General features: G+C 54.1%; 439 protein-coding genes across 460 annotated transcripts; 228 read left to right on the forward strand and 211 right to left on the reverse strand.

The window, feature by feature from the left end:
• Positions 1–3,371: 3,371 nt before the first annotated feature.
• Positions 3,372–4,631, forward strand: CKM354_000286500 (uncharacterized protein; the record flags this gene model as incomplete). The annotated part of the gene is made up of 1 exon (XM_044798035.1): positions 3,372–4,631. One exon carries the CDS (start codon positions 3,372–3,374, stop codon positions 4,629–4,631), a length of 1,260 nt encoding a protein of 419 aa, XP_044653970.1.
• An 822-nt stretch (positions 4,632–5,453) lies between these two features.
• Positions 5,454–7,470, reverse strand: CKM354_000286600 (uncharacterized protein; the record flags this gene model as incomplete). Its single annotated transcript, XM_044798036.1, has 3 exons — positions 5,454–5,918; positions 5,975–6,446; positions 6,545–7,470. 3 exons carry the CDS (start codon positions 7,468–7,470, stop codon positions 5,454–5,456), a joined length of 1,863 nt encoding a protein of 620 aa, XP_044653971.1.
• Positions 7,471–8,860: 1,390 nt separating this feature from the next.
• CKM354_000286700 (uncharacterized protein) lies at positions 8,861–10,116 on the reverse strand (the record flags this gene model as incomplete). Its single annotated transcript, XM_044798037.1, has 2 exons — positions 8,861–9,976; positions 10,045–10,116. The coding sequence occupies 2 exons, from the start codon at positions 10,114–10,116 to the stop codon at positions 8,861–8,863; spliced, it is 1,188 nt and encodes a 395-aa protein (XP_044653972.1).
• A 15,602-nt stretch (positions 10,117–25,718) lies between these two features.
• Positions 25,719–26,675, forward strand: CKM354_000286800 (uncharacterized protein; the record flags this gene model as incomplete). Its single annotated transcript, XM_044798038.1, has 2 exons — positions 25,719–26,495; positions 26,550–26,675. The coding sequence occupies 2 exons, from the start codon at positions 25,719–25,721 to the stop codon at positions 26,673–26,675; spliced, it is 903 nt and encodes a 300-aa protein (XP_044653973.1).
• Positions 26,676–30,410: 3,735 nt separating this feature from the next.
• On the forward strand, positions 30,411–34,269 carry CKM354_000286900 (uncharacterized protein; the record flags this gene model as incomplete). The annotated part of the gene is made up of 3 exons (XM_044798039.1): positions 30,411–31,024; positions 31,074–33,700; positions 33,758–34,269. The coding sequence occupies 3 exons, from the start codon at positions 30,411–30,413 to the stop codon at positions 34,267–34,269; spliced, it is 3,753 nt and encodes a 1,250-aa protein (XP_044653974.1).
• A 2,539-nt stretch (positions 34,270–36,808) lies between these two features.
• On the reverse strand, positions 36,809–39,639 carry CKM354_000287000 (uncharacterized protein; the record flags this gene model as incomplete). The annotated part of the gene is made up of 3 exons (XM_044798040.1): positions 36,809–39,006; positions 39,061–39,225; positions 39,363–39,639. 3 exons carry the CDS (start codon positions 39,637–39,639, stop codon positions 36,809–36,811), a joined length of 2,640 nt encoding a protein of 879 aa, XP_044653975.1.
• A 2,004-nt stretch (positions 39,640–41,643) lies between these two features.
• Positions 41,644–43,425, reverse strand: CKM354_000287100 (uncharacterized protein; the record flags this gene model as incomplete). Its single annotated transcript, XM_044798041.1, has 2 exons — positions 41,644–41,731; positions 41,804–43,425. The coding sequence occupies 2 exons, from the start codon at positions 43,423–43,425 to the stop codon at positions 41,644–41,646; spliced, it is 1,710 nt and encodes a 569-aa protein (XP_044653976.1).
• A 2,035-nt stretch (positions 43,426–45,460) lies between these two features.
• Positions 45,461–47,215, forward strand: CKM354_000287200 (uncharacterized protein; the record flags this gene model as incomplete). The annotated part of the gene is made up of 3 exons (XM_044798042.1): positions 45,461–45,830; positions 45,882–47,091; positions 47,158–47,215. The coding sequence occupies 3 exons, from the start codon at positions 45,461–45,463 to the stop codon at positions 47,213–47,215; spliced, it is 1,638 nt and encodes a 545-aa protein (XP_044653977.1).
• A 1,064-nt stretch (positions 47,216–48,279) lies between these two features.
• Positions 48,280–49,953, forward strand: CKM354_000287300 (uncharacterized protein; the record flags this gene model as incomplete). The annotated part of the gene is made up of 3 exons (XM_044798043.1): positions 48,280–48,503; positions 48,557–48,640; positions 48,693–49,953. 3 exons carry the CDS (start codon positions 48,280–48,282, stop codon positions 49,951–49,953), a joined length of 1,569 nt encoding a protein of 522 aa, XP_044653978.1.
• A 511-nt stretch (positions 49,954–50,464) lies between these two features.
• CKM354_000287400 (uncharacterized protein) lies at positions 50,465–51,875 on the forward strand (the record flags this gene model as incomplete). The annotated part of the gene is made up of 4 exons (XM_044798044.1): positions 50,465–50,871; positions 50,933–51,437; positions 51,489–51,694; positions 51,749–51,875. 4 exons carry the CDS (start codon positions 50,465–50,467, stop codon positions 51,873–51,875), a joined length of 1,245 nt encoding a protein of 414 aa, XP_044653979.1.
• Positions 51,876–52,363: 488 nt separating this feature from the next.
• On the reverse strand, positions 52,364–54,298 carry CKM354_000287500 (uncharacterized protein; the record flags this gene model as incomplete). The annotated part of the gene is made up of 3 exons (XM_044798045.1): positions 52,364–53,149; positions 53,205–53,724; positions 53,775–54,298. 3 exons carry the CDS (start codon positions 54,296–54,298, stop codon positions 52,364–52,366), a joined length of 1,830 nt encoding a protein of 609 aa, XP_044653980.1.
• A 1,374-nt stretch (positions 54,299–55,672) lies between these two features.
• On the reverse strand, positions 55,673–57,109 carry CKM354_000287600 (uncharacterized protein; the record flags this gene model as incomplete). Its single annotated transcript, XM_044798046.1, has 1 exon — positions 55,673–57,109. The coding sequence occupies one exon, from the start codon at positions 57,107–57,109 to the stop codon at positions 55,673–55,675; it is 1,437 nt and encodes a 478-aa protein (XP_044653981.1).
• Positions 57,110–58,035: 926 nt separating this feature from the next.
• On the forward strand, positions 58,036–59,478 carry CKM354_000287700 (uncharacterized protein; the record flags this gene model as incomplete). Its single annotated transcript, XM_044798047.1, has 3 exons — positions 58,036–58,290; positions 58,343–58,692; positions 58,743–59,478. 3 exons carry the CDS (start codon positions 58,036–58,038, stop codon positions 59,476–59,478), a joined length of 1,341 nt encoding a protein of 446 aa, XP_044653982.1.
• Positions 59,479–61,865: 2,387 nt separating this feature from the next.
• On the reverse strand, positions 61,866–62,295 carry CKM354_000287800 (uncharacterized protein; the record flags this gene model as incomplete). Its single annotated transcript, XM_044798048.1, has 2 exons — positions 61,866–62,020; positions 62,079–62,295. The coding sequence occupies 2 exons, from the start codon at positions 62,293–62,295 to the stop codon at positions 61,866–61,868; spliced, it is 372 nt and encodes a 123-aa protein (XP_044653983.1).
• A 219-nt stretch (positions 62,296–62,514) lies between these two features.
• Positions 62,515–63,314, forward strand: CKM354_000287900 (uncharacterized protein; the record flags this gene model as incomplete). Its single annotated transcript, XM_044798049.1, has 2 exons — positions 62,515–62,607; positions 62,682–63,314. 2 exons carry the CDS (start codon positions 62,515–62,517, stop codon positions 63,312–63,314), a joined length of 726 nt encoding a protein of 241 aa, XP_044653984.1.
• A 137-nt stretch (positions 63,315–63,451) lies between these two features.
• Positions 63,452–64,278, reverse strand: CKM354_000288000 (uncharacterized protein; the record flags this gene model as incomplete). The annotated part of the gene is made up of 2 exons (XM_044798050.1): positions 63,452–64,118; positions 64,190–64,278. 2 exons carry the CDS (start codon positions 64,276–64,278, stop codon positions 63,452–63,454), a joined length of 756 nt encoding a protein of 251 aa, XP_044653985.1.
• A 1,239-nt stretch (positions 64,279–65,517) lies between these two features.
• On the reverse strand, positions 65,518–67,663 carry CKM354_000288100 (alkaline-responsive transcriptional regulator RIM101; the record flags this gene model as incomplete). Its single annotated transcript, XM_044798051.1, has 4 exons — positions 65,518–66,992; positions 67,047–67,341; positions 67,409–67,576; positions 67,637–67,663. 4 exons carry the CDS (start codon positions 67,661–67,663, stop codon positions 65,518–65,520), a joined length of 1,965 nt encoding a protein of 654 aa, XP_044653986.1.
• A 4,483-nt stretch (positions 67,664–72,146) lies between these two features.
• CKM354_000288200 (uncharacterized protein) lies at positions 72,147–73,169 on the forward strand (the record flags this gene model as incomplete). The annotated part of the gene is made up of 1 exon (XM_044798052.1): positions 72,147–73,169. One exon carries the CDS (start codon positions 72,147–72,149, stop codon positions 73,167–73,169), a length of 1,023 nt encoding a protein of 340 aa, XP_044653987.1.
• Positions 73,170–73,294: 125 nt separating this feature from the next.
• On the reverse strand, positions 73,295–74,629 carry CKM354_000288300 (uncharacterized protein; the record flags this gene model as incomplete). The annotated part of the gene is made up of 1 exon (XM_044798053.1): positions 73,295–74,629. The coding sequence occupies one exon, from the start codon at positions 74,627–74,629 to the stop codon at positions 73,295–73,297; it is 1,335 nt and encodes a 444-aa protein (XP_044653988.1).
• Positions 74,630–75,334: 705 nt separating this feature from the next.
• On the forward strand, positions 75,335–76,442 carry CKM354_000288400 (uncharacterized protein; the record flags this gene model as incomplete). Its single annotated transcript, XM_044798054.1, has 2 exons — positions 75,335–75,537; positions 75,590–76,442. 2 exons carry the CDS (start codon positions 75,335–75,337, stop codon positions 76,440–76,442), a joined length of 1,056 nt encoding a protein of 351 aa, XP_044653989.1.
• Positions 76,443–76,741: 299 nt separating this feature from the next.
• Positions 76,742–77,380, forward strand: CKM354_000288500 (uncharacterized protein; the record flags this gene model as incomplete). Its single annotated transcript, XM_044798055.1, has 1 exon — positions 76,742–77,380. One exon carries the CDS (start codon positions 76,742–76,744, stop codon positions 77,378–77,380), a length of 639 nt encoding a protein of 212 aa, XP_044653990.1.
• A 182-nt stretch (positions 77,381–77,562) lies between these two features.
• CKM354_000288600 (uncharacterized protein) lies at positions 77,563–79,248 on the reverse strand (the record flags this gene model as incomplete). Its single annotated transcript, XM_044798056.1, has 4 exons — positions 77,563–77,971; positions 78,024–78,448; positions 78,508–78,761; positions 78,810–79,248. 4 exons carry the CDS (start codon positions 79,246–79,248, stop codon positions 77,563–77,565), a joined length of 1,527 nt encoding a protein of 508 aa, XP_044653991.1.
• Positions 79,249–81,009: 1,761 nt separating this feature from the next.
• CKM354_000288700 (uncharacterized protein) lies at positions 81,010–82,677 on the reverse strand (the record flags this gene model as incomplete). The annotated part of the gene is made up of 6 exons (XM_044798057.1): positions 81,010–81,139; positions 81,200–81,592; positions 81,736–82,140; positions 82,191–82,278; positions 82,332–82,418; positions 82,596–82,677. 6 exons carry the CDS (start codon positions 82,675–82,677, stop codon positions 81,010–81,012), a joined length of 1,185 nt encoding a protein of 394 aa, XP_044653992.1.
• Positions 82,678–83,933: 1,256 nt separating this feature from the next.
• Positions 83,934–84,937, forward strand: CKM354_000288800 (uncharacterized protein; the record flags this gene model as incomplete). The annotated part of the gene is made up of 2 exons (XM_044798058.1): positions 83,934–84,210; positions 84,279–84,937. The coding sequence occupies 2 exons, from the start codon at positions 83,934–83,936 to the stop codon at positions 84,935–84,937; spliced, it is 936 nt and encodes a 311-aa protein (XP_044653993.1).
• Positions 84,938–85,211: 274 nt separating this feature from the next.
• Positions 85,212–86,477, reverse strand: CKM354_000288900 (uncharacterized protein; the record flags this gene model as incomplete). Its single annotated transcript, XM_044798059.1, has 1 exon — positions 85,212–86,477. One exon carries the CDS (start codon positions 86,475–86,477, stop codon positions 85,212–85,214), a length of 1,266 nt encoding a protein of 421 aa, XP_044653994.1.
• Positions 86,478–89,219: 2,742 nt separating this feature from the next.
• Positions 89,220–89,877, forward strand: CKM354_000289000 (uncharacterized protein; the record flags this gene model as incomplete). Its single annotated transcript, XM_044798060.1, has 2 exons — positions 89,220–89,409; positions 89,492–89,877. 2 exons carry the CDS (start codon positions 89,220–89,222, stop codon positions 89,875–89,877), a joined length of 576 nt encoding a protein of 191 aa, XP_044653995.1.
• Positions 89,878–90,336: 459 nt separating this feature from the next.
• On the reverse strand, positions 90,337–92,254 carry CKM354_000289100 (uncharacterized protein; the record flags this gene model as incomplete). Its single annotated transcript, XM_044798061.1, has 3 exons — positions 90,337–90,792; positions 90,853–92,076; positions 92,129–92,254. The coding sequence occupies 3 exons, from the start codon at positions 92,252–92,254 to the stop codon at positions 90,337–90,339; spliced, it is 1,806 nt and encodes a 601-aa protein (XP_044653996.1).
• Positions 92,255–92,583: 329 nt separating this feature from the next.
• Positions 92,584–94,418, reverse strand: CKM354_000289200 (uncharacterized protein; the record flags this gene model as incomplete). The annotated part of the gene is made up of 5 exons (XM_044798062.1): positions 92,584–92,948; positions 93,002–93,670; positions 93,723–93,988; positions 94,055–94,330; positions 94,387–94,418. 5 exons carry the CDS (start codon positions 94,416–94,418, stop codon positions 92,584–92,586), a joined length of 1,608 nt encoding a protein of 535 aa, XP_044653997.1.
• Positions 94,419–94,710: 292 nt separating this feature from the next.
• CKM354_000289300 (uncharacterized protein) lies at positions 94,711–96,132 on the forward strand (the record flags this gene model as incomplete). The annotated part of the gene is made up of 2 exons (XM_044798063.1): positions 94,711–95,792; positions 95,847–96,132. 2 exons carry the CDS (start codon positions 94,711–94,713, stop codon positions 96,130–96,132), a joined length of 1,368 nt encoding a protein of 455 aa, XP_044653998.1.
• Positions 96,133–96,207: 75 nt separating this feature from the next.
• CKM354_000289400 (uncharacterized protein) lies at positions 96,208–98,348 on the reverse strand (the record flags this gene model as incomplete). Its single annotated transcript, XM_044798064.1, has 3 exons — positions 96,208–96,423; positions 96,509–98,024; positions 98,080–98,348. 3 exons carry the CDS (start codon positions 98,346–98,348, stop codon positions 96,208–96,210), a joined length of 2,001 nt encoding a protein of 666 aa, XP_044653999.1.
• Positions 98,349–98,646: 298 nt separating this feature from the next.
• CKM354_000289500 (uncharacterized protein) lies at positions 98,647–99,674 on the forward strand (the record flags this gene model as incomplete). 2 transcript variants are annotated; one of them, XM_044798065.1, is made up of 5 exons in its annotated part: positions 98,647–98,746; positions 98,801–98,842; positions 98,911–99,101; positions 99,156–99,390; positions 99,448–99,674. In XM_044798065.1, the coding sequence occupies 5 exons, from the start codon at positions 98,647–98,649 to the stop codon at positions 99,672–99,674; spliced, it is 795 nt and encodes a 264-aa protein (XP_044654000.1). The 2 variants fall into 2 exon arrangements, with proteins under 2 accessions (XP_044654000.1, XP_044654001.1); XM_044798066.1 differs by having other exon boundaries at positions 98,911–99,390.
• Positions 99,675–100,004: 330 nt separating this feature from the next.
• On the forward strand, positions 100,005–100,621 carry CKM354_000289600 (uncharacterized protein; the record flags this gene model as incomplete). Its single annotated transcript, XM_044798067.1, has 3 exons — positions 100,005–100,195; positions 100,277–100,442; positions 100,493–100,621. 3 exons carry the CDS (start codon positions 100,005–100,007, stop codon positions 100,619–100,621), a joined length of 486 nt encoding a protein of 161 aa, XP_044654002.1.
• A 64-nt stretch (positions 100,622–100,685) lies between these two features.
• Positions 100,686–102,129, reverse strand: CKM354_000289700 (uncharacterized protein; the record flags this gene model as incomplete). Its single annotated transcript, XM_044798068.1, has 4 exons — positions 100,686–100,772; positions 100,826–101,230; positions 101,281–101,912; positions 101,961–102,129. 4 exons carry the CDS (start codon positions 102,127–102,129, stop codon positions 100,686–100,688), a joined length of 1,293 nt encoding a protein of 430 aa, XP_044654003.1.
• Positions 102,130–102,495: 366 nt separating this feature from the next.
• CKM354_000289800 (uncharacterized protein) lies at positions 102,496–103,779 on the forward strand (the record flags this gene model as incomplete). Its single annotated transcript, XM_044798069.1, has 1 exon — positions 102,496–103,779. The coding sequence occupies one exon, from the start codon at positions 102,496–102,498 to the stop codon at positions 103,777–103,779; it is 1,284 nt and encodes a 427-aa protein (XP_044654004.1).
• Positions 103,780–104,434: 655 nt separating this feature from the next.
• On the forward strand, positions 104,435–105,729 carry CKM354_000289900 (uncharacterized protein; the record flags this gene model as incomplete). Its single annotated transcript, XM_044798070.1, has 4 exons — positions 104,435–104,577; positions 104,639–104,686; positions 104,752–104,906; positions 104,975–105,729. The coding sequence occupies 4 exons, from the start codon at positions 104,435–104,437 to the stop codon at positions 105,727–105,729; spliced, it is 1,101 nt and encodes a 366-aa protein (XP_044654005.1).
• A 1,810-nt stretch (positions 105,730–107,539) lies between these two features.
• Positions 107,540–109,300, reverse strand: CKM354_000290000 (uncharacterized protein; the record flags this gene model as incomplete). The annotated part of the gene is made up of 1 exon (XM_044798071.1): positions 107,540–109,300. The coding sequence occupies one exon, from the start codon at positions 109,298–109,300 to the stop codon at positions 107,540–107,542; it is 1,761 nt and encodes a 586-aa protein (XP_044654006.1).
• A 1,091-nt stretch (positions 109,301–110,391) lies between these two features.
• CKM354_000290100 (uncharacterized protein) lies at positions 110,392–112,385 on the forward strand (the record flags this gene model as incomplete). Its single annotated transcript, XM_044798072.1, has 6 exons — positions 110,392–110,882; positions 110,944–111,087; positions 111,147–111,293; positions 111,352–111,954; positions 112,004–112,234; positions 112,286–112,385. The coding sequence occupies 6 exons, from the start codon at positions 110,392–110,394 to the stop codon at positions 112,383–112,385; spliced, it is 1,716 nt and encodes a 571-aa protein (XP_044654007.1).
• A 145-nt stretch (positions 112,386–112,530) lies between these two features.
• On the reverse strand, positions 112,531–114,396 carry CKM354_000290200 (uncharacterized protein; the record flags this gene model as incomplete). The annotated part of the gene is made up of 1 exon (XM_044798073.1): positions 112,531–114,396. One exon carries the CDS (start codon positions 114,394–114,396, stop codon positions 112,531–112,533), a length of 1,866 nt encoding a protein of 621 aa, XP_044654008.1.
• Positions 114,397–116,229: 1,833 nt separating this feature from the next.
• On the forward strand, positions 116,230–117,028 carry CKM354_000290300 (uncharacterized protein; the record flags this gene model as incomplete). Its single annotated transcript, XM_044798074.1, has 4 exons — positions 116,230–116,371; positions 116,440–116,491; positions 116,606–116,789; positions 116,870–117,028. The coding sequence occupies 4 exons, from the start codon at positions 116,230–116,232 to the stop codon at positions 117,026–117,028; spliced, it is 537 nt and encodes a 178-aa protein (XP_044654009.1).
• Positions 117,029–117,564: 536 nt separating this feature from the next.
• CKM354_000290400 (uncharacterized protein) lies at positions 117,565–118,957 on the reverse strand (the record flags this gene model as incomplete). The annotated part of the gene is made up of 2 exons (XM_044798075.1): positions 117,565–118,600; positions 118,650–118,957. The coding sequence occupies 2 exons, from the start codon at positions 118,955–118,957 to the stop codon at positions 117,565–117,567; spliced, it is 1,344 nt and encodes a 447-aa protein (XP_044654010.1).
• Positions 118,958–120,018: 1,061 nt separating this feature from the next.
• Positions 120,019–122,736, reverse strand: CKM354_000290500 (uncharacterized protein; the record flags this gene model as incomplete). Its single annotated transcript, XM_044798076.1, has 1 exon — positions 120,019–122,736. The coding sequence occupies one exon, from the start codon at positions 122,734–122,736 to the stop codon at positions 120,019–120,021; it is 2,718 nt and encodes a 905-aa protein (XP_044654011.1).
• A 1,027-nt stretch (positions 122,737–123,763) lies between these two features.
• Positions 123,764–125,290, forward strand: CKM354_000290600 (uncharacterized protein; the record flags this gene model as incomplete). The annotated part of the gene is made up of 4 exons (XM_044798077.1): positions 123,764–123,892; positions 123,963–124,191; positions 124,241–124,727; positions 124,780–125,290. 4 exons carry the CDS (start codon positions 123,764–123,766, stop codon positions 125,288–125,290), a joined length of 1,356 nt encoding a protein of 451 aa, XP_044654012.1.
• A 585-nt stretch (positions 125,291–125,875) lies between these two features.
• On the forward strand, positions 125,876–127,219 carry CKM354_000290700 (uncharacterized protein; the record flags this gene model as incomplete). Its single annotated transcript, XM_044798078.1, has 2 exons — positions 125,876–126,408; positions 126,496–127,219. 2 exons carry the CDS (start codon positions 125,876–125,878, stop codon positions 127,217–127,219), a joined length of 1,257 nt encoding a protein of 418 aa, XP_044654013.1.
• Positions 127,220–128,431: 1,212 nt separating this feature from the next.
• CKM354_000290800 (uncharacterized protein) lies at positions 128,432–130,165 on the forward strand (the record flags this gene model as incomplete). Its single annotated transcript, XM_044798079.1, has 1 exon — positions 128,432–130,165. The coding sequence occupies one exon, from the start codon at positions 128,432–128,434 to the stop codon at positions 130,163–130,165; it is 1,734 nt and encodes a 577-aa protein (XP_044654014.1).
• A 591-nt stretch (positions 130,166–130,756) lies between these two features.
• CKM354_000290900 (uncharacterized protein) lies at positions 130,757–132,847 on the reverse strand (the record flags this gene model as incomplete). Its single annotated transcript, XM_044798080.1, has 1 exon — positions 130,757–132,847. One exon carries the CDS (start codon positions 132,845–132,847, stop codon positions 130,757–130,759), a length of 2,091 nt encoding a protein of 696 aa, XP_044654015.1.
• A 1,426-nt stretch (positions 132,848–134,273) lies between these two features.
• CKM354_000291000 (uncharacterized protein) lies at positions 134,274–135,187 on the reverse strand (the record flags this gene model as incomplete). Its single annotated transcript, XM_044798081.1, has 3 exons — positions 134,274–134,589; positions 134,648–134,907; positions 135,008–135,187. The coding sequence occupies 3 exons, from the start codon at positions 135,185–135,187 to the stop codon at positions 134,274–134,276; spliced, it is 756 nt and encodes a 251-aa protein (XP_044654016.1).
• Positions 135,188–135,765: 578 nt separating this feature from the next.
• On the forward strand, positions 135,766–137,670 carry CKM354_000291100 (uncharacterized protein; the record flags this gene model as incomplete). The annotated part of the gene is made up of 2 exons (XM_044798082.1): positions 135,766–137,227; positions 137,285–137,670. 2 exons carry the CDS (start codon positions 135,766–135,768, stop codon positions 137,668–137,670), a joined length of 1,848 nt encoding a protein of 615 aa, XP_044654017.1.
• Positions 137,671–137,730: 60 nt separating this feature from the next.
• Positions 137,731–139,207, reverse strand: CKM354_000291200 (uncharacterized protein; the record flags this gene model as incomplete). Its single annotated transcript, XM_044798083.1, has 2 exons — positions 137,731–138,057; positions 138,110–139,207. 2 exons carry the CDS (start codon positions 139,205–139,207, stop codon positions 137,731–137,733), a joined length of 1,425 nt encoding a protein of 474 aa, XP_044654018.1.
• A 1,308-nt stretch (positions 139,208–140,515) lies between these two features.
• On the forward strand, positions 140,516–141,142 carry CKM354_000291300 (uncharacterized protein; the record flags this gene model as incomplete). Its single annotated transcript, XM_044798084.1, has 1 exon — positions 140,516–141,142. The coding sequence occupies one exon, from the start codon at positions 140,516–140,518 to the stop codon at positions 141,140–141,142; it is 627 nt and encodes a 208-aa protein (XP_044654019.1).
• A 586-nt stretch (positions 141,143–141,728) lies between these two features.
• CKM354_000291400 (uncharacterized protein) lies at positions 141,729–142,859 on the forward strand (the record flags this gene model as incomplete). Its single annotated transcript, XM_044798085.1, has 3 exons — positions 141,729–142,166; positions 142,286–142,574; positions 142,660–142,859. 3 exons carry the CDS (start codon positions 141,729–141,731, stop codon positions 142,857–142,859), a joined length of 927 nt encoding a protein of 308 aa, XP_044654020.1.
• A 472-nt stretch (positions 142,860–143,331) lies between these two features.
• On the reverse strand, positions 143,332–145,122 carry CKM354_000291500 (uncharacterized protein; the record flags this gene model as incomplete). Its single annotated transcript, XM_044798086.1, has 2 exons — positions 143,332–143,640; positions 143,695–145,122. 2 exons carry the CDS (start codon positions 145,120–145,122, stop codon positions 143,332–143,334), a joined length of 1,737 nt encoding a protein of 578 aa, XP_044654021.1.
• Positions 145,123–145,565: 443 nt separating this feature from the next.
• On the forward strand, positions 145,566–146,177 carry CKM354_000291600 (uncharacterized protein; the record flags this gene model as incomplete). The annotated part of the gene is made up of 1 exon (XM_044798087.1): positions 145,566–146,177. The coding sequence occupies one exon, from the start codon at positions 145,566–145,568 to the stop codon at positions 146,175–146,177; it is 612 nt and encodes a 203-aa protein (XP_044654022.1).
• An 866-nt stretch (positions 146,178–147,043) lies between these two features.
• On the reverse strand, positions 147,044–148,460 carry CKM354_000291700 (uncharacterized protein; the record flags this gene model as incomplete). The annotated part of the gene is made up of 3 exons (XM_044798088.1): positions 147,044–147,076; positions 147,136–147,961; positions 148,105–148,460. The coding sequence occupies 3 exons, from the start codon at positions 148,458–148,460 to the stop codon at positions 147,044–147,046; spliced, it is 1,215 nt and encodes a 404-aa protein (XP_044654023.1).
• Positions 148,461–148,897: 437 nt separating this feature from the next.
• Positions 148,898–152,635, forward strand: CKM354_000291800 (uncharacterized protein; the record flags this gene model as incomplete). The annotated part of the gene is made up of 1 exon (XM_044798089.1): positions 148,898–152,635. One exon carries the CDS (start codon positions 148,898–148,900, stop codon positions 152,633–152,635), a length of 3,738 nt encoding a protein of 1,245 aa, XP_044654024.1.
• A 324-nt stretch (positions 152,636–152,959) lies between these two features.
• On the reverse strand, positions 152,960–153,424 carry CKM354_000291900 (uncharacterized protein; the record flags this gene model as incomplete). The annotated part of the gene is made up of 2 exons (XM_044798090.1): positions 152,960–153,064; positions 153,140–153,424. The coding sequence occupies 2 exons, from the start codon at positions 153,422–153,424 to the stop codon at positions 152,960–152,962; spliced, it is 390 nt and encodes a 129-aa protein (XP_044654025.1).
• A 242-nt stretch (positions 153,425–153,666) lies between these two features.
• Positions 153,667–155,182, forward strand: CKM354_000292000 (uncharacterized protein; the record flags this gene model as incomplete). The annotated part of the gene is made up of 2 exons (XM_044798091.1): positions 153,667–154,027; positions 154,089–155,182. The coding sequence occupies 2 exons, from the start codon at positions 153,667–153,669 to the stop codon at positions 155,180–155,182; spliced, it is 1,455 nt and encodes a 484-aa protein (XP_044654026.1).
• Positions 155,183–155,467: 285 nt separating this feature from the next.
• Positions 155,468–161,321, reverse strand: CKM354_000292100 (uncharacterized protein; the record flags this gene model as incomplete). The annotated part of the gene is made up of 4 exons (XM_044798092.1): positions 155,468–156,879; positions 156,938–157,508; positions 158,054–160,584; positions 160,646–161,321. 4 exons carry the CDS (start codon positions 161,319–161,321, stop codon positions 155,468–155,470), a joined length of 5,190 nt encoding a protein of 1,729 aa, XP_044654027.1.
• A 204-nt stretch (positions 161,322–161,525) lies between these two features.
• On the forward strand, positions 161,526–162,335 carry CKM354_000292200 (uncharacterized protein; the record flags this gene model as incomplete). Its single annotated transcript, XM_044798093.1, has 1 exon — positions 161,526–162,335. The coding sequence occupies one exon, from the start codon at positions 161,526–161,528 to the stop codon at positions 162,333–162,335; it is 810 nt and encodes a 269-aa protein (XP_044654028.1).
• Positions 162,336–162,427: 92 nt separating this feature from the next.
• CKM354_000292300 (uncharacterized protein) lies at positions 162,428–164,140 on the reverse strand (the record flags this gene model as incomplete). The annotated part of the gene is made up of 1 exon (XM_044798094.1): positions 162,428–164,140. One exon carries the CDS (start codon positions 164,138–164,140, stop codon positions 162,428–162,430), a length of 1,713 nt encoding a protein of 570 aa, XP_044654029.1.
• A 245-nt stretch (positions 164,141–164,385) lies between these two features.
• On the forward strand, positions 164,386–167,278 carry CKM354_000292400 (uncharacterized protein; the record flags this gene model as incomplete). Its single annotated transcript, XM_044798095.1, has 2 exons — positions 164,386–166,949; positions 167,071–167,278. 2 exons carry the CDS (start codon positions 164,386–164,388, stop codon positions 167,276–167,278), a joined length of 2,772 nt encoding a protein of 923 aa, XP_044654030.1.
• A 323-nt stretch (positions 167,279–167,601) lies between these two features.
• CKM354_000292500 (xylulokinase) lies at positions 167,602–169,439 on the reverse strand (the record flags this gene model as incomplete). Its single annotated transcript, XM_044798096.1, has 3 exons — positions 167,602–169,274; positions 169,328–169,358; positions 169,413–169,439. 3 exons carry the CDS (start codon positions 169,437–169,439, stop codon positions 167,602–167,604), a joined length of 1,731 nt encoding a protein of 576 aa, XP_044654031.1.
• Positions 169,440–169,654: 215 nt separating this feature from the next.
• CKM354_000292600 (uncharacterized protein) lies at positions 169,655–171,521 on the reverse strand (the record flags this gene model as incomplete). Its single annotated transcript, XM_044798097.1, has 2 exons — positions 169,655–171,244; positions 171,504–171,521. The coding sequence occupies 2 exons, from the start codon at positions 171,519–171,521 to the stop codon at positions 169,655–169,657; spliced, it is 1,608 nt and encodes a 535-aa protein (XP_044654032.1).
• A 47-nt stretch (positions 171,522–171,568) lies between these two features.
• Positions 171,569–171,855, reverse strand: CKM354_000292700 (uncharacterized protein; the record flags this gene model as incomplete). Its single annotated transcript, XM_044798098.1, has 2 exons — positions 171,569–171,608; positions 171,686–171,855. The coding sequence occupies 2 exons, from the start codon at positions 171,853–171,855 to the stop codon at positions 171,569–171,571; spliced, it is 210 nt and encodes a 69-aa protein (XP_044654033.1).
• A 678-nt stretch (positions 171,856–172,533) lies between these two features.
• On the reverse strand, positions 172,534–174,186 carry CKM354_000292800 (uncharacterized protein; the record flags this gene model as incomplete). The annotated part of the gene is made up of 3 exons (XM_044798099.1): positions 172,534–173,774; positions 173,827–174,031; positions 174,169–174,186. 3 exons carry the CDS (start codon positions 174,184–174,186, stop codon positions 172,534–172,536), a joined length of 1,464 nt encoding a protein of 487 aa, XP_044654034.1.
• A 272-nt stretch (positions 174,187–174,458) lies between these two features.
• Positions 174,459–175,295, forward strand: CKM354_000292900 (uncharacterized protein; the record flags this gene model as incomplete). The annotated part of the gene is made up of 3 exons (XM_044798100.1): positions 174,459–174,884; positions 174,937–174,993; positions 175,059–175,295. 3 exons carry the CDS (start codon positions 174,459–174,461, stop codon positions 175,293–175,295), a joined length of 720 nt encoding a protein of 239 aa, XP_044654035.1.
• A 290-nt stretch (positions 175,296–175,585) lies between these two features.
• CKM354_000293000 (uncharacterized protein) lies at positions 175,586–178,432 on the forward strand (the record flags this gene model as incomplete). Of its 2 annotated transcripts, none has more annotated exons than XM_044798102.1 (9): positions 175,586–175,611; positions 175,745–176,719; positions 176,789–177,077; positions 177,129–177,211; positions 177,262–177,359; positions 177,494–177,573; positions 177,629–177,754; positions 177,826–177,962; positions 178,012–178,432. In XM_044798102.1, the coding sequence occupies 9 exons, from the start codon at positions 175,586–175,588 to the stop codon at positions 178,430–178,432; spliced, it is 2,235 nt and encodes a 744-aa protein (XP_044654037.1). The 2 variants fall into 2 exon arrangements, with proteins under 2 accessions (XP_044654037.1, XP_044654036.1); XM_044798101.1 differs by having other exon boundaries at positions 177,494–177,565; positions 177,621–177,754.
• Positions 178,433–178,529: 97 nt separating this feature from the next.
• On the reverse strand, positions 178,530–180,158 carry CKM354_000293100 (uncharacterized protein; the record flags this gene model as incomplete). Its single annotated transcript, XM_044798103.1, has 1 exon — positions 178,530–180,158. One exon carries the CDS (start codon positions 180,156–180,158, stop codon positions 178,530–178,532), a length of 1,629 nt encoding a protein of 542 aa, XP_044654038.1.
• Positions 180,159–180,653: 495 nt separating this feature from the next.
• CKM354_000293200 (uncharacterized protein) lies at positions 180,654–182,339 on the reverse strand (the record flags this gene model as incomplete). Its single annotated transcript, XM_044798104.1, has 4 exons — positions 180,654–180,792; positions 180,865–181,190; positions 181,245–182,206; positions 182,285–182,339. The coding sequence occupies 4 exons, from the start codon at positions 182,337–182,339 to the stop codon at positions 180,654–180,656; spliced, it is 1,482 nt and encodes a 493-aa protein (XP_044654039.1).
• A 906-nt stretch (positions 182,340–183,245) lies between these two features.
• CKM354_000293300 (uncharacterized protein) lies at positions 183,246–184,471 on the forward strand (the record flags this gene model as incomplete). Its single annotated transcript, XM_044798105.1, has 2 exons — positions 183,246–183,466; positions 183,556–184,471. 2 exons carry the CDS (start codon positions 183,246–183,248, stop codon positions 184,469–184,471), a joined length of 1,137 nt encoding a protein of 378 aa, XP_044654040.1.
• Positions 184,472–184,830: 359 nt separating this feature from the next.
• Positions 184,831–186,087, reverse strand: CKM354_000293400 (uncharacterized protein; the record flags this gene model as incomplete). Its single annotated transcript, XM_044798106.1, has 2 exons — positions 184,831–186,036; positions 186,085–186,087. The coding sequence occupies 2 exons, from the start codon at positions 186,085–186,087 to the stop codon at positions 184,831–184,833; spliced, it is 1,209 nt and encodes a 402-aa protein (XP_044654041.1).
• Positions 186,088–186,296: 209 nt separating this feature from the next.
• Positions 186,297–188,876, forward strand: CKM354_000293500 (uncharacterized protein; the record flags this gene model as incomplete). 2 transcript variants are annotated; one of them, XM_044798107.1, is made up of 1 exon in its annotated part: positions 186,297–188,876. In XM_044798107.1, the coding sequence occupies one exon, from the start codon at positions 186,297–186,299 to the stop codon at positions 188,874–188,876; it is 2,580 nt and encodes an 859-aa protein (XP_044654042.1). The 2 variants fall into 2 exon arrangements, with proteins under 2 accessions (XP_044654042.1, XP_044654043.1); XM_044798108.1 differs by having other exon boundaries at positions 187,833–188,876.
• Positions 188,877–189,022: 146 nt separating this feature from the next.
• CKM354_000293600 (uncharacterized protein) lies at positions 189,023–190,198 on the reverse strand (the record flags this gene model as incomplete). Its single annotated transcript, XM_044798109.1, has 1 exon — positions 189,023–190,198. The coding sequence occupies one exon, from the start codon at positions 190,196–190,198 to the stop codon at positions 189,023–189,025; it is 1,176 nt and encodes a 391-aa protein (XP_044654044.1).
• Positions 190,199–190,514: 316 nt separating this feature from the next.
• CKM354_000293700 (uncharacterized protein) lies at positions 190,515–194,527 on the reverse strand (the record flags this gene model as incomplete). The annotated part of the gene is made up of 2 exons (XM_044798110.1): positions 190,515–193,754; positions 193,808–194,527. The coding sequence occupies 2 exons, from the start codon at positions 194,525–194,527 to the stop codon at positions 190,515–190,517; spliced, it is 3,960 nt and encodes a 1,319-aa protein (XP_044654045.1).
• Positions 194,528–194,996: 469 nt separating this feature from the next.
• On the reverse strand, positions 194,997–196,719 carry CKM354_000293800 (uncharacterized protein; the record flags this gene model as incomplete). The annotated part of the gene is made up of 2 exons (XM_044798111.1): positions 194,997–195,473; positions 195,532–196,719. 2 exons carry the CDS (start codon positions 196,717–196,719, stop codon positions 194,997–194,999), a joined length of 1,665 nt encoding a protein of 554 aa, XP_044654046.1.
• Positions 196,720–197,366: 647 nt separating this feature from the next.
• CKM354_000293900 (uncharacterized protein) lies at positions 197,367–198,973 on the forward strand (the record flags this gene model as incomplete). The annotated part of the gene is made up of 5 exons (XM_044798112.1): positions 197,367–197,516; positions 197,567–198,016; positions 198,076–198,246; positions 198,300–198,404; positions 198,464–198,973. The coding sequence occupies 5 exons, from the start codon at positions 197,367–197,369 to the stop codon at positions 198,971–198,973; spliced, it is 1,386 nt and encodes a 461-aa protein (XP_044654047.1).
• A 531-nt stretch (positions 198,974–199,504) lies between these two features.
• Positions 199,505–201,268, forward strand: CKM354_000294000 (uncharacterized protein; the record flags this gene model as incomplete). Its single annotated transcript, XM_044798113.1, has 1 exon — positions 199,505–201,268. One exon carries the CDS (start codon positions 199,505–199,507, stop codon positions 201,266–201,268), a length of 1,764 nt encoding a protein of 587 aa, XP_044654048.1.
• A 188-nt stretch (positions 201,269–201,456) lies between these two features.
• CKM354_000294100 (uncharacterized protein) lies at positions 201,457–204,844 on the reverse strand (the record flags this gene model as incomplete). The annotated part of the gene is made up of 2 exons (XM_044798114.1): positions 201,457–202,372; positions 202,446–204,844. The coding sequence occupies 2 exons, from the start codon at positions 204,842–204,844 to the stop codon at positions 201,457–201,459; spliced, it is 3,315 nt and encodes a 1,104-aa protein (XP_044654049.1).
• Positions 204,845–206,372: 1,528 nt separating this feature from the next.
• On the reverse strand, positions 206,373–208,586 carry CKM354_000294200 (uncharacterized protein; the record flags this gene model as incomplete). The annotated part of the gene is made up of 3 exons (XM_044798115.1): positions 206,373–207,690; positions 207,748–208,202; positions 208,254–208,586. The coding sequence occupies 3 exons, from the start codon at positions 208,584–208,586 to the stop codon at positions 206,373–206,375; spliced, it is 2,106 nt and encodes a 701-aa protein (XP_044654050.1).
• Positions 208,587–210,849: 2,263 nt separating this feature from the next.
• CKM354_000294300 (uncharacterized protein) lies at positions 210,850–212,842 on the forward strand (the record flags this gene model as incomplete). The annotated part of the gene is made up of 3 exons (XM_044798116.1): positions 210,850–211,037; positions 211,091–211,562; positions 211,619–212,842. 3 exons carry the CDS (start codon positions 210,850–210,852, stop codon positions 212,840–212,842), a joined length of 1,884 nt encoding a protein of 627 aa, XP_044654051.1.
• Positions 212,843–213,651: 809 nt separating this feature from the next.
• On the reverse strand, positions 213,652–217,584 carry CKM354_000294400 (sphingolipid transporter; the record flags this gene model as incomplete). The annotated part of the gene is made up of 2 exons (XM_044798117.1): positions 213,652–213,755; positions 213,837–217,584. 2 exons carry the CDS (start codon positions 217,582–217,584, stop codon positions 213,652–213,654), a joined length of 3,852 nt encoding a protein of 1,283 aa, XP_044654052.1.
• A 643-nt stretch (positions 217,585–218,227) lies between these two features.
• On the reverse strand, positions 218,228–220,524 carry CKM354_000294500 (uncharacterized protein; the record flags this gene model as incomplete). The annotated part of the gene is made up of 4 exons (XM_044798118.1): positions 218,228–220,034; positions 220,128–220,239; positions 220,299–220,458; positions 220,519–220,524. 4 exons carry the CDS (start codon positions 220,522–220,524, stop codon positions 218,228–218,230), a joined length of 2,085 nt encoding a protein of 694 aa, XP_044654053.1.
• Positions 220,525–221,089: 565 nt separating this feature from the next.
• Positions 221,090–222,301, forward strand: CKM354_000294600 (uncharacterized protein; the record flags this gene model as incomplete). The annotated part of the gene is made up of 1 exon (XM_044798119.1): positions 221,090–222,301. The coding sequence occupies one exon, from the start codon at positions 221,090–221,092 to the stop codon at positions 222,299–222,301; it is 1,212 nt and encodes a 403-aa protein (XP_044654054.1).
• A 528-nt stretch (positions 222,302–222,829) lies between these two features.
• CKM354_000294700 (uncharacterized protein) lies at positions 222,830–227,465 on the forward strand (the record flags this gene model as incomplete). The annotated part of the gene is made up of 2 exons (XM_044798120.1): positions 222,830–227,047; positions 227,100–227,465. 2 exons carry the CDS (start codon positions 222,830–222,832, stop codon positions 227,463–227,465), a joined length of 4,584 nt encoding a protein of 1,527 aa, XP_044654055.1.
• Positions 227,466–228,827: 1,362 nt separating this feature from the next.
• On the forward strand, positions 228,828–229,589 carry CKM354_000294800 (uncharacterized protein; the record flags this gene model as incomplete). The annotated part of the gene is made up of 1 exon (XM_044798121.1): positions 228,828–229,589. One exon carries the CDS (start codon positions 228,828–228,830, stop codon positions 229,587–229,589), a length of 762 nt encoding a protein of 253 aa, XP_044654056.1.
• A 490-nt stretch (positions 229,590–230,079) lies between these two features.
• On the reverse strand, positions 230,080–232,068 carry CKM354_000294900 (uncharacterized protein; the record flags this gene model as incomplete). The annotated part of the gene is made up of 2 exons (XM_044798122.1): positions 230,080–231,204; positions 231,292–232,068. 2 exons carry the CDS (start codon positions 232,066–232,068, stop codon positions 230,080–230,082), a joined length of 1,902 nt encoding a protein of 633 aa, XP_044654057.1.
• A 734-nt stretch (positions 232,069–232,802) lies between these two features.
• CKM354_000295000 (uncharacterized protein) lies at positions 232,803–234,699 on the reverse strand (the record flags this gene model as incomplete). The annotated part of the gene is made up of 3 exons (XM_044798123.1): positions 232,803–232,843; positions 232,902–233,420; positions 233,475–234,699. 3 exons carry the CDS (start codon positions 234,697–234,699, stop codon positions 232,803–232,805), a joined length of 1,785 nt encoding a protein of 594 aa, XP_044654058.1.
• Positions 234,700–235,250: 551 nt separating this feature from the next.
• CKM354_000295100 (uncharacterized protein) lies at positions 235,251–237,314 on the forward strand (the record flags this gene model as incomplete). The annotated part of the gene is made up of 4 exons (XM_044798124.1): positions 235,251–235,260; positions 235,313–235,533; positions 235,604–235,771; positions 235,827–237,314. 4 exons carry the CDS (start codon positions 235,251–235,253, stop codon positions 237,312–237,314), a joined length of 1,887 nt encoding a protein of 628 aa, XP_044654059.1.
• A 7,399-nt stretch (positions 237,315–244,713) lies between these two features.
• On the forward strand, positions 244,714–247,854 carry CKM354_000295200 (uncharacterized protein; the record flags this gene model as incomplete). Its single annotated transcript, XM_044798125.1, has 1 exon — positions 244,714–247,854. The coding sequence occupies one exon, from the start codon at positions 244,714–244,716 to the stop codon at positions 247,852–247,854; it is 3,141 nt and encodes a 1,046-aa protein (XP_044654060.1).
• Positions 247,855–247,972: 118 nt separating this feature from the next.
• On the reverse strand, positions 247,973–249,787 carry CKM354_000295300 (uncharacterized protein; the record flags this gene model as incomplete). The annotated part of the gene is made up of 1 exon (XM_044798126.1): positions 247,973–249,787. The coding sequence occupies one exon, from the start codon at positions 249,785–249,787 to the stop codon at positions 247,973–247,975; it is 1,815 nt and encodes a 604-aa protein (XP_044654061.1).
• A 176-nt stretch (positions 249,788–249,963) lies between these two features.
• Positions 249,964–250,249, reverse strand: CKM354_000295400 (uncharacterized protein; the record flags this gene model as incomplete). Its single annotated transcript, XM_044798127.1, has 2 exons — positions 249,964–250,179; positions 250,244–250,249. 2 exons carry the CDS (start codon positions 250,247–250,249, stop codon positions 249,964–249,966), a joined length of 222 nt encoding a protein of 73 aa, XP_044654062.1.
• Positions 250,250–250,746: 497 nt separating this feature from the next.
• CKM354_000295500 (uncharacterized protein) lies at positions 250,747–253,220 on the reverse strand (the record flags this gene model as incomplete). The annotated part of the gene is made up of 2 exons (XM_044798128.1): positions 250,747–253,014; positions 253,101–253,220. The coding sequence occupies 2 exons, from the start codon at positions 253,218–253,220 to the stop codon at positions 250,747–250,749; spliced, it is 2,388 nt and encodes a 795-aa protein (XP_044654063.1).
• A 363-nt stretch (positions 253,221–253,583) lies between these two features.
• Positions 253,584–254,589, forward strand: CKM354_000295600 (uncharacterized protein; the record flags this gene model as incomplete). Its single annotated transcript, XM_044798129.1, has 3 exons — positions 253,584–254,387; positions 254,444–254,476; positions 254,533–254,589. The coding sequence occupies 3 exons, from the start codon at positions 253,584–253,586 to the stop codon at positions 254,587–254,589; spliced, it is 894 nt and encodes a 297-aa protein (XP_044654064.1).
• Positions 254,590–255,011: 422 nt separating this feature from the next.
• Positions 255,012–256,420, forward strand: CKM354_000295700 (uncharacterized protein; the record flags this gene model as incomplete). The annotated part of the gene is made up of 8 exons (XM_044798130.1): positions 255,012–255,158; positions 255,238–255,250; positions 255,309–255,575; positions 255,648–255,838; positions 255,933–256,022; positions 256,092–256,225; positions 256,292–256,335; positions 256,401–256,420. 8 exons carry the CDS (start codon positions 255,012–255,014, stop codon positions 256,418–256,420), a joined length of 906 nt encoding a protein of 301 aa, XP_044654065.1.
• A 182-nt stretch (positions 256,421–256,602) lies between these two features.
• On the reverse strand, positions 256,603–259,268 carry CKM354_000295800 (uncharacterized protein; the record flags this gene model as incomplete). The annotated part of the gene is made up of 5 exons (XM_044798131.1): positions 256,603–257,618; positions 257,671–257,729; positions 257,781–258,032; positions 258,080–259,144; positions 259,201–259,268. 5 exons carry the CDS (start codon positions 259,266–259,268, stop codon positions 256,603–256,605), a joined length of 2,460 nt encoding a protein of 819 aa, XP_044654066.1.
• A 336-nt stretch (positions 259,269–259,604) lies between these two features.
• CKM354_000295900 (uncharacterized protein) lies at positions 259,605–261,905 on the forward strand (the record flags this gene model as incomplete). Its single annotated transcript, XM_044798132.1, has 1 exon — positions 259,605–261,905. The coding sequence occupies one exon, from the start codon at positions 259,605–259,607 to the stop codon at positions 261,903–261,905; it is 2,301 nt and encodes a 766-aa protein (XP_044654067.1).
• A 55-nt stretch (positions 261,906–261,960) lies between these two features.
• CKM354_000296000 (uncharacterized protein) lies at positions 261,961–263,365 on the reverse strand (the record flags this gene model as incomplete). The annotated part of the gene is made up of 3 exons (XM_044798133.1): positions 261,961–262,007; positions 262,169–263,148; positions 263,202–263,365. The coding sequence occupies 3 exons, from the start codon at positions 263,363–263,365 to the stop codon at positions 261,961–261,963; spliced, it is 1,191 nt and encodes a 396-aa protein (XP_044654068.1).
• Positions 263,366–263,593: 228 nt separating this feature from the next.
• Positions 263,594–264,696, forward strand: CKM354_000296100 (2-hexaprenyl-6-methoxy-1,4-benzoquinone methyltransferase; the record flags this gene model as incomplete). Its single annotated transcript, XM_044798134.1, has 2 exons — positions 263,594–263,864; positions 263,921–264,696. The coding sequence occupies 2 exons, from the start codon at positions 263,594–263,596 to the stop codon at positions 264,694–264,696; spliced, it is 1,047 nt and encodes a 348-aa protein (XP_044654069.1).
• Positions 264,697–265,441: 745 nt separating this feature from the next.
• Positions 265,442–266,236, forward strand: CKM354_000296200 (uncharacterized protein; the record flags this gene model as incomplete). The annotated part of the gene is made up of 1 exon (XM_044798135.1): positions 265,442–266,236. One exon carries the CDS (start codon positions 265,442–265,444, stop codon positions 266,234–266,236), a length of 795 nt encoding a protein of 264 aa, XP_044654070.1.
• Positions 266,237–266,383: 147 nt separating this feature from the next.
• On the reverse strand, positions 266,384–268,020 carry CKM354_000296300 (uncharacterized protein; the record flags this gene model as incomplete). Its single annotated transcript, XM_044798136.1, has 3 exons — positions 266,384–267,559; positions 267,610–267,765; positions 267,835–268,020. The coding sequence occupies 3 exons, from the start codon at positions 268,018–268,020 to the stop codon at positions 266,384–266,386; spliced, it is 1,518 nt and encodes a 505-aa protein (XP_044654071.1).
• A 418-nt stretch (positions 268,021–268,438) lies between these two features.
• Positions 268,439–271,417, forward strand: CKM354_000296400 (uncharacterized protein; the record flags this gene model as incomplete). Its single annotated transcript, XM_044798137.1, has 2 exons — positions 268,439–268,527; positions 268,591–271,417. The coding sequence occupies 2 exons, from the start codon at positions 268,439–268,441 to the stop codon at positions 271,415–271,417; spliced, it is 2,916 nt and encodes a 971-aa protein (XP_044654072.1).
• Positions 271,418–271,484: 67 nt separating this feature from the next.
• CKM354_000296500 (uncharacterized protein) lies at positions 271,485–273,435 on the reverse strand (the record flags this gene model as incomplete). Its single annotated transcript, XM_044798138.1, has 4 exons — positions 271,485–271,728; positions 271,780–271,883; positions 271,954–272,406; positions 272,458–273,435. The coding sequence occupies 4 exons, from the start codon at positions 273,433–273,435 to the stop codon at positions 271,485–271,487; spliced, it is 1,779 nt and encodes a 592-aa protein (XP_044654073.1).
• Positions 273,436–273,799: 364 nt separating this feature from the next.
• CKM354_000296600 (uncharacterized protein) lies at positions 273,800–274,564 on the forward strand (the record flags this gene model as incomplete). The annotated part of the gene is made up of 3 exons (XM_044798139.1): positions 273,800–273,996; positions 274,055–274,248; positions 274,302–274,564. The coding sequence occupies 3 exons, from the start codon at positions 273,800–273,802 to the stop codon at positions 274,562–274,564; spliced, it is 654 nt and encodes a 217-aa protein (XP_044654074.1).
• A 441-nt stretch (positions 274,565–275,005) lies between these two features.
• CKM354_000296700 (uncharacterized protein) lies at positions 275,006–275,206 on the reverse strand (the record flags this gene model as incomplete). Its single annotated transcript, XM_044798140.1, has 1 exon — positions 275,006–275,206. One exon carries the CDS (start codon positions 275,204–275,206, stop codon positions 275,006–275,008), a length of 201 nt encoding a protein of 66 aa, XP_044654075.1.
• Positions 275,207–275,601: 395 nt separating this feature from the next.
• Positions 275,602–276,429, reverse strand: CKM354_000296800 (ESCRT-II subunit protein VPS25; the record flags this gene model as incomplete). The annotated part of the gene is made up of 1 exon (XM_044798141.1): positions 275,602–276,429. The coding sequence occupies one exon, from the start codon at positions 276,427–276,429 to the stop codon at positions 275,602–275,604; it is 828 nt and encodes a 275-aa protein (XP_044654076.1).
• Positions 276,430–277,090: 661 nt separating this feature from the next.
• On the reverse strand, positions 277,091–278,020 carry CKM354_000296900 (uncharacterized protein; the record flags this gene model as incomplete). The annotated part of the gene is made up of 3 exons (XM_044798142.1): positions 277,091–277,490; positions 277,626–277,773; positions 277,855–278,020. 3 exons carry the CDS (start codon positions 278,018–278,020, stop codon positions 277,091–277,093), a joined length of 714 nt encoding a protein of 237 aa, XP_044654077.1.
• A 141-nt stretch (positions 278,021–278,161) lies between these two features.
• On the forward strand, positions 278,162–280,500 carry CKM354_000297000 (uncharacterized protein; the record flags this gene model as incomplete). Its single annotated transcript, XM_044798143.1, has 4 exons — positions 278,162–278,255; positions 278,320–279,177; positions 279,302–279,974; positions 280,026–280,500. The coding sequence occupies 4 exons, from the start codon at positions 278,162–278,164 to the stop codon at positions 280,498–280,500; spliced, it is 2,100 nt and encodes a 699-aa protein (XP_044654078.1).
• A 25-nt stretch (positions 280,501–280,525) lies between these two features.
• On the reverse strand, positions 280,526–282,937 carry CKM354_000297100 (uncharacterized protein; the record flags this gene model as incomplete). Its single annotated transcript, XM_044798144.1, has 5 exons — positions 280,526–281,267; positions 281,318–281,477; positions 281,531–282,217; positions 282,266–282,838; positions 282,895–282,937. The coding sequence occupies 5 exons, from the start codon at positions 282,935–282,937 to the stop codon at positions 280,526–280,528; spliced, it is 2,205 nt and encodes a 734-aa protein (XP_044654079.1).
• A 1,067-nt stretch (positions 282,938–284,004) lies between these two features.
• Positions 284,005–285,235, forward strand: CKM354_000297200 (uncharacterized protein; the record flags this gene model as incomplete). Its single annotated transcript, XM_044798145.1, has 2 exons — positions 284,005–284,256; positions 284,312–285,235. The coding sequence occupies 2 exons, from the start codon at positions 284,005–284,007 to the stop codon at positions 285,233–285,235; spliced, it is 1,176 nt and encodes a 391-aa protein (XP_044654080.1).
• Positions 285,236–285,556: 321 nt separating this feature from the next.
• CKM354_000297300 (uncharacterized protein) lies at positions 285,557–285,993 on the reverse strand (the record flags this gene model as incomplete). Its single annotated transcript, XM_044798146.1, has 2 exons — positions 285,557–285,631; positions 285,685–285,993. The coding sequence occupies 2 exons, from the start codon at positions 285,991–285,993 to the stop codon at positions 285,557–285,559; spliced, it is 384 nt and encodes a 127-aa protein (XP_044654081.1).
• A 287-nt stretch (positions 285,994–286,280) lies between these two features.
• Positions 286,281–289,736, forward strand: CKM354_000297400 (leucine--tRNA ligase CDC60; the record flags this gene model as incomplete). Its single annotated transcript, XM_044798147.1, has 1 exon — positions 286,281–289,736. The coding sequence occupies one exon, from the start codon at positions 286,281–286,283 to the stop codon at positions 289,734–289,736; it is 3,456 nt and encodes a 1,151-aa protein (XP_044654082.1).
• Positions 289,737–290,181: 445 nt separating this feature from the next.
• Positions 290,182–291,252, reverse strand: CKM354_000297500 (uncharacterized protein; the record flags this gene model as incomplete). The annotated part of the gene is made up of 1 exon (XM_044798148.1): positions 290,182–291,252. One exon carries the CDS (start codon positions 291,250–291,252, stop codon positions 290,182–290,184), a length of 1,071 nt encoding a protein of 356 aa, XP_044654083.1.
• An 839-nt stretch (positions 291,253–292,091) lies between these two features.
• On the forward strand, positions 292,092–293,245 carry CKM354_000297600 (uncharacterized protein; the record flags this gene model as incomplete). The annotated part of the gene is made up of 5 exons (XM_044798149.1): positions 292,092–292,161; positions 292,226–292,537; positions 292,594–292,694; positions 292,750–292,815; positions 292,880–293,245. The coding sequence occupies 5 exons, from the start codon at positions 292,092–292,094 to the stop codon at positions 293,243–293,245; spliced, it is 915 nt and encodes a 304-aa protein (XP_044654084.1).
• A 110-nt stretch (positions 293,246–293,355) lies between these two features.
• On the reverse strand, positions 293,356–293,670 carry CKM354_000297700 (uncharacterized protein; the record flags this gene model as incomplete). The annotated part of the gene is made up of 1 exon (XM_044798150.1): positions 293,356–293,670. The coding sequence occupies one exon, from the start codon at positions 293,668–293,670 to the stop codon at positions 293,356–293,358; it is 315 nt and encodes a 104-aa protein (XP_044654085.1).
• Positions 293,671–294,210: 540 nt separating this feature from the next.
• Positions 294,211–295,879, forward strand: CKM354_000297800 (uncharacterized protein; the record flags this gene model as incomplete). Its single annotated transcript, XM_044798151.1, has 4 exons — positions 294,211–294,420; positions 294,477–295,383; positions 295,451–295,751; positions 295,810–295,879. 4 exons carry the CDS (start codon positions 294,211–294,213, stop codon positions 295,877–295,879), a joined length of 1,488 nt encoding a protein of 495 aa, XP_044654086.1.
• A 111-nt stretch (positions 295,880–295,990) lies between these two features.
• CKM354_000297900 (uncharacterized protein) lies at positions 295,991–297,234 on the reverse strand (the record flags this gene model as incomplete). The annotated part of the gene is made up of 3 exons (XM_044798152.1): positions 295,991–296,308; positions 296,360–297,127; positions 297,178–297,234. The coding sequence occupies 3 exons, from the start codon at positions 297,232–297,234 to the stop codon at positions 295,991–295,993; spliced, it is 1,143 nt and encodes a 380-aa protein (XP_044654087.1).
• A 283-nt stretch (positions 297,235–297,517) lies between these two features.
• On the forward strand, positions 297,518–298,363 carry CKM354_000298000 (uncharacterized protein; the record flags this gene model as incomplete). The annotated part of the gene is made up of 2 exons (XM_044798153.1): positions 297,518–297,649; positions 297,707–298,363. 2 exons carry the CDS (start codon positions 297,518–297,520, stop codon positions 298,361–298,363), a joined length of 789 nt encoding a protein of 262 aa, XP_044654088.1.
• Positions 298,364–299,489: 1,126 nt separating this feature from the next.
• Positions 299,490–300,482, forward strand: CKM354_000298100 (uncharacterized protein; the record flags this gene model as incomplete). Its single annotated transcript, XM_044798154.1, has 1 exon — positions 299,490–300,482. The coding sequence occupies one exon, from the start codon at positions 299,490–299,492 to the stop codon at positions 300,480–300,482; it is 993 nt and encodes a 330-aa protein (XP_044654089.1).
• A 702-nt stretch (positions 300,483–301,184) lies between these two features.
• On the reverse strand, positions 301,185–303,944 carry CKM354_000298200 (uncharacterized protein; the record flags this gene model as incomplete). Its single annotated transcript, XM_044798155.1, has 2 exons — positions 301,185–303,762; positions 303,874–303,944. The coding sequence occupies 2 exons, from the start codon at positions 303,942–303,944 to the stop codon at positions 301,185–301,187; spliced, it is 2,649 nt and encodes an 882-aa protein (XP_044654090.1).
• Positions 303,945–305,114: 1,170 nt separating this feature from the next.
• On the forward strand, positions 305,115–306,515 carry CKM354_000298300 (uncharacterized protein; the record flags this gene model as incomplete). The annotated part of the gene is made up of 1 exon (XM_044798156.1): positions 305,115–306,515. One exon carries the CDS (start codon positions 305,115–305,117, stop codon positions 306,513–306,515), a length of 1,401 nt encoding a protein of 466 aa, XP_044654091.1.
• Positions 306,516–306,856: 341 nt separating this feature from the next.
• CKM354_000298400 (uncharacterized protein) lies at positions 306,857–307,489 on the forward strand (the record flags this gene model as incomplete). The annotated part of the gene is made up of 1 exon (XM_044798157.1): positions 306,857–307,489. One exon carries the CDS (start codon positions 306,857–306,859, stop codon positions 307,487–307,489), a length of 633 nt encoding a protein of 210 aa, XP_044654092.1.
• Positions 307,490–308,201: 712 nt separating this feature from the next.
• Positions 308,202–309,278, forward strand: CKM354_000298500 (uncharacterized protein; the record flags this gene model as incomplete). Its single annotated transcript, XM_044798158.1, has 1 exon — positions 308,202–309,278. The coding sequence occupies one exon, from the start codon at positions 308,202–308,204 to the stop codon at positions 309,276–309,278; it is 1,077 nt and encodes a 358-aa protein (XP_044654093.1).
• A 327-nt stretch (positions 309,279–309,605) lies between these two features.
• On the reverse strand, positions 309,606–312,560 carry CKM354_000298600 (uncharacterized protein; the record flags this gene model as incomplete). The annotated part of the gene is made up of 1 exon (XM_044798159.1): positions 309,606–312,560. The coding sequence occupies one exon, from the start codon at positions 312,558–312,560 to the stop codon at positions 309,606–309,608; it is 2,955 nt and encodes a 984-aa protein (XP_044654094.1).
• Positions 312,561–314,227: 1,667 nt separating this feature from the next.
• Positions 314,228–316,557, reverse strand: CKM354_000298700 (uncharacterized protein; the record flags this gene model as incomplete). The annotated part of the gene is made up of 8 exons (XM_044798160.1): positions 314,228–314,741; positions 314,799–314,879; positions 314,929–315,213; positions 315,278–315,353; positions 315,412–315,629; positions 315,699–315,988; positions 316,044–316,144; positions 316,197–316,557. The coding sequence occupies 8 exons, from the start codon at positions 316,555–316,557 to the stop codon at positions 314,228–314,230; spliced, it is 1,926 nt and encodes a 641-aa protein (XP_044654095.1).
• Positions 316,558–317,357: 800 nt separating this feature from the next.
• CKM354_000298800 (uncharacterized protein) lies at positions 317,358–318,598 on the reverse strand (the record flags this gene model as incomplete). Its single annotated transcript, XM_044798161.1, has 3 exons — positions 317,358–318,075; positions 318,128–318,201; positions 318,263–318,598. The coding sequence occupies 3 exons, from the start codon at positions 318,596–318,598 to the stop codon at positions 317,358–317,360; spliced, it is 1,128 nt and encodes a 375-aa protein (XP_044654096.1).
• A 443-nt stretch (positions 318,599–319,041) lies between these two features.
• Positions 319,042–321,139, forward strand: CKM354_000298900 (uncharacterized protein; the record flags this gene model as incomplete). The annotated part of the gene is made up of 3 exons (XM_044798162.1): positions 319,042–319,083; positions 319,139–321,001; positions 321,062–321,139. The coding sequence occupies 3 exons, from the start codon at positions 319,042–319,044 to the stop codon at positions 321,137–321,139; spliced, it is 1,983 nt and encodes a 660-aa protein (XP_044654097.1).
• Positions 321,140–321,229: 90 nt separating this feature from the next.
• CKM354_000299000 (uncharacterized protein) lies at positions 321,230–322,878 on the reverse strand (the record flags this gene model as incomplete). The annotated part of the gene is made up of 5 exons (XM_044798163.1): positions 321,230–321,308; positions 321,362–321,524; positions 321,582–321,853; positions 321,977–322,557; positions 322,723–322,878. 5 exons carry the CDS (start codon positions 322,876–322,878, stop codon positions 321,230–321,232), a joined length of 1,251 nt encoding a protein of 416 aa, XP_044654098.1.
• A 331-nt stretch (positions 322,879–323,209) lies between these two features.
• Positions 323,210–324,477, forward strand: CKM354_000299100 (uncharacterized protein; the record flags this gene model as incomplete). Its single annotated transcript, XM_044798164.1, has 4 exons — positions 323,210–323,761; positions 323,808–323,994; positions 324,087–324,236; positions 324,293–324,477. 4 exons carry the CDS (start codon positions 323,210–323,212, stop codon positions 324,475–324,477), a joined length of 1,074 nt encoding a protein of 357 aa, XP_044654099.1.
• Positions 324,478–324,722: 245 nt separating this feature from the next.
• CKM354_000299200 (uncharacterized protein) lies at positions 324,723–325,762 on the forward strand (the record flags this gene model as incomplete). Its single annotated transcript, XM_044798165.1, has 2 exons — positions 324,723–324,904; positions 324,952–325,762. 2 exons carry the CDS (start codon positions 324,723–324,725, stop codon positions 325,760–325,762), a joined length of 993 nt encoding a protein of 330 aa, XP_044654100.1.
• A 227-nt stretch (positions 325,763–325,989) lies between these two features.
• Positions 325,990–326,862, forward strand: CKM354_000299300 (uncharacterized protein; the record flags this gene model as incomplete). The annotated part of the gene is made up of 3 exons (XM_044798166.1): positions 325,990–326,304; positions 326,371–326,772; positions 326,830–326,862. 3 exons carry the CDS (start codon positions 325,990–325,992, stop codon positions 326,860–326,862), a joined length of 750 nt encoding a protein of 249 aa, XP_044654101.1.
• Positions 326,863–327,227: 365 nt separating this feature from the next.
• CKM354_000299400 (uncharacterized protein) lies at positions 327,228–329,753 on the reverse strand (the record flags this gene model as incomplete). Its single annotated transcript, XM_044798167.1, has 1 exon — positions 327,228–329,753. One exon carries the CDS (start codon positions 329,751–329,753, stop codon positions 327,228–327,230), a length of 2,526 nt encoding a protein of 841 aa, XP_044654102.1.
• A 495-nt stretch (positions 329,754–330,248) lies between these two features.
• CKM354_000299500 (uncharacterized protein) lies at positions 330,249–330,818 on the reverse strand (the record flags this gene model as incomplete). The annotated part of the gene is made up of 2 exons (XM_044798168.1): positions 330,249–330,611; positions 330,660–330,818. 2 exons carry the CDS (start codon positions 330,816–330,818, stop codon positions 330,249–330,251), a joined length of 522 nt encoding a protein of 173 aa, XP_044654103.1.
• Positions 330,819–331,222: 404 nt separating this feature from the next.
• CKM354_000299600 (translocon subunit SEC61) lies at positions 331,223–332,762 on the reverse strand (the record flags this gene model as incomplete). The annotated part of the gene is made up of 3 exons (XM_044798169.1): positions 331,223–331,298; positions 331,350–332,532; positions 332,591–332,762. 3 exons carry the CDS (start codon positions 332,760–332,762, stop codon positions 331,223–331,225), a joined length of 1,431 nt encoding a protein of 476 aa, XP_044654104.1.
• Positions 332,763–333,766: 1,004 nt separating this feature from the next.
• On the reverse strand, positions 333,767–335,275 carry CKM354_000299700 (uncharacterized protein; the record flags this gene model as incomplete). 2 transcript variants are annotated; one of them, XM_044798170.1, is made up of 5 exons in its annotated part: positions 333,767–334,139; positions 334,191–334,840; positions 334,892–335,040; positions 335,098–335,193; positions 335,257–335,275. In XM_044798170.1, the coding sequence occupies 5 exons, from the start codon at positions 335,273–335,275 to the stop codon at positions 333,767–333,769; spliced, it is 1,287 nt and encodes a 428-aa protein (XP_044654105.1). The 2 variants fall into 2 exon arrangements, with proteins under 2 accessions (XP_044654105.1, XP_044654106.1); XM_044798171.1 differs by having other exon boundaries at positions 333,767–334,840.
• Positions 335,276–335,889: 614 nt separating this feature from the next.
• Positions 335,890–337,632, reverse strand: CKM354_000299800 (phenylalanine--tRNA ligase; the record flags this gene model as incomplete). Its single annotated transcript, XM_044798172.1, has 2 exons — positions 335,890–337,271; positions 337,521–337,632. 2 exons carry the CDS (start codon positions 337,630–337,632, stop codon positions 335,890–335,892), a joined length of 1,494 nt encoding a protein of 497 aa, XP_044654107.1.
• A 545-nt stretch (positions 337,633–338,177) lies between these two features.
• Positions 338,178–338,998, forward strand: CKM354_000299900 (uncharacterized protein; the record flags this gene model as incomplete). Its single annotated transcript, XM_044798173.1, has 2 exons — positions 338,178–338,267; positions 338,324–338,998. 2 exons carry the CDS (start codon positions 338,178–338,180, stop codon positions 338,996–338,998), a joined length of 765 nt encoding a protein of 254 aa, XP_044654108.1.
• Positions 338,999–339,444: 446 nt separating this feature from the next.
• CKM354_000300000 (uncharacterized protein) lies at positions 339,445–339,882 on the forward strand (the record flags this gene model as incomplete). Its single annotated transcript, XM_044798174.1, has 1 exon — positions 339,445–339,882. The coding sequence occupies one exon, from the start codon at positions 339,445–339,447 to the stop codon at positions 339,880–339,882; it is 438 nt and encodes a 145-aa protein (XP_044654109.1).
• A 770-nt stretch (positions 339,883–340,652) lies between these two features.
• CKM354_000300100 (uncharacterized protein) lies at positions 340,653–342,415 on the forward strand (the record flags this gene model as incomplete). Its single annotated transcript, XM_044798175.1, has 5 exons — positions 340,653–340,721; positions 340,776–341,403; positions 341,454–341,740; positions 341,796–342,177; positions 342,240–342,415. 5 exons carry the CDS (start codon positions 340,653–340,655, stop codon positions 342,413–342,415), a joined length of 1,542 nt encoding a protein of 513 aa, XP_044654110.1.
• Positions 342,416–342,685: 270 nt separating this feature from the next.
• On the reverse strand, positions 342,686–345,551 carry CKM354_000300200 (uncharacterized protein; the record flags this gene model as incomplete). The annotated part of the gene is made up of 2 exons (XM_044798176.1): positions 342,686–342,757; positions 342,816–345,551. The coding sequence occupies 2 exons, from the start codon at positions 345,549–345,551 to the stop codon at positions 342,686–342,688; spliced, it is 2,808 nt and encodes a 935-aa protein (XP_044654111.1).
• Positions 345,552–346,332: 781 nt separating this feature from the next.
• On the forward strand, positions 346,333–347,775 carry CKM354_000300300 (uncharacterized protein; the record flags this gene model as incomplete). Of its 2 annotated transcripts, none has more annotated exons than XM_044798177.1 (1): positions 346,333–347,775. In XM_044798177.1, the coding sequence occupies one exon, from the start codon at positions 346,333–346,335 to the stop codon at positions 347,773–347,775; it is 1,443 nt and encodes a 480-aa protein (XP_044654112.1). The 2 variants fall into 2 exon arrangements, with proteins under 2 accessions (XP_044654112.1, XP_044654113.1); XM_044798178.1 differs by having other exon boundaries at positions 346,969–347,775.
• A 234-nt stretch (positions 347,776–348,009) lies between these two features.
• Positions 348,010–348,988, forward strand: CKM354_000300400 (uncharacterized protein; the record flags this gene model as incomplete). The annotated part of the gene is made up of 2 exons (XM_044798179.1): positions 348,010–348,405; positions 348,464–348,988. The coding sequence occupies 2 exons, from the start codon at positions 348,010–348,012 to the stop codon at positions 348,986–348,988; spliced, it is 921 nt and encodes a 306-aa protein (XP_044654114.1).
• A 327-nt stretch (positions 348,989–349,315) lies between these two features.
• On the forward strand, positions 349,316–351,203 carry CKM354_000300500 (uncharacterized protein; the record flags this gene model as incomplete). Of its 2 annotated transcripts, XM_044798180.1 has the most annotated exons (5): positions 349,316–350,398; positions 350,461–350,755; positions 350,842–350,922; positions 351,012–351,056; positions 351,109–351,203. In XM_044798180.1, the coding sequence occupies 5 exons, from the start codon at positions 349,316–349,318 to the stop codon at positions 351,201–351,203; spliced, it is 1,599 nt and encodes a 532-aa protein (XP_044654115.1). The 2 variants fall into 2 exon arrangements, with proteins under 2 accessions (XP_044654115.1, XP_044654116.1); XM_044798181.1 differs by lacking the exon at positions 350,842–350,922.
• A 349-nt stretch (positions 351,204–351,552) lies between these two features.
• Positions 351,553–353,039, reverse strand: CKM354_000300600 (uncharacterized protein; the record flags this gene model as incomplete). The annotated part of the gene is made up of 2 exons (XM_044798182.1): positions 351,553–352,941; positions 352,995–353,039. 2 exons carry the CDS (start codon positions 353,037–353,039, stop codon positions 351,553–351,555), a joined length of 1,434 nt encoding a protein of 477 aa, XP_044654117.1.
• Positions 353,040–355,482: 2,443 nt separating this feature from the next.
• CKM354_000300700 (uncharacterized protein) lies at positions 355,483–356,058 on the forward strand (the record flags this gene model as incomplete). The annotated part of the gene is made up of 3 exons (XM_044798183.1): positions 355,483–355,744; positions 355,804–355,927; positions 355,983–356,058. 3 exons carry the CDS (start codon positions 355,483–355,485, stop codon positions 356,056–356,058), a joined length of 462 nt encoding a protein of 153 aa, XP_044654118.1.
• A 404-nt stretch (positions 356,059–356,462) lies between these two features.
• CKM354_000300800 (uncharacterized protein) lies at positions 356,463–360,179 on the reverse strand (the record flags this gene model as incomplete). Of its 2 annotated transcripts, XM_044798185.1 has the most annotated exons (2): positions 356,463–358,839; positions 358,889–358,896. In XM_044798185.1, the coding sequence occupies 2 exons, from the start codon at positions 358,894–358,896 to the stop codon at positions 356,463–356,465; spliced, it is 2,385 nt and encodes a 794-aa protein (XP_044654120.1). The 2 variants fall into 2 exon arrangements, with proteins under 2 accessions (XP_044654120.1, XP_044654119.1); XM_044798184.1 differs by having other exon boundaries at positions 356,463–360,179.
• A 328-nt stretch (positions 360,180–360,507) lies between these two features.
• Positions 360,508–361,607, reverse strand: CKM354_000300900 (recombinase RAD51; the record flags this gene model as incomplete). Its single annotated transcript, XM_044798186.1, has 2 exons — positions 360,508–361,387; positions 361,444–361,607. 2 exons carry the CDS (start codon positions 361,605–361,607, stop codon positions 360,508–360,510), a joined length of 1,044 nt encoding a protein of 347 aa, XP_044654121.1.
• A 224-nt stretch (positions 361,608–361,831) lies between these two features.
• CKM354_000301000 (uncharacterized protein) lies at positions 361,832–363,686 on the reverse strand (the record flags this gene model as incomplete). Its single annotated transcript, XM_044798187.1, has 2 exons — positions 361,832–363,541; positions 363,597–363,686. The coding sequence occupies 2 exons, from the start codon at positions 363,684–363,686 to the stop codon at positions 361,832–361,834; spliced, it is 1,800 nt and encodes a 599-aa protein (XP_044654122.1).
• A 2,239-nt stretch (positions 363,687–365,925) lies between these two features.
• CKM354_000301100 (uncharacterized protein) lies at positions 365,926–366,252 on the forward strand (the record flags this gene model as incomplete). The annotated part of the gene is made up of 1 exon (XM_044798188.1): positions 365,926–366,252. One exon carries the CDS (start codon positions 365,926–365,928, stop codon positions 366,250–366,252), a length of 327 nt encoding a protein of 108 aa, XP_044654123.1.
• Positions 366,253–366,328: 76 nt separating this feature from the next.
• CKM354_000301200 (uncharacterized protein) lies at positions 366,329–367,420 on the forward strand (the record flags this gene model as incomplete). The annotated part of the gene is made up of 2 exons (XM_044798189.1): positions 366,329–366,475; positions 366,527–367,420. The coding sequence occupies 2 exons, from the start codon at positions 366,329–366,331 to the stop codon at positions 367,418–367,420; spliced, it is 1,041 nt and encodes a 346-aa protein (XP_044654124.1).
• Positions 367,421–367,695: 275 nt separating this feature from the next.
• Positions 367,696–370,741, reverse strand: CKM354_000301300 (uncharacterized protein; the record flags this gene model as incomplete). Its single annotated transcript, XM_044798190.1, has 2 exons — positions 367,696–368,423; positions 368,479–370,741. The coding sequence occupies 2 exons, from the start codon at positions 370,739–370,741 to the stop codon at positions 367,696–367,698; spliced, it is 2,991 nt and encodes a 996-aa protein (XP_044654125.1).
• An 829-nt stretch (positions 370,742–371,570) lies between these two features.
• CKM354_000301400 (uncharacterized protein) lies at positions 371,571–372,626 on the forward strand (the record flags this gene model as incomplete). The annotated part of the gene is made up of 3 exons (XM_044798191.1): positions 371,571–371,868; positions 371,937–372,430; positions 372,489–372,626. 3 exons carry the CDS (start codon positions 371,571–371,573, stop codon positions 372,624–372,626), a joined length of 930 nt encoding a protein of 309 aa, XP_044654126.1.
• A 528-nt stretch (positions 372,627–373,154) lies between these two features.
• CKM354_000301500 (uncharacterized protein) lies at positions 373,155–374,381 on the reverse strand (the record flags this gene model as incomplete). Its single annotated transcript, XM_044798192.1, has 1 exon — positions 373,155–374,381. One exon carries the CDS (start codon positions 374,379–374,381, stop codon positions 373,155–373,157), a length of 1,227 nt encoding a protein of 408 aa, XP_044654127.1.
• Positions 374,382–375,119: 738 nt separating this feature from the next.
• CKM354_000301600 (uncharacterized protein) lies at positions 375,120–376,183 on the forward strand (the record flags this gene model as incomplete). The annotated part of the gene is made up of 5 exons (XM_044798193.1): positions 375,120–375,210; positions 375,299–375,384; positions 375,436–375,482; positions 375,545–375,576; positions 375,633–376,183. The coding sequence occupies 5 exons, from the start codon at positions 375,120–375,122 to the stop codon at positions 376,181–376,183; spliced, it is 807 nt and encodes a 268-aa protein (XP_044654128.1).
• Positions 376,184–376,293: 110 nt separating this feature from the next.
• CKM354_000301700 (uncharacterized protein) lies at positions 376,294–377,785 on the reverse strand (the record flags this gene model as incomplete). Its single annotated transcript, XM_044798194.1, has 6 exons — positions 376,294–376,423; positions 376,482–376,553; positions 376,606–376,639; positions 376,696–377,188; positions 377,308–377,444; positions 377,548–377,785. 6 exons carry the CDS (start codon positions 377,783–377,785, stop codon positions 376,294–376,296), a joined length of 1,104 nt encoding a protein of 367 aa, XP_044654129.1.
• A 427-nt stretch (positions 377,786–378,212) lies between these two features.
• On the reverse strand, positions 378,213–379,113 carry CKM354_000301800 (F1F0 ATP synthase subunit 4; the record flags this gene model as incomplete). Its single annotated transcript, XM_044798195.1, has 4 exons — positions 378,213–378,235; positions 378,288–378,510; positions 378,568–379,031; positions 379,083–379,113. 4 exons carry the CDS (start codon positions 379,111–379,113, stop codon positions 378,213–378,215), a joined length of 741 nt encoding a protein of 246 aa, XP_044654130.1.
• Positions 379,114–379,305: 192 nt separating this feature from the next.
• On the forward strand, positions 379,306–380,940 carry CKM354_000301900 (ribosome biosynthesis protein NOC4; the record flags this gene model as incomplete). Its single annotated transcript, XM_044798196.1, has 1 exon — positions 379,306–380,940. One exon carries the CDS (start codon positions 379,306–379,308, stop codon positions 380,938–380,940), a length of 1,635 nt encoding a protein of 544 aa, XP_044654131.1.
• Positions 380,941–381,602: 662 nt separating this feature from the next.
• Positions 381,603–382,586, forward strand: CKM354_000302000 (uncharacterized protein; the record flags this gene model as incomplete). Its single annotated transcript, XM_044798197.1, has 3 exons — positions 381,603–381,858; positions 381,924–382,067; positions 382,129–382,586. The coding sequence occupies 3 exons, from the start codon at positions 381,603–381,605 to the stop codon at positions 382,584–382,586; spliced, it is 858 nt and encodes a 285-aa protein (XP_044654132.1).
• An 87-nt stretch (positions 382,587–382,673) lies between these two features.
• Positions 382,674–383,865, reverse strand: CKM354_000302100 (uncharacterized protein; the record flags this gene model as incomplete). The annotated part of the gene is made up of 5 exons (XM_044798198.1): positions 382,674–382,919; positions 382,981–383,346; positions 383,420–383,527; positions 383,588–383,707; positions 383,758–383,865. The coding sequence occupies 5 exons, from the start codon at positions 383,863–383,865 to the stop codon at positions 382,674–382,676; spliced, it is 948 nt and encodes a 315-aa protein (XP_044654133.1).
• A 668-nt stretch (positions 383,866–384,533) lies between these two features.
• Positions 384,534–384,875, forward strand: CKM354_000302200 (uncharacterized protein; the record flags this gene model as incomplete). The annotated part of the gene is made up of 1 exon (XM_044798199.1): positions 384,534–384,875. One exon carries the CDS (start codon positions 384,534–384,536, stop codon positions 384,873–384,875), a length of 342 nt encoding a protein of 113 aa, XP_044654134.1.
• A 13-nt stretch (positions 384,876–384,888) lies between these two features.
• CKM354_000302300 (uncharacterized protein) lies at positions 384,889–385,706 on the reverse strand (the record flags this gene model as incomplete). Its single annotated transcript, XM_044798200.1, has 3 exons — positions 384,889–385,304; positions 385,366–385,574; positions 385,636–385,706. The coding sequence occupies 3 exons, from the start codon at positions 385,704–385,706 to the stop codon at positions 384,889–384,891; spliced, it is 696 nt and encodes a 231-aa protein (XP_044654135.1).
• Positions 385,707–386,280: 574 nt separating this feature from the next.
• On the forward strand, positions 386,281–386,902 carry CKM354_000302400 (uncharacterized protein; the record flags this gene model as incomplete). The annotated part of the gene is made up of 3 exons (XM_044798201.1): positions 386,281–386,399; positions 386,541–386,667; positions 386,735–386,902. The coding sequence occupies 3 exons, from the start codon at positions 386,281–386,283 to the stop codon at positions 386,900–386,902; spliced, it is 414 nt and encodes a 137-aa protein (XP_044654136.1).
• Positions 386,903–387,527: 625 nt separating this feature from the next.
• Positions 387,528–390,192, reverse strand: CKM354_000302500 (uncharacterized protein; the record flags this gene model as incomplete). The annotated part of the gene is made up of 3 exons (XM_044798202.1): positions 387,528–387,629; positions 387,683–389,347; positions 389,398–390,192. The coding sequence occupies 3 exons, from the start codon at positions 390,190–390,192 to the stop codon at positions 387,528–387,530; spliced, it is 2,562 nt and encodes an 853-aa protein (XP_044654137.1).
• A 1,352-nt stretch (positions 390,193–391,544) lies between these two features.
• On the reverse strand, positions 391,545–393,654 carry CKM354_000302600 (uncharacterized protein; the record flags this gene model as incomplete). The annotated part of the gene is made up of 3 exons (XM_044798203.1): positions 391,545–392,494; positions 392,563–393,552; positions 393,615–393,654. The coding sequence occupies 3 exons, from the start codon at positions 393,652–393,654 to the stop codon at positions 391,545–391,547; spliced, it is 1,980 nt and encodes a 659-aa protein (XP_044654138.1).
• A 297-nt stretch (positions 393,655–393,951) lies between these two features.
• CKM354_000302700 (uncharacterized protein) lies at positions 393,952–396,138 on the reverse strand (the record flags this gene model as incomplete). Its single annotated transcript, XM_044798204.1, has 1 exon — positions 393,952–396,138. One exon carries the CDS (start codon positions 396,136–396,138, stop codon positions 393,952–393,954), a length of 2,187 nt encoding a protein of 728 aa, XP_044654139.1.
• A 473-nt stretch (positions 396,139–396,611) lies between these two features.
• Positions 396,612–397,262, forward strand: CKM354_000302800 (uncharacterized protein; the record flags this gene model as incomplete). The annotated part of the gene is made up of 1 exon (XM_044798205.1): positions 396,612–397,262. The coding sequence occupies one exon, from the start codon at positions 396,612–396,614 to the stop codon at positions 397,260–397,262; it is 651 nt and encodes a 216-aa protein (XP_044654140.1).
• A 1,194-nt stretch (positions 397,263–398,456) lies between these two features.
• On the forward strand, positions 398,457–400,322 carry CKM354_000302900 (translation elongation factor EF-1 alpha; the record flags this gene model as incomplete). Its single annotated transcript, XM_044798206.1, has 6 exons — positions 398,457–398,461; positions 398,533–398,603; positions 398,660–398,715; positions 398,968–399,086; positions 399,142–400,200; positions 400,253–400,322. 6 exons carry the CDS (start codon positions 398,457–398,459, stop codon positions 400,320–400,322), a joined length of 1,380 nt encoding a protein of 459 aa, XP_044654141.1.
• A 597-nt stretch (positions 400,323–400,919) lies between these two features.
• Positions 400,920–402,197, forward strand: CKM354_000303000 (tRNA-specific adenosine deaminase; the record flags this gene model as incomplete). The annotated part of the gene is made up of 2 exons (XM_044798207.1): positions 400,920–401,332; positions 401,393–402,197. The coding sequence occupies 2 exons, from the start codon at positions 400,920–400,922 to the stop codon at positions 402,195–402,197; spliced, it is 1,218 nt and encodes a 405-aa protein (XP_044654142.1).
• Positions 402,198–402,436: 239 nt separating this feature from the next.
• On the reverse strand, positions 402,437–403,640 carry CKM354_000303100 (uncharacterized protein; the record flags this gene model as incomplete). Its single annotated transcript, XM_044798208.1, has 2 exons — positions 402,437–403,384; positions 403,437–403,640. 2 exons carry the CDS (start codon positions 403,638–403,640, stop codon positions 402,437–402,439), a joined length of 1,152 nt encoding a protein of 383 aa, XP_044654143.1.
• A 1,540-nt stretch (positions 403,641–405,180) lies between these two features.
• Positions 405,181–405,942, reverse strand: CKM354_000303200 (uncharacterized protein; the record flags this gene model as incomplete). The annotated part of the gene is made up of 1 exon (XM_044798209.1): positions 405,181–405,942. The coding sequence occupies one exon, from the start codon at positions 405,940–405,942 to the stop codon at positions 405,181–405,183; it is 762 nt and encodes a 253-aa protein (XP_044654144.1).
• Positions 405,943–406,137: 195 nt separating this feature from the next.
• CKM354_000303300 (uncharacterized protein) lies at positions 406,138–406,825 on the forward strand (the record flags this gene model as incomplete). The annotated part of the gene is made up of 3 exons (XM_044798210.1): positions 406,138–406,178; positions 406,231–406,288; positions 406,346–406,825. 3 exons carry the CDS (start codon positions 406,138–406,140, stop codon positions 406,823–406,825), a joined length of 579 nt encoding a protein of 192 aa, XP_044654145.1.
• A 775-nt stretch (positions 406,826–407,600) lies between these two features.
• Positions 407,601–409,096, forward strand: CKM354_000303400 (uncharacterized protein; the record flags this gene model as incomplete). Its single annotated transcript, XM_044798211.1, has 3 exons — positions 407,601–408,818; positions 408,883–408,964; positions 409,014–409,096. The coding sequence occupies 3 exons, from the start codon at positions 407,601–407,603 to the stop codon at positions 409,094–409,096; spliced, it is 1,383 nt and encodes a 460-aa protein (XP_044654146.1).
• Positions 409,097–411,001: 1,905 nt separating this feature from the next.
• On the reverse strand, positions 411,002–412,003 carry CKM354_000303500 (S-methyl-5-thioadenosine phosphorylase; the record flags this gene model as incomplete). Its single annotated transcript, XM_044798212.1, has 2 exons — positions 411,002–411,912; positions 411,976–412,003. The coding sequence occupies 2 exons, from the start codon at positions 412,001–412,003 to the stop codon at positions 411,002–411,004; spliced, it is 939 nt and encodes a 312-aa protein (XP_044654147.1).
• Positions 412,004–412,600: 597 nt separating this feature from the next.
• Positions 412,601–413,310, reverse strand: CKM354_000303600 (uncharacterized protein; the record flags this gene model as incomplete). The annotated part of the gene is made up of 2 exons (XM_044798213.1): positions 412,601–412,789; positions 412,840–413,310. 2 exons carry the CDS (start codon positions 413,308–413,310, stop codon positions 412,601–412,603), a joined length of 660 nt encoding a protein of 219 aa, XP_044654148.1.
• Positions 413,311–414,943: 1,633 nt separating this feature from the next.
• CKM354_000303700 (uncharacterized protein) lies at positions 414,944–415,865 on the forward strand (the record flags this gene model as incomplete). The annotated part of the gene is made up of 2 exons (XM_044798214.1): positions 414,944–415,060; positions 415,113–415,865. The coding sequence occupies 2 exons, from the start codon at positions 414,944–414,946 to the stop codon at positions 415,863–415,865; spliced, it is 870 nt and encodes a 289-aa protein (XP_044654149.1).
• Positions 415,866–416,298: 433 nt separating this feature from the next.
• Positions 416,299–419,221, reverse strand: CKM354_000303800 (uncharacterized protein; the record flags this gene model as incomplete). The annotated part of the gene is made up of 4 exons (XM_044798215.1): positions 416,299–417,807; positions 417,892–418,771; positions 418,829–418,926; positions 419,039–419,221. 4 exons carry the CDS (start codon positions 419,219–419,221, stop codon positions 416,299–416,301), a joined length of 2,670 nt encoding a protein of 889 aa, XP_044654150.1.
• Positions 419,222–419,558: 337 nt separating this feature from the next.
• On the forward strand, positions 419,559–421,630 carry CKM354_000303900 (uncharacterized protein; the record flags this gene model as incomplete). The annotated part of the gene is made up of 6 exons (XM_044798216.1): positions 419,559–419,928; positions 419,987–420,557; positions 420,627–420,769; positions 420,834–420,985; positions 421,193–421,306; positions 421,361–421,630. 6 exons carry the CDS (start codon positions 419,559–419,561, stop codon positions 421,628–421,630), a joined length of 1,620 nt encoding a protein of 539 aa, XP_044654151.1.
• A 132-nt stretch (positions 421,631–421,762) lies between these two features.
• Positions 421,763–422,559, reverse strand: CKM354_000304000 (uncharacterized protein; the record flags this gene model as incomplete). Its single annotated transcript, XM_044798217.1, has 3 exons — positions 421,763–422,042; positions 422,098–422,315; positions 422,371–422,559. The coding sequence occupies 3 exons, from the start codon at positions 422,557–422,559 to the stop codon at positions 421,763–421,765; spliced, it is 687 nt and encodes a 228-aa protein (XP_044654152.1).
• Positions 422,560–423,557: 998 nt separating this feature from the next.
• CKM354_000304100 (U4/U6-U5 snRNP complex subunit PRP31) lies at positions 423,558–425,464 on the reverse strand (the record flags this gene model as incomplete). The annotated part of the gene is made up of 2 exons (XM_044798218.1): positions 423,558–425,063; positions 425,141–425,464. The coding sequence occupies 2 exons, from the start codon at positions 425,462–425,464 to the stop codon at positions 423,558–423,560; spliced, it is 1,830 nt and encodes a 609-aa protein (XP_044654153.1).
• Positions 425,465–425,780: 316 nt separating this feature from the next.
• CKM354_000304200 (uncharacterized protein) lies at positions 425,781–427,811 on the forward strand (the record flags this gene model as incomplete). The annotated part of the gene is made up of 1 exon (XM_044798219.1): positions 425,781–427,811. One exon carries the CDS (start codon positions 425,781–425,783, stop codon positions 427,809–427,811), a length of 2,031 nt encoding a protein of 676 aa, XP_044654154.1.
• Positions 427,812–428,175: 364 nt separating this feature from the next.
• On the forward strand, positions 428,176–428,646 carry CKM354_000304300 (uncharacterized protein; the record flags this gene model as incomplete). Its single annotated transcript, XM_044798220.1, has 1 exon — positions 428,176–428,646. The coding sequence occupies one exon, from the start codon at positions 428,176–428,178 to the stop codon at positions 428,644–428,646; it is 471 nt and encodes a 156-aa protein (XP_044654155.1).
• Positions 428,647–429,424: 778 nt separating this feature from the next.
• CKM354_000304400 (uncharacterized protein) lies at positions 429,425–431,188 on the reverse strand (the record flags this gene model as incomplete). The annotated part of the gene is made up of 4 exons (XM_044798221.1): positions 429,425–430,358; positions 430,474–430,935; positions 430,990–431,071; positions 431,128–431,188. The coding sequence occupies 4 exons, from the start codon at positions 431,186–431,188 to the stop codon at positions 429,425–429,427; spliced, it is 1,539 nt and encodes a 512-aa protein (XP_044654156.1).
• Positions 431,189–432,618: 1,430 nt separating this feature from the next.
• CKM354_000304500 (uncharacterized protein) lies at positions 432,619–434,818 on the reverse strand (the record flags this gene model as incomplete). The annotated part of the gene is made up of 6 exons (XM_044798222.1): positions 432,619–433,907; positions 434,039–434,256; positions 434,334–434,366; positions 434,415–434,509; positions 434,573–434,636; positions 434,703–434,818. The coding sequence occupies 6 exons, from the start codon at positions 434,816–434,818 to the stop codon at positions 432,619–432,621; spliced, it is 1,815 nt and encodes a 604-aa protein (XP_044654157.1).
• A 591-nt stretch (positions 434,819–435,409) lies between these two features.
• Positions 435,410–436,810, forward strand: CKM354_000304600 (uncharacterized protein; the record flags this gene model as incomplete). Its single annotated transcript, XM_044798223.1, has 3 exons — positions 435,410–435,562; positions 435,633–435,743; positions 435,797–436,810. The coding sequence occupies 3 exons, from the start codon at positions 435,410–435,412 to the stop codon at positions 436,808–436,810; spliced, it is 1,278 nt and encodes a 425-aa protein (XP_044654158.1).
• Positions 436,811–437,818: 1,008 nt separating this feature from the next.
• CKM354_000304700 (uncharacterized protein) lies at positions 437,819–438,222 on the reverse strand (the record flags this gene model as incomplete). The annotated part of the gene is made up of 4 exons (XM_044798224.1): positions 437,819–437,871; positions 437,925–438,038; positions 438,094–438,147; positions 438,201–438,222. 4 exons carry the CDS (start codon positions 438,220–438,222, stop codon positions 437,819–437,821), a joined length of 243 nt encoding a protein of 80 aa, XP_044654159.1.
• Positions 438,223–439,745: 1,523 nt separating this feature from the next.
• Positions 439,746–440,555, forward strand: CKM354_000304800 (uncharacterized protein; the record flags this gene model as incomplete). The annotated part of the gene is made up of 2 exons (XM_044798225.1): positions 439,746–439,859; positions 439,926–440,555. The coding sequence occupies 2 exons, from the start codon at positions 439,746–439,748 to the stop codon at positions 440,553–440,555; spliced, it is 744 nt and encodes a 247-aa protein (XP_044654160.1).
• Positions 440,556–441,102: 547 nt separating this feature from the next.
• Positions 441,103–441,962, reverse strand: CKM354_000304900 (uncharacterized protein; the record flags this gene model as incomplete). The annotated part of the gene is made up of 3 exons (XM_044798226.1): positions 441,103–441,277; positions 441,333–441,622; positions 441,681–441,962. 3 exons carry the CDS (start codon positions 441,960–441,962, stop codon positions 441,103–441,105), a joined length of 747 nt encoding a protein of 248 aa, XP_044654161.1.
• Positions 441,963–442,608: 646 nt separating this feature from the next.
• On the reverse strand, positions 442,609–444,667 carry CKM354_000305000 (uncharacterized protein; the record flags this gene model as incomplete). The annotated part of the gene is made up of 4 exons (XM_044798227.1): positions 442,609–442,718; positions 442,789–443,643; positions 443,796–444,086; positions 444,145–444,667. 4 exons carry the CDS (start codon positions 444,665–444,667, stop codon positions 442,609–442,611), a joined length of 1,779 nt encoding a protein of 592 aa, XP_044654162.1.
• Positions 444,668–445,494: 827 nt separating this feature from the next.
• Positions 445,495–446,417, forward strand: CKM354_000305100 (uncharacterized protein; the record flags this gene model as incomplete). Its single annotated transcript, XM_044798228.1, has 2 exons — positions 445,495–445,586; positions 445,637–446,417. 2 exons carry the CDS (start codon positions 445,495–445,497, stop codon positions 446,415–446,417), a joined length of 873 nt encoding a protein of 290 aa, XP_044654163.1.
• Positions 446,418–446,759: 342 nt separating this feature from the next.
• On the forward strand, positions 446,760–449,085 carry CKM354_000305200 (uncharacterized protein; the record flags this gene model as incomplete). Its single annotated transcript, XM_044798229.1, has 6 exons — positions 446,760–446,857; positions 447,026–447,330; positions 447,434–447,895; positions 448,022–448,386; positions 448,437–448,638; positions 448,688–449,085. The coding sequence occupies 6 exons, from the start codon at positions 446,760–446,762 to the stop codon at positions 449,083–449,085; spliced, it is 1,830 nt and encodes a 609-aa protein (XP_044654164.1).
• Positions 449,086–449,232: 147 nt separating this feature from the next.
• On the reverse strand, positions 449,233–450,481 carry CKM354_000305300 (uncharacterized protein; the record flags this gene model as incomplete). The annotated part of the gene is made up of 6 exons (XM_044798230.1): positions 449,233–449,360; positions 449,502–449,664; positions 449,723–449,797; positions 449,848–450,021; positions 450,072–450,376; positions 450,424–450,481. The coding sequence occupies 6 exons, from the start codon at positions 450,479–450,481 to the stop codon at positions 449,233–449,235; spliced, it is 903 nt and encodes a 300-aa protein (XP_044654165.1).
• Positions 450,482–451,202: 721 nt separating this feature from the next.
• Positions 451,203–452,188, reverse strand: CKM354_000305400 (uncharacterized protein; the record flags this gene model as incomplete). The annotated part of the gene is made up of 3 exons (XM_044798231.1): positions 451,203–451,690; positions 451,747–451,971; positions 452,026–452,188. The coding sequence occupies 3 exons, from the start codon at positions 452,186–452,188 to the stop codon at positions 451,203–451,205; spliced, it is 876 nt and encodes a 291-aa protein (XP_044654166.1).
• Positions 452,189–452,848: 660 nt separating this feature from the next.
• Positions 452,849–454,666, forward strand: CKM354_000305500 (uncharacterized protein; the record flags this gene model as incomplete). Its single annotated transcript, XM_044798232.1, has 6 exons — positions 452,849–453,112; positions 453,165–453,469; positions 453,640–453,691; positions 453,778–454,090; positions 454,150–454,241; positions 454,301–454,666. 6 exons carry the CDS (start codon positions 452,849–452,851, stop codon positions 454,664–454,666), a joined length of 1,392 nt encoding a protein of 463 aa, XP_044654167.1.
• Positions 454,667–455,244: 578 nt separating this feature from the next.
• CKM354_000305600 (uncharacterized protein) lies at positions 455,245–456,381 on the forward strand (the record flags this gene model as incomplete). The annotated part of the gene is made up of 1 exon (XM_044798233.1): positions 455,245–456,381. One exon carries the CDS (start codon positions 455,245–455,247, stop codon positions 456,379–456,381), a length of 1,137 nt encoding a protein of 378 aa, XP_044654168.1.
• Positions 456,382–456,581: 200 nt separating this feature from the next.
• Positions 456,582–458,167, reverse strand: CKM354_000305700 (delta(14)-sterol reductase; the record flags this gene model as incomplete). Its single annotated transcript, XM_044798234.1, has 3 exons — positions 456,582–457,243; positions 457,292–458,040; positions 458,097–458,167. 3 exons carry the CDS (start codon positions 458,165–458,167, stop codon positions 456,582–456,584), a joined length of 1,482 nt encoding a protein of 493 aa, XP_044654169.1.
• Positions 458,168–458,579: 412 nt separating this feature from the next.
• On the forward strand, positions 458,580–459,681 carry CKM354_000305800 (uncharacterized protein; the record flags this gene model as incomplete). The annotated part of the gene is made up of 3 exons (XM_044798235.1): positions 458,580–458,617; positions 458,665–459,604; positions 459,658–459,681. 3 exons carry the CDS (start codon positions 458,580–458,582, stop codon positions 459,679–459,681), a joined length of 1,002 nt encoding a protein of 333 aa, XP_044654170.1.
• Positions 459,682–460,088: 407 nt separating this feature from the next.
• CKM354_000305900 (uncharacterized protein) lies at positions 460,089–460,823 on the reverse strand (the record flags this gene model as incomplete). The annotated part of the gene is made up of 1 exon (XM_044798236.1): positions 460,089–460,823. One exon carries the CDS (start codon positions 460,821–460,823, stop codon positions 460,089–460,091), a length of 735 nt encoding a protein of 244 aa, XP_044654171.1.
• A 194-nt stretch (positions 460,824–461,017) lies between these two features.
• On the forward strand, positions 461,018–462,244 carry CKM354_000306000 (uncharacterized protein; the record flags this gene model as incomplete). Its single annotated transcript, XM_044798237.1, has 1 exon — positions 461,018–462,244. One exon carries the CDS (start codon positions 461,018–461,020, stop codon positions 462,242–462,244), a length of 1,227 nt encoding a protein of 408 aa, XP_044654172.1.
• A 2,767-nt stretch (positions 462,245–465,011) lies between these two features.
• CKM354_000306100 (uncharacterized protein) lies at positions 465,012–466,648 on the forward strand (the record flags this gene model as incomplete). The annotated part of the gene is made up of 2 exons (XM_044798238.1): positions 465,012–465,173; positions 465,224–466,648. The coding sequence occupies 2 exons, from the start codon at positions 465,012–465,014 to the stop codon at positions 466,646–466,648; spliced, it is 1,587 nt and encodes a 528-aa protein (XP_044654173.1).
• A 473-nt stretch (positions 466,649–467,121) lies between these two features.
• Positions 467,122–468,860, reverse strand: CKM354_000306200 (uncharacterized protein; the record flags this gene model as incomplete). The annotated part of the gene is made up of 2 exons (XM_044798239.1): positions 467,122–467,802; positions 467,883–468,860. 2 exons carry the CDS (start codon positions 468,858–468,860, stop codon positions 467,122–467,124), a joined length of 1,659 nt encoding a protein of 552 aa, XP_044654174.1.
• Positions 468,861–469,424: 564 nt separating this feature from the next.
• Positions 469,425–471,016, reverse strand: CKM354_000306300 (uncharacterized protein; the record flags this gene model as incomplete). Its single annotated transcript, XM_044798240.1, has 4 exons — positions 469,425–469,555; positions 469,835–470,267; positions 470,326–470,532; positions 470,834–471,016. The coding sequence occupies 4 exons, from the start codon at positions 471,014–471,016 to the stop codon at positions 469,425–469,427; spliced, it is 954 nt and encodes a 317-aa protein (XP_044654175.1).
• Positions 471,017–474,386: 3,370 nt separating this feature from the next.
• On the reverse strand, positions 474,387–477,269 carry CKM354_000306400 (uncharacterized protein; the record flags this gene model as incomplete). Its single annotated transcript, XM_044798241.1, has 10 exons — positions 474,387–474,515; positions 474,684–474,824; positions 475,517–475,719; positions 476,075–476,145; positions 476,198–476,217; positions 476,278–476,309; positions 476,370–476,418; positions 476,479–476,594; positions 476,672–476,812; positions 476,873–477,269. 10 exons carry the CDS (start codon positions 477,267–477,269, stop codon positions 474,387–474,389), a joined length of 1,299 nt encoding a protein of 432 aa, XP_044654176.1.
• A 472-nt stretch (positions 477,270–477,741) lies between these two features.
• On the reverse strand, positions 477,742–478,585 carry CKM354_000306500 (uncharacterized protein; the record flags this gene model as incomplete). Its single annotated transcript, XM_044798242.1, has 4 exons — positions 477,742–478,104; positions 478,160–478,351; positions 478,411–478,457; positions 478,513–478,585. The coding sequence occupies 4 exons, from the start codon at positions 478,583–478,585 to the stop codon at positions 477,742–477,744; spliced, it is 675 nt and encodes a 224-aa protein (XP_044654177.1).
• A 422-nt stretch (positions 478,586–479,007) lies between these two features.
• CKM354_000306600 (uncharacterized protein) lies at positions 479,008–481,207 on the forward strand (the record flags this gene model as incomplete). Its single annotated transcript, XM_044798243.1, has 3 exons — positions 479,008–479,212; positions 479,273–480,996; positions 481,046–481,207. 3 exons carry the CDS (start codon positions 479,008–479,010, stop codon positions 481,205–481,207), a joined length of 2,091 nt encoding a protein of 696 aa, XP_044654178.1.
• A 1,818-nt stretch (positions 481,208–483,025) lies between these two features.
• CKM354_000306700 (uncharacterized protein) lies at positions 483,026–483,579 on the forward strand (the record flags this gene model as incomplete). The annotated part of the gene is made up of 2 exons (XM_044798244.1): positions 483,026–483,441; positions 483,507–483,579. The coding sequence occupies 2 exons, from the start codon at positions 483,026–483,028 to the stop codon at positions 483,577–483,579; spliced, it is 489 nt and encodes a 162-aa protein (XP_044654179.1).
• A 557-nt stretch (positions 483,580–484,136) lies between these two features.
• CKM354_000306800 (uncharacterized protein) lies at positions 484,137–485,612 on the forward strand (the record flags this gene model as incomplete). Its single annotated transcript, XM_044798245.1, has 1 exon — positions 484,137–485,612. The coding sequence occupies one exon, from the start codon at positions 484,137–484,139 to the stop codon at positions 485,610–485,612; it is 1,476 nt and encodes a 491-aa protein (XP_044654180.1).
• A 1,751-nt stretch (positions 485,613–487,363) lies between these two features.
• CKM354_000306900 (ribosomal 60S subunit protein L5) lies at positions 487,364–488,435 on the forward strand (the record flags this gene model as incomplete). Its single annotated transcript, XM_044798246.1, has 3 exons — positions 487,364–487,372; positions 487,469–487,500; positions 487,568–488,435. The coding sequence occupies 3 exons, from the start codon at positions 487,364–487,366 to the stop codon at positions 488,433–488,435; spliced, it is 909 nt and encodes a 302-aa protein (XP_044654181.1).
• A 352-nt stretch (positions 488,436–488,787) lies between these two features.
• Positions 488,788–492,595, reverse strand: CKM354_000307000 (uncharacterized protein; the record flags this gene model as incomplete). The annotated part of the gene is made up of 3 exons (XM_044798247.1): positions 488,788–489,939; positions 489,990–492,472; positions 492,535–492,595. 3 exons carry the CDS (start codon positions 492,593–492,595, stop codon positions 488,788–488,790), a joined length of 3,696 nt encoding a protein of 1,231 aa, XP_044654182.1.
• Positions 492,596–494,746: 2,151 nt separating this feature from the next.
• CKM354_000307100 (endopolyphosphatase) lies at positions 494,747–496,792 on the forward strand (the record flags this gene model as incomplete). Its single annotated transcript, XM_044798248.1, has 1 exon — positions 494,747–496,792. One exon carries the CDS (start codon positions 494,747–494,749, stop codon positions 496,790–496,792), a length of 2,046 nt encoding a protein of 681 aa, XP_044654183.1.
• Positions 496,793–497,382: 590 nt separating this feature from the next.
• CKM354_000307200 (uncharacterized protein) lies at positions 497,383–500,046 on the reverse strand (the record flags this gene model as incomplete). Its single annotated transcript, XM_044798249.1, has 1 exon — positions 497,383–500,046. The coding sequence occupies one exon, from the start codon at positions 500,044–500,046 to the stop codon at positions 497,383–497,385; it is 2,664 nt and encodes an 887-aa protein (XP_044654184.1).
• Positions 500,047–501,896: 1,850 nt separating this feature from the next.
• CKM354_000307300 (biotin synthase) lies at positions 501,897–503,184 on the forward strand (the record flags this gene model as incomplete). Its single annotated transcript, XM_044798250.1, has 2 exons — positions 501,897–502,148; positions 502,210–503,184. The coding sequence occupies 2 exons, from the start codon at positions 501,897–501,899 to the stop codon at positions 503,182–503,184; spliced, it is 1,227 nt and encodes a 408-aa protein (XP_044654185.1).
• A 936-nt stretch (positions 503,185–504,120) lies between these two features.
• Positions 504,121–505,030, reverse strand: CKM354_000307400 (uncharacterized protein; the record flags this gene model as incomplete). The annotated part of the gene is made up of 4 exons (XM_044798251.1): positions 504,121–504,354; positions 504,406–504,805; positions 504,858–504,928; positions 504,980–505,030. 4 exons carry the CDS (start codon positions 505,028–505,030, stop codon positions 504,121–504,123), a joined length of 756 nt encoding a protein of 251 aa, XP_044654186.1.
• Positions 505,031–505,779: 749 nt separating this feature from the next.
• CKM354_000307500 (uncharacterized protein) lies at positions 505,780–509,350 on the forward strand (the record flags this gene model as incomplete). 3 transcript variants are annotated; one of them, XM_044798252.1, is made up of 8 exons in its annotated part: positions 505,780–506,085; positions 506,151–506,498; positions 506,555–506,800; positions 506,861–508,032; positions 508,706–508,771; positions 508,820–509,035; positions 509,099–509,164; positions 509,230–509,350. In XM_044798252.1, 8 exons carry the CDS (start codon positions 505,780–505,782, stop codon positions 509,348–509,350), a joined length of 2,541 nt encoding a protein of 846 aa, XP_044654187.1. The 3 variants fall into 3 exon arrangements, with proteins under 3 accessions (XP_044654187.1, XP_044654188.1, XP_044654189.1); XM_044798254.1 differs by lacking the exons at positions 505,780–506,085; positions 506,151–506,498; positions 506,555–506,800; positions 506,861–508,032 and adding an exon at positions 508,597–508,640; XM_044798253.1 differs by lacking the exons at positions 508,706–508,771; positions 508,820–509,035; positions 509,099–509,164; positions 509,230–509,350 and having other exon boundaries at positions 506,861–508,036.
• A 1,010-nt stretch (positions 509,351–510,360) lies between these two features.
• On the forward strand, positions 510,361–511,979 carry CKM354_000307600 (uncharacterized protein; the record flags this gene model as incomplete). Its single annotated transcript, XM_044798255.1, has 6 exons — positions 510,361–510,448; positions 510,506–510,581; positions 510,647–511,555; positions 511,606–511,727; positions 511,796–511,849; positions 511,909–511,979. The coding sequence occupies 6 exons, from the start codon at positions 510,361–510,363 to the stop codon at positions 511,977–511,979; spliced, it is 1,320 nt and encodes a 439-aa protein (XP_044654190.1).
• Positions 511,980–512,017: 38 nt separating this feature from the next.
• On the reverse strand, positions 512,018–512,563 carry CKM354_000307700 (uncharacterized protein; the record flags this gene model as incomplete). The annotated part of the gene is made up of 1 exon (XM_044798256.1): positions 512,018–512,563. One exon carries the CDS (start codon positions 512,561–512,563, stop codon positions 512,018–512,020), a length of 546 nt encoding a protein of 181 aa, XP_044654191.1.
• Positions 512,564–513,102: 539 nt separating this feature from the next.
• CKM354_000307800 (uncharacterized protein) lies at positions 513,103–513,735 on the reverse strand (the record flags this gene model as incomplete). The annotated part of the gene is made up of 2 exons (XM_044798257.1): positions 513,103–513,266; positions 513,333–513,735. The coding sequence occupies 2 exons, from the start codon at positions 513,733–513,735 to the stop codon at positions 513,103–513,105; spliced, it is 567 nt and encodes a 188-aa protein (XP_044654192.1).
• A 414-nt stretch (positions 513,736–514,149) lies between these two features.
• CKM354_000307900 (uncharacterized protein) lies at positions 514,150–516,321 on the forward strand (the record flags this gene model as incomplete). Its single annotated transcript, XM_044798258.1, has 1 exon — positions 514,150–516,321. The coding sequence occupies one exon, from the start codon at positions 514,150–514,152 to the stop codon at positions 516,319–516,321; it is 2,172 nt and encodes a 723-aa protein (XP_044654193.1).
• A 265-nt stretch (positions 516,322–516,586) lies between these two features.
• CKM354_000308000 (uncharacterized protein) lies at positions 516,587–518,911 on the reverse strand (the record flags this gene model as incomplete). The annotated part of the gene is made up of 1 exon (XM_044798259.1): positions 516,587–518,911. The coding sequence occupies one exon, from the start codon at positions 518,909–518,911 to the stop codon at positions 516,587–516,589; it is 2,325 nt and encodes a 774-aa protein (XP_044654194.1).
• A 1,150-nt stretch (positions 518,912–520,061) lies between these two features.
• CKM354_000308100 (uncharacterized protein) lies at positions 520,062–524,980 on the forward strand (the record flags this gene model as incomplete). The annotated part of the gene is made up of 2 exons (XM_044798260.1): positions 520,062–523,514; positions 523,562–524,980. The coding sequence occupies 2 exons, from the start codon at positions 520,062–520,064 to the stop codon at positions 524,978–524,980; spliced, it is 4,872 nt and encodes a 1,623-aa protein (XP_044654195.1).
• A 1,379-nt stretch (positions 524,981–526,359) lies between these two features.
• Positions 526,360–527,712, reverse strand: CKM354_000308200 (uncharacterized protein; the record flags this gene model as incomplete). Its single annotated transcript, XM_044798261.1, has 1 exon — positions 526,360–527,712. One exon carries the CDS (start codon positions 527,710–527,712, stop codon positions 526,360–526,362), a length of 1,353 nt encoding a protein of 450 aa, XP_044654196.1.
• A 314-nt stretch (positions 527,713–528,026) lies between these two features.
• CKM354_000308300 (ssDNA endodeoxyribonuclease RAD1) lies at positions 528,027–530,873 on the reverse strand (the record flags this gene model as incomplete). Its single annotated transcript, XM_044798262.1, has 1 exon — positions 528,027–530,873. One exon carries the CDS (start codon positions 530,871–530,873, stop codon positions 528,027–528,029), a length of 2,847 nt encoding a protein of 948 aa, XP_044654197.1.
• Positions 530,874–531,072: 199 nt separating this feature from the next.
• Positions 531,073–532,801, reverse strand: CKM354_000308400 (uncharacterized protein; the record flags this gene model as incomplete). The annotated part of the gene is made up of 2 exons (XM_044798263.1): positions 531,073–532,667; positions 532,726–532,801. The coding sequence occupies 2 exons, from the start codon at positions 532,799–532,801 to the stop codon at positions 531,073–531,075; spliced, it is 1,671 nt and encodes a 556-aa protein (XP_044654198.1).
• An 838-nt stretch (positions 532,802–533,639) lies between these two features.
• Positions 533,640–534,965, forward strand: CKM354_000308500 (uncharacterized protein; the record flags this gene model as incomplete). The annotated part of the gene is made up of 1 exon (XM_044798264.1): positions 533,640–534,965. One exon carries the CDS (start codon positions 533,640–533,642, stop codon positions 534,963–534,965), a length of 1,326 nt encoding a protein of 441 aa, XP_044654199.1.
• Positions 534,966–536,078: 1,113 nt separating this feature from the next.
• Positions 536,079–536,546, forward strand: CKM354_000308600 (uncharacterized protein; the record flags this gene model as incomplete). The annotated part of the gene is made up of 1 exon (XM_044798265.1): positions 536,079–536,546. The coding sequence occupies one exon, from the start codon at positions 536,079–536,081 to the stop codon at positions 536,544–536,546; it is 468 nt and encodes a 155-aa protein (XP_044654200.1).
• Positions 536,547–537,043: 497 nt separating this feature from the next.
• CKM354_000308700 (uncharacterized protein) lies at positions 537,044–538,999 on the reverse strand (the record flags this gene model as incomplete). The annotated part of the gene is made up of 1 exon (XM_044798266.1): positions 537,044–538,999. One exon carries the CDS (start codon positions 538,997–538,999, stop codon positions 537,044–537,046), a length of 1,956 nt encoding a protein of 651 aa, XP_044654201.1.
• Positions 539,000–539,185: 186 nt separating this feature from the next.
• CKM354_000308800 (uncharacterized protein) lies at positions 539,186–540,917 on the forward strand (the record flags this gene model as incomplete). Its single annotated transcript, XM_044798267.1, has 3 exons — positions 539,186–540,029; positions 540,108–540,422; positions 540,538–540,917. The coding sequence occupies 3 exons, from the start codon at positions 539,186–539,188 to the stop codon at positions 540,915–540,917; spliced, it is 1,539 nt and encodes a 512-aa protein (XP_044654202.1).
• Positions 540,918–540,995: 78 nt separating this feature from the next.
• CKM354_000308900 (uncharacterized protein) lies at positions 540,996–542,282 on the forward strand (the record flags this gene model as incomplete). Of its 2 annotated transcripts, XM_044798268.1 has the most annotated exons (2): positions 540,996–541,114; positions 541,172–542,282. In XM_044798268.1, 2 exons carry the CDS (start codon positions 540,996–540,998, stop codon positions 542,280–542,282), a joined length of 1,230 nt encoding a protein of 409 aa, XP_044654203.1. The 2 variants fall into 2 exon arrangements, with proteins under 2 accessions (XP_044654203.1, XP_044654204.1); XM_044798269.1 differs by lacking the exon at positions 540,996–541,114 and having other exon boundaries at positions 541,173–542,282.
• A 1,651-nt stretch (positions 542,283–543,933) lies between these two features.
• On the forward strand, positions 543,934–545,435 carry CKM354_000309000 (uncharacterized protein; the record flags this gene model as incomplete). Its single annotated transcript, XM_044798270.1, has 5 exons — positions 543,934–544,095; positions 544,181–544,425; positions 544,478–544,555; positions 544,662–545,064; positions 545,124–545,435. The coding sequence occupies 5 exons, from the start codon at positions 543,934–543,936 to the stop codon at positions 545,433–545,435; spliced, it is 1,200 nt and encodes a 399-aa protein (XP_044654205.1).
• Positions 545,436–546,115: 680 nt separating this feature from the next.
• CKM354_000309100 (uncharacterized protein) lies at positions 546,116–548,837 on the forward strand (the record flags this gene model as incomplete). Its single annotated transcript, XM_044798271.1, has 3 exons — positions 546,116–546,488; positions 546,621–547,959; positions 548,024–548,837. The coding sequence occupies 3 exons, from the start codon at positions 546,116–546,118 to the stop codon at positions 548,835–548,837; spliced, it is 2,526 nt and encodes an 841-aa protein (XP_044654206.1).
• Positions 548,838–548,931: 94 nt separating this feature from the next.
• On the reverse strand, positions 548,932–549,663 carry CKM354_000309200 (uncharacterized protein; the record flags this gene model as incomplete). Its single annotated transcript, XM_044798272.1, has 1 exon — positions 548,932–549,663. The coding sequence occupies one exon, from the start codon at positions 549,661–549,663 to the stop codon at positions 548,932–548,934; it is 732 nt and encodes a 243-aa protein (XP_044654207.1).
• Positions 549,664–549,955: 292 nt separating this feature from the next.
• CKM354_000309300 (uncharacterized protein) lies at positions 549,956–550,470 on the forward strand (the record flags this gene model as incomplete). Its single annotated transcript, XM_044798273.1, has 2 exons — positions 549,956–550,055; positions 550,118–550,470. 2 exons carry the CDS (start codon positions 549,956–549,958, stop codon positions 550,468–550,470), a joined length of 453 nt encoding a protein of 150 aa, XP_044654208.1.
• Positions 550,471–551,154: 684 nt separating this feature from the next.
• On the forward strand, positions 551,155–553,076 carry CKM354_000309400 (uncharacterized protein; the record flags this gene model as incomplete). Its single annotated transcript, XM_044798274.1, has 2 exons — positions 551,155–552,991; positions 553,048–553,076. 2 exons carry the CDS (start codon positions 551,155–551,157, stop codon positions 553,074–553,076), a joined length of 1,866 nt encoding a protein of 621 aa, XP_044654209.1.
• Positions 553,077–553,465: 389 nt separating this feature from the next.
• On the reverse strand, positions 553,466–555,307 carry CKM354_000309500 (amidophosphoribosyltransferase; the record flags this gene model as incomplete). Its single annotated transcript, XM_044798275.1, has 2 exons — positions 553,466–555,177; positions 555,232–555,307. The coding sequence occupies 2 exons, from the start codon at positions 555,305–555,307 to the stop codon at positions 553,466–553,468; spliced, it is 1,788 nt and encodes a 595-aa protein (XP_044654210.1).
• Positions 555,308–556,442: 1,135 nt separating this feature from the next.
• On the forward strand, positions 556,443–558,727 carry CKM354_000309600 (uncharacterized protein; the record flags this gene model as incomplete). The annotated part of the gene is made up of 2 exons (XM_044798276.1): positions 556,443–558,214; positions 558,268–558,727. 2 exons carry the CDS (start codon positions 556,443–556,445, stop codon positions 558,725–558,727), a joined length of 2,232 nt encoding a protein of 743 aa, XP_044654211.1.
• Positions 558,728–559,203: 476 nt separating this feature from the next.
• Positions 559,204–560,160, reverse strand: CKM354_000309700 (tRNA methyltransferase TYW3; the record flags this gene model as incomplete). Its single annotated transcript, XM_044798277.1, has 2 exons — positions 559,204–559,671; positions 559,729–560,160. The coding sequence occupies 2 exons, from the start codon at positions 560,158–560,160 to the stop codon at positions 559,204–559,206; spliced, it is 900 nt and encodes a 299-aa protein (XP_044654212.1).
• An 863-nt stretch (positions 560,161–561,023) lies between these two features.
• Positions 561,024–562,481, forward strand: CKM354_000309800 (uncharacterized protein; the record flags this gene model as incomplete). Its single annotated transcript, XM_044798278.1, has 3 exons — positions 561,024–561,381; positions 561,434–561,858; positions 561,909–562,481. The coding sequence occupies 3 exons, from the start codon at positions 561,024–561,026 to the stop codon at positions 562,479–562,481; spliced, it is 1,356 nt and encodes a 451-aa protein (XP_044654213.1).
• A 521-nt stretch (positions 562,482–563,002) lies between these two features.
• Positions 563,003–563,492, reverse strand: CKM354_000309900 (uncharacterized protein; the record flags this gene model as incomplete). The annotated part of the gene is made up of 2 exons (XM_044798279.1): positions 563,003–563,351; positions 563,413–563,492. The coding sequence occupies 2 exons, from the start codon at positions 563,490–563,492 to the stop codon at positions 563,003–563,005; spliced, it is 429 nt and encodes a 142-aa protein (XP_044654214.1).
• Positions 563,493–564,872: 1,380 nt separating this feature from the next.
• Positions 564,873–567,787, reverse strand: CKM354_000310000 (uncharacterized protein; the record flags this gene model as incomplete). The annotated part of the gene is made up of 6 exons (XM_044798280.1): positions 564,873–565,406; positions 565,643–566,764; positions 566,816–567,403; positions 567,460–567,566; positions 567,675–567,702; positions 567,758–567,787. 6 exons carry the CDS (start codon positions 567,785–567,787, stop codon positions 564,873–564,875), a joined length of 2,409 nt encoding a protein of 802 aa, XP_044654215.1.
• Positions 567,788–569,595: 1,808 nt separating this feature from the next.
• Positions 569,596–573,057, reverse strand: CKM354_000310100 (sulfite reductase subunit alpha; the record flags this gene model as incomplete). Its single annotated transcript, XM_044798281.1, has 1 exon — positions 569,596–573,057. One exon carries the CDS (start codon positions 573,055–573,057, stop codon positions 569,596–569,598), a length of 3,462 nt encoding a protein of 1,153 aa, XP_044654216.1.
• A 540-nt stretch (positions 573,058–573,597) lies between these two features.
• Positions 573,598–574,398, reverse strand: CKM354_000310200 (uncharacterized protein; the record flags this gene model as incomplete). The annotated part of the gene is made up of 2 exons (XM_044798282.1): positions 573,598–574,322; positions 574,386–574,398. The coding sequence occupies 2 exons, from the start codon at positions 574,396–574,398 to the stop codon at positions 573,598–573,600; spliced, it is 738 nt and encodes a 245-aa protein (XP_044654217.1).
• Positions 574,399–575,151: 753 nt separating this feature from the next.
• Positions 575,152–576,189, forward strand: CKM354_000310300 (uncharacterized protein; the record flags this gene model as incomplete). Its single annotated transcript, XM_044798283.1, has 2 exons — positions 575,152–575,217; positions 575,281–576,189. The coding sequence occupies 2 exons, from the start codon at positions 575,152–575,154 to the stop codon at positions 576,187–576,189; spliced, it is 975 nt and encodes a 324-aa protein (XP_044654218.1).
• Positions 576,190–579,340: 3,151 nt separating this feature from the next.
• Positions 579,341–580,307, forward strand: CKM354_000310400 (uncharacterized protein; the record flags this gene model as incomplete). Its single annotated transcript, XM_044798284.1, has 4 exons — positions 579,341–579,516; positions 579,570–579,671; positions 579,737–580,171; positions 580,220–580,307. 4 exons carry the CDS (start codon positions 579,341–579,343, stop codon positions 580,305–580,307), a joined length of 801 nt encoding a protein of 266 aa, XP_044654219.1.
• Positions 580,308–582,271: 1,964 nt separating this feature from the next.
• Positions 582,272–586,289, forward strand: CKM354_000310500 (uncharacterized protein; the record flags this gene model as incomplete). Its single annotated transcript, XM_044798285.1, has 12 exons — positions 582,272–582,570; positions 582,620–582,707; positions 582,809–583,147; positions 583,207–583,373; positions 583,487–583,640; positions 583,690–583,751; positions 583,804–584,462; positions 584,519–584,850; positions 584,938–585,363; positions 585,422–585,529; positions 585,660–586,007; positions 586,068–586,289. The coding sequence occupies 12 exons, from the start codon at positions 582,272–582,274 to the stop codon at positions 586,287–586,289; spliced, it is 3,204 nt and encodes a 1,067-aa protein (XP_044654220.1).
• Positions 586,290–586,540: 251 nt separating this feature from the next.
• On the reverse strand, positions 586,541–587,638 carry CKM354_000310600 (uncharacterized protein; the record flags this gene model as incomplete). The annotated part of the gene is made up of 2 exons (XM_044798286.1): positions 586,541–587,338; positions 587,399–587,638. The coding sequence occupies 2 exons, from the start codon at positions 587,636–587,638 to the stop codon at positions 586,541–586,543; spliced, it is 1,038 nt and encodes a 345-aa protein (XP_044654221.1).
• Positions 587,639–587,788: 150 nt separating this feature from the next.
• Positions 587,789–588,718, forward strand: CKM354_000310700 (uncharacterized protein; the record flags this gene model as incomplete). Its single annotated transcript, XM_044798287.1, has 1 exon — positions 587,789–588,718. The coding sequence occupies one exon, from the start codon at positions 587,789–587,791 to the stop codon at positions 588,716–588,718; it is 930 nt and encodes a 309-aa protein (XP_044654222.1).
• A 1,332-nt stretch (positions 588,719–590,050) lies between these two features.
• CKM354_000310800 (uncharacterized protein) lies at positions 590,051–592,694 on the forward strand (the record flags this gene model as incomplete). Its single annotated transcript, XM_044798288.1, has 3 exons — positions 590,051–590,217; positions 590,272–591,017; positions 591,124–592,694. 3 exons carry the CDS (start codon positions 590,051–590,053, stop codon positions 592,692–592,694), a joined length of 2,484 nt encoding a protein of 827 aa, XP_044654223.1.
• A 291-nt stretch (positions 592,695–592,985) lies between these two features.
• On the forward strand, positions 592,986–593,652 carry CKM354_000310900 (uncharacterized protein; the record flags this gene model as incomplete). Its single annotated transcript, XM_044798289.1, has 2 exons — positions 592,986–593,001; positions 593,075–593,652. 2 exons carry the CDS (start codon positions 592,986–592,988, stop codon positions 593,650–593,652), a joined length of 594 nt encoding a protein of 197 aa, XP_044654224.1.
• Positions 593,653–594,095: 443 nt separating this feature from the next.
• On the reverse strand, positions 594,096–595,008 carry CKM354_000311000 (uncharacterized protein; the record flags this gene model as incomplete). Its single annotated transcript, XM_044798290.1, has 3 exons — positions 594,096–594,554; positions 594,611–594,897; positions 594,969–595,008. 3 exons carry the CDS (start codon positions 595,006–595,008, stop codon positions 594,096–594,098), a joined length of 786 nt encoding a protein of 261 aa, XP_044654225.1.
• Positions 595,009–595,163: 155 nt separating this feature from the next.
• CKM354_000311100 (uncharacterized protein) lies at positions 595,164–596,666 on the forward strand (the record flags this gene model as incomplete). Its single annotated transcript, XM_044798291.1, has 1 exon — positions 595,164–596,666. The coding sequence occupies one exon, from the start codon at positions 595,164–595,166 to the stop codon at positions 596,664–596,666; it is 1,503 nt and encodes a 500-aa protein (XP_044654226.1).
• A 411-nt stretch (positions 596,667–597,077) lies between these two features.
• On the forward strand, positions 597,078–598,077 carry CKM354_000311200 (uncharacterized protein; the record flags this gene model as incomplete). Its single annotated transcript, XM_044798292.1, has 3 exons — positions 597,078–597,132; positions 597,180–597,796; positions 597,862–598,077. 3 exons carry the CDS (start codon positions 597,078–597,080, stop codon positions 598,075–598,077), a joined length of 888 nt encoding a protein of 295 aa, XP_044654227.1.
• Positions 598,078–599,504: 1,427 nt separating this feature from the next.
• CKM354_000311300 (uncharacterized protein) lies at positions 599,505–601,551 on the reverse strand (the record flags this gene model as incomplete). The annotated part of the gene is made up of 3 exons (XM_044798293.1): positions 599,505–599,742; positions 599,804–601,428; positions 601,504–601,551. 3 exons carry the CDS (start codon positions 601,549–601,551, stop codon positions 599,505–599,507), a joined length of 1,911 nt encoding a protein of 636 aa, XP_044654228.1.
• Positions 601,552–602,688: 1,137 nt separating this feature from the next.
• Positions 602,689–603,603, forward strand: CKM354_000311400 (uncharacterized protein; the record flags this gene model as incomplete). The annotated part of the gene is made up of 1 exon (XM_044798294.1): positions 602,689–603,603. The coding sequence occupies one exon, from the start codon at positions 602,689–602,691 to the stop codon at positions 603,601–603,603; it is 915 nt and encodes a 304-aa protein (XP_044654229.1).
• Positions 603,604–604,174: 571 nt separating this feature from the next.
• CKM354_000311500 (uncharacterized protein) lies at positions 604,175–605,589 on the reverse strand (the record flags this gene model as incomplete). Its single annotated transcript, XM_044798295.1, has 2 exons — positions 604,175–605,274; positions 605,343–605,589. The coding sequence occupies 2 exons, from the start codon at positions 605,587–605,589 to the stop codon at positions 604,175–604,177; spliced, it is 1,347 nt and encodes a 448-aa protein (XP_044654230.1).
• Positions 605,590–606,091: 502 nt separating this feature from the next.
• CKM354_000311600 (uncharacterized protein) lies at positions 606,092–609,137 on the forward strand (the record flags this gene model as incomplete). Its single annotated transcript, XM_044798296.1, has 2 exons — positions 606,092–608,797; positions 608,847–609,137. The coding sequence occupies 2 exons, from the start codon at positions 606,092–606,094 to the stop codon at positions 609,135–609,137; spliced, it is 2,997 nt and encodes a 998-aa protein (XP_044654231.1).
• A 401-nt stretch (positions 609,138–609,538) lies between these two features.
• CKM354_000311700 (uncharacterized protein) lies at positions 609,539–610,664 on the forward strand (the record flags this gene model as incomplete). The annotated part of the gene is made up of 3 exons (XM_044798297.1): positions 609,539–609,755; positions 609,805–609,844; positions 609,932–610,664. The coding sequence occupies 3 exons, from the start codon at positions 609,539–609,541 to the stop codon at positions 610,662–610,664; spliced, it is 990 nt and encodes a 329-aa protein (XP_044654232.1).
• Positions 610,665–612,423: 1,759 nt separating this feature from the next.
• CKM354_000311800 (uncharacterized protein) lies at positions 612,424–614,460 on the forward strand (the record flags this gene model as incomplete). The annotated part of the gene is made up of 2 exons (XM_044798298.1): positions 612,424–612,534; positions 612,595–614,460. 2 exons carry the CDS (start codon positions 612,424–612,426, stop codon positions 614,458–614,460), a joined length of 1,977 nt encoding a protein of 658 aa, XP_044654233.1.
• A 620-nt stretch (positions 614,461–615,080) lies between these two features.
• On the forward strand, positions 615,081–615,948 carry CKM354_000311900 (uncharacterized protein; the record flags this gene model as incomplete). The annotated part of the gene is made up of 2 exons (XM_044798299.1): positions 615,081–615,519; positions 615,578–615,948. The coding sequence occupies 2 exons, from the start codon at positions 615,081–615,083 to the stop codon at positions 615,946–615,948; spliced, it is 810 nt and encodes a 269-aa protein (XP_044654234.1).
• A 182-nt stretch (positions 615,949–616,130) lies between these two features.
• Positions 616,131–617,234, reverse strand: CKM354_000312000 (uncharacterized protein; the record flags this gene model as incomplete). The annotated part of the gene is made up of 1 exon (XM_044798300.1): positions 616,131–617,234. The coding sequence occupies one exon, from the start codon at positions 617,232–617,234 to the stop codon at positions 616,131–616,133; it is 1,104 nt and encodes a 367-aa protein (XP_044654235.1).
• Positions 617,235–618,341: 1,107 nt separating this feature from the next.
• Positions 618,342–619,536, forward strand: CKM354_000312100 (uncharacterized protein; the record flags this gene model as incomplete). Its single annotated transcript, XM_044798301.1, has 5 exons — positions 618,342–618,414; positions 618,471–618,537; positions 618,646–618,712; positions 618,771–619,261; positions 619,317–619,536. 5 exons carry the CDS (start codon positions 618,342–618,344, stop codon positions 619,534–619,536), a joined length of 918 nt encoding a protein of 305 aa, XP_044654236.1.
• A 787-nt stretch (positions 619,537–620,323) lies between these two features.
• On the forward strand, positions 620,324–620,990 carry CKM354_000312200 (uncharacterized protein; the record flags this gene model as incomplete). The annotated part of the gene is made up of 3 exons (XM_044798302.1): positions 620,324–620,551; positions 620,717–620,903; positions 620,965–620,990. The coding sequence occupies 3 exons, from the start codon at positions 620,324–620,326 to the stop codon at positions 620,988–620,990; spliced, it is 441 nt and encodes a 146-aa protein (XP_044654237.1).
• A 2,098-nt stretch (positions 620,991–623,088) lies between these two features.
• Positions 623,089–625,473, forward strand: CKM354_000312300 (uncharacterized protein; the record flags this gene model as incomplete). Its single annotated transcript, XM_044798303.1, has 1 exon — positions 623,089–625,473. One exon carries the CDS (start codon positions 623,089–623,091, stop codon positions 625,471–625,473), a length of 2,385 nt encoding a protein of 794 aa, XP_044654238.1.
• A 965-nt stretch (positions 625,474–626,438) lies between these two features.
• On the reverse strand, positions 626,439–627,118 carry CKM354_000312400 (ATPase-activating ribosome biosynthesis protein; the record flags this gene model as incomplete). The annotated part of the gene is made up of 2 exons (XM_044798304.1): positions 626,439–626,933; positions 627,002–627,118. The coding sequence occupies 2 exons, from the start codon at positions 627,116–627,118 to the stop codon at positions 626,439–626,441; spliced, it is 612 nt and encodes a 203-aa protein (XP_044654239.1).
• Positions 627,119–627,398: 280 nt separating this feature from the next.
• On the forward strand, positions 627,399–627,827 carry CKM354_000312500 (uncharacterized protein; the record flags this gene model as incomplete). The annotated part of the gene is made up of 3 exons (XM_044798305.1): positions 627,399–627,449; positions 627,497–627,624; positions 627,686–627,827. The coding sequence occupies 3 exons, from the start codon at positions 627,399–627,401 to the stop codon at positions 627,825–627,827; spliced, it is 321 nt and encodes a 106-aa protein (XP_044654240.1).
• A 603-nt stretch (positions 627,828–628,430) lies between these two features.
• Positions 628,431–629,318, reverse strand: CKM354_000312600 (uncharacterized protein; the record flags this gene model as incomplete). Its single annotated transcript, XM_044798306.1, has 2 exons — positions 628,431–628,495; positions 628,550–629,318. The coding sequence occupies 2 exons, from the start codon at positions 629,316–629,318 to the stop codon at positions 628,431–628,433; spliced, it is 834 nt and encodes a 277-aa protein (XP_044654241.1).
• Positions 629,319–629,733: 415 nt separating this feature from the next.
• Positions 629,734–630,087, forward strand: CKM354_000312700 (uncharacterized protein; the record flags this gene model as incomplete). The annotated part of the gene is made up of 1 exon (XM_044798307.1): positions 629,734–630,087. The coding sequence occupies one exon, from the start codon at positions 629,734–629,736 to the stop codon at positions 630,085–630,087; it is 354 nt and encodes a 117-aa protein (XP_044654242.1).
• A 790-nt stretch (positions 630,088–630,877) lies between these two features.
• CKM354_000312800 (uncharacterized protein) lies at positions 630,878–633,409 on the forward strand (the record flags this gene model as incomplete). Of its 2 annotated transcripts, XM_044798308.1 has the most annotated exons (8): positions 630,878–631,228; positions 631,297–631,564; positions 631,615–631,850; positions 631,904–632,066; positions 632,128–632,304; positions 632,360–632,545; positions 632,871–633,050; positions 633,123–633,409. In XM_044798308.1, the coding sequence occupies 8 exons, from the start codon at positions 630,878–630,880 to the stop codon at positions 633,407–633,409; spliced, it is 1,848 nt and encodes a 615-aa protein (XP_044654243.1). The 2 variants fall into 2 exon arrangements, with proteins under 2 accessions (XP_044654243.1, XP_044654244.1); XM_044798309.1 differs by lacking the exons at positions 632,871–633,050; positions 633,123–633,409 and having other exon boundaries at positions 632,360–632,571.
• Positions 633,410–633,587: 178 nt separating this feature from the next.
• On the reverse strand, positions 633,588–634,938 carry CKM354_000312900 (uncharacterized protein; the record flags this gene model as incomplete). Its single annotated transcript, XM_044798310.1, has 6 exons — positions 633,588–633,726; positions 633,783–634,069; positions 634,118–634,224; positions 634,283–634,364; positions 634,426–634,551; positions 634,609–634,938. The coding sequence occupies 6 exons, from the start codon at positions 634,936–634,938 to the stop codon at positions 633,588–633,590; spliced, it is 1,071 nt and encodes a 356-aa protein (XP_044654245.1).
• A 607-nt stretch (positions 634,939–635,545) lies between these two features.
• Positions 635,546–637,650, forward strand: CKM354_000313000 (uncharacterized protein; the record flags this gene model as incomplete). The annotated part of the gene is made up of 3 exons (XM_044798311.1): positions 635,546–635,638; positions 635,699–637,543; positions 637,606–637,650. 3 exons carry the CDS (start codon positions 635,546–635,548, stop codon positions 637,648–637,650), a joined length of 1,983 nt encoding a protein of 660 aa, XP_044654246.1.
• A 775-nt stretch (positions 637,651–638,425) lies between these two features.
• Positions 638,426–639,205, reverse strand: CKM354_000313100 (N-terminal protein methyltransferase; the record flags this gene model as incomplete). Its single annotated transcript, XM_044798312.1, has 1 exon — positions 638,426–639,205. The coding sequence occupies one exon, from the start codon at positions 639,203–639,205 to the stop codon at positions 638,426–638,428; it is 780 nt and encodes a 259-aa protein (XP_044654247.1).
• Positions 639,206–639,650: 445 nt separating this feature from the next.
• Positions 639,651–642,198, forward strand: CKM354_000313200 (uncharacterized protein; the record flags this gene model as incomplete). The annotated part of the gene is made up of 10 exons (XM_044798313.1): positions 639,651–639,976; positions 640,093–640,119; positions 640,173–640,328; positions 640,396–640,969; positions 641,038–641,280; positions 641,484–641,532; positions 641,584–641,619; positions 641,666–641,745; positions 641,830–641,931; positions 641,992–642,198. 10 exons carry the CDS (start codon positions 639,651–639,653, stop codon positions 642,196–642,198), a joined length of 1,800 nt encoding a protein of 599 aa, XP_044654248.1.
• Positions 642,199–643,108: 910 nt separating this feature from the next.
• CKM354_000313300 (uncharacterized protein) lies at positions 643,109–645,475 on the forward strand (the record flags this gene model as incomplete). The annotated part of the gene is made up of 2 exons (XM_044798314.1): positions 643,109–643,531; positions 643,634–645,475. The coding sequence occupies 2 exons, from the start codon at positions 643,109–643,111 to the stop codon at positions 645,473–645,475; spliced, it is 2,265 nt and encodes a 754-aa protein (XP_044654249.1).
• A 925-nt stretch (positions 645,476–646,400) lies between these two features.
• CKM354_000313400 (uncharacterized protein) lies at positions 646,401–647,168 on the forward strand (the record flags this gene model as incomplete). The annotated part of the gene is made up of 3 exons (XM_044798315.1): positions 646,401–646,704; positions 646,755–646,807; positions 646,866–647,168. The coding sequence occupies 3 exons, from the start codon at positions 646,401–646,403 to the stop codon at positions 647,166–647,168; spliced, it is 660 nt and encodes a 219-aa protein (XP_044654250.1).
• A 382-nt stretch (positions 647,169–647,550) lies between these two features.
• CKM354_000313500 (uncharacterized protein) lies at positions 647,551–648,396 on the forward strand (the record flags this gene model as incomplete). The annotated part of the gene is made up of 1 exon (XM_044798316.1): positions 647,551–648,396. One exon carries the CDS (start codon positions 647,551–647,553, stop codon positions 648,394–648,396), a length of 846 nt encoding a protein of 281 aa, XP_044654251.1.
• Positions 648,397–648,587: 191 nt separating this feature from the next.
• CKM354_000313600 (uncharacterized protein) lies at positions 648,588–651,356 on the reverse strand (the record flags this gene model as incomplete). The annotated part of the gene is made up of 5 exons (XM_044798317.1): positions 648,588–648,686; positions 648,743–650,846; positions 650,900–651,088; positions 651,158–651,281; positions 651,347–651,356. The coding sequence occupies 5 exons, from the start codon at positions 651,354–651,356 to the stop codon at positions 648,588–648,590; spliced, it is 2,526 nt and encodes an 841-aa protein (XP_044654252.1).
• Positions 651,357–651,929: 573 nt separating this feature from the next.
• CKM354_000313700 (uncharacterized protein) lies at positions 651,930–653,743 on the forward strand (the record flags this gene model as incomplete). Its single annotated transcript, XM_044798318.1, has 3 exons — positions 651,930–653,469; positions 653,518–653,575; positions 653,662–653,743. 3 exons carry the CDS (start codon positions 651,930–651,932, stop codon positions 653,741–653,743), a joined length of 1,680 nt encoding a protein of 559 aa, XP_044654253.1.
• A 278-nt stretch (positions 653,744–654,021) lies between these two features.
• On the reverse strand, positions 654,022–656,193 carry CKM354_000313800 (phosphate-sensing transcription factor PHO4; the record flags this gene model as incomplete). Its single annotated transcript, XM_044798319.1, has 2 exons — positions 654,022–655,596; positions 655,648–656,193. 2 exons carry the CDS (start codon positions 656,191–656,193, stop codon positions 654,022–654,024), a joined length of 2,121 nt encoding a protein of 706 aa, XP_044654254.1.
• Positions 656,194–657,546: 1,353 nt separating this feature from the next.
• On the reverse strand, positions 657,547–657,937 carry CKM354_000313900 (uncharacterized protein; the record flags this gene model as incomplete). The annotated part of the gene is made up of 3 exons (XM_044798320.1): positions 657,547–657,639; positions 657,697–657,727; positions 657,783–657,937. The coding sequence occupies 3 exons, from the start codon at positions 657,935–657,937 to the stop codon at positions 657,547–657,549; spliced, it is 279 nt and encodes a 92-aa protein (XP_044654255.1).
• A 1,221-nt stretch (positions 657,938–659,158) lies between these two features.
• CKM354_000314000 (uncharacterized protein) lies at positions 659,159–662,389 on the forward strand (the record flags this gene model as incomplete). Its single annotated transcript, XM_044798321.1, has 1 exon — positions 659,159–662,389. One exon carries the CDS (start codon positions 659,159–659,161, stop codon positions 662,387–662,389), a length of 3,231 nt encoding a protein of 1,076 aa, XP_044654256.1.
• A 759-nt stretch (positions 662,390–663,148) lies between these two features.
• CKM354_000314100 (uncharacterized protein) lies at positions 663,149–666,433 on the forward strand (the record flags this gene model as incomplete). Its single annotated transcript, XM_044798322.1, has 1 exon — positions 663,149–666,433. The coding sequence occupies one exon, from the start codon at positions 663,149–663,151 to the stop codon at positions 666,431–666,433; it is 3,285 nt and encodes a 1,094-aa protein (XP_044654257.1).
• A 278-nt stretch (positions 666,434–666,711) lies between these two features.
• On the reverse strand, positions 666,712–667,702 carry CKM354_000314200 (uncharacterized protein; the record flags this gene model as incomplete). Its single annotated transcript, XM_044798323.1, has 2 exons — positions 666,712–667,108; positions 667,170–667,702. The coding sequence occupies 2 exons, from the start codon at positions 667,700–667,702 to the stop codon at positions 666,712–666,714; spliced, it is 930 nt and encodes a 309-aa protein (XP_044654258.1).
• A 190-nt stretch (positions 667,703–667,892) lies between these two features.
• CKM354_000314300 (uncharacterized protein) lies at positions 667,893–669,023 on the forward strand (the record flags this gene model as incomplete). Its single annotated transcript, XM_044798324.1, has 1 exon — positions 667,893–669,023. The coding sequence occupies one exon, from the start codon at positions 667,893–667,895 to the stop codon at positions 669,021–669,023; it is 1,131 nt and encodes a 376-aa protein (XP_044654259.1).
• A 177-nt stretch (positions 669,024–669,200) lies between these two features.
• Positions 669,201–671,282, reverse strand: CKM354_000314400 (uncharacterized protein; the record flags this gene model as incomplete). The annotated part of the gene is made up of 1 exon (XM_044798325.1): positions 669,201–671,282. One exon carries the CDS (start codon positions 671,280–671,282, stop codon positions 669,201–669,203), a length of 2,082 nt encoding a protein of 693 aa, XP_044654260.1.
• A 497-nt stretch (positions 671,283–671,779) lies between these two features.
• On the forward strand, positions 671,780–672,894 carry CKM354_000314500 (uncharacterized protein; the record flags this gene model as incomplete). Its single annotated transcript, XM_044798326.1, has 2 exons — positions 671,780–671,927; positions 671,984–672,894. 2 exons carry the CDS (start codon positions 671,780–671,782, stop codon positions 672,892–672,894), a joined length of 1,059 nt encoding a protein of 352 aa, XP_044654261.1.
• Positions 672,895–672,971: 77 nt separating this feature from the next.
• CKM354_000314600 (uncharacterized protein) lies at positions 672,972–674,139 on the reverse strand (the record flags this gene model as incomplete). The annotated part of the gene is made up of 2 exons (XM_044798327.1): positions 672,972–673,845; positions 673,907–674,139. The coding sequence occupies 2 exons, from the start codon at positions 674,137–674,139 to the stop codon at positions 672,972–672,974; spliced, it is 1,107 nt and encodes a 368-aa protein (XP_044654262.1).
• A 1,276-nt stretch (positions 674,140–675,415) lies between these two features.
• CKM354_000314700 (uncharacterized protein) lies at positions 675,416–676,216 on the forward strand (the record flags this gene model as incomplete). Its single annotated transcript, XM_044798328.1, has 1 exon — positions 675,416–676,216. The coding sequence occupies one exon, from the start codon at positions 675,416–675,418 to the stop codon at positions 676,214–676,216; it is 801 nt and encodes a 266-aa protein (XP_044654263.1).
• Positions 676,217–677,389: 1,173 nt separating this feature from the next.
• CKM354_000314800 (uncharacterized protein) lies at positions 677,390–680,596 on the forward strand (the record flags this gene model as incomplete). The annotated part of the gene is made up of 1 exon (XM_044798329.1): positions 677,390–680,596. One exon carries the CDS (start codon positions 677,390–677,392, stop codon positions 680,594–680,596), a length of 3,207 nt encoding a protein of 1,068 aa, XP_044654264.1.
• A 166-nt stretch (positions 680,597–680,762) lies between these two features.
• CKM354_000314900 (uncharacterized protein) lies at positions 680,763–682,915 on the reverse strand (the record flags this gene model as incomplete). The annotated part of the gene is made up of 3 exons (XM_044798330.1): positions 680,763–681,716; positions 681,801–682,637; positions 682,703–682,915. The coding sequence occupies 3 exons, from the start codon at positions 682,913–682,915 to the stop codon at positions 680,763–680,765; spliced, it is 2,004 nt and encodes a 667-aa protein (XP_044654265.1).
• A 328-nt stretch (positions 682,916–683,243) lies between these two features.
• Positions 683,244–684,650, forward strand: CKM354_000315000 (uncharacterized protein; the record flags this gene model as incomplete). Its single annotated transcript, XM_044798331.1, has 2 exons — positions 683,244–684,189; positions 684,241–684,650. 2 exons carry the CDS (start codon positions 683,244–683,246, stop codon positions 684,648–684,650), a joined length of 1,356 nt encoding a protein of 451 aa, XP_044654266.1.
• A 349-nt stretch (positions 684,651–684,999) lies between these two features.
• On the forward strand, positions 685,000–686,784 carry CKM354_000315100 (uncharacterized protein; the record flags this gene model as incomplete). Its single annotated transcript, XM_044798332.1, has 10 exons — positions 685,000–685,161; positions 685,229–685,510; positions 685,562–685,707; positions 685,771–685,782; positions 685,844–685,909; positions 685,970–686,085; positions 686,141–686,208; positions 686,318–686,539; positions 686,593–686,664; positions 686,734–686,784. The coding sequence occupies 10 exons, from the start codon at positions 685,000–685,002 to the stop codon at positions 686,782–686,784; spliced, it is 1,197 nt and encodes a 398-aa protein (XP_044654267.1).
• A 224-nt stretch (positions 686,785–687,008) lies between these two features.
• On the forward strand, positions 687,009–689,249 carry CKM354_000315200 (mRNA-binding ribosome biosynthesis protein NOP4; the record flags this gene model as incomplete). The annotated part of the gene is made up of 1 exon (XM_044798333.1): positions 687,009–689,249. The coding sequence occupies one exon, from the start codon at positions 687,009–687,011 to the stop codon at positions 689,247–689,249; it is 2,241 nt and encodes a 746-aa protein (XP_044654268.1).
• A 1,850-nt stretch (positions 689,250–691,099) lies between these two features.
• CKM354_000315300 (uncharacterized protein) lies at positions 691,100–691,716 on the reverse strand (the record flags this gene model as incomplete). The annotated part of the gene is made up of 4 exons (XM_044798334.1): positions 691,100–691,284; positions 691,407–691,464; positions 691,527–691,564; positions 691,632–691,716. 4 exons carry the CDS (start codon positions 691,714–691,716, stop codon positions 691,100–691,102), a joined length of 366 nt encoding a protein of 121 aa, XP_044654269.1.
• A 318-nt stretch (positions 691,717–692,034) lies between these two features.
• CKM354_000315400 (inositol-3-phosphate synthase INO1) lies at positions 692,035–693,642 on the reverse strand (the record flags this gene model as incomplete). Its single annotated transcript, XM_044798335.1, has 1 exon — positions 692,035–693,642. The coding sequence occupies one exon, from the start codon at positions 693,640–693,642 to the stop codon at positions 692,035–692,037; it is 1,608 nt and encodes a 535-aa protein (XP_044654270.1).
• Positions 693,643–695,242: 1,600 nt separating this feature from the next.
• Positions 695,243–695,911, forward strand: CKM354_000315500 (uncharacterized protein; the record flags this gene model as incomplete). 2 transcript variants are annotated; one of them, XM_044798336.1, is made up of 3 exons in its annotated part: positions 695,243–695,329; positions 695,387–695,470; positions 695,531–695,911. In XM_044798336.1, the coding sequence occupies 3 exons, from the start codon at positions 695,243–695,245 to the stop codon at positions 695,909–695,911; spliced, it is 552 nt and encodes a 183-aa protein (XP_044654271.1). The 2 variants fall into 2 exon arrangements, with proteins under 2 accessions (XP_044654271.1, XP_044654272.1); XM_044798337.1 differs by having other exon boundaries at positions 695,393–695,470.
• A 530-nt stretch (positions 695,912–696,441) lies between these two features.
• Positions 696,442–699,379, forward strand: CKM354_000315600 (dipeptidyl-peptidase III; the record flags this gene model as incomplete). The annotated part of the gene is made up of 13 exons (XM_044798338.1): positions 696,442–696,527; positions 696,582–696,677; positions 696,732–696,738; positions 696,861–696,991; positions 697,059–697,093; positions 697,169–697,698; positions 697,747–697,796; positions 697,886–697,959; positions 698,014–698,032; positions 698,083–698,121; positions 698,192–698,457; positions 698,523–698,622; positions 698,719–699,379. The coding sequence occupies 13 exons, from the start codon at positions 696,442–696,444 to the stop codon at positions 699,377–699,379; spliced, it is 2,094 nt and encodes a 697-aa protein (XP_044654273.1).
• Positions 699,380–699,584: 205 nt separating this feature from the next.
• CKM354_000315700 (uncharacterized protein) lies at positions 699,585–700,343 on the reverse strand (the record flags this gene model as incomplete). The annotated part of the gene is made up of 3 exons (XM_044798339.1): positions 699,585–699,719; positions 699,788–700,209; positions 700,271–700,343. 3 exons carry the CDS (start codon positions 700,341–700,343, stop codon positions 699,585–699,587), a joined length of 630 nt encoding a protein of 209 aa, XP_044654274.1.
• Positions 700,344–700,519: 176 nt separating this feature from the next.
• CKM354_000315800 (uncharacterized protein) lies at positions 700,520–701,692 on the forward strand (the record flags this gene model as incomplete). Its single annotated transcript, XM_044798340.1, has 3 exons — positions 700,520–700,633; positions 700,683–700,814; positions 700,868–701,692. 3 exons carry the CDS (start codon positions 700,520–700,522, stop codon positions 701,690–701,692), a joined length of 1,071 nt encoding a protein of 356 aa, XP_044654275.1.
• Positions 701,693–702,087: 395 nt separating this feature from the next.
• Positions 702,088–703,563, forward strand: CKM354_000315900 (uncharacterized protein; the record flags this gene model as incomplete). Its single annotated transcript, XM_044798341.1, has 1 exon — positions 702,088–703,563. One exon carries the CDS (start codon positions 702,088–702,090, stop codon positions 703,561–703,563), a length of 1,476 nt encoding a protein of 491 aa, XP_044654276.1.
• A 1,350-nt stretch (positions 703,564–704,913) lies between these two features.
• Positions 704,914–707,038, reverse strand: CKM354_000316000 (uncharacterized protein; the record flags this gene model as incomplete). Its single annotated transcript, XM_044798342.1, has 4 exons — positions 704,914–705,221; positions 705,293–706,021; positions 706,080–706,666; positions 706,722–707,038. 4 exons carry the CDS (start codon positions 707,036–707,038, stop codon positions 704,914–704,916), a joined length of 1,941 nt encoding a protein of 646 aa, XP_044654277.1.
• Positions 707,039–708,101: 1,063 nt separating this feature from the next.
• On the forward strand, positions 708,102–709,886 carry CKM354_000316100 (uncharacterized protein; the record flags this gene model as incomplete). Its single annotated transcript, XM_044798343.1, has 6 exons — positions 708,102–708,153; positions 708,209–708,253; positions 708,317–708,402; positions 708,468–708,703; positions 708,772–708,871; positions 708,924–709,886. The coding sequence occupies 6 exons, from the start codon at positions 708,102–708,104 to the stop codon at positions 709,884–709,886; spliced, it is 1,482 nt and encodes a 493-aa protein (XP_044654278.1).
• A 273-nt stretch (positions 709,887–710,159) lies between these two features.
• CKM354_000316200 (uncharacterized protein) lies at positions 710,160–712,316 on the reverse strand (the record flags this gene model as incomplete). Its single annotated transcript, XM_044798344.1, has 1 exon — positions 710,160–712,316. One exon carries the CDS (start codon positions 712,314–712,316, stop codon positions 710,160–710,162), a length of 2,157 nt encoding a protein of 718 aa, XP_044654279.1.
• A 784-nt stretch (positions 712,317–713,100) lies between these two features.
• Positions 713,101–715,077, forward strand: CKM354_000316300 (uncharacterized protein; the record flags this gene model as incomplete). Its single annotated transcript, XM_044798345.1, has 2 exons — positions 713,101–714,831; positions 714,937–715,077. 2 exons carry the CDS (start codon positions 713,101–713,103, stop codon positions 715,075–715,077), a joined length of 1,872 nt encoding a protein of 623 aa, XP_044654280.1.
• A 1,902-nt stretch (positions 715,078–716,979) lies between these two features.
• On the reverse strand, positions 716,980–717,909 carry CKM354_000316400 (uncharacterized protein; the record flags this gene model as incomplete). Its single annotated transcript, XM_044798346.1, has 1 exon — positions 716,980–717,909. The coding sequence occupies one exon, from the start codon at positions 717,907–717,909 to the stop codon at positions 716,980–716,982; it is 930 nt and encodes a 309-aa protein (XP_044654281.1).
• A 2,554-nt stretch (positions 717,910–720,463) lies between these two features.
• Positions 720,464–721,746, forward strand: CKM354_000316500 (uncharacterized protein; the record flags this gene model as incomplete). The annotated part of the gene is made up of 7 exons (XM_044798347.1): positions 720,464–720,712; positions 720,763–720,805; positions 720,856–720,998; positions 721,051–721,092; positions 721,141–721,346; positions 721,392–721,557; positions 721,621–721,746. 7 exons carry the CDS (start codon positions 720,464–720,466, stop codon positions 721,744–721,746), a joined length of 975 nt encoding a protein of 324 aa, XP_044654282.1.
• A 5-nt stretch (positions 721,747–721,751) lies between these two features.
• On the reverse strand, positions 721,752–722,671 carry CKM354_000316600 (uncharacterized protein; the record flags this gene model as incomplete). Its single annotated transcript, XM_044798348.1, has 3 exons — positions 721,752–722,146; positions 722,245–722,318; positions 722,379–722,671. 3 exons carry the CDS (start codon positions 722,669–722,671, stop codon positions 721,752–721,754), a joined length of 762 nt encoding a protein of 253 aa, XP_044654283.1.
• Positions 722,672–723,160: 489 nt separating this feature from the next.
• On the reverse strand, positions 723,161–724,243 carry CKM354_000316700 (uncharacterized protein; the record flags this gene model as incomplete). Its single annotated transcript, XM_044798349.1, has 1 exon — positions 723,161–724,243. One exon carries the CDS (start codon positions 724,241–724,243, stop codon positions 723,161–723,163), a length of 1,083 nt encoding a protein of 360 aa, XP_044654284.1.
• A 1,838-nt stretch (positions 724,244–726,081) lies between these two features.
• CKM354_000316800 (uncharacterized protein) lies at positions 726,082–726,483 on the reverse strand (the record flags this gene model as incomplete). The annotated part of the gene is made up of 2 exons (XM_044798350.1): positions 726,082–726,222; positions 726,280–726,483. 2 exons carry the CDS (start codon positions 726,481–726,483, stop codon positions 726,082–726,084), a joined length of 345 nt encoding a protein of 114 aa, XP_044654285.1.
• Positions 726,484–726,773: 290 nt separating this feature from the next.
• On the forward strand, positions 726,774–727,769 carry CKM354_000316900 (uncharacterized protein; the record flags this gene model as incomplete). Its single annotated transcript, XM_044798351.1, has 1 exon — positions 726,774–727,769. One exon carries the CDS (start codon positions 726,774–726,776, stop codon positions 727,767–727,769), a length of 996 nt encoding a protein of 331 aa, XP_044654286.1.
• Positions 727,770–728,342: 573 nt separating this feature from the next.
• Positions 728,343–729,352, forward strand: CKM354_000317000 (uncharacterized protein; the record flags this gene model as incomplete). Its single annotated transcript, XM_044798352.1, has 3 exons — positions 728,343–728,365; positions 728,642–728,817; positions 728,868–729,352. 3 exons carry the CDS (start codon positions 728,343–728,345, stop codon positions 729,350–729,352), a joined length of 684 nt encoding a protein of 227 aa, XP_044654287.1.
• Positions 729,353–729,675: 323 nt separating this feature from the next.
• Positions 729,676–730,233, reverse strand: CKM354_000317100 (polyphosphatase DDP1; the record flags this gene model as incomplete). Its single annotated transcript, XM_044798353.1, has 2 exons — positions 729,676–730,111; positions 730,175–730,233. The coding sequence occupies 2 exons, from the start codon at positions 730,231–730,233 to the stop codon at positions 729,676–729,678; spliced, it is 495 nt and encodes a 164-aa protein (XP_044654288.1).
• A 757-nt stretch (positions 730,234–730,990) lies between these two features.
• Positions 730,991–732,884, forward strand: CKM354_000317200 (the record flags this gene model as incomplete). 2 transcript variants are annotated; one of them, XM_044798355.1, is made up of 9 exons in its annotated part: positions 730,991–731,036; positions 731,091–731,156; positions 731,308–731,446; positions 731,498–731,620; positions 731,672–731,804; positions 731,873–732,033; positions 732,088–732,254; positions 732,349–732,704; positions 732,762–732,884. In XM_044798355.1, the coding sequence occupies 9 exons, from the start codon at positions 730,991–730,993 to the stop codon at positions 732,882–732,884; spliced, it is 1,314 nt and encodes a 437-aa protein (XP_044654290.1). The 2 variants fall into 2 exon arrangements, with proteins under 2 accessions (XP_044654290.1, XP_044654289.1); XM_044798354.1 differs by having other exon boundaries at positions 731,091–731,135.
• A 449-nt stretch (positions 732,885–733,333) lies between these two features.
• On the reverse strand, positions 733,334–734,533 carry CKM354_000317300 (uncharacterized protein; the record flags this gene model as incomplete). Its single annotated transcript, XM_044798356.1, has 1 exon — positions 733,334–734,533. The coding sequence occupies one exon, from the start codon at positions 734,531–734,533 to the stop codon at positions 733,334–733,336; it is 1,200 nt and encodes a 399-aa protein (XP_044654291.1).
• A 2,176-nt stretch (positions 734,534–736,709) lies between these two features.
• CKM354_000317400 (uncharacterized protein) lies at positions 736,710–739,288 on the forward strand (the record flags this gene model as incomplete). The annotated part of the gene is made up of 3 exons (XM_044798357.1): positions 736,710–736,889; positions 736,951–738,150; positions 738,248–739,288. The coding sequence occupies 3 exons, from the start codon at positions 736,710–736,712 to the stop codon at positions 739,286–739,288; spliced, it is 2,421 nt and encodes an 806-aa protein (XP_044654292.1).
• A 402-nt stretch (positions 739,289–739,690) lies between these two features.
• On the forward strand, positions 739,691–740,177 carry CKM354_000317500 (uncharacterized protein; the record flags this gene model as incomplete). The annotated part of the gene is made up of 3 exons (XM_044798358.1): positions 739,691–739,718; positions 739,793–739,932; positions 739,989–740,177. 3 exons carry the CDS (start codon positions 739,691–739,693, stop codon positions 740,175–740,177), a joined length of 357 nt encoding a protein of 118 aa, XP_044654293.1.
• Positions 740,178–740,332: 155 nt separating this feature from the next.
• On the reverse strand, positions 740,333–741,343 carry CKM354_000317600 (uncharacterized protein; the record flags this gene model as incomplete). The annotated part of the gene is made up of 1 exon (XM_044798359.1): positions 740,333–741,343. The coding sequence occupies one exon, from the start codon at positions 741,341–741,343 to the stop codon at positions 740,333–740,335; it is 1,011 nt and encodes a 336-aa protein (XP_044654294.1).
• Positions 741,344–743,155: 1,812 nt separating this feature from the next.
• Positions 743,156–744,388, reverse strand: CKM354_000317700 (uncharacterized protein; the record flags this gene model as incomplete). Its single annotated transcript, XM_044798360.1, has 1 exon — positions 743,156–744,388. One exon carries the CDS (start codon positions 744,386–744,388, stop codon positions 743,156–743,158), a length of 1,233 nt encoding a protein of 410 aa, XP_044654295.1.
• Positions 744,389–744,523: 135 nt separating this feature from the next.
• On the reverse strand, positions 744,524–745,174 carry CKM354_000317800 (uncharacterized protein; the record flags this gene model as incomplete). Its single annotated transcript, XM_044798361.1, has 1 exon — positions 744,524–745,174. One exon carries the CDS (start codon positions 745,172–745,174, stop codon positions 744,524–744,526), a length of 651 nt encoding a protein of 216 aa, XP_044654296.1.
• Positions 745,175–745,380: 206 nt separating this feature from the next.
• On the reverse strand, positions 745,381–747,252 carry CKM354_000317900 (uncharacterized protein; the record flags this gene model as incomplete). Its single annotated transcript, XM_044798362.1, has 1 exon — positions 745,381–747,252. One exon carries the CDS (start codon positions 747,250–747,252, stop codon positions 745,381–745,383), a length of 1,872 nt encoding a protein of 623 aa, XP_044654297.1.
• A 1,568-nt stretch (positions 747,253–748,820) lies between these two features.
• Positions 748,821–750,050, reverse strand: CKM354_000318000 (uncharacterized protein; the record flags this gene model as incomplete). Its single annotated transcript, XM_044798363.1, has 2 exons — positions 748,821–749,790; positions 749,842–750,050. 2 exons carry the CDS (start codon positions 750,048–750,050, stop codon positions 748,821–748,823), a joined length of 1,179 nt encoding a protein of 392 aa, XP_044654298.1.
• Positions 750,051–751,352: 1,302 nt separating this feature from the next.
• Positions 751,353–752,204, forward strand: CKM354_000318100 (F1F0 ATP synthase subunit 5; the record flags this gene model as incomplete). The annotated part of the gene is made up of 4 exons (XM_044798364.1): positions 751,353–751,507; positions 751,561–751,567; positions 751,625–752,035; positions 752,091–752,204. 4 exons carry the CDS (start codon positions 751,353–751,355, stop codon positions 752,202–752,204), a joined length of 687 nt encoding a protein of 228 aa, XP_044654299.1.
• A 349-nt stretch (positions 752,205–752,553) lies between these two features.
• CKM354_000318200 (mRNA (guanine-N7)-methyltransferase) lies at positions 752,554–754,215 on the reverse strand (the record flags this gene model as incomplete). The annotated part of the gene is made up of 1 exon (XM_044798365.1): positions 752,554–754,215. One exon carries the CDS (start codon positions 754,213–754,215, stop codon positions 752,554–752,556), a length of 1,662 nt encoding a protein of 553 aa, XP_044654300.1.
• Positions 754,216–754,521: 306 nt separating this feature from the next.
• Positions 754,522–756,122, forward strand: CKM354_000318300 (proteasome regulatory particle lid subunit RPN7; the record flags this gene model as incomplete). The annotated part of the gene is made up of 2 exons (XM_044798366.1): positions 754,522–755,972; positions 756,029–756,122. 2 exons carry the CDS (start codon positions 754,522–754,524, stop codon positions 756,120–756,122), a joined length of 1,545 nt encoding a protein of 514 aa, XP_044654301.1.
• A 550-nt stretch (positions 756,123–756,672) lies between these two features.
• CKM354_000318400 (uncharacterized protein) lies at positions 756,673–757,819 on the reverse strand (the record flags this gene model as incomplete). The annotated part of the gene is made up of 2 exons (XM_044798367.1): positions 756,673–757,156; positions 757,224–757,819. 2 exons carry the CDS (start codon positions 757,817–757,819, stop codon positions 756,673–756,675), a joined length of 1,080 nt encoding a protein of 359 aa, XP_044654302.1.
• Positions 757,820–758,524: 705 nt separating this feature from the next.
• CKM354_000318500 (uncharacterized protein) lies at positions 758,525–759,849 on the forward strand (the record flags this gene model as incomplete). Its single annotated transcript, XM_044798368.1, has 2 exons — positions 758,525–759,475; positions 759,529–759,849. 2 exons carry the CDS (start codon positions 758,525–758,527, stop codon positions 759,847–759,849), a joined length of 1,272 nt encoding a protein of 423 aa, XP_044654303.1.
• Positions 759,850–760,148: 299 nt separating this feature from the next.
• Positions 760,149–760,845, reverse strand: CKM354_000318600 (uncharacterized protein; the record flags this gene model as incomplete). Its single annotated transcript, XM_044798369.1, has 3 exons — positions 760,149–760,347; positions 760,403–760,491; positions 760,543–760,845. The coding sequence occupies 3 exons, from the start codon at positions 760,843–760,845 to the stop codon at positions 760,149–760,151; spliced, it is 591 nt and encodes a 196-aa protein (XP_044654304.1).
• A 1,144-nt stretch (positions 760,846–761,989) lies between these two features.
• On the reverse strand, positions 761,990–763,096 carry CKM354_000318700 (tRNA methyltransferase TRM7; the record flags this gene model as incomplete). The annotated part of the gene is made up of 1 exon (XM_044798370.1): positions 761,990–763,096. The coding sequence occupies one exon, from the start codon at positions 763,094–763,096 to the stop codon at positions 761,990–761,992; it is 1,107 nt and encodes a 368-aa protein (XP_044654305.1).
• Positions 763,097–763,368: 272 nt separating this feature from the next.
• On the reverse strand, positions 763,369–766,620 carry CKM354_000318800 (uncharacterized protein; the record flags this gene model as incomplete). The annotated part of the gene is made up of 1 exon (XM_044798371.1): positions 763,369–766,620. One exon carries the CDS (start codon positions 766,618–766,620, stop codon positions 763,369–763,371), a length of 3,252 nt encoding a protein of 1,083 aa, XP_044654306.1.
• Positions 766,621–767,407: 787 nt separating this feature from the next.
• Positions 767,408–768,518, reverse strand: CKM354_000318900 (uncharacterized protein; the record flags this gene model as incomplete). The annotated part of the gene is made up of 3 exons (XM_044798372.1): positions 767,408–768,016; positions 768,079–768,416; positions 768,482–768,518. 3 exons carry the CDS (start codon positions 768,516–768,518, stop codon positions 767,408–767,410), a joined length of 984 nt encoding a protein of 327 aa, XP_044654307.1.
• A 594-nt stretch (positions 768,519–769,112) lies between these two features.
• Positions 769,113–770,225, reverse strand: CKM354_000319000 (uncharacterized protein; the record flags this gene model as incomplete). The annotated part of the gene is made up of 4 exons (XM_044798373.1): positions 769,113–769,487; positions 769,536–769,865; positions 769,928–770,169; positions 770,222–770,225. 4 exons carry the CDS (start codon positions 770,223–770,225, stop codon positions 769,113–769,115), a joined length of 951 nt encoding a protein of 316 aa, XP_044654308.1.
• A 534-nt stretch (positions 770,226–770,759) lies between these two features.
• CKM354_000319100 (uncharacterized protein) lies at positions 770,760–771,837 on the reverse strand (the record flags this gene model as incomplete). Of its 2 annotated transcripts, none has more annotated exons than XM_044798374.1 (5): positions 770,760–771,021; positions 771,077–771,113; positions 771,180–771,467; positions 771,567–771,626; positions 771,675–771,837. In XM_044798374.1, the coding sequence occupies 5 exons, from the start codon at positions 771,835–771,837 to the stop codon at positions 770,760–770,762; spliced, it is 810 nt and encodes a 269-aa protein (XP_044654309.1). The 2 variants fall into 2 exon arrangements, with proteins under 2 accessions (XP_044654309.1, XP_044654310.1); XM_044798375.1 differs by having other exon boundaries at positions 771,077–771,116.
• Positions 771,838–772,109: 272 nt separating this feature from the next.
• CKM354_000319200 (uncharacterized protein) lies at positions 772,110–773,859 on the reverse strand (the record flags this gene model as incomplete). Its single annotated transcript, XM_044798376.1, has 2 exons — positions 772,110–773,722; positions 773,778–773,859. 2 exons carry the CDS (start codon positions 773,857–773,859, stop codon positions 772,110–772,112), a joined length of 1,695 nt encoding a protein of 564 aa, XP_044654311.1.
• A 1,358-nt stretch (positions 773,860–775,217) lies between these two features.
• Positions 775,218–778,212, forward strand: CKM354_000319300 (uncharacterized protein; the record flags this gene model as incomplete). Its single annotated transcript, XM_044798377.1, has 3 exons — positions 775,218–776,088; positions 776,137–776,356; positions 776,403–778,212. 3 exons carry the CDS (start codon positions 775,218–775,220, stop codon positions 778,210–778,212), a joined length of 2,901 nt encoding a protein of 966 aa, XP_044654312.1.
• Positions 778,213–778,321: 109 nt separating this feature from the next.
• On the reverse strand, positions 778,322–779,390 carry CKM354_000319400 (uncharacterized protein; the record flags this gene model as incomplete). 2 transcript variants are annotated; one of them, XM_044798378.1, is made up of 3 exons in its annotated part: positions 778,322–778,547; positions 778,607–779,227; positions 779,275–779,390. In XM_044798378.1, 3 exons carry the CDS (start codon positions 779,388–779,390, stop codon positions 778,322–778,324), a joined length of 963 nt encoding a protein of 320 aa, XP_044654313.1. The 2 variants fall into 2 exon arrangements, with proteins under 2 accessions (XP_044654313.1, XP_044654314.1); XM_044798379.1 differs by having other exon boundaries at positions 778,607–779,230.
• Positions 779,391–779,923: 533 nt separating this feature from the next.
• On the reverse strand, positions 779,924–781,332 carry CKM354_000319500 (uncharacterized protein; the record flags this gene model as incomplete). The annotated part of the gene is made up of 2 exons (XM_044798380.1): positions 779,924–780,473; positions 780,581–781,332. The coding sequence occupies 2 exons, from the start codon at positions 781,330–781,332 to the stop codon at positions 779,924–779,926; spliced, it is 1,302 nt and encodes a 433-aa protein (XP_044654315.1).
• Positions 781,333–781,665: 333 nt separating this feature from the next.
• Positions 781,666–782,776, reverse strand: CKM354_000319600 (uncharacterized protein; the record flags this gene model as incomplete). Its single annotated transcript, XM_044798381.1, has 2 exons — positions 781,666–782,635; positions 782,688–782,776. The coding sequence occupies 2 exons, from the start codon at positions 782,774–782,776 to the stop codon at positions 781,666–781,668; spliced, it is 1,059 nt and encodes a 352-aa protein (XP_044654316.1).
• Positions 782,777–784,055: 1,279 nt separating this feature from the next.
• On the forward strand, positions 784,056–785,530 carry CKM354_000319700 (uncharacterized protein; the record flags this gene model as incomplete). Its single annotated transcript, XM_044798382.1, has 5 exons — positions 784,056–784,194; positions 784,258–784,378; positions 784,428–784,898; positions 784,948–785,303; positions 785,367–785,530. 5 exons carry the CDS (start codon positions 784,056–784,058, stop codon positions 785,528–785,530), a joined length of 1,251 nt encoding a protein of 416 aa, XP_044654317.1.
• Positions 785,531–786,023: 493 nt separating this feature from the next.
• On the forward strand, positions 786,024–788,535 carry CKM354_000319800 (uncharacterized protein; the record flags this gene model as incomplete). Its single annotated transcript, XM_044798383.1, has 2 exons — positions 786,024–787,412; positions 787,465–788,535. The coding sequence occupies 2 exons, from the start codon at positions 786,024–786,026 to the stop codon at positions 788,533–788,535; spliced, it is 2,460 nt and encodes an 819-aa protein (XP_044654318.1).
• A 3,032-nt stretch (positions 788,536–791,567) lies between these two features.
• On the forward strand, positions 791,568–794,413 carry CKM354_000319900 (3',5'-cyclic-nucleotide phosphodiesterase PDE2; the record flags this gene model as incomplete). The annotated part of the gene is made up of 2 exons (XM_044798384.1): positions 791,568–791,763; positions 791,811–794,413. The coding sequence occupies 2 exons, from the start codon at positions 791,568–791,570 to the stop codon at positions 794,411–794,413; spliced, it is 2,799 nt and encodes a 932-aa protein (XP_044654319.1).
• Positions 794,414–795,058: 645 nt separating this feature from the next.
• Positions 795,059–796,228, forward strand: CKM354_000320000 (uncharacterized protein; the record flags this gene model as incomplete). The annotated part of the gene is made up of 1 exon (XM_044798385.1): positions 795,059–796,228. The coding sequence occupies one exon, from the start codon at positions 795,059–795,061 to the stop codon at positions 796,226–796,228; it is 1,170 nt and encodes a 389-aa protein (XP_044654320.1).
• Positions 796,229–797,316: 1,088 nt separating this feature from the next.
• Positions 797,317–798,292, forward strand: CKM354_000320100 (uncharacterized protein; the record flags this gene model as incomplete). The annotated part of the gene is made up of 3 exons (XM_044798386.1): positions 797,317–797,552; positions 797,607–797,903; positions 797,959–798,292. The coding sequence occupies 3 exons, from the start codon at positions 797,317–797,319 to the stop codon at positions 798,290–798,292; spliced, it is 867 nt and encodes a 288-aa protein (XP_044654321.1).
• Positions 798,293–798,991: 699 nt separating this feature from the next.
• Positions 798,992–802,057, forward strand: CKM354_000320200 (Ran GTPase-binding protein LOS1; the record flags this gene model as incomplete). The annotated part of the gene is made up of 1 exon (XM_044798387.1): positions 798,992–802,057. One exon carries the CDS (start codon positions 798,992–798,994, stop codon positions 802,055–802,057), a length of 3,066 nt encoding a protein of 1,021 aa, XP_044654322.1.
• Positions 802,058–802,267: 210 nt separating this feature from the next.
• Positions 802,268–805,252, reverse strand: CKM354_000320300 (uncharacterized protein; the record flags this gene model as incomplete). Its single annotated transcript, XM_044798388.1, has 3 exons — positions 802,268–804,181; positions 804,308–804,586; positions 804,638–805,252. 3 exons carry the CDS (start codon positions 805,250–805,252, stop codon positions 802,268–802,270), a joined length of 2,808 nt encoding a protein of 935 aa, XP_044654323.1.
• Positions 805,253–805,892: 640 nt separating this feature from the next.
• On the reverse strand, positions 805,893–806,744 carry CKM354_000320400 (uncharacterized protein; the record flags this gene model as incomplete). The annotated part of the gene is made up of 1 exon (XM_044798389.1): positions 805,893–806,744. The coding sequence occupies one exon, from the start codon at positions 806,742–806,744 to the stop codon at positions 805,893–805,895; it is 852 nt and encodes a 283-aa protein (XP_044654324.1).
• A 330-nt stretch (positions 806,745–807,074) lies between these two features.
• CKM354_000320500 (uncharacterized protein) lies at positions 807,075–809,633 on the forward strand (the record flags this gene model as incomplete). The annotated part of the gene is made up of 1 exon (XM_044798390.1): positions 807,075–809,633. One exon carries the CDS (start codon positions 807,075–807,077, stop codon positions 809,631–809,633), a length of 2,559 nt encoding a protein of 852 aa, XP_044654325.1.
• A 493-nt stretch (positions 809,634–810,126) lies between these two features.
• Positions 810,127–811,542, forward strand: CKM354_000320600 (uncharacterized protein; the record flags this gene model as incomplete). Its single annotated transcript, XM_044798391.1, has 3 exons — positions 810,127–810,294; positions 810,346–810,671; positions 810,735–811,542. 3 exons carry the CDS (start codon positions 810,127–810,129, stop codon positions 811,540–811,542), a joined length of 1,302 nt encoding a protein of 433 aa, XP_044654326.1.
• Positions 811,543–811,909: 367 nt separating this feature from the next.
• CKM354_000320700 (uncharacterized protein) lies at positions 811,910–813,094 on the forward strand (the record flags this gene model as incomplete). Its single annotated transcript, XM_044798392.1, has 2 exons — positions 811,910–812,488; positions 812,549–813,094. 2 exons carry the CDS (start codon positions 811,910–811,912, stop codon positions 813,092–813,094), a joined length of 1,125 nt encoding a protein of 374 aa, XP_044654327.1.
• Positions 813,095–813,295: 201 nt separating this feature from the next.
• Positions 813,296–814,200, reverse strand: CKM354_000320800 (uncharacterized protein; the record flags this gene model as incomplete). Its single annotated transcript, XM_044798393.1, has 2 exons — positions 813,296–814,090; positions 814,153–814,200. The coding sequence occupies 2 exons, from the start codon at positions 814,198–814,200 to the stop codon at positions 813,296–813,298; spliced, it is 843 nt and encodes a 280-aa protein (XP_044654328.1).
• Positions 814,201–815,273: 1,073 nt separating this feature from the next.
• On the reverse strand, positions 815,274–816,890 carry CKM354_000320900 (uncharacterized protein; the record flags this gene model as incomplete). Its single annotated transcript, XM_044798394.1, has 1 exon — positions 815,274–816,890. The coding sequence occupies one exon, from the start codon at positions 816,888–816,890 to the stop codon at positions 815,274–815,276; it is 1,617 nt and encodes a 538-aa protein (XP_044654329.1).
• A 332-nt stretch (positions 816,891–817,222) lies between these two features.
• CKM354_000321000 (uncharacterized protein) lies at positions 817,223–818,460 on the forward strand (the record flags this gene model as incomplete). The annotated part of the gene is made up of 3 exons (XM_044798395.1): positions 817,223–818,141; positions 818,195–818,388; positions 818,440–818,460. 3 exons carry the CDS (start codon positions 817,223–817,225, stop codon positions 818,458–818,460), a joined length of 1,134 nt encoding a protein of 377 aa, XP_044654330.1.
• Positions 818,461–818,916: 456 nt separating this feature from the next.
• Positions 818,917–819,873, reverse strand: CKM354_000321100 (uncharacterized protein; the record flags this gene model as incomplete). Its single annotated transcript, XM_044798396.1, has 1 exon — positions 818,917–819,873. One exon carries the CDS (start codon positions 819,871–819,873, stop codon positions 818,917–818,919), a length of 957 nt encoding a protein of 318 aa, XP_044654331.1.
• A 263-nt stretch (positions 819,874–820,136) lies between these two features.
• On the forward strand, positions 820,137–821,436 carry CKM354_000321200 (uncharacterized protein; the record flags this gene model as incomplete). Its single annotated transcript, XM_044798397.1, has 5 exons — positions 820,137–820,288; positions 820,342–820,793; positions 820,855–820,927; positions 821,045–821,158; positions 821,223–821,436. The coding sequence occupies 5 exons, from the start codon at positions 820,137–820,139 to the stop codon at positions 821,434–821,436; spliced, it is 1,005 nt and encodes a 334-aa protein (XP_044654332.1).
• Positions 821,437–822,081: 645 nt separating this feature from the next.
• On the forward strand, positions 822,082–822,760 carry CKM354_000321300 (uncharacterized protein; the record flags this gene model as incomplete). Its single annotated transcript, XM_044798398.1, has 3 exons — positions 822,082–822,175; positions 822,238–822,540; positions 822,603–822,760. 3 exons carry the CDS (start codon positions 822,082–822,084, stop codon positions 822,758–822,760), a joined length of 555 nt encoding a protein of 184 aa, XP_044654333.1.
• Positions 822,761–823,260: 500 nt separating this feature from the next.
• CKM354_000321400 (mannose-6-phosphate isomerase PMI40) lies at positions 823,261–824,723 on the reverse strand (the record flags this gene model as incomplete). The annotated part of the gene is made up of 3 exons (XM_044798399.1): positions 823,261–824,472; positions 824,521–824,633; positions 824,693–824,723. The coding sequence occupies 3 exons, from the start codon at positions 824,721–824,723 to the stop codon at positions 823,261–823,263; spliced, it is 1,356 nt and encodes a 451-aa protein (XP_044654334.1).
• Positions 824,724–825,027: 304 nt separating this feature from the next.
• On the forward strand, positions 825,028–826,221 carry CKM354_000321500 (uncharacterized protein; the record flags this gene model as incomplete). The annotated part of the gene is made up of 2 exons (XM_044798400.1): positions 825,028–825,135; positions 825,229–826,221. The coding sequence occupies 2 exons, from the start codon at positions 825,028–825,030 to the stop codon at positions 826,219–826,221; spliced, it is 1,101 nt and encodes a 366-aa protein (XP_044654335.1).
• Positions 826,222–826,963: 742 nt separating this feature from the next.
• Positions 826,964–828,193, forward strand: CKM354_000321600 (uncharacterized protein; the record flags this gene model as incomplete). The annotated part of the gene is made up of 1 exon (XM_044798401.1): positions 826,964–828,193. One exon carries the CDS (start codon positions 826,964–826,966, stop codon positions 828,191–828,193), a length of 1,230 nt encoding a protein of 409 aa, XP_044654336.1.
• Positions 828,194–828,611: 418 nt separating this feature from the next.
• CKM354_000321700 (uncharacterized protein) lies at positions 828,612–829,429 on the forward strand (the record flags this gene model as incomplete). Its single annotated transcript, XM_044798402.1, has 3 exons — positions 828,612–829,023; positions 829,073–829,258; positions 829,320–829,429. The coding sequence occupies 3 exons, from the start codon at positions 828,612–828,614 to the stop codon at positions 829,427–829,429; spliced, it is 708 nt and encodes a 235-aa protein (XP_044654337.1).
• Positions 829,430–829,455: 26 nt separating this feature from the next.
• On the forward strand, positions 829,456–830,438 carry CKM354_000321800 (uncharacterized protein; the record flags this gene model as incomplete). Its single annotated transcript, XM_044798403.1, has 3 exons — positions 829,456–829,656; positions 829,806–829,857; positions 829,921–830,438. 3 exons carry the CDS (start codon positions 829,456–829,458, stop codon positions 830,436–830,438), a joined length of 771 nt encoding a protein of 256 aa, XP_044654338.1.
• Positions 830,439–834,270: 3,832 nt separating this feature from the next.
• CKM354_000321900 (uncharacterized protein) lies at positions 834,271–835,949 on the forward strand (the record flags this gene model as incomplete). Its single annotated transcript, XM_044798404.1, has 3 exons — positions 834,271–834,287; positions 834,392–835,340; positions 835,413–835,949. The coding sequence occupies 3 exons, from the start codon at positions 834,271–834,273 to the stop codon at positions 835,947–835,949; spliced, it is 1,503 nt and encodes a 500-aa protein (XP_044654339.1).
• A 1,194-nt stretch (positions 835,950–837,143) lies between these two features.
• On the forward strand, positions 837,144–839,355 carry CKM354_000322000 (glutamate--cysteine ligase; the record flags this gene model as incomplete). The annotated part of the gene is made up of 5 exons (XM_044798405.1): positions 837,144–837,154; positions 837,214–837,286; positions 837,343–837,408; positions 837,462–837,610; positions 837,660–839,355. The coding sequence occupies 5 exons, from the start codon at positions 837,144–837,146 to the stop codon at positions 839,353–839,355; spliced, it is 1,995 nt and encodes a 664-aa protein (XP_044654340.1).
• A 242-nt stretch (positions 839,356–839,597) lies between these two features.
• Positions 839,598–841,466, reverse strand: CKM354_000322100 (GPI-anchor transamidase subunit GPI16; the record flags this gene model as incomplete). Its single annotated transcript, XM_044798406.1, has 1 exon — positions 839,598–841,466. One exon carries the CDS (start codon positions 841,464–841,466, stop codon positions 839,598–839,600), a length of 1,869 nt encoding a protein of 622 aa, XP_044654341.1.
• Positions 841,467–841,687: 221 nt separating this feature from the next.
• Positions 841,688–842,560, forward strand: CKM354_000322200 (uncharacterized protein; the record flags this gene model as incomplete). Its single annotated transcript, XM_044798407.1, has 1 exon — positions 841,688–842,560. The coding sequence occupies one exon, from the start codon at positions 841,688–841,690 to the stop codon at positions 842,558–842,560; it is 873 nt and encodes a 290-aa protein (XP_044654342.1).
• Positions 842,561–843,325: 765 nt separating this feature from the next.
• CKM354_000322300 (uncharacterized protein) lies at positions 843,326–844,399 on the forward strand (the record flags this gene model as incomplete). The annotated part of the gene is made up of 1 exon (XM_044798408.1): positions 843,326–844,399. One exon carries the CDS (start codon positions 843,326–843,328, stop codon positions 844,397–844,399), a length of 1,074 nt encoding a protein of 357 aa, XP_044654343.1.
• A 240-nt stretch (positions 844,400–844,639) lies between these two features.
• Positions 844,640–845,693, reverse strand: CKM354_000322400 (uncharacterized protein; the record flags this gene model as incomplete). The annotated part of the gene is made up of 3 exons (XM_044798409.1): positions 844,640–844,806; positions 844,862–845,151; positions 845,257–845,693. The coding sequence occupies 3 exons, from the start codon at positions 845,691–845,693 to the stop codon at positions 844,640–844,642; spliced, it is 894 nt and encodes a 297-aa protein (XP_044654344.1).
• A 318-nt stretch (positions 845,694–846,011) lies between these two features.
• On the forward strand, positions 846,012–847,652 carry CKM354_000322500 (uncharacterized protein; the record flags this gene model as incomplete). The annotated part of the gene is made up of 1 exon (XM_044798410.1): positions 846,012–847,652. The coding sequence occupies one exon, from the start codon at positions 846,012–846,014 to the stop codon at positions 847,650–847,652; it is 1,641 nt and encodes a 546-aa protein (XP_044654345.1).
• A 1,499-nt stretch (positions 847,653–849,151) lies between these two features.
• Positions 849,152–850,778, forward strand: CKM354_000322600 (uncharacterized protein; the record flags this gene model as incomplete). The annotated part of the gene is made up of 3 exons (XM_044798411.1): positions 849,152–849,271; positions 849,328–850,033; positions 850,105–850,778. The coding sequence occupies 3 exons, from the start codon at positions 849,152–849,154 to the stop codon at positions 850,776–850,778; spliced, it is 1,500 nt and encodes a 499-aa protein (XP_044654346.1).
• Positions 850,779–851,192: 414 nt separating this feature from the next.
• CKM354_000322700 (uncharacterized protein) lies at positions 851,193–851,942 on the forward strand (the record flags this gene model as incomplete). The annotated part of the gene is made up of 2 exons (XM_044798412.1): positions 851,193–851,324; positions 851,397–851,942. The coding sequence occupies 2 exons, from the start codon at positions 851,193–851,195 to the stop codon at positions 851,940–851,942; spliced, it is 678 nt and encodes a 225-aa protein (XP_044654347.1).
• Positions 851,943–856,146: 4,204 nt separating this feature from the next.
• CKM354_000322800 (uncharacterized protein) lies at positions 856,147–857,290 on the forward strand (the record flags this gene model as incomplete). The annotated part of the gene is made up of 3 exons (XM_044798413.1): positions 856,147–856,460; positions 856,511–856,762; positions 856,813–857,290. The coding sequence occupies 3 exons, from the start codon at positions 856,147–856,149 to the stop codon at positions 857,288–857,290; spliced, it is 1,044 nt and encodes a 347-aa protein (XP_044654348.1).
• Positions 857,291–857,994: 704 nt separating this feature from the next.
• CKM354_000322900 (uncharacterized protein) lies at positions 857,995–859,225 on the forward strand (the record flags this gene model as incomplete). Its single annotated transcript, XM_044798414.1, has 2 exons — positions 857,995–858,027; positions 858,086–859,225. 2 exons carry the CDS (start codon positions 857,995–857,997, stop codon positions 859,223–859,225), a joined length of 1,173 nt encoding a protein of 390 aa, XP_044654349.1.
• Positions 859,226–859,882: 657 nt separating this feature from the next.
• CKM354_000323000 (uncharacterized protein) lies at positions 859,883–862,118 on the forward strand (the record flags this gene model as incomplete). Its single annotated transcript, XM_044798415.1, has 3 exons — positions 859,883–860,054; positions 860,182–860,491; positions 860,546–862,118. The coding sequence occupies 3 exons, from the start codon at positions 859,883–859,885 to the stop codon at positions 862,116–862,118; spliced, it is 2,055 nt and encodes a 684-aa protein (XP_044654350.1).
• A 2,206-nt stretch (positions 862,119–864,324) lies between these two features.
• Positions 864,325–864,669, forward strand: CKM354_000323100 (uncharacterized protein; the record flags this gene model as incomplete). Its single annotated transcript, XM_044798416.1, has 1 exon — positions 864,325–864,669. One exon carries the CDS (start codon positions 864,325–864,327, stop codon positions 864,667–864,669), a length of 345 nt encoding a protein of 114 aa, XP_044654351.1.
• A 433-nt stretch (positions 864,670–865,102) lies between these two features.
• CKM354_000323200 (uncharacterized protein) lies at positions 865,103–865,456 on the forward strand (the record flags this gene model as incomplete). Its single annotated transcript, XM_044798417.1, has 1 exon — positions 865,103–865,456. One exon carries the CDS (start codon positions 865,103–865,105, stop codon positions 865,454–865,456), a length of 354 nt encoding a protein of 117 aa, XP_044654352.1.
• Positions 865,457–866,073: 617 nt separating this feature from the next.
• CKM354_000323300 (uncharacterized protein) lies at positions 866,074–869,350 on the reverse strand (the record flags this gene model as incomplete). Its single annotated transcript, XM_044798418.1, has 2 exons — positions 866,074–869,017; positions 869,067–869,350. The coding sequence occupies 2 exons, from the start codon at positions 869,348–869,350 to the stop codon at positions 866,074–866,076; spliced, it is 3,228 nt and encodes a 1,075-aa protein (XP_044654353.1).
• An 859-nt stretch (positions 869,351–870,209) lies between these two features.
• CKM354_000323400 (uncharacterized protein) lies at positions 870,210–870,799 on the forward strand (the record flags this gene model as incomplete). 2 transcript variants are annotated; one of them, XM_044798419.1, is made up of 3 exons in its annotated part: positions 870,210–870,266; positions 870,331–870,467; positions 870,520–870,799. In XM_044798419.1, the coding sequence occupies 3 exons, from the start codon at positions 870,210–870,212 to the stop codon at positions 870,797–870,799; spliced, it is 474 nt and encodes a 157-aa protein (XP_044654354.1). The 2 variants fall into 2 exon arrangements, with proteins under 2 accessions (XP_044654354.1, XP_044654355.1); XM_044798420.1 differs by having other exon boundaries at positions 870,215–870,262.
• A 778-nt stretch (positions 870,800–871,577) lies between these two features.
• On the forward strand, positions 871,578–873,602 carry CKM354_000323500 (uncharacterized protein; the record flags this gene model as incomplete). Its single annotated transcript, XM_044798421.1, has 6 exons — positions 871,578–871,764; positions 871,838–872,456; positions 872,561–872,834; positions 872,891–873,349; positions 873,414–873,479; positions 873,537–873,602. 6 exons carry the CDS (start codon positions 871,578–871,580, stop codon positions 873,600–873,602), a joined length of 1,671 nt encoding a protein of 556 aa, XP_044654356.1.
• A 222-nt stretch (positions 873,603–873,824) lies between these two features.
• On the reverse strand, positions 873,825–875,484 carry CKM354_000323600 (uncharacterized protein; the record flags this gene model as incomplete). Its single annotated transcript, XM_044798422.1, has 9 exons — positions 873,825–874,166; positions 874,233–874,343; positions 874,393–874,551; positions 874,627–874,677; positions 874,729–874,853; positions 874,903–874,976; positions 875,036–875,065; positions 875,120–875,287; positions 875,345–875,484. 9 exons carry the CDS (start codon positions 875,482–875,484, stop codon positions 873,825–873,827), a joined length of 1,200 nt encoding a protein of 399 aa, XP_044654357.1.
• A 610-nt stretch (positions 875,485–876,094) lies between these two features.
• Positions 876,095–876,984, forward strand: CKM354_000323700 (uncharacterized protein; the record flags this gene model as incomplete). The annotated part of the gene is made up of 2 exons (XM_044798423.1): positions 876,095–876,646; positions 876,706–876,984. 2 exons carry the CDS (start codon positions 876,095–876,097, stop codon positions 876,982–876,984), a joined length of 831 nt encoding a protein of 276 aa, XP_044654358.1.
• Positions 876,985–877,496: 512 nt separating this feature from the next.
• CKM354_000323800 (uncharacterized protein) lies at positions 877,497–878,905 on the forward strand (the record flags this gene model as incomplete). Its single annotated transcript, XM_044798424.1, has 7 exons — positions 877,497–877,542; positions 877,606–877,956; positions 878,090–878,347; positions 878,410–878,473; positions 878,555–878,693; positions 878,764–878,793; positions 878,852–878,905. The coding sequence occupies 7 exons, from the start codon at positions 877,497–877,499 to the stop codon at positions 878,903–878,905; spliced, it is 942 nt and encodes a 313-aa protein (XP_044654359.1).
• A 393-nt stretch (positions 878,906–879,298) lies between these two features.
• CKM354_000323900 (uncharacterized protein) lies at positions 879,299–881,263 on the reverse strand (the record flags this gene model as incomplete). The annotated part of the gene is made up of 4 exons (XM_044798425.1): positions 879,299–880,813; positions 880,866–880,894; positions 880,948–880,970; positions 881,040–881,263. 4 exons carry the CDS (start codon positions 881,261–881,263, stop codon positions 879,299–879,301), a joined length of 1,791 nt encoding a protein of 596 aa, XP_044654360.1.
• Positions 881,264–881,595: 332 nt separating this feature from the next.
• CKM354_000324000 (uncharacterized protein) lies at positions 881,596–882,183 on the reverse strand (the record flags this gene model as incomplete). The annotated part of the gene is made up of 1 exon (XM_044798426.1): positions 881,596–882,183. One exon carries the CDS (start codon positions 882,181–882,183, stop codon positions 881,596–881,598), a length of 588 nt encoding a protein of 195 aa, XP_044654361.1.
• Positions 882,184–883,322: 1,139 nt separating this feature from the next.
• Positions 883,323–889,508, forward strand: CKM354_000324100 (uncharacterized protein; the record flags this gene model as incomplete). Of its 2 annotated transcripts, XM_044798427.1 has the most annotated exons (5): positions 883,323–883,384; positions 883,613–883,993; positions 884,045–884,136; positions 884,188–889,251; positions 889,312–889,508. In XM_044798427.1, the coding sequence occupies 5 exons, from the start codon at positions 883,323–883,325 to the stop codon at positions 889,506–889,508; spliced, it is 5,796 nt and encodes a 1,931-aa protein (XP_044654362.1). The 2 variants fall into 2 exon arrangements, with proteins under 2 accessions (XP_044654362.1, XP_044654363.1); XM_044798428.1 differs by lacking the exon at positions 883,323–883,384 and having other exon boundaries at positions 883,602–883,993.
• A 218-nt stretch (positions 889,509–889,726) lies between these two features.
• On the reverse strand, positions 889,727–891,202 carry CKM354_000324200 (uncharacterized protein; the record flags this gene model as incomplete). Its single annotated transcript, XM_044798429.1, has 1 exon — positions 889,727–891,202. One exon carries the CDS (start codon positions 891,200–891,202, stop codon positions 889,727–889,729), a length of 1,476 nt encoding a protein of 491 aa, XP_044654364.1.
• Positions 891,203–891,670: 468 nt separating this feature from the next.
• Positions 891,671–894,210, reverse strand: CKM354_000324300 (uncharacterized protein; the record flags this gene model as incomplete). Its single annotated transcript, XM_044798430.1, has 7 exons — positions 891,671–892,276; positions 892,326–892,618; positions 892,681–892,883; positions 892,941–893,477; positions 893,690–893,761; positions 893,970–894,033; positions 894,183–894,210. The coding sequence occupies 7 exons, from the start codon at positions 894,208–894,210 to the stop codon at positions 891,671–891,673; spliced, it is 1,803 nt and encodes a 600-aa protein (XP_044654365.1).
• A 761-nt stretch (positions 894,211–894,971) lies between these two features.
• CKM354_000324400 (uncharacterized protein) lies at positions 894,972–895,786 on the reverse strand (the record flags this gene model as incomplete). The annotated part of the gene is made up of 3 exons (XM_044798431.1): positions 894,972–895,134; positions 895,186–895,666; positions 895,720–895,786. The coding sequence occupies 3 exons, from the start codon at positions 895,784–895,786 to the stop codon at positions 894,972–894,974; spliced, it is 711 nt and encodes a 236-aa protein (XP_044654366.1).
• Positions 895,787–896,793: 1,007 nt separating this feature from the next.
• Positions 896,794–900,804, reverse strand: CKM354_000324500 (uncharacterized protein; the record flags this gene model as incomplete). The annotated part of the gene is made up of 4 exons (XM_044798432.1): positions 896,794–896,834; positions 896,889–899,155; positions 899,271–900,423; positions 900,501–900,804. The coding sequence occupies 4 exons, from the start codon at positions 900,802–900,804 to the stop codon at positions 896,794–896,796; spliced, it is 3,765 nt and encodes a 1,254-aa protein (XP_044654367.1).
• Positions 900,805–901,615: 811 nt separating this feature from the next.
• On the forward strand, positions 901,616–902,221 carry CKM354_000324600 (uncharacterized protein; the record flags this gene model as incomplete). Its single annotated transcript, XM_044798433.1, has 2 exons — positions 901,616–901,865; positions 901,920–902,221. 2 exons carry the CDS (start codon positions 901,616–901,618, stop codon positions 902,219–902,221), a joined length of 552 nt encoding a protein of 183 aa, XP_044654368.1.
• A 71-nt stretch (positions 902,222–902,292) lies between these two features.
• On the reverse strand, positions 902,293–903,630 carry CKM354_000324700 (SUMO ligase MMS21; the record flags this gene model as incomplete). The annotated part of the gene is made up of 1 exon (XM_044798434.1): positions 902,293–903,630. One exon carries the CDS (start codon positions 903,628–903,630, stop codon positions 902,293–902,295), a length of 1,338 nt encoding a protein of 445 aa, XP_044654369.1.
• A 337-nt stretch (positions 903,631–903,967) lies between these two features.
• On the reverse strand, positions 903,968–905,229 carry CKM354_000324800 (uncharacterized protein; the record flags this gene model as incomplete). Its single annotated transcript, XM_044798435.1, has 3 exons — positions 903,968–904,746; positions 904,861–904,876; positions 904,999–905,229. The coding sequence occupies 3 exons, from the start codon at positions 905,227–905,229 to the stop codon at positions 903,968–903,970; spliced, it is 1,026 nt and encodes a 341-aa protein (XP_044654370.1).
• Positions 905,230–906,879: 1,650 nt separating this feature from the next.
• CKM354_000324900 (uncharacterized protein) lies at positions 906,880–910,425 on the reverse strand (the record flags this gene model as incomplete). Its single annotated transcript, XM_044798436.1, has 1 exon — positions 906,880–910,425. The coding sequence occupies one exon, from the start codon at positions 910,423–910,425 to the stop codon at positions 906,880–906,882; it is 3,546 nt and encodes a 1,181-aa protein (XP_044654371.1).
• A 453-nt stretch (positions 910,426–910,878) lies between these two features.
• CKM354_000325000 (uncharacterized protein) lies at positions 910,879–912,432 on the reverse strand (the record flags this gene model as incomplete). The annotated part of the gene is made up of 1 exon (XM_044798437.1): positions 910,879–912,432. The coding sequence occupies one exon, from the start codon at positions 912,430–912,432 to the stop codon at positions 910,879–910,881; it is 1,554 nt and encodes a 517-aa protein (XP_044654372.1).
• Positions 912,433–912,856: 424 nt separating this feature from the next.
• Positions 912,857–913,614, forward strand: CKM354_000325100 (H(+)-transporting V1 sector ATPase subunit E; the record flags this gene model as incomplete). The annotated part of the gene is made up of 2 exons (XM_044798438.1): positions 912,857–913,404; positions 913,464–913,614. 2 exons carry the CDS (start codon positions 912,857–912,859, stop codon positions 913,612–913,614), a joined length of 699 nt encoding a protein of 232 aa, XP_044654373.1.
• A 327-nt stretch (positions 913,615–913,941) lies between these two features.
• Positions 913,942–915,159, reverse strand: CKM354_000325200 (uncharacterized protein; the record flags this gene model as incomplete). Of its 2 annotated transcripts, none has more annotated exons than XM_044798439.1 (4): positions 913,942–914,464; positions 914,521–914,745; positions 914,834–914,902; positions 914,966–915,159. In XM_044798439.1, 4 exons carry the CDS (start codon positions 915,157–915,159, stop codon positions 913,942–913,944), a joined length of 1,011 nt encoding a protein of 336 aa, XP_044654374.1. The 2 variants fall into 2 exon arrangements, with proteins under 2 accessions (XP_044654374.1, XP_044654375.1); XM_044798440.1 differs by having other exon boundaries at positions 914,521–914,748.
• A 5,198-nt stretch (positions 915,160–920,357) lies between these two features.
• CKM354_000325300 (uncharacterized protein) lies at positions 920,358–922,254 on the forward strand (the record flags this gene model as incomplete). Its single annotated transcript, XM_044798441.1, has 2 exons — positions 920,358–920,835; positions 920,921–922,254. The coding sequence occupies 2 exons, from the start codon at positions 920,358–920,360 to the stop codon at positions 922,252–922,254; spliced, it is 1,812 nt and encodes a 603-aa protein (XP_044654376.1).
• Positions 922,255–925,668: 3,414 nt separating this feature from the next.
• CKM354_000325400 (uncharacterized protein) lies at positions 925,669–927,222 on the reverse strand (the record flags this gene model as incomplete). Its single annotated transcript, XM_044798442.1, has 1 exon — positions 925,669–927,222. The coding sequence occupies one exon, from the start codon at positions 927,220–927,222 to the stop codon at positions 925,669–925,671; it is 1,554 nt and encodes a 517-aa protein (XP_044654377.1).
• A 337-nt stretch (positions 927,223–927,559) lies between these two features.
• CKM354_000325500 (uncharacterized protein) lies at positions 927,560–932,260 on the reverse strand (the record flags this gene model as incomplete). Of its 2 annotated transcripts, XM_044798443.1 has the most annotated exons (6): positions 927,560–930,348; positions 930,448–930,643; positions 930,705–931,049; positions 931,166–931,381; positions 931,513–932,050; positions 932,247–932,260. In XM_044798443.1, the coding sequence occupies 6 exons, from the start codon at positions 932,258–932,260 to the stop codon at positions 927,560–927,562; spliced, it is 4,098 nt and encodes a 1,365-aa protein (XP_044654378.1). The 2 variants fall into 2 exon arrangements, with proteins under 2 accessions (XP_044654378.1, XP_044654379.1); XM_044798444.1 differs by lacking the exon at positions 932,247–932,260 and having other exon boundaries at positions 931,513–932,148.
• A 930-nt stretch (positions 932,261–933,190) lies between these two features.
• Positions 933,191–934,722, forward strand: CKM354_000325600 (uncharacterized protein; the record flags this gene model as incomplete). The annotated part of the gene is made up of 5 exons (XM_044798445.1): positions 933,191–933,796; positions 933,868–933,920; positions 933,973–934,121; positions 934,174–934,222; positions 934,461–934,722. The coding sequence occupies 5 exons, from the start codon at positions 933,191–933,193 to the stop codon at positions 934,720–934,722; spliced, it is 1,119 nt and encodes a 372-aa protein (XP_044654380.1).
• A 515-nt stretch (positions 934,723–935,237) lies between these two features.
• Positions 935,238–939,860, reverse strand: CKM354_000325700 (uncharacterized protein; the record flags this gene model as incomplete). Its single annotated transcript, XM_044798446.1, has 1 exon — positions 935,238–939,860. One exon carries the CDS (start codon positions 939,858–939,860, stop codon positions 935,238–935,240), a length of 4,623 nt encoding a protein of 1,540 aa, XP_044654381.1.
• A 2,945-nt stretch (positions 939,861–942,805) lies between these two features.
• On the forward strand, positions 942,806–943,947 carry CKM354_000325800 (uncharacterized protein; the record flags this gene model as incomplete). Its single annotated transcript, XM_044798447.1, has 3 exons — positions 942,806–943,155; positions 943,206–943,713; positions 943,777–943,947. 3 exons carry the CDS (start codon positions 942,806–942,808, stop codon positions 943,945–943,947), a joined length of 1,029 nt encoding a protein of 342 aa, XP_044654382.1.
• Positions 943,948–944,376: 429 nt separating this feature from the next.
• Positions 944,377–944,995, reverse strand: CKM354_000325900 (uncharacterized protein; the record flags this gene model as incomplete). The annotated part of the gene is made up of 3 exons (XM_044798448.1): positions 944,377–944,660; positions 944,720–944,812; positions 944,929–944,995. 3 exons carry the CDS (start codon positions 944,993–944,995, stop codon positions 944,377–944,379), a joined length of 444 nt encoding a protein of 147 aa, XP_044654383.1.
• Positions 944,996–945,264: 269 nt separating this feature from the next.
• CKM354_000326000 (uncharacterized protein) lies at positions 945,265–948,890 on the forward strand (the record flags this gene model as incomplete). The annotated part of the gene is made up of 6 exons (XM_044798449.1): positions 945,265–945,919; positions 945,985–946,389; positions 946,534–948,116; positions 948,179–948,277; positions 948,332–948,631; positions 948,807–948,890. 6 exons carry the CDS (start codon positions 945,265–945,267, stop codon positions 948,888–948,890), a joined length of 3,126 nt encoding a protein of 1,041 aa, XP_044654384.1.
• A 760-nt stretch (positions 948,891–949,650) lies between these two features.
• On the reverse strand, positions 949,651–950,677 carry CKM354_000326100 (uncharacterized protein; the record flags this gene model as incomplete). Its single annotated transcript, XM_044798450.1, has 2 exons — positions 949,651–950,343; positions 950,396–950,677. The coding sequence occupies 2 exons, from the start codon at positions 950,675–950,677 to the stop codon at positions 949,651–949,653; spliced, it is 975 nt and encodes a 324-aa protein (XP_044654385.1).
• A 1,716-nt stretch (positions 950,678–952,393) lies between these two features.
• Positions 952,394–954,191, forward strand: CKM354_000326200 (FACT complex subunit POB3; the record flags this gene model as incomplete). The annotated part of the gene is made up of 2 exons (XM_044798451.1): positions 952,394–952,645; positions 952,710–954,191. The coding sequence occupies 2 exons, from the start codon at positions 952,394–952,396 to the stop codon at positions 954,189–954,191; spliced, it is 1,734 nt and encodes a 577-aa protein (XP_044654386.1).
• A 393-nt stretch (positions 954,192–954,584) lies between these two features.
• CKM354_000326300 (mitochondrial 54S ribosomal protein YmL16) lies at positions 954,585–955,457 on the reverse strand (the record flags this gene model as incomplete). Its single annotated transcript, XM_044798452.1, has 2 exons — positions 954,585–954,958; positions 955,013–955,457. 2 exons carry the CDS (start codon positions 955,455–955,457, stop codon positions 954,585–954,587), a joined length of 819 nt encoding a protein of 272 aa, XP_044654387.1.
• Positions 955,458–955,949: 492 nt separating this feature from the next.
• Positions 955,950–957,674, forward strand: CKM354_000326400 (uncharacterized protein; the record flags this gene model as incomplete). 2 transcript variants are annotated; one of them, XM_044798453.1, is made up of 3 exons in its annotated part: positions 955,950–956,004; positions 956,072–957,379; positions 957,433–957,674. In XM_044798453.1, the coding sequence occupies 3 exons, from the start codon at positions 955,950–955,952 to the stop codon at positions 957,672–957,674; spliced, it is 1,605 nt and encodes a 534-aa protein (XP_044654388.1). The 2 variants fall into 2 exon arrangements, with proteins under 2 accessions (XP_044654388.1, XP_044654389.1); XM_044798454.1 differs by having other exon boundaries at positions 956,075–957,379.
• A 518-nt stretch (positions 957,675–958,192) lies between these two features.
• CKM354_000326500 (uncharacterized protein) lies at positions 958,193–959,209 on the reverse strand (the record flags this gene model as incomplete). The annotated part of the gene is made up of 3 exons (XM_044798455.1): positions 958,193–958,484; positions 958,589–958,660; positions 958,728–959,209. The coding sequence occupies 3 exons, from the start codon at positions 959,207–959,209 to the stop codon at positions 958,193–958,195; spliced, it is 846 nt and encodes a 281-aa protein (XP_044654390.1).
• Positions 959,210–959,722: 513 nt separating this feature from the next.
• On the reverse strand, positions 959,723–961,853 carry CKM354_000326600 (uncharacterized protein; the record flags this gene model as incomplete). Its single annotated transcript, XM_044798456.1, has 2 exons — positions 959,723–960,856; positions 960,906–961,853. The coding sequence occupies 2 exons, from the start codon at positions 961,851–961,853 to the stop codon at positions 959,723–959,725; spliced, it is 2,082 nt and encodes a 693-aa protein (XP_044654391.1).
• Positions 961,854–962,267: 414 nt separating this feature from the next.
• CKM354_000326700 (translation termination factor GTPase eRF3) lies at positions 962,268–964,433 on the forward strand (the record flags this gene model as incomplete). The annotated part of the gene is made up of 1 exon (XM_044798457.1): positions 962,268–964,433. One exon carries the CDS (start codon positions 962,268–962,270, stop codon positions 964,431–964,433), a length of 2,166 nt encoding a protein of 721 aa, XP_044654392.1.
• Positions 964,434–964,801: 368 nt separating this feature from the next.
• CKM354_000326800 (uncharacterized protein) lies at positions 964,802–965,540 on the reverse strand (the record flags this gene model as incomplete). The annotated part of the gene is made up of 5 exons (XM_044798458.1): positions 964,802–964,837; positions 964,893–965,066; positions 965,128–965,354; positions 965,420–965,436; positions 965,494–965,540. The coding sequence occupies 5 exons, from the start codon at positions 965,538–965,540 to the stop codon at positions 964,802–964,804; spliced, it is 501 nt and encodes a 166-aa protein (XP_044654393.1).
• Positions 965,541–965,836: 296 nt separating this feature from the next.
• Positions 965,837–967,402, reverse strand: CKM354_000326900 (uncharacterized protein; the record flags this gene model as incomplete). Its single annotated transcript, XM_044798459.1, has 1 exon — positions 965,837–967,402. The coding sequence occupies one exon, from the start codon at positions 967,400–967,402 to the stop codon at positions 965,837–965,839; it is 1,566 nt and encodes a 521-aa protein (XP_044654394.1).
• A 294-nt stretch (positions 967,403–967,696) lies between these two features.
• Positions 967,697–968,923, forward strand: CKM354_000327000 (uncharacterized protein; the record flags this gene model as incomplete). Its single annotated transcript, XM_044798460.1, has 3 exons — positions 967,697–967,979; positions 968,036–968,655; positions 968,792–968,923. 3 exons carry the CDS (start codon positions 967,697–967,699, stop codon positions 968,921–968,923), a joined length of 1,035 nt encoding a protein of 344 aa, XP_044654395.1.
• A 606-nt stretch (positions 968,924–969,529) lies between these two features.
• CKM354_000327100 (uncharacterized protein) lies at positions 969,530–971,880 on the forward strand (the record flags this gene model as incomplete). The annotated part of the gene is made up of 10 exons (XM_044798461.1): positions 969,530–969,789; positions 969,840–969,969; positions 970,059–970,146; positions 970,207–970,467; positions 970,528–970,720; positions 970,794–970,998; positions 971,057–971,259; positions 971,323–971,438; positions 971,492–971,754; positions 971,806–971,880. The coding sequence occupies 10 exons, from the start codon at positions 969,530–969,532 to the stop codon at positions 971,878–971,880; spliced, it is 1,794 nt and encodes a 597-aa protein (XP_044654396.1).
• Positions 971,881–972,509: 629 nt separating this feature from the next.
• On the forward strand, positions 972,510–974,253 carry CKM354_000327200 (uncharacterized protein; the record flags this gene model as incomplete). The annotated part of the gene is made up of 3 exons (XM_044798462.1): positions 972,510–972,589; positions 972,654–973,720; positions 973,898–974,253. 3 exons carry the CDS (start codon positions 972,510–972,512, stop codon positions 974,251–974,253), a joined length of 1,503 nt encoding a protein of 500 aa, XP_044654397.1.
• A 138-nt stretch (positions 974,254–974,391) lies between these two features.
• On the forward strand, positions 974,392–975,577 carry CKM354_000327300 (uncharacterized protein; the record flags this gene model as incomplete). The annotated part of the gene is made up of 4 exons (XM_044798463.1): positions 974,392–974,656; positions 974,712–974,751; positions 974,832–974,975; positions 975,031–975,577. The coding sequence occupies 4 exons, from the start codon at positions 974,392–974,394 to the stop codon at positions 975,575–975,577; spliced, it is 996 nt and encodes a 331-aa protein (XP_044654398.1).
• A 257-nt stretch (positions 975,578–975,834) lies between these two features.
• CKM354_000327400 (uncharacterized protein) lies at positions 975,835–977,106 on the reverse strand (the record flags this gene model as incomplete). Its single annotated transcript, XM_044798464.1, has 1 exon — positions 975,835–977,106. One exon carries the CDS (start codon positions 977,104–977,106, stop codon positions 975,835–975,837), a length of 1,272 nt encoding a protein of 423 aa, XP_044654399.1.
• A 647-nt stretch (positions 977,107–977,753) lies between these two features.
• Positions 977,754–979,713, reverse strand: CKM354_000327500 (uncharacterized protein; the record flags this gene model as incomplete). The annotated part of the gene is made up of 2 exons (XM_044798465.1): positions 977,754–979,395; positions 979,442–979,713. 2 exons carry the CDS (start codon positions 979,711–979,713, stop codon positions 977,754–977,756), a joined length of 1,914 nt encoding a protein of 637 aa, XP_044654400.1.
• Positions 979,714–980,298: 585 nt separating this feature from the next.
• Positions 980,299–981,112, reverse strand: CKM354_000327600 (uncharacterized protein; the record flags this gene model as incomplete). Its single annotated transcript, XM_044798466.1, has 2 exons — positions 980,299–980,763; positions 980,831–981,112. The coding sequence occupies 2 exons, from the start codon at positions 981,110–981,112 to the stop codon at positions 980,299–980,301; spliced, it is 747 nt and encodes a 248-aa protein (XP_044654401.1).
• Positions 981,113–981,462: 350 nt separating this feature from the next.
• On the forward strand, positions 981,463–983,040 carry CKM354_000327700 (uncharacterized protein; the record flags this gene model as incomplete). Its single annotated transcript, XM_044798467.1, has 1 exon — positions 981,463–983,040. One exon carries the CDS (start codon positions 981,463–981,465, stop codon positions 983,038–983,040), a length of 1,578 nt encoding a protein of 525 aa, XP_044654402.1.
• A 186-nt stretch (positions 983,041–983,226) lies between these two features.
• On the reverse strand, positions 983,227–983,819 carry CKM354_000327800 (uncharacterized protein; the record flags this gene model as incomplete). Its single annotated transcript, XM_044798468.1, has 4 exons — positions 983,227–983,352; positions 983,407–983,571; positions 983,637–983,687; positions 983,742–983,819. 4 exons carry the CDS (start codon positions 983,817–983,819, stop codon positions 983,227–983,229), a joined length of 420 nt encoding a protein of 139 aa, XP_044654403.1.
• A 1,351-nt stretch (positions 983,820–985,170) lies between these two features.
• CKM354_000327900 (uncharacterized protein) lies at positions 985,171–987,078 on the forward strand (the record flags this gene model as incomplete). The annotated part of the gene is made up of 1 exon (XM_044798469.1): positions 985,171–987,078. The coding sequence occupies one exon, from the start codon at positions 985,171–985,173 to the stop codon at positions 987,076–987,078; it is 1,908 nt and encodes a 635-aa protein (XP_044654404.1).
• Positions 987,079–987,257: 179 nt separating this feature from the next.
• Positions 987,258–988,737, reverse strand: CKM354_000328000 (uncharacterized protein; the record flags this gene model as incomplete). The annotated part of the gene is made up of 2 exons (XM_044798470.1): positions 987,258–988,631; positions 988,690–988,737. The coding sequence occupies 2 exons, from the start codon at positions 988,735–988,737 to the stop codon at positions 987,258–987,260; spliced, it is 1,422 nt and encodes a 473-aa protein (XP_044654405.1).
• A 426-nt stretch (positions 988,738–989,163) lies between these two features.
• CKM354_000328100 (uncharacterized protein) lies at positions 989,164–990,948 on the forward strand (the record flags this gene model as incomplete). The annotated part of the gene is made up of 1 exon (XM_044798471.1): positions 989,164–990,948. One exon carries the CDS (start codon positions 989,164–989,166, stop codon positions 990,946–990,948), a length of 1,785 nt encoding a protein of 594 aa, XP_044654406.1.
• Positions 990,949–991,642: 694 nt separating this feature from the next.
• CKM354_000328200 (uncharacterized protein) lies at positions 991,643–992,674 on the forward strand (the record flags this gene model as incomplete). The annotated part of the gene is made up of 1 exon (XM_044798472.1): positions 991,643–992,674. The coding sequence occupies one exon, from the start codon at positions 991,643–991,645 to the stop codon at positions 992,672–992,674; it is 1,032 nt and encodes a 343-aa protein (XP_044654407.1).
• A 444-nt stretch (positions 992,675–993,118) lies between these two features.
• CKM354_000328300 (uncharacterized protein) lies at positions 993,119–996,371 on the forward strand (the record flags this gene model as incomplete). Its single annotated transcript, XM_044798473.1, has 4 exons — positions 993,119–994,715; positions 994,958–995,117; positions 995,172–995,520; positions 995,571–996,371. 4 exons carry the CDS (start codon positions 993,119–993,121, stop codon positions 996,369–996,371), a joined length of 2,907 nt encoding a protein of 968 aa, XP_044654408.1.
• Positions 996,372–996,653: 282 nt separating this feature from the next.
• Positions 996,654–997,667, reverse strand: CKM354_000328400 (uncharacterized protein; the record flags this gene model as incomplete). The annotated part of the gene is made up of 1 exon (XM_044798474.1): positions 996,654–997,667. One exon carries the CDS (start codon positions 997,665–997,667, stop codon positions 996,654–996,656), a length of 1,014 nt encoding a protein of 337 aa, XP_044654409.1.
• Positions 997,668–997,825: 158 nt separating this feature from the next.
• Positions 997,826–999,151, reverse strand: CKM354_000328500 (uncharacterized protein; the record flags this gene model as incomplete). Its single annotated transcript, XM_044798475.1, has 2 exons — positions 997,826–997,861; positions 998,123–999,151. 2 exons carry the CDS (start codon positions 999,149–999,151, stop codon positions 997,826–997,828), a joined length of 1,065 nt encoding a protein of 354 aa, XP_044654410.1.
• Positions 999,152–1,000,761: 1,610 nt separating this feature from the next.
• Positions 1,000,762–1,001,178, reverse strand: CKM354_000328600 (F1F0 ATP synthase subunit e; the record flags this gene model as incomplete). Its single annotated transcript, XM_044798476.1, has 3 exons — positions 1,000,762–1,000,835; positions 1,000,902–1,001,079; positions 1,001,158–1,001,178. 3 exons carry the CDS (start codon positions 1,001,176–1,001,178, stop codon positions 1,000,762–1,000,764), a joined length of 273 nt encoding a protein of 90 aa, XP_044654411.1.
• A 327-nt stretch (positions 1,001,179–1,001,505) lies between these two features.
• Positions 1,001,506–1,003,557, forward strand: CKM354_000328700 (uncharacterized protein; the record flags this gene model as incomplete). The annotated part of the gene is made up of 1 exon (XM_044798477.1): positions 1,001,506–1,003,557. One exon carries the CDS (start codon positions 1,001,506–1,001,508, stop codon positions 1,003,555–1,003,557), a length of 2,052 nt encoding a protein of 683 aa, XP_044654412.1.
• A 413-nt stretch (positions 1,003,558–1,003,970) lies between these two features.
• Positions 1,003,971–1,005,486, reverse strand: CKM354_000328800 (uncharacterized protein; the record flags this gene model as incomplete). Its single annotated transcript, XM_044798478.1, has 3 exons — positions 1,003,971–1,004,012; positions 1,004,122–1,005,167; positions 1,005,222–1,005,486. 3 exons carry the CDS (start codon positions 1,005,484–1,005,486, stop codon positions 1,003,971–1,003,973), a joined length of 1,353 nt encoding a protein of 450 aa, XP_044654413.1.
• Positions 1,005,487–1,005,760: 274 nt separating this feature from the next.
• On the reverse strand, positions 1,005,761–1,007,803 carry CKM354_000328900 (uncharacterized protein; the record flags this gene model as incomplete). The annotated part of the gene is made up of 5 exons (XM_044798479.1): positions 1,005,761–1,006,559; positions 1,006,618–1,006,651; positions 1,006,700–1,006,763; positions 1,006,820–1,007,434; positions 1,007,492–1,007,803. 5 exons carry the CDS (start codon positions 1,007,801–1,007,803, stop codon positions 1,005,761–1,005,763), a joined length of 1,824 nt encoding a protein of 607 aa, XP_044654414.1.
• Positions 1,007,804–1,008,264: 461 nt separating this feature from the next.
• On the forward strand, positions 1,008,265–1,009,840 carry CKM354_000329000 (uncharacterized protein; the record flags this gene model as incomplete). Its single annotated transcript, XM_044798480.1, has 3 exons — positions 1,008,265–1,008,702; positions 1,008,754–1,009,246; positions 1,009,314–1,009,840. 3 exons carry the CDS (start codon positions 1,008,265–1,008,267, stop codon positions 1,009,838–1,009,840), a joined length of 1,458 nt encoding a protein of 485 aa, XP_044654415.1.
• Positions 1,009,841–1,009,923: 83 nt separating this feature from the next.
• CKM354_000329100 (uncharacterized protein) lies at positions 1,009,924–1,010,988 on the reverse strand (the record flags this gene model as incomplete). The annotated part of the gene is made up of 4 exons (XM_044798481.1): positions 1,009,924–1,010,190; positions 1,010,258–1,010,385; positions 1,010,443–1,010,833; positions 1,010,890–1,010,988. 4 exons carry the CDS (start codon positions 1,010,986–1,010,988, stop codon positions 1,009,924–1,009,926), a joined length of 885 nt encoding a protein of 294 aa, XP_044654416.1.
• A 634-nt stretch (positions 1,010,989–1,011,622) lies between these two features.
• On the reverse strand, positions 1,011,623–1,013,410 carry CKM354_000329200 (rRNA-processing protein SAS10; the record flags this gene model as incomplete). Its single annotated transcript, XM_044798482.1, has 1 exon — positions 1,011,623–1,013,410. One exon carries the CDS (start codon positions 1,013,408–1,013,410, stop codon positions 1,011,623–1,011,625), a length of 1,788 nt encoding a protein of 595 aa, XP_044654417.1.
• Positions 1,013,411–1,014,033: 623 nt separating this feature from the next.
• Positions 1,014,034–1,016,504, forward strand: CKM354_000329300 (uncharacterized protein; the record flags this gene model as incomplete). The annotated part of the gene is made up of 4 exons (XM_044798483.1): positions 1,014,034–1,014,236; positions 1,014,293–1,016,161; positions 1,016,215–1,016,388; positions 1,016,441–1,016,504. 4 exons carry the CDS (start codon positions 1,014,034–1,014,036, stop codon positions 1,016,502–1,016,504), a joined length of 2,310 nt encoding a protein of 769 aa, XP_044654418.1.
• A 1,463-nt stretch (positions 1,016,505–1,017,967) lies between these two features.
• Positions 1,017,968–1,018,876, reverse strand: CKM354_000329400 (uncharacterized protein; the record flags this gene model as incomplete). Its single annotated transcript, XM_044798484.1, has 3 exons — positions 1,017,968–1,018,399; positions 1,018,462–1,018,775; positions 1,018,828–1,018,876. 3 exons carry the CDS (start codon positions 1,018,874–1,018,876, stop codon positions 1,017,968–1,017,970), a joined length of 795 nt encoding a protein of 264 aa, XP_044654419.1.
• A 221-nt stretch (positions 1,018,877–1,019,097) lies between these two features.
• CKM354_000329500 (uncharacterized protein) lies at positions 1,019,098–1,019,989 on the forward strand (the record flags this gene model as incomplete). Its single annotated transcript, XM_044798485.1, has 3 exons — positions 1,019,098–1,019,143; positions 1,019,201–1,019,532; positions 1,019,591–1,019,989. The coding sequence occupies 3 exons, from the start codon at positions 1,019,098–1,019,100 to the stop codon at positions 1,019,987–1,019,989; spliced, it is 777 nt and encodes a 258-aa protein (XP_044654420.1).
• A 251-nt stretch (positions 1,019,990–1,020,240) lies between these two features.
• CKM354_000329600 (uncharacterized protein) lies at positions 1,020,241–1,022,220 on the forward strand (the record flags this gene model as incomplete). Its single annotated transcript, XM_044798486.1, has 6 exons — positions 1,020,241–1,020,562; positions 1,020,617–1,020,896; positions 1,020,946–1,021,123; positions 1,021,184–1,021,786; positions 1,021,852–1,021,955; positions 1,022,013–1,022,220. The coding sequence occupies 6 exons, from the start codon at positions 1,020,241–1,020,243 to the stop codon at positions 1,022,218–1,022,220; spliced, it is 1,695 nt and encodes a 564-aa protein (XP_044654421.1).
• Positions 1,022,221–1,023,034: 814 nt separating this feature from the next.
• CKM354_000329700 (uncharacterized protein) lies at positions 1,023,035–1,023,436 on the reverse strand (the record flags this gene model as incomplete). The annotated part of the gene is made up of 1 exon (XM_044798487.1): positions 1,023,035–1,023,436. One exon carries the CDS (start codon positions 1,023,434–1,023,436, stop codon positions 1,023,035–1,023,037), a length of 402 nt encoding a protein of 133 aa, XP_044654422.1.
• A 171-nt stretch (positions 1,023,437–1,023,607) lies between these two features.
• CKM354_000329800 (uncharacterized protein) lies at positions 1,023,608–1,025,107 on the forward strand (the record flags this gene model as incomplete). The annotated part of the gene is made up of 1 exon (XM_044798488.1): positions 1,023,608–1,025,107. One exon carries the CDS (start codon positions 1,023,608–1,023,610, stop codon positions 1,025,105–1,025,107), a length of 1,500 nt encoding a protein of 499 aa, XP_044654423.1.
• Positions 1,025,108–1,026,133: 1,026 nt separating this feature from the next.
• On the reverse strand, positions 1,026,134–1,026,792 carry CKM354_000329900 (uncharacterized protein; the record flags this gene model as incomplete). The annotated part of the gene is made up of 2 exons (XM_044798489.1): positions 1,026,134–1,026,324; positions 1,026,378–1,026,792. The coding sequence occupies 2 exons, from the start codon at positions 1,026,790–1,026,792 to the stop codon at positions 1,026,134–1,026,136; spliced, it is 606 nt and encodes a 201-aa protein (XP_044654424.1).
• A 690-nt stretch (positions 1,026,793–1,027,482) lies between these two features.
• Positions 1,027,483–1,027,856, forward strand: CKM354_000330000 (uncharacterized protein; the record flags this gene model as incomplete). Its single annotated transcript, XM_044798490.1, has 2 exons — positions 1,027,483–1,027,617; positions 1,027,668–1,027,856. The coding sequence occupies 2 exons, from the start codon at positions 1,027,483–1,027,485 to the stop codon at positions 1,027,854–1,027,856; spliced, it is 324 nt and encodes a 107-aa protein (XP_044654425.1).
• A 324-nt stretch (positions 1,027,857–1,028,180) lies between these two features.
• On the forward strand, positions 1,028,181–1,032,611 carry CKM354_000330100 (uncharacterized protein; the record flags this gene model as incomplete). The annotated part of the gene is made up of 1 exon (XM_044798491.1): positions 1,028,181–1,032,611. One exon carries the CDS (start codon positions 1,028,181–1,028,183, stop codon positions 1,032,609–1,032,611), a length of 4,431 nt encoding a protein of 1,476 aa, XP_044654426.1.
• Positions 1,032,612–1,033,406: 795 nt separating this feature from the next.
• CKM354_000330200 (uncharacterized protein) lies at positions 1,033,407–1,035,906 on the forward strand (the record flags this gene model as incomplete). Of its 2 annotated transcripts, none has more annotated exons than XM_044798492.1 (10): positions 1,033,407–1,033,909; positions 1,033,973–1,034,633; positions 1,034,686–1,034,757; positions 1,034,812–1,034,927; positions 1,034,985–1,034,995; positions 1,035,055–1,035,110; positions 1,035,164–1,035,192; positions 1,035,380–1,035,411; positions 1,035,528–1,035,712; positions 1,035,790–1,035,906. In XM_044798492.1, 10 exons carry the CDS (start codon positions 1,033,407–1,033,409, stop codon positions 1,035,904–1,035,906), a joined length of 1,782 nt encoding a protein of 593 aa, XP_044654427.1. The 2 variants fall into 2 exon arrangements, with proteins under 2 accessions (XP_044654427.1, XP_044654428.1); XM_044798493.1 differs by lacking the exon at positions 1,034,985–1,034,995 and adding an exon at positions 1,035,254–1,035,294.
• An 846-nt stretch (positions 1,035,907–1,036,752) lies between these two features.
• Positions 1,036,753–1,039,593, forward strand: CKM354_000330300 (uncharacterized protein; the record flags this gene model as incomplete). Its single annotated transcript, XM_044798494.1, has 2 exons — positions 1,036,753–1,039,209; positions 1,039,420–1,039,593. The coding sequence occupies 2 exons, from the start codon at positions 1,036,753–1,036,755 to the stop codon at positions 1,039,591–1,039,593; spliced, it is 2,631 nt and encodes an 876-aa protein (XP_044654429.1).
• Between the last annotated feature and the right edge of the window lie 516 nt (positions 1,039,594–1,040,109).

Raw genomic sequence — 1,040,109 nt, forward strand, 5'->3', positions numbered from 1 at the left:
AATCTGGCCTCGATGCTACGAAGCGTGGCGTTCATGATATCAATGTCACTATTCAAGCTCGCCAGAGTCTTATTGTAAGTCTCTGCGAGCTTGACCATCTTCTCCATCGTGTCATCCTTTCTGGGAATGAGGTTGTTAGCGTCGTGCATACACTCGAGATCAGAGAGCCACGCACTTTGTGGGAGGAACATCTCGGTACTTGCACTCAGTATGTTGCTCTTCGCAAGACTGGCAGGGCTCGCCACCTGGTTGTTAAGACGAAATCAGCGACATGGACATTCTGGATTTGAGCTGCGGCTTTGCCTCACCATCACATTTCTGTTTGCGTTTCCGACATTCCTCGCACGCCTGTCTGGTCAGTGGACGACAAGAACGCTCTTCTGGTCATCCACCTACCGTTCTGGTTCGCTTTATGCGTCTGGATGGCTTGTCTTCGTCCCCCTCGATGGAAGTGGTCGATCTTTGCGAGCTTGCATGCCTTCTCACACTCGCAGATCCGCTGGGCAGATGGAACGTAGCCGCTGTGCTGCTCTGCGGCCCGTAACCTTGGCTAACGTAAACCATGTTCGACCCTGTACTCATGTCGCTGGTGGAACCGAAGCCGAAGCCAGACTGTCGTGCCATCGCGTCGTCGACGTATCCAGGTGTATAACTTTGTGCGATTCCGTAGTCCCAATCCGATGGAGCAATAAAGTCTGGCTGTTGAAACGAACCCATCTCAGTTAGGTAAGGCGAGAATGACGGCTATGAGTCGAAAAATGGCCAAACAAAGTTTGAAAGAGATGACTAGGCTGAAGACGAAAGGCAGTCGTACCAGGTCGCGCGGGAGTTGATCAGCGAATCGCGGCGGCTCTGAAGCCTTAGTACAATCCAGCTTCGTTCTAAACCCGTGCTCCGGCTGAGTGACGACAAGGACCCTTTCTCCAGGAGCACAGCCATTAGTGACGATCCCTCTGTCCACATTGCCAGTCTGCCGACTGCATGATATGTGCAGATACCACCCACCGGCTAATAGCGCACCAATGTGAGCGGCTTCATTGGCCACCTACCAGGTATGCACAATGCCACGGCCGCGCAGAGTGGGACCATGCTGCAACTTACTGAACTCTAATCTCATCTGCATCCTCCCCTAGCAGGCATATTCGGAGACTGTGAGCCAGACGAGCTGAGCCTTGGCAGGATTCTCGAGGATATCAATCCCGGAGCAAGATCTGTTGAGCCGCACTACACGCCGTTGGAGGATCGATCGGTCAAGTGTTCTTGTGTCCGTTTGCGCCTTTACGTTCTTGAACGACGCGATATTGAAATGTACAACGGCCAGCCTGGTGCAAACCCAGCATTACTCCATGCACGCCACTGCAGCTCCTTGGCTCCGTATTGGTGCATGAAGCGCTGGTTGCCACCGCGTCAACCACGTCAACCACGTCAACCACATCAACCACGTCAACCACATCAACCACGTCAACCCCGTCAACCACGCCACTTGCCATGCAGTACACGAAACGCGACAGGGAATAGTCATTTCTAGAGACGGTGGTTTGGGGCTCAAGTGCCACAAAGCACGATGCGAGAGACGACTGGTCGCTTTCAGCTATGCGTACCACACTTGGAGAGTGTGCCCGAGCTAGTAATAGGTGATGTGTATCAATCATCTTGGACGCGCTACTGTTCTCAGCTAGCTGCATAGCAGGGCCCGCGGACCAGCTTGCCCCCACATCAGCGATGGTAGACGCGTGAGAGTGGGGCTACGACGTCCACAGATACCGTATCCTACACTGGTGCTAATGCAGCGATCGCGATAGATCCCCTGCACTTCGTCGAATTCATGAATTTGCACCGCCTGCATGGAGCCTTCAAGAACATAAACACTGCAGTCTGGATAGTGCAATGTAGGAAGAAGGTCGTCTGAGGCTTACATTAAACCTTGATGAGGATTTCTCTCGTCACGAGCAGGCCTTGGGCTCGTTCTCCTCAGATGCAAGGTAGCTCCGTGGTTGGGGGCGGTACCAACGCATACACTCTTGTGTAACAGGACCTAACGCTCCGCAGCAAGTGCGGTGAGCTCTGCAAGCGATGAGAAGACTCAGTCTTACACGCTCGACTGTTCAGCAGACGACGATACACTTGCTTGACCGCAAGATCAATGCCTGCCATGAGAACGGTCTCGAACCCAGCGAAAACGCTGCAATCCATCTTAGCATCTGCTTGCATGAGGATGCCTGATCTCCACCTGCAGCCCACTACGGTCGGACCTGACGCTAACAGTTCTGTCCACTCTTCGCGAATCCGTGCAAAAGCCCATGGTGGCTGGAATATCCACATCCAAGCGCAGAACAGCGTCGTGTTCAACGTGCAACGGACAACCGATGTGACCTGGTTGTTGCAAAGATTTGACCGAAAGAGGGAGCATCATCACTCGGCCCGCGGGTTTCCACTGGCCAATCCCATGAGCCTGGAATGGTCGCTTGCAGCGGAAAAGGTCGAGCACATTCATCAAAGGCCAGGGCAATCATCTTCAGCAGCGCTGTGCACCGAGCTTGTGCGATGCCACTTGCGCTTCCCCTCATTCCTGAGTGCATCACATACGCAGGCACTGCACCTGCCAAACTATAAGCGCAATTGCTGGGACAACACTTTGATAGTGATAATCCCTCACCGCCGTCTGACTCTGCCTAGTGCATGCGCAAAAATTCGATTCGCGCTCACCAGCACTACAACACATTCCAGATGCTCTTGCGGGTCTTCTGAGGTGAGTATCGGGATCCGTACGAGGGAAGTAACGCGGACATTTCCCAGTCGTTTCAAAAGCATGCCGCGTAGCCGCAGCCGACCCTGACTGTTGCGTTAGGAGGTAACTGCGAGAAGCAGAAAGGTAAGCCGGCACTGAGCATAACGTCGCAACGAGGGATGCAGACACAGACGTGGTTTGGCTCCTTTCCCGGGAGTGCCGCGCTCCAGGAGTAGGATCCTCCTGATGATGTGCATACCGCCTCCACGTACGTGCGGATGGTAGGTCCGCTCTGGGGGATCCACTTTGAAGCGAGTCCAGACCTGCTCTGCGCGGAACGCTTGCTTGTCAAGTTTGTTCGAATAGTGAAGAGCAGCAGTGCAATGCCGTTCGCTTATCTCGGCCTTGTTCAACAGCACTGGACGCACGCAACCCGTCTCATGTAACTCTAGGCTATGGCATACTATCTGGAAGTTAGTGTTTCTGCAGCAAGCACGGTCGTGATGGTTGGCCATTCGCTGTTTGTCAAAGTTCCATGTACGTCGACAGCCACGACACGTGACGTTCGCTCAGCTTCCTGAAGAGGCAGTGAGCTACGTCGTCCAGCCTCGACACCGCGTCGTGCTTTGAACCCTGCAGCAGCATGGTCCCGCCAAACCCTTCAACAATCGGACAAACAGATGCATCGAAGCGATCCAGGAAACAACGCACTCTCAAACAAATGCATGCAAGCGATATGGCGACCTCCGTTCCAGCTGTGTACATCCGTGGGGGCACAAGTAAAGCTTTATTTTTCCATGAATACGACATACCACCAGCCGGAGCAGCTCGGGATCGCTTCCTGATGCGGATTATGGGTTCCCCAGATCCCATGCAGATTGATGGCATGGGAGGGACATATCCTGTCACCTCGAAAATAGCCATCATCCGCCCATCTGAGCGTGAGGATGCCGATGTCGACTTCATTTTTGTCCAAGTGTCCGTACAAGACAGTTTCATTGACTACAATGCGGGGTGCGGGAACATCTCTGCAGGAGTCGGTCCCTTTGCCATCAATGAGGGACTCGTCAAGGACAGGCGAATCACGAACGTTGTCGAGAACTACACGACGCAGGAAGTAAGAATATTCCAGCCACTCTCAACAAAGAAGGTTCTGGTAGCACATGTTCCGATCGATGTGCGGAATGGTCGATTCGTAGAGAAGGGCGATTATGCCATCGCTGGCTGCCCAGGTACTGGCTCACCGATACTCATGGACTATCGTCATACTGTTGGTGGAGCTGTCAAGCGAGGACTCATGCCCAACGGTGAGCCGCTGTCCAAAATGCAATTAAACGATGGCAGGACGATCGAGTACACTATCTGCGATGCAGCGCACATCATAGCCTTTGGACGAGCTAGCGACTTTGGCTTGCAAGGTGACGAGCACCCCAAGAAGATCAATGAAGACCACATGTTACTGGCTCTAGTACGAGAGTTTCGTGGCAAGGCAGCTCACAACGTAGGCATGTGCCGAAGTCCGGAAACAGTCGACCAAGATTCACCAATCCTACCAATGGTCGCTCTTCTGTCTGAATGCCCAGATGGCGATGGAGCGCATATTCAATCGAGACTATTTCTTAATAATGCTTGCCACTCCGCGATGGCTGGCGCTGGAGCGACCTGTACGGCCGCTTGCAGTCGCGTCCCCGGCAGCTTGGTGGCGAAGATCATGAGAGAGGGTGCCGAGAACGACGGCATCTTCAATGTGAAGCATCCTGGTGGAGTGTTGCCGATCACCATTGCCACGCGTGAGGGCCTCGGAGATGGTGATCCAGCTTTCGAGACTCTGTGTTTTGGTCGTACTGCAAGGTACTTGTTTCGAAGTGAGGTCTTCGTACCAGATGATCTACAAACGAGTTGAAGAGGCGAGGCTACTAGTGGATGCATGCTTCAGCTGGTAATCTTGGGGTTGCTGGAGAGGACAGATGGCAGAACGTCCCATTTTCATGTGCCTAAATGCCGCACTTCTTGACCCCCAAGAATCCTCATCACTTGGGAGGCAAATGCTGCCCAAAGCGGTCCTGGTGATGGATGAGACCCGAAAGAGGCGATCATCTCGGTGAGTGATGGCGCGCTATGGATGCAACACATAGCACACAATCTGGATCAGGTTTCCCGTACCAATGTGATCCTCTCCTTTGCTGCGGCACCTACTTTCTCACCTTCAGACAATCTCGGAGGAAGCTCCTTCGTGGACGGAGTGAAGACAGTCCAGACCAGGATGATATCGTACATCTGCCACGCCACACCGACAATAAGCAAGTTATCTGTGTGTATTACGCTGATCATCGATGTATCGAACCCGGGTTCGTGCGACCCGCAGACCCACTCGCCAACCGCAAAGCTCGCTTGAAGGTTTCAACGTCTGACAAAGACGGCCGAGTATGCATACTTGCATATCTATCCTGGCCGTCCCACAACCTCAACGTCGTATCTGCGCAACCCTGGGACTACACCCATGATCTTGCAGAAGCCAACCAACGCCAAGACTCAGATGCACCATTGGAGACAGATCCACGACCCATGTAGAAATCGCACAAACCTCCCCCACTGATGCGTCAGTACGGAAGAACCTCCAGTGGATGCGACAACCAGGTTAAACAAATAGCTCAGAAGCAGGGACTGACAGCCTCAACATTAATTACGTAGAGTGCATATCGATTCGACGACTCAACCAGGTCTATCATGCCTCCCGCTTCGTACTTGTATGTGCTGACTTGGACAACTCTTCAGAGAAGGGTGTCTGCGCTAGATGGTCTTCTCTCCGGTCTCGAGGCATAATAGTGTTCAGCAGAACGCCCACAATCATGCTCAAGATGAAGGGAGTTTCTACTATCAAGTTGACGCCTTGCAGGAATCCCATCAGATGCACATTGCTGCCATCGTATGCTAGCACCTGCGAAAACCATTCTGGTACCACGATATCGAGTAAACCCAGACCAAAAGCAGCCGAGAGGATGAAGCGGTTCCGCCGGGTCCACGAAATCGTCGCTAAGATTCGCATACCAGAGATCGCGATGGTAGCGTAGAGGAAGGTCTGCATACCACCCAACACAGTGCTAGGCATCGATGCAAACACCGCGCCAAATTTCCCGAATACTCCCATCAACACTGTGATTACACTGGCGCAATAGCCAGCTCGGCGGCTCTACAAAACAAATCAGCTCATATTTCACAACAGACAGATCTGGAGAAGCGACTTACCGCATTACTCGTCACCACAATCACACCATTATTACCAGCATGGGAAACCATCGGTATAGTCATTCCCGAGCCCGCAATCAGACTTCCAATAGCATCACACAAGATTCCACCCTGGATCCTCGTATTCGCCTTTTCGCCCTCGGTTTCGATGCCACTCGCCTCAGAAGTCGCCACGATAGAAGGCATACACACCATGGCCTCGCAGATGAACAGAATCATCAATGGCAAGACCAGGGCGCCATCGACGCTGAGCTTGAAGGTTCGTACCCAGAGGAAGGTTACAGTTGGAGCTTGCTGGATTTGAGTATCAGACCAGAAACCCGTGGCTCCAGAAATCGCACTGCCAACTGCGAGGCCGAAGATGATGCTAGCACTTTTCATCAAAGGAGATCCAATCATTTCCACGAGGAGAATTGTGACGAAGACAGAGAAACCGATCCCGATGAATTTTGGGTCGCCCCATGGCAGTGGCCTAAAGAACGATATCTGTCAGTCCCAGACATCTCTCGATATTTAAACTTGCATGGGCAACACTGCTTCTTGGCTGAATAGAATGAAAGTGTAACTCACCTCGGAGCATTAATATTGGGACACAAAGCATTCACTCCCTGTCCATCCAGACAACTTGCTCCGCCACCCCAGCTCTCCCCGGCGGTTGTCACAAGGTAAGCTCCTAGCACGAGTAACAGCAATCCCGTGACGGTGGGCGGAAATATTCTCTTCAGCGTCTTCGCTGGTATGAGCGAGACCAAGAATTGCATCCAAACGCAAACCAGGCATGTTCCAATCAGCGCACCGTAGCCGTCCGGGCAAGGTAGTCGAGTCATTGTGCCGTCAATTTCCTGGATAGGACATGTCCCCCGAGAAAACAAATCATTACCATATTTCAGAGCGATGGGTATTATATCAAACGTGGGTCCTACGATGGCCAGTATTCCGCAGCCAATGTAATACGGTGTTCCTCTGATCCGGCACCTCGTAATCTGAAGCAGCGTAGCTATGCCACTAGTGATGAAGCCCGCGGAGATCAGGCTCTCGGTGTCTTGGGTGGACAGGTAGAAGGCTCCGCGTGATATCGCCAAAATTGGTGTGACGATGCCGGAAATCATGGTGAGAGCGTGTTGGATGCCAAGGATGAGTATCAGAAGAAAAGGGATCCGGTCGTTAGGATAGAAGAATGGTGGGACGTGGTCCCGGTACTTTTTGTTGAAGGGATATATGTTTGGGGTGAAGAGGTAGGCGTAGTCGTAGGAGCCGATCAGACCATCACGGGTCGTGAGAGTGTATTTGAATTCGGACCAGGCGGTGCGCCAGTGCGAAGCGAAGGAGTCGTTGTGATCTCTTTGTACGGGGTTGGTGGTGGTGTTGTAGGTAGGCAGTGAGTGCTCCTTCTCTTCGTTTGATGCAGGGGTGTATGTGTCTTGAGGCGTCGCTGAGGAAGAGGCAGAGGACGAAGCAATCGCGGAGATCTCTTGCGTGGCACCCATCTTCGTCATCACTTCTACGTCCTAGGACTCCTTCCCAAGGCCTGGAAAATCGCAGCTTGGAAGAGAATACTCGGTTTCATAAGCAGTCAGCACACTCCGCTGACTTGTCTCATTCACCCCACCAGACAGCTCTCGCCACTTCTCTCGGAATGATCTCCATTTCTTCAGCATTCGTGCGAAAGCCTACATGAACCCGACCTCGGGTCTCTTCTTGTCCATGTCTTAGATGCTCTAGTCCGGCATTAGAGCCAGACGAAGAGATAAGTGCCAAGCCATCATTGGTCTTCTTCACTGCTCAAGACATTAGCCAGAAAACTTCCCGCGTTCTTACTTCACGAACTGCCTAGCGTCGTCTAGTTAGGACAGTCAGTGACAAGGTCCTGGATGTAATATTCCAAATGGCTTCTACAACTTTGCCCTTGAGATCTTCACGAACAATTACTAAATGCCGCACAGGTAGCTTCACCGACCTTTGCCTCCAATATGCAAATACTGCATCATCTTACACCAATTACAACTTGCCAATGTGAAATATTTGTGGACTCAATGGTGTGAGTCTCCATGATTGACAGGCTATGCAAAATGTGCATAGGCGAACAGAAAAATACTGGACCTTGAAGCGTCGAATGCAACGTGTACCAATCGTAGAGCTTGTGAGCTTCGCTATTCATGCAGGTTCCTATACTCCCGAACTTCCACCCGGTCGGCCGTCGTATAGTGTCGGCAGTGACAATGTCAACTTGCCATTGAGTTTCTTTTTGTCAATTGCTCTTCCTGTGGCATAGAGTCGATTTTCGTGTGAGGCCTGCGGAGGAGAGCAATTCCAACGCTGAGGACCAATAGAACAGTATTGTTATCGCTCTTCTGCACAATTGAGAAATCGGAAATAAGGATCGTGATGCACAATCATTCGGTGTGCTTCCCTTGGCTGTGATCTCGCGCTCTGCATAATGTCTCAGGATTCGATCCTGTCACTGGAGGTACCACAATGTCAGCCGCAGGGCGTCGTGGCATTGGACTGGGGCTGGGAAGCCATTCGGTGATTCGGGCTACCTGTTCACTCGTGATCGCTCGTCAATGTCAATGCCATTTGATCGCGTGTCTACTGAGTGCCCCGAAGCACCTCGCTCGAGGGACACCAGCGCTGTTTGATAGACCGGCACTGTGGGATCCGTTGTCTTTTCCGACGACTTGCTATCGTCGTCAACGCACTCTGCGAATGGCACGAGCGCACACAGAAGTCCGAATTGTTGTTTGTTTATACTCGTAAGCATATACTGTTGACTTCTTCCTTCGACCGAAGCCTCAAACGAATCATGTCAGGTTCGTAGAAAGCCGCTCCAGTTGTGATAAATGCAGACAGCGTCTCTGCCGCAACAAAAGCAACGAAGATGCTATGCTACAGTTCCACTTCGGAGAATTGCTCGTCTCCTGCAGAAGGTGGTGCTTTGCCAACACCGATATCACTGGCTTCTTTCACTTTGCCGGCTGAAGTCGACTTCTCGGGATCCTCCGTCTCAGTATCGTCCGTCTCTTCGTCTGATGATTCAGCTTCCTTCTCATTCAACGTCGTTCCCGTCACCGATGAAGAAGATGCGCCGTCCGTCTGCGGAATCCGTTCTTGCGGGCTCGAAGGCTTCGGCGGTGGCGTTGGCGGTTCCACGCCAGGCGAAGACACGCCCTCGTCCTCCTCGTCACGTCTCGTATTGCCTGAGCGTTCTGGGGTGGGCGGCGTGGTCTCGATCCTAGGACTGTCTCTCGCTCGCTCGGGTATACTCGTAACACTCGCGCGCTGCTGATGCGTACTCGGGCCCATCTGTCGCAACTTGGGATCGGCATCGAGGTAATAGCCTCGCACACCAACAATTCTGCCTTCTCTCTCACACCCTTTGACCCAGTCTGGCACTACGATTGGCACATTCATCTCCTTTGCTTTCTCCCACGCCTGCCCTCTCGCTTCGGTGCAGACGAAATGTGTGGTGTCTATGCGAACGGAATCGATCATCTTCGCGCCAATTCTGTTCACTGTCTCGGCCAAGCTGTCCTTCAGCTGGCCAGGCATTACACCTGGCGTGATCGTGATGCCGTGCAAATCGGTCATCTTGTGTGTCTTGACATTCAGTTTCTCTGACGAGTACTGTCCCGCGCTCGTTCTCAACACCAAGTGGAAGGTGTATTCGGTGTCCAATGCCAGTCCACTGATCTTGGTGCTCATCTTGTCACGAGGAATGTTGCCAGCCTTCGTGCCATTGCGATACAGACTCAGGCTGCGGAATTCGGCGGTCGCGAGCTCGACAGGATCCCATTCGAGCACGATACTCGTCTGCGTGGCATTGCGACAGCGCAATTGAGGAGGTTGGGGGGACTGAGCGCCGAATGCGCTCAAGATGTCGGTTTGGAGGGCGTGAAATTTCTGGTCGGCGATGCTCTCGGCTTGCTGGTTGCGAGCGACGTTGATGTCGACGATGCTCCCGGATTGGATGTCGGGTGGGAGCAGTATGGACGGGAATTCAATCTATGGTCAACGGTTAACAGCTGGCTTGTTTGGAGAACATCTTCTGAGTTGCAAGGGGATCATCTTACCAGTCGCTTGTCTTCGGTCAGAAGAACCGCGACGCCGGCGTCGACCTTGCCGACGGTGAGGGAAACCAGCATGGCGTGGACGTGTGTGATGCAGTATGTAGTCGCAACAAAAGTGTATAGCTGCACATGAATAGGCGGAAGCTTCGCTCAGGGATCGCTCGCCAAGATGTCGGACCTGCCCAATGACATGGTACCACCGCCTTCTGCAAACATCAACCACCTTCCAACCTTCTTCCACCCATCGAACACTTACAGTACCACATTCTGTTCCAGCCAGACGCATCTGTCCAGCACCACGAACGCCCAACCCGAAGCCTCGAAGCCCATCCAGCCCGCCCGAAGCAAGCTCCATCAGACTTTCCACGTGTAAACGCCCAACACAAGCCATGTTTGACCACGTTCCGCCATATCGTCATCAAGACTTGAAACCAACAACCGCTCCGAATGTACCGCTCTGACGTGTAGAAATGTGGTGGTAGTCTAATCCGACTTCACGCCTTCGCCTGAAACAGCTCTACGAACTTACAGAGAGTATGACTTTCTAGCTGGTGAGCACAGCATTAAGGCGATGTCCCTTTGAGCAACCCTACTGCAGGCAGCAGGACGATGGCACGTCATGACTGCGCAAATATTCTGCGTGCTCGACCCGTGAGGTGAGAGCGTATAGCACGATCTGGCCAAGTTCGTGAAGCTCAGTCTTGCCATGCACCACGCTGATGGCGGCGGATGCAGCTACGAGCGGGCAGGTAAAACTCGACTACTTTGCAGGCTTGAAGACGTCTCGCTGTATGATGTCTCCACATCAGCATAGTTTCGTCCTTGCTGCGTTGCCAGAACATCAGTCCAGCACGGGCTCTTCGGCCGAGGTCTCGACCCTGCAGATGCAAATCTGCTCACTGGAATTGTTGCCACTCATCCACTGCTGCAATGCTAACGTGCCCTAGCTGTCATAGAGACGATCACTTCTGACGATTGGCAACAAGTTGAAGTTGATAGGACGTCGGCAAGACAAGATCGCAGTTTGCTTACTGTCTCATAGATTCCTGAATCGCTCGTTCCTGGACAGGGGAGCATCTTGTATGAACAGCTTCTTGCCAGTCTTTACACTGATCCTTGATGCTTCAGAACACTTCCGCACTCGAGTCGCATCTGTGGTAGTGACATCCCTGTCCTATAACAACCTCTTGCGGTTGCTTGCCGGTCATTGTCGTAACTTCTATGCTCCTCCAAACTCCTCAAGGACATATACCAAATGCCGAACACCACGCCGATCCAACAAGTTGCACGTCACAATCACACGTGTCCGAGGAGATCGGAAGAACGGCAAATCGCGAACCTCGCGAGCATCTACTACGTCCGTCAGATCGCGAGAGACGAAGACAGCACACCACGCGATCGTTCCTCTCGCTTGCGGCATCGCCGAACTTATTATGGTCTGATATCTCCCTGCGTGTTCGCAGACTTCTCGGCTGCGAAACACGAGCGGACTCGGGACCGCGGTGTGGAGTGGCGAGCGCGGATAGATGTCGGCTATACCATACGTACAGGCCTGGTGGTCTGGACTGCTCTATGGATCCTTTGACGAAGACATGGGTGTTCTTCACGAAAGCGAGTGTGACATGGGCTGGCTGAGTATCGTGTCGCTTGGTAGAGGTAAGATGCAGGAATGGGGAGAGGGTGAATGTATTGGCAAATCACTGGTACATCATTTCTGTTGTGCCAATGGGAGTGTACCTCAACTGCGATGACTGTATGTGGCCAAATCTGTCGTCTTTGACGACGCTGTGTCTTTGATCGACTACACGCATTTCTTCACTCTCACTCTCCACTTCATTCAGTGCCTGTACTGCTCAAGGAAACCATTAATGATGAGTCTTCGTTCTCAGCAGATTCAACTACGTACAAGTCATTGTCATCTTATATGAACCAAGCTGTATCCAACCCGTTAACACTAACACATATCATCTTGTACCTCATACGACAATTTCTGTGAGCAGGCAATGGTTCTGCTAGTCTGGATGGGATACTCTCGCTCGTTCGCTCATCATTGTCAAGCCGTTGCTGTCCTCGGACAGTCAAGTGCATCAGGATGAAAACATCAAGGACTCGCGGAAAGTGTAAATTTCGCGCTTATGAGGGATGTACCATTGAGATGTCGATATCCAGTGGGTCTGTCATGAAGAATGGAAATGGAAGGAGTACATATAGAGGGCAGAGTCCGTAGTACCTGACAATTCTTTAGATAGCTCCATTCTACGACCCATGGCATGCCGGCCTTCATCAGTCGCCCATTGCTCCAAGACAGCACGACGTTTATGTCTTCTTGCGGAATCTGTACAGGCAACCCCTACTTTTATATCATCAACCTACCACACTCAACAGAGACAAAAGCCTTTCAAGACGAAAGACAGGCACTCGTCCATAATTCCGCCGACGAGAACACACAGTGATCTTCCCGCAACTACTCAATTGCGTGCATAGTTATATCTGCCATCGGTCGATCGTTCTCTGCTAGACGCAAACCAACCTCAACAGAACAGAGTCCACCTAGCATATATTTGTCCTATCTTACCTCACCACTGAGCAGCTTCGCCCCTTCTATCTTAATAACCATGGACTTGTCGATTGCCCCAAGTCCATATCGGCGGCGTCTTTCATAAGGTTCTGGTTATACTATTCTCAAAGTAATCCTCTTCCTCCTCTTCTTCTCAAGGATGAAATCCAGGACAAGATATTTCAGTAGCGACAGCGGCAGTACTCTCGGTATTTTGCAGCGAGAGATGATTCAAAGCGGACCTCAGGATGTAGCCCTAAGAGCGTACGAAAGACCCAGATCGTGGACTTACCATGCCCCCACGTTGTGACTTACTGCACAACTGCCATTAGTCGGTTGGGGCATCGAAACTACATGGTTTATCCGCCTCCATCGACTACTCGTTTACTCCGGTCAGCATCCCTTTCTACTCGGACCAACTATGGAATCGAGAAGTCGTTGCAGGAACCGATGCACTTGCCGAGGCGCAATGTCTGTCTGTCGACAGATGAAGGCGAGGTAGATGTGAGCTTGACAAAGCCGAGGGAAGTCCACGCTGAGGACGGCAGGACAGTAGTGCAATTGAGGGAGGAGATACGTTCGTCACCAATGTCCGGCATGCCGACTGAGAACAATGCGCTCTGACTTGTCCTCGTCTGTGCGAGTCTGCGGATTACTGCGGAAGGGAAGATGTTCATCCGATGGTGTGTCTCTCTTCTTCCTCATCGAAATCGCTGGAGGCTAAACTCAAGCCATTTCAACGCAGACGAGCACGATCTAGCCACCGATAACGATGGAGCAGGACATACCGACATACGCAGCCGTTTGAATCACCACGACGGCAATTCCAGACGGCCGTTTGCAGAACTCGTGGTGCACGAGTCGTTCCATGCATGAGAAGAAGATGGTCGAGAAGGGCCGAAGGCTAAGAGGAAGGGGAGGACTCCGAGATGAGATGGTTGAGCCGACTTAGCATGCGGAAGTCAACGGTACAGCAAGGAAGCTGTTCGGTATAAACGCTCAGAACAGTCATGTTGCTGTTCGGATCGCGATACGACATGCGCTCCGTCACTCGCCTGCGGACTTGTGACCTTTGAGAGTCCTCGGAGAAGTCTTTACCAGAGTTTACTAGACATCGGTTGTCAGTACTCCGACATCATCAAGTCAATCAGTTCCATGCTTGATCAATTCTCCCTTTCCAAAAGCGGTAACAACATCATTACAAATGTGGTAATGCCATGCCAGCAGGATCGAATTCGTCGTCGCCAAAGGCAGGCCGACAAGGATAGGGCATGCCGGAGACGAGCAAGCGAAAGCCGAACAATAGACAGCAGCCGCCTCACACCACCTTTGCTAGCTGGCTGCTGCAGGTGCAAGCCCACGGGCGCTCCGGGCACGGATGGGCGTTGCGCTTCATCAGCCCATGGCGCTGGACCAGTAGGAGTGAGGTGGCTTGCGACAGCCATAATGAGATGCGCTCGTTTGACGTGATACGCATGGCGTAGACATGTGCCGGAGAAAGAGGCGTAAGGCGAAGCGCGGAGCAAGGTCAAGACGACGCGAAGAGGCGTTCTGGAGACAGAGTGGCTTTTGCTTTTCTGGAGTGATGGCTGTGAATGGTGGTGGTCGGCGCGAATGGGCTGCCTCGATGGCATGTCTGGTGCATGCACAATGCATCCCGCTGCTGTCCGTCCTGATGAGATGCAGAGCAGTACTGCGGAAGGGATTCCAAGCACTCCTTTCGTGCTTGTCCAGCGTCTGTTCCTGGCAAGCGCTCGCATAGGTGCGAAGTATTTGATTACAGATTAGGTGATATACGAAGATACCATGCTCCACACAGCTTAGCGAGTCTACACACATGCACATGCATTGTCATTGCTCAGGATGTGTGATGACGATTGGAGTGCTAGGGCAGTACGTAGTCGGTGCTGGGCCATGATTAGTGTGAGGGAAGTTCCAGAACTCTGTGCGTTAGCCAGCTCTTCGGCACCGAGAGAGGGAGCGAAGAAACAGGACCTGCTTGGGGAGACTGTGTCGCAGCAGGCCGAGCACTTTCCGAAGACGAACATGCTTCCCCGGTGTGCGCAGAAAGGGTGAAAAGTATAGAGAGACGTTGTGCAGAAGTCCAGGTCCGGCCGCGAGTCCAGGACCTTGTAAAGCACGTGGCGAGAACATGGCAGTTGACGAAGGATGGTGATGTGGCTGCCAGCATCATGGAGCAGAGCCGGTCCGTCGCAACTCCCCGAGCGTGATCCCATGGGAGCAATAATGACCGGAAACCCGAAGTGCATTGCCGTGCTTTCGGTCGGATCAGCAGCATCGTCGCTGGAAGAGGCAAGCAGCGATTGTCACACATTCCCAAAATGGCGAGAGCTGAGAGGTCAGCCTCGTCAGAGTAAGCAGCGTGGTGACAGCAGTCGCTCCGCGTCCGGCGCAATTGCGCGCAGTAGTGGCGCCGCCAGGTGAGCCATCACCACCATTAGGCGGTAAAGGCCAAGGTGTTTGGGTTTAAGCTTCATCGAAAAGCACTCTCCGGGGCAGTGCTCATTTCCAGCAAAGCGTGAGATGGCGGCCACGCGACACTCCCACATCACCTGCGCTTCTAGCGCTGCGCCAACCGACAGTGTCGAAATCCAGGTGGATTGGACGGCTGCAGCGCCTCATCCGCGCCAGTGGAAAAGCTTTGACACGTCGGTAGGGCAGACCTGGCATATACGAGGCAGATGAGCGAAGTACCGGCCACCATGCTGGGAAGTGCACAAAGTGTGTTTCGCTGCCCATATGGTGCACACATCCGGCAGTGAACGCGAGGTCTACAGTGTTTCGCGTAGACTGGAGCATCATCTGGATACGCGGTTAGTCTCCAAGCGGCTTGGCTGCTTTGCAGAATGCTGGAAGCTGGACACGAATAGCAGATTCCAAGGTAGAATCCTGGATGCTGCAGCGGGTTTGGAGGATCGAATGTGCCGGCGTTCACAAAACTGTCATCCATGTGAAGACACCTCATCATCAATAGTGGTTGCGGTATTGTCATTGTCAGTGTCTGATTCATGCAATGAATGGTCCGGATGCCAGGGCGGGGTTCCAGACCATTGCATGATTTGAGTTTGGCTAGATCTCTGGTGGCCAGCGTCTCGCCCGCGCTCCCCTGGCACACACGCGAAGACCAGCATGCGGAGAGATCGAAGTCAAATGCACCGTCACCATCCCGGCGGAAGGTGCATGGGTTGGCGAGTGCATGGGTTGGCGGGTGCATGGAAGTAGGCGCAAAAGTGAAGAGCAGCAGCCATGTTCAGCAAGAGATGGCGTTGAAGCGTCCGCGTTGGGCGATCTCACGGTGCATCGTGTCTGCCACTCGATGCTAGCGTTCGGCGACCCCGTACACTCATGACATGCGCGCCAGTCACGGGTCTCGTCTGGAAGCACGCTCCGCGGAGTGCTGCATGATGCTCGAATGGCAGCGAAGGAGTTTCTGAGGCACGCTCTGGTAGACGGGATCGTGGGTTCAAAGGCCGCAGCCATACGGACTCCCGTGCGGGAAAGGCGTAAAACAGAGAGAGTCGACGCTAGAGCACTTACAGGGAGCAGGCAGCGCGGACCGAGTCGTGCGCCCTCCGAGTGCGTTCTCTTTGCAGCTGTTTCTCGCTTATTGAGCAAGCTGATTGGTGCGTGGTGCTTCCCTCTTTCGAAGGTTGAGCTAACGAATCCTGCAATATTGGTAGGGGTGGAGCCTGGATGTGATGAGGAGCGACGAGGCAGAGGAGGAGATGTTGTTGGCAGTGCGAGTGTTGTGATCAGAAAGATGGCAGTAGCGGGCGCATGGAGAAGTACAGCAGGCTTGACAGTGTGCTGGTGCAACGAAGCAATGTCCAAGCAGCCACATCGTCGAGCGCGGGACCCGACAACGGGTGAAGAGAGCCACAGCCGCGGCATAGCGCGCTCGCTTACAACGCCATTCGCATGGATTGGCAGTGTTGATCTCCATCATCCATGAGGCCAGCGTGGTTTAGCTTCGTGCAGAAGCGCACACACCACACACAGGTGGATTCGGCAGCGAAAAGAGGTGATGATCCAGTCGTTCCGCAGGTGAGCGCGGGCGCTCGCAGCCTGCTCGGTGTCTTTGACCTGCGTTTCACGCTCGCCTGAAGCGAGTCGCTCGATCGAGCACACAGCAGTCATCGTGGATGCACAAGATCGAGTCGCACCAGGAGCACTAGCGGGTGCGATTTGTGCGCAGAGTGGGCGGCGGAAACGCTTGATGCTGCATCAGTCGCACGTGGCAGCGTGACCAACAAGGAGATCCGAGAGCGCGCGCCAATTTCAAGCTACGATGATCCGGGACGCCTCCCGCGAGTCTATCTTTGTCGCCGTACGCTGCAGTCGTGGCGTGGGTTTGCCTTGGGCGGATTTGGAGAGCGCGGCCCCTGCTCCAGGCCGCAGCCTTGCTGCTGTGTGATGGTAGATGCATCTGCAGGCGAGATGAGGCACAGCTGCACGGGGCTGAGGGGCACGAGGAGCGGAGTGGAAGGAGAGCGAAATGGTGCAGAGCTGTCATGAGCAGTCGCGCAGAGCAAGCCGCCGGCCCCATTGGCGCGATCTGTGTCCAGAGAGCGCAGGCAGGCACAGGCACGAGTGTCACTGCGCTCGATTCGGTCCCGCTCTGCATGGCCTCCTCTCGCTTGCTGATCAGTGATCACGATGCGGGCAGTGGGAGGAGGGAGTGCGCAGTGCTGCGTGGAAGCGTGGAAGCAGGTGGGCGTGCATAATCATGGCATACGTGCGTGGGCAGACGGCACCGCGGTTCTCGGGCAGCAGGGACAGCGGAACGCCAAGATTGCGCAATGTTTCGATCTCGATATGGAAGAGGCGCTGGCCAGTGTGAAGAGTGCGCTGGGCTGGGCTGGTGAGGTTTGGCGGGCGGGCGAGCAACAAGCTCTGGAGATTCAGTTGGGGAGTAGCCAGAAGCTTGGGTCGACGCATGGACTAGGCCCTGGTCTGTCTGAGACGAGACGAGCGGAAAGGCTAACGCTGCCCAATCGCCTCGGGCGAGCGAGCGAGCAGGGATCGCGCTCGACCCGCTGGATCCTCCCTCTGCGCGGCACAGGACAGGAAACAACAAAGCAGTCTCGCCTAACAAAGCACGCGCAGGACCTCGCTCATTTCCCGATGAGGGCAGCGGACGACGCAGTAGCCTTTTTGCTTTGGCGAACGGGTCGCGCCGGCCTGGGCTGCGCGCGCGCACGTAGGTGCGGCACGCGCGTGGTGACCGGGGGGTGCCCGCGAAGACGATGGTGAAGACGACGAGGTGGAAGACGACAACCGAGCGCAGGTGGCGGCATCGGTCGTGCCCTCATGTCGAAACGGGGGCCCGCCGTTGCGCAGACAGACTGCCCCTGCGAGGCTGCGAGGGCAGCAGACCGTTCTGCTACTGCAATGCGCCGCCGGCCTGCTTTCTCTGTGTCGACTGATGTCTTTTGACTTCTCTATCTCGCGCGCGGCTGCAGCACGCTGGCGAAAGCCTCTCCGGCGCGGGAGCGGCCTTGTCTGATAGACGAGGCCGTCGGTGCGGTACAGCTGGCGCGTGCGCGCGCAGGTCTGGAGAGTGCGCAGACGCGATCCATGCAAAGCCTGGATCTCCAACGCAGATGCTGCTCGCAGGCCCGAGTGGTCCAGCCAGCCACGCTAGCTGCTCGTCTCCCTTACTAGCTGCTGCCCGTACATATACATGAACGCCCGCAGACCGGACGCTGCCACACGGTCTCGCCCTCCGTGCGCCAAAGACACACTCTAAACAAAGGATCGCCACGCCCACATCTCAAAGGGCCCGCCCAACTTGACGCTGACTTCACCTCGTGGCCTCGAAACACGCTGCTCTTCTTGGTGGTATCGCCCATTGACCATACACCCAGCACTACGACGACGCCGCAGCATCACTCTTGTCGCTGCTGTCTCAGCTTGACGACCGCACGCTCCTCTCGCTTCGCGCCTCATTGGAGACCCTCGGGCATTGAAGCACCCACAAAGGTCCAGAATAATATCGCTCGCTCGCTCGCAGTCACTCACCCTTGTGCGACCGGGGTGTAACGCAGCATCTGCACGACCACACTTTCGGGTCCTCTTCGATCTCGCCGTCCCGGTTCGTGGGCAGTCGACGCACAATCTATCCCCATCCTCACCTCATTTCCCACGTCTTGGATTTGGGTAACGCCGAACTCCCCTCAGGACCTTGTCTAGGCGACTTTGAGCGCGACCTGCATCCAGCTGCGTCACGAACGTCCCAATCCGCTCCCATTCACCCCCCAGCTCCCGGCATCCCTCCTCGGCGCCGCAGGCATCCACATCCGCCTCGTCGGTCTCGCGGCTTGAGTACAAAGCCTGCGCGAACCCAGCTCCTCGGATCCTCTGCCATCCACCAGATTGTTCATCAGTCCGGAGCAGACGACCATCGACTCCACGAAGCTCACTCGACGTAAAGCCGTCGCAACAACCACCCTTCGTGGCTTTCCTTCATACTCCACCAGGCACCTCCTGGCAAGACGCGAAGGCTTCTGTCCATCCGTCCTTCGTTCAGCCGCTCCCCACGCCGCCGGCCGATTGCAACCAGCCATTCGGCTTCAGTGACCATCAAACCGCAACCGTGGCTGCAGCAGTAGCGTACCCTCCTTCAATGGGACCTGCACAGGACCATATGGCATCCAGCTTTACCGCCCGGAGGCCAAACGCTTCGCACCTCCCAGCTTTCGAGCTCCCACCGCCACCGCTCACGCAAAAGTACCACTCTTGTTGGAAAGTGCAGTCCAGTTGGACATTCTGAGAGACACTTTGGGACAGCATATCAGGTGACATAGGTCATGTGACGTTAGGTCACATGACTAAGCTGATGCCCTATCTCAGGAGTGAGATGCAACCTGTAACTAACTAACACAATCAACTCGGTTGGTTCCTACCTATCGCCTCTACTTCTACTGCGCTATACGCCTTACGATCCGACCTGCCGACCACATAACTCGACAGGTTATGAGCCCGGGTTTGCAGAGAGGCCCTAGGTAGAAAGAGTTAGCCTTCTCATCCTCAAAGTAACACCTGTTACCTCTTGTAGGACCTGCAGTATCGACAAGACAGAGAAGTAGGAAAAGAGCATAAGGGAGACTGGAGGCAGATCCCATCTGCACTGCCTAGAAGCTTTGGAAGATCCTGGTTGCAAACCAGAAGTTCCCAAAGGGCAGGTAAGACAGAGAAAAGCCTAGTGAGGCACACTCTGCTTTGAAAGAGAAGCACATCAAAGGAGTGTAAAGAGGAAAGGATAAGCCTTGGATTGCAGCACCCAAGTGGATAAGACTGGGCCCAAGCACCAAGTACTGCCAATACCTCAGAACTGGCCAGCAGTGCCCTTCTGAGAAGGTGGATCTTTTGGAGGTTCTCCACCTAAGAACCTAGCCAACTCCCCCAAGAGAGAAGAGTCCTTGGAAGCCTCAGCTGAGAGAGAAGAGTCTCAGCACACAGGGAAGGCAGAAATCCAGAAACTGCCCATCAGATTAAAAGAGCTTGTGTTTCTGGAGTTTGGATTTGTTTGTTTGATTTTGCAGAAATGGATTCAACAAATGAGTCTGACAAGAGGAGAACACCAATCTTGACAAGAGAAAACTGGAGACTATGGTTCAAGCTGCAGGAAAACATACTTGGAGGAAAGGGAATCTTCTGGACAATCTCAGACCTCAAGGGGACACTATCATCCTCTGAGTTGTCTGAGGCATCATCAAGCAAGGGAAAAGGCACTGCATTCTCAGAGTTCAGTGCAAACTGGAAGAAAGACAATGCAAGGGCAGTGCACATCTTGATTGAGAGCCTTGGGCAAGATGACCAAGATGAGGTTATGGATGAAACCAGAGCATATGACATTTGGACAAGGCTGCACAAGAAATACAGCAAAGTCCAGCAAGCACATGCAATGGCTATTGTCCAAGAGTTTGTGACATTCAAGATGGAACCAGGAGATACAATCAGGAAATCATGGGTTCACCTTGGCAACCTTGGAAGAAGAATTGCAGAGATTGATCAGAGGGAGTCTCACTACAAGACACCTGAGACAAGAATCAAGCACCTGCTCTTTGCACTTCCAGCAGAATATAAGAGCACAAGGCAAGCCATCCAAGCCCAAAGGGACTTGGAACCTGAGGAAATCCTCCAACTCCTTGAGGCAGAGGAGTCAATGCAGCATAGGAGCCAGTCCCAAGAAACGGCAATGTTTGCCAAGGGCAGAGGCATACAGCACACAAGACTGAAATGCCACCTCTGTGGAGAGGAGCATTTTGGAGGTGTTGCCAAGTGTCCACACCTTGACAAAGCCAAGAGATTTGTCAACCTAAGACAAACAAGCAGGGTGGAGAAGAGAAGATCACCACCCAGAGAGAGCAACTTCAGGAGGAGATCATCACCAGACAAGGATGCACTGAAAGAAATGGTGAAGAAACTCAACCTGAAAGTCCAATCCCTTGAGAAGAGACAAAGCTCAAGGAAGTTTTCCAAGAAGGCATATGCTGCCCAAGAAGATACAGAGCCTTCTGCAGCATCTGAAGCATCTCAATCCCCATCAGAGGATGATGATGTTGATGAAGTTGCACACTCAACTGTTGAGGCAAAAGGCAAGTACATGCCATCCAAATGGCTGCTTGACTCTTGTGCCTCATCACACATGACTAACCAAGAATCACTTTTCAGGGAACTGAAACCTCTTCAGAGGAAAAAGTGGATCAAGGTTGGAGGTGGCTATCTAATAGCTACACATGTGGGAGATGCAGTAATGGGTGGAAGAAAAGGAAAACAGATTGTCCTCAAGAATGTTCTCTTAGTGCCTGGATTGGGAGTAAATCTTGTTTCTTGGAATCAGTTCAGCCAGCAGTATGGTGTTCAACCACCAAGTTTCACTCTTGTTTCATTGTCTGGGAAACCAGTTGTCCAGACAAAATTAATAGGAGGAGTACCATTCATTGAGGAGATTGATAACACATTGCAGGAGCTTGCAATGTCGTGTATTAATCAGAATCAAGAGAATGAAGCCTATGCCTTTGAAGCCCAGGAGAAATCCCAAGATCAGTGGGAGCTTTGGCATAGGAGACTTGCACATTTTGGAGAGGGTCTTCTCAGAAACCTGCACAAGGTGTCTGACTTGAGGGCTCAGATTCCCATTCCAAAGGAACATCAACCATGCAGAGTATGTTCCTTGGCAAAGATGAAAAAGCACAGAGGAAAAGAAACTGAGAGAAAACCCCAGAGGCTATCTCTTGTTTCTGTTGATGTCTGTGGCCCTTTGCCTGTCTCAAGACTAGGATACAAATGGTGGCTTGAGATTGTTGACAACTTCTCAAGGAAGAAATGGGCTTTCCCAATGAAATCCAGAGAAGATGCACCAAGTATCCTAAGAGATTGGAAGGTGAAAGCTGAGCTGCAATCGGGAAATCCCCTCCAGATTGTAAAGAGTGATGGAGCAAGAGAGCTTCTTGCTGTGCTAAAGCAGTGGGAGAAGGAACATGGCATTTCCTTCCACACTACTGAGGCATACAACTCCATCCAAAATGGAGTAGTTGAGAGGTCAATCCAAACCTCTGAAGATCATGTGAGAGCAATGCTAGAAGATGCCCACATGCCCATTGAATTCTGGCCAGAAGCCTTGGCAGCCTGCATGGTTGTCAGAAATTCTCTTCCAAATGGCCCAGAAATTGATGGATTCAAAGTGTCACCAGAGGAGGCCTTTTCAGGCATTCAGCCCTCAGTGTCACACTTCAAAGTTTGGGGTTGCAAAGCAGTAGTCTACATGGATCCAAGGTCCCAGCCAGCTGGGATGAGATCAGACAAACTGATGAACAGAGGCAAAGATGCTGTGTTCATTGGGTATGTTCCAGATACTGCCAAAATGTGGCTCTTTTGGGAGCCTGACATGAGAGCTATCAAAGCTCACAGCACTGCAACTTGGTTTGAGCATGAGAAAGGAGGAGAGATGGAGCTGAATGTTCCCAAGCTCAATCAGTCAAGCAGTGCACCTGTCAGGAACCCAGTGGGCAGACCTCCAAAGAAGCCAACAGCAGTTGCACCACCTGCAGCTGCTGCACCTGCAGTGCCAAGACCAGATCCTGAATCAACTGGTGATTTGATTCAGCCTCAGGCACCAAGTGCCAAGAAAGCTGCAGGTCCCAGCCAAACACTCTTTGTGCAGTTGCCACCTCCACCAAAGGACAAGGAGGAGTACCAGAGGATGGAGGATCCAGAAGAAGAAAACTCTGGGGAACCACTTCCCCAGCAGGAGAAAAGTGGAACCACTGAACCACCTGAGTCCAGCCAGGAAATCAATGGACAAGCCAGTCCTGGCACTAGTGGGAGACTGCATTCCAAAGCAAAAGGATCAACTGTTGCACAGCAGGACCCACAAGGACACAGGGATCAGGAGGGGAACCAAGACCAGACCCATGGCCAAAAGAGAAGGAGATCTGTCTCAGATGAAGGACCAGGCCCAGAGCCAAAGGCACACAGCATGGTCACAAGACAAGTTCTGCAGAAGAGACAGAGAGAACATGGACAGGAGGAAGAGCCAAGTGCCAAGCACCACAGAGCATTCCTCAGCCAAGTCCAAGGCCAAGATTGGGAGTGGATTTGGGAAGCCCTGTCAGAGGTTCAAGAATCTGCTTATGCAGCAATTGCTCCTCAAGTCTCAGGACTGAGACAAGAGGTGCCTATTCCAAAGTCCTACAAAGAGGCAATTCAGGACCCCAAATGGGGACACATGTGGGAAGATGCAGTCCAAAAGGAACTGACTGCATTGGGAAGCAACAACACCTGGACAGAGGTTGTTCCCCCGAAAGGAGCAAACCTTGTTACATCCAAGTGGGTGTTTGATGTGAAGAGATCAATCAGTGGAGCCATTGAGAAATTCAAGGCAAGGCTGGTTGCAAGAGGATTCTCTCAGAAGTTTGGAGTTGACTTCCAAGAGACCTTTGCACCAACAGTCAGGCATGACACTCTAAGAGTGTTCATGGCTGTGGTTTGTGAGAAGGACTTGGAACTTCACCAAGTGGATGTGAACAATGCATTCACTGAGAGTACTCTTCAGGAAGAAATCTTCATGATTCCACCTCCAGGGGTTGAGATTCCACCCAACATGGTCCTGCAAATCCTGAGAAGCCTGTATGGACTGAAGCAAGCAGCAAGAGACTGGAACAAACTCTGTGTCTCAAAGTTGAAACAGATTGGGTTCACACAATCAGAGGTGGACCCATGCCTCCTCATCCACCAGGAGAGAAACATTCTCATCCTGACCCATGTGGATGATATTCCAATTGCAGCACCAAAGCTGAAGGATGTGCTTTGGTTTAAGGAACAGCTTGGCAAGGTCTTCAAGATCAAGGATCTTGGAGAACCAGAGAAAATCCTTGGGATGAGGTTGACAAGGGACAGACAAGCTGGAACATTAAAGCTTGATCAGGAACACTTCATCCAAGAGAACCTTGCAAAGCTGGGAATGATCAGAGAAATGGCCAACCCAACTCTCTCACCAATGGACAGTTATGAAAGTCTGAAACCAACAGACTTGTATGATGAGAGAGGGAGCAGATCAGAGTACCAAAGTCAAACTGGTACCTGGATGTGGCCCATGGTTATGACAAGACCAGACATTGCTTTCTCCCTTGGCAGACTGAGCTCATACAGTTCAGACCCAGCCAAGAGGCATATGCATGCTCTGAAGAAACTGGCAAGGTACCTAAGATCATCCCAAGACCTGGGATTGATGTTCAGGAGAAATGGAGGAAAGCTGATTGGGTATTCTGACTCTGACTATGCAATGGACAAAGCAGACAGAGTCTCAATCCTTGGAAGCATCTTCTTCCTTTGTGGAGCCCCAGTTTCTTGGATGAGCAAGAAGCAAAAGTCTGTTGCAACATCAACAATGGAAGCTGAGTACATGGCTATGAATGCATGTGCAAAGCAGTCTCAATTCTTGGCAGCACTCTTGAGAGAGATGGACTGTGCAGGGTTAGTGGGAGAATGCCCATTCCAACCAACTGTAAAGGCCCATCCTGACGCAGTTAAAGAGTTGAGGCCAGTACAAATTATGGGAGACAACCAGGCAGCTTTGACCCTTGTCAAAGATGCACACACCCATGAGAGATCTAAACATATTGATGTTGCATACAACCATGTCAGACATCTCTGGTGGCAAAGGAAGGTTGCAGTGGAATATGTTCCAACAAAAGAGATAGTTGCTGATGGCCTAACCAAACCAAAGAATGGGCCACAGTTCCAGGAGTTTGTAAGACAACTCCAACTTGCTTGATAAAAGGCAAAAGATTCATGCCCTAACTGTGGATTGAACTCTGGACCTTGGAGAAGCAAAAGTCCAATCCATGTAGGTTGAGTGTTCAACCACATGGACCGGAATACCAAGCCCAGGAGTTGCACCATGGAAGAAGTGGCTTGCCACACTTGATGAGTAATCAGAGTCTGGTGATCCATATATGGCTCAGAAGAAAGGACTGGAAGAAAAGCAAAATGGTAAGGGAAAACCCCCAGAGAGGATAACCTTCTGGGCTCGCCCATACCACGATACCAGGCCATGGAATTGAACCAAGATGGATTGGGTACACAGCTCCAACCATGTGACCACAGCACCTGATGACTCATCATAACTTGGGGATGGACTTGAGTGCAAGAAAGCAGGCAGAAGACCATCTGGCCTGAGTGGGAGTGTTGGAAAGTGCAGTCCAGTTGGACATTCTGAGAGACACTTTGGGACAGCATATCAGGTGACATAGGTCATGTGACGTTAGGTCACATGACTAAGCTGATGCCCTATCTCAGGAGTGAGATGCAACCTGTAACTAACTAACACAATCAACTCGGTTGGTTCCTACCTATCGCCTCTACTTCTACTGCGCTATACGCCTTACGATCCGACCTGCCGACCACATAACTCGACAACTCTGGTTACTCGCACGTCAACCACAGCCAGCACTCTCCCGCGACCACTCTCACTAGTGTCGGCAACCTCCTGACACCACCCAGCAACGGTTCTGTCGACGGCATTAGCCCGGCGACCAGCGTTCCTCAGAGCAACGGCGCAGTGCAGTCATATACGCCGAGCAACGGCAGTGGCATGTGGCCGCCACCAGCGAGCAACGCCCCGTACGGTTTCCAGCCGTCGCAGCCACATCACTCGTCGTATCAAGGAACTCGCAGCCTGTTCTCCCCCTCGCTGAACTCGATCATCCGCGGCAGCAACTCCCCTACCGCAAGCGAGGCGCTTCCTCCACCACCATACAGCGACATGCACCACTATCCCAGCTCGAGCATTGGTATGTCGCAGTCAACGGTACCTGCGCCTCAGCAGTACAGCTCGATGCCTGTCCCCGCACCAGTCACCCAGGCATCCCCGGTACACAACCAAGAAGCTTTCGCACGCCCCCCTCCGACGCCAACCACATCCTACTACTCACAGCAGTCCTACTCGACCGGTCCTTCGCCTGTCGCGCAGAGCCCCATGAGCGGAGGAGGTCTCGGCAAGATGTCACCAGTCAACCAGTCGGGCCCCGTGCCCCCTCTCCACCAGTCGCAATCACAGTACGCCCAACAGTATCGACCACACAGCTACTCCGGCATGGGAGGTGCAGCAGTCCTCTCCGGTCATTCCATGGGCGGAGTTCCAGGAGGTATGATCCCACATTTCAACAGCGGCCACGCCGCACAGATGCACCACATGTATGGACATCCTCAACCAAACCCTCAAAACGACAGACCCTTCAGATGCGACCAGTGCCCCCAGAGCTTTAACAGGAACCACGACTTGAAGCGACACAAGCGAATTCATTTGGCTGTCAAGCCATTCCCTTGTGGTCATTGCGACAAGAGCTTCTCGCGAAAGGATGCCCTCAAGGTATGTCGTGTCTGCTCATCATCACAACCTACAACAACTAACGTTCATTCACAGAGACACGTCCTCGTCAAAGGCTGCGGCAAAGCAGGCGCAACCTCGGAAGTTAAGGAACTTGATGGCTCGATATCGCCCAAGAGCGAGAGTCTCGAGAATAGCCCCGTCGTGTCCGCCACAGCGTGACATGGTCACGGCTTGTGACTAACACGACTCGAGTCTACTTTCGTAATTATCATGTTTCTTTTCCTTTATTGCTTTACTTTGGACGATACCCTTCGCGAGCATTGTACTATGAGCACGACATATTTATGGATTATTCTATCATGACGGACATGGCTATGGGATGGTTGGATGGCATGGAAACCAGGACCTTTTGGATAAGGATCGGGGAGTTTGACAGGATGCTCGACAGTTGGCAGGGCATTGGAAAGCAGGCAAGCAAGCGCGGCGTTTGGACATAATGGTACCACGATGCGAAGATATGGCACAGCAGTCCAGTGGGGAAGCTTTTATCGGACCAGACTGCCTTGTTGATTATGTTGTTTGGAGCGGCAGGAATTTGTTTCGCTTTGCAGAGGAGCGCGAGAACAGTGGCACGACAGAGAAGACGACAACAGATGAATTGAGACAGCTACTTGAAACAGAAGCATTGCAGCGGTACTGAGTAACCAGGGCTTGGATACTACTACATTCTGCGCAGGGGATATGAAGAGGAGGTCTGTTGATTTATGTATGCTGAGCGCGAAGAAAACCTGTCAGATACTTCGAGCATTGAAAATCAATCACCAGCGCGGATCGTGCAAAACACTCGAAGCGTCTCCTTCTCTCAATCTCTTTGCACCTCCAGCTGGTCGGAAGACTATTGCGACGAGGCAGTCGTTGTGAATCTGCCAGTGCGATCGCCCACGTCCACGCGCCTTCTCCCACTTTCCTCTCCCTTCTTTCACTTTGGTTGATCAACATCAACTTGCCGCGCGTTATCCACACCCACGAGTCACGACAACAAGTCCACGCAGCCTTGAAGAAATAGAACTCAATCTCATTAAACTTCAACTCCATCCATCTCTATCGTACACTTGACCTTCCCAATCCAGACAAGATCACACATACAGCACCGCAGCGTTGATGAGGATGTGCGCCTAATTGGGTGCTGCTCCCTTCACGACGATCCTCGTTCTTCCTCCAGGGGCGAGAACGATAGCTCACGCCTACAGGTCAAGCCCCCTCGTGGTCGGCACATGTACAATGTACACACCAAAAGTCTAAAAGCCGTGAAGAAATGATGAAACTCTATGGGAAAAGGTGGGAAGCCCGAGTAAGGCCGAGAGATTTGCAGCGATGATCTTGTTGTTGAAGAAGGAGGAACAGGATAAGATTTACACTTTTTCGGCCATTCTCGTCCCACTCTCAACAGCAGACCACCACACGACGATGATGATCCGGTCATCGGTCGAGAAGGGTCCGAACACGAGATCGCCTTTTTCGTCTGCTCATCAATGATCAATCATCATCAGGGACTGCCGCAGCAGATCTTGCGTGGTTTTCTCCATGGCTTGTTGGCTTATGCCGATCAAGGCCGGAGATCCAATTCCGCATTCGCGTCGTCAATTGTGTTCGAGACTTGTCGATAGGAAGAGACAGCGATTGGCATGAAAACTTTGCCATTTTCTCATTTGCCGATTTGCACATCAGTCACAAACAGATTGATCTATCGCAGTATCTCGTTCCGAAAAGCCCGGGAGGAATAATCCGTATGTCATGATTAGATGCCGTGGTCAAACAGGCTGTTGTTGCATCACTCGATTGTCAATCATCAGAGACTGCCAAGATGTTAATTTTAGAGAGATGATATTGCACGAATAGATTGTACAAGACTGGGTGGTGTTGTTTCAGGTGCAGTGGATGTCTAGATGATTCTTTGATGATAAGACGAAAGCACTGTGAAGGAGAGAAGACATGTGAGCGTTAGGAGTACAGTGCTGCAACTTCCTTTTTGGGAAAGAGCGAGTGGGCTTTCATCTGTCTCTCTGTGAGAAGTCTCGGGACGCCCAACTTGCTTTCCGCGAAGAGCTTTTCGTCGCATCATCAAGTCTCCATACATAATTCGCACGATAATCATTTCGTTGGTATGCGCATTGCATGCATCCAAAGCTCGCCGTCAGCCGCTTGACGTTGATGCGAATCCGTGGTCGTGCGTTGTGTACAGTACAAACCCTTGCAGGGAGATCTCAAGCGGCAGCCATCCGCAAAGCTGCCCGAGCTGTTGGGACTCTCTCCCAAAAGTCCTGCAGGCAGCTAGAATCATGCTTGTAGCACATCGTTTATTATTACACTGGAGCGCCCGGGGCAGGAACAAGAAGGTGCGACATCGTCGACGTGTGAGGCGTTCAGGTTTGCGAGGGTCTGGCGAGCCCGGTGACCAGGTACGATGAGTGCGCCATGGCGCGGTGGGTACCCGTGTGGAGGGTCGTTTGCAGCGTGAGGCGTGCTGCGTGTTACCTGAAGCGATGTGTCTCGTTCTCTCTGCTCACGCGGGTACTGCTTTTGGAAGATTGTGCACTTTGTGCTGCTAATGTCAGTTGAAGTAGAGGTAGGTTTGGGATGAGTAGTGGTTGCTCAGACAAGGGATCTAGGGACTGTCATACACTTCGGAGCTGCGCGGTTTCCACTTCCTACCTCACAAGCGTGGGAAGATACATATGGCAGGCTATGAAAGAGATGGAGATGGGTCCAGGCAAAGATCGGAATCGGGTTGTGTAAGAGAGGTCGTGCATGACGAAGAAGGATATGCTGCCTTTGAGGAAATGACAGCTTGGGAACAGAAGAACGTAGGACAGTACTGGACAAATGCAAAGACGCTTTCAAAGCAGCCGTTCCGGACAGCAGTAGCGATGTACTTGCTCTCAACGCGACCCACGGGCACCGTGTAGGATATCCAGCAAAACGACCTTGCTGACAGCAATAGGAAGCCATGCCCAGACAGGCTGTGTCGGCGCCCGTCTGCGGTCTGCATACCACGCGCGAGCAGAATTGCTGACGGCGGCGAGTCCGCAGACCACAAAAGCGAGTCGTACATCTTGCAGATGGCCGAATTGGCGCGTGGATTGCGCGTGGGCTGCGGAGGATCGAGAACCATATGGGCCAAAGTGCTGTTCAGGAGATTTGCTTGGGCGCGGTATATCTGCAATATCGAGTGGCGACTGCCGGAACAGAATTTGAAGATGCTCGTGCGAAGAGGGTAGAAAGAATGATCTCGAAGGTGTCCGCGAGGGTCGATTGTTGCATGTATGCATGTGGCAGATGAGGGACGCGAGACCAGCTTCAGCAAGTGCACATTCCAGTGCCGAGCAAACACACGACCAAAACAACTGCAACGCCCGCCATTCCGAAGAAGTTTCGACGAAGGATTGGAAGCATTCTCCCTCCCTGCCCTTCATCGTGCAGCTGCATTGGGGCAGCAGAAGTCCTTTACTTCGCGACTTCACCAACACCCGCGACACAGCCTCGCCCCAGCGCCCTGTCGCTGCTGCCGCCGCCACACTGACCGCATCCACTCTTTCTTGCCAGCAGCGACATCTCGCCGACGCGCAGCATCTCACCGTCCCGCCGTCTGTCCGCCAGTCGCGCCATCAGCACCAGCAGCAGCACCCGCGTTGGCCACGCCGCCAGCCGTCCTCTCGTTCCCGACGCGTCACTCTCGATGCACGTCACCTCGACAGCATCTTATTTATTCGACAGTCGATACAACACCACGCGCACTGCCGAGTGAAGGCGCGCGCCAACTCTCCGTCACGTCTTGGATAGGGGTGGGGCAGCAGAGATAGCATTCAGAATCACATCGAGCAGCACCTCCCAGGACAGCTTTTCCCCTGCATCCCTCTGCCCATATGCAGCGTCCGCCTCGCAACTGAAGGATACATGGCCGATCGCTACCGCACCAACCGCCCGTCGGCGATGCGGCAACCGCTACTCGAGCTCAAGAACAAAACCAACACGCCGCCGGTCTCCCAGCGGCAGAGCAGATCCATCAAAGGGCAGACATCGTCGAGCCTGCCCCACAACGAGTCTTTGGAGCCCAATGGCACGCTCACAGTCCGTGCCCAGCCGCGTCCAGTGTCCGCTGAAAACAAGCGCGTCTCACAGATAACCAGCGACGACGCACGCGACTCGAAGCGCAACTCTGCCATCTCCACGACTTCAACGAGCTCAGGAGTGAGACGCAAGACCTGGATCGGACACTGGCAATTGGGCAAGACCATTGGCAGGGGCGGTTGCTCACGTGTTCGTGTCGTCCGACATCGATACAGAGATCAATATGGAGCTGTCAAGATCATCACGAGATCCACTGCAGAGCAGACGCGCGCTCAGAGTCTAGCCAACTTGATCGAGAGCATCAGAGCGTCGCCTGGGCTGGCCACATCTGGATACAAGCCAATACCCTACGGGTTGGAACGTGAGATTGCCATCATGAAGCTTCTGGAGCATCCCAACATTGTGCAGCTTTACGATGTATGGGAGAACAGGAATGAGTTGTAAGTTGCGATGATTGCTTGGTAGCTTTCGATACTAATCAAAGCTCAGATACTTGATCATGGAATATGTTGATGGCGGCGAGCTCTTCCACTACGTCGACGAGCGCCAAGGGCTGACGGAGGACGAGACCGTCTACATATTCCGACAGATTGTGTCAGCGCTGCTTTACTGCCATCGAATGCTCATCTGCCATCGAGATCTGAAGCCAGAAAATATTCTGCTCGATCGCAGAACACTCCAAGTGAAGCTGATCGATTTCGGCATGGCTGCCCTCCAGCCCAAAGGGCGTCTGTTAAGCACCCCTTGCGGCAGTCCGCACTATGCTGCTCCCGAAGTAGTGTCAAACCGACCGTACGATGGGCCTCTGGCTGATGCCTGGAGCTGCGGCGTTATCCTTTATGTCATGCTCACCGGGACGACGCCTTTCAATTACGACAAGACCAATGACATTCGGATTCTCTTTCGGGACATCACCGCAGCGAAGTACCACATGCCTAAGTTTCTGAGTCGCGGGGCGCAAGACCTCATTTTTCGCATCTTCAAGGCGGACCCCAAGAAGCGCTTGACCATGGACGAAGTATGGGATCATCCTTTCATGCACGAATACGACGAGGAGTTTGATCTCTTGGGTCCTGATGGTACGAAGGAGGCCGCGGTTGGCAAGCCCCCGCAGATCGAAGAGTGGAGAGTGAAGAAGATCCAAGACATCGATCGCGAGATTCTCAGCAACATGCGCACATTGTGGCATAGCGAATCAGAACAAAGCTTGATCCAAAAATTGCTGGATAAGGACGACCTGAATCAGGAAAAGCTCTTCTATGCTGCTCTGCTGAAGCACAAGGAAGAAACGCTGGAGAGCTACGATGAAACAGACGGAGTCAGCTACTCCGCCAGCGACTATCATCACAGCCGACCACCTTTCGAGGACGATGCACCGCCAATGCCCAGTAGTGCTCCACGCTCGCAGTCGCAGTATTCGATCATGAACGATGAGCATCTTCGACCGAGTTCCAGTTTTGCCGCACCCCCGGCGTCAGAGAGCAGTTATGATCCGTATCGAGCATCACGAGATCCGCTTATCAATGCTCAAGGGGACTACTTGAGCGTGACAGTGCATCGAAATGGCACAAGCAGCACGCGCAAAGGCAGCATGGGTCGCAACCTGCGGCATCCAAATTCAACCCGGATTGAAACGCTCAAACAAGCTCATCGCCGTCAATCTAACACGACATCGTCCAGTCTACCACGCTCAGCAAGGAGCCGATCGTCCCTGCAACGCTCCTCGATGTCTCGACCTTCTATTGCCGGTCACTCGCTTCCAAGCAGTCCTCCCGTTCTACCTACAATGCGGCCATCTGATCGACACAAACGTGGTGTTAGCTTTGGTCACATTCGGCGCGTGTCCACTGCAAGTGCACTCACTGCACAAACTTCGACCGAAGGCTCGATGCCCCCTACCCCGAGTCTGCCAGCACACCTTCGAAAACAACATGCGAAACTCATGGCAGGAGAGAAGCAGGGCACAAATTCAAGCCCATTGGTACATGCCGATCAACACATAAAGTCCCGCAAGGAGCGAGGGCCCACGGTGAAGCCAGAAACGCCACGAATTCGTGTCCGAAAGCCAGATACTCCTGGACACCACATTCGCAGCGACATTCGCAAGCATAGTGCCGAGCTTGAGAAGGCGTGCGAAGAGGCCTTCTTCAGGGACTCCTTAGGATCTAACACGACAGCTCGCACTTCCTTGACTGACAAGCATTCGCCGTATGAGACGCCTCCGTCATCTGTTGCTGCCAAATTCTCAGACAGCCCAGATCTTCCATCTTTGGGCAATCCACCTCGCCGACCATTGCCAGAGGTTCCGACTAGAGATACCCCCAACTCTTACTTGTCCAAAACCATCGAAGAGACTCGCTCGAAGCTGGCAGCCTACAAAGCCAATGGAGAAGATAATACTGCAAAGTTCGACGAGGTCATGCGAGCTCTCGACAACATCTTGCCTGCTGCTGGCTCAACACCGGACAAGCGTATAGTATCAGCACCGGAAGCGAGCAAGCATGCGGACCAAAATGGTTTCCTGCCAATTATTTCAGAGGAGAGCAGCGACCAACGAAGCAGCCGCGACGGGACCAACTGGCACCGCAGCGTAACTGCTCCCGTGGCCAGAGGACGTAAACCCGAGGAAAAGACCATACGTGTTGTACCTCCCACGTCTCCTGCTGTGGTCGCGCCCCTCAACGTTCGTAAACGCAACACTGGAAGTCCCGCATCGGACGATACTCTCCGAAAAGTCGCGACAAAGAGATCCGCGGAAAGTCTGCAGCGCAGGGCCAGGAATCTGGACAGCTCTGGTCTTGCATCGATCGACGAGAACAGTGCGCTTGGGTCGCCTCAAGTAGTGCGCAAAAAACGCTCCAACTGGTTCGGGCTCTCCAAGAAAGAAGATGAGGTGCTCAACGGAGATACGTTGGTGGATGTCGATGGTAAAGTCGAGCGGCGTAAGTCGACAGTGATCTCCAAGCCATCGCACGCCGATGCAGCAGCTCCACTGGTATCGACCACAGAGCAGGCTCGCAAATCTCGTCCCACGAACGAAAAGAAAGGATTTGCCAAGTGGTTCAGCAAGATGGGCCGCGACAAAGGAGTCGAGGACTCCAACATGGATGAATTGGGTATGTCAGCATGCGGCGATATTGACACTTACCCAGAGGTGCTAACGCTCTGTATAGATACTACCATGCGAACCAATGGCTCGCTCAATTCACTTTTCTCCTCAGCATCACCAGTCCCTTCGAGCAACGACAACCCACCCCAACTGGGCCCTGCCCGCTCATGGTTCGCTCGTTTTTTCAACATCAAGCCAGCAACTCACATCCTCTGCTTCGAGCTTCATCGCGGCAAAGCTCGACAAGAGCTTGTCCTCCTCTTCAAAGAATGGCAACGTCATGGCATTCGTGATCTGCAGTACTCCCGCGAGACCAACACTATCTCCGCGCGTGTCGACAAGGTCAACGCCTTGGATATCAAGCCCATCACGTTCCGAATTGAGCTGTTCATAGTGCTGGACAACGGTCGAAAGGTCGGCCTCTCTATTGCGCGCTTCGTACAAGTCAAAGGCGCGGCTTCAGGCTTCCGACAAGTTATCGACGTTGTCGATGGGGCTATGAGGAGCCAGAATTGGCTTGTGCAGGACGAGGATAAGTGGCGAGCTCTTTGCGAGGTTGTGGAGAGTCCATATTGAGGATTGCCCTTCTCTTGACGTGGAAGAAGCTCTGTCGCTCTCTGGACTACTATCACCGTCGTCGAATTGGTATATCGTGTCGCGAATCGGAACAAACGAAAGCGGTCGTTGGGTCGTAAAGATGATCATTCTGGACATGCTGTCCTTGCGGCGAGGTACTAGAAGCTACACTTTGGACACGATGACTGGAACTGTTCTCCGATCGGAACCACAGTATCTGTTCGACAACACTCTTTAACTTTCCGCTCTTCGGCATTGGCATCTGTCTCTTTGTGAGCATGCATCTTCGGAGCTGGACCACCAACGGCAATTGGGCATTTGGGCGCGAAAGAAAGTGCTTTGAGAGAAGGAATGCCTTCCGGTTGTGGAGTGGTTGCGCAGTTGAGTTTCTGCATTGTGCATCTTGCATGGACGGATAAAAATTGTGACGGATGGTGGATAGAAGGGGTTTGAACACGACAGTAATGCATAATCATAGGAAGGGTGTAGGTAACTTAGGTAGTCTGTTTATGGCGACTTTGCTGATTGAAGGATCACCGTACACTGTTGCGCGCATTGCTTTGCCTTGTTCGATGATAGTTCTATGAGCGGCGTGTGTGTCAGTCTTGAGCACGTCCTTCTGAGAGATCTTTGCTCCCCTGATCCTGGTCCCTTCTGACTGTATACCGATTTCCCAAGATGGTAAAATTTCACGGGTGCTTGAAGGTTGGTTCTACAGTATTCTTATCAACCTTCCTTCTCTTGCATTGTTTCTGTTCATCTTGAGAACTACGGATGGCTCTGTCATATATCTCATCCCCCTCGCGTGCTCTTGCGCGCGGGTCGAACTACGAAGTTCACGTCACCCAGCCGGACCACGATCGCGATCGCAATGGCTGGAGCCTGCTTCTCCACCAGAATGCCTGGACAACGGCTCCTCTCTCAACATTTTACGATGCGACCGCGCCTCGTCAAGTGGATTCAGTGGGCTGTTGGTTCCGAGCGAAGTCCACCGAGGAGGCGAGGAGGAGATCCTCTTACTCGATGTTTCATGTCGTCGAAATCAGACCAGCTTGTTTCTGAGGAGGCGTGGGAACGAGATGAGACGGTGGGTTTCTTGCGTCTAGTTTTCTCTGTTCTGCCCGTGAGAGCCGCCTTCATGCCGCATTGCGTCCTACCGTCTGAACTTGTGCATCCATCCAGTGAGCCAATTTTGTGTTCACAAGCACAACGCGATCATATGCTTTCTTCAGAAGTAGTGAAGAGCTGAGCAGAGTAATCATTATCTCCGCCCGGACCTTGCCGCTCTCTTGTGGTTTTAAAACCGGAGGTAGCGATGGCGGCTGGGGCTGGTCCTTCCTGCCCTTGACCCTGTTCCAAAGCAGTCCATCTTTCATTTCCCTTTTTAGGTAATCACAACCACGTACCTGACACTTTCCACACGGGGCTTCCTAAATCAGGGAGAACAACGTGAATCAGGCAAAAGAGTTCTTCCGTTCTCTTTTCTCCCGTGATGTTTTCGCAAAAATGACATGTTGCCTCAGTCTGTTGTCATCTTCCGGCCTCCATCCTGCTCGTGGCGTGAGTGCCATGTGCAGGGAGCGCCCCGTCTCTTCAACGCTGACGTTTGCGTCGCAGTCGTCCGCGAGCACAATTATGCCGCAAAGAGGAAGTCTTGAGGACTGTCGGAGAAATCTCTTTGAAGAGAAAAAAGGGTTAGGACGAAGAAGGAGGCTCCATTGAGTGTGCCTTATAGTATCCATTTGAGTCAGGTCATCGTAGTTAGTCAGTATAAAACCAAAGATTGTATATAAGTGTAGCAACGTCCACCTGTTCGTCTACTTTACCAACGTCCTCCTCTTCCGCAATTCTTTGACCGAAAGTTTCAATATCAATATACTACTGTGCTTTTGTAACCGAAAAAGTATCATGTAGATGTCGTTCGCGCGCGTTGGTATGAACATCAAGGACAACGCATTCCCACTCATGCCCCACCCGAGAGCGCCTTACTCGCTGAACGCTGGACAAGAGTTGGAAAGAGTAAAAGAGAGAGCCACAATCAGAGCCATGTAGCGCACAAAAGCAGGGAAGAGCAGCAACACAGCTATTCGTAGCTGCGTCCACCTGGGTCGGTCGATCGGTCGGTCCATCAAAGAGCAATCTATTTGCCAGGAGTAGTCCAGAAAATGTATGATGAGAACACCGGGCGGCTGATGCAGATACAAGACATGCCGGGAGTGGGTCGGCTCGGAGCTGGTAACGCAAGATGTTACACAGCACAAAAGGGCAAGATCAGGAATTTGGCGACAGGAGAAATCGTTCGTCCATCTCGCTTGCGCCCCAATCCGGATGAAGCCGCATAAGTACGTGCATTGGTTTCAAACAGCAAAAAGAGACCAGAATGCACACCCCACGCCGCTAAGGATTGGAAAGATTTTGTTTTGATTCGCCACTTGCACCATGATACGCATATCCCGTACCCAACAGATAAGCGAATATGCGAGGCGGCCTAGGCGGAAGGTATCGGCATTCAGCCGAGGAGGACTAGAGGAGGACAGCGTTAGGTCAGCCTTGATGCCGCCAATGGTGTTAGAGTGAGACACTTACCTTCCCAGGCCCAATCCCACATGACTCCCACCCAGCTGATATGACCACGGACAGTGTAGGCCATATCGATCTTGCTGATGCCCATTTCAGGATTCCGGTCTCGCGGCATTCTCTTGTTGGGGCCATCGCTACTGGCCGGCGGACTGCGAGTTCCATCCATGTCCATGAGACTAAAGACCATCCCGGTGCGGCCAGGCTCTGCGTTACGAACGTCTTGCGCGTCACGGGCCAACGGAGAACCCCGGTTTCTGACGTGCTGGAGGTCAGCTGTCGCGATCAGTCTCCGTTTCTCAGGAGGTCTAGCCTCGTAGCTGTCTCTTCGACGCCAGACTTCTTCGGTCAAGGCGACGCACTTGTCAATGACGCCTATGCGCATCTGTGCTCCCATCACGCCCCATCGTTGTCGGATCCAGTCCCGGTCTTCGCTTTCGACAGCTTGGCAGCCTGCGATCATGAGAGGGTAGATGTGGACAAGTAGCATTCTGCTGTTGAGTGGGACAGTAGCCAGGTATTGAAGTACGCGCTGCGCGTACTGCTCGTCGTTCAGTGGCGTAGGCAGCTCGGGCACTGATTGGTGTAGATGAAGCATAGTGGCATAGCGATATGCTTCTGCGGTCTGCAGAGCGTGACGAACGTCCGTGAGAGGATCTTCTGGTCTCTCGATGTACGCGGGTGGTTCCCACTTCTCCAGTGATTCCATCAAATCTCTGGCCTGGCTGATGACGCCGATTGGATTCCTCTGCGATCTGCACACCTTGCGGACGAGGTTCGCAACGTGGCCGATGAGCGGAAATAGTGTGCCGGCGCATCCCATCAGAGGGTCAAGTCGAGCATCGATGCCCATTCCGAAATTGATGCCAAAGCCGGGCTCATTGTGTCCAGTACTTATATCGGGCGTCTCATTCGGTGGCCACAGAGCATTGTCAAAATCCGTACTGTCGTTGGCGTCTACTGCTGTAACTCTCGCAATGACATCCAAGTACACCCACGCGTTGCAGAGGAACTTTAGTCTTGCAAGATCCTCACCCTGATGTGGGTCCTCGTGATGCGCGTTGAGAGCTTTTTTGACCAGAGCAGCGGCTCCATTGATGTGTGCATTGCCAGTCTTGACATTGCTCTCCCATGCTTCGACGAAACCTAGTGCTAGGGCGGTGGCGATCGCTGCGTGATTCAGCATTGTGTCATCTCGAAGGCCTTCACGAATATTCTGCATCGCGATATCTTTGTGGTGAGCGCCTACATAACGCAGGCGAGGGGTGTCTTGGGCGCCGTGGAAAGCAGCCAAAGCCAGAAGTGCATGATACAAGCCCGTCGACTGCTTGGCCAGGGGCATGATCAGGCTGCGCCACGGATTCTCTGTCGGTCCATCGATGACCGAGAGTACACCACAGGTTACAGTGTCGAAACGAGTCATCAAAGTCTCGTCGCTGTCGAAGGGCATGTCTGGGTGGCCCCAAGGGCTGGGCATCTCGGTATGCCACATGGCACCATTGAGGTCTGGAGAAGCTGGTGTCTGCAAACGTGAAGGCCACATGAAAGTGTCCATGTCGAGTGGCTGAATCGGGCCAATTAAATCAATGTCGGCGAAAATGTTGTTATTATCCTGCATCCCTGGGTCGTGTGATCCTGTCGAGAACATGGGGAACTGGTAGTCTTCAGGCATGGAAAAGGGCACAAAGTCCAGATGTGAAGCGTCAATATGATGGCCGTCTTGCATCATCATTTCTGTCAATGTCGGCGATGGGCCTCTGCCATCTCCTGGTGAAAGCGAGCGGGTGCGATATACGAATGCTGAGTCCGGGTTGAACAAGATTGGGTGGCCTTGGACCTCGCCTGGGCTGCCCGTCCCTTCGGTTTGTTGTGACGACGGGCTAGGCCTGACGTCTTCGCCGGGCATAAAAGCGCTATCTGTGCGAGAATGATCATCCTTGAGGGGCGACACGGCAGACAGCTGTCGTTGATGAAGTGGTCGTCGTAGCGATGCTTCATCTTCGCCTTTGGTGGCGCGGCGGGGCGCTTTTCGGCGTGGCCTTTGCTCGATATCGGGATTCGACCGCGGCACGTCTAAGATGTTAGGTGGTTCACCGGTAGGTGTAGTAGTTATGGAAGAGTTGTTCGATGCCTCACGAGGTGGAGAGATGCGAGATGTGGCTGATGCCGTGTCAGTCTTGGCAACGTTGTGAAGAGTGAGGCGCTTGTACGTACCTTGCTTTTGGCCGACAATGTTGGTCTTGACCTGCTGGCTGCCATAGTCTCGCCATTGGAAGACTTTTTTGTAGCCTCCACAAACGACATTCCTCTTGGAGCAGTTCAGACAGCCGGGCTTCTCTTCTCCGCATTTTAACCGCTTCGCCTTGCACGTGGAGCAACCTGATACACTCGCTCATCAGTATTCCTCGCCGGGATGAAATCCTGAGACGTGCAACGGCGTAGAAAGATCAGAAAATCAGAGATACAAAGATGTGATGCAAAGAAATAGGTGGTGCAGGGCGTGTGATAGCAATTACCATTGCGACTTTTGGTCTGCTTGGGCTTGTCGACTTTGGCACCCTTGACAGTATCAGGACCAGCATCTGCCTCTACGGCAGCGGCCTTTTTGGGCACCGCCTTCTTGACGGTGTCCTTTCTGCTCGGACTGCGTGCGTGCTTGGGACGTCTGACGGGCTCGAGCGGAGGCGGTGGAGCGGGTGCTGCTGCTGCGGCTGATGAGGTGGGTGGCGAGTCGTGGTGTTCTCCCAGTATCGCTGAAGGGGAGGGAAATGGAAGTGGGCTGCCCTCGGCCATTTCTCAGGGCCCTCTCCGCGAGTGAGGGTGAGGAGACTGACGTCGCTGGCTCTGCGCTGCGCTGCTGCTGCGGCTGCGACAGACTCCAGAAAGCGGGCAAGTCATCCAGATGTTGGAGCGCTTAGGGAAAGGCAACGAGTGTATGACAGGTGGAGCAAGCACGGGCAGGGCAGGACAGGCAAGGGCGGGCCCCTCCAAGACACGCCAGCGGTGCGCAGACGATGTGCCGCGCAGAGGGTTGGTGCGTGGTGGGAGTAGTGGTCGTTGGCGCCTATCAGCAAAAAAAGCTAGACTAGAATAATGCAACAGTGAGTCTTGCCGACGCCAGCGGCTGCAGCAGCACAACATCCGCCGTCCGCTGTCCGCCCTCCCACTTTCAAGCAACAGGCGCAAGCAGCAGAGTGGCGCGCCGCGCTGATGCTGCTGCCGAGTTCGCATCGCTCGCCTCTGCCGGGTGGATACGTACCACTGCATTGCATCTTCTCAGTGCAGCAGCTGGAACGGCTCGCGCGCCTGTCCTTCACGGCCAGGTCAAAAGCCGCCCAAGCCGCCGACGCGCCCACTTCTTCGCGAACTAGTCAAACGGCCTCGTGCACTGGACGATTCTCTCACGGCGCTGTCATTGTGACACTCGGCCTGCATCGATCATCGCGCGTCCGCTCGCCACCGTCGCCCACCAGCCGCGCACCGCCGTCTGCCCCTCCTGAGCCCTCCCTCTGCCCCGCGACGAGCGCGCCGGCATGCCGACCGCGCTCACCGCTGCTGCGCGCGTGAACACCCTCGCGCTCGCGTCAATGTCTCGCTGTCATCACAGCCACGCAATGCCTCTGCCACCCTAGCCCATTGGCGATCCAGACCCTTCTTTTTTGCGTCCGCACAGGGCAGGGAGCAGCGGCCACCGGCCCGTTTCTCTGCACCTCCAGCTGCACCTCGCGAGCAATGGGCTCGCTGCCAGCCTTTCCACCTTCATTCTAGGTTGCAGCATCGACCGCGTGCCTGCCGGATTAGCATCGCAACGATGCGCTGCCCAAATCGCCGAGCTTCACCAATCTCACCGCCCGCACCCTCGACCGCGCACCCTCAGCATCATTATCAGCGGGAGCAGAGATACCGTGATACTTCTATCAATGCAAATTTGGGAGCCAATCGACGTCTGCCTCCCCATCGACGAGCTCACGACCCGCCACGTGTTGGCCTCAGCGACGTCGCTGCAGCGCCCTTCGCGATTGCCAGATTCAGCAGCCCGTGCTAGCTCCTTCCCTGCTCGCCTCACCTTGCGAAGCGCGACCCGCCCAGACATCGACTATCACGATTCACGCCGCTCAACACCACGCCAGCCCTGAACAATCTAGCCTCATTGCTGATCATCTACTGCAGCGAGCCGACATGTCACCACGAACCATCGACCTGCTGCTTTTCGTGCAGGCGGATCTAAAAGCACTTCTTCACGCTCGCCGAAGTCGCCCAATCAACGCGCACGTGCTGTGGTCAGCAGCTCACCATCCGCGTGGCTCGACAGTTTTTCCTTACGAGATGCATTCCAACTAACTTTGCCGTACCACGGCGCACTGGGTCATGTCGACGGTGCCACCAAATCTGCAGCACGAACGATCAGACGGCCTGCCAGGACACCAAAGCGGCTACTGCATATCGGGAAACTCCACGATTATTTATCCGCCATGCCCTACCCAGTCCCCAGCTCATATCCGTGTCTTCCTTTCCTTGGCTCAACTCATGATCGTCACTCCGCCGTAGGATGTAACTGGCCTGACCATGGGGTCTCGGCATCAACCAGCCCCTCCATGTCCTACCAGCCGCATCTGCCATAGCATCGAAAATTCTGTGAGTGCAAAATGCATCACGCGACGGTTGTCTGATTGCAAACACATCGACCACAAAGGCCTAGTTTGGCGCTACAGGACACCCCACGAAACTCGACCTCCCATGCTTAGCCACAGCTTTATCTTGCCCAGCCCAGCCTGCTAGCATGAAGCTCACGACCCGTCACACAAGCTCAAAATCAAGGACGATGTTCGGCAGTCGTGTATCATTCGCCGACATGCTGTACGTGAAGTTCCATAGGTCGAATTCACTAAAAAGATAACAAGTCAGCCAATGCAATGCGGCCGAGAAATCTGCCAGGCGATGGACAGTAGCCACGTACTTGACAGGATCGCAAGCTCCTCCGACGTTGCCGCAGAAGCTGATCTCCGGTTCTGGGCGTACCGAGCCAGAGACCTTCACACCGACACCAAGGATATCGTCCCACGAATACACATTCCTCGGCCCGGCCAGCCCATTCGGGCTGACGTGGAAGACAAATTTGCTCGTCGCGTTACCATACGGATATGTCAGATTGAGTCGTCGTGGACCGACTTCGGCCTGTAGCGCTTGTGTCTCTGGATACAACGTCAGGAAGCCAACTGATCCATCTTCTCGTAACCACTGCGCGACTGCGGGGTTGAATTGAGATGGATTCCTGGCTGGACCGCCCACGACGTTCATGTCGAAGCTCTCTGCGCCAATCGTCAAGTTGGCAGATATCCAAGACGTAATATTGCGAGGGACATGATCGTAAGCGTACGAGTAAGCAGATGCAGTGAACAGTCTGCCCTCTTCGCCTGGATCCTCGAATTCGGTAAGAGACCTCATGACCTTCTCGCCGACCCAGCCCTGCTGCACATGATACTTGGTCAAGATGGCGACCAGAGGGCCGATCTCGAAATCATCGTTGTGCGCGATCGCCCAGGGCTTGAAGTTTGGTCCGAACGGCGATGCCTCCAGTCCCACGAGAGCCCAGATCCACAAGCTCATGATGGACAGATACTTCGACTCATCATACCCATAGCTCCGATCCCACGGTCCCGTGATCTGCTTCATATTCGCATTATACAACTCGCCGAACTCTTCCCAAGTGCGACGAATCATCCTCTCGCCGCTGGCCTTCAGCGAGGAATTCGAAGGCAAGTACTTGGCCCACACCGTCAACGCAGTAAGACTCACGCCAGTGTAAGTCGGTCCATTGAATTCACTCAGACTGCCTCCGACCTCATCAAAGAGTTCTACAATCTCTCTACCCCAAGCTTCGCTTTCATTCGTCAGATTCGCATCTTGTAACCGATGACCGATATACGACCCCACTGCGGCTTTCATTATTGCCGCGTTGGAGTAGAAGGGGTATAGATTATCGTCGTCTACGCCCCCGACGCGGTATGTATCGCCTATGGCGTTGAGGCGCAGACTTGCGAGGATATCGTTCTGGAGAGAAGCTGGCAAGAGGTGGCTGTATTCTTCCAAGATGACGATGAATGCTGTTCCAATGAAACCTCGCCAATTCGGGTCCCAGGTATTGTAAATTGTTGCGGGATACTGTTCTGTGCCGGGGTATGGCTGTTCCGGGTAGGATTGGTAGTCGCCGTACCATTGTTCGGAGGTGTTGGTAAATTGGGGGGTTATAATGTTTGTTATGACTTGGATTGCTTCGGAGATGTCGGATGGCGATGTGCTGGTATTGGTGAGGCTGGCGCGGGCTAGGAGACCTGCTGCGTACCAGGAAGAGGAACGGGTGTCGTGGAGGAGGGCAGTGTCGAAGCGGTAGAGGTAGCCGGCTATGGGGTCGTAGAGCTGATCCATGAAGGTCATGGATTGGGTGAGGAGGGAGTGGGCGTGAGAGGTGAAGTTCGAGGAGGCATGTTGGGGTTTGGTCGTGGCTGTTGCGGATGGTAGTAAAATTGCGGAAAGCAGTGCTGCTGTCCCTGCTCTTCTGATATGTTGGTAAGCCTTCATCTTTGCATCGGCGTCTTTATCCTCCTCTTCTCAATCAGACGTCCGCTTCCGGTTGTGTTGTGGTCAGTAGGCAACACTTGCAGTAGAAGGAACCAAAAACTCTACTGAAGTGGTATTTATTTCATGCAGGAACATTTGCACTTGCCGTGATATCTCGAGCTTGTGTGCAGATAGCTCCAATGCCTTGCAACGCATTGTGCCCATTGGATGTTGTGCGGCGGGGCGGCGAAGTGAGGCATGAGGGATCGCCTATTTTGTCGCTACGGTGGAGCTTTCCCTTTGCAGATCGTCGCCCGTCGGTTTATATATGTAGCGAAGCTGGGCAGACGGGCTTGGTAGTGGGGATATGAGTGATATGGCTGTGGAGGGCGCGTGCAACGATGCGTCTTCACGATTGTGCATAATATATGTGTACATGTGCATTGGCATGAGGTTTGCGCTGTATATGGTAAGGGTTGTGTCTCTGTGATAGTGACACTGCTCGAAATGGATGTACTGGAACGTGATAGTTCGTTCGATATACGCATGTCGACTTTTGCCCCAGCGCTTGTTGCTTGGAGAAGTAAGTGTAGAGCGCAAGATGCGCCTCCAAGATAGTCCCTTCGCATAGGTATCTTGCCATTGTGATCTGTTTGGATTCTCGGGCTCTTGCAGTCCTCAATCTCATCTGACTCTGGAATTGAGACTATTCGTCTGCTTGCCTATCATGAAACGGCTGTATTGTTAGCAGAGGCTGTGGCATACTAGTTACTTGCGCAGGCCTTGGAGCAGATAATAGCAATACTCGTTACACTTTTGGTAAGAGCACGAATATACATTAGTCTGGCAACTGTTCCTTCACCTCGACGAAGTTCACAGGAGAGCGCAGAACGAGTATAGCCTACACTCCCTTTCATGTGAAGCCCTCGCCCGTGCTTCTTTCGGACGCGCAGGGGAACCTTTCTCGATGTCCGCCCTTCAGATGATGAACGCTGAGAATGGTCGCAGAGTCGATGAGACCATCTCCAAAGCCACAGTTCCATTCGACGGGCCAGCAATGACCAGATCGGAGAGTAATTGAATCACTACAGGCGCGGAAAGCGTTGAAAGTCGTCTCCATGCCCGGCCGAGGCCTGGCTCGAGAATATTTCGGAACGTGAGGCTCTTGTGAACTGGCAGTAGCGGCGCCATCTTCCTTGTGCGAGGCGGCTGAATCTTGAGTCTATATCGTGCTCGGCATGGTCATCTTCTGGACCTCACTCTTTTCTGATGTTGCGTTCTTTCGTCCTGCATTTCTTCAAATGGTGCAAACAGTCAGTGAAGCGTTTCGTGCAGGCATCAGCGCACGAATGGCAGCGGCAGGGACGGCAGGCTCGGAGCAGGAATGCTGGCAGCCGCACAAAGTCTCGGTCGTCCGCACTGCCTGTCGCCGCATGGTTGTTGAGCGACATTCAGCCTCGATCCAGGGCCAAAAGCATCATGGTATCGGGCCAAGTCCGCTTGTGAGTGGATGGCGTGGGTAGTGCGGGCGCTGCGGAGCTCCATGCGCGAGTACTAAAGTCATTGCAGCGGTCTTGCGGAGTCACAAAGCACTCGCCATGCCATTCACGGCCTTTGTCGCACCACTTTGATGGCAATTCCATGTCTCCTGGCACTGCTATCGCGGCCAGCGCAGTGCCATGGCTCTCGGATGACTTTCTTCACATGCACTTTAAGGTTGCGGGTAGTTGTATCATTGGCCGAGGTCGATCGCTTGCGCGCCAGTTCACACGCAGACTGGAGCTGCTCCCCTCAGCCGACAGTGGCAGGGAGCGATCGGAGCGGATGCTATGACGGCGGCACCACGCTGGGGCGCGGTACGTCGTCCTCGGCATAGCAAATGTCAGAGCCAGCTCTGGACGGAGCTCAGCGTGACGTATAAGGACGATACTGCTCCAGCTCGCGGCGCAAGTATACTACCTCATCACTCTCTCATTGTCTATTCCGCTGTGCTACAAATCACACTTTGCACAGGAAAGAGAGAACTATCACAGCACTGGCACTGACTGCAACCACCATGCCTACTCCCGTGAACACAGATCAGATCCTCAAGGATGTCAACATCCTCGGGAAGCTCGACGACCAACGACGACGAGTGCTCAGCAAGGAAGCCACCATCTTCCTCGCCATCCTCCACCGAACATTCAACTCCACACGAAAGGCGCTCCTGGAACGCCGTCAGGTCCGCCAGCAAGAGCTCGACAACGGCCACCAACTCGATTTCCTCCCCGAGACGAAGCACATTCGCGAAGACAAGACATGGCGTGGAGCTCCCCCAGCGCCAGGAATGGCAGACAGGAGATTGGAGATCACAGGACCAGTTGATCGCAAGATGGTCGTGAACGCATTGAACTCGGATGTTTGGACATATATGGCTGATTTCGAAGGTAAGCCGACACTCAGTGCCAGGAGGTAGCAACAATCTGACAACTAGACAGATGCCAGCGCTCCAACCTGGGACAACATGATCAATGGGCAGGTAAACCTTTATGATGCCATTCGCAAGCAAATCGACTTCAAGCAGGGCGAGAAGGAGTACAAGCTGCGAACAGACCGCACACTTCCTACCCTCATCGCTCGTGCACGTGGCTGGCACTTGGAGGAGAAGCACTTCACAGTCGACGGCGAGCCAATTTCAGGATCGCTCTTTGACTTTGGTCTGTACTTCTTCAACAACGCCCACGAGCTCGTCAAGCGTGGCGCTGGCCCGTACTTCTACCTGCCAAAGATGGAATCTCACCTCGAGGCCCGTCTCTGGAACGATGTCTTCAATCTCGCCCAGGACTACATTGGCATGCCACGAGGCACTATCCGAGGCACTGTCCTCATTGAGACCATCACCGCTGCATTCGAGATGGAGGAGATCATTTACGAGCTCCGCGACCACTCTTCTGGCCTGAACTGCGGCCGATGGGACTACATTTTCTCCGTGATCAAGCGCTTCCGACAGAACCCACAATTCGTCCTTCCCGACCGATCGTCCGTCACCATGACTGTTCCATTCATGGACGCCTATGTGCAACTCCTCATCAAGACCTGCCACTCCCGTGGCGTGCACGCCATGGGTGGCATGGCAGCACAGATCCCAATCAAGAACGACGAGAAGGCCAACGCAGCAGTCATGGACCAGGTCCGCACTGACAAGCTTCGTGAGGTTCGTGCCGGTCACGACGGTACCTGGGTCGCCCATCCAGGTCTCGCTCCGGTTGCAGGCGCCGTCTTCAACGAGCACATGCCGACACCAAACCAAATCCACCGCCGTCGCGAGGACGTCAACATCAATGCCAATGACCTTCTGAACATGAATGTTCCGGGCAAGATCACCGAAGACGGCATTCGCAAGAACTTGAACATCGGTCTCGGTTATATGGAGGGCTGGCTCCGCGGAGTCGGATGTGTGCCAATCAACTACTTGATGGAAGATGCTGCAACTGCCGAAGTCTCCCGATCGCAACTCTGGCAGTGGTGCAGACATGGCGTGCCCACTGCTGAGGGCAAGAAGGTCGACAAGCAGTATGCCTTGAAACTGCTGTACGAGCAGGCCGACGAATTGGAGAAGAATGGCCCCAAGGGTAACAAGTACAAGCTTGCGGCGAAGTACTTCGCCACACAGGTTACCGGCGAGGAGTACGCGGAATTCTTGACATCGTGAGTCCTTCCCCGTCCACCGTCATTGAGACTTTTGAGTACAGTGAGAAGCTGACTATGCCACAGATTGTTGTATAACGAGATCACGAACCAGGGTGAGAAGGTCCCTGCTGCTAAGTTGTAGTTGATCTACTCCTCACGACACGAGTACACCTCCCCGCAGATGTTTCTCACGAAAGCGAGATTGAACGAAAGTTTCCCTGCTGGAAAAATTATGAGTAATGGAGCAACAGTACGGCGCTTCACCTGCATGTAAATCTATTTGGCAATGATCAGATCATGTTACCCTCTTGGACCCGTCACAATTTCCATCATTTCACTGTCTGGATAGAAGCTGATTTGTGCTGCATTTCGCAGGCTCACCGTTACCCGCGTCCCAGCTTGAGTGGTCGGTCGAGTCGAAGCTCTGAAGCGTGCCCGAGCAATTTTATACATGAAAGAACGTAATGACGGAGCGGAGAGGTTGAGCATCATGGGCATCTGGCGTTTGCGGCATGGTTTCTGGCGTCAGGTCATATTCATTATTGTCATCGTGAGACGTGTTTTGGAGTCTAACAACATGAAATTGAAACGTCTGTGTTGCGCAACGACACTTGCCCATCCTGGCATTGCAGAAGGTACCACTTCCTCGTAGTCTGCCGTGCTCTGATGTCACACTCACGCAGTCGCGAAGAACTTTTATCCCATCTCCTACTATCCACAAACGTCCACTCTCTTATATGTGTGCGGCGCATCAGTGCTCTGACGTTGCTGTGCGCTTCTGCATTCTCGGCATGACTTGGCTGGAAAAGTAGTCGTCGAGGAGAAGAGGGCTGTTCTGGCCGCACGGCACGCTTTGGCCATTCGTACGAGGAGCAGCCGCTAGCGAGGCATCTTTACTGCAACTTGACCTGGTCTCCGAGATGCTGGACGATCGACAGAACACAAATGTGTGAAGAAGAAGATTGCAGATGAATGCCTTGAGCGCGTGCCTGGCTCATTGGCCAAGAAGCCTCCGGATCTCACGCGACATCCACGCTGAACTCACCACGTATGCCGCACTTCCGTTCTCTCCTTCGCAAACCACCCGCACTCGACAGCACAAGGACCCAGAGATCACCGGCATCGCGTTGGTCTAATGCAGTTGATGCAGACGGGCTCGGTTCTTGGTCTGCTTGAGGCGAAAGCGTGGCAGGCTTGTACAAAACTATGGCCAGGCTGAGGGGTCTCCTCCCGCTGTCGGGTCGTGGCGGCAGAAATGGAGATGCGTATAAGTATACGCGTGTAGGCGAGGAAGAAGGAGATGCTGGGACTGGGGACCAAATTATTTCGAAGGAAGCGAAGCAGAAGCAGAGGAGACGCGCGAACATTAGGACTTTCGCTGTGGCCATGATCTTCTTTCTTGCAATCCTCGGCGCACTGCTGGTGTCTGGGTAGATTGCTACTTCGGCCGCTGGCAGAAATTAGTAACTGACTGTGCGAACAGGTCGTCCGCCGCGCCCAACGGCAAGTCGAACTGCGACTCGGTGCAAGCTGGCTACCAGTGCCAACCAGAAATATCTCATTTCTGGTACGAGATCTCAAGGCCCTTAAAACGGCAGTATTGACTGATTATGCCACAGGGGCCAGTACAGTCCATTCTACAGTGTAGAATCCCGAATCCCGAACGACATTCCGCCAGCTTGCAAAGTCACTTTTGCTCAAGTCTTGTCGAGACATGGCGCCCGTGATCCCACTGCATCCAAGACCAAGGCGTACAACGCGACTATTCAGAAAATCCATACCAGTGCAAAGGCATACCCTGGCAAATATGCCTTCCTCCAGAACTTTGAATATACCCTCGGAGCTGACCAGCTCACACTTTTCGGAGAGCAGCAGATGATCAATTCTGGTGTCAAGTTCTACCAGCGCTACAAGCATCTTGCCAGTCACCTCACGCCATTCTTCAGGTCTGCCTCCGAGGATCGTGTCGTGGAATCTGCGCTCAACTTTACCCAAGGCTTTCATCACGCCAAGATTGCAGATTTCCTCAGTGGGTACCGGGATGGCGCATATCCTTACCCGCTGGTAGTCATATCTGAGGACGAAGGCTCTAATAACACGCTGAACCACGGCCTATGCACACAATTTGAGGATGGTCCTGTCAGCTCCATCGCAGACAGCGCGCAAAAGACCTGGGCCAACGTTTTCGTGCCACCAATCCAGAAGCGCATCAACAAGGATCTCGGAGGCACATCTCTTGGTGTGTCTGATATCATATACTTGATGGATCTTTGTCCTTTCAGCACAGTCGCATCTCCAAATGGCACAATCTCTCCCTTCTGCGACCTCTTCACAGTGAAGGAATGGCATCAGTATAACTACTACGAGACTCTCAACAAATATTATGGTTACAGCTATGGCAATCCCCTCGGTCCAGCCCAAGGCGTCGGCTTTGCCAACGAGCTGATAGCCCGCCTAACAAACTCAGCTGTCCAAGACGAGACTTCAACAAACCACACTCTGGACGACGACCCGGCCACATTTCCATTGCAAAGGCAGCTATATGCAGACTTCAGTCACGATAACGATATGACTGCAATCTTCTCTGCCCTCGGTTTGTACACTGCGAACGATCCGCTCTCGAACACAACTGTCACCGAAGCTAGCCAAGCTGATGGCTACAGCGCATCCTATACAGTTCCTTTTGCAGCTCGTGCATACTTTGAGAAGCTTCAGTGCGCCGGTCTGAAGGAAGAACAAGTTCGCGTGATCGTGAACGACAGAGTTCTGCCACTGAAACAATGCGGAGGCGATCGACTAGGCAGATGCTCCTTAAGCAAATTCGTCGACAGTCTGAGCTTTGCCAGGAGCGGTGGTCATTGGGATCAGTGTTTTGCGTAGACAGCGTGGACGAGATCGCAGTAACAACTTTCGATACCTCCCATCTAGATAATGTTGTTGGAAAAGGACCGCCTCGGTGAGCTCGACATGTTTAGCCCCACTTCGTCTGCCGCTACTACCATCACAGTCTCAAATTGAGCTTCACCTCACAACAAACCTTACCCGCAAACCTAACTGCTTGCAGTACTTCCCATGCGGTTCCTCTTGAAGCTCTTAGACCCCTGTCGGTTCAGCGGAGCCAATGTGGATCAGCCATGCGTGATCTTGCCCAAAGCTGGCTCCAGACCTCCACGCAGCTTCCATGAGCGGGGCTTACACAACAGAAGCGGGGATACCATAGCTTGTGGATTGTATGATAAAACAACCACCAACAGTCTGCACGGCAAGGTTCGCAGTCCGGCTCCTAGCAGCGATATCCGAAATATAGTACAACAGGTGTTGCAGCCTTTGTGCTACCGATACCGATCACACAACTAGCCATTGAAGCTTCGAACAATTTCAATCCTCCAATATGGTCAATCAAAAAGCCCAAGATGCTGTGCAACAGTCCCTCGACTCGGTCACGGGCAACAAAGACACCGGCGTCGCAGGTCTCGTCTTTGTAGCCATTGACAAGAATGGACAACAAATCTGCGCCAACGCTTCTGGAAAGAAGGGAGTAGGTGAGAACCGAGCTCCAATGGATTTGGATACTGTTTTCTGGATTGCGAGTTGCACAAAAATCCTCGCCACAATGGCTTGCATGCAAGCCGTTGAACAAGGCATTCTCAACCTCGATGACTCGGCTCAAGTCTACAAGCTCTGTCCTGAGTTGGAGAAAGTTCAAGTTTTGAGAGAAGATGGTACTCTGGAGCCCAAGAAGAGTGATATCACTTTGAGGAATCTGTTGAGCCATACTTCTGGTTTTGCTTATGAATTGTAAGAGGAAATCTCTCCATTCCTTCATTCGCGTTAGAAAGTTGACTAATCTCTCATCCAGCTTCAACCCCAAACTTCGCGATTACGGCCGCCCGACAGGCTTCGACGTCTTCCACGCCGATATCCGCGACATCCTCAAAATGCCTCTCGTGCATCACCCCGGCGAGAACTGGGAGTACGGTATCGGAATCGATTGGGCCGGTATCGTCCTCGAACGTGCCAGCGGCGTCAAACTCAACGATTGGATCCAGAAGAATATCATGCAACCACTCAACCTCGACGCTATCAACATGTTCCCTACAGCTGATATGAAGAAGAATTTGGCGTATATGCATCAACGCTGGCCTGGAAGCTCGGCTTCGGAGGAAAGAGATCACATGTATCGCGAGCCAATCATTGCGGAGACGGATGAGGAGAAGAAGAATGTGTTCCATTCGGGTGGAGCGGGATGTTTTGCGAAGCCGGTGCAGTATGTGCAAGTCCTATCGGTTCTGTTGAACGATGGAAAGAGCCCGATCACTGGGGCACAGATTCTGAAGAAGGAAACTGTGGATGAAATGTTCAAGGTACGTTGTTGACTTACTTTCTGCTTGAAGTTCCTCTGACATGCTACACAGAACCAAGTCGAACAGTTCCCCGACTTCGCTCGTCAGGGTATTCCAGCTGCCAAACCCGAGCAAACGAATCCCGCTCCTGAGCTCTACCCACAAGAGGGCAACCCGCCGCAAGGTTGGGGATTGTCTTTCATGCTTACGCAGGAACCTGGTGCCACAGGAAGAGGTAGGAATACGGCTTGGTGGGCTGGCATTGCGAACTTGTTCTGGTGAGTACTTGGCTTCTGGATCCACACATGTACACATTCTGACATTCACTCAAGGTGGGCCGATCGAGAGAAGGGTGTTGCCGGCATGATAGCATCGCAGGTAATGCCGTTCGGCGATATGAACGTCATGGGTCAGTGGGGCGCTTGCGAGGCTGCTGTTTATCAAGCTACTGGCGCATAGAGTTTCTGGTTCAGCAGCAATAAAGATGTTGTGAGTTTGGAGACTACGAAAGAATGAGCCAGTTAGTGTGGCATAAGTCGAGGTTGACATCAGCCACGACTTGTGGCCGCTTGATGAGAACGACGATGACGGTGCGTATAGTTGTTCTAACTCCATTGCGGAAAGAGAACTAAAATCTTCAAATGCCAAAGTCAAAGTTTGTACGCAGAAGTATGTTGTTCGGAAGGACATCTGTCGTCGTAGCCGCCGTCAAGTATTCTGATATCTTGACCTGTGACACTGAAAGCAAAACGGACGGACTCCATTCATAAATGTGCAGATAGAGTAAATATCCTGGTCCTCGATTACTTCCAGTGCTGCTTTCGAGACACATCAGCCTTCAAGTCTCGTGTGGTGACCATTGCCGTCTGCAACAACTTGTCATGCAATTTTGCAACTGACGCTCTGTGACGCGTAACTGACATGTGTTCGTACTGTACAAATATCGACTACTGACCGCGTCTGCCACGGTCTCCTCCACGACCACCCCTGCCCCTTCCTCGTCCTCTTGGACGTCCACCCCCACGACGGTTGACCGAGAAGTCGATTCGAATCAGTGGCGATTCAACGAACTCGATACCTTCCAGCCCAAGACGCTTCTTCTCTTCAGGTGGCACTCTCCACGCCTGGAATACTCCCATCAAGGACTCCATACTGTCGCCGCCACTTTGTTGCTGCCCGCCTTCGCCACGGCCAACGTCGCGTAGCTCGGGAACCCAAGTCCGAACATACTCTCCGTTGGTATCGTAATCGACGGCTTGCTTTACAGGATTGAAGACTCGGGCGTCGCCACGAGGATCATTTCCCACACCTGCTACATACTGCCAGTTACCCCAGTTAGACGACACGTCGTAGTCGATGAGATTGCTCTCATACCATTCTGCTCCTAGTCGCCAGTCGATGCCGAGATGCTTCGACAGATAAGATGCGACGTTCTGCCTTGCGCGGTTGGAAGTCCAGCCTGTCAACCACAACTCACGCTGCGACGCGTCAATGAGGCCAGTTCCTGTTGTGCCGTTCAGGAAGCGCTCGACCACGCGACGAGTGTTATCGTCATCTACGCCTTTTTTGTTCTTCTTGTTGGTTGAGTGGGTGTATGGCGAACTGATGAACTTGTTGACAGCATCGGCATCGCCACGGTAGCCATCGATGAAGAAGAGTCGCATGCCAAATTTGCGAGTGCAGAGACGCATGTAGTCGCGCCAGAGGAGTTCGAAGCGCACCGCTGCGGTGCCCTGCCGCCAAAAGTCGTCAGTCAAAAGAAGAGCGATTCACTGGTCATTGACGTACCTTGTTCTCTCCTTTGCCATACCCGTCTGCGGCCTGCCCGCGGGACCCCTTGCCATTCTCAAAGTCCAAAAGCTTCCAGTGCACTTGCCGCGCAGAGATGCAGCCCAGAGCTAACCATGCAGAGAGCTTGGTACTGAAGTCAAGGCCTAGTAGCCCGTTCCTGGTATCTTTGTAAGAGCTCATCGAGCCTGATTCAATCAAATGATCCACGCGTTCGTGACCAGCTTTGGAGCCCCCGACAAACGGATGTGCCGACTTTGCGTCTTGGGGAAGCTTCGGTGGCCCCTTGCCATCGACGGGCTTTTCCTCAAGAGGTTTCTTAAGAGCCGCAAGGACTTCATCGTACGAAGAGGGGATTTGGAAGGGCGCTGCCTGATCAGGGATGTGATCGGGTAGCGGAAGTAGCTGCTCGGGCTTGGAAAGCTCCTTGCGCGGAGCATCTCTTAGAGGCTCCACCATCTTACGATAGGTCGTGAAGACATCGGGAAGCTCCCTCGAATCCTTGAAAGGAATGTCTCGACTGTTGGGGGTCAGCCGATCATGTCAGAGTCGCGAAATGCAGAGACCTACTCGTCGATGTAGTACTTCTCATCGACCCATAGCTTGAATTCTTTGCCTTCCTTCTCCATCATAGACTTCACTGCCTCTTCCTCATTCTGCTCCTCCCATCCTTCCTCACTCGTCATCCACAGACCGTGAAGCTCAGCGCCCTCTTTGCCGCGATAGCCTTCCAAGATCGATCCTACTGCATCCTTGACTGATCCCACCCGGATAATCAGGTCGCTTTGGACCTTCTGTAGATCTTTCTTCAGGTCCCACACGCTCTCAGCGAGGAACTTGACACGGTGAGTGCCGCATCGCCAGAAGTTGCCCACTCGGCTGCGTGCCTCCCTGTATGGCGACTTCTCTTGTCCAGGGGCCAAGAACCCAGATACTTCCACCTGCTCAGCAGGGTAGACGTAGACGGGAAGCACGTGAGTGAAAGGCTTCTTCGACTGAGCGTTCAATTTCGCAATTTCATGAAAAATTGGGTTGTCTGCCAGGCGGAGATCTCTTCGCAGAAGATAGACCAGGACTCGCTGCGCACCTGCCATTGTTGTTCGTGTCTGTTCAGACACCTGGGAGTCCTATGTTGACTGCCGACATTCGGTCTGGGGCCGATGTGGGTATAACGAGATCTCCGAGACAAGGCTTATAGCATGTAACGAAAATCACGTCCTGGTTTTTCTCTCCTGCAATTGGGATCTGCTCAAATATTAAGCCCTTTGGGTTGAATCAAATTCCCAAGCGGGTGCCCTAGAATCGTTGACGAGTGGATCTGCGCCAATAAGCGGCCTGCAACTATCGCGACGAGGGTGAAAATAACAAAAAGCAGTGTGTCGCCCAGCATTCACGGACAAAGCTGCAGGAACACTGGAGAGTTATGGCACCAACAAAGGGGAATCGTGCTCCAGCGCGGTGGGTGATCCCTGCCCAGGGTAACGGGCACAGAGGCGAGTGTGTCATCTGGGAAAGCTAAGCGTAGGATTCTCTCCACCGCGCAGAAGGGCGAACCGAGCAGATTGTCGAGCCAGATGGAAGGCAGTTCCTGAGATCGAGAAGCAGTCGTACCGGATAGTGACAAGGAACAGAGATCGGATGCAGATTGAATTCGGGATCAGGCTAGATCTCCCGCGTGGCCAATTCCCGAGCCTGTGGCCAGCAGCTTTTCCGGTGGATCTCTTCGAAGGAAAGGCCCGGGAGGCCATGAAGATTTTTGCAGGGTCAGTGTTCGATGGCCGACTCCGAAACGGGATCTTGCTTTTAGATCGTGTGGATGCCTTTTTCAGCTACCGTATACAGATTCGCCGGCGTCCACTGTTTGCCGCCAAGGTGTCTGCGTCTGCACTCAGCGCTGGCGCAGCTGGCCTCGCACGAGCCAGCTCGATTCGCATGCTGTGATCATGCAGTGCTCCAACGCGAAGCACAAGCTAAAGTCCTTGCGTCAACGAGACGCTCTGTCGTCTCGTGTGGGCTGTGTATGACGATGGATCGGCCAAAGGCTAAACTGCGCGGCAGAGGGTTGTGGCGCCGATCACGCCGCTGCAGACGACCCTGCACCAACCATATCTGGGTGGGGTTTCGCTAAAATGTTCTTGGTGCGATCTTTCCGAGGGCGCTGATGTTGGGGTTGATATGGATGACCCGAAGACTGAGCATGTACCGTCGACAGGACCTCGTCACGGGCCGAGGCACGACTCATGCGGTCGACAAACACATCGAGCTGATTCGGATCACAGGAGAAGTGTTTGTCATGCGTTGGCAAGAGGAAAGTTGTTTGTCATACACAGCACAGTAGGCGCCACTGCTTAATCGAAACATCGTCATTATAGCATGGTCTCGTCACTTTTCTACATAGTTGCAAATCTCGTACCGCAACGCTTCAACCTAACCGTGAATGTAGTGTAGACAATTGTTGGGCATGGCGATTAGAGATCAGTCTTAACAACGAACGGCTCAAGTCGCTCCTTGAGGTCCTCAATGGTGAGTTCGGAGCCGTCCCACTGCTCAAGCTCTGCACCTCCCAATTGCTTTGGAGGAATAAGCACGTCGCGAGTGACTTGAATCACGCCGTCCTCGGCAATGCCGTCCTGAACGGCGACAGTTGCGAAGCCATTAATCTTGATGCTGATGAAGCCGCCGTAGCGAGCAATGTCGACCGACAGGTTGCGATCCTTGAGCAGGGTTGGCAGATCGACATGGAACAGACCCTTCGGAATATCCGAGTTGATCGCTGCGTCTTTTTCGTCCTTGGCCTTGTAGTAAGCATCAGAGTACAAAGTGTTGCCTGGCACGACGTGATACTCCAAAAGAGCCTTCAGGTACTTGAGTCCATAGCTGGAGAACAGGAAGGCATTGATCTTTGGTCCCAACTTCTGGAAGGCCCAGTTGGATGGGGCGAACAAAGTGCCGCCTGCGTGATGGGTTGTGTTCAAGGTGTCGAGGAGACCAGTCTTGCCAAGACCAAGTTCAAGTGTGCTGAATTCGCCTGGGAAGAGATCGACCAGCGTGATGGCGTTTGGTGGTGGCAAGATGATTGAGTCAACGCCGTGAATAACACCATTCGTGCCGAAGATGTTGATGGCAACGATGCGGCTGTAGAAGTTGACAGTCAAGCCGCGGAGTCCAAGCTTGAAGGCAATGCGTTGAGGCTCTGGCTGAGATGAGAGGTGCTCGCCCTTGAGGAGAGTTGGTGCAGTGTGAGTGACCAAAACACGACCAGCCGTGTAGACGTCGGGCACAACGTGGTAGGAGAGGATTGCCTTCAATTGCTCCTTGGATGGCTTTGGTGCATGTTCCGGAATTTTCTCAAATGCACTGTCGGTCGGAGCAAAGACTGTGAAGTTGGCCTTGGTGCTGTTCAAAGCGTCGACCAAATCGTCGTACTCGGAGATCAACTTGGCAAGCTTGGTAGTATACTTGCTGCCTGCAATGAGTTGATAGACGGTCTCATTTGGCTCGTGGTGGTGTGGTGGATGCTTTGGCTTGCCGTGGTGGTCACCTCCAAAGCCAGTGAAGAAGTCGTTATCTTCGATGTATGATTGGATATCATCTGCAGCATCTTCGAGCGTGCTTCCAAGCGATTCTGCAGTATCATGGGCCTTCTCCAAGGCCTGATCGAGCACACTCTTGCCAGTCGCACTGATCTCCGTCCAGGCGTCCTTGGTGGTCTCGGAGACCTCGCCAAAGTACTTCTTCACGTTCGAGAGAAACTCATCTTTGGTCGATGAGGCTTCCTCCAACCAATGATCTACCTTTGCTTCGAGATGGTGGTCCTCGATCTTGAGCTCGCTCAAGACCTCCTCGGGAGGCAGCACGAATGCTGAGGTTGCGACGGCTAGGGGCAAGACACTGGAGAACTTCATGTTTTCAAACCTCCCTGCTGTAAGAAGACAATGGGGTTGGGGGAAGAGTGAAGAGGTAGAGGTGAAGCCTTACGAATGTTCGAGCAGAGAGCACGCAATGGTGTCAGCCTAGAACAGGATCGATGACGAGAGGTGATCGTCTCCTCCTCATCCGCGCGTCATCCGGGGTCTGCTCGAAACAAGGAGCGAGTACGAATAAGAGCAGCTCCTTTGTGCACATGGATTGCTGCAGAGACCATGCTGTCGTGTCAGCGTGTGCAAACAATCGGAGTGAGTTGGGTGAGATGTCTGGCGTTCAGTTTCACCGGGATGCTCCCCATGGTTCTTAGTCTCGTCTCACAAGCCAGCCCACGGTTCGCTCTGCGACCGCGCCCTGAGGAGGGGCAGTTTGCACGTGAGGCGGATCCCTGTCATCGCCATCCTCTTGGCCGCGACGGAAGTGACTTGGCAATGTTGTCCATCGCGTGCACGGGTGCGCGAGAACCTCACCGTCTCCCGTTGCCTTCTACCGCCAGCTACTCACTGCCTGTTCGGAGTCGACAATGGCACTTGTGGTTCTTGATCGATTCCACGGCCTTCTCCGGATAGCGCGGAGCTGGGATTCCGCGTACATACGCGGCCAAAGTTACATCATCGTGTGGGCGGGCTGTCTCCGATGCCATTGGATTTCTCGTGGCCACAACGCGTGCAAACGCGCCTTGAAAACGGCTCACGGCAGGCACGAGCTGCATTCATACGCATATGCTCAGCACTTACGTAACCAGAGGACTGACGTCCTTCCAGGTAGCGTGCAAAATTGAGGCCATTATTTGCTTCACGACAGCCCTTCATCCTTTCTTCTGCCACTTCAGCATCTCTCCCTCATAGTTGGATCGAATTGACAGCAGAGCACTCACAACTCCACCACTGACACCCACACCGTAATCATGGTCCACCAACACGGAGACCACCACGATATCCCAGCCGAGAAGAGGAAGGTCAAGGCAGGAGCCTGGCTTCCGGCAGATCATCGCATCCACGAAGAATGGCTCGATACGCAGATCGGCCATGCTCACCACAACAAGAAGGAGCTCATTCCTGTCCTGCAAGAATTCAAGGAATTCATCGAGAGCAACACTAGGCTTCATATGCTTTTTACGCAGATGTTTGAAGAGGTGCCCCAGAAGCATCCCTATAACAAGGTAAACTTACTGCTTCGAAGTATGTGTCGGCTTCTCCGCTAACAGATCGTAGGATCCGACGGGACGCAAGCAGATCCGCGATTACCACCACCTACTCGAGATCTTGAACCATGTGTTCGGTCAAGCGCCAACGTGGATCGATGCTGCCGCGAATGTGGGTATGGTTGGTGTTCCCATGTGCGCCATCCTGGATTACCCCATGGGAACGCCCTCGGGCTACGCAGCCTTCCTCGACCCAGATGTCAATAAGATGTTGAAGAAGGTGCTGAATGAGTGGGGAAAGCTGTTGACAACGCCTAAGTCTGCAGAGGTTCTGAATACCGGCAAGCAGGGATGGTTCAGTGAAGTGGGACAGAAGGATATCATGGAGGTCGCCAACGCGCCATTCCAGACTTCGTACAAGTATGCGTTGACACATTGAATGGACGAGGGGAGTGCTGACAAGTCTCTAGATTCGAGGACTTCTTCGTATGCGATCCCAAGGCGAAACACTACGGCTACAAGTCATGGGACGACTTCTTCACACGCCAGTTCCGAGACGAGGTTCGCCCAGTGGCATCTCCCGAGGACGACAACGTAATTGCGAATGCCTGTGAGAGCAAAGTGTTCAACGTGGCGCGCAATGTCAAGCTGCGAGACCACTTCTGGATCAAAGGTCAGCCATACTCTGTACGAGACATGCTTGCCCATGACCCTCTCGCCGAGAACTTTGCGGGTGGAACGGTGTATCAGGCCTTTTTGTCTGCTCTCAGCTACCACCGATGGCACTCCCCCGTGAGCGGGACGGTCAAGAAGGCGTTTGTGCAGGATGGAACATACTTCTCCGAGCCTCTCTTCGAAGGCCTCGGGGAGCCTGGCACGATGGAGATCGATGCAGGTGGCATCAGCGTCGGGCAGGGATACCTCACAGCCCTCGCTACCAGAGCCATCATCTTTATCGAGGCTGACAATCCTGCGATTGGCCTTATGGCGTTCATTGGAGTCGGCATGGACGAAGTCAGCACGTGCGAGATCACAGTCAAGGAAGGCGAGCACATCAAAAAGGGACAACAGACGGGCATGTTCCACTTTGGTGGCAGTTCGCATGTCTTGCTTTTCCGCAAGCACGTCAAAGTCGAGGGCTTCCCAGAACCGGGTCGCAAGGACAACGTTCCGGTTCGCAGCCAGGTTGCCGTTGTGAAGCCATAGATGTGCGACCTCCATTCTCGTGGCTTGCACGTTTTGTGGCGGCGCTGAAACTGGCGACATGCGTCAGTGACGCGAGACAGCATCGGAAGAGTTCCAGGAGAACCTGGCCTGGAACAAAGAGCTTTGATGCGAGTGATGCAGCTGGCAGTATCCAGCTGTTACGAGAGGAATGACAATACCAGTAAAAAGTGCAACGGGAAGAATGAAATAGAAAAGCCTGCGACACAGTAGCAGAGAGACCAGAAACACAAAATTTAGCCACCCACGAATTGAATATCTCAATACAAGCAGTTCTTCCCAAAAGCCGCAGAAAGGGTATCCACACACATACGCGCCGTGAGGCTTCCAGATCTTATACTTTCCAACGCCATATGAATTTCACTCCATCCTCCCAAGCACGCGAGAAGTGGCAGTGGCTTAGCAGCAAAGCAGCAAAACTATCCCAATCTCCTCTCCATATGTTCAACACGAGCGCGAAACCCGCGAACGATCTCTCTGATTCTTTTGATCTTTTCAAACTCATTCTCAAGCTCGTCAATTTGCTGGAGGATTGCTCGGAAGCGCGCGATTTCGTTATCGGCCATTTGGATGGCGTTGCCGGATCGGTCGTATTGCGCTTGCGTGGCTCGTTCGGTGGCTTGGTTGAGCTGTTGTGTCGGGAAGAAAGAGTGTGTTAGCTTTGGGTGCTTGCTTGCTTGCTTGCTTGCTAGCTATGACGAAGCTCTTGTGTGTTATAAATGATTATGGAAGAGAGAGATGTACCTGTTCTAATCGCTGCTGAATAGCTTGCATTACCCGATCGAAGTGTCGCGATAGTAATTGGAGACTGCCTGGGTCGAGGAGCAGTCTTCCTTGACTGGAAGCTGCGCTGCCCGCTGGACTTCGAGCTTGCGCGTGAGCGAGCTGTTGGTGTTGGCGGAGGGCGGCGACATCTTGGGCGGAGAGGCCGAGGCGATTGTCTGCTACCGATGAGGCGGGCGTTGCTTGTTGCTGCTGTTGCTGCGGAGGAGAACGAGGATGAGACGACGAAGGCATCGGTCATGATGTCCCGCGTCGTCTCACTAGTAGAGCTCATGTCTGACAGCAGTAGTGAAGGCGACAGAGCGCATGGTGGCGACGCGGCCACGTTAATAGGTATGCTTGTTCCTCTTCCTTGAGGGAAGTAGTGTGAATGAGAGAAAGAGAGAGGCGGTGACTTAGGGTGGGTGCTGGCCGCGAGGATTATTTCAGAAGGAAGGACATGACATTGGGGCAACAGAGTGTCAAGTCAAGAATGGATTCCCATCTTTGTCGCAAGGCCAGCCCAGGTAGCACAGATGGTCAACAGGTCAAAGCCCCCCATCCCGGGGGGAGAGCGAGACGAAGCTGGCTTCACAAATAAGTTTCGACTCGAGCGCGGTCGTCAACTTACCGCGCGGCTATAATGTGCATTTTCCAGTCAGTGCGTCGACCCGTGTGTCCGTTTCAGTGATGATCTCATCAGCACATCTGCCATCTGTGCTCTGGAACATACACACTTTGGCATTCATTCGTCAACAGTGTACCCTCACTTTCCCTCCGCGGTATCTTCTTGACCGGACATGTGCGAAGCGATAGGATACAAAGGTACCTCTCGCTCCTTTCGTCAGAGAGCTGTCAAGCCTTGTCCCATGCGGCGCCGAATTCCCGAAGCTGCAACGTGCGTCCGTGTGGTGTGGCATGGTTCTCCTCACAGCTTACCCGCCGAACTGGAGCTGCTGGAACGGCTTTGGCTCTGCTGGCCGGCCCTTGTCGAAAGGCTCGGCAGTTCCATCGCTGCTGAAATTGCATCTCAAGGGAACGAGTCAGCGGTACACGGAACACGACAGGTGTGCGAGAAGGGTACGGCAGCGGCGGAGCGGAAGGCTGATGGACATTTCGGACACGCCTGCAGCGGTCGAATATAGAGGGGAAAAGGAGAAAGACCGTGCCGCTGCTGAACGAGCGCCATGAGGCTTTGATGCCCTGCGTCGGAGCACTCTCAGCACCCTGATAGTGCCCTTCTTGACCTTCTAGCGCACTTTGAGAACATTTGTTGTAAGGTCTGTGACAGCTCGTGATCAAGTGACCCAAAAGTCCTGCGCACGCGAGGTTGATCGCAATGTGCTTTGTCGGCTTTGTCGCAGACTGAGCACGCTGCAACCACACGTTGGTGAAGCGAGCGCAACGCTGCCAGGGACTTCTTCGACCATCACGGCACTGCTCTCGAATGCGTCTCCAACACCGAACGTAACGTGGGATGTGTGTGGCATACAGATCGCTCCTGCCACATCCGTTCAACTTCTCACACCACGCGGACAATAGGCGAAGTCGTAGGCGGATCTCTCCACGCCTGATGGAACAGTTGCAACGCTCTGAACATGGACCATCTATTTGCGCCCCTCCACCATGATGATGTGGTAGCCTTCGGTCGTCTTGCACTCGGCGATGACCGGCTTAGCCGTCGTCGATGCTGCCAGATCAAAAGCTACAGCTGAGAATTCCGGCAAGAGTGCTTCCTTCGTTTTCCATCCCAACGCCCCGCCTGGCAGATTGTAAGTCTTCAGAGACAAATCGAAGATAATGGACATCGTGAATCTTACCAGTCCGCGCCTTGTCCTCCGAGAACTCTCGCGCTACATCGTCGAATTTGGCTCCTGCGTTGATCTTCGCCAAAGCCTCCTCTTTCTTCGCGTGCTTTTCACAGAGGATGTGACGAACGTTGATAGTTTGCGCGCCAGATTTGGCTTTACCACCGCCTTTGTCGTCTTTAGTATCCTTGCCTTTGCCCTTGTCGCCGCCTTTGCCTTTGGGTGCCATGTTTGTGGTCAAGCACGTTGCAATGTGAAGTTTAGAGATGGAGGGGAAAAGCGAAGCCGATTTGTGGCAAGCACACGTCCCGCCATTTGAAGCTGCCGAACAAAACAGACAACCTCCACAACAACGCAATCGTGAAGCTTCATTGCTGAGTTCCTGATGACAGACCCGATAACTCGATAACCACCTCTACATACAAGCAATAATTGCCCATATTCAACAATGGAATCAGCACGCATTCCCAGCGTCCCGCCGTCAATGTACTACATTCCCAACTTCATCACGCCTGAAGAAGAAGTCTACATCCTCTCACAGGTAAAAAAACACCATACCTCTCCTCAAGGCATCCCACATCAGTTCCAGCTCACCAGACCTGACCACCACTACAGATTCCCTCCAATCGCTGGATAACCCTCACCCACCGCCGCCTGCAAACCCTGCCAGCAAGACTTACAGCGACAAACACCATGGTAACAACCACTTCTCTCCCTTTATGGCTTAAAGAACCCGTTGTCGACCGTATCCACAATCTGGGAAAGTTGTTCGAAGGTGCACCTCATGGAATAAACCACTGCCTCATCAATGAGTACCTTCCAGGACAAGGCATTATGCCGCATGAAGACGGGCCGGCATATTGGCCTGTTGTGGCGACTGTGAGTTTGGGTGGAAGTTTGGTGTTGGATGTGAAGGCGAAGAGTGGAAAGAGTGATGAGCAGGGAGCTGGTGGAGCGGATGATGCCAATATCGGAGTTGAATCCTGGCGCGTCTTTCAAGAACCTCGCTCACTTCTCGTCACTACTGGAGAAGCGTATACGGAGACATTGCACGGAATTGCCGAAGTCACAGAAGATGAGAATCTGTATGCGCAAACGGTGGCAAACTGGGAATTACTGGGCGACCGAGGTGTGCTGGAAGAGAACGGAGGGAAGAATACGCGAACGACGAGGATCAGTCTGACATATCGGGACGTGAAGAAAGTGTCCACGATTGGCAGTAAGATCTTTGGTAAGCCGAAAGGTTGACCTTGGTATGTGCAGTCTTGCTTTTATTGTAAAACTGATGCTGCTACATCGCCAACCCGTCGAGTCGGACTGTGGACGCAAAATTACTGTCCAAGAACATACAGGAAAAGTGGTATGAGGAAAATGCCTGCCCGCATCTAACACTTCTTGACCTCGGAGTAGCGCTGGCCAGCAAACTCCCAGTTGACCACGCTCCAGTACGCCTTGATGTAGTCTGGGCGGCGGTTCTGGTACTTCAGGTAGTAAGCGTGCTCCCAGACGTCGAGGCCAATGATTGGAGTTCCCTCAGCGCCTGCGATTTGCTTGCCCATCAATGGCGAGTCCTGGTTTGCGGTAGACACGACCTTGAGCGTGCCATCCTCCTGGTGCACCAACCAAGCCCAGCCAGAGCCGAAAACGCTTGTGGCGGCCTTCTCGAATTGCTTCTGGAACTCCTCGAAGCTGCCGAAGTTCTTGTCGATTGCCTCCTTGAGGTCGCCTTCGAGAGTGGTGTTGAGCTTGAGCTGCTTCCAGAAGAAGCTGTGGTTGGAGTGGCCGCCGGCGTTGTTGCGGACACCAGTGCGGTTGACTGATGGGATCTGGTCTTGGACTTCTGCGAGTCTGATGACCAGGTCGTCGACTGCGAGAGTGGAGAGCTCGTTGTCCTTGAGCAGGTTGTTGAGGTTGTTGACGTAGGTTTGGTGGTGCTTGGTGTAGTGGATCTCCATCGTCTCCTTGTCGAAGTAAGGCTCAAGGGCGTCATAGGCGTAGCCTAGCGGTGGGAGAGAGTAGGCGGCAGCCATGTCTGTTTGACGTGCGTTAAGGCTGGAGTCATCGCGTCAGCAAAAGTGTCCTCCTGTCATATGGATGAAGTCAAAAAAAAGTCTCCCACTCACCCGTTTGCAACGTGGTCGACGCGTGCTTGCGCGGAACTCATGAGACAAGCTGCCAGAGCGTGAACGGAAAGATCTGTGAATCGGACCATGATGATTGTGCTGTCGAAGCGGGGTTTGTCAGGCTATGACCATTAAGGTGAAAAATGAGCAACAATGAGTGAGTTTCCACAAGCCGGAGAGGTGAGCTTCTGTCGTCAGCGGGCAGCGTGTGAGAGTGAACACGGGCTCGCGCAGCTTCAAGTAATCAATGGCCTATCCCCCGACGGCTGGGTGAAACCGTGGAACCTGGAACCTTGCTGAGTTGTGCTTGGGGCCAAGAGACGATCTAAAAATTGTAAGCAGCGATGTCGTGCTTGTTTGTCACTTCTAAACCACTCGCGTTTGTCTGCAGGTGAGATGGGGCAGTGTCAAGTGAAGATCGCAACTTCTCCTTTCACTCTCCTCCCCTCAGCTTTACCCACTGTACAACGGGCGCCAAGTGACGGTGACGTCCAGGAAACGCTGATCTCGCCGTTCACCCAGACGGTTCTTGAGCGTTGCAGCCTGATGCCTACAAGCCTCGAGACAGGCATGGCACGGTGCACAATGTTGCACACCAGCCATGCTGACGGTGATTGTGTGCATTCCAGACGCGATCGCAACGCGCGCCGTGTGACACTCACATCCAGGATGCTGTCCTCAGACTGAACTCTGCCGTAGGGAGTCCGGCGTCGCATATGCTTCCAAGACGATCCGCGACAACAACCATGACTAAGAGCCGATTCAGCCTCACTGTCGCGAATCCTCTGATGTAAGCGAGAAAGCTGTATGTAAGAGCAGTAGCTTCACAAATGGGGAGCCGTGGGGAACGAGGCGTGGTTCGTGTCTCCTGAAAGGATATGCAGGGGCATAAGTTCGAGCCACGCGCACAAGGTGCATTTGTGCGTCTCACGAAGCCAAGAGAGCGACTAAAACAACGGAGAATCGCTGGAACATGCCCAGCAACCTTGGCGATGCTATGGAAATAGCGCAATCATAGCTTGTCCGTATCGGCGATGTTTGTGTACATGTGGCAGCGTTCTGCAGCAACTCATATGTTTCATGGAGACTTGCTGTACAATGGTGAAGTGAAGTGGAAATGACGTGCATTCGAAGCGTGATAGCATCTAATTCATACTGAGAAACCCAAACGCCTTCATGCCCTTGAGGGCGAAATCATACATGACTGATGATGAAACACATCCTCGTCCACCCAGTGTTCCAGACAGAGCTGCCGCTCGATATCTTACCACAACGCCTCTTGCGCCTCGTCAACGTCGTCAAGCATTGCACAATGGCTGACGTGCAATCTAAGCTGCGGTGGGCAGACTCGGGTACTTCGCCTCTTCTTGCTTGCTCGCAGCCTCCTCTTGTCGCTGCTGCTCAAAGGCTGCGGTAAGCTTGTCCTCGACCATCCGATCGGCGCTAACTTGCTTCTCCTCGGCGCCCTCCTTGGCCGCGCCAGATTCCTCCTCGAAGTCGCCGCTCTTAAGACGATCGGCGACCCACTTGCGAAGAGCTTCAATGAGACGAATGTTCTCAACCCACTCCTCTTGACGCTTGTCATCGGCACCTTCTGACTGAGCAGCTGGGGTGGACGCGCTGTCGCTACCAGCGCCGTCCTCGCCGCGGAGAGCAGGATCGATAGTACTGTTCCCCTTGGACTTGGGTCGCTTGGAGTCCGAAGCCTTTGGTGTGCGGCTTCCATCATCAGCATCGGCCATCTCGGTGTCCTCGGTCTTGGACTCTGGAGCTTGGCGCTGGAGGCGACCTCCGCTGTAGCGGCGACCATCGAGACCTTCAAAGCCGGAGGCGAGGCCAGATGCAGGGGCAGAGGTAGTAGTTGGGTAACCGGAGCCGAGGTCAGACATTCCAGTGACAGCTGGGAGACTTGGGTACATGTTGCCGGCGGCGCTGCCGAAGCTGGCACGGCTATGACTGCTCATAGGTGAGTGGCCGGAGCTGGTGTATGAAGAGACAGACGCTGGAGTGAGCGCTGGGGTGTCGAGTGCAGATGAGGCGGAGGTCACGCCGTGCATGCTGGAGCCGCTGCTCATGGCACCGGAGCTACCAAGGTGGTTCTGGAAGTTTGGTGGGCTGTGGCTGGAGCGGTATTGAGCCTGGTGGCCACCCAAGCCGAAGTCACCAGTGAACTGAGAGTGCAGACCTGGCTGTTGCACGCCAGCAGCGGCAGCGGCATTGCCAGACTCGTAGCCCTTGCTAGTCTCGTAGACAGTTGCCTGGAGCTGTTCAAGGAAGCGGTCAATATCCTGGAGATCGTTCTTTGTGCGAGCGTTTGGCAGTGGAAGAGAGTATCCGTGAGTAGCGACGCTGCCGTGAGGGCCACTACCGCCGCCGCCCATGCCGCCTCCGTTGCTGAAAGAATCGAGGAAGCTGGCGGCATTGAAGCCGCTGGAGCCACCGCTGTATCCGCCGCTGTTGTTGTAACCAGTGTTGTAGCCACCGCCGCCGACGGGGAGAGGAAGTGCGTTGCCCTGCTGGAGTCGGTGTCCAACATCGTAGTAGCTGCTTGGGTCGATCGCGCGACGCTTAATATCTCCCAAAAAGTCGTTGAGCGCCTCGATCGCTCGTCTCCTAGTGTCCATGCTCTGAATGTCTGCGAGTGCGGAGCTGTTTGGGTAGTTGACGGAGCCGTAGCCGGCGTACTGGGCGCCGGCCTGTTGTGGGTAGGAGCCGCCGTTGGCACCATTTGGAATACCAGGCTGGTAGGATGGGTATGGGTTGCTCATCGAGTCGTGGCCGCCGGCGCCGTAGTAGGAGGATGCTGGAAATAGTTAGCTGGTGGATTCGCGATGCGATCGCAACGCGATATGCTTACGCTTGCCATTCTGTGCGCCAATGCTGCCACTTCCGCTGCGGCCAGCACCGTGCTGAGGAGAGTTCATCAACACGCTGTCGTCAGCGTGGGTCTTGACATGCTTCTTCAAATCCTGAGGACGCTTGAAGGCCTTGCCGCAGAAGTCACACTTATGTGGCTTGAGGGGAACGTGGACTCGGATGTGAGAGGTAATGTGGTCGCGCTTGACGGTGGTGGTCCTGCACGCGCCCCACTGGCAGGTCAGGTTGAGGTTGTTGGTGCTCTTGCGACCGACATGGCGTTCGCAGACGTGATCCTGCGCGTGTTGTCAGATAGCTGGTAGCGTCGCGGTTGCATACGTCGCGCAACGACGGTCAACTTACGTAGAGTGCCTCAGCACTGTCGCATCGCTCACCGCAGCCTTGCCACTGGCAGGTGAGGTTGTCGATGGTGGAAGACTGCGTGCTCTGCACTGGTGCTTGCACGGATGGCGAAGGCGCGGCAGCGGCAGCTTGTGCCTGTTGCGTCGCGGCTTGCACGGCTTGCGCGACCTGCAAAATCGGCCATGTCAGTGGTGGTTGTGGACGCGCGCGCCAGTTGTGTTTGCTCACCGTCTGAGGGGCAGAGGAAGCGTCCATTGTGGTGATCTTGATGTTGCTGCTTGGCAAAGGCCAAGACGAGGGCCTTTAAGAAAGTCGCGAGTGAAGCACAGTCGAACTTGCACACACAGTCGACCGCACTCTGGTGGATGGGTGAACGATCAAGCCCTGGAAGACGGGTTCACCACGTGTTGCAAAATGCAGAGCAAGCGTGGTTGTTGGATATGGGAGTGTCGAAAGGTCGGCGGGAGAGGCAAGAGCGGACACCAAGACTTTCCGGGGGTGGGCAAAGCTATAAGGAAAGGGCCGCCGAGCAGAACGTCAAGGCAGACCCGCGCGAGGGCAGAGGGCGCACGCGAAACGGGGACCGCCCAATCTTGCTGTCTTTCTTCCAGCCTCAACTCCGCTCCGTTTCTTACTGGCTGGTCTTGGCTGCCAAGTCTGCTCGGCGGTCTGGGCAGCACGGCAAACCTAAGTGCGTCGCGCGGGCTGCAGATTATCATCGCTTCCGAGCCTACCCACCGAAGCCTGCTCGCACGTGTTGCGCCTCATCTCGCAGCGACAACGGGAGCGAGGAACAGACGACACGACGAATGCCACGCCAACCGGCGACGACATACGCACCGACTTATCCTACTCGGCCACGTCGCCTTTGAGCAGAAATCAGGACAAAAGATTGCACGTCACGGGATGACAGGAAGGCGCAGCACAGCTCGCGATCTCTCGGAAGCGGGGATGCTCCGTAACACTGTGTACCTTCTAGCGCCTCAATCAGTTCAGCTCACCAGCAACCTATGTTGTGCTTGGCTCGCTTCACCTCTTCTCGGGACATACACAACGACATCAGCGACGCGATCAGTAATATGAATACTGGAGCAGCACGCTCGTTGAGATCCGGCGGGTGGTCTACCGATGGCCCTCCAGGAAAAACCGTTCCGAGGTCAGCTTTTCGGGAGCTGCCACCCTGCGTGCCAAGGTCGCGGAGATGAGGGACTCGCAGTACTAGCGCCCCTGGCGTTGCCGAGAGACTCCGCTGCACTTGGATTGTCTTGGGATACGTCCAAGAAATCCCGCTCGTCCCATTGCTCGGCATTCCGCTCCCATTTCTGCCAAGGTCAGCGTAAACACCTCCCTCTTCAGGCCGCGTGGACCGCCCTGCATATGGCCAGACGCGCGTCAGCCCAGCACTGCCTCACCAGTGAGAGACAGCGTCCGGGCAGGATCGAAGTATTGCATGCATGTTTGCCTCCTTTCCGCGGCTCGTATGGTCTCAATGACGTCTCTCACGGAAATGCTTCACCACGTGGTGAACAGACTGGATGGGCTGATGATAAGGCTGAACACGCATTTACTATTCTTCACCATCTTGGCTATGAGGTGGTACACTTCCCACTCTACTGTCATACTGGCAGTTGGAGCTCGTTTGGTCATCGTGTCGGGCGACGGGAGGAGTGGCGAACCCCAATCAACGAGAACTGTGGCAGCCGGCTATTCCTATGCGTATCCTGTCTCTCTTTGGAGCGACCAGTCCGGTTTGTTCGGACGTGATATTGCTATATCTGGGCCCAACACGTTTCGCCGTACCTGGTCGCGACCCCTACGATTGCAAGTATTGCAACTAATGATTGTGCACCACGAGATGCCAAGCGTCGAAGAATGCTATGTGGCATGGAAGAATCGCCGTACCACGCGGCCAGATGGAAGACTGCCAACACCGCTCTTGGCGAGGTAAGAAGCACAATAGATCGGATCTTTTCGAGAATAAGGACGTTCATGCCACGTGTTGAGCTTGTACTCTGCTTCCTCTTTTTCACTGGCGCTGCCCCGTTGACGGTCAGCAGTGAAAAGAAGAAGACCAGCTCCTACAAAGCACAGCTCGACCCAGAACACTCAAACCCACGTGTTCCTCGATCTGCCGATCTTTTGCTCTGAAAGTCGCAAACGGACTTGTCCCGACCAGAACCGACAAGAAAAGCGTCCTCGGAGAGCGGAAAATACCAAGACTTGCCATGACTTATAAGCGCTGACCTACCATCAACCTCTATAGCTCCCCTCCGCGGAGGAAGCAGAGTTACACAGGCTTGTCTGGGTCCGATACACGTTTGCATAGCGCTTGACCTGCCTTGTACCGCGCCACGGAGCTTTTGCGTGCTTGCGGGGAGGCCACACCTACATCATAGGGCGTTCACTTGCATGCGGAGAGCCTTTGGCAGGCTCTTGCCTGTTCGAGTTGTTTGTACACGTGCGGTCTGCGTGGAGCGTCGAAGATGGACGACAACAGATCTCGGGATGCACAGCTTGAGAAGGGTCGCAATGAGGCTCTCGCTCGGTGTAGATGGCGACGAAAAGCCAAGCCAGCAGAGCCCAAATTGCAAGCAAAGCATGAGCAGCACAATGTCAAGAAACACTTCTTGAACCAAACGTGCCGAAACTGTCTCGGAGTCTTCCAGACTCAAACTGCACCAATTGCAGATGCAAGACAAGGCGTGCTCGCGTGTGAGTATTTCTTGAACACGTTCTTTGCAAACTGTCGATATGGATGTGATGCCTTGATCGCTTGGAGCCGTGTCCTCGAAGGAACGTGCTCGATGCAGATATATATCGTCGTGTGTCCTCGCGAGGCCTCTCTGACTGCAAGATTTGACCTGAGCGCAGCAGTCTGATGACTGATAGAAAAGAATCCGCAAGGGTAACGTCTGAATGCCCAGAGTACGCTGTCGTCGAGAGCATGTTCCGGACATCTCGTTCGCCTTCTTCCACATCGCATTGCATACCACTAGGTATCCTCTCCGATTGCATGTTTCTCGATGCTCACCCCTCCACGGCCCAGCTGATTATCAGCCAAGAAGTGATGGGGCGGGTTCGCAGTCTCTTCGTAAGAGAGCTACAAACCTTTCGACCCCCAGGTCTCCTGGTAACGACATTCGATGCTGTGGACCTTTGCTTGTGTGCAAGCCAGATTTCCCTCACATTGCAAATGTGCTACTCGCAGAAACCCGGAACGACAGAGTCAGACTCTGTCGACTGTGCAGGTGAACAACAGCCAGGCTGTTGTGAAGGGAGACGCAATAGCCGTGCTAATACGAGGAGGGGAATGACAGCTGTGCTGTTGTGTGCTGGTGTGAAGGGAGGTACAAAGTCAGACTTTGCTGATGTGCTGGTGCAGAGGGGAGAAACAGAGTCAGACTTTGTTAGTGTGCTGGTGCAGAGGGAGGAACAGAGTCAGACTCTGTTGGTGTGCAGGTGAAGTAAGAGCTGCGCTGCTGTGTGCTGGTGTACAGGAAGGAACAAAGTCAGACTTTGTCGATGTGCAGATTGAATAACAGCCAGGCTGTCGTGCAGGAAGACGCAATAGCAGTGCTAATGCGGAAGACCAGGCGAGCGAGACGCAATAGCCGTGCTAATGCGAGAAGGAGAATGAGCTTGATGCAATAGCAGTGCCATTGGAGGAGGGGGTTGTGGTGGAGAAGTTGAGGTTGAAGAAGTTCGTGTCGCGTCAGACGCGTTGATGAAGCTGGCCTGTCAACTGTGCATGCACCTGCCAAACTCCGACTCCACGAAGACTGGCATGCTTTGAGCACACACATGAACCGCGCACAAACGTAACAACAGAAAGTATCAGATGGGTAGCGCTGACGCTACTCAGATTCACTACGCCCGGATATTTGGTACAACTCGCTCTGCCGGCCTGCCTCTGCAACCAGCGACACAAGCTGTCTTCGAGACGCCCTCGACCTCGTATACGGATCACGAACATCGGCCGGTATTCGCAAAGGCAGTCATCTTGACGCCCAAGCAATCGTGCACCCGCGGGCGCCTGGTTCTGCCCATGGACTGAGTGGGCAAGCAGCCCTGACTGAGGGACCGCGAGTCTTGGGTGCAAGCGTGGCATAGGGAGGAACCAACTCAAGATGAGCTTTTCGAGCTGGCTATAGCAGAGGAGGACAGCTTCGCGAAGAATACAATAGTTCTGGACACATTGGAAGCAGATGAGACCATGTCGAGCATGGCTACACCGACGCGAAGTCAGCCTGTTCCTCCACGTGCTGCGCGGTGTGACTAGCTCCACAGAAGAAAGCCATGACAGACAGGGACGTTTCCGCGATCAGTAGATGCCTGGATAGTTCGGCGTTCAGAGGTGAGTGATGAGTCTAAGGTCCAGATGATAAGATTTGGTGACAGAGAAGCGATGGAGGGTACCGAAGATGGTGGGGTCCTGCGTCCTTTGCCAAAGGCTTAGCTTTGTAGACATGGCTATCAGTCTGGCCAATATCCAGTTTCAGGGCATGGCCGTGAGGGCAAAAAGAGTGCGTGTCGTTGATCTGTCCCTAGATTTGTGTTTTGATCGCGCCGAGCTAGGCAAAGCGCCTATGGGAGCTGTACTTTAGCGCATTGCAGCCTACAGTGGGTCAATGCTACTGGCTGCGGAGGCCTCACCGGTGGCGGCGTAGATATAATAAAGTGTTTGCTTACTGCCATTGCAATGTCTGCAATTGTTTGAGAACGCAACGACCTACTCACCATGGCTTTAGACACTTCACGAAAAGCAAGCATTCAGCATGCTCTGGACCAATACCGACAGACAGTCTTTGCGAGGAACATGTCTTTACTGCCTATCCTTGTGGACAAGATTGAGGCTGCCAAAATCCCGAATAGCTGGGACGGACAGAGAGTACACAAAGCCCGTATGAGAGCCCTCAACAACTACTTCGCTCACCCGCTGGGTGGAGACGAGATTGGCGACACCATATCCTCCCTGCAAGATCTTCTGATTCTTACGCCCACTTCCCGCTTCGCAGAAAGGTTCTATCTCGACGGCACTTCGCATAAGCCCGTGGACCTGGCGTCTGTCACCGACTACTTCAACACGTTACGACAAGCACTACTTTCCAAGCGAAGCTCCAAAGATCCAGCTCTCCAGGATTCGGAATACCCTGAAGAACCCCCCGAAGACCTAGAGTACCTCATGTCGTTGGTCTCTTCCGTCGTTGCGCCCAAGATGGAGTGCGATTATGGATCCCGTCCGTCGACGTTCTTTCCTACTGAGAGCCATGACTTGGAAGTGCATGCTCCTGTTCGCATTGGGCATACTGAGGATTCCTCACTCGATGTGTTCGACCCGTATGAATATGCTTGGGAAGACTGGACGATCGCAGTGGCGATTAACATCGGGGAACAGCATCCCGATTGGTCACCAAGTGGTGTCCATGCGCTCTACTGCTCCCCCAATACTGAAGGGGAGAGGAAAGATTGGAGGTGGAGGTATGGAATTACCGAGAAGTATTATTCGAGTGAGTTGTACGATAGTGTGGAGGACTTTCTGTTGAAGTTCTGGTTGCATTTCGACGAAGAGACGGAGGAGAATGTGAGAAGTGCACTGATAAGTTTGGATCCGGAGGGTGATATCATTGCCTCGTGTAAGAGGAATGGAGCGGAGGAGGTGGTGGTCAGACCAGGAGACCCGGGTCATCATGGTGGTGAAAAAGATGAGATTTGGATTGTTGAGCCCAGTGATCCAAGGCATTCAGCCTACCGAAATGAGTAAGATGGAAGCCTGATGCTGATCAAGCCTCATCACCGTGGGCTAGAGTGACTACCATGTGCAATATGTACGCAATGCTCAACGCTGCAAATGAAACCACGACGGCAATCGAAAACCTCTTCTCCAACTCAGCGGAAACCTGGACCACGATACTCTTCGGTCTCTCGCTCCAGATCCACATCGACCACTGCCTGCACGATCCCATCCGCATCCTCTCCACCCTCTCCATGCCAAATTCCTTCCAGCCGTAACCCTGCTTTCTTCAACAACTCCTCCCACTGCGTCCGACTTCTCTCGATTCCAGCATTGAAGGTCATCATCACCATATCGAATGCTGCTTGGAACTGGCTCGCCCCCTTGTCCGGTAACACCAAATCATGAATCAACAACTTCGAGTACCCAGGCTTCATCACGGATTTGAGGTTCTTCAAAATCGTCAAGGCGTATGCTTCGCTCCAGTCATGCAGAATGTGGTGGAGAAAGTAGACTCTGGCGCCGTAGACAGTGTTCGGTTGGAAGAAGTCTTGAGCTTGGTAGTGGATGCGAGGGTCGCGGGATGAGGGAGAGATGGTTGAGAGGGCGGAGGGAAGATCTTGAAGGATTAAGCTGGGCGTTGACTCTTCTTCCTTCCCAGTGGATGGGAACCTGTCAGCAAAGGACAGGATATCGTGGCCTTTCCCTCCTCCGACATCAACCAGGAGCGTTGAGGACGAGTCATAGCCCGAGAGGATCTGTTCTTGCACCGGGTACCAATCTACCCAGTAATATCTGGAACCCATGGTGTTGCCCATGAAGGTGTGAAAGTCTTGAAGTCGATCGGGTCGAACACGAGACATGTATTCGAAGACATCGTATTTTGTGGAGTGGGCGTATTGGATGAAGCCATCGTTTGCGGAGGTCGGGCAGGCATAGTTGGTCTCTTCCAGAAATTTGGGCGCGTATGCTGTCCCTGGTACTTGGATATCCCACACAAATCGATGTCCTGCGGCGATTGCTGGAATTGCGAACGCGTGTGTTGTGGGGTTAGCAAGCCAAGTTTCTGGCTCGCTGCCTTCAGAGATGTAATTCAAGCTTGAGAGAACCCGGAGAATGCGCGAGAGGAGCAGAAGCTCAGCATTATTGCATACGGCGGAGAGGTCGGCTGTGGAGATGGCCTTGTTGTCTTGTTTGGCTTGTTGTTGGATCAGGCGAGGGAAGACATCCAGACGCACTGCGGTCTGCACCGCGAATGAGATGAAAGGTTGAAAGATCATGGACGAAGCAGCATCAACAGGCTCAGTCAAGCTGGCTGTGAGTTGGCGGGACAGGGCAAGGGCTCTGGTCTTGGCTGCATTGTCGCCTTTGGATATGGAAATCTTCAGTCTTGATAGCTCATTGATGAGCGAGTTGGGGTCCGCTGGCTGATCGAAGCTGTTTTTCTTCTCGGTGCCAGGCGTGATTGGAGGGGTAGCTAAGGTAGACATGATTATCATGAGTTGTTGAACATAAATGTAAATTGCTGGGTGTTGTAAAGAAATATCACTTCCTACAGTCTTCTGGAGCTCGCGGCCTGTCCGTACAGCTCAGTTAGTTGACGGACGCCATCTTACGTGGCCTGACAAGAAACACCGAGCTTGCTGTGGAAAACGCCTGCTGAGGCGTCGAAACTTACTTCTTTAGGATAATGGAGCAATTATGCTTCGCATATGCATATCTGACAGCTACCAGTGGCTCACGGACAGCACGAGGATGCATTGAGGCTTCCGAGGTTGGAGGTCTTAGCGTGCATGTAATGCCAATGGACTTCGTGAAACACGCCCCATCTGCGATCATGGTCGTGTGACAGAGCTCTACCGCTGCTTTAAGCTTTTCGACAACGACGGGTGTATGCAAAAGGCACTTCTTGGCTTTGCTCGTCGTGTACTCAGCCAGCCGCGGAACGCCTCTCGGCGCCTCCGTATACCGCTACACTGATCGTGTCTAGGACGTGGGACCATGGCTTTGATAGCAATCCACGTGTTTAGTATGTATCGAGAATGGATGGTCCCAGAGTGACGCAGAAGATAGCGCAGCGACGTAATCTGTTTTGGAGGCACAGAGCCTGTGGAAGATATAAGAAGCGAATGCTCTGGCCAGCTTGCTCTTGTCATTCCCTGTCTCCACATCAGCCTTCCTCATAAAGCATTAAGATGGCAATATCAATCGAAGCTTACAGCCCCGCTGTCAATGTCTCTTCCGAAAAGAAGGACACTATAGTTTGCATAACAGAGCTCCGGAACGATAGTGACGAGTCGCTCGTGTCGAAGAACGTTGCCATCGATCTTGATCAAACTCCAAACCGAACACGTTCTTACCATGTCGACAAGAAGGCGAAGTATTGCCTGCCAAATGAGTAAGTCTAGCATCGAATTCCAAGGATTTGCAATACTGACTGCATTGATCAGTTCGCCAGAGCATGTCCGTCTCGAAACACAAGCTCAACTGGCCAAAGACATCATGCACGGCAATATCTTCCACGCTCCAATCTCTAACAGCAGAGGTGCTCGCATGCTCGACATCGGTTGCGGCACAGGCATTGTGACAGATGATATGTCCGTACGATATCCTCAAGCAGAATGCATCGGGCTGGATCTTTCCCGCGTCCCAGAACTGAGAACACATCGCACAAATGTACAATTCTTCCAAGGCAATGCCATAAGTCAACAACCCACGGAATGGACACCAAATGATTCCAAGTTACTATCATTGCCAGCTGATACAGATCTTTTCGACTACATTTACAGCCGCCTCTTGATTCTCGGAATGAACGACTGGCCATTATTCGTCAAGAAAGAGTACTCGCTCCTCAGATCAGGCGGATGGGCAGAGATTCATGATCTGTCCTGGACTTGGTTCGATGGTTCTGGAAACAATGTTAGCGACAAATGGGAATGGCTTCGATGCTTGAACGCCGATCTGCAGTCTCCAGAAAAGCGCTTAGATACTCGTTGCGGAGAGAAGACAGCGCAGTGGATGCGCGAAGCTGGGTTCGTTGATGTGCAGGTCACGCCCTACAAATGGGCGAGCTGTGGTATCACGGAGGAGACGCCTGAGCTGAGGGCTTTGGGCAAGTTCAATGCCGAGAATGTCCCCAAGATGCTGCATTTCGCCATCGAGAGAGCTATTGCTGATGGACAGGTCCCGAGTCCAGAGATGCAATTGAGGATAGAAGAGCTTAGGAAGGAGATGCGGGAGACATTGGTGTCGGGGACGGGATTGCATTGCATCATGTACGCGACGATAGGGAGGAAGCCGTAGTAAAGTTGTTGTTCCTGTCGAGCGTTAGAGCGCTGCATTACAAAGCCAAAGAAATACACCAAGCTTTGTTACAGAGAGCCTTTCAATTCGCTTGTTACATTGTCAGCAGCAAGACCAATATTTTCGCTCCAGTAACCTGCTGTTTTGGGGGAGAGTTGCAGCGATCGGTCTTGAGATCGTCGACGGCATCATGACGTGCATGATCCAGGAATCCAACACCAATTTTGGATTTTTGTTTCGTTGTAGTGTACTGAAGATTTGTTGCACGACAGGCGTGTGTCAAGAAGGTAGCTACCATCATGACTTCAATCCACCCAGCTCAAGCTCCAATGCCATTCGATGAGCTTCTCACCAAGCTGAGATCATTTTCGGCACCTCTGCTCGCACCAGACAAGATACAAGATCCAGGAATTAGTGATAGCATTGCCTCGCTATTCCTGCATCCCGCAATCGAAGCCTTGCTGCACATTCTGAACCATGACCTGCCATCAGCACATTTCTTGGTTCGCCACATGCAGTCCCCACCGGCCTATGAAGGAATGTACGTCCATGGCGTTTTGCATCGCATCGAAGGCGACTTCAACAATGCCCGAGCTTGGTATTCCGATGTTGGCGAGTGGGAAGGTTTCTTGAGGTTTTGGGGTTCCGTGGACGCTACTGGAGAGGAAGACGGGCAGAAGTTGCCAAGACAGATGAGTGCGAGGGAATTTCTCGATCGGGTCGAGCGGTGCGCGAAAAGTGGCGGTAGAGAGGAAGATGGGGAGTCTCTGCGATCGAAGAGTCGTGAGGAACTCGAAAATTTGCTTGATTGGTGCCTGGAACGATATGGGACAGATATGCATAAGGATGCAACGAAGATCTGGGTGCAGCCGAGTGAGGAGATTTCGAAGATTGGAGAGGAACAAGTCAGTGGATCCGGAGGTCCCAGAAAGTTCTGATAGGAAGATAAGATGAAGTCTGCTCGAGGACGTGCAGGATACGATTTCCACTCCCGCTGGCTGCGCAACTTTTCGCGGTGCTTAATACCACTTGCGGAGGTGGATGGCGTAGATGCGGCAACTCTTGATCTCCTGGAGCGCCCAGAGGTGGACATTGTCAATGTTCATATCCCGCCTCATGGTTAAGCCATGACTGCCCGGATGAAGTCGCACAGTGGCACCTCCCAAGGGTCCTGTATGCCATGAGCAGCTTTCGCAAATGAGATGTTGCTCTGCAAATTTCCGTTGTAGAAGTGCTTGGCCCCCGCCTCCGTTAGGCACTTTTCTACAATCGGAGCCGTGTTTCCCTGAAGTGGATTCGTGGTGATTGGTCGGCAAAGTCCCGTACTCCAGTCTTGTCGGGTCCGCATAGTGAGATCCATGGCTCTGGCAAACCACGCAGCGCTTTCTGGAGCAAACACACTTTCGATGGCATTGAAATGGCTCAAAGGCTCGGCGACCTCGTACAATGCAATCGACATTGACTGCGTTGGGCCTTCGGCGGCGTGGTGAACACGAGCTTGCGAAAAAGCAGACTTCTTTGCGGGAAAACTGCGAATAATCAGTCTCAAGATCGCTACAACAAGTCAAGGTTGCAACCTACTCGTTAGATATTGCCCCAGTAATCGAATTATCAGGATTTCGCTTTGGGAACCAGGGCCACGCGTCGTCGGAATTATCTTTGTATGCGACGTGATGCAACTCATGCAGTATAGTGATACCAGGCACACCCATCAGATCGATATGAGTCCCTCCCGCACCGTTGGTACCTCCATCTTGCGGTGCGATGCGATCAAGGTCATTGATATTGGTTTTGTAATTGAAACTCTTCGGGCACAGGATTACGTGGTCGGCAGCTTGCCATGCACCGGTGCCTTGGCGATTGGGAGGTGTCGTCGGGTGGAGGACCTGGGCGTACATCCCTTGGAAGCAAAAGTCAGGCTGACCGTCAGCGGCCCTGGGCCATGGGTATGGCGCCGATGCTGGGTCGGCTGGATAATCCTCCTTGTTGAGGACAATATAGCCTTTCTGTGAGTTGTCAACCTCAGGGTCCCATATGTCCCGTGCCATAGTACTGTAGTACTTACTTCGCTTCCTGAGGGATACTCGATGTCATACCAGAGATACCAGGAGAGGTGATATTGACGGTGATGCTGCAGCTCCCACTCGCTCAGCGTCACGACATTTCCATGCCGATCTCTAATGACACTGCCATCGCGTTGCCGAGCCGGCGCATTCGGGAATTGTATCTCCCAGTATGCTCCACCGCAGAACAGTTTGGGCTTGTTGCGGCCATCGGGTTGGCTGCGCTCCATGAGTTGCTGCGCACCGGCATAGCGAGCTTAATTTCATGTAAGTATCGTCCATGTTGTGTAAGGGGCTGACATACCGCGCAACTGATCGAGAAGAGTCTTGTCATCATCCACCGGCTCCTTGTCAGCTGCCTCTAGGTTTGGCCAAAGTCCGAAGAAGCTATACACCAGTGAATAGATCTGCGGCACAGCATACGTGCCCGGCCAGATCGCAGCCCGAGCAACATTCAACATGGAGTATGCCTGGAACCACATGTGATTGAGCATGTTCTCGTCACGGTCGTAGAATTCTTTCTGAGGGTTATAGAGCGGTCGCTGTCCGAATACGTTCGTCTGATCATTTCTGGGCTCCCCCCATAGTAGCTTGGCACACGAACTTGGATAGCGGTCGGGAGCACGCATGTCGACCTGGAATACTTCATGGAGGGCCTTGGGATCCTGAGGAAAAGGGTAGCCATTGGCATGAACGTCGCGGGTGACAGTGCACAGGAGCAACAATGCACTGAGCCAGGCCATGGCGACGCAGTGTTTCGGTGCCGCCTGTGTGGATTGGATGTTCGGTGCCGCTATTGTGGATTCCAATTGCTGTGCTGTGATCAAGCTTGGGTCATATTCGAATGAAGGTTGTGTTGAGAAGGTATGAGAAGATCGTGGGCAAGAGCCTGATTTTGTTAACGGGCGGAGTGGTGAATGCTCACCTGTACTCTTCGTTGATGGCGTGTGAAATTGAAGGGAACTTCTGTGCACTTACATGTGAAGCGATGTCGAAATGTCGTGCTTCGCGTACTGACCTCATTTCAACTTCAACATGCAGCATCTGATGCTTGTGAAGATTTTGTTGCTCGACCTTAATCACATTTGTCACTCACGAGTTGCAGGTGGGAAATTCGTTCCGGAAGAGTATATCCAAAGCAATGGCTCCTTGCTATGCTGGCCGCCGAACAACCATCTATGGCATGACAGTGGTCCAAGAGCCAGGTTTGGAGACATCTCGAGGATGTTGACACTTAGAAAATCGGAACCCAATGTCGCAGGACGCTATGGTCCGAGAAATGTAAATGGCGTTGTGTTCATGCTGCCACTAGACTTCAGCCGACTGGCAAGGGCTTGTTCGCATAAGAATGAAGTATTGTGTCGGCGTCAAGATTTGTCGTTTGCTTTCGCCGAGTAATGTTCCGTCGCCCTATGCTGCAGCGCAGCAGTCTTCATCCAGACCCATCTCGAGCGACGTAGCTCGCCGACAGAGCTCATTGAGGTAGCTGCGAAAGTCTGGATCGGCTCGTATAGAATGTCAATGTGTCGTATTGCAGAGCGTGGAGGCTGGTGGAAGCATCAGGCCTTCCCGCGGACAAAATGTAGTCTGAAGGACGAATCTGACGGAACTGTCGGAAAGAACTTTGAAGTTGCTCGGCTGCTGACTGATGTGGGGTCGGGGAAAGTCGTCGCCCGGGTCGGCCCGGCTGGGAATGAGTGATGATCTACGATTTTTTCGCTTCACAGCCATCAACAACCACGGTTCCTTAGCTCAGTTGGTTAGAGCGTGGTGCTAATAACACTCCAACGTGTTCAAACGCCAAGGTCGAGTGCGTACATACCTGTACCATTAGCAATATAATACCCAGCTAACAAATCTGTAGGGGTTCGACCCCCTTAGGGTGAGCAGCGCCCACACCAGCAACCTTCGGGGCTCGTATTAACAACGCCTAGGACCAACATCATCATTGGTGTCCTACCAACGCGACGTAACAGTCGACGACCATCCTTTTGCCTTTTCAGATCGAAAAGAAATCCTTTTTGGCCCATATGATGATCTATTTATTCACTTCTACGGAAGAAGGGTACTTTTGCAGGGCAAGTAATCCACGGTGTTCATGATATGATCATCGTGAGAAGCTGCTGCGCTACTGTATAGTATCATTCGAGCTTGATGGTGGTAGCAAGTGATCAAGTCGGTCTTTTGTGAACCGCGCAATACTTTTCATTCTCATTATCAATTCTTTTCTTCTGCCTTTTTGAGTTCCCCGAAAGCTCATTGCCAGTCTGAGTTCTAACATCTTCCTTTGTTGTAGCTTGCCACGATATCATGTCGTACTGCAGGAAAGACCGAAAAGTCGAATGCCCAACGTACGAGTCAAAACATTGTCGAGCGGCTGTGACGACTAGGCTTTGCATATTGGGTGACGAGGCAGGAAGTGGTCACGTTCATACAGACATTATAGCAACCGAATATAGAGGACAATGTCGACCGAGCCTCGCCCGTCTCCTGCTCGAAAGCAATCAGCGCTGCACAGCAGCCACGCCTTGAGAAACGAACATCGCATTCGACATGGCTGGAACAATATCCTTCTCAGCCAGAACCCCGTTCAACGCATCCCGAACTTCGAACTCTTCGAGCACAGCTCCGAATCTGAGAAAGTCGTTAGCAACCGAAAAAATCATGCCAACAGGAATCAAAGCAAGAACATACCCATAACACCTCACCTTCCCCACCAACCCATTCTTCAACCTCTCAAAATCCTTCTCCACCAACTCCCCAATCCTCTCACACGTAAAAATCATTGTCCACGCCATAATCGGCGTAATCTCTCCCTCACGATCAATCGGCAACCTCGAACTGAGATCCAACAATTTTGCCAAACTCTGATTACTCATGTCCGACGGCATCTGATGCGGATAGTTCTCTTTCGGCGTATCCTTAATATGCGACCACGGCGCACTAGTACCCATCAACGCATGACCCGACATGTGTTCGAATTGCCCATCATCAGGATTCTCCATAGGATGATTGAATCCTTTTCCTTCAGGATTGTGCGATCGGACGAGGAGGTATTGCATGTGATCCATGCAGGGTCGTTCGAGCCTGCGTAACATGTGAGCTGTCAGTTGAGGTGGACCTTTTTGCGAGTTCTGCATACCTCGCAGCAGCGCTAGGTTTGAGGCGGTGGCGATGGGTATGGGTTTGACGGGCCAGGGAATTGGATAGGGTTGCCTTGGGAGTCATACGTTAAGACAAAATCGATTCCTATTGAGTCGTAGTCGAGGCGGCTGGTCGGCATTTGTGCCATGTTGCGCATTTGATTGGGTTGCATGTTGGCGTAATGTTGTGGATGCGCCATTTGGTTGGGCATCGTTGGCGGGCTGAGGCCAGTGCTGTCAGATGTGCCGCGGTAGCTGCCAGATATGCTGCCGCTTGAACTCTGGCCGTATGCGCTCTCTGCGCGTTGGAACTTGATAGGTGTAGTTCCGAAATCGTAAGAGATGCCATGTTGCATGAGTAGCTCCTTCAATTTGCGGTTCTCTTCGTTAACAGCATCTCGTTCGCGCGCCGTCTGGGTGAACAGTTCTTTGAGCCGAAGTACTTCCTGTTCGAGAGCTTTGATGTACATTTCTTTGCGTTCGCGATGTGTTCTGAGAGATGTCAGACCGGATCATTGCACCGCCGAACGACAAATGCATACCTCTGAGCCTGTCGATTCAGTTCTTGCCGTCTTGTCAAGGCCGGCTTGCTGTCTGGCTTGGGACCTCTCCTTTTAGGAGGTTGTCCATCTGCATGCACAACTTAGCTCAAGAACATCAGCCAGTATACACGCATTTCCTACCTTTGGTTTGCTTCTTCTCCGGGTTGAGATTCTTGAAAAAGCTCAACCCAAGAGGACTTTTGCTGTCACTCGTTGATGAAGTAGGTTCTGGGAAGGAGATTTATGTCAGCATGTTGCCGAAGAGGCCCCGACCGGCATTTGGCAGTTCGAAATCATTCTCGACCTTCACCTTCGACTCGCAAGCGGCAAGGTTGAGAAGCACTTTGCTGCGCGATTGCAAAGCCTCCAAGATGAGGATCGAAACCATGCTAAGACGACACGCACCGTATGAGCTTTCCTGATCCAACTGACCGACCTGAGGGAGTCCATGGTGCACAGCATGATGTCCAGAGCTATACGTCGCCATATCGAAATTCGAGCGTGTTCGCCGCAATTGTCAACGTGCCAAACTGAAAGCTTACAGATTAGTTTCCCTTCAAGTCAATAGAAACAAATCAACACTGAAGTCTTCTCAAACGATCAAGAACACCACAAAGCGCAACGAACAAATCTCATATCATCTCTCCACAACCCTCACCAACCGATCGCTCGGAAGCAGGCACAACAAGTACACAAGAAGTTCAAACAAAAAAGCGGCACAAACACAAATCCTTCCCGCAGTATCGCTTGCGCATAAGTTTGCCTCGCCTCGGTTCATCCAAGGTCCCAAGGGATAGCGAGAACAACGAAAAGGAAACGCACGTGTGACCGCACACAAACAGGATGGAGCGTACCTATGTCGCACACGGAAGGTCGAATATGGTAAAGTCCGACGTTTGCCTGCTGCAGTCTGAAACGAGTGCGTCTCACGCTGTGCTTGGGTACATTGGGCGGGTGATTGAAATGAGTGGTTGTGCGTTGTCGTATACGGGAAGTAGATGGTGAGTGTCGAGATTTGAAATGTGAGGCTCGGTGGGATGTTCTGCAGATGCAGATGCAGATGCTTGCCCTGCCTTCAAAGTCGCGGGTCCGGGTCCGAACTGTGCGAAAGGTCTGTGGTGAGTGGTTGTTTGCTTGGGGCTGTGTGCTGTGCCGTGTAGGCGTGTTTCCGGGTGATCGTGATGCTCTCGCGCTCACGAGAACAATGACAATGTTTGCCTGGCGATTCCTTCTGGGTCGTAGGCTGTGAGTAGAAGGAAGAACCACGATGCGAGATGATCAGATATGCAACATTGGCGTCCTCGATGCGCGGTTTAAGAGGCAGTCTGGTGTTGCACAGAGACGCGGGTCGGTTCTAGGCCCTCGCTGGCCTCCCAGGCGTGGGCCAGATTGGATGCGGCAGGACCCGTGAAGTTTATAGGATCGCCGTCGTCTTCTCGCTCGTTTGTGGTGGCCCCGCGGAGACAACTACTGCAGCTGTAGTCCGTTTTCGTGTTCTTCGCTGCGTATTTGCTTTGCCTGGAAAAGCGCGAGAGAGAAGGACACGCAAAGCCGTAGAGTTGAGGTATCCGAAACGGTGAACACAAAGCATAAAGAGAACATGACGTACTTCGTAGCTCGAACTGCTCGACCGTGCTTGCCAAGACCTGGCTCTTCCGCTGCCACTCCGTTCCTTGCGTGAGGCACATCATCATCTGCGCGTATGTGATACAGTATAAATAGCCCGCACGCTCCACAAACCCCATGGCACCCATATACCAGGTCGCTCTGATCTTGCGATCTGCAATTTTCCTCATCCCATGGCTCATCCATCTCTTCATCGCCGACATTTTACTCTCCGCTCTGCTACCCCTCTCCGCGATCGCGCCCACCCTAGCATATGACCTCTCCTCCGCGATCGCCGAGCCCGTATGGAACGGAATCCAAAGTATACTGACGCAAAGAAATGGCGCCAAGATTATCGTTTCGGGTGCAGATGATCTTCCGCCGGGGGAGAGTGCGATTGTAATATCGAATCATGGTGTGTTTCTTCACGCGAATCTTCCTCAGTATAGTCTCCCTCGCCCTAACATGAACTTGGTAATGTAGTCGAATGGGCCGATTTCTACAGTATTCAAGCCCTTGCTCTTCAGAAGTCTATGCTTGGTCGCTGTCGGTACTTTGCCAAACAGCAACTCAAATGGGTTCCATTCCTCGGCTGGGGCCTCTGGGCCATGGGGATGCCTCTTGTCAGCCGGAACTGGATGAGCGACCAACGTGAAATGGATCGAGTGTTCAAAGGCGTGCAAGAGAGGAAATGGCCCATGTGGCTCATATCCTTCAGCGAAGCAACACGCTACACGCCATCCAAACGCCTCTCAGCAGAGAAATGGTGCGAAGCCAATAATCGCCAACTGGGGAAACATGTTCTCTATCCTCGTGTCAAAGGCTTTTGCGCTTGCGTGCGACAGTTGAGAACTACACCTCATGTCACAGCTGTGTACGATCTCACTATTGCTTACGCCCACCACCCACAAGGAGGGAGTCCGCAATTTCAGAAGCCACCTACATTCTGGCAAACGCTTTCACAGCCAAAGTTGAGTCAGCAGAGGACCTTTTATGTGCACGTCGCACGGCACGCGATATCAGACCTACCGCATTCGGATGCCGAGCTCGCGCAATGGTTGGAAGATAGGTGGGTGGAGAAGGGAGAGAGGTTGGAGGTGTTGAGACAGAAGATGGTGAAAGGAGTGAGCTGGGAAGGGTGATGTGTCAATCGGGTGAACAATGCGCGCATGATGAAGCGAATCAGATGCATAGTGACAATCTTCTGTCATTGAAATAATATGGCTTAATACAGCAAGCATACATGCTGCTAGCTAGATCAGATAACCCTCCAATGCCATGCTACGCTAAATGCTTCTACCCCCTATGTTCTGTCCCGTCTTCCTTCCTTCTTGCGCCTGCAGCAGTCTTGTGCTGCCGTAAGGGTATAATACTGTTACCAGATAATTCATGAAACACTTTAAATGGACACCAGCGCTACTTCAAGCCCAATTTGGCGCCGAATCGCTGTGATAGTTTGTAACCGGCACTTGAGTTGTTGGATGTCGTACTTCGTGGAAAACCCTGAGCTGAATCACTCGGAGGCTCAAATGCTTCCCACGGAGCGACGTCTTTGGAAGCCACTGAGCTATTAGGAGTAATAGCCGCTAGGTTTGTTCTTTGAGCAGCGTTGTTTCTGACGTGGGGTTTGGATGTACAAGTTTTGTCGTCATGTTTCGAGGCATGCCTAAAATCTCGGATATCGGAGTTCTGAAATGGTGCCGCATCGACTTTGGGGGTCCATGGATTGCATTGAGGATGAACCTTTGATCGCATCGTCACACTGCTCTCGAGGTTGGGCGTCCGGGGCATGCTATCCGGTGTTGTGGGTGTGCACGCCGAGCTCGAATGTATTGAGGGATCTAGTTCAGGAGGAGTATCGGGATGTGAGCAGAAGCTGTAAAAGGAGCCTGAGTCTTCAGATACACGAGCTGAACGGCGCTGTTCACCTGATCCAGACTGCATGGCCTCGACCGATGGATGCTTGATCCGTTCCAAAGAGGATGTAACTCTCTCTAGTTGAGTCGCGGTAGTGGTTGTCAAGGGACGATGCTTCTCGTTCGACTGGCGCATTCGTGAGCTCAATGCGGGAAAAGCTGGTCCGTTCGACAGCACGCTATCTCGATCGGAAGCCCCGCTTCGACTGCTAACGAATGACATTGCAGAATGTCGAGCGGAGCTGTCCTTCTCTGCTGTGCTTCGTTTTGTCGACTCCGGCAGGCCGTCCCACTTGCTGTTGACTTTCGGCACATGCTCAGGAAGCTTCTGAGAACTTACACCTCGCAGAACATTGGAGCCTTTCTGCGATGCAAGCTTCTTCTTCTCCTGCTCTGCGAATTCCTCAAATGCCGAAGTGGATGGTTCCTTGAGCGTAAGGAAGCCGAGAACCCCTTTGGATTTTCGCTTCGTTGGCACTTTTCCGCTTGCAGATTCCGTCTCCGAGTTATCTCTCGCAGAATTTCGAGTTGTCGTTACTGCTGAACGAGTGGGAGGCGTAGAGCCTGGCTCACGGCGAAAGGCAGGATGGAGCAATGAGTCCCTGGAGCTCTGCTGCTCTGCGACACTCCTCAGGTCATGATGCTGGTGATCCGGTTGTGTTACATCCTCGCGACAGGCAGACTGCTCGCTGGTCCGGTTCCTCACGGCCAGCTTTGGTATACGTCGTGGGGTGCCATCGCGTGTTGGATTCAGAGTAATAGTCATGACACTAGACACAAAGCTGGGGCCTTGATATTTGGGCTGTGATTTGATTAGCTTCGATTTTGCAATTCAAATATGCTCTCCGTCAGTACCATATGCTCGCTCCACGAGTGCACATTTTGCTCGCCGAAGCCACGCACATCTTGCGGTTGCTGGGTTGCCAACATAGTTGCTATGAACGCGATCATGCGAGTGTGAAGTCCAAATTGGGCGTGAATAGTGCAAGGGGAACAGTATAAGGATGATCGCTAGTTGCGAATGGCTTACCTATTTGTCGACGTCTGGACCTTTGGTTGCACGATTAGACTTTCAGCTGGGCGCTGGTCTGGAAGATGGTAGCGTGCATTCGGGACTACGCAATGAGTGCCTCGACGGCCTCTTCCGGGCGTGAAAGTGTCGTGGTCGTGGTGAAGACCCGAGAGCGTTCCTGTATTTCTTGTACTTGGACTGTCGCTGGAAAACGTGCTCATGTAGTTGCCGTGAGTTGGAAGTCACACCGAAATAGAAGTGTGGGTGGTTCATCGGGGAAAGCACAAAACGTGGTTTCCACGTTGCTCGCTTCCAAGCCCAGCAGGCGCGCCGTCTCATTCGTCACCACCGACGCCAACAGCTGCGGAAGACGCCATTCGGCCGCCGCCACCATGGCTGCGAACGGAGAGATCTGCAGCAGAAGTCTGATCGAGCTCCTCCGCCGAGGCGCCGCGGTCTCCGTTTGGCCAGCAACACGTGCATGACTGGCTCAGGTGCGCATTGGCACAGCTGGATACCGGATTGGCGTCACCACGGTGCTCAAGGTGAGGGCAACGATGCCGAGCTGGAATTGGGAGGTGTTACAAGCAGGAGGAGAGGAAAGCCACTCACGGCACAGCACAGCACAGCACAGCACAGCACCCACGGGAATGCATTCCTCGTGCCTCAGGCCGCAGTCGGTCGTTCGTGGCACTTTGCACTTTTGGTGCACACCCTGCGGGACAGGCCGCTACAGGGCATTAACTGCATGCCTTCAACACCATCATGCCTTTCCTGAGAGCCGAGACAAGGACACCACATGTTATTGGACGGACGAAGTCTGAGGAGACAGCCTTCTGGCCCTCCAATCGCGCCCAGATCATCGACATGAGCCTCCAGCGAAAATCGCGCCTGCGTGCTCGACTCAGAGAGCTAATGTGTGCCTCCGAACTCGAGCGACAACCTCCAGCGACATTGTCGCATCACGCATGATAGCGAAGCGTAGGTACTATGCTGTTCTTGGTGCAGGAATGTGAGCAGACCAAATTAGCAAGTACAGCAACGTCGACAAGAGCATTTGACGCGCGCCAGTCAACATGGACCGGGGCGGCAAGGGACAGATTCAAGTATCAGTACAATGACTTCAACTTGACTGTTGGAAGGCTCGGCAACTTTGGAGTAAGACCGAAGAGGCGAGGGAAGACACAATTAATGGACAGAGCGCATCCAACGTCACCTGCAGAATGTACATTCGCAAATGTCACACACCGAGCACTGCAGCACAGGTTGCGTCTGTGGCTGAGCAAGAAGACTGGGAAGGCTGTATTGATCTGGAGAAAGGTAAGCTATCGGGCGATGGCTCTGAGGTGCAGTGATCAATTCACAGTCCTTTCCCGGCGGAGGAACATGCTCGAAAAGTTTCCTCTCACACACTCCAGCTGCAGTCCGTAGCCGGAGTTGTGCTGGATGTATTGGGCCGGAGAGTGATTGGTTCCCAAACTCATTTTCACACACAGAGCTGACGCACAGGAAAATAATGGCAACCAAGAACAAAATTTTCGGAATTTCTCGAGCTAAGATACAAGATGCAGACCATCACTACGCCTGTGACCACCCACTCGACGTTGCGCTCTATTATGGCACATACACTTGGCAAGCTGTCCCGGCACCATTGGCCTGTGGAAGAGTCAGAAACCTCCTGAGAACCGACGTAGAAGCGTTAAACTTACGGAGACACTGGTACAGCAGGCAGCTTGTCGGCTGATATTCGAACACTCCGAGAAGAAGATGTAACCATCAGCAGGCTGACTCGGAGCTGTTGTAGAAGAGGTCTGTTAGTACTGCCTCGCAGCGAAATGGTCAGTGTCACTCACGAAAGTTGCAACCGGTACTCGGCGTCTGAGGTGTTTGTCGGATTTGACAGCAGTATGGGCTTCTACCCACGGGACAGGCAGAGGAGGAGCCTGGAGTCGAGCCTTGTGGAGCGGCCGCGACGACTGCGCAGAGAGCAGCGATTATTATGGACTTCATGATGGCGCTTGTTTGAAGACCTGCAGTGACAGCAAGAGAAATGTTTCGGCAGACTCGTACGTGACAGATCAGGCGCGATCCACAAGGGTATGCAACAGCTTTATTAGTACACCGCTACAAGAAGTGCTGCCGTGGCATTGCCGATTGATGAAGAGGGTACTGATGTTCAGGGCGTTCCTATGTCCGACTAGGGTTGTCGATCACTTCACTAGTCGTTGTGCGAACGCCTTTTGCGCACATGGGCGCACTTGTCCGCCTATCAGAGCTGGATCTCAGCTGCGGGCAAAGGCGAACCCCACTGTCGATCAAAGTGAAGCTGTCAAACAAAGTTTCCGGACTGTTTCCGGACCCTCTTCACTGAAGATCTGCAGTGAACATCTCCATGCTTGCTTGGAACATATATTCCTGATAACTCTACCTGGGGTCCTGTCGATCGTCACTATTCGCAAGAGAAACTGCAAGGTCAATTCATCGCGACTGCACAACATGAAGTTTACTTTGGCTCTTTCGTTATTCGCATGGGCTGCGGGCGGCTCTGCCCAAGCCGCCTTCTGTACAGCAGAGCACAGGATCAATGTCATGCGCTACATCACCGCCGTCTTCAACGAGAAGGACTTCTTGAAGTCAGCAGCCGGCATTCAAGGGATGCCTTTGGAACCTGACTGTCCTGCAATCGGTAAGTTAGTTCATATATGAAGGGAGCCCTGTCACCTGCACTCCTTTTCGTCGTTGGACATGTCTGACAATTCGATCGATAGTCAGCGTGAACGGCGCCCCTGCAGTCGAGTTCGGCTTTGATGCATCATCAACCAAGAACTTCGCCAACGTCGTCCGACAACTTTTCACCAAAGTGACATCCAAATATACCGACTACGGCAACGGCACAACCCTCATGGACGCCGACGTCGTCCTTGGGACACTCCACGTTTTGGACTTCCCCGTCAATGCACACATCCTCGTACCGGCCGAGTTCGACCTTGAGACATGTCGCCTGCAGATTCTCCGAGCGAATGTCTTCGTTCCATCAGCTATTGGAGGCGTACCTGTGAACACTCCCGTCATTCCAGCATTCCCAGGCCTCGACACTCTTCCCGGGCTAAGAGGAATTCTGGCAAAGCTTCCTGGCAACCCTTACAACATCTGAAGTGGTTGAGTTTGGATCAAAGTTGTACGAAGTAGGATCTCCGTGTGTGATGATGGGAGAAGTTGTGACTGGTGAGGTCCGCTAGCCGCCGAACTGGTGGCGCGACATATTATTGTACATAGTCTTTGGATATGGTGCAAATGAAAGTGTACCTCAATACTGCCTCTGCCCCAATCCTGCTGACCGTAACACCGAGATGAGTAACTCCTGTGCAAGCAGGCGAGCTCTGTTCAGAGCCCCAGAGTGCCAGTCGCTGCACGACTGTGTCTGAAGATTGGGAACCTGACAGACGTTGGTGCAACTAAGACTTGGAAGTCGGCCTCATGAACTTGGAAGTTTCTTATGTTCAATTTTCCGTGCCTCCATTTTTACCTGTCGATTTATTTGCCGCAATCTCAAGACTTGGACGAAAGTACGAACAATGTTGAGCTAACGAAATATACCTTATGTCCATTCGAATCATAGCTTGACTGCCGATTTGCCCACGCCATCATGCTTGCCCGCCCGCTCAATATTCGCCATAGTCCTCATCCGAGTATCTGAAGCAAGCTCCGGAACAGAAGTCTGAGACGTAAAATCCACAATATCGTGCCATGTCTTCTGAACATCTTCAGGAGGCGCAACACCATCCTCCAGACTAAAGTCATATCCCTTCGATCGCTGCAATCGTGTCTGCGCTTGCCATCCACATCCAGCCTCAAAAATTTGTCTATCTACGCCAGAAGGCAATTGGTCCGAGCATAGTAAGAGTACGATCGGCGCGACGTAGTCAGGTTTACGGCCTTGGGCGACTTCTTCGGGAAGTACGGATCTGGTGAGCGCTGTTCCTGCTGACGGCGATATACAATTGACTCGGATGTTGTACTTTTTGCCTTCGAGGGCTAGCGACTTGGAGAAGCCGACTATGCCGGTTTTCTGTTGCAGTCAGGATGCTGTTGATGAATCTGGAGTGACTTCGTTGTGTTTGAGACTTACCGCTGCAGCATAATTGCTTTGCCCAAAACTACCATATGTTCCGGATGTACTGGTGGTGTTGACGATACGACCGTACCCTTGCTTCTTCATGTATGGGAAAGCAGCTCGAGCGGTTTTGTATGTGCTACGAAGATGGACGTTGTAGACAGCGTCCCACCCTTCGTCATTCATGTTTTGGAACGACTTGTCTCGAAGTATGCCTGCGTTGTTGATCAACACGTCGATGCGGCCAAAGGCATCGATAGCTGTCTTGACTAGGAGCTCTCCGTCTTCTGCTGAGGCTTTGATGGGAACGGCTTGACCATAGCCAAGTTTCCGGATCTCCTTCGCGACACTTTCTGGGTCTACTGCGTCGTTGACCACAACTGAGGCTCCGAGCTTTGCGAGCAAGAGACAGTATCGTCGACCAAGACCCGCTTGTCCTCCGGTGACAACAGCAACTTTTCCATCGAAACGTACCTCTGGACCGGCCTCATTAGGGGGCATTCGTTGCGACTCTTGCAGTTTGGAGACAAGATCTGCAACGGTTGAGGAATACTCGGCTTGAGAGAAGTCGTTGACTGCATCCCAATGCTTCAGAATTGCACCCGGCGTCAACGTTTCATCGCATTTGAGCAAAGCTCCGCCTGATCGCTGCCACCTTAACTTCGACATGTGACCTCCTCCTAGCTCGAAGAGAGAACCATTCTCGGTATTTGTCTTGTGTGTAAGAACAGCCACCAGTGGAACGATCCAGGAAGGAGGAAGGTATTGAAGCAACTTCGCAGGCATGACCGTGGCCGTCATACGGCTTGCAGCGATAGGAGCGATGATGTTGGTCAGTATGTTGTACTTCACTCCTTCTTTGGCAAGTGTTTCGCCCAGACCGATCATAGCTGACTTTGCGGCCGAATAATTGCATTGACCAAAAGAGCCGTACAGTCCAGCAGCTGAAGATGTGAGTATCACACGGCCATACTTCTGCTTTCGGAATATCTTCCATGCTGCTTGCGTAGTTTTGTAAGTCCCTCTGACGTGAACGGCGTGGACCGAGTCCCATTGCTCGTCTCTCATCTTCCCGAAGGACACGTCACGAAGTATGCCGGCATTGTTGATCAAGACGTGTACGGTACCGAATTTCTGGAGAGCAGTATCGATGATTTTGTCTCCTTGTTCGACGCTGTTGGTGTCTAGTACTGCTTTGCCCCCAGCGTGAGTGATCTGCTGAACTACCTGTGAGGCGGTCTGAACAAATCAGCTGCATTCAATTCGAACTCAGACTTGATTCAACACCTACCGATGGATCCTTATCGTTGACCACAACAGATGCACCTCGAGAAGCGAAGAACACAGCGTACGCTTTTCCCAGACCCGCGCCTGCTCCAGTCACGACGATGACCTGATCGTTAAAACGCAATGCCATGATTGCCTGTTCATGAGCCATGAGTATTTCTGCCTTGAGAAATGTTATAGTATCGTGACTGTCCAATTTCGAGAACAGCGGTCAGCACAGAGGTTTTGCTGTAAAGTTGTGCTTGGCACTAATGGATCGATCGGAAACTCAAAGATCATCGCTATATTCCCATAGGCAAACCTCGGGAATGAGTTGACCATCCTAGTGGGGAGAGTTGACGATCATCAACACAGCGGAGCATCCTCGAGCTTTCAGCTAACGAAAATAATGCGCTTGCTCAAGAAAATCAGAAACCTGAAAAGCTATTGGAAAGGAGAGCTATACTTCACTATCTCTAACTAAAGTTTGCTTCCTGGGCCCTTCTTGGAAGCCCACTCTCTCAAAGTTCGCCGCAGTATCTTTCCACTGGCGGTTTTGGGGATCTCGTCTACGAAGACAATGCCTCCCGTGCATTGCTTGTACTTCGCCAGTTTTTCCGCAAGATATGACTCAATGCCTGATCTATCCTTCGTTGCGCTCACGACGTACGCACGAGGCTGCTCTTCCCCATTGTGCAAAACTCCAATAACACCTGCATCAGAAATGTCGGGATGGCTCACCAGCACCCCTTCAATCTCCGAAGGAGCGACTTGAAAGCCCCTGACTTTGATGAGCTCTTTCTTGCGATCGACAATATACCAGAGCTTTGTTTCTCCATCGCGATCTATACTCGTCAGCATGTCGTTACTCTAGTCGAAGACTCTGGTGAGCGCTTACAAGCAATATCTCCAGTGTGGAAGAAACCATCAGAATCCCAATCCCGCTTGTTTGCCTCCCCGTTGTGAAAGTATCCTGCAATGACGACTGGACCTCTGATGCATATCTCGCCCCGAACATTATTCGCAGTAATATCGTTCCCATCGTCGTCACATAGTTTGATGTCGATATTTGGAGCCATTTTGCCGACACTCCCAGTGATTTCGTGTCCATCAGTATATGGTGTCATGCAGCAGGTCGCGACTGTCTCGGTCATGCCCCAGACTTGCGTCAGCGGTGTTGATTCTGGCAGTAATTCTTTGAATCGAGCTTGCGTGGCGGGATCGAGAGGCGCTGCTCCACTTTGGGCATTTCGAATGCCTTTGAGCGAGTACTTGTGACGAAACGGGGACGACAGGATACGGTTGATGATGGGCGGCACCAGACTGATGTCGGTAACTCCATATCCCTCGGTGTCCCGCATGAAGCTTTCGAGCTCAAACCGCCTCGCTATGTACATTGTGTCGCCGGTATAGAGGGGATTGAAATGTACACTTGGCACTGTGGAGGCATGGAACATAGGAAGGGCTATGAGGCGGCGTTTCTGCCACCCTACCCCCTTCATGTCACCTAGAACCGTGCATTGAGCAACAAAATTGTAATGTGACAGCATAGCTGCTTTTGGTAGGCCTGTACGAGGTCAGATGAAAGCCTGAGTATAGCATGAGAGGATTAGGCTGACCTGTGGTTCCCGAGCTGAACAGTAGAGCTGCGAGGGTTGCACGGGCGGTCCTTTGGTCGTTGAATCGAGGCCAATCTTTTTCTCCGTGCTTTCTCAACTCTGTCCAGCTTCTGACATCGTTGTAACTAGTCTCAGAGAACGCGAAAATGCGATCCCGATCGACGGAGACATGCTCAGCTGCCTCAAGAAATGTAGGTAACAGTTCCGGCTCCACAATGACAAATTTGGTTTTCGATGTCCTCAGATGATGTATGAGTTCGTGAAGGCTTTGCAACTTTTAGTGATACTGAAAAAATCAATCGATCATGAGAATCATGCTGGTATGCACGTACGTATACGCAGGATTGCTGCCTGTGAAAACACCGCCCGCAGCCACAATTCCATTCACGAGAACAGGATAGTTGATGCTATTGAATGCATGAATGCACACTGTCTCCTGTGCTTGCAGTCCTATGTGCTGGAAACCTGCCGCAAGTTGTCGGATGACTTTTCGACATTGCTCTGCAGTCCAGAACTTGGTAGCGTCCGCAGCATACACGTAAATTTGCCTGTTCTGATCGAACCGTGGACTGTCAAAATACCACGACAAGATGTCCTTCTGGGGAATGCTGTAGATAATCAGCCTGGTTCGCAGTAAGTCGAGTCCCAACAATATAGCACTCACTGAACTACCGTCTCAGCGAGAAAGGGCGCCATTGTGCTTGGCACACCTGGTGAGAGCAATCTGCATGCTGATGAAATGGCTCAGGACGGGCGTGATCCATTTGATCGACCTCTCATTAACCCTTTCAGGACTAAGTAACTATCCGAGGCAGCTAACTGCCAGCTCTCCCTATTTCCGTCTCACACCCGAAGTTTAGAGTTGCTGCATCCTTCCGAGAGCGATCTTCTTGTATCGGAGCTCAATTACTATGACTTCAATGGTTGGGCTGCGAAATACTTCAACTCATCATTACATTACATTCAAAGGCTACTCATCTGAGCAAAAATGGGCGGTCTACGAGATGCGTACGTCCTGGGCGTAGGAATGACCAAATTCCTGCGCCCTCGTAAGGAGCGAGAATATCCGGAATTGGGTTACGAGGCTGGAGTAAAGGCCATGATCGATGCTGGCATCAATTATGATGATGTCGAGATGGGCATCGCATGCTTTGGTTATGGCGGGTCAACATCAGGCCAGCGTGTGTTCTATCAATTCGGCATGACTGGAATTCCGATCTATAATGCCCGCAATGCTTGCGCCACCGGCTCGACTGGACTGAACATGGCTCGTAATGCCGTGCGTTCGAGGACAGCGGACTGCGTTCTTGTGATCGGCTTTGAGCAAATGGCTGCTGGACCATTAGCCAACGATGATCCGCGACCAAGCGCGGTTGAGCTCTCAACTGCCTTGATGCACAAGACTCGAGGCAAGTTTAAGAGCCCGATGACAGCACAGTTCTTCGCAAATGCTGGACTTGAATATATGGAGCGATATGGAGCACAAGCCGAGGACTTTGCAGAGCTCGCACGTCTCAGTCATGCGAACTCAACGAAGAATCCATATGCTCAATTCCAAACCGAATATACGCTACAGGAAATTTTGGACTCGCCAATGATTCATCCTCCTTTGACGAAATTGCAGTGTAGTCCTACGAGCGATGGGGCGGCGGCCGCGGTCATTGTATCCGAGAAGTATCTCACCGGTCTCCGTCAACGGAACCAAGCCATTCTCATGGCAGGACAATCCCTCATGAGTGACGACCCATCACTCTTCTCCGGAAGCTCAATGGATCTGGTCGGATTCGGGATGACCAAGAAGGCCGCGAAGGCCGCGCTTGCAGAAGCTCGTGTGACTGCAAAGGATGTTGGTGTATGCGAAGTCCACGACTGTTTTTCGACGAACGAGCTCATTCTCCTGGATGGACTTGGACTTTGCGCTCCTGGTGAAGCCCACAAGATGATTCGAGAAGGCAGTGTTGCTCGTGGAGGCCAAGGGCCACTCCTCAACCCGTCTGGCGGCCTGATTTCCAAAGGTCATCCCCTCGGCGCGACTGGAGTCGCCCAGTGCGCGGAACTAACATGGCATTTGTGAGTATTCAGCTTTTTGCAGTATCGCATAATGCACAGCTGATAGGCTTACAGACGAGGCTGGGCAAATAATCGCCTCGGTCGGTCGACGACCGTAGCACTGCAGCACAATCTGGGCCTAGGTGGCTGCTGTGTTGTGACTGTGTACAAAAGAGCAGACGGCAAAACAAGTCAGCCCGTTTCGAACGAAGAAGTGGTGAAGAATTCTGCCTTTCAGTACAACCCTGCAGTCGAAGCGCGATACGTAACGCCCAACGAAGGCGATATTGCTCGCAGCCGTAAGCACAGAATCGAGTTCGCAGTGGGTGATACTCTCGAGAAGATTGCAGCACGTCTTTAGCAGCAGAGCCAGGCAAGGTCGATACTTGATCACCACATACAATTGAGGCATGCCTCTCTCCTCAAGTTATGCTACTCATACAGCTCTGATACTGCTTCGCAATTCCTTTAAATGGCGCACTCGGTCAGCTGCTGGTTCAAGCATTCCGTCACGATTCGATTCACGGGTCAGAGCTTCGAGGTAGCGATCAAAAACGCTTTTTGCAAGCATCAGCAAAGGATCGCGTCTTTTTGAGGGGCCTCTGTTAGATTCATCAAGACTCATACGGCCGAGGAACCTCCCCAGAGCCACCTGTGAAATCATAGTCAGTGTCTCGATCAAAGCGTGAAGCGGTTGAGGAGATATATGAGCAGGGGACAGCGAAGGAAGAACGAACCGCTTGAATATACGAGAGTGTGTGGCAAATAGACCATTTGCGCGCCGCGTTAGGATCCAAGTCTGATAATGCGAAGAATGCGGCTAGTCCTTCGTGGAAACAGTGCACAAGCTCATCCGATGGGATTGCGGTGGCAATTTCTTCGCTGATGTGCAAAGCGAGCATCATGTAGAAGTGAAACACAGACATAAGCTCGACGCCCTGACGTGCAACTCGACTGTCTTCCTGACTTTGGACCCAAAACGAATCAAGATTTTGGAAAGGGGCTTCGAAAGAATCAAAGGTCGCCTGCAACAGATCAATGACACGTCTGGCGTCGGCTACTTTTGTGGTAGCCGTCGACGAGACGGCTTCCGTTGTACTGCAGATGTGTTCGGAGGCGACTGCTCCAATCTTCGACAGGGCTGTGTGGTAGCGACGGTCGGTGGCTGCCTGAGTCCGCTCGTGGCTTTGTTCGTTGAGTCTCTGACCCTCGGCAACAAGATCGGACCCTAGTATTGGACCATGGACGCCACGGATGATGCTTCGTGGCATTTTGAGGAGACATGCGAGCATGTTATCTTGATGACAAAGAGCATCCCAAAGTTGAGCGCCTTGCCACTCTTCGCTATTCCCGCAGGCTTGCGTCCTTGAGGACGCATGGCCGAGAGCAAGGCTACATGCTTGACGTTGATTGAGTCCAGCGAGCGTCCAGGCCTCGATCAGACGCCCATCGTTGATGAAGTAATGACTGATCAGGAGCAAGACCTGGGCTCGCCCGATTGAGTGTAGCTGTAGATAATTCGACAGCCCAAGCGCTTCATGACAAGCGGACAGGAACATCTGTGCCTGGTCATGTTGATCCATGTCTGGGGACTGCTGAGCAGCGCATGCATACACTCCCAAGAACAATGCAAGCTGCATCGGATCGCATTGGCTTCTATCGCAGACCGAGTCCGTCCAGAACGCCTCATGAGCCTCAAGAAAGTCGTGAGAGCTCAAGACTGGTAGTATTGGGTCTATATCGCGGATATAGATGTCGCACAGTCTACTCGCCTGTATCTTGGAAGGCATGGCCTTCATGATTTGTGATATGCCCGCCGAGTCTCTGTCACGGAACGGGTGATCTGCTGGAGCTTCCATCAATGTTGGTAATACTGAATGCCATGCAGCTGTAGACTGTGGAGGCAAAGCAACACTACGAGCAAGTGGCGCAGGCTGAATGTTGCGGCGCTGCGAAGGAGACTTGGTCCGCAGAGCAGGAGCTGCCGAGTTGGGCTGCGGTGCCGGGTGCTGAACAAGGTTCAATGCGGTATGTATTACCATCGAGTGAGGAGGAGTACTTCCACCGCTGTGAGACGAGTGTGCGGGCCCGGAGTGGATATCGTGAGATGCGGAAGCAGAGTTTTGCTCAGGAGAATCATGATGTTGGCTTTCATGACCGGTCTTCTGCCGTTTCGACTTGCGTTCTGTAGGTGCCGAAGCGTGCAAGATTTCTGCAAGGGCGTTGTACGTGCATGATTGTGCTCTCCTGATACTGTTTCACAAGTCAATACGCGTCAGCTGCGCGAGAGATAGCACAATTGGCATACCAGCCAAGACATGAGGGCCGAGCTCGATCGCACTTGGTCTTGCGTTGCACGCACTGATCGCAATTGAGCGTAGGCTTGAACCTGGTCTTCGGTGCTCGAGGCGATGGCGGCGAGCCGGTAGGCTGCTGGATGGTTGTCGTCCGTTCGAGGACCGGATTCGAGCCGTCCAGATGATTTGTCCGGGGCACGAGCGACTGCAAGGCGTAGAATACGTCGGCCTCAAACGATGTGCCGGACGGATATGCTCCGTTATGGCCGTCGGACTGCATCACGGTTTGCACTGTTGAATGCGAGAGGGGAAGTGTCAGACGCAAGAGGAGCAACGACGGGAATAAGTACGGCTGATCTGCAGTCGCGTCACACCCAAACAGGCAAGCGATCTGAGCCCATATTAACTGCACACTGCACCACAGAAGTACCTCCTACGTAGTGATCAAGTTAATCCCGTCCAACTGAGCGTCCTGTAAATATGCTGAGTGCACACTGCACAATACATCATAGGCTCCTTCCCTAGAGTACGAGCTTCCCCCACACATTCGTCTATACTGCACTGGAACATTGACCAAAATGTCGATGTCGCTTGTTCTCATCCTAAGCCTTGCATGTATTGCATTGTCAAGACCTGCTCCATCTGGCCATGAGTACCGAGCACCTGGTCCGAATGATGGTCAGCACTTTCGCTAACTGCTGCCACTGATTGCGACGGCTGATCGAAGCCTAGTGCGATCTCCATGTCCTGGCATCAACTCACTCGCAAATCATGGTGGGTAAAATCGAGCCGCGAGTCATCGAGTCCGCGAGGCTAATCCACTCCCTTCGATGGGAGCGTAGGCTTCATCCCGCGCGATGGCAAGAACCTAACGCCAGCCATCATGGTCGCCGGCTTGAAGGAAGGCATCAACGTTGGAGCGGATTTCGGTCTTCTCGTAGGACAGACTGCAACACTTGCCAACAGGGACCCCTTGGCGGGCACTTTCAACCTTGATGACCTGCGCGCGCATAATTTCCCCATCGAGCACGATGTTAGTCTTTCCCGGCAGGACGTTTACCAGGGAAACAATCTGGTGTTCAACCAGAATGTCTTCAACGAGGTGCTCGGCTTCTACCAGGGCATGAACGCAGCAACGATCCCCGTCGCTGCTCAGACCATCTGGAGTCGAGTGGAGACTCAGCGCCGTCTCAATCCTGACACACTGATATATGGCCCCCGACAGCTCTTTCTCAGTCTCGGAGAGACATCACTCTATTTGAGCGTTATGGGTGATCCATTGACAGGAGTCGCGCCGGTCTCTTACGTGAAATCACTTTTTGGTAAGGCTTCGCAGTAAACCCGTTACATATTGAAGTCGAAGCTGAACGGATCATTAGAGAACGAAAGGTTGCCATACGAGCAGGGGTGGCAGAAATCGCTGCTGGAGACCAACTTTGTTACTTTGGGAGCAATGATCGGACAGCTCGTCCTGAACGACGCTCCCGACTTCGCGCGTGACCTGCCGAACTTGAATGCGGGAGGTTTAAGAGATGCATTTGCGCTGAGAGATCCACTGACAGGCATTATTGGCAATGCCACGTGCGGTCTTCTGGGAACATGCTGAGAGCATGATGTACCACAGGTGGCTATGTCATGGCCATGCAAAGTGTATTTCGCAAGACTGTTAAATATTAGCTGTCGTATAGTTTATACGAATAATCAGATTGAATCCAATCTGTGTTGTACTCAAATGTTTGTTTGTTTCTGGCCGGGCTGAAGCCGGCTGTAAGCTTGAGGTTGTTTCCGGATCGACACTGTGAGGCTTGTGAGGCTTTGGAATGACGAACATTCTTGGACCTGTGGGCACATAGAACTACGGTTGCGCTCCTTCCATCCAGTGCTGAAGGTCCACGTTGGATGTCGATCAGTTGCTATTCAGAAACAGCCAGACACAATGATCAGACTCGCATTCTACCTTACCTTTGCCGCATGGGCTTTTGGAGCAGCAATCGCACAGGCACCATGCACACCTGCTCGTCGGCTCGCAGGCGTGAAGCAGCTCGTCAGGACCATTGAAACGCATAGATTGGAAGATGCAGCTAAGATTCCATTGGATCCTAGAGTCACCCGTGTGGTGACAGTGTAGTACGACGCCCCCCTTGCCACGAACAGGGCATAATCTTGCATATCGGGGCGAACTCTAGACTAACATCATATTTTAACCAGCCCGACCGAACTTGGAGGGAATGTTCCAGTACCTGTGCCTGCCGGGATCGATGCCGCTTCCGTTCGACTTGTGCTGGCTGGCGGTGGCCAAGCACTCTTCTCCGGAGTGGAAGACCCGTCATACATAGTAAATGCAAACGGGTCGGTGACTTTTGACTTGATCCAGGTAAGAGTCTCGAACCGTGTCTCGGGTTCTTGCGACTGATGCCTTGACAGACAGACTTCGCTGCCCTGCCGTACACCAAGTTTAGAGAGATCCATGAGTACGATTTGAACACATGTTTGATGACCAAAATAGTGGGATATGGCTTTGGCGATCTCCTGCCGGTGAGCATATTGTCCTGAGCGGGAGATTGATTGAATTGGGACAATGCTCCGTATTCCGTCTGCATGTTTCCATTTTCCGTGGCTAAAGCCTCGATGGAGTCGACTGGCTGGTATAACCTTTGTACAATTGTCGAATGCATAGATCCAGCATTATGTCTTCACTTCCGCCCTAATAGTCATTGAGTCAGCACGTGTGGGTATCCAACCCGAAGTGTTACTCACTGGTACGCGCACACCGGCCACCTCTCTCGCGATCTTTTCCACTAGTTCTCCCTTGCCACTTTGAGTGTAGCCGTTGCCGCCGAACAAGATTTGTGCACACTCTGCGCACTCATTCAACACCATTCCAGCATTCGCTTTGACCAGAGCTGTCATTCCACCAAGTTTTGAAGCTGCTTCGTGTGCTGGAAGATGCTTGTACTGGTAAACAAGACTCTCGACCCAAGCCCATTGAGTTTCCAACTTGGCTCCAGCACGAGCGAGACGATTTCGGACGACGGGCTGATTGATCAGTGGCGCGCCAAATGCTTCTCTTTGCGTGACATATTCGAATGCGGAAGATAGAGCCACGCGCGCTTGATTTGTAGTGTTGATCGCAATTGACAGCCGTTCGTGGTTGAAGTTGTTCTACAGTTTCTGTCAGCAAGCAGCCCGTATCAATGCAGCAAACTTCTTACCATGATGTATTTCATGCCATTGCCTTCTTTGCCGATCAAGTTCTCGACTGGTACCTTAACATCATCGAACTCGATGTAAGAAGTTCCTGAGCATTTTCGCCCAGACACGGCTATGCGCCGCACGGAGACTCCATCATTTTTAAGAGGCACGAGCAGAAGCGACAAGCCGCTAGGCCCTTTGCCTCCCGTCCGAACACAAGTGCTAGCGTAATCGGACCATAGTCCATTCGTTATCCATTTCTTGGCTCCATTGATCACATAGTGTTTGCCATCTGCAGATTTGACAGCAGTAGCTTGTAGCCCGGCCACATCACTTCCAGCATCTGGCTCCGTGATCGCAATGCAAATGCGCTTGTTGCCTTTGAGGATCTCCGGTATCAACTCTGACTGTATCTTTTGGGGGGCATGGTCAATGAGTAGAGGTGTGCCATACGCGACTCCAGTGATGAGACTAGAGACCGGCCCGGAGAGCCCGCAAGACATCATCTCTGACAAGAATATTGAGGTGTGTGTGTAGTCAAAATCTTCAACAGCCAGAGGTCCTATGTGGGTAATGCCATGCGCTCGAAGTAGTTTTGCGGGAAGTGGCGCTGGTAGGCACGCTGCCAGCATATTTGCCTTTCCGAAACTCCCTATGTCGGATCAGAGACTGCTGACATCGCGCCGAGGATTCCACTCACTGTAGACCTCCGCTGGCACAGCACCTTCATTCTCCCATTGCAGCGCGTATTGCGTGAAATTGGCTCCAATGAATTCTCGACAGAACTTCTGCCACACCCGATGCGTCTCCTCATAGAATGGCGAGGGCATGCGCAGCCAAGGGGCTTCGGAGAACGGGACTGGATTCATCTTGAGGACGAGTATGTGTGGATGTTCTTGCAAAGGAATTGCCAGCTCTGTTCATGATAGATTCTCACATCGTGTTTGACCTCCGAAAGGCATTGCTTCGAAGTTCGAATCAGGCAGCTGGATGCAGATCAGCAGTGGAATTCGGAAGCAGCCACCGTGGGAGAACCGCTCTATTCCCGCGAGCTAGTGAAGTCAGAACCTCCTCGCTCATCTCATCAGTGCCGACTGTGAATCTGAGATGCGATCAAAATGTATCTCCAGTTGCATGTGTGGTTCGCAAAGATTGAAGTTGAAGTTGAAGTCTCGCCGCGCGTGGCCTGAGGCAGACTTTGTTGGTGTCTCGGTTTCGGTTCGACCAAGTTCACCATGTCTTGCTTCACAAGAACACGGCTCAGCCTCCGGATACCAGAAAAACTACTGAATGGCACAAATGTGTGTCCCGGCACAACTCGACGACTGTCTACCATCATCAATGCCGCTGCACGCGATGCCCCTTACTTCACTCCCGCCCAGGAACCTCCTGCAGGAACAGCAAAGGCGGCGAGCGATGCAGCAGTCTCTTTGTTCAAGCCGCTGACCCTTCGGGGCATGACAATGCAGAATCGAATTATGGTCTCACCCATGTGTCAGTATTCTGCGCAGGACGGACACCAAACCGACTGGCATATGGCACATCTGTCGTCTTTCCTGATGCGCGGACCCGGCCTGACCATGGTGGAAGCGACAGCAGTAGAACCGCAAGGACGAACCACGCCTGAAGATACTGGTCTCTGGAAGGATTCCCAAATTGAGCCGCTCCGCCGGATAGTCGACTTCGCGCACTCACAAGGCCAGAAGATTGGGATCCAGTTGGCCCACGCAGGTCGAAAGGCCAGTATGGTGGCTCCGTGGCTTGCATTCCCACCCGCGATCTCTGAAGTTGTGGCTGGAGGGTGGCCTTCGGAGGTCATTGGGCCTAGCTCCATCCCTTGGTCTGATCGAAATGCGCCAGTACGTGCAATGGATCCAGAGGACATCGACCGAGTCCGTGCAGCCTTTCGTACCAGTGCTCGACGAGCTGTCCGCGCTGGGGTCGATGCAATAGAATGTCATGCCGCGCATGGCTATCTACTTCACAGCTTCTGCTCCCCCTTGTCGAATGTGCGGACAGACGACTTTGGCGGCTCGTTCGACAATCGCACACGCATGTTGCGACTAGTGATTGAGGATCTAAGAGCCATAATACCTGCAGACATGCCCCTATTCGTCCGCATATCTGGGTCAGACGGGCTGGAAGACACGGAGTTTGCAGACCGATCGTGGACACCAGAGGATGCTGTTCACTTGGCTCAAATACTGGCTGGAATGGGTGTTGACCTAATTGACGTGTCATACGGAGGGAGCCATGTTTCTCAAAAGGTATTACAGGGCGATGCCAACCAAGCTCATTTTGCACATGCCATCAAAAAGGTGGTCGGCGATGAAGTTGCTGTTGGTACAGTCGGGAACATTACGACAGCTTCCGTCGCACAAGCGCAGATCGAAAAAGGCCTGGACGTCGCTGTCGTGGGACGACAGTTCCTCAAGGATCCAAACCTTGTAGCGAATTGGGCCAAGGAACTAGGCGTCCAAATTTTCCAGGCCCATCAACTCAGCTGGATGCTCAAGTAGACATGCAGTGAACTATACGACACGCTGCGAAAGAGCGACCGTGCAGGGGTTTTAGCAGCGATGAGGTTTCACACGAATCACTTGCGGAAATCTTTGATCATCTCTTGTCGAGGAGGCACGGATATTTCATAAAATCAAGGAGCAGATGAAGGCAATGGCATCACTATGATTTGTTCTGCATAAAGAGGGCGCTGCATGATGTTCAGAGAGTACAGACGAAGAGGAACAAGAGAACCTATCGGTTGTAACCAGTTACATGATATAGGCGCTTTCGCTCTGCTCTGATACCTCCATCGGTCTTAGAAAGTAGGCCTCACATCCGGATTTCGTATAGAGCGACACATATCTCTGGACAAAATATCACAGCGTTGCAGATCACACAGCCCGAACAGACCTGACGTCCGATAGAGCTCTAAGCTTAGTCAAGACATGAAGCTTTTTGATCGACATTGCATTTGAGGTGCTCCAGGGAATAGCGCGGACAACAGCCATGGTCGGCTTCGTGCCACATTCGGTCACGGAAACAACGCTCCACCGAGGAGAAGGCTCCGGTCCGCAAACAGCTGCACTGGATTCACCATCTGGAGAGAATACCTCTCACTACAGAATATATCCAAGTGTCTGGAAAGCGTCAAATTATCTCACAGCGTTGGCCATGGAATCTGAACATAGCGCCGGAGATCCTCTCCCAGCAACATACAGAGCTTGCATCTATTCCAAGCCTGGTGAAATTGCCATTGAGATCAAAGATGACGTTGCAATGCCTGTTCCAGGCCCAGGAGAGGTCTTGGTGCAGTTGTAAGAAGTCTTTCCGAGAACGATATTGCACAAGGACCGATTTCTGACGACTGTTCCACAGGACTCACTCGGGTCTTTGCCATTCTGACTTGGCCGTGATGATGAATAGGTACGAACATCCAGAAATTCCAAGGTCGTAGTGAGTATATGCTAACTTAAACCTCGGACGAGCAGTTGGAAGGCTCTCCCATATCCGACACAACCGGGTCAAATTGGTGGCCACGAGGGCGTAGGAAGTATCGTGAAGCTTGGGACGGGGTCAGAGAAGTATCGCAAGCTCGGAGAACGCGTTGGGATCAAATGGACTGCATATGCCTGTGGTACCTGTAGTACGTCTCACAAACGCCATGAATTAAATCTTCGATCACAAGATGCTGACAGTTCTGGTCCATTACAGGATCGTGCCTCAGCGGCTACGAGACTGCTTGCTCGGGAGGCCGAAAGATCTCTGGGTACTACACCCCTGGAACTCTTGCTCAATACTGCTTGGCACCGGCGACATATGTGACACCAATTCCCGATGCTCTGGAAAGCTCAGCAGCTGCACCAATGCTATGCGCAGGGCTGACTGCCTATGCAGCCTTACGGAAGGCCAATGTAGAGTCTGGAAGCAGCGTCGCTGTGCTAGGGGCAGGTGGAGGTCTTGGTCACCTAGCAGTTCAGATAGCAGCGAGGGGTATGGGTCTTCGAGTGATCGGCATTGATCACAGCAGCAAAAAGGATCTGGTCCTCGAGTGCGGTGCGGAGCATTTCGTCGGCTTCGATACTGTTGATGACACGGTATCGGCGGTCAAAGCTCTCTCGATCGACAACGGCGTGAATGTGGCCCTCGTCGTCGCAGGAAACAATCGGGCCTACGGGCAGGCTCTCTCGATGCTTGCTCATCATGGCAAGCTTGTCTGTGTGGGTATGCCCGAGGGCGAGCCTGTCAATCTGGAGGGAGCAGCTCCTTCTACCATCATTGCTAAAGAGCTCAGCATTGTCGGATCATCCGTGGGTAACCGCATTGACGCAGTCCAGGTCTTGGAGATGGCGGCAAGGGGCTTGGTTCGACCTCACTGTCGGATAGAAAAGATGGACAAACTACAAGATCTGTTCACTGAGTTAGCTGGAGGACAAGTGCAAGGACGGCTTGTGGTCGACCTCAGTTGAAGGAGTTCCGGAAGTCTGCATGTTAGTAGGCCTGTCACAATGCTTTGTAGTCGAGTACTTTCCATTTTCAGTCGTATGAAAGCCGTCTGAAGCTGCGTTGTGATCACTTCACTACTTGCCTAGAAGTTCACATTTACCACCAAAGCAGCACCATCTCACTTTGTCAGGCCACATAACTAACTTGTGAACTGCAGACATCAAGGTGTTGACTCTGGATGCCAAGCCCAGGACGGCTCTATTGCCGGGGCATTCCCATTGTGCAAGCAATCTCCAGGGTCGACAACCTGCAGCGGCTCTAACTTACCAGATTGAGCTGCTCATCGAGAATGGATACTGCATGCTGGTGATATGCGGATTCAACCTCACTTGGGCGAACCATTAAGCCATGGAACAAATGCTGCAGCTGCGATCACTATCCACCGATGATCTAAGGTCCACCCGCACGCTCGTCACTACAAACCCAGTCTGGCATCCATTAGGCTCACGAGGGATCTATGGCGGTGTGCTAATATCTCAAAGTCTTGCGGCTGCTCAGGAGTCTGTGGCTCCTTCACTTCTCGTCCGGTCAATGCAATGCCAATTTCTCAAAGCTGGCAGTAGTACTACGCCTATCGCCTACCTGGTTCATATTTCCGATGGATATGGCGCTGCGATCTTAACTAGAGTCAAAGCGATTCAAAACGATACAGTAGTATTTACTGCGAATTTACGATTTTCTCCCCAAACTCCGCAGGATGAAGTGTCAAATTTGGTTCCAAAGAGCGCTGTAGTAATACCATCACCGCCCGAATCGATTGAAGATGATCATTACGACGACACAAAGCCCTTTCTAAACATCGAGACCATCTTCGCTCGCGACTCTCCGATCCTACCAGCGATGCGAAAGGTCGTATGGCTTCGCGCTCGTCTACCATTTCGCAGAAGAGACAACATACAAACCCACCTAGCGGCGCTGGCATTTCTCAGCGATAGCTACTTCATCACAACGATAGCTCAAGTGATGGGTCTGCAAATGGATCACCGTTTCACGGGTACATATGATCGAACAACAGCATCGGAGGGTGTGAAGCTGCCGCCAACGATAGGCATGATGGTCTCGCTCGACCATGTCATTCACTTCCACTGCTACGACTTCCGAGCAGACGAATGGATCTACATGGAAATGGAACCACTTTGGGCAGGAGAGGGCCGAGGACTCGTTCAAGGACGAATGTATTCGCATTCTGGAAAACTTTTAGCGACTTGTATGCAAGAGGTTCGTCTGCCGATACATCCAACGAGATGTCTGCTGACAGAGCGAAGGGCGTTATTAGATTGAAGCCGCAGTCAGCTTCCGGGAAGATGTGAAGGCTTGAGCAGAGAGTCCCAGCATGCCAGCAAACAGCCTGTACACGCTAACGAAGTGTTACTCGAAGCTGAGATCCACGCCTCAATGTGCTCCGCACTGGTCGAACACCAGTGCCGGCGGAACGGTACAGCCTGTGATTTCCAGTTCTCTGTGCGCCACGATACAACACCACCTTTGGCAGCGGCAGCAGCACCCTGCCATCGATTGTTCCGTTGTGTCAATAAGAACATTGTTGGTTGGAGCAACATCAGGGATGAAGCTCCAAAAGACTACGTAATTACAAAATCCTGAGCACGTCTTTGTGCATCAGTATCGCTCTCTCGTAGGAGCTCAAGTAGCTGTTTGGCCATCCCGACCAGCTTTCCAGACCGAATGCATATCATAAGATCGTAAAACATATGCGTGCTCCATGCTTCATGCTCTGATAGAAAGACAACGCCTATACCGGAAAAGTGGAAAGTTTCAAACTTGTTGTGAGATCAACTGTAAGAAGTCATAGTCTTGTAGGCTGGAGTCGTCTCTCGATGGCTGGACCATTTGGTCGTCGAAGAGCGAATACATGTCAGGAAACGCTGCCTCCTGAGCCATCGCGGTGCTGGGCAGTAGCTCAAAGTCCGACAACGGTGACTCAGGTAGCGTGTTGTCATGAGCGATCCACTGGAACATGCTGCCATCGTCTTCTGCCGTCATCATGAATGAGGAGTCAGCCTCGGGAAGTCCTGCATTTACCAGGCTTTTGGTGTTTAATTGCTCGGCGCTGGTCTGTTGCAGGATATTTGCGAGTTCCTTGACCTCGAATGACTCCGGTCCGGTAATGTTTCGCATGCTCATAATGGTACCCTCGAGGAATCGGTAAGTGTCATCAGCGTTCGCATGCCTGGACCGAAGGCGTGCCAAGAGTCGGAGACACTGGTGGAAGCCTCGCAGACTTGCATTTCTTACGTCCTCGCTTGTAGCTTTTGTCAATGTAATATGCACGATGAGCGCAGAGAGAAGAGAGGCGACCACGCTGGCAGGAAGGCAGAGCCAAAGGTCATTCTCCAGCATGATGCTCGCAATGCCGGTGATCTGCTGTGTTGCATCTTCGAGGGTGGCGTGACACTGTTTCAGTATCCTCGGATCTAATTGTGGTTGTGGTCCATGACTTTCGCGAAGAACCAGTGGCCGATGGAGCGCCGAGATGGTCGTATTGCATAGGAGCTTGAGCACAGCACGCTGAACCATGGCGCTCTTTTGCTGCTGATTTTCAAGATATGTGGGTACTTCATGTCTCAGGATTTCGGTCCGCTTTGCTTTGAGTCTGGCATCGCAGGCTAGTACTGTGGAAGCGGCAGATCCGCGTGAGAGTGAGCTTTTCAGCTGCTCATGTGAATTCCAGACTTCGTCGATGTGTCGCAACAGTGCTATTTGCTCAATGATGATCTCGGCCATGTTGAAGAGTTGGCTTGGATCGCGGAACAGTGTGCATTCAGCAGGCAGACAGGAGGGCCTCCGGTAAAGCAGAGGCTGCAGCTCGAAGTCGTCAATGGACAGGGGCGCCAGCGTGAAGTCATTGGGATGAATGAGGGCAGGACGGCGCGCCCCCAGCTGGATGATGCGATCTCGTGCGTACATGGTCCACGCAATTCTCCTCCACAACCGCTCTCGAGCCGGATCGTGCGGGCGAGAGTCATGTGCGAGAGGACGGAGCATACCAATGTCCCCGGCCAGATTCAGAGCGATGCGCATCCAGTGATGGCTATCCCGGCGTTGGTCTCGCCCCGGGTCATACCAGAGTGTCATTAAGACCAGCGACTGGATCAGACTCACGGGGTCGGAGAGCCGGTGGTGGACGGAGACGTGGAAACATGCCTCCACGCGATTGAACAGCTGGCGGCGGGCCTCAAAGTGCGAAGACCAGCCATACCGTTGCAGTTGCTCGACCGGAATGCAAGCCACGCCGGCGAACACGATGGCCTGGAAGAGCACCAGGCTCACCGGCTCGGAAGCATTTTGGGCGTTGCTGTCGATGGTGTCGATGAGCTGGCCCAGGTTGACCACAGGTAGCTGGGGATACACGAATTCGGCGAAGGCTTGTAGTATGAGGCCGCGGAGCGGTGTAGGGGGAAGGACCAGGCCGCCATACTGCTCCAGGTCGTGGTGGTCGGCGATGCTGAGGCGAGAAGGGTCGAGCGGAAAGCTGACCGACTTGGGCAGGTCTCGCAGGAGATCCGCGATACCCATGCTCGATGCTGTGATGTCTGTGTGAGCACCTGCGCTGGTCGGCTGCGTGGTGCTGCTTGCGAGACTCACCTTGCTCTGGCTTGTGGTCCCAGCAGCCGTAGTGCAGATCGTGGCCGTGAGGTGTGCGTAGGAGGTGTTCCAGAAGCGGGGTTTCTCGGCATGTCCCTGAAAGGGCTCATGGCTTCCTCCTTCGCCACTCACAGAAGGCAGCACTTCTAATCATCGCTCTGACACCAACACGCCCCTCTCCACTCTGCTCACGACTGTCTCGAGCAATGCACTTTGTCTTTCTTTCCATTTGCGAATTCCGACTCTTCCAACATGCTCCGTGGACGGAGAATTAACCAGTCTTCTGCAGGAACCCCTGATGGTATTTCCAGAGCATGGGACCTAGTGTTCGAGGCATTAATGGCTGACGAACAACATTGAAGCGTGCGGCTGAATGAATAATAACGCACTGAGGGCGACGATGCGCGTGCCAACGACGGCTTCAGGTCCTCATCAGTCAACTGTGCACGGCAGCTTCGGGCCCGAAAAACGTAACACAAAGTTCACGGAAATAAGAAGGGCGTAAATCACGGCACTCTCGCAAGCTGCTCAGGATTCCCGACGTCTCACAGACCATTTCCAATCAAGCTTGATGCAATCGAAGACGCTTGCTATACTGTTCTGGGCAGCAGACACAGTGCGACGACAGTAGAGAATCCAAGTTGAAACCCCTAACCAGGATACCAGCGCGATGCTCTGGAGAATTCCACCTATCATTCTCTGCATATCTGGTTGCTAGAAACCTCGAGTGAATTTGACGGCCCTTGGGACATGATCACAATCGCCTCCCTCATGAAGACATGAAATTCAACATTTGGAATGAGGAGGACCGGAAAAAGCACGGTATTGTCTCCTTGGCCAAGTCTTGGTTTCCCCTCCTGGACTCCTTCCCCAGTAGCAATAGATCAGGTGAGGACTGAGAGATGCAAGAAGAGCATCGATCAATAAACTCTGCCACATGGCCGCGCGTGGCCTGCTCTCCGTACAAACTTGTTGAACATCCTAGACCAACCCATACAAGGCAGGGATTGTCGTTTTCCAGAATGAAGAACTCAGCTGCCATGATCAGCGACAGAGATGTCGATATCGTTGACGAGAAACAGAACAAGCATGCACTGGGTGACCCTGACCTATTGAATCAACATGCGTTCAAGGGTGATGACTCCGATGGCAAAGTCGGTTGGACCTTTCGCAAAGTTCTCGTTATCAGTATTCTGTCTATGCTCTACACTGGATCGCAACTGGTTTTGTACTTCGTGGGAGGATCACTCAACTACATCGTGGCCGACTTGAATTCTCCAAGCGTCGCTAGCTGGCTTCCAGTCGCAAACACGCTTGCTATCGGAGCTGTCTGCCCCTTCGTTGGCTACACGCAAGACATCTTTGGGAAACGATGGATCAGTATCATCGGCGCGGTACTGCTCTGCGTGGGATGTTTGCTACTGGCTCTTGCAAATAGCTTCGCACAAGCTGTTGCGGGAATGGCGATTGCTGGTGTGGGCGCAGGCATTGGTGAGCTTACGGGCCTGGCGGGGTGAGTATCGAGGCCTTAAACACAGTGGCTCTGTCAGACGCTGATACTGCGATGTGTACAGTCTCGCTGAAGCAATGCCGGTCAAGCATCGAGGATATGCGAGTGCAATCATCACTGTTTTCGTGTTTCCCTTCGCTCCATATGTCATGTACTCGGAGCTTTTCTGCAGAAATTTGTCATGGCGATGGGCAGGGTGGATTCCGTTGTAAGTCTCTTCAACACGCATCCATTTGGAAAACTTCGGTCGGACTGACTTCATCGTAGAATCTACAACGCTGCCACTCTCGTTGGACTCGTTGCCCTCTATCATCCCAAGGGCCATTCACGGACGTCAGAGCTTCCGTGGAAGACGGTCGTCAAACAGATTGACTACCTCGGTGGAATCTTGAGCACCGCCGGTCTCACACTTCTGTACGTTGGATATACAGCACAAATACATCTTGCGCATTGCTAACCATTTACTCCACAGGCTCGTTGCGCTCCAATCCGGCGGCTACACTCATCCATGGTCCTCCGCCTTCGTGCTCTCCATGCTAATCATCGGACTACTCCTCTTGGTAGTATTCACAATCTGGGAATGGAAATTTGCGCCAAACCCCATGATTCCTCATGGCTTGTTCCAAGGCCAGCGGACCGTCGCCCTCGCATTTGGAGTCGCATTCGTGGCAGGTATGAATTTCTATAGTCTACTCAATTTCTGGCCTGTGACGATCAAGAATGTCTGGGGAACCGCCGTCGTACCTATTGGCCTTCGCGGGTTCGCTGGAGCATTGGCCGTTGCGACGGGTGCGGTTGTCTTCAATGCTGCTCTCAGTATCTGGCCTGGAGGTCCTCGTTATATCCTGGGGTTGGCTGCTGTTATGTTGACGTGCTTCGGTGGTGCTTTGGCTGTCATGACTCCTGAGAATGAGATCATGTCAGTGGCATTTGGTGTACTGGCATCACTCGGTCTTGGTGGTTTGATCGTGCCGAGCGCGACAGTGGCCATGATCGCCTCTCCAGATGCCTTTATTACCACGTGCGCGGCCCTTTCACTCTCAGTAAGAGCTGTCGGAGGTTCCGTTGGCTACAGGTAACAAGATTCACACAGCGCAGTCTTCTCATGACTAATGTGTTCCCAGTATCTTCTACGCCATCTTCTCAGATCAGCTTCGCACACGCCTTCCTCAACAACTTGCAGCCTATGCTGTAGGCGCTGGGCTTCCAATCGATCAATTGCGACCTTTCGTAGCCACTTATGCCACACTGGGACCCGTACAAGCTGCTCAACTCCCCGGCGTCACGCCTCAGATTCTCGCTGCTGCTGGTTTGGGGAAACAGTGGGCATATGCGGAAAGCTTGCATTATCTCTGGTGAGTCTTCCAGTCAACTAAGCATAGCTCGTTCGCTGACACAGAAATCAGGTACACGACCATTGGATTTGGCTGCCTTGCAATCTTGTCTGCGGCTTTTATTCCAAGTCTCAAGCGATTTGCGAGCAATCGCGTCGCCGTTGCGATTTGATCGACTATCAATAAGGGCCCATAGTCTAGTCATCAATGCCAAGGTACTCGCTTGTTCATAGTGAACCATTAGGATAGCACCAGTTACAGCGCAATCCGCACAGTAATTTTTGATTCCATGTCGCAGGTGACGCTCAATATCTCAATTACAACTTCGCCTTCGGCGTCCAAAATGCCCTCCAATCAACCTTTCGAATCTTCTTCTGAAACTGCGAGATCCCATGTTCTCCCTCTGATCCAGGCGTCATCATCGTCAAAAACGCCTCCTCGATCTTCCTATCTTGCTCCTGCCCTCCAGCATCCCTCCACGCCGCACTGATAAGTCCCTTGATCTTCGCCCCAGACTCCGGTCCACAGTTTTGCAGCTTATCCAAATACACTTCCAACACATCATTCAATTTCTCCGAATCCTCCACAACCTGATGCACAGCTCCAATCCTCTGAAGTTCCTCCGGACTGACCTCTCTCCCACTAAGCATCGCCTCCCGACAAAACGAGAATCCCCATTCCCTCGGCATAAAACGAGAAATCACAGCAGGTTGCAAACCAAGTTTAATCTCACTAAGCGTCCATTTCGCCTTCTTCGAAACAATTCTCGCATCACACGCAAACGTCAATCCCACTCCGCCTCCAAACGCAGGCCCATCAACGACAGCAATCGTCGTCTGAGGAGAATTTTCAATCGCGGCGAAGAGGTCGCGGACTTTCCCGTAGAAATCGCCTTCGGCAGATGTGCGGTCTGTGTCGCCGCTGAAATCCATGCCGGTGCAGAAGAATTTGCCTTCGGCTGCGAGGGCGATTGTGAAGACTGTGCGGTCGTTGGAGAGGTTTTGATAGAGTCTTGTGAGGTTGGCGAGCATGGAGGGTGTCATGCTGTTGCCTTTTGAAGGGCGTGTTAGGGTGATCTTGACTGCGGAATCGGCTCGTTCGACTTTGATATCTCCCGTGTTTTCGATTTCTGTCCATGTGCGTTTGGTTGGGGGAGATTGTTGTTCTGCTTTAGGTTGTGATGCTCGTGTACTGATCTGAGACTTTTTGACGATTGCAGCTCCTGCACGACTGTTGTTTGGAAGCTTGAGCTGGTTGGAGATCCAGTCGCCAACTTTTGAGAGTTCCATGAGGTCAACGCCAGTGGAGATACCGGATTCTTCCAGCATGTAGACAAGATCCTCGGTAGCCAAATTGCCCTTCGCTCCTGGTGCGTACGGACATCCGCCTAGACCTGCCACCGCAGCATCGAATGATCGTACGCCCATTTCGTAGGCCGACATGACATTGGCTAGAGCCTGACCATATGTGTCATGGAAGTGGCCCGCAAGCTGTTCGACAGGTACATCTCTCAAAAGCAACTCAAGTAGCTGCCGAGTCTTGACCGGCGTCCCAACACCCAAAGTGTCACCAAGCCCAACTTCAAAACAACCCATATCGGCGAATCGTTTCGCGACTCGAGCTACAGCAGAAGGATCAGTTGGGCCAGAATATGGATCAGAGAAGATGCAAGATATCACGCCTCGCACAGCAACACCATTGCTGAGTGCGAGACGAGCCACCTTCTCCGCCGCCTGGAGTGCCTCTTCGACGCTGCAATTTTGATTTGCTTTGCTGAAGGCTTCTGTCGCAGAAGCAAAGACGGTGACTTCTTTGGCACCTGCACGCAGTGCTCTCTCGAACCCTCTAACGTTTGGCCCCAGAACTTGCCAGCTGACAGACTTCTCTGCTGCAAGCGGCTGGATGCTGCTCATGACTTCCTCGCTATCGGCCAGTTGAGGTACCCATTTCGGAGACACGAACGATGTGGCTTCGATATCCTTCAGTCCGGTCGCGACGAGTCTCTTGATCAGCTCAATCTTCGTGGGCGTAGGCACTTGAACCGAGATGTTCTGGAGTCCATCTCGCGGTCCAACCTCGAGAATCTTGACACTTGAGGTGGAGGCGTGGCGTATGGTATTCGGTAGGCTCACACTGCAAGATCGCCGCAGTGTAGTAGTCCGCCCTAGCCTGAGTCCGATCATGTTTGCCAGGTTGCGCAAAGGGAATGTAGTTCGGGCTTCAATATCAATAAATTGGAGACATGGCAGTTATGCCGAACCCTAGAAAGTGGCGTTCGCCTCACCAACGTATTAATGATTATGTCCGCAGCTCGAATTTGACGGCGTTGGCAGCAGGCCTCATGAACAATTGACACATGCCATGCGTGTTTGAGTCGGACGGTTATCCTCGGCTGCAATGTTACTTCCACCTGCCTTTGAGTTCCCGTTAACTGCTTTCGGTTAGCCGGAGATGCCGCTACACGGAAAAGTTGCGCACTGAGGATTTGGGTATTTCCTCACTAAAGCCGTTCTTTGCAAGTTCACCCAACCACAAACCCACTGCTATCGATTGGTCGGTGCAACCGGACGCCAGCCCGTGTATGTTGCCAATATGAGGAGAACACAAATCACAAGCAGTATTTCGGGGAGATGAGCACAGAAGAACGAAGCCTGGCCGAAATGGCAACACAAGCTCAGACAGCTCGTAACACTGCTGGACGATGGTCGCACTCGCGATGATATGTGCAGATTCACAAGCTTTGCAAAAAGCTTGCCAGTTCAAGTGGACCTGTCTGCGAAAAACATCCGGGAGAGCTGGAGGCTATTCGACTTACTATCTCTGTTGCTCGCGACGCATGTCCGAGACGGCATCGCATCTCAAGATGGCATCACGGAATGCATAGTGAAAGAGTGAATGTGGTCACTCACCGCCGACACCGCAGGAATTGGTTGGAACAGCGTTTGGCCGCAGCCAAGCTGCTGCCGATACTCTGACTTGGTCAATGGCTCTTCATCGTGGCTTGGGACTGGTCAAGTGCAGTCCACAAGACCTGAATGTCCAACGCTCAGCATGTCAAGGACGTCCGACATTGAGCCGATTCGTCCAAGCTTGCATGTGTGCGTGCATCTGGCCTGGCAACTTGCTCTTCCTGGGGCACAAATGGCGCCTTTGACACTGGCACGAAGCGCTCGTTTCGGCTGCGACGAAGATGGACTCGTGGCTGTGTCCGTCTCCGGAGCCATCACCGGTATTCACAAGAGCATCAGCTCCTCGAAAGCGCGCTTGCTCTTCCTCTGAACATTGATCCTCAGGCAGCTTTCGCTCGGCTTGGCGATTTCCAGTGATCTCGCAAGGTCGTGTAGGAAGCGAACATGGTTGGCATGGCCTCTCTCGCAATCATTCGATGATGCTGAGGCATTTCTGATGGAAATGGGCCGTGGCAGGAGACATGGTGTGACTGGACGCTTTGTTCATCGGGTGCACGCGACACAGCGCGCCATTGATCTGTCGATCGTCACGCTAAGCCCCGGAATTCAGCGGGTAGCGGCTTCCGGCTGCGTGAGCTCGTGACGTGATGCTGGTCACGTCAGCTCGTCCTTGCCATCACAGGCAACAATACAAGCGGAGATGGACAAGCAGGTGCGATGTCTTTGATGGAAGGCAGCACAAGAGACGGAGCAGATGGACGTCGCATGCTCTGTTGACGATCAAGGCACAGGCGGGATGGTTCGAGCTTATATGCAGCATTGGGGCTAGCGCAATGCGGGGTACAGGACAGGGTCACACGCGTGAGGTATGAGCTGATGGAGAGAGCAACGAGGCAGCGAGGACAGTGGTCCATCTGGATCACGGCGAGGTCACATGCTGTGTTTCATCAACCCGCACCCCGCTCGCCAGTCAGCTAATACCTCGACCCTCCAGCGCAAGCTCTCTTCCTCCTTCCACAACACATTCCACTGTTCCTGACTGCCATCTCTGCCTCTGACCCAATTGCTCCCGCTACTCTCCAGCACCTCCCTTCACACATCACCACCATGGCCGCTGAAGTGCAAGAACCTTTGTCCAAGGTTGATTCCGCCGTTGATGATACCGCCCCAGCCTCGCCCGGCGAGTCCAAGGTGAAGCACCGGAGAACCAGCTCGACCGTGAGCGGAGTCTTCAACATCAATGATCTCGGTGAGCATTTCTTATCTCAAGCGCTGCAATCGCCGCTTCCGCGACACCTCGCTGACGGCATCCTACAGAGAAGGAAGGAGTTGAACTCAAGATCGCTCCAGAGACCCAGAAGCTGGGATGGTACGTACACCCTCAATTTCACCTCGTCTGACATTGCTCTGGCCATTGCATCACGCCACCAATTGCCAAAGCTGTTGTCTCACTGTCGCCTGCTCAAGCTGACATACCCCGCAGGAAGCTCAATACCTCCCCATCAACAATAGACGACAAGGAAGTCCTCAAGAAGCTCCTCTGCAACCCACCCATCAAGAAGATCGACCTCCACTTCCCACTAGGTCTCGAAGTCACTGCCCGTAACAGCAAGGGAGTCACAATCAAGGATGCGCTGGACGCAATCCACAAGCAATTCAAGAAGAAGGTGCGTGCATCTCCTCCTCGGCCTCCACACAGCCCACTCTCCTCTTTCTCACTAAATATGCTAATCTCGCATGACTGTAGGCCGACGACGAGCTCGACAAGCCCTACCTCGCAGGTTTCGAGTGGGACAAAGAGGAATGCTACACCAAATTCATCGTGCACCAGAAGCAACACGGCGAATCAGCCCCCAGCGGCGGCGGCAAGAAGAAGAAGGGCAAGAAGGGTGAGGAGGAAGAGTAATTCTCCAATACTCCAGCAAACCAGAAGTGGCATCGAGAGATCAGGGATCACTCGCAATGGTGCCGTTCCCTTCACCAACGAGAGGTTGATCCTCTGCGATGGCCAGGCTCTGTAGAACAATGTGCGAAAAGGGAAAGAAGGTCACTCAATTAGATGTACTCCTTCCGTAATGCACGCGATGATCATGACAGCCCGTTGTGACTGCAAGATGTATCGTATTGCTTCAAATCATACATTGGAAGATCCATTGAACGGAAATATGCCTCAGAGTCCATTGCAGCAGATCACGCCTCACTTTTCGTGTGCAACAGCATGGCTTTCCAGTGTTGCCGACACGTTTCTGTCAGTGACTGCTCCATCAGGCTAAATACCATTGAGCCGCATCAGTAATCATCTCATCACAGCAGAACCCAAGGAATGACCACAGTAGTGTTTATCAAATTTTATTACGCTCTATTGATGACATACATGTATGCATAAACACCACTTCTACACAATGCATCTCTCCAATCCACATCCTCTCACCAGCAACACCCTTACCTCACAGCTTGCTTGCCATTGGCAACGCCACTCACCATCTCCGTTCCCGCAATCCCAGCTTTCTTCTCACTCTGCCGATCCACCGCCTCCTGCGAACTACTCAAACTCGCATACGCCGAATCTCCATTCCCCTCAACCGCAGCAGCCTTCCCACCTTGCCCAGTCGTCGCAGCAGCAGCAGCGACTTCAAGCCCCACAACTCCCAACCCCACCGCATCAGCTTCCCCCACTCCAATCTTCGGCTTCTCCGCCAACCACCTCCAACTAGTCGTACACAAACCCTCCCGATCCGCCTCCACAAAAGCATCACAATCCCTCGTCAACCTCTCAAACAACGTCCGAAAATGCCCCGGCAATAATCCAACCTTCACACCTCCCAACACGACTTTCTTCAACGTCCGAAAGAACCCATCAGCGCGTTCAATTAATGGAGCTTGTAAGCCATTAATCGACACATTTCTCGAATCCAACACCACAAACCCTGCTTTCTCTAGTGAAGCCGCCAAAGAAGCCGGCGTAGGAGTTCCAACTGCTCCGATGAGAGGTTTGATGCGTGTCATGAGTTGGACGTGATGCGGGTCGTTGGGATTGTAAGCTTCTAAGCTGACCCAGTCGAGAAGGGAGAGGCGAGCGCCGGGTTTGAGGAGGCGGAAGAGTTCGCGGCAGAGGGCATCGTGGTCCTTGGCGAGGGAGAAGGCTTGGATTTGGTAGAAGGCGTCGAAGGTGGAGTCTTCGAGAGGTAGAGGCAGGGAGTTGAAGTCGGCGCGGATGAAGGTGTTTTGTAGGGACTGTTGGGTGTTGAAGGCTTGGGCGCTGGCGATTTGGTCGGCGTCGATGTTCAGGCCTGTGATTTGTGCGGATGTGAGGCTGGAGACGTGGGCTGCGACGCGACCGCGGCCACAGCCGAGTTCGAGGACGCGGGCGTTGCTGGGTGGGAGTTGTAGTTCGTGACAAATCTGGCGTTCGTAGAGGATTTGGTTCATGGTGATGTTCTGGTCCAGGTCCATTGCAGGGGGTATGTACATCTTCTCACTACGTTCCTCGTTAGCGCGGCTCGCCATATTTTGCAAGCTATACTTACAGCTCCCCAAGTGCACAAAGATGGTTCAAGACACAGTAGTAATCGGCGAGCTTCTGACCAACCACGTTCTCATAGTCACGGCCAAGAGTCGCCACCATCTTCCCCTCGTCAGCCCAGTCCAGCGAATAGATCAGATACGAGTCCATGAAGTTCTGTATTTGTTGCGGAGTCAAGTCTCGCAGCACGCGATACGACCGCAATGCTGTGTGGAACCGCTCTGTAGGGCGTGTCCCACGAGGCCGCTTGAGGGATTCTGCGTGACATGATTCTGGGCGATGGCGAGCATCGAGTGCTCCATTCGCCTGCATCACCAAATCGTGGAGGGTGAGCGTACGTGGTATCCGAACCTTTGAAGCGACTGGAAGTGGGTTTTGTGGATGGTTACACAGGTGTGCAAAGGCAGAGAAGCTTGTCGTGTCCGACCTGTGCGCCGTTGCAAGATAATCGTAAGTTTCAGTGCGAACGTGACACGATCATGGTCGCCTGGCAGGTTTCGAAAAGCCAACAAGGAACCCGGAGGCGGCTGAGACAGCACAAACATCAGCTCCGGCCGGTCTACCACGTGTCGAATCTTGGTAAGCTGCAAACAAACGTCAGTGATCACAACAACCTCGAGTATCTGGAGTTGGCCGTTGTGCAAACACCCGTGAAGGTCGTCACTGACTGAGTCGCCACCGGGGTGCTGTGTACCATGGGGCAAGTTGACATAGTTGGCGTCCTACTTACCTCTCTTAACTGTCGAAACGTGCCACATTTTGCGTGCATGCATCTTGACACATTGATGCTGATGAGCTAAGCATGTTGTGCGCCGTCACCGCGGAGAATGCAAGTGGTCGGCCGCGAATCGCTTAGCATCGCATCATACCGCACAACATTAGGAGTAATGGTCATGACTGTCACGTCTCTGAATCCGGTCCCTAATTAGATTGCTGAGAGTCAATTTCGTGCGAAGGTGGAGCTCACTCCGCGATACCTTGACTCGGTCACACGCTCATCAATTTTCCATTGCGCGCGAAGGCGCTGGGCAGGGAATCGCTCTCCGCATCTGATGGTAACAGAGCTGCTCTTCTACAACCTGAGGGCGTTCGACGTCTCAACTAACATCCGGTCGAACTGTGGCTAGAGCTCACACATGCGTACCCGGAAGCTTATCATTCCTGAAACAACGCATGGGTGCTCATCTTGGACACAAGCTTTCTACGATCCATGCTGAGATCTGCTCTTGGTACGTCACATCTGGTCAATACCGGATACGACCTGCGCACAATCGAAATGATGATGAGGCGTAGCTTTGGAACCGGGAGACATCGAACATTGCATCTGCATTCAGTTGACCGGACCGGTAGATCCATGGTAGGTTCTCCCGCGGCTATAGCAGGCTTTCGTATTTGTCCAGCCCACTGGTTTGGTTATTCTGTGGCTTCTGCTGTTGTGGCTGTTGCTGCAATTTCTGTGCGAGAGACATGCTTGGCATGCCATAGTGGGACTGCACCGCTTGTGGACTCGTCGGTGGCGGAGGTAAGGTGAAGGTGCTCGGCTGTCGAATGCCAGGCGTAGAGTGATTGGGCAGAGAAGGAACTTCAGTCGACCATGTTGGCGTTGAACGCGAGGCGGCAGTGGACCAGTCCACCGATCCTCCGTAGTTTGGCCTGGATGCTGGGGCCGGGGATGACATGTTCGAAGAGCTTGCCGACTGAGGCTGCAGAGGTTGAGAGTATTGGCTAGAGGGTACGAGTGAGCTGAAAGCTGCCAAGTCTGGTGTCACTGTACGTCCAGGGATCTGCGCTGGTCGTAAAGAGGACATCGATGTCTGAGTAGCAGGACTTGGGGAGCTCGTTTGCCAAGAGAAGGTCGGGGTACTTGTCTGCGATGCGTTTCGCTGTGGGCGTGCTGGCACTGATGCGCTCCAATCGTTCATCAAGTCATTACCATTCGCAGACTGTGTGCGCCCAGATACGAGCTGCTCGAAATCTGTGTGATCGCCATTGCTCTGCCCATTTGACGCTGCAAGGGTTCGCGTTGAGCCGCGTGCTGAAGAAGGAACACCACCATTGGCATGACCGCCACTGCTGGATAGTTCTTGGAGTTTCTTAGTCTGCTCTGCCTCGATCCTGTTGCTCAATGTCTTGATGAGCTTCATGAAAGCAGCGAATTGCTCGAGGTTCAGCAACGGCCCGAGTGACCAATCCCAAAGAATCGGCAACACTGATTTTGCGAGGAACTCAATATCAACGACACCTCCGATGTGACGCATGACCTTGAGAGCAGCCATCATTACGCCCGGCTCCTTTGTCTTGATACCACGAAGCATAGGCACCATCTTCTCCTGGATGGTATATTTATCGAGAATTACGCTGTTCGTTTTCGAGTTGGATTTCGAGTCAGCGAAGCCGATCCCATTGAGTCCGTCATTGTCATCGTCGTCTTGCTCCGAGCTACCGCAGAGCGTCGAAAAAGCCTCAAGCCCTCGAATTTTGATATGGAGACTGCTCGTCTTTGCAAAGACCTGTGCAATGACTGGGAACAACTCATTCTTGACGGTACTGAAATCGAGGCAGGGCAGTACAAATGGTAATGTGCTCAGCGCAGCATCAATGAGTCCATGTGTCGGTGAGTCTAGAGCGAGCAGGATGATGGGGAGAATGTCATCTCGAAACTCCTTTCCAGCGCAATTCTCAGTGATCGTCTCCATGGCCTCGAGCAGCACTATTAAGGCACCTTCTTTGGAAGTGTCCCTCTCAGTGGGCTTGCTGGTCAAGAAGACCTCCCGCAATTTCGGTACAACCTGATCTGTGAAAGCCCTCTTTCCATTAGGCATCTCTTTGGTCATCGCCAGCAAATTGGACAGAATCAATGCCAGCAGGTCTTTATCTTTCATCTCCTCGAGAAGCGCGGGAAGCACTTTCTTCTCGAGAACATTTTTTGGAAATTGAGGCATGATGTTTGGCAGCCCACGCATGAAAGCCACTTTCTCGTTTTGTGTTTTGCCTGGCAGGGCATCAAGAAAGCGTATTGTGTCAACGAGCACATTTTGAAAGTAGCTTGCTTCTTGAAAGGCCTTGGCTGTCAGTCTCTGAGCAGGCCGTCGCGTGATAAGCCGTGGTAACAGCTCAGAGGCCAATTTCGGCGGAAGTGGGTGAGAAGCAGGCACCAGAAAGTTATTGTGCTGCGAAGGCACTGATGAGGAGCTCGAAAATATGCGCTTATACGCTGACAACGACGAGCCCGTGCTGATTGGTGAGCTATGCGGGTTATTGTAAAGGGCAATGATCAGAAGACCCAAGCTGAACATGTCAGCTGAAGAAGTCAAGGAGTTGTCCAAGACGAAATCGGGCGAAGTGTAGTCAATGTTCAGCTGCACGCTACGCGGCAGTCTAGGGTCGTGGTTCAGGACCTCGTGTAGGCTGATAGGTTGTACCGCTGAAGCAGACTGGCTGCTCTCGTGAGGGCTACAGAACGCCAAACCGGAAATCTTCCAGTCTCCCTTCGCATTGACGATGACCGCTGCGGGCGTGAGATTGGCGTGAACCAGGCCAGCGCTCTCGTGTAGGAACTCAAGGCCCTTGGCTAGCTGGAGAAGGCCTTTCTGGATCTCCAGCTCATCGATCTCGAATTCCTTCCGCCGCCCAGTGCCATCAGACTCGTCGACGACATAGCGACTGACACGGCCACTGGACCTCGAAGAACTTTGTTCCTTCTCTTCCAGCAGACCTGCCAGACTACTGACGACTGGCTCCGAAACGAATTGCAGGCCCCCGCGACTCGTCTCTTCCACGGGCTCGGCGAGCTCCAAGATGGACGGATGTCGTAAGCGAGCAAGACTGCTGGCCTCCTTCTTCAATGATTCAAGCACCTCCTCATGAGCGCGCTTCAGCGAAACACCTCCACTGCGCCCTCCGAGACCACTGTTGCCGCCCGGCGCCTCTAAGCTCTTTCTGTCGAAGACGAATACCGAGGCAGCCTTGCCTGTCCGTTTGGATTTTGCATCGTAAATCTTCCATACACCGGCAGAAGCAGACGGCTGAGTAGCAATGGAGTAGTTACTGGCAATGTTAGAGGAAAATGATTTGAGCGCATTGGCGAACATGGTGGGCCAGGTTGTGCTAGACCGATGGTGACCGCGGACTCGACCCGCTCAACGTCAGCCTTGTGCGCACGACTGAGTGCAGCACTATGGCTTAGTCCGAAAACATAGTCTCCAGCTCCAATACAAGAATCACAAGAATCCGGATGTGTCCAGAGTAGTTCACTGCAAATGTTGAGCTGGAAGCTTCACAAGTGGCCCTGGTGTCGGCGATAAGATCAGGAAAGCGCAAAGTCTCGGCGTTTCTGCCGCATGGATCGTCCCTTCTTCTCCTTCTCCAGCATCACTCCAGACATCTGCGTGAATTCCAGCTGCTCGGATCCAATCTGGCCCTTCACATAGCATATTGCGTCGGCCCAAGTCTTCGGCGAATATGGCTCGCCCACAAGGTCTGCAGCGGTACGCGCATATTATCTCTAATAGCACCAAAAATGTTCCAGCTACCTCCTACCTCGTTGAACCCTCGGCTCACGAACTTGCCGAACAAGTCGCCTGGACCTCCTGCACGTCCAGTACTGTCTGACTGCGCCTTGTCTATACTCTATGGCTCATCTATCTGTTGTCATATGCCCAGCACGGCTGCATTCTGGTGTCGGAGAAGTGTGAGAATGACAAGTCGCTATCGGAATGATTAACACAACCCCAACCTTCGTGCAGGGCCTCAGTGTCCTGAACCATTCTGTAATTTGCAGACCTCTTACTGGCCACGGAAAGAGCCAGTGACAAGCCTTAAGCATGGCGTGTAGGCTTAATACAGAGTTCAGCCGACAGAACTCTGACGAAGTGCCACGGGAGACTGGACTCTTGTCTGTCGATCTCGAACGCCTCCTGCGGGGTTCTACGTTATGGGAACAGATCCTCTTTTTCGTCCGACTGCGCTCCTCCCTACGCACACGCGATACCACTACAAGCATCACTGCGAATTGGGAGCCAACATGCACATCTAGTGCGAAGAACGTGGTGCAGCGGCACATTGCTTAGCTGTCCTGCTTGATATGCCAACTGCAGCCATTTATGGCAATTTCTCAAAATGAGCGGTCGCACAACCAACGGTACCCGTCGCACAGATGCAGGAGGCGTCGAAAAGAAAGCTTGGGCGAGCGGTCGCGTTCTCACTGCTGAGCAGCGTCAACGAAAGCAAGAGGTCGATCGCAAGGCCGTGAGTTCATTCATGCATCGCATTCGCGTGTGTATTCAAGGAAATCACTGACGGGGATTGGCGATCGTAGAACAGGTTTCTGAAGAAAGAAGTACAAGACCGACTTGCCCTGCTCGAAGCACGAGTCCTACAATTGGAGGCCTCTGGTCCTAAAGGCGAGATCAAAGATGCGCCCGCAGCGACTACGCCGGGCACTGTTTTGACTGGAAGTACCAGTCCAGCATCAACAGATATCGACGGGACAATCGCACCCTCCCTCGAGACTATTCCGGCTCCTCAATACTGGGACCAGCCGATAGGTGCGGCATGGGAGGTTTCTATTGTATGAAGTAAAGCTGACTCCTTCAGGGTTTTCCCACGATGTACCGAACGATACCACAACACCAACAGGCAGTGTCGGAGGCCAAACTTTACGCCCCTCAACCACCATCGACGGCCTCAATGCCAATCGAATAGCACCCCATCCACAGCTGCTGGCGCAGTTCACAGCGGGAGGGAAGCCCACAGCTGAGGGTCGAGAGCTGACCTTGTTCCTCAATCACCTGGTAGACCACATTCGCAACGTTTCGCCGGACCGCGTCTGCTACGACGATGAACACAACCAGGATGTAATCATCTCGGCTGTTTTGAAAGGCTGGAAGTTCGCGCTGTCCCGCTATGAGCAGATCTGTCCGTTGTGGGAAGTACTCCAGATGGTTGACCTGTGCCTGTTCAAGGAGTGCAACATGATCGAGCGGGTCAGCTGTCTTCGCATGCTGCACAAGCGGTACATGTTTGAGACAAAGAATGTGGCAGTGCAAGTGGAGGGACCCCTACCAGCTTGGTTCCAGCCTCAGTGAGTATCGTCCGAGTGTGCCCTCCCAGACATGAGCTGACAGGAGTGACAGGGTAACGGAGACCCTCATCGCTCACGAACCAGTCATCGATCATTTGACGTGGCCCAAATTAAGAGAGCGAATGATGTCCTCGCAAACTGATATGCTCACAAACAAGTTCTGGGCTCTCTTTGCACGAAACCTACGAGTCGCTTGGCAATTCGAGCCGTTCGACATCATGGCCGTCTCGCCGAGGTCTTCTTTGTACCACCTCAGTAATAGATTCGAGAGCGGACTTCTGGACATGGCGAACTGGCGCATGGACATCAACTTCTTCTATGACTTTCCTGGCCTGGCAGACGATATTCCAGCAGCGAACTATATGCCCTTGACACAAATTCAGCCGCGCTTTGGCTTGATGGAACGAATGCTTTTACAGCAACAGGAACAGCAGAGAATGATGAATCAGCAGAGACGAGGGACTTATGCTGGCGAGCTTCCGCCACGCACTACGCACGTCGTGTCCGAGGAGGCGATGTATGAGACGACAGGTCCGGTCTCGTGGAATCATTTCTATGCTTGAGAGACGGCTGGAGTTCTGAATAACGGGAAAGTCTCGAGCTATCATGCCTCGACTGGCCCAGCTCTAGGCTCTTTTGGACGCTCGTTCGAAAGATGAGATCATGGTGAGACTTGCCAATATGCCACTTGAGTAGAGTCAGCTTTGATGAGAGAGGCACTGCCCCATTGTGAATGGGCGCTCATGAGTTGCCTGAGATTGCGCTGCAATTGCGAATTGGGCAAGAAAACGACCACGAGGCTCTGGCGACACTCGTGAGCTCTGTGAATGAGCTCATCACGCAGACGCAGACAGATCAGATAATGTTATTGATATACCAGTTTTGCAACATCATTCGCTTTCCTCTCTCCCGCAATGTGAAAGTCTAGATTTCTCTGCTTACTTTGCCGATGTCGGCTACCCTCACTTGGCATTTCCCTTCTCGGCAATGTGTCAACCGTTCTCCAGGAACCTGTGCGCCCTATCACAAAAACATTCTTGAGTCACTCACAGCCATTGGCATTATCAGAGAGCATCCCAACTCAAAAGGAAGCCTGATTCTCACAACCTAGTACTGCGCGAACCCTTTCATTCGCCCGAACCACCACAATGGCACTCCGAACCCTCTTCACCCGCCGCGCAACGAGAGCACCAGCTCTCCTCACAAGCACAACAAAATGCTCCTCGTTCTCAACAACCACCCGCCTCTCAAACCTCCGCGCCCCCGACGCCAGCGACCCCCGCCTCAGCGCCATCGACCCCTCCACCCTCACCATAACCCAAACCACGACTCCCAAACCCATAACTCCCAACTCGGAGCTCATCTTCGGCCGCACTTTCACAGACCACATGCTCAGTCTCGAATGGACAGCCTCTGACGGCTGGCTTCCTCCCCGAATAACACCATATCAAAATCTGTCACTTGACCCGGCGACGTGTGTATTGCATTATGCATTCGAAGCTTTTGAGGGAATGAAAGCTTATAAGGATTCAAAAGGAAATGTGAGATTGTTTCGACCGGATATGAATATGAAGAGGATGAATAAGAGTGCGGCGAGGATTGCGTTGCCGACGTTTGAGGGGGAGAATGTGATTGAGTTGATCAAGAAGTTTGTGAAGATGGAGGAGAGGTTTATTCCTTCGTACGTGTTTATCCCTCAAACCTTTGAATGAGGACAAGCTCCGCATTTCAGGTTGAATGTTGTGGAGTTATGCTGACGAAGAAACAGACAAAAAGGCTACAGTCTCTACATACGGCCCAACATCATCGGAACCCAAAGAACACTCGGCGTCGGACCACCAGGAAGCGCAATGCTCTATGTGATTGCCTCTCCCGTGGGACCTTACTACCCGACAGGTTTCAAAGCCGTATCTCTCGAAGCGACGGACTATGCCGTACGAGCCTGGCCCGGAGGTGTAGGAGCTAGCAAATTGGGAGCCAACTACGCACCTTGCATCGTGCCACAAATGCAAGCTGCGACACGAGGTTTCCATCAAAATCTTTGGCTGTTCAAGGATCTTGATCCGGAGACCGGGCTGGAAGAAGATTATGTCACGGAAGTGGGAACGATGAATTTCTTCGTTGCGATTCAAGGGAAGGATGGCCAGAAGGAGCTCATGACTGCCCCGCTCGATGGTACGATTTTGGAGGGTGTGGTTAGAGATTCTGTTCTCGCGCTCGCGAGGGAGAGGATGGTGCCGCAGGGGTGGAAAGTCAACGAGAGGAGATTCACGATGAGGGAGCTGGCGGAGGCTGCTAAAGAGGGTCGGCTATTAGAGGTGTTCGGGTCGGGTACGGCGGCGACTGTCTCGCCTGTCCGGGCCATCTCGTATAAGGGAGAGTTGGTGGACTGTGGGCTTCCGGCCGGAGAAGAGGTGGGACCGATCGCAAAGCAGATGAAGGATTGGATCGAGGGGATACAGTATGGTGAGGAGGAGCATCCTTGGAGGTGAGTTCCAATGTTCGATCGGTGAGATGAGATGTGATGTGCTGACTTCTGCTTAGTGTTGTTGCCTAAGTGGCTGCCTGAGCTTCTGCTATGGTGGAATGCGAGTCTCTGAATGTGCACATTGCGTTCCGAAATTTACTTTGCAGATGGAGCGATTCTATTCCAATTGGACACTGCGAGACGGAGGCGAAGAAGCCCCACGGCCTTGGACAGTTCTGGCTAAGGCGTAATGTGTTTTCGTTAGCGATGAGAACATAGTGTATACTACAATAGCACACTAGCTTCTCCTCCGCGGAGAGCTTGACTTGTGCATGGCAAGCCTTTCTCTCCCATTGTCGCAAGCGAGGGCAGCCAAGAGTGAGCAGACGTCTGCTCGTGCGTGTGACGCGTGGTCAATGGGGCAAGCGTTACGTGCATGCCTGTCAGAAAAGGCATTGATGGTGGGTCGGCGGTAAGGAGTTGAAGATGGAGGCTGTGCAAAGATATCGATGGATACGCGGCCTTCATGCAGCTCCTCCCATTTTGCAGGCCGCCCGGTGGGACAGTATACAGTAGTTGCAGGAACAAGGCATCAGCAATCCTTCCCCCGGATCTCGCACGGAGGTCTTCATCATCGTGAAGACATGCGATGCACCCCTGTGCAGCTGAACGTGAAGCAGTAGCGTGGTCTGCAGAAGGGTGGGACGGCGTCCGATCTGACTACGGCTGGACTGGGAAGCTCGCGCGGAAGCCGAGAAACAAGCAAATGTCGATTGAAAATTTGATTGGCCGGGTGGGTGAAATGCTCCGAGGCCGAAGGAGCCACAGGCAGCGTCATGCAGGCCCTTTGTGTCGCCTGCACGAGGAACGCAACGCGACTCGAAACATGGCGCGTGATGGGCGGAACTGCGCCTGCTGCTGCGGCGGTCGTTGTGCTGATATGCGAACCGTCTACTAGTGCACAATCGCAGACGAGGATGTCCCTTCGTCGTCACACCCTTCGCCGCAGTGCTTGTTCGGCTTCATCGCAGTCCGTCGCACTGCCCATGCGGTAAGCCTCTTGACTGAACAACGCCTCCACGACCGAACACCGATAGAGGGACTCTCGTTAGAAGTGAGAGGGGCAGTGCTCACACCACATTCGCTACCAGAGTCTGCGTGACTCTTTTCAATCTCACTTGACAGACGTCCGAGAAACTAAGAGGCAACTTCGCCCGAGACTGCAACACATGCCACCATGTTGGACGAGAATCTGCCCGTCTACTTCCTGAAACCTGCCGCAGACGGCATCAAGCACCACCGCGATGTCTACCACAGTCACCATGGCTCGACCCCCGCTCCCTCATACGCGCTTCACAATACCGACCCTGCGAGTACGAGTCCTGCCCACAAGAATTGCTACGCCGTCGCCCTTTTCGACGCCTACAACCCCGACATCCTATTTGGAGAAGTCCTCGCCCGGCCAGACTGGACACAACCGACGCTGAACCAGGAAGAGATCCGCCGAAACGGAGGCATCCCTCCGCCTCCCCAACCTATCCTCCCTCACGACTTCGCCGTCCAGCTGTACAACCCCGACCAGCAAGTGCGAGTAGACATCAAGGAGGGCAAATGGGGAGCCTCCGATTCGTACGAATTCAGTCTGCCTCTTATTGCTTTCCGAACACCTAGCGCCAGCTACCTCGATCGCGGACAATCCGATCCAGCGAGTCTAGCCATCACTCCCAAAATCAATTTCGTCTGGCGCAAGGAGAGCAAATTGAGTCGAGATCTGATATGCTACATGACGGGCAAGAGCACGGATACCGAGGTCAAGAAGAAGAGCAAAAAAGATCCAGACATTGCTGTGGCATTGTGGAGGAGTATGCGAGAATTGACAATCTACGAATCGAACATGGATCGTTTGGAATTGGAGGATCCAAAGGGGATGGAGGTCGTGTTGCTACTGAGTGCGGTGGTGATCAAGGATTTGTACTTTGCTTCCAAGGACGGACTACGAGAAGTCTTCAATGTCTCACAAGCGCCGAATGAGAGGAAATTGAGTGGTGGTGGAAGGAAATTGTCGAATCCGAACAATCGCATGATGCACCCTCCTGTGAGCATTGTCGGCGCTCCCGCTCTTTCGCATCATCCTCCTTCAGCAGTCTATGGGGCAGGACTTCCACCTGGGAGAGCCGCACAGTCGACGACCGCTCTGCCGAAACTGAATACAGCGATGCAAAAGGTTGCTCCTTATTCTGCTGCTTTGCCGCCGGAGAAACCGCCTCTGACCAACTTCAACAACCGGCCTCTGTTTCATACCGCTGCTGCGACATCCACAGCCGCTCTTCCAACAACCACGTCCTCGACATCCAAACCACCTCCACCTCATGCCGACCCTCGCTCTCAGTGGGAGATCGAAGCTGAAACCGCCCGTCTCAAAGCCCAAGCCGAAGCCGAAGCAAAACTCGAACGTCGCAAACAGAAAGAGAAAGCCAAAGCCGACGAAGCCGAGCGAAAGCGACTCCAACGCATGGTCGAGGAAGAAGAGAAAACTCGCAGGAGAAAGGAACTGGAAGTGGAAAAAGAAACCGAACGTTTGAGAAAATTATACGGTGTGCAGCAACCTCAACCTCAACAAGCGAACATCGCGAGACCGCACACTACGACCGGTCATCGCCCATCTCCGCCACAGCAACCTCCGAGGAGGAGTTTTGGAAGTAATGGACTGCCTTCGATACCGCAAGGACGACCTGCGGCATCTCATGTTTCTTCTTCAAGACCTCCTCCAGCGTCTTCTTCGAGGCCCGGCATGTATTTGCAACCCGGTGCGGGTGGTAGTGCCATGATGAGTGGAGGGAACCCATCGGCTAGCATGTTGAATGTTTCGGGCGGACAGCAGCCGAAAAAGAAGAAAAGCTCGTTCTTTGGCTTGAGGTCGGGGAGTGACGAGGGAGGGAAGCTGACGAAGAAGGGAAGCGCGATGTGGTGAAAACCCTTTGTGTGGCCCAAATCAGGGTACTTTTTCGCGCGATTTAGCGATGGCGTATGGGGTCTGCTTGCTTACGGGTTATCTTCATCTACTGCTTGCGTGATTCGAAATGAGGATAGATGGAAGATGGGATGGTTCTGAGGGTTGGGATGAAATGACATGATGTGAGGGCAATCGGTGTCTAGGTAAATCCGGGTACGCGTGCCTAGTGAGAGCATGAAAATTGAGCTGAGAAAGGCAGAGTCTTGTCTAGAAATTTAACGAATGAATGATAATGTTTGATGAAGGCATAAAGCAACCACACATACTCCAGTTCCGGATTTTGCAAATGGTGCTGGAGGCGAACAACGAAGGGAGTCGGCAAGCCCAGAGGGGAAACAACCAAGAACACAACGTAGTCAAATATGTACACCGAGTGGTATTTGCGAACTTTGCTCTTGCTTATATCTAGATTCATCATCAATCACATTATTCTACATCTGTCTTCACAAGTTTTTGTGCCTGTTCTGTCTCTTTTGTTCCCTTTTCATGTCCATCCATCAGCATCAGCAGTAGTGAAACATTCGCACTATGCTCTCTGTCCTTGGCAATTTAGTTGAAACTACCATCAACATTACACAACCGAGGCAAAGCCCCAGGTCCACACTCCCTCCACTCATCGATCAACTCACATCTCCAAGAATCCACATCATTAGGATCCTGGCCCGTGATGAAAGTATTCCTGTACGGGAATCTGCAGTGCGCACGCTCGAATTGCACGCCCATAGAAATCGTATCGTACCAATACTTCGTTCCGATGAGAGTCTCAGGTGGGTTGGCATCTTCGACCCATTCTTGGAGGTAGTCGATAATGTTGTGCGAAGCGACAGCCGCAGCGGCGTTCTGTCCGAACATCCACGCTCCAGCACCGGAAATTCCGCCTACGCCACAGTGTGCCATACCGGAGATGCGGAAGTAGCGGTAGAAGTCGTCCATGGCGACGTTGTCGATTCCGAGTTCGGAGGCGACTTTGAGGTAGTAGCGTTGGGAGTTGCTGCTGGAGACGAGAGGGTCGGCTGTGCCGTGGTACATGAGGAGCTTGCCTCCTGCGGCGCGGAAGCCGCTGAGGTCGCCGGAAAATTGGGAGACGTTGCCGTGGTAGGCGTCAAGAGTGTCGGCGCGAGCGTAGTCAGCTTGGTTCATGTTGAGAGGGTCCCAGGCTGGGTCGTCGTTGATTGCATAGCGGTACCAGTCGCGGGAGATGGCTTGGACGCTGCCGGAGAGTTGACCGAGGCGGAAGGCATCGACTTGGGAGCCGTACAGGAGTGCTGGGTAGAGGAGTTCGCCTTCGGTGTTGTAGAGTTCGGTGAAGACTTCCCGGACTGTGTTGACCTGAGTGTCGGTCAGGCAGCCGGAAAGGGTAGCATTGTTGCTGCAAGCAAGAACAGAAGAGTCAAATTGGCAGAGAGTAGGGTCTTCGAGGATGCCATCGTTGACGCCGTCAAGTTTCTCATCACATTGATCGAAGATGGCAGCTTGGACCGTGATCCAGTCGTTTTGAGTAAGGAATTTGGGGTCGGCGTCGGATGTGCCAGTGAGTTGCACGAAACGGCCGCTCCAGGCTTGTAGGTGGTTGAAGTCGGCAGCAGCAGAGCCGGCAATGATGCCATCAAAGTCATCTGGGAACATCTGCGCGGACTTCATGCCCTGGGCACCACCGGCCGAGCAGCCAATGTAGTAAGAGTATTCGGGTGCTTGATCGTAGAATTGGTTGACGACTTCTTTGCCTGCAACAACAGCAGAGTGACGAGCGCGCCAGACCCAGTCGATAATGACCTCGTTGTCGTCTGCAAACCACGAGCCGTCGAACGAAGAACCGTTGTGACCGGCGTTGTCACCGATGGCAGCAAACCCGCGGCTAGAGACGTAGTCCATGTCAACGTAGTGCACGCATCCATTGACACCTCCGTTGTCAGTGTTCATGGTGCGTCCATTCCATTGGCCGTTCTCAGGAAGCCAGACTTCCATATATGTCTCTGAAGCATCGCTGGTCTCGACTGTGAGAACCACTCGGCAGACGTCGAGTTGAGGTGAGAAAGATGTTCCGCAGCCTGCCTGCGCTTGACCGCCAGTGATGGTGATATCATCGCCAGCAGCATATGATTGACAAGACACTGGGTGGACCGGATATTCTGATTCAGTGAAAGAAAGTGCTGAGCAGAGGCTCGCACATGTGATGTTGGCGGCTGCGGTCGCTGCTGGTGCCGCGCTCGGCTGAGAAGTAGTCACGCCCATGATGGACGAGTTGCTCATCGATATTCGGCTTGTTTGTGTTTGTGCCAGGGGTGTAGCAACTGGTATCGAGCTCAGTGTTGATTTCGTTGGAACAGTCGTGGAAGAAGTCGTTTGTGATATTAAAGTACTAGTTGGAAGAGAAATGGATTGTTGCTGGCCTCCGGGTAATTCCGTACCTGGTGTATTAGTCGTAAAAGGAAAGCGAGTGGAAGTTGGGCCGGCGTGGAAAAGAGAGGCCAGGCGTGAGTAGTCTTTTCGAACAGCAGCCTCCAGCCAGTTTATTTCATCGCGAAGCGTCTGCAGGAGAGAATCCACTTCCTCCGGAGGCTGGATGTGAGTACGAGGTATCCTTGTCGCAGCTACTGCTGCCGAGTAGGGCAGGAAGACGAACGGAAGGATTGCACGCATGGCGGATCGACGCCACCAATGGACAAGCAACGGGAGTGACGAAAAGAGGGAAATGGTGTACACGCCGTCTCGCAAACGAGCGAGCGGGTGCGGCTATGCGACGGCCCAAGAGCGCCTGATGGAGAGATCTTGATTCATTTAGACTGGATGTCGGTCCTGCCGAATTTCCTCCTTTCGTAGTGTGGGACTTGTGCTTGTGCGCTGGGAGAGGCAAGAGGCCGGTCGTGTCAAACAAATTCTTGCTCGTTTGTGCATGCGAGCACCCGGATACGGCATCGTCGAGCGGGTTCCTGCAGTGTGTGCCTGTCGACACTAATGCGCGACAGGGATAGTATAGCGTTGTGATACGCCCCTCCGCCGAGATATATTGTGGCGCCTGGACAACGGGGTGCACAACAGCACATCACCACGACAATGTACGGCTGTGATATAAGGGCATTGTGCTGCGGTGTGGCAGCCACTCCTGCCTAGAGTCTTGAGGCTGCGCCGTTGTGCGATGTTGTCTGCATGAAACAACGGGTGGGCTCATCGTGGCCTTCCGCTTGACGTAGTTCCTGATCAGTCGCTGATAAATGGAGGTGCTCGCGAAAGTGGATCTCGTCTCCGCTCGGCGTCACTGGTAGAGCGCGTGGCCCGATAGCAAGAATAGTTGCGCTTATCTGCCATTCGATAATGCTGTGGAGGTTTTCTTTGTGGACGAAAAGTGCAATGACGAGAATCCTTCGAGAATTCTGCAAAGTGGCTTCCGTCGCTTGGAGGAAACCAGGCGCACGGCACTTCGTGTCCGGATTGGCGAACTCTGTGCTACCTTTTCGGCGTGATACACGAATGCGAAGTGAGCATGCCTTGCTTGTGACGGTTACACAAGATGGAGAGTGAAAAGAGGAGAGATGAAGTGTCGTCGAGCACAGGGCTGCCATTTGACTTTGCTAGGCGAAGCGGCATGCTTACGACCAGACCGCAATAAAAACATCCCGTGCTCTATTTGTGGCCCGACTACCATGGAAAGGGCTCCTTTTGATCTTAGCCTTAGCATACTTCGATGTCCACGCGAGGCGAAGCTGGTAGTCGCACAGATCTGGGCACGCGGCAATGGCGTTGCATTTGACCACAAGGCTCTTGTGCTGCCATTCGGCAGCATGGATGAGGTCGTGCAGTGTCTTGTGCCTTGCAGCATGGCCCTCCATCTGTCATCATGTGGCTGACAAATAACAGCAGGTTGCCTGCGATTCAAAACACCGTCTTTCTCCCACCTTGGCGGACGACTGGAAACTGTCGAAGGCTGAAACATCCCTTACTGTCGCTATCATATCATCATCGTAACATATCTCGCGGTGATCTGCGCAAGTGGTATCTCAAATGGCTAGAAAATGCAACAAGCTCATAACATCCTCAACTCCGTGTCTCCTCGGTTGGAAATGGGCGATCATCGCATCTGGTGGTGACCATTACTGTACTCCGTATCGTAACCGAACTGTCCTTCTGGCACAGCATAGCCTTGACGCGGTGCTCTAAGTTCTGGTTGCTCGCCATATGGACCCATAGAGTGCCGCGGTGCCTCCCATGCGCTGCTCTCACGCGGATTGCCAGGCCTGAGCTCATCGTGATCAAGATCTGTAAAAGGCCCACGCACAGCGTTCGGTCTGTTCTTGTGATCCAGCTCTTGCAATTTGTACATTCCTCTTGAGGTATTCTTGCGATGTACCCAGATATCCAAAAGGAAAGCCGCGATTGTTGAGATGCTGTGCAAGATATATCAGTATCAACCTCACCAATTCCTCGCATGGTCCGGTCACTTACAAGCCCAGCAATGTGAACGTGAACAATGCCTTGTATATTCTGCACACCATGATTCCCACATCTTCATGCCAGTGCTGCACGTCGCACATGTTCGCAAGTGTCCCACTCATGAACCACGTGAGAAGTGACCAGCTGATCGCCCAGACCACCAGCAAGAAGCCATTGATGGCGAGATTGAATCGCGGATTGAGGCCGAAGCAGCAGTGCAGTACGATCGTGACAAGGAGAGCGACTATGGAGAAGAGCGAGGCGGCAGAAAGCTGTGACACAAGCGGATCAGTATAGACTCAGAATCTCCCAGCTCTCTCGTTGCTTTCCAGGACCGCGCACTGGGTCTCTCTCCCTAAGATCCATTCTTACCCAGATAAACGTCCATGGCGTATTCCACTTGTCGTGCGTGAGCTGGTAGATGAAATACATCATGATGCCTCCAACGACCAAGCTCGCGAGGAGCTGGCCGCACCGTATGCCATGGAAGACGACGCGAGGGTAGGACGAAGGCGCAGTTTTGGCGCGCCGATCAAAGGCGTGGAAGCGCATCGCGTCGCAACTGGCAGCCGCTTTCGGTTGGGAGGATTCGTGGTGGGAGCAATCGTGTCTGATCTGGTCTTGGTTGCGGTCAAGCGAATGTGAGGTATACGAGCGAATGGAGATGCGCCCGCCGGCGTGCACAGCGAGGTGGTTTTGTGAGAATTAGATAGATGGTGTGATACAGACAGGTAGACTACAAGTGAGTATGGAAGGCTGTCGATCCCTCCCTTCAGCCTTTCGCGCTGCTCGGCCGATGCGAGCTGAGCGTGTGGGCAGCGGATGGCTTGAGTGCCGACCGAAGGATTGCGTTCGAGATCGCTGCAAGTCGGGGCCGGAAGTGCTGGCGGGCGCTTAGCTGGAAAGCACGTGTCGGAATGGGGGAGTGAAGGAGTGGTGGACCACGACTATTATGGCTGAGGATCATGCAGTTACTTTCTCGTTGCGGATGATGCTGAGCACTTTCCGCTCACGGCGAGATGTATATGTGTCTCAGCAAGAACACAGCTCCTGCCGCTGCTGCATGCTGGCAGGCACGATGAACAGGGCGTGCAGTTTTCCTGAGCTCTGTTCCGATTAGAGTAATAACTATGAGCCTGGCTCGAGACACAAGCCGAACAAACTCAGGCCAGGACACACAGGACTTCCACTACGAACGTCTCAGAGACACCCGACATGGCATCCGTCTTGCCAGAATCCGACCGGGATCTGGGAACAAGCGGATTGCGATAGACTTGGTCGAATCGTGGTTACCGCAATCTGGCCAGCAAGCCCCTCATGGTTATGATGCCCTTTCGTATACATGGGGAGATGCGTCCAGGACGAAGACCATCCTCTGCAATGATAGACGACTGGTAGTGACAGAGAATCTCCACGAGGCTTTGTTCCGCTTCCGCGATCCGATCCATCCTGTTACGCTATGGATAGATCAGATCTGCATCTGGCAGGACAGTCTCCCTGAGCGGAATGCACAAGTCAAAATGATGGGAGAGATCTTCCTCAATGCTAGAAAGGTGTTTGTGTGGCTGGGCGATCACTACGATGATTCTCAAGCAGGCATGCAGCTTGCAGAGCAACTGAGACTACTGTGTGGGAGCGCTCATCCCAAGTCCTTGCTGGACACTCCTGGCCTCCCTCGCCGAGGCGACCGAAAGTGGAAAGCGCTTGCTGCCATCTTGCGCAGACCTTGGTTCTGGCGTACGTGGATCGTGCAAGAGATTGTTCTCAATCCTGTCGTCGAACTTGTCCTAGGTGGGAGCACCTTACTGTGGGATGATCTGGAGGCTATTGTCAGCCTGCTTGATGAGCCATCTGCAGCGCATTGGCACCAAGACCCTACGGCAAGCGCCTGGGAGCTACCCTTCTCGCGCATAAATCGCATTCGGCGAAGACATCAGCAATTACATGCCACTGCCATCTCGTTGCGCAAGCCCCAAGCCGATCATGCCAACGACATGGATCTGCTCGACCTCTTATTGATGTCCCGCGATCTAGGTGCAACGGACCCGAGAGACAAGGTATTTGCGCTCCTCGGGCTGAGCAATCATGACCTGGAGCCAGATTACCAATGCAGTCCCGAGCATATTTTCACCGAGTTCGCCCTGCATGTCATTGGTGAAGCCAGCAGAAGTGCGGGCAGCGACGCGAAGATCTCGCGAACCGCAAAGGAAGCAAGACATGCCTTGATCCTGCTATCTTGCGCCGGCTATCACAATCGTGGCTCGCCACTGCAGTCGTGGGTTCCGGATTGGACCACCGATCTCCTCTCAAGGCCTTTTGTGTTCGATCCACGATTCAGAGCTGGTGGAGATGAGCTAGAGATCGATTGGAACTACGAAACTGGCCTTCAGCTTTGTGGTAAGTTGCTCGATACTGTTTCCGTAGCTGGGAATGTCCGTCTCTTGGGCGATTCTGTTTCAGATGCTCGCGATTCTATAGAACGCTGGGGTATTGAGGCTAGACAAATCTCCAACGCAAGGATAGCGCTATCTCCTGGAAGTACAGCAAAGAGCGATGCCTACAGAGGTTTACGAAGTGAACTCGGCTTGTGCAGTGGGTGTTCTCATTCATGTTGATCGAGAACTTAAACAACTGCTGATCGTAACCAAGGACATGGCTATTACACAGGACAACCAACGCCGGCGAGCTCATCCAATCCTCACAAACCTCGACGCAGACGCAGCCTCATCGACGAGCACGACCTTGCCGAGGAGCTTGACGATCCTCACAATGCAAGACTGACACTGACTCTGGGCCCAACGCGTGGCAGAGTATTCTTCGGTACTACCACCGGCTACATTGGATTAGCACCTCACGGTACGACCGAAGGGGATCTTGTGTACATCATCCTCGGCTCGGGAGTGCCATATGTTCTAAGGCCACAAACAGATGGCACCTTCAGATTGGTCGGAGAGGCTTACGTGCAAGGCGTCATGAATGGTGAGGCGCTTGCGATGGAGCAGTGGACCGCTCCGCAAGATGTGTTCATTCGGTGAAGTCACATGTGCTTGAAGTCATCGACTATTTCGACAGCAAACAGCACAAAGCACCACTCTTCAGTAAATCCACGCCTCTTCACCATGTGGGCAAGGCTCCTGCTCTTTCGCGAATTGCTCCATCCTATCCGCGATCCAGCCAGATTCGACACCTTTGGCCATCTCACCAAGCTGCGGTCTCTCCGAAATCAGACACCTCGAATCGATGCTGAGGGAATACTGCAAGCATGTCCTGGACTGTTGACAAATGCCGCGGCATTCCTCGAGATCTGCCACAGGTCCCTTGTCATCCGTGCACTGGTTGTCCCAATTGATCCGTGGCTTCTGGATCCGAGGTAGTAGATACATGGAATACATATCGTGATGGTGCAGCACGGCTTGCGGTTCCTGTCACAACATAGTCAGCAAAACATCCACATGCAGGACACATTTCACGTACATCAACTTGCGCCATCCAGTCCATCTCCCACCGCCAAAGGTCTTCGACAACGCTCGGAGTCAAATGGTGGTAGCTCGCGGTTGGAGAACACCACAGCCTGCGACCGCCTTCGTTACGAGTCCAATCCATGCTTCCGATACCGCCGCCTTGGAAGATGGGCCATCCATGGGTCATTCGTGTGCCGGAATCTATCATGGCTTTCCCGAGAACTCCATCGCCAGCCCAAAAGTCATTTACGAACCACTCCCATTCAGTCTGATGGCCTCTGAACATGCTCACCACACTCTCTAGCGCAGGCTTGGAAATCACAAATCCGGTCCCGCCGTGGGCGAACAGTATATCACCAATCCACATAGGCCCGCCGATATAGTACGGCCGCGTATGATCGAGTGCTGCCAAGTAGTTGAGCAGGGTTTGCCAGTGGATAAAAGTGTCAGTCTCGACGAAGATGTACCATTTCTTGTTCGGCCACTCCGACAAGGTCCTGTTCACAATAGGCAAGAATTTCCACTTGTCCAGTCGCCAGCCGGGGTTATCAGTCTTTCCCATCGAGGTTCCGACTTTGCTAACCTGACCGCTAAGCTCATGTGGTTCGAGTGCCCTTCTGCCTCCGCCATTTCTTAGACGTCTCCAAAGCTCAAAATCGGGATGTTGAGATTTGGTCACCTCGTTCACGGATTCCAACGCATCGAGAATGTGCTCGTCTTGAAAGTCCTCTTCGTAGTCACTGAAAATGATCTTGTTGGGATAGCAGAGGAGTGTGGTGTTGAGATGTATCGGCAACTTGTGCCCGAGCTCAGTCCCGCCCGTCTTCATCACCACCACTGTGTCGTCCGCTCCTGGCAGATGACGGCATCGGCCGACTACAGACTCTCGCAAGCCTTGATTGTCCGGTGCATTTGATTCTGTTTGGCCAATAGTGAATGATAGCGGAGGCCATTGATGCGTCCAGAACAGATAGACCACACACACGATGGAAGCAATCAGGTACAAAACCCTTCTTGGAACCCGTCTTCTCAGGTATGGCAGATTCGCGCGGCCAGAAGGCCGCCAGCCGCCATCATCGCGCTTTTCATGCCCATAGTCGTATCTGCCCATTGAATTTGGAAGATTTCCAGGCTTGAGAACAAGAAATCTGAAAGGAGCGAAACGCCATTGAAACGACAGAGAGTCCCATTACCTTATTTGTAAATCCAGTCCCTGGCCCTAAAATGTGGAAGGAAGATTTGTGGCTTGCGCAAACACTTCGCGAAGCCTAAGACTGTCGAATCGCGGCGGGGCTGGAGAGTCATGAGATTCAGTGGCGTCGCTCAGGGTCTTTGTTCCCTTCGTGAAGCTGTGCTCGTATCTGCATGGCTCGGCGTTGCTCGACGATGTGCGTCGAGTGCAACAGGTCGCTGTACGACCTCATCCGATCAGACTTCGTACTTTTGAATGGAGGGTAGAATCGACTTTGTTCATGACAGGATTTGCTTCCGCTCGCCCTCGCTGGGTCAGGTGATGGGCTCAGGGGCCGCAGGGCTTGAACGTGATCAGCAAGTTTGCCGACACCAGTCGAAAGAGGCTGTCGCTCAGGTTCTCAGGGACTCACCATTTACATGTCGATGCGAACACTCTTCGCTTGTATCGCAGCACTGGCCCATCAGGTCTTCCATTTCTGATAGATTCATTCATGGATGTTCTCGACCGCCCTGTGCACGACTTCAGGCGACGCGTTCTGCGCGCTCCATTTCCGTCTTCCATGTCCCAGACAGCCGAGGACGCATTTGGGAATGTCAGAGTCTCTTGAAGAGCACCATCAGACAGCCAGGTGGCCGCTGCTTACCAAATGACACCCATGACTGCACGTTCGGCAGGTTTGAGGTGGTTGATACTTTCTCTCGGATCTGCGAAAGCCGCCAAGCCCACCACAGGCAAGGCAAGACCACACGAGTGAAGGCACGCGCCTGGCCGGAACCTTCGTCCATTCTTCTGTCTGCTGTCTGCTCTCCAGCGAAGCTCCACTCGGATGCCGAACGCTTTGCGCGTTATGGTCTCGCAGTTCAGCTGTGTGTATCCAGAAAACGTTGCAGCAAAGGTCGAGGGGACGAGAAAGCAGCGCGTTCTCCAGCTGCATTGTTGTCTATAACAGGTAGCGGTAAGTACGAACTGCCCAATCTTCGGGCTTCAGAGATTAGGGTTCCTGGATTGGCACGTTGCATCACTGACTTGAAGACTCCATTAATCGCTCGCTCGCAGCCTCATCCTGGGATAAGGTATGGCTATGCGAGATTTCCGAATCGCCATCGACGTCAGCACTCTTGGCATGGAATCAATACATTCGCCATTGGTCTCAATACAAGTTCGTTTCTTCCACATTCACCTCGAGGTCGGTAAACTCTTGGAAGCAGGCTCGTCAAACTAGGAATGAAGATGAAAACCTCCTGGAAAGTCGCTGTCGCCGTGATGGCGACAATCTCGCAAGCACAACTTTATAAGATTCCACCAGCCGAGCTGGTCAACACCCGCTGCAACGACGCGGAAAAGCTGCCTACAGCTACATACGGCAGTGACGGCATCATCTTCACCGTGTGCTCCGAGCGTGTGCTGAAGGCATCGATCGCAGAGACCTACGATGCTCTCTTGGACTTCAGTCGCTACTCGGAATGGAACTCATTCGTCGTCGATGTGCAACCAATTGATCCCAAATCACTGCCACCGGGCCCTGCTCCTCTCGGAACCAAAGTGAAATTCATTACTCAGGGCTTGCTCGGTCCGTTCAACTCCACTTCGGACGAAATTGTTACCATTGACATGAGAAATGTGGACGGGAAAGGCAAGATCGCTGTTAATGGCTGGAGATACGATGGTCCCGGTCAGCTTGCGGAACATCTCAACATCCTCACAGGCCTTGGTGATGGAACGATCAGATATGTCAGTTACGAATCTTACTATGGACTGTTAGCTCCTGTTCTGGCTCTTCTGTTGAAGAAGAACCTCCAGAAAGCCTTTGATGCGCAAGGAGATGATCTGAAGCGATATGTTGAAGCCTAAAGGCAGAAAGCTGTCCGGGGAACGGCGCAAAAGTGGCGCCCAGTCGTCAAACCCACCGCATCACGAGATTCTTGTCTGCTTCATGTCAACATTGTCTCAGTCTCATTTGGGATGCACCAAGTAAAGCTGCGGTGGACGCGAGGAATACCTTGGTACACTTCAAAGTGGTCAGATCCTGCCGAGGCACTGTGCAGAGATGGAACGGGAGCGAAGAAGTAAGACCATGTCTCGTTCCTGATTTTCGCGCACAAGCACCGGCACAAGCCTCATGACTTGCGACGATGAAGGCTTGGAGCCTCTTGAGAAGCGTGTGTGATTCCAGCTACGCCGCATCCTTCGAGCAGAAGCACGTAACGATGCTTCCTGGCTGAGCCGAAGGTTCAGCGTAGGCGTTGGCCAGACTGCGCCTCCGCCACAGCGCACAATCAATACTTTTGACTTCTACACGAACGCATGATCGATATATAGCGACTAATTGGTCTGTACTGATTCTGCACAATTGGCGAGTGGTCCAGCATTCAACACACATTCAGTGACCAAGTTGTTGTTTTCGAGATTGGTTTGCGGTGCGTCGATCTTCCCCACAATGGTCAAGAGCATCCATCGGTCTGGACTTCTGGCCCTACAATTCTCATCTCTCTGCCTCGCGGACAATCTCGGACTTCAGCAGATTCTTGGAGCGCTTTCACCACTGAAAGGTTGGCTATCGTCAGACTGGAATTATGACACTCCGACAAATACAGGTTCGACACCTTCGAACACACAATCTTCCGATTTTTGGAAGCCGACCGCAGGCCAGTCATGGAATATTCAACTCTTGAAAGTGCCCGATGTATCTGCTGCCGAGGACAACGCGTACTCTGTTTGGGACTTTGATATGGCTCTCGCGAGCTCCGAGCTCATAAATTCTTTTCATGCCAAAGGACGACGTGTGATATGCTACTTCTCGGCTGGGAGTGTAGAAGATTACAGAAGCGATGCTGGAGACTTCCCGAAAGAGGCGGTGGGAAAGGTGATGGACGGGGTAAGTACAACTGTGAAGAGGTTCAAAGCAACAACGCTATTGGATCTCAATACATCGCAGGATCTCTGTCTTGATCTTGATTTCTCGGGATCAATGCTAACATCTTGTGTCACTTTCAGTGGCCGGACGAGAAATGGGTCGATGTCCGAAACCAAGGCGTCCGAGACATTATGAAGAAGAGGATAGACGAGGCCAAGTCCAAAGGGTGTGATGGCGTAGATCCAGACAATATCGATGGCTACCAGAATGATTCTGGATTCGATATGACGGAAGATGATGCTGTCGACTTCATCCGCTTTATGGCTCAAACTGCACATGAAGCGGGTCTAGCATATGGCCTGAAAAATGGCGATGATGCTCTTGTTAATCGCGTGGTGGATGTCTCCCAATGGGAGATCAACGAAGAATGTAAGTCAAAGTCATCGCCTCATCCGACAAAGCAGTGACGCCTGGCACTGCATTGCTTGAGAGTTTTTCTTAATGACTACTCCAGGTGTGCACTACAAAGAATGCGACTCATACAGACCCTTCATCGATGCCAACAAACCAGTCTTTCATATTGAATATCCGGACGACGCTCCAGACCTGTCCGTCGACGCTTTTAAGAAGCAGAGCTGCAGTGATCCGGATGCACGGGGCTTTTCGACATTGATCAAGCAAAGGGACCTCACGGGCGAGGCTATGACCTGCTAGAGGCAGCAGTAATGGAGATAGTCGTCAAAAGAATTGAAGGCAATGTGTTCGTACAATTGGTCTCGAAAGTCTAAACCCTGCACTCTTCATACACAGAGTCGAGTGGCAAACTATCGAGCAGAGCATGTCGTCGCTCTGGTGCCGCTCTAAGGCCAAGCACGTGCCCCTTGCCACGCTCAGGAAGCCACGCTATGCAACGCAAAAAACCTAGCTGATATAATAACAAGCTCGCTTTTTTCCCTTGCCGCCGTCTCTCTTTGAACATAACATTTCGTCTGCTGCTAATGACACATTAGAAGTCCTTTCCACTCCCAAATGAACTCGATCAGCGAGGAATCGAGGCGTAATACGTTCAAAGTAATGGTACATCGCGTCGAATGGTAGGTGAAAGGTTGCCGAATTCGTTCCTTCGCCGTGAAAAGTGGGCAGGGGCGACGCTGCAGACCTCTTTCAAGTTGACGTGGCGTGATGCTTAAGACTGAGCACCGCCCCGTCCGCCGCGCTGGCCGGCAGACGCATATCCTCCACGGCCTCTTGGTGCGCCTTGACCGGGACCGCCGCGGCCACCCTGGAAATTGCCTCGTGGTGCACCTTGATTGCCACCACCACGAGGTCCACCACGTCCGCCCTGGTACTGGCCGCGTGGAATATATGGTGTTGAGCCGGGACGGAACTTGCGCTCTTCAACGAACAATGGGACATCGTTGCCATCAACCTCGAATTGGGTGGCCTTGGCCTTGTTGTAAGCCTCAGCGGTCTTGAAGTCGACAAAAGCGCAATTCTGTGAGATAGTTAGCAGACGGTCAAGCTTAGCGCACCTCTCCAGGAGGCTTACCTTTTGACGCGCAATGTCGAAATAGAGGAGATCGCCAAACTTCTCAAGCTCTGCCCTCAGCTTGTTGCCATCTACGTTGTCGGAAACGTTCTTGATGTAACCACGAAATTGGGGCTCCTGCTGCTGCGGAGCGGAGTTGGTCTGCTTTGAGGCATTGCGGTTGTGAGCACTGCCCACTGCTGTCCACTCGTCCTGCGAGTCGTTGGCCTTTGCATCTTGTGAAGATGGGGCAGACGGAGTGATCGGGGTTGCTGGGTTGGTAGCAGAGGCTGGTGCGGTTGGAGTGGCTGTGGCTGTCTTCTGAGCGACGGCCTTCGCGGCCTGTGCCACTGGCTGTGGAATTGCTGGAGCTACAGTCTTGGCAGCAGATGCTGCGAGGCTGGCCCAAGTCTTTGGCACTGCCGGCGCGGCCGGCTTTGGTGCTGGTGCGGGCGCAGGCTTCTGTGCTTCCTGCTTTGGCGGCGAAGGTGCACGTGTTGGCTCCGGTTCTTTCGCGGTCTCTGACTCTGCAGTCGCTTCGGCAATAACCTCCTTCTCTGGCTCCTTGGCTGGCTCAGGCTCTTGTTCGGTCTGCGCGGCCGGCGCTTCTTCACTCGTCTCGGGCTCTACCGCTGCCGCCTTCTCCTCCTCAGAAGCAGCAGTCTTCTCGTCGGCTTCTGACTTCGTTCCATTCGCGAGCTTCTCTTCGATCTTCTTATCAACCTCTTCGGCATCGTGCTCCACGGCGGCAGGGTCAGAGGAGCTCGTGAGAGTGGTGGGGTGCGCCTCGGTAGGTGCAGGTTCCTGCACGCCACTTTCTGCGTCGGGCACCTGCTGTGTCTCCTCTTGTTGCTGTTGCTGTGGTTCAGTCTCGGCCTCGTCTTCCTCCTCGACTAGGTATCGGAAGATGTCGTTCAGCACAAAATAGCCGTTGGTCTGCGTGGCGAGGACAAATGTCTGCGTGAACTTCCGGTGAGGCTGGCCGCGGTTGCTCAGCTCGCCGATGACTTGAATGACAATGTTGCTGTCTGAAGCTTGCGAATCGACGTTGGTCACACGGACCTTGCAGTCATTGAAGTCCAGGTCGCGGATCTTGTCGTTGATGGCGCGTTGTCCTACACACACGGCAACCTTGTCGGTCTCTTGCCCCGAAACGAATTGCGAGCGCTTGTTGTAGAACAGGTAGAGCTTCTCCGGCGATCGGGACAACGTGGTGTAGTACTGCTCGACGAAATACCAGCCGACTTCATCCTTGGGAATATCAGGTTGCGGCGCGGACTGCGGTGCGGTGTTGGAGGGCGTGGTAGAGGGCGGCGGAGCTTGCTGAGCAGCAGGTGGCTGTGAGTTTTGGTTGGAGGCAGAGTAGCCGTAGCTGCTTTGGTCCCCAGCGGCATAAGGCTGGTGCACGGCGTAGTTGCCATTGGGCAGTCCGGAAACTTCGGCGGCCATGATGGCAGAAGTGAGCGGGGTGCGCGCGAACGAGGCAGAGGTGTCCTACGGGTTGCGAGGATGGGGTGTGCTCGTGAAACTCAGCCAACCAAGCTTGTCTGCTCGCGGAGGTTTGTGCTGCACTACTGGGGCAGAAAGTGCTGCAAGCTCTTGGGGACGTGGCGCTGGAGTCGCAGTGCGAGCGCGGGGCGGAGAGAGGGGTGGAGAGCGGAGGGTACTGGCGGAGATGTCGTTGTCGATGGCGGAGCGCGCGAGTAGAGGTACAGTGATGGAGAAGATGTGCTGAACGGACTGGAGGTTCGCGTGGATGACAAAGTGAGCAGTGCAAAAGCGCCAAGGGAACCGAACCACCTCCGGCAACGCCACGAGCCTTTCCAGCTTTAGAACGACCTTCTTCACTTTGCGCATCCACAGTCTAGCCCCAGCTTGTTGTCCACCACAGCATGCAACGCCCGCGCAACCGCCAGCCTCGCGCTGCACACGACAACGCTCGACGCGGTGACCGCGGTGGCGGAGGCAGGCGAGGTGGACGAGGTGGGCGAGATGGGCACCGTGGCCCTGAATACCATCCTGTGCCTTCGATACAACAGGTCGTGCCCGGTGCTGCCGTGTCCATAGTGCTGAAAGCAGATCAGCCCACTGGCCGAGAGGTCCAGGGTATCGTTCAAGACGTGTTGACTCGCGGCGATCACCCACGGGGCGTCAAGGTACGTCTGACCGATGGCAGGGTGGGCCGCGTGCAGCGCATGTCGGCATCAGTGCCATCGACAACGACAACAACAACAACGACGTCCACTTCGAGCGATGGCTTCAAGCATGTGGCTGACGTACGGTACGACGACGGCTACATCGATTCTGCTGCTGGACCACCGCCCAGGACCCTCGCAGACTACCTGCCAAATTTTGACGAGCCGCAAAGTGCCACTGGGCAGCGAACAGAGCCATCACTCAGCAGCGTGAACGCCACGTGCCCGGTCTGCGGGGTCTTCGAAGGCGACGAGGTCGCTGTAAGCCGCCATGTCGAGAGTCATTTCACCGATGCGCCTTGTGGTTGACTCGAAATTCCTACACGTCCTGACTTGAGAAGTCCAAGCCGCCCTTGCGGGGCGCCCTCCTTGTACTGCTTGCTACTCCATTGCAAATGTTTCAAAGCATGTGGTCGCCGGCCTGTGATTGGGACCATGATCACAGCTCTAAATGAAGCCCGGCTACCTAGAACATTGCGAACGTTGCGCATCATGCGCTGTATGGTCGTCTCCAGATCGCTTGGTACTGCGTGAAGAATCTGTTCCACGTACGGGTTTAGACGATGCAACAAATCCGCGAGGCATAGGAACTTCCAACAGAGCATGGCAGATTGGCCAGAATCGTGATTGCGCTCTCCACGTGCCGGGCAAGCACTTCAACTTGCTGCGCCATCTGAAGCCAAAGAAGTGTCCAGACAAATTTCTCACAATTATAAGCAATTTGACCAGATGGGGCATGCCGCAATTGTGAGCAGCTGGTGCTGCTGTATTCCGACAAGCCTCTGGTAAGCTGCGCGCTACAGTCGCAGAGCTTCGAAATGCATTCGCGGATCGCGCGACCCCATTGCGATGCGCTGAGGGCTCTGAGACTAACACAGCGAGCGGGCGCTAGGAGAAGGTAGAGTTTTAGAGTGCTGATCGGAAGGAAGTGAGAGAATAGCATCAAAAGACCATGGCGGGTATGGCCTTGGACTTCATCGACGCTTGTCAGATAGACCTAAAATCCCTTACTTAAATGTACGAAATAAAAGCCTCATGCAGAATTCGGACACATGCCATATTGCTCCACCAAGACATGACATGTCGAGTTATTTATCAATGCTATTGCTACACAGAACCTTCGATTGCTCTAATTCGTCTCTGCCACTACCGTCGCTCGGCCGTACTGTTTAGTACTACAAGTGTGAGATGAATCCGCTGCGGTCCATCTACACGACATTGGGTCAGTAACTTTCTGCCAACACTCGACACTGTCACTCTTGCTTACCTTCACGAGATATTCTTTGGTGATGTCCTGCACCCTGGTGGTGCCAGCCAGTGCCATGCACAACTTGATCTCATCACTCAGCAGTTTCAAGCAAAGCTCGACTCCAGCCTGACCTTTGTATGCCAGCCCCCACAAGACTGGCCGTCCGATCCAGACAAAGTCTGCTCCAAGTGCAAGAGCTTTGAACACATCTGTACCGTGCCTGACGCCACCGTCGACATGGATTGGAATTTTGCCCCCAACTGCTTCGACAATCTCGGGCAAAGCGTCAAGTGTAGCGAGCGCGCCATTGAGCTGACGGCCACCATGATTGCTCACTACGATGCCATCAACCTGATGATGCAGTGCGAGGATAGCGTCCTCGGAAGTAGCAATGCCTTTCACCCACACTTGCATTTCACTTCCACACTCCTTCTTGAGCCAGTCAATATCCTGCTCCCACGACAGAGTAGGATTTGGAGCATGCGTGTGGAAAGTTACGGGCCCAGTGGGCCACACACGCTTCTCGCCATCGTGATAGCCTGCCTCGGACTTCCGCCTCTGGAGCTGCGGTCGCTGCTCCTGTGCTTTCTCCTGGTTTGCCGGCTGCATTGGGTCATCATCGGCGAAGTTGGCAATTTTGAAGTGCGGAGGAAGCTTGAACTTGTTTCGGATTTCGAGATTTCGTCGGCCGAGGAAGGGAGTGTCGACGGTGAGGAAGACAGCCTTGTAGCCGGCCTTTTTGGCTCGTTGAATGAGCTTCGCGCTGTGCTCCTTCTCCTCGAACAAGTAAAGCTGAAGAACGTTTGGAATATCTCCACTTGCTTCTGCCACCTCCTCGAGCGATCTGGAAGTAACAAGCACCTGATCAGCAAGTGTATCTCTCAGGCGAATGCGGCCGGGGATGTCTGCGAACCACGTAGAGATTACCACAGCAAATTCAGCCGGAAATGGACACAAGCCAGCGAAGTATGGATTTCGGTCACTTACTTGGTGGCAAAAGACGACAAGCCCATGATCACATTGTACTCCTTGCAGGCCCCGGCCGTACCTAGCTCACCGTCGGAATGAGCCAGACATTGCATAGCTGTGGGGGCTACGCCAAGCGGGATGCTGTTCTTGAAGCCAAAGATGTCGACCGACGTATCAACGTTGGAGACATCTCGGAGCACACGAGGCCGGATGCGGTACTTGTCATATGCAGTGGTATTCTCGCGGAGTGTTGAGCCTGAGTCGGCGCCTTCGTTGTAGTAATCGCGTGTTTGCTTGTCCATTCGCTGTTGAGCATGCTGCTCCAGCTCTTTGATGGTCAAGCAATCAAAGTCGTGATCGTCGGAAGTGGCCATGTTGCTCACACGGGTAACTGTCTGCTGGTTTGATGCTTTGGGATGCAGTCCGGCGTTATTGATGGCGATATGGAACAGAGGAAGTCAATGACACATTATTGAGTGCTGCTTTGTCTTCTAGCGAAGCATATTGCTTCCGCAGGCCGGTACCTCCCAGCCGCAATCCATGCGCCGGCATCGCAAAAGTAACTCCATCGTCTCACTCACAACCCCAGCGCTAGGGAGCGGCAAGCGAGCACTCAGGTGCATGGTCGATCGCTGGTTCGATTATGACGACAATGACAGCGAGACGGCATGAGTTCGGCTGAAGGGCAGCCACGACACGTCTCGTGTCGGGGCAGTCGCCATGGCAACCGCGCTGCTGTTAAACAGGGCAAGCGCGTCACTCCAAGTCGGTGCATACCGAACCACTTGAACAACCACGATCACCGCACACCATGGTGTCAACGAGAGGCGGCGCTCGAACGAGTGCTGGAGATACGGCGGCGACACTCAAGAAGAAACCGGCCCGCAAGCCAGCGACAGCAACAGCAAAACCCGCAACCACACAGACAACGCGAGCCAGGAAGGCGGTGCCTGAGACGGATCGCAAATCGTCAGCAGAACTGCGCGAAGATGACGACTTGGATGAACTGGCTGCGCCCGCTCCACCGCCAGTCAAAGGCACGAGGAGGGGCCGCCTAGCCGCGTTGGACAATGGTGCACCCGCAGAGAAGGCTGGTACAAAAAAGGCGACAGGACCAGGAGCCACAACGAAAACAACATCGAAGAAGGTCACACAACCCACAGCTTCCCGGACGAGCAAGGCCACACAGGCTGGAAAGCAGACTACAGACACCGTAGAGCCGCGTGGCGCGCCTTTACTGAAGCCGACTCAGTCGCGGGCCACAAGACCTACGCGAGCGACAGCGGCAAAGGAGAAGGCAGCACCACTGTCGCCCAAGAAAATCACTCAGGTCCTGAAGCCTAAAGTAGCAACTACCAAAGCCACAGTCAACAAAGCAGCTGCACCAGCTAAGCCGGCCGCCAGACCAGTGGCGAGAAAGCGAAACGTATCAGATGAGAATGCCGATGTGGCAGGCCTGGCATCAGGCACAGACGAGGCAGATCGAACATCTAGAGCGCCCAAGCGACGGAATACGCGCGAAGGTGCTGTAACAGCGATCAAGATCGAGGTAGATGCAGCACCCACCAAGTCAGCGACTTCAGCGGATCCTGCACAGCACCTCCTGGAGCCAAGGGATGATGTGCTCCAAGATGCCGAAGATTCGGAGCTAAGGGAGGACCAAGAAGGACAACAGGTATCGGACGATGAACTTTGTGCGCCGAAGACTCCGATGAGACGCTGCGATCGCCAGGAGCATTCTCAAAAATGCACAGCTCACGCTGAACCACCCGCGAACACAAATGTACCATTGGAGACGCCTGTTAGACGATTCCAGGTCCTTGGGACACAGCGGGGAACGCCACAGACTCAAAGACCATATTTCAAGCAGAATTTTCAGACATTGGAGATCCGACCCATGACAGTCGCACGAGCACGCGATACGGCCATGGTGTTTCCAAAGCTGCAACCTTTGCCTCACCTTTCGATACCCAACCATTCCGATGCTTTGCGGAATCAACTGGAACCTCGAATTCCAGACCAGAGTGTGCATTCCGCAAGCGACCACAAGTCCGAACAAGAAACAAACTCCCTGAGCCCGCTAGTAGATGCAGCAATGCTAGATGTGACTTTGCACGAGAGCCATTCACAGCATGAGCACGGCGACCCGTCGGAACCGCAAAGTGCTGCGCTCTCTCAGACGCCTGGCCACGGCACAATGGACGAAGCAATGGATGGCGAGCTAAGCATTTTACCACACGATGTATCTTTAGGCCATGAACCCAGCATGACCACCCTTACTTTCGATACACCATCCATAGTCGCTCGCCAATCTTCAAGCCTTGGCGGAGATGCCATCGAGCAGCCAGAGACAATCGACTGGAACCACCTGCGAGAGGACAATACATCACTCTTCGAGCTCGAAAATGATATGACGCTGTTTCAAGGTCTACCGCAGGCGGAGCCTACCGAACGCCTTAACATTCCAGCAGGCTTACGTGACAACTCAGATATAACTCGTGAGGAAGAACAAACCGCTGCACAGTTGGCGGAAGTCGGGCACGATTCAACCACGGATCTCTCTGAGTCTACACCAAGCATGGCCAAACAATGCGACTCTCCCGAACAGACCGTTAACATAAGCGATTTCCTGGAAACCACTTCTCTGGCAGCACATCGCGAGGAGGTGCTCGAGCCTTCGCAGGACGCCGTGAATGCTCGACACCCAGAAATCGAAGAAATTGCTGAAGACGACACGATGGTCGATGGCGAGATGACACTCATGTGTATGGAAACAGACGCGAATCAGGCCGTTGCGACATCACCTTTCAAAATCGCCACGGCTGAGGAGGTCGAGGAAGAAGACGGCGAAATCCAAGGAGACGACACTCTGATCATCGAAGAAGTGGAATCTTCTTCCAGCGCTGCCCGCTCACCGATTAAATTGGTGACGGCAGAGGACAGTATTGATGAGGAGGAAGATGCCGGGATGGAGGGAGACAATACCCTGATCCTCGATGAGGCGGTCTTCTCTCCCACGAATGCCCACTCGCCGATTAGATTGGTCACTGCAGAAGAAAGCCTTGAAGAGGATCGAGACACAGTTGAGGGGGACATCACCCTCTCGCTCGAGGACTCTAGCTGTCCACGCACAGCTACACACAGCCCGATAAAGCTCGCCACAGTAGAAGACTTTCCTGAAGAACAGGAGGGCGTCGAAGGCGATCTTACACTAGCACTATCTTCTCCCCTGCCGCAGCAACTGGAACTTCCGGCTTTGACCCTCGAAGATGGTGGATTCGAAGACAAATTCCGCGATCTAGACAAGAGTGATACTCCAAAGTTTGCAGAAACGACACCAATGAGCGCAAAAGCCGCAGAAAAATCCTCGGGCTTTGCGATCGAAATGGATCACGATCTGCTGAGAAAGAGCAGCAAGAACAGAATCTCCCCGCATGCACGTCTTTCCACGCCCTCAGGCACTGGAAAGGTCTTCGACGGCACCCCTCTTGATTCCTCACACCATCACTTGCCGCAACGGTCTCCTGCCGAAGAGCAAGCAAGGCCAGCGTATGTGCCTATGGAAACTGCTTCCTCGTTGAAGAGGAAGTCCCTTCATGACACGACAGACATAAGCCACTCAATGGCTACGACTCCCAAGCGAACACGTTCAAGCTGGTCCCCGGAGGTATCGTCCTGGAGCCCTCAGACAGTGAAGTCTGCCGTGCTAGCGAGTCGGTCGCTCACGCCTGCGAGACGATCGCCCAGCAAGCGACCTGCAACTGCACAAAAGCCCAGTTCATTGCGCAAGATTGCACTCAAGGCAACTTCGACTCCGATGAGGACCATCTCCAAAGTGTCGACAAGTACCCCTGGTGAGGTGGCAATGACGCCGCATCCATCAGCGCCTCTACGTGGTGTCGTGGCTCTGGTCGACGTGTATACCCACGACGGTGCTTGTGTGTCACAGTCTTTTGCCATGTTGCTCAGAAGGCTGGGAGCCAAGACGACAAAGACGTTCAACGACAACGTCACGCATGTAGTCTTCAAAGAGGGAAACCCGAAGCTGATCGAAGCTCTGACGAACTACAACGCGCAGGTCGCAACTGAAGAGACTGGTAAAGAAATATACTGTGTGAACAGCAGATGGGTCAACGACTGTGATGCGCAGGGATGTCGCGTTGCGGAGAGCGACGAGGAGTACGTTGTCGAGGTAGACGATTATCCACGCAGCACGAAAAGACGTCGCAAGAGTATGGAGCCGTCCACTCTGTTGAAGACCAACGGGGGCAACATTATACGTGACCGCAGGACTAGCAACGGCCGGTTGTCGATTGGCCGCGCGAGCATGAAGGGCATTTTTGACCACCCTGGTGACACGTCCTTGATCGGCACGCCAGACAAGGAGAACAGCGAGGACGGCTCGGAGCCTGCCACGCCTGCCTATCTCAAAGCCCCCACTTCATTGGTACAGCAGACCATGCCGGCAAAGAGGGTGCGCAAGTTGAATCTTAGCGCTAAGGCGGACACGCAGAGGAGGTTGACATTCGCTAATGGGCTGGAACTCTAGCGTGCTATGCGCCAATGTCAGAGCAGTGGAAGGCTTTACAGGACATTTGGATGCCCGTTTTTGCAGTGGACTTTGATTACGTCGTAGGCGGAACATTTCGTAGCTCAGCGAATTCAATCGCTTGTACATTCATATACGACTGACCCACGCTAGCGCTTGGGCTTACCCGCCAAATGATCTGTTCGCTGCGTGGCCTCGCTCATAGCAGTCTTGCCTTCAACATCCGGCCAGATCTATTTGGAGTAGCTGAAACCTGTACGTGCCTGGAAGGTTCTGTTTGGCGTACAGCGTGTGATCACTACATACTGCTTGATGTTTCCGCGCTCAGGCGGTTGCAGTGACCCAGGCTTTGATCGCTTTCAAAACATCGGCATCGTGGGCTCGCAGCAATTCCGTAGCTTTCGTCTTATTCAAATCCAACTGCTCGACCTGGGCCCACGTCAACACCACGTTCCTGCCGAAGATACCGGTGATATAATGCAGGTGTGCTCGTGTGAGACTTACCAGCAATGCGACATCCGCAGCATCAACCTTGACCACCTTCTTTGGCGCTTCGTCCTTCTTGGTGGTCGATGAGGCCGTCTCTTTTGGCTTCGCGGCCGGCATTAGCGCCTTCATCGCTTCGTTCAAGGCTTTCAGATCGGTCTCTTTCTTTGGCTTGACATCTTCAGATGGCGCATCGAGTGAAGACAACGCTGCGGCTGCCTTGCGGTCCTCGTTGCTTGCAGGCAGTACATCGGGCGCATCAGCGCCTTCTTGCACGTTGGAAGGCTGCGGTTCTTCGGCCATGATGTGTGGTATCAGTGGCGCTACAAAGTGGCACGTTGGAAAGTCGAAGTGGCGTGAGTTTGTTATTCTTGGCGCCACAATTCCGAAGACTCATTTGTTGTCCTCTTTACAAGCGAGTCACTGCACCAAAGTTCGACCTGATCATTACGCACATAGTCAAGCTCCAGAAGCGGACTTGAGCGTCAATCAGTAAGCTTGCCTCGGTCATGGCGTCGGGCGCGGGTGCATCAAAAGACGCCGCCATGTCCTCTCCGCCAACGACGACCAATGGGGCCTTTTCGCCGTGGAGTCCAGACTCATGGAGGTCCAAGCCGATTGTGCAAGCTGTAGAGTATGAGGACGAACATGCCGTCAAAGCTGCGCTCACCAAGCTCGAGCACCTCCCACCTTTGGTGACTCCACTCGAAATTTGGAAGCTGAGAAATGCTCTCCGCGACGTTGCCTTGGGCAAAGCCTTCCTGCTGCAGGGAGGGGACTGCGCGGAGCTCTTCGACTACTGCCACGATGACTCCATCGACTCCAAGATCAAGCTGTTGCTACAGATGTCACTGGTATTGATTTGGGGCGGCAACAAGCCGGTGGTGAGAATTGCGAGGATGGCAGGTAGGCATTGTCTGGCATCGATATGCGGGCACATCGCAAAATTTATGCTAACACCCAACAGGACAATATGCAAAGCCAAGAAGCAAGCCAACAGAGATGCATGAAGGCCAGGAGATACCAAGCTATCGAGGCGACATTTTGAACAGCTTCCATCCCAATGACCGCAAAATTGATCCTGACAGGCTGGTACAAGCCTACTTTCATTCTGCCGCTACACTGAACTATGTGCGCGCTCAACTCTCTTCTGGAATTGCAGACTTGCATCATCCCATGGACTGGAGTTTAGGACATGTCGGCGACCAGGATCTTCTTGAGAAATACAGCAGGATTGTGAACACAATTCGGGAGAGCTTACGCTTCATGAACACGATCGGCGCAGATGCCGCGAGCGGATTGAGTAGCGTCGACCTATTCACCTCACACGAAGCACTACTGCTAGCGTACGAAGAAGCTCTTACCAGAAAGCTCAAGCGGCCGAGCAACGCAAGTCGCTCCACAACGAGAAGACCATCCGCAGTCGATGCAAAAGCCTCTCAAGGCGAGCCCACAGGCTACTACAACACGAGTGCGCATCTGATCTGGATCGGTGACCGCACGCGACAATCCGACCATGCGCACGTGGAATACGCACGCGGCGTGGAAAATCCCATTGGCATCAAGGTCGGCCCAAGCACTAAACCTGAAGACCTTGCCCTGCTCCTGGACACTGTCAACCCCGATCGCGAGATTGGAAAAGTGATGCTCATCACCAGGTACGGCAAGGACAAAATTGCCGACATGCTGCCAAAGCACATCGAAGCGGTTCAGAAGACTGGCCATTTGGTAGTCTGGCAATGCGATCCCATGCACGGTAACACGCGATCAACGGCCGACGGTACCAAGACACGCTCGTTCCAGCATGTCTTCGATGAGCTGGCATCTGCCATCCACATCCATCGTCAGCAGGGCACTTACCTAGGCGGCGTGCATCTCGAGCTGACAGGCGATGCCGTCACCGAGTGCACGGGAGGCAGTCAAGGCATAGACGACGCCGACTTGAGCAAGGCTTATCGCACATTCTGCGACCCAAGATTGAATGAGAAGCAAGCCCTCGAGCTGGCTTTCCTGGTCGCAGACAGTCTGAGGGACTCGGTCGCACCTGCTGGAGGAGCTTGATCATTTTGAATCTGAGGGGAAGCTCGTCGTGAACATTGTATCAATAAAATGTACAACGTGATCCTGGTCTGGTCCAGGCAAGAAGCATCGCCTCTTTCCACGCCTCAAAGCTGCTTCGAGCCACTAACGCAATCTATTCGTATATCCGTGTCGTGCTTACGGCGCCGTGCCGCTCCGCTATGCTGTAGAACGCCAATTCCGCCGCAAGTGGGCAGCCTGTACAATGCGATGCAGCAATACCAGCAGCAAGATCCACGGCGAAATACACAGCAGATCTTTCCAGACTCAGCCAAATGGAGAAAAGCCTTGTCCACCTCCAGGGAATCCTCGTGGACCACCACCGCCAGATGCAAAGCGGAAACCTCCGCCTCCTCCTCCCCCACCCATTCCACCGCCCATCATGTTGAACAGCACTTCTGGATCAATCTGCACGCCGCCTCCTCCAAATCCACCCATGCCTCCCATGCCGCCGGGGAAGCCGCCACCCATACCTCCATCTTCCATGAGATCGACTCCACTATCATAGCGTTGTCGTTTCTGTGGGTCGATCAAAGTTTCGTGAGCTTCCTGAATCTCTTTGAACCTGTTCTCTGCTTCCGGGTCGTCCGGGTTCTTGTCCGGGTGGTGAACCACGGCAAGCTTGCGGTAAGCCTTCTTGATGTCCGTATCGCTGCAGTCCTTTTCAATCCCCAGTATCTTGTAGTAATCCTTGCGCTTGCTCTTCTTCAGCTCCAATTCGGCGTCACGGACTTCCTTGGCGATGCCCGGTTCTTCGGGATGCTGCTCGGCAATGTTCTTGAACGCTCGCACAGCCTCCTCCCAATCGCCGCTTGCGCCGAGCGCTTTCGCTCTTGTCTTCGAGGCTTTGATGTAGCTTGGATCCAGCTTGAGCGCAGCATCGCAGTCATTGATCGCGTCTTGCCACTTCTTCAATTTGGTGTAGCACATGGCCCGGTTGTTCAGGAGCTTCGAATTTGTCCCCTTGTTCGAAGGGTCGATGTCGAGAGCGCTAGTGTACGTCTCCACAGCTTGAGGATAGCGACCATACTTGAAATGCTCATTTCCCTCGGCCTTGGTTTTGTCCAACTTTTGCACTAATCGTAGCCACTTTACAGCATCTTTGAAATCAGGGTCGCATGAAAGTGCCTGCCGGAAATGCTGGATAGCCTTGTCGTTCTCTCCTTGGCCGTACAATGCGCGTCCTCGTAGAACTAGAGCCTCGGGATCTGCATTGTTACCACGGAGTAGGGCCATGGCGACATTCTGCGCATCGCCCAGGCTGTTCACTGTGCCCATCTTCAAATATGCCTCGCCTCGCATAAGCCGCCACTTTCGTGGAGGCTGCACTGTCGTTCCCAAGGACTTCTCAGCCTGATCCAGAGCAAAGAGCACCATTGACCCGCTTGCACTGTTATTCAGATTGTCATGGGCTTCCGAGATGTACTTCTGCATCGCTTGGGCTTGCTGCCGGTCCTTGGCCGTTGCGGGAGGGTCTATCCGATCGTATACATCGAGAGCTGCTTGTGGTTCTCCAAGGGCAGTGAGAATCTTCGCTTGGCGATGCAAGATCTTGGGATTACCCGGCTCCAGCTCGTCCGCTCGCTTACAGTCCTCGAGCGCTTCGGTGTACTTTCCGGCGGCCATGTATGCTGCTGCACGGTTCGAGAGATAGGTCGACGTAGGGTTCGCCTCGATTGCTGCAGCACTCACGTCTCAGCACGAGCGCTTCCCATGGACTGCGTGATCACGACTTACCTTTGCCGTACTCCTCAATGGCTGCCGCATATTTTCCCGCCTTATAGTACTTGTTTCCCTCCGCTTTGAATGCTTCCGCCTCCTCGGGTCGTGGCTCTTGTCGCGGCGGCGAGCTGGGCTGTGACTTGTGAGGAGGCGGAGTCGGCCGTTGCTCTTGCTCGTCGTCGCCGGGGTGCGTCTCGCCATTTGTGCCATTGGTCGTCTCAGCCGCATCGGTGGTGGGAAAGGCGCCAGGAGTCTCTGGCGCAGGCGTCGTCTCCATAGGGTCGGAAGGGACGGGCACGCCGCCTTCTCTGGAGTCTCGCGGGCTGCTGCTCATCTTCTGGGCGGAGAGGGCGCTGAGCCGCCGCAGCTCGTCGGGCGGCAGATTCAACGGATGCTCGTCCGACCCACGGCGGGGTGTGGTGCGTGAGAAGGACTTGGAGGAGCGTTTGAGCCGGTCCTTGTCCCGCTCCTTCGCAAAGTATCCGCGTTTCTCTTTCTCCGGTGACCGGGCGGGACTTTTGCTCGTGGTGGGTTCGACGGGCGGCGTCTGAGGATCGGTGGATTTCTTCTTGCTGAAAAACGAGGGCTATCCCGCAGATTGGTCAGAGCACGGCAGAGAGACGGCACGTGTGCAATGGGAGAGTAGTATGGAGAGGGCAGACGGGTGTTAGGTGGGGAGTGGACAGGACGGATTGGGTGGTGGCGGCGGAGGCAATGGGGTGGTAGTGGCGGTGGTAGCGGCGTCGGACGAGAAGAGCATTTACCATATGGAGCTGAAAACAGAGGAAGACGAGCGCGCGACTCAGTAACGTAGCAAAAAAAAGGTGCACAAGTAGCAAAGTGTCGCACGTTGCGGGAGGCTGCCGCACTGCTGCAGCGACGAAAGATTGGTCTTCCGAACGCCCTTCTGTCCCTCTCTCCCGTTAACTAGCTCGCATGCCCGGTCCCACCGAAGCATCTCGAAGCCGAGGCGGGCCTCACGTGCTCTCCGTCCTTAGCGCTTTCGAGGTGAACAACAGTCAAACGTTCATGACTACGAGCAACGAAGATGATGATGAGCTGCGTTCTGCACCATTCGGTGGTCTATGTTACATATACACATATATACTACACGGCGTCCACTGCACCGACCAGCTCTGGATGACTATCCACCAGTACTTGGCGGCAGTCAGAGCACGGAACGTCCTTCTCCTCGGCCACATACTTCCAGCACCTGACGCACTTTTCGTGCTGTGGTGGCAGCACAGCAACCATGCCAGCCACCTTTGCTCCGTTGACAACGATCTCAAAAGGCTGCTCGAAACACCAAGCACTGCTGTCGTCTCGTGATGTGGTGGCCAACGCTGCTTCCGAGTCCTTCCATTGAACCTCGCTGACCACGAGCATAGCCGGCAGCTCTCTCTGGAGCGCGGCAAACCCATCAGACCTCTTTAGCACCTCAGAGGGCGCAAAGATCTCAACTTGGCACGCGAGTCCATTGCCGAGAACTTTGGCAGCTCTGGCCCGCTCTTGCCCAATCTTTACCGCTGAACTGACTTCCTTGAAGGTACTTAGCAGTACCTCACCTCGCGCTTGGTATGCTTCAAAGTCTCTGCTCACTTCGTGCGGCTGGAACGCCGCGTCCCACGTTTGCGCCAACAGAGGAAGTTGCGGTTGCATCTGTGTGGGAAGCCATGCTTGCACCTCTTCGATCAGATGAGGCGTGACTGCGCCGAGCATCTTCGTGAGCTCGCGGAGCACATATACGAGTATGGTTTGAGTGTGCCTCCGAACCTGTGTGCTGCCAGTATATAGCCTGTCCTTCACGATCTCGAAGTAGAACGCGCTGAGATCGTTGTTGATGAATTTGTTAATCTCAGCTGTGCCTGCATGGAACTTGTACTGGTCGTAAGCATCGAAAACAGCCTGGCTGGTCTCACTCAGCCGGGCAAGAACCACTTGATCCGAGAATCCCAACTCGGAATGTAGTAGGGCGTTGTCGGGCGTGAGTGACGGGTAGTCGTGGAGCACCCCCAGCAGAAATTTGAACGTGACACGATATTTCTGCAGCGCTTGCTGAACGCTTTGCAGCACCGTCTGCGATATGGCAACGTCCCTTGTGAAGTCCGAGGACGCCACCCACAATCGAAGCATGTCTGGACCTAGAGACGTCTTCTGACCATGCTGCGCTGAAGACTGTTGCTGGCTTTTCCCATGCTTCTTTCCTCGAGATATCTGCAGGAATGCGCCTGAGAGGACATCTTCTGGCGCAACAACGTTGCCGAGACTCTTACTCATCTTCTTACCCTCGCCATCGAGGGTAAAACCGTGTGTAGCTAGCGTCTTGAATGGAGCAACCGGGTTCGCATCTGAGTTTTGGAGAGCGACCGCGGTGAGCAGGCTGCTCTGAAACCAGCCGCGATGCTGATCAGACCCTTCGCTATACACGTCGCTCACTGGCATGCCCGGTCCTCTGTTGGCAAGCAAAGTCCAACTGGTGCCCGAATCGAACCACACGTCCATCGTATCTCTGCCTCTGATCCATTTTCCTGGTTCGAGGGACGCATGAAGCCAGGCAGGGTCATCCAGCGGATCCGAAAACCAAGCGTCAGAGCCACGCTGGTCGATCGTGGAGATGATGTGGTTGATACTGTCTTCGGTGATGCATGCTACGCCAGTATCGACATGATACAATGCCGGGATCGGAACGCCCCAGGCACGCTGTCGCGAGATACACCATTGGCTGCGGCCTTCCACGAAGCTGCGCAGCCGAGCTTTGCCGCTCTCTGGGATGAAGCGCACGTTGTCCAGAGCAGCAAGTGCCCGGGCCTTGATTGCGGATGCATCTGCGAACCACTGAGCAGTGGCACGAGTCAGCACTGGTTGTTTCGTGCGCCAATCTATAGGATTCTTGTGCGTGAAGCTATGCGACGCGAGCACAAGATCATGGCAACGACTCAGTCGACCCGCAGGCAAATACGGGGTACAGTCTCGCAGAACACCGAGCACAGCTTCTACACCCTTTGAAGGTGCAAACAAGCCTTGAAGCAGCTCACGATCTCCGTTCTCTGCGGTCGGCCATACATCGGCGGTGAATTTGCCTCCGTCGTCTATTGGGGCGAATGCGGGTCCTATACCGTGCTTCTGACACAGCAGGTAATCGTCCATGCCATGCCCTGGGGCTATATGTACCAATCCCGTGCCCGATGCTGCGGTCACGAAGTCGGCATGCAGGATCGGTGATTCTTGGCCGGTGAATATATTGAAGCAGGTTCCATTGCCGTTTGCAAGGTCAGACCCCTTGATCGCGACTTTGATCATCGTGATTTTCGTGCCCGGCAAGAATCCTCGGAGGTGCTCCACGCGATCGCAGGCCACAAGCGTCTGGTTCGAAGCCCCCTGCTGGTCGCCGATTTCGAGCAAACAGTAGTCGATGTCATCCTTAACTGCAACCGCTTTGTTTGCAGGCATCGTCCAAGGCGTAGTCGTCCAGATAAGTGCACTCAGCCTCGTGGGGTCGACCGAATTGTCATTTCTGAGCACATCGGGCACACGGACAATCGGCATCAAGATGAATGCTGCAGTTGTTCGGTGGTTATCATCGTACTCCAATTCAGCCTCAGCCAAGGCGGTTCGTGATGAAGGAGACCAGTGTACTGGTCTGTGGTGTCGCGATATTAGGCCTGCGCGAGGCCATCAGCGTGAGTCCCGACCTGCAATAGAAAATGCACACCTTGACCTTACCTTTTCGTACCATCTCTCTGAAGACACTCAGCTGCCGCATCTCGAAGTCCTTACTCATCGTTTGATACGGCGTGTCCCATTCGCCCATGACGCCCCAGCTTCGAAAGCTCTGCTTCTGCGCGTCGATGGTCTGACGAGCCAGCATAGATGCAGCACTGCGAATTTCAGATGCAGTCATTCGGCTTGCAGCTTCGCTGGCAGCCAGGGCCTCCTTCTTCGGCGCACTTTTGCTTTTCTGTGCCTTGCCCGCATCGGATGTGGGCTGTTGGAGGGCTTTGAGCTCAATTGGCAGGCCATGACAATCCCAGCCGGGACGATAGTGCACTCGCTTGCCACGGAAGAGCTCAGTTCGCAGCATCAGATCTTTCAAGATCTTGTTCAGCGCATGTCCCATATGAACTGCGCCATTGGCATACGGCGGACCATCATGGAGCACAAATTCGTTATCGACAACACTGCTGTCGCCGGAGCGATTTGTGCGCGTGACGGTAGCCGGCCGATGGGCACGTTGCCACGCATACAAATCATCAGAACTTCTCGCGCGATATACTTCCAATTGTGCGGGCGTCGGACGCGCTGGAAACTGAGATCGCGGCAGCGCAAGCGTTTTGGCCCAGTCCAGATTTCTCGGAAATCGAGCGACGTCCAGTATACGCGCGCCCGACGAAGGGGGCATTTCGCGCGTTTTAATGTTCGACGATGCTTGCTCCTGGAACGGTAGAAGTCGTGCATCGGTGTCAGGGTTTCTCCGAGCCGAGGCGCGCCTTCCTTCTTGCGCATCGCAGCACTGACGGATGCTTACCCTGTGGCAGTTTTTGCAGAACGATTTTAGCTGCATTCAACATCCACGCAGCATACATCTGTTCAGGTGCTTCGCACAATGGCCACAAAACGCCCCGCCCCCGACCCTGCGCCCGCATCTCGTCCATCCTACAAGCGACATCGCACGAACAACTCACAAAGCCATAAACCGTTGCCCGCCAACCTGGGCAGTAAATCTTTCAAGAAGGCCCACACCGTCAACGACCTCAAATCCAATATTCGCTCGCTGCGTCGCCTGCTGACAGGTCCCAAAGCTGCCGCACTGCCTGCTACTGTTCGCGCAGAGAAGGAGCGAGCCTTACGTACTGCTGAGCAAGACCTGGCCCGCGAGCAGTATGCGAAGAAGCGGAACGACATCATTGCGAGATGGCACAAGATCAGGTTTTTCGACCGGCAGAAAGCAGAGCGACGTCTGAAAAAGGCGCGCAAGGCATTGCGTGATGATGAGGACAACGAAGAACTGCGAGAAAAAGTCAAAGAGAGGGAGAATGAGGTGAATTACGCTATGTACTACCCACTGGATCAGGATTATGTGCCGCTCTTTCCCACGAGGCGGAAGAAGGAAGATGAGCAGGATGCGACTGTTGAGCAGCCTGGTGGAGAAATTGAACGTCAAGGCGACGGAGAGATGTGGGAAGTGGTGAAGAGATGCGCGGAGGCTGGAACGCTGAAAGACCTGCGTGAGGGGCGGCTAAAGAACGGCGAGACGGAAGTATCAAGAGAGAACAAGACGAGCAAATCCGAGCTGAGCCACACTTCACATGGCACAAGCAAACAGAAAAGTCAACAGACTGCCGAAGACATGGACGACGGAGAGGCACCCGAGGAGGACAGTGACAACGAAAGCGGAGGAGACTTCTTCGAGTGAAATTCGCAAGTAACGGCTCCGAACACATTGAAGTGGACAAAAGGTTGCACTGGTCACAAGACAGGATCTGCTCAGGGACACTGTTTCCGGGTCTACTTCCAACTAGTCGTGCTGCCAATGTCTGCGTTCACCCAACCCTCGATACGCGACGCTACGTCTCCCACCAGGCGCTCGTACCTTTCGTCCATAAAGAACAAACCGCAATGCGCTCCAACCTCGTCTACATTCTGCATGAATACTCGAACCCAACAAGGATCTCGCTCGCCACTAGAGTCCTTGGGCGGCAGCGTGCAGAACATATGGTCCTTCTTTGGCTTCTGCGACTCTGAGCGGCTCTCTATCGATGTTCGACTGTCCATCGGAGTGAGCGAGCTCTGATCGTATGCAGATGAGGTCTGGGAAACAAAGCTGGAGTTCGACGGCTGAACGTCTGTAGGCGAGGTCATCTCAACGGTAGGAAGGGACGCCGTACTGCTCGTGGGCTCCGACAATGGTTCGGGCTCACCACGTAGCCTACGGCCCTCTTTTTCCATTCGTTGTCGTTCTCTTTCAAGCCTCAATTGTTCGCGCTCGTTGTGTGTCATGTCCGCTTCTGACTTCTGGGCGGGCGCTTGCGGAGCAGGCGATCTTCCTCGGGATGCATCGGTATCAGCACTGCTTCCTTTGCGCTTTTCGTCTGCGACATGGAGATTCTCTAGCTGTGCATCTAATTGCACACTGCTCGAATTCCTAGAAGACATGGGCCGATCCGTAGCTTGCGAAGCACTTCGCGAGCCGTGCGGACTCCGAGATTCATGGCGATGAGGCGACTTGGGCTTCTTCGGTCGACCAGTGCTAGCCGTATAGTAATTCACAAATCGCACTCGTGGAGGAATGCCTGCCCCGACAACCGACTTGCGAACCCTCTCATCGGACTCTTCTAAGGCCCTGACCCTAGCATACCGCGACCGCAGCTCATTGTAGTTTGCCATGACACCGCCAAACTCGAGATGCGATGACACTAGCTTCTTCGTAGCTGTGGTAAGATCGTCGGAATGTTTGCTGATAAAGTGCCACGCGTTCCGCCAGCCCTTTCGGACTGGCAATATTACATCGTTGGCGAACGACGGATTGTAGTTCGGATCCTGCTGTTCGGGCGACCACAGAGTGTCTACTCGCGACGCACCTGGAGCTGGGGCCGACGCACTCGGTTCCGAAGTTCCAGGCATCGTGTCAGAAAGCTGCTGGTCCTGTGGCTCATCGGCAGGGCTAAAGATGCTTGCCAAGCCGCTTTTGACTACGCCCGGGTGCATGCCCAGAAAAGGGACGTCAAAGTTGATTGTTCCCAATATGCGATTTCGAAGTGGGCTGCCTTGAGGAGGCGTGCCTGGTGCAAGGACCACTTCAGCCGACAGCAGACCGCCCATACTGTGGCCTAGCAGGACCACATCGGTGGTGCTGTCCTGGTGAGGCTCAATCCAGCGACCGAAATCGTCTCTGGCTCGAGTGATCTTGCCCCGAGAAGCATATCGAGGGTAGATCTTCGTATGAATGACATGAGTTCCGGACAGCAGTACGGTCAAGAGGTTGTGAACGTGAGCTGGAAAGCTGCGAAAGCTCGTCTCCGCGCCCATGAATCCATGTATGTAGATTAGCAGCAGCTTTCGACGTCGTTGCTGCGCATCAAACTGGGGTCCGAGCGATTCTTGCGAAGATGAACGCGGGTCATTGTGCGACAGACCAGCGGCGGCCTTGTCCAAGCCCAGTTGTTGATATTGGGCAATGCTGGGAGCGCCATACGGCGGCGGATCCTCGCTGCGTGACATGAACGACTTTCGATCGACTGTAGATTCACAGCCACGTGCAGGCAACCTGGAATATCATCAAGTAGATCATGCACAGGATGCGACGTCACCCTTGGGGGCGGAAAAACGTTTGTGCGATACGCGACGGTTCGTCCTCCACCACACCCATCGCGTCCTCCGCGACCAGCAAGAGGACTGTCATTCGTAGGCCGCGTTCCGCCCCACTGCGCAATGTGCTGCGAGACGGCCGAGGTTACGGCGCGCACATGGAAGCGGCAGTGAGATGGTCGCCGTTCGCGTCGAGCGAGCGGCCGCGCTTTTTGCTCGTCGACGTGATCGATCAGAGCGTGGCACTGCACGAGATCACGCACTGGAGACGAAGTGCCGCTGGCTACAAGCAGCTGGCACGCTACGGTCGACTGCCCAACTTCGGCGCCTTCGACTGGTCCAAGACGGATGAATCCATCGTTGCCCTCGGCCTGGTCTCGGGCAGCGCCTGCGTGGTGCAACTGAACCACGATGGACGTGAGTCGGCGACGCTTGCCACATTCAAGCTGCGCCAGCAGCGGAAGTGCAACTCCATCGCCCTTGGCCCGCAGAACTGGCTGGCCGTAGCGCTGGACCGCACGCGATCTGACGCCTGCCTCAACATTTTCGATGCCAAGGCTCCGCAGGAGAGCAGCAGCCAGGAGCCTCTGCGCCGCCTCTGTCCAGCAGAGGTTGTATCGAGCGTGCGCTTCTCACCTACGCGTCCCGACGAGCTCATCGTCGCCGCGCAGCGCTCCTTCATCCGTCTGTACGACCTCCGCGATAGTGACTTTGGCAGCAACAGTAGTGTCCAGGTGGCGACCCGCAACGTCCACAACATCGCCATCGATCCGCTGGACGACAATTACTTCGCCTCCGCAGGCTCGACGGGCGACCCTTCTGTGACGGTCTGGGACAAGCGCTGGATTGCGCAGAGTAGTTCGGGCTCAGGAGCGGCCGGTGCTGTGTTCGACTTTCATCCCGCAGTGGATGACACTTCACCAACAACGATATGGAGCCTGCGCTACTCCAGCCAGCAGCGTGGTCGATTAGCGATATGCTCCAGTCGCGGCGAACTGAGAGTGGTCGACATGACAGAAGGCCGCAGCTCCATCCTGCGCGGCTCGGAGTATTTGCCCAGCAATGCCCACGGCGGACAGCCGTGGACGCACAACCGATACGTATCCCATGTGAGGACTGTGCGACGCGCAGCGCAGGAACACGCAGGGCCAAGCGGTACGCCGCCGCTCATCGCGTTCGATTGGATATCGGCAGATCCTCATGCTGCCGCACAGAACGTGTTGCAACTCCGACCAGATCGTAAAGTGGACATTGTACGTGTTCCACGTGCAGTTGCTGAATCCTCCATGACTGCCCGAGACGATCTGAGTTTGGCCTATGATGACTTGGCGATTGTGGAACCGAAGCCGGTCGTGGACTTCGGTGCAACACAAACAGCGAACCAGCACGAACGAACGGCCGAGGACTTTGGGCCACAGGCCTATCAAGGTGAATCAACGCAAGGGCACTCAGAAAAAGCAGCATTGAAGTGCGCCCCTGACTCTTCACAGCTCAAAGACATGCTGTCGAGCGCATCGATTCAGCGCGAGCGATGTCGTCGGGGCTATTTATTTGACTGTGGCAAGAATCTGAAAATCATCTCGGGGCATTGGCAGCTCGAGCGTATGTGGGAGTGTGTTGATCGCTTCCGTCAGCAAGCCGCACGAAATGGAATGGTCGCGGAGCGCCAGCAGCTTGACCTTAGCTACATCGGAGTGGCTGCAGTATGTGCAGAGAAGATGGGGCACCATCGGAATCGAAAGCTCTCCTTCGTCAGTGGAAAACTCGAGGATGCTGTGGCTGACCTGGTCGCCGCTCGTGGCCTTCCTCCGTTTGAGGGACAACGTACGGATCACCCGGAGATTCGCCAATTGTGCCTTGAGATGTGCGGCTGGAAGTTCCACCAGGAGGCACTTGAGCAGGAGTGCCGCGATCTTGCGGATCGTGGACTGCATTACCAAGCTGTTGTGCAGGCAGTGCTGCACGAGCGCAAGCATATTGCTCTCAATCTCCTCAGGTCGCTCATCAGATCCAAGACGATACCTAATATCGGTCTGGGCGCACTTCTTGCGGCAGATAGGATTAACGAAGAACAATGCGAGATGTGCCTTTGGATGACGGCTGATACCGACGACCCGGCACTCAAAGCTCTGCTGGCATTCCTCAAAGCGGGCGATTGGAGAGATGTTATGAAGACGAACTACCTTCATCTTGGTTACCGTGTTGCTCTTGGTCTCAAATATCTGAACGATACCGAGCTTCGTGGCTTCATACAGAGCGAGGCGGCCAGAGCGATCAAGAATGGAGATCTCGAAGGCATCCTGCTCACCGGACTTGGCGAGCAATCCATGGATTTATTCCAAACTTACATCACCAAGACTAATGACCTGCAAACGGCTGTTTTGGCTACTGCGTTGACCAACCCTCAATATGTTGACGATGCGCGTTTCGACATGTGGAAGGAAACTTACTTCATGCAGATGCAAAGCTGGCGAGCATTTTCTGAAAGGAGCCGTTTCATTGTCCAATATGGCCAGATGACACAAACGAGAGATGTACCCCACCTCCTAGATCCTCCGGCTGGAGGAATATCCCTTCGATGCAACCATTGTAATTTGTCACTTGCCAGGTATGACGGGCGCAGTACTACAAGACGGGAGGCGAAGCCCGAGGCAAAGACCTTGCCTTCTGTTGCTGCGGGAATAGTATGTCCGAAATGCGGACGACACATGCCTCGTTGTGGGTAAGTGATCCCCAGATGACTTTTCCTTTCTCCCAAACCCCTGTGGTGATTGCTGTCACAGATGACACTGTCTTGTCAAGGCCTATTAGAAACGCGTATGCATACTGACGAGTACTTCTAGATTGTGTAGAATGTGGTTAGGGACGCCAGACCCTCACAGAAGAGGCGGAGGGAAGGACCTGTCTCAACTCAACAGCGTCATGTCGAAATTTCTGACCTTTTGCGTAAGTTGCGAGCATGGTTTCCATGCCGATCATGCGCGAAGTTGGTTCGAGAAGCATGATGTCTGTCCAGTGCCTGATTGCAGGTGTCTATGTACGGTGACATAATACAGACGCAAGTTCAAGTTAAAGCAAGGGCTTGCACTTGAGCTCGAATGTCTTCAGGATCTCACATGTTATGTATGGGAGCTGGTACGAGCAGCGATGCTTATGACCCCGATCTGGATCATTCCTGCCATATCTCTGAGATATGGCATTCGGTAGAGATGGCAGCTAGACATGAATCATGCCCGTGGCAGTATATGTGAGGCACGGTGCGCTGTTACACCGCTCAGCGGACCTCTGTCTCGTCCTAGGTCGTACACCTCACCCAAACGCATTGTGCTAGCAGACCAAGTCCAACTCGTGTAATTTTGCAGCGAGCAAACCTATCATTTTCTACCATTTGCCTGCAGCACAGCCTTCTCCATTTGTTCAAAACCCTTCACAGCCACGCCGAATTGTTCAAACACTCCTTCCGTATAACCATCGGCAACTTTCTTGACAAAACTACTCTCGTCCCATCTGCTACCAATCAAATCCTCGAAAGTCTGGCCTTCTGCTTTCTCACAGGCCCACACGGCTTTGTATGCTGCTCCGAGAGCACAAGCGTTTCCGCCAATGTCAAGTTTGTACACGCCTTCCACGGAGCCCAGCACCTCGCCTGCGATTTTTGCGATGGCTGGGTTTGCGGAACCGCCTCCGACGAGGTATACGCGGCGGGGTTGTGGTGGTAGAGTTTTCCCTGTAGCGGTATCTTTCTCGGCATGTACGAGTGCTTGAGAACGGAGCCGGAGGGAGAGGAATTGGGATTCGATGATGTTGCGTGCATCGTCTGGAAGGAAGTCGGAGGGTTCTTTCTCGAGATCTTGCGTTTCAGGGTTATATTTGAAGCGCCATTGGCCTGAGGGAAGATTGGGAACAATCTCAGGGCGAGGAAAGTAGAGACCTAATCGAAGTGGTTCCGATGGCGATTGCTGAGAAAGAGCAGGCGTGGATAAAGCTGTTGAGTTGAAACTCTCCCAATCCGAAGACGTCGAGAGCTGGTCGCGGATTTGTTCTCGAGCAAGGCCGCCATTCTTGTAGCAGAGCATGAACATGTACAGCCCGGGAGTCGTGGGATGGTTCATGAAGTGGTAGGCAGGATCCGGCTTGTACTCAGGTGTGCTCATCAGAAATGTTGTGCTCGTGCCCAGAGATACCATGGCGTCGGAGGCTCGTAAGGGGAGCGCAAGAATTGTCGAAGGGTTGTCACCAGTTGCAGGGATAATTTGACAGTCCTTCGCAAAACCGAACTTGGTAACAAAGTAGGAGCTGATGGTGCCTAGCCATTGACCGCCATCTTCCGAGACGACGCCCAATTTATTCCTGAGATCATCGATGCCGGATTTGCCACCTGCCGCAAGCTCTAGCAGTGCATCGTCCCACTTTCCGTCCTTTATGTTCCAGAGATTCATGCCAGTCACATCGCTGATGTCGATCGGAGCGAAACGACCAAGAAAGACGGAGGCAAGGAACGACGATACCAGAGAGATCCGAGCAGTCTTCTCATAATGTGAAGACCACTTGGTCCTATAACGCATAATTTGAGGTCCACTGAATCGGTGATGTGCCTTACTTCCAGTCACCAAAGCTAGCGTCTCCGCATCTCCCAATGCTGCATCGAAAGCATCACATTGCTCCTGCGTGCTTGCATCCTGCCAATTGGGGCTCATCTCATGGGCGAAGGCCGACTTGTCTCCCTCTCCAGGCTGAAGTTGATTCGTCAAATAGTCTTGGGGATTCAGATTGGCCAGAAGGCTTTCGGCGTCATGGGACCAAAAGACCGTGCCATGCTGCATGCCAGCTCCGGACAAGCCCTTCACATGACCAAAATCGAGTCCCGCATTCCTCAGACGATCGAGGACGAGGTCGATGGCTTCTAACCACATCGCCGGCGGGGCGAACACTTCGCCTTCCGCAGGATTGGTGAGTACGCCCTTTTGAATGCCATATTTCTTCAGGTCGGCATCGAAATCGACTTTGGCTTCGTAAATCAGCTTGAGATTGGAATCAACAACAATGCCTGCGATGCGTCAGCCACGCATGGTCGAGCGATTTTGTTCAGGAACGATTTGCCTTTCAATTGTTGTGTGGACAAGTCAAAGCCCTAGGCGCTGTCAGCTCAGCCGTGTGCTGCAGCAGCTCGCATCGAGGCAGATACCATGTACAGTGGGCCGTTGCCGCTCATGGTCGTTGTTGGTCTGGACGTCCACGGTCAGTCTGCAATGATGCTGTCCAACAGGACACGAGTGGTGAAGTCGCACATCAGTGCAAGGGTTGGGTCTGCTTAAAGTCGGACTTCGACGGCTCGTGACAAGCCGTGAGCTCACGCCCCACATTTAAGCTCGATTTAGCCTATTCTATGTGGCCCAACTCGTCCTCCTCCCGCGTTGGAGGCGCGGATTAATTGCTGCGTGTGCTCTTGACACTGGTCGCTTTCTGGTTGCCTTCGGACAGCTGATCGAGGCCTCGCAGTGCCTCAGGTCCACCAAGTGCCCCTAGCCGCTGCGCCATGGCTGTATTCTGCGTTTGCAGTTCAGCCACTTGGTCCCTGAGAAGCGCATTTTCCCTCCTGAGCAAATCTGCTTGACTTCTGAATTCGTCACGCTCCCGTGTAACAAGTGACATCTTGTACTGTTCGTCCTTCTTGGTGCGCTTTTCTTCCGCTTTCCGCTCTTCCTTCACCTTCTTCTGCTCGAGCCGTTCAAGTTCCTTGCGATGTTTCTCCTCGGTCTTCTTCAACTCTCGTTCCATCTTCTCCCTAGCCTTTCCGCTCTCGCTCTGCTCCTTCTCCTGCGCCTCACGAAGTTTCTGCTCCTCCGCAAGACGCTTCTTTGCCAGCTGCTGCTCCAGCTTTTCGCGTTTCTTGACGAGTTTGTGGACCTCTTTCTCATGATGCGTCATGCCCTTTGTGGATTTTGCATCCTCCGAGTGGTCGCCACTCATTATACTGAAATTGTCAGTCGATTGCGCAGGGTCTCCTATTTCTGGCACTGACGCCGCGCGGCGAAGCTCTTCTGCAGACATGAACGAGTCGACGGAAGACGTGTCGGATTCGTCGTCAGACAAGCTCTCCTCCGGGTTCAAATGAGGCAGTACCACATTTGACACTGCTGAGGGCGCATATGCCTCGATACCAGCACCCAGTGCATTAGTAATGCCCGAAAGATAGCTACCTTGCGCTTCTCCGGACGGCGCTGGGCCACTGGCAGTCGATACCGGAGACATAGTCGCGTGTAGGTTGGAAACTGACTGCGACGGTACGCGCTCAGGGATGGTTTCTGCACCAGGCGTAGGAACCGGATCTTCTTCGTTCACGTCGTCGTCTGGATGTGGGATATCGTCAACGGAGCATGCCCAATCGAAGAATTTAGGCAGGTCACCAAGCATGGACTCTGGCGTGCCGCGCTCGACTAGGAATCGGGGAATTCCTCCGCCTGGATCTGAGCGTGTCACCATAATCCATTCGATTGGGTTCAGGTCTGATTTCTCGAAACCGTCTGCTCCATGCTTTTCTCGGTCTTCCGTACTCCCACCGCTGCCTTGCGTTTTCAGTAACCTCGTTGTAGAGGTAGATTTGGTGGTTGAGAGAGGTATTTCGCGAATCAGCTCGATAGACTCGTATTGCCCACGAACCAAGCCAGCTCGCACTGGGGCATCGGGATGGACAACGGGTTTTGACAGAACCATGAAATGCTGGGGCACGTAGTTCTCCCCATTAACCGCGACCGCGCTTTTGTTCGTCAATGCATTGTCGCTGCTCATGATCATGGCGACAAAGTCTCTCGGCGTTACAGGGCCCGGGAATGCCGCGCTCAATTCGTACACTTCAAGCTTTGCTGAGAGTCCAGGGAGATCAAACCTCTCGAGACGTCTGTCTGCCGCTATCCCTCGCACTGCACCTGCTCCGGGACCACCAGAAACCTTTGAAGAATGCACTAGTTCACGCATCATCGCCCGTTTCATTCGTTCGAAGGACAGACCCTCGTGAACCTATATGCAATCGAAGGTAGGTAAGCGTGTTGTCCTGAAGGCGTGGCAGTGACGGGCACGTGTCTGGGTTTAGCTTTTTGCCAACAGCACTCTTTCTCAGGACTACGGGAGGGGGTGGTGCCGCGAGGTGGTTGCTTTACGTACGCTGCTACGCGCAAACCCTAGAGTCTCGATTAGACAATGAACCATTTTAAGCCACAGCCTTTGATATTGGGGCCGCTTATGCCCTCGAGCTCGCGGGGAATGGTCCGCTACTCACATGCGCCATGGCGGTCATTGCCCGCCATCTTGAAAATGTTCACATTGTGTGGATTCTGCTTGAACTTATACGGCTTGCCCCAACTCTTGTGCAGCTTTTCGTAGTCTTCGTGTGTCGGATGAGGGAGGCATTTGGCAGGAACGATGTCGTTATGCGACTTGGCGGCATTGGGCTCGCTCAACGACGGCGTAGCGGCGTGGAATGGCGTTCCTTCGGAGTTGGGCGGGACAGAGTTGACGATACACTCAGCCGAGGCGAAGCAGGACTTGACGTAGTGCTCGAGGTCGTCGGTGGGCACATCACTCCATTCCACAGGTGAGAGGGTAGTAAGCGCGTCGTGGAGCTCCTTCATTGTGGAGGATGCGGAGGTGTCGGCGAGCAGGTGCGACGACAGCAATGCCGCCTTGGACAAGGATCACGCGGTCAGGTTGTGGAATGGAGCAGATACGGTAGGCCATGGCGCTGGCGCTGGCGGCACTTGCAGGCTGCAACTACTTATCACGGGTGCTGGTGGATGTGGAAACCAAGTTCTGATGACGTTTCCAGCATCGGAAATCGGCTCCGAGCCTATCACAAGCGCGCTGCCACGTGCTTCACGAATGCTCTGTGTATGCCCGGCATGTCTGATGCATTCGCCGTCACCGTCGCCTGCCTTCAAACGTCGTGTACAACAAGTCGCTAGACTGATGAGTACAACACAGCGTGGCACGGCATACAATCCCCATAGCAATCCGCGTTGCTTCCTCCCAGCCCTTATCGTCCACCCTCTCGTGTCAGATAATGCACTTGCCTGATTCTCCGCCGCAAATTCGCGCCTTGACCACGACGCCATAGCTCAATACCCCGATTGATTGCAATCTGTTGAATTTTCTCATGGTCTATTTTGACCAGTCCCAGCATTCGAATTATCGCGAATCAGCCCTAGGCACAATGTGCTCTGCGCCGAAATTTGTTCCACTTCTTGATTGGTGTTGTTGCTCATAGAGTCAATTTGTCTGGTAGCTGCTGCACATGCAGTGGTATTGCGATCTCACGTTGGAACCCATAGCTTGCGCTGCTGGCGTGGAGCTTCGGGACGCGAGAAACTGGCAGGGTCGATCTGTCCGTTGGGCGCCGGGGCCACTACAGCAGTACCGTTTTGGTCATTCACATCATCAGAGCCTCCACGGCCAGAGAAGTTGCCACGACCGCGAGGACTGAATTTGCTGCCGCGCATGTTGCCTCGACCACCACGCATATTGCCGCGAGGGGCAAATGGGAGCGCGTGGCCGCCACGTGGCGAGCCTCTTTGGGCGGGCACGTTATTGAAGCGGGGCGATTGGGGCGTCTTAGGCTGCTCTGGCTTTGTCGCCGTCTGATGGGATTGGGGGCCACGTTCGAACACGTTGGGATCCATGATATTCGGCTGCGACTTCTGCAGCATTGCAGCCGGTGCTCGTGGCGGCTTGAAGATAACCTCATCGTCTGCCTCATCCACTGCATCCACTGCATCCTTTGGCGTGATCGGGCGGTCTTCCTTCTTTACGTGAGCGACCTCCGGAGAGATATGCTGCGCGATATCAACACTCTGATTTTCGCGACTGAGTAAAGCTTGTCGGTTTTTGAAATCACGGTCTTCCCGACCTATCGCCTCGCGCAGTTGTTCGAGTCTCTTAGTCTTAATATCGAAGCCCTTCGCAAAGCCTGCTTTGCGGCCATCATTGCACAAGAAAATGAAAGACTCTAGTGCGGCCACCGGATCGAGCTCCTGATGGATGCGCCAAAGGATGTAGTTGAAAAGAGGCTGTAGATCGGCAGGGACACTGGCGCTGGATGAGTGTACCTTGCTCGCCGCCGCATTGAGAGACGCCACGCTCTTGGTCTGCGGTACTGCTGGCAACTCTGCCGGATCGGCCAGAGGTGAGACGGCGCTGGCACTTGAACGTGGGCTGCGGAGAGACGCAGGCGAGAGAGATCGAGTGGCATCCGTGGCACCTGAGCTGACAGGTGTCTTTACCTTGTCTTCGGCAATGCTGGTCTTCGCGGTGTCGTATGAGAGCTCGCTAGACTCGACCGCATCGAGCTCATGATCGTGATTGTCCTCAGAGAACAGGGTACGGGGCACCGCGAAACGCTCAACCAGTGACCATTTCTCATAAGTTTCTTCTGGTCCTTGTACAGCCACGGCGTTGGGAAACTTGTCCGTAGCACTGTCCAACCACTGGAGTGTTTCTCTGACATCCTCCGCATGTTTCGTTGTCCCGTTCTTTTGGCGATTCAACTCATCCAGAGCTTGAGTGCATCAGCCTCTGCATGCCACCGTGCAAGCCTCTACAAGACTTACCGTGCAAAGGGATGAACAAGCGAATCTGGTTATTTCGCACAAATTGTGGTATGCCATGTCTCGTGGCACGCTTCGTTCCAGCCACTAGCGCCTTGTCGTCCACGATGCAGTTGAATATTTTACGGGCCGGTCGTATTTGAGGGCTCGCGCCTTGCTGCGAGACGGGGCGAGGCCGTGTGCGCATCGTAGCCACCGGGGGCGGAGTCTGCGAGGAGGCGACGTGAGCGCAGGAGAGACAAGGATGCGCCAACGGCAGAGAAAGTGCTGGTTTGGTGGGAGCGACAGTGACTCAGCCGGGCCGCAGTGAATGTAGCAATAGAAGGTGAAGAATGGACGACACACCACAGTACCAGAATTCATATTACCCACACAGTGTGTACATGCGTCGGGTCTCGAAGGCGCGCATGTGGCAGCGGTCGTCGGCTGGCAGGCGTGTTCGCTTCGGCACTATGGGCTAGCAGGCGCATTGTTGCCTGCAACCGAGGCGCTCATGCTGCTCGTCGAAGGGGGAGCAGTATATGTGTGTGGCGTGTTACAATGAAAGTGAGGTGCTATGGTCGTGGGATTATGGAGAGCCGGGCATCATCTGCGCTAAACCGCTTTGGCTTACAACATCCTCACCAAATATCGACATGCCGACCATTCTGGTGACCGGGGCCGCCAGTGGCATTGGCGCAGCCTTTGTTCAAGCGTACCAGGCGGATTCTGGCAACAGAATCATAGCAGTGGACAGACAAAAGATTGCACACGCGCATAATGTCGAAGCAATCAGTGTGGATGTTGGGGACGAGGAGTCCGTACAAGCCCTCGCCCATCAGCTCAAGGAGCGGCCGCTGGACCTCGTCATTCACAGCGCAGGCGTGCGTGGGCTGGTGGCCGGGATCGAATTGAGCACACCAGGCAATGTCGCTGCATGCGAAACAATGGACGTGATGGACGTCGAGACTCTCACGAAGACACTCCACATCAACACGGTCGGGACGTTCCTCCTCCTGCGAGCAATTGTCCCAAATGTTCGCCTCACGAATGGCAAGGTTGTTGTCATGAGCTCGAGATTGGTGAGTGCCTATTGCGCGAGGGCATCGAGCTGTGTTGATCCTCGTTCGCCAGGGTAGTATTGGCAACAATCAGCATCCAAACAGAGCTGCCGGTTCCGCATATGCTTATGTGAGTGTGTAGTGCTCTGTGTGTGTTTCACAGGCACATGCTGACATGGTTCTCACCGCATACAGCGAGCTTCCAAAGCAGCGCAGAACATGATCGTGAGATCGCTGGCGGCTGATGAGCCGGACGTTACCTTCGTAATGTGTCACCCTGGCCGCGTCGAGACCAAGCTCGTGAAGTGGAGAGAGGACGATGCAATTAGCCCGCGCGAGAGTGTGGAAAGCATGCTTCCGATGATTCAGCAATGGACCAAGCAGGACAGCGGAATGTTTTACGACCGATTCGGCGAACGCATCGAGTGGTAGAGCAGCAGACCGCAACAATGCCGTCATGTAAAACGCTGTTGCTTGGAGATAGTTGTATACAGTACAGTAGAAGTAGAACAGTCAAAGCATAGAATCACAATGAATGCACGGCGCGGCACCTGCCACGGGCGCCAACGAGCGGGGCAGCCTTAGGATGGAGCGTCCAACCCTCTTGTTCAAGTTTACCGAACGCAAACACTTGATGCACATCGGCAAAACGACACGCCCTCGCCTGACGCTGCGCAGCGGTCGCGGAAGACTGGGGAAATCGCGCGAGCTGTCGCGCCAACATGGCGCCGCGCTCTCGCACGGGATGGTGAGTGATGCTGCGTCTCGAGCAAGCTGCCCGGATGCTCGCCAGACTTGCCTGTCCAACTGTATACACGCGGCATTGACCGCACTCGCCCAATGCGCCCTGTCCTGTCCTGTCGCTGACCACGCCGTGCCAGTCTCACCTGTCGCTCGCGCAAATTGAAGTGCGATGAGACGCCGGGCCCATCATGCGCCAACTGTGCCAAGGCGCACCGCGAGTGCATCAAATCACAGGGCATCACTTTCCGCCACCAGCAGAACCCATCGATGAACGGCAGCGAGCAGGATGGACTCAAGAGCTTCTACGGCTACAAGGAGACCTTCGCCAAGAGCACGACTTGGGTGCAGGTGCCGCCCGAGCTGACCTTTGTTCACACGAACAACCCCTACGAGGACGACGATGCCGACGATCCCACATCTTCACTGCAGGACACGCGTGATCTTTCCAGCAGCAGCGCTTTCGATGCCTATCCGGCCTACGCTACTCATGGTCTGGAGGCGCTGAGTGCGGTCGCCACCGACCAGTACACCTATGCGCCCCATCCTCCAGCCATGGGCGGCCACGAACGGACGTCGTCACACACCTCGCAACCACAACAACAGCAGCAGCAGCAGCAACTCGCCACGAGCGGTCTGGGACTGGACTTCATCCTGAACCCGGCCTCACAGAACGTATCCCCGGTAACAGCAGAAGGCCAGAGCAACATTGACCCGCAGCTGAACTCTCACTCTCCCACCACGCAGCTCCGATCTCCGACCCATGTACGTACCTCATCATTCGCATCGGTAGGCGGGCGGAGCAGCTTACATTCCTTCCAAGGAACTCCAGGACATAGAGCAAGAGCTCCGATCGAGGATCCAGAGCTAGCCTACTTACTGCGCCAAGCCAAGGAGCATTCTTTATGCTGGATGGACCTCTACGATCTCGATCTGTTCTTTGCAGCCAAAGTACCTGTATTGGCTGTGGACTGTCCGCTGCTGTTGTATAGCTGCGCGAGCCTCTCCGCCAAGTCTTTGGCTCGCGTCAATGGACGAAGGCCAGTCATGGGCGGCGCGGTGTCTAAGCAGAGCAAAATGGAGAGTTGGCCCGGCCCGCCCATGGATGCAGAAATGTGAGTTGTCCTGTTTGCCGGAACACATCCACATTTGTAACCTTTTCTGACCAATGTTTGACTCACCAGGTGGATGCGCAAAGGGAGGGAATGCTATGACATCGCTGTCTCGTTGCTTCGACAGAGCCTAGCAGGGTGCACACGGCCGGGGACATCATCACTACCAGAACATTCCACTCCCGCCACATTATCAGCCATACAAGGCACGCCGTTGCCCACCACGGACTCGGACGAATTAGTAGCTGCTACTGCGATATTATGTGTATATGAGTTCTTGGATGCCTCCGGGCCAGAGTGGAGCAGGCATCTTGATGGAGCCAAAACATTATTTGACGTGGCTAGAGAACAGGCCATGCCGGTGACTCTTCCTCCCTCCCCCCAATCGATATCCGAACAATTATCACGACAGGTCTCTGGAATGACGGGACATTCACCACCACGAGCGAGGCCCAACGGCAGAGGGTTGAGCTTGGGTAGACGTGCTGTATTCTGGTGAGTTGTCTAGCCGTTCCGTGTCCTTCGCTGTGCCAACGCTTTCCTAGGAATTTCGCGAGACAGGACATGTTATCCGCCTTCATTAACAATAAGTGTACGCGATTGGACACTACGGATCTATCAATGTGGCGAAGCGCAGGTCTCAGTAAGTGAGGTGGCGAGGAGACATGTTCTTATTCCCCATGCTGTCTGAAGACATGGTGAAATCTATGCTTGTCAACTCATGGCAATGGCAAAGATGTTCCGCAGACACACGCTTACCTGGAATGACGAATGCAGATTTGACCTTAGATGGGTTCGTGGTACCATCCCATCCTCGACATCAGGACTATAATGGAGATCTTGCTATGGGTGACGATGTTCGCCACACCAAGCCTTCCACTGTCGCAAGCATCACTTCTGACAGAGTCACAGATGATCTCTAATGCACTGATATGGCTGCTGATGAAGCTCGTTAATTTCGTTGCCGCGGGCGATGAGATGTCCGAGAGCATCTCGCCTCTCGAGCTTGGTGTACGGCAGCGGGAACTTTTGAATAGCGTAAGTGCCATCGACAGCACTTGAGCAACTAATCCTGCGCGCAATACGTGCTAACTGCCGGTCCCTTCCAGTGGCACGACCTGGACATGCAACTGGCGGTTTGGTCCAATGGTCTGCCGGATGGATTTCAGCCGACGGCGGTCCACGCCTGTGACGATGAGTGGGAGACCGAAAAGTGGTTCCCCCGTGCCATGTGCGCCAGTACAATGTGAGTTTCCTTGCCCGCGTTGGGGCACTTGGTCACTAATGGCGTTCAGGCAATGGTACCATTTTGCTCGGATTCAGCTGTTGCACAACAAGCCCCATGTGTCCACAGCGAATCCCGCTGCACCTGTATGCCTCGGCGCCCTCGCACCTGGCTCGAGCCTGAAAAGTCACTATACAAGATACGCAGCAATAATTGCGCAGTCTCGCAATCACGCAAAGGAGATTGTAGCGATTGCCAACGGAAGAGCTGATGAAGGGACTCGCATACATAGCGTGCAACCTTTGTGGACCGCCGGGCTTGTGCTTGGTCGGAACGAGGATTCTGGACCAATCAGTGGTCATTGCAAGGCCTGGAGAAGCACTGTCGTCGGCCTGTTGAGAGGTATAGAGCACGACATGGGCTGGGCGGCCGAGTATCGAGTTCAAAGTCTGATGGATCTCTGGGATCTCAACGCTGATGAAACGCCGTGACGACACGCCGCACGTGGGAGCGAAACAGTAGCTCCACGAATGGCTGTACATAATCGTAGATGCTGGCAAAACAGTGCCAATACTCGCAAATCGGCTTCTAGGAGCCCACGCTCTGCCACACGGGTTTCCAGTTCTCTTTCCCGGAGCCAGAATTTGTGGCAGAAACCAATGTACCGATATGAGAGTCGATACGAGATTTGCCTTGCTGTAGGAGTTCTTTCTGTAGCTTTGCCATCATTTCGAGCTCTCGAACCATGCTGTCGGCGAGCGAGGCACAATTTTCAATCAGCGTGTGCAAGCTTGTGGCATCAGCAGGAGGGCTCGCGGGTGGTGGCAAGGGAGGTAGTGTGCTGAGGTCCCGCTGTATCGACCTCAGATTCAGCGCGAGCGAAGTGTGCTGAGATCGCCAAGATTCGGGGAGAGCTTCAATGAAAGCTGCCAGGTTCGTGGTACCCATGAGAACGGACTCGGCTTGTACGACCCATTCTTCAAAGATACGCACAAGCTCCGAATATCTGCTCCCGCTCTCCGTGTGGGCTCGGAGGTCCGAGACAGCGCGGCTTACTGTCTGGAGATGTTCGGCGAGGAGCGCCGGATCTGGACACCACGTTTCCAGGGCATCAAGATTTGTTGCTCGTCGATTTTGTTGCTCTTGCTTTTGAATGGACTGATATTCCTTCTGCAGTTTTGCGTGCATTTTGCCCAACTTCTGTTTGGCACTCGCTTCATAAGCTCTGAGGGTAGTAAATGAGGTTTGGTGCATCAGAGACAACTGCAACAGTTCGATTTGCTCGAGAGCCACATCAAACGGCAAGCTTTCGACATCTTCAGTACTGTTGGTCGCCTTGTGCGTAGCCCTGACACCTGGGATGCCTGGTTTTGGCAGCGTCGACTTTGCGGGACTATAATGTTGCTGATATGTGTTGAAGGCGGGTCTGGAGGTTGCGGGCATGCGCGACTTAGTGCTTGATCGAGTGGGCGAGGTGGGTGAAGGTTGAGTCTGCGTGCTGGGGGCGAGGGCCGTGTTGAGAGCGGGCGGCTTGGAGAGTGATACCGACGCCCTCTTCGATGCAGTGGCTGGAGGAGATGATCGCTTCTGCACCACACCCAGGTCGGCGCTGCCGCTCCGTCCATTCGTAGCGGCGTGCTGGTTCGACGTTCGCGATACGGGTGATTGCGGCAGCTTGGTGGAGTTTCCGCGCCGCAAACCTGACTGCACGGCGGTGCTGGCTGACGAAGATGCCGGTTTGGCGATGGAGCTGTTCCTGGCTGGGGCGTTCAAGGCGTCCTTATCCTTCGAGGGCAATCGCGTATGGCCCGGCACGTCCTTGCGCGGTATGCTGTTGGGTGGGCGCATCATCGACGTCGGCCGCGGCTTGGGCGGTGGAGGCATGGCCGCTCTATCCTCTGACCGCCGTCCCTCGTCGCTCCCAGGCGCATCCTCCTTGATGGGCGCCGCCGCCGCCGCCTCCCTGCCGTCGCTGGAGAACTTGCGCGTAAAAGACTGCGGCAGAAGGCTCCGCCGCTTGGACTGCTTCGATGATGGCGCCGGTTGCATTGTGTCCTCGCCCTGTGACGGCGCACCCTCTGCGGGACTCTGTCTGCCCGCTCCGATCTGCTGTAGCCTCCTCATGTTTTCCGTGGACACCTCGAACATGGACGTGGGCCGGTCGCGCTCGAGCGCTGGTCGTCCTGGCGCAGGCAGCCTGCTGGTCGGCGGCGCCATGCTGCTGGTGCTAAGCCTTTCGAGTTGTGGATTGAGTTCAATGGGCCGTTGATGGCGCGCGTTGCGCAAGCAGTGCGCGGGAATGATCGCTGGCGCACCACGGTACCAGCACTATGTTATGCTTTTATTGCCCCTTTCAGCAGCACGGATTTGTATATCTCCGATCCTGCCGAAACAGCAGCATCTCGCTTCCCTGTGCTCGAGCGCGACAAGACAGGACGCAAGACCATGTCCAAACAAATGAACGCCCGAGCTGAACGTGCCATCAAGCACTTTTCACAATAATGCAGATGATTTGTCGTTCGAGGCGACGAAAGCCGTCAATACTCTGAAATATCTAATGCGCTTGCACCGGTGCAGTGGGTATATGATGCTCATCATGCCAATCGTCAACGTACAGGTATCATCTTGTCGTGTGCAAACATTCGACCATCATCGTACATCGTGTTAGTTGCGCACCACGCTGCTTCATGCTCTCCACTCTTTACCTCTCGTCTAGTTCGAAGCGGCTCTCTCTGGGACACTTTCGCTCGAATTATGCTGCACGGTCTCCATCCGATCCCCCATCTCGGCCATCTTAATTCTTTCCTTCAACGCAGAAAGACCACGCACGGCGAAATCCTTCCGACAGCGCCTGCACATGCGCAGCGCGCACCAGCTGCAACTGAAATGCTCGCTATCATCGTCAGAGTGGCATACCGCGCACTCGACTGGCGCCTGCTTGTTTCTACTTTGCAGTAGCGTGGCGTGAGCGCGGTAACATTTGATTTGTCCGAGAGTGAGAGGTCGACTGTATGCAAAACCGGATGACTTGAAGTTATGCCCCTTGCGGCGCCCCTCGCCGTCTTCATAAGCTTTCACTGGGTGCGATGATGGCAACGTTGATACAGCTCCAGGTTGATTGTTCGTGATATCACAGACAGAATCGTTGGCCGAATGTGTCAGCTCCGCGCCAGCTGCTGACTCTGCCCGTCGCCGAGCGGTACTCAGCCCGTTGAGAAAGGACTGGGCGTGCTGCAAAGTCTGCGCTTCCTGGTTGATGGTCAGATACAGACGCGGTACCACATGAGGGAAAAATTGACTTACCTTGAAGATCTCCAGGCCACTGCTCTTGCGCTTGGCTCTGTGGGCCTGAGCATCGACACTCTGATGTGGCACGGGCGGTGTGTCTGCGCTGTCTCTCAAGCCGTACTTGTGCGGGCTATCTTCAGGTAAGGGTGAAGGGGCCGGAATGGATGGAGAGAGACTCTCTATTGCCTCTTCACATGTGTCTTCGGCTGGTTCCAGGCCGGGAAAGAATTCTGTCTTCGAATCTTTGCGGGCCTTCTCTGATATGTCGAAATCTCGAACAGTTGTTGAAGGACTCAGACATGGCTTCGCTCGGCTCTCAGTCATAGTCACGGTCGATGTCGAATGCAATGCGGTCATAGTGGGCGAGCGTCCCGGGTATTCAGGGCCGTGCTCATCATTTCGGTCATCGAATGGGTCCATGCCGACTGAGCCTGCGTCAATCTTGTTGCTGTCTCGGTGCAAGATGGACATGACGCTTGCGGTGACATCGCGAGGCAGTGGACTGCGACTGTCGATACGCTTGAACAGGTTGGACGAACTTTTCCGGGCCATCGGCCGGGACTGGCGCCGCACATGGATAACGCTTCGTAGCGATTTGTTGTCGTCTGTTACGCTGTCCGCAGCGGCCGAGTGCGCGTTCCCCATGACGAGACTGGCGAGCGGTGTCGTGGGCGTCGGTGGCAATTGCTCTCGACGGTCGGCAGCAGGGATTTGAACGATTGCAGAGGCGTCGTTGGGCGAGCGCGCATCACGCAGCAAACGCTTCAAGCGAGGCGTGGGCAGCGTGGAGTGGCCATTGGACGATGTGACGCTCAAGTCGAGCGTCTCTGGACGGTGCTTGGTGGATGGGCGTGGCTGGCTTGTGGAAGCGACGAGCGCTGGCTCTCGAGGCAACGGCTTCTGGCGCTGGAAGGCAGTGGCGGAGGTCGGCAGCGGAGGCAATGCTTGCTGGCTGCGATGCATGATGTCGGCGACAGCTGCCCGTTGCGTCAGTAGCAATCCTCGTCTCGTCTCTGGGAGCGTTGAAGTGAAGTTCGTTCACGCATGGCACTCACCAGGCATCTCGTTCCGGCGGCCCAGGGGCACTACAGCAGATGGTGCGAGCATCATCCTACCACTTCGAGGCGGCTGGTGGACTGGAGACGATCGTGCTTGCCAGGAACACTCACATATAAGGCCCATAAGCTTCCGCTAGGAAGGCTGACAGGAGTTTTATTATAGGTTACAACCTCAGCGCACGTACGCAACAAATCTGTAGCCAACCAACACCACATCACGCCAGCGCATCTTGTAGGCGTCGCCGGCATGCCCGTCCCGCTGCCGATGGGACTTGCAGAGGCATCGTCGTCGGTAACACCGCGGGCGCGGCAGTGCTCCAGCAGGTGGTGGGGGCGAAAACCTGCTGCTCGACGGGCGAAGCGCGTATCAACGGTCAATAGCGCTATTTCGGAGGGCCTGCCGGGAGAGGTTGATAGCACAGGAACCCTGGCATATCACAGCCCTGCGTGACTCTCGAGCACAGCAAACCAGGGCTCTGCCGCATCTCGCTTCGCCGGCATGATGAAGGACAACGTGGGAGTGGGAGGCTTGCGGTTGGACTGGCCGTCAAGCTTTTGGTCAGGCTGGAGATTGTCGAGCGGCCCGGTGCCGCTCGCTTGGGATGAAACTCGATGGATGGCGAACCACGCTCGGCTGATGCTGTGATTCCCAGCTGCGCCGTGTCCAGGGACTTCCGCTTGCACGCGCCGGCGCAAGATCAGTGTCCTGCCACAGCAGCGAAGGAAGCCTGGTTGTGTTTCCAGCAACCTGGACATCGAAAACCCTCTTACTCGCTTGCATGCCAATGGCTGGCGGCCACTGCTATATTAAGTGCGAGGCGGCGCGGGAATCGTGACGACATTGGCGAAACGTCCTCCCTTTACTCTTTCGCCCTGCTGTACACGCGCTCTACGCTTGTGCAATTCAATCTCACGGCCATGCGACGCCCCGACGCTGGACCATGAGGCGTGAGTCGGCATGCCATTGATGCGCATTCCCTACACGCAGCCGCTGCCCAGTCCTACAATCGTGCCCGCCAGAGCAACCACAATCGGTGGCGCAGTCGACGCGCTGAAGAACTTCTTATCACGCGACCACGAGCGCGGGAAGACGGTCGTCTTGTCCGGTGCGGGAATCTCAGTATCCAGCGGACTCTCCGACTATCGAGGGAGCCAAGGGACGTACACCTTGAACAAAACGTGAGTTGGCCCCCGGTCCATGCTGTGCGCGGGTCATACAGGTCCTTAAATTTGGTGACGGGACGATGCTTACGCCTCCTGCACAACAGCTATCGCCCGATCTATTTTCATGAATTCTCAGCAAGCCACGAAGCGCGGAAGCGATATTGGGCACGATCTTTCCTGGGATGGACCACTCTTAATCGTAGCAAGCCGAATCCGGCACATTATGCGGTGAAAGAATTGGGAGATCTTGGGTTCATCTCCCAAGTCATCACCCAAAATGTGGACAGCTTTCACCCTCAGGCACATCCAAATCTGGAAACATTGGAGCTGCATGGGTACCTGAGAAGCACGGTCTGTCTGACTTGCAGGAGCGAATATTCTCGCGCTGCCTTTCAGGATGATCTCAGTCGCATGAACCCTCAATGGGCGGACTTTCTGAAGGAGATGCTCGCTACCGGCGCTCTTGCCACGGAAGACCCTGCTGAGCGTCGAAGACGTGGGCTGAAGACGAATCCTGATGGCGATGTCGACGTACCTGGCGTAGAGTACAGCACTTTTCGATATCCACCATGCCCCAAATGCCACAAAGACGCCCACGATGGCAGCAAGGTCATCCGGACCGACTCAGACGGGGCGTGGGCGACGGGATCGAATGCTGGTATCCTCAAACCTGCCGTGATCATGTTCGGTGAATCAATCCCTAGCCCGAGCAAATTAGCGGTTGAAGCTGCTGTAGATGGAGCAGACAGTATGTTGATCTTAGGGTCTTCACTGGCGACATATTCGGCTTGGCGACTAGTGAAGAGGGCGCGCGAGCAAGGGAAGAGAATTGCGGCGATCAACATGGGTGGCATTCGTGGAGAGGAGGCATTTTTCCGGCATCTGACGAGCGATGGCGACGGCCGTGAAGGCGTCAGATGCAGTTTACCATTGGAGCAAGCTCTACCCGCACTGGTGAGTGCACTGCGTGCAGACTCGGACCAAACTTCTTTCCGGCCTGCTCCATGGGCGGATCGATGATCTATGGTGTAAAGACATATCTGCGCCCGAATCGAGGCTGTGGAATAAGCATGAGGATGCAAGTCTAGCCATAGCAGTGCAGCAAAAGCCGCATGCTAAGTGTACAATATCCGCTAAGATGCTACGCCCATGGACTCACCGGCCGGTCAAATCTAGTTTCGTACAATTCGCAAAAAACCCGCCACATTCATACACGTGCCGTTATAAACTCGTTCTTCGGTCATTCTCATCGCGCCTTAACGAAGTCTCGCTCTGCTTGTGTTTCGTTGATATAGCCAAGTAGCCATGTTCGTGCACTCCTGATCACCAACACTTGCCCAGCATGTGCGGCATATCTTGGAAGGACGTACTGGGCAACGCTACGATGCCATGGCTGCTTCAGCTTCACTCATCGTACCTCCTCCCCCGCCACTGACACTAGCCATGAAGTCGCGGTAGCGGAAAACTTCTCCCTTCGCTTGGGCGGCGTTGATCCCCTTGGTGCCAAAGGCTCTCCGTCCCGTGAACTCACCGAGAATGCTGCTGACTTCTCGCTCGCTGAGCCGACTCTGGTCTTCGCCAGGCTGTGGAGCGGTATGTAATAGTGCGTCGCGAAGCACATTCACGTCGATTTGGCCACTGTCATCGATGTCGAAAGCCTCAAAGGCAGCGCGAAGCTCGTCTGGTTCCGAGAGCTCACTCAAAGGCCCTGACAGAACGTCAAGATATCGCGCCAGATTGAGCTGAGCGGGCCCGTGCGGTGGAAAGAAGTCTTTGAGTGCTGATGCATTGTTATCCAGTCCCAATTGAGCCAGCATGTCCGCAACGGCGGCAGAGTTGATGGCACCAGTATTGTTGCTATCGAGTACTTCAAAAGACTCGCGCATGCTGTGCAGAAGCGAATGTGGCAAGTGGTTGTATGCACCACCACCGCCACCACCGAGAGCATTCAGTTTCGGCGTCCCAAGTTTCTTTTGAGTAGAAAATACTGGAGGCTTGATGGTAGTCATGGTGGAAGATGTGATGTTGCGCTGCATCGCGGGCCGCAGGTTGTCTCGACTGAACACTTGCGCGGGAGATTGCGGCAAAGGCGAATCGCTTGACACTTGGTGGGTAGTATCGTACCGTGACGGGGAGGCTTCCCTGTGAAGCGATGACCGCAACTGCGCTGTGACACCGCTCGCCTGCCTCGGCGGGCTCTGCTCGGGCTCTGGGCTGGAAGTCTGTCCCGGCCGCGGTGAGCGTGGCGGGTCGAAAGATGCACTTTGCAGACTACTATTGCTGAGCTTTCGGGGTAGCGGTGATGCAATGCTGAGGCTGCTCGAGGGTCGCGCGAAAGGACTTGATGGCCGGTCTGTGGCGTGATTGATCTGGCTTGGACGGCGTGTGAACGGATTAGTCTTCTCGGGAGATAGTGATCCAGTTTTGATGGGCGAGAGGTGTGCAGCTGGCTTCGTGGGTGAGCCACCTGGCGTGCCCGCACGATTAGGTGGTGCTGGCGACTGGCTGTTTTGTCGTCGGAATGGCGACTGTCTGCCCTCGAAGGGCGAGAGCTGCGCAGAGAGTTGATTGGGAGCGGTCGACGGCTGCCGATATCAGTGAGAGTTAGAAACCATTTTGCACCTTGTACTCACCATGTTTGCTGTGGTATGCGATGTAATGAGCTCAGTCGTAAAGGTGAGGTAGGTGTAAACACGGGCGTGTCAACAGATCTACAGATAAGCTTCCGCTAGCTCGAGCAGGGATGCACGCGACAGGGGCCTCGCCTCTCCACCAGCATCACACCCCACACCCTGGACGATGACATTGAAGAGCACCAAATCGAGGGGGTCCACTCCGCACCACCATGGCGACGGTACTTCCGCTCCGCTCCGCCACTGAAAGCACATCTTCTTCGCGCAGTCAGCGGCATGCCTCGCTGCACTCCTTCCCTGCCGCGAGCAGCGCGACGACCACCAACAATGGCCTTGCAGTGCAGAGACATAGCCGATCCAGCAACTCGACCTCCTCCGCCGCAGTGTCTCGACATTCCGCCCAGCCTTCGCACTCGTCGCGTCCCAAAGGAGCGCCGCGCGCCGTGAAGCATGTGAAGTCTCAGTACCCGTATGATAGCACTGAGAAGCATGTCGAATACATATTGGTCGCCTCGTTCGACATCGACCGGGGCAGCATCATGGAGCAGCAGTATCCTGCTCCCGTGGGCGGCGATGAGCATATGCTGGCCGAGCTGATGTTGCCGGACCAGGTCGACAAGCGATCTCAGGATTGGACCACCTTCTTTCTCCACAAAGATGCCGGTCAAGAGGAGGAGGAGAGGGAGATGAGACGACGACATCGAAGACGCCGCCGACGCCAACGCGAACGAGAAGCAGGCGGGCACGTCGATGCCGGCACTGAGGGAGGCGGTGACGGCCCAGATTGCGACGAAGGAGATGAGCTGGGCGCCGATGACGACGATCATGATGATCTCGAAGACATTGAGGCCGACGAGCACGATGATGATGAAGCTCAAGACGACGATTCCGAAGACATCAATCTTGACGGGCCACCCCTGGTGTATGTTCTCAATCTCGTCAACACGAAACTTGATCCTTCGGTGCCTCGAGGCGCTATAGTCAAGGCCATGGCCGTATGCACGCGGCATTCTTTCATGCATATCTACAAGCCTTTGCTTCTGCTGGCGCTGGAGCAGTATTTTGCCCATCCATATCCCGAGACACTAGCGACTCTGTACGAAGCGCTGAACAGCATGGACCTATCGTTACTGCCGAAATTGAACTTCCTGGAGAAATACATTTTGCAGGCTTCTGACGCCAAGGACATGTTTCTGGAAAAGTTCGAAGCTATCATCGCTCAGCGAATGGCGTCCAGCAAAGACCAGGACGCGATGCTTTCTCCGATCGACCCGTCGAGTACAAACCAATTTCCGTCTCGGACCCGCTATGGCCTTCCACGAGACACGCACGAGTTCGAAAGTATCGTCAATTACGCAAATGTGCCAGTGCCAGTCAAAATCCCGACGGCTGTCAGTCCGGAGACCGTGGGCGATTTCAGTCTGGTCAAGTTGATCACCACCTTCAGTACGCCACATGCCGCGCAAGTTGTGCCGTTCAACCCCACTCACCCTCATCTTACCACTTCGGGGCCCACCACGCACCCCATTATAGTGCTTCTTAATGCTCTCTTGACACAAAAGCGAGTCATCTTCCTCGGCGACAAACTGCCCAGTTCCGACGTTGCGGAGGCAGTCCTGGCAGCATGTGCTCTTGCTTCTGGAGGCATACTCCGTGGCTTCACACGGCATGCGTTCCCGTATACCGATTTGACCAAGATCGAAGACCTACTCAGGGTACCCGGCTTCATTGCTGGCGTCACGAACCCAATGTTCACTCACCATGCAGAATGGTGGGATTTGATGTGCGATCTCGGCACAGGTCGAATGAAGATCTCCAATCGCATTGACCAAGCTCCGCTGACGGAGGGGGTGGCCTTCTTTCACCAGAACACTCATCAACCGGGCACAGTCGCCTCGAGTGGTAGTGGAGGTGGTATTGCCTCGTTCATGACCGCTGGCGCGAGCTTATCGGCAGGTCTGGGCGGTAATGCCGCTCCCAATAACAGCATGAGCAGCGATGCAACCGGCGATGGGGCATTTATGCAGAGTGTGCTCCTCGCCATCAACGAGAGACATGGCGAGCACGCAGTACGAGCCAAGTTCAGGAAGTGGATTGTCAAATTCACAAGGCTTGCTGCCAGCTTCGAAGAGACCGTCTACGGCGCCAGCGCTCTATCCATTCACAATCCGGACAGTCCGCAGACATCACTCCCTCCCGAGGAATCGCCAATCAGTCCGACCGATGGAAGAGCGGACAAGATGCCACCTGAGGTCACGGGGCATGGGTATGTATGGCCAACTGCGTTGAGTAAGACCAACGAGTTGGCAGCCAACTCGACACGGATCGAAGGATGGCGCAATACCCGCAGCTACTACAACTTTGTGCAAGATCTGGCAGCACTTTACGTGCACCGGCCAATTAAGCACTTGGATTTGCAACACCTGCACGATAAGCTGGCCAAGTTACGACTTGGGAATGAGCAGAGCGCAAACATTTACCTCGCAATATGTGCCGCAACGCGCACGGAACAAGAGATCAACCAGTTACTATCAATAGTCGTCAACGGCGTGTGGGAGAGCAAGCCCACTGCTTCGGGAAGCGGGCAGAACTCGGGACTGCTGTACATAGGCATGGGACTTTTCCATCCAAAACTCGAGGTCAGGGAAGAAGTCGCTGAGTTGCTCGGAAGGATCAAAGAGCACGAAGCTGGCCGGCATTTCTGGCAGTCTTTGGGCAGATTTGTTCGAATCGCCTGGGATAGAGTCATGACTTCGCGAGTGGAGAGACTGGGTGCTACGTTTGAAGGGTGAACGCCCACAATGATTTGGCTTTGATGATACCCATGTTCATATACAATCAGTAATTCATGATTTATGAAGTTCGCAGTCGTGCCGATGAGTTGCACATAGGTTGATGAGAGAGTGAACAGGTATGAGATTAACATACTTGACCTCGATTAATCGAAACTTATCTTCTTCCCTTGGAAAGCTACTGGTACGCTCTTCTTCTCCTTCGCGCGCTTTGCAGCTTCCCAACTAGGGTGCAGAGGGCCCGTATCGTCTCGTTGTGGCTTTTTGCTCGCCACGGTGAGCTTCGTCGTCGAGCCTGGCAATCTTCGCTTACCCAGTGGAAGCTTGTTGGCATCTTTTGCGAATTTGCTGCTGCTCACCGCGCCACGTTTTGGGTCCCAGTCTTGCTTCCCGGCTTGCTCTTGCACATGCTTAGCCTTCTTGCCATATTTCTTCTCCCAAATCGCCTGGCGAGCTCGTTGCCCACGCCGATTCTTTTTGGGCTTCGCATCCTCTACGTCATCTTCCACATCGGATCCGCTGCCAGATACGTAGCCAGCCATCGTCAGCTTCGGCAGGAAGAGCTTCTTGGGCGCAGTCCTGCTATCGTGGTATGCGATCTCTGACTCGGCGTCGGAAGCAGCATCTGATTCCGGGTCGCTGAAGGCATCGTTGTCCCGCCGCCGTTTTCGTGCAGTCGACGAGGTACGTGTCACCCCTTCTTGCTCCAACTGCCGCTCCAAATCGTCCACATCCACGTCTGAATCTACTGAGATCGAGCCATCTGCCTCGCTACCGACAGAAGCATCATCGTCGTCCTCGCGGTCGGATTCATCGTCCAAAGGCTTGTGGTCCGTCTTTCGGTGCTCCGCTTCCTCTACGCCCATTTCACGCTTCATGGCGCCGGTAGCGCTGGGCAACGCTGCCTTGACCGGATTCGAGCTGCATAGTCGCGCGTACACGTTAAGCGTCGCTGTCTCGGTAGAAACGGGTGTCGGGTTGCGAATGGGAGCAGGCAGGTGAGGAGCCTCGCGCACCGCTTTGATCTTCAAAAGTGCCTTCGCCAGCACATTCTGCGCACATCGCGCCAGGTCGAGCTTTTTGAGCGCAGCGACTTCAGCATCTATGCGCGTCGCTATATCCTGATCTCCTCGTGCAGTCTTTTTCCGCCGGCCCAGCTTTTGACGTTCAAATCCGCGCGCAAGCTTCAGTGCCTGCTCCAGTGGCTGCGCACTTTGCGAAAAAGTCGCCATGATCTGTCGTTGTCGCCGAAAGTCTCGCGACCCGGCCCCCTTGGTGTCTGCATCCTCCTCTTCGTCCGCTTCCCGTTTGCGTTTCGACATTTTGGAATGACTATGCTGGTGGTGGTGATGTGCGACAGGCCAGCGAAGGAAGTGCAGCCGTTCCGGCTTTAATCCTGTCCCCTGCCGATGCCGATGCCGATGTTGTACGGTCGCCGACATCAGTAGAACACAGAACACGGATGGCGCACAATTTCACGTCAAGCACATGTTGCTCGAAGAGACGCGACGCATCTTACAACAGTCGATTGTCACTCTATGTCATTTGCTATGTGCATTACAGGAAATCGCTCCAAACTTTTGCATTTATCCCTTTCCGTACCCCAAATGCCGCTCTATCAATGTCACGCCGTTCTGCTTATGCGTGGTTCTGAACCACTTCCAATATACTGTCTTTGGCTTGTTCCACGCCCTCCTGAGAGCCTTGAATCTCAATCGCTTCGCCTTTACTCTGGTCGCGAGGCACCTGAATCTTGGTCTTGGTCTTGGAGCGGATGCGGTTGATCTCACTGCCACCGGGTCCGATGACATGTCGGTACGCACGAGGGTCGGGCAGGATCAAGAACCCGATCGTGTCTAGCTTGCTGGCCTCTGCAATGGCAGCATCAAGCTTGGCTCGTGCTGCTTGTACAGCCTCTGTGGAAGGTCCACTCAAGATCCACGGGATCTCGCCTTCCTCACCACTCCCATGCAACTCGTGCACTTCCCACGAATGGCTGCTGCTCGAGTCGGTGGGTTCGTCTGTGATCAGAGGCATTGCGCCGCTGCCATTGGAACGGCTAGGCACAGGCGTGGACTGTTTCGGCGGGGGACGCTGGCCATCGTGGTCTACCGTGACCTTGTGATCATTCCTCAAGCGACGGAAGAACTGCCCGTTGTCGGCAACAATGTGGTGGAGCTTGCGCGGAACTGCGACAGTCTCGCCTTGTTGGTCTTTCGTAATCTCGAGGATATGTGCCTTGGCCTTTTCGACCTCATTCGGCTGACCAGTGACGCGGACTTGAGAGCGTTGCGGGCCAGTCTCGCTCTGTCGCGGCACGTTGATCGAGACGTTGAACTGCTGTTCCAATTGGCGTCGAGTTTCACCGCCACGTCCAATGAGCAAGCGGTGCTTCTCTGGCTTGACCTCCAGAATCTCCGTGGTCTGGGACTCCTGTTCGGCCACCAAAGCCTCGATAGCGGCACAAATCTTGTCCACAATAGCCTTCTGACCCTCGACTCGGACCTCATTGCCTTCGCTGTCGTTCTTGGGTACGCGGATCATGCGATTGTGGAGACGAGTGTCCTCCGGACCACCAGCCTGCAGAATCATAGCGCGAAGGTTGCTGCCCTGGGGCCCGATGATGCGGCCGTGATGTTTCCGGTCCACATTGAGAGTGCGAGTGACGGTGTTGTCGAAGACTTTCGCCTTTTCTTGAATCAGCTTCTTCGCTTCCTCCACTGATTTCTTGGAGCCTCTGATCTTGATCTCGACTCGTCCTTCCGCTCCGGCTGCATCTTTTGCGCCGGGTACATCGACCTGAGCCCCTGTCTGGACACGCAGAGCATCCATTTCCTTACCACCGGCACCGATCAAAGATGGCAATTGACTCTGTGCGACTGACACCACTGCGCTGTGGGAGTTGTCCTTGACGTATTCTAGCAGGCTCAACAACTCATCCCGGCAGGCATCCGCACCTTTGCTAGGGCCTTTGACAATAACCTCGTATGGCTTCTGGCTTTCACGGCGAGAGGCACCCTCAACAGTAGCTGTGTCATCCTCACCTCCTTGTTTATTACGCGGGAATTGTACGCGCACACCGTATCGTTCTTGTAAGCGATTGACTTGACTTCCTTGAGCCCCGATGAGATCTTTGTGGAACTCTTGCGGGATGTTCAGATGATGCGTCTTCTCATCATCAAGCTTCTTCACCAAAGTGAGGATATGGTCCTTGCATGACTTGGCTTTGGCCTCAGGCCCCTTGATCTCACATTTGCCCTCATTGAGCTGGATATCGACGTCAAACTTCTCGCGGAGGCTGTTGATGTGCTCGCCTTTGCGTCCAATCAGGTGATTGGCATGCTGTTGTGGGAAATCGAAACTCAGCTTGAAGTCGCGTTCCAACTCGTCTTTATGTTCTTGCTCGATGAAAGCTACGAGGCTTGCTAACAGAGCCTCGACGGAGTCTTGCGGTCCACGGAGGTCCACGCGAGGTTCCTGCTCACGACGTGGCGCTGCCTGGCGCTGACCACCATACGAAACTTGGACAGGAAGTTGATCTTCCGCCAATCCTCGGTGGTGGCTGTCGACGTGTCGACGGATCTTGTCATGGAACTTAGCAGGAGCATCGACCTGCCTCGACACGATTTCAGGTCTGCCTTGTAACAGAGTGTTGATCTCTCGCTGAGCCTGCTGCAATGCTTGTTCGAAGGACTTGATCTGCGCGGCCTGTGGGGCGCCCCGAGGCAAACTGTATTCGGGTGAAGGAGCACGATCCTCAAAGACCAAAAGAAGAGGTTCATCGCTGTGTCCTTCCGGAACCACGACGCGGACGCCGTGTTGCTCGCGGATGCGTGGAGCCTCCTTTTCGCGGATGTGTTGGTGGTAGAAAGGATCGACCTGTACAGGTTGGAATCGGCTGGGTGGATGCCCGGCAACCAGATTCATGACATCGGCACGGGCTTTGATTGCATTCTTGCCATCACGTGCGTAGATTTGCCAGGCGCCTGCACTGTCAGGGACAATGCGTGCATCATGTGTCCGCTCCAATTCCTGGAGAGCTTGGCGCTGCTGCAAGTATCTCGTGATGTCGCGCGCATGGACCTGAGCTCCTCGAGGTGCGCTCGAATGGGCGCGTGCGATATCTGCGCTAGCCATGGCCATGCTAGATGCGAGTTCCATGACTTTGTTGGTCGCCTCGTCGATTTTGTCCGCTGGACCAATAACAGCAAGTACCTCGCTGTCGTCTCCGTCAGGAGGAAGTATGACAGAGCAGCCAGTCTCTTGCAGGAAATCATGCAATGCCTTGCCCTTCTCCCCCACAATGAACTGGTGTCTGCCCCTCTCCACAGGCACATGCTCGAGAGTAAGCTGTCGCTCCAATTCCTGCACCTGGCGTTCAATCTCAGCCTTGGCCTCGGCAATAGCCTGTCTGTCTCCGGCAAGTTGGATCGGGAGATTCGACTGAGCCTTGAAAGCTGCAGGCTGACGTCCATCAGGCAATGTCGGTGGGAACTGATTGCTCCATGTATGGTACTGGGGAATGTTGATCTTCAGATCGCGACCTTCTCTCAGGCCGTGGAGGCGCTGGTTGTGCGGCGCTGCCAAGAAAGGATAGTACTCTGGTGGGATGTTCTTCAGGCGCGAGGTACCGGACGAGGTGTGTTCGTTAACAATTCTCTCGATATCCTCCTTCGCCATCTGAACCGCAAATGGATCGCCCTCAATGGTAACGTCGATTGTGGCGTCCATGTCATCTTCCTCGAGTATTTCGGCAGCCTCTTGCTTCGAGATATTGATCCGCGCTCCGGTCTTCTTCGAGATGGCTTGAATCGTAGCTCCTTGCTTTCCGACGATTCTGCCACGCACGCTCATGGGCACCGGGACCTTGGCAGTTTGCTGACCTCTGTTAGCTAGCTTTCTAATTTTCAACCCAGGGATCGTGTATTTACCTTTGAGCATAGCTGACTGGCGACCTCCTTCAAAGCCAGACGCACAGCATCGGTGGGACCAGTACCCTCGATGATGTAGTTTCCTCCCGGACCGGATTTCATCTCGACGGTGGCCTTGCTACGCTTGTTGATATCCCGCAGAATGTCGGCGACAGGCTTTTTGAGCTGGGCGCGCGGCGTCATCAGGTGAGTTGGGATCAATACCTGTTCGCTGTTGCGACCGGGCAAATTGACCTGTGCTGGCCCTCGACCTGCGCCTGCATTGACGATACCTGGGGTCGCATTCATAGTGCGGACAGGCACATTGGCTGCCCGACCGTAGCCTGTGCCGTTCGAAGTTCCGTTTGCCTTGCCGACAGCTGCAGGTTTGTTGGACCACATGCTTGTTCCCGCGCTGGGCCCCTTGGGAGCACCGAGGGACGGGAAAAGCTCCTCAGACTGTGTATCCAAAGTGGGTGCGCGTGGGACATTGGCAGCAGGTGCCTCGCGCACCGGTTGCTTACCTGCAGACTTACTGCCGTTGCCGCTCGAGACAGTGCCATCGTGCGAAGCAGTCGTGGCGCCAGTGGCTGGAGTCGCAGCGGTGGAAGCGGTGGATGGCAGATCCTCGTCGGCTGCATCTTCAACTGTCACTTTGTGCGCGTGCATCAGACGCTCAGCAGCACTCATGCCATCCTGAGCAGTGCTACCACTAGCGCTGCCGTTGGCGGTGGAGGCCATTTGATCGGGAGGAAAACCGAGGGTGTATAGACGGGTGCGAGTTGCGTGTAGACCGAGGTAGGATGAGGTTCGATATTGCTACATGCGGCTGCACGATGAGCGGGCGGTGTCGATGCGATGGAAGTGGTTGTGCGTCGGTGGTGGACAACTCAAAAGATGTGCAAGCTGTCGTCCACAGGGAAAGCTTGAATGGTCCGTGCTCAAGTTGAATTCAAGGGTCTCGCCCGTGCACTTCACACTTCACACGCGCCCCGACATACCCACCCACCTATAACATGTGACGCTATGCAATGCACGGCACTCATCGGGCAATTTTGCCGTATTCTCATGTTCTTATTCGCAGCCTATGATGATTCGTGGCCGCTCAATCTATGGAAAGTCACATGCTGTGCAACCATGCACCGAGCACTTGGGTGCAATTGAATTTGAGCCCCAACTCCTCGCCCTACTGAATAGACATGAGATCTCGTCATCGGTATTTGTCCATGAACTTTTGGTGAAAGCTCGTGATGCGAGACACCCACTCCGTTCCAGGAGCCAAGAACGTGGTGCGGAAGTGCAGTGTGCCCTCCTTCTGTCCAAAGCCAGAGCCGGGCACAATGCAAATGCCCGTCGCGTCCAAGAGCTCCAGGCAGTAAAAGTCGTCAGGATTCTTTCCTGCCTTCTGTGCCGCTTCTATGGCCTTGGCAGGGAGGTTAATGGTGGGATACAGGTACATGCTACCTTGCGGCGGCTGGCATTCCACCCCTTCCATCTCCGCAAACGCTTTGTAGAGAGCCTGCGCTCGGTCGTGCAAGTTGTTGAAGATGCCGTCGTATTCGTGGCGATAGAGTTCGTACGAGGGCTCGCCCTGCTTTGGTGGGTTCACCATCAGCTCTACGATGCATTGCCCGACAACAGGCGGGCACAGCATAATGCTGACGAATTTGTAAATTTGGGCAACGACCTGTTTAGCACGTCAGAACCGAGGGCAGTGTTTCTGATCCAAACCAATTCAACCTCACCTCGGGGTCAAAGCCAACCATTTCGTAGTATCCGCCACGGTGCCCACACTCTCCCACCATACCCTTGCTAATGCTGTGTAAGCTGGCCAATTCCAGGTAGTCAAATTTGCCCTCGTGGTTGTGCTCGCTCGCTTGCAGTTCCCGCAGACATTTCTTGAAGCTTGTGAAAGTGCCCTCGAAAACGTTGGTCTGATATACCTCGTCGGCGAGCACTACCAGCTTTTCTTCGGCTGCCAATTGCAGCACTGCGCGAATGTGCTCAGCGTCCAAGGAGCCACCCGTAGGGTTTCCTGGGTTGATCACAACCACCGCCCGCACGTCGGTACCCTTGTCCCGTGCAGTCTTGAGAGCTGAGCGCATAGCCTCCACATCTGTACTCCACCGTGATTCTTCGTCCAGGTAATATGGTACGGCTTGTGAATTGAGTAGACTGAGAGTCGCGGTGTAGAGGGGATACTGAGGGATAGGGACCAACACGCCAGTCGAAGGGCCGTCACAGATGACGTTCATGAGCGCGTTGACACCGGCGCTGGCGCCCGCGCACAGATAGATATTCTCCGGATCGGCGGGGTAGCCATCTCTTCTCTCGATGAACTGTGCCACGCTCTTGCGAATGCCTGGTGCACCTTGAGACTGCGAGTATGCGCCCACGCTCTTGACGTCCTTTAGCAGCGTCTTGGCACGCTCAATGGCATCACTCTTGTAACCCAGGCTCTTCTGAAGTACATCGCCATGTTCGAGTAGCTCCGGGTTCTCGACCAAGCTGGCGACCTGGCGAAAGAAGGTAATCGGCTTTTGGTCGAGCTGCTGGGGGTTGCCGATGTTGGCGCTGATGACCGAATCGAAAGGTAGGTGCTGGCCCTCGCCCTTGGCAAGTTGTGACCGATACTGTTCGCTCTTGATAGCCAGTTCGCCACGCACGGCGTATTTGGCCTCTTTGACGTGGGGATTGATGTTGTTGATGTTCAGGCTGCGCTGGGCGGCCGAGGCGCCGAAGCTGCGGTGCTGCTGCGAGGCGGTCATGCTTGCGGGAGGAAATTGCAGGCGCGATGGATGCCAGGCGGCGAGGGCAGAATATGAGGAAGAGTGACTCGCAGCATTGCGGAGGCGATTTTCTCCAGGTCTCGCGGCATGTCCACGGGTCCACAGTAAAACGCCCCAGTTGGCTCGCCCGATGACGGCGGCCATGGTGCGCTGGCTGTGGGATACCTCTGACGCCGACCAGTGACCACCACGACTTCGGAGCGAGCACAAACTCTCTCGAGAAGACCGTGGGCGGGAGGAGCGAGACGGGAGTCACAGAGTTATCGCTTATCGCTGCTGCAGGGAGCACGTACATGTGCGCGCCCCGGCTCTCGGCGATTGCCTCCACCACGTATCTGCAGCGTGCATCTTCACTTGCTGCACTTACTTGTTGCTGGTGGGCGTGCACGCGTCTCTTTGTTCGATCTGCAGTGCTCGGGGGTCGGCGTCCGTCGGCGTGGGTGACCCTGATCCGGCAAGCGCTGCTCATCATCATCACCGGGCACTACTTGACGGCAACCCAGTCCAGAATCCAGTCTTTCGCTGTGGCTCAGAAGCTTTTGCAAGCCACACCCACCAGATCTGCAGCTGTGCCTGGGAGCAAGTTTATACCGTACCGTCTGACGTCACGTCCACCGCCTCGAGTGAAGCTTCAATTTCTTGAGCGGTGCCCAGAAAGGTCCATTAAATACCGGCAGCTTGCGCGTTATCCCATCCTAATACCCACAGTCGTTCCGCAAGAGCGTTCTCGCACCACCGACCGTCAGCAGCACCCACATTCACCCCACTAAGAAGCATCCACAGCCCCGGCCATGGCCTCGCCAACCTCCACACTCCCAACCCGGTCCGCGACCACCCGCACCAGCAGCACCCTCGACGACGATGCTATCCCCGACGAAGATTCCAGCGAGACCTCTCAGCTCTTCCACGAGCGCTTGCAAGCCTGGAAACATGCCGTCAAGGTACGTCTTGCCCGCCTTAGCCGTGCCGTGCTCCCGCTGACATGGTACAGTATGTCGAGGACTACATTCAGGCCACGGAGAAGATGCACCACGACAATGCCAAGGATTACAATAAAGTGCTCAAGACCGTCAGCAGCCCTCTGAAGGAAGGTCATCACTTTGACCAAAACCTTGGCGGTGTAGCCGGGCTCTTCGACAACGTGCGTTCGAACACTCAAGCTCTGGTCAACAGCCACAATGAAACGGCTTCGACCCTCAAGGGCACCGTCTTGCCCATCTTCGAGCGCCTGCACTCAGAGATCAAGAACAAGACCAAGGAGCTGACCAAGGGTGCCGGCAAGGGCTCCAAAGCCGTGGACAAGGCGCGAGGCGTCTCGCAGAAGCACATTGAGCTTTTGGGTCAGCACACCGCCGCTTACGACTCCTCAGGCGGTAGTGTCAAGGCTGCCGATGACCCCTACATCTTGCAACGCCAGGTCTACCATCGTTTGAACAAGCAGGTGAGTCGTGTTGCCTGCTAATGAGGCCAGGTCGCACAAGCTGATCGCACGGCTTCCAGGTCCTTGAAGAGAACAACAACAGAGACGACATGCTCTCCGTGCAGAACAGCTTCGCACAGTTCGAAGCGCACATCATCGCGACGCTGCAGCATGGCTGGCAACAATTCAACCAAGTGGTGTCCACACAGGCGGACAACACGCGCTCGCTGTATGGCGATATGACTGGCACGGTACGTCAGACTGCGTCTCGATGGCAAGATTTGGCCACACTGACGCTTTATAGATTCAGCGTATACCTGCCGACTTCGAGTGGAACGGTTTTGTGAAGCGTAATGTTGGTGTTTTGATCGATCCCAATGGCGGCAAGCGTGCAGTTGAACAGATCAAGGTAAGCACATGAATGCAGCCCGTGATCATGCGGGCCAAGGTGGACTGACAGCGTGTAAGTTCCCCAACCAGGATCATTCTGCCACCCGTCCGCTCATAGCTGGCTCGCTGGAGCGCAAGAAGATGCTCAAGCGCTACGATGCTGGCTTTTATGTCGTCACACCATCAAAGTATTTGCATGAGTTCAAGACGGACGACGACTTCGCCAAAGATCCAAGTCCTGAGAACTCTCTCTACCTGCCCGATTGCATGATTGGTGCTGTGGACGGCGTCAAGTTCAACGTCCGCGGAAAGGACACGAGCGGCAACGCCATGATGAACAAGATGGCTCGGGCACACGAGTTTGCCTTCAAGGCCCACACGCCTGATGATGCAAGAAAGTGGCACAGCATCATTGCTAGTGTTGCTGGACAGACATCGAACGAATTGCCTGGCAACGACGAGAGTCCCATCTCCAGCCCTGTGACCAAGAGTGAGGAAGCAGCTGCTCCTCCTCCAGTCGCGGCGCCGGCAGGCACAGTTGCAGAGCCAGCACCAACGACAACAGCTGCACCAGGCTCTGCAGTCTAGTTCGACTCGATGTGCTATCCATGACGGAGCACTCAGAGAAAATCATAATTCCTAGTTAATACCCTCATCCGTAGCAACACAAATAGTAATTCCTAGTCCGCAATGTGTCTCGTCGCAGCATGTAGAGTCACAAGTCGAGTGCTACATGTAGTAGTAGTGAGCTTATGATGGATGTAAATGTACAACGTCGACGCCGACGAGCATCCCACGTAAGTCCATGTCCGTACAGAGGACCCTAAGGTTTGGGAGTGTGAAGGCTGGAAGGGAACGGCATCTGCGATTGCTCCGATCCGACCAACACGAGACGACTTCCAATTGTATCACGTCCGCTTGGTCCGCTGGCCGCCGCCAGTTCACGCGCAGCAGCACTAAAGACAACAGCACTACATCTCTTCAGTCGGGGCGCGGTCATTGCTACGCAGCTGCACAGTAATTACCATGTTGGAATCCGCGCTCGCCTAAACGCGCACGCTCGGCGTCCCTGCGACACCCCCGCCCGCACTTCCGCGCAACAACACCCGACCAAACAACATGGCAGCACCCGACGACGAGCAGAACGCGCAGCCCGAGACGTCTGCTTCCACTCCCAACTCGACTCCCGCCCCACACAGCGCATCAAAGGCCGCTCATGCGCCCAAAGACCGCGCCTGTCCCTTCTGCGGACAGGCCTTCACCTCGTCCAGTCTAGGCCGCCATTTGGATCTGTATATTCGACCCAAGAATCCCAAGCCTCCCGATGGCGTGCACGATGTCGATGAGATCAGGAAGCTACGCGGGGGTATAACGCGCCGGCAGCCGCGCACGAGCGGCAAAGCGGAGGGTGGTGCTGCCAGCAATGCGCGCAACAGCGTCGACCACAGCGCAACGCGCCGAGATGGCCGCGGCGACGGCGACGATGATGAAAAGGCGGCCTCCACTGTGCGTGCCGACCAGGAGACGCCAATACAGTCGCCTGTGAATTCTAAAGACGTGCAAGAGCCTGCCTCGTTCTTCAACAAGGCCAATTGGCAGGCAACGGGCGTTATAAACAATTTGCCCCCGCGAGCGCCTTCTCGAAGCGCCTCCGAGCATCCACCGGCACCTTCAGGCCAAGCGCAACGTATTCAAGACATGCGTCGCGACGCCGGCGGCACCAGAATCCAGCGTCCCGAATACGAAGGCGACAGCATGTGGAGACTGCAGGAGGCTGCTGAAATGGGTCGCGCTGCTGAAATGGCTTTACGCGAAGTCCTGGGTAGTCTGGAGGCCGCCGCGAAGAAGGTCGAACCCAAATTGCTCTACAACGATTTTGATTTCTTCTCGCTATCATTTCCAGGCCTCTGTCTAGCTATTCTCCCGCCGCCCACCACTCTGTTCAGCCCAGCTCCCTTTGCGTCTGCTGAATCGTGGACCATTGGCGCTCCTGGCTTACGGCAGTACGAGGCTATGATTCGTCTCATGAACGAGCGCATCAATCAGCGACAGCAGAACGATCCCGTCCCGGACTCCGTATTGTTCAAGCACCATACGCACCTTTCGGGTGCTTGGGAGCATTGGGAAGGGATACCGGAATCAGAGCGCACTTCCGCCTGGCAGCTCGAAATCTTGCGCTCCTTCACACGCTCTCGGGAACGCAATGAGCAGCTTCAGACTGAAATAGACCGACTGCACCAACATAATCAGCATCTCGAGGCCGAATTCGACCGCTTATCACGGTGTCAGCTTCCTCGGGAGTATCTTACGCATCCTCCAAACACGATTCCCGTACCACCCGCGGTGATGAAGGAGGTGAACCGCTCAGGTGCCAGCATGACCGCTGCCCAGGCGAATTACAACGTAGAAACGCTGATTTCCAAATGGCGATCCACTATCCGCGCAAATACGCGCTCATCGCGCACTACAGCACCTTCAGCCGCTTCTCGACCACAAATTTATACTGAGAAAGGTTCTAATGCTCTTCAAGAGGACATGGTAATGAATGGCTCTGTATGGGGAGTCCAAGGACCGATGCCTCGTGCATCCAATATGGATTGGCAGCATGAGAAGGAAAAGATGTCGTACGAAACGCCACCTAATCCGGGAGCCGTGGTCGGCAGTGCTGACGACGAAGCTACACCCAACAACGATGCCGATGCAGACGGTGAGGCGGAAGAACTAGATGCGAATGATCGGGCAAATTCTCTGGCGAAACGGCGAAGGCTGGAAGGAGCGAGCGCATATGGCTCACCAGAGTCGAGTGTGCTCAATGGTAACGGGAAGCGTCCGCTCAATGGACGGGGTAGCGGGCCTAGGATACTCAAAGAAAACACCCGATAGAACGAATGACAATATTCGAAGTTGAACCAATGCTCATTAGTAATCATTCGTGAAATGTCTCATGCAAGCCCAATCAGCAACGATTTATCGCGCTTTGTTCAACGGATTCGGGGTATCTCTCTCTATATATGCTACGCTTTTTTTTTTTTTTTGGCTAACATGCATCAATCGCAAGTCGAGAATTTTAATCAACCACGAAGATAACTCGTCAACTGTGTCAATTTGCCGCGAATTTCATCGCTGATCTGGTCCTCCGGTGGCTGCTGAACCTGTTCGAAGATTGGCAGCAACTTGCTTGTGAGGCCCTGGATGACAGGGTTCTGAGCTTGGTAGAGGCTGATGATCATGTCGAACACGGGCTCATTCTCGCGGAAGTCCTCCTTCAGTGGGAGAAGATCGACGAGGTGCGGTAGGACTTGGTCAAGCGGTACGCTATTTGGCGACTTCTTGATCATGCGAGAGACACAGCCTGCGGCGTTGTCGAGCAGACGTGCTTCGGACTCGTTGGCACCGTTGTTCTTGCGCAAGAGAGGCTCAAGCAATCCCAAGATGGTGTTGTAGTTGGGAAGGGTTTCCTTTTCGTCCGTGCTGTGGAGACAGAGAAGACCCATACCGTAGGCAGCATTGCTCTTCGCTTCAGGGTCCTCATCGCTGAGACGCTTCAGGAGCAACTTGAACATACGTGGTGTGTATGGTGTGCACGCGGCTCCCATGGATTCGATGCACTCACCCATGGTGCCGACTGCAGCAGAGCGCTCGAAGCGTTCTTGCGAGGAGCAGTACTTGACGATGGGAGATTCGAAGATCTTCCATAGCTCTGCGAACTGAGGACCAAGAGCTGTGGCGAGTGCAGTCACAACTTCCATTGCGGTCTCGATCACCAGCCAGTCATATTCGGCGGTTTCACCCTCCATCGGTGCTGGCTCGTCAAAATCATCCTCGTCCTTCTGGCAGGGGTGGCTACGCTGCAGCATCAGCATGACAGCGCTGGTGACCTGTTCGAGTGGAGTGGATTGGTTCGAGCTAGATGCAGGCACCAGAGAAGCGGGCCCGCACAGTTTGAGGGTAGCGGCGAGGTTGCGGTTGATCTCAGTGACGGTAGCACTGTTTCCAGGATTAGCATTGAACATGTCTAGCAATCGAGTCTCAACGAGAGCAGCACGGAGTGATGACTTACCGATCCATCTCCTCTTCCCACAGAGCCAATGTGCCCCTCATCACAAGGTCACCCAACTTCTCCAGGTCGGCCGTAGGCTTGGCCTTCAATGGCAGACCAGGCTGCCACTTCTGCATACCGTCGTCCTCCGCTAGGCCCCACAGGCATGCATAGGCGCGCCACAGCGTGCTGATGGCACTCTTGCGAACGCCCTCAAAGGTGTGCTCAAGGAGGGGAATGGTGGTCTCGATCGTCTTTTGCATGTACGGCAGGAACTTGCCCTTGGTGTGAGTGAGCACGTCGCCCAGTACTTCGACGGCGATTTCCTTCTCCATGGCAACAGCAGTAACAGCGCCCAGGTCATCCCAGTCATCGTCGTCATCGTCTTCAGTCTCCATCATAGCTTTGATGACTTCTTCTTCGTCGATCTCGTCGTCCTCGTTGTGGCCATTGGCGCCTGCGACCTTGATCTTCTTGCCTGCAATGGTGATTTCTTGTCCGATGAGGTCAGATGCTTCGGCACCCAGCTGGACTTCAGAGTCGACCTCTTCCTGGTCAAGGCAAGCGAACAGAGCTTTGACAACACCCTCGAGGAAGGACTCAAAGTTCTCCTCGTACACTCGCGCAAGGGTGCTCCACAAGATGAAGCTGGTCTCCTTGAGCCGCTGGTTGTCCAAGTGCAATCCCTCCTCGCTAGCGTGCATTAATGGCTGAACGAACTGCTTGAATGCTTCTGGTCCAACAGCGCTGGCAATCTTGCCCAACGAGTCGATCACCATGCTGCGCAGCTCCAACTCATCATTGCTGCCCTTGATGTCAATGTACTTGCCAAGCGTCTGCATGGTCTTTTCAAAGTAAGGCTCGAAGGCACTCTCAGACGCGCTGGCGATACTACCGATTGCACTGACTGCGGCCATCTGCACCTTGTGGTCGTCATGTTCAAGAAGCATGGCAAATCGTGGCATGAGCTCACTGACATACTTGGCCGCATCTTCGGCCTCCAGACCCTCAATCAAAGAGTCAACGGCCATCGCGCTGGCCTTGACGATGTGTGTGTTGAGATCGTGCTCCGAGCTATCTTTCTGAGTGTTTCGCATACCCTGGAGAGCCATGTCGAAATTTCGGACGAGAGCAGGAATGAGCTTGGCGTGCTCCTTGCCCATGTCCTCGGCCAGGTCATCGGCCAAGCGCGAGACGCCGTTGAGCGCCGCACTACGAACGGTAGTCGCTGGATCTTCAAGCAAGTGGAGGACAAGAGGAAGGATCTCCTTCAATTGAGTGGCGATGAAGTCAGGTGCGCCTTCGACGCACATTCCGAGTGCGAGAATACCAGCACGTCGATACTCTGGGCGGCTGTCCTGCACGAAAGGTCCAATAGCCTTGAGAAGGGGTACAGCAACTTGGCTTGGAGGCAGGCTCTCGCTCAGGATGTCGAGAAGCCCAAGAGCCGAGCGTGCTGGAGAGATGTCATCCTCCTCCTCTGGAAGCTCATCGAGCTCCGTCGCAATTTGCAAGCACATCTTCGTCAAGTGTTCGCCAACCTTGAGGCTCTGCACCTTGAGCTTGCGGTATCTCACAGCCTGCATGAGGAATGAAATGGCTTGCGATCTGACCTCGTCATCGACCTCCGTCTTTGCCGATACTTGCATGAAGAACTGAATCAGATCACCAAAATGAGCGTTCAAGAAGGCACTCTCATAGCTGAGCAGCTTGTTGAAGACGTCGAACGCCTGCATTGTATGCTCCTCATCATCATTCTCGATGGTATTCTGCAGAACCTTGACCATGTGCGGGATGGTATCTTGAAACTGCTTCAGGCTATTGGCATCCTCTTCGGTGTCGAGCACCATGGCAAGCTCGGAGAGTGCCAACATTGTGTTGACGCGCACATCGACGGACTCGGGGTCTTGAATGGTACGGTTGAAGAGGGTCAGCATTGTGGACATGTTCTCCTGGAACACATCTGGCATGGTCTCCAAAAGTGTGTAGATGATGTAGACGCCAACCTCGCGATGGCGGGCGGTGTCGCTGGTGGCAGCCCGTTGCAAGAGGCCAGGCAACTCGGTCCATTGGCCATCTTCGAGGTCGACCTTGGCAATAGCGGCAATGACACGGGCTTTGCTGTGACGAGCCAGCTGCTGCTGCTCATCGGTGGTGCTCTGGAGGAGCTGCTGGCGAAGTTGTGGCTTCTGCTCTTCAGACAACGACGCCCAGTGCTTGCCTACCAGCTTGCGGACTTCCACTGAGGCGAGCTGGCGGAGCTCAGGTTGTGGGTGGTTGACGACGACATTCAGCAGCGCCACAACCGATTCGGGCTGCTTGTAGAAGTGCTGGTTGAGCTGGGACGTGGCGCTCTTCACCTTGTTGGTGTCAGGCTCGAGCAGCGCCTGCAGCAGCGACACGAACTGCTGCTCATCCATGATGGGCGGCGGCGGCGTCGATGCGAGCGGCGGTGGTGTTGTGGGTGCTGGGAGTGTGCAGCCAGCAGAGAGTGTTTGCAGCAGCTGGCAAGAAAATAATTTCTTGACCCGCAAGCTGTCGATGTGGGGGTTCGACGGCATCCAGGGTCCAGCAAGCCAGCAAGGAAGGAAGAGTCGGAAAGGCACGTCCCGCGCGCCTGCCATCCTTGATCCTCCGCCCTCCCTCCGTGTTCTTCTCCTCTCCGCTATCATCATTGATGTCCGCCCCAGTCCGTCTTGTCTTTCTCGGCGTCACCCTTTCTCGAGACATGCTGCCGCTGGCCGAAGTCAGCATGGCAAGTTTTGTCAGATGAAACCGCCCAGTGAACATACAGCTTGGCATCCGCGGGCGCTCTGCATCCTCCTTTGATCGTGTGTTCGTCGGCCACACGGCACTCTTTCAAGTTTTGCTGCAGCCAGAACGGGCCAGACAGTTGGCCATCTGCCACTGCCACGGGCGATGTGGCTGTGTATAGTCACAGCACGCAATATGGACGGGAGTCAAGGCTGGCATGTTCTCAACCCATGCCGGCATGCGTCAGATTGCCCCCTTGTCTTGTGCCAACGTCACCCTGTCCTCAAATGTACCTGTACTTACGATTGACCTTTTGTGCTTCCATCGATGTGACACGTTACACCCTGCTCTGCTCGCGCTACGCCATCCTTGGCCGCTCTGCCTGAACCGAAAGCAGCTGGGCGGGAAGCAATAACCGATGATCAGTGTCACAACCGCAGCGACAGCATGCCATGGGACGGCTGGCTGCGTCACATCCACAAATGACATATCCGCTCGCCACACCGTACCTAGCGCGCCGACATGCAGAAGAGAACACACGCGGTGCAAATCCTCGCTTAAATAGACAGCTGTGGATAGAATGGATTCGATTCCAGGATATGTCAATCCTCGCCTCTCGTAAGCTGTGCGACAGCTCGCATCCATCTTGCTCCACCTTTGCAGACACCCGAGAACCCGGCTGTGATGTGCAAGTGCCGGACCAGGTCATTGATATTGTGCAACCTGTCACATACTACGGTGCCCTGGCTTTTGTGAAACCCGACGGCCACCTTGCTCGACGTATCTGATGAACTCATCAATCAACATCGTCACCGAACGTCAAACCGAACGACGGTGATCGAGGATCAGCCGTGGACACGCGTAGCTGGGCTAATAACATTATTGATCTGTACAAAGTAAATGCTTAGGCCATGTGTGGCGGATCACTCATCTCACTCCATATGAACAATTGATGGTCAAAACATCTCTCCACCGCCTGTGGTATCGTAAAATTCACATGACTGCCACCCCAGAAACGCCGTGCTGCTGAGATTTCCAATGAGGTCCTGTAGATTCCTCATCTCAGTACCGCCCCACGCCGTAGTAGCATTTTAGAGTCCCCTGTCGATGTCGATTTTTATACAATTCAGCTGTGATAGCTGTCAACTAAAGTCGAGCTATGCTCCTCGCGGAGTCTGTCCAACGGGCGCCAGCTCAGCGCGGGTATGATTGCTCGGGTCGTGGTTCCTGGACGTGACTCTTCGTCCGGAGCAAGTTCACAACGCTGCGGCCAAATTTCCTCGCCTTCACGCTCGGCGTAGGATTTCGTGAGAACATGCTGTTGTCTTCTAGTTCGCGCACCTTGATTTCCATGGCCGCATAATTCGGAGCCTGCTTGCGCATCTCTTCTTCCCACGGCTTTCGTAATTTGACGTAGTCTGCCGGAATGAATGGGGGCGCTCGAGGTCGATCGGTGTTCGGTGTTGGCGGCATCGTTGCGCCTGCCTGTTCCCAGCCCATTTCACTGCCTATGCTGCTGGCGGCGGTGCTTGACCTGGACGGAGAGGGCCCAAAACCATGGGGAATGCTGAGGCCCGGTAGTTGGTCTAGTTGGCATGCGGCCGCGGAACGAGGCGACTCTAGCCCCGTCAAAGATCCTCCTGCGTTGGCGTTTATGCGCTCGTCTGCTTTGTGAGAGACATATACCTCTTCGATGAAGCGCAACAAGACGTTCACATCAGACGCCGTGCTCATCGCACCGAGGCTGACACGTACAACACCAGTGGGCTTGCCCAGCATGACCTGAGTCGGATTTGTGCAGCGGTGTCCTGCGGCGAATGCAGCCTTCATTTCAGCTGGACTCCAATTGAGATATGTCGCAACGCCTCCGGGATTGCACAAGGATCCGCTGCGAATGAAGATGTTGCGCTCATCGGCCGCTTCCTCAACGTCCTCGAAGCCCACTAAGCTGCCATCGGCGTGCTGTACGTTGAACGCCACGGTCGAACCTTGCACACTGGGGTCTCCGTACACTGCGTTCTCGTCTTTGTAGATTCGGCACACCGGAAGTCCGTTGGCGTGTTTCATCTGTGCAAGTCCATCGTATAACCGCCGTCCAAGTTGTGCCGTGTGATGCGAGATAAACTTCATGGGATTTGGGCCATACAGGCGCTCGTGAACGTTCATGGCGTGATCCAGTGCGAATATCGAGTGGAAGGGAAGTGTTCCATCCTCCAACCGGTCGTGGATAGAAGTGTCTTTCTTCGCATGCCATGTATCGTTGATGGCAATGATCATCTCTACCGTGCCGCCACCAAAGTACTTGCGATTCTCCAGCACATGAGCCGAATCCTTTCGCACGATGAGTGCGCCAATGTTGGGAAACCCGAAAATTTTATAGAAGGAGAGCGCAACGAAGTCGGGCGCTGTTGCAGGATCAGCAAGATCCAAAGGAGCCGTGCTGGCAAGCGCGGCTGCGTCCAGTAATGTGTAGGTCACAGCCTTGTGGAATGATTTGCGGATCCGCCCGGGCCTAAGATCATGTGAGCGACCACCGCACGGAGATGAACGTAGAGACTCTTCAACTTACCAACTCAGAGGGAGACGACGGCCAGTCATGTTGGACTGCCCAGGGTAGGCGAACAAGCCGAGCTGTCTCGCCCGTGGACCACCCAGACCTCCGCTGTTGATCCAAATGTCCACTTCTTCATCGCTTGTGAAGCAGCGATGCATCTTTGTGGACTCGCGAACTCCGACCAGCGATGTGTGCGAATCGCGATGATAGCCATACCAGACGGGAGTGTTGCTGGCTGCAGCATGGTCTTTGAAGCAATCAATCACAAGCTTGATCGCAGCCGTGGCATTAGCAACAAAGACCAGATCGAACTCATCGGGGTCGGCGTTGAAGAAGCGAAGGGCGCGCTCCCGGATAGTGTCGACTCGGTGCCCAGCAATGGCGGAAGGAGTCGAGGCGGAGTGAGGATTTCCATAAAGGTTTGAGATCAGGTCGGCAGCGAAGTCGTCAATGAGAGACTTGGCGTAAAGCTGTGAGGCATTAGTGTCTGCGTACTGGTACAGGTCATGGGCGGCACATACGGTGGTCCCTCCGTGATCAAGATACGTCTTGCCCTTCAACTGCGGGTACTCGCGATCTCGAAAGTCCTCGACATCGTCCGGCTGCATGTCCTCCACACACGATTCGGACGATTCGGGAGTAGTGAAGTCAGTCTGATAGTCTCGTTCATTGCCAGAATCGCTGGTTGTCGACACGTCCTCTGCCGACGAGTTGGCGTGGTGCTGGCCGGTGGCAAAATGGGACATGAGCGGCGACTTCTGGGGAGACTTGGTGCTGGAGGCATCCAGGTAGCGCTGCGAGGCCGTGTCGGAGGCCGTTGACACGGCATCCAAGATGTGCCGTTCGATGTCCATGACCAGTTGCAATCAAGGGCGAGGCGTGTGCTGGGCCAGCTTCATGTCCAGCGCGACGAGTGCTGCTGGGCCCAGGAGCAAAAGTGGGTGGCGTTGATGTTCTCGCGGTCCAGTCCAGTGTGCACCGCAGGTCTGGAGGGGCCGGAGAAAGAATGTCTCAGACCAGCGGCGGCGGTGACGACGGTGAGAACGAGAGTGATGACGCCGGCGGTGGTGGTGAGGGAAGAAGCCTCACTGGCAGGCAGGCGGACAGACGTGCGGTCAGCAGGGAAGGGAGCGTGGTGTCTGCGGTGTGGTGTAGCAAGCGGACAGACAGGTGCCGACGGCGTTGTTGCAGCAGCAGCAGCAGCAGCAGCAGCGAGCAAGCAGGCGGAGGCGTGGACGGCAGGCCGCACGTATGTGACAGACGGTGGCACAGCGCGTTTCTGGGATCTGCTCTCGCGAGCAAACGGTCGCCCGCCGCGTTCTTGCCTCTTCAGGCGCGGCAGCGGGTGCTAAGCATGTCATTAGACTCGTGCCTCCTGAGTGACTGATCGCATTCGTCGCTGATCGCTCGCCCGGGCTCGCCAGTCGACCCCCTGGGGCCGCATCGCTGCACATCGACGCCGTCTGCTTCGTTTCCAAACAACCATCGGCGGCCAGCCAAGGCTAGCGTGCGATTCACGCGCCACACCCCTCCCCTGCCGCGGCCGTGCTGCAGGAACCGGGGCGAGAGGAGATCAATCGAAACCTTGCCGCACGGGCCCCGCCGCTGACTGACTGACTGGCCTGCGGTATCCCGGGTGTCGGCAGCACACGATGCGCACATGAATCTGTCTCTCTGCAACCAGCCAGATCATTCCTGACCACGGCCACACATGGCAATCCGCCCGCGGCAGTTGATCCAAAGCGGCGCCCGCTGCGTGGCAGGACGTTGGATGTTGACGTCTGCCTGGCGCAACGTGCAGCATGGCCGGCGGTCGGCGGTGGGGGAAAGCGTGCTGCCAACGCCCACCAGCGTTCCATCACACATGGGCTACTGTGTGCGCAGAGTCGGGGGCTCTAGCAGCATGCAGCGTGCGGGAGACTTGCATGTCGTGTGTAGCGGCAGCAGCAGTGTACTATAGCAGCAGCAGCAGGCGGACGACTCAGCAGCAACAGGTCGATGCCCGACGAGCGGGTGTTCTGGGTGTCTGTGCCTTGCTGCATCGGGGATGGCGCGATACTCCGATCGAATAACCTTCGCTCGCGACACGTCGAACCTAAAATGCGTCAGGTACCGTGCTCCTCTCGCTGCTGCTGCTCCTCCACTGGTCGGTCCATTATTCCAATTCATCTCGCAAGATTCAAGAATTATGCTGCTAGCCCGCCAGGGCCTCCAGCAAGCGACGGCGTGGTTGAGAGCCGGATCTTGTCCCCGCCTGGCCAGGCCACGACGGCGCGTCAGCTAGAGGGCTGGCAGCAGCCGACACACGACGGGGTGTCTTGCCTCTGGCGCAATCAGCTTCGCACGGCCATCCAGGGCCATGCGGTCCCGTGCGTGCGACAGTCATCAGTCATCAGACTTCCGGACATGGCAAACGGGGGGAGCGTCGATTTGCTCCAAACACCGTTGGCGGCGGGCAATTTCACGGGTCAGTCGCTGGGCACAACGGCGAGCAGGGTGGGCGTGAAGCACCGGCGGAGGCTGCGTGCTGTGCCTACAGAGTTTTGTCTGGAGGACGTCGGGTCACACGGCGGCGTGCGCTACTGCACGCCCGCCGGGCGACTTGGCAGGCACGCCAGGGTCGTGATTCGCCCGGCAGGCGTGAAACAGTAGCGGGTCGGGGTGCGCTTCACGCACGCAGGGATGGAGACGCGGCGAGTCTGGCGAGGCGATGGGCGACGGGCCCCCTGGCTGCTGCTGCTGCTGGGCGTGCGACGAGCGGTGCAGCCAGCGCTCTTTCTGCTGTGCGCTGCAGCGCTCGCCGGTGTGCCCTCCCGCCGTATCAGTCTCCGGCGTCCACTCCCGGCCGCGACCCTTCGCTCGTCGATCCATCATATTCTGCCCGCCTCACCCTACTAGTCCCACGTCCTCCTCGCCCTCTTTCGTCCTTCTGCTCCCCATCCCCGCCCAACGCTCTCTAATCACCACCCTCCCAGTGCTCTGCGGTGTCTGGGCAGCTGGCCTCTCCAACACTCCATCGCTGACGTCCTGGCCGAGGGTCTGTTCCGCCCCGTCACCACCACCCTGGCCCCTTCTTTCGACGCTGCGGCTCGCCGAGATCGCAGCAGCTACTCCAAAATGTCCGACATTGAGAAGATGATCGGTGGCGACTACGCCCAGCTCACCAACACCAACATCCGCAGTTTTGGCTGGAAGGGTGTGAGCGTGACCGTGAAGGACCGCCAGTCGCAGCAGCCAAAGACCATTTTGTCCGACATCAATGGCATTGTCAAGGCCGGCGAGCTGCTCGCCTTAATGGGACCTTCGTAAGTGACTGCAACGCTGCTCCTGCAGCATCTGTACTGACGCAATGCCGCAGTGGTTCTGGCAAATCGACCCTCCTGAACGTGCTGGCTCACCGAACGCACTCGCTCGCGGCCAATGTCAAGGCCGCCATTTATATCAACGGTTCCGCAGCCAACCCAAAGACCTTCCGCCGTATTTCCGCCTATGTCGAGCAGGAGGATGCGCTCGTGGGTTCCCTCACCGTACGAGAGACGCTCAACTTTGCCGCACGCCTCTCGCTGCCAAAATCGGTGAGCAAGCTGGAGCGCATTCAGCGGATCGAGGCCCTTCTCACGGCTTTCGGTCTCCAAGGCCAGGCGAACAATCTCATTGGAACACCCATCAGGAAGGGTATCTCTGGTGGTCAGAAACGCCGTGTTTCCGTCGCAGCTCAGCTCATCACTAGCCCGAAGTTGCTGTTCTTGGACGAGCCTACATCTGGTCTGGATTCCGCTGCCTCGTTCGAAGTCATCTCTTTCGTCAAAGACATTGCGAAAAAGCACAACGTATGTTTGAGAGCCTCGATGCTGCGCTACAAACCCGCTGACTAGAAATTCACCAGTTGATCGTGATTGCATCCATACATCAACCGTCCACCTCGACCTTTGCCATGTTTGACAAGCTTCTTCTGCTTTCTCAGGGAGGCACCGCGTACAGTGGGCCTGTTTCGGAGGTGCAGCCCTACTTCGACGCTTGTGGATTTCCCATTCCATTGTACATGAATCCGGCAGAGTTCATCATCGACTTCGTCAACACCGATTTCGCCCGCGACCGAAGCGAGGTTGACCAGCAGCTGAATATGGTGCACTCTTCGTGGCACAAGTCACGACTTGCTACTGCCACTGTCAATGAGCTTACGGACGAAATGGCGCGCAACTCGATGGACACCGATATCAATGCCGAGACCAAGGAAGAGTCCGCCGGTCGATTCGCGATCCCCATGGCACTCATCCACCGCTCCTTTATCAAATCTTACCGCGACATCATCGCATACGGCATTCGAATTGCCATGTACATGGGCTTGGCCGTCATGATGGGTACCGTGTGGCTGCGTCTAAACCCGGACCAAGGCAACATCCAGTCTTTCATCAACGCCATTTTCTTCGGCGGCGCTTTCATGTCATTCATGGCCGTCGCTTATATTCCCGCCTTTCTCGAGGATCGCGCTCTGTTCATCAAGGAGCGCGCCAACGGTCTCTATGGTCCCAGCTCGTTCCTCCTGGCCAACTTCATCACCGGCATTCCTTACTTGTTCTTGATCGCCATGCTCTTCTCGATTGTCGCCTACTGGCTGTCAAACTTCCGACCTACTGCTCAAGCATTCTTCACCTGGGTCATGTGGCTGTTTTTGGATCTGATTGCCGCCGAATCTTTGGTCGTCCTCATCAGTTCTCTTATCCCTATCTTCGTTGTCGCTCTCGCTGGAACCGCTTTCGCTAACGGCCTATGGATGTGCACTGGCGGTTTCCTCGTCCCACCACAGACGCTCAATCCATTCTGGCGCTACGTGTTCCACTACATCGACTACCAATCCTACGTCTTCCAAGGCATGATGGTCAACGAATTCGGACAAAGAAACTTCACATGCGGAACCAACGCGCGGGGCGAATGTTCCTGCATGTACGAGACAGAACTTGCACACCAATGCATGATCGCTGGCACCGGAGTCCTCCGAAATTACGGCTACAAGACCGGGGAGACTGGCAAATGGGTCGGGATCATGATTGGCATCATCTGCGGCTACCGATTACTTGGATGGTTGACACTGTTCCTGCGCAAGAGCTAGACCTGTCACAACAATGTGTGCAAAAGACATGTATGAAGATTTGCGAGACCCGCGACAGAGATGTTTGAGCGACGCTGCGCAGTTTGTGTATAATTGGCATTCGACGCCACAACATGTCTCATAGCTGTTATTTTTAACGTGGAATTATGAAAAGGGATCGGACAAGGTACAGGAGCCTTGCGGAGTTCATCAGAGGCGTTTGATCGAATTGTCTAGATACCAGCTCTGGGGGAACAATTTACTAGATGTTTATGCAATCTACAGTTGCAATTTTTCGAGATTGAACTCCATCTGTGCTTCCCACCCACTCGCGACAAGGTGGCGCTCGAGCTCGGAGCATGGCCATTGTGTCATGAGATGCAGAATACCCAGCAACAGCACCCTTGAGGCAAAGATGTTCGGATGTCGAGATGTGCTGTCAAGTAACTCATCGGCAATGCGATAGATTCATTCTACGGAATAAGTTCTGCTATCGTTCCTGCACAGCCGTTCCATGTCTTTCGCACTTGAACTTCGTTTGCGCATGACTTGCGTTCACAACAGACAACAACCCAATCCTAGTGTATACTGCTCCTGGCCTATACCAACGACTTTGACCAGAAAGAGAATTGCCACAAAGGACAGCACCCCACAGCAATAACAACAACTGACATAACAATAGCCAGCTGCTAGCAGAAACCTTGAAGACTTACTTTCTCGGAGGACTGATTCGAACTCTGAAAGCAATAGTATAATAAAATGACGATCGTGATCTCAGGCTCTTTATCATATCAAATTTACATAAATTGAGTTACATATCCGTCAACGTTCTAATAGTCATCACTGTCATACTCTTCATCAGGAAGTAGAGCTCGATATCTTCGACTCGCAAGGTCCTGTTCCAGGCCGCCGAAATCATCCGGATCAATGTAACCTTAAAAGAACGAATTAGCCGTTGATCTCTGCATGTGTAGAAAAGTCTAAGAGTCAGTAACAGAAAGAGTTCAAAACGTACCTTTGCCACCGAAAAGACTCAGTGCTACCGGAAGGAACACGAGTGCGTGTAGAGCGGCCCAGATCACGAGCGAGAGCCAGACTCGGAAGTAGTAGATCTCGAAGATCTTACTTCGGGTGAATGCCAGCACGAAAACGCCCAGGAGCTTGGTGATTGTGATGCCACTGAAGACGCTGCCTCCGACGTTGACCAATGCTGCCCACGCGCGTGCCTCTTTGCCGCGGAATCTGCTGTGAGCCCGCTCCATGATGGATGCGGATGGGATCGTGAAAGCGCGTGCAATGTGGGCGCAGAACTCTACGCCGATGCCAACGCATATGATGATGTTGACCAGGCTGACGGCGTTCAGAGAAACTCCGGCGAGCGCCATCGTTCCCACGATGTCCACTACAATCATGACGACTGTAAGGGTCACAACCACAGCAGTCGCTACTGAGCCTAGGAGGACAGTAGTGATGACCAGAATGAACGCCAGCGCTGCTCCGACCAATGCAGTCGAGAGGTGCACAATCGTAGCATACTGGTCGAAGAAGATGTAAAATTTGCTGTAGGGGAAAACTTCGATGCCGTTGCGCTCACTGATATCTTTCGCGATTCGGCGCGCCGAGGCGTAAGCATTGATGAAATCTTCCTGGCTCTTCAATGGTGTGTGAGCGGTACGGAAATGGCTTGCCGGAACATTCATTCTCTTCTCGTCGATGACAACAGCATCGCCATATGCGGCCTGTCCGGCATAAGGACACTCCTGCCCAGTGGGACTGTTGAGCCAACGCTTTGCATATTGCACAAACTCCTTGCCTTCTGGCATGCCTCGCAAAGCGTTGTTCCAAGGAGGCTGGCGATCTGCAAAGCAAGCTTTGGACCCATCAACACAGCACTCTCCTGCATCGGGGTTGAGCCACTGGATGAAGTCGTCTATCCAGCTGGCGGTCGCATCAGCAATGTAGCTCACGTCCGGCCGCTTCCTTTCTTGCTCCAGAACGTTTGCGAGGGAGAATTCATTGCAAGTAGTATATCTTGCACAAAGCTCTTGTTGATGTGGTCTTGCTGTGATGTTCAAGTCCTTCACCACGAAATACACTGGTGCACCCTGATTAAAGTATGAGTCCAGGTCATTGAAGTAGTCAATCAGGTAACTGTCCGAGGGTAGTGCTATACGCTGATCCAGGCCGAGCGGGACTTCAGGCAAAAGCGCGATGCCTGCGGCGAACAGCCCGAGGAAAACCGTGATGATTGCTACCCTTGTCTTGTTGCCCATCAAGGCTGGAGCGTATTGCTTGCGGATGAACCTCGAGAGCCAGCCTTCTTCGTCAGCGCCGCTGAAAGGAGCGCCACCGAAACCACCAGGAATGTGATCTAGATGCGACTCTCGAATCTTGACACAAGGTACGCAGTCGAGACGACCTTCTTCTACTCTTTGCTGGTTCAGTGCTAGGACGGAGACGAACATGGTGACTTGTAGGAGGGCATTGATGAAGACGGCTCCAGCAGCATAAGCTGCAAAGTTCCTCACAGCCGGCATGCCGACTGCAGCCCCCAGAGCGAATGCTACCGTTTCAGTCGAAGCAGAAAGCAGAATGGATGGTCCCATGCGCCCAAGCGCTCGTGCAATGCGCTCGGAAACAGGCTCATCAGCGTGACTAATGTTGACACGCTCGAACTCGTGGACGATTAGGAATATGTTGTCGACGCCGACAGCCAAAACCAGGAAAGGTATCACCTCGGCAATGATGAGGGTTGCTTTGACGCCGGCGGCTGCGAAGAGACCGACAGACGCGGCGACCGACATCAACACGATGGCGATGCCTACGATGCCGAGCATGAATTTACTCTGTACCAGAGCCGCTACGGGGTTCCGCAGTATCATGCCTGCGGTGACGGTTGTGCTACCCAGAGCCAGCGATGCATAGATGAACATAACAATGTAGCTGATGATGACAATCTTGGCGTCCGTGTTCGTGTTCTTGTTGAGTTCCTGCTCCAGCGATATTTCGGTATTGAAACTCAAACGCAATCCACGCTCTTTGGCCTCGGACTGGATGTCCTGGAAAAGACGATTTGTGCTCTGCTCCCAATCTTCCGCCTTCGCCAGGCCAGGGTCCCCGCTGTTGTAGTTCTTGACGACCCAAGTGGTGACTATCGCGGATGCACTAGTCGCGGGCTCAGAGGATCGATTGTAGCCTCCCAGTAAGCGCTCCGGCGGCAGAGGCAACTGGAATTCGGGCAAGCAATCCACGTCACCCGGAGAATCAGCGCATTTGAGTATTTGATCTTGCCACGAGTCTCGCTCAATGCTACTCCCAGAGAACCAGCCGGTAACGGACTGAAGCACGCAAGCATCGCCCGTGGGGCTGTAGCACACGTCCTTCAACGTGTACCCGCCTTGCAGACTCTTCTGGGCACGAACCCTTCGCTCGACGTCTTCCCACCACTTGAGCGTCTCGTAGCTCAAGACTGGACCTGGGCCAGATGGAAGGGTGTCATTCACCAGGAACGCCTGTTCTGCTCGGAAGAAAGGCCCAAAATTCTCATCGAAGAAGCGCTTCTCAACGGCGGCGTCAGAGTCGGGGGCGACCCAAAGCTTCACCGGGTCCGTCTCGACATCGAATCGTACCCAGCCAATGCACAGCAGCCCAACAACAATAACACAGGTGCCGATTGTGATGCCAGGAAATCTCGCGCACGCGCGACCAAGATTACTGAAGATGCGATCGCAGTAGGTGTTAACAAAATATTGTTTGGTCGGCCGATCCAGCGATGCTGCCCCGTGCACCATGTCTCCCTCATCTTCATCGTCGCTGGGAGAGGCATCTTGCAGGAGCTGAAGTCTCTCATTTTTGCTTCGCCTTCTCTTTGCCGCAGCGGCGTGACCAAAGACAGCAAGCACCAGCAGTGCCACGAACACCGAGTATATGAGAACGACTGCGAAGCTCAAACATGGCAGCAACCCCACATGACATTGCTTGGTTTCGGTCACCTCTGGCAGCGCTGGGCACGCTCCAGCGCAATCGACGCAAGCGCATCGATATCTCTCGTCCGTGGTGTTGCAGGGTGTTGGATCAGACAGAATCGGATGCATCTTTTCATATTGCTCATTTGGTCGGGGAAAGTTGATCTGGAAAGGGCTGCCGACGAATGGTTTCTTGTCGCCCAGGAACTTTAGCATTTGCGTGTAGTTCTTCGCACCGCCTCCGATAAAGTCCATCGCCCTACCTCCTGTGGCTCCGAACTTGACATCACTGCAGCTGTTGTACAACCCACCGCCAAAGTCTTCACTGACCAGCTGGTCGAGCTCCGTCACCAAGAACTTGTCACCCTTGGGCGCGATGGCTGTGACGTTGACGAACAAAGACTGGTCAGGAGAGCAAGTGAAGGTACAGAAGAGGTCAAAGAAGTTCTTCTTGCAAGCTCCGCAGGACGAGATGATGCTGTTGGCCGTGTCCAGATTGCTCTTGAGCACATCAAGCTGGTCTTCCTGGCAACAGACCTTTCCGTGACGCCATTCATCGCCGCACAGCGAGACCAGCTTGTCACGCACCTCTTCGGACGGATCTTCTGCAGGACCATTGTCCGGACAGGGCAGTTCCTTTCCAAAAAGGCTCTGTTTGCCGCACTGCCCACGAAGGGCACATCGCCCGGCTTCATGTCTCACAGTCCAAGGAGGCTCGCTCGCGCTCGCTGCCACTGCGGATGGTGTCCACAGCAGTACAGTAGTCGCGAGCGTCCGCCACACTGTCGCCCTCGCCATGGCGATGTGTCGTAGTCTCGGTGGTCGCGCAGCTAGCGATGCATGCGGCGGCTTGGTGGTGCGAGTGTGATCAGGAGGAAGGGCGAGGAGCTCCGCCGTGTGCGGGTGATGATAGATGGAGCGTCGTTGTTAGAAGTTCTCTCGCAGGTGGCGTCCCTCATCACGAGAGCATAGGCATAGTTGGACGCGTGCCTGGTGCGGTCGATCGATCGGAGCAGGCGCTGTAAGCTCCGGCAGCGGTGACGCATGACGAGACGATTGCCGCGCGCAAGGAACACGAGGCACGTGCGCGCGATCGGGTTTCTACATTGTTTGGCTGGTGCTATGCTGCTTTGCGTACAGTACACATTGCTCTCTCGACTTGCCGCTGAGCGTGCGGGAACTGCTCTGTTCAGCCGACGTGTGCTGCAGAGGCAGTGTCCGGAGCCCTGCTATCGCAAGTGCTGTCACCGGCCTCCCCTTCTAGTTACAATTACAAAAACTATGCGACGCTCGTGCCCGGGTATCAAAGCAACTGTGTGCATGCACTTTTTGTCCTCCACCCCTTCGAACACCGGCGCCAGCCACAGAACGGGCTTGACATCGAGAACGTTCGATATCGAATTGACTCCGCCACAATGATGTCTCACATGGTGCGGACTGTTCAGGACTCTGCGCCAGCTGGAGCGCCATCTGCCTTGCCGCGACCACGACCTCGCCCACGGCTGAAGCCTCCGCGGCCTCGACCTCCTCGAGCACGACCAGACTCACTGTCGCTGCCGGTGGTGGCTCCGCCAGCTGATTGGTAGCCCCCTCTGCCTTCTCCTCCACCACGCTGGCTCAGGCCGCCACGAGAGCTGCCCCAGCCTCCGGCACCGCTGAAGCCGCCTCGGGCTCGGAATGCAGCAAATCGCACGCCCTTGTTCTTGTCACCCGCATCTTTCACGGGGCCACGTTTGAGCACATCTTGCATGACCTCGTTTGAGGGAAAGTGTGCAACCCATCGGCCTGGACCAGCCTTCTCCACATTGCTGATCTTGTCCGCGTCCTCAGGTGCGAACAACTGGGCCTTGAGCTCGTCCGCAGTATTCACGTTCGTGGCGTTCTGAATGAAAATGCCCTTAGAAGGCTCCTGTGGCTGCAGAGGTGAATTCTGTGCGTTGCCTTGCTTGTTCGTCTGTGCAGCGTCAGGCTTGCCCTCAGCAGGTGAGCTGCCATTAACTTGGGTCGTATCGTTGTTGGCTGGGCCTCCGTTCCCGTTGACAATCGGAGGACCTTGCGCCGCTGCAGGCTTGCTCCCTTGTACTGTCGAGCCGGCCTGCGGTGTCGCTGCCTGCTGGTTGCGTTGTTGTTGGGCGGCTTGCGTTTGGGGATTCTGAGGGGCGCCAGGCTGCGATCGAGCCTGCTGCTGCGCTCCCGCGGGTGGCTGTTGAGCTGCTGGAGGCAAGTTGGTTGAGGCAGGGCCAACGGCAGCGCTGACTGGTGCAGGGCCGACTCCTTGTGGTCGCTGCTGACCTTTGCCGGAGCGATGCGAGAAATTGAAGCCTTGAGCACGCATCTCAGTCCCAATGCGGCCTTGGTCGATGTCGAGCACAAGCCATCCAAACGCAGCATCGGCGAGGTTGAAGTTCCACATGTTCTTGAAGGCCGACTCGTCCACAGCACCGTTTGTTGAGCCCCCGAACGGGTTGCCTCCACTGGCAACAGCCGGCATCTTGCCCACGAGCTCTAGTGCAAGTTGCAGCAGTTTGTGCTGAGCATCGTTCTCAGAGACGGCTGGCTCTACTTCGTGCTTCACTGTTTCCCATACATCGTTGAAAGATGCTCGGGATGCCGACAGCTTGCCCCGGTAGTGATCGAGAGATGGATTGACGGAGAATTCGTTGTAGGAGCTGCCGTAACGGAAGTGCAGACCAGCCGAGATGGAGAAATCCGCCTTGAGGGTGACGGACAACTGGTTGAGGAGACCCTCCCGAGCAGGTGAGGCGTGCGTGACGAGCACTCGTGTCTCGGTCGGGTCGTAAACGCGGTTCGCCGTATCGATGAGTTCGCCCATTTGCAACAACGTGGTCCACATGGTGCCTTGACCGCCTGCGATTGTTGTCCGACCTTCGCCGTTATCAAATAGCTTGTGCATCACGACCGCGCCTCCTAGCCCCAACAGACGCAGCTTCACACCGCCGATGTCGAGCAGGCGCGAATGCGACTCGTCAATGACGTGCAAGTTCTCGATCTTGTATTCTTGAGACCGCAATTTCTCCAGCACTGACACGTCCTCGCAGGCACCCCATACCGTGAACACTGGTACGTCGAGCCGGTAGGTTTTGTTCAGAAAGTGTGGAAGTTCGGAAAGGGGCAGGCGCTCGCGTTGGAATCGCTCTTTTATCGATTGTTGCGTGCCAACTCGAGCAATGTCTGCTTTGATCTGCTCGGAAAGCAGTGGCGAATACTGGGCGACATGCTTCAAGGTCCTGCAATGAGACAGATTAGTGCCCATCTCCGAAGGTAACGGCGGAAGCTTGCATGAAAGCCGTCGTTTCCAGGCCTCTCATGTGACAACATACTTCTCGGCGATGCGATCCAGGGATGTGTCGTCGTAGAAGCCAAAGTCGCCAGTGTGGATGATGTAGTCTGCTTTCGCATTATGCGCGAGCTCGTTGAGCTGCCGCAAGTTGCCTGTATAAGCCCTGTCAGCCATGTAGCCCCGCCGTAACGGCACTCGGCGTACTCCATACCTCGCACATCCGCTATACATAACACGCGCGCATGGCCAATCTGTTGCACGCGACCCTGGTTGGGATCGAGTGGTCGAGCTCCTGGCACTGGGCCACCGGGCTGCGGAGCTCCGTTGGGGACGTACGCTTGAGAGTAGGCGCGCGGCTGCGAGGGTATTTGCTGCTTGAGACCTGTCAGTGGACAATGGTGGGTGCACGTGGTGAGTGGGTAATGACTGACAGCCATCAGAATTGGATTTTGAGGCCAGAGGAGTGCTGCGCTTTGGGGAACGCGTCGAATCGACGGAGGCGGTAGTCGAGAAGGACGCGAAAGATGGCAACAGTGTGGAGGTGGAGCGGTGATTCGAATGCAGTGCGAACTTCGATGGCGGCGAGCTGGAAATGTGCGCGAGAGTGAAGTCGCTACTGTTGTTTCCTTGGGAAGTCGCTGCTGGCGCTCGAACCGGGACTAGCGCGACCCGTGCTCCCGTCTACCGCATCGACGCTCCTCGCACATTCAATTGCTTGGCCGCACACGTGGACTTGTCCGCGCAGCGCGCACCGCCCTCACGCTGCACGCAACGGGCACAGGCACGAAGAGGCGCGTAAAGGCGGCGTCCATGGTGTCTGCGCCTGTGTCTGCACGCCGCGCCTTCGTGAATGCCGTGCGATGCGCACCTGACCTCCTCGACTGCGAGAGGCGGCTTAAGCTTGCGCACGAGAGCCGAGGGCAGCCGGCGTGCCTGGCATGCGTGTAAGTATGTAGGAGAGCATATCCTCCCACACCCTTGTGACGGCCGCCATTGCATTGCATGCCCGGGAGACTCTGCGTCCACGCCCGTGACATGCTGCCTCTATCACGCGCACGTTTGTGCCTGCCTTCGCGGGTATGCTCTGGGAGTAGGAGCTACGCTTCCCATCCGCCCAATGCAAGATTAAATGTTCCAACCGACTACGCGACCACGCCGCTGCTGCACCACACGTCCAAGTCGGCCCTCGCGAATCGGGAACTCCCTCAAGAAGCTCGTGATGGTACCACAAGCAGGATCAATCTGTTCCAGGCCATCAACTCTGCTCTCGCCCACGCACTGCGAACCGACAATCGTGTCCTGTTGTTCGGCGAGGATGTGGCCTTTGGTGGTGTGTTCCGCTGCTCCATGAACTTGGCGTCAGAATTTGGAGATGGCCGAGTCTTCAATACCCCTCTCAGCGAGCAGGGCATTGTCGGCTTCGCGGTGGGCGCGGCCGTGGAGGGCATGAAGCCAGTGGCCGAAGTGCAGTTCGCCGACTACGTCTACCCTGCTTTCGACCAGATCGTCAATGAAGCCGCGAAGATCCGCTATCGTGCGGGTACCAACGGCGATGCGCAATCCTGCGGAGGTCTCGTCATCCGCATGCCAGCTGGAGGTGTCGGGCACGGGGCCCTGTATCACTCCCAATCGCCTGAATCGCTCTTCACCCACGTCCCTGGCATTAGAGTAGTCATTCCGAGGTCGCCCTCTCAGGCCAAGGGGCTGCTTCTAGCCGCAATAGCAAGCCCGGACCCCGTCATCTTCCTGGAACCAAAAATACTGTATCGAGCCGCGGTAGAACATGTCCCAGCAGAGCCTTACACCCTACCATTAAGTACGATCGATGTGCTCAAAGAGGGTAGCGATGTCACCATAATCTCATACGGAACGCCACTCTATACCTGCCAAAACGCGATTACGGCTGCAGAGAAGGATTTGAAATGCTCCGTAGAGCTGATTGACTTGCGCACCGTATACCCCTGGGACCGGGAAGGAGTCATGAAATCGGTCAACAAAACCGGCCGTTGCATTGTTGTGCACGAAAGCATGGTTAACGCGGGCGTTGGAGCAGAAGTAGCAGCTACTATACAGGAGAAGTGCTTCCTTCGACTCGAAGCGCCAGTGCAACGCGTGGCAGGCTGGTCAACTCATTCTGGACTGGCTTACGAAAAATTCAACATTCCTGACGTTACACGCGTCTACGATGCGATCAAAACATCTCTGGAATATTAGCCCATCGGGCAGCAGTGGCTTGTTCGCAGCTTCACACATTGAACTTGACTCGCCGCCATGCAGCGTGTACGCTGTCGCCGTAGATTTTGCTTCGCGATCACGGCAGACCAACAGAGATGGAGGCTGGGCGAGCAACTACCACAGTTCACACATGACGACCTTGCATACGATGAAAGTTGTGACGATGTAGAGCAGCACTGGCTGCCAAGACATCAACTTCGCGAGCAGAAGGCTCCTCGTGAGCGTCCTGTCGTCAGTAAGCAGGGACCACGATCAGAAGCGAGACAGAACGCGGCGAGACGGGCCAGTGAGGGCACCATGGATATCAATCGCATGGCGGCGCCGCATTCGTGGTTACGCCGTGCATTAAAGTTCGTGTAACTAGTCCATAGATGCAGTATGAATAGCGCCTCGGGCTCGGCATTGAGATTCGCCGGCGCCGACCCGAGCTCGAGCATTACCGCACGTCGCAACGCGCATCACGCTCTCCCATGCCGTTGCCCTCTTCCACCCAGCGATGCCGCCGTCATGTCTCGTGCTGAGAGGTTTGAGGATGAGAAGCGCCGCATCATCGAGTCGTGCTTCTCCAAGCTCGACCCAAACGGGCAGCTGGCCGAGAGCTACATCACGCACATTCGCATCCAGGAAGATGGCTCGTCGCCCTCAGCTCCTCCTCCCCCCGACAGTCCACCGGAGCACAAGAAGCCTCGGCTCATCATAATTGCAGTACGATCTACAGGCCGGGTTCGCATGCACAAGGCGCGCGAGAACAACAATGGGAGCTTCAGCATTGGGAAGACGTGGAACATGGAGGAGCTGTCGTGCATCGAATCATTCGCGAACCCGCCACATCCACCACAAAGCGAGCGTGAGGCGAACCACCGTGCTTGGGCGGGCAGTGTCGGATTTGTCGTAACTATCTCTAAGCCCTACTACTGGCAGGCGGGGACGAGCAAGGAGAAGGACTTCTTCATCGCAAGCGCCGTCAAGATTTACAGGAAATACACCAAGGGTCAGACGCCCGAGCTTCGCGGCTTCGACGATAAGGAGAGGGCTCAAATACTGGGTGCGTTCCCGCCGACGGCGCCATCCTCTGCGCCATCACAGTCGGGACAACCGTCCGCACGTACGACCGGCGACGGATCAGTGCCGCAGCCCCCACAACCACCTTTCGCGCAGCGAGAACAGAGCCGAGATGGAAGTCGATATCGGGGCAGCCCAGGACCACCTCCCAGTGTAAGCGATGGCGGCAGGCCTGGCAGCGGTCCGTCTAGTCGACGGCCATCAGATAGCCCAGCCCGCTTTGGTCCAGGGCCACATGCGCCTGGTGGGCCGCGAGCCTTTGCCAGCACAGAGCAGATTCGCCAGCCGAGTCGGGACGGCCGACCAGAATTGCGGCCTGGAACCTCTCCTGGCCCAGGTCATCGGCAACCAATGCTTGGACAGCAAAACGCCCGAAAGGGCGAACAGCCACCGCCATCACCCGGATTTCCCCCGACGCAGCCAGAGCAATTACCATCGCGCCCAAAAAGTCCCGCGCAGCGTTCACTCCAACAGTCCATCGATGGCGCTTCCGAGGACAGAAAGTTGAGCGACACACCGTCTACAGATGCCACGAAACGAGAAGGAGCAAGCCTCTTCCAGGCTGCACGCGATCGTTACATGAACTATCAATCGCAGACACCTGAACAGACAAGTAAAGCAAGTTCCCCACGCCGCTTGCCACAACTTGACACAAAACGTTCCACGCCAGCGCAAAACGGATCCGCCAAGGCTCCCTCAGATCCACAGCTCCCAACTGCTGTCAGCGAAGACTCTAATGGTATTGACCTTGGCGATGCGGCCGCCGTCGGAGCATTGACGTCGTATTGGGGACCAGGCCACTCGTCCGCCGCTGCTCCAGCTACTGCACTGGATGCTGCACCTAGTCCCACTACCCCTGAGCGATCGAATCGTAGGCCTGCTGCTGAGATCTCAAACAGTGTGGAGCTGAGACCTGCTCCTCTGCAAGCGCGACCTACCCAGGAAAGCAATGGGTCTCACGTAGATGCCTCTACACCTCGAGATAATCTCGTGGAATCGACTCCAGAAGTGAAGCCTCTCCACGTAGGCAAGTCCGAAATGGATCGCTCGTTGACAGGGTCTGGTCCTAGTATGATGCCTTCTCCGCTGCAACCAGCACCTGGTGCCGATCAGCTGGACTCCCCTGAAGGCGACATGGACGAGGAGCAGTACAGGCCCGGACTTGGGCCCATGTTTAAAAAGAGGGCCATTGCAGATCGCTTCAAGAAGGCGGCAAACGCAGCTGGCGCGTTCAAGCCTCGTCCTGGTGGGGCAGCCGAGAGAATATTGAAGGCTAAATCGGAACGAGACGGTGAGCCAGACGGTATCACTGGTGTCGTTCCTCGACCTCAGCCCCGGGGGAAGCCAGATGAGAGACCGTCGACTCCAGTGAACGGAATATCCGATGAGAGCGCTTCGAGGGAGACTCCCCCACGAGTCGAAATCAGCTCGCCAAAGTCTCCGCCCCACATGAAGCACGAGCCTGCTGAAGATATTCAACGCGTTGCAGAACCGAGCGAGCGGCCTGCAGATCAGCCAATTCAACCCGTGGAAACGGAGGATGAAGCATCAAATCCGACAATCGAGCAACGACAAGCCCGCCAACCTCAGGTAAAGATCAAACGGCGCAGCGCGCATCAAGAACGGTACCTTGCTGCGTTGGGCGTCGATCGATCACTGCTGGAAGACAAGGGACTCGATTTTGAAATGATGCTGACAGAATTTGGCTGGAACAACGACATTCTTCGGCCGAAGCAGCTAAACAATCTTGAAGCCGAGATCCGACGTGAGCAGGGCCGCGTCGAAGCCGGTGCTTGGTTGTCACATGCCGATGCTGCACGCGAAGAGCGCGTAAGTCTCGTAGAGTCCTTGCTCGACAAGGCCATTGCGGAGTGCGACGAGCTTGAAGGTCTCCTGACGCTGTATCATGTCGAGCTCAGTTCGCTGAACGACGACATTGCTTACATTGAGGCACAGTCGCATGGTCTGCAGGTGCAGTCCGCGAACCAGAAGCTGTTGCAGTCCGAGCTCCAGACCCTCGTTGACACCATGTCTCTTGACCGACGAGTGATGGAGCCACTGCGTTACGGCGATCTCGGGGACTCCACTGGCCTGGAGGAGATTGAATTCAGCTTGGTGAAGCTGTACCAAGCACTGCTGACCATGGACCCCAAACTACGGTCTAACACTCAGTCTCTACCGACAGCTCAAGCTGCGGTCGGAGATCACGAGACGGCGGACATGGTCGCTCTGCAGGAGAAGAAAGTCATTTATGATCGGGAGACTGCTGAGTTCTGTCAACGTCTCATGCAATTCCTTGACTCCAGATTCATGACATCGATGAACAGCATCAAGGGCCGTGCGCTCCGCGTAGGAGGAGGCGGCGGGCTAGCGAAGCTACACAGTGAGGTCTTCGGCGAAGTGCGCAGCACCCTGTGGATGTACAGCCCCATTCTCTTGTTCACAAAACAACTAAATCCACCAGCTTGGACAACGCTACTTCGCATGTACCAACAGCGAGCGGGCCCTGTCTACAAAGACACGTTCAGAGAAAATCTGCAGAACTGGAAGCGCGCGGCGCGCACCAGCACGGGTGACGAGGTGGATATCCTGTTCACGTCTCTTGAGAAGGAAGACCCGGCTGCTGGTGGCTTGACATCTACAGCTCGAAAGCTCACCGTGAAGCGGTCTCAGACTTTGGCTAAGACATTCCGCAGTGCGACTGGCGACAAACATACCACGAGCGAGCACAAGCAGCCAGGCGCCATCATGCGCGCTCAAGCCTTTGCCGGCGCCGTGGATGAGATGGCGCCACTGATCAATCGTGAACAGAATTTCATCGTCGACTTCTTTCACCTCAGCTCGATGGAAAGCATGGACTTTATCGACGCCGTGCAGTCGTCACCACCAGGCGCTCGACTGGGGACGAATCTGCTGGAAAGGAAGCCCTTAGAGCCCAACCGAGAAGCAGCCGGCCTTGTCACGAGCGCAATGCTCAAAATCTTCGACTTCTTCCTCGCCGAAACAAAGGCCATGCAGGACTGGGCTGTCGCAGATGACCCAGTGCAAGCCGTTGGCGTGTTGGCCACGTTATGTCGACATGCATACTTCCTTCAGGACAGTAACCAAGATTATCTCCTCCAACTACTCGACAATCTTGCGGAGAGTCTGAGGACTCGACTGAGCAGATTTGTAGACGAGCAAATTCGAGCCATCGAGGACACGAAGGTCAAGATCAAGAAGCGGAAGGGCGTCATTGCTTTCATGAAAATCTTCCCTCATTTCTCCGCTGCTGTGGAGAACACGTTTTCCGCTGTAGCTGGGCCTGACTACGACGGTCCTGCTCCATGCGTTGCCGAAGTGAGGAAGATCATCGACGAGGCGTACGAAAAGCTCAACCGAACCATGTTTGACAGTCTGAAGGTGATTGCCAAGGAGAGTCCGGTCGCTGGGAATACAGCCAGCAAGCAGGCGCACACTGGTACCGATGATCCTGAGGATAAAGAGATGCTCAACTATCACATCCTTCTCATCGAGAATATGAACCACTATGTCGAGGAAGTCGACGATGGCGGACGAGATGGCGTACTCGCAGAATGGAAAGGCAGGGCTTTAACAGAAAGAGCGGAGGCGCTGGAAGCATATGTGTCTCGCGTCATTCGTCGACCTCTAGGCAAGCTTCTGGTAAGATCAAGGCCTTTATCAACGAGCGGAATGCTTTACTGACATGATGCAGGACTACTTAGAATCCGCCGAGTCGATCCTCGCCACGCAACAAGGGAGTGCAACAGCACTGTCCACGCGACCATCGTATTCGCGGAAAGCGATACGCACCCTACTTTCCGCGCACGATAGCAAAGAAGTGCGACGTGGCATCGACACACTGCGCAAGCGAATCGAAAAGCATTTTGGCGAAGCCGACGAAGAGCAACTATCCCGTGGACTGGTCACGTTCGTCTGCAAAGAGTGCGAACGAAACTACGAATCGGTGCTAGAGCGGCTCGACAGGCTGGTCGAGGATGTTTATCCTCGAACGGAAGGGGAGAAGGATGTGGTTGTTGATTTCACCAAGGCAGATATTCAAGCTGGTTTCAGACGATGAAGCATTTAACCTGCGTGTACAGTTAAGCGATGTATATACCTTTCACTGACGGAGTATTGCGGGTGTCTCGCTGTGTTTTGTGCTATCTCTCGGCATCACGTCAATCCTTGAGTGTCCGCGCCTGGTTGGAAACATAGAGTGCACGACTCCAGGACAACGCTGCAACACGCCTCACGCTGACAGGCGACTTTCCGGCACTTGCACAGCTGCGGTGGTGTACAAGCTGTTCAGCGTGGTCATTGGGTCAAACACGTCTTTGGGCGCCATCGCTGGGGAGCGAGACCAGGTGTAACGCTGTTGACAAAGTTGGCAGGCGTCCAATGGCGGGAGGATGGAGGCGAGACTGGGCGGGCTTCCTTCACGTCATCAAGGCAGAAGGTTCAAGTTCACAGCAACGTGGATGCGGGCAATGGTCGCAGTGGGCTGGCGACGAGATGCCTGCCTGTCTGGTTGTCTGGACATTGGTTGATCTGGACGTTGGTATTAGTGCGTGGTGGCGTGTCGCTGCCATGGCTGCCTGGCTGGCTGATGGCTGATGGGCCGTTTCGATGCACGTCACAGCGGCAGGAAGCAAGCAACAATGTCGACGCCGGCACGAAGTGTTCGTCCGTTACCTCCGAGGCGAACAAGAGGAAGAGAGAGCACACTCATCATTGACTCACGCGCGCGGTGACTCGAATGGAGCTCGTTTCGGCGCCGACAGAGCTGCGAACGCTGCACGGTGTCTTGCGTCTTGCGTGCTGCATTGGTGGTGGCTTGGCTTGGACGAGTTGGCGGCCTCAGAGTGGCGGAGCAAGTGTCGAAATATTACGGTAAACCAAGGATTTTCTGACGTTCACCGTACGGAAGCGTCCTATGGGGCGCTAATTCTGGAATAGTATAGTGTCCACTAGATCTGAGCGAATCGACCCCAAGTAACCCTGCTTGGCTCCCGACCCTAACGTTATATAGGGGTGCTTTTCGCAGTGCTTAATCTGTATGTATAGGTAATCAGTCCAGTGAGGCTGTACATACGTTCGGATTAACAACACTAGGCTGAGCTGCCTTGGTCACCCCGGCCGCCGCCCACACAGAATCCTCCCGCACACCCTCTCCGTCTCAGATGCGTTTGGACATCGAGCCTGGTGGTGCCTGGGAGCTCGACCAGCCCCATGCGCTCAGCGCCCTCCTGCTGCCGCTGCTATGCTACTGCGGCCGCCTGGGGACGATGGGTCACGTCCAGTAGTCCTGCCTCTCCAGCAAGTATATCTCCCTCGCCCTTGCCTGCTCTCGTTGCCTTCTGTCCTGAGACGATCATTGAACGACAACAATACTACTCCGCCTCTAATTCAGCCTTATCACTACTGATCTTCACCTATCATCATGTCGTCGCGTCGCCCCACCCTGCGGCCCGTCGTGGTCGAGGTGCAGCCCGACGCTGTGCCCACCACAGCCAACAATGTCTCTACACCAACCAGCCCAGCTTCACCACCCAAATCCGTGCGCTTCGCACCAACAAACAACAGCTCTCGTCCCTTGACCACCGTCGAAGCCTGGAGTCTCTACAACTACGAACTACACGCCCGGTCCTGTCCCACATGCTACCGCGCCAAAGTCTCCCGCCTATGCGACACAGGCTATGCGCTGAGCCAAGACGTCGCCTGCCACATCTTCTCACGAGAAGGCGACATCTACGCCGTGAAAAAGGATAGCACAAACTCTCTCGTGCGCGTCGAAATCCCTCATGGCTACTCTCAACTGCGACATCTCCTACGCTCGACGGAACGAGCTTTGCGCAAACATGCCTTGTCGTCTACGCCAGCACCAACCACCGATTACACGCGCGTCTACCCAATCTCATCAACACGACGCACGTATCAACCTGACGCGATCATCGAACCCGCGTCGAGCGATCAGACACATCGCCGCAAACATCGACACCGTTACTCAACCATAGTGGCGAACGACGGTTTAGAGAACGTCTCCATCAGGCCCGTGCCTATGCCCACCCCTTCCACAGAGCGACGTGGGACACTATACGAACGCGAAGCGCAACGCAGAAAAGACAGCGTACGCATCGAAGTTCGGGAACCCGATGTCAAAGATCTTGAACGAAGGTATCGACGACATTCCATCTGGTTATGATGAATGAATGAAGGGAGGAAAAGTGATATACGCTGCGCGATCGGGTCGAGTTTTGATACCACGGTTGTGCTTGCTTTCACTTCGCGAGATACCCGCAGACTGTCTTGCCACCTTTCATGGCTAGTCTTCTATGATCTAAATCTAATATTTTGTCTCCTTCCTTCGAACGAAGGATCATCATAATAATTCAAAGTCCCATCCTGCCTTCCATAGACAAAGACTGCGCTTTTGATTCAAGATCTTTCGCAAACCCCATCAACGCCGACGAGACCAGGTGGTGAATATCACGCAAACGCCACCAATCAAACCCAGTAATCCGCACAAGATTTGTCCCTGTGACCATCGTTTCCCTCTGAATGAAACTCCCGCTGATGAAATGACCTCGGAAAGATTGACTCCTGGTTTACTGGACCCCAGAAAATAAGATGCTTGGAAACAACGCTCGAATCACACTCGTCCGCCGACCACTCGTCGATCGGCGCAGGCTCCACTAACTTCTTGCGCGGAGAATTCTCAATCTCGCATCTTCGTCGTGTATATTTGATCGTGGCTGGGAAGTGCCACTCGTTCCATTTATGTTCATTGCTGCCAAGGGTGCAGTGGGATACGTGTCGCCACTTCGCATGTGCGCCGCGCTAGGTCTTTGAACGGGGCTAGGTGGCCGAGAAGTGGCTTCCATATATGAGGGCGGTCCATCAGTAAACGGTGTTACAGCGCCGGGCGTTCTCAGCGCAGCACCGTATGATGGCACGCGAGACAGATCATTCAAGTCGTAGTCTCGGCTTTGAAGACTCGTGGAGTGAGCATGCTCATCGCCCGAAGTCCGTCGGGACATGGGTGCGCTCGAGTGTGGAGAGCTACCGGTAGTTGGAAAGTACGATCCACTGCGTACCGGCGGCGTGTAACGATACGCACGCTCGGGAGAGTGATCGCTCGAATCGATAAATCCGGGCGCAGGTGAGTTGCCTCCAGAAGGACTATGATGGCTCGAAGTGGCTGACGCCCGAAATCCGTTCACATGCCCATCTTCCTGCAGATTCACCAATCGCGAATGTAACAAATGAGGCATTGCACTGCCGTGCAGAGACGCAGGATCGCCGTCGGCCAGGCCGTTGAGCGATAGCACATTCTCGTGTGAGCCGCGCCGACTTTGTGCATACAGCCCGGCAGGTGTTCCAGGTCCACTTCCCGCTCTACTCATAAAGCCGCTCACATCGATGTCGCTGTACATTTGGTCGAGCTGATGTCGCCCATACTCGGGTGGAGCTACGACAACAGTTTCGGTACTGTTGAGCTCGGCGTCCGAGACACCACTCGTGTTCGCACTCACCTCGTTCCTCTCATCCACGGGTAAATTGGGTGAGATGAACAGCTTTACGGGCAATCGACAGACAAGCTGTGAGACATGGCCCTCTGGATTGTGTATGTTCACCATGAGCTTGAACCTGTGCGTAATGTTGATGCTGTGGTTGTCCACATCTTGTCTGCACACATTCAGAGACTTGGGCAGCGGCAGAGTAGCCTTGAACTTGTACATCTCGTCGGCCATGGTGGGATTCTCAAGAGTCTCATCCTCGTACATGATTCTTGAATGTTCAGGAAAATCCATGTCCGCCTAGTGGGAAGTCAGCATTTTGTCAATTTTGACAGATCGCTACACGCGATAGCTCGGGATCTGTGGTGGAACACAGCTTCAACGCACCTTGGCTACCTCGGACTCCTCGGTCTTCGATCGATCGCCCCGGATGTCTGGGACTTCGGTGGCCTGTATGCGTTTCACAACCGTTTCCATCAGTCGCAGCTCTACCTTGCCTAGCCGCAGGCCCTTCTTGATGGGAGAGAGCTCGACATCAGCCGTGATGGACGTGCCGAACACCACGGCATCCGTGGGAATGGAAATGCTGTACGAAATCTTGTTTGCCCATATGTCGGCATTGACCCTCGACCGCGTCATCTCCATGGAGTCCTGGCCCAATGTACGCACGATACGGATGTGCTCCTGCGCAGTGATATCTTTGGCATTCCATCCTGGCCGTGAGACGCTGGCGTGCAAATGATAGGCAATGTAGGTTTCGCGCAGGCCTTCAACACTCTCGGGCATCGACGGTGACAGCTCAAACTCAAAGGGCCAGTCCAGCGTGCCCGCTTTGACCTTGTGTGCACTTTCGATGCCCAGACGCTGCTCTTGGTTCCAAAACACGCGCTTGTCGACGACCTCGCCGGCCGAGATGCCGCCCATGTACCACCACGAGATCTTACGCTTGCCCTCCAACCGCACCTTGGGCTTCAGGATGCTCATGGCCTCGGGCGTATGCAGCCGCACGATACCCTGCAGCTTGACCGTTTGTGCTTCATGCTCGTTGCCGTGGAACACGACGAAGCGCACATCCGGCAGAATCTCCAGCCATGGCTTGTTCTGGTTTCGCGGCGTCGCTCCGCTGCTGCTGCTGCCCACGTGGTGGATGCGCGAGGAGATCATGCTGGACAGACGAGGGGGCTGCGGGCGCCGGCTCGGCTACTACTCAAAACGGCATCAATTCGACGAGAGCGGAGGGTCGTGAGGGGGCGGGAGGTCTGGAGGAATGAGCAATGACAGAGAAGCGTGGACGGGCAGTGTTTGGCAGCACGCAAGTCTCGCGCGCAGCTATGTATGGACACAAAATGCAGGGTAGTGGCGTGACGCAGTCGCTCTTATCTCGACCTCCCAAACTTTTGATGGCGCCGTAGTACGTCCGGCGCGCTGCCCACTCTGGTCATCCCGCGCTGTCGCGGCTGCTGTGGATGGGGCTGCACGTCGTGATAAGAAGTGGCAGTGAAAGGTGGTGGAATTGTGCTACCAACTGGCACGCCATCGTCTGCTCATCAACAAGACATGTACAAAGAAAAATTGCAGCCACAACCGCGCGTGAACGATGACGCCACAGCGGTATCGCTCGCAGCAGCTGCAGCAGATCTGAGCATGCAGCAGACGCGCTAGAAGCTCTCGAGTGCGCCGCTAGCACGAACCATCATCCCGACGCCTGGACGTCGGCACTACTGTTACAGCAATGGCGTGGTCCTCAACGTAAAACTCATCACCGCTGCGCAACTCGTCGACCTGGGAACACGATTGCGCGCCGAGCACGACCCCTCTCTCGCCATGGATGTGTACATATTGCAGTCGGGCTGACATGGTCTCATCTCTCATGTGAGCCGGGCTCTTGTGCAACCACATCACGACCCATCGGTGGGCCGCTGCCATTCTCGAATATGTCCTGTGATGTTCGTGGTCAGCGAATCGCCCGACAGCCCCGCAGCCAAAGGTGCACTCACCGTCTTTGCATGAGGTGATGATACCATCCGCCTCAAAGCCCAGCCAACACAGAGGGTGCTCGTCAATGCTCTTCGACATGACGGGTGGCAGCACAGCCGTGCTCGCCTTGGAGTCGACTGGGTGCACTACCTCAGCCTCTTCTGTGCTCTCCGCCGTGGGCACCTGCGTGAGGTTCGAATTGCTCCTGAATCGGCCTGCAGTCACCGAGCTCTGTTTCCGGTCCCCAGGCACGTGGCTCGAAATGCTACCGCGCGCTCTCATGGCCTTGGGTCGTCCGAGCATGCCTACTGAGAAATCCCAGAGCAACAGCCTGCAGTCCTCACCCACGCTTCCAAAGCGATAGTTCCTCTCGTCACACCTCCACGGATCGAACTTCACGTCCGCCACCCACGAATGATGTCCGATGCATCTCGCCACGAGCGCCCGTTCGGCGAGAGACCAGATACTGACCAAGTCGTCTTGTCCACCTGACAGGACGTATCTGCCGTCAGGCGACCATGTCACGCACAAAAGTCCCCCTGTTGTAAAGATTAGCGCATGCAAGCTAGGCGGGTCTGTGCATTGATACTTACCATAATAGGCACGATGGACGTCAAGCACCTTCTCGTTAATATAGTCAAGAATAGTCAGGCAGCCATCATCACTGACGGCAGCCAGCAGCTGTCCATCGGGGGAGAATGCAATGTCGTTGATCTTCATATTTGACACCTTCCACGCCGCCACTGGGTTGCTCTTCTGGTTGCGTGATTGCACCGATTTGCGGATGTGAAGTAGGTCGTGCGCTGCGCCACCTGTCGTTTCCTGAGAAGTGCTCTCCTCGGGCACGAATTCCGCATCTTCTTTCTCCTTGTCATATACCACAAGGGTTCCATCAGTGTGTGCGGCCACAAAGTAATTCTCCTTGTTAGGAAGCCAGCGTATGCAAACGACCGGAGATGGGTTGATCATGCCATTCTTATTCAGTCGAGCGTACTTTTGTGACATGGGCTCGTACCACATGATATCGCTGGTATTGAAGCCCAGCACCACGTCTAGGTGAGTGGTCGATCTGGTCAATGGGTTTACGTCATGACACAGCGCATGCGCTTTGGTGAAGAGCACTTTGGTCAGATTCTCAACCTTGATGGGAGACGAGAGGTCCAGCCACATAAAGGCGCGGTTCACGTTGGCAAAAGCGAATAGGCCATCGGTGGATCGTTCGCTCAGCCGCTTCTGCAGCGATTCGTGAGGTATGACCCTGGACACATAGGATGAATTGGACTTGACAATGTTATTCTTCGGCTTGGCCTTCTGATCCTTCTTGGCCTTGGGATTGACAGCTGCGGCAAGAGCTGGATTGCCGTCGCCAAAGGTGGGGGCTTGATTGTAATATGAATGCGAGCCAAAGCCGTTCGCCGTGGAGCCTGCATCGCTCTTGGGGCTGTGAACCTCTTCCTGGATGCTGGGAGGAACCTGCGACCGAGTGCTCTGGGTCGTGATGGTGCGGAAGAGATTCTGCGAAGGCGGCCGACGTGGTTCAATAATCGCAATAGAAAGCTTCGCCCCGGTGGTTGGAGGCCCGGCGATGGTTGCCAGCGGATTGTTATTCGGTTGCGGCGCATCGCTGGGATGCGGCGGCGGCGTGGCTAGATGCAGGTCGTCCTTGAGGACATACGTGCCCTCTCCCAGCACGAGCTGATACTCCGGACCCGTTGGGTGCTCGAGCGTGTTATTGGTTTCCAGCAGAGGCCCGCCACCGGGCATGCCCGTATAGAGGTTGCCATTGGGATATCGCGGCGGCGGCGGCAGGACGAACATGGTTGGAAATGCTCGCGGATTATGAATGCAGACGACACCGTTCAGCGCACGAGTCAAGCTCTACTGTGAACCCCCACCCAGTCGCTCTCGATTGTCGGACGAATTAGCGTCCGTCCTTCCTGCTGCTTTCGGAGTTGTCGCTTCTTCAAAAGTAGTCCGTCCCAGCCTCTCGTCGGCTGGAGGTGATTAAGTAACCAATTAGGGTTGCGAAATTAGGGTTGCCAGCTTCGGAACTGCAGTACCTCCTAGTACTGTTGAACTTCTTCAATTCCATCAACATTTACGATCTTGTATGATTTGCAACAAGGATTCGAGTCTCCTTGTCATACAGTATATATTTCACCAATTCAGTTGCCACGCACTGCGAAGTTGAAGCGCTTTGAAGCCGGGCAACCTCAAAACTCGGCGTTTGACTGCCGTTAGCCTTGTCCAGCTCTCAAGAACGACGTCTACGCCGAACGGAGTCAAGATAGCATCTAGTCAAGTCCTACTGACCCCGCGTGCTCTGTACAAAGCGTACTGTCTGGCACCTTGACAGCGAATGATGGAACATGGCGGCTGGTACGTACCTACTGGACGCGACTGTCTGCCAAACTGACCCATGCATGAGCAGTGCGGGTCTGCGTATGCGGCGATGAAGCAACAGGCAAGAGCTCGTTGCTCACGTCGTTCGTCAAGGACGCCTTCGTCACAACCAAGATTCAGCATGTCTTGCCGCCCATTACACTGCCGCCCGCGCTCGGCACGCCCGAGAATGTGCCCACCACCATTGTCGACACCTCGTCTCTGCCGCAGGACCGAGATGAGCTGAAGAAAGCACTACGCAAGTGCAATGTCCGTCCGCCCCGATGTCCAAATGATAGATCCTGCCCCGATGGCTGACTTCTGCCGCTCGCGCCTGTAGGTCATATTGCTTGTGTACAGCGATCACTACAGCTATGAACGCGTGGCCCTCTTCTGGATGCCATACTTCCGATCACTGGGCGTGAATGTCCCTGTGGTACTCTGCGCCAACAAAAGTGACCTGAACCCCGGCGTTATTACTGCCATCGAAGATGAAATGTTGCCAGTGGTAAGCCAGGACACAGAGTTCGCCTGGACTCGCCCATTGACAGGTGATTGCGCAGATGGCAGAATTCAAGGAGATCGACTCCTGCATCCGCACCAGTGCGCGTGAGCATCACAACATCAACGAAGTCTTTTTCCTGTGCCAGAAGGCTGTCACACATCCCATTGCTCCAATTTACGACTCGAAAGAGAGCAACCTGAAACCAGCCGCGATTGAGGCACTCAAAAGAGTCTTCTACTTATGCGACAAGGATCAAGACGGCCTCTTAAACGACAAGGAGATCCAGAACTTCCAGCACAAGTGCTTCGAAAAGCCCCTCTCCTCAGAGGACCTTGCCAATATCAAGCGTTCAATACAGCGTGGAAGGTCTTATGCCGATCACACCGAACATGAAGATGCGAACAGCGCCGGCATTGACGTGGATGGTTTTATTCAGCTCAACAAGATGTTTGCCGAGAAAGGTCGCCACGAGACTATTTGGATCATCCTCCGCAAATTCCAGTACTCGGATAGTCTATCACTGTCGGACACCTTTCTACATCCCAAATTTGATGTGCCGGCGCACGCATCTGCTGAGCTCTCTCCAGCGGGCTACCGCTTCTTTGTCGATCTGTTTCTTCTTCACGACAAGGACAACGATGGTGGACTGAGCGACGCTGAACTGGCTGCGCTCTTTGCTCCAACACCAGGAATGCCATCTTCATGGGTCGACTCCGGATTCCCCAGCAGTACGGTCTGCAACGAGGCGGGATACGTGACACTCCAGGGCTGGCTCGCTCACTGGAGCATGACGACCTTTGAGAACCCGAAGGTGACACTGGAATATCTTGCATACCTCGGGTTCGAAGGCGATGGCAAAGGCACGACATCTGCTCTACGACTGACGAAGCCTCGCAAGCGGCGCCATGGGCCTGGCAGGGTAGAGAGAAACGTATTCCTCTGCTATGTTGTAGGTGCGGCGCAGAGTGGAAAATCCGCGCTCCTAAATGCGTTCCTTGCCAGAAAGTTCAGCACCGCATACCATCCAACCATCAAGCCTCAAACGGCAGTCAACAGCGTCGAACTACAAGGAGGAAAACAATGCTACCTCATTCTCGAGGAGCTGGGCGAACTGGAACCAGCAATTCTGGCAAATCAGGCAAAGCTCGATGCGTGCGACCTGCTATGCTATACATACGACAGTAGCGATCCTGACAGCTTTGCGCACATAGTAGACCTGCGTCAACGCTTTCCGGCCTTGGCAGCGCTGCCATCAGTCTACGCTGCACTCAAAGCAGACCAGGATCGAGCTGTGCAGAGGACGGAGGTGCAGCCGGACGTGTTCTGTGAGCAGCTCAAAATGGCCAAGCCGCTGCACGTATCGGCGAGCTGGACGTCGATTAACGACTTTTTCGTCCATCTAGCCGAATGTGCGACGTATCCTTCACAGGCGCTTCCCAAGAGTGAGGATGAAGGTGTCGATCGTGCCACAATTTACGTCGGTCTCGTTGCCACGATTGGAGTGGTCGCGGCATTTGTATGGAAGCGAAATTTGCTATCGGGATGATGGATAATGAATTGGTCTCAGCTGTGGCGTTAGCACTGCATTTGTCTTCGAGATACCCAACTCTACAGCTAGTGGCAATGTATTCGGAGAGCGTCCAACAGCATAGCGTGCGATTACTGAGCGAGCGTGTTAGCTCTGAGTGACCTTCGCACACAGCATCAAGCGAACGCTCATGGGTAATGATCCTTGATGAAACTGCAGGAACACGATCAAGCCTTAACAAAGATGATTGTGCAGAGGTACGAACATTTTGAAACGAGCGTGCCATGGTCGACGATGACGGCTCGTACAATCGCAGTCATTGCCCACTGCCCTGTTTTGACACGGAACGAAGAAGAGCTACGTGAGATCGGAACGAGGCACCGTACAGTACATTCGCTGAGCTCTGCAGTTGCGTGGGGCGATTGCACGAGTGTTGGAGTCACCATAATGCAGGTTAGGGCATCGAAGAGCACCCCGGTGATTTCGGCATGTTGGTTGGCCCCAAATCCGTGCCCACCGCTTCCAGCTTCCAGAACTTGGCTGGGCTCGCACGATAAATCCGGAAGACAGCGGAGGGATAGAAGCTTGAATGATGTGACCTTACGCGAGCTGCCGCAACGATAACGTTCGACAGTCACGGGCATCAGCCAATAGGTTCAGGTGATTATGACAGCTGCCAGGACTTCCGGGTGTCGATGTATCCGCTGTGGTGCGCACTGGACGGAGCGAAGGACGCATCGCTGTCCGAGGGGAGGATACAGCACATTGCTTCATCCTTCGCGCAACGCGCCGTTGAGCGTGGCTACACACTTGCCAGAGGAAGACAAGGTGCTAGCGCGCAACATCCAACAGCACGAGGTGTCGGGGTGTGCATTGTCGCGGGCGATTTGATTTGATTTGATTGATTCCTACACGGTTGCAGCCGCCACGGAGGCAGCTATGCCCGGAAGCAAAGGTGCGGCGGTCTGCCGACGCCATCCCAAATGGGAGTAGCCCCACTTCGCCAATGTCACCGCAGTAAACAAAGACCAGCCGACCCCTTCACCCTCACTCTGCTCTTCAACCACCACCTGTCTTTGCCGGCAAGTTCTTCCAGGTGGTGGTTTTCTCTCTGCTGATTGCTATATGCTAGGCTCCTCGAGGCTGCGCCTCATCTTTTCGCCATCTGTGTACCTACTGTCTCCGCCCAGCGCTCGACGTCGTCTACTCCTCCCCGATCCTATTCTGCCCCAGGATCTGCGCCTGTTCTATGAAATGGATGGTCTTTGTGGCTAGCTTGTGGCTATTCAGGATAGTCCGGAGGTTGGTGCGGCCAGGAAGTCCGCCGAGGTGCTCCTTGCGCAGGTCGCGCAGTCGGCGACACGTTAGAACCACGTGTCGGACAGTTTGTCGTCCTTCGCGGCAGTGGCACATAGGGTCCCGGACGCCGGGGACGTTGCGGTTGAAGAGGAAGTCCTGGAGCCCGATTTTCTCGGTGCGGAGCTGAACAAGCAGCGCGCTTTCCCGCTTGGACAAGCCGCTGTGGAGTTGGAGGATGCTCTTGCTCGGGATTGGAGTGTACCTGAATGAGGATCTCCCTGTCGTTCCCGTGCGCCACGTACCCTGCCACTTCTTCTCAGCTTCTTCTCGACTCTTTCGCTTTAGCGTAGATAGGACGGCGTAGAGTTCCTCGGGCTGGGCGGCTCTGTCGGCCGCTTCGCTGCTATCTTGCCCTTCTCTCCAGCCTGTGGCTTCTTTAGCTGCAATATCAGCGGCCTCATTTCCTTCAATGCCCTCGTGGGAGGGGATCCACCGGACTGTGACGGTATGACCTTTGTCTTGTAGCGTGTCTGTTCGGCAGGCGATTTGCTTTAGGATATACGCTCCGGTTCGTCCTTCGGCGCGGACGAGCGAGCGTATGGCTGTTTGGTTATCGGTCCAGATGGCGACCTGCCTCGGGCTGGAGGTGTCCTCCAAGATGTTTTGGGCGATCTGTAATGCGAGGTTGATGCCTTGCAGCTCTGCAGCGTACACGGTTGACGTTGCGTCTGTCCCCATATACGTCCTCTCTATCCTGTTTGCGCTTAGGCACACGGCTGCCGCTCCTATGTAGCCTCCAATGCCGCTGCCATCGGTATAGATACAGATATTCTCTGCCTTTTTGCTCTCGATATCATGCCTGCTGCGTGCTTCTTCCGTATTGTCGACGTAGATTGTCGGGCCTGTCCGCCAGGGCGCGTCGACGAAGGGCGGTATGTGCTCCAATGTGCGTAGGTTGATCGCTGCATAGGCTGCGACGGAGCGTCGTACCCTTTCGAAAGGACTGGCGTATCTGTCCTGCCGGGCACTGATCGCACGTGTCTGCACTGTACCCGGGTCCTTGCTCGCAAGTATTCGCACCACTGCGTCGGCGTTATGTTTTTCGATTTGTTGCTCGACTGGGAGGAGGAAGGTCTCGATGTTCAGCGCGGCCGTCGATGTCGCCCGGTACGCGCCACATATCGTTCTCGCAGCTCTAGCCTGAAGCATTTGGAGTGTCTGCAGCGTCTTTTTCGTGTATCCGCAGCCGCTGGTCCGGCCCTGCGACCAGACTGAGCACGCGTACATCATTTGTGGGATGGCCACTCCTCGGTAAAGTTTCCGCATCTCAAGCATCTTGACTCCCCAGGTAGAGCTCCCAAGCGAGTGGAGGGCGCTAATAGTGTTGGAGACTTTCCGCTGTATCGCTTCAATATGTGGCTTCCAGTGTAGCTTGGTGTCCATGGTGACGCCGAGATACTTGCACGTTGCCTTCGGTGCGATATCGCACCAAGGGGTCTCGATGCCTTTCTCGAGGTCAAACCGTGTGCGGGAGCGCGTGAAGTGGGTGAGCTGGAATTTCTCGGGAGCGAACTTCGATGCGTGGGTGCGTGCCCAGTGCTGGGCCTTTTCTAGCATTTGCTCGAGCTGGGAGCACGTGTCTTCTGTAGAGTCACCCCAGGCGAGAAGTGCGGCGTCATCGATATATCCCGTAACAGCTGTGGTGCTCTCCGGGTCGCTTTCTGTGTTGCTTGGCTGAATAAGGCTAGAGTTATAGTAGATATACAGGATGGGCGACAACGGGGATCCTTGCGGGATACCTGTAGATACGGTGTATGGTGGGGATTGGAAGCCGTCAAGTACAACGTTTGTCGATCGATTGCTCAGGAAACTCGCTATCCATCGGACTAGTCTCTCGTCCACCCTGCGTGCCCTTAGGTCATGCAGTAATCGCTCGTGCGAAACATTATCGAACGCTCCTGAGACATCGAGTAGCAGCAGGCTCGCGACTTGTCCCTGGCCTGTGTTCCACGCTTGATATATCCTGTCTATTATATTGTGGAGGGCATGTTCTGTCGATTTCTGTCTCCGACCGCCGATATGTGCGCGAGGGAGGAGGCTGTGAGTCTCGGCTATGTAGCTCAGCCTCCTTGCCAGGATGGCATCCATCGTCTTTCCGATAGTGTTTAAGAGGGCGATGGGTCGGTATGCCTTTGGCGTCGTGTAATTGTCCTTGCCTGGCTTCCGTAACACCACCGTCGTAGATCGGCGGAAGTGCGCGGTGCAGTATGCGAGGTCGATGCTGCTGTTGAAGATATTGCTTAAGTGGCTTACGAGGGCTGATTTGCCCGCTTGCAGCGCTTTGTTCGTGATCTGGTCGGGTCCAGGTGCTTTGAATGCCTTGCTAGATGTAATCGCCTCGATGACTTCCTTTTCTGTGATTCTGGGTAGCTGGATTGGCTCCGGGTACTGCGCTGACGTGATATCGTTAAGATCTGCATGGGGAGGCTCAGGGAAGAAGGTATTTCTGAAGAGTGCTGCTTTCCCGCTAGCCTCTGCGACTTCTGTCCCGGTCTCTGGGTCTACGATCGCAGGAGTGATGTTCGGTAGCTGGCTGTGGCGATTTCTCGCCCACTTTGCGAGTTTCCATAGCGCTTGAGGTGACTGTGATGCTTCTTCGACTCGGTCGCGATGAGCCTGTCTCAACGCCTTTCGTATGACTCTGGTCTTTTTATTTCGTGCCGTTCGATAGGCTTCCCAGTCGTCCTCCGTACGCTCTCGACTAAATCTCCGTTTCAGACGTTTTGCCTCTGCGAGGACCTCGGAGCATTGCGCATTCCACCCTTGCCTCATTCTGTTCGACGGCATCGTCTTGGGTAGAGCCCAATCGACAGCCTCGTTAATCGTGGTGATGATTTGCTCGACATATCTATCCAGAGCTGCCTTTGTTCTCGGGTATTGTAGCAGAGGGAGCGTCTTCTCGAGTGCCTCACGGTATCGCTTCTCGTCGAGCCTCTTCCAGTTCCTCTGCGCTGTTTCTGTACGACGCGGGAGCTGTAGGTCGATAGTCGTAGCGATCGGAAGATGGTCTGAATCGTGATCCAGTTCGTGGTCCACCTGACTGCGCACCACCCTGTCTATAAGGCCTATAGTGGCGAGACATAGGTCGATTGTGGTTCGAGAGCTGCCTTCCTCATAAGTGATAGTTCCCGATGGGAATGTGTTCTGCAGTGTATTTTGTTCCATGATTTCAATCAGTTCCACAGCTTCAGCGTCTGCCCGCACGATGTGCTCCCCTCCCCAAAGAGGATGGTGGAGGTTGAAGTCCCCAACCACCATGTGTTCGTTGGCGGTAGATCTTTCGAGCAGTCGCCTCAGGAAAGGCAGAACGCTCGTCCGTTGTTCTGTGCTTCGGGGCGGGTTATAGACATTGAATATTTCGAGGCTCCTCGGTGTTTCATCGTCTCCAAACTGGAACGTGAGCGAGCAGATGTCTTTGCTATGCCGATCAAACCGCCACTGGGCATGATCGAGTCCCTTGTGGACGAAGAAGCATACTCGTGTCGGCCTTCCCTCCGTGTCGTTGGAAGCATAGCAGAGATGGAAGATGTCTTTCGCCGGGTGGTGTGTTGTGTTTGTAAACGGGTTGTTCCACGGTTCTTGTATGGCGAGGACATCAAAGTCGCCGATTTTGGTATCGCGCAGTAGCGTGGCCATGACCGTGTCCCGTGACTTCCGGACGTTGTACTGTAATATGCTGAATGTGGGGTTCCTCCTCATGAGTCGCTCTCTACATCGATGTCCATTTGCTGGCTACTGTTGCGTCCCACCCCGTTCACGTGCAGAGACTCTAGCGCTTTCCTAGTGGGATGGTACGTCCGCTGCGGCCTCTGACTGCCAGATCCACTCAGAGGTTCGTTCTCCTTGTCTAACGAGCCGGGGCCGCTGCCAGTATTGGCTCGTTTCTGTCCAGATCCTGTGGACCCGAGCTCTGCCTGCGGTCTCTCCTCTCCTCGCAGGCCGAGGCCTCGTGCCGAACGTTTCCGGCGTAGCACTGTCCCGTTGCTGCCAGGTGGGGTTCCAGACATCGCGGATGCCGGGACTGGGTAGAATGGCGCTCTTGTGGCATATGCTGCCTTGGCGCGGGCCATTTCTTGTTGTCGTGTCGGGCACTGTTGGCTCCATGCCTCGTGCTCTCCGTGGCACGCCGCGCACTTCCTGGGTCCGTCGCGCTCCCTCTTCGATGGACAGTCCCGGGATTGGTGCTCCTGAGCACAGTAGCCGCATCTCATTGTTGTCTTGCACTGGGTTCCTATGTGGCCGTATTTCTGACAATTGAAGCACTGCTTGACCCGACACTGCCTGTCGTATCTCTCGCACTGGCAGAGCTCTCCGTGCCATACGAGGCCTTCGCTGATGATCTTGTTGGCATCTTCGGGTCGCGAGAACTCGATGATGATCGAGGTCGTCGACTTCTTCGCGCCGCTCCGTGTAAGCCATCCTATGTATTTGATCTCCGCTCGAGGGATGAAAGGCCGGTTCTCATGTAGGATCTCATCGCGATTCTCCGTGAATTTGTCCATGTCGATTGAGTGCGTGCGGATGCTGTGGACAATGACGCCGTATGTCGGGACGCGAACAGAGGCTCCCTCCCCGACCCGACGGGCCCATTCCTCGCTGTGTTGTTGTAGTGTCTGTGTCTCGCTGACGCTTGCCGTCCTGACGACCAGGTCTCCGCTCTTGAGCTGATTAGCGGACATGATCTTGATCTCTGCTATTTGCTCGTTCGTGCTCTGTTCAAGGGTGCGGTCAACGTGAGACTTGAGGTGTCGCGGGTTCATTGCACGCAACCGTTCAATGGTCACAGGGTTTCTGATGTTTACGATGATTTCACGCTGGCTCTGGGTGGATGCAGTCTGTGTGTTGTGGGGAATGTGCATACTGCTTGCTAGTGTACCGCTCGCTACCGCTGCTGCATAGCTCATTGGCGCACTCTTGTTGTTCTGGGTGTTGGTGTTTCTGACGTCCCTCATGATTGCGACTCCTACCTTGCCCACTTCCATTGCCTCTTTCGCGGCTCCCTTCGTCTCCTCTCCGACCGCGGCGATCTTCTCTATCTGTGTGTTTGTACCTCGTAGCTCTTTCTTCAGTGCTTCTAGTCGCTGTGACGTCTCCTCTTTCATCGCTTTCGCGTCTCCTCGCATCTCGCGCAGCGCGCCGTGAATGGCGGTCATGTCGGGGATATTCTGTGCTTTTGCGACGAACGACGTCGCGCCTTGGATCATCATCTTCGCGACCTCTGTTGGCACGGTCTGGCTCCCAGTGCGGTCGATACAGCCGCGGATCTCCAGCAGGTACTTCATGAGTTTGAGGGCATGCTCTCGGTATTCTGTGGGCCACATCACCCCCTCCGGCCACAGCTCCGCCATCGCAGCAGGCGCGGTGGGCGACGCGTCTGACTACGTAGCGATGCAGTGCCTTCTTGGATGGATATGTTGCACGTTCTTACGACTGAATTCCGAAAAGTGAGATTCTCGCTATGTTCGTGTTTTTCATTGTCGCGGGCGAGAATAGCGTCTCGTCTCGCGTGATGGACAGGCCCAGTCACGTGTTGATGTGTGGGGAAGCGAAGCGACGGCCGGGGCTGAGGGCTCCGAATTTAGCAGCAACAACAACGACGGGATTCACGCCTGCCATCCTTCCGCCATCCTTGCCGGCCACGATGACCGCATGCACTGTGCTGGGCCTGCGAAAGACACCCACGGCCTCGCTGCTGCGCCGATATGGCACAGATGCGGCGGGCTCGCAATGGCCATTGCGCGTGGCACTGCTGCTGCGTCTTGCTGCGCCGGCGAATGCACTGTCGACGAGCGCTGCTGCAAATAAGCCGAGCGCGCGGCCGTATTGTTCTCTCCTCGTCGTCGCAGACTGCTCACCCACCACCACTGACTGCTAACCCTGCCAGACCGCGAAGCTTGGCACGTACCTCGACTGAAGGGCCCGACGGCTCGCAGAAGAAGCATCGAAGCAGGCTGATGCTTGCAGCCCTGTAGCTGGCCGGACGGGGTGTGCCTGACTGCACCGGCAAGGTTCTCGGCGCGAACGGTCTCTGACGACTACATAGCACGACCGCGCCGTCATGATGTCCTCCGGACTTTTCCAGCAATCCGCCGTGGATGGAGCCGCGCCTGCTATCGGTGATAGTACACCCGCCACGAAGAGCGTTGCTAGACGGAGCATATCCATCTTCAGTCGCAGAGGCGCCGACGACCTGCTTCCTCCACCACTCTGCGTTGCCAGCACTGCTGTGAGCGTGCCCACCACTGCACTTCGTCGCAGCTGGAACGGCAAGAGGCCGGTCATGCCCTCGTTTTCCACGACCCGTGAACGAAGCAAACGTTCCTCTGCCAAAGGCACCGTACTGCACGCCGTACCTGCAGCCAGAGTGATTGAAATGACTGCATTGGAGGAGGAAATGGCCACCAGTCCTAACGAAGAGATTCTATCCGCCATCAGCGACCATCTCCCTGCGACCAAGCACATTGCCACCAGGTCATCTTGCACTTCGAAGCCCACATCATTCCGACGAAGCAACCCACCATCTCCGACCAAGATGCGTTCGAGGCGGCGTTCAGACACTGATCATCGCATTGGCACCTGGATTGATGGCGTGGCATATTTTGATCAGAGCCCCATTGATGACCAGCCGGCCCGGCACATTGCAGACCTCGACGCGTCGAGGTCTAGCTTCCCAGCCGAGCAACCGATTCCATTCCAATTTCCGGAGCCTATGAAGGTCAAGTCAACTCCAATACTGGCACACCCGATGCCCCGACGAATAATCTCAATGCCTTCAGCAACAGCAATTCCATCACGTCTGAAGTCCTCGCGATCTATGACCCCCGAGGCACAATCTGGATGTCCAAGAGCGAGCAGCCATCGATCGTACCCCTCGCAATCCTCTTCTTCGAGCAAGTCAGCGACCGACGAGAGCTCCGTATACAGCCGCTGCAGCTCTGCCACCACACTCGACACAGTCATCACCGCCGATCAGCGCACACTGCTGTCTCCCAGCAAATTTTCCCTCGTATCTCCAACCCAAGCTGGCGTATTCGACGATCTCTCCCCTCGCTCCAGCGTGAGCTTTGTTCACCCCGTCGACTTCAACAAGGCGTTACCTCCAACTCCAGCGGAAACGCCGAGCCCGAGACCTGTGACGACGACAGCTTCGCCTCCCGCACCTTTGACCAAATCTCTCACATCTGCTCGCAATAGCATGCAGAAAGCAGAGATACTGCCCGCTCGCCGCTCATTGGCCGATCTGAGACTCAGTCGCCTGGCCTGGCGCGAATCTGGTACGATCAGCCCGACACTGAGCCAGGCAGAATTTGCCGTCCGAGATCAATTGTCAGAGATGACAAAAATGCGGCCAGCTCCGCGCTCGTTTGATGAAGGACAAGGCGAGTCCAATCTAAGGCGCGGCAATAGCGTGAAGGCCGTCATGCAACCGCCTGCGCTGCCGAAGAGGTCGAGAAAGCGAGACTGGCGAGCTATGGAAGCCAAGGCACAACAAGCTAATGTCTCTGCAGCGCCTGCTCGTAGACAATCTTTCGACGAGCTGCCTCGTGCTACTCGCATGAAGAGTGGTCTACCACTGCGCAGAATGGCAAGCTTTTCGCACAATCATGCCAGATCGGAGCCTATGGTGGCTTTACCACGACTGTCAGAACGTGAAGTGACTCCGCAGCACGACAAGGAGACACTCGCTTCGCCGACCAGCTCCGAGCTGGATCGTAACGATGTTCCGTCGTCACCAAACGCAGCAGAGATAGTGCTGCTAAATATCCTGTGCTCGCTCTCATCACTCACCGATCTTCGCAACACTGCCATCATCAACAAAGGCATGTATCGAGTATACAAGCAACACGAAATGCAGCTAGTCCAAAACGTTGTCCGCAACATATCGATGCCAGCTCATGAGCGTCAAGAATGGATACAATCGCAAGACGTCACACAGAGCCCTGAGCTTTCTATCGCTAGGCCACGACGCACACCTGGAACATATCTCTCGCACTATCGAAACGATCTCACTGTCATCAGGCAGATCAAAGCCTTGGTTCATGAGAGATGTCAGACTTTCATCAGGCGTGAAACTACTTTCGCTCTGTCGACCCCCACACATCCTCACTCACAGAGATTTGACGATGCCTTGTGGCGGATATGGTGCTTTTGCACCATTTTCGGCAGCCGCAAAGGTCGCGAAGACGACATCACAGGTCAGCTAGACTGGCTCAAAGGTGGAGTAGTTAACGAGCACGAAGGCTGCGCCGCCACTGTCAACACCAATCTGGAATTTGACATGTCGAGCGTCCTGCTTAATGCACCCGAGCATTTCGCAACAGCGAACCGCGGCGGCTTGACTGCAGCGCAATTGTACGACATCACCGAGATGTGGACCTGCCTTTCCTCGCTCTTGCAAGGATACAGCGGCCGCGTTGATCAAGCGAGGGAGTACGGCGTCTACGACAATTGTGATGTGGCGCCGGGGGATATTTACGAAGAGGAACGTTTCCTCGAAGAATGGCTCGCGCACATCCTGACATTGGGACCATCTGTAGTGCTGGAGCTGGCGCTCTTGGCACCAGATCACAGCCCAGCTGGCTTTGCACTAGCCAAACAGAATGGGTGGACGGAGTGGTCATTGCCCGTCTACAACAGCAGTTTCAACAATTTCTTGAAAGAGCCAGTTGCTATTGTCTACTCTGAGCAAATCGCCGCAGCAAAACTTCAACGACAAGATCCTCGAGAGCAAGAGGCGAAAGAGATGAGTCGCAAACGAGTTGCATCGATGGCTGCTGAGATTCGTCTACGTCGACAAACGAGCGAATATCGACGTCTACCGCTCATTGGGATGGACGACGAAAGACCCATGAGCGTTCTTTCACGAGTGAGCAGTGTCTCGACCTCGTCGCGTGGCACGGCGTATTCTGCTTATGCGCCGACCGCGCCGTCACACAGGTCTTTCGGAACATCGTCAACAGTCTTCCCATCAACAATTACTTCAAGGCCATCGATCAGTCCCGTTCTGGAGTACGAAACCCAGCAGCACAGCCTACCAGACGGCGTGCCTCTTCAGAGTTGCGATCTAGCACTGAGAAAATTGGTGGAGTTGGGCTTTCCTGTCACGCTTTCGAGAGAAGCGCTACGAGTCACAGATGATGGTGGATCTGTGCGCGTGGATCGTGCCATAGACTACCTCTTGCGTCAGAGAAGGCAGTAGGCAGACTATGTACTACTGCGATGTATGCACAGAGCAATATCCTACATGTATTGCCTTGATAATCCTAGCCTCCAGTGATTTGATCGACCACAGTGATCAGAATGTACAACATGCCTCATCATAGTCCGAGCAATTTCTTGTTCTTCTTGATCACCTTCCTCAGCGCATTCTCCCTCTCCTCTGCATACTTCTGCGCCTCCCTCAATTGTCTCTCCGCAACATCCGCGCTGGGCACATTTTGCTCCGCTGCCGCAGCCGCCGCCGCCGCCGCCGAGCCAGCTGGGACGGCCGGATGCTGCTGCACTCTCGCCTGCATAGAAGCCGCAGAAGGCGGCGGCGTCACAGGCGGCATAACAAACTCATTAATATACTTGCTCGCCTCATCAACCAAGAAAGCACCTTTCTTAAGCGTAGCCCCATCCTGCACCATCTGCTCCATGACGCTAGGTCCACGGCCCGAACCATTCTCATACTGTCGTTTGACAGTCTCGAGATCAATAGCCGGAAGTCTCAAATCATTTTGAGGTTTCGAAGGACGGAATCGTGACTCTTCTGGCATCTCACGAAGAGCTCGCTCGAGTTCCAAGAAGCGAGATTCGAGTTCTTTCGTCAAAGCTCGGAGGTTGGCGCCAGAGGGAGCGATCATGCCTCGATCGAAAGCGCGACCTTCTTCTCCGCCATAGTAGACGGCTGGGACCTTGCCGGTGAGTAGTGCCTCGACATCGTTTTTGTTGAGGTTGAATTTCAGGTCGGTTTGCCAGTTATTCAACAAGTCTTTGTGGGATACATTCTGGTGAGCTTTGAAGTCGCGACTGTTGGATACCCGGAATAGGCTGTCGATGCATTTCTGGATCTGAGGCGCGGATGCTTTTAATTCGGCGATGAGTTGTGCGGGAGTAAGTGTTGGCGTGGCCGGCGGCGAAGGAACACTGGTCGGATGCGGCGCTTGTGCCTGCGCTGCCACAGGAGTTGAAGACTTGGTGTCACTGGCTGCTGCTTCGGGCAGCGCTGAAGCTTCTGTGGTAGTCTTCCTTCTAGGAGAAGGAGTTCTGCTGGCGGTCGGCGTCGTGTCTGTTGTAGTCGCAGTAGGCACGGTTTTAGGCTTTGGACGGACTTCTTTCTCCTTCTTCGTCTTCTTCTTCCGACTCTGTATGGCTTCTACCACAGGTTCTGCTGGAGGAGAAGTGATCGTCTCGCCTCCTTTGCTCTTCTCCTCCTCCAACGCCTTCGCACGCTCCTGGCGTTCTTTCTTCTGTTGGCTCTTCGTCTTAGACCTGACGGGCGCAGAGCCTACCTTGCTAGCTGCAGGTGGTGGCGAGTTAGCACGAGATTGCGAAGTGGATGCCAAAGAAATATTGTCCGACATGGAGACTTGTTCGCTTGAGGGAGTTCCCGGGAGTCCAATTGATGCTACACTGGGCTTTCGGGAGGGCAACTTGTGAGCAGCGACTATTGCGGCCATGCTGGGGGCTGATGGCAGGCTACTTGAAGGCGCTTCGGCTTTTGGTGTCTGCACTACGCGCAGCGTACGAGGGGCGGTTCTGATTGCAGGAGAAGCCATTGGGCTTTCTGCTGCCGCTGGCTTGGTCGCTGTCGTTGTGCTTCCCCCAGCACTCGATGGCACCGGCTGTGATTTTTGCGCATTTGGAGCGTCTGCATTGGAGGACGTAGAAGTCGTAGTCGGATCACTTTTGTTCACAGCAGCACTAATGTCCAGCTTTCCAGGGTGCTTGCGCCTCGTGGTTTCCCCTCGATCTGCGATCTGACGTTGTAACTTCGATTCTTCTGCTTCGTCCTTGATAGGACTGACTGACTTGACCTCAGCTTTGGGGTCCTCTATAACTTGATCCGGATCATGGGTAGGCTCAGCTTCACCACTCTTTGCAGCATCCCGTGAACGGTCTTCGTCCGCGGCAACTGGCTCGGTAGACATGGCTACTTTCAGATCAGATGCAGATGCAGTTTTCGGCACCTTTGTCGGGGTTTCGTGTACTAAAGCTGCATCAACGGCCTGCTGGTTCTCCAATTTCGAAGGCGTGGAGATCCTGTGAGGCGTGGCGGGCCGCAGTGGCAATGCGGGCAATATTTGGGAAGTCTGTCGTCTCACACTCATTCTACTCGAGGGACGTGAAGTGGGACGTGAAATTGAACCCTCAAGGTCAGGTAGTGCAGTGGGTTTAGCGAGGCCGGGAGGTATTGACGGCGTGGATCGCCTGCTTTCCAGGATGTGGCCTTCGAACCCAGGAGGAATGGGGGGCGTGGACCGGCGGGATTCATCGAGTGATACTTGTCTTGTAGGAGGCCGCAGGGGCGGGAAGTTCTCATCTGTAGCGATTGCAATGTCAGCTGATATTCGACTGGAAATGCAGTGCTAGATCCTCCTCTTGACATGCATGGGGCGCGCGGTCTACGAACGACTACATGACCAGACTAGAGCGCAGCGGGATATATCGCTATCTACATCACACGTCTCTCATCATGGCACGTCTTGAAAGATGAAAAGAGCTGTGATGAGCCATGAAACTATCTTTCAGTCAATCTATCAGCCACTAACGAAGGTCCATGAGATACGTACAAGAAGCGGCATGGTGAGCGCCTCAAAATGGGCAATAAAAACGCCGCTTCAGCCAGAAAAATATGACGCCGTGACCCTCGGTCTCCTGCAGCTTCCCAGATCGAAACGCTGCGCAGCTCGACGCCTGCCGATAGACGATTCCACTAGCCAGCGTCCAACACTTGGCGCTAGTCCAGTCCATCGATCCAGTTCCGTGAACACCTTACAAGAAGACAAAAAAGTCGCATCGCTGAAAACAATATCTCGTCAAGACGCGTCTGGAGCCGCATCTGTGCCGTAAAGAGCGTAACCGAGGGGAAAAGTACTCCGCACACCATCTACCATCGCCCGCTGTAGCCGCCGCCGCCATGCATGCCCGAGTATAACCCACCTGCAGCGCCCACGGCTTGACCGGCAAACGTACCTCCGCCGAACCCGCTCGCACCCTGATGCATTCTTGATTGAAGAAGATGGCTGGCTCCGGGATCTGACACATCGATCATACCACCTCCTGAAGAGGAGGAAGTGTTAGCGTGTCTGTGCTTCTTTCCCTTCTTCTTTCGTTGCTTTTCGCCATCGCCAAAAGCACCAAGGTTTGCATAGGGTGGGGCAGGGTAAGCATTGGGTTGACTCGCCATGAACGCTGCATGTGATTGGGCAGTGTTGTATGTGGGAAGGGATTGTAACTCACGCTTAGGATCACCACGGCCGGAGGCTGCTTCGTTGCCACGCAGCAAATCCCTGTAGTAGTTATCCTGCTGGTTACGAGTAGAACCAGCACCATATTGTAGACCTCCTGTAGCAAAGCCATGTCCTTGTCCGAACGTGAGATTGCCGCTGACAGGAGGTGTGCCAGTCGTTTTAAGTCCTGGAGGAGGTCCTTGCACATTGCTTGTATAGAATTGTCCATGAGGCGTTTGATGTTGCGTGCCAAAGTGATTGCCTCCGGTCGGAGGCATCATAGCGGATTGCTGGTTCATCAATTTGGGGTTCGCGACTGCTTTGACTGAGGTCGCAGTTGGAGCAGCCTCGTTGGCGAAGGAGTACCGAGAGACGTTGCGTTGATGGCCGAGTTGTGAATTATTTGCCGATTGTTGAGGAAATGATGGCGCATTATATGTGCTCTGCTGGGTTGGGTTGTTCATGAAAGTCCCAGGGGCACTGGGTTTAAGTGTCTGCAAGAGCATTTGCTGATGCTGCTGCGGAGTGAGTCCTCGATCACTGGCACCAGGGCTTGATGTCGCTGCACCGGCATACTGAAATCTGGGATCGGTGTTCGCATCCTGTCCCGGGGGATGAATGGCGCCTTGCATTTGAGTGCTACTGTGTCGCTCTTCCGGTTCGCCACCGAGCTGCAGACTTCCGCTCATCTCGGGATTGTCGTCCTGTTCTACCGCGGGGTGCTGGAACCCTTGGGTTTCTTGTTCGATGCGTTGTCGCTCTTCTTCGCGTTGTCTACGCAGACGGCGCTTGGCCCCGCCGTGCTCATCGAATAACAGGGGAAAGTTTGCGATCATATTGCGGTCCGCTTCTGATAAACAAGTGGAGGACCAGACCAACTTGAAATCGTCCAGAGAGAAATTCTTGAACAACGTATCGATCGGAGAAACTTGCGGTCGAGGGCGAATTTCCGGACGCGATGTTGGTAGGTCTGGGGCTGGCACGCTGCTGTCGGCAGAAGCCTCTATCGGCGGCGAAGTTGAGTCTTGTTCTTGCGCAACTTCAGGGTGCGTGGTGGCAGGAGTTGACGCCGCAGGAGCAGGGCTCTCCTGGGTGCCACTCGTGCTTCGACTCTCTGCGCGGCTCGATTGGGGTAGTTTCGACGCCCAGCTGGCTGTGGACGGTAGCGCTGGTCGGTCTAATGCAGGACTGGATGGATGTTGATCACTACTGCCTTGCTGCACCATCGGTGGAGCTGCAGAAGCAACAGGTTGTTGGGACTGCGGAGGCGGTGGTCGACCGGAGCCTTGCTGAGACGAGCCGGCGTTGAGCGCGGAGAGATCGGCACGCGAGTAGCTTTCATTCGCCTCCCCAGGTTCATGGAGGAACATGCAATTCCTATTAGTGCAATTTTCCCCTCTCAAATATGCCGAGCAGTATTTAGTAGTACCAAACTGGGCTCTGAGAGTTCGATCTCCATTCTTGGATCCGTCGACGGCAGTAATACATGAAGCAGCATCCTCTTTGCGCTCGTAGGTCACGTAAACGCCAACGGAGTGGGGATGTGAAGGGTCCTTGGCCTTGCTGACGACGATCTTGATGATTTTACCATACTGTCCGAAGTATTGGTCGCCCCGCAGGGTCTGAAGCAGCTGGTCTTCTTGCGAGGTCGGGCTCAATCCGGTCACATAAACCAAGTTCTTTTGCACGACTCGCATTCCAGCCAGATGCTTGCGACTGAGATTGTCAGCTTCAGCTTTTTGCTTCTCCTTCTGCAGCGCTTGCTGGGTCTTCTTCTGTTTCTGGGCCTGTCGCGCTTTGTGGGCCGCCGTCTCCTCGGGTGTGATGACTTTGTACTCTATATCGGCGTCATTGTAGGGTCGACGGCAGGCGGGGCATAGGCCATTCATGTTGGTCTTAACGTTGTGGTAGCAAAATTGGCATATCTAGTGTCGCGGTCAGTGACAGGAGGCCCGCGTGGGACGCAGCGCCCACAGTGGTGGTAGTGAGAGCTGCTCAAAGGGCCACGCACCTGATAGCCGCATGGACATGGTCGGAAGCCCTTGTCAGTAAGGTCGAACTCCTCCACGCACAGCGGACACGTCTCTTCCTCGTCATCGTCGATGAACTGATCCTGCAGCGAGCGCGACATGATGTGTGATGGAACGCGTGCGGATGGATTCGAGACCGCGGAGGTGCAAGTTGGGAGTGAGGGATGCAGAAGTGGCGCGAGAACCAGCAGCGCAGAAACGGCGAATGTGCGGAAGCCAGGCCAGGTCGACGTATATGCGGAGGGTCAGGAATACGCGGGTGTGTGCGCACAGGAGAGGTGGTGCTCGTGGGGGGGAGGTGTAAGGTGTAGAGTCGGCGGTGGTCGTAGGTACGTCGACCGCGCCTTCTGTCTGTCTCTCCGGCTCGGCTCGGGCCGCGGCATTGCACCAAGCAGACTTGACGTCGAGCAAGTGCTCCATCCGCAGACACAGCGATATCTCGTTGCCCTCTCGTCCGTCCCACCATGGCCGCCCGAGCGAGCATTGTCCGCTCCGCGCGGAGCGCGGTCCAGTCCACCAATGCCACCGCCGCCGTCACGAGCACCACCTCCACCGCCGCCCGCCGGCTCTTCGCGACGTCGGCGAGCAGGACCAAGGAGCTGGCGGGCAACATTGGCGACCTCCCGAACATGCGCCATGCCCAACGACCCAGCGCAGAAACGCTGCACGCGCCCATTGTCAACCCGGCAGACAAGTATCAGGCCAAGGCAGAGAGCCTGCACGCGTACGGACAGTACCTCATCTCGTGCTTGCCCAAGTACATCCAGCAGTTCTCGGTGTGGAAGGACGAGCTCACCATCTACATCCCACCTTCCGGCGTCATTCCCACCTTCACTTTCCTCAAAAATCACACCGCCGCCGAGTTCACCTGCATCGCCGATATCACCGCCGTCGACTACCCAACTCGCGACCAGCGCTTTGAGGTTGTGTACAACCTACTGTCGGTTCGCCACAACGCCCGCATTCGCGTCAAGACCTATGCCGACGAAGCGACCCCAGTACCCTCCATCACCAGCCTCTACGACGGCGCCAACTGGTACGAACGTGAGGTCTACGATCTGTTTGGTGTGTTCTTCGTCGACCACCCCGATCTCCGCCGCATTTTGACCGACTACGGCTTTGATGGACATCCGCTGCGCAAAGATTTCCCCTTGACTGGCTACACTGAAATCAGATACGACGAGGAGAAGAAGCGAATAGTGGTCGAGCCTCTGGAGCTGACCCAGGCGTTCCGTAATTTCGAGGGAGGCTCATCAGCATGGGAGCAGGTGAGGCATTCTATATAGATACATATCCATTGTGCTGCAATAGCTGACGTGCATAGGTTGGACCCGGTCACGAACGAAAACCCGATACGGTGAGTCTCGACGCTGAATCCGCGTCCATCATCGAAGGCAAACTAATGACGCACAGTTCAAACTACCTACACCAAAGCCGGAACCGCCCAAGGAGGAAGAGAAGAAGAAATGAAGCGTCTGAAGCGTGGTCCAATGGCTGTAGGAATATCTCTGTACATACAGATACAAACACATGCAGAAAGTTTACACCACCATCTGTCTCCGCTTTGGCGCCGGAAATGTGTTTGCATCTAACCAAGCCAGTGAAATCCCCTCAATTCAGCAATGTAACTTCTTTGAAGTTCGAGTGGGGCGACATTAGGCCGTGACAGTCAGCATAACACGAGCGTCGGCGGCCGCTCGGCCAACCTGCCCTGCTTGATGGCTTCCGCAGCCTTGCGGGCTGTCAACTGCAGAGGGCGATTGTCGCCCTACAAATGTGGATATTAAGTACTGGTGCATCACATCTTGCTGCTGCACGTCAATCGGAACCTTACACCCAGAGTCGGATCGGTCTTCACTCTTACAGCTACACCTACAACAAAGGCCATCACCATGACCGACAGAGATGCGTTGACTTCGCGCACTCTACCTTTCATGACCTTGTCGGATGGTTCTGAATCCTCTTTAGCGGGACCGCCTCCTCCACTGCCACATTATTTGAACGCCGAAGGACGAGCACTGGCACGCTTCGCAGTCGAGGTGCGTGCACTCACTCAATCGCCACGTTATTGAATGAAGACTTGAAATAAGCTGAGACAACATCCGTTCCGCTGTGCAGGGTAATTTAATAAGTGAGTATGAAGACCGCAGGTGATGCAGATGCTAGATATGTGACTGATCTTGTATTAGTAACTGGAGGCGCCGGCACACTAGGCCTCTCTGCCGCTCGAGCTCTCCTCGAACATGGCGCATCAGGTTGCTGTCTCTGGGATTTAGAATCAACCCTCCGCAGCTCTCAACAAGCGATTTCGACTCTGGCCAACGACTTTCCCAAGCAAAGAGTATTCGGCGTCGCAGTGGACGTCACAGACGCAGAAGCCATTGCCGAAGCGGCCACAACTGTCGTGCAGAATCTAGGTTCTATCGACCATGTTTTCTGCTTTGCTGGCATCGTGGGTAAGTTTTGATCGAGGCTCTACTATCTCGACTAGGGAATCAAGCTGATATTTCAACCTACCTGCCTGCCAGGCTGCTACCACGCCACCGAGATGACACCTGATCAATGGCGCAAGACCATTGACATCAACACTACAGGCTCGTTCCTCGTTGCTCAAGCGGCAGCGAGACAGATGAAAGTTCAGAAGTCCGGGGGTTCTATCACACTCACGGCTTCAATTTCCGCACATCGTGTCAATTTCCCACAACCACAGGTGTCCTATGTAAGTGCAATCGGCATCAAGCACAGAATCATCTCTGCAATCGCTACAAACTCTGCGCTGAGGCAGACGCTTATGATATATTCGACAATTCCAGAACGTTTCGAAAGCTGCCGTCGTGGCAATGGTCAAATCCTTGGCAGCAGAGTGGGCAGTCGATGGCATCCGAGTCAACAGTATATCTCCGGTAAGTGCTATTGCAACATTCCTCCAGTGAGTATCATCACCGGCAAGAAGCTGATCCTCCGTGCACCAGGGATACATGGACACCATTCTCAATGCTGGTGGTGGCAATATTGCTGAAGCGAGAGCCACCTGGGCAAGCCGCAATCCCATGGGAAGAATGGGAGCGGTGGGAGAGCTTGACGGGATGTGTGTCCTGCTTGCAAGGTAAATTTCTCACGACCCAGATCTCTTGATCGATATCTGAGCTTTGCTGACGGTGTCGCACCCCAGTCGCGCAGGCACGTATATCAACGGTTCTGACCACATCATCGATGGTGCGTTAATCTTGTTTCATGTTACTTGCCCTATTATTCATAGCTGATGCTGACTGTTCCTTCAGGTGGTGCTACTGTGTTCTAGTCTCTATAAAATGTTGGCATAGCCACATGATTGGCAAACCCGCTTCACAGCCAGGCTTGTATATGAACTCGACAGAAGATCATGCACCATGTCCCACGTACCTGCTGGCGGCGCGTCTCTCACAGGCCTAGAATATCCACACCGTCCTTGGCGTCTACTATGATATTTGAACATCCGACAGATTATCCTGTCCCAAACCCTTCTGCTCCAAACTTGAGTGCGATGTCCAATTTCGTTGCTAAGATCTCATGGCTCTGATATCGTGGCAACATCAATGTTCCGAAGCAAGTTGAACTGGTCGGCAGAGCATTAGGATCATTGGGTTGTGATCTTTTGATGATGAAAGTCAGATGACTGGCTCCACCAATTGGTATCCTCTCGGCTGCCGTGACGAACTTCAGCAGCAGCTTCTGCTTCTCTTGTGGCCAAGCCGCGACGATGCGCCAGAATGCTTGTATGTATTTCAGCCTCTCGTCGTACCCATCGTAACGCGCAGCCGCCTTTAGGTCTGCGATGTCTAATACGTCTGTCCCTTCCACGTATGACTTCAGCAGCGAAGGGCCTAATATCGACAGAGTGCTACCATTCAGGAGTTGACTGCTTCGAAAGCCGTGCGCGAATGCTTGGATCTGAGGTCGAACTGAGTGATAGCACAACCAGGTGGAGTATGCAGCCAGGTATCGCTCAATTTTTTCTGGCGTGACAGGCTCAGGTATTCCCTCAGACTCTTCGATATCCCAACCTGGCCACGCATGTCTCAGCTGGCTCATGTCGATAGATGGACGCGCTGAGCTGCGGGACGGAAGTGAAGAGCTCACGACTCTCATTTTCAATCGATCGTCCAAAGATGAATCCGGCTCGCCTGCGAGAGGGAGGCAGGAGAGCCGAAGGCCATTGGCCTCCAAGGGAAATGCGAACTCCAGGTCTTCAACGTACTCTGTCCGCAGACTCCGCAGGGATCGTGCAACGGTCGGCCATGCGTCTTGAATCATGATCAACGGATCGTGTACCAGCATGAGATCGTGTTCGCTACCACACAAAATGTAGTAAAACATTGAGGGTAGTCGCACGGGCATAGTGATGCCATTGTAGATTGCCAAAGCCACCAGCAGCCCAAACAACTCAAACATGTATGTAGGCTGAAGACTACCAGCCCTGAAGAAACTCAGTCCCGTCTGAGGGTCGGTGGCGAACATCTCTAATCGAAGTCAGCAGATTCCGTGCTTCGAATGTGTACCACGAGCACCTACGTGCTTCTTCAGCAAAAATGTGCTTGCAAATCATGTTGAAGAATTCAATTTGCACGCCCCTTCCCACGTGTCAGCTCAATGGCCTTGTGCGAAACAACGAACAATCATACCCAAGATCATGCCCAATGTCGAGCTCATCGGCTCCCATTCTGACTCGCAAGGGCCGATGCATCTCGTCCGTCCTTCGTTGCCATAACTGATTGAAAGTATCCTTAATCACATCCTCACGGCTGATGTAGAGCAGCAGATAGCGTTCTTCCTGGTATTGAAGCTGTGCTGATTGGCTTTCCAACTCAAGGCTGCGGTTCCTGCTATGACGCCTTCTGAAGTCGCTCGTTCGCGCTACTTGCGCATTGGCCCGGCTGTGGTTGTTCAGCAGGGTTCAATTCAGAGTTGGGGCTACGATTACCTCATTGCCAGCAGATTGACTGCTCGGAAGCATAGAATGAGTTGAGAGGGCGAGAAGAGATACTGGTAGTTGAGGATGTGCTGTCCCGCACATGGAGCGTGAGAACGGAATGACTCTGCCATATCCAGCTCTGCAACACGCATGCACACGAATGGCATCTGGAATGCGTCTCGGGAGACATTTGCGCAGTAAATGTTCAATCTGTCTAGGATCTCCAGTATTGCGTGAGCCACGGAGCCAGAAGATAGGATTTGCGAACCGTCCCATGCTCGCGTAAACATGCTCTTCAACCAGACTATCACACTCAGCGGCGAAGATGCATGTTCTCTGATCTTGTTCATCAGCATGACTGTGAATTTGGTGATGAAGACGCTGCCGAGGCACGACTGCGGCGACAAATTGCTATTGCCGGACGACTGGCTCTGTTCGAGCGCATCGCTTGAACGTAACCTGTGGCCAATGGCTAGGAGCGTCCGGCGCAAGAGCCTAATATGGGCTTCATCCTCGATAAAATCCACAATGGCAACCCATGCATTCCAGTTCTCATCGGCCGGCTTTGTCTCCTTCTTGACGGGACATGCAAATCCCTTACTCACAATTTCGCGATCGATCATCTCCCATAAGGCCGTCCTGTGCGTAGGAATTAGATCTAGCAGATTGTCTATGCATGGCAGCAGCTTGTCCATAAATTCGTCGTCACTGCCGATGGAGGCCCCGGAGATCAAGGGATCCAATTGTCGATGCAGCGTCGACAAATTCCCTCCGCCAGTTCTTGAGCTGGCGTTCATGGAAGCACGGGCATTCGTATCAGCCAGCAATTGCATCAATGCCGATGGATCGCGTGGTTGCGCTGCGGCAGGCTGGTGCCCACTCGTGGTGGACATGTAGTGAGGGCATAGATGAGCACGAGGCTTGGGGCCAGTACAGACTGCCATGGCAATCGCTTTGGCAGATCGTGCGGTATACTTGCGTATCGGCTGCGCGCTTGTATTCAAACTCCCAGTGTGGCAGAGGATCTCAATGCAGAGCTCATTGCCGCAGCCGGTCAGCAACTGTGCTTCATATCTGCGACTCAGTCAGGATTAGCTGCTGCGAGCCACCTGCGTGCGCGTCAGGCTCACCGCGATATGAGGTCTCGCGCAGCCTCTACGCCTTGCACGCCGGAATGCTCGTTGGAGTGAGAAGCCATGATGTTGGCGGACGTGAGCAGTGTCAGTTCTGCCTGACGAACACGATGAAGCAGCAAAGTACAGAGCGCGTCCCGATGGCTCACGCTCGAAACGCATCTGGTGCCGGCGTGCGCTGACCGCACGACCTCATGACTTCTTCGCACCTGCCAGCGAACTTGAACTTGAGCGAGGTCGTGAGGGAAGCGCAACTCGCCAGGCGGCTGGGCGGATGGGACGAGGTGGCACCGCGCGTCAGAATTTGACGTGATTTGATTCACTCCAATCAATTAAACGCCACTCCGCAACATCTTCTTCATCTTGCGGCGAAAACCTTGAAAATCTGCGGGCACGACAACATGGCCGAAACGAAGCGTCCTCTGCCGCCAAAGGTCGCGGCCATGAAGGCGCGGAAAAGACAAAAGCTCTCTACTGAGGACAAGGCCGCCACTTCGCAAATTCAGAAGAGACCTGCAGCCGCAACAAAACGAAAGGTCACTCTGGACTCCCTAAAATGGAAGCCCGTGTCACTTCCGGATCGCATGGACGACTACGAAGGGTTTTTTGGCCTCGAAGAAATCGAAGATGTCGAGGTCACCAGAGACGGGACCACCGGCACACTGGCTTTCCTATCAACGGCCAGCGCGAATCCAGAGCATGGGAACGACGATAGCGATGGGGCGGAATCCTGGGCTGGCTTCGGAGATGAAGAGCAGCCTGCTGCCAAGACTGATGCAAAGACGCCTGCTGCAAAGGCATCAAAACAGGCGGCGCCTAAGAGCAAAGCGACGCCCGCACCGGTTGCTGATTCTGCCACAAGTGCTTCATTTGCGAGTCTACCCGAAGACAGAGAAGAGGCAACGACAGATGTGTCGCAATGGAGAAAGCTGAAGTTGTCCCCAGACACTATGGCCTCGCTATCGAAGTTGGGCTTCGGAAAGCCCACAGCCATTCAAGAAGGTGTTATCCCAGAGATCCTCGCGGGCCACGACGTAGTTGGAAAAGCTTCAACAGGATCAGGAAAGACCCTAGCCTTTGGCATCCCAATCTTGGAGAGATTCCTCGAGACAGCTCAGCAACGCAAATCGAATAAGGGCAAATCAACACCCCTAGCATTGATTCTCTCACCGACTCGAGAACTGGCACATCAGCTCAATAACCACCTCAGCGCTCTCTTTGATGGCCTATCGAGCGACAAACCCCGCCTCGCCACATTGACAGGAGGTCTATCGGTGCATAAGCAGCAACGATTACTCAAAGATGCTCATGTGATAATCGGTACCCCCGGACGCCTTTGGGAGGTGATCAGCGAGGGTCAAGGAATTGCTGCAGCCTTACAGAAGATCGACTTCTTGGTTATCGATGAAGCAGATCGATTGCTCAGTGAGGGCCATTTCAAAGAGGTCGAGGAGATTCTTAACACTCTTGATCGCGAGGAAGATCGAGACGAAGAAGACGAAATAGGCGAAGCTACGGCAGTGAAGACGAAACCGAGCACGAAGAAAGCTGTGCAGCGCCAGACCCTCGTCTTCTCCGCAACTTTTGATCGCGCCTTACAGAGAAAGCTCGTTGGCAAGGTCAGCCACAACGACAATCTTCCAAGCAACGCACAGTCTATGGAATATCTGCTCTCGAAACTTAACTTTCGAGAAGAATCGCCCAAGTTCATCGATATGAATCCCGTCAATCAGCTGGCTACAGGTCTAAAGGAGGGCTTGATCGAATGCTCTGGCACCGAGAAGGATCTCTATCTTTACGCTCTGCTCCTGTTGTACTCAACGCAACGCACAATCGTCTTCACAAACTCCATCAGTGCAGTCCGTCGCATAACGCCTCTCCTCCAGAACTTGAACCTCAACGCCATAGCCCTACATTCTGGCATGGCGCAAAAGGCTCGGTTGCGATCTGTCGAACGCTTCAGTGGCAAGAACGCTGCGGGCAAGACCTCTCCTGCAATCCTGATTGCGACAGACGTGGCTGCTCGCGGCTTAGATATTCCAAGCATTGATCTGGTCATTCACTACCACTTGCCCCGCGCAGCAGACACGTATGTCCACCGTTCTGGGCGAACAGCTCGTGCTGGCCAACAAGGCTCATCAGTGCTCATTTGCGGTCCCGAGGAAGTCGCAGGTGTGCGGAGGTTGATTGCCAAAGTTCATGCGCATTCAGCTATTGCTGCTGAGAAGAATGGATCGGATGCAGCCAAGCAGGGATACTACATTCGCACACTTGACATCGATCGCCGAATTGTGTCTCGCCTGAAAGATAGGCTCACTCTTGCGAAGAAGATCGCGGATGCGACAATTGCGAAGGAAAAAGCGCACAAGGAAGACGACTTCATGCGTGAGGCGGCTGAAGATCTTGGCGTGGACTACGACAGTGAGGAGTTCGAAAGGGAAGCTCCTGGTCGACACGGTCGTGGGGCCGGACGCAAGAAGAAGGAAAGGGAAGCATCGCAAATGTCAAGAGCCGAGATGGGTGCTATGAAGGCGGAACTGAAAGCTCTTCTCAAGCAACGAGTCAATGTCGGCGTGAGTGAGAAGTATTTGACATCAGGAAATGTCGACGTGGACGCATTGCTTCGTCAACAGGATGCTGAGCAGACGGGTAATGGAGGTTTCTTGGGCACTGTTGGCCACCTTGGCTTTGATGATCTCTGATCATTTTGTCCGCTCTAATTTTAAGCCGTCAAGGCCACCGTCGTACTCAGACACATCATACTCGTTGGGGTACTTTTCGATCACTCGCTTCAATGATGCCGCCTGTTCCTTCAACTCCGCTGTGGGCTCCGCATATACATCGCTGAGAAGGGATCCGAGTGCAGGCTTCTTTTCCTTCTCTGCTTTGCGGTAAGCGGTCAAAACATTTTTCCTCGTCGCGGTACGCAACTCTTTCTCTTTCTCCTCGTCCCAGATGCCTTTACCTTCCATCCACTTTCGTAGCCGGGTGATCGGATTGTCTCGTCGCTTCCAGTCCTCGACTTCCACTTTTGCGCGATAAGCAAAAGAGTCATCAGAAGTGCTGTGATGTGAAACTCGGTAGCTCATCGCTTCTATCAAGACTGGCCTGCCACCATCTTGAAGCGCCAGCTCACGAGCCATTTGCGTCACCTTCCGAACGGCGAAAATATCATTTCCATCGACTCGAATTGTGTCAATGCCATAACCCACACCGCGCGACGCTATACCATCACCTCGATACTGCTCCAGCGTCGGAGTACTGATGGCGTATCCATTGTTGCGGCAAATGAACAAGACAGGGCAGGCTCTTGTTGCCGCGATGTTCAAAGCGGCGTGGAAATCGCCCTCTGAGGCCGCTCCCTCTCCAAAATAGCATGCCACTACGCGAGGGTCGTCCTTTGGATTCTGTTGATTCTGCATCTTCACTGCATATGCGGCCCCGGAAGCATGAGGAATCTGTGTCGCGAGAGGACTGCTGATCGTGTGGATTTTATACTTGGTGCTACCATAATGCACAGGCATATTCCGTCCTAGGCCAGCATCGTCCTTTGTGGCGAAAAGTTGTGCCATGAAGTCGTCGAAGGTAAAGCCGCGATGTTGGAAAATACCGGTCTCTCTGTACTGCGCAAAAATAGGATCATTGGGATGCAGAGCGTTGGCGCTCCCTACCGCTATGCCCTCCTCGCCTGCCGATACCATGTAGAAGCTGATCCGGCCTTGGCGCTGAGCATCGAACATGATGAGATCCATAATCGACACGCTGACCATGTCGGTGTACAATCGAATCACTTCTTCGTCACTGATGTCCGGTTCCTGGGACTTGTCCAGCACGCGGCCTTCCTGGTCCAGGATGCGGAACGTTGGCATGGCATCGTCCTCGGTAGCGCGAGCAAAGTCCAATGAAGTGGTGAATCTGGAGTTGACGGCTCCTGGGAAGTGCACTCTGTGTTCAAGTTAGCAGTGCAATTGCGTCGACGAGGCTCCTCGTGGGCATACCGATCAGACCCCGGCTTCTGCGATACGGAGCTCCATCGCTGCTGCTGCGATTGTGGGGATGGTGGCGGTGGTCTACAGGCTGGAGTGTAGGGCGACGCGACGCGAAGTCGCGATGCTTGTCGTTGGCAAGTATGGCGCCCTGCAAGAGGCAGACAGCGCTTCATGTTGATACGTGACTACAACGCGAATAGTCAGGACAGTGCTGGGAATATGGCATGTTGTGTACGATGCCATTATGCCCACGGCTACCATCGGCCCTTGCACCAGAGTTCAGTGAAAGCCGCATGCCTTGACCCTCTCCCATTGTCAGGCAGCAAGTAAGGCACCAACAACCTCCGCGGCTCCGGGTGCCAAGCCTCCGATGTTGCACATGGCGATGAGGCGGCTCGGGGATGCTGGTGCTGGCCAGCACGCCGCCCGCCAGTCTGTCTCTTGCTGCATTGTACATCGCCATCATGACTGTCAGTGCTCCTCGAGCGGCGAAGCGGCTGCGCTTGAGCCTTTCCACCACCACTTCCGCTACCGTGTGCACATCATGTCGGCGTGCCTTTGCCTCATCAACCCGCCTTCAACAGGCACCGCCGCCGGAGTCGTCCAGCTCCAATGGCAAGACGACGCATTTTGGCTTTGAGACGGTCGCTGAGTCCCTCAAGGCTTCTAAAGGTGGACATTATCAACCCTCTCGAGCGAACTGTCCCTAAGCTAATGCATTTTCGTAGTCGGCGCCGTTTTCTCCTCCGTGGCAAGCAACTATGATACCATGAACGACCTTATGTCCCTAGGCATACATCGAGCGTGGAAGGATAACTTTGTTCGTGGTTTGAACCCGGGTGTTCGATACGCATCGCTACATGAGAAGGGCCAAGGGCAGAAGATCTTGGACATCGCGGGCGGCAGCGGTGACATAGCAATTCGCATGCTCGATCACGCGACGAATGTCAACCACGATCATGCGACCCATGTCACGATATCAGACATCAACCCGGACATGCTGAACGAAGGCCGCAAGCGCCTATCTACCACGCCGTATCACGCAGCGGGTCGAGTCGATTATCTGGAGGCGAATGCAGAGGACCTACACACGGTGGAGAGCAATAGCATAGACTTGTACACTGTGGCATTTGGGATACGCAATTTCACGCACAAGGATAAGGCGCTGAAAGAAGCGTTCCGTGTGTTGAAGCCTGGCGGCGTTTTCGCATGTCTGGAATTTGCACCACAGCTGGCCAACCCATTGCTCAACGGGATATACAAGAGGTGGTCATTTAGCGCGATCCCGCTGATTGGGCAGGTTGTTGCTGCTGATAGGGACAGTTATCAGTATCTGGTGGAGAGCATTGAGCGCTTTCCCTCGCAGCGCGAATGGGCTACGATGATACAGGACGCTGGGTTCTTGATCCCAGGACAAAAGAGTGACGGCACCATCACAGAATCAGGATGGGAGGATCTCAGCCTAGGCATCGCTGCAATTCACAAGGGCGTGAAGCCGTTGTAGACGCCCAGTGGTGTGAACACCGTCAGCTCGCCAAACTGAACGCATCATCGAATCCCAAAAACGTTTTGTAGTGACACACTGATGGGACAAGCTGACTTGCTACAAGCAACATGCCATGCTGTTCACGTTATCTCTACCAACTGACTAAGTCGTGGTCAGCCTGCAAATGCAGCCCCGCGCAAAGTGTCGAGTTATCCAACTTCGATCGAATGCTGCGTGCACGGTTTTGTAGCTCCAAAATAGGACAGAGTTCGACATGAACCTAGCCGGGGCTAACTTGAGAGCTTTTCCCACTAATGCGCTCAACACTCGGCAGGTACATGCAGCGCAGCGGTCGTCACGCAAGAGCTCCTGCTTTAGCTCGGGAGCTCGAAATCTTTTGTACCCGGGAACTGGATTGTTCAGCAAATCCCCGATTACAGTCCATTTTAGGCGTGGCTCCAAGTCCATGCACCTAATCTATGACGAGCACGTTTTCACATGCTGATCGGGCGTTTGTTTGACTGCCTGATTTTAAGCGTACGGCCGCTCCGTTCGTCGCGGGGAGTTATTACTACGACCCAGCCTGCGGGATGATTTCCATGACTTAATACGACGATTTGTCACCGGGCGAGATAACATCTATTCAGCACAACTGTTCTTTGTTCTGAGATCTGTTCTGTCCTGCATTGTCTTGTTGTCACATCTCATCCTCAAGGTCCCACGTCGCGTCGCTACGCGTGGTTCCCCTCCGAGTCACAATTCCATGGATCTCTCGAGGCCGTGCAAGCGTCGACGGCTTTCGACACCGTTGACTCCACCATCACCGGTGCGTGAAGAGGATCTGAGCAGCACAGAGGACCGGTCCTTTGTGCTCGAGCGCGCTGTCAACGTGTTACGAGTGGAAGCCGAGGCCCTTGCCCGCGTTGCGGCTCTGTACTCGACCGACAAGGTCGCTCAGCACGGCCTGTCGGCTGCCCAGCGGGCGATCATCCAGTCGCAATCCAGTCAGGGCAAACTGGTAGTCTGTGGTGTGGGAAAGAGCGGATTCATCGCACAAAAACTGGTGGCCACCTGCAAAAGTTTGGGAATCCGCGCCAGCTTTCTTCACGCTTGTGAAGCCGTCCACGGCGATATCGGAGATGTGCGAGACAACGATGTCCTGCTCTTCGTATCGTTCAGCGGAAAGACAGTAGAGTTGCTGAACGTTCTGCCACATATATCCCCGGAAGTTCAAGTCATGGCGATGAGTGCCCAGCGACACCCCCGAGACTGCCAACTGCTGGAGGGCATTGAGAACGGGATTCTGCTTCCGGCCCCGATTCACCAAAGTGAGGAAGCGTCTTTCGGCGTGAAAGCACCAACGACCTCCACGACAGTGGCACTCGCCATTAGCGACATGCTGGCATTGACAGTAGCCGAGGCTTTACATCAAGGCAACACCAGTGAGGTGTTTTTGAAAAACCATCCGGGCGGCGCAATTGGAATGTCTCGTCCTGAGATCAATGTAGTGGTCGCCGAGCTGCCATCGCCAAGCATCTCCGACGAGAGCGAAGATTGAAAGAGAGAAAGAGAAGGCATGGCTTCACAGTCTATGAACCTAAGCTATAGTTGCTCCCTACACGTCGAACAGATCAAGAAAGTGTGCAGCAAGATTTCCTCGTCGAGATACATCAGAAGTGAACGTACTCGGAAGTTCCATGCAACACTAAAGACCCAGAATGCTCCTGCGCCAGCAATTCTCCACGTCTGCACAAAGCGTTTCGAACTTGGGATCATCGAGAACGTCCATCATGAATTGGTCGAGAGCGGCTTGCCGATCTTGCACGCACTGTGCCTCGTACGTGGCCAGCGAGATTTCTTGGCTCCGCGGTTGCCCACTTGAACGGACTACAGGCAGTTCTGCATGCTGCGGCACGACGGATGATTCCAGAGGTTCCTCGATCTCGTGAGGCGCATCCATCAGACTGCTCAGACGGGCTATGCCTTTGCTAGCATGAACGTTTGAGCACGTCTCGGCGGGTGTGGGCTGGCTTTTGTTGTTGGCGGGCGGCAGGGACGATCGGAACTGGATGTCTGACATGCCGCCTGTGAGCTGCGGTGCCACCAAAGTGGCGTCTTTGGCTACGGTTTGTTCAGAGTAGACATTGGAACGATCCATGCTTGGTCGAGCTGTTGTGTCTGGTGTTGCAATGTTCGCTGCCGTGTTTGGCCGTGATTCTACTAGCCTAGGCATCCGTAGTGGTGGCAAGTCTAGTGCAGAGCTTGGGCGTGAGCTGCTTCGTGTTGCGCCGTGCGTCATTTCATGAGAGGTAGAAGGTGGTGACTGGTCACTTCCTTGGGCGAGGGGCGCTGATGTAGGACACGAAGAATGACCTAAACCTGGCCGCAGCGACGATACTCCAGGCTGGGAGGCGCCAGAAGATGAAGAACCGGTAACACGTTCGGGGCTCCTGCTTCGCTCCCTTCCATTTTGAGTGGCAGGAACAGGATTCATTGCCGCTACTGAGTGAGGGCGCGGTGTTATTGCGCTCCCAGCAGCACCATGATTCGCAGCCGAGAAAGGTCTAATCAGTCGTGGAGCCACCATTCGTGCCTCCCTGTGCCCAGCTGACGCTTGTTGTTGATGCTGGCCTAGGCTGCCAATGCGCACGCTTGGAGGGTGGAAGGGACTCGGCGTGGGTTGTTGGTGATTTACCGCAGCTGGGGCTTGCTGTAGAATGTCTCGATCATTGTTCCTTGCCACTGGACGGATCGCCGAAGCGGCATTCTGAGCACTGGTTGCGGGACGTGCCTCCTGAAACTCGACGCCTCGATGGCTGAGTGCTTCAACGACCTGTTGATGGTGCACCGCACTCGACAGTCCAAGCTGTATGCGTCGAGTCTAGCTTCGCGTGAGTGATGTTTACTCGCACATAGGTCGGATCTACGCACCCTGCCAGTCTGCAGTTGGAGCCGCAAAGCGACATTAGGCTGCTTGGCGATAGCAAAGATGGGCAACTGATCGGTCCTCAGGACGGAACCAGCTTGTCGAGCATAATGCCGCATGTCGCTGGCGCGGTCGACGTAGCGCGCAATGTCCAGACTCTCCTGGTATGCCGGTCAGTGGTGCACACAATGTAGAACAGACTCTTCCGCCCGAATCTGAGGGGCCCGCACCATGACGGTAGTTCGCTCTACGACGTGCAACGAGAGCTCGCCATGACCGCCCGCAGTGCCTTGCACGAGCAGACACAGCCCTGCCGCGCTGTAGTGTGTCCATTGAACTGAGCTGTGGACCTTCTCACTCTCTGCGTAGGAGTACTTGGCCAGCGGTAGACACAGATCAATGGTGGCAGTGCTCATCTCGATGGTAGGTGTAGAGTGTTGTGTGTAATTCTGTGGTGTTCGTCCTCGAAGAATAGTGAACAGCGCAAGGTCTCCGCGCACCGAGCGCAGACAGCATGCACATTGGAGCGATGCATGGCTCTTTCCTTACGCGTGTCCTATTGCTCCTACCTCGAGAACTCGTCTCGTGCGCGCGTGTTGTAGAGCAGGCAGGAGAGATCGACAAGCGAGCGCGGGAGGCGCCGTGGCGCGTAGCTGCCGCCGATCCTGGCAACTGTGCGCGTTCTGGCGCCTCGTCTCATCCACCTGGGGTCGGTCGTGTCGAGAGAGCACATCGTCGTTCAAACGCCCTTGCTGCATGCAACGTCGCTGTCTGCGCGTCCAGTGATTTGGTCGAGCGCGGTGCGTGCTGATTGCGCCTGCCCGAATCACCGCCATGGCGCCCAAAAGGGGATCGAGCATCGAGCGCACCAACGAGCGCGAGGACTTCATGCGCAAGTTGGAAGAGTATCATCAGCAGCGCGGGTACGTTCACATACCCTCGTCACACCAACACCACGGCGTCCACTAATGCGTATTCGCTGCCAGGACCACACTCGAGGCCGAACCGAAAATTGGCGTGCGACACGTCGACCTCTTCAAACTTTACACACGCGTCGTCGAGGAGGGCGGCTATGACCTTTGCTCAGATACCAAAGCAAAGCCATTGATGTGGCGGCGGCTGGCAGAGGAATTCATCGGCAAGAATCAGTACACTGCCGCGCAGGCTTTTCAGATTAAGAACGTGTACTACAAGAATCTTTGCGCGTACGAGATCAGCACACATTGGGGCAAGGAGCCCCCGCCCAAGGAGATTCTGGAGGACGTCACGGCGAAAGGTGGCAACGTCATGACTCGGACATTGGAGAATTACGAGCGTCCAAAAGGTCGCGACGGAGAGGGCATGCAGAATGGCGAGGGCAGCGAAGGCAGTCCGGAGCAGCGCACTCCCAAGGACGTCAAATCCGAGCTCGCTGACGAGCCGGGCAGCGCGACAGGACGATCGACTAGGGGCCTGAGACAGCAGCCTCCGCAACGCGTGCTTTTCCAGCCCGATGCCCCTCCAGCACGCCAGACACGTGGGCAAGCCCACCCTCCTGGAGCATCTCCCACCCCGGGTGCTTCGGTACACGGCGTGACCCATTCATCATCGCTCGCCAACGGCACTTCTTCCACTCTGGCATCTTACGAACCCCCTCAAGCATATCCGCTCTCTCTGAAAGCTGCCGCGACTCCCGCTAGCCAACCTGATTGGTACCGCAATGAGCGGAAGCGCAAGCTCGAGAGCGAAGCTGGGCCTCTCGCAAAGAAGTACAAGAACATCATGCTCCCGGGCACAGGCTTCATTGGACCTAACATCTACGTGCGAGCCCAGCTTGCTTTGCAGAGTGGCTTGCCAGAGGAGGAGCAGTACGCTCTGCATCACCTTGTTAAAATCAGTCATGAGCGGGGTGACAAGTACCGCTTCGATCAATTTCCTGGCCTTGCCGATGCTCTGATTAAAAAGACCTTGCAGGTCACGAGCCTGTTCTACGACATCGATTGGGACGTGATGTACGACGAGGAGTTTTTCGCAGGAGATGACGAGACTCTCAACGGCCTGGACGGGACGCCAGACATTCTGCAGAAGCTGAGATCCAGGATTCCAATCATCTCAGAAGACTCCACACTAGATTCAGACTTCCTCACACGACTGAATCGAGTCACTGAAGCGGGTCTCGTCCTACGCAACATGAGCCTCCAAGACGAAAATGCAGCATATCTCTCGCGACTCCCGCTTGTCCAAGATTTGATCGCAGTTGTGCTCAACCTGCCGGAACATCCAAGCTTGGTCGAGCTTCGACATCATATTCTCGATTTGTGCGAGCAAGTGGTGAAATATGTCGATATCAGTCCCCACGATGCAGTGTATCAAGGTCTCCTACAGCATGCTCTCTCTCCGGACCGAGGAGCCATCACTACCGCACTGAGGGCCGTAAGCAGGATAGCTATGACCCATCCGCTGCCGAAACGACTGGACGACGTTCCTGTGTCTTTATTACATCGCGTACATGATTATCTATTGGTGGAAGACGAAGAGCTACGATCTGCATGCTTGGATTTCCTAGGTCAGTACACGTCTTTCGCAGACAACGTGGAGAGCCTCGTCTCTGCAGTGGACGCGGAGGCACTGGGCCGAGTGCTGAGTCGCCTGGTCCTGTACACGGCCAAGGAATACACGGAGTCCCGGCCCACGAAGCCACGCGAGGCTGAAGAGACCATTTCACCTGTTCCACGCCTATCGAGAGCGATCGTCCAGGACTTGTTGAAACTCGATGAGCCTGAAAGATCGTCTGAATGGCTGCGCATGTGTTTCGTGTCGGACCCAACCGCGGATATGACGCAGATCTCTCTGTGGCAAGCATACCAGGGCACCTTTGCGCCACATCAGGCAACACATCCTCATCTGATAGCTGGAGATTTCATTAAGAACGTCAGCAGCACTTTCCAGGGTGCAACAGCTCAGGTTGCGGCAGCCAACAAATACGTGATCAAAGGCATCCGTTCAAGGACAGCTCCAGTCGACACTGGTATGCTCGCTGGTTCCAACGCTGCAGATAAGGACAAAGAGCTGATCCGCTGCCATTGGCATGTCACGTATCCCGTTGAAGGAGCACGGGATGCAATCACTGGAATTGTCTCGGGTCCAACGACACGGGAAGTCGAGTGCGCCGAGTGGTTCCGCACAGGAGAGGAAATCCTCGAGCACATCCTGACCCAACACCTGCAAATACCGACGAAAAGCGCAGCTGTGGATGCAGACAAGATGGAGATAGACTCAACATCTGCGCTGTCGCCCCCAGCAACCGCCAATGGCCTGACTAATGGTGCCACCGAGAACTCATGGAAGGAAAAATTCGATTTCAGCGACAGCGACAAAATCTCGTCGAAGTGCAAATGGTCGGATTGCGAGCACACCGCTGCGACCCCCGAAGGCGCACAAATCTCCAAAACCTTCCTTCTAGCAAGGCACATCGAGACGCATCTGCCAGAGACAGATGCAGCTCGTGTCAAACACAACTTGCGACCAGATAGCGACGTGGCACCGCGGAATGGAGAGATCACCAGGATTGCCATGCTTGAAGACGAGAAGGGGGATGCCACATCTTTATCATTGCGAGCGGCGTTAGTATTACGGAATATGGCTCGCTTCATGCCCAAGTCGGTGTCATCCATGCGGGCCGTTAAGAGTGGGCAGAAGCGGCAACATGATCTCATGAGCATCGTGTTCAGTGGCGAGGTCACCGAGCGACTGCTTCACGCAATGTCCAGTGGTAGAGCCATACGAGAGTATTGCGGGGCTATTTTTCGAGCGATCAGAGCAAATAGCGTCTAAGGGTGTATAGACGCTGCATTACAATTCGAAGACACTGTGCGTGGCACGTCGTGCAACGTACACCTGCTCACGAGCGCCTCTTTTTGACCTTTCTCTTGATAGCCACGACTGCCGACCAACTATACCCGACACTCTTCCACATGCCATCCGCCACACCGTAGACTAGATTTGGCGTTTGCAGATTGCCGTTCATCACTCCAAATGCGAAGAGCGCGAGATATGAGAGGCTGAGAACCACCGCGAACGAAATCCAGAACGTGCGGACGCTGTATTGAATGTTGTCCAGAGGCATAGAGAAATATCCCGCCATGCTGTCATGAATCAGCTTCCATTGCTCGCATATGCCGATGGAGAGTACTTACAATGACACTGGCAAAAAGAGAGTGGCCGCTTTCGTGAGCAGCAGTCCGATTCGAGTGAGTCTATCTACGTCGATCGACTGCTTGATTGCGATCAAACTAAAGTTCTATCATCCCATATGGTATCAGCTCAGCCTCCTCTCCGCGTTCTGGAAATGTGAGAATGAATGTACTTGCCAGAGACACAAGACTCTCTTTTTGTTTGCTGTACTCCTCGACCTCCTTGAGCGCGTAGAGGTCGATTTGATCCCGGAATCGTCGAAATCTGATTCGTGCTGCCGAGGACAGGCTGACACCTAATATGCTCTCCTTCTCGCGCACCACTGGCCCATTGACGCGGGGTCTGATGGTCGACACAGAGGCGCTGTCGTCAGAGCCCATTATTTGACTGTTTTGTAGGCTCGCCATTGTTGGACCTTGCGGCTCGAGAAGTCGGTCGATGATGCGGATGTACGCCTCGTAGTGCCGACGAAGCACGCCCAGCTCCTTCCCAATCGTGTCAAGGCGGTCGATATGCTCTAGTGTAGGCTGCTCAAACATTGCAGCACGTAGCGTAGCAAGTTCGATTCCATAGCGACTATCTTTTCGTGTGACCAATGTGAAAGAGTTGCTCCAATTCTCAAACAGGTACTATTCACACGTCAGCTTAACCGGTTGCGAGATGTCCATCATTCTGCTTACATAGAACAATAGCCCCGGCGCATCCGAGCTGCGATGAGCTGTTTCTTCTGGCGTCGTGCCCAAGCGGTTTCGAAGTGGCAGCAGAGTTAAAGGATTGCGCTCAAGTAAGGAATCGGCATGAACTGTGCTCAGTGAGCGAAACACGCTGATGAGGTTCCGACGAAGCTCGGCCAGTATACGTCTCTCCAACGGAGAGTATGGACCTTGCACAAGCGGGAATGGATCCTCATGCACAGTGATAATGGTATTATCCGAGGTCAGAATCAGCCAAGTCCACACACGCGTGCAGTGTGGGAGATTGTCGCCGCTGGATTGTGAATCGGTGCTGCGATCCGCTGGCTTCGTACCATATAGGGAGTTGTAGCCCACGCACAGGTAGTTACGACCCATGTCGACTGATGTGTAATGCCACAGCTCCGAGGCGATCTTGTAGTGATTGCCATTCATGGCGCTGCTCATGGAAGATGTGGATGAATGGATCGAGAGCTCGTCTGCTTCTTCGTACGAGACACCTGTCTCAAAACACACAGCTTTGCGCTTTCTCGGCCCTCTCTTATGCACTGACTGTTTCAAGCTTGGAGACAGGGTGGCTTTGCGAGTTTGTTTGGGGTCTGAGCACATCAATCCGAGAAGACGAGGCGAGAAGTCGTAACGTTGAGCTAATGCTTCAAGCATTCTGGTCTGCTCAAATGGATGCCACACGTTAATCCATCTCGTGTTGAGGTAGTCTGGCCGCTCGGTGTCTATGAGTGCGGCGATGCCTTTAGGAGAAAGGTCAAAGGAAGCCCATGCTGTGTCATCGCTGAAGTCGACAACAAAGTTGCGACTGTCTGTTGAACGAGCGTCTTCCAACAGGTCATCGAGATTCTGTGCATCGTCAAGGCAGCGAAAAGCGTGATGGACATCGACGCCCGCGATTGACGAGTAATATTCTTGAGCATTCGAGGGTGCTGTATCGCGGTTGCTTACCTGCTCCATAGGAATGACATGTGCCCGGAGCGAAGGACGAGCAGAGTTGGCAGGAGCCAGCAAGGACGCCGGCCCATTTTGAGCACCATCGAGCTCGTCATGCTGCCCTCGAAGAATGATCTACTGTGTTGCACATTCTCTGAGTCTGTCGGCCATGTGCGGTAGGCACACGCAGCGTCACGTGTGGCGGATTCGGTCGGCACGCGCCGAGTGTGGGGCAAACTCTTGGCTCACACCTACAATTCCCGTCGCCACATCATCTCACAGTTTTCTCTCTGCTTCAAGCACCCCGCCACATCAGTAACGACCACGAAGCTACGCGAAGCCGCACCAATAACCACTCTCAGAGCGTTATTGGAAGACCACAGCAATCATGTCGAAGATTACGGTCGCTGGTGTGCGTACCAACGTGCAAGAGCTCCTCAAGTACTCCAACGAGGAGAAGAAGCGCAACTTCCTCGAGACCGTCGAGCTCCAGATCGGCCTCAAGAACTATGACCCACAGCGTGACAAGCGTTTCAGCGGTACCATCAAGCTGCCAAAGATCCCACGTCCAAACATGAGCATCTGGTATGGCCTGGCTGTTTCGCCATTGCGCGCTTTGGACATGGCGCTAATCTTTCTGCAGCATTCTCGGTGACCAACATGACATCGATCGTGCCAAGCACGGAGGTGTCGACGCCATGTCCGTGGAGGATCTCAAGAAGCTCAACAAGAACAAGAAGTTGATCAAGAAGCTCGCTCGCAAGTACGATGCCTTCATCGCTTCCGACTCCCTCATCAAGCAGATTCCCCGTCTGTTGGGTCCAGGTCTCTCCAAGGGTAAGCGCCTCTACGGTTCTACGTAATCTGAAATGCACTGACGCTTTGTACAGCCGGCAAGTTCCCAACCCCAGTCTCCCACGCCGATGACCTTTCCGGAAAGATCAACGAGGTCAAGTCGACCATCAAGTTCCAGCTGAAGAAGGTGTTGTGCATGGGTGTCGCTGTCGGCAACGTGGACATGACCGAGGACGAACTGATCGGCAACATCATGTTGGCCATCAACTACCTCGTCTCTCTGCTGAAGAAGGGCTGGCAGAACGTGGGCAGCTTGGTCATCAAGGCCAGCATGTCCCCACCAAAGCGCCTGTACTAGACGCATCCCTTCTCATAAGGTAACGCTCAGTCTGTGTCATAGCCGATCTTGAGCTTGGAAGGCTACTCCGAGGGCGTATCTATCTTCGTTGATAGTTTAGCGCTGTTCGCCTTCACTGGTAGAATAGCCAAAAGAGCCTCAGTTCTTCCAATTCCTTCACGTTCATTTTGCTTCTAGTGAAAAGTGAGTGCATACGAGAATTCGATAAGAGACTCTGCAAGTTGGTCATCGATTCAAAGTGTCTAAAGCGCTAAAGCTGATTGATTGTTACTTCTGTCCATGATCTATGTATTCGCTTACAGGCCAAATAGAATGGACGGGCTACTGTTCTCTGCACGGGTTCACTGGATGGCAGTCTGCAGCGTGAGAATTCTCGGACCCGATACACGAGGCTCTGAGCTGCTGTTTCCCATCAGGGAAGTGATGGATCGTCACACATGATCACAGCCCCTCTTGTCGTTCCAGGCCTTCCACGAATGCCAAGTCACCAGTCTGCTGGAGCGACTGTGCGGCGGCTTCCTCGAGCAGGATCCCTAGAGCGATGAGCGCTGTCTCGTCCAAGCTGTTGAAGTCAGCTCGACAATCGCCCAGGACTCCAGATGCGTAGAAGTCTGAGGCATAGGCGTGAATAGCTTTGAGCATGTCAGACTCTGGAAGGCGTTGGTCTGTAGGTAGATGCCGGTGCGCGAAGTAGGGATCAGTCTCTGCGTAGCGAATCGGCGCCCCAGCTCGATTGTAGAGGACTTGATCAGGTGGCAGTGGCTGACCAGCTCGATCGAGCAGGAGACCTTCGTATCCTACCCTCCCGGCAACGGCATCATAGAGGTTCACGCGAAGTCTGCCGGGTTCAGCAGGCGAGGTGTTCAAACTGCGGCGACGCGGGCTTGTGGCTGGGGCGCTTCGAGGTCGAGGACGCTTGGTCTGAGGCTTTTCTGTCTCTCCGACAGTCGACTTTCTACTGCGACGCTTGCCAGCGTGGGGAAATGGAGACGCCGGCACCACACCACGCACCGGGAGAGTGGCCATGTGGTGCCGTCTCAGAAGAATTTGACGCCCGCGCTGTCCTCTTGACCAAAAATTTGTGCCTTGCCGCGCTTCACGAGCACGTTCAGCGCTTTCCGCAGCACGGCCTCGTCAATATCACTCCACTCTTTCCCACGGCTGGCGTCACCCTCGCGCAGCTCGTAGATGGTCAGCACGGCGCCCTTCTGGCCTGTGTCCTCGACAAATGCGTAGAGCAGGTCAGCCCACTCGGCGGGCGTCTTCCAGTATATATAACAGACGCTGCTCGTCTCTCCGCGTGCGGTAGGTGCAATCCACTCAGCCCGGGGCCCGTTCGCGGGCTGGCTCATATAATCGAGGACCGCGCGCACATCGGCCGGCTTGAGACTGCGCGAGAGGGCGGTGTTGGCGAATAGGTCGGGCGGCGGTGAGGAGATGGCTAGGCGAAACAGGCGGTGATGTGCACAGTACGACGTGACGAGGCTAGACCACAGCTCAAGCTGACGCGCGCGTGTTGTCAGGTTGGGCTGGAGGGTGTAGAAGGGTGGGAACGAAGCATAGCTGGGAAAGCGGAACTCGGCGCCGTCGCTGGCGGTGGGCGCGGCGACCACCGTGCTTCCGCCGAGGGACAAGGCCGCGATTGAGGGTTCGGGCGATGCAGCAGCAGCAGCCATGAATGATGGGAAGAAAGAAGTCGGGCAGACGATGAAGGATCGCAGCTTGCCAACGTCACGTTGGATGTGGATGTTGCGCGCGGTTTCGGGTCCGACGACAACTTTCAATCCCTCAACACCACCTCTGCAACGCACCTCGCCGCATGCATGTATGGACAAGATTCTTGCCGACAAGGCTACATGGGGCATATTGCTCGTTATGAGTGATGAACAGTTTTCACCAATTCTATGGCAACTGGAAGACAAAAATCACACTCACACAATCGTGTTCGCAGAGGCCAAAAAAATCTTGTCGCCTCTGTGGATCGAACTAGTACTCACGTTAGACCCACATTCTTACCACACAGCAAGCATGTTGGAATACATACCACAGTACCTCCAGATACCGCACAGAGTGGGACGACTGTAGTGAACTTCAGTCTGGCCTGCGCTGTTGTCAGCTTCCCTTGTCCAGACACCAGCATCGATTAATGGGCGAAACATACGCTCTCCCAAGTGAGCTAAGGCGACCTGCATGCAAAGATGCGAGATGTCTCCACCTCATGTTGCCGACGAAGAGACTATTAGTCTATAATGTCTCATGTTCAAGACCCTGCTTGGTGCTGAACCGGCCATACCCTTGTGCAAATGAAGTGGTCCAGAGAACGTGGTCTGATATGCAGTAAAGCTTTGCCGCAAGCTTCGAGGCCGCAGCCTAATGCTTCACTGTATCAGCTACCCGGCAACTGAGGTCTACATCCCCATGAGCGGAAATGTCCATTCAAGCTAAAAGATCCCCTCCTATGTGCGCCCAGCATATCAACCTGTCAAAGCGTAGGGAAGGGAAGTAGATTTGTGTCAGACACTATCTTCAGTCGTCTTCATCAGACGAATAGACTCCCAGGCCAAGGCCTCCAGTCGAAGGCACAGAGGCGGTCGCTGCTTTGGACGGTGCGCGGTCTTGCTCGGCGTCTGGCTTTGGAGGCACAACAGCGCCCGCAGGATCCTCTTCTCTTGGGCTTCCCTCCGACTTTCGTAGCGAATCCGGTGTTTGAGCACGTTTCTCTGCTATCACGGGCTTCTTGTCTTCGGTCGAAGATTTTTTTCGAAGTTTGACGCCTCCCAAGACGTCTTTGGTATTTTTCTTGCGTTTTCTGCCCACGGTCCACTCTGTCTGCTCTGCAGCATCAATTCCAGGCCCAGGACTAGTGGCGCTACCACTCTTTGCAAGTCTTCGCTCAGCTTCGAGTTGCTGTTGCCGAAAAGCGTCGCTGGAAATTTGCAATAATACGTTAGCCTGTGTCTGATATAGATGCTCATTCTTCTGACTCGAAGTAGGAAGCAACAGTCACGTCCCGCTACCAGGGAACTTGGCATGATTTTATCCCTTCGCAAAGCACACTTACAGTTGCTCCTTGGTCTCACGCTTTACAGCAGCTTCCTGTGCGCGTGTAGATTCGAGAACCGAGTCAAGAAATTCCACATCGTCTTCATCAAGTGATTGAAACTGGTTCCCCAGGCGGATGGATTGCTCAAATGCTTCTTGTTTGGCGGCTTACCGTTCATCCTGACTCGTCAGTCTGATTGCAAAATAACAACAACATGAAAGGGGAGACGAGAAATGCGCGAAATTACCTTTGTTGGCTTGAAGAGTTTCATACAGTGATTTTCCGCCCTCTTGCTGACCAGGCTCTATCTTCGGCTTACTGCGCGTAGCCTCGATAGCTTGCTGCGCTGCAAGCCATTTCTCATCTTGTTCAGTCGGCTGACCATCAGTGCCAGCAGCTACGAAGCGCGACATTCTGCTTGCATGTCATGTGGATGTATTGTGGAGAGGTCTCGGTAGAGGGAAAGGTCAACAGTTGGTGTTGGCGGCAGGTCTCCCGAGGCGGATATACTTTCGGACTTTTATCCGGGCCCTCACTTCACTTCACCCGCTCCCATGGCATCTCCCACAGTGTTCGGTGATGGCTCTCCGGTGCAGCAGCATCGCTCTTCGGAAGCGCGAGATACGAAGCGACAGAAGGTCACTCGAGGTAAGTCTTCCTGACGAGCATCTTGAGACTGCTCTCGCGCGTTATCTCTGATCGGCGGATTTAGCGTGTGACAACTGCAAGTCTCGCAAAAGAAGATGCACCGGGGAACTGCCCTGTTCTACGTGCCATGCGAACGGAGCTCAATGTACCTATCGTTCTCGATATACTCGTGGCCGTCTGGTTGCTCCTCAGCCAGCTAACTACACTGGAAGCAGTTCAAGCAATATCACGTTGACCCCCACGCATCAGCAGCCGGGCAACGCGGATATCGCCTTTGGTCAGACACACAGCGAACCACCAGGGAACTTCCTAGGTACTCCGAGCTCGTCTCATCAAGCTTCTCCCGAGGTAACGAACACTGCCGTTGGCCACTATGCAGGCACGATCAGTCCTCACGTGTTCCTGCGACGGACGTTGCAAAGACTCCAGGACGATGAAGCTGGCATCAATTCGACGCCCGCTCTCGAAGGCACGGCTTCATCGATGTCCATATTTGCACACGGAGATAGACCGGCACCTGCAGTGGACCATAGTGCATCGAAATTGCCATCCTACCAGTCGACATCCACGCTTCTCCAACATTACTTCGATCTTTCAATGCCGACAATAAGGTTCCTACACCGCGGTACAGTTGAAACTTGGCTGGATGCATATCACGATGCAGAATTCAGAGACGAAACCGCTGCCCAGCGATACCCCGCCCGCGAAGCTGTAGTACTTGTGGTCATAGCTACAGCTCGCTTGTTGAACGTAGACGGCGGCAAAGAAATTCTGGACGCTGATGAGACTTCTTGGCACGAAGCTGAGCATCTGTACCAGATGGCGCAGAGAAGGCTGCAATTAGAAACAGGTCGTTGCAAGCTAGAGAGTGTTCAGGCTCGGCTTGCCTCTTGTTTGTACCTGTTGCAAACCTCCCGACCAAGTCAGTACCCCAATTCCTCGCCGAGTGTTGAACATGAGGAAGTGCTGACAACAGATGTCTAGACCAGGCAGTGAGTGTATCATATGTATCGATTTCCTCCACTCAAGTGCTGGCTAACCAAAAGTGCGATGCAAGTGGTATATGCTAGGGACGACAGTACAGCTGCTATTCAGTTTGGGTCTCCACAGGTCTGACAACAGCAAGTCAGATGCAATGATTCGAGAGTGTCGGAAACGCGCCTTCTGGGCCTGTTCTACCCTCGACACCTATCTTTCGGTCATCATGGGAGTTCCGGCTCTCATCAATTTAGAAGAAGTCGACCAGGTGCTACCAGAGGCGATAGACGATGACTGCCTTGCTGCGACGGGTGTGACTTTTGATCAAAACAGAAGAGATAGTATCATTCAGGCATCGATTTCGCATGCCTGGATCATGCGTATCGTGAAGAGAGCCGCCCGCGAACAGTATCTAAAGGAACGGAAACGCGGTGCATATGATCTGGAGACTGCCGCAAGATACAACGCTGAAGTGGATGCTTGGCAATCGTCGCTACCGGCGGTGCTCTCGGGAGCAATACACCCATCCAGTCTGGTCGCCACATTTCGTCGGCAGCTAACAGTGATAACACTTGCACACGCTCATGCACAGATGCTCATTAACCGGCCATCTTTGCTCGTCGATTCATCCCGGTCTACACTGAGAGACGCTCAAGTTCAGCTAAGCCTCCAGGCAGCCGAAAAAGCATTGGACACCGTTCTGACAACTTCGTTTACCAAGCACATCTTCCAAGCATTCTGGTTAGTACTCGAATCTAGACTTTTAATTCTGCGCTAATCCCGAAATTGCAGGCACACACAATTCGTGTCATTCAATGCGATATCGATCATCTATGTCTGGTTTGTGCAGCGCAAACACGGGCGCTTGCCGCCGTTGAGCACACCACTCAAGGAGTCCCAACTCTTCGAGCTTGCCCAGTCCGTTCAGCAGCATTTGGCAGAAGCAACCAAATCCAATGCTCCCAGCCTTCGCTACAACATCGTGCTCGAAGAGTTGCAGCAAGAGGCGCAACGTCCAGTGGCTGAACACAGGCAAACACCGCCGACATCTATCCCATCACAGCAGAACCCAGCTCTGACCAGCCACTTCGGAGGTCCAATGGCAGATCCGAACAGCCTTGCCGATGTGGACCGAGTACTGCAGTCGGTCGAGGCTACGATGCCTGTTGCGTCGCTGGACACCTACAGCAGCGATTTCGCCCTCGATCCGAATCTGTGGCTGACACTGGATTCCTTTCCTTTTACTAGCCTAGAGCTGCTCGATTGAGGATTGTCGACCATACAATTCTGTGTTATATGGACACAGTCGCGGAAGTCGGTCTGCTAAACTGAGTCACCATCGTATAGTCTTTGCTCGGACCCTGTACTGTGTGGGTGGTGGTGAAAGAGCGCAACGAGATACCAGTGAAAGGAAAGCTGTACTTCGTCCAGTACATGTCTTCAACACAGAGATGATCTGCGCTCGCCGAGCAGGCACCTTGAGCTTTAGCCTCACTCGGGTATGCGAATTGCAGATTGTGGAACAGATAATCCACTTCCAGGTCGCTCTCTGGTTTCACGAACCAGATGCTCAGCTGGTCCTTCGCTTCGGAGTATCGGTATACATAGCTTCGTCTCGCCGTCATGCTTGCACCATTCTGGAGCCGGAGCACCCCAGTCTCTTGATAGAGATACTCGAGGTCGAATGCTTCGCCACTTTTGTCTGGGGTTGGTGATCGAGGATGGAAAGATGCCTCGCCTTCCAACACGCCCGAAGGGAAGCTCGACAGTCTGCTGTCGATATTGCGATTGAGTCGCCATTTGCCCTGCAGAGCTCGAAAGGTAGCGCGAGCCACATATTTGCCTTGCGTTGTGCAAGAAAGCCATGTATTGTGAAGGTCTTGTACGATCGCTTTTGCTTGGGCCTCATCATCACCCGCTGACAAGTATCTTGCAGGTGATATTGGTCCCTCACGTTCGGCGAATGCGCCGTCGTTCCTTGCCAATTGGAGATGCGTAGCAAGCTCTTCGATGTAACCGAGATAGTCTCCGAACCTGGTGATAGTCAGTGGGACTTCGTATGAGCAGGCAGGCGCAGCACGTACCAGTATTGCGGCACGAATTGGCTGCAATCGCGCATCGCTTCCCTGAGTTTCAACAGTGCGGCAGGCTCCTCATACCGAGGTATGGGGCAGTCGTGTTGTTCGGCAAGCCAACGCTGTGCGGTGAAGCGCGCCTGCATCTCAATCATGGGCCAGTAGGGTCCTAATCATCAATAAACATTGCACTACTTGTCTACGATGCTCCTTCTCACTTACCTTCATAGAACCCAATGAACGCCATCTCTGGCACAGCTTCTGACATGGTTTGCCAACCCGACAAAATTAGTGGAAGCCTCATGCTGCTGGGGCAGATTTGCAACCTTTCCAAAACATCCAGAGGAAGAAAGTCGACGGCTGTGATGGGTGAGTAACCAGTTGCATATATCACTGCACCCACATTCTCTATCGTGAGAGTTGAATCTGCGCCTTGTACTTGGGCCACGCACGTCCCGTCTTCTGCGTCCAGTATCTCAAAAACTCTACCAGAGTGGACCTCAATCAATCCGCTCCTCACAAATTCTGGGTACGTCTCCGATAGCGCCACGTACACTGCAGAACGTGGTTCCGAGGGCGGTATCACAAGAGCTGAGGACCCCAAATCTGACTGGTCGCCGCCAATTTGTGCCTGCAGAGCGTTGTGAATCATATCTTTCACAGCTTGTGTCAATTGACCTGCGTTGGCGACGATGGGACCAGGAGGACGCTTGGACAGTTCGTACAGCTTGAGATCAAGCGGCAAGAACGAGACGTTCGATGTGTCAGTGGGATTATATGGTGGCAGGGCATAAAGTGGCCGGGGTGTGATGTGTACGATCTTGCAATCTTTGTACTGTTCTTTCCTACCATTTCCTGGTGACCACGATGTATCGGACAATTGCTGAGACACTGCAGCAGCGGCCTCGCCTGTGATAGATCAGTAAAGCAACTGTGCTCGGAATGAAAGTATCATACCAGCAGAATTGCCCCCACCAATCATCAAGATCTTTTGCTCAGCAACATCGGCACGATTCGCAAAGAGATCGTCAAGCGTCCTAAACTCGGAGCTGTGCATAGTCTTCACCTTCAAGCCTGTCGCGACATTTGGCACATTGTCCTTAATAGGTCGAGGCTGAGAGAAGAAGCCTGAGCCAATGAGCAGATAATTGAAATCTTGGATGTGTTCACGGCCTTCTTTGTCAAGGGCAGTCACTCGCCAGCTCGTTGCTGTCTTCTCCGTCTTTGTGATGTGATGGCGAAAACGAAAACAGTCGCTAGGAATATTCTTCGTCCGATACGCCTCGAGATACTGATTGACCTGCCAGGCCTTGGGAAACATGGGCACTGAGTCAAGACCAATGGCATTCCAATCCAGGTCTGAGAATGCAACTGTGAATCGCGAGAGATTCGTAAGGATGTCTGGGTGTAGATAGCCATCATGCGGCGACATTTGGTCAATGGCCCAGATACCGCCTATTCTGTCCTTCTTTTCGAAAATGGTAACATGGAAAGACTTGGATTGGAGCAGGACTTTGGCACTGGCGAGACCTGAACATCTCACGAGGCTCAGCGCCGCCACGAAGCCGTCCTGCAAACAGTCTTACCTGAAGGGCCAGCGCCCACGATGCAGACCGTCTTCACAGCCATTTGGTACTTGCCAGGTCTGGTCTTCTCAATGTACTGCGCGGCGTCCTGTGATCCAGCGCAGTATTGTATTGTCGAGGAGGCAGCCGCAGCTCCAGCTCCAGCTCCTGCTACTGAACTATGGCGGAAGACTGGTTCTTCCGCGCCGACCACGATCTGCTGACTGCTGACGCAAGTATTCGACGGGAGGTACTATACATATACCAGGCAGCCGCAGCCACGGGCATATAGCTTCACAAATTGGACGGCAACCAAGCACAACTCACATCTGCCAACATGTCGTGAGGTCAAGGATACGGCTCTGCCTACAACGCACCCCAAGACGGCTTCCCATCGACGAACCCGTGGGCAGATCAAGTGCCGCAGTCCACGAATCAGCAGCAGCAACAGCAGCAGCAAGCACAACCGAGACCGTCTGGCTACGAGCCACCTCCAGGCCCGCCACCGCGTGGTAACACTTTCAATGAGGAATCTTTCGTACCGGAGGACCAAAGGGGCGAGCAGCGCGAAGCCCTGGTAGCTATTCGCCATGCACCCGGTGGCGTCTCCCATATTGATGACCTCGCAGGAGCAATTCGAGATGAACAATACGAAGCCGGAGTCACAGGCAGACCGGGATGTAGCTCAGTTGTCAGCAGAATTCCCGCGCATAGATTCATCCCTCGTTGCTGCCCTCTACTCCGACACTCAATCAGTGGCAGCAGCGCGAGAGATGCTCACGGAGCTGGCGGCTAGTCAACAATAGTCGACATGCGCAAGTCAAGTGTGAAAAGCAATTCGAGCGGTTTAAGCACAGACGGGCGCTGTTAGCACAGATCGTGGATTGAGAGCACAGGGAACGTGGATGCCTGATTTTGAGCCTGATGTGGGGTCCCGATGTCGCGCCCGCTGGTGCTTCGTCACAGTGTTGGCGCCGAGCTGTCACCAGCTCCATGCACCATTGCCACAGCTCATTGCTTCTCGCGGCAGCTGTCTTGCTCGCAGTGTAACAAACAACCCGGGAAATCACCCTGAACTATCCATGTAGGCGAGCATTTTTTGTCTCAATTGCCTGCTGCCGACCCTCTATCATGCCTCCTACGCCATTGCGATGTGTCGCGCGACAGCTCAGCAGCCAGAGCTCCAAACGCACCTTCGCATCAACCCGTCGAACGCTGGCGGATTATGTGAGAATAGTTGAAGTGGGTCCCAGAGATGGGCTGCAGAACGAGAAGACTAGTATTGCGCCCGAAACCAAGATCGAACTGGTCCACAGGCTGGCGAAGACAGGCCTAAGAACGATCGAGGCCGGGTCATTCGTGCATCCAAAATGGGTGCCACAGGTATGCAGCGAATGTGTTTGTACGTGTCGATGGCACAGACATTGAACAATCCTAGATGGCAGCGTCCGACAAAGTCCTCTCTTCGATCCTCACAAAACCACCGCCTGGCGATGTCACCTACCAGTGGCTGCTTCCCAACATGAAGGGCCTAGACAATTACTTCAAAGTGATGAACACCTCATCTTCAGCTCCTGACGGTTATCCTACGCCTCCACCATCACCGACCGGTACCGACAACGGCCCTGCCTTGAACACGTCGAGCCAAGATCCAAACGCAATGCCATCTGCGACCTCGGGAGTGGACGCAATGTCAAAAGCAAAGACTGGGGGACAGAGGCACGAAGTTTCAATCTTCATGGCAGCGACCGAGTCTTTCTCCAAGAAGAACACGAATTGCAGTATACAGGAGTCCTTGGATCGATTCGCTCCATTGATTGCAGAGAGCAGCAAGGCGGGCTATCCCGTACGCGCGTATATCTCAGTCGCTTTGGGCTGTCCATTCGAGGGACCCGATGTAGACCCGCACCGCGTGGCGGATTTGGCAGCCTCACTCCTTGAACTAGGAGCAGACGAGATCAGTGTAGCAGATACCACAGGCATGGGAACAGCTCCTGCGACCAAGAAGCTGCTTCAGACTTTGAAAGAGGCGGGTGTACAAAACGAGGATATTGCGATGCATTTCCATGACACGTTTGGACAAGCGCTCATCAACACCATGGTGTCGCTTGACCACGGCGTCAGGACTTTCGATTCGGCAGTCGGTGGACTCGGTGGATGCCCATACAGTCCCGGAGCTACAGGTAATGTAGCAACCGAGGATCTCGTATATTGCCTACATAGTCTTGGAGCGAATACTGGGCTTGATCTCGAAGAGTTGAGCAGGATCGGAAGTTGGATAACTGCTCAGATTGGCAAAACGAATAGTTCGAGCGCAGGGAGGGCAACTCTAGCGCGTCTATCTCGAGAAGGGAACGCGTAAAGCGTACTAATGCAACGTATTACATTTCACACTGTTCCAGATTCTGGTCGCGATACTCCTGTGTATCATGCATATTATGCGCGCGAGGTCACACGTGTGTTCGGGCTTGATTGTCGAACGTGGTAATCACGCGTCAACGAGATCAGACCTCGCTGTGCAGACATTGGTAAACACGAGAGGTTCTCGCTTCACCTTCATTCTTGCCCGACCTTGAGCCGCTTCATGACGAAGCGGCGCTTGGCTCCGGCTGACACCACGCAGTGGCCGATGTCCAGATCCGGAGGAGGAAAGTGGCATTGAGGATGTAGGCTTCGATGTCGTTCAAGATGGCCGTTGCGGGCTATTGTCAGCAGCAGGAGTATGAGCTCCGAACTGCTCCTTGTATGCTTGACGTATCTGAGAAATGTGTCAGCCTGATGCTAGACGTCCAGGGGCAGAGGACAACATACACCATCGAAGGGGGTCTTGCCATCCCCAACATCGAGATAGAGAGCTCCATAGACGCAAACGAAGACGATACTGCCCCATTGCGCGAGCTTAACGCCTTTCGTCCAGTTCGGCCGCGCCCACTTCAGCTGTGACCGACGTCTATAGCGGCGCTCGAGTCGGAATTGATGCTTCTGGGAGAGCTTGGCGAACTCGGGTGGCCATGTTTTCTTGCACCGATACGGGTTGTCCTCGATGGAGTGTGGGAAGTAGGGCGTGTTTTCCGGCACTGATGGCGCTTTGCTGAAGAGGCCTGCGAAGAGGGATGTCATGGCGAGAGGCTTCAGTCCATGAGCGATGGTATGTGATCGCTGGGAGATGGTGTTGCTGAAGATGCTCGGCTGAGTTGCTGTGTCCGACCTCGCGCGTCGGCCTCTGGAATTTGTTGCAACCATGCTCCGAGTCACAAAGATACTGCCGCCCTCGCCGCTCGATCTGCCCCTCCACTTCCCCCACCACTCCCTCGTCCCATCTCACGACGTCGCTCGCTCTCCATCGCCTGTCGTCGCAGCTGCGGGGGCTGCGTCGTCTGTCGCTGCCAACCCGAACAGTTATCAAAATGGCAGCCGTGCAAGCCAGCACTCAGCCGGCTAAGGGCACGTTGAAAATCGAGAACACGGACAAACGCGACACGCTCATCGCCAGCGAGAAGAAATACCAAAAGCAATGGCAGGACAGCAAGGTGTTCGAGCAGGACGCTCCGTCTCTGCAAGATGTGCCCTTCCACGCCATATCGCCCTCGGAGCTCCGTCAGAAACACCCCAAGTACATGGCGACCATGGCCTACCCCTACGTCAATGGCACTCCGCACTCCGGCCACGCTTTCACCGCCAGTAAGCTCGAGTTCGCTGTGGGCTGGGCACGCATGCAAGGAAAGCGAGCCCTCTATCCTCAGGGTTTCCACTGCACCGGCATGCCTATCAAAGCCTGCGCTGACAAGCTGGTGCGCGAGATTGAGCTCTTTGGACAGAATTTCGAGAAGTGCCCTGTGGACAACGGTGAGAGTGCGGAGGCCGATCCCGCGCCGCCGGCTCCTGTGCAGAACACCACCAAGGAGGATGTCACCAAATTCACAACCAAGAAGTCCAAGGCAGCTGCCAAGGTCAATGTGGCCTTGAAGTACCAGTTCCAGATCATGCTCGCTATTGGTATCCCTATCGAGGAGATTCACAAGTTTGCCGATCCACAGTACTGGTTGCACTACTTTCCTCCCCTCTGGAAGCGTGACTTGGACAACCTGGGATGCAGAGTGGACTGGCGCAGGTCCATGGTCACGACCGACGCGAATCCATACTACGACGCCTTTGTGCGGTGGCAGGTCAATCGTTTGAAAGAGATGGGCAAAATCAGATTCGGCAAGCGATATACCGTCTATTCGCCCAAGGATGGCCAAGCGTGCATGGACCATGACCGAGCAAGCGGCGAGGGCGTGGGTGTGCAAGAGTATACAGCATTGAAGCTACGCGTGAAGGAATGGGCAGAATCAGCGAAGAGCAAGCTCGAAGGCAAGATACCTGAGGGCGGCAACGTGTACTTCGTCCCTGCAACTTTGAGGCCAGAGACCATGTACGGGCAGAACTGCTGCTTCGTCGGACCCAACGTGGACTACGGGATATATGAGATCAAGAAGGGCGAGGAGTACTACTTCGTCTCAGACCGAGCCGCAAGAAACATGGCGTTTCAAAGCATTTTCCCGGAATGGGGGGTTTTCCCTAAGGTTGCCGATTTCAAGGGATCGGAAGTAGTTGGTACACTCGTCAATGCACCGCTCTCTGTCCACAAGGATGGAGTTTACATTCTTCCAATGGAATCGGTCAAGCCAACGAAAGGAACTGGCGTGGTCACAAGTGTTCCTTCCGACTCCCCAGATGATTATGCAACAACCCTCGATCTTCAGAAGAAGGCAGATTTCTACAAGATCAAGAAGGAATGGATCGACAAGGAAATTGTGCCGCTCATTGAGACGCCTGATCATGGCAACCTCATTGCGAAGAAACTTGTGGAAACCATGAAGATTAACTCACCCAAGGACGCAAAGCAATTGGCCGAGGCTAAAGAGATTGCGTACAAGGAAGGCTTCTACAAGGGCAAGATGCTCATCGGGAAATACGCCGGAGAGCGTGTTGAGGAAGCAAAGCCAAAGGTGCGACAAGACTTGATTGATGCTGGCGAAGCGTTTGCCTACGCGGAACCAGACGGACAAGTCATAAGTCGCTCAGGCGACGAGTGTGTTGCTGGTCACTTGGACCAATGGTTCATGAATTATGGCGAGCCGGAGAAGTCGGGCGATCCGGATTGGCAACCAGCGGTTCTGAAGCACGTACAGAACAAGGATGGTAATGGACTCAACACATTCTCCACTGAAACCAAGAACGCTTTCGAACAGGTACTCTTCTGGCTTGCACAATGGGCATGTGCTCGAGGTTACGGTCTTGGCACCAAGCTGCCGTGGGATCAGACGCAACTGGTAGAGAGCTTGTCCGACTCTACGATCTACATGTCGTACTATACGATCGCCCATTTGCTCCACAAGGACATTTTCGGCAAAGAGAAGGGACCGGCCAATGTCTCAGCAGATCAATTGACGGATGATGTTTGGGATTGGCTGTTCTGCAGGACTGAAGAAGTCCCGAAGGAATGCTCCATCCCTGAAGAGACTCTCCACCGCATGCGCCGTGAGTTTGAATACTGGTACCCATTGGATCTTCGTGTGTCTGGAAAGGATTTGATCCAGAATCATCTTACATTCTTCCTCTACGTACACGTCGCCTTGTTCCCACCGGAATACTGGCCACGTGCTATCCGAGCCAACGGGCACTTGTTGCTCAACGGCGAGAAGATGTCCAAATCTACCGGCAACTTCCTCACCCTATACGACGCGACCGCGAAGTTTGGTGCTGATGCGACTCGCGTCGCTTTTGCCGATGCAGGCGACACTATTGAGGACGCCAACTTCGACGAAACCGTTGCGAACGCCAATATCCTTCGACTTTTCGAGCTCCGACAGTGGTGCGAGAACGTCATCCTAGACGCACGTGTGCTCAAGGATGGGGAGTCGTATGCCGAGGTGAGCAAGAATGAGAGGCACAAGACGAACGATGTCATCGTCCGCACTGGAGAGAAGCTTTTCTGGGATGAGCTGTTTGAGAACGACCTGAACGGTCTTGTCAAGGAGACGGAGCAGCGATACCACGATGCGGACTACAAAGCGGCTCTCAAGAGCGGATTCTACGACTTTACGAACGCTCGCGATTTCTACCGCGAGGTCACCAAGGCTGCGGGCATCGGAATGCACCAAGATCTGGTCACGAGATATGTGGAGCAACAAGCTCTGATGATCACCGTTGTGGCGCCCCACTGGGCAGAGCACATCTGGCTCGAAGTTTTGAAGAAGCCAGACACTGTGCAGAACGCTCGCTTCCCACAAGTTACAGACCAGAAACCAAACCTGACTGCTGCGCGCGAGTATGTGCGTACCACTCAGAGCAATATCACGGGAGCCGAAGGTGTTCAGCTAAAGAAGATGGCCAAGGGCAAGCAAACTTCTTACGATCCTAAGAAGGACAAGAAGCTCTCCATCTTCTTTGCCCAGAAATTCCCAGCGTGGCAAGACAGCATCATCGATGTCGTGCGTCAGAACTTTGCGAACATGAAAGTCGACGTCGGAGCAGTGAACAAGAGCCTGCCCAAGACTGAAGTTAAGCGTGCAATGCCTTTTGTGAACAGTCTCAAGAAGAACCTGGAGAGCGGCATCGACCCAACGACCGTGTTCGAGCGCAAATTAGCCTTCGATGAGGCTGCTGTGTTGCACGAGATGGTACCGGGCATCAAGCAAACGGTGCAGAAGTGCGCCGTCATCGAGGTCGTCCTGGTCGACCCAGAGACCAAGACTGGTAAGATTGTGGCCGGCACACCAGGTGTGAAGATTGGTGAGGAGAAAGAGACCTTGCCACCATCTGCCGAGAATGCTGTGCCTGGTCAACCTACTTCGTTCTTCGAGAACACGACGTCGTAAGGCGGTTCACAGGATTGCCGAAATGAATGGATCTAGGTCTGTGAAGTGGGCATGGAGGACATAGATGGTCTGGCCGGCCGCTCTGTATTGCTCAGGCGCCGAGCATTGCACGATGAAGATGTAAAACGAAACGAGAACTGTAGCAAAAAGTGTAGCAACTCGCTCAAAAGTTCTGCAATGCAGTTCTGACCATGAATTTCTACTTCTAGTCCTGCTCTATTGATATCTGTGTTTTGCACAATTCCATATGTATCCTTTATGCAGTGGACCTTACTGAGCTTGATTCGTGTTGGCGCTCTATCCAAGCTTTGATCGCAACAGGTGTATGCACCGAAACACTTTTCATCCACATATTGGCACCGTCATGACTGCCTGTGATATCTGTTCTCTGACTCCATGCAATGTTGTATATCAAATCCTCGCGCATCAGCAAACGCATCAACACCTAGAGACGTGCCTTCTCTGAGACAATCTCCTCACCAGATTCGCTGTATTCAATCTTCTTCCCAGTGACTAAGCTCTTTTGCAAAGCGCTAGCGATCTTTACGGCAGCAACTGCACCTGCCAGCTCGAAGGGTGGCTTGGTGCCGTCCAAAACGCATTCTGTGAACTCATTCGATTCGGTAACGAAGGCGTGTTCGAAGCGGTCGTAGTAGGTCTGAGGAACGTCCTTGCGGATGCCGGTGCTCTCGTGCAGTGACACTAGGTTCTGCTGAGGGTTGCCATTGACGACAATCTTGCCGTGGGTGCCAATGATTTCGGTAGTGTCCTCCTGTCCTGCAGCCATCATGCGTGAGGCGTAGAAGTAGGCAATCTTCCCGCCGTAGAACTCGACGATACCGATGCCGTTGTCTACATCTTGGTACCTCTCCAGTTCGGCAAGGCGTGCGTTGATGCCGACGGCGGTGACGCTCTTCACTACGCTGTCCTGGCCGAAATACCAAAGGGCAAGGTCGATGTCGTGGATGTTGGCATCGACGAAGATTCCGCCGCTGAACTTGGCATACTGCACGAAGTAGTCATCGTCGCGGTGCTTGTCGCATGTCTGCGATCGGAGTATGGACGGACGGCCAATGTCTCCATTCTGCACGCGGCGAGCAGCGTCTCGGTAGCTGGCATCGAAGCGGCGCGAGAAACCGCACATGACAGTCAAATGAGGCTTGGCCTGCGCGGCTTTCAAGACATTCTCGCAGACGTCGATGCTCGTCGAGAGCGGCTTCTCGCACAGCACATGCTTGTCGGCCTCAATGGCACGCACTGCCTGTGCGGCATGCTGTGTGGTGATGCCCGCTACCACGACAGCTTCCAGGCCTGGGTGCTTCAGGAACTCGTCGTAGTCGTTGTAGAGCTTAGTTCCGAAGGGCGCGAGTCGGTCCTTCGCCCAGGCGAGCGCCTTCTCATCGGGGTCGAAGGCAGCTACGAGGTCTGCCCGAGGTGTTCGTTCGAGAAAGTGCAGGGCGTGCCGGGCGCCCATTCGTCCAAGACCGGACACGCCGACCTGCAGCTTGCGGACCATGGTGAAGGAGGAGGAAGGGGAGGATTTGGCGGTGGCTGCTGCTTCGAACTGTGAATTGCAATATTCTGGCACGGACAGCAATGGAAGAGTGCAAGGGAAGATGATAGATTGTCTTGAGAGATGCGTATTGCCCTTGGTGGACCTCAGCGAATTTTGTAACTCGCGCAAGACACTCGACACGAACGGTGTGCTCGTTGGCGCGCGGAAAACATCACCACCAACGCGCAGCGCAACAGTTGGTGTCGGTAGCAACTCCACCCGCTCCTCCACCGCCAGACGAACTCGCATGCACGAGGCTCCGCTGCCGCCCAGCGGAAGGCGGAATGTCCGAATGCGGTAAGGCCGTTGCTGGTGCTGCAGGCAGGGTCCAAATCGTCATTGCGTGTGCCTGCCCTGCGCGAGCTGCTTGTCCCTGCTGATCACCCCGCTAGAAAGAAACTCCAACTTCTTCCACACTGCATGAACGTGGTAATTTGCTCCGCTGCCCGTATCTCTGCTTTGCGCAGCGTACTTGCTTGGAGCACTGTGTTTCGTGAAAGAATATACATGTAAAGTCTAACCCAGCTCGTGACGAGAGATCAGTTGCAAGTTGAACGCAAACTCGGCCCTTGACCCCCAGGAGCCGAGTTTCTGTCGTGCTGCCGCCTCTGCCCCAACTGTGGAATGACATTATTTTCAAATGCCGACATTTCGCCCTCGGCGAATGCTGCCAGCAAAGTGGGATGAGCTCGTTGTAATCACGCCCGAAGACAATTGTGCTCGCGTCACGCTGCTCTCTGCAAAACCAGTCCACTTCTCGTCAACAAGCTGTACACGTTGACAGACACATTCTCACAATCATGGCATCCACCTTCACTCTCAACACTGGCGCGAAGATCCCAGCAGTAGGCCTGGGAACATGGCAATCTGGTCAGTTTTTATGCCTGCTCCGACTCGTCGTGCATTGCCCATCTAATTGAACATTGCTGTGCAGACCCGGGACAGGTCAAGGCCGCTGTTGCACATGCCCTCAAGTCGGGCTACCGCCACATTGACGCAGCTTTCGTGTATGGAAACGAGAACGAAGTGGGAGAGGGGCTGAAAGAGGCTTTCGACTCCGGGATCAAGAGAGAGGATGTCTTCGTCACATCAAAGCTGTGGTGTACATACCACCGAAAGCCTGAGGAGTGCCTTGACGAAGGTCTCAAGCGCCTCGGTCTCGATTACCTGGATCTCTACCTGGTCCACTGGCCGGTACCTATGAATGCGAACGGCAACCACCCCTTGTTTCCCAAGCTTGAAGACGGTAAGACCTGTCGTGGGGATCATGCAAATGCAGCCAGCTGATTATATTACGTGCAGGCTCTCGCGACCTCGACCGAGAATGGTCACACGTTTCCACGTGGAAGAGCATGGAGAAGCTGTTGAAGACTGGCAAAGTCAAGGCCATCGGTGTTTCGAACGTAAGCTGAGTTTGAAGCGTCTGCTGCCAATGCTCCCATTGCTAATGAGCGACAGTACTCGGTGCCATTCCTGGAGGAGCTCCTTAAAGAGGCCGAAGTCGTGCCTGCGGCGAACCAGATCGTACGTTCAATACCCTAGACCGCCGCGTCTCCTCACCCAGCATGCTAACGCAAGATCTCCGCAGGAAAACCACCCATACCTCCCACAATCCGAGATCAGCGAATTCTGTAAAGAGAAGGGCATCCTCGTCGAGGCCTACTCGCCATTGGGCAGCACCGGCAGCCCGCTCTTCAAGGAGGAGGGCGTGCAAGAGCTTGCAAAGAAGCACAACGTCGGAGCAGGAACGATCTTGATCTCTTATCAGGTCAGCAGAGGTCATGTGGTGCTGCCCAAGTCCGTGACGCCACAGCGGATAGAGGAGAACCTGAAGACTGTGCAACTGAGCTCTGAAGACGTTGCATCGCTCGAGGAAATTCACAAGAAGAAGGGACTCACAAGATTCGTGTATCCAGAGTTTGGTGTCAACCTCGGATTCCCAGACAAGCAATAAGTTGTCGGATAGGTGCGTGTTAGAGATTCATCATAGATCGCCGAGCATCTTTGCAGAGTAGTCACTCGTGCAGGATATAGAATCGCTCAGCAAATCATTTCCAACCTTCTTCACCGATTTTCGTTCTTTCGTTCTTTCTCGGCTTTGTGTCGGAGTACGCTTTTGAGGCCATCGTTGTGGCGTGCAAGCAACATCGCATCATCCTCGTTGATGACAGAGCGTCCAGCATGTCGAGAAAATGTCTCAAGGTCCGTGGAAATGGTCGTGATCCTGGCCGCAAGCATCTCGGTCATGCCGGCTATAAACGTGGGCGCCGCATTGACGCTGGGACTCTGCTCTACGGCAATCGCGTCAACTATCTTGCCAACAGAATGCCACAGCGCTGCCTTGAGCCTCTCCTCGTCGCTGTGTGGTTGTGTAGCCATGGCTGGTGCTGAAATGGAGTGCTTGTTGGGGAACGAGGCTGGAGTGTAGACCGAGGAGCTCGTGCGGACGTGTCTGGAAGCGCGAAGTCGTTGCCAAGATCACGCGTCCGCCCCCTTCTGCCTTCCACTTCCCCCTCGTCCACACCTTCTCCCAGCATCGCCATCGTACTGCCGACCTCAAGATCACATTAGCATCGCCGTCTGAAGGCCTCCACTGCGTGATCGTCCTGCGAGTCATGTGTCCGCGGACAAGAAGCACAATGGAGGCGGCGGAATGTGCCAATGCGCTTCACGCGAAGAATGTATCTTCGCCTGGGACAGCCAGCACCGCTACACCCTCCCGCTAGCCACACGACAGTCAGACATGCCTGGCGCATCGCTCTATGGCATGGTGTTTCCATCTGCTCAAAAGTCGCGTCATGGCGCCGTCCACCGTCTGTCGTCGCGCATCACTTCTCTTCGATCATGGCTTGTCTTCGTTGCTCGGGACGTGCAATTCGAGCCCTTGTTCTCCTTTGGTCCACCGCGGCAGTCGCTCATATGGAAATGAGCTGGCCATACGCCTTGCACTCCAAGTTCAACCCAGCTAATGATTACACGGCTATTGATTACAGCATGACATCCCCCTTGTCGGCAGATGGCTCCAACTTCCCGTGCAAGGGCTATCAGAATGATCGACCTTTCGCTCCAGTGGTCACATATGTTGCTGGCTCGACATATAACCTAACACTAGCTGGTACGGCGACGCACGTAGGTCATGCCACAGATGGAAGTACCTGCTGAGTTGCAGACTAATCCTCCCACAGGGTGGTGGCTCCTGTCAAATATCTCTCAGCTACGACAATGGAGCTACATTTCGCGTCATCAAAAGCATCATCGGCGGCTGTCCACTGGCTTCAACATACGACTTCACTATCCCCTCCTTTGTGCCGGAAGGTGATGCTCTTCTATCATGGTCTTGGCAAAATCATGCGGGCAACCGCGAAATGTACCAAAATTGTGCCCAAATTACCATCCACCCCAGCACAAGTCAGCGAAGGAAAAGGCAGAGCTTCAAGACGCTTGAAAGCCTACCCTTTATCTGGAAGGCCAATCTCGAGGGCGTCAATGGCTGTGCCACTACGGAGAGGGATGATCCTGTGTACCCAAATCCAGGTCCTGATGTCGTATACGATGATAGACACAGTGCCTCAAGCGTCGCTACCTCAGGAACGTGTGACTGGCCAACTCCGTACGGCATGACTTATAAGGATCTGGGGGACAGTACCCTGCCACCCGACAGTGATGGCTCGCCCACTTCTGAATCCAATCGCATCGCGAACGCAGAGGCGTCGGACGTCAACGAAACACCCACTATACGCCCAGAAACGATCCGTGCCACAGCCACATCTGAAGCAGCTTCGAGATACAGCGGTACCAAAAGCGAATTGCTTGTTCGATCTGCATCCATTACTGCTGCCCCGACTCTCCTCGATGCACCAAAAAAGGCAGTGGCATCGGACCTACGCACAGTCACCGTCACCGCTGACTGTGAGACTACAATCACCGTTACTATACCCTTTGGAACTCCTCTGCCTACTATGCGCACGACGACACGTACGATGCCATCGAGTCGCCAAGCCAATACTGCAGCCACTCCGACCCCTCAGCCTACGTACGCCACACAAGAGGCCAATGCCTTCTATCTCCCCTGCGTACCTGGCACGTTCTTATGTAAGGCGACCTGCACGCGAATGTCTAACTTTGGGCATCGATCACTAATCCACTTCCGACAACATAGGCACCAGTCGTACCACGTTCCTGACTTGCAACTACAATGACGGTACGGTCGCGTCAGACGAAACGTGGGTATATTTGGCGAGCCAAGAGCGCACCGTGGCTGCGGGCATGGAGTGCCTGCCGATGCTTGCACCTCATGCAAATTCTGTACCACTTCAGGAGCAACAAGGTAGCACTCCAGTGGGACAGTACCGAGACGATCGCTATGTTGCGGCGAGACCTGAAGGCCCATGTGACGTTAACGGCAGTCTGGAGTGTACCGGCAATGGTCGAACTTTCAGTGTTTGTGATAATGGCGGCTGGTGAGCGCCTTTCCTCCGAGATTCATTCTTGCACATGCTGACCAGAGTGCTTTCACAGGATATCGATGGGCCCGGTCGCCTACGGTACGGTCTGTTCCAACGGATTGATCATTGCATCGACGACATAATGCACAGCAATAACGTGAAGTATGATCTTTTGTACTTTTATACATAGTTAACGAAGTCACGATGATGCATCAGGAGCAATTCTATATATTTGATCACCTAAAGACCCCATTTTACGATTCATTCCGGCTACTATCGATTATCACCTTCAACACCAGCTTGCCATCCGCATCCTTCGTCTTACCCGCCATTTCGAATGCCTTGACTGCCTCCTCGAGCCCAGCGAACCGATGAGTGATTAACTTCGAAAAGTCCGGGCCTGTTGCGGATTTGGATGCCTGGAGCACAATATCGATGCTCTCTTGATATGTGTTGGCATATCTGAATACACCGACAATATCCACTTCACGTAACGCCGCAGCTCCCAAAGGTAATGTCTGGATGGGATGTCCCATTCCCACCAGCATAATCCGACCTCCAGGCTTGGTCGACTATCACAATATTAGCTTCACCTTCCGCCAGAATACCAGCACGACACTCACATAAATTCCCGCTTGCACGCAGGACGGCACGCCTGTACACTCAAACACGACATCCACCTCGCCAACATCTTCCACTTTTGTTATCTCGGCAGCAGTCTCTTTCGCAATCTGCAGGTTCTCATCGATATCTTTGCCTCGCCGCATGGGTACCGTATAACTGGCATGTGCGAAGCCATTCTGTACCGCAAATTCCAAGCGCCCGGCATCGATATCGGCAATGATCACTTTCGCTGCTCCTTTCAATTTCGCAACAGCTGCACACAGCAGACCCACCGCACCTGCTCCATAAACAATGACGGTCGCATTGGCGGGCATGAGACTCCTCCTGAAAGCATGCAATGCCACCCCGAGAGGCTCTAGCAAAGCTCCCACATCCAAGCTCAACTCATCTGGGAGGCGATATACCCACTTCGCGGGATGATTGATCTTTTCCTGCAAAGTCCCTTGGAAATGGGGGAATGCCTTTCCACTGCTCCTGAAACGCACATTGGGGCAAATGTTGTAACGACCTTCTTGACACCTTTGACATTTCTCGCACGGCAGTCCGACTTCGAGTGCTACTCTGTCGCCTGGCTGGAAATTCGTCACCGCGGAGCCAACAGCGGAAATGACTCCGGACGATTCATGGCCGAGACTGAGAGGTTCGCGAACGAGGATGTCGCCGTTGCGGAAGTGGGAGTAGTAGTGCAGATCGCTGCCGCAGAGACCTGTTGATGCGATGCGGATTTGCACTTCGTCTGCTTCGGGTGCTGGGACTTCTCGTTTTTCCTGATCTGTAAGTATGAGCGAGTTTGTGACTATACACGAAGAACACTCACCACGCGAAGGTCTTTGGCAGCGTGAAGCACCGAAGCTTGGATTTCCTCAGCAGTCATGGCGGAAGAGATCAGCGGTATGGATTCAGAGGCCTTGGAGAAATGTGTTTCGACCAGCCAACAGCGTGCCGTGGCCTGATATCAAGGACAAATCTACGGCGGCGCGTCGGTCGTTCGACAGGCAACACACGGCTCTTGCGCGTTGGTGGGGGGCGGCGGTCGGCATTTGGTCTGCCCCGCCAAAGGCCACGTCGGCAATTGCATTGGCTGCAAAGTCTCATAACCAACGACTGTTCCATGCTGCACGCGTTTGCTATTCAGTACCGCAGTGCATTGCTTCAACATGGCCGCATCAGTGATATCATTCTTCAGCCTGGAGGGCAAGACGGCGCTGGTGACCGGTGGCACGCGCGGCATTGGCCAAGCCATGGCCATTGCCCTGGCAGAGGCAGGAGCAGATGTCCTTTTGGTGCAGGTGTGTCGTGCGTCCTAGACTCAGGTCATTTCAATTCTCTTGCTCACACTTAAGCAGCGAGATGAATCAAATCAATCGACAAAAGAAGCCATCGAAAAGCTGGGCCGGAAAGCGCAAATCTACACAGCTGATCTCGCATCGAACGACTCATTAAAGCGCCTCGTACCACAAATCGAAAAGGACGGCCACAAGATCGACATATTGCTCAATTGCGGCGGGATCCAGCGCCGTCACCCTGCCCATCAATTCCCAGACGAGGACTGGAACGAAGTCTTGCAAGTAAACCTCACATCGGTTTTCACACTGTGTCGAGATGTCGGTGCACATATGCTGTCTCGCGATGCGGACCAGTACGGCAGACGAGGCAGCATCATCAACGTGGCCAGTCTGTTGACCTTCCAAGGCGGCATCAATGTTCCGGCATATGCAGCTTCGAAGGGCGGCGTGGGGCAGCTGACCAAGGCTTTGTCGAACCAGTGGGCGAACCAGGGCATTACAGTAAATGCCATCGCACCTGGATATATTGCGACTGAGATGAATACGGCGTTGATCAATGACGAAAAGCGGGCGGCGTCAATTCTTGAACGTATACCGGCGGAAAGGTGGGGCTCGCCTGACGATTTCAAAGGAAGTGTGGTATACTTGGCAAGTCGGGCGAGTGCGTATGTCAGTGGTGAGGTTCTGACTGTGGACGGTGGGTGGATGGGACGGTAGGAGAGGCTGTGTGGGCCGGCCAGCTGCATTCGGCGTAAGAAGAGAAGCGTGAAGCGATACGCCCTTGAGTCAAATCATAACATGATTCTACCGCATACTGTACATTTTATTGACTCGGCGACTTCGTTTGTACACTGTCATCTTGTCGCTGGGAATTGCTGCAATCATTGTTGCGTGAAAGCAGCTTGCAGGGCGGTATGACCGAAACAGAACAAATCCGCCCGCCGGTCAGAACGGCTTCAGGGTCTTGCGTGGTGCTCCAGGGTCTCACTTCTCCAGAGCAGATCCCCCAGGGCAGGCCGGCCGGCGCAGGCTATCGAGCGATGCCACGCCAGCTCATCCGTATGCGCTGTCAGCCATTGGCCTGCCGCTGCAGTTTCGTGATATCACGCGCACCGTTCTCGTTAGGCAGATCTGCGGCTGTCGGCGGTCGTGGAAGAACCTCACGCCTATTCAGACCTCGACTGCACCAGCTCCGGGATCATTAAGCCTCACTGGGCCCGATAACTGGGTCCTGGAAAAACTCAAGTCACCGACAGCGCTCTTTGGGAAGTGAATCCCGTGGCCAAGCGCTCCTCACGGAGCCTCTCGGGCCTCCTCTTGCGCCGTGGGGCCTATCACGAGCACGAGTCCTCCTCCGAACTCCACCAAGAGGACATCATCGGATCCGCCGAGGGCGTCCGCTAGGCGTTTGATTTTTCCTGCTGACGCTGGCTCTGTGGGCCCCTCCGCTCCTCGCCCTATGCTTTCGCCCACATGGCCATACTAGTGCATCAGAACCGCGGGCAGCCAGGCCTGGCGCAGTCTCAGCGGCAGGTCATGCTGCAAGAGCTCGTAAGAGGTGGACACCTGCTGAGATTGTGCCTTCAGGCTAGACTGGGTCTTGCTCAACCAGCGAGGGCTCTTGCAAGCCGTCTTGCCCTCCGCATCTTCGTAAGGCAGGTGGAGAACCATGCTCGCTGCCACCTGAGATCCTACGTAAATCTACCATAAGTATCGACCCGCCACCAGCAAGAACGACTCTCATTCTATCACATCAACTTCCACCTTTCCATCCATCGCAGATTCTATTCTTCAGAACACCAGCATCAACTGACTTTGTGTGTTCTGATTTAAATACACAACAATGGCACCAATCGCTATTGAGACGCCCAATGTGGCAGAGAACTTCAACGACCACAAGGATGGTCTTGCGCTCGAGGCAACTTCAGACGCCATTGACGAGGTCAACGTCCTCAAGGCTGCCATGAGAGTGAAGAACGGCACAGCCACCCAAGAAGAGAAGGACATCTACGAGAAATCCCAATTCGATGCAGAAAAGGACAAGACCCAATTCCGGCAATACGAGGAAGCTTGCGACCGTGTCAAGAACTTCTACCGTGAACAACACGAGAAGCAAACTGTCGCCTACAACCTGAAGGCCCGCAACGACTTCAAGTCAAAGACCCGTGCACAGATGACCATCTGGCAAGCCATGGAGAAGCTCAACACACTCATCGACGAGTCCGACCCCGACACATCCCTCAGCCAGATCGAGCACCTTCTCCAGTCCGCAGAGGCCATCCGCCGTGACGGAAAGCCAAAGTGGTTCCAACTCACTGGCCTGATCCACGACTTGGGCAAGCTCCTCTTCTTCTACGACGCACGAGGACAATGGGACGTCGTCGGCGACACCTTCCCAGTAGGCTGCCGCTTCGACGATTCCATCATCTACCCAGGCACCTTCGAGAACAACCCAGACAGCAAGGACCCAATCTATAGCACCGAGCACGGCATCTACACCCCAGGCTGCGGCCTCGACAACGTCATGCTCAGCTGGGGTCACGACGAGTACCTCTACCACATCTGCAAAGAACAAAGTACCTTGCCTGACGAGGCCTTGGCCATGATCCGTTACCACTCTTTCTACCCATGGCACAGCGCCGGCGGCTACCGATGGATGATGAACGAGAAAGACGAGAAGATGTTGCAAGCCGTTAAGGCCTTCAACCCTTATGACCTTTACAGCAAGAGTGATGGTATCCCAGATACCCAGACACTCAAGTCATACTACATGGAGTTGATCAACACCTACTTCCCGCCACGAGAGGGCGAGACTGAGCGAGTCATCCAGTGGTAATTTGTCACATTCTGCAAAAATCTTGAACAGAACAGCGGCATCACAAGGGCGTTTTGGGGCGTTTTTTCAAGAATAGCGACATGTATTAGCTCCTGCCTGGGTAGGCGGTCGAGTCTGGGGAGAAAGATATCATAGAAATTATGCACGAGAGATAGTATCAGCTGAAAAAGCTTGACACGATGAATTATGAAGCATTTTTGCAACCCACTCATAACACGCTGCTTATCCCCCGTTCTGCACGTGTTCGAGTCATTTGTCACACGTGGAGGCCGCGTGATCGTTGTGTCGAGTTTTCATGTCAGGCCTGAGGCAACTGCACTGTTGAAGGGAATATGTACCACTGCGATTTCGCCCGACGTGCTTACCTCAGGTCACCAATTCCGACAATACAAGCAACACGTCACTTGCAACACCTTGTGCACCGCTCGACTGCAACAGAATCTCGAGCTCTCACGGTGACCTGAGAGCGACCGCGTTTTACAGGCGGCCGAGTGGACTACGATGAGAGAAAAGGAAGCTCCTGTAGTTGGGTGCAGAATCTCCGCAGTCATAGAATTTGGTATCATTTCATCTGCCCGTCAACCAAGACTAACCTCATGTCCAGGTATGGCGAGCTCGCGGCTATCCTGGATTCGTATTCATACATCATCAATGGCTCGAACGTATGTGGTATCTAAAACGCGACAAGCACCCAATCAACTACTACTCCTCCTCAGACTCCTCACTCTCGTCTTCAGAGGTGTCTGCATCCTGTCCTCCCATGGCAAAGCCTGCGTTCGTGGGGCTTTCACTGCCGCTACCGCCGCCTTGAAATTGCGCAAGCTGCTTCTGCAGGTGGTTGATCGCTGCCTGCTGCTCCACTTTGCCCATAGGCTTGTGCTTCTTGCGTTTGCCACCCTTGGCTCCACGACGCTCGCTCGGCTCGAAGTCATCGTCGTCAGCACCGGCACCATCATCAGGTGTCACAGCGCGCGCCTTCTTGTTTGGACCCCCGAACTGCTCACGAACGAATGTCAGCAACATCGCTTGAACGTTGTTAGGCAGGTCGTCAATCTCCAGCTCCATCTCTTCCTGCTCAGCATACTTCGAGCAATTGGAGGTGATGATGTGAGTGAGACGAGCTACCTGACTGTCATTCATTTTGCCGACAGCTTCGGAAATCTCCTGCTTCTCCTCGTACGTGACCTGCTTAGGCTTCTTGGGCTTGCTCTTCGCTGGTGCAGCTTTGTTCTTCGAGACGGAGATGGTCGACGATTTCTTGGGCACAGCCTTCGTGTTCTTGGCTTTCTTCTGCTTAGGGGCGGCCTGACCTAGTCCAGCCAGTGCGTTCTGCATATCAGCAAGCTGCTTCTGCAATGCACGAATGGTATTGGTTGGATCTTGATCGTCCTCTTCTTCTTCCTCCTCCTCATCTTCCCCACTTTCCTCGTCAGCAGAAGCTGAAGCAGCACGAGCTTGGCGGTGCTTCTTCTCCCATCTGTCCCTCTCACGCCACAGCGCTTCGAACTCGCGCTGGAGCTGAATTCCCATGTCACGGACGGGATTGCCGTTGGGATTGAACGCCAGGCAGTTCCCAATCATGAGATCAAAATCCTTCTTCACCTCGGAAGCCCGACTGTACTGGCCGTTCTTGAGCTTCTGAGTCATCGTTCCCAGGTCCATAGGGTGCTTCACAATCTGCCGGTAGTGTGGAATGTTCAGAGCAACAGGATCCACAGGGGCGAGGAAGACGTTGTTCAAGGTGCCATATTTCGGACCGCGAATTTTCGTCAAGACATCTTCCGCAAACTTCAGCTCCATTTGATGCTCCTTGCGCTTCGGCTTGGCGTACGCAAGTTCTCGGGGCGGTGGTGCCTTGATCGTGCGAGCTGGTCGATTCGTGGTCGATTCTCGTCGAATCTGCGGTGTACCATCTGCTTGCAGTGCGAATGTCTCCGATGAAGTTGCATTCGCTGCGGGCGTGGCTTGAACAGGCGGCACGTGGGTCGCGGATCGAGATTCTCGTCGCGCTGGAGCAGGAGGCTTGGGTGAAGCCTTCTTCGCTTGATTTCTGTGTGGCATCGGTTGGTCCCCGCTCGGAACGGTTTCCATCATCTTGCGGAAATACGCTTCCATTGCCATGCCAGCCTGTGTGACCGCATGTTCTGGGCCATTGAATGTGCGCGTATTGCTAATGATCAAATTGAAGTCGTCGGCGAATTCTTGAACGCAGCCATATTGCGACGACTTGAGCTTTTGCTCCATGGTCCCCAAGTCCATTGGCTGTTTGATGATTTCAGGATACGTCGGAATGTTGAGCGCAACCGGATCGACAGGGTGCAAGAATGGCAGTGAGTTTTTGGTCTTCTTCAGATTCTTCATCTTGTCTTGCAGAAAGCGGATTTGCGTGGCAGTCATTGGTGTAGTGCTGTACTTGGGTGTCGATGCAGAAGCTAATGATTGTGGCTGAATGGGCGTGTCTGCAGGTTTGGCATCTGCTATCGCCGGTGCACCTCCGCTCTCTACGGGATCGGGTTTCACCGGTTCCTCGGGTGCGCCATTGCTGGTCGGTACGGGTGTTGTGTCCATCACTGCTGAATCTGCGGGCTGCGACTCGGATACATCCTCCTTCACTGCTGGCTCTGCAACAGGCGGGGGATCCGGACGTTCGCCATTTATGCCATCTGTCGCGGATTGCTGGGTCGCGTCCACATTCGAGTCGTGGCTTTCCCCTTGAGTTTCCTCTTCCACCCTCGTCCGCTTCGCAGCACGTTCCTCTTCTTCGCCGTCATCGTCCTCATCTCGCTGCCTGACTAGACTCGAGTCGGACGAAGTAGGCACTGGCGCCGAATTCTGGGCGGCTAGGTTTTCAGGCTTCAAGCTAGTCTCTGCTGAAGGAAGCGCTGGCGACTGTGCGGCTTGCTCGAGTTCGGCGGCTGCTACGGCATCTTGGACTGGGGCTGAGTCGACCGTGGTATCCTCAATGTGCGCCGACGGGACGGGAGCTACTGTCGCAGGCTCCTCGGTCGATGTCATGACTGTGTCGATGTTGGCTTCGGCGGTGATCAATGGCTCGTCGGGCGGCGGCGTTGGATGTGATGTGGGCGCCTCCTTGGGGATGAAGTCGGATACGGGAGCGATGCCAGCAGTGACGTTATCGATCGGGGTCAGACCTGTAGGAGCTGTGTCGATGGGCGCATCGGCAGCAGGGTTCAGCGTCGAGTTCGACTTGGAGAGCACGGCGTTTTCTTCGAAAGCTCCTGCGTTGCCGGTACTGTCTATCATATCATGGTCGCCGTCACTGCAATGAGTCAGTGGGTGGTCGATGCAAGGGTGTGAAATGGTGAAGAGACTTGAAGTTCCAGCAACGCGCGGAGGTGAGTGAATGGGCGCGCGTGAGTGTGGAACGTACCCATTGGTAAGAGGCGCATCGGTGGCGGGCACATTAGGCACCCGCTCAGGATGCGCGACTTCTGAAGCCATGCTGTTGCGACGTGGTGATGGAGGAAGTGCAGCAACTTGCTGCACGTGATATCGCGCTCTGCAGCAAAGAGTGTGCGGGACGCGACTTTATAGTAGCCAAGTCGCGTGCGATCGCAGATGGCGCAATGGCGACGAGCAGGGGAAACAAGGCGCGCACGTGATGGCCAAAGAAAGGAGAGGTCGGGTGGGGTGGCGACGGGTGGCCTTCGATGCAGTTGATGTTTGCTCTTTGAAAAGTCGAGAATTGAGGCTCTGTGACGCCAGCGGAACTTCGAAAGTTGATCAAGTCGATTAGAAGAAATAGAAGAGTGTCGAGCACGACCCCGCTAGGCTCGGGCCGCGTGCCGAGAAACGTGCAGTGATTGGTCGCGCGTTCTGGAAAGGTAACAGCGACCCAAGGCTGAGTGAGCAGGCGTGTTCCGTGGGGCGACAGCCGGGCGACGACGGCCACGCTGGCAAGGCGCAGGTTGTTGCTGACGAGCGGAACGTGTGAAATCTGGTGGAAAGTTGTGCGTGGTGTTATGCAACGTGTCGTCGACTAGCGCGACTGCAGGAATGCCTGCAGGCCAAATTGCTGTGGCTGGGTTGGGTTGCTCGGATCGAGGCTGGCGGGGCCACCGGTGGCAGCAGCCTGCTGTGGGCGGCGACGGAGGAAGTAGCTGTGCGGCGGGAGTGGCGGCAGCGGTGCGGTGGTGAGAAGAAGGTGAGACGAGAGAGCCTCGTCGACGCGGTATTCCCTCACTCTCTCTCCTGCTCACCGCACTGCAACTGCGATTGCAACGCAATGCGCTGCTTGCTCGGTAATTGGCCTGCGAGGCAGCCCCTGATGCTCACTGCCCGTTCCATCATGCGCATGCTGCCGCCGTGGTCCGTTGTGGACGAGGCAGCCGGCGGTGGCGGAGAGGGGAGCATCGACATGGCCGTCGCAGCGTGCTGGGCGGTGGTGGACGGTGTGTCGCAAGATGACGGCGGGCATGATGCGTGGTAGGATGGACCTGGACCCATGATTTTCGCCGCTCTGCATTCGCTTGTGCTTTGCTCCGGCGCCAAGATTCTCCATCCCGATCAGGCCAAAAAAATCTACCGACCTGCGCGAGAAAGCAAGCAGTGCTCGTCGACGCGACCACCTAATTCAACATACGCCCCATCGACCACGGACATGTCGCTGCCATGAGTGCCGCCACCAAACGACCCCGCTCACGGCCAGCAGCGCCTCGATCTGCCTCCCCACCGCCAGCGGCAAAGAGATTGAAGTCGTCTCACCGTCCTGCAGCTTCCGGACTCCAGGCGCTGGTCGACGAGAATGCCAGAGCTGGCCGCAAGCTGGGTGCCCAGCTAACCAATGGCGTTGCCAGACCGGCCGCACACCGAGTTGACGAGTCGCATGCTGGAGCCGCAAACGATACATCAGACGCAGACATTCATGACACTGCCGACAGCAAGCATGACGACGTAATTTCCATATCGAGTGGGGAGGAGTCGAGTGATCTCGAGGAAGATGCAGATGACGAGCTTGCGAGAGAGACACGCTCGGGGGAACTTGCCAATGGTGATGCAGCAGCCGGCGGTGAGGAGGACTCCCAGGACGACCAGAACATGGCTGATGCAGCGCCTGCGGATGAGCCCACCTTCGGAGACATGCTCCAGACACGCCATCCTGCGGCCATTGACGTGCAGAAGGCTCTGCGTAACGACAACGCAACCTCCAATAGTCTGGTGCCTACGGAGGGTCGACAGCTCGTGCAGCCACCCACCGCCGGGTCTCTCGGTACGGTACTGACGCAAGCGCTCAAGACCAATGACAAGGACCTACTCGAAAGCTGCTTCGCCATGACAGAGGTCAACGCAATCCGCGCCACCATCCAGCGTCAGCAGTCACCTCAGATCGCTACACTTCTACAACGAATAGCAGAACGGATACACCAGAGGCCAGGACGAGCAGGGCGGCTGATGATATGGATTCAATGGTCGCTCGTCACGCATGGCGGTTATCTTGCAAACCAGCCCGAGCTGATGAAGAAATTGAAGGCCTTGGCTCGGGTCACTAGAGAGCGTGCCAATGGACTGCAGCCTCTTCTCCACCTCAAAGGAAAGCTCGACCTTTTGAGCGCACAGCTGGAAGCCAGAAGGAACATGCAAGCGCAGTCTCGTGCGGCTCATGCACATGACGGGGCAAATGAGCAGGATGTGTTGTACATCGAAGGACAAGATACGGCTTGGTCCAGCGATGACGAGGATACTGGGCCAAATGCATCACGACAAGCGCACCGGAAGAAGACGTCATTTCTCGATGACAACGAAAGAACGATGGGCTCAGATGGCGATAAGGATCTGCCCAATGGTTTCATAAATGGTGTCGAGGACGATTCATCAGCTGATGAGGACGACGAGCGCTACGGCGGACTTGTTGACACAGAGGCAGAGGAAGGGGACAGTGACGATCAGTCGGACGATGAGGCAGCACAGAGCGATGCTTCCTCGGAGGAACTTGAGGAAAGCTCTGGGGAGGGTGATAGCGAGGAGGAAGATGTCAAGCAGGCGAAGCCACAAACCCTGCATCGCAAGAAATGAGGAAAAGCCAGGCAACGCACGCCGTGTTGACGATACGAAGAATCTGTACATTGAATTGGGTAGATGGCGGTGTACATGGTTGGCATACGGTGATCGGCTTTCGCATCGTGCGTATTCACTAAAGCGATCGTCCTTCACTATTCACTAATGAACAATGTACCTTTACCGGGAGCAAGAGGAGCACAAAGCGCCCGCTGGGACGCTTTGTCTTCATAGACTTGCTCACAAAGAGTTGCCCTTCTCACGCTAAACAATGGGTACCTCAGACTAAGAAGTGCCATGAGCAAGCTTGCGCATATCAACATCAGATTTTCCCTCTGCACGTTCGCAGAGCTTCGGAAATGCAGAACATGGCTCAACCCACCTTCAAACAAGAGGCAGAGCCTCGCAGCACCAAACGGTGGCTTGATCAGGATCCTCTCACTAAAGAACAACTCACTTCACAGCCTACCCAACAGCCGGTACGAACCGCTTCAACAGCGTATCTGATGGGCTTCGAAGAAGTTGCACTAAGTTCGCCCAAGGAGCTGGTCTCCCAAACTAACAGTGCAACAAATCACAAAGCAAAGGTAAACACCGAGCGCAAGACTGACAAGCAGCAGGACGCAGAGGAGGAAGATGAACAAGAAGAAGACCTCATCGTCACAGAAGAGCTAACAAGTGTCAACTCCTTCGATTTCGTGATCAATGAAGCCCGCAACCGCGAATCGAACGCTGCAATGAATGAGCTCATTCAGAACAGTGTCAATTACGAGAGAACAGAATTGACAGCGGTACAGCCTTGCGTCAATGGCGATCGGACATCTGTTAAGCGGTACGCCACGCGAGACAGAGCTCCGCAGTTTCCTGAGGAGATTGAAATGCAGGATCTTGATCTTGATCTTGAGGCTGGTGTCTATGCACCGAGAAAGCGGAAGCAGGCGGTGAAGGCGAAGTCGGAATCGACGACGTCTGCCATCTGCGAGCTGATGTGAGTTGTGAGGGAAGTGAAGTGATGTGTTTGATTGAGCAACTCCATGTAGATTGGTTGGTATGAAAGTCATGCGTGAAGACGCTGCATTGTCTTGTGAGATTTCCTTGTCAGCAGTGATAACGCACACATCTTGCATCGCTGTTTGTCTTGTGCCAGAAGTTCATTATTGTTCCATGGAACAAATTGTTGGACTTGTCATGCCAGAAATTCACCCTTGTCGCGGAGAGCTCCGGCCAAGTCCATGTCTTCCCTTGGCCCCGCTGCGTCCCACTTCCGATCGATCTCAAAACGCAGATGCAAAGCATAACATGTCCTACCGTCGTGCATGACGTACGCCATTCACCTGAAGAGCGATCGTCAAAAAGTACGACCAGCAGGCACAAGCGACAATAGTCTGCATAATTGTCAGGGTAGGTCGCGTGGACTCTGATATATTGCTGTTTAACTGCACCGGCGGCGACGGTGGCGGTCAACGACAGCAAACACACGAGCGGAGGCGAGACCGGCTGGCCTGTCCCAGGATCATCATAAACCATATTCACACACAGTGCGCGCGCGGGCCACGTCGCTCCCGCCTTCTTCTTGTTTCTCCGCCGTCCCAGTTCTCTCCACAACGGCGCACGAGGCGGAGGTGGCGGTGGTGTTGTACTGCTGCTGCTGGGGCGAAGATTGGGACAAGGCCATTACAGAGCACGCGAGGCGGACGGCCGAACATGACGCTCCACCTGAACCTGCCGGGCTCGCACCACCGGAACGCTGAGCAGCAAGCCGAGCTGCGCGAAGCTCGCCGCATACTGCGAGACAAGATCAAGGACGACTGGGCATATCCGCCGCTGCCGGCATGGAAGTCGAGTGGCCGGGGCGAGACGGCGACAGCCACGCAAGAAGTCGAAGATCGGATCGCGGGCTTCAGGTTCCACACGCCTGCGACACTCGAACGCACGAATGGCGTAGTGGGTGAAGCATTGGGTCTTGACTTCGATCCAAGCGAATGGAGAGAACGCGATGTCTCTGACGCCTCCGACGCAGAGGCCGAGGGCCAAACGCCGAATACATCGACACCGCGCAAGGCGGCCACGAGCAAAGAGAGTGTGTACAAATTCGACGGCCCGGACAGCGTAGGCACGCAGCTCAACGATCGCCGGCTGGCGCGGAAACGAAAGCGAGATCAGGCATTACAAGAAGAAATGGAATGGAACGACGGCCTCGCACATTGGACACGGAGAAGAGATGTATGGTGTTGTGCTCGTGGAGCGAGAGAAGTACGCATGCTACATGGCCACGCCGCCGCGAATTCCACTCAGCCCGAAGGAGAAGCCGTCGAAACGAGCTCAGCGTCCGGCACAGATACATCAAGTCCGCGAACTTCCACATCTTCTGTGGCAGAACCCGAGGGTTCCACTCCAGGATCCTCTCCCTCAGCGACTCCAGAGGCCGCGCTACCTGCTCCCAGCGCCTCATCAATACCTCTCGACGTGCTCGTGCCCATCGCACCGCCACTCCTACCTAATCACCCAGTGCGGAGACGAATAAGAACAGATATGTACCCAGAGATCTACAATAAGATCATTCTACAATCGCGAACGCCGTCGGTGCCCATCAATCTGTTGACGTTGATTCATGCCTTGGTACAAGGTTGGAAGGACGATGGCGAGTGGCCGCCCAAAGCTGGCCCGATCGAAAAGTCAATTGGACGCAAGAAAGGTACAGGGCATGAAGGCAGTCTCCGGCAGGGTGTGAAGGCAGTGGGGAGGGTTCTCCGGCTGACCGGTATGAGCGAACATGGCTGATTGCAGCGCTTAACTGTTGCGCGTTTAAGTTTATTGAAATGCTACGCTGATCTATATTGCTCATGAGCGGGTGATTTCCCGTGCTCAAGTCCCCTGGAATATCATAAGTCGTGCGTACACGACAACTCCACTATATAGGCTCCGTCTCTAGATCGCCTTGCTCGAGATATGAGTGTAAAGATTACTCTGAATAATCGGGATCTCCTCCCATCGATGCAATCATTTCCTTCGTTTCTTCGTGATACCCGCGGGACTCATGAGCCTCCTATTGATTTCAGACGACAGACCAATCCAGCAGTCCTCTCTTCAACACTTATAAGTGCAATGTCATGAAACCGGTACTGGCTCAGTAATAAGACCTTCTGAACCCCTCCGATACAGATCAAAGAGCTCAAGGTCGTCCTGTCCAAGATAGACCTGGATCGTGTGTGTGGTTCGTGTAGAGCCTTGTGTCATGGTTCTTTTCACAATTTTATGGCTAGCGGGCATCGCGGAGTCCCGTCTGGGCGGACGCACAAAGTCATCGTGTCTGTCAAAGCTGTCGGGAAAAGTCTCCGCCATTGGTGTTGGCGGATTGAGAGCGAGCGGGTTAGGAATTAATAAATCTTTCGGTGCCCGTGAGCGGACCCGCGCACTGAGTTCTGAAGGCTTTGGAAAGCTCTCCAGTTGTGCCGAAAAGTCCTGCATAGCTAGCGGATCGGCGGTTTCCATAGGGGTAGCCAGAGAAATGGACGCTGCTTTGCTAGACAGCGGCGTTTGCGTGTGAGTTTCGTAAGTAGCATTTGGTACACTGGCCAAGTGCGCAAGCTCACGAGGCATCGGTACCGCTGGAGAGGGTCTGCCATCCTTATTCAGCAATCCGAGGAATTTTGCTGCTTTCGAGCCAGGCACCCGCTCTGAATGCTTGAAAGAGCTATCGTCGGAGTCATCGTCGTCGTCGTCTTGTGAGATCGCCTCAAACTGCTTTTCATCCACATCGAACTTCGACGAGTCCTCTTGCGCGCCAACCTGTGGACTGCTAGAGGCTTGCGGTCTGACGAATCGAGTGGGTGACAGGATCATGCCATCACTGGCTTGGTCACGAGGCCGCACGGTGACTTGCTGTTCAGCCGTGCGTGCCACTGGGCTTTCCACAGCTTCTGGGATGGTTTCCGGAGCAAGGAAATCTAACTGCAAAGCAGCGTCGAAACGCAAGGAGGGGGTGAACGATAGTCTGTACTCCATACTCGCTGTTTCACTACTTGCCGAGATAGTAGTTGGCAGCGTTGACTGAGTAGATGTGTGGGAGTCACGATCTCTCGGCTCCGGCGACGAGCGGGAGCTGTACGCATATCGACTGTCAGTCTCAGCCGTGCGAGTGAGCGAGGATTTGCGGGACCCGGGAGACATTGATGCGATAATTGCAGCAATGTTGTCCGACGGCGATTTCCTAGCTTCCGTGGTTTGTGCAATGAGTGCAGCGATCGCGTCCTCTTTCCGACACTCCAGTGACTTCAGCTTCGCGAAGCATATATCCATTGACGAACTGATGGCAGCAAGCGACAGTTGCTCATTGAGAAGGGCGCTCATCGCTTCTTGGTTCGTGGCTTGTTGCATCTTCTCTATGATCCCACTAGATAGCTTTTGGCGCTCAGCTCGCAAACTGGCGTAGCGGGCATGCAGCGCGTCGCATTGTTGAGTCATGTCTTTCAGTATTGTTACGGGATCGTTATCGTCTGAAGGAGCCAATCGTGATAGCGCGTCGGGCGTGAAGGAACGAGAAAGCGATCCGGAGTCTGAAGCTGCCGGTTGGCTTTGGCTTCCTGAGAAGAGTCCAGGACTTTCCATGACTGACTTTCGCAGGGCAGCAACATTGGCTCTGGCAATTGCAAGCGCAGTGGTTGCTTCTGGCCTCATCAACGAAGATCGCGACGCATTTTTGACATCTCCATGAGGTTCCTGCTGGTGTGATACAGTGTGGTTACCATTATGCCCACGGTAGTCCATTGATGATATCCGTTCAGGGAATCGGCCGACATCTAGAGTGGGACTCGCAACTCGTTGTGCGGCAGCTGTCGTGTGACCAGGAGCAACGGCGGTGCTTCCAAAGGGGGCTGAGATTGCTGAGCCATCTCCGCTTGTGAGTTGCTCCACGCTCCTGAACGATCTGAGTCTTGCTGGAAGACGACTCTGTCTGTTAGACTGCGTCGCGTCAGGCGGACGGTGCATAGCTGATTTCCGCACCAAATCCACGGGCATAGGCCCTGGAGCCGGAGGAGGCGACCTGCTTGGGGCCCCCGCGGTGCTTGGACGGACTGGACGATCTGAAGAATCGCATTCCGCGCGACGCGGTTGCGGAGCATGCGACGAAAGCCCTTCTTTGGAGAGGGTCCTGGGCCAGAGTTTCCGTGAATGGCGGCCGGTAGCGGCCTTGGATGCGTTCGTCAATTCGTGCGCCGTCACACTAGGCCGTGAGTCTCCCAATGACTGTTGGTGCGACGCAGATGTCGTCGGTCGACTCGCGAGTCGCGCTGGATCAAGACCTGAGCCTGTGGTTCCAAGTAGCACCTCGGGTTGATCCGGCTCGTCGCGTGCTTGCGCAAGTGCTCTGACAGGCGGCGAAGGCGAGGCGTCGCCAGACTTCTTTCCCACGACCTTGATGCGGAGATTGGGCTTGGAGCGCTTTGGTTTGATGGTGCTGGCTGGTGTTTGCAAGTGAAAGCCTCCCAGCGCAGCAGCTTGAGAATGGGATGCTTCGCGAGCAGGATGAGCTATTGCTCGATCTTCATGACGTGCGTTGCCAATAATTGGCGCACGTTCAGCAGAGCGTGCAGTTAAGGATCCCCCTTGAGCACTAGCAGGACGAATGTGGACGTGGTCGTCCTTCAGGTCGTGTGCACGGACGGCAGCACTATCGAAAAGTTGGGGCGAAGGCTCGGCGGCAGCGCTGTCCAGCTCGACAACTGTTTGCAAAGGTCGGATCTCCGGCAAACTGACCTTCCGGCAGTCCCTCGTCGAGAGTGTCGGCGGAGGCGTGGGCGCGGGCTGGGTGCCTGTGGTGGTGGAGGAGCAGGCCGAGTCTCTGGAGGCATTATCGAGAGATGACGATCGACGGCGTCGGTAGGATAAAGCTTTGTGCAAGCCCGCCTTTTGCAGGTGGGCGGGATGGACGGGAGAGGCGGGCGGAGTCGGCTCGACTTGGGGGAACAATCGATAGGAGGCTGTTGAGGATGATTTTCGATAGCGTCCGAGGTCCTGTGAGCTGTGGCAGCTGGAAGGCATCGGCGACGCTCCTCTCTCCATGCTGCGCGTGCCAGCGTTGGGGTCATCCGGGGACAGCCAGCATCGCGCGTCGGACAAATCGGCGGCCGGCGCTGGAAGTCAGCAGACGAAGGTGGTGGCGGTGGAGAGTGGCAGCGTTCCTGAGAGGAGCAGCGAAGCTGTGAGGGCCGTGACAGGTCTTTTAAGACGGGCTGCTGCAGGTGTCGTCGTAGTGCTGTGGCAAGCAGTGCGCGCCGTGCATTCGAGGGAGAGGTGCAGCAGCTCCACCAGCGTGCAGCGAAGGCGAACTCACGGAGAAGAACTACAGCAGCGCACTGGGGAGGCCGACGCTGTTATTGCTCGCTGCGTGCCTCAGAGTCGCCGCCTCCCCATGCTCAGCGGCCTGGTGCACGATCGGCCATGCCGGCGACGACGATGATGATGGCCGGCCCTCATTCAAGTCAGCAATAATAATCTGCGACGCGCCGCGCGAGCCCCATTGGGCGTCGCTTTGCGCAATACCGTGCGTGCGCGAGGCCCCATTGATCGCTAGCGGGCAGATTGGAGCGCATTTGCCTTTCGGCAGCAGGGGCCCGGCGACAGGGCCGTCGGCAGCACGCCGCTTGAGACGTTTCTGAGACTCGCGTGTGCGAGGCGTGGTGGTCGGGAGCAGCATCGGTGCGGTGATGGCGAGCACCACACCCACTGGACATCAGTCGCGCCGGTGCTGCGCTGTCCACCCCGCTGCACTGCACCGCTCCAGCATCGACGACGACAGCACTGCGCAGCCAATATGGCCGCGATCGTGCACCCTGCCCATACCAACGACCGACTCAGGCGCGCCGCTTGCCGCTCGTGTCCTACCTGGGGCTGGCCCTGCTTGCCGTGTCCTGCTGCGAATGGCTTCATTTCGGGTCGACATGGCTCACTTGATGCTCTCATCACTGTGCTCGTGCGTGGTTGCTGTTCCCGCGATATTCATCGTTGACCAAGCAGTACACCGAAAGTACACTTCTGTCAACCTTTGCTTGCATGACCAGCGTTCGGCTCACGAGCAGCGGGCCGCATGGCGCATTACGCAGGGCTTGGGAGCTTGAAAAAGAACCTCCTGTGCCTTGCAGCTTCCCAAGTCATGTCCTGTTATACCCGATTCGGCAACGCGCGATTTCTCTCACTCTGCTGTTGCATCTGCGACTGTACGTACACGCGACGAACCGCACCTTCCTCCAGGACAGTGTCAAAGTGAAGAGGTAGAACTGTACTGGGTGGCGATATGTCCAACCATCAGCCGACCCGCTGTGGACATATCTCTGGAAATGTCGATGGCCCGTTCATGGCTCCCGCCGACCGATATAGATGCCTTTAGCCGCGATACTATTATTTCTTCACGGTGTGATCTTAGCTTCCAGGAATATTGCTGAACTCTCATACAACCACGCATCTCGGCTGCGACTCATGCCGCCTTCTGAAACAAACGCGCAACTACCGACGCCCGCCAGATTCATGGATCTTCCCGTATGCTCTCGTGCCGCCCTGGCTGCGCCTATTGCTGTAACTCCATCTCTCACACCTCGTTGACAACTTTCGAACACTCCTCGCGTACTTCTTGCGACCCATCTGCAACGCAGCTGAGCTTGCAAACGCCACCTCGATTACTCTGCGACACTGATCGAGTGCAGCAGACCATCACATTACCTCGTTTGATGCCTCTAATACGACCAAGGTCGGATCCTGTAATGCTCCCCCTCCTCCGGCTTACCACTTTCCGGGGTCCCAAAATACCTCTCTTGAAACTCAGGATAAAGATAGTAGCTCAAATCGACGTCTCGAGGTACCTGCTCCGCCAGCTGGTTCACGGACCAACCGTTACCCAACCAAGCCATCTGATTTACTTCGGCCCCATTCTCCTCAGGCAAATACTCATACTCGTAGTTTTCCCATCTGGGAGACCTCAGGGCCTCGATGCAGTGGATCGTACTTCCTGGCCACAGACCAGTAACGTGCTCCGATGGGACTCCTTGTCCGTTCTTGCGATACCAAGATTTGCAGTCGTCTTTGAACACGGTGCCCTCAAAGTATGCATCGCAGTAGCGGGTGAAGTCGCGCACGAGGCGAGGCTTGATGACCATGGATTTGAGGTTGTCTTTTTGCAGCTTTCGGATCGCTTTGCAGATGTAGTCCCCTGTGCTCTCGATCATCATTGTGAGAGACCCCTCAGCGATTCTGGACGAGTTAGCATGCGACTTGTGCAAAAGGTGCACATATGCCTAGCTGACTTACGCGCCGTTCGGACCTAGCATGAAGAAGTGATTTGGCAGATTATCTGTTGCAAGACTGAGGTAGTTGTATGCGCGATCATGCCTGGACTTGTCAGCCTCAAGGGGTCCTCATTCCTGCCAGTCTGTCTTACCAATGCTCCTGCAATGATCGTCCGTTGAGACCGACGACTGGAAACGGAGGAGCAGCACTGGCATAGAAGCCCGTGGCGCAAACCAGCACATCGATCTCATGAAGCTTGCCATCCTCAGTCACGACTCCCTTAGGCTCCATGCGAGCGATGCCGTTGTTGATCAGTGCGACATTGTCTTCAACCAGTGCTTCGAGGAAGCCAGGTCCTGGCGTAAGACGTCTACACCCAGGTGCGAAGTTGGGTTTCAAAAGGTCGTAGTACTCGGGCTTTTTCGCCAGGCGTGCTCTACAATCATGAAAAACACATCAGCAAGAATGAATATTCCCCCAGTCCGTTTCTGATGGCTTACTTCATAGTCTGATCAAACATTTCCTGCGCTGCTTTTTGCATTCCAGTGCCCTTTAACGTTGATGCATGGATATTGTCTAACAAACAGGATTAGCCACATAAAAACGCAGGAGCGATGAACGATCTCCAACTTACTCGCATCTGCTTCAATCTTCGTCCTGAATTCGAACCAGGCCTTGGGATCAGCCTCAAATTCGGCAATCTGTTCCTTGGAAATCACCATGCCATCGCCCAATTTATACTCTTCAGCGACGCGTTGACCGAAAGGAGGTGAGATCCAAGTCCTGCTGCGGATAAAACACGACAGCTCTGCACCGGACACCTTCTGCAGCTGTGGGACAATCTGAATAGCACTGCTCAGGTGCAGAACAATCGTGAGCAAGACTCCGCCTTCCATGTCAAAGATCTGAGGGCCATCTTACCTGCTGCCACTACCAATAATCCCGATACGTTTATCCTTGAAATCATACTTTTCGTTGAACGCAGCCGAATGCATGACTTCACCTTGGAATTTCTCGAATTCTGGGATCTTAGGCCATTGCTTCGTATTCAGTAGACCTCTCGCACTGATGAGAACATCACAGCTATCTTCGAAGATTGTGCCGTCGGGTTTGTTGACTTTGACGAACCATTTGCCCAGATCTTGAGACCATCGGCAGCCTATGACTTCGTGTTGTAAGTTGATGAATCGATCTGCGCCGTACTTTTTGGCCTGTTCGTGATTTAGCGGATGGGATGGTGCATGATCAGAGTGATGGTAAATGTACTGTGTTCTCAATGTACTCTCGTATTTCCCGACTCGGTGCGTACAAGCTGGACCAGTCGTGCCTGGGGTTGAAGGAGAATTGATATGAATGGCTCGGGATATCTGTTTACCAGGTCAGCGGGGTTAGGTGTGATATAGATTTATTGATTTTTACCACAAGCAGCCCCGGGGTATCGATTCTCGTACCAGGTGCCACCGATACCAGCATTCTTTTCGTAGATCACCAGCTCGCAGTTTCTTAATCGCTCGGGAATGCGAATCCCGCAGTACACGCCCGAGTATCCAGCGCCGATAACGATGACCTTCATTGGTCGTTGGTTCTCAACGGGTACATCGTGCAATTGCCATACTTTCCTCTCAGGCTTGACGCCATTGCTTTGCTGGTGTCCTGAGTCTTCGACGTGGTCGATCTTCCAATTGCTGTTTACAGATTTGTCGATATGGATCTTAGCAGCCTCAACATTGTTCGGTAGAGGGTGAACCAAGCCTTCTGGCAGATTAGGCACTGCTGACATGATTAATTTGTTATGAAGGAGCTTGAAGAGAGTGTGAGTAGTAAAGAAGGCAATGCTCAAGGGCAGAGCTTTTGCTTTTGGTTACAGGCCAAGAAGTCGTGATAGCCCTCGCCAGCATGGACACGCCTGAGCAACGACTACTTGCCGCGATAACAATGCCGAATGCAGCGTAAACCTGACCTGTGGATCACAGAGAGGAGGCTTTTAGCCGTAACGACGGAAGCGAACCTTCTCCACGTCCCCATAATGCCCTCGTCACCGTTCCTTCCAAGTGCCACCCAATCCAGGTGAACATCCATTATGCACGGTGATGCACGGCGATGCCGCTTCCCGATTCGACTGGCGATTCGCAAAGCCTTGCCTCGCCATCGTTCTGTGGCGTGCTACCGTGGTCGCGCGCGTTCGAAGGCCTTGCCGAAAGATGCTGGACAGCATGCCATACCATGCTGAAGGCAGCCAACTTCATGCGCAAGGCATGCAATCAATTTAAGCTTCGACAACATTTTGTGCATTTATGATCACTTGTGACTATCCCCGCAGATCGGTGGGTGGGGTCCAGACTGGACGATGCATGAAGTGGGGCACAGCAGGACGGCAAGTGCAGGGAAGTCGAGGTCGGCTGGGATTTTCGTTGTCCTCTTGGACCCCCAAGCGCGGCAGTCAGTCGACAAACTCTGGTTCACCGTGTGCGATTCCTGCTCACGTACACGAATTAGCAGAAATGCAGTGCGAAATCAGTGAGGCTGAAATAAATGCACATCGCGAACGCGACGAGGACCTGGCGTATGCTATCGATATCGTCATGAGTTTGTCTCGCCCAAGGGCGAATTTCCAGAGCCCTCCGGAGCTGCCGCATTCGCTGAATCCGCTGATTCAGCCTTGGGTTGTCCCAAAGAGGCCTGCACCGTGGTCACCGCAGTGGGAGCGCTTCGATTTGCCGCCGCGGCATTGAGTCTCTGGTCCAGAGCCTTGAGCGCGATGGCTCGCCTTCTCTCAGCTTCAGCGCGACGACTAGAACCCGCTCTACTATCGTTGAAGCTTGGCAAGACTCCATCTGCCCTTGAAGCAGCATTCTCGTTGCCAGCTTCGATCGCCTCTTCGGAAAATGGGGTGCAGAGCCTGAGCTGGACCAGTATATGATATATGCCGTCGCAGATGGGCGAGAGAACAGGATGAAGCACATCTGGGAAGAAGGCCGCGAACGAAAAGGTGTCTGAGGCATCTCCAATGATGATCGTGTCGGTGCCTCCAGTAGCCACCGTAGAGAGCGTCGAGACCCGCAAAAACCGCAACCAAATCCAGGAGATCCAGAAACCCAGCAGACTCAACCAGAAGGCAGTATCTGTGCCTAGAACGGGGCCCGAGATCATGTTGGCCAGGACGAAGACAGCCGGAGCATGCTTGAGGCGCATGCTGATGACCCCCTTGAAGAGAGACACGGTGTGCTCAGGAACGAGCTGCTTCAGCGCCACAAGGAAGCCCGCAGCTAGAGCCACTTGGCCGTTCAACGGCGTCGGGCTTGAAGGTGGGTCAGCTGCACGTTCGAGAGTGACACGGCAGAGCGACGTACTATTCAGGAGCGGTGACAAAGGCATGCCATATGGCGTAGAGGATGAAGGTGATCACATTTGGTATGAGTGTTACCTACGCACACGCCGAAGAGTCAACATGAGTGAACAGATGCGGCACGCCGGGGGTACAATACCACGATGATGAATTTTGCAAAGTCGTGTGTTCCCCATGCTCGTTCGAGGTAGCGGCCTCCGAAGAACACCACGGCGCTGCTGATGACCAGTGACACGACGTTGTTCTCCACGAGCGCAGCGGTGAGCACAGTCCATGGGTAACGCAGGCTCGTGGTCGGCACGCAAACCAGATATGGCACCGCCCAGCGTGGACTTGAGAGGTAATTGGCAGCGGAGGATGTCGAATCGAGCGACTGCCGCCACTTGGTAGTTCTGATGACCGCGTTGAGCGAAGATGCTGCAATCAGGAGCAGTAGTACAGCGCGCGTAACGGGGGGCAGGTTAATGCGCGGCATTGGCGGCGACGGCGGAGGCGAGGTGAGGTGCACGCAGACCACGCAGCAAAGCAGAGCAGAGCAGGACAGGAGAGAAGGAGTCTATCTGTATGTTTGCGGCAGCTCCCGCCCACTGCAGGCGGTCAATGTCAAGGTGAAGAAGCGCGCATTCTGGATGCATCGTTCGTCGGTCGGTGCTCGCTAACGCACGCCGACATGATCCTCCGCGCCGCCGCCTCCTGCTCGGCTGCTCCCATCTCGAATTGACTAGCGTCCATCAATCGACCTGCACAACCACTTCCACCCATGCTCCGCCATGCACATATAAACAACATCGTCCTCAGCAGCAATAGCGCCCGCTCCACGCGCACCGACGTGTCCCTCCGCCGTCCCGCAGCCTCGGCGCTCCGCCATTCGTATGCCCGCCCGGCTCTCGCTACCCCAGCACGTCGCGCACCTTTGCCATGTCGGCCGCGGCAACACTCCACTCCAACCATGTTAACTATGTGTGTATCGCGCACTCTCCGCAACACTTGCCCCTCTTACTAACGCCTACTGCAGCTGATCTGGAGATACCTGCAGGAGCAGGGCTTCGAACATGCCGCCATCGCATTCACGCGCGATTGGCGGAGGACGGGAGACATCGCTTCAGACCCGGAGGCCCTGCCCTTCGCGCATGCTGTACAGAGAAATGATTTGGTGTCCGTGGTTCAGTACGGTGTGCATTACGATCAAGCCCGAGCAAAAGCTGGTCTCAACAACGGCGAGCGCAAGTTCGTTTGGAGCAAGTTCGATGGCCGTGGTGCACCATCCAGACGCCGGGACTCCACAGAGAATGGCGCGAAATCGAGATCGACGGATTCTGGCAGGCGCAAGGACAAATTACCCGTAGCACGCACCACGGCCGCGCGAACTTCGCGGAAAGGCGACGTTGGCGAGGCACAGTTCAACGGCGATCGCGATGCAATGGACATTGACACGGGCTCTGCCGATGGCGAGCCTGAGCAGGACCCCACCTCACCGACTGTAGCGTCAGAGTCTGACCAGGCTGGGCCCGTGGAAAGATACGACAGCATGGATGTACTGGTGCAAACAGATCTCAAGGTTGAGCCGAAAACTAGCACAATTTCCTGGCACTTGGACAAGCCAAGCGCCAACATCCAACGTGTGCTGTGGAGTCCCAGATCAGAAGAGGACGATACGAAGACGCTCTTGACTGTGGGTGAGGACTTGTGTCGATTTTACCAGATACCGGTTTTGGCCAGAGACGCCAAACATCTGGAACATTTCGATGAGCCTACGCTGTCCTCCAGCTGCGGCGTGACAGCAGCTACATGGCGTCCTGATGGCACCGCTGCGTGTTGCGCGATTGACGGTCTGCGCGAACTGCCCAGCGGAACCCAATTATCACAGCAAGTCCTTCTCGAACGCCACCAGGATGGTACCAGCACGACTCTTCAACTCGAGCTGCCGTCCCTAGAGCCACCTGGAATAGTTCTTGCGATTCACTACAGCCCGGACTCTAGATATGTCTTGGCTCTGCGGACCAACATGAAACGCTCCATGATCCAAGTCTGGTCCTCTGCTCGGACGGACATGGATGCGCCGCCCCTCAGTGAGTCTGTTGCGTGGAGGCTATTTGACAACCAAGTCAGTGATGCACAATGGGTCTCGAACGATACATTTGCCATCTGTGGAGATCAGGGCCTTTCGGCCTGTTATCAGGTAGATGAGAGCCAGGGCCAAGACCTGAGCACCCTCCCCACGGCTAGCGTCCTCATGCGCGGACTGATACCCCGGAACTCCAACATTATCGAAGGAACAACTGATTGGGATGTCATTCGTTTCGACTATCGCCACCGTATTGCCGCTTTCGTCTCCAGGAGTCAGAAACGACTGGTTGTTACACCCAAGCTACGCTCAAACGACAGTACCACAAGCCCTGATGTGGAGTTCAATTTATCAGATGCGAAATCGCTCCAGCCGGTAGAAATATCACCCAGCCGATGGCAGCAAGATCACGAGCAAAACGACCACTCAGCTCCTGAAAGCTTTTTGGCCTTGGGCTATGGCGATGGAACAGTCACCATTTATGGAATACGCTACACGTCGGACCAGGTACTAGTTTGCAGCGAAGTTGTGGACCTCAATCTCATGTTATCACCTGTCACGGCACTTGCGTGGTCGACCAAAGGCGAATACCTTGCAGTGTCCAATTCCAGCTTGGTACAAGTCTGGTCTCGAGACAGCTTCGCGAGACCGAATGGCGCCGTGCATAGCCCTCGTGCAATGATTACTTGGCGGCGGCCGCAGAGTCCCGGAGGAACAGCAGACGGTGACAATGGCGACGAGGTTATTGACTCTGAGCCCAGTCTCAGCTGGAGCGCGGATGGCACGAGCCTAGCGTTTGCCATCAACGAACAGGTATGTCTTCTGCCCTGTAGAGGTTTAGATCCACGCGTCAGCATCGTTAATTCATCGCAGGTATCTGTCGTCGGTATCGACCCTCCTCTCCAGGCGAGCATGCCCCAGCCTGTCGTGAATGGTCACCGGAGCCCTTGAGTAGACGGACTGCATCGTACCGAACACGGAATTCTGATACAGTGGCAGGCGAATGTCAAAAGCCGGCCTTTGTTCACTGTCCTCAAATCTCTACAGTGCCTGTGGGTAGCCTGGAACATCTGCCTGCCTCTCGAACACGCCAGGCCTCATCTCTGCCCAGCAAGGCATGCTGGAACTGCGAATTAGCACGTTTTGACGCAAACGCTGAATACCGAGCCATACCAGAGCCATAGAAAGGTCTCGTCCAGTTCCTCCTCCAAGGCCGGATTCTGGTAGTCTCTACAAATGAACTTTTTCAGCGGCAGGGCGCCGCTGGAAGATAACTCGTGCGTTCGAAATGGTCGCGAGATGACCTGGTAGGAGGTGAAGAATTCCTGCCAGCAATCTGCGCACCGGTCAATGATATGTCCAGCGTGAGGCCTGGAGCGGCAATGATACTTGCCTTCAAGCTCGGCCTTGCCTACACGCCTGCTGTCGCTGAGGATTCCTGAGTCGGGGTCTGGAGCAAGCTTAACGTCAAGCTCGTCCAAGAGTGGCAGTAGACTGCTAAAGTTGACGTGAGTCGCAAAAGGAAGTATCGCTGTGTAGACGAACTTCTTCAGTGCAGGTAGCTTCGGCGGATGCTGTAATCTTGCGTGGCGGTGCATGCTTGTTGCAAGACATTGCTTGATACTGGAAACTAAAGATGGGGGACCTCTTTCAAAGTACTCATATCTGCGAGATATCAGCAGGCCGACCACGTTCACCTCTGCGACACCGGAAATTGATCAATGCGAGGGGAGAGCGTGAGGGAACCTCGCACTCACGCGAGGGAGTGGAGCGCGCCATCTCACTTACGTGCCATATGCTTTGAGGAAGGACCCTTCATTCAAGCCTATCTCAGTCCAGGGGTGTAGTCTCAGCAGGCTAGCATTCGCGATTCCTGGAAATTCGCTAGGCGCATATTCAAGTGTTTCGAAGTCTATCGGCACGTTTTCGAGCCTTCTGGACGAGGTGCCTTCATTGCTGAGCTCCAGAATATGGTAGTTCATATCGCTGAAAGCCCAGTCTCCGATCATGTCAATGGCACAATTGGTCACACATCCCAAATCTCCAGGACTGGCCACGATAAGGATGCGGATGGGAGCGATGGTCTGCAAAAGATGCTGCCAAAGTGCCGCGGCGGCACGGTAGCGGTAGTCTTGATTAGCGGCCGAACGATGTGGGTAGCGATCGTAGACTATGCCGCAGTCCTCGGTGATCAATGCAAAGCTTTGAACGCATGTTTCGAGTGCATGTGCTTGAATAAATTCTAAGTAGTCCCTGAGGCAGTGATACCATTGCAGCGCCACTTCGAGAGTTCCTTGTAGGCTTGGTAGAGCTTGGTTTCCATCGTCATCGGATGCTGGGTTGCCCACCAGTGCTGCTTGCTGGAGAAGCTGCTCATGGTACGGATCAATGCAACTTGACATCTGGGCGCTTCGCGAGGGGGAAATGCCGCAAACTTGACAAGTACTCGACTCTGCTCTTGGCACAGCATCAAGTCTAAGGCGACAGTGGCTAAAAAGCAGAGGGAGCACGATGCGGCGCCATCGTCGAGATACGCAGGATGCGTTCTTGTAATCCCGATACTCGGAGTTGGTGATGTCGAGACTTGGCTCTTTCCTTGCGTTGAGTTGCGATGGGGCGGGGCGTTCGAGGTATGCGAAGACCTGCAGCAGCAATTCCTCTGGTAGACGGTCGATATAAGTCGTTGCCATGGTCGCGCGCGAGGAGACTAGCTAGGACTCCGAATGACATACATGTATGTTCATGCAGATGGTTTGGCTGCGGAGGAAGCGCTGGGCTCCACTTTTCTTGGCACTCCACCTTCACGCAACTTCCAGCTCCGCTCGCTGCAGCAGTGAGCTTCGCTTGCCGCAGCCACAGCAAGAACTGGTGCAGCATGGCCCGAAAGGCATGCTGGAGCTCCCTTCGAGAGCGTGTCGGCGACCTGCTGTCATGCCAGACCTTTACCCGTTCTCCTTCTTCTCATCCTTTCCCGTCGAGCGCACCGCAAGTATTACCGTTGTTCACTGACATAGCGCCGCCATGTCAGCCCAGTCTTCGCCCGTACCATCGCTGTTGGACAAGCTTCTCGTAGTGCCTCTACTGGCACGAGCACTTGGAGCAGCTGTACTTCGCGCCCTCGCATTGCCAATCACAAGCACTGCGAAAGCGAACAAGACATTCAAAGACATTGTCTTCGCTGCTCTGCGTGCAAACCTCGCCAATATTAATGTCGCGCAGGAGCAGTGGCTGAACGCAACCACTGAGTCGGGCTACCTCGATTTTGCAAAAAAGGCAAATGTTCAACCCGATACTGAGGTCTTGCCCTCGGGCTTGAAAGTTCACTGGCTGGGGCCAAGAGCCGCCTCCAAGACCATTTTGTACTTTCACGGAGGAGGGTATGCGCTTTCATGCACAGCAGGCCATTTTAAGTGGTTGTTCGATTTGCAGAAGGAGCTGTCCAAGACAACAGCTGTCAGTGTTGTAGTGGTCGCTTACACCTTGACACCCAAAGGTCAATACCCAGAGCAGCTGAGACAAGCAGCTGAGAGCCTGGAGTGGCTCACAGGCACCGTTGGCAAAAAGACCGAAGATGTGAGTTGATCTATCTATTTTGAGGTGCTTGCTGATCGTTTTGCAGATTATCGTGGCTGGGGACTCTGCGGGCGCTAATTTGACAATCGGTCTGCTGTCCCACGTTCTCCATCCTCACCCAGAGCTTCGAAAATCGACTGCGGGAGGCTCACTTGCTGCTGCGGTTCTGATATCGCCATGGATCAAGTTCAGCACTACAGACGATAGCTTTCGACGGAACGCCACAAGTGATAGTAAGTCACATCGCTAGAACGCAGCTCAACGAGGTTCTCGATAGATGAGACCTGTCCAGGCTGCATGCTCGAACTCTGCTGACGACATGTAGTGATACCGCCTGCGGCAGCTGATCGTTGGAAGAAGCTATTTCTCGGTGCGAAGCCTTCTGATAAGTACAGCGAGCCAAGTCTCGCCGAGTCTGCGTGGTATTCTGGATTAGACAAGGTTGTGAATGACATTCTGGTCTGGGGTGGCGACAGTACGAATCTCACTACTCCAAACTGGCGGCTTGCCCAATACTGACAAACCCGGCAGAAGAAGTTCTCATCGATAGCATCAAAGCCTTCGGGACCACCATTGAGAAAGCCCACGCAAAAACGACCACCGTCATTGAACCTGGCGCAGCGCATGAAGATTTCATCCTCGACACGTTGCTCGGATACAAGGAGAAGGCAGAGGGCACGAAAGTGATTGAGAGTTGGCTTGCGACGAGATTGTGAGACTATGACATATAATGGCGCTGATCAGAGGCTCGACTACCTGTGCAGTCGTCGCAGCTAGCTCATGATGGGGACTGTGTTCGATTGGATGCATATGCTCTGGAGCAGGAGCGCAAAATACCACCGGACACCGTGCATACTGCTCCGCACTCCCCCAGCACACTCTGGCCGATATCGCTGATAGGATTGTGTACCTAAAAGGGCCAGCGAAGTGCACGTACTTGAAACACACACAACAACAAGCCATGAATCTGCTCAGAAGTGTTACAACTGCTTCACGTTGCTGTCTTGTCGCTGCACCTGCTTTTTCTGGGCTGCGAAGTTTGCCAGTGACGGCATTAACCATGACCCGCGACAATTCAACTGCATCAGCAGCGCTGAAGCGCCTAGCTGCAAGGATTCCAGCTGGAACATGGGACACTCACATGTAAGGCACAATCAATCGCTCGCTCTCCGTGCTGACCATGTAATAAGGCACGTAGTCGACCCCGTCACATTTCCCTTGGCACCAGGGGCACAATACGTGCCAGAAGCGCATACCATGGAGCAAGCAACGAGCTTTCTAAACCAGCTGGGTATCGAAAAGGCAGTAGTCGTGCAGCCAAGTATTTATGGCAACGACAACGGTGCCACGCTGTCCGGGTTGCATGACCTTGGCACAGTCAACGGACGTGCCGTTGTTCAATTCGACCCGGCAGTAACGTCAATGGAGCAGTTGCAATCATGGCACGACGCCGGTGTGCGCGGCGTACGCTTGAACTTCAAGAGCGTCGGCGCTGACCCTTCGAGTGCTGAACTGGAGGAGAGGCTCCGCGCCTATGCCGATGCTGTGCGGCCATTTGGGTGGGCACTTGATCTGTATCTAGGGCTGGAAAAGGTACCATTTCTGGAGAAGTACATCAACGAGCTAGGCGTCAAGGTCATTCTGGCGCACTATGGGCATCCATCCAACGAGACGCTGTCGACGGCCGCGTCGGCGGAGCAGGTGCCGGGCTTTGATGCGCTGGTGAGAGTGCTGCAGGCGGGCAATGTCTGGGTGAAGCTCTCTGGCAATTATCGACTCTCTCGCGACCCAGACAACGCGCTCGTGGAGTCGCTGGGGCGGGCGGTGATACGCACTCGCCCAGATCGCTGTTTGTTCGCTACGGATTGGCCGCACACTCGTTTTGAAGACCTCGACGTGGCCCCGTTCCTGGAGCGCGTGCTGGACTGGATAGAGGCTGAGGGAGGGAGTGTTACACAAGTATTGGTCGACAACGCGCAGACGGCTTTTGATGCCCAATGAAGATGTTGACAAGATACACAGCTGCCACTTGATGCACCGCGATGTTGATGTATAGATTTTAATTGTCACCGAGAGTGTTGTAGCAGTGTAGACCGACTTCAAAGCCGGTGCTCGGAGCGGGAATGATCCTCCGAAGTGCTCCGTTGCCGCGCTCTAGAAAAGTTGACGCTCCATCGTAGCTGCATCGATCGTTTGCCATCACACGCGACACATCACACGAGCACACCATGCTGCAACAACGGTTAACGCGATCACTCTTCACTCTTTCGCGACAGTCACCAGCCATCGGCGCGGTGCACACCGTCCCGGCCCCCTACCTGGCGGCGTATAAAGCCCTCCCGGCTACAACACAGCGCATCGCTGCGCGGAGGTGGTACTCATCAGAAAAGGCCGAGTCCGATAAGAAACAGGAGGAAATCTTGAAGAACGAAGGCAAGGGAACACAGGATACAGCAAAGGAAGGCGCAGAACAGCAGGCAAAGGAACAGAACCCATTGCAGAAAGAGCTCGAGGCTCTTCAGAAGGAGAATGTTGAAGTCACAGTACGATTTTGCCCTTCGCCGACGCTTGACTTATGATGATGATGCTGATGCCTATCGAAATTGCAGGATAAATTAAAGCGCCAAATCGCAGAGTACCGCAACCTCCAAGAGCAAACGAAGCGCGAAGTCAAGGCCGCCAAGGACTTTGCTCTGCAACGCTTCGCCAAAGATCTCCTCGACAGCGTCGATAACCTCGACCGCGCCCTGCAAAACGTGCCCAAGGAGAAGCTTACCGATGCGAACCCCGATCTGGTCAACTTGCACTCTGGTCTGAAGATGACGGATGAGATCTTGGTCAACACATTGAAGAAGCACGGTATGGAGAGAATTGATCCCAGCGTGGAAGGAGAAGCCTTCAACCCCAACATGCACGAAGCCACATTCCAAGCTCCACAGCCGGATAAAAAGGACGGCACAGTTTTCTACACGCAACAGAAGGGTTTCTTGTATAACGGCAGAGTGCTGCGGGTACGTCTCCCCGTCTTTCCTCCCCATTCGAACTGCACTGACTAACGTTACCCACAGGCGGCAAAAGTTGGCGTTGTGAAGAACTCATAACGAACGATTGAATGACCATGTGGTATGCCATTCGTGTGAAATGTAGAAACCAAGAAGACCTTGGATGATCAAAATCTCCTCTTCCAGACGCGCACGATTTGCGCGGACGAGAAAAGTGCATAGCATTGAGCGGGTGTAATATATAAATATGTATGAATAGAAGCGCAACCCGAGGTGACACTCCACGGGGGCTTGTATAACGATCTTAGATGTGCTTCTCCACTTACTTCATGCTTCGTGCCACATGCAATTGTCCCTCTTCGAGAGCTGTGGTCTGGGTATCATTGAGAAATCCACAAGAGCGCCTGCGCTTCATCCTGGGCCTTATCCTGAGCCATCCAAACGCCAAGCATAGTCCAAAGCCATTATGCGCCAACCAGGCCGACACCAACGCGTCCGGCTTTGATTCCAACCCAGCCTCTCCTATCTCTCCCTGTCCGACCTCTCCCGAGCCAATTGTACTTGAGTGCATTCGTGAGACGTTCAACATTCCCCTGTGCCACGTCTCCTGTCTGACACGAGGCCAGCATATACAGGCACTGCAGCATTCGAGCTACAATCTCTGTCACTCTTGCAGGATCTGCAAGCGGCACCGGCGACGGCAGGGGCTGCGGTTGGCTGGTCACACTGAAAGAACCGGGTCCTCCAGGCGATGGGGAGTGAATATGTGGCATATTGGTGCCAAAGCTGCCCGCTGATGTATTGGAGGTCGCTCTACTGCGGCCTGCCAGGCTCATTCCCCCACCAGACGAAGTACTGGCGGCGTCTAGCAACGTCGATGCTTGCGAGTTGAAGCTGCTGAGTCTTGGACTGAGGCTCCCTGCAGTGCCTGGTCTCTCCGCACTCGGAGCAGCAGGATCGCTTCGAGCGTGATCCCGTCCTTTCGACGCAGGCTCAGGAGAAACTCTTGCGTTGATGTTGTCAAGTGAAAGTCTGCTGAAGATGTTCATGAGGCTCTCATGTCTTGGCAATATGACCTCGTCACGGAAGGCGATGAGTGTTATGCGTCGTACTTCTAGCTCTTCGTGGAGGCTCGTCGTCGTCCCGCCTGCGGAAGTTGGTCGATCGTCAGATTTGAGTGATTCCGGTATGGCGCCCCAGAATTCTTGAGCTTCTCGCGCTGACATCAAACTGCCTCTACCTTTGAACTCCAACTCAAGAGGAAGAAAGACTGCTTGGAGGAAAGGAAGAATCGCGCCGTAAACACCAATCCACATTTCCACAAGATTGGTGACCAATCTATCATCTGGAACCCCTCGCAGCGTCTGGGCAAGAGAGATAAATCCAGTCTGCAGCAGTTCTCGCACATCTTCCACGAGCACAATCGGAGAGCGTCGCTGGATGCACCGACGAACATGAACGCTGACTAAGGCGTTGAAATCCTCAATAGGCGTTCGGAGATTTTCGCCTGAAAATATATTGAGCAAGCGCGCCTTCAGTAGAGGCCATGCGTCATCCGGACCAATCCCGGGAAGTCCCATTTGTGCACCGATATGACTGAATGCTTGAGCTGTAACAGGCGGAACACTTTCCGATGGGAAGGAGAAGACACTAGCACTACCTGAAGGCGGTCCCGCAAAGCTGGCCTCGTAGCTACTGGTTCCCAGGTATTGCTCGCCTGGTCCAGCGGTAGATGAGTTCGATGCGATGGGCGTCAGCTCCAACTTGGCGGCTGCAGCTGCGGCGGCCTTCTCTTCTTTCTTCTTGTCGCGCAGTGCACGTCCACCGTGCCGTAGATCGAAGCCTGACATGGATTTGGCAAATGGTCCGGTTGCAGGAGAATCTGGTGTAAATGAGTAGAGAGGCTGCGGCTTATCAGGGTTGGTCGCTAGCGAATTTGAGTGGGCAGACGAGAGAGGCAGTTGCCCAGGCTCATCGCGAAGTTTGTGCTTTTGCCGTGACAAGAAATGATGTCTCTTTTCCTTATCCTTTTCCGATATAGCTGGCACCAACGTGGACGTTGAAGCATTGGCAGAAGAATAGAGAGAGCTAACACTCGACGCAGGATCCACGAGACTTGTCGTCGATGCATTAGGAAAGCCGCCACGGAAAAAGGTGGCAGTCGACGGCGGTTTGCCAGGTGAAGGCATAGCGGGAGTTGCTTTACTGTCCTTGTCCTTCGACAGCACTATGTTCTTGGGTTTCGCAAACAGCTTCATTCTGGAAGTTTTCGATTTTGCTTCCTTATCTGAAGCGGCGCCAGGATAGGCGGTACCAGCAGATGGTGGAAGGCCTGGGGAAGGCAATGGACTTCTGCCATTGGGAAATGCCACATTCGCTGCCGTGGTGGCTGCCAGTCTGCTGCCACCCACTGAGCCGTTACTGTAGGGTAAAGTAGAGTTTGCGGCCGATGGATTGAGCGGACTCTGCTCGTGACTAGGTCGCCGACTGGCAGAAGGTCCGGCCGTGTTGATAGGTGCCAGGCCCGGATACGATCGCTTGCGCTCGAATTGAGATGGCGGTGGCGATACACGATGCGAATATGCTGTCTGCGCGGCAATTTGCGAAGTCGTCAAGGCGTTACTGCTGGGAAGAGAAGGCTCAAAAAACCCTTGTGAGTGCTGCCGCGCGCGGTGTCCTATTTGCTGTCCGGGCATTGGGGAAGCAGTCCTGAAACCATCCAGAGAGCCACGCGTTGCATGTCGAGGCATGGTCTGAAAAGCGCTTCCTCCTTGCGTGGGTGCCAGTCCGCCTGCAGTGGACGGCCTTGCGGCAGGCGGCTGTGGCGGATATGCGGTGCGCTTAGGTGCATTTGCTTCAATCGAGTCGATCGTTGTGGTGGACAGACTGGACTCACTCCGCAAGGAGCCTTGTGATAAGGAAGACTGCGACCGCTGGCCAGACGGTGACCGCGGCCGTGGTGGAGGTCGCAGAGGCGGATGGTTGCTCATGATTGCGGAGTTGCGTTGCCCTGTATCGCGCTGCCCGTGTCGCAAACTCCGTGTCACATTCCGGCAAGCATGATGAGGCCTGTGAAACGCGATTCCAGGTGGTGGCCTACCGTGGTAAATGCGTGCTGAGCGAGATATCGAGGATAGCAGCCATGGTGTCGACTTTGGTTTATGCTCCTTGCAAGATGAGGTGTCGACGTATTGCTTTGGGTCAACCAACGAGAGCTCGCATCTGCCCTAACTAAAGCATGGGTGCCTGGCAATCTGCCTCCTTCCCAGCAGGCGCAGCGCTGATTTAGGAGTGAGCGTATTGGACATAGTTGCCAACAACGACAGTGCAAAAAGCGGCACCAGGATGCATGGTAGGGGCATAGAACACCAGAACAAACGACAGATAGATTCACGGAAATTTGCGTCCACTTTGCTACAGTCATGCAATAGATATTTCGTCTCACAGTAACAGTTCCAGCACTCCACCCAGATGCATGTACCGCCCTAGTGGCCAACCCAGAATGCTTGACTGGTACCCTCTGCAAAGCACCACAAAGCAGGCAGATCAATGAGCAACAGACGTGCAGTGTGCAGAGTCAACCAAGTCTGCATCTCTTGCCTATTCGCCTCGGCAGCCGCCTCCTCCGACTGCGCGCTTGCCTGAGCCGCGATGATGCGCTGTACTGGTCCCGCCAGCAGAGGCACTGCAGCCAGATGTCCCGCAGCGAGCACGCTGCCCGCGATGTACCATTTGGATACGTCTCCTGTCTCCAGTGTCGCGTGGTTCCGCAGCCAGCGAGAAACGAGCGTGCCGCCGAGTGTGGACGACAGTGCGAGAGCAGCAATTAAAGCTCGGCCGCTTTTGACCTGGTTACAGTGTTAGCGTAGTAGCGCGAGGTTCGCGATGTATGCTACCATTGACTCCCAGAACTGCGACAGAGGCTTGCCTGCAATCGCCGAGTTTGGCTGGGAGAATGAGAGGAACACGGGATACTGGTAGAGCGCCAGGCCCACAGTCGCAGCAGAGGTGCAGAGCGGGAGCACGAGGCCGACGTGGCCAGATTGAGGTGCCATACTGTCTTTCTATCAAGGATGATTCTAGGTGATTGATGGAGCTCAAAAGTGTGAAGAGACAATCACGATCGTGGGGACAGCGCCTCTTTTCTACGCGCAGAGGGGTGTTTCAAGCACGCGCAGCAACAGCTGATCCTACCACGACTGCTGCTTTCCCGTGTGGTGATGCACAAGACTGCCGACCGTTTGGGAAGTGAGCGGGGAAGTTGGCTGGGGAAGACGGCAGAGCTCAAGCTGCACGTGCACATTCATGCGGAGGTGCCACCGGCTACGTGCAGCAGGAGCTGCTGAGGCTGAGGCACTCAAAAGGCTCAATCCAATTCAATGCTTCGCTTTTGCGACGTTCTGTTGCTAGTACACTACGCTATGCACAAGGTGCCTCACCTTCAACTTGAGCATCCTACCTAACCCATAACCATGCCCTTAAGGCCCGCCATATCGCCTTCCTTGGCTGCGATTTCGAAGTAAGAGTAGATGATGCTATAAAAGTGTCAGTGGTGGCAAAAGACGGAAGACGAATGAAATACTTACGTGACAGCCATGAGGATACCAGTACCACTGCCCAGAGCTCCCATCATGTCGCTGACGATGGAGAGAGCACCGATACACGCACCTCCGAAGGCGGCAGCAGTAGGGATGACACGCTTCAGTTCGCGGTACATGCTCTCATCACGATGACCAGCCATCACCAGTCCTTGTTCCTTGAGTTGCTTGGCCACGTCACGAGGGCTAGATCCAGATACCTCGATCCAGGTCTTGCTGAAGGCAGCACATGCCACAAGCATGTAGACGACGAAGACGGCGGTGTGGATTGGGTCCAAGAGAGCATCAGTGATGTTGAGCGGTGGGCTCATGTAGTAGACAAGACCGCTGGCTGGCAGGACTTGCGAAGTGCCCTCCTTAGCCTCCCAAACGCCAAGAAGCTTGACCAAAAGGTTGTCTGGCAGCTTGTTGTAAAGCATCTGCGACACGAGGAAGACGTTGGAAGACAATGCGGACTGCAGCATGATAGGCATGTTCGAAGTGTAGAAAAGTCGGACCGGGTAGGATCCACGCATGCCTCGTTGTCTGGAAGACTTGACTGGGATCTCCACGCGGAATCCTTGCAAGTAGATGACGGCGCTGAAGACAATGATCGTGGACAGCAGATTCATGATGTTTGGCAAGTTCTGGCGATAGAAGGCCTCGCGAAGTGCAAGCTGCTTGTTTGGCCACGTAACCAGAAGGTGGACAAGCGCAATGATCGCTCCCTCGAATTCTGGTCCACGACCGGTGTTGACAGTGGTTGGCGAGAAAGCTCTCCAGACGATAGACTCGCAAATGTTGGTCGCAATGAACAACGAAATTCCACTTCCGAGTCCATAGCCCTTTTGCAGAAGTTCGTCGAGCAGAATGACGATCAGAGCGGCAGTAAGAAGTTGAACGACCAGGAGAACACAGATACCCGCGCCAAGATCTGCTGGGCGACCGTAGAGACCGGTGAGCACGTAGACACAAGCTTGTCCGAAAGACAAGATGATGGCAAGCAGCTTCTGCGCGGTTTGGTAGAGTTCTCGGTCCGACTTGAGGTCCAGGTTGACATCGATGAGGTGGGTGCCGGCAAGCAGCTGGAAGACCATGCCTGAGGAGATGATAGGCGTGATTCCCAGCTCCATGAGCGTTCCTCGATTACTAGCCATCATCATACGCAGCCAGTAAAGTGGGTCCGAAGTATCTGCCATCGCCGTCAATGCTGCTCTCTCTTGCACGATACCGCCCATGTGTGTGCGCACCTGATGATACGATGCCGTAGAGTGGCATCTGACTCATCACCAAAAATATGACCAGAGTCACGCTCGTCCATATTATCCTCTGGTTGAAGGCGACCTTCGTCTCCGGTACTTGGACTTCGGGAATGAGGGGCGTGAAGGGCTTCACGAGGTCGAGGAAGCGGACTGAAGGCATGGAAGGTCAGCGCGGTACAGCAATGATGGCGACGTGCGCGCCGCGGACAGATGCTCTGGGGCAGAATTTTGACGTACGTCCAGACATGGTGCCGGCAGTGTTGGAGGCTCTGACGCGCTCCTACTCGGCCACGGGGTAATGTCGCTCGCGTGTTGCAGTTCCAGGCCTGCGTGGAACGAAACCTCGATGGTTTTGGGAAGGTGAAAGAAAGAGAAGTGAATGGTGGATGATGCAGGTGCGCACTGAAGGCCTACGTTGTTAGAATATGTGCATTGGAAGCCAGCTGTCCAACGTGTGGGCCCTGACCCCTGGGCGGCAGCTGCGCGCCGAGAGCTTGCCCGCTTGCCGAGCTCGACACATTCGCGATGCTGTCACCTCCACCTACAGCATCACTCAGAATGCGCTATACACACCACTTGCACGCACATATTCGCCTGTCCATTGACGACGCATGACAGTGCGCTCACAGCACGACCCAGGCCACGTTACTTGGTGTCGAATTAATAAGAGGCTGTTCAAACGGAGGACGTAACTGTGTCCGAGCTGCAGCATATTGCTGAGCTTCCTATGCAAAGGACAGACGTTGAAGCTGGTGCCCTGTCCTGGCACTTCTCGTAGTAGCAAAACCCAGCAGCAGCCTCCGCCAGACTGCCGCGCCGAACGCCGTGCGATGCTTCTCATGTCCAACATTCAGTTCGATCCTACATTTCATCCATACCAACCGACTTCCACCAGGGAGTTGGGCTATCTCCTGCCGTGGGTTGATTCACGGTGCTCTCTGCGTCGCCCACCTGTCTCCGCGCCGAGACCTCCCTGCTCTTCAAGTCCCACATCTTACTGTTAGGCTTCGACTTCAATTTCATTGTTCTCGCTGCCATCGTCATGCCAGCGATCCGATCGCCGTCTGCAGATCCGACTTGTCTTCCGACTCTCGTCAATCCCGGGGATGATTGTGTCGATGGTTGGATCATTGTGCTCCATTCATCCCTCATGACTGGTCGTTGTCACTGTAGAGGCTCGGATGAGGAGGACAGTCTGTTCAAATGCAAGTACACGTCTGTGCCGTAGCCTTCCATGGAAATGAGCTTTAGATCGCCTCCGAAGTACCGTGCATAGAGCCTAGAGATGGGAAGCCCGTACCCAAAGCCAGCCATGGGCGCTTTGAAGTCTGATTTGTTGAAATCCGGGTCCAAATTGGGCGTCTGATCCACAGTCGTGTACATATATGTCCAGACCAGTGGAATACTGCTGCGAGGAATGCCGCCGCCTTCGTCACTGATCTTGATCGTGATGTCTTCCCTTCCTTCGGACACGATTACTTGTGTTACTGGAAACTCCTCCTTGTCCTGTCCATGCGTTTCGACGACAGCCCGCAAGCTATTCTTGAGCGTCTCGAAAAGCATGTGTGACAAATGGCCGGGCACGTACATGAAGTTCAAGTCCTTTGGACACACCAGGCGTACCTTGGGCGCATCGAAAAGTCCATAATGGTCCTCGCACACGAAACGAGCGTTCTCGATTGCCTCTTGTGCCAGCTCTTTGACGTTGGTCTTGGTGCAGATAATACCCACATAGTTCGGATCGCTGTGTGATCGCTGATCGGTCAGAGCAATGTGCTGGCCGATCAACATACGGATTCCTATTCGCGACATGTAGAAACGATCCAAGAATGCCTGTATGTTGTGATCGATTTGCATACGCTGTCTTTTGCGCTTGTACTCGAGAATTCCTTGTGCGATGGTCGTGACAACACTGTCGTGCCGTCGTTTGATTGTCTCGAGCGTCTTCGCAAAACGAGTGTTGTAGTCATTGAGCTCGGGTGGCCAGTCGCCATCATCTGCAGCAGCGAAGTATCGTCGTGTAGCTGCCACTTTTCTCTGTCCGTTGCTCTTGCTAACCGCACCGTCTGCGCCGTCAGTTCCAATGTTTCCATCTGACTTATACTGTCCGGGTTTGATGCTGGGATTGGCGGTCGTTTCGCTCAAGATTCGGGAGTGCTTTCCGTTGGCTTTGGCAGGTTTGATCAATCGTTCGCGAACTTCGCTGCTGAGGCTTGGCTTTGGTAGTGATATAATTTCCTATTCTCTGTCAGAGAAGTGTGCGGGTGCCCGTGGTAGTTCCTGCCATACCTCAAATGACTGTGCGTACCAATCCTGCACCTTCTTGATGCTCTCCATCTCATTGAGGCCATCTGGCAGGTCTCCTAGCTCTTGTACCCGATGCGCCAGGCGGATGGGTAGCTCTTCGGAGAGGAATTGGGAGGCGCGGAAGAGGGTGCCTGCATTGGGAGCTCAGCTTGTGTCGCACGTCTTGCCCATGCTGCGGGCCGCTTTACCTGTTGATGGGTTGCTTCCAAACTGGACCATCTGCCGCAGACTCACGCCCGTCGCTGGGAAGTTCGAGTAATGCTTGATCGTCTCCATCAACTGGGCTTCGCAATATCAGCATCATCGTCGCCGGCGGGGGCGACGTCATTGAGTTGGCGAATACTGACCAGACTTCTTCCACGACATGCTGGGCAGTGACGAGGTCGAAAGACCTGCTCAAGCGGTGAGGGCGACAATATGCGAAGGAGAGGGGCCCGAGGACGAAGTGGGCATAATAATCACGACTGTAGTGCGCACAGCAATGACTCTCACGAGACCTTGAGCTCGGATCAAAGGTTAAGCAGGCTAGACTAGGCCAGCATGAGAAACGTGGGGAGCGCGAACGGCGGCGCTTTCCTCACAATGCCGAGGTCACCAATAACAACGCTGACCCTTGCAACGGCGGTGGCAGCAGCGACGATGGCCTGAGATGGCTTGCCGACCTAACAGACCATCCGCGCAAGCCCGTTCGGTTTGTTGTCACAGCATTAACGTGCCTTGACACACAGAAAGCGTAGGTGGTCGGGTGGAATCGGGGCCCCTCGAGTCCCCCAATGCACGCCGCACCTCTATTGGCCGCAGCGATCTTCGATGTGCCGATACAAAATATGCTATGTTTACATCTGGAGCGTGCCGGCTGGTAGACGGCCCCTGTGAGGAGATATAGTACAATGTTACGATCGCTCCAACGGGAGAAGCCCACGCAGCTGCGTAAATGGCAACGCAAGCGTCCGTTGGCACGCGAAGACGGAGCTGATCGACTACCTGAGTTCTACACCGAATCGCTTCACCAACTCCTGGCGTATGTGATCATGGAAGGCATTGGCTTCCTCATTTGTCAAGGTCTTCTCGAGGCTGCGATATGTGATGCGGTAGCACAAGCTCTGTCGCCCCGTCTTGGGGTGCTTGAAGCTGTCAATGAGGGCAACATCTTCGACGCTATCCCCTGCCGTATTGCGCACAACTTCCATCAGATCGTTCTCGTGGAAGGCTGGTACGGATGCCGGTGGTGCGAGAGGCTCTGTCATTTGTCCTCCAGCCGGAGATGGAGCGGAAGAGGTGGAAGCTGGGGTCTGCGCAATGACTGCGCCCGCATTTGGCAGCCAGAACGCGACATCCCTCGGGGCTGATGGGTGCTTGCTGAAAGGCTTGAAGCGTTGTGTGGGCCTTGACTCGTCGAATTGGGTGAGGAAACGTGAGTCCTTGCTCCAAAACAATCGAATGTCGGGTATGCCAAACAGAAGCATTGCGATCCGCTCTAGGCCAATGCCAAACGCCCAACCAAGCCGTGAAGGTTGCTCGGCTCGAACGAGCAGAGGCTGATCAACGACACCGCATCCTAAGACCTCTAGCCATTCGCCGCGCCACCAGACCTCGAGCTCCCACGACGGTGAAGTGTGTGGAAAGAAAGCTTCCACCCACCTTACTTTCAACGGCTCCTGCTCAGCTTCCGCACCTTGGCCAGCCGCGGCGAGGGCTTTGTCTGCTTCAGCGAAGATGGCTACGACCATGTTCTCGAGGGATCGTTTTAGATGCGCGGCCACAGCCTCTGCCTCCTCAGGTGAATGGTACTTGGTCTGGAGTGGATTCCGATCAGGGTGAAAGGTTGGGTTGGGATCTTCGACAGCCAAGTCGTGCTTTGGAATGTTATCCAAGTCGCGTATGATGTGACCCGTCAACGCCTTGCTGTCGGCGAAGTCGTTACGATCCCATGTCAGTGCACCTTCCATCTGGTGAAAAACTGGGTAGTGACTACGGTCGACGGCGTCTCGACGATAGACATCCGCAGAGATGGTATAGCCATTGCTCAAGTTGGCTCGGAAGACGTCAACCTCGTGGGCTGAAGTGTGGGTTCGTAGGACGGTGTCCTTGTTGATGTAATAAGTGTCAGTCCTACTGCGTCCTGGATGGTCGGCGGCGAAGCCGAGAGAATCGAAGTTCTGTGCAACGCTGACGATCGGAGTCAGGTCGTTGTGATTTTTGAATTCGGGAAATCGCGATTCGATCAGCTTTCTGGTAATTGCCAGGGGATGGTTCGGTTGCAAGTGCAGCTTGCGGCCATAGTTGGCCAAGATGGAAGAGGGCACATTGGTCCACTCATCCGTAGGATAGGTTTTGCCGTCAATGTGGAGCGAGTTCGCACCTGGGTACGGAGTGGATGTCAGTGTTGTCGAGCCTTATTCCCGTTGTGTCTCGCGTTAGAGCCGAAGAACTGGAGCTTCAGCAGCTTGCGCCTCGTGCATTGCTCACGAGCTGACTGGCTCACTGGTTGGTGCTGCATCTCTTCGCGTACGCGACAGCGACTTCGCAGATTGGTGCCGCAGGACGATGTGATTCGAAGTCGGTGGGATGTTGCCGCGATGGACGAGGAGGTGGCCGGGGGATCACTCACCAGCGGAGGCGTAGCTGCGTGAGCACGCCAGCGGCAGCGGCATTCGCAGCAACACACGGAGGCTCGATGGCAGCGCCCATATCGACGCGCGCGGCGATGCCAACCGCACCATGGTCGTAGTTGTGCAGACTCACACGCGGCCGGTAATAAGAATCGACGGCAAGCGATGTCGTCCCTGTCCTCGGCACGGTGCTGGTGCGTTTGCTGCTTTTGCTTGCGGTCTGCGTGCAGCACTGCCGAAGAGCTCCGCGCTACAACGACGTAACGCCTAATCCTATTGGCACTTTGTTTGCTAGATTGCCCCATGCTATAATTTCTGGCGACATCGCCGACTGTTCGACCACACTCGTTTCCAACCCCACCTCACCGCAATCCTCGTCCCCGCGCGCGAAGCAATGCACACAGGGACATGTCGACCGCAGCATCCCAAACGAAGGATGTCCGAACAGCACCAATTCACTACCCGCTGTGGTTTGGCGGGAGTGCCAGTTGCTGCGCAGCCATTGTGACGCACCCATTGGATCTGCGTACGTGGTGACCTCGCATAACAAGTACCGTATTCATGACTGCTGACGTGCGTTCCAGTAAAGGTCCGTATGAGCCCCATCGTCCCCCGAACGAACATTTCTGTTGACATCGGCGCAGGTCCGCTTGCAAATGCAGAGCCATGAGGGCCCACGCAGAGGGATGGTGGGCATGTTCACACATGTGGTGAAGAGCGAAGGAGCGACGGGTCTCTATCGTGGGGTATGAGCAGGTGATTGACAAGGCGGACCCAGTTGATCTGACAAGACTCTGTGCAGCTATCTGCCGCTCTTCTACGACAGATCACATACAGTACGACGCGCTTCGGCGTTTACGAGGAGCTCAAACAGACCTTTGACGACGGCGTGTCAAAACCTTCGATCACCTCCCTGATCGCAATGTCTTCTGCGTCGGGTTTCCTGGGAGGCATAGCTGGCACTCCAGCCGACATCCTCAACGTGCGCATGCAAAACGACGCCGCCCTTCCGCCGGAGAAGAGACGTAATTACAAGCATGCGATCGACGGCTCGGTGCGCATGATTCGCGAGGAGGGAATCGGAAGCTTGGTTCGAGGCGTCTGGCCCAACAGTGCACGCGCGGTGCTCATGACCGCGTCGCAATTGGCAAGCTACGATGTATTCAAGAGCCAGATTTTAGAGCGCACAAGCCTACAAGATGGTCTCACAGTCCATTTCACGGCATCACTGATGGCTGGTTTTGTTGCAACAACAGTTTGCAGCCCGGTGGATGTGATCAAGACAAGAGTCATGAGCGCGCACACGAAGGAGAGCATATTGAGTCTTGTGACGCGCATTACAGCGAACGAGGGCATGATGTGGGCATTCAAGGGCTGGGTGCCGAGCTTTATTCGCCTTGGGCCTCACACGGTCGCGACCTTCCTGTTCTTGGAGCAGCACAAGAAAATATACCGAAAGTTGAAGGGTGCGGACTGAAGTCCGGAACGCGGCCCTGGAAGAGCATGACAAGGCGCAGATAGACTAGAGACAGGCATATAGAGTTCCAGTGCAATGCATAGAAAGCGTGGCGTTGAGGGAGCCAACTGTGGCATGTAGCTGCTGCTATAATTTCTGATGCTCCCATGCCATCGGAGGTAGGACATCGCTCTATCGACTGGAGTTGACGATTCTGGCTCAGACATGGAGACATCGTGCTTGGTTGCATGCATGAGGCTCGTAAAACGCGGCCCGACACGTGGTTCTAGCGTGCATCTCGGAACTACGGCGCCGTTCATCGGCATCTTGTCCCAGGACGCCGTGTATTACACACGCGTATTAAAGCTGGAACGGCCGCGAGCTCTGTACGCGTGTGTGTACGAACGGCCGCTCGGACTGATACCTTCACCGCTTCAGAGCAGTAAAGCCAGCAACATCGTCACAAAATGCCGTCTGTTCCCATAAGCCCTCTCGTGCGAGAGCGCGCCCCGGACAGCACGCTCGGAAACCCACTGCCGTCACTCCTTCACACACCCTCGGGCATGGCCATGGTCGAGCTACAGGGCACCATTGCGACGGAGCAGCCAGAGATCGCGGAAGCTCTCACCTTGGGTCGCCTGGTATTCCCGCCTGCAGACGAGGATGAAAATGGCCCTTGGGATGGCAAACGCGTGTTACTCTATGTTGGCGACCACCAGAGATTATTAGGAGAAGTGAAGAAGCTGGCCAAGCCGGTCGCCGTGGTCCGTCGAAGCACCTCCTCCGGCACTGATGACGGCGAAGTGGAGATCGCAGAAGTCGTATACTGGAAATTGTTGTTCTCACACCGTCCCGAACCTCTGGGAGGATTGCAGGGCCAGCACGATGACGATCAAGCGATATGACGGATCACTCGGCTCTCCCCTGCGCACTCCAGAACACATGGCCCCTGTGACTGTCGTCTTCAACACGCCATGTTCAAGCGTTCAACATGCGCGTTGGTGTGATCTGTGGCATATTTGGATCACCATGACCCATGACCTCAGCAGTGGCGATAGGCGCGAGATGTGCGAGGTGCATTGCACGAAAAGCCTCCACAGAATTGTCTCTATAGCACCAGGTGTTGTTCCCTTCAGGCGTCTACTGCGATTAGCGATCGTGCCGAGGATGACACATCAATGCTCGTCAATATGGCAGGTGCTATTGAGTTGCACGTTCCAGGGTTCGCGGGTTACGTAGATTCCTTCTACGCTGAGCGTTGCTTCCACCAGTAACTAGTTCACTCGACTTCGCCCTCGCCATGTGGCATGGCCCCGTCTGCCAAATCGAAAGGATTCTGGCTAAAAGGCTTGTCGAAATCTTCTCTGCGCGCGGACAGCAATACAGGGCTTGCACCTCCAAAAGCGGGTCCACCTCGCTGGCGCGCTGGCCTTAAATCCGCACTGCACATCACTTCCCTTGTAAGCGCGGGATCCACGCCGTGAAAGAGAAGTGTTGGCCGACAGACCTCGCACGACTGGGAAGCTTACGGCCGCCTTCTGCATCCTCTGTCCTAGGGCATATATCTTCCTGCGCCTGACCTGGACATGTGCAATCATCATCCTCTCGAACTGCTCAGCTGAGTTTCAGCCTACGATATACATCCAGTGTCGATCGTTTCGGCCTCTTCGCAAAGATGAAGAGGATGCCAATGGACGCCACAGCACTGGAGCCACTTTCGATCAAGGCATTTTTGCTGCTTTTGGTACGTTGCATTGCCCGTAACAGCCGCCCGCTTCTGACAGGAGTTACGTACTAGTTGCCAGTCTATCTGCTAGGCAGAATGATATATGCCTTGGCATTCGACAAGCTGAGACATATTCCTGGCCCTAAACTCAACGCTGTATCGCGCATACCTTACGTTCGTCACCTCATCCGAGGGACGACTGTCGAGAACGTCGTTGCACTGCACCGCAAATATGGAAGCGTGGTGCGAGTCTCTCCAAACGAAATTTCGTTCACGAGTGCAGACACCGCTTGGCCAGATATCTATGGATTCAGGACCGGCAAGTTGAAGGGCCACCTCAATACGCAGAAAGATCCAGTCTGGTATCCGGCGCCAGTCAATGGAGCCCCTTCAATCTTGATAGACAATGACGAGAACCACTCGAAGGGCCGGCGACTTCTCTCGCATGCCTTCAGCGATAAAGCGCTGCACGAGCAGGAGTCGCTCATTCAGAATTATGTCGACCAACTAGTGGATCGTCTTAAGGAAACGACATCCGAGAACAGTGAAAAGCCTGTGGACTTGACCAAATGGTACAATTGGACCACATTCGACGTGATTGCCGATTTACTCTTCGGTGAGCCCTTCGGTTGTCTCCAGGATATGACCACGCACAAGCACATCAAGTTGTTATTTGACTCGGTCAAATCATTTCGATTTTGTAAGTTCACGTTTGGGCTTCCACAGAACATCGTATCTGACGTCTTCCAGTGTACATTCTTGGCTACTACCCTTTCGTCAAATATCTTCGAGGTCTCGTTGTAGACCCCGACCTGCTCGCCAAACGCGCCGAGTACATGAACTGGGTCAGCAGCCAAGTCACAAAGCGCATAGAAAGGGAAACAGACCGACCAGACTTCATGACTCATATTCTCGCACATAATGATGGCTCGAAGGGCCTGGAGATGAAGAAAGACACGCTCGACTCGAACGCGAACTTGATCTTGACCGCTGGCTCTGAGACTACAGCAACTTTGCTCTCTGGCGCGACATACTTGGTGCGCTGACATGCTTCTTACTGCAAAGATCATCCAAGCTGACCTTGTCTTGCAGCTACTCAAAAACCCCGACAAATTACGTCTCCTACAAGACGAAGTACGCGGCCGCTGGAAAGAGTACAGTGACATTACATTGGCTGAAGTCAACTCCGCACCGTACCTCATCGCCACGCTCAATGAGTGTCTCCGTTACTTCCCTCCGGTCCCCACGGGCTTCGAGAGACGAATTCAAAAGGGAGGCGAGTTCATCAGCGGGGTTTACGTGCCAGAAGGAACTGCAGTCCAAGTATCACAATTTCCAGCTCATCACTCGGAAGACAATTTCAAGGACGCGGAGAAGTTTGTGCCTGAAAGATGGTTGGATGACGATAGATCCTCGGCGTATGCTGAAGACAAGAAGAACGCGATGCAGCCCTTCTCGTTTGGTCCGCGGAACTGTGAGTATCTCGACACTTCATTTTATGTGATTTTGGAATCACATAGCTGACACATGTACCAGGCCTGGGAAAGAACCTAGCTCTCGCAGAGATGCGCCTGATTGTTGCAAAAATGATCTGGAGCTTCGACCTAGAACTGGATTCGAGCAGTAACGATTGGATCGATCGATGTCGAGTTTTCACGCTATGGGATAAGCCAGAGCTGGCGGTCAAGTTGACGCCTGTGAATCGTTCTTGATGTAGGATGCGAGAGACGACTAGAGGCGATGAACAGGTAGTGATACTCCACTCATGGATCTTCAGGCAGCGGTGAATTACCAGTGCTACTTTCTAGGGCAATTGATTAAGATCTGGTCCAGTGACGCCTATCGATATGCGATCATGCACCTGTGCGCCAGCCCCCCACTACCATGCCACATTTCTATACCGGGGCCTCATGAGGCTCGAGGGCAACTGCCTGTAAGATGTACATAGATGAAGAACACCCGCCTCTGAGGGTCAATACTGGTCATTGCTTATCGTTGAGCAAAGCTTGCACACTTTGCCACTTCTGTTTTATTGCGTCGTGGTCTGCTTGTGCCTGTGAATTGCGTTAGCGTCATGTGCATCTTACCGTCAATGTAGCTTGATCCCCTTACCTGAGCATGTGCCATTTTGGCATTGACCAGCTCGTGCTCCATTTCATCCATTTCCTCTTTCAGATTTCTGTTTTCGTTTTGCACTTCGATATTTCTCTGCATGATGCGGTCCATTTCCGCTTTGAGTCTGCTCTCAACTTCTGCCGGTTGCGCATCTACCATCTTCTGGAGTTCGACGACCTGCAGTTTGAGCGCCTCGTTCGTGTCTTGCAGCGAGTCATTCTCGACCTTGATTCGTACCAAGTCTTGAGCAATAGTGACGTGCTCTGTGTCGTGTTGCTGCGAGCGCTCTTCCAGTGCTTTGACCCTGGCATTGAGGGAAGCATTGGTGGCTCGCAGATTCTCCACTTCCGCCTCCCTCTCGCGCTCCGCGCGTTGCAGCTCCTCCCATTCCATGCTGTATGCTTTCAGCGTTGCATCTGAGATTTTGATAGTACAGGCGTCGCGCACCATATCATCAGCACGATAAAGCTCCTTGTCCGCGCCTCCAGTGACCGAGCCGAAGAAGCCAGAGTCTAACAACTTGGATGCGGATGGCGACTTGTCGATGTAGACATCGAATAATTTCTCCTTAAGAAAACTCGTGAGCTGGCTCATTTCCTTGATGTTGAGGAGGGCTTCGCGATTGTGCTGTATCAGCACGATGCCGAACTTGAGGATCGCAGTCAGACCTTCGCTCAATACCAGGTCATATATCCTGAGGACAAGTTGCAGCGGAAAGCGATACACGAACAACGTCAAGAACCACTGCGTGGCATATAGCTGCGGGTCGACATTTCGGCGCTTGAGATGGCAATAGACGGCTGGCTCATGCTCTTCCAGCAGCCGCTCGAACTGGTACAACCGCAGGTGGAGGCCTCTCATATCGGGCGTGAACATGCTGCGGATGTCGTATTTGCTCATCAGCCTGACCAGTAAAGTGAAGGCCTCCTCTTCAGCCATGTTGAATAAAAGAGGCATGGCAATAAAGTTGATGCCTTGTGCGTAGCCCACTCCCTCGTCGAAGAGGGCGTAAGCCTTGCAAACGCCGAAAAGGCCATCCTGCAGACCAGCGGACTGGGTATATTTGCTGTAGGACGTCCGTGAACCCATGTCACGCTTGATAGCCTTCTCCAGTCTCTGCAGAGTTGCCGCTTCGCGTTTCTGCTTTTCAGCCAGTAGCTTTGATTGGAGCTCCGGGACACTGTCCATGGATGACAGCGGGCTCGCCAGCCCAGAATTCAATTTGGGGGATGTATTCGAATGCTCGCTCGAAGAATCTGAAGTGACTCCGTCCTTCTCCAGCCCCCCATTTGTCCCAGCAACTGACGAAGCTCGCGAACTGCGAGACTTTTGGTCGCTTTCGGTCCCACGGGCTTTCAATGTGCGGTATACATGTTCAAGCTCTTCATTCTTGCTTTCTGCAAGCACTTGCCAGACCACGCCACGAATGGCAGGAGGAATGCCAGTCATGATCGCCACATTCAGCTCGTGCCCACTCGTTTTGGCAACTGCAGAAGGACCTTCATACACCAGTTTCTGCCACAGATCCCAATTGACTTCCTGGGGTTCGGGCGGAGGTCCTGCAGACATGCCCGAAGCTGTCCCAGGTGGCAGATTGTTGTCCAATTTGGGGGACCGAACCCTTTTGTCCTCCGTCCGCGGACTTGTGGGCGGCGATGATGCCCCGTCACCAGGTGTCGACGGGGTCACACTGGGCCCATCTTGTTCGTGCAGCACATGGCCGTTGGCAATGGAATTGCTTGACTCCTCCTGCCTCCGCAATGTCGAGAATTGGTCCTGCAGACTGGGCTTGATGCCTTCCTGGCCAGAGAGACTATTGCCATCCGCAGAAGATATCGAGGCCACTGTATTGCGACGCTCGGGACCGCCCCGCGGGACAGACGGTGACCTGGCTGACTTGCGAATGGTACCCATTCTGCCCAACAGGGCACCAAAGCCACTTGATGCTTTTCGTGCAAAGCCCGGGTGTCGTGGAGGAGATGCTACTCGGTCTACAGAGCCGACCGACTCGTTATGGCTGTGGTCGGCGGTGGTCGATGGGGCAGGCTGGACTGGAAGCACAACCTCGCCCGCGTGGCCGTGCTCGGACTGCACAGGGGACGCTGGTTGCGAGGGCTTGTACCCCGGCGAAAGGCTGCGTTCACGAGATTCTGAGGCAGGTGCGGCCTTGTCCAGCGGCCGGGGCGCACGCTCTTGCAAGTCGTCTGCGTCCGTGATGCCCAGTCCTGCACCACCGCCGTCTCCCGCCGTGCTGTCTTTGTCTTCTAGCGCGCCTGCATGTGCATCCGGCTCAGCGGACGAGGGTCTGGGCGTCGAGCTCGCGTCTTCGAAGGTGTCGCTGTCGGCAGGGTCGTGGGAGGTCTTGTCGTGATCGGCGTCGTCGGTCTTCGAGGAGTCGCTGGTGGAAGGCCGATCGTCGTTATCGGTGTCGGATTTGCTGCGCTTCTCGTCGTTGGTGTCGTTGTGATCATCGATGTCGTCGTCCTTGAGACGCAAGTCTGAAGCCATGTCGACCAAGGACGACACCCGCTTTGCGGAGGCAGTGCTTTTGCGGTTGCTGGCCGTTGCTCTGCCTCCGAGGCTGGGACGCAATGATTTGCGGCGGTCGGGAATGCCAGGCGCGTGGTTGCGGGTGGTGTCGAGAGAGGCGAGGGAAGGGTCGAACGAGGCGGGCAAGTGTGGTGAGAGGTGCTGCTGCTGTTGTGAATATGTCTGGACAGGACGGACAGCCATCTGGAAGTCCCCGCACTATTGAATGGGCCGAACGTGCCTACACACACTACACGGGGTGCAAGGCATGCAGTTGAGATGCGGCACCACCGACTATAGGCGTTCTGTGCAAGCAAGTGTCTACAAAACACATCAGCACAGCCCTACTGGCTTCTCCTGGCTAACGGCGATCCTTGTCTACGTAGCCCTCCACCGCTCCGCCGTCTGCTGCGCTGACGATGTGATTTTTCAGCGTCCTGTCCACGCATCGCCGCCGTCAGCGGGGACTGCACGCGGCGGCGATGGGCAGTCCGTCATGCCTGCGTCCCAATTGCAGCGATAGGCCGTGGGCAGCTGGACTCAATCAGCATGGCATGGTAGATGGCAGTCGGTGTTTTCCCGAAAATAGCACAGGATGGAGCTCGTGGAGCTCGCCAATCGACACGGCTTGCGGCTGCAAGGAGCCGCCAACCAGCGGCAGGGGTCGTGCTCCGAAGCAAGCTCGCCAGTGCAGGAATCATCAGCAGGCACGCAGAAAGTAGTCAGCCTGCGGAGTGCTGTTTGTCGGCGAAACAGCGCTGCTTCTCCGCTCCGCCCCCATCGCGCAGCACACCACGGACACATTGCACCCCCGGCATCGTTGGTGGCAACATGTTCGTGGCGTGAACTGTCTCGGCAGTGTGTGCGTTGCGGGGCCTAGAATTGCTGAACGAGAGGGAGCTCACTGCTTCCAGAACACTGACGAGGCTGAACTTGCCGCCGCCTGATCATCTCTGCGCGACAACCACACCGCGTTCCCCCCGCCATGCCGTTTCCTTTTGCTCTGCCAACCACAAGCTCTGTGCTGCTATCCGACTTCTTCGACAGCGTCACCCACCCCTCGCTACCGCTGACGGCCACCACTAAACGCAGCATCGTGAAAGACGTCTTGAAGAAACATAAACGCCTCTCGCCGCAAGCCCGTGTGACCAATCTGCCGACAGTCCAGAACGCCATCAAGGATTATCTTCCCTTTCTGCTCGCCCTAAACGCCGGTGCCGGTTTCCGAGACCTGGGGCCGGAAAAGCTCGATGTTGAGATCAAGAGTCCACTGGAAGTAGAATGGCGAAGCACGCTTTCCGCCGCCTTGCCAGGTCGCGAGAACGCCCGGCCCAAGCTGACAGGCCTCCATCATGAGATCGCCTTCACGCTGTCGACTCTCGCTTACACGCACTCCCTCCTGGCACGATCACAATTGAGGGCACTCCATGGATCGACTGTGCTTACCACGGAACAGCGGACCACCGCCATCGCTACTGCGATGAAACATCTTGTCGACGCACATGCTATACACACCTATCTCTTGTCGCTTCCTTCCATTTCTGCTGCTCAGGATGCACCTATCGACATCCAGCCTGCAACAATATCAGCCGTCGCCTCTTTGGCCCTGGCAGAAGCGACCATGATCGTGATCGCCAAAGACGACCCATATATCGCCGCCGTTTCCGATGACCGCAATGAGAACAACACAGATTGGATGTTCAAGGCTCCAACGATACCAAAGGTTCGTGCTCATCTGTACGCACGCTTTTGTCTAGCCGCTGCAGAGCATGCAACGGGTGCCAGTGGCTTGCTTGGGCGTAGTAGTGGTGCTGCAAAGATTGATGAAGATCTCGTCAAGTACGCGAACGACGTTCGTCGAACTGCTAGAGGCAAAGCGGCTCGCTTTCTGGCAATTGATGCCGAGCTCTCAGGTAAGACTGGCGAGGGCTTGGCCTGGCTGAAAGGGGCTCGGAAGGAGCTCGGTCTCGTTGTCGAGCTCGAAGACGGCAAGCGAAAGGGGTTCAAAGGTCTCAAGCAAAGCTGGCAGGAGCGCCGGGAAGATCGAAAAGTGGACAAGGGAGGTGAGTGGGGTATGGATGCTGGTAGACTTGAGGAAGCGAGGGTAGTGGAGATGTTGGAAGCCAAATGGGACAAAGAGAACAGCACGATCAACGTTCAGCTGGTACCGCCATATGAGCCACTTCTCGCGAGGATGCCTTCAGGGCGAGAATACCACACTCCACAGCCATTTCAGCCTCCTAGCCTGGACTCAGACGTACTTGCGCAGATGCGCGCTCCGCCAGAGCCTGAAGAAAAGGCTTTCCGAGGTGACGAGGAAGACAGTGGCGATGAGGGTGTTTATGGCCGGCGGAACGAGCCTGTCGGTGCATTCCCCGGCACGGCCGGTGAATACCAGCGGAGTGCGACCAGTAACAGCTATTACTGAAGGCAGAAAGCCATTCAACTATACCAACACTACCTGCCTACAGGATTGATCGATCGCTCATTACATGTCCTGAGATCTCGACATCCCACGGCTTGCCTCGAGTTCCAATTTCGCCCCAACTGCTGAGTCATCCGGTCGGGGATTCTCTTGGGGCTAAGGCAAAACATAGTTTTCGCCAACTTTTCACCTCGTGAGGCAGTTTCTCTTCTGCTTTCTCACTTTGCGACAGACCAGATGGATGCCGGCGATAGCATACGTGCGCTTTTAGCGCCACTTTTGACATTGCCGCTTCTTGATCATATCGATGGATTGGAGCTTTCCACGCTGTCGAGAGTCTCGCCGTCGAGGATAGCTCAGTCTGCAGTGCCCAATATCGGTCAAATCGAGCTGGTAGACAGCGATGCATTTAGAGACGATTACAGCCCACTATACATTGCTGAATTCGAAGGCCACGAACTTGAGCCGCCGGCTGCGATAATCGATCGTCTCCGAGACGAGTTCGCCGGAAAGCGCCGCAATGTTTCTCCTTACCGCATCGTTGGTATTCGAGATCGCAACGGAGCTGCAATTGGCGCTGCACAATTCTCCATATTTCTGCTTCGAGCAGAGGACGTTGTAGTACCGTATCTGGTAAGTGGAGGCGTTGAGGTTCATGCGCCAAGACTAACTCTATACGTGTGGCGTCCAGCAATATATATACGTTCGTCCGCAGAATCGGGGACAAATGATGTCGGAGCTACTGCACACCTTGGTACTTGCAGTGTCTGAGGCAGACGCCAGGTCGAGAGGATGGGCTCTGCCACGTATGCCCTTTACACTCTGTGAAAGTCAACCCTGGTTTGGGAAGAAGGATAAGGTTGACAGAGCCATGATCCACAGCAGAAGCGGAAGTCAAGCGTTGCTACTGCGGAGGAAAGGCGACGGCAAAGTGTTGAGCGCGCATGTGCAGCCGGGGCTGGCGCCTGAAGATCCGCCGACTACGTTAATTTGGTTATTGCGAGCGTGCCCCAGAGGCGACCACATGCAATGCGATGATCGTCTAGGGAGGGCTGTCATTGCAGCCTTTTATCGCAGTCTGCGCGACGAGGGGTTTCCGGAACGCAATATCGCGCTGGCAGAACGCATGGTGGAAGCACGGTATAAGGATTGCGAGTTTTGGACGATGCCGCTCAGTGCGGTGACGGCCGATATGGTCGTCGGTCTGGAACCGTGAGGTTGTTTTTAGATTCGACAGAGCCGTGATCAGTAGTGCAGCCATCGTCACTGAATAAAATAACCATGAAGCGTTGCCCCGTGCAACGGACCCAAAGCAGTGGTTTCACCCCGCAGATCAAAGGGAGGCCCCCCTGCGCGCGGCGTTTCACCTGCAGCTGCGTGCCTGGTGGCCCCTGGGAAAGAGACGGAAAGCTTGAGCGAGGCTACAGTTGCAAGTGGCACTGAACTTCTTTTTGTTGTTGTTGCAGCCCACCTTCCGTCGCCAGTCCATCTATCCCTCCACGACCCATTCATCCCCGCTGCACCAGCTCGGCCAGCAGACACGATGCCACCCAAATCAGCGGCCTACCTGCAGTTCCTGCAGTCGCCGAGCACTGGCGTGCTGGCGAGCGATGCCTCGATCAACTACATCACCACGACCACACAGATCAGCGAGCCCACAGCCATCCTCAAGCATCTCGCCGCGCAGGCCAAGCAGGTCGTGAAAAAGGGGGAGACGGTGCTGTCCACCATTGAGGGCGACGATGGCTGCTGTATCGAGACGCAGACGACACTGAGCTTCCGTATGGGCGGCGGCGCGTTCCTGCCTGGCATGGACTCGAATATGCTGGACGAGCGCGAGGTGACGTTTCCGCTCACCCATGTGGTCACCTTCCACGGCGACAAGATTCAACAGATCCGCCAGTACTGGGACCAAGGGACACTCCTGAAGCAAGTCGAGGCCATTGGCAAGACTGGTCGCAACTGGCCCATCCGCGACGGGAAAGACCAGGTCAAGGCAGTGACGACCAGCATCAAGACCGCCACGCCGTCTGGCGCATCCACCGCGCGAGCTGGCAACGGCAGCCGCAATCCACACGATGTGGTTGTCAACGCCCACCAGAAACGCGACAGTGTCTCCGTGACGCGTGATCCGCACGCAAGCCTGTCGTTATTCGCCGAGCGAGACCCTAATGAGGGGACCAGTACCTACAGTGGCCCCAAGTACGAGCCGGTCAAGTCGGCGAGACCAGCTCCTCGGGACCTGGGTGAGCTGTTCACAAATGAGGAGCAGGAGAGCGACCCGGTACGCTCTCAGTCGCCGCACAAAGAGCACGGCACCATCCTCAAGGCAGGTGCTGGCAAAGGCTTCAAAGAGAACCGGCTGTTCGAGAGCCGGGAAGAATTGGAACCCCCACAGTCACCTGAGCGCAAGAAGACTTACACCAAGAAGTACGAACATTTCGACTTCGGCGATGGCGAGGACGCTCCTCAGGGTGGCCACGGAGGACACGCACGTGCAAAGAGCAAGAATGCTCAGGACAAATCGGGACCGACATTCAGCTTTGAGGACTTCGCAACACCACCGAAGCACATTGAGAAGAACCGACCGGATTACGAGCGTCATTGGGGTGCTGGTGTTGACGAGGTGAGAATGCGCCAGCACTTGTAGCGTGCAGCACTGGCATCCTCGATACTAACGTGCACCAGGAGGATCCTGAATCGCCGCCGAAGCGTCCTGTCGTGCACCAGCCACGCAAAGACGCAGAACCACACTGGGAACTCAACGACGAATCACCTGCTCCTGCAAAGGCCAAGTCTTTCCAGAGACAGAAAGGGCTTGGGCTGTACGGAGATCCTCTGCACGCCGACGACCGAGTACAGAAACCTGCTCAAAAGCCCAACGTGAACAACTCTCGCCGCGGAGACGATTTCGAAGCGCACTACAGCTTTGCAGATGAGTCCCCTGCGCCCGTGAAGAAGATTTACAAGACAGCTGGTGATGGTAAGTTTGATTTTCCGGCTTTGAACATCAAAATCTCTTCGAGGAGCATATCTTCGCCCTGTGATCATTCCGGCTGACGGCCTTAGGTATGGGCTCGCGCTCCGATGGCAATTTTGCGGATGGGTCGACTGCGTCCGGGAAGAAGATTTACAAGACTGCTGGTGATGGTAAGTTTTGAGTTCCTGACATTTGACGACAAAACTCACCGAATTACATATTACTTACTGCACATGACCATGTTCGCTGACTGTATTAGGCATGGGCTCGCGCTCCGGAGGCAGGTCTTGGGGAATTGGTGATGGTAAGACCATGATTCGATTGAACATGTGGGAATCTGCTAATTTGGCTTTCAGAATCTGATCCTGAGGTGGACGCTGAAGTCCGCCCAACGGCTAGAAGCAGAGGACAGCGTTCGCAGGCACGATCGGGCGCCGACACCGACTTCTGAGATCCCAGCGTGTCAGATCGAATCGTGTCTTGCGGCACCACACGCGCTTTGGCCCAAACTGGAAATCCTTTTCGTTACTGTCAACATGTATCAGCACTGTTGGCTTAAAATTGGGCTAATCAATTGAAAGCCGTTCTTTGAGCCGGAAGGAAGAAGAGATGTCAGATCAACGGCAAGCGCATCTTGTATTCAGCTCACTTCAAGCGAAGAAAATGAGTCCATCGTCGAGTGATACTTGCTTGGCAGAGCTTTCATTCAGTCCATAGTCTTGACAGCTTCTAGTCGTGCCGTATCTCGGCCCTAGGACATATACCCAAACTGTCACCTCTTATGCTTCCATCTCCGCATATTATAGCATGCTCATGCGATTGCGACTTGAAGTGCTCGACTCTACGCTCGATCTCCGCTTCTTTTGGAGTTTCCTAGGACCATCCATGCTGCCCTGTCGAGCTTGCGGCATGCCATTGTACAGACTGAGAGGTGGTACGGATCGCTGTCTTTCTGCTGCAAAGGTTCCAGGTCTTAGGATTTCGAAGCCAGAGCCATGACCACGCAAGATGGACGATTCGCGTTTTTCAGACGATGAGTGCGAAGAGTGTTTCTGCGCCGTTCGCTCGGGCGCGATCTCGGTCTCATTCGCGGTAGGTGCCATATTCAACGACGGAGGAGCAGGCTCGGCCTTGATATCGTTCGTGCTTCGCTTGGAGGAGCTGCCAGACGAAGTCGGCGATGGCGATGGCCATCTTGATTCGAGCTGTGGCGATGGTGGCCCTGTCCGACAGAATTGCGCGAAAGGCGTCACGTCTGGTAAGGTAGATCGTCTGGCCGCTTCTGAGAGAGACCCTATAGCCGAAGGATATTGATGTTGGTCTGCTGGTACTTTACCTTCTGTGGCAGGTCGGGCGACTGGCGATTCGGACCGTGCTCGAAGACGTAGGGAGTGCTTTGCTGAATTTGAGGATGATGAAGGGCAGCTCCCACCGAAATTGGCCTTCCGCGCTCGTGGTGCGAATTGTCCGGTTTCTGCGGCTTGTGACATGCGATGAATCTGCATCAGGTCGAGATCCAATGACTGTTGTCTCTGTCTTGCCGGGAGGCTTATTAGGTCGGGTGCTGATATCGATGCTGCTCCGATGCCGTTGCTGTGACTGACGGGGTAGATGGAAGCTCGATTGCTGCTGTCAGAGCCAGTGCTGTCGAAATTGGCGATGGCTCTAGAAGCCCTGTTGCTTGTGCCAGCATTCTCACTCCTCGTTGCAGTCATGTTATGGTTGAGGATCGCCGAGTTGCCTGCGTATCTGGCGTAGGACGACGGTGGATGCTGATTTCTGGAGGCCTTGTGTTCCACAATATCCGTAGCCAGTTCATCTGCTTGTCCAAATTGTGTCTGACCGGAAGATAAATTGCCGTTCTGGGCCTCCAGGTCAAGTGCAAAATCGGTTCGCGGAGCACCGAGCCACATTGAGGATATGGATGTCTCGCGACTCGATGTCGGCTCAGGTGTATTGCTTCGCGAGACCCAAACGCCATCAACTTCGATGCCGCTCTCGATGGCTCTAATACCGAATGGCACGTCGTTGGCCGTTTGCTGTCTCCGGCGTTGGCTCATGTGTCGATGGATCGCGCCTTCTGTCTTGTCCCGCTCTGCCACGGCGTTGTAGGCGCGCAATTTGTATTGTGTATGAGCTACCTTGGCGCATCCCAGGAGGACTGTGATAACAATAGCACACGCGAGAATCTGCATTCCTGTAAGCGGACGTACTACTCGATAAGGAAATTCGAAGAACTTACGAAAACCAGCTTCTGCCACGTCGGCCACGCCGTGAAGAATGCCATAGCGTCCACGGCTCGACCGGGCGGCTGCCGTACTCGAACTTCCTCGTACTGCCGCTCAACCCGTGCTGCAGCACGAGGATGGTGCTGCACCGGAGCAGTGGAGGTGAAGCAAAGGTCCGGCAACGAGTCGTAGTGACGTCGGCCTCGAGATTTGAATTTGGTGAATGAGATGGAGCAAACAATCTGCGTCCCAGTCTCCAGCCACGATCACGCCGTCTTCCCACCACGGCGTCCGCATCGAAGGCGAAATGGCTTTGAGCTGCAGTCCTCTGGTCAATCTCGATGGGTCCTCCGCCGCGCAGCTAGACCGCCGCTTTGCGAGCGCAAGGTGATGTTCAGCGTGTCTCGCGGCACTGAGCTTGTGACTTTCGCCAGACAATCGGCAAGTGAGGAGCGTGGCTATTGCGCAGCAACACGTGGTCCCGCACGAGAGACGACGATGGCGAGTCTGCAAAATGGCAGCACATGGGGTTGCCGCTGCAGAGGCAAGCACCCGATCGATCCATTTTGGTGCAACCCGAGTGCGCTGGAAGCATCAACCATTGCCAACCATTTCGGATTCAAAAGTACCTGCATCCCCACGTGCATACGCATCCTCTCCGGCGGTATTCTTTCTGTCCTTACTTACCTGCACCCGCGGCTGTGGTATTCTCCACCAGAAATAGGGCCGCATCGCTTCCGCCGCATTTGTGCTACATGGCATGGAGTATGCAGCTCCATCAGAAGAACGTTCTGCAGTCAGCCCGAGAGCAGTTCTACGCATACTCATCACAATTGACAGCCTCGCTCAAATTGTCATAGGACGACGCAGCCTTCATCTGGTCGGATTCCTGAAGGACTTCGTCTCTTCGTGGCAGCGGCGAGAGCTTCGTAGTAGATGCAGCCGTTACGAAGAGGCATCAGGTGCGACCATGCCACATGTTTGCCGGAGAAGCGGTTGGGATCATTACGTTGAAGGGCGCGGGAGATGTCATGAGCAGTCCTGGCATCAGCGGCTGGACGCAGCGCGAGTAGGACGAAGTTTATGGGCTGCTTATCCGGGGCTTCGTCAGACACTTCTCCCCTCGTACCTCGGGGTCCACAGTCAAACATGGAATCGAAATTTTATAGTAAGACATACGTTGAATTCGATATTTAGCTTGCAAACTGTCTAGAAAATCCGAGATACTCGGGGGAATAGTATAAGTATATACTGCAGATGTCCTTATACTACTTTTACTACTATTCGACATCGCTGTCGCTAGATAAACGCATCGACGTAAACTCTAGGTCACGTGCGCTGCTGCTATTAAGCAAGACGGATAGGATGACGTCGCTATTCTACGACAGAATCAGCTATTTCTCGCGCATTTCTAGAGCAAAACTGCCTAACTACGATATAGAGCAATATAGAGTATATATCTCTTGTATACGATCGAATATAGCTCGAGTCTAGGCATATTTGCAGGTTAAAGATCGAATTCAACGTATAGCTTACTGCAAAATTTGGATTCAATGTTTGGCTGCATTCCCCGAGCGTCAGCGAGGGGTGGCGTGCCGACTGACAGAACCCCGGATATGGCGTGCTGTTACGACACGCAAGACGTGAAGCCGAGGAGAAATTGTGGGAAAGAGAGATCAACGTGATCGCCATGCGGCTCTGAAACTCAAACCTTCACTCAACTTCCACAACCGTCAAGCAGTGTACGCTCCACGTTCCGTTCCGCATGTCAGAAGCGAACGTACAACCTCTGCTCCTGGGATCCCCGATATTGATGGCATAGCGAAGCCGGTCGTACTCTTGAGCTGGCTGCTGATGCCTTCTCTCGAGACATGTGATAGGCGGAGTATTGTAAGCAAAAAAGACATCGGACTTGGGACCGAAATCTGGCGTCTGCAGACAACATGCCATCAGAACTCAAGATCCGGGCCACCCTTGACTCGATGATCAGCTATTTCCAAAGTTGCCGACAGACTAGCTGTGCTAATGTCACTCCTGCACGCGGTGCTTCTCCGAATTATAGCATATCTTTCCTCTTCGAGACTACGCTCAACCGTCATCGCGATGGCACTGGATGCTGGAATTGCCTCAATTGGTAGGGTCGGACGCCACGAGTCGTCTGCCACAGTGCAACGCGCAAAGGAGGCATCCTATGCACTGCGCAGCTCGTACAGCTCGCGAGATGCACCAGTCGTTCTCCTGTGTTCAGCGTCCACGCTGTCGAGTCGATCACTCGAAGCACATTAGCCGCGCAGGCGAGGAGTTCTGCATCGATGGCGCGCAATGCGGTGCAGCAGACGACCGTGGCTGTACATAGTCCTTATAACCCGATTACCTCCTGTCCATACCCCAAGCTCTTTTCGATACCTTTGCTGTTGCCATTCACTTGCAAACAAAACTTGCCCAGTCCCTTTTCTGTCTAGTACTTCATACTCTAATCCATCACCTTCGATCCAAATCAAAATGCGTGTCGTAGCAATTCTCGCCATCGCCGTGGCTTCGGCCGCTGCTTTGCCTACAGCATACACTCCAGAGGCAGATGGGGGGAATATGTCGAAGGGCATCTTCGGCTCAATCGTCGGAAACGGCAACGGCAACAAGGGCAATGGCAACAACAATGGAAATGGCAATGCCTCTGGCAACTCGCCCGGCTCCGGCAACAACTTTGGCAATGGTAACTCGCCTGGATCTGGCAACAGCATTGGCAATGGCAACAACCCAGGCTGTAAGTCATCCTCTCCTCCTTCTCCGACCAGCTCAGCACCACATACTAACCTGACATAGCCGGCAATGGCAACGGAAACGAGTTCGGCAACGGCAACGGCTCAGGCAACAAGGACAATGGAAACGGAAACTCGATCGGAAACATCTCGTTCGGTAGCATCGCGGTAAGTCCAGACATCGATATGTAAGCGGAATCGCCGTCTTGACGGTACGCAAACTAAACTGATGGTCAGCACTAGCTTGTCTAAAGTGAGTGTCTCCGTCGACCTCTATATCCCCCCAAGCAAAATCTCACTATCTGGACAGGATCGATGAAGTGGGGCATGAGAGGAGAGGATCGGAATATAAAATAGTCATGGTGTTTCAATGGCGTGAGATGTAGCCAGCCACCGAGAAGAAACGAGGTTAGAAAGGCCAACGACGGGGTGTTGTAGAGATACCTCACGGGCCAAAGATGCGAGTAACGAAGGAGTACTCGGATTCCTCAGGCAGAGCATGCGGTATCGATTTTCTATGTTGCCGACGATAGCATGATTGGGTATCTAGTTGATGACAGCACTTGCCCAGACAACCCGCTTCTTTTCCTTACTGGTCTCGCTCTTCTCAGCTGGGATTACGTTCGCCCGTCATGAGTGACAGCAACCTTTCTTCTATGCTGCTGCTCGTCTACGATTGTCGTCTGGCTGGAAGTGGTCAACGCAGAAAGTAGTCTTTCACTATCAAAACATGTCCATCTCATCACCACCTACAATGGCGAACCTTCCTAATTGAACTTCACTCCGACGATCGAGCTCCTCCGCATACTCTCGTCTCACATCCTCCAGTCGAACCAGTCTTCTCTTGGTCCCAGCTGGATGCACACCATCAATCGCGTCTGCCAGCAACCATGCTTCATCGCCACCGCAGCACATGAGTGTGTTGATCAAAAGAACGTACGCTTGAGGAAGTGTTTCGTCGTCTGGATCTTTCACTGCGTGCGCGTTGGTATGCTTGAGGTACTCTAGATGGGTGTACAGAAGCGCGGCTGCGCCTCTGAAGTCGTTGTGCCGTGTACGGAAGGCGAAGAGTGTTTGATGATATGGTGGACCGGACAATTGAGTGTTCGAGGTGCCCATGCTACGCTTAGCGAGTCTTAGGAGCTCCGCATCAACGGTCTGCACAAGGTCGTCGGCGACTGGAAGTGAGAGCAGTACTGTCACTGCATCTTCCTTCACACATCGACCGACCAGTAGCTTCATATTCGATTTGCGAAGGTCCGGGTGCCTCATCTGGTCGAGTGCCTGATATGCCTCCTCGAACCTACCACATTGGGTAAGAGCATTGTAAAGACGGCCTAGAATGCTGTCACGGGTTTCGCGGAGTTTTAGCAGACGAATCTCCTCCATTGCATCGTCGATTCGCTGAGGTGCTGGGGATTCCGGACCATTCTTTGACTTACGCAGATCGAGCTCATGCAGTTCACGTGCAAAATCCCGATCATGCTGCAAGCATTGGAACGCCGTGTAAGCGTGCTCGGCTGTGTACGAGAACGCACCCTGGGACTCAAACAGTGCTGATATATGCTGATAATACGACATCGGACCTTGGCCAAAGTGCTCAAGCTCCTTGTCGGTGAGGATGCTGCCTCCTAGCACTTTGGCTGCCTCTGGTAGAAGGGCAAGCTCATGAGCTACTTCGACGAAAGTCGAGCTCGCCAACCCGTACTCATTGGTAGCGAGGTGGACGCGACCTTTCAGGTAGGTCGCCCATGGTGCATTCTCAGTCAAGAATTTGCTAAAGTCTTGCGCAAGCTCGTACTGTGTGTGCCTGATGAGATCTGCCATGATATAGTCCGTGAGGCCTGTCCAGTTGGCATTCAGGTCTATTCCTAGGGTCCAAGATTTGGCCCAAGCAGTGATCAGATGGGCCATGCTGCGGTGTTCTTTGGTTGTCAACGATTGCCAGTCGCCAATGAACAAGCTCTCGTAGATTGTCATACTCAATACGTCGGCCTCATTACCCCCCGCCTTCTTTGGCTCTGCGCGAACATGACTAACGAGCCAAAGACGCAGTTCGGTGAGCTTGAATCTGAAAATGATGGTCTCGTACATCTCGTTTGGTCGGAAATTGTTGTCCAGTTCCTCGGCCTCCAGATCACCATGCATGAAGATGACAAGCGCAAGAATATCCAGAAGAACGCTTTGGGCGTCTTGCAGCGTTTGTTGCGCAATGGCAATATTCAGCTCCTTGCCATAGTTTTGCAGTGCCTGTTCACTGTCTGTGCCATGCAGGGGTACGTCCGCATCTATTGCTTCGAGCACCATGAGTAGGCAGTCGTCATCAAGACTACCGAGTCCGTTGAAGACAGTAGCAGCCTCACTGATGGCATCGAAGTCTTCGTTGCTAATTTCTTCGCTTATGCCACATTCTTCATAGATGCCTTGAAGTGCAAGTAGTGCGGATTTGTCGGCGCTCTGATCGAGTGCATCAGCAATAGCCGCTCTTCTCAGCTTTTCTTGGGATTGAGGCGACAGGCAAGACCGAAGCTGCTTGGCAACAGCTAGAACCTGAGACTTCAACACATCTTCGTCCATGTTGGGCCATATCTTTCGGTGTACCGCATCCTTGCCAGAGCTGATGTTACTAAGCTTCAGGTATTCCGCGTTGTTGCTCACGAGCTCGAAGCCGCTGCTTGTCCGGATGGGAGCCACGAAATCGGCGCAGACAGACCACGGTAGACCATCAATGTCATCGTACGCGAAGCCGACGGGAGCCAGCCGAAGTGTGTGTAGATGCGCTAGTAACGTGAAGAAGGTCTGCCATTGTGTCTGAAGGTCAAGCTGGTAGCGATCGTAGTCGGGATGGTCATTGGGCCCTCGACGTAAGAGAATCTTTGCGGCTACAGCGCTGGTAATTCGCTCTTTCAATGGCTCAATCGCGTTGAGGCTCCTCGAGGATGATGCAGGAAGACCGCGTCCCTTGCGATAGATGCCCAAAGCTGCCTCAAGGGAAGCCTCGCTAAATCTGCCTGGGTAGAACAGGAACTTCAACCATTTTTCACTCGGTGTGAGCGGGCTATCTGACGTGGCGTCTAGCTCAGCGAAATCGGGCGAGCTTCTGAGCGTCTCAACACTGAGATGGTGGTTTTCCACGCCGGTCCAGTCACTCTTCCATAAGTCGGTAAGGTCGTTCTGGTTTCCATTGTCGTCAAAGAGGTCGAAGTTCAGTGTGAAGGTTTGGCAGAGTGCACCATTCCTAGCTCTGATCCAAATCTGTGATTGTCGCCATAAATGGCCAGGGACGACATGAAATTGCTCCAAGTGCCACACAGTCGTGCCTAGCATCTCTGCCACAGGTGCGACAAGCGAAGCTGAGGCAGGTTGCGTGTCTCGAAAGTCAAGCTCCTCTTCGTCGTGGACTGCGAAAAACTTGAAGCGGTGGTTATTAGGTGAGTAGCACACCAGAAAGTATGCGACACCGGGGAGGCCTTCTGCATCTGCGATTTGCAGCAACGTTCCTTGTCCTGCATCCATCAGCACTTGCTTCTTCCGATCTTCCTGTGTTCTGTTCTCGATCAAGAGATCCATCTGTCCAGCGACTCTTCCTGTCCCAGTGCTCCATGCTTTCAGGATATGATCTATGCCAACAGTCCACACATATTTGCCGTCTGGACTCATCGCCATAGCAGCAAAAGCACTAGGCATGAGATCAAGCTCCCCATATCTCACGCTGTTTTTTGACCACGTCGGCACAATCCCCTTCAGAGTGCCGCTCCATCCTCCTTCACTGAAATAAGTCGGGCGCCACTGATTGCCGAGCTCGTTGTGTTGACGCTGCAAGCGCAAGAATCCTCCGTCTTCCAAAGAGACCAATAATTCAAGACTCGACACTGCCGTCAGTCGGTACGCTTTATGGCCCAAGGGAAAGTGTTTGACGATTGAGCTGCCATCGAAATCAACAGGCACAGATTCCCGTACCAGCAGATCGCGCTTCAACGTGACAGTGTACAGTCCATCGCTTGTAATCACGAAAACAACCAACGCGTCCTTGTCCCCGCCATCCGCCAACGCGACACCGCTCGGAACGATGGCTTTAGGCAGCGAAACGTGGAATGTGATCCAGCTATGACTGCCATGGTGCCGCTTGTCCTCCACCAGATCCACGCATTGTAGCTCGAGTGTGTGCCGTTCGTTTAATACGCGCCAGAGGAAACTTCGTGGAGCTCTGCTCTTGGGCCGGAAGAAGACTGAACCTGCAGTCGCAAGGTGCGTACGCGCATAGGACTCTTCATCAAGGCCACTGATCTCTCCAAAAGCGCGTTTGCGGCCGGCGCCGGTCTGCACGAGGCTCTTGCTTTCGCCAACCTGGATGTTTAGCAGCGTTGTCGGGCTCGAAGGTGTAATCGATAGGTGCGTCTCCTCGTATAGCGTCGGTGTAGGTAGGACAGAAGTGGCCATGTTGTCAAGCGAGCCACGCCCGCAATGCCAGGCTGAAAAGAGTGGATTACAAGCACGACGCGTAGTATGTTTGTGCTTCAGTTGAGTTCGCAGCAGCTTTGTTGCTAACATTGGAAAGTCGGAGACGTCAAATATTGATGAGGCGAGACATCAAATTTGATTGCAGCTACCACTACTCGGGCAGCTATGCCGATAGGGCGTCCCATACAATAATCTACACTATGTACAAGCAAGAACGAAAGGGACATGAGTCGTGAAGGAGACGCGGCTTGTTCGGCGCACGCGGGCATCATAGGCACGTAAACTGCGCCTCCTCTGGTTTCGCGCATCAATCCTTCTCGAGGTCTTTCGGCTGAGGATCATTGATGCCTGCCTCTGTAATGGCAAACATGCAGTCGCTCTCAGGCAGACAAGGAGAGTCGTATATTTTGCATATTCTGGTTTCTCCCCGTCCCTTCTTCAATGACAGCCGTGTCGTGGACGCATGGGCAATGATGTTTCCTCCGATTGGCTTCTTGGGATCCGGGTTGAACATGGCCGACGGGCCACCATCCACCTGAGCCACGACCTGGTTTGTGATGACAACCGCAATGCCAAACTCGTCTGCGAGTCGCTGGAGGATACGCATGAACTTTGCTAAATGCGTTTGTCGATTTGACAGCTCACCACGTCCCATGAAGTCTGTCCGGTAAAGTGAAGTCGCGCTGTCTACGATGAGCAGAGAAAATCTCGTCTCTGTCATCATTTGGGCGGCTTGATTGAGCAGCTGAAGCTGGTGGTCCGAGTTGTATGCGCGAGCATATGCAACGTTGTCCAGTACTTCTTCGCCCGACAGCCCGTATCGATCTGCGACAGAAAGCAGGCGAACCGGTCGAAATGTGCCTTCGGTGTCAATGTAGAGACATTTGCCTTCGCCACCACCCATATCAAAAGGGAGCTGGCATGTCACTGCCAAAGTGTGACAGATCTGACTCTTTCCGGTTCTAAACTCCCCGAAGAGTTCCGTAATGCTCCCTGTTTCTATACCACCTGCAAGTAGAGTGTCGAGTTGCTTTGAGCCAGTGGTGATGGAAATAAGTTCTGATCGTCGTGCGTGCATCTCGGTGGCGGTAGTGAAGCCCATAGGCACATGCTTGCTTGCCTCGGTCAGAATCTTCGTGGCCTTCTGTTCCGAAACGCCTTTGATGGTCTCGAGCAGCTTTTTGGGACTGAAAGTCATTTGTCAGCAAATACTGAGAGTGCTGATGTGCAACCAAAAGCTTACGTATATGCTACACTCTCGACTGTATTGTAGCCGGCTTCGACGAAGAGACTGATATCTCGCTTGGTCAAACCGTTGATGCCCTCAAGTGTTGTCAGCGGCGTTGGTGCACCTGGACCGCCAGCGAGGCCATCCTCGTATCCAGACTGCGATTGTTCTTCATCCATGATGGCAATTTCCGTGACGATGTTCGCTGTGAATTCGATGTGGTGAGCGCTGCAGATGTGTGCGAGAGAAAGTGGAGGTGGAAGTAGCATTTGCCTGGTGGCGAAGTTGGAAGTTCGAGACGCGAGGCGCGTCGACGCGTCAGGCTAAAAGCGCGCAGTCACGTGTCTGCTCACAGCTTGAGGGCTGCTTCAATTTCTGTTTATTCAATTTACAATGATTACTATCATGCATTCTGATCTGCAGATGTCTTCCTTTTTCGAATTTGCCAATCTCCATCTTCATCAGCTCTGTACACCGGCTGCGGAGGTAGTGCGACCAAGCTCTGCTTGTCGACTGGATTCCTCTTGCTTGAGCTAGGCTTTCCCGATTTCTTCAACTCCACCTCTGTCCATGCATAGTCGAGCGCCATCTCCACGGCCATCCTGGCCTTCAACGCACATAAGCTTGGCCAGACGCATCGTTCGCCTTTCAGGATCCAGAAATCCATTTCTTCTTTTGACGGATTCTTGAGAAGTCGTGTCCAGTCTGTAACTGAAAGCTCTGGTACTAATGTGAACTTGTCGCCTTGTATCTTCTCATCGCTCAAAATACGGCTGATGTTTGACGGAAGGAGATTAAATGTGTCAGCGAGCTGGAGTGAGTGCTTCAAGAGTCCCGACAAGATGTTTGGTATGCAGCTCCTGCTTGTTCCGCGAACGTATGGCAAAGATGGCCGTACAAAAGGGGCGAGATAGGGACGCGCTTGGCTGATAATAAAGTGCTCCACGTTGAATTGCTGTCGTAGTCTGCGTGTCGGGTGTTCGGATTCATTTGGCTGTTCGTGAGAAATGCTTGGCTGTGCTGGCATATATATAGGTCTGCTTTCAATTGTACCCTTCGCATTTTTGGACAGGAGATGGACACGCGAACGACGCTTCTCGGGATCCATGTTTGTGTTATGTGAGATCATGGCCGCAGACCGAATGAGCACATTGGGCGCAGTGAGGTAGTTCATCAGACTTGGTATCTCATCAGTGGGTGGCGATACCACAATGTTGAGAACGCAACCAGTGCGGTTGTATGCTTCCTCGAAAGTGATGTCACCGACATTGGCCTCGACACACTCATTAAGAACGTCCGGGTCCAGCAGGAAACCCTCGGTTGCTAGTCGTTGAAGTCGCCGCCCCAGAACAGTGACCCAATCTGGCAGTATGCTAGATGGTGCCTCACGACCGACCAGATCCAGCTCTTCTGCATTTCTCTTCTTGGCCTCAAGGGAGGAAGCTGCAAATGCACTCAGATCGATCCTCTCCCCTGACAGAAATTTGGGCAAGTCCTCTCGGGTGTGAATGCCAACCAGAGCGGCCATGAGCGCACCAGTGGCTGTGCCCACAATAACCCTTGGTAGACAATCTTCATGTAGCAAAGCTTTCACTACTCCCAAATGACAGAGCCCGAAGATTGATCCTCCCTGCAACATGAGTGCAGTCTGTCCGAAGGTTTGCTTTGCATCGTGTATGTTATCTATCCATTCTTGCGTGCTCAGTCGTCCTTCTTGCCTGGTCTCAGCAGTGGCTGAATCAGCAATCGAATGAATGCTGTCCACGGTCACATCCAAGCACATGTGAATATTTTCCTTCGTGCAGGAATAAGTCTTGTCGTAAAGCCCCAGTTTCGTGATACCGTACATGTTCCGGAATAAGCCATGTCGCAAGTACGATGTTAACTCAGGTATATCATCACTTTTGCGCAAAGCATAAAGCTTTCTTCTGCGCTCGTCAATTAGACGAAAGTCATATTGAGAATCGACAGGGTTGAGACGCCAACTGTGAGCGGCGGGAAGGAGATCCAGAGCCTGAGCTGCGCTGAGCCACTCGTCATAGTCCGCAGCGGAGGCGAGTCTTTCGAGCATTTCTTCTTTCACGGGCTTGCGGCGGAACCAAGCTATGAATTTCTGCGCCTATCAGTCATGCATAAGGAAGTTATTTTCAGAGGTCAGCAACACCTACACAGATCCAAGTGTGCAAAACATCGGTGACGGTCAAGACGATCGCGAGCGCCAACTGGCTCCACGTCTTGACTTCATATCTTGGTGCCATAGCGCTCCATTGACATGTTCGGTGGTTGATCGCGTGGCTCGCCGATGTTGTTTATGACGATTGGCAGTCATGGATCCGTCATGTGGCAGTAAGGGCGGTGGACTGGCCACATGCAACTTTCTTCACATGCCAAAGCTTGTTTCCTCGCTGCCGAGGCTTTCCCTAATTTGGTCTGGCTGCACAGCGAATGAACATCGATGCGATTGTCAACACAGTGGGCAACAATGTAGAGAGAGTCTAACAGTCGGTGCCTGATGATGATATGGCGAACTTACTGCTTCCCCGTCCATCCACAAGGAATGAGCGCAATATTAGAATTCATCCGGAGAAACCCTCCGCCGTAGCCGGCCACGTCACTTCCGTGTTCATGGTGCGGAGGCTCCCACTGCCTGTGTCCTTTCCGCGCTTCCTAAGGAAGATATCTCTTCGAGACCAGAAACTCTTCTCCCAGACTCTGCGTGTCAAGATTCGTATGTGTTGCGTTCTGTGGCAATCTTCGCTAACGCTGCAGCTGCCGAGGAGAATATCAATCTTACGTCAAATATTGAGCTGCATCCATCAACAACGAATGCACGGGACAAACCCATCGGGCTGAGCTGGGAATGAGACTTGAAGAGCTCAAGCAAGAACCACAAAATGTGCACAGCATTTCACCAGGGCGAGCAAGGCGCAGAACATGTTATACAAAGAACGTTCGAGGACGCCATAAGCGCGACCTACCTACGAAGGCAAGACAGGTCTACTGAGCGCAGCATTGGAAGACTCTTAGTACATTTCTAACCCCTTAACTGCCCGCCAGCTAGTTCTAGCTACTCCAAGGTCTTGTCAGAACCTAGCCTCGAACCAACACTCTCTTCGCCTCGCGCTGTTTCCAAGTCCTATATATACTCTGCTTCTCTGGTCGCAAGCCATGCGTCTCGGTGAAGGCGATCGATTTCGAAGTGTCGCGGTCAGCGGTGCTAACGAAAGTCGCCTTCCCGTTACCAGACACAGCAGTAGAGTGACAGGTCGCTGCGCCTTGGCGTAATTTCATGACGGCTTCAAGTTGTCTCTCGCAGAGCGAGTTTGTTTAATGGCCATAACCCCACGCCCACGTAAAGGCAACGTGGACGATAAGTGCCAGGACTGTGAACCATGTGAAGACACATGCCGCAATTGTTAGCCTGCATCCTCCTACGCCGATCTGCGGATAGCCATCAGCTGGATTCATGTGCTGCCGCCTTCAAGACGTTCACTTACAAACATGCAACGATCCGCAGTTTCGGCCGACAGATACGGAGCGGCGATGACAAGAAAGAATGTCTTGGCCCCTATGAGGAGATAGCGTAGTTGATGTCCAAAACCAAGGAGGTTTGGCAGACTGAGAAGAATGACGGTACCATGGGTGAATAATGAGTACGGGAGTGCACCGCTCCATTCTCCCAGGCCCACGAGAACAGACAGGCAGACTAATAACACCGTTGCGAAAGACATCTATCCATGTATGTCAGCTATCAGACAGCATATGGCGCGGAACGTATACGAACGAGCACAATAGCCGTGCAAGCAACGCTCTTGAAACCCATGGCTCAGATCTTCTGTGCAAGGAAGAGGGAGACAATGCTGAAATGGGGATGCAGAACAATCATGTCAATCGTGTCGAGACGTCGGTAGGATCATGGCGTGTAGATAGATATAATGTCGCCAGCCGCGTGCATTCACGCCGCAGCCTCATCTGCACTGCTCGCAAATCCGAACAGCCTCCTCAGCTTCTCAGGCTGGTCTGCTGGCCCCATCTTACTTCCAGCGCCACCTTCGCGCGCTAATGCAGAGTCTTTCGTGTGACCATGGCGGCCTCTTCGCCAATATCTCGCGTGTCAAATAGGGATCTGGAGGTGACTCTAGCGAAAGAAGTGCACTGCCCCGGCCTCTACAGGTAACTTTTCGCAACTTGAAACGTGGAAGCAACAGTTCACCGCTATAGCTGTTCTGAGGAGGACGTATTCCCTTCTGGAGGCTGAGGCGGCAACCTTGTGGCTGTGTTGACAAAGTGGCTCGATACGTGAATAGCTTTCTATGCAAGAACATAACGGCAGGTCTCCTATTCGTTGAATATCATCTTGTTCTTTTGCGAGGCTTCCAACGTTGTGTTGTTTGCCTGATGGCCATCCCATCTTTGAGTCTCCATCACATTCTGGCGAGCTCGCGTCTCTGCGCTCCAGACGCTCCGAAGTACGATTGACACTTTAACGGCGACACCATGGCACGCACTGGAAGTTCTGTGTCCCTCCGACGACTGGAAGCACAACGGAAACAGGAGTCTGACATCATATATACTACGCATGGTAGCGTAGTATGGAAGCGAGACATAAGGCCAGTGGGCAGGGGCGGATTCGGAGAAGTCTATCGAGAAGAATGCGTCCAAGGGCACAGTCGCGGAGCGCTCAGAGCGGTTAAAGCCATCCAGAAGCCGAACTCGATGATGGTGTCCAAGATCGACTACAGCAAAGAGCTAGAAGCCATTGCGCGGTTTTCACAGCCACAGCTTCGAAAATGTTGTCTCCAGGAAACATACCACTTGGGTTGACTTGACTCCATAGTATCGCCAATATTTCGTCCAGTCGTTCGGGTGGTATGAGTTTGAAGATACGATTTGTATTGCTATGCAGTTCGTAAATCACGGTGACCTGCAGCAACACGTCGGATCGCCCATGCCAGAGAAAGAGGTGCAAATGATTGTTTCGCAAGTATTGGGCGGCTTAGCTTGCATGCATGAATTCGGCTATGCACATCGAGACCTCAAGCCGGCGGCAAGTCCGGCGAGATCAATATAGTTATCGTAACAACTGACAATTGACCAGAATCTGCTTGTTGTTCGCACAGGGCCCCGATGGCAAGTCAAGATCACGGACTTCGGTCTCAGTAAGAGGATAATTCGAGACCTGACCTCGCTGCGCACACAATGCGGCACTCAAGGTTACATGGCACCTGAGATGCTGGCGCTCGTAGACGAGGAGGATGACGAGGAGGATGATGATTCTGTTGGCGAAAGAGCTTACTCCTATACGCCTTCGGTCGATATCTGGGCCACTGGGGTGATTGCGTTCCAATTGTTGACCGCCCAGCTTCCTTTCCATTCGGCCAAACGACTCAAGAGTTACGTTCGAGGGAAGAGTGGCTTCCCCACGGAGGCTCTCGGCCGCGCAGGGGCCAGTACGGCTGGCCGCGCCTGGATCCAGGAATGCATGGCACCTTCGCCACGTGCTCGGCCAGATGCTAAGAATGCCCAACAGCAAAGCTGGCCTACTCTGATCGAAGACCTGAGCACGGCCAATGAGTCATTGCAGGTTCCTCTCAGGTCTGCGACGATTGCATCTGGGAGCTGGAACACAGATAGCAACAGATCCACTGTTGCATCGTCCTCGCAGCGGACATCATCTCAGCGTCCCGCACAACAGCCAGTCACCACAGCATCCGTTGTAAAACCTGCGCAGGATAGCGGTTACGCATCGGGGCTGCTGGGCTCAAGCCAAACGGCACCTCAGCCTCCAGCGCAGCAGACAATTCCAAATCGGACATATCCGTCTCAAGATCAGGCCTACCGCTCCACAGATGCCGCTAAACCGTACGATCGATGGAAAGGTAGAGGAGGGTGGCGCGTCAGAGACCTATTCAATATGCCACCGCCGAGTGCCAAGGGCCCGGGAGGCTCGCTGGAACGTAGAAGAGGGAGACTGGCTTGGTTGCAGATGTGATATGCGCTGCTGACTAGCTCAGGTGCTTCGAGACCGGGTAAGGAGGCAAAAATATCGTGCAGCCAGCGTACGAGATCAAGATTTGAAGACAAACGATTCCGACCTTCTGCCAAATCTGGTTTCCAGCGGGCCCGGGATAAGTAGACTGTGGGTGGAACATGTTGTCAAATCATGGTGCCGAATCTGCAGGCGATGTATGTGTTCACGTCGAGTTTTGATCGCACAGTGTCTTCTGAGCTTCTGGTCTCCCTCCATCTCATGGGCGTCCGTAGGAACTACGACAGTGCTAGATCACGCTCAGGAGATATGCTAGCGGTGCTCTGTGCTTCCCAAATCCCCAAATCCTTGCCCTCTCGCCCTTTTCTGTTGTTCCACTTCTTTCCTTCCGCCTTGAGAACCAGCATGCTACGGCTTGTGCACGCAAAACTCTCAACAAGCTCACGCATACGACCCGCAGCGACAAATGCTTCAGCGAGGTGGTACCGATCGTCGGCCACGGTCACGCTCAAGTCCATGCTCTTGATCAAATTGTCTCGCGATATCATGTAGCCGGCAGCGTGATGCACAGCATTGTACGCTAGGATCAACTCTGGGATGTACCACTTTCGGATGAGTGCCAGATCTGCTTCTTCTGCCTCGTCAATGGGGTTGAGCAGCAGATTGCCCTGAAGGATAGGCAGCATTGCTTCGTCCACGGCCTCCTTGCTAGCTTTCAGAGTAGGGCTTGCACCCGATAATTTGGGCTTTTTCTGCGTGTATGCTTCTTCTTCTGCTCCCCAACTTGCTAGAGCTTGTATGGCATTCATGAGTAGCTCCAGCTCGTAGTAAGTCCTACTTTGACGAATCAGCAGATCCCAGGTGGTTGCTTCGTCTGCTGGCGGCGTATGTTCCAGATCCATAGGGTTGATGGATTTTCCGATGACTTGATACGACTTTCGGATCGCAAGGTTCTCGTACGGGAACTCAGCGACGATGAGAAGTGCGCATCCCAAGCGACCAGCAACTGTCACAACAATGCATTAGTCTCAGGTAGATCATTCGGTACGATGACAACTTACTCAAGGCTTTCCGCAACGCCAGCGAAAGATTGCCGAACGTTTTATCCCAGTGCCCATCAATAATGTTGAACCATCTCAAGCTTGCCGCGATCGCGCGGTCATCCTCGGTATGGTATTCGGGCACGAAGCCATTGATGATGCGTTGGTTAGGGTGATGCGGCTCCTTCGATGCTTCGAGCATCTTCAGAGGCTTCTCTCTCTTGCCAAGGTCATTCGCCAAGTGTTGGTCCAGCATGTAACCAAGCTGTTCGTTGAGAATGAATATGACGTCCAATCCGTATTGCTCCAGAAGGTTTAGTGTCCCTCGTTGTTCCTTTTCCTCGGCGATGTCTTGCAAGACACGGCTCATAGTAGCCACGTATGCGCCTTTCGAGAGCCGTGAAGCGTACACTGGAATCAGATCGCGCTTTCCCGCGGAACGCAGAGTCTGAATGTAGGCAACGATCGTGTTCTCTTTCGCCGAGAGCGCTTCCCAGTCCAGCTGCTGCGGGGACAAAGTATCAAGCAGAATGCCCATGTGCGATGCAATTCGGAGAGTCTGGGGATCAAGGGCGACCTCCATTTCTGGTTGATTGGAGCTCTTGTCCTCCCAGAAAGGCTCAAGGTGCACGATCATCTGCTCGCTCGAGTGCAGCTGCTTATCAGCGTATGCGATTGCGAAGCCCAGTGTATGCACCAGACTGCCAACATCATTTGCGATCAGGTAACTCTCAATGATCTTCATAGGCAGTACTGCTTCGTCTGCTACCCCAGGCTCCTTGCGCAGCCGGTGAAGCAAATCGTAGATGATTTGATCAGGGTCCTGCAGTTCCTCCTCGATGGCTCCTTGTCGGGCAAAAGGTGTCCTGTCAGGATAATTGGTGACCAGATAGCGGTCGAACTGCCGTACCAAGTAGGAAGAGTAATTCGCATACAGGTGATCGTCCAGCGTACGGCAAACTTTGCGCATTGCGTGAACACTGCCTCCAAGCAGCCCATATACGGCAGCCTCGAAATCACTGCAGCTGTCGAATTGCGACGCGAGATAGCACATCCTCCTCCACACAGCGTTGGAGGTAACATCCGTAGGATCGGACGACTTGCCGATTACGGATGCTCTCCAGGGCTCATGATGTTGCTCGCACCATTCGCTGACTTCCTGCCAGCTTCTGCCTCTTCGCAGCATCTCCCAGCATGTGATCCACAGGGCCCGCTCAGCGAATGCATCTGGTTGTTCGAGCACACGATTCTGCCTAGAGGCCGCGTCCGGGTCCAGGCTGGTCACTAATGCCTCATTGTTGTCCTTACGGCGCAGTGTGGGCAGTGGAAGGGTATCAGGCTCAGGCCACGCTCTCAATCGCTTCTCGTGTTTGATTGTTTCTCTTGTGTGCATCCAGCCATGGCTCCACAACCCTTTGCCCCGGCCGGCTTTGGTTTCGAGCTCCTCCACGATGCCGTTTACGTCGCTCGCCTGGTGTTCCACAGTCTGCTCCAGCCAGCGTCTCACCAGGTTTCTTTCTCTCGCAACATCATCTGTCAAGAGGAAGCGGTCCCACAGCTCTGCCTCGGAGGTATAGCGGTGAACATTGCCCAAGTATGCTAGCCGTGATTCTCGCTCTCGCTTCTGGGCACGTTTGTCCGGGTTGTGGTGGAGCTCCAACATGAGTCTGAAAAGATCCCAGATGTCCGCTTCCTGCTGCCATTTTCGCTGCTGCACCACCTTTTCTTTCCTGGCTGCGCCGATGCTCTCTGCCGATGAAAGATACGCCGGCGCTGTCAGTGCGTTCGTAGGGGCAGCCGACGTGACTTGAGCGTTTTCTGACCATTCCTGCCGCAGAACATGGGCTCTGTCTCTTCGATGTTCAGCATCCAGCTTGTAAGTAGCATCTTTGGCAATGCTCTGGTATTCATCGACCAGCCCAAGCACAGCCTCGTACGTGTCGGACTTTGGCAACGAGTCCAGAAATTCGTCCAGCCGCTCGGCAAATGTCTCGACCTCTTTGCCGACACGTTCCGCCATCTCGCGCAGGCTGTCCGAGGCGTCGCGGAGGCCCAGGTCGAGCGGCGACTCGGAGCGAGGCATCGCAGCCGCTATAGGCTGCAGCTGCCGGGGTTCAATGGCGGTCGCAACGTTGTCGTGCTCGGAATCCATGTTGCTCTCAGTAGGCGCAAGCAACTCCCAGCTGTCCGATGCTGGCTTATTCGAACGTGTCGTGCGGGCTTTGCGAGCTGGTGCCTTCTTCACGGGCCCAGCCTGAGCCCTGCTGCGCGTGGAAGGCGGCATCGTGCGTGGAGAAGCTTGTGGTGGTGTCGCGTCGGCAGGTGCAAGAAAGCAGCAAAGCTCGAGCTGCAAACGCGGCGAGTCGCGTTCGCGGTAGCAAGGCTTGGCACAGCTCACAAGCGACTAAGTTAGCGGAGATCAGGCCAAGCTGGATCGCACAGTTGCACAGCACTGGTATGGTATGGCCTCGGGAGGACTACAGGAAAGCGGCAGACGGACAGGATCGCACGGGAACGATCTGATCTACCTTGCGTGCCTTTTGGCTGCTTCCAGTCCGCGCGCTGGCGCATACCGCAACGATGCATGTCTATAGTCATTGGAGTAGTCGTTCCACAGCCCGAGCTACAACGATGTGGAGAGGTCGGGGAGGGTATGCCCCAGGCTCCAGCAGCCTCCCGTGTGCTGCAGCGATCTGGTATATTGGCATCTCGCAACGTTGCTGTAATTTCAGCTCCCAGGCCTTGAGACAAAGGAGCGTCATTGAGGGCGGAGCTCGTTGCGCCAGAGATCTGCAGTCCGGGCGTTGTGATGAAAGGTGGCCGCTTCTATATTAATTCTCCGGGCCCCACCTTAAAAGCAGTCGGAGGAGCAGGTCAGCCATCGCAGCCACGCCAATCCATTCCACTGCCCTTCTCCCGACCACCCCGACCCGCCGGCGAGGAGACGACTCACTGCTCCTGCGTGCTCGTTGAACAGCCGGACGTTGACCAAATTACAGTGCGTGTGAGCCAGAGAGAAGCTCACCGCGAGGAGACAAGGACACCTATTCCACATCCGCCAACCCCCATTCCACGACCCATTCGAACCTCGCAGACTGCTCTCGACCTGTGCAATGGCTCAGATCAGAGGCACTGCCGGCTACCATCTCGGCAACAACAGCGGCATGATGAACAACAACTTTGGCGGCGGGCCCTCCTCGTCCTCGGCCACGAACGACCCCTCGCCGCTTGATGCTATCCGCGAGCAAACGAGCAAGATCGAGGACCTCCTAGACACATACTCGGACCCGATCAAGCCGTACTTGCCGGCCATTGGGAGATTTCTGATCGTCGTCACCTTCTTGGAAGATGCCTTGAGAATCATGACACAGTGGAGCGATCAATTGGAATACTTGCACACATATCGCTACAGTAAGTGCGTCACGCGAGATGGAGCTCGTTTGGACGCGCCGGACGAGGGCTATGCTGACGAGTTGCAGTGCCCACTGGTATCAACCACTTGTTCCTGCTCGTTAACGTAGTCGCTATGACCGCATCGTCAATCCTGATCATCGCCCGCAAGTACTCGGAATACGCAGTAGGCGGACTCATTGGTGTTGTGATCACACAGGCACTCGGATACGGCCTGATTTTTGACCTCAACTTCTTCCTCCGCAATCTCTCTGTCATGGGTGGTCTCATCATGGTCCTTTCCGACAGCTGGGTTAGAAAGCGATTTGCCCCAGCGGGCTTGCCTACGCTCGACGAGAAGGACAGGAAGATGTATTTCCAGCTTGCTGGCCGAGTGTTGCTCATCTTCTTGTTCATTGGCTTTGTCTTCGCCGGCGAGTGGAGCTTTGGACGCGTTGTCGTGATTGTCATTGGCCTCGTGGCCTGCGTCATGGTCGTGGTGGGATTCAAGGCCAAGTGGAGCGCCATTGTGCTCGTCATGATCCTGAGCGTCTTCAACATCCTGGTCAACAACTTTTGGACTGTAAGTACACATTGGACTGCGGGCCATTGGTGCATAGAAGCTAACCGCATTTCCTCAGCTTCACCCACACCACCCGCACAAGGACTTTGCCAAATACGATTTCTTCCAAATTCTGTCCATCGTGGGTGGATTGCTGCTCTTGGTCAACATGGGTCCTGGGCAGGTCAGCTTCGACGAGAAGAAGAAGGTGTACTAGGTATATTGCTGCGGGAAAAGAGCGCAGGATGCGCGAAAGATGAAAGGTTCCGGGCGTGCCATATTCACACGGGACAGCATTGGTGGCGTTGAATTTGGGTAGCGAGAAAAAGCAAGGCCATGGATCTCGCGTGGGAAGCACAGCAGCAGTAGATGAATCGAAACGTGTTGCAATGCACTATGCTCCAATACGAGTTGCGCGACAGCGTGCTCCATCAATTTGCCAAATCCAGAGGGACAATTTTGCTTGCACTACTACGTCTACGCGTTGCTACAGATTTCCTCGCCCGCACGAGCATCCGTACTCGTTCAACCTTTTTGATTCTCGAGGTTGAAATTCCATCTCGAGACTCGTTTGCAACTCTTGGCAGTTTACAGTTTACAACAGATCCGGGTGCTCCGAAAGCCGGCCGCGCTCTAAATGCCAAATCACTCAAAGAAAACAATAATGCTCATACGCCGCTGGAGATGCGTTGGAAACAAAGTGAAACTTCCAAAATAAACCATGTCGAACATGGTGCCAGGTGCACTAGGCCGTCCACTGCGAGTCGGTATCTGCTCGCTCCTCCAGCTCGTCTTGCAAGGCACTGAACTTGCTTGACAGGCCACTTGTCGTGACCTGCTTCTTGTTGCTGCTCCCATTTGCAGCGCTGGGAACAGGCGTGACATCACCGTTGGTGGTCTGCTTCCTAGCCTTTTTCGAGGTCTTGACGTCAGTCCAGCCGTCCTCGAGGTTGCTCTCCTCCATGATCTTCTTGTAGTCAGCATCTTCGGCGCCGAAACTGGCTGGTGTTTGATCGGTGGTAGAGGTGGCGGCAGTGCTGTTGGCCTCGCCAGCGTTGGAGCTGCTGTTCGAATCCACATCAAAGGTATCGAGAAGTTGGTTTTGGTTGCTCGACGAGACAACTTGTGCCTCAGCCTGAGCGTTTTGCTCACTCCATGGGTTGTTCACAGGTGCTGGCGGAATGGAAGTTCCATTCTTTGCTGGCTCATTCCTAGCAATGCGAGCGGTTCGGCGTTGCTGCTCTTCGAGTGCCTTCTGTTGACGTCGTTCCTCGGCCATTGCCGCTTGCTTCTCTTCTCGCTTCTTGCGATTCTGTCGTTGTTTCTTAGTCTCGACAACCTCCTCTTTCTTGACTTTGCTGGATTTTTCCCTCGCGGGCGCAGTTGGTGCAGTGATGCGCAGGGAGTTTGGGCCAGGGGCTTCCTTCTCAAGCATGTCATCAATGCCTGTGGATTTGAGAGCCGGGGACGATTCGACTGGTGACAGCTGATCATCTTCCGCCTGCGAAGATTCAGAAGGCAGAACAGGAGATGCGATCTGTCCGTTCTTCGGCTTGATAGTCTTCACACGAGTCTCGCCTCGATCCGTCTTCTTGACGTCGACACCTTGCCTGGCTTGTCTCATTTGCTCGGCGAACTGCCGTGTGGACTGGTCAAAGCCTTGATCATCGTCCCGCTCCACGACAGGCGACACGTGGCTCTGCTGGACAGGCTGTGGAGTGGCCTTCCGTTTCTTCGATGCGGACTGAGTGGTGTCTCCTTGGACGTCAGAGAGGCCCGTAGCACTGACATTCGGAACCGCCTTTGCGGCTTTATCGGCGTAGCCCTGCACTTTGCGAGCCGCCTTCTTCGTCTCTCTCTTGACCTCCTGCACCACGTTCGGCTTCTGCGCCTTCTTGTCGGTCGAGGTGTAGTAGTACACCAAGCCTGCGCCTGCGGCCAGCACCACCACGTACTTCACTGCGGTATCCATGGTGACGGCGCCTGGCGAGACCGGAAAGCGCCCTGATCAGCGGCGTGGGGACTCGGTGGCACAAGCGCGGAGTAGGAAGAAGCGAAGGCGTGGCCCGAAGTCGCGTTGACCGTATATTGTATCCACGAGCTGCTGTCGATTGCGGCCGAATAAGTGAGCGAGAGTAGGAGCGATCTCTCGTCTGGCTACAAATGGCGAGGGTGGTGGTCCCGCAAGCAAGGAGGTGCAGTGGAGGTGGAGCGGAGGTCAACACGGGTGAACTGCCCGTCCAGGTCGCGTGGAGGAGGCGATGGCAGCAGTGCAGCGGAGTGCGCAGTCGTTGGGCGAGGCAGTGCAGTGCAGGCGGATCAGAGTGAGTGGAAAAATGTGGGCGAGCTGCTGTCGTAGAGTTGAGGACAGACTGTCGTTGCCAAGTAGCACGAAGAGCACAGCAGCAGCAACATACGGGTGCGGCTAGCTCGGTCTCAGCACCAGAAGACACGCTCCGACGCGATTGGCTCCATTCTTCCACCCTCGCCGCCGTCAACGCGCGGAGATGCCGACACGGGTGATCTCCGCGCGATACAGCACTGTGCAGCCTCGCTTCGAAGAGCCATCAACACCCTCCGCGCCGTCGTGTGCCATACTCCGCTGCGAGAAGCCGTGCCGCTGTCGTCTTCCTTCGCGACGCAGCACATATCACCCTACATACTTCATCTCATCCGCCTTAGCCTAGCCAGGAACATGCGCCAAGTCCCAATGTGTACGCTAGAGCGGCTTCACGTCCTGCTTGGGTTCGCTGCTCAGCAGAACGCATTGCTCGCCAACACCCCGCGGGCGATGCTCGTGGGTAAGTGCAGTGGCTGCAAGGCATCTCCGAACAGCGTAGATTTGTCTAAGGCTTGGGTCATCAGACCTACGCTGACTGATGTTGGTAGCCATCGACTGTGAAGCTTTCGAGATGGACCAGAGCAAGGTCACAGAAGTGGGCATATCCACCATCGACACGACTAGTGTTCGCGCAGTATGCGCACCATCGTCCCTTCTTTGACAGCTATACTCATGCAGTAGACAGCTACAGCCACAATCCTACGGTCAATCGTATCCGCTAATTGCGTCCTCGTATGCACGACGCATCTGCCTCAGGCTTCGCATCCGAGATCAAGCTAACAAGGGGCCAACAGACACTATCGCATCAAGGAACATGGCCACTTGCGTACGTTCTATAATGTTTCGTCGCCAGCTCAAGGTTTGCTCATCGCTCATCTCTAGGTAATCGGCGCTACTCAAAAGGCAACCCTAAGAATTTTCAGCACGGCAAGACTGCTTGGGTCAGTATAGAAGAGGCTCGCGAAGTACTGCGTGCGATGCTCGAAGATGCCGAAGGCACCCGCGAGGTGGTGTTGGTAGGCCATGCTTTACAGAACGACCTTGCGTATCTGCGAAGACTGGGCATCGACGCGCTTGCAATACCGAACGTTGTCCTGCAATTGGACACCCAGAGGATCGCAACGCCGAAGAAGTTGTCTCCAGGTCTGGGTAAGCTCTTGACTGCACTCGGTATTCCAGCAGATAATCTGCATAATGCTGGCAACGATGCCCACTTTACGCTTCGTGCAGTGCTAGAAATCGCGCGAAAAGAGTTCAATAATCCTGGGAGCGTGTTGGAGAGCCTGCCGAATCCTCAGGGTCATGGTAAAAGAGCTCAGGATTCACGGAAGACACCAGTGCGAAGTGCTACAGCTAACGACGACCATCAGACTCAAATGGTTGATCAGGTTCGAGCTGCTCAATTGGAAGACACGCGATTGCCGACGTCATGAAGGAAGGGAAAATCACCGCACCTTGCTAGCACATCCCCTCCACACTTGAGAATCTTTTCGCCTCAGGATGCATCAAAAGCTGCCAGGTACCTGGACATTGAGGTGGCGGCTCATCCGTCCCGCGCTGTAGCTCTGAGTCTCTCAAGCACGTATTCGCCAGCACGGATAGGCTTGTATTGAGACGGGTTGTCAGGCGTGATGCAACTTGGCAAAGTCTCGACCAGCTGCTCGTAGTTGATACTGGCTGTTCATCAGTACTCGGTGCTTGGCGTGAGATCCCGGAGCCATGGCTACTCACGAGAAGAAAAATGGACAACTCCAGCGGGTCTCTGGAATAGGAACCACGCGGTGCACCGTAGAGCGGAAGAGTCTGCTACAGCGTCAGTATTTCGAGCGCCGAAGTATACCAATGTACTACAAACCCATTACTCCATCGCATAAGAAAATCGGCGACATCTGAGCACATTAGCATCCCGGATTATTACGATACAACATGCCTGATCGAGACTCACTTATAATAAAGCTGCCTTCTGCAGCAGGAGCTGAAATCCACTGATTATCTGGACTCAGAATTTCAAGTCCTTTCGCAGTAGACGTCAGAAGTATCGTAAAGCACTCGTAGTCGCTGTGGGCACCCAGACCAATCTCTTTGTCTTCCTGGGTCTCCGCAACCTTAGATGGTGGATAATGCAGTACTCTTGCAATGCCACCAGGATGCGTGCACATCTCGTCGAAGTAGTTCTCCTCAAGCTCAAGTGCAAGGGCGAACAAGCGGAATAGGTGTCTCGCCAACTGGAGAACTGCACCATAGTATTCCTTCACTTGTGCATAGAAGTCTGGTAAGTCTTCCTCAGATGGCCAAACATTTCCGTTGACAGCTTTGCCATCAAGTTCTCGATACTTGCCATCTCCGCCCGTGGGATCCAGTCCAGCTTCGTAACCCCAGTTGAAAGCTTCTTTTGTCTCTTGCGGTGCATCAGCTGCATTCCAATCGTCTGGGTTGACCTGGAGCGATTGACGAATAATCAGTGATTGGGACAAAGCTCTGAGGCTTGATGGAAGCCTATATCAAGCTGACCATCGCGAACCCCACTCAAGATTCTTGGACTTAGACGCTTGCTCACATATGTATAATCCGAGGGCTCATATCCCCTGAAGTAGGGCGAGTGCTTGACATGGAGAGTTTCTTTCTTTTTGAGTGGCAATGCATAGAATCGCTTGGCTGCTTCAAGGATGGTGCTTCGCGTCTCCTCGGAAATGCCTGGAATGTTCCGTCAGGGGGCTTCCGCATCTCAAGGTAGCTTTGCAGGTTGCTTTCGCGGGGAGATATATTGCAAAGGAAATGCCTTCTGGTCAGTGCTTACCATGCCCTGTGATGTGGAAAAATCCACTATTCATGCACGCATTTCGGATCTCCAAAGCTACGGCTTTGCGGTCTTTGATGTCGGAAGAGAACGACTTTGCGATATCAATTACGGGAAATTTGAAGGGCTCAGTAGAGGCCGTCTTTTTCGAATCCGCCAGTCGTTGGTTCAGGTAGGCTTGAGCTGCTCGACGAGCTTCGTCCTGCGTCGCATTGGCTGGATCTGAGGTCACCGCCATTGGCGATTGGTCTGATCGAGGGTTTGGAATTCTTTAGCTTGACGACCTGAACTAGTGAACAAGTTGTGTTACAAATTTCATGATAGATATAGGTCATCGCTAGCGTCGGACAAGATAAGCGGCGGTCGATTGGGGATGTCTTGGCACGTCCTGACGAATGCTTTCACGCATGTAACAATCGTGAATGTCAAGGATCTAGTGGTTGACACTTGCATGTCATCTCAAAGTGCACCCGCGCTACTCACCCTTCCAGTTCATGCTAGTTTCTGGGCTGATGTCCAGACATGTGGGTGCAAGCTGTAGCAGTCTCAATGCAACAAAGGGAACATCTGCATTTCGCATCTAGATATTTACATGTTCGTGCATCAGGAAGCCCATTCGGACTTGCACGCTGGACTGGGCGCAACTGCTCTGTCATTGCTGACGTCTATTGCTTTTGCGAGAGGATGCCTGGGAAAACTGTCAGTACTTGCGCGACAGGTGCAAGACAATTAAAACGTACGCTCAACATCGGACACGCTCTGCTTCAGAATCTGGTCGAGCACTTTTGGATCCGAGAGAGACTTTTCAATCTTGGCAATCACAGAGTCTGCCAATTCCTTCTGTTGTCTGGCCTTAACCTGGCCTTCGTAGCGGACCCAAGAGTCAAGGACGGTCTTCGCCTCCGCTGCGAGAGCAGTCTTCTGCTCGAGCTCGTAGGCCTGAGCCTCCAACTGCGCAGTTTCCTGTAGCTCTGGTTAGCAGCGTGCTTCCGTCTGCAGGACCTATGCAAGACCACTTACCTTGGAAACAGCGAAGAGGTCCTTGGTGACCTCAATAACACTGCTGAGATCCTGCACGTTGCTGATGCGTGCTTTCACAGCATTCGTGTGGTCAGCACGAGCAGCGTTCAAGATGCCCTTGATCTTGTCATGCTGGCCCTGTGCCCATTCGCCATACATGGGCCCAGCGTAGGTGTACACAGCCCAGTAGATCGTGAGCAGAGAGAGCGCGACGATGGATTCCTCGTTCACGACATAGAGCTCATTGCTAATGGCAGCCACCGAGAGCGCAGCTCCGGCAGAGAGAATGGCAGTCTTTGAGGCAAGGCTGTTGCCCGGGAGAGAATCGACAATGGCGCTCGCGGTGCTCTTTGGGTCTTTGGCCGGGGGGGCAGCCTCGAAGCGCGCGGACGACGTCGAAAAGGTGGTGGTGACGGCCGGGAATGCGGTGCGGACAGGGAGGGTGGGACGGGCTCGAATGGCGCCTAGAAGGTGTCAGTGATCGCCAATGGCAGCGGACGGTAGACGCGAATTACCCAGAGTGCCCTTAGCCAAGCGCGACGCCATGTTGTCGTGGTATGGGAGCGGAGTGGGTGGTGTTGGATGATGTCGCTGTCTCTCACAGTCGTGAAGCGAGGTCTTCTTCCTCCGCCAAAGCTCAACGTCGGGCCGACATCTTCCGGCAGCAACGATCGATACTTTACTTTTCGAGCCTGTTCAGAATTCTGTCGCAACAGTGCACAGCTGCCACACTACACCATGGCTGCTCCGTCTGATGGCCTTGATCAAGGGCGCAAGAGGAAGCGTGAAACGAACGGCGTAAAATCACGAAAGGCGCCAAAATCCACGAAATCACTCGATACTCGCGAAACCCAAATTTTACTCTTGGAACAACAGATCCTGGAATCTCCTACGCATTATGGCAAAATCGAAGAGCTGCAAACATTGATGGCTGAGGAGGACAGCCGTTTGTTGGCTGCTGTCGCTCTCTGTCGAGTCTTTTGCCGGTTGATCGCTGGAGAGCAGCTGGTAAAAGAGAAGAGTGCTTCAGAGGAATCCACACAGTCAGTGCAGCGACTCAGAGTCTTTCTGCGCGAATATGTGTCAAACCTTTGCAGCTGGATTGGCAGCCCTGATGCGACCACTGAAAGCACAGCGCTGACTTTGCTGATGAGGATTGTGAAGGAAGAGGCCTCTGGCGGAAGCAGGAGCGCTGCCCAGTCGTGGCGAAACGAAAGAGCTTCGTTTCAATCCTTGGTCAGAGCCCTGGTGCGCGAAAACGACGCGGAAGGAGCCCGACAACAATTCGTGGAGAAATATATCGAGGAGTACGACGATGTCCGCTTCTACACCTTTGTTGCGGTGAAGCAGTGCCTAGGCGAAGCTGCTGGTGCAAAGGCCGTGGGAAACGCAATCGAGCTACTCTCGCAAATTGAAGGGGTACCTGAGGCCGATGAAGAGCTCGAAGACTGGTATGGAGATGCTCCTGAGGACAAGAGCCCTCTTTTGTCGCTCAATGGACATCGGAAAACTGCTCGAGAGGCATGGCTAGCGGTTTTTCGCACGCCACTATCTGTGGAGCAGCGCAAGTCCATTTTGAATATCACGACCGCACAACTTCTGCCATGGTTCACAAATCATATCGAATTGCTGGCAGACTTTCTCACAGATTCCTTCCAGCAAGGTGGCGCAATTTCACTTCTCGCGCTGAGCGGAATCTTCCATCTGATGACTGTAAAGAATCTGGACTACCCTGACTTCTACAAAAACCTTTACAGCCTGTTGGATGAGGATGTCTTACACAGCAAACACCGGAGCCGCTTCTTTCGTCTCCTGGAAACGTTCATGAGCTCCACCCACTTGCCTGTTGCGATGGTGGCCAGCTTCATGAAAAGGTTGTCGAGATTGGCCCTCCAAGCTCCGCCCGGGGCCGTCGTCTGGATCGTTCCTTGGATCTACAACCAAGTCAAGCAACATCCCTCATGTGCTTTCATGCTACATCGTCCCTTTCACCCTGCACATGCCATCTACGCCTCCAATCCGAAGTACGCCGAAGAAGGCATGCACGATCCATTCGATATGTCGCAACGTGATCCCATGATCACTGCTGCTATCGACTCCAGCTTATGGGAGCTGGAGACTCTGAGCAATCACTTTCATCCGAATGTGGCCACGCTGGCCAAGATCATCGGTGAGCAATTCACCAAGAGGGACTACCAATTAGAGGATTTCCTTGACTACTCCTACGCTACCTTGGTCGATGCCGAACTTGGTAAGGAGATGAAGAAGGTGCCAGTGGTCGAGTGGGATATTCCCAAACGCATTCTAACCTCCGAGGATGGCCTTAATGACCTGGGGTTACTTTATCAAAGTGCAATCGGTGCTACTGGATAGCAACCGTACTCTCAATGCGACACTAGCGTAGGCTCGAAAGCAATACTCAACACGCAACCTCTATCTTCCAGCTCCTCCCTACCTACCCTCGATGCCAATCCGGCATGTTCGCATGAAGAGGTTAGTCGAGCATCATTGTTCGCATGTAGTACGATCAAACACTTCTTCATACAGTCGCGATGATGATTGAAATGCTGTAGCTTCCAGTATCCCTCGAGCCGTGGACAGGTGAGTAGCGATACAGCATTGCATGGTGGAGCATGTTCACCAAGGTGGAAGTAGTACAACCTGGCAGTTGGGACGCTGTGTCACAGGCCAACAGGCGCAGAGTGGAGAGAAAGTGGCCGGACTCACTTGGAAACATTGTCATCAGCTGTGCCGAAGTGGATGCAAGTGTGCTGAGCAGAGAAATAGGGTTCAGAATCCTTCACAAATCTGGGCCTCTTCTGAGTATAAAATCGGTCACGTGCCATGGAGACATAAATGTCTCCGAATTCCTTTGATCGGCTTATTATTTACCAACTGACACTGCTGATATATAAAGAGACAGCAAGGCCACCGTCTATCAGACACAAGATTATCAACTAGCCATTTTACCCCTGAAATAGAAAGAAAATCAGAAGTTCGAACACCAACACTCTACATCCAGCACTTCAGCCATCATGGTTAAACTCAGTGACACCAAAGGCGGCGACTGGGAAGAGATGGCCAAAGTCTACAAGCAATTGACAGTCGAAATCAGCTCTCGGCCCATCGGAGTCATGCTCGACAAGGCAAATGCTCTGCTACCATTCAGCGAAGCCACCGGACTTCACGACAACGGCTGTGGACCAGGTCCAGTCATCTCGCGCATTATCGCTGATTATGGTTCTGTACTTCCAAAGGACTGCGATTTGAGTGCATCGGACTTTGCAGAAGGTATGTTGCGAGCATGGCGGGCTAGTCGATCGTCCATTGTCTCTGACCATGACTTTGTGGCATAGCGATGATCGCACAAGTTCGGGAAACCAAAAATGAAGAGATCGACAAAAACCCAGAAAGCCCTTGGGCACGCGTTAATGTATCGTTGTTGGATGCCATGGATCTGCAAGGCATCCAAGATGGTTCAAAAAGTCACGTATTGGCAGGTGAGTTGGACGCTACGATTGCCGCCCCCATCCACACGCAATAACTAACGGTTTCCTCCAGGCTGGGTCTACTTCATGACTCCCTCACCCGAGAAATGCCTAGAAGAAAGCATGCGAGTACTCAAATCCGGCGGTGTGCTGTCATGTTCATCCTGGCAGGACTCCGAATGGCTTCAGTTAATGAACCTGGTCAAAGAGATCCGACCTGAAGCTCCAGTCCCTGAGATTCCGGAAGGATGGAGATCCGCCAAAGGACTCTTCGCCGAAGTCGAAGGTGCGGGTTTCCAGCAGGTTGAGGCCGTGGAGGTTGCTGTGGAGATGGCTTTTGAGACCCATGATGCATTGCTCGATCTCCTGACAACGAAAATGCCTCATATGGTGAAGCTTCTGAGCAGTTGGTCGGAGGATGAAATTGAGCGGTTGAGGTCATTGATGAGTGAACGATTGAAGAAGGTCTGTCCTCAGGAGCCGGGCAAGTTGTCTGGCGTCGCGCTGGTGGCTGTGGGTCGAAAGGCGTAGCTGCTCGATAGGACATGAAGTATACACAGTGGAGGTAATGGAATAAGCTTCAAATGGTATATTACAATCAAGCAAAAGTCATCAGCATCACTCATCATCATAATAGCAAGCCTCCGGCTTATGAACACAGATCTTGCCACTCTTGTTCGAAACAAGCACAATCTTCGGATCGTCCTCAGAAGCTTTTACCTGCTTCCCATCAACTTTCTTGACCTTCTTTAGAATTTCCTTGACCTTTCCATCGACCCATCCGGGCATCGCTTTCCATTTAATTTGCTGTCCTTCCTTTGGCAAGCGGTCGTTTGAGCCCTTCTGAGCGGGCTCAGTGGCATCCTGATAACACGTGCAAAGTTAGACAGTACCATCTCAGAGATATGAGTGCGTCGGGACTTACCATGTGCTTTGAGCCAATAGTTCCGTTGCTCTTCTTACTCTTTGACTTGGTTTCGGAGTCGTGTTCTTCGTTGTTTTTACGTTTCTGTCCAGTTTTGGCGGATTTGGCAGGCTCCTCTTGAGACTGGTTGTCATCATTGTCATTATCATCTTCCTTTTTGTCCTTGGTCTTGCCCTGAGCAGACCCTTCGTCGTTCTTCTTTGCCTCCGCATTTCTCGTCTGGCTTCTGGACCCCCTTTGGCTGCTCGTGGTCCCTTTGTTGTCGCTATCGTTCTTGGAGCCATTCTGTTGTGCTTTCTTGCGACTGTCTTTTGCTTTAGGAGTGTTGGCCACGTGCTGTTTGCCTTGCTTCGATTCTTCTTGCTTCTGCAAACTGTAAGTGACCATGTCGTTTGATTAAACGCTGTAGCGCTATACGATGTGGCAGCATCAGACATACTTTCTGATCAGTGTCTTCCTTCTCCTTCTCGGTCATCTGCTCCCATGCTTTCTTTGGTAAATAACGCTTTTCAGTGCCATCATCCTGCTTCGCTTTTCCCTCACCGTCCTGACAAAAAGGATTGCAGTGTCAGCAAAATCTCAAGATCTGGCACGATACGTTCGCTACCTTGGTTTGCCAATCTTCCTCTCCCCAATTCGTCAAGTTTTGCTGAGACTCATCCTTGTCTTTCTTGTCTGTGGTGTAGCCTCCTCCTCTCTTCTTATATTCTGCCGCCATCATCTGAGCCTGTGAGGAATATCAGACGCCAATGTTCGATCGCATTAATGTAGCCATACCTTGCGAGCGCTCCATTGCCCTGGCTCTCCTCCTTTATCGCTGGCCTTCAATTCTTCCTTGACCTTATCTCTCAACTCTGGATCCGTGTATTTGTCCTTGGGTGGCATGGTGGCTGATCTAAGTTAAGTGACAGGTATGCTATTGAAGCTCGATACCAAGCTCTTGGAAACAGTAGAGGAAAAATACGGGCATGTAACAGAATGGTTATTCACACCCGGTGTGCAACGAGCTCACCTTTGATTGAACTGATAAGTGCTCTTGCACGTCACAGACAAAAGCATCGCGACGACACCACGCCGCCAGCTCGTCATGGATGTCATTGCTCGAGTCGACAAATAAACTGGAATCATCAAAGTGACATCACGACATGAGAAAGTGCGGCTCGCGTGCCTGGCACGAAGGAACAATCTGGGACAAGCAGCTGTGGCAGCAGATCCGATCAACATTGCCCTTGCGCAAGCGTCGAACCTTCTTCTTCTCCACGATCTGGTGGCTGGTGCTGCAGATGTGCAATGCAGTGCTTCTTCACAATCTCTGTCTAGCACACTCGTTCTTACCTCTAAGGCTCGTGCAGATTCTCAATAATAATGCTTGTGCTTTGTTCCACGAGCATGAACGAGCTGGTCCGGCTGACAAGACAGCAAGTCGCCGGAAATGGTTAGAGTACAGTATATTGCGGCTGGCTTACTGGCTCAGACACATGGTTTGCAATACACGGACAGCAAAGGTAGCAACGATGCTGGATATTGTGCCTACAGACTTTTGCAGTCTGCCGATGATCATCGACAGTGGCTCGCACGCGACTGCAGAACAAGCAGCATCCAGCTCGCCCTGCCCACAGAATAAAGCTACATCAACAGCGATCGAGGCTCCTCGAACACAGGAACTCTTCGAGTCAAGCGAAGACCACGAAGACGAAGATGATGCGACGGTCGCCGACGTTATCCTGGAACACGTGGAGAATGCTGTCGTGAACTTCTCGAGCTCGCTAGCGAACGCCTTCACCAGCAAGCTCCGCAACGCCTGCATATCTGTGCTCAAGCACACCGAGAGCAGTGTACTGCAGGAGACAGCAGATACTTTCCCATATGACGATGACGCTCGATTCCTCGATTGAGCTCATGCAAGACCTATTTGGTCACATTGTTCAAGGCAGTCTCCATCAACACCTTGTCGTACTGTTGATGCAGCCACTGGATCCAGTTCGACATTGGACCTTGGCCTGGGTTTGCAGTCTGGTCAGGTTGTGCGAGGCCATTGTAGAAAATGGACTTGAGTCCAAACTCTGCAATTCCCTCGTCTTTCTTTATCTCGGCGCTCATCTCGAAGAGGCCATCGCTCTCCCTCACGTCCGTCAAGCGCGGGGAGTCTCCGCAGCGCACAATGATGGAGTTCGCGGTCTTGGATACGACCTCGAAATGGTCGGTGATTTTGGTACCTGGCTCATAGGTGGAGGATTGCAAGTCTTTAGTATCCCAGAGGTGGTCGGCGGTAACAGGGTCGGATCGATACTTTTTCTCGAGGTAACGACGTTGGTATGCGAATCCTGCGGCATGCAGTTGTGAATGCATGTTCTCTTAGACAGCGAAGATAGCTTCGACACGTACCCAGCCCGCTCCACACGCCTGCACAGAATGCCTCTGTCAATTTGCCCTCTTTCTCCAGCAGCGCCGGCTTGATTTGGGCGAGGGGAACGCGCCGTATGGCGAGATCCTGCGTCACGGGGGCATTGTTCGGGTTGTATCTAGCGAAGAGGGTGGAATTGAAGAGGTAGTCGGTAGGCGGCACATCAACGATCGAGGTCTTGCGTGTCCAGCTGTGTAGGCGAGAGTGGTGAGCAGGTGGTACAGAGGCGGGAGTCGCTTGGGCTTACTGACAGCACATAGCCCGCCGTCGCACCCAGAGAGGTCCAGCCCGTGGCTGCGAGTGCCGTCCTGAAGATGCCCATCGCTTCGAAGCTCAGCTCAGCTCAGCGCGTGACAGCAGAGATGCTGCGGGAACCGGCTTCACTTGACTGCTGGCTCCGGCTGCTGCCTCAGGCACTACAGAGTCGGCCGAGGACGCATTCGACGTCCTTATCCTTATGCAGCGGTGGGGCGGACAGCAAGCTTCCGCTCTCTCGCCATCGCTATCGGCATGCGCACTCGGAGCTCGTTGTCGCAGCAGACAGCGAGTCGACGCGCGGGGAAGCGATGAGCGATGCGCGTATCCCTCCGTGGTGAGCGTGTCCACGACGAATATGTCCGAATTGTGCCCTCGGAAAGAGCATACGGCATGCAGGAAAGTTATCCTTCTCATAGAAACGAGACCCTGTCCCGAACTGCCCACTCGTGCGCGCTAAATCCGCGATCTCCAATAGAAGCCCGCGCATTATTGCACCACCTTTCCACACCCGACAACGACAACCACCACCGACCTCTCTCTATCTCGACGCCCGCTCCACTCTCTTGCCATTGCAACTCCGACCACTTCTCCTCGACCTCGACCTCGACCCCGCCCACACTCACCCCGCACTGTCCATCATGGCCGAGCAAAAGGAGTTCACCTACTCGGATGTCAGCGAGCACACCTCCAAGAAGGATCTGTACCTCGTCATTCACGACAAAGTCTACAACAGTTCGAGCTTCGTCGATGAGCACCCGTAGGTACCTTCCACATGGCAGTAAGGGCGGGCGGAGGTCGGTCGAGTCTTCAATGACCATGGCACTCCCACCTGTGCTGCCTGCCAGCCGCACAATGCATGGAGCAATGCGCTGACTATAACTTTTTTGGTACCATACAGAGGTGGTGAGGAGGTTCTGCTAGATGTCGGCGGGCAAGACGCCACCGAAGCTTTCGAAGATGTTGGCCACAGTGACGAGGCACGAGAGATCCTGGAAGGCCTGTTGATCGGCACGTTGAAGCGACAGGTGAGCTTTACCATCCGCCTGTACCACAAGAATCAGCGCTGACAGAGACTCTTTTTTCTCTTCACAGGAAGGAGACCCAAAGCCAAAGACTGCCGCCCAACAAGTTGCCGATGCACGCAAATCCGCTTCCCAATCTGGCGGCCTCGGTGTCGGAGTTTACGCCATTGTGTTGGTTGGTGCCGCCCTTGCCTTCTTCGCTTATCAACAGCTTCAGTCGAGTCAGAACAAGGCATAGGTGCATACAGAAGCGGACGAGAGACCGAGAATTGTGCATAGATTATAGCACTTTGAATGGGGACGACTTTCACACACACACACACAACGGTACAGCAGAGGGCAGTCCACACAGTTCGCAACCAAGTGAAGGAAAAGAAATCGTAAATGGAGGAACCTCGTTGTTATTGTGGTCCAGCCATTGGTGCACATGAGCGTGCACCAGAGCCTCACGCTACATCCATTTGGGCGGGCTGAAGTGATGCCTAGATATACCAGTACCCAAGTCTTTTTTCTTTTGGAGCCCTCCTGTCATCGGCACACTCGCTGCCCCATGCCGCCGTCATCCTCCCTTGCCTCTATCGACCGCACTCTCACGGAAACGCCTTGTTGCTGCCGGACGCCGTACGGCCACCTGACCTCCTCGAGTACCGTTCGCGAGGCCGCATTTATGGCATGAAAACGATCCCCCCGCTCCCTGGGCGACGTTTTGCATCCAGAATGCCCTTGTACTGTACACGCGTGTGAATGGCCAGTACTCGTACCCATGATGCGCGAAAGAAAATAAGAATCCCTGTGTCCTGGTGGTAGGCGACTCGTACGTGCGAGTCGTCACATATTCGATAATTCCACTGACGGTCGCTTGCTCAGCCTCCCTTGTTCTTTCGCTCCTCTGCTCGGGCGAGCCTGGCAGCCTTGACCAACGGTGCTAGTGTTGCCAAAGGTTCAGCGGTCTGAATGAACGCATGCTAAAGCAGTATGTTAGTGCACATCCCTTGCACGACACTTGCCTCGCACGTACCTTGAGCAAATCATGCGCCGACGCTCTCTTCTCTGGGTCGACCTTGAGCGCAAACTGCAGGAAATCACGGAACACAGGGGTAAGGTTGTGTTCCTCTTTGATGGTAGGCGTGCCATTGGTGGCGATGAGATATAGAGCGCGCAGTGGCGATTCCGTCAAGTAGGGGGGCTCGCCCTCGATCATTTCAATGGCCATGATGCCGAGCGACCATATGTCAATCTTGCGACCGTACTCTTTCCTTGTCACGACTTCAGGCGCCATCCAGTAAGGGGTGCCGACCATCGTTGTTCGCTTCATGTGTGACTCGTTGATCTGTGCGCAAAAGCCGAAATCTGTGAGTTTGATGCTGCCCTCCAGTGAAAGCAAAATGTTGTCGGACTTGATATCACGGTGAATCACGCCTTTCGAGTGTAGGAATTGCAAGCCGTGCAGCGTCTCGCGGCACACAGCCGAGATCTGGCCTTCCGACATCATGTTGAACGTCACCACATCAGTCAGACTGCCTCCCTCCATGTATTCCATCACAACCCAGAGGTCGCCTTTGACCAAAAAGCTGTCCATGAAGTTCACGATATTCTTGTGCTTGCTGTCCTTCATGACCAGAATTTCGTTGATGATCAGATCCTTTTTGGGCTGCTGTTCCAAGTTCATCTGTTTAATCGCGACGCATTTATTCGTGCCGACCTCGAACGCTGTGTAGACGCCACCAGAAGCTCCCTGACCTATTTTGATCAGATTCCGGTATCTTTTGGTGGGATCTGCCGAATTGCAGATCTGCTGCAACTTGCTGAGAACTTCTGCATTCGTGATGGATTGTCGTGGTCGCTGCCGCGGCCGAGGAGCAGGCCCGACCCTTGGGTCCACGGCGGCAGGATGAGGCACCTGTCGGGAGTCAGAAGGCGCAGCTAGCTGTGAGTGTTGTTGCTGCTGCTGGTGCAGGCCATTGTTTGTGGGGTGACGCTGCGATTGAGAACGCTCCAGAGTCTGTTGCTTGAGCGCTTGTTGTGCTGCTTTCATGGCTTGCTCTTGTTGCTGTTGGTATTGCTGCGGAGAAGAGATCGGAGACGGCTGCTGAGATTGGCTGTGGTATGACGGGCCCGTATTGGCTCGACTCCTACTTTGCATGGGTTGCGTATTGGATGAGATATCGGTCACGGTGGGCGGCGCGTATCTGACCGCGGGTAGGCCATCGTCAAGTCTGGGGTGCTCTCGTTGGGGGCTCGGAACAGGAGGTGCTGGTCTTTGCGGAACCATTGTGGTAGACTGGCTTCCCGGTGGGCGAGGTGCAGGCCGCAAGGGCACCAGGTTACCGTTCATCTGGGGACTGATTGGTGAGCTCATGCCATAGCCTTGACTTGTCCCACGCGGTACGGGTGGTGGTGCTCTGGGGTTTTCGAAGCTCTCGCCTTCGTTTTTGGGGAACCTGGGGCTTGCGGGCGGGCTCGTAACATACCCTCCTCCTGGACTCAGGCTGGACTGATAGCTCTGCGGGCTGTCCTGTGGCTTCGCATGGTCGAACTTGTGGTATGTCCAGTCATCACTGCCATTATCGTTGTTCTCGTTGAAGAAGGTGACTACATCAATGATGGCCTGGGGATTCTTCTTCTGTTCCTGTTCGCTGATGCCATTGGCCTGCAGTGTCCTCTGCCATTCTTTGGGAAGGCCCTGGGCTGATGTCAGTACTCACAGCAGAAAGGCAGGTGACAAAGACATACCGTGAACTCTCCAGTCTCTTGATCGTAACCAACGTGCGTGACGTGTACCGGGTTTTCTGGTGCTGATATGGTGGGTTTCCGCGGCGTGCCTACCAAGCTCGACACCAGGCTCGAGAAACCGCTCTTCTTTTTCAAGACTTTGCTCTCCTTTGTCTCGTCGCTGTACCTCTGTCGCGGGTTGATGCCGGCCGGCGACGTGGGGCCGTCCATGGCTGCGACGGCGAGGATTTGCGACAATCGCACGGCGGGATTGGCGTTGGGGGCGTCGACGCGAAGCGATTCTGGCGGCGGAGCGGGCTGGGAATGCTGCGCCAGGGACGGCGCAGTCTCGAAGGTTGAATGTCGTTCGGGCGCCGCGTCTGGGGCTGCAAGCGTCAAAGCGGGAGGTGGAGCAGCAGCAGCAGGTTGGGAGTGGGCCGCGTACGAGATGGCGTTTATGGCCAGCAGCGTGTCGGCATCGAAGTTGTCGCCGATGAGCTCACGTGAAGTGCGATGTGTCACCGAGAGCGGACGGGCGACGGAGGCTGCGCCGGGGTGGTGCGGGAGATGTTGGTGCAGCGACGGCGGGCGCTGCTGGGGGAGGTGGTGCTGCTGCGGCGGGCGCAGGGTGGCGGAGGGCGAGAGGTCGCCAGCAGCAGAGGAGTCCTGGCGCGAGGCAAGGTGGTGGACGGGCGCGTGCGAGGGCGGGTGAGGTGCAGCAGCAGCAGGAGTCGCGGCGTGCTGGTCTCGCTTCTTTGGCGCGGACGCGGACTGACGCTGTCGTGTAGGAGGGGCTTTCTTGAGCCGTCTCGTCATGTCTCCACGAAGAACAATGCAATGCAGCGACAGGTAATATAATCATGGGCGGCGGAGCAATCCTGGGAATCCGACGGGACAAACGACTGCTCTCACGCACGCACACCCTCCTGCTCCCGCTCTACGGAAACGGTTTGAAGGACAGCAGCAGGGTGACACAGACTGCGGTGGGGCGAAGCGCCGTCGTCAACACTCGAGCTCCGCGGATGCCACAGTGCAGAACAGCACAGCACCGCGCCCACCACGCCGCGTCCGCTAGCATCATCACCGCCGCCGCCACGCGACTCCGCTATCTCTCTGCCAGGCCGCCGTGTTGGCGACGTGCCGGGCGGAGGTGCTGCTCGTGTCAGAGCGTCAGCTGAGACGACCGTTTGCTCTGCTCCCCCATCGACAAGCGCCGACCGTTGCTGTCGAGCAATGCAGCCCCCTGCTAGTTGTGCTCGCACATCCTGGAACACTGCCTTCTACTACGTGGCTCAAACACCGCCCGGGCCTCCATCTCGCGCGCCGACGCTGTGTTGCTCCTGCATCTGCTTGCGTTGTTTCCATCAACGCGTGGTGTCCAGAGGACCCTCGCTGGCCCTGGCTCTGGCACTTCCCTTCGCCTTCACCTTCTCCTCCCCTCCCCTCCCCTGCGCGCACGGCGCTGCCTCAGGCCGTTGAACGTCCGCTCACCTGTCACCTGTTTCCGTTGGTGTAACCCGCTTCGCAAGCGACGGAAGAAATCCCATCCCTTTCACGCGTGCTTCTCATCGCAGGTCGTCGATCGTGCAATGACAGTAAAACGCCACTAACTCTCATCATCTCAAGGCAATCAGCAGAAAGCAGTCTCTCCGAAGAGATGGAGATTTCCTAGTCCACGAGGCTGGCTACGGCGCGAAAGACCGCTATGAGGACTCTCATTCAATTCCCTGTGCTGAATTGCCCGATCATTTCTTTCCCCGGCCAGGCCAGGAGTCTTCTGCTCCTCGACTTAGCGAAAGAGCGCGATTCACGTCTCTTACAGCTCTCTACAGCGCAACCGAGCGAGCAGCGAAGCTTCCCCCTCTTCGGAGAAATTGTCCGTCCTGGCGATTGCTTTGGTCCTTCACCTAATGACAGCATGACAAACACGCACTGCCGGCTTGGCCACCGGCTTCGTGCATAGCACCGATAGCACGCCTACCACGGGCCGATGGTTGCATTGGACTCGATTGTGCGAGTGTCGTGCGCTGGTCACTGAAACCTCTGCAAATGACTCGCTTGCCTATCTTGGACGCGTGCAGTTGGTCGATAAGCTTACATTGTGGCGCTACAGTAGTACATACAGTTGCTGCTCCTCCATGTCTGTCGCCTTCGCCTCCCGCATTTCGCTACCTGTAGAAATCGCCCGGGTCTGCCTCTTTGCCGCCACCCCCTCCTGACGGTACACTGGGCTGCGGCTGATAGGCTTGATATTGAGCAACGCCTGGGCTGCTGGGTCCGCCCGGTCCTGCTGGTTGCTGCTGCTGCTGCTGCTGCTGCGGCATTTGTCCGTCTGCGAATGCAGGTGGATTCTCGAAGCTGTGTGTTCGCTGCCTGCTGAGCTCGTCTCTACTCACGTTCGCTTGCGGCGGAGGTGCTTGGCTAGAGTGATATGGCTGCTGTGGCGTGGGGTAAGCATTATAAGCCTGAGCAGGTGGCTGCACTGGCTGGCCCATCTGCGCAGAAGGATATGAATGTCGATTGTCAATCGGCGACTCGTAACCTCCCGTGGCAAGTTCTTGTGGGTTGCCAGAGTTTAAGGTGTGTATCGAGTTTGGTCGAATCTGGCCTTGAAAGCCTTGTGGAGCATTGTATGCATCGTAGGGGCCGCCCGGTGCTGCATTTGGGCTAGGTTTTCGTCTCACTTCATTCGGAGGAGGTGATTGAACGCCTCCTGGTATAAAGTGGAATGGAGCTGGTACGCTCGCCGCCGCGTTCGGCGGAGGCGCATTCTGAGGAGGATACGGACTCGTAAAGCCAGGTTGCTGCGCGGTCGGTCGCTCTGCGGGCGCAGGTGAGTAATATCGCTGTGGATCCTGCTGAGGAGGTAGGTGCTGTTGTTGGTTTGGTGAGAATGGTTGCGCGGGCTGTTGCGCATTTTGCGGGTGGCCTGGTGGGTATCCCTGTGGTTGATGCTGAGGCGCTCCGTAGGGCGGCTGTTGATGTTGGAATTGGGGCGGAGGCCGCGATCGGATAGGGAACTGCTGATGCTGTGGTGGTTGGGACATGGACGATTCAAGCAATGCCTCGTAGTCTCTCCTCGCCTTGATGAACTTCTCATTGAGCTGTGTAAAGTCATCTGCCACCCGTTAGTACACCGATGTGAAGCTGAATCCACCACAGCAGGCGAACAGGGGCTCGACCAACCTTTTTTCTGCGAGTATCTCGCAATGAGCTCGATCAATTTGGGTCGGATACTCAGTGTTCTCTGATACAGCTCGCTGATCTCTTCCTCCTCTCTTTCTCCTCGCCTGCCACCTCCCTCAGAGCCTACGCTGAGCAGGGCCAGCAACTTCTCTACGTTCTTGATCTCACCGAATACTTCAGCTTCCATCTGTGCATCTCTCTCTAGCTCCTCCTTCGTTGGGTCTTGCAACTTCTCCACGTAGTTCAGCGGGAAGATACCCGTCTGTCCACGCAGGCTGCCTTTCCACCAGTCTTTATACACAGATTCCAGAACCGCAATGATATCGTTCTTCCGGAAAGCAAGCTCGCCAGGCTCAGAAGGGGTGAAGTCGTAAAGGGCTCTCACTCGACTCACTGTCGCAGCCGTAGTACCTTGCTGTGTAGGCTGCTGCGATTGAGTGTTTTGCACTTGTTGCTCCTTGCTATCGTTGCTCTGCGCTGTGCCATTGACTGGTCCCTTGTCCTTGATACTCAGCGCTAGCGCCATCTGAAGCTCTTCCTCCTCCTTGCGCCGGTCGTCACTACTGATCTCTTTCTTGATCGGCTTGCTTGGAGGCATGAGACCAGGCTGCTGTGTTCGTAGCTTCTGATATGCCTGCTCCATGATGCCCAACTCTGGTGATGAGCGGAACTCATCTGACCAGCTGCCCATGCGCTCGAGTACTTTCTGTTTGACCTGAGCATGAGTGGTACGGTCGGCCGCGAGTCGGAGCAGCGCATCGGTGAAGGCTTTGGAGGCAAGTTCGCGGTGGAGGGGAAGTCCGCAGTTCTGAGAAAGGGCGTTCGCGAGCTCCAAGGTGTAGAGTTGAACATTTGCATTTCGGTGAGCAAGTCGCTTTATCAGGGCGGCAGTCGCTTGTGCGGCGCCAGATGGATTGGCCGACACGCGGTCGCAGACGTCGAGGATATACTCCCAATTCTCGCTCGTAAGGTTCTCGTCCGTAGCCTTGACTATTGTGCTCTGTTAGCCCTCATGCCCCAGGCCGGAAGCCGCAAGGCTGTAGATGGCCTACCGATCGCATCGTCCATGGGGGAGCTCTGCGCGCGAAACATGGTCGCAACAGGATCAACAGCATGCACTTGTTGTCAAGGAGCTGTTCAGTCTTGCGGCTGTTAAAGACGTTGGGAGAATGCTGCCTGCCTGGACCGCGTGTTAGTTCGCCAGCTGCCGCAGTTGATGCACTTGGGGGCCGCCAACGCTAAGCCTTGCCCTATGACGTTGACGCGAACACGAGTGAAGGCACGAAAAGGGTGGATTGCGGTCACGTTTAGTTCATTACACATACATCTACTACTTTACTCCTACAGTGCTACTTCGACGTATGCCACAAGTTGGGAAAGCGCCGCGGTCTAGCGACTGGCTCCCAGATTTCTCCCAACCAAGCCGTTCGTCGTCTGCCCGACCTTCAACTTCTTCCTGCAGTCGGGACAATACCACTTGGTACGACGCGGCGGAAGATCCTTGAGCTGCACACAATCAAGATGAAACCACTCTTTTTCGCAATCCGTTTCGTTGTCACACGCGATCATGGTCCCCCAGCTCACGTCACCGCAGATGCAATAGCGAGGCTCATCTGGATCAATGTATTCTTCAGGAGCCTCCGTAGCGCTCGAGCCAAGTTGATCTGCTGGTGTCGTAGGATCCTTCTTTCCACCCTGTCCCCGCCTCCTATTCGGAGCTGCCTTCCTTTGAGAAATGGTTGCCTTCGCGCTGTCGTCGTCGTTACTAGTGATCACGCCGGGCGGAGGCCTCTTGGATCGGCGCCCGCTCTTTGTAATGGCATCTTTGCTCGTGCCAGTGCTTTTGGGCGAGGCGGGTGTGCTCGCGGACGGCCCGCTGTTGCTGGGTAAACTGGCGTTGCTTCCTCTGCGGAGGCTCTGGCGCCGGTTCGGGGGCTCCTCAGATACTGCTTTTCCCACCTTGATGGTGATGGTTGGCCGCCGAGTGGCGGGCGGAGTGGCGGCTTTGCGCTGTCGACCGGCTGTTGCGGCCTGCGGCGAGGATGAAACCCCAGCCGGGGCCAAAGGGATCTTCGAAGTCGTGGGCGGATTGTTGGAGGGACCGGTGAGCTTTAGTCGCTTCGGTGGATTGATTTTGGCCTCTGGTGACTTCGGTCCAGCAGTCTTCGACGTTCCTGCAGCTGGAGTTGCCTCTCGCTTACGCTTTTTCTGCCCTTCAGGTGACGCAGTCTTGCCACTATCCGAAGGGGGCTCAACGCCTTGTTCACGCGCTAGCTGTGCTTGCAGTGCCTGCTCCTCAAGCAGCCGCTGTCGCTTGAGCTTCTTGGCTTCATTGAGTCGCATTCCCCTGTTGATGAGCTCAGCGTCAGCGTCTTCGTCGTCCTCGTAGACCTGAGGGCCGAGCATGGCATTGATCTGGTCGGTTTCCTCGCCACTAATGACGACCTTCGTGGGGTCCACTTCATTATGCTCATCGACAAGTGTAGTGCCATTCGCTTCTGCCTCCACCCTCGCGGCCTCCTTGCCAGCAATGCCACGACCTAGGTTCTTGAGCTCGCGACGCACCATAGTCTGCGATGGAACCCAAATTGCGTTCTTCTTCATGCGCTTCCTCAGCTTCGCCATTTCCCACTCCGTCAGTTTGACCCACGGCAGCCATTTGCTACCTTTTGCCGCATCTGGAGGTGGTTCGGTGAGTGCCAGCAGCGCATTAGAGGTACTGATGCCGGCAACCGCAGAATGGGCATTTGTTCCTGGCTGTCCTGGCGCTCGCGGGCCACGCGATTTTAAACTCTCGGCTTTCCGATCCCGCTCTAACCTCTGTCTGTTCTCCTTTTCAACTCTTGGCGGCTTTGGTGTTCTTGAGCGCGGTCGAGGCGTTGTTTTCTTCTTGTCCTGCTCACCAACATCGTCCATTACGGGAGGTGAAGGTCGGGGCGATGTCCAGTCTGACATGTTATCAAATGGTGCATTGGGATCGGGCGGAGGAAGCACCTCTCCGGGCACCATGACCTTCCTTCCTCGTAACTTGCTTGCCGCTTTGTCCTGCACGCGACGCGTGTGCTTTTCGGCTTTCGTGTCATCCGCCCTCGTGCTCATTCGGCGCTCGCGCTTGAGATTGGGCGATGTGAGCGCTTGTTGCTCGGGTGTGGGATCTCGCGAGGGAGGCTTCGGTTGCGACTTGAGCTTGTCGGTCACTATCTCCAAACGCTTTGCTTCGCGTTGGCACTCGTCGTCCAACCTGCCAGCCTCCTCGGCGGCCATGCGACATGCAGCCTCCGCATCGTCGAGAGCCCAACTGATTTCTCTTCGCAGTTGCGCAGGATCCGGCCTGGCGTGCTTGATGCTGGGCAGAGTGCTGTATGCAGTCGTGTTGTTATGGACGGATCTGATGTTGGTCTCAGCCTTGACTCGTTGTTCGTGAATTAGTGTCAAGGCGCGCACGAGATGAGACGGAAAATGCTCGGTGTAGGTGAGGAAATCGGAGAGGGTCGCTTGTATGTCTGGATCCGAAGGCGGCTGGCGACTCAGCGACCTCAGGTCGTCCACGGAGGTGTGAGAGAGGGCAGCGGCCATGGCTCGGGATGGATGAGGGCGCCTGTGACGTGCGGTGTCGTGCGGCGCACGTTCAAGGCGGTACCGGCGGACAGAGCAGAGGGGCGCGTGCCGTAAGCCACAAGATTTCAGACATGCGTCGAGCGGAGCGGTGTCGAGGCCGTGTGATGCAGAGGGGAGTGGGAGTGGAGGGCAGTCGCGAGGAGCTCGATTGGGCAGACGCGACAGACTGCGCTTGGCAACGGCCGGCTTCGGTCGAGCCCATCGTGCACTTGAGCTACACCTCACGAGCCTGCAGCATGGAAGCGTACACGGTGTTACTATTCGCCTTCATCTTCTCCTTACTGCTGGCCATCAGCTGGAGCGCGAGCCTCATTGCCCGCATCACTGACCCTCCGCCCGGCAAAGTCCCACACCGTCCGCCGTTCAAAGATGCGCCATCCACTCGGAACACTGCGTGATCATCTGTAGCTTTCTACGCTACACCACCTGCGATGGCCACCATGAACGGAGACTCAGAACAGCGTTCGGGAGGCAAGTACGCCTCGTACGTACCACACGACCTCAAATACAGTGCCGAATTCGAGGACGCCTTGATGAGCGTTGTGCTCAACCCTCCAGCGTCACCAGATGGGATCCGCGTGATCTCGGAAGACAGCTCTGAGCAGTCAACAGAGGGCGTATCGATACGCATGAAAGACATCGCGCCCGAAAGCCTGCCAACCATTGCCGAAACTGATCTCCCACTGCCTTTGGATGACCCGCGACGCATCTTTGCCAGCCCTGTACCTGGCATCAAGCTCACTCACCCGGGCGGCTACCTCGAAGGTGGTCCTGGTCTTGATCCTGACATGGATACGTTTCCTGAGGACTTTTTCAATAACCACCCGCACGCACGTACGATTGACCGCTTGGCTGCCACAGTGGACAAGAAGATTGAGGAGCACATGGGTGAATTGCAAGACAGGATGCGCAAACGCGAGGATGCGATCAAGGAGAATGGTGAAGTGGAGAAGAAGCTGGAGGAGTTAATGTTGCAGCACGCCATGGAGCTCAAAGTGCACAAGAAGCTCGCCGATGATAGACGAGCAAAGCGGGAGGCCAAAGAGAAGCGCCGTGCCGAGCGTGAAGGTGGCCCATCCTAGCCTCACGTTGAAGCGTAGGCTATATGGCACAAGATATATGGATAAGTCTAAAGTGACGAAAGATCGTTGGAGAAGAACCTCTATATGTGCTAGGGGGAAACACGTTCGCCTACGAAGTCCGCCATTCTTCCTAGTAGACAACGAGCTTGGCTTGACTTTATCGCAAAGAGAGACGGGGTTGGCATAAGCCCGGGCATGGCGAAGCATGCTTTGTACCTCATCTTGCCTCTCCTTACTGCCACATCTGGTCCTCGGAACACAGCGCCAAACAAACACTGCACACCACATCGAACAGGACTGCGACGGAGCATAGCAGAGCCGTGGACTTATGCTCGTTGCTGCCGTGGAGTGCTCTTCACGAGCAGCCGACGTGTCGTTCACTGAAGGTGATTGAAGAGGATAAGGGCACACTGGACGGAGACTGATGCGTCTAAACGTGGAGCACGCACGCCGCACATTAGACAGGGAATGGCTTATTCACATCTTGCTCAAGAAGAGATCGTGGGCGAATTCCAAAGTGGACTGCAGACGGTACTACATGTACCTCAAACAACTCACCACGATACAGCGGTGCTTAACTTGAAGGTCAAGCTGTCAACAATGAAGCGTCCTAGTTGCAGAGAGGTATGCCATTGTAGCGAACGAGTGGTGATGAGAGCAAGTTTGACAATACAACGTTGGATAACACTGTCGAGTCTGTCACATGTAGTCTGTGCAAGCGATCGTCACTGCTTTGCATCTGCACACGATGCAGCGTTTCAGGCGAATGCGACCAACGGCGCGCGTCCTGCTCTGGCTGATCCGCCCTTGAGTCGCGCACATGGTGAGCTGCAGTGGAATGTGAACGAAGAATCGGCTCTTGCTGCGCGTCATGAGGCTCAATGCGCCATATCTCACTTGTTCTCACATGAATTTTCTCAGTTGCCGCCACCTTGCCTTGCTGCCTGACACACGTGCCCCGCGCTTGTCGGCTTGCCAAGCTGGATCCACCCTCCACTACTTAATCATTTTCTCCCTCTCTCACTCTCTTCTTTCGAATCTTGTCTACATACCTCAGAGCTAGCCTTTGAATCTGTGTAAGCGCCACACCACCCGTTGCAGCATCGCTCCAGGCACTAACACACCTGCGCAGAACTTTCAAACTCTTGCAGACTTGCACCCTTCAACAACTTCCAACCACACACAACCGCCAACATGGGGTACGTGGCGACGCCGTGGAGCGACGACTCCATCGCCCGGACGCAAGAGCAGTGACTGATTATGGACGCAGTAAGGAGAAGACTCACATCAACGTCGTCGTTATCGGCCACGTCGACTCCGGCAAGTCGACAACCACCGGTCGTAAGTGCTGCAAAACATGCGCCCGAAGCATTGGCAGAGCGCTCACACCATCACAGACTTGATCTACAAGTGCGGTGGTATCGACAAGCGTACCATTGAGAAGTTCGAGAAGGTGAGCAACTGCCAGCACACAATTGCACTTTGTCGCACAAATTTTCGCCGCTTGTCGCCTCTGCGCTGGTGCCCCTCCAAAACTGGTGGGGTGCGAGAATTTCGGCGCTTTGGGCTCTGCCGCTTGCGATGACTTCATCCGCTATGACTCCTCGCCCACCGCTCAACGCATTGGGCATGCCGCCAGCACACCACACAACTGCACAACCACACTTCACATCAAGAACAGACTGCTGACGATGGCTCCTCACAGGAAGCAGCTGAACTCGGCAAGGGTTCCTTCAAGTATGCGTGGGTGCTCGACAAGCTGAAGGCCGAGCGTGAGCGTGGTATCACCATTGATATCGCCCTCTGGAAGTTCGAGACTCCAAAGTACGTTGCGATTTCTCCACAACAACAAGTTGCATCCAGCTAATGTGTCGAACAGGTACTACGTCACTGTCATCGATGCCCCAGGTCACCGTGATTTCATCAAGAACATGATCACTGGTACCTCCCAGGCTGACTGCGCCATTCTCATCATTGCTGCCGGTACTGGTGAGTTCGAGGCTGGTATCTCCAAGGATGGCCAGACTCGTGAGCACGCTCTTCTCGCCTACACCCTTGGTGTCAAGCAGCTCATCGTCGCCATCAACAAGATGGACACCACCAAGTGGTCCGAGGATCGTTACAACGAGATCATCAAGGAGACTTCCTCCTTCATCAAGAAGGTCGGCTACAACCCAAAGACCGTCCCATTCGTCCCGATCTCTGGTTTCAACGGCGACAACATGATCGACAACTCCACCAACTGCCCATGGTACAAGGGCTGGGAGAAGGAGACCAAGACCAAGTCCACTGGCAAGACCCTCCTCGAGGCCATCGATGCCATCGACCCACCTCAGCGACCAACTGAGAAGCCTCTCCGTCTCCCACTCCAGGATGTGTACAAGATTGGTGGTATTGGCACGGTCCCAGTCGGTCGTGTCGAGACCGGTATCATCAAGGCCGGTATGGTCGTCACCTTCGCCCCAGCTGGTGTCACCACCGAAGTCAAGTCCGTCGAGATGCACCACGAGCAGCTCACTGAGGGTCTTCCCGGTGACAACGTCGGCTTCAACGTCAAGAACGTCTCCGTCAAGGAGATCCGTCGTGGCAACGTTGCCGGTGACTCCAAGAACGACCCACCAAAGGGCTGCGACTCCTTCAACGCCCAGGTCATCGTCCTCAACCACCCAGGCCAAGTCGGTGCCGGTTACGCCCCAGTCCTCGACTGCCACACTGCCCACATTGCCTGCAAGTTCTCCGAGCTCCTTGAGAAGATCGATCGTCGTTCCGGCAAGTCCATTGAGAACAGCCCCAAGTTCATCAAGTCTGGTGACGCTGCCATCGTCAAGATGGTGCCATCCAAGCCAATGTGCGTTGAGGCTTTCACCGACTACCCACCACTCGGTCGTTTCGCTGTCCGTGACATGAGACAGACCGTCGCCGTCGGTGTCATCAAGTCGTAAGTTGCTCGCGTTCCGTCGTTCTCTGTTCATTGCTAACAAGTTCCACAGTGTCACCAAGTCCGACAAGGGTGGTGCTGGCAAGGTCACCAAGGCCGCCCAGAAGGCTGCCAAGAAGTAAACGGTCTCTTGACTGGAACTTCTGTTCTGAAATTCACAAGCGGGTGTTGATTTGGATTGTGTTGTTTGAGCCCTAGTTTCTCTCGCTACAGAGATGGAGCGGGCTTTTCTTCCCTTCTCAATCCCAGATACCCGGTCTGAGTACCACTACTTCGGCATCAGCAGCATTGTCCTTGGTCGTTGAGGCGATGCGCTGCAACAACAAGAGCGAACGACCACCTTTTCCTTTGTTATGAAATCATGAGCGATGATGATGGCTACGGTTCTGCGGCGGATAACCAGTCTTAAGCAACTGGGCTTGCCTGTAGCTTTAGATTTTCACGGCTTCAAACAGGCCCATGAACAAAAGCAGTTTGGAGAGTACTCTCAGCGCCACGCGTCTCATTGTTTACTGCTGTGTTCCATGCCAGACGCTAAAATGTTGTCCCATGCGCCCAGTGCTATGACGCGGAGCAAAGCTCATGCGGACGCTGCGAACCAGCCACGATTCTGTCGAAGCGGCGCTCTCTAACACGCCACATCAGTCCTGGGCCTTTGCAAGGCGGCGGCCATCTGCCACTCAAGTCTGAACCTTTTCCCCAGATGACTTGCGAAAATAATGACCAAGGCCGACCTTATTGCGGAATGCGTCCTCCGAACATTTGAAGCACTGCCCGCCAAATGCAAACCTCGCACACTTCCCAATGGCCGTAGGGAATGGGTACCTCTGGCCGGCATTGTGCTCAGCAAAGGGCCAGCCACGTCCGCGACAGTAGAATGCGCTGCGTTGGCAACTGGGATGAAGTGCCTTCCTCAGTCGAAACTTGGCATAGCCAACGGCAACATCTTGCACGACTGGCATGCCGAGATACTGGCATTGCGCTCTTTCAATCGATTTCTCATAGATGACTGTGCTCATCTAGTAAGTAAAGGACGCAATGAACACGGGAGATGGGTCAGTTGGAGGCCGGAAAGCTCGTCCAAGGAACAAGGCCAGCTCTTTCAGCTCCAAGAAGGCGTCGAGATACACATGTAAGTTGTTTGAAAGAGAGCCACGGGTCTGCGCGACGCTAATTTCTATCGACTGTACAGGTACTGCTCAGAAGCGCCTTGTGGTGACGCGTCGATGGAGCTCACAATGGCAGAACAGACTGACGCAACGCCCTGGGAAAGACAGCAGTACGTTGGAGAAGACGGGCTGCTCGGCCGCGGCAACTTTGATCAGCTTGGAATCGTTCGAAGAAAGCCATCAAGGCCAGATGCTCCGCAGTCTTTGAGCAAGAGTTGCTCAGACAAGCTGGCACTGAAACAATGCACGGGAGTACTATCTGGATTGACGACAATACTTCTACATCCTGGAAACACCTTTCTCGCAAGCCTTATTCTGCCTGAGGATCAAGTTGTCAGCAGTGCGGTCCAAAGATCTTTCAGTGCGAGTGGGAGAATGGCGCCGTTGGAAGAAGAACGCTACAGGAAATCCTGGAGTCGGTTTGGCTATCGATTCCAGCCTTTCGAGATACAAACGACTACAAGGACTTTCGACTTCTGCAAGCCCGCTAAGGGCTGTCAATCAGTTCCAAGCAACCTATCAGTGATGCACACGCCGCAACGTCAGGAAGTCTTGATCAACGGCGTGCTCCAGGGACGAAAGCAAACAGATTCTAGAGGAGCCAGTTGCGTGAGTCGAAGGCTTATGTGGGAAAGCGTGAACGAGATTATCAGGTCTGCGAGAACATCGGCAGCAGCTGAGGTGTTGAATGTACAGAACTACGCCGAGCTGCAGCAGCATCCACTTCTGGAAGGCAGAGAGCTGGTCAAACGAGATGTGCGGAGTACAGGTTTGCAAGGTTGGAAGCAGAATGTCGGTGATGATTTCACCGTCCAGGACTTAAGATGAGGAATTGGCACAGGATACAGGTTGTTCTCTTCTCCGACTAACTGGCAGGCCTTCGACGTCTACGAAGCTGGGCGGGAACTCGAGGGAAGAAGAAAAGAAAAGAGACTCAGAACGAAGATGTGAAGTTCGAAAATGCCATTAAATGCTACAATGCATACTCTATCTATCGTTGAGGGTATCTCTGGGTATCGCGCTCATTAAAAGAAGATCCGACCAACGCCTTGCCATCCCACTGATCACTATTGGAACTCAATGTACGCCAAGGGTGTAATGTACGGCATGTCGTTGAACGGCTGGGTCCAAGTAAGATAGATGGCGTTCTCGGAGGCGTCCGCAGAAGGGAGCAGTGCTGGGTTGGCTTGCAGGGTGTAAGCTCCGACGAATCCAGTACCATCTTGACCCTTCCACAGAATGTATGGCTCGACCCAGGGCCCTTCGGGTGCCGGAGCAGTGGAGATGTAGAACCAGGCCACAGGCTGTCCGTATCTCTGGCCAATCCAGATGAAGGACTTGTAGTATGTAGAGTAATAATAAGTTCCTTGCCAGCCAGCTCCACAGTTTGGAATGATGATGCCACTGTCAGTGATCTTCGGCATCTTCTTAACCCACTTGCCAGACACGTAGTATTCGTACGCGCTTTTGTTTTCCATGTAGCCAAGCTTGACTCGTGCGAGAGCTGGTGGATCCGGATCGTTGACTTTGCCATACAAGTAAGCGTAGCCATTGCGAATTACGTTGCCATAGTCGCCATATCCGATTTCGCCAGCCTTCCAGAACTCTTGCGCCACGACCGTCGCCACTGGCACTTTGTTCTTGTCCGATGTCCCAGTGTAGACTTGCTTCCACAGCATGAATGGTGGTGGGCCGCCCACGGGCATGAATCCTTTGATCTTTGACTTGGCAATGAATTGATAGGCCGTGAACCGTGTCGAGCTTACTTGTGTGACGATCGGCTGGCTGTTCGGCCAGTAGACCCAACGTCCGGAGTCGTCGGAGCATTGTCCATGACCCTCAGGGCAGTTTCCCGCTTGGGCAGGGAAGTACTCGATGTGCTCGCCATACATTTGTAAAATAGCATTCTTTCCTGTCGATCCAGCACCGACGGGTCCACTGGATATCGCGCCTGCCCCCAAAGGTGACCAAGCTGCAGTGTTCATGTAGATGGGAAATTCTGCCTTGCCATTTCTCTGCAATTGACTATCAGTAAAGGAGGGCACGCATTGCTTTCATGTCCCTTACAAATGCCATGGTGTCTCTGCATGTCCAAAAGGCTCGGCTGCCGATGCGTGTGGAGCCGCAAGAGTCTCTGTCCAGACTAGGATCGGTGACGTTGCCGACATATTTTGCAGATTTGAATTGGGGCCGCACACCTGTTGGTGTTGTCTGCTGTGGAGCTGCTAGCGCGGAAGCCGCCAGCAGAGGGAGAAGGAGCATGTCGAGCATGCCGAAGTAGAAGCACGGTGCTGCAGTCGATGTAGGCAAGTGCCGTGACAGCAGGTGTGCCAGTGGTCAGACGAAGACGAGGGACCTCAAGTAGGCTGGGGCACAGTGGTGTTGACAATCGCAAGCATCGACATGGCGGCGGGCTGAACAGTGATATACACCAGCAGAAGACGGCATGCCTCTGGTCCTGCTAAGACATGCTCAGATCTTGGGGCTCAACGGCGACCAATGATCAAGCACTGCTGCCGATATGAGGCTCATAAGGCTGGCTGTAAGAGGTAAATGTGCAGTGGAGGCTGAGCCAGAACCCGCCGGAAGGTGCATGCGTGAGTTACAGATGGGCACTCCGCAAGCCATGCCACGAGGCAGCTTGCGTGCCATGTGCGGTTCTCGACTAGAAAAGGGTTTCGTGGCTGAAATGGCGCACGAAAGGGGACATTGTACGGCGGTATAAACGACTCGGCATGCAAGCCTTCCGCTTGGCTGTGAAAAATATCGTCTTCGCCGGCGCGTCTAGTGTGCGAAGTCTTCAGCTCCTGTCTGGTGGATGTGGTGCGCGGCTGGGCAGGAAATTCTCCGTTGGGCCCTGAGTGGCGAGTGGACGTTCCACCAGTGTGCCCTTTGGGGCAGCACGAGTCCGGAAACACAGCATGTCTCGCCTGTGAGGAGCTTACTCGTGGACATCGGGCCCAAATTTCGCCCAGCTTAAGCAGCAGCTTGCAGGTCCAGAGATGCGTGTCTCGCTCCCGAACTTTCTCTACATGTTCTCCCGTATGTTGTCCTTTGCCCTTTTCCAGACTAGCGGCATGGCACTGGGTGGACTACGAGAGGTCGGGCTGCTCCAGCCAGCAAAGCATAATGGTCGAGAGGCGGTGTTGAGGATGCGCTTGCGAAAGTTTATTCAAGTCTAGATGCTAGTGCACCGACCACACGTGGTCGACCGCATTTTCGGTTCCAGGCAGTTGACGAGTGATGTGATGCATCAAACGTGGCAAGAGCGTTCTCGGCCACGAATGCATGCGAGCTGTGCGATCCATTGATGGCCTGATGTGCCAACAAGTCACAACCTGGTGATGCGGCACCCGTGCAGTTCACATTCGCAGCCTGTGCCACATATCTGCCAATTACCGCCACAAAACGCCTCATACGGCGAGTCCGACTTCAATACATCGTACTTGCAGCAGACTTGAGATCTTTGGCTAATACCACGGATATTCCGCGTCCGTAGCAGCAACTATTAGTCTCGGCCGTTCTTGACCAACGAGGAGCGCACCGTCTGGCAAGCAGACGAAAATGCTTCGGTCGGAATCGACTTCGAGAGTGGTACGAAGCGTGGAGGCGAGGAAGCGACGATGTTGACTGCGAGAGGCATTTCCCTCCGTGACAAGTCCCACTCCTCAGCCACGACAGGCGGCGAGTCATCTGCTCCGACGCAGACTTTAAGTATGAACTTGATCGTCCAGCCGTCTACAAACAGTATTGCGGATCATCTTTCCTGGAGAAACGCTAATTCGATTCACCTCTGCCTGATAAGTCGTCGCTAGGTGTTCAGGAAGTCTGCGACACTGACATCCCGCTCGACCACTACCGCCACTGAAGGATCGAGGCGACGGTAGTAGCCAGACTCGCGGCGCGTCTCTCGAAACCCGCGTTTGCGGTACCACGTCAGGCCATCGGCGTTGGCTTCCCACACGTGTGCCCCGACACGTGTAATGCCGTAGTCTCCTGCTGCCCTCTGGACAACAGTGCGAAGCAAATGAGTGGCAATGCCGTGATGTCGGTAGGGCGACAAAAGCACTAGAGTGCTCAGGTACAACACAGGCGCAGTAGAATCGCGGGAATGAAATTCCGTACTCGGGGTAGAAGGTTCCAGTAATCTGCAGCGAATGGCACCGATCAGACGTCCCTTTCCCTTGAGCTGAGATGTCGGATCATCGTGCCAGACTGCAAGCAGAGTGATGCTGTTTGTGACTGGGTCATTCACAATGTCCTTGTAGAACTTGTCTGGGTACGGTATGGGGAGCAGAAGACTCGTCAGTCGCTTGAGGTGAGGGATATCGGCTTGAGTGCATGATCGCAGCTCGACATTGTGGGGCAATGGACGTCTTCCCGAAGTGTGTGCTGTCAGCTCGTTGGCCGGGCTGTGGCCGGGTTGAGGTTGGGGCACTTCTGCCTCTGCCGCTGGTGTTGTGATCTGCACTGGTAGCTTGCCAGTGTCGGGCGTCCGTGATTGCTCAAGCGACGGTGCGCTTCGGACAATGGCGGGCTTGTTCAGCCAGGCGAGCAGTGACGACTGCGACATGGGACATGCTCGCTGTGGCGAATGTACATGTCGAGAGGAAGGTCGGACATGTCGGAGTAGCGGAGTGGGAATTGGCTGGCGCGGAATCGGTGGAATTTGACGGACTCCAGTCAAATCGCAATCAAAGTCTGGCTCGAGACGCAAAAGCCTACAGCGGCCGCAGACAGACGTGATACTCGCTGTCGCAGCAACACGATGGGAAACGCTGGCTCATCTTCCGCGCCCACGTTCAATGCGTATGTGTCCCTCTTGGAGACTGCGAGCATGCAGACGCTAATTGACCTGCAGCGACGCGCCCGTGAGGCTCAGCCAGTCCGTGATTAACGCTCTGCAGGACAGCCCGGAGGTATGCCGTGAACCTATACCATTGCTGCCATTCTTCTAATTATCTCTGTCCACTCAGTCCGACTCAACCCGTGCGCAGCAGCGTGAGCTGGTCGCTCAGTCGCGCGTCAACGCAGACCTCCAGAAGATCCGCGATTCGCAGGCCCAGAAACTCGACGAGCTCGCAACTTCCATCACCACCGAACAGCCCGCACAAGACTCTGCCGAAGACTCGTCCAGCAAAGCAAGCGGCCTCTTTGCACACCTCAGCTCCCCATTCTACCACGATTGGACGCCGAAAGACGCCCAGCCTGCCTCGGAGCCCTCGAATCGCTCGCACGACAGCGTCAGCAAGGAAATTATGGATCTGCGCCAGAAACTCGAGCAGCGCAAGAAGGTGGAGAAAGTACCGGCAGAGGTAGAGAAGGCAAAGGAGGGCTTGGTGCAATGTCTGCGGCACAACGATCGCAGGCCGCTGGACTGCTGGCAAGAAGTGGAGGCCTTCAGACGTGAGGTTGGGAAGCTGGAACAGGCCTTCATTCACAAGGCTGGAAGATGAGACGGTTTCACTCCACTGTACAGTTTGCGGATGTAGAGCACGCAAAGTGGTTAGATGCGCTGAGACGCAGCGCACCTATTCCCTATTCCAGCTATCATGGCACGCGAAGGTCGACCGTCCAGCAACGCCGGCCATCTCGAAGGATCGACGAAACTCGAGCTCGTGGTTGTCAGCCGATCACCTATGCTCAAGCGAGAGCTGACAGCAGCCTCGTGCCAGTACAAAGACTTTGTCCATTGCTATTACCATTACTATGCTCTTGCCAATCACCGCTCAGCTACGGATCGTTCTCTGTTTCTGGAACTTTAAGCGGCGCGCCTCCACTCCACTGGTATGCTTAAGTTCGAGCTACTTGCTGAGCTTCAGACCAGCTGCGCGTTGCAGGTGACGTGCATTGCCAGCTCCTCCTTCTCTTCTCTTCAGCCAAAGCCCGTCCTAGACGGTATGGGTGTCGGGCAAGACTTGCTAACGGGTGCAGTAGTCCGCCACATCGCCAAACAGGAAGGATTCAGCTATGCGCACGCTCACACATCGACCCAGTGTATCAACGCGCGCTGGCACTTCTGGCCGTCATGGACGAGCACGCAGAATGACTTCTTGTGTCGGAAGCTCGGTGGAGGAGAATCGGAGCAGGTGTCTTCGACGACGCTACGGCAAGTACGTCGAAGTTAAAGGCACCACTTCCGCTTCTATGCAGCGAGCCGTGCCATCCCATATTTCGCCATCGCCGCCCTGCTAAGCACAATTCCAATCCATTGCACCTATTCTTCCAAGCATGGGTCTCCTCGGGACATTTAAAGATAGGATCAAGAGCTTCGTCCATAGGTCTTCCTGCAAAAAGCCGCAGGGTGATTCTGGCCGACTGGCTGCGGAGTCTTCTGCACCAACGACGAACCAGGAGTCGGAACAATTGGTCTCACTGTGGCGACCTAGTCAAGCCCAGCAGAAGGACATTGTGAACCGAGACCAGCCGCCGCTCAAGACGCAGAATCGTGCTGTGCAAAATGTGCAGGCTGCGACCACCAGCGGGACCCTGCAGATCGTCCTTGAGAACCAGTCCAACAATGCTGATATGTACGCATATATCACGGGTCAAGCTATCGACAACAACGGGGCGTTGTTCTTGCTTCAGTCGGACGCCAGGACGCCTTACTATCCTTCAAGCCCATCGTCCACAGGCCAACCAATTCCAGTCAATATCTCCATACCCCTCGGAGCTCCTGGTAATAAAGTGAATGCGACCATCCCTCGCATCGCTGGTGGACGAATCTGGTTCTCTCAAGGCTCGCAGTTGACGTTTCTGCTCAATCCAGGCCCCGGCCTCGTGGAGCCTTCAGTCTTCAACCCATCTGATCCCAACTATAGCAGAAATTTTGGCTTCTGCGAGTTCACATTCAACTCGGCGCAGGTCTTCGTAAACATTTCCTATGTTGACTTTGTCAGCAACATTCCCATTGCACTGACCCTGCAGGACACCTCTGGAGGTACTCAGCATGTCAGCGGAATGAGAGCTAATGGCCTTGCCACCGTGTCGCAAGGTCTGCGCGACCAGACAGCGAGGGATGGCCGGCGCTGGAGCTCACTGATCGTGCAAAGTAATGGCCGGGATCTGCGCGCTCTCAGTCCCAATTCAGGGATCACGAATAACCCAGATTGGTTCGCGACCTACTGGACCGACTATGTCAACTCAGTATACTCCAAATACAGGAATGAGGACCTCATCATAGACACTCAGGCTCAATGGGGTGAAGTCCGCGGGCGGGTCGGAAATGACGGCGTCCTAGACTGTGGTGACGGCAGCAGATTTCCCAGACCAAATGCAAAAGACATTTTCGGGAACAGCACAGGACCTTTTGCGACAGGCGGTAATGCAAAGACGAATGCACTCATACCTCGACTCGCTGCGGCTTTCAATCGAAGCACGTTGCTGCTCAGCAATCAGACCCCGAATGGCACAAATCCTTCCCAGTACTACCAGAACTCACCCACGAATGTAGGACAATGATTCCCAAATCGATCGATCTTCTTAGACATGGCTGGCTGACATCAGATCTTAGCACTACGCTCGCCTCGTCCATGCTGCAAATGTCGATGGTATTGGCTACGCTTTCCCATACGATGATGTGACTCCAGACGGAGGTATGTGCAGAACGATTCCAAGCATGACCAAACACTAATGTTGCAACAGGCAAACCCCAAGAAGGCGCCATCTTCAGCTTCTCTCCATCTAGACTCATCGTCACAGCTGGAGGCAACAATGCGCACGCCTGATGCAGCCTTGGATGCAGTCAGCTGCGACGAGGCCGGTCAAGCTGCCAGATCTGTAGGATGTCACGTCTCCAGGTACCGACAGCTCGGGATTTGTGATATGTTTGAATCTGCAATTGATTGGTGCTCATGCAATCCGCACGTTCTTTGGGTCGGAGAACTCGTCGCAAAGCCGTGCAAGCGAGGTTCGAGGTTTTGTGGAGACTACCTATCTATGCACATAAGCTGGTACCTGTTGCATATTAGTTGATCAATCATAATGATGATCGTGAACCAAATTCCATTCGGCTACTTGTTTGTTTCAAACCTATCGTACACTTCACGTTGGGAGTTTGAAGGAGCTACAAGGACCTCATGTACTCGTTGACGGATTGGGATGTCCCGAATTTCCCTTGTTCCAAATCGATGCGGAATATATAGCATTGGTAGCACGACTTACTCCGCCTTGCGTTTTCTCATTCGTTCTCACATCTATCACGCTTTGTCTCTGTTGCTTGCCCCGTCGTTCGGCGCTGCGGCTTGGTTGACACAGCGTCGGCTGTGGCTTTTTTCGTTACAACCATTTCTTCATTTTAACACCTCTCTTTGTGATTGTATTCGTTTGACAACTTTACTTTGCTACTCTCCGAAATGTATTATCTGCAAAGGCTACGGTCGTCGCTACCATCAATGGCATGGACCGAGCGATCGATGGAACGAGAAGATCTGCTTGAAGAAGCAGAAGACAAGAATGATAATAAACTTATCCGAGAACTTGAAGCGAAATATCAATCACTAAGGCGGGCCTTGATCATTGTTGTTCTACTGTTAGGCTGCATCATAGTGGCCGTTGCTTTGCCATGGCACACCGATGATCTTCATGCATCGCGATCAAAAGGTCCGGCTCCAGAAAGTGAGTGTGGGCTTCAAAGGCGTACAGAACAAGGACAAGTTGTTGACAAGATTGCAAGTACCTTTCTCAAGCGTGACGTTCCGTCAGAATGAAAAGTTTTCTGCCTCTTGGTCCCCACAGTCTGATGATGCTTGGGTTGAATTGATGCCCGTAAGTGGAGAATAAAACACTAATGGTGGCTATCTCTGAACGCAACGACCTCTGAGTGCAAGCGCCTAATCTAGATTGGCTCTCAGTCCATGAGAAGCTTTGCTGATTGGCTTAGCGACCTGCGCTTGCACTCAGAGGTAGTTGCATTCAGAGGTTTCCACGGTTAGTACTAGTACAGAAGAGAAAACGAATCTAACATTCGACAGCCCGGCGACGGCTTCGTAGTCATCGATAACCCGCGTGACTATGACTTGCCGCCTGGCAAGAGTAGTCGCTATGGCGAGGTCTACGATATCAGCATGTGGCATCAACTGCATTGCCTTCTGCATATGCGGACGTACATGTCGACAATGCATTCGTTTCTGAATCAGACGAATCTGCAGCAGATGTATGATGTGGTGCTGGCACCACAAGTTGACCATATATTGCACTGCTTCGACTATCTTCGGCAAGCGGTCATGTGTGCAGGCGATATGACACTGGAATGGCCGAGGACAGAAAGTGATGGGAGAAGATTTGCTGTGGATGGGTGGGATATCAAACACGTGAGTTCATTCGCTCCGAAACGATAGAGTGGGCTGTGGTCATCAGCGACACTGCAGGCATTTATTCGAGACCAACGCTTACCTTTGATCTGTCGCTTCTAGGATAATTGTAGAAGCTGGGACGCCATGTCGGACTTTGTGGAGAAGCACGCAGTTGGTCATCACCACCGACGGGAATCCTTGTGAATATTCGATCACTCGAATGTCATCCAATGGAAGAGCGTGGCTGGGCCATGCTAAAGGGTATCAGAAATCTATCTATATCTCTACGCTCGTTGAAGAGACGTGGAACCTGACTTTTGGACTCCTGTGGGGAAACGCTCAGTCGAAATAGTTTGGGAACAGCCATGTGAGGTTCTCCTTGGCCTTTGCTGAGCGACCCGCAGGCGCAGTCATACTGCCTGCGAACTTGCTCTGACCAGCCAGGTGAGTCGCCGACACAACATCGGCGTGCTCCTCTTTGCTCAGCTCGTTCAGCACGGCACCCACAAAGCGATACGCGTTCTCCGAGTTGGCCTTCATGTTGCCCATGACCATCTCCACTGTGACATCGCCCGCGGACTCGTGCCAGCAGTCGTAGTCGGTGGACATGCAGATCATAGCGTATGCAATCTCTGCCTCTTTCGCCAGCTTGGCCTCGGGAAGGGCAGACATGTTGATGACGGAACCGCCAAAGCTACGGTACATGTTGCTCTCAGCACGCGTGGAGAACTGCGGTCCTTCCATGCAAATGAGCGTGCCCCGGTCGTGCAGTATCACGCCATCGCCTTCCAGGCTGTGTCCGCAACGACGCACAATGTCGGCGATCTTGCCATCGAAAGGATCGGCGAAGCCTACATGTCCGACCATGCCGCCCTCGAAGAAAGTGAAGGGCCGGATGCCCTTGGTGCGGTCGATGATCTGGTCGGGAACGACGAAGTCGCGGGGCTTGATGGCTTCCTGCAGACTGCCGACGGCGGAGAAGGCGATGACAGTGCGGACGCCTAGTTTGCGCAAGGCGGCGATGTTGGCGCGGGCGGGGACCTCGTGAGGCGCGAACTCGTGGTGCAGGCCATGGCGGGAGATGAAGGCCACGGGGATCGGCTTGCCGGTCGACGGCGAAGGGTGGTGGAGAACGGAGACGGGCGATGAGGGAGAGCCCCACGGCGTGTCGACCTTCAGCGAAGCCACATGAGTGAAGCCGGCGAGCGACTGCAGGCCGGTGCCTCCAATGACTCCAATGGAGATGGGATCTGGAGATGGTCAGCCCGCCCGCTGCCAATGTTCTGGACAGCCAGCTCGCCGTTTGCGCCTACCATCGTAGTGATCCGCGACGTTGGCCATCTTGCGGAAGCCGATATGCACGCGACGAAGTGACTGGAGGGGTTTGATGAAGGACTGTGCACCGCGCATTCGAACACAGCAACTTTTTGTTCGGACTAGAATACAGACTCGAGCTTGAACCCCGCCAAACCCTTGCTCATACGTCAGTGACGAACCCACGTGCTAGCCAGGGCTGATACCAGAAGGAGGTCCAGTTGCGGACAGCAAAATGGAAACTGGAAAATACGCTCACTCCGCGGTCTCTCTCGCGAATCGGGTTCCGCAGCTGCCTCGCATGTCGAGGCGAAGAGCCTTCGTTACGCTGCACACGGCGGAGATACGAGGACTGAAGGGCACTCGAGTTCCATGAAAGAGGAGCACCGAGTTTCAATCCTGGTTCCTATTTTGCTTTCCGACAGTGAAGGTAGACAGGCAAGAGGATCACTTCAGCATTGGGAGACAGATGGAGAATTCTCTTGCTTGGTTTGCGGTCAATTGCTTCGTTATATCATGGCATTACCCACTCGAGCCACTTCTGTACTTAAACGCCATGCTTCAATGCTGACTGGGGATATCATTCTTTCGTGAATCGTCTCACTGTAAAACCTGTTGCCGTAATCAAACATAGTACTGCCGGCGGCTCGATGAACGGTGGGTGCTGCGCCGGCTGCCATCGACGTATCCTCCTCGGCTACGAGATCGGCTTCCTGATCTTCGGTGGCCGTGACGAGAGTGATGGGTTGTTGTGCGTTTCACCACGACTCGGTCGTCGTCCTTGTGGTGATGATGAACCAGAAGAGCCAAAAGCTGTGTATATGTTAGTCAATGTTCACAAATAGTATCAGATGTCAACTTACGAATGTGACGAAGAACGCGATAATGTTGATAATGGCCAACGCCCAACTCGCCTTCAACATGGCGCATGTCTTGTTGACGTTGACTCCAAAATCATTGCCGCTTCCCTCTCTGCCATAGTACCCAAACGGACCGAGATCGACGTAGAGGTTCCCGGTCGTGAAGTTGGCACAGTCTGCGTTGCGAATGCCTCGAAGCTCCACCACACCAGCGATCAGAGCGCCCACGAATCCGAGATCAACGAGTGCCACGAAGAGCGCGTCATGTCTGGCGCGCAAGTAGCTGATCAAAGTGAAGAATGCCCACGCCAGTGCCAGTACCGATACTATGAAGAGTACCAGGATGAAGTTCGGCGTGAGCTGGTTGTTGTCGACGAAGCCGTGTACGAACCAGCCTAGCATGCCCACAATGGGAACTAGAGTGATGATTTCGAAGATGCGCCATGAAAGGAACAGAAAGCCGGAGATGGCCATCTTTGCGGCGGCGCAGTCTTGTTGTGGGAGCTTTCGTACTTGTCCAAAGTGATCGTCGTCGAAGGCTAAGAGCTGAAGCCGCTAGTCAATCCCGTCTGGTCGAGTCGCGCAAACGTTGTAACGAAGACACAGAGTGCGGCGCGAAGCTGTTCGGATTGCGTCAAAGGTGGTGGCAAGTTGGCGACGAGGAGGTCGATTTGTTGGCAGTGACAGCTCACGCCTCACATGAAAGTAAAGTATTCGTCGATCCGAGAGGGCTGGGAGTCGAGTCTCGCAACGGTCGCGAGCGTTGCGCCAGAAATCAATGTCGAGCAGCTTCGATGCGGGCGGGGAATAGTTCGAGACCGGAACCAAGAAGCGGGAATGATCAGATGTTGCAGGTGTTCGGTTTTATCATAATCATCATCGTCGCCGTCGCTTAGGACCTGGTGGCTGGGGCTCGATTTAGCCACGAGGTGGCTGGAGCTTGGCGCGCGTCGGGTGCTTTGCTTTGCTGTTCGTCAGCGACGCTCGTCGTCACTTCCTCTTCCAATCAACGGCGACTCAGTCTCGCCAACGGTAAACGACACCATCGACAATGCCATGCGAAAGGACAAGATGCGCTCCTTCAAGTGAGCAGAGAAAGTGACACCTCTAGGCGAGCCGCTGGAAGCGAACAGACGCTGACTGCCCACCTTCGCTTTCTGCCCGACGAGACACCCAAGTGCTTCGTTCCTCCTTCCTTCTCTGGATTCTGTGATGTTTCCCAGGCACTCTCCCTATCGAAGCGATACTGGCGAGAACAACCAAGACCATATGGAGAGATGAGTGAGGCTGTCTCCTGGCTTCCAATTTGCAGTTCAGTCGCGGGCAGCGAAATGGAAACCCGCAGACACCCACACTTGCGAATTCTTATCGAGGGCTCGAAGTTGTGATTATCTTCCTTCAACAGGCAGAATACCCTAGAGATGCTGCACAAAGCAGAGCCACGAGGCGCGAAACTTACTTGGGTACCTCCAGAGCCTGTAGCTCTGGAGGTGTGAATGCATGGTCATCGTTGCCGTTATACATCGACAGGCTGTGCGCAACTACTCACATTGGTGCATGTGGGATTGCGCAACGATGAAACATCGACGTACGACCACTTTGACGTGAGAGGGGATACAGCCGATCGCTACTCCTGGTCTAATCATTGACTGGAAGCTGGCCACCTCTCAGAACCTCCAACCTCACCCAATCGCTTCAAATGACCACATACCCGCAGCATCTACGCTTTTCCGGTCGCCCAGGAATATTCTGCTATATGTGGATGCCTCCGCGCTTCGAAGTGCGCTTGAAACTCTTTGTTCTCGGAGCATTCCCCACACACTTGTATGGCATGGAACAAAGGAAGCATTGTCTGGCTGCCGCCGATCAATCCTCACCCAATTCGTCCTGATCGCGTTCACAAAAACGAATCGAGACCTCTCCACGTGAGTCTTGACGCTTGCGGAAAACAACTTGTAGTGGCGGATCACACCTATGGCCAGACTCACGGTCCAGGTAGGTACAAGTAGGCGTCTACTGTGTTGACCTTCATTCGGATCGCGATCATTACAGAGTCGAAAATCTGAAGAATCTTCCTTGCATATCTATCAGTCGATTGGTCAGAAGCATGGCGGTCCAAGTCGGCAAGCCTGCACCTGCATTCAATTGCACAGCTGTCGTCGATGGCAAACTGAAGAACGTCTCGTTGGAAGGCTACACTTCGGCAAACCACTGGGTCATTCTAGTACGCACTGGCATTGCTCACTTGCTCTTGCCGAGGACTTATACTTTACTAGGTCTTCTTCCCAAAAGCCTGGTCATTCATATGCCCAACAGAAATCCGAGCCTTCAGCTCACGCCTAGAAGAGTTCCTCTATGCTCGTTCCTGCGCCGTCATTTTCGCCAGCACCGACAACGAGCACTGCCTCAAAGCATGGAACTCTACTTCTGAAATGGAAGGCGGACTCGGAGGCGTCCACGTTCCACTTATCTCCGATTGTAACCACAAACTGAGCAGAGACTACCAAGTTCTCATCGAGGAAGAAGGTATCGCCCAGCGAGCCCTCTTCATCATCGACCCCAAAGGGCGCATTCGCAACATCACAATTAACGACACCGACGTCGGTAGAAGCGTGGATGAAGCGCAACGTATTTTGGATGCGTTGGTTTTCAAAGACGAATTCGGCGAGGGCTGCCCAGTCGACTGGAAGAAAGGCGATAAGGGTCTCGACTACAAAGCCGAAACTACCATCGAAGGGGCTGTCGAAGTGAACAAGAAGTCTTGGTCCGAGTGGGCAAGGCCAAAGCTCCAACGTGCTTGGTCTGGAACCAGCGGAATTTCAACGCTCTCGACTGGCACTCCACCTACGAGCCGCCCTACCTACAATCGATCGATTAGTCACTCGGGTACTCATAGTCCACTTTACAGTCCTGGAGCACGTGGCTCTCATGTCAGTTTGGGTACGCAGATGGAGGAAGCACTGATGCAGCAGAGGATGGAGAATCTGAATGCTGCGATGCAGAATCAGAGTGTTGGAATGGCGGTGTAGAAAATGTAGCGGCTAGAGGATATCATATAGAAGCATCAAAAAGTGCAGATAGCAAAGTAAAGTACACATCTCTCTGAATAGGATGTTCATGAGGACTGTTTGTCAGTTGAACACATCTCAGTTGGCTACACACATCTCAGTTGACTACTTCTCAGTTGACTACGATGAATACTCCTCAGTTGACTACGAAATCACCAAGTAGTAACATGCAGGTAGTTCGAGAAGCCATTGACAGGCAAGACATTCATGCTCATATGAATCATTGAAGTGTATCGTAGCGGTCCGTGAGCAGAATCTATCGCTCTAACTGTAAATTACGCTGCGGTCGAACAAGTGCATTTCGAATCTGGCCATGTCGGCGCTTCAATGCAATCCGCTATCCAAACAACTCTGCAATGCAAGGCCTCTGCTACGCAGAAGAGGGCACCAACGATCATTTCTGCTGGTCCTGCCGATCAGGCCCAGCGCCTGGCGCCGCCTGCACTGATTGAGGGGGTCGAGCGGGCTGAGCGGGTTCCATGCTCGCTATCGGAGGAAGCGTGACTGCGCTCGGAGCTGCAGGAGACAGTTGCAATTTCTTGACTGGTATGTTGTTGTTCGTGGCCGTTGCTTGCCCTGGAGAGGGTGCGAGCGGGGTGAGTGGCGGTAATACCTTCGACTCGCTCGGTGGTGGCGCAGGACTTTGAGCATGCTTTTGCGGGATTTGGGACGAGCCCTTTGGCCAGGGCCCGTTCATACCATCAGCCGCCACTTGGTTTGCGTGTGGACTTCCGCCTGCATTGCTCTGCGGATGATGCATGAGCGGTGTTTGCAGCTGCCGAGGCGCTAATTGAGGTGGTGACTGCTGCGGAGGTCGAGGACTCGACTGCGTCTGCTGGTGATGGTGACTGGGCTGAGCCTGAGCCTGATATTGCTGCTGCTGAGGTTGTTGTTGGTGATAGTGCTGCTGTCCTTGTGAGGCAGCAGGCGGGTAAAGTGGCTTGGCATCTGCCTTGCTGGGTGACTGGAAGCCGTTCATCTGGGATGACCCTGGCCTATACTGAGCTTGTGGAGGTGGTCCTTGCTGTTGGTACTGTTGCCACGGCTGGTGGTTTTGCGGATATTGGTAGTGGTTATACTGAGCTTGTGGTTGCTGGTAGTGATGAGGCGGAGGTGGATGAAATTGTGCGCTTTGCGGGTGGCCACCCGCATGCGACACAGCATTGTGGTGCACGCTTTGGTGCTGTTGATAATGCGAGGGTTGCCCGTTCTGCACTGTGGGAGCGGCATAGGGACGAGACGGCGCAGCAGTGTCGTTGAATCGTGACGCGAAGTTGCCAACCGCAGGATATCCATGACCCTGTGGGAGCTGTGGCATTGCTTGAGGCGACCGATACTGTCCATTCGTTTGTGCTCCCGGGCTTTGTTGAGCAGGTGGCTTCTGGCCGTTCGCTGTTGGTGGCCGGATATTCACCTTTTGAGCCTCCGGACTGTCGCTGGAATGATTGTGTAGCTTCAACGGTGGGATCTTGGGCTTCTTTGCGTCTTCTTCCTTCCGCTTGCAGGTGCCGCAGATGAAGATGAACGCCTGTTGTTCTGCTTGCTTCGGCGTGTAACCATGGCAGGCGCTGTGCTCCCAGACGTTGCAGCGCTCACAACTCACACTATGCGTTCCGTCGTCCATATTCTCGCCGTGTTGGCCACAGACGGAGCAGTCGAAATACCAATTGCCCTCCTCTTCGGCTAGCCTTTCCAGCTCTTTCTTGTGCTGGTCACGTTGCGTTTGTCGTTGACGCCCAGAAGCCCGCTTCCCGTCACCGTCGACAGTCTCCGCCTCTACGCCCTGCGATTCGGCACGTTCGCCTTCTGCTTCTAGTCGCGCCAGCTCTTCTTCGTGGAGAATGCGTTTAGCTTCTCGCTCGCGCACACGCTGCTCGCGGGTAAGCCGTCGAGATTCGTGTCCCTGATTGTACGCGTTAGTTTATGTTACCGCCCACGCTCCCTCGAGTAGGTAGTGTCTGAGCCTGCTGCTCAAATCGCAACTTACCTCTTCAATACGCTTCTGTCTTTCCTGCTCCGCGCGTGCCATTTTGAGTTCGCGTTCCCTCTGCTCCTGTGCCTCGCGCTCCTTACGGGCCTCGGCCTCCTTGTCAGCCTTGTCGGCCAGGCGACTGGAACGTTTCGCAGTGGCCATCTTTTGCAGATTCTCGAGTTCCCGAATCCTCTTCATCTGCTTCGCCTTCAACGCCTCCGCCCGCTTCTCGATAATCGGCAGGACGTCATCTTCCAGGCGGGCACGCAGCTGCTTCTCGTTCGGATCACGAGATCGAAAGATACTCGCCATGAAGTCCTGGTATTCCTCTAGCGTGATAGCCACCAACGACCATGTCTTACTCGTAAAGCCATATCCCGGCTCCTCCACGTCGAGCTGCGTGGCCTCCGCTCCGTTGGTCACATTTGTGATATCCATGGCGCTTTCGTCTGCTTCTGGCTGGTCCTCCAACTCTTCCTCTTCGCTCTCTTCGACTTTCCTACGCTTGCTCGCACGGGTTCCCCGCGTAGGTGTCTTCCTCTTGTTCTTAGCACTGGCTTTTGGTTTCGCCTTGGGCTTCGGCGTGGGTTGTGGCAGAGGCTCGTCGGCGCGGCGGTAGAGTCGATTGTCGTCCAACACATAGTACGAACGGTCCTCCTTGTCCCAGCCAAGAGGCTCGATGCGCCAATTGAGATGATCTTCGTCCTGTGGCATCAGGCTCCGCATGCGATCTGCGTTTCCCAACGTCCACACACTCAGCTGGTGCAGGACCTTGATTCGGGTGCAAATGTCCATGTCGTTGAATTTGGCCGGCTCCTCGTCGTCTCCGAAGGGGTTGCGATTCGGTGCCTTGGCGACGTACTGGCGGCGAGTGTACTCGTCGAAGATCTCTGGTCTGCATTCTCATCACATCAACATAGCACTCTCGTGCGGACCATACTCCTGCACTCACGTCAGACCTCGATGGGACGAGACATATTTGAGCAGCTGTAGGCCGATGTGAGCCAGTTTGTCGCTCGGCGTGGGTTGTAGACATTCATGTTCCAGGTCCTAAAATACAGACTCTAGTCAGCGCAAGTGCGCTCCAAAAACGTATCACTGTCTTCATTCTTGACCGCAATCACATGCGAGCGCTGCGGCGATGTTCGGGGGTGCCGCGTACCTCGATGTCGAAGTCGTCGTCAATTCGCACCGCAGATCCGAAGAGAAAGATGTACTGCATGAGGCTGGCGAATTCCCACATGTTGCGCAGCTTGATGAGCGTTTCGTTCGTCGCTGCGGCCATGGGTGGCTCCGCAACAGCATCGAGCTGCGCTGCATCGGCGGTGCGCTTGTATCGCGGCATGGCGATGAGTGTCGAGCCAGGGGCCCCTCGCGGACAGCCGTCCGATGGCGCAGGTGGAATTAGCGATGCTCGTCGGGCGCGCGGCGGTGCGTGAAGGGTGTCGAGGTCGGCGAAGGGAGTGGTGGTGTAGCCGGCGACATATGGACCGTCTTCGCGTTTGAATGATGGTCACGTCTCGCACATCCAACGCGCCGTGCCAAGAAGTTTGCAGGGATCGCTGCCCTTGCAGCTGCCGACGTCAGCACTTTGTTCACTCCACGTGCTTGTTATCAAAATTGTCACCTAGACACACACGCTACAGAGTAGCGGAGTGGTGGCTTCTAGGAGCGTGGACAGCATGCCGGCAGCAGAGGCAGACGGCGAGGCAGTGGAGCGTCTGCTCAACGACGACGACAGCGACCTCCGGCCCGCACTGCAACGCCTGCACACGGCCGACGAGGCCGGCGATGGCAACGAACAGCAATTGAATGCACCGGAGCATGCGCGGGTTTGCAAACTGCTGTACGCATCGCACTTCCTGTCGACGTGGAATGCGCGTCTCTTCGAGTTTGGCAGCTTCCTGTTCCTCGCGAGCCTTTTCCCGGACACACTGCTGCCCGCCTCCATCTATGCCCTGTCCCGCTCCGCCGCGGCGGCCCTGCTATCGCCGCTGTTGGGCTCCTACATCGACAGGGTCGACCGGCTGAAGGCGGTGCGCGTCTCCATCGGTGAGCTTCTTCACTTCCACCGATCTGGCTGAAGGGCATCTCTGATCTACGTCGACAGTCAGTCAGCGTCTGGCCGTGTCCTTCTCGTGCCTGGGCTTGTTCCTCATCGCCGAATTTGCGTCCTTGCGCAGCCGCCAATGGTTCCCTATCTGTCTCCTGCTGCTGTCCATCTTGGCGTGCGTGGAGAAACTGGGATCGGTCCTCAACACCATCTCAGTGGAGCGCGACTGGGTCGTCATCGTGGCCCAAGGACACGGCGAGAGACTTCGAGCACTCAACTCACAGATGCGCCGAATAGACCTGTTCTGTAAGCTGTTCGGGCCGCTAGCTATTGCCTTGCTGGATGGCTACTCCACAAAGATTGCCATCATCGCGACTGGTGCTTTGACTCTGCTTTCCGTCTTCATCGAATATTTCACCATTGCAAGAGTCTACAGCGCGATTCCGGCACTCAGAGAGCCCAAGAACCTGACACTATCTCGAATTCCGAGTCGTGACGCCGTACTCGCCAGATTCAGGACCTACATAGCGAAGTCCAGGAACTACTTTCGGAGTCCGGCATTCTTGCCGTCCTTCTCACTTGCTTTGCTGCATCTCACCGTGCTCTCTTTCAGTGGACAGATGGTTACGTACGTCGAACAATTTCGATGGCATCATTGCAATGTTGGCGGCACTTTGATCTGACTCCACTGCTGTAGATACCTTGTGGCTCTGGGATTATCATCTACCATGATCGGCTCTCTGAGGGCCATCTCAGCCATCTCGGAATTGTCCGCCACCTTCTTTGCCCCAAAGATCATGTCCCGCATCGGAGCTATAAGAGCAGGTATTTGGTTTCTGAGTAAGTGTTATTGATGTGGGATCTGCTTAATTAACGTGCTTGCCAACCTGACCCATGCCGGTAGACTGGGAAATTGCCTGTTTGATCGCAGCTTGTTTCGTGCTCTGGTGGCAATTGAGTCCCGAAGCAACTGCCATCGGGCTAGTGTCAACGGTCGTTGCAAGTCGACTTGGCCTCTGGGGCTATGATCTGAGTGCTCAGCTTATCGTACAAGAGGTAAGTACATGACTCCAGACCTAAACGTGGCTACCTCTGAATGCAACTTCCTCTGAATGCAACTACCTCTGAATGCAACTACCTCTGAGTGCAACCCAAGGTCGCTAAGCCAATCAGCAAAGCTTTTCACGGATCGAGAGCCAATCTGGTTAGGCGCTTGCACTCAGAGGTATCCACGGTTAATTATAGACCACTGACGTCTCTCAGGAAGTCGAAGAAGCCGATCGAGGCACCTTCTCCAGCCAAGAGTTCGCTTTGCAGAACATTTTTGAAATGTTCGCTTTTGCAAGCACAATCGTCTTCTCTCGGCCCGCGCAATTTGTAAGCGCGACGACGTAATCATCTTGAATGGCGCAGACTCTGACATTGCAACAGAAATATCCCGCGACTATCAGTGCTGCAGCGGTGGCACTCGCGGGAGTCTTCTATTCAGTTTTCGTTCGATCAAGGAGAGGCCATCTGATCCACATTTGTCGATGCCTTGATCGACACGAGATGCGCAAAAAGCATCATCACTGGTGGCAGACTATTCCTGAGGCAGACCCTCTCGTGGGACACGACGACGATGGACATGGGTATAGCACGCCTGCGACAGAGTCTGACGACATCGCTTCGCCTTCAGCTCAAGAACACGGACCTGAGTGAGGCTGCAACATTTCCTCACGCCATGGGGTGATTAGTCGAAACGAGCAGTCCCTTGCAGCACTGTACGGAAGGACGGTTGGCCAACAGGCTCGCTTCCTATATACTCGCTGTCCGACAACGTCAGTATTGGCCTCATGCTATCGCCACACGCTGAGCCAGGAATTCCGCTGCTGAACCAGAGTCGCTGCCGTACGTATAGTGAGGTGGCAAGACGATAAGCAGTCCATCGCACAAAACATCGCCCGGCGCACAAAACACTTCCGTCCTCTCCGTAGGGTAGTTCGGGATTCGGCCTCCATTCTGCTTGTTTCGAGTGTAGCCAAAGAGCACTGCGCCGGCGACTTGGTTGGCCACGGCGGGCGCTTGTATTGTGAGATCGGATAGCGCGGCCGCGATAACAGCAGCTCCTTGTCTGTTGTTATATTGTTAGAGCGTTGGATGAAAATCAATGGACAGGTGCAACTCACGAGTAGCCTCCACTCGCCACAATAGTATCAGGACATTTGGTATTGGCGAGCGTGAAGAGGCGGATGGCTTCTTGAATGGCAGCATCGGATGTGCCTCGCGGGAATGTGTTCGCAATAAGAGTTCCCAAGTAAGGTCCACCTACGCCTTGACAAGCAACGTTCTCGCTACCTAGCAGACTCTTCAAAGCCGCGCAGGTTTGAGGCCCTACCACAGTGCCCTGAAAATCAAGTCAGAGTCAGAATCCAGGAAAACGATATCTTGACTTCGCCTACCATGTTTCCCGTCTCAGTCGAGCCTCGAGCGAAGATGAATGTCACCTGGCGACATGGACCACTCTCTAGCTCGCCTGAAGAGGAGCTCTGGCGGGCAACGAGTGCTCCCTCAGCTTCAGCTGGGTCGGCCGCTGGGAATGCGGAGACATTGGCGGCCAGAAGGGCCACGACGGCGGAAGTGAAAAACATGTTAACGAATGTCAAGAGGTTTTGACTGATGAACGAATGGCAATAGTTAGAAGATTCCACCTTAGCTGCAAGGGCATTGCGAGTGGTCCCGTGTTATATAGTTACAGTAGCAAAGCCGTGAAGCGAGCGGCAGTCAGTATAGACCCGCTGATCACATTTTCCGTATCGGAAGCTCAATTTTGTGTGTCGTATGGTCACGACGCGCATGCGACTCGCTCAATGCTAGCCTTCTAGGCCTTCGTGTCTTTGATCGACTCTGGGATTGAGCATGGGCTTCATGGTACTAGTCGCGGGCCGAGAAGTGTCCTAGCAAGGTTATTGGTCTTCAGACTTCCCATTTCGGGTAGTGGACTGCTCTATGAGGCTATGGGCAACGAGTCCATTTTGTAGACCGTAGCCTGGGAGCACAGTGCGCAAGCGAAATTCATGGGTTGGCATTCTTCGCAGTGGTCAACGAACAAACTGAGGGTAAAAAATGAAGTGTTCAAAGCCTTTGCTTCCAAAGTGCTTTATTTCGCCTCTGCTATGTAGCTCCCTCGCGCTATGCTCGGTGACATTCGTCCCTTACGGAGTTTGATCGAGGATGGCCCGTGTGCACTGGTGAACATGGATCTCCAATCCAGGTGCGTTCGGGCAAGCCAATGCGCAAGCCACTGCGCAAGGATCGGATCTTCCAAGTTTGCCCGAACGATCAAGTATACAGTACCACTTGTCATATCGTTACAAGCCCATCAGGAATGGGACAGCTACAGAGAGTGTGTTTCTGCCAGCTGATGTGGAATCGAAAGTAGACTCGGCAATTGGCTGTGGGGGAGGTATCCCTCAACCTGCATAGTGAAGCCTGCATCGACAAGCCCATTCGCCCCAATACGAGGAGGCATGTCGTGCCTCCAGGGTTGGGGTGGCTGACTTTCGAATATCTTATACTTTCAGAGATAGTATGAATTCGGACGTCCAAGGCATTCGTCATTCGTACCTTGTCTGCTTCATTGTGCAGTTCAATCCGATGTCTTTGCTTTTTTCGAGGGCAGAGCCGGCACCTTGAAGCCAGCAGCATCTACCTTTGCTGGTACTGGCGGAGGTGGCATGGAGCCACCGACCTGAGTGAAGGTTCCGTTCTTGAACCATCTGTCCTCATCAGCCTTGCGCTTACGATTGGCTTCTTCACGCTTTCGAGGATCAATCAGTTCCATGCCTTGAACGGGCGTGAACGCCACACTCGTGGCCGTGCCAGCAGGGCCGCCAACGTTCGTCTTAAGCCCGCTGCCGACACCTGCAGCACGCAAGCCCTGGGCTCTGAGTGCACCTTGAGTAGCAATCCCGCCTTGGAACCCACCAAGCGAGGTAGCAGTTCCGCTCGAGCCAGCCGGCGTTGCACCGCCCCAACCAGGATTCTTTTTCGACAACTTCGCTCTGGTGCGCTGATCAATCTGTGTAGCGCGTACACGACCGTCGTCTTGGGCACCAATCATGCCTAGACCCTTCGAGCTGTCGCCAAATCCGACCTCAGCTTCCTCCTTGCCAAAAGCCATTCTGTTCTGCGCCTTTCTCAAGTCGGTCATGGCAGTCGCCTCCTTCATTTTGCGCACTCTTCGTCCGCCGCGCTTTCGGCTGGGTTTGTCGTCCGGAGCCGGAAGGGCTCGTACACCACTATTCGGAGGCGCCTCAGAGAGCTTGTTAATGCGCCGCTCGACTTCCTCGGCCATCTGCAGACCAAATTCACCGGACGGTGATGCGTGAATGCTATCCGTGCGGGCAACGAGCACAATCTTCGCAGACAATATCCTCATGGCCTGTACCTTGAGATCCTGCGGTATCGATCGAATAATGTCATTCTGATATAAGATGCCTTGATTCCGGATGCCGACATTAGTCGCCAAACCCACGCCACGTGCACTCTTCTTGTTCCCGAGCGGTGCGATATTGCAAGACGGCGTCTTTGCAAGCCCTGTAATGCCTCCAGTGTAGTTGATTAGTTGCGCAGCGGTCGATGAACCGATCAAAGCTGTCAAATTCGGGGCGAACATAGACATTCGAGACTGGACATAGTCCGTCAGCGTTCGCTTTGCGCTATCCAGCCTTAACAGCATTTGACAAGCTCTGCGCACGGTTGCAAGCTCCTCGTCAGACAGTGGTGTCCCGGCCGTATTAGTTGCTTCGACTGTCACAACCATAAGAGAAGGTCCGTCCAGAACTTGCTTGAGCGATTGCCCCACGATATTCTCTTTGTTCTCGCTGATCGCTCGAATATCCTCCATGGGCCCATTCCCGATGATCGCGACTGCCTTTGCATAGTCGAGAGGGTTCTGAATTAGAGTTTCCAGCTCAGGAAATCGTATTGAGTAGTGGTCGCGGATGAATTTGTGCACCAGGATGATCTCTCCGTCGATCTGGGTTGAAAGTGTGTTCGACTGTGTGAGCAGCTTGTACTCAGGGTTGTCCTCGATATTGCCAATATTCCTTGTTTCTTGACCAGGTGGTAGGCTCTTGTAGTGTTCGATGTCCTGCACACGGGACAAGTCAGGACTAGTCACGCGATTAAGACTACGACAGTTCACATGGAATCAGCGGGATCACTTACCTTGAGTAACGGTTCCAGCTGCTTCATCAAGCCAGCGACGCTCCTCACGTCGGAAACGTTCTGCAGCTCCATCTTCTCGACACGCGCCTTGGTCTCTTCCTCGGTCTCTTCATCGTCGACCTTGACATGGCTCGGTGCATCGCCTCCCGCTATGTCTGCGTCGTCTTCCTCGTCGCCGTCCACAGCCATACCTCCATTTTGCTGCGCGTCGGGCACGGCCGCCTGTGCATTGTTGAGTCCAAAATCTTGCTCGTCCACCTGCTCCTCATTTTCGTCGCCAGAGTCCCCAAAGTCATTTAGCAGCTCGTGCGCGATGGTCGCCATGTCGGTCAACGCAATGCGCAAACCGCGCCAACTCGCCGAGTGATCTGCTCCAGTATTTCTCGTGTGCGCTTTGAAGTATGCGTGATATCGCGGCAGCAACTGTGGTATTGTGAAGGTTGTGAATGTCAAGGGCGACGGAGGTGAAAGTGCGGCATGGTACGCGAGTCATGTATCAATCTCAAAAGTATACCAAAAACTCAAGGCTCTAGCCGATCCGCTCCCACTTCCACATTGCGCATGCGCATGCTGCAAACCGACATATTTGACCAACGCAGTCTCAGCCAGTGCGTCCGCGTCTCGCGACACCACCGCTATCATGGACGCCTCGCGCGGCCCACCGCGGGTCAAGAACAAGGCGCCCGCGCCCCAGCAGATCTCTGCTGAGCAGCTGCTGCGCGAGGCTGTCGACCGCCAGGAACCTGCGCTCACAGCACCGACGCAGCGGTTTGCGGATCTCGAGGAGCTTCATGAGTATCAGGGCCGCAAGCGAAAGGAGTTCGAAGACTATGTCCGACGCAATCGACTTAATATGGGCAATTGGTTCCGATATGCCGCCTGGGAACTGGAGCAGAAGGAATACCGACGTGCTCGCTCCGTCTTTGAGAGAGCGCTGGACTGCGATGCGACTAATGTGCAGCTATGGCTGAGGTACATCGAGGCGGAGATGAAAGAGCGGAATATCAACCATGCCAGGAACTTGCTCGATCGTGCTGTGACAATTCAACCGCGTGTTGATAAGCTGTGGTACAAGTATGTTTACATGGAGGAGATGTTAGGCAACGTGGCTGGTACACGAGCTGTCTTTGAGCGATGGATGAGCTGGGAACCCGACGAGGCTGCGTGGACTGCTTATATCAAGCTCGAAACACGATATGGCGAATACGATCGTGCGCGAAATGTATTTGAGCGCTTTACGATTGTGCATCCCGAACCGAGGAACTGGATCAGATGGGCCCGTTTTGAAGAGGCTAATGGCACGAGTGATCTGGTGAGAGAGGTATTTGGCATGGCTATTGAAACACTGGGCGACGAATTCATGGACGAGAAGTTATTCATCGCATACGCCAAATTCGAGGCCAAGCTCAAAGAATTCGAACGCGCGCGAGCCATCTACAAATACGCCCTGGATCGCATGCCACGGTCGAAGTCTGCCGTGCTGCACAAATCCTACACTACTTTTGAGAAGCAATTCGGCGATCGTGAGGGAGTTGAGGATGTCGTGCTATCAAAGCGTCGCGTCCTCTACGAGGAGCAGGTGAAGGAGAACCCAAAGAACTACGACGCATGGTTCGATTACGCCCGTCTCGAAGAAGCTGGTGGCGACTCCGACCGAGTCAGAGATGTCTACGAGCGCGCAATTGCTCAGCTGCCGCCGTCACACGAGAAGCGACACTGGCGGAGATACATATATCTCTGGCTGTTTTATGCCATTTATGAAGAGCTAACGACCCAAGACCTTGAGCGAGCCCAACAGGTCTACGACGAAGCGCTCAAGATTGTTCCCCACAAGAAGTTCACGTTCGCCAAGTTGTGGATGTTGAAGGCACAATTCCATCTGCGCAGACAGGAGCTCGACAGGGCGAGGAAAACGATGGGAATGGCTATTGGACTGTGTCCCAAGAACAAACTATTCCGAGCTTACATCGAAATGGAGCTGAAGCTCTTCGAATTCGTGCGATGCCGGACACTGTACGAGAAATGGATTGAGTTTGACGCGAGTAACTCTCAAGCCTGGATCAAATTCTCTGAGCTGGAACGAGGACTCGAGGATCTGGAGCGCGCGCGGGCGATCTACGAGCTGGCCATCCAGCAAGAGCAACTGGACATGCCGGAGCTCGTCTGGAAAGCCTACATCGATTTCGAGGAGGAAGAAGGAGAATTCGAAAAGACACGGAAACTTTACGAGCGACTTCTCCAGAAGACACAACATGTCAAGGTCTGGATCTCATACGCGCACTTCGAGATCAATGTTCCCGATGCTGCTGATCAGATCTCTACCGAAACAGAGGACGCACCAGTATCTGATGCGGCAAAGGCGAGGGCGAGAAAGGTGTTCGAGCGGGCGCACAAAATGTACAAGGACCAGCAGCTCACTGACGAGCGCGTGTCCCTGCTCAATGCGTGGAAGAGCTTCGAAGACACGCACGGCTCGGGCGAGAACATTGAGAGCGTTGCCAAGATGCTGCCTAGGAAGGTCAAGAAGCGAAGAAAGCTCGAAGATGGCTCTTTTGAGGAGTACATGGACTACGTATTCCCGGCAGATGATCAAAGTAGCGCCAAGATGAGCAAGCTCATGATGGCAGCGCAGCAGTGGAAGCAACAACAGGCCAGCGAGTCAAACTCATGACATTCATGAATGCAGCGTTTGCGGTGGGTTGCTAGTACCGGATGTAGTGCTCTAGCAGAGCGCTCACAAATGCTGAGAACTAGTCTGGTCCTGTAGCATTTCAAGCAATCAATAGCGAGAACCACGACGGTGTGGTAGTCCGGGGATATCCCCAGCACTAGAGATCCACGAGCCTCCAGCCCTTGAGTGGCTGCTGCCATCCTCCGTGCTCGCATCTCCACGATATATTGTCTGGCAGAGCAAGCGCCAAGCGTGCAGCTACAACTTCGGCGTTCGGCACGGCGCGCCGTGTGGTGAGAGAGACCTGCTCAATCGCTCTGACTTCACACCTGCAATCTTCACTCACCATCCATCTCGAAATGTCATGCCGCAGCCCGAAGACCTGGTCCACCTGCCACCAGAAGAGCAAAAGCTCAGAAAAAGAGAATGGAACCGTGATCCCGTGAACGACCTCTTTCCAAGAATCCCAGATCTCGCGCTCGAACGCGTCCTCGACATCATCATCGACAAAGGTTTCACATACAATCTAAGTGTTTCCAAATTTGCCAATTCGCGCAGAATCACGAGTATTATCGTCGCACATGTTCGACATGCGTATTCAGATTATGACAAGCTTTTGCGGGAGAATGTGGAGCGGTATGAGGCGAGGAAACGCTGCGGGCCGCAAGTTTGGAAGGTGTTGAGGGAATGGAGTCCTTGGGATAAGGATAATGAGGTGCTGGAACGGTGTTTTAGAGCGACGTTGTTGACTCCGGAGGAACGAGATCCGAGTTGGGATCCGATGGATGTGGATGATGAGTCGGATGTGGAGGGTGATCCGATGGATTTGGATTGAGCTTGGTTGATGATGCGTGTGCAAGCCTCTGCATTCGACTCCAATGGCAGTGGCTACAGTGTTTCCGGGAAGCGCTCCGCGCTCAGGCGTACCGCTTGTTCAAGCCAGGTAGCAGAGTCTTACGAAGTTCCGAGTTGGAGCTCAGCAAGTTAACAGCAAAGGCTCCATCGACACAGAGGAAGGGTTTCTTTCTTTGCGAACCTGCGTCGAAGCTGGCGCAAACCGGTCATTTTGCCGTTGGAACATCATGTGGATACCCGTAGTATTAGCCGCCGTTCACCTCCAACGTATCTGCTTACGCTTCAGCTTCCTACACGTTCTCCAATCGTCAACTGGTCCCACGCAGAAGGAACGAGGATCTGTCTAACTTGGCGTAACTCTCGGACACACCGCTGTGGACGTTTCATCGTTCTCTATCGCATAGACCGATGAACGGCTTAAGTGCCGATATAATCCCTTTGGAATTGCAATAATGACCACACGCTACCTATCGCCAGGGATTGGCAATCGGGTTCGAAGTTTTGACTGGAATTCAGCTCTTTGGGACAGATCTTCCTGACATAACGAAGCATTTCTTCGATGTCTATCGATAAACATATAAGTGTATCTATGCTGCTAACGAAATAGTGAACCCTTTCCATCTTCCATTTTGACCCGAGCCTGCCATGGGTAGCCTGTATTACGCCTGATCCTTCGTGACATTCATTGGCTTGCGATCCTGTTCCTGTAGCACGAGTTTGCCTCCACTAATACTGTACACTTTCGGCCGATCATGTAGTCAGCTGGCATTTCCCACCTCAACAGGTCTAGATTCCCGACTGAAGTCGCGCATAGGATACCCGTCTTTAGTCTCCTGCTGTTGTTGCGAGTGGAGTGGGTATTCGGATTCGGATACATGACTTAATGTCCTCATACTCCTACCATCTCCTTCGATGGTGTGGAGATCCGAATGGTCTTGCATGCCGGGTTTGATTTCTCGGATGACCTCGACATAATCGTAAGCGAACTCGCCCAATTCTGCGTCGTCCATGCCGGTATCTTCTTCTGCCGGAGTAGCTCGAAGCTTCAGAGCCGGAACCCACCGCGAAATGAATGATATCAATATCAATATTAGTACGGTCATAGTGAATGAGTACGCCATGCCAGTCACGGTATCCGCTAATTGAATGGCTAGTTGGATCCAGTGGCGGTTCAGCCAGCCTCCTGGAATCTCGGTGTAGCCGTCCAGATGGGCGATGTAGTCGGCCGCGAAGATGCCAGTCAGCAGGTTGCCCAGGATGCCGCCCACGCCGTGCACAGCGAAGATGTCCAGCGCGTCATCCGCACCCAGGTAGTACTTAAGCTGTGTTGCGAAGTTGCATCCAATTCCCGCGGTCAAACCGTAGACGACAGCAGCCCATGGAGCGACGTATCCACTGCCAGGAGTAATACAAACAAGGCCGCTGACAACACCGGAGCAGAATCCGACCACACTCCACTTCTTTTCGAGACGGTAGTCAACGAGACACCAGGTTACTCCTCCGACACACGCGGAGAGGTTGGTCACTAGTGCAGCCATGACAGCTCGTAGATTTGCACTAAGTGCGCTGCCAGCATTGAATCCGAACCAGCCCACCCACAGGAATACCGTGCCGATGACGATGAAAGTGATGTTATGTGGACGATAATTGAGGGCATGAGTGCCATGTCCTGCTCGTTTGCCCAAGATGTAACTGTGGCACAGTCAGAGAGTGCTGACTTGCTTCCGCCCGCTGGTGTCGTGCCGAGGGACTGTGTGTGGGGAAGCAGATCTGATATCTGTGACGACAAATGGAGATAGAAACTTACGAATAGGCGAGCGCAGCTGATCCACTCGCAATATGGACTGGTGTGCCACCCGCAAAGTCCAGACCTCCGAGTCGATATGACCAGCCTGCCGGGTTCCACGTCCAGCACGCGAGGGGATCGTAGACGACAGTCGTCCATATGAACATGAACACCACGCACGGCAACATCCTGCCTCGCTCGCTGACGGCTCCAGATGCCAAGGCGACTGTGATGCATGCAAACATGCCTTGATATACGCAGTATAGGAGGTCAGGAATCCTTTCGGAGCCCACAGACGGACGAGCCAGCACGTTGCGTAGGCCCACATTGGAAAGGTCGCCGATGTATGATGATGCTGTATGGCTGAATGCGAGGGAGTAGCCCCAGAGGAACCACTGAAAGCTGACCACTGACACGGCCATGACGCTCAGCCATATCAGCGAGAGGGCTGATTTACGGCGAGCAAGGCCCGAGTAGAAGAAGCTGTGTGATTGTCAGCACTGAGCGAAGTGGCGCAGGTGAAGTGAAGCCGCCCACCCAACACCGGGTACCATGAGCAAGACTAAGGCTGTGGCGACAATGACCCACGCCATGTCTCCACTCTCGTAGGCCACATTGACTGTGAGGTGGTTAGCACCTGGCGCCTGGATGGAAGTGCGGTGCGTGGAGACGAACGATCCTGCGTCAGCGAGTCGCCGCCTGTGGCGGCATTATCGTCGTACTTGATCAATGTCATGTTGCTTCGTGCTCGCGCGGCGGCATGTGCAGTGTCGGTGATATCCTGAAAGTGAAGTGAGGTGCGATGCCCGTGGCAGATTAATTTTGTTCGAAACTCAGGGCCGAGCTGCAGTGCACCACATGCGTGTAAGCAGATGAGGATTCGCCAGGCGGAAGCGGCTTCGTTGCGCCGCCGTTACGGGGATCGAAGGGCAGCAGCTGCGAAGGGAGCGCTGCAGCACGCAAATGCTGGGAGAGGCGTTCACAGAAGGCGGCGCGCGAGGACGTCGCGAGAGAGGGTGTTTATCTCGACGGCAGACGGTGGAGCAGCGCGAAGGATGAATATGGACGCTGCGTGGCGCTTTCTCGAACGGCCAGGCGAACGTCGTCTACGTGCTGCCGGCGAGAGGCGTCTGTCGCCAGCCCGCCCCACGCCCGCTCGCTCGAGGGTCGTCGTGGCCATTGCCCAATACTGTCCTCCGCGCCGCCGTGGCCGCTCAATCTGACGCTGCGCTCGCGCATTGGGAGCCTGCGCCGATCCCCGCCGCGTCCAGAGGGTTGGGAGTGCCAGGCGTGACACCTGCAGACGCGAGCAGATGCAGTCGGATTGCACGCACAGCACGCCGAAAGCGCCCAGCCACTAGTCTTATCGCAGGCGCCCTGGCCAATCACACGCCGGCTGCCCCTGCCGACGTTCTGCACGCCGACGGGGAAGGAACGAAGGCGAGTGCATCCCACTCCTCCGAGGAACCACTCGCGCCATGGTTTCGCTCATTGCGAGCCTCTCCGAAGACGTGATGTGAGGACCCTGGATGCAACGTCCGACATCCAACAGTCTTCACTGGAGACTGGAGGGTCATCCCGTGCATCCCACAGCCAGCTGCACCTGTCAAACACTCTTCGACGTGCTAGCATTGATTCGTTGCATTCGAGCATCTTCAGCACTACAGACGCCGATGTGAGTGACGTGACAGATGCAAGCATGCTGCAGCGTAGCTGGATTGATACTGCGTCGACGACAGGATTACCGCGACAGGCTGAGGCGTTGTATCCGAGACATCACCACCCGTCAAGTTGGGTCGAGGCTCGCAGACATTCATTGCCAGAATCAAATCGACGTAATCGTGTCTCCTGGAACTGAGAATGCTTTCGAGGCACCGACGCCGCATTAGAGGCTCCATAGTCGTTGTTGAGGTCGCAAAGCTGCCTCGCTCGGATTCCCCAATGGCGCCCGACTGCCGGAAAGCAAAACAGAAACCAGGATTGAGACACCGTACTCCTCTGACGAGGATATTCGAGTGCCCTTTCGATCCTTCCATCTCCACCATGTGCTGCGCAGCGATGGCGCTCTGTCTCGGCAAGAGCGGCATCTGCGTGATCAACTTCGCGAGAGAGACCACAAAGTAAGCGTGTTTACTGGTTTCCGCTTTGCTGTGCTCATATAGGCGCCTACCCTCGCAACTGCATAGGCTCTGCATCTTCGGTACCCTCAGCAGTCTCGTGCTCTTTCACATCTGCCTTTGACTTGCCGGTGGTGCGCTCCAGATACTTTTCTACACTTTCCTTGGCGGGCTTATGGTGTAGCCAGACCTCATCGCCAGGTTCCGGCTCTTTACCCTGCCGCTTGTCTTCGGCACGCCGCAAATGGCGGAAGAGCTTCGGACTGAGTCGATAGAGCCATTCGTGTGGAATCCGAAGGCGAGCAGCCAGCCATTTCTCATCCTTCGGCTTGTGTTGGAGGTTCGTAGCGATACGCTCTAATGGATTGAGAGGCTGTTCTAGCAACTTCTCATTGTCGAAGGCTCTGTTGACCATCGCCATGTCCTTGGGCAGGACCTGATTGAGGAATTCCAGGCTAGCGTTGATATTGAGATCAAGAGCTCGTTGTGGATCTGCAGTCATCTTCAAGAACAGTGAGCACACGTTGCGGTATAGGAGGCTGAAGTCGGACTGCGAGATGTGTACGGTCCCCCTGATGGTCATCAGCCACGCCGGGCACGACCACGGCTCACTTTCCGCCTCCTTCACAATTGATTCGACCAGCTCGAAATTCTGGGGCCAGTATGTAAAAGCTTCCGAATTGATGGCAAGTAATGGTGCGCTGACTCGATCGTCAGGTCTTTCATCTGCGTCAACGAGACGAGTTCCGGCTCCCCAGATGTCGTAGATGATACCCTGAGAGACATAAGTGAAGCGGTCTCTCCGTCTCAAGATATCGACAACAGTGTCACCGCCGAACGAATGGCCTGCTACCGTGACGTGATCCAGTCTAGCACGACCTTTCCATCTCGCCCAGTTGATGGTTTGCAAACCATGAGAAGAGCCTCCCTTGTGGCCTTTGACCCTCAAATTTCGTTGAGCGATCACGTTGCCGTTGCCAGAGACTATTTCTCTAAGAACCGCGATGGCTTCTTCCACCTCGGCTAAGCGCAGATCCTTCTGAGCGTCACGCAACTCTGTGTCAACACCACTCTCATTTCGTGGTGAGGTGTCGAGAGGATTGTCCTTGGGAAAGACATAGTCGATCACAGTGTATCCTTGCTCTCTTTCATAAGAAAGGTGATCTAGCTCCCCTCTAGCCTCCAGATCGGCCATGCTGCCCTCACCTTGCTTTGGATAGTTGACATAAGTTCGGGGTCCTGATCCATCGCGATGCTCAATGGCGACCACGATGTGCCCGTAGCTACTGAGCTCTCCACAGATAGATGAGTACATTGTCCTCGTGCCGCCTAGTCCGTCTAGAGCTAAGCGTCAGTCTTGCCTCCAACAGATGGTCGCTTACGCCGCCGTGTAGTCGAGCGTCGGACACGATTGCAGCCAGTGGTCGTGCACACAAGGAAGGAGAACTTTGTTCCCACAGGGTACTTACGGCTGAATATTATGACCGGAAACACCGGCTCTTCGGAAGCTTCTTCACTCGGCTTGAAGCTAGCATTGGACGTGGCTTTTATGTCCTCACTCTGTGTGTCTACAGCGGGAGCCCAGTATGTAGCCAGAGGCGCGTTCCGGAACGCTGGCAGTTTAGTGAACATTGCAGTCGCCATGAGTCCAATGCCCAGATTGCCTAAGCCTGCGAACTTTGAGTATCTAAAAGTGCTGGTCAGGATCTGGGCACAATCCAGGAACTACGTCGCAATGAGGCAGAGTGCGCAGAAGAGACTCACCCTTGAGCAATACCTAATCGGGGCCGGCCTAGCCTGAGAGGTAATCAGCAACGTAACTCGATTACTGTTGAACATACTCACCACAGCTCTCTGGAAAACTTTCTGCTCGTCTGGGGCAGCTTCTCCTCTTGGTCAATGGCAGCAGGATAATAGATTGTCATCAGGACAGTCTCAAGCTGCAGAATGTGCCGTTTGTGACGAGTAATGTGCGAGAATGTCTACGGGTGGGCGGCGGGCACCTCAATCTCCATAGTACCAACTGGATATGGCCCAGTGTAAGCGGGTAACGTCTTGCCCGGGATCCTGCATCTGGCGTCTCAGCAGACAAAAAGGCAGGTGAAGTCGACTTGCGATTGTTGTTTTCCGTACCAGGGACTGTCGCGTATGCCATGTGGAGCACGCCATTTTGGCTTCTTCGCTCTCGGTGGTCGAGTGGCTTGCTCTGCACCCAGACTGGGATGACTTGGGGGCAGCGTCGTGCTCATGGCACCGAGTTCGCTCGGGTGCAATAAGTGCGTGGCGCTCAATCCCGTGGGTCACTCACGGCTGTCTCAATAACATTGATGGGGGCCATGGTCCTTCGAGGGCGGATTGTGCGTCATACAGACTGAGCGTGATGGCAGAAGCGAAACGGAGAAGATGGTGGTCGGAGTAGCTCTGCAGTGACGTCGGCAGCGACACCACAGTGCACCACCAGTCGATCCTGCCGGCGTGGCGCGGCGCGAGTCTGCAGTGGCACGGAGCATGCGTAGGGCTGAGTCTGTGAGAAAGGACCGCACGTGGCCGGCAGAAGACCTTCCCTTGCGTGCACCCAACAATGCCATTTTGCGGAGACTCGGCCGCTGGCTTCACTTCACCTGCACCTGCACTTGCCCGCCGCGCGTGTGTTTGATGCGCGACCGCTGCCGGCCCCCGCCATGTCGCGTTGTTGTGAGCTCAAAGCTCCGCTGGCGAGTCGCGCCTTGACTTGACTTGGCTCTTCCGCCAACCCACCCACTCCGACACCGACACCGACACCACCACCCACATCTTCTACCCACCACCACGCGGTGACTCCATCCGCAGACAAGAACACCATGGCGCCACGTGCACCCTTCCCCGACAACCCAGACTCCTTCGCCGGCGACACTCGCATTTCTTGGTCCAAAGAAAAGGGCTCCTACATTCTCGAGGACGAGAATGAGGTCGAATGGGAATGGCTCGCTCATGTCAACAAGTGGTCCGAAACGGTATCAATCTTCGCTGCGTGTCCATGTGCATGTCCGCGCGACAGAGTGCTAACCTTGTGTCGCCGATTAGATTGACGAAGACGCAATGAGGCGCCAAGCCGAGATCTACATGGTGCCTGGTGTCGATGAGAACGCTCCAGGTGTCGACCCAGTCAAGAAGAGAAAGGCTGCCCAGGATCAGGCAAGCTTTTGCGCCATCTCACTCGAATGCTGTGTTCACTGACCTCACGACAGTCAGACTCGAACAAGAAGGCCAAGGCCGGTCCTGCTGTTGGCGACGCCTCCACCAATGCCATTGCCAATGCCAGCGCCTCTGCCGGAGCCAATGCCAACGCCGCTTCCTCTGCCGCTGTGAACGACAATGCCGATGCCACCGCCACCGCCGCGCCGGCCGCTGCTCCGTCGAAGCCAACGACGGCCATTTTCGTGTCGGGCCTGCCACTGGATACTGACGAAGGTGAAGTTAGGGACTGTTTCTGCAAGTTTGGTATCATCCAGGAGAGCGTTGACGGCAACAAACAACGCATCAAGCTGTATCGCGACGAGCACGGCGACCTGACCGGCGAGGCGCTAGTCATATTCCTCAAGCCCGAGAGCGTTCGCATCGCCATCGACATGCAGGACGGCTTCGAGTTTCCCCGCGACTTTGGTCTCCCAACAGGACCCATCACTGTCCAAGTGGCTGATCACAGCTACAAGAAGACTAATGACGACACTGCTGCCCCGAGCAAGAGCTCGAGCAAGAAGTCCAAGCCATCGAAGGCGCAGACGAAGAAGAAAGCCGAAGAGATGAACAGTCGCTTGAACGACTGGTCTGACGACGACCTCGGCACTGTTCAGCAGCCTGCACGCCGCAGCGACAAGATCGCTGTCTTGAAGGGCGTTTTTCTGCGCAAGGAATTGGAAGAGGATCCTGAGCTGCTGTCCGAACTCATGGAGGACATGCAAGAAGATGCGGTCAATTACGGTGTCGTCAAGAACATCACCATCTTCGATCTCGAGGAGGATGGCATTGTCACGATTCGTTTCGCAAGCGTTGATGCTGCTCGTGCCTGCGTGGCAAAGAACAACGGCAGAATCTTTGACGGACGCAGACTGGTGGCTTCCATCGCAACGGGTGACGAGAAGTTCCAGAAGTCACGCAAAGCGGACAAAGACAAGGATGCCGAGGAGGCTAAGCGTCTCGAAGACTACAGCAAGTACATTGAGGGAGAGGACGGCGGTGAAAAGGGAGGAAGAGACTCATAGGTTGAACATTCTGAGACGCTTTGCCGCACTTCGTATAGGGTTGAGCGTGGCGTTCAGGATTGCACTGCATGGAAATCACACCACGTCGCGACACACAATGGCGCGACCTATAGCATGAAATGAGAGCGACTGCCTGCAGGCAGCAAAATGAAAAGTGAGAAACGTCTACACATTGCAATCTCTCGTCGCGCAATTGACTCCACGCCGACCTCGTGTCTCCAAAGAAATTGACTCAGCTACGTTGCGCCAGGTAGAGATATGAGGATCCAGAAGGAGCGCTCGAATAACTACGGGCAGAGTGCGCATAATCAACGTGGATTTGTGCTTTGCTTTCCACTGGGAGAGCGATCACCGTGCACGTTGATCGTAACACGGAAGAGAGACGCCGACTATAAGCATAAAAGAGATCAAACACCTTTAAAGAAAAGCCTCAAGAACATTCAACCTCGCTTCGACATCTAGTGCCTCAGCTACATGGCGCAAGACAGAGATACGAGGATCCACCAAAGTGCATTCTGATAAATCTAGGCAGAGTGCACAGTATTCCCCGTGATTTATTGTTCTGCTTTCCAGCGGTAAGTTGGTCACGGAGCACGCCAATGGTGAGAAGGTGAAGACATGACGACTGTGAACAAGGAAGAGATAAACATCGAAAAGGGAGAACTATGCAGTATTGACCTTGATTTCTGCTCTGCTCTCCAACGTCAGAACAATCACTGTGGACGCTGATCATGATACGGAAGAGACACGATGAGAGCGAACACGATAGGAATATCTATGGTGTGGGAAGGTTGAAAGGTAGGGAATTTCAAGACAGTTCAAGAAGTTTGGTCATTTGATCATATCTCGTAGCCATTATGTCCTAGCATGGAGAGATTCCGATAAGCCCATACGATGAATTTCCTCCAATGTCTCCACTGCATCCACCTTGTCCAACGCGAAGCAGTTTTGCCTAGGTCGATGGAATATCCGCTCCTCCTTTACTGCGCTTAGGACCGCATTGCGCCACTATTGCTTGACACGTCCATCTGGCTGGCCGTCCTTGCGGAGACCATCATTCTCTGGAGCCAAATCATTAGCCAAGATTGTGAGAAGGCCCAAGTGTGAAACATACCAGTTGGCTTGTAGTCACCTCCGCTGCTCCCGCTGTCATCGCTGGAGCCGCTGCCAGAAGTATTGCCTCCCTTCTTGCCAGCTTCCACAGGGTCAACGGCGCCTTGTGCGAACTCTGTCCCTTCATTAATCGATTGTAACGTGATAGAGCGTTGCTGTGGTATACTTACGGCCTGTGCCGACACGCTTGTCTGGCTGGCCGTCCTTGCGGAGACCATCGTGCTCTGGAGCCACATCATTAGCTGATGCTGCGAGAAGGATCAAGGGCGAAGCATACCAGTTGGCTTGTAGTCAGACATGTTGATTGCTGAAGTGGTGTCGGTTGTTTGATTGTTTGGTTGCTGTAGTGTTGCGATGTTGATGAGGATGAAAAGTCCTTGAGAGCGTTCGATGACCGACTACTTATGCATTTCTCCAGGACTCTAATACTCGATGACCGCTCTCGACGTAACGGCCATTGGGCCCAACTGATGACTCTCTCCAGGAGTATGTGTACGCATCATCTTCACACTTTTCCCCGCGATTGTATCATCTTGGCCTCAGATGAGCGATGTGATGCATCGCATAGACCCGACGTCAGGCTGACAACAACCAGGAGGACTCCAATCAAAAGAAGACCAATCGTGGTACCGAGTTGTTGGACCCCAGCCGTGCCAGCCTCCAGGTACGAGTTCCTAGCGACGTGCATGATGAGATCGATCGCCCGCGCACGCTAGGCACACGATGGCAGATGCACGAATAGGCTTGTATCCCGGACTCTGCATCATGCGGCCGGGCTTCGCGTGTAGAAGGCATTGAACTCCGGAGCATAGAAACAAGCTTGTGACTAGTCGCAGTAGTGGTCGTGGTGGTCAGATGGGACGAGTGTAGGTTTAAGATGACTCTGCGTGCTGCTTCATATGCTCGTCAATCCAACGTCAAGATGATTACATTTGTTGCGTACGACTTGTGGAACATCTAATTATAGTCGCGTCAACCGTAGAACGCCAGAGCGGTGACAGAAGTGATTGGCCGATCGAGGTCAAGCAAGAGTCAAATTTCCAGTGCAGAGCCATCTGCATCGAGCTGTAGTCCTGCTGAACGTGAGTAGCGGTCACTTTGCGGTCATGGAGGATCTGCTGTGAAGAGCGGTGTTGCTAACGGCTTTGAGAAAATTATGACCGCTTCATTCGAAAGCCCTGGAACTCCTGGATGCACGACCGAGCAGGAACGAGCACGCGCGGCCGCTTGTTCTTTGCCAACTACCACAATTTCCAAAGGCGGAACAGTGGTAACGTGCCTTCAATACTCTCGCTTCGTCCAGATTCTCGTCCTCAATGGGCATCGTCGCTGCTGTGGCAAGGGCCGGGTTTGTGGGGGGTTTCATCTCTGGAAAGCACACTTTTTTCTGGCAGAACGGAGTCCACCTCGCGCACAAGGCTAGCCACAGCCAAAAGGTTCGACTGAGATTTTCTCTGGAGACATGCTCGCCGGTACAGTCTCCTCTGAATTGAGCGAAAGGTCTCTGCTTCTTTATCTAGCCCTGGCTCGAAAAAGTCCCACTGTGTGTCGAACGAGTGATTGCCACCCTTCGCCGACGGCAGGAAAAATGCCTGCACCTACAGTCAGGTATACCATGAAGGAAAACGACTTCTTCGAACAGCTTCTGGCAAGCTCTGATGCAGAGACATGTGCAGAGTGCAGATGGACCCATCAAGCGCGTATGAACACTGCCTGTCAAAAGTCGTGGTGCTGGCGGGGCGAAATTCTTCGCACCTTGCAGGCGCGCTCTCTGCATGTCACCAACCCTGAGCAGTCGTAGAACATTGCTTGCGTGCCTACAATGACAGCCATGGACGCTCGTTTCACGAGGTCGATACTCGTCATCAACCCAAATACCACAAAAGCGATGACAGATGGGCTCGTCCCGCTGGTAGATTCGCTGGGCTTTCAAACAGTAGGCTTTTGCAGCACACGACAAGGTACGTTGAAGAGGGGAGAAGCTGATCAAACTGCTGTAAAGACACGCTTTGGTTATTTCACTGCCCCGGGCGGCGTGCCTTCGATCAACAATGAAGAAGATGCTGCCAAATCAGCCGAATTCTGCCTACCTGAGCTGAAGCAACAATTGAACAACTACGATGCTTTCCTCGTCTGTTGTTATTCACAGCACCCTCTGGTTCCTCAGTTACGGCAGGCGTTGAAAGATGCTGGCCTTCAGAAGCCTGTGACGGGCATATTCGAAGCATCCGTAGCAACAAGCTTGCAGGCGATTGACCTGAGCCAGAAATTCGGTATCGTCTCCACGGGCTCACAGTGGGAAGAGATCCTTGGCGATGCAGTGAAGGCGCTGCTTGGTGGAAGTTCAGACAGATATGCGGGTTGCCGCACCACCGGGCTGAACGCCGACCAGCTTCATACTGCGCCAAAGGAAGAGGTCGATCTGAAAATGAAGGTCGCCACGAAAAAGCTGCTGGAGGAAGGCGCAATGGCCATTTGCCTCGGGTGTGCTGGCATGGCTGGGATGGATCAAACGGTTCGTGATGCTTGCATCGAAGCCCTTGATGAGCAAGAGGGCTGCAGGATCAAGATAGTCGACGGAGTGGTTGCTGGTGTTGCATACTTGGAGGGCGCCCTTAGGTCTGGGTTGTGACGAAGTCTTGGTTATTGCCTCCTAACATCGTTCGCAGAAATGAGATGTAGCCGCGTCTCAGACAGATTCCTCCAGCGCTCTTGTTGTATTTGCTAATCTGACGAGGGCAGCATCGCCCGCTTCTGAGAAAGAAATATCGGAAGCAATGGCCACGGCCAAGATTTGCCACCAAGGGTTGTGAGAGAAGCGATCACTTCACGCCAACGATTCTGAAGTCGTTTCACATGCATAGCATCGAAGACATGACGACTTGTCCCACCCGCGCGCAACTTGCATCGACTACTCCACATGGTCCACATCATTGCCTCAGACCAGGAGTGTCGCACATAGCAAATAGTGTGAGCTCACAAGGGCTTTGCACGAAGTGGAGTTCAAGTCGAGGCCTGCAATCATACGGTAACGATCACAATTTGCTTCGCGGTTCAGTGAATCATATTTTGCACCGGCTACTTTTGTAACCAGCAAGCAATTCGCGATCTGCATCCAACCTCGACAGTCGCTTTTCTTGAAGAAATTGCGGGCTGCCCGATCACCAATCACCCTTGGCCTACACGCAACGTCCGCCATCCACAGGAATATCAATGCCGGTCAAGAAGTCCGCCTCGTCGCTGGCGAGGAATGCACAAGTGTTCGCGACGTCCCTCGGTGTCGAGCCGCGCCCCAGTGGAATTGTTGCCATGAATGTGGCTTGGTTCTCAGGCTTGCCCAAGAAGGAATCAGTCCTTAAACAGATGTCAGTGGTAGGTCGAGCGCTCGCTGGAAATGTGAACGACTTACAATCCTGTGCCTAGGCCGACCACCGGACACGCCGTATTGAAGCGAATGTTGTCCTTCGCATATTCGACAGCCATGCTCTTGGAAGCATTGATCACGGCAGCCTTGGTCGCATTGTACCATGTGAGACCTCCTCGAGGTCTGATGCCTGCGGTGGAAGCTATTGTAACAAAAGAGCCTCCTGTGCCCTGCTTCTGAATATATGGAACGAGCACGTTCGTTGAAAGGTAAATGGCTCGCACGTTGACTCCGAACACCTTGTCGTATTCCTCCTCAGTCACCTCTCCAGTTGGCTACGATTCCACGTCAGCTTTTTCGTCCAGACAAATATCCCTCTTCAGCCCAACTGACCTTGTTTCGATAAGTCCATCCAGCATTGTTGATCACAGCGTCGATCTTGCCAAACTTCTTGTCACAGAAATCCCTTATAGCCTCCCAGTCGGCTTTCTCGGTAACGTCTGTCCGGAAGAACTCGCACTTGAGCTCATCTGCTGATTTTTGCCCAACATCTTCTACAAAGTCTGCAATAACAACCTTAGCCCCCTCTTCCACGAACTTTTGTGCAATGCCCTTTCCGAAACCTCCTCCACCTCCGGTCACGATCGCGACTTTTCCTTCGAGACGGCCAGGCATATTGGTTTGCTTTCCTGCTTTCGATCAAGTTAAATTATGGGATGTCTGTTTGTACGACTGTTAAATTCTGGATCGCATTCAGTTGAAGTGAGGTGAGCTGCGGCAATCTTTATAGATTTGGTTCATTGCCGGGCAACTCCTCTCTTGTTGACGACCCCGCAATGCGTTCATCGTTCACGCGCGGGGACCTTGCACCTTGTGGGCTTGCGAAGCCGGCGCGTGCTGCCACCGGTGATAGTGGGACCGACAGCTTATTCCCAGCTTCCAAACAACAGCCTGTTGCGGCTACAGCATTGGCAATCGTCACAAGTTTTTCTGGAAGTAGTCACAGAGATAGTCTGAAGAAACGTGCCAAATCACTGAGATATGAGCAATGCTCACTCTGGCTCACCGGAAAGCGTAGAGCGGCTGAACTACACAGTACCTCACGCAGTGCTGGCTCACATTGCAAGAAAACAAGGCGTGAATTATGTGCCCTGCGTTTCATACTACACGGATGGTATTTGTCGGAGCCGATCGGATCCGTAAATGTCGATGCATACTCCGGGTTCAGTAAAGGTGGGTCTGGAACGATGCAAGATGCTGCAACACAAAACATTCAATGTGGCTTTTAAACGGTTCGAATTTGGCAAACAAGCACCATCGATTACTTGTTCAGACCGTCCAGCAGTCCACGGAGGAAAAATGCTGCTGCTTTGGCACCCGGATCCGGTGGCGTATCTTGCTGAGCTTCCGCTTGGTCGCCGACATAGGTAGCTACTTCAGGTCAGTCTCATAAGCTCTGGTAGTCTCGCATGAAATCTGCGTTTGCAATAGGGGCACTCACCTCTCCCAAATTTGGCTTTCATGCCCGCGGTGCTCTCTGCGCCAGCCTCCGCTTCTTCCACGGCCTTTTGGAAATTGGCAACCTTCTCCAACGATTGGCAAAAGGGAATCAAGGTGTCCATCACCGTCCTCCCGCCCTGTCGAGCACTCGTATATGACTGCAAGTTCTCCAACGCTGCGCCTGCTGCTCGTCCTGCAGTCTGTGCATCCAATTTGAAGCCGCTCTCATCTTTGGCATAGGCCTGTCGGAGGCTGGTGGTGAAAGAGGCAAGAATGATACTGATGATCGCACCCAGTGTGCCTCCAATTTCTTCGACAGCTTCGCCCACCTGGTCCAGAATATAGAAGAAAGAGGCTTGCTTTGCCAGTCCTTCGTCGAGTTTACGGAGGACTCCCTGACACATGCCCACAACTGCTTCACCGCAGTCGCCATCTCCCATCTGAATGTCCCACTTCGTGATGTCTGGCTCAGCTTTGATTGCCACGTTGCATGCGTTTCGGAGGGAATTTTCAAGCAGAGTGGGATCGACTTTCGGGCCTTTTTGCTGGTGGTCTTCTGCTGCTGCAGCTTCTGCGACTTTGGCTGTCTCCTTTGTTTCCTTGATATATCTATACCCATTTCTCGGCCAAGCTGGAGCGTGTGTGTCGGAGTCGAGGAGATGTAGCAAGGTGTGTACGGAGGTGTTGGCATCTCGCTCGATGCCAGACACGTTCAGCAGACTGATCGACCAGCCAGGCGCATTAAGCGATGTCTCAAATGGTTGTGCGTAGATTCGTTGAGGTACGATTTTCCAGTCTCGTTCCAGGACTTTGCGTGTTACACTGGTCAAGGCTTCGAGCTCGAGATTTGAAATTCCTGGCATATGTTAGCATTTCGATACCATTCAAAAATAAGCGATCGACACAGATCTATCTCTCCGCAAAACAGAGAAACTCCGTTTTTCAGCTTGCCCTACAATAGGAACATGCTGCGAAGAGCTGTTCCAGTGCCGACTTGACTACACCTACCTCCAAAATTGTTGATTAACAGCAGCACGACATCGTCTGGCTTGAACTCGACAAAAGCCCGATCCTCATCGCTCGGATCCAGACAGTATTTGAGCATGTCCTTGACCAGATCTTCCACTTTTGGCATTGGTGATATCTCGTGCAGACCCGGCTCGTTGTGAATGCCCATACCCAGTACAACTACATCCTCCGGAATCGATCGATGATGTTCTCTTCCTGGAATGTGGCAGTGGTCGAGTGAAGATCCAACAGTGACAGCGTTGGCGTTGACTGCGTAGCCAATTTTCATACCTTGAGCCGGTCCATCAGCACAGCTCGCTTTCTAATCAGCATGAATGGAACCACTCACATTGATCAAAGCTATAACCAAACTCAGCAGCACTTCCGCAGAGCTTTAGTACAAACATGTTGGCTGCAAGACCTCTTCGACCCAAGTTCTGCGTCTGCTTTCTCCCAAGAGCAACATCGTCCGTCATGCGTAGGACACCAATTTTGTAGCCCATGCCCGCTGCTTTTTCTCTCGCCAGACCAAAGTGTAGATTGTCTCCTGTGTAGTTCGTTATGCATAGTATTATCCCGGCATCCGAGGGTACATGCTTGATAGCTGCCATGACTTGCTTCGTGGACGGACTCGCAAACACTTCGCCACACACTGCGGCTGCGAGCATGCCATCTCCTACGTATCCCAGCCACGCCGGCTCGTGTCCCGAGCCTCCTCCCGAAATAACGCTGACCTTGCTAGGTGAATGTGTCTTGGAGTATACGACTTTGTTCGGCGCATCGAGAGCTAGGTGGTTATTTCTGGCCACGAGAGAGTCCAAGCCCTGGACAACGACGCCTTCGGTTTGCGGAAAGAAGTGTTTCGTACTCATGATTAGTACCAGGCTGTTTAAGTTGGAAATATGCTGCTGCAATGTTCTGTGTTCACGCTTGAGCAAGTCAAAATTTTGGTCATACCTACCACCAAGCTCGAACCACAAACACTTGTGCAGGCCCCGCCTTTAGCCATAGCCTACTTCCCGGGTAATGAGCTGAACGGAGCTGCGTCAGAGGCCGATGCTTCGTCGAGCTGGGAGTCCGATGAAGAGGAGTCGCTGAGAGGGGAAAGCAGCTGTACAAAAGGGTGGGACGGCTGTGCCAGAAAGGGAAATCCGACTGCTCTCCTCCTTTCTTTGCAAGCCATGTGCTTCTACTTGCCTATTCGGCGAGTTCACATCCATCGCGACTTCAGTGGCCGTTTCTATTTACCTCGACCTCTCTTCCATCTTGGCCTGTGGTATCCATGACCTGTTGCCAGCATCATAATGCTTCGTCTCTACGGCTCGCAACCGTAACGAACGATGTGACTGCAGCCGCAAAGCCGATGGAGATCCCGTGTGCCGGCTGACTGCTTCGTCTCGAGGTTTGAGCGCCTTGTGGGCTCACGACTGGAGACGTGGTGACCGATACGGGTCCCCGTTTCGCTGAGAGAGCTCGCAATGTGCCACATGAAGCATCCACGATGCGACGAGCTGACTGCTCTCGTGCGGTGTTGCGATCTCAGATCTCGCATTAAGTTCTTCAGTCTACGCTATCCTCGAAGAGTTTCTACTACTAGCAATCGTGAAGCTGACATCGACACAACCAACGATTGGATCCCATACCTTGCTCTGCAAGTCTGCAACAGAAGTCATCACTGGAACTGCTTGCCTCTTCCACGATGGGGTCGGCCAAACAGCTGTCAAGTAACAAGACGGTGCAAATTCTAGCAAAGGCTGAGAAAGAAGGCTATGGAGTCCTCGCAGCCATAGCGTAAGGCAATCATCGAGCACGGCGACACAGCGCTGACTCTTGTTTTGTAGATACAATGTCGAACAAATTCTCGGCCTAATCAAGGCTGCCGAAAATGTTCAGTCGCCATTGATATTGCAATTCTTTCCTTGGGCAATCACCTTTAGCAATGGACTCCTCATCAAGACCGCCGCCATCGCAGCGAATGATGCAACTGTTCCCGTATCGATACACCTAGATCATTGTCAAGACCAGGACATGGTTCGATATGCTGCTGACGAGCTTCCATTCGACTCGATCATGGTCGATATGTCGCACTACGAGAAAGAAGAAAACCTGGCAAAGACCAAGGAGCTGGTATCCTATTGCCATGAACGAGGCATTTCCACGGAAGCAGAGCCAGGCCGAATTGAAGGGGGCGAAGATGGTATTGCCGACACAGCCGATTTGAGTGGCGTACTCACAACTCCGGACGAAGTTGCTGAGTTCATTGCCACTGGTGTCGATTTCCTGGCTCCAGCAGTCGGAAATGTTCACGGAGAGTATGGGAAGCGTGGACCTGTGCTTGAGTACGACCGATTACAGTCCATCTCTGAGCACTGCAAACGAGAGGGTATTCGAGTGGTATTGCATGGCACGAACGATTTCCCGGAGGACATCATGAACGCTTGCATCAAGAGAGGTGTTTCAAAGATCAATGTGAACAAACTGGTATTGGAAGACTACACGGAATATGTGCAAAGAGAGGCGGCCACCACGCCGATCACGAAATTGATGGAAGAGAGCGTGCAGAAGGTCGTTGAGTTGACTGAGGTGTGGATGCATAGGATAGGAAGTGCAGGCAGGGCTTAGCTCTGTCTTTCCGTCCAGATGTGAGTGAGCATTTGACATGTGCCATTGCTTCCTGCTTCCCGAATCCGGCATGCATGTGGGGCTGTAGCATCTGACGTGCGTCTCAATGTGAACTTGTGGTCTGATGATTGTGGGCTGCCGCTTGTTGTTATCCTCGTGCTCAAGGTTCGAAGGTGGAGTATCGGCTCGCAGCCGAAAGTCAATGCAATCGAGCTCCATTCATCTCCGCATTTCTTGGCATCTGATCTTCTTCTTCCACCAACCTCGCCACGAGTCTCATGTGCGACAACCGCGTCGCGGCCATGACATGATCTTGTGCCCGTAGCGCCATTCTACCACACCATGCAGTCGCAACACGCGACAGCCACGCCGCAGGGCACTGGACCGGCTCGGAAACCGCGCAAAAGCCGTGGCCGCGGCCTCAGGACCACCACGGGCTGGTGAGTTGCACTGTTTTCTTGCAGTATGCACGGCGCTGGGGTACATCGATCCGACCACAGCCCGTTGTCTGGCTTGTTTCCAAATCGCAACAGTGGAAGCATCTGTTGCACTTGCCCAACCTTGCCTCTACATCGCAGCGTGTTCAGCGGCTGACCCGATGTCTGTAGTACCATATGTAGGAAAAGGCATATGAAATGCGATGAAGTCAAGCCACAATGTGGGCCTTGTGCCAAAGGGAATCGACCGTGCGTGTACGGAGCGCCCGTTTCAGATATTGATCCCAATTCTCGTTCCTCGCAGCCATATTACCACAACTCTGGGGATCCGAATTCGCCTGTGAACGACCGCACACCGCGGACGAGCGTCGCCTCCGAACAGTCAGATACAGACACTAGCAAGCAATGGTCAGCGCAACTTGGTGATGAGACCATGCATATTACCAGCCCTCAGAGCACTTACAGCAACTCTACTGGTATGTACCGTCCCATCATCACATGCCCACGTGCACTTGCCCCATCGACACTCGGACCACTAGTCGTAGATTGTGCTGGGTCATTTTTTCTGACTTTTGCCAGGCTACGGAACTGAAGTTGCCCCACTCCGATGGTTCGGCCTGCTCGCTGGCGACGCAGTCACCGGCGCACCGGATGTGCTGTCCCTTGAAGTGCTCGGCGATGCTGCCCTTGTACGCCGCCACGAGATGTTCCCTGATGGTGCCACGGGCTCAGATCTTGAGCTTCAGCATTCCCTCAGCAGGCCCTATTTTGGTCTGGAGGCCTTTGCTTCACAGAATGCATCGAAGTTGCTGCAATTATCCGCCTTCTCCAACGGCACCAACGGCGCTGAGGGCGAGCGTCAGCAATGGCAGGCTGCTCAGCCAATACAGCTGAAAGACCACGAATTCGACATTTTCCAAAGCTTCGTCACAGAGACCAGTACCTGGATCGATCTGCTTGACCCGTCCAAGCACTTTTCGACGCTCGTGCCACATTTGGCGTTGCACAATGAGGGCTTAATGAAGGCCTTGCTGGCACTCGGTAAGCGAACTCTCGCTCATCCCGCCTGTTCCTGCATACTACTTTAGAGGCATTCACACAGGGCTGGGATGGCGAGTGCAAGTTTGGTATTCGAAGTTGATGTCTTGGTCGCTGACAGCTGGACAGGAGCAAGACACCTGTCCATAAAGCCGATGCGTACAGGTGAAGCAAGCGTAGACCGCACAGCTGCTGTGCAGTATTATTACGAGACGCTGCAATATCTGCAAACCGCTATGAGGTTCACAACGTACAAGAATAGCCGTGAACTGCTCGCAACTGTACTCATAGTGAGCATGTACGAGATGCTGGATGGCGCAGGCAAAGGCTGGGAACGGCATTTGAAGGGCGTTTTCTGGATTCAACGAAGTCGTGAGATCAATGGCGAGAGTGGCAGCTTCGAACAGGCCATTTGGTGGGCCTGGCTCAGGCAGGATGTCTGGGCCGCTTTTCGCGAGAACCGAAGATGCTTCAGTTTCTTCAAGCCGACAAAAGTAAGTGATGCCTGATCATCAAAATTGGTGGTCTGCTGACATTGCTTTAGTCTTATCAAAACATGGACATTTGGGACATGGCCTCGCGGGTTGTGTACATCCTTGCGCAAGCCGTCAACTACAGCTCTCAAGAGGAAAAACAGCTTGGCGAGGCCGATCTCTCCAACCGCATATCCCGAGCGAATACGCTGCTGAACATGCTTGACGAATGGAGGAACAGTGTCAGCATCAATTTCAACCCACTCCCAGTTGGTAAGTTACACGATTGTCAGCAGACTGCATGACACTGACAGGAGTGAAGAAGGACCTTCGAACCGAGCGTTCCGCCCCATATGGATTTATCCATCTGCTTTCGGAGTCTCGCTGCAGATGTTCTGCATGGCCCGCATACTACTCCTCATTCATCAGCCTGCTGCCGGGGGATATCTAGAGTACCTGCAACGCGACAAGATCATCACGGAGTGCATCGATACCATTGGAGGGATTGCAATGAAACTAACGGAAGATGCGAGCCGCTTCATGTCAGCTCAATGCCTATACGCTGCTGGGCTGTACTGTACCGACGAGGCTAAGCAACAATACATTGCCGAGCTCATATTAGATCATCACAGCCACAACGGATGGCCGGTGAACACGGATCTGGCCGAGGAACTTCGCGCAGAGTGGGCGAAACAGACACAGAACAAAGTTCCCGGATAGACGGAACAGAACTTCGGGTTCTCAGAGTATTCTGATGTGACGGCTATCAATGTGCAAGCTTGTCTACTACTGTCCGGGTCTCTCTCAGGTGGCTTCTGCGGCGCAATCATCCTGCTTCGCCAAGCTGAGCAGCAGAGCCCTGTCGCTCTAATCAGAAATAGAGAGGTACTTACCACCGATCTTGGAAAGTGGTCGGCGGAACAAACTCTTGTCTCGATCGAATTCTGGAGCATCACCCTGACTTGATCCAGGCCAATAAGCAGGGGAAACCTCACCTTCTCGGAGAACAGTATGCTTCACAGCGCCTGGCCTGGGACAGATCCCGATAGCGGCTTTATTTAGGCATGCTCAACAGACTATGGGGCGGATTAGCACGCTTCGATTGCGCTGCAGGCTAGCAAAGAAGATGCACTTACTACCGATGACACCATTGACTGGGATATCTATCGATGTCGTATAAGAGGCGGCGTCGCTCAACAAGTAGACGTAAGCTCCTCCGAGCTCTTCAATCTCGGCGAGCCGGGGGATGCCGCCGTAGTACTTCAATTGCTGCTCCCAATCGGGCTGCTGTTCGACCCACTGTACGGCATGTCAGCAAATCGCCACAAGGACATTCTCCACCACGATTTGAACCCACATATGTCATGGCTGTCTTTACAAGGCCAGGGCTAACCGAGTTCACGCGAATACCGTACTGTGCCCACTCCATCGCCTAGGGCTTGTCAGTCTCACTGGAAACAGCAGAAGTCGTAAGATACTGACGAGAGTATGTGTCATATTCTTCACTCCAGCCTTGGATGCACCGTATGGAGCTGAGGGCACGCGTTTATTCGGACGATAGCTGGCCATTGAAGCAGTAAAAACTATCGACCCCTTCACGCCTTGCTTGATAAATGCTCGAGCAGCCACGCGGGCGCAATAAAAGGAGCCATAAAGCTGGATGAAGTCAGTTTGCATGCATGTTGGATGGGGTCAACTTTACTTGCATTGATACTCCAGAGCTGATCGATTTCCTCTGTGGTAAAATCAAGAGCGGGCTTGTGCTTCGTTCGCCCAGCATTTACGACCATCCCATGAAGGGCTCCAGCTTCGGACAGAATCTTATCTACGGCTTCGGTAACATTGGCCTCTTTCGTAACATCTGCCGTGATGGCATGGAGCTTTCCTGGGTAGCGTTCTGAGACCAGCTTGAAATCTTCTCCCGTCTCACCAATGTCGATGGAATATACGGCAAGCGCTCCATTGGCCATGCAGCAGTCCGCAATGCCCAAGCCGATCCCGCGATTCGCGCCTGTTCGTTGTTAGTAATTCGCTATCGACATTAAACTTGGGACTTACCAGTGATCGCAATGACCTTGCCTTCAAGGCTGACTTTCTTCTGTGGTACTTCTGACATGTTGAATACTTGAGGATTATGGTGTTGGCTTCAAATTACGAAGAGCACGAGATGGTACGAGTGGTGACCGGTTGGTTGAAAGAACCACAGTGAATGGCTAATATTTTCGGCATCACGGTCGGGCTATGCTTCTGATAATAGCTTAACCGCTTCGGATGGAATCCGGCCAGCTCAGCGAAGCTGATGGCATCTCGTGGTGAACATTTTCGCGTTACGAGGCAGAGAGCCTCATCTCGAGACTGTGCTAGCTCCGCAACTCCACAGACAACTCCGCATTGGGCCCACATATGGTCGCGAGACCAGGACCGAGATCCATTGGTACGAGACGAGGCTATAGATCGCCGAATGTTAATCGGCGAACACGAACACGAACACCTTGGCTGAGTTACAAAGCCGGAAAGTAGTGTTACGCCTCTTCGTCACACTGAGGAGCAGAGAGATGCTTGTTCTTCTGGAGAACCAGATGTTTCCTGCGATCACCTTGAGAAAAGATACTGTTGTCTCGATCAGGTCGTACTGGAACGAGTTTGCACTGGGAAATCATCTCGAGATTGAGGTCGTATGAGCTCATGTCATGAGGCTATCAGCTTTCCAAATGTTCGTTCCATGGAAATTGGGCATATGAGCATCGATTGATATGAAGAAATTACGTATGAAGCTCTGATTCGATCGCTGTCATGCCAATGCATGCCAAATGCTGGACTGTACTGCCTTAACTTCTCTACCAAGCACCCACGATGCCAGCAATAGGTATATCAATTCCAGTAGTGTAGCTTGCCTGGTCAGATAGCAAGTATACGTATGCTCCGCCGAGCTCTTGGGGAAGCGCTAGACGAGGCATGCCACCATAGTACTGCATCTTCAAGTCCCAGTCGGGAGACTTGTCGACGAAGTAGGTCATTGCTGTCTTCACGAAGCCAGGAGAGATGCTGTTGACTCTGATCCCGTGCTTCGCCCACTCCATTGCTAGGGTATGTGTCATGTTGCGTACAGCCGCCTTGGTACCACCATATGGCGCTGATGGTGCCGCCCGGTTCGGCCTGTAGGAGGTCATGGAGGCTGTAAAGACGATAGAGCCTTTGATCCCTAATGAAATAAACTTCCTCGCCGCGGCGGTGGCGCAGTTCCAGGCACCGAACACGTTCAGCTCGAATAATTGTTTCACTTGTGCTAGGGTAAAGTCCAATGCTGGTTGATGCTTCGTCATGCCTGAGCAAAGTCAATGCTAGATCTGGGCGCACGTGGGTTTGGTATGGGGTCCTTACCTGCGTTGGCAATCATTCCGTGAATTGCACCCTCGGCGTCGACGATGTCGTCAACTGCTTTCTTGACACTTTCCTCATTGGTGACGTCCATTTGCTTGTACTTTAACCGCCCTGGGTTCTTCTTCGATAGTGCTTCGAAATCTTCTGATGGCTCCATGAGATCCAGAGAGTAGACTACCGCCGCTTGATTGGCGAGACACACTTCTGCTATGCCGAGACCAATACCTTTAATTGGCATGTCAGTGTAATTCATGCTTGCTTTTTGGAAGAGGAACTGACCTCTATTCGCCCCAGTGACAGCGATGACTTTGTCCTTCAGCGAGATCTGCCAGTTTGCATCTGGACCTGGCATTGTGGTGAGATTTGGCATTGTCTCCTCTGCCATGTTTGTGTCGTGCCCGTTGGAGGAGCCTCCGTTCTCGTAGGATACTGCTTGAACCATTGTGAGATGAGGTTCGTTGATAAATGCCTGTAGAGTATATAATTTGCAGACAAAGTGACCTCTTTGAAGTCTGAGAAATACGAACTTCACAGCAAGTGAGTACGGCTTACCTTTAGAATCGCCTTGGGTTATGACTATAAGACGTCTGACAGCTCTGCACCGCTGGAGTCCACCCACGTATGCGGCTCTCCGCAACGTGGCGACGGAACGTGGGTCTGCATCGTGACGGTGACCAACATTGCTTCTGTGCTTCGTCTCGCCATTGTGCCATTTGCCGAGTGTCCACACAAGCTCTGACGAAGCACTTGCGGTTGCTGCGCTGTGAAAAGTGGATAGCGGCATAGCGTAGTGTCGAGGATGTGAGCCTCGTCTCGGTGAACTTGTCCTCGCCACGGATACGTGCTTGGCTGATCTCCGGTGTTTCACTCAATCAGGTTCGCAGGTAACCCTGCTCTCCATGGGGAACTGATGCGGAGACCAACATATGGGGTAGTCTCGTTGTGCATGCGTTCACTAATGTGTAAGCGAGCCACACGAGCAGCAGGTTCTATATGAGATCTTGAGAGTATGGGTCTTGTCACACCCTCCACGCTCCGTGCCAGCCGAACGTTCTGAGCCCTTTAAGTGCCAATCACCCACCCTTCCAGAATAGCACTCAAGATGGAGAAAATGTCAACCACCGACGACAAGATGAAAGACATCGAGCTGATCGAGGAACACAATGGCAATGTTGACGAAGATCCAGAAAGAGCAGCAGAAGAGAAGGCCTTGGTCCGGAAGATCGATCTCTTTCTGCTGCCAACGATATGGATCATGTATCTGCTTTCATACATGGATCGAACAAACATAGGCAATGCGAAGATTGCTGGAATGACAGACGACCTGGGCATGGATTCCAATCAGTACTCCATTGCTCTTGTTGTGGTGAGTGAACGACAATCACCCTTCGGTCAGAAGGCATTGCTGATTGTCCTAGTTCTTCGTCACCTATGTTGTCTTCGAAGTTCCGAGCAATCTAATCTTGTCCAAGACCAAGCCCTCGATATTTCTTCCGGCGATCATGTTGCTCTGGGGGGTTGCAACGTGTTGCATGGCTCTAATCGATACCTATGAGCATTTGGTGGCACTCCGAGTGCTCATAGGAGTCCTAGAAGCTGGATTCTCGCCAGGCATCCTTCTGTTGCTCTCGAGTTGGTATAAAAAGAATGAACAAAGCCGCAGGTTCTCGGTTTTCATCTCCGCAGCAGTGCTGTCTGGAGCTTTTGGTGGCATCATAGCCGGGTGAGCAAGCTCCTCCCCTATCTCCGGATGCTTTGGTCATCCTTTTTCCATCTTCATCCTTCGCCAATGACCACGCAAGTCGAGACTTGAACACCACAGAAGGATGCGGTCACACAAAATCTGGAAATGCGAAAAGCATGTATCGAACTTACACTGATTTCTCTTGATAGTGGCATCACCGGCGGTCTGGAGGGACGATATGGTATCCGTGGATGGCGATGGGTAGGTGGAGTCCTTTGCAGGCATCTTCCGTTAGCGGAAGACTCGTCATACACATTACGTTACCTTGTTCTGATTCTTTGTGACAGCTCTTCATCGTTGAAGGCGCAGCCACTGTAGGGTGGGCAATTGTCAGCTACTTCATCCTGCTCGATTTCCCTGCAAACACAAAGAAGCTCAGCGTCCGCGAACGAGAATTGGCCATTTCGCGCCTGGAGCGTGATGACGTTACCGGCCGCAATGAGGACACCCCACGAATTACCTCGTTGCAAGCGCTGAAGCAAGCCGTGAGCTCCTGGAAGGTTTGGCTGCTCACGGCCGGATACATGGTGATAGTCGGCTCGTCGACCTTGTCCTACTTCTACCCAACCTTGGTTCAGGGGCTCGGATATACGTCCCACAGTAAGTCCAGTTTGAGGAATGCACGTCGTTTGTCGAATGTAAGCTAACAACGTGTATAGTGGCTCAGTATATGGTGGTGCCGATATATGCCGGGGCTTTTGTCTGTGTAGGAATAACGGGTTACTTCTCCGATAAGTTTCCTGCACAACGTGTGAGTACCGTCATGCGCTACAATGCACGGGAGCCAGCGGCAGACTAATCTTCTCGCAGGGATTGATAATATCAGGGTGGTTAGTGGTTTCTATGATCTGTTCGATCGTGGTCTGCGTGGTCTATGACTTCACCGCGAGGTACGTCCTGCTAGTCATCATGGCAGCCGGACTGTGGTCGACGAACGCCATCTCGCTGAGCTACGCGTCCAGCACGTTCGGCCCGTTCCCGCAGGAAGTGCGAGCAGTAGCACTTGCGATGGTCAACGCTCTGGGCAATCTTGCGCAAATTTACGGGGCATACCTGTTTCCATCGAAGGATGCGCCCAAATACCTGCTCGGATTTGGAGTCATCTCGGGCATGTGCGCATTCGGCGTATTGACATATGCCTTGGCGCATGTATTGCTGAGAAGATACGCCAAGTAAGCACGACGAAGTATGTACTCCAGTAGCACGAAGAAAGTGGCGACATTGGTCTGTACACATATCAGCATTGCAGTTTCTCATGATGCCTCAAGAGGGTTTTAAAGCGAGATTTGTTGATACATGTGTGCTGGAAGCACATATCCTCATCGCTTCTTCCCCTGTATACCTCTCTGTGTTGCTTTTCAGTATCAAGATTGAGCGAAAACGCAGAGAGAGATGCGGGCCTCCTATGTCTCTGCATTGCCAGCGGGTTGGGAGGAAAGCGTGTGACAATTACTAGCATATACCGCAGCATGCCTCTTGTTTGTCTGCATTCTTATGCAGTGGGAATGGACGAGTATAGAGCTGGATCGGACTTTGTTCTGCTTGGTTGTCAGAGAAAGAACAGGCGCAGGAGTGCCCTCGAGACGAGATATCAGCGTGTTGGCCCGACGGAGTGCGGCCCGCGTCGGAGCTCCGGCGGGAAATGCAATGCATGCACGGCACGCCTGCCGACATCATCGCCCTCCTTGTCGCGTTTCTATAGCACGACGTGAAGAACCAACTCAGCTCGGCTTCTGGAAGACGAGCACATCGACATGTCCAACTCCAAAGAGCCATCGCTTGCCGAAATAGCTCAGCAGATCCTCGAGGACGCGCTGCAGCAAATCATGCACAACATCGTGATCCACCAGCATCGCGCACACAAGCAGCTATTGGCTTCACTCGACTCTAAGACTCGACTACCGCACTGTGACACTTGCAAGCTCCCTAAGCTACTCGACCCGCCACTTGCGCCGAGCGTTCGAGGCGCGACTGCCGACCCTCCCAGCAACACAAACTACTGCGATCGCAAGCCATGGGCTCGCCGGCCAGGGCACGATATCTACGGCAACCCCTTCCTCAAGAGCGACATCACAGGACGTCCACTTACTAAGAAAGAGCGTGAAGCACAAAAGAACAGCAAGAAAGACGACGGCACACCGGCAAGCGAAGACCAGAATCACGAAGGTACGGGCCCGCCATCGCCAAGCGGAGATGCCGAGGAGGATAAGAAACCCGGCAACCAGAAACTGGAGAAGGGCGAGAAGAAGGCGAGCAAGATCGATGAGAAGCTCAAAAAGGGAGAATATGTCCCTTGGCATACCTGCCCAAGCTGCAAGCGAAGCTTGCTCATCACACGTTTTGCGAAGCACTTGGAACAATGCATGGGAATTTCAGGCCGTGCAGCTAGTAGAAATGCCATGGCGAAGATGAACAATACGCCTAACGGTTCTCGTGGTGGTACACCCAACCCAAGCCAGGACGGAAATGGCAAGGACGGACCTGCAGAAGACGAAGAAGGCGATTCTGCTGTCAAAGGGGCAGGTGGCGGGGTGCGTAAGAAGTTACTGAAGAAGGGGCTTAAGGAGAAAGTGAAGAAGGATAAGACTGCGAATGGAAAATTGCCGAAGAGTCTCGCGGCGAAGCGGCCTCCTGGTATCGGCAAAGACAAGGATAAGGACGCCAGTACCACCAGGAGTTCTCCAGCACCCAGTTCGATCGGAGGGGATGGGAAGCGAGATCGCGATGAACTGGGTGACGATGATGAGGAAGAAGTCCACGTCAAGAAGAGGCAGAAATTGCAGCGTGTGGGTAGCACGACGAGTATCGTGAGCTCCATCACAGCACCGGAAATGGAGCGAGGAGAGAGTCAAGATGGAAGTTTCGTCGACGGCTCAGTGGCAGATGATTAGCAAGGAGATCCAAGTACGCCACAGCGAAGCGTGCGCTGTGAATATGCGCCGCACGCATTTCACCACAGATAATATTCTTGGATGGCAAAACAGAACGACCAAGAGTTGGACATGCCAAGTTTTTCGAAACTTCATTTCTGCATACGTCTCCTGAATTGCTCAATATGACTGCCAATACTCCCCTCCTTCGTGCCACGTGCTCAATACACGCCAGGCAGGATTCTCCACTTGACAATCTTGCAATACCTCTCCCAATCCGCACCGTATTTGCGTCGACACTTGGCCTCGTCGCGCATCTCACGATGAATAAGCAAAATGGCAAAGTACAGCATGTAGAAGTAAGTGATAGGGATGGCCGCTCCTTTCATGCCATCTGTTGATACCAAGCGGGAGCCCTCGAACAGGATCGTGGGCGTCAGCTTGTAGCCGGCAGCTAGAGTTGGAAGGCAGTAAGACCAGCTCATCAACCAATCGCCAAGGTAGTTGATATGACGGGCGACTCCCCACCAGCCAGTTGTCAGCAGACGAGAGCCGGTCGCCGTCTCGATGTATTCGAGGTGAGCCACCTTGGGGTCGTTTGGATTGGTACGGAACACGTTCTTCTCGTTGTTGGTCGCGCGGAAAATGTAATAGCCAGTAGCCTGAATAGCCAGGATGATCAGGACATAGAATGGTCCAAGAGCGACTGGGTGTACACTGAGGTACTTTGCTTGAATCGAGTAGATGAAAGGTACCCAGACCAGGTCACCAAACGACAGCATGAAGCCAAAGCCGTCAGTGGTGAGATCCATTGTGGTCAAGATGGCAGGCTCCATGTAGAGAGCGTCAAAAACGTAGACCGCCTGTGAGATAATCACAATCACTGATCGAGGTTAGCAAGAATCTCTTCCGAGAGGGAGGCTCAGCTTACGCATGGAGTCGGTAATGTAGCCATAGCTCTTGTACTGCTTGGCTGCAAAGGCAAGATCAAGCAAGACCCAGCCGATCATGCCCGGGCGCAGCTCCATGAAGCTCTTGATATCCACCTCGCCAACAAAAGGGATGGTCACGCGAGGATTGAGCTCGCGGCCAATGTACCAATCGTACAAGATGTTTCCGGTGTGACCCCCTGCTGCCAACTCACGCTGCTCCTTGTTGCCTGGCTTGACCTCAAATGACTTGATGTAGACGAAGATGGCGAGTGCGTAGGCAATGATGATGTTGACAGTGAGCAGCTGGATGTAGTTGCGGTTGACGAAGGTCCATACGGCAAAGTCGGGTCCGCGAACGATGGTGCCTGCGGCGCATGCGATGAAGATGGTGACTGCGGAGAGGAAAGCATTGAAGCGGTACTTCAGGCGTCCGCCCGTCCTCAGCTCGGTGCCTTCGACTTCGTGTGCGGGAAGCAGGATCCAAAGCAGCACACTGAGTCCATACCAGAACAACGTGCCCAAAACAGCCTCAGTGTTGATCAGTCCCGCCCAGCCAGGCCAGCCAACCTCGCTCTTCAGAGTATCCAGGGCATGCTGCCACGGGGCCTTGTTGGAGAGTATGGGCGGCGTGAAGAGCTTGCTGGGCGAAAGCAGCGAAGGTGGTGGGCAGCCAGACACATCGTTGCATAGGAAGCCAAAGGCATAGCAGGCGATGGGCAGGCCGAAGGAGATCAGCGATGCTCCAATTCTGTAAGACGCGGTTAGCACGACGCGCTTTCGCCATGTTGTGTTATTCTAACTCACGGTCCGCCGAATTCGTAGCCATGCGCGTCGTCAGTTGGCGTCTTGCGCGCGACAGCTTTGGTGCGCGCCATTGTGAGCTGGTGTGGTGTTTTTCAGTCGCGGCAGCAGCGGGGCATGCCCGGTCAGCAGATATATAGTGCCGGCGAGTGGTATGTCGTTCGATGCGAGGACGAGCGAAATTCACGTTCCTCTCCAGCATCGTACGAGCTGTAAGGCTTGAGCCCGAATGTTGGCGCGCCTATGACGCGTTGCAACCAGCCACATCACACTCCCGTCCATCTCGGAGACTTTGGCGCCGACCCTGAAATGCATCTGCCATCACATAGTCTATAGCGGTATCGTTCCGAATGAGGCAGAAAGTGTCCGGGCTGTTGTCAAGCCATTGCTATTCGTACATATACTTGGGCTGATGTTTGTGTTGTCCCTCTCACCCGCCGTTCCACCCCGCTTTTCAACTTGCTTCTCCTGATACACACAACTACCATGTCTGCTTTCACAGAGGCTAATCGCAAAGCTTTTGAGTTGGTAGCCCCAATCATCAACAATTCTGCCAGCTGAATATCCACAGTGATCTCTCAGCTACGTACGATACCAAGCCATGGCAGCGGGCGATCAAAGCCCAAGTCGCAGAAGCTTTGATTGCGAGAAAGGATTGGATTGGTGCTGAATGGGCCACCTCCTCTCCAGGAGAGGAGTCTGATAAGCGCCAGGTGAGGCTACTTGACTATGCCTGTGGAACTGGCGCCGTCACACAAGCTCTCCTGCCATATGTCAACGAGATCCGAGGCATCGATATCAGCGAAAACATGGTCAAGCGGTACAATGAGGCTGCCACCTCATCGGGTCTGAAGCATGAGCAAGCTCATGCGGTAGTTGGAAATTTATTGGGCGAAGACATCGATCCTGCCTTGAATACAAGTGAGTGGCATGAATTCGACATTGCAGCCATAGGCCTTGGCTTCCACCATTTCGAGGATCCCGAAACTGCCATCAAACGTCTCGCTGCGCGATTGAAAGCATCTACAGGCGTTCTTCTAATCGTTGACTTCCTACCATTTGATCATAAAGTCAATCATGACTCCAGTGGCAACAGTGGATCCATGAACGACATGGCTCATACAATCAAACACAACGGCTTTACTGGAGATCAGATGAGAGACATGTATCAAGCCGCGGGATTCGAGGACTTCGACATTGTTGCACTTAAGCAACCGGCTCGAATGGAGCTCAGCTCAGGCACTGTGCACCGTACCTTATTCATAGCCAAAGGACGCAAATCAGCCACTGTCTTCCAGAAATTGGGCAACTGGCTGGGTTCGCTTCAAGGCTGGGCCGCTGGTGATTGGCGAGCGGATAGGAGAGACCACCAACACTGGCAACCAGGTTTCGCCAATGATGTGGCGAAGAAGGAGGGTAGTCTATGGGGCCCAGAAAGGTTGAGAGAATCAGGGAACGATGCGAATCCGAGAAAGGACGAGCCTTTCAGAGACAAAGGTGGTTGGAACATGGTAAGGAGCGGACACGATAATGCAGCGAGTACGATTACTGACTTCACGTCTAGGGCTTATCCAGGCACAACGAATAGCCACAGGGCAGCTGAGATCGGCATTACAGAATTGCTTTCAGGCCCGAGCAATTCCTTTCGGCGGCCAGCTTTATTATTGGACATATACCGCATTTGCTAGGCTGACAGCATGTCCATCACTTTTGATCGACCTCGAATTGCCTTTGAGCTTGCCGCCAGCGCCAGGCCTGAGCTGTGATATGTCGAATCAACCCGCTGCGTCGGATGTAAGTCAGATCCTTCATCACTATCAGATCGAGCCCTTCTCCTCGTACGAGCTTGATTTCACCAGCTCACTTTGGTGTCGCTTGACACGGGCTCAGTGGTGTGCGATTGCCACAGTCGCCGTGATATGGGGCACGGGTCCGTATCGACTTCACTTCGGCAAACGCGCACGATGCCTGCTGTCAAGCAGCATGTCATCAAACTTATACTCCGACCTTGACCTGTCTCACCCCTTCTGTGATCGCATCGTCACCCTCATCTTCATCATCCGCAGTCTTGCCAGCCAGACCTTGCTCCCATAGTTGTCTCCCGGTCAGAACCTCCTTCAAATCTTTCCCTCCCCTCTTCTTCTTCTCTTCGGCCTCTTGCTCCAGGCGTTTCCTGTCCGCCTCTTCCGCCATCTCCTTCTGGAATTTGTCTCTCCAGGCCAGGAAGCTTTCTCGTGTGACCTTCTCACCCTCAAACCTTTTGTTTTCCTCTTCTTCAATGCGAGCTTTTTCGGCGTCTAGCACGGCAATCACAGCCTGGTGCCGTTCCAGAATGAGCTGTTCCGCAGTTTCCTTCAACGTGGAGTGCAAAGTGAAAATCATTTGCATGCCCAATGAAGCTTCCATCTCTGGCTGCAGCGCATCCAGTAGGCGCTGCTTGTCTTCTTGGATGTCGAGGTGCTCATGTTTGGTGGCATTGGGCGGCTGAGTGATGTCCAGAATAGGCGGCTCGTCAGGATACGCGTCTGGGTATCGCACATTGAGGATAATGTGTACGCGCTCGTCCTCAGCCTCGCCATCTTCCGCTTGCGCCTGTGCCTCTGCGGCCTGTGACTCGGGTGTGTCGAGCGGGATGGTGATACGAAATTCGGTCTCAGAAATATCCTGGATCTCGTCCGGGAAAATGGAGTCGAGCACCTCGCGCTCCTCTTTCTGCTCTTCTCGGCCCATGGTCTGCGTATTGTGGAGTGTTGGACTGCCTGGCCAAGTTCGTCAGTATCGGCGGGCACAGTCTGATGTAACAGCCGATCCCTGTCTATCGATAGGCTTGCCGAAACCTTCCCTTGCAACAATTTTGCGAGACGAAGTATGATTTCGACAAGGCCCAAGTACAGGGACAACCTACATCCCATTCGTCTTCCCACATGGCCAAGAAGGCTACCAAAAACACCAAGCGTGACAAAAAGAAGAATTCCAGCATGGCAAGCACGCAGTCGCCTGAACAGCTATACGCGACTGCCCTCGAGCTGGTCGAGCAGTCTCAGCCGGCAGAAGCACTGGTCGTGGCTAAGCAACTCTGGTCACACGTCAAGAATGGGTCCGTGACAGAAAAACTGCCTGCGGCAACACTGCTAGGAGAAATTTCCATTGAACTCGGCGCCGCAGACTCGGCCCGCGATTACTTTGAGCAGGCTGTGCAACTCGACCCCGAAGGCAAAGTTCCAGAGGCCCTTGGTGGCGGCGCCGAGAAATTTCTGTGGCTGGCACAACTGTGCGAGGAGGGTGGGAAGCAGAGTGTGCAGTGGTTTGAGAAGGGTGTCAAGGCTTTGCAATTTGAAATCGAGGCCCTGGAGAATGGAATGGGAGTGCCCCCCGGGATCGACCAAGAGTCTTTGCTGCTCATGCGCGTGGAGAAGAAGCGAAAGTTGGCCAATGCTCTATGCGGAATTGTGGAAGTGTACATGACCGATCTATCATGGGAGGATGATGCAGAAGCTCGCTGTGAGAGCTTGGTGACTGAGGCGATGGGCATCGAAGATGAGACGAGCGCAGAAGTCTTGCAGACCTTGGCTTCAGTTCGTCTGTCGCAGGATCGCCGTGAGGACGCTCAGGCTGCGCTCAAGCGCTCATTAGCAATATGGGTGGACCTTGAGCCAGAGGACCCGGCAGTACCTGACTTTCCTACCAAGGTCTCACTTTCGAGACTACTCATGGAGGCCGGCCTCGAGAGCGAGGCAATGGAAGTTCTGCATCGTCTCATACAAGAAGATGATCAGAGCGTTGAGGCGTGGTATCTGGGTGGCTGGTGCCAACATCTCCTCGCTCAACGTGAGAAGAGCAGCACAGATGCGATCCACTCAGAAGCGATGGACACCGGTGCTTCCTCGACGGAAAATCAGCTCTATTTGCGTGCGTTGAAGGGCAGCCGTAAATGGCTCAAGACCAGTCTGAAGCTTTACAAACAGCAGCATTACGAAGACGACAGACTCTTCGATCACGCACAAGAGCTTGTGCAGGAGCTGCAAACGATCCTGGGTCCTGAGGATGAGAACGCTGAAGCAAATGGAGACGATTCAGAATGGGAAGGTATAGAGGATGGTGAGGGCGAGGATGCAGACGAAGACGAGGATGAGCAAATGCAAGACTCGTAAAACAATCGGCTCCGAATGATGCTCTCATCGATGTGGAACGCTCAGTCGAATGCTGGGAAACCGTTCATCTTCCTTCGACTTCAACCAAGCGGTTCGATCATCCATCAGCGCTAAGCGGCTGGAGCGACGAGATCTGGATGCTTTCAATACATCTGCGCTCCGAGAGACTCAGATCGGAGTAAAAAGGGCCATGCCTGCCAGCTGTGTCCGCCAATCACATTTTCGTGCAAACTATCAGCCAATAGTCTGAGGGAGCTGATTCATATCAGCTGAAGAGCTGGAGCCGATGTTGCACGCGATAACCGCGCAATACTGATCTTGGCGATGTATGACATTGTCGTTGCCAAAGCGTCTCGAGTGAAGGCAGGCAGAATCTTCATGTGAATACTAGGACCTTGTTGGAGCTCATGCTTTGCGGCGTTGCCGAACTGGATCTCAAGCTTTTCCCTCTACCAAACATGAATTGCTTCGCAGGCGACTCTGAGCTCCGAGCTGCGAGCTGTCATCCTCCAGGCGCACGGCTGGGGTTGCACGACTGACTGGACGTTGAGAAGAGGCGTATGTCAGTGCAGCTGCCCGTCATCATGCCCGTGGCGACGAAAGCAGATCTTCTCCCTTCTGTGTGCTTCACCGTCGGACATTAAATGGATAGTGCGCATGTCTCGGGCATGGCCACAGCAGCGAGAATTCGATTACTGGTATCCAATGAACTTCCCCCCTCTCTTTCGTGCTGGACCTCGTCACTGGTGCCGAAGTGGAGCAGGACATCTTCGCCTGCGCACACATTTCTCACCATCACCATCTCATGAGAAGCTTGCTGTGCATGTCTGAACCCACCGCCATAGCTCGTGTGGATCGTGTGTGTCGTATGAGGCCAATGCGCGGATCACGAGCCCAGTTGTTCAGCACGAGATCTCAGAATCCCGACAAGGCTACAGCTCGCGCTACTACCCTTCGGCGATTGTGGAATAGCGCGGCGAGCTGTACCTGCAGACCTGCAGACCAAGCTCACGGCGCAGCGCGGCAAGAGTTGTAGGTGTGCACGCGCTATGCTGCAAGTGTGCGTGAGGCTCTTCTGGTGCATATCGGCAGACTAGGCCGCAATCCTAGGGGCAGAACAGGCCATACATTACTCCTGTTCGCAGACAGGGCAGTTCGGCTGCTGCCGAGTGGGTGCAATGTGCTCTACCGGAATGCACGCTAGCGTTCCTGCGGTCACGCCCTGTACTACCCACCATGTATCAGGTTCGGTGCTCGATGCACATTCGTAGCACACGTGCCCTGGCAGCGACGGAAATGGCGTCGACGATTGCACCTCGCAGTGGATCACTCCGGTTGCAGTTGCTGAGACCCCAGCGTTGCATTGCGCTAGAGGCCCCCATCGCGACCGCATCGACGACTGAGACGGCACCCGCACGATCACCGTTGGAGTGATGAGGCCCAGAGGATCATTGGCTTGTCGAACATGCATCGATCGCTTCCGTGCGTGTGCGAGGCCCAAACGCCCAAGCGCCCAGTCGTTGGGTCGAATATGCAAGCAGCCGCCGTCTGGGCCAGGATCACATTGCGTTCGCAGATGGTGCGCAGGTGCGTGCAATCGTCGGACCGCATGTGGACGGTGTGTCTGGGAGCGCGGCCGGGCGCTGCGACGTCGCTATTGGCCCCGTCGTCCCCCGTTTCAACCAGCGGACCGACTAGCGTGAGGAATGCAGCTGGACGGCCATGTACGACAAACAAGCACCCTCCCGCTCCGCCGTCGTTGGCGAGCCTGGCGTGCAAGGATGCGTAGCGACAAGCTCGCCAACTGCACGTCAACGGCACGCTGCGAACCAGTGGGCCGTGGCTCGCCAGGCACATGCTGAGCTTCAATCACCGTGAATCCTCAAGACACTACGGTCAACGTGCTAGAGTGTGGCTTGGCCAGTCCCACACAGTAGGCAGTGGCGCGGGTTGTAGTGCTTCCTAGCTGCGTGGGCGTGCATGACCTTTTGGGAAATTATGGACCTCTAAAGGCGCCCTGCTCATGTTTCTTCAGGTGTATCTCTGCAAGCAGGAATCGATTTCTCCATCTCTTCGCAACCGTCGACTCGTGCGCGACTATGTTCATCGCGCCGTACCAATCGCGCGAGTTCGACTTCCGAAAACGGCCATCCTCTGATTCTTGCGCACGCCCAGACTCAAGATCACTACGGATGCGGCGTCAGTTGAACGGCCGCAGCAGAGAAGAACGACAGATTGCTTGCAGAATTGTAGCAAGATCTTCTCTGCTACAAGTATCCTGAACGCTCTGCTGGCACAAAGGATCTCGTGCGACTCTTCCGTGCATTCTAACTCCGCTTGCCTGTCAGTCTTCTTTGGCCACTCTCCGAAACAAAGCTCTTGCACCAGACAACGACAGCACCACGCGCAAAGAAACATCCCCGCGAGCGAAGAGGCAGAGGTTAACGACAAGGACTGCATTGATACTGTTCCTTGCAGCAAAGAACTTTCGGTCCGGTTGTCGGTACGGCGCAGTAGACAAAGTGCGTCCTGCAGCGGATAGTTGCACAAGGTACTGATTCCATCTTCTTGCTTCCTTGAGGTGTTCATGCGCGCGCGCACGCAAGACAAACCGCCAGAACGCAACTATGGCTACGGCAATCCATGCTCACGAAACAGACAGGCAATATCTTGGTTCCGGCCTTGATAGACATTGGTTCCTCCACTCAGGAGCTCTTCACAGACAAGTCTCACGATCTCCCCGTCACCGCCACCGGCTGCTCCGAAGATGACATCCACTGCTGTTATGCATCCGGGCTCTCAAGAGCAAGTCGACAGCAAGCTACGCGACGAGCTCGAAAAGTTCAACTCCCAGTATGCTCAGCAGCCTACGCAATCCACAGAGCGATTCCCGACATTCGAGGACAACGCCAGTGGCTTAGGCATCTACGTACGTCGTCTCAGTAACACCCTTTCGAAGCACTCACTGACTCCTTACAGGATGGCTTCGACGGTGCCTACTCCAACGACCATTCCTATGCACATGATCCACCCACTCCTCGATCCAACACTGCAAGTGAAGGCGTACGCACACGCAGTGGTCGATCTACCAGAACCAGGACCGACTCTCCGTTCAGCACAAGCAAGTCCCGCGTGTCCAAGTCTCCCGCGCCGCGTAAGAAGGAAAAGAAGAGCAAGCTCGACAAGTCCAAGATGCCAAAGCTTACAGCACCACTCTCCATCCTGACCAAAGACATGGACGTACCATTGAAAGACACCGCAGCATTTGTGAACCGCAGCGTTGAAGAGAGGATGAAAGAGGTTTCTGACCACAACGGCTACATTAAACGTCCACAAAACTCCTTCATTCTCTACAGATCAGCGTATGCCGACCGATGCAAGAAGTGGTGCGAGCTCAACAATCACCAGATTGTGTCTTCTGTGGCTGGGGAGTCGTGGCCTATGGAACCAGACGAGGTTCGCAATCAGTTTGACGAGTGGGCAAAGCTCGAACGTCAACATCATCAAGAAGCGCACCCAAAATACAAATTTTCGCCGAGCAAGTCCTCCAACAAGCGTCGCAAGGGCGAAGCAACCGACGATGAGGAGGAGCTCAGCGACCTGGAAGATCGCGATCCAGATGGAGAGTATCGTGGCGGTCGCCAAGTGCGACAGCGACGACAAGATCCCAATGCGGCGTACTTGCCAAGCAACGTCGGCTTCAGCTCTCATCCATACTATGACCAGAATGCTGGTGCCTACGAGCAGTACTACGCCCACACTGGCCGCCCTCTCCCGTCCAATGTCGCTTACGATCAGGCCACTGGTCAGCCATACAACACTCAAACTCATACCTGGATCCAAACCTCACCGCAGCAACAATACGCACAGAATCCATACATGTATCAAGAAATGCACGCTGCTCCTCGTGTACCTACCCCAGCCTCTCTCAACGGTCAGCAGTCCACCATGGGAAGTCTAGGCTTACCAGGGGGAGGCTCGGGATCAGAGGAGTTCTTCAGCACCTCTAGGACCAGCACACCTCAGCACTACAACCAGCAGCAGTACAGCGCGAGCATGTACGGACAATCCGTCTACCCACAGTATCAAGGGCAGTACCAATACCAAGTCGCGCCATCAACAAGTGCTACTCCACAACCTGGCACAGCGCAATACGAACATGCTCAATATCTCTCGCAACATCAAGATGTTGTTGACCCCAGTTTGCAAGGCTTTCAATTGGAAGCTGCAGCAGCAGGTGAAAGCGTCGATGAGTCTCATTTCGATAATGCTCTCGGTGACTTGCACGGCGTTGAGATGGGTGGTCTGCCTATTGCAGACTACTACGCACAGCACTCGACGAGTCCTGTGGATGGTAACGCAACACTGGCGCCGACGTGGAATGTGGCTCAGGAGATGAGATGATTGATAAAGGGCGAGGTAAATGACAAGAGATGGTTTTGATGCATGGAGGGCAGGATAAGAGGCTCAACTCAGGAAATTACACCAACAGATGGGCAAGCGGAATGTGCAGCACCGAACAATGCTGTTTTGATGGAGCTATAGATACACGAGGCGCGATGTTCGAGACGTATACTTGGTATTCTTGTTCAAAGTTAGCTGCTTGATAGTGCAGTCTCGTAGTCGAATACCATGAGTTCTTTTGATACTTTGCGCGAATCCACAGTCTCACCAGATCAATCCTCGATTTCGATGCCATGTAGGGCGAATTTGAGGCATTCAGCTCGCCTTGGCTTCGGTATGTCGACATATGGCATTAATGCCATCAACACTTGATAGCTTCCTGCGAGGCATCTTAGAACCGAGCCCGGGACTGACTCATCGAGTCCTCTGTCTCAACCCGGGATCTGGATAGCAGGACAACATGTGTCGCATGGTCACCCACAAGCGCGCTCCTCCTCACCCAAAGGCACATCGTGGGGTCGCGAGCCATAAACACCGCCATCGAGGATCCACTGTTCATTGTCTCCCTGATCCTGATCCATTTGGACCCTCCTCCACATGGCCCGCTTTTCTCCTGCGACACCCTTTCCTTTGTCCTCTTTTGCAACGGGGCGAATCAACCCTCGAGCCAGCGGGTTTTTGCTGAAAGCCCCTCCGCCAATGTTCGATGCAGGGACGTGGTAGTCAGTTTCATCCTCCTCTGGATCCGAGGTGGCTGAAAAATCAGGCTTCTCAATTTCTGCCATTCGACGAACGACCTTGCCCGCTTTCACGTCAATACTCGCCACTACTTGTCTCTTCTCATATTCTGGCTTCGCATTCCACTCCATTTTGCGTAACATTTTTTGTTGCTTTTTGAGTTGCCGCGCTCGTTCTTGAGGCGTCGCCCACATGTTCGTGCCAGCTGATGGGAGATCAAAATCTGCTGCCTCATCATGGATTTGTGTTCGTCGTGCATTGTTTGCCTGGAATCCTAGTAACTTGTCTCGATGCGCTTTCGCCTTGGCGCTAGCCTCGTCGTCGGATCCAGCAGGAGTTGCTGGTGCTGAAGAGAGGGGTGAAGATCGTGCAGATGATGCCTGTGCTAGGAAATCGCGTCCTGTGAACGCTCGAGCCTAAAGAAACAATAGTCGTTAGTGAACGAATTCTGATTGAAAGTCTGTATTGAAAAAGGAAGAAGAATGTCAATATTTACCTTTCCTTGTGACACTTCTGCTCTTTTATGTGCAGCATTATTTGACTTCATTCGTTCCTCGCCTCGCTCATCCTTGAGCACTCTCAACATCTTGTGCAATTCGTCTGAACTGAGCAGAGGCGACTTGCAAAATGTGCAGGGACCAAGCCCTTCTTTCACACATATGACTTTCCCACAGTTGAGACAGTTTGGCGCCATATCTAGCAAAGGATGCCTCGTCGCCATGCAGGGACATTTCCTTCTTGCATCGTCTTCGGCGCCGATCAAAGACGGATTGGTCTGGATTTCGAGACTACGAATGGCAGAGTCCAAGTCCGAGAGGGCAGTAGAGGCGCCATGCATAGCAGTGCCTCCGGAGATGTTGACCTTGGTCTTCGGTGCTGGTGAGGACTTCCTACTGCTGTTCTTTGAAGGGGCGAGAGAGTCTGAAATTAGATGACCGGAAGCAGAGGGTGGCGGCTTCGAAGTCACAGGCTGTGTTGTCGACGCTGCATTGTCAGTGATGAGAGGCAGCTGGGCAGCATCGCGCGGCTTGTCTTGCAACGCGAGGTTGTCAGCGACCTGGTCTCTGTGCGTTTGGCGTGACGATCCAACCAGGTAATCTTCCTCGTCCCGCTTTCTGTATGCACCAGTCACATCGCCGTGGCCTTGTACTTGACGAGCAGGAAGGGCATGGATATTAGGCTTCTTCCTGGCAGGCTTCTTGGGTTGCCTCGCAGCATCCACGGCAGGCGCATTACTGCTGGCAGGCTGTCGAGTGGCACTGGACGAGGATGGTGCTTGCTGTCGCCGCATGTTGAAGCTCGAGATGAACTCGAGACTCTTCGCATCGTCGCCCAGAAGATTCTTGAGATGTTCTGCAGCATTGTCCTTGGGGAGTGAGTCTGCGTAGGTGATAATTTGTCGCAGTGACTCGTCATCCAGTGGCAAAAGCTGTTGCAATCGCGGCAGCGCCCAAGTCTCCAGCTTCGCCGCCATCGCAGATACGAACGAATGCAGTGGGCTCGAGGGCAGCGAACGGATGGCGCGATAGTCAATCAGTGTCTCATACCGTGGATCGCAGTGCACGATACCTCCCGTCCATGAGGTCAGCGAAGCACGAGACGCGGCCCACCAGTTCCGCCAACGGAACGGACCTTGCCCACGAACAACCTCACCTGTAGTCTGCGTTGCAAAGCGCATGCGCGACAAGACGACCGAGACCTGCTGACGACGAGCGTGCTGAACATGAAGACTTTCCGCATCGTACAGAGCCACGTACACGTTGAGCTATTTACTCTCCCATCATTTTCCGTTGCCAGACTCGCGTTCTTTCGCAGTTTTGCAAACATTAGTGCTGAAGAGTACCATCAAGAACAAAGCTCATACTTTCGCGCTCGACCATTCTCGGCTTCGAGCTCCTCATGAAAATGCGGCAGCTAAAAAGAAACAGACCTCCCACAGCTTCGAAGAAACGCCTCCCGGTACCATGTATCATCACGCCGACGCGGGCCTCGCCGAAGGGGTATCGCAGTACATATAATAAACCGCAAGGCCAGGCTGCTAAGAGACCTGCTCTTTGCCATCGGCCTTGATAATCTCCACCTGAACGCCCACGTCCTTGACGAATCCGTTCCTGAGAGCTTCCTCTTTTCTCTCGTTCGCCGCAGCCACGCTCGAGGCGTCGTCCTTAACTGCTGCCCCAGTCAGTTGCTGCCTTTACATTTGCTTGGAGTTCCGATTGAATGCCGAGAGCATGCTGCTATCAGTAGTGTTGCGCCCATCCTCCGTCTTTGCCACAGGCTGCTGCGCTGCGGCATTCGACTTCACCGGATGCGCGTGCTGAGGGAAGGGGGAAGAGAATGAACGCGGTGCTTCGTACGAGTACGGGCTTTGCGGTTGCGTGTTATAGGCTTGTGGGAAGGGCTGCGCGGGATAACGGGAGGCATGGTAGAAGAAAGCGGGCGACGCACCAGCAGGACTGACTCCATAGCCATACTGGCCTTGCTGAGGCATTTGAGCCTGCTCACCAGGATTTGGTGGCGGCAGAGTCGGAGTGTGTGGCTCGTCGTTCGGACGCTTCGCGCCGGCATTGGCAGTCTGGCCTTGCTGAGGGTACATGGCTTGTTGCTGGTAGCCCTGCGGCGGTGGCGGATACTGGCCCGGCTGCTGTTGCTGACCTTGCTGGGGTCCGTACTGGCCGTCGCGGCTGTTGGCAGGCAGTGGCTGACCGTATGCTCCGTACAGTTGAGTGTTCGGAGGTGGGTTCTGGCCGCGCCACACCGTGTGCGCCGGCACGAAGGCTTGAGTCTGCGCACTCACTGGCGTGAAGACACATTCTTGAGAGAAGCGCACGCAATTGGTGCATCGACCATCCTCGGATTGCTCGAAGCCAGAACATCGGATCTGGGCGACGCGTTAGCAGCAAAACTTCGAAAAACACGACGCGCATCGATTTTCGTACCTTCCGACGACGACAGTATCGACACGCAATGGCCGTACGCTGACGTGGTGCAGGCTGAGCTGGTGGGTAGCCCATTTGCTGCGGCTGCGCATACGGCGGTGGATACATGGTCTGCGGTGGCGGCAGAGCGCGATACTGGTCAGGATGCGTGGGCTGCAGCGTCGCCATGGCTGGCGGGCCTGGTGGTGGAGCAGTGATGCCCGGGAGCTGTTTGGAGACATCATCAGCATTCTCAGCGGCCAGAGCAGGATCGATCTCAGTTGCCATGATGATGGCTGCGGTGCGGTGTGGTGTGCGGGAGTGGGAAGGCGGTTGGTCCCGGAGGAGAAAGTAGCAGAGGGCAAGGTTCGGAAAAGAAGGTGGAAAAGAAGCGACGCGGATTGCGTAACAGAGCGCAGAGCTGATCACGTCTCTTGGCACGACTTTCTGTGCGCGCGCGCGGAACTCGCGACTTGCACAAGCAGGCAGGCACCTCGAGATTTTTTTTCCTCACACGTGGGCAACTTACCTGATTCGTTGGTCGCGGTTGATACTGGCCATTGTTCTGCGGTGGAGGAGCAGGAGACCACTGCTGCTGCTGTTGCTGCTGCTGTTGTTGCTGCTGCGGGTTGGGTTGCGATGTTGGCGGAGGAGCGTTCGAGTTCCACTGTGGTGGCGCCTGGTTCGGCGAGCCGTACATCTGTTGCGACATGATGGATGCTGCTCGCGGGGACGTGTGCCGGCGAGGGTGTCAGGGCGGTGTCGACAGGCGACGCGCTGCGCAAGGCGCTGACAGGCGTCGGGTTGATTGATTGATTGATTGATGCTCGCAGGCGCGGGCCTCGGCGGGCGCAATGCACGCAGCAACGGGCTCGCAGCGAGGATCCAAGAGTGAGGTTGCACGAGACAGGCGGGCGGGTCGGACAGCCGGTAGTTTTCAAGTTTGACGCGCTGTTGCAGGCCGGTCGTCGCGCGACGGGGTGACACAAGCAAGCGCGCTGCGTGGCTCTAGTACTGTGGAGCAAGCAGGCACGCAGGCGCGGCAGGTGAATGGGACAGGACAGGACGGGCAAGGCAAGTCGCGTAACAGCAGAGCGTCGCCGGTGGTGGGTGCTGGCGAGCGGCAGAAGGCGGGAGAAGGGGAGAAGAAGGGATCCGATGGACTGGGTAGAGAGAGAAGGAGAGTTGGGGGGACCGCGCTCGACACGCGCGCAAAAGAGCACCACCGGCTGGTGCGGTGGCGGAGGATGGGATGACGAGATAGTTAATTTTCTGCTGGCTGGCGGGCGGGCGAGCGAGCGAACGAGCTGGCTGGCTGGAAGATTGGCGCACGCGGTAGTAGGCAAATGTGGTGAACGAGTTAGCACGAGGCTTTCGCTGCCGAAGGCCCACGGCGCGCGCAGCGCAGCACAGCGCAGACGGAGACGCAGCAGCAGCACCACGCTTCCTTCGTGACCGTTCGTGTGCGCGCACCGTATCTGACGGCCAACCCTGGCTGCTGCACGCTGCGAGGAGCGTGATGGCGCCCGCTCGATGCAGAGCGACGTCGCGAGCCCGTGGCCGCCGCCGCTCGCTGCGTCGCGATCCGCCAGCTAAACCCAAACCCAAATGCGATGGAGGCGCGGCTGATGCTGCGCCTGACCATCCCGGGCTAGCGTCGTCGTCTACGTGCTTGCCGAGGGCGGCGCTGGGGGCCACCTTCGCCGCCGCTGGGCCCGCCTGCGCCCGCAGGGCTGGTTCAACACAGCGGTCGCGCGCCCTGACTGGCTGCGCTCACCGCAGACGCGAACTGCGCTAGCCAGGATGCCACGCGATCTTGCCGAGCTTGCGAGCAACAGGCGCGGCACGTCGCACCACCCCCATCTCCGTAGCAGTGTGCAGTGCAGTCCTCTCGCCGCCAGTGACAGACGCGGAAAGCAGCACGCATCTGCTGACCTGATGTGACCCGACGTGACCTCGCCGTCGCCCCGCGGCCCTGGTCGCAGTCCCGCGTGCTCCTCCGCGACGCTGCTCCTGCTGCCGGCGAGCGCGCGTCGTGCCCCAGCTGCAACAAGCCGGCGTGAAATTGGGAGCAGCTCGAGCCAATCACGTATTTTCTTCGCGTTGCGGATGCGGAGCAACGCGGTGCAGGGGCATCTTTAGCGAGCGGTTTAGACTCTGCACCGCGCGTCCGCCCGGCATCGCTATGAACCGAACCTTTTCTGCTCGCAGGCCAAACCAAGAGATCGTCGTGGGCACGTCCGCCGCGGCAGCTGCCATCCAGGCGAGCCACCGGTCACTCTCATCAGATCGTCGACGTGCACGCCTGCTGCACGATGAACGTCGACAGTCAGCCCGCGAATGCTAGCCGCTCTTTGCGTTCCTGTGCTTTCCATTTTCAGGTGTGCCTTGGTAACACTCACAGAGCAATCAGTCGAGCTGTCAGCGCACCGGACTGGCTTCGTAGAATTAGGCCGCCTGCGAAACGACCACGCCAGGCGGGACGTGCTCATCACTCACACCCTCCACGCCAACGTCTGTGCCACAACACTTCATCATCAGACGTCGTGGATGTGCATCGTGCAGCGACTCTATCCTATCGTCCTACGTCATATTCACATTGCGGCATATGCAGCTTTGGGCAGCCGCAGTGCTAGCGCCGTGGTGCGCTCTCTCTCATTCATGTCAGCTTCGTGGAGTTCCGACGCGAGACGCGAGCTCGAACGCTACTGCCATCAATTCCATACACGTCCAAGGCAGGGGCTCTCTTCTCGCGTGTAACGAGCCAGAGCCAGAGCCAGCTAGGAATACGAGCACGTCGCCTAGCTAACAACCACAAGCTCTCTAGACACGGGAAGTGGTTGAGACGCCCAAAGAGAAGAGACCTAGCAGCCAAGTGCCAGCCGCACGAACGAATTGGAATCTCGTTCGTCTTCTTCCACTCGACTTCCTTTCGTCGGGTCTATGGCTGCAGAATTGTCCGAAGTAGTAGCTTGGGCCTCTGTCCATCAATAACTGCCACTTGCAGAACATCCCTCCGGAGCCCATCGGAAGATGCCATGTTTCCAATGCATATGGTCACCTTCGGCGCGTAGCAGACGTCAAAGCTGCACTGCGATACGCCTGTCGTGGTCGAAATAATGCCAGCAGAGTCTGCACGAAAGCTCGTAAACTGGGATGCTCCCCGTCGCTTTGCACGGTGGCTGGCAGCCATATGCTCTCCGCCACGCAAGGACCGGCGCGGAAACCGCTGGCGGTCGCCAGCGGGCGACCCTGCAATCTTCACCTCATTGGCCCCGCTGCGCGCTAGACTGCACGAAATCGCCGATGGGCCGCCGCACATGCATCCATCTTGTCATCACGTGAGTGAAAACTGATGCAGCTGCCCGCTGCTGACCAGGATCATGGCTGAACCTCTGTAAACTTTACTCAGCCCAAACGACAAGCCGCGTCTGCCGAGCACCCCAGGCATCATGTTGCGTCAAAACAAGTGTCATTGGGCCGGAGTAAGGGTCACGATTGTCGAGCAGTAGTATGCACATGTACTACAGCTCGACGTGGCTCCATTTGCGCCTGGTGTCTGCGGAGCTTTTCCTGCAGTCCTATGCACGCTGCCTGAGCCGACTTGAAGCTAGACTTCACAGCTCGTCGTCAAGGCGTGTGGCACTCAGACTTGCGAGACTGCGGCCCGATGCTTCTGAGAGACCAGCGTCCTACGTGGCATCGGATGCGTCGATCGACTTCGCGACCCGCATGCCATATGTGCGGAACGCCACCTGGCTCCGATGCTGGAACTATTAGATGCAGGGAGCGTGTACAATGTACGTGATCACTAGCGATTCCTGCGGCGCCCAATATGCGCATTGAAGCGAAAACGGCAACTTCAAGCTTGCTGAAGGTGATTTGCAAAAAGTCACAGCAGTGGCTCGGATCCGTTCACGATGGCAACCGCGCCGTAATACAGATGATGCGGCCATTGTGACGGCCATCACGAGGGCTGGACCACACCTATGTCTGAGACCTCACTGAGGAGACGTAGGAAGAAATCCGACCTCACCTCACGCGTGACCTGGTTTGCGACGCGTACACTTCGCTTCGACTCATCAGTCATCGCCACTTTCGCCGCCGTCCTCTTCTTGCCCTTCCTCCTCCTCCTCAGACGAACTCTCTTCATTCTCCGTCGAATCATCAGCATCTCCATCAGGCATCACGACAGAGTTGAGGTATGTGATCTGCGGAGAATACCCATAACGTTAGCCATCTCGAACCCTTATGCCAGCAGACAAGAAGTGGCAATTGCACCACACCCTTTTACGTGATCTTGCAGGGTGCTTTGAATGACCTCGCCGATCGACCCGGTCTCTCTCACACACCTGAAGGGGAAAGAAGGGACTACTCACAAAGGGCTGCATAGCCGCCAAAAGGTCGGCGATTCGCAATCTTCCGTTCTCGCCCAGGACCTCCTCGTCTGTGAGATCCCGGCCAATAGTGTAGTTTCGCAGTCTGAGCAAGTCGATGTCAGGATGCTCGCTGTCATAACCCTGCATGATGGATGTTAGCGAAACTGTACCATGCCATTCTTTTAGTCGCAGACATAGTGACCGTCGCTCGCTATCTGAACAATTTATGACCACTGCATTTTTGTCAAAGGCCCATATTTTGCATTGTTTGAGGTGACACAGAACCGCCCATTTGAACGCGAGCTGCAGCTCGAGGACGGGCAATGGTTAGAGCATTCAGATCATTATTCACGTTAGCACAGTAATCGCGATCGAGCCTGCGGACTTGATGGATATGCTCTGATGCGAAGACACGCTGTAGAATCGCAGGTGATCGGAGTGTAGATACCAGTAGAGTTGCTGCTACGATGTGATGCAGCAGGGCCTGAGAAATGTCTCATGGTCCACTCATGTGGTACACGGAAAGCGGGAGCTTCGAAAAAGGCACGGCACCGGGGTGGGGTCTCGCTTCTCACGCTTTCGCGTAGAGTGCGCTCACGTCGTCGCACGTCCGGTCAGCTGCAGACGCACAGCCACGACTGAGCGGGACGACGATTCGACGACGGCGACGAACTCAGCAGGACCGGAAGGGCAGCAAGAGGTCGCGAGGGGGGCCCAAGGCTTCCTAGGTCTTCACTAGCGACAAGGCGTCTCGACACCTGCAATAGCACGTCTTCACGAACGAACGCGAAACAGCGCAGGTAATCCGGGTATGCTAATGGAGAACAACTCACCTTTGGCTTCGTCTTCAGCATATTCCCGCGATTGCTATCGACAAATGCTTTCACGACCGCCTTATCGTTCGCTGGTGCGTTCTTGAGGAACTCTTTCCTGATACGAGGGTTCGACAGAACGTCTTTCAGATGCCGAGGATGGCGGTCGATGGCATGACGCATCGCTGCGACTGGAGCCGCTTCCGGGTGCCAGAGTCCACCGCCTATGGAGCATTGTCAGTTTGTGGGTGCGATACAATGCAAAATCGAAGGGAAGATAGTGGAGGAATTTGAGGCCATCCTGGGCTTTCAGACCTGTTGCGGACGAAGCCCGATAAATCGCCATGGTGCGGAACGCAAGATAGCAAGGCGGAGGGTAGCTGGGGTTGCAGCAGAAAGAGCAGAACAATGCTGGCGGAACAAGCACAAGGACTGCATCGATTGTGAATCGATCGAGGTGCTGTGCGTTTCTGCAACGCAACGCTCCATCATACAAAGATGTCGAGAGGCATTGCCACATCGTACCGAACTCAAAGGCGTGAAGGTGTGCACCACGACCAGATTGGAGGAACGACTCACCGACGAAAGATTTATTCGGAGCACACTGCACGTAGTAATGTGCATAGGGCCCTTTTCTGCCTGCACGAGACCTGTTGAGCGTAAGTGAAATGATGCACGAATACCCCGGAGCAGAGAACTCACCAAGCAACGCTGAACCATGCCTAGAGCGACGTAATGTTAGTGAAGCACCGTCATACAACTATGTCGCCAATGGTCGCAACCGCGCGGCTATTTTGCGTGGGATGAACCGTACCTTATCTGTGAAATCCAGGTGATTAGCAGCAAACATGCGATGCATCGCTTCAACACTTACATGGCGTGGGGTCCTTAGAGAAGCGAACATCTCTGTAAATACGAAAGATCTGTGCGCAACGGAGACATTAGTGATTGGGTCCAATCTGTTTGAATCGGTCTGGCCTTACGACGTCCTTGACTGGTAGCTCAGGTATGGTATCGTCGATTGTCGTAAGAGTCTCGGTCATCTTCTCAACGAATGAATGCCAGTCCTTTTCTGACTGGCGAAAATCGGGGTCGTGCACTGCAATGTGTTCAGCGTTCGACACTTCCGCGGATCCATATACAGAGCAGCATAGTCGTTGCAAATGCTTTACCTACTTTTGAGCCATTCCCTTTTGTTGTTTTCTTTGAGTTCACTAAGGAACAATAATGTGTTTGGATGAATCGTATCATCATTGTATGGGATCTTACCCGCGGGCCTCGCCTTTGGCTTTTTGATTATGACTTGAGTGCCGGGTCCTGAAAACACTTAGCATATGGCGATAGCCCTGCTTATGTTTTTGATATGGTCGACCTCACCTAATCCAGTCTTGACGCCTGGCTTCCAAACGGCTCCTGCTTTGTTTTTGGCAGGTGTGGTCTTCGCTGAGCCTCTGGCAGGTTTATGGCTTTCTTCGTCGTCATCATCACTTTCATTCTCCTCATCGTCATCGGCTCCTGATGATTCGTCTTCATGCGGAGCTTCACCAAATTCCGAGCCTGAATCTCCGTTGTTCGATGTGCTATCCTCGGGTTCGGATTGGTCATTTTCAGTCTCCTTGTCCGGCTCAGCAAAATGTCTACTTGTTGTTGTTGTGGATTTCGCTCGCTTTGATCTCTTCGCTAGAGTCTCTCCAGACGTACTGCCGGACAGTGCTCGCTTGTGTTGTTTCCCTGCGTCGCCACTTGGAGGGATGCGTCCGGAACGGCGGGCCATGGTCTGCGATTGAGCTTTTGGTGATTGCCTCTTCGATCCTGTCGATTGATTACCGGCAGATCGTTGTTCAATGTCTCATGATGCGGAATGGTTCGCATGTGGTGGCGTGGACGTGTGTCCGGGAGCCTGGCGCGACGCGCAGCGCGAGAAGCGCGGCGGCAACGGAGCCGGCGTCTGATGGAGCAGGGGCCTGTTGAGATGATCTTCAACGTGATATTCTAGATTGTACTGCAACAAGGGTATTATTTGCTACCTCCCATGAATTGTCTCCGATTCACGGACGCGACGCTGTCGAAACCGCAATGTCATTCAATCAGCGCTACATGCAATGACCCACAACACCAGTAACGCCTTGGCCGAAGCACCCTCGCCCTGCAGCACTACGTGCAGTCGTTTCCACGCGTGAGATCTAGAGGCAGTCCACGATGTCGGTCCATGCAACACAAAGGCCTACAATAGCAATATAGCCCTCTCAGCAATTGCATCCTCCGGGTCCTCCCGACACTGCTCCTGGGTCTTGCCTCGACCCAAGATCGACACCGCCTGGCCTGCCAGCGGCACCCCTCATACCACGCTGGGTCGCCTGCTCGATTGGGAGCTTCTTTGCAATGGCCGTGAAGAGCTCTTTGACATTTTCGGCCGTCTTTGCACTCGTCTCGAAGAACAGCAGCCCGGCTTCCCTCGCGTATGCTTCCGCGTCGCCTGTTGGTACAGCACGCTTGTCCGGTTGTTCGGCGACCAAATCTGCCTTGTTGCCTGCCAGTGCGATGATGATATTTTCATTTGCTTGCCTCTGCAGCTCCTTCACCCAAGCTTTGGCCTTATCTAATGATGCCTGTCAAACATCGTCAGCAGTCTTCAAGGTCCCGGACGATATCATCGTGACATACTGCCTGCGTGATGTCGTACACCACTACTGCACAATTGGCATTTCGGTAGTACATGGGGGCTAGCGACTTGTAACGCTCTTGTCCCGCTGTGTCCCATATTTCAAACTTGACTGTCGTCTGCTCATCGAGTGCGATCGTTTGCGTGAGGAATGCGGCTCCGATTGTCGATTCTCTGTAGTCGTCGAATTGGTCCTGTCACCTTGGAGTTAGAAGCCGCAGGCGAGCGAGGAGATCTGCGGAATCTACCATACCTTGACGAAGCGAAGAACGAGCGAGCTCTTGCCCACAGCTGATTCTCCTGCATGGTGTTAGCACTAGCATATGCTGTAGCCTAGGCACAGCCAACGACATACCAAGCAGAACCAGCTTGAACTGTGCAAAGCGAGCGCCGCCGCCGCCTGGCCGTGTGCCTTGTCGAGCTGCCATCAAGTCTGCTCTGGGGCCGTCCGCCTGTTATCGGGAGTGTTCTGTTCGCCGGGCGGGCAGGAATCGAGTGCGCTTCGGGGGTGAAGGGGTGATCGAGCGTCAGCCGTGGTCTGTGTAGTACTCCGAGTAGCTCTGTGTGGAGAGGTACTGGTCGTGAGGGCGGTGGCGGTGGTCGAGGAGTGTTGGAGGTTGGACACCGGCGGGCATGCATCGATACCTACGGGCCACCTGCCTTGCCCAGGATTGAGCACGTGGCACACGTCACGTCACTCGCGGCTCGCTCACAAAGACGCCAAACACTCCCTGAGCTGCTGAGCACGCCCGCCCGCAACGCGCTGAGGATTCACTGAGCGGAAGTTCTCTCCCTCCACGCTCCACCCGATACCTGCTCTCCGCGGTGCAGGCGCGCATCCTCCGCCACGATGAGTGCTACGCTGCCCTTCCGCGACATCAACGTGCACGCCTCCTCCACCTACTACGCCTTCTCCTCGCCCTCCTCGCCCAATGCCCCGACCTTGGTCGTCGACCGGCCATCTGGCGACCTTCGCCTGCATGATGGCAAGCTCACCGGCGGGCACCGCGTGTCCAGCATCTCGGGCATTCTGGGGATCATCAAGCTGCGCCTAGGTACGCCCTGATACCGAACGACGACACTCGAGCGTGTCCGCTGAGTCTGCCGCCGTATAGATAGCTACATCATCGCCATCACCAAGTCGCAGCCAGTCGGCCGCATCAAGGGACATCAGATCTACAAAGTCGTCTCTACGGAGTTCCTGCCTCTGCGCGAGCGTCAGGTCCACGATCCGGACGAGGACACGTATCTTGCGTACCTGAAGACTCTCCTCAAGAATGGCCCCATGTACTTCTCCTACTCCTTCGACCTCACCAATAGCTTCCAGAGGCAGGCTCAGAGTGACTCGAACGAGCCACTTTGGGAGCGAGCCGATGATCGCTTCTTCTGGAATCGCTTTATCTCATCGTCGCTCATCGATTTCCGCCTGGGCAAAGCAGCCGGTCGATTGTCGTCAGGTCCTCAGCCGGCCGTCGATCCTTACATCTTGCCCGTCATGTACGGTATGATGCGCATTACAAACACATCGATCAAAGGCAACGCACTCACATTTGTGCTCATCACTCGGAGATCCAGATTCCGCACTGGCACGCGTTACCTGTCGCGAGGCATCGATGAAGAAGGTCATGTTTCGAACTACAACGAGACGGAACAAGCGATCATCCTGAATGATGCTCCCTCGAGCGGCATGACCAGTTACGCAGGCGATGGCGGCTTTTCGAATACGAAGCCTGTGCGTGGCTCAGAGACACAGGTCCTGTCGTACGTGCAGACACGAGGAAGTGTCCCAGTCTACTGGGCCGAAGTCAACACGCTCAAATACACTCCCAAGCTCCAGATTCGAGGTGTGGAAACAGCCGTCAACGCCGCGCGAAGACATTTTGACGAGCAGATACGGCTGTATGGGGAGAACTACATGGTGAATTTGGTGAATCAGAAAGGCCGTGAGATGCGTGTCAAGGATGCGTACGAACAGCTTGTCAAAATACTTCAAACACATCCCACCGAGTACAAGGAAGCTGGTCGTAGAACCCGTGAGAGGTTCGATGTCATCGAGCCCAACGACCAGAGAAGCTGGTACGATCATCTCCACTACGTCTACTTTGATTTCCACAACGAAACCAAAGGCCTGAAATGGCATCGCGCTCAGCTCCTGCTGGATCAACTGGCGGATGGTCTGACAGCAGGAGGGTACTTCCATGGCATTGATACCCCATCTGGAGGCGTCGATATCCGCAAAAAACAGACAGCAGTAGTGCGCACCAACTGCATGGATTGCCTTGACAGAACAAATGTCGTACAATCTATGCTTGGAAGATGGACACTTACCCGTATGCTGATCGACCTTGGCGTGCTGAGGCCTGGCGAGAGCGCTCAGGACGACCAGACCTTCGAACACCTTTTCCGCAACGTGTGGGCCGATAATGCGGATGTTGTGTCCAAGACCTACTCTGGTACCGGCGCGCTTAAGACCGACTTCACACGAACTGGTAACCGGACGCGAGCCGGAATGCTTCAAGATTTGAGCAACAGCTGCACACGATACGTGCGCAACAATTTCGCTGATGGCCCGAGGCAAGATGCATTTGACTTGTTTCTCGGCCACTATTCGCCGGATACAGCAGGCATCGGATCTCTGCAGCAATTTGCAGACAGGAGGCCTTTGGTCATACAGGCTGTGCCTTACGTTCTTGGATTCTGTGTCTTTTTCGTTGCTATCAGCGTGAGCACGAATCGCCTACCCAATTCCACCGTGTGGCCTCTACGACTTTTCACACTCTTCAGCTTGGCCGTGGCAGGCTATACTGGCCGTTTTATGTGGAACTACGGGACTCTCTACGTAAGATCACTGCCCTCTTTCTCTGAACCCGCCTCTGACATTTTCACAGGTGAACTGGCCGAAGCTCAACACACCGCAGTGGGCGGTCGAAGCGTATCAAGACACATTAGAGAAGGTCGCAAAAGATCCCCTGCTTGGGTCTTTCATTGGGGGCGGCAGTCGCGACGCTCGTCTTGGCAATTTGGAAGAGGGCAAGAAGCGACGCGAGTAATCATCTTGATCTTGCCGAGCGACATGCAACAGCGCATCATTTTCATTGAACCGTATCCCAGCCGGGCGGTCTTTCTAGAATCGAGTACAGTGCATCTGCTGATGAGCAGTGATAGAGCGGAACGGCATGAGCCAATAATACCGAGTTTTCGATCACCGTGACAACATTTAACTTTTTCGAACACAATGCCTCGACTGAAGCACTTCGCCCTGTCCTTGACTCCGCCGGCCGCGATATCAACTGTGGCATGCTGCCTCCATCCCTATCGTCACCGCCGCCGGCTGAACTTCGCATTGCGTAGGGTCGGCGTAAATCGAGCAGCATCACCGTGGCTCAGTAATGATCCAGAACACCGTCCTTTTCCAGGACGGTCAGCCCTTCACCCTGCTGGCAAGTGCATGAGCGTGTACAGGATCATCGCCATTGGCTGACACGTCATCGGAACACAAAAGTGGGATGTCTGTACCGACGCTCACGATGCTACCCAGACGCGAAGGGATCAACAGCCGGATACATCCTTGACAGCAAATCGCAACGAGACACATCGTCGAAATACAACGCCACACGAAATTCGAGCTCGTCGTAACAAAGCATGATACGCAGCAGCCGAAGAAAAATTGGGTCGGCCGCCACTCTCATTCACTTCACCCCTTCCCCACTGCCAAAGGGAACACCACCACTCCTTGAGACACCAGTATACACTGGCAAAAAGAATGGACGCGCTGGGAATTGAACCCAGGACCTCTTCCATCTCATTGTCGGCCTTGTGAAGCTGACAACTGCTAAGGAAGAATCATACCACTAGACCACGCGCCCGACTAGCCTGAACCAGTTGATGAACCAGTCGGTATTGATGTATGCCGAAAAGCTGGAGAGATTATAGAATCAAATTCTTGGTGGGCCCAAGATGCGCTAGGATGAATCGGGGACGCCTCGGGAGCTCTGGAATGCATTACTTTAAGGTACTAACTGACATTGTCGTCTGTTGCTGTGCACAATACAACGACATATCAGCCTACAGAGTGGTGGTGTTGGCGTGGTCGCATCCATTACAAGGATGGCTGTTGCCCCACACGCTCTGGTTTTGCTAAGGAAGAATTATACCATCTGTGGGCCTCGGCATGTCTCTTAGCATGCATGGTCTGAGCAAGGACTTGACACCATTCATTTCTTCTGAGTGACATTTTGCCATTCGATATCAATGCCGTGAACAGACAGAACATTCAACATCACAATGGCGAATATTATCATCCTGTGGTGAGGTTGAAAATCTTGGCACCGTTGGTTGTACGGCTAGTCCGGCTATACCAAAGTCCATCCGCAGTCAATCACGACCTGGACTGGAGACTACAGCTCCGCAGCTCCTCCATTATTTGTCTGGTAACAGCTGAAGCGTATATGATCAGCGGATACGCCCTTGTCTTGAGAGTTTCTTGAGTACAGAACAAGCCGAGGCGTCCGCAATGTCCAGGATGCAACAGCTCCAGTCAATGTCTGCTCCGCACCAGAGATATCGCGAACGTGCTGATCTGCTCACAGACACTTCGAGCGGCTGATCAGCTCGATGATACGCCATGCTTCCAGAATGTGGTAACGGATCTCGGAGCAGAAATGTTTCAAGGGTAGCGTTCTCGGGCAATTATGCCACTGAAATCCGAAGCCCGACATCCTGAATATTTTGTCGCAAATGCTTATGCGGGGTCATCGCTATGTTAGAAAATACCATAAAGCCGTTGTAGCATCACGTTTGTTCATTAAGCGCTCGAGAGCAGCCGACTACTTTCGAGTTTCGATACGCCGTACAGAAGCATATCCACGATGCCGCAAACTGTTACCATCACCGAAGCGAATCAGCTGGCAATACCCATCGAGGATCCAGCCAACGATGAGATTGGGAGTAGATATCTCTGTTTGACAATACTGGGTTACAAACGGCATGACCTCACCGACCGGGAATATAGACACCATATGAACAAGATCTCAGCTCCGCTGACCAAGGATCTTATGGCAAAATATGGCATTAAACGATGGACACAAGTGCACAATACAACCAAGACACGAGCTCTCATGAACCACATTATGGATCGTCAGATGAAGAATATTGCCGATTATGACTGCTTCAGCCAAGTCACCTTCAACAGTATTGAGGATTATAAGAATATCAAGAATGATCCGTGGTACAAGGAACATCTGGTCGGTGATCATGAACGCTTCGCAGATACGCAGAGAAGCATGTAGGTTTCTCAACGCCTTGGATTCCTGCTATGCGTTCATTTTGAAGCTAATGATTTCCAAACAGGATGACGATAGGGTGGATTGAAGAGTTTATTCACGATGGCACACCATGCGACAAGCTTGAATTTCCAGAATGATTGGGCGGTCTGCCTCTGCTGTTGACGACTTGACATGTGAAAGAAAACGATTTCCGTCAATCAGGTCTTCCATCTGAAAGTAATACAAATGTACTATTGGCACCGATCAGTTTACTGCATTGCCATGCACTTGTGAGGTACAAAGGAAGAAGGACTCGCTAAACAATTGCCCCAGATAAATATTGGTCATCATTCCGACTTATGACCGAATCAAAAATGGAAGTCGACCATGACAAGCTTTTGGCGCTCGGCAGAACGGCATCAAGTGGCACGTTTGCATTGCACTAGCTTCGCGTGGGGAATTTGCGTCGACCGACTTCGCGGACTTCTGCAGAGGAGTTGTGACTGAGCTTGCCACTTACATTCCTTGCACACTACGTTGTTGCGAAAAGCCAGTCATCACTTTCACAGGCTGTCAAGCTTACAGACGTATATATTCACTTGAATTTGCCAAGCACGAACCCTGGTGAAGTCTGAGCTTACTGGATTCAGCCCTCGGTTCTTTCTGTGCGTCATCAACAGCCGACTGTGCTCACGAACGGACAACGTTGTTTGTGATGAGCACTCCAGACCGTGCTCAAGATGAGAAGAGCCTGGGACCGGTGAGTGCTCACACGGGCGGAAATGACCCCGCAAGTCTTGCAGATGCACAGGCCCAAGAAAAGCAGCAAATCAACCAAATCAACGACACAAGCGCGCTCGTACCGCCTCCTCCCAATGGCGGCTACGGTTGGGTCTGCACAGCATGTTGCGCAACGATAAACGCCCATACATGGGGCCTAAATTCGAGTTACGGAGTATTCCTGGCCCATTACCTCGCCAACGACACTTTCGCTGGAGCAACATATCTTCAATATGCCTTTGTCGGATCTCTTTCCATTAGCATGGCGATGCTGATCTCCCCAGTCGCGACCATCTCAGTGCGGCTGTTCGGAACCAAACCCACACTTGCCATTGGTGTGGTGCTGGAAGCCGCGAGTCTCATAGGCGCTTCTTTTGCAACCGAAATCTGGCAGCTATTCCTCTCGCAAGGTGTCTGCTTTGGCTTGGGTATGGGATTTTTGTTCGTTGCATCTGTGGGCATACCTGCACAATGGTTCACAACGAAGAGGTCATTGTCGAATGGCTTTGCGGCTTGCGGGTCTGGATTCGGTGGATTGATATACTCCCTGGCCGCTGGTGCAATGTTGAAGTCGATCGGGTTGGCGTGGACATTCCGCGTCCTTGGTATTCTGGCCTTCGGAGTCAACACCATCTGCGTTATGCTGCTAAAGGATCGTAATAAGATCATTGGAACTTCACACAATGCTTTCGACCTGCAGTTGTTCAGAAGGACAGAATACTTGCTCCTGGGAGGCTTTGGGTGGTTCAGTATGCTTGGCTATGTGGTTCTGATATTCTCTCTGGCGAACTACGCAAATTATATTGGTCTTGATGCACAGCAAGCATCGGTTGTATCAGCTTTGCTCAACCTGGGCCAAGGACTTGGACGTCCGCCGATCGGCTACTTCTCCGACACGATAGGTCGAATGAACATGGCCGGAATGATGACATTGCTCTGTGCAGTCTTCTCATTTGCGATCTGGATTCCAGCTAAGAGTTACGGCCTTCTGATATTCTTTTCTTTGATTGGAGGAATGGTCGCAGGCACGTATTGGTGCACAATTGCTCCAGTGGCAGCGGAAGTGGTAGGTCTCCGGCTCCTCCCTTCCGCGCTCAATCTTTCATGGCTGGTGATCGTGCTGCCGACGGCTTTCAGCGAGCCCATAGCCCTTGAGATTGTCGAAGGGACTGGCCAATATATTGGAGCACAGTTGTTCGTTGGGTTCATGTATGTTGCTGCCGCGCTTTGCATGCTCTTGCTGCGAGGGTGGAAGGTTGCCGAGGTTGAGGAGATTGCCAGGAGGAAAGACGAATCAAGCAGCGATCTCGATGCCTCAGGAACAGAGAGCGACGAGGCCGCGGTGGCTCATGCACGTGTCGTGGCACGGAGGAGGATCATGCATGCCTGCTGGAGATGGAAGAAAGTGTGAGTAGATAGTGTAATGAGATTACAGCCAAACACTGCTGCGGTGGATCAATGCCTGTTCGCCATCTCGTGCTCGTAAACGCTCAAATTCGTCGCATGATAAAATCGTGGCCAGGCGCTTCAAAAAGGGAAAGATTCTGCTGCTGATGTAGAGGAAACTAGTCTGCTCAGTTGAGTATTGTTGTGAACCACGCAGGACCACCCCTGAAGTTCTGATCGTTCGCATTGGGTGTTGAAGTTCCACCAGTGCTTTGTGTTTTCGAGTTCGCCGTCTCATTGGGCACGGCAGGGCCTGGTACTGCGTGCTCGTTGGCGGTGGGACGATGCGTAGCGGGCGGTAAGGTTCGTTGTGATGTAGACTCGCTCCAATTCCCAGAGTCTGCAAGCGATGGCTCGGATGTGCTGTGTCTCTCAGGGGCCGGTCCTACTGAGTTTGGGGTTCTTCCTCGGTTGGATCTGTTGGCATTGCGTCGACGTGGTCGAGCGGGTTTCGTGATAAGTTCTGTAAGCAAGTCAGTAGCGTTCTCCGACCACGACTTCACGGAGCATGGCGAGGGGTCGGTGATACCATAGGTGACTTGCGAGACCCACTCAGCGTCGAAGAGAGCACGTTTCTCTGTTAGGCTAATGTCCCTGGGTGTAGAAACATTTGGTCAGCATTATTGCTCGAGACATCCTCTCCGTTTCCCAATACGGCGCGCGTGGTCGTGAATCTCAGTGAGGACGGCTTACAGTTTCCGGACAGTGAAGTCGTCGCACACTTCCTCAAACAATTCGTCGCAGAGAACTAGCCATTTGCCATTGCTCCCACTGTCACCCAGCGCATTAGCATTGCTCCCGCAGCGATTGCAAGAGTAGGTTTCGACAAGAATGTACTTGCTGGAGCTGATGGAGACGTTGGTCTGGATATCTGTGAGCCACCCTGTGGCATTTGCTTCTAATGGCAGCTTTGATCAGGGCCTAGAAATGGTCAGCCCTCATCTGGCGTCACTCCAAGCATTGCAGCTGCTTTCGCAGGCTCTAGAAGGTCGGAACAGTCGAAAGCAGTGCGGGTGAGGAAAATAGCAACCAACCTTGGAAGACGAATCGGCTCTCGCCATGGCTGGCGAACAAGCAGAGGTAGCGGTTCGGCTAGGATGTCAAGGAAAGAACGATGGCGGCATGGGCAGGATGAACGGTTCAATGGAAAGTCACGACGCATGATTGACAACAGACCATAGGCAGCACAGCGCCGTGATGCACACCGGCGTTTGCCCCATTTGGCATAAGTGGGAGGAGGTCTGATGCGAAGAGTGTCTCTGCGTGTGCTCTCTCGACCACTGAGATGCAGTCTGATCGGCATGATAGTTGGGGACGAGCCATCTGATGCGGGTGCTCAGGCTGCTGTCTGCCCCAGACATGGTGTCGAGAGTGTGCTGCAATGGATGGCATGAGACATGTTTTAGAACGACAGCTTGCGCTGATCACATTCGCGCACGTGACGGTCTTGGAACGCGGGAATGGTATCGCAGCGGAGCGAGCATCTTCGGCGCGGAAGAGCTGGCGGGGCGGTGATACGGGTGGTGATGAGACACGTAGAGGCAGAGTCAGAAGTGGTGGAGGGGGGGTGTTTGGTCACCCATTGCCAAGATTTCGTGCGTCGGAAGCCTTGCACGCACGCGGCTACTCCCGCCGATTGGAATTTGTGCACTCTCCATTTCGTCGCCAGTGCCCGCCAGCTGCACCATCGCCAACACCCAGCGACGCACCGACAAGATGCCTTTCGTGAGTATTGCCCCGCGCCGGAGGACGATGAGTCGCCGCAAGTTGCTTCGGAAGGGGGTCTGAAGCGTCAATTGCTGACTCGGGACTGTGTTGTAGACCAAGTTGGTCAAGAACAGCGCCTACTTCAGGTGAGTATTTCCTGCCTGCCCTGTGCCTCTCCCTCTGCCTGCAACGACAGCATCTGACCTTCCTCAGCCGCTACCAGGTGAAGTACAAGCGCCGCCGATCTGGCAAGACCGACTACTACGCCCGCAAGCGCCTCATCACCCAGGCCAAGAACAAGTACAATGCACCAAAGTACCGCCTGGTCATCCGCTTCACCAACAAGGACATCATTGCTCAGATCGTCACTTCTGAGCTCACCGGCGACAAGGTCTTCGTTGCTGCCTACGGCCACGAGCTGAAGCGCTACGGCATCACCCACGGTCTCACCAACTGGGCCGCCGCTTACTGCGTTGGTCTTCTCATCGCCCGCCGTGCGCTCAACAAGCTCGAGCTGGAGGACACCTTCACTGGTGTTGAGGAGGCTGATGGCGAGTTCACCGAGACTCAGCCAGAGGAGGTTGACGGCGAGACCCGCCGCCCATTCAAGGTCTTCCTCGATGTCGGTCTCACCCGCACCAGCACTGGTGCCCGTGTCTTCGGTGCCATGAAGGGTGCCTCAGACGGTGGTCTCTACGTGCCACACTCCGAGAAGCGTTTCCCTGGTTACGACATCGAGACCAAGGAGCTCGACGCCGAGACTCTCCGCAAGTACATCTTCGGCGGCCACGTCGCTGAGTACATGGAGACCCTCGCCGACGACGATGAGGAGCGCTACAAGTCTCAGTTCTCTGGCTACATCGACGACGAGATCGAGGCTGATGGTCTCGAGGAGCTTTACCAGGAGGCTCACAAGGCTATCCGCGAGGATCCGTGGAAGAAGGATGATGAGGCCGGCGAGAAGAAGAGCAAGGACGAGTGGAAGGCAGAGTCGCTCAAGTTCAAGCAGAACAAGCTCACACACGAGGAGCGTCGGCAACGCGTGCAGGAGAAGATCAAGGCTCTGGCTGCGGAGTTGTAGATTTTCTCGGCCGGTGGATGGACATCTCTGCAGTCGTAGTACTGCTGCGTCACGTTGTTCACGGATGTCACGGATTGGGAGGCGCAAATAAGGAAAGCATTAGCGGCGTTATGATGATGATCGCACCTTCGTAGTGCCATGAATTTCGAATCTTGCACCCTTTCCGTGAAATCACTCCCAGCTCTTCACATCCCATCTATGTCGCCATGTCTGTCCGCACCAGCGTCTTCTTGAATTCGTACATCATTGCTCATTCCGGCATATCGAATGTCACATCTATACGGGACCAATGCCCAGCTTTGACATGGAAAAATACTCTTTGATCATCGCGGTGCTGTACCATCGCCCGCGACTAGCTTCTGCTGTCTTGAGCTACGTTCATCCTCGCCTTCAGTTGTGCTTCCTTGAAGTCCTCCCAACCCTTCGGATCCTGTTCCTGAATTGTCCGCAAATCATTCATGTTAGCGCCCACTTTGCGGAGTGCAGATTCCCAGCCATCATGCTCGACGAGAGACTTCAGTTCTGGCCCACTGATACCCTCTAGTTGAAGTCGTAGAGCGTTGAGCCGCGCGGCTTCCTCTTCTTTACTCCATCGTATGTCAATATTGTCCTCGACGGCCGAGGTCACCGGCGAGTCAACAACTTCACGACGCATGCGCTGCCCAAGCCGGTGCAAATGACCCTCTTCCATGCCCAGTGCACGAGCCGCCAGTGAAACATCGCTACTGTGGCGGGAGACTGCTGGACGAAAGGTTGCTGCTTCATCGTACTCGGGCTCGTCGTCATCGTCGCTGACTCTGTCACCGACTTCGGCTGTCTGGAGCGCGGGTACCACGGGCAGATCAGCTGAGGAAGCTGTCGAAGCCGCCTTGGGAGAAGGCGGCGCCAGGCGTGTTTCCGGGTATTCTTCTTCGAAGCGTTGGATCATGCTCTGTAGAGTTTGGTCCAGAAAGCTGAGTCGCCGATATGCCATTTCGTCGCCACTCGTTGCCTCCTTTGCGAGTGCTGGTTGAAGTCGGGCGCGGATCTTGCGTGCACTATCCAAGAGGTTCTTGCTCATCTTCTTAGCTTTGCCACGCTGTTCTTCATCTCCGACCAGTCCGGCAGAGGACCCGGGGCGAGATGACCTGGTGCCGGAAGAAGTTGGCACGCTGCTTCGGCGAAGATCGTTGGCCTTCTCTCCCAGCACGTATTGCAATGCTTTCACAACACCTGTCCCACCGACAATGTAGTCACCGTCAGGTGCTGGATCATCGTTGTCATGGTTCTCAGGGTAGCCATCGACATGGCCCACGAGATGCATCAGAACATCAGGTACTGCGACCTCCTTGGATTGCTTCTCGCCACCATGAGGTTCTGACAGGGATGTCATTGCGTTGGTAGTCGCAAAGGTCGATGTGTCGGTAGCCTCTGCGATGGCAAATTGCTCCATGTTGCGTAACGAATAAGCCACGACTTGTTTAGCAAGAGCTTTGACGACCTCGCTGTTGTCAGGCGAAGGTACCTGGAATATGTCAGTCGGGAATCAACAAAATGCAACGCCGGGCAACTTACATCTATGTCAATACAGATCAAGGTGTTAGATACTCGTACAGCGGCCATGTAACTAGCATAGAGCGCACAAGCCTCCTCCTGATCGCCCTCTTCTTTAGCATTGGCCAAGGCTGAAAGCTCGGGGTTCTCCAATATGTTGATGTGGGCAAGCAGCGGTCCCTCAGGCAACACGTCTGCGAGTGCAATGGCTTGCTTTGGACTCATTCCGACATCTGCGAGGTGAATGCGTTTCAGGTATTTGAGCTGACCAATGTATCTCCGGAGTAGTGAGATTGTTTCGTTGTCTTGGCCACAGAGATCAGGATTGTGGCTCAGGTCAATGAATCGAAAGTCGGGAAGCTTGACCAATGCTGGGAATAATACCTTGACAGAGGCACTGTCGAGATTGCATCCAGCGAAGCTCAGCCCCCAGCAAGGTGTTCCGCCTCTCGAGCTCAGCGCTTCTGCAATCAGATCCAATTTGCCACGCAGGTCGTTCCCTCCGAGGTCAAGTCCTCCACATATTCCTGATCGCAGCCAGTGAAGAATGTGCTGCAATCCCTCATCGTCGAGGTGGTTACCTGCGAATCCGAGTCGGTTGATTCCACACATGATAGCAGCGTCCACGATTTTTCGAATCTGCGGTGCAGTCAAGCCACACTCGGAGACAATAAGTTCCTCGAGCCTATCGCCACCCAGACGCTGACTCAGACATTTGTACAGTATCTCAGCAGCATCTGAATCGGATGTCTGGCTCACCGTCGCGAGATGGGAGCCTTGGTCGGGGTTCTCCTGGGCGTTCGAAGGTATGCTTGCAGGGAACCGTATCATCGACATGTCGATTGCCTTGATAGACCTGCACATGTAAAGGAATAGGCTGATATGTTTCCACCCGACCCGCGTGATCCGAGGGTTGTTCTTGAGTGTCAGCTTTTCAACCACACCGCTTCGTTCTTGGTATGATCGAGCTTCCACGCCCTGCCGATGTTTGGGCGTAGTGCTTTTTCGCCGCGTGGGTTGCGGTTTTGTGGCCGCCAGTAGTCCAGCAAGAATGCAGCGCAGCCCTTCATCGCTGAGATCAGCATCTTCCAATAGCAGTTTCTTCACAGGCACCACTGCAAGCCAATCTCCCAGCGTTACCATGTCAGCAAGCTGCAACCGGGAGCCCGTGAGATTGAGGCAATGCACCACACCAGGCTCGTGCGGCACGCAGCAAGTGGGAGACATCAATTGCTCAGTGATGCGCTTCAATATGGGCGTCTCACGGAGCTGACAACACCGTCGATATATTCGAACAGGATCGGTAGTCGGCCGGTCTTGTTTGGTCGAGTCTGCGGTAGAAGCGGGCGTTGTGATCGGTGCCGGTGGCTTCTCTGGCGGCGAAGAGGCGTCAGCATCCATTGATAATTCAACAGGTATTGAGCCGTTCTCCTCAGCGCGACGCCGTCGTTTCTCCTTGCGCTCCTTGCGTTCCTCTTCTGATCTTTTCTTCTTTTCTTTCTTTCGCGTCATGCTGTCCTTCTCATCGACGCTCCCGATCGGTGGACTGACGCTGCCGACAGGCGGCGTTCCGGCAAAATCATGTTGTTCTATATTTGGCTTTGAAGATATCGGCAAGGCTTTGCTCTTGCCATTGAGCTCCGCATCAGCCTTCTCGTCAACGTCCTCCCGGCGCGCCTCCGGGTGTTTGAGCGCTTCGCCTTCGGCTCGCTCCTTGAGCTTGAAGTCCTTCTTTCGCTGCTTCTTTTCCTCCTCATCCTCTTCATCGTGATACTTGGGGCCACCGGCGATCTCAACATCCACGCAGAATGACACCTTTCTCAGGCGGCTCACATCCAGTTCGGATAACAGACACCGCTCCCTGTTGGGATCGATGTTGAGCACACGCCGTGCACACATCCCGCCTTTGGCCTGGACCTTAGGCGCGACATTGCTCTGGCCAGCAGACAACTTGCGGGTAAGGTTGGAAAAGAAGTTGGACGATGACTCTTTCGGACGCAGTGGTACATGTGGCTCGGCGCCCTCTGTGGGCCCTCCAGATCCGTTGCTTGTGGCGCCTGCTGCAGCAGATGCCAAACCGACAGCAGCAGTCGGAGGGGGCGGAGTGGCTTGAGCACCACCAGTAGTTGCGGAAGCGGTGGGTGAGGAGGAAAAATTGCTGCTGATCTTGTTCAGCCAAGAGGTCCGCCGGGGCATGGTCTTCCCATCGCTGCTCAGCTTCTCTGAACTCGAGCGGCTCAGCAGGCCTGGTCGCCTCGTGGTGCGGGTGCCCGCAGCTGTGGGCGTGCTGGGATGTGCTGCGGTGGTGTCCTTCACGGGTTCGAGCGGAGTAGAGGAGGTCACGGCGCGGGGAAAGTACGACGAGCGAGCGCCATCGGGGGCGGCTTGCTGCAGCGGACTGCGTGGTGCGGGCGGGTTGTGGCCGTTCTGCTGCTCGCGGGGTGGTGCGGGGGCGTTCGGCGTCGAGGAGGGAGCGGACGTGGCCTTGCGGGCGTCGGCGGTGGCTGCAGGCGCACGTGTGGATCAGCTCGGTGCACAGAGTGCCGCGCTGGGCTCGCTGACTGACCTTTGGGCGATTTTTGCGGATGATGTAACCAGCTCACGTCGACGCCGTGAAAGCCCTCCATGCTGGCAGCGTCGACCGACCAGAAAGCGTGGTCATCGCATGTGATCAGTCGCCATGTGAAGTGTTGCGGTTGGTAAGTGTTGCAGTGTACAGCTCGGTTATCGCAGAGCAGATGCGACTGGAAGAAGGGCACAGCAGCAGCAGCAGCCGGCGACGACGATGTTGATGATGTCGTGCGCAGGTCGTCGGCACGTGCACACTCCTCCATCATAATTCTTGTGCACGATGCCCGCTCGGCTCTCCAGGCAGAGCCTCCGACGCCACACTACTGCTCGCCCGGCTGTCAGTAGCGGCAGCAATTGTGCATCGCCCGGTCCAACAAGTCGAGATGCGTTTCCATGGCCGTCGCGGGCGACAGCAGCAGAGGCAGGTCTATATCACTGCTCCCCTCCTGTCCGCCGCGGCCGGGGCACGAGCACGCATCTCACAGACCAACACAGCGAGGCCTAAATTGCCTCTGCCAGGTCCTCAGCCGCGAACCACTGCTGTGCCTGCTCGCTGTCGTCGGATGCTCCGTGCATGCAACACAAGCTCTCGGAAGCCGAGTCCCAGCACCGCGCTGTCTCAGCTCAGTCGTACTGCATCTGCCCGTCCCAGCTGGACCTACATGAACGAAACGGAGGACAGCGCGAACGCAGTACGCCTTACACTTCGGACGCCTCGCGCCTCGGTGCCATCAGCTGGTGCTTGGATTGCCTGTTGTAGTGCCAACTAAGCATTAGAGACAAGAATAGTCCGAGCAAGGCATGCCTGACGATAACTCTGTTCATCCTTCTTATCCGTGCACCTGGACCGCTGGACGCCGCTCAGTCAGCACTTACAAACCGTATTTGCCTGTCAGTTCGACGCTCCGCTCGTCACTACAGTCGAAGCAATTGAATAAGCACTGCAATAGTGTATCAATCCCGTGGCCGCAGCCCAGCCATAGTGGCGCCTGCGTTGTCGTAGAAGAGTCGGCTGATTGTCAGCATTATCTATTCCCATGGCATGGGCTCCGGGAATGCCACGGAAACAGGCCTGGCCCAATCTATACTTTTTGCCGAACATTCACTGTGAAGAACGTCGTCAGTAGGGCTATGCGGCTGGACCATACAGATGCACGATCGATCTGTGCCACGCTGCTTTTGTGACTCTTTTGGCAGAGGAATGATAACATGCGTGCTTGTGCCCCTCCCCAGAACATAGGCCAGACATTGATCATTCTCGAAGCCGTCCGCGTCACCTGCCCAAGGTCTTCCATGCCTTCTCTAGATTCGTTAGAAGTCCACGTCGGCTATGGTTTCGATACAGATGCAGGCCAATTTGCTGACATCCTCGCTTGGATGATGACTTTGAGTAGATGGAAATCCTTGGCAGATATTGCGTCCCTCTACTTCGTGGTAATATTGAGTTGACTATCGACCTCACAAGCCTCGAATGCCTAGTGCTGGATGGCATCGCAAACCGCTCGTGTGCACACATTGTACATGGACTGGACAGAAGTGGGCAGTATTGTCAGCATTCCCATAATTTCCGACCTAGTTAGCGCTGGAGCTTCGAAATGCCGTCGCCGTCCCGTCATAGCTTTTGTTGCACACGTGCCTAGGCTTGTGTGACCACGTGAAAAGGATGCAAGTCGCCAGCATGACTTCGATCACGAAGATGGGCCGTGGCAGCGTGCGCAGATGACAAGACGGAGGTCACGCCCAGCTTCGAACGACAGCAGCTCGACGCACAACGTTTCTGCTGCACTTGATGTGATTGGCTGCCATGATGCAGTCGGTCGATCCCCAGGCTGCCGCCGCTGGTCGTGGGTGGAGGGCAAGAGGTAAAGAGGTGGGATGCAGCGTGTCGCGTGTCCCATCAAGGTCGTGTACATTTACCATCGTCGCGCTGCTGGCCGAGCGAGACGTCGCGAGGCATTTCGAAGTCCACGGCCGCCGCGCCAGGACGAGCAGCAATCTTCAGTTCGCCCGGCCAAATCCAGCTCCGCGGTCGCTGCGTGTACCTTGCATTGTTGTCGCGAGGTGACGTCGGTCGCCAGATTTCCGTGCGCCATCACTTTCTCACCGCACCCACCACGGAATCGCGAGGCTGCTGGGCAAGCCGGGGGCGGAGGTTGTTGGTATTTGCTCGTGGGTCGCGCGGGTCGTGACCAGCACCTCCATCGAACATGCACATTTGCTCCCGCCTGCTGTTTTCGGTGCTGGTTGCCGAAGCCCTCGCCGCACCTCCAGCTCAGATTCCGTTGCAGGACGAGCAGGCGCCAGCGAGCACGCTTTCTCATGCAACGAAGAAGCGAAAACTGCACGGCCGCTTCTTGCACATCACAGACTTCCACCCAGACCGATTCTACCAAGTCTCCTCGTCGACCTCCGAAGATGCAGCGTGCCACCGCGGACAAGGCCCGGCGGGCATCTACGGCGCCGAGTCCAGCGACTGCGACAGTCCGATAGCCCTTATCAATAAGACGATGGTATGGGTCGCAAAAGAGTTCAAGGATAGTATCGACTTCGTCATCTGGACAGGCGACTCGGCGCGTCACGACAATGACGAGGAATACCCGCGAACGGCGGACCAAGTACTTGGTTTGAATAGGTTCTTGGTGGAGAAGATGACTGAAGCATTCGGCAGGCACAATGGTGATGAGGAGGACGATGATCCCAACAACGACTTCGTTGTTCCAATTGTGCCGAACTTGGGAAACAACGACATTCTGCCACACAACATTCTGGCCAAAGGCCCGAACAGATGGACCAGGACCTATGCGGGTCTCTGGAAGCAATTCATCCCCCAAGTTCAGTCGCATTCCTTCGAGCAGGGAGGCTGGTTCTACGTGGAAGTCATTCCGCAGAAGCTGGCGGTGTTTAGCCTGAACACTCTCTACTTCTTCAACAGTAACGCTGGTGTCGACGGATGCGCGCTGCACGGAGAGCCTGGGTATCAGCAGATGGAATGGCTACGAGTGCAGCTGCAGTTCATGCGTGACCGAGGGATGAAGGCCATGCTGACTGGGCACGTGCCGCCAGTTCGCCAGGATGCGAAGACTGCGTGGGACGAAACATGCTGGCAGAAGTACACTCTTTGGCTACGACAGTATCGCGATGTGATTGTCAGTAGTCATTATGGCCACTTCAACTACGATCATTTCATGTTACAGGACTTCAAGGATCTGGAGAAAGACACGAAGAAGGGACGCATGCAGTATGTGCATACAGAACACTCCGAGGATGATGATCTGTCTGCCGTCGGCAAAACAGACTATTTCTTGCAATTGCGTGATGAATGGTCAGATTTGCCTTCGCCCCCCAAGGCCAAAACAAAAGATTGGCTCGATAACACGACCAAGGGGAAGAAGGACAAGTTCCGAAAAAAGCAGAAGAAATATCTCAAGAAAATTGGTGGCGAGTATGCACAACGCTTCGCTGCTAGCTTCGTGAGCCCAAGTGTTGTACCAAATCTATTCCCAACCCTTCGTGTGTTCGAATACAACACGACTGGCCTTGAGAACCACGTCGCGGATGCGCGCAACATTACAGATCCAGCCCCATTCGAATTCGATGATCTCCAAGACTCTCATATTGACGTGACCGGCAAAAAGAAGAAAAAGAAGACGCCAAAGAAGTACAAATTCACAATACCTAAACCGCCATCGAAATCCTCCCCGCCAGGCCCAGCGTATTCTCCTCAGACCTTTTCACTGGTGAAATTCACCCAATATTTCGCCAATCTTACCCGCATAAACAATGACTTCTCAGATGACGCCAGCGATACCGACAGCATGGAGGCTGCGAAATGGCGCGAGGGTAAGCACAAAGGCAAGAAGCCTCTCGACAAAGATCACAAGCCGAAACCAAAGGAGTTCAAATACGAGGTTCTGTACGACACGAAACATGATAAAGTATATCACCTGGACGATCTCACCCTGCCAAGCTTGTTGGACCTTGCGAGGAGGATAGGTGACTTTCAGCCAGAGGACGGGAGCGAAGCAATAGATGAGTATGGCGACAAACGACAGTCTAATGATGAAGATCATGATGATGAGAGCGAGGAAGTTGAAGAAATGGGCAAAAAGGGGAAGAAGAAAAAGAAGAAGCATCATAAAGGCAAGAAGCGACAACATCATCGGAAACAGAACGAGGCGTGGTATACATTTGTGCGGAGGGCGTACGTTGACACCATGTCTCCCGATGAGATTGATGAGGAGTTTGGATATTGATGTGCATAAACTGCAAACATGACCTTAGGCGATATACGCTTTTCAAACGACTTGCATATCCTCATAACGATGAATCGATGAGACTTGAATACTTTTCCATATTCCACAGCGCTAAAGCGCTGTAGCCGCGTGCAGAATCCACATGTGGATGCCCCTTTTCACATTGTCGAGGATGATGTTGTATGTTCCAAAGTAGCGCGAGGCGACGCGTTGGCTTGCTGAACAGCAAAGCCAATGTCGCATCTCAAAGAGAACAGAGGCAGTGACATCAAGCAGGAAGCCGTGGGAATAATCCGAGGCAAGAAAATCTGATGAGGAAATGGTCGAGCATGTATGCACAAGCGCATAGTGGTGTACGTCGAAATCGGAGAAGCAATATCAGTGACAAATCGTTTCTCGCTCATGCTCATCGTCATCCATTATCATTCGTGTTTGGAGCAAATCATGCTCGCTCTCTATTTACATGCAAGTTTGACAGCCCAGCTGCTTCCAAGCTAACCGCCGATCAATGGAGCATGGAGCACCAATTTACCATGTCGACATGAGGTTCTCCTCAACACACGATTGCCACCCATCCATGCTTTCGCCCTTCATGTAGCCGCCTTCCCTAGGTGATACTTATCTCGATTCACAATTTGCTGGCTGAGCGCGGCATTCAGCACCCAGTCTGATGTGACAATACGTGCTTCGAGATCGTGCTTCTCCGCCTCTTTTCGGAAAGCAGTCCATAGCTTGGTCTCAGCCGCGGTCTCTCCTGACACGAGATAGACACAATTGAACTCGTCGTCGTGACCCTGGTTCTGGCTCTCTGCGCCAGCGGCGGGATCTGTTCGCGAGCGACGCGTAGCCAAGGAGATGCCAGTACGGCCTTGATACATGAGCGCAACGCCACCATTGAGAGTGATGATGTCTTTGTACGTGTCGAAGCCGCCCTTGATGTCTTTGGTCACATAAATGGACCACCCAGCGAACAACTTGTGCTGGTTCTGCTTGGCACGATCAAGTGACTCGGCCAGTTTGAAGCCAAGACGCTCTTCGCCGTCCCGGTCCTTGAGCATAGGAAGGTCCTCTATCAGCTTCTTCTTTTCCAGAGCTGCATCGAGAAAGCTTGTGTGCACAACCAGTGGGGACCGGGCTATAGCGCAGACGAATTTCTTGGTTCGAAGAAGTTTGGGCGCTACGAGGATGTCGACGTCCTTGGGATCCTGTGTGAGAAGGATGCCGAGCTGACGGAGAGCCGTTTTGTCCTTGGATTCTTTGGCGCTATTGTCTTGCCATCGATCGTCGCCAGTGACCATCATCCTGTGTTTGATAGGCGGCAAAGCCGCTGTGTTCGCTGTTTTCGCCCTTTTGTTTGGCTTGCTTCCTACCTGTTGCGTCTCCCCATCGCTGAGATCAGGATCCAGAGCCGATGCCTCGTACTCTTCGCTTGCTCTCTTCCTGGAGTGACGTGCTGGAGGAATGGGTGAGGACCTGTCTTCCGCCGCGTCTGCACGTAGTCCGCCATAGACGACACCGCCTTTACGCTTGGTCTCTTTTTGATAGGCTGCGATGTCCGCAGCTGCTGAGATCAAGCTCTCCTTCGCCTTGAGCTTCGAAGCACGCCCGGTGCTGGGTGGCATGGGTGAATCGGTGGGATCATGCGAGTGAGCTGCAGGTCGAGGTGTGGCAGCTGCGTCTGATTTCTTTGGCCGGCCAGGTCGTCTCTTGATTGACTGCTGTTCAGTTTCAGGCTCCGCTTCGTCTTCAGTCTCAGCATCTTCCGCATCAGGCATGTGCGTGTCAACCTGCACTCTCTCAGGCTCCGGCTGGGGCTCCGGAGCGGGTTTAGAGGTTGGAGCGCTCTCGGGAGCTTTGGGCTTCTGTACCACAGCCACCTTTCGTGGCGACTTCGGACGCGGAAAGAAGATGCGCTCAACGCTCTTCATGTCGAGACTAGTCTGACCGGTGACTTCACCAAGATTTGTACGAGTGGGAAACTGGGTGTATCTCGGATTTGATGTGGCTTGTATAGCACATTTCGCGAAGCTCTCCTCCAGCCAAAGATGGTTGACAATTTGAATGTTCCATTCTTGGGCAGCTTCGCACTTCTCTCCCGATCGATGGGCAGTGATGAGATGCGTGTTGTCTTGTTTCATTGTCTTCGTGTACTCGGCTCCGCTGTACTTGATGAGATTCTCGACGTAGAGGCGTGCCTCACCACTGTAATTCGACAGACTGATCCTCATGTTTTCGAAGCCAGGAATTCCTTGGGGCGGCAAGGGATAGTGCAGGAGTTTTCGCGAAGGGCTGGTGTATTTGTTGCGCTGTATAACATGATACAGCCATGCGAGATTGGCGACTTCCTTTCCGGCCTGCGAAGCCGTGACATATTCTTTGCCCGCTCGGAAACCGCCAATGTAAATGTCGCACTCTTCGACAGTATCCACGATCTTTGCACCGCCAACTTCCAGTGTAGCAGTCAAAGCTTCGATCAAGTGCTCGGAGATGTCCAAGTCTTTAGCAAAGTATATTTTCTTGCACGGCAGAGCGTTAAAGGTTTTGCGTGACTTGGATGGACTCGGTGGCACGCTCGTTTGCACTGCAGCAGACACTGCCCCGCTGAGTTGAGGTGTCGGCGACGGCCGCACAGGAGCATTATTTCGACGAAGTATTTCTGGATCTGGAAACTGGTATGGCTTTTCGCTGATCTTCTTGCCGAGACGAATGCAAGCATCAAACCAGTGAGGCAGCACAATCTTGCAGTCCAGGCCCTTCTCCTCCACAACTTTGCATTTGGTATTGTCCGTGCTCATGGTCACAATGTGTGTTACGAGCTTGGTCATGCCTTTGCTCGGCTGACCTCCCAGGGCGATGACGCCTGCCTTGATGGCCTCGGCGTCGCCTTCGGGCAAATCTGCACAAGATAGGACAACATCTTGGAAGTACTGGCTAGGGTCGGGACTGTGCTGGCGGGGCGAGGTCTGCTTGCCACGCTGAATACAGTCCCGCACCCATGACGGCTTGACAATGAAGATTCCGAGGTCCAAACAGCGCGAGTATTGCGAAAAGTCGACGTGAGTGGATACGACGTGCGTGACGGTGTCGATGTCGTCGATGGAGCGGTCGTCGTCGCGCAGAGCTCGAAAGGTGGCGCCGTTGTCGTCGAGTGTGGTCAGCAGCGTGTTGGTTCGCTCCTCGGTAAGGTCATCGCTGGGGATAATGGTGAAGACCACGCCCTCGAACAGAGGGCCTGTTTCGGCTTCGTCGGCCATGGCTGCAGCGGCCTGTTATACACCACTCGCAAACAGTTGTTGTCAATTGTGGAGCTGGAAGTGCGAAGGACGTGTCACGCGTAGGCAGTCGCGTTCGCCACGCGTGGAGACCACGATCACGTGGGAAGGCTTGGCTGGCTGTAGTAAAGCGAGAGCGACCACGATGGCAACACTGCTAGCAATATAGTACACCAACATTGCGAGGCCCTCCGAGAACGAGAACGCTTTGCAAGTACGCATCAGGATCCCTGCAATGATGATAGCAATGCACAGCTAATGGAATGTCCACGCCCTGAACGAGGACCCATCACTGCACGATCGCAAGTACGGTTCAGATCGGCTAGTAGAAGTGATGGTTGTCGACAGATGAGAATGCCTGATACGACAATATATCAAGATGCTCTTTCGCATATCTTTGATCTCCGTAGGTGGACTCACCTGGCTGTCCAGTTGCGGACAGCAAAATGGAAACTCGGAGACATGCACAATTTGCGACCTCTCTCGCGAACTTGATTCATGGTAACGTCGCTTCTCCAGATAGAGCGCCTTAGTTACGCTCTACAAGGCAGAGAGATGGAGATCGAAAAGGCACTCGAGTTTTCTGGGCGCAGGAGTACGCAATGTTCATTCTGGTTCCTGTTTTGCTTTCCGATGGAAGGCTGTCTTGTCAATACGAGCTCTGGGTGTTGCTCATCTCATGATTGGAACCACGCAATGATGAACGAGCGTGTGAAACCGAAATGCTGCGCAGTGTCAGAGTCACGAGGGCCAGAGGTCGACGGTTGGCATGGCGGCCTCCGATTTGAATTCGCGCGAATCTGGTACAAACTGGCCATTAAGTATCGATGCCGGTGGCACGTCTGGCAACACTGTTTATTGTGAGATCGTAACACTGTCCAGATGAACCGCAGCACCATGAGGACCTCCCGTCCTGGATGATCTTGCAGTATGCCAGGTACGAACACAACGATGATTCGGCAACCTTCAGACGTACTCCGCTGTCCACCTTGAGTCTACTATTATGACTGGGCGAGCTGGGATTGTCAGACCGCGGCTCAGAGCAAGCCGCAGTAGCATGTGAGTTTACTGGAGTGTTTCGAATGTTCGCGCAAGCTGCACCTCTGTTGGTCTTCATTTGCAGGAGCGAATGAGTCTCTCGATGCACTTCCCACCCAGCAACATGAGGCCTAAGTGGAGTGATGCCGCGGATGGCGGATGGGCGTTACTTGTCAAGCGTTTCCTTGCATGTCGATCTTTCCTACGAGTCAAAATGCCACCTAGTGACAGAACCCGATGTGGCTTTCGTAGGCCACGGCTCGAATCAGTTCTGGACAGTACGACCAAGAACAGAGTTGGAGAGATAGGCTTGGGCCCTTCGGGCATTCGAGCAACTGAATTGCGGGTTAACACGGCAGGCGGAGATCCGCGGGCGTGTGCTGGCGATGGCCGGTCAAGAGGATGTCGCTTTGCAGGGGGTGCGGCATGAATTCGAGGATGCTCAGACGGTGCGGTGGACAGCGACAACGAACACGGGACGCGTATAGTAGCGAGCACGATTCGCCAATTCGTTGGGTAACCTGCTCAATGGGTGGGATAGCGTCGGCAAAAATCGTCCAGAGCCAGCAGGAAAGCCGCAATTTCCAGCTGCTGACCAGACCAGAGCTCGGTTGCTGCTGCTTGAGCCATTGAGCTCTGCGGCGGGGTCCTGCTCAACCTCAGCATGGGCCTGGGCACGCGGCGTGTTATTTTGGCCACCATGGTCGCTGGCGTGCAATCGCAGCAGCGACTGTGTGTTGGTTGAAATCAATCCACTCTGTGTGTGTGCGCCGTTTTGAACCTGCATTGCCGCCATGTCGTTAAGCCTGGTCCTCAGAAGGCCTCCTGTGCCAGCCCTCCGCACCGCAGCTGCCACGGCCAAACGGACATTCAGCACGCCTGTGGATGACTCCTTTTCGCCCATCTCCGCCACCTCTCCGCCCTCCGCCGCCAGCCAGGGAGCATTATGGCACGCAGTCAACGCTCGTGCCCCACGCTACGACTGGACCAAGGATGAGATCCGTGAGCTGTACAACACGCCGCTCATGGAGTTGGCTCACCAGTCGGTATGCCTGACACGATGCACGCACGAATATTGTGTGCACTTGACTGATGGCACTATCGTAGGGTGTTATCCATAGACGCTTCCACTCCCCGTCAGCGGTACAGATGTGCACGTTAATGAACATCAAGACCGGTGGATGTAGTGAAGACTGCTCCTACTGCGCTCAATCCACGCGTTATAACACTGGGCTCAAAGCACAGAAGATGTCGCCGGTTGACGAGGTGCTCAAGGCGGCCCGCATAGCAAAAGACAATGGCAGCACGCGGTTCTGCATGGGAGCTGCCTGGAGAGATATGCGAGGCCGTAAAACGAGTCTGAAGAATGTCAAAGCCATGGTGGAAGGCATCCGAGCCATGGACATGGAAGTGTGCGTGACACTCGGCATGATCGACCAGAACCAGGCCGATGAGCTCAAGCAGGCTGGGCTGACGGCGTACAACCACAATGTGGACACCTCACGAGAGCACTATCCGTCTGTTATCACAACACGAACGTATGATGAACGTCTCCAGACGCTCTCAAATGTTCGAAACGCTGGTATCAATGTGTGCTCTGGCGGCATTCTCGGCCTTGGAGAAACGCCGGAAGATCACGTTGGCCTCTTGTATACCGTCTCCACATTACCAGCGCATCCAGAGAGCTTCCCCGTGAATGCTCTCGTGCCCATTAAGGGAACACCACTGGGAGATGACCCATCACGCAAACGGATCTCGTTCGATGCGATCCTACGAACCATTGCTACGGCGCGACTAGTGATGCCTGCAACCATCATCCGCATCGCAGCAGGCCGCACGACTATGAGTGAAGCCGAGCAGATCCTTTGCTTCTCTGCCGGAGCCAATGCTGTTTTCACAGGTGAGAAGATGCTTACCACGGACGCTGTCGGCTGGGATGCAGACAAAGCGATGTTTGAGAAGTATGGTCTGGTACCGATGAAGAGCTTCGAAAGAGGCGGCTTCCGTGAGACGAGCTGGGCCGACGTGAAGCAGTCTATCATGCCAGAGATGTCGTCAACCGCTGCAAGTGCTGCTTCATAGTCTTCGCGAGGGCAGAGTGTTGCCGAGTGCATTTGCACTCATCTAGAATGCCACATCGGCATGTATAGTGACAAGTTATCGTGCCACGCTTCAACCACCTGCTCAATGATAGCACAGTCAAGTGATCATTCAACAAAAGCTACCCAAGCTACAAGAACAGGAACAAAACAGGTTCAGGAACAGAACATGGAGCGGGTCAGAGAGAACCACCACAACCAGGTTGCACCTGATCGTCCGCCGGCCCGCGTGCCGTGCTGCACGACGCAATGATCCCAGTCGCGCATCTTCTTAGTACCGACTCACTGGTATCAGTGGCTGTGAGTTTCCCAGTCCAACTGACCTCTGAGAAGGAGCGACGCACCAGGGACCTGCAGCTTCAATCTTACTTACAGAGAGTATATGCAGCCTCGCCGTTGAGCAACACGAAGTTTATGGTCCACTTGATACGATGCGGTGAAGCTGCATCAACACATTCGCCATCGTGGCAGCATGCCTCTGGTGGTAGTGGATGCAGGTACGCAATGCACACCGCTTTCATTTATCATACATGCCGATATGTTCGTTGACGTTCGTGTTACTTGTGGCGATCCCACCAGGTCGTCCCACCAGGTTGTTATGAATGCATGGTGACATACACGTGAGCTATATTCGTTGTTGGCCGCATCACGTCCATCGTACCTTGCTCGTAAGATTGGCCGTTTGTTCGTGGTACTTGTGATATACCTCTACTATGTATAAGACAGTATGTGAATTGAATGTATCATTACAGAGTGGGAGTCTATTGCCCATGAAAATTGCAAGTCATTAATTACAAAGAATTCGCTTGAGGTCTGCCAAAGTCAACGACAGGTCTGTGGCTGTAGGTGGGTTGTTCCATTATTACTGTTGTTGGTGTTCTTCTGCCGTCACAAGGGGTATTTCCAGTATATTATCAAATCAGTTGTAAGATGGCGGACAAGGTGCCATATTTCCATTTGAATAAGAGAGTCCGTGATAGTCGTGCGCTTCTAGGGGCTGATCGAAGGGATGTTGATACCAACGACCAGCGTCTTGTGGCATAGTAGGAAGGATTGGCTGTGCGCAGGTATTGTCCGGTATTGATTGCCAGTAGTCGAGGACGTCGGTGACCGGTGTCCACGTGGCTGAGGATGCAGTCTGAGGCGTCTGGGGCTGTGGCATTGTCAGCTTGCAGTTTAGTGCACAAGTAATCTCTGAACTTACCGACAAGGAATCGTGGCGATAGATACCATCCGACGATTGTACGCATTGATTTGGAATTTGAAGGCCACTTAGGAACGGCTTGGTCGTGTTGGGGCCGACCCATTCAGTGCTGCCGCTATGCTGTTCGAATGGCTTGTAGGCGTTGTTGTTCCAATAACATATCGAAGGTGCTGAGATCTCAGGTACCGTGCCGTTGTAGTCTCGCACGCCAGGATTGCTGTTGGTGGCTAGTGATAGTTCGATTGTAGGCTCGCTGGCTCGTCGTTGCGTGTTGTCCGGGAGCGAGGTTGACCTGGCTGAACGCAATTCATGCTCCAGTCGCTGGACTTTTTGTTCGAGGTGGATCAGATAGTTGCGACGACGCGACTGCTTGATTTGCGAGCCGTACGAGCATTCAAGGCTAGTCACTGTTAGTGAACAAACTATCGAGTCAGGAGGAAAAGTCGGCATACCCAATGCTGTTGCACTCGGTGCAGCCCAGCTTGCCATTACATTTCACCTTCCTTCGGCGGCATTGGTCACACTGTGACTGTTAGCGCTCATTCCAATGGGCATGGGGAAGAGGTAGACGCACTGCTCGCACCGTTCGTTTCCTGGCTGGAACGTCCATTGCTGTTGGGGCCATGTCGATGTCGAGCTGGAGTGAGCGATCAGAAAGCGATTGACAGATGGAGAGTTCGAAGACAGAACGAGGCGGCTGTCGGTCCTACTATAGCTGCACAGTATCGTGTCGTGGCAAGTCACGCCTACGCTGCGTTATAGCAGCGGTGACCGCCGCACAGGGCTGCTCCCTGTGCGAGATCTCGCTAAGGCGCATGCTCGACAACGTGCAGAAAGCCTCCGCGCCCTCATAACGCTCGTGAAGTGTGGCCGGGCACCCATGTCGTCGATGCCGCGCGCGCCTCAGCACGCAAAGCCACCGACACGCCCGCCCGATCGCAACGATGGCGTCGACTTGCTGTCGCTGCAGCGCCGCCGCCGCTGCAGGACCGCGCGACTCGCGCCCACCAAGCGCGTTGCGCGCACCCGCCAATCTGCGCCTGCGACGGCGGCGTGCCTGGCCAGCGTCCGGCGTCCAGTCCTACGGCACTCTGAAACACACAGCGCGCTCCTCTCGCCGGTGCCGGGGCGCGAGCGTGGGCGACGCGGACGTGCCGTGGTGCGTGATGATGCGCATTGCCTCCTCCCACGAGCAACCGCACGTCGTCGTCTGCTGCCGCCAAGCCCCCCAGCGGGGCCTCTGTCGCGGTGCCACATGACATGCCCCAACGTTTGACGTGCAACCTTCTCGGTGCTATGCTGCAGCGGCGACCGCTGGGGGCAGGAGCATGACAAGCACGGCAACAACAGGAATATTGCCTTGCCTCGCCCAACATGCCGCGCAGCCTCGACCGCGCCCGCGAGAGCTGGCGGGCAGCGGCCATGAACGAGTACAGCTCGCTCCGCCAGCTCAAGGACTCGGTGCGTTTGGACAGCCACGGCTCCATCGCCACGCAAGGCCTACGCTCGTGCGTGTGGAAGATCTTCCTCCTCTTCGACACGCTCGACCGCGACGAGTGGCAGCGCACCTTGGCCTCGAGTCGCTCCGCCTACAACTCACTCCATGCTCATTTCGTTCTCCCAGCTGAAGATCCCGGCGCTGCTGCCACTGACCTCGACCCGCTGAGTCAGGAGACAGAGGTATAAACCACTTCCGGCAGCTGAATGCTGGAGCTTATTGTCTGACAGTGGCTAAAAGATGCAAGAATTCAACCCGGCAACGGCTGCACAAGGATGAGGATCTGCGCGCCGAAATCCTGCAAGATGTCGAACGATGCATGCTCGACTACACGCGGGAGCCTGAGACGCAGCGCATGTTGGTGGACATACTCTTCACCTTTTCCAAACTCAATCCGGACATCTCGTATCGCCAAGGCATGCACGAGATTGCTGCCCACTTGTTGTGGGTCGTCCTTGATGATGCAGTTGTCGCGGACAATTCAAGCAAGGCATTGGGAGAGGACAGCATCATCAAGACCGTGTTCGACTTTGAGTACGTGGAGCACGACACTTTCGTAATATTCGCCCAAGTCATGCAAAACGCGAAAACGTTCGTAAGTCTGGTGAAGTGGTTCGGTCAGGCCAGGCACCGGTTAATATGCTGCTGCAGTATCTTTCCGAGGGCTCATCTTCCATCGCCGCACGGAGTCGCCACATCTTCGAAGAGCTCTTACCTCAAGTCGATGGCGCCCTCATGAGTCACTTACAAAGTCTCGATATCGTGCCGCAAGTGTTCCTGATACGATGGGTCAGGCTCCTGTTCGTTCGTGAGTTCGCTTTCGAAGACGTACTATGCCTGTGGGACGTGATATTCGCCGAGGACCCTTCGCTTGAGCTCGTGGACTACATCTGTCTTGTGAGTCGGGCAAAACTCTCGCAATCTCCACCTCGAAGGTACTGACCCCGATAATTCTAGACTTTGCTGTTAAGGATACGATGGCATTTGTTGGATGCTGACTACAATGGCGCTTTGGGATTGTTATTGAAGTACCCTGAGCTTGACAAGGATCTTCCCGCCCAAGTGCTTGGGCTCGACGCCCTATACCTCAAGTCCCATCTCAACCGCGAAGGCGGGAGCTACTGTGTGCTCAAGTATACTGGCAGACCCCTGCCAGAATCAAATCGCCCAGCCACACCTCCCGCGCTGCAGCGTAACATTACAACATTCTCAGGCATCAACGCGGCGCGTCGGACAGCTCAGCCGCGGCTAGAGGGTCTCCTCCAGACTACTGCTAAGAACCTTTATGCTCAAGGAGGGAAGCTCGGTTTAGGTAAAGCAGTGCGCAATGCCGTGGACGAGGTTCACAAAAAAGCACAGGAGATCCGCACCGCGCAGACGCCAACGCCTCCTCCACGGCGACAGTCGAGAGTGAAGGAGCTCGAAACGCGCAATCAACAATTGTCAGAACTCCTCGGTACCGCTGTGGATGAGTTGTGGGAGTATCAGAGGTCTGTGTCTGAGGCTGACGACCAAGCGAAACATATGGACAACGTGGAGAAGCTCTCTGAGGCCATTGCTAAAGTTCAACTCATTCAGGTGTACCTTGCGCAGCCCTCTTTGCAACTCGCGGAGCGGTCGTTCCATGCCTATAAGCGAGACGGAGGTGCCTCACCAAAGAAACCTGCTGGTAACCAGGATGCGCCTGAGTCAAAGGAATCGTCGAGCAGCAGTGCCCTAATGCAGGAACACGAGAACCATGATGATCATGTGGCCAACAGCACATCTCTAGCAGATCCAGCCAGCTTCGAGGACATCGTCAACATCGGTCAACCCGGTGATCCATTGTCGACACCGACCGAGAAGAATGTGCACACGCGGGTGCTCGATGATGCGGAACCTCAGGGTACCGTTCGAACCAAGTCACATCGGCTACGGCCTTCCTTGGAGCAGAGCTCGTTCTCATTCATGCTGGGTCAAGTCAATGCTGCTGAAGCTCCCCGGGCATCTCCTTCCGCGAACGATAGAACGAATGCATCATTGTTCGGGGATCGTCCTAGCACACCTCGCAAGGCGAACACAGAGAGCAATCGAGCAGGCGATGAAGACTTCGATATTCTGAGTCTCAAGCGAGCTAAAGGCGACAGAAAGTGAGTAAAGGTCTAGCGGAACGTATGAGATCAGCTGTATCTCGGGCCGCTGTTCTTGTTCCCATATGTCGCCTCTTCTCAGCTGCTCGAGGTAGCACCAAGAGTCACCGCCGATAGTCTTTTGGCTTGTGCTGGCCCTTCAGCTTCGCGTCATACTCCCGATGCAGAACTGCCATGCGGCATTGCAATAAATACAATACTGTTGTAAGCGCGTGCTCCGCCTTGCACGGCTCTTTGTCGCGGGCTTGAAGGTGTCCGGGCGGTCGTGTGTTGTTTTCCATACCATGTGGCAGGCTTGAGAAATCAAGACCCGCAGAATCGCGTGCACGTCAGACATAGCAGCAGGCTATGTCTTTTCTTATACAGTCAACGCAGATCGCCATACACCACTGCTTGTGTCCGGGTTCACAATCAACAACAAGTCACGTACAAATTGGAACGCGTTTTGTTGATGAGTGTCGGCTGGCGCTCGATCGAGGGCGCCGTGTTGAACCTCGGCTTCTGCTTTTGGCCAAAGTGCTCCACCACGTTCAAAGTCCAGCAATTCAATTTACACAAACAATCATGTCGCAAGCACTAGGCCTTGACCTGAAAGCAAAGAAGCTGAGGTAAATTCACGTCTTCGACACACTTCGCACTGGACTGCTCGCTGACCAGGCGGGTATCGCGGCAGGAAACGCAGCGATTATGTCTACCTCGAAGACTACCGGTCACGGTGGAACGATAATGACATGTTCCAGTAAGTGCAGCAGCTCATTGACATGGACTGCGCTGATGTACGAGCAAGCCATATGAACAACCCGATCTACGGCGTCCTCATCGATTCGATTATCAACTCTTACCTCATACAGAAAACTGGCTACCGACCTGGATATTCCGATGATGCCAGCGACCATATAGGACTGGTCGGCTCTTCGTATTGCGACTACTTTGGAGCCTCCCATTACCCCGGCATTGTAGACTGTGGGCTAAGGGTGGTGAAAATGGGCACAAGCAGTTTGATGTATGTTGCACCCCTTCCTCAGCTACCGTGTTCTCGGACCTGGCTGAATCAATTTGGTGGCAGGTACGAAGTTGGCATCTTCCAACGAGGCGACGAGGCTGTCAAGGCAGTTGGCGGATTCATTCAAATGTATGTGCCGTGTCTACAAACTCAACGGAAATTTGCAGAGAACTGACAATGGTCAACATTTCCAGTTGGGTGGATAGGAAGTCCAATCGCCCGACCAAAGAGGGTATCCCGACTCATGTGAGAAAAGCCCTCGAACCGTTATTGAAAGGGAGCGAACAGGAGTCTGCACCGAAGGGAAAGCTATAGCAGAATTCTGCACGTATAACACGCCACGCAGCGTTCGTTCTGGACTTCTCGCATGCTTTCGCCATTTGCGGCATGTGGAGCAAAAGTCTCTACCCTGCCACGCCTCGAAGGCCGCGACGTTCGCTCCAACAAATCCAGCATATTGGAAGCACATTGATATGTCAAAGAGACTCTCAGGGTATCGGTGATAGGGCTGTGAATGCAAAAGTCGCGCGGTGACCTCTTAGCTACGAAACCCATCGCCCGGTGGAGTCGATAGTATTCTGGGCAACGCATGTATCGAAGAAACCCGTAAGATTGTCAAGACATGCTTTGATAAACAGGTTTACAACGCTTGCCCAATTCGTACGCCGAAACGTTGGAAGGAAAGTTTGGTGCTATGGGCGTGCAGCTGCCGCGATGACGCTCAAACGATAGCTGCAACTCTATCGTTGCTGGCGGTGCAGGATGGTTATGATTCAGGTGATTACCGCTTTTGGGTGTTGAAGTGATACAAACGTTTGTGTAGGGTCGTGTTGTGTTGAGTGTGCTGTGCTGTGCTAGTTGCATCTCACGTGCTCCTTCTTGCTGCGCGCGGTTTGAGACGGGACAGGTTGGAGCCCGCGCCGGCGGCGGATTGGCGCCGCGTTGCTGATCACCGTGCGTGATGTTTGCATGTTCGCTGATGAACATCGTACAGCAGGGACGACCAGAATTATCGTGCAGATTCGAGCTCTTCATTGATGAGGAATATACAGTAACTGGTGCTCCCTACCTCCTAATGTCGTCCTTGTGCGGCGGGTGATCGCGTGCTGCTTTGTAGTGCAGGACGACGAGGCGGTACGGTTTCTCCGCGTACCTGGCTCCGGCTGTTATCGCCGAAGGTACCTATCGCGCAGGTGACACGCTCACGAGAGCAACTACACGACACCACATTGCCTCTGTCGTGGAAGACGGCAGTCTGGTCGACCCTATATCATCACCATCTCCTACACACTCCTGTCCATTCGCTCCATCTCTCTGCGCCCATCATGCCGAGTAAAGCAGTGGTCCCGGTCCTTGTGGCCATGATGCTGCTAACCGGCTGCTGCAATACACTTCTAACAAAGCTGCAGGAAAGTGAAGAGCAGGCAATTGAAGCGTAGTCGCATCATCTAACACACCTCCAGGATCAAGTCTGCGTGGCCGATTGTGACACAGCAACACCGAAGCTCTTCGAGAGTCCCGTCCTACAGACATTACAGATGTTCATGTAATTCCTGCTCCGAGGTATCACTTTACCGAATACCTGCTTACCATAATCGCCACGAATCGTAGTGGAGAAAGTGGCTGCTGGCTTGTCGTCTTTCTCGGTTACCTCCTGCAACGCCTTCGACGACCGAGCGCGACCACTCCGATCGACGAGATAGCGTATGAGCCGGTGAATGAAAGAGACGATTATGAAGCGGACGACGACGAGCACGACGACAGCGCTGCTCTATCTACGTCGCAGACTCTCGTAGACCCTACAAACATCATCGCGAAGCCAGCATATGACGCGGCCCAAATAGAGCGTGTGCCGCTGGCGGGATGGAAGGTCACACTCCTCGCTATGCCAGCTATCTGCGATATTTGTGGCACAACATTGATGAATGTGGGACTGCTGTTCGTGGCCGCATCTATCTACCAGATGACCCGTGGAGCATTGGTCCTATTCGTCGGACTCTTCAGTGTGGTCTTCCTAAAGCGCCATCTGGGAGCCTGGAAATGGGCCAGTCTGTTCATCGTGGTGCTCGGTGTTGCAGTGGTGGGACTCGCAGGTGTGATTGATCACAAGGACGGCCTTCCTGAGCTACCTGGGCATGCGGACCCTGACAATAACACCGACTTGCGCCTCAAATCGTATGTGTACATTCGTGCGGCAGTGTCAAGTGTTGAACAGCACACAGCGGCGGAATCACTTCTAGGCTTCTTCCTGATCGCTTGCGCTCAAATATTCACGGCAACGCAATTTGTGCTCGAGGAGTCAATCATGGAGAAGTACAGCATGGATCCAATCCGCGTTGTGGGCTGGGAAGGAATCTTTGGATTCATCGTCACACTCATCGGTATGGGCGTTCTGCACGCCTTCATCGGCTCTACAGATGCCGGACGAGGCGGTTATTTTGACGCGCGCGACGGCTTCTACCAGATGTTCCACCACAAAACGATCGGCATCACCTCACTTCTGATCATGATATCGATTGGGTATGTATACTTGCTGTCCAACTCTCCTTTGCTCGCTGACTCGTGACCAGTGGCTTCAATTTCTTTGGTCTTTCCGTGACCCGGGTCATATCCGCAACTGCTCGGTCTACTATTGATACATGCCGTACTCTGTTCATTTGGATGGTGAGCCTAGGATTAGGCTGGGAGACCTGTAAGAACACTAAGCACCTCGTATCCCGCACTCATTGTGATCTGCTTACCTGATATGTCTCCTCACAGTCAAATGGTTGCAGGTTGTGGGCTTTGCGCTACTGGTGTATGGCACCGCGATCTGTAAGTGCACCACACGTGCAGGCCCCCGTTGTTTCGAGGCGCTGACCAATCCCTTCCAGTCAATGAGATCGTGCAGCCACCGACAATCGCGTTTCTGAGACGCAAGCGTCACATTGCACTTCCAGAGTAGAGCATTGAGCCTCGTCCAATCGCACTTCCGGAATGTGTTCAGAAACCATGCGCTTTTTGGTACTCTCGATGCAATAGATCAGCTAAGGCCCCACCAAGGACAACATCGATGGGCGCCCAGTAGCGAACTCCGACCTTGAACAGCATCCGAGCGACCCAGCTCACTCCACCGATGCAAGCACCCACATCGATGTGCTTTCTGACCTCATCTTCGTCACGTCGAAGCTCTCTTTCGTGGCACCAACGGGGGATGAGATATCTGTACTGGACTCCGGCAGCCTGTGCAGTCCATATCAGAGGTAGCAGCACGGCCACGGATCTGTGCATCGCAGTCATTGTCTTGACGTTTCGAAACACCGAGGCGGGCGCTGTAAAGCCGAAGTCGAAAATCTGAGAGATGTGTCGGGCACCTCCTACGCCCGCAACAAACGGTGCAGCATCGACCAAGCTAGCTTCAAAGTCCACACGTCTTAGAAAGTGTGGGAGGTTGCCAATGTATCTTGTCGAGCTCTGCCCGATCTCGGGATGCCATTTATTATCGTCCGCAGTCTTCAAATTCCAGAAGAAGAGGTATTGCAAGGCCATGACGCCGTGCAACTTCCAATCGATACGCGTGGGCTAATGCACCTCTGTCTTTGCCAATTTGCTGTCTGTTACTTGCTTCATTGATAGATTGTAGCATGTTCAAGGGTCAAGTGAAGTGGCTCGTCTATGATGTAGACGTCCAAATGCAGCTAGATCGGCAGGGACAGCTTCCACCTGGCAGATCCGATTGACCAGTGCAACGATTGATATTCCATGTGATCAGGTCGCTCAGATACTCTGCGGGTGTACACTGCTGATGAACTGCCTTTCCATGGGCCTGACACTTTGATTCAATGTCGATCTCAAGAACTTGAAAACTTATACGATATCTAGTGGACCTCATTTCACATACGTCCCAAGCTTCCGTCACAATGGAGAGCATTTGTCTGCTCTACGTCAATAGAATGCAAGAAGCTGGAGTGGTAGGTTTGGCTAATGATTAGGAAGGACGTCGAAATGTTTGATTGTCTAAAGTCGCCATGCTGTCGAGTGAGCGCAAGATAAATCGCTGACATCGAAGAGAATCAATTGAGAATGATCTATAGCTTCTCAGCGAGTACAAAGCCGTACCAAATCATGGCTCCCAAGCCAATCACATTGGAAAGCGACGAGGCACCATGTAATTTGCCAAATGATGAGTTCAGACGCTGCATCTCCGCTGATTTGGGACCAGGATCGTAATATCGTTTTCCTTCTCTCGTTTCTGTGAAAAATGGTGATGAGTTTGGAGATATCTTTGACAATTTGGCTGTTGTTCGATTTTGCATACCTTGATGTTTCCTCTCCTTCATTACTTTCGTCGTAGCGGGTCCAAGAACAAGTAGGTTCAAGAAGCTGGTGGCGAACATTGCGAAAATGGGGGCAAAGGCTGTCCATCTGTGCTCTTCCTCGAGGAGGCCTGCAAGTCCAGAGTTTTGCCTCGCGACTGCTCTACCGGCTGCAGCAATCTTCTCACCCGGCCATGTCAAAGCAAGGACTAAGGGTAGTGCTGTCTGGAAGGTGAAGTATGGTGGGAAAATAGCTTGCTGCAGGACACTGAATGATGGTCGCGGGAGTGCCTTGAATGCGACTGGTCCGGCAAGAAAGGTCTGGAAGATGTTGGAGCCAAGGAGAGTGCCATATGTGAGGATATGGTAGGCTTTAGGATCGGAAAGAGAGCTGACTGGTGCCATCTTCAGCGAGCTGTTCTACTTTGTGATGTCGATGAGAGTAGCGAGATGGCATTCAGAGCAAGTGCGAAGATGTATCGATATGGACGATGACCTCATCATGTATGCACTGTCCATAAAGTCATGCTCGTCATGCTGGAGCACATAGCCTCAGCAACAGTTTCACGGACAGCCAAGTGCAATCTGAGAGCTTCCCGAGTGTCGTGAGAGACATTACTGCAGGCAGTATAGGATCAAGGCCAACAACATGCTGCCCTGCGATGTACCCGGTCACGTGGCGTCGTGAGAAACCGAAGTTCGGCCGGTTTGGCGACTGCCTCGCGACGCGTCTGCCTGACAAACGGGCGACACTTCACTCTCTCAATGTGATGTAGTCGTCCAAGTTTGCGACAGCTCAGTTCTGCTGACACGACAAACATGGCGTCTAAGGAAGCGACTGTCTATCTCATCGATGTCGGCAAATCCATGGGCGAGACCAGCCATGGCCGCACGCAATCGAATCTTGACTGGGCTCTGGAGTACTTTTGGGACAAGATTACAGCAACGATCGCAACTGGCCGTAAAACTGCCATGGCTGGCGTAGTCGGACTCCGCACTGACGAAAGCGACAACGATCTCGCTGACGATGAGAATTACCAGAATGTCAGTGTATTACATGGCATCAGCCAGCTTCTGATGCCTGACGTTCGACGACTGCGAGACAAATTGAAAGTGAGCAATACCAAAAATGGCGATGCCATTGATGCGCTGGTTGTTGCGGTTCAAATGATCAACGAAACTTGTAAGAAACTGCAATACATCCGGAAGGTTGTACTCATCACAGACGGCCGCGGTCAGATGGAAGTCGATATGTTGCCTGAAATCAAAAAGAAAATTGTGGAAGACAAAATCGATCTGATTGTGTTGGGAGTCGATTTTGATGACCCTGAATATGGCTACAAGGAAGAAGACAAGTCCCCTACCAAAGAGGAGAACGAGACAATCTTGCGAACATTCTGCGAAGACTGTGATGGCACCTTCGGCACCATGTTACAGGCCAATGACGAGCTCCAAATGCCAAGAGTCAAATCAACCAGACCAGTGGCAGGATATCGAGGTTACTTGACGTTGGGAAACCCGGAGCTGTATGAGGATGCCTTTACCATCAACGTGGAACGATATCCGAAAATCATGAAAGCGAGTGTACCGAGCTCAAGCGCTTTCGTTGTACGACAAGGCTCGAGCCAAAGTTTTGCGGCCTCACAGAATACCGACGAAAGCGTTGCAGAAAACGATCTCTCCGCAGTACGAATGGCTCGCACGTACCAAGTTCAAGATGACAGTGCTCCTGGCGGCAAGAAGGACGTTGAGCGAGACGAGCTTGCGAGGGGGTATGAATACGGGCGCACGGCGGTACACATCTCTGAAAGTGATCGCAACGTAACAACCTTCGAAACGCTTCCTGGCCTGGATGTTATTGGTTTCGTCCACAAAGATCAATATCAACGATATCTCGATCTGTCACGCGCGAACATGATCGTCTCGAAGAAAGCGGACGAAAAGGCTTCCATGGCACTATCTTCTCTCATCCATGCATTATATGAATTGGACTCCTATGCTGTCGCTCGATTCGTTGCGAAGGAGAACAAAGAACCTAGGATCCTCTTGCTGACACCGAACATCGAGCCTGACTTTGAGTGTCTGTACGATGTAGAGCTGCCCTTTGCCGAAGACGTCCGCAACTACAAATTCCCTCCACTCGATCGAGTGGTGACAGTATCTGGAAGATCGCTGAAGGTGCATCGCAACCTTCCGAATGACGAACTCATGGAGGCTATGAGCGAATACGTGGACAAGATGGATCTGTCTGCATCCGCAATGAATGAAGACGGAGAAACTGTCGAATATGGAGCTCCTGATGATACGTACACCCCGAAGCTACATCGTTTGCAACATGTCATCCACCACAGAGCCATCTTTCCCGAGGCCGACCCTCCTGATGCACGTCCTGTCATTCTCAAGTACTCTCAGCCTCCCGAAGACCTCGTCAAGAAAGCTATGCCTACACTCGAGCGAGTGATCAAGGCCGGAGAAGTGAAGAAGGTACCACCAAAAGCTCGCGGCAAGCGATGGAGCCGAAAGGAAACGTCGAAGCCACTCTCGGATCTCGACGTCGCTGCTCTGCTAGCACAAGACCCCAGGAGGAAAAGCAAGCGCATCGATCCAAAGAATGCCATCCCGGAGTTCATACAAATGGTTGAGTCAGCTGATGGCCTCCCACAGTTCGAAGAGGCATGTACGCAGCTCAAATTCATCATCTACGACTGGATCAAGCATTCCGTTGGTAACATGGCTTATGGTCGTGCACTCGAAGGCATGGGAGCCATGAGGAAGGCATGCGAGGATATGGAGCATCCGGGTCCCTTCCACAGCTTCCTCGTGGAGCTCAAGCAGAAGTTATTGGGTGGAGAATTGGGCGGGGACAGGAAAGAGATGTGGTTCAAGGTTCGACAGAACAAGATGCGGCCGCTTTTAAAGAGCGAATGTCAAGGCAGTGATTTCACAGAGGAGATGGCGAAGAAGCTCATGCTGCCTCAGTTGAGCGACTGAGTTGTGGCTAGACTGCTGAAAAGTGGGTCTCGAGGATGTGCTCCCTCGCGGACGCGTTGGCCGTTGATGAGCGTATGAAGTCGCTGGGAAAGCGTGGAGGCTACAGAAAAGCCGTTGTAATGAGAAACACGAACAGAGCGCCTGCCAGCTCATTTCACACTGAACGCTCGCAACACAGAACGGCGCGGTATCACGTTAGCAGTCATCAACTCCACAGAGGGAAGTGTTTTCATTAGCCAGTCGATTGACGAACAAGTCGAACGTATCAACCTGGCGGTTGGCTAATTTCAAACGCGGTGTGAAACTCCTCCTCTGAACATGAGCCATGGCCTGCATTTGTAGCAAGACCCATCTCTTCCGGCCTGCTAGGCAATTCGTGAATGGTATGAGTCGTTGACGTGCCGTCATCACCAACATGCTCCTCAGCTGCAGTCATATCCCTTCCACCGTGTTGTTTCTTTAGAGCACTTCTGTCGAAACGGGCCTGCTTCGGCTCATCTCCGAAGACACTCTTCCTAGGCTTCGGCCTCGTACGGACGCTGGTTTCCAGTCGCGTGATCAATCGGTCGATTGCGGCCTTGAGCTCTTGACGTCGAAGGTGAGTGGCTTCATGTTGGATATTAGCCTTCATGTACCCCAACTCAGACACGATTGCATCTATTTTCGAATTGTGGATCTTCGCTGCGGCACACAGCTTTGGTAACTGAGTAAACATGCCTGTTGCTTTGGTATCGGATGCCTCGGGCACAGGGTGTAGGACGTTGTAGTCGGTGAACCCAGCAGAGATGGCGATGTCCAGGACTTCCACTAGTGGCACCAGGAGATCATAATCGGCCGAGTCTCTGATCTCGAATTCTTTGTTCGTTCGAAGTGCCTGGGTTATGCTGGCCAGCCAATCCCGATCACCAAGTGCGACTGAGTCACCATTTCCTGACGGTAGGAGTACACCAAGCGCGAGCCTCCGGCGAAAATCATATGTACGCTTTGTCCGGCTTGGCAGTGACTGGATAAGGCAGCAACGCAATCGAGGCGTGATATTTTCGTCAGTGTCACGAAGCATGCTGAGCGCCCCTTGTACGAGTTTCTCGTACGACTGCTCCGAGATCGACTCGAGCAAGTCTTCAATGCAACTTCCCAAAGCGAGTGACAGTCCGAGGTCTCTCTTCACATGCTCATCAAGACCCATCATCGACATGTCAAGGAAAGCCTCGAGAGTCTTCGATGGTTCTGCTTCGGGTACCACGCTGTCAGAAGCCGGGGCACAGCAAGTTACGACTTTCAGTACGTGGTTTAGGCCCGCTGGAAGGCCGCGCACAACAGGCTCCTTGTACTTGTTTTCGAATAGAGAGCGCGTCTTGTACATCGATGATACCGACGCTATGGTGTCGGATACCGAGTTGTGCTTTGCGCACGATACCCTGAGAATCTCGAAATAAGCTTCGCACAACGCCTCGTTCTGGTCATGAAGCAATTGCTGTGCCATCCAATTGGTAATCGCCATGGGCAACGGGAAATGTACAGCCATCTCAGCGGCAAAGCCTGATATGCAGGCCTGCTCCCGGGAAATATCCGTGGCGTACAGGCTGCTCCAAGGCTCGTTCGGTAGGCACTCGACAGGAAACGGGACGTCATCGAACAGCGGTGCAGTGTCCAGAAAGAAATGGTACGTGTCGGCCGTTTGTAACGCCTCCACGCGCTGCAATGCCTTTAGCCTTCTCTCGCCGTCTTCATCGTCGCTCGCATACTCCAGCATGGTTTCTGCGTCGACCTTGTCGTTCAGCCCCAGGATCGCTTGTCGCTCGGCCTCCTCATCACGCTTCTTTGCCTCTTCTAATGCCTGCCTCATACTAGCAATCGCTGCCTCAGATTCCTTCATCCGCTGTCCTTCGCGGATCAGCGATGCGAAACTATGCTTGTACACCTTCTTCGGAGGGGACTGCGGGCGTGTCCGTTCGAATCTCTTCTGCCTATCGCGATCAGACAATTTCTTGACCGGAGGAGTTTCCTTGGTTTCTGGGGACAATTTTCGTCGCTTGGCGAAGAATGTGCGCGGATCAGCGAGCTCTTCGCCGCTGCTGTCATCGCTCATGTCGGAGTCAGAGTTCGCGACTGCTTGCACGCCATCCTTGACAATTCGCCGTGAGCTGGAGGCGGACGCACGCAGCGTGCTTGATGACAAGGACGAAGGTACATTGGTGGCTGCAGCCGTCGCGGTGGTCGTCGAGGGCAAGTTCGATGTGCCAGGGGCATTGGGAGACGATGCGGCCATGGACTTGGTTCTGTCGGCGCGCGGGCTCGCATTTGGTGATTGCGGCGATGACGACCTCGAGATCACCACACCTGAGGCTAGCCGTCGCTTGGGCGAGAGTACAAGAGGCGAGCGGTAGGGAGAGTCGGGGGTGGGCGTGATGTTCGTTGTGCCATCAATGGGATTGACATTGTATCTCGGCGGGGATTTGCTGGGTGATGCGACGACAATTTCATCTTCCACGATGCTGTTGTCAGGCCTGCGTTCCGGAGGGATCGTGAAGCGTGAGAAAAAGGACGTGATCTTCTGGCTGCCCGATGTATCGTTCTTTTGCAGTGGCATGGCGTGCTGTCTGCTGCATTGAAGCAGCAGCAGTGCAGTGCAGGCAGGCGCGTAACTCCGAGACGCGACCAAGAGCACGCGTAGGCTTAGCGCGACGGGATGGGCCGGCAGTCAAAATAGTGTCGACACGGACACGGACACGGGCTGAGGATGTTCAGGGCTCCCGCTGCATAAAAAGCACAGGTGGCCTTGTGCAGCCATGGCCGGAGGGCGCACGCCGTGCTGGTCGTCGTCGCCGAGCTGCATGCGCAGCGGACACCGCCGTTGCTGCTGGCAGTCCGGCAGAGGCGGAGGGCAGAAGCGGGAGGTGCATCGCGGCGATGACGGCGGCGACGACGAGGGCAGCGGTGCCCTGAATCGCGCGGATCCCAGCAAGCTGAGGCTGTGTTGTTGGTGTTCCAGTGTGCATCGTCCGCCCAGCTCCGCAGCGCGCTCGTCTGCCAGCCGGCCTTAACAACGCCCACGCGCGAATGGCGGAGCAGTAGGCAGTCTCGGCACACGCTTACGGGGGGCGTTGCTCTGCTCATCTTCCTCGCGCGCACGTCGGGGCCCGCGTGTTTCCGTTCAGCTGCTGACTACTACTTACTGACGCTGATGAATCCTCTCGCTCTGCCATCCGCATCAACTCCATCCTCTTCGCCTCCGCGTCGACGTGAAGTGCGTCTTCACTCTTGTGCTACCTTCGCTGTGCTGTGCTGTGTGCGAGCGCAGTGTGCACCGGCGAGCGACAATTCGCCGCATCTCATCCCAGGGACCTGGACTGGACGATCCATCCCTGCTGTACGCCTCACCTCGAAACAACTCGCCCGTTCCCATTGACCAACTTCTGCCCGTCGCCGCCGACCCATCTCCAAAGCAACGCGCTGCCGTCACTGCTGCCGCCCTACGGCGCCTCCACTAGGTCCACCGCGCCGCGCTCCCTCGCCCCTCCCCCTTCCGCGCAGCTAGCATTCCGCGCCTCCCACGCATGCTCAGGCCGTGTGGAAGTTAGCCTTCGTGCCGGAACACTCACCTTCGCGTCGGGCGTCCCCCGCTACCATCGCACCGTACACGCGAACGTCCCCGAGCCGCATGACCATTGCCATTGCCTGCCATCTGGCACCACCACGGCCCCTCGCGCGGTGAAGCGAGGTGCAACCACCAGCCCGCCATGGCCATCGATTTCGATACCGCCGCCCAGCAGACGCCCTCTGCCCAACGCGCCGAGGAGCATGGCACGCAGACATCGCAGCCCCTCAACCGTATGCGATGGGCCACCGTGCGGAAGCCCGGGCGGAAGGGCACGCTGAAGCGTCGGAGCATCTTCTCGCGCAACGCGGCCAGGCTGAGCGGCAGCCACCGGAATAGGGAGTCCACTGCGACCACGACTGATGGCGACTTTAAGGCCGATGCTGCAGCCAGTGAGGCGCCCCCAGAAGGCCAGACGGCACGCACCATCTATGTGAACCAGCCCCTGCCGGATAGCGCACGAGACGATGAGGGAAGGCCGCTGCAGAACTTCAAGCGCAACAAGATTCGGACTGCCAAATACACGCCCATATCCTTCATTCCGAAGAACTTGTGGTTCCAGCTACACAATATCGCCAATGTCTATTTCATCTTCATCGTGGTGCTGGGCATCTTCTCCATCTTTGGCGTGGAGAACCCTGGCCTGGCCGCTGTGCCCATCATTGTCATTCTTACCATTACAGCCATCAAGGACGGCATCGAAGACTGGCGGAGGACGGTGTTGGACAACGAATTGAACAACGCGCCGGTGCACCGGTTGGTGGACTGGGATAATGTCAATGTATCCGAAGAAAAGATCAGCTTATGGCGAAGATTTAAGAAGGCTAACACCCGAGCCATTCTGTTTCTCTGGAAATGGTGGAAGGGCAGGAAGGAAGCGGCCGCTGCAAAAAAGGGCAAGACGCAAGACGCCCGACTGGACAACAAACTCGACAACGAGGAACGGCGCATGAGCGCCTTGACACAGCGTCTGGACAGTATAGATGGGTACGCGACCGAACATGGAGACGGCGACGTCGAGATGACACCTGTGCCTTCTCCAACCCCGGGGCAGCACCCGCCGAGCTACGGGAATGTCGAGGAACCGGGACATGGCAGGGGAAATGCGAAGGATACACTGGCTGTGCCCAAAGTTGGCGACGACGGCAAACTAGAACAAGTGCCAATCGCAAAGAAATTCCACGGCAGTCTGATCAACCCGAATCGGCCACGTCCGGAGAAAGCACGTTTCAAGAAGGATTACTGGAAAAATGTGAGAGTTGGCGACTTCGTACGTCTCTACAACGATGAGGAGATTCCTTCGGACATTATCGTTCTAGCGACCAGCGATGCGGACGGAGCTTGTTACATCGAAACCAAGAATTTAGATGGCGAAACAAACCTCAAGGTCCGGACTGCGCTGTACTCAGGTCGAGATATCAAAAGAGCACGAGATTGCGAGCAGGCCGACTTCGTCGTCGAAAGCGAACCTCCACATGCCAACCTGTATGCGTACTCCGGAGTTGTCAGGTGGAATCAATATGACAGGAAAAATCCTCAAGCAGAGCCAAAGGAGATGGCAGAACCCGTAGGAATCAACAATCTTCTCCTGCGCGGCTGCACCGTTCGCAACACGGAGTGGGTCCTTGGCGTGGTCGCGTTCACCGGCGAGGACACAAAGATCATGCTCAACTCTGGTATCACACCTTCAAAACGGCCAAAGATCATGCGTGATCTGAATTGGAACGTGTTGTACAACTTCGTCATTCTCTTCGTAATGTGTCTTGTTGCAGCCATTGCCAATGGTGTTGCTTGGGGCAAAACGAACAGCTCACTGGCCTATTTCGACTTTGGTGGCTATGGCAGTACAGCAGCTCTTACGGGATTCATCAACTTCTGGGCGGCAGTCATCCTCTTCCAGAACTTGGTGCCTATCTCGCTGTACATCTCTTTGGAAATCGTTCGATCCGTGCAGGCATTCTTCATCTACTCCGACACCTTCATGTACTACGAAAAGCTGGACTATCCGTGCACACCCAAATCCTGGAACATATCCGACGATCTTGGCCAGATCGAATACATTTTCTCAGACAAGACCGGCACACTCACCCAAAATGTCATGGAGTTCAAGAAATGCACGGTCAACGGCGTGCCATACGGTGAGGCTTATACAGAAGCGCTCGCTGGTATGCAGAAACGGCAGGGTATCAACGTTGAAGAAGTCGGGCAACAGGAAAGGCAACGAATCGCTGAGGATCGCGTTAAGATGCTGGGACTCATCCGCAAGCTGCACGACAACCCCTATCTGCGAGACGATGACTTGACCTTTGTCGCGCCAGACTACATTCAAGATCTGGGGGGTGATAGCGGGCCTGTACAGAAGGCGGCGACTGAACAGTTCATGCTTGCCCTCGCCCTTTGCCACAGTGTTATCACCGAACGGACTCCCGGAGATCCACCTCGGATAGAATTCAAGGCGCAGAGTCCGGATGAGGCTGCTCTCGTAGCTACTGCACGAGATTGCGGCTACACCGTGGTGGGCCGCTCCAACGACGGGATCATTCTCAATATCCTCGGCGAAGAACGCGAGTACACAGTTCTGAACATTCTCGAATTCAATTCTACCAGGAAACGCATGTCGGCGATCATTCGCATGCCCAACGGCAAGATCATCCTTTTCTGCAAGGGTGCTGATAGTATCATCTATTCTCGACTAGCAAAGGGTGAACAGGCCGAGCTTCGCAAGGCCACTGCCGAGCACCTCGAAATGTTCGCCCGCGAAGGTCTTCGAACGCTGTGTATCGCGCAAAGAGATCTTGATGAAGATGAGTACCAGGAATGGAATCGCGACCACGAGCTCGCAGCGGCTGCTGTGCAGGATCGAGAAACAAAGCTGGAGGAAGTTGCCGATCGCATTGAACGCGAGCTGACATTGCTTGGCGGTACTGCCATTGAAGACCGTCTCCAAGATGGCGTGCCCGACTCGATCGCACTCCTCGCCCAGGCGGGTATCAAGCTGTGGGTCTTGACTGGCGACAAGGTCGAGACGGCAATCAACATCGGGTTCTCCTGCAACTTACTTGACAACGACATGGATTTGATCGTGTTGAAAGTAGAAGACGACAACTTCGCACAAGCCGAGGAAGAGCTCAACAAGCATCTCGCTTCCTTCGGCAAGACTGGCAGTGATGAAGAGCTGAAGGCTGCAAAGAAGAATCACGAGCCACCGGCCCCAACCCATGCCTTGGTCATTGACGGCGACACTCTCAAACTTGTGCTCGACGACCGGTTGCGACAGAAATTCTTGCTTCTCTGCAAAGAGTGTAGATCTGTGCTCTGCTGTCGTGTTTCTCCATCGCAAAAGGCCGCTGTCGTTGGATTGGTAAAGCATACACTGGAAGTTATGACGTTGTCCATCGGTGACGGTGCTAACGATGTTGCCATGATTCAAGAGGCAGATGTGGGCGTTGGTATCGCTGGAGAAGAAGGTCGTCAAGCTGTAATGAGTTCGGACTACGCTATCGGCCAGTTCCGCTACTTGACACGACTACTTCTCGTACACGGTCGTTGGGATTACAGGCGTATGGCCGAATGTGTTGCCAACTTCTTCTACAAGGTAAGTTCGCGCTTCGGTGATTAAGACCTTATGCTCACAATTTGCAGAACATCATCTGGGTCTTTGCCCTCTTCTGGTTCCAAGTTTACACAAACTTCGATTGTTCGTACGCATTCGACTACTCGTACATCCTGCTGTACAATCTGGCATTCACGTCCCTGCCAATCATCTTCCAGGGTATCCTCGACCAAGACGTGGACGACAAGGTCTCACTGGCTGTTCCTCAGCTGTATCGCCGCGGCATCGAACAAAAGGAGTGGACGCAGACGAAGTTCTGGGTCTACATGATCGACGGACTCTACCAGTCCGTGATCTGCTTCTACTTCACCTACCTGTTATTTGCGCCCGCGACGTTTGCTACCGAGTCTGGACGTGGTGTCAACGACTACAAGAGAATGGGAGTCTACATTGCGAATCCCATTGTCGTCATCGTCAACGTGTACATCCTCATCAACACATACCGCTGGGACTGGTTCATGTGCCTCATAACAGCTATCTCCATCTTGTTGATCTGGTTCTGGACGGGCGTCTACACGTCTTTCACGGCCGGCTTTACCTTTTATGAGGCAGCACCACAGGTCTACGGAGCACTGTCTTATTGGGCTGTCGCTCTGTTGACGGTGATTCTGGCTTTGTTGCCCCGCTTCGCTGCTAAGTCATTCCAGAAAATGTATATGCCGTACGATATCGATATCGTTCGGGAGCAAGTGCGACAGGGCAAGTTTGACTATCTCAAGAATGTTGAGCCAGAGAAGTTGACGGCGGGCGGCGCGGTGGGCGCTACGGGAAAGCTTGCAGCAGGTAGCACTTCAAGCAGTGAGCTTAGCAACGGCCAAAGGCAAGAAAAGATTGGCCACCGGCGCAACGGGTCCCCAAATGCTGGAAGGCCGACGATGGACGAAGACATGCGGCCGATATATCCTCCCTCAGAGGCCGGAACTAAAAATCCTCGAAGTCATAACGGGAGCGACGGAACTGATTACACCGGTCATTCTGGGCGGCCGAGCGTGGATCCATTTGCATCGCATTATCCTCCTGCTTACCCAGGATCCGGGCCTGGCGCAATGGGACCCAACGCGACATACACCACAAGTCACGCGAATGGCAACGCTGCGCCGGCCTTGGCTCCTAGCGGTCTGAGCATGATCCAGACTGCAGCGAGCTCAAATTATGACACGCCTTCTCAGACGCCCGGCGGTGTGACACCGACATGGACCAGAACCGAGTATTTTGGTCCCGATGGCGTGACGAGACACAGCGTGGACAGGGCACGACCGTCCTTCGACAGATTAAGATCGAGCATGGACAGAACAAGGCCTTCGTTCGAAGCAAGCAACGACTTCACGAGTGCTGCGTACCTCACAAGAGTGGAATCAAGTCACAGCACAGGGACAAAGACTCACAAAAGAGGAGAGAGTAAGATGAGGCAGGACATCAGTGGTGATCTGCGAAACGAGCAAAGCTGATGAGGTGCATAAATGGAAGTGGCATGAAATACACACGAAGAGACGGACGCCAAAACACCGCGGTGGAGGAAGAATGAAGCACCTCCGATTGAAAGTTTCCTTGTAACGATTGCGGAAGATCTCATACGCGAGCCATCTTTTGCAGACTAACTTGTACATAAGACAAAACGCGTCGCAGCATTCTTTTCGCGAAGGGCAGGATATGGGGATTTGAGATACCACAGGCTGATTCAAAGCATGGCGCAATCGAGGCGTTCACACCAGGCATGGCATCGAAATTTTCTGCGATTTCAGATTAGACCTTGGATAGAGCATTGACCGAAACCTATTACTGCAGTCAGCTGTTACTACCTAAAAGCGCGATCTAAAGCGAGAGTTTCTTCTCATCATCGCAGTCCTCCAGTTCTCCAATCCGCATCCGCCTCTCGCGCTCTTCCATTGCCTAATTAGGTTTAGCGCGCTATGGAGTAGGCTTGTCTCTTCCAATGAAGCAATCGACTTTGACAACATCACTTCCAACAAACAACATCGAACAGCATCAACATTTCGACTTGAATCGCCTTCGACATTCGGTGCGATCTCAGAACAGCAAGTCGGATCAAGGAAAGCTGCACTCAAGCGCACGAGGCGGAGGTTTGCCCGCCACTCACCACCATGAGGACGGTCACTTGGATAAAGATGGCTGCTGCGTATGTGTTTTCCGCCAAGAACTGGTTTCTCCCGGTGCACTACTAAAAGTCGAATGACAGCGGCGGTATCATGTGCATAGGAGGCCCAGCACTGATCTACTACGTCACGCCAACGGAAGAGGAACTGTTCATGGTATGTCACTCTTTCCACCGGCCAGAAAATTGCCGACTTCGTACCAAGAAACCGGATCACTGAAACAAGAAACCTAGAAATACAACCCCGAACTTCAACGCAGATCACTAGAGCGGAGAAAGGAGAAGCAAGAAGATTTTGACACGTTTGTGAATAAGCTGAAGGATTATTCGAAAAGTGATAAGCACAGTATGTCTTCACTTTCTTGATGCCTTTCTGCCGCAGGATGGCGATGCTAATTTTCGGAAATAGTTTGGCAAGTCTGGGAAGACGAGCTCGCGAAGAAGAGAGCAGAAGGTGTTACTGCTGAGTTGGCGAGGCGGAGAGCGGCTGATGCGGAGGCGCAGGCGAGGAAGGAGGAGTTGAGGCAGAGTATTAAGTGAGCATCTGGAGATGATCTGGAGATGGTATGGCGTTGTGGACGTGAAGAAAAGTGAGACGTCTCCCAGCATCAGCCGCTCACACCGTATATCTAGGTTACTTTGGGTTGTGATAGTATATATCTACTCACAACACAACCGAAGTTGCTCAATGCCATGAACCTCCTCCCCTCCCTGCTATTCCGTATTTTGTGGTTGCGGTATTGGTTTGAGTGGAGGCAAGATCTGATCCAAAGGTGGCCATGCGACCAGCTCACGACTTGAATTCCACTTCCAAGTGCGAGGCGTTACCAGAACTGCACTTCCATCGTTGCGGATCTGCCAATACTGCCGCCACTCTGGGCCAGCAAATTCTGGAACCGAAGTCGATCCGCGAGTCTTGAAAGAAGAAGCATGGACCTCGTAACCCTCGTTACTGCCACTTCGTGAACGATTCTGGCGATGCATCGTCTTCCATCTGCGACGAGTTTTTCCGTTGCTTGAAGGCATGGATGACTGCAGCTCCAGATCGTTCTGCCGAGCCTCATGCACTTCCACTTCCTCGCGCTTCACCACAACCTCTTCATCGTCGTCGTCGTGAAACCCTGCTCGTCCATTCTGGCTTGCGCTCGTTGGAGAAGGGGAACCGGCCAAATAGCCTGAGAACGTGTTTCGCAGCCAGTCCATATCCTCGTTCTTACCCCGAGCACGGTAATAGTCGGGCCACAAGGAACGCCATGAGCCACCAGCCTTTTCGCGTTCTTTCAGCTTGTCATCGTAGCTGCTCATTATGAAGCTCAACCGATCCTCTCGATTCCAGGCTGAATTCTTGTCAGATGGTGTAATTCGGGTTTTGATGAAGTACTTGACCACATTGCGGTCCAGCTTGCGCTGGTAGTCCATTGTGCGGGTATTGGGTGCATTATTTCTGTCGGTTGAGATTGTGGAAGAGCGTTCGCGAAGTGGTGTCAAACTTGGCGATACAAACAAGGGTTCAGCATCCTCGACGCTGCTCGCGCTGTGTGATGCCGTATCTTCTTGATCTGAGGGATCTGGTGTGCTATTGCGAGCAGTGCGGCGTCGGTCAAGAAGCACGTTTGCAGACGGCCTTACACGGTGGTGGCTGTCAAATAATTTCTGTCGCTTCGACGCAGCCTGTCCTTCTGTCTCGTGCTCCACAGCTCCACTTAACACATTTGGACGCTTCGGCGCCATGCCATTCAAGATTCTTGTCGAGATGCCGCTTTTCAACTCCGATTTTTCAGTGGTTGTATACGCAGGTGGGACGCGCGCCCTGTGGAAGGATGTTGTCCCCGTATTGTACCGCGCAAGAAGTGAGCTGCGATTCACCGGGCCTGGACTGTCGGTCTGTGATTGGGAGCTTGCGTAGTGTTCTCGCGGGTGCAGTAAGGTCGGGGAGCTTTTATCTTCCATCGCGGAAGACCTCTGTGTAGAGAGGCGATGAGCGGTGTTGGACTTGCGAAACAGCTCGGTGGTTGAGTCGTTCATGCGCGTTCCATTCATTGCTGCGTGCACGTTGAGGCCAGCCATTGTGGGCTTTTGTGTCTTCGCGAAGGCCTTGATGATGCTGTGAGCACTGACAGGTAGGTGTGTAACGTTGCCTTGGACCTGAGCAATGCGCATGTGATCATCTGGGGTCTCTTCACTTCAAAAGATGACCAGTCATGACTGAATTGGTATGACTTCAATAACTTCAGGTGCGTGTTTGTCTGGTCGGAAGCTGGTCTCGGATGCTCGCTCAGCAGAATGAAAACTAAGCCTCGCGCGAAAGTGACACTACCAGGGACAAATGCACGAATGAGAGCTCCGAGGCGGCGGAGGTGAAGTAACTTCGCTAAGCTCACTCACTCCTCGGCGACCCCGTCGTCCCAGACACTCCGGTCGAAGAAAGCTCTTATCTGCCTCGCATTCTCCTTGCCAATCAATATTGCTAGCTCTGCCTCATCAGCATTCGCCACTTCTTGCACGTTTCGGTATTCCAAAATCAGCTTATTCAGCGCTTTGTTCGTGACTCCTGGCACACATCGCAGCATGTCCTGAGGTGTCTGATTGAAGGTCCTTGTTTCGGGATCTTCTCCCTGCTCCAGACCTATTTGCACAGCCTTGATCGGGTCTGGCTCCTCCTGTTTGTTCTTCAACTCTTCAAAAATTTCAGCAGTCTGATAAGGTGATGAAGACCATATTATCTTTAGCCGTGGGAAAGCCAGAGTCAGAAGGACCAGCTTCGATTGAAGATCATTCCCGACTATGCTATGTGTACCGAGGGAAGAGGACAAGTCGGCAAAGGGCTCCAGTGTAAATGCTTTTTGTTGATCGAACTCGATCAGTAGCATGGGCGCTTTGTAGTGTTGCAGCATCGTTTCTGCCTGGTTGTAGAGGCGACCGTTGTTGAAAGACGAGATCAGATCACTGACAGACTTTCGCTCGACGCAAACATCTGGCGTCAAGACATAGTCACCTACTGTCAGCATGCAAGGGACTATGACCATGTTGCGTCCATGTAGCAACGAGGGTAAACTGCTGCGAAACTCTCGTACGTCCACCACCACGCGAGGAGGTTCAGCTGTTGCCATGAGTCGACCGCCACCAGCAATACGCGTGTTGACAGTCCGCAGGAATGCCTCTTGCGGGTCCTGATTGTCAGTGTCATGCGTAAATGTCATTGCCATGTTTCCGCGCTCGCGAATCAGCTTGGTGAAGCTGTCCTTCTCCCTGCGTACTGTGCTGAGGTACCGTTGTTCTTCGACACTTCCGCCATAATACATGAAGTAAACTCGGACCTGCCGGTTGCTGTGGCTGCTTCTGTAGACCTCGATTCGTCTGATGAATGCCGCATCAGGCTCATACATAATCACGTATCGCGGTTTGATCTCTTCCAAAAGGTGGTCATCCATGTCGCCGTCGTAAGGGTGTACCAGTACAAGGTCTTTCATGTCGTAAAGTTCGTAATAGTCATCCATGTCGTCAAGCGGATCAGCGCCAATATCGACTTTCGCTGCCGCTGCGTCATCTGCGAGGCCGTTCACAGCAAGCTCATTCATGAGTGCTTGGACGTGAGACTCCTTGTCACCTGCAACGGATAGCGCACCATTGGCATTCCGCCCAGTGCCTGCTCCTGCGCTGCCGCCTCCACGGACTCTTCTCCTCTTGTTGGGTGGCGCCTTACCGCCTTTGAGCTGACCTGAAGCATGCCGTGCTGTGCCGTTGATCTCTTTCTCATTAGCAGCGAAGAGCGTGTTGCTCACACGAGCAAAATCACGCTTCCAGATCAAGTAATTGCGCAGTTTCCTTCGCATCATATAACTGCCACTCGGTTGTCGCTCTTTCGTAATGTCATCGTCGCTGCCCTGACCTGCGCCGTTCTCATCCGCCTCGTTGTGCATTGTCTGCAAATATTCTCGTAACTGTCTGCAGGTGTTATGATCTGCGCACATGATCAGAATACTGCCACTCGACTCGTCCTGGGGTTGTGGGTTGAAGTAGACGTCCCGCTCGATTTCCTCCAGTATCTCGGCCAGTAGAGCCCATTTTGGAAGCTCTTCGAGTACCGGGTTGAGGCCTTCCCTTTCAGCATTGGCGAGCGGGCCATCAGTAATCTTTCCGGTATACACTCTCCGCTTCGCGTTGTCAAGCAACACGGAAGCAGCATCAAGGAAGAGCCAGGGGGACACTTCTTTTCTTGAGCTGCCTGGCGGAGGCTGGCTTGCTGCGAGAACGACATCGATGTATTTATTGAAGTCTACTGCGTTCAGCACAAGTAGTGAATGGAGTATGTTCCTCAGCATGGTCAGATCGCGGACTATCATCTTTGTTCTAAACGACACTCGGTGCCACACTGGATCAAGCTGTCGCCTGACGATCGAGTCGAACGATCTGTGCAACGCGCTGTCCATGGTGAAGTCGAGCTCGATGACGCCGGAGTTCATCTTTTTCAGCTCCGAAATACTGACTTCTACGCATTCCAAGACAGCATTCTGTATATCGCGCATGGCTTCGGTCATGGGGACCTCCAGCTCAATGACTTCTGCCTTCCTCTTGCCCTCCAAGCTCTTTGCGACTGTGACATGGAAACGAGGATATAGAACGGGCTTTCGCAGAAAGAGGTTCCTGAGAATGTTGGTCAGAGGTTGAAAGCCGGTAGTGAAGGGCTCGGGCTGATCAGAAAAAGCCTTCAGAAAACCCTTCTTGTTTTTCTGGCGAAAGATGCGCACGATGAATGCTTCCAGGCTTGTGGCTACCACCCGTTCGGCATGCAATACTACCAGCCCGGTGACAGTAGCCGGGTCCAGCAAGCCCGACAAGAAGTCGACGATCAAGATGCGAGAGGTTATGGAGCAAATGCCGCCGCGCTTGTACATTCTCTCGCGCTGCGTGACATTGGTCATATCGGTGTTGACCAGTTGCATGCCTCTGCATTGCGGACTGCCAGACACGGCGGCGTGCTCAGCCAACGACTCGCCGATCCAGTCATTCTCGCGATCTTCTGCGCCTACGAGGATGACGAGGTTGTGTCCCGCGGCATCGTAGGAGTGTAGGAGATTGGTGACAAGGCGGAGCAGGCCGAGCCCTCGCGCCAGGATGAGAAGTTGGTCTTCATCGCGCAGAGAGTGGAAAATCTCTTGCTGAAACTCAAGAGGGAGTGACAGGCGCACCGGAGGCTCGGCGGCGGCGTCGTTGGCAGCGGAGGCCATGGGAAGTGGGAGCTCGACGCGGCGACATGGTGTGCAACGAGGCAAGCATCATCAGCCACGCGAACCTGGGACGCGCTGCCACGTGCGCCAAGCAAACCATGATGGCCTTCAATCACTGCACTTCCAACATGTACATGGAACGACTTGTCATACTTTTCTGCATAATTGCACGGGCCGCCATCGCAGTAGCACACATTCCCTACAATGCTGCCTCGAACGATCTCCTGTCTTCCCCGCCAATGTCAGGCGCCACCGAGGGTTGCATGGGCGGTGGAGATGGAGGAGGTTGAGGATTCGACAATGCTCTCTCCGATCTCTGCCTTGCAACAGCCTCCACGACTGTTTCAAGGTCTTCTCGCGCTTCCGTAGCATCTGATAATACGGGAGCTGACATCGAACGACCGGCCATTGCGGTCGCGTTCGGCAACACCACGTGCGGATCACTGGAAGGTGCCCAAATTGCGGCTGCCGACTCGCGCCGTTGCTCATCGAACGACAACGTCTCTATCAAACTTGCCGGCTCGATTGATGTTACTAAATCACTCTGATCTGCTGCATGTGGCGCGTCGGCTCGATGGCCAGCACTTGTCGCATCATCGCGGCCGTGGACATTTTCTTTTCGAACCGAACTGACGAGAGTGCTGCCAAGGTGCGCTTCGGGCATAGCAGCGTTCGAACTGCTTCTTGGAACACCATCCAGGACGTGGCTGCTCTTCGTTGCCCGGCTGTCTTTATCGCTGGCCGTGTTCTGCTCGGGTCGCAGATCGACATCGCGCTCTGAAAGAGACGCATGCCCACCAGTGTCCGCATTCTTTCTTCCCCGTTTCTCTCGGACAGTCGCATGATCATCGTCGTCTTCGAGCCGAGACTCTGGCCTTTGCTGCGGGTCCGAGCTACTTTCTGAAGTTGTGTGCAGCTCAGACGCTCGCTGCTGAGGCCTGCTGGCTTGGTCATCTGCGTCTTGGAGCTGGGGAGGAGCTGGTTCGTCGTTGCTATCCGGCTCAACGAAGCGCTCATGACTGCCTGACTTGCCCGGCTCTGACACTGCTCTGGTAGTTTCAGCGGCTACGACGGGGCTAGCCTCGCCAGTAGACGTGGGTTTTCGGGCGAGTTTGTTGGCATCGCCGGATTCGGCCATTTCAATAGGCTCGCTGTCAGACATCACGACATCGTTCAGGCCTTGCAAGACTGCCAACACTCCTACAGAGAGCTCTTGGTTGCTGAAATTTGCCAATGGCTGAGCTTTCCTTTCTCGCAATCGGCGACTTGCAGCATTTACCACTTCGTCAAAAACAGTCCGGTTCATTGCTATTCCAGCCGCGACATCTCCTGATCGACCTTGACACCTGCAGCTGTCGTTTTGGGCCAAATTCTGGCCCACATCAGCTTCCACGGCTTGATTGGTTGCATTCTTCGATTTAAAGCGCCATGGGAAGTGCTGTAGACAAGCGTATACCATGAGACACAATATGGGGATGACCGAACAATTTGTGGCCATGTTCCAGCATGATATTTGGGGATTAATGTCGCAGAACAGGTTCACAGGTGAGCCATTAATCGTCTCGCCGATCATGGTGACATCGGGATAGGCAGCAGTGACCGTGATTGAGCACTGTGAAAGCTGAGTGGTGGCCGTTCGAGTTGCGGTCGGTTTGGTCGGCTCGACAACGTCCTGGGTCCAGGCTGATTCTTTGAGCCTCGCTGGCTGCCACACTGATTCGTCTTCGGCCGAGGAGGACTGACTCTTCTCGCCAGGTGTCACCCACCCACGATCCAAAGCCGCTGCAGAGGGACCTACTTACAGTCTGGTCAACAATCCAATTCTTGAACATAAGATACAATGAGCACTCACTACTGACGCCGACAAGAATGCCACCATCCCGCACTGCCTCCATCGGCAACGCAAGAAGCGGATCGTTTTGACTCATTGAAGCTGCGGCCTATAGACAGCGCAATCGTTCGTGACTGTTGAAGCATCATATAGAAAGATCGCGCTGTCTGCTGCCCTCCGCATTTCCTCATGATGAGCATGAGCGGAGCTAATCCGGCGATCGTCGACAAAGCCACACAAAGACTTCGAGTTCCAGCAAATTGTTACTTAACTTTCTTTCAGGACACCTCTGGGCGACTCCATGTGCAACTAGAAGGCCGGCGGCTTTCCAGTTCAATGACCACATATTTCTCTGGCACTCAGGTCTGATTATTGGTCCATGGTTGGTCAGTGGTAATAACGAGGGCCGGACTTGATCTATGCTTCATAAACGGCCCCGTGTCTCACCGTCATCGTCAAAATTCTCGATCTGACATCGAAGACGGTGCGGTGAGGTCGCGTTCCGTCAAGCGTGAGATGGTGTAAAGAACATCCCTGCCATCGGCAACCGGAAGGATGACATTCGCGCCAAGGCACGCATAGCCTGACAACATGCAAATGTTTGCAATCATCTTACTGTATTTCCGCATTCATCCGACTCGCGACGGTCCAGTGTTCCAGACTAATCCGCTAAATCGTACTCATCATGCGGCCGCACAGGTCGAACACGGAGCATCGGGCTCGTACATCGTTGTGGTTCCGTTGTCAGCAGACACGCGAACAATGCTGTGGCATCTCGACTGACGCATCGTAAAGCCCGTAGACATGGATCAGGCCGTGCAAAGACACGAGGCTGTTCCTCGCGTATCTACATATTACGGCGGCGCCTGTGTGCGAGAGCGTCAGCTTGTCTCGTTCACACCAGTGATTTGCAACGCGACATTGATGCGACCAAAATGCCATCAAGTACACCCAGAGATTCGTCCTCGGCCAGCGAGCGAGATTTTCGTCAAAAGAGGATTTTGTTAACCAATGGCCGCATGCCTGTTTCACTGGATCTCGCTCGACAATTCAAGTTAGCAGGCCACATCGTCTTCTGTATCGACCCACACAGCACGCATCTCTGCACTTTCACTCGAGCAATCAAGCAAAGCGCACAGATTCCTGCGCCCCACAAAAATCCCCAAGGCTATGTGCGAGCTGTCAAAGACTTGGTGGGCCGTTGGGAAATCGACATTATCGTACCCATACACGAAGAAGTCTTCTGCTTAGCTACAAGCGAAGAGCCTGACATAATCAGCCGCCTGTTCGCACCACCTTTGGATATGCTCGTTCGGCTGCACGATCAATACGAATTCGCAACGTACGCAAAACAGCTTGGGCTGCTAGTACCACAAAGCTTCCTGTGCGAAAGCGCAGCCGACTTGGAAGAACTTCCGCTTCACGATTTCCCAAGCGGGATGGCACTGAGACCATGCTTCGGGCGTTCGTATGCTGGCCTCCGTCATGTCAAGCCCGGCGATCCCATACCGAAAGACCTCGACATCAACGAAGACAATTGGTATGTGGCGCAGGAATGGTTGGAGGGTGAGATTTATCACAGCTATAGCGTTGTGCGGAACGGCCACGTGGAAGCCACGGGCTGCTATCCTTCGGAGGAGACAGATGATGGCAGCCAGAGGGATCTCCTACAACAGAAGTTCTATCCTGGGGTATATGAATATGTCCAGCAGTTTGTGGCCAATGTCCCGGCCTTCAGCGGACAGATCTCTTTTGATTTCATAGAAACAGCCCATGGACTGCACGCCATCAAATGCAGCGTGCTAGCCACGCCTGGACTGCACCTGTGGTCGAATACACCGTGGCTAGCAAAAGCCATCACAGGATCTCTTCCAAAGGAGGATATCGAGAGGCCGATCAGGCCACCAAAGAGACTGCACGGACACGAATCACATTATCGAGTGGTCCCGCGACTGCTCATATGGAAGAATGAAGATGCCACGGTACGCGCATGGCTTAAACACATGCGTCGTTTGATCTTTACCAAGGACGTCATCCGGGACTGGGGTGATCCAATGCCAACTATCGCGCAGCCGTTCCTGTTGACGGCATATTATCGCATGTGTCACAACCACGGCTTGCGGCTGCCAAAGTTCATCCAAGCGCAACTCGTCTGGGAGCCGAAAGGGCAGGAGTTGCAGGAAATCAGAGGACTGTTCGCGAAGAAGGATTCAGTCGTTGCTGACAGTGGAATCGAGCTGCGTCCCATCGCATCCAAGTGAACGCGATTGGTGTACAGAAAGCACCAGTCTCCAATGTCACCGCTTGGGGTTTTATTCGACGTAACCAGATGTTCGGCTGCAAACTGTGAGGATGGCTGCTAGCAGATCTACCCTTGTACAGCTCGGCTGTGACTGACAGCAGCGTCGTGCGGACACAAGCCCACTGATCGAATGCCGGATGCGGTAGGCGCATAAGGGCTGGTGTGCTCAATACGTGATATGCAAAGTGCAGGGATATTATAGCAGTCGCCAAAACGCGGACGCGAAGTGGCTGCCATTACTCGACGAACATGGCCACCATATGGCACGACTACTTCCCGCATCTTGGAAGCCATGATCTGAAAGGAAGGTAGGCGCACTTATCGCATCTGTCGGCATAGGCCCAGATATTTGCACCTGGGCAGCAGAAATCCTGCAGGCGGCGCACCATAGAGTCGAAATTTCGTTTGGCCTAGTTTTGGCAGCTGCTGGCGGGGAACATGGCTCGGTGGTCGTTGCTGGTATCGAAAAGTCTTGGGAGGTCGTATTGTGGCGCTCTTGAGAGTAGCATTGACCGGCGAGGCAGTTGTGGAAGGCTGCTGGCATGTGCTGGCAGCATGCAACGGCCGGATAGGCGCAGGGTGGAGCTTACGTAGCTTACATAGGCTTTGCCACCAGCATCGCATTCATCTTGCCGCCTGTTCGCCCTCAGCACACGCATCGTCCGCGTCGCAGCATATCGAAGCTGCCGTAGGCTGGTGTCGCCCGTGGCGTTGTGCACTGGAGTTTGGAGCTGCAAGAGCTCTCCCCAGCCGCTTAGCGCTCCAACCGAAAACGTCCAAAATCTCTCGCACAGCTCTCGGTTAGATCGAGCCCTCGACACCCGTCGCCGTCCCCCGACTGCATGTGGACGTCGCTTGCGCTTGCACAGAGCACACGACTCCTCATCGCGCCTCTTGCGACTCTTGGATGCTCTGCGGACAATTGTGCTGTTCCGCCACCCATCGCCATCGTCCGGCCATCGTGGTCTGACTGACGCTCATCGCGGCCAGAACGGCAGGCCACTATCAGCCCTAGCGGTGCACCATCATTCCACAGAAATCCTTCGCCCAGTAAAATCCTGCCCGCACAACCATGTCTACAGCTGCATCCGATGCATCGCCCACTTCGACCACCTCTTCACCAGTCACGTCTCCGATCGAGCAACACCTGATCAAATTGACCTCCGACATTGTCATAGCCTGCAACGCCCGACAATGGGATCCCAAGACCTACCCGTGGACACACATTGCTGCGGACTTTGTGGCGGGCAGCACCTTTGCGACATTACCCTCGGAGCTTGATTTCGCAGGCTTTCTGCATGAGTTCAGTCTGCTTTATGGGTCGAAGCCCGAATTCTATGTTCGCCCGGTGGACATTACGGCTAACGTCAGCGAGAAAACGGGGAAAGCCACAGTCTTCGCCAACTTTGAGAATGTCAACTTCACTCCTGGTGTGCTGCGGTACAGCGTCGGAAGACTCGATTTCCAGGGCCTAGGAAACGGACGCTGGGTCTGTGTCAGATATATGAGCGTACCCGTGGGCGAGAGTCCTGCCGGCTAATCCTCGCGCTACGTTGAGCTTCGACTGCAAACGATCAGTCAATCCACAATCATGTCCAGCGCGGCCATGCCATATGAGAGTCTCCAAGAATCTTGGACATGCTGGCGAATAGAACCTGAGTTTACTGGCCTGTCAGCGATGCAGCGCTGACCCAACAATAGCAAGAACGACGACAATAGATGCGTTCGGGGCGGTATCTAAAAGCAAGAGTACGATGCGCGTTACCATAGACCGGCCCAAATATGGAGATTGGCATGCGTTGCGCGAGCCAGCGGTGCTATGACCGAGAGACTATGCCCACGGTTGGCGTGTATGTCAAAGGGGGAATTAATTGCTCGACAGGGTATCTGAAAAAGCGTTTACCGTTGTGTCGAGGTTAGGATAGTAGCCGCGGTGAAGAGAGGTCAGCGTCGCGCAGCTGTTACTGCAGTCGAAAGCGGAGGATGTGCGGCGACATCCACGTTGATTCGAGTCTAGACATGCAATTACTTACGCCTTCAGGCAGTCGTCTTTGCCTTCTTGTTCTTTCTTTTCTTCTTTCTCGTGCCCTCTTTCACATTGTTACTGCTCTGTGCGGTGTCTCCCACACTCACATGGTTTGCTCCCGTGCTGACTTGGTCGCCAAGGTTTCCGAGTATGCGCTCAAAGCCGCCAGTCGGCTCATCGGGGGTGCCAAATGTCTCTTTACGCCATTGCTTCAGCCGCTGCTTTTTACTGTAGCGCTTTTTGTCCCGTTGTTTCTTCTCCTGATCGCGGAATGCGGCCATCTTTTTCAATCCAGCGTACTGATTGAGTGCAGTATCGTCAGCAAACAAGATGTCTCGAGCAGACAGGCCAAATGATGTCGGCGAGGTTTCGCGGTATCTGAAACCAGTGACTGGAGTCTTGTGTGAAGCCGCCGTCGTCAGTGTCGGGTGGTCGAGCGGAAGAGCGGAATCGATCATCTCCTCTAGCTTGGCTCGTTCCTTACGGGCTACTCGCTTAGCATCTGCCTTCTCCTTCTCGCGGTCCTTCTTCGTTTTACGCTTCTTCTGCGATGGCTCGTCGACATCAGGCATATCCTCGTCAGAGTCCTGTGGAAGAGGCGCTCCGCCCTCGTCGTCTTCATCATCGGTCAAGGTGACATGTGGTTCGAGCTCGGCGTCAAAGTCAGGTATGATGTCGTTGATGTCGATGTCGTCGTCAAACTTGGGTTTCTTAGGCTTGCGGGCCTTCCGAGACCCGGGTGCTTCGTCTTCATCGCTCGATCCAGCCTCGTCTTGGGCGTAGTAGTCTTCTCCGAAGCGGCGTTTCATCTCTTGCTCCCACTTTTCGTCGTCAAATTCTCCTTCGATCACATCTCGCCATGGCTCGAGATCAAGCTCTTTGCCTTGTAGGCCAGCTGCCTCCTTGATGCGCTTGACTTTCTCTTCTGCTTCTTCGACCTTGAGTTTCCGTAGCCGCGCCTTCTCTTCGTCGCGTTGTCGCTTGGCAAGTTCCTTTGCTTCCCTCTCCCGTTCTCTTTGCCGAGCGCGTCCTGTTTTCTCTTCTCTTCGGACGCCATATTTGCCCACGTCACGCGAGAACGATTTCAACTTCTCATTCGCCGTCGGATCTTCGTGGCGCAAATTGTAAAGATTCTCGTACTCCTCAGCTCTTTGGTCGTCCTCACTATCGTCGGATTCCAGCGGCTGAAAGCGAGCCCCTTCATTGGGCAGCCAGGCTCGAGCTGCCATGAAGTTGGACAGGAATGTCTCCGGATCCTTGTCGGCATTGTTCACATCCTGCTCCGTGATTGCGATTTTTTGCTTCGACTTCGTCGTTGCACTAGGCATGTCCTCGTGCCTGCTCTTTTTCTTGCGAACAAGCATGTCGTCTCCGTCGTCGTCGCTCTCATCGTCGCTCGGCTGCGCCTGCTCTGCGGCAGCATGCATTTGACCGACGAGCTTTCTGCGCATCTCATCCTGCTCTTGCTGGTAGGTCTGTACCGGTGCTCCAGCCTCTTCTACCTCTTCTCCCACATCGCCGGCGAGCAGTCTCTCCCGCTGGTAATCGTGCAGTGTCATTGGCTTCTCGTCCCGTTTCGACATGGTCTTCTCTGGATCGAAATCCTGGAAGAATTTTGCATTGGGATCTTTCACCCTGGGATCCTTATTCCGAATGGCTTGGATCACGTCTGCGATCTCAGCATCGACACGCTCGTCGGCCAATTCTGCATCATCGTCCTCCTCTTCGTCGGAACTCGAGTCATCGTCATCGTCCTCGTCGTCATCAAACCTTCGCTTGCTTCCCACACCGCTGCCGCTGCCATATTTCTCTTCCAATCGTTGCTTTTCTTCCCGCTTCTTGTTGTGCTCAAATCGCGCGGCATATGCCTCGTTGATTTTGAAGCCTTCGCTTCCTGTAAGCTGGACACCCGCATCGCTTTCGCTATCGCTGAACTCCAGCTTTTGCTTCTTCGCGGGGCGTGGCATGTTGTTCGGCAACCATTGATATGCCAGAGATGATAGGAAGCTGTCTTGTGTATGGCTTGCAAGCTGGAAAAATATCGAACAAGGTTCGGCGGGCCGAGCAGCTGCAGGGCTCGTCTCGTGGCAGCGAAATCACTTTCTTCAACTGCCACTTAGTGGACGGACAAGCCTAATACATCGCAGCGCAATATGGACGACTTCGATGCTGCCGACCGGCCGAGCAAGAGGCGACGTCTGTCTGACGATGAGGATCAGCAAGTGCCACCAGCCTCAGTTATACAAGAAGGCTTATCCCGCATCAAGAAGAAGACTACTGCAGATCCGAGACCAGATGCGACATCCGATCAGAAAACGGGAAATAATGGCAGCACCTTACAGTCCATTCAGGATTCCACGGACGACAATGAGCCACTCACGTTCATGGATCTCGGCGTATCGCCATGGCTAATTCAATCTCTGAAAAACCTGTCCATCTCTCATCCGACGCGCATTCAGAAGTCTACGATCCCTCAAATCCTGGCTGGACGAGACTGCATCGGCGGTAGCCGCACTGGCAGTGGAAAGACGATAGCATTCTCCCTACCAATACTACAGCAATGGTCAAAAGAGCCGTCTGGCATCTTCGCATTGATCCTGACCCCCACGCGGGAACTGGCCCTCCAGATCTACGAACAAATTCAAGCTATTGGAGGCAACCAGGGAATACGGTCAGTACTTGTCACTGGTGGAGCCGAGATGCGAAAGCAGGCCATCGAGCTGGAGAAGCGTCCGCACGTCGTAATCGCTACTCCTGGACGATTAGCGGATCACGTACTCAACAGTGGCGAGGACACGATCAAGGGCTTTAGGAAAGTCAAGTTCGTCGTATTCGATGAGGCAGACCGGCTGCTGCAATCAGGGAAAGGGAGTATGCTCGGAGATGTCGAAAGGTGTCTGGATGCTGTACCCAGCGCTGCGAAGCGACAAACCCTGTTGTTCACTGCCACTGTCACACCAGAGGTTAGAGCATTGAAGGAGTCGCCTAGAGAGAATGGTAAGATGTTCGCTCCGCTTTTCTTCGCAATACATTCAGACTCTTCGTATCGTGATGATAGTAGCTAATAGTTGCTAGGACGCTTGCCACCATTCATATCTGAGGTCGACATCGACTCGCTAGCAATCCCTCCGACTCTGCATCAGACGTACCAACTTGTCAATGTATTGCACAAGGAGAAATATTTGCATGTTCTTCTTGGAACGCCAGCGAACGTAGAGAAGACGACCATCATCTTCGCAAATCGTGCGGAGACCGCCAATCTCCTCGAATACTTGCTTCGAGGCTTGGAGCATCGTGTGACTGCATTGCACTCTGGATTAGCACATGAAGATCGAGTCAATAATCTGGCGCGATTCAGAGCGAAGGCAGCAAGAATTCTGGTGGCTACAGGTGAGTCATTTGGCGGTGCTGCCATCTCTTGCACTCTCACGCTCACTCCGTGTGATCGAGATGACCTTGTCAACTGGTGGCTTCACACAGCAATCAACGCTAATCAGCCTCCCAGATGTTGCATCGCGTGGTCTCGATATACCAGACGTCGGTTTAGTAATCAACTACGACCTTCCACGTAATCCAGACGACTACATTCATCGCGTCGGACGTACTGCACGAGCAGGGAGACGCGGTGTAAGCATATCGCTAGTAGGTCAACGAGACGTCGAGCTTGTCAAAGCAATCGAGGAGCGTGTTGGAAAAGAAATGGTGCAGTACGAGGAAGACAAGGTCTCCGTCGAGACACGTGTGATCAAAGAAGCACTCAACGTGGTCGGCGACATGAAGCGGGAGGCCATGCTTGCTATCGAAGAAGGCCGAGATGTGAAAGGGAAGCGAAAGCACGGCGCTGTCAATGCCTTGAGAGCCAGCAAGAAGAAAAAGACGGCATAAACAGCGCTGCAGGTACTTCACCCTGCGAACGATGTCGATGTCGGAGAAACGATAGCCTGAGACCAATACAGGATCACAATGGCCCGTCACCTCAAATATTACGTAAGCGACACCTCAGGCTTGGCATATTTGGGGCCTCGGCCCTCTCGGTCCATTGGACTTTGCGTCGGCATCATCAGCAACGAACATTGCTACATGTATGCTCAGCCCGCTACCATGAAATGATTCACAGATATACTGCTGCATCGAACCAGAATGCCGCGAGGTCGCGGTGGGCGCCCGACCAGGAGCGAGCCCTTGCCACACCATCCGGGCAACACTTATCTACCTTTCGCCAAGCTCATTGACCTCGAGAAGATTGACAACAACACTTATCGGAGCATTGCCCCTGCCTTCGCTCCAGGAGGGCCAGTTGGCGTCGGCAGGTCCTATGGAGCTCACGTATTCATGCAAGCAGCTTGGGCTGCTGCTCAGACGGTCGAGCCTGGTTTCCTCGTTCACAATGTCTCCGGGAACTTCATTCTGGCTGGAGAATTGAACGTCCCATTTGTTTACAAAGTTCATACGATACGAAACGGGAGGAGCTATTGCACTAGGATTGTCAACGTCACCCAAAGTCAGGGCAAAGGGATATGCTTCACATGCATAGTGTCCTTCAAGACGCCCGAACATGTGCAAGTTGAATCTCAAGAGCAGGTTGATCTCTGGCAAACGTATAAAACAGTACTAAAGGATAAAAGACCATCAGACTTTCCCGAAGTTCCTTCAATGGATCTCCCGTTCTATTGGAAGCGACGAGAGGAGACCGGGTACAACGACAAATTTCCTGGTCTTGAATGTCGCAAAGTCGACATGTCTGCGTTCAACAAAGATAAACATCCCCTCGACCGGAGGCAACTAATTTTCTACCGCACGATAGGCGATATGCCGAGCGATGAGAATATGCACCTCTGCGCACATCTCTTCGCGTCAGATCGGAATAGTCTTTACATCGTTGCTAACCATTTCGGGCTGGGCGACTACTTTACGAGCATGAGCAGTCTGGTGCACACTGTCATTATGCACAGCCCGCCACCTGCCACGCTCTTCGGGTCAAAGACGTCTCCAGGCCACCAAAGATCACCGCTTGATGACAAATCTGGACGCTGGTTTTGCATGGAATCTTGGGGTAGCAGGGTGTCTAGCGGCCGGGCAGTGTATAATTGTCGAATATGGAATAGCAAAGGCGAGCATATTGCCACGGCCATGCAGGATGGCCTGATACGATACGCTGCCAACCCGAAGCAGCCGACAGACGAGGAATTGAAGTTTCTGGCGGATAACACCAGGAAGTGGGAGGGGAGAGGCAGAGAACAGAAGCTCTAGGACGCCAGATGCTCATATTGTGCATTTTGTTATACATGATGATGAACATAGACATATAAGGATGAACCAAGTTGATCTCATGATTTCGCAGCGTCGGCCAGTTCTGACGGTTGCATGGAACCTCCTGCTGTCCTGCTCAACGCTGCCATTAGATCGAAACCACCATATTGGCAGCACAATCTGATTTCATTTACTCGCCGCGGCGAATCTAGCGCGAGATGAGTGGTCCCCGTCACGTTCTGCGGCATGAATGAAGTATGGTCCAGGATCGACGGCCAAGGATGGGAGTACTGTAGTGGCATCGCTCCATCAAGTATGGTCCTGCCCATCCACGTGGGAATGCAAGGCACAAATTCTATCTAGACTGCCACGGCTGCATAGATAAAGAGCCTCAAGGATCATTGCTGATCTTGACCTCTGCAGCCAGAAGTGGAACAGGATCCCTTCTCGCTCTCTGATCGGCAGTCGCATGGCTTAAGGTTCTCCCCATGGTATGACCTGATGGAGCATGTGCATTGAGACAAGCAACTTGTGTACTACAGCTCTGATATCCTGTAGTTCGCAACATACTTCTGAAGTTTGTGGCATCCGTTCATACCTTTATCGCACTCACTACGTTAAAAACTGTCCATTAATGTGCTTCGACTGACTGCTTGCTGTTGGACATGGGCATTTTGCACGGCGAAAGATCCGGCAACCTCTGCATGAGAGCTACCTTAGCGTATCGAGGTACTCGTCGGTCGTCACATGAACCATTGCAACGGGTCCGCTCCATCAGCTGCTTGGGATTTTGGAAGCGTCCATGTCGTATACCTCGCGAAGCTCAAATGCCCTGCTTGGCGGTGGTTAGTGCTACAAAGTACAAGTAGTGATTGCAAACGCCGCATTTGCCGCATGCTGCACAAACGGACGCAGGGCCTTCGTTGTCAGTAGAGCGCTTTCGCCGTAAGCCTCTGACGGATGGGCGCCCTGTTGCAGCTGGATGCAATACGACATGCATGCACATATGCATGTCGTAGAAGGCCGTCCCTTATGCTTGCCGTTTTGGACATATGCCGACACTGTTTGGCAGAGGCGTGCTGGGCACGGCTAGAGCCAAATTCGGTGCTGGATTTGCTGGTAAGCTTTTGGTCTTCCCCGTCTTGCCCAGACGATCGACAACAGATCGTCTCTGATCTAACCGAATCAAATCAGGCCACCGCAACGGCAGACGTAAGGTCTTGAACCACTTTGACTTCCTCGAGAGCGCCGAACAGAGCACAAGATCGATACGACTGAATCCAGCTTGGAATTGCGGCGTCGACAGCGCATGAATTTGATGCCTCTCATGGAAAGATACCGGAGCGTTAGCAAATGCTGCGGAATTTTGCAATTGCCCCAGAAATGACAGACGCCTCCAGGGTCGTCCAAGACGCCAATTCGCAATCCACATCATCTTGGTAATGCCATGCCTTTTCTTAGAGGCCAAGCTCATACATACTGCGCTTGCTTCTACCACCATCGTCAGATGCCAACACTTTCAGCCGACGGCAAATATTGCGCTCATATAAGTTCCGCGCACGTTCTGTGATGTCGTGTCGAATGTAGTCGTTGAGTTCTGGTTGCCCGAAACATCAAGTCTCTTCTTTGTTCTTCCGATACACGATCAAAAATGTTGCGGTCAGCAGTGTTTGCCCTGTCGGCGCTCGCGACCCTCGTGTCGAGCAAGCCACTGCCAGAATATGAGGAAGTTGTCCAGAAACTGAAGACACGTCAATCGACGGCTCCTCCTGGCGGCCAACAGGATGGCGACTTCACATTCTATCAAATGCCAGTGAGTGCGATTGCTTGAACTCGTTCCTCCTGTGGCGATCACATGGGTGTGCTCGTGCACTACATATGCTTATCATTTGATGTAGACAAAACTTTCTGGTATCTGCGATCTGTGCTTGGGTCCAGATGGTGCCTTGTGGGGTGTCCAGCAACTCATCAACCAGATCATGCGTCTCGACCCCGAAACCGGAGAAGTGGAAGAGTTCCCAATTCCCTTCTCACCAGGTATTGGCAACATCACAATTCCTGGTCTGAATGGCGCCTTCGGAGGCTTGATCCAAGATCGACTTGCCCTATCCTGTGCGATTCGTCCAGGTGCGGATGGTAAAATGTATGCTTGCCAGTCTGGCCTGATCGACGAACGACGCTTACTTGAAGCTCAGTTACAACACCAACGGCGCCCGAAACCAGCTCGTGCAGTTCGATCCAGCAACACGAGAGTTCAAGCTTTTCCAGGCACCGTAAGTTATCCCGCATCCATGGTCAGCGAACAAATGCCACTGTCTCTGTGGCCACCTTTGTGCCCATGTGACCGAGTCTCAAGTGCTGACCCATTCCGTTTGACAGAGTCAACCCGCTTGGCAACTTGTTCCCATTCAACGACATTTTTACCGATGACGGCGGAATGTGGATGACCCAAACCACTGCCAACCTTCTGCAGTATTTTGATTATGAGGCACAGGATTTCACCATCACGGTGCAGATCCCCACGCCGCTCGCGCTTCCTCTCGGTGTCTTCGTCACCTCTGATGGCGGTGTTTACGGCTGTGAAGTCCTTGGCAACAAGATTTTCGAATACAAGAGGGACACCGGCGAAGTTGTGGAATACAACGTCCCCGTCCCCCTCACAGCACCTGCTGTCAACCGTGCTGAGCGTGATGGGTTCATGTACTTCTCTGGTTTCGTCGGCAATAGCCTTGGTCGCATCAACCTGCAGACCAAGGAGATCGAGATTTTCCCCACCGGCGAGGTTCGTACAAACTTGCTTTCGTTCCAACTAACGGCCATTCATACTGACTTATGTGACAGCCTGCCGCTTTCGGTTCCGTGACTGCAGGTCCTTCAGCTGATGGCGATGTCTGGATGAGCTTCTTCACGACCACCAACGGCCTCTTCCGCTTCAACAGAGAGGAGGAGGGTACCGTCGAGCGCTTCCCGAGCCTTTTCACCTCGTCAAGAAGCCCGTTCAGGCTTGCGCAGCCATTGACCAACATTCCTATCCTCGGCCCAATCCTTGGCAACATCCCACCCTACCTCTCCATCTCCGTCGAGTATGGGCCTGGCGATGCTGTGTGGTTCGGATCTTTCACCAGAAATGCCGTCGGCAGGCTGCAATTGTGAGCAGTCCGCAGCTAGAGTGTCCTCGAGGCTGCCGGAATGGATGAAGATGGTCTTTGCGCAATGTACATCGAAGAGATGAATGTCTTGTCAGCTTCGCCCACCTGATGAAGATGTGTATATAACTGGGTTGCGTTGCAAGTCAACCTGCATATCATGATGTAATTAGCCACATGAAACGGCGCTGTTCAACATTCGGAGTTTCTGGCCTTGAGATTCTATTCTCATTGAACGCCCATCAAAGATGCGGCTTGCACGGGTAGTGAGGAGAATATTTCGATTATCGCGAGTGTTAAGAGGGAAATGGTGAAGTGGGCGAGAGTCGGAAATGACACCCGCACCTTCCCCAGGTCCATGTCGTCCCGCTCCGCTGTCTGGAAAGCACGCACGGCGGCACCTTGCCATCACAGCTTACGCAAAGAAGACCTGCCATTCATCATGTCGTCTTCAGAGCATCGCAGACTGCACAGTCGTCGAGCGGTAACGTGATAGAAACTCCACCTTGTGCTTGAGGAAGGTTCGAGCCACGCCAGAGCACGTGGGGTCTTGTCTGCGAGCCATTGGCACTACAGCATCGCGGTTGCCCTACCACAGCAACATGACAGGCCTCAGGCCAGCAAATACCATGGAAAGAGTCAATTCGTCTGTCTCAACGCCGCTACAATTCACTCAATATTGCAACAATGCCACAGCAAGAACATGTGCCCAAAGCTTACACCTTGCTGAGCTCGAGCGACACTTCATTACATCTACAGACGACCGACACTCCAACGCTAATCGACTTCACGTTCGAAGCTATCAAGCCAGGCCTCTTTCGAACAACTTTCACCTCTGAAACTCATCCTCCACCACCATTCCCAAGTGCCCGTAAGCCTATCACAGGCAATGGATCCTTCACAAGCACCACCATCGGCAGCAAATCAAGGACATTCGTCTCTGGCAATATCGCGGCCAGAGTGGACTGGGATGTGACTCCCATTGTTTCTGTCGGCTTCGCTGGGCAACAGCCTCTACACACTGATCTTCCATTCCGGTCGTACGTCCTCGATGGACCAGGTTAGTTCAGCACTCGACCTTCTCCCGCGACAACTTTTTTGTAGACCTTCCTGATCATCACTTTGAACATCCCTTTGAACACTCTGTATGAAACCCGCGAAATTGTAGGCTTATATCCTCTTCTACTTCTAGGAGCTGCACACTATTCACGTTACTTCCGCGGAAGTCTCCATGTTGGACTGGGCGAGAAAGCAGCGCCGATGGACCTATCTGCCCGGCACTTCTCCTTATCCGCGACTGACTGTTTTGGCTACGATGTGCATCGAACCGATCCAATGTACAAGCTGATCCCACTACTCTTCCGAGCAGGACCCGAGGGTGTCGTTGCAACTTTCTCCACTAGCCATTCGCGAGGCTACTACTCTGTGGGCTCAGAAATGGATGGCATGTGGGGTTTCTACAAGGTCCATAGACAGGACCATGGCGGTCTGGAGCTCTATACCATCATCGGCAAGACATTTGCTGAAGTTGTATCAATTTATGCGGAGCTTGTGGGCTTCCCGCTTCTGGTCCCACGATGGGCATTCGGATATCTTGGTGGCGGGATGAAGTACTCTATGCTGGACGAGCCTAGAGCATGCGATGCGTTGATGGAGTGGGCGGATACTGTGAAGAAGCATGATATTCCATGTTCAGGGTTCCAGATGAGCTCGGGCTACACAATGTCTGAGCAAGAGCCAAAGACGAGGAATGTCTTCACCTGGAATAGATATCGCTTTCCGGATCCAGAAGGATTTACGGCTGAGTTCAAAAGGCGTGGCATACGTCTGATTGCAAATATCAAACCATACATCTTGGGCACTCATCCCGAGTATCAGAGGCTAGTGGACGCGGGAGCTCTTTTCAAAGACCTCCGTACTGGTCACTCAGCGGTAGCTCGACTTTGGAGTGCAGGTGGTGGCGAGTCCGGTGAAGGTGGCCATATCGATTTCACCTCTAGAGCTGGATATAACTTTTGGTATGATGGCGTAAAGAGACTTCGCGCAGAAGGTATGGACTGTATGTGGAACGACAACAATGAATACGTTATCGCCGATGACAATTGGCAAATGGCACTCGACAATGAGCATGTGCAGGAGTGCACGGAAAAGCGAAAAGACATTGGTCTATGGGGTCGTGCGATGCAGACCGAATTGCATGGCAAAGCGTCGTACGAGGCGCTGCTGGAAGCCGTGCCGCACGAAAGACCGTTTGTGCTGAGCCGCAGTGGAACAGCCGGCACATTTCGCTATGCGTGCTCGACTTGGTCGGGTGACAACATCACATCCTGGGATGGCATGCGCGGCGCCAATGCCCTTTCGTTGAATGCGGGCCTGTGTCTGATGCAATGCTACGGCCATGATATCGGTGGGTTCGAGGGCCCTCAGCCCTCGCCGGAATTGCTGTTGCGCTGGGTCCAGCTTGGGTGTCACAGTCCCAGGTTTGCAATCAACTGCTTCAAGACTGGTGAGGACAATATGGTTGGCGATGTGTAAGTTGTGTCATGGTAAGGTCTGAACATCAGGAGAGCTGCTGACGATATTGGTGCTGATCAGCATCGAGCCTTGGATGTACCCGGAGATACTGCCTGAGGTCCGCAAGGCGATCAAACGACGCTACGAGATGATTCCCTACATGTACGGGCTCATGCTCAAAAGCCACCTGACAGCTGAGCCGCCCCAGCGCTGGGTCGGTTGGGGTTACGAACAGGATCCCGAAGTCTGGACCAGTCGAGTCTTGAAAGACGGCGAGCAACAGTACTGGTTGGGTGACAGTTTGCTCGTTGGTGGAGTAATCGAGCCAAACGTCAGTGAAGCGAAGATTTATACCCCGAAGCAAAACACTTCTGATCCCGGCTTCTTGAACCTCAATGCACCTTTCCAGTATCTCCGCGCTGGACAATGGCATACTATCGCTTCACCGTGGCGAGAAAGCATTCCATTGTTGGCTCGTATCGGTGGTGCCATACCTGTTGGTAAAGACAGACAAGTCGTGGCACCTGGAGATAAGGTCAACGAAGCAGACCTACCTGCCGATGACTGGCGAGGCGTGGAGATCTTTCCATCTCGCCAGGACTTGTCCGACGGTACAGTCTATACAAATGAGTGGTACGAAGACGACGGCATCTCACCTCCTCCCGCAAGATTGGCAAGGTTCTCCGTGAGCTATGCCACGAGGGCCAATGAAGTGACCGTTCGGTTCAAGCAAGATGTGGAGGCCTTTTCTCCGCCGTGGATCGAAAATGGTATCACGATCATTCTGCCCGTGGGAGACACAAGGGAGGTCGTGAGTGGAGACGATAGGGTCGTCGATAAGAGGTGGGAAGATGCTACTGGGAGACAGAGCTTCCATTTGGCCGACCGCAGGTAGGAGCGTATTGAACGTTGGTATCTGAAGAGATGACGATCGCGTATCGATGTATCTGATGACGTTCAACGACTCCACAGCGATGGCTTTGATCAGATCATGGATGGGAGGAGTCTGATGTTTCTCGCCTCTTGCCCAGCTGCCATTGCTGTATCGTTGCCCTTCCTCGTCGCTGCACCTGAGATGGGCGCTTAAAAGGAGCACCTCTGCCTTGTTGATGCCCTCTCTGAGCTGCGTGCCAGATCTGCAGCACCTTTTCGAGAATGCGCTCTGCCTCTGCTCTGACCTCGCAACCTTTTGCGGTCAGGACTCGCTTTTGGTCGTTGACGTAAAACATGCACAACGCCCCGCTGAGTCTCTCCGTTGACATTGGTGTGGCGCGTACGATATTGTTGCCCTCTAAGCGCTTCGACTTGGCCACAACCGCGTCGGACAATGGCCTCCCTTCACCGTCAAGGCCTCGCTGTGTCAGGGCATGCCGGAAGGCGCGTCGCAGTTTCTTCTGCACGGCATGCCGATAGGTAGGCTTCTTGTTAACGTCCATCGGGCAGCGGACGACCCAGCGGAAGTCTTGGGGATCATGAAGGGCAACTCTGCGCTGTATCTTGATGTACAAGGGATGAGAGGGATCCGTGGCGAAGGCGCGAGTCTGCGGGAAGGTGGTGCAGTTGAACGGCTGCGGGAAGGGCTCGTAGACGAAGTTGACCAGATGTGCGGGACCAGTGGAGTCTTTCTTGATAGAGCTGTAGCAGCGCCGTGAGGATCCCGCGAAAGTCGTTGGCGAAGCGCTGCAGAGCACTCTCGCAGCTGCGACTACATGATGGCGCATTGGGCTCTCGTTCCAGCGGCCAACGCAGGAGAGCTCGCTTTCTCCGCTTTGCTGCACCGCGTGTTGTGCTGTGCACGTGCATAAATAAGTCAATCACGTGTCAGTCACTTTTTGCGGATGCGTCACTCGGCGCTTGCGCTGCCCCTCGCCGACAAAGAGGGACACTCGCACATCTTTGTTCCCAGCGCCACACACCGACTTCTTTCACCACCACCAACACCTACTTCAGGCAACGAAGCCGCACTGCACGAATACATCAACGCCAAGCTAAGGGGGAAAGTGCAGCACCACCATGCCTAAGAACAAGGGAAAGGGAGGAAAGAACCGGCGTCGAGGAAAGAACGAGAACGACAATGAGAAGCGCGAGTTGACCTTCAAGGAGGAGGGCCAGGGTGAGTGCGCTGTCTGCGGCTGATACTGCTGTCATTTCGAGAGCATGCGCTGACTGTGACAGAATATGCCCAAGTCCTGAAGATGTTGGGCAACGGCCGACTCGAAGCCTACTGCTTCGACGGATCCAAGCGCCTGGCACACATTCGTGGCAAGCTGCGCAAAAAGGTCTGGATCAACCAAGGCGACATCATCCTCCTCTCTCTGCGTGACTACCAGGACGAAAAGGGAGACGTCATTCTCAAGTACTCGGCCGACGAGGCCCGTTCGTTGAAGGCGTACGGCGAGCTGCCAGACTCAGCGAAGATCAACGAGACCGACACCTACGGCGGAGAAGAGGAAGGCGGAATTGGTTTCGATTTCGGAGAAGATGATGACAGCGAGAGCGGCGACGACGTGGACATTGATGACATCTAGACGCTCCAGGAGAGCGCTGGAATGGGCTCAGCATGGCAGTCCTGCTGGTTTGCAGTAGCATATGCAACACCACAGAATACATGATGTAATGATCGTTCGACCAAGTACATGCACTTTCCCTTTTGTCCAACAGTGCCCAGCTGACGCTGGAGAATTGGCCGCGGACCCAGATCTGGGCAACAAAGTGCCTCCCAGAGATGGTGATTGTAGTTGGGACATCTTTCCTCCTGCGACAGTTCTGTAGTAAGCTGACTACGACTGCGGCTCTGCTATTTGCGTGCCCATGTCCCGGTGCCTGACTGTCAGCACTCGTCCTCTTCGCCGTAGTGAGCAATGCTTGTGTGAATGTCTTGGCGTTGGACCCGCCTCTACGTAACCTCGCCTGGAGGGCTGCGCAACGTCCACAGGCACCGGGCATTCTTCCCTGGAAGCAGCGCCTTTCTCTCATTCTCTCGTACACCGCTTGCGCACTGCTCTTCTCTCGTCGCGACCGGCCATTGGTGTTGTGTCAGTCCGCGCCGGTGGAGCCTTCGACGACTGGCCTTCTTCGGCTGCTTTGCTGGCACCGACATATATTGATTGGCGTTGGACCAGCAGGACCCACCGAAGTGGCCGACAGAACAGCAACGAAGCCGCTGGACACGCGAACAGAAGCGACCACATCCCTCGAACATCCGCGCCGCCATGCCTTCAATCCTGTCCGAAGAGGACAAGCAGACGGTCAAGCGCACAGTGCCCAAAGCGAGCAACAAGATTCATGCAGTCGCCGTTGCGAAGCTGTACGTCGCATACCCGAATCGCTCGCGATGGACATACACGGGACTGCAGGGCGCGGCTGTGCTGGCGAACGATCTGGTCGGTAACACTTTCTGGATCAAACTCGTCGACGTCTCTCCCGCAAACCGCGGTGTGATATGGGATCAAGAAATCTTCGACTCATGGAGCTACAACCAGGATCGCACCTTCTTCCACACCTTCGAGTTGGAGGACTGCCTGGCCGGGCTGAGCTTTGCCGATGAGAAGGAGGCGAAGCAGTTCAAGAAGAAGATGGATGAACGGGAGAAGAATGCACACAAAAACACCAGGAACAAGCCATTTGCGAGCGGCGCATCGCTGAATGGGGGAGCATATGCCGGTGGACAGCCCGTAGAACAGCAAGGTGGGCGAAAGAGTAAGCTAGGACTAGGAGGCCTGTTCGGGCACAAGAACCACTCGCAGCCGCAAGCTTCCACCCAGAGCATTATTCCACCGCGCGGCGTCCAGATTAACGACTCAGCGCACAACAGCCCTAACAGAAGCAGGGCGAATACCGCCCAATCGAGCGACATCGACTTGAGCGACCCTGCTGTGCAAGCCGTATTGGACGACTTGATGCAAATGGGTATCACCAGGGACCAGATTCACGAACATTCGGCATTTATTAAAAGCTATCTGGAGCAGAACAAAGCCACACAGGCTGCACAGGCTGAGAAACAGGAGCGCGCCGCCAGAGCACCTCCGCCGCCTCCTCCCGATGCTGCCAGGGTTAGCCCGCAGAATACTGGTAGTACAGGAAGAGGGCCTCCACCTGCGCCGCCGCCGTCCAGAAGAAAGGCCGGAGGTGGGCCCACTGTGCAAAGACCACCGTCACCTTCACCCAGTCCCCCAAGATCTGAGTCGCCCGCAAGAAGGACGTTCAAAGTGCCGCCACCTCTCGCTGATGCAGGATCCAAAGTCCATGCGCCTGTACTGCCTGGCCGTAACCGTGCTACAAGTCAGAGCAATCCAGGTCCGCCACCTCCTCCGCGACCGCCGAAAGAGCCTGCCGAGGACACACCTCCCTCGTCAGCACGTTTCGCAGTTCCGCCTCCTTTCGAAGGCAAGCGAGCCCCCGCTAATCCGGTTCCGCCCCCACCGCCGCGGTCGGCGAACGCTGTGCCTCCGCCCCCACCTCCTCGAGACAGCCAAGCTCCATCTGGAGTGCCTCCGCCGCCTCCGCCGCGAGACTCACCTGCTCGCAATTCCTTTGGCAATGACGTGCACGCGGTCCCCCCTCCGCCGCCTCCTCTTCCGCCTACCGCTAGCCGACCCGTCCCTGGGCCACCAGCTGCACCGCCGTTGCCACCCCCGAATGCAGCGAATGCACCACCCCCACCACCACCGTTACCACCTACTTCGAGTGCGGCGCCTCCTCCGCCTCCTCCTTTGCCGCCTACCTCGAATGCTGGACCGCCTGCGCCTCCGCCACCTCCTCCAATGCCAGGTCGTGCTCCTGGCGTGCCCGAAGACAGCGCCGCTGCGCTACCGAAAGTCGCAGCACCCGGGCGCGATGGTCTTCTTGCGGACATTCGTGGTGGTGCGAGGCTCAAGAAAGTATCAGACACCGAGAAGCGGGATCGGAGTGCTGCCATGGTTCCTGGATCTGAGGCTGCTGCTGCACCCGCAGCGAGCTCGACCGGTGGCGGTGACGCAGCGCAAGGAGGATTGGCTGGTGCACTTGCATCAGCTTTGGCGGCTCGAAAGAGCAAAGTCAGTCATTCTGGTATGTTCAGCCATCTTGCCGGACTACTTTTAGGCGCTTTACTAACATCCTCGCAGATGACGAGAAAGATGACGACGATTGGTAGTTGTATGTATCAGCATGTCTTGACTGCCTCGGTGCTCAAGACGCTGCATTATGAACGGAGAGAAGACGCGGACAGAGACAGTGCCGTACCTGTAAATAGCCATGAAAGAACGAAATTTCACCTGCTCCATCCAGACCATATTCTATAAGGTGAAACATAATCAATGAGCCACGGTAGCAGTGCATGCCATTTTTCTGCTTTCTATACACGCCCCTGCGAGGCTGATGACAAGCTCTGCTACGGACGCCCTCCGAACCGAATGGCATCGATATATGACCAGCGTGAGCGACCCTCTCATCCTTTCAACCTGGAGCGCCTGGTAATACCAGAAAGACCACCCACCAATTTGTCTATCCTTGCGTTGCGTCATGTACATCATAAGATACCCATCACAACTGCCCATCGTGATCGGCCAAATTGTGCATCGCCATATCCTGGCTGTCGCGCGGCTTATCGCCATTCGCTCCATTCAGCGTCGGCCTGGTCCCAGCAAAACTATTGCCTCGCGAGATTCGGTCGACACGCTCTTTCTTTGGCACGCGTCCTTCACCATCCGAGCCAGAATCTCGAGCCACGACTTCGCCGGTCTCAGCGACTGCAACGCCGTTGACCGCCATGCGGACTTGCTCGGGTTCTGCTGTGCCCATGGACACAGCCTGCATGGCCTTCTCCATCACTTTCATCTTCTTCGTCTCGCCTCGGATGCGTTCCAGGTGCTCGAAGTAAGAGTCCTCGACAGGTGTGATATACTTGCCGCAGAAGACTCCGACCTCGAACTCCTGACCTGGACCTCGTGGGCTTTCCTGCGCGCAAGAAGCTTTGAGATCTTCGAGGTTTTGGTAGACCACGCCGTCGGCGCCAATGTGCTTTGCGATGTCGTCGACAGTACGCTGATGTGCCACGAGTTCTTCTTTGCTTGCCAAGTCAATGCCATAGATGTGCGAGTGAGTGATAGGAGGCGCGCAGCTGCTAAAATACACCTTGTTGGCGCCAGCCTCACGTGCCATGCGCACGATCTCTCGGGACGTAGTGCCTCGGACGATACTGTCGTCCACAAGGAGCACATTCTTGCCCTTGAACTCAATGGGAATAGCATTGAGCTTCGCTCGCACACCACGTTGTCTTGCGCGTTGTGAGGGCATGATGAATGTGCGGAAGATGTAGCGGTTCTTGATGAAGCCTTGGCAATAGGGCTTCTTGAGGTGTTTGCTGACGGCATAGGCTGAGACCAGTGCGGTCTCTGGAAGTGGAATGACGGCGTCAATACTCTTCAGCTCCTCCGGCGACAGCTGCTTCTGGATTGTTTCTGCCAAGCGGTATCCCATGAGTTGACGACTGCGGTATACAGAAATGCCATCAATGATGCTCTCCGGTCGTGCAAAATAGACGTATTCGAAAATGTCAGGAGCGTACGCAACCTGCGGACTGACCTGTCGGAAGACTGGCTTCTTGCCTTTCTCGATAATGACAGCTTGTCCGGGTAGTACGTCCTGGATGTTGGTGTAGCCATTCTGGTCGAGAGCGACCGACTCGGAGGCCATCATATAGTCCATCCCGCCTTCAACATCCTCGGACTGTCGCTCACCAATGACCATGGGACGGATACCGTATGCATCGCGGAAGCCGATCAAACCAAAGCCAGTCAACATGGCAGTGCATGCCCAGCCACCTTTACATCTCTTGTACATGCGCTCCAGGGCGCTGAAGCAATCCTCTGAGTTGATTCTGGCCTTTCCAGTCTCGTTGAGCTCGTCTGCAAAGACGTTCAGCATAAGCTCACTGTCCGACTCGGTGTTGATGTGTCTGTGTGCCACTTGATCGAGATACTCTTTCAGCTCCGGCGCATTGATGAGGTTGCCGTTGTGGGTGAAGCAGATGCCATATGGCGAGTTGACGTAGAAGGGTTGTGCTTCGGAGTTGGCACTGCTGCCGGCGGTTGGGTATCGCAGATGAGCCAAGCCCATGTAGCCTGGCAAGTCCACCACTCTTCGACCTTCCTGAAACACTTTTGAGGCCAGACCATTGCCCTTGCACTGATACATCTTGCCACCTTTTGAGCAGGTCGCAATACCGCAAGCATCTTGACCTCGGTGCTGTAGATCTGTCGAAGGTGTTAGGTCCAACTCGGAGTCTCAAGGACACAGCCTCCACCTACAGTATAGAGCTTGGTGCAACTCAGGCGCAGCATCAGCGCTCTGGCTGGCGAGGATGACAGCGAGAATGCCGCACATCTTGATTTATAGCGGGGTTCGTAGGTTGTAGTGGAAAAGAAGCTGTAAAGCCGAACGATTAGCAGATGCTACGATCAGGCCTGCAGAAAGTGAGGTGGGCGGGTCGCTGTCTATCAGTAATGGTGTTTCATGCCATAGCGGCTCAGTCTAACATCTATATGGAAACCATAGTTCATCATGGAATCGGGGGAGAGAAATGCGATGCGCGACATACTTGACCTATGCGGGGGTCCCTATTGCTCGCTATGGGGGGATGCGGGTCGGCGGCGGCGGCGAGGACGGCGGGGCGGTGATGAGCTGCGCGCAGGCGTCTAGGTGGAGGAGTGCATCGCAGCAGAAGCGCTCGCGCCGGGGGATTGCGTGACGGGCAGCGTGAGGATACATTGTTCTCGAGGGTAAGATCGCGAGCATGACGGAAACTTTTCAAAAAGCCTTGCCATGTCCCACGGCTCAATCCCGCTTCCAGGGCCGAGTGCGGAGCTCGGCTTCCACTTCACTTCACTTCACTTCACTTCCGCCAACATCCAACGGCCATCGTCCACCAACAGAAAATGTTCAGCTATCTGAAAACAGTCGTAAATGCTACAGCTCACATGGCGGTCTCCGAAATGCATATCGAGATTACTGCTGTCGCGCCCCCGGAGCGGCATTGCTGGATAGTCCGGAAAGGAGACATGTGCAGGCGATGCTGCTTCTGCTTCCGTCTTCGATATCTGACTTCACTTCACTTGGGCTAACGGCTCTTGTCCACTTCATCAGTTTCTTGCTCACTACATCGATTTCGTGCATGAGCGCTCGTTTGCTCGACTCACCGTTGACAAAACAAAGTTCTGCACAGACGATCCTTGCTCGGCGTGCCTTTCAACAATGCTCGTCGCCCACCCCACTGACTTTTCGCAGTTCGCAGTTTGCTTTGCCTACCTCCGACATCTCACTTTGGTGAGTTTCTGCGCGATTTTGACAGACACTGCAAGCCACGTCTTGCATATGCCTTAGACAAGACACCGACTCGAGCAAGCAACTCCCGCACTTAACTATGGCGCTGGACAACTCCATTTCGCCCACCTCTCAGCAGGCAACAGCTCGCCAGACACGACCCGGATCAATCACATCTTCGCGGGCCAGCTCGCACACAATGTCGCCCGAGCCAATCATGCTGGATGACAGCGATGATGAACTCGTGGTAATTTCGTCAAGGAAGAAGGCCAATTCTCACAGCGCATCAAATGAAGGAGCTCCACGCTTCCAACCGCATCTGTCACCGGACGGCCACTCAACCCACCATGGCACGAAACATTTGAAGAGCCCAGTTCAAGACGACTACGGTGTCATAGTCATAGACAGTGACGACGACGAGAACCTCGAGGAGAATATTACGGCAGAGACACTCGCCACTGTGCAGCGTGTTGCCACTCCACCGGGGCACGAGCTATTGGACTTTGCTGAAACACAATATAATCAGATGATCGGTTCTGGTGTGAGCGTAGTCCTCGATGATGGCTCTTTTATGCGGATAGCTGTCGTGGTGCGAGACAGCACGGCGCCAAATAAGATTCTCATCGGCGGTAATCTGCTTCAGCGTAACGGGCACGTGGACAGACGCATTAACAGGCACGGAGGCGAGCTACATAGTTGGATGCCTCGCCGGAAAAACGAACTCTGCGCCATTGTGCGGACGACTAACCATGGAGAACCTCCCAAGCTTGGCGAGAGCTTGATTTTCCGACCGTTGAACCAGATTGGGCTAGTTCGGAATGTGCTATACACCAACGAGCCATGGGATGAGACAGCTTCCAAGTTCCAGAAATACCAATACCGATGCAACAGGCACGCAAGAGGTCTGATCACCGCCGAGGACCAGTCATGTCCGATGTGTGTAGAGAACAGAGAGGTCAATGGCCCTTTGACTTGTCGGTGGAAATTCATCGAAGAAGTGGATCTGCGACGTAACAAAATCGTCGGCTGGCAGTTCCGCCAACTGGAGCGGAATGAGTGCAGTTCTGGTGATGGACTGAATCCCGTCTCAAAGCTGATTACGTTTCGAGGTCTCGATCTGCAGCAGAACGAGGTCTTCGCGCCCTCTGACACGGACTCTAGTTTTGACCATGGCAGTTCAAAGCGCAAGGCGCATGCAGAAAGCAATCTACGTAGCGCGGGTCGGAAGCGAGCGAAGAGGCTCACCGACAGCATGGTGGACCTGACTTTGAGCGACTCTGAGCCAGAGACCATGACGAGAGTCGACCGTGCTCGCGACTCGGTCGAGAGGATTACTGTCACGAATCCCGAAACTGGCGAAGTGGAAGAATTCGTCTTCCAGGCAACCGAGAATCTCTCAGGCTCCCGTTGGAAGGGAAAAGGCAAGGTCACAGATCCCACATTGCCAGTACGCTGTCGTCAAAAGTCAAGGTACACCTTCGCAGACATCTGCGCAGGCGGCGGAGGCACTAGCAGAGGTGCAGAACTGGCAGGCTTAGACCTCAAATATATCGTCGATAACATGCCCGACGCATGTCAAACACTACGCCTCAACTTTGGCGACGATGTTGTTCTCGAAATCGACATGACGGACTTCGTTCAGATCGACGGCTCTTACCGCGTGGATGTCATGCATGTTAGCTTTCCATGTCAGGGCCATTCAAGAGCGAACAGAGGATTGAACCCCGAAAAAGATGCTGTTAACATCGCTCTATCCTATGGCACCTTCAAAGAGCTTCTGAAAATGTGCAAGCCGCGACTGGTGACAATGGAGCAAGTCACCGGCATTCTCAGTAAGGACGACGGGCAGCACCTACGATCACAAATTCACACCCTAATCGCGAATGACTACAATGTCAGATGGCAAGCTCACGTATTACGAGACTATGGCAATCCCCAGGGTCGGCACCGATTGATCGTCATTGCCGCGTGGTACGTTTTCCCTTTATCGATGTTCAATTTTCGCTACTGACAATTGTGTATAGCCCTGGACAAGTTCTGCCCAATTGGCCTGAGCGGACTCACGGCCCAGGTCTGAAGCCATTTGTGACGATTCGCAACATTCTCGATCAAGTGCAGCGGCCTGGCTATAACAGAGAAGTTATGGAGCACGCCGTCACGCGAGAACTAGGAGAGCGAGCCCCATACAACCCCAATGTCCAGCTGATCGGTTGCATTACGTCCAGCGGGGGTTATCGACCCGACAAGAACTCTAACAACTACCATCCGAGTGGCACTCGTGATTTCAGCTATCAGGAAAAGGCGCAGCTTCAAGGATTCCCTTGGAACCATCGTTTCCATGGTGGCAAGCTATCGGTCGGCACACAAATCGGTAACGCCGTTCCACCTGTCTTCGCCGAGAAGCTCTTTCGGAGCTGCATCAAAGCTTTGAAAAAGACCGACAAGCTTGTGGAGGAGTACTCGACTCCCATTGACCTTGACTGATGTTGAGGGCGCACTTTATGGGCGGGTCAAGCCTTTGAGACTCAGACAATGGTCTGCGTCCTTCGCACCTAGCTACATCTTCGAGGGAACACAGCAGGGACACCATCGCAGTACATTGCAGAGTTGCTTGCGTTTGGAGCGCTGCACACGACTTGGCTGGTCTCATTCCAAGCCGCTGCTCTCTTGCTCTTGGCGCTGGTTGTGGCAGAAGTGGATGCTTTTGGAGGATGAGCACTTTGCGTGGAGCTTCATATCGGCAGAAAATATCCTAACGGTTTGCAAGATGCTGTAAAGCGAAGCTGATTGCTTGTGGACATATTGAACAGAGAAGCTCGACTTCGAAATTCGCTGATCCTGTCTTGCTTCTTGCCTGACGATCTCATTTAGCCCCCACAAGTAGTACAAACCCAATCGCTTTGGAATCATGGGGTGAAGAGAATTCCACGCCTTCAAGTATATTCCACGTTGATTCAATGCTATGAAACTTCATTTTCATGATGGTCCCTCTCCAGCTCTGCGCTACCTGACTGCTGCAGCCTCTGTAGCTCCTCCTTCCGCTTCAGGCCTTCTGCTCGCTTCCTCTCTCGCCTAACATTTGCAGGCTCCCACTCACCCGCGTCACCCTTTCTGTGGTCTTCCCCCTTAGGCTGTAGCAAATTGTGAGCAAAACGCTCCTTTCTCTCAGCATTCGCAACAAAGCGCTGATTCGCCAAATTTAACAGCGTCAGTAGATACTGTTCCGGTACCATTGGCCATATAGCGCCAGCACTGTCTTGATAGGCAATGATGCTCTCCAAAGCCAGACCTTGCGTGCGAATTGCAACATGTGGCGTCGGCTCGGAGCCTGTGACGCCTACAATGCCAGATTCACGGAAGCCAGCTGACATGGCTGCTGAGTGGCAGTGTTGAGCGTGCACAAGAGAGGAGGTGAGAATGTGGAGGATCTGAACAACGAATGAGAAAACAAGAAAAGAAAGTAGAGGATCGGCTGTTCCACTTACCATAGGCTCGAACTTGAAATGCACAAACCTGACGTTTCCGTCTGCGGGTGGGAAAGATCTGTGGACATCTTTTGGCAGTGAGAATAATTCAAATAGAGCGCCATTTTCTTGTACAGTTCGCACGTCGACCGGGTCATGCGAGACGAAGAGCCAGCTGCCACCACCCTTTCCTTGAGCGGATGAAGAAGTCCTGCCTTGGTCGTTGCCGGTGTCATCTTTGGATTTTGCTGCTCCCTCCAGAAATACAGAAATTCGTCCCGCACAGCTACTCGTCGTGACATAGCCATCAGTCTCGTTGATCTGGTCTACGAGTTGTCGTATATTCGGGTCAACAGCGCCTATGGGCGACGAGTCTGTATATTCATCGTCCGGTTTACTTAGTGCTTGCAGAATCTTTCGCTTTTTCTCTTGGAAAATGACTTGTTTGGGCATGGCGATCAATGTAAATGCAGTGACGTGCAGCTGGCACGTCGCATGCAGTGCACAACGACTCGTGTTGTCGTACAGAAGGCGCAGGGCGTCAAGGTCATTCCATCGAGTGAATGTGTTAAGGCGTGGGGAGCCAAGTCCCAGACTTCGTACCTCCGTTAGCGGCCGGCATTGGGCGAGGGAATTGATTGGAGGGACGTCAAATCATCCCCGTCAATTGCGGCTGGAGTGCTCACACATGCGCTGTCCGATGCGCAAGGCTTGCAATCCACTGCCGTATCCTGTCCGATACAGACGAGGAAGATGCTAGGAATGTGCTCTGTGGCGGAGGCGAATTCAGCGCTCTTCCGTGCGCCAGGTTGAAGATGCGCAGGGCTGAAGACGTCGATTGGCTGCAGAAGGACAACAAGCGAGCCCCAGGGGGCGAGATCCACTGGTGACGCTAACTCCCAACGGCACGTGCGCTAAGCCTTCGTTGCGACGCAGCATCGTCCCGTCGTGCAGGACTGCAGGCACGCTCACTTCCTCCTCATCAACACCCTCCGCCCGCGTCCGCCGCCGCCTGACACTTGTCTTACGCCTTTCCGCTCGTTCACTGATCCGCTGTCGCTATCTGTCCGTCGCCTGGACTGCCTCTGGATCCCAGCTCACGAGCGCCAAGTCGCTCCGCCACCTCCGTGGCCTGTTTTGCCGCGACACTGGCAAAGGCTTGCGCGTTACCAAGACTGCACCGAACAACGCTTGGGACTGCAGCGAAGAGACGCCGTCGGCCATATCCTCATCCTCCGACGATACTCGCCCGCTCATCGCATCACTCGCCGTGTCCGGCGCTTCCATAGCCCCTTCGACGCTCACGTCTCGCGACCATGAAGGCGGCATCTGTGCTCGGCGCGCTGCTGGCGGCGCGCTCTGCCGCGGCCATCGAATTGAACCTCAACGATCAGAGTAGCATCAAAGCAGCCGCGAGGACATGCGCAGATGGCATGATGAGCTTCTACAAGGGCAATGTGACTGGAGGCATTCCAGGTCTGCTCCCGGGCCCATACTACTGGTGGGAAGCCGGTGCCATGTTTGGCGCAATGGTCGATTACTGGTACTATACGGGCGACTCGACATACAACGGTGTCACGACAGAGGCCATGCTGTTCCAGGTCGGACCCGATGAGAACTATATGCCTCCCAACCAGTCAAAGTCATTGGGTAATGATGATCAGGCATTCTGGGGTGCGTTCTCCGAATAATGGAATTGGTACATTGTTGGTTGACATGAGAATAGGTATTGCTGCCATGACTGCAGCCGAAGCAAATTTCCCTAACCCTCCAGAGGACAAACCACAATGGCTAGAACTGGCTCTAGCTGTTTTCAACTCTCAGACAGTACGATGGGACACGACATCCTGCGGTGGAGGCCTCAAATGGCAGATTTTCACATTCAACAACGGTTACAACTACAAGAACGCCATCTCGAATGGCTGCTATTTCAATCTAGGCGCTCGTCTGGCCCTCTACACGGGCAACTCCACTTTTGCCGATCTCGCCAGCCGCATGTGGGATTGGACCACGAGCGTCGGCCTGATCAGTAACGAATATTTTGTTTACGACGGTTCCGATGATACGCTCAATTGCACTGAGCTGAACCACATTCAATGGTCCTACAACGCTGGCGTCTTCCTCTACGGCGCTGCGACTATGTGGAATTTTGTAAGTTTCACAATTCACCTGGTTCGACGACACGTACTGACACCCTGCAGACACAAGGCACAGCGGATGAAGCAAAGTGGCGCGAGCGTACCCAAGGTATGCTTGAAGGCGCCATCAAAATCTTCTTTCAAGGTCAGATCATGTACGAGGTCGCTTGCGAGCCTTCCGGAAATTGCAACGTGGATCAGCAATCGTTCAAAGCCTACCTATCTCGATGGATGGCAGCAACAACTAAAGTTGCGCCCTGGACCCACGACACTATTGTTCCACTTATCGCTGCATCTGCTGAGGCGGCTGCAAAGACATGCACAGGAGGTGCCACCGGCCAATTCTGCGGGACCAAATGGACGGAAGGCGTGTTCGACGGAGGCATGGGTGTAGGACAACAGATGAATGCTCTGGAAGTCATTCAGAGCAACCTGATTGATCTTGTACCAGGACCTCTCGGAAACAAGACTGGCGCATCATCCAAGGCGGGCGACTTGAACGTTGGTCTCGGCGGGGATAAGAATCCGCTTGCCCCTCCCAGTGCTATCACCACTGCGGACCGCGCGGGCGCTGGTATCATATCCGCACTGGTGATCGTTGGTCTGGTTGGTGGAGCATGGTGGATGGTTGCATAAATGCATCGGCGTTGGACATAGAGACAGACAGAACGGCATAATGCTAATGCTACGGAATAAGATTTGATGTGTCTATTAACGCCTGCTATGCCGAGATTGGATTCTCACGGCGTTGGAATTGGACATGTGGGCTAAAAGGTTGCTATTCTGACGAACACATGTACAATAACGGGTTCCTGCGATGACGCTCTCTAGACATAGCCCTTTCTTTCCGATCAGTCGACTTCGAGTGATGTTCCGATCCCTGTCAGAACACCTGGAGCCTAGTGCCTCTCCACAGTCTCTGCTTTGAGCCAAGCATCCCAAGCACAGTGGGTCTTTGCTTCGCCTACAAGGAATAAGACGTGCCGAAGCTGGGCCATCGATCAGGCCTGTGAGTGTTGCTTGGCTCAATGCTTCGTGGTATTTAAAGCATACACGAGAAGCTATGAACCTTCTTTGGTTGCAGTTTCCATCTAGCCTCACACCAACGCCCAAAAACACAACATCGATGCGACTTGACCCTCAATGAAGCCACCCGATTACACAACTGTGCCGCAAGTCAAGTAGACCTCACCAGCTCCCTCATCAGTCACAAGCCTTGCGCCATTGACTCCACCAAAGACCGTCGGGCCAACCGAACCTTTCATGTAGCAAGCAGCTCCCGAGAGCGTGAAGTCCACGCATGCAGGGTTCTGAGCACACTTGCTGATGCACTGTGCGAGACTGTTGACGTAGGTGGGCTGGTTGGGCAAGTCTCCGCCCGCGTGATCCATTCCGCATTCGACAACGAAGGATTTTCCGCTCGAGGTGACGAGGGTGCCGTTCATGCTTGGGCAGGAAATGGTTTGGCTGGGTTCGGCCTGGCGGGTGAAGAGTAGGTTGGAGGAGCTGCGAGGAAGGAGGAGTTGTTAGGACTGCGTTGGAATTCTTGATCGGAGGAGATGCTTACTCTGCCGGGTTGAGAGCCACTGGGTTCGCGACTGCGAGACCAATGATGGCCGAGGCGATGATGTGCTGGAAGCTGTGCATCTTTGCTGTTGGACTGCGGGCTGTTGTTGATTTGGGAGAGCTGTTGGGATGAGATCGGCTGGTGACTGATTGATGTTATTGTCTTGCTGGGCTCTTTCTCGAGGACTCCGACTGACTCTTTATACTGCTCCATGCCTCTCAGGCTACCCCTTCAAGGCATCGTCCTCTTACGACCTCGGCCGCCCTCTCGACGCCGCGGGACTGCGATTCCGTGAGGCTGAGGAGTTGCAGAAATCTAGACCGTCCCCTCAAGAAGCCTTTCGGGGCCGGGGAGGTCAAGAAAGCAAATAGGAGGGAGGGCGTCCGAGTGAGTCCGCGCTTTTCCTCCATTGTGCAGCCTCTTCGGGACATAGCCCGCTGAAGCAGAGACATGCAAGGCTGCGGAAAAGGCTGAGCTATATGCTAATAGGTCAAATTTCAGCCTCATCGACGTGCAGGGCACCAATGCAGCAACACAAGGCTGAGGTCGAGGCTGAACTAGACCGAGCGACCCACAAAGAGACTGCTTGTGGAGAAGCACATGGTCACACGTGCTGAATCTTGGACAGACAAATGGACGATGAATGGCGCGCATTAGATGCAAGGACGGCAATGTCTTACTCCAGAGCAATGGAAACCAGACCTAGTGCATCCTTTTCGATGGAGCAGCAGCCATCATTATCACAATCCAGAAAGTCCGAGGGCACCAGCGGGGAGAGCGTGTGAACGAGCCGCAGCGATCGTTCGCAGAGGCTTTTTGTGCCTTGTCCACATTCGACGAAACCTGCATAAGTTTGTACCACACTAATGTAGTCTGTCCCGGTCGTGCGTTGGCCACTCTAGAAGTCTAGACATTCGTAATGGCCGACAGATCTTCTACCCGGGTTGATGTCAAGTCCGATCAACAGTGCGATCGCTGCGGCACGAATGCAGGAAGCTGCCATAGATCTGCCTAGATACACTCTGTTGCTTCGTCAGGGCATCTCAGACTTCCAGATCGCTCTACGCTTCCAGTGCTTACGTTTCCTGGTTTACCTCTCTATGGGCCAAGGTGGAAATAAAACTCATTCGAATATTTGATCAATTGCGAACATTGTTGAGCTTACTATTCTCATCTCAAATACCCACGATGCAATTTCTGAACCACCCCTTAACCTTGCCGACCAATACCCTCCACTATGTAAAAGAAACTCCCACTGTTCAAGTAAGTACTATTTATACAGAGATGCTGATGCACGCCGGTCATCACTCCCGCTGGTGGGAGGAGAGACATGAACGCTCAATATGCTGCACCCGACTGGCCCCAATGGGAAATGTTCATCGTAAATGAAGCGAATGAGAATGCAATGGAACCCAGTAAACCGACGCGCGTCACCCAAACAACAGGCAACGAAATCGCTCCTAAAGTGTCTCACCCTCTTGCTTTGGACTGAGTGGATCCTCGCCGGTCTTTTCTTTTTGCTCAAATTCATCCACGGTCAAGTCTTTCTGGAAATTCGGCTCAGCAAAAGCCACAGAAGCCTGGCTCCCGGGGTATTGTCCAGGCATCGTGACTGCGCCCGATCGATCATCCGTTTGACTTGATGAGAATGCAGTAGATGCTGCGTTTGTCGTCTGTATCGACGTTGCTGTCGCTTCGGACTCGCTCATGCTGCTTGTCGAGCTGACGACATTGCTCGATATGTCCTTGGACCCATCTAGACCGTGTGGACTACCTCCACCGCTCAACAGCGCCGGTTGGGTTTCGCCACCTGCGGGCTGTGCTGCCTGCGACTCTCTGCTCACAGACACGTTCAGTGCACTCAAAGTCGCTTCTGGTACCGGCACAGCGGTTTCAGGCATTTTGCGCTCGGCCAACTTCTTGTCCGGAAACTTGAGGTCGACAGGGCCAATCAATGAGGTTCGCCGAAGCTGTTCTAGACGAACATTGGGATCCTTGATAGAAAGAATTAGCATGTGAATAAGAAGGACGCAGGAATCGCAGGAATCGCAAGTCAAGACCGCAAATCAATCGCCAATGTCGTGAATCGTAAAGCATGGCTTCTGGTATGCCAAAATGCTAGTCGACGCGCAGCGGGACGTTGAAATCAAGACTGCAATAACGAACGCGTAAAAGCAGCGACTTGCAGAGTCTTTTCAGGCACGATAGAACCACACATCATGCAACGTACCCAATCGGCTTGGTCGGGTACACCTTCGGCAGGTGGTAGATCGCTCGTTGTGTCGCGGTCGTCTCCCCAGAACACTCTTCTTTGAGGCGCTGGTGTCACAGGTAACGAAGGCCGCTCAATTGCAGAGGGAAAGTCCGTCAAGATTAGAGATTCTCGTCGCCCGCGGGCATTTTCGACCCGTTGGACCAGATCCTCGGGATCGGACTGTGAAGTGGGCGACAGAATATTCGTTGGCGCGGCTATACCAGTCGACGGCACGTTCGACTCCACGACTTGTACCTTGCCACGATTCTTCTGGAAGGACGTCAAAGCACGGACGTAGGAGTTGATCCCGTTGACGTCGTCCCACGCGTTCTTACTCTGTCCAAATGAGGCCCATGGGTCGGCGCCCCTTATTTGAATGGTGGGTGTCAAGAGTTCCGCCTTGGAGTCCGGAGTGACCTCTAGTTCATCGATGTACGCGGATTCCGGTTCCAGGACCGGAGGCGGCGGTTGCGGTTCGTCATCTACAAACCTTCTTGTCGGCTTCGGCACCTCTCTCTCTTCCCAGGGAAAGATTGCCTTGGGTTTTTCTTCTACTTTGCGTGGAGCAGGAGGCGGCGGAACCTCGTAATACATGTCTCTGGGCGGCTGCGGATATGCCTGTGGAGCTCGAAACGGGGCTGGGTCCGAGCTGAACTCGTAGGTCTGCGTCGGGAAGTTCGCAGCTTCAGGCTTCGATTGCACGGGAGGAGCAGCTCTGGTGGCATCCCATTCCATGTGCGGAGCGGAAAATTTGCGTTGCTCGATTGTCGGGGCGGGTTGAACACGACCCTGATCAATGTTCTCTACACGCTCGCCTGGCTCTGTCATCAGCGGGGTCGCGGTGCCTGTGGGATGATGCTCTTGTGCATGGTCGTGCGACTGTTGCTGGTACGATTGGTGGCCATGCGAGGCATGATGCTGCCCATGCCCCTGTTCGAATGCCACCTGCGTTTCGCGTTGCGGAGGTGGCGCTGGCTGCGTCGTTGCAATTGGATAGCCGGTGGCGTAGTACTTCTGGGGTACATGCTGGGGCTCAGGTTTATGTTCTTGCACATAGTCCGTTGTCGCGTGTCGCTGACCGTGAATGTAGTCGGAAGTCTGCACGAAATCTCTCAGCCACAAGATATCCCAATGATCTGTCCGACTCACCGAGACATGAAAATGCCGATCGTACACAGCCCACCATCTGCTATTCATTTCTTGAAAGGCTGCAGGAGCGCCATGCTGTTCTCTGCCACGATGCCACGGCTTCTCCTTACCAATGAAATGGACCATGCTGATACCGTGCTTCCAATATCGATAGGCCGGCTCATATTGGTAGTTGGCACTCGGAGTGGTGTTGTACTTGAAGCTCAATCGCTTCCACGGACGATGCTCGTAGTACTGGTTTAGAAGACCTTGGTCGGCACCATCGAAGCTGTCTCCTGCACTGGCTAGGCCACGAAGGGCATGATACTCGCCCATGTCTGGCGTGAGCACCATAACCCCCGTGTTGAAGGCATCTGGCCAGCCGACATCTGGGGCTGCGGCGAAGCTCTCTGCAATGTCAAACAACTCTTCCGGAGCTCGCAGTGCCACGACGTCGGCGTCGATGTATACAATCTTGCGGAATTGTGTCTGGCGCCAGAGATTGATCTTGGTGAATGTATAGAGCAAGTCGGGCCTGTTCATGAGATACAGGTTGCCCGGATGTGGGTTGCCGATGCGCTCGATGGGAACAACATAATTGTACAGAGACTGTTGCAAGTGTCATTCTCGCGGATCAACCAATTCGCTCTTTCAGGACGTGTTACCTGTAGCTCTTCAATCGTGCTATGCCGCAGGGCCTCCTGGTCAATCAGACACGCCAACTTCTTCGTCGTCCCGCAGTCTCGGAGCGAGTGGGCCAGCACGGCCGCACCTGCGATTGTCTTAGCGGGGAGCACGTCTCACACGCCGGCTCGGTGCAGGCGCATGGTTGCAGAAGGCGGCGGGAGCGAAGCTGGAGGAGGAGGAGGAGGAGGCATACCGGGTAAATAGCCATCGTTGAGCACGAGCTGGGCGAGCTGTCAGTCGAGCGGGCGAAGCGAGTGCGGCGGGCACGAGACTCACGGTGCAGTAGACGTCTTCCTTGCCGGCCATCACGGCGGGGCGGTCAATGGCTCACGGCGTCTCTGGCAGGCAGAGGGGAGAGGAGGAGAGAGGCGAGCGAGGTCGTCGGCGTGCAAATCATTCCAAGTGGCGGCGTCAAGCGAAAAGCTTCGGGGCATGTTATGCCATGGACTTGGGCGGAGGTGTTGAGCTGCCGCCTCAACAAGACGCTCAAGACCCGCGCAACGGTCGGGGCCTATTAATGCGAAATGAACGAGCCAATGTGCAGGAGCGTGAGTGGCACAATACTGCTGGTGGCACCGCATTCACACGCATCGAGGCCGGCTGCTATATGTTCAACAGCACAGCACAGCACAGCAGAGCTACGAGCTCTCTCCACGCTGTACCATGCGCTCATTGCCGAGTTTATTTTGGCCCACATGATCACGCTGTCCTTCCCCGCCAACCGCCTGCACACATCTGCAACACCCCATGCTCGCCTCGCCTCGCCATCGATGTACGGGACACCGCTGCTGCGGCGGCGATGACACGGCTCGTGCTACACGCAGTATTGTCGCATCGTGACGGCTCGTGCCATTGGAAGGATTGTCCTCTGGCCGCAGCTCCGACAGCTTCGAAATCCTCCCCCAATGTCTCGGCACAAATTGCCTGACCCGCCATCTCGTGTTCACCGAAACCGGACCCGTAAAGCAATTGGCAGCGCAGTTGGCAAGCGTGCTCCTGCAGACTTGACGGGCAACGCCAATTAACGCTTCAGCGATATCTCAGTTGCAACGAGTTCCTGACTCACGAACGCGGACTGCATGGTTGGAATCAAATCTGCATCATCTCATGGGAATGCTGTCTCGTGGCGTACTTGTGGCAGGCATACTACAAATACAGCAGTGTCCTGCTGTAAGCCTGTCCTGTGACACTCCACGGACAAGCGACCGAAATACGACCGGTCTGGAAGGATCGCCTCGCTCCAGTATCACTTCCGCTCGCCTGCTTTCTTCAACCAGATCCACCACCACCTGATTGCCCTCCACCACTCTTCTGCGGACTGCCTCCACCGCTGGACCTCGACCGCCCACTCCCTCCACCCGTCTCGTCCTTGCTCCCTTGTGCCTGATGCTGCTGTTTATCCGCATTCGTGCGACTGATATCGTGGTTGGCAGGGCTCACGTTGAGAGGGTTGTCGCTGTTCTGCAGGACCCGGCATGTCAGTCTCCAAACTCTCACAAGCTCAACCCGGCATCGTCGTCACCACCCTTGTAGCAGGGATTCATCTGGGGTGTGGCTTTGCTTACAGAACCGCTCTCTTGTCGAGCACTTTCATGTTGACTCTCTGGACTCGTTTGCTTTGGATCGAAAGCTGTGCCTTCTCCTGCTGCTTGCCCGTCTCCAGACGACTTGCTGTATTCGTTTGATGTCGTGTTTATGCTGTCCTTGTCCTGGTCGTATTTCGATGGTAATGGACGTGTAGCTGATGTTTGGAATGGACGAACATGGCGGCCTTGGACGAATCCACGACGAACAGTACGTGACAACATTTTGCTCCTCTGTGGGACGATGTCAGAAGAAGATGCGAAGCGGAGTGCAGACGTTCGAATGCTCGCAATGCATGTCTTTGATCTTGACGCTGCATTACATCATGCACCGCAGCCACGTCCGGTCCGACATAATTCGCTGGGAACGGTTCGCAGACTTCACGCGTCGATGAGATTGGGAGCTGCAATTCAAAGCGCAGTCCATCAACTCCGAAATGAACACAAAACGAGTTACATTTTTATTCAACTGCAAATCACGCCATATCAGTCGTTTCTATATAGTCGCAACAACGAGTCGCCGTCAAATAATTAGTACACCTCAAGAATGTATCGCTGCTCCTCCTTGAACCTCTCGATCTCCTTTGGACCACTCTTCTTCTTGCCTTCAGCACGTGCCTCAGTCTCAACTGCCTCCTCGAGCACATTGGTGACGTCCGGCACAGGCCAAGTCGGTCCGCAGAGGTAGAAGGCACCCTCCTCTCGGAGATATGCGCGACGGATGTCACCCAGTGTCTGTCGCATACGGTCCTGAATGTAGATCTTCTGCGGCTGATCACGAGAGAATGCAGCTCCGAGCAAGGTAATGATGCCCGCGTCCTGGTATGCTTCCCATTCTTCTCCATACAGGTACTCCTCGCGTTTGTGTCGCGAACCCATGTACAGGAAGACATCACCAATCGGCATGCCCTGCTCACGTTGCCAGGCTCGCTCTTGCACGAACGCACGGAAGGGCGCGAGTCCAGTACCCAGGCCTGCCATGATGATGGGCTGCGTGGTCTTGGGCGGCAGCTTCATGACCGATGGCTTCACGGAGACCGTCACAGGAGCACCAATGGGCAGGCTGTCGAGATATCGAGTAGCTTGACCAAAGCGATCTCTGCCCTTGGGATCGACCCAGTTGACGGTCACGATGAGCAAGCTGACACTGTTTGGAGTGACCTTTTGCGAGGATGCGATGGAATACTCTCTACGCTTCATTGGGTTGACGATGCGCACAATGTCATGGAAGCCAGGGTGGGCCGATTTGAATTCCAGCAAGATGTCAGCGTAGGTGATGGTGTCCACTTCCGCCCGGCGCTTGAACTCGAGCACAGCTTCTTGGTTGCCGCCAGTGCCCAGCATAAGCAGTTCGGTTCTCTCCTTCTCATCATCGGCAAACTCGCTGAGTGCCTCGTAGAATCGCTTTGGTGGGCGACCGAAGATGTCAACGTTTTGCAGCAAAGCTTGATACACAGTGCGGTTTTCCAACAATTGAGGATCCTCGCGGGATGGCACTTCGACAATCTGAGCTGGATCAAGCCCGTACCATTTGATGAACTCCTCAACCTGAGTCGGATCGTTCTCCGCATGGATACCCAAAGCCTCTCCGATCTCGTATTTGACTCCGCTGTCGCCGAGGTCAAACTCAATGTGGAAGATGTTACGGTCGTACGTCAATGGCGTCAGTCTACGGTGCTCCTTGATGTGCACAATTGCCGTCTTGACGCCAACATCAGGTCGGAGTGCGGTCTTGGTGCCATATGCTTCCTTGAAAGCTAAGCCCTTGGCAGCAATCTTCCAATCTTTCAGAAGCGAAGGAGGTTCCTCTTCGGTTCTTTCAAATGGCGCGAAACTGTTAATTTGAAGATCCTCTGCGACAGGTAGTGATTCGTTCTCCTCAGGCTCGATCGTCAGCCAGCTCTCAGGAATCTCAGCCTTCTTCAGGGATTGATCTAGCTGTTCGACCAACACCTCGAGAGCGTCGCCAGCAACTTGCAGTTTCTTCGAGCCCGCTGCGTAGAGCTCTGGCTTCGAGAGCTTGAGGAATGCCAGTTGTAAGAGGTAAGCTTCGAGCTCAGGATTCTCTTCCACCTTGGAAATGGCCGCTGGGTCAAGGATCCATAGGGCAAGCTGCTTCGTTGCAATGGCTTTGCGGAGCGAAGAACCCAGCTTCTTCTCCAGGTCCTCATCCTTCCAGCCAGGCGATTTGAGAAGCACTGTGCCTTCTGGCTTGACGCTATCAATGACCGCAAAGTCCTTGAAGAGTTTCTCGCTGCCGACGACTACCACATCGGCGCTCTTGATACTGTACGCACTTTCGATGCTTCGCGACGACGTGCGTACATCGGTCCGGAGAGCTCCACCTTGCACCAAATTATCGTGACCAGAGCGAACCGAAACATTGAGTGCACTGTCATCGGCAAGCAATTGACCAAGCATGACGGGGGCACTAGCGCTGCTGCTCGAGTCCACATCCCAGAACGTGTATTGCTTGGCGTCTTTGTCGCCAAGGGTCAGAATAGAGATCTGGCCCTCGCCCTTGGAGTTGGCCTGCTGTAATATGGCGTCCATCTTGGCGATCGTCCAGACTGTCTCGCGCGCGTACTTCACATCGTAGACGCTTGGCGATGTTCCAGAAGTCATGCTCTGAAAGTTGACAGCGGCAAGGACATCGGCGTACAGGCCACTGGTAACGCTAGGGTCCAGAGCCGACGCTTGATCTTGAACCTGTCCAAGGACTGTAACATGCTGTGCGGTGGGAGGCAGAGTGGCAATGAACTCGTCCTCGACAAAGGGCCGATACACGCGCACATTGATCACTCCAACCTTGACGCCTTGCTCTGCTAGAGCTTCAGCGACCTGTGCAGCGACGCTTGCCTCAACGGTACCGAAAACGACTGTCACGCTGTCCGGCTGTGGGTGGCCGTGATACTCAAATGCTTTGTACTCGGTGCCCAGCTCGGCATTGAATGCATTCAGGAGCTTCAAAAGCTTGCCTTCATTCGTCAATCGCTTGGATTGCCTGTCCTCCTGAGTGTTCTGAAGTACGGTGTCGTAGGTCCGCTTCAAGCTCGACACGTTCAACACATCGATGACACGAGTTGTCTCACGGCCGACAGTGATGCCATCGTAGGTGTGGATGGTTGGAAGAATCGATGCGAGCAGCGTCGAGAACAAAGCCATGTGTTGCACCTCAAATGCGCTCCTGCTAGTCACCAAACCCAGACCCAGCTCTTCAGAGAGTGTCAGAGTCGTGACATAGTCAGCCACCAGACCACTTTTTGTGTTTGCAGCGTAATCAACTGCAGCAATTTGAAGCGCAGTCGGGTTGGCAACATCGTAGAGCAGGCTCAACTGGTCCAGCTGGGGGCGAAGCTGGCTCAAAGTGCCAGTGCTGGCGACAATGGATTGTGGAACGTGTCTCCTGCTCAGGTCGAAGTCGGGACTGAATATGTATCCCAACGCAATACTGCCCGCGCCGTTTCGCGTCTGCAGGCTGTGCAAACCTGTGACTGCATCGTAGGCATTCTTTTCTCCAGCATCGTGCCACGATCGGGCGGCTGCGTCGAGGTCGAAGGAGGGCGGCGAGTATGCGAAGCAGTTGTCCGAGAGCGCGTAGGCGACCTGCTGCACTAATGTCTGCGCAGTAAGATATGTCGGGCCCGCGAGATGGCTCAACGCGACATCTTGTCCAAATGGCAGCGCATTCGACTTTTTCGCCGAGGGCGAAGGGTCCTGGCGAAGCCCCATGCTGCCGACGAAGCGATCGGGCTGTCGTTGCGACGAGGGTGTCACGAGATCGTCGTTCGCGACGAGGAGTAACTTCGCTCTCGAGACAGATGTGTTCTGCTGTCGAATGTCCACGTTACTGGAGAACAAAGGACCGTTGGTAATCGGAACACTTTTGTGATGCGCGCAAACACTATTCGCCGCTCTGGCCCTGAGGAAATCTCGACTTCCTCCGATGTCCGGAGCACGCCATTCTTTAGTCCATTGACCCTTGTGGAGCATGTGGAGAGCACTATTATTATACAGGGCGACTTCATGCAATTCGCAAGGTGGTCAAGTGTTACCAACGACAAACAGCCCATTGTCCATCTTTAGCAACAAGCCTTCCTTCAGTGCCACGCCTGTAAATGCTCGAATTCTTCACAGTCGCGCTCTGTTTACATCTGAGCTGTGGCTTGTGATCGCGGCTGCAATTTCCTCTCACCGCCGCTGTAACTGCGCTTGCGAAAGAGGCGAACAGCGTGCAAGTTCAGATCACAGATGAGCCAGCATCGGCTCTAAGACTGCACGTAGAACATTGGTGATCTGGTCAGGTTTGCATACAAGAACTAACAAAGGGTATAAAGTGGGCGGCCCAACAGGCCACAACTGATTCTGCCGTACTCACTAGCCGCCGATTTTGAACTATTCCGCAATGCCAGCAGACAGGTCCCAATCAAGAGACCCAGATTGTGGCATTGCCGTGCCGCAATATGTACAATTTTTAATCGCTAAAAGCCTGAAAGACTCGATCGTGAACCCGAACGCCATTAGCTAGAACGTCTACTTCGTACCCTCTGGAAAGTCCTCGAGAGGGCCAGACGTCGCAGACATGCCCGGCGCGCCTTGTGTAGGTTGCACGACAGGAGGTTGCGCAAGCACAGGCAACTTTTCTGCCTCTGCACCAGCTTTCGGCGTCGGCGCTGGCTCTTTGGTCTCTGACTGCGCGGTCGGAGCCACTGGCGCTGCTGGTGGAGGTATATTTTCTACCGCGGCTGCTGGAGTTGTCGGTGGAATGGCAGCGGTGTCGGTCACGCTCTTCTCTGCGTCTGCTTGTGGTGGGCTCGCCTTTTGCTCAACGTTGGTAGTGTCTGCGACTTGAGATTGATCTGCAGCGCCGTCTGTCTTTGGAGGCGGAATGGGAGCAGACTCCGCAGCTGGTGCGGTTCCCGAAGCCGCGGGACCAGAAGTTGGCGATGCAGCAGCTGGTGCTGCGGCCGCGGCGCTGGCTGCTGGAGCCGTGGGAGCTGCTGGAGCTGCTGGAGCTGCGGGCTGCGAAGGTAGCTGCTTATTCGTGTCTGGCGCAGCGGTCGTGGCAGACGGTGGGCTGGCTGGTGTTGCCGGCGAGGCTGGTTGTTGAGGTGCAGCAGGCGCATCTGGCTTCGCCGGAGCCTGAGCGGTAGACGGGGCAGCAGAGGTGTTATCGGCGGGGGTCTCTTGTTTGCTCTTCTTTCCACGCCTAAACATGCCCTTCAACAGCCGCTTGACATTGTCAACCGCGTCTGGGGCTATGGCGCGTTTGTCAGTGGCTCTGTTTGTGGATATCCAGGGAGAGAGTGCTCTGGACTTACGAACACCAGGCATGATGGTGATGAGCGGTCTTTCTGACCGATGTGCTCTGGGAGCTAGTTGTTAGGCGGTATCTGGAACCTTTGTTGTGCTGATGCTGCGGTGTAGTCTCAAGCGTGAGGAGTATGGCGTGAGCAGTACTTCCGTGGTGTCGCGGCGCGGCGCGTAGCAGGAGGACCTCTAGACTAAAAGCCACAGGCACAGGCCCACGAGGCCTCTGCCGAGATTAGATGCGCACGCGCGAGAGGACCACGCGCCTCTGAACCTCTGTCGCACCAGTAGTAGTAGCCCGACGGGTGCCAGAGACGAAGTGAGGAGCTGGGCGCTGCAGAAGGGCATCCAATTCTATTTTCGGACCGTCCAAACCTGCCCCACCAGCGCGTCGAGTACGTCTAAACGTTGCTCCACTGTTATTGCACCTCTACATCTACAGTCACATACACTCCACTGCCACTACTGCTGCGATCGAACGGCAACACCTGATCTTTCGCTTGATCATCCGCCGCGGCGAGGAAAGGTCTCTCGCGCTCCCAGCGCAGACTGCCCACCGACTTCACCACGGCCGACCTCAATTCGATCTCGCGCGCGACTCGAGTGGCCTCGCAGCTAACGACTGCACGGGCAATCCTCTGGGATAAGACATATACGGGCAAGGAACCGCCCGATATTCGACTGCTCCCGACGCACGTATCCACCCTCAGCGTCGCCAATCGAACCGACAGTAACATCTCCGTGCGATCGCTGGGCGGCAGCCACAAGGTCGAGCCCATGGACAAGCGCCATCCTTCCAGCTTCCAGCAGCTGGAGAAGCTGGGAGAGGGTACCTATGCGACGGTGAGTATGCTGCTACGACGAGAAGCGCCTATTGCTTTATACATACTGATCTGTTATCCCCAGGTCTTCAAAGGTCGCAACGGACAGACCGGTCAGTTCGTAGCCCTCAAGGAGATTCACCTCGACAGCGAGGAGGGCACTCCTAGCACAGCAATTCGCGAGATTTCGTTGATGAAAGAGTTGAAACACGAGAACATTGTCAGCTTGTACGATGTTATCCACACCGAGAACAAGCTCATGCTGGTGTTTGAGTACATGGACAAAGACCTCAAGAAGTACATGGACAGCTACCAAGGTCCAGCCGGTGGTGCACGAGGTGCACTCGACCCAGCGATTATCAAGAGCTTCATGTGGCAACTGCTCCGTGGTATCGCTTTCTGCCACGAGAACCGCGTGCTCCACCGCGATTTGAAGCCTCAAAATCTTCTGATCAATGCGCAAGGCCAATTGAAACTCGGCGATTTTGGACTCGCCCGTGCCTTTGGAATTCCTGTCAACACATTCTCAAACGAGGTTGTAACCTTGTGGTATCGCGCACCTGACGTGCTGCTGGGCAGCCGCACGTACAACACCAGCATTGATATCTGGAGTGCTGGTTGTATCATGGCGGAGATGTTCACCGGCAGGCCATTATTTCCCGGAACCACGAACGAAGACCAACTTCTCAGAATCTTCCGGCTTATGGGCACGCCGTCAGAGCGGAGCTGGCCCGGTATCAGCAGTTTCGCAGAGTACAAGCAGACATGGCCCGTCTATGCTACTCAAGAGCTGCGTACTATACTTCCTCAGATTGACACACTTGGACTACAGCTGCTTGGCCAACTGCTACAGCTTCGGCCAGAGATGCGTTGCACAGCACAACAAGCTTTGGCTCACCCATGGTTCAACGAAATACGTTCGCAAGCAGCTACGTCTGGCGCATTTGCTGCTCCCCTACCAGGAATGGCTGTAAGTCAGCAGCGAGCTTACTGATCGACGCCTGCTCCCGATTACCCGTGAGGAAAGACCACTCATGTCTGAATATAAGCCGACATACCGTTATTCGAATTAACGACGGCTCGAGGGTCGCAGTAGAAGAGCAATACCAACCGCCGCCGTTGCTTACCTGGAGTTCCTAACTGCATCCAACACGCGAATCCTGCTCTGTTGCTGCCGGGGTTATTGCTAGCCTTCTCTGTCGACTCAAGCACGTACCCTCGTCGGTGGAAAAAATCCATTAGCCGACTTGAGCATCGCCTCGAGCGATGATCTAAAATGGAAGCACTGTGACTTTGTCACAACTCCTGCAGTGATACGCTGTCTCAATGCTCGGATGCGAACATGATCACATTTGACATGCCATGGCATTAAACGAAGACTTGAGCTTCTGCAGATTAACAAACTTAGCGTAATTCCACAGCACTTCTTCACACAACTCACAAGATTGGCCATTCGCAGGTCATTTCAGACTGTCCTTGTCTTCGCATTGTATTGCACTATTCTTGACTCCCGAAGACGACTTAACTGATACGCTCAATCAGCTGTCCGCTTTCACCATTCATAATGTCATGAAATTCGCTGCTGTGATATGCCTAAGACATCGAAGTACGTACAAAATGATATGTCTGTTACGAAGTCGCGTATCGTCGCATGTTATCGGGGGGCACTAAGGGACCCTCTCTCGTATTGTCGGGCAAAAGAGGATACAAAACTATCTACACTATCGAATGGTACTATATAGGGGCTAGTATACAGGGTCTGGGGTCCCGGGTATATAGGAACCAATATACATGACTCACAGCAGGGCCCAGTGGAGTGTCAGTTCACAACACTCCCCTTGACAGTGCACTGGGGCTGTTCAATCCATCTCCTCATCCCAATCATCATCCTGATCATGTGCAACTAGGGCCAAGGCCTTTGAATCTGAGATCTTGTTCTCAGAGACCACCTTTATCATTCCTTGGGCCATTTCCAAGTATGGGCAGATTGAAACATAGTGCCCAGCTTGATTGCATAGCTTGCATCTCAGTCCTTGTCTGTCAGACATCTTGCTGTCTGATCTTCTTCCTCTGTGAGATGATGATCCTCTTGATGATGCAGCTCGGGCTGCAAAGGCCACAGGTGTGCTGCCTGCAGGCATGCTCACCTCTTTCTCCTGAAGGATTGAGAGTATGCTTTCAGGTGACAGTGAGGGTTGACCATCTATTGCATCTCTGATGGTAGACCATTGTTCTGGAAGCCCAGACAAGAGTACCTGTGCTCTTGCCTTTGGGTTTATGGCAGCAGCCATTTCAGGTTGGGCAACTTTGATCCTTTTGCCAAGTGCCTGAAGGTGTGTCCATGCTCCATCAATGCTCATGTCCTCTGCCTTTTGGAAACTGAAGTACTGCTTCAGAAGTTTCCTTCCTGTAGCTTGGTTGTCTGCATACTTCTTCTTCAGCTCTTGCCAAACCTCCTTTGCAGTTTGGAGTTCTGAGACCAGCTCTTCATCATCCTCCCCTATGCACAAAGATATCCACCAGATTGCTTTGTACTGTGACTTTGGGGTGATGGGTGTGTGTGTCTCATGGGAGATTGTGTGATACAGGTCTTCTCCCCTCAAGAAGATTTCCATCCTTCTGAACCATCCTTCTGCATTGTCCTTGCATAGGATTGGGCATGGTCTTTTCTGAAGTCCGGAGGATTTGTCTTGAGTATCCATTGTAGTCTTGTAGAATTAGTATTGGGTCAGATGGAAAGTTGTCCTTCTGTCCCAAGGAGAATCAAAGCGGGGAAAAGTCAAATGATTGCAGGGTTCTTCCTATACATGGGTCACCCTCTGTCCCTCCTCAGATTAGAGCCTCCTGTTGGAATGATCCGGCCATCAAGCAGCCGTGCTTTCCTGCTGGCATATGGGAATCAAGGGAGCATACCACTTTGGCACCCTCCAGCTCAGGACTTCCTGTAGCTATCCCATAAGACAAAGGTAGGTTCATGACTCCTCTTGATCCTGGATTCACCATTGGCCTCCAGAGGTAGTGAGAGGTTCAGGCAGTCTCTGAAGTGTTATGAGCCATCAGCAGTCCATGTCAGAACTGCCTTGCAACTGCTTCCTCCCTGAACATAACATATCTGGTATAAACCAAGCCTTTGGTTACTGCAAGATCTTCCTTTGAGAGTTGGCAAGTTCTCCCAGCACCAGAGATAAGGTACTAATCCAGACAGCTTGGGGTGCAGTCTCTGAAGTGTTATTCTGCCAACAGCAGGTTTGGTGTACTGCAGGTTGCTGTTACACTTTCTGCAGCCCTCTGTTGCAACATCCTCTCCCCTTGTTGTCTGTCTTGGTGTCCTCACTCTAACTATCATTCCTCAATGCTCTTCTCTCTTCTGCATTTGGTCTCAGCTGCAGGTGGGCTGGCTGCAATTCTGCATGCAGCTGCACCGCTGTTTTCAGTCCCTCAGCTAGGGTCCATGGGGTCCTACACCCAGTTGCAATCTGGGACTCATGTTTAACCATGGAAAGGGTTTTGCTCCTTCTTTATACAGGGGCACATTGTCCTTTGTCCCTGAGCACAGAGGGCACAGTCCTTCCTCTGTGTGCCTGTCTTCACCCGCAGGCTCCTGGCGCAGTCTCTGCTGCTACTGTCCCTGTTTATACAGCCACAGCTCGGGCTGTTTCCTTGCTCTTCTAGCTCGGTGTCTCGCTGTTGCCAATAGCGTTCCTGTTGTCCTGCCTTCGGCTTCCGTACTCTGTCGGTGAACCGCGCCTCGCCTTCTATCGGAGCTTGGAATACAATAGCGCTAACCCGGGCTCATAACCTGTTACGAAGTCGCGTATCGTCGCATGTTATCGGGGGGCACTAAGGGACCCTCTCTCGTATTGTCGGGCAAAAGAGGATACAAAACTATCTACACTATCGAATGGTACTATATAGGGGCTAGTATACAGGGTCTGGGGTCCCGGGTATATAGGAACCAATATACATGACTCACAGCAGGGCCCAGTGGAGTGTCAGTTCACAACAATGTCAATAATTGCGATGCTACGCAATCGGCGTTGTGGGGTGCGTGCCTGATAATTGCCAAAAGTCTTGGTGTCAGTTCTGCCGTTGCTTCCACTTCCATTTTCCACGCCAGAAACCGCAGTTACACGAACGACTCCTCAATGGGTAAGCGAACGCGCGCAGATATGGAACAAGGAAATAACACCTCTCCTTTCATGCCAATGTTCGAAGGGTTCCGGGCTGAATTGGATGAGCATCACGACCGCCGAGAACGCATCATCAAAGCTTCCCGCGACATCACGGCCGCATCTAAGAAGATCATCTTCACTCTCCAGCGGTAAGAGACTTGAGCTGATTGTTCACCATTACCTCACTCTTATGATTTTCTAGTGTTCGCACATTGAACGAGCCACTACCTCAAAATGTTGTCAAAGGCAACGAGCCATATCGCAAGACAATCGACGCACAATTCGCAGCTGTTTCGAAAGATCTGTAGGTAACCATATGCATGATTACGCTATGCTGAAGCGGTCACTAATTTGCAACGCTGCTTCAAGGCAAGGTCTCAATCGAGACCGCTATGCGAGACAGATCACCGGCGGCTGCCAAGAATGGATGGAAGCAGCCTCCTTCGAGCACTATCTGACCACTGGCTCATTAATCACCTATGAGGAGTCTACAGCTCGTTTGCGCCAAATGGACCAAGGCGGACCAGGCATAACTTTGAGCATCGAGGACTATCTTCTTGGCATTTTCGACATGACTGGAGAGCTTATGCGTTTCGCCATCACCACAATGGCCATGAATGGCGCGATGCCGACAATCACAGCTTCGAACGCCTCCGGCCAGACCCCAAGGAGCATGCTAAATGACATGCGCGCTCTGAGATCGGCACTGGAAGCACTTAACGCACGTGGAGGTCCGCTCGGCAAGGACCTCGACAAGAAGATGGAAGTCATGCAAACAAGCGTGGAAAAGGTCGAGCGTGCATTGTAAGTCAAGTAGTCCATCAATCGCGTGCATGCTAATACATTCTGCAGATACGGCCTTGTCGTGCGGGGAGCAGAGCGACCGAAGGGCTGGCTTCCGGATGCTGATGGTCAAAGGACTCTGGAAGTCGAAGGATGAGAAATCTGCTGCACTGGCCGGCGTCACTTCTGCAGCCTTACTGGTTCACTGGTCACAAGACGATTGCCGGGACTAGCAGCAGATCTCTGGAGCTGCACCCATAGTCTATCTGAGCTTGCCGGGAGTCAGATAATGACTTGCAGCTGCACGCTGCGAGCAAGTTCGCGTAGGGCTCCCTCAACTTGTAGGCTGTCTATGCATAAAGCCAGATGGAACAATCTTGCAGAGAGATCATCGGCACTAGAACTGAAGCGAGGTGAAGAATATCCCACACACCTTTATCACGACTCACACTGTGGTCTTTGGTCCCGGCAGCCCACAAGGATAACATGTGCATGATTGTCAGCAGCCATGCACGATGTGGCACGTAACCTTTGCGGCATGCTGATCTCATGCCATACAATTAGGATGACAGCTATATTCTGCCTAACAGCGTAGGCACAAATACTAACACATGCCGTGCCTGGTGAGATATGCTGCAGGCATGCGGTCAGCATTACGCGTCAGGGACATGAGTACAGCACGGCGCATTATAGAGCGTGCGAATCTTGGTGTGTATGTTCGACTGTCGCTGATTGCTACACTGGAAATTGTTGCCGGCCGCTGAGGCTTAGCCGTCAAGTTGGTAGAGCACTCTGGGAGCTGATAGGCGATGCGAAGTCTGTTCGGTGTAACGCATCTGTCTCGCACTTATTGTATGGAAGCACAAAATTAGATTCCCCGAATAAGACATTGAAAAAGCAGGGTCGAAGCAGCATGGGGAAGACAACCACGTTGAGCGCAACCAAAGAAAGCCAGCCGAGCCAGCACAACCAAATTCCCGGTTGCCATCGGCCCGCGTGGAGGCACGCTCCGCATGCCGATGTCACTCTATCCATCGGATCTCTGCATCGCGACTAATCACAGGACGTCAGCCAGCAGCCACTCCGACCTCCTCGTGCTCGAGCTCGTGCTTTGAAGCTTATTACTGTGATGCTACCAAGAAGGCAAAGTACATGTACTTGCAGCCCATTCACTCAGCGGCATAGGCCAAACCGAATGTCAAGATTGATACTGCACACGAGGCTTTCGAATCGATGATGCATCCAACAAGCCAAGGACGAAATATGCACGCTCAACCAGACCATGCCTAGACTTTGCAACCTTAAAAGATCCTGAAGCGCTAGTAATGCATACCGAGAATCCCCAAATGCAGAGCCCCTCTTTGACTGCTGAGTGTGGACATACCCGATGAGGCAAGGCGCCCACTGGCTTCATATTCTCCGAACTCTAGGATGCATGCGTGTGGACTGTTCCACCGCTACATGATCAGGCCACCGAAGCGAGATGTCGACCTTCAGCTAGACATGGCGGGTTGACGTTCGCTGTTGTGCAACTGGGAAAGCTGTCAACGGTGACATGGAGCACAAGCCGCTTTGGCGCCTGTCGAGTGCGGCGTTGCAAAGTTGTCCGCAAATTGTTCATCACGCCAGCACAGATCTCTGCTGATGAATGTTTCTCGGCAAAGCCGACCACAACCATGCAACCATTTCCAAAAACTTATGCAGCACGCACAGATCGCGTTATGTCGATCAATGCCCACCTCAGACGATGATAACGCATCGCTCGTGATTGGCCTGGTCCCTGCAGAAAGCTACAAACACATCGCGGCTTGAGCACTGCACTGTCCGTGTCACTACGCTGCTTGGAGTGAAAGCAGTGGCTGCATTGAGCACGATCTTCTGTGGCTCTCGCTCCGCAATGTCCCAACGCGTGGTATTGGTTCCTCAAGAGCCTTGGAGTTCGACACTAATGCAACTCGATGGTCATGCAAGCCTCCCGGTACACATTGAGCATAGAGGTGCACTTAGATGGTTCAGACATGTCATCGCCAGCCCTCGCACTTGCAAAGCTCCTCATTTGACTTATCCTTGTAGCTCCTACACAGCTTGTCTCTCAGGAAGCATCGCGGAGACTCTGCAATCATGCCGGGCAAAATCTCTAGAGTGATCTCAACGATCAAACGGAAACCCAGCACAGCTCCAGATCGCAGGTCAGATGAGGAAACCAATGGCACCACGGAGAAGACTTCGGTCTTGCATGACCTTACTCATAACATGAGCCTGAAGAATGCTGCAACACTCGGGCAGGGACTTACGAGCTTGGCTTCTGGCGAGCCTATGGACGACAAAGAACTGTTGCTCGAGAATGGAGTAGCGATGTTGCAGTCATTGCCATTGAACAGTGGGCTCTCCGCGGCAACGAGCAATGCCTTCATCAAGATGTAATGTCAAGCTATAGTGGTCATCTCTAGCTATATTCTAACTGATCAGGTTATGGCACGATCTTCCTCACCCCGCCACCACGCTAGCTGGACCAACTACGAGATATCGCAGACACGATGGTGGCAATAACAACCCTGTAAGTACCAACAACAGTGGGGGACGGTCATCAGCTGTGCCAGAATTTCAGGGTTCGACACTGGCTGCTGGACACTGTGCTAACTTTTACGTCGCGTGCAGTGGAATCCTGAGATGGGCAAAGCTGGCACCCCCTACTCCCGCAGTGTGCCCCCGATGAAGCCAAAGGGCCCAAATCTTCCGGACCCCGAGCTCGTCTTCGAACAGCTTCTTAAGCGAAAGGACGACAAGTTCCGCGAGCACCCTTCAGGATTGAACAGATTGTTTTTCTCCTTCGCCACTATCGTCATCCATGAATGTTTCCAGACCAATCGACAAAATCAATGGATTAACGAAACTTCGAGCTATGTGGATCTGAGCACTTTGTACGGAAACACGGGCGAGGAGCAGAAGAGAGTGAGGACATGGCACAATGGATTGATCACAAATGATGGAATTGCGGTAAGAGTCAAGCTGGAGTGGTAAAGGAAATGGACGAACAGGTTCTGACACTGGGACAGAGCGAGAGAATTATGCTTATGCCACCCGGCGTGGTTGCTCTATTGGTTATGTTCTCACGAAACCACAATACGATTGCCAGAGATCTTCTCTCGATCAACGAAGAGGGAAAGTACGCGGATTGGAACAGTCTCAAGGATGAAGGCGAAGGACATGGCACAAAGAAATGGTACGTGGTTCGCACTTTAAGAATGCTCCAACTCTGCATCACAGAGGCTTGCCATCGGCACGCGCAACACTCTGCGGAAGACGAGCATGGCCAAGCTAATGATTGCCCCTTAGGCAAGACGAGGACATCTTTCAGCTTGCCCGAAACATCAACGTGGGCTTCTTTGCTACTGTTGTGCTCAAAGACTACGTAGCCGCCATCCTCAACACCCCTCGAGCCAATTCCACGTGGTCTCTAGACCTTGGCGGTGAAATCAAGGCTGGTGGTGTAAGCAGCGTCCCCCGACCCCCCAAAACTCAAGCTGACATCGTCACAGTCTCGAGTCGAGCGAGGAACGGGCAACTCTGTCTCTGTGGAGTTCGCGGTCCTCTATCATTGGTGACTTTATAGGCACGCCGCCCTGTTGTCTGCTGCTAACCGTCGAATATAGGCACGCCGCCCTCTCTGCTGCTGACGCTCAGTGGATGGAAGACATTATCAGGAAGAACTGCCCAGAGCTTGGCTCGTTGGATGAGCTGAACGAGAAACATTTCATGAAGGTCATGTATACGGAAGGACACAGACTCAAGGATACCCCTCCGAAAGAGTGGACCTTTGGCGGCCTCCAGAGAGGTCCAGACGGCAGCTTCAACGATGTTGATCTCGCGGAGATCCTCAAAGACTGCGTTGACGAGCCAGCCCACGCGTTCGGAGCTCATGGTACGCCAGCAAGTCTGAAGATCGTGGATGTGATGGGACAGCTGCAGGCCAGAAATGTGTTCAATGTGTGCACCATGAACGAGTTCCGAAAATATTTGAACTTGAAGCCATATGACAGCTTCAAAGATTGGAACCCGGACAAGGAAGTGGCTCGCGCCGCAGAGCTGCTCTATGGCCACATCGACAACCTTGAGCTATATCCTGGTCTGATGGCAGAGTGCACCAAGCCACCTATGCCTGGTAGCGGTGTTTGTCCTGGTCAAACCACTGGTCGAGGTATCTTGGACGATGCTGTAGCACTCGTTCGTGGCGACCGCTTCCTTTCATACGACCTCAACAGCTCTACACTGACCAATTGGGGTCTTTCCAAGGTTGGCATCGTGGCACCCGGTGCGTTCATCTTAACCCAATCACGAGATTTGCAGCTTGCTAATTTGTCTCCGCAGGCGCCTACGGTGGAATGCTTCCCAAGCTGATCTTCAACGGTCTCCCTGGTAGCTATACCGGTACTTCCACCTATGCTCTGATGCCATTCTATACTCCAAAGGCTATCAAGAAGATCCTCGAAGACAACGGTGTCGTAAAGCAGTACGACCTCAAGCGCCCTCAACGTGACAATGCCATCGTCTCTGTGCAAACACAAGCCGCTTGCAAGCAGATATTCGAGGACAGGGACACGTTCAGGGTCATGTATCAGAAGGCTGTCAAGGATTGCACCGATGGCCACGAATTCTTCCTGGGCTGGGACGAGCAAGGCAAACATGACGAACGATCCAACGTAAGTTCACAAGAAATGTTTTCAGAAGCACACTGATCTACGCGTAAATCAAAGAGAAGCGTACGCTGACCTGTCTTTGAACTACAGACTGTTCACAAAATCTTCTTTGAGGACGGGTTCGAGAAGAATGTCATCAAGTACTTCAGCACCAACGTCGCCAAGCTGATCAAGCAGAACACTCTGAAATACTGCGGGACTCGACGAAAAATTGACATCGTCCGCGATGTCACGAACGTCACGCCCATTATGTGGCTGGCTGAGCGCTTTGCCATCCCACTCAAGACCGAGGAACAACCTCGAGGCTTGCTTTCGCTGCCTCAGTTGTTCGACATCTACTTGGTTCTATTCATCTACCAGAGCTTCAATATTCTGCCCGCCCACGAATGGGAGTTGCGCGAGGGCGCGATGAAAGGTGCTCCAGTTCTGCGAGAGATCATGACTGCCCACCTCAAGACCCAGCAGGGTTTCAAGGAGCACATTGTCGACTGGCTTGCCAAGGGATCGGCCTACGAGGTTTGTTTCTGACTGTCACTAGGTATCTCTGCGCTCATACTAATGTGATGTTTTGCAGGTTGGCGCAGACGCCGACCGCCTCTACAAGGCGTTCTTGAAGACCGGTCTTCCAATTGGCGACATTGTTGGAGACTGCATTGGCATTTCTGCACCCACTGCTGGAAACGTAAGCAACCACAAACCCCGACCTCTCTGTCTATGGGCTCGTATTTATGGACAAAGGCTTGACCACAGCCACCACTAGCCCGTCACAACTTGCGCGAGTTTCTTGCTAATTTTGTCTTCTTCACCTCCAGATCACCCAACAAGCCTCTCTCCTCATCGACTTGTTCCTCAAGCCGGAATACGAGCAATACAAGAAGCGTCTTGTCGAGCTTGCTCACAAGGACGACGAAGCATCGTACAAGGAGTTCCAGGGCTTCGTTTTCGAAGGCATGAGACATGCCGGTGTCGTGCCCGGTCTTCCAAGGGTCGCCAACAAGGATGTTACCATCAATGATGGCGCTCGTGGCCCAGTCCACATCCGCGCTGAGCAGACTGTCCTGATTGGTACCTCCAAGGCCTCGATGGACCCCGAGGCTTTCCCCAACCCTGAGAAGCTGGATCCATTCCGACCATTGAGCTCGTACATTCTTCTCGGACATGTAAGTGATTACAATTGCATCAAAGCTTCGGCTTCATATGCTAACCAAGCTGTGTTTCAGGGTCTGCACTTCTGCTTCGGCGCCCGACTTGTGGGACCTGCGCTTGTCGCGACCCTCAAGGAAGTCTTCAAGCTTAAGAACCTGCGACGTGCTCCTGGCCGCCAGGGCCACTTGAACGAAGTCGTACACGAGGTTGCCGGTGTCCCAATGAAGTCTTACCTTGACCAGAACTCCAAGGAGAGCCCTATCCCGACTACAATGACGCTTGAGTACGACGAGTAAAGTGGTCGAAAGTGCAGATCGGTCGATGCTTCTACGATATCCAATTCAAAAATCGCATGCGGAGTGAGAAAAGTGACTAGTCATCCAATCAATTAAGTACTATCTCTAAAGATGGGGTATCTTCCTTCCATTCATCGTTCGTCGTGCTTGTCATAACCATAGGTCGGTGTCTGGGCTGCCAATCTAGGTGATATTTGGAAACTTCCAAGTACCGTCTGTCTGAGCCGTCCTGTTGATCCTTCGTTGATTCTTTACTCAATGTCAATCATTTCGTATACCATATTCAGAAACCTCTTGCGGTATTCTGTGCTGTTGGTCGTCACGCTCATGTGTCCTTGGTTGTCAACCATGTTGTACGCACTAATGAGTACAGTCATTGCTTTGGCATGCACCTTGTGCTTACTCCAGAAGAAGTCTACCAGTGTTGCACGATAGGTCCATTTGCCGTCTGCTGACTTGACGCCTACTCGCCAGCTGGGTGGCTCGGGCGGGACCAAGGGCGTCTTGCCTTTCGCAGGGAGGTCGTCCTCGTCTGTTGTATCAGAAGCGGGCATTCTGACTAGCATGAGTGAGTAGTCGACTGTGTTACAGTCGGCAAGCAATTTAGTGTCCTTCTCCAGCTGAGCCTTGAGGTCCTCCGCCTGGTCCAGTGTCAAGACAATCTTGTCGTGGAACTCGTCTGCCAGCTTGTTCTTAGTGGCTTCACTCGTTAGTGCGCCGTCCGCGATATCTCGTTCCGGGTAGAAGTAGCTTTGCGGTTTGAGATCCCAATCCTCCCAGCTTTCCTCCTTGCCATACAGCAGGTTTTCCATCACAATGTGATGGGTAGGCGCGAGGCCAAGCAAACTGCCCAGGCTTGTTTGGTAGCATTGGAGAAAGTCAGAGATACGGGTGAGTAGACTGTTCGGATTCTGTTCCATGTACTCCACGTAGGGGGTCATAAGCTCCTCCTTGAAGAAAGAGTGTTCGAAGTGACGAGGGACAGACTTCACCAGGTACAGCTGGTCTTGAGTGGTGAAGAATGTCGACCCCGAGAAGCCCATGTCTCCCTAATCAGTGATGGTCTTGGTCAGCGAATATTACCGCCAATGGATGGAGGACACACGTACTGCACTGGCCAATGTCTGCTTGTCGTTGCTGTCGGCGCCGAAGCTGGCCCTGTACTCGGCCTCATCGATCTGCCATGTTTCTCGCAGCGCTCGGAACAGATGCGCGCCCACACATTCGAGATTCAGGTGATATAGCCAGAAGTAGGCCGGGAGTCGCGGGATAGCATTGGGCCGTTGATCGGTGCTGTGCACAACTGATTTCGAGATGGACCGCGAGATAATCTTCTCGCGACGAGACATGGCGATGTCGATGCGCGGATTGTGGCGCGGTCGCAAGTGGGCCGTCACATGCGAGCGCGCGACGGTCGAGCTCCGACCACGCGAGCTCTTCTGAACTTCTTTCCCGCACTGAGCGAGCTTCCACTCCTACGTCACTACGTCACCGCCGCCATGCCCAAGGAGAAATCAGCAAACCCGGTCGCAGCGCAGCGCAAGGCAGACAAGCGCAAGGAGATCGCCAAGTCGAAGAAAAGCCAGCTTGAGCAGCGCAACGAAAAGCTCGCCCGACGGAACCCTTCGCGAGTGCAAAAGCAGATCGATGAGCTCAAGGAGCTGGAGAGCAGAGGCCCACTGCGGCCGAAGGACAAGGAGACTCTCGTGCAGCTTGAGCGCGACCTCCGTGCTATCACACGTGCGCGCGATGCTCTAGGTGATGCTGCACCTCAATTTGCGAGCGGAGAGCGGCGAGGCGGCGGAGAGCGCGGTGATGCGCGGCAGCAGCAACGCGAGCGTCGACAGGGCCTAGGAAAGCGACGCAGGGGCGCGGACGAGGCTCACAGTAGCGATGGCGACGAAACGGATCCCGAAGTGCGCGCCATCCCAATGCCACGCGATACTCCGCCACCCATTCCTCGACAGCCCTTCAAGGACCCGCAGCTCGGCCCCGATGGACAGCGCGTGCCTCACGCCCTGCCCAGCAAGCCCGCCGTATCACCGCCAGCTGCACCACAACTTGTGTACAGCAGTGCGCCGCAGCTACGAGATCTGAAGAAGGAGGCTACCAAGTTCGTCCCCGCAGCAGTGCGCCAGAAGCAGAAGCAGGCCAAGGGTCAAGGTCGCCTACTCGAGCCGGAAGAGATTGACGAGCTCGAGCGAGCGGGCTACTATGCTGCTCAGAAAGCTGCTGAAGAAGCTGGACGGGAGGCGGACGCTGAACAGACAAGTGCAGCAGTAAACGCCGTAGCAGGCGACGATGTAGACCTGGAGCAACAATTGAAGCAATTTGAGGAAGAGATGAAGGACATATACCCAGCAGCGGAAGAGCAGATCCCTCGCTCCAAACAGGTGCAACTCGAGGAGGTTGACGATGATGGGGATTGAGTGCGTGACAGAGTGCGAGTCGTGGCTCGCTTATACTGTTCTGGTCATCAGCCCTCCCTCGAACATCGCTCCCTCAGCTTCCAGCATCCTCACACAACCTGGCAGGAAGTATTACATCGGGCTCTCCGGCTAGTTTACGGCCACGGGGCCAAGTTGGGCTCAGTATCCTTGCGATTGCAGGGAGTATTCTGGTCTGCGCAACCGGTCGACTGATTACCACGTTGGGGATGGATGCACATTCGTGCTCCCCTATATGAGGCCTAGCAGCTCGTTGAACGCGATGCGTCCACGCATCTAGTGCGGTAAGAAGGTGAAGGTTCTCAATGGCCGCGCAAGGCCGATGTGCAACGCCGTAAAGTCGGAGTCTCGTTAACAGAGGCCAGGATCGGTCCTCTCATAGAGCTAGAGATGGAAAGACACTTGCAGGAACTCTGGTGTTCCGAATCCTCCGTTTCCTCGTGTCTCTCCTGTGCCAACGCGCTCCCACGTCATGCAATCCTCTCCTGGTCTCGAGCCTCATCACCTTCGAAATGGGTGATTCTGGGAGAGCTTCCACGATAAGCACACGTGCAGCTGAGAGTTTTGGTGGTAGCCAATCATCGTTCTGCATAGCCAACTGACTAGCGTCGGCGGCAAGACGTCGTCTCTCAGTCGTCCTCCGCTGATGTGCTTCTCACTATTGAATATCCACAGCGTGCACCCGTTGCCGACCATGTCTTGAGCCAATCCATCGCAACTATTCGCCCAAGCATGCTGCCTATACTGGCAGACTTGATGTGCCCGCGCAGCCTCGACTAGACTGCGTGGCGTCAATGGACATCGAGCCGACCTAGATCCACTGGCCACTCCAACAGTCACGCTGACGCTTCCCGGCCACTGCGGCATCCAATCTGCTTTCTGCCACAAGCGCTCGCGATGTATCTCGTCCAGACTTGATCCGGCCAACGGCCCAGGAGTAGGGAACCGCCTTCCGTCACAGATTTGGCTTTGACTTTGTGCGCCATGCACAGGCAGTTCGAAGCATGCGGTGGACGCTCGCTACTGTGGCGGCTTCTCGACGCGTGATGGATTGCAGATGGCCTGCAGGTTGGTCCTTGCATCCATAGTCGTGTGCGTGCGTCTAGACACTACACTCGCGCACTCTCACCATTGCTTGAGTGCCTGACAATTCTTCCGCCACCTTGGTATGACTTTTGCTCCATCTCTGCCTAAGCCTAGCATGGTTATTTGTCGCATCTTGTTGCACGAACTGAGATCTAATCGCTGAACAATGGTGTCGCCGACACTTGCGCTCTGAACACCAAGGCGTCTTGCTCCACAGGTCGCTGGACAATGGCCGCCCTGGCTGAAATGCTCGCAAGACGAGCCGGCCTGGTCGTCGAACTTTCACGCGATGCGGGCATGCTTAGCCGGGCCACTATCGAGAAAAGAGTCACCATACCATGTTGCAACAGCAGCAGTCCAGCCGGCCTCGTCGAAGCCCATGCTCTCGATCCTTGGTAAGATCTATATCCATTAGGCAAAGTCTTGAATCGCAGCTGAGCACTGTCCAGGGAGAAGTCTGGCAAGTATGCCTTGGGGTGGGTGCATTTCAGCATCATCCTCCTGGTTGTGACTGCTGCAGTACGCTGGTATCACTTCTGGCATGACAAGATTCGCGTTGCCTCGCACAAGGAGTCACTGGAAGAGTTCGCAAAGACGGCCTCTCCCGCAACCGACTATGCGCTGTCCGCGTTGAGCACCGACAGGTCGACACGAAAGTTCTTCCCGAGAGAAGAGAATCCGATGCCATTGGCATCGCAGCCGGACGCTGAGCACTCCATGTCCTGGATTATCCGCAACATTCTGGCACTCTTCCGCTATGTCTTTTATCGTTCCATCCCGAATGTGCGCATACACAAACGCATCAGACCGATCGTCTTCCCTCAGCTCGGAGTCTGTTTTCTCATTTTCGCCGCAACGGCATTCACTCTCGTATACTCGTTCTTGCCGCGCCCGCTTTACTTCACATCGATACAATATGGATCACCGCCACTTGCAATACGATCAGGCATGCTCGCAGTGGCACTCATGCCATGGATTGTTGGACTGAGCATGAAAGCGAATTTTATCGCACTTTTGACTGGAATAGGGCATGAGAGACTGAATGTGCTACATCGATGGCTCGCATATGTCTTTCTTGTTTTGAGCATTGTTCACACAGTGCCGTTTTACGTCACTCCGGTGTGGGACGGTGGTATGGAGGAGTTCCACCGATTGCTTAAAGCTCAACAATCTGGCGTCTACATTTACGGAACAGGTACGATATAACATGGTTTCGATTTATGCGGCTATGCAATTTCGCTATTGCTGCTGCATGTGCTAATGCACGAAGCTCTGAGACGTTGTACTGACTGGTAGTTCAGGAATCGCCGCCCTGGTTCCGACCGTCTTTCTATGTGTACATTCTCTTGGGCCGATTCGACGCAAATTCTACGAAATCTTTGTCGTGATTCATGTCCCGGTCTCGATCGTCCTCTTGGGCATGCTCTTCTGGCATTGCCACAACTATCTCACATCATGGCATTATTTGTGGGCGACAGCAGCCATCTGGGTGGCCTCATACCTTACTCGGCTCCTGTATCTCAATTGGACAAATCCCTGGCGAATGTCCTGGATCGTTGGAGAAGAGGCTGCCGTGACTGTGCTGGAGGCCGATGCTGTTAAGGTCACTGTACCGACACAGGTCCGATGGAAGCCTGGCCAATATGTGTACCTTCGCATGCCTGGCGTCTCATTCTTCGAGAACCATCCCTTCACGATTGCTTCTATGTGCAGCGACGACTACCCGTCGGAGTACGGAGAGGAGTATCGAGACATGGTGCTCGTCTTCCGACCGTTCGGCGGTTTCACCAAAAAGGTCCTGGACAGTGCGCTCGACCACGGGCCGTGGTGGACTTATCGAGCGTTCATCGACGGGCCTTATGGTGGTATGCGTCGCAGTATGGACTCATTCGATCACGTCGTTTTGATTGCCGGCGGAACTGGAATCACAGCGATAGTCTCGCACCTGCTTGACCTCATTAGGCGCATGCGCGACGGCAAGGCGGTGACCAAGGATATTCACCTGATTTGGGCCATGAAACGTCCAGAGACCATGGAGTGGTTCAAGGAAGAGCTGCGCATATGTCGAGAATTTGCACCACCTGATTCGGTGAGCTGCCAATTCTACATCACTGCGGCAAAACGTCAAAAGAATACTGGAACTCTGGTAAGCGCACAAACTCCGGGACGACCAGTGAGCATGGTGTTCCATGACAAGGTCAACGACGTCTTTCAGAGTATTGCCAGCAACAGATTCTCAATGGCTTCGAACAGGCATTCAGCACTGATTGAGGCCGAAGCCGATGGCAATCCTGAGCGGGAGAAAGAGCTCCGGGACGAGAACACTGATCGTCTGCAACCACTTCCGCAGGCACATCTCAAACCGATGCGAACTCCCTCACAAAGGCACCTGGCTCCTCCTTTGCCGAATAGCTTGCCCCAGACGCAGGACACACCACACATGCCTCCGCATCCAACGCTTCACGAGAAGCGCAGATCCAAACAATTGTCCGTCGACATCACATCAGCCCAGAATGCTCAAGCAGTGCAAATGCAACAAGTGGCAGAGAACAAAGACCAGGGCTTCGAGTTTGGTTTTCCGTCAACACCGACTGAGTTCCAGAAGAACTTGATGCGTTTCGCCTTTATGCCTCGCGTAGCTAACAAGTCGAGGAAGGGAGGCTGGAGTGTCGAATGGGGGCGTCCGGAAATACCGTACATGCTCAAAGAGCTAAGTGACGAATGGACGGGGAAGAAGGCGTGTGTCTTCGTCTGTGGCCCACCGAGCATGCGGACAGATGTCAGCACAGTGGTGGCAGGACTGCAGTCGAAGGTCATGGGGAATAAAGGTCTTCATGAGATTTACCTCCATGCAGAAAATTATGCGTTGTAGTAACGATGTGTACAGTACGACTTGAGATACCCAGGCTGTGGAATTTTGTATATATGTATTTCTACCTGCATATCGAAGCGATTTAACAACGACGTCCTTTGCTTGATGTCTGCCACCTTGCTGGCATGGATTTCGGGTCCGATCAACAGAAGACGGAACTGGCTCCGCTTGCTTGCGTCGTTGAAGCTGCCTTGAGATTGCATCAACGGAAAACAGTGCCACGACCGAGATGTAGTAACACCACCCCACCACGTTGCGCGCCCGCACTTGCATTTACCAATACCTACCACTATGTCGGGCTACCACGGTAAGTACTGCGCAATGCATGGTTCGCCGCCAGCAAGGGAATATCGCAGAACACCACGTCTGATGGAATCCAGTCGAGCACGGTATCAAAGAAGAGCAACAGAAACCCGAACCTCGGCGCCGTCCAGACCTGAGCACCTTCTTCAGCACACTCGATGTCGTCGATACATCCGGTTCGAGGCAACCTCAAAATGCCCATGCGCTACCCCATCCATCGGACATCAGCGCTGCCTACCGCACACTGGCCAACGCCTTCGAAATGATGCGTGGGAGCGGGAGTGCTCAGGACCCGCACTCAGATCTCATGCAATCGCTCATCGAGTCGCTCATGGACACTGCAGAGCATCCTCCAAGCAAGGTGGAAGGTGTCTCGGATGAGTTTATTGCTCAGTTGGAGCGAGTGGATAAGAAGGAGCTGCAGAAGAAACCCGACGGAACGTGTCCTATCTGTTCCAACCCGTTTCTTGAGGATGCGCATCCGCTCGTGGTGAGGTTGCCTTGCCATCAGGATCATATCTTTGATCTGGAGTGCATCGAGCCGTGGTTGAAGCTCAATCCGACTTGCCCGCTGGATCGCAAGGATCTGGTCAAGAAGAAGGTGCAGCCACCGCCGGTGGAGGATGAAGAGGAGTTTGATGATATGTATTCATGACGAGCTGGTCTCTGAGTCTCACCTTCAAGAACCGGAAAGGTCGACACAGGAGATAGATCATATCTGCCCTCGATTGCTCTTTACCATGGAGTGAAGAGAACTACCCTTCAGGACACGACAGTGTCCACGCTGGTGGCAGACATGAACGTGGAAACTTCACAACGTCGATCTCGTCGATCTTCCATTAGCAGCTTGACTTGACCTCGCGCCTGTCTCGCTTCAGGAGATAGAGCGCCGTAGATAAACTACATATGAAGGCAGAGATGGCAGGAGCGAAGAAGAGTTCGGCTTCTCAGACAAATTGCGCTGTATTCATTTCCATTTCAGTTGCCTCTGGTAGACAAGATACTGAGAACAATAAGCTCGTATGTCCATTGGGTATCTCATTTATGTCCAAAGATTTATCCGCCCAAATCCACGCATCCAAAAGTAGCCAGATTGCATTACATGACTGAACAAATTTTGATACCGCAGCACTTGATGCCATTGTCCTGCGCCGGCTCTTGATATTGCATTTGCTGCTGTGGCTGTCCTGGATAGCCCTGTTGCGAGCCATACTGCATTTGTTGTTGTTGCTGTTGGTAGCCATACTGAGGAGGGTTGCCCATCGGGTATGCCGTCTGGTAGTGAGGCTGTCCATAGTTCTCATGCTGCGGCTGGTGATGCGCGTCGTAGTCGTATTGATTCTGGCCTCCGCCGCCTGGCTTCAATTCGATGTAGATTCGGCCGGCGTTGGGTTCGGTGTGGTAGTTCAGGCCGAGCTCGCGACAAACCTGCTCCACCCGTGGCTTGATTTTCTGTACATGGCCAGGGGAATGATTGCCCTTGCCTACAACACAGTGGAGATGCGTTTGGCCTGTCTGTTGTGCGTAGCGAATGCGTTGTTCGAGAATTTCCTCTGCCTGTCTCCGCGGTCAGTCTCTCAGACTCGGCAACCAACCTCCTGACGGCCGCGTACCTCTTCCACGAACTGCCCGTGTAGATCAATTGTGTCGCCCGGCACCTTGCCCACGGCATTGTTCTCGCGGAAGATGAACTCGGAGGCCTGCTTGTTGTAGTTGTCGGCAGCGGCGGCATGCTGCTTGCTCTGGGTGCTCATTTCGTGTGCCCGCCCGCCATCGCCGCGCTCGTAGGCCTGCCGCGCCTCTGCGGCATAGTGCTGGTGTTGGCCTTGCTCTTTACGCGCGAGATCGCGCAGACGGTCGTACTCCTGCTCAGCGCCAGACGAGGGGCCGTGGTTGAAGGCTAATGGCACATGCAAGAAGCGCGATTAGCAAGGATGCGGGATGTGCGATGACATGATAGTGAGAGCATACCGTTTCCACCCAGTCGCTGGTGCTGATAGCCGGCAGACATGCTTACAAAATATTCTTAGAGGATGTACAGGTAAGCATGCACCTGCCGTCTCGAACAGACGGACCTTCCTAAAGTGAGGTGGCTGGCTTTGCTGGCTTGCTGAAGCCAATGCTCAACATGACCTTGACATCATCCTGCTACAGACAATCGCGAGCATGCAATTCCTGCCTGAAGAGCTGCTGGCGCTCATCTGCGAGCACTGCAGCCATTCCTCGCAAAAGACGCTGCGTCTGGTCGACAAACGATGGAGCGCAGTGAGCACGCCCTTCGTCTTCGAACACTTCTACATGGGCGTGTTCGAGGACGGCCTGGACAAGCTCGACAATGTCTCCAGGTCTCACAGCATTGCCACGCATGTCAAGAGCTTTACCATATACGCCGACATCATCCCAATGATGGAGAAGACGGAATGGCTCGCAGCGATCGACTTCCGCCCACGCTTCAGCTCGTGGTTTGCAAGCAGGGCTCGTTTCCAAGCCCGATCTGACTTTTCCTCACCCTTTCGTACTACTGGAGCAGGTGGTATCGACTACATGGCGGCATATGATGCTCTTCCCAGACACAATCTGGGAGAGGATGAGCTGGGTCGTGCCTGGCATGACTTCCTCGCCTATCGCAGAGAACAGCGCGAATGGAGACAAGACCAGCAAGGAATGCGATTGAAAGAAGCACTTACCTCACTACCGAATCTAGTGGAAGCCAATGTGAGCTGTACGACGCCATTCTCAGGAGGAAGAACAAATGAATGGCCGGTCTTCAATCGCCTTCAGCGGACCATTCTTGTCGGCCCTGACGACTGGAGATACTCTACTGATCATTTCGATCCTGACTATGCCGTAGCCTGTGGCCACGCCGCACTTGCCTTGACCGAAGCTGTTGGCTACCGCGCTACATTCTGTGGTCTCAAGCCCGTCACGAGGCTGCTGCTGCGTTCGTCACATCTAGGTGCATTTGAAGATTTGACTCGGTTCCAATCCGACAAATTCAATCTCGTCGATATACTTGGCGAGCGGCGGCATACTACAGCACGCCTTCCTATGACCAGCGCAAGACACCAGCTGAGAGTGGATGCCTTCCGAGGTCTGGTTGTTCTGAAGTTGCACATTCCTCATGCAACACTCTCAACTCGCTGCAGTGGGCTGGGCCTCCAAGCTGAGACAATTGACTTCCTCAAAGCGGCAACATCGTTGAGGGATCTGGATCTCAGGTACACAGACGATGAGCTGAGCCCGGATGACGAGTTACCTCAGCTTGAGGACTTGTTCACACAGGATTTGCTCTGGCCCAACATTGAACGTCTCTCGCTTGCAACGAATGTAGGCGCTGAAGTCTTGCTTGGTTTCCTTGCCCGACATTCTACCACGCTTCGCCAGCTGGAGCTGAAAGATATGCTCATTACCGACGTGGAAGTGCTCCTGCGTGAGCTACCCACGACCGTGGTCCTCCGGCACGTTTATGCAGAATGCTTGTGGGACTATTCTCCCGACGGAGAGTTCCTATCAGTGCTCTCACGAGGCACGTCCTATCCAGACCCCTACGAGAGGCAGATGGAAGCATACTTGCTCGGCGAATCTGTGCAAATGCCTTCCCTCGAATGGGATGGCGCAAGAGGCTCTGAGATCATATTCAACGATGACGAAAATGTTGGTAGCATTTAGAGCTTTGGCGAATGTAGGTGATTCTTTGTTCAGATGGCTCGAAATCCGATCGGACCGGCAGTCGAAAGGTGATGTCGCTGGTATCCTTGTGACATTTGAAAAAGCCGAGACCTCTACTTAGGCCCCGCAGCTGAAACAGAGCTGAAGCCGCAACAGGCTACAGCTCCAAAGCTGACCTGTAACAGGCCAAAGTTGTCAACTAAGCTTCACTAAGCTATGCTGCTGTCTGTTCTTCTCAAAACTGTCCACTCAGCATCCTGGCAAACTATGATAGACTCGTGTCTACATGCTAGGGCCTTGAGCTTCGAGGCTGTGCTCTGAGCTACGCAGCTTGGAGCCAGTATATGTAGCTCTCACAGGCGCTGATCTTGAAGCATGACAAGTTTCCGGAAGTACAAGCAGCATTAACAAATGGCCCAACCACCACAGAACCCAGCATACGGACAGCAGTCATATGGACAGCCTCGTAGGATTGCTATTGTATTCTTGCGAAACTTCGCTGACCGTCACCAGCTCAAGCACCACAATACGGCCAACAACAACAATTTCCTCCTCCGCCATCTGGCGCACCGCCTCCGAGCGCAGCACCACCACATGGTCAGCAATCGTATCATCCCTCGGCACCGTCTGGTCCACCACCTTCGAGCGGAGCACCACAGGCGGCAGGTCAAGGAGATCATGGCTCATTCCAAGGTGGCTCGTACAGCGTTACTCACCGCGACACCAATGCTGTATTGAATATCGACCTTCAGCAAGGTGGGACAGTACGGAGTCGCTCCGGAGCCATGATCCACATGGCAGGCACGATTCAACTTTCTGGTAAGGTAAAATTCAGCATGAAGAAACTCTTCACTGGAGGTGAGATGGCCGAAAGTTCTTATGCCGGCTATGGGCGTCTCGCTCTTGGTCCTACCTTGTTTGGCGATATTATCACGCTCCAAGTTGACCCGTCTCATCAATGGACGATCGGGAAAGATGCCTTTTTGGCATGTACTCAGCAGATCACGAAGGAGACTAAGGCGCAGGGCTTTGGCAAGGCTATGTTTTCTGGCGAGGATCTGTTTATTTATCGAATCGGTGGCCAAGGCGTGGTGTGGCTCACGAGCTTCGGCGCTGTGGATCGTCTCGATGTAGGTCTTGTTCGGCATGATTGACATTCGATGTGCATTCTTACTGACGATTCTGTCTGCTTTAGCTCGCTCAAGGAGAACAGCATATCGTTGACAACGGGCATCTCGTTGCTTGGAACTGCGACTACAAGATCGAGAAAGCCGGAGGTGGCTCAATGACTGGTTTGAAAACCGGTGAAGGCTTGGTGTGTCGTTTCACAGGCCCAGGATCAGTCTACGTTCAGACTCGCAATGCTGAGGAGTTCGAGAACTACGTTCGGAGCCTTGCGGGAGCTCGTTGAGGTGGATGATGAGAGTGGCTCGAATTCGTTGACAGAAGGCGGTCTTGTCTCCCACAGACCTCTGCAGCGCAATTGTACCCGGAGCCATGACTATCAGTAAAAGTATTCTGTCTCGCCAGAGAAAATCGTTCTTCGTCGTGGTTACTTGTTCATATACCCCAAAACTAGCTCCCAATTCCCAAGTTCAAAACAATTTCCTCTGCTACACTCATAAGCAGAGCCTCCCACTGCCGATGAGCTCACAACAATCTACATCAAAGAGATCGGACACTAAACCAGGGTATCTTTGCAGTCTTTGTAATCAAAGTCCGGAGCTTCAAGAACCTCTTTGGAGCTTTGGCAGCAAGCGGGACGAATGATTGATCACGCCATCGGTTGGTACCACACCAAGTGTGCATGATGTACCAAAATACAATATCGAATGTACATGCACATATATATAGTGTGGTAGACACATGTCCTACGAGTTTGGACCTGTCCTTCAAGACATTGCCACGGCGAGAATGGACAAAATCGTAACCCTCTGGAGTTTTCTCCCCGCATCTGGTCAGATCGCGATCCCGCCGACACAGACTCAGTACCGGGGATCTGGCTCCACAGCAGCTACAGCGACGACAACAAGACGTATACAACAGTCACAAGGGAAGTCGAGCAAAGCGACGCTACCCACGATGAGTGAAAAGCAGTGAACGATGTTGGAGAGATCACTCGGATGGGACCCAATGTTACGTTCATCTTTGCCAGTTCTGGCAATATTGAGACGTTTGCGCTTTATACTCTCTACGGACCCGTGGAAGTCGTTGCACTACCTCGTCGGCTGATCACAAGACATCGTCGTGCAAGGCCCAAACCAGAAGCAGAGCTGCCGCAGTCTCGCGTCGACAGAGATACAATTCTTCACCGACCGGCCGGAACTTTCTCAGCATTAATGAGCCCTGCTCGGATCAAGCGTCAGCAATGCTCGTGGAAGAAGACGTGCTAGGCACATGCAGCTTGTGGCATGAACAGAACTCGCGAGCGACGAGAAAGTGGAATGTGAAAGGACGTTGACAAAGTTGGGGCAGCAAGATATCAATCACAACCGAGTGTTGTAATTCAGGTTCTGTGCTCAGTTCTATCCTGTTACTGCAGCATGATCGTCGTCACTTCATAGCGCATATTCATCTGCTGCGTCTGCCCTGCCGTTGGTATCATGCAGCTCATAGCCATCCTCGGAGCACAATGCATCGTGTCGTTGCCGCATTATCGTGAAATCGTCATTCTGGGAAAGGAGTTCGCTGGTTGGAAGAGGAAAAACAGGCGCCGGAAACTCTCGCACTGCGTCAATTTGTTGTTGACGAGTGAGACCAGGAGGGTCGTCGGAGCCGCGCAACCCGTGATAGGTGTCCGTAGTCGGGGTCGTGTCGAGAAGGAGAAGGACGGCGTGCCTAGTACCTCTGAGCAGAAGCGTAGGGATTTCCGCTCTGGTCTGGAGTTGGTGCAGCACCTCCCATGGTGTTGGGGAAATAACCGTTCTGCTGCATCTGGTGGCCAATCGCCAGCTGTGGATTCTTCTCCAGAATGTTCATCATGCGCTCATGCCTCTCCATCTCCTCCTGCTTTTGCCGAGCAGCACGCTTCTTGCGACGAGCAGCCTTGCGCTTCTCAATCTCTTGGATTTCACGTCTGTGCGGAAATATGTTAGCGGCGCAAAGAACTTGAGAAAACAAAGACAATGGTGGCATACCTCTGTTCGTTCATCTCCTTCCACTCCGAAAAGGCACCCTTGATCCCGAGGGCGGCAATACCGACCGCTGCGGCGTCTTGGATCCATGCTTTCGTTTGTTTCTTGCGAGCCTCCTCCGGACTCATTTCTCCTTCGGCGACAAGACGATGTCTCTTCTCGTGTGCTTCCATACTCGAATACACTCCATGTGCTGCATGAATAGTCGCGACAGTAGCGAGACCAGCCGTGATGAGCTCTTTGCCGCGCATGTGCTTACGGGTTTTTTCCATGTCAGTGGTAGAACTACTGTCACTGGAGTCGTTGTCCCCGTCATTCTTGGCATCGCCGTTCGACTTCGCCATGGCTCCGGCGGCGCCACCTGCAGCGGCGGGGGCGAGCGCACCGCTTCTAGTACCGCGAGCGACTTCGCGACCGCCCTGATCGTCGCGATCGTCTGTCCGGCGAGTACTGCCGGTATCTGAACCTTGTGAGCGGCGCTGGTCACGGGCACGATGGCGGGAGGGCACATACGAGTCTGCGCTAGAGTCGCGAGAAGGCGAGCGTCTCTTACGGGATTTGGAGCGAACCTGGTCGTAGATGTATTTGCCCGCGCCAGCCACTGCGCCGGCTCCGAGAAGTTTCTTCCCAAGGCCAACGCCATTGCCGTCCTCGCTGGGAGCACGGCCACGTGATTGAGAGCGACCTCGAAGGCGATCCACGATGCTGCGGCTTCGAGCTCTGATGCCTCGAGCCTCTGGCGAAACGTCACGAGAGTCGGCGCCACGACCGCGAGATTTAGAGCGAGGCCCATTCGCGAGTCGATTAGCAGCCAGGCCTCCAATGACGGCTTCAGCAAGGTGGCGCTTGGACTTCTTGTCGGGGTCACGATCGATCAGACCGTCGATACCACCGGCGCCCAGTGCAGCGGTTGCAACACGCCTGCCTTTCTCGCCGGTCCATGGGCCAGCCTCTCTGCGGGAGCGGAAGGCTTCGACGGCACCAGCGACGAGTGCTGCTTGTGCTGCTTGAGCCCATTTGCGTTCGGTGCGGGACTTGTCTCCTCCAGCACGAGATCTGCTGCGGCTGCGGCTCCGGCTCGAGGAATAGCCTCGACGGCTCCGAGCTCGCGAGCGAGAGCGGGTGGAACGACCACTAGGCGAGCGATCACGGTCCTTGTCTTTGTTGCCCATGATGTTGGCAGCCAAGCCACCGAGACCAACAGCACCGAGAGCATCTTCGAGGCCTGACTTGCGACGCTCAGGCTTGCGAGGTGGAGAGCGAGAGTAGTCGGAGTCGTAGCCACGATCATCACGGTGCTTGCGGCGTCGCTCTTCGTGACGCCCGGCGGCATAGCCAGCGGCAACGCCAGCAGCAACCGGAGCACCACGTTCAGTGAAGCGATCGTCGTCGTAGTCGTCCGAGTAGCGTCTGCCTCTGCCACCTACGCTTCTAGCGCGCAGCGGCGGGCCATAGCCATCATCGTAACGGCTGGCTGGCGGGAAGTCGCGTGGGATGTCCTCAATGCTGTCGTCGCGTCCACGATAGACCATCTCGGTGCCTCGGGGACCAGGGCCCTTGCCTCGCTCGATGTACGTCTCTTCGCGAACGTAGTCTGGCTCATCTCTGTCACGTGGGCGGGTGCGAACCTGGGCGTGACGGGTCAGCGAGTTCTCGAGGCGGGTAACAATGGTGGGGCAGAGGGAGTGGCAGCTGTCACTTACATTGCGGTAGCGGCGCGGCTCATAGTAGTCGTCGTCGTAGGTGCTCATGGCGTCGGCGGTCGACGATGGCACCTCGTCGGCGGTGGGGTCGATAGGTAGGTATGTGCAAGCAGGAGAGTGGGGTGGAAAGAAAAGGCGTCGAGCAATGGGTGAGGAAGGATGGGCGAGTGAGGAAGTGGTGTCGGCGGGGATGCAGGTTCGCGATTAGGTTGCGCAGGTGGAGTGATTTTTGGGCGGCAGTGCACTGCGTGTGCGGCGGCGGGCGATGATGATGGATGAGGTCGACGTTGAGGCAGCGAGGCAGTCACTCGGCGGCCAGGCCAGGATGCTGTGTGGTGCCCAAAGGGTCGTCTGCTGCTTGCTTGCGATGGTGGGGCGCGGCCAAGTCTGTGAAGTGATGCTTGACTGCCGTTTCAGCTGCTGCTCGGCGCGCGCTCCTGCTGCTGCTGCTGTTGGCCAAGACGCGTGCGCGGTGCGGCGGTGCGGTCTCTGCTATATTGCTGTCGAGCTGGTGGTGGTGAGTGTGTCGCTGCAAAGGCGGTCGGCGAGTCAACGCTGAAGAAGCACAGCGAGGCGGGTCGCGCTGGCTACGTCATGCGCTCACGTCGCTTGCTTGTTGCTGAGCGTGCAAAGGGCATCCTTGTCCGCTCGTGCTCCGTCGGACGCACTCTGACGAGACGCCTGCAGCCACCCCTTCGCTCGTCCTCCACCTGCCTCGCTGTCCATCTTGCTGCTGCTGCTGCGGTGGCGGCGGCGTGATCGTGCGCAACCTCACGCTCATCAATCTGCCCAGCTGTGACGTGTGGTGGTGGAGGAGAGCATGGAGCACCTTGGCTTGCCCGCGGCTCTGCATCGCCGCCGAAAATGCTGCCCACCCACTCCATATCCGTATCCCGTATCACAGCCTGTGCTGGTCTAGGCCTCCTTTCTGATCCAATTTCTCGACGCTGCCACATTCTTTTCTGCCCAACGACCCGTCGCACCCGTCTCCGCTGTGCTCTGCTCGTACCGCGCATTTGTCCCGTCGCCGAGTGGGAGCGGAGGACGCGGCTGACTTGCTCTCGCCTGTGACTCCTTCACCTATCTCTCGTGGCCGTTCATTCAGCCTACTAGACAATCCTCGACCAACCCCAGCATTGATCGCTGCAGCCATCACGGCCGCGCACGTGTCGCTCTCAGACCACAATGGGCGCCACGGATGAAGGCTTTCCGCAGTTCCGCAGGGATATTCCGTACAACGACGAATCCTCCCTGAACACCTTGCAAACATGCATTCCTCGGCCAACATCTGCAAACGATCAACAGCGCATATGGGTCGTCTATGTTCATGGCGGCGCCTGGCTGGCTCCAGATCAGTCATCCGCTGACTTCGATAAGGCGCAGCAACTCTTGCTCGACTCACCCATCGTGGAACACATTGCAGGATTCGCCTCGATCAATTATCGTCTCTCCGCTGCCCCATGGCATCCCAAATATCCTTCCAACCCGGCTGATCCGGCGCGGAACGCGAGGCATCCAGATCATATCAATGATGTTCTCGCTGCCATCCTCCACCTGCAGGAGACTTACCGTTTCGAAGACCGCTACCTATTGGTCGGCCACTCATGTGGCGCCTGTCTTGCGCTCCAGGTCGCCATGAAACGATACTGGGGCCAGCAGTACGAGTCTACCCCAGCCCTGGAGCTCAACGTGGTGCCGCCGCTCGCAATCTTGGGCATCGAGGGTCTTTACGATCTTCCTGCACTCGTTGAGTGGCATTCGGATCGTCCTTTCTACCATGACTTCGTTGCTACTGCCTTTGGACCAGACAAGGCAGCCTGGAAGACTGTAAGCCCAACGTCCGCTGATTTCAAGAACACCTGGGAAGATGGCAAGCTTGTGGTCATCGCGCACTCGCGGGAAGACGAGCTTGTAGAATGGGAGCAGCCCGAGCTCATGATGAAGTCGCTACATGCTCAAGGATTCCAGGATTCTGGTTCTCGGAGGACAAAGCTACTGGAGATGAAAGGGAAACACGATCAAGTGTGGCAGGATGGCGACGAAGTGGCTCGAGCAATTGAATTCACTGTGCGAGAATTCATTGGTATGCGTGTGATCTGAATCTTCGCGCGATACTGCAAACCACATCTTTCTTGACCTATGCGCTTTTCAGAAGCAGTGGTCACGAGCTCCAACGCACCTTGGCAACCCAAGCACGGCACTCGACTTCATCTACAGCAATTTTCCCACCATGGAACACTGCAGGCATCGTAGGAGACCCAGCAATTGGCAGAATACAAGACCACACGGCAGACTTGAAAGTAGATCAGCTATGAGCGCTCGGCCAAAGCTTCGACGCCGACGCAAGATCTGTTCCTGTTCATCACGACATTTGGCCAGCTTGACACGCAGATAGGTTCTGCGGCAGGTCCAGGGACGCACATATCCGTCTTCGGCCTTTGCTGAGCCATTATATCAAGGTCCTTCATAATGATATGCTGATGATCTAGATAGACAGATGATGTGACAGACAGAGCTCGGCCTCATATGCAAATAGCTCGTTGGAAGCATAATATATGCGCAATCTCAAAATTATAAACAGCATCCAAGGTTTCCACCAAAGCATGTAGGAAATTGGCCATGCTAAGGCTCCGCTTTGTTCTTTACTTCATCGCTTCGAATACGCCATCTCTCAAGGATCCCAAGGACCAGTCGCACGTCTCCCAGTAAGTAGCTCAGGAAGACCATGTTCTTGCACAAGCAGCACATCTTCGTGTCGTATGCCGAATCTATCCACCAAATATATGCCTGGTTCGCTCGTGAATGTCATGCCGGCCTTAACAATAGTCTCATTGTTGCCTTTATTGAGGTAGGGACTTTCATGAGCCTTGATTCCTATTCCATGTCCGACCCTGTGAGTAAATGCAGCACCGTATCCTGCATTCTCAATGACGCCTCGAGCAGCTAGATCAATCGAGGCACAAGTGGAATTATCGTGTAAAGCGTGGAGGGATGCGGTTTGGGCATCGAGAACGATGTTCCATACATGTACTTTTTCTTTCACGTCTGGATTCAGTGAAGACCACTCCTGTTGGCTCTTCGGTTTGGCAAAGGTCGGAGGGAAGAAACTTCTGCAAATGTCACTGCTGTACCCGTGGAGGTGGGCGCCGACGTCGATCAGGACCATCGTATCTCTGTTCAGCTTTTTGCCACCTTTGGTGCCACCGTGCGGATTTGCCGCGTTTTCATCGAACAGCACGATGTCGAAGAACGGATCGAGGCCCGCCGATCGAAGGGTATTGTCAAGAACCATAGCTACTCCGGTTTCATCTAGGCCTTCGGTGAGGCATTTCCTCACCGCCCGAACGGCTTCCACAGTTCCTGTGTTGACTGCACGCAGAATGCGTATTTCAGCTGCAGATTTGATTTGCCTGATACGCTCCACGGCACCTCCCAGTCCCTTCACATCAAACCCTTGGTTCATCAGCCCGCGGGAAATGAAGTCTCGCATTTCCTCATCAACCATAACTTTCGGCATCCAGATGGCATGGGTCCCGAAGGCGTGTGATGAGCGCAAGGTCGTGTACGGGTTCCAATACTCTTCGTAAGTGATCAAATCAAGGTCTTGTGCGAACGGCATCTTCAAGAGACGTGCACGCTCTGCTTCGAACGCAGGAACTAAGAAACTCGTGTTTGCCACAATGTGGCCGGACGCTGTTTGGTGTGGTCTCACGACCATGATGAAGGGTCGCTCCTCGGGCTCCCATACTTCCCATTGTTGCTGGGTTACGTCTGTGGAGAAGACAATATGAGCTTTGCGAGACATCGCTGTGCGGGCATCATGGGGCACTAGACCTTACTGGCATAATAGGAAAAAGTATATCCAGGCTCGACGGCAAAGGCGTCAATACCGTCGTCATGTAGCGCTTGAGCCAGCCTTTCTCTACGGCTCACGAATTCAGACAGGTCGATGGAGTCTGCTCCATGCAAGAAATCGTAGCCGGTATCTCTACGCAGCGTGCTGATAGAGCACTGTTCGATTCTGCGGAGAGGTGTTGGGATCCTTTCCAAGGGCAGCGATGGATGCACTCCGGCCTTAGAACTCATAAATTGCTGCAGCGAAAGCTCGAGTGAGTATCGCGAATTCCAGGCCGCGAGCAGGCCTAGGAGCAGCAGACAAGCCGCGCCACAGCATTGCCGCAGCGTCGTCTGGCAGTGTCGCCTACTGGAAGCCCGTGAAACGACCCGGTGCTCTAAAGCGGATTCACGCTTCTCAGTTGATGAGCTCGACATGCCTCGATCCATGTAAACCTGACCGTGCTCATTGTTGACGTTAAACGTCTGCAAGTGCTGTCGGCGAAGCACACAGTGAAGGTTGGTTTCACGTGCAAGCGTGCCGGGTGCGGCTGTTAGCGAGCGCTAGCGCATCGGCACATCAGAGCTCCGCCGCGTTCATCAGACAAAGGCTACAGCTGCGAACTACATTCCACATTACCTCGACAATCTATCGCAACACATCTCGAGGGTATTTCCGCGCGCGCGACTACCAGGCCCGGTTTTACGCAGTGCATCAAATACAACACACGCGCCGTGCACGTCGCGAGGCACAATGAGCAACTTCCTTGACCAGCAGTTTCCCGACGAGGAGGAAGAAGACGACTTCAATCCGGGTCAGCACGTGGCGTCAGACGACGAAGACGATGCAAAACCGCAAGTTGACGAGGATGAGGATGAGAGGCCTGCCAAACAGCGAGCAGCCGCTGGCGAGGATGACGATGAACTAAAGGAGGAGGCCGGCGACGAAGATGGCGCTGAAGACGCGAAAGACGGTGAAGAAGATGAGGAAGAAGAGGAAGACGAAGAAGAGGAAGAGGACGAGGATGATGAAGACGATGTCGGCCGGCCCACCAAGCGTCGAAAACAGAGACGAAATCAGTTCATTGATGTCGAAGCCGAAGTCGATGAGGACGATGAAGAGGAGCCTGAGGAAGAAGATGACCTCCCTGGCGAAGAAATGCACCCGGATGATCTCCAAGAGCTGCCTCCTGGTGCCGACAGAGATGATCGCATGCACAGAGAGCTCGATCGCAAGCGCGAACAGCAGGAAGCGATGGATGTCGAGGAGACCGCAGCGCGATTGAAAGAAAGATACGGACGACAGAATCGTGCCGCAGGCTCGGGATCTGGGATAGTGCCCCAGCGTCTGCTCATGCCAAATGCGGACGATCCACGGATTTGGTTCCTCAAGTGTCGCCCAGGGAAAGAGCGTGAAATCATCTTTGCAATGCAAAGTCGCATCGTGGAACGCCAGCGATCTCGAGAGCCAGTACAAATCTTTTCCGCCTTCGAGCGCTCCGGCACCGGTGCTATGATGGGCAAAATCTACGTGGAAGCGCGTCGAGTGGACGATGTCACTGCAGCCTTCGATGGCGTTACTCACGTGTTCATGGGCACCAAACCACAGCTCATCCCAATTGAGGAAATGCCCGCTCTCCTGAGGGTCAAGAAAAGCAAGCAGCTGGAGCCCGGGATGTACGTGCGTCCTAGACGGGGTCTGTACGCTGGCGATCTAGCCATGGTGGATGAAGTTGAGCCCAACGGAACCGAAGTCCAGCTGAAGCTCATTCCTCGTCTTGACTACGGCCAGACCGAGGATGCCAACGCTGCTGCAGCCGTCATGGAGCCTGATGGACAGGGAGGCATGAAGCGGAAGCGTGTGGCACAGCCATTCAAGCAGAGACCCCCCGCGCGACTATTCAGCGAGAGCGAGGCCAAGAGGAAGCATGGTCGATACTTGTCACAAAAGGGAGGTCTGAGTGGAAACAGCTGGACTTATCAGGGAAAAGAGTATATCGATGGTTTCCTGGTCGAAAGTTTCAAGATTGGCCATCTGCAGACAGATGATGTCAATCCGACCCTCGAAGAAGTCACCAAATTCGCGGCAGCGACAGAAGATGGCACGGAGAATCTGGATTTGGCTGCTTTGGCTGCCACTCTCAAGGCTGGTGTGGGCGCAGACTACTTGCCTGGCGACAAGGTAGAGATCTTCCGTGGCGAGCAAAAAGGTGTGACCGGTCGGGCGACGGAGGTCTACAACGAAGTTATCAAGATCCAGGTGGACTCCGGCGCGCTTGCAGGCAAAATGATTGAAGCCCCAATCAAAGATTTGCGCAAGCTCTTTAAGGAGGGAGATCACGTCAAGGTCATTGGTGGCAGCAAATACCAGGACGAAGTGGGCATGGTTGTCCGTCTGCGCGATGATAGAATCACAATTCTCACGGACAGCACCCAGCAAGAGATCACAGTCTTCGCCAAAGATCTGAGAGAGGCCACCGACAGTGGCGGCGTTGTGGGCGCTTCAAAGTACGACCTGTTTGACCTAGTGCAACTAGATGCGTCAACAGTTGGCTGCGTGGTGAAGGTGGACCGCGAGAGTTTGCGTGTGCTGGACCAGCTGGGCAGTGTGCGTTCATTACTGCCCACTGCGATCTCCAACAAGATCGAGAAGCGCCGCGAGGGTGCTCCAGCCACTGATCGCAACGGAAATGAGATCAAGCCTGAAGACACCATCAAGGACTACGGCGGTGAGGCGCGTGAAGGCAAGGTTCTGCATATCCACCGCGGTTTCGTCTTTGCACAGTCTCGAGAGAGCAGAGAGAATGCCGGCGTTTTCGTGGCGCGTAGCAACACCGTGGTCACAGTGGCAGCGAAAGGTGGCCGCGTCGGTCCCGATTTGACAAAGATGAATCAAGCGCTCAAAGGTCCAAACGGAGGTGCAGCTCCTCCAATGCCGCCTCCGGTGCAGCGGGGACGCGATCGACTCATCGGACGCACAGTCAAGATCAAGGTTGGTCCTATGAAAGCCATGATTGGTATCGTGAAGGAGTCGAGTGACGCTGGCGCCCTGGTCGAGCTGCATAGCAAGAACAAAAAGGTCACTATGCCCAAAGAGAAGCTCGCTGTCATCGATGCGACATCCGGCCAAGTCATATGCTCCGATGCGAGCACATTCGGCGGCTTTGGAGGACCTCGTGGGGCACCAGGCAGAGGGCCGCCGATTGGTGGTGCGACTCCAGGCCGGCCTGGCTATGGAGCACCTTCGATGGCAAGCGGTGGACGCACGCCAGCATACGCCGCGGGAGCTGGAGGTCGCACGCCAGCCTGGAAGGCGGATGGCGGCCGCACACCTGCTTGGCAAGCCTCTGGCGGACAGACTGCTTATGGTGGAAGCGGTGGCATGACGGCTTATGGCGGACAGACCAGTTACGGCGGAGCCACATCATACGGAGGTGGCTCGGTGTGGGGAGGCGGAGCAGTAAGTCCTACATGTTTGATCGAATAGCAGGTTACTGACTGTGCCACAGCAATCAGCGTGGAATCCCAATGCAGGAGGAGGTCGAACGCCAGCTTATGTCGCCAATTCAGGCGGAAAAACACCCGCATATTCTGGCTCAGGTCTTGAGGCGCCTACGCCAGGGGCGTACTCCGCTCCAACCCCTGGTGCAGGCTATGGCGACCAGCCGACGCCAGGAGCTTACAGAGGCGCTGCATATAACACTCCTGCCAACTACGCAACGCCTGGAGGATTCCCAGAGACACCGGCGCCATACAGCGCAGAGACTCCAGCGGCGTCGCACGATGATGGGCCACGGTAAGGTGAACGAATTGTGCATCATGGGCCATTGCTGATTTGATTCTCGCAGGTATGAGTAGAAGTATTGAGTTGGTGTTTTGGAACATGGTCATGACTTTGCTCGTGACGAGAGAAGCGATAATAGATTGCGGTAGCATAGCGAGAGTCTGGCAGAGCCACAATCTTGTACTATTAAAGCGGCGCCCGTGAGGTTGCCAAAATTTTGCATTGGAATGACAGACACTGAATTGAGCGGCTTGGCCATGTTTTGATGTTCCAATGGTACTTTGACTTCCACGCATATTGCTACGCAACACACCGGCGACATCAAAGCAAGAGCGACTCCAGTCATGTCAATCGTGAAGCAGTAGTGGCCACATAAATCCGCAGCCGGAATGAGGCACGTGAGCACTTCTCGAAATCATGACTCGCACATTACAATCACTTCGACTCAATTGTGAAACATTGACATGTACTGCTCCCGAATTGTCAGGTCTCTACAAGCGACTGGCTAACTTCTTGTTCAATAAGCGGCATCACAAGGGCAGCATCATGCCAAAAGATCAAAAGATCAGGGTTGTCTGCATTTCTGATACTCATGGGTACGCACCTGGTGAAGGATATGTGTTACCCAAAGGCGGTAGGTGATTTCGACGATGTTGTGATGATTCTGATGTTGACACGCTTAGATATTCTGATACATGCCGGCGATCTCACGAATCAGGGAAGGTGGGTAATCAGCACTTGTTGCCAACGGTGGCTCAAGTATACTCAAACTCGAGCAGTTATTGCCTGCATTTGCTGATCAGTTCACAGCCTCAGCGAGATCCAAAAGGTAACCAAGTGGCTGAGCAAGCTAGATTTCGCGGCTATAATTATCGTCGCTGGCAACCACGACCTGTCGCTTGATCCCAAATATGCGCTGAAGTACGACACGGGCTGGAAAGTGGTACCGGAAGATGTCGAAGCTTGTAGAAGGCTATTGATGGACAATCCGAGACTCACGTATCTGCAGCATTCCGATGCTGTGATACATTTGCCTGAGAAGGATGTGCACATTCGAGTCTTTGGCTCACCGTTCTCACCGGATAGAGGAAGGCAGAATTGGGCTTTTCAATATGATCCGAGCGCGGCAGTGCCAATTTGGGACGATGTCAAAGCAGATACCGACATACTGATCACACACACGCCACCTGCAGGTGTCTGCGATGAGAGCGTGCACTGGGAGGCTGGGGGCTGTCTTGCATTGAGGGGCAAGCTGAGCCAGATCAGGCCGTTGCTTCATGTTTGCGGGCACTGCCACGAAGGGCGAGGTGCGGCTATTCTCGACTGGGAGGAGGATAGCGTCCAGGCATGGAACGACGAGTCCGCCGGCAGCAAGAAGTTGTCCCTGGTGAAGTTCGCGGGAAGGAGAGGTGGTAGCGCTACGGCCGTGGTCAATGCGAGCATCATGGGGAGGTCGCATGGCCGCGGATCGAAGGTGTTCAACAAGCCGGTTGTCATCGATTTATCCGTACCGCGCCGCAACTCAGATGGCGCAAATGCATAATTGATTATCTCTCGGCCGTTCGCTACGCTGCAATACGCGAAGTGGTCATTCTGCGCTGGAGTGAGCGATGGACAAAGTGAATGCCGTCATCGCTCCATTTGCAACAGCGCACAAGTGCTCCATGTCTGTAGGCAGTACAACACATAACATCCCGTGCTCCACTTGGGTTCGCACTCAGGTACAACGCGAACGTGTCGATCGCGACGAGCTAAGGCCACATTCGCCAGGAGTGCAGTGACAGCTGCGTGAATGGTGGCACACACTGCACGCGTACCTGATGTGGTGGTGCGATCAACGCGGCGCCGCTCGATTGTACGCCTCGACTATCGCGTCTGGCGGTCGATGGTCGTGTGGTATCCTGAGGGAGCGACGTCACGAGCATGATCCGCCGCCGCGAACATCACATGCACGCGCTGAGACAGTCGCGGGAGCCGCACGAGTCGTGTGGGCTGTTCGGCACGAAGATCTCCCCCAGCGGATGGTGAAGTCTGCGAGATGCTGCTTTCTGGCTGACGAAGGCATGACTCCGCGTGAGGGCATCAGGCAGGCAGCGCACGTCTCCGGGTTATGCAAAATAGCAGCGGAATCACACTCGGAGGCAGGCATGTAAGCTGTGTGTGTAACGGGTGATCAGCCCATAGGCGCCGAGAGCAGAGCTGTGAAGCTGGGCTGAGACCTATCACGGCGGTGATGGACTTGCTCGTTTGCGCAGCTGCAGCTGCTTCCAGTGCTGTGTCCCTGTCGGGTGCTGCTGAGAGTCGTTGCTTCGCAGAGCCACGCGGGCAGAAGCGGATCTCGTCCTACTGGCCCACGCCAGGCCAATAACCGCCATGGGCATGCAAAACTACTGCACTCTCACCGTCGACCAGTCCACTTGGTGAAGCGCCCGTTGCGTTGTTGGTCGCCGCGCTGCTACGTGGTCGCTGCGGTCGCTGCGCAGGAGTAGTCGTCTCCATCGCCCGCCTTGCCACCGTGTGCTTGCTTCTGCAGAGCGCAAGTCCTCGATCCAAGTGCCAGCCAGCCCGCCACGCTCGTCCGTCGCTCACCGTGACTGCTCTGCTGCGCGACAACGACGACGACCACGGTTGCTCTTTGTTCTTCGGACGACGCGGCGCGTGGAACGCACGCACGCACGCACGCACGCACTACCGCTCGCTCAGCCTCCCAGCAGAGACGTGGTCCAGGAAGACCTGGTTCGAGGCCTGCGGTCGAGCCAAGCTGCACCACCTGTGCCCGCTGCTCACCGACTGCCTGCCTGCCCGCGCGAGAGAGAGAGACGTGCAACGACGGTGCAGCAGTAACACCACCACCCTCACCACCACGACCGCCAGTGCGACCGGGTCACTTCACTACGGCCGTGATTGTGAATCAATCACTCTCCCTCGTCCTCCTTCGCCGACATTCTGTCCGACCGCACATCTACGTCTGCCAAGCCTGCGCTTTCGAGACTTCCCGACCCCCCGATCTTCTGGCTCTGCCTGCCCAAACTGCGCGCCCAGGCAAAGATCTGCCCGCGAGAACTACGACCTGCATACCGACTGCTTCTGAATCAGCGCACGCCGTGAGCTGCGCCGTGGCTCAGACACCCGCGTAGATCCGTGCTCGCCTCCCTGCGTCGTCGCTTTTGCCTCCGAGACCGTGGCTTCGCAACGTGCCGGAGTCGAGCCACTTCAAACCCAGCGACTGCCGCTGCATTTTGTACTTCAACGCCCGGTCTGCTTGACCGGCCCTCGACACACTCGACCACTGCGCGGCCATCATGGGATCGCCATTACCACCCGACCCATACGAGGCCCTGGGCGTCAGTAAAGATGCCACCTCGGCTGCGATCAAGACGGCGCATCGCAAATTGGTCCTCAAATGCCATCCGGTGAGTCCGCGAGAGCCTGTCTGGCCATCGCCAACGTCTGTGTACTGACCCATATTCAAGGACAAAGTCACCGATCCCGCAGAGAAGCAGGCGGCTTCAGATAAATTCCACAAGATCCAAAGTGCCTACGAGATTCTGATCGATGAGAACCGCCGGGAACGATACGATGCCCAGGCAAAACTGGCCGAACTGAGGAGGGAGGCTATGGCCCGCCAGCCTGAGGGGAGGTCTCGAGGCTCGGAAGCACGAACGACGTCCTATAAGCCCGAACCACCAAGGAGCGCGTACGCTTCGCGTGGAGAACGGGTCGTGCCCCAATTCGAAGAGCGAAGACCAGCATACGCGTCGGATTACTTCGATTCACAGCCACGTGCGACCTCTCGCAAAGAGCCAGAATACGCGGAGCGAACATCATCGCGGCGCACCGAGACCAAGGAGAAGCCACGCCTCTTCACACGCTCTACAAAGGAAAATGACAAGGAACGTCGCAGAGAGAAGAATCGTCAAAATGAGCGAGATGTACGGAGGGAACGTGAGCGGAAGCGTGAACCGTACGTGGAAGATGAGTCGGAAAGCGAAGCGGACGAGTATGACTGGAGGTCACGTCGTATGCGTGAGGATGAGGAAGCTCGTCGTGCCAGAGACGCATATCACCATCAAGTCCCACGAACGCACCGTGAACCGGAAGAGTCCTACTACGACGAGCGTGCCCGCAAGATGGCTGACCACACTGCCGACGCTCGTGACTACATCATGTCTTCTCGGGGCGGTGTGCGCCCCAGGACAGAGGAGCGCCGACCCTCACCTGTACGCATGGCCTCCTCTCGAGACAGAGTGCAGTACGTCAAGCGCGACGAAGGCCGACCAGCTTATATGATGCGACGTGCTTCAGAAAAGCCTCCGAAAGAGACCAAGGATGAAAAGAAAAAGGAGAAGGAGTCGAGCCGCAAAACAACGTCTCGTACACCAGAACGCCGGTCAAGCGCGGAGAAGGTCGACGAGCGCAGGCCTCCTCCACTGAGCACTTCCAAATCATCTCCAGCTGACATTCATATCCCGAGCGAGAAACAGCGTGCATATTCCCTGCAGCCGGATTCCGCAGCGATGCCACCCCCACCGCAACCGGCCAAACGCTCCGAAACCATGCCTTACAAGACTGCGTCTAGGCGTGCGGAAAATGTACAACCCAAGACTGAGTCGACACCAATGACCTCTCCCGACAATCAGGCTCCACCACAGTCCAAGTTCCCGTACGCCAGGCAGCCGTACGCCGATGATGTTGAGTACAATATGTCAGAAGGATATCGCGCTCCAAATCAGCCGGATCGTGCTCGACCTGGATATGCAAGGCGAGTGACACGGAGTCCTTCGCCTATGAACGAGGCACCACGGGATCCTGCGCGAGAGACCACGTCGCGATCTCGAGAATCAACATATGATTCAATTCCTCGTGTACGCGAGCCCACTCGAGACTCGCCCGTACGAGAACCCGTTCAGAGGTCTCGCGAGGCTCGCGAACCTGTGCGAGAAGATTATTTCAGAGATGCGCGCGATCCTCGCCTGTCTGCTCATCGCACAGCATCTGCGAGATATCCCGATCGGCCCCAAGCTGCACCAGCCCGCACCACGAGTTATGTCTACACACCGGGCGGTGTGGAACCACTACCAACACGCCCACCTCTCTCGCGAGAAAACTCACCTCGTGACACCGGTCTGTATTATGGTGAGATCCCAACCACTCGCTCATCTCATCAACGCTCCGCGACGGAAGATGCGAGCAAATTTGCGAGGCCGATGCGACCCGAAAATATCAAATTTCAAAGCGGCTACGGCTACTCACCTCGACCCAGCACCGATCGACCTCAGGTGAGCCGCAACAACAGTGGTGGGGTCTATCATCAACAGCAGCAACCTGTTCGAGCCTGATTGGGTTTCGGCGGATATCAAATTTCTAAATTCTTGTCGGCGTTGCATGGAACACAGAACATAGAAGGCATTGAGGCATTTTTGACGAATCACGATGACGAAAATGTGCATATTATGACCCAGGTCGCGAGGCATCACGAAGAGCCTGCCTGCGTTGGGCAATTCAGTTAGGTAGTCTATGTCGGGCTAAGTCTAGGATAGAATGAGCTGCAGAGAGATAGCTCAATGAATTATTACGCTCTGCAATTAAAAGAATGTATTTTCTTCTGCTCCTCCGATCCGGCGAGTAACGACTAGTGTGCAGGTGGGCTGTGGTCCAACAGGCGGGTCCAAGACGACTCCCGAAGCATGCAGGTACGTCACGGGTTGGTGGTCCAACCCCTCGGGCATTGCCCTCACACTGACACCGATAAAGTAGCTCTTCCAACATTGAACTGACGATTTTCATGACCCGAACCTTACTCCTGCGATCCCAACATCAGCTTCGATCGTCCTCATTGACGGATTGTACTGCGCTACTAATCCGACATCACCTCCAGCGTCCTTTGAAGGGATCCATTGGAACAAGGACCTCACAGCTTCGCCCACCAACAGCACACACCATTCGTACATATTCCAACATGGCGACCCAACAAGAACCAGCTAGCAAGAAACAACGCACTCAGCCCACATACGAGTTACTCTACCATCCGCAAATCCCAGGCCGCGGCGAATTCATCCGTCTCGCTTTCGAAGCCAAAGGAGTTTCCTACACAGACATCGCGAACGAGGACTCCAAGAACGGATATTCCAAAGTCCAAGATATTTGTATTGGCGATAATTTGGGTAAAGAAGGGAACCCACCTGTTTTCAGCCCGCCAGCTTTGAGGATTTCTGGAGCCGGTCCAGATGGGAATGCGTTGATTATTAGCCAGACTCCGAATTGTTTGATTTATTTGGGGGATAAGTTGGGTTTGGTTGGTAGTGGTGGTGAACAGGAGAAGTTTTGGGTTCAGCAGTTGGCGCTTACGGCGTTGGATTTGAATAATGAGGTGCATGATACGCATCATCCTGTTGGTGGTGAGTTCTTGCATTCGGGAAATGAGCTTTGAAGCAGACTGCTGATTCATCTTTACAGTGAGTTTATACTATGAAGATCAGAAAGAGGAAAGTCTGAGGAAAGCGAAAGATGTGCGGGAGAATAGGTTGCCTAAGTTCTTTTCGTACTTCACTAGGACGCTGAAGTGGAATGCAGAGAAGGCGAAGCACAGGTATCTGGTGGGTGAGAGCTTGACATATGCTGATACAACTGTGTGGCAAGTTCTCGACGGGCTGTATTTTGCGTTTCCTAAGGAAATGCAAGCGAGGCAGAAGGAATTCCCGGAGTTGCTCGACACTTTCTACAACAGTGTCAAAGAGGAGCTCAAGGCGTACTTGGAGAGTAATAGGCGTCTAGCCTACTCGCAGGGAGTGTTCCGCTACTATCCTGAGTTGGATAGGCAATCGTGATCTCAAGCTGAACGGAAATACGGCAACAGAGGGTCGGGAAAGTGTGCGGGATAGTTGCAAGGAACTGCTTGCAGATAGACCTCGCAGGATGCTCTGCCGACCTCTGGACATGTTCCGTCTCTGTCACTAGAGAACGCTCACTCGTACCAGAGATGTATAGTACGTGATCCCTCATCAGGTCATCAGGTATATGATTTTGGACCAATCGTCCACATTACCAAGTCTGAACGCACGTCCATCTCGTCCAACTCTCCCGGCACCTTTCTAAAGCCCTTTTCTATGCGTCGACTTCCTTCGAAGTTCCGCTTGTGACCATGCCCATGAGTGTGGGCTGATACTCTCACATTCTCACCTCCATGCTTGCTCGAAGCAGTGTCTCGTGACAGCGGGTCATGGTGAGGCGGATAATGATGGTGGAGAGCATTCGGAGTGCTGGATCCGCTACCAGACTGACTCTGATCGTTACTCGTGCTGGGACGACCGCCCTTTCCCCAACCATCGCCACCGGCGAAGATGTCCTCAATGCACTCGTCAGCCCTCAGCTCACCAGGCTGAGAGGTCCAAAATGCAGCCAGCGTGCGGCGGTACATGTCCTGCATCTCACCCATTTCCTTGTTGTTGATGTTGAAGCTGGGAGGAATGGATTCCTGCGTGCTATCCGGGTTCTCCGTGCTCGCTTGGGAACTCATGATATGAGGTGTGCTCGAGGGTTCGGAGGAGGATATGATGCCGGCGATGCCTCCGAAGACGGGCGCTGTCCGCAAAGGAGGAGCATGGTAGTCGCGCGTGCCCTCGACATGACGCATGTAGATGCCAATCTTCAGTGTGCTGTTGATCTTGGAGTCTTGCATCAGGTAGCGGCGCGTGATGCCATGATCCTGCTCGGCGGTGGCATCGCTGACACGCGTGGGGCTCGCGGGCAGATCGAGGGCGTTGTCGACGTACTCGGCGAGGTTCAGGTGGACGTCTCCCAGCTTGATGCGCTCGCCGCGGCCGCCCGAAGAGTATTCCTGCTGCACCTCGAAGTGAATGGGACACTCCTGCAGCATGCCATCCTTGCCGACTGTCAACCGCACGGCGGTCTGCTTCTCGTAGTTGTACTGCACGCGGTGCTCACGGATGGCGCACTTGTTGGTGCGGCCGCGATGTTCGGCGGCGTTGGAGGCGGGCAGGTGCCATTTGATGAAGGACGAGCCCGTCACCAGGGGCACGTTGTTGAGGTCGACGATGCGTAGGGTGAGCTCGAATCGCACACGACGCGACTTGGACACGAAGGACGCCGCCATGCGCCGCGCTGCTCATCGGCGCCGAGCCATGTTGCTGGTATCGTACATGCAAGCACAGAAGCGAAGAGCAAGAGCGATGGCCCCGCACGTGACGCACACGTTTGCGCATCGCGAGCATCGTGGCGCAGACGTCTCATTCTTGCGCACTGCTCAACGTGATACTCGGCGCACATCTCACTCGATCGAGCGACGGTGGGGGCGGCGGCCAGCCACCAAGGTGTCGTGCAACCAGAAGATGCAGGCACGTTGTCCCACTATTGGCTTCAGCATCGCGCGGCAGCGCATTGATGGAGAACGAGCAGAGCAGCTGATATACTATTCTAGCGACAGCTTTAGCTCCTCTATGATCAAGTGACTCTGTGCAGCTCGTGCCTAGACACCGCATCCGTCAGCTCCGCCGCGCATACAGTGCCGTCTGCTCAGCAAGAAGCCAGCCGTGTAGGCGTCGACGCGGTGTCCCAGCATGGAGACGAGCAACAAAACTTGTTTACGCGCACCCGAAACACGCATCATTCACCGCTCCACCCGACAGGCGTGCAGATGTGCAGAGCCGCCGTCGACCGTAGAGTGGTATGCACGACGAAGCTTCCGAGCGGGATGGCGGAGCGTGTCGTACGCATTATGCTTTTCTGTAAATTTGAGGCGCGAGCTCCTCACTTGTGTGGGGAAAGCTCGCCATGGAGCCCGGACTGTCTCACAGGTGCTGGGAGGGAAACGAGTGTGTAGGCGCTGCGTGAACGAGCAGCAGAGCGTGCAAAATGGCACAAGCGATGCCGTCGACATGTCCATGGCCGCTCCTGCCTGTGCACCGCGCCTAGCCGCCGCCGTCGCCGCCGGCAGCAGTCTCATAACCAAGATAGATGCATGGAGCAGTTCGATCCTGTCCATGTCTGCTCGATCCGCGCGAACGTCATTGACGCACCAACCTGCCATCGCGCGACCTGATTCGCCGTGGAAGGAGCTGCGGGGCCAGTCCTCAGCACAGGCAACCAAGCAAGCTTGTACATACACTCTTCTACTCCTCTTTCTCGCACACCACTCTCCTCCTCTTCCCCCATCACACACTGTGTTGCATCTCGACATCACTCACCGGGAAGCACTGCCAACATGATTGACCCCGTTCAAGCATTCGCCATGGCCACGGGCACCATCCCGTTGGGCAAGCCGAGCGTGTCGCCGGGTATGTGCTCCTCGTCAGCTTCGAGCTTGCCTGTACCAGTATTGACAACGCGACAGTTCCATCCGTGGTCCCAAGCCTTCCAGAATACCAGACCGCCAGCGAGACTGGCGAGCGAACCCTCTGGTAAGCACTCCTCGGCCGTCGATCGCTGCTCAACTGCTCCCGTTCTGAGCTCGGCTGGAAACGCGTGTGGACGAAGAGCTCGGAACACGGACTGATGAATCGGAATAGGGTCGTGTTCGTGGTCATGCTGGTTGCATCGATCGTCTTCTCTGGCATGGCATGGAATGTCCCAATGGTGAGTTATTCCGATGCCTCGGTCGCGTACGAGCCCGTCAGTACTGACAAACCCCCAGTCCAAGCGCCTTTACCACGTGGTGACCACTGTCATCACAATCACTGCCTCTCTGTCCTACTTCGCCATGGCCACTGGACACGGCGTCAGCTACCACCACGTTGTCGTCCGCGAGTCTCACAAGCACGTCCCAGACACCAAGACCGACCTCTACCGCCAGGTCTACTTTGCTCGCTACATCGACTGGGCCATTACCACCCCACTGTTGCTCCTTGATCTTGCCCTCCTCGCTGGCATGAACGGTGGCTCCATCACCATCACCATCCTCGCCGATCTCGTCATGATCTTGACCGGTCTCTTTGCAGCCTACGGAGCTGAGGGTACTCCACAGAAGTGGGGCTGGTACGCCATTGCCTGCATTGCGTACTTGGTCGTCATCTGGCAGCTCGTTCTGTACGGTCGTCCAGCTGCTGCCGCCAAGGGTGGCAAGGTTGGCAACTTCTTTGCTGCCATCGGAGGCTTCACTCTCATCATCTGGACCGTCTACCCAATGTAAGTCTAAACTGTGCACCAAGGTCTGGCAAGGGCTCAGCTAATTCTTCTCAAGCGTCTGGGGTATTGCTGACGGCAGCCGCAACCTGAACGTTGATGAGGAAATCATCGCGTACGCTGTTCTCGACATCCTTGCCAAGCCTGTCTTTGGAGCCTGGTTGCTGTTCACTCACGCTAGTGCACCAGAGACCAACGTCGACATTGGTGGCTTCTGGTCTCACGGTCTCTCCGGCGAGGGCCGCATCCGCGTTGGTGATGACGACGAGGGTGCTTAGATGCTTCCGCAATCACGCCTCAACACTGCTTGATACTGCAGAAGGCGATCACAGCATATCGAGATCTGAGACAACAGTGCTGAGGGAAAACACCCACGACAAAAAGAATGCAAAGCTTTCACGAAACGAGGAAAATCCTACGAGCATGATACGGTCGGCATTTCACCGGGTTTGCGGATTGATACCATTCAGGCGAAAGTCATGTGGTCGTTTTCAGCTCGACCAGAGCTGCTTATCGGCCTTTGTATCATACTAGTTAATGCATAATCTGGCGTCGGCGAGCTGCTGTCTCTCGTTGCTCCCTCACTCATGAATGCTCTCCTATGTAGCCGTGCCATGTTCGCCTGTGCTGACAGGAGCTGCTCGATCACGAGCTCGAATCACGGTGCAAGCGGTGCATTCCTGCTAGGGTTGGCGATCGCCATGCCGTCACCAACCGCTGCGGCTTCCATGCCAACGACGCTTGCGTTGCTCCCCGCATCAGAGCTCGACTCGCAGACGAGGATCGCATGGTTTCATCGAGGGTCCTGGGCACCAGAGTCCCAGGAGAGCTGTTGCTTCGCGTAGGCCCAATCTGAGGCAAGGACGGGGTCGCGAAACAGGATTGCGTGTTTGAAACGTTTGTTGATCACGCAGGAGCCGCCGGAGTAGCCTTGCTTCCGAACACATAATCTGCCTGAACAAAACAATTCTCGTCAACTACCACGAACCGAAACAAGAATCGACCTCCCAAAAGGTGCAACTGTGTAAACACAAATCGCATAACCAATATTCCAAGCTGCGAATCATGACGACCGAGGTACCACCCGAGTCTGCTGCGGACGCTGGAGTCGACACCACACCTCTGGCTGTGAACGATGAACGCAGGAATAGTTTGGAGAAGCATTTGCAGCTTCGGCCAGAGGAGGCAGATCTCAAGAATAGGCATATCTTGTTGGACACCACTGCTGCGCCTGCCCTTCAAGCAAGAGCTGCTGAGCTCGAACGACAGAGGATCACCGACAACTTGAAGAAGGTATGTCCATACGTGCGACATCCGACAAAAGGAGGTGGTGTAGTATCGGAACGTATGCGCATACTCGCAAGTTCTTGGTACAACTCGCTGTGCACTGTGGCGCAACCATAGCGCTGGATAGGCAGGGCCTCTCGAGTACTGCAGCTGATGTCTTCGATCTCACAGGGTCTCTCTCACCGTCCTGAGAAAGATACGCTCATTCAGCGTAACATTCTTCCAGACTCCAACGCAGCACCCGGTATTCAGGGCCAACAGAAAGAGCTGGAGAAGCACATGCGCGCAGACAGTCTTGAGAAGCACCTTGCAGCTCGTCCCAACAAAGAGGAGCTGTTGAAAGAAGGCATCTTGAAGGGTGAGTCGCTGGAGATTCGTGGCACTCTCGCCAACGGACAAATACTGATGATACACAATAGACGAGAAGCCCGCCTCTGATGCGTGATGGAGGACTCGCTTGATGCGCTCAGTCCCAAAACTCATGCGCTGCACGTGGGGACTGATTCATCTCAAGTGAAAAACAACGTTGCAGCATTGAATCAAACGGCAGTGGAAGGAGTTGTCGTGAGCGAACGGCGCAGAATACTCTTTTGGGACAGATACCACCAGTCTGCTGGGAAGTCATTGTCCGCGGAGACAACGGCAACAACAGCAATGCAATAACAGAAGTAGAGCACGTTGGGCGTATATATACATCAATATGCGGGCAGTCCTGCGGGTGATCGTATTGCAAGATTGCCGTTCAACGTTCGTGGCTGCACGTGAGAATGGAGGCGATGATGGTACCAACAGGTATTCGCCGAGATGAGGCCATGAACCCCTCACAAAGTGTCCAGTTGGCTCATTAATGCCACCACGATCTCCATGTGGTCGTGCGTATCTGCACTCCTCGTCGCTGCGCGAATGTGTCGTGCTGGGAGCTCTGACATGCCGTGCCTCGACTCAAGACGAGTTGTCGTCGAAAGGATGGATAGCAGTTTGCAGCACGCGTTGTGCAGGGACTCACGTGTGGACTAGCTCTTAGTGTTAATCTATTATTAGAGCGAACCAGTCCCTTCAGCGCCGTCCGTCTTGTTTGGCGGGCTGGCACCCAGACTGCCCACACCTTCACGCTTCCTGCGACCTGTCGTCGACCACGCTCTACCTTTCGAACTGTTACACATTTTCTCCTTATCCTCTCCGTGTCCCTTCCTTCCTTTCTCACCCGCACGACCGGACCCCGCGCGCGCAAGCGACGACCGACGAGGAATCCGGCGTAGTCCTTTGTTGAGTGCCGGAAGAGAGAGACAGAGAGCGAGCCTCTGGACCACTGCAACAAGACCAGACATCACTACGGAGCGTCTAGCTGCGAGGAAAATCAAATAACATACACCCAACACTGGCGTCGTGCGGCCTTGCGAGCTAGGACCATAGACAGCGTTGGACTGTCCAGCTCTCGAGTACCTGTCTTGCCTGTCGAAGCACGACCTCGAGGCTCGACAAGCAAGCCCACCGAGCAGTCTTCCACGACGTGGTATTGAGCGTCCCTGCACCTCTGTACGCTGCGGGAGCATTGCCGCTGCGTAGGTCTCCCCAATTCACCACAATGCCGTGATAGTCGCCCGGAGCTGGTCGCGACGCAGCGCAGTGCAAGACTGCACGCCGTCAAGACCAGCTGGCGGAGACGTCTTGCCCTTCTTCTACTACTCTTCTGTGTTGCTGTAAATTGCGAAAAGCGAGCTGGAGCTGATCGGTTGGCCAGGTATTTTTGGCAGCGCGGCTAAACGCACTCGACGCTCGACGTGCGATTCGATTGGTTGTTCTCGAGACGCCGTCCATCAAGCCGCTCAGCTTCCTTCAAGACTCGCCCACACCTCGCGAGGTGCATCTGCAAGTCAGACTTGTCCGTCTCGCACTCTCACTGGTCGCTTTCTCCTCTTCAATCCGCGCGCCAAAAATGTGGTGAGGAGACTGGCTGCTTATCCAACCTCACTTTCTTCTAGGATCGCCAGACGCTCTCTACCATCTAATCTTGCACCGCTGTCTGTGCAGCACTTGCCGCCCGCGAGATCTGGAATCTCACCACTAATAGCCCTTCCTGGTGAAGGCACGTCGGTACGTGTACCCTCCGTTGCGCAATGCGAGCTTGTCTTTCACATGTCGCATGCCTGGTCACTGCGGCGATGGCGCATTCGCCTAGAGAAGGCTGCACTTCGCATGGCAAGCGCCATTGCCTTTGACATCGCATCTGGCATGCCTGCAAGCTTAGAGCCTGCTACTGCGCGCCTCAGTCTTCTCAAATCTTGGACGCTTGCTCTATCCTTCATGCTTCTCAGCAACGTGTGGACAGCCCCGCCCCAGTCGCTGACATGTCTTCGCCCAGGTCCTTAATTGCCAATTGGCACCACGAAACTACATATTTTGATGACCAGAAAGAAATCAGAAGACCCCATGGCCCTCATTTCTGGAAGCGAAGAAAAGTAAACGAGCGTCCTGCACTAAAGACGAACACCTCGACCTCAGATTCACACCGCAGCTCGTCGCCTGTCAAAGCAGCATCCGAGATGTCGCACGCGGACGAGCAAACGAAGCAATTACCACACCCGGTGTCGTCAGACACACACAGTATCTACCAGCATTCACATGACTATGATGGCTTCATTAGGAAGTTTCATAATCACAATCTGAGCGACTCCACCAACATGACTGGTTCGAACGAGTCGTCACCCACAACGACCATTTCGACCGTAGACGACTCCAGCGCCACAGAGCCCTCACCTGGTTCGTCACCGGAGTCGCCACCTCCAACCACCTTCACAGTAGGCATGCTGAGACCACGTACCGCCGACGAGCGGAGTGCGCCATTCTTCGAGCTGCAAAAGCAGCCACCACCAAGAAAGGGCCGCAATCTCAAGAATCTTGCTGTGGTCACATCGAGACACCCGGCAAGAGCCGCATCTACAACCAGTCTACCCTTACAAGCCCAGCCAGAGGCAGCGATATTATCTCCATCCTTCGTCAAACCGCCAACGCCGCCTCGTCGAAAACCGAGCAATCTTGGTCTTACGTTATTGACTCCCGGAGGAAGCAAGCCAGCACCTGTTCCTGCAACCCCTGGGTTTGCGCGACCTGGCACTTTACGCCATTTCCAGTCGTCTCCGTCCCTACCTTTGGTGCCGGGTCTTTCTTTGCCGCATGGCAATGGCGCTGAATTCCGGAAGCAGCGCACATTGGAGACGATATTGTCCCCCGTGGAGATTGTTACAGAGTCCCCTCCAATCCCGGAGCGAGAAGACGAAGACGAAGAGCAAAATTTCGATGTGCCCCTATCGCGCGAGGAGAAACCGGAAGCGTATCCAGACGGACCAATCTGTGTTTATGATCCTCACATTGATCTCTATCTGGAACCTACTGCTGAACAAGCGCGGCAGTATGATGTCGTCATGAATGTGGCCAGCGAAGTCCGGAACCCGCTGGTGAACAATGAGGACTTGACGTGCTCAGAACCCGACCTGCGCATAGATGGTGGGGGTGGGATTCAATTCAAGCCAAGGAAAGATCGAGACCATCTCGTCGTGCGGAAAACAGACTCTCAAGAGTCACAGGACCCGGATACATCTCCAACCACGCCCAAGGCATCACCATCAAATGCATCCTTCGCCGAAAGCGGGAGCGCTCGACAAGAGCCCGAATACATCCACGTGAAATGGGAACACAACAGTGACATTGTGCCGGATCTCTTGCGTCTGTGCAAGCTGATCGATGACAGGGTGACCGAAGGCAAGCGCGTGCTCATTCACTGCCAATGTGGAGTATCACGGTCAGCAAGCCTGGTGGTCGCCTATGGCCTGTACAAAAATCCCTCAATGAGCGTTCAGGAAGCATACGATGCTGTCAAGCGACGAAGCAAATGGATCGGACCAAACATGAATCTCATCATGCAGCTTCAGGAGTTCCGTTCCAGCCTTGCTCGTGGCGGCCTTCTGACAGCACGCAGCACCCTGAGCCCACTCACACCAGGATCGGCGTTGAGTGAATGGAGTGGGCCATTCTCATCACGGTCACCCGAACTTCTGGATGAACCTCGCTCTGCCGTCGACCGCTCTCCAACTCGTGGAGCTGGTGGCGCTGACGAAGCAGTCAGTCCTGGCCCTTCGTCCGCACCTTCAGGCTTCCCGTGGCCATTATCTGACAAGCCGGCTGCATCCAATGGGGGCCAGTTGAACACTACTGCGGCCCATACCGGGCCTTTCGTTGACCCTTCCGGCCACGTCGTACCCGTGATTGCCCTGTCGAATCCTGCAGCTGTCGAAACCGTCCCAGGTCAGCGATTCTCACGACAAACCACGCTTCCTGCGCCTGCGCCTGTCCTGGCTCTCTTACCTCCAGTCACCTCACCCAGGTCGACGGAATTTGCGATGGCGCCCATTCGCCCGTCAGAACAGGTTGACCCTGGGGACGATTTTGGAATCATGTCGCCGACATCGACGGAGTTCGCGGCAAATCCATTCGACAGATCCGCGCTGCTAGCCAGCTTGGGCATGGGGACTATGCGCGCGGATGAGGAAACTCCCCGAAGATCGTTATCGTTGCGAAATCGCGACAATCGCCATTTGCCGCCTCCGGCCAAGCCTGAACGCACACTTCGAGGCAAGATCTCTTCGCCATCCTTACGCGAGCAGCAACGGCTACGCGAGTTGCAGGCCCAGATTGAGGCCAACTTACATATCCGCGAGAACAGCCCCACTGGCGTGGCACAAGAGGATTCAGATGCGCTCATGTCTCCAAGAGCTACAAGCTTCACGGAAAATCCCTTTGCATTGGCTCTCGAAACCCCGGCTGCCAGTGCTGCCCACACGAATCCACCTAGGCTTACCGTGCAGGATCCTCGAAGTCCGTCACAGAAAGGGGCGAGTCCCATAACTCGCAACATACTTGATGTTTTATGAGCACATACAGGAAGTGTATTAGATTATCGCCGGAGGTCCCGCGAAATCATTACAGGATTACGATTGGGGGTCTTTGATGTTTAAAGCATGGCGTTGCGAGGGGCTTGGAGAAACATTCGATTGGAAATGGAAACAAACATGGGACGGCGTTCATGGAGGGCCGAACAGCTCGACACAGCTGCGACGGAGTGTGGCAATTGCATCAATCGTGCATTTTCCAGGCTACGTACGACTATTGATGCCCGTTGATGTTTGGGGAGGTTTGGGAAGAGGCGGGTCTTGCGAGACCTCGCTGGAGCAGCTTTTGTACAAGTACATATGCATGAATAGGACGCTCGGTGTGACGAGTGCCTACAATTCACGATACTTCCTTGACTGCTCTGTGAATTGACGATCTAGCTTGCTCTCTGTTTCTCTTGAGGACGCAAACAGATAAAGAGTCGGCAAGCCCGCTTCTCTCTAAGGACCACGCTCTGAGCTGCTGCTTGCCTGAAATGAAAGGTGCCGACCTCAAGACTCGACAATGTATTTGCTAGAGCCACGCTCAAAGTACGCGGATTTGAGGTTGATCGTTGTATTGTGTCTTCCAGCATGTCAGCAGTCTGTTATGGATTCGAACACCATGGACATCCTAGAAAGGCCTTGCTTGTGATCGAATAGAAAGTAAAAAGCTTCGTCTTTCTTGCATCCACTTATAGACGTGCACCTCATTGACAGGAGGGAACGCAATGCTTTTGAGTAATGCGAACATGCAAAAAAATGAATCGAACTGACCTCTGAGCAGCACTGCATATCGACGACGGACATTGTCGCCGCAGTGCATAGGTGAAATCTTCCATGTGCGTGAGTGGTCTCATGCCACTGAAAGGTCGCTGTTTGTATGTAGCCGTGAACTCATGAAAACGCCAGACACCTTCGCTGATAATCGTGAAACTGGTTGCTCCGGGGGGGAAAAGACGCTGAGATCAACCATCGACGTCCATCTCTTCCGCACCTCCTCCTCGGACCAATTGTTGTTTTCGTTTCTGCTTGAGTGCGCTCTTCTTTGGTGCCAACCTTGCTTGCTCCTCCAAAGCCATTTCCTCGTCCAGCTCCTCTTCCATGGTCTCCTCTTGGACCTGCTCTGGCAAAGTTTGCAGAGCCTGCTCGACTTGGTCGCGGTACTGTGGAGGCAGCAAATGCTGGTTTTCGGCAACGAGCTTGCGATCGGCTTCTAGCTGGCGTGCTTTGTTGCCCTTCATGCGATCCTTGTAGAATTGGCGTTCCCGACGATCGCGGATTTCCTGCACGCGAGACATGGCCTGTAGCGTCTTCTGTACCAGATCGCGGTTGTAGCGGACAGGGATATTGCGGCGTTGGGCGAAATTTGCGAGAGTGCCATCGATAGGCATTTCTTTTCCGTGTGCGCTGCGGAAGGCTTTGGTCCAGGCGAGTTTGCGGGGATTACGCTTCATCTTGAACTATATAGAGGAAAGAAGTCAGCGGACGTCAAAGGCATGAGGCGGTGAAGTGTGTTTCAGCAACTTACGTTCTTGTGGCATTTCGAGCGGCAGAATTTGAAGACCTTCGCATCGTTGCGCACAAAGGTGATACCCTTAGATGGGTAGCACGGTTGCGAGCAGAAGTAGCACGTCTCGATCCTCATCGTGACGAGCGGACAGGGCGGAGTCTGGGCGGCGGGAGAAGTGGCGGAGAGGTGTGGTGGGCAGCAGAGAGCCAACGACGAGAATTTCCAGCCATGGCCTCCACGGCCCTTGATCGACGGACGTGGTTCGGCTCGACTCGGGCCGGCGAAGACCTGGCACACAGAAGCATCTCCGTCCGCAAAGTGTACCATCCTCTCATCCTCGCCAGCACCGATTGTCGCCATCGCCATCGCCTTGTCGCACCTGTCAACGAAGTCCTCCTCACACGAATCCACCAGCATGGCCACCGTCCTTGCGGTGGGAGTGGGCGTTGCCGCCGCTGCATTCTTCGTGCGTACCGCTCAAGTCTTTGCATCGATGTAGCTAACGACACACAGGGTCGCGCAGGCCTCGTAGCATTACGGCGAGCACGCGGTGGTTCCAGTGCACTTGGAAAGGCTTTCTATAAAGGAGGGTTCGAGAAGCAGATGAATCGGAGAGAGGCGGCATTAATTCTTGGAACCTCGTACGCGACACCACAAATGTTTCGGAGCTTGTTTGAACATGCAGACTGATTATGGACACAGTGAACGGGGTGTGAATAAAGAGTTGATCAGGAAACGGCACCGATCGTTGATGCTTCTCAACCACCCTGATCGAGGAGGCAGCCCGTACCTGGCAACGAAGATAAACGAGGCCAAAGAGTTCCTGGAGAAGGGGGCAAATTGATTCGAACGATATGGAGTCCTTGCGAGGACGCATGAATTTCGAGGAGGCTCGACATGGACATGGTGATAGCAGTACCACCAGCTCAACGACCGAGATCGTTTCGAAACCACGAAAGGGCGCCGGACGCGACTCGAGAGCAGGCACGGCACTTCTCGAATAGTGGCAGCTGAGGCCTTCGACCGCCGAGATGCCGAAATAGCCACGGTGCTTCTACATGTCTCCGATAACGTTGCGCAATGGCGTGAGCTGGATCTTTCCTGAGCATAGGACCACAAATCACCACTCTAAACGAATGACTGTATCGGTGCATCGGCACGATATAGGAGGGAAAGAAGGCAGAGGACTGTAAAATAAAAGCCGAGATTGGCGGCAAGAGCAAGAGCATAAAGACGACGATGTGGCTCTATGCCGAAGAGAACAGAATAAAAGATCATATCCCACTTCGGAACACACGCCTTGGATGCAGACCTGATAGATCGCCTGTATAGAAGATACTCAGTACTTCATGCTGGCTGATCAATCCATCTATACGCTCCATCTGTCCGCATTCACCTACGACATCTGACGAGAGAGCTCTCCAAATTTGTACCTCAAGCAAATGGCCTATGAGTTGCGCTTTTCCATGCGCCACTTGATGAAGTAGCTGACATCGATGGCGACTGCGTTGGCTGCAAGGAGTCAGCAATGCTATTTGGTTGATCTGAGATCTGTGCTTGACTCACCCATCTGCGTTTTTTGCACTGTCATTGGCAAGACCCCCTTTGCATCACTAGCTGTGCCCATGGACCAGGTGATCTGACCATCGTGTAGCTCGCCGAGTTCGAGGCTACAATAGATTGCGTCCACGGCTTGTTGTCCGGCCTGCGATACGGTCTCTGGGATGGCGTTGCGCCCCACGGGGATTTGCACGACTATGAATTTGTCCTGGCTCTGCGCTCGAGCTGTGACAACGAGCACCCTGAACTCTCTGTCTTTCAAGAAGAAAACAGGCATCTTGTGGCGCATCAGTCGAATCTCCATCGTGATGTCTTGCCAATTGCCCACAGTAGCTCCAAAGGCTTGAAGATCTTGTTCCCAGGAATACTCCTTGTGGGCAGAGACTACGGACGGCGTGTACTCCTTTTCGTAGTCGCTGTGGTTGGCTCGTAGATGGCCATCGAATTCTGCCCAAGTGGCGGTGCCGTCCTTGGAGGCATCTTCGTGAATGCTGGTTCGGGCATACCAGTTCTCTGTCGGCTGGTGCGGAATTACAGCAGAACGTATCTGAATTGCTGCGGTCGCTGGGGATTGGTGTTTGACGCCCCCGAGCTTGAATACATTCTGATCGTGCAGGGTTGTGGTCAGGAATCCGTCACCTTCCGCGAGCACTTCTGTCAGGAAAGTTTGTAGGTTCGGAAGCGTGCCGCCAGCTTGATCAGATGGGATGTCCTTGTGAGGCGGTAGGTCGATCGCCTGGAGTGGCTTCAGATGAATTTTGGTTGGTGTTGCCATGGCGTTCGGTGATGGTGAGATGTGCTGGGCGACTTGAACAAGCTTTGCTGCGGCTTTGGTGTATCTGTGAAGCTGGAAATGTTCCGTAGCTCAGTACGATTGTTGTATCATGCAAAGTGCTCATGCAGTTAGATTGGCTGCACAGTACTCGTCATCACAAAATGTAGGAAATGCAGTTGCAAGTTGCACGTTGACATCGGCGTCGCGTCTCACTCTCAACGCGTCATTCGCAGATCTCAGATCTCAGAAAGTCCAAGCTTCGCGAAGCAGTGGCAGGCACAAGGACGAACGGATCGTGCCTCCGCTCCATGCACTTGCTCGTGACGCCCAACGACACTGCTTCAGAGAAGATGCTGTTCTTGTGTCTTTCACGAAACATTCTAAGAACCCATCGCTACCCTCACCGCTGATTACCATGGCCTCTACTGTTGTCCACATTGCGGACCGCGCGAAACATGACGAGGTCGTGGAGGAGTCGCATCGGACGCCTACCGTCCTCCACGTCTCTAATTCTTCCTTGCCTACTTGCCGCGAATTCAGTCCAAGATACGAACAGCTGGCTCGAAGGCATGCAAGCAGTGGTATAGCATTTGCCGAAATGGACTTCAACGCAGCGACGAGCTATTTGTTCAAATTCTCACCAAATCAGCTGCCTGTCACGGTGGCTATGTTCGGAGACCGCTGGGCAAAGACTGTCATGGGCGCCGACATGAAAGCGATCGAAGACTCTATCGAGTTGCTGCGAGGCGAGGCGAAACGGGATGCCTAGGAGATACTGTGCCTGAAAGGAGTTCGATCTTTCAGATTCCGGCGTTATTCGAGTTCGAGGTTGTTCTTGTCACACAACTGCGCGGCAAGGAAGCGGTGCAATCAGTATGATTCATGACACGCGGTTCGGTTGGTACGAGAGTGCGACGAGCGATACAATCGAACATGTGAACTCTGTTCAACGAACTGTACCAAAGAGCGTTAACCACGTCGGTTCAGCAACTTCGCATTCGTGCAGCGTCTTCAGTTCAGGTACCACAGAGCCCTTCAGTATCTAGTCTATGATACTGTCTCGCATTACTGTCGTAGCATATTCGACCGTATCTGACCAGTCTCTTGTCGGTCTCTTGTCGGGTGTTGCTTCCTGGTCTTGATATTGTTGTCTCCAGATGCCTCTACGCTTTCCTGTCCAACTGAGGCGGTTTGAGCAGAGTCTGATGGCACAAGAGAGGAAATCATGCACACCCGAGCTCCAGGATCCCAATCAATGGCTCTCTTTCTGATGGATCGTGGTGATTGTCGTACAAATGCTGTATACATGAAGCGGACGGCAAACCGGCAGAGTAGCGTGGAATCTCGCGCTTCGGACTTTGACGAAAGACGCGAGGGTCAGCCGCCTCCATTAGGATGGCGCGTCATTGTCCACAGGAAGGCGCCTCATCACGCCGGAGAGTACATTTTCGACTTGCGCGATGGTTCCATCTTGCATCTTGCCATACTTTCATCAACTGTGCATCAACCGTGCAGCGCAAACCTAGTGTCCTTCTTGGCGACTAGGCATTGCTGACAGCATGCCGGCCCATGCGCCAAGAAGTGGCATGACCAACGACGAACAACAGGGGGCCTTCGATGAGAAGACAGGATCCCTGGGCAACAGATCTGATGAGGATACTGCAAGGAGCACACCTGAAATACAGGAAACACTTCCCAATGCATCTGCGACACCTTCCGCTGCCACATCTGGGCCTCCAAATGGCGGTACTCAAGCGTGGATACAAGTGCTTTGCAGCTTCTTGTTGTTCTTCAACACTTGGGGAATTCTAAACACATTTGGAGTATATCAAACCTGGTACGAAGGTGGGCAATTATTCCAGGAGAGCTCAAGCAATATATCATGGATCGGATCAATTCAGGCTGTAATGGTGAGTGGGCAAACATTTCAACAAAAGGCATCTTCACCAGCAGCTGCTCATACTGAAATGTCTTGTAGGTTCTGATGGTCGGTGCATTCGTCGGACCAGTATATGATCGAGGCCATCTTAGAGCTCTTCTCCTCAGTGGCTCGTTCATGATTGTGTTTGGACACATGATGTTGAGCCTCTGTAAAGAATACTGGCAAGTGCTCTTGGCCCAAGGTTTCGTTGTGGGCATCGGTGGCGGGTGCTTGTATGTGCCTTCAATAGCCATTTTGCCAACTTACTTCACCAGCCGAATTGGGCTCGCCATTGGGCTGGCGGCCAGTGGAAGTTCCATGGGAGGTGTGTTTCATCTACACTCAAGTCGACACCGAGAACTGACAATTTTGAAGGTATCATATACCCCATCATGTTCTACCGCATGATAAATCACGAAGATCTTGGATTTGGATGGTCCGTTCGTATTCTGGGATTCACAGCCTTGGCGACCCTGATTGTACCAATTTCCTTGATGCGACAAAGAGTGAAGCCCGACAAGCCGAGATCTCTCATCGATTGGACGGCCTTTAGGGATGTACCGTTCGTGATATTTGTAATTGGATGCACGATTGGCTTCATCGGTCTTTACGTAAGTGCACAGTCTCCGCACTTGCCAGTGACGGGCCTCTGACTCCGTGACAGGTTGGATTCTTCTACATCAGCTTCTATGGCAACCAGCGCGGGTATACAAGTGAGAGCCTCTCATTTTACCTGGTGGCTATCCTCAATGCGGGATCAGTCTTTGGGCGAACCCTTCCGAACATCCTCTCAGACCGTATTGGTCCTGCAAACGTTATCGCACCAGGTAAATCGATCGACTGCAATGCTTTCAACGAATTCTTGGAATAGCGGCTAACGTATATCAGGAGCATTGTGCGTGGCGATTGTCCTCTTCTGCCTCATAGCTGTGCACAATGCAGCGGGAATGATTGTCGTGGCACTCTTCTTCGGCTTCTTTTCAGGGATATTCATCGCTCTTCCTCCAGTGCTGTTCGTTGCGCTTACGAAGGATAAGAGCAAGGTCGGTACACGCATTGGAATGGGTAGGTTGCGTGTTCGTTTGGCACAAGACAGGACTCTTGATTGACATCGTTGCAGGTTTTGCCACAGTCGGTTTGGGTGTGCTCGCCGGTGGTCCAGGTGGTGGCGGTATTTTGGGCACCAGCGGCTCTGGTGCTGCACTTGCAGATGAGCAGTTGAACTGGAACGGGACTTGGATATATGCTGGAGTCACTGTGCTGGGCGCTAGTGCGATATTTGCGGCAGTAAGAGTGATGAGAGGAGGTACCAAGATATTGGTCAAAGTGTAGCAAAATCGACAGATAGAAAGAATACACACAGCATCGCGCTCTCATCAGCCTCATGGGGCGAACCAGCTCCCAGTTCAAGCTTCACTTCACATCAGAAAGTGCGTTTTCTCCAGATGCGGTCAGCAGCAAACACTTCATTTGACATACAATGGACTTGGCATTCACACGTACCTCACTTGCGATCTTTCGTAGTGACTCAAGCTAAAGTGTATTGCCATCATCGGCTTCAAACTGGACAGCGTGCCTTTCTCCTCCCGCGGTCAAATGCTCGTTTCTCGACGGAAACATTACACACACAGCCTTGACGCGGCATAAGCCTGTCGCCGCGCAAATGACGGAAAATCTCAAGCGCATGTTCTTCGCCCTCGACCGCGCGATGCTCGAGGCGCATCGAGAGGACAGAGACAAAGATGCCGAGGATACTGCCCGTGTGCTGCTTGGGTACCCCGAATTGCCACTTCTGATCAGGTCTCGTGCCTGTAAGTTGAGAAACACAGAGAGCCATTTCATTTCGCTTCGCATCTCAACCATGCTGACTCCGTAACTTCCAGGCATGGTCCTCGGCTGCTCTGGCGTTGCAGATGATGCTCTTGACATGGCAAGGGAAGCAGTTCGCATCGCCGAGCTGGGCATGAGCCTCTCCGAGAACCCTGACGACATTGCAAGGCAGTTACTTGCAGATTCTCGTACCGTTCTTAGCGAGGTGCAAGCAGCGCATGCCCAGAGAGCTGTGAAAGGAGGCGAGCAGGAGGGTTATTCGGGCGAACTCCTTCAGGGAACCAGATCTGAGGAAGTCAAGCAAGAAGGCGCAGAGGGCAATGCCGAGAGGGGCACATAGGCGGAAAAGGATAATTTGGATTGTGGCAGATACCCGGTAAAGTGTCCTGCAGTGCCGCCGACCCAACGAACATAGCGGGACTGCATAATGCCAAACCATGAAGCAGACATCGTATCCTTGGGCCCCAGCAGAAGATACCTGGTGAAGTGAAAGCATTGCAGCATGCAATGAATACCCTTTATCGAATGCCTTTCACATTATCGTTCAAGTTCTCAAGGATGTGCTCGACTTCCTCGTCCATGCTTTCAAGAATGTGCGCTGGGCCAAAACTCGGCTTCCATCCAGTCTTCTCACCCCGACGAGGCGTGTAAGTACAGCTAGAACAAAACACATGTGAGTAGCATACGATGAATGAATGAATAGGTAAACTTACTTGCCGGAAATCTTACTCAACGCGGAAGATTTATTGTCTACGCCAAGTGCGGTGACCATGCGATCAATGGCTCTTTGGTCAATGGGGCGCAGCTTTTCATCAGCGATGAGACCCTTTGCAAAGAGAGCGGAGGCAATGGCGGCATAAACTTTCTCCCAGGCAATTGGTCCAGTAGAGGCCAGGTAATAGCCATTTCTTCCATGTGGGGGATCCTCTTCGTTGAGTATCTTGGTCAGAATATGCGAATATAGGGACACTGTGTCAGAAATGTGACAAACAGGCCAGATCTGGATATCATTGGTTTGATTCCTGATGCTCTCGAATGATGCATAAACCGCTTGATCGTTCGCCACATTGTAAGCGTGTCCGCACGCCTTGAATGCCATAACTATATCCACAGTTTGGATAGAAATGCGATTTCCGAATCCCGTGCCTTTCCCATCTAGTACACAGTGAGTTGATTGCGTTTGACATCATTTCTGGCTGCGGTACAATCTTACAAACTATACATGGAGAGAAGAGGTAGACTCTGACACCACGCTTCTCGCCCTCGTCCACGACCGCACAATTGGTTTTTACAGCCTTCCAAAGTGAATGCTTAGTACGCGAATCAGAATCGATGGATTGGGCAAAGGCTGCTCACCGTGCTAAGCTCTTCGTTGGAAGATTCTTGACGTTTTTGTATGTCGTACAAATCAGGATCGGTGTCATATATAGGTCTGTCGGTTGGACAACCTGCAACGTCTGCGAATTGTTTCGTGCCGGTGGTCTAACGACCTTAAATCAGCAGTGAACAATGCAGGTTGAAATTGTGAGCTCAACGTACGTAGAGGAAATGCGTAATTTTTTCAGTAGCTTTGTGAGCCATTTCTAGAGCTTTGAGGATGGACTTCTGGCTGTGAAAATAGTACGCACCCACGAGGAAGTAAACGACAGATATTTCGTGCTTGACGATTGCATCAATTACGGCTTGATCGTCCTCCAGAGACAAGGAGAGCGGCTTCGCGCCATATTGTGTAACCTTCTCGCCTTGTGCCTCGTTTCGAACGAGGGCATATATGTTGCCGCGATTTGGGAAGTTTGGTTCTTGCCAAGAGTTCAGAAGTGAGCCACCTAGATAACCAGAGGCTCCGGTGAGGAGAATGTTGTGAGGCATGGCTAGTATGATATCAGGCTTTTCGAAGATACTAGATTTGATTGAGATTTAAGTAATAGTACAATCATATGAGGAGACCAAGTGTGACAAATGATTTCTTGACTAAGTGAATGGTGGATTTGTAAGTTGTAGAACGAGCAAGTGATGTCAGTGGGGTAGAGGCTCAAGTCGATGTACACGTTGGGGTAACTCTTGCTACAGTGTAGAGGCTCAGTTTGGACTTCGTTGGGGTACCGATGGTTGTTGTCATGTCTCAGAGGCTCGGGCCTTGCCAGCGAATGGAGTGGATCTTGCTACAGCATCATATCGGCGCCATCCGATGGCATTGCAGAGCCGCAGCCACGTGAGATTTTCCGCTCCGCTGATATCTACGAGCAGTGGTGTAGCGTTACATTCTGGGTGTCTAGGACAGGGTGTACGATGTTTGTGCGCGTGTGTTGATATAGAGTAGAAAGTGCAGCGTGAAGTCGGCGTTCGCGGGCGATGACGGAGAAGCAGAAGCAGCTCGGACATGGAGCTTCTTTCACGCGGCCCAGCCAACATTTGCGCGCCAGCCCAACTACAGACTCTCGCTCCCTCACCGTCGCATAGCAGCAGCACGCCCATCATGCTGCGCGTAGCTGTGTCCCGAGGCGGCGCAGGCGTGCGCGCTGCTGCGACTCGCCAATGGCAGCCGCAGCGGGTGCAGCACCTGTGGTCGGTACGCCGCGCTCTCATCAATGCCTCTCTTGCATATGAACGAACTGACACCCATCTCTAGACCTCCCAGCGTGCCCAAGCCGCCGCTTCCCCCACTCCCGATAAGGTCGTCCTACCCGGTACTCAGAGCGGTGCTGCCGCGGGAGTCCCTCAACCTCCTGTGCTTCAGCCGTCGACCCCGAGCAGTGCACCTCCCATCACGCCCGAGCAGTCGCCGCGAGTCCCTCCTTCGCCCGCCGATGTCAATGCATTGCCGCCTGCATCACCGAAGACTGGCGGATCAGGCTCTGCGAATACTGGCTCTTCCTCAGCACCTCCGCCACCTCCCAAGAAGAAGGGTCGCTTTAGACGCTTCCTCCTTACGCTGCTCGTTCTCTCCGCTCTCGGCTACGGTGGCGGCGTTTACTACTCGCTCATCAATGATAATTTCCATGACTTCTTCGTCGAGTATGTACCGTTGGGAGAAGATGCTGTGGCATACTTTGAAGAACGCGAGTTCCGCAAGCGCTTCCCTAGCTCTGGATCAGCTTCGTCGCGCAGCTGGCCCCAGACTCGTGGCGAGAACAAAGTGACGATTGGCCGACAAAGTGGCATTAGCCCGCGCGTTGCAGAGACGGAAAGCAGTGGGAGTGATCTGGGATCGCGAGGGCGACATACAAGTGCCCTCGAAGACAACAATGCCAAGCCAGCACCGAAGAAGGAATCAGCCAAAGAGCCTACAAAGCCTGATGTTCCCGATGTATCGACCAAGTCTCTGCCCAAGGAGGACAACAAATCGACAAAGGCAAAACCTGCAGAGAAGCCGGCACCGAGTGTCGCAGTACCTGCAATTGATCACCTGAATGCTCCTGAAGCTTCCGAGCCGGCAGTTCAGGAAGCCATCAAGCTGGTGAATGGTATCATTACGGCGATCAACAACACCTCGGACGCATCGAAATACAGCTCCGTACTGGCAGAGGCCAAGAACAACCTGAATAAAGTCATTGGTGAGATCAAGCTTGCGAAAGAAAAAGCTTCCCACGATGCCGAGACCGAGATCAAAAATGCACACCTTGAATTCGACCAGGCTGCCAAAGAGCTCGTGCGCCGTCTAGAAGGCGAAATGCGTGAGCAGGAAACTCGCTGGCGGGAAGAATATGAGCAGGAGCGTGAAAAGCTCAGCACAAGCTATCAGCAGAAGCTTTCCGCCGAGCTTGATGCCGCGCGAAAAGTTTACGAGCAGAAGAAACAGAATGAGCTCATTGAGCAGGAGATTGCCCTGCAAAAGAAGTTCATGGAGACCGTTCGGACGAAGGTTGAAGAAGAACGCAATGGCAGGCTATCGAAACTCGATGAGCTTTCTAGCAGCGTTGCAGAACTCGAGAAGCTCAACTCTGAGTGGAATGAGGTTGTGGACGCCACTCTCCAGACCCAACATCTGCAAGTTGCTCTTGAGGCCGTACGAGCCAAGCTTCAAGAATCTGATACCCCTACGCCTTTCATCAACGAGCTTGTGGCCCTGAAAGAAGTCAGCAAGAACAACGATGTGGTTAATGCTGCTATCGCTTCCATGAACCCTGCAGCTTATCAACGCGGTATCCCGTCGTCGGCACACCTGATTGACCGTTTCCGACGCGTGGCATCTGAAGTCCGCAAGGCAAGCCTGTTGCCCGAGGATGCGGGCGTAGCTAGCCATGCGGCTTCGGCTGTGTTGAGCAAGCTCATGTTCCAAAAGAAAGCAGACCGAGGACTGCCAGAGGGTGATGATGTCGAGGCGACGCTGGCACGGACAGAAGTCCTCCTTGAAGAGGGCAACTTGGATGCCGCAGCACGTGAAATGAATGGACTCAAGGGATGGGCTGGAGCACTGAGCAGAGATTGGGTGGGTGAGTGCAGGAGGGTGCTTGAGGTCCAGCAAGCTATTGATGTGAGTACACACCGTTTACTTCTCCACCCATGGCAGAGCAGCTATGCTAACAGCGAATCCAGGTCATTGCCGCGGAAAGCAGATTACAAAGCCTCCTCGTCCAGTAATGCCTGCCTAGGGTTTACCTGGTTTATAGCTGAGCTCTGATCAGCTTGTAGCATATTCAGTCCAGTCCCATGTGTATAGCAGAATAGACGGAAAAGAGTTCAAAAAGTACATGTATCACCAGGTTTGCAGTGCATTGTCTCGACGAAGACAGCATTGAGTGGGTGTGGTATCAGCGATCATCAATTTTTATGCTCATGGACCTGCTGCTCTGCGCTCTTATTGAAGGAGCCTGATAGAATCGGCACAATGTTCATCAGTGGCTTCTTAACGAGCTCGATGGCGGGACGAAGAGTGCTCTCTCCGACCATTCTTGGCTATCTGCAAGAGTCGACTAGTCTCCTACGCTGGACTGATGTTCGCCGCTGTTTCAGACTACCAAACAGGCAATTTCGCTCTTCTTGAGCTTGGACCGCATGACTGTCGAGCTGGACACTGAGCCTTCGTATTCACTGAGCACGTCTCCTTGGCCGTCCTCTGTCCATTTGTAACACGACCTGAGCGCGAGTTTGGAAATTGTGCGCGATGTCACCTTGCGACCACAGCTAGTGCTGCATCTTTTCTGCTCGATTGCTCGGCTGTTTGATGGAACCCGAGGAAGGTAAAGGTTCGTCAATTGCAGATATCCGCTGCAATCCTCTACCTTCAGGAGATTCGTTGTCACGCAGACAAGAGCAAATCGACAGACGCGTAGCTGCATCTTCTGGTCCTAGACAGTGATTACACTATTCGAACTTGCTCTTCGGCTGTCGTTCCCATCTGCAGCGTTTGAAAAGCCTACTTCGGTTGTAATGCATAGGCTCGCACTGGATACAACACCTTTGGGAAGCCTTTCTGGAGCTCGGTGCTCACAAGCTTCAAGCCAGCTTCTTCCCAAATCTGCCTGAAGTGCGCATCGGTCCTGGTAACAGAGCTGTCGGTCTCATCAAACACGTCCTCTCCAAGATGATGGTTGCTGAGGTTCTCTTTGACGATGATCCATCCTCCAGGATTCAAAAATGGTGTGACTCGCTTGAGGTATGCAACGAGCTGTGCATCTCGAATTTGTCCCACACACCACTGATTCCAGATCAGATCGTATTTGGCCTCTGGTGTCCAGTCCTCGAGTCCGACATTGTATATTGTGCCCACGCAAGGTTCATCTTTGATCTGCCGAGACAGCACTTCCACCGGCTCAACAATATCAACGGTTTGTGCCACATTGCTCAAGAAACCCTTCGTGACCCGCCCAATTCCTGCTCCAGTGTCGACGACGCGAGGTAGCTTCCCGCTTGACGGAGGGTATTGCTTCGATGAGCGGCGGAGTTTGGCAAGGAAGTTCGCGCTACCTTGCAAGTCTACGCGACTGACTTCGGGATAGCCACCGAGGACTCCGGTGTCGTTGGCTGGCTGTTCTGCCCAGTATTTCAGAGCAGCCTCGTGGTTGATCTGTGCGTCGACATTTTCCTTCACCAACGACATCTCCTCTGCCAGGTCCTCTTCTTGGTCGTCGTTGCGCTGCTTTTTGCTTGAAATGTCGAACTCGGCGGATGCCCGACGTTTCTCCACTTCAGACATTGGTGGTGGTGGACTGGTGGTGGGACGGATATCGATATTGGGGTAAACTCTGGCTCATTTGATGGTTTGTCTGGGCCTAACTTGATTGGGCTTCGTAAGCCGCAGGCGCGTCCAGCATCTTTCCGCCCGTTATCGATGCCTTCGACATCGCGTTGTTAAGGCTCCGATCCGAGGGGTGCATCTTACCTATCAAAGAACACGTCTGTCCGACGCGATTGAGAAGGAATCGTACTCAACAGAACATGCAAGTGCTTTGCGGAGCTTGCTGCTGTTGAGCAAGGCATGATGCCATGCCCCTCACTCTATGTCGGCTACCGCTTAGCCTGCAAGATGGTTTGGGGTCACATATCTTTGAGGCTAATGTCGTCGCCAGCGAAGGAATGCTCAAGTTCACGGAACTGGTGACCAAATATCGTTGAACTCTCGAACATTTCACGATTTAGCCATGGCCGGCGCGTACGACAGTATGCCTCAGACGATGGAGGACATGTTGAGTAAAGATCCCACAGTGGCAGCAACAAGTTTGAACGATTCAGCAAATGGAGAGGTGCCCGACCCTCCCATGCGGTATGGCGAACCGCTTCCGGACAACCATATTCCACTATACAAGAAGCCTTCGAGAACGCCGACTCGCAAGTTGCGAATTGCTTGCATAGGTGCCGGCATTTCTGCAATGAACTTTGCTTACAAGATATATCACGAATGGAAAGAAACTTTAGGGGAGAACGTCGAACTTGTTCTGTACGAGGCTAACGACGATATTGGTGGAACGTGAGTACATGTGATTGTCGGCAGGTTAATATTTTGTGCATTCTTGGGGATATTTGGCTTCGGCATCCAAGTGGCAATCTGTCACAGGCACAAGCAAATTCTGACAACTACTCCAGATGGCTCGTCAACGTGTACCCTGGCGTGTGAGTGGTTCCTTCACGGCTTGCGAACAGAAATTGATCGATACGTTGAACAGTGCTTGTGATGTTCCATCAAGTATCTATACCTTCCCATTCGAGCCAAATCCGAACTGGAGTGCCTTCTATGCATCAGGCGAGGAGATCTTGGAGTACTTTAAGGCCACCGTGGCAAAGTGGGACCTTGCACGAGACGTCAAAGTTGGTCACCGCGTGTAAGTAAGCTCTGCCAGCGCTTCTCCACTACTTCCTCGCCAGATACAGTTCGTTAAGCACAAACAGATCAAACGCTGAATTCTCGGAGGAGTCTGGCCAGTGGAAACTGCAGCTCGACACGAAAGATGGTACTATCGAAGACACTTGTGACGTTCTCTTATCCGCAGTGGGCTTTCTGTCCAAATGGCGCTGGCCCAGCATTCCCGGATTGAAAGATTTCCAAGGAGAAATGATGCATTCTGCAGATTGGAATACCAAATTCGATCCTACCGGGAAACGCATTGGAGTCATCGGCAATGGCAGTTCAGCGATCCAGATCGTCCCGCAACTGGTTGAAAGGGCAGAACATTTGACGAACTACATTCGGCATCCGACATATATTACTCCTGGACTGGGCTCGGGCGCGATCGGTGGAAAGGTACAGTATTACTTCAGCGAAGAAGAGAAACGCAACTTTCGTGAGAACCCGGAGGCACTCAAACAGTATCGAAAGAAGATTCAGGCGGCCAGCAATAGGGCCTTTGACATGTTTGTCAAGGATTCAGATGCTCAGAATGCGGCCCGTAAAGCAACGGCGGACCAGATGAAGGAGAAGCTGGGAAACGATGAAGCATTGGCGGCAAAGCTAACACCGGACTATGTGAGTTGCAACATCTTCTTGCCAGGAGCCTGGACGTTCTCCGTGACCACGACATTAACACCGAGTAGGAGGTTGGCTGCCGAAGGGCAACCCCTGGGCCTGGATACCTGGAGTCCTTTGTGCGTGATAATGTGTCACTAATTACTGACCGCATCGAGAAAATAACACCGGCTGGCATTGTTGTGAAAACATCAACGGACGAGGAGATAACGCAAGAAGTCGATGCCATTATTTGTGCAACCGGTTTTGATGTCTCTCACCGACCGCCATTCCCATTGATTGGTCGTAACGGCGTATCTCTTGCAGACTGTGTAAGTGTTCAGGAGCTCACTCTAGGCGGACGCAGATGAATGTGGATCTGGCAACGGCTGTCAGCTGGCGCTCGCTCTGTTTTCTTGGTCTGAAACTGCCCATGGGCTATTCCGAAGATAGTGTTGTGGCTGCTTCGAAGAAGTTGCAGTCTTCAGGCGGGCGGTAGTTGAATGCATGCCGAATCTGTACTAATTGGTCACAGTGGTCGACAGAGCCTATGTCATACTTGTCGCTATGTGCCTCCGGCTTCCGTATGTATGCACTCTGCAGCAGAGTACAAACACTTACAGTATTATGAACAGCCAACTTCTTCACATTCTCCGGACCAAACGCTCCTGGTAAGACAGACAATGCACTCTGGTAATCCGGCTAAATGTTTCACAGTTGGCCACGGCTCTCTCATGGCCGGACTAGGATGGTCTGCAGACTACATGTGCCAATGGGTCCTCAAGATCTTGCAAGAGGTATGCATCTCCCTGTAACGTTCGCCGTTGAAACGTTCCGTGCACACGCGTGGCGAACTGAGCTGATGCTGACACTGATTTCAGGACATCAAGTTCATTGACGTGAAGCGAGAAGTGCAGGATGAATTCAACACGTACGGGGATGAGATTATGCAGACTTTGGTCTGGTCAGGAGGATGTCAATCGGTACGAAGATCTTGTCTGTGATGAGAGTTTGTAGACCCCTTCTCTGACCTTTGCGAACAGTGGTACAAGAATCACAGGGTCGATGGGCGGGTGACAGCTGTTTGGCCCGGTTCGGTGTTGAGCTACCATGACATGATCTCGACGCTCAGACCTGAGGATTTCGAGATCAGATATCGTTCGCGGAACCGTTTCAGGTTCATGGGCAATGGTCGGACGTTGAGAGAATATGATCCTGAGGCGGATCTAGCTTTCTACTTGGCCAGGTAGATAGGTTCGTATACACATTTCGGAACAACAGCTCGTGTCTTGCGACGTTTGTGCTGCGAGTGTGAAGTTTCGGCGTGTTTCAGATCTGGTGACAATCTATTTTCAACGGCACGAAAGGGTTTGGACAACCAAGCCGGCTACTATCATCCCGCACCCTGCGTGCTGCGTGCGCGCCCAAACAGCGGCACTGACTTGCTGACTCGAGAATATTGCAGCGGGACAGCAACGGCTGCACATGCACAGATCTACAAGGCAGTTCGTGCAAACATGATCTGGATGGGTATCAGAATGTTCGTGGGCTTGACCCCTCAGGGCGCACACGAGCTTTGGACTCGGATCTGGCCAAGTGCGGAGCCGTGTTTGGCAATTTATCATACCGTGCGCTGAGACAATGTGGCCGGAAATTATGTTCGCAGAGTCGCGCAGATGCGCGAGCCCGGCTGTCATAAAGTTGATGCAGCCCCTGCGTGCAAGACTGCGAGTCAAGGTGTGGCATGTGTCAGAAACGTCGAGGGTCGGATGAATGATTACAAGCTCCACCCCTTTGGGTCTGTCGTTGAAGGCTAGCCATTCATGGCTGCGTGCTGTAGAGCGTCACAGCGAGTGATGATCTTTTCTGCGCAAGCTGTGAACATGGCCTGCAGCTCGTGTTGCTATCTCCGCCCAGCGTTCGCAGACGGCGCGCGATGGAGTGGCAGCAGGCATGGCATGGACGGCGGCCGATAGCTGCGAGTGAATGGTCGGAGGTGGAAACTAGGTTGCCCACTTGCCAGGCTCTGTGTCATTCATGAGCGGCATTGATGAGAGGTGCAGCGTATATCCAATGCGGGCTATAGTGCACCGCGCTGCTCAAAATGAGCGCGTCGTCCACACTCCCACCTCCTGCCGCCTGCGTGCATTTGTGCCCAAGATGTCGACGACGGAGGAGGAATTCCACGAGGCGCACGGAGGAGGAGGACGAAATTACCAGAGCAGACTAGCAACGCAAGCGAGCGTAATGCAGGGGATCGTCGCGCCTCGTGGCGAATCAGGACTCGAGCGCAACGCAGACGAGTACCCCGAGCGGCGCGCAGCCAGAACGAAGACCGCACGACGAAGAAGTCGCAGCAGTGAGAGCAGCGTGCGCAGGAGACACGATTTCTACGATTCTTCAGAACCAGTGCCAACAATTCCCACCCGATTTCTGGTCGACGCGATCCCGCTCCCGCTGGCTGCGTCACATGGCAGCAGTGCGACGCGTTGTTCTCCTTCCACACACGCACATGCACTTCCATCGCCCCGCCATCACCACAACAGAAGCAACATCGATTGCCATTGCAGATCGGCAGAGGCTGTAAGTGAAAGGGCCACCCATCACAATCCGCAACAGCACCAGCACCAGGGGTGCCTCCCCGGCACGCACCACACCGCGCGCGCTCAGCTAACCCGGCGTCAGTATCCCAGCAGCGCGACAAGGATAGAAGCGAGAACACCCACCTTCACCCCTTGGGACTTCGAAATGCCTTCCTCCCACCTCTACCAACCACACCCCAATTCTGCTCGCGACGAAGATAACGACTACTTCCTGGAGCTCGCCGACGAACAAGCAGCCGCCAGCCACGCTGCCGACCGCTCCTGCTCACGACGCTCCATGTCTCGCGCCTCCTTCTCCAAACGCCGGTCGCTGCCCGCTGAGGCGCCGCGACCGAGCACCAGCGGCGGCAACGCCTGCTCGAGACCACCCTCACGCCTCGACACTCTGCGCGCCTCAACGGGTCTCTTCCAGCACGCCGACCTCCAGCGTCGCGCGTCGCTAACGCGCACATCTCATTATGACGACACCACCTCCACCGGTCGCTCGCGTCGCTTTTCCACCTTCGCCGACCGCTCACCCATATCACCGCGCCAGCAGCGACCACGCTCGCCTGAGCCACAGCCGCTCGGTCGCAGAAGGTCATCCTCGGGAACTGCATCGTTTGGCATCAGACACCATGACAATCAACTCTTTCTCGCTCCCACTATAGAATCGCAAGACTCCCCCACGGAATCCTCGGGCCGACAGCAGACAGACTCCTCCGTCGATTCGCAGACCGCAGACACGGTCTGGGACGAGCTCGATGAGCTCAAGTCTCGCATCAAGAAACTCGAGTGCGACCACAAGAAGCCCTCTTCTTCAAGTGCCGCCGCCTCTGGCGACTCTGGCGACCGTCCGCGTACGGCGACCACAGCACCAACTACCATCACATCTTCGCCCAAGCAGTCCACCAAAGACCATGCAGAGGCACCCACGACCGCATCACCAGCTCTACCTACAGAACAGAATGTTGGAAGCTTGTGGGCGAACATCCACCCACTTCTGCACGACGCCTTAGGCAGATCGAGAGACAGCCTCTCATCAACTGTATTCCATAACCTGGAAGTCGTCGTTGCCGACGCCCTGAACCTCGCCGCACTAGCCGGCGTGCCCGCAGGACAAAATGCCAATTCGGCATCGCCTCAAACCAATCAGGCACCCCTTAATGAGCGTCAGGTTCGCCGTAGAGTGGACAACCTGTGCCGCAACTTGACCGATCTCTGCATTTCGCTCCGCGAAAGCAAGCCATCTACACCAGCTACTCCCGGTTATGTTGCATCTCCGGGCATCGTAGCCTCTCCAGCTCAGCTCTCCTCGCCGGCTCACTTTCCATCTCCTGCACAAGCTGAGCTTCCCACCATCGACCTTCCTCTACGCAGGACAGTGCGTAAGAGCAGTCTGCCAGTCGCTGCTTTGACCCCGGGTCGACCCATGAGTCGCCTTGAGCAGCGCAAGTCAAGCCTGCTAGGCCCACAAGCTATTGACACACTTGCAAACATCAGCCCACGCGGCAGTCACGGCGATCTCTCCGGTTCTGAAGCTCAATCTACTCCAACACACTCTGCCACTTTGCAGCCACCGCACCGCATCAGCGCAGTGCCAAGCAGGGCGCTTCGCAGCCGGATGCAACAGAACCACGATACCACTCATGAAGAACGCGCACTGCGTGCACCATCGCGCGCCATGACCGACTTCTCCTCTTCTTTCCGCGCCAACACTCGACTTGCCAGCCAGGATCGTTCTCCAGGGGCTCAAAGACAGATGCCTTCTCTGAGAGACAGCCTGGCAAGTAGACGCAAGTACGACACGTCACCCGTCCTCGAAGAGGACGCCTCCAGTCCTGTACCGCAACCTCGAACCCGCATATTCTCTTCTGGACAGACATATAACAAGGTGCCCAGCCGCACATCAAGCATCATTCGGTCGAAGCATCTGATGGAGTAGGTTTCTCTCGATGCTATTTTACAAGCGAGCATGATTAAACAGCAGGCGGCACTCAGGGTTGCTTCGCAATGAGTGTGCATTTATCCTTTTTCAGCTTTTGGAAGCGTTTTTTGACTGGACGCGTTACGAGCATAGCATAACGATGGGACACGAGGCGTTTGAAAGGCATTGACCGGCATCGACCGGCGCGTGCCAAACGAAGGCTTGTTCACATCACGATGGAAACGAAAGCGCGCGTTTGTTTTGGGTGGGACATTGTGCAAGATACCAATCGCAGCTTTTGCTGCGCGCATTACGACTGGTTTGTACGATAACGCTGAAAGGGCGTTCTGTTTGTTTTGGTTGCTTGTTTGTTAGCATAACTGCACTGTTCAGTGCAGACTCTGATCGATTCTGATCAGACAGCCGAGTTTTGGGCTTTTTTGGTACGTTTACTTCACGACGGGGAGAGCGAGAGAGCTTGTTGTACGAGATGTTTGCAATGGAAAGTGCTTTACACATTACACGCGGGATCTATCAACGTCATCGCATGTGCTTGCATCAGTTCTTGCTGTGCTTCCAACCACGCACAGCCACATGCCTCCTTCGCCAAATCCGAAACCTGGCAAGGATGCAGATCCGACAGGGATGTGACCAGGTTCACACACACGTCTTCACCAAGTGACGTACGTGCATGTCGCGCGTGGTCGCCAACACGTACTGATGCCAACTCGGCGTCAACTCGATAACTTGTTCTGGTGCGATGGGGCGATACGCTATAAATGTGCATGAACAGAATCGACCCAGAGGCCACGTCAGAAACAGATATATCAGCCGAGTGACAACGTCTTGTCAGTATCGCGAAAGTGCTGCATATTGAGATTCAAAAACTGACATCAGTCACAGCACTTGACCTGAAATACAAAGAATCAACGACGATACCAGGATGGCAGATGCATTGAAGAATGTTGGCCAGCAGGCTCAATCGGGCGCTCAATCCGCTGGACGATCAGTTCAAAACACTGCTCAGTCCGCCACCAATAACGGCACAGATCAGTGGTCTCAGATGTCCGAGGAGCAAAAGAAACAGACGTTTGATGCTCTGCCAGAGGATAAGAAGCACAATAAGACTTACGCGGAATGGATCAAGGAAGGGTACCAGCACCAGAAGGAGAACTGGATGCCATGGATCGAGGATATGTATCTGCGATGGTTCACCAATGATAACAAGGCCAGCTATGCGACCAAAGGTGGGTCAGGGTGCTGAGCAGGGAGGAAAGTCATATACTGACAGTGTTAGATACGCTCGGCAAGACGAAAGTCACTGGTATCGACCAGGTCGACACTTTGCAGGTATGTTCGACGGGCAAGCCGGTTGAGTGAGATTGGTGCGATGCTGACATCTCTCAAGGACGGCGTGAACAACCTAGTTTCCGGCCAAGTCGGACAAGGTGGACTGCTACAGCCAGTTGGAGATGCTGTGAGCAAAGAGGGCGTGAATCGAGCAGAGAGAGGCGGAAAAGGCAACGATGGCAGCTATGGCGGTGCCGCTTCCAGTGTGACCGACCCGGTCGTCAACAATGCCAAGGCTGCAGGTCAGAGTGTCTCGAATGGCGCTCAAGGTGCCGGCTCTTATGTCAAGAGTGCGGGAGGCTATGTTGGTGGCCTGTTCGGAGGGAACAAGAATGAGAATGAGGCTGCGGGTCAGAAGTGATCTGCTGTTCGGACTCTTCGGATGATGTGATCTTATTTCAGTCAGATTGATGATTCACGGCCGCAGATGTGTTATTAGATGAATTCATGCAGAAGTGTGATCTTGATGAGATGATGTTGATAAGACGATTTTGATGGGATGAGTCTACGCTTAAACTTCAGCTTTTTCCATGGTGCCAAGGCCAGCTCCGTTGCCCCAATCAGGCAAAGCGGTGACATTTGAATTCACTTCATGTACCGTCTGTGCCCATCACACTCGTTGCTTCTTTTGTTAACTAAGCGGAGTGCTCCTTCTGCAACAACACTGGCACGTCCTTTCCCACGCTTCAAGCTCCTCTTCCCTCACAAAGTCGCGCAACCACAAGAAACTGAAAAATCGAGCCATGTCTGAACGAGGTGGAAAACGCAGTGGTCGAGGTGGCGGACGAGGCGGCCCTCTGCCACGCAACGTACAAGTATCGAAAAAGATGTCCTGGCTCCTTCGCCACGGCGCAGAGAAAGAAGGTCTCAAACTCGACTCGGGCGGATTCATCAACGTCCAAGATGTCCTCAACAACCGCAACCTGAAATCTCTCAAAGTCACATTCGACGAGCTCAAAGCCTGCGTAGCAGACAACGACAAGCAGCGGTTCACCATGGTGCCCATTCCAGACTCAGAAACAACGACAGACGCAGCGGAAGGCACACAGTCATTACCTCTTTTCCCCGACGATCCAAGCCAATACCTCATTCGCGCAAATCAAGGACACAGCTTGAAAGTGGAAAGCGAAGGACTCCTCAAACCCATCACTGAAGAGAATATGCCCTCACATGCAATTCACGGGACAACACATTCCGCCTACGTCAAAATCCTCGCATCAGGAGGCCTCAAACCGATGACTCGCAATCACGTACATTTTGCTTCGGGGCTTCCAGCAGGCTTCAAATCAGTCGTCGACGTGCCAAATGCTGAGGATGCAGCTGCGCCCGTGATTTCAGGAATGAGGAACTCGAGTACGATTTTGATTTATTTGGATCTGCAAAAGGCGATGCAGTCGGGCATCAAATTCTGGCTGAGTGATAATGGGGTGATATTGAGTGAGGGAAATGCAAATGGTGTGGTGCCGGTTGAGGTATTCAAGAGAGTGGAGGACAGGACAGGCGCGGGGGTTTTGGTTGCAGATGGCGAGATTGTGAAGGAAGCACCGGCAGCATGGGGAGGCAAAGCGAGGGACAAGAGTGCAGCATGAGCATCGTAGCAGGAGCCCCTTAACCCGCAGGATCGAGCAGGCTGCCGGTACGAGGTCCAGCGCTCATTGCAGTATACCGAACATCGATACCGACTATCACGTCGAATTTTGCTATACTGCACCCAGAGAAGCTACACGCAGACTTGCCGATATGCTGAATTTGAGGTTCTGAGGTCACACAGCGGGCTGTCCTACACTGGCTCTGACCAATCTACTTGCTCCGTGATAGGTGCCGCACCACCTTGAGAATAAGTCAACTTCAATCGCAGTCGTAGCTTCGCGGGTGGACCCTGTGGACTAGTCAGTATCAAATGAACAAGTATTGAACATCGAGCGCATCACTTACCCCTTGCACGCTTGTGATGCGCATTTGCTGCGTCGCTTCTTGGCCGCCTTCAATCTCGGAGGAGCTAATCGCTTGCAATTGAAGCTTCTGGGTCTTAGGAACAGCTGCTTGCAAATTCAGAGCGCTTACGCTCTCAAAGTTGTTGTTGTTCCGGAATCTGGCCAGCACTTGGACCGCCTGGGCTGTGCGCTGTACACTGAAACTCAAGTTCAGGTCGTTCTTGTTGTAGACTGCAAGGGCTTGCTGTGATGGCGCCGCTGCGCCATTGCCCAGTCCACCCATGGAACTGCTCGGCATGCCAGAGCCTGAAGATGCCGCCGGCTGTGAGCCAAAGAGGTCCATGATAGAATCCATGTTACTTTGTGTCTTGGGTTGACCATTGGCCACAGAAGATGGAGCATGTGCCGCTGTGGATGCGCTCGCGTCACCGCCACCTAGGATGTCAGCGAGCAGGTCTGCGTTATTGGCCTGCATCCCATTGATCGTTGAACCTGTTTCGCCAGACGGCAAGGTGGAGTCGCCTCCCATGAGGTCGAGCAGCATGTCCTGCTCCGTAATCTGACTAGGCTTCTTCTTGGCTGGGAGCTTACTGTGCCGCTTCTTCGTCGCCTCGCCAAGCACGCGTTGCTCCTCCCTGATCTCTGGTGCCGGCATACGCTCGAGAACGCCTGTTCGCACCTGGTCGTAGCCGAAAAGATTCCCGTACTCCACTGCTCGTTGTTGCACTTCGACGTCAAGGTCCGCTTGGCGACTAAGTAGTAACCGGCGTAATCGGTCAACCTGTGGTGGATCTTGAAGTCGTGTCGTGAGTTTGATCGCAGCGGTGATGATGTACTGTGTGACAATTTGGCCTGAGTAGCTGGAGTTCAATATCGTAGAGAAGAGATCCACGATTTCGTTCTCTTTCACCTCTTTCACCAGTTCTTCTTCCTCATAAGACCCGCCGCGGAGCAGCGCATCACCATATTCGCCTATGACCCAGGCTCCAGCGAGGTTGAGGCCTTCTTGACTAATGTCGTCCTTGAGCGCTGTGTACAACTTCTGTGCGCAATATGTCTGCAGTTCTGGAGTAGTTGCAATCAATCGAACAAACGAAGCCAGAATCTGTTCTTTGATGTAGTTGCCAGCCAGCTTCAGGACCCTAAGCATGGTGTCCACGTGCCAGCGCTTGTTGGGGGCAAATCGGTCTGCGGCGATGCCAATTTGTGAGGTCATGATAGGTTTGAACTCATTATCAGCTACCTCCAGAAATGCGAGCAACTCGCGAACGAGGACTCGGACGTTGGACTCGTTGATGAGAGTAAAGCTGAGATCCAGGGCTCGTCTTCGTATGCTGATATCAGGATCTCGCAAACAGTCGAGTACTGTGTTGCGGTGGCGCTGCACTGCGTTCGGCTCAATGGCAACAACCTTGATGAGGGTGTTGAGGGCGACATAACGTATGTTATTATCTCTGTTCGTCAAAAACTTGCCCAAGATGTTGACACCCAGCACTCGAAGTCCAGAATCGGCCTCGATATCCAGGATGGTCAACACAGCCTCGTACAGTATTGAGTTACCGACGTTCTTCGACGCCTCGGTGTTTGTTGCGACTTGCGCAAGGATGTCGTTGATCTGCTCGCTTGTCTGCTGATCGCCTCTTCCGAGCACACGAAGCAGTCGTAGAATCTTGACTTGGAGGAAAGGGTCCGTGATTCCAGTCACATCGTGCTCGGGTGCGTAGCCGGACTGCGATAGGGCTTTCAAAACCTTCACCAGACTGCCGGTAAGCGGTCTGAAGAGATCCACTACGCCCTGCTCGCCGCCCTCTTCCTCGTCCGCCTCGCAGAGACTGATGACCAGTGTCAAACCACTCAAGAGTACGCCGTGATTTCGATCATTGAGAAGGACTTTGGCCTTGTCGAGAAAGTGTTCCTGCAGATCCGGTACTTTTCGACATATCCGCATGGCGCACAGAGCTGCTTTTCGCCGAATGTAAGGATTCGACGACGAAAGGATTGTCTCTACTTCGGGGAACAGATCTCGAGACATTTCAATCGATGCAATGTTGCCCAATGTGCAGAGTGCCAGCCCGACAATGTATTGGTTGTTGTGATTGAGATCACTGAGTCCTGTCAGCGGTGTATAGCGTTTGTGTTCTCCGCACCTTGAACATACTTCTTCAACGAGTTCGTGACCAACGTCAACACCTCTTGATTCTCATCCAGCAGCAGCATCGTACCCAAGTAGCCGAGTCGCTTGTCCGCGAACCGCGGGGAGGCTAGAAGCTTGAGACATTCGATTTGACCGAAATGGGTTCGCTCACCCAATGTGAAAAGGTAGAGCAGCTTGGCCACATTATTCCGCCTGCAACTATATCAGACTCTGTTCGCATGGCAGCCCCAATGCTCTGGCAATATGTTGTGCTCCCCCTACCGTCGGTCTGGATCATGACTTTCTTCTCGAAAGCTGGCTCTGATGGCAGCGCTCTCTTTCTGGACCACAGCTCGCTCGTCGGCAATCGTCTTGGCAGCTCGCACGTTGCGGATGAATTGCTTGACTGTGCGCAGAGTAATCAGCGGCTGCCGTACGGTTGGAGAAAGTGGTGGTGGGTCCTGTGCCTACGTGAGCTCATCGCGGCGGTCGCAAGGACCCCAGTCTACACTGTGAAGCTGCGCAGCGGAGGTATATCATGCGCGCGTTCGTGTTCACGTGTTCGTTGTCGTGGGCGGCAGTGTGAATCGACGTTGCGGTTCGGCTGGCCAGATGTGAGGTTCAATAGCGGAATAGCCAAGTGCCAGCAACACAACTTCTACCAGGGACTCAGGAGCGCCAAGCCTTCACGTTTCTCCCAACTGACGCCGGCGGCAAACCGATCCATGCGTGTGCCGTCAGCGGGGACAGCGGACGACAGGCGGCATACCCTACCGCTGCTTCCAGTGAAGCATCGCTCGACGCCCACATCGTTCTGCGAACAACCAGTGAGTGACAGAGGGGCCATCCGATGCCTCTCTGCCTTTCTGCTTTCTGCCTGATTCGCCGGTCCGAGTCGAAGCGTCACTGCCGTACATAGCGTACATTTGCCCACGCTTTCCGCCATATACAACAGTACCACATCACACGCTGCCACAACTCGCCATTCCTTCCACTGCCGCTACGCTGTTGTGTGTACGCGCTACGTGCTGTCAAATTGCCAGCCACCACCACAATGGCCGTGACCGACTCGTCGCTGGACGATTCGATCGATCAGCGGACAGAGACCAATTCCCTTGCGACCTTACCCGATGAACTCCTATTGCATATCCTCAGTTTCTTGACACCCCTCGAGCTGGCGCAGGCAGCGCAAACCTGCCGCAGATTGGCCATCACAAGTTACGACGACATATTATGGAATCCCATAGTCAACAAAGCTGCCGCCGAAACTGTTCCTGAGCCAACCCCAATGCGATCCTTTCGAGACCTGTATGTCTCGCTGTTCCCCTACTGGTTCCTGGCCACAAATCGGATCTGGTTTGGAGACACAGAACCAACTGGCAAGCTGATCCTCGCGCGCTATGATTCCTCCTTGGGTTCGATCGTTGCTCACCAGGTCGTCGCGGTCGTAGCTAGGTCCATGGATCAGGTGAGCTTTTGGGAAATGGACAGAGACGTCCTCATTCATAGCTTTAACCCAGTTGTATGCCTGGATATGAATCAGCCGGTACTCAAGCTGGACATTGCAGGTACCAGAGAAGAAGGCTCAGTCAATGGTAGTCTAGTCGGCTGCGGTCGAGTAGATTATGGCAAGGAAACCACCATGGAAACATTTGCACAATCGGGACTGCATAGCGCGTTGACTCTGTGTCGCGCACTTCCAGCTGGAGCTATCTCAGACACAACAGCTGTTTGGCCACCCTTGAGAATCCCCGCTGCCAGCCGTGCCCGCAACGCAAGTAGTGATGGGTTCAAATCTGCAGGTCATGCACCAGGAAGCTTTTCTGAAGTGAGTCAGAACAACTTCAGGCTGAAGAAATGGGCAGAATATCACGGTCGCACTTCCAGTTCGTTCCGCGCCGCAAGTAGAATCGTGGCGGCACTAGGGATTGGTATGCCATTTGTCGAACATCTCTATCAAGACAATATGGAGTTTGGTCCAGGACCGAAAGACATCACCACTTACAGCTCGCTCGTGCCGGAATGCTACATTCCAACATTGGATAAGCCTTGGCAGGGGATCTTTGTCGGTGACTACAGTACACACGGTTGCGAGTTTCTCCTCGTCACTCAGCCCGATGAAGAACACGCTAGACCATTACCAAGTGGAATGGATTGGATGCGGGAATGGTTCCGCGGGGGACCACTCAATCTCGCAGCAGCTGCCACCGTTTTCGACGACGACGACGAAGAAGAAGAGGAGGAGGAAGAAGAAGAAGACGGAGATGAGGACGATGAACTGCACACTCATGCCACCGAGCAGCCAGATCCCGAGGTCGAAGTCCGCGATGCCGAAACTGATACTTTCCAGAGTACCGACACAGTATCCAACGCATTCCCGTACGTGCGATCACAAGATTATGACGATGTACCATCCGGACGTCTCGAAGCGATCAAATTGACAGGAGATCCGAACGTGCCGCGCTCGCAGTATAGCTTCATCGCGCCTGACATCGGACACGGCGGCTTTCTGAGGGTTGCAGACGAAAACACCTTCAGAGGCGCTCGTGTGGTTCGCGCCGCAGGCCATGTAGCAAGCCGAGGATTTCGAGAGGGTCAGTCTGCCAGGTCCTTTCAGGAGCTCAGTTGCTGACTGTCATCAGATCATTACATTCCCAGCCAGCTGATCATGATTTCACACGATCGTCTCGCACAGTTTTGGTGAGTCCAATCACAGTATGGCCCGCTCTGGACATTTTAAGAGCTTCACAGCATGAATAGGTGGTTTGTGTACTGACCTGTTCCAGGCAGGCCTTTGGGCACATCAGTTATTACACACGTGTTGACCTCGCCAGCTTGACGAGACAAGGTGCCGCTAGAGCTAGCTGATCCACCGCCAAATACATACAAACGTCTTGGCCTGTTACTTTATACTTCCGTCGCCCTTGCCGTGTACATCAATACGGCGATCGCCAGAGCCCGGTGACATCAATGCACGAACCGCTGAATATACAAATAGCCGCTCCTCTATTGATCGATCAACACGACCTCTGATACCCCCCGAGACGCCATTCGCAGATATTCGGCCAGATAAACAACATTCCCTCTCGTTTTAGATTGCCCTCATGACAGATTGCAGGGTACTATTCCTGTGCTGATGTAGGGCTTCAAGATGTAGCCTCTACGGTTTCGGCAGGAGACTTGTCGTCGGAATTTTCGCTGCCAGATCCTGATCTGCTTTGTGCTGCTTCCAGTCTCTTCCTCATCTCCTCGTTTTCCTTCTTGAGGATCAGTAAAGCTGCATTTTCCTTTTGCAGCTTGCGGATATACTCATTCGCAGATTCCACCGTAGCCGCCTTGCTGCTATTGCTCTTTGCAAGAGCATCCTCCTTGGACTCTTTGGAGTCTTCTGCGTTGATCTCAGGACTGCCATCCCTCGTACTATTTTCTTTGCCCTTAGGGAGCAGTGACTGCATCTCCTTCAGCGCCTCATTGATACGGTTCCTCCTGCCTTGTTCAGCTACTTTATGTGAGGTCCGCTTCGAAGTGAGACCCGTGGACAAGGACTCCGGGTAATTCACGCCTGGTAATTGGTTGCCCTCGAGAAGATTTTGATAGTTGGATTTGGACGCCAGGAGAAGAGCGTGGGTAGGAGAATGCAGAGCGGCGCCTTCTGGCAATAGCGGCTTGATGCTGGGACTTATCCGGGGCCGTAACGCGGGAGACACCATATTAGAACCGCCGCCACTGATGCTGCCCCGCTTCTTGCCTCCTCTACTTGACTTTGACTCTTTGCGTTCTTTCAAAAGTGCACCGGGCGTGGAAGCAGTCATCGGAGAGCCGACGATGGCTGGACTCGGAGCCGCCGACGCAAGTCTAGCAGACGAAGGAGTGCTCGTAGGCCCAAGTTTCGGTGTTTTGCGGGCTGATAGTCGCGGCGTGTCATCATTCGACACCGTGGTCACTTGAGTCTGTGGCCGTTCATCAACGCTTTGATCTGCCGCAGCCGGTAATTGAAGATCGTCCAACTCCACATCACCCGCGATTCGGTGTGATCTGGGTTCCGAGCGAGTCGCCGCGCCGCGTCCCATCGACAACAAGGACTTCGGCGTTGCGGCAGGTCCCACAGAGTTTGCGACTCCGTTCGATTGCTGAGCTCGGATGGCGGGGGAATTTGTCCGGCTGGAGGACGGCCGTGGTGGCGGTCCCATCAGAGCCTCACTGAGTGGTTCTGGGCTTATGCTGCCACCAGTTGTGGAGCTATCGCTACGCGGTATTGAGAGGCCGGCAGATGTAGGCTGTGTGCTTTTGGATCGTTGCAACTCGAGATTAACGTCCACCTCACGAGAGGGCGGCAACGACGAAAGGATGGTACCAGATTTGCGCTTGATGGCTTTCTGAATAGGACTTTGCTTGACTCGGGCGAGCGGACCTGCGCTCCGTGGAGTTGGTACTTTCCGTCGTGTTGACTTCCTGGTTGGTGCTTCAGCACTCTCGGCCTCATCTGCCAGCATGTCCACATCTACAGATGCGTTCAGTGGGGACGTCGCGTTGGAGCTGGGAGCGGTGCTGGGGTTGGTGTAGTAGCCATGCTGCAGGGGCTGTGACTGGGTCTGCTGCGAAGTCTGCGCATGGAGCATTGGCGAGGTCAAAGGGGAGAAGTAGGCGCCCGGAATGGTAAATTCAGGCTGGGCATTGTACTGTGGTGTGCCTGCAGGGGAAACCATAGGCGTGAATGCGATCTGATTCAGAGTCAGTCTGCGCGTAATCCTCTCGGCGAGCTGCGAACGCACCGCGTCCTCTTTCCTGAGATGATACTTTTGCTCGAGCAAGGCACGCTGCTGCGGGTCTAGTTGTGACTGGAGGAAACGTCCTTGTTCTCCGTGCATCTCATAGCTGTTAGGAGTTGGGGGTATTTGCTGATGCATGGAGTAGCCGGGCATGGCTTGAAACTGAAAGGACTGGCTGGGATGGAAATCGTGCTGCTGCATCGATTGCTGGAATGCTACGTCCGAAGTGAACTGCGACGACTGTGGGTGCCGCTGCGCCTGGTCTGCGCTTGCAGAGGGCCCAAAGCGCTGTTGCCCTGCAAAGTCGTGCGCATTCCCACTTAAAATGGTGTGCGGTTCATTGAGCTCGTTGAACGGTGTGCTCGGATGAGTGCTCGTGTGTTGCATATGCTCATCGTAGGACGCGGATGTGTCTATGTTCGGAAGGTTGTTCAGATCGATGTCGCCGAACTCAAACAGGTTTCCCAGATCGTCCATGCTGGCGTTCAGCGTCAACGGATCCATATCGTCCACCGAGCGCGACCATGCTTGTTCGGCCGACGCATCCATGGCGGCAACCCCACCACCACCGGCACCACTCAGGAGCGGGGTCGCTGGAGTCGCTGGATGCGCTGGCACGAGCGTGCGCGGTGCGCGTCGTCACGGCGGAGGGCCGGGGTCGTCGACGGGGGACGGAGTGAGGTCGAGGTCGCCGTTGGTGTTGCTCTGTGCGCCTGCGCCAATCGTACAGCGTGGGGCATGTGCACGAACTGGAGTTTTTGAACCAGCGCTCCGGACGACGATAGGATCGTGCTGGCCTTGGATTGTGGTCGCTGTGTCGCGCTGAGTACTGAGGGACGCGGTACCAGAGGGCTATGGGAAACGAGTGGGAAGATCGTGTGTATCGTCCTGGAGTGGTCCGCAGCCGTGCGCCCTAGAAGCGAACTAAAACTTCGTCTGCACTCTTGTTTGGCCTCTGCCTTCTCGCTATCCAGCATGCCAGTTCCCTCCCTTTGCGTTTGGCACACTGTTCACGCGGTTATCGCGTTTTGCTCATCGAGTGCAGCGGCGGTCGGCATCATGATGATTTTCACGATCGAAGGCAAGTTATTCACAACCCTCTCTTCTGTTCGGACGTGGGATGCGCAAACGTACGGAACCCCGCGACGAGCACATTTACCGCGCCGCGCCATTCAACGCTTCTAATTCGTCCGTCCTCTCCATGCTTTGCTTCTACTGCCACACTACTAACTTACGCCCACCTTATTCCTCAACTTTCCGAGATGGCCAATTTGGAGGTCAACACACATCTTTCTCTGCCAATGTCTAAGTCTAGGAGGTCGTTCGCACGGCTCGATGCCCAACCCACGACATACTGCTTGTTGTTTCGCATGCATCACAACATCTCATCCTGACAGTTGTGCACATTCTTGCACAGACGAAGAAAATCCATGTGGAACGCTGGTCAAACGTGGGATCTTGCCCTTTTCAATTTACATACCAGCCATATAGCCGTGTAGCCGCTTCATTATGCCATATGGAGGACTGTGTTCAGCATGTCGGTCGACTGCCCAGAGTGCTGTGGCCATGCTCTGGCTCTTGAAACAACGGGCAACAGTGGCGTGCATGCAGAGCCCAGCTAAACGGAGAGACGTCCAGTGCTTGAAATTGAAGTTCGCGAGAAGGCAGCGGATTCGTCTTCCATGCTTAAAATATGGATGGAAGGGACAGGGCCGCACACTATGGTACAACTGCCTCATTCTACACGTGTGCATGGCCCATATCTGTCCACCACCCCGTGCTTTTAGTTGTAGCAAAATAGATTCCTCATAAGCCGTCGAGGATAGCGACTCCCCCTAACATAGTGAACCGCTGAAACGCCAATCGAAAGACCGAGGTATAGAAAGGGTATCTGGCGGGCGGCTACATTACTGAACAACAGCCGTTCGATTGTTGAGGAGCGTAAGGGTCTTCACGTTTGTCGATGGTGCCCCAGCGACTAGGCACCATAAAGTCCTGCAGCATGTTAGTATGTCGCAAGCATCAAGCTCAGTGCATGCAACGATTATGTACCTTGGGCTCTTTGTCCGTGAAGGCAATCAAACTACAGTGAGTGTCAGCATGCGTCAATAAACCGGCTCCAAACGTCGAACACGCACTCCATGGCAGCTTCCGATACAGGTATCCGCCTGCGATTCAGATCTTCTTGTAGTCTCTGGTTGAGCTCCGTGAGCCGCCGCAGCTTGAGTTCGGCCATGGACTGCTTCTTCGTCTTGCCGTTGTCATTCGTGCGGATTTCGTAAGGGGCGGACATTATGATATGCTGGAGGCGGCGGTGCACGGCACGGCCAGTGATGCACAGGAGGGGCGCTCGTCGGATTCAACGGTGCTCGAAGTGGGCGGGAGCGGCGACAGCGATGGCTCAATCGTGCGGCGCGATGCGCGTTATGTAGGCTGTGCCCGGCGTGCGTGGGTCGCGTGTGCTCGATGCGCCGGGGCGGCGAGCGCGCAGCGGTCAGAGGACGGTGAGGTGCTCGGAATAGGTGGTGCAGGCTGATTCCGACAGCTTGCGACAGCTGCGCGCAATCAGCGTGTATTCTCGTCGATGAAGTCTGGTTTGTGCAACCTGCAAAGCTTCTCGTGCTTTTCCTAGCTGCTGCTGCTGCTGCGGGTGCTGCTGCGCTTGGGGCCGGGCCTGGGTTGCGGTCGCAACGGATGGGCGGTAAAGAGCGACGGGAGGCGACACGTGGAAGGCAGCGAGCACAGCAGCGGGCGGTGCGGACGTCGCTGGTCGCGGAGCACGAGCAGCGGTGTTGGGTAGGAATAGTGGGCGACGAGAGCACGGCGGCGCGGCTGTCTGCGGTTTCAGCGCTCTTCACCCTCCCCTGCAGGTTATTAGAATGAGCTCGGTGCCGCAGGCCACAAACTCTTGGGATAATGAGACGCGGCGCTCGCATGTGTCACGCAGCGTCCGTGGCGGGCGACGACGACGAGACGTTGGTTGCCTGCGGACAGCGATATATGTTGGTCTAGATACACACAGGCCGTCTCCGCTGCCATTGCCATGGGGGTCGCAGCTCTGGCAGCAGCACTGCGCAGCTGCATCGACCACGCCGATCGCTAGCGAGCCGAGACAAACCACCACCACTTCTGGCCCACGCCTGCGTCGACACCGTGATCCTGAGGCAGACGCTCAGCGAGCAAGGTGGCCATGCCCATGACTATGCACTGTACGCTGGCCGTCCGTCCGTCTGGGATACCGTGCCGCTGGCACTCCGCAGACGCAGACGGGACATGCTTGCACGCATGGCAAGTGGGTGTTTGTGTGGTGACCACTGATCAATCGCCCGGTCATAGCGTCGCCGATCACGTGCGTGCGTGCCAAGAGCCGCACCTCGTTCTGAAAGCAGAAACTTGATTGCATCAGCGTCCTACGATCGACCACGTCTTCGCACCGCGACGAAAGCTGTCACCGCACACAGCTGCCATCTGATCACAGTGCCTGTGATCGGATTCCCCACCGAGGTCGCCCATCATGCCGCCTCCGCCGCACACGAGGCCGGAGAACGTCCTCAAGCGCGCCCAGGAACTCATCGGCGTCGACCAGAAGCAGGCTGCCCTGTCCATCCTCCACGAACATGTCACCTCGAAGCGGACCCGAAATAGCACCATTGCCGCGCTGGAGCCGGTAATGCTCCTGTTTGTTGAGCTGTGTGTCGAGCTGCGAAAAGGCAAGTCGGCCAAGGATGGTCTGTACAACTACAAAAACACCAGCCAGAATACAAATGTTGCCACCATTGAGCTCGTGTTCCGACACTTCATCGAACTGGCCGAGAAGAGAGTGACGGAAGCCCAAGCGAAGGCGGATGAGGTCTCAGCACAGGGTGCCGCGTCTGGCGATGGCGAGGCGGCGGACAGCACTTTGGCCAACGTCACCGATTTGGAGGCCATGGAAACCCCAGAGTCCATCCTGCTGTCTACTGTATCAGGCGAGCAGTCCAAGGACCGCACCGATCGTGCCATAGTGACCCCATGGTTGAAGTTCTTATGGGAGACTTACCGCACGGTCTTGGACATCTTCAAGAACAATGCTCGACTTGAAGTCATGTACCAGACCACCGCTCACCAGGCCTTTCAATTCTGCCAAAAGTACACGAGGAAGACAGAGTTCCGTCGTCTCTGTGAACTTCTTCGGAACCATCTGCAGAACGCGGCCAAGTATTCCCAGCAGGTGCATGCTATCAACCTGAGCGATCCAGAAACACTTCAGCGTCATCTCGATACTCGATTCATGCAGCTCAACGTTGCGGTAGAACTCGAATTGTGGCAGGAGGCATTCAAAAGCGTGGAAGACATCCACACTCTCCTCAGCTTGTCCAAGCGACAGCCAAAGAACTCCATGATGGCGAACTATTACGAGAAGCTCACTCGCATTTTCCTGGTCAGCGAGAACTACCTCTTCCACGCTGCATCATGGAGCCGCTACTACAACCTGCTCAACTTGTCTGCGAGGCAAGTGGCAGCTGGCGCCGCAAAGAAGGACAATCCCAGCAACATTTCTGACACCGACCTTTCAAAGGCTGCCTCTTTCGTGCTGCTTTCTGCGCTCTCTATCCCTGTCATCAGCACTTCACGCTCTCGAGGTGCGCTGATCGATGTCGACGCCGCTCGAAACACGAAGAATGTCCGCTTGACCAATCTTCTGGGTATGAACTCGCCGCCCTCGCGTGCGATTCTGTTCAAGGATGCATTGAACAAGGACATTTTGCAACGCGCCCGCCCCGAGATTCGAGATCTGTACAACATCTTGGAGACTGACTTTCACCCTAAATCAATTTGCGAGAAAGTTTCCCCAATTCTGTCCCAGATCGGCGCCGATGAAGAGATGAAGCGATACGTTCTCCCGCTGCAGCAGGTCATCCTCACACGCCTCTTCCAGCAGCTATCTCAAGTCTATACCGATGTCAAACTGGAAGATGTCCTGGCTCTAGCACGCTTCCCAGATCCATTCCAAGTATCTGCTGCTACCATCGAGAAGTTCATCATGAACGGCTGCAAGAAAGGGGATCTTTCCATCCGAATCGATCACTCCACCGGCATCCTGACCTTCGACTCTGATGTGTTCTCGTCCGCGAAGGCCATGCATCCGGGCTCGGGTGCTGGATCTGCTGAAGCCGATGCAAGCTCCGTACAGCGATTGCAGAGCACGCCTGCAGAGATTGTTCGATCGCAACTGTCCCGACTCTCCAAGGCACTCTATATTGCCGCACAGTACGTGGACCCCTCGTTCAACGAGGACCGCCAAAAGTCGCGTCTCGCAGCGCTCAAGCGAGCCGAAGCGGGCGCTGAAAAAGAGCACGCCGATCTCCTCGCACGCCGAGAGATCATTCAAAAGAAGAAGGAGACTGCCGCGAACGTGCAACTTGCGAGACAGAGAGAGGAGGAGCAGAAGCGTAGAGCTCGCCAGCAGGAACTGCAGGCTGCCGAGACCGAGCGTCTAGCACAAGAGACGAGAGAGCGTGAAGAGCGCCGACTTCAGGCCGAGAGGAAGAAGGTGCAGCGTGAGGAGGCTGAGAAGCAACTTCAGGAACTGAAGAAGGGGGTGAAGGGCGTGGACATCTCCGAACTCGATATTGACAACCTCGATACTGGTAAGATTCGCATGCTCAAGTTGCAGGCACTGGAGCGGGAGAAGAACGAGATCGGCGACAAAGTGCGCATCGCTGGCAAGCGGATCGACCACTTGGAGCGCGCATACAGGAAAGAAGAGATCAAGCACCTTGCTGACGACTACGCCAAGCAACGCGAGCACGATTACAAGGCCTGGGAAGACAGCAAGAATGAAACCTTGGAAGCCGCGCAGGAGAAGCACAAGCAGGAAGTGGCACTCAAGCATCGTTTGAGCAGACTCGTTGGTCCATACGAGGGATTCAAGCGAACCATCACCGAACAACGTCATGCAGACTTTGAGAAGCGCCGTAAGGCCGCAGAACGCGAGCTCAATGCTGCCATGGACAAGAGACGACGTGAGGTTCGTGAGGCCAGAGCCAACGCGAAACGCCGAGCAGAGGAAGAGGAGCGCGCTCGACGTGAGGAAGAGGAGCGTGCACGCATTGAAGAAGAAGAAGCTGCTCGTGCCGCTGAAGAAAAGAGAATCAAAGACGCCGAGGCCAAGGCGGACGCCGAGAGACGTCGGCAGGAGCGCGCAGAGGCAGCCAAGAAGCAAATGGAGCGTGAGGAGGAAGCAGAGCGCAGACGCCTTGAGCGCAAGCAAGGTGGTGCTGCTGCCGGTGCTGGCGCTGCTCCTAGGACATTCGAGCGCCGTGCTGAGCCTGGCCCTGAGCCGATCGCGTCCTCAGGCCCTCCCCGCCTGGCGCTTGCTGGCAACAGGCCTTCATGGCGCGAGCGTGAGGCGATGAAGACCGCACAAGGAGGCGCGCCTGCGAGCGAGACTGCTGCCCCGGCCGAAGAGCGTGCGCCTGCGGAAGTGACTCAGCCAAAGCGGAGTGGCTACATTCCGCCAGCCCTCCGTGGCAAAGCTCCCGGCTCCGATTCGGCACCACCCGCCGCTGAACCCAAGACTGAGCGATGGCAACCCCGACCTCGCCCTGCAGAGGGTGAGCGCGAGCCTGCGGGCGACCGGTGGGCTCCTCGACGTCAGGGAGAGACTCCGCGAGGAGACACCCCTCCCGCTCCAGCAGGTGGTGCGTACAAGCCGCCGTCTCAACGCACTGGTGGCGCATACAGGCCCCCAGGAGCACGTTAATGTGGAAATGAGCAAGACATGAAGAGACATGGAAAGTACTTCTTATGGAATTTGTGCGAGCAAATCGAAAGTGCTTGAAGGCGTTTTGCATGGAAGTCACATCGGCGCGTCGTTCAGTTAAGTAGGCAGCTAGCACAGCGCTTTAAATGCTGAGATCAGCTCTGAATCATCACAACACGAGTAGATTGGTCCCGTGCAAGACAATTGATGACGTCTGGAACATGGTAGCATAACGGCCGTCCTAACGTGTCACATGCGCATGACCTTGGTCACGGACGCGAGAAGCCGATCGGTGGGGCGCACCTCACCCCGCGTGCCGCCGTTGACTACGACTCCGATAACAACAACACTGACCTTACCACGACGACCCTCACGACTGCTCTCACACGACCCGAGAGCGCAACACGATCATAGAACGCAGTGCAGCCTTGGCCTGGGCAACACACGCACAGCAGACCGAACACGGATCGCACCCAACAAAGAAACAGCGCACGCACCGCCGAAGCCTCTCCACCGCGATCGTCACCTTCGCTATTGCGGCATCCGCTCCTGTTGCACACGCACTCCACCCTGTCCCTGTCTGACAGCGGAGAATCGTGGCTGCACTGCACGCAATAGCTATCGCGATTGAGGAGAGTGCCTGGCGTAGACGCATCGTCGCCCTACCCGCGCATCCTTGCACGCCGGCTCCTGAAGCCTCACCAGCTGCACGACTGACCGCTCGTCTCGGCGGACCTAAAGGAGGCATCGTCAGGCTGGATGCCACCCGCCGAAGACCTTGTGCCCGACCTCGATAACAACCTCGACGAGCCTCGCCCACTTCCCGCTACAACGACTGCAGCGGAGTCCTCTGCGCTAGACACCGAGGAGGCGTGGGGGCTCAGTGCATCGCCCCCAAAAGCCAGCAAGAGAAAGAAGAAGGGCAAGAAAAATGCCAAAACTCAACCTACCGGTGACGAGGGCGATGACTCAGCTCCGTATCCCAAGTCGATAACACCATCCCCACCCACGGACGGCGTCAGAATTCAGCCAGCGGAGGCGAGGCTACCAGAGCCGCCACCTCTGGTTGATGTGGAGGACGACTTCAGCGGGCCAGAAGGAACGGTGACGTCCGTGACGCGAGAACCAGCTGCGAAGCCTGCGCCTGAGACGTCTCCTGCTGTTCGGTCGCCTCACCCAGTGCCTCCCAGACCGGCCTCTATACCACTTCACTCGAACCGACCAACACCGCCTCAACATGTCAGAGATCGTGCAGAGAGCCAGGTGGGCTTCAATACAATGGGAGGTCCGGCTTCGACACAGTCGCGCCGCGAGTCATTCATGGCACAACCAGCTCAGCGACCTCGCTTCGTCGAAGTACCACCGCCTCATATGCCACAAGCTCACTTCTTTGGCCTCCCAGATCTTGGTCTAGGGCTCGATCAAAAGCAAGAGTCCGGACGAGTCGCGGGGGCAGATGGCTATTGTTGTCGCTTGGACTCATTTGCTGACGCCGGCAATGACACATGTGCGCAAAAGTCAAAGGAGGCGCTGCTGGTAGGGAGTGATGGAGCACTTGAAGTCTTTAGAATCCTACCGAATAAGCTGGAGCTCGTTGGTCGCATTGAAGGCTTGCGAGGTGCTGTTATTGGCGCCAAAATTCTGCCTCACGTCGAGCGGTCTGATCCGCTCATCGACCTTCGTCCACTGGTTGCCGTTGTGGTCCATGGACCGATGCTCGATCTTCGCCACGACTCTGGCAGCGAAGGGTATCCGGATCACGATGCAGCGTTGCGGCTTCAGACGACGGTTGATGTATATTCGTTGGAATTGCAGCGGCATCTTGCTACACTTCATGCTAGTGCACCGGTCGCTACGGGACAACCTGGAATGGGCCCGAGCACACCCCTTCCTCGACCTACTGGAGATTTCGAAGTCGACGCACAAGGGCCGTACATAACCGTATCCTCTGGCAAGAGTGGCGAGGTTCTAGTCTTCACATCGTTAATGACCGAGCTGATACAGCAGCCCCAATTTCGCTGCATAGGGAAATTCTGGACGGCAATCCAGAAACCGGTATCTGGTCGGCCTAGTCCTAGTAATGAGAGTGGCATTAGCGTAACAGAGTCGCCGGAAGAGCCCCAAAAAGCTATTTACAGCTTGAGCTCTCGTTGGCTCACAATTGTACCTCCAGCGCTGTCTTCGATAATCTCGCTGGGTGGTACCCCTCTAATAATTGATGCGAATTCAAGTCCACCTGGCCTCTCAACACATGCGGCTCCTCCACCCCCGCCAATCACTTGCGAGGTGGTAAGTACCGATGTGGAGGGCGCATGGGGGCGACTTGGGCGCCAAGCAGCACAGGGTCTGGTCAAGGTCTCGCAGAAGGGCTTCGAGATGGGTCGACAGGGCTGGAAGGAGCTGACCCAGCCCTCACCTCCAGGCTTACGTGCCAATCACGATCGCGGACCTCAACAAGAAGAATTCCCACCCACAAAAGCGCCAACGAACGATCTCCGCACAGCGAAAGAGCCAGCGCTCGTAAGTCTCATCGACTTGGATAACCTTTTGATCTGGGAAACACAAAAACCAAAGTACATGCCCGTGCCCATGTCAACGTTTGCGCTACTGGACGGCTGTAATTTTGTCTCACTTTCGTCCACTGGTACTCGATTATTGACCTCTAGTCGCAAAGGCGAGGTTTCCATGATATGGGATTTAGGTCAGGTTGCGCATGGGACGCCGAGACGCCTCGACAGCGCGGGCGAGGAAGCCAGCACGTGTCCAAGCACTACCCAACTGCTCCGGGTCGCTCGTAACAGCCCGTCGACTCTGTTGAGCTGTGCCTGGAGTCGAGACGATGATGCCGTGGCAATGCTTACCAACCATGGTACTATACATCTTCATGAAGTGCCTTCGCGGCCCCAAAGCCGCAAGCGCAAGCGAACAGCATCGACTACGACCAACGCCGCCGAGAAAGCTGATGCCACGGTCAGCTTGTCTACCGGGCTGTCGCCTCCCAGCTCGGGATTTTTGGGGAGCATCAAGTCATGGTCACAGACTGTCAGCACACAGGTTAACTCCATACGAACGACCAGTCCGGCATCGGCTTTTGGACTCCCTACCACATTCGCTGGCTTCCGCGAAGCTACTGCAGCGGCTGGCAACGCTGGATCTCGAGTCGTGGCACGAGGCCTAAGCCAGGGCCTGACCGCTGCCAAAGGCGCTAGCAGTGATTACTGGCATGCGGATGACAACAAGATCAGGCACACGAAGGCGTTGCAGACGCCACTCTCTGCGAAATCGGTCAAATGGATCAAACGCAACAGTGCAACTTCTGTGGCGATTGTCTGCGGTGGCACCTTGCACGTCCATCCTGTGCAGCGCGTCACTCGACGAAAGGGATCCCAAGTGGTCACAAATCTCAAACACGAGAGATATGCCCACAAAGCCTTTCCACTTCCCCCGATAGCATCCAAGCCAGAATATTCGGTTGCGAAAGGTGCAGACTTGTCATGCATTGGGCAAGGGCCGCACGGCTTCTGGAGTCTGCGACAGGCAACCTCTCCGGTTGCAAGCGACCGTCGCGCCAGCACTATAACGGCGCCTCGTGGTTGGGCCTCGACCAACGATGTGGAGACGAACGCTCCCTATTGCCCATTCCACGTCGGATCCCAAATCGGAATCTACGCATTCGATGAGATGGAATATAGCCAATACAGGGCATGCCCCGCATTTACTAGCTTTCAGCAAAGAGGACATGGCAACGACCAGCGACCTTGGACTTTTGGCGATGCTATGCCTCCTAGCACTAAGATAAATGAACAGATGCCTGACGAGTTCCGCGAAAGCTCGTACGGCACTGGACTCGCTGACGATGATTTGGAAGAAGAAGTGGCTAGTCAGATGGAGAGCAAGCTGACCATTCAGCCGCCGAGTGGCAAGAGGCAAGACGAGCATATACGGGTTTCGACACGCCGCAAAGGGCGAGGCCAGGGGGTCGCAGACGATGGACATGAAGGTCTCGACCTCATGGAAGACGACCAGGGCCACGTTGGGACTTGATTGGCAAGCATTGGAATTTTGACTGCGTGGTGGAATGCGCCTGCATCCTGGCACGGTTCGAAGCGCTTCTTTTTGCTGTACCTGTGCGGAGAAATACATTGGTCAGGGACTAAACAATGCTGCGATCGCCTCCCAGTACAATTTTGTGCATAAATCGATCACCAGGGCTCTCAGGGAGGAGGAAGCTCGAATATCACATGGATTGAGCATGAAACTGCAGTAGTTTCAGTTAGGAAAACCACGCGAGTTGGCAAATCAAGGCTCCGCTGTTCATAATATCATGGCCTCTTGTGCTCTTTATACCTTTTTTTGTGCATCGTGGGGAGAATCTGCGAGCTGTTATGGAGAGCGGTCCTGTCCTCTTCTATCCCTTGATGCCTCGCGTCTCCTCCGCCTCCGGGAACCCGTGTCAGAAAGAGAATCGTCCCTCGTAGAGCGACGCGGTGCGTCACGATTCGCACGACGCTGCGACCGAGAGTGAGTGCTGGACTCATCCCTGAGCGGTGATTCATGTCGAGATCTGTTTGGATTACGATGACGATCTCTCCGAGAATGGTGTTCGTGTCTGCGCCTTTCTCGGTCACCATCATCCGACTCCTCGCCTCGCCGTGATGACCGATGGTGGTGATGTCTGCTGTGTTTGTGGTGTCGGTCGTGGCCTCGATTACCTTCCTTCTGTTTTACGACAGCCTTGAGAGCCTCGGCTACCTCCTCTCGTTTCGCCTGGACGAGATACTCTTTCATGGGGTCGTCATCGTCGTGTTCTCTTAGTAGCTTCTGCAATTCGATTTCCTCTTTGATCAGAGGCCGCTCCTCTTCACTCTCGCTCTCCTCCGTTTTCCTTCGCTTCCGTCGCTCGTCCCCTTCTCTGTCGGTGTCATCGGCATCCTCGACATCTTCGTCGTCTATGCCTTCCACCTCGCCTTCCTTTTTCTTGTATCGGGTGTGGTCGACGCTGATCACGCGGCCCATTACACCAGCGCCGCTCAAGTTGTCGACAGCAAGATCGCAGCTTCGTTGGTCCTCGTACTTGAGAAAGCAGAAGCCGCGGGATTTTCCAGTGTCCTTGTCGCGCACGAGATTGATATGCACCGGGTTGCCATATTGGCTGAAGATGGTGAGGATGTCGCCCTCTGAGAGCTCAAATGGCAAGCCGCCGATGTACAGGTAGGCTGTGTCGCGGTAGTCAATGTGCCAGGACGCGTTGGGTGGTATGCACTTGTCGAGCTCGGTCTGGTTGAGGCGCTCAATCTGGCGAATGGACTGCATGGCGGCAGCGTGGTGGTCGTTTGTTCAGATGCTGTGGATGCATGTGATATGCGATAGCCACAATTATTTCCACTTGCATGGGCGCGCACGTGGCAATGACGTCGGAGTCGAAGCTGGAGTGGGCACATCACATGCAAGTAAACTCACTCTGCGAACTCCATGTCCGCTCTGCATTCTTCCACCGCCCAGCATGGCCCCGGCTCTCACAATTTCCATTCCCACGGCGACGACAGCGACCCCGGTGGACGCCAAGCCCTTCACGCAGTACCATGTCTCGCTGCAGCTGCCTCTCCGCCGCCACGATATCCGAAAGCGATACAACGACTTTGCCGCGCTGCACGAAGCTCTCGTCTCAGAGGCAGGCAAGCCTCCCCCGGCACCTTTGCCCGCCAAGTCATGGCTACGACGCACAGTAAACAATGCGAGTCTGACCGAGGAGCGGCGTGCCGGCCTGGAGAAGTACCTGCAAGCCATCATCGCCTCAGACGATGCTCGATGGCGGAGTAGCGCTGCCTGGCGCGGGTTCCTCAATCTGCCCAGCAGTATCACAACTACTAACACACCGGGTTCGAAACGTCCGAGCAGTGCTCATGGAGGAGCAGCTACGGACCCGAATCAATGGCTGGACTTGCATCGCGACCTCAAGAGCCAGATCCAGACCGCTCGTTCACAGCTAAAACAGCGCGAATCTGCCTCGACAGCCCAGTCGCAACACACACTTTCTGCTGAGGCCAAGGCAAGCCTGGTGCGTGCGGCCACCTTTATCGCGCAGCTGGAAGATGGTCTCAAAGCGATAGCCGCAGCAAGCAAAGGCGACGATGCTGGCTGGGGAGGCGTCAAACGTCTCGGCGATGGCGAACTGCGTCGCAGAAAAGATTTGATTGGTGCTGCCAAAAAAGAAGTGGAAGGTCTCGAAGGCGTGCTGAAGAGCATGGCCACACAATCTGCGAAGGTTTCTGGGAGCAGCAGTGGCATGAACGCCTCGGCGGCAGCCACGTCAGAGCAAAAGTCAGAGTTGTGGAAAGGCACCTCGGCGGCGAAGCCGAGTGGACGCGTATTGGGAGGTCCGATGATGGAAACAGAACGAACGAGAGAATTGGACAACTCGGGTGTGTTGCAACTGCAAAAGCAAATCATGCAAGAACAGGACGAAGATGTCATGAGCTTGGGCAAGACAGTGGCGAAGCTAAAAGACATGGGCATTCTGATCAATGAGGAGTTGGGCATTCAAAATGAGATGCTGGGAGTCATTGAGCAAGATGTGGAGAGAGTGCAAGGCAAGATTGATGTTGGACGCGCTCGAATCAAGAAAATCAGTTGATCTCCAGGAGTTTGTGTGCAGCTTCCAAGTCGGAGAAATTGGCGAGGTTGTGTGATATCTGCTGCGTTCAAGCGAGCATTCTGGAGGCTCTATTGTACAATTGTATCTCTATTTGACTCAGTCTTGAGTGCACGTTTCCAAACTCCCGCTAATACAACAAAATTCAAGCCAGTTGTGTTACAATCTCAGTCTGCCGCCTTCTGGTCGTCCCCCAAACCATTTGGAAAGTGCTGATGGGCCTGACCCGTCATCTTGCATCCATTTTGGCGTCTTGAATGCACTCCCAATCTTCTGCATGAACTCTGGCGTCTCCACTGTCGTAAAGGTGTTCTGAATCCGCTCTCCTAAATCTTGATAAAAATGTCTGGCACTATCATCTTCCTCCTGTTGATTTGTAATGGCGTTGAACTGCCTATTCGCCTCGCGAATGCCTTCAGTTCGGGGAGGCGGATGGTCACTGAATGTGTCTCTGGAAGACACTGCCACCTGAGCAGGATTCGCGGATATGCTATCCTCACTACCTTGGATGTCGTTTCGTTCCAGATCCAACGATGCGCCTCGGGTGGAGAGTCCAACCATGCTGTCGGTCCCACGAGATTGCAGTTCACGGTCGATTAAGGCTTTGCCTTCCCGCCAGCCTCCTGTGCCGAATCCAGACGGGTTGTCCTCGCTCTCATCTTCGAGGAACCCGAAGCCAAGCAAGCTCTTCATTCTTCCATAAACGTTGAAGAGTGTGGCAAAGACCGGAATCAGCACAAAGCAGGGAAAGAAGCGACTGAATCCAGAACCGAGCGGCGTAAGATCGAGAAGCTTTCCCAGGAACTGGAAAAACATTGTTTCTTCGAATACGCTCGGAGAAAGCATAGTCACAAAGTTGTACGATAATGGGACGGTGAGCTTCGCAATCTGCATCGAGTACCAAGCAGCGCTTTCTCCGTACGTCTGCCGCTTGACGAGAGCGCGGTTGCCCCATACCTTCACGTCTTGGATTGCGTAGAGCGCAGCAGTATTCATATACAGCAGCCATGCAGCCGCGACGATCTGGCCGCCGATATTGACTTTTCCACCGCTCGTCGAGGTTGGATGATGAACCACGGTCAAGCCGATAACCGATAGTCGTGGCGCAAAAGCCCTGATCACTTCGCTCCATACAATGAGGACTGCAGCGAGCGCAAGAGCACAGGAAATTGCAACACGTATCGCTGGTACGACGTTCATGTGCAGATAGTACCTCATGGTTGGCGTAAGAATATCGACATTTCGTCCGATTCCGCTACGTCCAAATTGTAGCTTTTTCGAAGCGGCTGAGTCCAAAATGGTCTGGGTTTCGTAGGCTCGTTGTACAAGGCGATCCCATTCATCCACAAAGCGAGCCTTCCTATGCCGGGCGCGCTTCAGTTTGCGGGTCAAATCGGCGAGATACCGATCAGTGACAACCGCTGGAATGTTGGGGTTGGAGGCTTGTCGAGCCGGCAATGCGTTTGGGCGTGTATCGGATACACTGCTCAGCTCATCGATCCACTCTTTCTGCTCCGCGCTTGCTCCGCTCTTGAGTCGTCTCAGTTGAAGTACGGTATTCTCCAACTGCTCCAGCTTTTCTGTAGCCTCGTCCAACTTGTCTTTGATCTTTGGTGCCTGGCCATGCAACCATCGCAGGCGAGACGTCACGTTTGCATTTCTGAACAGACGTCTTGGTATGGCGACCAAGCCATGTCCCATGAGGCCGATTGCCAGAATCAGGCCCCAGGTGTAGGCCAGTGCCATGAGCAGGCCCTTGATCGTGGCGAAGTGGAAGCCATTCTCGAGAATGAAGTATACGAGGCCTACTGCGCCTGCTGAGAGCACGATGATTTGGTAGCGGAGGTTCGATCGGACGGCGTCGGCGATGCGCTCTCTCGTGTCGCGGAAGCCCGAGTCGCAGTATTCGCCCAGAAGCGGCAGGATGAACCACGTCAAGACAAAGGTGAGCCAGTAGGCTATGCGCCAGGCTACGAGCGTCACACGCTCGGGCAACCAGATCGCATGGTTAGCATTGGTTGCTGCGCAGTCGATGGGGACCAGGAGGATAATCGAACAGGGCAAGAAGAGGGCCAAAAAGACGGGGAGCAGCAGCCAGTGCGGCGTGTTTCGAAGAGGCAAATAGTGTCGGATAGTCAGCAAAACCAGCAATGCGATGGTCAAGAGCGCCGACGCCGCGAAGATGTTCGAGGCCACCGACGACGCTGCGGATGCCGATGCGGCCTGCTCGTCGCCGATCATGTTGTGCGTTCAGGTGTGCTCCGGCGGGTGCTGATCCATTGCATTATCCGCCGACGGTGGTGACGGATGCTGTGTTGGATACAGAGGTGTGTTGTGTTGTGTCATGTGTCTGCGTGGGATGTGGTTGCGTAGTACCTCCGACCCTAAAGACATCCAAGCCGTTGGGGATTAACTTCCACCACCGCACCGCAAAGCATCGTCCTCCCACCATTCATGCATCGCGATGCCCACTGCGGTAGCCTGCCGGTGCTCGGCGTTGCATGGCATTGCCGCACGTGTCCGCCTGCTGATGCGAGTGCTGCGCGCGATCCGATGCCTCTGGACTTTTCTCGGACCCATGGCGCGTGCCAGCGAGGCCAGCCCACATCATGAGCACATCAAGTCCCCACTCGCCCTAGTGTGACGATTGACGGGAGATGGCCGTAAAAGAAAGTGCATAAAATGGAACCCTCCTCCTTTGCGTCCCTATCGCAAGCTTGCCAGATTCGACACTCACCATGCCAGTAACTCAGATCAAGCAATGGAGAACCGCTTTCGATGGCCTCGACAAATTGAGGCAGACGACCGCCGAGATGCCTCAGCCAAGTGACGGAGAAGTTCTCGTCAAAATACTGACTGTCTCCTTAAACTATCGCGACACTGAAGGTGCGAGAGTTATCCCTCTTGGCCCCCAGAACAAGTAACATTAACATCTCATCCAGTCTGTATGGGCCTGTACAATCACCACAAATCTGTTGACAGCCCTGAAGATCTCGTCCCATGCTCAGACGCTTGCGGCATCGTAGTCAATCCTGGCTCATCTGATTGGAAAGAGGGCCAGCGTGTCATGTCAATCTTCAACCAGACTCACCTTAATGGGCAAGTGAAGCAAAAGGACATGGCAAGTGGACTTGGGCTTCCACTTCCAGGCGTTCTGTCGGAATATAGATGCTTTGATGCAAGTGCTTTGGTGGCTGTCCCTGACTACCTTTCGAACGAAGAAGCCGCAACGCTTCCAATAGCCGCAGTAACCGCTTGGATGTCGATTAACCAATTCCGACCTTTGAACAGTCCGGCAGACGGTGATGTGGACGAAACAGTTGTTTTTCAAGGCACTGGAGGAGTGGCGATCTCTGGCCTGCAAATCGCACATGCAGCTGGTTTGAAGACGATCATCACTTCCTCATCTGACCAAAAACTTGACAAGGCGAAGAAGCTGGGGGCTGATCATGGCATCAACTACAAGGCCAGCCCCGAATGGCAAGAAGAGGTCATGAAAATCACAGAAGGCGAGGGCGCTGATATAATACTCGAGACCGGTGGGGCTCAAACATTGCGCAAGAGCTTCGATTGCGCAAGCTTCGGAGGCCTTATTTCCTGCATAGGCTACCTGAGTGGGAAAGAAGATGCGCCTGGACTTAACACAAATCTACTAGCCCTCCGCCGGAACCTGACATTGAAGGGAATACTCAATGGCCCCAAGGATCGCTTCGAAGAGATGTGCAAATTTTACGCCAAACATCAAATTCATCCTGCGATAGACAGGATCTTCAACTTCGATGAGGCGAAAGACGCTCTGCAGTACCTATACTCGGGTGGGCATTTCGGAAAGGTTGTCATCAAGGTGGCTTAATATCATCGATCACGATCGTCGACATGGGAGCAAAACTTGCCATCATTCCAATAGCAGCCGCTTTCGCAATGCTAACATTACTTCCGCTTGCGGGCTTTCTGCTTCTTCAGTTTCGACATGCCGGAGTCAACTGCATTTGTGACTCGATCTTGCACATTGTGCTTCTCAGCTTCTTCCTGAATATCATCAATCACATCGTCCTCGTCAGGGCACGACGTCCCAAAACAAAGATCCAAGAGACCAAGCCGACCATAATTTCCAATGCCGTAACCGTCACCCACCGAAGCAAAGTGAGCCTCGTTCCGACGAGCCATGCCTCCAGTTATGATCGTCGATGGAAGTGCAGTATATCCGGAAAAGATGAAGAACTCCTCTAGCGATACCAAGCTGAGGAACAAATGCCAGGTCAGGACATGCCAGCGAAAGATCACAGCTGGCAAGAACGTCGGTAAAAATCCTTTCAGCAGATACGCCGCAGGATGGTCGTATGCTGCGAGCATGCTGAAGGTGATGTCTGTGCAGTGCTGATATTCCAAGTGCCATTTTTGTAACACTGATTGCCACTCATGCAGGACGTATCTGTGTATTGCGTAGTGCACAGCGCCCCTCACAGCAAAGCCCCTCAGGACATCCATCAGCAGTGTCCAGGGCAGAGGAACGGCCTTCGAAACCTGCAAGAGACTGCGAAGATGAAGTACCCGAGTGGCCACAATTTCGAGAATGGCCTGTATCAGCACACCCAGAAATATGTTGCACGTTGCAAGAGCCGCAACGTGTAGAAGCCGGTCTCGACCAAGCTGGTGGGGAAGATGTCTTTTTCCTGCTGCCTTGACTTTGCGACTCATGCTGGGTATCGATAAATCGAAGCCAAGTGAGAGTAGCGATGGTATCAAGTAGCAGAACAGCCTAATGATTGCAGTGCCGTAAATCTCGATGGTTAGCGGTCCTTTGCTACATTGGTCGATTGATCTTAGCAACATCAGACACATGGATGCATTCATTCCCAGCTTACCTCCAGATCAAGCTTATCCATGTCAGGTAGAAGAAGCCGAGGCTGACAGTGGTTGACGAGCCGCCGTACAGCGGAATGGCAATGAAGGACACCAGTGGGAGCGGCAGTGTCAACATGCCTGTCACTTTCGACATGACAGTGCCGTAGAGCTCCCAGAAACCCGTCGGCCATCCTGCCGAGCGACCTGATAAATACCCTGACCCATAGACGAGTTTATCGCGAACAGCCTGCATTGTTGTTGCGGTGTGTCGTTCGAGTAAGATACATCCCTCCGACTTCCACCCAGAACCCGAAGTCCTCGTCGTCGCTTTTCGACCGTCGCGCTCTCGCAAAATCAAAACAGGGAAACGCGTCGTCGGTGACGTCACGTCGACCACGTGGACGCGTGACAGATCGCGTACATGTACAAAGTTCAGTCTGTGTGTGTTTTGCTACTGCTACAAAATCCGAAGTCCTGCGTCGAGCATTGGAGTGCAGACAGCGGTTGACAAGAAGTCGGCAGTCCGCATGAGCGGCAGGATATTGCGGGCAACGCAGCTTCCCTTCCCCTGCCTCCGCGCACTGTCATGCGACTGGAAACATCATTACGTACAGTCTTGAGTTGTAATGTGGCATCTTACCTAGCCATCGGACGTCCTGCTGTCGAGGTCAGACACATGCACGTGGGCTTGTCTGCACTGGCGATAAGCAAAGTTCGGTGTCACTCGCAGTACGAATCTTGCCGATGAGCTCTGCCGGCCACAAAGGATCATTCCATCGATATTCCGTCGACTACAGGCCATCACTGTTACCGAAGGGCCGACAAAGTACTACGATCTAGTATGAATGTATCTGTCTGCTACTACAGTGCACCACTGGACGTTGTATATTGGCCAGCCACGCCAGCGGCACACTCCAGTACACACTGATCAATGAATCGTGCGAGTCTCCTTCTTGGACACCGCAACGTATGTCCCGACGAGTACCTGGCCTGCCTACAAGCACAGCGACACAACAATTGCTCGATGCACGCCCTGTTGCGCAGCGAACATTCGACGTCATTCTCTGGATCCAATATGCAGCTTAGGTCAGCAGCCACCCTCCGATGTTCCTTTTCCATTGTAGGGCTGAAGCCATTGACGAAAGGATTCTGTCTGAATCCTGTGAGATGTTGCGCACAAACAGAGTACGTCTCTTCACCGCAATTGCCGGAGTCTATGAACAGCTGACGCGCCCTACTGAAGAAGTGGTGTGCGGACACGTGTGAATGTCGAGCTCGACTCCCGCTGGCACGAATTCCGATGCCGCTCGTTCCTCGCCTGCCCAGCACATATGAGATCTGGTAGGACGTCCCGATGATTCGAAGCATTGACAAGCAATCGCGTAGATTACTCAGACAACCAAGTATAGACTGGACCGATGTCACCGCTGTGATTACAACATCCTCTGGTGACTATGAGCGCCATCTACATCAGGCGCTGCGCACAAGCTGCATACTACATAAACATATGTGGCAATTCCTGGGACTAGATGGCGGTTGAGCACTTCATCATGCACGAATATACCAATGTGACGAACGAGAACTGGAGGGGCAAGAATGACCCTGCAGAAAGAAGACGCATACAGAATCGGATCAACCAGAGGGCGTTCCGACAACGGCAGCGCGAAGGAGAATCTTTCAAAAGTTCTAGAAGTCAAAGTCCATCAGAAAGTGCTGCCTCAACACCTTCTAGGCCTGAGAATACAGTGAAGAATGGCGGACAAGACACACTCAGCATATCGACGCCACAACTGAGCATCGGGAGCTACACATCAACAGGCCGCCACTACGATGATCTGGCTCGCCTGATCAATCGGAACTTCTACGCGGCGGCCTACTCGAACGCTCGTTCCCTAGGCATCAAGCAATCATCAATCCAACGTGCAGAGGTCGGCCTGACACCGAAAGCGGACAAAGCAGTGCCGAAGACATTGGCCCCGATCCCAGCACAGTACCAAATCGCGCATGATCACCTTATCGATGCTCTCCCACACGCGAGGCTCAGATACAACATACTGAGGGCAACGGCAATGTCACAGATCGATGCAACTATGCTGTGCGACGAATTACGTTGCTCTGGCGCACTGGAGTACATTGGCGGCAGCTGGCAGAGATGCGGATTGATTGTTTGGGGCGATGCAGATCAGGTGCATAGCTGGGAAATATCTGCTGGCTTCATGCAGCGATGGTCCTCTCTTCTCCATGGATGTGAGGATTTGCTGGCAGTTACGAATTCCTGGCGAGCACAGAGAGGAGAACCCATGTTCCCTCAGTCCATGAGTACCAGTTGATGCAGAGAGTGCAATTTTGCTATTCAGCAGCTCAGATTGTTCCGTGCGTGAAGCGGAGGCATCGGATAAGTAACATGAAATCGAACATGGGCCGGTGTTGGTATAGAACGTAGAATTGTGGAATCTGCACTAGGGCTGGCTAGACCGAGAGGTTCCAGCTCCGTTGACGCCTCGCCTTTCGTGATGGGAAAGGCCTGAAGACGGAGAGAGCCGGTCCATATGCAGAGGCAATGAAACACAATGAAGTAGCATTTTCCATGCATTCGGCGCTCTCACGCGCCTCGCATGCGGCGGGGATATGCAAGATGCACGCGCTCCCATTTATAGAATTGAAGGATGCAGCAACCGCAGCACCGTCATCGCTGCCCACGATCACAGCATGATTATACAGTAAGTGAACGGCCGCGCGGAGTGCAGTCCTGTTCGAAGATATGGTGAGCAAGTTGTGGGCAACTTTTTAGGTCGCCCCTTGTACCAATATTGAGACCTGAAGGCGCATTGACGCAAAGCGCATGTGCAAATTTCCGAATTGATATCGATGGCGCGCATTGCTGCAGGGTCCCCTTTCTTCCCCGCTGCATCACCGTGTTCAGCTTCCATGCTGTCGGGCTCGTCGACAGCATGGCTGGCGCGCAGTGGGCAGAAGCTCCGCGCACTATTCGTGCACATATGTGCTTGAGCAAACAAAGAGGCAGCCCACAGCCACCCACCTGGCGTTCCTGACGGCGATCTACCCGTCTGCCGCGGACCGGTGCGTTTGTAACTTCGCATCGTTCCCAGTGCTTCGCTTGCGCCCAGGGCCTAGCGATAGCGTGATAATAAGTAGGAGGTCAGGACGAGCGTGCGAGCGTGGATAGAATATTGCATGGAGACGATCCTGCTGCTGCTGTTATTGCTGCCTCGCACTGCATGCTGTTTCACCGCTGTCCGAAGTGTGTTGCGCGTATAGTGCGTTCCAACGGCCGCCTTGTGCCTGCACGCACGTTCTCGCGCCGCACCGCACCCACTGCGCGCGCCTATCGACGTTGCTCGGCGCCGTCGTGCTATACGGCTACAGTGAGGCGAACCACCGGGCGACAGTGCAATGGCGTGGTGAGCGGAATCGAGAGCAGCTGCAGCGCCAACCACCGTCTGCTGGCTCCTGCCGCGCTGTGAGCCTCGCGGTCCCTCGCCATGGACGTCGACGTTGCCGTCGACCAGCGCGGGAGACATTGGGACCAAGCGGCAGAATCGTCGAAGTCTACCTCGTCCCAGCACGTATCCAGCAGTCGCCCCAAGACCCGTCACGCCAGCTCTGCCGTTTTGACGTCCATCATCGACTCGCTCGACACCCTGGGCCCATTGCCCGACATCCACGCCCACGATCACTTCTCGGAAACAGCCAGCCGACGTTCCCTTCCCGAATCCCTCAACCGCTCCGTGGCCAGCTCGGCCTCCATCCATAAGAACACCATTTCGCCCGGCTTTGGCGTCGAGTACGGTGGACAGCTGGAGCTGGACGATGTCGACGGCGTGACCGATGCCGCCCTGCCCCCTACCGTCCCCACCTCCAGGCCGCCTTCGGGCTTGTCGATGCACCAAGTGCCGCGACGGGAGAGTAGCAGGAAGTCGGCATCGATTACAGGCTCGTTGCGCCCGCAGCCAGCTTCGCGCAAGAGTTCGCTGGGTTCCGTTGCAAGTACTGGCAGCCCTCGCAACACGCTGAGCTCAGAGAGCTGGGTCCGCAAGAGCACGTCCAAGGGAGGAGACGACGACGATTCGGGCAGCACGCGGGGCAGATCAGCGCGCAAGAGCCGCTTGAAGGGCGTGAGCTCGCACAGCGCATTGCGCATGGATGAGAACTGGCCGTTGTCGAGGGACATCAGCGAAGACAGCACGCGTGTGTCGTTGGCCGACCACGTCATTGCCAAAGCTCCTGCGCCGCCTCCTGCTGGCCGAGGCAGAATTTACTTATCAGATGCCACGATCAACGAAGATCGGTCTGAAGTCACTTCACCTCCATTGTTGACGCACAACTCCTCTGGTGGGCGAAGCGGTGGCAGTGAGAGCAAAGCTTCAGAGCGGCTGTCTGTATCGGGGTCCTCCTTGAAATCTCCAAGTCCGATCGAAGATTCTATACCCACCAGGTTTTCTTCGCTGCGCATGTCCAGTAGTAGTTCCACTGGCAAGAAGAAACACAAGAAATCGAAACGACGCGCGACCCCGAGCAATACTGACAAAATGGGCTACCGGCCGTCCTCGCCAATACCAGAATCGAGCTGGGCAGATCTAGGCGACGACGACGAAACAGTAAGGCGCATTAGACAATTGCGAGAGCAGCGCAAATCACGACTACAAGAAGAACTTGTTTCTGCGGAAGGCACAGAACCCAGCGGGCTACTCGCTCCTTCCCGAGATCCCGTCCCACAACGCTCTGCGAGCGAAAGGCGACCGTCCTCACCAGATGACAGTGCTAGAAAGGCACGCAAGCTCCAACGACCGGTCCATCGCCATAATGTCGATCAAGCGAAGGCGCACAAAACCCTGGGTCTACGCGACTCAAGTAGAACGCGGCAACGTGTGGATGACATTGATCCAGCAGGCCTGGTCAGACCGGCAGGATTTAATATCGATCAAAGACCAGCGTACTCTCTGGACATCCAGCGGCCCTCGTCGCAACGCAGACCACAGACCGCAAAATCGGTAGACCGGCCCTCTTCGCAACGACTTTCTCTCGATTACTCCTACGCACAAGCAGTGAATCTGTTCCAGAACGACTTACACGACCACAGTCGCTCGACCGAGCACAGAAGCCGAGAATCATCGGCGCCTGCCCCCGCCGTTCGGAGTGGAGACTCGGACACGCCAACGAAGCCAGGCTCGTTTTCGAGCGCGTCGCGTTCGACGAAAAAGAAGGCCAAGCGTACAGCAGAAGAGAAGCTAACGGGAAACCATCCCGATCTCCCACTCAGTTTTGACAAAAGGAGAAATCGAAGGAAATCTATGAGTGACGCTCGCTTGGCATTATCTGGAGACAAAGATCAGGGAGCCTCGCGACGAGATAGCATTGACGAAGCAGTCTCAGAGTATCTGCAAGCGCCGCGGCTGAATCGCAGAGTAAAGAACCTGCCCAGCGGACGTGTCATTTCATACTCAGAGGTTGGCGATCCCAAGGGAGCGGCTGTTTTCATTTGCGTGGGCATGGGCCTCACTCGATACGTGACTGCCTTCTATGACGAACTGGCAACGACCTTGCGACTTCGGTTGATCACAATCGATCGACCCGGAGTGGGAGGTAGTGATCCATACCCTCCTTCAGACAAGAGTGGACCACTGAATTGGCCCGAGGACGTACTGACGATCTGTCAGCACCTGGGAATCATCAAATTCAGTATACTTGCGCATTCGGCAGGAGCAATATACGCGCTGGCCACGGCTCTCATCCTTCCCCATCTCATAAGGGGTAAGGTCCATCTGCTCGCCCCTTGGGTTCCACCAAGTCAGCTTGAGGCGATTTCGCATCCAACTTCGTCTGCGCCTCCAGCGAATCCCTTGCCAAGAAGTCAGCGTTTCCTTCGTGTTCTCCCGACGCCGTTTCTCAAGGCGGCGAATGCTTCGTTCATGACAGCCACATCGGCATCTCTCAAACCTGTCTCCAAGCGAGCGAACAGGTCAACTCCTACCAAGCCTTCGCCCAAGAGACAAGCCAACGGCGATGAGTCCGTGCAAGACAAGGCGTCAGGCCGTGAGCGTCCGGAGTATAACCGACGTGAATCTATGATGTTGATGGACCAGTATATGCCATCGACCAACCCGCTGGACAACTTCCCAATTCCAGTGCAAGAGGAGCAAGAAGACGAGGAGAAGCGTCGAAGGGGTTCCCTCGTGCTAACTGCAACCGCAACACCAATGGATCCGAGCTTCGCATATGCCTCTATTGGTCTCCATGCTGCCGAGCACGCGGAGAAGGAACGCCAGGTCGAATATACCAGCCGCTTGACGCAGGCCACTTGGGACATGGCAACGCGGGATAGCAACCCTGCCACAGATCTTGTGGTCTGCCTAGAGCGCAATCGCGATGTTGGGTTTCGTTACACGGACGTCGCTCGCGAAGTAGTCATCACTCATGGTTCTGAGGACAAGCGTGTGCCAGTAGCAAACGTGAAGTGGCTGGCAGAGCAGATGAACCGAAGGGCATTGGGAGCCACTATTGAGAGAGGCACCGGGAGAGACAGTAGAGACAGCTGGGTCTCCACTGCGAGAGGTGGTTGCGAGGTGCGCATCCTGGAGGGAGAGGGACATGGCCTGATGGCTAGCCCTGTGATTATGGGCGACATTCTCGAAGAGATCGCACGGACAGCCTATGAGCGCGAGAGTCTACAAGAAGAGAGGAGAGGCTGATTGAGACAACGTGAACGGCGCTCATCTGTTGGCGCTGTCGCTGCAACCAGATGTCGTGGACAGCGCGCCTTACCCATCACAGGACAATGGGAGTTGTAGCATTTGCAGTAGTATATTAGTATGATACCCACGGGCTCAGCACAGCTGCAGCCTGGTTGCTTTTCTTTCATGCCGCTTGCTTGACTCTGTAATACTCCGGTCCATATTCCAACAGCCACGCTTTCTCGATTTTTGTGACCTCGCGAATGAAGGTCTTGTCGCCGCTCTCCAGCACTTCGTTGAAAATGACCCAATCGGCTTTGCGATTGAACATGAGACTCGACGGATGAGCATGCAAAGTCGTCGCACCGTCTACAGTCTTGAAAGTTCCATCCGGCATCATACGCGCAGCATGCGCGAAGAATCCGCTGGCCAAGCATCGTCTGATCGATTCTTCTTTCGATCGACCGCCAACTCTGATCACTCCATCTCCGCTCAACGATTCGGTGACATCAATGCCGAATCGCTCCAAGTACCGGCGCAGCTGATTACGGATACTGACTGCTCGAGTCAAAGCCTTGAAATTGAGATAGTGTTGTTGACACCATCGAGACTCTTTCTTCCCTTTGGTGACGAAGGCTTGGTACACATTCAATAGCGTCAGATGATCACCTTGTTCAACAGCAAATCTCCTACGTGCTGTCTCCTCGGCTTTCTTGCTGTCGTGTGTTATCCACAAGTTGCCTTGTAAGCTGAGCATGGCGGCGATAGTAAGCATTTCCGAGAGACAGTCGAATGCCGGGGCGCCTAGCAGACATTTGGCAAGCATTGGCTCCACGGCGAGTTCTGCCATTCTGGTTCCCAGTGGCTTCGTCAGCTTCGCGTAGTCGTCCAGAGCGCCTAGTGAGAAGAGCAGCTCCAGAGCCCGGATGATCAGTTCTGCTGGTGGAGGAGTGATGAAATCGACACGTGCGATATTGTCAATGCCCAGTGCTTTCAGCTGCAGGACCAGTGGTGCAAGGTTCGAGCGTTGAATTTCAGGTATAGTGGCTTCGTCCATGGAGTCAAATGCTTCCTCGGTGTACAGGCGATAGCACTTGCCTGCTTTGGTGCGCCCAGCACGCCCAGCACGCTGCGTACCCTAATGTCACGGTCAGAACATGGAGTGTTAAATAATGGCTTTTCACATGTGTCGGTAGACGGGGGATAACGCTTTCGGACTTACCGAAGATCTCGAGATTGGAGTCGTTGTGAGGGCCTCTATCCCTGTATGCGGATTGTATGCTCTCAGCTTGACGAACCCGCAGTCGATCACGTACACGATGCCATCTATCGTCACACTGGCTTCTGCAATGTTTGTTGCGAAGATGACTTTGCGTGTGTTCTCCGGACTTGGTTCAAAGACATACATTTGCTGTTCAGTGCTCAGGCCCGCGTAAAGGGGGAGCGCAAGCAGGGTGGGCGCGTCTGCGTCAAGCTGTGGTAGGCGATCAGCCACTGCCTCCATCGCCTTTTCAATCTCTTCGCGTCCCGTCAGGAAAACCAATATGTCGCCATCTGGCTCGCTTCGATGAATGTCAAACACGACTGCTACTGCACGCTCGAGATATTGATCGCAAGGGTTCGTCAAGTAGTGGATGTCGACGGGGAAGGCTCTGCCTTCGACGCTGACAATAGAAGCGTGAGGTTTGTCGATATGTTCGCCCTTTGGCGCATCCGCAAGGCCAAAGAACTCCAGAAAGCGCTCGGCATGCAACGTTGCAGAGCTGATGATAATTTTGAGGTCTGGTCTTCGCTTCTGGATCTTTTTGAGGAGACCAAGCAGAACATCAGAACTGAGGCTTCGTTCGTGTGCTTCGTCTACCATGATGACCCGATATCGTGACAGCAAGGGATCCACGAGGGCCTCTCTGAGAAGCAACCCGTCGGTCAAAAACTTGATCCTCGTGGCGTCAGACGTGACATCCTCGAATCTGATGCTATAGCCAACGTCTTGGCCTAGAGGACAGCGCATCTCATCGGCGACTCGCTTGGCCACTGTAGTCGCCGCGACCCGGCGGGGCTATGATGAACCTGTAAGCCGCCGTCAACAATCATTAAAAGTGTATGGCTTGGGATCGTACATGCTTGAGTAATGGCCATGCATTTGCCGTCCGAGCACCAGCCTGCTTGATCGAGATATTGTGGTAGTTGCGTAGTCTTGCCACTTCCGGTCTGGCCGATCAAGATTGTGACTGGGTGTTGCTCGATTGTAAAGAGTAGAGCATCGCGATGATGAGCGATGGGAAGCAGTGAAGATGGCTTATGGAGACCGGGAATGAACGCGTCGGTGTCAGCCATTATCTTGTCTCTGAAAGTCGACCTTCAGGTTGTTGCTTCAGGCGCATCGTATGTCTCGTGGTATGATATCTGTTGTGAGTTTGATGCTCTTCTGCAAGAACGCCATGGGTGGGTCGGAACACGGAACGTTCGAACGGAACGGATCGAGCCGGGTGCTAGCGCATACGTCACTTGCACACTTGTCAAGGCAGCACGTTTTTGGTACAGTATCGCCAACTCACACACGTGCACGCACTGAAGGACCGCCCAAGACCTATATCCTTCAGCTTCGTAACCTCTCAGAATACTAGTAGCAGGCGAACCGAGCAGGTCGCAGCCAGCGACCACAATGGCTAGCAAGAACAGCCCTCCGGTGTCTCCAATCAGGCCCGAGGAGTCGGCCACAACACGCGAGGAGATGAGCTTCGACGACGAACAAGAGGCGGGCACCGTGTCTCCACAGGGGCATGAGACTCCCACTAAAGGACCTGCCAAAGCTCTCTCGCCTCGTCCCCGTGTCTCATTTCAGGATGGGCATGAAGAGATCCCACCCACGAAACCACCGCGGCCGCTCAGTACCACCCAACAGGCCGAGAATACGCTGATCGAGGCATTTCCTACCATCGACGCCAAGGTTGTCAAGGCCGTCTTGACAGCGAGTGGCGGCAAGATCGAGCCTGCTTTCAACGCCCTCCTTAGCATGTCGGATGAGAATTTCCAACCTGAGGAAGACTCAGACGCTCCACCTCCGCAGCCACCCCGATCTGCGGTTCGTCAGCAACCAGAAATGAGTCAACTCGAGGCCGATGAGCTATATGCGCGACAATTGGCGGAGGAATATAACAGTGGAGGAAACCGCTCGCAGACTCGCTACAATCAGCGTGAGCCTGGGCGCCGAGGTCCGAACCAGCAACGGCCATACCAAGACGACGATGACGATGGCGAGCGCAGCTTTTTTGACGATGAATTGCCGGAGATAGGACGTAACATTCAGCAGGGCTTCCTGGAAACCCAGAAACGAGTCAACAGCTGGATCACAACCTTCAAGAAGAAGATTGACGGCGAAGAAGAGGACGATGAGGATTTGTACTCTTCATCGCGGACAAACACGAGGCAGAATACTGGTCTCGGTGGCAGGCAAGATTTTGGCCCGAGTCAAAGCGAGCAATTGCGTGGTATCAGAAAGTCTGCGGAGCAACAACGCAGAAGTACAGATGCGCAGCGCTATGATGCAGACCCGCGGGAGTTTGACGCAGGAGAGTTCGAACGCCTCGAGATGCGCGATGATGAAGCTCGTAAGTAGTGCAGCAGAGCATACCTGGGTGCAAATATTGACTGCAAGACAGCACCTCCCCAGCCCCCTCGAACGAGCAGCAGGAAAGCAGCAAATCCGGATCTTTTCAAGTCGCAGCCGAAGCCTCCTCAAACGGGGCCAGTCGATGAGGTCGACGCGGCCGATAGAAAGGCCATGGGCAAAGATGCAACAGAGGCAGATAAGAGTAAGAAGTGGCAGCCTTTAACGAGCGTCGCTCCAAACCCCGAGGACGACAATGATCCGTTCTCCCTTGGCGACGATGACGAAGACAAGGACAAGACGGAAGACATTCGGAAGGAAGATACAGAGAGGCTCAAACAAGCTGCTCGCAACAGTGTCAGTGCTGGAACAGACGAGACGACCCAGCGGAAGCCGTCTGAAAGTGACTCTGGAGTGAGGAACAAGGAGGCTGAAGAGTTGTTAAATGCTACCAAGAAGTGAAACGTGAGGTGTATTACGATTCCAGCTTCGCGACACTGACGGGCATGGCACCCGTGTCAGATACGTTCAGGATAGCTGCACGTGGCGGGTGACAATTGAAATAGCATTAATCAAGGATCTGGACAGCATTGTGTCGAAACTGAGACGATACGATCGTATCCTGCTCAAATAGAAGGGGACATTACGTTTCTCGGCCCCAGCTGTACCAAAACGGAAGGCAGTTGCGAACGACGCTCGAGCTCGGCTGGACAGAACAGGCACATCACCTTATCAACTTGGCACCCAACAAAGGTCAATACATGTAGCTTCTGCCTTTTTCACATTGCACTGTTCCACAACGTATCCAACGATGGCATTGCACATCTTGCTTGGCCTTATCGGGCTCTCTCTGGCTCGTGAAATTACATTTCCACCAGTGCAACATCCTCTGGGAGTCGAGACGGAAGCGCCAGGACTTAGCGAGGACATTTCTCTCGCGAAGTTTGCTGGCTTGACTACTTTTGCGAATCTGGTATGAGTGCACGATTGCATTTTGTTGTTGTTTGCTTTATCACTGATAATCGTCTGTCAATGCCCAGCCGTATGTCCACTGTCTCTCGTCTAATAAAGAAGTGGAACCTTACGACATCGCAATACTGGGCGCGCCCTTCGACACTGGCGTCACTGCCCGTCCGGGAGCTCGGTTTGGACCTCTAGGTATCCGAGAGGGATCAAGACGCATCTCGCCAGCTTTCGGATACTCGGTATACACAGGCCAAAATCCGTTTGACCAGGGTTTCAAGATCGTAGACTGTGGTGATGCCCCCTTGACTGTTCTCGACAATACTGTCGCACTCCAACAACTTGGAAAGGCGCATCAGGTGAGGCCACGACATCCAGAGCACCTTTCTTCAAACACTAATCAACGACAGGTGACTTCCTCTCGAAGAGCCAATTCAACAGAATACACTGTGCCACGAATCATCACGCTGGGTGGGGATCATACAACAACCTTGCCAGCTCTAAGATCTACGTTCCACCACTGGGGGGCTGTGTCCGTAATACATTTCGATTCGCAGTGAGGATGTCCTATGTTCCTGCGCACTGAGAGGATGACTGACCGCTGAACGCGAGAGTATAGTCTTGATACATGGTAAGCCCAGATGGCAACAATACTGAGGATCGCAAGCGCTGATTAATGGGCCAATGGATAGGGATCCCGAGCTTTTGGGAGGCGGACTCTCTCACTACTCAGGTGTCAACCACGGAACATTCTGTAGGTGATATTGAGCCCGAAAGACGATTGAAGCGGCACTGACTTACGGCTTTTCCGCACCCAGTACACATGTGAGCATGCCTGGCGAGGCGGAGATTCTTCATTTACTGAGTCAACGCAGCGCACACGAAGAGGGCCTTGTCCTCAATTCGTCCATCCACGCTGGAATTCGAGCGCCAGGTGAGGGACTGCACAGACATGGCACAAATTGAACCGATGTACTAATTAATGATAGTATTGAACAAGAAATATGATCTCAAAAATGACAAGGCGTGCGGGTTCCACATCTTGACCGCACGAGATGTAAGTTTCTTTCCAATATTGTGCCTACGCTCAATTACGATCCTTGCCCCGCCTAAGGATGGAATATAGTTGCGATGAGGCGTGCTAATTCCTCTTACGTGCGTTACAGCTTGACAAGTTTGGAATGCCGGCCTTCGTGCAAAAGATCAAAGATCGAGTCCAAGAGACGAAGGTCTACATCACGGTAGATATCGACTCTCTGGACCCAGCATTTGCGCCTGCCACTGGTACCGCGGAGCCAGGAGGTTGGACGACACGAGAACTGCTCACTATACTAGACTCGCTTCACGGCCTTAATGTCATTGGGGCTGATGTTGTAGAAGTCGCGCCTGTGAGTTTCTCGAGTTCGAAGTTGATTGCAGATTGCTGAAGTGTCGCTCGTAGATCTATGATAACCCTGGTGAGACCACAACTCTTGCTGCTGCTGAGATTGTGCGGTCTTTGATCCAGCTAATGGTGCGTACAACGAAGTTGAGAATCTCGTTTGAAGGAAGCCTGGCTGACGTGAAACGTGGCTGATCGTAGGTCGATACTCCTGTGGCACCGTCCAATGCAGTGCAACATGGCGAGCAGTGAAGACGATGAGACTTGGGGATGGTCAATTTGACTGATTGGTAGGCAAGTGGACGTCAATAATTGATGCATCAGATGCGCTGGCGGGTCCGTCCGATGCAGGGTTGCGTTAGCGCGGGAAGCTTGTTCTTCTCGCTCCGCGACTGTAGAATTCTAGCGTAGCGCAGCATTCGAAATTCTCTATTTCCTCTTCCTGCAAGATATCCCGCCATTTCACAGCTCACAGCATGGCGCCCGCCGCAAAGCGCCAGCGGCTCTCCGATGGCAGCGCCGCAGCGGTCGAGACTGACGATGCGTCCACGGTGGCCACGCCTCGTGCACAGACGAATGAAGAGCAAAAGCAGGCCGCGGCCAAACGATGCTCACTCTTCGTGCGCTCCCTGCCCGCCGACACCACCACCGAGCAGTTGACTGAGCTGTTCTCTGATGCCTTCCCGGTCAAGCACGCCACCGCCGTCATCGATCCCGACACCAAGCAATGCAAGGGCTACGGCTTCGTGACCTTTGCCGATGCTGACGATGCGGCACAAGCCCGCGCACAATTCAATGGACACGATTTTCACGGAAAGAAGCTGCGTATCGAGATTGCAGAGCCCCGACGTCGGGACGGTAAAGATGGCGAGAACGCGGCTCCCGTGGGTCGCCAACAAGCAGAACTGGAGAGACAGCACCAGCCGTCCAAGTTGATCGTACGCAATCTCCCGTGGTCGATAAAAGGCCCGAAGCAGCTCGAAAAGCTGTTTCAAAGCTACGGCAAGGTCAAGAAGGCATATGTGCCTCAGAAGGGTCCGGGTCTCATGGCTGGCTATGGCTTCGTTATCATGCGTGGGCGGAAGAACGCCGAAAAGGCGATTGAAGGTGTCAATGGGAAAGAGGTGAATGGGAGGACAGTGGCCGTGGACTGGGCCGTCGAGAAAGAGGTTTTTACAGAGCAGACGAATGCCGAAGGTGTAGTCGAGGACAATGCAGATGATGAAGATGCGGAAGCAATCAACGAAGATCTAATGCAGGACGATGTAGACGACGTGGAGCATACCGGCAGTGAGGACGAGGACGAGGACGACGATCATGAAAGCGAAGACGGGACGAGCGAGGACGAAGGTACGGACGTCGATGCAGACGAGCTGAACCAGGACGATGACAGGCAGGATCGTGCTGAAGACAGATCGAGTACTCTGTTCATTCGCAATCTGCCTTTCACATGCAGCGATGAGGATTTGGAGGACCATTTCCAGCAATTCGGCAGCACGCGTTACGCTCGCGTTGTAATGGACCACGAGACTGGACGCTCCAAAGGAACTGGTTTTGTATGTTTCTACGAAAAGGCCGATGCAGACGCATGCCTCCGGTCGGCGCCCTTCAAACCAACTGCCGTGAGTGAAGAAACCAAAAAAGGTGGCAAAAACGTGCAGAATGCGCAGTCGGTGTTGCAGAACGAAATGGCCGATCCCACTGGACAGTATACTCTGGAAGGTCGCGTGTTGCAGGTTACTCGGGCTGTTGGCAAGTCCGATGCAGCTCGATTGACGGAAGAAGGCACCAATCATCGAAACAAACGCGATCGTGATAAGCGCCGTCTGTATCTATTGGGAGAAGGCACCATCGCGACCAACTCCAAGCTATGGCAACAACTGCCGCCATCGGAGCAGGCCATGCGTGAAGCCAGTGCCAAACAACGAAAGCAGCTCATCGAGAACAATCCTTCTCTACATCTGAGTTTGACTCGGCTTTCCGTACGCAACATTCCTCGCAGTGTCACTAGCAAGGATCTCAAAGACCTCGCACGACAAGCTGTCGTCGGGTTTGCTACAGACGTCAAGGAGGGTCGCAGGGATCGACTGTCCAAAGAGGAGTTGCTGCGTGGGGGGGAAGAAATGCAAGCTGCAGAGGCTGCTCGAAAGAAGGCCGGCAAGGGTATCGTGAAACAAGCCAAAGTCGTGTTCGAAAGCGCTGGTGGGAGCAAGATCAATGAGGAGAGTGGAGCAGGGCGTAGTCGAGGTTATGGTTTCATCGAGTACTACACGCACCGAAATGCCCTGATGGGTCTTCGTTGGCTCAACGGACATGCTGTGGATTACCAGGTCAACCAGGGCAAAGGAAAGCTGAGCCGGGAGGAAGTTCAAGATCGTAAGAAAAGACTGATCGTGGAGTTCGCCATCGAGAACGCGCAAGTTGTGATGCGCAGGAACGAGAAAGAGCAAAAGGCTAGAGCGCGCACTCAACCGGGCAACGGCAAACCGGAAGACCAGGATTCGGCAGTCAACAGTGCTTCGAAGCCCAGATCGCGAGGTGACAAACCTGGTCAGCGGAAGCGCAAGAGGACTTCCGACGACACATCCGATGCTGTGGAACCTTCGAAATCCACCACAGACAAGCAGAAGAAGACCGTTGACGAGAAAATTGCGAAGCGGAACCAGATAATTGGAAGGAAACGAGCGATCCGTGCGCGCAGGAAGGTCGGCAAATGATGATTGAACCATCCAACCAAACTGGATACACCGTCTGTCGTACCGGCATTAGTTGCACGGCATGTCTTTCGACTAGTTGACATTCATGCATTCATAAAGGCAGGCTTCGCACTAATGCCCTGGTGCAGAGTGCAATCGTGCACGCGCCGCCGAGCGCAGCGCAAGGTTGGTGGAGTGGGCCACGATGACCAGGTTAATATACACCTTTAACAGGTCTGGTACCAATGCAAGTTGGTTTGACGTGGTCGTAACACCTCACCAGGATTCGACATTCAAATCCCCGAATCGAGTGCTCTGGTACAAGGTGGCATCGGATGTCAACTGCAGACGAAAGGGAAGGAGTACCGGCGGCCACGGTCCGGTGGCAGGTTGCAGACAGCAACCAAGCAAGTTGCCGACCAGCTGCTGCACGGCCCAATATGGCCACTGCTCGAGCTCTAACCGGGCCCTAGGGTCACGATCTGTTTTGCTGTGCGACACACGGCAACCGCGGCATGTGTCGGGGTAGTGTCAGTCTGAACCTGTCAAATGTTGCGCAGAAGTGTACGCTGCACAGACTAGTGCATGCAATGTCAATGTCCACGGGCAGTGTCAAACCAGCAAAAGTGATACATAGCAGACAATGAAAGCTGTCAGCGACGTTGTTCGCGACCCGGACATCAAGTGAACCGGCGGACACGGCTTCGCACTGCCCTTTCAACAAAAATGTCCAATGTACATTTCGACGACTTCTGTCAAACTTCAGATCCAAAGCGCTTGATAGACCTGAATGAAGATGGGTGACATCGCTGCCCTGCCCCCATGCTTGTAATGCGACTGATAGCGTATTTACCTCCAGTACTCATGCCGTGGCAGGATAAAAGAGCAGAAGTGGAATACTTTGTGTGACGATTGCGACGCTGAATGCACATCACAACTTGACCCGCGACCTTTGTGAAGGGGATCTAGCCATGATTGCCACCACTACATCGATGTACTGTCGAAGATCCATGGGGTAGGTGGAGACAGACTCACAACCAGAACAGGCCACAGCATCCAGACGCTCCACCTCTGCAGAGAATCAGATATAAAATGACATAGGTTTCTCACACAGTCTGATCTCTTCCTCCTCATCTTTTCCTCAACTCGCTTTGCCAGATTTGTTGGACTTTTGCTTTTTCTCCTCGATTGCAGCTGGTGGTATCTGTTGCTGTTACTCACGCGAGCCGATCAGCTTCTGATATCGGACACATTGCACAGTCAGTGTTCTTCAATGCAATTCATGGACGACACCATACTGATATCGCGTCCGCAGCACACCCAGTGCACGACCACGAATCCTGTTTCACCCGATTTCTTCCTACATCGTGCAACATGTGCCAAGTAAGTCGATGATGTTGTCAAGGAGCCAAAGGATATGAGCTCACAAAAGAATCAAGTTCGAAGTCATCCACTTTCACTGCGGCCATGCCGGTCGTCGCCTCATCAAGCACTGCCATGCTGCTCGCAACGACGCCAATCATCAATGCTTCGGAGCATGGGCCATCAAGCGTGAATGGTACAGCGCCAACCAAATCTGTCAGCAATGCGGCCAGCAACAAGCCATGATGCGACACGCACAGCAAGCACAGCTTGAGATGTGAAAAGGTGGAAGAGTTGTCGTTTCGGCGTGGGGGAAAATTCATGAGACATGACGGTGTTTCGGCGTTGTGGACATACCCATTGAGTGCTTTACTTTTTTAGCAATCGTTCAGTTCGTGGGGTATTGTGGGTTTTAAGGGTTATGAGAGAAGAGACGCATAATGACAAGAGAAAATGAAACATCTCTCTCATCTTTAATGTGGCGCTCGTGCTGTTTCTCTTTTTCGCATTTACTCTCCAGTATTCGTGGCACCTTCCACCTTGCCCTTGACATTATACCGCTTGCTGAAGAACGTGAACCAGTCATTCAGCACCTTCTTCTGATCATCTGTCAAGTCGTACCAATCCGGTCGGCACTGGTCTTCCTTCAGTGATGACTGTGCCAGAGCTCGAGAAGCGTCTTTGCCAGCGAAGACTGCAACGGACGAGAAATTTTCGAGGTTAGTGGCGTGCGCCAATATGCATGCATGGGTTTGATGTGAATCGAATGGGGGAAATGGTCTGAGCTGCTGGCTGGGTGCTACAGGTGGTACGAACCTTTGTACGAGCCTTCAGGGCCGTAGGCTTTGTTACCCGTCACATCGAAGACCGTGCCCTGTGCGAGTTTTAGCTTGGTCGGTGGGGAGAACCTGGGATGTGCGTCGTGTGCTGGTTTACCTTGATGGCGACGTATGTAGGGTATCCTTCATGCTTTCCTAGCAACAGTGATGTTGAGTGAGCGCCGGGCCTCTCTGAGGACAAACCCGATGATTATGTCCTTACCGTCACACTTGGCGAGATAGTCGAGACTGATGATGTCGTCCTTAGGAGGCTCGAGCTCCACCTTGTGCTTGGGCTCGAACGACATGGTGCTGCGTGGGAGGCGAGTCGTACAAATATTCGTAGCGGCAAATATGTCCTGTTTCCGATTGCTTGGGTTTGCTAATGCAAGTTGACCTGAAGTGAGCACGGTGGGTGGATTGATGACACATGCGGACGTGGGGTCAGTGTCTTGGCGATTCTCAAAGTGACAGGACATGGAATTTCTTCTGCTTGGATAAATGTTGCTGTACTATTCTACTCTAAATAATCTATGCTATGTTGGACGCTGCAGTATCAGGTTCGGCGATGCAATACTAAATTCTCATTCCTCTCAGTGGTACGGCGTAGAGAGCAGTACAAGCCACTAACAGTCGAGTTTGTGCTCAAGGGTCATGTCGTTCTCCGGTTCCAAACCTACACATGCTTTCAGAATGTTGATCAAAGCGCTTCGCTGCTTTCCGAGAGCGTTGACTACCGGTGTGCCGGGTGGCGTCAAAGGCGCCTTGAGCATGTAGCTCAGTACACTGAGGACGCTGTGGAAGCTCTTGTAATACTGTTCGCCATCGTGTCGCCATTGGATGCGCGTGAAGAGCTCTGTGAGGATGACCAAGTCGATGATCAGCGGGGAGGCGAGCAGCGAGTCCTCGCAGACGTTGAATATGCTGATTGTCTGATGGCCGCCCATAAAGATCTCGGCGTAGTACTCATCGAGCGCACGCTTGTTGTCGCCCACTGCAGGCATATACTTAATGACGACAGTGTGATCTGGATGCTCATCCTTCTCGTACAGGACGTTATTCGCTGCCACCATGTCATCGACAACGTTGGACTTGGAAATCTCCTTTGATCGAAATTGCTTCTGCGAGGAGAGGTTCTTGCCATCGTTGTTGCCGAGATGGTTGTAGCTTGCAATCGAGGTGAGCTTAATGCCCGCGTTGATGAGAAAATCTACGAGCGCAGACTTCATCTTGGTCTGCCCGGATTTGAAATCGTCGCCCCCAATGAAGGCATTGTGCTTCTCCGCAAGCTGGATACAGCCAGGGACAAAGGTATTCTGCGGCGAGCCGTTGACGAAAGGTGCATTCTCCAGGATACTTGCAACTGCAAAGACAGTGGATGGTGATACTTCTTCGTGTCCAGCCTCGATGGAAGCCATCAAGTTGTCTGCGGTGTCGTTGACGCCTGGTAGCACCTCGGCGTAACGCTCGGTATTTGCCGTCCACAGAATGATGACCTTGTCGAGGCTGTTGGCCGACTTAAAATTGCGGATATCAGCACGAATGTGCTCAACATGCTCCAAGCATGCTTTGGATCCCGGGATGACATTATCTGCGCGGTCGCCTTGGTTTGAAGCAATGAAGTCTGGGTAGTAGATACTTGGCAGCGGCTTCATGCTAGCCATCTCTTTCTTCACGAGTTGCTTCAGAGTCGGCTCTAGAACTTGTGCGCGGTCCATTGCAGCGGCGAGGTCCATGCCGCTGATATCCCAACCGCCGACGACCAGGTCATCAGGATGCACCATGGGGAGCATGCTTTGAAGCGGAATGTTGACATCCTCACCACTCTCAGCATCAGTGCCAAGTTTGACTGTAGAAGACATGACAACTGAGCCGTAGTAGTTTGCAGCGCGCGGGCCCTCACGCGTCTCCCATGTGAGCTTGCGGCGGTTGGCGATGATGCCAGCAGTGACGGTGGTGCCATTGTTGCCACCAAGTCCGACGAGCATGACACCGACCTTTCCGACATGGCTCTTGGTCTTGAAGTCGTAGGTGGTCTGCTTGGGCTTGGCGACATACTTCCCATTCACGCGCCGAACCTCGGTTGTGCGGTAATGGTACTTGCTGAGAATGTCTTCGTTGAAGTACTGCACATGGGGTGCTTCGACACTGAAGTCGTTCACATTGGCACGTTGTGTTGTTGCCGTTGGGTTGTTGGTGGAGAAGCCCTCCGCGTCATTGGCGTGAGGTGCCATGTTTGCACAACTGTGCATCGGTCAGTAGTGTCCAACGTAGCGAGGTGCAGGTGAAGGGGATAACGTAGGACTTCATAGAAGCAAGGTGGTGACATACGAAGAAAGTGTAGTGCTTTGGAGAAGTGACTGAGACCGACGAACTACTCGACAAAGCGGTCGCGCGGTTGCAAAGAAGTAGGAGTGAAGATGAGAGTGGGATGGAGAGAAGAGGAAGAAATGGAGGGAAGTGCGGGATACTTATCCTCTGCATCGTGCACACCGCTTCCGGACCTTCCTCAACCGCGTGATTTATTGCATGCTTCTGAGCGTATCGACGAGAGCAAATTGCGACGATGTGCTTGAGCTAGGAGGAACTGTTGTTGCTGAGTTGCTGATATCCGTCCGAGATTAAGCTCCAGTGAGCTTTCCGGATCATTGGTTTGTCCGATAGTCTTGGCATGCCGAGTGAGAGGGTTGCTGTTTGTGTCCATTGATGAGATCTCGGACATCAAAAAGAAGACTATTAGTGATTGATACCCGCCCATGCAGATTCATATGCGCTTGCAGGTGCCCAAGGCAGTCGCCGACTGGATGAAGGTCGGATTGAGCAGGCTGGAGCAGAACTCACTCATGTTCTCAGAACGACATCCAGACTGGCTTCCCCTGACGGAGTGAGAGACAAAATGCCTCCGGACTTGATGCATTGATAGCTTTCATGGCGCAAGTGCAGCGGCTGGATTGCAAGTCCTCCTCCTTCCGATCATAACGTCTTCTGGGCAGTACTTGTGGTCTCGCAGACAGAGAGATGTGGCTGATGGAGCATTCTTCTTCGCGACTGGAGTCAAAGAGTTTATTGGGCGACCGAGCTCCTAGCTCTCATCAGAGCTTCGCGGTGCATGTCGACAATGGCATTGACAGGAGCGTAACTGCAGTATTCGCGGGTGCATCAGCTGACAGCCTTGGCCGGAGAGATGTCCAATTGGTATGCAGCTGAAACTGGAACTGCACGTCGTGCTGCAGAACGAAAAGACGGCACAGGGCGAGCCGCAGGTCGGCAGTCGCAGAATCAGCCAAGCAGGGGCATGCTCGTATGTTCGTGTTGTGGCGCGCTGCCCAGGCACGCTGGGAGAAAGTCAACCTGTCGCGCAGCGAGAACGCTCCTCGGCCCGCGAACGGGTCGTCGAGGGCTATTTCGGGCGGTTGCTTGGGACGCGTCGCTCCACACCATGTCAGAGCAGCAAGAAATGCAGGACGCGTCGACAGTGCAGCAGCGCATACTGGCGCATCGCCACGACGTCTTTTCGAGCAGTGGCGACCACTCCAGACGGCCTGTGGTGCCGGGTGACAAGGGTGTGAGTGTGGAGTTCCACCACTCAGTCGGCCAATACCGAGCACGGACTCTCACAGCCCAGTACGGCTTCTCATTTCGTTTATATGATACATGCAGCTGCCCGGCCTGCCCTCTTGTCGCCTGCCTCCTCTACACGCCATTCGTGACACTCGTTCGTTCCATTCTTCTTTCGCGCTGTCTCTAACATCGACATCGACCTTCTACATCTTCCACGACTTGAACTACCATTTGATCATCACCAACGACCCGTTGTAGCATACATCGATCAACATGCGTTACTCAGTATTGGCTCTGGCGCCATTTGTGGCTGCCGCATACGCCCAGGATACCAACAACAACGACGATCAGAACAACGATGTGGGCCTCACAACTATGCTGCGCTGTGAATTGCAACATCTCTAACAAAGTGACCAGGCCCAGACCTCTTCGACTTCCATTTCGATCCCACCGTACTCAAACACCATGACCAACTTCCTCACGCAAACCAACTCGGATGGAGTAAGTCGCGCCGTCGCATACTTCCTGTTCGCTCCAGGACTGACACGATCCCCTCAATAGGTTGTGACCGGCATGCCTACGCCCCAAGTTGGAGGCCAAGGTGTTGCTGAGACCAGCATTCCTCCAGTCGCCACAATTCCAGCCGGTCTTGCTCCGGGCTCTGTGTACACCTTGTTCTACGGAAACGCGACCTCTTTCACCGTCAGCGTTGCCTCATCAACTACCGTCGTCGTCGGACCAGGAGGCTCCCAAGCAACGGGCGTGTCTGTCACCACAGGAAACAATGCTGCCACGCCAAGCTCTGCGTCTGGCAACGAGAACGCAACAGAGACATCTGAGAACGGCTCGAGCGAGACCTCGGATTCTGCGGCCAGCGGGAATCTCAAGGTCGCATCGGGTGCCATGTTTGGCCTCGGTGCTCTCTTGGCCTTTGCTCTGTAAAGATTTTGCGTGGTGGTTAAGGATGAGGAGTTGGAAATAAGCATACGGTACTGGAGCTCGCCAGCTTTTCTTGTGTTTGGGTGGGAATTGTTCATGAACGACAGTAGGATGGTGATAGTTGTATACCCTTGTGCGGATATAGTAATGCACTTTCTGATGTTCAGATTTGACTTGGTCGCGTGCCACGGGTCGTGACTACTGCAAGACTTCTGGACTCTGTGGGCACAGATTGATGCAGGCTCGTTCGGGCCTATCGGCAGGCAATGCTTACGCCGGAACATGCGTGCAAGCCAGTCTCCAGATGTGGTACCGCGCGAACTGTGGTAGTCGTAATGTTCAGTCAGCCGCGAGTTGAGGTGTGGAAGACATTGTTCGGATCGCTTCAGCTGGTCCAACAGCGAGGCAAGGCCCACTTCCACTTCCCCACGTCTCGACTTCACCGACCACATCGCACCCACATCCACGACCAAACCCAACACAAGACCCTTCATTCGGCCTCGAAAGTTGCGAACACTGACCAACAACACAAAATGGACGAAAAAGACCTCGTCCAGTACCTGACTGATGATCCGCCTACCGTTTGCCCACTGGCGATCAAGCCCCACTTTGACGCCTTGTAGGAGACTACCAGAACTTGTGCTGCCGCTGACTTGAGCTAACTGGAGACTAGGTCACCACAGGAGAAGAAGTATGCTCACTATATCAGTCGAGCGGCCTTCTCTGGGACTCGTGTAAATTTGCGCCAGGTCTCAGACGAGTCAGAACCGTGAGTCGTTCGCAGTGTACATTGGCAACAGTGTGCTGACACCTTGCGTTCTAGCATCTACGTAAGCCTATTCTGGTCAACGCTATGAGTCGTTGCCGTGCTATTGTTCACTGCGACTATCGACATTGCCCCTGCTGCAGCTCATGGAGAAGAAGCTAACGATCTGGCTTTCGCTGTTAATAGGACTTGATCGTGGATCTCCATAAGCGTTCCAATGGAGACTGGAAAGCACTACAGTCCGAATCTGGCATTTCCGACGACGATCTGAAGCACTTCCTATCGTTCGCTGCCCAGTTCTTGGGGAACACTGGAAAGTAGGTTTGCCCGTGGTTCTGGCCCGCACTTCAGCAGTAACTGATCTATTGCTTGCGAAATTTGTAGCTACAAATCCTTCGGAGACTCGAAGTTCATTCCACGTAAGTCTTTGTCAATTCGAGCTGACATACTGCCACCAAGTTTGAACTAGACTGATTCGATCACTGCGACTCTAGGTATCCCAAAAGAGAAATTTGCCGCACTCGCGAAGACATCTGAAAATGCTTCACGCCTGTTTCAACAAGTCGAGGGTGTGCTCTACGACTCAAGCTCGGTTCCACAATTGCATCTAGGATATCCGGAACAAGGCCACATTTCGACATACTATCCCGACTCTCCAGGCATCAAGACTGAGGAAATCGCTGCGATCTCAGACTTCTTCAAGGAGAAACAGCTCATGCCTGAGAACACTCGACTTCGAAAGACTTCTGCCGGGGACTTTGAGCTGCTCGTTGCATCAGCAGTCACTGAGCCCGCACAACGTGATCTCAAGGAGACGGAGTGGACTGTCGACGGCCAGAAAGTCCGTCTTATCTTCGGCGACCATGCTGTGGAGATGGGCAAGATCGCTCGTAATTTGGCAGAAGCCAAGAAGTATGCTCTTAATGGCGATGAGGACAAGATGCACGGAGAATACGTCAAAGCTTTCCACGACGGATCCATGCTTGCACATCTTGAGTCACAGCGGCACTGGATCAGAGACAAGGTAAGATCATCTGCTCCCTTGCGATCTCACAGGCTGACGTTCCGGAAGGGCCCCATCGTGGAGACCAACATCGGTTTCATTGAGACATACAGAGATCCGTAAGTTCAGAGCAGTTGCCATATCCTCGTCTTTGCTGGCTTGTAGATCGCATCTCGAGACAGAGATAGATTCTGACAACTATCTATAGGCACGGCATCCGTGGAGAGTGGGAAGGCTTCGTGGCGATGGTCAACAAGGAGAGGACCGCTGCATTTGGCAGGCGTAAGTATAGTGAAGTTCCAAGTTGCTAGACCGAGCTGACTCTCTCTCTCATAGTCGTTGAGTCAGCACCGGCGTAAGTTCCTGCTCTCCGCGGTAAAGTGAATTCAGCTCATCTTCTCACAGGCAGATCCCAAAACTCCCCTGGCCCGCGGCATTTGAGAAGTAAGTGTTCCTTCAGCTCTCCGTAGTGATACCGAATCCATTGTCGGACTCAGCTGACACAATTCATTAGAGATCGATTCCTGAGCCCCGATTTCACCTCCCTCGAAGTCTTGACTTTCGCCGGCTCTGGAATTCCAGCTGGGATCAACATACCCAACTACGACGTTGTCCGACAGACCGAAGGCTTCAAGAATGTCAGTTTGGGCAATGTGATTTCTGCCGCAGCACCAAAGGAGCCGACACCATTCATCCGGAAAGAAGACCAGGATCTGTGGGACAAGTACAAGGATGCAGCTTTCGAGGTCCAAGTTGGTCTGCACGAGCTCCTCGGACACGGTGAGATTCAAAGCGAGAGCACTTATTTCACTACGGTAGAAGCTAATCACGGAGATTTTCCATAGGCTGTGGCAAGCTTCTGCAGGAGACTGAGCCAGGCGTCTACAATTTCGATGTGAAGAACCCTCCTCTCAATCCTTGGACTGGAAAGCCCATCACTACTTGGTAAGTCTAGCTTTTAGTATTGCCTTACTCGATATCGAAAACCATGGCTTCAGTCAGTGGCCGTTGCATGTAGCCCGCTGACCTTTAACTTTGCAGGTACAAACCAGGTGAGACTTGGGGCACCGTTTTCGGTGGCGAAGGACCCAGCTATGAAGAATGTCGAGCAGAGTCAGTCGCCATGTCTCTGTGCCCAGACTACAGCATTCTATCAATCTTTGGCTTCGGAGATGGCAAAGAAGACATCAACAGTGTGGCAGGAGATGTGCTCTACATCTGTTACCTGCAAATGGCTCGTGCTGGAGTTGCTGCTCTGCAGTTCTGGGAGCCATCCACGCAGAAGCACGGCCAAGCACATATGAAGGCTCGATTCGCTCTGCTGAACGTCTTCCTTGAGGCTGGCAAGGACTTCTGCGAGCTTCGCTACACCAAGGACGATCTTTCGGACGTTGAGATTTATCTCGACAGGACCAAGATTGAAAGCCATGGCCGACCAGCCGTGAATCGATTCTTGCAGAAGCTCAATGTCTACAAGGCTACAGCAGACCAGAAGGAGGGTCTGGAGTTCTACAAGAAGTACACGACTGTGGACGAGTGGTTCGCGACTAAGTTGCGTCCGGAGGTCGTCCGTCAAGCTAAGCCACGCAAGGTCTTCGTTCAGGCCAACACCTTCCTCGAGGGCGACGATGTCGTCTTGAAGGAGTATGACGCCACCCCGGAGGGTCTGATTCAGAGCTTCGCGGATCGCGACTACATTTGAGGCGACAAATTGCGCGGCGGAAGAGCGTTACTTCGGAAGAGCTGCTTTCAGATAGCAGGCTAAAAAGCTTGGTCGTTCGCATGTCATTCTCTTCAGCGTGGCAAAATAGCGATGCAGCTTCACGCACAGTAGAGTGAACTCGGATCGCGCATCGCAGGATCTAGCCAGCCTGTAGCATGCTCAGCGCCCTATCAAGTCCTGGTCATCACATAAAGTCATCTTCGTCGAAACCGTCTTCGTTGCTCCTCATCTGATCCTCGGTATGCACGTCGTCATACATGTGTTCCTTCTGCCACTTCAGTTGCTTTCGCTCCTCGGCAAGTCGGGCTTCTTCTTTCTTCTGCACATAAAGTCAGCAATCCAAGCGCTCATGCCAATTGAGATAGGAGCACGGCATGGTTGCCTTACCTTTGCCTGCGCAGCTATCCTCTCCTTCTTTCTCTCCTCATTCTCACGATCTGCCTTTTCCTGTCGCAGATCGGGATATTTCTCCACCTTGGACTTATTCAAGCGGTTCACGATGGCATTCTCCCGCTTTTCCACGTACACCCTCTTGACCAGTTTATTGTTATGGAATCCGACCTGGCCCGTGGCCATGTTGCCGCTCTTTTTCAAATTGCTCCATGGTGTGTAGATGACAGTGATGTTATCCTTTTTATTCCCTTCGATACTGTTGGCTTTGGTGAGCTGGGCGCAGTCATTGAGTAGCTCCTGTGGAATGCGATCCCAGGTCTCGCCATCGCGCATTCGAAGGTACACATGGGCGGAACTCAGGTTGTCGACATGGAACCAGACATCTTCGTTCCAGCCGTGGGCGATGAGATCCTCGTCTCTACGAGAGTCAGCCTGGGGTGTTCTTGTGCTCTGAGGATATTGCTGCGTGTGGCTTACTCTCGACTTTGTCTTTGCCAACGTAGATGAAGGCTGGCGGGTCGACGATGTTGCTGGTGAAGTAGAAGACCATCTTGCACTCGGACTTGTTGCTGCTGGGTATGTCGTCGTGCAGTCACTGGCAATTGCACAATCTCATGGCCCGCGCAAGCCGCGTCGGGCTTTGGCTTTGGTGCAGCCGCGCCAAGACCTGAGTGATCCTCCAACATGGTATTCAGCTCTGTCTCCAACAACGTTTCTGTCTCCGCCATGGCAATGGGCTATTACTGGGCTTCAATCGCTCTCTGTGCCCTTGTCTTCATACTGGCGCTGGACATCATGGGCATCTTCTCAAGAAAGAACCACTTTGACGTGGATGGCCGGGTAGGCAAAGCGCAACGTCTTCCGTCCTGCATGAGTGCTGACTTGGCAGACGGTGGTCATCACAGGCGGCTCGCAGGGCATGGGCAGAGGCTTGGGTAAGCTCCTAGCTCAGAAAGGCGCCAACGTCGTCATCGTCGCAAGGACACAGAAGAAGCTTGATGAAGCCTTGGAGTACATATCGGTATGTTGATCTCTCAGCGTGTCGGCGTGGGGTCGCCCCTGATTCTGTCTTAGGCAGCGGCCAAATATGGTGAACGCCAGCGCTTCCTCGCCATCAGCGCCGATGTGTCCAAGCCCGAAGAGAATCAACGCATCGTTCAAGAAGTTACGGCCTGGAATAATGGCAACACCCCAGATGTCGTTTGGGCAAATGCCGGTATGGCGCAGCCCATGCTTCTCCTCGACGCTTCCGTCGAGCTCCTAAAGCAGCAGATGGATGTGAACTACTTCGCCGCAGCATATCTCGCCCAGTCGATCCTCAAAGAATGGGTCAAACCAGCTGGCACCAAGGCCAACAGCGCGTCAAGTCAGAAGCCGAGACATTTCATCATTACTTCAAGTGTCGCTTGCTTCACTGGTCTCGCCGGCTATGCACCCTATGCGCCGCCCAAGTCGGCCTCACGTTCGCTGGCCGACACGCTCCGCTCTGAAATGAATCTGTACAATGGTGCCCGGAGAGGAGACCCCATCAATGGCCCGGCTGCTGAGATCAAAATCCACTGTGTATGCCCCGGGTCAATCACATCGCCTGGCTACGAGAACGAACAGAAAACCAAGCACCCAGCTACGAAGATTCTCGAAGAGGGAGACATGGTCCAGGACGAGGACCAAGTGGCTGCGGCTGCAGTACGCGGTCTGGAATCAGGAGGATATCTCATCACAACTCAACTACTTGGCCATGCGATGCGAGCGGGAACTCTCGGAGGCTCTCCGCGTAACAACTGGTTCGTGGATACAGTGTTCAGTTGGCTGGTGGCCGTGGCGTGGCTCTTTATTGGACCTGACATGGAGGGGAAAGTGTTTAATTATGGCAAGAAGCATGGAATTGCGAGCTCGTAAGTAAACAGTAAGCTATTGTGGGATAGTCAGGCTGGAGTCAGAGCCGCGTTCAATGACTTTACAATACCAGACCAAAGTACGTCCGGAAAGACACGTCAAGAAGTAACAGAAGTTCAGGACTATGTGAAGCAGAAGTTGTTGCAACGGCGGTACATGTACCTTGAGTTGCTGAAGTCGAGTATCCGTGCTGTGTCAGAGGAAACTTCGCGAAACGCTCCGTGTACACACTCACAAAGCGACACTGCCGACTTTGGAGGTGAGAGCAGAAGTGAGGTTCTGGAAGCGCGTTTGGGTCTTGGCGCAACCTTGGTGAAAATGAGGCGCGATATAAACGCAGCGATTGCGCGCCCTTACTAACCTCAACAAGTTCAGAAACAACGACCCGCACATTCAGCATGCCTCGTCTCCGTCCTCCGGACTTTCCTCCGCCTCCTCCTGTCCACTGGGCTTATAACCTAGGGAGCATTAACGCAACATACGACGACTACGTAGAACGTGGCTTCTCAGAACGCGAAATGGACCAGCGCCGGAGTGTCGACGGCCATACACTGTGGTTCACCAACTGGTACCATTGGGTACATCACTATTTTGACCTGGGTGGCGAGAATGCAATGGCCTGGTTTCTCTCACATTACGAGAGTGAGTGGCTCTGCCATTTCCGTGACCAAGCTACTCTGTTCAGACCCCCGCCGCCTCCGCGACCGTTTTCTTATCATTGTGATGATCACTCTCGACCGGAGGACCGTCCTCCGCGCCCATCCACGAGCCATCGAGCTGGCCATGGGCAGCAAGCGCACAGACGGTCGCACATTGTGCAGCAGCCATTGGCGACTCAGCCTAGGACCGCTGGTACACCGTCATCACGACCCGATTCGAATGACTCGAGGGCTCGCACATATCCTAGATATGCAGTTCCTCGCTCGAGTTCCAGTCGGTCAAAGCCAGTGCAAGCCACCTCACAAGCCCCATCAGGCAAGGGGGGTATTCGTGGTCACGTTGCGGCTCCAGCTCATCGAGCAGCTCCACGTCGCGCAGCAGTTCCACCCCCTCCAAATATTAGCGCGCCAAGCAGACTGTTACAAGGCAGTGGTAGTAGGCTCGTTGCTGCTCCATATGCCACTGTACGGGAATCAGTAGCGCGACAGCGGTCAAGACCACCTGACTACGCCATGAGTAGCGCAAAAGGAGTCCGCGATGCTCACGTGCATGCTCCTCTGAAAGCAATCCCAGCGCGACCTGCTCGTGCTTCAACGGAACAACCACCAAAGGAGGCGAATCCATGGGCCAGCTCACACCACGCGAATAAAGAAGTTGGGGATACTACTGTTGAGCCGTCTCGTAGCGAGGCCACCACGAGGCCACTGCCGATCTTGATGATAGACCCTTCGCACGACCAAGAAGCATTGCAGCAGCAAGTCAACGATCTGATCAACGGCATCGAAGAGCAAGTCCGACGTGGCCGCCACCGCTCAAGATCCCCTCGTTGCGATCCTGAACGCCGTTACCGCGATCGCGAGAGCAGTCGACCTATACCGTCGCTGCCTCGCGGCCACCGAGACGAGCCACTTACGCCCTCTGACCGGCGTAGAGGATCTACAAAGGTCCTGCGTGATCCTCCGCCATCAAAGCAGCCCCCAGCTCGAACACATTGCCCGCAGCCTCCGTCTCGCGATCGAGCCTCTGATCGACACCTTTCCCAGGCGCCTTGGTGCGATGACCACGATCGAGCGAATGCCCACGACAGAGTCGCACATGATCGCGTTGCAGACACTACCGACCCCAGCGGAGTGGCTCCACAACATCGCCAAAAATACCCTTCCTTGCACGCACGTGACCAGTCTTCTGATCATGGCAATGATCAAAGCAATTAATTGCGTCCTAGGGGCAATCAAGGTCATAGCCATTACTAGCAGCCACCGCTCGCCGCTCGGATCCGAGCCCCGATCAACGCATTGCTTGACTCAAACGCCTACACACTCACAGGCTGCACCGCGCGGTGGTATAGCCACCTCCAGATGCAGAAGCCTGATCTGCGCTGTGACAGAGACGAGTGCTGATGCTTTCCTAAGGACTCGCTCCTCTCCAGCACTCTTTGGTCGCGTGAGCTGCAGACAAATTGTGCCTTTTCATCCTAACTGCACACCCAGTGTCATCACCCGGTGCCACTCTCCATGCTCTAATGTGGTCATGGTATTGTCAAACAGGTTCTTCGTTCCCTGTTCAACAGTGATTGAGTCCTCTGTGATAAGCTTCCGTCGCTTTCGAATAGTGACTGAGCTTCTTCCGGGAAGTGGTTTCGCCACTGTGCAAACCGGGAATGCGAGTCTTCCACGGTGCTGTTGAAGACAAAATACAAAGCCTCGTATTACGAGTCTTTGTGCCGCAAGCATGTCTACGAGAGTCTTTACAGGAGGAGAATGTTCCGCAGGTAGCTGGCATGGCTTCGGATTGGAACGGGCAAGTAAGGAAGAGCCAGGTATAAAAGAGAGTGGCCACCAGGTGGTAAACATCGATTCCAAGGGAACACATGCCGCAAGAAGGCTTAGGTAGGGGAGGACATTTGTTCAGCAATTGGCGGACACAGCTTTAGACGCGATGCTGGCAGCACGATTACTGGACAATTTCCGCTTCGTTGATCCACATATAGCGCTGTGGCAGCCGCTTCGGCATCAGGTCTAATCGAGACATTGAAGAGATCCTCGCAGATCCACATGTCCGCGACTTCAGCTCAATGTGACGTGACAGTTCGGTATCGTAGCAGATGGACGTGGTGAGTACATTAAGCGCGAGCAGCCAACGGAAATCGTCGACAGGATAGCCACAACGCGTCTTGTCTCAATGGGACATGCTGCAACTCAGCTCTTTTGAGCATATTGGGATCAAGTATTGAGAGCCCTGAACAAAAATTCTGGAGCCTCGCTGCCTCTTTGCGTGCGACCTCTTTCCGCCATCTAAGAACTGAGTTCTCATGGACGGACAGGCGAAGTGCGGAGCTGAAGAGGAAGAGCTGTGAACAAGTGTTGTGATCTATACACGGCACTAAGTGTTCTTGTACCGCTAGATTACCCAGCGTTAGCACGGAATGCCTGCCGTGTTGGAATCCTACGATGCCCACCAACCTTTCAGTACTGCCTTGCATGTTCCCAAATGTACACATCCGCCACCAGTGTCACCTTACCATTTCGCCCTGAAGGTTCGTTCGAACTGAACGCTCAGCAACTCTATTGAAAAGGGCCGCGATGTGCAGGTCGACTGCCACGCTGAGCTTGCGGAATACCAGCATTGATGCAGTAGCCCTTGAACTCATCGGGCAGACTGTTTTGGTCGCCAACTTGAATAACACCGGAAACGGTGTCGCCCCATTGGTTCGAACCATTCTGAGGATCGCCCTGGACTGCCAGATTGGTGAAAGTGAGGTTTCCAGTCGTGTACCCAGGTCTTTCGTTACGATTTAGCCAAAACCCGCCTATCAAAAAGGTACTATCCTTGACAATGTAGTCACGAGAACCCTCATCAGTGTAGACGGCAGCTGTTTTTGGGGCCCTGGGTTAGCTACAAGTGTGTCTGAGATCGTAAAGAAGTGGAGGGAACTGCACTTACCGAATCCCACACCTTGACTGACACAATTGTTCGTCACGCTCGTTGTGGGGCTCTTTGCCAATGTATAGAATGCTCCAAGATCTGTCATGATTGTTCCAAACCGCTGGATGAGGTTGTTGGAGATGAGCCCGTCTTTCAGCGTGGTAGGCGTGTTATATCTGGGCTGGTACTGGTAAAGACCCCGTTTCTCGTATTCATCGCTACCACCCTGGTCGTTGGCTCCCCATCCATAACCGTAGCAAATGCCAGAGTAAGGAACGTCGTAAATATCGTTGTAGGTGATTTTGGCTCCCGTGAGATACGTGACGAAAATCGGAACGCAGGACTGGAACGTGTAAGCCATGTCGGTGAAAATGTTCTCCGTGATTGTGATGTCTTGTACGATCATCCTTGGGTCGCTGGGGTGGTGGGCATCGGCTTGAATACCACCGACTGTGATGGCGTTGGCGCCAGTTTGTTTGAAGAGCATGCCAGTAATGTCAACCTTCGATGCTCCGAGACCGACTTGAGAGGCATGAGCATTCGCATCATTGCCGATACCGAAACCGCCCATGATGGCAGTGAGACTGCCGCCACGGAATGAGACATCTTTCACTGCGCTGGCCTGGATAGAGCCTGGGACCTGGTACCAGAATGGTCTCGAGGCTTCGAAGACGTCGTAGACCTCATTTCTGCCGATGTATCCACCCGTCTGTTGGTCCACATAGCCAAGATTGGTAGAGGGTTGGTCTGCGCGTAGATTGTTAGCCGGTGATAGAAAGAAATAATATTGGGAGAAGTATCATACTCCACGTTGTATGCATGTAATTAAAACCTTGGAACGTGAGGTCATGGACAGGAGCATCGTACGTGCCAGCAAGGGCCAAGAGATACTCCAACCGAGGTAAGACTACATTCTGGTTCGACATATCGGCAGCATCAGGCTTATAGTAGACGACCGATGCATCCTCATCCAGGAAGTATTCATTCGTCTCGTCCAGAAGATCTAGCACATTGGCAAGCCAGAGTGCACCCTCGTGGGCAGGTACGGTGAACGTGTCAAAGCCGATAATGTTGTTTTTGAAGGCAGGATTAGCCATGATGAGGTCGTTGCCATTGACAGACTCGATTGGTATGTAGCGGTCAGTGAACGAAGCTCTACTGCGAAGTTCGCCCTTTTCGATGCCCGGGAGTCTGGCCAAGTATTGTCGATCAGGATTCGCGATTGTGAATCCGTTCGAGGTGAGCCTCAAATCAGATCGGGCAAGTTGTTGACGTGCTCGCGTTGCATGCTTCTGATTCACGTACAAATGGCGAGACCGGGACCCTTGTGGTACGCTGGCCTTCCAAATGTTCTTGCCAGCGTCATGAACAGACCAGGCTGTGACTGCAGTTCTACGAGCTGTTCATTAGTCGTAGTGCCCATGTTGTTGCACTTTCGTGTACATACCCGCCAGAAATGTTCACGCCATCGCCCGTGGCGCGCCAAACTACGCGGTGCCCATTAGATCCAGAATCAGCGGTCTCGAAGGTCAGGGGTTTGTCGAGATAATAAGTTCCAGGCAGAACGTTCACAAAAAAGTCGGACTGCAGGTTCGAATTGACTCGTCTGACAGATTGCCGGGCGGCATCTAGCGTTGCGAATGGTGATGCTTCACTCCCATCGTTGGCATCATTCCCATTTGGTGAGACCCAGAAGTCGGCGGCGCTCAGCTTGGACAACGCACAAGTCAACAGCAACGTCGACAGCGTACCGGAGGTCCACATGACTGGCGGATAGGACTGTAGAAGTTGCAAATACTGGTATCAATGATATTTGTGCCACAGTGGGTTTCCCCATGGGGTACTTAAATATCTGGCTTGATCATGCCGAAGCCACGTGCTGACTTCTTGACTGCGGAGTAACATTGCATTGGCGTGCAGTTCGATATGGGGATGCACAATGCCCACACTCGTGCTTGCGAGCTCGGCTGGAGGCCTAGCTGGTGCATTCATCGAACTCAGTAGGCTATTTTCTCATTCAAGTTGAAGATCTGCGTCGTGTTGCCGTTGACGCCCAATTCGTATCGTAGTCAGTCTAACTCAGAACTAAGCCGGTAGAAAATTACCCGGTTGGCGGAAACTCCTCTCGAAAATATGTCCTTCGAAAGATCCAGTCTTGAGAGGGCTTCATCTAATGCCAAGAGCAGCACGTAGTGTTGATTCTTGCGGTTGACCTCCAATTAATCGATAAGTCTTGGAAGTGGTCTGCTGACAACGTTCTCGTAATGAGTAAGCGAATATCGAACCTTGCATCGACCTTGGAAGTGTTGCAGCTACGAGTTCAAAGTTCACGCCGTTGTGCGAAAATCGTGTAACCACTGAGACAGCATGCTTGTGAAGGTGTTGATCGACAGCACGCATTAGTCAACAACAAATACCAGTAGTAGACTCCTTTCCACATGGAAATCGTGGCGTCTACAGTAGTTGGAAACCCAAACGTACGAGTGGGATATCTCGTGTCGTGGAGATATGCCGAGTAGACTTGTGGATAATGGCTTTCGTCCAACTGGAAAGGTCGTTCCAAGCACCTCTGCGGGGCCCCATACTCCTGAGTTAGTCTACCACAATGATAAATGGCGGGATGCGCACAATACGGGGAACTAGGCTATCATTAGCGGATTGTGATTGGACGAGCCGCATGCTGAACCACCCATAGATGCCCTCCACCACCACAAAGGGCAAGCATTTATCATTGGCTCAAGATCTCCAGTCCATGAGGAGAGTGCACACCGCGGTTTGCTTCAGCCAGAACACGTGTAGCTCTTTCGAAGCTTATTCCAAGGCCGACATGGCAAAAAGCATCATCTCTGACTATGCCAATGGCTACAATTACTTCTGTGGTATGTCTGTCGATAAGCCGTGCCCGACGTTGACGCTGACTGAGATGCTCTCTAGCCATATTTGTGGGAATTGGCTCCCTTCTGTGGGGCTATGATTCAGGTAAATTGCCAACTTCTGCTGTGAAGAGATGACAAGACCTATGCCTAACCGGAGATTGAACAGGAATTTTTGGCACGGCTCAAGCACAGGAGTACTTCGAGACCTTCTTTCACCCTTCAGCTGCTCTGCTTGGTGCCATCATTTCTACCGTGAGTTCCCATGCTTTCGGGTCAGTTTGTGAAGCCTTATGCACTGACGTTGCGCTTTACGACAGTACACAGCTGGCGGAGCCATAGGTTGTCTGCTTTCATGGCCAATTGGCAATTGGACGGGCCGGAAAGGCACACTGCAAATTGGTGCCATTGTGGCGATCATTGGATGCTCGCTCCAGACGGGCGCTCAAGAAGTCGGCATGCTCATCGCCGGACGTCTGATTGCCGGTCTCGCCATAGGGATTATTTACTTCGCCATCCCGCAATATCAATCAGAGCTTGCACCACCAGAGCATCGGTCAGTGGGCGAGCAGTCTTGCATTCGAAGCAATTGTCGCCATGAGCTAACATGTTCGTGAAAACCAGAGGAAGTATTGTGGGCTTGCATGCGCAGTTCATCGGTACTGGCTATGCGGTATCGAACTGGATAGGTTTCGCAGTCTATTACGCCGACGGCGAGTTCACGGTAAGCCTGGTGAGGCATGTGCAGGTGGAGGCTGTGACCTAATTCGTCCTAGTATCGTTTCCCAGTCGGCCTCCAAGTCCTATGGGCAGTCGTGCTCCTGGGTGGAACGTTCTTCCTCCCCGAGTCGCCGCGATATTTGCTCCAAAAGGGCTGCCACGAGGAAGCTTTCACGGTACTCAAGAAAATGCGCCGACCCGGCAACGAGGAAATGGTCAAGAGGGAGTTCGTCCAGATGCGCGAGCAAATTACGTGGGAGCAGGAGAACGAGGTCTCGTCCCTCATGGGCATATTTCGCAAAGCATCCTACCGCAGGCGCCTCTTATTGGGAAGTGGGATCCAGATTGGCCAGCAAATCTGCGGTATCTCGGCAATCAATTACTATCAAACCATCATGTACAAGTCGCTCGGGATCCAAGGCGCGACGGTGCTGGCGTTGGCTGGTGTATGGGGCATCATCGGCCCGCTGTCGAACTTGTTCTGCCTGGCATTCATCATCGATCGCGTAAAGCGCAGGACAATGCTCATCTGGGGCTCGGTGGGCATGGCCGTGGACATTGCGATTGTGATGGCTTTCGTGGCAGTGTTTGGTGGCGGGCCTAACAAGATCGGAAACGCGTTCGGGATCTTCTTCCTCCTCCTGTTCGGCATCATATTCTCCATCAGCTGGAACTCTGGAGCACCGGTATACTGCACTGAGATTTTCCCGACCCAGATCCGGACAGCAGGAGGTGCAGTCTCGACTTTCTGGTCCTTCATCATCCAGGTCATCCTCGCTCAGGCTTCGCCTACTGGTCTCGCAAACGTCGGATGGAGATACTACATATTTTTCATTGTCATGAACGTGGTGACGGCCATTGCAGTGTGGTGCTGGGTGCCGGAGACGTCCGGAAAGAGTCTGGAGGAAATCAATGAGCTCTTCGGCGACACCCTGATGACGGATCATTTGAACGCTGCGCAGACGCAAGAGAAAGGACAGGAAGCGGAGGTTCGGGTGGAAATGGTCAATAAGAGCTGATCGGGCGGAGGACGTCCACAGTCAGGCGCGTGCGTTACTCTTTCCGATCTCAGTAGTCGTGCGAGTGGGAGTGGTAGTGTTAGTGAGGTAGTGACGGTAACGTTCTTGCCTCAGGTGTAGTTTAGTTCCTCTTCTGAAATAGAAGCCCTTACCTCACGTCCCCTCACTTGCAGGCCCAGAACTGTCAGACGAGGTAGCTCTATACACTGGAAGTTGCGGAAGACCAATTGCATTGCGGAGGTGATGTGACATGTACTGTACTATCCTTGCAGCCTACGACGGGCAGAACTTCAGAACACGTGCGCACGGAACATCGGGCACTTCCACGCGGACGCTCCCGCTCCCGCCGTCCACGTCGAGACGTGCTTCGAAGTGGGCGGGATACAGCAGCGTGGCCACGCGCAGATGGCGGAGCGGCGGTGGCAATTGGAAGCGCGTGTTCGTGGGTCCTCCTCTGCGCCAGACGGCCACGACCGCACTGCCGTCCGCCAGACTGAGCCCCAGCGCCAGCCATTGGTCATGCCACCGCGGCAGTCCCAAGGGCCAGAAGGGCCGCGAAGTGCACAAGTGCGCGCGAATGTGCTCGCGGTAGACGCGCAGGCCCTCATCGACCAGCGCGGACTGCCGCGCGCTGAGTAGGTCCGGCCGGCCGCTCAGGTGCACGCGCCCGAGCAAGGCATTGACGACGGTGAAGGCGTTGGTCTCGTCGCTCCACTGCGGCTGCGGGTACGCCCACGACGCGCTCTGCTCCGGCACCACCGCCGTCGGACACGCCGCGGCGATGGCGGCGTAGAGCAGCGGGTCTTGCTGGTCGCTGGTCGACTGCAGCGTGTGCACCGCCAGCATCGCGTAGTCCATGCGCAGGCCGCCGCTCGAGCAGTTCTCCACCACCAGCGCGGGATGCCGCTGGCACAGCCCCGCCACCCACGCGAGGTAGGCGCGCTGGTGCGCGAGGTGCGCCGCCCCCGGACTGCCCGCCGCATCGCTGCCGCTCACGACGTCGATGTTGTAGTCGAACTTGAAGTAGCCGATGCCGTACTCGGCCACCAGCCCATCCACCACCCCGTCCATGTGCTCGCGAACTGCATCCTGCGAGAAGTCCAGCTGGTAGCGTCCGCGTTCCTCCAGCCGGTGGCCATGCAGCTGGAAGAATGCATGCTCCGGCAGCACCTTCGCCACGGGACTGCGGATTCCAATCACCTCCGGCTCCAGCCATACGCCCGGCACCAGGCCCCGCGCTTTGATCTGGTCCATCAGACGGGCGAATCCTGAGGGAAAGCGCTTGGACGACGGCCGCCACGCGCCCACGTCCTCCCACCAGTCCTGGTCGTCCGCGTACCAGCCGGCGTCGATGACAAAGTACTTGGCGCCGGAACGAGCAGCGGGTTCGATGAGCGCGGCAACCTTCGCTTCGGTCGGATCGCCCATGAGACAGTTCATGTAATCGTTGAAGATGACGGGCAGCTCTTCCCGATCGACGTGCGGACGCAAGAGACAACGACGGTAGTCATTCAACACGGCGAATGCGTCCGTGAGTGGGCCAGCAACGTGACAGACGGCCACAGGAACCGAAGTGAAGGCTTCATCCGCAGCCAGAGCCACCTCCCAGTCGTGCTCGAAGGAGTTTGGTCCACCCGCGGCGAGGTACAGGCCGTCTTGCCAATCGCCAATCTCCCATCGCCATGACCCGTTGTGCTCAATCTGCCAAAGCCAGCTGTCCGAACCATCTTCGCGCGAAATCGCGCCCATGGGCAAATGCCCCTCCGCAGAGAACGAACCACGATTCGATACTCCATAGTGAGCCATCGTGGCTCGATGTCCTTGGTCCAACTGCAACAGCCCGATATCATCAATGCCAACATCACTGAGCGATCGTTGCTGCCACTGCGCTTCACGAAACCAAGTGTTGTTGGCTTCCCACACCGAGTAACTCCGGTGCCAGTTTTGATGCCCGCGTGTCAAGCCACCGATGGCAAGTGACGACGCCTGCATGACGGTCACTGCCTTCTCAGATGTGTTTCGAACGGTCGTGTAACTCCGAAGCACAGGCACACCGCGGAAGATCTCCAGAGTATGGACTGCCTCGATGCCGGTCAAATCGTCTTTCGACACGATGTCCAGACATTCAGATTTGGGCGTAGATCGATGGGAATGACCCCGATACATCAAATGACCCGACAACACTCCGCCCACTAAAGACTTCGAGGTCTTCGCCGCACTGTGGCCCTGGCCGTTGATCCGTATCGCGTTCAGAGGAACACTCGCCGAGCCAAAATATGGCGAGACGTTGCGAGCGTGCGGTGTTCCTGGAGAGTGCACCTGCTCGATGCATGGTGCGCCATGTTCGTTGAGGATAAATTCGACTACAAGATCTTTTGTCCCCCAGCTGAAGGACTTCACTTCCTCGCTGTTCTCGTTGATGGAACCCATTCTGAATCGACAATTTCGTCCTCCACCAAGATGACCTCCGCGCCTGTCTTTTATTGGACGCCATCATGATCTGCGTTCTTGCCGCTATACGTGGTGTCTACTTGGTTCAGGAGCTGCTGTTGTGGTTAAATAGCCGGATCCGCGTCTGTTTGACCAACGACAGAGCAGCTTTAAATCCCGTTCTGTACGCGAACGACAGTCGTGTCCGGGACCCTTCTTGCACGTGAACAGCAAACTTTGGTACAGAGTCCCCCGCATTTGTGATCGGCACGGTGCTGGGACCAAACGTGCCTAATAATTGTTTTCATGTCCCCCATCCTCGATGTCGTTACTCAGCGCTGCCACGTGCAGCGGCCCCAGATCTGACATGGAGAACACTGACGAGGATCCGCAGTACAGCTCAAACGGCGACGCTGGCCAACCACCATCGGCTCCACCCGCAGGGGCCGTAGGCGCGACCACACGACGCCGGGCTCGAAAGGCTTGCGACAGGTGCAACGCATCACGCGCCCGATGTGATGCTGCACAACCGTGTGGTCGGTGCAAAGAATTGTCGGCGGATTGCACCTACGAGCGTCAGAGTGGTCGCCGGGGACGGCCACGGCGAACAGCCGTCGGTCTGATATTACCCCATTGCTCCCCAGCAGAGGCTCAGGCAGCGCTGGTCCGTACAAGTGGTACTGACTATGATCTTTCAAATGGTTACCAACCCGGGGCGGAAGCCAATTCGACACCATATCGGGCCAATTTCTCCACGCAGGAACCATGTCAGCGACTCAGTGGCATGGACTGTACGACTCCTTTTATCGGCATGCCGGAATGGCTGATGGATGCCTGGGCTGGTGAGCCCTGGGGCACCATGGACGGTAATTGGAGCCACTCTGGACAAGTGACAGAGCCGGATATGCCGGAGGCGCATCTACAGTGCCTAGATGTTCACTCCTCGAATTTATCGCATGTGTCGAACAATGCCGACCACGCTACTATTTCTGCATCCTCGTCGAGCCTGAGATATCCAGTCTTGGCACCTATCATTCCTCATCTCCGACCTCACATCTCTTCCAACCTTGCTTGCGACTTGTTGGAGGCATACTTCAAAGACCATCCTGAACAGCCTCACGTTCCGGCATCGCCAATCCTCCTCACCCATGTCTTTCGCAGATCAGTGTTCCTTGCGCACGTGGAAACACGATCGTGCACTCCGGCGTTACTTTGCAGCATGTTGCTAGTCGCTGCAGTCACGACTGAAGCTCCCTTCTTCGGCGCTTCGCCCACGGCGCGAGCGCGGCTCCTGGATCGTTTGCTCACCACCACGATCAACCTGTCTCGTTTCCCAGGCTCCAGTGGAGCAACACAGCAGGCTAACCCTGGAGAGATTGCTTCTCCGCGACAATATGGCAGACATCGCTTTGTGGATGAGGTCGCTACTTACCTCCACTTGGCACTTGCTTCGATGGTGACTGAAGTTGGGTCTTTCGCGTCAATTTGGTGGCGCACGGCATTTCAACTCGCCAAAGAGTATCGACTGAATGCAGACATAGCATGCCGCCACCAGGGTGCGACTACCACTGCGACTGGCCGTTCAAGATGTGCCACCTCAAGTGCTTCAGGACAATGTGATAGCCCCTACGACGGTCCGCGCAGTCAGCCGGCCGGCGAGGAGGATCCGACACTCGACATTGAAGGAGCCATTGTAGTCGATAGGAAAGACTATCGCTTTCTGAACGCATCCTCAGAGGAGATGGAAGAGCGAAGGCGGATCTGGTGGACCCTCTTCGTCTGGGATAAGCAAGTCGCTCTCGCACACAACGCCCCAGTGGTATTGACTGAACTGGACTGCCGCGAAACCATGATCCCCATTGCCGAGGAGATGTGGCAATCCGACAGATATGCTGCCGTGCACCAACAAGCAAGGGATGAAGACAGGCGACTTTCAGACATCTTCAACTTTCTTGTGCCATTCAGTAGGGTACTGGAGCTCATGATTGATCAACATCGAGCTGCACTGCGAACGGACGCAGCCCACTTCGACTTCTTCCAGCTTCGTTATGCTCACCCTAAACGTCAAGCACTGGCAAAACTCTCGGAAGCTTTCGACTATTCTATCAACAACCAGAGCTCTAATCGAACAGACCGCGAGCAGCCTTGGACGGCATATCGCAAATTCCTGTGCCGCGTTCCACTCGTCCTCGACGGAATGTCCTGGGACATGGCTCTTGCGCTCCAGGGCTGTACAGTGGGACGTTTGAACGCCCCTGTCCAGGCCAATTCGCAGTCTGCTCATCTCAAAAACATTCACGCCCTATCGCAATCGCTCCAAGAGGTATTGACTATCGACCCCGACCTCAATATGAACCATTTATTCTGCGACATCTTTCTCTTCCTTAGCGCCAGCATTGTTCACGTCATGCTCGCAAGTTTCGGCCGCTCTTGTCCAGCGGAGCTGGTACTCGCAGGGGAAATATTTGTCCGAGCACTGGAATCGAGTGTGTCGACTTCTCGGATCGAACATCAGGTATGTGATTGAGTTCTTGTCTACGGATTTTGCTTTTTGTTTTATTCTCTGCTTCTCAGCAAATGTGAATATCTCTTCTTCTGACATGCAGTTCGTGTCCTATAGCGCAAAATGCGGCGGTTGCTGCTGATGAGTTTGGCTGTGGCCAAGGGGTCAAAAGAGGTTTCGCAAGTGGATTTGGATTTACAGCAGCAAATTATTACAACCTATCGATGGTCAGCCGGCGGATATGGGGTGAGTGGTTGAACCATGTGCGGCTGTGAGGAACAATGACATGCACCACTCTTGGCATTGCTTGTAGTATGGCTCACAGCAAGGACTGTAGAGTCATCAACCCTCAGCCTGGAGTACTATGTCGTACTTGATAGGAGAATTCGATATTCTTCATGTCACTCATGCGCTAAGCTTTCTGTGAAGCGCGTCGTGCGAACTGCAGACGCGCAATGCGTTTTCAGCCTGACTGCATTGCCAGTACTATCTTGCGTTCCCGCTCTTCTTCTGGTGGAAGAGACAGGAATCTTATCAACGAAAAAATCTGTTCCGGATATCGCGGCCATCCTCCTACTTGCATCGCGACTTAAGTGCGTGGGCTGGAGTGACAGCTGAAGTCAAAGCAGATTCTCGGGCCAACGTTCTTCCCTGTATCAAACGTGGCTTCGTTGGTCTAGTTAGCGACCATGATTTCCACTTGTCCTCACCGTCCAGTAGACCAACAAAGTCCGCTTCTTTTGACCCACGTGAAGCCGCTACGAATCTGTGATCGCAGGTTTCACAAAGACTATAATGGTACTTTCGCAACTCCACCTGTGTGCAACTCCAGCGTAATACGACATAACAGTCCTGAATCGCATCAGCTGCTTGTTGGCAAGCGCAGGAAGTCAACGGACATCGTATACAGGACAGCCATCGTAGTCGTCATAACATGTCGGTTTTGATTGGGATTTGCTACAACACCACACTCTTGAGCCTAAATGGAACGAGCATTGCCCGAGAATATACACGGACAGCGTTGAACAGAAATTTCAGATTCTCGCGACCTCTTGGCATGCAACCACTTTTCACGAACGATTGAACAATTATCGTGCCTAGCATATGGCACTGGGCGTCGGCCACGCCAATAGTCTACCCAGCGTTGGTACAAGACGCCTACCTATCCTGAAATCCATATTTTTGCGGCGAGTTATGGCCAGCGATGGTAGCCACGCCTCACGCAGTCTTTCTCTCTACAAACTGAGAGTCATAAACGGTCACAACACTTGCCTCGTATCCCAAAAGCTCTCTTCATTGGTCTAGTGGTCATGATTTCCGCTTGTCAAGTTTCGACCAACAAGCGCGGGAGACCAGGGTTCGATTCGTGAGTACCAGAAATATCCGTCCATCAGGCTATACAATTACTAACTTGAATTTCCAGCCTGATGGAGAGCACACAACAGCACACAATCTTTTGCCATTTAGGAATGATGGGATCTTGTTTTCGCATAGGCTTTTCATCCCCGGCATTTTAGTCATTGACGGGATCAAAATTTAATTTTTTGGCCTTTTCGTCAAGGCTCTAGGGTCCTTTTACGCTACCAGAAAGTAATTTATCAGTCCACGATGTGAGAGAACGAAACAATTGAGCCGGATCACGAGTATAAATGTACGGCGATTGTTAGATGCAGCGGCACTTAGCCAGAGCAAGGTGCATTGGATTGCCAGACTTTGCATTTGGCACGTTCTTGCGAGGGTGAATACGGCGCAAGATTTCGTGGATTGCCTCCGTGGCATGAATTTTGCCCTGGTCGTTCGTAGTGCTACTGACTTTCAGAGACTCGTCGGAAGCGTGCGTCTTGTCAACGACATGGCAGAGCGTGCAATAGAGACGACACTAAGATGTGGCTTTGAAAGCAGTATTTCAGTGTCCAGCTGATTGTATTTGCCCTGTGAGTGTTGCTGAGCTGCCGGTCCACGCAGCGAAATTTGAGATCTTGTCATATTCTTGAATTCCAATTCTTCAGAGACCATCATCTGATCTGTAGCATTCATACACTTCTACAAAAATACAAATTGGTATCAATGGTTTCGTCAGTTTACGCCCCCAGCGCCTCGCTAAATCCAAGAGTGTGTGATCTGTAATCCTTTCACAAACTGCGTTCTGTAAATCACTTGTCAATCTTCTCGCATGCTTCCCACTAACCACTTCTCCCACCAATTCCGTAAAGCCATTACGGTCTCCCTTCCATCATCTCGCTTGTCCATCCCAGCTGGATCTCCAACTACTGCTGAGGATAGCCAGAAAATTGCAGAGACCCAGGCCGCCAAAGCCATGCCCATACTGAGAAATGGTGATAAGAGCATGACGAGGACCAGCATTCCGGGACGATATGAGGTGTCCTCGTCGGCGTGAGGCGGCAAGGGTGTGTAGATGCTGCGGAGTTGCAGATTCAGTGCAGGCCCGACAAGTCCACCAAGCTGCTGGCCAAATGTCGGCCTGCGAGCGCAGAGGCGGACAGGCTGGGTCATGATGGTGATGAAGAGAGAGATGAGGGTCCAGAATGCATTGAGCGCAGATAGTAATGCGCAAGGACCGGCCAAGAACAGCAGAATCTTCACAGCCTTCGATTCTTGTAATAATGTGGTATCGTCGACATCGTCTTCTTCGACATAGGCGATGCGAGTATTGTGTGTTCGTGAATGTCGATCTCGAGACTGCCGTGACTGCCGTGACGGACTTTGAGCGGCCTTTTCGGGATCGCTGCTGCTTTGCCGTTGCTTCTTGGGTTGTTCTTGTTCTATCTCGCGTCCGAGACCGCCTTTCTCCAGATCAATGGACGAGATGGGTGTAGTAGTGCTGGTATTTGACGAGGACATGGACGCCGACTTGGTGGGGAAGGTGAGCGAATCATGGTGAGAGCTGGTCGGCGATAGCGGTGGTCTGGGTCCAGCATGCCAGTTTTCTGCAGTGTTCCTGCCAGCGGGATACGCTACGGGTCGCGGCGGAGTAGGTGTGTTCGTAGAGTCTATGGGCGGTGTCGCAAAGGGATCTTGCGTGTCGTCTGAATCGCCGTCGTGTCGCGGTGGATTCGCAGAGGCGGGCATGGTGACGGAAGTGCCGCTAGGCGTGATGGGAAGCAGCTGTCGACGGCCGATGGCGGTGGGCAGGAGGACATCAACAGCGACAGCAAGGCGGCATCTTGGGCAGAGATGGCAGCGGACGCCGCCAGCTCATATGTAGCACACATGCCCGCCCGCCGCGCCAGCGACGAGAGAGTGTTTTCTTGGGGCCAAGCATTTGGACTTGGCCGACTGTCGATGGGATGGATCCAGGGATCTGCGGCGCTCTTCGTTGCAGCAAGCATTGGCGAATTGCTACTCAGCATTCGCGCAGTCACTATTGAGCATGACTGCTCTCCTCTGCACCTCACCAACCCTTTCGCCTCTCTCGCTCGCGCGTTGGTCGAGAGTGGAATTGCTCCCTCTATTGATCTCCTTGTGCGTTCTGCAGTACATTCTGCTGATGTCCCGAAGCTTGCAGCTTGGACAGCTCGCTTTGCGCGCCAACTCACCTGCTGGTATGCATCTAGGGTAGAGTAGATAACGATAGAAAAGCCAGGGAGAATTCCAAAGTAAAGGCTGAATAGCAGTCCGCGCAAAGCACGCGGTCGTCGCCAAGCCTGCGTTCTTCTCGCAGCTCGTGTCATCCGCGCCCGGCGTCACGCACCGAGAAGGAGACGACTTGGCGGCGCTGAGTCCGCGACAGACGCATGTGTGCATGGCTATGGCTCTGATGCGATCCTCGCTGCCTGTATACGGCGCACCATCGCATCTCCAGCCATCACCACCACCTCCACCAAGCTCCATTCATCCACGCAATGCCTGCCGGCTGCCGCAGTCGAGCATCACTTTGCGCTCACTCTGGCAATCGGAGCGGGCGGGCTTGGCTCTGGCGACGACATCGCGGTGCTGTCATGCTCCAGCAGCACGCTTTCCACACCGAATCATGACCACGACCATGGCCAGCGACTGAGGGTCCGCCGAGCGCTCTTCTGCAATCGCGCCGGGTTCTGCGCAGACACGAACGCATGCCGCTCTCGCCGCCTCGACAAGCTGGGCGTGTCTCCGTCCACGCGCCCTTCCACTTGGCCCACCGCTGCCCCTCGGAATTGGCTGCTCGGTGACCAAGAGCTGATGCACTTTGCTCAGTCTGCTCCAAGCTGCGTGTCCCTTTGCACACGAAAGCCAAGTCAGCCAATAGCTTTGCCTGCTCTGCTTCGTCCTTGGCAGACACGAAGCCACGGACGGCAGTGCGCGCTACTGAACGCAGATCCTCTGCTCCTCTGCTTGGCCAAGCCTGTTGTGTCAGCTCCCGAAATGCCTCCTTCACGAATACGGACCACTTTCCAAGCATCTCTCGATTTTCATCTTGGAAGACTCTTCGCTTGGCAGAGAAGGTGTTGTTTGGCAGAGTCACATTCGCTCAACTACGCCGCGGTGCCAATAAACATCTTCTACCACGCAGTTGCCGTCTTCCGCCTTGAGGACCCGGGCTTCGTTGCACATTTGTTTGCCCGGTCACGCACATCCCAAGTGTCATGCCGTGCCAGACCAATCCTCCGATGCATTCCATTGCCCAGGTCTGGTCCGCTTGCACAATGCCGCGGAGGACCTATCGGAGGTTGTATTTACGAAGCCAGGCATCCACTGTCTGGATCACGCAGCCAAGGAATTTCCCTGGTCCATGCCATGTACTGATGAAACCAACGCCGCAGTGCGCATCAACATCGTCACAAGTACATAATGAGAAGCCGTTTCCCTCCTTTCGATGTCGACCGTCCTGGAATGAACTTTGCGTTGCTCTTCTTAAACTCCGACGATGCCTCACAAAGGTTTAAGCCATCTGGACCGCTGCAACGGCTTTACAGGGAGCTGCATCACGACGCACATCGGCGAGCGCAAGCTTCACGATAAATCACACAGGGTGCGACAATTACTACCAGGATCGAGATTGTCTGCTATCTTCGTCCCGCGTGTCTGGTAGGCAGCATGCACGTAAGTGGTTTCTCGTCTGGGCATATGATATTCTCCGGCAAGGTCACGATGACAGCCGACTTTAAGCCAACATTCCGCTCGTGATTTGATACACGCCCTTGAGCTCTAATGAACTACTTCCGCCTTGCACGTGCTGCACGTCCCCGACGGAAACGAGAGTGCTTGTGACAGCGGACAGCCCGTTCGCATAACCCAGCTTCTACCATCGAGTACGCTCACAATTGTTTGCTAGTCAGAGCTCGTGAGTGTTGCATTTGTGACATTTTCAAGGGGTAGAATTGCTTGGTGACCCCCTCCAGAATGTCATGTTCTGAGCTTGATTTGGGAATTTCGAACAACCACACGACATGACACAAACAATAAGGTGTCTATGACAACGATTACGCATCTCGGATCTTGAGAGGGGAGCTCAGCACCTTGAAGAACGTGGTACGGTATATGCTCCTCATGCCAAGCCATTCAGCGAGTACAGATTAGGCTATTATGAACCGATTGCAGCATCTCTCCCTTGAGGCTAATTGACATGGCGATTCGTATATATGGCATTTTGAGCATGCAATTACAATGTACAAGTGCATTGTTGTAACTTCCCGAACTACTCACAATGGCAGACGTTCAACCTTTGGTCAAGGACGACTTCTTCGCGGATCCGAGTGGTCGGGTGTTCAATAACAAGCTGTACATCTATGGCTCGCATGACCGCAAGACAGATATCCCAGACGACGACAATGGCTCGCAATATGACATGGCCGACTATCATGTGCTGTCCATGGACGAAATTGGGGGCCCTGTGACGACTCATGGTGTTGCTTTCAAGGTCGCTGATGTGAAATGGGCAGCGAAACAGTTGTGGGTCAGTCACATCTGCCGATCGTGGTTATTGCGCTTCGCTAACTCGCTCAGGCACCAGACTGTGGCTCTAAGAATGGCAAATACTATTTCTTCTGTGCGTTTGCACGAGCTCGTGAACTCAGGCTGCGACTAATTTGGTCTCAGTCCCAGCGCGAGATCACGATGGCGTGTTCAGAATAGGAGTTGCGATAAGCGATCAGCCTGAAGGTCCTTTCATCCCAGAAAAGGCTCCTATTGCTGGTAGCTACTCCATAGACCCAGCGGTGTTCATCGATGATGACTCGCAAGTGAGAAATCATGGCCTAAATTTGGCATGTTGACATATTGACACGAGTGTAGGCATATCTGTACTTTGGTGGAATTTGGGGAGGACAGCTGCAGGTATCAAATCTCATTGCATTTCAGGAAGACTTGCTGACAATATTCCAGTGTTGGCGATCTGGGAAGTATGATGCAGACGCATACCAAACAATGGAGGCAACTGGTGATGAGCCAGCTATTATGCCTCGATATGCCAAGCTCAGTGAAGATATGAAGAGCTTCGTTGGAGGTGTGCAGGAGTTGGTCATCACCGATGAAGATGGCAAGCCTATTCATGCAAGCAAGCATGACAAACGTTTCTTCGAGGCAGCTTGGTAAGTCGCTCCTTGCCGTGATCATCGCCATTCTGACCAGTGCAGGATGCATCGTCGAGGGAGCAAGTACTACTTCAGCTACTCGACTGGAGACACTCATTACATCGTGTATGCAATCAGCGACTCGCCGGCGGGACCTTTCACCTATGCGGGAAGGATCCTGGAGCCGGTTCAGGGATGGACAACACATCATTCCATTGTTGAATTCAAGGTGCGTATACGAAACGCTTGCGCGAATTGGTATGTCAAAGAGATTCTTGCTGACGAACTACAGAACAAGTGGTGGCTCTGCTACCATGATACATCCATTTCTGGCGAGAACCATCTTCGTTCTGCAAAAATCCGAGAACTCGTATACGACGATGAAGGCCACATCTCGTTGGCAACACCACAATCATAGCACTTTTAGCACGCCCAGCCTCCATCGATAGCATAAGTCGCTCCTGTAACAAAAGAAGCCTCATCACTCAACAACCACACAATCAACTTGCCCACCTCATCGGACGTCCCAAGTCGATTGATCGGAGTCGGGTGATAATCGTTTGGATCCACTCCTTCGAGTGCATTTCGCTTGTCCATCAGTGGCGTTTGTATCGATCCTGGTGTGACGGCATTGACGCGAATATTGCGCTCGCCGACCTCCTTTGCAGCACTTCTCACCAGGCCGAGGACACCATGTTTGCTGGCGGCATATGCTGCATGGCTAGCGAAGCCCATGAGCCCTTGCACGGAGCTCACACAGACGATGCTCCCAGGAGACGAGATTTGGTTCAGTTCGGCACGTAAGCAATACATCATCCCTGTTTTGGCATCGCATCGTCAGTGAACGCGTGGAGGAAGACCACATCTGCCGACGACCATCTGATGCTATCGGCTCATGTTGAGAATATTCACACACCTGTTAGATTGATCCTCATGATTAGATCCCATTGATCATCGTCCAATTCTTGTACAGTCCGGGTGCCATGATGTCTGCGGAACAACGGCATCTGGTCAGCAACAATGCACCTCAATTACAGCATCGATACACACCTTCCTATCACGCCCGCACAATTCGCCGCGCCGGTGAGTTTCCCAAACTTTTCTTTCGCTCCCGCAATCCAAGATTCGACCTCGGAACGCTTTGAAACATCGACTTTGGTGACGAGCACCCTCTCTTTCGGCTCTAGCGATGCCTTCGCCTGTGCGATTGCCGCATCATCGACATCTGCAATAGCGACGCTTGCTCCTCTAGAGAGTAGAATTCGAGCAGTGGAGAGGCCGATTCCAGACGCTCCGCCCGTTATGGCAATGACGTGGTTTTCGAAATCGTTGTCGCGACCCATAATTTACAAATCTTGAGTGTTTGCTCGGTCAATAATACTCTCTTCTGCTCCACACAACAAAGGTGAAGACAGCAACGAGATAGCTGTTAATTTTGGTACCCCAACAACACTTGACGGAGAGAGATCAGCCGAGCGAAAACGGTTAAATGCATTCGGCTGAACACGATGCGGCGCTGTAGTCTCTCACGTGCACTTGCAGAAAACTTGAGAAAGAGGAGGTGTCAAGCCACATGAAAGTCTCAATGTGATGAAATGGTCGTTCTCAGAAGAATCAGGTTAGACTGCTGATGAGAGTCTACCTTTATTTACATTTCTATAAAATGCTGTCCGGCTTGACCGCCGTGGTTGTACAAAATGCAACAAACGCCGACATGATTGAGATAGGACCGTTTCGGTCTGCTTCTGTTCCATAGAGATTCCATACATGCAAAGGAAAAAGAAAAAGGAAATCATCAAGTCATAGGCCACGTCGTGCGAGCCGGCAGGCGCTCACCGAATGCCAAACTCCAAAGCAGCGAGAGCTTGCGAATTGGCGTAGCTTGGTCTTCTAGGAGGATTGTTGTCTCCTTTGTCCATCTCCGGAGTCGATGTTCGTGTGGCCTCTGCAAGCTTCATGTCGCCGTTCATCAACTTCGCCCATTCGATCCGCTGTTCCTCGGTCAAGCACACCATGGCGCTGTCGTCTTCCATGTTGAAAGACTTCCTGAAGCTCTTGCGCGATTCGTCTGACGCGCCGTTGGTAGAGTTCAAGAAGCCCTTCGCAGCCGATCGCGGCACGTATGACTTTCGAGAGGTTGTGCTCACCACGCTGAGAGGTCGTGACTTCGCAGGCTCAATGTTGCGTGTGAGACGGCGAGACGTGCGCATGTCGTCTTCCGAATCATCCCTTCGCACAGATTCCGACGACTCGCCGCGGCAGAGAGGTGGCACAGGCGGGATATCAGAGTCGGAATCGTCTGGATTAGAAGACACCCAGAATGAGGAGCGAGAGCGTCGTGATTTGATGCTGCTGATGCTTGGTTGCCTTCGAAGAGTGCTCGTCGAAGCATGTCTACTGCGTCTCTTGTCTGCGGGCAGGGTGGACGTGGCCGGTTGTGCTGATCTATCCACGGTGACGGGCATCGAGGGCAGTGCTGGCAGTGGTGCCACTGGCCCTCTCTCGTTCTGAGTGAATCTTGATGATTGTCGCTTCGCTGCGCGCGGCTGACCAGTGGCTTGCTCGGCCGGACTGGAAGGAAGCACGGAGAGTGGAATGTCCTTTGCCTGACCTGCAGGCACTATCTTCGGCATCTCTGGCACTCGTTCGTCCGTATCGGGACGGCCACCAAACCAACTGCGGCGGTTGCTGTATATCGACCTTGTTCGAGACATAGACAGTCCGCGACTCCTTCGGGACTCCTTTGGACGGCTTGATTCTGCATCCGGGCTTCTCACTGCGGATGCGCGATGGTTACGGCCGAGTGTGCTCGAAAATGTGGACGATCGGTCCGCTCGTTGATATGGGGAGTGCGAGTGGCGTGGATCCTCATGGTCCCTCCCACGGAGGGACTGCAGCCATGCGAAGAATCGCATTGAAATTGAAGTCGACTGCCGGTTCACACTTGGATGCAAGAGCCGATGTCGCTCTAAGGGGCGTGGCAGACTGCGACCAGAAGCTCGTTGCTGGGTGAATGTTGGAATGCACGATCAAGTAGAAAAATATGGGCGTGAGTTGCAGAGACAGGAGTACTGCCAGCGAGATTCAAGGCGTTATAGACACTTACACCTCCATGGACGGCCGTTGAGGGCTGGACTATCATATTGAGCCACTGCAGTCTGCACCGTTGTTCGCCAAAATGTGATAACCCGAGCTGGACTGGCGCTGCATACTAGGCGTGAACTCAATGGTGCAGACGATGCGCAGAGTTGCGGCGGCTCGGGTAGCATAGTCCAAGGGTTTTGGGGATCTTCATGGTGCACATGCACAGCACGGAGCTGGCAAGACGCGCGTATGAGCTGTTCGGAAACGGCGTGCTCGCGTGCATCGATGAGCGTAGGAGCCTTCTCTCTCGTGGTGCTGCACATGGCAGTGGATTCTTCGTCGAGTTTGGGTGGCCAAGACGCGGCTGCGGCTGTGAGTGGCGGCGTTCCAGAATGCTCGCACCTCGTGGGAGCATTGATTTTGACGGGAGCCGGCCGCCTCCCGCAGCTCTCGGCGCCGGCGAGGCCGCATCGGCATCGTGATGGCACTGATGGTAACTTTTGCACACCGTTCTTGTCGCAGCCGTGGCAGCGTGTGCGATCAGCACCGTCGTGCATGCCGCGAGTCACATCTGCTGCGGAGTTGAGGCTGGAGCAGCGACGGGCGATTGTCGTCAGCTCATCAGAATTCAAGCGCGGTGGACGACTCTTTGCTGGGCGGTGTACCAAGTGCACGTACGTGCTGAAAGTGTCGCGAATTGCGAATTGGGACAGCGTACAACAGAGCAGAGTAGGTGAAAATCGTCGAGCCAGTCGCAGCCTTTCTCGCGCCCAGACGGCCAATCGAGCTTGCCGCGATCCCAATCGGGTCTGCTATTCGATGTGGCGCCTCTTAGCCGCTTGGAAGACGTGTCGTGCATGTCCACATGCACTCGAACCAGGCTTAGTGTACTGAGGCTGCAGCGCCGACCTAGCACAGATAGCTATTGAGTTATGTGCTTTGCCGCTTTGGGTTGTCGGACGAAAAGCCACCTTTTGCTGTCATACGAGAAGCCACAGTCGCGTGCCATGTGGTCGGCGTCGCCGTCAATTGTTGCTAATTGCACTGGATTATAATACGCACGAACCTCACATTGGGCCCTTCTGGACGGATGGCTGTGAGCCACCAAAAAATGTCGACTTCGTCCTCAAACCAGAAACGTCCATCGTGGGAGATTCGTGGCTGCCCGGCGAATTGGTGCCCTGCCCCTCGCCGTGCTGGCACAATGGGCTCAGTCTGGCACCGCTCAACTTGTGTACCCGTCATGACTTCCACTCCTTCGAGACTCTCCGAGGCCTGTTCCCCATGGACCGGGCTCTCAATGCTCCGTGCAAACCGGAGAACAATGGCGGCGCTTGCTGACCTCGTTGCACTTCTTACGCTTGAGGATTGTCGATACTTTCCATACAACTGAGACAGCCCAAGCACTGTCTCAGATCAACCAAAGCACACATCGCCATGCAGCGGCCCCGCCATCGCTCACAGCCAGTAGCACGATCACGGCTACGCATGCATTCGTATGTCGTCCACTGGGAGATCTCGCCGTGGCGGCTGAATGCTCCAAAAATCTTGCCGGGCATTCACTTGATAGGACCTGGGGCCGACAAGGCGTATGGGCGCACGCCATGAGCCAACGAGGTGGTCGAAAGGGCATGGATATGTGGAGATGTTGAGACACTGCTCAGCGCCCTCACGACTTGAGCAGCTTGTTGCGCTTCTCTCGACGCTTCAGCCGCTCCACACGCTTCTTGTGCATCTTCTCAGCCATCTTTTCATAGCGCTCCTTCTCCTCTTTGGCCGCGCGTTTGTCCTTGATGGCTTGTATGCGGCGCTACACCAGACAGTCAGCTGGAGTTCGCTTCGTCTGACAGTACGAGTCTGAACTTACCTGACGCTCTTGCTCTTTCTCGTCCCTCATCTCCTTCTCCACCTTCTTCACTTCGGCAGCCTGCGATTCGCGTGCGACTCGTTTTGCGTAGCTCGTTTGACCAGCAGCTGGGCGAAAAGCTCGCCGGGCCTCGTGCCACTGTTTGCCATTCTTTCGCATGCCAGGCGCATGTGCCAGTGTTGTCGATGTGCTCGTCGCGGACATGATGGTGTGCGTGGGTAGTGAAGACTGCTCGTGGGAGGAAAGAAAGTCGCATGCATGCACCGTGGGTGCGTGGGCCCTGGTCCGCAATTCTGCATCGAGCAAAATTTAGCTCCGTGGCACCGGCTATCGATAGTGAAACGCGTGGGAGAAATGCGGCATTTTGGGTGCTCGCTCGGCGTTGACTCAATGCAATGCCAGTGCAACCTCTGCATTTGCTCTTCTTCTTGCACACACATGCCCAGATGGTACTGCTACGATAGCACGCCGACACTGTCGCCAACACCTGTGCCATGTCCGGAGCAGCGGCGACCACTGCGGACAGCGCCGCGCTCTCCACGACCACAGCATCGGTGACGATGGCTCAAGCTCCGACAACGGCCAGTGGACAAGGCATTGAAGCGCTGAAGGACATATCATGTGGCTCCGTGGCTGGCATGGTGGGCAAGGTCTTCGAGTACCCATTCGACACCATCAAAGTGCGCCTGCAGTCCCAGCCAGACCGATACCCTCCTCAATACACCGGTGTTCGGGATTGCTTCAAGCAGAGTCTAGCCAAGGGCGGGCTGAGAGGCCTCTATCGAGGGTTGGGCGCACCGCTGGTCGGCGCTGCAGCAGAGAATGCCTCGCTCTTCTGGGCTTACCGGCTCTCTCAAGATGTACTCAAAGCAACCATTTACTCCAGCAATACCGATGGCGAGAAGCTGCCTGTCGGAGCGCTCGTCACTGCAGGAGCCATCTCTGGTGCCTTCACATCACTGGTCCTTACTCCAATTGAGCTCGTCAAGTGCAGAATACAGGTTCCAGCACAATCACCTCTCGACCCGACGCTGCGATCGACGCAGAGCATGACGGCGATCATAGGCGATATATGGCGACGTGACGGAATTGCCGGATTTTGGAGAGGACAACTGGGCACGCTAGTCCGCGAGACTGGGGGAGGTGCTGCATGGTTTGGCAGTTACGAGGTTTCGACGTTGGTCTTCAAGAGTCGCCTGGCGAATCCCGAGACCGATGAGATACCCATGTTGCAGCAGCTGTCGTCAGGAGCGCTTGCCGGTGTTATGTACAATTTCCTCTTCTTTCCTGCCGACACGATCAAGAGCAAGATCCAAACGGGAGAGCTGACGGGTGTAAAGCCCTCGTTCTACAACGTCGGAAAGGAGCTCTTTCGAGCGCACGGATTGAAAGGGTTGTACCGAGGATGCGGTATCACGGTGGGCAGGAGCGTACCCAGCTCGGCGGCCATCTTCTACATCTACGAAAACCTGAGGAAGGTGCTTGGATGAGACACGAACAATAGACATGGGCTCATAGAATTGGCAAGCATAGCGCGGCGTTGGTGAGGGGGCGTTGGTGCTCCATACTGAGAGCAGGATTCACTCAAGCTAGTCTACGACACGATGCCATTTTCTTCGAGGCGCTTTGTGTGACAATTCCCGAGACGTCCAGTTTGTTACATGACGAACTTCGTGAGCATTAACAGACCCTCGTCGTGCAATGAGAGTCGATGTGTGCTGCGTTGCTGGGCAATCCCTGTGTTTGTTGTCCATTACTCGATATAGAAAACATGTTTGTGCGACGCATGGTGCACACGACACCTCACCTCTCTCCGCTTGTCTCGCTGTTGCTCATTATTCCACCGCGCTGTGCACCGCCACCCGTCCTCCGCCTCTCACTGCGTGCTAAGAGCAGCGGCGCACGATCTCCGTGCAGCATTGTCGCGGCCACTAGAAGCGGTTCGTTGATCCCGAGCACAATACCGCCGTCCCCGCTGACGACTGTTGGAATGTAGCAGCAGCAGCAAGCAACAGCAGCTGCAGACGAGGCCAACACAAGCGTCGCGCGGCCTGCACACGGCCATGAGCTCCTTCATGAACACAATGTTCGTCGCCCAACACTCCCCACCTCAGCCCTACTTGCAGTCGCCCCAGCCGCTGCCGGCGCTCCAGTGCAATGTGCTCGCCGCATCCGAGTCGTGCGCCCACGTCCCGTGCCCACAAAATCCGCAGGCGGCAGATCGCTCGCCTCTGCAGAGACATCTCCAACACATCTTTGACGGAGACGAGCAGCGACCGCACGAGATGCAGGGTGGGCGAGGACGTGGGCTGGGCTGGGGCCTAGAGGGCATCATGAACAAGGCTGACCTTTTGACCCGCAGCAACAGCAATGCCCGTACTGCTCGCGGCACGGCCTTTCAACCTCAAACGCGGAAGAAGGGAACCAACAGCTGGCAGCTTAAGCAGTTCGCCGAGGCCACGCTAGGTAGTGGGAGTCTGCGCAAGGTCGTGCAGCTTCCAGAAGGCGAAGACAGAGATGAGTGGCTCGCAGTGAACGGTATGAAGGATGTAACAACTTTGCAGCTGTGCCCGCTGACCTGGCCGTAGTGGTCGACTTCTACAATCAAATCAACCTGCTATATGGGGCCATCACCGAGTTCTGCTCGCCGCAGTCCTGTCCCGAGATGAAGGCCACGGACGAGTTCGAATACCTCTGGCACGATCCACCCGAGTTCCCTAAGCCGACTCGCCTGCCCGCGCCCACATACATCTCCCACCTGCTGTCATGGACATCTAACCATCTGTCCAACTCCGCGACGTTCCCAACGCATCCCGGTGTGCCCTTCCCCTCCAACTTCCAGCAAACGATTCGCACCATCTTCAAGCGCCTGTACCGCATCTACGCACACATCTATTGCCACCACTACAGTGTGATTAGAGGCTTGGGCCTGGAAGCACATCTCAATACTGGGTTCAAGCACTACGTTCTCTTTGTGGAAGAGTTCGGACTGGCAGACGAGAAGGGCAACAAGAAGGGAGAATGGTATGGGCCGCTTGGCGAGCTCGTGGAGAGCATGTTGAGAAGCGACTAGCGTGGGCATTTGACTTACGGGAAAGGCGTTCTGGAGCACTACGCGGTGTGGAAAGCAGCACACGGGTTTGCGGCGTTCACAGATCGAGATGCATGGACTAGGGTCCAAATCGCGGTTTCGTATGGGGCACGAGGAGCACAGCGCGGTTAGCGGCGTTGCATTGACCAGATGAACTACACAACGAAACAGCAAGAGACAGTACTTTTGATTACCATTGCGTCTAGAGTAGCAGACTCAGCAATGTGAAGCGACATTTTCTTCCGCCCATTTAGGTTTCCGCTCATGCGTCTGCATTTTCGCAGTCAAAGCTCCCAATCCCGCGTCTATCGTCTAATGCTGCATCTGTCGAGTGCTTCCAGCAGCTCAGGACGGTCCTGCAAAAGCTCCCTAGCCGTCCGGTATGTCATCCACTTCCGGTCTCTCTTGTGCTGCTCCGGCCAAGTTTCACGCTCCACGGTGACTGTGACTTCGTAGAAGCGGTACAGAGCCTTTGGTGCGACAGCTCCGTACTTGCGGATGGCAGCTTCGCTTCGCTTTTCTTCGATCGTGCCCAAATCTTTTTGCACGCGACACTCGATGCCAGCTTCCTCCCAGGCTTCACGACATGCCGCTTCTTGGCACGTCCTCTCGTCGGTTTCCCAGCCTCCCTTGGGTAGGACCCAGCCCTTGCGACTCGAGCTTTGGATCAACATCACGTAGGTACGCTCTGCGTTCAGGGGCACAACTCCTGCTACGAGTCGCTCGCCGTTGGGGCCATATCTGAGCGAGTCACGTGTCAGTGGAAGTTATGGGAAGGACGGAGCGGGAAAAGGCCGATCATACCTCTGCCTGTCTCTGCCAACTCTGGATTGCATCGATCGTTCTCCTTGCTGCTGGGCCATGTTGACAATGGCAGCTACGGCTTCGTGTTGAGGGCGCGCTGGCGCCTGTAGGCGACTGTGTGTGCAACAGCGCTCTCAGGGCCCTGTTCCGAAGTGCTTCGAGGGGACTACGCGGGGCTCGGTGTGCGCCGGGTTCGTCGGTGGTGTAGCTTTAGTATGCTTGCCAAGCACACGAAAAGCGTGGGTGGGCGGCGGTGACGAGCGGGCTCAGACGCCCTTGCGGCGGGCGGGCCACGAGAGTCGCGGAGCAGGCCTGTGAGATGTGGTGGACATTATGGGGGAGAAAGTGGTGGAAGCGGAGGAAAAGAAGGAGGAAGGGAGGAGGCGGAGGTGAACAAAAACTTGGGTTGCAGCCACGTGCTGACTGTGGACAGAGCGCGGCATGGACAAGATGGGCAAGGCACTAATGGCAAACATCCTGGCGCCGCTATAGCCGCGGTAACCTGTTTACTGTCGAAAGGAGAGCAGGACCAGAGGCTGGTGAACGACAGCGCTGCAATCAATCAATGCATTGCGGGCAACAGTCAACAATGCGTGCTGGTCTGCGGTCGGCGTTCGCGTCGCTGCAACCCCCGACGTGCTCGTCCTCCAGGCGCTGCCTCCGCCTCCCACGCCTCGCAGTGACATCGACTATTCCTGGGCGACGACATGGTCCGCACCGTCGCCGTCGCCGTCCCACTGACCTGTGCCCCGCTCACCGCCCACGCAGCCGACGCAACGACGCCCGCCGCGTCGCCGTCGGCTCGCTCGTCTCACCATGCAGAACTGCCTTTCTCCCGCCATGTCGCTGTTGACCCCAATTGGTAGGCAGTGATTGACACGCCCCGCCTTCTGCAGATGAGTAATGATTGTTCTAGGGTATCAATCCGGTGACTGTGGCTATTGCCGCAAATCAGAAAACAGTGGGCGCACCCCAGACTCTCGTATGCCTCAATCGATCAGCAGTGCACCTGTATTCCTTTGCATATCTCCTCGAATGGCGCATATTCCCACACCGCACGGAGCCACCGCTCTCGCAACGATGAATTCGTCCGTCAACAGTGATGGGCGCTCAAGACTGACCGAATGATACAGGTGCCTCGTACTACATGAGGACCAAGACTCTTAGTCCAGAACACTACCAGGAGCTGATGGACCGCGGATGGAGGCGCTCCGGCAGCTTGTTGTATCTTCCAGACGCTGCTAGGTCGTGTTGCACGCACTACACGATCCGGTAGACCTCCAGTTCAGTCAACACCTCGATAGCGTCACTAACCTTGTCCAGACTACCGGCGGCGGAGTTCAAGCCGACCAAAGACCAGCGTCAAGCATTAAATCGATGGAACCATTTCGTGCTGGGCGACGAATACACCAAAGCGGTAGCGCTGAAATACCCCAAAACTCGGGAGTGAGTTTGTCTGAATATGGCCCTATGATTTATCCACTCATTCAGTTCTAGGGAGAAGAAACGTCTGAAGAGTGAGTTCGATTTAACGCTAGCGGTACACCAGAGCGAGTCGAGTCAGCTGAAGCCGGACATTCAGCCGCAGCACCGATTCGAAGTGCAGCTCGAACCTGATTGTTTCACGGAGGTGAGCACGATGATGATGATGACTGCGGAAATATCGATGCACTTGCTGATCACTTGAGGACCTGTCAGGAGAAATTCTCATTATTCGACAACTATCAGCGAAACGTTCATGGAGAAGGCGACGACGACATTAGCAAATCTGGCTTCCGTCGCTTCCTGTGCGGATCTCCTTTGAAGCGTCGCACTGATAAAGACGGCAAGCAGCTTGGCAGCTTTCATCAATGCTATCGGTAGGAGAGACCAGCTTCGCGCGTACTGTAGAAGTGCTGATCACTTATGACCAGTCTTGATGGCCGACTCATAGCAATGGCTGTCCTGGATCTTCTCCCCCACGCCGTCAGCGGTGTTTACTTCCTGTACCATCAAGACTTCGAAGCATACGCGTTTGGCAAGATATCGGCTCTCAGAGAAGCGGCACTTGCACGCGAGCAGAGGTACCAGTACTATTACAGTAAGTCCGCCTACACATTTCATCGCTTTTACTACAGCCATTTTTTGCGTGAGAATTCTGGCTCCAATTCTTACTAACTTTCGACGACACACAGTGGGCTACTACATACACACTTGCAAGAAAATGCGATACAAAGCCGATTACAAACCACAACATGTTCTAGATCCCCACAGTCTGGACTGGCAGCTGCTCAACGATGAGCTAAGAGCTCTTATGGAAAGCAGACGCTACGCCAGTCCGTCGCTGGAGCGAGAGAAACAAGCTCAGGGGCCGAGTGATGTCGAACGGGAAACGATGTTACCAGTGCCGCTCGATGCCATGAATTCCGGACTTTCTATTCTGACGCTGGGCATGCCGGGTGTACTGCCCATCTCCCAGCTGCAAGAACAGATCGATCTCGGCAGCATGAAAGTCTCGATTGGGCGCGAAATGGGCGTCTTTTTGGCACAGGTGAGCTATATCCGTACGCTGGCAAGGTAACGTCAAGTCGACTGACAAAGGACGCAGCATATAGTGTCATGGAATTCGGGGGATTTCTCTGATGCGAAAACTATCAAAGGCATATTTGCAGAACTTGCCGCTGCAGTGGGGCCAACAGTCGCCCGCGAGGCCATCGTCGACTTTACGTAGAACAAGGGCCAGCGCCGGCGAACGTCATGGTCAGAGACAGATGCCACTTGTTTCGAAGGTGTGCCAACATGCATGCCCCATATGGTGCTGGCATTTGTAGTAACCTACTCCAAGCTACCATGTAGCAGCGGCAGCGGGCATTCACTTGCGTCAATTCCAGGTCGTCTTGACCGTCCATCCGAGCTTTCGTGCTCTCGAGGCACCTCTGCCAGCCACGCGCTGCATCCATCCCCCAACCACGACGTCTCAGTCGCGGCAGCGTCGTTGTGTATTGCGTTGTGCAATGAATGTATGTACTGCCCATGCAATCTTAGGGCTTGGAGCCAGCCTTTCCCCGATACGACCTCCCCGATTTGTGACAGCGCATGTCGATCTACGAGAGTGGCTTGCACGGCCGATGCGCGCAAGTACATGTACTTTTTGAGATATCATGCCATCGGTTGGCATATTCACCCTGGTGCCACGAGCGAGTATTCCCGATCACGATGCAGTTTGTGGTAGAATTGTTGCATTGGAGCGTCGATGAATGAGCCCGGGTAGATGAAGTCGAGCAAAACGTTCCGGACTTGACTCCAGTGCGCCAATTGTAAGTCTTGCATTAGGCTGTACAGTAGCTGATGATAGAAGGTGACTGTTGACCCGCAAGTCACGCTGATCACAAAGACTGCCCACAGCGCAGCCTCGGCAGACTTTTGGTCTTGCAAAGCGGCGTGGTCGAGCACCATGGCTTCATTCCATGCGGCTTGCAGTCCGAGATCGTAGTTTTGATTTCCAGCAAAAGTTGCACCATCTACCCGCTGGCCTTGGAAAATGGTCAGACATACGCATGCCAGCCGCAGATGCTTCGATATGGGATGATCGCCCGGCTGCATCGGGTCCAGGATGGCCGTCGTGGCGGTGTTCATCACGATGTCGAAGAGTAGTTCGTTCAGTCGGTCTTGCACGCCATTACTGGCGTAGTCGAAGCAAGCCGTTCGGCTCAGCAGGACCATGAAGTCGTCAGATATCGTGATGCGCGTCTGTAGCGTCGCGAAGCCACGGGGAAGCGCGATGGGTAGGCGTCGGTTAAACAGGCCGCGATCTACCTGCACTTCTTCCATCTTGACTCCACTGTCTGCGATGTAGCCATGCCCGGCAGCGCCAGCCAGTGCGTCGTTGGCGTTCTTCAGCTCGGGCCGGCCACCGGAGGCAAGAGCGGCTGCGCCGGAAACGAACGAAGCTGCAGTCAAATGCAGGATGTTGGTGATCCAATTGACCAAAGGCTTCAGGATGCCATCGCTGTCGAAGTTGTCTTCGTTCCGTCTCGGATCCGGGGCTGGAGGCTGGGGACGTCGTGGCTCCTGGTACGATCGTTGCGAATGGCTATGGCTTGGCTGCGGCCTCGGTGGATCGCTCGATGCTGTGGCTTCGGCTGGTCGAGGTGGTTGATTTGCCTGCTGAGTCTCGCGGTTCCGGGCTCGGGTTTCTCTGCTCTGGGCAGCACTCGCACGAGCAGCCTGAGCACGAACGATGCGGCGCGAGGCTTCACTATGTCGTCCTCGCTCCGACACAATGACCAGCGGGGGATTGCGCCTCGGGCCACTGGCGTTGTTGCCACGACCCGGGGCGGGTGAGTCGTCGGCCGACGGATGCTGTGGTGGCGATTGCATGGAGGGCCTCGAGCTGGTGGTGCGGTGGGTGGAACATACACGGGCAGGTCGGGCGGCGCAACGAGAATGGGGATGAGGTCGATGTCAGTAGCGCGGTCGGAGGGAAGCAGTGCCCCGGATAGGTGCGTGCAATTTGGTGCTTTTGGGGGACGTCGATTGGGGCCTGGCCGCTGCGACAGCTCGTGCTCGGGCGGCGTGCATCAGCGGACGTGGGCAGCACAGCGTGAAGAAGAAGCGAGGCATGATAAATGACAGGCGCTGGCCGGCAGGATGCAGATCATCTCGTCAAGTGCATTTTCCACGATCTAGCAATGCAAGCAGAGGCTCTGCGGCTCGACGAGAGAGATAGGGTGCAGCAGCGCACCCGAGCGAGCGAGCCAGCCATGTTTGCATGAGGCTAGAGCAGCACGCGCGATGTACCGTTGCGACGCCAAGGGAGGGCTCGATGGACGCGGGACCGATGCGCGCGTGTGGTCGCTTCCTCGCTAGACGACGGCGCCTGCCAGGCGTGCAATGATGTCGCGAGAAGGCGCGAAGGCGCGGCGGCGAATGGCGAGCGGGCTGCAGCTCCGTCGCCGCTGGTCATGGCGCTGCGGTCATCGCACAGCAGCAACGTGCCAGCTGTGCAGCGAGTGGTACCGCACCACAGGTGCTGCAGAGCCCCCAACGCCATGGCGACGTCATGAGAGCTGCCATGAACGACGTGCAACCCATGTTCATGTTGTTGTTCGCAGCGCTCTGCGCTCCACTGCACGCACGCACGCACGCCATGGCGATGCTGCCCGCCCTCCGTCGACGCCATCACCTCGCCCATCACTGGGCCATCGACCTCCACTCCCGTCATCCTGCTCGAATGCGTGCGGTGGGAACGCCGACGCGCCTCGGCAGCCTGCTTCGGATGCGCTTGCGCCAACACGGCTTGCCCGTTTGCAGGTAATGGAGAGTACAGTAGTCCAAGTTGCGTCCACAAGTACACTGGCCAACGCGGCAATCCTGCGACCGATTCATGCTATGCTCCAGTATTTGTAATGCCGTACGCCGCCACGCGAAAAGCTGCCGTGCGCAGAAGACGTCCAAGCCGCGCACCTCGCACTCAGCATGATTGTTGTCCGCGCGAATTGGCTCCTGCCGTTGGCGGCGACTTGATTTTTTTTTTTTTGCTCTTGCTCTTGCTCCTACGGACCTGCGGCGCTGTCGCCATCGCCCGGTCATAAGTGATCGGCGGCATGAACATCACTGCCGCGATTGGGTCAATGCATCTTCTCTCGCAATGGGGCAGATCGACTTATGAGATCGTGATTTCCTAATCCGCAATCCATGGCTGCATGCAGTTACGGCAAAGTCTGTCTGGAGCCACTGCATCCTGCCCTTTTCGACTTTCGACTGATGTGTCTCGGAGATAGGACTGCCAGTGAGCCACACGTGATAGCTGTCCTAGCCCGCGAAGGTTAGTCAGAATCGCGATCGTATAAATCGCGATTCTTCTCAAAGTGGTTAGACGTGAAGTGGCATTGGATGTGGGCTGCTGGCATGCCTGACCAATGAAAGCCGCGTGTCTGTCGGCGAAGCTGCGGAAAATGAGTGCGAGTTTCATTCATAACGAGACGAAACTCCATTCTGCTGTTATCGACACGTTCTCGTGTCTCCATGTTCCAAGAACATTGCACAACTGGATGCCAGACTCCAACTCCACCCCTACGTCATGTGATCCGAGTCTATTCCCGGGGAGTTGCGGGGAGAGCATGCATCCTGCGCGACGTAGACACGACCGATGATCTGTCCAGCTCAGCCCTACGGAACAACCACATGGCCGCGATGCCTCGCCGCCATCTGCGACCGACGCTGAGGTGAATGAACCCACCGAGGCAGCACGTTCGCGACCGTCTCATCATGCCCTTCCAGTCGCACCAGCGGCTGTAAGGAGCGACCCCATGATGATGGAGCTCGCGGCGGTCTAGTGTGTGTCAAATGACCCCAAGACCATTCCTTCCTTGTCCCTCGCCGCCAACCGCCTCGCGCCGACAAATTAGGTTCACACAATCGACTCTGGTGTGTGCGCGTCCGCGAGGGATGCGGGAGAGCTCCGCGAAGCACTCTGCTGCTGCTACTTGAAGCAGCACCCGCCCTCTGCTTTCCTCACCCCGCGAAAAGCATCCTCATCACCTTCATCCGCAACATGCGCGCTCAGGCAGTGACGGCGCTGGCAGCCGCTCTGCTCAGCGGGCTCGGCGGCGCATCGACGCTGACCCCGCCCGTCTTGCCGCTGATCGTGAGGAATCCATACCTTTCCACTTGGCTGGCCGATGCGAGAGAGGAGCCGTGGTCGAAATGGCCCATGTTCTGGACGGGGCAATCGGTATGTTGACCAGCCGCGAGTCTCTCGACTCTCCCAGCTTGCAGCTTGCTGACCTTTCCAGATGGGCTTTTCCGTGCTTGCCTCTGTGCCAGAGACGTCCACCGTCTACCCGCTTCTCGGCCGTCCTCACGACTCTCTCGACCGCGAGAGCAATCACTACAACCTTGCCTTTCCAGAGTACTTGGGCGCCAAGTACGACGCGTCGACCACGAATCTGACCTACGTCATCTCCAACTCGAGCTCCAGCCAGAATGTAGAGATCGTGTTGTCCTTCCTCTCGCCTATCACCCCGACTTCCACCCTTCGCCAGGCAATTCCGGCCTCGTACGTGACCGTATTTGTCAAGGGCGGCGTCGATGTCAACGTCTATGTAGACGTCAATGGACAATTCGTGAGTGGTGATCGCGGATCACACATCCAATGGGCACTCGAAGAAAAGAGCCAGAAAGGCTCTGCAAAGCTCAAGACCTTCCGCGTCAAGAGGAGTAACGAAGAGCTCTTCACTGAGAAATGGGACCGCGCTGAATGGGGAACCCTGCACTTCACCGGTCCCTCGCACACTGCCCACGAAGCTGGTACTTCTGGCATCCTGCGACAGCGCTTTGCGAGGACGGGTACCTTGCAGAACTCTGTCGACGACGCTTTCCGTTCCATCATGGATGAGGAGCCCGTCTTCGCCTTCGTAAAGTCTTTCAATCTGAGCTCTGCCGGCCAGCAGTCTGGCACGCAACAGGACAGCGTTCTTTTCACAGTAGCTCACACTCAAGATCCGGTCACTCAGTTCGCTTCTAGCCGTGGTCTGACCTGGATGAGACCTCTGTGGATGTCGTACTTTTCTTCCGACGCTGAGCTCATTGACTTCCATTACACCGATTTCGATCACGCCAGAGCACTGGCTCTGGACTACTCTCAGCAGGTAGCTCGAGACGCGTATGCCAGCGGGAGTGACAGCTACAAGGATATCGTCGAGTTGAGTGCTCGACAGGTCATGGGTGCGACCAGTTTCAGCGGTACGCCGGAAAATCCGATTTTGTTCTTGAAGGAAATCAGCAGCAACGGGAACTGCCAGACAGTCGATGTCATCTTCCCTGCCTTCCCATTCTTCTTGTATACGAATCCGAGGTGGCTCGCCTACTTATTGGAACCGCTGCTGGAGCACATGCTGAGTGGCCAGTACCCGAATGACTATACCATGCATGACCTCGGGACCCACTTTCCCAACATGACCGGTCATCCAGATGGGCGGGATGAATACATGCCGGTAAGTGTTCGCTCAAGAGCTTGTCGTCATCGCCGCGCTCGGGTGTTGAAACGCATTTCCTGCGAATGGAAGGTGGAACCCAACTGACAAATTTCAGGTTGAAGAATGCGGGGACATGTTGATCATGGGCCTGGCGCTGGTGAACAGCTTGACGTACGATTCTGCAGAGACAGCTCAGTCGCCTTGGAGCGCACTCGGGGAGCCGAAGAGCCAGGAGCAGCTGCAGATGCAGAGTGACGATGCTACACCTTTCTCACTGCCTTCCAAGTTTGAAAGTCGTGAAGGCATATTTGGTCTCGACGATCAATTTGGCGGCGTCACATCTAGCCATCAAGCGAAGAAGTGGCTGTCTCGCACTTACCGTTTATGGAAGCAATGGACGGGATACCTGGTGGACTACTCACTGTATCCACACAACCAATTGTGCACCGACGATTTCGCAGGATGGCTTCCATTGATGACCAATCTCGCACTCAAAGGTATCATTGGCATCAAAGCGATGAGTGAACTCGCCGAGCTGAGCGGCGAGACCGGCGACGCCAAGTACTACCGCAACATTAGCGAGTCGTACATCAAAGAATGGGAAAAGCAGGGGATGAGCCGCGATGGAGGTCGGGCCAAACTCGCGTATGATTGGCACGGCAGTTGGACGACACTGTATTCTCTCTACGCCGATGCTCTGCTGTGTTTCCATCCCAGCACGGAGGCGGCAGAGAGCTCCGTTGCAAGCTCTCGCAGTGGAGGAGTGCAGGCTCCTCTCAATCCTGGAGCCAAAGGCAAGGCGAACTTCATTCCTGACCGCATCTACCAGACTCAGTCCGACTGGTACGGCGTCGTCATGCAGAAGTACGGCTTGCCTTTGGATTCACGACATCTGTACACCAAGAGTGATTGGGAGTTCCAAGCTGCGGCAGTTGCGAGCAAGAAGACACGATCACAGATTCTCGACAAGGTCGCCACATGGCTCAATGAGACAGCATCAGATCGACCATTCACTGATTTGTACAAGACTGAGGGCGATGGTGGCTTCCCAGGGCCGAACTTCTTCGCTCGACCGGTTGTGGGAAGTCACTTTGCTTTCTTGACGCTTGAGAGGGCATGCCAAGGTAAGGGAGCGGCGGCTTTCGACTATCCATAGCTGTGCACTGCAGTGCGACATTGGAGGATGCGTGACGACAGGTGTAGGACGGAGCTCCGCACGAGTCTGCAGACATTGCAGCGCGTGCTGCTGCTGCGAGGACAAGGGAACAGTTGGATCGCAGCTCGGCTGCCTGACAAATTGCATATGGGCGGGTTGGGAGGAGTCGCTTATTTTGCCTCAAAATCTTGCTGAGTAGAATTCCGCCTGTCTGTTGTGTCATTGTCCGTTGTGTCGTTGTTCTGTATTGCTCGCTTGGCTGCTTACTTGCCTGCGGACGGTGGTTGGAGAGCTCGGGTACTGCCGCAGCCCCATTGGCTCACATGCAATGCGAGCACATCGACGTCGCCGACTGGCAGCAGTGCACACCACGAGACATCGCGACACGCCGCCCGCACCACCATGTCTTCAGGTTTTGGGCTCGCCGGAGGTATGGCCATCCCTCATGCTGCGCTTCTGAACCCGCTCCGAGCTGCTCTGGCTAATCGCAGCTCGAACTGACAGGTCCCTCCCGCTGCTTTCCCTTCTGGCAAGAGGTTCTGGCGTGCTATGTCGTGAACACGAACGCTGAGGACGACTCGGGCAAGAGAAAGTGCCAGCCAGTCCTGGAAGACTACTACGAGTGCCTCCACCACCGCAAAGAGGTACGCCCGCTGCCCTCCGACCCCAAACCCTGAATCTAACCCGACAATGGCAATAGGCAGTGAAGATTGCTGCACTGCAAGCCGCATACCGCAAGCGTGAAGCCTCGACGGCGCGAGACGATGCCCCCAGCGCCGGTCAGATACGAAGTCTAGGACTATTGGACGCGAGCAGGGAAGAGAGGAATGTGAAAGCGGCTTCATTACTACCGGGTGCGGAGAGCAATTTGCCCGTGGGAGCGAAGTAAAGACGCAGAAGCGGAGGTACGCGAGAGACAGAAAGACGACGTACATAACGCGAATTGGTCAATATGAGCACAGCCATGGACTTTGTATTCCGAGGGCAAGCAGATGATGCTTGCGAAGAGCTGTCTGTGCCTGGTGCACACCTGCTCATATTCTATCATGCTTTCACGTCTTCTAGAGTTCCTTCTTCTGTGAAACGGAATGCCGCCCACGACCATTGACGATTGCCTTCCCTCTCTTCCACTATCTCCAATACGTGGATGGGCTGTTGCCCGGCTCGTACTTTCTGGGAAACAGTTCTGGAGGGCAACTGATGCAGGTAGAAATGCACGTCCACCAGATAGCCCAAGCCATATCCCACGGCTGGCTTGATCCTGCACGATTTGAATCTGCTGAGAGTTTCGTCTTCGGAAACTAGCTTGAAGCCAGCTTCTCCTAGGACAATCGTGCAGAGGTTGTACTGTTGCGTGACCTCCTTTATCGAGCGCAGCAATGAGGTCAACAACGCTTGGCCTTGTGTGTGGTCGTTTTTGATGACCGGTGTCATCACATGGGAAATGCTGTCCACAATGAGCAATCTCTTGGGACTGAAGCTGGGAGCTGGAGTGCTCGGACGTGATGGGCTCTTCTCCGGCGATTCATCCAAGATGTCCTCTTCATCTTCACTGTCCTCAATCGTTGACTTCTGTGGCTTGATCATTTCAGCCGGGCGTTGCTGCTCCTGTTCTTTCTCACTATTGAACTCCTCACCGAGTTCCGCCACCGCTTCCATCATCCCAATCCGATCAAATACTTTGCTGATCTTGAGCCGCTTGAGGGGTTCCATCGCATCATTTTGACCCGGAGGAAGAGAGCTGCGCAATGTGGCATGTAGTCTTCGCACGTCAAAGGTGAGAGTGCTATCAATGATCGTTGCTGTTGCTTCTGGGGAATGCAGGAGATGCGTGGCCAGTAGAGCGCGCGAAAATTCCCGAGCTCCATGTTCTGCTTTGGCAATGATGCAGTGCACTTTGCCGTAGTCAAGTCCGCCTTCGAAAGCGTCATCAATGGCTTTACTCCCAGTGAGAAACTTGTCTTGATATGTCGGAGTCGCTTCATTTTCGTCGGCTGTGGCAGCGCCGGGCTGCCAGAGGTCTTCGGCTATCGTGGGTTCTTCGAAGGAGTCCATGTCCGAATGACCTCAGCTGCTCGTGGTCTACCAGTATAGCAGTCCTGTAAAGCGCGATAAGGCGTTGGCGAGCGCAGTCTTGAAAGTTGGTGGCGTCTTCAGTGATATTCCATCACTTAAACGTGACTGCCGTCTCTTCGCGCGCGTTCCCGAAGCTGCATGAGTTTTGTTCGCGACTGCCCAACGCGCGTATCTGGCATGATACCTATCGCTTCTCAAGACTCTTTCCCCCGTTTGTACGTCTCTGCGGCATGGAGCGAGAACGTGGGACCAAAATCGCGAGTTGAGTCGCCTTGACTAGGGGCACAAAAGAGAATTGAAGACAGTATGGAAAGTCTGCAGCTGTTCGCTATCCCCTCGGACTTGCCATGGGAGACCAGGTCTGAGCACTAATGCCGTTAATGGAGCATGGTAGGGACAAGCCACAAGAGGACTTGTGTACAATTCCATGTCTACCGTCGTGGAGACTTTTCGTGAAGCTGACCAGCCAAGCTCAATAATGGCAGGACCTGGGGCATAACAAGTATGCCGGGTGCACATCTCCTGCCACAACAAAAGTGAAAGAGATATTTGGAGATTATGCACGCAAATGATACCTACCTCTTGCGACACAGGTTCTATAGGATATAAAAGTTGTCAGTTCAGTAGCTAGTGACGGAGAGCGACCTGCCAGTCTAATACGCAGTGCTTGGGCAAGTGATATGGCCAAGAAAAAAAAAATCACGTCAACTTCAAATGCATTTATCTCATCAACCAGAAGACGTATGGATGCCAAAAGAAGAAGGCTGCAACATCGAAGGACCGCCTGGGGATCGAACCCAGAATCTCCTGATTACAGGCTGTGCTGGAGGCACAATCGTAGTCAGACGCCTTACCATTGGGCCAACAGTCCCCAGATCGATAGGCATAACCTCTCTGATTGATGGTAACGCGCAAACGTGTTCTAGATATGTCAGCTGACATGACCGTCGTGGCAGAGAACAGATTTGCCGAACGTTTCTGTCACCACTACTGAGCATGAATGCCACCCGCGATGCTACTTCACTCCATCCTCGCTCTCACTGTCGGAGGTTTCCAGCCCTTCTTCATCACTACGCAGTGGCCGCGTCTCTTTCGCTACACTGCCAGAGTCGTTCGCGGTTAGATGAGAGTCTTCTTCTAATGCGCGGTCTATTGTATCCGGCACGGCTTACGATGTCCGGAGAGAAAGTCGAAGCTGCTCACGATGACAGTCATCTGGATCCACACATCCGAAGATGAGCGAGACCATCGAACGAAAGTACAATCGTTGCAAGTCAGATTCATCCTACCCACCTGCTCAACATCTGCTCAACAAGCAAGTAGCAACTAGCAACCAAAGAAAAGGTGTAGGAGGTAGCATTACATGCGGTCAATGTTTAGTTCCATCTCCATGAAACGATCGTGAGCTATCTCGTACCTACATACCACGAATGCTCAGTAGTCTACATAACCACTGTCTACAGACCCCTCATCCTCCTCATCATTCTCGCTCAGCAGCAACGAACCAATGACCGAATCATTCCTCTTTTTGATCTCTTCAGCTTTTTCGGCCTCCTGCTGGAGGAACAGTTTGGCACTCTCGTCCCTCGAAACGGCATATGCAAAACGAGCCCAATACTGTCCGAGGGCAGTGTTCCAATCTGGCCCAAGTTCCCAAGCTCTGATCTTGTCCGTCTTCTTTGGCCCATAACGCTTCCCAGCTCTACGGCAGTGGTAGAACAGGGAGCGCTTATCTTCGGAGACTGTGCAGCCGAGGATCTCATTGATGAACGACGAGGGCGCAATGTGGTACTAGTACGGATCTCTGGACAAGCCCTCAGGGTGTACCTCTGGATAGCGAAGAAACTTTCTGGCGAAAGCGTTTTTCTCGCTATACTGCCAGAAAATGTTGATGGCTGCCAGCCATGCTGGAGCTTGGAGCACAGCATCAAAGCCATCGACCCAATGAGGATTCCCTTGCTTGAGGGATGTGATTTGGTATTCGATTGTACGATGATTGCCCTTCTCAAAGCGAACGTTGTGGACCATAGGTACAGCGATCGTGTTCGTCACGATGGGCGAATTTCCGTCCTTTTCGACAGTTTCATCAGCGTACGACTCTGCGCTCTCCTTGGAAGGGTTCTCCGGATGGCTTCCACGCACGCCAGAAGCTCTGTCCTGGCCCTGTTTCTGCATCTCTCCGAGCTCCTTCAAATAATTAGCGATTCCATCGTCCTCCTGTGAATTATTGCTACTGTTGGTCTTGCTGATGTCCCCTTCTACGCCCTCAGATGTTGCTGGAACCACTTCATCATCTTGCTCATCTTCATCTGGGTAGCAATGAGATTGCGTCTTTCGACAAAAGCTCGAGCAGTACCAAGCCTCGCCGCACTTCTCACAAGTGTAGCAATGGGCATTATGAGTGCTTTCCGGGCTATGTCCACATGCACCGCAACTTTCAGCTGGGCCAATGTTCTCGGCCTTCGCTGATGTAGAGGGTACGGGAGGCAAACCTGTGCCAAGGATAATTTTCTGGCGGGGATACATGTGTCTAGTTCGCGCCATATCAGCGTGCTTTCTCAGAGCGTCATCCCCGCTCCATGTCCCCGTGCTGTCCCAGTAGAAATCCTTGTCTGGTATAGGTCTTGCTTGCATCTCATCCCGTGTGCTCTGTCTGACGAAGTCCTTGGCGGCTGACTGCTCATGGTCGTGCCAGATACCATCGTTGTAGCAATTCCGACGAATGAAGTGTGGGTCGAAATGCCCACGTGCCTTCAGAGCTCGAGCATCGTCAACCGTATCTGGCACATAAGCGGTCAAGCCTCGGTTTGGGTTATCGGGTGTGAGAGCACGTAGTTGCTCGATTGGTGTCATAGGCCTTGTACCAGGAGACAAGTCTGCAGGCGCAGAATGGCAGCGAGATCTTGATTCCTGGGGCTTGTCCGCCAGCTCAGCGCTTTGACCTTGCGGTAGAGACCATGGTGTGCCAAGAGCAACAGGAGAGTAGGCTGGTAGCCCAGTCCCTTCTTCCTGACGCAGCTTCATTACGACTCCGTAGTCTAGCCTTGGCTTCCCCGGGCGTCTTTGATCAATGCCTGGTTGTATAGCCTTCCTGAGCAGGTTTAGGATTCTTCCCACGTCCTCGAGCTGCCTATCCAGCTCTTCTTTCGCAGCGGATCTCTATTCTGCTTCCCTGCAGATACGGTAACATTTTTCAGCCTTGACGTAGTGGTCGAAAGCGTAAGAATATACTGCGCGCTGATCAAAGTCGAGCGCGATTGCAAACATCTGAGTTGCCCATTGATAGCGTTCTGACAGCGTTGGGTGCGGTTTGCGCATTGCTGCTTCCAGAGTAGCTGCACCACGCACTAGCGACTTGGACATCATGAACGGGCTGAGCGATACAGGCGTGGCTGAGCGCGGTCGCAATGTTGAGCCGTCAATGGTGGAACGCCGCCCAATTGCAGAGTGCGAAGGTTCGGACTGGTATGCTTGTGGAAGATCTTGATGCTGGTCTTCGACGCTAGGTACCACAGCTTCCTCTAAGGTCGAAGCCGAATGAGAGCGTGGCGTACTAGCCCGATGTGATGAAGCACCACTCTCGCCAGTCAGAAGGCTCCAGCCATCCAGTGTTCGGCCGGAGTGATGAGGATTGCTGGCGTTGTCGGCAGCGTTTTCGGAGACGCCGGATGCTGCAGGGCCGTATGCGTCTTCATCGGTCATTTCGACTGTGTCTGGTGTTGTTACTGCCATAGCAACTGGTGCTAGCCTAGGTGTTGGTGGAGGTCGCGCTGTGCCTTCAGCGTCCTCCATATTGAAGTCCTCCACCATGCAAGTATCGTCGTCCCTCTGACACGTCCCGCAATGCTATGCTGTCCACAGCTGGAGATATCGTAAGAAATACACAGCGAGAGATGCTGAGGTTGTAGTGGGAGTTCGTGTCATGTTGCGTTTGGGACAAAAGATAGGAAGAACCACACTCTGGCTCAAGGAAGGTGGAAGTGAAATTGTTGCCAGTTCCTGCCCGGCTGTCTAGCTTAACTTATCTTGTCTTTCCATCGATCGAAAACGCCTTGGCCCTGGAAAGATGATTCCTCCTTCTGCCAAGTTGTTCTTTCCATGTGCCGTCGGGCATTCCACGCACGAACAAACTTCCATATCTCGGTGTCTGCCAGATTCCATGCTTCTATCGTCCACTTGTTTACTGCAGCCGATCCTCCACCAGCCTTTTCCCCGCTCTGCAGCTGCAATTTGCACGACTCCAGAAGTGTAGCTTCTCGTCGTAAGTCTTCCTCTGACGGGATCGGGCCATCTCCGTACTCCGGCTTAGGCGCAGGTGGCCGTCGCTCTGGTCCAGGCACCGGCGTCTCGCTCTTGCCGTCAGCAAGAGGCTCTCGAGGCAACTGGAATCCAAAAATCCAATCCAGCTCGTCTCGGTCGTGTTCGTTGTCCTTGAGAGGCGGATCCTCGGCCGAGAGCCACAGAGTACGAAAGCTACCCAACTCAGAGGCGACGGTATCCTTCATGGCTGGCAAGCGAGCAAACGAAGAGATGCCTGTGCCCAAAACCAGCTTTGTAGCAGCCAGAATCCACACGTCTCTTGCCGTATATCGCCTAATTGAGGAGACGTTCCAATCATCGTTCTGCTTGACGAGAGTCTGTGTGGTCAACGGGTGCGGTACAGTTCCGACCTGAAACAGATCGCTATCATTTCGAAAGTATACAGATGCTGTTATTGGCACGTTGTTGGAAACACAGGGTTTGCAGCGAGGCCGATTTGGTGGGCAGGAAGCCGGGATTGGAGAAACGGCGCACTGCGAGAGGTTGCGTGCGATGTCAATTGCCGGCTCGACAAGCGCTGAAGTATGCTCCGGCAAAGGCTTGACCACAGCGATGCCTCTGGAGAAGATGTTTTGCCAGGTCAAGTGAAGATGGCTGTTAATCAAGACAGGCAACATGGCAAACCCATCGCCCACAGTCTTGGGGTCGTTCAACTTCTCTGCAATAACTTCGTACTTGGTGGTGATGGTTGTGTTGCTGTAAAAAGCGATGCCATCGTGCTTTGGGTCTACCGTCATAATATCATCCGGAAGCGCCTCGTCCATGAACTTGACTCGTTTGATTGCTGAGGAGCGAAGTGCTTCCTTGAGAGCAGCGTCAATTTGCTCTGCAGTGCCCACGAACAAGCCATTCTCCAAGCCTTCGTAGCGCGTAAGCTTGGGGTATTCTCCGCGCCGCAGGAAAGATAGTAAGGGGTCGTCATAGGGACCCATGGGTAGCGCCATGTAATTCGCCAGGATGCCACCCCTCATGCTACTCCAAGCGAGCCATCTCATGATTTCCTGCTCAAAGGACTTTTCCAGCTGGAGGCCTTGCACGTTGCGGAAGAGTGGATTGTGCATGGCGTCGGATCTGCTAAGCACAACAGGTCGAAACCCCTTCGCCCACCACGCTTTCCTCCATATTTGTACAAGCTGCTGCTCGGCCTTCTTCCTCTTGTCGTCCGACTCACGCTTGTCGTAATATGTATAGATTGGCGCACGCTCCTGCAAGGGGGGTAGCACGGCCCGCTGTTCGTCATAAACTACGCTGCTGCTGAAAGGGTTCTGCCACTTCCAATCGCTATACCATCTCGTATCACCGCTACTGCTGTTGGCTTGCTCAGGAGGTGGGGTGTGAGCAGGTGTGCCCAGCAGAGGAATATGGTCGACGATATGCTGAGAGCCTGCCACAGCCTTGTGCACGCCCTCTTCCAGCTTCGGACCGTAGGGCAACTTCTGCACCAGATGATCGTAATCGTCTGCATTGGAGTTGCCCAGGTAGACGATACTGAGCACCAGCACGATGGCAAGTGTCACGACGACCTGCAGTCGGCGGGGCAGGAAAGAGCACGGATTTCGAGGTGCCATGGTGAGAGAGAGGCGGACGGGACGGCGGCGCTGGCCAGCAGCGGGATGGAAGGACTAGACGGGCATTCGAATATCGGTGTCGATGGAGCTGGCGATAGCACAGATGCGACTGGTAACTTTCCACCACACGATGTGGTCTGCGTGATGTGTCGTTTTCGATGCAAAATCAAAGAAGGAAGTGGAGACAGTGCAGCGCAGGACGTTGAGAGAGACAGTTGTGGTGTTGGTGAAGGTGGTGTAGACGGCGCAATGGCAGCGATAGAGAAGGAGGCAGATCAGCACAGCTCACTACGAGGGAAACGCGTCGCACTTCTCTCGCTATCGTCATCCCTGCAGGTCAAGTTCGGTCTTGGCACCACCGTCCTCAGCGTGCACGATGAGACCACGCCTCACGCGCTCTGCTTTCCACTACAGCCATCCGCCGTCTCACAGCGGCGACGATCTCGGCCGGCAGAAGTGTTGTCTGCGTGGGCGAGTGCATGTGAGTCGCGCACACAATCAAAGCCGTGCATATCAGACCAGTCGCAAAGCACAGAATGGCAGGTCCCCGTGGGTTTGCATGCAGGAGAACCGGGTAACAACAGCATGCAAGAGAACGTGACCCCGAGCAGTACAACCTACTTCGCCCGCCCGGCAGCATGTCTCGCTCTCATCGGAATCTGTCCAAAGGCTCCGTCACCACCATGGGCGGAATTCTCGCCCGACCGCAGCGGACTACGCCGCGCACGGAATCTATTGAGTCGCAGCGTCGAAGAAACGAGGCCGCTGAGATACTGCAGAGCTACGAGCAGCTATCATGGTATGCGTATCAACGCTGCGAGGTGTGACTCTACATTCGGCGCTCTCTGATGACCGCCAGTCGCTGATCCACCGCAGACTCTAACACAAACACGGATTCATTTTCGCTGCATTGTGGCAGGCATTACCCCTGAACAAGAAGAAGCCAACGTGCACTGGAAAGAAGATTTTTCGCCGCGTCCCGTTGATCCTTTGAGACAATCGAGATCGTCTCGCAGAGGCAAGGAGAGAGTCAGCTCTGGAAGTGGTGCCGATCCGAAGGAGATGCCACTTGATGCCGGCCCTTCCACGGCGACCATAGCCAAGGAGAAGACCGTTGCGACATCTTCGAGTTCTAGAACGAGTGGCAGCGTAGCAGGGAAATCTGCAGTAGAGGCTGACGGGCAGTAAGCAGTCAGTAAACACAGTTGGGAGTCTGCGAGCGGCAACGTGGAGATCTGAGAATGAAAATGCAATCAAACATTACATGTGTATTTTGGAAGTATCGTACAGTCTGCACTAACCATCCCTCAAGAATGTACTTTTGTGTCGTGAAGGAAAGGAAGTCGAGGATGTGCAAGGTCGGCTCATACACAACAGAATCCTGGGCGACCATCAAGGGCCACCAATCGCTCATACCCCTGCCCGACCAAGTCGTCGCGCTTGTTGTATCAAATATGCAATTTGCGGAAAGACACATGGCACCATTGGCCAGTGCCTCGTTGCGAGAACAATGCAGCCACCTCGTACAGGTGTCCCGTTAGAGGGGCCGCACTTAATCATCTCCCTCCTTAACTCAGATCCATTACAGTGCCCTCGTCGGCCTCGATTGGCGACACGAGAGACTCATCCTCGACAGCGACACGCTGCGCCAACATGCGAGCGAATTGGCCGAAGGTGCGCGACATGACCTCCGAGTCGACACCTCGCTCGCTCATGACCCCGCTAGTCGCCTCCAAGACCTTCATCATCTCCAATGCGTCATCGGTCATTGGTGGACGTGCGGTGTTGAAGATGTTCGCCATGCTCGAGACTTGAGCTAGCGCGTCGTCGTTGGACCAGAACGTGTCGATGTCAGCGGGATCGGCGTCTTGTGGCATGAAGAATTTGCCACCTGGGTGGACCTCGCTCTCGTCCATGAAGGATTCTGCATCAAGGTCTTCGCCGTCTTCATCGACATTGAAGAAAGCAGCGCACTGCATGGCCACAGAATCGGCTCCCTTCTTGCCCCCAGTGCGTCCGAGCATCTTTGGTCCATTGTCTTCGCCGACTTCTGGGATGTCATCCATCTTGGTTGAGGATGCGTCATCTTCTTGCTTGATGCCCGAGTCGTCTTCTTCGCTGTCAACACCAAGTGGGCCACGGAGGTTGGAGGCGAGCCAAAGACCGATGGTCTCGTCGTTGAAGAATGAGTTGACATCAGCGGTGTCCACGAGGGTGCCAATGTCTTGATCGCCGAACGCCAGCGTCTGATCGAACTGCACATCGCGGTGGTCGAGGGGATGAAATCCGCGGTTCATGCCAGGGAACTGGTTCGGGACATCGAGGTAAATAGGCTGAGGCACCCAGATGGTGTCTGCGCTCTTGCCCATCGAGTATGCACCAAACTTCGCGACATCGTCCGGTTTCTCCTCGCCAAGTCCCTCCTCGCCATCTTCATCTTCGGCTTCGGTCTTGATGCTGGTTCTCTTGTTGAGCTTCGACTTCTGAGATGCGTTCTCTGCCTGCTCTAGCACGTTCGTGGGATCTGCTGGCGCTCTCCTGTGCGGATATCAGCGCTGCTGTGTCAATCGAAGCCTCATAATCACTCACCACTGTGTGGAGACCTGCAGATCGAAGCCTTCGCCTTTGCCTTTCTTGCAGTGGATGGCGCGCACATGACGTCGGAGGAACCAGGCGTACTTCCAAGGCTTGGTCGCCTTGTCACCGGTGCAGAAGTTACAGCGGACTTCGCATCGCTGAATCACGAGAACGCCATCAGTCGGCCAGGAGTGAGAGTGGCCAGTTTCGCAGCAACCCATGGTGGATGGGAAGCACACTGCGGGCGCAGTGGGGGTTTTTGATAAGTGCAGGTAATGACCGGAACAAGTGCGCGACGCACGTCCGGCTGGCGGGGGCGTTTGTGAGTGAGTCGAGTCAGCGGGTTCTTCGACCGTGTGGTGGCGTCGTTGTTGTCGTTGGTGTGGAGGTGGGTGAAAGCTTTCAGAAGGTTCGTGCTTGTACCCAGCGTGTGCTGGAGCAGGTGAATGAGACCCACGGAGGAAACACTGTTCACTCCGATTCACGTGGGAGTGAACGGGCGGCTGCAGTGCTGGACAATACACTCAATGATAATCAGGCTAGAAGTAAATAGAATGTTGGATGAGATGGGCTTGATCTGTGGATGAGTTGGGTGGAAAGAGTGCAGAAGAGAGGGAACATTGCGTGCAAAAGCATCGCTCGCAAGTGTAGCTCGCACGAGACAATAGCGCACCTCGACAATGGCTGTCGGAATGAGACCCACACCACTGATATTATTGTGGTGGTGGACTTGAGCACCTCCTTCAACTTGATGGGACTTGTCAAGCCCAGATCGTTCGCCATGAATGATATGCCTCTCTGCCACTATGCTTGTGCTGGCTTCTGCCGCGATACTGTCGAGATGCAAAGGCTTCTCGATGCGGTGATTTTGACACACCAACGTTGGCGGCGGCCATCTCCATCTCGCAACGTGAAGGTCTACCAGTCACAGTGAAGTCTCGAGAACTGTGATTCGTATCGGTGAGAGGGCTTCACCACAATGTGAACTCAACGCTATTGAAGGCCGAAGGAACTTCGGATGCCATCGCGGTCTGCCGCAGAGTCTTTGGCTGTCAGTCCAAAACGCGTTTCATCGCGTGATGCTGCTCATATCTGCTACCGCAATCTTTCGGTGGAATCTTTTGCTACCTTCAATGCAGTTGCGCCGCTCACCAGTACCACCTCATCGACTCAGAAAGCCTTGGAGGACACTGCCAAAGTGCAATTCTGAGATGCAATATTTCGTGCGTGACACATCCGATCGCTGGTATTCAAGCCATGATCATCCTATAAAAACTAGCGGTGTAACGATTTACCTGGGCTTGACTGCGTTCTGCAGTCATAAGCAGACCTGGCAAGATAGGATGTGAAGCCGTTCGGTGCGGCAGCTTTTCAAGGTGAAGTTGAGCCCTGGCAACCTGCACTTCGGGAATTGCCGGCGGCAGCATTGGACCAGCCGTCACCTCACACCCTCCTGCTCAGAGCTCTGCGACATCCTCTGCACGCTCTGTCGACTGTCCACCACTCCCACCGCTACCGATACCATGTTCGCCGGCCGTGTCGCAGTCCGGTCTGCCCGCGTGGCAGCACCGCGATTCCAAGTCGCCGCTACGCGCTCCTTCGCAGAGGCCGCGGCAAAGCCTGCATCAGAAACCCGACCTCCGATTGATGTTTACGGCGTGGATGGCACATATGCCAGGTAAGAGCTCTATAGCGCGAGTCTGAGAGCGATCATCACTAACTGCATAATAGCGCTCTGGTAGGAACCTCATGCGAGCTTGCGACGCTTCGCGATAGCTGACAACCCGATTTCTAGTACACCGCGGCGGCCAAGAACTCCTCGATCGATAACGTCTCGAAGGCCCTCGAAAACTTGAACGCGACTTTCAAGAAGGACTCAAAGCTGCAGGCTCTTGTCACCTCGCCAACTCTGACGGTCGAGGACAAGAAGCAAATCGTAGCCGAGCTCCAGAAGACCATTAGCGTCCAGGATAAGACCAACACCGTCTCCGGCTTCCTTAACACCCTTGCCGAGAACAACCGTCTGAGCGTGCTCGAGGGCGTTACCGAGAAATTCGCACAGCTGATGAGCGCCGCCCGCGGCGAGGTTGAGCTCACCATTACGAGCGCTGCGCCTCTGGACAACAAGACCGTGAAGCAGCTTGAGGCTGCTGTGAGCAAGAGCCAGTACGTGGGCGCCAGCAAGAAGGTCAAGGTTGTGACCAAGGTAAGTCGTGGATATGAGAGCTTGCAATATGGCATAATCTGACAGCCATGCGCAGGTCAACCCGGAGATTCGCGGTGGTCTTGTCGTGGAGATTGGCGACCGCACGATCGACCTTTCGGTTTCCTCCAAGATGAGCAAGATGAACAGGCTGCTCCAAGAGACCTTGTAAATATAGTGAGCCGGAGCCAAGCACTGTAGACTTTGACTAAAGAGAGTTTCCTTGCGTACTGCTACATACCAGACTTGTACAGAGTTGACGTGACAGCATTATTTTCTGTGCTAAAGACAGCACCACTGCTTATATGTTCCGAGGAAGACCATCTAAGACTTGCCAGGGAATGCTGAGTGCATGTTGGCAGAGAGACAAGGCCGAAGCGATAAGTGAATAAATACAGTTCGCTCTGTCCAATGACTAATGAACCATGTTGGTAAAATGATAGGTTGATTGATCATTCATATCTAGTCATTGATACACTGGTCGCTGAAGGCCTGCTGTCTAGTCTAAGTCATTCGTCACCTCAAGTCTTGTAGAAACAGAAGGCATGGTAGAAGCTTGCGGCGTCCATTTCCTCCGCGTTGACGAGGAGTCCACCATTTGGTAGACTGCGGTCCCGGCTCAAGACGCCCATTCTTTCCGCGAGCTGGCCCAGCTCACGGTCCTCCGATTCATCCTCAAACACCTCACGAAAACCTTTTCTGTACATCAACTCCAATCCGTAATCTTCTGCAAGCGCACGAAAAGCTTCCCACGGCACAACATACTCAGCTGCGTCCACGGCTTCTTCCAGACTGTAGTGATACTTCCAGCCGAAAGGCGGGCGGAAGATACCGTCTTTTGGCAGTGGCTTGCCGGTCAAGACTTGCTGGCGTGGGAACTTAACGCTGTAGATGGAATTTCCCCAGCTGAGCGGTGGTGCGTTTTCGTCGACTGGCGTATGAGCGCTGCCGTTCACTTGCGCGGCAGGAATCGGTTTCGGATCTGGCGCTGCTGCTGGTGCTGGCTCAGAGGGCTTCTCCGGATCCCAATCGTCATCTTCCTCGTTGTTGTTGGTAGCCGGAGGCTGTGGATCACTTGGCTTTTCAGGATCCCAGTCGTCATCATCGGATGCATCAGCTGGTCTCTCTGGATCCCAATCGTCCACCTCAGCAGGCTGGACACTTGATTTACCTCCGTTCTGCACTGCTGGTGTCGATGCACCATTTGGCGTCCTCCCAGAGCTCTTTTCCAGCGCGAGCAGGCCTTTGACTCGCGACGAGATCACGTCGCTATTTGGCATGACGCCAATGAACCGTCCACCCTTCTTCAATGCGCCGGATACATTCCTCAGCATACCTCGGGCCAGCTCCTCTGTCTCGAAAGAGTAGTGCAACGCAAACATCATGCTGACGACGTCGAACCCTCCCGAGGACATACCACCCTGTATGATGCCTCCTGGACCGACGTTCGGGTTGAAGCCCACTGCACGCACAACAGGCACGTCGATCAGTGAGTGGGCAAAGGTATCGTGAACGTAGAACTCCGCCTGCATGCGTGGACGACGCCCTCGACCGTTCTGTCCCCCACGGGGATTGTTATGCCGCTGTTGAGCCTGCTCAATGGAAATGTTCGCAATGTCACAACCCACATACAGCACTGGGACTTGCGGCGCCTTTTCCCACTTGCCTAAATCACCTCCCTTTCCGCATGCGAGATCGATCACCTTCATGTCTGGTACTGGTATCTCGGGTCGAGAGAATTTCTGAATGAGCGTGGACTTGATCCAGTTGTTCAGGCTTCGAAGGCCTTTGATCTTGCTCTCGGTGCTCCGCCACTCTCTCCCACGCTCGGGCACGGCATTGTAATGCTCTGCCACCAGCTCTGCAGCATTGACACTTCGGCCCAGTACGCCCCGACGCGCTTCCTCCTCGCGCTGCCGTCGTTCGCGCTCCGCAGCTTCACGATTGGCGGCAGCAATACGGGCACCAGCGCCCGGTCGTTTCAATTTGCGAGGAGGGGATCGGTCTCCGTCTTCGTCGGAATCTGCTCGCGGCTCCGGGTCACGAGGTGGACTGCGACGAGCGTAGGCGTTTGGCGTTGATGTCTTGCTTGACTTGGCAGCTCGGGAAGCTGGTACTTCGCGCTTTCTCTTGGGCGGGAGTCGTGATCGCGTGCCATCGTCGCGCGCCTCCTCCGACGGCATGTCTGCACAGATAGTGTGGGTAGTGACTGTGACCGCACAGGCGGCGGTGGATGCGAGCGGTGGTAGGGGGCATTCAAGAGTGGTGGTTGGATGTGACCTGACGTATGGGTCCGAGACGTAGTTTAAGGTCGCGCGTTCCAGCTGCAACAGCTTCGCGGAAGCTCGTGCTTCATCTTCACTTCACCTTCCTGACTATCCGACAAATTCACATCAACATTCAACCGCGCCTGTCTTGCCTGTGATCGAATTCCGCACTTCGAATCATCGTCCGCATCGTCAAACCGCCACCGGCGACCTCCGCCCACCATGGGTGAACCGCAGTACCTCTCATACCCAACGCTGGCCATCGCTCAGGCCGTGTTTGCGCTGGCCTCACCCACGACTGATGCCGCCATCAAGCAGACATCCCTCAAGAGTCTCCAAGATGACATTCAGGAGCACAAGATGGCGCCGCTGTACGCCTACCTGGCTCACCCACAGACTGGCAAACTGAACGCAAGCGGCGAAGGCAGCGCCGCACTTTCACCCACCATCAGCAAAGCCAACCCTAGCACGAGCAGCGCCTCGCCTTCGCCTTTCCATCTTCTGCGGCGGACCAGCAGCATCAATCAACCTTCGATTCTGGGCGTGCTGGGTGGCAACCGAGACACAAGTGTCGAGTTGCCGTGGGACGAGCAGCTGTACGAGCGGCTAAAGGCCGACAACGACAAGGAGCTGGCCGACATTCAGAAGGAGGAGGACGACGCCGTGGAGAATTCAGGCGAGACGGAAGTGCAGGCAGCAAGAGGGAAACGTGCCGAGTTCTATGCACGGGTGGGCGATAAGGACAAGGCGTTGGAGGAGTTTGAGAAGCTGCTCGAAAAGACAAGTATCTTGGGTACCAAGATTGATATTGTGTTGGCAATCATCCGCATAGGACTTTTCTTCGATGACAAGCTGCTCGTCAAGAAGAATGTCGATCGTGCGCAGCAGCTGGTCGAGAGTGGAGGTGACTGGGACCGTCGCAACCGATTGAAGGCCTACAATGGACTGCACCTGCTCACGATTCGTGCACATAGCCAGGCCGCACCGCTACTCCTTGACTCGCTGTCCACATTCACTTCGACGGAACTGTGCTCATACAGCTCCCTTGTCGTGTATGCCACGCTAGCTGGCGCAGTCAGCCTACCTCGACGCCAATTCAAATCGAAAGTGGTCGACGCGCCAGAGGTCATAGCTGTCTTTGGCAGTGCAAATGATACAGATCGTCTGTCAGCTCTTGCTGGCAGTGCCTCTGCTGGACCAGCAGCTGGCGACGAAGAGAAGACGAAACTGGATGACTCAGCAACACCCGTACCTACCGCAGTCAACCTGACCACATTGGCCACTGGAACAGCATCTGCAGAGGCCCAGGCCAAGGCAGAGCCTAAAATCGACTTCAAGCCACTCGCCAGCATGATCCAGAGTTTGTACAAGGGAGAATATTCGACCTTCTTCTCCAGCCTAGCCGCCGTCGAGCAGAACTTCTTGTCAACAGATCGATATCTGTATGAGCACAAGAGCTGGTTTGTGCGCGAGATGAGATTACGCGCGTACGCGCAGCTGCTACAGAGCTACAAAGTGGTGGGCTTGCAGTCAATGGCGAACAGCTTCGGAGTGTCGGTGGACTGGCTTGACAAGGATCTTGCTCCGTTCATCGCTTCTGACAGACTGCCGTGCACGATAGACCGTGTGCGCGGCATCATCGAGACGCAGCGCGCTGATGACAAGAACAAGCAGTGAGTATTGTCGCGCTGCGCCCCTATCTATAGCTGAAGCTAACAAAGGATCACAGATACAACGATGTGGTGCGACAAGGTGACCAGCTGATCACGAAACTTCAGAAGTACGGACAGGTCGTGCGTCTACGAGGAAGTGAGCGAAGCTAGACTATGGCCATGGATTGACGCTTGCACGTATATCCGACCGACTACTGTACCATAGCTCGATCGCCCTACAAATCCAGGCAGAGGCACATGCTCTCGCGGAGGCATAGATGCATGTTACGTGGCATTCTGCATGTGCTTCGCTCCATCCTGGCTTGGGAGCGACCCCGCAGAACGCACTTGCTTACGCAAGACACTGAGTAGACGATATAGCATGACACGAAAGAATGTATGCATAGCGGAATGGGTTACGCATCGTTCTTTCCATCTTTTTGACTTGTGCTCACGCTCAAAGCGGAATTCTGCAGGATATTGTGATGCTACTGAGCTATCTTCGCGTCGCCAGACACCGCCTGTTCTCATCAAGATAGATGTATAAGACATGCATGATACCTCAGAGCGTATCTGCCGTACTCAGCGGGCAATTACACAATGCGCATTGCTGAACGCTGCAGTCAGGAGACATAAATAACTGCTGGCATTCAGCCACTGCGCCGTACTGCAAAGACTGATGCGCTGAGGCCCCTCACATAGCACCTGCCTTGCCACAGCCTTAGTCTTGGAACAGCAGCCCAGCAGCATACTCAACGTTGCCGTTGGTCGAATTCAACGCAGCCACCGCCTGTTGCTCACTGAACCCCAGATCCTTCAAAGTGCTGATACTCTCGGCAGGAAAGTTATGAGCAGGACGCGGCAGAGACTCTTGCATGCCAAAAGGTCTGATGGGCAAAGGCGGAGGGGCGATGAGTGAAGATGTTCGCAGAATTCGAGACATATTTGCTACCCATTCCCAAGGTCTTTCGGAGCCGCCTGGCAGTGCATTGAAGTACTCCCAGCACATGACACCTCCAAAGTTGGGATATTTTGCGCGAAGAGCTTGTAGAACGGGTGCTTGACGAGGCCATTCGATGTGGCCTGGACCGTTTGCCGGGTTGGACATCAGACCCATCACGACCTTGTCTGCCCGCCAACCTACGCTCATGATGGCATCGTACCAGGCCGTCGAACTTGCATCTCCCCACCCGCAGTAGAATTGTCTAAAACATCACAATCGAATTAGTAGCTGCAAATTGAGCACAAGGCGAGCATTGTCAGAATCCGTACGTATTATACCAAGCGATTTCATGCCCACGCATCTGCTCGAGGAGCCTATAGTCAAAAGCTGGCCCGGAGAGGTGAGGTTGATTGGGCAACAGAGCTGTGGCAACCGGGGCAAGAGTGATCAAGAACTCAGGACCAAAATCTGAGCGCAATCGATCGATCAGGCGGCATGTACCAGGCAAACTAGTTGGTTCTTCAATGTCCAGATCCAGACCGTCGAGACGGTGTTCGCGAATCATATCCCGCAGCGGCACATAGTAGCTCTCGAATCTCTGAAGGTCATCACCATCAAGTCGCTCGTAAGAGCCTTTGGCAAAGCCGCCGAGCATGCCCAACACTTTGACGCCGCTCGCTTGGAGCCACGCCACTTCTCCCCACAAGGTGTTGAATTTCTCGTGAGACGGTGATGTGTCGTTCAAGGTCAATTCCTCTGGCTTGTCGTTGATGTGTATGGCAGCGATGATCACATGCGTCACGCCAGTAGAATTGGTGATGAGGGGAAGCAAGGACACGGGCGGCCCATCATTTGGCCCATGATGCGTCTGGTGATAGACAATCACCCGTGGTCCCTGGCCCAATGGAAGGAACGGTGTTGACATGTTGTGATGATGGTGTTACGAGCACAGAAGCTGTGAGACTGTGACCAGTCTTGGCACTCGCCACATGGCTACAAGTGTCATCTCAAAGTCGACTTCGTTGTCATTACACTCGAACAAACTTTGCTCAAGCTGTCGAAATGACACAAACCTTCCTCTGCCCTTCGATATTTGCCATCGCACAAAGTTCCCTCTCAGCTCACGCTGATGTGCAGGAAATGGCGATACGGCTCTCCTCACCCGCCGTCCGATGATCTATTTTGGCTTTCTGGCGTAGCCGATGGCCGGTCCTCCGATCGTCCTTCCGCACTGCATCCTGGACGACAGCACCTCCGCCGCAGCTGATTGCACCGCTTCGGAGCTTAACCTTGACGCGTCCGACCTCTGCCTGTGACACGCGACCGAATAGGGACGAGTCGGTCTTCTGTGGAAAGCGATGCGGCTTCTATATTAGTCCCGCTCCAAGGGCCCGGGGATCCTCACGTCAAGGCCCAGTCCCAAAGCCGCAGTATGTTTGGACGGCTTTAGCCTTGATCTCGAGTCCTTGACTATGTAACTCGGCCCCAGGACACGCGTGAACCTTCAAGACATATTCGTTTGAGGTTCTGTAGGCATTAGAACCCTTCCTGCAAATCTCTCCGATCTTCCCTTTCTTCTCTTCTACATCCGAACTCCCTGGGCACAGCAGCATTGCTCCAAAGCTTCATCATGGCTGCTAAGAATTCGGGCCTAGATGTGATCATACTAGGCGGCGGTATAGCTGGATTGACCACCGCGCTAGCACTCACCAAGTTTGCACCGCCCGATCAGATTCCAAACATCCGAATATTCGAAATCCGTCCCGAACCCGCCACAATTGGAGGAGCAGTCAACCTCACGCCAAATGCGCTTCGCATGCTCGATCACCTGGGAGCTCTACCCATCATTCGAGAACGTGACTATGGCCGTGACATCGACTACCTTGAGGTTTTCGACATCTACTCTGGCAAAATTGCCGAATCAGATTTCCGTGGTCCCGAAGGCAAAGGTGTAGGAGAACCGCCTTATAAAGCACTCCGAATCACTCGTGGCGATGCGTTGAAAGGTGTTCTGTCAGCCGTCGAGCAACAGAAGAACATCACCATGACCTGTGGCAAGCGTACAGTCAAGATAGAAGAGACTGCCGACAATGTCACCATACACTTCGAAGACGGCGGATCTGCTACTGGTGACCTGCTCATGGGATGCGACGGCATCCATTCCGTGACACGGCTCAAGCATGTTGAGCCTGAGCGCAAAGCGACTTATTCCGGAGTGTCGAATGCATTTGGTTTTGCTCCCATCGAGAAGGATTTCAAAGTTCACTTCGAATGCACTGCAATCAATTTCGCCCGCAGAGGAATGCTTCTGACGAGTTTCCATTCTTCATCAGCCGATTCGGTATATGTGGGAGGCTTGATGCAGGTCGAGGATATTGGCTCCAGAGACGGCTGGAAGTCGGTTGGCGCGGATGCGGAGAGGACAAGAGCACAGCTTCTCGAACGCTTTGGTGATGCCGAGATTCCGTCAATCAAGCCACTGATTGAGAAAGCTCAAGACTTCTTCCTCTGGCCAGTCTTCACATTGTCGAAGGAAGGAAAATGGAGCACTGATAGAGTCATGCTTCTTGGAGATGCAGCAGTAAGTGTTACTCGACTCGTGATCGCTCTCATCATGCTAATCCATGTCGATAGCATGCTATGCCTCCTCAAGGCGAAAGCACAGGAATCGTGTTTGAAGACACGGTACTATTCGCACGCTGCCTAACACGATGGATAGAGAAGGGCAAGCCCAACACGATGAAGGAAGCCTTCGACGCGTACGAGAAGCTGAGGCGGCCCCGCATGGAGGCAGCTTTCGAAGAGTCGAAGAACGTGGTTAAGACAGTATCCGATGCTGGTTGGTTGGGACACAAGATCAAGACCTTCATTGTACCATGGTATTTGTGGTGGAGCAAGACCTACCGGGAGAAGCATTTCATCGAAGATGTGACAAAGGCGGACTTGGGGTATTAGAGATATTAGGGACAATTTTTCGAAACGTATTGATGACATTGTACTCTTTGGCGCTGCGGGAATGTTGCACGATATCAATATGAATAGAAGTATACCATATTGAGCTGCTACTAGATTGCCAGTGCAAGCGGAATTCTTCAGGCAAGCAACATGGAACAAAACCAGCTTAACTCCGAAACTGTACGATGTGACATTTTGGCAAATACCGGCGACCAAATGCGAAGTTTATGATACAAATGCCGCCTTAAGAGCCCCCCTTCAGATGCGAGATACGAAATGCCTCAGCTTAACACCTTCTCTCATGCCGAGCAGTTGCTTGGCTTGAAGATGCCCAGGTTCACCAACCAAGCTCCGCTGTTGAACTCGGAGTAAACAGTCTTGATAAGCCATGTGTTGGACAGGTTGACGGTTTCGAGAACGATAATGCCAGTGACTTGCTCCGGCTCTTGTCCGGGACCCTTAGACAGCCAGCGGATGGTCACAGTGTCGCAGTTGTGCCTGTGAGAAATGCAGTCAGCAATATTCAAGACATCAAGACCCTTACAAGACCTACCAAATGTTGAGTTGCTCGAAGGGGATAGGCGGCTGAGCACCCTGGCCAGCCTCGAAAGATGCCCTGCTGTCGAACGTTGCAGTACCAAGCTAGGATTAGGTCAGTTGGAGTCGTCATAAAGGTATGGATGAAGCACGAACCGCCACTGGAGAATTAGGGCAGCCATTGTTGATGAGCTCGATGACACTGTCGGAGTAGTCGACGAAGTCTTCAGTGAGGGATGCATTCGCAAGAGCATCGCTGTAGTCCGCAATGAGATTTCTGAAGTTATCGGCCACGCCCTGCGCTTCCTGGTCGCTCAGGCATGTTGATGATCGTCCAGGATACCAGCTTGGACGCTTGACGGAACCATATCCATGAGGGTTGCGATTGGCTTCTGGTGCTGCGAAGACGCAAGCGGCAAACAAGGAGGCCGTAGCCACGAGCATGGTGGATGATCGCATTTTCGATGGAGCTGACGAGGCCTTGAGGGCGCACAACTTGTAAAAGTAAGTATCGTAGGAGTGTCGACTGTTCCGATGTTGGTACGATGACCGAGGGCCTGAGGGACGCAATGTGAGCAGGGAACAGGCACGAGGCACAGTTTATATGTGCACTCCAGTGCCTCTTCGAGCTTTCTGTCACAGCCTCAGCACGTGGCCAAAGCATGCCGCCACTCTAGCAGTGTCAATGCTTCCACCTGGTTCCCCAATTCGAGCATTAATGCATTATGCAGTCGGTGATGAGACTATTGAACGCCATGCTAAAATAAGAGACTGCTGCTTGCAATGATCACACGACGGGGCCTGGAAACACCAGAGCCATCAGAGCGTTCCAGAGAGTGTAGACGTAGGCAACCTGTTTGGGCCACATGGACAAGGATTCGACATTAGTCTTGCATGAGCTTCGCGCAACCAAGCAACATGCAAGCACTGGTCCAGCGTGGCTTGTTTCGACGTTGCACGGCTTGTGCGGCTTGGTACCGGTGACGCTCTGAAGAACATTGTTTTCGCGAGATACTAAGGTTGCCCGAGCATATACCAACTTGCAAACGTATTGGTATTTGCTTCGTTGTACGCTATGGCGACCACATAACAGCATGAGTGGTCACTGGTCGCGGTCTTTGGGCCTTTCTGGTTGCTGTAAAGCGAAAGTGGCAGAACCCGTCTCCAGGGTGAGATCCGTAAGCAATTCTTCCTTCGCTCTTCGGATGAGGAGATCCACTCGGATGCCGGCTGCACATGTGCGAGTGCCAAGACATACCACAGCTTCTTCGCGCATCGCATTGATGAGTGTTGCGCAAGAAAGGCCTGAACTGTTTCAGCTGATCATTTATGGCATGGTACTTTCTTGCAAGCTGCGGAGATTTCGACGGATCGGTGCGTCGTGATCATTCCTCTGCATACCCGTATATCCGCCGTGTTCAGACGCTCACTGCAGAAGTGACTTTTGCGCATTGCAGAATGTTTTCGCTGGAGTCTAGCAAACAGCATGCAAGCGTACACATGATGTCGAAGCGACATTAGGATCTCCAGTGCATGCTGTCAAGTACGCACATGATCGCTAATGCCAGGGCAGTAATGCGGGAGATATGCGAGAGTGTCTAGCTCAAAAAGCACCAAGTTTTGTCTTGCCGTATGCGCCACCCATCTTCTTTCGCTCTTCAAGAGCCCTACGATATGGGGGAGCAGTGGGCGGCTGGATCGGATCCAAACTTACGTGACCTTCGGGCAATTTGTGGCTAGCATCAGCATCGAAAGCGCTCAAGTCTCCGCATGCTAGGAATGGGGCAACCCAGCGATGGGTATCCAGACCCGTATCTATGTTCACCTCGGTGGTACCATCGGCCCGTATTGTTCGGACGGCAGGCTGATCCAACCCGCTGGAGCCGGATTTTGCAGGTATTTGACTGGCAGCGCTCAGGGGATGGTCGAGACTCGCCTTGAAGCCGGGTAGTGGCTGAAAGTTCGTGCAGACGATGAAAGCCTCGACACTACTAGCTCTGCTGCTTCTGGGCTTCGCCACAGTAACGCTCTCGAACATAATTCTGAGTTGCGCGTACAGAATGTCGACATCTTTTGCGCGGAAGATCTTTGCCACGAATCTCCCACCCGGCTTCAGCACACACAGCGCTAGGTTCAGTGCTGCCCATAGAAGTTGCGACTGAACGTATATGTCGAGATCATGCAATCCAGTCACATCAGGAGCTCCGTCTGAGATAACCAAGTCAACCGGGTGGGATGCTTCAGTGGCAGACGACTCCGGATCGTAAGCCGGATCCAGCGCTTTGAGTAAAAGGGGAACCGTGGAAGGATGCGTGATGTCTGCTTTGAGACAAGTGATGCCTTCCAGAGGAGACATGGGTTGCAAGTCTATGGCAACAATCTTGACATCGCTCCGTGGCGCCCTCGTGGGAACTGCATTTTCGTGTTCCGAAGTCGCAAGCCCTTGGTCATTGCTCTGCAACAGAAGATGCTTGTGACGTTTGTCTTCCCAAGATGCCCTACCAATCTTTTCTCCTTTGATCAGTATACGGGAGAGAACCTGTGACCAGCTTCCTGGTGCTGCACAAAGGTCGACGACCCGTGTGACGCCGGCGAAAAGATCAAATTCCTCGTCCAGCTGAAGCAATTTGAAGGCAGAACGCGCTCGCCAGCCTTGCTCTTTGGCAAGCCGGTAGTATGCGTCGCGTTTGTCCTTCGAGGATTTGCCCATCGTTGACGGCGTGCTGTGTATTTCTACGGAGGTTTTTGAAACGGTCGTGACTGGGCAGGCATGGCAGGTACGGATTTTCTGCCAAGAAGAGGCACATCAAAACTTAATTAAGGACTTCACTCTGGCATTGACGCGAAACAATTGACAGACAGCCAAATAGGCTGCTTCACATATATCTAGATGACTGAGCTACAGAGTCTTCACAACACGCGACAATCCCAGATCTGGTCGACGCCTGGACGCGTGTAATATCAAACGAAAGACGGAGTTGTTCAATCACTTTCCAGCCAATCTGGCTCTAGTTCGTCGTCTTCAGGATCGTGTGAAAGCATAGAGCCTTTGTCGCTGTCATTCTCGCTCACTAAGTCTGCCTGTGGTGGTTCTGGGGGACGATTGTATCCTTGCTCTGCAGTTGGCTTCTGTCTCTTGGTTGTTGGCAACTCGTTGGAGGTTTGATCGTCACCGACAGTAATACTGTCATTTACGTTCGCACGCAGTCGCATGGTCGGCTCCTCACGAGCCTTGTCATTGTTGTTGAGAACCTTCGAGGCCTTGTCTTGGACGTCAGCCCCGATCTGTTTTAGGTGGACTCTGTTCACAGTACTCGTCTCAAACGGAGACGCAACAGCATGCTCTTCATCAGCTGCTTCCTCAGGCTTAAAACCACCAGCATGCTCGTTGTCAGCTGTTTCCTCGGGCAGGAACCCACCAGCATAGTCGACAGCAGCTGCGTCATCGGGTATGAAGCCACCAGCATAGTCGACAGCAGCTGTGTCATCGGGTATGAAGCCACCAGCGTCTGCAGTATCAATCGTGTCCTCTGGCACGAAACCGCCGGGCTCTTCGACAGGAAATGTGTCGTCGGGCACAAAGCCACCAGAGTAGTCAGCATCGGCAGTATCGTTGCCCACAATCCCCCCGTCCTGATCAGTTTTCATCTCAAGAGTATGGCCATCATCGTCCTCGCGGGACTCGTCGCCATCGACTGGCATGGCGAGGTCATCATTGCGGTGCGAACGTCTATCGGAGTCTGAGAGGCGATCGTCCCGAAAGAAGCCTCCTTCCTCGTCTCCCATACCATTAATGTCGTCCATGCTAAGCTCGGAGTCATGTTCGCTGTCGGAAACAGGAATCTTGCGTTTTCGGGGAGTTGCTTTGGACTTTTCGAGTTCTGACAACCTGAAGCGACCTGCTGTCAACAAATCCTGATCTGGGATTGTAAGAGCAAAGGAGTTCAACATATGCTCATCGTCATCAGCGTCATGTGCGGCGGAGCCATCACCGTACGCTCGCACTCGTTCGGCGATTCGGAGGCCAGCCATAAACCGTTTCCACGCCTTGAGTGCAACGCGGCTTCTGTTTCGCGACTCCTCTTCCAACGCCTCATGTTCTAGACCATCAATGACTGCATGCACTGCTTGTGCATATTGATCAGCGACCACGGCGCCTTCGATGATGGCGGTACCATGGCGACCTTTGAACTGAAATCCAGTGACAGCATCCGCATAGTCAACACGAATAATTTTCGCGGCGGTTCGTGCAAGAGAATGCCGAACATGAACTCCTCCAGCCGGAACCATACTTGGCACGTAGATGTCCAGATTGCCATAGGCATTCTTTGTTATGCGGCCCCTTCGGACAGGCTCTGGCACATACAATTGAGTCTGATACGGTGCATAGAGAGCTGTCGTAGGACCATCGTTCGACGAAGTAGATCCGGGATCGGGAGCAGCGCTTCTTCTTACTCGGGCCCTAACATGCTTGAGCGGTTGCTCACCTTGCTTGATTTCACGACCACATCGATACCATTTGTCAGCGCTTTTGCACGACAAAACGTCCCTTCTACGGAAGACCGGTTCCATTTTCGGCTTCGCAGCTGTGCCAGCGTTGACTTTGCCTACCTCGCGCCTCGGATGGATAACCTCGTTGCGTTTGAGGTGCCGCTCTAGTGCGTAGTAAGGATGATCTTTGAAGTCGAGCACATTCGCAGGCAGACCCTCTCTCGCTTCCTTTTGCCTGAACTCAGCATCCTCAACTTGGTCGCGATCAAGCGGTCCATCTGGTCTTCGATAAAAGCGCATAACTCTCTTCCACCATTTCGTGCCATCCGGAGAGGCCTCCACGCGACTCCGTCGGGTTTTTGCATTGTATGCTTTTGCGTATCGCCACGTGACGTCTCTTGCAGAGCCATCAGGTTCGAAGGCGATGACATACGTGAGCTGGTTCCGATCATACGATGCAGGCGGCTCTAACTTCGTAGGCTGACCTGTCGTGTGCGTAATGATCGGATCAATGGCAACCCACTTCTGTGTCGCCTCGTTGAATGCTTCGACCCAAAAGACAGGGAATGACAACTTAGCAACAGCTTTTGTCTTCTGGCGAGGTTGAGCAGGTTGGCTTGAGGTCGAAGCAAAACTCGGCTGCCCTAGGCGCCTTCGAGCTGAAGGGACGTTGCCTAGGGCTCGTGAACTACTCACCGCTGCATCGTGCTCCATTGAGGAAGACTGCGGAGTTTTCGTTTCGGGTGCTACTGCCATGATGCGAACCTTTGCGGGCTTCTTAGCCGTAGCGGCTTTCGGAGGGTTTGCGAAAGGCAGCGCCTGGATGGAACAGACAACACGCGCATCTACACCTGCGGCTCGAAGCATCGCACAAAAGAGCTGATTCGCCACGTCCTGAGATCCCTCGAGATCTTTTGCGGCCTTGATGAATGCAGCAGTGTCTATCGGATCCTCGTCGCTGTCTATCTTCTGCGGCGATTCGGTGTCAATGTTCCAATGTGGTCTTGAGATACCCGTGCGGGTGACCTGGTAATCTGCAACAAATGCATTGATCGCCTGATCTATTCCGTCCATGAATGATCGATTGCGCTGGAATTGGGTATGTTGCTGCGAGGGATTGAGGTACGAGATGGTCTTAGTCGACAGCAAGGATCGGAGGTGATGTTGCGCCATGGCATTGTTGCAGCGCCCGTTGACGTACATACAATGTCCAAGCAAGCAAAGCACATGTAACTCATGAACCAGTAGTCGATGCGACTTCTCTATCGCAGTAGCAGGTTTCCGTCGCACTTGGAAAGAACGTTTCGCGCTGCTCTCAGCCTGCACGGATATCGAAACGTCCTCAATGCCTTCTTGCGAATTGCTGGCAAGGCCGACCGGCATGTCTATGTCAACATCCTCGAATTCGAAATCATTGCTATCGGACTCGGAGGAGTCCTCAACAGTCTGGGTGCCGGCAGCTGGGGCCCGAAGTATCGCAGTAGGGGACGTCGATCTGACAGAGCTTTCAGCGTCGTGCTGCGTCACAGAGGAGCCATTTCGTCCGCTCGATCCAGCAGTGATTCGTCGCCTCTTCGGAGCTCGATATCTCTCAGTCCTTTCGTCAGCTTCGGCCTCTCTGAGCATGTCAGAGTAGACATCCGGAATGACAGCTTGAGGTTGTGCGCGGTTGTGCACAGCCCGCCGACTTGCCCGTGTTGGTCTTGATGCTGCGGCTTTTCCTCTGCCTCGACTCGGAGCCATGTCTGCGATGTCTGTCGCATGTGACGTTTTGGGTGTTCGGTGCCAGGCTGTGAACCAGGATTCCGACACGTCCGTTCGCGCGGACACGTGCACTCGCGTAGCTAGCAGAACAGCAAAGACGGATGGCGCGTCAGAGTCAAACTTGTGAACTGCGAAGTCAGTATCGTTCTAGCGGCAAGTAGAAGTGGCGAGCGTCATCTCAAAGCTGACTGAAAGAGCAATGCACGCGAGGATGGGTCGCGATGAAAGAAGCCCGAGGCTTGGCAGCCCCATTGTTGACAGTGACAACTTGCACCAGCATTCGCTACACTTATCGATGGACTGTATGAGTGAAATCGCAAAGGTTTGTTTGCAATGAACCGTGCGAGCTCTGTCTCTGGCGATTGACGCTTCCCACAAACACAAACGAAAGTTGTCTGCGACGAGCAACAGAATGAGAGGCACTGTCTAAGCACGACCCGTCCAGCCATTTCCACCAAACACCTCGAATAGTGGCACGAATCCCACTGCGCTGGTACATGGGAAGGTGCTTGAGGCTCAGTTTTAAATCGCGTTATGATTGCGCGCTCGTTCGCCGTATCATGAAAAGTCACCTCACCCTAGCCATTCGGTGGTATAGCAGCCTGCACACAAAACGCCGCATCCTTCCCGCACACCATCCAGTATGCATGCAAATCGACATACGGAACTCAGTCAAAAGTCATGGCCGCCATGCCCCAATCCCTTGACGCCTCGATCTCCAGTAGTTGCATTACTTCATGTCTCGTTCCTCCTGACCATCTTATCCTCATCTATAACCATTTGCTCGAGCTTGAGATTTGCTGCTCTCTTGGAAATACGGGTGGTGGACAGCTTGCTTTGCGCTCATACGGCCAGCCGGGTCGAAAACAAGAAGTGCATCGAGTAGCTCCAGTCCCTCGTGGCCCAAAACCTTGACGCCGTCGGCATTGATCAGTTCGTCATCAGGCTTGCGCTCCCACTTTGGGAAAGAGGATTTGAAGTCAGGGAAAGACGTCACTCCGGGCCACTCTTGCTCTGTAGGCGTGCCGAGCAGGCGGAAGATCTTGAAAATCTCGTCGATCTCGGAGTCACCAGGAAAGAGGGGCTTGCGAGTGGCCATCTCTGCGAAGATGCAGCCTACACTCCACATATCCACACCCGTGCTGTATTGGCGTCCACCAAGCAGAATCTCAGGTGAGCGGTACCAGAGGGTGACAACTTCGTGTGTGTATGTGCGGAGTGGGACACCAAAGGCTCGAGCAAGGCCAAAGTCTCCGATCTTGAGGTTCCCCTCCTTGTCGATGAGTAGATTTTGTGGCTTAAGATCCCGGTGCAGCACACGGTGGGAGTGGCAGTAGCGGATGCCTGACAGAAGCTGGTACGTGAACTTCTTGACCTGTGCTCGATGCATTAGTGGTGGAAGGTATAAGCACAGCGTTACGCGCATCGAGGGCGTACCATGTCTGGTCCGAGTCCCAAGTGGCCCTGTTCCGAGAGGACACCTTCCGCCAATGGCTTTCCTCGCCCGCCCTGGCTCACCGGCAATGCCTCCATATATTTCTTGAGGTCCAGGTCCATGAACTCGAAGACGAGGTAGAGTTTGTGGCCATCTGCGTGAACAATGTTGAGCAGTCGCATGACATTCGGGTCGTTCATCTCCTTCAGCAGGCTGATTTCGCGAATGGCAGTGGAAGGGACGCCTTCATCTTCGGCTTCGAGACGGATCTTCTTGAGGGCGACGATGCGCTGGTCGGGCGTGGACAAGTCGCGGGCCTTGTAAACGACGCCATAGGTGCCTGCGAGCCAAAGTAACGCGCGTCAGAGTTGTGGGCAATGTGTTCCGGGCCATGGGCGCACTCACCTTCCCCTACTTTCTCAAGTCGTTGGTACTGCTCCATTGTTGTGTTGCAGCGGGGATGTGCAGACTGGAACTTCCCAAAAGCGCAGGATGGAGAGCGCGAACTGCCAAATAAACGCGAGCGAGCGATGGTGGATCTGAGGGGCGCGTCAGGTGATTGGCGCGACAGCACGTGACTGTGTTTTCGGCGACCGTTTGAGCAATCTCAAGTGCAATGTGAACGGTGACAACGATGGGAGGCGAAGAGTGATATCAGGCTTTGTTTTGGTTCGAAATTGATTGCACTTCCAGCAGATGTGTAGTCCTTCCTGACGCGCTGGTAACTTCCTTCGAGGTTCACTTTGTTCATCGGTCTTTCCACTCACTTCACGTACATTCGAAACACGATTGACGATCCACAAACCATAGGCAGCGAGAAGGATTACAGATTTACAATACAACTTTCGTTGTGCCATGTCGGAGGTCATCACGGTCACAGAGGGTCGCGTTCACGCATAGTGATCAAGCCCGGAGAAAAGAGTGGATCATTCTTGTCATTCAGTCGTCGCTGTTCTAAGTCTTTTTTTGGCGCGACTCGCGCGCCATGCTCGTTACTCGTTTCGGCATCTCATAGCACATTACCACGCTTTCTCAGTCAGTGCGCCTTGAGGACCTGGCCGCCCTCGCTGGTATCGTTGGGCTCCAGCGTCTGCCAAGATGCTACGCTTCCGACTTCCACGCAGATCATCTGCTTGTAACCATCCTTTGGTTCGAAGTCGCCCATTGCTTTGGCCTTCTCGATCCAAGGGTTCCAGACCACGCAGTCGTCGATGTTGTCGCGAGTGACGTCGAGCGATGGCTTACCGTCCTCCACAATCGAAGTGGTGTCCTGTTTGATCGATTTGTAGACACGATCGACCTCTCCAGTGATGGACAGACCAGGAGAAGTCTGCTGATGCTCGGTAGCGTTGAGGACCTTGTCCACATAGGTCACGCTGCCCAAGCCATTGACCTGCGTCTTTGAGATGTCCTGCACAAAGTCAGCAGATGCGGTGCGTGATGTGCACTGCGAACTCACATTGACGCGAAAGTATGAGTGCAGCAGCATCTGATACTCGAAAGCCTGCGTGCCGTCGTTCCTTACGTGCAACATAGTCTGCAGGCCATCCTTTCCTAGCGTCACCGAGTAGACCAGACTGAACTTGTACGGCCAGGCCTTGTTGAACTCGTCGCTCAAGTTGGCATCTGACAGGCCAAAGTCCACCTTGACGCTGTCATCGCCACGATTCTTGCTAAGGACGGACGATTCAGCCGAAGACTTGCCCATGTATTCCCATCTTGTGTTACGCGCGAAACCGTGTTGTGGGAGTTTGCCGGTGGCATGATCTTTGGGTGGTGGACCGAAGCACTGCATCGAGCTGTCAGGTACTCATACGACATACGTGTTGTGTTCATGCGTTGCGAACATACTGGAAAGACAACTGGTATGCCACCCCTCACTGGCTTGCTGCCGTCGAGCTTCGCGGCGCTGCTGACCCAGAGTCTCTCCTTGCCATTGCTCTTCCAGCTGACCACTGTTGCACCGTACAGCAGAACCTCGACTGAGTCACCGGTCGGCAACGTGGCGGTGACTTTGCCATTCTCTTCGTAAACGCTGGCCTGCGGCCCAGAGCTGGTAGGCGAAACCAAAGCGGATGGCTTGTTAGGACGATCTGGCGGGAAGTCGTTAGCCAAAGCGATTCCAATGCTCGAGCTATACCATACCCATAGTTCGCAACACCAGTTCTTTGCTGTTTGTTCTTTGGTTCAATTGGTGTGTATGCAGAAACGAGCTTGGTGTCGTGGACGTGGATCAATGTGGCAGTCGCAACCCCACGAACGTGGCGCTGACGTAAGCCGCGTTCCTCCATCCCACCTTGAGCTCACTTGAACTTCACTCGTGCATCAACCAACGTGAAATACCTTCAAGTTGCACATGAGAGCTGATTCGATCATGTGAAGCAGTGGTGTCAACTGTTCTTGCCCTGAGAGCTTCTTAAAGTCCTGCGAATGATTGGCAGATCGCGTCTTCTGTTTGGCTGCTCAACAACAATCTGAGCCAGCAAAAATCGCCCTGCAAGGGCACAAAGAATTCACATTACTTCACATTACAGATGCTTATCACAGCACTCGTAGGTGGTAAAACCAAAAGCGGAGCATTGAGGACCGAACAACTCAGTCATGGTAGTGTTTGACATGAAAGTGAAGCTGCAACTCTCCAGCTCCAGACATGTCTTCTGGCCATGACCGTGGTCTGTCAGTCCTACTCATCTCTATATCTCTTCCCAATAGTGGTCAACTTTCCTTCATGATCGAACATTGCCGCATGTTTGCCCACTGTACCCATGTCTCGCATTGGTCCAAACCAACAATATCTCTCCACCCAATCTAGAGTGTCCAAATACTTCACGCTCTCCTTTGCAAATTCTTCAACCTGCTCTCGTGGTAGGGGTGCATCGGGGTTCCAGTTCGTACAAGCGAACTCCGTGATCCACACTGGCTTGTCTGGTCCTAATTGGTGGTGCCTATACGCTCAAGTTTCAGTGTAGCTCTGCGCTCGTCCAGAAATCGCAAACTTACGTGCTCCAGATGTAATCGTAAAACGATCCGAGATTGTCTGCTAGGCGAATGGGAGCATCAGTCAAATAGTCTTCTGATTTGGTGGTTTCACGAGAGACATTACCTCCGTACCAATGAATTGCCCAAAAGTCCACATCTGAACCGCCTGAACGAATCTTCTGGACAAAATCTTGCAGCCATCCCACAGCATGTCCGGCACAAGAAATACCAGGACTGCCAACCCTGATGCCCGACTTCCGAAGAGGCTCAATATGACGGAGCCATTCATTCGCAGCAAGCTCAGCAGACATGTTCGACTGATCAGGCAGCTCTGGTTCATTGAAGCCTAAGACCACACGAGCTCCTGTTTGTTGTAGTTTGTTGTGCAGTTCTTCAATTCCGACGTTGTTCCCTAGCGGTGGTTCGAAAGAGATGAGCTTGTTGCCTTGGAGTAATTTCTTGGTGTATCGTGGCTACTCAGGTAGAATTTGCGCTGTAAATTAGTACTTACATTGCATGGGTACAAACTCCAACGACGACGATGATGGTGTGGGATTGGGAGACCAATTATCTTGCCATCGTCAGTATCAATGCTTAAATACGTAGACGTTGTCAATACAGATGAATGACACTTTCGACCCAGGTTTTGTGAAGTGGAAAACAGCATCTTGGTTATCCACTGGCCAACACAGGCCGCGTTTAGAATGCGCGTTGGATCGCCCGCCAGCGCTGGCGACCTTGTTGCGCAATTTGTCGGCTGCGCTGTGAATGAATGAAGCCATGGTGTGGTAGTCAAAGTCAAAGCTGTCATGCACAGTTTCAAGGTACAACTTTACGCCAAGACGAACGCGTAATAATAGGACGTGCATCGACTAGGCTTCAATGTTCGTTTGCATTCATCGCTATGTATACCTGAGCTCGAGATCCTTGGTTAAATCAACGCTGAATGACCAGGCCACAATGCCAACAACGCTAATTGCTCGTATTCTTCCTCGTTAGACTCAAGACCGTCATCTTACTGGCTCCAACCGACTGGCGAGGCCAGCCTCCTGTGTTATTGATAAGACCATGCACTGGGAAAACTCGAATCATAACCGGACTCAAGATTGTATGGATCTGAGAAAGCATCGACAGGTACGCTGAGTGATCCGTCGCTCCATGACTGCGATACAAAGCCGAAGTTGTTCGGGCTGTGCGAGGTATCCATAAGTTGCGAGTTTGGCGGGGAAGTAGTACCGCTCAAAGTTTGGCTGGCCTGGTGTCCTTCTGCTCCGCTGGAGCCAATTGAGAATTGATTGTCGTTGACCTCGATGCCAGGAAACAATTGTTTCATGAGATCATCACTTGGTGCGTTTGCTGGACCGACTGACTGCGATTGTGGTCGCCCTCCAGCAGTAATGCTAGCAGTACGAGAAGCCGCAGATGTTCCAAAAGATGTTGTAGGCCATTGCGCATACGGAGAACCCTGTGCAGTAGTTTCGGCTTTGATTTTGTTCGTGCTCGTGCCAAAGCCATCGCCAGCAGGCATACCCCACTCGTTACCCATGTTGGACATGTTGAAGTCCGCGTTGCCAAAGAAATTAGGAGGCAAACTGCGTCGATTGACGTTGTTGGTATCGTTCATCGCAGAATCGAGTGGGAATGTAGCAACGTCCTCTTGAATGCTAGGCATTGCCAGGCCATAGAGGTCATCTACAGTAGGGATTTCATCAATTTCCGATTGGGTGCCTGACGAGGCTGCAGTCAGTGCCGGCTGCGCAACATTACTGCTGTCAAAATGAGATGTCCATACGCCAAAGGGGTCATTGTTCGGCATAGAGTCTGTGGTTGGAAGGATTGACCAGGGATCGTAAGACCCGTCGGCCACACCGGACATGGGTTCGAAGGTGGGAAACGAAATGGACTCGCTGGTGCATGATTCCACACTTTGATTGGTCAAGATGGGCCCCAGAGTGCTGAAGTCGATTGCGGAAAGCGTGGCATCGGAGAGTCCGACACTGCTTGTCCCGATGCCACTGAGCTTCGGCGACGGCTGTTCCGACTTGGACAATCGTCGTGCCATAGCGACGAGGGGCATCTTGGCCACAGGGGCCGCGTTGGATGACTCAAACAAGGACGCCGTCTGTAGTGGTAGGCTGTCAACGGATCGGCGGGCCGCTTGCGACACATTATTATCGGTATGTGCGCGTGGTAACGGCATCTTGTACGGCATGCCGCAATCATGGGCAGCGTGGTTCTTGCGATGCACTGGTTTGTGGTGGCCATTCGCAAAGACTGTTATAGAACCGTCGGATTTGGTTGTCTCCAACCGAGGTTTAGGCACAGCAGGACCATGTGGCGGACTTGAGCCTTTGTTTGCAGGCTCTCTCTTGATGAGAGAGCAGGAACACTTGCCGCCGTGGTGGCAGCAACAGCCCTGCTCCTCTGCGACGGCAACGAGGTGAGCCGCATCATCCTCCTGCTTGATATGGGTATCGTCGTGGAAGCCAGCCTTCGCCCGCTCTTCAGCTTCGCGGAGATGTATACATTTCTCTTTTGGATGATGCGGCTTCTCGGCCTCGCCGCAGTCACACTTGACATGCGCAGACCGCTTCTTGCGCTCGAGACGACAGTGCTGGCACTGCGTGACGGGTCTTCCCTTCTTGGGCACGAGGGTGAGTTCGCGGTCTGCGGCGGCGGTCAGTAGAGGTAGCACGAGGCAGCGACGGCACGCCGGACTCACCGGTATGGTTGCAGCCGCTCACGCGATGACCTTTGAGACATGATTGGCATGCCCATTTGGTCCCATCTTCCTTTACAACCATGCCGGAGGTCTGAGCTGTAGGTGCGCGATTTATCGCCCGGGTTTGCGAGTCGCTGGCGCTGGGGCCGGGCGCGATGACGACGGGGTGGTTAGGATGTCTGGGGAGGAATAGAGCAACGAGGATGCGCTGGACAAAAGAATTCGGGCCTGGTCGTCAAATCTGGGTATCTCTAGCAGTCCATCCGGAACGCCTATGTGCTTGCTCGCGGTACGCCGCCAAGAAGAAGAGTGGTTGAATGGACTGACACTGGGTCAGGAATGTCTCGCGTTCAGGCCGGGCTCAGCCTCGATAGGCTGGCCTTTGGGATGGCCGTGGCTCTGGAGAAAGTGAAGACAAAATAGAAGCCGTCGCGGGTCGCTGCACGAGACAGTAGAGTGGGCGCGAGGAAGAAAAGAAGCCAGTCGCCCAGCAGCGGCGGGGGAGAGACGCTCTGCTGCTGGGACTTGGCGCTAGACCCGACCCGACGACTCGACTGCGCACAGAGCCCGCTGCCAGCGTGCCACCGCAGCGTTGCTCGCTCGAGCGTCTCGGTAGTGTGCCGCCGGTGACTTTGGGGATGCGCACTCCTCCAGTCCTAGCGCACACTTTCTGCATCTGGTCACCAGCCTACGCGTCGTCCGCCCACCGACGAGCCTGCGTGTGTGCAGCGCGGTGCTGCATCTCCACTGCGCCGTGTGCACCGTCTGCACCTCCCCTCCCCAGCTGCTCCGCCGGTCGACCCCGTCCCGTCCCATCCCATGCCATGCAGAGTGCGGTGGGGGCATCTGCTGGAGAGTCTTCACCACAATCGTCAGCAGCCTCGTACTCTGAGTGGTAACCGCTAGCTACTTGCTACTGCAGTTGACTATCGAGATTGCGCAACTCCGCGGCTGCCACTTCGGCTTGCGTTATGCTTCCTTAGCTGTGTTCGGACAATTCCTGACATCAACGACGATCTGTAGATCTGGTGCTGCCAGGTCTGCCAGTCGAACTGGTCCATGGTCACTGAAGTGTAAGCACGAGCAACGAGCGACAGTGCAGCGTGTACCTCCCCATGTGCTCTGCTGAGGATGGCCACCGTGGCGAGCCACACACTCGTAAACATGCTGTGGGTAGGTACCTTCATCGCACTTGAATCGCTTGAGGTTTCGTGGCCATATTTCACCACAAGAACGAATGCAGGCTTTGAAAAGATGAAGCTGAAGTGCACTTCGCGAGCATCCGCCGCGACAAACGCGTTGACCCGCGTCGCTCCTTCTCGCTGAACGACGACTTGCCTGCACGAGGACACCTCGCGCCTTCCTTTTCAATGGTCCAACCACTACTTCATCCCACGAACACTGAACTTTCAGCCAGCTCCTCACTGCGACAATGCAAGAATGGCGGTCGTGAGACCCGCAAAGGACGACCCACGCCTCCAAGCCTTGCTCGAGACTGCTCGACAGTCGCTACAGCACCTGAGAGATCGCACGCAGGTTCCCCCGAAAGTGGCCAACGACATCGAGGTCCATATTCGAACTTCCTTCAATGCACTGCCCCCTGCGACTGTGATCAAGCGCGGCAGAGACTTGGACACCTATGGCACCGACCTGTGGAATGCAGCAGCTGCTGCTATCTTTGAAGGCGAAGAATCACGCGACCAACGCGCCGAGGCGCCCAGCTTCACTGCACTTGGAATCTCTGTCCGCGTTTTTGCCTTACTCTTGCTCGATGCCTCTCACTGTGTATCGGCTCGGCGCAGCAAGGATGCCAGTCAGCAAGCAAGGCTGTTCAGAGTTGCGAATCAGACGGCGAGGTTATGTTTGGAAAAGCATCGACTTGATCTTTCCGTGACCGCTCTTGAAGTGGGCTCCAAGTACATCCCGCACCCAGTAGACGAACCCTCCTTGATGCACTTCGATACAGTACAGGAAGATCAAATTGACGAGCATGGCAAGTCTATGAGGCAGCTAGAGGGCGAATACTACCTGCTCCGTATTCTCCACTCGTGGAAATCTGAGCGCTACGACCTCGCAGACCACTTCTATCAATCATGGTTCAAGGTCAGTGGTTTCGTTGTATCGAATGCCCCTGGTGCCGTGGCCAGAGCTGCAGATCTATTTTACGAGCTAGCGCGACACTTGAGCAAGGCGGACTGCGGTATTTCCCCTTTGAACTGGTATGACCGAGCTTTGGCAACGCTCCAAGATGCTGCTGAGCAGACGGATTCTGAACATTGCGACTTACTAGTCAGTACAGCCGTGGCTTATGGTACGTCTTGCCCTTTGCCAATGAAAAGGCGGCGTTAACACAGTTTAGTTGAGGAGCTGCTGAAGTCTGACCAACATTCATGTATCTCGCGTGCACATGAGGTTGTGACTCAACTTGAGGGCAGGAACAGCTTGAGCAACCGAATTTCCCTTCCACTGCTGAAACTTAGTATCATGGCTAAGATGCAGAATGCGGAGTCTGCGGAAGTCGAGTGGACTTTGCTTCGCGCCATCAGGCTCTGTCATTTGACACAACATAATTTCACATTGTACGTAACATTACGTGCATGAGACCACTGATGCTGATGATGCTAGGATAATGCAGGCCGCAAGCAAAGCCTACCACACTTTCCCAGACGTTGCCATTTCTGCAATGCAGATCTTCGCAATGGATCGAATTTTGCCGGAAATGGCCAGCGCGGGAGACCGTACGGCTCAAGTAAGGGACTGGCTCGAAAAAGCTGCTATCACCTGCACGTTATGGGCGAGCAGACAGATGATAGAAACTGGTAAAGACTTTTCGGACAAGCTTCTGTTACTGTACGACCAAATACAACAACGACAAAGTGAGCCGTTCACCACCAAGGCAACGCACGCCGCCCAAACATTGATCTGGAAAGCAGTCGATGGGTCAAACAATGCTGTCTCTGGACTTTGTTGCCGGCTCCTTCGTCATACTCTATTCTGCAATGCTGGGCACGTCAACAAAGGTCGCATTGGCAGGAAACTCATGCGCGGCGCTTTGGACGCCAACGAGCTGGATGCTGCACGTCAATATTTTCTCGAGATGCCCATCAGCGTGCAAAACGAGGCCGCTACTCGTTGCATGGCGTTTCAGCTAGCCATTCGTTCAAATGACTTGTCTCTTGCGGAAGAAAGTCTACGCATCATCGCCAACCGCTCTGAGGCGGACGCCACATACCTTTACGCCTGCGTCCTCGATGCACAAAACCAGCCTCAAATGCGATCGTTGGCCGTCCTGGCATTACGTACAGTCCTCGAATGCAAGCCCCCAGGACTACAAGTCGGATCACTCCTCCGTTGCATGGCAAGGCTGCTCATGGTCGAGGCAAATGCTGGAGGAAGCGATCAGGAAACCGTCATACGAGAAGTCGTTGCTGTTTTCAAATTGGCAGCCAGCAGCATCGATGACATTCGAAAATGCCCTCAGAAACAGTGGCTGGTGGAAGCACAATGGTGGAGTAAGAATGCATACAACCTGGTCGTGCGAAACTGCTCATCAACCAGTCCCGAACTGCTGTTGGAACTACTCTCGGCATGCATGCTGTTTCTCGACAACTATCCACAAGGGCCTGAGTATGCTGACCCGCGTGAGATTGCACAACGCCGATCGGTCTGCATGTTTCTATCCACGATCTCACTTGTTGCGCTTGGCCGCTCCAGGACTGACGATGCTATCCTAGCGGAACAATGCTTCACCAAAGCACAGCAAACCATTGCGGCGTTCAGAAGGCTGTCACAGCAGGGCCAGAAAGATGACGAAGAAACTATTGCACGCACCTTCACAATGGCCAGGTTTGATCTGGAATGTACATTGCGACTTCGAAGATGGGACACACTCGACAATGTTCTCCGTTCCTGCCTGGAAATACGATCTATCGACCGGTGGGACGCTTTAGCGGACCTGGTCATCGTCATCCACGAACACCTTGATACTGGTGAAAAAGAAGCTCATACAGAACTGATCACCCAACTCCTGCAGAAAGCTATCAACGAGACATGGAAGAAAGACAAGGACATACTCAAAGTCTCTCGCTGGCTTCGCTACGCATTCATGCTGTGTATCAATCACGAAAATGGCGATTTCGCACGGAAGCTTCTACAGCAGGCTTCACGCATGGCCGAAAGTGGACAGCGAGGCAAATATGACTTGTACCCCGAGTCGGAGCTGCAGTGGTTGGCCACGACTGGCTTCAACCACGCTATAGATCTGATTTCGCGTGGAAAGCTGCAACATGCGAAGGCTTGGCTGGAAGATGCAGTCGAGGTGGCAAGATGGACTCAAGACAATGGTGTATTGCATGCTATGCTGAGCAGCAAACGTGAGGTCGCAGAGGAGCGTATCGACGAGATGTGGAGTGACGCTGTCGCAGACGGAGAATGATTGTATTCTGTGGCGATGGCTGTAAATCTATGCCAGCACAGCAAGTATGACGATCACTGCGGTAGGCTGCAGTTGCTTCCGTTGCGACAGAGCAGATCATTCGGTTGTATCAACGTTCTGACTTTTCTCTTTGACGTGTGCTCTCTGCGATCAATGCTGCCACATCTTCCGCACTCTTTCCTCGTACTCTGTTGTCCACTGTCTCGTCTCCCAGAGGCGTAGCGTGAGCGACGAGGTTGTAGATTTCAGCAATACCGCGGAAGGGTGACTCATCCTTCGAGAAGCCACCATCCTCTTCAAAGGTTGTCGCGATTTCTTGCATCTCGTCGATCCATCTGTCTCAAATTGTCAGTGGCCTCAATTTTGTCCAATTGAGCGTAGCAAGTTCACCCACCTATAAGCCTTCGGCGGCATCGACACAAGTCCTGTCTCTGCTCGTTGCCGCACGCTTGGGGCAAAAGCGTCGAGTTCAGACTGAAGCTCTGACAAGACTCCCATATTGCTGGCCGCGGTGAAAGATTGTATGGCCAAAGCGATGAAACCTTTACTGAGTGAAGCGAAGCACATCTTCAACCCAGTCGCAGTGCCAATCGTGTCGTTGACGTGTCGAGCATTGAGAACGCTGGCGAGGGCCGCGCCATGTTGAGGGGCATCGTGTAAGCTGTGGGGTCCGGATAGAGGTATGCTCGGCCTCGTCCATGTGCCGTCCTCCTTCAGCTTGGGCGGCGCACCGATTATACCTCCGTCGATTACCCTGCTGGATGAAGTCTGGTCGAACAGACTCGCAATGTGACGTGCTCGAGCTGGACTTGTTGCATTCAGGTCGATGAAATACAATGGATGCGTACGCTTCTGAAACTCCGGCGATGAGATAGCCGCCACGACGCGTGTGGCAGTGGATAGGGCTTCTGATGGCGGCACGATGGAGAGGATGTAGTCGGTCTGATTGGCGAGCGTAATGTCGTCAGAAACTATCTCAATTGAGTTCTGTTGTGCTCTATTCCGTGTGGCCTCACTGCTACAGTCAGCATGAATCGGAGGACAGCATCTTGTGATACACACCTCCTGCCAGTGGCATTCGTGATCACATTGAAGCCATGAGCAATGAGCATTTTGGCGATGCCCAGTCCCATGTCACCAATAGAGATGATGCCTATGCGTGCGCTTGCGACAGACATTTCGCTCGTTTCTTGCTTCGCTGGGCGTCTTGGCTTGTTGTCCAGTTCGGTCTCTGGACTCAGGAGCTATGTGGTGATGGAAAGCTTCCAGATTGCAGAACCAACTCATGGAACACGTCTTTCGAGCAGTTTACCCCGCTTCGCTCACATGATGTTAGTCAGCGCCTACCTCCCAAGTCAGACCTTCGTAGCTGCCGCGTTCAGCAGGTTGTCGTGTTTTGGGAAGTAACTGCTTTCCGCGCAGCGGACCAGCCAGACCTGAGGCACCAAACCACCAGAGGCAAGAGCAAGAGGCAAGAACACACGGGCGAAGGTACGCGCCTGACTTGGGAGGTAGTTCCGCGCGACCAAGTGCCCACAATATTAATGGACAGCAGTTGGCCAACTTCTCGGGGGGCGAAAATTGCCAGTTTTGGCCAGGGCTTATGTGACAGCGAATTCGCGAGTGATAACGCGACTACCAACGAGGTGTCGCTTCTCCAATAAGGGCAGATACCCTCCAAATCTGCCTGCTTTCCTGATGGCCATGCTGCTCAGCCTGGAGACTCGACTCGATGCCAGCCTTCGACTCCAAGAATACCACCGTCTGACGATGCTGGATCCATAGACCACTTTCGTATAGGCTGGATGTCGAGGCCAGATCGGTATCCAGCGTGCCACATTTCTAGGGCCGTCCACGCAATCATTAAAGCGTTGTCGGTGCAGAGCGGGACGGGAGGAAACTCCAGCTTGATATGTGCGTGGCCACGGACATCCAAAATCTTGCGCATGACGGTTCTCATAAAATTATTGGATGCCACTCCGCCAGAAATCACAACAGTATTCACAGGCTTCGCATCAGAAGAAGACAGGTGTAGGAGCAATCGGGATGCCACATGCTCAAATGCCACGCGCTGTAATTCTCGAGCCATGTGCCGCCGCTCGTCAATCGAGACTTCATCTTGATCCCTTACCTCTGTCGTGAGTTGTCCATCTGGACTCACTTTACGAGCAAGAAAGCGCTGCACAGATGTAAGCAGGCCGGCAAAGGAAAAAGCCATGCGTCTCGAAGTCTTGATGCCTCCTTTGCTTTCGGCAAATGGCCTATGTGGAAAAAGTCAAAAGTCAGCAGTTATTCCATTCTGATCGACAGCAATCGCTCAGCCTCGAGAGGTTCATATATGTGTCTCTCTGCCACTCCAAGAACGTACGGTCTCAAAGCCCAATGCCATTGTGTAGGCCGGCACTCCAATTCTTCCTGCCTACGCGCGGGAGCTTCGTAGTTGTAGGATTCAGGTCCGTTGGGGAACGCAAATTCCTCCAGAGCCCTACCGTATGGTGCTTGAAGCAGGTCGGCTGGCAATATTGCCCTCGCGGCCTTATCCAAGCAGTCTCCTAGTGCGATGTCTCCAGTCTCGGCCAGTATGGAGTGCTCGGTGAGAGAACGCGAATCAATCAGCATAGTGTGGCCGCCGCTCACCAGGATGGTCAAGAACGGGAACTCAGGTTTTGGCGCAGTGAGAGGCGCATCCATAGCATGCACGAGCCTTGGGGTCAGTGTATGCGCCTGCATGTGATGAATACCCAAAAAAGGAACCCCAAGTCCAAGCGCGAGACCTTTGGCAGTGTCGAGACCCACGGCCAGGTTTGAACGCATCCCAGGACCCCGAGTGGCAGCGATGAAGTTTGGGCGAGGGGATGCGCTCAGGGCCTTTTGCACGAGAAGCGCCAGGTGGGCCCGATGCGAGTGCAGGGCCACCAGGGGATGGATGCCATTGTAGGCATCGTTGTTGGCCGTGGTTTTCTCGTGGAAGTGCACAGTCAGCGCGCGTGGCGTCTGCTCCAGCACGGCGACAGACGTGTCGTCGCAGGACGTTTCGATGGCGAGAGTGGTAAGACGACGGCGGTGCGCTGTGCAGATCCCGAGGCGGCGGTGGGCTACGCATCGAGCAGTCAATCGCATGCTTTTGATGAGAAAGTGAAACTGTTTTGTGTCGAAGATGGCGCGCGTGCATAATGCACTGCTTGATGCCTGAGGCAACCTCCGCTTCCCGCTTCACATGTGAGGATGCAGCACATTGCGTGATAATTTCGGTATGCATCTTCACAACTGTCCATGAGAGACAATGACGGGGAGAAATTGATACAATACTCGCAAGGTGAAAATTTGTTGTTGTGTTGCGTACGGAAAATGTCAGTATCTTCAAGCCTCGATGAATCAACGAGTGGACGTGGCCAGAGAGTGCAAGGTGCAAACTCTATCCCGCCGCCACAGGAGAATTACGCGGATGCAGTTTCACCGCAGCTCAAGCTTCTTGACCCTCTCCGTCTCCTCAAGACGTTCCCAGCAAATGGCTGCCGATCCAATCGCACTTGCGTATAGCGGATCTACCATGGTTTCGGAGGCCATAGATGGATCGTAGATGGCTTCGGCAGAGACATTGGCAGTTCCCAATTCGCTCTGGAGAACCTCTCTCAAAATCGATCTGAAATGTTCGTCATAGCCTGCCTCTCCTGACAACGCAACACTATGGATGCGATCCAAGACATTGCCTTCATCGGTCACTACAGGCATGTGAAGGAGACGGCGAAGTGCTTCAACGACACCTGATCTTCCTGTACCGTCAGCGTTCGACCATGCAGCGTCCTTGCCGAGATTAGTGTCTTGAAACCCACGGATCCCGTCCAGAAGTCCAAAACAGTCTTCAGCGTAGAGAGCACCAGTGAGTGCGGCACGACTGTAGTCCACCGCGAGAACCAATCTTTCTCGCCAGTGGTAACATTCATTCTCATCGATCCAGCCGTGGCCGAGGCGAGCCCATCTGTTTGCATATATCGCCATGGAAGGAGCACATGAATGGCCAATGGCAGGCAGGTGCAGACCGATCGAAGTTGTTGCGGATTTCGTTGCTTCCATAATTTCTGGTGAAGGCATTCCGGGAAAAACGGTAACGATATCGTGCACGTCGGATTCAGTATAGGCTTCAGCTGTGCCGCAGAGACTTTGCAACATGCGTTTTATGAGCTGTGTCCGCTCATCAGGTGCACGGCCGCCAAGCCAAGGGGGTAGATGGTCTCGAATATCCTGTAGCCTGATCTGTGGCTTCCTTGTGGCGACGTGCTGCAATTGATCTTGTCGTGCGTGAGGTGGATCCTGACTTGGCATCTTCCAGACTTGGTTGCGCATCATTCGCTTGTAGCTTGGACCGCCCTCAACCTTCGCTATGCCGATGCTCGTGCCATTGGCGTAAATGACACTGGCAGTGCTGGCAGGCAATCAGTACAAAAGTCGCAAAGTCAGGGTAGATTCTGCCTTACGCGTAGTCGAAATTGAGATTGAAGCCAATTCCAAAGTTTGCTGCTGCTACTGTATGCGCGAGGACGATGCTTAACAGAAGGACTACCATATTGCAATGCTAATCGAGAGCGTATCGAGGGGATGAGAGGTCCAAGAAGAGGGCGTTCAAGAGCGAAACGACGTGCTCATGAGCTCAAGAGACGTAGAGTAGAGCGTCGCCTAGGAGTTTTAGCGCCAACACCAAACGCATGTCTACGAACGCGCGCTTATAGAAACCTGCTAATGCATCTGTGCTTAGCTACATGAGCGATTTCTATCCACGTACAATCGCATGCGGGGCAGCGGCGCAGATGCTGGGGTTGTCGGCGGTAAACAGAGTTATGGCAAGAGGCGAAGACGACTTTCAGCCTGGATGACATGGCAGTCCCATGCCAGTGCCAAGAACGATCGGCCGAATGCGGACTAGTCAAATTATCTTGCGGAGCTAACTTAGGAGGGAAAACAGTCTCCTTCAGCATTCTTACGCAAGAAAGACCAACAGCTTCGAGGTGGGCGCAGTTGCGCCCAGTTGAGTTGAGCGGCTCAGCCAACATCTCTCACAGAACTCTGCCAGCCAGTCGTCAGAAGCCACCAACTCAAGTCGCGCGTTGGAATTGGAACTGCTATTCTGTGTTTGGTTCCACGGTAAAACAGCTCCACGATGGATACTCACGTCGAGCTTGACGGGCGAACAGCAATCACAAGCCGTCCTGGCATACCTGCTCAGCTTCCGGCTGATGACGCTTCGGACAGTGTCACCGCAGTACTCATGCCCCATCCCACTGCGCAACTAGTAGCATGCAGTACTGCGGCGTTTTCCACAGTCGCCGGAGCACGATGAGATATGGCTGTCAATCAAACGTGGAAACCATACCCCTTAGCTGTGCCGTGCTCTCGCAGTTCGTGCCAGAATAAGCGCTCGACATCTCCTGATCTAAGATTAGCAAGACCGGCAGAAGGACTTCGCTGTCTCTGTGCCCCTCGAGTGCGCTTCAAGACCGACGTTAGATTGATGTATTCTCACAATGGCATAAATGGCAGCTGCCCACCTTTGGATGAGCAATAAACACAGTACAGGCTACCCTACAGCCTTCTTGAGATCGAGTGAGCGACGATGTCTTTCCTAATCATTGCGATCTACTTCGCTGCACAGGTCGCTGGTCGACCAAGCCCAGTGAGCAATGCAGTCACCTCAATTGATATCAACAATCCTTCTGCTTCGGATCCTACCATATTCCCAATGCCGCTTAAATTTCCAAGTCGCCCCTCCAAATCAATATCCCTTCGGACTCCCTTCTCAAGCACCAGCGTGCAGTGGACTGAAGCCATCGAAGGGATGCTTTGAATCCATGGCGAACACGGGAGGAAACATATTCTTTGACAACGACAGCGATTGCGAACCAAAGGACAAAGAAGCGATACAGACAGCGGTGTGGGATGCCCATACCCTAGCTTTCTTCGCATCGAATTTCCCAAACACACCGACGGGTACGTCTGAAGCGCGACCGTAATATACAGGTCGTATGCTCCATTTACTGACTTAGCTTATAGCTGGAAAGGGTTCCGCGAACGCAATGTACTGGATGGGTCCTGACTGGGCGTCGCAGAAGGATCGCATCGCAGGCAATCTCAAAAGAATTTACGAGTTCAAGACACGGGCAACTAGCGAAAGGTACATGATGTGGTAGAGCATATTCCAAGACCGCGCTTACCAAATCTAGCACGTACATCACCATGAGCTGCAAAGACACCAGAAATGAGTGCCACAAGATAATTGAGAACAAAGCCGTGGGCGGATATGCTTGGACGTACAGTGGCTGGTTCGGCTATTATCACTACATCACGCTCTGTCCGACATTTTTCAAGCAAGTCACTCTGGATACCAAACTCTCGCAAGTCGAAGATGAGTTGAAGAAGGGTGTGACCAAAATGGCATCGGATGCCAGCTGGCTAGACAGCACTGGCCGACTGCTCTTGCACGAAATGATGCATACACGAATAGCAGACGGCGGCATAGAGCCACATATTACTGACGAGGGCATTTTTCCCAAGGGTCACGGCGACCCAAACAGGTGGGCATATGGGCCAGGCCCGGTCCACAGGTTGGCGCACGTGAAACTGACGAATGGCGGCGGCGTCACCCGAGCATCGACAAATGCCGACAGCTATGCCTGGCTAGCTGATTCTGCTTGGTGAGACCAGCGACTACTTCCCTGTGCTTCCAAGCCTAACGTACTATAGGTGGTGGGACACGACCGGTGTATTCCCCAAGGCAGATGGCAAGGATCTCGATGACTTGTCAGGCGACGACGGGTCGTCTCTTATCATGCAGCATATCGATCTTGGCAATGTTACCGACCCAACTGGCGTCGACTTCACTGCACTCTATGCTGCAGCTGCAAATGGGCCTTCCGCATTTTCCCCTATACCACAACCTCCAGTTGCACCAACGACACCCGAGACACCTCCTGAAGAGCCCGAGAACATCTGTGGAGCCTGGTACAAAGTCTTCTTTGATCACTTCGAAATTTTGGGCAAAGACTTCGCTCCAGCCAAGCTGGGAGACAATGGCTCAGGGCTGAAGGACCAGCTGCAAGGTACTGTAGCATCATAATTAGAGCAGAGGATTGACCCGTACACAAGCTGACATACCGTTCTAGATTGCGGCGCACTCACGAAATGGGAATTCAAGCCTTTGACTGGCGACCCAAATGGCTATCAGTGGTCTGCGAAAGGTCGCCTGCCTATTGGTACCAAAAGTTGTATTGGCAATGCCGTAAAAGATATCGGAGGTGATGCAGACGGCTGCAAAGGAGCCGGTTAATGCCGTTCTGTCTGGCACACACTATGAAGTAGGGGGTCCAGGTGTCTGTAGGTCAACTGCTTTCCAAGTTTCGTAGCATATTGTTCACAAGTGAGATCACAACCTTTCAATTTCGCTATTGCGACGGATGAGCTTTGCAGCATGGAAGTTCGATTGACGCGCAGTTGGCAATTTTTGCATGCTGGAAGACACAGGCATGGTCATTCGATAGCATGTGGGAACATGCAGTCCGCGGCAAGGGTGGAAGAGTGTACAGAGCCCTTAAAGCGATGTATGTTACATGTAGTATTCTGTGCCGCCCCTTGCAGCCTGCAGCAACAACCTCAAGCTTTCTCGGCAGTGATGTCACGCGTCCCAACACCGCGCGTGCACCAGAACCACCGAACCACCCCACCGCTCTTCTGCTCGTCTCACCACCACCAGTGCATCTTGCTGCTCGCCTTCTGGCTATCAAGATATGCCGCCCCGCCCGTAGCAGCGGAGCACGCCCGCCATGGCTGATCGTCAGAAGGCGACCGACGGCCCGTCGATCAACTCGCCCGAGGCGTGGGACTACAAAACTCTCCCGGATTGGGACGATGACTTCTACAGAGAAGACGACATTCTCCAGTTCGCCGCTGCCCTTGACGCGCCGGCTGTTCTCACCGCATCGCCGTCTGAGGAGGACCTGACACGGTGGGAGAAGCGACCGGACACAGAGGCTGAGCGTATCACCGCACTCAACGACTGGCGACCGGTGCACCAAAGACAGCTAAGGCGCCCCGGGTCTTCCAAAGCGCGAAGCAGCCGGGGCAAACCCAAGAAACAGCCTCGCCGCGGACGAGACGAAACGAGAGAGGGTTGGACGTATTCGGTCGCCAAGTACCCGCTCCTATTCTTCGTCTTTGGCTGGATCACTTTCTTGGGAACGTGCTACGCTTTCACGAGACTCTACATCTGGCTGTACGAGCAATACGTGACTTGGCGAGGGACGCGTGATCGGCTCCGAAAAGCATTGCGAAAACAAGATAGCTACGACGGATGGGTGACCGCTGCAGAAGAGCTGGATCGCCATTTGGGCAATGACAAGTGGAAGGCGGATGATGAAGGGTCTTACTATGATTGGAAGACGATCAGGCAGGTCTTGCGACAGTTACGAGATCTTCGCAGACTCGCAGAAGAAGATGAACAGACCGCTCGTGGGCGATCAGAGCGCAATGGAGAGAGGCCTGTTGACCTGTTGAGGAAGGTGCTGGAGTCTTGTGTCAAGACGAATTTCGCGGGCATCGAGAATCCACGTCTATACTCGGAGACTTATTATGGTACCAAAAATCTCCTGCAGAGTTACATCGACGAAACATCTCAGTCGCTCAAGTTCATTTTTGCAACCACTCAGCTCAGCTCAGCGGACAAACGCGCGCTTTCTGATCGTCTATCCGCGAACCTTGGTCGATCAGCACTGTGCCTCAGCGGAGGTGCAACATTCGCCTACTACCATTTCGGTATCGCCAAAGCCCTACTGGATGCCGACATCTTACCTCCTATCATTACTGGTACGTCCGGAGGCGCTCTTGTAGCAGCTCTGCTCTGCACACGGACGGACGAAGAGCTCAAGAAACTATTGGTCCCCGCATTGGCCTACAGAATCACAGCTTGCCATGAATCCATTCGCGTGTGGTGGTTCCGGTATTGGCGTACAGGTGCTCGTTTCGACTCTGTCGACTGGGCGAAAAGATGTGCTTGGTTCTGCCGCGGTAGTCTGACATTCAAGGAAGCGTACCAGCGTACGGGTCGTATATTGAATGTTACGACTGTTCCATCTGATCCGCACTCTCCGGCTATCCTGGCGAACCACATTACAGCGCCTGATTGTGTTATCTGGTCAGCTGTCATTGCATCAGCGGTAAGCATCTGTCTCTTTCAGTTTCTCAAATCTGTTTGCTAATCATCAGAAGGCTGTCCCGGGCATCTTGAATCCCGTCGTCCTAATGCGGAAACTTCCCAGCGGAAAGCTCGAACCTTTTAGCTTTGGTCACAAGTGGAAGGACGGTTCATTGAGAACAGACATACCCTTGAAGAGTTTGAATACACATTTCGGTGTTAACTTCAGCATCGTCTCCCAGGTGAATCCACACGTTTCCCTTTGGTTCTTCTCAAATCGAGGCACTGTGGGCCGACCAGTCACGCATCGCCGCGGACGAGGTTGGCGCGGTGGTTTCTTTGGATCGGCTCTTGAGCAATTTATTAAGCTCGACCTCAACAAATGGTTGAAAGTGCTCCGCCACCTCGAATTACTCCCTCGACCTCTGGGCCAGGACTGGAGTGAGGTTTTCTTGCAGCGCTTCTCCGGCACTATCACGATCTGGCCCAAGACTAAGATGTCTGACTTCTGGAATATCCTGTCTGATCCTTCCATGCAACGTCTGGCAAGACAAATCCGCGGAGGGCAGTTGGCTACGTGGCCCAAGCTGAAATTTGTCAGTAATCGCATGGCCCTTGAAAAGGTTATTCGTGAAGCATATATGCAGCACCACTCGACCGAAGAAGAGCAAGTCCCGCAGGTGCCAATTCAGGGTCGTCTCCGATCAGTGCTGAGCGAAGAGGACCTTAATTCGCTCCTGTCACAAGCGAGGAGAAATAATGGTCTAGTCGAGGTGCCTGAAGAGCTACTCACTCCGGGACGGGAGCTTGAGAAAATGGATTTTGGAGACTCCACTCAACGAACAGAGTCGCCATCCTTCACCAAGCGAATGTCGAATCTCTGGGGCTCTTTGCAGGCATCCACATCACGCACTTCACTTGACACCGCACAGCAAGGATTCCGGGAGATTCCAGCCCACGCACAAGCCTCTCGTCGCGGCAGTAGTGTTGTTGACGAGTTGGTTCGGCAGTCTAGAGTGTTCTTCGACGACGATGACTATGCGGAAGATACCGAGGCTGCGAGCGAGACTGATGGGGTCGACCATGAAACAGACGATGATGCGGTGGGCAGCAACGATGCACCAGACTCGTCGTTCAGCAAATGACTGCCTTGATGTGGAATGCAGTATTTGGCTGGGGTGCACCTGTTAGCACCGCGTGGCACATCTTCGGGTGCTAGTATGCAGGAGGTTCCGGGTTGCGCCTCTCGCCATTAAGCATCTCCCTGTTTTGTTTGTTTTACCAATCCAACTTGAGAATGATTGACTTGTGAAGCGTTCTAGCGTGCTTCGGTGTATAGAAAAAGACCTGGCGTAGACATCATTATAATATACTAGTGCGAAACGAGGGCTGTTTCCTCTCCGCGTTTGGCGGAACCATGTGCTTCAAGCCCCGTGTCATGCTTACGCTTTTCCCTTGCTCGATGGGGATGCTGCAAACCACGGTGACTCGATTCACTCGACATGAAGGGTCGACGTCTGTCGTCCGCTTCGCCCGGGCCGCTCTGATGCTCAGAACTCACGAAGTTCTCGCGAATATGCTGTAGGGCCAGGAGCAGCTTGCCCAGTGGGATTTGAACGCTTTCGCCCGTTGCTGCCATTACGGTGTACACAAGGGCACTGGCTGCCACCTCCCGAGGCCTTCGATCCACGGATGCCATTCCGGCAGCCCTCGATCTTGGACTGAGCCTCGAAGACATGACCCATACAAGACGCAGGAGGTGACCTCCATCTCCTATGCTGTTAGCGCGGGCGACACTCTAGCATAGCAGAGGTCTTTGATCTAGCCACTAGTTAATGCCAAGTTGGCAGTGGTGCTGCCAGACCTGGAGCATGAATCACATAGTGCTGTAGAAACACGTCAGTTGGTCCTGCTTGTGCGTAGCGCGCTGCTACGTGTTGTCAGCTTCTTCCCACGCGGCGCAACGGCATCCGAACAGCACCTTTCGATGTCGGGCCGGCAGTGAGACTGAAAATCAATCCCGCCGCAGCTGTAATCACATTTTACTCAGGCTGAATAGCAACGTCTGTTAAAGTGATGGTGCCTTCACACCTCAGAGCTCACCGTCGCTGTTGGTGCCATGAGCTCGACGGTGAGTCGGCAACATCAACGCCATTTCCACGACGCAAGTACCTGTTCGAGCACAGTCCCACGGTGCTGTCATGGTATCCCCTGAGCGACGCAAGACTTCACCCACCGCCCAGGACTGTTCAAGTGTCTGCCTTGGCAATCTGGCATGATGTTTCGAATTTTTGACGAAACCAAGCAGCGCGATCTGCAATGCATCGATCTTGGTTCAATCTAAACACAGTTCAGACGCCGTTCATTGCCGCTCATCCCCTCTGATCGGATGCAGCAACGCGAGAGACGGCATCGGGACTGTAGCTGAGGGCGTCAGATCGATGACAATCGATGACCTTCACAAGCCTGGCTGTCGTTTCCGTTCAGGCATCGACGTTAGGGCGCAGCATAAGATCCGTCCATCCTCTGTACTGCGATGCAACGAGCAGCAATGGTCGTGCAATGCCTGTCTTTCCGCTGCTGTTTGTTGTACGAAGTAGCAAGATCCAGGCCGTGCTCCTGTTGGGAACGCGTAGTTGAACGATCATGAGGTCCGGAACATGACTTGTTCTCATCATGAACTAGAAAGGTCCACAAGTTCATCATCGATGCCCCTTCCTAGGGAGGTAAAAATTCGGAGCGCTGGTAAGCTGGCGCTTCTGCCCAATATGCGCAGGGCTCTGCGCACTACTGTGAGAGACTGCATGGTGGGCAAGCAACTAACCAGCACGATTCGTTTTGGACTGAACGACAATCAGTCTTCTCTCAGCAGATAATCGACACTATGCAGGAAAATGCCAGTGATTGAACACTCCTTCCTGCACCTGCATCGGTAGGGGAAGTTTACCTTGAAAGTCGTGGCCCAGTGAATATGTCTAAACAGAGCCCAACTGCGCCAGGCGCAACTGAGCGACTGTTGCACTGCGAACGATGACCTTCACTCTTCAAGGACAGACGTTCTTGCCAATAAGAGCTCCTCTCAACACTTGTGTGAAACAGGTCGCTCGTTCGGCGCCGACCAGATCGGTGCATATGCCCAATGCTGACTGCCACAACACGGCAAGCAGACGACCGCGCGTTGGGTGAGCGTATCCGAGGCACGGATGCGCCCCAAGCAAGAAAAAGTGAAGGTTCATGACAGCGGTCCGCTTGCCACAGCAGGGGTGTTGCAGGAGCAGCGCACGTTGATGCGAGCTGTGAATGAGGCATAGCATGAACTCTACGCATGTGGTGAAGGGGGGCCCGAGGAACTGCCAGGGCAGGGACAGTCGTAGTTTCCAGCAGCAGCCCGGCTGTCGATGAAAAAGGTGATGATTCGGAAATGCTCGTCGACGACATGCAAGCGAGGCCCGGGTGCGGCGGAGATCCTGGGCGATGCCTGCCGCTTCCTGGCCAGGTGGCGGAAGTGGCCATTTCATCACCGGGACGGTGGAGGACTTTCTGGAAGCCGACCCTCCGACCCTTGCTGCCACGCCCGTTCTCACGCTGCACACAACGACGTTGACGCGCCGGGACGACAGCGGGCGCCGACGAGGGCACAGTCCGCTACTGTGGGCCGTCGCTGGGAGGCGCTGTGCTTTGCGGCTGGGCACCGTAACACCAGGTGGGGAAATACGGTGCCGTTGAGATGATGGGTTATCGTCCTAGGGTTAGGCTGCTGGCGAAAGAAGGAAGAGTGAGGCCCGCGATTAGATAATCCTCGGCAGCGGGTCAATGTGACGACTAGGATGCGAGCGTCCTAGCGGCATTCTCGAAGCCGTAGAACACAGGAAGGAAGGTGGAAGGCTGCGTCGATCTCCTCGCGAGGCAGTCCCTCACTTGCTCCGCCCACAGCCCTCGCGCACGCCCTCGCAGCTCGTCCACCAACGACATTCTTCTGCTCGCAAGCGCATTCCTCCATCACGACCCCTCCCACATTCCAGCGAGCGTCGTGGTTGCCATTGCGGCGCTGCGATGCCTCACTGCCGATAACCTGCTCCTCCTCCCGCCAGCGCACTGCCGCTTCCTATGACCCGCCTACCACCAACTCGACCTGCGGCGACTCTTGCGACCAGCTCGCGTGCCCGGCGCAAAACAGATGGAAGCGAACGATGAGCCTTCTTGTCGGGTCGTCTACTACTGCCCAGGCAGCGCACACCATGTCTGCGAGCTCTACACTGCAGCGCAGCCTCCGGCGCTGACACCCGGCGAGCGCGCATTGCGCGACCCGCTCGCGCACGTCTATCAGAATGTGCGCAAGCTCCTCGACGAGGATGTAGGCAATTTTGAATCAGGTGCGCCGCTTTACTTCCTCATGCATCTTCTGTCTGACCGTATGCAGTCTTTGTGAGCTCTGACCCCGAGCAATGTTTGCAACGACTCGAAACTTTCGCCCACACAAATCCGACCGCTGTCTTGGTTGAGTTCGCCGACACGAGCGCCCACAGTCGCACGTCGGACCCCATCTCTTTCCTGCGGAATCTGGCCCCCGATGTTTCTTCCCAGCGCTTCGGCCGTCAGGTCATGTTGTTTGTACTGTGGGCAGCAGATTCTTCCTCCGACTTCACTCGCTTCTCGGACGACTCTTTTGAGAGCATGTACCTGGACGCTGGCGCGCTGGATACGATGCGCAGTCCCTTGTGCGCCGACGCCGTTCATCGACTCGTTGGCCATGTTAAGGAGGTGACCCGCGCGCCAGCTGACTCCCTCGCTTCCGACATGGCCCGCAATCTGGTAACGCACATCGGTAATGCCACTAGACCGCAGCTCGCCTCACATCGCCCTGACGAGATTCTCTCGGCTCAGCGTAGGAAGGCGGTCGAGGACGCCGTGGGCCAATGGCACTTTCCCGCTCATGAGTTTGACATGGACGAATTAGCTTACGCAGCGATGATCATGCTCGAAACTGTTCTACAGGACGCCGGTCTGGAGCCCTACCGCTTGCCGCGAGCGCAACTGATGACCTTTATCCTCGCAGCGCGGCGCGAGTACAAGCATGAACGCGAAGTGCATTATCACAACTGGAGGCACGCCGTCGATGTGACGCAATCGCTGTTCGTCTTCCTGTGTGATGTGCGCTTGTGTTCAGCACCTGTGCGAGACGCATCTCAGAGAAGAGAGCAGGCGCAGCCTAACGCTGTGGAAGCACTCCTCACGCCGACTGAAGCTCTGATTCTCCTCGTGTCAGCGGTCGGACACGATGTGGGTCATCCAGGTGTCAACAATGCATTTTTGGTGGCCAGTAACCACCAATTGGCGCATTTGTACAACGACAAATCTGTACTCGAAAACTACCACTGTGCCGCGTACTCGCAGTTGCTGAGGAGGCATTGGCCGCAGCTGAATGGCATCGCGCAGTTCCGAAGCAACATGATCTCCACCATTCTGGCCACCGATATGCAACGACATTTCGAATACATGGGCTATCTGACTGATCTGAGGCAGAAGTTGGAGAAGAGCGATTCGGGCCTGACGGACTGGGGCGATAAGGACAAAACTCACACCAAAGAGCTGGTCATGGCTTTACTGTTGAAAGCAGCAGACATTTCCAATGTCGCCCGTCCCTTTGATATCTCCGCGCAGTGGGCCAAAATTCTCATGCATGAATTTGCGCGACAAGGAGAACTGGAGTTGGAGCTCGAGATTCCTACCTGCTTGTTTGGCGGCCCTCCAGATGAGAATGACCTCCTTGCCGCGGCGCAAAGTCAAAAAGGCTTCATGAACCTATTCGGGTTCCCCCTCTTCAAGGGCATATCTGAAGTAATGCCCAACATTTCATGCACACTGTCGGAATTGCAACATAACAAGGAGGTCTGGGAGCGGCGGATCGTAGACGAGACTGCTCGTCGCGAAGCCAACGGCACCACACGGAGAGCTTCGAAGACATATGGCTCCGTGACGGACTCACAGGTCGAGGAGGCACGCCTGCGCAAAAGGGAGTCCGAACCTGCTGCTCTCCCAACCACGATCCCTCAAACTCCAACGAGTCCTATCCGACGCCAACCAGGCCTCGAAGCTGGCCCACCAGTCTCGCCTGCACGCCATCCGGCAAGCGAACAACGCCAAAATCTGTCTCTGGGACCGTCTATGGCGGAAGAGAAACGGGCTTCGACACCGGTCCTGTGGCCCAGCGCAATACAGCTATCGCCTACAAGTGGGGGTAGCAGGCGATCAAGCAAAGACGTTGCACTGAACCATATGCATGAGCTGAGCGCTTATGCGCAGCACAATATAGCTGCTGCAGGCTCACGCCGAGGCTCGGCCGACGCTGGTTGGCAGTTGCACCAGAACTATCCCGGTTCGCGACGGGGCAGCAAAGAAGAAAGTCTGACAACTATCTTGGTTACCAGCCAAGGCAGTCCCGCGACTAGAGGGTCGCCTTCGTCGTCACAAACCAGGATTAGTAAAGCTGCTTCGCCAGCGAAGCGTGGGAGCGTTAAACAGAATGCGGCGCAAGGCTCCGGTGGGACGCGGCACTCGATGCCTTCGTCCCGATCGCAGACTACGACGTCGGTAGCAGCTACGACAGATCCACAGTCGCCTTCCACACAGCCCTCGTCACTTGCTCCCACGGAAGACGACATGATGCAGCCGGGAACACAGCACGGCACATTTCTTGCAAGCTCAGCAGCGACAGACGGCTCTTCGGCGGCGCACGAAACTGGTTTGCCGGATAGCCTGGACGGCGCACACCATGCTTCGGCGCCTGCCGCACTGCCTGATACTCCTCCAAGCGAAACAGTGCTGGGGTCGAGTAAGTCAGGCTCGCCCATCGTGTCGAGGGTGGCCAGTGGTGATTCGGCGCTCTCGCGGCTGGATCCGCGCAAGTCGGACCAGCTTCGCGAGTCTCGTAGTCGAAGTCGACTGCGAGGACTGAAGTTCTGGAAGAGGCGGCGTGATCCTCTCGGAAATGAAAATCATGCGTCTGCCGAGAATTCTTCCTGATGACAGAAACGCCATACTTGGCAGGCAGATCCAATGCGGGCGTTGCTGATACAGGTGGCTTTTGTGAGCGTTGTGTTCTACATACGATGACAGCGGGAGACGGTGTTCGGGCAGCGCAGGCGCACTATGGCGGTCTGATTTTGGTGTTGAAGTAGCGATGCTCGCGTTTCGGAGCGAGGGACATATTTACGACTGAGGATGGAAAGGGATGAATGGCGCCGGACTGGGTTGAGACGGGCTAGGTGCAAGTCACTGTGTACAATGGACGAAGGTGCAGAAGGCTAGTCGCTCTGTAGATATCCACTGTTGGCAGTATCGTAGAAACGATTCATGCAGTCCACAGAGGCATCTTGAACGACGACATTGACTACTTGCATGTGGCTGATCCACTTTCCCTGACTTGGCAGATGTGGGCCTCAGGCTGACACGTCGATCGCTCGGCACATTACGTCCAATCTCCTGGAGCTTCTTGAATGTTCAGTTCCGCAACCGCGCGACCTCTTTGCCCACATAACGACGGCGTTGATTGTGCTTTCTCGGCCGGTAGATACATTTGACAACGCACGGGACGAGTTTACTTTGAGCGAAAACGACGGCGTTGACGGAAGCAACTCCAGCAGCACTCACACGGCTCGACTGAGCAGCATGGACACCGCCAGTCCACCACTGTCGCCCGTGCGACAATACATGGTGTCTCCCCTCGACACGTCCCCCTCACGATCCTCGTACCGCGAACATCTCCGACGGCGAACGAGCAGCTTCTCTTCGAATCACGACCGAAGTCCTACCACACCCAAGTCGCGGCACAGATTCAGCAACGCGTCACAACTGTCTGCAGATTTTCCAGGCTCGCCGGCGGATGAAGGTGGCGGCATTGGAGGAACGGGCAATCTTGCTGATGAGCTGGATCAGCTGGACGAAGACGAAGACTTCGACGAGGGCCCGACTGAAGAGGGCCTCCAGGCTGACGGGGAGGAGCAAAGTCGCGACAGCGGAATCGACGTGAGCTACGCGCAGTCAACGAAGACGCCCAATGCTGGAAGTGGCCAGCATGTACGCAACTTTTCAAAGCCTTTCGGCGGAGGGGATGACGAGCGGTCGCCCACCGAGACCCGAGCATCAGAGCCGCAGGATGAAATGGACATTGAGGATAGATTCTCGTTGGAATTGGAAGACCTGATGAACACAATAGCGCGCATGACCAGCTATACCTCCACGTCAGAGGATCCCCTCGTTCCTCGAACCATCCTGCAACTACAGGACCTAGGCAACCAGACTAATCTCGAAGCCGGTGCACATCGACTGACGACTGGCACGAACAGCCTGACCTCGCATCTTTCAACGCAAGCCAAGGCAATGCAGACAACCACGCACAGCCTTTTCCCCGTGGTCGCCGGCTTTGCAGCACCATTGGATCCTGCACTGATTGACGAAACACTTCCTCTGATGGACGCCTTGAAGGAGAGCATACCTCAGCCGGACATTGTGGTTGTTCAAAAGCTGCAGAAACTCGAACGAGAGACAATGGAGGTCATTGCAACTTTGTCTCAACTTACAGACACGTTGCAGATGGGCAAACAGATCACCAACTCGGCAGTCAGGCATCTCCGGACCACACAGACTATGGTGGTGGAACTACGACGTGAACGAGAAAGAGCTGAGAGTGCCCGAGTGGATCTGCAGCGGAATGGCTGGGTCGAAAAGATTCAAGATAGATGGTGTGGAGGACAGTGCAAGGACATCATATCTGGCTTTGAAGCTCGGTGCGACACGCTGAGAGGAGAGCTGGAAGTCGCCATAAATGCTGGCGCGTGACCAACGATGCTACATTGTACAAGATGGAGCCCTATTGCTGGGAAGGATTGCTGCACAATTTGAGCCTGATACTTCTTGTCAGCGTTTTCGACAGATACCCCGACGGATTGATTGGTTGTTACTTTTAGGGCGTTTTGGGGTTAATGGAGAGGAACGGAATGCTATGCTGAACGGTAGGATTGCATATCACTGGGCTGCTTCAAGCTCGATATACAGTGGAAGACTTGGAATGGAAACGCCTATCAAAGGTACGATAATTTCGGGGGCAATGTAGAGATAGAAGAGCCCGAGAGGCTTGGACAGAGGTAGCAACGAAGATTGGCCTCACAGCGTTCGCAGACAGCAAGACGCTCGTCGAGAGCTCTCACATGTCTCACGCTTTGGTCGCATGCACAGCAAAGGCGTGAGCGTTCGGCTGATATAGCTTTCTCTCTGCACGCTGCGATCCAGCGTGGAAAGCGAATGACGTTGTACGTGTACCGACAGGCACAGGCACAAGATGATGTACGGACGGCCCAGCTGTTGGTTGCCGGCATCACGACCTGCACTCCTGCACCAGGCTCCATCTCAAAAGCTTGAAAAGCTCCGAGTCCGTCGGTCTGCCATGTCGAGTTTGTGGCATGGATGCACGCCAAAGCACGCCGCCGCTCTCGCCAATCGGCACGAGCCACAGACGAGTCTTGGCAGCGCTTGTTCGCCTGATTGGGCGTGGGGTGCGGGCGTCACACCCACACGGCGCTTCGTCTTCAGCTGTCCTTCGCTGTTGGAGGATCTAGCTGCACTCTGCTGTGATGCGAATGCAGCGGCCAGCCGCGCTCCTGGTCATGCCCATCCATAATGGCCGCACTTTGCGCCCCTGTGGCACCTCATCTCTGTTCATGCCAACTTCATCGCCAATGTAAGTGCCTCTGCACGTCCTGGGCCCCCGAGTAGACAGATCCGACAACGACCACACACCACCTGCCGCCCACACGCGTCCACGCCCTCAGCCCTCCGAGCTCGCCGGCGGAGGGGACATCAGTCGCGAGTGTGACCGGGCCACGAATCGAGCAACTGTGTAAAAGCCGCACAGGAACGTGCGATTCAAGATGATTATATTCGCAAAGCAATGGCGGACACCGAAGATCTTCGTCTGGCTTCTCATCATCGAGTTTCCTTTGACGGTGGCCTGTCTGGCACTCATGGGCATTGCACAACCAAACAAATACCGCACGAAACTGTGGCAGAATGGCTTCGACAAAGGCTTCAATAGCGCGCCCAACTCAATACTGTACGATTACGCGAACTGGCGACCGGCACATACGCCAACAGTGTGGAGTTCTTAGTAGGTTCCATGGGCGACAGGAAAACCTGGAAGAATTGCACTGACCTTTTTTAGCATGACCGAGTTTAATGTGGTCATCAGTCTCGTGAGCATGTTCGTTCTTCTTGTGAAGAGTGCTACGTTCATCATGCACATTTGGATCCCCGCCTTGAGCGCATTCGCGCATGCGCTCTTGGTGGCGCTCTACGCGGTGAGCATCTACAATCAGTCAGCGGCGGATATGAGCGATCCGGACCATCCTTCGCCTGGAATGCCATGGTATTTGAGCAAAGGCTGTAGCCATGCGACTCCCGGAAATCGCAGCTATTGCATGCAAGCGCGTGCGAGTTTCGCAGTGGTAATCATAATGCTGTAAGTGCCGACGAAATCCACCTCTCTCTGAGAACAGGAGAACTGATATTTGCAGTGCTCTCTTCGTCGTCTATCTCGGCCTCAGTATATGGAGCTGCATACCCACACCTGAGGAGCGAGCGGAGCGAGAAGCTGATCATCGATCGGACTTGGAGATGAAGAAGCTATCGATGTACGGCCTGGACGACGATCTTACGAAGGAGGAGAGGAGGGAACACAATCGACAATTGTTCTTGAACCTGCCCAAAACACCGACCGGCTTTGGGACGTACAACAATCCCATGACGCCTCGAACTACTGCTTTTACGCAGCTAAACGGAGCGCCTATGAGCCCGGGTGCGTTACCGCTGCGGGACTTTCATGCTGCGCAAAACGTGGATGGTAGGTGATCAAAAGTGGAGGCTTAGTTCTGTGCAAAGTATGACTGTATATATGATGATCATGAAATGCTTCACGTTGCTGGCGTGCCGTCAACATATTCCTTCAGTTGCCGTATTGTTTCCTGTCCAAAACTGTTCGTCTTCAGTTCGAGGTCACTCTCCAAAACAGCGCTTCTCGTACATCAGCTTATCGTGCCACATTGAGATCTGCTGATGTTGATTACTTCTCCACAGCATTGAATCACTGCAGGCGTGGATGTTCACGCCCAAAGCACCCCTGTAGGTAGCGCGAAAACCCCACCACGGCTTTTCAGGTGAAGAAGCTTAAACAACGACGTCAAAAACGATCCTTCACCTTCAAAATTTACGGGACAGCACCCTGCACAGCACCTTGCCTCGAACCAAGCTTCTGACCGAGCACACGACCACCGCTCCCATCACACATTCCGCTCGAAAGGCCGCCGCCAACTCGCCCACGCACCGCAGACACTTCCCGCCCCCGCCTTTGTTGACACACCGCTGCCCGCGCTCCTTCCTGCTCACATCGGTGTCGGTCTCACGTGGAAACACTGGTATGCAGTGATCGGCAACTCCCACAAAGGCAGCGTCGTTTCGCGCTGCCATGAGCGCTTGGCTACAAACACATAACTGCACAGCTCTGGCGCGTGCTGGGGGGTGACCTCAATAACACAAGGAGGACAAACGAACATGGAAAGCCAGGTTGAGAGCGCCATTGAGCTCGCTTTCAACCCAACCACCGACCAGAACCTCAAGGCACAGGCGTATGAGTTCCTGAATGTCTTGAAACAAGATCCCAACGCATGGCAAGTCTGCCTCGCGCTCTTCACACAGCAGCCTGCTCCTTCCGAGGTGGTACGGCTTGTTTGCCTAGAGGTCGTCAACAATGCTGTGCAAACACAACGCCTAGACCGCGGTGGTTTGAGCGATGTCAGATACCGCTTGATGGAATATGTTCGTCGACGCTACAGTCCCGGCTCGACCGAAACAGACACACCAACCATTCAGAACAAAGTCACGCAGACCCTCACTTACCTTTTCACCTCCCTCTTCGCCTCAGACTGGACGGAGTTCTTCGACGAGTTTATTGCACTTGCCAGCTCAGGATCAGAAATTGGTGCAGATGGAGCGTATGGTGGCGCGGTCCTGCTGTTGCGAATTCTTGGCTCCATTCATGACGAGATCGCCGATGTGATGATTCCAAGGACCCAAGACGAACAGAGACGCAGTACAGAACTCAAAGACTTGATCCGGGCCAGGGATGTCAACAAGATCGCAACAGTCTGGCAGGAGATTCTGTCCAGATGGAGGCAGCTGGATCTTGCCTTGGTAGAGATGTGCTTGCGGACGATCGCCAAATGGGTCAGCTGGATCGACATATGGCTTGTTATTAATGAACGCATCCAAAGCGCCCTCTTAGAAATTGCCGGCCAGCAGGGAACGTTCAGCGCCGACAGCCGAGAAGCAAAAGCGCGCGATGCCGCCATTGACACCTTCACTGAAACTGTTGGCAAGAAGATGCAGCCGAACGACAAGATTGAACTTATCAATTACCTCAACTTGGGCTCCATCGTCGGACAGCTCGTTGTCAGTCCTGCGCTCGCGGAACTGCGCTCAACTTCTGATTATGACACCGACCTTGCGGAAACAGTGGCCAAGCTGGTGAATAATGTTGTATTCGATGTGGTCAAGGTCCTCGACAACGACAACATTGATGGCCAAACGAGAACGAAGGCGGACGAGCAACTGCAGACGTTTGTACCGTATCTGCTACGTTTCTTCGCCGATGAATACGATGAGATCTGTTCGGCCGTGATTCCTTCATTGACAGATCTGCTCACCATGTTTCGCAAACTCAACAAGTCGAAAGGTGGACTTCCTGGTCACTATTCGGCAATGTTGCAGCCGATCTTGGACGCCATCATTGCCAAAATGAAATACGATGATACTGCCAACTGGGGTGACGAGGATGAGCAGACCGACGAAGCTGAATTCCAGGAGCTCAGAAAGCGCCTACATGTCCTGCAACAGACCGTTGCAGCTGTCGACGAAACCATGTACATGGACACGTTGACTAGGGTTGTGGCAAACACCTTGGGACAACTTGGCTCAGAAGATCGTCCGAACTGGAGGGATCTCGACCTGGCTCTGTTGGAGATGCATCACTTCGGCGAGCTGGCCGTCAGAAATGGTGGCTTGTACAGCAAAAGCAAGCCTACTTCCGAGGCCGCTTCGCGATTAGTTGAGATGATGTCGACCCTGGTCGCCTCGGACCTGGCGAGGTATCCGCACCCGGCGGTGCAGCTGCAGTACATGGAATTGTGCGTTCGTTACGTGCAGTTCTTCGAACAAAATGCCACTGGAATTCCCAAAGTGCTCGAGAATTTCGTGACCTTCATCCACAGTGATCAGAATAAGGTCCGACTCCGGTCGTGGTATCTATTCCAGCGCTTTGTCAAACACTTGCGAGCACAGCTGGGCGAGTTCGCCCAGACCATCGTGCAGGCCGTCTCTGATCTGTTGACGATAAAAGCGGAGCTTCCAGACGACAAGGATGAGGACGACGACTCTTCGGGCGATGGGATATCTACTGACGGCGCTTTCCAAAATCAGCTATATCTTTTTGAAGCCATTGGACAAGTATCATCGACGCACAATGTAGCGACACCAACCAAGGTTGCCATCGCGAAACTGGTCATTGAACCACTCGCACAAGATCTGAACAACCATCTAGCCTCAGCTAGAAATGGAGACGAGAGAGCAATCCTGCAGGTGCACCATGTTATCATGGCACTCGGTTCATTGGCGAACGGATACTCGGATTGGACTCCTGGTGCTCAATCCAGCACTCCCCCTCCCCCAGAGGTAGCGCAGGAGTTTGAGTCTGCTGGCGAGACCGTGCTGCTTGCACTCGAGAATCTCAAGCATAATTCAGAGCTGCGAGCAGCCGCACGACACGCCTTTTCTCGTTTCCTGGGAGTTCTTGGATCGCGTGTCTTGCCACAGCTTCCACGTTGGATTGAAGGCCTGTTGTCATCTGCTTCATCCAACGATGAGATGGCAATGTTCCTTCGCACCCTGGGCCAAGTCGTTTACGGCTTCAAAACAGAGATCTTTGCCATTCTTGACCAACTGCTATCGCCGCTCCTGCAGCGCGTCTTCACTGGCTTCTCGCAAGAGATCACAGGCACCGACGACGAGATTCAGCTGAAGGAGCTGAGGCGTGAGTATCTCAATTTTGTTCTCGTGATCTTGAACCACGATCTCGGCTCCGTGCTCGTTTCGCCTGCGAATCAAGGCGTGTTTGATTCTTTCGTGGCTTCCATCACACGTTTCTCCTGCGACACATCAGATCCTCAAAGTGCACGGCTGGCCTTCGCGGTCTTGAATAGGATCACAAGCATCTGGGGTGGCCCGGACATAGCCGCCGGCAGTGATGTAACTGCACAGCCAGCCCTGCCAGGCTTCGACACTTTCATTCTCTCGCAGTTTGCACCTTTACCATGGACCCTGGTGTCTAGTCAAGGCTTCAATGCGCAAGATGCGCAGATGAGAAGTGTTCTCCTAGAAGCTGCAGCGCTGCAGTGGACCATTCTGCGTAAGAACGGGATGGCCTATAACACTCAATTGCAGAATGAATTGCGCAACCTTGGTGCCAATGACGATGGCATTCAATCTTACCTCACGAGCATCAGCGGAGATGTGCTCGTATTCAGGAAGTTCTTCAGTACGTTCATTGCTCAGGCGAAGAGGTGAGGCAATGGTTGTGGGATGGTATCAATGCATGCTCATGAGCCACTTTTCAAAAAAGCCGTTGAGGAAAATTCAGCATTTTCAGGGCGTGCGGCGACTCAATAGATACCCTGTTGTTGGAGCGTAGATAGCGTATGGCTAGATGAGGCAATGATTGGAACTATGATCTTCAGACTCACAAGTTCAGATGAAGCCCATGAGCTTGGCCACGTCCTAGGACCAGACACTCACACTGCCACGTCCATCAGCTACTGCCCGCAACTGACTATTGATCTGCAGCGGGTTGCCTTCGAACACGACAAACTCATCGACATCTTCTTCTTCCTCTTCAATGCCAAGTATATCGTAGATGGCCGTCGATGCCAGACCCCAGGCTTCTGTCTCATTGATCTTGCCGCCGCTGTTCGCGTGCACGATACCAGCTTGCAGAGACAAATCTCTCGCTTCCCAATCCTCATTTACACCAATCGCAACTTTGACGCCGGCGGCGTGCAACACATCCACAGCTGTACCATTCGTGAGTGGCGCACCGGTCAATGCTCTGCGTTGCTCCCACGTTTCTCTGTAGCTGAAGAGAGGGGCGAGGATGACTCCGACTTTGGCTTCTGCTAGTTCTTTGGTGAGAAGGTGTGATTCTGCGCCGCCGAGGATGATGAGACGGAGTTTAGTGGAAGAACGTTTGGTTGTAGAGATTGCTTGTTCGATTTCGAGTTTCACGCGCAGTAGGGCGGCGGTGGTATCGGCAGAGTGGACGTCGATGACCAGTGGGAGCGTGCCGTTCACCACTTGTGCCAGTGCCGCAGCTTCTGGTGAGATTTTCTCGTTGTCTGTCGTGGCTGGAGACAGTGCGTCAAGGAGTTTCGATCTCAGCTCGGCGATGGCCGTGGAAATGGTAGGCGTCTTTCCTCGCTTGATGTTCGACGTCAAAGGATAGTGGAGCGCAACGTGTTGACGGATGACTGCATGCCCTTCGAGAGGGTTTTTGGCGCCAGTGCGAAATGCGACGCTCAGGCCTTTGTGTTGAGAGCTGCCGAATTTGGGTGCTGTGATACCTCTCGTGACGCCGTGACTGTAAGCAGCAACCAAATTTCTGCCTTCTAGTCGCAGTCCATCAATGGCGGCTGAGAAGGAATCTTGATCAAGTGAGCCATCGGATGTGGCTTTCTCGGCGGCAATTTCTTCGAGTCCTAGGAGGCTACCGAATGCGGTCAGAGGGCGAGTGATATATCCGTTCTCCAGTGCGACGACAGCGCTGTCTGCAGATATCATGTGCTGACATTGTCCAGCGCATGCGATCTTGCCATCTGCAACGACCAGCTGATAGTCTTTAACAGTAGTGTCGGCTGCCTGCTCCTGCCCAGGGATCTGGATCTTTGAAATGCCCGTGAAGACAATATTGCGTACTTCCTCGGGCTTGTCTTCCAAATCACGGCTAGTGGATGGTTCCAGTGGTGAATTGAGAGGCTTTTCGAGCTCAATCGGCTCTTTGAACTGTGGTGCCCCATCAATAAACACTTGTAATGGCGTGGCTCCGACAGTCAACGGGTCAGAGTCCCATAGAACAACGTCAGCGTCCAATCCGGCTTTGACCTTGCCAATACGCTCAGCAAGGCCTAGGAGTTCTGCAGAGGCGCTCGTTACGCCCGCTAGAGCAACATGATACGGTAGCCCGTTGCGATATGCTTTGGCAGCCTCAAATAAGACATGCTGTGCATTCAGAACGGGGTTGTCACTTACGTACACGGGTGTGATGCCAGCTTCATGAAGTATCTTTCCAGCCTTCTCGCTCGCGACGTAGGCTTCTGCTTTGTAGTTCATGTTGTCTGCAAAGAGCGCAGCAGCTGGAGCCCGGCCTCCGTATGCTCGCTTCAGCACCTCTGGGATTAGGAACGTCGAGTGCGCGTGATGAAATGCCCTGACGGGGAATTTGAACTCATTGGTATAGCCAATAAATGATTCGAGGTCGGGAATTGTGTAGCAGTGGGTGTTGACCATGACTTGGCCTCGTAGTACGGCGGCCAGAGTCTCCCATTTGAGGTCTTGCGGCAGATGAGATTCCATATTCTGGACACCAATGGCATCCGCTGCGGCACACCATTCGTCTTGTGAATCCCTGAGAGCTGCAGCCTGGGAATTGATCAGTATCATGTGAGGCTCACAGCACTGCCGTGCTGTGCAGTAGGATGTTAACCGTCGATGATCGCAGCCACAAGCTGGTGTCGTAGCGAGACCGTGGGTCAATGACTGACATACCTGTTCAAAAGCGTGACGAAAATACCATGCCTCTCCCAATCTGCTGTACGGACCAAAGTTTCTTCCGACTTGGCCATACACATTTTTGGCGTTCTCGCCGCATGCCATCTTGATGTATCGATGGTGCTTCTCCGGGTCCGCAAGCAAGTCTACGATGCTCAATTCTGGTCGACCATCAGGTTTACCAACGGCGTGCTTGATCACGAAGGCCTCGCCACCAATATTGTTACCACTGCCAGGTAGAATCAAGGATGTGGTGACGCCGCCTGATTTTATCACCTTCAAATCTAGGTCAGCGTATCTCCTTGATAGCACGCAGGAAAGTCATACCTGGATTTGATGATCTAGTGGATTAAACCCATCGAGGCTGCGAACAAATGGAGTTATGTCCTCTGATAGCTCATTTACATCGCCGTTTCCATTGAGTCCCGGCAATGAATCCACTCCAGTGTGTGAGTGCATATCAATGATTCCAGCAGTGAGTTGTCTTCCATTGGCATCGACAAGATCATAGTCCTTGGGCAGATCTTCGTCCGCGATTTGTGCGCTGACCTGCTTGATAAGACCATTTTGAAGGAGTACATCTAGCGCAGTCCAGACGTATTCTCCGGTGTCAGCTTCCGGCTCGCCGGTCCAGACCGTCGCGTTGCGTATCAAGACTGGTCTGGTGCCAGGGACATATCGAGCACTGGCGTTACGATGTTCGGTCGGATATGTTGGCGTGGTCCGCAGCTTGGTGCATGTAGCATAATCTTGTTCCAGCTTTTCGGCAGAAAGAAGATGTGATGGGTGTGTTTGGCGAGGCACAGGCCACTTGAGGCATAGAAGATAGATTACGCAAGCGACTGCGGCATATCTCAGCGTGCGGCGTACAGTTCTTCGTCGATGGCCGTGTACAGCAGTGCTGTAGCTGGGAGGGCCATCCCAAGCCTCAGTCTTGTCCATTGCAGGTTATGAGACGCTAGTAGAGGTGGTCAGGTTTCCGGTCGAACGTTCATCTGCATTATATTGACGGCGAGAAGACGTATGTTGGCACGAAAATGGCGCCACCAGGACGGTGAAGTTGGGATTGAGACAGCTGCATTGGAATAGCGGAGACTCATGTGCTTATTGATTAAGCACAAGCTGAAATTTGAACGGGGTTTGATGGAACAGGCCCACGAAGTACCACAAGAAGCTCGGACAGCACAAACCCCAAGTTGCGCTACTGTTTGCCGATGGTTTTCTGGGGTTGTCCCAATTACAACACCGAAACTTGCTGGCACGTTTACCCTGCTCCGTCCATATTCCTCGCCTCCGATATACCACCAAACAAGTCCTCCATGCAATGCCGTGTCAACGTATTACTTAGAGAAGCTCGTCGAGAGATGACCTAAATTCTGCTTGATGCGCCGAAGATGGCCACGATGAAGCAAGTCCCGTTCTCCCCTCGAGGCATATGGATACTCAAGTGATTCGGATGCCTCGAAAGAACGAGCCCGATGGCAGTTCAGAATGCAATGGGGTTGAAATCAGGCGCATAAATTCCGCATGATGTTGATGGCATCGTGATGCAAATCGCTCCTCAAGCTGTCGTTCTCGTAAATCATTCGCGAGTGGGTGGAAGAGAGGACGGTGCAGCCCTCCAGCCGTTCCTCGTCATGCGTTGCTCGGGATAACCGCCGGGTTGCGAGAGGAGTTTCAACCTTTCCTGTCGTACGTCGAAAGCTAACAACCTCAGCTCCGAAGCAGGATCAGGGCCACGATGCACAGTGTCAAGTCTCTGCCCTACGCCCAGGACATTCTGCAGGGCCATGGCGAACTGCTCTTCATCCACATCATCGGCACTGACGCTGCCAATTTGGAAGCGCAGGCCAGGACTTTGGGTATCCAAGACCTGCAGCGCTGCGATGATGTCGCTCTTTTGAGACCATCTGCCAGTGTTGGTCGAATCGCACCAGCTCACGACCACTGTCCGTAAGTGCGTGGCATGCGACAAGACTTGACATGCTCTGGTCGCCCGGCGCTTGATTTCGGTGCAGAATGACTCCAGGCCAAAGCTCGGGTAGCTCTGGAGCAGCAGGACGTCGCAAAAGAAGACGAGCTCGACTTTCGTGATCAATCGCAGGCTGGGACTTTGCTCCAGTTTCCGCAGATCCGGATCGACACGGAAGAAGTTGAAGGCATGGCTGAAGACCAGCTTCCACGTGGAAATGGAGTAGAAGTAGTCGAGGATCTCGGCAGTCAGGGCAGGGTGGATGTTGAGGAGCGGTCGCGAAGGTGGACGGTGATCAACGGACGTGATGCCGACCGAGGGTAGCGGATGCGACACGTTCTCGCGCGGCAACAGGTACGAGTAGATGTGCTGGCGCAGCTCGAGCGGCAGACGCAGCAACGGTGGTGGCAATGGGGTGGAGTTGCTGGTGGCGGTGGTGCTGGATGAGGGGGGACAGGCCATGGGCGGTGGCAGAGCGTGTGCGTGAGGTGGATGAGACGGCTACGGTGGATGTGGTCTTGGGGACTGCACGAGCGTAGCTACATGTACAATGGCCTGCTCTTCCTGCTGCATGGCAGCTGACCTGCAGCAGTGCAGCATGCCGATGCCGTGGTGAGGTGATGAGCTCCTTCTGACACGAGCTCTGCTGATGACATTGGCCCGCGGCGGGCGATGACGATCGTGGGGACGGGGCTTGGCACGGCGCGTCGACCCGGCACGACGCGCCTGTTTCTGTCTACGCTGCTCTGCTCTCCTCTGCTCCACCACGCACCATGCAGCACTGCATGGAACATGTCCGTCTCCCATGACGCCGCCTGCCCCGTCACCACTACCGCTATTCCCATCACCACCCCGCAGAAGCGCCGGCGAGACGAGCTCGACGACTCCCGAACCGACATTGACCGCCGGCCCATCATTGTGCACGCCTGTACTGCCGATGCTCCAACGCCTTCCCTCGTCCTCACGCCGCAATGTCTATTGTCGCGTGCTCAGCTGCCGATAGCATACCTTGACCCTGCTCAGGACTGTCGCCGACTGTTCACCGCCCATGTGCACCTGCTCGAGACCGGTCAGGAATTCCACGACAGTACCGCTCTTCTGCTGGTGGAGGCTGAAGCGGACCATTCGCTGTACGCCATTGAGCGTGTGCAGACTCGTAAATATGCTCTGTGCCGTTTGACGAGTTCCGTCGTACTGGAGGAGCTACTCGCTCTTCCTCCACCCGAGACAGAAGCTGGCGCCCCGGCTAAGAAGCGATGTGCACCTCAATTAGGCGGCCAGGACCAGTCATGGTGGGTGATGGCCGCAGTGGGCGCGTCCCCCTATTCTACGTACGCCAGTGAGCAGCTGCCGAAGCTTTCGATGCAGCCACAAGGCCCTTCGCCTTCAGTTCGAGAAGAGGTACCACCGACAGGCCAAGAGTCTCCAGCGTGCGTTGAAGGTCCCCTCCCGGAAGTGCTACAGACGGCAAATTTCGATCAGACGTTGGAGGACTTGTCGAAACACTATCTGGACGCTCTATACCTGTCGAGGACGACGCTGGCATACTTCGTGAAGGGACCTCTTGCGCGAGCACGAGCTGCACTATCTTCGCAACCAGCAACACTCATTGCTTTCCTGCGCGGAGCCATGCTGAATCCCACCAGCATGGATAAGAAGTTTCGTGATGTCCTGGCCGGCATTGTCAAGGATATCTCTGTACTAGACACGCCCACTACTCTGTCCAAGTCACGAAGGAAGAAGAAGTGGCGGTCGAAGCGTGACAAGCATGGTTTATTCGTGGACGAGAAGGAATATATCGAGGGATGGTGGCGAAAACACGATGAGGACATGCAAACACCACTGACGAACGAGACGAATGAGGCTCTGCTGAAGCGCCGTTTGCAAGCGGTGCGCAACCGAGAGACATTACTGCAAGTAGTAGTGGCCATGGAGGTTCTGGCTCTAGAACAAGTTGCTGCAGCATGTCCTGAAAATTCTCCCATCGCCGTGCGGAGCGAGGATCCGCCCGGAAACAATGGTGACATCGGCTCAAAAGATAAGAAGCAACGGAAGAAGAAGGAGATTGATGCTCATGCCAGCTTGGACATACTCGTCGAGCGACTGAACATCTTCCACACCGTTGAAGCTTCGCCAGTGAAGACGAAAGATGGCGAGAGCTGCAGTGCTAATGCAGACATAAAGGATGAGCTCAAGACCTTTGCCGCTGAGGTAATCATACCCTTCTTTGCCTCTCGCATATTCGACATTGCGAATTCTGTCAGTAAGAAGCTCGGCGGGCCCAGTGCTTCACGGCCACGCGAGAAGAATCCAGTGAAGGCACCACGAAAGCCCGGTGAACCAACTGTCCGCCAGCCGCCTGAAAAGAAACCCAGGAAGCCACTCGGTCGCACGTCTACTGACACTCTGAACCACGTTGGAAGACAGCCTCCTGCTCTCACGCGCTCATCTACCGATAAAGATGCGTTGGCTCCGCTCATCAAAAGGGAGAGGAGCGTGACCCCATCCCTGCACGACATTGCGGCTGCGAAGACTGCCGCAACAGTGTCCAGAAAGAAACCGACGGGTCTCGATCACTATACCGCTAAGCATCGACAGATTGACCTGTCGGCAATGTCGCAAGCCAACCAGGCAAAGATCCGCAAGAACAAGGACCTGGAGGAGAAGATCTTGAAGGATGCGCTTAATGGTATAAGAAAACCCAACAGAGCGCTTGCGACGGAAGAGACTGCCAGGAATGCGGATGAGAGCTTCGCGCGAGCACTAGCCAGGAGCAAGCCCCCAAGATCGCAAACACAACGCAGCATATCGGCCAAGGACAGCACCAGGATCACTGCCACGCCCAGACATGTAAAAGCAACGCCAGCTGGCCGCCGTCAGTCGCAAAACATGCTGGAAGTACACTCTGGTTCGACGACAGCAGTACCTTCATCGGCCATCGGTAACGCTACCGACGCATGTGTGCCGAGCAGCACCTTTGCTGTTCCGCATACCGGACATCGAGAAAGACACAAAGACGTTGCAGAGACGCCGTCCCGCGGCTTTGCGAGATTCATGCCATCTGGGCTTGCTCGAGCACCCGGTACACTGATAGAGTCGCCAACACTCAGTCGCAGCGCATCTATATTAGCGACTCCACTGCGTCCGCTACGTATGCCTGCACTTGCAGAAACCCCTCTGGCAGAACAAGGCACAGAACCTGCGCGCCTTGGGACTGAGAGCCATACTTCTCTAGCGTTGTCGGATCAGCATGACGACTCCGGGATTGGACTCGAGAGCCCAGGAATGAAGAATAAAACTTCCATATACGAGGCGCTGGGATGGAACGACGATTACGACGAACTTGCATAGCGTAGCATTATGTCACATTGTTTGCAGGTTCAATGCATAGCATGCTTTCCGGCACGCGAGTGCAGTCTGAACCAGAGATGCATTTCCCAACAGCAACGAATCGCGCTATTATCGTCCTCGCAGTGCTCCTTTCTTAGTGATCAAGCGTCATGTAGTGCTTCGGTTGTCCGGTAAGGTCATGTAGTGATCATCGAAGTCTTGTCTTCGCAGGGAGAGCGACTCGCGAAGCTTATGACAGAAATTCGAGCCTCGGCTGCTGACTGCTGCACATGTGCCTCCGCGCCAAACCCCAGGTCCTGATCCTACGCGCTAGCGTGGTTGCATATTGTCTACTTGACATACACACAACCCGGCGAAGTGTTTGATTTGAACATCATTTGACCATCAAGACCATCGTTCAAAGTCAGCTTTGACAGACTGCAACATCACGCTTCGAAAGCATCGCGTCCGGCAATCATTGATCACGACATTGATCCGACCAGGATCCGCTGCAATGTCCAAACAGCGGAGCGAACGGGCCTTTGGCAACCTTGCACCCTGGAGTGAGCCTGCGTGGTCTCATGGCATTCCATCGCCATATTACAACGACTCACACAAGAAGTACCGAAATGCTCTCCGCGAATATGTGAACAAGCATATCCTACCGGACGCATTAGATTGGGTGCGGCCATCGATTGTTCAGCCTTAGGAGTCTTGTGCTGACTGTCAGCAGGAAGAAGCTGGAGGTGCACCAGAACCGAGCCGACTTCAATGGGCTAAGTCAGGATTCGCTTTCTCGGATGTCCCAATCCAATACAGGCCTAAAGATATTCCCTTCCCTGGAGGCATTCCTGTCGACAAGCTAGATGCTTTCCATTTGCTGATCTCGACGGATGAAACATCACGAGTTGAGGGTGGTGTTACGTCTTCTCTAGGCGGTGGCTCGGTCATTGGAATCCCGCCAGTGATCCATCATGGCACGGAGGCACAGAAGCAAAAGTGGCTTCCAGGATTATTTACACAGAAAACGTCTTTCTGCTTGGGTATCACGGAGCCCAGGTGAGTCTCTGTCGTCAGCATCTTCTATCAGTATACTATGCTAACGTTTGCTCCGATGCAAAGTGGCGGCTCCGACGTGGCCAACATTCAGACAACCGCTGAGAAGACACCAGATGGCAAGTTCTATATCGTCAACGGCTGGAAGAAATGGATCACTGGTGCTCCCTGGGCAACACACATGACCACCGCAGTGCGCACTGGCGGACCCGGCTTGAAGGGTATCTCTGTCGTCGTGATAGATGTGAAGTCACCTGGCGTGTCGATGAGAAGAATAGCCAACAGTGGCCAGAAAGCTGGAGGCGCGTCACTGGTCGAACTCGATGATGTGAAAGTACCAGTAGAAAACCTTCTGGGAAAAGAGAATGAGGGCTTCAAAGTGATCATGGTGAACTTCAACAGAGAGCGGTATATCATGGCCGTGGGCTGCAACCGGAAAGCCAGGACCTGCCTAGCGCACGCATTCGACTATGCGAACAAGCGTGAAACATTTGGCAAGAAATTGATCGAGAATCAAATCATCGCTCACAAATTCTCGACTATGGCGAGATATATCGAGAGCCACTGGGCTTGGCTTGAGCAGATCGCATATGCTGTTCAAGTCTCGCCGTATGGTTGGCAGGATCCGGATGTGGCTGGTAGAATCGCATTGGCCAAGGTGCAAGGAGGGCGAATCCAGGAAATGGCAAATCGTGAAGCGCAGCAGGTCTTTGGTGGAGCTGGGTATCAGAAGGGAGGTCCCGGTGCTGTTGTGGAGCAAATGAGTCGCGATCTGAGAATGATGGTAGTGGGAGGAGGATCAGAGGAAATCATCAGCGACTTGGCTGTTAGGCAAGAAACTGTTCTTGCTAAGAGGCGGGGATGGAAATTGTAGTGTAGCAACCAATTGACAAGTCAGGTCCTGTATACCAAGTCTACATGCCCGGTCGGCGATGCTCGTGCAATTTGTATAAGAATATTGTCGTGGAGAAAGAGGAAACCTGGTTCATGCTTGATATCCGTACCTCGACTTTTGCTCGTGGCTTTGTGGCGCGTGGAAATAGACGACTTTGCCGATCAGCAGACCCGTGCTTTCCGCTCTTCTACACCTCACACAATACGACCTTCAATGTCTTAGTCAGTCCAAAATAGTGCGTCATGGGAGCAGATCAGAACGCTGCGTGGAGCAACGGACCGCCGTTGACTGCATCTCGATTGAAGAAAAGACATTGATTGGGTTATACCACTTCACAACAAGAACTATGGACAGCGCCAACCTCGAGTTGTGCCTGGACGAGAAGCGCAGGCTGTACTGCTCACGAACAGACCGCGTGCGCCGGGTAGAGGATTCCTGGATGTCCAAGTTGGACGATGGCGCCCCAGTATCATCACTCTCAATCCCGGGCACCCACGACTCTGCAGCGTACACGCAACCATGGCCATTCGTCGCCACACAAAATATGGATTTTGCACAGCAGCTTGACTCCGGCATTCGATACTTCGACCTCCGTTGTGGTTTGGTGCACGATGTCGCGGAAATGGTCCACGGATCGTACCTCTTACGTCTGAAACTCCGCGATGTATTGCGCGTACTGTATGAATGGTTGGACGGGCATTTGACAGAAGGACTGGTCGTTCAGATCAAGGAAGACAGAAAGGCGGAGCAATCCAATATGCATTTCGCGCAAGCGGTTTACGAGAATATTTCGGCACGACCTGAGCGCTGGCGCATAGCGAACACTACACCCTGTGTCGGAGAGCTGAGAGGCAAGATTCAACTATTGAGACGCTACAACGGTCCGCGACTCATGGCTTTTGGTATCGATGTTACTGCATGGCAGGTGAGTTGATCTCAGCTCCATTACTGTACAACCCTGTGTGAGTGAATCTAACAATTGCAGGATAACCCAGGCACACCCTTCACAATTCATACGCAGCATGAAGTTCAACTCACCATTCAAGATCACTACAGCTTCTCGGAACCCCTCTCCCTGCCAAATTTGATCACCAGTAAAGGCGGAGACGTGTCGGGCTTGTTAGAGAAAGCAGCGAATGATCTAGACCCGAACCACTGGTACATCAACTTCACCAGTGCTTTCGAGTTCAATCTGTACTATCAGTTGACGCCACGGGCCATCGCCATTGGAGGCTACTATGGCTTTCACTGGGAAGAAGGCATCAATCCAAGGCTGCGGAACTATCTGAATCTACGACCTGGAAGGCGACGTTTGGGCATTATTGCAATGGACTTTCCACAGGCTGGAAGTGAGGATCTCATTCAAACGATTATTAGATCGAATTTTACGACTCGTGAATCAGTTTGGAGAAAGTTCATACTTGTACTTCTTGCCCTGCTGGCCTTGCTTACGATCTTGATCTGGGCGAATGAGCACAAAATGTATATATCGCTCTCGTGCGGGTCACATAAACTTGTACAATATGTATAGTCCGATATTGCAGCCTCGGATCCAGTAGCAACTCTGCAGTCACGCTCGTTGCCATTGAGGTCTCGTGTACAATCCGATCTAGATGGGCGACAACGCGAGCGGCGAAATGGGATGTAAATCAGTGGGTTGCACAAGCACTTCCACGTCTCGTTGAATGTATTTCTATCGCTCCGTCTATACAGTCGTGACATCCGCCAACCATCACAGCTTCGATTTACCTTCCAGTAACGACAATCCCGTAATTTTCTCCAATTCCTTAACAGCCAAATCTGCTCTGCCCAACTGCACTTTGACAGTCTTCATACCGAGCTTCTTCGCCGTTCTCAAATTCGTCCCAATATCATCAAAGAAGGTAATATCTTCGGGTCTCACACCCTTCCCAAGCTCATTCAATTTGACATGCTCATGTAACCTCGTGATCGCATATTTGTAAATCTCCTCATCAGGCTTCCTCAACCCAACATGTGCCGAGCTAACGAAGACGTCAAACACGCCCTTCAATTCCTTATTCTGTTTGCCCTCCGATGTAGTCTCATCTGTAAGCGGATGTCCGGGCGGGAAAATTGATGTATTACTCAATGCACCTAGTATCAACTTTCCTTTGCGATCTCCATCTGCGGCTTTCCGCAACTTTTGCAGAGCCGGCCACATGTACGGGTCGGGCTCTCGAGCCACTGTCATCATTCTCCAGTATAGCCATTCCACATCGATTTCTGGAACGGGTGGGACTTGGTATGCTGCTTCTTCTGCAGCTTGTCCTTTGCTCACATTGCGAGTTTTGGCGATTGAACGAGCGTAGTATTCGCGCCAGCGCCTCTCATCTTGGAGATCTGATTTGAAGAGGCGGAAGAATTCGGCGTCGAGGAGGATGTCGCCGCGTTCGATTTTGGACCATGCGCCGGTGGGCCCTGATGCTGAGATGGCGTGGTTGATGTATCCTAGCGGTATGCCTTTGGACTTTTCGTAGTCAAGAATAGCCTGGAAAGGTGAGACAACCTGGAAGCTGTTAGGTCATGTTCGCTTGCGATCCAGAACTCCGCGCAGCTGTTCTTACGCACGCAGACGCCGCCTATGTCGAAGAGTAGGACTTGAGGATAGTCCGACATTGTGTGTTCAGCTTTGCGGATGTGCTACAGTGTTGGCGACGTGATGGCTACCATACGGATTCAAGAGAAGTTGGAAGTATACACTATACCGTCTGCTCCTTGTTCTCCAATCACAGTGGACTATGTATGCGGTCGAAACTACTGACATGGTGGTTGCAGCCGCGGGTGAAGCGAAGTGGGTATCGCACCTGAACCGAGGCTGTCAACTTCTACTCTGAATTACTCCAACGCGTCAACACGTGACGAGTGGTCCTCAAGGCCCTATAGACTTCTACGTGCGCGGCCAATTGTGCGGAGTATCATCCCAAATCGACGACCACGCCTTCTACATACCTATGTCGTCTTTCGGCGTCGAGCACATGGCCATGGTAGCGGCGGCGTGCATACACTATGCTCATACAGCTTTCTGGTTCATGAAACCAGTGAATTGACCCTGCGTCCTGCAGCGGTGGTTGCCGTTCCTGACGTCAAGAGAACGTTGGATCAATCGCAGTGGACTTCCACATTACGGGCCAATAGCACCTTATGACTGCCGAGTTATATCGATCTTGATTCTCTCGATGCATACTTCGAGTGTTCCTCTCGCGTCCCTTCAGTATTTCGATATCAGTGATAGACCACCAGCATTATGCGTCTTCAGCCGGTACACGTGCCTCCGGTTGAGTAGACCTCTTCAATCTAGACCAGAAGTGGCACATCTGGGAACTGGACTGCATCCGACCCACCAGAGTGAAAATTCTGAAGTAGATGTCTTTCGTGGGACTTGTCACATGCAAATAGCAAGGGTTGGTGCTAAGTGTCGGAGGTCCTCGACGTCGTCCGCCATGATTCTTCGATGCTGAGTCGGTAGCATGCGTACTGGGCCGCTCACTGGTGACAAGCAATATTTCCTAGTCCCCGACCGATCAGGAAGGCGCGGTGTTCGAGTAGAAGTAGAAGTGTCTGCCCGCTCTGCGGCGGCAACGACGGTAATGGGAATGCGTCGTTAGGCTTCTCCCAGGACTGTACGCTGACGGGGACGGCGAGCAGTGAGCTTGTCGTTGCAGCTGTTTGTTCACCAGGATTGGCATCAATCACCCGGTGCCGCTGATGTTGAGTCTTGCATAAGGGATATCTGCTTTCGTTCGTGTAACCGGCATACCGTCCTTTGCAATGGCCAGGGCCAGACCTCCCTCGCTCAGCGCGCCAAAGCGCCAGTTGTGGTGCGTCACTTGTGAAAGTCTTTCCGAAGCCTGATCAGAGTCGAGGCTGGCAGGGAGCGCGCCGAACACAATGTCACCGGGCTCCTTGTGGCGTACATCGTCTACCAAGTCTGCATCGGAACCCGTTTTCCATTCGCTCGGGGTGACTAGGAAAAACACAATGCTCTCGCCCTCACGGGTCACTTCGCCCAAAGCTTGCTTTCGTCCACTGGCCAGCATCTCTTCAGCGCTATCGCCGTCGAAGGTGAAATCCCATCCTTGATCTCCGCGAAGTTCACGCGTGCTGTATTGTGAATCTGGGTCGAGACTCAACAGGCCGGCTTTCTTTCCCCAGCCTCCGCCCCCTGACAAGACCCTACACAGTCTGGCTCCTGCGACGAGGGTAGGGAGCAAGTCGTCACGTGGCGACGAGCTCATCAATCCGCGCGAGCCATCGGCCGCCCAAATACCTTCGATTGACTTGGAGTCAAGCCTTTGCAGCGCTGTAGATAAAGCTTCCTCGGCAGCACGAGGACCACCTAGCTCCGGGGGAAAGATAAGTGCCCACACCTGAACCGCTTCAGGGGCTTTTTGCTTGCTAGCGAAATAGCTGGACACAGCAGCTTCCAGTTCTTGTGAAGCCGAGATGATCTTTGAGCCTGACTCTGGCGCAGCTAGCTTTCTGACAATGTTTCCCATTGAGCTGACGACCTGTCGTGGGACGGTGAGCGGCAGTAACTGCGCTTGCAGTCTTATGTTTCCTCGGGCAAGCGTGTCTGGCAAGCGGATGTGAGCAGATTCCAGGCGCTGAGAACCCTGCTTTCGCAGCTGTCCACTCAGTGGATCAAATTGATACCGCGTGTGGAGCAAGGTCGATGGCATCCCGGTGGTAAAAATGGTCTGCGCCAGCGGAAGCTGAGCATCTACGCGACAAAAATCACCATGCCTCATCGCAAATGACAGCGAGCCTGGCTTGGTAGTGCTCGACTGCAGTGGCACTTGCGCCTCAAGGAGTGATTGCAGCGGATCAGTGACAAGTGCATATGCAACGCCTTCCACGCCTGACGGGGGAGCTCCTGGCGCGGGCAAACGGTCTACCACAGCGACGACGGCATCCAGTGGCTTCGAGGCAGTAGGATTGGCAGGGAAGCGCTGCAACACTTTCAATGGGAAGTTTGGGTCTAGCGCATGCCTCGCGAACGATGAAGACACGAGCAGAGACAGCAGGGATGGCGTTGCGCTCACTTGGACAGGCTTGCCGCGAGCTGCAGGTTCTATTCTGGCGATGATCTCGTCGATGCTGGTTTCCTGGGAAGATGGAGCAGCAACGGTGCCCATGAAGACGCCATGGCTGGGCGAGGCGTGAGGGTGTGGAAGTCCTGATGCCGTGCTCTGCTGCAGACGCACCGCTGCACTAAGGCATCGTCGCGGCGAATGGCGGGAATGCTGGACCAGTGCCCACCATGTCGCAGCTCGCGCGGGCCCTGCGACGGCGGGAGAGAGAAGCATGGGACGCTGCCTGGGGGTGTGGCAGCTGGGGCCGGTGGTGTCGTCGGAGGAGGGTTGGTGGACTTCAGATGAATTTATAGCCAATGTCTGTTTCATGTGATGACGCTCTCGACGCGCTTCCGTGCCCCTGTACGCTAGCGCAACTCTATTCGAGACACTTTGTGCTCCTCTACTTCTCACCACCGAGCGGAAGTGTGCTGCTCTGCTGTACAGCCCCGACATCCTCCTCACACAAATCGCCCGCCGCCACCACAGCAAGCCGATGCGCTGGTCCGCACCGGCAGACTGCTCCCACCGCCGCAGCCGCCTACGAACCCCCCTCCGTCTCCGCCATGGCCGTCTCACGCTCGTTACGGAGGAATCACACCATCACCTATGTGCTCTCGGCGATGCTGGGAGTCGGATTCCTGTGGTTCCTCTTTGGCGATAGCACCACGATGCCCTCGATATCTACCGCACCGCGGCAACTGCTCAAAAGTAAAGACGCCGCATCGAATGCGCTGTCTCCGCCCTCGTTACCCTTTCGCAAGCCCGCCAGCCTGGGCCCGAATGAAGTTGCACCTCCGCCGCCCGTGGTGCACTATCACATGAATAATGTGACCGCGACCGCGGACCCCATAGGTAACCGCGAGTCCATCCTCATCCTGACGCCTCTGGCCCGCTTCTACCAGGAATATTGGGACAACTTGGTCAAGCTGTCATATCCTCATGATTTAATTTCTCTGGGCTTCATCATACCCAAGGGCCGTGAAGGTAACATAGCAACGCAGCAATTACAAGATAGGATATCAAAAACACAGGCGCCGACGAATAAGAATCGCTTTGCCTCTATCACCATTTTGCGACAGGACAGCGAACCACCGACCGCCCAGACGGAGTCGGAGCGACATGCCATGGCCGCGCAGAAAGAGCGACGGGCAGCCATGAGCAAAGCAAGGAACAGCTTACTCTTCACCACGTTGGGCCCCACCACATCTTGGGTATTATGGTTGGACAGCGACATTGTGGAGACACCACCGAGCCTGATTCAAGATCTGGCGTCACACGATAAGCCCATCATCGTGCCAAATTGCTATCAGCGGTATTACAACAAAGAGAAGGATGCGCAAGATGTCCGACCTTATGACTACAACAGCTGGCAAGACTCGGAGATTGCCAAGGGGCTCGCGGAGAAAATGGGCCCGGACGAGATTCTGCTCGAGGGCTACGCCGAAATGGCTACGTACAGATCGCTCATGGCGAAATTGGCTGGTGAGTATCATCAATGGTGTCCCGCGTGCGAATACTGACGCACGCCATTCCAGATCTCAACGGAGACCCGCAGAAGGAAATGGAATTGGACGGAGTGGGCGGCACTGCTCTTCTCGTCAAAGGAGATGTCCACAGGGACGGGGCAATGTTTCCGCCTTTTCCATTCTACCACTTGATTGAAACCGAGGGCTTTGCTAAAATGGCCCGCAGGCTGGGCTGGAAGTCATGGGGACTGCCCAATTATTTTGTAGGTCCCTTCTATGCCTTTTCTACCGCGGACATACTAACGCAGCCACAGGTATACCACTACAACGAATGAGGCATGTGCAGTGTATTGGCGTGGAGTCTCGGCGCCCCGGCGAGGGCATATATAGCATAGAGCATAGCGGGGGTTGTTTGCGTCTGTTCGTGGGTTCAATTTTCGCTGGCGGCATCACAAAATGGCCGGCACACACTGCAGCCAACGTTGAAGACATTCGCTGTATCACCTACTCGTGCAGAAGCTACCAGCGCGCAGCGTCCTGGTGGAACCGCATTCAGGCCGATGCAGAAAAAAAGCAGAAGGGTTAACCCAGCTTCGGCAACATCCATAGACGCTGCCAGGCCACTGATACCTCACCAGCGAGTCTGAGCGAAGTGAGGGTGCTGAGCGTTAGGGTCGAGCACCAGGTGTTGACCCTTCCCTCGCGGGTATGAGCCATTCGTGGGAATATGCTGGAAGCCGTTGGCGAGCCTCACAGGCACTAGATGGCCTCTAACTGTTTTCCAGGTTCCCTCAAAATCCATCATCGATGCCTTCCTTCTTCTCCTTTTCCAACCTCTTCACATTGATGTCCCACCACCACTGATTGGCGCCATCCCTTTTCTCACTCTTCTTATCCTCCTCGCCCTCATCCCAAGGCTTGGGGCTCAAGATATAATGCACATTCTTCACCCTATCGTCTCTCCATATCGCGTCGTGCACGCCTTTCCACCGTAACGTCTTGAGCGCATTGTAGGTGTATGGCAAAGCGACCCAGCGCCCATAGAACAAATCTCCTAGCAAAGATTGATCTGCGAAATCATACTGCATGATCGAAGGGTCGTCGAGACGCTTCAGGATCAAATTGTACACATCGTTCGACGGCACGACCACCTGCAGGCCGCCATTCGGCATTGCGAGGCCCGCGGCAGGTGATGCTCCGTTCTCTTGCGCAGCATCTGGTGTCGAGTGTTGGGAAGTGAAAGCGCAGTTCTCAGGAATCCAATCTTTGGGGTAATGTGGTTTCTTCAGCGGATTGCAGACGCAGGCATGGCTGGCTGCGAAGACTCGATCGCCCAATCCTGCTCGATCGGTACTATCGAGTGGAATGTCCATCAACTCGTCCATGTTCTGAAGCACCAGCATATCGCTATCGAGCTGTACGACGCGCTCATATTCGGTGAGGCTGAAGGGCGTGAGTTTGGACCAGCAGTCGTAGAAGCGAGGGTCGTTGCTGTAATCCTTGGACGACGTTGGGAGCAGGTAGTTGACGCGCTGCTTGGGAATTCGGCGGGCATCGAGTGCTGCATGGCCTTCGGGTGGGAAGGTATCGGTGTACAAGGCGACGAGCGGATACTTCGACCCAGCGAATTTGAGGGATGCGTCAAGTGTGAGCAGACCGGAAAGATAAGCCGTGTTGGTGATGAGAGTCGTCCAGACCTTGTCGCTGTCCACGACACGCTTGGGTTTTGGATTCACGTGGTCGGCCATGGTGGTGGGGGAGTCTCCGTGCACGGCGACCTCGATGGTCGCTGCTGTGAAGACGGCATGTTTTGTTGTTGACGTGATGGATTATTTTAGTCTGATCCAAACGTAAAATCGGCGCCGTCGATGCAGCCCGGAGATCGCCCATTACCTCCGATCACATCTCGGACTACAACACCAGTCTCACTTCATTCTGCTGACTTGGAAATAGCAGTTGCCGCCGTCAAGGCCATGCTTGGATCGAGGCTCTTCACACTACTCCGCACCTCATGTCTGCAGACGCGGTGAAAAATGAATCTTCTCCGCCTCCGCGAACAGCACCCAATGATGCGACCACTGAAACAGTTGTCAATCGAAAGGGCGGAAACTGGAAAGGATTCGTCGCTGGCGTGTTCAGTGGAATCACAAAGTTGGCAGTCGGGTACGAAAGTCGGACTCCAAAGGATGTGCGCACTTGACTGATGCACGCGCTAGCCATCCTTTCGATACGATCAAAGTACGACTACAAACTTCCACCCATGACCAATTCAAGGGACCAGTTGATGCCCTGATGCAGACACTGCGGAAAGAGGGCATCAATGGCATTTACAAGGGCGCTACTCCGCCTCTTATCGGCTGGATGTGTATGGATTCGCTCATGTTGGGCTCTCTAACACTCTATCGACGACTTTTGAACGAGCATGTTTTCCGGCCGTATTTTGTCAAGCAGGCTCGTTTATCTCAGCGGAGTGTTGATTTGGGGCAGAGTAAGCTGCCCGCATTTGGTCATGGTATCGCTGGAATGGCAGCTGGATGGACTGTCTCCTTCGTTGCGGCGCCAGTCGAGCATATCAAAGCAAGGCTGCAAGTGCAGTATCAGGCCGACAAATCGAAAAGGCAGTATGCTGGGCCGATCGACTGTGCGAAGAAGATATATGGTGGCCATGGTGAGTATCGTGGCGTCAGTCGCATCCGGAAACGTGCTGACCGAGTCTTTCCGCTTGATAGGAGTGCGAGGGCTATATCACGGCTTGCTGGCGACGATGATCTTTCGCACGTCGTTCTTCTTCTGGTGGTCTACGTAAGTATACTGGTGCGAGTGCAAGTACCGAGAGTTGCATCAGCAGATGAGTGCTCAGGTTACACTAGTGCGAGTTTCATACTTGCTCAGAAGCGCACAAGTGCTGATCTTGTTCAGTTATGATATATTCTCGCGGCAATTCGAGCAGCGTACTTCGATGAGCACGCCTGCCATTAATTTCTGGGCCGGAGGACTCTCCGCACAGGTATTCTGGATCTTCTCATACCCATCGTGAGTCCTCCAACACTTGCTGAACATATTTGAGGCGGCATCTAATCACGCACAAACGCTCTAGTGATGTCGTCAAGCAAAGGATAATGACGGATCCGTTGGACCAGAGCCGGAGATTCCCACGTTGGCGAGACGCAGCCGCAGCGATATACAGAGAGAGTGGATTCCGAGGATATTGGCGCGGATTCGTGCCGTGCTTTCTCCGAGCCTTTCCTGCCAATGCGATGGCATTGGTGGCTTTTGAGGGCGTGATGCGGACATTGAACAAGCCTACGTGAAGTGATAGACAACCACCCAAAATTGCAAGTTGCAGCTTTAGCTCTGCGGGACAGCGCGAGATTGTGTGCGACATTCAGGACTTCTTGCGTGCCGCTGCGGATGCCGTGCACGCTGTGCTGTGCTCGCATGCGTATAGAGCGCGAGATGGAGCCATTGAATATGATGACGATGAGGTTGTCCGTTCGTGCATAGTGAGACGAGGCGAAGCGGCAGGATAGATGGTGCAGATGGTGTGGCGGTGGTGGTGGTGGTGGTGGTCGGTGGTTGCGCGAGTCGCGAAATGCAGGGGCTTCGGACCTGACGATCGCCGCGAGTGGAAACCTTGCGCATGGGCGCCGCACCTGTACTACTGTACTGTACTGTATGCTCCCTGCCCACGAGAAACACCTCCTCTGTCTCGCCAGACCTTTCTCACGCTCGTCGCCCAGAGCATTGCACCAGAGCGCCTTGCCTTCCGAGCCTCCGTTCGCGCCAGCAACCTGCGACGACTGCTGCCACGTGCTGCCAGCGTGCTGAGCCCCCGTTATCCTGGGCCGCCGACCACCACGTACCGACACCGCCGCGAGCGCCACCAGTGATACAGCTTTCGCCAGCACGCCTCTTGGACGCACATCTGCGGGCGAGAGCCGCAGACTCGATTCATCATGGGGCAGAAGATCTCTAAGCTCATGAACCAGATCTTCGGATCGAAAGAGATGCGCCTGTTGATGCTGGGTCTCGACGCTGCAGGCAAGACGAGTTCGTCCACACTTACGTCCGAGTACTCCTCTCCCCGCGACTGACCCTGTGTGGTGCTACAGCAATCCTTTATAAGCTAAAGCTTGACACCGATGTGACCACCATCCCCACAGTCGGCTTCAATGTAGAGACAGTCACGTACAAGAACACCAAGTTCAACGTGTGGGATGTAGGTGGACAGGATAAGATTCGCCCCTTGTGGCGACACTATTTCAGCGGGACGCAGGGTTTGATCTTCGTCATCGACTCGAATGATCGGGACAGAATGGAAGAGGCGAGGAGCGAATTGGCTCGAATCATCCAAGATCGCGAGATGAAGGATGCTTTGCTGCTGGTCTTTGCCAACAAACAGGATATCCCTGGAGGTAAGTGTGATTTCCCGTACACAGCGCCTGCCTGATTCATATTGCTCACACTTCGTTCCCAGCCATGAGGCCCAAGGAGGTCTCAGACATGCTCGACTTGCAGCGCATCGCCAAGGACCACACCTGGAAAGTTGAGCCCAGCTGCGCAACGACTGGAGAAGGAATCTTCGAAGGTCTCGCATGGCTCAGCAGCAACGTCAAAGTTCCCAACCAAAAGTGAGCGACCGAGCAACACGCATTCGAATCCAACTTCCTCCATTTCGATCGAATACCACGACGCAAGCTTCGCGTCGCAGCATCTGCCCGGTCGGCTTCGAAGAGCGATCGAGGCTAGAGAGTCAAGACCAAAGTCACAGACGCAACCGCAACAGAAGACCAATGAGGATCGACTTCTGGCTTCATTAGGATACCCCCAGAGTCCGCCAATTCCGCGGATTTTCTTGCATATTTTCCCGTCCCGTCATCTTTGTACTACTAATGAGAAGAGCATCTGCTGCATAATTTGAATAGCGCGACAGTCTACTGCCCGGCGTTGCGAGCGTCAGCTGCACACTCCCCGCATCTACTAGAAGAGAAGGGAGAGATCGTTCACCGGCTAGAAATGTGCATGAAACTGTTCTGTACGACTATAGCAGCTTTTTGGAGATACCATCTATATGCTTTTTCACTCTGATTCGCTCGGCTCTGTTCAACATTCACTCGCGACCACAGCGATGCTTTTTACAAATTGCCGTTGGTGGTCTTGTCATCCAGCTCACAGAACGCTCTGAAGGTAACGAGAGGCTCACTACCCGTGCTCTCGACCACGAGCTCGGCAGTGGCGCCAACGAAATACACATGTCCCTCTTTGATCTCCTCGGTCTTGTTGCCCACACTGATCTTGCCTTGACCTTTGGTGCAGATGACAATGGCAGGTCCTTCGATCGGATCAAAGGTTACCTTTCCTCCCGATGCATTGATGTCTGTCTTCACGACGCTGAACTCCTCAATCGGCGGGTCGTACAGAATGGAGCTGGAGTTCGAGCTGTATGCGGTCGTGTTCATCTTGACATAAGCGTAATCCACAGGATCCATCTTCTGCTCAGAAATTGGTGCATACGAGTACGTCAAGCAAGAGGTCAGAGTGTCGACGTCTTTGAACTTGGGGGTGAAGCCGGCGCGAATGACGTTGTCTGACGAGGCCATGCATTCGATGATATCGCCAGACAAGTACGCGTGGATGTCGTCTGCTTTGAGGAACATCGCCTCTCCGACTTCCAGCTTGACATAGTTCAAGAAGAACGTCACGAAGAGTCCAATATCGTTGGGGAACTGGCCGTCCAGACGAATCATCAAGTCCGCCAACTCTTTACCAGAAGTCGCATCAACTCCAGAGCCGGCGAAATCTGCGCCTTCCGATTTTGCTTGTTCGATCAGCTGTGTTGCTGCTTTCTCGATATCCTCCGCAGAGCTTGTCATCAAGGACGAAAATGCCGCCTGTAAAGCCTTCTTGTTCTGCTGAGTCTTGTCGGCATCGTCAGTGGTTTCTTGGCCGCTTATTGTCTTCTCAAAGCTGCTTGCAGATTCCTCGCCAACAAGCTGTCGCAAAGTCGGAACGTTCTTCAAGAAGTGGGCGATCTCGCCGAGGGGTCGAAAACCACAGAGACCATCGAAGGGAGTGATGGCAATGGTCATTTCCGGCTTGTGGTTGTCATCCGGGTAGTGCTGCGGATCCTTAGCATGTAGCTGCTCAGCTAGCTTCTTGTTTGGGTGAGCTTGGATCGATAGAGCTTTATTGATGCTCAGAACTTTGAACAGGAATGGCAACTTCTGGTTGTAGCGCTTGGAGATGGCGGTCGACATCAATGCTTGATTGTCTTGGACGAGATCAAGTAATGTGCGGCCGGTGGAAAGGTCCTTGGAAGGATTGGAAGGATGTGTACCCATCCATAGCTAGAGAGCGTCAGCATTGGTGGCAGATCAACGAGCACAAGTACTGACTTCTGCGTAAGGCTTATCCTGTTGAATTGAGAAATCGCCGGATGGGGTCGAGGCTGCATAACGGGCAGCTGCTGATTCTTGGCCAATCTTGCCCCATTCGTAACTGTTACAGCCTGGGGAGACAATGTCAGTCATATTGAACGCCGTTGCGACGTTTCGTTTCGACACTCACCGCATTGCAGCCGGAGCAGTGGGACTTGCATCGTTGGCAGAGTTGTTGAGGAAATGAATCACGAGATTCACACTGTGACAGTTCCAGAAAGCAGAGTCGCCGCAGTCGTGCTTCTTTCAGCTTGGTGGATGGTGTAGAAGTTCAGAGTTCAAGTGTGTGATGCCCAGCACATGGGTGCACTGTGGGCAACGTGGGGTCGATCTGCGGCAGGGTTTTGCTCTTCGGGAACAGCCGCCGCGCCAGATGCTTGAAGTCCAGGCGGGAACGACAGACAAACAATCACCTTCAGGCCAACAGTCGTGCTGTCGAGCTGACAGTCGAAAGCAGCTGCCAAGATGTCTGCACGTAGCAGAGGCCGTGCGAATCCCAATCAGGATGCTGACGAAGAGCGGCGGCTGTGGAAGGAGATCAAGGACAAGGCGAAGGACGTGGATGTGATGGTGGTAAGTATCCTTGCGTCTACCCTGGAGAATCAATACCTCAGCTCGTTCAAAGCGAATGTGAAGAGAGCCTTGAAGCCATACTGACCGCTGAAGGCGCGATCAAATGAGATTGGGCAGGAGGTCCTCGAAGTAGAAACGCAACAAGCTGCACTGCTAGAAGCAGACAAGCCAAGCGATGCGGCGCTTGATGAGAGGCTGGAGAAGCTCTACAGAGAAAATGTCAAGCTCTGCGAAGAAGTATCGCACATCATCGAAGGCAAGTCGAACGACATGAATCTGCTCGACAGTATCAATATCCTGGCTGGCCTCAGAGAGGCTTCCGAAGAATCTGCCGCTCAGATGCAAGCTGCGCAGTCTCACCGCTCTGCAAGCGGCAAACTCTCGAGGGCGCTCAAGAAAGGTGGGGCGAAGGGTGGCTCCGTTGTGACGGCGACTACTGAGGATGTTGACGAAGTGTCTGCTGCACCGTCACCGAGGATCAGTTTGGGTCCTCGCCTCACTGCGAAGGAGAAGACGTCAAGATCTGGCAGCATCGCTACCACTCGGGAGACTTCCGTGAAAATTGAAGATGGTGCAGAGTCTGTTGCCAGCAGTGCAGACGGCACCTCCACCGCTACTGGACCAGTCAAAGGTTCTGCGAATAACAGACCTTCGAATCGTCTCGTCTTAAAACTCAATGAAGTCGTGTTTTGTCGTCATGACTTGAAGAACGCGGACCCCAAGAACCTTCCAGAGGGCGAAGGCATACTCTGTCGTGTCACAGCAGTGATAGGAGAAGGAAAGCAGCGCCGTTATGAAGTGCAAGATGCGGATACTTTAGGAGAGCCACCGCCACCACAACGAGCATCGGTCGCGCAGCTCCTTCAGATTCCAGACTCTAACAAAGGGCTACCCGATCTGCCTGCAAAGAAACAGGTCATCGCGCAATACCCGGATACAACCACGTTTTACAAGGCTGATGTCAGCGAGCCTTGGAAAGCGAAAGACCTTTCCAATGAAAAGGGAGAGATGGTGCGCCTTATCTTCCAAGAGGATGTCGAGGCTCGTGAGGTTGAACGGCGATTTGTGCTTCTAGATGGCAAATGAGCCGTGGTGTCTTGAGCGAAGCTTACGCCCATGTCCTGCACCATTGCTCCGTCCTCGTGGAATTCATTCCGGCGTAGGAAAGCGCTCACCTCCGAAGGAGAAACCTTCGTAGCTGCAGTAGCCCTCTGGTGGACAGCTGTTGAGGGAGCTGCGAGCGACCGATCGCGTCTCTCGTACCCAACATCGACAGACACTTCGGTGTTCAATTTGCATCTAAAAAATAGAAATATCCACGGGGCACGTGTTCAAGGCTCAATTGCTTCAGGGTAAAGCTATAAGGTATGTCAAGCTTGTCGCTTGCCAGAGATTCACCTCCATTTGCTGCTGCGCTCGATGTATGATGCATTGGCTGACAGATATGATATGAAGCACATAAGTATTGAATCACATGCTGCAGCATGGAAGCAAAACATCGACCTCCGAACCCCAGCGAGCACAGCGATGCCGAGCATGAGCCTTCGTCCTCTGCGGGCTGTGCCCAAGCCAGAAAGTCCAACCACAATGCTTCGCCAGCGAACTGCAACCAGTCATCTACGCTGATTCGAGATGACAGAGGATCTCGAGCGTCCGATGGAATCGACCACTCCAGCAGGTATGTGGAGAGTGGAGATATCACAACGGCAGGCATTCCCAATGTCAAATGGGCTTGCCCAATGATACACTCGGCATTATCAAGGTAACGGTCCGCAGTGCCAGAGAAAGGGCTGACATCAGCGTCAGCGCTTCTCAGAATACTCGTGTAATGAGAAATGAAACAGTCAACAGTGCACCTCATAGCAGTAATACACTGCCTGGAAGATTCATCCTATCGCTCGGCGAAGTTATTTCCAACGGATTTGACCTCATTAGCGAAGCTCTAATGCCGGGTTTGCAGTCGGATGACTTCGATAACCTCTCTCTGCCACAGAGAGATGTTAATGGCTCAACTGACATTCCCGTGGATGCCCGACCGGATGTCAAGATGACATCCCATCGGCAAAACGACACAGATGTTGGCATCCATGCCAGCCATGGATTTTCAGGAATGCCGGATAATGTTGGCTCTATGCTGTATGGGCCTTTATCTACTCCTCACCGTCACTGCCTTCTCCAGCGGTCTTTCTCCGCCCCTAATTTGCCGTCTCCACAGCATGTATCGTTCAAACGCAGCCGGGCAAGTAGTGTTCCGGAACCAGAGGCCGATAGTGCAGCCTATCCTCAGGTGCCCAGAGAAGACGCCAGTCTACCTGCAGTCGGTACGACGAGCAAGGCTATTTCCAGCGATATACCCGAGGCCATCACTGCCCCGGAGCTAGGCGTGCTTCCAGAAGAGTACGGACAAGACATTCAGATGACGCATAAGTTAGCACCAGAGGATGACACCGATGCACAGAGTCTCGAGACGTCTGGACATGTTAATGTCCGGAACCGCGAAGACTCTTGTGCACCACCAGCTGCAGCAGAACCTCGTCGGATGAATATTCAGGACGAGCACCATCGAGCTTTCAACGAAATTGCCAACTCGCTACCAGTCGATCGCGCAGGAATTGCGGGGCAAAGAGAAGATCTGGAGAATGATGTTGAAAACGAAGGCAGCTCAATCTCTCCCCACGCACGTACGATTGATAGCGGATTCGCGAAGCAGGAAGCTGTGGAGCCGGAGTCGGCACAGAACACCCAGTTGCAGAGCCCTAGCTTCAGTCCTTTGACTGAGACGGGGCAGTCCAAGTTGCGCAGAAGCACTCGTGGAAGCTTCGAGCTCGAGGGTGATGCCTGGATCCCACAGACGCCAAAGGTTGGGCCATCAGTTGGCACGTCGAACGGCTTCGAGCAACTAAAGAAGTCCCTACGCATGACACCAATTCTCAAAATGGGCGAATCTCCCGAACAAGCTACGAAAAGACGCTCTACGCTGCAGAAGCCTCATAGACCTGATACTGCAGACAGTCAGCAGCAGGGAAGGAAAGACTTCGGCGGCGGTCTCGTTACCTAGGACGATGAGAACCATGCTCCAGTTTTACCGAAGAACGGGAAAGGCATGAGAGGTGAAGACAGCATTCGGCCGGGACGCTTTGCCATATCCTCACTTGCTAGCGAGTCCTCTGGAAGACTTCCTCGAAGTCCGCCTCCTCGCCCAACACACAAGCGCAGCAATGCCGTAGTGCTCGATCGAGAAGAGCAAATGAAAGGTGCGTGCGGTTCCATTCCCACCCATCACATGGCTCCTTAAGTCACTGTTTGACAAGTCAGACGTGTGCGTCAGCTCGTAGTGTGACCCATTGCCTCCAGAACTTCTCCATTAGGTCTCGCGACTGTCACCACCTGGGTCATCCTGATGCTCTTTGAGTGCGAACAGGGTGCGCTGACACATTCGTGCTGCAGTGACAGAGCTTCTCAAGTCGTCCTCAAGTATGCAGCAGCAAGACATCGCCGAAACCACAGCAGACAACAGCACAGCCGATAGTTGTGTCGCGGCAGGCAAAGCTGTGCAGCCATCGCCGTCCCGAGGCCGCATCAGATTCGCGTTCCCCTCCAGCGCACGTTCCAAGAATACAGAGGCTGCACAAGATCCGAGCAGTAGGAACCGCAGAGAAGGAGCAGACGAGAACACGATGAATACTCAGCGACGAGCAGCCCCTGGCGCGCTTCAGCAAGAACATTCTAATGTCGAGGAGCCTGAGGAGGACATGGCTGAAGACATTCGCATTCGTACGTATGCGTTCAACGCAACAGCACAGCAACACGACCGTCGGCCGATGTACAAGACGTTTCCGACGCCGACGAGGGATCAGGGAAAGTTGGCAGAGCTGCTGAAGGCCTTTGGTGAGCACATCCTGTCGCGCGACGAACAAAAGCACTGACACAGAAACAGACGAGCAAGAAATTTATGCGCCGAACCGGAGGAGCCGTGACGAAGAGATTAGTGAAATGCGGCGCAGTCTCTTGGCCGAGCGGAGGCCGAAGGGAGGAGAGTTGTTCACATTGGGACCAGCGGGCGGACGACCGTTGCGATTGCATGACGAGGAAGAGGACAAGCCCAAGCACGTGCAAGCGGAAGGTAAGTTCGGGCCGTGCCGAGGGGACGCGCTCACCTCGCTGACTTGCAATCGCGACCCAAGAGCGCAGCAACACCGCCCAGTCGCAGCCCGCCGAACAGCACACCGGGGATGCTGCACAGCTAGACCAACATTACGCCAGCGACGATCACCTCCGTTCGGCAGTAGACTGACATCCAATCTCCTCGGCGACAACGACATGGCCAACCAGAATGGTATGGGGGCGCCCAACGTTAACATGTACACTGGGATGAACGGCGGCGTCATGCCTTCCGCCGGCCACTACAGCGACATGCAGACATTGATGCAGAATATGGAGAATTTGAGCGGCTGGCTGGAGCAGAATCGACAGGATTGGGCACTAGTTCAAGAGGGCCTTGCCAAAGTCGAACGCTTGCAAGTATGTCTACCCTCGACATGCTCACTTTTCTTGATGGCACACTGCGCCTCTACGTTGGGTAGCCTCTGCATATCATTCTCTTGATACACTTCTTTGGTGACACTGCAGTGCTTGTGAGCCCCATTGTTGACAATGTCTTCGCGATGTAGGGCAGGCTCGCTCAGAGTGGTCAGGTTCCGCTGCTCAATGGCGATACACAGCGTACGAATCTCCGCCTTTACATCTCAAACACAGGCCCATAGAACTGATTCATGTTTCTATTAGCGGTACCGCGACCAGAGCAACCCACAGTCGCTCAGCTATCCGACTCTCTCGCCAAGGCAAATTCACAGATCGAGTCCCTCCGGAGTACGTACAACGATCATGTCAACCTGCAACGCCTATATGAGGACACGCTCTCCGACACCACCGAACGTATACGCCAATACTGTTTCGAGCAGCAGAACCATATCATTGCGCTCCACCAACACTACACCAGCCTGCTCTCGCAAAGCCGCAGTGAAACGGTTGAGGCACAGTTGACACATCAGGCTTGGCAGGCGGGTCTGCAGCGCCTCAGCGGCAGTGTACGGGAGGCTTTGAAGTCGAGACAAGAGGAAGGTATGCCCTACAAGCGGAGAATAGCCGCGCTCAAGGAGGAAAACAGAGTCCTGCGTAAGATGGTGGGTTGGGAGGCACCCGTGGACAGTGAAGACGAAGAAGAACTGGACGAAGAAGCGAGCCGAGGTAGGGTGCTGCAAGTGCCCGGTGTCGAGAGCGGAGTGGGCCATGGCGTATCTTGAAGGGAGAACAACACTCGCAACGATGACTTCACAGCCGGACATGCGACATCGCGACGCTGCGGCAACATTTCCGCGCGAAATGAACGCAGGCACTTCTCAGAACTGGCTTGCTCGAGAGATGATATCCAGACAGCTTTCGGAAACGTCCACCAAACATGATATGGGTTCGAATGGATAAGATCCAGACATGGAAGAGGACGTCCTAGTCATGACACTGCCGAGTTTGTGCATACAGAAATGCTCCATTCGGTCGATCATGTCGCCGGCAGAGCTCACGTAGGGCTATGGGCTGCGGCAGCACACAGATTTCAATGCAGATAATGGCATTGTCGCTGGGCTATGGATCAGTAGATCAGGCTCTTGCTGCTGGGGCTGTGCGGATTGTGACTCGAAGTCGCAACGGCGAAAACCCAACATTGCAGGTATTCGACCAGCGTTAAGAGGTCTGCTAAGAAAGAGCGTTTGTCAACGTCTGCCGGGCTGAGCAAATCTATCTTAGTGCCGATGCTATGGTTCATCGTAGAAATGAAACGCGGACGATGCAGCCTGGTTAGCCGGTCCAAAGATCGTAGACAAATCCAATAAATCGTCTTTCATATTCATGCCGGTGCCCAATGGCACGTCACGTTACACGACGAAAAGCCTCGCCAACTGTGGCTGAACACCCTGACGATCGATACTCGGTGAAGCACTTGGGTCGCAGTAGATCTCTATCGCTTCCAGCTTCATGTGCATATATAGAGATGTGGCGAAAAATGCGTCTTCGTTTTCTGCTGCAGAAATTTGTGCCCAGGCCGGAGCCACACTTGACGCAAGCACTGCAAGATGCCTGGTTGTGGTGGCGAATCCAGAACATGTCTACGTCTCAGCGAAGCAGCCCGCCGAATGGGTAGTGTGGGAAGTGGACTGCGACAAGGGTCCGCGTCGAAACTAGGAAACGATCTGAGAGTGGTGTGGCGGATATCTGATTCCACTGTCTCGGGTGATCAGGAGCTTGACATTTCCTCCCGATGTTCTGACGGCGTGACCGGCGTGTCGGCCGACCGCGTGGAAGGAGAGATTCGCGTAGCTTATCGGAATCCATCGAGAGCCCTGCGACTTACTCACAACGCAAGGATGCTGGAAGTGAAAGGTTGGAAGTTGATCATCACAATCACCACCGCCCTACAGACTTCCAAGACAGCGTCAGAGAGGAGACACGGTCGAGGGCTATCCTTCTCTTCGAGGAGCCATGTGTGAAGTCAAGCTCCAAATCGTCGGTGCTTTTGCATCGCTCCTCCTGATGCGCAACGCCGCTCCGTGACCTCCGCAGCAGCAGCTGGACCCGGGACCAGGATCTGGCGGAAATCTTGATCAGAACATGGACCGATCGGCTCGTCCTTGCAGCTGACGGACCACTGTTTAGATCATGCACGACCAAGTTCCACACACAGTTTAATAACAGAGTAGGTGTTTGAACTCGCAGCACAAAGCACAGTCGAAGTGGCACTGCTGCTGTCAAGAAGTCGACGCGCCCAACGTGCCACGCTGTCAATCAAGAGAACCTGCAGAGGTCGGGTCCTCCCCGCCGGCAACGATTGATGAATGTCTCGCGGAATGTTGGTGCCCGATGGAAGTTACTACTGCCGAACCACTCATCTCGATTAGACTCGATAGCCCTGCCACCGCACTCATCAGCTGCACGATCTTGTGGCCAGGGTCCTCATGCGTGCGCATGGCAAAAGGTCGGCAGGGAAGTATGTCTGTCCCCGTCTGAGACACCAGCGGCGAGAAGTGCGACAGTCGCCGCTGGCCAGTTGTCCACCACTTGTTGCTGTGCTGGCTTTCCGTGTACGTTGGCCGCAGAGCTGATGACAGCGGCTTCGTGCAGACCAGTGAACAGTTGTGCGCTCGTTCGAATATTACGGCCGCAGAGTGGAACTGTTGCACAGATCATCGCATCTCGTTACTGCGGCTCGCTTCACCCTGTCTCGTCAACCGCAAGGAGCAATGGACACGGCGGTCCAAACGGCCTCTGGCATTTGCATGATTGAGCCAATCGCGATGCAGCGTCAAGGACAACGAGGAGGGAAAATCTGCATGCTCGCTCTGGAAGAAGCACTTTCTCCACGGGAATGTTCAACGTGTACGCTTGGCAAAGTCCGTATTTTGCAAAAGCTATGAGACTTTCGGCGGCTGCATGCAGATCCAAGATCCAGCCAGTCACAGCTGTCCGATGCGTATCGAAGGTCTGGATGCTCCGGATCGGCGAAGTCTCTGAATCAACAGAGAGACTGTGGACAAGCGGACACAGTGGTAACAGACAGCACAGTATGGAGAATCAACACGCACACACGACCTGCTACTCGCTGCTGTCACAAGATCTCATTCAAGTGCAAAAGCGCGGCATAGGGCATACAGCAGTGAATCGTGCATGGAAAAGAGGGCGCACGCGATGTTGCGTACCTGGCGCTGACAGGCGGCGTCCGGAGGGATCCTTGCCGAGACGTACCATGCCGTGGATTGGCTCATCTCTGATCGAAAGGCTGCAGGGAGCATGGAATTGGTGTGCATGAACTGGGCACACAATCCGTGGCTGCTGAACCGCAGAAAGGCGTCGTGGCCCTGCGCCGCTGCCATGGCCGACAGCCAAACGAGATGCGCTGATGAGACGATGGAGCGTGCGAGATAGACGGCGTGTCTGCTGACGGGGCGCAATTGTCTCTCGCGCGTATATCGGGCATGTGCGAAACCAGCGGGCACGGTAGTGAAACAGAGTTCTAGATGTGCGATCTCCATCCGATCTGCAGGCTCCGGCGCGGCATGACAGCGTGTGCGACGAGAAACAATAAAAGCGGCGGGCAGGCAGGCAGAGAGCGGTGCGACATGGAGGCTGCGGGAATGCGTAGACGGAGAGTCGTGAGCCCAGCAGTGCTCGCATCGTGTTATCATCATCATCTGCAAAGGATGCACAGGATGCACGGCCTGCCTGGGTATGTGATGGGGTGTTGCATGCTCCGATGATCTCGATCGGATGGCCTGTCATCATCGCTGGAACCACCCTGAGCGCACCCTGGCCACACTACGATATCGTATTCAGCCATTCCGAGATCTTGCATCACTGGCGGGTGAAATCTTGCGTAAGTTACGCTCAAGAAAGATCTATTTTTGTATCTTGGCGAGGACTGGAGCACTCGAGTGCTCGGAGCTGCGAGCCTGTGGAGAGGAGTGCTTGACGTGTTCAAGTCTCCATATGAACATCTGAAGTCACGCATGCCATCTGGAGTGGCAAGTCCACTTCCTCTGATCATGATCAAACGCAGTCTGGAGCGCTTGATAGTAGGACGCGCTACCCCAATTCGGGACAGTGGCGAAAGAGAGAAACCCCTCAGAACTGCGTCTCGCTACGGAGCGAGATCTGGCGGTGGCTCGATATCGTCCCGACGGCCGCGCTACTGTACGCTGCTCGAGAGCGTCGCGCTGCCAGTACTTTTTGGGCCGTACTTTTGGCCCCACCGTCGCCCTGCCCTGCTGCTGCTGCTGGCACTGGCGAGCCGAACTCGTCTCGTCTCGTCCAGCGCTGCGTGCAAAAGGCGTGCACCCATTTGGCGTGTCCCATCATCATCCACCGTTGTCGCCAGAAATCCGGGCAAAACCACGCGAGGAACCCGCTCATCTCTGCGCACCCAGGCACTCCCCTGCCTGGCGGGCACCATCAGATCTTGTCGATCTCCGCATCGTCGAGGCATGAGGGCTTCCACTACTCTCTCCGACCGCAGCCCTCGCCCGCCGTACACAGTCGCTAGCCGACATCCTCTCGTAGCCTCGCTGCTCTCTGGACACTTGCCCGACCATGGACGCCAGCCGCCGGTACGTCGCTGACCCTGACGCCGTCCAGCTGGAATGCTCTCGTCGTCGCCGTCGAGCGAGCGGCGAATGACTTCAATGCTGATGCTGACCACTCTCGCTCTCAGACCGCAGCTGCCCGCCCTGAGCTACCTCGAAGGCGACAAAGTTAAGCGCGAAGACGACGCCTACCAGCAACGCAGCAATGGCACGCCCCAAAGTTTGTCTGCCAGCGCTGGTGCCAGTCCCACCTATCACTACCCTCCAGGCCCTCCGCCCCCGTACAGTCACGCCAATGCTGCTCCGCCGACAAACACCTGGCCACACTCCGTCCAAACACCGCCAGAGTCGCGCAGGACGAGCGAAAATGAGAAGGAAAGCATCAAACCCCGGCAATCGCTGCCGTCCATCTCAGAAGCGCTGGGGAACGTAGATAACCCTTCATCGTTCGCTTCGACACCCGCTCCGCCTGCACCACTGCAGTCGTCGCATCTTGCGCAGTCGCACGCTCCCACGCCACAGTCGCCATCCCCTCGGAGGTCGTATCCTATGGAGCCTCCCCAGGCTCTATCGTCGGCCACATTTCCGAGTTCCAATAACTATCAGTCACAACACCGACCAGAGCCGCCCCGCCAGTCCTCGTATCCTCCTGCAGAATCAGGCCGGCCAGCATCTACGGTGTACACCTCCGCTGCAGAGTCCAAGCCCATCTACCTGCAGAACTCGCACGAACAGACCCGGCAACCTTCCCAGCCAGCGGCCCTATCTCGTGCAGAAGAGAGGTCGCCTCCTCATGAACCGTCGCATCCTGCACGTTCAAGCAACTCGATGGGCCCTCCCTCCAGTTTTCCTTACGGCTATGCTCCGTATCCACCCCGCTATGCTGAGTCTGGGGCATCCACGAGCAATTCCTCCGGACCGATCTACCAACCCTCGACCACCTATGGACCACCGAGGCCTCTGCAGAGTGGGTTGAAGACTGGGAGCTCCCGCTTCGAAGACCGTGGGCTGGCGCATCATAGCAACACTGTAAAGCGTCATCTGGACTTTTTCGATCTGGAGGCATCTCTAAACGAGGTATCTTTCACCGCACTAATGGTGCTCGCGGATGCACCCACGAAATATTTGCGTTTGCTAATGACCGTTTAGATTGCTTCCACGAGCGGTATTCTGAGCGATTTCTCTCGTCGGTATGGGGATCGCATGCATCACACTCAGCGATCAGGCGCTTCACTCAATACCCTTCCCGGGCTTGTGGAAGTCGATGATATGATCAACAAGTCGAGGGTAGCACACGATTGTTTGATCAAGATTCGTGACGTGGTTTTACAGCAACAAGCTCTGTTTGAGCAGCAAGCGGCAGATCAGAGGCAACAGCACAAGCTGTACGACCAGCGCCAATCATCTGCGCCGGATGGCCAACACCATGATGGCGAAGACAGCAAAGGCGGTGGCTTCGCTGGTGTCGACACCAAGAAGCGTCGTGGGAGAGCCGCGCCGCCTGGCCGTTGTCATAGCTGCAATCGAGCCGAGACTCCAGAGTGGCGACGAGGACCGGATGGCGCGCGAACACTCTGCAATGCTTGTGGCCTCCACTATGCCAAACTGACGCGGAAAAACAATGGAAACAACAAAAGCACGAGCATCGGCAGTTCGAATCTGCGACCGAAAGAAAACATGCCTTGAAAAGGCCTCGGCAGGGCTTTACTCCCTGCCGACCTGCCACATGTCACCAGTAATAGCTGGTCCTTTTTGACGCACGTGGAACAGTTGTACTCTGCTACTGCATGTGCTTAACATTTAGCGATACCCGACTTCGGCATTTTTTTTCCCTCGCGAGGGCATAGTTCCGGAGTTTATGAGAAAAATTCTTTGCGATGTGGGAAAAGAGTTGTGCAGCATTATGAGACGCTATGAAAGCCTGCTTGGCCAGGCGTAAGATGGATGAATTTGCCGCAACGAGTTGCACGAAGTCCCTCTCAAATCTGGCAGAGCGCCATGGAGATTGAGGGGATGTTTTATTGGAGGGATCGGCGTTGACTTTGGTTTCCACGGCCGTTCATCCTCGAGGAGCTTATCAGAGCTCGGGATTCTGCATGGGACGGCGTTGGCACGCACAGCGTGAGGCGGCACAAATTGTATGTGTCGCCATCGGAGTGGAGATTGTGGCCTGGATCATGGCAACTAAGGAAGGTGTACATAGATGGACAGGCGAGTTCGCCACCACGAAACAATCCCGCTATTCTTCACCAACCGCGCCGCAGTGCGCTATGAGAGAGACGCCTATGGAAACATTGTGTTCCGGTTGTGGAAGGCGCGCAGCATTTCGCAAGGCTACGGTTTGCAAGGAGGGTATTTTCATAGTTATTACAGGCAGTAGACTAGAGGGCAGACAGGCCTGGAGGCTCACGAGCTCTCGCGTTGTCGTGTATAGCATGCTGAAGTGAAGACTTTCCGGTGGAGAGTTTTTCCGAGAGATGGCCCCGCAGGACGGCGGGGACGATTGGATGAGCGCAGCAGGACATCATCGATTGCTGATTAATTGTCGCCATTGCGCCACCAACATATTTCCGCGCCATCAATACTTCTCGAGTGTGCAGCCCCCAGGCCAGGATCGACAGCAGTCGCTCGCCACTCGCTGCTGCTGCCCACGACCAGGACCAGGACCCTGGCGAGTGCCCAACAGCGCGTGGAGAAAGCGGAGGGGCGAAAAACGAGAGCGCATGTCGTGCTCGACATAGCGCCGCGAAACCGGCCGCGACTCGACCCAAATGCCCTTTTCTGACCACGATTCTGCCTCGAGCACGCACCTGCAGAGTCGGCGGTGACACTGCGTATCCCTGCAGCTTTGGAACACGCTCGCACACGACCGAGAACACGATGGGGCTGCTGTAGGAAATGCCCCTCGCCGTCGAGTCATCGCAAGAACCAACGTTGATCGCGAGTCTAGTGCCGTGGGAACGCCGCTCGAATGGCCAGAGGCCAAGAAGGTCGCTGCACACGTGCGAGAGTGGGGCATCGAGGTATGTCTGCACGCACAAAGCTCGCGACAACTCACCATCGCTAACGCTGCCGAAAGCAACTGCTGGCCATCTGGAACCGCTCAAAGGGCAAGGAGCGCGATGCCTTGTTATGGGGCGATGAGGTATGGTAAGCAGCGCTGGTCCGTCCAGAACGATGGAGTTGACTCGAGACAAGATCGAGTACCTGGTCGTTTCCTTCGATGATGAGAAGAAAGAGGTCAAGCTCTCGCTACGCCAAGCAGAGATCCTGGAGGCCCTCGCCAGAGATGAAGAATTACTCAGACAGGGTGGAGGTGTACCGGACCTGGCAAAAGGCGTGGTGAAGTGAGATGTCCCATCCCTGCGCAACAAGAACTCACTGACACGCAGGCAGATCTTCATGGCCTGCTCCGACATTTCATCCCGAATTCGGTCGATTCATGCTGGAAGCCACACCCGGCAAACCTTGGAGCATCAACTTGAAAGATCTCCTCGATGTGGAAACGGACATGAAATGGAGACGCAAAATTGCAAAGGACCACATCTATCAGCACGAGTATCCCATCACACTGACCACATTCCCGCTGTTGGGCGATCGCAAATCGATTACTCCATATTTTCCTCCATCGGGCCCCAAGCTTCGCTCGCAATTTGTTCCGGATGAGATCGCGAACCCTCATATCAGATTTCCGACTCTGGCGGCAAACATTCGGTGGCGCAGGGGGCGGAAAGTAGAGCTCAATGTGCCAGTGTTCCACGACACGAACACGCCGAGCCCATGGAAGGACCCGACTGTCAACTACGATCTGCACGACTGGCCCGAAGATGATGACGTGAGAAATGGTGCCGCCAAAGACGATCACATCTACATGGACGCAATGGCATTTGGAATGGGCTCGTGTTGTCTGCAAATCACCTTTCAGGCCAAGAACGTCACCGAGGGCCGCATAATGTACGATCAACTCTCACCACTGGGGCCAATCCTCCTCGCTCTCACGGCAGCAACGCCTATCTACAAAGGCTTTTTAGCCGATACCGACGTTCGCTGGAACCAGATCAGCCGGGCTGTTGATGATCGCACGCCCGAGGAGCTAGGCGAGAAACCACTTGTGAACGACCGATGGCGCATTCCTAAATCACGATATGCCAGTAACAGTACCTATATTGCTCAAGACCCGCGGCTACGACAGGAGTATCTCGATCCGGATTTGATTGTAGACGAGAAGCTGAAATCGCGCCTAGTCGATGGAGGAATGGACGATCTACTGGCGACACACTTTGCGCATCTGTTCATTCGCGATCCGATCGTTGTCTTCAACGAAGACTTGAAAGAGCTTGATCTCGACAAGACCGATCACTTTGAGAACCTGCAGAGCACAAACTGGCAGCACATGCGGTTCAAGCCGCCTCCACCAGGTAGCGACATTGGGTGGCGCGTCGAGGTCCGGCCAATGGAGATTCAGATCACTGATTTTGAGAACGCTGCATTCTCCGTTTTCGTGGTACTCATCACTCGCGCAATCCTGAGCTTCGGCCTCAACTTCTATCTACCTATACCTCGGACGACAGAGAATATGGAGACTGCACATAAACGGGACGCTGTGCTCAACGACAAATTCTACTTCCGCAAAGATCCTTTGCCAAAGAGATCGCCCCGACTCAATGGCGCGTCAGCACCTCCTTCTGGCACTAACACCCCCCAGGCTAGCAGACCACCAAGCCCAGGTCCTGTCGAAGATGAGTACGAACTCATGACGGTAGACGAGATTATCAATGGCAAAGCGGACGGCGGTTTTCCCGGTCTTATCCCTCTGGTCGAATCCTACCTTGACAGCATCAATGTGGATGTCGAGACTAGATGCGAGCTGGCGCAATATCTGGCTCTGATTAGAGGACGCGCGAACGGTACGTTGTGGACCGCTGCGAAGTGGATTCGTCATTTCGTGCGTGATCACAGCGACTACCAGAAGGATAGCGTTGTTCACGACAAGATCGTCTACGACCTGGTCAAAGCCGCAGAGAGAGTTACTGTGCACGAAGGCCGGGATGGTTTCGGCAAGGAGATGCTAGGACGATCCAGGGAGCAGTGAATCGCGACATGAGTCGTGATGTGAGAACGATGGCGACAGCGTGCTGCTTATGCTATGCCAAGCGTTTCGCAACCACCTGAGATTGGCCGGCGGCTGGTGAATATAGCTTACTAGGAAATCATAGACCTACTCATAGATACGAAAGGCAGCCTCACGTCCTGTGCACACAACTCTTTGAGGCGCAGATTCATCCAAGCACGTGGTTGAAACCAGAACACGTTCAATTTCATGTATTGCTCAATCTATCTGCCATTCGCGTCAACAAGTCTGGTTCCTGTTTTGCGCGAATATAGTGTCCCTAGATCGTGGTCCAAAGCTGAGCCGCTCGCGGTTGCGAGTGTACCCAACGGGGCCATGTTTGCTGACGAGCTCGGAGATGTCGAGGGAGCGGCACGTTGACCCCTTAGCTTGCCTATTTGGGCACGTATGCGGCTCACCAGACCAGCCAGTGGAGATTTGGGCACTTCTTCCAATAGTACGAATCGTCGGATCAGAAGATTGAAGATGCTACCAAAGCCAAGAGCAATGACTGTCGAAGTCAGGATGATGACATTGTAAGGCATACTGAAGTCGGGCGTTGGCAGAGGCAACAGAAGTGAGGTCGTCCGCAGAAAACTGTCGGCTTCTTCCCCTGATGATGGCAAGACTCTGATGATGGCTGGGGGCACATCAAACCCTCTATTCGCATCGGGCGGGTACTCAGTGTAGCGCAGAATGGCCTTCTCGAAGTCGTAGGTCAACTGGACTGTGGAATTTGCTGGCACATTCAGCAGTAGCTCGAGATGAGTTCCCTTGCGTCGATCGATGGCAGGTGTGTAGTACATCTTCTCCGTTCCGGCTCCGTCGATCCGCAGGGTGTGCATATATGGCCTGAGGAACCACGGTAGACTCTCGAGGTACACGATACGGATGGGCGTCGCGTACGGATTCACAATGACGGTATGCATACCGCCTCGCTCTTGCCCGTAGCCAGTGATTTGCCTGCTTGCATGTAGCAGCTCTACGTGATCTTGGTCGGGGCCGGAGATGGCTTGTTCTGGTGAAGATAGATCAAATTCTGCATTCTGCGATAGACGATACGATCGCCATTGGCCCTCATGCTGGGAGGTGGCAGCGGTGCTTGGTGTGATCTCTACTTGCCGTGAGGATGGCACCTCCAACGAGACTTCGGCGGTATCCTGTGTGAGACCGAGCGCACAGCTTCCTTGTATGGGTCGGCCGAAGATACGACTCAACGACCATTCCATGTCACCCTGCAGCACCTTCGGATAGCAGGTATCATGACCATTGTAAGGCTTGCTCTCGTCACATGGGATTTGTTCAATGGGAGGAGGACGAGGAATGGGGTTATCCTGTGGACGCATGCTCCGTTCAAGGTCGACAACCAGGTCGACGGTCTGATCAATCTCGAGCAAACACTGTCCCTCGCCGCTGCAGCGCGGCCGGACATCGATCGACATGGTCTGCCAGTTGGCATCGAACACTTTGTGGCCATCAAGCAAGCTGGACACGCCGGCCTTGCCCTTGCATGGCAAGAGCTTAAGAAACGGAGTCAAATTCTCGGTGCAGACGACTTCGTGTGGCAACATGCCGTGCATCAAGTGAAGATTCGAGCTCCGGTGCAATAACGGCCCCTCGGGGTCGAAGGTCAGTATTGGCTGAATGGTCTTGGTCTGGTCAATGAAGTTGAGACTGGCGCAGAAAAGGCCACTTAGGCTGTTGACCAGGCCACTCCATCGCTCTTCAGCCTCGTCGCGCGAGCTGCCTTCCATCCATGCCCAAAGCTCAACGCCGGTACCGCCCTCGCGGCGCCCATTACGCGGCCGACTGCCCCAACTCTCTTCATCCCAGCGGCCGAGCGCGAAGCGGAGGTGGAGTTCCGTAGTGTGGGTATACTGTAGTATCTGGGCCAGAGATCGAGGAAAGAAGCGAAAGTGCTGGTTGTCATAGTCGGCGAGCGTCGTCGAGGCCGTGAAGTTGAAGCCGGCGTAGAGAGCGCCCCCTGGCAGCGGGCGTAGATGAAGGTGCTCGGTGTAGTCGGCGAGCGCGGCGGCGTAGGCAGCGCTGATCAGGCTGGCGGGCAGAGCCAGCAGCGACAATGCCAACCTCATGACGCTGGTGCTGTCCCTCCGCAGCGGACAGCTTCTCAGCGCGACTGTGGGAGACGTGTCGTGGTAGTTAGTCTCTCCGGTGGGGTCGCGTCGGCGTTCGCAGCTCCGAACGCCGACGGATGCAGCCTTGCAACTAGACCAGGTACCGCATCGTGGAAAGTCGAACAGTCGACTTGCACAGCAACATCAACACCCGCACACGCGCTGTGCCTCCGTACAACATGGCCGCCGAACAGCGCAAGCTGCTCGAGCAGCTCATGGGCGACTCCATGCTCGCGGCGCCGGGCATGGTCAAACAGTCCGCCCTCACCATTACCGACCCCAAGGTCTGCCGCTCGTACTTGTGCGGCAGCTGCCCCCACGATCTGTTCACCAACACCAAGCAAGACATCGGCGCCTGCAGCAAACAGCATCAGCCAAATCTGCGTGAGGAGTATCAGGCTGCATCGGATGCGCAGAAGCGCGAATGGGGGTTCGACTTCGACTACCAGCGCGACATTGGGGCCTATGTCAGCGAGTGCGATCGTCGTATCGATGCGGCCCAGCGACGTTTGGAAAAAACACCTGATGAAATCCGCCAAACCAATGCGCTGCTCAAGCAGATCGGCGATCTGACCAGGACCATCGAAGCAGGCATGCTGGAAGTTGAAATACTGTCCGAGCAAGGCGCAGTGAATCTGGCTGTGCAAGAATTCCACAACTTGAAGCTCAAGAAACTGCAAAAAGAAGAGCGTGAGCGCGAACTGAAGTCGCTGTCGGACACTTCTGGACCTAGTGGGCACCAGAAATTGCAAGTATGCGACGTATGTGGAGCATATCTGTCCCGCCTCGACAACGACCGGCGCTTAGCGGACCATTTCTTTGGCAAGATGCATTTGGGATATGCTCAGATGCGCAAAGAGGCCGAGCGCCTGTCAAAGGAGCTGAAAGGACGCCAGGCGCCAATCAGACATGAGCCTGCCGATGACAGAGGCTACGACGACGGCTATGGCGGAGGTTACGGCGGCAGGAACAACTACGGTGGGGGAGGCAGAGGAGGATTTAGAGGACGTGGGCGTGGTGGGGGTGGCGGCTCTTACGGATCGCGATGGTAGAGGAGGATGGAGGAATGGCCAAATGAAACACCCAACATTATCAGGCATTCTTCGACCCTGCGAAGCTTCATGGACAGTGGTCAAACGCATAGGTGGAGAGTCACCTATATGCCGGCTCTCAAGCCACAACATCACAAGACAGAGGGAAAACTCCGATGTTATCGTTACGGCATGCGACGTACAACAGGATTGCCTCACGGGAATTCAACGCGACATGATTTAAGTCCTCTTTGGACTGCAGCATGTTTGGCTCACGGACATACCATGATGGAGCAGATTGAGCTCACCCGCGCGACTGAGGTACCGGAGTACTGCATTTCTGGGTATCAACGTGGAAGATATGCGGTGCCAAACGTGCCTAGCGGAGCGGAAACTGCTGCGATGACAGACGCACGCTGCGTAGCGGGCATCGGCAAGCAATGACTCTCATCCAGCGAGGGAGGGTGCAGAGCGGTGCACGGTACCAATTAGATAGTTACAGTTGGCAGCGCGAGTTCGAAATCGCTGAGGGCGTCGAGACTCGTGCGCAGCACGCACTCGTCGGAGCGTGGGGCATTTGCCCGACTTCGGCTGCGAATGTGCTGCAGCAGCGCCAGCGCAAAACGTCAAGCGACGAAAGACATGACCAAATTTCTACGAAACTTACTCTGCCTCTCAATTTTCATCCTGGCTGCTTCTTTTCTGCCCTCGGTAGTGCCTCGTCTGCGCTTGCTCTCCTCTCATTTCCTCCCCGCCGCATATCGACAGCAACGCCTGCAGTACACCATGGCTTCCGGCGACTACTCCCACGAGCTTGACGTCGCACTGCTTGCCGTGCAGCGCGCTTCACTCTTGACCAAGGCCGTCTTCCACCAGAACGCCAAAGGCACATTGAATAAGAGCGATGCTTCGCCCGTGACCATCGGCGACTTCGGCGCTCAAGCCCTCATCATCGGCGCGCTGCAGCACAACTTCCCCAACGATGAGATTGTCGCAGAAGAGGAGGCGCGGGACCTTCGTGAGAATGAGACGCTCCGCAATACGGTCTGGGAGCTGGTAAAGAACACATCGCTGTCGGACGCAGCTGCCGAGAAGCAATTGGGAGGGCCGCTGAGCTCGCCGGAAGCAATGCTGGATATTATCGACAAGGGCGACAGCAAAGGCGGAAACACAGGTAGGATATGGGCGATTGATCCTATCGATGGCACCAAAGGTTTCCTGCGTGGGGGTCAATATGCTGTGTGCTTGGGCCTCATGGTCGATGGAGACGTCAAAGTGGGCGTGCTAGGCTGCCCCAACTTGCCAGTCTCTGACTCGAAGCCGCTGGAGGAGAACATTGGAGCTGATGCTAGCGATGAGGAGGGTAAGGGCGTACTATTCTCCGCTGTCCTTGGTCAAGGTGCTGCGAGCCGGCCACTGGGAGCTGGTTCACTCGCTTCGTCTTCGAAAATCCAGATGAAGCCCATCTCAAATATTGCGGATGCCACTTTTTGCGAGTCTGTAGAGGCAGGACATAGCAACCAGAGCGATTCAGTTCAGATTGCCAACAAGCTCGGCATTACGAAGCCTTCCGTCCGAATGGACAGCCAAGCAAAGTATGGCAGCATTGCCCGCGGTGCTGGTGATCTCTACTTGCGGCTTCCGGTCAAGAAGGACTACGTGGAGAAAATTTGGGATCACGCTGCCGGAGATCTGATTGTCCGCGAGGCCGGCGGTCAGGTTACCGATGTTGATGGGAACAGACTGGACTTCAGCCATGGTCGCACTCTACTGCAGAATAAAGGAGTCGTGGCAGCTCCCAAGGACGTGCACAAGAATGTCATTGAGGCTGTACAGAGTGTCCTGGGCAGTAAGCAATAGCGCAACGACGTGAGCGATGATTTGTCAGGCGCATGGAGTCGACCTGCGCATTTCACAACGATCGCGTATACATAGAGAGGCCTGATTCCGCAGTTCAGAGACCTCGAGGCTGATAAATATGATCCATACATGTATCACGACCGGCACCGCATCGCGAGTCCAATCTACGTACCATCCTCTCAGCAGAACAAGCAGCGCGGAACTCGGATGGTCTCCAGCTTTTCCATCATTGCAGTTCACTCACTTCAGATGCTTGCGCATAAAGGCCCAGAGCACTTCATTCTCATACTCTGGACCTGCATCGAGAAAATGGTCTTTTCCAGGTGGCCGCTCGTATTCGACCTCGATGCCACATCCGAGCATAGCGCCTACGACTTCATCGGCTTGCTCGACACCCACGGCCGTGTCTTCGCGTGAATCAGCTTGCGGTATTCCAGTCACTGTTGCTTACCCATCGCTTACCTGCATCACCGTGTAGGAAATAAGCAGGCGGCAACCTGGACTCGTAGACATTTCTCGAGAGCCTCCATTTTTTCGCCGCTGCTTGGTCTTCCGGTACTCTCCACAGCTTTGCGAGGGATGCGTCGGCTTGCATACGCATGTACATATTTTGCCTCAACGAGTCACCGGGATTATTGGCTACGGGTGCAGCACTTGGATCGAGAAATTCAGCCAGCTCTTCTCTTGGCTTCAATGGTCTTCCCATCGCTGGCGGCTGCGGATTTGTGAAGAATGTGCCCAAAGGATCTGTGCTGATAGGTGCGGGAGAGCGTCAGCACCAGACTAGCTGTTTACACCGACGGGCAATCAATGAAATAGACATAGCAGCTGCGGATCTCGTTCTATCATATACTCACATTGGGTAGATTGGCAAAATTACATTAGGCTTGGGATCGACATATAATCCAGCCAGCAGTGCCAGATAGCCACCAGCTGAGCTGCCAGAGACTGCTAGTCTTGTTTGGTCAACGGTATTTGAATTATCCAAATGGCTTGCAAGCTCGGTCCTGATGAACCGAATGCCATCTTGAACGTCTTGTAGGATATCTGCGACGCCGACTTGAGGAGCAAAGCGGTAATCGGCGGATATGACTGCAAGCTTTTGATCTTCAACTGCTCTGCGCATCCATGGAGTGAGCTGGCTGCGATGGCCTTGGAGAAGGCCACCACCATGGTACCAGAGTAGAATAGGTACTTTGGAGGAACTGCCCGATGGCAAATAGATGTCTAGTGATATCTGCAACGCGTCAACCGTCTTGTAGACGATTGTCTTTGTTGGCGCTATGTCAGCCATCTCAGAGCCCAGTGTCAAAGTGATGTTCAGCAGGAGCTGATTCAAAACCCAATGTTGAGCAGCAGGAGCAGTACCATGTCGGGGATAGGCCCGGATAGGCGAAGTCGGGGGACGCCACACGTGACTCCACATTTTAGACCACTCGTCATCGTTGCCACTACTTTTCAACCGACAGCAAATAGCGCCGACACACATATGCACATATGCCTGCCCTCGATTTCACAGCCAGCAGCAGTACAGATGATTTCTCTGGAGATGATACGATGACGCGTTGCGCGCGAAGTTCAAGCTGTCGGATCGTACACCAAGATATCGAAGATGGCTGATGCCTACAGTCAATTCGAGGCAGTATACTGCCCACCACTCGACCCTGCTCTTTTGTCTGCCATCTTGTCGGATTACGATATCAATAATGAGGGCCAACTAGCCGAAGCGAAGCTCGCGCTCGACCAGCTCAAGGAATCAGCGCTTCTCGAGGAGCAGCTGGGATTCGACGCGTCTGGCACGGGCGGAAGGGAAGATGATGGATTGCCCACCAACATACCAGGATCATGCCCAGGAGAGACCAACACGACAGTATCAAGAGAAACAGATCTCACGAGTCTGTCAGCTGGATATCAATCTTTAGATCTGGATAGCGATACGGCGGATGAAAGCAATTTGACTGCGAACAGCGATGTTGCAGAGGAGCTCGAAAATCTAGATGAGACCACGAAAATTCAACTGCTAGAAAGCATCATTGATGGCCGACTCAGTCGTTACACGGTCCAGTATACTTTGCGCAAATGTCACGGGAAATGGCATTCTGCTTTAGAGGAGCTTCTTAGCCAGATCTACCTACGGGAGGCAGAAGACGGCGAAAGTGGAGCCAAATTACCAGCCAAAGGCGTGGATGCCTTTTTCGAGGAGAACACCGCCCGTCGCAATCGCAAGGGCAAGGTGAGGAAGAGACCCCAACAATCGTCTCGCGACAATCTCACCATCTCTCGCCCTGCTTCCCCTAGTGAACCCACTGCGAACAGCTCCAATGCGTGGCAAGGCTCCAGTCGAGACATAGAATTCATTGCCACCCGGACTGGGAAGCCCTCATCGGTCATTGCGACAATGTACCATACGAGTGGTGCATCTCGACCCAAAACTATTGCGGCTGTCCTAAAGACTCATCTGGCCGAGGGTGCCGCTGCTTTGTTGGAAGATCCCGTGAAAGCTGCAACAGCGCACGATCTCAGCCAGGAATATCCGTCCGTTGCGAAAGACTACATCGCTGCTTTGATTGACTTGTCCTATCCTTCGACTGGAGCGGCGCGCGAATTGGCCGAAGCGCTGATTGCGAAATCTCCACGTCAAGGTGGTATTGAGATCATTCCTGCCTATGTCCGACCAAATCTTGACACCGAAGCTGCTTCGCCTGCTACTTTCTCCAGGAGGCTACAACATGGCAGGGCCGATGTGCTGAATTCCCAGAATCTGGAAGCTCGAGAGCGCGCGACCACGTATGCTGCTGCTAGGAACGCTGCATTGGCTCAGGCGTACGCTGCTCATCGCAAGGCGAAGTCGGACCGGCTCATGGGTGGTGTAGCTGCCTACTATGGACAGCTGAGTCGCGATTACTATGCGCTTTCATCTGGCGCCAATGCTACCGCCGCTGATCAACTGGCAGCTTCTCAGTCCAACTCCACGCAGCTCGACCTCCATGGAATCGATGTGTTGAACGGAGTGAGAATCGCCCAGGAGAAGGTCGAGCAATGGTGGGGAGGTTTGGGTGAGGCACGTGCCAACGGTCGCATTGGCGCGAGCGAGAGGCAGTCTGGATATGATATCGTGGTCGGGCTTGGTAAACACAGCGAAGGCGGTCGGAGCAAGCTTGGTCCTGCTGTTAGAAAGATGTTGACTGCTCGGGGTTGGAAACATGAAATGAATGGCGCAGTGATCACCGTAAGAGGTCGTGTGCAGCGATAGCTCATCATCAAGCCACCCGTACCCCTCATGACCCTGCGTGTGTAACTGAAGGCGAGACTATCAGATCGTCAACGATCAACAGTCTCGCATGTTTGTGTTCTGATGGAAGGAGGAGAGCCGAGGATCTCCAAGTCGGACCATGACTAGCTGGCAACGCCGCCGTCTCGCAAGAAGATGATGAGAGAGTCCTTGCCGTCTCGCCAGCGCCTTCACGCCTTGTTGAGCGCCTGTCAACCGTTTGACCGCAAGTTTCTGGCACTCATTTCCCATCCAATGCTGAGTGAGCTTGCCATATTACAGCGTGCACGGACGTGCTAAGCGGTTCATAGTGCGGATGGTATGTCCTAAAGCATCATCATCGTAGCCTCCAAGCGGCGAGTGAGAGACCGTGTCCTCGTGAGTTTCGACTTGGACTTCAGCCGCCGTGTGTGGATTGGACGCCATCGGTGAAGTGGGTCCATACAAGGCATGGAGTCTGCCCAATCACGGCGGCTCGGCGAAACTGTTCAGAAGGCCCGAATGAAGAAGCGCGCTAGAAGCACGCTAGAAGGGATCTTGCCCAGGAAGCGGCGACTGCAGGCTGTTCGTTCGGTGTGGGGATGTAGTGTCTGGACAGCCTCCGACCTCCCAACCACACACATCAGCACCACCGAGGACAGTAGTGACGGACTACTGTACGCGCTGCCGAAGAATCAATTTGGCGCATGCGCGCACATCGGAAATGACGCAGGCAAGAGTTGCTAGGCTGCACAGCGGGCAGAGCCTCCCAGCCGCTCTTTGCTTCTTCAGCAGCGACGACTCTACAGCTTGGCCATGATGCGCACCGACTCCGCATGTCTCGAGGCCAAGCTTTCGAGGACAATCATGCGCACACCTCTTCCCCGCCTGATCGTCTCAGTCGCCCCGCAAAGATCAGAGCGTGAGCTTCAAGCCATGAGCCGCACAGACTTGCATCGCACTCTGGGGCAAAACCAGAGTGCGGCATCTCACATGCTGCCACGCCCACAAAGCGTGCCTGCAAGCGCGCCTGCAACCACTGGAGCCCCATGGGACGATGCGCTGGGGACAGCCGCACAGCATGACCCGCAGAATCTACGGACCGAATCAACACGCGCACAGCTGTGGCGTTCGCCCATAGTTCAGCCTGGATGTATCGCCAAGTCTGAGCTTTCCTGCAGTAGCGGCAATTCAATTCTCGTAGCGCGATCTGGACTGCGAACATCAGGTCTCTCTGGCAGTATGGGCAAGAGCTGGCGAGATGCTGTGGTGCAGATATAAGTCCTGGGGCGTCCCCATGGGCATGATCATCACACCAGGTTGCACCAGCAAGTCGACCAATATACCAAAGTCCTTTGGCCATTCATTCCAATCTTGGACACAACACAGCATCTCTAGTCTGTGACGAACGACGATCATCAACCACCACAACCACTACGCAGTACAACAAGCGTAAGCCGTCGACCATCATCTAACGAAATCAACGAGTCTACTGGTCCAAAATGGCGGGTGGTGGTATTCCCACGAACAGCCCCACTGTTGCTGGTGGCTATCTGTCTGGCAAGCAGCTCATCTACCCTCTGAGCTTGGTCATCTCTCTCTTCTTCCTCTGGGGTTTCTCGGTAAGTTGCATGCGACTATCAATTCACAAACGGCCGTGGCTAACGGGCTTCGTCAGTACGGTCTGCTCGATGTCTTGAACAAGCACTTTCAAACGGTGTTGGGCGTGACACGTCTCGAATCCACCGGTCTTCAAGTCATGTATTTCGGTGGTGGTTACCTCTGCTTCTCGCCAATCGCCGCAGAAGTTCTCAAGCGCAAGGGCTACAAGGTCACAATCCTCATGGGTCTGGGTCTCTACTCTCTCGGCGCCATCATGTTCTGGCCCACCGCCCACTTCTCCAACCCTGGTAACGAGAAGGCTTCCTTCGGTGGATTCTTGGCTTGCACTCTTGTCATTGCCTGTGGCTTGGCCACTCTCGAGACTGCTGCCAACTCGTACGCCGTTGTCATCGGTCACCCCGCCACCGCGTCCGCTCGTCTCCAATTCTGTCAGTCCTGGAACGGTATCGCATCCTTCGTCGGCCCACTCATCGCATCCAAGGCTTTTTTCGCTGGAGAGAACCAGAACTCCCTCACCAACGTGCAGTTCGTGTACCTCGCTGTGGCCTGTGCTGGTGTGGCAGTCGCTGTGCTGTTCTTCTTCTCCAAGCTTCCTGAGGTTGCTGAGAGTGCCGGCCGCTCTGCAAGCATCGTCGCAGCAGACTCTGAAGAGCTTGGAATTGGTGTCGATGGCAGCATTCTCAAGCAAAAGCCACTTTACAAGGAGTGGAACATGATCTTCGGTTTCGCTGCACAGTTCTGTTACGTCGGTGCTCAAGTCAGTAAGTGTAATCGCTGGGAAGGCATCTTCACCTCACAAAACATTCGTGCAGACCACTAACCTTTTCAAAAGCTTGCGCCACCTTCTTCATTAACTACGCAAACGAGAACGGTGGTTTCACAACCGAAGAGGGCTCCCGCATGTTGTCGTATGCCCTGATTACCTTCACCGTCGGACGCTTCATCGCCACCGCCTTGGCCACCGTTTTTGAGTCCAACTTCCTCCTGGTTGTGTACTCTGTGTGCGCCATTGCTCTGAACGCCTACGTCGCTGCCGGCAGTGGTACATCAGCTGTGGCAGTCCTGATCGTCATCTTCTTCTTCATGGCACCAATGTACCCAACCATCTTCACTCTCGGTACTGCCAACCTCGGAACCAACACACGTCGTGGCGCTGGTATCCTCGTCATGGGTGTCTCTGGAGGTGCTGCGTTCCCACCGATTCAAGGAGCTATCGCCGATTCCGCAAGCACTCGTATCTCATACGTGGTGCCACTTGTCGGATTCGTGGCTGTGCTCGCATACTGCGCATCTCACTGGTCTCGCCACGGTTTCCACATCATGCGCATCAAGGGCGAGAAGGTCATTGCTACTGCTCTCGAGGGTGGAGCCGTCGGTGGTGCTGTGCAGACGGTTCACTACGACGAGAAGAGACTGTCTGTTGTCGAGGCCGAGACCGCTCGCCGCTCATCTCTCGGAGGCGCTGCAGTCAACCCAGTCACTGGCGGCTACAACCTCAAGATCTAAGGGATTAGACGCTACCAGTTTTTTCAAGATTGGAAAATGTCACTTGCATAGCGTGGGAGAGTTTCGATGCATTTACACGGGGTGAACGATTACTATCATGAGGACATGGAAAACGACGATATACCCTCGCTGTACATATTGCTTCAACGGCCACTTGAACAATACTTTTCTATGAAACTTCCACATGCTCAAATCTGCCATCTGATTCTCTCACAAGTTGGAGCGACATTAAGTAGTCTGGAGTGGGGTCGCTTCGGTCCTGTGTAGAAATCCGCAACATCGAATGAATGACGTGGAATCCCAACGTGGGATAGCAGAAGGATCAAACGCGCGCTTGTGTCAGCAAGTGGGACTGACACACCTCTCCAATCTTTTAGCCTACGCAACAACATCAAAGACTGAAGACCAACAAACATGCCAGGCAGCGCTAGCATGGCACTGCGACCTCACTTCGACATCAATGGCTCACAAGATGAATCTTCAGAACTGAAAGCAGTAATGGCAGCGCTTGGGATGCAGAGACATCCCGAAGGCGGGTACTTTGTGGTATACCGAACAACCTTTTATCAAAAAACAATCAAGATGAGAAAAATGCTGACAAAATTCCGTTGCGCAAAGGAAACCGATCGTGATCCTCATAGAATACCCAATTCACTTCCCAAATCCGCTCAAGCCACCACCGAAGACGGAATGAGAAGCGCAAGTACGACAATCCATTATCTCCTCACGCCAAAATCGCCTCTGGGAGCTTGGCATCGGAATAAAGCACGAACAGTCCATACTCTGCATCGCGGGAGGGGACGATATGTGATTATCCATGCTGATGAAGTGGCGGCGGAGAAATGTCCAGGAGGTTATGGTGATGCGGATGTTTCGGAGGAGAGCCGTTGGGCTAAGAAGGCACGGGTGGAGGTGTTTACTGTGGGACAGAATGTGCTGAAGGGAGAGAAGTTGCAGTGGATTGTGGATGGAGGGAAGTATAAGACTAGTTTTCTGTTGCCGGATGAAGAGGGTGGTGAGGGGAGTGAGGGGTTGTTGATTAGTGAGACCGTTGTGCCGGGGTTTGAATATAGCGATCATGATTTCATGAAGAAGGAGAGGCTTGAGGCTTTGGTCAGTAAGGGAGAGGCGGCGGAGTTGGGGTGGATGCTCAGGAAGGAGTGAGAGATTGTGGGTGTGTTCGTTTTGATGTTCTTTTTCCTTGCGAGGAACGAGTGTTCCCTCTTCCCTCCTGCGACTCTGTGCCAGGATGTCTACACGATACAGATATACAATGGATGATAGATATAGAGCTTCCTTCCCAGCTTATGCACAATTATTTCCCCTTGAACGCCTTCGCTATGCCCCAGTTCCTTCCGTTATGCAATGTTCCGCTTTTACAGCCGGTGTCCCTCATGCGTCGTGATGTCGTGACAAGTTGCGCGCACTGCGCTTCTCGATGCTCTCTATGCTTTCGTGTGGTGTTGTAGTGATGGGTGTTGTAGTGATGGGTGTCGTAGTGATGGGTGTCTCCCAGTGGGGTGGTGAAGAGATCACACATCTTCGCCGCTAGTTGTTGATCCGCCTCGTCCAACACCGCCGCCGAGGCTCGTTTGTGCCCAGTAGATGCCAAAGCCAATGAGTGCGAGCAGAAGGAAGAGCACGATGATGATGACGGCGATGACAATGTTGCCCTTCATAGTGACGAGGTGTAGATGTGATGCTTGATGTGTTGGGTATGTGGTGTCGCTGCAGGTGGGTGGTGACGGTATGGATTGCGGGCGATGCTGGGCGAGCGATAGGACAGTGAAGCGCTGGTGGTTGTGGGAGGCGCGGCAAGTGAATATTGTGTGCAGGAGGAATGCAACGGCATCGCAGAGTGAGAGCGACTATTACCTACCTTCCTCCGTCTGAATTTTGGAGATGGCTGGGGAAGCGGTATAACGAGGTTGGGCGTCGTGTGGCTGGGAGCCGGCTCTCACACGCGCGCGCGCACGAAACGCATATTGCTCCGGTGCCCATCGTCATTTGGGACGTGCGACAGATGTGCGGTACTGTGATTCTTCACGCATCACGTTGTCGGAGTGAGTGTTGCGCTTCGTTCGTTGCAGAGGATCAGTAGCAGGATCAGCTGCGTTTGTGAGAAATGGTCCCAGCTCCGAGCCAAGTTTGCTGTCCTGGCAAACAAGGTTCGGATCGGCCGACACCTTAATCACCACTCTTGCTCTTGCTCTCTGCTTGCTTGCTTGCTTGCTCTACTCTGTCATGACAGACACACATTGATCTCTTGAAGACCTCAACCGAATCAGCTTCAAGTCAAGTCGCATGTTCAGCTCCACTGGACACTTCAGTTTCGGAATCGTACCCAGTGCCAGTCTCCGCAACAGATGGCAGCACCGATCATCATGGATGCGCTCCCAGGACAGCTTCAGGACCTCCGCCTGGAGGGTTCTTCCATCGTGCACGTTGTCACGCGTGAACGACGTTTCTCAGACACCGACAGTGCTGTCGCCCCGAATCTTGTCAGCATCGCAAGCCATACTCGCTCCCACCTCACGCGGCAACTCGAGCAGCATGTCCACGAGGCCACCACTTCCACTGCCAGTTCGACGGCGCCCACTGCATCCGCGCCGCTAGCCGCTCATTATTGCACTTCGACTTCAGATGACTGCGCCTTAGCTAAGCTATTTCGCATGCCTGAGCTGCTCGCCACAATTCTTGGCTTCCTCGACACAGCAGACATCATGTTCATGCGGCGTGTCAACAAGACCTTCTGTCGTACAGTACTTGAATCCCCGCGGTTGCGTGCGCACCTGTTCGTGCGCCCGCAATGGCCACGCCCTCCGGTCGATTATATGCTGTTGGACGTCAAAATTCCTGGCCTAACCATTGAGCGCGGAGATCCCGTAGATATGGGGCAGTGGGTCCATGTCACGATCGACGCTAACGCCGCACGCACTATTATACCCTCAGGTCGGGCGAACCGGCGGCCCCGAGCGCGGTCCATCTACGAAGGCCTGAGGGGCGGACTCGGTTCGAGCTCTCAGCGCGAATTTCTGGCCTCGTCTTCAATCTATGAGGAGCTACATGTCACTCAGCCACCATTATTGGGAATGCAAGCCTTTCTGCTCGGTGCTAATCCCTCCCATATCTCTCCCACTGTGCTCTCGCCTTCAGATGCATCCGACATGGAGCACAGCCATACGCCCGACAGCACAGAAGTTGATGAACGAGAGTTTGATGCATGTGCCAAGATGAGTTGCAATTCTGGAATTACATTGGACTTCATTGCCGACACTGCCTTGACACTTCTTTCGGAGCGAAGACACGAGTCGAAGTCCGGGGGAGGGAAGGTGTTGTTCAGGGCCATCATATCCTTCTGCGAGCCGACGCAGCAACTGCGGAAACGTGGCACAGCGCGAAGTGTTATCCGCTTGGGTTGAAGTCTGGCGACGAGTCCCTTAGTGCGTTACCTCTTGGCTCTGCAGCAAATCTACCCGGCGGGCGGGGAACAATTCTGTAGGCTGGCGCACGCGGCCATCCGTGGTCAGGCGAATGGTGATGAGGAGCAAGAATTTGTACCTCCCACAAGTGCACCAAACGACTTCATCACCATCTACTTCCTGCTCCGATCATGAGCCATCAATATCCAATTTGCCCGCATTGTCACGAGGCGGTCGACTCTCATAATCCGTCGAGCGGGGGGATGTCCAATTTTGCATGCTTGTTTTCTTAACTCGTGATGCAGGACGCTAGACTGTCGAACCGTGCTACTACTCCAGCTGGATCCCTGTACTTGTCTGCGAACGTGGTCTCATTAACTTCAGCTGGCGTCCTGACCCAAGGTACGCACCATGGTCACAACCCGATGATGAAGAGAATTTCTGCGACGCAACAACGAGTGCCGGAGCTCATCCACTTCGGGCACACGCAGCATGTCGTGCCAGTAGATGAGCCGCGATGATTGTATCAGTGTCCTTGGGCAGTCGATAGCGTACCTCCAGCTATTCATGGACATGTCCCCACACCGGGCACGCGGTGCAGTCAGAACTCTCGCCAGGACGATTAGCATCGGTCAGCAGCTGAGAGCCGGTGCGTGGATCATATGTCCCGGTGAGGCTGAGCCTGGGATGATATATCCCGACGTAGCGATTGCCGCATACGTGGACACGGCATAAATATGCCTGCTTGACACCACTGTAGAGTATAGACAGCACTCATGGCGACCCGCGCGCAGGGCAAGACAACGTGTGCCAGGCGGCGCACTCAGCTGGTTGTCGGTGTGTGAGATGCGAAAACGGCACTCATCTCCAAACACGCCCCCGTCCGCACGGTGCCATTGCAGAAAAGATTCGTCGTTCTCGGCAGTGAAAGTAATTTCGCAGAACAGTGTGCGCTGGATGAAGGTGTCGCCTCGTAGACAGGACTCGACTGCCGGAAACAGATTTTGCGCGGCACATGACACGCTCACGGCCGTTGCAATCAGCGAGGTCGTGCTACCACGTTGGCGCGATACGGGGTCGTTCTATGAGATGAGCGTCTAGCGCGCAGTCCAGAGCGCCGGGGAGACAGGTTCGGTGCTCGGGAGTCGCTTCCTGGTAGTCGTAAGCGGGCGGATGCAGGGAAGAGATCTTGCTGCAAGGAACGCGCGGAAGTCAGATTCGCAGGGTCTGCGCGAGGATCTGCACAGAGCTTGCACGTGGGTGGATCCTCTCGACATCACGCCTTTGCTCCCGGCCGTCTTCAGTGTTGTTTGCGGTGCGCGTCGCCGCTGCTGCGATCACACAAGCGTCGCTGCCGGGGCACGCGATGGTGTCGGCAGGCACGACGCTACCGCCGCCGCCAAACTGTCCTCCCGCGCGCACGCTGCCGGGCCAACATCGCTCACCTCACCTCCCGGTCGCAGTGTGGGTGGGTGGGAATAGGGGACTCGCCGAGCGGGCCCAGCACCTCCAGCACTGACGTCCGACTCCACAACGATTTCGCAGCATTGTGGCCACGCGCGACGTATCGTGCTCGAACGGCGCGCTGGACGCCGTCGCGGACTGACGCTTCACAGCGCAATGGCCTATCGCGCGTCCGAGAACATTAATCAGATGTGCCTGCGACGTCGGATGTCTGACCTGACCTGACCTGCCCTTTAAAAAGTCTGCCCGTTGCCTGCGCTCGCTGCTTCCTGCTTCTCCTCCTCCTTCCTGCTCCCGACGTTTCCTGCTCCTGCCTGTTGTTGCCGTCGCGCCGTTTGCTGTCCAGTTCCACTCCCTCCGCGCCCTCTGCACCGAACTTCCTCGCCTCTAGGGACCTCCGCGACCCTACAGCGCGAACAGCATCTATGAATCTATCAATCGGCAACGCCACCCGTATTCACTACAAATTCCTCTCGCCCAACATGTTCGGCCGCACCGCCTTGAGGGCTGCCACCCGAACGGTCTCGCGACCATCTTCCTTCACTCCTGTGCTTTCTCGCGCCACTTTCACTTCATCGACCAAGGCCAGCGATCCAGAGGTGCCGGTCATCTCATACCGCAAAGGCGAGCGATCAGAGGCCAAGGTTCAGTACGAGACCGGCAGCAGTGGCCCAGTGTCGCCTCCTGGTGCAGACGAGGTCAAGACTGCGATTCCACTCAAGCCAGAGGCTCTCCAGCACCTTACACCAACGCTGCAAAAGTTCACGCTCAATGGCAAGATTGCCGTGGTGACGGGGTATGTCATTCCTACTTCGGTAGTCTTTGCGTCGCACTAACAATGACCAGTGGCGCTCGTGGTTTGGGATTCAACATGGCGCAAGCCTTGGCAGAAGTCGGCGTGCGAGGCATCGCCATCATGGATGTGCAGCAAGAGCTTGGTGACAACTCGGCACGCGAACTCAGCGAGCAGACCGGCATCGACGTTCGATTCTACAAGGTTGACGTCCGTGACGGAGATGCTATGAACCAGACTGTCCGCGACGTGGCCGAGTACTACGGCAGCATCGATGTCCTGATCAACGCTGCAGGCATTGCAGAGTAAGTTGTTGCAGCATCGTACAGCGAGACGCCAGACTAATGATGCCTAGCTCCAACCTCAAGGCCGAGACATATGACGCCGAAAAGTTCCGACGCCTAATCGACATCAACGTTACAGGCTGCTTCTTGACAGCTCAAGCTGTTGGTCGTGAGATGATCCGCCTCGGCAAGGGTGGCAGCATCATCAACATCGCTTCCATGTCTGGCAGCGTGGTCAATTACCCACAAGAGCAGTCCTGCTACAACGCATCCAAGGCTGCAGTGGTGCAGCTGACCAAGTCACTGGCCGCAGAGTGGGCTCGTTACGGAATTCGAGTCAATGCCATCAGCCCTGGCTACATGGACACTGCTCTCAACCGTGTGCCTGCCCTCGAGGCTCAGAAGCGCATCTGGGTGGACCACACCCCACAGAAGAGACTCGGCGCCGTGGATGACCTCAACAACCTTGCAGTGTACCTTGCAAGTGACGGATCTGGCTTCATGACTGGCAACAACTGTCTCATCGACGGTGGCTACACACTTTGGTAAATTTCAAGTGGCATTGGTTTGACAGCATTGCGTGGCGTCTCGGCGTTTGGGCTTGGTCTGCAGCAAGGGGCCACAGGGGAAATCTCAAGGTATCTTTGCATGTCGAAAAGTTGTGACGAGTCGGCGCATCGTTGATCTGATAGACATAGACAACTCGAGTTGCATGAGACCTAGAAATTGTAATTATTAGGCCAGCTTGGCGAATTGAAGCGTATAGCTTCCAGTGTCCATGTCCTTGGTGTCACAGAGTCTGGCCGTCCTGTCGCGTTCCAGTACGTGCTGCACATGCCGACCCAATGCACTGGGAACGATGTGTAACAACACAGAATCGCCAACACCTTGGCCAATTCCAGCGGCGTCTACGTTCACCTCACTGTACAGGAACTCAAGTACAGCGACCTCGGCGCTGCTAACATTCTGGCTTCACGCGCGCAGGGCAGCCATCGCGGAACATAGCAGTCACCAACAGGAGACTGGGACTAGCAATTATGGTGCTGCTATTTCTTCTTTTCGTTTGTGCTGCGTCGGCGCTGCGGCTCCATGGATTCCGACCGACGGCCATCAACGAGAGATTCACGATAAGCAGAATTCCAAGAGCTAGGTCGAAGGTGCCCACGAGGCAGAGAGAGCTCAAAGTCACGCCGAACGTGGTCAGCCTGACGCGGAAAGATGCGACTTCGTTGAGTTCCATCTACGTACAAGCCATGAGAGGCAGAAGTGGCGTTTCGCGAGTTGCGGTAGGAAATGATTTCCATGCTTTCACACGTGTGTTGCACGCTCTGACCTGCTGTGTAGAATAATACCACGCCTTTGATTTCGGTTGAAGGGGGTCAGGTCTTTTTAGCAGATGTCACAGTCGGCGGCAAGCCGTTCCAGGTCGTCATCGATACTGGGAGTAGTGATCCATGGCTAGCTCAGACGGGCTTCCAATGTTTCGATCCGATCAACGATGCCCAGCTCGATCAGTCCGTGTGCGAATTTGGGCCTGCCTACGATCCTTCGCAATCTACGACCTTCACGCCTGTTGAGAATCTGAACTTCAACATTTCTTATGCCGATGGTGAGTATTTGAACGGGGGATTGGGTATCGACACGTTCAATATGGCGGGCATCGAAGTTCCTCGACAGCAGTTCGGAGTGGTCAGTATAGCTGCGTGGTACGGCGACGGAATCTCCTCTGGCCTCATTGGATTCGCATATCGGACACTCACTTCTGCGTATGCCGGCACCGATCCGAGAGCAGATATCAAAGGTCGCCAGGTCCCATACAATCCGCTCTTCGTCAACATGTATGAGCAACAAAACGTACCAGCCATTTTCAGTATCGCAATGGATCGCAATTCCTCTGCCGGCGGAGTGTTGGCTTTAGGCGGTATTCCAGATGTTCAGCACTCGCCATATTTCGCTTCAACGCCGATTCAAGGTGTCAGTGTCAATACCACGAGCGGTCGGCAGGTGTATGAGTTCTACACGATCGATATCGATGGCTATGCCATTTCGGCAAACCAGAGCACACAGTTCAGGTCTTACGACAACCCGGATCCTCGGAAGACGCCGCTGATCCATAATGGTTCTGATACCATTGTTGACTCGGGCACGTCACTTTGTTACGTCCCGGATGATGTTGCCGAAGCGACTGCTGCACTTTTTGATCCTCCGGCGTACTATAGCAGTACGCAAGGAGCATATTTTGTGGATTGCAATTCCAGAGCTCCTGTATTTGGGGTCGGAATTGGGAAGAAGATATTCTATGTGAACTCGGATGATTTGATCATTGAGATTCAGCGCAATGTCTGTGTCATGGGGATACAGTCTGATGGTGGAGGATTGTCTATTCTTGGCGGCACTTGGATGAAGAATGTGCTTGCGGTGTTTGATATTGAGGGAGAACAGATGCGATTTGCGGCTAGGCAGTTCTATGATCTGTATGCCTAGTGAATGTAATCACGATCTTGGGAGTGTGTGCTTGTTAGTATAGCTCATGCATTTTACCGGCTATTCAGTCTGCTGCTCCATCATCTGTCGGTGTCAGTGAATGGTACGTGCTCCTGACCAGTGACTCGCCTGACGTCACCAGCTGCCGAGGCTGAAGGTCGTGGTGGAAAGCGCTCGAGGGCGGTGGAGTGCGTCGTGCACGATGCCGACGACAATGGATTGTGCTATGACTCCGCATGTGCAAAAGACACGTTGTCGTGGCGAGTGTGGTGAATTTGTGATAGCAGCGGAATAATCAGAAACGTATCGAAATGGAAGCGGGGCTCCATTGTCGATTCCGCGCATGTGATTGGCCACATCTGATTTTGGCAAACAACAGCTGTCCGCAGGGTCACAGAAGGTCGAGGTGGCATCTTTTGCGATTCACTTTAATATTTGCCGCGTCTGCTGCACTTCTTCCCCTTCCCTCCCCGTGTCTCTTCCTCTTTTCTACCTCAACCTCAACCGAACTTCAACTGCTGTTGGCTCAAGCGAAGAGCAACAGCACTCACTGTTTCCATTGCACCACTTCCAACGACCAGCTCGACATCCTGATCGCCAAGAGGACAACACTTCCGAGTCCATTTCCCACACACAACACCAGCCTCTTGGACCAAGATGGCGAGGTTCTCGAGGAGCCAGAGCGGCCCTTCGCGGTCGACAGTGTCGCCGTGGATGACCGCTTTCTACATCTGCGCCATTCTGTTGGCGCCAATGCTCTTTATGGGCATGATCCCATCCGCACACGCTCAAGATGCCGAGAAGACTGATACGAGCGTTACTGGACCTGGTAAGCCAAACTTCCGAAACTCATTCGCTGCAAGAAGCTGTCTAGCAAGCTCTTGGTGCTGCCAGCTGGGCACAATGTCGCCTCGAGGCGCTTGCAGGACATGAAAAGCTGACTCGATCGTGCACAGTTATCGGAATCGATCTTGGAACCACCTACTCTTGTGTTGGTATCATGAAGGGCGGCAATGTGGAGATTCTCGTCAACGATCAAGGAAACCGAATAACGCCGTCATGGGTGGCATGGAACGACGACGAGCGTCTTGTCGGAGATGCCGCAAAGAACCAGTTCGCCTCGAACCCACACCGAACCGTCTTCGATATCAAGCGTCTCATTGGTCGCAAGTACGAGGAGAAGGATGTACAGAAGGATATCAAGCACTTCCCATACAAGGTCGTCAACAAGGGTGGTCAGCCACGTGTCAAGGTCGATGTGAAGGGGTAAGTGTGCTTTCTGCAAAAGACGGTTGCCACAACTTGCTAACGGGAACATAGCGAGGAGAAGACTTTCACGCCTGAGGAAATTTCCTCCATGATCCTCGGAAAGATGAAGGAAGTCGCTGAATCGTACTTGGGCGAGACTGTTACCAACGCAGTTGTCACTGTGCCAGCTTACTTCAACGACGCTCAGCGTGCCGCAACCAAGGATGCGGGCACCATCGCTGGTCTCAACGTCCTCCGTGTGGTCAACGAGCCCACTGCCGCCGCCCTCGCCTACGGTCTTGACAAGACCGACAAGGAGCGCCAGATCATCGTCTACGATCTTGGTGGAGGTACTTTCGATGTTTCCATCTTGACTGTCGACCAGGGAGTGTTCGAAGTGCAGGCAACTGCTGGTGATACCCATCTGGGAGGCGAGGATTTCGATCAGCGTATCGTCGACTACTTCACCAAGAGCTACAACAAGAAGCACAGCACCGATATCACCAAGAACGCAAAGACCATGGGTAAGCTCAAGCGCGAGGTTGAGAAGGCCAAGCGCTCGCTGTCCAGCCAGATGAGCACCAAGATTGAAATCGAGGCGTTCCACGAGGGCAACGATTTCTCGGAGACTCTCACCAGGGCCAAGTTCGAGGAGCTGAACAACGACTTGTTCAAGAAGACTCTCAAGCCTGTGGAGCAGGTTCTCAAGGATGCCAAGCTCAAGAAGAGCGATATTGATGATATCGTGCTTGTCGGTGGTTCCACCCGTATTCCAAAGGTTCAGGCCATGCTCGAGGAGTTCTTTGGCAAGAAGGCCAGCAAGGGTATCAACCCTGACGAGGCTGTTGCTTTCGGTGCCGCCGTTCAGGGTGGTGTTCTCTCTGGTGAAGCCGCCGCTAGCGAAGTCGTGCTCATGGATGTCAACCCGCTCACTCTTGGTATCGAGACTACTGGCGGCGTCATGACCCACTTGATCAAGCGTGGAACTACCATTCCAACCAAGAAGAGCCAGATCTTCTCGACCGCTGCCGATAACCAGCCTACTGTTCTTATTCAAGTGTTCGAGGGTGAACGCTCTATGACAAAGGACAACAACCAGCTCGGAAAGTTCGAGCTGTCTGGAATTCCACCTGCGCCTCGTGGCCAGCCTCAGATCGAGGTGACGTTCGAGCTTGATGCCAACGGAATTCTTCGTGTGTCTGCCGGCGACAAGGGTAGTGGAAAGTCCGAGTCCATTACCATCACCAACGACAAGGGCCGACTCAGCGCCGAAGAAATCGAGCGCATGGTCGAGGAAGCTGAGAAGTATGCTGAGGAGGACAAGGCAACGCGTGCTCGTATTGAAGCTCGCAACGGCCTGGAGAACTACGCATTCAGCCTAAAGAACCAGGTCAACGACGAGGATGGTCTTGGTGGCAAGATCGACGAGGACGACAAGGAAGCTCTTCTCGAGGCCGTCAAGGAGGCCACCGACTGGCTTGAGGAGAACGCTCAAACGGCGGAGGCTGAGGACTTTGATGAGCAGAAGCAGAAGCTGTCTGACGTCGCGTACCCGATCACATCGAAACTATACGGAGGAGGCGGTGCCGGAGGCATGCCAGATTATGGTGACGATGATGAGCCAAGCGGGCACGACGAGCTCTAGACGCGTAGCGCGAGTCCGGTGTCCCTTTGTTGATACAGTAGCTGGGCCCGAGACGCGGCTTTCTGGCGCGCGGTTGGGATGTATGCTATATAGAATCATGGCATGAAATGTTGAAACGTTCCTCACGATGCATTCTCTACGTATCTTGTCATGCGAGGGTCGTCGTCCCGCTCTTGCTCGCTCGTGCACGGCGACACGCGAGGCGCGAAAGCGAGCGTCTGTTGTTGTTGGCGCGCGGCTGCTACGCCGGACTGGTGATGGGCAGCAGTTCGGGCGTGTGTGCGCGGGACGAGCCTCGAGTCTTGGCGCTTGCCGTCGACGTTCGCTGCGCTGGCACCCGCTGCTGGTTCCCATAGCACCACACGACGACCGCACAACCACGCCGACAGCCAATGGCCTGCGCGACCAGGCGGGCCTGCCCTCCAGGATCCCATTGGCCGGGACGAGCCAATGGAAAGGGCGCGGAGCACGCAGTTTTAGCCTCGAGAACCAACAGCAGGTGCACATCACATTATTTCACCGCACTGCGCGTCGCCGCGACCGCTGGACTGAGCTCCACTGCCCGGACAGCGGCTGCCATTCACATGACCGGAGCGCCAGGGCCCGCGCTGGACGTCATCTGCTGAGCCGCCGCGACCTGCTGCTCTCTGGCAATATTGCCCTCGCTCATCCAATGGCAATTTTCGGCCTGCCAGAATTTCTCTGCGAGCCCGCGCTTGCTGAGGCAACCGAGAGGCAGACCGCTGCTGCCCACGCTAAGCAGCAGCAGCAGCAGCAGCAGCAGAGCAGCAGCAGCGAGCGGCGGCGCCTGATGCTGAGCTGCAGCGGCCGCTGCGCTGCGCTGCGTCACGGCGCTGTCTGTCAGCGCACTTCCCAACCACCGCGCGCTCGCCTTCGCCTGCCGCACCAGGCCAGCGCTAGCCGTCTGGAAGTCACGCTGTGGCTTCGCAGCAGCAGCAGCAGCAGCAGCAGCAGCAGCAGCAGCAGCAGCAGCAGCACAGCTGCCAGGCCTGCCCGCCAGCCCGGCCGGTCATCGTGATTCGATGCTGAGGGCGCGGTACCGCAAGCTACGTGCTTCTGCCGGCGAGACATTCACCTCCGCCCTCCTGCGCGCGCAGCAGCACTCCTTGCCTCCCGCGACTGCCTGCTCGGCACGCATCCTCCAGCTCCAGCATGCGGCGAGCCGGCGAGAGCATCGTGCGCGGAGGGCGGCGCCAGGCCAATGGTGAGCGTTTCGAATCCCCCTCAGCCGCTGCATGGATATGTACTAACAACCGACTCCTCGAGCCTTCGAATAGCCTTTCGACTGCTCGGCCACCAGAGAGCTGCCACGTTGCAGAGCGGAGACGGCCAGGGAAGATCTAGCCTGCGCGTTGCAGTACCTCCGAACCTTTGCCCTGCACTGATGACCACGCCTGCGGGACAGACTCAAGCCAGACGAAGCCGTTCTTGACAAGTGTGCCGCATATGCGAACCATCGCTCTCTCGTCGCCACTCGCCCGTGCTGCCACTGCTCTGATCCGCCCATCCTCTGCCGCCGTCGAGCGGTATCCTCCCGAGCCCGTGCTGTGCGGCGGCCTCCAGAGGACAATGGGCAGACCGACGGCCACCCACCACCACCGTGCTCGCCAGTATGCTGACTCGATCCTGCAGCGCCGCGAGATAAGATGACTGTTAGCTCATGTCGACCCTCCACTTCGGCAAGGTTCTTCGACCACTATCACCTGGCCACCGAACGTCACTGTCCGTGCATTCTGTGTACATCGCTAGCCTCGTATGGCTCAACCTTTCCTGCGGCACCAGTCCAGTGGTCTCCTACCTGCGTCAACGTCTCGAGTCTCGCGCACCCGATGCATTGCTGTGCGTCGAGCTAAACATGGTGCTGCAGCCTTCGATCAATGTCATGCTCCATCATGCCGCTGCTGGCGGAACCACCGACCGACACAGCATGGCGAGCCTGAGGCCGCGCGCAGCTCGTGCACACGTCCCCGGGTGATGCTTCCGCTATCGGCGGCTCAGCGCTTTGAATGGTGGTGCCAGGCACGTCTTCTGTTCAGAGACAAAGGCCAATGGCTGTCAAAAAAGTGTACCTGACGTTGCCAAAGGTCTAAGGCATCGGCACGTGACGACAAGCCTCCTGAATCCACTATCTCCTTCCGCATACACTCTGGTACCTCGCGGTTCACGCCTACGCTCAGAGAACGCCATGTCCACTTCAAGTGGAGTTACGGGACAAGGACGTGGTGAGAGACTTACGACACCAAGGGGCAACAAGAGGCGGAGAGCATGCCACGCTGCTGTTGATCGCGCCAAAGGCAATATCAAGCTGCATCGTCCGGGCAAGCGACGAGGCCTAGATACCCTCACACCTGCTCGCACGAACGCTCTAAACCCAAATCGAAACGATCCGAGCCCCCCGGAGGTCCTAGTTGGCTCGATTGTGCCGATGCTGAGCATGCAATGCATTGCTGGCTCGACGCATGTGAAGGAGCTACGGGCTCAACTCGCGGCGAGGATGGACCAAGAGAGTAGTCAACGCGAGCTCTGGTAAAGGGCAGAAAAGCATAAATAGCGGCACGATGGCAGCGTTAGGTCCAGTTCCTCTCATCAACATCTCCCAGCCACTTCTCCCTTCGCGTCCTCAGACACCCAGACCACGAGAGACTCTCTGGTATGTCGCTCTACCTGCGCCTACTCCTTCACCTTCACCACTCATGAGGCATCCTCAATGCCTCTGCAGTATCCATTGGCTGTCGGCGCTCATCACAACTCTACTGAGGCATGATGGCCGCCTCCATTCACAATGGCTAATGTGTGATCGACAGCGTCCAGATCTCCATCAACACTAGTCACTCAAGCTCGTGCATAAGCACAGACAACCACACTCAGGTAAGGCATTAGCACCAAAACGATTCTGCACCATCCGCCCCTGACCCGCTTCAGATCAACATCGATTTGACATCAAGCCCCAAGTTTCATCGAAAATGTGCTTCTTCGAGTGCTACAAGTTCTCCTGCCGCGACTGGAAGTGGGGTAACTTCAAGCAACACTGCAACAGAGAATACCGCACAGGTGAAACCTGCGGCATGAAACTCCTGTACTGCACCATCGACTTGGCAGATAAGTGCGCTTTCTGCGAGAAAATCGAAAAGAAGCTTCGAAGGCGCGAGAAGGCCATGTCGGACCGTGCACGCTGGATGCAGGAACCTCAGCGTTTCAAGGCTTCGATTGAGAAGGCTACGGAAGATATTGCCACTTTGGAGCGGGAAATCACTAGCATTCAAGCCGAGAAGGATCGAAGGTATCAGAATGTGGGAAACACCAAGAGGAGTGGTTGAAAACTTTTCCGATGTGGTTGCTTTTTTCTTGGCGCTGGTCGATTGGTTTCAGGTTCACTTTTCGGTTGTAACATCACCATTCGATCGACTTGCTACTGCAGCACAACGTGGAAACCGAGCGATGGGGAACATGTGGTGCTGGTAGTGTTGTGCGCCTTTTCTTGGCGTGCTTGCTGCAGGGGTTGTTCTCTGGTGTGGGGCAATTTTCTTTCGTTGGCTCTTCGAGACTGAAAAGACACCATAGCTTTAGCTACTTACGAATTTCACGACCATTAGAAATGCTTCTGTGAATCGACACTTCTGAGCGTATGAGTTTTCTGCAGGATGGCAGTTGGTTGCTATATGACCAATGGTTGCGACGCTGAGGTCGGCGCTAAGGAGGAACAGAGCGCTTAACCAGAAGTCGTGTTGACTCGTCTTCGCTCCCCTACGACGTGCAAGGCTGCTTGATGGGACTGGAATCAATCATCGCCGCAAGTTCGATGATAATTTGTTGTGTGCAAAGCAATTGTGATGCTACCTGATTCTATGAAGCGAGTCGATCGTTCATTTCATTTTCCACCTTTTCCAAACACGAGCACCCTTGCCTTCGAACTCCAATACACACAATTTCCGTCCTACGCAGGTCGTCCGTAATAGCCTCCTCGACCGGTGGCCTGAGCAGGAGGACCGAAACTTTGCGGACGATCGCCATAGCCTTGGAAGCCAGAGGGAGGACAGTTCGCATAGCAGCCGTACTCCGTGACGGTGGTAAAAATGGTGGTGGTACCCAAGATCTGAGTTACACAGGTGTTGCTGCTAGTGGTGGGGAATGGTGGAAAAGTGACCGGCGCTGTGCTCGACGCGGACCCAGTGCCTGGAGCGGTGGTGCCGGTGGGCGCAGTGCGAGAGCTGGTCCGGGATCGGGTGCCAGAACGAGGACCGCTGGGTGCGCTGAAGGGCACCGAGCCGCTCGAAGATGGCGCTGTTTGCGAAGCAGGTGGTGTTCCGTTTGGAGCTGTCGCAGGCGACGAAGATGGACCGGTGCCGATGGGCACAGATGAAGCAGTTCCCGACAAGCGTGTGGCCGAGCTAGACACCAGAGAATTGGTGTAGGGCACTCCAGTTGATGTACCGCTTCCTCGACTGCGAGTGCCTGAACGCGAGCCCAGCGAATTTGTGAAAGGTACTCCGCCGCTGCTACTGGTCACTGACTCAGAGTTGGTGACTGCAGGTGGTGTGTCAGTGGAAGGGCTGGTCACGAACGGCGCGGTGGAGTTAGCAACAAGAGAGCTCGTTCTTGATCGAGGTCCACTAGGTGCACTGAACGGCACGGATCCAGTTTCTACGGGAATCGACTCCGTGAAGACATTGGGTGCTGAGGTGGAGATGGAGCTGCCACCCTCAGTCTGCGACTCATATTGATCTGCGGACGACAACGACGACACGCCTAAGGTAGTCGGGAATCTTGTTGAAGAGCGCCGCGTGTTGGATCGATTATCCCTCGTGTTGCTGAATGGGCTCGAGCCAGAGGCTTCTGTCGAGCTGGCATACGCAGTGCTAGCAACATCGTTTGTCGACGAAACTGGTGTAGGAGGAAGATCTGAGCTTGGCACAAAACCAGAAGCAGCGGTCGAGCTTGCATCGAAGAAGCCGGTCTGTCCACTCGTCGAGGACACCGGAGATAAAGGCACACTCGATGAAGGAAAGGCTCCAGATGCTTCAGTGGAGCTGGCTCCTCCAATACCTGTTTCTCCGGAGGTAGCTGAGATGGGAGTGAATCCAGGCGATGAAGTCGTCACGTTCGATTGCACCACTCCTGAAGCCGCTGTGCTGCTTGCGCCGGCAGTTCCTCCCTCTGCTCCAGAAGCAACGAAGCCGGAGCTGTAGTACGTGTTGCCAGCATTGCTTATGACACTCGGAGCAAGTGGTGAAGATGTCACGTCCGATGAAACCACTCCTGAGGCCGCTGTGCTGCTTGCTCCCGCAGTACCTCCCTCTGCTCCAGAAGCGACGAAACCGGAGCTGTAGTACGTGTTGCCAGCATTGGTCACAACACTCGGAGCGGGTGTTTGGACGACACCAGAATCCTCGGTACCACTGCCGCCACCGACTCCACCGCCGCCACCAGAGATGACGACCTGGCTTGATCGGATGGTACTCCACGGGGAGGCAGAAGTGATGACACCAGCGCTGTTGCTCGAGATTCCACCGCTACCGCCACCGCCTACAGAACCGGCACTGCCTGTCGCGAACGTGTAGTACAATGTCGTGGTTACGGCAGAGATTTCAGTGCCATTAGAAGCGTATGTGCTAGTGACAATGACGGAGGTAGTGTTGTATCCCTCGGGATAGTACTGTGTGGTGTTTGTTGTCGTCGTCACGATGCTCTGACCTCCTGCACCAGCGCTCTCAATCGTCCCACTCGAAGTGATGTTGTTGATGGTTGAGCTCGTCGAGGAGGCCGCGAAGACTGTGGTTGCTGAGGCCCATGATTGGGTGTAGGCCGTGTAGTATGAAAAGTACCATACGCCATCAGAAGTGAAGTACGTGGAGAATACAGTACCCGAGGAGTATGTCGAGCCGTCCGAGATATACGTCGAGTAGACTGTTTCACCTGGGGCATTGACCAGCAGGCCACTGATGGGCACCTGTGGAGTAACGACCGAGATGGAAGTCGAGCTGTCAGAAAAGATCTCGGACATCGAAGAGCTGGCGTCTTCAGGGTCTAGTGTAGTTGACTCAGATGAGAACGGTGCAGATTCGGTATTTGTCCCCGCGGGCGTGTCCGGCGTGATGCCGACGAGGATTCTCTGCAAGATACCACTATCCACGCCAATGGCTGGTACAGTAGTATTCGCTGCGCCTTTGAGAAAGCAATTGTATCCCTGGTTGCTGCGTGCATCGTAGAAAGAGAATCCCTTGCAAACTGGCTCGTCGAATCGCTGGTTGGCAGTCGAACAAGCTGCTGCACATTCGGAGTAAGTATTGAACGAGAGCACGCCATAGAAATCCGGATCAGTGATATCGGTATCACACTTCACCAAATAGTCGAACTTTTCGTAGCCGATCAGCTGACTCACGACCGAGTTATCGTCTTCCGGGCATTGAAATCCAGGTGTTGTTGGGGCGGGTGCATTAGGAGATGTTTGCGAGGATGGGGACGGCACTGCACTACCGTCTGAAGCTGAAGAGGAGCCAGCTCTGACGGTAGTCGTCACCGTTCCAGCAGTGGCGGTGGACACAATCGTTGTGGTCTCCTGCTCATAAGCAGAGAGTGTAAGTACTCTCGGCGGTGCTGTGTACGTAGTTGTCACAGTAGGGCCTGGAAAGTTGTGACACGCACATGCGCTTGCAAATGAGGCCGATATGGTGACGTCGGAAGCATTGTTGGCGTTCGCCATTCGGCGAAAGGCCACGAGGGCGTCGGCGACCTGCGCGTCAGAGAGACCTCGAGCAGGCGCTGGAGATGCATCTCTTTTGCTCAATTCAGGCGCGGCAGTCACAGTAACTGTGGCGGCAGGGACGGTTGTGATACGTCTCTGCGTGAACGATTGTGTACTGAATGTATCGATATAGGTACTGTGTTGGTCGTGAGCAGATTACTCACAAGTAAGTCATCAAAGCTCACCTGACGGGAGTCCGCGTAACGGTGACGGTTGTATTCGAGTAAGTGATGTACTGCTGGCAGAACGATGGCCCAAATTCCGGGTCATTGAGAAAATTGAAGTAGTTGTCCTGATAGCAGGTTGCGGCCGCGGCCTTTTTGAAAAGGCGATTGAATATTTGACGGACAATATTGGTGCTCGAAGGCTCGGCGTCACGCTGCTGTGGTCCTGCAGGAGTGTTCGCGACGCGAGCATCGGATGCGTGAATGAGTGACAGACCAATGGCCACAATCGCAGAGGAGCGCATCCTCGCGTAGCTGCTTTGCTGCGACGGCGAGGGCTGGGCGGTCGCTTCAAAACTGCGCTCTCCTCAAAAGAACGAGATGATGTACAGAGCTTCAACGAATTCACCAACTGCTTTACTTCTTATAATCAAAAGGGAGCTATAGCCATAGGTTCTCGCACGCCTTGCTCTGCAGAAGCTGGCTGGGGGAACTGCTTCTGCATGTGGTGGCATACGGAATGCCACGGCGTGTACTGCTTGGTGTGGTGTCGACCTGAGACATATACGTGAATTGACCACAGAAGTCAAATCATTTCGACCTCAGTCATTCCGAGGCTACGGGCAGAATGCAGATGATCGAGCAAATCCGAAATACCTTGCTGTACTCTGTACCCAGATATCGAGACATTCGGCAAGTGCCTTGCCTCGCTTGCTTGTTGGGCATATCCAGACGAGACTGCCAGGAATGTGGCTTGTCGCGGATCGTCATGACGGGAGACTTTTGATGCCGTTGATGGCTGCGCTGAGCGCGTAGTCAAATGTCGAGCCCGGCCCGAAATATTGAAGGCGCGTGTCACGAAGACAGACATGATGTTGCGCTCAAGTGCTGTGCATTCTTCGTTGGCGAGAGCCGTGCTTAGGAGTTGGAGCAAAGTGCAAGAGTTGATGTCTGTGGGTTGGAGAAAGAGCTCTGCAGCTGCAGCGAATGGTCACACGGCTCCTCCCGGCACTAAATGGGCCGGGCGGCGCCGACTGCCGTGACGTCGAACTCCAGCAGGATACGCTTTCACGCAACTTGTGAGACATTGCTGCAACGGCTCATCCTTTGTGAATGGAAATTTCAGCGCCGTGACCGCGCAACAAGCGGCCAGGGGAGGTATCAATGGAATGGGGGCTCTGTGCTCGTGTCTGGGTCAGCGACCTCCTTCGCAAGACGTACGTGAGCATTTGCGCGATGGCTTCGAGATTCTCGTGGAAAGGAGTGCTGACACTACAACGCACAGGGCGACTTAGACCGCATCTTAAACTCCGAGCAACCGACATATGGCACGCATGATGCAGGAGGTATCATACCCCGAGATGAAGAGGAACTCAGGAGAGAGCGCGATGCTCTCGAGTACATTACCGCTCGTGCCGCTGAGTACGTGTTACGAGAACGGGAGGGAAAGCCACAGTACTGATGAGCGCGGTAGCCACATGATCGATATCATAAATCCGAGCCAGGCAGACCTTGACCAAGCCCGCAATGATGTGAGCAAGCACCACACTTCGTACACCGATGTCAGCTCGGCGAACGGACAGGCGCAAAACCACGAGGAAGATAGCGATGATGAGGAAGCTGCATGGCTCCGGGATCTGGAAGAGAACGATACGGATGTAGCGGCACCGCAACGAGGAAATCTTGTGATGGATATCAGTCTGCTGCGAGACGCAAGTCATAAGAACTCGTCCAGGATTGAAGCAGTGCGATGATTGATATATGGCGCTGCTCTATCTTCTGGACAGGCTATGTCGTTGGCGTAAAGCTAGCGATGGTGCTTCTGTTTTGCTGCACTCGCTCTGCTGCAATTCCTCAGCCACGCTGGCTTCGGGGCGCTGCCTGGGACTGGACAGATACGCCTCCCGGATGAAACTGGCATCGCAACACTTTTCTTCAACTCTTCAGGATTGGATCGGAGACGAATGATCATTCCTTCGGTTTTGACACTTTGTTCGCGTATATACGCTTCACATCCCAGCTTCGGCGTTTCATTTCTGCTATCACTGCGCCATGCTTAGATAGCAATTTTTGTTCGCGCTGAAGAAACTCGACCGCGCCAGTCGATTCTCGATTTGGGCCTGTCCCGCTGTGCATGCCATGGTCACTGGCGAGGCCTAAGCTACCACAGCTGTCAGAGTGAAGATCACACCCAGCAGAGATCTTTCACTGATCCACTCGGGCTCCGTCCAATAGGTTAAAAACATGTTGCAACATTCAGGCCTGGGCGTTCGTTGCGCGTGTCTTCTGCGATTGACTGTGTCTCGGAAGTCGTACGTTCGGCCACGATGGACAATTTTGTCTCCGCTGCCTTTCTCGCTTCGGAGGGACGTTGCGCCGGCTCCGTTGCCTCGTCATTGAACGCCGCCTTCGAAGGATCGCGGGAGGCAACAACCTTCACATATAGGACAGAGAAAGCTTTGCTTCACCACAAGCTGTGGTGAGGGTCAAGCCAAGTCTGCTAGATTTTACCATCCAGAGTGTTCGCTCCCAATGGCTATTCTACCGCGCCTGATCACATCCTCCATCGTTCTAACGCTGCTCGCCAACAAATATGCGAGCACTCCGATTGGCCCTTTCTCGACTGTCGTTTTGCTCTTCATTGCCCAATTCGTTCTGTACCAGGCATATTCGATTCTGATATGGCCTCACTACATCAGTCAAATTCGGCACCTGCCACGTAAGTTTGCCACTGCCTCATGAGAATCAGAACTAGACGGCAAGTGAAAGAAGGCTGACAAGGTATATTCCAGTCGTTCCCGAATCGCATTGGTTCTGGGGACAGACCAAGAGAATCCTGAAAGACCCTAGCGGCACCCCAATGCGCGAATGGGTAGCCAATGTGCCGAATCAAGGATTGCTCAGATATTCTGTCTGGTTTCAGCAGCGAATCCTGCTCACAACTCCCGCGGCTCTTGGAGAGGTGCTTGTGACAAAGAACTACGATTTCGTCAAGCCATGGCACTTTCGTGCTGGTCTAGGGCGTATCCTTGGAAATGGTGTGCTACTCGCTGAAGGCGACGAGCACAAAGTACAACGCAAGAATTTGTCACCTGCTTTCGCGTTTCGCCACATCAAGGATATTGTGCCGTTGTTCTGGTCCAAGTCGCAGGAACTCGTGGGTTGCTTAGAGCATGCATCCTCCAGCGCTATTTCTAGCGATCACGTGTCAGATATGGAAGATGCAAATCATGAAAAAGCAGCTATGGTGCACGCTCAAGGTGCTATTGACGTTGGCAACTGGACTTCTCGCGCCACGCTCGACATTATTGGTCTGAGCGGTATGGGCCAGGACTTCAATGCGCTGCAAGATCCTGACAATCGCCTGAACCGGACCTACAAGACTGTGTTCAATCCGGGCAAGGCTGGAAGGTAAGTCTACGATGTGAACTTCCAGAGCACTAAAGTCGAGGCATTGTCAATTACGGCAGCGACCAGGCTCATTGCGAGACAACACAGACTCATCTCTTTGGCAGGTTTCTCCAGATTCTCGGCGTCTTTCTCCCAACTCGGCTGGTCCAACATCTGCCTATGAAGCGAAACAAGGAATTGAATGCAGCATCCTTGTACATCAAACAGGTCTGCCGCGATTTAATCGCCAAAAAGCGTAGCGCTATGGCGGAGAAACGCACAAAGGACCTCGACATCATATCTGCGGCCCTCGAATCTGGTGGCTTTAAAGATGAAGAACTGGTGAACCAAATGATGACGTTCCTGGTAGCAGGCCATGAAACTACCGCCACTGCCATGGTATGTTGAACAATCTCATATGTCAGTGTGTTCTGCATGCTGACCAAAACCCACAGATCTGGGCACTCTACGAACTCTGCAAACACAAGGACAGGCAACTGAAATTGCGAGAAGAGGTCCGGGCTAAGATCCCCTCGCTAGGATCTCAAGTCACGGCCGCCGATATCGACGAATGTCATTACCTCCACGCCGTCTGTTCCGAGACCTTACGGCTCTGGGCGCCCGTCAGTCTCACGATGCGAGTAGCTGACCGAGACACCACAATTCAAGGCGAACATGTTCCAAGAGGAACGACAATTATTCTCGCGCCAGCCGCAATCAACACATCGCCACAGCTGTGGGGAGAAGACGCAATGGAGTTCAAGCCGGAGCGGTGGTTGAATGCCGATGGGAAAGCCAACCAGAGAGGTGGAGCGGATTCGAATTATTCATTCCTGACGTTCCTTCATGGACCGAGGTCATGTATCGGGCAGAGATTCTCGCAGTATGAGCTCGCATGTCTTCTTGCTGCTTGGGTAAGTTGGACCAGGTGCTGTTACCTCGTCATGCTCTTCGATCGACTAACGTGCAGTGTTCTAGATTGGACGATATGACACCTCGTTTGAGGAAGGAAGCCCACTCTCTAAGGGATTGTTGGATATCAAGGTGAGTTACGCTTGTTGCTTGGTCAGTGATCACCAAACACATACTGACGTGCTCTAGGGAGGCATCACCGCCAAGCCAAAGGGTGGTCTATGGACGACGCTCGAGGCGGTGCCTGGATGGTGATTCGACGACACGGAATCTGTCTACTAGTCATGTATAATTTTACGGCACACAGGACCAGGCACACCGAAAGCGATTTCGCAACCCATGATCCTTTGATTACACAACAACGTGTCCCTTAGGGTTCAGCCAGAGAATCTGCTGTCAATGTTGGAATTCCGACTCTTTCACAGACTTTGCCATTCAGCCAATATGTATTCTGACATCCTCGATGTACCTTCGCCTTTACGCCAGACTCGCGCGGGAAGGCGGTGCCACAGTCACTATCACGGTGCTGGTTTCAACGATGATCTCTGTGCTCGCCCCCACCGGACTTGTGTCTCCGAGCGGTGTTGGTGATGGCGTCAACATGAACGACGACTGATCCACGGTCGTGTCGCTCGGCACCGCACTTCCCGCTGTGGGTGTGTTTGAAGTGCTGCTCGTCGTCGGACGCCCTTCCGCTCCACTGGCAGACACAGATCTGGTGCTCTCCGCTGGGATGACTGATGGAATTGAACTCGACTCGGGAACATTAGCAGTCGCTGATTGATGTACTAATATGCTGTTGACAGCGAAAAAGGCTTCCTGCTCACAGAAGATGCATGTTAGCAGACGGCACATCAGTCAAAAGCAGTTGATTTGTGGTGTTACCTTGAACGCCTGTGGGTTGTTTCCCACGTATATGTTGCAAGATGTCCATTGATTCGCCGGGTCCATTACCGGGCATGAAGTATTAGAGTTAAAAGTTGGACCAGCCCACTTCTACTCGTCAGCTGAAATCTACCGAAATCAAAGGGAGAAGGTTACTTACTGTGCCACAAAAAGCGATGTTGAAGATCAGTTGCATGTTGCTGAAGTGCTCATCGATGTTGCAGCTTCCCTCAAAATTGGCGACAGGCGTTCCGAATTCGTCTGGATTGGGGTTCAGTGCGAGCACCGCAGGAGGGATAACAGCACTTCGTGGGAAGAACTAGATCCTAATCGCAGCCGATGTTCACTCCATTGCGAAGACGCCCCCGCCATTTGCGTTGAAATCGGTACCAACAGTATTGGGCATATTTGGTGATATGTTGCAACCTTTGTATCCTTGGTCTTCCTGTGTGGTTCATTAGAGCGGTGTGCAATACAGTCTCAGTGAACGACTTACACCGCAGTCATTTGTTAGCAAGGTGCCGGTTTGCCCCGACCCGGCGATCGTGCAGTTTGGAGCGGTGTGCATGGCGAAGAGACCGTGCGAGGCATCATTCGTATATTCTATAATGTCGAGTTCGCCTACGACTGGTCAGCTGCATGCATGGAGGTGCCGTCGTGATATCCATACCGTAGGCTGGCCAAGGAAGGGGCCCGTTTCCTAGCATCCATATTGCAGGCCAAATGCCACATACGCTGCTGGGCCTGGGCGAAGAATGTGAGCATCGCAGCTTGGTCACGGCTTCCACGAAGATATGACTGACATGTGAGATAGATCGATGATGAACAGGCCACTAGCACAACATGTCAGATTCGAAGGGTTTCTGAGGCGGGATCAAGGCGCGTACTGGTTGAAGGTCTGCTTGGTGCTCAAGCGTAGACTCTTGCGACCTTTATTGTCATAGGGATCGTACATCTGGACCGCATCGGCGCCGAAGTATGCCACGCCATCGGCAGCGTGCAACATCTGTAGCGCCTGTGCGGCTCCGCGGTCGATGTACTCGACAAATCCGAAGCTTGTGACTCGGTCAGCTTCGTTCTCATGCAGCAGCCCGGCCTTTGGTTGCGCGTACGTCGGATCATACTGCGTCCAGAAGTCGAAGGCGTCAAAGAAGGTCGGCCCGCTGAGGTTAGTCTGCAGCGTGTATGGAATGGCACGGATGGCGACAGCCAGGTAGAGGACGAGAAGTGCAACGAACGTGGTGGTGCCCATGGTCAGTGGGTGAGGCGTCTCCCTCAGCACGTCCGGTGTGAGGAAGAAGTCTGCTGCTCTCGAGCAAGAAGGCCATACTCACCCGCCTGCCTACTGTCTTGCGACGCAAGAGGAGCGCGCCTGCTTGCTGGACAGAACACGCGTCGAGCCATGAGGGAGCACGCGACCACGTGTTGGCACTTCCGAGACAGCTGCAGACGTGGATGACGCTTTCCGACCCTGCGCTGCACTTCGCGCCGCCGCCATCGGCAGTTGAGGCGCACTCCAGACCACCGCGTGCATGCGACCGACGGTGTTTGTTCACCACGCCCACCGCACGCTGCTCGCATTCTCTCCACTCCACGCCCACCTTCTCTCATTGTCGCCGCCACCACACCCGTGCGCCACCATCGTGGACCCCGCCACCGCCGCCCTTCGTCGCCTGGTGCTCCGCCGCCCGAAGCCGCACGGCCTGGGCCCCGCTGCCCGCGCAAGACTCACTCCAGCCTGCTTCCACTTACCCAGACCCAGACCCTGCTGTAGCTCTACCGAACCCTCGTCTGCTCGCCGCGTGCGCCTGCGCAGCCTCATCAACTACCACCTCTCCACACCCTCCCCACGAAAAGCCGCCATGGCCGACGACATCCGCGGCGATATGACACTGGACGAGTATGAGTTCCCACACAGCCGGCTCCGCCGCAGCATCCAGAGCAGCGACCGCACGCCGTTGATCTTGGTCGCTTGCGGTTCTTTCTCACCCATTACCTTCCTCCACCTGCGCATGTTCGAGATGGCCGCCGACTACGCCCGGTTCAATACCAATTTCGAAGTTGTAGGCGCATATCTCTCATGTGTAGGCGACGCCTACAAGAAGACGGGTCTGGTCAAGGCAGAGCACAGGATCAATATGTGCACACTTGCCGTGCAACAGAGCAGCTGGATCAGCGTTGATCCTTGGGAGGCGTTGCACAGCGAGTATCTCGAGACGGCCAAGGTGCTTGATCATTTTGATCACGAGATCAATGAAGTGATCGGCGGAGTGGAGACCCCGGTGGGCAAGAAGAAATGTCGTATTGCTCTGCTTGCTGGAGCGGATCTGATCCAGACTATGGGCACACCCGGTGTGTGGGCCGACAAGGATATTGACTACATCTTGCGCAACTTCGGCGCTTTCATTGTCGAGGTGTGTGCTCGTGTTTGCATGCGTTCATGTGTGTCTGTTCCGGCTGACATGACTTCTAGCGTTCGGGAACCGATATCGATGAGGCTCTCGCTACCCTCGGTACATGGAAGGACAACATATGGGTCATCCAGCAACTCGTGCAGAACGATATCAGCTCGACTAAGATACGGCTGTTCAGACGACGAGACATGTCAATCCGCTATCTCGTCCCGGAGCAAGTGGTGAACTACATCGAAGACCACAATCTGTACGATGAAGACGGTGCTGCCAGCAGTGGCGGAAGCAGCGAGAAGGGCAAGCGAGCCGGTGAGAGTTCCGGCGTTGCCGCAATGGAGTGACGAGGACGACTTACGATATGAACTTTTCGAAACATTAGCGCAACGGGAACGGGATGCTTGCTACATTTCATCGCAGGGCAGGCGCCAAGTACGAAGTCACGATCTTGCGAGAGCACTCGCGTGCAGGGGGCCGGTTAGAGGACATGGGCGGAATTTCTGATGAACAGGGTGGGACCGCGGCCGCTTCGAATCAGCTACGGTTGTATGAAGTACGGCATATTCAGGGTGTGAGAAGACGACGATGATGATGACCGCAATGCTGTGCCGCTTAAGCCGTCGTCAGTCTACATGTATTTGTTATTTGCAGTGCACATAATGAAGCGTCGAGGGGCCCGAAGGTGGGGCACAACAGCTGATGTCATCCACCTCAAATCAATGCTTCGAGCTCACATTAAACGCTTCATGTGCCGACTGCCACTGCTCTTGCAATCAGCTCCATGCTCTCTGCACTTCAGCGTGCAAAATTGACTACCCAACACATACTCAGTGCCTCTCCACGACAACTCGCCACCATGACGGACACGTCGAAGTACCTTTTCAACCACACGATGCTTCGCGGTAAGTCAGGCCGGCACATTGGCTTGCAAACATTGCGCTGAACTCGTTCGCCTCTCAATGTAGTCAAGGACCCCCAGAAATCGGTCAAGTTCTACGAACACCTGGGCATGTCGCAAGTGAACAAGTTTTCCTTCCCGGATAACAAGTTCGATCTCTACTTCCTGGCCTATGACTCGCCAAAAGCCGCCTCTCACGGCAATCACTGGACGGACCGACAGGGTATCATCGAGCTGACGCACAACTACGGCACGGAGAATGACGACTCGTACAAACCGAACAACGGCAACAAGGACCCTGGAAAGGGCTTTGGTCACGTCTGTGTCTCCGTCGACAATATCCAGGCAGCTTGCCAGAGACTGGAGGACGCTGGGTACAAGTTCCAGAAGAAGTTGAAGGACGGAAGAATGCATCACAGTAAGCATGTCGTGTCTCCTCCGTCTGGCTTTGAGGGATGCTGATCTTCGTTCAACAGTTGCTGTTCGTGAGCTGGAACATTATCTTGTGAAGGCGCAACTGACATTTGCTCCATAGTTCGCTCTGGACCCAGATGACTACTGGGTTGAGATCATCGCGATGAACGATGTGGAGAAGACCGAGAATGTCAAGGAGACTGATATCTCCACCTACCGCATGAATCACACCATGATACGCGTCAAGGATAAAGACGTCAGCCTAAAATTCTATCAAGAAGTCATGGGCATGACATTCTTGCGCGAAAGTGGCGGTTCTGACTTCACTTTGTATTTCTTGGCATACGGGCCAAAGCCTCAAAGTGACAAGTCTGCCAATGGCACGAACCCCGTTGGTGCGTATATCAAAAACATTTCTCAGATATATTGACATCTTTCACTGACTACGTTTTGGTAGCTGATCGCGAAGGCATTCTGGAGTTGACCTGGAATCATGGCACAGAAAAGGAAAGCGGCAAAATGTAAGCCGAGCAATAACCCTGGGGCATTTTCCAGGAAAGCTTGATAGAAGGAATTACATTCATCTGGCTGACAACGTTTAGTTATCATGATGGCAACAGTGAGCCACAAGGCTTTGGCCACATTTGCATTTCCGTGGATGACCTCGATGCCGCTTGCAAGAGATTCGAAGAGCAAGGTGTGGAATGGAAGAAGCGACTCACTGATGGACGCATGAAGAATGTAAGACTTCGAGATCCCGACATCAAGACATTTGATGCTTCTGTGGTCGCATGCTGACTTCACACTCTAGGTGGCATTTATTCTCGACCCAGATGGATATGTGAGTACTTCCGTGAAGATAGATGTTCCATATGTTGCATTCGCTAACACCATTTCAGTGGATCGAGGTTATTCAAAACGAGCGCTACAAGCCAGCTCCAGGCAATTACTAGCGATCGCAAAAGAAGAAAGAATGCAACGACGATACGTACGAGAAGTGAAGTTTAGTATGAAGTCAGACCCTGTGATGGAATCCGGACGGAACAGGCTGGAACTATCATGCATTCCACATTGGCGCACTCTCCCGTCCCAAGATTTAGCTTTTCTTCCTCAGGTAGTAACACTGTCCATCAGGAAAATATCTCATCGGATGTCTTGTCCCACAGCTTTTGTGTCAACAATTTTGAAAGCCTACATTGAAACCGAGAGTCCGCGCGTGAACCATGACATGAAACGCAAAGAATTCTAAATATACCCTACTTTAGCTACTGTCGCTGTGTTGAACTTGGGTCACACAAAGAATGTCGTACTACTGGGTTGAATGCGCAGGACAGCGCGTCTCTTATTTATAGCGCCACAATGCCCACTTCGAAGAGACCACTCTCATTCAGCAAGTCCTGCTTGACAGCATCGTCAATGGCACGATCCACGCCGAGAATCATCAGAGCTTCGTTCTCTTTGCCGTCGAGACTCGGCACTTCATCTGCTGCTGCACCAACAGGAGGTTTGCCTTCGTCAATCGGAGCAACGCTCATGAACTTGATGTTGACGCCCGCAACGCCAAGTTTCGAACCCACGGCGCCAATCTTGCCAGGGGAATCGAAGTTTCTGCAGATGAGAAGAGTGCCTTCTGGCACGAATTGAGTGCTGAAACGGCCCAGTCTCGAGATATACGGAGTGTTGTTCGAAACAAAGCCAGAGATGACTTGGTCTTCGAGCTTCTTGACGCGTCCTGTGGAGGTACGTTCGATCTCTGGGCGAGAGGTCCTGCTTGCGGATGGCGATCTGGGATCACGGCGGGCACGGAGAGTCACAGACGCGGAGTAACCCTCTGAGCCTTCGACTTTATCCCGAGCACGTTGCTCATTGACCAGGATACCACGCTCCTTAGCGACGAGCTCGGCATTGACGATGTTGATGTTGGTATTCTCGGCACTGGTAATAGGCTGCAGGAGGCCTTTAATAAGTGCAGCGAAAAGAGGCTTGGTCGTGTTCGTGCTAGCAAGGGAACCCTCGTAGGTCAGGTCGAAGGTTGTGCGCATACGCTGGGCGGTATTGGAAGGCCCAAAGTGCTGTGTGTACAGACTGCCTATCTTCTCCAGAAGCGACACGAAAGGTGCAAGAGTTCGGAATTCTTCGGCCAGAATGATCGGTGCGTTGACCGCGCTTCGAGGAAGCTGGCCCGAAAGAATGGACAGGCATTGTTCGCACACGTCGATCGAGACATTTTCCTGCGCCTCTACAGTGGACGCGCCAAGATGTGGTGTTGCGACAACTTTTGGATGAGCGATCAACTTGAAGGCTGTGTCATCTTCCTTTGGAGGTTCAGCAGAGAAGACGTCGACACCAGCACCAGCAATGATGCCTTCTTCGAGGGCCTGGTATAGGGCTGCTTCGTCGATGATACCACCACGAGCTACATTGAGCACCCGTGCGGTCTTCTTCATCTTTGAGAGCTCAGGAATGCCAATCATGCCGCGCGTGGACGCAATCATTGGTGTGTGAATAGTGAGGAAGTCAGCCTGTGCCAGTAGCTCATCCAACGAGTCCACGAGCTCCACGTTTGCGGCAGCAGCCGCAGTGACATTGGCATATGGATCGTACGCCACGAGATTCATTCCCAATCCGCCAGCAGAACGAGCGACTGTTAGGCCCACTTTTCCAAGACCAAGAACACCGAGCGTTTTGCCCTTTACCTCGACACCTACGAGCTTGCTCCGTTCCCATTTACCAGCTTTGATCGACAGCGAAGCTGCTCCAATGTTACGGGCGACGGCCATCATCAAAGCAATCGTGTGCTCAGCTGCAGCATTGATATTTCCCTGTGGACTGTTGACGACAATGATGCCAAGTTTCGTGGCCTGCATGAATGAGCTGTCGTAGAGCGAACTTAGTTGAGATGAATCTACGTACCGCCTCTAAATCCACATTGTCAACCCCCACTAAACGCAAGTGTCAGCAAAACCTTACAACAGTCAGCAATTGGGATGCAAACCTCCAGCTCTGGCAACAACACGCCTGTAGCGAGCACGTGCAGGTCAGTTTTTTGTTTCCAGTCCTCAGTGCGTGGGGTGGGAATGTTCATACAACTTCTTGCCAGCGGCCAGCAGCTGTGCGGTCACTTTGGTCTCTGATCGTATAATCAAAGCATCGTATTCGCCAATGATCTCTTCCAATTGTTCTGGCGTCAGGCCCTTCTTCTCGTGGACTTCGAGGGAGGCTTGTAGCAACTTCAGGCCATCTGGAGAAACTTTTTCAGGAATGAGGACCTTAGGCCTGGCGTGGCCGTTTACAAGCTGTGCTGCACTCATGGCGGCTGAGCAAGTTCCAGACTAAAGGACGTCCGAGAGTCGTTCTGGCACGAAGAGAGTGGATGTAGATTGTTGTCGTTGGAACGCAGTCGTCACGTCGGCCGGTTTGTTTCGATGACCGATGCCGGCAATCAGCAAGTTTCAAATGTACCAGTAGGCTTGTGCGATATGCAGATCCAAAAGCCAAAAGCCCAGACTCATAAGCACCGTGTGAGAGCTCACCCCACCCCACATCCCCCGCCACGCCAAACGAGCACCATTGGCGCTAAATTGTTGGTTGATATTCTGAGCGCTGCTGTGTAAAGCATCGCTTCTTGGAACAATTTGTCGTCTCAAAATGTTATCGAACCCTCGGGCATTCGAAAGCCAGTCGCCTCAAAGTCTCCAAGAATGATATCAGCCAGCGCGTCAAGCTTCTTTCGCTGCAGCTTCAACGCATTCGAGCCGCCTTTGCTGACGTTCGCGTCTGATGCTGCGTTTGACGTGGCCGAAGATTTTTCCGCAGTTTGGTTTGACTGCAGCCGAGCGCCATTTGCACCTTCTGCTGTGATCATTTTCACAAAGGCCGCTCGTCTGGGTGGAACACCGCCCTCCAAGACCAGAAGAAGCTGTTTCTGTATCTGGCGCATGATGATGTTTGACACTTCTGATTCTATGATCAGCGTATGCAATGGATTCTGCTCGCCGTCCTCCCGGATCTCGCCCGAATAGTCTGCTCCGTCGTTTCCTCGTGCATCCTGGGAGCGGTGTTCTTGCCAGCAGATGGCGGCGATTGCGGCTTGTTTGCGCAAATCGTTGATGTCCACGGGCTGACTGTACGCCAGCAAAGTCCCATTCGGCGTCATGAGGTACCAGCGCTTGCACAGCTTGCCATCACGGTTGCGCGACAGCAGCTCGTTGATGGCCTTGGAATTGAGCATGCTGCGCACTGCAGTAGTGGTCACCAAGCCAGATCGCGAGCTCGATGAACATGAAATGTCTGTCCCTCGAGCAGGTCGTGGATTGTGATGCACGTGGAATTCACCTCGTCTCTGGTAGAGTTGCTCTCACCTCCACAGTCGACGGATGGCGCCCGATAGCTACAAGGGGTTTAGCTTCCTTGGCAAACCTACAACTTCTCGCCTTATTAGGTCAGTCCTTCACGTCCGATAGCCTAGAAATGCAGGACGGAGGGCGCCTGTGGAGGCATATTGGACTCACATGAGCCTACGCGCAAGTTGTCGTGCAGGCTTGCAGCTTGTGATAGACCACTTTGCACCAACATGGCATCCTTGAAAGAGCTGCCCATCGGCCAGCGGTGAACTTCACCTGAATTGACCGACATTCCCGACTTCTATCTGAGCAGAGGCATGCAGGCGTGAATGGTGCAGCTAAGGTTGGAGTATTCAGCAAGTAGAGCATGAATGTGCGAAGAGTCTATCTGTGGTACGGCATATCTGTACTGTGAGCAATGCTCCATGTTCACACCAGCGTATGCACAGGACAGAGGGCATAGCAAGTATCTACATAGGACTCATGCGCGCTTAGGAGGTGTGAAGGAGTTCGATCTTCTCCTGCTCTTCCTGGACACAGCCCATCAACGTGTGGTTAGGAGCCACTGATGGAGCGGCGTTTGCGCATGCCAAGGCGAGCTCACAGCGGTGAACTGCACTGGCGGCGCGATGAGGGCGAGCGAAGACGCACACGCTCACCAGTTGCAAGACGACTCGCTGCATCTGTCTTTTCGACATACGTGTGTCCATTGCCATAAGCGTCGGAGCGGAAGAGCGCCGTGTAGTCTACCGTCGGAGCGCATGTGCCAAGGCCCGGCCCATAGGTCGTTCGGGCTTCCTCTGGACACTGACAGCATCGTCCAGACGCCGAAGCGAGCACGTCTGTCTGTCGCAATTACCACCCACTCACCCACTCCTCCTCCTCCGCTGCTGGCCGGCGCTTGTCTTTCTCGCAGTCACGGCCGCGCACCCTTCACGCTCGCACGAACACGAACACGCTCGACACGACCCGCCCCGCCCACGACGACCGTTCGACGCGCTCATGGGGCTCTCATCCATGGATTGACATGACTGAACACCATCACCACTTCCATCGCCCACCACCCACCTCGCACACCTCGCACACCAGGTACGATCGCTCTCCGCGGCCGTCTGCCCGCGCTCCACCGTCGCCAGAGCGGACTTCAACGCCGCCGCTGCCACTGCCTCGCTGCTGCTGCTGCCGTCGCCGTCACCGCTCGCACCAACTTCAGCGGCAGTGTGCACATCTGACTGGAGTCTGCGGATAGCAGCTGCCCTTCTTATTGTGTCCTGCCACCATCCTTTACATCCTCAGTCTGACTCTCATGCCTCAAAGCCAACGAGTGACGCGCTCCGCGACAGCGAGGCTGCACGCCGACTCCGTCGACAACAACAGCACCGCCGCCCTCACCTCCGCCGCCTCGTCGAGCAGCACGGCAACCTCTCCTGCTACCACTACCCAGCAGCTGCCACCCGCCGACCCTACCACCTTTGGCACTCCGCCGACTCGTGCCACGCCTGCGCCCCGCAAACGCAAGGCCGCCACCACCGACCCCACGCCGCCCACTGCTCGTGAGCAACGCAAGACCAAGCGTCCTCGCGGCACCACGCTTCCTGACACAACGGACCCGCTGGCCGAGCCAGATACCGCCCCTACACCAGTTGAGGCGGTACCAAAGCGAGGCAAGCGGGCTGCAGCCGCCGTTATGTCCACTGGGTCTGCTGCACCATCACGGTCCAGCCGTCGAGGTAGAGCTGACATGGACAGTCCGAACTCTGGTTCCTCCGCCGACACATCGCCCCAGCAAGTCCCGCGTGACTCCTCTCGCCGTAAATCGAGTCGCCGCAAGTCTAAAGAAGGTGGGACCAGCAAGTTGGCAAGCCTCTCCCAGCCTGCTAATGTGCGATTAGACACATCCACGACAGCATCTGCAGCACCGAGCAGAAAACCTCGCAAAAGCTCTCGCAAAGACCAAGATGTCCTGATGAAAGATGTAGAAGAGAAGCCAACAGACCCCTCGCTAGGCTTGGAGGACAATGACCCAATGCGACAAGATGCTGAAGTAGGAGCCGACGGGACCGACGATTCGCCACCTCCGGATCAAGGTATGAGTGCACAGGATGAACTCGATGCTTTGGACCGTGGGGGAGACCCTTTCGGTTCTGGCTATCTCTCAAGGTTTGGGAATCATCCAGGCCTTCACAGCAGCTTAAGGGCACTGAGTGGCATCGTTTCTGGCACACACAGCCGTCTCAGAAACATCTTGGAGCAATTGCGGACCAAAGAGGATCCCTCGGTCCAGATGATCGCCCTGCAAGAGTTGTCCGAGCTCCTGCTGATCTCAAACGAAGATAATCTCGCGGGGCACTTTGCTCCCGATCAATACGTCAAAGAGCTTGTGACATTGATGCAGCCGAATGAATTCACCGGCGAGGAGAATCCGGAGATCATGTTACTTGCCTGCCGTTGTATCGCCAACATGATGGAAGCACTGCCTGCATCGACAGCCAGCGTTGTGTATGGAGGCGCGGTGCCTGTGCTTTGCCAGAAGCTCCTCGAAATCCACTTCATCGATCTTGCGGAACAAGCATTGAGCACGCTTGAGAAGATCTCTGTGGAGTTCCCATCGTCCATTGTTCGCGAAGGAGGCTTGACCGCATGTCTAACTTATCTCGACTTTTTCCCCACCAGCACGCAGCGGACTGCTGTGGTTACTGCCGCCAACTGCTGCCGCAACATTCCAGAAGAGTCTTTCCCGACTGTGCGCGATGTGATGCCGATTCTGCTCAACACGCTCGGTAGCAGCGATCAGCGGGTTGTGGAACAAGCCTCGCTATGCGTCTCCCGCGTCGTTGACAGCTTCAAGTACCATGATAGCAAGCTGGAGGAGCTGGTCAGCGCGGATCTGCTTAAAGCTATCTTGCGCCTCCTATTGCCAGGCACGACCAACATGATTGGACCTAGCATTCACACACAATTTCTTCGCGTTCTGTCAACGACTGCTCGTGCAAGCTCGGCGCTATCCGTCGAACTACTGAAAATGGATGTGGTTGACACCCTTTACCAGATTCTTACTGGTGTCTCCCCTCCGAGCGGCCTCGAAGGAGTAGCGGCTCGAATTGACAAGAATGTGATAATGCAAGCCATTATTCGCACTCCTCGCGAACAGATCTTCGAGACTTTGAACGTCATCTGCGAGATATTGCCAACTGTCTCGCAAGAGAGTCTGACGTTCCTGGACGACCTCAAGGATGCAGGCTACACTGGTCCAGATCGCGTTTCGATGTCAACGCGCTCGAAGACAGCACCCAACGACAAACGCGTCGAGTTGCTCAAAGGCTGCCCAGAAGAGGTCAAGCGCTTCGCCATCATTCTGTTTCCTACATTGATGCATGCATACACAAGCACTGTGAATCTCGCGGTCCGGCAGAAAGTCTTGACTGCACAGCTCAAGATGCTTTCCAATCTGGACACGGACATTCTCGAAGAAGCGCTTCGTGGTGTACCTTATGCATCGCACCTAGCGTCCATCCTTTCTCAGCAGGATAATGCGTCCCTGGTCACATTCGCTTTGCAAGCTGCGGAACTCCTTTTGAAGCGACTGGAGTCGGTATACCGCCCGCAGTTCTACCGTGAAGGCGTAATTGCAGAAATATCGAAGCTGGCAGAGCGCGAGCTGCATAGGGAGGACAAGGCCGAGGAGACGACGCAGCAGCAGGGAGACGAAGATATTCCGGCGCCTGAGACCGAAGAGCCGCGAGAAGAAGAGCATGACGAGCACAATCAAGAAGGTGGCGAGCCAGAACCAATTGAGGTTGACGTTGACGAAGACGAGGAGGACGATGAGGATCGGGATGGTGGCGCCGGCGATGAAGACGATGACGACGACCAGGACGAACATCGTGAAGCCAACGACGACGACGACGACGATGACGATGAGGACGACGAGGAAGCTGAGCGCCGAATTGCACGCGAGCTATCGTTGGATTCAATGCCATCTCCACACCCAACTCACCGCTTGGCCGATCCTCAGGACGTGATCACTCTCCGAGCACGACGCTTCATGGAAGTGCATGGTGAGGGAGGAAGCGAGGACCTACGTTCGAAGGCGATGCAAGTACTCAGTGACATCAGGTCGCTCGCAGAGGATCTGAAAGCCGCTTATGCCACGTCCACAAGTGGAAACGGAACATCACTTTTCAGGAAACTGGCGCAGTATTTCGAAGGCGATGCTATTGATAGCATCACGAGCTACGAACTGATGACGTCTGGTATTGTCGACGTGTTGCTGGAAATGTTCAACAACAAGAACGAAGAAGCCGCGGCGAAGGCACGAGCAGACTTCCTTGAGGTATTCATGGAAGACGGGGCCGCTCGATCTGTGCAGTCTGAGATCGAATTTTCGTCGACGCCATTCGGCGCGCTCGTGCACAAGCTGCAAGAGTTGCTCAGCCGCGCGGAACATTTCGAGGTTATTACCGTCCACCAAAATGCATTTGAGAGCAATCGAGGAAGTGCAGCTTCGATGCTCGCAAAGCAACTGCGATTAAAATTGGTCGCTGATGATGAATCCGGCATTCCGCGACCCTACCGCAGTATCATGGTGTCCATCCACGCGATTGCCACGTTCAAGGCATTAGATGATTACCTCCGACCTCGTATCAGCCTTGCTGATCGCCCTCGTGGCGCCCGACGTGGTGACATGTCCAGCGCGATGGCCGCATACGCTGCAGCAATGGCCGGCAGGGGCGATCGAGATTTGCCCCCACCGCCTGCACTTCCAGCTCTGGGAAGCTCTAGCTTACCGACAAGAAGCGCTGGCAAGAAGAGCTCCAGAAAGACGAAGGCTGAGCAGTCGGCACAACCAGAACTTGACAAGAGCGAGGAAAGCACCACTAAGCTGCGTCGGTCATCTAGGCGTCAGTCCGCACAGGCTTCATCGACATCTGCACAACCCCCGCCGGAGTCACCGGTTCCGGCCGAGCATCAAGATGCACTACGAGGGCTTGAATGCGCAGACGAAACACAAATCTCCGACGATGGAGACGACGATGAAATGGAGGCCGAGCTTGACGCACTCGTTGACGATCTGGAAGATGGCGCCTTGGAACGAGACGAACCTGATCCTTCGGCGGTTAGCGTTGAGGTTGCGAATTCTGGAAAGGTGACTGCGCGCACGGAAGATGGGGCCAGGGTCGCTACGCCATCTCAAGGTGCGTCAACTCCCTCGGGCATCGAACGCATGTCTGCATCGGCGAGGTTGGCTGCTGCTCGCGAATTGCTATCGACGCCGACGTCGTCCATGCGCGGCGCCATGTCTTATGCCTCTGCATTGCAACAGCCCCCTCAGGACTGGCACATTGAGTTCAGCGTCAATGGCCAACCTATTGCCAGCGATACTACCATTTACCGAGCATGTCACTTCAGCCAAGCACAGGGCGAAGAGGTTTCTAGTCGCAGCATCTGGTCTGCCACCCACACAATTTCGTTTAAGAAAGTGCCTGGGCCACCACCCCAGGATCGCGATACACCATCACCACCTTCCTCCGCCGATGAAACATCAACTATCGACGGTCTTCCGGCTTCCTTGAATAAGCATCCAGTGACCGCAGCCATACTTCGTCTGATGAGCATCTTGCACGACTTGAACGCGCACATCGACGATGTTTTGGCAGAGAGTAAAGGCGTGCATAAAGTCAATGCGCAGCCGGCGTCCCTGTTCGTCAACTCCAAATTGACAGCGAAACTAAATCGTCAGCTGGACGAGCCATTGATCGTGGCCAGTCAGTGCCTGCCTAGTTGGAGCGAAGATCTGGCGCGTCTGTACCCGTTCCTGTTCCCGTTCGAGACTCGTCATCTCTTCGTCCAGTCCACCTCCTTTGGCTACTCCAGGCTCATGACTCGATGGCAGAATGGCCAGGAGAACGAATCTCGGCGCCACCGAGACGAGCGACCCTTCTTGGGTAGAGTTCAGCGCCAGAAAGTTCGCATTTCGCGAAGCCGAATCTTGGAGTCCGCGATTAAGGTGATGGAGCTGTATGGGAGTTCTTCCAGCGTTTTGGAGGTAGAGTACTTTGAGGAGGTTGGGACTGGCCTGGGACCTACTCTCGAATTCTACTCCACCGTCTCCAAGGAGTTCTCAAAGAAGAAGACAAAGCTGTGGCGTGAGAACGAGTCGGCTGACGGTGACGAATTTGCTTTTGGCAAGCGAGGTTTGTTCCCAGCGCCCATGAACGAAGAAATGGCGAGGAATGAGAACGGCCAACGGGTTCTGCACCTCTTCAAGATGCTTGGAAAGTTCGTCGCTCGCTCAATGCTGGACTCTCGCATCATTGATGTGTCCTTCAACCCCACGTTTTTCCGCATCGGAGAGGGTTCAACCACCGTCAACCCATCACTGGGTGCAGTGGCTGCGGTTGATGCGGATCTTGCAAAATCTCTGAAGATATTGCGCAAATACGCTAGCGCCAAACAGCGCATCGAGGAGGACGCCGATTTAACGCGAAGCGAGAAGAGCGACAAGATTGAGCAGATTCGCATCAACGACGCAAAGATAGAGGATCTGGCGCTTGACTTCACGCTCCCCGGTTATCCTAACATTGAGCTCCTGCCAAATGGTGCCACCATCAACGTCACGATTGAAAATATCGCACAATACATCAAGAAAGTCATCGACTTCACGCTGGAGACGGGCGTGCAGAGACAAATCGATGCCTTCCGTGCTGGGTTCACACAGGTCTTTCCGTACTCAGCATTGCGTGCATTCACACCCGACGAGCTCGTTATGCTCTTCGGTCGCGTGGAGGAAGATTGGTCGCTCGAGACCCTGATGGACTCTATCAAGGCCGACCACGGCTACAATCTGGACAGCAAGAGCGTCCGCAACCTACTGCAAGTCATGTCGGAATTTCCACCACAGTCGAAGCGCGACTTCCTGCAATTCGTTACGGGTAGCCCGAAGCTGCCAATAGGAGGTATGCTCCAGCTCAAAATGTCTTTGACGAGATATTTGTATACTGACCAACATATTCCAGGTTTCAAATCGCTCACACCGATGTTCACTGTGGTATGCAAGCCAGCTGAACCTCCACATGGCTCCGACGATTTCTTGCCCAGCGTAATGACGTGCGTCAATTACCTCAAGATGCCAGACTACAGCACGCTCGAGGTGCTCCAGCAGAGACTCGACACAGCGATCAAGGAAGGACAGGGAGCCTTCCATCTTTCATAGACGAAACAAAGCATCAAGTGCCACAGGAGGCACAAGGACTAGATTACTCGCTCACGTCGGCATGGCTATGGGAAGTATGAGGTGCAGGGAAGCACGTAATGAGACCACGCATAGCTCATCAGGACAAAGCCTGACTGAGACTCATGAACAAGATGAGAAACGGTCGTTGGCAAAAAGCGGCTCTGTACATCAGTAATTTCATCTTGTTACACTGAGACTCAGTATTCCATTGCGTCCTCAAACAAGCCTCGCAGTTGTTCCCGCTCTGCCGATTGATCGTGCATCTCCAAATTTGGTGCCAGCATCAACACGCGAGCTTGTGGCATCGTGCCTTCGACCAGCGTATCGATGTGTTCGCTCTTGAAGCCCAAATGCTTCAAGCCCCGCGGTTGATCGCCCAAGTCGACCAAGAATTGCGCCAGCGCCTCTGACAATACTTCGCCCGCGCTCTCCTTCTTCACATTCGAGATATCCACGCCGAACGCTTCGGCAGCTGCCAAGTGGCGTTCCGGGTTCGAGGCGCCAGTGAATTTGAATACGGCTGGCGCGCTCACAGCGACTGAGACTCCGTGGGGGATGATGGGAGTTTGCACTTGATATCCTGCATGTTGATACCCTGGATTCTGGCTGGAGATGGGATAGGACATGCCGTGGCACAGATGCACACCTGCATTTCCGAAACCTACACCGGCGAGGGTTGCGGCGAGGAGCATCTTCGATTGTGCTTCAAAATCGTCTGGATCCTTGACCGCTCGGGGGAGGTACTTGACAGTGTCCCGCAATGCCTGCAGAGAGAAAATGTCGCTGATGGGGTTTGCTCCTTGGTAGGCTGGTCGATTGATGGGGTTTGTGGGTCGTGGTACACGTTCATGGTATGGAATCGCGGTCCAGGATTCTAGACTGTGACACAGAACGTCGAGACCAGAGGAGGCGTGGACTGCAGAGGGCATTGTCCGAGTGTTGTAAGGATCGCATATGCCTAAAGTGGGCTTCAAGTTTCGATGCGCGATACCAGTCTTTGATTTCTTACTGACGAGATCGAAGATGGCTGTGCCGGTGGTCTCAGATCCAGTTCCTGCAGTGGTCGGAACGGCAATCAGTGGCTTCAGCTTTGAAGTGATGGGCTGGCCTTTGCCGAGCGGCGCATTGACAAAGTCGAGGAATTCAGCGTCCGGAAAGGTCGTGTACAAGTTCATAAGCTTGGCCGTGTCAATGACACTGCCACCTCCCACGGCGAGAAAGGCGTCGGGCTGGTACGGTTTGGCGTAATCGATTGCTTCTCGGATCGAGTAGTCTTTGGGCTCGACTTTGACTTTGTCATAGACATCGTATGCAATGCCTTCGCGCTCAAGGCCTTCCACGACCTGTTTCATGGCATCCAGCTTCAAAACGGTGGAATCTGTCACGACCATGACTTTCTTGGCTCCCAGGTTGGTAAAGTCCATGCCGACTTCCTTGGTGCATCCTGGACCGAATCGGATACTCGAAGCTGCCATTTCGAATGCATATTCTTTCTGCTGAGAATGGTCGACTGGTGTAGCAAGTCTCCGCACTCGACCAGCATATGGGCTATGCGGGTGGTGATGATTACCAGGATTGGCATGGGCTGGACACGAGCATGTTCCTGAGTTCACTGCTCTGAGCAGGTTGATAGCGCGCTGTGCACGCGTCGGCGCGACACGAAGGATGGCCATTGTGCAATCTGAGGCCGAACGGGACGTGTTGTGTCAGTAGAGTGCAAGAGTGGACTACGACATCACAACGCGAGCTCTCGTGCGTAGTCGGCACACGCAGCTCCGCAGTGAGCTGCGTCCCGCGGGGACGGCACCAATGGAGCATCCCAGAATGGCAGGTCTGCCATGCGGAGGAAAGCCGAGGCGCCAATTCATAGCCGCGGTTTTGGTTTGAGTCTTCGGTTCCGTTTGCTTGAATGGAACTGGCTCGGATCCGATTCAGACGCTGTATCTCAGCTTTTGACAAGTTAGTTAAGAATTGCTTCGGTTATTGAATAGTGACATTAACACATCGTCCCCGATTAGTATGCAGTATGCCCGAGACGATGAGATTCCATGTTAGCAAGACTGTTCAGTTCGACCATTATTAATCCTTCTGGAAAGGACGGGAGGAGCGAATAATTGTACAATGCTCGTACATGTTGACAATTAGCTGACTGCCGTAATCCCATTGCCTGCTGTTCCAAATCCCAGATCTGTGCTGAAGTCCACAGTAGACCAAAAGTCGGCGTCGAGATAGTTGAAAAAGTCCACGTTCAGAATGTCATCAGGCGGCGTCGGATGCCCAAAATTGTCCTGCCTTGGAGTGTATTTGCCGACGTCTGTCGTACTCCTCGAACTGCCCATGGCCATTTCGCCAAACCGCGACTTGTACACGCTCTGCATGTACAGTACCCGCTGCGACCATTTGCCAAGAGCATTGTTATTGAGGACGATGCCGTCTGGCCCAGCTCTGGTGGCTTCTTCGAACAGTCGAGCCGATTCCTCAATAACGTAGGAGAAATTCAGCTGATCGTTCAAAGCTTTCACATCCCAGCCATCGATGTCCAGCGATGCGAGCTTCGTCAAGACAATGAACGCGTGTCCGAACTGCGCAAAAACGGAGAAGGGCAATGTCAAGTATAGTGATGGCGGAATGTCGAAGAAGGCTTCCACAAAGGCCTTGACCGCTGACACACATTGGTACAAGTCATCCAGAACACTGCTCAACGATACGTTCCTGTCTTCGACTAGGCCGTTGAGCGTCATTTCCCACTATTTTGTCGTCAGCAATTGCGGGCTTGATGTTCCAGTGTGTACTCACCAAAAACACCTCTGCGAGGAGGGACTGCATACGGAGAAATAGATTGTCTCCTTTGCTGGGGTCTGACTGACCCACTCTGTCAAGATCGGCTTTGAGAGCTTTGGTATACACTTTCGCTGGTACCGTCGACAAGTCTGCGGTGCACATCGACTGCATGATTTGTTGCAATCTGACCATCTGCACGAGAAGGCAATCGCTCTCTCGTTCCCGGCATTGCTCCAGTGTTCGAAGGCAGCTCTCCATATGGCGAGTGAATGGCATCGCATCAATTCGATGGAAAGACGATGATAGCACTAGAAACGGCGGAATCAGTCTGGACTGCGGCGGATCAACCTTGCGTATGATCAAGACTCACTGGAACTGAAGTAGAAGAGACCGAGCAAAATGCGGTGGCCCTCGTTGCTTTGTGCCCGCAATTCCACACCGAAGATTGCATTGCTGTGGGGCTGACGACCGAGACCCATATCGGCTACCATCGCCATTGCGAGATAGAGCATGTTGTTGGTCTGGCGATTCAAAAACACATGGGGATGCGACCACGCAACGAATATTATGATACTGTTTGTATGCATTAGCACGAGTCCGCCATTCCTACTTAGCGTCGTGAGAACATACGCTTGAAGTAGGTCAATCGATTTCTCTCCTTTGAGCATGATCCTATCGCTCATATCTCGAATAAGCTCCTTCACAAGTAGTCGTTGCCGTGGGAGGTCGTGGAACAGTGCGACGGTAGTGATGGCTCTTAGGAGGACCGGCTTTGCCTTGTACAGCTCTTGGGCTGTGACAGAAGTCGGTATGATTACGAAAGGTAGGCCTGGAGACATGAGTCGTTGGTATCGATTCAATAAGTGCTCCGCCTCGCTCAGCGTTACGGCTGTCAATCTATTACTGGCTATGCCATTTTTGGTAGGTGATTGATCGCGGGACACTTCTTCCGGCTCCAGATCCTGTTCGGTAGCGTCGCAGCACAAAGAACTAATGAGTTCCTGGCTAATTTCGCCCCGAGGGCCTGCTCTTTCGCTCGGCACATGGGAAACTGGGGGCGAGGGTTGGCCATGATCCGATCGAGTGGGAGGATTGGATTGCTGTGAGGACAGCGCGTTGACAAGATGCTCAATTTTGCTCTCCAGCTTCTCCAATTGAGCAGCGCGTCTGAAGTCGGCGGTTAGCTGTTGTTTTGAAGAGGCTGATTATTGGCCAATTGGCCAAAGAGGAACCGCAGGAGCACACAGAGTGTCGAGAGACAATGGCTCGAAGTACAAGTATTTCTGCTACAAAATTGACGAGATCCTCGCATGTCCAGGCCGATGGCGTTTTGAGTTGCAGATTTCTGTTAGAATTGATGTCAGAGATCGAGTACTTACGTTGTCTTGATTGATTTCCGCCTTCTCAGAATCGGCTCTTTAGCATGGCATTCCTTTTTAAGTCTCGCGCACCTGAATACAGAAAGTCAGCATTTCTCCAGCGGTCCAGAATTGATCGAAGCTCGTTTGCAAGCACTCTTGTGTGATCGATTGAGTCAACCAGTCTCGACGAACGGCATTTGTATACTCTATGCCGTGGAAACCGTCTTCATGCCGAGCTCTTGCAACTTGACCAGAGTCCGTCCAATGGGGAGGAAAGCACGAATGTTGGGCATATTACCGTTCGCAAATCTCTTGTCCAACTCGTCGCACACATCTCGCTTTAGCCTTGTGGCAAGTGGTACCTGATAGTCTTGGTAAGAAGATGTCTCTCAAATATGGACCTGTAATGCCCTAAAGCCCGACGTCAAGTTGAGGATCACGGAGCCCCACAACATAACATGACCGGAAACGGCAGAACGGACAACAAACATTTTTGGTGGCTTGGACTTACAGGAACGAACAGTGGCTTTCGACTCCATTTCTTTTCTCGGTGCAAATAGTGTGTAGAGATGCAGAGACGAGAGAGTGGGAATGGGAACGGATCTTACAAACGTCCAGACGGCCGTACGGGAACGGAAGGAATTTTGATCCGGTCCCGTTTCCCGTAAGCCTACTGCTGACAATAATGCTGCTAGGCAGAAACATAAACACGACCACGATCACAATCGCGTGAAGTGGCACCACGCGGTAGTACGAGAAGCATGTGCACTCGCTCCGGATCCTGCAGTACCATTCCGTCAACAGTCGCTCGATGGGACCTTGCGATACTGTACGCCGCATCTGGGGTTTGATGTTGAACATCTTCGCACGGTGAACGGCCGTCACCACACACCGATTCAACCGCGATCAGACAGTAATTGCTGCACAACATCATGCGCCATCACTCGGACAGGACCGCACGTGCTTACGCCGCCAATGTAACAAAAGCAGCGGATCCAGCGGCAGAGTTGACTTTGCAATCCTCGACGAGGACCAGGCCAGGTTGTCTTCACTGCGGGGACGATTGCCCGGCGCATATTCGTCGGACGTGCGGTCATCTTCGTTACCCCGGATTGTCGAATTGATCTTTCGCTTCGTTCAAGATGTGAAAATGAGAACATCTGATTGTTTCCAACGGATGCTGAGAGGTTTGCGAGGGAGAAATAAAGAATTGACATTTGAAGAAAATCGCAAAAATCGCTTCACCCCGATAGACGCAGCCGTGGCCTGTCATCACTTCAACATTCTAGGTTGGTTCTCCTCACGCAGTCTTCGCCCAGGCTGCTGACAGGCCTATCACAGAGGAAACAGTACCAGCAAGGCCAACGATGCCGTCATCCAAGGTAACGACTCCAATGGCACTTCCGGGAACAGTGATATCGCAGACGTCGGACAAGAGCTGTAGTTGTGTAGCAGCTTTCTCCCTGCGCGAGCTGTTAGTGAACGAGTAGCGTATCGATGCAAGCGTGTCATACTTCTCCAATGTCTTCTGCTCAACCTTCTTCTCCGCATCGCCGCCTGCTTGCTGCTGCTGCTTGGCAATCTGCTGCAAGTTGTATAGCGTGTAAATACCGGCAGCAATATTGCATGCCAGACCAGTGAACCAGGCACGGTATGCCTCCTTTTGTAACCTGGCGCCCGACTGCAGCTTGTAAATGCCAGTCTGGTCGAAGTAGGTCGCGGCGTCGAGCGCGAGGTAGAAGGCATAGCCTAGCTGACGACCCACGGCCAAATACTTGAGCACTGGGTCCATCGACTTGGAGTCGGCAGCCACGGCAGCAGCCTTGAAGTGCTCGACGAACTTGCCCAGTCGGAAGGCCTTGCGCGCGCTACCGAAGCTCTTCTTGATCTGCTCGAAGATGGCGACGGTGCTCTGCGGGTGGTTCGTGCGGTAGAGGTACCAGGCGAGGAAGCGGGAGAAGTATTGAATGGTGCGCAAGGTCTTGTCGCGCCCGACTACATGGCCATCAGCACCGCTGCGCGTTCTACATTGCTCGCGGAATGCTTACTGGTGGTAGCGACAAAGCGGTTGAAGTGGGCCACCGAAGGGTGGTAGATGAGGGCGTCGGCGACCATGGCGGCGGCAAGTCGATGTTCCTTGGTGTTGCGACGAAGGGTGGAAGATTCAACAATGAGAAACGCTACAGGGAGATACCAACAGGACAAACGAGTCGCTGCTTCGCCATGTGATAGCGGGACGCCGAGGCTAAACTGCCGGGAGTTCACGAGCGGCATGGGTCTCGGTGCGAATGCGGCAACGCGGAGGTCTGCTGCAATGCCCGTGACGACTCGCCATCACCACTTCCAACACCATCGCTACCAACACCGCATGGTCACTCTGTGATGGCTAAAAAAGGTACGCCGGCTCCTGCTTGGGCGTTCTCAATGCGCCGTGCAATACAACTGACCAACGACTGCAGCCAAATCGCGCACCATCGCCGTGCGCCTGATATCCATGGCCATGACGGGGTACTACAAGACCTTCACACGCCCACGAACCCATCGCCCACTGTCCATGCTTAAGTACGACCCTGTCGGTACGATCCTCCGCGAGACCCTCGACACTACACCACAACTCTAACGCAGACACAGTGAAAAAGAAGGTCTTGTTCCTCGAAGCGAAGCGCGGCGGAAAATAAAGCTGCCCAACACCAACACGACATTATGCATCACTCCCTGCCCACCGTACAGCACCCGACTCCGGCTACCCATCTGAGGGGCAGAGAAGCGGTCGGAGTCCTTAGAAGAGAGCCGATTGGCACCGGAAGGATAAGCATTGATAAGGAGACATGCTGTGTGAATAGGATGATCACATGAAGCGCTTCCTGTGCGCAAAGAGACGAGGCATGCACGAAGATACGCAAAGGTACAGCAGTTTTGACTGGCTACCTGCTTCGCCCGTCCAATCTCGCGCCGCCGAGAACTGAAGAGTCGAGGGCAACACAGAAGATCGGGCCCCATTTCCTCGCTGCTTCACAGAGAGCTAGCAACATCGCTTGTATGCTATAGTGTGCACTTCAGACACTGCAACGCAGCAGCTGAAGCTGAGGCAATCATGGAGAATGCAGAACATCACCCACCATTCATTTTAGCTCACGTGCAAAGCGTGCACTCATCCGCTGACCTGGGTACCCATCAGCGACCAAAGAAGCATGACCTCTCAAGAATTCAAACTTACCTTTCGTCATGTTCTTGGTGCCACGAGGCTGTCGTGGACGGCCTCCTGTTGCGGCTTGGGCAAATTGTTGGCTATGGGCTTCAGCTCGAGCCGAGCCTTCGACCATGTGCTGCGATCCATTGCCTGCTGTGCGGTCCTGGGTAGGCTTGTGCTTCACCTGAGGCGCATTTGCGCGCGGTCTGGCATCGTTGGCCGCTCCACGTGGGCCATAGCGAGAGCCGAGATACAAGCCAGTATCTACTGGCACGTTCGTGATGAAATCTGGAGAGCTACTCTGCCCGGCAGCTGCTCCCGCCCTGGCAGTATTGGAACCACGGTGCGGCTCCGGAGTCACGTACTGTGACAAGAATTGGCTTTCCGGGCCCTGAGTATGCACTCCCTTCGGAGCGCGGTGCAGGACAGGATTCGGCTTCAAGCGCTTTGCAGAGGAGTTTGGACGGGGCATTCGCGCGACGGGATTGCTGTCGCGATCGTATTCGGCTCCTGTCCCACTCCTGACATGCTGGTCCTCATGGTCCTCATAGACAATGATTGGTTGGCTCAATGTCTGGCTTGCATTGAAGCCAGCGAATGTAGGCAAGCCTTGGTGTGGAACAGAGGATCGTGCTGCGGTTGGAATGACGAAACGCTTGTCATGCGATTGCTCGCCCTTACCGCCGTTTCGCGCTCCTAGTCCACGGTCCTGTCTCGATAACAGTGGTGAAGACATCTTAGCTTGATGGCTAATGAAATCTTCCCAGCATTGGGACTCTTCAATCACTGGCCCGAGGGAGTTTTGCGACATGGCCGCATCCTGCATCATGGCTCCGGACACATTGCACTGTGATTCTTCCACGACTGCAGGTAACGCTGGAATTTGACCTGGCCTCGTAGCCGATTTCGTCGCAAGATTATCTTGAATTCCAGTGATGGCGGCGCTCTGCGATTGATTCGTTCCCGTGGCACCGCTCGGTTGCTGGCTGCAGGGCACAATGATATTTGATTGTATCGAGCCGAGGGTTGCTAGAACACCTTGAGCGCCACCTGGAATGTCTCTTATCACGGACAGCTCGTCGGTAAGTCGCCGGCACTCTGCGAGAGCTCGAGCCTTCTCACGTTCAGAATCGGCCACTTGGTTGGTCAAGCGAGTAACTTCCTTCTTGTGCTCTTGAAGGTGTTCGGCCCGGACGCGCTCGAGCTCGTGCTGATGCTTGCGTCGATCCTCTACGTGCTTTGACAACTCTGCTCCCATCTGCTCTACACGGTGCTGCAGGGTTTCTACTCGTCTCTGGCACGTGACTTCCTTGTCCTCCTGCTTACGACGAGCATCATTCTGGGACTGCTCCAGCTTATGCTCTGCCGCATGCAGCCCCTCCTTGGAAATTTCGAGCTGGTTCTTCATGTTGTCGAGTTCCTGACTGAGCTTCTGTTTCGTCTCGATTGTTTCCTGCATGTGCTGTTTCTGCGCTTCGTGTTGCACATTCAGTGACGCATTTGTTTTCTCCAGATGGTTGTTCGTTGTAACGAGCTCATTCGTGCGGGTCTGTAAGCTCTGGACTTCCGCTTCCTTGTTGCGAGCCAGCTCTTGCACCTTTTGAAGTTCGCTTTCACGGAGAGAGGGCATTGTGGCCTTGCTCCTGGCAGAAACCAGTTCCGCTTCGAGCTGTTCCACTCTCGTGCTCAATTGCTTCAGCTTGTTCTCGCTCTCCATCTTCGTGTGAATATGCAGATCGTTGGCGGCTTTAGTGGTCTCCTTCCTCGCTGTCTCCACTGCCGTGGCCAATTTGTTCTCATAACGTTGCAGGTCGAGGTCCGGACAAACATGTGCAGTCCAATCAGCCAGCTCTTTTTGAAGCGACTCTACACTTGCACGCAGTGACTCGGTCTCACCTGTCATCGCTGCAAGCTCTGAGTTCGTGGTTTGCAGTACCCGTGCCTTTTCCTGTAATTCGAGTTCAACGCGAGCCAACTTCCCCGAGTGTTTGTTTTCGCAGGACTTCTGTTGCGCAGCGAGCTGAGTCTGTAGAGCCTCGTGCTGTGCTTGGACGGCGGCCAATTCTCTTGTGCGGGTGTCCAGGTTGGAAGCCAGGTCTGTAGCTCCGTCCCTCGTAGCTTGTAGCTGCTGTTTGAGGTGTGCCATGGTCTCACGATCAACAATCGTTTGTTCAGCCAACTTGATTTGTTGGCTCAGGCTGGCCTTCAAATTTCCCAACGCGTCGTCGAAGTGCTTTTTGAGGGATACCTCGATTCCAGAGTCCGAGTCGGGCGTTGTAACGTGAGCAGCAACACTGCGCACATGTTAGCAACGATGCATATGCATGGATCGTATCTGTGCAACGGCAGGGAACGTTTCGCCATAGACCCAAGTGGTTGCATCTGCTTGCACAGGGCATCAAGACTCACCTGGTTGAGACAGAGTCCAGTACTGCTTTGATCGATGCAACACTCTCTACAGTCGCGGCCTGTTGTGAATTCAGGTCCGTTGATGCAGCCAGCAGCTTCTCCAGCGACTCATTTGAATTGCACCAGTCTCCATTCTCCAGATCTGCCTGGATTTTGTGTAGCTTGTCGAGGATGTTACGGGCATAAGACTTTATCTCAGGAAGAGCATTGTGATTCGCATTCGCGTCCAGCTGTGTTTGCAAATGCTGTCGATCACTCCTCTCCGTGGAAAGAACGTTGGATTGGTCAAGCAGCTGCTCCTCGAGCGATTTCGTGCGAGCCTGGAGGACTGCAAGATCGTTTGTAGCATCTCGAGCAAGCTGCAATGCTTCAGTCTTCAAATTATTCGCCTTCTCGAGCAGTGCATCCTGGGCGGCCATCTGCTCGGCGGACCTTGCTTCAACTTGGTCAGCAATTCTGTGGCGAGCTTCCAAGTCTTGTTTGAGAATGTGCATGTCCTTGCCGAGGCCTTCCATGAATATCTTCAGTGTCTTCGCTTTGTTTTGTAGTCGGTCCACTCGCATCTGCTGCTGCTCGTTCGAGACGTGTGAATCCCCATCAGTGGGCTGTACAGCCTGCATGCCAGATTTGGGGTCGGGATCGTCAATAGTCTCAACGTCTCCAATACTACTCACCGCCCCGAGTGTATGGGATTCATCAGAAAGCTCTGCCTGGCAGCTGTCGGTTGGAACTTGTGTCTCCGCTGGAACATGTTCGCTACGAGTAGGCTGTAAAGCTGCCCAGAATGGTCTGGCACGGCTTGAGCTAGAGGAACCAGTGGTTCGCGTCGTCGAAAATGTACTACGTCGCGATAGAGCTTGCTCGAGTGGTACCTGACGGAGCTGCAAACGAGAAGCATGTGTCTGCATCGGCAATCGAGGAGGAGAGTGCCGGTTGCCAGGCTGCGTTAATTGGACGCGCTGATGCTGAGCTCGTGGGACGCCATGAGAAGACTTTCGTTCAGCACATTGTAGGGACGTCTCTTGCTTTTCCTGAAGGGCTTGCGTCCGCTTCCGCTTCCCCAGCACTGGTTCCTCGGGTTTACGAAGAGCAGGAGCAGGCGAGAATGTAACCCCAGGTCGATGTATTGTAAATGCATCACTTGATCGCTGCACTGCCTTGTGTCAATCGATCGAGGTCGTTGGAGAACTATGGCTTTTGACACCACTCTGCTTGGCGTTTGAAACATACCGTCATGGTGTGTTGCGTCTGGATGTACGTGGTTCTCCGTCGCTGTCTCGAAATCGGAGCCGAAACCGTCAAGCTGATCAAGCGCAGGCTCTTGGCTGTACATGATCGGCTCTGTGGAGGGAAGCCAATGATCGCTGCTCGGGCCGGAACGCTCTCTGCTTGCAGGTACAAGGCCGCTCGCGGGGTCGATCTGAGCCAGTTGAGAACCGCAGTTCTGAGTGAAAGCACTCTCGTCATAGCTATCACGCATCGTCTCGTCGCGGATGTCGCCCGGTTCAGAATCGTGCGCGTACATGCTGGCCATCTTGCATTCAGGTGCCTCCTGCGGTACGCCTGCGACGAGGGCGATCGATTTTGCACGAATCAATGGTGTTAGTGCGAAAGGGAGTCTCGATGCGAGAGGAGACGCGTGCAGTAAGCAATTGTTCGATGGCCAACAGGCAGGCAAGCAGCTACTGCCAAGTGGCGGTAGCTGGACGGCAGGCACATTGTCACGCACTTGCTCCTGCCGGTCGAGATGGCAAGAAGGTGTGAACAGAACGCAGAAGCCATACTACCTCTGTACGACTCTCTCAGTAGCATCATTATCGACATCCCACTTACGACTGATGTGAGCACATCGCCGTGGCGCACGATATCCGGCTCGTGCCTGCGTCACCGTCCATGATGAGGGAGAATCACGAGGAAAAGACCGTAGACCTCGCCGCCTCAGACCTTTCAACACGACCATGCGACGATGCCAGCTCAGAGCATCTGCAGGTGTAGGAGGTAGAAAGGACAGAGAGTGAAGTTGCACAACATGATGCAGGCACTGCTTCTCTTGGCTCTGTCGCCGCCGACCAATCATCGTCGCGAACCCGTAGCCGCCGGATCAGCACGACCACTTCACTCGAACACAGCATCTTGCGTTTTACGCATCTCATTGGATACCCGCCTCAAGCGCCTCCTATAATGATTGGGACGCAAAATGTGATCACGTTTCTCATGCGCGCCAGCTGGTCATGGTCGCGCGCCGAGCGCGCTTCACCACGAACAGTGGTAGATAGTAGGTCGTCGTCCCGTCGCCGTGTCTTTCAGAGAGTACTCGCCGTTGCCTTTCACAGCAGGGTTCAATTATGAGGCTCCATGCCCTGCCCATCATGGGCTGTATCTCGTTGGCAGCTGCTGGGGCTCTCAGGCGACAAGAAAGCTCCTCGACAGGTGCAGCCTCGACGACAGCCGACAGCGGCACAGGAATCACTGGATCAGCAAGCAATATCGACGCAGATGCCGGGGCTTCAGGCTCGCAATCAGGATCTTTCAACCTGTCAAAAGGTGGACTGATTGCCATCATCGTCGTAGTAGCATTTGTGGCAATCATCGGAGGTGAAATTCACATGTGAGCGATACGAGGAGGCTGTTAACTGACTTGGTACCTAGTCGCCTCTACAGTGCTCTGGGTCCTGGCAAAACGCCGCCAATGGAACGTTCGACAATCCATCAAGCGTGCTTCCCGTCGACTCACTGGCCGAGCAGGTCGAGAAGGGACGCGAGAGAGGCAGTCAAAGCGCATTGGGATGCAAATGAGTAGTAATATGGAACGCGGACACAAGCGGGGTATGGTCGTGCAAGTGAATGATACTGGAAAGGAGTCGCGAAGCACGTCACAACCTGATCCGAACCAGAGCGATATGAAAGGCAAGTGGGCGGAAAAGCTGTGGAGGAATGATTGGCAGAAGTGATGCATTCTGCTGCGTGTGATTCATGATTGTATCAGTAGCTCACTAAAGAGTGTCACATCTGTCCACCCGCATCAGTCCTCCATTTCGTCGTCGCTGTCGTCAAGATCCACTACTTGGCTAGGGCGAGGTGGTTGCGAGTGCTGAGGTCGTGCAGTAGAAGCTGTAGATCGAGGCTCAGGCTTGACTGGAGGCTGCATCTGGTGAGAAGCGCCATCCACATCATTGTCATCGTCATCATCAATGATGTGACCTCTGCCCTGTGTTCCGTTGCCCATCTCACTGCCACTGTCCTCCTCGGCCTCTTGCTGTTGTCTGTTTCTCTGTATGCGCTGGATTTTGCGTATTGTCAGCATATCCGGCCGCACATCACCTTTTTCGAGCATCGCACTGCATCCAGGGACGGGACACTGGGCTGCTTTGGGTCTCATTGCGGACTGCGCGATAAGCTCCAGTATTGCAAACGATTCGAAAGTATGTCGGCATTTGGTCGACGTCAGAGGTTCCTTGAATTCCTGAAGCGTGAGCGGACACTTCGTGCTGATCTGCCCTCGTATGACCTCAATATCGTCGTCAGACGCATCCGGGTCGTTTTCGTCTCGACGTTCGCCAGGCGCCGGAGCACCAGCCTCTGTGAACCATTGGCTCGCGTCTGGTGGATCTGTATCTGGGTGCTGAGCATCATGAAGGATGCTCTTGAAATTCGCATACTCCATGTTCTCGGCATAACGCTCGTATAGAGGCAGCCCGTGGAACCTTTCTCTTGATTGCTGAACACATTTGTCAAATACCTCCATCGGTGCGCTCTGAGAGCCACCAGCCGGGTCGGTAGGATCCCAGGGCTGCTCAGTACTTTCCACAACATCTTCCTCATCCTCATCCTCATTGGCGTCGTCGCGAGTCCCTGCCCGGCGCCGGGTGTGCGGTTGCGTGTGCTGTGTAGTCGCCTGCGTACTGGCATTCGCCTTCGCATCAGACTCTGCTGCCTTCACCGCGTCTTGCAGGGCGCTCGTGCTCACGCGACAGTCCACCAGGCCACGCATCTCCTTCTCCATCCGTGTTGTCATGCTGTCGACCTTCTCGCGCGTGTCCTGTACTTGTCGCTCAAACTCGACAAGGCGCTCCGATCTTGAGCCTTGGCCTTCTTTGCGTTGTCTCGCGGCCAGCTTGTGTTCAAGTTCCCGCAGTCTGTCGTGCAGCGCCGCGCCAGTTGTCGTCAGCTCATGCTGGGCCTGCGTGATATGCCCATCCAGTCTCTGAACATTGTGTTTTCTCAGCACGTTGGCGAGGGCGCGCTGGGCATCGGGGTTTAGTGGGAAGGTTGGCGGCTGGTAGTCAGGCAGTGTCGCATTCCCCTGAGCGCGACTAGATGGCCCTGGTGTCGCAGTAGGTTGGCGGACTCGCGCAGACATGTTGTCGTCGGTTGGCTGGTGTTCGAGTTGTCGATTGACGCGAAGTGGGAAACACGCGTGTGAAGCATCGAGGGGCGACGCGACGAGCGGAGAAACCGCTGCCGACTTTCCGGGGGCCGGAAGGCACAGTGCTCCGAGCAATTCCATTGCACATTTGGAACGACGTGGACTCTCTTTGCGAACTACCTTCGCGGACTATCTCTGCGGTCTAAATACCTGTTGTATCCATCAATAGGCCAGAATGGCACTGTCTAAGGCGAAACTGCTTCATCTTCAATCCTGCCTGCCTTCACTCATCACGACCCGAATACTCGAAAACTCCATCCGATACCACCTCTTACTTTGTGATGAAATTCAGATAATCAGCGACGATCAACGTAATCATTGCATGCGGCGCAATGCGGACGTAGTAAGTCGAGAATCCGCGGTAGAAGCGCAGCGGACCCTCTTCTCGAATGACTTTCTGGAAGCAATCAACGAATCCTTTGTATGGAAGCTTGCCATCGGGTCCTCGGGACTGCTTTTGGAGTCTGGTCTTTACGAAGTCGAACGGCAAGCTGAAGAAAGACGCGAAGAATCCGGCAATGGCAGATGCGGTCAAAGTCTGAGTCCTTGGGCCCAGTGAAGAGTCCTTCAGGCGCGCTTTCGCCTCAGAGAAGAATGCCAATTGTCCAAAGTTCAGAGCCATTGCTCGCACAACAGTCGGCGACGCACCAGCCCAAAGCCGGGCCACGCCTTCATTCTTTGCGATTCTCATCAGCGCATCGCCGACCCCCTTGTAGTTGGCTCTTTCTGCTTTGGGCTTCAAGCCATCCGATTGCATGCGGATCAGTGCCAGATCTGCGGGGTTTCCGACAAACGCCGCGATGCCTCCAGCTGCCAGACCGGCAGCTGCACGTTCCTTGAATCCAATTGTTGTGCCTTGCTCTTTTGCTCGTGTGCTCAAGGACTTCATGAAAGTGTCGAAGAATCCGAGACGGGCGGTTGTGTACACTGCTTGTCGCAGGAGTCCGGCGGACAGACCAGTGTACAGGTCCATTACCTTGCCAGCAGCAATGATCTCGCGTGTGACGCTGAGCGGCGTTGGCTTGGGCCCCGTCTTCACACCTTCGCCAGCTATAATTGACAAAGAAGAGTCAGCTCGCGTTTCGAGAAGATTTGCGATCACATTGGATACATCTTCGTGCTGACCACAACACGTGGAACGACGATTGAGAGGTTAAGACGCACCTAATTGCAGTCGAACCTGCGCTCATCCGTTAGCATTAAGTTCTGGGCCAGGCCTCTGCCAACGGGCAGGTTCAAATGGACACGGCAACCTGCTCCATGCTTGGAGGTGCTTGAGAGGGAATTCTTGGGCTGACTTACCTTGATCATATCGATCGGCTGGATACATGTCGTTGCGGCCATGCCCGCTGCTCCACCATTGATAAAAGGTAGGGCTACACGCATAACAGGTGAGTGTAGGAAGTCCTGCTTCGCTTTCTGCGGGTTTTCCGTGGCCTTCTGCATGGCTGCTGGAGCTTCTTCTACCGCGCCTTTGGCCGCTGTGAGAGCGCCTTCAGCTTTTCGCTTCGCTGCTTCAACGATTGAAGCCATCTTTGCGGAAGCTGCCTTAAAGGTATCGGTTCTTGTGGTGTTTGCTTGCTCACAAGATGTTTGCAGATGGTTGCGGGCAACACTGGTGCGTAGCTTTTCAAGCTCTGTGCTCAGGTCTCAGGTCAGTACGCGACAATAATCTAGTGTCATAACGGATGATTGTTCATGACCGAAGTCGCTTGCCGCAGTCAATGCGCTCTTCTTAGCGACGTCGACTGCGCAAGGCTCGTGAAGCGCTCCGAATGTACCCGCGAGTGACACTCACATGTTAGAGACACAGCCAAACTGCCTAGCAGCAAAGCCGAGCGCCCCGCAAACTGCCCAACACTTCTTCAGAGGTCTCTCAACACCACATAACACGCCCAATCGGTCCGCACTTGAGGATTTGCGAGGGTAGCTGACTGACAAACAAGCTAGGCAATCGGTCACGTTGCCCTGATATGATGGGCTCTAGGAGGTCAATCTGTGGTTGGACCAGCGGAGGAGCAAGCTGGAGCTTCCCTTCTTCGGTCAGGCGGTAAGGTAGAGCGAGGTCAAGCAGTGGGAGCAGGACGGAAATGACATTCAGGTGTATCTGTCGTGGCATAGCTGGTACAGACGCCGCCTGACCGTCGTCATGTACCTGTGTATCACTGCGGGGAACAGCTGGGTAGCCATTCACGAGGCAGAGAGGCGTGCCATGTAACGTGACCGAGCTTCTCATCCTTGAGGATGCGACATGGACGAACGCACGAACGCGTGTTTGCGAATAACAAAAGACCAACTTTACCTCCTGTCTGTGTTGTCGAAGATGATCAAGTCGTCGTCAACAGATCGTCGCTGTATGCTGCACGCGAAGGCGTAGCTCTTCGGGGCCGGATCTTTCCGCGCAACGCTGCCAACATCAATGGCAGTGAAGTCGGCATCGTATGGTGCTCGATCGAACCAATGCGCTGGCACGCATTATTCCGTGCCTATTTTCAAGCGGTGTCGAGGACTCACACGTGCAGCACCTGTGCAGACCGTCACTTCCAACCCCCGCACGCTCACGATTGGGGGCTATTCCGAGTCCTTCTCGCCAAGGCTCGGGTAAAACATTGAGCCTCACGGTTGATGCGAAGACGGACGGAGCACAGATGAAGCACGACAGCCTTGGTATCTCTGGGCTATGCTAAGGTGTTCACTTATATGTACGTCGTATTGGTGGATGATGGCTGCGTCGGAGAATATGCACATGTAGTGTTGGCAGGCATGAGCATCTTTACTAGCTGAGGCAGGTTTCGACGATGCCGAGCTAATGTCTCTACTCTCGAGCGCAGTGGTACGTTCACGTCTTCACTCTTCAGGGCACGCAGTGCAATCTTGCTACAACGCTGTGTAGAGGCCTATCCGTACCGTTCGCCAGGATCATCCATTCGTCATCTCGTCATGGCAGGCGTGGGTGAAGGAATGGTGATCGATCGCAGTTGTAACCGAGTCCACCCCCAAAACCGCGGCTTAGGCTTAACGACTGTTGGGTCGAAGGTGCTGCCAGCTCTTGGTCCTGATTGATTCCGTTCTGGACAGGTTTCCGTCCATACGAACGTGGCGTCAATGAGTTCAGCGAACCTCTTTGCGCTCTTTGGATCTCAAAATATTTGATGTGATCACTGAAAACGTCACTGTTGCCTTTCATCCTCTCTTCCCCCTTCCAAGAACACGTTCCGTGCTCTCGAATGCGCGATCGAGCTTTGCGAGTGCATCGGCTTTTTGCTTGTCGGTGACAAGTCTATCCCCCAGAGGCAAACTACTCAAAGCACTGCTCATGAGTTCTGCTGCTCGTTCTGCGGTCAATTTCGTAGAGCTCAGACGGGGTTTCTGCGCTCCTGTATTGGCAGTGTTGGGGGCGGCGCTCGACGAGCCAACCGCAGGCCCGTGGGCTGTCGACTGGGTTGCGCTTTCTTTTCGACGAAGTCCAATCTGTCCTTTTCCGTCTTGAAACGTCTCATACACCCCATTGTTGTTCTCGTCGAGGATCTCGCTCGGGACTGCTTCCTTCGCTCCAGCGGTGACACGGCCCCCTTCTAGACTCTTAGCTGGATGCGAGGCAGCCATCTGCTTGATGACACGGGAGTTCTCCTCGCAGCCTTCAACCGCGAAGCGGAGACACATGATAGCATGTTCTCTGATGTATGGGTTGTGCTCATCAGCCCTACAGCAGCCGACCAGGGCTTCCAAGCCACCATATTTGCGCACTTGATCTTGAACAGTCCTGTTCTTCCAAATAAGTGACGATAACACGAGCACAGTGAGCTTCTTCAAATTGCGCCACTCGAAGTCGCTGGGCTCATCTTGGTCGTGCTGCAGGTCCTGCGCGAGCGATGGCAAATTGTCTTCGGGATATGCTAAGGGTGTCTCTGATTCGAATACTGGCCCTGTACCGTTGGTTGGGGGTTGTACAGGCAACGGTGGCAGTGTCGGATCTGGTGCAGTGACATCGAATGGCCGTTCCACTGCTACGGGCGCTGGGTGCTGGATCGCATTGGTAGCGGCTTGCGCAGTCGCCCTCGAGGCATGATGCGTGGTACCCGCGTCGACTGACATCGCCCTTTGCGGAGGATGACTTGACACTCGGCGTGGTATTTGAGGGATGACCGACCCCATCTTAGGGATGCCGCCCTCAAGCTCTCTCAGGAGCGTCACGAGCTCGCTCGCCATTTCCCACTCGCCAAGAATGCCCTTCCACACGCCTTCTTCGGTAAGTACAGCGAAGAATTCCAGATACTGATACACGCCTTCGTACATGCGTTCCATGTCCCACAAATTCAGAGGAAAGTCCTCTGGACTAGCCCGCCCAGCATGGATCTGTCCCTGCAAAAATATGAGCGCACAAGTCTGTGGAATGATGTGCTGACGGAACTCCGTGAAGATGAAATTGAGAATATGCAGATCGACCCTTGAAGGCATGTTTGGTGGAAATGATGCCCTCTCTCTCGAGGGTACCACAGCATGTGCCAAAGTATGCCCAGCAGAATGGCCGGCTTTGTTGTGATTGTTGGCGGACACCGCATGTTTGGCGGCGTCGCTTCTGGCGCGGAATATGCACGTCAAAAGTTTCATGATGACAGCTTGAGCAGGACTTATGATATCCTTTGATCGTGAACGGTCTCTGAACGCATGATATGCGTACGGCATCAAGCCGTTTTTCAGTATTGCTTCCATGATCTTGACCATGAATTTGAAGTATAACTCTTCTTCTCGTAGATCCCATGCGGCGACAAAGATGAGCAATTCGCGAAGGAGGTTGCGTCCATTGCTTTGCGACAGGAGTAGATGTGTCCGCACAGTGTGCATATTCATCAAGGCATTGCGTTCATCATCGCTCAATGCCGCAGGTAGATTGGTCGGCGGAACTATGCCGCTCATGATGAGCATTGGCAGGACTTCAATCTCCGAAGGACCTAGAATGAGAGGTACGTCAGTCAGCAGCCCACGGCCGTCTTCTGTCGATCCTGGATAGTCCTCTTCCTCTTCGTCCTCCGCTTCCTGGCTTTCTTCTTCTTCTCCCTCGTCATCCCCTGCGCTTTCGTCGAACACTTCATCTGCGGGTTCTTCCTCGCCTGGTATTGCGCTTGTGTTGTGTGGTTGCGACGAGTGTGCGACTGCGGAGGTATTTGGTGACGTGCCCTGAGATGCTGGATCAATACCAGATGGCTCGAGTGGGATGGCCTCTGCTGGCTCGCTCCTCGGAGACATTGGAGAGATGAGATGCGCATTAGATCCCGTGTCGTAGCCCTCAAGTCTTTTCATCAATTCCGCCTTGCCCGATTCCAGTATCTTCGTTCCGGCGTCAGCAGTAAAGAGCATTCGCATGTCATCAGGGACTACAGGCCGAGACTTCAGGCTCTCGTTGTCGAAAGTGAGATGGCCATCTTGGCCGTATACCGGAGGCTCCAGGGGCGCGACATCTGCATTTTCTGACCTGTACTTCTCGGCCAGCTGCTCCTCCAGCATCGCGATCTTACGTTCAACCTGCCGCGTTTGCTCGGCGACGGGCACATCACTCCGCAGCACAGGTTGAGTCTCCGTCACCGCTATCATTTTGGCCTCGTACACGGCGAGGTCCTGGCGATACTTCGCCATGGCATCATCAAACAAGCTTTGCCAGTACTCGTGGTCCTCGTCAGACAACTCGGCCCATCGTCTTGGGAATTCCAGATGGGCTTCGGCATAATTTGGTTTGCGCTTTCGTTCCATTTGATAATCTTCCACCTGCAGGTCCTTCAAGCGTTTCACAAACATTGCATACCCATTGCCATCGAATCGCTCTCGACTGCGCAGCTTTTCTCTGCCTTCCAAAGCTTCTTGCGGTAATGGGTAGTCCGAGAATGGAGTGTTGTCCCATAGCGGCTGTGCGCCATCTGCGCACACTTCTTCCACCCCATTGGTGCCATATGCGATCAAAAAGTCCTCACTACTGAGCGGATGTGGCGGCCTCGACGTGGGGTTGGAAGGTACGTCGGTCAAGCTGGCAGAGGAGGTCTCGGGCACATCCTCGGGAGCGAGCGTCGATTCCGTGGTATTATCGAACAGAGATACCCACAGCATGAGCTTTCGCCTCTCGTTCTGCGCTACCAGATTGTTCAGAAATTGTAGGCTGGTGATCAGGAGCTTTTTGTATGCATTCACAATCCACTGCCATTTATCCTCGTCTCCAGTGCCTGCATCGCCATCGTAGCCTCGAGCTGTCACCCGGACACAGCAATTGATCAAGCGGAATATCTCGGCATCAATGCTGAATGAAGCGGCAAGATCTTGCACGCGATCTCCCACTGTCAGCACGTTCCGACTGATCGATACCAGATCATTGAGACGCTCAAGGTCCTTCCACAAGGCCGGATAGTGGGAAGCAATCAGTGCTCCACTTGTGCTTTCATAATCGACACTGCTGGGGTCCCAGATGGTGAAGCTCCTCCGTTCGAGGCTCGGAATCGCCGCCTTGAGCAATGTGCAGAGGTCCTCCCAGAATTTGGCATCGAGTCCAATGGCCTCTCTTGCCATCGCATCATTGGCGGTTCTCCGCAGCATCTCCTTGCACACCTTCTTGTCCAGCATCTCCAATGTCACATCTTTCATATAGCCTGTCGACTTGAAGTGGATCGTGTACGGCGGCAGCACCAGCCGCACGAAGACGCTGTATGCCTTGGCCATGTTCGAGGCTGCATCGCGCTGACCCATCGTGCCACCGGCCGAGTTTTCGAGGCCGATCCCCAAGTGCGCGTTGTTATGTCGGTTCGCTGCTGAAGGTGCCTATCACCGACATCGCTGCCGTTGTCTGTCGAGTCGTCAAGAGCCGTGGCGGTCCGCTGGAACGAGGTGCAGTCGGCGAGGTCATCACAGAGGAAAAGCAGCCGCCTCTGCAGGGGTTTCGATGCGGCCGCGCTAGTCGAGTCGGCGATCGACAGACATTGACGCCACATCCTGGCGCACACATACACTCGCCTACACAGTCGTTTGGTGGGCGTATGGTGAGCAACTTATCAGATTTCCACATCACGCGAAAGTCTCTGTGAGCTCTACCAGTGTTTCGTGCGGCTCTAAAAGCCTGAGCATCTCAACCCCGCAAGACGCAGCATTAGAACTTCAAGTTGCTGATTTGTTTGCATAAATTTATTGGTTTGTTCGTGCTATCTACTCGTTCCTGTCATGTTCTTCATCACGCTCATCGTCATTGTCCTTTCTCTTCCGTCCCCACCAGTCACCATTGAGCAGATCCGAGAACAGGGCGTTGCGACTCTTTCGTCGGGCGCGGTGGTGCGGTGTTGGCATAGTGCTCGAACGCGACAGAGGTGGCCGTTCTTCAGAATCCGCGATCGATGCGTCGGCCTGTGCCTTCCCTACACTAGATCTCCTTTCTCGGGTGTGATCATCGCTTGGAGCAGTTTTCGCCGAACTAGGTCTCTGATCACAAGTGCCGTAGCGAATATCTTCGTCACCCAGTGATTCCCATATCGCCCTGACTTCCCTCAGCGTTGATGCACGATGCCTTCGCCGAGACGCATGACTGGCGCTGGGCCCGTGGCCGGGTGTTTTGCTCGTGGTCGTGTGACTTCTCTGAATCGATCTGCGAATGAGCGGCGTATGCTCGCCATGCTCCGCATCTTGCTCATCATTTGCGAAAGCCGAATCAGCGTCACTGGATTCCGTGTCTGGGTCGCCAACGAATCCCATGCCGGGCGCTATGAGTGTTTGAGGTATCTCGGCTTGATGTGGATGGTGCTCTTCGCAATCATCATCGTCTTGCAGACGCCAACTAAGAGCAAGGACCCCGGCAAGTAGTAGTGCCGTTCCTAGCGCAATCAATCCAGCAGATAGCGGAGGCAGACGGTCCATTTGCTGAAAGTAAATCAAGCCGTCCAATATGGCAACAATATTGTAGACACAAAAAACGAAGGGGTAAAGAATGCTAGTCGAAATAAGCTTCAGGCCCAGATGCAAGTAGTAAAGCTGCGATAGCGACAAGAAGAGGAAGGCCAGTAGAAGTAGCCAGGGCTCGAACGTTTTGAATTGGTTTTGCTTGTCGGTAATGCTCCGAACGACCAGTTCCACGGCGCTTTTAGCCAACAGGAGCGCATGGGCGGAAAGCACGCCAGATACCAGGCCAAATGCCATGCCATTCACGAGTTGCACTCGCGGAGTTTCCTTCTTGTGTCCAGGCAGATATCGTAGGAAGAATGTCATAATTACCACAGCCAGTACGAAGACCAAGGACAGAATGAACCAGACCAGGAAGCTAGGCTTGGAGAGCAATACCAGCAATTGTTGTAGGCTATGGCTGGGCTCGGGCATTGCAGAGAAGTAGCTGATCAACACAGCTCCTGTAGCGACAAGTACCGTACCATACACAGCCCTCCATGTCCAAGGCTCTTGTAGAAGCAGGCTAGCCAATATGCTGTTGAAAACGAGTCCTGAGGCTTGCAGCGTGCTCAAGAGCGGCAGCGGCAAAGCCACGATCTGTATCGTCGAGCCGATAATGTTCGCGATCAAGAACAGGAACATCCCAATCTGCCATCGCCTGCGCCTGAACGGGGGCCGGCGGTCGCACTCGTTTGTCTTCTCATCCTCCAGCATATGCGACTTGCGCTGTAACGTGAGGCCGACCGATTGGACGCATGTGGATGCCAGGCCTACGATGACACCCATGGCAAGGGCGGCGCCCGGGTCCATGGAGAAGCCGTCGCGCATCATCGCTCGTTGCAGATGCAGAGGTGGCGGTGGTGTGTCTGCGGGCTCCGAAGACGGTAGACAGGCGTGTTATCGCATGGTCGTTGGCTGTCTGGGCGCAGCTGATTCTGCAGCGCAGACACGAAGGCGGGATGGTGTTGAGAAAGTGGATGTGAAGGGCGTCGTTCCGTGGCAGTGGCAGTGTGTTAACAGAGAGTCGGTCAAGGGTCAAGAGATCAGGTCCATGTATGTAGGTACGTGGAGGTCTGATGACGCGCTAAATGGAGCTTGGGAGGTGCACGCCGACCGCAAGCAACGTTGACAGCCACACGCACCATTGTCTAGCCCCGACCACACTCCACTACCCACTCATCTGGCATTTCCAGGCCTTCCCAAGTCTTGTGCATACTGCTTTCCCACAGCTGGTCTCTGTCGCGCCGCAGCCATGTCGCAAATACACGCCATGTCCGACGACCAGGTCAACAATGAGCTCCGGAAGATGACTGCCTTCATCCGGCAGGAGGCGCTGGAGAAGGCACGAGAAATCCACCTCAAGGCCGACGAAGAATTCAGCATTGAGAAGTCCAAGCTGGTGCGCTCAGAGACCTCCCGAATCGATAGCGAGTACGAGAAGAAGTTCACGCAGGCCGGCATGAGCCAGCAAATCACCAAATCCACCCTCGCCAACAAGACCCGACTGCGCATTCTGAGTGCACGACAAGAGCTGCTGGATCAGCTGTTTGAGGATGCCAACAAGAAGTTGTCGGAAAGCGCTACCAAGGACAAGTCCAAGTACGAGAAGGTCCTCAAGGACCTCATTCTCGAGGGCTTGTATGCGTTTGTCAACGAGAAGAAGGTCACACTGAGATGTCGAAAGAAGGATGACGATGTCGTCAAGAAAGCTGCGGATAAGGCAAAGGAGGAGTTCAAGAAGAACATGAAGAATGATGTGGAAATTCAGGTGGACGACAAGGAGCGCCTGCCCGAGGACTCGTAAGTAATACTACGGCCCCGGCCAACGTGCCCGATTGATGCTAACTGACACCACACAGCGCTGGAGGCGTCATTCTGCTCAACAGCACTGGCAAGATCGACATCAACAACACATTCGAGGAGCGATTGCACCTGTTAGAAACAGATGCTCTGCCTGCCGTGAGGGCGACTTTGTTTGGCGAGAACGCGAACCGCAGATTCAAAGACTAGGCGATCTTGTTTGACCTTTGTCCGAAAGCTACGAAACAAGATACAAGGGCGGACGTGCATACTTCACGGGAGGAGACTTGCAGCATTGGTCGTACGAAAAATCCGCTCTTGCTGCATCTTTCTCTCAGACCGCGGATGGAAAGGGTCTATCATGTCGAGGAGATTTGAATGTAAAACTGCACATAGTACCAAATGCACCCGCGCATTGTAGTAGTGTGCTGCGACAGACGAGCCTTTGTAACCTCTATCTTGCATTTGCATGAGTGACCACACGCATTACACATGTTCGCGCAACGTCGGTGTCTGCGTTCTGGGACGGCTGTCCGCTCAGATCGTAGCGAAAGCGCTAGCGTAGCTGACACTGCTATCGCTCACCTTGTGAACCAAGCTGCTTCGATCATACTGCACGAACTTGAAAGCTCCGATCGAGTCATCGCCACGTTGCTTCCGTACCTCCTCGACAGCAGCCATGATAACGCCAATCGGGTGTCGGCCGCAAACTGTGTTTCCGGTTTCCTCCAAAGCCTCCAGCCAGCTCTCATGGCTGCCGCTTTCACAGGCAGCCATGCACTCGAAGTCCACTGCTTTAATCGACTCATGAATTGGCGGCTCCTTCGGGGCCTGGGCCGATGAGCTGAGTCTGGCAGGGGCTCCCGAAGGAGATTTATAGAACGTGTATCTGAATCGTGTTCCCCAATGTGCAAAGTCGGAGGATATCACAAAAGCATTGTCAGGATCTGCAAGATGCTCAGCCAGAATATGCCCAAGCTTGCGCTCGGTCGAGGGGGAGGTATTGCCGACCATGATCGGAACCAGGGGTGGCAAAGCAGAAGCGTCTTCGCCAAAGGACCTGGTGGGCGTCAGTCGCGATTACGAGGAGATGGACTGCGGAATGGAGCTGCGCACTTGGAAAGCATCTTGAAGATGTAGGGCAGGTGCATCTCCAGACTGTGTTCATCTTCATCTGTTGACTGGCTCATCCACTCAAATAAGCCGCTTTCATACAGCTTGGATGTTGTTTCTCGATCAACGGCGAGGTTTCCCAGCGGAGTGGCGTAGTGTGTGCATCGTGACAAGGCTGCCTTAGACAGCGGATGATGGTGGGATGGCCCGAGCAGGAACACTCTCTTGCTACTGCAGTCAGCACATGCAGTCTGGTGCAGACGCTTGTGGCAAGGCCAAGAGATGACCTATGTGGAAGATGAGCTGTGAAACGCACGCTTTCGAGACGTCCCAAGACTGATAAGCCCATGCCGCTGCTGGCCCGGAATACGAGTAGCCAGCGTGTCTGCGGACGAGTTTAGCAGCCTCACACGACACGGACCAACCTCTTGTCCACATCTATACATACGGCGCAATAATCACCCGCGCCCCTGGCACTGGCAGTTCCGCATACGACTGACCAAATGACTGTGAAGCGATGCCAGAGATTGGCGGCTTCACGGCTGATAGCCAGCCTTCGAGTTGTGCATCGAGCTGGGTCTTGGAGCTTGAGTACCACGACCCAGCATGACTGGCCTGACGGACAACTGGGGCGTTGGACATGGTGTATTCGGATGGCAGAACTGCTGTTGGGGTCTTGATGAGATGCAGTTATATGTGTGTGCTTGTAGGTTGGTGGGGGAAATGACGATTATGTCATGCAAGTGGCTGGCCGAGAGAGCCCTGGACGCGGAGAGCGCATGGACGCGTTCTCGCACGCGTCTTCCATTCGCCTCTCACGTCTCCGTTACATTATGCTTCTCTGCTATACTACGCCTCTCCATCGAGCAACATCTGTTTACCGCCATATCTATTGCACAGAATATAGAACAACAGCCAGAGCAAATTGCACAATGGCGCTCAAGCGGAAACGATCTTCGCCGGCCTTCTCTTCGCCAGGCTCAGACGGCAGCGACGTGACGATGCAGTCAAGTCCACTGTCATCTTTCTACCACCAGTCCAAACCCGTCGACGCCATATTCACCAAATCGACGTGGTCTTGGCCAACATACGAAGACTCGCCCTCGCATCTCAACAGCCGTACGCGTAAACGCCACCGAGCACGCCCAGATGAGGAGCAGCTTTGCGGTATGTCTGGCTTCTTTTCCTCCCTCCTCACGCGTGAGCCGCGTTTGCTGACTTGACAATGGACAGCCAAAACGATCAATCGACTCTTCGAAGCACAAAGACAATTTCCTCACGCAGCGCCCATGGCTTCTGCGCCTGCCACTTCGGCCATGACATCCGAGACTCCTACACAACGAACAACTCTACACTCCTTCTGGAACTTAGGCCAGCATTCAAAAGACACGCCGATGACTGTCCGGACTTCGAGAGTCGAAGCTCCGTCCGACGTCATAATATGTGAGGATTGCGACCAGAATGTCAGACCAGACGATGCCATGGACCTAGACGACGGTATCGTGGAGAATGAGACGCGATGCGAAGGCTGCTCTCGACAAGTCTGTGATATGTGCGCTGTGCTCGGCGACCACAGAATGTGTCTCAGCTGCGCTGGTAGGCCATTCTGAGCTTTTCACCGCGAAGCCCGTGAGATAGACCTCTTTCATCTGCGAGTCCGCAGCTGTAGTCTCATGGCTTGTCATCGCACATCAGGAAAGTCTGCCATTCGAGCAGCTTGCCCAGAGGGCTGAGTTCTCTCTTCAAGGAGAACGAAGCTGGAGCGTGATGCCTTGACCAGACGCCTTGCCGGCCTGTGGATCAGACAGCAGTGACAGAAGTCTGCACAAGCACCATACTCCATAGCAATTGTTGCCTCTGTCACTGCAGCGCCAGAGACACTGCATGGGGAGCACAAGCCGGTTGATTGAACATCAGTTGAGAGCCACGGTCCGGTTGGAGGTGAAAAGAAAGACAAAATGTCAGAGCGCGCAGAACTCCTCAGAGTCATTGCGGACTATGCTTGCTTGCGGATGAGCTCGCAACTTACGGTGTCAGCTAAACCGGATCATTAAGGACGTTTTGGGCTATTGCCACAAATGGCAGTCCACAACAAACACGAGTCCGGAGTTCCACGTCCACCAGGGTCCGCTATCTCTCGAGATGGCAACCTCAAGGCGAGTCGGTCGGCATAATCATCGCCCTTGGTTACTTCCTGAGAGAAGTCAGATCTCAATGGCGGCCCGTTGCCGATACGAAGAGTTGGGTGCATTTTGCGTCGGCGACAGCAAATTCCAGGCCCACGAAGATAGGGCAAGGCAATGATGCGCAGGACAGGAGATCTGCAGAGTCGTGGACTCTATCAGCGAAGACCCGCTCACGTTCACTCGACGCGAGTGGTTATCACATGCTAGTAGTACTCTTTGTCCCGCACTCATCTGCGCGCTTGGCCGACAAATTAGGGCACGGGCAAGACGATCGACAGAGGCGTTGAATAAGATTTAACCTGTGCATCTCTTTGCCTGTGCACACATGTCTCTTTTGTCTTAGCCTTCTCTAGTCTGCAGCAATGGTGCGGGCGCGGTCGACGAATATGGTCCGGGCCCGAACTGCTCTGCTACACATTCGTCTGCAACAGCTATGAAAGCTGTGGATCCACGGGAAGCGAACTTTATGTTCTCTGCTTGGTGAAGATCGACACGCAGCATGTGCTCTGGCATCGGAAAGTAAACAGTCAGCATACAAGCTTTGGACTATGATGCCGCGTTCCTGTCTTTGAAAGCATCTCCGCAGACCTCCAGTTGTCTAGGGAGGGGAAGCTCACAAACTGGTGGTTTTGGTCTCGGAACTCGGTCTGTGCGAGGGATTGACTAGGTCGCAGGCCGGCATGCCTCTCGAATGAAACGCTCGAAAGACGGTGCTTATGTAACGGACTATCGTTTGCATTGATTGTGCTTGCCTGTAAGCGACGAGCGGGTAGTCTACGCTTGATGTTGCATCGCAGCATCGCCGATGCAGCCCTACAGTAAGGCTAGTATCCTAGTCGCTGGTGACGAACGCCAGTAATAGGACGTGACACCAACTCGCCAGAACAAGGACGCAGGGGCTTGTTGCACGTACAGTATCTACACCACATGCCTCGATAATGCACACTGCTATTCGCAGGTCCACGCATGATTGCTCTGTCGCTCATCATTGCCTCGATGTTAGATTCGTGGCTGGAGACATTATGCAGGCCTATGCACAAGTTGCTAGTGGCAGGGAAAGTGCTGTGCTGTGACCGGTGAAGAATGCTGGTACCTCCTACCTCTTGCAGAAGCAGGAGCTCGGCTCCTGCATTCCATCGAATGGATCACGGCCAGTCTTGATACAGGGTCCGACGCCCCGCGCCAGAGAAGCGGTATGCGAGAGAACGGGCAAAGAGCAGGTACGCATCCAGGCAGGTCTTCTGAGTGGTGCAGCAGTCCATCCCATGGTTCGTGTGATGGAAGTGCCGTCTGACGGATTCTCTTGGTGCATTGACACGGTAGCCGAATGGCTTGTCTACGCAACCTTCGGGAGCGTGATTGGAACACGTTTGAAGGCACCTCGTGGTTAGTGCAGGGATGGAGAAGGCGGCAGAACGCCTTCGACTAGTGGCCTGCCCGCCTTCCGAGCAGATTGGTCCTTTGATGAGCGAATGTTGATCGCACGCTGCTGACTGTCAGCAATTCTGATATTCCTCCGACTTGCTGTGAGAGGTCAATCTGTGGGAGACCAATCAGTGCGCGTTTCAGGCATGGCGGGTTTGAGACCAACAAGTGGCCCATTTCGAGGCTTTGCGCAATCAATGCCGAGAGTCGCAATCACGCGCAATCTGTGGATGTGCAGGCGATGCTTGCACAGAGGACAGAGCAGCAGTCGAGCGATCATGCCATGTTTTCGGGGCGGCCTTGCCCACGCATGAATGTGGAGAGCGCGCAATCGGGACGACCGACGGGCGCGAAAAGCCACAGACACGTGGCTGCCGTGGCGTCATTTTGCTGGCCACCACGACACAAGCAATCATCGAGGCATCCACGCACCCAATATTCGTCACGTTCCCAGCCACCGTCCGATATCCGATATCCCGTCACCTCACTGCTGGAGCATCGCCGCGTCCTTTGGTGAACTCTCTTCGCAAATGAGATGTGGAGGCGGAGGATTTGCTGCACCCACGGTCGGGCGGGCGACTTGGTGCAGAGAGTTATCCTTTCGCGACGCCGTCCTGCTTCACCATTCGGCATTCGGGGCCAGCATGGGCGCACATCACGCGGGAAGCATGGGGCATGGGCAATCAATGATACAGGCGACGTGCACCACGAATTGCCATTTCGGCTTCGCATCCATGGGCATGTCGCCCTACCCGCGAATCCTCTGCTGCATCCTGCAGGATTGCGACTCGCATGCAACTTCACTGACAGACGGGCACTGATTGGATGTCGGCGCATTAGCATCGACTGCCTTCACCGGTGCTCGGTGCACGTCTCGGTTTCAGATGATCGAGGCAGCAGAGGGTCCGCCTGGGGGTGTCGGGGAGCACATAGCAGTCGCGGTGCAAGACGTTCATGCGCAAGGCGATGAAGTATGTACGCATGTTGCTTGCCCGCTGTACATGCTTCACCGGAATGTTTCTGCCATGTTCCCGCATCGAGCGCAACGGTATTCGGTGAGCAGGTCTCGCTTGCGCACGCCAGAGGATGGGCTAACGCGGATGGGACGAGCAAGTGGCCAAAGAGGAAAGGTGCGATCCCAAAGTTAGAATTCATGCAGAACGTCCCACCGCCTGCGCCTCGTCTGCCGCACGAGACGATGTGCATGCAGCAGAGCACCAGCACTCGGGTCTGCCGAGCTCGAGCGAATCGCAGTGCCCACACACGCCCATCAGCATGGTTCCTCTGCTTTCAACGGCGGGCCGCGGGTGGTGCAATGCGAGGATCTGGAGGTCAAGAAGCACGTCTAAATGTGCGTCGCATTTGGCGAGCTCGATCCCAGCGCTACAGGACACTTTCGGCGCCGGACCAGGATTAGATGGAGATGGAGGCCTCTCGCGCGCGGTCGGTCTTGGTCGCTCTATGTCCATGGCAGATGTCCTGTCGCCGGACAGCAGCGGTGCGGGGCTGTCGTCGCTACCGTGGGCTGCCACGCGGGGCAGAGAGGTTGGCTGGCTGGGTGTTGGGCGGCCTCTCGAGCGGCCACGGCCACGGCCACGAGCGAGGAGAGGAGCGGTATGATGACTACGACTCGGGTGGTTCGTGTGCAGAGGGCGGCGGGCTAGCCCAACTCAAAGAGAGCCTTGTGGCACTGTCCCTCTGCCTGCGGGTGCTCCGTACGCATCATGCCCGCCTGCAGGGGCGCTAGCAGCAAGCCCTCTCTGAGGCGCTGCATCCTGCCCTCCTCGCCATATCCTGTCGTAAGGCGGACCAGGGTCTCGCGCTGGCGTGGCTCGTGCTGCGCATCCTTCGACTCTGCGACGCTGCCATCATCTTATACATAGCCCGTGGCTTCGCCTCCCAATGCATAGCGCGTCTAATTCAAGCTCTGCTTCTTGGTCAGCGCTGTTTTGCTGTCCTCTATACTATCACCGCACTCGCGCCTTGCTCCTGCGCACCGAGACATTCACCAACCAGCTCACCTTTGCCATTCCGGGCTCGCCATCTGCTGCGCCCACGCCAAGAACGCAGCAACTGGAAGCGTTTCGTAAGCAACTCTTACTCGACCGACAATTATAACAAACGTCGATTGTATGCATCGCTCTGTTCACCAGGCATTCCTTGTCGCTGACGCTTGGGCAACGTAGATTTCGGAGCCCCGCTCTTGTTCCATGTGCTGAACCATCGACCATGGCGACCTTTGCCGAGTACCCTGCACACATGATGGCTTCCAACGACTTCACCTTATACCCCGAACCAGAGAGTTGGACTCAGGAACAGTCGTATCTACCTACAGCATCCTATGCCGAACGATCATACCTGAATGCGACAGCTTTCGAGCACTTCCAGTCACATCCTAGCTTTGCGTCTTATAACCAGTTCGATTACGAGCAACAAGCCGCGCAAACCAAATCCCAATACTGTTCGCCTGCACAATCCGCTTCGCATTCGATCGATCACACGAATCCGCCTCATTTCTCGACGACATCGGACTCTGGGCACAGCACCATTTCTTCAGCCATGGCCTCTCCATCAGCGCACGCCCAGCACGGCGAATGGAATTCGAGCATGAATTTGTTCCCAGATATTGTTCGGCAGCATGATGATACTGTTTTCACAACCGGCTATGACTACGAGACGATGACTGTAACGGATAAAGGATGTGTAGGTGAGTGATCGTGCATATCTTCCTTCCGCGACGCCCTGGCGATCCTGGTGGTATAGAGCGTTTTCAAGCTAACAACTTGTTGCAGATCCGTCGCTGATTCACCCTTTCTCTCCTCAAGTCGGCGCGCAATACTCGATATCAGGACTTGCTGTGCAATCTCCACAAGCGATCGCTCTCCAGCACAACTCTCCTCTGCCCGCCCGAGTATCGCTACATGGCGATCGTTCCGGGTCCGCGAAGCCACAGTCACCCCCTCAGACATGGCAAACATATCCACAGCAGCATGAACGAAGGCGCTCTGTTTCCTCTGTGCACTCTCGACAAAGCCAGCGTTCGCACACATCAGAAGACTCCAACAAGGGCATGTGCCCGATCGCGACTTGCGGCAGACATGTGAAGGATTTGAAAGCACATATGCTCACACATCAACAAGAACGACCCGAGAAGTGCCCGATCCCAACTTGCGAATACTACGTCAAAGGCTTCGCTCGCAAATACGACAAGAACCGACACACTCTGACGCACTACAAGGGGACGATGGTCTGTGGTTTCTGCCCCGGCAGTGGAAGCGCGGCAGAGAAAAGCTTCAACCGAGCAGATGTCTTCAAGAGACATCTGACATCAGTGCATGGCGTTGAACAAACACCACCCAACGCGCGGAGAAAGAGCCCATCATCAACGAGCAAGAAGTCCAGCACATCATCACGAGAGTCCTCCGGAATGTGCTCGACATGCGGGAACAACTTCGCCAACGCCCAGGACTTTTACGAGCATCTTGACGATTGTGTTTTGCGCGTGGTCCAGCAGGCTGAACCGAGCGAAGCGAACAACGAAAAGCTACTCACAGAAATCTCGCAAGACAAAGATTGCCAATCGACTTTGGAAAGGCATAATCTTCCCATTGAAGTCGATCTCACTGTATCAACCAATTACGACCAGGATGAAGAACTTGATGACGACTGCGATGAAGACGACGCAAACGATGGCACATACGGAAAGCGGACCGGAAAAATCGCAAAGCGCGTAGGGAAAAATGGCGGAATCATGAAATCCGGTCCCAGAAAAGGCTTGACATTATCGAAAAATGGTGTGGCACTCGCTGGCGCCATGACAGGAAAAGGTTCCAAACGAAGAAAGAATTATCCGTTGTCGTGGGGCGCTGCTCCCGATAAGATGAAGATGAAGAAGCGAGTTCTCTGCGTTTATGATGGTCAACGACGGTTATGGAAAGATGATATGATGCTTGATGCAGAGCATGAGGTTCGGATCCCGCTTAATAGTGATGATCCGAGGGGGCCTTATGTTACTGATTTGGATGTTTTGACGCTGCGAAGAGCGGAAGGTGTGCTGGATGCTACGGAGGAGGAAAAGGGACCTTGGGAGGATGAGGAGGCGCTTCAACGACTTATGGATTCATGAATGAGCTGGGCTCGCGATTGATGAGCGAATTTTTGTACTCTGCATAGCGAATGAGACCCCGCAGAATCTTGAGAGATTTCTGGCGAGATGTTTTGCAAGGATACAGCTTCTCTACTACTTCTAGGATGAGATGTCTGAAGTGATGCTGCGATTATGCAGTTTTGGACCAAGCCAGCTTTTCATTGCATTGCAATTATCCTCGTCGTCTTCCTTGACTGCGTCTTCTTTACCCATCTGAAGTTCAAAGGGCGATGCTGGCATCATAGCCTGACATATTTTCTTCTTCACCAAGTTGCAATCACTCGTAGACTATTTGAATTTTGCAGCTTTCGAGCAAAACGTGCCGAGTTCATCGGTTTACAAATGACATCGGCCATGAGACTACTCAACATAGCATCGAGGCCTCGATCCGCACGATCTTCAGTCCCATCGCTATGCTGAGACATCGGCAGAGGATACGTCCTCTGGGTGGCATTTCGGGTCGAGCGTGAGTACGCTCTGCCAGGGACAACAAACATAAGCGGCATCAGCTCCTCCGCTGTGAGCTTGATCAGCGCCAGCGAAACGCGTGCCATGCATGCTCCGCAATGGAGATTTTTCAGGTCCGCCGTGTATTCGGCTTGGACCGTGGCATGGCATGGTTACAGCGGAAAAGTGACAATGTGTGAATATTTCTCAATTCTACTTTTGCTGTCGGCAGATAGGTTGGATCTTATCCAGGCGAGTTCGTATAATCAGCAGCTTGTCTGAATGCTTCCAGCATCATTGCCTTCGCATACTGATCAGTGCATGCACTATATCTCGCAAGTGGTGATCTGACCCGGATTTCGATTGGCATAGTCAGACGATAAACCCGTTTTGGAGGCATGGAAAGTAGGATTTGCTGGTGGATTCAGTGTTCTTCCATTACTTTCAGTTGATGCGCATGTCACTCTCTATTATCATACTGCATGCCCCAGGATTAGCGGCGAACCAGCGAGACCTAGACCCGGGTCCAATCCGGGAAGGAGCCTTTCTATGTTTTGAGCCACCAGATAATCTCCAGGAAAAGCATGCTTCGTGCTCATCGTTCATTGTGTGTGTTCCAATTCTGCCCTGGGCGAAAATGTCCCCTTGTCGACACTCTACAGCCTCATCTTTATAATGGTCTGCAATTGAGTAATTTCTTCCAGCACACATGTCCGAGAGTAAAAGACAGCTGATATTCCACGAGTATCTTTGTGTCGCGGTCAATGGTAGTTGCAAGCGTTCGAAATCGTGGCGTGGATTCGGGTTCGCTCAACAAGCTGGCATCAGCCTACAGTGATTTGTATACACTTTGTGGCCAACAGGGCATGGTACTGGGCAACACGAGGCATGATAGTCCTGGAGAATAAGGTCAGAAAGAGCGAATCCATTAATCAATGCGGAAATCGTGCTGTGGTGTACCCTGAAAATCCGGATCTCATCGGGTAGCTTTAGGGACCTCATCCCACCTTGGGCGGTCAATAGCCCACACTTCTATATACAACTTGCACGCTCTCGTACCATTCCTTGGCGGCCGTAGTCTAGTGGTTATGATGTTCGCTTTACAATTGCATCGTTGACGATGCTCGTAAGTCGCGAAAGGTCGCCGGTTCAATCCCGGCCGGCCGTATTTTTGATTTTGGGATAGCATGAGCATACTCTTTTGATATGCCGAGGTATGGCGCCTAATGAGGGCCTCAAATATCACGAATACAATAGGTCTCGGCCTTGTTGAGGACATTGAGTGACGATGGTGTTCCCGATGTTGCTCAGGCTACCACTCCTGCTCATATACATTATTTACTGTTGGAGCAGGCTCAACCTAAAAGCACAACAGTCCAACACATGACATATGTAGCTCTTCTACGTACAACCATAGTCTTTTCATCAGAGAACTGTTGTTCGAAAGCTGAAATCGAAATTTTGTGTCGGGGGTCGACGGTGAAATTCTGGGGCTTAGCGCCAAGATCGTGAGCAGTGAACCTTCTGCACCTGCACGATCGTCCAAGCTCCTCTCCCAGTGCACAACCCTCCCATGTACGCGCCTCGAATCAACTCAGCCTGGCAGTGAAACTATGCCACCTTCTTCGCAAAAGAGAAAGGCACACACCAAGTCCCGCAACGGCTGCCAGCAGTGCAAGTTACGGCATCGTAAAGTAAGCTGTTCCTTGTGCAAGTATGCTCCGAGGTCCATCGAACCACAATCGACAGCAGCTGATGCGCCGAGCGCGTCCGCCAGTGTGATGAAGTGCACCCAAAATGTGGCTCTTGCGCGCGTCTGCTCACAGAATGCCAATATCCCCCGCCTGCGCCAACTAGGCCCGCCACTCCCATTGTGGCCTCGACAGCTGGAAGCACGCCAGCAGGACATCCGAGGCGAACAATTGCAAGTGCCCAATCTTCTCGACCCGGTTCAGCTCTCAGCACGCCGCCTGAGAGTCTCGAAGTTGCACCTACTTCATCATCAACAGCCCTGGACCTGGAGTTGATGGCTGCTCTCTGTTTCCACAACGAAGACGATCACTCGCCTGCGCTTGACACGCCGGCAAGCTTCAACCGACCACTTATACAATTTGCGACAGGGAAGCCTTATCTGATGCATGAGCTACTGGCGATAACCGCGTGGAAGCTATTCGCAGAGGATCCGACAAGGAAAGAACTGATGACCAGGGCCTCCTTTCACCAAGCTGAGGCATTGAGCCTAGTGCAGCCCCATCTTCAAAATATCAATGAGGATAATGCCCTGTCTCTTCTCTTCTTCATTGGCCTAGCCGCGATGTCAGGTCTCGCTGAGCCAGCTTTGACCACGAGCGATCCAGGAGAGTCCTTTGATCCCATCGAGAAGACTCTGCACTGTTTCCACCTCCACCGTGGTGTCATTATAGTGACGTCGCCGTTCTGGCCTACTTTCCGCGACACATGGGCTTGGCCGTATCTCAGCAGTCAAGTAGAGGCCGGCTCGAACTTGGTGCCTAAACCGTCAGAAATCCCCGGATATGATCGCTTACGTGGGCTAGCATTTGGCCTTGGCGACGAAGAGGCCACGAGTGCTTGCATCGAAGCTATACGCCACACACTAAGCTCCATATCTCTCGTGCAACAGCAGGAAAATGCAACCATGAGCAAAAGACTGGTTTCGTCGTGGCCAATGTGTGTCGGAACTCACTTCCTTTCACTTCTTTCGGAGCGGAAGCCTGTTGCTTTGGTTATTCTCGCATATTACGCGGTTCTGCTGAAGCTAGGCACGGGACTTTGGTGGATTGGAAATTGGCCGGCTACACTTGTTCACCATCTACGTGACTGCCTAGGTCAGCGTTGGTCCGAATTTACGGAATGGCCACTATCGATTGTTGAAGGGTGACTTCCACACAATCTTGCAATACTAATTCCGTTGTGGAACCGATCCATTTACACGCATTGGAAGTTCAGCTCATCATCTTCACTCTTGCCGACAAAGGTCTGTACAGAAGGATAAGGGCACAAATCCCTTTCGCCCAATTGCCCGACAGCTTTCAGTTTTTCGGGCACGACCCCTTCCTCCACCCAGCTGATGAGCTGGTCAAATGCAGTCCCCGGCAACGGACCCAAGCCCCCCATACAATGTCCGACTCCAGGGGCCTCGAAATGACGATAAAACTGATGGACATCAGACACACGCTCCATTACTTGGTCGTAATACCGGCTTGTAACAGGAGGGATCGTCTCATCTGCAAGTCCGTGCCAGCTGATCATCTTCCCGCCAGCCTTCTGGAAGCCCGACAAGTCTGGATCGTGCGCAGCCATGATGGGACCAAAGACTCTCCGAGAGGCTTCCAAGTATTCGAAGAACTGCTCATTCGTCAAAGTCGTAACATTGAAAGCCGGATCCTTAGCCAAAAAGTACTTCCAGAATCCAGTGAAGAGTTCGGAATCTGATTGAGTGCACTGGTTGCCGGATGAACAGGTAGTTGAGATGTAACCGGTCAAAGAAGCGTCCACATTCAAGCCAGGCCAACTGAAATTACCCTCTGGATCGTGCGGGCCAAGCCAAGCTGCTCGTACCACATCTGCAGCAGCAGCAGACAAGACTTTCTCGGTGCCGTTACAATTTATCTTAGTCCCAACTGCGGAAGAAGGATCGAAATTGCATAACTCTGGTCGCGACACGATTCCGTCCTCCAGTCCGTCCAAGAGATCGCAGGCTTGAACAGCTTGTTCCGAGAAGGCATTGACCTCACAAGTGGATGGGTACGTCGACACATTTCTCATCGCCATTCCGGCCCATATTGCAGCCGGGATGAATGTTTCGATATTCATCGCAGGTGCAGCCGCTAGTATGCCATCGTAATCGTTTGGAAACCGCTGCGCGAGCTCCATCGCTTGTCGACCTCCGCCGGAACAACCGCTGAAGTAGGAATAATTCGGCTCGCTGCCAAAGAAGTCGCTCGTGATTTGTCTCCCGATCGAAGTCATTTCTCCCAAACTTCGAGAGCCCCAGTCGTAAAGCAGCGGCAAATTGAGATTTCCGGTGCTTGCCAAAGTCCACTCCGCATTTGTCGCGCTCTCTAGAGTAGCTTCATGACCGGAGTCAGTTGCGAGTGCCACAAATCCTTTACCAACTGCTTGGGTAAGGTAAAGAGGTCCTCCACTTGCACTGTATCCCGCGCCACCCAGCGCCCACAGTCGGCCGTTCCAGTTCGATGGCGAGATTGGAAGCCAGACAGTAACGCTTACTGTGTCATGCCATCCAGGATGCTCGTATGAGACGGTGACGTTGCAGAAATCGACGGTGTATACCGCTCCATCGAGTGTACCAGGCGGCAAGGAGGTCCTGGTGAAGTTTCTCACTTCGTGGGCTTCCAGGTTGAGGTATCGAACTCCATCAATGTTGGGTGGATGGAAGGAGCTAGGTCGGCAGATCGAGGCTTCGGCCAGAGCTGCCTGAGCGAGAGTGGCAGCGATCATGATTGTAGGGAGTATCATATTTACGATAATAGAAAGGAACACTTTTGAGCGCTGCAAAGCGCTTTATATCAAGCCATGAGGCTGCTAGAGACCTGTGATGGATCAAGACATTCATGACAATACGCAGATACGCCAAATGAAATTTCATTGGCACTACGCTCAATACGCCCAGTACGCCACTTCAGCTTCAGCGAAAATTGCGTTCTAAATTGCTGCCTGGCACGGCAAAAGGAGCTCCGAGCAGTACGCTGTACTATTGACAGACGCGCGGAAACATCGTACAGTCTATACTGGTGGCTGGGACTACGAGTTGACAAGGGAACACTGCGATTCTACCATTGCTCCTGAATGCTGCTCACACTAATCGCGTACCGCTGTCGAGCGCTGAGACCTCCACACGACAACTGCTGCAGTATCCAGCAAAGTCCTCGCCCAAGTCGCCTGCTGGCCTCCCATCGTCCGTCTCGCTTTTATTCTTGTTTTTGGCATTGAGCTGTACGAGCATGCCCTCGACACGCTCACACTTCTGCGACTCCGCCCGGACCCAATCCTCGAATTCCGCTTGTACAACGTCCTTCTCTATGCGGTTGACCACACGCAGAGCAACTAGCAGATCGTGTCGCTGTCTCGCCAGTGAGTCTCGCGATCTCTGCAGCTGTACTCCAGGCGACCGAGGTCCTGGAAGAGCCTTCGAGGCCATGACATGCTCGTGAAACGTGCTCCGGCACGTCTTCTGGCCAGTCGCATCCGATATGTTCCATGAATCGCTGCCAGCGATCTCCACGTCTGCCGCCACCAGATTCTCCAAATCGCGTAGATAGATTCCTTTACTCATCATCACGTCTGGAACGACGCCCACTCGCGCCATGAATTTGGCAGCACTTCGTTCATGGTACCATACGAGTCCGTCGCGGTATCCGTGCCACGTGTTATAGAGTGCTGAAATGCCGAGCACGAAGATCAGCAATGTATGGGCAGTGCACAGCGATATTGCCCCTTTACCGATAGCAACTGCAAGGTCCAGGACCACGCTAGACGCACTCAGCGTGCGTGCGAAAAGGTCGGTCATCACCAGTTGGAATATGCTGATCGGCTTGCTGCTGACTGGCGTGATGGGGGGTAGTGTGCCACTTGGAACCTGATCGCTGCCAATTTGTGCGGTTTTTGTCTGTTGACCGACACTGCCGAAGATTTCCACTGCCTTGATTGTTTTGCTGTAGTTGCCTAGCTTGGCCACTTGATCCATCGCCACATTCGAGATGTCTAATGCGTCGGCCTCCAGGGCGTTGTATGCCTGTCGCTCAACGAGTCGCTTGAAATATTGTATCGCCGGTTTCTGACGCCAGACAAAATTCTGAAAGATGGCGAGCTTGGACCGGGATTTCGCGGTGTGCGTTATAACAAATTTTGTGGTCAAAGTGAAGGACTTGCCATATGGAAGGCGATGAGCGTATTTGTCGTTGGTGACCACATAGCAAAGATGGTCATTAAAGATGTCAATGGTCTGGGTGTCAGTCACGGACTGGTCCTGCGTGGTGAAATTCCTAGTCCAATGACCACGATCCGCTTTGCTCCAAGGTGTTTGTGCAATAGTGGCACCCGATCGGTTGGCGTAGAGCAGCTGGAAAACTGCGCTCTTGTCTCCAAACATGATGTGGAACAGTGCCTTGGCACTGATGTTGAAGTCTCTCGTGACGCTAGATTGCATACCTTGAGGTGCATATACCACAGGTTGTGAAGGCAGTTTGAATTTCTGGATTTCTCGTCCAGTTCTGATCGTCTCACCATAGAGACTGCCGTCGATGCGCAAGCTCGCTTTGATGTTCCGGTCACGGCGGCGTTGTGGCGTGCTCGGATCGCCCGGTAGAGTGTCATCAGCATCGTAGACGACATCTTCCCACTCCCAGCTCTCGGCACTTGATCTTCGGCGTAGAGGTTCAGTCTCCATCTTAATTAGCGTTTTTATGATTTCCTCCAAACCCGCTGGTGCCTCTGCGTGAGCGTTGCGGACCAGGAAGTTCAATCTTCGCTGGAGCAATTTCAGTGGCTCCAAGAACACTTTGATCGTGAGCCTGCGCGCCTCGTCTCTCTGAAGGCCCTCCTTCAGGTGGAGATAAACGAAGTCGCAATCGCGGCCGGGCGCAGCGGTCACCTCGGCGAGTGCAGAGAGGCTGACCCCAGTGACGAGAACGAGTCCGAGGTGGTTAGAGAAGAAGTATATCTCGTACGGCGTCACATAAACTCGCCCTGGGAATTCTTGTTGATCGTTCGGATTCCAGGTCGCACGGAACACCAGTACGACCTTTTCAGTCTTTGGCACTGAAGGGAAGAGCATACGGAACTGCGCATTCTGGGCTTTGAGAGGGAGGGGGTAGTAGCTTGGGTAGTCATCTACCACTGCTGAAAGTGAGGGACCGTCCTGGTTTTGTTTGGCCGCAGATAAATGAATCTCGCCACCAATGCTCAGATTCTTGCGATGGCCCAGAGATGTACCTGCATCGGACATGTATGCGTCGTTGGCGTGTGTCGATTCGCTCTGCCCGTCCATGACGATAGAATCGTCCTGAGAGATAGACATGGCGCGCATACCAGGGCTCGGAGGCTGCGAGGGCGACTTGCGCAGCTGGCCGTCGTCACCCAGGCGATTGACATGACCCCAGTTGCTGCTACCCCAAAGATTTGCCAGAATACCAGAAGGCATACCACTCCCATCTGCCCGGGCCAAACCAATACCTCGCTCTCCACTGACAACAACAGCAGTGTGGCTGAGATTGGTCGCGGCTGGCGGGTTTGCAAGCGTCGAAGGTGCTAAGCTGCTCGATGGTAAACTGTTAATAGGCATCGTGAATGTACGCCTGGGCCCATCCGTGCCACCAGGCCCGACAGGCAGGATGCTGTGGCTCGCTGAAATGAGACTGGCGATGCCCCCACCAGATGCCGGTCCTTGGCTCATGTGCGGCGACGCAGTCGATCTCTTGTGAAGGTCAAGCTTTTGTATGATGCGGGCAGCGTGGTCTCGAGAAGCCTCACGGAGACCGCCTTCAGCTTCGCGTTCGAGACTCATTACTCTTCGAGGATTGACGTCGAAGCTCGGGCGAGCTGCGATGCCTAGACCAGTGCCTTCCCGCTCGGGAGCTGTGAGTCCTTTGCAGTGTTAGCATCACCTCTCAGCTTCTCTAAAAGCCATTGCCAAGTGGGCAACTGTGATGATGCATGTGACGAAAACGAAATATATGTACTCACCTACAGCCAAATCCTCGCTCGTCTGCGCGGCATGGCCATCACCGATCTTCGCGGCAAATTCTGGCGCCACGGGCGGGCTGATTGCGAAAGCAGGATCTATGCCCGGCGCTGAAGATGAAGATGCCTCTGTGCTGGCAGGATCTTCTAAAGCCTTCCTTTTGGCAACCTCAAATGCACCGATCCACTCGGTGAGTTCCTGCAGGACGTTAGACTACAGAGATTCGAATTGCGACCAACAACAACAACAGAGAGCGTACCTGCTGACCCTCCGCTTGGAGGATGATGCTTTGGTCCTTGGTCTTGACCTCGAAACAAAAGCGTCTTTCTTCCTGAAAAGCTGGTCGGACGCTGCAAAGGAGAACACCGGTCCTGTCGCTTTCCTCGACACCTCCGGACCTTCCTTGAATCAGCCAGCCAAAAATTCCATTCTTGACGAAAAACCAACGACGTGACCAGACAGTCCTGGCAGGCCGGCCTGTGACAGTTCTGAGGAATAGCCAGCCTTGCTTTTCGGCTAATTCTGGAGCACCTTTGTTCGTGCCGGCAGCTGCAGAAGCCCCAGTACCTAGATAGGGCACCGTCGATGCAGAGTAGTCCTCCAACTGTGGTCGGTCAGTATAGCAACGTGGTGTACGCTCCTGTCACCGGTGGTAGGCGGAAAACCCCGTGCCGTAAGAACAGGGATCTGACGAAATTATGTCCACCGTGGTTCACTTACCTCTCGAGAAGGTCGCTTCTTCTGTTCTGCACTATCCTCAATCAGCTTACGTGCGGCAAGCAGCTCTCGCTTGAAAGCACGCTCGGAATTCTCCATCTCTTTGCTCCAACCCCGAATGCGTTCCATTTCACCTCCCCACTTTGCGAAGGTTGCTGTACTGGACTCCCGGGCCTGTCGCATCTCTTTCCACTGATCGGCGAAGATTTTGACAATCAGCTGCAAAGTGTCAGGCTCAATTCTGACACCATATACGAGAAAGCCAACATGGCAGAGCTGACTTCAAGCATGTAGCTGATGCGCAGATGATACGAAATTGGGCGGGAGCGAGACATGTTGCGACAGCTTACCTTGTCAAGCGAAGCGCGCAATTGAGGAGCAGAAACACAAAAGTCCATGCTGGCCTTGAGGTAGACCTTTCGGGCTTCATGGAGCTGGAAGGCCTCCTCTCGCAGGGACGATGGCTCCTTGGTTTTGCTCTGCGCAGAGAAGCGAGTGATGACAGTATCGAAGCTCTTTTGGGCATTATCCATAGCACGCCTCGCATCTTTGAAATTGCGTAGATCCTGGCTGAGGAAGGCCTTGATGGGGTCTATCACGGCAGTGTCATAGCGCTTGATGCCTCGAAGGGTGTTTGACCAGAACTCGCGCGCACCCTCGCCATAGCGGCGCATAGCCAGCAGGGTGTAATCATGATCGAGCACAGCTTCGCTGATGAGGGCTGGCGGCATAGACTGGCTCAAGAACGAGTTGACTGTGGTCTCCAACGACGACACCTCGACGACCAGGCGCGAGGCGGCCTTCACGTAGCCGTCCAGCCATCTTTCCACGGCATCAATGTTGTCGGCGAAATGCACTGCCGTAGCACGGAAGGTCGGAGAGTCGAGGCTGGCTTCACGCAAGCCGACGGGGATGAGGTTCAGGACGGTGTGCCGCTCCAACACGGGGACTTCGGTGGGAGCCGTGGACGGCGAGGTCTCGGCCATGATAGCGACATGGAGCTCGCGGCGGGGCGATGGGTGCAAGGCGATAGGGGGCGGCGTGGTGGAGGAGACGATTGTCAATGTTGCTCGTTGTCACTGACGTGTGCACGCGCATTGACAGGGTTGTCGGGTCGAGAACGTTCAAGCGCCGGGCTAGCAACACACACCTCCACTCCACGAACCATCACCGCAGTCTTTTCTCGCGCTCCGCCGCATGCACGAATGTGTGTTGCTCAGTTCCGTGTCAGCAAAGGCGTATCAGCGACGATACAAGCACAAGCTCAAGCTCATCACATCGATGTCTACATGTGACTCTCGAAAGCGCCCAAGACTCTTCCCCCGATAGCAACATGCCCAGCCAAGAAAACACGGTTTGGCTGCTACCAACGAAGCGCTCGCCTCCACGTGGGCCAAGTGATACGCCGCAGACGCCAGGAGGCAGTGCATGCAGAGGCTATCGCATTTTTCTGCAGACCATCTATCGCTTGCGACGCTGTCGTGCGATACATATTGAGCGCTCCACACTGGGCCCTCTGAAACACTTCGCTTCTCAAGCCCTCGGAATCGCCCGTCGACCACGGAGCCATTGACTGCATCTGATAACACCACCGCGGCTCCACCCTCCGTTTCGTCTTCATTGCTGCGTGGGACTGCATCGCACTCCATCTTTCTCCCAGATAACTGCCCTCCCTATGCAGTTCTTGGCTTCATCTACTTCGCTCCTAGCCGCGCTCTCGACCCATTTCCCCCGACGGCACTCCTCACAATGTTTCATTCTCCTGGTCATGCTGCATCATGCAAACAATGCATCCGAGCATGGATGCTCGCCCGTAGGAATACATAAAAAGAGCCCACGAAGCTCTTGTAAGTCTCCATCATCAACCGGCTCGATCAGCAAGTCTGCTCCGTACGCCCTTTCAAACACACATTCTCTACACAGCGACTGGTTTCGCTTGCCCTTCATTCAACGCACTCTTTCTATCCCCAGTACCGCTCATCAATCACTCGGTCTTTACCACCTGCAACATCACCCACACCACCCAAAATGCAATACATCCTCCCAGCAACCTTGGCTTTTGCCGTCGCAGCCAATGCAGTGCCTGCCCAGCACTGGCACTACCCCAAGGGCTTTGGAGGCCCACCAGCGCCCGGCGGCGCTATCCCAACTGGTGGTGCTTACCCAACCGGTCTCATTCCTACCGCAACTGGAATCCTCCCATGGCCTACCGCACCCTACAACCCCATCAAGCAGTACCAGAACAAGGGCCGTGCCGACGACGACGAAGAAGAAGAAGATGAAGAATCCAGCTCGTCTTCTGCCGCCTCCAGCAAGACCAAGTCTAGCAAGGGCAAGTCGTCCTCTGCCACCGCTAACGTGACCAAGTCGGGCAATGCTGCATCGGCCACTGGCGCTGCCTCTTCCGGCAACAGCTCTGCCCCTGCTACCACAGCGGCACCTGCATCCGGTGGCTCTGGTTCGTCCGGAGGCAAGCTGCCAGCCTCCTCTGGCACATCCGTCCTCAAGGCTGTCCAGACCATCGCTGCTGGCGAGTCTTTCGATGGCGGCATGGTCGCTTTCGACCGTGGTGCTTCCTGCACTGGCCAGACCGAGGGTGGTTCAGCCGATGCTGTCTTCCACCTCGAAGAAGGAGTAAGTCTTAACTGCAAGGTCACAGACTTTGCAACCTTCTAGCAAACTGCACCCATGCTGACTACTGCTAGGCTTCCCTCAGCAACATCATCATCGGTCCCAACCAGATTGAGGGCATTCACTGGTAAGTCATCTCACCTCACCTCCCAAGTATTCACTGGCTAACGATCTCCCAGCTTCGGAAGCTGTACCTTGACCAACGTCTGGTGGTCTGAGGTCTGCGAGGATGCTTTCACCATCAAAGAGCAATCTGCCAGCGGAACCACCACCATCAAGGGCGGTGGTGCCTTCGGTGCAGCTGACAAAGTTCTTCAGCACAACGGCGGTCAGTCTGTTCCCTATCCAATGCTGAGAAACGTAACTGACAAGCCATACAGGAGGCTCGCTCAGCGTGAGCGGATTCACAGTTGGAGATTTCGGAAAACTGTAAGCGAAGCCCTAGCTGGAAGCCCTCCCTAAGTCACCACATGTGAGAGTGACTACCTCACAACTTCACTCCACACTCCTCTGATTGGAAACCCCACATACCCTGCACACGTCGCCTGCCACGGCGCCTCACTCCCCTTCTCTCCCTCCGCCGCCCCATTCCTGCCCTTCATCAGCTCCCAAAAGAACTTCGCAATGCTCCTTGCTAGAACACCGCTAACCCCTACTGCTCCAAAAGCTATCGCTCGTGCGGTAACTGCAAGTCCATGAGCGAACGCCACATCATCCTCGACGACATCACCGCCTCCGAAGGCTCCTCTCTCGTGGGAATCAACAGCAACTACGGAGACACCGCCACCCTCACCAACATCAAGGCATCCGGCGTGAAGGACATCTGCGTCGAATACGAGGGCAACGACAGCGGTGATGAGCCAACCAAGAAGAGTAGCGGTCCTTCCTCCGCTTGCATCTACACCGAGTCCGACGTCACTTCGTCTTAAACTTGGTAAAACCCTCCAGAATTGAGCTAGTGAGCAGTCATCTCCTGCTTGCATGCATCAGCCGTGCAAGCCAGTGAAGCGCTCACGCGCATCACAAACCAGACTACATCTAGAGAGAGAGAGCCCCCAGATCTCTCTACATGTAATAAGAAAATGAAATGACACGACGACAACATCACGTTGTCTGCATTCATTTACACCACCGAATCTCATTATCCATTGCAAGTCTCTCTAATGATGCTATGATTTATAGATCCGTCATTTCCCATTCAGCCGTGAGGCCATCGATGCGTCTTGATACCATCATCCATATTACCCAAATGCTTGCTCCTCGAGGACTTGCCAACTTGAGGGCGAATCTCTGAAAAATGATCGCTCGAACGCTAAGTGACAATGAACAAAAAAGTTTCAACAAATGCTTACAGGTCCAGCCTTCGTAAATCATCAAGTCGTGAAAGGAAGGAAGTGGTGAAGATTGGGTATCATCGAAGGGCGGAGCTGTCTCTCGACTCCTTTTATACACTCACAGTCCGTCTTCGTGTTTGCAGCGGCTTTTGGGCTTGACAGATGAGCAGCCGAAGGCTAGTGCGCTGCTTCTCGCATTCTCGCAGAAGACCTCGCTCGCTCCAGATGCTCTGATCAGTTGGGAGCAAAGCTCGTTCGTAGCAGTTGGTGTACCACCAACGGCCTATTCTGGCGACCATTTTGGTGATACTCTCGTCGGCATTGTTCCCCAGATCGGGAATCTTCTCTTCGGTATTGTTGAGCAGATCGAGGAAACCTGATCCATCGTGAGCCGAAGAGGTGTGACTGCGCTGCCACAGTGTCCTTTCTGAGCTGTCTGAGCCAGAGCCGCTGAGATCTTGCGAACGCACTCGTCCCGCCGCTGGCACGCCAACAACGCAACGTTGAACGTTTTCGAAACCTTTCCGTCCAACCATGCGCACCAAGACATCGCTCAGGTTGCCCAGACAGACGGTTGGATCACGAATTTGCATCCTCGTCTTAAGCCCTTTCACGGCCTTGCGAGTTTGGCTGCCCATGTTCATGAGGTCCAGATCGAGGACGGCTACCTCCAGATATCCTCCGGGGCGAAGCACGCGCCTGCATTCGGACACGCAGGCGCTGTAGCTATGCTCGGTAGTGGCGGTCGGAAAGCGAAGCACGATCGCGTTGAAGAAGCCTTTGGGAAAGGGAAATGCCGCAGAGAGACTGGTTACCGGGATGCGGCGAAAGTTGGCCGGCGTGCTAGCATCCGCGTCGTCCCATCCAAGATCGGTGGATACTTTTGAGCCCGCGCTCATGTCATAGACCTCAGTGTTTGGGTATGATCGGGCAATGTAGTAGGACCAATCGCTACTGAGGCCATCGATGACGAGAACTCGTGCTTCGCTGGCAAAGCGCAACTCGTTGTTAGCCGGGCTGAATAGTATTCTGCCAAAGGCCAGCCATTTACTTGTCATGAACGCCCCAGCTCGCATGTTGTCTGCATGTCTTGTGCTGTGGCTGCCAATTTCTGCTCGCCCCCGGTAAGCAGCATTTTGGGTACGAAGAGAGTGATTGCCTCCCTCAGCTCCATATGGAACGACGTCTGGCAAGGACGTGGATCTCGAATGTCGTGAGCCAGTGCTTTGACGCGATGAAACGGCACTCTGTCGGGAATTCCGCTGCATTGGCATATTTGCTGTCGGGATATCGAGCATACTCATGCGATCAAACGAGGTGCAAGTGCTGCGATTGCCGTATTCATTTACCCAAGCAGATAATGTATCGGGTGTCAATGGGGACATCGAAGGCTGCAGGAATCGTGATACTTGCTGTGGCACCGTGAGGACAGTCGAGTTGATGTATGAGCCGGGAATGGCAGGGAGTTCAACCCTCGGAGGATTACTGGACGGTGGTGGATGTAAGTGGGGCATCGCTGCAGCAGCGACATCCGGGTCCGCCTGTGCATGCGATCTCCCGAGCGAGAATGCAGTCGTGGGAAGTTTGTCTAAAGCGACAGCGTCCATCAGATCGTCGTACTCATTCCAGATGTCCTCTTGCTGAAGCGGCTCAGCATTGGTTGCAGTCAGATAGACCGTTTCGCTCCTAGTCCCGGAGCTGCCAGACAAATACGACTGCTGCGAATCCTTGCGGTCGGGAAAGGTGATGAATTCGCTCTGCCGCGCAGGGACGGCTTTTGATTGATCTGCACTACTCCGTATAGCAGTGTCGTTGCTCTCGACGAGAGGACTTGTCACGATAGACTGGGCCCAGGGGCTCTTGGCAGCATCTGAAAGGACATCGGATCCATTTGGACTCGCCATTCCGCGGATCTGCTTATACACAGATCCTGGGGGCTTGGGAATCTTCGCGAAAGATCGCGAAAATGACACGTCTGACAACTTCCGATCTCGTGTCGATACCACAGCAGGTATGCGCCCGAAAGGCAGGATTCGTGGTTGTTTTGGCGGACCATAGTCTTGCTCCGACTCCGGCGTATGGTGTGACAAGGTAACCGTATCTAGGTGCGCAGGCAGGGCTGGGTGTGCGCCGTGAAGTTGATGCAATCCTCCCTCGTTGGATGCCACAGGCTGGCTGTCCGCTTGAGATGAGGAGTATGTGTCACTTCCTGAGCGCAGTGATGACATCTGCTGTGGTGCAAGGTGCTCCATCGATCCTTGAGGATATGTCTCGTACTGCTCGCAGGTATCTGCTTCGGCTGAGCTGTACGAGACATGCATCGCTTTGTCTCTAGCCGTTTCCAAGTCAGAGACTAAGTCCTCCATTTCTGAAAGGCCCACTGGTGGGACAGAATCCATGAGAGCATAGTGAGCAACCGGCACTGGGGTGGTGCTCTTGATGGAAGTATAGCTGGACGCGCCTTTTGGCTGGTTTGTCGATCGAGACGTTACATTGGCGCGCTGGAAGAAGTTCCGCAGCCGCCTTGACTTGGTACGGGCCACTGAAGCACCTCGCGCTTCCTCTTCCACGTAGTCGTTGGCGGCATGTGGAGGTGACATTGGCATTTCTCTTCTATCCCATAGGCTGACACGCTGCTCGTCTTCACTCTCCAAAGAGTATTGGCGAGCTTGCGAACCTGCGGTAACCTGTAGCGAGGCACCAGAGGCAGATAACGGGGCCGTTGAGAGCGGCGCTCCGAAAGCATTCACACGACGGTTCGTGATACGTGCATCAAAGCCATCATCCGAGCTTTCTTGGGTGTTGCGTCGTCCAAATGATGGTCGGTGTTCAAAAGAGGGCCGAGATGAATTGCTCATCGCAGAGGGTAACAGTGATGGAAGCGAACCGCCGTCTGAAACGGAAGACTGCGAGGAGGGCGCTCGGGTGCTTCCTCCCTGGACATCGGGAACAGACTCGGTTTGACCCCAAGTACTCCCACTACCGCGCAGGTATTTAGGCTGCAATGCCTCTTTCAAGAAGTCGTCCAGCTCAGGGGCACCTTTGCTATTCCTACTGTTCTTGCTGCTCCTGAGTGTTGTTGATCCAAGACTGGCCGTGTAAGTTCCGCTATCGCTGCTTGGCGACCGGGAAGTAGTGCTGCTCGTGGTGCTGGCACTTCTGCCTCTGTATCCAAATCTGCCATACCCTTCATGACCAGTACCCGCCACTGGACCTTTGCTAGATAGTCTCCTTGGCTTCTCAGCAGCTTTGTTGTCGGTCTTTGGCTTGCGCGAGAAGAATCCGAATCGAGGCGACTTTGCTGGCGATGAAGCGGTGCCAACGGCTGGCGAATCTTTGCGTTGTCCGCGGAAGCCATTTTTCGTTTCGAGTCCCTGTGACGAAGATGCAGCCGAGTCCTGCTGTTGTGGGCGCAACGCTGGATGCAGAGGTGAGATGGCTGAATCCACCCGAGGCGACTGACCACGTGAAGACGATCGCGGCGGAAAGCCAAATCTGCTCTTGAGGCTCGATGCGCTTTCGAGGTTCGCACTTTCTTGGGAAGATGTCCGCTTGTGGTAGCCGGTGTACAAGCGTGGGAGATCACTTTGTATTACTGGAGCTGGTGTTCTGAGATCTGCTAGGAAAGCCACATCATCCCGTCTTGGTCTAGTTGGGGTCTTGGATACAGGCGTAGCAACATTCAGGTGCGCCAATTCTGGAGGTACCTCTACGGGCTTTTTGCGCGCCTTGGAAGGCGAAGGCTCTTTCGTCAGCTTCTTACGACCTGTAGCTCGTGAGGTCCCGGAAGCAGGTGAGGCAACAGTTGCCTTCGCCGGTGTTGCAGGTGTGGACGCATCTCGCTGTCGCCGACTAGCGTTTGCCTCCTTCAGTGTGCGCACCGTGGAGTTGGAGGACGACGTGGATGATTCCCGGACCGGAAGCAGAGCCGACTGCTTCTGCTCATCCGTTCGGCCAGTTCCGCCAATTTGTGTGCCTGTACGGGAAGAGCTGGACGACCGCCGCGGACGGGCCCCGCTTGCGACTGCTGCCAAGCCCGACGAATATGAAGATGCTGAGCTCGGTGTCGGGACGTGGCTGAACGGTGAGTCCGTATATCTTGTCGATGGGGTCACGGAAGGTGTATAGCCGTACACGGCGGGATCTCTGGTCAAGTTGCGATACTTTAGGTTTTCATACGTGGCTGGGGTCGTTGATGCTGCAGATCCGCGCAATGTCGTTTGAGGTGGCATCATCCCAAACACAGACTCGTCAGCTTCTGGGCGAGGAATGAATCGTTCATCTTCTTCCTCTTGTGGAGAGGGTATGACAAGCTGCAGTGTTTCAGCCTCGGAGCGTTTCTGTGCAGCATACTGATCGATCGCGCCAGATTGTTTGCGGCGGAGGAGATTTGATCGAGGGCTGTCGAACGTCGAGGCTGAGGAGCCTGAAACGAGAGACGGTGTTCGCATGCCCACTTGACCTGGCGCAGTCGTGCCCACCGGTGTCAGGAACCTTTGCATATCTGGGCCATGTTTTTGCGCCGCCATCGATAGCGGCGTTGGGGTTCTACCGGCGGATCTGACCGGCACCTGACCAACATCTTTGACAGTCCTCCTCGCTAACTTGGAGATGTGTTGTGTGCTTTTGTTCTGCTGACCATTCTCAGCACTACCCTTGGTTGGTATGCGACTGTTGTGGTGTTTCGATGATTGTTGTGTAGTGTCTCTGGAGTGGGTCCTCGACGAGGACATGATTCAAAGTCGTTGTTCGCGGATGTGCTTTGACAATCTGTATCACTCTTGCACCTTGCCATGCAGTTCATCTGGATTATGTGGGATACTTTGCCATGTGATCGTGGAATAATAATTTTGTGTGCCCAAGGTAATGCATAAGATTCAAGAGGTACTATTAAGCGATCGCATGTACGTCAGCGCCAGCGCTTGCGACCGCGAGATATGAGGAGCTTCTGCACGAGAATGTTGTTGCGAAAAGATGAGAATCACCTTTTGTTTGGATGCAATCAGTGCAACTCGTCGGAAGACGCGAAGCGTGCTGGTGCGGTCATGCAGCAGGCTGCGCTGCGCCACGACTTGGTGCAGGTGCGGCGACGCCGATGCTGGCCGATCAGCGTTCCGCGAGCACCCACGCCACAGCTGGTGCTACGTGTAGAGCGCAGATTGGTCTCACATATGTAGAGACCGGTTCTGCTGCTGGTCTGGTCGTCCTTTGCTGCACAGCTGGGCCACAGCGATTGTCCGTAAGATGCAGTGCGCTGATGGGCCTCGACACCCGTGCGTTCGGGAGAGACGATGCTTGCTTGCTTGCTGCTTGCCTCGGCGGAGCGCTTGGATCGTCTGGACTGGAGGCTGTCGGAGTCGCGTTCATGTGCTGCGTCTGGCACGGCGGATGGAGTGTATTCCAGCAATGGTTCTTGCGCTGCGCAACAATGGGTGAAGAGACAGGGCGAGTGGAAGGGAGTGTTGTGGGCGTTGGACTGCCGTGCTGCTGACAGCTGCATTCGCTGCTGAGCTGAGAGCGGCGGGTGGCACAAGTACTTGCAGACGCCATGCGCAGGCCTCGCTGCACGCACGCACGCGGCGAAGAAGTAATCATCGAGAAGCACCATGGCGCCGCGCTCGTTTCGACGTGCGTGCAAGCAGCAGACCACTCACAGCAGCAAGTCGCCAGCCCTTCACGTGGATTCGTCGGCAAAAATGGGAACTTCTGCAGTGTTCCGCCTGCACCTGGTCCGTTGGGGGCTTGCGTGCGCTCGTGCTCATGCAGGACACCGGCTCTGCCGAGCTGTGCAGTGTGTGGCCTGCAACGAGACAACACATGGTTGTTGGTATTGCGCATCCGCCACTCGCATCCCGCATGGTGGCGTTCTGTCAGAGACAACACCCAACCCAACACAATATCGCGTGTGTACTTGCCGCCTACCGTTCATTCAAACCGCACCACTCACATCAAACAAATAGCAGTTGGGCAACGGAACTACAGTTGCTCGACGGTCCGTGGCAGCTCTCCTACCTCCGCGCAATTGAAGAATCGAGCTGCTCGTGGCTCTGATTGGATCTGTGCATTGCACGCTACTTTGACCAACCCGCTTCCGGTTGCTCCACAACCTCCGTCTGTGAGAGAGTAGGATGATTATACCTTCGGCGACCCTGCTCAAGAAAGTAATGCTCTGAACATGCCGTGCGACTGCTTCTTAGACTGCATTGGCACACAATGTGTCGAGAACGACCGCGATGATCAGGCGTTGGACATCGAGTCTCATCGGCATCGCGATTGGACGTTCTAGCTACCAGCCTGCGCATGCTACCTATATTATCAAGTCTCACCTATGCCGCTAAGCGCCGTCTATGCCGCGCAGCCGCTGTCAGAAGCGTACGCGCCCAGAGACATGGAGCTTGACTTCACTTTCACACTGCATGATCCTTGCCACGCTAGACTTCCTCTCTGTCACCCGCATAGTGTTTCTGTCATGTGACTCGTGGTATGGTGTTGTGGGCTCGAGTGTGAGTCGCCCCGGGTAGATTTCCTCACGGGACGAGCGGGGAAGCAAACGCCTCGACGTACTGCCGGATGCGAGCGAGTCCAAAGGATCAAGTAGCAGGACGGCACGAACTGTCCTGAACCGCCAGTTCTCCGATTCTTGGATGGAATACGCGAATGCCATGAGTCAGGCAGGCGGCAGAAGAATCGAGTGAGCTACTTGTGGATGTCAATGCACATGTAGGACTATGAGCACATCCTGGCGTCAGCAACAATGAAGGAACAGCGACACATGTACCTTTTGGCTTCAATCTCCTCAACGCATTGGCGGACGTGATGCAAAGGTTGCTGGCTGTGATAGCACCTCGAAGCCTGTTTACGAGCACACGTAGATTCGTCGAGCAACCAAGCCCATTGTGACCTGCACTGGGTGTCTCTGGGTCTCTGGCCGAAGATGGTTGTGTCCTGTGACTGCATGAAGTCTGCCAATTTGCCAAGTCAGAATTGCAGATACAGGATCGAGACAGAGCTGCGTATATTCTTCAATCGTGGAACAACGGGGCCCTGGTCTTCTAGACACTTCATGTAGTCGGCGATTTTCCAGTGTGCATCGGACGCGATCCGCCGGCGGAAGCTTGCTCTTTACGACTTTCACAGCGCCTCATCCGAAGACTCAGATCTCCCATCATTTGTCCTTCGAAGGGGAGGGGCGCATGGCTTGCGAGGGATCTACAGAAGTGTGTCTTGCTGCGCGGTAATCGTCTGTCGCTGCGAGCTTTCTTCCGCTTCTCGTGTTTCGACGCGTGCTCGGCGCGAATGGGATTGCATGCCGCCCTGTAATGTCACATGTCTGCAGTTTCGGACGCTGCTTCAAGTCGGATCGATAGTGCCTGTGCGTCTGAAGTGACATGATGGCAGCTTCGCGTACGAGCCTCCCCTGCAAGGTGAGCTTCACGCTGCACCGGCGCGTTGTCCAGACAGAGAATGTCGGAGGAACCAGCTGCAGGACTTGGCACCCGTGGACTCCAGTCCCTGCGACGGCTGTTGTCGATCCGAGCAGCAAAGAGTGAACGTGGCTGCATTCAATGCGCTGCCTTCACCAGCATCCACATTCGCTGCGCACATTTCACCGGAGTCACACTTCCATCGTCTATGTAGCAGTGGTTGTGCAGGGACAGGCGCAGTCACGGGCGAGGCCATGAAGTTGCTCTACTACTCGCTCGCCGTCTATCTGTCCGCCACCCCAGTGCTAGCAGCTTCCAGCGCGGACAGCAAGAAGGGCGACAAGCCATGCACCATTACATCGCCTACCACAGGCTCGTTCTTCGACCTCACGTCGCTGCAGATACCCGATCCCGCGACCTCAAAAGCGAAACACCCGAAAGAGCATAGCTGGAATGCCACAGGGTACGATGTTGGCTACAACTTTACAATCAATTTCTGTGGTCCTGTGGTAGAAACGGTAGAGAATGTGGAAGGCGTGGACAAGGAGCTGTGGCGGAATGTGAGCGCCTTCTACAGGCACGATGATAAGGTTTACAGTATCGGGTTAGTTCGATGACCTTGGAAACCCGGCGCATTCAACTGACATCGCTCAGACAACAGAACTCGGACTTGGTCATGCGAGGGAGGAAGCTGGTCTTGAACTATACCGATGGCAGCCCATGCGAGCAGTCACAGGACAAGAGAGCGCGAAGTGAGCGATTAAGAGAGGCTGCGGATGAGAATGATAAGAGAGACGACAAGAAAGATGACGACGAGAAGGAGAAAGAGCCGGCGAAGAAGCCCAAGGGCAGAACGAAGAGCACAGTGATCAGTATGCTTTGTGACAGAGATCCACTGGCGCCCCCTCTGCAATTGAGCTTCGTGGGGACTCTCGACGAGTGCACATATTTCTTCGAGGGCCGATCAGCTGCTGCATGCGCAACAGCAAACACAAGCAAAGCGACACTCAACCCGGCCGGAGTCTTTGGTGTGATCGTGATGATCGCCATCATGGTCTACTTCGTGGGCGGTTGCGTTTACAATCGTGCTGTGCTCCAGCAAAGGGGCTGGCAACAGGTCCCAAACTACAATTTGTGGCTGGGGATACTGAGATTCTTCAGAGTACGCGGCCGCAGTCCGTTCAGGCGGCGAGCTCGGTTTGAGTATGCTGACTTGACCTCTTAGGACATCTTCATCATCCTGACCTCCTCCTGTACACGATACACGCCGTCCAGACGAGGCTATCACCGGGTCGGACAGAACGGTGGTATGGGAGGAAATGGGCGGGCAAGAGGCGACAGTGCAGACGCTGAGAATCGGTTGATCGACTCCCTTGATGAAGATTGGAATGATTGATAGATGCTGGAAAACGACAATTTCATCATTGCGCTACAAGCCTTTTGCGCTGTTCTTTATTTTGCCCTCTATCAACCAAGCCTACACGTATGCCTGGATGCTGTTCTACTTCGCATGGCCCTGCGGCGCAATGAATGAAGCTTGAAAGTGTCCGATACCAGACCTTTGAGCTTCCCACCAGCATTCAGTATCGTTGACGACTTTCATCAGCAATCTAGGTGCTGCTGGGCGTCGGCTGCTGGTGGCTTATGGGGACAGCGTGGGCGCAACTGTGCGGAAGGTGTTCTGAGCATTGCCTTTGGCCTATCTGTACATGTCTGGCGTGCCGAAGCCTTCCTCAGCACGCCAGATCAGAGGGCTGTTGTGTCAGAGCGAGGGCACTGCGTTCATCTGTCGAATTCAGGGCAAGCGCCCAATCTGTCAAAATTGCTATTTGCAATCTTCACAGTCCTTCGAGCTCGCCTGGCCCTCTGCCACTGTCGACTCAGCGGCGGTTTGTGATTGACCTTTATTCGAAGGAGTATCTGAGTGGCCAAGTGCCTTTTCAGGCTCGATGATGTTCCTCAGGCGCTGCTTGAGTATTTTCGTCTCGGGGAAGCCTCCTTCAGACTTGCGGTCCCATAGCAGAACGTGTTTGGCTTCATTTGGATCGTCACCGACTTCAAGCTGCGATTGTGTTGGCTTGTATGTAAGATCGACGGTGAAGATCCCTCCTGTGCAGCATGAGCATAGTTCACAAGGGTAGGACTTGACCAAAAGATGGGCAACGGACCCGTGGACGGCACAAGAGCAACCTCGCCTATGGTTGTGCCGAATGTTGACATCAATTCTTGAGCGAAATAGGCGGCGCGTAGCATCCACTTGCCTAGAACAAGAAATGCATTAGACATTTGATGCTTTTCGCCCACTCAGATCGTCAGTCCTGATCGAGCTTTGGACTTCGATCAAGTTCGAGCAGGACAGTGCTCGCAGTAGGCTCACATTGCGTGCAGAAGGTGATGACCACTCGTGGAAGCCTCACAGGCGTATCGAAAGCAGTGCTAGACATATTGACACACCCGTGTAATTAATCGGTGGCGATGAATGAAATGTATATTAGTGACGCGAAAGTGTAGACATGACGTCCTGCTGTCGGAGCGTTTGAACTGGAGCTTGAGACACACGAATACTCGCACCTAGCACACACCACGCTCACAGCGCACATTGTCCATCCTACGACACGCCTGATCGTGCTATGCCGTCTAGGTTCTGGAGTGCACTGCGACCACCCTCGCGGGCTCCCGACTGATCGATCGCCTTGCTCGCTGACCGCCCACCATGAAGGACACCACGAGCTTCATCACCCGCCTGCATCTCCGCGAGCTCCGTGACGAACCTCGCAACCGCTACCGCTCCCTTTACGCCCATCGCCGCTTCATCGATTCCTTAGACATTGTCAACGAACTACAGGGCCACACGGGCTGCGTGAACGCGCTTTCTTGGTCCAAGGATGGCAAGCTGCTCGCCTCTGGCAGCGATGACACACATCTCAATATTCAAGAATACCTTCCCAGTGACAGTGATGAGCAATTCAAGCTCACCGCCACCGTTGCGACTGGCCACACACAAAACATCTTCAGCGTGAAGTTCATGCCGCATTCGGACAACAGCACAGTAGTCACAGCTGCTGGCGATGGCGAAGTGCGAGTGTTCGATCTAAACTATTCGGGCACAGCATCCCAATCGTCCCGAGCGGCAGCTTTGGCCAGCAACAGTAGGAGGCGAGCCGGAGCAAGCGCGCAGACATATTTGACGGATGGCAATACCAACGCCAAGGTCTATCGTTCACATGGAGATCGAGTCAAGCGGATCGTTACAGAGTCCTCGCCATATCTGTTCCTCACGTGTTCTGAGGATGGCGACGTCAGGCAGTGGGATCTCAGGATGCCGTCCTCACACTATCCGCCATCCCGAGGATACCGATTCAGCCAAGGTATGCATTTGCTCATGCCGTCTGAGACATGCCTTGCGCCTCTTCTCTATGCTGACTCCTTCAAGATAGCTCTGCTCCAGCCCCACTGATTTCGTACAAGAAATATGGGCTTGATCTGAACAGCATATCGTGCTCCACGAGCCAGCCATATTACATCGCCCTAGGCGGAGCCCACCTGCACGCTTTATTGCATGATCGTCGAATGACGGGCCGAGACAAGCTCCAAGAAAGAGGAGTACCCTTGCCAGCAATCGACCGAATGTCTTCAGCAGACCTGGAATTGATGTCTCAAGCCACACAATGCGTGCGGAAATTCGCCCCGCAGGGTCAGAGAAAGATGAAGCGGTCCGACAACGGGCACATCACCGCCCTGAAGATCTCTGATGCTCGGCCCGATGAAATGCTGGTAAGCTGGTCTGGCGACCACATCTATACTTTTGACCTTGTGCGAGGTTCTGGCGAAGACGAAGGTAAGTCACAGCTCAATCTGTATTGACATGCGCCCACTCATTTGTGTCTTTGTGAACGACGAACGCTTCTTTTGCCACTTTGCACTGCAGCTGCCTTGATCATAAGCAGCGAAATTGTGCTGATCACAGGAATTGTTGAAACAGGTGCATCTCCTAATCAATCTCATGTCCGCAGTAGCAGTGAGCGTAAGCGAAAACGCGTTGCAGGTGACAGTGAGGTTTCATTGGCGCCCGAAGGCTTGCCGTCAGCGAGACAACGTACAGAGCATCGTCAAAGCGCAGACGGCAATGCTTCGATACGCATCCGCTATCAAAATGGTCAGAGCGAGGAAATCGCGCTTTCGACTGCAGCACCATTGACAGAGCGTCAACGCCAGGCGCAGCGTCTTGCAAAACAGATCCTGCGCATTCGATCATCTATGATTGACAGACCGACAGAAGCGACGGTATACACCGAGGTCGTGAAGCAAGCAGCCTCTGTGCTTTCGGAGATGGACGAAATCAGCCGCGCTTGGACGTACCCACTTGATCCTGAGCCGATACAAGTGAACGCACAGCAGACAATGCGGTACATTCGGGAGTCCGCGCGACGATTCGTGCAAGCAGCTGGAACACTCAGCCGTGTACTAGGAGCCAGTATAGACGAGGAGTCAATTGCATCCTTCACATCTGTTGAAGTGAGACTGAGCGAACTGCCAGTCCAGCAGCATGAGCGATTCAGCTACGACTTCTTGAGAGCAATACTTCTATGGCTGGAATCAGGTATAGGAAGACTAATCGAAGGCTTCACCAGAGCTGCACATGTGCCGGCGACAAGTAAGGCTGCATCGAGACTGCCGATTGCCGAAGAGGAGGCGAGCTCAGAGGCAGTGGACGAGATCCTTATACCTTACCTATTGCAACTCGCCTGCGATAGGCCGATAGTCAACGTGGAGGTGAACCAGTTCGAGACAGAATCAAACCGGTTGTTGTTTGAGAGCGAGCGAGCGGCTGTACTGGCGTTCGCCGACGCAGTCCGTAAGCCGTTCGCGGATCTTTCTTCTCCTACGGAGGGCTCACAGAATCGTCAGGCTGCTCATCAGTTCTGGGCGCGATCTGTAGCCCCTGGAGTCCTGCTCAACGCGGGAGCTGTCATCAAGTTTGTGACTCTCGATCGCGCTCTAGGCGGGAGGGGCAGGCAAAATCAAGAAGCCAGCGTTGAGGAAGCTCGGATCGACCTGTTACTGCCCGATACCCACCGGTTCGAGAATGACCTTACTCTGCCAAACCTCGACTTCATGGATGCCAGTCATTGGCCGCACCAAGAAAGTGAAAACGAGGATGCAGATCACTCATCAGATGAGCAAATTACTGTCGAAGTAGACGACAATGGCAGCAGCAACGACGAGGACGCTGATGGCGAGCACGACGAAGATGATGATGAAGATCAAGAGGAGGAGGAAGACGACGAGTCGCAGTCGGATTCCAGCTCGGAAGCGGACGAAGAAGATGGTGTCCCAAATCTCGGAATTCCTCGCTACATCTATCGTAGCGCCTTCGAGCGACGAAAACTAAAGTCTCAGGTCGAGCCAGACGTCCCCACTTCAGCGTCGACACGCTCATATCGAGGTCACTGCAATCTGAGAACAGTCAAGGACGTCAACTATTTCGGCCTTGACGATGAATACGTTGTTTCTGGATCAGATGACGGCAATTTGTTCATCTGGGATCGTAAGACCACAGAACTGGTGAGTCAATCAAATCAGAGAGGATACTCCTACGCGAGTATTAACGTCTTGGGCCAATGCAGGTCAACATTCTCGAGGGCGATGGCGAAGTCGTCAATGTCGTGCAAGGACACCCTTACGAGACCATGCTGGCCGTCTCTGGCATTGACAGCACCGTGAAGGTAAGTGCGCTGCCCTATCTCGGTGATGTTGACCCTGACGTGTATCGAAACCAGATATTCTCGCCCGACGCCCGCCGCAGAGAAGACGCAAGACTTGCCCGAGGTGTATCTGCGGCAGAACCATCCAGCCCCGTACGCATTGGACGACGGAATCGACGACCAGCACGGGCCCATGGCGAGAATGCAGACCAGCCATCGGCCGACGCTGCAGTGGACGCAAGTGATTCGGATGCCAATGATGATCACGTTTCATCACTAGGTTTGCGGAGCAGACGTCGCATGCATCAATCCTACCAGATTGTACAGCAGAACAATATGGAGCTTGAGGGCAGTAGTCACGACTCCAGCATCACTGTAAGTGCTATTCAAGCATGAGAAACGAACCCATTTCCGGCGTTCCGTGGCGTCGCCTCCGCGTCGCATATTACGACACGGTGGCATGGAGCATGGACTAGTTATGGAGCCAACTGATGTGGAACTGCATTGCATGCCTTTGAAGGATGTACAAGCTAACAATGATTTCTTCCAGCTACCACACTCTCAGCTGCTCCAGCTGCTGTTTGGCCTCTCCTCAGGGAGAAATCTTGGCGCTGTATTGGGTGCGCATGAGTGAGATGGAAGCGTGATCTCAACTTTCTGGCCGAGAATGTTCTTATCTCAGGGAGGTCTCTGCGCCACATTCTTGCTCGTGGCCAAGCCAGGCAGCGGCAGGTGCATTATGTATTCGGAGAAAAGGAATGCATTTGAGTTGATTCCCATGGTGAACTCACTGTACACTGCCAAAATATCTCATGTCTCCCGAAAATCTCTGCCGCGCAGTCTTGCTCGTGGTTCTGCTAGGTCGCTGCAAGTTCACCATGTATCTGGAGAAATGCGTGTATGTGAATCGATTTTCCATAGTGAACTTGCTGTACACTGCAGAAAGGGTCGTGTCTCAAAGATGTTTCTGTGGTACAGTCTTGCCCGTCGTTCAACCAAGCGGCTGCAAATCCACCGTGTATCTGGAGAACTGGGACGTATCTGAACAAATTTCCCATAGTGAACTTGCCGTACACTGCAAAAAAGGGTCATGTCTCAGAGAGATATCTGCGGTATAGTTTCGCTCGTGGTTCCGCTAGGCAGCTGCGAGTTTTCCGTGAGCTTGGAGAAAGGGTTGAATTTTAATCTGTTCTCGATGGCGAGCTTGCCATACAGGGCAAATTATTTCCTCTCCCGTCATGTGGTCAATCGTGTGATTGGAAGCGTGGTGCGTCTGGTTGGCGGCGCCATACCTTGAGAAATGGAAGTGCTGATATTGACGATGGTGAGCTCTATCATCGATTGCTGTATTAAGTATATACATGAAGAAAGCAATACTAACTACACTCTCATTTCTACGAGTTGGCGAGTAACAAGAGAGCCTCTCCGGCTGCATGGCGAGCGCGTCGAGCTTCGCGCCGGGCTTCTCGACGGGCCTCACGCCTCCGCCGATGGCGAGCGAGCACATCGGCAGCACTCTCTGCTCGAAAGACTTCTCGCATCGTGCCGGCTTGGGGAGGCGGAGGGGGGTCGAGAAGGGCCTCCAGCCAGGGAGCGCTCTCTTGTGCTGCCTGCAAACGCTCAATTTGCTCGGCATATGATACCGCGAAAGGTTCTTCACCTGGTGGTGCATACTCTGCATCCCACGATGCGTCGCCGCTGTCGACGTGGTTGTATCGTGGGCATCGCCCAGGCGTCCAGTGGTTGGAGTCGCCCTGGGCTTCTTGGCCGCAGATGAAGCAGAAGTTTTGCTCGCACAGGCATGTGATGTGGTTGCACCCGTCGCGGAGTTGGATGGCTGTGCTGCACCCTGGGCAGAGTTGATAGTCCTTGCCACGGACGAGCCCTTGGAGGGCAGAGTCGGTCTCTGCTTGCTTGCAGTGATGTTCGTTCGCGTGTGGTTGGATGTGCTCTGCGCAGAGCAAGCAGAAAGTGGCTGTGCACTCGTGGCAGGACTTGGTGGAGTTCGGGTCGGTGATGGATGGTTGGAGTCGGCCGACAAATACGTCGCCATCGATGGTGTGAGCTGAGTGGTTTTTGCATACCACCTACACACAGTCAGTATATGGTGTTGATCATCGTCGTGACCGATTGACTTACACGTTCGTTCCACGGAACCTCATACTCGGTGGCCTTGCGTGCGAATTCAGTGGATAGAGAAGAGCCGAGAATGTCGTCGTAGTCAGAAAGGAGGAGCAGATGGCCAGCCCAGACCGGTGGGTAATTCGACTCGTCGACGATAGCGTTTGCGAAGACTTGTCTGACGCAGCCGTGGCATGCAAGATCGGAGTTGATGGAAATGATTTGGTTATCGCTGACATCTTCGCAGCATACTGTACACTCCATCGTCGCCAGGATGGTCTTGCTGATTGGTGAAGACATGATGTGAAGTGATATCAGGAGAGGATCGACCTTGACGCAGTGAGAAGCGTGCTGAGCCGGACGCGATGCTGAAATGAGAAAAGTGCCGTGCCAGAAGAGATGCTGAAGTGACGAAATTGGCGTGCCGGACAAGACGTTGATGCTGTGCTAGACAATGCGATGGAGTGAGAAGCGTGCCGTGCCGAACGAGATACTCAAGCGAGAAACGTGCTGTGCCAGACAAGACGATGGAGCAAGAAGCGTGCCGTGCGAGACGAGAGGATCCAGTCAGAAGCGTGCCGTGCGAGACGAGAGGATTCAGTCAGAAGCGTGCCGTGCCAGACGACAGGAGGCAATGAGAAATGTGCCGTGCCAGACGAGATGCTGAAGTGAGAAGTATGCCGTGCCAGTCGAAATGCTGAAACGAGAATCGAGCCGTGCCAGACGACAGGAGGCAGTCAGAAATGTGCCGTGCCAGACAACGTGGTGAAGTGAGAATCTTGCCGTGCCGGTCGACAGGATGCAGTCAGAAATGTGTCGTGCCAGACGAGCCGCTGAAGTGAGAAATGTACTGTACCAGACGAGATACGAAGTGAGAAACAAGTCGTGCCAGACGACAGGATGAAGTGCAGTGGTGAAATGTGCAGAAGGGCTGAAAGAAACTGGAGAGAGAAAAGGTCAGTAGTGGAAGGAAATAAATATCTGACTCCAGAACAGGTGGCTGGGAAGTGGAGCCCGTCTTCTATTGTCGCAAGCAACCATTGTGGTCTGTGGGGAGCATGTAAGCTATTGTTGCGAGAAGCCATTGTCGCGGACCACAATCGCTGCAGAAAGCCATGGAAATGACGGCATATTTGCAGCTTGGGCGCAGAAACAGCGAGACCGACATCGCTATTGAGCTCGTCAATAAGCAGAAGAAGAGGGAGAGAGCTTTGGGTGCGTAAAGGTCTTGTTTCTGAAAGCTCCACACGGAAGCGGTTGGCGCTGAAGAGAAGCGTGGCCGTGTCTGTTGCGTCGCGGTCGTCGCGGAGTTCATGAAGCTTTTGCGGTACTTGATTGATGGCATAAACAGTCCTTGCACTGACGACATGCTTGTGCTTAGAGCGGGTTGTGTCGGTAGATATACGCTCTAAAGAGTATCATTGTGCTCGAGGAAAATCGTCGAGGGAATTTCTCCAGTGCAGCCGTATCAAATTTTGTCAGTCTCAGCGGACTAGAGAGCAGAATCTGTGCCAGCGAACGAGATACTCTAATTCGAGTTTTGAGCCCGCGCCGGCAACATTGCATGGGTGCATGCAAATTTCATGGTGCAGCTGCGCGCTTGAAGTTGAGGAAGTGAAGTCGCAAACGGGTGAAGCGACCATATGTCTTGGCGCATGTGCACAGACCACCAGGCTGCATGTCGCGTCGAGCTCTGCTGCTTTACACGAAGCCAAGACGAGGTGCGCGTGCAAGTTCATCTTTGCTGCCTGCCCTTAACAAGAAACTCCGAGAATATTCGCCCCCGCTGCGCAACATCCTCCACCGCGCGGTCGCAACTGGACGCGATTGTGCTCGCAAGACCGCGCTGGCCACTATCGACGCGCGCTGCTTCGTGAACTGACGCGGGCACCCGTGGCAAACACCCTGCGAACACTGCTCAGTCGCGGCAGCGCAACGGCAGCGCCATGTAAGTAAATTACCAGAACAGCACCGAGCTTATCACTTCCGCCGCAGCACTACACTTGCACCGCAAGCATGCCTCGGAAGACCGCTGACCCGGCGAGCAGGGAATCATTCGACAACATCTACCTCGACCTCTCCAAAGAGCCAGGCAAATGTCGTCTGGCCGAATCCGGACTGGGATGGAAGCCATCGGGGGGTCAAACATTCACACTGGATAAGAGCGAGTTCTTGAGTGCGCAATGGAGTCGAGCTGCGCGGGGTTACGAGATGAAGATCTATGCAAGGAACCAAGGCGTGGTGCAGCTCGATGGCTTCAAGCAAGAGGTGAGACTTACATGGCGTGGGAGAGGCTCGACACGGGCAGGAAGAGGCTGACAGTGTCGCGCAGGATTTCGACACCATACAAAAGTGCTTCAAGGTGTGGTATGGGGTACCGTTCGAGCACAAGGAACATGCACTACGAGGCTGGAACTGGGGCAAGAACGAGCTGGGTCGAAATGAACTTGCGTTTAACGTGCGTAACCAGCCCGCTTTCGAGATTCCCTACACAGAGATCAGCAATACCAATCTTGCCGGCAAGAACGAAGTTGCCGTTGAGTTCTCGCTACCGGCAGACGGCGAGGACACAGGTACAAATGGCCACCTCGGAGGCGCGAGAGCGAAGGGAAAGAAGATGGGAGGCGCAGCAGACCAGCTGACTGAGATACGATTCTACATTCCCGGCACGGAGAAGAGAGCCAAGGGCGATGACGAAGACGGAGAGGATGTGGAGGAAGGAGAAGAGGCTGAGCAGCAGAATGCGGCCAACCTGTTCTACGAGACGTTGATGAACAAGGCTGAAATCGGCGAAGTCGCCGGAGACACATTTGCGACCTTCCAGGACATCCTTCACCTCACACCCCGTGGACGCTTCGACATCGATCTATACGAGAGCTCGTTCCGATTACGTGGCAAGACGTACGACTACAAGATCTCATACGAGAGTGCGAAGCGATTCTTCCTCCTTCCTAAACCGGACGATATGCATCAACTTCTCTGCATTGGCCTCGATCCTCCGCTTCGACAAGGTCAAACGCGATATCCTTTCCTTGTTATGCAGTTCAAGAAGGACGAAGAAGTGGCTATCGAGCTCAATATGACAGACGAGCAACTGGAGAAGTACTCTGGAAAGCTGCAGCCGAAATACGAAGCCCCTATAGGAAATGTGGTTTCCAAGATCTTCCACGGTCTTACTGGCAAGCGCTTGATCCAGCCGAGCGACCAATTCGTCAGCCACCACCAGATGAGTGGAGTCAAGTGCAGCATCAAAGCCAACGAAGGCCATCTCTTCTGCCTGGACAAGGCATTCCTTTTCGTCCCAAAGCCGGCGACCTATCTCTCGTTTGAGCAGATTTCAAGCGTGACCATGAGCCGTGTGGGCGGAGCTGTTAGTGCCAGCCGCACATTCGACATTTCGGTCCTGCTGAAGAGCGGAGGAGACCATCAATTCTCCAATATCAACAGAGAGGAGCAGCAACCGCTTGAGAGCTTCCTCAAGGCCAAGGGCATCAAGACGAAGAATGAGATGGATGGGGACAGTGGCATGCTTGCTGCCGCTCTCGCCAATGATCCTGACCTCGTTAGTAGCGAGGATGAGGAGGTTGTGCAGAGGGACAGAGGCAGCGCAGACGAGGATGACGAATCTGTTGATGAAGACTTCCAAGCCGATTCAGAATCAGACGTGGCAGAGGAATTCGACTCGGATGCCAAGAGCGACAGCGAAGCTGGTAGCGATGCCGAGATGGGCGATGCAGATGACGGAGATGCCAGCGAGGAGGACACAGCAGCGAAGGTTGAGCGACCGAAAAAGAAGGCCAAGACGTCGAAGTGAATGTGCGGGTAAGATCAAGCACGACGGATGACACCGGAATTCGAGGATGCCTATGCAATGGAGCGTCCGATTTGTGCGAAGCAGCAGCTGCAACCAGAATCAGCACGAGTTGCTCGCACCGCGATCTATCGCATTCGCACGCACCAAACATGGACTACTGCCCCATTATGAGCATAGCAGGGTGGACAAGGCGTCAGCGGAATGGTTGCGAGCACATGCGCTTTGGTCTTGCCTACAGCAAAGGATGGCGTAGCGCACGCATGAATGTATAGGGGCGCCGCTGGGTTGGAAACTACGTTCGCCTCAATAAGCAAGAAATGAAAGATCGCTCCGACAGTGCATTGCTGTGCAAAAATGTCGCATGCCTGGCAAAGGCCTGTTTCGATGTCGTTTCTACTTGATCTTCTTCGCTTTCAACTTGATCGTTTCATCGTTCACAAAGATCCCCTTGCCCTTGTATGGCTCTGGCTTCCGCCATGCTCGGATCTCTGCAGCAAATTGCATCACGACCTCCCGCTCTACGCCCTGGAGCAGTATACGTGTGGGCTGAGGTGTGCTTGCTTTGACACCTTTTGGCACCCCCAGCTCGATGGGATGTGAATATCCAACTTTCAAGGAGACAAACTGCTGCCCATCGTACTCTGGCTTCTTCGTAACGGCACTGCTCTCGATAGTTGCACGGTAGCCGACACCGACTAATCGCAAGATGGCTGCATGCCCTTCGCTCACGCCCAGGATGTGGTTTTGTAAATATGCGCGTACCGTACCTGTGCTGTTGTTAGAAACCATAACCTCAGGTCTGCTACAATCGTATCACGTACCCCACATAGCCTTTTGCTTCTTATCTTCGGTATCTTTGATGCTAACAGTGTGTGTCTTGCTCACGTCGTCGGACTTGATGCGCACGTAATGAGGTACGGTCATGCTCGTTTTACCCAAAGGCCCCTCGATCTCCACCGTCGCGCCTGGCTTATTCCTGCTGACACGAGCATGGCTCGACGATAGAGCTGGTTCAATGACGCGGAAGGTGACTTCAGGAGGTGGAGCGAGCGATGCCTTGCCAATCTTCGATTGACATCGTGGAGTGGTGGAGAAGTGTGATGTCTGCTGGCGTGGTTGTGCGAATGCCGGCACCAGGAAGGCCGGGAGCGTGACTTCGCGTGTTTTCGATGTCGACGGCACTGTTGATGGGGAGCTAAAGGCTCTCGATGAGCGCGCGCATTGCCGTATTGTCGCCATGGTGTATAGTGGTTGATGTTGTCGCATCGGGGGCCATTGCTGCTGGTCGTTCGCCGCGGGAGTGTCGTGCCTTGTCTCAGCAGGCCAGACCACCAGCGCGACAGACGTGCTCAGACCGCCTTCCTCAGCCATACAGTCGTGCTTTCCCACCTCACCTCACTTCACTCTTCGCATGTGCGACACATGCATTTGCACATGCACGACTAGGCATCCACCGCACATGCAACACAGCAAACACGTAAGTTGTCGAGAGCTGCGCCGCTCATTGAAGCTCAGTCGACGCTTCACTTGACCTACGTGCCGGCAGCACGCCCCATTTCGTGCTCCTCGACCTGCCGGCACAGCTCTTCTTTCACCACCTCTCTCACCCTTTCCACTTCCGACTCTATCTGTTACAACAATACCTAACCACAGTCCGCCTCAACCACCACCTCTTCTTCAAACACCATCACTGCCCTGTCGTGTTCAACGACCGCCAGTGGCATTCCACAACCAGTTGGCACGCTCACCACCGACACCATGGCCTTGATAACGACCTTGGTACTCTCGGCCCTTTGCGCGGGCACTGTCACCGGTAAGCTATCCAATTCCAACCCCTTTCTTCCCTCACGTATCCATAGCTAACCACCCTTCTATCACAGCAGGCATGGACTGGGGTTTCGGTGCAGCACTCGTTGCCACTCGCGCACCAGTCAAGATCAAGTCTGAGCAAAGCACCACTTCCATTACTGTGTCGGGCACGTTGGTCGAAGTGATGGCCCAGCTAGAAGAAATCCGCCAGATGCCTCGTTGCAAGCAGGCGGCAGCAAAAGACCTCATCCACTACTGCGCCATCCATGATCCAGCAGGTACGCAATCGACACACAGCACTCAGGCCGAGCTAGATATCTACAAGCAGCTATTCGCTATCCGCATAACTCACTGCGAGCTTGAAAGTGCTGGGCAGTCTTTGCCTTCTGCCTGCGATCAGATTGTCGCTGATCGGTGCGCTACGAGCGAGTGCCAGACTGGAAGTTGCCTCGCAGCTCTCTTTCCGGAGACCAACGCGTGGACGACCTACATGGCTCAGACGAACAATGGACACGTCATGTGTCACGCCATGAGAGCCGAGCATGACAAGGAGGAGAAAATTCGCTTGCTCAAGTTTCTCATCGAGAGAACATCAGACATCGGCTCTGCCCTCGAAATGAGCCAACAGAACGTCGAGCACCTCACTCAGACGCTCCATGACGTCAAGCACTCCGCCCGTACCTTCTACAAGGATATGACTGACAGCACTCGGGACCTTCAATCACAAATCAAAGAATCATTCCACGAGATTCACAAGGACACTTCTGGCATCTCCGATGTTGTTCAGTCCATCTACTCTTCCATGGGTCAGGCGAAGAAGTATTTCGACGATTATACTGCTGAGGTCTTACATCAAGCTCAAGCTTTGACTGCGCAGAAGGATGACGAGTCGAGAGAGCAGCTTGCACGATTTCAGTCTGACATGGAGGCCGTCCGCAATTTCTATGAATACGAATTCCAACTTTCCCTCACGGGCCTCAACAAGCAGATATTTGCGCTCACCGATAGTATGGAGATCGCAGGTGCCGTCACAGGTCAAATGCTGAACAACTTCGACACCCTTGACAGCCATTTGGACAATTCGAATCAGAAGATGGGCGACCTTCTCGTGCAGATGAACAACGCCAGTGACATTCAAGAGCGGGCGACTGCACAGATTCAAGATGCTGTCGAACCCATCGTGCACAGACTACAGAAGGTCGACGAGAAGATTGAGAAGCTGGATCTCTGGTTCAACAGTATCAGCAAGATCGTGCAGATCTTGAGCAGGCTAGACGTGATGTCCTTCCTGCTGTGTTACGCTTTTATCTTACCATTCGCTTGGGTGGCTTGCTGGGCGATCGGGCTCGGCTCTTCATTTGCGCAGATTGGTACATGTGGTGAGTGTTACCGATGATAGTGCTTGCTTCCATACCGCTAACCAGCTGTCTAGGCCTTGCAGTGCTCATTACGATGATCACACAGGACAGCGCTGACCCCTATGCATCATTCTACTGCAAAGCACCACCATATCTGAGCATATTTGCTGCCTTTGTGGCCGGCGCTGGTATTATGGCCATGATCTTCTACTTTCGGCCTCGCCCCAAATATGATCCAGCTGCCCAGCTGGATCCGTACACCGGTCTCGACGACATGGACATCGCGGAGCACAAGCATAACCGCACCCGGGTTTGATTGCCTGATTACGAGCAAGGCATCGCCACACCGCATGCTAAGAAGTGCTGCGACGTGCTAGAACACGCTAAAATTTCGTATCGACACAGCGACACGCAACGACATACTTCGACATGCTACGACATGCTACGACATCCACGACTTACACTTCACGACTCAGTACATGCGACGCAAATTCAGACACCAGTTACGACGTCCGGTATTCAGCAACTACGTTTCTCGAACATCTACGACATCGGCAGAAGCATATCAGTCTGGGTGTTTTGCTTTCTGGGGCGCGATTCCGCGCTTACGCGGCATACGACATCTTATTGGAGCATAAGGAGGAAGGAAAGAGTTACGAGGCTGGAGCATCGTTTTTGATAAACTGCGAAAGCTAGCGCGAGATACCCCATCATGTTTTTTTGTTTTAGAAAAGTCGTCAAAATCAACGTCAGGATTTACTTCCCATGCATGCTATCTTGTTACTTGTCACCGTCTGCTATGAGTGGGGTAAGTGATCGAGCCGACTACTGTGTTTATGCTGTCGCTCCAACCTCAATTTGGCTAGGAGCGGAAGTGCTGCCATGGCTTCGCGAAATATCATCATTAACACGTTCAGCTGTGTCGCAACCTTCTGCATCGACATGGGCATCTGTGGTCTTCTTGTGCTCCCTCTCTGCAGCTTCTCGTATTTGAGCCTCACGCCGACGCCTCTCTTGTGACTCGGGAAGTTCTTCCACATGAGCCATGTCTTGCTTGGTGCCTTCTGCATTGCCTGTGCCGATTGGTGCCCCTTTCTCCTCCGAGATGAAATGAACACTGCGCCACCTAACACAAAAAGGTATGAATGTTAGTCTTCCCATCATGAAGCTCCATCCACCCTGCTCTAAGATAACAAAATAGTAAGAATTGACGGGAAAGGTTCCACTTACTCAGTATTCGCCCATCCCGTCCCGGAGAACAGATCGTGCTCGCTCCAGTTCTCCGTGAAGAAGTGCAGAAATCTAGGGTATTGTATATCAGCTATCACAAGTCGCCACAACAGCAACTCGGAAACAGACAACCTCTTACCCTCCATGCGTCACAACAACAATATTCTTCTCCGGCCGGTCCCTCAACCAAACCCTAACCTGCCTTGCCCTTGTCTGTACAGCCTCAACATCAGGGGCCCATCTCCCCCTCTTACACTCCCAATTTGGCGTCACATGATCCAAATTGACTGGTTGATTGCGAAACTCCTCTTCCAGCACCTCTTTCGAAGATCCCGTGTCGCAAGGTAGATTGCTCGTCTCTTGCAATTCAGGTAGACACAGGACTCGGAGATTATTGTCTCGTAGAACGTCTTCGAAGGCGATCAGAGCTGTCTGAATAGTTCGTTTGAGAGGAGAAGCAACGATCAGATCGATATGTTGGGCTTTCGGGAATAAGGCTTTCAGTTGGCTGCATTGTTCTTTCCCGAGATCGGTCAGGCATGGATCGACGAGGTAGTGGTTGTTGACGTGGACATTGTGCTGAGCTTGAGCGTGGCGGACGAGGTGGAGGGTGGGTGGCATTGGAATAGAATTGATTCGTAGAGTGATTGGGCCGGAGGAAATTTTGTGTCGATGGAAGACTAATGTGGTAGTTGCGAGGTTTGCGTTTGCTGGGAGGAAACGGCGAAGATCGATCAAATGCTAAGTGGGACAGCTGTGAAGAGTGAGAGCAGGTGGGATGCTATGTTGACTATTGGGCCTGCCAGTGTAGCATAAAGTGCGGCTTGCTTGCCTCTATCTCGTTCGCCACATTGGACAGTGCGACTTTGTGCCATAGTATTGGATTTCGATGTCAGAGGTACACACCCAACCGATCGATTGCTGACCACCATTTTTGGTGTGAAATTCTCGGCTACAGTAACGAGTAATATAGACTTTATCAGCAAGAATAATGCGCGCAGGTGCACTTCATTTGAAGGTAACAACCTTGTATTGGATGCAAGCACGCATGCACGTATCGTTCGTGGGTATCTCGGAGCGCCGTATCGATGCAAGTGCGGAACGCTATCACAAAGAAACATGCCTTGACCACACTCATTCTCCCTCCCCGTCTGCTGCGTGCGCTGCGTGCAGTGGGCTGCAAGATTTGTTCTCGTGCTGCGTACGAATCGCTGCAGCACGCGTCCTCTGCACGCCAACTGGACTCGCAGAGCCTGCGTGTCTCGAACGCAGTGTGGCGCGTTGAGCATCGCTGGACAGGTCTGGAGTCGATGATCTTGATGGAGTTTGATGATAGACTGACTGGGAGACGGGCGATCTGCCAGAGCTGTAGTCAAGTGGCGGCTCTATTCTTGGTCGGTCAAAGTTCAGCGGTGAGATGCGATTGCTGTACTCGTAGTCCTCATCATAAGCGAGCTCGGTAGGAGTGTTCCCTGGCCCAGGCGAGCTCCTTAAAGACATGGGAGATCCGCCAGCACCACGAATGTACTCTTCGCCGCGTCGCTTGATAGGCGACTCGTCATACGGGTCGAATCCCACTCGCTGGATGGCAGCATGCCTCACCTGCTGGCGGTGTTGCTTGTCTGCGCCAGCGCCGGCAGTGGCACTGTCCTCGAGGAAGAAATTCAGCAATTCATCCTCTATTGCCAGATGCGATTCCTGCCGGAACTGCTGCAGTGCCGAAAGTTTCATGAGCATTTCCAGCAAAGACAGTGTCGTTTTGATTGGAGGCCCGGAGCGTCTGCCGGGGGAGAACGCCAACGTAGACGATTGTGCTTTGACAGGTGTGCCATTGCGCGACGAGCTGACGTTGAGATGAGCTAAGGCGCTAGACAACCCGGGATCAAAGGACGCAGAGCGACTAGACTGTGGTCGTGCATCATCCTCGTCCTCGCTGCCAGAATCATGCTCCTCGGAGTAGACCTGTAGGGCCATCCACTCAGGGTCGTACGACGGCGGCAATCTCCATGAACGCGCTCCGGTGCCATCATCGATGCTCGGTGTCGACTCCACGATCGGAGTAGACTCGCGTTCGATCTGTGCGTCAATGTGGCTTTGATCATTCTCGTCCTCCGACTCGCTGTCAACGCTGGGAGTGCGTGATCGCGATGGCTTCATCATGCGCCTCGGGGGCTCGGCATGTACATCGCGCTTCAAGAGCAGACATGGGTAGTTGACCTCATCTTCTCCGGTGATGTCTAGAATTTTGCCAGTGTCGGCATAGAAGATCTGCGCATACGTTAGCAAGATGGCATCCGACTGACCGCTTCAATCTCACCTTCGAAATTTCGTGAATTGGAACGATGTCGCGAATGCCCGCTTCAGGGACACCGTCAAAAGGCCCAGGCTTGGGATCGCCGTCTTCGTAGGTGCGCAATCGAGTATCATCGAGGTCTTCTACAAGTGAGAGCTGGTATGCGAACTCACTAGCTTTAGCTTCAGCAGGAATCGAGCTGTCCTTGGACGTGCTCGTGCGGTTGACTTCACCTGGCAAAGCATACAGATCATCAAGTGGCACGCGCCACAATTTGACGTGCGTCTTGTGGAGAACTTCTTGCCAGGTCGTCTCCCGACCTGCGTCTCGGTGGCTGTGTCCAGCAAAGAGCATGTACAATGTCACCACATACGTTGGGCCCACTTGGTGACGTGCCGTTGGGCTCTTGGTGAAGCGCGTGTCGGCTTGGGTCAGAAACGTTGATGCCTGCAGAAGGCGGGATGGGCTGATGGTGCCCGACAGTTTCGTACTCAGATTGACGCCGCTCGTGACAATAGCCAGGTTGATCAAAGGCACGGCGTCCTCGATCCTGGCGAGCAAGAGCTTGATCTGGGCAATGATGGCCACGAGTTCGTGGTTCGCCTCTTCGCGGGCGGCGCCTTTGCAGCCACGCTCGTTCAGGTGCTGCTCTTCCTGCGCGGCTCGGTCAAGACGCTGGCCCAGTTTCTGAATGTCATAGCGCAAGGCCTTGCAGAGCGAGAGGGCCGACTCGAGAGACGTGTTGCCGCGCGCCGCAATCAGCTCGATCATGTCGATGGACGGGGCGATCACGCGGATTTTGCTCTCGAGCCGCAACTGCAACTGCATCAACTCATCGCGCTCGCGACTCTTGGGCGCCTGCTTCAGCAAGCGGCTGCACTCCTTGATGGCATAGCCCGTCGTGATGGTGATGCCCGAGCGGATGGCGTACTGCACGGCCTGCTGCGTGACGCGTTGGAGGAGGAGATCCATGATGGAGCTGCTGCGTGAAGGAGTCACCGACTTGACCTACGGGGATATAGCAGCCGAACAGCGTGCCGGCGATGACGACGTGCTCATGGGCAAACAGCGCAGCGCAACTCGAGCACGGCGCGAGTGCAGACCCGCGTGGTGTCTTGGGCAGAAAGAAAGATTATTGACCGCGCCCAAATAAATATTGAAGGCCCGCGTTGGAGCTCGTGCACCGCCACTTCCAGCCACACACGTCCCACGGCGAAGCACATTTGTGGGAGCCCCGCCGTCAGAATTCTTGTCTCCGTCACACAAGCACCACCACCACCACCTTACCTGCTTCACTTGCACTACGCTTCCCCTTGTGCATTGCTTCGAGACGATCGACTTTCTTCCATTGCGCATCACACACCCTCCGCCCCGACGCCTCCCATCATGGCCAACCCACCAGCCGACTCGTGGGAGGACAGCATGCAGGACGACGACCTCGCCCAACAGACCCAGCAGAACCTGAATCTCGGCCAAGGACAATCAGGACGTGGACCCAATACCTTCGTTCCAGGTGCCGCGAGCTTCACCCCAGGCGCGCAGTCGTTCCAGCCTGGGCAGCAATATCAGCAGTACGGTTACGGGCAGAACTATGGCGGCTACCCGCAGTACGGCGGCCAGCAGGGCTATGGCCAGCAGTACCAGCAATATGGCTACGGCGGCCAACAGAACTTCCAGCAGTACGGCCAGGGCTATCAACAATACCAACAGCCGCAAGGACAGCAGGCTTATGTTCCACCTCAACAACGGCAAGCTCCCATGATCGCAAAGCGTGGCGAAGCTCTTCCTTCTGGAGGCCAGCAGCCTGCTGCCGCTGCAAAGCCCGCAGCAGCGAAGCCTGCAAATGGCACTGCACCTGTCAAGACCCTATCACTGAGTGCCGCGGACACAGGAGCAGCAGCTCCCAAGGTGGAGAAGGCCGCTGGTGGCGCCAAAGTGCTCTCGCTGGGCACACCAGCCGCAGCGCCTGCTGCCGCTGAGAAGCCCGCACCAAAGGAGGCTTCGGCCAAGGCAGCCCCAGAGGCTGGTAACAAGGTGGCAGCAGCCAAAGCCGTCGAAAAGACCGGCGAAGCTGCACCAAGCAGCGGCAACACATCCCCTGTCGCATCGGGACGCTCTTCGCCCTCCCGCGCTGAGACAAAGGCCGAAGCCCGAAGAGTAGAGTTGGCAGCTGAGGAGCAGGCCAAAGAAGTTGACGAGGCTGATCTTCGAGAAATGTATGGTAAAGAGCACGTGAACGTAATTTTCCTGGGACACGTTGATGCCGGCAAAAGCACACTGGGCGGCAGTATCCTATACGCTACAGGAATGGTGGACGAACGGACGATGGACAAGTACAAGAGAGATGCAAAGGACATGGGACGAGAATCTTGGTATCTGTCGTGGGCACTAGATCAAACCAAGGAGGAGCGTGCACAGGGAAAAACTGTCGAGGTCGGCAGAGGATTCTTCGAAACGGAGAAGCGGAGATATTCGATTCTGGATGCACCCGGACACAAGACATTCGTGCCCAACATGGTATCTGGTGCTTCGCAAGCAGATGTGGGTGTGCTGGTCATCTCCGCGCGAAAAGGCGAGTACGAGACTGGTTTCGAACGAGGTGGCCAAACCCGAGAGCACGCTGTGCTGGCCAAGACACAAGGTATCAACAAGCTCGTCATCGCTGTCAACAAGATGGACGATGTCACTGTGCAATGGTCTGAGGAGCGATTCAAGGAATGCATTACCAAGCTCACCACGTTCTTGAAGGGCTTGGGCTACAACCCAAAGACAGACCTGACTTTCTTGCCAGTGTCCGCACAGACTACAGTTGGCATCAAGGATCGAGTGCCGAAGGATATTGCGCCTTGGAACGACCAGCCTTCGCTCCTCGAATTCTTGGACAACATGCAGAGTTTGGAGCGTAAGCTTACAGCGCCTTTCATGATGCCTATCGCAGCCAAGTACCGAGACCTGGGAACCATGATCGAAGGCAAGATTGAAGCAGGAATTCTCAAGAAAGAGAACAAATACTTGATGATGCCAAACCGAGCCGAAATCCAGATCAGCGCACTCTATGGTGAAACCGAAGATGAAATTCCGCATGCGACAAGTGGTGACCAAGTACGACTCCGAATCAAGGGCGTGGAAGAAGAAGACATTGCACCAGGCTTCGTGCTCTGTTCACCGAAGCGTCCCGTGCATTGCGTCAACCAATTTGAGGCGCAGATCAGATTGCTTGAGTTGAAGTCCATCATTTCGGCCGGATTTAACTGCGTCTTGCACGTGCACTCTGCGACAGAAGAAGTCACATTTGCCGCGCTCCTGCACAAGCTTGAACCAAAGACCAACCGCAAATCGAAGAAGCCTCCAGGATTCGCAAAGCAAGGCATGAACATCATTGCTCGACTGCAAGTGACTGGCGGTGCTGGCAGTGTCTGCGTAGAGCGCTTTGAAGACTACCCACAGCTGGGTAGATTCACGCTCAGAGATCAGGGTAACACTATTGCCATTGGCAAGATCACAAAGTTGATCACCGATGCACAAGAGGCTGCGGAGGGAGCCATTGCTTAAGTGAATTTTTCGTTGCTTGTGTTTCCAAAGGATGTGGCGAATGCATCGGTGCGGCATCACATTTTATAGAGTCGGCGAATGTGAAGGATGCCATAACGATCTTGATGATTGGTGACGGGAACGTGTCGTGTAGAGCAGTTGGTAGCTGCCAAAAAGGATCACGCTCTGCGCCATGCATGTGCTAAAGTCGTTCACCATCTACCAGCCTATCTCTGTCATAGGGTCACGTCTGTGCATCTTTTAAGGACGCTTCTTGCCAGCGACGCATGCAGACATGCTTGATCTGCTCCTCTCTAGCGATGGAAGGAATGGTAGGAGCCCTGTATACTTCTCACCTAGACCAAAGCTATGTCGGCATCGTCCGCCTTTCACAACTTGCTCAACACGGCATCTGCACCCGAGACCTGGGCATTGAATTAGCTTGCGGATCGACACTGAACATTCGTTCTCAGAACTTACAGTCACTTTTCCAGGCTTACTCTCCGCGTCAGCAACACTAATCGTCCCATCCTTCTCAATAACCATAACCCATCGACCATTCCTCTCCCCAGCACTCCAACCAAAATTCTTACTGAAAAATGTCTTCGTATCGCTCATGAATAAAACCTTACTATCCTTCGTCGCTCCATTGACCTTTCACAAAATGCAGTCAGGTGAAGCTGCACACGATAGATTGTGATTCGGATTGTCTTACCTTTCCCCAAGCACTCATTACAAATGCATCATTGGACGCGATTACTACGACCAGATCGATTCCTTTGGCTTGTAATTGGTCGATTTTTTGCAGGAAGGGTGGAAGATGGAAGGCCTGGCAGCCTGGAGTGAAAGCGCCAGGGACGGAGACGAGTACGACTTTTTTGCCGGCGAAGTTTGAGGATGCGTCGTAGCTTTGCGGTAAGCCGCAAGCGGTAGGATCAGGATCTGAAGTGGTAGGGTTGAGTAGGAGAGCGATAAGGCAAGCTAGGCTGTGATCAAGAAGTACGAACCAGTTATTGGTACCCAGCTAGAATGGTGTCAGCTTGGCTTTACTTGATAGATGGTCTAAATGAGGCTGTCGTACTCGAATTTGACATTGGGTGGGAACTTGTCGCCTTTTTGCAAAGGCATCTTGGTTGTTCGATTGTCGCAGGGGCGATGACTGCGTGAGAGCGAGCAACAAATGGTTGACTGAGCATACAACAATGTGATATTCGAAATGTCGGCGAAGCTGGGCCGATACAGCCCCGCTGAAACTCGCATCCTCGGCATCACCGGCAGGACTACAAAGCTGATCATGCGAATATGATATCAAGGGAGTGTCAACAGAAAAGCAGCATTTCGAAGCGAGGACACTATTTTCAGGTAGAGGAGTCTGATTTGCGCTATTTCATTGTCTCCAGCTGACCAACTCATATCGTCGACTATCAACCTCGTTCCGCAGAGAAGGTGGATCGCGGAGGCGGCAGGCTCACATCGGTTCCCTGTGTTTCCTCCCTGCGTAATCGCTTGAGCGACTCATCGCAGGGTGGCAGGGGAAACGGTGAGCTGGCTAATGTGTTCACGACAGCCGTCGTGCCTGGCTGCTCGGATTCGCCCAGAGTTGCTTCATGGCTTGACCCAGGTCGACTGTGTTGTGTAGGCATGACTGTACTTATTTGGCTCGCACGTAAGTAATGCATTTGAGCGGATGATGGTGTATCAGCCTGATAAAATCTACCCGCGTCGCGTTCGAGTGCTGCATTGATTGGGTCAAAAGTCTGTTGGAACATGGGATCGAAAGCGCCTGTCATGATATCGGCTCCGTCAACATCGCTGTTTCCCAGTCGCCACTCTGCGATATCCTCGTCCTCGAGATGGTACCCATCTTGCGATTCCTGGACCAAGGTCGATCGGCGGGAGAATCGGGCTGATGCGTGTGGTAGCCCTTCTGGCAAGGTATCACGAGTGCGTTCGTCGATCGTTCCATCAAGCGGGTGGTCAGACTCGCTATCTCCAGAGTCGTCTATGCCAGTTTCATAGTCCTGACTTGCTCGTTTCTTTGGCGAAAGTCCTTTAGCTCTTCTGTGTTTCTCAGGAGTGAAGATGTGCCTTGCGGTCCAAACGCCACGACCGAAGTCTTCCTCGGGTTCATCATGCCGGGTGGTCTGCTCTAGCTCGTGTCCTTCAAAGGAGTCATCCAAGAGGTGGGGAGCATGTTCGGGCTGCGTCGTGGTCTGCAGGTTGATGCTGCGTTCTCGGAGCGGCGAAAGTCGATCTTGATGTGTAGAATTTTTGCCGCTCCTTGAGAGATGGATACTCGAAGGTGTTTGTGACGATGGAATTTCTGTTCTGCGAGGCCTTTGGGGCGTCTTCAACGATGCTGCAGAGCTGGCCGTCGTGGGCCTCGTGCTAGGCACTTCGTCGTCCGATTTGTCAGATGAGCCGAATAGTAAGTCTTGCCGCGATTGCGGAGAGCTAGCTATCGACAATAGGTGTCGGGCATGATCAAAGGTCGCTTGTGAAGGCGTCTTCCCTCTGCTGAGATGGTCCACTGAAGGGAAATGCTTCCTTTCGGACTGGTGCAACTTCGTTTCAGGCTTCATTGCCGCTGAGCTTTCGCGTTCTTGTTGATGCATCTCGCCACGCTCATCGTTGCTCTCCGGCGACACGTCCAGATCGGCAGGCTCAGTAGAATCAGGCCGCACGAAGTCTCGCCAATTTTGCGTAACAGTGGTCTGCTTCAATGTCTTATCGTACATCTTTCGCCGTTTCTTAGGCGGCATGTCGAAGTTGTCATTGTAGTCGCTCGCTTCTTCATCACTGAAGTTGGAAGAGTCCTTCGCGCTGGGTTGCGGTGTAGATTGGACGAAGTCAATCTGCGTGAGAGTGGACTGATCGTGCAGCGAAGATGCTGACACTCGTGGCCGCCGTGGACGGATCGATGTTCTGCGTGGCAAGAACTTCTGTTGCCGCGGTGCGCGTGCAATGCGGACGTGTTTGCTCACGGGCATTCCGTGCGGCGGGCTGTGAAGGTCGAGCTCTTTGCAGGTCGTGCCTACCTACAGTCGATTGGTGGGATCGAGTGATTCGGTGACTCGTTGATCCTGTGATGATTCCGTTGATTCTGATGATTTTGGGGCGATTCGGACTGATTCGCGCGGCAGGCGGTGGACGCGTCGGGATGCAACGCAAATGACGCGTTTCTTTGATGACGGTCACGTGTCCCCATCAAATCTCGTCGGTCGTTCATCCCTGGTCGTGGTCTTCTCTGCCTCAACTCAACATTGACAGCACAACTCACGAAAATGACGGCGTCAATAGATGCGCATGCCAGGCCTCCGGAGTCTATGCGTGAGACGTATAAGAGATACCAAAAAGCGACTACGGAGGCAGTGTTGAGCCAGTCGGATCTCATCCAATTTGGCAAGGAAGGAGATCGCTGCGTTGCCGCAAGTCCAAAGCACGATGTAGGCCTTCCAGCCGACCTCAGCGGAGCATTTGCTAGATTTATGGACCTCGAACCTGGGCCATGTACCTCTGCAGATTCTGCAAGCAGTGGCAGAGTCTACGAAGTCCCTGGCGTACCAGGTAAGACCAACTTGAGCGGGCCAGCACACGACTCGTACTTCTTCTGAACGAGGTAGGTCTGTATATATATCCATCGCTACTCTCATCTGCAGTGCAGCTTGAATTGCTTGAAAGACTACTGCATCGGGATGTATCAGATCCACGTCACAGCTCGAATGTGCATCGCTTCCACCGCGTAGAGTACCCTCTATCGGAACGCACAGAATCGTCGGCCTCTTTCTTCTCTCCAGCTGCGGCTAGCACAATGTTTGAGCCTCTTGATCCTGCTGTTCACAAGCCGTTCGGTGTTCAGCAGTTCTGGAACAAAAAGCTCCGCTGGATCACACTTGGTGGCCAATACGACTGGACGGAAAAGCAATATCCGTCTGGAGATCCACCCGAATTCCCTGCCGATATCAAGAAGCTGGTGGAAGACCTATTCCCGATGAAAGCGGAAGCGGCTATTCTGAACCTGTACTCGCCAGGCGACACGCTGAGCCTGCATCGAGATGTCAGCGAGGAAAGCAATCAACCCTTGGTCAGTATCTCCATCGGCTGTGACGCCATTTTCATTGCTGGTCTCGAGGAGAAGGATGTATCCGGCGGGAACTGCTCTACCGCTGCCATTCGTCTGCGGTCGGGCGATGCCGTGCTTATGAGCGGTCCAAGCAGATACGCGTGGCACGGAGTGCCGAAGGTGAGTTAGCATGCATGATCAGGAGACACCGCGCTGGCTATGTTGGCGCTGTACGAAGATGTGCCGCTGAACGAGACTTGGTGGTGAACCGATGCGATGCATTAATAATGTACGCTAACTAAGACTTGCCTCTCAGGTGCTTCCAAATACCTGCCCAGAATGGTTGGAATCATGGCCTGCTGCGGAGAAAGCGCCGCAATATCAAGCATGGAAGGACTGGATGGGGGGCAAACGGATCAACCTCAACGTCCGACAAATGTTTGACTGACTCTGCTGGACTCTGTCGAGCACGATCAGACTTCCACGATACAGACCACGTTCTCTATATCGCGGACTTACCAACGGCATTGTCTTAGCGCGCTTGTGTTTGTGCAATAGTACCTGGTCGGCACGTGGCGGGCCGCGGGTCTTGACGAGCATGCTGCATAACAAGCAACGTCACCCCTCGTTTCTAGGAGAAGCGACGCATTTCGTGGACTGCGCGATTGCATTTAATTCAACGGAAAGGCATGCCCAATGTCCCACTCAGCAGCTCGGTCATCACCATTTCTCGCGGATCCACTGCCGAAACTCTGTTTGTTCATTAACTGGCTGACACGACTTGCGCAACTCGTATCCTCGATGTCAGGCAACGGAATTCCACGCTCTTGGTGCATTCTACGAATCAATCAAATCAGGATATGCCGGACCCAACAACATATGGGTCAGTCTACTAGTACCCCGCCACGAGAGGGGAGCTGCTAGCTATCCTCGGGCAAATCGGAGGACGATCAGCCATGGCAATAAGTACCAAGTTTCGCATTGTTATTGTACACAGCATCCCCGTTTGATGCGATTCTGACACCAAACAAGATACAAGAGCATTGAATTCACCATGGCTCCATTCAAACTGCAAAACCCATCGAACAGAGAGCTTTTGGGCGGTGACCTGCTAGCTCAAGCCCTCCGCCACCTTGGTACTGATGTAGCATTTGGTTTACATGGTGGGCACTTGGATGCTTTCCTAGTTGGAGCGCACGAGGTTGGCATCCGCCTAATTGACACACGGCACGAAACCACGGCAGTGCAGGCGGCTGAAGGATATGCCAAAATTTCTGGCAAAGTCGGCGTATGCTTTGTGACTGCGAACAGCGGGTGCGCAGACATCGCGAACGATGGTTCTATAAGGTCTAATTCGAGTATAGCTTCTCCAATGGACTCCCGGGCCTTGCTACTGCCTTTGCTGATCGCTCCCCGATTTTCTGTGTCACTTCCAGTCCACCCTTGCAAGACAGCGAAACGAACGCCTTGCAAGGCTTTCACGATCAGGTGGTTGTAAGTGGACCTTTCGACGCACGCGGTTGTGCTATTATCTACTTCGTTCCGCTGGCTGCTGTGTCCACACTCACTGATCATTGCTCCAGGTGGCCAAGCCTATCACGAAGTTTGCACACAGAGTCACAAATGTGGAAGAGATCCCTAGAATCGTTGCTTATGCTTTCAGAGCCGCAAGTAAGAAATGAGCTCCGAACTTGTTTCATGCGCAAGCACTTCTGATCGCGACCATGACAGATACCGGTATCAAGGGACCAGTCCTGATCGATTTCCCTATCGATGTTCTGTTTTCACCTCCACAAGCACATCGTATTGCCTATGGTGCCGTGGAAGTGGCTCCAGCTTCTCCTCCAGCGCCTGATCCGGCAGCTCTTGATAACCTCTTGACAGCATGGAAAGCAGCCAAACGACCTGTCATTATCAACGGAACAGGCGCCAGAGGTATTGCGAAGGGCCTCCAGGCGCTTGCAGAAACCACGAACACTCCAGTGTTCTATTGTAAGTTCTTCTAGCAGCCATGTTAAAAAAAGCAAAAACATTGATCATGTATCCCAACAGCGAATAAGCTCAGCACGCCCATTCCTCACGGCCATGAGCTTCGAGGCGGACCAGCCATGAATTTGGCGGCGTTCGCTGGCAGTGCTGAACATGCAGATTTTGTGCTACTTCTAGCCGCACGTACAGGCTTCCTTCTTGGTGGTCGAAGTGGTGCAATTATTCCAAATGGCGTCACGCTAGCACAGATTGACCTGTGGGTGCTACCAAATTTGTCATGTGATTCGTTCTTGAGAAGAACAGAAATGCTAACTCATCTTGATTTCTAGCGATGGAGGTGAAATCGGCAAATCGCATGCAGTCGACATCGGCATCATTTCTGATGTCGGCTTGTTCTGCGATGCATTTGTTGCGAAAGCCTCTTCTGCTAACTTTCCCCGCAATGAAGATTGGATCAAGAAATGCTTTGCATTGAACAACTCTCCATCACCATTCGAGAAGGATGAAAAGGTCATGCCTGATGGCCAATTGCATGTAAGTCCAGAACCGCAAGCTGTGCGATCCCCCGTGGACGATAACCTGATCATGACAGCCTTATCACGCATTACATCAAGTCATGACGAATCTACCAAAAGATTCCATCATCATGTTCGACGGAGGCGAGGCCGGTCAGTGGGCCGCGATGACTGCAGAGCTCTCCCAACCTCACGTGGTCATGAACTCTACCGGCTACTTGGGCTTTTTGGGTAATGGTTGGGGTTATGCCCTTGGAGCCGCCGTTGCAGACCCATCCAGGTACGGTCGCCTATCTGCCCCCAAACCTTGAATATCGACTAACGCGCACCTTCTAACTTATAGACTGATTGTCAACTGCCACGGTGATGGTTCCGCTGGTTTCCACATTCAAGAGCTGGACACATTTGCTCGCTTCAATCTCAATATATTGACCATCATTACAAACAACTACTTCTGGGGTATGGCAAAAATTGTTGTGAAAATCCCCCAGCGCTGTTACTAACTACCACAGGAATGTCCGTCAACGGGCAGGACCTCCTTTACGATAAGACGACACCTGCACGACCAGCTGTACAAATGTCCAAGGCATGCGCCTACGAAGTGGTTGCCCAGGGCTTCAACTGTGCGGGCCAGAAGGTCACAGAATACGACCAAGTCGGCCCAGCGATTCAAAGGCTTTCGAAGGCAGGCCCAGCATTGTTGAATATGATTGTGAGCGTGAAGCCAACGAGCCCTGCGACCTTGTCCATGGTCGGTGCTACAAATGATCCGAACGTAAGTCTCCGCCTCCTCGCTCGACGCATAGGCAGCTACTGACACACGCAGGTGATTGTCGTACCCTATTATGATAACGTGCCTCGGCCGTATTACAAGGATCAACCTACCAATGGTCATTCGTGAACTGCGTAAAATGGGTATCTAGAATAGCATGAGGATGCATAAATATTTCGCCTTTGAAGAAAAGGCAGACGCGAGGGTTTCAACAAGTTTCTCTCTTTTCGCCCTGTAGCTTCTGCTCCACGTGTGGTACTTCACTGTAAAGGCGAGTGCGTCCTATTATGGGAAGCCAGGCAGATTTTAATATCTTCGGAGGTAGGTCAAACTGCGTTTCGACAAGAGAAAGGTACGATTAATGAGCGAATCGTCAATTTCGTTCTTCATGGTTTTGCTATCGTTGGCCCATCTACTGAGATGAGAAGATGATGCCAAAGATTTCTGTCCACATTCGACCCGCTCTTTCATGCAGATATCGAGGCGGGAGATACAGGGACCTGTTTTGCTCTCTCGCGCTCGCAGAATCCCAGTGAAGGGGTCTGACGCTAGACTCGGCACCATGGAAAAGACTGCTTCGTGTGTGAGCGCGATGGAGAGAAAGAAGAGAGATGGAGACCAAATTCGTCAGTGTCGTCCTGCGGGTGCACGGATCTCCCGCGGCTTCCCGCTTTTTGCACTTGTCACCACACCAGACCAATTCCTCTCTGTTCTGTTCCTACACTTCAACACCACCATGTGAACCACCGACCATCACGATGCAGACCGATTCACTCGCAAACTCCGAATGGGATGTGGTAATTGAAGGCACCGGGTTGCCGCAGTCGCTCCTCGCGCTGTACGTGCCCTCAGCTCGCGCACGCTTTGGCTCAGTCTGACTGACGCGCGAAGCTGGGGTGAAGAGCACTGTCACGTTCGGGCAAGAAAATCCTTCACATCGACCGCAACAGTTACTACGGTGGTAACGAAGCTTCATTCGGACTCACCGATGCCGAAGAGTGGGCAGCAAAGCATGGCGGGCCCGCAACCGTCGACTCGAGCTTCAGCCATGCCTCCGTGAACAGGCCACAGAGCACTGGCGAGACCCAGCTGGCGAGACCGAGAGCGTACGAGCTCTCCCTCGCACCTCAGCTGCTGTACAGTCGCAGCTCGTTGCTTGACGTCGTGGTGTCGTCCCAGATTCACAACCAGCTTGATTTTCAAGCGGTCGGCTCGTGGTTTGTGATCGACCCGAGCACAAACGCCCTTGCTGCAGTACCGGGAAGTCGAGAAGATATTTTCAGGGACGATAAGATTGATATGCGAGCCAAGCGCTCATTGATGAAACTGCTTCGGTCGTTGAATTCAGAAGATCCAGGCGAAGAGCTGGGAAGACAGTCCGGCTTGGCTTTCACGAATCACCTCCAACAGCAATTTGGACTTCCACCGGCATTGCACTCGCCAGTGCTGGCGCTCAGTATGAGCGTGTATCCACCACAGGACACCACAGTGGAGTACGCGATGCCCAGAGTCATTCGTCACTTGCGCAGCGTCGGCGTGCATGCCCCCAGCTGTCCAGCATTACTGCAAAGGTACGGCGGGCTGGCAGAGATCATACAGGTCGCATGCAGAGCGAATGCCGTAGGTGGGGGTGTCTACGTGCTAGGTACTGGAGTCTCTAACATTCAGCCTGCGCCTGCTCACGACGATAAGCTGAACATTGAGCTCGACAATGGCGATCATATATCAACACGCTGGCATGTTGGCGAGGGAAGTTCAGACACCGCTCTTGAAGAGGATCAACGCCGCGTGGTGTCGAAGAGCATTTCCGTCGTGGGCTCGTCGTTGAGCGCATTGTTCAGGCCCCTTGCGGCGGGTGCTGTAATACCCGCCGGCGCTATTGTCATGATAGCAGGGGACAGCGACGCAGATCCTCCTGTCTTCATTGTAGCTCATTCGAGCGACTCTGGCGAATGCCCAAGTGGTCAAAGTACGTCCTCCCCTTTCATTCAAAACCCCCAACATGATGATCCAACCTACGAATACTTATCTACATTGCCTGAATTGCATTGAAGAACAAAATCTCTGACAACCTGAAATCAACACCCCAATTTCCCGTCTTGCTGCTTGCGCTACTAGCGGACCACTGGCTGACCAGAAGCTTCAGGTATTCTCTATGCATCTGTAGCTTGCGAACAGCAGGCAGGTTTCGCGCGTCTAGAGCGGGCGATTGGCACCTTGTTGGAAAGCTTGCCAAACGATGGAAAAGGCAAAATCCTGTGGTCTTTGAAGTATCAGCAAACCTACACGTCTCCTCAGAGTGACATTCAGCAGAACGGTCGCATGATTCGTGTGCCCCAATTATCCCCTGATCTCGTCCTGGAGGATGGCGTTGTAGAAAACGTGAGGGCGGCGTGGAAGCAGATCGTCGGAGAGGGGGATTTTGACAGTTTCATGCGATTTGAAGCGAGAGAAGACAGCATGGATGATGATGAAGGAGCAGACGAAGAAAGACAGCATTAGTCTATGAGTAAATCAATGACAGAACCACCAGCTCAATGCATTCCCTCACCTGTACTGCAAATGAATGATTATGATGTGCACAGCACGCGTTGCACACGGATGCTCCCGCACTTGGCATTTTTGACCACTCGCAACTCGATGGGGACCGCTTCTCTCACGTTCTCTGCCCACCCTTCCGGCGCTTGGACCCATCAGCGCAACTATACCATGCCTGGACGAAAGGAAGACGTGGAACCGCATCGCGCGGAAATCGAGGATTTGACCCTCAATGGCCACAACTGCGAGCAGATCGCTGCCGCGCTGAGGGCGAAAGGACTTGAGATATCCGCAAAGACCATCAGCCGCTATCGTGTATCCTGGGGCATTCGAAAGCGTGCTGAGCCAAAGACTAAAGGGCGGACATGTAAGCAATCGAGACGACGGCGCTGCTGGGGAATAAGCTGACACAGGACTTACAGTTCCCAACCGCAAGAGGTTCTCGACAGGACCGACCAAGCAGTAAGTGTCATTTGGAGAAATGTTCTAGCGAACGGCACGCCTGTACGGCCCTGGAACCTACTGACATTCACTTCTGGCAGCGAGCAACAGGAAGCTCGCAAAGCGGAGATCCTATCGAGGCACGAGCGCGGAGAGACAGCTGAACAGATTGCTGCTGCATTACAAGCGCAAGGCGCAGAGTTGCGCAGTGGGCCGTCCACAATTACACGGCTTCTAACAACATGGTCTGTCATACCGTCGTCCGTCACCTCACGAATGCCACTGGCTGACCTGAAATAGGGGGCTCATTCCTTACGATAAAGCGAGAGCGCGTGGAAAGCACTCCGTGGCGCAAGTTGCCAAACGTGCTGAACGCGTTACCACCCCAAAACCTCGAAAGCCACGCGCACCAAAGCAGATCGCGGTGCCATCAAACCCTGCCGAGGTTGTCCATTACCCATCGGAGTGTGCTTTTGGGCCGAAGAAACGAGCGACCGGTACTGCATCTATCTCGGACAGCAACTTCAACATCGACCCCTCATTCGACACTGGCCCGCTTCCTGATGCAGACGATGATGGGGAAGATTTCCCGCAGACAGCGCAGCAAGACCCACCCTCGATGAATGTCGCTGCAGAACTCATGTCGGCTGAAATGCTTGTGGACTTAGCGACTTCTACCCTGGCGGCCGCCAATAGAGTCAAAGATCTTTATGTTGCGCGACAGGCGGGGCATCCTCTTCCTGGCACATCAAACGTCCCGACAGACGATGACATCGCCATGGCGAAACAGAAGGTCAGAGAAGCTGCTGCTGTCATGCACGACCTCGCAGTACCAAATATCACGTAGCGAGGGGCGGACGCGAGTTGCCACTGAGGCCTGGCCGACAGAGCAAAGGCGCTGCTCGATGGCTGCCCGATGAAAGCATTCTTGGATTGGCAAAATTCAATTCATGAGTGAAGTACAAAAAGTTATGGAGAAGAGACTACGCCCATTTCTTGTCGCCTCGCACTTTCGGACAATTCGTATCGTCGATCGCTGAACACTTCTCCAAAAGCTGCATGCAAACGCCACTTTGCGCCATTGGAGTAAGTAGCAACTGTTCGCTAATGGGGCACTCCACCGCCCGGTCTGCCGTTGTTCAAGTAAGTGTTAGCAAGCTGAGCTAACAATGGTTTTGCCACAGGTGCAGCCTTTTCCCAGGTCTTTTGACCTTTGTGGACAATGTTGTCCATGTCGAAGCCTCCATGTTTTCCGTTTCGTGGCTTGCTGCCTCTGCGTCTGTCGTGGTAGCTATCGTATTCGTCGTCATATCGGTCGTCTCGTCTCCGGTCATCGCGCCTCGGGTCACGCTTGACAGCATAGCGATCGCGATCACGGTCCCGCCTGGCATCCCGGCCATCGGTTCTGTAGCCACGCTCGTATGGATCATCTCGTGCAGCGCGGCGTGGTCGGTCGGTGCCATAGCCAACGTCCTCGTGACGACGTCTGTCCCGATCGTCTCGACGTCGAGGTGGCGGATCGTATTCGTCGCTATCTTCTGGAGGATACGCAGCTCGCCTGGAGCGACGACGGGTCGGCTCAGCGTATGGATCTTTACGGCGGACTGGCTCCTCATCCACTGGGTCTCGAGCCTTCTGACGTCTTGGTGGCTCAATATCATCGTAGTCATCTCTATGTCGGTGACTGTGCTTTCGTGCTACAGGCGCAGGCTCTGGATCCGCATCATACGGCGATCTTCCTTCCTTGCGCTGTCTGCGTTCATTGGCAACGGGGATCTCGTCCTCGTAGGGATTTCGGCTTCGTCTTGAGTGCTTCCGATCAGGTGGTCGAGCCCCGCCTTCATCATCAGAGGGCGGGTTGGAGGCTTTCTTGCTTTGGTACTTGCGGTCGGCATCCCGATCGACGCCCACGTCTTCCTCTCGTGAGCCACGTGCACTTCGGTGCCGCCTTCGATACTCTTCATCTGCGATATCTGGATAGCCATCTTTTGCTTTGGCAGTCGACTTCTCACGAGTGGACGTAGGCTCAGGTGGCGAGGGATGATCCCGACGATGCTTGCGTGCACTGGTAGCATATTGCTTGCGATCGTCACCTATTGGAGGCGGTGGAATCTCTGGTTCAACTTGTGGTTTCTCCTTCGCTGCGGGCCTTTCCTCCTTGTGCTTGCGCCTGGGCACATATTCGTCTTCTTCATCACTCGCATCGTAGATGTCTCGTCTTCCCCTCGCACGAGGTGGTCGAGGCGCGTCGTAAGACGGGTCACGCGCTTTTGTCGTAGGTCTCCGGTATATTTCATTATCATAGTCGTCATCGTATCGGTCTCGTCGACGTTCCCTCGGCCTGGACGCCAGAGGATCGTCAGGATAGCCGGGCATGCTGTATACGGAAGGGCAGAACGTGGATGCTGCCGTGCCGTCGACACTGCTACTCGTCTTGATCAGGGTCTAAGTCTAGGTGGTGAATAGCTTCTGGTGTGCTAGTCAGGACCAGCAGGACGCATGAGTTTTGACCGCAGGGCCAGCGGCTCGACTGCGTGAGCTCACAATGCTTGCTCATCCCGTGCTGCAGCTTGACGTCGTTGGACCCCACCAAACCACTGCCAACAGCCGGCAGAATAATTCTTGCTGCAGCTTGCCCCAGTGCTTGAAAGATCGTCACCTCGGCCCCGGCTTTCAGCGACTGGAACCACTTGGCTCGAACCAACGCCAAAATCAAGGGTCTCGGGCGACATATGTTGCGCAACGTCGACAGCACACAGACAGTCTTTGAGGATATGCCACGTCTGATGTAAGGGTCTGATAAGTCCATCCACGTCGTTTGACCATTTACTGCCCAACAAAGTTGTCTGAATCTCGCCGTCATGCCCTTGCGAAACTGCTAGTGCACATTCCTATATGTCACATGAGCGGTGAGCAGAAGTGCCTCTTATCTCGTCCCGCTTATTGCAGCCCGATCGTAATCGACGCAAAGGAATTGAATCATCGCTAGCATTCAAACGATTATGCATCGGGCTTTTCGATTTTCACGTGTTAGGCTGCCCGTGAGAACCAATCCAGCCATCCTCTTCTCCCGCCTCTACATACGGCTGCAGCTCGCGTCTAGATGGCTCTTGCATAGTGCCACATTTGGCAGCTGAACGTCCACCTATTTCGTCACTGTTGTGGTAGCCCTCGTCTTTAAGAAATGCGCGTCTTCTTGGCGGCAATGGCGGCAACGCCTCGATTAAGCTGGCCGTCTGCGTGGTTAGCACATCGTGTGAGGAGCGAGGCTGTGCTCGCTCTCCAGGCTTGTCCCCTGCCTTGCGCTTCTGGTCCGCTGCGAAGCTGCGGACGGATCGTGAGCTGTTACCACGCGCTGTGCCACGCAAGCTGTTCTGCCACCCTGCTCTGCCGAATGTGCACGGGGATTCTATTGATCCAGACTCCCATATTTCCGCACGCTTCTTCTCATCTGGAAGAGAGCCGTACTTCAGCGGTCTCGGTGTCCACGACATCGTGGGTGAATCGTGCGAGCCGGATGCAGATCTCGAGAAGGGAGAACGGGTATCTGTCTGAACTTCAGGACGCTCCGCAGTGTTACCAGCAGCGGAGCTGGGCGTATCGGAAGCGAGCGCATTGCTCAAAGAGGCTCGTAGCTGTGCGATAACTTCGCCACTCTCCTCAAACAGTCGTGCGTAGCGATCCCTTTCACGGGCTGCTGAATCGAAGTCGTCTTTGAGAGCACGAAGCTCGAGCCTTAATTGTTCCATTTCATGGTCCTTATCTTGCATGAGCGTGACGCCTCGCGCAATGACTTCTTCTTGCTTGACTAACACTTCGTGCTTGGACTCGCATAGACCACGTAGCCGGCAAAGATCATCATCTTTCAAGCTAACAAGCTCGTCGGTGTCCTGTTGCCTGGTCACTTGCATGCTATAGACTTGTTGTAGTCGTGTCTTGAGAGCTGCCAGCTCATCTTGTTGTTGAAGATAGGCTTGCTGGAGAGCTTCATGCTTGGAGGCCCATATGTGTAGTTTTGCGTCCTTGGTGTGGCAATCTGCCTGGGCTTCTTCAAGCTGAGTCTGCTTCGCGCTCAGGCGATTCGAGTAGACAGTTAAAGCTGCCTCACGATGGGAAACTTGTCTTTGCAAGCTTGCGTTCCCATTCAAGAGATCACGAACTTGAATGGCATTTTGCGCGGACAGCTCTTCGCTGCGTTTGAGACTTTCTTGAGAGCTCCTCACGAGTTCTTCAAGATCATTTATCTCCTTGTCTCTGAAAGCTACTCCTGGGGAGGCCTTCGTTCCCAGCTGCGAAGTCGTCTCGTGGTGAGCAGTGCGTGAGGTATTCTGGTTCACTGGATGAACTGGTGCTCCCTCCTGGGAGGAATAGATCCAGCTGGACGGATGAGCTGATTTTGCAACTATCGGAGTGCTCATGTATGGGCTACTTCCAACTTCAGCGCATCGAACCGGCCGCTCTATCTCAGCCTGGCGGGGCAGATCCGCGACTGTGAATCTGTTGTGCGATAACGAGTCGTCTGATGCATTCGCTAGACTTGCTTCTGGAGTCCTCGGATCTAAACCATGATCGACACGGTCCTCCAGATCTGAAACGTGGTGCTCAAGATCCCCAATCCGAGTATCGAGAGTTCTTACGTCGGTCCGCAATGCATTGAATAATGACCTAAAAGAGTTGTCAGCAGGTGTGGAAGCACCAGCGATGTACTTACCAGAAGAGCGGTGGTGACGGGAGACTGAAGTGCTGATGGGCCTGCGCGAGGCAGATGGGAGAAGGTGAGACGGCGTTGGCGGCAGGCGTCCCAAGGCAAATACATCGCGGGTCACAGGCAGTATTTACGAAAGGATGCCGGGTAGCAGAGACATGCTCATCGCGGAGCTTTGCGTATTCAAATGCAGATTGTCGTCGAGCATAAGCTGCCGACATTTCCGCGACTCGCTGCTTGAGTTGCCCAAGCTCGCGTTGAAACGTGGCGTGGTCCATGGTGTGCGGCTTCGTGAGCTATTATTCGAGCGAGATGCGGGAACAATGTCGAGGGCGAATGCAGCCTTTTGCTTCGCGAGGTGCGATGATGTTGATGCTGCGCAGGCCTCTGCAGACTGGCCTGGAGAGCGAGATGGAGCGCGGGGAGAGTGAGGCTGTCGGCGGCGTGATGCGACAGCCGATGCCGACCTCGACACACGACCTGCAGCGTGACACTTCCGAAACGTCGTGTCAAGGGCTAGAAGCAACAGTCAGAGTGCAAGGAAATGAGGATCCGTAGAAGGCAGCGTACAGTCTAACAATTATCGTCATTGTTACAGCTGCTGCTGCAGCCTGAGAACTCCGTATCGCATGCTGGGTATCCTCTGAGCTATCCATTCCGCATCTCACATACCCAGTGAGGTTATGCACATAAAGTCGTTTAATCTCCCGGGCGGCCACTTGCTTCACGCCCCTGTTGCTAGCCCTGCCAGCTACCATACGCCTAATACGCCTGAATGCCATGCTGTTCGTGATTCAAATGAGCCGTAAGGTAGTCGATGCGAAGCACTCGCTCGACTGCACGTGGCATTTGAGCCTGTCTGCTTAGACAGAAAATTTGGCCTTGGCGCGACTGCTGCCGGCATGGGCAGAATCGGCATGGCCAGAGAACTCGACGCTCTCGTTGGGACCGAGGGCGAGAACGTCCTTGAAACGCTTGCCAATGCGCTCTAGGCGCTTGCGACCCTCGTCACGGTCGGCACCATCATCCTTGCGGCCCTTTGGTGGTTGTCCAGCAGTTCTCGTCCAAAGTCCGACACGCCAAAAGGCCTTGCGAATGTTGACGACAACACCCATGACCTCGTTGTCGCTCTCATCCTCCAACATCTCGCCAATGGCGGCCAGCATGATGTTGAGCCACGTCTCGTCGTTGGCCTTGCTGCCCTTGAAAGTGTAAGCCCAACGACCTCCGTACTTGTTCTGCGGATCCTCCCATTCAGGGCGCACGCCCTGCTTGAAGAGATGGTAGTCGGATTTCTGCGCCAGTTCGGAGGCAGGCGTGATGTTGTTCTGGCGATCAGGCTGGTTAGCACTTGCACGAATGGAAAGAGCGCGCGGAGATGGCAGGCGGACTCACGTAGATGCCCCAGAACTCTTCGACACTGTTAAAGCTGATGACTTCCTTGAGCAACTCATTCCAGTCCTGCTTGCCGCTCGGTGGCTTGGTGAACCACAAAGTCCAGGTGTGCTGCAGGGCGTGCTTCACGTTGAAGTTCTGCGGGTCGTCGAAGACGGTGACAATCTTCTCGTTGTCGCCATTGGCGCCATTGGTGGCATCGGTCAAGCCGCCCTCGGGGGAGATGGGAATGGTGTCGAGCGGCACAGGCTCAGAGTGGGCATGTGAGGCAACTTCGGTCATGTTGGCGTGCGAGGCGGCGGTGATGCTGCAAGTATCGGGTGCGTGCGGGATCTCGCAACAAGACAATTAAGTCGCGAGCGTCGAAGGAGTCTGCGCAGGAGAAGAGAGTGTCGAGTAGAGGCGGCGGTGATGTGCGGAGGTGGATGGTGTGCAGCGGACGACAAGTGCGAGAGAGGGTACAGATTATTATTCTGAGTGAGAAGCGCGCTAAGACGCACCTTTCACGGACCCTGCCGGCCGCGCCTGCAACCTTCATGCGCCGCTGCAATTGTTCCTTCACACTCCACTTACACAGAGTGTGAATTAAGCAATGTGCTGCTCACGTGCAGCAGGCAGACTGCGCCTTGAACATGGCTGAGGAATTCAAGGACACTGATCTGAGTGCCGCCGAAGCAGAAGGCTCACAGGAGGAAGACTCCGACGATAGCGAGCGTGAAGGACGTTTCCACGGTCCGGACGCCAGCTGGAAGTTCTACACCAAGGCCGAGCGGGAACTGGCAGCATCTCTCGACCAAATTGAGAACAACGATCTGAGTGCACATCTCTACAGCACTCATTGTCTCAAACAGCGCTCGTACAATTCGTTGAGCGTGCTGCCGTGGCAGAGCAAACAGAGATGGATCGATCGCGAAAATTCCGCTTCGGGGCTATTCCTTCCAGATGCACACTGGACTGCATGGCCTCTAAAACCAGCGGATGTGCCCAGGACTGGAGAGGCATGGGGCGTGGCGATACCGGATGATGCGCTGGCAATTTATCGCTACGAGGAGAGTTGGCTGCCTGGTTCGCAGCTGCGAGAATGTCTACAAGCCGAAATCCAGCGTCAAGCTAAAGAGCGACTGCGGCTTCGCACATTTTCTGCCGTGGACATTGAGCGCCAGTCAAGTGGCGAATCCTCTACTCAAACATCGGAAACCGACAGCAACGGCTCGGTGGCGGATGCGTCGCCATCGACATCGTCGTCTTCATCGGAAGATTCGAGTGATGGTGCGGAGCAGGAAGACGCTGATGCCGCCAATTCGAACATCACTGCTCGAGCCTTTCCATCAGTCGACGATGAGTTAGCCACAAACCTCACACGATCTACAGTTGGTCATATTATGTCACAATTCGATGCAGTACTCACGGGACTTCACCGTAGCCGCATGGGTCATGCAAGAGAACGTTCCCGTTCACGTCCTGGATCCGCCACAAGCATGCCGCCTACTTCTCCAGAAACAGATTCGCAAACTGGCCATGCCTCGGTCGGCTCGTCTCCTGAGCCTGCGAGTCGTGGCAGCTCAGCGCGACTTCATCGTGGTCGTCAAGATCTAGGCACTCGGGACTGGAGCGAGGTATTGGGTATTGCTACTTTGGTAGGCGTGGATCCTTCTATCATCGCTGGCGCACGACATCGTTGCGCTGCACTATTCAATGAGGACATGGACTTCCGCGTAATGCCTGATGCTGCGCTGACAAACGCATCTGAGGGATTCGCACGCGACCCAGCGAGATCAGCATTCGCCGCTCGAGGGGCGCGTGATGTGGAGATGGATGTTCGAGACGGGTATCCCTGCCCGCACACATCTTGTGACCGCCACGTCGAATCGTATCCTCAGCTTTGGCGGCTCAGAGAGCATCTCAAGCGAAAGCACAAGCATGAGACACATGATATTAACGCCATGGTAGGTCATATGAAACAGTCGGTGAATTCGAGAGCAGGAAGCCACCAGCTCGAGAGCGACAATGCGGCCGAAGACGAAGAGAAAGACAGCCAAGATCCAGTAACAGACACGGTCGTGCATCACGACGAGTATCTGCAGCCCATCCTCATCCCAGTAGGTAGATCCAGAGATCGGAAGAAGCGCCGCACATCAAGCAGAGAACACGTCAAGCGAACCAAGGCAACTCAGAGTCAAGATAGTGTAGTTGACGAAGAGACATCTTGATTGAAAGGTCTCCGATCTTCAGTGAGTCCCATTGTGTCAAAGCTGCTCTTGCAGCTGTGCCAATCTGTAGGCTGACTACGTACTCTGTGTCAATGCATCAAGACATATTTCTTCCACCTAGCGCGCTGAGGACGACACTGCTGCGATGACCGCCCCAATGGTGGTCGCAGATGCTGTCCGCTTCACTCAGAGCCGGTCTTCACCGCTGTCTTCGTCCTCAGCTTTCTCCGTCTTGACTGCGTGCTTGACGGCCTCCTCATCGTCGGCATCGTCTTCGCTTGTGGCTTTCTTGGCTTTGGCAGCTTTGGGTTTCTGCGCCCTTCGTTAGCTTTCTGTCATCGAATTGGAAGGATCCTCGCGACATGCCTTGCTTGGGGTCTCCCCGTTGTTGTCGTCTCCAAGGGCCTTCCGACCGCGCTTCTTGCCAGGAGTGGCCTTGACTGTGGAGCTCGGGGTTGCCGCGCCGTCGCCCATGACGGCTTCGGCCTGAGCGTTCAGCTTCTTCTTAATCTTGGCCCATGCGTTGGAAGCCTGTGTTGTACACGCGACATTAGGTCATGCTTGAGTGCGGATGGTGCATTTCTAGTAGTACTCACGGAAACTGGGTTGGTCATGCCTGCCAGACCTGCAAGCTTCTTGTAGTCAAGCTGGGACATACTTTAGCACTTCAGAACGCGATTCACCGGTGGATGTAGTCGCACCTTTGGCTCGCCATCAAAGCACTGCCAGGCGAGCGACATCATTTGTTTCTCACGCTCGGTGAACTCGTTGGTGCTCATCTGTAGTCTGTTAGCTGTGCATGGAAGGGCTTGCGAGATGCGTCAGGTACCTTTGCTGGTCGGCTGATGTGTGGTGTGGAATGTGATGGATGAAGTTTGTCAGGGGGGGGGGGTTTGGTGTGTTGTGGGTTGTTTGCAGCTCGAGCAGAAAACCGGTAGTTATGCTTCACATGCGGCGCCGATCATCCCCCCTGTCACGGCCGTTGCACTTTATCGACTTCACATGAAAAGTGAGCGAGTACGGATTCGTGCTGAAAGCATGCTCAAGTTGTCGGCATAGCGGTCGTAGGATGCCATGCCGATGAATTGCCCCGTCAAGCAGAGCTCGTTTGGGAGGCAAGCAGCGGTTTCAGCTGAATGCTTCGGACGCGTTCAGCATTGGAGTAAACTGCAGATACTGTAGGCGATTCGTACGCAACTACCAAACGGGCGTATGTGTGACCATACGAGATGCCACAATGTATTCACTATTGTAGCAGACGGCTGTTGCACTTCACCTGGTCGCGCCCTACTCTACGATCAGTAAGATCATTGTTTGCTCATTGATCTGCCGTCCGGACAGAAAATTGATAATCGTCATTACGCATTGGATTCACATTACAGTCTGGCAGAGCCTTTTCGAACGCTGTATCAAATTCTCTAGTACTGATAGCTGGTCGAGTCGAAAGACGAAGGATTCCACGGGCACAACTTCCAAAGTCACGTGGAATTCCAGCAAAAGTCTTCATGTGTGGACTGATAATCGTCAATTCTCTGGCGAACTTGTCTTCGTGAGCGTGGTAGCCCTACGAGCAGCGATTCGAGATCGCGGTGATCATGTTACGTCGCTTGCTCTTCGCCCCCCAATGGCTGCTTGAAGTGATGCTGGCTTTCGAAGGTCGCTACGGCAATACGGTGCTCCTCAATGGCAGTGCCGCATTGCAGGTCGAGATCAGATTCTCTCATTGTGCGGGCTTGGGGCAGAGGCGAAGAGCAAGATTAAGCGGCCAGGAAAGGAGCAACTGCAAATGAGCAGGCCGATATCGGTCTTTCCCAAGACAGGTTCCCGCCAAGGTGACTTTACCACTGCACTTGTCAGTGACAACCTTACGCCTCTGCTCTCACAGGTCTGACATCGCCGACGCATATTTGCATCGAAATAGCGCCATACATGCGGTGTCCAGAGATCAAGACAGGCAGGTCAGGTTGCCCGGAAACACGAAGTCGGGGCCAATGCCATCCATCGCGTCCCCCCGCGCGTGCTCGAATTCGGCTGCCTGGGGCTCAAATCCTTCGCGATAGCATTCATCATACAGCGTATCCATGTCCATGTTCCTTCCTTCCCTGCTTCCGTTATCTTCGTGCAGTGATCATGGCCATGTCGCATTATGATCGTGACTCCGAACAATATCTGACTGACCCAGAGACTGAGAATGAGTCGGACGTCGATTCCTTAATCAGCGCAGGACCTGCCGACGACTACTTTCAGCAAAGATTCAACCGCCAAGATCGTGCCATCGAAGATAGTTCATCGTCACCCGGGGCTGAGAGCAAAGCGAGGGAAGCGGCAGAGCATAGAACCAGCAGTGCACCGACAGCACAATCCAGACCGGTCGAGTGGACAATGTCTGGCACAGAGGCCGACACAGAAGCTCCACCGCCGACATACGAGAGCATCTCAAATGACAGAGCAATGCCGATGTCACAACAGCACGAAGTGTCAGGACGCGCAGTGCAGTACGGCAGCGCGTTCACACCAGCTGCAATCCACAGCATCTCCACGCGAGAGCAAGGTGGAGTTCCGCCGCAGAGCATGCGGGACAATGCCACAATCGAGCCGGACGAAGAGACTGGTCTTCTCGGATGGTCCAGAAGTAAGCGGACTCGTTCACGCATCTCATGCTGCCGTTCGCTCTCAGTGTGCAACGCTGTGCTGGGCCTTGCAGTGGTCATGTTCATCCTTGCGGTCATAGGTGCGATGATCGATGATGGTACAAGCGATGAGCCGCAAGACGATGGAGGTGATTATGATGGGAGCCCAGCCAAGCCACCGACAGCACCATGGGTACCAGGAGCCTCGTCATGCAGTCCCAAAGCTGCCGATGCGGCATTCTCGCTCGACTTTGAACAGCTACAAAATTTCACTTTCCTCGAGCTGATGGAAAATTCAGCTTACTTTAATGGCCAAATCAAAGGACACATCCAAGTGCGACCAGCGACAACGTCACAAAGCCCAGACTTGAGGGTCTCCATATCATATTCAACTTCGCCGCAATGGCAAGTTCAGAGCTCGAATTATGTCAAGACTGCCGACAGTCTCAGTCTACAACTTCCCTCGCTAGAGACTTCAAGCATCTCTCGCTCGAGCCCATGCATCGGCGTGTACGTCAACATCGACGTACGACCTGGAGTCACCCTGGAGAATTGGGAGCTCGTCACTGGCAACTTGAATGTCGAGGTTGACGATGGCCTCTTCAACCGCAGTCCTGATCAAGAAACGCCCGCAGACCTACAGCTGACGGGATCCTCCAGCTTCAATGCAATCCACGGCAACGTGAACATTGGTTACTGGTCATCTCGGAGGACAGAGGTCGAGACAATTTCCGGGAGCATTCGCGGGAAATACGCATTGCGTGACTTGCTCCATCTCAAGTCTCAGTCCGGCTCAATAGACGTGGATGTCGACCCAAAGCGCGAAGACAGTAAGCACCCGTCATCAGCCGAGTTCTTGGTTCATACGAGCTCAGGGAGCGTCAAAGTACACACCCCTACATCAGGAAACATCCCGATTCGCAATTATCGAACTCGAATCGAGACTTCATCGGGTTCGATAACGGGTGACTTTATTCTGGGGATGTTGAACAGTTTCCACACCCAATCTGGCACCGTGCGGGCAACGTTATTACCAATTTACGACTCCACCGAAATTTCGTTCCTGCACACTGATACGAAATCAGCGTCGCAAACTCTTACCATTCTTCCGCCATACTCTTTCCCAGGAGATTCATTCGCCCAGATACGTTCAGATCATAAGTTCTTCTCTACGAGCGGCACACTTCGTCTACAGTATCCCGACGAGTGGGAAGGGGATATCTATGGAGACACTACCAGCGGCAGTGTTAATATCCGAGGTAAGAATGTGGAGTTCTCCAGCGCGCTAGATGGTGCTGGCTCCTGGCCATGGGGCAAACACATTCAAGCTAGAAAGGGCAATGGCAAGGGCAGATTGAAGTTCACGACTGTCAGCGGCAGTGTCGACTTGCGAATGGGAGAGTTGTGATTGCAGGCGCCAGTTGTACGATCTGTCACGAGTGATGAATTCATGAGCAAACGCATGCAGAAAGGAAGGGCGGTGAGAAGCAGGCACACAATTCAGGTACTCATCATGGCTGGACTTTTTTGGCATTCATTCTATCGTTATACATCAAACAGTTGTTCACGCGTGTCCATCCGACATTCTTAGGCCTCAGCAAGCTTGAGCAGTCCTTTGAGATCAATCGACTTTGGTCGCTCGATTGGCAGTCCGAGAGCTCTGTCCCAGATGAGCTGTGCCAATGGACCGAGACCTCTGCTGACACCGAAAGTGGCAGTGTAGTAGAGCGTGTTGTGGAAACCGTAGTGGTGGAAGAGCACACCAGAACTGCTGTCAACATTGGGGAAAGGATTCTTGGTTTTGCCGTGCTCAGTGAGGATGCCTGGAGCGATCTCACTGTTCTTCTTCACCAGCTGGAAGACTGGGTCTTCGGCGATCTCTTTGCGGGACGAAGCAAAGTCCATGAGAGCTTCGAAGCGAGGATCTGGCTTGCGGAGAACAGCATGGCCGTAGCCTGGCACGACACGGCCCGACTTCAGGGTGGACCAGAGGTAGTCCTTGACATCTTGATCTGTGAATTTGGTACCGATGTGGTCCTTCATCTGTAGGATCCATCGCAAGACTTCTTGGGCTGCAAGACCGTGCAATGGTCCAGCCAGACCTTGCAGACCGGCAGAGTAGGCAAGATATGGGTCCGAGAGAGCGGAGCCGACCAGGTGAGTGGTGTGTGCGGACACGTTACCACCTTCGTGGTCACCGTGGAGAGCCAAGTACAGGCGGAGGAGATCCTGGAAGTTCTCGTTCTCGGAACCGCCCTTGCCCAACATGGCAGCGAAGTTGTAAGACCAATCCTGGTTGAGGTCGACCTCAGCCGGCAGAGCACCACCACCGCAGTAAGCGTTCTGGTGAATCTTGGCCGCAACGGTAGGCAGCTTGGCGAGCAAGTTGATGCAATCATCAAACGTAGGCTCCCAGTAGTCGGCCTTGTTGATACCACGCTCGTAGGCTTTTGCAAAGACGGACTCGTATTGCATAGCAGAAACGGCGCAGGCGAACTGGGTCATAGGGTGCAGGTCCTTGGGGAAGTCGTCGAGCATCTTGTTGACGAAGGCGGGCAGTTGTGCCTTCTCAGCGAGCTCTTTGCTGAAAGCACGCACTTGGTTGGTGCTGGGCACTTGGCCAGTGAGCAGCAGCCAGAACATGGCCTCGGGCAGCATCTCGGTGCCAGAAGTGCCCTTGGGCAGCTCCTGCTGGCAGTCCTTGATGGTCTTGCCGTGGAAGCGGATGCCCTCGTTGGCATCCAGCACAGAGCCTTCCCATACCATAGCCTTCAGGCCACGCATGCCGCCAATGGTGTTCTCGATCTTGACCTCTCCAATTGTTTTCGAAGCATTGGCCTTGACCTTCTTCAGTAGTTCACGCTTCTCGGGAATGGCATTGCGCAGCGTCTCTTTGAGGTCGGGCTCGGCGGTGGCATAGCTACGCGAGGCATTGTAGGCCAACGGCACAGTTTGCGAGAGCTGTGGTGCGTTGTTCAGCGTTGGTCCACGGGTAACAGAGAGAGGTGGGGGAACATACCTTGGACGCCCGCAGCGCTCTGGTGGCAGTTCGCGAGGACAAAGCCATGGTTGTGGATGATGGTGTCTACGGACGAGGGAGGTCGCGTTGAACAGAGGCTTGAGAGAGCAAGAAAATAATTCCCGGCAATGACATCGCAAGCAGCAGCAGCATCAACAGAGCTGTTCGGCTTAAGCTGCGATCCCTGCATTAGCCGAGGTGCTGAGCGCTTGGATGCCGCTTGGGGACAACCCGATATCGCTCAGCGTCACTGCCTCCAGCGCGACGACCGCTGTTCGGAGAGCACGATCCACGCTCAACAGCATTATTGCCACGGCATACGCGATTCTGGCCGTGCATTTCCCATCGTCCGTGTTGGTCAGCACAAGTCCTTCCATCTTTGCCGTGGTGCGTAGAAGAGGGCTGTTCAATGGATTCATAGCTCCAACACTCCATCGCGTGTAATTTCTCAAAAAGAGCTCGAGAGCCGCAGTCATGTTTCGCACGGCATCTCGCGCGCTTCGAACCCAGCGCAGCCTCCTCCATCGTCCCGCCGTGTCTACCATACCGCGTGCTCTGTCATATGGAGCCGCTCACATGGCTTCGACCCTGACACCCGTCAACCCTGCTCTCCCAGGCACGAATCCAGCCGAAGCCTTCCAGCTTGCCCGAGAATCAGAAAAGCCGGATCTGGAGCAACAACTCTTCGACGAGCAGATCCAGCAAGTCAAGCAATGGTGGGCGAGTCCGCGGTACAAGGGCATCAAGCGACCCTACACGCCTGAAGATGTCGTCAGCAAGAGAGGCACACTGCAGCAGGTCTATCCTTCGAGCTTGACGGCACGCAAGCTATTCAATTTGCTGGAAGAGCGAGCAGCTGAGGGAAAGCCAGTGCATACCATGGGAGCGATCGATCCCATCCAAATGACACAGCAAGCCCCGCACCAAGAGATTCTCTACGTCTCAGGATGGGCCTGCTCGTCGGTTTTGACTACAACCAACGAAGTCAGCCCAGACTTTGGTGACTACCCATACAATACCGTGCCAAACCAAGTGCAACGACTTTTCAAGGCACAGCAGCTGCACGACCGACGACACTACGACGAGCGAATGAAGCTCCGCCCAGAAGAGCGAAAAAAGAAGCCATACATCGATTATCTGCGGCCAATCGTGGCAGACGGTGACACAGGGCATGGAGGACTGAGCGCAGTGCTCAAGCTTGCCAAGCTGTTCGCGGAGAACGGTGCTGCAGCAGTTCACTTCGAGGACCAACTTCACGGAGGCAAGAAGTGTGGCCATCTCGCTGGCAAGGTCCTGGTACCGTTTGGAGACCACATCAACAGACTCGTCGCAACACGCTTTCAGTGGGATCTGATGGGATGCGAGAACCTGGTCATTGCTCGCACTGACAGCGAAAGTGGCAAGCTGATCTCCTCCGCCATTGACACGAGAGATCACGAATTCATCCTGGGCGTGACGGAAGATGTTGAGCCTCTCGCGGATACATTACAGACCATGGAAATGGAAGGCGCATCTGGACCTGAAATCGACAAGTTTGAGGCCGAGTGGGTAAAGAAGCACAAACTGGTCACCTTTGACGAGGCTGCCGAGGCTCACATCAAAGCTTCTGGCAAGGATGCGGAGGCCTATCTGAAGCAGACCCGAGAAAACAGGAACCTGCCATTGCACAAGCGTAGACAAGCAGCGGCGGCGGTCGCAGGATCGCCTGTCCTGTTCAGCTGGGATGTCCCGCGAACCCGCGAAGGATTTTACCACTACAAAGCTGGCCTTGCGGCAGCCACCAAGCGGGCTATTGCATTTGGACCATATGCAGATCTGCTGTGGCTCGAGACTAAGGATCCCAACGTAAAAGAGGCAGCAAGCTTTGCCAAGGAGATCAGAGACGTCTTGCCTGGCAAGAAGCTGGTGTACAACCTCTCGCCCAGCTTCAACTGGTCTGCACATGGTTTCACAGATGCACAGCTCAAGAGCTTCATCTGGGATTTGGCTGAGCATGGGTTTGTCCTACAGCTCATCTCATTAGCAGGTTTGCACAGCACTGCTACCATCACACACGAACTTGCCCGGGCATACAAGACGGAGGGTATGAAGGCGTATGTCGAGACAGTACAGCGAAGGGAGAAGGAGACCGGCTGCGATGTGCTCACGCATCAGAAATGGTCCGGCGCAACGTATCTGGACGGCATCATCGGCGCCATTCAAGCCGGCAGCAGTGGCAGCAGGAGTATGGGTGAAGGCAATACCGAGGGACAATTCTAGTTTCCAGCCCGCGTAGACAGCCGAAAATTGTACAGCTATGTTCCGTGCGGCAGCATAATTCCGAGCCCTAGGACGCGTGGCCTAGGATGCTCACTCTCCGGGACAAGGCCATCTTCCAAGCAGCGCTACATGGTAGAGAGAACGATTTGATATTGCGAACATGTCGTTCTGCACGCTCGCAGTATTTGTGGTCCCGTCGGCTCAACATCGGCTCATCGCTTTACGACTTTGTCCACTCTCGGAGTGCAACTACTTCAACCTCGGCGTTTTCGCATACGTACTTCTGCTAACGACACTGTCTTAGGAGCGACCCATGCGATGACTGTCCAATGCGAGAGACGAGATGTGCGAGATCTTGTCAGTCGCGTCACATGGTAATCCGTCGATGTTGGGTAACGCGTCCGTCTCGACGAGCACCAAACATGGTTATCGGCCCACCAGACCACGCCAGCCAAAACCACACAACGGAGAGTCAAGAATTTGCCGAGCAGATGGCGTAGATCTATCCCTGGGGCACAGGTGACTAGGAACGAGGACTTATAAGGCTCGCAGTCTACCTTCAATGTAACCTCCTTCGTCAGTATCTCAGTTGCCACCCCGCCGCCCCCATTTCACCAAACATAATCAAGAGCCTGCTGGCAGGACTCCCATTTACTTCTTCTTTAACAACCTTCAATTCCATTGACCTTCAGCCATGCGTTCCATTCATTTCGCCGGATTCGTGGCTCTTGCCTCTGCTGTACCTCTCCCACAGAGCAGTGGCGGAGATCTGTCCTCTTTGGCATCCAGCCAGGGCGCTCCCGGCAGCGCTCAAAGCCAGCAGTCTGGACAAAGCACCGATTCTGCCTCGGGTAGCGCAGACGGACAAGCATCCACGACTTCTTCTGGTCTCGACCTGAGCAGCCTCCTGCAAGGTCTTGGTTCAAGCAGTCAGGGCGCCTCGACCTCTTCTTCAGGTTCTTCAGGCTCTTCAGGAATCGATCTGAGCAGACTCCTGCAGGGCCTTGGTTCCAGCAGTCAGGGCAGCAGCGGAACCACTTCGCAGACATCTTCGGGCTCTTCTTCGGGCATCGACTTGAGCGGACTTCTGCAGGGCTCTGGGTCTGGTAGTCAGGGCAGCAGCGGAACAACTTCACTGTCAAGCTCAGGCTCCTCTTCGGGCATTGACCTGAGCACACTCCTGCAAGGCCTGGGCTCGGGAAGCCAAGGCAGCAACGGAGCTACTGCCCAAGGAGCCAGCTCAGGTACTGGTCAAGCCAGCGGCCTTGGAGGACTTCTCTCTGGTCTCCAAGCTGGCAATGGAGCCGCCTCTCAGGCTTCCTCAAGTGGCTCATCTGGCACGTCGAGCACATCTGGAGGTATTGACCTGAGCGCACTCCTACAGAGTCTTGGATCAAGCGGTCAGAGCGCGCAGCAGGGATCGTTGACTTCCTCTTCAAGCAGCGGCCAGCCTGCAGGCCTTCTGTCCGGCCTTTTGGGCGGAAGTGCAAGCTCTGGTTCATCTTCCAGCTCTAGTTCGCTTCAGAGCCTCCTGCAGGGCCTCGACTCCAGCAGCCAGGGCTCCAGCGGCCTTGGTCAGACGCAAACAGACAATGCGAGCAAGGACGCCATCGCTGGAGGTCAAGCGGCTGGTCCAGGGAAGACTTCGGACAGTGCGAACGTCGCGGATGCTCAACAGCCCGCAGAGGCTGCACCCGCGGGTCAGACGGACACAAAGCAGGAGTAAACGGGGACGAAACTTCATCACGCAGGCGTGGTGAGGTGTGCGAGTTACACCTCTTGTCTATGAAAGTGGGTGGGGACGGCGAGGATGGGAATGTCCTGATAGTTTCGTAGCCTAAACGAGAGTAGGGGGATATTCACAACTGTTACTTTAATTCCCTCAGTCCTTGAAGTCGTGTCGTGATGTCTCCTCGGCCACAGCCAATGTCTGTCTCGGCAAGCTTGATCAGCTGGATATACATGCAGTGTTTGTGGGGGAAATTGCACAAGCAGGTTTTTATGCAAGAGGGAAGTTAATACACGTCCAAACAAGCTTTTGTGCAGACATGTGAAGGAAAGGTGTCCGACGTCACCACGAAACACCCATCGCCAACACGCGCCTGGTCGTGCACCACACGTATTTCCCGTGCACCAGCGACTCGCCCATGCCCCTCGCTGTGGACTTACAATGGCCGACGCTGTGCAGTCGCTGACGCAGGCGCAGTGTGTGCTGCTGGCGGTGCATCTGGCCTCCGAGTCGAACATCAAGGCGCTGCACTCCTTCACGCCCACCCGCCTAGACGCCCTCGATCCAGAGCTGGTGCTGCGCATCGTCCTGACTTTTCTCCCCGAAGCCGTCGACCCACGCGAATACACCGGCTACGTTGGCGAGGTGGCATCGCGCCTCTATTTGGACGTTGATCGCGAGGATGTCGAGGTCAGCACGGCACCGGTGCACAATCTGAGCGAGGAAGAGGCGCAGAAGAAAGTAAAGAAGCTGCGCATTCTGGACATTCAGGCTCCAGCCTTTCCCCCGCATGCTCCGCAAGATCTTCTGACTCGTTTCATCTGCCACCGCGCATATCGTATCGACCAGGAGACAGGCCTGTTGCACCTGGTGCCCGCTCTGGTTGAGCCATTTCTGGACCGCAATGATTTCATTCGCACGTGGTACGTCAGCGTGTGCTTGCCGTTGCTCCGTTTGGCCATCGAATATTACCCCGAGGATGACACGCTGGCCATTCCACTTCGCGATTTCGAGCAGGTTCACGGGCGGCAGGGCGTTGATTTATTGCTGAAAAAGAGTACGGAGCAGCGAGGAGAGGCCAAGGATAATATCTCACGCGATATCAAGAATGTGGTCGGGCCATGGATGTATGGCCACACTGATCGCAAGCGCCGAAAGCTCAATCACAAAAGAGGCGAGAGCAATTCCAGTGATGATGGCGTTGCAGCGGCGACGAGAGGGGTTCGAAAGATCTCCATCGATGGCATCACGGCAGAGGATCAACGAACCGGGCACGATTGGGAACATCTCTTTGCTTGGATGGTAAGCCACGCTGCGACCGACTTTCGCCTTGTTGCACGCGCCATCGATGGATGGGACGGTCCCGACGACATCGACCTGGGAGGCACCGAGCACAAGAGTATCGGCTACTTGGATGAAACTCTCCAGAAGAAGCTCGATCTGCAATATGCCCAAGCTGCCTTTGCAAGTTGCTATGTTGCGCCGGCAGATAATGAAGAGACCGTCCAGGATGCCCACTCCATCCTGGCTCGATTGGCAGAGCTCCTCGATTTTATTCCTCCTCCAGACCTTGCCACCAGCGTGGATTCATTGCCGAAAATCGAACGGCATGCTGCCAAGTTGGATGCCTCGCAAACAGTTGCAGATCTACTTCCCGATGCTCTTTTGAAGCCCGAACATCCCCTGACCACTCCGCGAATGGAAACGTATATGTTATTGCAAATGATAGTGTACAGTGCCTATCAATTCTCAGGGCTTGGCCACCCTCTCTCGCTGATCAATGTGGCCAAGCTGCATTTTTACGCCACAGGTCAAGAGCAGCTTGACGTTCTTCGAAAGATTTTGCACGCGCTCTCAAGACCAGGTGTGCGCAAAGATGAGTCTCAATGGACTTCAGAACGTGCAAAGCTCATTTGGTTATGGAATTGGGGAATCGATGCCGACGCAGCTGAGCCTGAAAATGGAGCAGGCGTGCTGGGCAAGATTACCAAGGGCGATTTCGAAGAGGAAATGCTCAAGGTGTTCACTGAAACCAGTTGTAAGTGTTCGCAAATGTCGTCCTTTGTCACAGCTGGATCTTCTCTTTACTTTGATTGTCCATGGAAGCACACAACCTGTTAATGTCCACTTACATCTCCTTCAGCGCGAGCTATCGATCCAGAAGAGAACGTCAACAGCTTGGCGGGATCGCAGAAGAACGACATCGCCTTTCCATTCACTATTCCTAATGAGAGCAAGAACTCCATAGAAGACCAGAATACTGACCCAGCGACACCATAGGCTATGGACTCGCAACTCGACTATACTTGTCGCCCGAGTCGGACACGGCTATCTCGAAGGATCGATCCGAGACGGTCATTTTGGACAAAGCAATGGAAATATACGATAGTGCAAGCAATGGCAATCGTCAGCGCGGTGCCATGAAAAGGGCAAATGATATGTGAGTGGCCTCGCTCCAGTGCGCGCCTTGTTCCTGTGCTCTAATGTCCTCCAGAATCGCTGCCTTTCGACCCCATTTCCCAGACAGCACGAAGTTTCGGCAAGCTACAGCACTACTCTCAGCGACCCATGCTCTCTCATTCTACTCCTTGACGCTGCAGCATGGAGTGCCTTTTCAGCCGGTCAACATTCGTGTCAGCCAGGACCCTATCTCGCTCATTGTCAAAGTTCTAGAACAGAATCCTCGGAGTTATACCAAGCTTGATGATCTTATTGATATCGCTCGTAATCTGGTCTCGTCAGGATTGAACGATGAAAGCGATGAACGCCTGTCAGGCGAATCGCCTCTCGAATCGATCGACAAGAGGAAGAAGGATTCCGAACGACGCGTCACATTCATGGCAGTATGTGTGCTTTGCGCCAGAGAAACGATCAACGCTGATCACATTCGCAGGTTGAAGCGGCACTCCGAGAAGACGATTTCGAGACCGCTTATTCTTACGTAGTGAACAGACTCACACCATCTGGCGCCGATATCGAAGCGCCCCAGAACGCTCGCAAAATACACAGACGGCAGAGATCAAGCCGGGCGCAAAACAGTATTGACGACGATGACATATCGTGGCGTGCTGCATTCCTGGCTGGGCGCTATCGCCCGACGACCTCTACGCCACCGACGGTGAGACGATTGGAGCAGCGCACGGAGCTTCTGTCTCTTGCTCTTCTGCTGGCGCCCACGTCAGCCCTCACCGAGATTCTGGCGGCGTGGCGTCGATGTGAGGAGGAGATGACTTCCCTTCAGCTTTCGCAACGGGAAGCTGAGCAAGCGTTTGACGATCGAGCTGACAAGCGCCTTTCCGGTGGCTCTCTCCCTGGGACCTTCACGTTTGGCGATGAGCAACCCGATCTCATCCTGAATCAGAAGAGGCGGGAGATGGGTCGGATGGGCGGTGCTAGCGGCAGAGGCAATGACGAAAGTCCGCTCAGCATGTTCGACTTAACCCGGAGTGCAGCAAAGGCTTTCAGCAAGAATGCTTTTCCCTTGCGGGACACAGCAGCTGCACGGAGTAGTGCGGAGTACGGGAGTCCTATGGAGGATAGCACACATAGTCTCGAGAGCGATGGTAGCGGGCATGATCGAGTCAGGAAGAGAGACATGGTCGCCAATGCTGTCAGTGGTGGTCTAGCATCGGGACTGGGCTGGGTTCTTGGGGCTACGCCTGCCCAGCAGCAGCAGCATGAGCAAGATCGATAGACTCTGGAACGTGGCCGTGGTGTGATCAAGGTGTTCGGGCCGCGTTTCTATGGGACTGCAACATGCCTCAATCCTTCAGCAGAGCCGCGGTCTTACACATTCGATACATGTTCGTGGCTGATTGTGACGACTCTCCCAAGATCACGAGCGAAAACTCTCCCATTGAAGCCCAGGACCGCAAGATGTAAATCGTCTCGCATTCGGAGAGGGCTGGTGTATCAAATTTGCTCCTACGTATGCAAGACTGGTCAATGCAAGGTCTACGTCTAATTGTGCTGTACTTCATATCCCAGGTAGACCAAGTACCTGACGAAGTGCTGGTACCCCGCGAGGTAGAAAATAAACGGTGTATATGGCAGTGAACGCGACCAGCAGGCCAGTCACCTTCTCGAACCATGTGTGGAAAAAAGCCGCGGTCATGAGCAGCATCCACCAGCTCAGTCCGGCCACCGATAACGCTGTCTTGATGCCAAATCCCAGCTCCGGTCGCTCCAGGCTTCCCGGGGTGGTCGAAGCACCACTTTCCAGTGAAGCGTTGCGCACGAGCCCGTCTGAAGTGCGAATGCGTCTCTTCTCCCGCAGCCCTTCATGCGTCAAGACAGCCGGGAGCAGCTCCAGCCATAGCATGGCACTGCCCAAGATGAGTAGAAACACATGCCCGCTGATATCGTGCCCTCCACGCCACTGCCCACCGATTGCCTTACAAGCGGCGTGTGAGAAGACTTCCTTCGCGTCGCCCTGTTCCATCTTTTCTGCCAAATCTGTGGCCAAAATCCGCTCACACTTTCCGCCCGTCCATCTGAAGCTGCGGTCGACAATTCCCGGCCCGAAGAACCACTGCGTCACAAACACCCAAATGGTCGTGATGACTGCGTAGCGCGCGATCGCTTGCAGTCTGCGCTTAGTGAACTGCGGGCGCAAAGGAGGCCCATGTGATGAATGGGTGAGGATGAGGAGGAAGAAAGCCAGAGTCGTCCAGAACCAGCCTATCTTGACAAAATACACGTTGAAGACATTGCTCTTTTTCGCGAAGTAGCTTGGGGCATCGCGTGGATCGTATGACTGTGTGCTGGCGAGATACGTAGCGTTTCGACTCGCGGGTTGAAAGGTGCTGAAGAGCGATCCCAGAATCAGAGTTGCGGGATAGAGTGCGAGTAGGGTGGCCTCGAGGACTGTCGGCAGGAATGGCGAGCCTCGCACGGAATGCAGCGTGTCGGCGGTCTGCTTGATGGTCTCAGTGCGCAAGGCCGGAATTGGAACGTCGACCTCGACCTTTTTGGGTCGGCGTGTGGCCATGGCAGGGCAGTGTGTTGTGGGTGTGTTGGATGGAGTTGGTGGGTGGTGCACGCAAAGTTGTTGTCTGGCGAGTTGCACGCGTAAACGTCATTGGATGTGGCGGTGGTGGCGGTGCAGTCGTTCCCGCTTCCGCTCTGCGCGACACGCCGTTCGGTAGTTCAGCACGATCCCAGCTGCAGATATCTGCCTCCCGCCTGAGCTGCCTCAGTCGCTGCTCGTTCTTAATGCTCCATCGCCGTCAGCATATTGTGCCGCTTCCCCGTCGCAAGTCGATAGTTGATAGCCGTCAGTCTCGTGGGAAACTCGCCAGGAAAGTCCTCAAAATGCGCTACCAACAGCCGTGAGAGGTCGGACACCACCCAGCTCGGAGGCCACATGCTCTGGAGCAGATAAACCGCGGGCTCGTTCCCATCAATCGTCACTCCTGCGCGTTGCAGTCTGCGCGCAATGCTCACTAGGAACATTAAGAGCACAAGTCGGTCTTGAGGCACTTTCTTGAGCTGTTTTACCATGTCAGGCCACAGGGGCCGGTCCTTCTTGGTGGTTTCCATACTCCTCCTCTGCAATTTTTCGGCGATCTTCAATGGAATACCTGGAGTCTGAGCAGCTTCCAAGCTTGTCTTGAGCACGACAATTGCAGATGCGAGCTTCAGTGTCTGCAGTTGGCGCACCATTTGAGCCGGGGAAGTAGCTCTCGCCAACACAGCCGAAAGCTGCATCACCTCTGTATCGGGGCAAATGTCACAACTCGCAATGGCTTGAGCTGGCGTTTGCCGCTGCGAAATCTTGACCCGAAGCAGGAAGCCGCCGCAAAGGGCAGCTTCGACTGGGACTCGGCTCGCAAAGGACGCATTCCAGTAGCCGAAGTGCTCTTCCGATGCCATTTCAATCTCAGCACCATCTGTGGAGGCACGAAGTCCACCGCTAGCACTTGTAGAAGCCCTCGACGCTATTGAACCTCGCCCGATCGAAGTCTGTGATTGTGCATCATGTGCTGAGGGCAGGGGGTGACTCGAAAGGCTGTCGGATTCCGAACGCCTCTGTTCGGTACTCTTCGCGGTCGATCGTGGATGCTCTGATGCATCATCTACGACCGGGTTGGGTTCTGGACAAGTTTTCATGGTCGGCAGTGGGAAGTCAAACGTCTCATCCATGAATTCGTACCGCATTTCGGGGACCGTTAGGCTTTTGTCACTTGGTATAAGATCTCTCTCCTTTCGCTGGCCATGAGAGGCATCTGGCAATCGATACACATTAGTTGCGGAGGCTGGTCGTGTGGAAATGCTGTCGCTTCGGGACGTGCTCGAGCTGGACCTGTGGGACTTGCTGCTTGTAGACGATCGTGCCAACCATGAGGGCCGCCAACTCGATCGCGACGATGCGTATTTATGTTTGAAGATGTTGTCCGTATCCCAAGGAAGGTCTGGATGTGGCCTGCGATCGATGCGCATCTCTGTAGTTCCCATGGTGCTGCGCGCTAGCATGCAGCTTGTAGTTCAGATGACTCCGGAATTCACCCTCATCAACAAGAAAGTCCTATGGGTGGGCAGAACGCGGCAGTAAGTCGCGCGGTGACCAGCGAAAGATGAACCGATCCTGATGATCCTTCGGCGTATTGCAGGCTGCTGATCCCTGTCATTGGAATTGATGCACCTGCGGTCTCAACATGCTACGGCGGAAGGTATGCTGGGGATTGTGTCAGTGTCGGACCGAGTTCAGCTGGGCACAAAATGTGACCGAGGTGAGGATCAAGGCGAGAATACAGTTGAGACTGGAGGGTGACTGGGTAGGACGACAAATGCAAGAAGAGGCAAACCCATGAGCTCAAACAATTGGCAATGCAATTGCGAGGGGATCAAGCTCCGCAGACCGGGTCACAGAAGCGACGAGTTGCGTCTGCGCCGACATGATCACATAATGCAATGGTCCAACTGCCCAACTGCAGGACGGGCACGAAGTGACACGCGCTGGAGCAAAGCTGGCAAGTGGCGGGAGGACAGTGCATTCGCGTCGAGACAACGGGGAAGTTGCACCGATGCCGTCCAGGCGAAAAGACGAGTGCGCGCAATGGATGGTTGTTGTTGAATGCGGCACAGAACGAGTGTGGTAGCACAAGTCGAGAACGAGACGGGGCGCTAGCAGTGCCACCCGCGGCACTTCCGACGCATTGCAACGCTTTGGGCAAGAAGGCTGTTACAGCGTGTTGACCAGCATCACGTAAAACAACGGGCTGAGCTCCGCAGCATACTGGAGTCGCCGATCCTCGTAAAGATAGCCGGGGCAATTATCGTGGCCCAGATGTTTAGATACATAACCAGGTCCCCTGCCAATCGCACGGTATTCGAAGCTCTGCCAGAGCGTGGAGCTCCAGTGTAATTACACAGGGCGATGCAAAGATCTCACGAGCAAAGGTGATTTTCAATGGCAGAATCCTCCAAGAGCAAGGCCGGACCGAAAAGCTGAGGGCGCATCGAGTGCGCGCACGAAGAGTTGGCGCGAGGAAAGATCTCCGTCTTAGTTCGTCGAAATAGGTGAATCATGCACCATGGCCTCTGTAGCGTGCAATGGAGCATGTCGATGCCACAACTCTGCAGATATCGTGGCCAGAACCACGCTGCAGGAAGCCTGTGCAGGTTGAGCGTAGCCTCTGGAGTGCGGCATATTCTCTGCGATCCAGCATGGACACTTTCGAAGCGTAGTCGTGTTCTGGACTGAAGTCCATGTGCTCAGCCAATGCCCCCAAAGTCCTGAGTGTGTGTTCGGTTCAGAATCTCGGGACCAGCTATCGCTTCAATAGAGCTCGAGAGGCATTGGCTCTTTGCGGCCTAAAAACAATGATCAATGTGCAAGAGCGCCCACGCAGCTGTGAATTCCATCACTTTTATCACACGTGCGACAGAGGCTTCCAGTCCAAGTCTCGCCTCCATTTTCAACCAGCAAAGCTACTAGCAGGCGTTGATTGAATGTTGTACAGGGTATATACAATCAGCAGGCTGTCTATGACTTCGTTCGCCCTGGCGCCGGGGCCTACGTGGACTTGGCGATTGCCTTTGCTTCGCTACGACTTTCATGTGTGCATTACGTGCTCTCGTATTCATGGGCTCTCCTTGGCGACCTTTTGCAGATATGCTTCTAGATCGAACTTCGGGTCGTCTGGGTTTGTTATCACTGTATGCCAGATGTGTCAGTGACTTTTCGTCCATTCAGACAACTGCATGGCGCTGAGATACTCACCACCATCGCCAGTTCGTGGCGAGTTCTGCTCCGCGAATTTTGCCTTTGCTTGTTGTATCAACTTGGCCTTGCGATCGTATTCTGCCTTTTGAGCATTGGCCTTGTCTTTTGAGTGGATAGCTTGCTGGTGTGAGAAGCCGTAGAAGACGCCAAAGACCAGTGCGCCCCAGCGAAGGACCTGTGGCGATCCTCAGTCAGTCATGCTCTTGTTCGTAGCAGTGTCTTCGTCGGGTCGAAGCGTTGGGACGGAGCTCACATTCACCCCCGTGGAGGCCATTGTGCGCGAGTTGCGGGCGCGAAGAGCAGTCGGACGGCAGCTACTTCGAATTTGGAGCGGTGCGCACGCGGCTGGATGTGGACGGCGGCGACGAGAAGGAGGCGGTGGTCGTGGTGGTCGTGGTGGTAGATGGCAGGTGCAGCCAGCATTGAACGGGAAAGAAGGATCCACGCTCCGAGCTCCCGCGATTGGCAAACGGCACGTCAACACCAGACACGACCTGCGTCGACCGACCGCTGCTCTACACCGCAGTCAACACAACTCTCGCTGCCACTGCTCCTTGGCTCCGACGGCCATGCTCGCTGAGCTGTCGTCTCAACCGCCACCATGTCCTCATCGTCGTCGATGCAGCAGCGCAAGGAGGAGATCTTGGCCAAGAAGGCCAAACTCGCGGAGCTGAAGCGTCAACGTGAGCTGCGACAGCGAGATCTTTCGACCAACCGGCAGAGTCTGGACGCCTCAGACACCTTCGTTGCTCCGTCGCCGCAACGCTCGTCGGCCACCAAGCGCGAAGATATTGAGTCGCTCATCTCGTCGCTCGTCGATCGACCCTCCTCTGCCACGCCGGCCACCCCTACTTCCAAGCTTCGTTCCAACACCACCTCGCATCACTCTGAAGATGGCCACACACCGCCGCCTCGGTCTTCTGATGGCTCAAACGAGCCTCAGACACTATCGTTCGCCGCCCTGACCACCGTGTTCGAGATTCCCGTTGAGTCGAAACCAGAATACATCACATACAGTAAAGGCGTGCAGACAGCAGACGCTTCGCAACAGAGCGGCGGCGAGAGCCCTGCGGAAGGTAGTGACCTAGATACGAGATCTACTAGCCCATCACGCCGGCGTAGGAACTTAAGCCCGCGCGCCCGGGAGCTGCAGGAGGAGGAAATTCGCCAACGCTTGCGTCAGGAGATTGAAGAGGAGCTAAGATCACTACAAGCGCACGAGCACGTAGTTCCTGATAAGGAACGCTTCCCAGCGCGATCACTGGCCCCCGAGGAGCTGAGCGCAGTGACAAGCAGCAATGATTTCTTGGACTTTGTGGAACGCAGCAGTAAAGTCATTGAGCGGGCACTGGATGAGGAATATGACGTGTTGGCCGATTACGCTGCTCATGCCCGAGCGGCAGATGACGACGAGGATGAATACGTAGGACGAAGGGGTAGAAGAGTGAAGGAGGTGGCATCTTTCGATCTGCAACCCGAGATGGGGAGAAAGCGCATGATTAGCGACATTGATTTCAGCCCCAAATTCCCGGAACTGCTGTGTACTGCATATACAAAATCGCAGTCCTCACCACACACGCCGCCTGGTCTGCTGAATGTCTGGAACCTGCATCTCAAAGGCCGACCAGAGTACAGCTTGCATGCTACGTCTGATCTACTTTCGTGCCAGTTTCATCCTTTTCACCCCTCACTGATCCTGGGTGGTACGTACAGTGGACAGCTGTGCCTTTGGGATACCCGTGCGCGCAATCAGCGAACAGGCGAACCGGTTCAGAAGACACCACTCACAGGAGGCAGAACTGGGCATGCACACCCCATATACAGTCTAGCCACGGTTGGCACACAAAACGCCAACTCAGTGGTCTCTGTCAGCACCGACGGAGTGGTGTGTGCATGGTCCACAGATATCCTGACGCAACCTCAGGAATACCTTGAACTACACGCTCCAAATCCTTCGGCATATAAGACCGACGACATAGCTCCGACCTGCATATCATTCCCAGCATCCGATCCGACGTATTTCCTTGCAGGAACAGAGCAAGGGTCTATTTTTCCAGTTCACCGATACGATCGCGCGGGTGCCAAATCTGGCGTCGACGCTCGCACGAGCTATCGTGGACACGAAGCGCCAGTCACTGGTATTGATTTTCACCCTGCGCGGGGCAAGATTGACCTTGGAGATTTGTTTGTTAGTTGTGGTCTCGATTGGAGCGTGAAAATTTGGCGTGCCCGACCCCCTTCAACCACATCCAGTACCATCTCCGGCAACACAGAGATTGTGAAGCCATTGTTGGAGATTCAGCGCGAAGACAGCGTTTACGATGCTAAGTGGTCACCTACGAAACCTGGAATATTTGGCTGTGTTGACGGGCGTGGGCGATTTGACATTTACGACATTAATGCCAGTTCTGAAGTTCCGGTAGCTGGTGCAAAACCGAGCCACCAGGAGAAGGACATTTACGCATTGAAGAGCTTGAACAAGCTTGCATGGGAGAAGAACCAAGGGCGGCATGCAGCTGTTGGTGGATTGGATGGCGTGACGACTGTATTTGAGGTCGGAAGCGAACTCGGTGGTGTGGATACCAAGAGCGATGCATGGCTGGGAGTAAAGAAGTTTGTGGCGAGGCAAACAAAGAGCAAGATGGAAATGTGAAACCATAGCAAATGTCAAATAATGCTGAGATACCCCAATTTGCGTAGCGGTGAACATGATTGCACGATGCTCTCTGAAAATCTCTCGACCAGCCTCAGCCTCCTTCAGCGCCTCGCATCCTTCGAAGTCCATTTTTGTACCAACTCGTGCACGTGCTGCAGCTGTGACTTGGTCAGTGGTTCTTAATGACAATCTGTGGTTACCGCTGATGCGCCACTGCGGTCGAATGAATGCCGTGAGTCTCCAGGTCCTGTATCAGCAGCAGCATCCTGTCTCTCTGCTCTCAAGCGGGGAAGATACGCATGCGATCGGGTTCCCTCGACTGGAGGGGCTCTCGGATCGCCATCTCGCACAGTTTCGGTGTCGGCTGGGACGACTTGAGAGGATCACGCCTGACAAGTAGAGGATAACGATCACCCATAGGAATGACCTTGACCTTCCCTTTCGGGATCAATCTAGAAATAACAATCAGTATTAGTGAAATCGCCGGGCGTGCAGCATCAGGCGACAAATAAGTTCTTTTCAAACTCATCGACCAGGCTGATAGAATGCTTCGAATCTCACCGCTGATTTCAAACTTGATGCCGAAAATTCCACCACGCCGTGTAACTCTTTTCCTTTGAATACCGCTTGGAAGAGATTGTCGAGTCGTTCAATTGCGGCTTCGCCGATTTGGTGGTGAACGACGAGACGTCCTCCGAGTAAGCGTAGACCAGCTTTCTGGCCCAGCTCGATGAATTTGTCGATTGGCAGGCCTGCACTCTCGACATCGAGCCAGACCATGTTCGTTTCCACGGGATGGCTCGTCTTCCCGCCGTAGCTCTTCCATAAGGCTGCAATCTGTCGTGCCCGTTCGTGACAGACTTGCAGCTTGCCGCCGAGGAATGTGTCTTCTACTGCAACACGTGCGGCAGCAGTAAGTACACCAGCTTGTCGGATGCCTCCACCGATCATCTTTCGGATCCAGCGAGATCGTTCCCGGAAGGCTTTTGTGCCTACGATCATGCTGCCCACGGGCGCTCCGAGACCTTTCGAGAAACATAAACTCACGCTGTCGAAGCATGCACAGTAGTCCACGAGACTGCCTGACCCAGCAGCGACTGCTTCCCATAGCCTTGCGCCGTCCAGATGCATAATGATCTTGTGCTCACGAGCCCAGGCACTGATGCGACGAATTTCGTCCAGTGGGTAGATCACACCTCCGAGTGTGTTCTCCAAACTGATCAGCTTGGTTGGACAACCATGTATATCATCTCTCAAGTCCACCGCTTTCTGTACGTCTTCCAACGTCAAATATTTCCCATTGCTTGGTATTACCCCTTTGCACATGGCACCGGAGAGGGAAGCAACGCCGCCAGCTTCCCATTCGATGATATGTGCTCGGTGATCGGCCACGACGCCATGTGGTGGGCCAGTCAGATGTGTGCGAATGGCCACTTGGTTGCCCATCGTGCCTGAGAGGACGAACAACGCGGCTTCTTTGCCCGTTAACCTGGTGATGAGCTGTTCGAGCTCGTTCGTAGTCGGGTCTTCTTGGAATACATCGTCGGCGAGGGTCGTGGCTGCAATAGCCTCGAGCATGCGACTATTTGGTGTAGTAATGGTATCGCCTTGCTCATGTTAGCCAAGAACGGCGGTTTAGGTACCGAGTTAGCATTTCTCACTTCTGAAATCGAATGCTGAGATGGGAGTGGTAGTGTCCCAATTGTTGCTGTGGAAGCCATTGACGCCATTGGCATGGCCTTTTGGCTTGCTGTCAGTAGCGGCCATTGTGAGCCTGCGCACTGAGATGATGGTAGCAACAGAATCCCCAGTAGTCACCACGGGAAAGCTGATTCCTGCTATTGACGGCGGAATGGAGGGACGAGCAGACAAAGAGTGTAGGAAAGGTCTACTTATCCATCGGGACGGTGGCACCCTCGACAGCATTGGAGCTCTTCCTTGACCATGACTGAGTCGAGTCTCTTGCGAATTCGTGGCCCGCGTATCGCATCAGGCGAAAGTGACCGCCGAACTTGCGCGCCGCTTTCTGCCGAGCAAGCCGGAGCGGGTTGCGGTCAACATTGGCCCCTAGGAGCTAGCATGAATAGGGCAGGTGGGACGACGACGACGACAACAACGGAATCAAATGTGTGGCTTGTGCAACATTCGTTTATTTCTATTGAAATGTTGGAACTCGAAGATTGTTATGCTTATCGTGTGCCTATGATGCCTTGCCCAGTATGGCTTGGAGAACCTTGATCAACGCCGCAGCGGCGTCGTCTTGTGCTTCCATGCTCCTCCACGCAACCACTCGGTCTGGGCGCAGCAATAGACATCCATCCTCTTCGATTTCGCGCTTCTTCTCCCAGTCTCCATAAACATCTTCATAGTCCTGACACCAGCCGATCGAGTACGCATTGATCTCAAGGCCAAGCTGTTGACCAGCTGCAGACGCTGCCGCCTTCCACGCGTCGCCGCCCACGCCGGTGAGGACACAGAATCTGCCATGTCCAGCAAGGTCAATGGTACTGATGGGATTGATAGGACATCTCTTGTTCAGCCAGGCATGGGGCAGCCTCGAACCAGGGTACGTCGAGATTCCGTACTGGAGAACCTCGTCCTTCGGGAAAGGCCGGGGAGGCTCCTTCTCGTCCAAGGTGTAGATGGCATCAGATTGGTATAACTGATTCATCTCAATACCGATGCCTCCGAATTCATGCGCAGTATGGTCGATGGCTGCCCGGAGTCGTTTTCGTCTCGCTCGTCCCTCTGGCGTAGGTGCTTTAAGCTCTTCGTGTTGTCGTTTTCGCTCCTCGACATCCTTTGGCAATACCCCCAGGGCTTCCCATACGGCATGATGGTCTCTCAGCCCTTGGTTTGCGCGTTTGATTATACCTGCGCCTATGGGCTGACGTTCAGGACTAAAAGAATCGAGGAGACTCGGCTCCGCAGCACCCTTCTCGACCAGCGCAATCTTCCAAGCCAAGTTGAACGCGTCTTGAACGCAGGTATTGCTTCCACTACGGCACAACAGTCAGTACAAAGGTGATGTGCATAATGAGAGCATTGATAACCCACAGTCCATTGAAAGGAGGATGCCTGTGCACCGCGTCTGGACATTGTCAGCAATTGCTCCTGCATGCGAAGCAGTAATGCTTACCACCGAGGCAAAATATGTTGCTATCGCTGTAGTGCTCTGCCACAATTTCATTGATATACCATTTCTGGAATCAATTAGCCCTGCCTCTGCCTGATCGTGATAATTGATCGTGAGACTCACAGATGCATCCAGGATCTTGATGGGAACGCTGTCATCGCCAATGAACTCACGCATACGTTTCTCATATTCTTCGTTCGATGGACGGATTTTGAAATTTTCGAAGCCGGGCTCGGGCAGGACAATGAACATCCATTCGGTCCATGGCTTCACCATTCGGAGGATGCAACTCCAGCCCCATGGAGGATGTTCAATTTCCGGTGTGTATATGACATGCAGATTCCCCGTGCGAGTCTTCACTTGCTCTGTCAGATCCACCTCAGCGAGAACGTTCAGCGCAAGACCTTGGCCTTGAGCTTTGATTAGCGGAATGTCGAGCTGTTTCATGACCTGAGATCTCGCTCCATCGCATCCGAACAGATACTTGGTGCGGATCTGGTACGTCTGGCCGGTGAGATTGTCCTTGACAGTGGACGTGATGGGACCGTGGGCAGACTCGCGCTCGTACTCTACAAAGGAAGTATCAAACCTCACGCTGATGTTGCTGTGCGAGGCATGCTTGACGAGTATGGGCTCCAGGACCGTCTGTGGGATATCCACGTGTCTGCACGGGCTTGCTTCGTCGTATTCGCCTTTACGATCCGGCTGGTTGCCCCAGGAGTAGATTCTGCCGAATTCCTAACATTATTGTCAATCGGTGCCTTTGTTGGTCGAGGGTCCCTGAACTTGACATACTTCCCCAGCCATGGAGCGACACCAGCGGGTGTGCTGCATGCATTCTGACGGCGTGGCATTCTTGAGCGCTTCTTCCTCCAGGCCAATGTCTCGCAGACACTCGAGGGCGGCGGCGTTGGTGATGTGTGCTCGAGGCTCCTTTGCGGTGCCCGGCGCAGCTGCCACGAGCACGCCGCTCAGACCGTGTGAGGCGAGGAAGCAAGCTAGGGAAGCTCCTGCCGGGCCAGCGCCCACGATCAAGAAAGTCGCTTCGATGGGCAGTGGAGGAGAAGGCGGCACACCATTGGTGCTGCTGCCCTGCATCGTGGACATCGCCGCTGTACACTGCAGTGCTGATGCGGATGCGGAGCTCGTCTTACTGTGTAACTCTTATAGTCGCACGCGCATGGTCTCGCACGAAGCCCCAAAGTCGGACTAAACGCCCGCAATAAGCTGCTTATTACATGGCGCTTAGACGAGCTCCATGTAATCCACGACGTCGCGGCAGTGCGAAACCGCATGGTCGAGAAAGGAGGCTATTTAGCTGGCTTTTCCCGCCACATAAACGGCATAAAGTCGAGCGTTATGGGTCGCGGCTAATCGTCCGGCATTGATGCGGAGTGCCCTGCAGACATGCTGGCTGATGACAACGATATCGAGCTGCTGAAAAATGCTGTGCTCTGTCACCTGCGAAGTCGCGCCTGCCTTGGGTCTTCGTGAGACCCAACACATAAAGCAGTCGCGCATCCGGATGTCGCTGTAGTCTAGCGCCTCGGCATGTTCATCACCAAGTCATGGCGGAAACTCGAAGACGACTGGACGCCAGCAGCCCGCCGAAGCTTCCCCACGAAGAAGAATACGAGACCTTGAACAGCCATGAAGAGACCTCCTCGCGCATCGATGCGACAGTGGAACGACGTCTCCTTCGCAAGATCGACTTTCGGCTATGCTCCATCGCGGCCATTCTGTGCTCGCTGAATCTGCTCGACAGTGGTATCATTAGCTCAGCCAGCGTAACCTCAATGCGAGATGACCTTGGTCTTTTTGGCAATCGGTACAGCGTGAGCATCTTCATATTCACAGTGTCAAGTATCGCTTTTCAGCTGCCTTCGACCGTTGCCGTACGAAAATTCGGGCCCAGAATATTTTTTGCAGCCACGACGTGTGCATTCGGCATCGTCACCTTGTCGACGGCCTTCATCCACTCGTGGCGAGAGATGATCGCGTTGAGGGCAAGTGGTCTGCTAGATGAAGGCAACGACTTTCGCTGATTCATGGTGAAGGTATTACTCGGGATGTGCATGTCCGGCATTTACCCAGGTTTGACTTGTCTAATCTCCGCCTGGTATCGACGTTCAGAAACGCAGACAAGATTCGCATTCCTACAGACTGGACAGGTGACAATATTGGCAACAGGATCGATTGTGAACTGGGCGCTAAACCATCTCGATGGTAAGGGCGGCCTGGCAGGCTGGCAGTACATGTTCATTGTCCAAGGCTTGATCACTGTGCTCATCGGCATCGTCTCCTATTTCTGGATGGTCGATTTTCCCGAATATGCACACAAGACTTGGTATTTCCTTACGGAGGATGAACAAGAGATTGCCGTATCGCGAATTCGCTCTGATCGCAACGACGTTGAGGCTGATCCTTTTACATGGGGAAAAGTCCTCGTACATGCAAAAGACATCAAGATCTATGGCTATGCATGTATGTTCTTCGCTGTGAACATCGTGTCGACCAGCTTGAGCTACTTTCTGCCTATCATTCTGAGTGGTCAGTACAAGATCAACGTGTTTCAAGTTTCGTGGATGAATATTGACTGACGGCCCATGGTATTCAGGCATGGGCTACGATGAGAATGAATCAATACTGCTCTCTGCGCCGCCTTACTACTGGTCTGTCGTACCAGTGATCATCTCTTCGGTCGTGGGCGACAAGTACAGTCTTCGAGGTCCTGTCATAATTTTCAACAGCCTGTGTCTGATCGTTGGCTTCTGCATGACTGGTTTCGCGGACTCGTTGGCGGCAAGATATATTGGCACATTCCTGGCCACTGGTGCATATGTGTCGAATTGGGCCGCTGTGAACACCTATGCACAAACGAATTTGACGGGGCAGTGGAAGAGAGTGTTCACTGCCGCATCGGTAACTGCAATGAATGGCGCTGGAGGCATAGCTGGATCTTTCATCGTCCGTCAACAAGAAGCACCGCGATACCCTACTGCGGTCTGGATTTCGATCGGGTCGGGGTTCGTCCTCATTGGCTTTGTTGCGACGTTCTCGTCCTGGTTTTGGTATGCAAACAAGCGACAAAAGGCTGGCAAGAAGATACTGGAGAATACCATCGGCTTCCGCTATACTTTCTAAGGCTGTCACAATTGTCGCGATGCTATGGAGACTTGCTGCATTCGGAGGATGTGAAGGAGGTCTACAGCTGGAGGCGACAAGTTTTAAGCCTTTGCGATCATGGGAACACCTTCACCGAGTGACTGCAGTGAAATGGCATGACAACTCGTTCTCAGCGGATCCAGAGGGCCGTGACGTGGCCCCACAAATTCTTGTTGACGCCCGGTCGGCGTAGAGTGCGTCTCATCAGTCCCATGGCTCGAATCAGACACCCGCGTCTGAGGACGATCTTCACCGCAAATGAACTTTGCAGCTGCTGCCACGATCTGCAGAATGTGAGTGATGTCCTCTTCGGTCTGAGGAGCGTATATCTGCAATACACAAAATAGTTCAGCAAAATTTCCAGTCATTGACTTCAAAATTGATGACCAAACTCACCATGACAAAGCCCACCGGGACGAAGCGCTCGAAGAAACCACCCCGCGCGAGGGGATGTCGTTGGCCCCAGCCACGTTCCAGCACAAGCTTGACATCCTTGGGATGCAGGGTCAGATGCAGCGACCCATCTGTCTCGGAGTGAGCCCGTATTCGAGTCAAGACAAACACCGTCGAAGCTTACTCACCAGAAGGATGGGCATGGCAGATTTCTCCTCTGCATGTCTGATTGCGCGGCGGGGAGGCAGAGAAGATGCCAGTGCTGTATTTCTCAAAACAAGATGTGCCCAACTCGAACCGGCTTCCTGAACAACTGGCCATGTTCGCAAGTGCAGCTCCCAGTTTGGAGTATATTTCCGGACTCGAGCATTGCGTCGTCTGCCGTTGCGGGGCTATACCTCTTGTCAACGGGCGGGGGTAAGAACGCTTCGGTAGGTTTTCGAGATGGCCTTGGGAATTTGCTAATCGCGTTGGGACGGGTGGTGCCTCAAACGGGTCTTGCAAGGCGAAGATGCTCAAGCATTTGACCTTCAGGTAACCGGTAAAGGTCAATGGGGTGCCTCCTGGACCAAGTGAGAGCTGGACACAAATATCAGCACGATGATGTGATTGTTGGGCTCTGGTAAACCACTCACGAAATCCTGATAATCTTTGCGTATGTACGTTAAGACGGACCAGCTTGCATGCAACGTGAGCCCAGCGACGACGGCGCGGAGCAATATTGCTGTGATCATGCTGTTTGAGTTCAAAAAGGATACAGAAGATGAAGACTGCATTCAACTGCAAAAGAACCACGATCGACACCGCCGAACGCCAATTTGAAGCTTTTCTGCAACGTGCGTTGGCATCGTGAGGCTACCTTGAACACGAGTAATTGCAACCTCGAGCGGCTAGTGAATGGAGGGGCTGTGCGCACGCATTTCGTCACACCGCAAGGAGGAGAATGAGTCCTGTGTTACTCGATACTGTCCTCTGGCCGTGGTCGTGGTTGGGTGGGTATCAGATGGCAATGCTTACGTAGTACGGATGTCACACCCTGATCGACGTGACTTGGCAACGTGACAGCGTGTTGCCGCCCTTGTCCGGTGGAATGAACATGACATGTCAGCACGGTCTATCGAATGATAATATACAGGGCCACGGCGCTTGTGAAGGGTGCGATGCGCTGATATGGAAACTTTATCCTCGTTTTCTTCACTTCGCAAGTGCTTTCTGCGTTCACATCAGCAAAGCTCAGGCTTCAGCAGTTCATGTGAAGTCGTTTGGGCATGATCTTAAGGAATAATGCGGAAGGTGGCGGCTCGCTTTGATGCCAAGGTTATAATGGTTGACACTGGTCAGATAAAGTCGAACTTCAACTTGATGTGCCTACGACAGCTTTGTGCTCTTGACCAATGAGCCCTTGATACCAGTCAGTTCTCCAGCATAACCTCCACGACCCTCGCCTCCCTTATAGACAGGCTTGATCGATGCCAGCTTCTTTTTCTTCTCATCGTACTTCTTCCTCTTCTTCACACGCGGATTGCGCACATCCTTTTTGCGGTGAGGAGTGAGACCCTTGTTCTTCTCGATGGCATAGCTGATCTTGCGTTTACCATCTGGACCAATGACTTCTTGCTGGACCACCGCGACGCCTTGCAATGCTGCTTGTCGCTGCGCATCTGCCAATGCGGCCTTGTCGCTCTTCTTCTTGGCGGTCTTTGATGCAACGAGATCATAGTATTCATCGTCCTCTGCAGCTGCTCGAATGTCGCGAGCTTGTTGGTGATCATCTTCGTCGCTGTCGCCACCAAGATCTGCATCAACTCCATCGCCTGCACGCTTGCCGCGTTTCTCAGCCTCGGCATTTAAGCGTGCCTGTCTATCCCTCAAACGCTCACGATGTGGAATATCGTCGTCGCCACCAGCGGTTCGACCAGCGTTCCCGCGCTTGTTAGCCTTCTGAGCTATTTGAGAAGTGTAGAAGCGAAGACTCTTCTTCTTTTGTGCCTTGTCGGCAGCTTCGCGAGCAGTGAGTGGCGCCTCTTCGCCAAGATCTTCGTCGTTTTCATTGTTATGTCGACGGAAAGCAGTCTTGGTACCTGGTCTACTCTTTGCATGTATCAGAGAGTCCAGATTGGCAAGGTCGGCTTCGGCGCGTTGGAGCTTCTCCGCTCTCCTCTGCTCTCTGGCCGCCTGAAGAGCAGCAGCATGACGATCAGCTCTCGATGAACGTTTGTCAGACCTAGGAGGCTCGACCGCGGCGACGTCCTCGCCTTCGCTAGTCTCGTCCTCCGCTTCAAGAGGATGCCCCTGCTCAGATGTTATGCTTTCTTGATCGACATGATCCGGAAGCGTCGACGTCCGTTCCCAAAGCTCGCGGCACTTGACCAAGCTGATCATGACTGGGTGGTCTCGAAGTTGTGTCGCTGGGAGAGCCACCACGTCCTCTCCGCTGGTCTGCGCAGCAGGAGAAGTGAGTAAGGAGAAATACATCACCAGTGCGCCCAGGTAGGCGGAAGCGGCTTTCAATTTGATTTGGGCGAGCGACGAGGCTCCCGCCGCCGTGGACAAGCGAGCGTGCTCCTCTCGTAGCCGCAGAAGTTGCTTGCTCAAGGGTTCGAACTCGGGATAACGGGACTTGAGCAGCTTCAGACGCTCTGCCACACCCATATCTGGCGCGATCTGGAGGCGTGGCACAAATTCGGACACCACATTTTGCTCACGCTCGCCTTCTGCAGCGGCGCCGCCCTGGTCGGTTGTCTGCCACTCGTCTTCATCGAATCCATAGTCCGCCGCACGCATCTGCTGTAACTGTCTCTTCTGCAGCCGAATGGCTTCCTTCTCTTCCTCGAGGGCCTGCTCTTCAGTCTCGATCGCATCGTGTCCGTATAGTGCATCCTTCGAAGTGCCCCAGCCTGCCACTCCCTCATCTTCGTCTTCCTCGTCGACACCGCGATGATCGGCGCTCTCGCCATCGGAGCTCTCCTCGTCTTCCGCTTCGGAATGGCCCAAGACCTCCTCATCAGACGGCTGCAGGAACTCTTCGTCTTCAGCAAGTTTTCGCCTGCGTTTCGCTGCCGGCTCCTCGCCGAGGCGGATCTCGTCCTGGTTTAGGTGGAACTCATCATCCGAGCCAGCCACATCCTCGAAGGTGTGAATTCTCTTTTTCGCCATTGTGCGACAATATGGAATGTGAGCGGGCAGTGCAACACCAGCGATGTCTGTCTGCTTGGCAGCAAAAAGTTATGAGCTTAAAGCTAAGTTAAAGTTGATTGGCGAACGCCAATCAGATCTGCCGAGATAAGTCCGGTCCAGCATCACATCGACCAGTGCCTCCCCGTCCGACACATTCTCGAGCACCGCGTGAATATGGTCCTTTCACCACATCACATCGCACTCTGTCACCCACCCTGATGGCCAGACACTGCCATCGCCGGCGGAGCGGCACCCGGACGCGCTTCTGCCTGGGCAAATTGGCGTATCTTCGCTCCAATGCATGCCCTGGTATATCACCATTGCTGGCCCTGCAGAGGAGGAATGTCAGTCCATTCACTGGCTGACAAGGGCGTTGCTTCCTGGTCATCACAAAGCATCTGATACGAGCTTAATGCCCACTGCGATCGAAGCTTGATAAAGAGCCCGATGAATGCAGGGGAGGTTCTTCGCGACGGTCCATGTCTTGCACGCTCTCCCGCCTCATTGCGTGCAACTCGGCCGGGGCCCAAAATGCTGTTCGACCTCGACTGACGCCACAACTTCTGGCTCATCTCATCTCCCCTCGAAAGCACAGCGGCGACATGGAGTCTGTCGAGAAGTCTGCCGAGAAGGTGCCATGCGAAGACGTTTCGCAAGTGCACCTCCAAGCCTGTCTCGATGAGCGTAACGATGTGGGAGAGACCATTCATGTTCCCAGCGACGATGAGGGAGTCATCGACCCGCGTCTCAAAGACTATCCCGTCACTATGGTCGCCAGGACAGTCCACCTCCACAATGACCCAACGCAAGTGTTGTCTCGCATCACGCGCCCGCGCAGCCGAGTTTTGACTCTTATCGCAGAGAGCCTATCTTGACCTTTCGCTTCTGGTTCCTCAGCACCTTTTGGGTGACCGTTGGCTGCGCCCTCTCCACCCTGTACTACTTCAAACCATACCAGCAGAGCATCTCGAGTTATGTCATCCAGCTTCTCGCCTGGGCCATGGGTGATGCCATGGCGAGATACCTGCCGAAACGCGAAATGTCTTGGTTCAGAGGCAGATTCAAATGGAGCATGAATCCTGGCCCGTGGAATGCAAAAGAACACGCCCTGGTTGTGGTTGCTTACTGGGGCTCAAGTCACACTGCCTACGGTCTGGGTCCGCTGACCGCCATGGAAATGTACTATGGCCAGAAAATTTCTGCAGTTTGGGGTATCCTCTTCCTCGTCACATCGCAACTGCTCGGTTATGGGTTTGCCGGGCTCTTTCGCGACATTCTCGTCCGTCCTCCGAAGATGTTCTATCCTAGTGTGCTGCCTAATATTGCCCTGTTCAATGCAATGCACCGCAACCCTTCCGTCACGAGGAGGTCCTTGGCCTTTTTCACCTACTGCGCCACTGCAGCCTTCATCTGGCAATGGCTTCCCCAATATCTGTTTCCGCTGCTGATATCTCTGCCACTATTGTGTTGGCTTGGACACGGCAATCCCATTGCGTATGTCCTCGGCTCCGGAAAGTACGGCTTTGGGATCTTGGACTTCTCGCTGGACTGGAACTACATCAACGGGACCATGCAGTCCATGTATACACCCTTTTGGGCGTCAACGAATCAATTCACCGGCATTTTTGTGGCCGTTTGGACCATCTATCCGATTCTCTACTACACGAACTCTCTGGATGCCCAGAACTATGCGGCCATGTCTGCCTCGACGTTCGACCGCGAGGGTAAAGACTATAACATCTCGAGGGTTCTCACACCACAGTACATACTCAACCAGACGGCAATGGACGAATACTCACCTCCCTACTGGAGCGTATCGTATGTTTTCTGCATTTTCTGGGGCATCGCTGCCAGCATGAGCGCTTGTGCTTTCGTGCTACTATGGTATGGGAAGGACACATGGGCGATCGTTCGCAAGGTGTTTCGCAAAGAAGTCAAGTCTGACGGCCATTATGATGATCCTTACCTGAAGCTCATGGCTGGCAGTCCCCGCGTACCGCATTGGTGGTACTTGACACTTCTTGGTCTCTGTGCTTCATTTTCCATCGCGACAGTCGAGGCCGGTGGCTTTAACCTTCCCTGGTGGGGCTTTATCGTCATGTCGATGTTAGCGTTCGCATTCATGTTCCCGTGCGGCGTCATATTTGCCATTTCAGGGCAAATTATCGGCATGAATTTCCTCTCGGAAATCATTGCCGGCTCACTCTTCAAAGGAAATCCCATCGCGGTACTGACAGCTATGACTTACGGCACTCAGAGCCTGGTTCAGAGCCTGAACCTTGTGATCGACTTCAAATTCGGCTTCTACATGCGCATCCCTGAAACTGAAATGTTCATCGGACAGTTCTGGGGAACTCTCCTCGGCCCGTTCATCAACTACGCTGTGATGAGAGCCATTCTGCAATCTGTTGGGATCCCCACGCTCACAGGGAAAACGCCATCCGTGAATTGGGACGCCGCACGAACTCGAAACTTCTACTCGTCATCCGTGATCTGGGGTGTCCTAGGCCCTGAGCAGTTTTTCTCGAAGGATTCCATGTACTCTTGGGTCTACTACGCATTCCTTACAGGTCCCGCGGCCGTCCTGATCGTCTGGTTATTCCAACAGCGGCTTCCAAAATGGGACATGGAAAAGCTCTGCAACCCTCCTTTAATTTTCTACGGGATAAGTCTATTTCCGATCTACCCAACGACCAGTATTCTGACGTCCTTTATTGCTGCGGTAGTATTGTGAGTCCATAAATATCTGACACATCCTGAGTTCGCTGACGAGTGTGATCCAGCATGGGATACATTTATCGCTATCATCCTGCCTTCTGGCGGAAATACCATTATTTATTAGCAGTCGGCTTGGATTGCGGCACACAGGTCATGTCCACAGTCATGGCCTTCGCGATAAGCATTCCGAATGTCAAGTTTCCAACGTGGTGGGGTAACAATCCTACATTTCCAGACCGGTATCGTCATCGTATACTCTCCACTTCGATGTATAAAACTGAGTGCGAGCAGGTGTTTCCCTCCGAATCAAAAGCTACCCTCAGCCATGCAAATAATGACCCAGTCGGAACGCTAAGGTGAGGTGAAACGGAATCGTTCCTTGGGAAAGTCAGTCGCGGAGCATTAGGGAATGGTCTCACTGATACACGCCGGATTGGTTTTCAACACGGCGTTGGTCTCCTGCATAGTGAAACAAGACTTACTCAGCTTCATGTACCTCATGCGATCAACAACGCCATCTGATTTCGCCTTTCCGTTCCGACTCGTGGTGCGTCTTGTTCTGAACAGTTCGAGTCTCGCCAAACAGACCGGAAATGCATGGTCTGTACGAAGAGAGTCATTTGGTCTCTGCACTGCTCCTCTGTCCGTCAGCGAGGCTACTCACTTTCGCTGCACAGAACTGGACTTAGCGCCACGGCACGGCTGATTGGACAAGAGCGACAAGAGGGCGGGAGTCCATGTTCTAGCATAGCAAAGTGCCGGCCTTGGCCATATGAAGCCGTAGAAGGACAGTAACCCCAATTAACGACTAGCAGATATTCAGTAGCTCAATTTCTCCCCTTTCCCCTCATTACGGTCGAGTCTAGGAGAGGCGGTGTCGTTAATGCATATCTTGGCAGAGACCGTAACCCACACCCGCACCCGCACCCGCGCACGCGGAGTCCACCGAAAGCGCCGGCGCACTGTGGCGATGAAGGATGGTCGGAGAGACAGCAAATGCTACTATTACGAGATCTTTAACCGTCATTGACAAGGTGGCGATGGGATGCATATAAGAACTACGGTTGCAACATCTAAGGCACTCAGATCGAGGCAATTCTCCTGCAACCAACCTGGAACAGACCACTTCGTAAGCTTCTTTACTGCACTCAAACATGAAATGTGAGCTCTGCTTTCGCTTCAGTCACTAAAGATATGCTCACATTCGCTTGTCAGACTCAATCATCTGTGCGATCACCACAATATTTGGTAGCGCATCAGCTGCCCCAATATTCGAATGGGATCCAAACAGCATTGCTTACACGGGAGGATGGTGGAAGAGAGACGCCACTGCTGAAGCTCAACGATTCCCGCATATAGGCGGTGGTGTTACCTGCATGGCGGTTTCATGCACTCACCAGTTGTACAGGCTGAGCGGCAAGCTTGGCCAGAGGTCAGCAGATGCGAAGCCGATCTTCGAATGGGACCCCAACAGCATTTTCTATACCGGGCCAGAAAAGCGCGATGCGCAGCAGCTGTCACCAAATGTGCGCCTTGATGGCGACGATGTCATTGCTTGGGGTATCCGAATGCCTAACCGGAAGTTCACACTTGGCAGAGATAGATTCGGGCCGGTATGAGCTGGTGATGGATGAATGGCATGTACTCGGCTGGTCCGATTTGCATCTATGTTGATAACGAATTATGTACCATAAACGAACGCTTACATTCTCCAGTGTAACTCCGTTGAGTATATCACCCTTGTTGGGAGAGAAAGCATTGAGGAACGACGTGCGAGGGATACTCTCTTCGTGTTAATCTTGTATCTGCGTGGTGGGTCTAGCCCTGACGATATATCGAAGCGCCGCCATCCACAACATATGCAGTTCCGTGCACATAGCTGGCATCCTCAGAGCACAAGAAGGCAATTGCGTTACCGACATCTACGGCTTGCCCGAGGCGCTTCAGTGCTACCGAGCCAGCTAAGGCCGTGCGCTGGTCAGCTGTCGACATGTCACGCAATGCTTTGGTATCTGTGAAGCCCGGGCAAACTGCATTGACTCGAATTCCATGCTGACCGTAATCTGCAGCATCGGTTTTTACCAGCCCGATGATTGCATGTTTGGTGCTTGCATATGGTGATACTCCGGGAGATGCATTGATCCCCGCCATCGAAGATACCGAGACGATATTTCCTCTTCCAACCCCCCCTTGCTCGAGAGGGTCTTGTTTGAGCATTTGACGGATTTCTGCCCGATGGCACAGGAATGTCTGCGTTCCACGAGATTACATCAGCCGTTCGGTCAACAATAACTCCAGTTCTGCTGGCGTACCCCGTATAGATTGACCGCAATCACACGATCGAAAACTTCGACGTCGACATCGATGGTCGGAGTGCGAGGGGGCACGATGCCTGCAATATTGCAACCGTAGTCCAGTCTTCCAAACCTCGCGACACAATGGTCCACAAACGTCTGCACCGATACCTCGTCGGATACGTCGACGTACGATACATCAACATCAACGTCCGCTGATTCCAGGCGGACCTGATCTGCCACTTCGCGTAACCCAGCTTCGTTGATATCGCCCAAAAGTATCTTCTTGCATCCCGCGCGAGCGAATGCTATGGCTGTGCCTTGGCCGATACCTGTGGAACCTTTAGTTGGCAATCATTCGAGGTATGTGATCGATCTTCTTACCTGAGGCAGCGCCTGTGATAAGCGCCACTCCATGGAGTGGACCGACCATGGTTGATACAGTGGCGTCAGTATCTATATTGAGCACTACGGCAACCACATTGTGTCTCTGAATGCTCGTCTTCGTCCACACCGACACCCACCGCTACGGTATAGCATGATTCGGTCCGAAGCTTGTCGGACCGAGAGCTATGTGAACAGTACCACACTTTACGTGAGGGGCATCGCAAGTGCCCGATGAAGATGGATTACACTGCCATACATACAGGGAGTATGAAACACTACGAAGGAGTCGCGCTTGTTACTGGAGCTGGCAGTGGTATGTCTGCTCAGTATATCGATCAATTTGACAACATCAGAGCTGATACCTTACTAGAGCTCGGCCAAGCCGTCGTCCAAGCCTTTGTGAGTGCCGGATGCAAGAACATAGTGCTTGCAGATACATCTTTACTAGCCATCGAAGGAGTCAGAGACCATTTTCTCTCTGGTACAGACTCGGAACTGCCCAAGTTGAATTTAAGTCTGGTCGAATATGACTCAGAAGACTCCAATGGGGCTGAGAGTATGGTGAAGGAGGCCCGCGAATTCTTTGGCTCGATAAACTACTGCATCAATTGTAGCACTACGAGTCTTGCTGCCGCTCCAATACCTACAGCAGAGATGGATGCGGCAATGTTCAAGGCTGGACTGACGGCCACTTCAAGAGCGGTATGAGACTTTGTCATTTGTTGCGACGTATTGTAATTGCTGCTGATACTCGCCGTAGCTTTGGCTCTGCTGTAGAGCACAGCTGCGAACACTTCTCTCTAAGCAAGGAACCAGAAGCTCAATCATCAATATAGTGCCTTACGGGAACCTAGGCACCCATTCAGGGCACGCTCTACTCGCAGCAGCTGGATATGGCAGTGTTGGCATGTCAAAGTCGATGGCTCGAGATCACATCAATTCCAACGTACGCATCAATGTCGTAGCCCCTGCGGTGATTGCAAGCACCGAGAATTCGATACCAGAGCCTGAGTTACAGCGGCACATGAGAATTCCCGGTCGGATGATTGAGTCTGCTGAGGTAGCAAATGCCGCTGTGTTTCTCGCTGGCGAGGGGGCCTCCGGCATTACCGGTGTGGTGCTTCCAGTTGATGCTGGCTGGTCGATGATACATGGCTAAGCCTCCTGGTAGTGCAATATACGAGGAGAAAAGTCTTCAAGCCACGTCCGAGTCTATTCTTGATTGGTTGATTGAACGATGGCCTTATTTCTCATCGTCGCCCCTAATGCATTTCGGCCCGGGATAAGAAATCTCGGTCCGAGAATTGTTTTGGTCGTGCTTAAGCATAGCAGCTCGTGCATGCACTCTAGTCCATACGAGTAAGTGATTGTTTTGTTGTTATCGAGCTTGGCAAGTGACAACGTGAGAGAATGGAAACCATACACGAGTCTCGTTACACTTGTGAAATTCCCAGAGTAGATCTTTTGACATTCGTGTTTAGTTCTGGTGACGTAGCAACTCGTCAAAGACCTCAATACTTCGACGCGGATCACCCAGAACGCCACTATAGTCTGAGCCAGGGAGAGTCGCATGCCAAAAGGGTCGCCAAAGGACTGCGAGACTTGGGACTGCAAGACGATGACAAGGTCCTTTTGTATTCAGGGAACAACCTCTTCTTCCCTGTCCTGCTCTGGGGGGTAATTGGAGCAGGATGTGTCTTCACTGCCACATCGCCAAGCGCTTCACTCGAAGGTGGCTATGTTGAAGTCAGACCCGTTCTTCAAAGGCACATACTGACGTTGACAGAACTTACCAACCAACTGCGTGATTCCGATTCTAAGCTACTTCTGACCAGCCTCGACGGGATCGAAACAGCATTGAAGGCTGCAACCGCTGTTGGAATACCGCAAGAGAGAGTATACGTGTTCTGCGATCCTCAAGATGCTTCGACGATTAAGGTTGCTACACGATCCGAGCCTTGGACCTCGCTATGGGCATCAGAGCATGGAAACGGATTCGAATGGCCAACGTCGACAGATCCAGATTATCTTGCCAGAAAGACAATTATACTGAACTATTCCAGCGGGTAAGCCTTCCCACGGTGCCGGATTTGTCCGTGCTCATCTCTCTTGTAGCACCACAGGACCTCCAAAAGGAGTAGAGATCACGCATGCGAACGTGGTGGCAAATTCCGCCCAACTAATTCACTACCGCACCATGGTAGGAAAGCAACCGTCCGCGTACGCTCGTCAGGAGAGACTTGCGCGGTCTGGAGAGCGCTGGCTGGCTCCTCTACCCATGTATCATGCATATGTATAAGGACAACACCCATCAACCGTGTGCCTTGATGACATCGGCTAATTCGTGCTTCAGGGGCAAATCTACTACTGCGTGAATGCACCTCGAATGTCCGCCAAGGTCTACATCATGTCCAAATATGATGTCCGACGACTGCTCCTCTTTGTCGATATTTACCGCATCACATTCTTGACCGCGGTGCCGACAGTCTTAATTGCCATGGCCAAGCATCCGCGAGGAGTGTACAACTTGCAGTCTCTCGAATACGCCCTTACTGGATCGGCACCGCTAGGTCATGACATTGCAAGTGTTATCGAGAAGCACTTTTTGCGTCCTGGGCTTGAGCTGAAGAATGGCTGGGGTCTTACCGAAACGACGAATTCAATCAGCGGCTTCTGTCCCGATGATGAAAACGATGGGAGATCGGTGGGATATCTCAATCCGAACTGTGCAGGAAGAGTTGTACCTGTGGAAGGGCAGAGCTGGGATAGTGAAGTCCCGCCTGGGATCCTCGTCGGGGAGATATGGGTGTCGGGTCAGAATATCATGAAAGGGTACTACAAGAACCCTAAAGCGACAGCAGAGACTGTCGTTGTGCAAAATGGCCGTCGTTGGTTGCGGACCGGTGATATTGGGTATTTTGAGGATGGAAGAATTTACATTATCGATCGACTCAAGGTACGTGCTATTTCCTTATCGCACGACCATCATATGAGAGACTGACTTCCTTGCTCCCTACAAAGGAATTGATCAAAGTCAAGGGCTTGCAGGTATCTCCCAGCGAGCTGGAAGCGGCGATCTTGCTGCACGAAGGAGTGGCAGACGTGGCCGTGACCGGTGCAAAATTGTAAGCAGCTGCCATCAGCAGAATTTGTTCCGGACTACCGCTAATGTTGTCTCACAGAGAAATGGGAGAATGTCCGCGGGCTTTCGTCGTACGGAAAGATCCAGAGCTGCAGGGAGAGCAGATCCACGACTTGATCAGGTCCAAGTTCTCTAAGCACAAGTGGCTAACGGGCGGGGTCTACTTCATCGATGAGATCCCTAAGACACCGAGTGGCAAGACGAAGCGGCGGCTCTTGCCAATTCCTCCGAATACCTCGAAGTTGTGATCAATGAGCGCTGTAGGCTGCAGATGGAGGTTCCGCCTGAACAATTGGGTGGACTCCTAGCTGCCGAGGTTGGTTATACATTGCATAGTGTCGTATGAGACTGTCCGAGACTCAAGTCCTTCGGCAAAAGCGATCGTGGAAGATCGTCGCCCTCTCCAAACAGGCAAGAGACTCTCTGCTCCTTCACCTGGCGCAGGGGGACAGCAGCGCCACAGAGAGCTGTCGGAGCTTGACGACATGTGCTTATTGCCGACAATTGCTGCAGAATTGACCGCAGCTTGAGACAAGCAGGGCAGAGTCTGCAGTCCTCCGTGTTAGGCTTGTAAGCCTGCTATATTGCAAATTGCCTTTGCGTAGTATTCGTGGTCCAGGCGAAGCTTTGTTACCAGCTGCAATAAACCTAGTACCTTCGTTGACATGAATGTCCCCCAAGGCATTTGGACGGTTCGGTGACCATAGACTCGCGCACCTCGTGTTCCGACCGAGATCCGGCGAGGTCATAGCCATCCGCCTCTGATGGTCTTGAGTACTAGCCTCACGTGCCGAGCACTGATATAACCCGGACACTTTGTGGTAGCAGTATCAGGCGGTGTCTACTCGAGCCCCCAAGGACTTGAGCGAACTTGTCGATATGCTGTTGATATCCTGAGTGGTGACCCTTGTCAGGAATCCAGACTTGATAGGCGTCGCTCTCACTCAGCCAGAGAGTCCGAGTGCTGGATTCAGAGTGCAACTGGGAGTAAATGCGCCGCTCGAATATTCGCAGCGAGGTACATTGCCCGAATTCCTTTCTGACGCAATACATGTTCGTCCATCAGGGCATGCGGTCCTCTTCATCGTGTACAGATCGCCGGCTCGTCTTATCTAATTCTTGCACGATGACCTCGGTTGGCACAGCACGCTCCGTAGGTTTGAAGCCCATGATCTGTCCCACGAGCCCACCTGGCTTGGGCACAGGGCATTCCCGCTTCGGCTTCCCATGGTCTGCCTCTGTTTTCTCGGCCTGAGCTACAGATGCTGCGTCTCCCTCATCTGTATTACGCTTGCGACGGCGCCGCATTATCCTGCCATCAGGCGTCTCGTAGCTGTCGGCGAACTGTCGGTGGTCGACCGGGCAGGGAAGCAGGTGCGGAACGGCAACGACGAAGAAGGAGACGGCCAATGTTGCGGTAAAGAGCGTGCCCGTGGTGCGCGACCGCGGATGAAGGTAATGCATGGCGCGAGGTCGAGTGCGCGATGATGCTGCTCGCGGTGGAAGAAGTGCTTTCGCAGAAGATGCAATGTCGGAGGTCGACGGCCAAACTTTCTACGCACGAGTCATGCAATTCACGAACTTCTTCAATCAATCGCTCAAGTGCAAGGACACGACCACAACACAATCGCGCCCATGACGACGGCCATATCGCGCGAGGACAGCGCGCTCGCCGCTGATGCGGTGCGCAGGTCTGCAAAGCGCACGCGCGAGGTCTTCGCCGCCGACTTTGCGCAGCCATCGGCGCTGCTGAAGCCACCGCAACCTGCCATCGCACCCGCCCATGAACCCTCGCCCGCCGACCGCGCACAAAGGAGCAGCATCGCTGCCAGGATACACAGCGAGTATGCAGACGTCAAGGAGCTGCCCGCCGTGCTTGCCCAAAAACAGGCGAATGCTCAGGCAGGGTTGGCTGCGCGACGCAAGAAGCCCAAAACCACCGAGGAAGCCAGTGACCCGCAGATGGCCAAGATGATCGAAAGCGCCGCAGAGTCTCGCGAGCAGTCGTCGCAGCAAAATGGCACCTCGACGGCGCTCACTCGAATCAACGGCACGGGAGGTGCCAAAGTACCTCCAAATGCCCACGGTCCTACACCACAGCGCAACACCCTGGGCAGCAGCCTCGTTCGGCGGGATACTGTACGGCAACAGAAGCCTCAATGGCATGCCCCATGGAAGCTGTTCCGTGTGATATCAGGACACTTGGGTTGGGTTCGCGCGCTGGCCGTGGAGCCCGGTAACTCCTGGTTCGCCAGCGGTGCTGGAGACAGAACGATCAAGGTCTTCGATCTAGCCACCGGAACGCTCAAGCTCACCCTCACGGGACATATATCCTCCGTCAGAGGTCTTGCTGTCAGTCCTCGGCATCCATATCTCTTCAGTTGCGGCGAAGATAAGATGGTCAAGTGTTGGGACCTCGAAACGAATAAGGTCATCCGTCATTACCATGGGCATTTGTCCGGCGTGTACACGTTGAGCTTGCATCCCACCTTGGACGTTCTATGTACTGGAGGCAGAGACGGTGTTGTCAGAGTATGGGATATGCGTACACGATCGAACATCCATGTACTCAGTGGGCACAAACAGACGGTGTCCAGCATCGTTACACAAGCCACGGATCCGCAAGTCATCTCTGGCAGCTTAGACAGCACGATTCGCATGTACGATCTTGCGGCCGGGAAGACCATGGGGGTCCTCACACACCACAAGAAGGGAGTTCGGTCACTGACGACTCATCCTTCCGAATTTACTTTCGCGTCTGCTTCTCCTGGTCAAATCAAGCAGTGGCTGTGCCCGAAAGGTGACTTTATGATGAATTTTGAGGGCCACAACAGCGTCATCAATTCACTTGCCGTCAACGAGGACAATGTGTTGTTCAGTGGCGGTGACAACGGTAGCGTGGCGTTTTGGGACTGGAAGACCGGCCACCGCTTTCAATATGAGGATAGTGTGGCGCAACCTGGGTCCCTGGACGCTGAAGCTGGCATCATGACGAGCACGTTTGATCACACAGGCTTGCGTCTCATCACTGGCGAAGCTGACAAAAGTATCAAAGTATGGAAACAAGACGAGAACGCGACAGAAGAAACCCATCCCTTGCAGTGGGCCCCAACGCTAGGCAGACAAAAGTTCTGAGGACATGCGCTAATGGTCGCCTGTTGGATGGCGGTGGAGAAGTTGCACTGGCCAGGATATACCGTTGACACAGAGTCGCTCAGACTAGGCATTGTCGAGTCGGTCAGATTGGGATTGGCCACGCGCAGGATATGCAGATTGTCCTTCGCGGGAGCATAAGTGACGCATCCCGCGAAGAGGATTGACGAGGCTCGCCACTCGCAAAGCGGCTTGTTGAGAAGATGTATGCAATTCACACTCAGCGACAAAAGGTGGATCTACATTCAACCTCATTACAGGAAACAATCGGGGAAGGCCAATACAGGGTCAGGGATGCACTCACCCTATGGGAGGGCTGAGCCTCATGCTACTCTTCAGGTGCTACAGACCGAATGAATTCGGCCACGGGGAGATTCCGCCTGGGCTCCAATCATGCTTCATGCAACGAACAAATTCAATGCAGATCATGCAACCGGAGGTTCACCACTGCCACGGCCAAAGCATGATCAATTGTGTCGGTGGAATGAGACGTCTGTGCCTAACGGGTAATTGCCTACAACGTATATGGCACAAACATCTCTATAGTGCTGTCGGGCCTCCAAAGCCCTCACCGTTCAGCGGAGAAATAGAAGAAAACGCTATGCGTTGTAACGATCGCGCATGCGAATCGATATAGTAATCGTTGGCAAACGGCGTGCTTTGTTCCTTTATAATGCCCGTCTCTCCTCCGCTCATCACATCTTTATCAGTAGCCGCTAGCGCGATACCTTGGCACCGTGCCTTCACCATATGTTCCAAGGACAGATATTTACATCTGACATTTCCGTCAACATCAGCGTTGCCGACCCCTCTGTCTTCCTCGTATATTGAACTTCTGGCCTGCCTCCTCAATTTGTGAAATGGGCTTTGACACCGAATGTAAAGTGTCCACATGTGCATTGCTACCGCTGATGAAGCGCAAGATCTTAGCCATCGTTGCAATGCGATGTAGGCCGAGTCGAGCTCCTCCTTGATGGAAGCTTATCTCCAGTCCCGACCACGAAGCCCTCATCTGTTCACTAGGGGCCAGTTCAGAAGTTCAGAAGAAGTGCTGGACGAGAAGCTCGTGCGGAATGGGTCGCTTGCTCGATAATCCCGGTACTCGCTTTGCTCCTCGAAGTCCCCAAGTCGCAAATCCTGAATCGTTTGAGCAACCGTACGAGGCGTGGCGTGCATTTGCGATCCCGCATGATTGTTGTCTGGTGAAATGTGTAAGTAAATGCCGCGAAAACACATCATGAGGCTTGCTCACCTGAGTTCCTAACCCTCAAAGGCGCAACGTAAGGATAGTCCAATCCGGGCTCTTCCTCGCCAACCAAAGCTATCCCTAGGCCTACGCCTGGTATGTGAACGTGGCCGAACTGCTCATCCGGAGGCAAAGGCATTGATTCTTTGAGCCACAAATCGATATCCGCCGACTGTAAACGGAAGCTGACGTGGGAAACACTCTGCTTGTCAAGCTTCCTTTCTGGCTTTACGATGTTGCTATTCTTCACTGTGCTTGTTTGTTTGGCTGCCATCTCCTTCAGATTCGGCGCCGATGCGCGATACTTCATGGTCAGAATGTTCTGCTTCCTGTGCTCTAGAGCTACAGCTCTCCTGCTAGTCGGGGGTCGTTCCGCTGGCGACACGATGACAGTCGGGGGCGTCATTGTAGTCAAAGACATTGTAGTCAAAGACATTGTGAGTATTGCTGAATAGATAGTGCATGGCAGGCAGCTTGCAGCGCGTTTTGTGAAAATGTGTTTCCCCTATTTGGGCAGGGACATATCATGCGCGGCCGGATCATGAGACGTTTCGAGGTGTCGTGCGGCTATGGCGTGCATGAGTCGCAATAGCTTAAAAGAATCGCATATAATGTCAGATAGACTTTTTCTGTCGTGCAGCTGTCCGTGCCGATCACATTATGCGAACTTATCAGCCTTGACAGGGAGAGACATATAGATATTGGAAGTCAGATAGACAACACAAGCTCGAAGCTCTGCAAGCGCCCCATTCGTTGATATTCAACGATGGTGGCACGTACCAATATCGCAATGCTTGCGTTCGGAATTGAAGATCTTCAGAATGTATGCCCCCATTGATGTCGCACACAGCGACTGCCGCTTCGCAGCTCGGCCCTGCTGGAAGCCATAGGCGACGGATGGATCGTAAGAGTTCGAAGGCCCGCAGGTCTTCCAGACGACACTCGTTCATAGTATGCACTCTGCCGACAGAGCGTTTGTCTTGCAAACAATGGACTCCCCGCAGAGCCCAGAAGACGCTGGCAGGCAAACGTGGTTGTATTTCTAGACCTTTGGGAGGAAACACTGACATAGCTACTACCACTTGCGTTGCGAGCCATGTCAGAACCCAAAATGAAGCGGCACCAGAAAATCGTGGACTACTTCGAGCAAGAATACGGCCAACTGGGCTCAGTGCTCGCTGGTTGGCAGGCCTTCAGTCGAGATGTTGGCGTTCCAGAGGGCAGGTCGATCACGCAATGCAAGAAGGTGAGCATGGCGCATAACAGCACGCGGATGAATACTGACATGTTGCCTAGTTCTTGAAGGCGGTCAACGTGAACATTGTCGACTTTGTGGCAGCGAAGAAGAACGGCACAGCAGTGTACCAATTCAAGTCCCGCGCGGCACTGGCGGAATACATTCGAGGCAATCGTAACAAGCGGTTCCCACTTGGAAAGGCCAAGGAGGACTCGTTCTTGAAGTCGCTGCTGATTCACCTCGTTTGAGTGGGGCGTGAGTCGCGAGACAGTGGCACGTGGAGTCGACGCATTGGTAGATTGCAGTGGTCAGCTTGGCGCATGAGATGACAGTGTAGTCATGGGGATGGACAACGATGTCAAGAAGCAAAGTGGTGTGAGCAGCGGGCGACTGGTGCCGGCGGCGATGTACCGCTAGACCTCCGTGCCTGTGTAGCCAAAAGTAGCTTTGAGAGCTGGGCGACGCGTGCACGCTCTCTCCCGTCCGTGCAGCGCAGCCACCCTGGCCGATTCAGCTCTCCCAGGCGGAAACCAACTTGGCCTCATCCATTCTCACATGCGCTAACGACGACAATGCCACAGGTGCGCCAGCTACTCGGCCTGCTGCTGCTCAGCGTGCTGGCTCTGCTGGCGGTGGCCAAGGACAAGCCCGACGTCGACGAGTTCAACTTCCACTCGCGGCCAGCCAACCTGCTGTACTTTGAGGACAGCGATGTCATCCTCGCCACCAACCCCGACACGCTGGTCACCTTCCGCTCTGACGATGGCGGAAAGCGGTGGAAGGAGCTCGATGGCGTGGCCGCCGGCGAGGTCATGGAAGTCCTAAAGCACCCTTATGATAGCCGCGTCGCTGTGGTGCTGGGCACCAAGAAGACGCACTGGATCACACACGACCGCGGCGAGCACTGGCGAGCCTTCACCTCACCCATGCACCCTACGCTCAGTCGTGCCGGCATCTCCTTCCATGCCGCCGATCCCGATCGGATGCTGTTTAATGCGCAGAAGAACGCCGGCTTCTCACGAGAGGATCTCGTCTACTACACCAAGGATGCCTTCAAAACCGACATGGAATTGCTGCACAAGGACGTGTTCTCGTGTCTATGGGCCAAGAGCACTGAAATCTTCACGACGGGCGACGAACACAGCGACCGCGACGGTGTCCTCTGCATTGCCCGTGGCCAGTTCGACTTCTTCAAGTCCCACAACCGCCTCATCATGTCGAGCGACTTTTTCGACAAGGAGGAGGTCGAACCGACAATGAGCGATGGAAGGACAGTCGAGGGCATCACCAACTTGGCCGCGGTCAAGAGCTATTTGGTGATCGCTGCGAAGAGCGAGCGGACCACCGAGATGGCCATGTACGTTTCTGACGATACGAAGATGTGGCATCGAGCCGAGTTCGGCCAGCATAAGCTCGAGGAAGATGCGTATACCCTTTTGGAGAGCACAAACTACAGCATGCAGGTGGACGTTATGACCACCGATCGATCGGACCCTATGGGAGTGCTCTTGACGTCAAACAGCAACGGAACCTTCTTCACCAAGAACATCGAACATACGAATCGCAACGAACAGGGTTTCGTCGATTTTGAGAAGATGTCGAATATCCAGGGGATAGTCATGGTCAACACCGTAGACAACTGGAAGGATGTTGAGACGAAGTGGGGCACAAAGAAGAAGGTGGTTTCACATATCTCGTTCGATGATGGCAGAACGTGGGAGGACCTCAAGGCCGATGGCAAGACACTCCATCTTCATTCGGTCACTGGGCAACGTAACATGGGTCGGATCTTCAGCAGTCCAGCGCCTGGCCTGGTCATGGGTGTCGGCAACACCGGTTCGTCTTTGGGCGATTACGATGACGGTGACCTGTATGTCTCGGATGATGCTGGCCTTACGTGGCAGAAAGCTCTCTCAAAGCCTCACATTTACGAATTCGGTGCTCAAGGATCTATACTGGTCGCCGTGGAAGACGCAGAGACTAATAAAATCAAATGGTCCCTCAACTACGGCAAAGACTGGGAGACTACAGAGCTCGAGGACAAATTTAGGCCACTTGGGCTCACTACCACGCCCGATTCGACATCCTTGAAATTCCTCATGATAGCTATGAAGAACGTCGACTCCAAGAAAGAACACTTTACCTACGCGCTGGACTTCAACGGCTTGCATGAGACCAAGTGCAGTGGCAGCGACTTCGAGAAGTGGCCAGCACGCAAAGACAAAGACGGCCAAGCTTCTTGTATTATGGGCCATAAGCAGTTCTTCCAGCGACGGAAAGCCAACGCCAAGTGCGTTGTTGAAAATAAGGATTTCACAGATCCAGAAGAGAAAAGAGAGAATTGTGAGTGCACTGAGCAAGACTTCGAATGTGATTTCAACTTCAAACGAGAAGACGGCAAGTGTGTCAAAAGTGGCCCAATCGTGCCTCCCTCAGGCGTATGCGACGGAAAAGCAAAGACGTTCAAGGGTACTTCAGGTTACCGACTGATACCTGGCAACACCTGCGAAGGAGGTGTGGACCTGGCCAAAGAGATCGAGCGCGACTGTACGGACACAGCCTCGCCCCCAGCTTCGGGAAAGATATCCACGGAAGTACAGAAGTTCAAGGGTGACAGATTCATCGAGTATTATTACATGGAACGACTTGAGACCAACAAGGGCAATAACAAGGAGAACGACGAGACCGTCCTTCTGCGCACCGACCGACGCGAAGTCTGGAAGACACACGATCATGGGAAGAAATGGGAACAGATACTCGAGGATGAGGAAATCCTGGCGATCTATCCACACCAGTACATCAACGACATTGTCTACTTCATCACACCGAGCAAGAAGGTTCATTACTCCAAAGATTTCGCTCAGAGCCTCCACTCTTTCGAAGCTCCCGAAGGTCCAAATCAGGATCGCATACAGGTCCTGACCTTTCACCCCCAGGAGAAAGACTGGCTGATCTGGACCGGGGGCCGAGAGTGCAAGTCAGACGCCGATTGCCAGACCATCGCTCATGTGTCGAGGAAGGGCGGTGATGACTGGGAGACACTTATCCGAGGTGTAAGGAAGTGTCAATTCGTGTATCGAGAAGACAGGCCCAAATCCGATCAGCTCATCTATTGCGAACAGCACACAGATGAGAGCAAAACCAGCCCGTTGGTCCTCATGAGTAGCGACGACTGGTTTAGTCACAAAACCGAGCTCAAGAGAGATGTTGTCAACTTCGCCACCATGGCCGAATTCATCGTCGTTGCAGTCCGTGATGAAACAGAGCAGTCTCTGAGAGTGGATGCAAGTATCGATGGTGTTACCTTTGCGGAAGCCAAGTTCCCTGCCAATTTCAAGGTGGATCATCAAACGGCCTATACTGTGCTTGACTCAAGCACCCATGCAGTGTTTTTGCACGTTACTGTTAATGACCGTAAAGGGCAAGAGTATGGCAGTATCATCAAGAGCAACAGCAATGGTACCTCATATGTCTTGTCTGCTGCCGAGGTCAACAGGAATGAGGAAGGCTATGTCGACTTCGAGAAGATGCAGGGGTTGGAGGGTGTTGCGATCATCAATCGCGTTGCAAACCGCAAAGAAGCTGATGGCGGAAGTAGCAAGAAGCTGCAGACTTTCATCACGCACAACGACGGAGCAGACTGGGCTCTAATCGGCCGCCCAGACGATCCACCGAAAGAGATTGGCAAGCCATTTGAGTGCCAAGGCAAAAGCAACCAGCGGTGCAGCCTGCACTTACATGGCTACACGGAACGCAAAGACCCAAGAGATACATACAGCTCACCCAGTGCAGTGGGTCTGATGCTGGGTACTGGCAACGTTGGCGAATATCTTGGTAGCAAGGAGGAAGCTAACACTTTTATCACGCGCGATGGAGGTATCGTCTGGCATATGATTGCCGAAGGCAACTGGATGTGGGAATACGGCGACCAAGGATCCATTATCGTCATCGTTAAGGAAGGGGAGCCCACCGGCGAAGTTCGATACACACTTGATGAAGGTCAGACTTGGCATACGCACGACTTTGGCGAGACCATGGTTGTTCAGGACATCACGACAGTGCCTAGCGACACGAGTCGAAACTTCTTGCTGTGGGGCAAGATCGGAAGTTCAATTGCGACGATCAACATCGACTTCAGCGGCATGACAGAACGATCGAAACAGTGCAAGCTTGACGAGCAGCGACCCGAGTCGGAGGACAGTGATTATGATCTGTGGTCGCCGTCTCATCCTTTCTCGGAGGAGAACTGTCTCTTTGGGCATGTTGGACAGTACCATCGCAAGAAGCCTGAACGCGACTGTTTCAACGGCAAGGAGATCAAGCATCTTCACAACATTGCAAAGAACTGTTCCTGCGCGCGCAACGATTTTGAGTGTGACTTCAACTACCAGCGAGACGGTAACGGTGCATGTACTCTCGTCGAGGGTCTCAGCCCCCCTGATCCTGCGGAAGTATGCAAGAAGAATCCCGACCTCATCGAGTTCAACCAGGTCACCGGGTATCGCAAGATTCCTCTCTCCACGTGCGAGGGCGGCAGAGAGCTCGACAAGACATCGAATCCATATCCATGTCCCGGGCACCAAGAAGAGTTCAAGAAGAAGCACAGTGTCAGCGGAGCGGGCCTCTTCTTTGCCATTGTTCTTCCCATTGCAGCCGCGGCAGGAGTGGGCTATTGGGTTTGGAAGAATTGGGATGGCAAATTCGGACGCATCAGGCTCGGCGATACTGGGTACGGTGGCGGAGGAGCCTTTGACAGTGAGGCTCCATGGGTCAAGTACCCGGTTATGCTCATTTCCGGCGTGGTCGCCCTCGTGGCCACATTGCCAATGGTCGTTGGCAGTTTGTGGAAGACACTTGCGACCAGATTTGGTCGAAGTAGCGGGTATGGATATTCGCGGACTTACACGACACGCAGCAGCTTCCAGCGAGGAAGAGGCGATTACGCTACTGTAGATGAAGACGAAGGCGAGCTCCTAGGAGAGGACAGCGACGAAGATGTTTAGATATGTCTCATAGACCTTACGATTGGATCATGTGTAGGATATCTTCAATCACGATTGTGCAGACACTAGCAGGCAACCCAAGAACGTTGCTCTGCCGTTATTCATCTCGGGATTCATCCGTCCTACAAATTCGATCAAGAGTAACTCATCGCCGCGGATTTTACAAGTCCCCGTTAATCCCGGACGAAGATCTTCTCGAACAGAAGGCGCTCGCTGAGGATTTCGCGAAATGACATCAGCGCCTTCAGTCCTCTATGCAGCCCAAAGCAGAAAAGCTCATTCTGTCGGAAGATCTGATCGGCCTAGGGCGATCGTAGTTCCCGCCGAGCCGCAATTGGCCAAGTGGAGAAGTTGTGGCTCGCTGCACCACAAGCTTTGTTGAACTTCTCCAATGACGCGGACACTACGCTCGAGTGAGAACCACATGATTCTCTGTATTGCACCCAGTATCGCTCTGGCCCAATCATGGCTCTCCTGATGCCGCATCCGACAGCGCGGGCTGCCTGCGATCGTCGCACACGGACCGGAGCATGTCGCGCTTCGTGGCAGGCGTTCGAAGTATTGGGCAAAGCGTGAAGACGGTCACAGCATGCGGCTGTCGGACTTCCAGAAGTTCCGCATGTTGAATGCGATGATGCTATGTGTTGTTATGACGCCTATCCGTTCTCTAGGGACGCCTCTGTCTCGGCGTTCTTTCATGACTACATTTTCCTGAAGCCGCACTTCTGGGCTTTGTCTTGAGCTGCTTGTACAAGCTTGGTTCAATTTGTTCCTTCACCGAATTGGTCTCCAGCCATGACAGAGCTAATCCGTGATACCGCGTTCGGTCACGCCGTTCGCTTGCTCTCCAGGGGCAAGCTACTGAAGTATGCCGAAGAAGCCGATCCATCACTCTACAAGAACTACGTCGATGAGAAGAAGTCTGGCAACCTTGCAGACCATGGCGACACAAATCCCCGCGAGGACGGGACGGAGCCTGAAACGCTAGGAGGTGTACGCACACGAGAGCAAGGCGACCGATCAGAGCACGACCCCGAGAAGACGAGATCATCATCGAGAGATACTTCAGACACGAAGGCGGCGAGTGATGATGCGAGTATCAACCATGCGAGTGGCGTCCGAGTCGACCCTGAGAAGGGAATGGACAAGAATGTTGTTACCTGGTGGGGTGACAGCGACAGCGAGAACCCTCAAAATTGGAGTTTGGGCAAGAAATGTTTCGTCACCTTCGAGATCTGTTTGCTCACGACGAGCGTTTACATTGGATCGAGTATCTACTCAGCAGGAACTATGAGCGTGTAAGTTGAACATGCTGGGTGAAGTACAGTTGGAGCTTTGGGCTGATCCTGTTGTCATATTAGCATGGAAACCTTTGGCGTGTCTCAGGTCGCTGCAACGCTTGGACTCTGTTTGTTCGTTGCTGGGTACGGTCTTGGACCTATGATCTGGAGCCCCTTGTCCGAGATCCCCCAGATTGGCCGTAATCCCATATACCTCGGGACTCTCGTGGTTTTCGTCGGTCTCCAGCCCGCTGTTGCTCGCGCTCCCAATTTTGGTGCGCTCCTCGCCTTTCGATTTATCACTGGCTTCTTTGGATCGCCAGTCTTAGCCACTGGCGGAGCTTCGCTCGCAGACATCTGGTCTCCTAAGAAACGAGCTTATTCTGTTGCGATCTGGGGCGTTGCCGCAGTCTGTGGTCCGACATTGGGGCCTCTAGTAGGAGGATACGCGGTTCAGTATGGACCCTATGGACCAGGTCAAGGTGGATTCACGGCAGCATGGACGTGGCCAATATGGGAGCTTATGTGGCTCTCGGCTTTCTGCCTGGTGGTCCTGTTCTTTCTCCTTCCCGAGACAAGTGCGAATAACATTCTTCTACGCCGAACTAAGAGGATACGAAAGATCACCGGCAACGACAAGTTCACATGTGAAGCCGAATTGATGTCGGCACAAATGACCGGCAAGGACATTGCTTTGATCAGCTTGGTGAGGCCGTTTACTCTGAATTTCACAGAGCCCATGGTATGTCCTCGAAGGGTCTGCGTGGTCTGGTGCATGCTGACCACAAGCACAGGTTTTCCTGCTCAATCTCTATATTGCCCTGATCTACGGCTTGCTGTACATCTGGTTCGAGTCATTCGTCATTGTGAGTTGACTGAAATGACAGATTGGTAATGATTGTATGCTAATCCCAATACAGGTGTTTATCGAAATTTATCAATTCGGTCTCGGAGCAGAGGGCCTAGCTTTCCTGGGCATCTTCGCGGGCGCAATTGTTGTTATCCCGCCATTCTTCGCGTATCTCTATTTCTCTTTGTAAGTGTGATGCTTGATACCTTCTGAGTTGACGTTGGACGCTGACTTGCCACGTAGGGAGCCACAGTGTAAGGATCTGGACGCACCGCGATCAAAGCTTTGCAACACTAACATGAATGTTTCATAGTCGACGATCAGGGCAACATCCAGCCAGAGAAGAGACTATTGCCGTGTTTCGTTGGAGTGAGTGACAACCTCGATGTGCAATTGTGTGGATGCTAACGAATGCTCGATAGGCCTTCTGCATTCCAATCTGTCTATTCTGGTACGTATCGAAGAACTTTCACTTGATGTTAATGACAGCTACTGATACCAATGGCTTTCAGGTTCGGTACGTGATGCTCTGCCGCGATATCCTGCGCCCCTGGTCTCGCAATGGCGACATCCAGTGCATGGAGGACGTTCTGGCAATTGGGAAAATTGTGATGTACTCAACACTGACTCTGTCACAGGATGGTCAAGTCGACCAGATATCCACTACATTGTAAGTGCTATGCCTCTTGAACTTGCTCGACTCGTGCTAATCTGAACAACAGGTCCCAATCAGTAAGCGATACTGAATTCATCGAAGCTGAAAGTAAATGTACTGACAGAACGCAGTCGGTAGCGCGTGGTTCTCGATCGGAGCTTTCCTGCTATTTAACAGCATCCTAAACTACCTACCCGATGCTTACCCCGATTATGCGGCATCTGTGCTAGCAGGCAATGATCTTATGCGATCCGCATTTGGAGCTGGCTTTCCACTGTTCGCCTCGGCGATGTACAAGGATCTCGGAGTCGCTTGGGTAGGTCGAAGCAGTCGCAAAAGGACATCTCCTGACGCGTGAATAAACTGAGAATGCTTTCTAACGACCTTCTGCAGGCTTCCTCCACCCTGGCATTCATCTCCATTGCCTTCATTCCAATACCATTTGTCCTTTACCGATACGGCGCGACACTGAGGAAGAACTATTCCAAGCACGCCCGAAAGGATATTTGAAAGGTTGACACGGTACGCCCGGCATTGCTTGCGATAGAGTGGAGGTCTTGAAGGCGTAGATGTCACGAAGTAATTACTTGCTGTTCGTCGTTGCTCTGAGAAGTGTACTGGGCACAATCAGCGAAGCATGACACATAGAGTACGAAGATAGATGAATAATGTACAGTTCATGAGCTTGATAGCGATCTAGTATGTACTTGGAATTCGCGACCGAAGTTGGCGTATGACGGACACCGCACCGTTGCAGCGCGCCGTCACGGAGATAAGACATGCAAAGACCGGACTCTCAATCCACATGAAAAGAGCGCTGGGCCTGCCAGGTGCGAGATCATCGCCAGACGGCCGTGACTCATGAGATCCGCGCGGCGCAATGGCAGCCTCGAGCTGTGCGCAAGGCGCCGCAAAGCGTGTCGGTCTCGACGAAGGACGGGGGCTTCTCGTAGACTGGAAGTCGCAAACAGACTAAGAAGCCCACCCTGCAGATAGACGTCTTCTATCAGCCACTGCGCACACGTTCGCACTCGACCACCAACCGCTCCACAACTTCCTTTTCCTTTCTTCCCATCTCTCACTGCCCCGACGCTCAATTCCAGCTGCGACTTGCGTAGGACGAACGAACAGAGTTGCGCCGCGCCGAGAAGCAGAGACACGGTCAAGCTCGAATCGCTTGCATCTTTGCGACGAACACGTTCCTGCCTTCACGACTGCTCCTCTGCGCACCAGTTCGGAGCCTTGCCGACCGCCCGGCGCTTCTCGCCGCTCTTGCGTCCGTACGCCGCTGTTCTGCGCCTGCCCAACAGACGCCAAATTCTCAGAAACCCCTCCAAGTCACACGCCGAGGTGGTAATGGTGCAGCCCACGCCGCCCTCGTCCACGTCGTCGAACAATGGCGCTTCTCCCGATGGCCAGCCTTTTGCGGGACGCGTGATACGTAAGCGTAATCGCGTTCCGCTCTCGTGTGGGCCATGTAGACACAGGAAGTTGAAGTGCAACCGCGCACATCCATGCGACAACTGCTCCAAGAGAGGTGACACGGCAAATTGCAGCTATGCGACACCTGGCGGCAGGAAGAAGGGTGCTGGAGTGGGAGCCAATGCCTCGCCGGACGACATGCAAAACCGCATTGACAGACTGGAAGGTTTGGTACTTTCGCTCATGACCAGTGGAGCGCAGCCCGCGACCACGTCTGCGGCGCAGGCTGCCATTGGCAACAGCCGCAACGACAGTTTAAGCTCCGGAGCAGACCTTAAGTTGGATCCAGTGATTCGCGAGGAGGGCGAAGGTGAAGACGAAAGTGAAGTCGAAGGCATCTCCCGTGGAATCGGCATCATGAAAATGGACAACGGCAGAGCAGTGTTCGCTTCCGATGCCCATTGGTACGCTATTTTGGGGGAAATTAGCGAGGTCAAGAAGTATTTTGAGAGCCACAAGGAGGATTACAAGCAACATTTGGAGAAAGTGCAGGCTGCGAAGGCGGAGGCAAGCTCAGGCGGCGCATTCCTCCTCCAGGGATTGCCTGCGAAGGATAAGAATGAATTGCTTGCGGCGTTCCCTTCTAAAGCGGAAGCCGATCGACTGATAGCGCGCTACTTCAACGCGTATGACCCCTCCGTCCATATCATTCACGGGCCATCCTTTCAGAAGCAGTACGACACTCACTGGTTAAATCCACACGAGACGAGCGTGGTCTGGCTTGGTTTATGCTTCGCGATGATGACTCTGGCACTCCAGTCCTACCATAGAGCAGGCGATGAGCCACCAGAGTATCGGGGCAGAACGCTCGAGCTGTCGCGCGCACACCGAAAACTGACTGCGCAGTGTTTGCTTCTGGGCGACATAACACAGCCCAACCCACTGACGCTGGAAACGCTGGTACTTCACATGCAGGCTGAATATGGAAGGAGTAGGGACGCTGAGCCTTCCGTGCTACTTCTCACTGGTTTGTGCGTGAGGCTAGCGATGCGTATGGGCTATCATCGAGATCCTGGACCGCATCCAGCGATCACACCATTCCAAGGAGAGCTTAGACGGCGGGTATGGACATTTGTGCGTCAGTTCGATTTGCTGATATCATTTCAATTTGGCCTTCCTGCAATGATTCGAACAGATCATTCGGACACAGAGGCTCCTCGCAATCTGTACGACGATGAGCTTCAAGAAGATATGAAGAGCCTTCCACCCTCCAGGCCATCTTTCGAAGCAACTCCGATGTCGTATATGATCACGAAAAGCAGAATGACGTTCCTATTTGGTCGCATCGTGGAGCGCTCGCAATCTGTGACGAATCCGCCATCTTACGAAGAGACGCTGAAGTTCGATGCAGAGTTGCGCGAAATGAGGTCGCAGCACCCTCCGTTATTGCAGATGCGGTCATTCCACGAGTCCGCTCGTGACCCAGCCAATCTGATTATGCAGAGGCTTGGTTTGGAGATGGTGTATCTCCGGAGTCTATTCGTGCTTCACCGACGATTCATCGCCAGGGGCCGAGAATCAGCTCGATACGCTTATTCTCGGCGCACATGCCTGGATGCCTCCATGGAGTTGCTTGACCACCAAGCCACTCTGCATCGGGAATCTCAGCCCGGCGGACGTTTACGCTCTGTGAAATGGTACATATCGTCATTGACCACGCACGACTTCCTGCTAGCAGCTATGCTCGTTTGTCTGGATCTATACCACACGGCAGAGGCAGAGCGCAAAGGGCGCAACACTGCTCCGCCGGGATTGCCTTTGGCTGCTGATGTCTACGACGAAGGCAGACGAGCGCAAATGATGCAAGCTGTCGAACACTGCATCACCATTTGGGAGTCCGTGCGTGATCAAAGCATGGAGGCATACAAGGGCTCTGTGGCGCTCCGGGTCATGGTGGAGAAGCTCAAAGCACATCAATTGCAAAAGACGATGCAAGGAAATGCACAGTCGCAGGCAGGGCCAGCATATGGCAATCGGAATGGAGGCATGAATTATGGCATGTTTCCCAATGCAAGCGGTGTGGCCATCGACACAGACGACCTGCCACCCGAGCAGTCGGCAGCAATGACGCTGGGCATGTTGTCTTCAGGAGGCATCTCGCCAGGGTTTGGCATGAGCACGACATCAGCGCCGCAACAGCAGGCATATCCGGCAAGCATGGCAACGCTTCTCAACAACGAACCCCCCACCGAACGGACTGGCTTGACGCCACAATATTCTGGACCAGAGGTGACGGGTATGGGTAATGGCATGCCAGGCGCTGCTAGCCCATTGAGCCAGATGCTGGGTCAGAGCAGCGGTTTCGCAATGGCGGAGAACGATATCGATTGGGTAAGTCATCATGTGGGGCACCAATAACCGTGGATACCTCTGAATGCAACTACCTCTGAGTGCAGCCGAAGGTCGTTAAGCCAATCAGCAAAGCTTTTCGTGGATCGAGAGCCAATCTGATTAGACGCTTGCACTCAGAGGTCGTTGCATCCAGAGGTATCCGCGATTATGTTGCATGCTGAATCAGCGCTGACAAGCACCAACCTGCAGGGCGCGTGGGACTCTTACATCCAGGGCACGAGTAACGATGCCGGACAGATGTGGCCGATGAATCTCGACCTCGCGGTGGATGCTAACGTGCAGAGCAATCAGCAGCAACAAGCGCAACAGCAAAATGGGAACTCGGTCTTTCCGACGACGATGCCTGGAGGCAACGCGATGTGATATGATGATGACCATTGTACATTTACAGAGCCACTGACGCTCGACATGAACATGAAGATATGAGGAAGCAGACGTTGCAACATGCGCTCGTGCTGGCGTGGATTCGGCTAGCAGAAGTAGCGGATAGTGGACCTCGCGAATGCCGTGTCAACGTTCTGGCCACTCCTCCGCTTCCTCGCAGTGTGGCAGAGGGTGTGTGCATGTGCGGGACAGCGCAGGAGCCATTTGGTGTCCCGTTGGCATCGTGTTGTTACCTCATTTATCGCCCCCTTATCGCAGTATTGGTGAAGTCGACGGTCGGCATCGGCACAGCAGCGCGGCCGAGCAGGGTGTGCACGAGAAGGGCTGACATCGAAACGACGTCACTGCTCGTCAGCGTGAACCATGCATGCTGAGTGCAGCGCAGAGCACGCGAAACAGGCAAACCTGTCGCGGCGCTGCGCAGTACTTGTAGAGAATTCGCTGCAAACACTGCTCGTCTGCCACCGCACCGCCCGCGACCTCGCCATCCCGACG

This window comes from Cercospora kikuchii, assembly GCF_019650295.1.
Source record: "Cercospora kikuchii DNA, contig_00002, whole genome shotgun sequence".
In the NCBI taxonomy this organism is placed as follows: Eukaryota; Fungi; Ascomycota; class Dothideomycetes; order Mycosphaerellales; family Mycosphaerellaceae; genus Cercospora; species Cercospora kikuchii.